General features: G+C 46.3%; 2 protein-coding genes across 5 annotated transcripts; both read right to left on the bottom strand.

Annotated features, from left to right (window-relative positions):
- Positions 1-124,988: 124,988 nt before the first annotated feature.
- MUC13 (mucin 13, cell surface associated) lies at positions 124,989-943,489 on the bottom strand. 4 transcript variants are annotated; one of them, XR_015308476.1, is made up of 17 exons: positions 943,287-943,482; positions 890,943-891,344; positions 724,717-724,761; positions 715,149-715,193; positions 684,455-684,499; positions 628,922-628,969; positions 622,466-622,591; positions 572,237-572,343; positions 415,703-415,761; positions 341,600-341,757; positions 226,187-226,321; positions 174,490-174,619; positions 162,013-162,050; positions 149,511-149,598; positions 140,672-140,885; positions 127,323-127,805; positions 124,989-126,583 (listed from the first exon to the last, which is right to left on the bottom strand). XR_015308476.1 is itself a non-coding variant. In XM_086957098.1 (16 exons), exons 1-16 carry the CDS (start codon positions 943,342-943,344, stop codon positions 127,746-127,748), a joined length of 1,758 nt encoding a protein of 585 aa, XP_086813224.1. In that variant the 5' UTR covers positions 943,345-943,489; the 3' UTR covers positions 124,989-127,745. The 4 variants fall into 4 exon arrangements, 2 of the variants coding, with proteins under 2 accessions (XP_086813224.1, XP_086813223.1); XR_015308475.1 differs by having other exon boundaries at positions 622,466-622,594; positions 943,287-943,435; XM_086957098.1 differs by having other exon boundaries at positions 124,989-127,805; positions 943,287-943,489.
- Positions 921,978-923,204, bottom strand: LOC147732571 (uncharacterized). Its single transcript, XM_086959029.1, has one exon. It carries the CDS (start codon positions 923,202-923,204, stop codon positions 921,978-921,980), a length of 1,227 nt encoding a protein of 408 aa, XP_086815155.1.
- Positions 943,490-1,153,433: the final 209,944 nt, after the last annotated feature.

The raw sequence follows: 1,153,433 nt of genomic DNA on the forward strand, positions 1-1,153,433 counted from the left end.
AACACGAGTTCATAGCAAGTGTGGCGAAATAGTGAATAATCAAGCAATGCACCCACATACATTACTAAACTCCATGTGCGCCGTGCCAAATTGCTCAGATATCTGTCAAACAAACATACAATGAGTCCCCGTTTTGTTTGTTTACTTTTTCTAATAACGACAGTACTTTGCTTTCATTGGCTCAATGTCTAGCCAATCACGCTTCACGCATTTACCCACGTGACGCAAGTCTGACCAATAACGCTTTGCGTTATATACGGCAGCCTAGGCGGACTCCCCCACCTCCCCGATCGGCTCAGACGCCGATACGAAGTACCGACGGAGAGGTAGGGTGACCGCCCGTGTGATAGTAGCGCTGCGAGTAATAGGTATCCGCGTGTACCAGCAGCGGAGAGACGCATTTGCAGTAACGAGTGCCTTTAAATGCAAGTGTAGAATTGGCTCTATCATTATAGTTTACACTGGGACTGTGGCGCATAAGTAACATTCTGCTCTCCCAGCAAGCCCTAATATCTATTCTATGTTGGGGCGCGTTGTACCATAATGCAGTGCTGAAATAGAGGGTTACTTGGTGGTGACAAACCACAATAGCTCAGTTGAATTTTCATAAGGATAATTACGGAACTTGAGTGGAGCTTTAGATAGCGCTTCCGGCGCTTACATTTTGACTGTCTGAAAACACGAGATACAAGTGGCATTTTTCAGCTTTGCTGTTTTTTGCCCCTTTTTACAGAGCGGTGCTTCCCCTTTACCCTGAGCCGTGGCCAGGTGGGGTGAGGTCCATACATCTTCCGAGTGGGGTAAGATGCTAATCTCCTTTGGTTATTTTGACAACTCAACCCAAGGTTGAGATTCTGGCACTATATAAGATGTCTCTATGATTGTGCCCGAACAAATGTCATTCTCTACTAGGATTATATAATTGAAACCTAGTATGTTTATACAAGTACAAGAATGCTGTGTTTTTCCTACAAGACTACAATTTAACAACTCCACGTTTTCACTATTCCTAGCAATTTCCAACTTGGAACGGTGAAACCACCGATACAGACATCTAGTGGATACAGGTGATCCAAGTATCGGGTTTGAAATTTATTTATAACTTTGAGCACTTCTTTCTTTCTTTAAGAGCACCAGTTCGTAGTAGCAAACAGTTTATAGCGGTCCTGATGAAAGCAATGACAACTTATATCAATTATTGCAGAAACATGTTGACCCTAGAATACATCAGATGATCCAAGATTAATTGGGTTGTTCCTGTCTACTTTTTAATATTGGTAGAGTGGGTAGCAACAGAATAAAGTCACGTTCAGCACCCCCTCATCCAATTTTATCTCACACACATTTTCTCTTGTTTTTTTCACTAATTTTTGCACTACGACATCAGTCCCCATCCTTACCATCCTCTCAGTTGAGAAGCAAGACCACGTTAATCTATCTGACCATGAGAGGGTTTTTACAACCTTAGCCCTCCATGAGAAATACAATAGATAACACCATCAGTGGTCTTAGAAGGAACCCAAATGATGAAGGGCGGTTCCGTGTGGTGACTGATGGGCATCCTCATATGATCACTTGTTGGGTTTAATATAAGGGTGACCCTCGTCTTTATAATTTAATTTCTAGCATGGTATTGGAAGTCCTCTGTAGATGCACATCCAGCGGTCTTGTTCTTGTTATCCCAGACCCTCTGACACTCTTTGTCTTATAATGCAGACAACTAGACCTTTGAGCAGCAGATCACTGCAGGGATGTCCTGGCACATGTAGTGTTGCTGTCCCACCCTGTCCAGGGAGACACTCCTTTATATAGGTGAGTTTCACGCTGACAAGGGGACTCTTGGGTTTGTTGAGTCAGCGCTCCCACTTGGAGGCTTTATTGTTAAAGGTCTTCTAGCGTGCGGGCTCCTCAATGTGAGGTCTCTGCCAAAGCATAGTATGGAAATTCAGCTGTTGCTGGAAGCACACAAGCTCGATGTTCTGTTTCTGACAGAAGCCTGGACTTGCCCTGACTGTGAGGTTGATCCTGGTTGGGCTTGCCCTCCAGGTTTTAAAATCCACCACCTACCCAGGCCAAATGGGAGGGGAGGTGGGGTTGGAGTAATTAACAAAGCTACCTGGAAGGTAGGGACCATTGATATGGATGTGGTCAATGGACTGGATTTACTCGGTTTGACCATAAAGAATGATTCTGGGCTCATTTTTACAGGGATCATCTGTTATAGACCTCCTGGGGCTTTTAGTGTTCAGCAGCAACAATCATTGTTAGATACCCTCGCTAATATGGCAGCCACCCACCACAAATTAGTAATTTTGGGGGACTTTAATTTGTTGTTAAATGGTTCTCTTGACTCTGGTTTTTTCAACTTACTCCACTCATGCAAAGGTCTTGGCCTTTTCCAGCAGGTCTCCGAGGCCACTCATAAGGCTGGGCATCTCCTTGATTTAATTTTCTCTGAACCCCATCTTCTGCACATTGGTGAAATTCTGCCTATGGGTTGGACGGATCATTCCTTGATTACATTTTTTGTTAAACTTAAGACCCGTCAGAAGGTTTCGTGTCCTACGACTGAATACCTATGTAGAGATTGGAAGGCTCTCACACTGCTGAGGAGTTCTGACTCTGTGTTCATAGCCGGGGACTGTTTCTCTTTGGACAAGCAAGCTGAGGAGAATTATGCCTCACTGTGTCTAAAGATCACCTCTGCTTTGGATTCTTGTGCCCCCCTGAAAAAACATAGTTGTAAGGGCAGAACCTCTGCCCCTCGGTTTAACGATACACTAAAAGATCTGAAATTAGAGTGTAAACAGGCTGAGAGGAGATGGAGGCGTGGTTACAAGGAGACAGATAGGCTGTTGTAGAAACTCAAAATCTTGGATTATAAGAATGAGCTTAGAAGGTCTAAAGCCGACTATTTCTCTTCCTTAATTTGTAATGCCTCTAACAGCTCTAGAAGCATTTTTAATATTCTAAATAGTCTCACCAGCCCTGACTGCTCTAAGAATGGAATATCTCTCTCTCAAGAACTCTGTGAGTACCTGGCTAGGTTCTTCCGAGAAAAGATCCAGCTGATTATTGGTGACCTTGAGGGTGGCCAGCAAGCAGTTGGGAATTCTGTCTTGAGGCTAGGAGTTTTCTTGCCCCTGTGAGGAGTACTTCGGAGGGTGTGGATAATGGCCCCATTTGTCAGATCGCTGAACAACTATCTGTGTTCTGCCTTCAACGGCAGAGGACTTTAGCAGACTGGCACAGGGTATCTCCTCTGGCTCACCCCTGGACACGAACCAGACAAGATCTGGAAGGAGTATGAGGAAGAATTGTTCCCTACTCTTCGCCTGATCTGTAACCAGTCGTTAGTTAGTGGTAGAGTCCCCTCCAATGGAAGCAAGCCTTGGTATCCCATCTCTTGAAGAAGTCATCCCTTGATCCTGAGTTTACAAAAAACTAAAGGCCTATTTCCTTGCTGCCGTTTCCAGCTAAAATTGTGGAACGTGCGGTTAGTATCACTCTTTCTACGCACCTGGAACAACACAATCTGCTGGAGGAGGTACAACTTGGATTTCGGCCGGCTCATGGGACCGAGACGGCCCTGGTGACCGTTACGGATGAGCTTCAGAGGCGGGCAGACGGGCTAGGCAGCAGCACTGATCCTGCTCGACCTGTCTGCCGCCTTTGATACGGTCAATCATGAAATCCTGCTGAGAAGATTGAGTGAGACCGGGGCGAAAGGCTGTGCCTTACATTGGGTTCAATCTTTTCTGCAGGATAGACAGCAGGCGATGTCCCTCTCCCCCTTCCAATCTGCCGTCTCCAGCGTGCTGCATGGTGTTCCTCAGGGCTCGACAATTAGCCTTATTTTATTTAACATTTACTTAAAACCTCTGATTGCGGTCATCAAAACACATAATATCAACATCATAAATTATGCGGATGACACACAGCTGATCCTCTCCTATGAGGGAGAGGATTCGACATCAGTGGAGGTGTTTCATAATTGCTTGCGGGACACGGCCCGATGGTTGCAGAACAACTCCCTACAATTTAATGCAGGTAAGACCGAGGTGCTCTTCTGCGCCGGGAACAGGATCCCTCATCCCCTTCCCTGAAATTTCTGGCCCTCTGGAACTTCGACCGCAGTTCGGCCGGTAAAAACTGTCCGTAATCTGGGCATTATGCTTGGTCACTAAAACGACAGTATGCTGTTTTGCGATCATTAGGTCCCTTCGGAAAATTTTTCCGTTATTACCATCTCAGGCGCGTGCACAAGTGGCAAGGTGTACGATTCTCAGTAGGCTTGACTACTGTAACACCCTTCTGCTTGACGCTCCTAAATTACTGCTGGACAGAATACAAAGGATCCAGTCAGCAGCAGCCAAGTTAGTCTTGAGGCTGCCTAGAAGATCTTCCGCGTCTGCGGCTCTGGCAGAACTTCACTGGCTCCCTTTGAGACAGAGAGTGCAATTGAAATCTCTCTGCCTTGTTTTTAAAGCCCTTCATGGGATAGGGCTGTGCTGATGTGGAAAAAATTTGACTGGTACACCCCAACAAGATTGCTCCGCTCCTCATTGGCGAGACTGGTGAAGGTACCAAGGTTTAGGAAAGCTAGGTCAGGGGGTAGATCTTTTGGGGTGGCAGCGGCCAAACTGTGGAACAGACTCCCCTGGGAGATCAGACAAATTAAGGAGCTACTTCCATTCAGAAAAAGTGTAAAAACCTGGCTGTTTCCCAAGACCTAGGTGCCTGGCCATGTCTTTGATACATCCTCCTGCCTTTTTGAGCCGCCTAGCGCCACGATGCCTGCAAGGTGATAGTGCGCTTTATAAGTTGAATAAATAAATAAATATAAATAAAGCGTAGTGGGCTGGCCTGGCGTATGCCAGTCCAGCGTAAGGGTTTGAACAATGACCCCGGGGCTCTGGGCGTTGTTCCGTACAGGGCTTGACAAGGAAGTAACAAATGCGTGTGTCGCTGTTGTTGTATTGGCACCACCCTGGCAACTTTCGTCAATGTGTCCCCCTGTGACCCAAGTCCAATGACATAAGCCACATAGAGGTTAGAGGAATTCCCTGACCCTACATTCATAAATACTACCACACTTGAAAGACCATAGACACGACACATCTGTGTGATTCGTAATATTTAATGCACATTCAGTGGAGAATTGCATTCTGGAGCAGTACAGGGCTATGCAAACCCCACTTTACAATGTTGGGCTGAGGAGGGCCAGCCGGAGTCCTTCAGGGAATGACAAGTTTAAAGGAAGAGAAATAGTTCAGTCTGCAGTCTGTTTGCTGTGTCATTGGCGATCAAACAGAATATGGCAGTCCATTGCGAGGTCCAAGGTGAGTGTCGCAGAGTGTATCGGGGGACAGTGGAAGGTGACGATGCAGAGGGCAGGACCAAGCTGAAACCGGCCATATGACAGAGATGAATGCTACTGTGTCCTTCTTACCACGTAGGCACTTTCATCCGCCTCTTTGTCTTCTGCTGTTCCATATGCCTCACGTGTGGGTGGTGCTGGCTTTTCTTCAGCACTGTGTGGCAGTGACACCTCAGGGGCCGGAGGTGGAATGTCTGCCGCACTGTGTGTCACTGACACTCCAGGGGGCGGAGTTGTGGATGTAGTGGTAGCAGCAGCATGCATCAGCACCAGGCCTTGTGGCAGCAATGCCATGAGGATGGTATTAAGGTGATTGAGGAACCCAGCTACCACTCTCTGGTGTACAGCCGTGGCAGCCGCCTTTCCGCATTGGCCGGATCCATGGTCTCCATGAGCCTCCGCATGTTTCCCGCCTCTCGGGCGAGCTCGCTGGAGCCACTCTGACTAGACAGTCATTCTTGTCTCTGAGTGAGGACTCTGGCGAGGTCAGCCATGGTTCATTGGAGAGCATGGAGCAGACTGTGGGTGTCCGTTAGGGACTGTAAGTGGTCCCTGATGGGACTTGGACACCCACGTATGGCATCTAGTTTGTCTGCATATGGTCGAAGCTCACTGCACCTGTTCAGCCAACTGCTCCTTGCACCCTAACACATGGCGTTGGATGGCCATGTGTTCTTCGTGGGGGTCCTGGGAGGCAGCCGTGGTAGTAGGTGCTCCCTGCTGAGTGGTCTGTGCAGGGGGTGGGTTGTGTTCATTGCACCTTGGCTGCCCTGCTCCTGGAGGTGGGTTGCGGAGGCTGTCAATGAACTCTTGAAGGGCGTCAGAGTCGAAGCTGTGGCGGTCCTCTTCATCATCAGAAAAGAGAGGTCGGGCTACTCTGCAGCAGATGTTGATTGTCCCTCTGCAATGTGAAGGGGAGATGCAGTTTAACAATGTGTTCACATGTGTGTTGTCGCATTGTACATGTTTACATGCAGACTGCATGCCTGTGTATATCGTGGCTGCTTAGGAGAAGTTGTCTATTTGATGGGGGACATTGGACATTTTGACAACAGACGTGTGTGTGTGTACTTGTACATTATCATCTCACATTTCCCTGCAATGCCACTTGTGATTGGCCAGTGTCTACACCCAGTCAGCACCAGTTGTGTCCTGTCTTCTATTGTGGACGTGTTACGGGTTGTGCCACATTGTTGTCAGTGTTGATGTGCTCTGCATGTTATGTGTGTGCGCTGCATTTTGGGGGTGTGGCCCCTGCTGCTCTGTTTTGCTGCCTCTTATCCCTTTTCTGCGATGTGCCTTTGACTTCTGTGCTTAAACAGTGCTGAGATGTTGCGTACTTGGGTAGATTGGTCTCTTGGTGGGAGTTGGGGTCTGGGGCATGGTTTTTCCACAGATATGCTCAGCTCAAATGTGCATGTGTGCCATTGTGGCCATCTCCCCCGGTATCCCCAGTCGCTGGTCGTTACTCACCATGGTGCTATTTTGTCCAGTCATGTTGAGCAGTGTCCGGTCCCCCGACTCCAGACACCATCTCCCCACTGATGACTGTGGACGCCATTTCCTCCATGTCGTCCAGCTCCTCCTTTGGCACAGGACTCCCACCTCCTATCTGCATTGCTGCCTTCCGGTTGTTGGCGAGTTTCAGCTTGGCTTTGAGCTTGGCGTCATTCTAGCGTCTCTTGACCTCTTTCATTGTCTTCTTCAGCACTCTGACTGCATTCACCTTGTCAACGTTGGACTGCCATAGTCTATTTTTTGTTGCCAATGACACAGTGGAGGTGACGAACAGTTGTTAATGGTGTTCGACCACTTCTGTTATCAGGATCCTGTTTTCCTGCAGACGGAAGCGCTTCTTCCTACTCTCCTTGGCCTTCCCTGACCACGAGGTCCCAGGAAGGTCCTCCGGTGGGCTTGTAGGGTTCTGGTTCTCATCTGTACTGGCTCCTGCAACATTCATTGTGCTTCGCTGTTCTTTGGAATTTGTTTGTCAGTTTTTTCTACTTTTATGGTGATTTTTCTTACCTGACGCGTGTGATTTGCAGGACTGGTAGCTGGTTTTCGCTGATTTTTGTATCGCGATTGGCCTCATCGCAGCTTTATCTGCATTTTATTTCGCATTTTTGTGGAGTGGCGTTGATTTTAACGCTGTCAGTTGTCGCGTTGTCTGGGGAATATCGCATGGTGCCGGCGTGTTGAGAATGCTTTGTTAACACAGCGTTATTTTCTCACAATACACTGAGATGTTGGAAGTTGCATTAAGTTATTTTTGCGATGGTTATCCTACGTTCTTGAGAATATGCCCCCCAGACATTTCTAGACACTAGACACCCATGGGAGCCCAGGGAGGTATGGAATATCTGTGTGGGAACATTGGGGGATCACTGCATGGCAGACATTTTATACCATTCAGCGTTCCTCTCAGTCTCACAATAAAAATTATAGTTTACTTGAGTGGATGGGCCAGGTGCCTATGACATGAAAGGACCAAAAACGTTTAGAGATTGAGGGAGGGCCCAAGGCGGATCCAGAAGGGCCATTTTTTATATGTTTTTAGGCTGACACTACTTTGGCCATCCACAAAAGTCAGGTATCATTTTTCTCGCCAGACCAAGGGGAACGCCGTGTGGTAGGAAATTTGTGTCTCCACTGTGATCCTACAACTTACCCACATAGAAATGTAAGGAAAATGTGACTTTGTAAGTAAATTGGAGGTTTACAGGGGATTCAGGTACGAAAATGCTGCGGGATCCTTGCAAGCCACACCACCAGCCAAGAGTCAGTACACGCACACCATCATCCACGCACACCACCAGCCAAGCGCCATCCACGCACACCACCAGGCAAGCGCCATCATGCACTCTGCCAGCCAAGCACCAGCCACACATTCTGCCACCCAAGGGCCATCCATGTACACCACCAGGCAAGCGCAAATCTACACACATCGTCATCAAGCGCAAGTCCACACACACCATTAGCCAAGTGCAAGCCAAACCACACCGCCAGCAAAATGCCAGCCAAAGGTCAGTACACGCACACCGGAAGCCAAACTCCAGTTCACACACACACAAACTCTCCCTGGTTTCCAGTGGTTTTCAGGCCCCCGCTTGGGGGTAGGTGAGACTAAAAATAATATGGAAACAAGCAAAATTTGTGCCTAAAAAAGGGGAGTGACCTGTGCCTATGGGGCTTCTCCATGACACGCCCAGAAACACATCCCTGGATTCTATGGGATTTCTGCTCCATCTGGATATCTGCCTTTCCGGTGGGGGCAGAAAGACTTTTTTGGGAGTAGGGGCATTAGCATGCCCATTCTTGGCAGCCCTCATCCCTATGAATAAAAAAACAAACATAATCCCTGGTGCCTATTGGGCTTACTGCCCCCCTGGAGGGCAGATCAGGGGCAATTGCCCCATTCTGCCTCCGGGGGGGCAGAAAGATTGTGAAATTTGGGGGTGGGGAATGCCATGCCCATTTTAGGCAGCCCCCACCCCTACAGGAGTCAAAAGAAAAGTAAACCCCTAGTGCCTAGTGTGCTTTCTGCCCCCCAGAGGGCAGATTGTGGTCTATTGCCCCATCTGCCTCGGGGGCAGAAAAACTGGAATTTGGATATTGGCATGCACATTTTGGGCAGCACCCACCCCTACAAGCGTATAAAAACAATCCCTGGTGCCAAGTGTGCTTTCTGCCCCCCATGGGGGGCTGATTGGGGGCTATTGCCCCATCTGCCTCCCAGGGAGCAGAAATACTGGAATTTGGAGAGGGGGTGTGGCATTGGCATGCCTATTTTGGGCAGCCCCCACCCCTACAGGTGTAAAAAAAAATCCCTGTGGCCTAGTGTGCTTTCTGCCACCCCCCCCCCCCCCAGGAGCAGTTTGGGGGCTATTGTCCCCATCTGCCTTCCAGGGGTGCAGTAAGACTTGGATTTGGGGAGTGGTGTGTTGGGGCATTGGCAGACCTATTTTGGGAAGTCCCCACCCCTACAAGCGTAAAAAAAATAGCTGGTGCCTTGTGTGCTTTCTGCCCTCCGGGGGGGCAGATTGGTGGCCTATTGGCCCCATCTGCCTCCCAGGGAGCAGAAATACTGGAATTTGGAGAGGGGGTGTGGCATTGGCATGCCTATTTTGGGCAGCCCCCACCCCTACAGGTGTAAAAAAAAATCCCTGTGGCCTAGTGTGCTTTCTGCCACCCCCCCCCCCCCAGGAGCAGTTTGGGGGCTATTGTCCCCATCTGCCTTCCAGGGGTGCAGTAAGACTTGGATTTGGGGAGTGGTGTGTTGGGGCATTGGCAGACCTATTTTGGGAAGTCCCCACCCCTACAAGCGTAAAAAAAATAGCTGGTGCCTTGTGTGCTTTCTGCCCTCCGGGGGGGCAGATTGGTGGCCTATTGGCCCCATCTGCCTCCCAGGGAGCAGAAATACTGGAATTTGGAGAGGGGGTGTGGCATTGGCATGCCTATTTTGGGCAGCCCCCACCCCTACAGGTGTAAAAAAAAATCCCTGTGGCCTAGTGTGCTTTCTGCCACCCCCCCCCCCCAGGAGCAGTTTGGGGGCTATTGTCCCCATCTGCCTTCCAGGGGTGCAGTAAGACTTGGATTTGGGGAGTGGTGTGTTGGGGCATTGGCAGACCTATTTTGGGAAGTCCCCACCCCTACAAGCGTAAAAAAAATAGCTGGTGCCTTGTGTGCTTTCTGCCCTCCGGGGGGGCAGATTGGTGGCCTATTGGCCCCATCTGCCCCCCAGGGGGGGCAGAAAGGCTGTTTGTGCCCAAAGCTCACTTTGGGGGGAGCAAAAGCCTTTGCCCAAGGGGCCGCTTCCCCCTCTCTGGTGACTAGTGGGTGGATCCCAGCTTGGGGATTGCCCTACTGATGTGATCCCCAAGCAGGGATCCACTAGCGATGGGTACCATTGGAAAGGGGAGATTCTCCCCTTTCCAATAATACCTCTCCTATCTGCCTTGCTGCGCAGGGGGCTGAGATAGCCCCCTGAGCACTGAGGTAGTGAAAATGAAACTGATTTTAAGTTTCTCTGAAATTATATCAGCGGGACATGTGCGCTGGTGGTCATTTTGAAGAAATAATCAAAGCACCCTCTGGAGCTGGGGAAGCTCTTCCCCAGCTCCCGAGGGAGTTTTGACCAAAATGGAATCCCTCTGGGGCCCGCCCCAGAGGAATTTCCTGTGCCATGTGCGTGAATGGCCGGGAGCCTTCTGACGCACATCAGCACTGGTGCGTCAGACGGCTCCCGTACGTACGACGCACAGAAAGGGTTAATGGTACCGTAGAAGTGTGCACAGATATATTGACAAGGGTTTGATGTCCACCAGATGTCTGGACTCTCCCACCTGAATATCTGTGTCATCATGAAGTGATGGCATGACTTTCTAACTGCATTTGTAATTTATGAGCATAAATAACGATACTCCGTTTTGTCAAAGCCCTGCGAAGGTAGGGACCGCACTGCACTTATGTTGGACTTATGCATTACAGCAGTGCTATATGGACCACATTCAATTAATATAATACATGTCTGTAACAATTAATTATGTAAGGGATGAAGTACTCCCTGCCATACATTATAACAATATTGCAAGTCACCGATGAGTTCCATAACTACAAAGAGGAACGAGGCTGAAGACTGAGTTACTTTATAAGGCAATTGAGCTCTGTGGTGAAATTCAATATTCTTTATCATGGAAGCCACGGGGTAATTTATCCCATATATTACATGGTCACACCATCACCAATCCCACAAACCACTTAAAACCTTAGTACGGAGCTCTTTCATGTGACAAAGAGAGCATGTTTGCAAACATGATGAATAGATATACAACATTTAGTGCAAAATAAAACATATCACAATCCTGTTAGATATTTGTTGCAAACTGATGTTAGAAACACTTCAATACAAGTCAGTTTAAATAAAAGGCTGCAGTAGGAATGTTTAGAAACATGCAGAAAGATTCTAGCTTTTTCCTATCTAAGGGGTGCAAAAACAAATATATTCTGACGACTTTTCATTATAAGCTATTAAAACAGAACAGAAGAAAGAAAAGCAGCGTTCCTTTTCCCTTGCTGTAAACTGCTACTTCAGTTATGCTCCATGTCCTGAGCTGCCTTTCACCACGGCTGGTGGCTCAGACTGCAGGCATTGTGACGTTAGAAATTTTTGGAAATGGCCTTATTTGCAGGGTTATCCACAAACCTTTTGCTTCTTCCTCCTGTTTTTTCCCTGACCTGTTGTTGTTGGCTATAAGACTCTAGGCACTTTACCACTGCTGATCAGCGCTACAGTGCATATGCTTGCTGTGCAAATTGTTATTGTGATTGGTTAACCATGATTGGCATATTTGTTTTACCAGTGTGTCCCTAGTAAAGTGCACTGAGTGTGCCAGGGCTGGTGAATCAAAATCCTACTAGTGGGCCTGCAGCACTGATTGTGCCATCAATATGAGTAGCCCTGAAAAGATGTCCCAGGCCTGCCACCACAGTGCCTGTGCGCAGTTTGTTAACTGCCATGTTGACTTGGCAAGTGACCTCACTTGACAGGCATTGACCTTCTCTTTTCTGGGCAGGGTGCAGTGTATGTGAAAGGTAGGACATGTAATGGTGTGTGTAACATGTCCTGATAGTGAAATACAGCCAATTTCATTTTTGTATTATTAAAAGGCTATCTTGCCCCATAGGACAGAATGGGGAAGGCTTTGTAACATTTTACAAGCATATCTTCCCATAAGGATAAGATGGTAAAATGGAGTTTAGTATCACTGAACTCAGGATTATTTTAACACATCTTTTAGTGAAGATGGTTTTTAAACTTTGTGTGTTTGAAAAATTCACTTTTTAAAAGTAGCTATTTTATTGTTCAACCATCCTGTGTACCTCTGCCTGTTTGTGGATTGACTGTCTGGCTTTGGAGTGACAGAGGCTGGGGAGGTGCATTGGCTCCAGGAGTCTGGATGAGTCTGGACTAGGCTGAATATGCCTGATCTGCATTTGGAGTGGTGGGAAGAGTAGCACCTTTACCTAAATAGGGCTGTGCCTGCCTTCCACAATGCTGGCTCCACTCCCCTGTGGTGTGTCTGGAGCCAAGTCTCTCACTGACAATGGATGTTGTTGTGCACTTGCAGAATGCCCCCCAGAACTGGTTTGAACGTGGCTCAGAGCCCCTTGCACAAAGAGAACAAACACATTTTGGGGTATAAGTATCAAACCCAAAACCCCAGACTTTAGATCATTCCCGGAAATCAAGAGGAATCTTTGCCAAGGAGAAGAGCTGGAGAGACTGAAGAGAAGTACTGCCCTTGCTGTGTGTCTGGGGTTGGCCTGCAGTTGCTGTTTCTGCCAAGGAAAGGAGAAGAACTTTGCTGTGTGCTATGTCCCCTGCTTGAAGGAGATCTCCAAGGGCCTCAAGTGTGTTGGTCTCCTGTTCTGAAGCCTCAGGGACACAAAAGACTTCCTGCAAATCTGCTGGTGCTGCTGGACTCTGCCATCTGTGAGTTCTACCCTTGCCTAAAGTCTCTGTGAAGCGTCACGAACAACGCTAAGCCTCGCCAAGTCTCGCTGTGCAGCCACCAGCACCGACGGCGGAAAGCCTCGCAGAGCGACGCATCACCTCCTGTGTGCCACGCATCGTACCTGTGCACCAAGTTTTCCATGCATCACCTGCAGACCGGAATCGCCTTGGATTTCGACGCCTCACTTCCCCCTACAGTCCGGATTCGACACATCACTGCTCCTGTGTGCAGCAGAACTGTCGCCTCGCCTCCCCAAGGACTCAGGAACTGGCGCACCTCTATGTTTTCCAACGCTTTCTTTCTCTGCGGCTGTTTGGCCTTGTGAATTTTGACGCATCTTCAGGCACTTTGTGTAAAAGTCACATATCCATCGTTTTCTATGGTACAAGTTCTTAAAACCTTTTGAAAGTCATATTTTTAACTGTGTATGTTGGATTTTTATTGTTTTGGTCTTGTTACGTTTAGATAAAGATATTTTATTTTTCTAAACTAGTGTGGTGTCCATTTGTGGTGTTTTCACTGTGTTACTGGGAGTGTTGGTACAAATATGTTACACATTGCCTTTGGGATAAGCCTGCGTGCTCGTGCCAAGCTACCAAGGGGGTGAGCAGGGGTTATCTAAAGTGTGTATCCCCCTTACCCCGACTAGAAGCAGGGGGCCCTATTTGCACAAAGATACCTACCTCTGCCAACTAGAGACCCCCATTTCTAACAGAAATCTACTGTAATAACTTATAAATTACGAGGTCTGAAGTATTTTCTTTATAATTGGCAACTGGGTGCCTCACAAGTTTCTTAATATAATGAAATTAGAGACAGGCAAATATACAGGAATTACAGAATTCCATGTATAATATAAGGGATAAAGTACCCCCTGGAGTACATTAAAAATATATTGCAAATCATGAGGAGCTCCATAACTATATAGAGGAACAAAGCCAAAGTACAAATTCCTTTATAAGGTTATGGAACTCTGAGGTGACTTGCAATATTTATTTATTTATTGAGTTTTATATAGCGCTGGCTGGACCCGAAGGTATCGGAGCACTTTACATTGTGAGAAACAGCAAGTTACAACAGTCCTCATTAATACATTAAACAAGCAAATTTCAAGGTGAAAGCAAAGATCATGGGCGGCAGAGGGGGGAAGGGGGAATCACGGTAAGACTAGAAGGATAGAAGGGAGGGGGGAGAGCCCCAGAGGGGGAGGGGTATAGGAAGAAAGAGAAGGACGTTACCTCAAGGGAAAAGAAAAACATAGAGACGAAAAGGGTGAGTTCCGGGTATAATAATTGGGAGCGAGATTAGCATGGAATTAATAGGTATGGTGGACGAGATTTAAGAAGGTGGGGAGAGAGGAAGAAAGGGACAACAGTAATGATATGGAAGCGAGTGAGGGAATAGAAGGGAGTCAGGAGGGAGAGGATTGAGTAAAGGTAGACCATGGGGAGGGGGATAAACTTTGAGGATCGTCTGAGTGGGAGCGGAGGGGAGAGGGGAGTGCCACAAGTAAAACAAGATGGTGGTTCTAGGTCATAGGGATCATCGATAGACAACAACAAAATGGCTGGCGAGTCAAAAGTCAGAGGGACAAAAAGTCTCCGATATGGACCGCGGAGTAAAAATTAAATGCAGAAAAGGACGGGAAGTCAAACAGGGTGTGTAGATCCAATGTCAAAGGCAGGGGGCTGTAAACAGTAGAATGCAGAGGCTCCAGATCCCTGGGGCATCGGCGGTGGCAGTCCACCTAGCGTAGCTCTCTCTCCCCCATACCTGTAAAGGGCTCCCAGGTCGTAACAGACAAGATCAAACTAGAGAACCTCTGCAAGTACTGCTAGCATAGTGGATAGCGAGGCATCAGCGTGCGATAGGAGGTGGAGTTTTCCAGGATGGTAGACTGCAGGCAGGAAAACAGGTACAACGGGGCAAACAGAGCCGCAGCACTCACCATCGGAAAGACAGGAAGTTGTGGCCCGGTGGAAATAGGGACTATGCCATACAGAAAAATCTCATCCCCGTTCAAACTTCTGCCTTTTGAAGCCATTACAATGGTAATAAACGCTGCGCCCAGGCTGGTAGGAAGATCAGGAATCCACGTAAATTATTTGTGAGGGAGGCAGCTGGGGGAGAAAAACTGAGGTAACAGGACGGAGTCTGAATGGTCCAAATGTCCAGAAGGGTGGGAGGCGGCCCCAGGAGGACCCGGACCAGCCTCCTCAATAGCCAAAGCAGGCTGCTCCCCTGGGCATTGGCCATTTCATCTCAGAGTCCCGGAGGTTTGGGGATCTCATCGCGGATCAATCGGTCACCTTCTGGAGCCTGCCGACGTTTATAGATCAATTCACCAAGGCTGATCTTACATCAGCAGTCCATGGCAATGCGATTCTGAGGGCGATAGGAGGGGTGGAGGAATGATAGCAGTGGGACGTAGATGCCAAGATCCGATGTCCGGGTGGGTAGGTGTTGTCTGCTTGACAAACCTGGGCCGAACACCTCTTTAGCCGAACCAAGCGGCTCCACCGGGCATCAGTCATCTCCTGACGCCATCCGCTGTCGATTATGGGGCAATTTACAGGGGAAAAGAGAGCTTTTGGCGGAAAACGGCATTCCCTGTCCGGGAGCTCCCGACCGGAGCTCCACTACTGAGGGCCATCTTCTTCCATCCTTTTCATGTACGCCAAGGGGTACTTAATCCATATAATACATGGCTACAACATCACCTTTCCCACAAACCACTTAAAACCTTGGTAGCTCTTTCAGAAAAAAACTTTTGCAAATATGAAGAATAAAAATAAAACTTCTAGTGCAAAGTTAAACGCATCAAAAACCTGTTCGCTGTTTGTTAAAAACATATATTAGAAACGGTTCAATAGAAGTCAGTTTATAAAAACAAAAAAAATCTGCTCCAGCTCAAAATGTGTAGAAACATGCAGAAAGATTCTAGCTTTTCTCAAAATATCTAAAGAGTGCAAAAAATAAACATGTTCTCTCTGCTTGACATTGTAGGCTAAAAAAATAGACCGTATGAAAGAAAAGCAATTTTCCATTTTCGTTGCTTTAAACAGCTGCTTCAATTGTGCTCTGTGACTTGACCTGCCTTTCATCTTGACTTCTGGCTCTAGCAGCAGGCATTGTGAATCAGAATTTGACTGTATTAACTTCTATAGTCAAGTTCTGACGTCTTTTCTTTATAATCAGCGACTAGGTGCCTCACGAGTCACTGATTATAAAGAAATTATATACTGGTGTTTAAACAGAGATTACAGAATCCCTTGTATTATATACAGAATTACATGGAAATGAGGGGTCCAATCAGAGGATTACAGGCATGCAGTTAAATAATCTTGCTGCTGCCTACCTCTAAAAAGTCATATTTCTGTCATTGTTTTTTTTGTTGTAGACTTTGAATTTAAAAATAAAAAAGAATGTCAAATTATATTTGATTTCATCTTAGTTGCATTTATATAGCTCTTCATACCACTGGACAAATGCCAATGCACTTTCGTGTAGAGATGGTGTTGTGGATGCAAAATTGTGTGTCTAGCATTATGCATTTGAACAGGCGTATGGATGGTAGAGAGCGGGTGATCTCATTGTGGCATATGTGGGAAGTGGTTTTGAGTTGTTTGTACCGTGGAGAAAGTTCTAACCAAGTTGCCATAATCATAAGCCTGCACATAAGCAATGTTTAAGAAATGTGTGAGAATAGACGCCGTTATGCGAATCGTGTCTGTGTATACTTATTACAGAAAACTCCCTGCACACTCTTTCTTTCTGGCACAGTTAATTATCACGAGGATATGTCACCAAATTCCTTAGCTTGTAAATTTTCTTCTGAAGTTGATTAGCTGCTTTGCAGGACTTATATACCTATTGAGTAATTTACAAGATTTTTTAATCAAAAAAACATATTTATTCATTAATTGTTGTGTACTAGGGATTTACACACACACACAGATATATACCATCTTAGAGTGGCCTGTATCATATTGTTAAAGCCACGGGGATGCCATTAGGTTATTTGCCAGAGGTACGCTTTGACAAAGTAATTCTTCTTAACCTTTTTCCCCTTAAGTTCCTTTCCTAGGAACTAATGATTTTTAAATATCCCATTGTAGATCAATATGAGACAGCAGCAGAATTCTCCTCAGTTTTTTCCCTCGCTAATTCCCACTCTGTGTCCCCATTATTTCCTTAGGGTTTGACTACAATTTACCTCATGATCTACTCCTGTAGATCATGAGGTAAAATTCTGCCTAAACTAAAGTATGTGTCACTAATATGCTGACAATTAAGTGGTATATGTGGTATGTCACGTGGTGTCTCTACATGAGTGCTTTTCGTTATGTATTGACCAAGGATTTATTACCAGGTGTCACAAGTGTGAGTTTCTTACCATGCTAGATGTTCACACTAATTATTAGTTTTAATTACACCCACCCACTATAGAGGAGTACATTGATAAAGTTAAGACGCTGCATGTGTCAAGGTCCTACCAGCCTGGCTGGGAGGCGGGCGCGTTTTTAATTCTTTCTTTGCCTTATTTCTTCAGATACTACGTGTCAGTAATTAACCGTATGTATTACGTGTTAGGTGCATACACAGTAGGTGTGCACCTCATTAATTCCTAATTATAGGTTTGCTTAGGAGTGGCACGCACGGGGCTGGTCCTCGTGTGGTCCTGAAGAAGAGCTTTTTAGGGGATAGCTCCAAACATGTCGACCCAATGCTGGGGACTCTATACTCATTATAGTTAGACTTTCCCTATTATTAACCCCTGCTTTAAGTCATACCATCTAGGGGCAGGAATAAAGAGATAACTAAACTCTTTCAAAGATGGACCGGTCTACCTCACAGTATATATGGTAGAGTCAACTTAATTAAAATGGTAGTATTGCCCAAAGTGACTTTCCTATTCAATAGTATTCCATTGACATTTCAAAATAAAGACATTTCAAGCCTTCAGGGAAAGATTAGCTCATTTATTTGGGCCACCAAGTCACCAAGAATTGCCTGGAAAAAGTTGAGGAGGGGGTTAAAAATAGGTGGACTAGCCCTCCCAGATTTGCTTTTCTACTGTTACGCATTTCAGTTAAAAAACTTTAGATTTCTGGCCAACAAGCTAGATTCGTCGTCACATGGTCGTTTGTTTCAAGCATTGCTATCCGACCTCCCTAAGGGTCTTGAATTTTTCTTGTTTAAATTTGGCGCCAAAACATTTTACAAAAAAGTTCGCCTAAAAATCCTACTAACAGCCTTTAAACTGTGGCAAGCAGCTTGTAAAATCTGGAAAATTCCTTACTATAACTTCCTGGCACCAATCTGGGACTCCCCCGGAACACCGGAATGTCTATTAGATCGTCTCTCTTTCCCCTTGAGAGAGGCAGGCTTAAACCGATGGGGAGATCTGCAGGTTAATGTAGAACTTCTAGACTGGGCATCCATATCTAACATGACAGGAAGGTCCCTCACAAGGTTCAAATATTATCAATTATCATCTTGGTGGGGAAGTCAAAATTGGGCGTCAGAAATAGCGGGCTGTGAATCCCTAGGATTAGCCAATAGACAAGAAGGATGGAAGGGTGAGATTTTTGCATGGTATAATACACTAATAGGGGCAAAGGACAGACAGGAGGAAGAGATCTCGAAACTTTGGGGGATATAATAGGAGATGGTACGGAAAAACAATTGGAGGTTTGGATAGACTCATTCATAATATCTCAAAAAACAATAAAACCTGCTAATCTCAGAAGAAACCATCTTTAAACGGCATACAGGGTCTATTGGACTCCCTCAAAACTGTCAAAAATATTGGGAGTACTACACTTTTGTCTTAGATGTAAATATACAGCGGCAGATGACTTACACATTTTTGCAGATTGTACAGAAATTAAAAACTACTGGTTATTGGTCTGCACTTTTCTAGAGGAGGTACTGTCTAGACCAGTCACTTGTAGTCCTAGACTGATTCTTATGGGTTTGATAGAGGAATACGATATTAGAGACAGTATCACTCAGTTTATATTCTATGTGATTGTCATAGCCAGGAGGGAGATCTACAGAGAATGGAAATCTCCAACCCCGCCTAGGTTTGCAGACTGCTTAAAAAATATCATGGCTATAAGTAAAATAGATCTGATGTGTGGGGGAGAAGAAGCGGCAAAGATCTGGGCTCCGTTGTTAAAATTGTCGGATAGTTAGACAACAAAAGTCCAATGATTATGCCAGGGGTTTGTGGTCTGGTCCTCCCCGAGACAAGGTACAGTGACATCGAACAGGGGAGTTGGACTAGTAGAAAACCTACCTCTGGGAGACCTCTCGAAAGCTAAACATAAAATACTCCAGGGCGCACAGTTTGGTATCGTGTTGGCAGATTTGAGAGTTTCCATCTAGAGTCATTCCATCTGGTGGCATATATGAGGACAAAAAAAGAAAAAAAAGAAAAAGAAAAAAGAAAAAAAATAAAAAAAAAGGAAAAAAAAATAAAAATAAAAAAATAATTAGGTATTTTTAACTTTTTGTTTTTCCACTCCACTTTCACTGCACTACACATTTTCCACAACTTAGTGCTCCTACGTAGTTCCGCAAGACGCAGCACGCCTCATTCCCCAGCGGATTGACTGGACCCCAATGATGAAGCATGCCACCTAGGGGAAACTCTGGTAGGTGAGGGGGCTCTAGAAAGGGATTTTTCTTCCTGGAAAGAGGACTTTCATACATGTTCAGTGAAAACCCTGTTCTTCCCTCACGGTTAGGTTCTTATTCTGGTATTCCAGATTTTGTGAAGCTTTATCCAGTTAGGAGGGTGAACCTTACCTAAACCTCTATCTCCCCCCATCTTTTGATTGAATTAAGAAGCCCTTGTACTAAATAGGAGGAGTCCACCAAGAAGTGCAGGCAGCAATTTCTAGGGATGGGTATTTTGAATCCAAAAAAGAGTACGTACTCTGAAGGACGCATTGTGTGGTTCTCTACCCCCTGTAATACAATCCTGTAGTGATCGCCTAGTTGTGGTAGGCAGCCACTTAAAAAAACAAGGATTATACAACCAGATGTAGTACATGCTCTGAGGATCCACACAGAATGGCAAAAGAGCAATCTTTTGGAATGGGTGGTACTGACTATGGGTGACAGTGTGTTGTTGGTTGAATCTGTGAAAATGCACCTAGCTATAGAAATAACCTTAAAGGGATACTAGAAAGCTTAAAGATGAGACATGTGAGGATAATAGGTCTACTAGCTCTATATGGCCATAACAGGTCTAATCAAGGATTTTGCAATAAGAAGCTGCCCTTAATCTTACTTTCGTTTTCTTGAACCGATCGGCTGGGCATCCTAAAAGGTTTGGTTAAGTATTTTGGGGAATGGGCAGGGTGGGCTGCCTTAGTCAGCCCAACGTATGGGAAATAAAGTACTCCATGTAGTTTGGAGGGCTGGGAGAGTGAGAAAAATGGGATTAATCTTCCAAAGGACATCCTTGAAATTAAGTCCTGCTCAGGATGCCACTGTAAGTGCAATATTGACCAGACCTGGCTCAGAATAGAGTTGTGGAACCCCTGAAAAGGAAAGATCAAAGCGGGATGACAAAATGCACAACTATATCCACAGATAATGAGACTGGTCTTATTGTCAACAAATTCTGTATACTTTTCCTATTAAGTGATCAAAAATGAGCAACCGCAATTTAAAGCTAAATATTTGATTTATTAAAGCTCAGATGACAAGGTTTAATAGTTCTGTCTATATCAACCATACAAAGCTTGGAATTCAAAACAATACCATCAGTGCTTAATTTGTAAAAGAATGGGTACTGGTGCCCAAAGAGCTACATCAGCAGTGCTATTAAAAATTGGTGCACCAAATACAAAGGCTGCTGAGTTTTAAATTCACCTTAAGCCTCTTTCATCCATTACCAGACACTGCTTACCCTTTATCTCACTCTTATCAGTCCCGGAGTTCTCCTTTGACACAGGTGTTTCCGTCCCTCACTTCCTCCATTTTACACTTTTTGTGTTTTTCCCTCTTAGGCTCACAGTCAATATCGTAGGAGGACAAATAAGTTGTGGGCTCCCAAAAATAAGTGCCAGTGGGTCCCATCGGCTCGAGTTAAGCACTGAATGAGAATGATGAAGAGTAGGGATAGAAATTGTAGGTGATTGTTATGATGAGGGAATACTCTGCACCATGTTGGCCTTGATGGTACAGGATGGTTTACTGCGGACACGGTTTCTGACATGCGCAGCGCTGAAGAGGGCGCAATCCCAGCTACAGGGACCGTACACGTTGGAACTGCATACACACAACTTCCTTCAATCCCTCCTAACTTTTGGCTGGGGACATAAGTTAATTTTTAAATAAAAATAATAAATCTTCACAAGATGGTTGAAATCAATGTAGGTTTAATCCAGAGTACACCTCATCCACCGTCAGCTGGAAACAACTCACTCAAGATGTAACAACTAACAGACATAGAACATAATAACTCAACATTTTCAACTCCAATAATTACCATGTGGTTCTATGCCTAGAACCACATGCAGGAGACCCCACAATCTCACTTCTTTTATATATGAACAGATAATAATGTTCAGCCTAGACTTTAAAACAGGCAAGGGTGATAGCAGAAAACGAATCCACTATCTTTTATAGACTAACAAAATCTTTTAAATCACGTGGTGGCATCCTCCTAGGGAAACTCAATCTTGTTGTTCCCCCATTCCTATTCTGACCACCGAAGACTCCCTATCAGAACTTGTAGACACTCTATGTCCATTCCCATCACACATAACACTCGACTTCCCTTTACACCCAGAAAGCCTTTGTTCACTATTCAGGCTCACCTTTTCTCTCATTCCTTCACTCAAACCCACCACTCTGTTTTTGTTCCAAATCTTGCCATCTGCTGTTTTCACTGCATTGCTAAATAACCCTTTTCTATCCTTTACTCTTCTGTGTCAAAACTGCTCCCAAACCTTTGGAGCTAGCATTCGTTATAATGTATGTTTCTTCTCCAGGAATTTCTGCTTGAAGACACAGTGCTTTGTTCAACTCCTCCTCGATTGCTTTAAACTCTGCATCACAAATCTCACTCCACACAAACTTCTTTCCCTTTTTCAGCAAACCCTTAAAATGCATCGATTTGCCTGCTAAGTTCTTTATATTTCTCCCTTAGGTCTCCACCATTCCAAAAAACGAACTCAGCTCCGCCTTTAATTGTGGCGTTTCCAACTTGCTTATTGTGTCCACTAAATTGTGTCCTATCACAGTGCTACCAAAAATCAAAACATCATCTTGGTAGCACTCAACCCCATACAACACCTTCAAAACCTTACTCATTATGCACTGAAATACTGACGCCACTGGCAGAAGACCAAACTGCATCCTTTTGCATGTATATGCACCCATGGGTGTAATGAATGCCATAAATTCTTGTGACCTACCATCCATCTCCACCTGATGGTATGCCGACGCCAAGTCCAATGTGGTGAAAAAAAGAATACAAAACAAGAGTGTGGAGAGGGAGCAAGAAAAATTGTCAAATAATATATCAATGTGACAAATTAAGACACATGTCCTTCATGAATATGAAAAAAGTCCAATTTTAATCAGTTTTTCTTGACACGATGATAAATAGCCAAGAATCTCAAAATATGAGGACCAGTGAAACAGCCACGAAACAGCCAACGCGTTTCGCCCGTTGTAGGCTTCCTCAGGGCTGTAAATACAACATGTACAAATGGTCATAAATTTTATTTATTCACAATATGATAAAAAATCTACCTATGACTAACATCTAACCATTGAAAACACATTTATCATGGTTACACAATTCATAATCCGAAGGACATAGCATGCCATAGTACAGATCAATAATATATGTCTCATGTACTATGTACTATACACATTATCAGCAAGAAACCCTCATGATCACAGATCGTCACATGTGAAAAAGAAAAAGAAAAGGGGGGGGAGGACGAAACTACAGGAGGAGAAATAAACCAAGGAGAAAAAATATAAACCTTTATTTGAACACTGTGCCGTGAGAGACTAATAAATTGAAACAGTTTAGAACACCAAAGTCTCAGTATAGAGGGAAGGAATAAAAGAAATAAACATGAGTGAGTGGAAATATGTAGTCATCAGCCAAGGTAAAAAAAGGATGCACAGAAAGTGCCACTATGTACTACCAGTTCCAAACGATTTAAAAAAATCTCAGTGTATTTCACAACATTAAAGAACCCGGAAACCAAACAATGTATATACTGAGTGTATATTCTTGATAACCAAAGAGATCTCATTGATAAGATAAAGTATTCTCACCAGAAATTATTTTTTAAGTAGATTACGACCTCATTAGAGATTGCCACAGCTGATTTGATAAGTCAGAAGCTAAGCTAGAGAAAAAACACAGAATGGAGAAAAATACAGTGCCATCAGGAACATAGTACTACAACATACATACAATGTACATGATAAAAATTCAAAGGTGGTACCTTGTTAAGACACAAATACTGTGCAACAACCGTAGAGGAAGAAAGAGTAGGACGACTTGATCCGAATACAAATTCAAGCACAAAAGTGGATTAAAACACTAGGGTGTCTACAATTTTTTTTAGAATCAAAGAATAGAGTTTTAATTCCAAGACTCAGTGTAACGATCATACCAAAATAACAAAGCCAGTTGATCAATAGCAGAGTTATTACCTGAAACAGTCTTTAAATTTTCTTGCACCCGTCAGTACGTAGAGGTGAGTACTCTGATATGCACAGCCCTCTAATAGCTTGAGACCAAACCCGCAATAAACAGAGAATACTGTGTACTCTTGCACGGCTCCTCAAGTGGGCTAATTCCTTTTCACTGCTGCTTATACCGGCACAAGTTGCACTCGGGAGCAGCCATTTTGGACGGGATACACGTTTTTCACGGTCAGCGGTCCAGTCGCTCTCACGCAGCATACTACCAGCATTGGCCATACCCTACATAAATGTGGCTAGGGAGAACGCGCAGCGGGCGAGCGCAGCAGGCGCGCCGATGTCGCGCCTAAGGCAAGCCCATCTGCGCCCGTCAGCGCTAAGGCAGGGCTTATGGCGAGCCACTCTGCCGGTGTTTCCTATTATAATAGTCATAGAGGATTCATTCAGTACTCGAGCGCTGAGCTCAAGTCCTACAGTACCCCCATCTGTCCCTCTCAGATAATCAACCAGTTTGAGGCTATCACCAGCATCGGATGCTCGTACTGCGGATACCTCCCCACCCCGACTCTTCCCACGGAGGTGGAGTCTACAACCTCGTGCGCTCAGGGAAGTAATAATGCCTGTCTCATGAATGTAAGATCAAATGAGAATGCATTTTAATGACATAACGGATCTGATCATTGACAATCAGTTAGATCTCCTATTCATTACGGAGACTTGGCTTGATACTTTCTCTAATCCTATTGTCGCGCTGGCTATCCCGACAGGCTACAAAATTCATCGCCTGGACTGCCCAGTTGGTAGAGGTGGAGGTCTGGCCATTATATACAGGGACTGCTGGTCTCTGCAGAGTGAAACCTCCACCTTGTGGGAGGGTTGTGAGGCGGCTGACTTTTGCCTGCAACTATCGCCGCATTTTACTTTAGGGGGCTCCTTATTATATCGACCTCCGAGACCTGCTAAGGCGTTTCTGGACTCTTTTGGGGACGCTCTGGCTGACAGATCACTTCGCTTTACGAATTATTTACTCTTGGGAGACCTTACTTTGCATCTTGATGTCACAGACTTGGCGGAATCTGTCGCTTTTTCGGAAACTCTTCAGATGGCCCAGCTCTCTCAATGGGTGGCTCATCCGACTCACCAAAGAGGCCATATTCTGGATCCCATCTGCTCCAATTTCCCTATATCTACGGGGAAGCCCCATCAGGTCCTCTGGTTGGACCATTTTCCCATATTCTTTTCCCCGCTTCGGGCTGCCAACCACCATCGTCCCCCTACGGCTAGGAAACTGGACGTGGGTCAACTCAGCGACCGTCTAGCTGCAGGGCGGCCTCTCCTTCTGGGCAGTCTGGAAGAGAATGTGGCCAGCTTTGCTGATTGGATCTCTGACTCGGTCAGTGCCATCTCTATTCCGGTGCACAGTACGCTTAGGAGGGAGTCTCCATCTAAGCCTTGGTTCACTGCGGAGCTGAGAACACTGAAACACGCCTGTAAGGTTCTTGAAAGAGCCTGAAGTCTCAGTGGTTACTGTCCCACTGCTAAATCGGCACTGAGAGCTAAACAGAAGCTGTACTATTCCTCTATTGGCCTAGCTAAGGGCTGTCACTTCTTGGCTCGTATTGAGCGGGCCAATAACATTTCTAAAGAAATATTTGCAATCGTACAGAGCTTTGTGGCTCCTAGGGCCCAGGCGACGGTGATACCTGGTGTAATAATTTGGTTAACTTCCTTCAGGAGAAAATAGTTGGCATCCAACAATCTTTCTTGAGTGGGCCCAAGACAACTCTGGCTGTTCCTTTGGGGGTGCAGGAGAAAGAGCGGAGTGGCACCTTTTAAGCTTTTAGTCCAGTGGACTTAACCACATCTCTTAGAATTTTGAAAGCCCTCAAATCAGGATCGCCGAAAGACCCATGTCCTGCCAGGCTTCTAGCGGAGGTGGCTGACACAATTAATGGCGAAGTCAATCTAGTGATTAATCAATCACTTTGCGAGGGCTGGGTTCCGCTATGCGGGAAGCAAGCACTAATCTTGCCTCTCCTTAAGAAACCGTCCCTCAATCCTATGTGCCCGGCCAACTATCGGCCTATCTCGCTCTTGCCAAGTTTGGCTAAAGTCTGTGAGAAGGTCGTGACATTTCAGCTTACCAACTATGTAGAGGTGGCAGGCCTGTTACACCCAGCGCAATCGGGATTTTGTGCAGCCCATAGCACGGAGTCTGCGCTTGTGGAGGTGACAGAGGCGAACCGCGAGTGTCTGGATGCCGGCGGGAGAGTCGCACTGGTCTTGCTCGATCTCTTGGCGGCATTCAATATGGTGCTCCATTCTCTACTTCTGGGTCGCCTAATGGCAATTGGCATTTCAGGTTCGGCGTTGTGCTGGATTTGAGCATTTTTGGCAGGTAGATCACATCAGGAGTGGTTACCACCCTGCGCATCCACGCCGTTACATCTGGCCACTGGTGTTCCTCAGGGGTCATCCCTTAGCCCTCTTCTTTTCAACATCTATTTGACTCGCTGGTTTATCTTGCGGAGTCCTTGGGGGCTAAGGTGATGGCCTATGCAGACGACACTCAACTTTTGTTCTCTTGGAAGAGGGGTGAGGATGCTGTGGAGGCTGTGCAGCATTGTCTAGCCTCTGTGTTTCATTGGCTAGCAAGCGCAAAGTTGAAGTGTAATGAAGATAAATCGGAGGTACTTCTGTATGGTTCATTCCCTGAGGACTTCAGGACTGGGCTCTGGCCCCCTGACTTTCTATGCCCTACTGTGAGTAAGGGCCTGGCCAAAAACCTAGGGGTTTGGTTCGATGAAGACCTGAAATTTTCTTCTCAGATAAAAAAGCTGACAGGGACTTGTTTTGGGACCTTTAAAATCTTGAAGAAATTCCTCCTTCTGCTGCCAGTCAGCGCCAAGGAGACGGTAGTTAGAGCAATGATTCTGTCTCGCCTAGATTACGCGAATGTCTTGCTGGCTGGTAGTCCGGCTTACTTGACCAGGAAACTTCAAGTAGTCCAAAATGCGGCCGCCAGACTACTACTGGGACTACCTCGTAGACCGAGTGTCCGTATTCATTTACGTACTCTGCATTTGCTCCCGGTGGAGTCTCGTATTAAATTCAAAATGCTTTCCATGGCTCACCGTGCTCTGTACGGACTTGGCCCTAGCTATCTGTAGAAGCGATGTGCCTTTTATAAACCCTCACGGCACCTGCGATCATTGGATCAGCTGCTAATGCAAAATCCTTGGTTCATCCACCAGAGGCTCGGCGGCAACTCATTTGTCCGCAAAGCCGCTCTGACTTGGAACCTACTTCCGATGGCTCTAAGGAGTATCCAGGACCCATTGCTTTTTAAAAAAAAACTAAAAACAGTGCTGTTTAAGACTGATATCGGAGTATTGAGAATTTTTAATTCTTTCTGGAGTTAGCGCCTGGACACTTTTTTAGTAGCTGCGCGCTGTATAAATTCAATATAACATAACATAACATAGCATAACAATACAATGTTAGTAACATGACGCTCCCCAAACATGACTTCATCAGACAAGTTATACACGAGTATACAATGTTTTTGACATTGTACATTAGTATATATCTTGGTGGTGCAACTCTTAATCCCTTACTGCCATCCTTGTGCTGTGTTTTACATTGTGGTGAAAAACGTTGCACCCCCCAGCATCAAAATTATCTCCTCAATGTTGGGAAGCAGAAATTTTTCCACCACAACCTTCCTGTTTAGTGCTCTGAGGTCCAAACACAATCCTATGTCCCCATTGCCTTTATTGGCCATGACAATGGGAGCCAGCCATTCAGTGGCCTCAATCTCCACTATTACTCCTGCTGCCTCCAACCTCTTAAGTTCAGCACTCACCTGAACCTGTGAAACCAGAGGTATTCTCCTTACCTTAGCACTGACCAGAACGGCCTCATCCTTCTATTTAATGCAATGCCTGTAGTTTTTCAAACAACCCTAAGACTTCTGGAAACTGCAACATAAAAACCTCATCACTCTTGTGAACTTCACACACCTGAACTTGTGGATCAGCATTGGGATTTAACACCACACCTAACAACCTCTATTGAGGTCCACTCAACAAAATGTCATATTTGTTAGACACGTATATTACCTTCCCCCTAACTCCAAACAGCCTTCAAAATACCTGAGCATTGGTTGCCCACCATAACCTCCTGGCTTCACATCTATAGAGTGCAGCTTGTTCCTACTCTCAACATTTTGTACATAACACATTTTTGAAACAATAGTTGAATGCGAACACAAATCAAAACGCATCAGCACATTCACAACATCGATTATCACATTCTCACTGGGATGTTCATCCTTTTGCATCGTCTTATTTATTTGAAAGACCAACTCCTGTGAAACTTCTTTGACATCTTTCCTGAACGTACTCCTCCCTTTGTTACGACCACATTTAAGATAATGCCCTTTCTTCCCACAGCAGTTGCAATAAACACGCAAAGTTGGGCACAAACTCGAGTTTTCTCTGTGACCACTATTGCTACACCTGAAACAGTCTCCCCCTCTGTAATGACGTGACATGTGCTGGGTGCTAGGACCAGCACATGAGAGTAAGAGATGGGAGGAGAGCTGTGGAGGCGGAAGAGGAGGAGCGAGAAAAAGGGAAAGTACAGCAGGGATAGTAAGGAGCTAGAAGCACGTGAAATAAACTGCTTATACATTCAACTTAGTGTCTGCGTCCTTTTGTGCCAGCGCAGCGACACTACAACTGGCGATGACGGTGGTCACAACCTGCCTACCTGCCTCCTGTCGTGCCTGCGCTCCGCTGCCTCGGAGCTGTGCTGTGTAGCAGACCGGGTGCCCACCCCGGCGGCGCTGTGCCTGCTGTGCTGCTGCTCCGCTGGTCCGCCGCTCCGCTGCCTCGGAGCTGGTGGGTCAGCGGTCAAGCCCTGGGAGTCCACCCCTGCCACGTGCATTCCTATGTGGGAGTTGCTGTGATCGCGTCTTGGGAGCCCACCCCGGTCGCGTGTGGTGTGAGGGTTGCCGCGCTGTGATCGGGACCCGTGAGCCCACCCCGGTCGCGTGTGGTGTGAAAATTGCTGCACTGTCATCGCGACCCTGGCACACACCCCGGTCGTGTGTGGTGTGAAGATTGCTGTGCTGTCATCGCGACCCGGGAGCCCACCCCGGTCGCGTGTGGTGAGGAGAATGCTGTGTCCAGTTTGCGACCCGTGAGCCCACCCCGGTCACGTGCTTTGGGCCTGACCGAGTGCCACCTGCTGAGGAATGCGGGGGTCTGTTCCTGCTTTGCTGCTCCCACCGGCTGAATTCAGCCCGAAATCTCGCGAGGTGCGAGATCTCACCGGCGGCCATCTTTAAGTCAGGCTCCTAACCCAATCCCTTACGAGGAGTCCCCGGGGACCATTTAAAGGTCAGGCGACTCCAGCAAATATCATCAAGCATTGGGAAAAGAATGTGGGAAATGACTTTAGGAGCTTTAACTACCTTACAAGGTCATTTAAAAAGGTTTAAAGGGGCTGCCTGCTCATCTAGTCGCCTGCCCTTGATGTCCAGTACTACAAGTGGCCTTACAAACATTTTACAGTGGCTCGTGGACTGTTTTTTTCTTCATAAGTGCCCCGATATTGACCCTACACAATAGCGCAATTAAAGAGTGGCGCTGACGGTGACATTGTGAACTGTGTGGCAGGGCCCGAGAGGGGCTCTGTGCTTTGACGTCTCTTCACAAAGCATCTGCTTCACCATCTTCATACACAATGTCTGGATCGCCAACGTCGAGACAGAATCATGCTTCTGCCAGCGCTAACACCAGACCAGAATCACCTACGTCCACAGGGCAAATGGGCGGACACCGACTCGGCTTGATCGAAGTCCCCTTTCTATGCCTGCCAGAACCCTTGGTCCTCCTATTGGGGGGAGGTACGGGCCTTCGCTGGCAGGAGTGGCTAGAAGACTTTGAAGACTTCATGAAAGGGTCTCAAGTGACCGAGGAGGAGCAGCAACTGATTGCATTATGCAATTTAATTGGGAAAGATGTTGGTCAGATTATAAAGGAGCTTCCAGCTGACGCTGCTTCGTCCTATGCCAATGTGCGAGATGCACTAAACAGAACATTTCTTTACAAAAGAATGTTGACTATGAAAGATATATCTGAACAACTAGAGAGGTGGGGCTAGGAGTCACTCCTCTTCCCCTGGTTAAAATCACTTTTAAACAACAAAAGAGTGACTGACGGCGCAAAATAAGAAATATTGGAATTTGCAACCAAACCAAATCCAAACAAGAAGCAAAAAGAACCACAAAGACGGGGTGTGTGATCTGTGGGAAAAACCTTTGTTTTTAAAAAGAACCCTCACTCACCAACCTGGTTGGTGACATGCTTCATCATTGGGTTCCACTAGGGAGACCGAATGTCTCCCCGGTGTGCTTCAACACCTGAAGTTACAGCGGAGCAGGTTACTGTTAGGCTTGTGAAGTGATGCCCAAGTGAATGTGTAGGGGATTTTAAAAAATGGCAGGCTGATCCCAAAAACTTTAATAAAGGGTCAGTCAGCGATCATTAAAACCAGGTGAGTCAGACACTGATGGTAGTGAATTTGAACCAAATGTATCTTAGAAAGGTGAATAGGTCGACATGCTTCTGCTTATACGTGCTAAATCAGCCAAGCTTTCTTCGGCACGAAGTTAACCCTCAGGCGGTATACTCACACTAAGGCGTACCCTAACCTTGGTGGTATGTGTGTGTGTTAGATAAAACTCACAGTTCTACCCGTATATGGGCTTTCCGGGTATTTCCAAGGGCCCGAATCTGGAAGAAAAGAGACTTTTAACCAGACAAAAAACAACTAGTCTTTCAAGTCATTTTCAATTCCACATGCGTTGTGCAGTGTAAAACCATCTAAAGACCATTCATAGTGGATCATACCAAAAAAACAAAACACCCTTATGTGCTTCTTTTGATAACAAAAGACAATTGTACTGTACTGGTATGTCAGATTCCCAACTCACGATAAAGATTAGGCAAAATTAACCAAACCAATATCGTGTGACTCTTGTCAAGGCTAATAATTAGCTCGAGTCACAAAATGCATTTTATTTGCTTAATTAGACTATGCTTTCATCCGTTGCATCAGTTAGAATGGACTGAGCCCCTGGTCTGAGATGAAAAGCATAATAAAAGGTGCTGCCCTGTAACCAATAAAATTACCCCACACTCCCTTCACCGGGAAATGTGGCCCTGCAACAACAAAGATTTAGGCGTAGAGGAAAAAACTCACTAAAGTGGTAAGAGTGCTGAACTTCTTGGGCTCAGCGGCAGGGGATATCTTCACACCAGGCAATTTCTTTAACAAAGAGATAACGTATTAAAACAGCGCTATGTCTACTGCAATGAAAGTGTAAATCATGTTCAAGTGAACAGATCATACAGTATTCCGAATGCGCGTTAACTTACTTCTGCCTCGGTGACTCCCCTCCGGCAACCTGTTTGGTACACTTCTGCGGCCCGAATGATAATCCACGGGCGGAACGCAGAAGTAGAAATAACGGAAGAGAGGGTTACGTGGTCGCCGTCAAGGCATTGACTTGACGTGTATATTTAAAGGTGTATTCCTGTAGTTACAATCCGTAAAACTTTATCGGCTGTTGCAAAGCCAACAGAATGCCCTATCTTTTACAGTTTAAATAACGCATTTGCTGGGGATGGGAACGGCATGAACCCCGTCCCTAACAATTATGCTCAAAGATAGGGGCTTCATTCAGAGGCGACTCGTCTCCTATTCAGGGTAACGCAAAATATTGCGGAAACTTGAACGAGGACGAAATGATTAATTGGAGTCTGTAAAGGTGACTCATTAAAATAAGCAGTACACATACATACTACTTGAGAAAGGCGGAGGTGAATTTTTAGTTCAGTAGACTGGCTACTTGTCTTAGCTATATTGAGAGATTCATATTGCCCATCTACTCTATCATAGTTCTCAAGCTACATTTATTCTATGGCCAAATATATAATAAACCCACCCCATGAGTTATCAAATCCCTTTGTGTAAATTCTGTGAACAAGAAGGGGGGGTTAAAAAATACTGTGAACAAGAAGGGGGGGGGGTTTAAAAAATACAGGCCAGCTACGTGTAAAGGGGCAGTTAACCCAACTCATGGATAGATACTGCAGAAGTTCCATGAGTAGATCATCTTCTCATTACTGAGCCCCACGGAATGTCATCATTGAGCCCAGAAAGGTGGGTGGATGGGCGATAAATCCACCACTGTTCCTTTTCAAAGAGTCCCCCTTGTGGTCCGGCGTTTGGATGGAGTTGTTCTATAATGGTCCATCTGATGTCATTGGGGGTGTGGTTATTTTGTAAAAAGTGCGCCGTCAGTTTGATAGTGTTCTTCTGGCATCTACTATTACTGCGATGTTCGCAGATGCATTGTTCGACACGCCTTGTAGTCATGCCTACATATTTCATTTTGCAAGGGCATATGATTAAATACACTACGTTGCACGAATTACAATTAGTGTGATTTCGTTGTTGCCATTGTTTCCCTGGTTCCAGATTCAAAACTTTCATACTGGTGGTTAGATGGCACACACTGCAACCCCTGCACGGAAAATGCCCCGTGACCGGGGGGAGGCCCCAAGCATTCAATACCGGCTGGTCATCTTCACTTCGTTGTTTGATAGGGCGCTTATGTACCAAAGAATCTTTCAAACTTCTTGCCCGTTTATAGGAAAAAAATGGTTTTTCCCAATCATGTTTGTTGCTTTTGAGAATGTTCCAGTGCTTATTAATGCAACGACTTACGGCATTAGAGATGGGATTGTAGGTGGTGACACATGTTAATGGAACACTTTCAAGGGGGTCTTTCAGATAGTCCTCCAGTAAGGCATCTCAATGTTGGTTCTTAGCCCTTTTGCAGCTTCTATTCAGAATATGGTTGGGGTATCCTCTTTTCTGCAGTTTGTCAGTTATATCTCTGGCTTGTTGTTTGTAATCAGCCAGATCACTACAATTTCTTCGAAGACGTAGGTATTGCCCAAAGGGGAGATTCTCCCTCAACAGGCCTGGATGGAAACTTGAAAAGTGTAGCAGGTTATTTTTAGCCGTAGGTTTGTGATAGGTCTTGGTCTGCAAATGGTCACCCACTTTGCTGATTGTAACATCCAGGAAAACAATTTTTTCTTTGTCGTAATCATGTGTGAACCTCAAGTGTGGGTCACGAGTGTTGATCCAGTCTATAAAAGCATGCAGAACCTCCTCAGTACCCTTCCAGATAATCAGCACATCATCAATGTACCTTTGCCAAAGGTTACATTTGATGAAAAAGGATTCGAAGGGGAAAGAATGTGTTTACATTTGAAGTCGCAGACATACAGGCCCGCTACACTTGGGGCAAAAGTGCTGCCCATCGAAGTGCTCGTAGCCTGTAGGTAGAGCTCTCCTTGGTATTCGAAAAAATTGCGTTTAAGTGTTAGGGCAGCACATTCCACCACAAAAGCCCAGGAAGTCGTAAAATCCCATGCAGACTGATCCAAGGTTTCTGTTATAACCCTGATAGTATTGTCTTGTGGTATACAAGTATATAGACTTTCGATGTCTAATGATACTAGGAAGCAGGGTTCATCCGGCATGGTGATTACTTGGAGAGTAGCTAGAATGCTTTTGGTATCTTTGATATAGGTGCTGGTCGCCTGTATCAGTGGTCTCAGAAAGAAATCACAATATTTCGATAAAGGTTCAAGCAAAGAACCAATGCCAGAGACGATTGGTCGTCCGGGCGGGGGTACTTTGTTTTTATGGGTTTTTAGAAGGGTATAGAAATATGGCATTCTTCCTTTCGATGTGGTCAAAAAATCTGCCTCTTGTTTTGTAATACGACCATCGCGTTATGCTGTAGTCACTACTTCAAAGATGTCTTCCTGAAGGGAAAGTGTGGGGTCTGCACTGAGACAAATGTAGTTGGTCGTATTGTCCAGAAGTCGTCTGCACTCCAGGTCATACGGTGCTGCATCCTGGATGACAATTCCTCCACCCTTGTCAGCACTCTTTATGACTATGTTGTTGTTATTCTGGAGGGATTGTATGGCTTGGAATTCTGTGGCTTTCAAATTTTTGTATGGAGATGGTTCTTCCAAAGCTTCAACTTCGTTAAAGACTGCCTGCTCAAAAGCTATTATCTCAGGTGGAACTGCATAGGGAGGCGGGGTAAAGGTGGATTTGGGCCTAAAACCATTGTCACTCGAAGACAACTGGGAATCCTCAGTCGTCTGTTTCTCAAAGAAACTCTTAAGTCTTATCTTTCGTAGTCAACATTCATTTTGTGAAGACATTTTCTGTTTAGTGCGTCTCGCACATTGGCATAGGACGAAACAGCGTCAGCTGGAAGCTCCTTTATAATCTGACCAACATCATTCCCAATTAAATTGCGTAGTGCAATCAGGTGCTGCTCCTCCTCGGTCACTTGAGAGCCTTTCATGAAGTCTTCAAAGTCTTCTGGCGACTCCTGCCAGCAAAGGCCCATACCTCCCCCCGATAGCAGGACCAAGGGTTCCGGCGGACGTAGAAAGGGGAATTTGATCAAGCTGAGTCGGTGTCTGCCCATTTGCCCCGTGGACGTAGGTGATTCTGGTCTGGTGTTAGCGCTGGCAGAGGCATGATCTGTCTCGACCCTGGCAATCCAGACATTGTGTAAGATGGTGAAGCAGATACTTTGTGAAGAGAAGTCAAAGCACAGAGCCCTTCTCGGCGCCTGCCACACAGTTCACAATGTCACCGTCAGGGCTAAGCACGGACGAATTTTGCGAATCTGGCGTTCGCGAATTTGCGTATTTGCGAACTCGCAATCCGCAAATTCTGCGAATTCTCGCGAATTTGCAGATTTTTTTTTGTGTTTGCAAGGGTTTCTGCCAGTTCGCGAAGGTTTTGTACCAGTTCGCAATTGCGAACTTACTTGTCGGCTCGCAACGGTCGCGACTATGTTGTTTCTACGTCTGGTTCATCATCACAGGTTCCCAGCACCCTCTGTTTCACCACTGCCACCCTCTGGTACACCCATGCCACCCTCTGGTACATCAATGCCACCCTCTGGTTCATCATCATTGTAGATTATGGGGGGGGGGAAAGCAAGCACACCTGCCCTGCTTCAACTGACATCAATTTATTTGGGGTTGGTTTATTAATGTGTCACTGTTTTAAAATTCCAGTCTGGCGCCTGCTTCCTTATCTGTAATTTGCTTTCTGTTGCAGTGCAATTTTTTTTCCAGGACCTTTGTGGCCTACTTGTAGCTATTCTATGAGCCTGCTGTGAGGGTCAGAGCAGGGTCATACAATTGTTGCAACTAGCAACTGAACTCTGGAGGGGCCCCAGTCAGGAAGCACTACAGGGAATGGTTACTAATGATGAGTTTGAACTTTTGCACCTGCTGAGTGCTGCTTTCAGTTTTGCAAAACTTGTTTTTCTGCAATTTCGCAGGATTCGCGGGGCGCGAACTTGCGCGAGATCGAATTCGGAAGCCGCGAATTCGTGCGAATATGCGATTTGTTTTTTTGCGGCGTGTTAGTTCACAAGGTTTTGTGCATTTTAGCGAGCCGCTTGTAGCGCAACGGTGCGAAGTTACCCTTGCGGTCGTTCACGGGCGCGGCCATCTTGCTTGCATGACGTATTTCCGTTTCCGGGCGCAATGTGTAATCTCGCAAAGTGTGCGGCTCGCTAGTACAATTTCGCGTGTGATCGCGAGGAAAACCTTGCGCAAACTTACCCACGCGGTCGTTAACGGGCGCGGCCATCTTGTTTCTCATTCATTGCTATTGTTCTGGGCATGCTTTTTGTATCCTCTCTGAATCTCTGCCATCCTTTGCTTGTTTGAAGTTTTTTTTTATCTATTTTACTTATTATCTATCCCTCTATTTTTCTAGCTCTATATTTTTGTGTTTTCTGCTACTTTTGGTTAATTTTAAACTACTTTTTTAAACTCTTTTCTTTTCTTCTCTTCCCTATTCTATTTTCTTTATTATTTAGCTTCCTTTCTGCCCAGACCATGGTAAAGGGTGCCGGGAAGCATCCCGAGAAGGGGAAGGGTCCCGCACCCCGTGCCCGACTCCCGTGCGGGCGTTTGAGGGGGGAGCAGGTCGCACCCCGGGAGATCTTCAGCCCGGAGGAGGTGGCTGCACTAATTTTTTGTGTTCAGGGCCGCCTCCCCAGGACCATCATGGCAGGCGGCAAGATCGGTAGCGGGTACGGGATCCGGGAGTGCCGGAAGCGGTGGGAGAAGGTGTGCCGGGCCATGTACCACCACTCTCGGGTCCGGCGCACCTACAACCAGGCCACCCACTGCTGGACGGATGTCCTGGACCGGGAACGCGATCTGCTCGACCTGCTCGACCTGCTCAGCCTTGAGATCCCCGGGCTTGGTGAGTAGTAGTAGCTATTTCTTTACTACTCTGGTTTCTCCTGCTCTGTGCGTTAATATATTGCAAATTTTTGTTTTTTACCAAGAGCAATAATGCTGCTGATTACATTGTAGGTAAATTATATTTCAAAATCTTCTGTGCATTTCAGGTGCACTGCTCTCCTTCTCAGTAGTGTTGCTACTATGCTTATTTGTTTTCGATTTTGTGTTCATTTCATTGGCCTGTGAAATTATGTATGAGTGTAGTTTAAAGAACTGCGTAATGCTAGACACTAAGGGTCAGATTTTTAATTACCGGCGCATCCCTGCAAAGTAGCAGGGATGCACCAGTAATTGTGCGCCATGCCACCACCACCCATGGTGCGCCGTATTTACAATGCTTACAACAAGGGGTGGTGAGGGACAGAGTCTCTGAATTAAGCAGAAAGCTCTCACCCAGTCAAGAGATCAGGGCTAGATCCAACACCGTTTTTTAGCTCACTGCACCATCCCAGTTTCAGAACCTGGCTGTATGCAAATTAGTCTGTTCCTGTCCCAGTGCATGATGGGAACAGGGCAAACCAAACTACAGAAGCCAATTCTTACACTGGGAAGGAAACAAGCTCCCGGGGACCGGTTTCTGGCAATACAGCCGTCTTCGGCCCGGTTTGCTTGAATCCTGATGGTGCAATGAGCAAGGGTCTCACATCTGAGAATACCCTTCCACGCTTAGGGTGGACAAAAATATTTACAACAAGGGGTGGTGAGGGACAGAGTCTCTGAATTAAGCAGAAAGCTCTCACCCAGTCAAGAGATCAAGGCTAGATCCAACACCGTTTTTTAGCTCACTGCACCATCCCAGTTTTCAGCCAGGTTCTGAGCTGGGATGGGGCAGTGAGATAAATAACGGTGATGGATCAAGCCCTGATCTTTGGACTGGGTAAGAGTGGTCTGCTTAATTCAGACACTCTGTTCATCACCACCCCCTTTTCTGAATCGTTTTTGGCCACTATAGGTGTGGCAGGGTATACTCAGACATGAGTCCCTTTCTCACTGCTCCATCAGGATTCAAGCAAGCCGGGCTGAAGACGGCTGAAATGCCAGAAACTGGTCCCCGGTAGCTTGTCTCCTTTCTGGTGAAGAATTGGCTTGGTAGTTTAGTCTGCCCTGTTCCCATGATGCACTGGGCCAGGGACAGACTGATTTGCATATAGCCAGGTTCTGAGCTGGGATGGGGCAGTGAGATAAATAACGGTGATGGATCAAGCCCTGATCTTTGGACTGGGTAAGAGTGGTCTGCTTAATTCAGACACTCTGTTCATCACCACCCCCTTTTCTGAATCGTTTTTGGCCACTATAGGTGTGGCAGGGTATACTCAGACATGAGTCCCTTTCTCACTGCTCCATCAGGATTCAAGCAAGCCGGGCCGAAGACGGCTGAAATGCCAGAAACCGGTCCCCGTTAGCTTGTCTCCTTTCTGGTGAAGAATTGGCTTGGTAGTTTAGTCTGCCCTGTTCCCATGATGCACTGGGCCAGGGACAGACTGATTTGCATATAGCCAGGTTCTGAGCTGGGATGGGGCAGTGAGATAAATAACGGTGATGGATCAAGCCCTGATCTTTGGACTGGGTAAGAGTGGTCTGCTTAATTCAGACACTCTGTTCATCACCACCCCCTTTTCTGAATCGTTTTTGGCCACTATAGGTATGGCAGGGTATACTCAGACATGAGTCCCTTTCTCACTGTTCCATCAGGATTCAAGCAAGCCGGGCCGAAGACGGCTGAAATGCCAGAAACCGGTCCCCGGTAGCTTGTCTCCTTTCTGGTGAAGAATTGGCTAGGTAGTTTAGTCTGCCCTGTTCCCATGATGCACTGGGCCAGGGACAGACTGATTTGCATATAGCCAGGTTCTGAGCTGGGATGGGGCAGTGAGATAAATAACGGTGATGGATCAAGCCCTGATCTTTGGACTGGGTAAGAGTGGTCTGCTTAATTCAGACACTCTGTTCATCACCACCTCCTTTTCTGAATCGTATTTACAATGCGGCGCACCATGGGCCCAAAACGTCACCAAAGCGTTACGCATCTGTGCCGTAAAGGCGGCGCATTGCTGGAGTTGCGTCGTAACGATGGCGCAGCTCCATCAATGCTCTGGGGTGCCCTATCTCCACAATGCTTCGTCAAGCCGTACGCCTGCTTCAAGCAGGCGCAGGGTTTGAGTCACGCATCATTGTCCTCAAAGTGACTGATTGAAATCTTGTAGATTTCCCTCAGCCACTTTTAGGATGCGTTCCTGCGCAGGAACGCCCTCCCTTGCGCCGGAACGCCCCCTAATGGCGCAGGGCTTTACAACGTGATGCATCTCCCATATGCGTCACGTTGTTAATATACGCCGCACCATGGCGCCTCTTTTGTTCTGCTGCTGCGTCACAAAAGTCACGCAACAATGGAGCAAAAGGGCCACAAGGGGCTTCTAAATCAGCCCCTACAGACTCAAGTCCAGTCCTTCCTTTGTACACATGGCGATAAGAAGAAATAGTGGTGGTGGATTGATAGTTTGAGTATTTTAATGACTGGTTAATGTAGTAGGAAACTTTAGTGTTGTCGCTGATCTGCAATCACAATGGACTTTGTCTGTCACTTCGCGTGCTGCGGACTGCTGCCTGCCAGTCCTAGGCAAACCTTTTTAGTAATTTGTTTAGTGAGTTACATAAGAACTTTCCAAGTCGACGGTCCGGAAATCAAGCAATACTAATAACATAGTAGACCACATGAGATCGGTCAATATATCCCGTGGAATAGTTGTCTATTTGCTATTTCGCCAAAATATTTTGTTATTGTTCTTTTGAAATGTTTGATTTGGTTGACAAATATCATCCATGTTTTCTGGTCTTTCTTTCTTTTATGTTGTACATCAGCTCCCCCCAGGGGCAAGAGGACACAGGAGTAGGAGGGTGCTGTTCAACAGGATGCAGGCCAGGATCGGGCAGGCGAGGGCTCCTTTGCTGGCCCCAGTAAGTTTTAATTTTAATATAGAGTACCTATTTTTTCCTAGCGTTCCTCATTCGATTTTTTCTAAATCGTCTTTGATCTTCTTGTAGACTGGATCTAAATTCTTATCCTGCCTCGACTATGACTCCCTGTGGTATTACTAGATTATTCTTATTAGTCTGTCTGTGTAGCTAACTAAGATTGCACATTTGGCAATTCCATTGGACTCCCATTCTAGTCAGCAATAGCTCTATGCACTGAGTGCAGTCCTCTGGGACTGTCCATAATGTCTTTTCAAGTCTTCTAAATTTTTATGCTTTGACAATTGCCAACAATAAAAAGGTGAATGACCACCAAGAAAGAATAAGATACTACTTTACTTTTGGTTTGTATAGGAGGACAATCCATTCTACTACTGTTGCAGGGACAAATCTGCACAAACAGAACTATGGACACTAAATAATGCATTGCTTAGCTTATCAATTATAATAGGCGCTGTTAGACTTTCCACATACCTCAGTGATAACAGACTTTGTAGTTGAACCCCCAATCTCTTTACTGACTAGATAGTGTGGCAGAGTCATTTAGCTCCCAAAGTCACCGATGATTGATCCCCAATGATGATTAGATTATCCAACGAAGGACAAGAGTACGGAGTCAGAGTCAGAGTCAGAGTCAGAGTCAAGAAGTGTCAGAGGCATGGACTCATGCTTGCAAAAATTCCAAAACCTTTAGCTCAGTCACTCTAGTCTGGAGGACCAAAAACCACAGAGTCTATTTAAGTTTAAAAGCTTTATTAAAAGTAAACACATTTATTAAAATCAAGTTTGTCATAAAACTAAACGTTTAACTGAAAATGGAAAAGTGCTTAGTGCTGACGATTAATTGGACACATTTCTTGTGGTCGAGCCGAGCTCTCACCTGGTTTGAACTTGATCTTGCTCGTGTTCTTAGAAGTCAAGCTTCTGTCTGTTAGGAGAAAAAGTGGTGCGTGTTAATAATAAAAAGCAAGCATTCATCAGTTGTGCCAAAAAGTGCAGCAAGACAACAGCCTTCCCTGGAAAAAGGGACATTTTTACTTTAGAGTAGACAGCCACAAATTATTACATTGTTTGCTGTTTTTTTAACATTTCTTTATTCCTAGACCAAATATTATATAGTAGTGAGTGGTGTATTCTAACATTCTTAAATGTACTTTGTAGGTGGAACATCTGGTGGCGGGGCCAGCGCGGAGGTGGTGGTGGTGGATGAGGGGAACACTCCTGGGGAGGATGCGGTGCAAGTGCCGGACAACACCATTGTGCCTGGGAGGGTTCACACGGTGGTGGCGGGCAGAGGTAAGCTATATATATATATATATATATATTTCCTACCGAACACGGCCGGGAAAACACTGGTCAGCTCACTAGTCCTGTCCTCCTTGGACTATTATAACGCTCTATTCTTAAATGCCCAAGTCCGAGTGACAAATAAGATGCAGTCAATCCAAAATGCAGCCGCACGAATGCTGGCTGGGATCCCCAAGTTCGCACCAGTTACAAACATCATTAGGGATCTCCATTGGCTCCCGATACGCAGCCGTATCAAATTCAAATCGCTGTGTATTGTTTACAAGTCACTCAATAATCAAGGTCCCCACTTTCTCAAACAGAATCTTCTCCATCATGTCCCAACCCGATCTCTTCGTTCCTCTATTCAGAACTTCTCGGCTGTGCCTCGCACTAGAACAGTCACCTGGGGCGACAGGCGTTTCCTGGTGCCGCCCCTAGACTCTGGAACACCCTTCCTGCACATATTCGAGCTAGTCCCTCCCTGTTCACATTCCGCAAACAGCTAAAGACGTGGTTATTTGACCAATAGCCTTGTATATATCTTCTTTACCCCGGATGCTGATCCATCCCTTAATTAGCGCCGAGACGCCCACGGGTATTCGCCGCGCTCTACAAATGTCAATAAATAAATAAATAAATAAATATATTCCTTACTTATTGAGATTGAAGACTACAGAGTGTGCTATCTGGGGCTCTGGGAGGGGAAGGGGGAGGGGGCGCACCAGCAAGTGCAAGGAGCCTGCGCCCGCTATCTGCACGGGTGCATTATAAATCAACCAGGTAGTAGCCTCCTCTAAATGTCCTTCGACTTAGCTGTGTAGTTTTTGGCGAGAAGAATCCCAATCAGATCTGAGATGAACTTGATGGATGGGATGAACGCAAAGCGAAAGAAGGGTGTAAGTAAGTGTGGAAGGATGAGAAATTTAATGATGACTGGCAAAGAAGAATGATATGTGTTTGCTTGGTCCCCGAGGTGGCTGGGAAGGAAAGAATATGGTATGGTGCATGGCTGGGTGAATGATGAAGCAAGGATGGGTGGAAGGAGAACAGCCTGGGTGGGTGAAACAGAAACTGTATGTGTCCATATACTTTGAATGGATGGATGCCTGGATCATGGTACTATCTGACTCTTAGACAGCATATACTCTTAGATAGCATATGTGTATCTAGAGAGAGTAGACGGTCACTGGATGAACTAAGTGTTACTTTGAAGAGCATGTAACACCGCACCCGCACGTCCGTTCCAGTGTATGAAAGGCAAGGAAAAGAAGTTTTAATTTTGTCCAAATACTACCATGAATAGTAGCAGTAGTTTGTATTGCAACTGCAAGCACAGCATATATCCGGTTCTTACGGTGGACACTCCCTACCTCTCTTAATAACTTTAGTTTAGTAGTAGTAAGTCATTCATGTGTGGGTGTATCACTGTTCACTCAATAATAAGCAAAGCACCTAAAGTCATCCCATATGTAATCAAATACATCCCATGTGAAGTGATAGATAATCAGATTATTTAGCTTCTTCATTTTCCTTTTCTAGTACTCATTTGCACTGTAGGGTGAAAGCTAAATTAATTAAGCAGTAGCCCTTTTAACAGAGTATTCTCAGTGCCACCCGTAGTAGAAAAGTAAGGGCTTTACCACCTGCATGTACTGGACCGGTACAGTAACGCAAGTCTGTCTCACTCATCATGGTGTGCATCTGTTTTTCTCTGGTGCAAGTACACTGCGCTGGCATTATGCCGGCTTGCATAAGATAACGTACCAATTTTCCTAAACAAGAGAGAAGAAGAAGAATAAGACTGGTGTACTGTCATAGTATACTGTAATGGAAGTCCATAGTGCTCGTAGAATTTGTTCCTTAAACTCCCACTAATGTTAGAGCAAGGATGAAGAAGTGGGAGGTTAGATAGATACTGTCCTCAATAGTTATGTACTGTGCTTTCAATTTGCTACTTGTACTGTGACACAACTTTCTGCTCAATCATTTTGTGTTAATCTTAAGGAGCATTGGTTACAGACTATGTCTTTCTTTCTTCATATAGTTGCTCCTTCCAAATCAAACAGACCATCAAGGAGGGAGCTAGCTCGAATGGCCCGGCAACGGCGGCTGGATGCCACTGTCGCCGAATATCGGCGGCTGGTGGCCCTGGAGGAGGACACGCAGTCTACCGGTACAACATCCACTGGGACAGCTGCATCCTCCTCCGTGCCCCCATGGGCTGCCAGCCAGCGCAGTGCTCCAGCGGTACGGAGCCTGGCTACCAAAGCCAACCACCACCGCCGAGCAGCAAAGACAGCAGCTACCCCCCACAGGAGTTGCAAGGCACGCCAGCGCCGCTTACGCCTCAGAGTGTCCTACCTGGAGCAGGAGGTCCTAACCTATAAGAACTTGGTGGAGGGCCTCCGCTTCGACCATGCCACCCTCCGCAAGGAGTATGATGCCCTGGCCGCTAAAGTCAACAGCACCCTGCCGTAGTGTCCCTTGCCCCTTTTTTAGAGACTTTTGGGGGGTGGGAATTGGGAGTTGGGTTGTTTTTGGGACTTTTGAAGGACAATCGTTGGGGTTAGGGAGGGTCTTGTGGGAGATTATTTTGTTAGGGCTACAAAAATATACTTTTTGAAACTTTATCTGACCATACCTGTTTTTTACTGCTTTTGAGTCTGGTGGGTGGGGGTTTAACAGTAAGTTTGTTTTCCTGAAGAGTCCTAGGACTTTAGTAGTACTACCGTCAATCTCTTGTCTCTCCTAATACTCCATTATACTACCTCCCACCAAACGCTTATCTTACATGTAATTTGTGTTTGAAAGTAGGGCTAGGCCCAGGGCTGGCTCCACGGGAAATGGCGATTAAGGTTGGCAATCCTGGGCGGATGAAATGTCCTCATTGCGGTGGTACTAGTGGTGAGACACAGTGGCAGTTGCATGCCTATGGAAAAAAAGAAAATGAAACCTGGTTTGTCCTTACTGTAGCATTACAACGGTACGATAGAGAATATAGCAGGTGACAGTACACTAGAACAGTGCCACAATGTAGCCTAACAAATGGTAAAGTATTGAAAGTATAACTAGTACTTGCGTTGAATTTCTTTGACATTGGCTACTACTACAAGAAATAGTACTGAAGCTGAGTAAGTCTAGAATATATCCTCGGATTCCTTCACCAGCCTGTTGCTATGACCTTATCCTCCCCAGCAAGTATGTGGAATTATTGATGTAATTTAGTCACACATCAATCAAAACCACACAGCCCGGGGGAAGAGGATTAGGGTTTGTAAAATGGATGGGAATGGGGTTTTTTTTTTTGGGTAGGTTTTGTAGAGAGAAGAAAAAAAAAGCACAGCATGGACAAACAATAATTGAAGATAAAGAAATCTTTGGGTACACAGCTAACCATAAATCTTTTAAGTGACATAAAGGAAATGCATGCACTACTGCATGCATTGTTACTGAAAAGTAAGTAGTACTTTCGACAACCGTGAATGACAGAATGCGACAGTACAGAGCTGTAGCGTTTTCACTTGCCTATCTCTGCACTCAGAGAAACACTTCTTATATTAAATTAGGTTTAAAAAATAGCCGAAGTAAAACCTATAGAATGGCTGTAGGGATCAATTTAGAAGCAGAGAGAGATCCAAGAAATGCAGTCACACTCATAGAAGAAAACAATGGATACTGTATCTGTATGTTGTTGTAGTTGTCCTGTTGAATTTGGTAAGAAAGTTGCACGCATCAAACAATTCCTCTTATTAGCGCCACTCCTCCATTCCAGCTGACGCTTCGTCCATCAATGTTGGTGACCAGAAGACACCCTGTCCACTGCCTGCCTGGCGGATGCTGAATTGCGGCTCGCTAATGTGAAGCCTGACTCCATCCTTTTTTTCCCATTGCACAGACTGAAACCCGGCCTGTAATTATTGACGGAAAAACAGGAAGTGATATTAGAACACCACTGATAAATAAATATAAGGTATGTACGCTGTGTAGTGCAAAAAGTCACACTTTGAGTTTCCTAATAGACAGTACAATATTTTTGAAAGTGCGTACTCTGTCTGAGTCTCCTTTTGAAGGATAAATAAGTATGGGCAAATTAATTTAGCGGATCTTTCCCCTCAAGCTAGGTGTACTGTAAACTGTGTTTTAGAACAACATGAGACCTTCCCAGCAGTGCTCCCACCCAGACCCATACTAAAGCCAGTCGCAAAAATGTAGAAGACCCCCAATCAGATCTCAAAAAACGAGGCCTAGTAGAAAACTGGTGACAAAACGTACTTTGAAAGTAAAAGTAGGCCCAAATACCCCCTTACCCACCGTGGATTGTATTAAAACCACTTACAAGCAAGCAAAATAATCCATACCCAGCATCGCTCCAAGACTCGTAAACACCCCACCCAAACACATGCAATACAAATACTGCTAACCCTAACGAGCCCTAAGTTAAGAATAGTGGCAAAGGCTTTCTTTAACTATGCCAAATTCCCCCTTTCCCACCATGGATTTTCTTCAAATCACTTGCAACCAAAATTACACATTCCCACGAGTGCTCTAAGACCCCAGAACTCAGTTGCAAAAATCTAGAACACCCCGAAACACATGCAATCCTGATGCTAGAGCTAACCCTAACGAACCCTAAGTTCCAAAAAGTGCCAAAAGGCTTTTCCTTATGGATTTTGTCCAAACCACTTCTATCCGGTATTAGACCTTCCCAGCAATGCCCCAAGACCCGCAAAAAAGCACAACACCCCCAAACAGTCAAAAAGGAAAATCTCATACTTACATTATTTATCGGCCTTCGGTCCAAACGCGCTGTGCAGCTAGGTCATAACTCCCGTTTTCCACCACAGATTTCCTGAAAAGCAAATGCAATGAAAATTAGACTGTCCCAGCAGTACTCCCAGGTCCCAAAACTCACACACAAACACCCGGAACCCCCCCAAAGAGCACCTCAAAGGCAAGCAAGTCAGCAAAAACGCAAAAAGAATTTCGCCTCTGATTTGGCCCAAACCACTTTTATCCGGTATTAGAGCTTCCCAGCAATGGCCCTAGAGCCGTCAACCCAGGCGAAAACTGGTAGAAGACCCCCAAACAGCCAAAAAGCAAAAGTACAAAAGTGGAGACTTAGTCATTTTCTTGGCAATTTCCAAAATCACTCCGCGCGCGCTCTGCAGCTAGGCCTTAACTCTCCTCTGCCACCATGGATTTGCTTCAAACCTCTTGCAATCTAAATTATCCATAGCCAGCAGTGCTCCTAGACCCTGAAACCCACCCACAAACAGCAGGAACCCCCCCCAAACAGGCCCCCGAAAACGCTACATTGAGCAAAATGTCAGAAATAGCAAAAAAAAATTTAGCATGGATTTTGTCCAAACCACTTCTATCCGGTAGTAGACCTTCCCAGCAATGCCCCAAGACCCGCCAACCCACCCGCAAAAAAGCACAACACCCCCAAACAGTCAAAAAGGAAAATCTCATACTTACAATATTTATCGGCCTTCGGTCCAAACGCGCTGTGCAGCTAGGTCATAACTCCCGTTTTCCACCACGGATTTCTTGAAAAGCAAATGCAATCAAAATTAGACTGTCCCAGCAGTGCTCCCAGACCCCAAAACTCACGCACAAACACCCGGAACCCCCCCAAAGAGCACCTCAAAGGCAAGCAAGTCAGCAAAAAAATTCACCTCCGATTTGGCCCAAACCACTTTTATCCAGTATTAGATCTTCCCAGCAATGGCCCCAGAGCCGTCAACTCACCCGCAAAGAAGTAGAAAACCCCCACAAGTGCAGAGTCTTTTTTCATTGGGCGTAATCCAGCCCTCTGCTTTGAGGGAAATAGGAGTCTGGAGGAGGAGGATAGAGGAGCATGTTCTTGTTAACTTGTGAACCTGAGGAATGCAGACTGTGGCACCTTCAAATCAATAAGCAAACAAGTGAAGACAGTTCTGCTGATGGGCTTGTTTTTGTGATTAGGTGATTAAAGTTTGAATTATAATAACTGTGCACAACAAAGAAAGACCGACACACAGGAATAAAAGTGAATAAGGACGAAAAAGAAAGTTATTGATTCATTGTCTCATTTTCAGGGCTCGGTGTCAGTGAATAAGAATAAGGCTTCGTCATCATGCTCTGCGAATTCAGGCAGGGTGAGGTCAGTGTCACCTAACAGAGACGAAATTCTCTGTGAATAAGGACGAAAAAGAAAGTTATTGATTCATTGTCTCATTTTCAGGGCTCGGTGTCAGTGAATAAGAATAAGGCTTCGTCATCATGCTCTGCGAATTCAGGCAGGGTGAGGTCAGTTATCTATAAACACATCATTGGGGAGGGCCTAAGGGATATTTAAAGACCACGCATAGGTTGTATCCCCTGTATACCAGAATATGCTCAACCTGAAAAACCTATGGGTCTGACTTCTGATTCATGTATCAGGAAAGGAGCTGTGGTCTCAAATTAATGAGAGTACCTGCTCAAGGCGTCATCCAGAAGATGGTTGCCCCTGTGTTAGCAAAATAAACACCCGTGTTGGATTCCCATCAATATCATGTATGACCAATATTCTCATGTGGTCCTCCGTCCTGGGTACAGTGTCTCTAGATCATTGAGACCAAGTAGTACCGTCTGTGGACACATGGTTTACACATGCCAACACAAGGAACAATCATAAGGATCTGGTCAGACGGGTAGGTGCAGTGCAACAAAGAAAAGTGTGTGAAAAGTTAAAATAGGATAGAGAATCTCATTCCAACTTTATTCTACCAAGACCTCTTCCTAATTAAAAACTAAGAACAGCGCAAAACTATACTACTGCAGTTTAACAAATATCTGCATAGGGGCCGACATGTTTCTGCCTAAGCGGGAATATGACCCTAGGCTTTCATCAGGGCCTCTGTTCTCTCAATAGTGCGACTGCAAAAATGTGTAGGTGCAAAACTCAAAACACTAATTATGTGATAATCCAGTAAAGGATATGAGTCTCCAAATACTGTGGCTTCACTCCTCCATGACACCTGGTAAATTTAGTAGATCCAGGGTGCCCGGGGAAGAGACCTCACCTCGTCCTGGTCCTGGCTCAGGCGTAGTGAGACCCCGCTCTGTCCGGCGTTGTCTCTGGCAATAGCTGAGACAGGGTGAGGTCAGTGTCACCTAACAGAGACGAAATTCCCTCATCTACGTTGCTGTCCACCTCGTCTTCATCCGACGTGCTTTCTCGTACTTTGTAATCTGGTGGTATGAGGTGCTGATTCATCTTGATCATTGTTAACCTCTCCACATTTTTGGGCGAGAGGCGGCTCCGTTTGGAAGGTTACAATGCCACCAGCAGCACTGAAAACACGTTCAGAAGACACACTTGCGAGTGGGCAAGACAAGTAGTTTATAGCCAGGTTGGAGAGCTGTGCCCACAATTCTTTTTTCCCATGCCAATACGCCAATGGGTCAGCATTAACATAGACCTCTGTTGAGTCATTCAGATAGTCCTGCACCATCGACTCAAGGTCCTCCAAGGTTCCTCCACTTTGCTTACTTTTTGCTGTGACCTTTTGAGAACCAAACCGAAGCCGAGTTAGCCAATCCTCTTCTGCATCCAATGATACTGTTGTGTCTGGTGCAGATGATCCGGTTGCCGGTGTCTTTAACGGCTGAGAGGTCACTTGTGCCACAGCCACAGGTGCAGAAGTGGATTCTTTTGACTTGGGATGGCCTGCTGATGCTGATGTACTGCCTTTTCCTTCAATTTGCTGCCTTTCTCTTTCAAACCTCTTGGCTGACAAGGCTAGCCAACGTTTGTACTTTGTAACATCTTGATCACTCAAAGGAAAGAATGCTTGGCCTGCCAGCGCCTTTTGGTAGCGTGGATCCAGAATAGTAGCACAAATGTTATGCTGTTCTGAGTGGATCATTTTAAGACGTTCATCACCAAGTAGGCGCTCTAATAATTTCTCCGCCAAAAGAAAAGCGTCTTTCTTTTCTTCATCTTTTTCAAACATAGAAGACACCGCCTTCAGTTGGTGCTCCAGCATGCGCAACAATGGGATAGCTTTTCCCAAATTACAGTCCTCCTTGCTGACTGAACGCGTGAAGACCTCAAAAGGACGAAGCATGTCTGTCAGGCTTTTAACTAGGTTCCATTGCGCAGCATCTAGCCTCAGGTCCTTCTGAGCTGGACCCACTGTTAAGAAATAGTGATCGAGTACCGTATACTGCTCATACAGACGCTCAAGCATGTAGAAGGTTGAGTTCCAACGTGTTGCCACCTCGTGTATGAGTCCTTTCACTGGCATTCGACGTTCATGTAGCAGGCTCCTCAGATGCTTCCGGGCCTTAAAAGAATGGCTGAAATGGTTGCACATTCTTCGGCAGGTGGCCACTAACTCGCACGCTGGACTGTCTTCATCACTCAAGAATTTTTTAACAACTAGGTTTATACAGTGCGCCAAACACGGCACTCTGAAATACTCACCCAGCTCCATGGCCTTAACTACATTGGCACCATTATCCGTGGAAACATACCCAATCTGGTGTTTTTTGGGGGACAGCCAGTGAAAGACCTTTGTGTTAAACTCATTCAAAATGTTTTCTGCTGTGTGACGTTTCTCCAAGCCAAACATGGCTAGTGTTGCATGTTTCCGAGCAGCTTTAAAAACTTGGTCCGGGTCAACACCTGCGTTTAGCTTTGCTTTAACCCCTGAAAAACAGACCCAGTGTGCAGTGATGCACATGTAATCAGCGCCTGCGCCACTGGTCAACATGTCTGTTGTCAGATGTATAGTGTGAACAGCACTCTTCTGCAAAGCTGCCCCAATCACCTCCAGCACATCTTCATGTAGTGCTGGAACGGCAACTCTGGCAAATTAGAACCGGCTAGGAACCTTCCATTTAGGGCAGAGCGCTGCCACTAATTCTAGAAAACCAACCCCTTCTACAAAAGAAAAAGGGAGAAGGTCCAGAGCTAGCATTTTAGCCAGCTTAGTGTTATACAGACGCGTCAGTGGGTGGTTGCGTTCATATGGCGCGTCTGAAAAAAGCATGTTTCTAATGTTGCCCTGGAACAAGCATTTACAGGATGATGATGATGATTTCTTTGACCCAGTTACGCTCGCTGATGAACTTTTTCGCATTGGTGTCTCACTCTCTCCCACACTCTTAGTGTGGCTCACACGGGGTGTGCTGCTGACAGGGGTACTGGGTGTAAGTGAAGTTTTTGACACGTCTTCTTCCTCCTCGTCATCATCAGATGAAACATCAACGTTTTCTTGACTTGCAATTCGGGCTTCCTTGATTTCCTTTAGGTGCGCAAACCATTGGGCAGCGTGCTGTCTCCAAAGATGACCTCTCTGGCCTCCGGTACCATAGTTGGTACCAAACTTACCACAACTAACTGCATGCTTACAAATGCTACAAATGGTTATGCTGCACACACACACACCGCTGCAGGACTTCTTCCTGGCACTGGTGGTTCTCTTGAGTCTTGTGCACCTAAAAGCAATGGAAGACAGAGGAACATCAGTTCAGTTATACACCCCAAAAAATCGAAAATCACAGAAAAATCAGCACAATCCCAAGCCCTCCATGATGTTTACATTCAAGACACCCCACAGAAAGACTAGGCCCATGCAACACTCACTACCCCTGGGCATAAAGGTTGAAAGCTAGGCAAAATGGTTGCAGACCTAAGAACACTGCCTGCATTCAAAATGGCCCCCTGCCTCCCAGCACATGGCCAGGGCCTGCCTGTAGCAGCACTCAAAATGGCCCCCACCCACATGGCCTGTCCCCATGAACACCCCAAAAAATCAAAAACACAGAAAAATCAGCACAATTGCATGCCATCCATGCCCTCCATGATGTTTAAATTCAAGACACCCCACAGAAAGACTAGGCCCATGCACCACTCACTACCCCAGGTGAAAAGGCCACAACAACAGCCAAAAAAACGAAGATCACAGAAAAATCAGCACAATCCCAAGCCATCCAGGCCCTCCATGATGTTTAAATTCAAGATACCCCACAGAAAGACTAGGCCCATGCAACACTCACTACCCCTGGGCATAAAGGTTGAAAGCTAGGCAAAATGGTTGCATTCCTAAGAACACTGCCTGCATTAAAAATGCCCCCCTGCCTCCCAGCACATGGCCAGGGCCTGCCTGTAGCAGCACTCAAAATGGCCCCCACCCAGATGGCCTGTCCCCATGAACACCCCAAAAAATTGAAAAACACAGAAAAATCAGCACAATCCCATGCCATCCATGCCCTCCATGATGTTTAAATTCAAGACACCCCACAGAAAGACTAGGCCCATGCACCACTCACTACCCCTGGTGAAAAGGCCACAACAACAGCCCAAAAAAACGAAAATCACAGAAAAATCAGCACAATCCCAAGCCATCCAGGCCCTCCATGATGTTTAAATTCAAGACACCCCACAGAAAGACTAGGCTCATGCAACACTCACTACCCCTGGGCATAAAGGTTGAAAGCTAGGCAAAATGGTTGCAGACCTAAGAACACTGCCTGAATTCAAAATGGCCCCCTGCCTCCCAGCACATGGCCAGGGCCTGCCTGTAGCAGCACTCAAAATGGCCCCCACCCACATGGCCTGTCCCCATGAACACCCCAAACAATCAAAAAACACAGAAAAATCAGCACAATCCCATGCCATCCATGCCCTCCAAGATGTTTAAATTCAAGACACCCCACAGAAAGAGTAGGCCCATGCACCACTCACTACCCCTGGTGAAAAGGCCACAACAGCCAACAAAATGAAAATCACAGAAAAATCAGCACAATCCCAAGCCATCCAGGCCCTCCATGATGTTTAAATTCAAGACACCCCACAGAAAGACTAGGCCCATGCAACACTCACTACCCCTGGTGAAAAGGCCACAACAACAGCCCAAAAAAACGAAAATCACAGAAAAATCAGCACAATCCCAAGCCATCCAGGACCTCCATGATGTTTTTATTAAAGAGACCACACAGAAAGACTCAGTCCACCCACCACTGAGTACCCCTGGGCAAAAGGCCCCAACAACAGCCCAAAAATCGAAAATTCCAAAATTGTAGTTGCAGCAACTGTAATGCCCCAAACAAACTTACTTGTGAAATTTCTAATCCAAAAGTGATCCAAAGAAAGTCAAAAAGGCCTCAAATCCAAATATCCAGCAGCATCCACAAAAAGTAATCCTTCCAGGTGAAGAATCCGAATGAAAGTGACCAGCACATGAAGAAAGCACTGGGAGCAGCCTGCTGGACAGGAACAGGAAGTTGGAGACTGTGGGGCACTTCCTTCCCCCCCCCCCCCCCCCCAAAATGGACCCCTTGCAAAAAAAAGTGCAGGTAAATGTCAACCTGAGAAGTTATTCTGATAAAAATCATCTTTTCCAGAAGGTTTATGCTGCTTGCTGGTGGATTTCTTGTGCAGAATTGCAAATTTTGTATTTTTGCGAGATTGTTGCTGCCCGCCGCATCTACGTGTTCACAATTGCGAACTCCAGCGATACGTGATCACGGCGTACTCGCGTTTACAAACTCTCGCTGTGCAAGGTGGCAAGCCGCGATGACGTAATCGCGGTCGCCAAACTACCGCGGGATCCCGCAGCAAGATCCAAAATGGCGCAGCACTCGCAAAATATCGAGAAAAACAACTCGGCAAACGCTGAATGACGGTAAGTGAACGCCGCACGCCGCAAAATTGTATCACCAAGAAAAAAAATCCACTGCGTGCGAATTTGCGGATTTTCGGTAAATTCGCGAGCGTTCGCGGATTGCGAATTTACCGAAAATCCGCAAAATCCGCGAGCGGAACGGATTTTCCGCCCATGCTTAGTCAGGGACACTCTTTAATTGCACTATTGTGTAGACTCAATAACAATTTTGTTGTTTAAAAGTGACTACGAAAGATATATATTAAATTTGGCTTCTCAAGAAAAGACGAACCCATGAATAATTTCATTATGCGACTTAGACATTTGGCCTGCTATTGTGAATTTGATTCTTTCTCGACGGAAGACCCCCTTTGCCTGCGAATCATAGAAGAATGCCACTCTAAGTCGTTACGCAGACATCTACTAAAGAAGACCTATTCTCTGGATGAGATCGAAGAAATGACGCGAGTACATGATCAAGCAGAAGAACATGCCAAGAAAATGGAAGCTGGAAGAGGCCAAAAACGCGAACAAGCCTTTGGGGTCCAATCCCGTAACACCAACAGGTCCTCCCTGCAAAACAAAGATCATCCAGATCCAAAGTTCATTCTCATTATACAAGTCGTCAGCGTTGCAGTTCTACCCAGACCGATAAACGACAAGAGCGTCAACTTAAATGCTATCGCTCTGGACATGACTTTCCCCACACAGAGACATGCCCTGCATTAGGTAAAAAATACAGGAAGTGTGTTCGGGACAACCACTTTGAAAACGTTTGCGGAGCCTCTTGCAAAGACAACCACAGAGACAATTACAGACAATCCAGACCGTCTTGAAGTACCGGGTTTTAGAACCCAGCAGCGCCAGGGAAAACGCTTGAAGTCTTCGGATTCCCCTGCCTCGGCAAACAGAGACACGGGACACTTCTCGATGACGTCAAAGACCAAAGTTTATTGGTTGCAACCAGGAACAGAGGTCTACGAAGCACAACACGGGTGGTTCGCTAGAGACTGCACAATTTCAATGAGCGGAGCATGGTCTTTTATGCCAAAAATCACATTCCAAAGTAGCATCGATTACATACAAACTAACCAATGACAGTGTGATATTTCAAAAGTAGTGCATGACGACAATCCCATTTTCCGTTGTCCAGCCCACCAGAAATGACCAAGCACATTCCAACTTTCCTGTTCGATCAGGCCGGACAAACCCATCATAAAACCTCAACCCAAATCAGTGATTATGTCGTAAAGGAAGGAGCAGAAACAGATGAGAAGCAAGATAGAAAGGTGGGTGCAGTGTACTGTAATCTTCGGCAATGTCCTGCTCTTTGATCTTTATCTGACCAGCTGCTTAACAAGGAACTGGCTCAGCGAAGTCAGCCTCGGGCAAGGGAGTCAGTTCGGCCAGGTCAATCAGAAGTCAGCTAAGGTGTACGTGTCCCAAGGACTCGCTCGGTCGTAGTCATCGGCCTATGTGAGGGCAACCACACAAAATGTCTGCCATCCACAAAATGGAACCCGAGGATTCAAACGAAATCCCTGAATAAGTAGTGTTCTCATTGATCGATTAAGACGAAAACACTCGTACACACCGCACTCGTGATTTGCGGTCCGCTGAAACCAAAATCGTCTATTTCCGACGAACTTCATTGTATGGGTTCAGAACCACCGAACCACGGACCCTCAAACTACGGAACCACAGACCCTCCTTTTGTCCTTACATAGGCAATAAGCCCATACCCATGTCAATCTGTATCTAGGTCTATACTCATCAGATCATCGATATGTTGCTGTAGCATCATCCTAGTACTTAGTACCTCTCTCTGGACAGGTCTCCTCGCACACGAAGTAGCACAGAGGCCACAAATAGCAGGGGCACACTGTACACAGAGACAGAACAGGAAAAGGATAGCTAAAACCATCCCAATGACCATCAGAATCTTCCATCCCCACGTGGATATCAATCCCCAAAACCATCCCATCAACGACCAATCTCCTTTATCTATATGTACAGAATCAGAGATCTTATGTAGTCTGGAAATGGCCTGAAAGACTGACGGAGCGTTGTCTGGAATGAAAGACAGAATATCATAAGGACCAGTTAACTGCGTCCAACACACCACAGCTAACTAATATAGCGTGTTGGATTGGAGTACCATTAAATCAGGAACCGGCTTTTCTAACTTTTCTTCCCCTACAATACCCCTTCATTCACTTGTATATAGATCACAAATTGTTATATCACTGAGTCACAATTTCTTCACTTTATGTCACTTTGTTCACTGATTTGAATTGATGCGCCATATTTTGTAATTAATCTCTATGCATATATTAAGGTGTCAGTTGAAAAGAACAAACAAAATCATGAATGAAAAAGTAAGTCAATAATTAAAAACCTTTACTGACACTTTCCTTTGTTTGGATTTGCACTTTAATGATTTAATCGAGGTGGCATAATAAGTAGTAAGGTTATGTCATGATTACAGTTGAAGATATGTACAGAATTTAAAGCAATTGTGTTCATACCCGACAGAACCACTGTTGAAACTATTAATGGAATGAAAACGCAGCAGCTCGATTGAATCAGTTTACATACTCCACCTCGATCTGCAAGTATGACATCAAGAGCAACTCTATTCTGAAGTGTCATAAGTCGATCCGACTGATGCTCAGCGGTTAAGTTACTAAGGGCACCGGCAGTTTCGACTATGGTGGACTCAACCACTCTCGTCAACTGGCAAATGTTCCTGCTGTTAGCCATCGGTCCCCAGAATGGCAGAAAACCCGTAAAGAAATCTCCCAACTCTTGCCCTGCGGTATCTTCCTGACTGAAGACACCTCTAGCAACTCTCGTCTTATGGTAATCTGCCGCAGCTGTAAAAGTGGGAGGCAACAGGAACGAAACAAAACATGTGCCCGAAAAGTCAGGGGGCAACCATGTATACGCTTTGTCGTAGCAAACAAAATAAGTACCCTTAGCTGCTAGAAACGCTGGGGAAGTCTGAGACGTAAATACATAAGTCTCAGTGCAGACACTCTTCCCTACCTGAGCTTTCGGATTCTTGCCATTACCCTGCAGACAATAGCGACCCTGATGGGGCACTATCCAAATTGGTGGAGAACTTTTTGCTCGCTGGTTAACACTCAGACTAACTCCATATCCAGTAACATCCCAACCACTATATGGCTGTTTCTCATCCTTCAGAATAGTCTCAACTGCATTAGTCCCTTTAACCATGTCGAATATGCCTCTAACTAAAGCACTGTTCTTCGGATTATCTTTCGGTGAACGTAGGGGATAGACACTATGGGCATAGATGAACATCGTTCTATATGCCCAAATAGAACCGTTAAGGCTGAAGGGCAAAACCAAGTACGGAATACCTTTACCGGTCGTATGGGGCATTAGGCCACGAATCCAACAATTTGTCGAGTTCATAACTAGCTGGTGTTGGTGCAAAAGTTGAATAAAGGAATTATTGGCAAATTCCAATCTTCTAACTACTTCATGTTCGGGCAGAGGGTGAAAAGAATTCAAAGAAATAGTAGGAGGAGGTGTAGGTTGCACAGTGGGAATAAACGTCACTTTAAAAGAGAATGTCACATAACCAATAATAAATATAATTAAACTCAGTAGCATAAATAAGCACAATATTAAAAATCTTTTCCGTATCATTAGTTTGTATATCTTGCTCTTGAATCCTATTGTCTCAACAGGTCTCTCCAATTCGAAAAACTCCATCCTCACAAAATATGCTGCTCACGGAGGTAGGGTGTTCTATGCTAAGGAATGCCTCTGTCAGCCCAGCAAAAAACAACAAGGGGTTGGCTCTAATCAGCAAGGCTGAGCCTAAATCATTGAAGAACAAAAGTGAAGTGCCAGTACTGATATGGGTGATTTAAATAAACAAATAACCATCCAGAACTCGAAAAGACATTCAAGAACGGGGATCGCTAGTTAATAGCTTTTTATTTTAGCCATTTTTTGAAAAAAACAACTCTTAAATTTTCAGTTAATCATACAAAGAAAGACATATTCAAAAAGGACACATAATACATTAAAAAGAAACTAACTGTGCATCATTCATTCATTCCTTATTTCATACATATCACAAGCATACGTTAACATTCAACCACGCAAAAAGAAAGACAACAAGAAAAACAGAGCCACAGTCTGCAAGACAATTTTATAATAGTGTTAGAAAAAATAATTTATGCTGAGTACATTCCTTTATATTGAACCGAATGGTCAAAGAAATCTTTTAGAACTATTAGTTCTAGGTAATGTACAACAAGGGGAGGCAGCAAAGGTTCATTCGATAACCTGCAGCTCTCGCAGACCAAGATGTGGCAAAAACCTACGCGTTTCGAATCCCACCAAGTTCTTTGGGATTCTCATCAGGGCCTCATATGGTATCTGAACAGGAAAAAATAAAGCAAAACAAAAGAAAGAGTAAGAAACAAAAGTTTACCAATTGATGAAAGGATTACAGGACAGGACATCAACGGAGCTAGCCGGCAGACCCAAGCAGACCCCCAACAGCTTACCAATAAGTGTGGATGCCGAATGATCCGGAGAGCGTCAAAGCTAATTAAAGAAACTTATGTCCGGATCTGAAGATGAAAAACGTAAAAGTAGTGTCATTCGGGATTAAAGGCATAGGGTCAGGAGATGGCCTAATCGAATAATAGAGGGAGATGGGGTGCCTGTTCTTACTCACCTCATATATAAAGTGCAACAGTCTCTTTTTTTAAAGTGTCCGTAGGGAGGCGATGAAACAAAGCCAGGATCAGAACAAGGGCCTATTATAGGAATAAAGAAATCTATTTAGGATAAAAACAACCTGTCACTAAGCGATGAAAAAACGGAGGAGTAGGTGTCGGTTCTCACCCCAGGAGTGGAACGAAGAGTTTCAGGGCCCAGAGCGGAGTGAAACAATCATTTCATGGTCGGTCTTTATCGTCTAAACAAACAACAGCATGGGTTACTGGGGTTTGGAGTGCCTCGCATCTTTTACCAAGCTAGACATCGTGCAAGTGTCTTACCGGTTTGAACGTTTCCAGATGCTTTAGAAGTCTGAAGTTTGGTGAATTCGGGAGTGTGGCTGCTTTTTGTTCTAAAATTGGTAAAGGCAAGGGTTATACTTTTAAAAGGAGAGGGGATTGGTAGAAATTACGAACTACGTGAGTGATGGCCATTTAGTCAGCTTACCGCGTTTATTCGCGTCTGTGAGATGAAAGGGGGCCAAATGGAAGAAGTGATGCTTAATTCAAATCCCTAGAACGGGAATTTATACGGAAAAATCAGCGGATTTGAACACAAAACACAGGGAGAATCACATTTACATTTCAAAAGCTGGGGCTTACCGCCAATGATGCGGAATTCGAATCAGAATTTGGGATCTGTCAGTCCAGGGCAACTCCCTTAGGCCAACCAGAACCGTCGACCTATTGTCTCAGGCTTGCACTCCAAAGACTTGTCGACCGCGACCCTACAGCTGAACCCGGATGGCGGTTGGAAAAACAAAAATGAGTAGTTCCTCGGAGGAGAGTTAACCTGCAAACAAAAAAAATCATAAAAACTTCATTTATTTTTTATTTGTCCATGACTCTCGATCGGAAATTATAACGGTCTTTTCCAGGCAATGTCTGTTCTCTAAACAGGAGTTCAGGCTCGGTAGTGTTCAATCGATTCAAAAGAGGCACAGCTTCTTGCAGAAGATCGTCACTTTCTTTCTCAGTGTTCGTTCCAATCAAACGGGCATCGCTGAATGGCAAAAACCGTGGCACAGTTTCAGTTTCAGAGTCTGGAAGTCCTTTCTGGAACCACCGGTCGTACAGTAAGGGCAACGGAGCCCGTTTGCAGTGTATGCCGTGGATCCAGTTTTTCTTGCCTTTCACTCGAACTGCAGAACGTGTAGATAGTAAAGGCAAGTATGGTCCTGTCCAGCGGGGCTGCTCGTTCTTGCTCCGCTGAAAATTCTTCACGGATATCCAGGCACCGGGTTCAATGGCGTGACCTGGATCTTCAGAAGCCTGTGGTAGACTATTGTGTACCTGTTGGTGTAAGACACGCAGTTTAGCCGTCAGTTCGTCAAGTAATCAAGTATCACAGGGTGTTCCAGCTCACTGAACTGCGTCGGTCTTGGCACGCCCCAAATATTCGCTGGGCGGCCAAACACGACCTCATACGGACTCAAACCCATTCGCGAATGCACAGTCATTCTTGTGGACAGAAGGGCTAAGGGCAAAGCATCTGGCCATTGCAAACCAGAGCTCACTTGAATTTTGGCCAAGTGGAACTTCTGCCTTATTCCTAATCCCTCACATACTCTCTTCATCACTTGACCCACAAATTCACTCCCATTGCCACTCCAAACCATTCTCGGCAATCCAAACCTAGGGAAAAATTATTTCATTAGGGCCTTCGCTGTGGACAAGGCAGTATTGTCCTTCAAAGGGTAGGCTTCCACCCATCTAGAAAAGGAGCAAACAACCACCAACACATATTTCAGATTGTTGCACCTCTCCATGTGGATGAAATCTAGCTGCAAAGCCTCGAACGGATACGTTGGAGCAGCAAAATGACCAGCTGGGGTTGGAGTTCCCTTACCAGGATTGTACATCAAACACACCATACAGTTCTTAACCAAATTCTCTGCACATTTGGGAATTCCTGCATTCAGCCAAACTGGAGCCAACAACTTGCAAATCCCTTTCACACTGATATGTGCCATTCCATGAGCCATTGTAACAACTGGAAGCATATATGCGTCGGGTAACAACCATCTTTGATGCTCAGACAAATCAGTCCAATAACCATTCGAGCCCAATCTACCCTTACTTTCTCTCCATTCATTCAACTCTTTCTCGGTAGCTTCAGCTTGGATGGATTTCACACTCTCAATCGTATCTTCACACATACTTCCATCTGGAACCCATCTCGCCGGACCTGCAACATACATTCGACTCATCACATTTCTCGCAGTTTCTTTCGCAACTTCATCAGCAAACACATTTCCACGACCAACATCATCCATAACTTTCTTATGGGCACTGCATTTCACTATCGCTACTGTTAGACGGACCGGGAGGGTCGGCCGAGATTACGGGGAGAGGTCTCCAGGGAGAGCCGTCTCCAACGACTGTACAGATAAGTAACTTCCCCCCCACAGACGGACACCACACAAGATTGAAGGTTAACGAGACTTTATATGCACTTCTTAGGTTACGTTGATATAATACAAGGAGGTCTGGACTCAGGGGTCCCCTCGGTTCTGATCTCTGGTTGAGGAAAAGGGTAGCGGGACAGTCTTAGTTACCAATGAGTTCAATAGCTCTCAATCCTCGAGCTCGGTGTGGTTGCTGGTCGGGCCGTGGAGGAGCCAAGCAGGTCCCGAGATGGATGAAGGGTGGTCGGCGGGCCGTGGAGAAGCCAAGCAGGTCCCGATATGGATGAAGGATGGTCGACGGGCCGTGGAGAAGCCAAGCAGGTCCCGATGCAGATGACAGTTACAACGGTCCGCGGCCTCGCCAGCAGATCCGGACGACGGTGAAGGATGAAGGTTACGACGGCTGTGGCAGCGCCAACAGGCAGGATGATGGTGCACAGGACAGAGCTACGGCAGCGCCAGTAGTCCGTCCAGGATGAGTTCTTCTTTCGTCTCTCGACTCCAAGATACAACTGCCTTCCTGTTCTGGAGCTGCCCCAGTTATAGGGCTGGCGTGCTTTGATGTCCGGACCCTCGCACTTGGAGGTCGGGAGGTCCGGGATGAGGGAGTCCAGACACCCAGCAGGGGGGTGGAGCCAGCGCCCGGGGAGGCGATGGGCGAGCGGCACTTGGCGGGGGAGAGCCATCGGCACCTCTTTCTCCCATTGACTTGCCAAGTAGCCCGCTCACCTCCTGGGTGGAGGATGGTGCCGGAATGTCTGAGGCCGGGCTAGGCCCGGGGTTGAGGTCGATCGGGGGCCAGGCGGCCTCGTGGCGAAGTGTCCAAGATGGCGGCCCGGGCTGGGCGCGTGGGTCGGCCGTGGATCGGACCCACGAGGTTATCATGCTCGAGGGCAGGTGTCCCTGAGGGGACGTAGGACGTGCAATGGTGGTGTGTGGTGCTTGTATGACTGGCTCGGGCTTGGTCGAGCCGGGGGAGAGCGGCCCGTCATGTGGCCTGTCCAACATGCGTCCCCCCCAGCTGAAGGCGGGGAGAGTTACCCATCCTCTTGGGGACTCTCTTCGTCGAGGCGGAAAAACCGGGACAGGCCATCCGCGTTGGCGTGGTCAGACCCAGGCCGGTGTTCAACGGTAAAGTCCATACCTTGCAAGGAGATGGACCAGCGTAGCAGTTTTGGGTTTTCCCCCCGCATATGCATCAACCACTGCAGGGGTCGGTGGTCAGTCTGCACCCGGAAGTGGGTGCCAAAAAGGTAGGGTCGGAGCTTCTTGAGGGCCCATACCACAGCGAAGGCTTCCCTCTCTATGGTGCTCCAGCGTTGCTCCCGTGGTAGGAGTCTCCGGCTGATGAAGGCCACCGGTTGATCAAGGCCTTCGGTGTTCACCTGGGACAGGACCGCCCCAATGCCCTGGTCGGAGGCATCCGTCTGGACGACGAACTCCCGGCTGTAGTCTGGGGCCTGGAGTACAGGAGCGGAACACATGGCGGCCTTTAGCTGTTCGAAGGCCGCTTGACACTCTGGGGTCCAGTTCACCTTCTTGGGCTGATTTTTCGACGTGAGTTCGGTGAGAGGCCCCACGATGGTACCATAGTCTTTCACGAACCTTCGGTAGTAGCCCGTGAGGCCCAGGAAGGCTCGCACCTCAGTTTGAGTGTTAGGGGGTTGCCAGTTCTGGATGGCAGCAATTTTCAGTTGAAGAGGGGCCACTAGACCGCTTCCCACTTGGTGTCCGAGGTAGGTTACTGACCCTTGTCCAATTTGACATTTGCTGGCCTTGATCGTGAGGCCAGCTCGCTGAAGGGCTTGCAACACTGCTTGGAGGTGGTGGAGGTGCTCGGTCCAGTGGTGGCTGTACACAGCGATGTCGTCCAGGTAGGCGGCGCTGAACTCTTCGAGCCCCGCCAGGACCTGATTGACGAGCCGTTGGAACGTCGCTGGGGCATTTTTCATGCCGAAGGGCATGACCGTGAAGTGATAGTGGCCATCGGGGGTGGAGAAGGCAGAACGTTCTTGTGCTCGGGGTGTGAGGCCGATCTGCCAATATCCTGCCGTTAGATCGAAGATGCTGAGGTAGCGGGCAGCGCCCATTCGGTCGACCAGTTCATCTGCCCGGGGGATGGGGTGTGCGTCCGTTCTGGTGACTTCATTCAGGCCCCGGTAGTCGACACAGAACCGGAGTTCGGGTGTGGTTCCGGGGGCGGCTGCTTTGGGGACCAGTACGACCGGGCTGGCCCATGGACTGTCGGAGGGCTCGATGACCCCGAGCGTGAGCATCTTAGTTACTTCCGCCTGGATGCAGGCCCGTACCCGATCAGGTACGCGGTAGGCCCGGTGGCGGATAGGAGGGCTGTCTCCGGTGTCCACATCGTGCACACACCAGGAAGTGACACCTGGGGTGAGGGAGAACAGGCTGGCAAACCGTGATAGGAGGGCTTGGCACTCTTGGCGTTGTTCCTGGGAGAGGGTCTCCGAGAGTCGGACCCCATCCACGGAGCCGTCTTGCTCCTGGGTCCGCAAGAGGTCAGGGAGAGGCTCGGAGTCGTCCTCAACCCCGTTGTCTGTGGCCATCAAGAGGCTGAGTTCTGTTCGTGCAAAGTGGGGTTTCAGTCTGTTGGTGTGGAGGACTCGGAGCGGATTCCGGGCGGACTCCATATCAATCAGATAGGTGGCGGGTCCCTTGCGCTCGATTACTTTGAAGGGTCCCGTCCATTTGTCTTGGAGAGCGCACGGTTCTGTGGGGGACATTACCCAGACCTGTTGCCCCGGCTCGAATTCAATAGATGAGGCGTTCTGGTCATACCATCTCTTCATGTCCTCTTGACTGGCCTCTAGGTTGGCTTTCGCTAGGTCTCTGAACCGCTGGGACTGGTTGCGGAGGGTGAGGAGGTATCGGAAGACATCTGGAGGACTCTTGGCCGGAGGCAACTCCCAGCCTTCTTTGATCAGGCTGAGTGGCCCCCGTACTGGGTGCCCATAGAGCAGCTCGAATGGGCTGAAGCCTAGGGACTTCTGTGGGACCTCCCGGTAGGCGAAGAGGAGGCACGGCAGCAGCACGTCCCACTGGCGACGGAGGGGTTCTTCCAATCCCCCGATCATCCCTTTTAGAGTGCGATTGAACCGCTCAACAAGTCCGTTTCCTTGGGGGTGATAGGGGGTCGTGAAGCGGTAGGTGACCCCACACTGTTGCCAGAGGGACTTCATGTATTTGGAAATAAAGTTCGTGCCTCTGTCACTGACGACTTCTCGGGGGAACCCCACACGGGAGAAGATCCCCATCAGGGCCCTGCCGACCACTGGGGCTGTGACGGTCCGGAGAGGAATAGCCTCAGGGTAGCGGGTGGCGTGGTCCACTAGTACTAGGATGAAGCGATGGCCTTGTCTTGTACGTGGGTCTAGGGGTCCCACAATGTCTATTCCGACCCTCTCAAATGGGGTCGTGACTACGGGAAAGGGTTGCAGGGGGGCCTTTAATTTGCGGCCGCTCTTCCCACTGGCTTGGCACGTGGGGCAAGATCGGCAATGCTGGTGCACATCGTTTCTCATTTTTGGCCAGAAGAAGTGGGTCACTAGGCGGCTGTAGGTTTTATCTTGTCCCAGGTGCCCTGCCAGGGGGACATCGTGGGCCAGATTTAGCAGGAAGTCTCTAAAGCGGAGTGGCACCACTAGTACTCGGTTGGCCCCCAGCTCGGCGATTCGTTGCTCGCTGTACAGTAGGTCATTGTCCCAGTAGACCCAATGAGTTCCGGAGGTATCCCCTGCGCTTTGGGCGAGCGCTTGTTGTCGGAGTCCCTCAAGGGAGGGACAGGTCTTCTGCTCCTGACGAAATTGTTCTTGTGTGGGCCCCCCTTCTTGAGCCCACTGGTCGAGATTAGCAAGGTCGGAAGGTTGAGCAGGTTCGAGGGGGATGCCCTGGTCGGGGGTCTCGGCGGGGGCGACCGGAGGCGGAGGCGCCGGCCATTCTGGTTCTTCCGGGTGATGGTTGGCACGGGCGGCCATAGACCGGGTGGTGACGCACGCCCAGTCTGGGACGCCCAACATCCCCAAGTGTTCTTTTCGCTCCACGGCTGCCCACGGGGAGCTTTCCAGGTCATTTCCGAGGAGGCAGTCCACGGGGGCGTCGTCTCGGACCGTTACTTTCAACATGCCGGAGACCCCTCCCCACTCAAAGAGGACGCAGGCCATCCGACACAGACTCTCCGAGTTGTCGGCTGATCGTACAGGGCAGAGAATGTCCGGTAGATATTGTTCTGGGGTCACCAGATGACAGCGGACGGCTGTCACACTGGCCCCGGTGTCTCGAAGGGCTTCGGCCCGTTGTCCATTGATGCTCACCCATTGGCTGTACTTCTGGGTGTTAGCGGGTAGGGGGACCCGCGGGACCATGTCTCTTCCCCCTAAGCACGCGAGAGTCATGGCGGCTGGCTCCCACCCTTGATACTCTTGCTCGTCTGTTTCTGGTTCCTCGGAGATCTGTTCTTCCCCTAGTGCCGCGGCGGCCACCTGGCGGGGTCTTGGGCTCGGATACTGCGGGCAGCTTGGGTCATTTGCATAGTGGCCTACTCGTTGGCATCGGTGACATGTAACATTGGCTCTGTATCCCGGTCGCGCCGGGGTGCTGCCCCGGTTGGCCGGGGGGGTGGTGCTGGTAGTGGGGGCGGCCGGAGTGTTGTCTCTTCCTCGTCCTTGGCCCCCTCCTCCTCCTCTGGATCGGTGGTGACCATTGTTGTTCCTGTTCTGCTCGTAGGACCCAATCCGGCCCACTCGGGTGATCTCCCACCGGTCAGCTTCGGCTGCGAGCTGCCGGGGATCGGTTAACTTGCTGTCGAGGAGGTGTTGGCGTAGTTCAATGAAGCAGTTGTTGGACAGATGCTCCCATACCATCAGATTGAACAACTGCTCGTAGGTCGTGACGTTGTTCCCTCTGATCCAGCCTTCGAAGGCTCGGCTGAAGTACGTTACATAGTCCACCCAAGTTGTACCTGGAATGCGTGTGCAGTCTCGGAACCTCTGACGGTACATCTCGGGCGTGAGGCCATAGCGAGTGAGGAGGGCCGCTTTCATATGGTCGTAGGAGGTCATCTGGTGGTCTGGGAGCTGTAACAGAGTATCGCGGCCCTCATTGAGGAATTTGCCCCATAGGCCGGCTCCCCAGTCGGCTCTATCGATCCGGTGCGCAGTCATCGCGATTTCATATGCCTTAAACCATTGCTGGATGTCGTCTTCTCGAAAATATTCTCGGACCACATCCTTGGGGATGTGCACTTTTTTGTCCGTGGTCCCGGGGGTGGACGGTCTGTCGGGCACCCCTAATTCTTTATTCTGTTTGCGCAGGTTGATCTCGGCTAGGTTCCGCTCGTGCTCGTACGTTAGCCTTTTTTCCTCGAGCTCCCTTTGCCTCTGTTTCTCCTCTCTTTCTTCTCGGAGGCGAAGGTGCTCTAAGTTTATTTTTTGCTCGGCCAATTTGAGTTCTATGTCCATCTTGAGTCGGGCCATTTCAAGTTCGTGTAGTCGGGCTTTTTCTCTTTCTTGGATCTCGTCTTGCGAGAGACCCGTTCTTTGCTCTTCAGGGGCCGTGTTGGTCTTTTTCGCGGTGCTTTGCTCCGGGGCTTCGACATCCCCGGTCTCTGCCCAAGATTCTAGGGCATGCTTAAAATCGTCCTTGGTACTTAGTCCGGTGGTAGCGATACCTAGTTCGATGCAGAACTGCTTTAGTTCACGATGGCTGTATTCCTCTAGCTTTTCCATTTGGAACTTCTCAGTTGATCCGCTCTCTTTAGTCGACATTGTTGTTCGTTGTGGGGTGAGCTACTCTCTGTACGTTATGCGGTGATTCGGATCGCGCCGCTGGCCACCAATGTTAGACGGACCGGGAGGGTCGGCCGAGATTACGGGGAGAGGTCTCCAGGGAGAGCCGTCTCCAACGACTGTACAGATAAGTAACTTCCCCCCCACAGACGGACACCACACAAGATTGAAGGTTAACGAGACTTTATATGCACTTCTTAGGTTACGTTGATATAATACAAGGAGGTCTGGACTCAGGGGTCCCCTCGGTTCTGATCTCTGGTTGAGGAAAAGGGTAGCGGGACAGTCTTAGTTACCAATGAGTTCAATAGCTCTCAATCCTCGAGCTCGGTGTGGTTGCTGGTCGGGCCGTGGAGGAGCCAAGCAGGTCCCGAGATGGATGAAGGGTGGTCGGCGGGCCGTGGAGAAGCCAAGCAGGTCCCGATATGGATGAAGGATGGTCGACGGGCCGTGGAGAAGCCAAGCAGGTCCCGATGCAGATGACAGTTACAACGGTCCGCGGCCTCGCCAGCAGATCCGGACGACGGTGAAGGATGAAGGTTACGACGGCTGTGGCAGCGCCAACAGGCAGGATGATGGTGCACAGGACAGAGCTACGGCAGCGCCAGTAGTCCGTCCAGGATGAGTTCTTCTTTCGTCTCTCGACTCCAAGATACAACTGCCTTCCTGTTCTGGAGCTGCCCCAGTTATAGGGCTGGCGTGCTTTGATGTCCGGACCCTCGCACTTGGAGGTCGGGAGGTCCGGGATGAGGGAGTCCAGACACCCAGCAGGGGGGTGGAGCCAGCGCCCGGGGAGGCGATGGGCGAGCGGCACTTGGCGGGGGAGAGCCATCGGCACCTCTTTCTCCCATTGACTTGCCAAGTAGCCCGCTCACCTCCTGGGTGGAGGATGGTGCCGGAATGTCTGAGGCCGGGCTAGGCCCGGGGTTGAGGTCGATCGGGGGCCAGGCGGCCTCGTGGCGAAGTGTCCAAGATGGCGGCCCGGGCTGGGCGCGTGGGTCGGCCGTGGATCGGACCCACGAGGTTATCATGCTCGAGGGCAGGTGTCCCTGAGGGGACGTAGGACGTGCAATGGTGGTGTGTGGTGCTTGTATGACTGGCTCGGGCTTGGTCGAGCCGGGGGAGAGCGGCCCGTCATGTGGCCTGTCCAACAGCTACTTGCAGTGGCAAAGTAAGTGATTCAAGGAGTTCATTCACTAACTGGCCATGCTGGATCTTCGTCCCATGCGAAATCAAGAACCCACGTTCTCGCCACAAACGTCCAAAACTATGAGCCACACCAAACGCATACTGGCTGTCAGTATACACATTTACTCGTTTGCCTTTCGCCCACACACATGCTCTCGTTAATGCAATCAACTCTGCTGCTTGCGCTGAATTATGCGGGATACGTGCAGCTTCAACAATCGTATGCAAAGTCATAACAGCATATGCCGCAGTCGTATCATCATTCGGAAGCTTGAAGCACGAACCATCAACCCACAAAGTACCATCACACTCTGGAAGAGGAGTATCCCTAAGGTCTATCCTCCCTTTCGTTTCTTCCTCAGTTCTAAGGAAACAATCATGCTGTTTTTCAACATTATCTGTCTCAGCTGAAATCGGCAACAACGTAGCTGGATTCAACGTGTTGCGTCTCTTAATGTGCACATGACTCGCTAACAAGGTCAATTCGTAACCCGACAACCGAGCACTAGTTAAATGCTGTGTCTTGGTACGATTCAACAAGGTATCCACTGCATGTGGAACCATCACAATCAGTGTATTGTCCATAACCAAACCTGCAGACTGTCGAATCGAAACAGCCGCTACTGCTGTAGCTCTCAAACAACTCGGCAACGCTCTTGCTACCGGATCTAAGGTCGACGAAAAATAAGCACATGGACGTTGCTCATCACCAAACTGTTGAGTCAACACTGACAATGCACATCCCTCTCTCTCATGGACATACAATGTGAAAGGCTTACTGTAGTCGGGAGTACCCAACACAGGAGCCGAACACAACGCATTTCGTAATTCTGAAAAGCTCTTCTGACATTCGTCAGTCCAAGGAATAGGATTTGGAGTATCCTTAACAGTAAGAGCTATCAAAGGCTTCGCTAACAACGAGAAATTAGGGATCCACTGTCTACAGTACGACGTAATACCCAAAAACGCACGTACTTCTCTCTGTGTCGTAGGGACACTCATTTTCGCAATAGCTTAAATTCTTTCTGGGGTCAGTTTCCTTCCCTCCTTCGATAAGAGGTGACCTAAGTAGGTAACTTCTTGTCGACAATATTGCAGCTTTGAGAGAGAAACTTTGTGATGAAAATCAGACAAGTGGCATAACAACAACAAAGTAGCCTCTCTACAAATTTCTTCATTGTCAGCAGCAACTAACAAGTCGTCAACATACTGTATAAGAACGGCACCATCAGGTAAAACCAACAAATCAAGTTGCGTCTTCAAAGCTTGGCTATAGATCGATGGACTCTCACAATAGCCTTGAGGAGAGCGCTTAAAGCGGAAACTTCGTCCTCCTAAAGAGAATCTAAAAATATCTCTACTCTCCACGGCAATCGGGATGCTGAAGAAAGCATTCTTCAAGTCAATCACCGAAAACCATGTAGCTGTAGCCGGAATCAAAGTCAACAAAGCGGTGATATCAGGCACAACAGGAAATTGTGGAACAACGATCTTATTCACCTCGCGAAGATCGATCACAAGCCTATATACAGGAGGCTGTGAGGAATCAGTCCTCTTCAGAACAGGCAAAACGGGACTATTGCACACATTACCTCTCGTTTCCTCAATCACACCTTTTTCAATCAGATCATAGATGATCGTCAAAAGTGCTCGCTCACCATCACTCGAGATACAGTACTGTGGAATACGCGGTAACTTAGCAATCGCCTTTAGTGTCACAACATATGGCGGAATCTCCAAGAGGCCTACATCATTCGGACCAGTAGCCCAAAGCGAATCAGGGAGGGAAGACAATTACGGTGGTAGTCGATCTTTGGATATATACATCGGAGAGATCACTCTCTCACCCAATGTAAGATGTATTCCTGACGGAGAACAATACAGCGTCGCATACAATCTCTTTAACAAGTCCAATCCCAACAAATTCTCACCACAACCTGTAGTAAAAATGAGGGGTGCTTCAAATCTACGAGGTCCAACAGAAAGAGACAACGGAGTAGAAATTGGATTCGTAACCGGGGCGCCAGAAAAACCTACAGAAACATTCTTTAAGCCAGACAAAGGTGCGCCAGGGAGTTTAGAGTGCATAATAGAACTCTTTGCTGCACCAGTATCCAACAGAAAAGGCTCTGACACACCTGATGCAATCACCTCAACATATGGTCCACTCTGATCTACTGGAACTGAAACAACTCCCTCTCTTTGTCCATGGCTGTCCTAGCAATCATTACCATCCACTTCCTCACCTTCGACGTAGTAATCGTCCGTATAATACTGAGCTGTCCTACCAGACGCACCATTCTTCTGATCAAAACTATTCATGGAATTCTGTAGAGGCAAAGGATGCGCGTTCTGACCATGACCTCTACCTCTAGGCGCTTGTTGAGCACCTCGACCTCTTACACCAGAAGCACCCTTTGTGCATTGTAACAAAACCGGACAACTACTCTTAAAATGTCCCTCTTCTCTGCAATACGCACACTGATTAGGTCCATACGGAAAACGTTTTTGAGAAGACTCGTTCCTTTGCGAGTTTCTCGAATATTGCTGATTCTGCTGATAATCGCGTTGATTATTAGTACGGGGTGGATAAGCTTGTTGTAGAAGAACTTTAGTCTTCAACCCTTAGTCTTCTTATCCATTTTCTCTACCTCATCTTTGTGCCTATTTTCATAGTACTGGGCCGTAGCTAGAATTTGCGCTGACGTGGAAACAGCCCAAGCACTCTCAAATCTTTCAACTTATTGCACAACTCGGGAAGCAAATTATGTACAAATTTGTTGACGAACAATCTCTGGCCACCCTCGGTAGCCATGTCCTGACCACTGTGGTCTACAAAGGTCTCTTCAAACCGCGTGAAAAAGTCGGACACAGTTTTATCTTTCTTCTGCTTGCACGCAGACAATTTGTCCCAATTGACACGCACTTCAGGCATTACAGTCTTCATATAAGTGATAATTTTACCAGGGAGTTCAGCAGTTACATCCTCAGGCTTAGCGCCACCCACTTGTCTATTATCGGCATCTCTAAGATTAACCCATGTCTCACCTAATTCCTCCGCATGATCCGTATGACGAATCTTACTCCAAATAGGCTGTGGAACAACATTCCCAAACAACATATCTATATCTGCCAAATTCATGATACACAAACCCACAGTCTGAGTCAACTCTTTATAGTATCCTGCCGGATTTTTGCGTGGATCAGGCAAAGACTTCTTAATAGCTAAAACTTCAACACGCTTCCAAGGAACATGTACCCAAACACGCTGAAAATATGGCGGAATGGCAGGATTAGCAGCTGCATCGCCAGGTCTCCAAACTGGAGGAACCTCACGCATCGGATACTGACGCGCTGCTCTCCTAACTGATGAATCGGGCTCAAATAGTCGCTCAGAAGGAGTGTCACTACGGAATGACAATAACGTCGCAACAGCTTTCTGAATCTCAAGAGGACCCACAATTGTCCCTTTCGCAAATTCGGAACGTATTCGGTACAACTCAGAAGGAGCTTGACCTACTTCTTCAATCCATTGTTCATGAAGGAACACACACATCACCTCAAAGACGTACCGCTGCTTTGGTGCTTCCCATTGATGGAAAACATCCATAATACCCTCAAGGTCATACTGCGTAGAATACGTAACCCATTTACGCGCAATATGATCCAATACTGTCCGTTCACTAGCGTCAGGCAACTGGCTACGCAATTGTCTACGCTCAACAACAGGAGACATACCAAAGGATCCCAATAAAGGAGAAAAGATACTAGTAACTGCAGCAGTCATTCTTTGTCTAGCAGAAGGAGAAGGAGACAGAATAAGAGAAGACGGAACAATATGAGAAGAATCCAAAGTCGGAACAGAAGGAGTATTATAGATAGGCGTAGGAGTAGCAGACAAAGGAGGAGGCAAAGTTTGCGGCCCTTGAGAAGGCTGCGCCAAAGGAATAGTAGCCAACGGAAGAGGAGCTGGCTGTTGAGGAATCGCAGGTGGCAAAGCAACCGGAGGTTGCGCAACTACAACTGGTGGCGGTGGTGCCGTAGCACTCTGTGCATAAGGGGGTGGCGAATTCAATAGATGCGACATTAAAGGATCTTTTGCAAGGTCTTTCTTTTCTTCCTGATCTTTAGGCGGCAAAACTGGGTAGCACTTATCTACCGCTAACTTCCTAACCCTAAGCATCTGTTCGCTCTCTTGCTCTTCCTCACTATCCCTAAACGCTATAGCAGCTTGCACCATTGACAAACCTCGTTCTCGTTTATTCTTCTTCGCTAACTTAATTTCTTTCTGTTTGGTTTCCTTTCGCCATATGCGGAAAGAGTCAAACATTGCCGGCCCGGCTTTCTTCTTGAACAGTTTAACTTCGAGATTGTCTAAAATCTCTGTTTCAAAACTACCATAACGGGGCCACTGTAAGACACCGTCTTTTCTCGTGTATTTAACCCAGATGTCATTATAACCAATGGGGCCCACACCATGTTTTACATAGAGCTCATAGGTCGGAGTTCCAATCGGAGGAATCGGACACGAATCCTCCAACCGGGAATCCCTAGAACAACCACAACCAAATATCTTTCCAAGTCTGCTAAGACCAGGCATCTTCGCTCACTAGTCTAGCTTCAAACTTCAAGGGAAATCTTAAACGATAGGCTCGTGAATACATGAGTCCCTCGGCTTTGGGGCCTGCAGGTATCAAATCAAAGCGATCCTCGAAGGGATACCAAAACAAACTAAGGACTGGGAGACGCTCCACTCATACTTAACTGAAATGTCGATGGCGTCACCAGAAGACCCGTTTATCGTCTCGCTCTACAAATCGTCTATGGCTCCAAGACAGGGCGACAGTCAGGGCAGCAGTCCTTCGTAGCCGTCAGAAAGCGGGGAACCTCGCAGCAAAGACTTTCGGGCCACGACGACACACAGGGGTCGATGAAGTGGCAGGCCTTCCTCCAGAATTTCCACACGAAGCTCCTCACGATCTTCAGGCTTGGACCGGTACCACTGAAGTTGCCCAACGTTGGGCGCCAAGTGAAGAACCGGGTTTTAGAACCCAGCAGCGCCAGGGAAAACGCTTGAAGTCTTCAGATTCCCCTGCCTCGGCAAACAGAGACACGGGACACTTCTCGATGACGTCAAAGACTACAGTTTATTGGTTGCAACCAGGAACAGAGGTCTACGAAGCACAAAACGGGTGGTTCGCTAGAGACTGCACAATTTCAATGAGCGGAGCATGGTCTTTTATGCCAAAAATCACATTCCAAAGTAGCATCGATTACATACAAACTAACCAATGACAGTGTGACATTTCAAAAGTAGCGCATGACGACAATCCCATTTTCCGTTGTCCAGCCCACCAGAAATGACCAAGCACATTCCAACTTTCCTGTTCGATCAGGCCGGACAAACCCATCATAAAACCTCAACCCAAATCAGTGATTATGTCGTAAAGGAAGGAGCAGAAATAGATGAGAAGCAAGATAGAAAGGTGGGTGCAGTGTACTGTAAACTTCGGCAATGTCCTGCTCTTTGATCTTTATCTGACCAGCTGCTTAACAAGGAACTGGCTCAGCGAAGTCAGCCTCAGGCAAGGGAGTCAGTTCGGCCAGGTCATTCAGAAGTCAGCTAAGGTGTACGTGTCCCAAGGACTCGCTCGGCCGTAGTCATCGGCCTGTGTGAGGGCAACCACACAAAATGGCTGCCATCCACAAAATGAAACCCGAGGGTTCAAACTAAATCCCTGAATACGTAGTGTTCTCATTGATCGATTAAGAGGAAAACACTCGTACACACCGCACTCGTGATTTGCGGTCTGCTGACACCAAAATCGTCTATTTCCGACGACCTTCATTGTACGGGTTCAGAACCACCGAACCACGGACCCTCAAACTACGGAACCACAGTCTAACACTCGCCATCATGCTAAAGAGTGTGGGACTACAGAAACTCTTCCACTGGTTCTTCACAGTCCAGTCGTCAGTCTCATGGGACATATCGATCTCGTTGGTCGCAATCTCGTGAGTCAAGGTTGCTGTCACCAATATCACAAGACAGTGGTGAGTACGTCTGCATGGTTGCGGACCCGGATCGGCTGAAGAAATACCCGCAAATAGATATTAAAAGGGACACACACTGGGCCAAATTTGTTCTGGATAGTGGAGCATCTCTCGTTTACATTTCAGTTGCAGAATACAAGATGAGTCCACCACCACATCTGCATAAAGCCAACGTGCAAGTGTATACGTGGATGTCAAAGAAACCTCTTTTGTGTTTAGAACAATTCCCGACTCATCTCACATTTAAGGAGAGAACTATTCCAGCCCACATTCACGTCATTGATGGTTCTGAAGCGGATTGTCTTCTTAGCTTGCACACAGTGGAAAGAATTTGATTAGTAGACATCTTGTATCGATGATGAACTGGACATAGTTCATAAGTTTCCAAAATTATTCACCGGACTTGTAAATATGGCTCACTGTCAAGCTCGATTGCACATAAATGAACGAGTGACTCCTATAGCACAACATCACAGAAAAATTATATTTCACCTTCAACAGTCTGTAGAGGAAGAACTGCAGGATCTTCTCCAGGCTGACATTATTGAGAGAATGTCACGACCCATGCCCTGGGTCTCTCCAGTGGTCGTTGTGCCTAAGAAGGGCTCACCTGGCAAAGTGCACCTCTGTGTTGAGATGAGGGCACCCAACACCGCCATTGAAAGAGAAAGATACCCAGGACCTCATATTAGCGACATGATAGCGCCACTCAATGGTGCACAAATATTTTCTAAACTAGACCTCAACAAGAGCTATCACCAATTGGAACTTCATGAAAAATCCAAATATATTTCCACCTTCTCGACTCATCAAGGCCTGTTTAGATACAAAAGACTCAACTTTGGGGTCTCATCTGCCGCTGAGATTTTTCAAGAGGCTATCAGAAAAGTAATCCATCACATTCCCAACACTCTAAACTACAGTGACGACATCTTGGTCTATGGAGCAACATTGCAAGAACATGATACAGCGCTGGACCGAGTCTGCCATGCTCTATTGGAGGCCAATCTCACTTTATATAAAGACAAATGTGAATCTCACAAATCCACCTTGAAATTCTTCGGACACATCTTCTCAGGCGCGGGAATAAAACCAGATCCAGAAAAGAGAGCTGCTCTGAATGACACCCCCAGGCCGCGAGACGCGGGGATGTACTCTCTTTCCTAGGCATGGCAAGCTACTGTGCACGCTATATCAAGGACTATGCCACTATTAGCTACCCCCTGAGAAAGTTGACTAAACAAGGACACCCATTTCAATGGAACATGAGATGTGATCAAGCTTTTCATGAAATTAAAATTGCGGTTGAATCTGCTAACAATCTCGCATATTTCAATCCAAGAAGAAAAAATGAAATCACTGTGGATGTGAGTCCAGTAGGACTGGGAGCAATTCTAGCTCAATATGACAAAGAGAGTGATTAACTGTATATTGTAGCATATGCTAGTCGGAGCCTCACGGACACAGAGAGAGCTTACTCTCAGCCTGAAAAGGAAAGCCTGGCGGTAGTCTGGGCCTGCGAGCATTTTCACATTTTCATATACGGGAAACATTTCACACTTATCACGAATCACCAGGCTCTGATAACCATCTTTGGAAATCCCAGAGCCAAAATGCCACCCAGAATAGAGTGCTGGGGCATCCGTCTTCAGGAATACACGTATACTATCATCCACAAGCCGGGAAAAGCTGCAAATCCTGCCGATTATATGTCAACGACATCCCAAGGCAACGTCCAAATCCAAGCCATCACTAGCTGAGGAATACATCCAATTTGTAGTGGCTTACGCCAAACCACCCGCAGTTCCCTTAGAGGCTATCCTTGACGCTACTGATGAAGATGTCACACTTCAAAATGTAAAACATCGCTTTCGGACAAACAGTTGGAGGCACTTGGAAGAAGTCGGACAGAGTGAACAAATTGACAATCATGAACTGTCCTCTTTCAGACATGTGAAGGAGGAGCTGTCCATCACCACAGATGGTCTTGTACTAAGGGACAAGTGGATCATCATCCCGAAACAGCTGCGCCAAGGAGTCATCAACCTAGCGCAAGAAGGGCACAGAGGTATTGTAGTCACGAAGAGAGCGCTGCAGGAACGGGTCTTGTTCCCTATGCTGGATCAGATGGTGGAACTTACACTGAAATATTACCCATTGTGTCAGCTAGTAAGTCGAGAGGATCCCCCTGCTCAGCTTCAAATGTCTGAACTGCCGGATGGCGTCTGGCATCATGTTGCAGTGGACTTCTTTGGACCGCTACAATCTGGCAAGTATGTCCTAGTCATAATGGATGAATACTCCTGTTTCCCTATTGCGCACCTCATTGCGCCAACCAAAGCCGCTACCACTATACCGGTACTTGATGAGGTGTTCTCAGCATGGGGCATACCGAAGGTAGTGAAAACAGATAACGGTCCCCCATTCAATGCACAAGATTTTGCTGAATTTGCCAAGCACCTGAATTTCAGACACAGGAAGATCACTCCTTTGTGCCCCAGGCCAATGGTATGGTGGAAATATTTATGGCCACTCTGAAGAAGACCCTCCAGCATGCAGAACTCTCAAAGCGCGATCTGCAAGTGGCTCGAAATGAAGTATTACGGGCCTATCGAACCACACCGCATACTACCACAGGAAAATGTCTGGCAACTTTAATGTTGGGTCGCACTGTGCGCACCAGAATACCAACTTGGGAAGATGCAGCTAGTGATTTGTCTCAACACTCTGAGCACGAAGAAATAGCAGTCACAGACAAACTGAACAAGGATAAAATGAAGGCATACGCAGACCGACGGAGAAAAGCTGCACAGCCATCCATTCATGAAGGGGACTGGGTATTGGTGCGATAAGAACAACAGAAAAAAGCAGACTGTCGATACCAAGCATGCCCGCTGCTGGTGACAAAACAAAAAAGGACCATGATTACAGCCGAGTCAGAGAACAAGAGGGTCACCAGGAATGTGACGCATTTTCAGAAATGCACGCCCAAGGTCCGAGAAGCGTTGACTGTACCCCTCAGTGTGGCAACAGGAGATGCATCTGAGTCAATAAATGATCATCGACTTTCCATGGCTCCTGATGTAAGGGAACAGGCTGCTCGAGATGCCCCTCTCCGACCGCAACAAACCCTTCGAAGACCAGTTTGCCTAATTAAAGAACTGTAAATATATTGCTTGTATTATCGTTTACCCTGACATGCAAGGACACATCTAAAATAGTCACAATTGTTTAACCACATCAATGCTTAGGAAATTCATCGTCAATGCTGAATTATTTAAAATCCCATTGTTCATGACGAGCTCAGCTCGTCATGAGTGTATGGAGGTGTACATCATGACGAGCTGAGCTCGTCATGAGCGTCCAAGGAGCTAAGAAGGGGGAAGATGTAATGACGTGACATGTGCTGGGTACTAGGACCAGCACATGAGAGTAAGAGATGGGAGGAGAGCTGGGAAGGTGGAAGAGGAGGAGCGAGAAAAGGGGAAAGTAGAGCAGGGATAGTAAGGAGATTGAGGCACGTGAAATAAACAGCTCATACATTCAACTTAGTGTCTGCGTCCTTTTGTGCCAGCACAGTGACACTACACCCATGAACCTTGTGCACACATCCTTCTCTTTAACCACTTTATTTCTCTTTACTTCTTCCCTCTTTCATATCTCGCACATCATCCTCTATGCCTTCTCTGAACTTGACACACTTTTCTCTCTTCCAGAACTTAACTCTGAGACACACTTTAACATGGGTTCCACTCTCTTTCCCACCAAGATTACTTCTTACAAAGGTGGCTTGTCCTTCAACCACAGCTCCTACCTGATCTTGTCACTCACATGCTTCAGTACAAACTGATCACAAATCCTTTCCTCTAACGACACTCCAAATGTGCATGTAGCTGCCAACTTCCTTAGGGACATGATATACTCTTCTACTGTTTCATCTTTCTAAAGTAATATCTCTCCATAACCGTGCTCACTCAAGGAAGATAATGCTTGTCCATTTTTAATAAACATATCTCAAATTCATTTAAACTTTTTTCATCCTCTGCACTCAATTCAGGAAGATTCTCCATAACCTCCAGTCCCTCACCCTCCAAACAATGCATTAAAATAGCATGCCTCCTTTCCACACTTAGAGGCTGATTACGATGTCATTCAAAAAGCCTCCAACCGCTATACAGATGCTTTCCGACCGCAGGTGGAGACTTTCCGACCCACCCGGTAGGTTTGCGGTCTGAACGATTACGATGTCGGCGGTCAGAGCGTAAACTGGCCATCATTCCATATCGGTTATAACCAGCTCTCAGTGTCTTCCTGTTGGTCGGAACCGCACCATATTCCCCTATGGACAGCATTTCCTCTGTCTGGATTTCAATGTCGGTTTCTCACAGCCTTTCCGGAAAGGCTGATGGAAAGCGGCTTTGGGGGCCCGTGGTCTACGGTCAGTGGTCATATCCTGCACTGTGTGGCAGGCACCATAGGGTGCCTGCCACGGGGTGCAGGGCTTTACCCCCCCCCCCCCGGTTCTCTATAGGAGCCTGTGTTACGGCCAGTTTACGGCCATAACACAAGCTCCCATAGGGAACAGTGGGATTCCGACTGAACAGTGTTCAGTCGTATCGTAATCAGGCGGTTGAAACCACCGACCTCAGGTCGGTCGGTCCCGAGTCTGAGATGGTGTCGGTCGGAGGCAACTCCGACCGACATCGTAATGAGGCCCTTAGCGTTGGCCCACACACCCTCGCAAAATGAACGAACATTTTTTTGCACTTGCTCCTTTGAACATTCAGCTCAGTTGGGCTACTTAAAAAAATAGGGGTGATGTTACATCCTGCATGATGCGAACCTTCTCACTGTGGTAAATTAAAATGTCACACAATTACGTTATCTAACCCTTGTGTCACAATCTGAGAGAGAATAACAAAATTAACTTTGTGCCAACAGTGACACATGCACCTAAATATTTGCTGAACCCATCTTTAGCTGGAAACAACTGATTAAGGAGGGAACAACCAACAGTCATAGAACATTATAACTCAACATTCTCAACTCCACTAATTAGCATGAGGTTCGAAACCTAGAACCACGTGCAGGACACACCACATATAAGCTAAATACTTGGATTTACAAAACGTTTCTGCCCATGAATCGCACTGAACTGGTGTCCTTGCGCACCAGATGGGACAGATCGCTAGGCAGGGTGTTCAGCGGTAAAGAATGGAGACAGACCCTAGGACATGTGCACAGGATATCTAGGAATACGATATTCAAGTATACACAATTGTGTTACCTCCACACAACCTATCTCACTCCACAGAGGATCAATGTAATGATGCAAGTTGACACCATGCAATGCCTCGCTGCTCTCTATTGGATGCCGATTTCATACACATGGTATGGAGCTACCCTATGGTCATTCATTTCTAGCCCAAGGGGGATAGGGATATGGAACGCACACTTGGCAGGAGATACATGCTGACTGTGGAAACATTGTTTGTTTATGGCCAGAAAAGTAAGTGGGAAATAGGTTCTTCAACGTAGCTCTTGCAGTGGCCCGCAGAGACATATTACTGCATTGGCGATCGACAGATGGATCACTGCATTATAGATGGTGGAGAGCGGTAGAGAGCTGGTCTGAAGCAGAGGTGTGCTGCCTTAAGTGCTGAGGAGCAGAGAGGGTGCAACAAAGACCAATTGCAGAGGTATGGTCAGAAGTACTAACGGCATTTTGCAGAGGAAGGAGTAGCACGGACTGATTTATTTTTTGATGATAGAGGCCAGGCTGTTGGGGCCACTCGGAGTCCATTCTAGTACACTCTGGACAGTGTGAGAAAGGTGCAGGCTCTAATCCTAACTGTTCACGAGAAGGATGAATACTTCCAATGAATGCAGAGGGAGGTCTACCGACAAAGTAAACCTGTATGGCCGAGACTGCTGAACTGGCTATGTGTGACTGCGAAGCTACACCAGTTTTAAGTTTGTAAGTTGTTAATGATAGTCATTTTGGAATCCCAGAAGACGTGGGATGAATGGGAGGGGCAAAAAAATCCTCTCATGAATGACGGGGGAGCAGATTTAATATGTACAATGAACAATAAGTAAAATTAACCTTGCCAATGTATAGAGAATGTGCCACTGCTACATGAAACATTCCAATAAAAACAGATTAAAAGAATTAAGCACTGAATACCATCTACAAGAAAAAAAGTGGTGGATAAAATTTTTGAATTCATCGTAACTCCTGAGAATTGCTCAGACCACATTTTCATTGGTTTTGTTTGCTCATTGTTATTACAGACAGGGACCAACCATTTATCGATCAATTTTGGCCCACTCACAAGGTACACCCCAACCACAATTGCCTCCTCTATTCAGAACGAGAACACAATTATGTTTCAACCTTCTTGGGAGGGAAGGGGGCAAGCCACACTGACAACCATTTGTGTGTGTAAAAGGCTGCTTTATTGAAACAGGTGCATATCACAAATCTATTAACACTGGCACTTCGCCTTACAAAACTAAAACCCCTCTATACATCAAATTACCTGACCCCTAGTTTTTCCTCCCCCCAATCCTAGGACCCCACATCTTAAACCTCCACCCTTCAACATACAATAAATAACTTTAATAACAATCATATTACACAATCTTATAACGTAGTATTTACAACTCCTACCCTCCAATGACCTACAATCTTACCTGCCTTCCTGCAACTATAACTAACGAACCTCTAATATAAAATTCCTGCCTGCTTAACCTTTCCCTGCTCCTGTTCACAAACTCCCCAAACTTAATGAAATATCGTCATTTAAACCTTCTCTGTGGCTAGATAGACGATAGATCCATCTTTGTTCCTTTTCGAACAACCCATTCTCTGTGCTGTTGTCAAGTTGTTCGATAACTGTCCATCTAATATCGTTGGGTGTATGATTCTTTTCTACAAAGTGGGTCGTCAGTTTTGTGGTATTGCGTTGACAATAAATATTACTGCGATGCTCGCAAATGCGTAATTTAATACGCCTTTTAGTCATCCCCACATATTTTAAGCCACAGGGGCAAACAATCAGATAAACAGCATTGCAAGAATTGCAATTAGTATGATTGCGTTGCTGCCACTCTTTGCCTGGTTCAAGATGCAACACTCTGGTATTGGAAGTCAAGTGGAGCAAAATATACAGAACCTCAGTAAGGACCTATATTTCTTTTTTACATTGAATGAATCTAAACAGTTTGTATGAGAGATGCCAAAGAGAGAAACTATAAGGTATTATTCAAACAAGTTTATTAATATTTTCACATTTTTATAAAAGAGAATTTTTTAGACACATTTTTGCAACTAAATTGTTCATTATATAGTCAGCGAAAAGTTGATCAGGTTTACATACATATTTTCATGAAAAACAAAACATTACATTAAGAGTGCCCTCTAATAGCAACTAATCTAAACATTCATACAAACATACTCACATACCAGTCATACTGTTGTCTGTTCTAAAATGACATATCTATCATCACACATACAAAAGACTAAATTATACAAGACAAAGGACTAATACAGTTGGCAACTCTAAGGTGTACTAAGTTGAATACACATGGGAACCAAGATGGTATAGTTCTACTAGTTATGATGGAATTAACTAGTTCGTATCCAAGACAAATGATGTTAGGCCGACGTACGTTTCGGTGAGAGCCACCTTCCTCAGGGCCAAGGACAACGTAAACAACAATTTATCAAAAACTTATTAAAAGATTGAGGGCATAGACAGATTTCTGCAAAGTAAAAAGTACACAAAAAACATGTGAATGTCAATATTTCTATTACTTCTTTATATAACATTCTCAATCAGTGGCATCATAAATATACACATATCTACACTTTAATAGTAACAACTAAATGCTCATAGCTAACATAAGCTCCTTATGAAAAGTTGAGATTGGATAGACCAGAGAATTAGGTGTTCAGCAGTGGGGAGGAAAAAGTCAGATCCTGGTTATTCCCTTTATATTTTATGCACCCAAGAGGTGATATAGTTAAATGCATGCAGTGCTTATAGGGTATATAGTAAGGTGCTGATATGTGGTATTGGCATCGAGGTAAAAATAAATTACCAATAGTGTGATCTTTGTAGACACTGAATGTATAGTGGGACAGATCCTGGTCAGTCTATGGTTTAAGGCAAGAATTGGAAAGGCAAAAGAACTTTCATGATTATCTGTTGGCATAAGATGGCGATTAAAAGATGCCAATTAGGTCACGCTATGTTACCTCTGTTGTTGGCGCGGGGTCTACAGGTTATGGAGACCGTATTTTCAAGAGGCAGAGAGCTTCCGTAAGAATGGCATGTATTCTGTATAAACAATAGAGATGGCCTATTAAATATCTAGCATTATGTTACACAACAGTTGGATGTGGCCATGTAGGCAGTTTATATAAATTACCTGGTTGTATCTAATTATAGATGTTGGTAAAATCTTTCATTGCGCCTTTAATTGTATGCTAAAACAAATAAGACAGAGATGTTTTACTCTATTTTATTGCGCTGGGGTAACCACAAATTCGTTAGTTCTAAAACAGAACTTTTCCTAGTTATTCTAAAGGTCAGATTTTTAAAGGGCAAATATAAAACCTATATATGCCATATTGCAGTTTAGGGTTTTACAACACTTATAGAGAAATTTTAACGACTATGCAAACATAGCACTCATGTTGATGTTGCTGCCTGATGGTATTTTAATGCACCACCCGATAGGATTACTAATCTATCTCTGTTTTAAAGTTGACGTGGTAATATAAGCGGTGCCATGATATGCGCGTCTAGTTACAAACTCATATTGTTTGCAAAGCTTATTTAAGATTGCAACGACGAAGAGCCTCGTGGTATGAGAGACCCGTACGTCTTCTAAGGCTCCCGTTTTGGTCTTACCTTATGTTAAAACTTTTTGTTGCCGCTACTGTGGGTTTCTAGATTTGTAGCCCAAGGTTGAAGATATTCGTCACAAAGCCTTAAAAGATAATATGGGTTGCCGTAAGAAGCAAGGCTGGATATATTCACAAGTACGCCAAAGATATTGGCATGAAACTAAGTTGTGCATTAAGCTTTAGAAAGGTGCAGGTTACATAACGGTAGCGTGCGTTTCGTACGATAACATGGGAAAATATTGGCATGGGACTGACTAGTGAGTTAAGCTTACGGAGGCGCAGATTACATAGCGGGTGCAAGCGTTTCGTACGGTAACATAGCCTCAGCGTATATAGCCACGAAGACAAAGCATGCCTTCAAAACGGTTTCTTACCTCGTCCATACTCAGCTGTTACCGCGACCGGGGGTTCTTGGGACTGGTCCCAGGGAGAGAGATTTACCAATGTGGGGAACATTTTTAAAGAAGCGGCTCGGAGATTGCACACAGGTGTGGGCGCATGGGCAGAGAAACAAGGTTCTCGCTCTGCGTTTGTTTAAAAGAGGCATGGACATAGTTTGCAGACTAAGGCTGAATTGCCCATACTGTGGCGGCCATATTGAAGCTGGTTTATGGTTTAAAGCAGTGTCTAGGGAGATTTAGAATACATGGAGGAATATCATTGTGTTCTAATTTACAAGGTTAATTCTAAAAAGCTCAGATTTGTGAAAGTTTGCAGTATGGAATAAACTACATTTGGTCCACTTATACACATATAGTATGGAATACGTGTATGTATAGTCCAAAAGTCGAATAATCGGATTAACATTACAGGAACAGAGGTATTATCAAAGTGTGACTATCCAGGAGATTTCCTCGTTGTGCCCAAAGCGAACTGTGTCGCAAAGATGGATCCAAAAAGTTTCACGTTTTTTGCGAAAAATAGTGGGATCTTTTCCAGGAGGTGTGTGAACATGTTCCAGAATCTGCCATCGCAGATCTTTTTCTTTGTGGCCATATTGGACAAAATGAGGTGGCATTGGTTTTTTGCGTTCTAATTGCAGACTTGTGTTCCGAGAGTCTAATACGGAATTCTCTAGATGTTTCACGTATATACCCTATGTCACACGGACATTTGATAAGGTACATGACATTTTTAGTTCTGCAATTAGTCATTTCTTTGAGGTTTCCTTGCTTTTGACCATAAGTCCATGTTTCACCGGGTATTATCTGGTCGCATGCAATGCAGTTACCACATCTATGATTGCCGATTGGTAGTGGATTTCCATCGATGGTTTTCTGTTTGTTTATTTCTTTGCTTTTCCACCTGCTATGTACCAGTTTATCTCGGAGATTTTGATTTCTTCTGAAAGCTAGAATAGGTTTGCTCAGTTTATCTTCCTGGTCATTGATGTTCAATATCTTCCAGTTGTTATGGATCACCTTCCTTATTTTGTTATTGATGGTGGAGTGATTCAAGACACACACAAGTTTTTGTTCCTTGGATTTCGGAGTAGGATTTAGGAGGACATCTCTGTTGTAATATTTTGCTCTTTTCATAGAGGTACGTATAAGACGCTTGGGATATCCTATCGCCAATAGTCGTTCCGTTAGTTGGTTAGCGTGTGTCATGAAATCATTCATAGACGTGCAATTTCTTTTTATTCGTAGGAATTCACCAAACGGTATAGAGTCCTTTTGGCAGTTAGGATGGTAGCTGCCATGTTCCAAGATGGTATTTTTGGCTGTGGGTTTGCGATATAGGTCGACTGCCAGTTCTCCATTTACGTGTCTTATCCATATATCTAAGAATTCCACTTTGTCTGGGGAGAAGTTTTGAGTGAATTTCAGATTTATGTCCGCCAGATTGAGCCATTCTATGAATTCCTTTAACAGATCTTCCATCCCTGACCAGATGAAAAACACATCGTCTATAAATCTGTGCCATCTACAGATGTTCTCAAAAAAGGGCGCAATTTCATTGTAGATATTCTTGCGCTCAAATTCTCCCATATATATGTTAGCTATGCTGGGGGCACAAGATGCCCCCATGCTAACTCCTTTGACTTGATGGTATACCTCATTGCCGAATTCAAAGTAGTTGTTTTGTAGAACCATTCTCAAGCAATCTAGAATGAAGGTATCGGGTCTGGAGCCTGGTGTTCTTGCTAGTAGTGCTGCCACAGATTCCATTGCTTTATCTTGTGGGATATTTGTGTATAGCGATTCTATATCACATGTCACAAGCAGTTGGGTAGCATTGTTGAATGGAGAATGTTCAAGGACTTTAATCATGTGCCCAGTGTCCTTGATGTAAGAGGCATATGTGGTAGTGAGGGGGCACAGGAAGGAGTCTAAATATTTTGAGATGGGTTCCGTGCTGGAGTTTATAGAGGCTACTATCGGTCTTAGGGGAGGGTCCATTGTGTTCTTATGTGTTTTTGGAACACCGTAGATAGCAGGTACCACTGGGTAGGTGTTAATAAGGTAGTCCATCTCTTTCTGGCAGATATGTCCATCTACAAAAGCTTTGGACACCAAAGTCTTTATCTCTTCTGACAGATTGGTGAGTGATTGTCTATTTGCTCTTCTGTAATGTTCCTCCACTCCTAACATTTGGTTGATTTTGTCTGCATAATGATTAGTGTTCATGATCACAATCCCTCCTGCTTTATCACAGGGTTTTATTATGATGTCGTGGTTTTCTTGTAACATCTTCAAAGCTTATCTCTCCTCTTTTTCAAGGTTAGTTTGAGGCATAGGGATATATTTCAAAATTCTCTCTAGTTCATTAAGAACACTTTTCTCAAAAATTGCGACTTCTGGTCCAAGCATGTCCAAAGTGGGGGTGAAAGTGGAAGGGGGGCGGCAGCCTGATAAGTTTTCTTCTTCTTCTCTTACATCCCTGTTGTCAAAGAATTTTTTTTGTCTGATCTTCCTGAAAAAGGAAAATATGTCTTGATGGATTTGAAATCTGTTCGCTCCAGTGCTTGGAACATATGATAGACCTTTACTCAGTACTTTTACTTCTTCCGATGATAAGTTGCCTGAAGAAAGATTAAATATTGGTATAGATGTGTTGTCCTGTTTTTTTATTGTTTCCAATATTGTTGTCGTCTCGCTTGGACATATGGCTGAGGATGTGGAGGGTTTGGTTGTTGGTATGGGATCGGTTGTTGGTATTGATTTTGATTCGTTGTTGGGTAGCGAGGTCTGCCTCGTCCCCTGCCCCTCGATAAAAAAGGATGTCATGGGCCACGATTTGGTCTTCCTGAGAAGTGGCCCCTTTGGTTGTGATTAGAGAAGCCATAGTCATAATCTTCTTCTGTTATTATTCCTTCCTGTTCTGAGTCTGAGGAGTTGGTGTTGGAAAAAGTTTGGAATCTAACTCTTTTGTTAAATCTGGGGTTATGGTAAATCTGATCATAAGATCTGCTTCCTTCAGCTGGATCTTCTTGCTGTTGGGTGTAAAAATCTTGTTTAAGATAAGGATAAATTGTTTCTTGAGCGAACCAGCGGACATCTTTCCTTAACTTGTCCATTTTCTTTTTTGTTAAATAGGTGTCAAATTCTTCTATTTCTTCATTTATTTCCTGAAGAGTTTTCTTTGCATCTTCTAAGGATGGATTTGCTTTTAGTTTCTCTTCTAACTCGTGGATTTCCTTCTGTAATGCCTCTAGCATGTCTTTCACTGTATTTATGATGAGGAGCATCCAGTCGCGTGAACAGCGATTCGCTATGAGGGACCAACGCTCTAAAAAGCTGCGAACTTCCACAAATAGAGCCGGCATGTTTCTGACTCTAAGTCCTATAGGAATTGCTCCTGCCTTTAAATACTCTCCCATAAAGAAGGCATGCGATTCCATTCTTTTTGCTTTCTTTTTTAAGTTAACAAGTTTTAACCAATCTGTGTTAGTTGTGGGTGTACTGATAGTATTGGTCTTATTACCACCTGTGATTTGGTCCATCATAGTGAGGAAATCTTCATCGGAGAAACCGAATGTTTTTAAGTTATCCATGATAATTTTATGAAGATGAGAGAAAAGTAGTGCCAAGGATGTGATTTTAAATGTAACTAAGTGTAGTGGCTGCTCAGGGGAGGTATATGATATAGGGGGGAGGAGAAGTTTTAGTTATCTACAAGGAGATATGTGCTACGAGCTGTTACATAAACTAAATGAAAGAAACAAACTCTACAGTAAAGACTGTTGAGAAGTAAAGTAAGAAAGAGTTCTCCCAGGTAATTTCAGGTCCAGAGGGGGGAGAGACAAGCCAAGCAAAATATACAGAACCTCAGTAAGGACCTATATTTCTTTTTTACATTGAATGAATCTAATCAGTTTGTATGAGAGATGCCAAAGAGAGAAACTATAAGGTATTATTCAAACAAGTTTATTAATATTTTCACATTTTTATAAAAGAGAATTTTTTAGACACATTTTTGCAACTAAATTGTTCATTATATAGTCAGCGAAAGTTGATCAGGTTTACATACGTACTTTCATGAAAAACAAAACATTACATTAAGAGTGCCCTCTAATAGCAACTAATCTAAACATTCATACAAACATACTCACATACCAGTCATACTGTTGTCTGTTCTAAAATGACATATCTATCATCACACATACAAAAGACTAAATTATACAAGACAAAGGACTAATACAGTTGGCAACTCTAAGGTGTACTAAGTTGAATACACATGGGAACCAAGATGGTATAGTTCTACTAGTTATGATGGAATTAACTAGTTCGTATCCAAGACAAATGATGTTAGGCCGACGTACGTTTCGGTGAGAGCCACCTTCCTCAGGGCCAAGGACAACGTAAACAACAATTTATCAAAAACTTATTAAAAGATTGAGGGCATAGACAGATTTCTGCAAAGTAAAAAGTACACAAAAACATGTGAATGTCAATATTTCTATTACTTCTTTATATAACATTCTCAATCAGTGGCATCATAAATATACACATATCTACACTTTAATAGTAACAACTAAATGCTCATAGCTAACATAAGCTCCTTATGAAAAGTTGAGATTGGATAGACCAGAGAATTAGGTGTTCAGCAGTGGGGAGAAAAAAGTCAGATCCTGGTTATTCCCTTTATATTTTATGCACCCAAGAGGTGATATAGTTAAATGCATGCAGTGCTTATAGGGTATATAGTAAGGTGCTGATATGTGGTATTGGCATCGAGGTAAAAAGAAATTACCAATAGTGTGATCTTTGTAGACACTGAATGTATAGTGGGACAGATCCTGGTCAGTCTATGGTTTAAGGCAAGAACTGGAAAGGCAAAAGAACTTTCATGATTATCTGTTGGCATAAGATGGCGATTAAAAGATGCCAATTAGGTCACGCTATGTTACCTCTGTTGTTGGCGCGGGGTCTACAGGTTATGGAGACCGTATTTTCAAGAGGCAGAGAGCTTCCGTAAGAATGGCATGTATTCTGTATAAACAATAGAGATGGCCTATTAAATATCTAGCCATATGTTACACAACAGTTGGATGTGGCCATGTAGGCAGTTTATATAAATTACCTGGTTGTATCTAATTATAGATGTTGGTAAAATCTTTCATTGCGCCTTTAATTGTATGCTAAAACAAATAAGACAGAGATGTTTTACTCTATTTTATTGCGCTGGGATAACCACAAATTCGTTAGTTCTAAAACAGAACTTTTCCTAGTTATTCTAAAGGTCAGATTTTTAAAGGGCAAATATAAAACCTATATATGCCATATTGCAGTTTAGGGTTTTACAACACTTATAGAGAAATTTTAACGACTATGCAAACATAGCACTCATGTTGATGTTGCTGCCCGATGGTATTTTAATGCACCACCCGATAGGATTACTAATCTATCTCTGTTTTAAAGTTGACGTGGTAATATAAGCGGTGCCATGATATGCGCGTCTAGTTACAAACTCATATTGTTTGCAAAGCTTATTTAAGATTGCAACGACGAAGCGCCTCGTGGTATGAGAGACCCGTACGTCTTCTAAGGCTCCCGTTTTGGTCTTACCTTATGTTAAAACTTTTTGTTGCCGCTACTGTGGGTTCCTAGATTTGTAGCCCAAGGTTGAAGATATTCGTCACAAAGCCTTAAAAGATAATATGGGTTGCCGTAAGAAGCAAGGCTGGATATATTCACAAGTACGCCAAAGATATTGGCATGAAACTAAGTTGTGCATTAAGCTTTAGAAAGGTGCAGGTTACATAACGGTAGCGTGCGTTTCGTACGATAACATGGGAAAATATTGGCATGGGACTCACTAGTGAGTTAAGCTTACGGAGGCGCAGATTACATAGCGGGTGCAAGCGTTTCGTACGGTAACATAGGCTCAGCGTATATAGCCACGAAGACAAAGCATGCCTTCAAAACGGTTTCTTACCTCGTCCATACTCAGCTGTTACCGCGACCGGGGGTTCTTGGGACTGGTCCCAGGGAGAGAGATTTACCAATGTGGGGAAAATTTTTAAACAAGCGGCTCGGAGATTGCACACAGGTGTGGGCGCATGGGCAGAGAAACAAGGTTCTCGCTCTGCGTTTGTTTAAAAGAGGCATGGACATAGTTTGCAGACTAGGGCTGAATTGCCCATACTGTGGCGGCCATATTGAAGCTGGTTTATGGTTTAAAGCAGTGTCTAGGGAGATTTAGAATACATGGAGGGATATCATTGTGTTCTAATTTACAAGGTTAATTCTAAAAAGCTCAGATTTGTGAAAGTTTGCAGTATGGAATAAACTACAGTTGGTCCACTTATACACATATAGTATGGAATACGTGTATGTATAGTCCAAAAGTCGAATAATCGGATTAACATTACAGGAACAGAGGTATTATCAAAGTGTGACTATCCAGGAGATTTCCTCGTGCCCAAAGCGAACTGTGTCGCAAAGATGGATCCAAAAAGTTTCACGTTTTTTGCGAAAAATAGTGGGATCTTTTCCAGGAGGTGTGTGAACATGTTCCAGAATCTGCCATCGCAGATCTTTTTCTTTGTGGCCATATTGGACAAAATGAGGTACCATTGGGGCATTGGTTTTTTGCGTTCTAATTGCAGACTTGTGTTCCGAGAGTCTAATACGGAATTCTCTAGATGTTTTACCTATATACCCTATGTCACACGGACATTTGATAAGGTATATGACATTTTTAGCTCTGCAATTAGTCATTTCTTTTAGGTTTCCTTGCTTTTGACCATAAGTCCATGTTTCACCGGGTATTATCTGGTCGCATGCATGGCAGTTACCACATCTATGATTGCCGATTGGTAGTGGATTTCCATCGATGGTTTTCTGTTTGTTTATTTCTTTGCTTTTCCACCTGCTATGTACCAGTTTATCTCGGAGATTTTGATTTCTTCTGAAAGCTAGAATAGGTTTGCTCAGTTTATCTTCCTGGTCATTGATGTTCAATATCTTCCAGTTGTTATGGATCACCTTCCTTATTTTGTTATTGATGGTGGAGTGATTCAAGACACACACAAGTTTTTGTTCCTTGGATTTCGGAGTAGGATTTAGGAGGACATCTCTGTTGTAATATTTTGCTCTTTTCATAGAGTTACGTATAAGACGCTTGGGATATCCTCTCGCCAATAGTCGTTCCGTTAGTTGGTTAGCGTGTGTCATGAAATCCTTCATAGACGTGCAATTTCTTTTTATTCGTAGGAATTCACCAAACGGTATAGAGTCCTTTTGGCAGTTAGGATGGTAGCTGCCATGTTCCAAGATGGTACTTTTGGCTGTGGGTTTGCGATATAGGTCGACTGCCAGTTCTCCATTTACGTGTCTTATCCATATATCTAAGAATTCCACTTTGCCTGGGGAGAAGTTTTGAGTGAATTTCAGATTTATGTCCGCCAGATTGAGCCATTCTATGAATTCCTTTAACAGATCTTCCGTCCCTGACCAGATGAAAAACACATTGTCTATAAATCTGTGCCATCTAGAGATGTTCTCAAAAAAGGGCGCGATTTCATTGTAGATATTCTTGCGCTCAAATTCTCCCATATATATGTTAGCTATGCTGGGGGCACAAGAGGCCCCCATGCTAACTCCTTTGACTTGATGGTATACCTCATTGCCGAATTCAAAGTAGTTGTTTTGTAGAACCATTCTCAAGCAATCTAGAATGAAGGTATCGGGTCTGGAGCCTGGTGTTCTTGCTAGTAGTGCTGCCACAGATTCCATTGCTTTATCTTGTGGGATATTTGTGTATAGCGATTCTATATCACATGTCACAAGCAGTTGGGTAGCATTGTTGAATGGAGAATGTTCAAGGACTTTAATCATGTGCCCAGTATCCTTGATGTAAGAGGCATATGTGGTAGTGAGGGGGCACAGGAAGGAGTCTAAATATTTTGAGATGGGTTCCGTGCTGGAGTTTATAGAGGCTACTATCGGTCTTAGGGGTGGGTCCATTGTGTTCTTATGTGTTTTTGGAACACCGTAGATAGCAGGTACCACTGGGTAGGTGTTAATGAGGTAGTCCATCTCTTTCTGGCAGATATGTCCATCTACAAAAGCTTTGGACACCAAAGTCTTTATCTCTTCTGACAGATTGGTGAGTGATCGTCTATTTGCTCTTCTGTAATGTTCCTCCACTCCTAACATTTGGTTGATTTTGTCTGCATAATGATCAGTGTTCATGATCACAATCCCTCCTGCTTTATCACAGGGTTTTATTATGATGTCGTGGTTTTCTTGTAACATCTTCAAAGCTAATCTCTCCTCTTTTTCAAGGTTAGTTTGAGGCATAGGGATATATTTCAAAATTCTCTCTAGTTCATTAAGAACACTTTTCTCAAAAATTGCGACTTCTGGTCCAAGCATGTCCAAAGTGGGGGTGAAAGTGGAAGGGGGCGGCAGCCTGATAAGTTTTCTTCTTCTTCTCTAACATCCCTGTTGTCAAAGAATTTTTTTAGTCTGATCTTCCTGAAAAAGGAAAATATGTCTTGATGGATTTGAAATCTGTTCGCTCCAGTGCTTGGAACATATGATAGACCTTTACTCAGTACTTTTACTTCTTCCGATGATAAGTTGTGCGAAGAAAGATTAAATATTGGTATAGATGTGTTGTCCTGTTTTTTTATTGTTTCCAATATTGTTGTCGTCTCATTTGGACATATGGCTGAGGATGTGGAGGGTTCGGTTGTTGGTATGGGATCGGTTGTTGGTATTGATTTTGATTCGTTGTTGGGTAGCGAGGTCTGCCTCGTCCCCTGCCCCTCGATAAAAAAGGATGTCGTTGGCCACGATTTGGTCTTCCTGAGAAGTGGCCCCTTTGGTTGTGATTAGAGAAGCCATAGTCATAATCTTCTTCTGTTATTATTCCTTCCTGTTCTGAGTCTGAGGAGTTGGTGTTGGAAAAAGTTTGGAATCTAACTCTTTTGTTAAATCTGGGGTTATGGTAGGTCTGATCATAAGATCTGCTTCCTTCAGCTGGATCTTCTTGCTGTTGGGTGTAAAAATCTTGTTTAAGATAAGGATACATTTTTTCTTGAGCGAACCAGCGGACATCTTTCCTTAACTTGTCCATTTTCTTTTTTGTTAAATAGGTGTCAAATTCTTCTATTTCTTCATTTATTTCCTGAAGAGTTTTCTTTGCATCTTCTAAGGATGGATTTGCTTTTAGTTTCTCTTCTAACTCGTGGATTTCCTTCTGTAATGCCTCTAGCATGTCTTTCACTGTATTTATGATGAGGAGCATCCAGTCGCGTGAACAGCGATTCGCTATGAGGGACCAACACTCTAAAAAGCTGCGAACTTCCACAAATAGAGCCGGCATGTTTCTGACTCTAAGTCCTATAGGAATTGCTCCTGCCTACCGCCCCATCTCGCTCCTCCCGTTTCCAGCCAAAGTCATCGAGAAGACCGTCAACAAGCAGATGGCCGCCTTCCTCGAGACGAACGGATCCCTCGACCCCTCACAGTCCGGCTTCCGTGCCAATCACAGCACCGAGACCGCCCTCATCGCCGCCACCGATGACATCCGAGCCCTGATGGACAATGGAGAAACAGCGGCCCTCATCCTCCTAGACCTCTCCGCGGCATTCGACACGGTCTGCCACCGCACCCTAGTACGGCGCCTCAGCAACATCGGAATCCAGGACAAGGCACTGGAATGGATCATCTCCTTCCTCAACGGAAGAACACAGAGAGTCCGCCTACCTCCGTTCAAGTCAGAGGCCTCCGAAGTCATCTGCGGCGTCCCTCAAGGATCATCTCTGAGCCCCACCCTCTTCAACGTCTACATGAGCCCCCTCGCGGCCATCGTACGCAAACACAACCTCAGCATAATCTCCTACGCCGACGACACCCAGCTGATCCTCTCCCTGACCAACGACCCCGCCGCCGCCAGAGCCAACCTGCACGAAGGGATGAAAGAGGTAGCCGAGTGGATGACGACCAGCCGCCTGAAACTGAACTCGGACAAGACGGAGGTCCTCATCCTGGGCCCCTCACCCTCCGCCTGGGACGACTCCTGGTGGCCTCCCGCCCTGGGCACCGCACCCAAACCGACAGACCATGCACGCAACCTGGGCTTCATCCTGGACTCCTCCCTCTCCATGACCAGGCAAGTCAACAACGTCTCCTCGGCGTGCTTCAACATCCTACGCATGCTACGGAAGATCTTCTGGTGGATCCCCACCGAGACCAGGAAGACCGTCACCCAGGCCCTCGTCACCAGCCGACTGGACTACGGCAACGCCCTCTACGCCGGTACCACCGCCAAGCTCCAGAAGAGACTCCAGCGGATCCAGAACGCCTCAGCCAGACTCATCCTCGACATCCCACGAACCAGCCACATCTCCGGACATCTGGGAGACCTTCACTGGCTCCCCGTCAACAAAAGAATCACCTTCCGCCTCCTCACCCACGCACACAAAGCCCTACACGACCAAGGCCCGAGCTACCTCAACAGCCGAGTCAACTTCTACGCTCCCAAACGCCACCTCCGATCAGCCAACCACGCCCTCGCCGCCGTCCCCCGCATCCGAAGAGCGACTACAGGAGGAAGGTCCTTCTCCTACCTGGCCGCCAAGACCTGGAACTCCCTCCCGACCGACCTGCGCCTGACCCAAGACCACCTCTCCTTCAGGAAGAAGCTGAAGACCTGGCTGTTCGAGCAGTAGCGGCACCTCCCCCCCCCCCCAGCGCCTTGAGACCCTACGGGTATGTAGCGCGCTTTATAAGTGTCACTGATTGATTGATTGATTGCCTTTAAATACTCTCCCATAAAGAAGGCATGCGATTCCATTCTTTTTGCTTTCTTTTTTAAGTTAACAAGTTATTGGAAGTCAAGTGGCACACACTACAATTCCTGCAGGGGAAATGACCTATCACTGGGGGAAGACCCCAGGCATTCAGGACTGATGTTTCCTTCTCCCGTTGTTGAAGTTTTGGGCGTGTGTGGACTAATGAATCCTTCAAGCTTCTCCCTCGTCTATTGGAAAAAAGTGTTTTTTCCCAGTCATGTTTGTTACTGGACCGCAGCAAGAAGGATTTGTTTCCTTCCTTTGCCGGCGTTCAGTGTTTTCCGGGCCACGGATGTACCAGAAAGTAGGTTCCACACGTGACTTATAAGTAAGGCCTATATGGAGTACTTCTTAACTTCATTCGTATTGGTAATGAGAGCGGTCAGAGTCAATTAACGTTTACCTTTAAGCTTTTGTTTAGAATGAGTGCAACGTGAAGTTGTCCCCTGCCGAGAGAGCCCATTTAACACTTTTTTCGTGCAGCTTTTGTAAGTTTTTATAACAATTGAAGGGCCATGATTTCCTCTCAAAGCATTACGTTTAACGGTGCTCTGCACTTTGTCTGCGATATGTGGGAGCAATTAGTAAGGGGCATGCACGTCTAATGAACTCTACATAAAAGAATAATTTTGACGATCCTAATTAAAATGGGAACAGATTGCGCAAGTTTTTGGAAATCCCATATCGGTTGCTCATTAAAACGTGCCTTGAATGGCAATGATACCTACCCAATATATCCCTACATTTACGAGGGCAATAAGCTTGAATCATGCTGAATATGTTGTTATTTTAAGTTCACTTAAGGGTGATAATGGTATTTTAATTTGGAAAATTTGGGATGAACGCATACTAATGCTGGTCACTTTTATATCGTGAAATGAATAATGTGAGATTTATTTCCTATGTGATCTGTTGTGTATTTCCCATGTTTTTGCCTTCTGTCTCTACAGAATTTGGACCCTGGTGAAGACTGGTGAGCCCCCATGGGGAATTCTGTGAGTTATATAAAAGAAGTTTTTTTACACATATATCTCCACGGGAGGGTGCGCCTTAGCGCCCGCATACCACCGGAGGATAATAAAATTGTTTTGGTCCTGACGAATGCTGAGCGAAAAAGGCTCGATATAAGCAGAAACATGTTGACCTAACAACCAAAGGACACAGAGTTTCAGAATAAAAAACTCTGCATTGTCCGGCACATTTTTTAAGTGACACTGATTGGCCCTTTATTAAAAATGTATACGGGGCACAGTTGGTTTCTTTTAATAATACACTCACACTATCACTAATTCATCACTTTGCACAAAAAAACACAAAAACCTGCTCCGCTGTAAATCAGGCGTTGTAGCACACTGGGGGGACATTCGGTCTCCCCAGTGGGAACCCAATGATGAAGCATGTCACCACCAGGTTGGTGAGTGAGGGTTCTTTTTAAGAATAAGTTTTTCTTTTTTCTTTTTTCCATTTAACTATCACTCCTTATTTAGTTTGATTCCGAGCTACAAACTAGTTTTAGTAAGCACAAAATATTTTTCCTGAGTTTAGCACACCTTGTGGCACTCTTTTGTTGTTATTAGTGATTATTCTGAGGGGTAGAGGAGTGACCCGAAAAAACCCTAACTCTCCTGTTGTTGAAATATACTGTGGTCTCACGCTCATCAATAAAATCATTTACAGAGCCACCTTCGGGTCAGTACAAATGTTGTATGAGGCGAAACTGCCCATTCTCCTTTTTTGGCACTACCCCAATGGGGGGACACTATCAAATCCACTAGAGACCAATCCTCAAAGGGTCCAACCATGCGGCCCTCACCGACTTCCTTCCCCCACTTTTCCTGCACCACCTCAGTGTGCTCCTTCGCCGACTTCAGATTGATCGGCCCACCTCCTCACCCCTTCCAGAAACCCCACCCGCAAACGGTCTGCAGCCCTTCTGTCTGGACTCTAACTGGTGTACGAGCCCTTCATCCCAGGCCCCTTGGCCCCTCTACCACCCGCCGGCTGCTGCTGATTCGCGGGCCTAAACCCTTCTGCCTGTCCCTGCTGGCTTCCCTGCTGCCGACCATGAGCCCCCCAGCATTTAACAGGGCATGCCCACTCTTCCCACAGCCCGAACACTCATGGCGGAACCTGCAATACTCTTGAGTGCAGGACCCTTTATTGTAAATCCAACCGGTCACTTTGAATCCTTACTGTCCCCTACCCACGGCCCCACCTCGGGTGGGGCGGCCCTGAAAGGGATGATAAACAATTGGCAGCCCGCTGGCCGTGAATATGGTCTTCGCCGACCCCGCTAGTCCCATCGTATGCTGCCACAAATCCGTGTCCAGCTCGCCCCATTTTGCTTCCGGGTCCCGAGCCATGCGGGCCCTGAACTCCTCTTCGTATTGGGCCCACGCATATCCCCCCCAGTAATCTGGGCCTTCCTAATAACATCCATATACTTAAACATGAATACCGACCGCTCAGGGAACTTCTTGCAATACACACTGGCATAAATGAGGAAAGCCGCAGTCCAGTTTTCTATTGTGTGAGGCACCTTCGGCTTCTTCTAGAGCTCATACTCCTCCTCCATTGACCCTTCCTTCGCCCTCGCTACACTGTGCAGGAGTTTCAGTATCTCCACATACTCCCCTTCCCATATACGCTCCTTAGTAGTCACCATCAGATGCGCCCCCAACGGCTTTGAGACTCCCATGTACGGTAACCGTTTTATCTTCAACTTCTTACTCTCTGATTTTACACCTGACTCCCTCGTTGTGTCACGTCCTGCTGTGTCATCCCCGGACCCTCTATTCTGTGCGTCCCCTGGCCCCTTATCCGGGCCTCCTCCCGCAGCAGTCTGCCCCTTACCTGGGCCATCCTTACCGCTGGACACCTTACCTGCGTCCCCCAGTGCCCCTTCAATCGCTTCGTCGGTCCCCACCCCAACGTCAGCCACGTACGTCTCTTTCCGTAACCTGCCCCCATATCCACCTCCCCTCCCCCCACCCCCACCGATACCATAAAAGTGGCCGCACCGGCCCCTCGTTTACATGGAGCCAAAGAAGCCGCTTGACGATCACTTCTCCACCCCTCCAGGGGGGCCGACCTGTCCGCCCAGCGTGATGTCCGAACCGTGGGCTCCGCCTGGCACCGTGACACCTGCAATACACTACTGACAACATTTCTCGGCTCCCCCTCACCCTCTCCGTCTCTCAACTCTCCCTCCTCCATACTATCCTCCTCATAAACTAACTCAACATCCTTAGAGCAACCAGCTCTCCCGGCCGGCGGCGCCGACTTCACTCTCTTAGCAACATTAAAAACAACCTTTGCCCCGCTCCTCCTCCGATGTTGGTCCCCAGACCACAGCGGTCCCGTGGGTGGAGGGGCCGGCAAGCCCGCCGTGGGCCTACTTCTGCCGGCCTCAACGGGATCCCCTGATGGTAGCGGGCTCGCCGACCGAGGCTCAACCCTCCCTTCTACTTGGCGCAGGTGGGCCATTCCCAGCCCTGCCAAGTCTGGAGCCCCGCGTCGCTCTGCCTCCTGCAAAAGAAATGGAAGGACTGGTGGGCTGGGAGCCAATCTCACCCCCCTATCTGAACCACTCCCCCGCACACCTACCCCCAACATGCTAGCTGCCCATGCCCTACCCACCGCTCTGAGATCAACCCACTCCTCCGCAACCTCCCCTTCCCCCTCCCCCTCCTCATCGCTCCAAACCAACCCCCGCCCCTGCAACCCCTTCCTCGAGTTGAACCTCTTCTCCCCCCCCAGCCCCCGCCTACTACTTCCTCCTACCCCTTGCCACCTCCTAATTACCCAAACCGGGACAGTGGGGAAACACCCCCCACACTACCCTACCTTCCCCGTGGGCGTCCCTGACCCACTTTGCTCATGAGTCAAATACATCTAGCCCCCCAATCCCTCTCACTCCCATCGGACTCTAAGAGCAATGGGGACATGCCCCCGCACCCTCACTCCAGGCCCCAGTCTACCCTGCCTCCTCCTCCCCCTGCTGCTCATCTCCCCACAACCCACTCAGGCCCCTCCCAGAAATTACCTCCTCCTGCACACTCCTGCTGCCCCCTCCAAACTGGGCCCTGTTGGCAATGTCCCCTTTGGGGGCCGCTCTCTTTCTCGTGAGCTGCCCCTGTCCTCCAATGCGAGATGCGCTCCACCCCACGCGCTGCCCTCACATTGTTAGAAGGCCCAGACGCGAACGCCTTGGCCTCTCCGACCTCCGCCTGACATTGCGCTCCCCTGCCATGCACTAACCCAGGCGCTTCCCGCCCTCCGGAGCGGCCGACCCTCAGTAGCGGCCTCGGCGGGGTGACGCACGACGCGCTCCCCCGCTGGGCCTCCTTGGCGCCCACCCCCAAGGTCTCCCCCTACTCTGCAGTCCCTCCCCCCACCTGCCGCACCCGCAGGACAGCGCCGAGCTTTCCGCGCGGCCCTGTGAGATCACCTTGGATTTTGCAGCTTTACGGGGTGGCGAGCAGGCCACCACGGCGGTCGCCACTTCAGCGGAAGCATGCCTCACGGGGCATGACACCATCGCGTCCCAGACACGAGGAGGTCCATCTGTCCGGCCTTACTGCGGAGGCGGATGGCCTCGAGCACACGGTAATCCTCATCTGCCATAACAGCCACTTAACAACAGCTCGAGAGGTTCTTGCTAAAATGCCTCGACTACCTCACCTAAGCACCTGCCAAAAACACACCTCTGCCAAAGACACAGCCTAACACCTGACAAAAAGCCTGAACTACTGGCTCCCAGCCACTAGGTCACCAGAACATAAAATGGTGGCTGGGCAACGCGCTCAACCCCTAAATAGCTTGGGCTATTTTTACCAATTTGGGATACATTTTGGCTAGTCCCAAAGTAGCCCAAACCCACAAAATGACTGCGCCCGTCTGGCCCCATCCCCTCCCAATCTGCCCAGGGGGTAGACCTTGCTGTGCTCGGCTGCCCCCCAGACCCTCCTTGGGACTCGTAAGTGAGGGGAGGCTTGAGTCTGTGGTACAATAAGCTACAGAGTTAGGGTTTGGGACATGGGTGCCTCTCTATCAACAGACAGGGAAACCGACAATGTGATGGTTGGTAGTGCTTGATTTTGTTTGACTCAGCTACTTGTTAATAGCACCTTTCAGAGTAATAAAAGCAGAGCACTGTGGCTCTGAGCTAGGTAATGAATACTTTTTATTGTTTTTCACTCTGTTTTCCAGTCCAAAGTCTTACCTGTGGCATGGAAATGCCTAGGACACTCCTGCCATAATTCACGCCCATAATATAAATAATTAATCATACATAGTCTCCAGTTAAATTGCACCCGAAGGACTGTGTTTGGTAAACATTACATTTATCGGGCAAGTGGATCCGGTGTTTTTCTAGGACCGCCTTTGGAATGTTAAAGCAAAACATAAAACAACTTTCATGTTCAGGTTATTATTAGATGATTTTCTCAGAATCACAGGATGTTTGAGCCAAGGCCAGGGCACAAACATGGTTTCCCAGTACCAAAGCCCTTAGGTGTGGCCGTTGGGCTAAATCCAATCCGCAGTTCTGCCCCACGGAACAGGGAAAACTTCAATTGACAGAATATTTCAAGGAAGAGTGCACCATCCTTGACATCTTCGTGAGAAGTACCACATCATGAAGTGTATATGTCTACATTCTAGGGGAGACAGCCATGACAACGTGGGCTTTACCCAGTGCTGCCATTACAACAGTGCCATCAGAACGCAAGTTGTTACATGACTTGCGCTAGAGGGCGCTCTTGGTAAAGGAATAGTTTTATTTTCTATTCCAACACCTTCCCTACTGTTACGTGGGCTGGAGTCGGAATAGAAAATTAAACTATCCCACAATCCAGCACCTACAGCGCAAGTCTTGCGTTGTAATGGATGCGTCGTAATGGCAGCACGGGGTAAAGCCCGTGTTGTCATGACATACATCCTCATTCTAGGGGCCCGATTCACAAAGGTAAACTGAGACGAACATCTAACTTTATGACTTTTGGTATTTACAAAAGGCATTTATTACTCGTAAATGCCTTTTGTGAATACCAAAAGTTGAACTTTACAACTTTCGGTATTTACAAAGGGAATTTACGAGTAGTAAATGCTCGTTGTGAATACCAAAAGTCTTAAAGTTAGACTTTCGTCTCATTTCACTTTTGTGAATCGGGCCCTGCGTCTTTTCTTGTTATGTTTTATGTTATGAGATGTATTTTTTGTTTTGTTATGTTACGCTATGTTAGTTTGAATCTATTTAGGCCAACATACCCCTAGAGATCTCTTGGTGCTCATCAGCAAATATGAGTGCAGAAGGTGGATATTTACTGAGAGAAGAGATTAGGTGTGAGTATTTTTTCCTGAAGCCAAGTTAGGTATCATAATTTTTAATGGAAATCAGAAGCATAATTTTTCACCCACTGTGCTAAACTGGACAGAGGGCCTGATTTAGAGTAAAAGCAGAATAGGTGGACTTTATGTCTGTCACCCTGGCTTTACTCTGCCTGCAAAATTTAGAGGTGTCCACCAGCCCGCGGACATCTCTACACATTGGCAAGAACCGTCATGTCGGTTCCTATCAATTTAGGAAAAGCCTGATGAATGGCTCCATCAAACATGATGGCCAGCTATCACATTTTTCAAACGTTTTTTAGTTTTCAAAAACAAACTCCTAAAATGGGAATCTGTTATGGAAAAATAAAAAAAACGAATGACCCCCACAACATGGAAGATATTTGCCGTGGTGTTGGGGGGATCGTTTTTCTTTTTTACCGTCCCTCGCTGCCACGCTATATCTTGCAGTAATGGACACTTAAAAAAAAGACATCCGACCATCCACTCTTAATAGTGTGGAGAGCCATGCGGCTTGCCTCCAATAGCCTTTACTACGTTGCGCCATGGGAGGAAGTTTTGCACCAAAGGAAACATTTTCCTCTGTCAGTAAAAACTTGCAATCCACCTGACTCAAAATAAGGTGGACAGACCTTGAATTTGGCGGACTCGGTACTCTGTTGTCATTGTGACTGAGTTCCCTGTCTGCCAAACTCTAAATCGGCCCACCTAACGGAAATCAGTGCTGACTCTCCTCTTCATGGGAACAGTCTATTCCGAACCATGTCAACAACAGAAGCCCTGTCTTACGGACGTAGGTTATGTCACTAATTATTATAACGGATCAGTCAAACAGTCCTGATCACGGTTATGCTCCCCTATGTTTTATGGTTTAATCGGGGATATCGTACTGCACAGTGTCCACATTTTTGAATCATAAAAAGGAAAACCTAATGGCCAACAATTCTTTGACAGTCACATAGAGCAAATCCAAACATCTGTCTGGAACCTAAGTCAATGCCAAGTGTGCAACACATAAGGATTAAAAAATGTGTCCAAAACAACAAACCAAGAAGTGCAAGAAAAAAGTGGTAGCAGAAAACAACTGCTTGTGACACACAAAATTGCTTAAAATCAACAGGTATACCCCTCCGCAAGTTTATTGAAAAATGGGTGTGCTCTATTGAATTAAAAAGGCTGGTAGCTATTCTAGCAGACCATTACCCAACGCCGACATGTTTCTCTGCCTTAATATTTTGGCAGATTCTTCAGGGCCGCACAGTTTGCTGCCACACCACTACTGGACACTTGCTCAATGTAAACCTCGCACAGCTTGCTTTGCTCATACCAGCTGCTAGGGAGCTCAGGAATTAAAATATTTACTCCAAAAGTGAGTTTATGTATTCACCACGGCTGTATACATCCATCGTAGCACTGAAGCATAGACGCCTTGTCTCATTCTCTGGTGTTATTCCGAACCATGGCCATTCACCCCCCCCCATTTTCACTAAGCTATGCCCCTGCCTTCTTGTTACATACAATCTCTAAATGGGTGGCCTTAGATGAACCTTGTGCTGCATGTGTCATCATCATCAAATACTTTATTCGGCTCAATTGAGCCATAAAAGTCAAAGCAAAAAAAAGAAAACCACATACAGTATTAAGCTTCATAAAACTGAGACAATTTCTAAAAATATGTACTAAAAGACAACTTTGGGATGAGAGAGTTATTCAATAATAAGATTGTATCTTTATAGCACTTAAAATGTAATTTAAAACAGCATGTATCACAGTTTCATTTCCTAGGCAGTGCAAATATGCAAAGACCACGTCATCAGATCTGATTTCAAATGCTCGTAGTATAGGCCGAAGGAAACGCACTCTTTGTGCAGTGTAAAATGTGCAAAAAAGCAAAAAGTGCAAAGTGCTTTGTTCTGCTGGAAATTCACAGGGACAGCAGGGGAAAGTCAAAAACCACATGCTTTTTACTAGAAATGCTAGCAGAAAGTGTCAAAAGGAACGTGTGCCTCTCATTTACAATGACCTGTAAATAAGGTGTGGGCATGCCGGAAAACCCTAAGGTTGTTTTCTAACTCTTCCCCTCTAATCTCTGCCAGGGATCTTTGTGCTTTTTGATTAAAAAGAGCTTTAGTTTGAGTTATGGGAATAGTTGACAAACTGTCCGGGTTAAGATAAAATATTTCGGGGCACCAAGTCTTTCAAAACTCGTTTTAATATCCTTGAGCCATGGAATATCCAAGCAATTGTCCAGATTCAGACAATCATGTAAAATTGTTCTGAATAAATGGGCTTCTGGGTTTTTCCAGAGTCTGTGCCATACCAAAAGTGGTTGTAGCTTCATATGATCTTCTATATTATCAAGCTCAGCCTCTTCATGGTAAAAGGCTGTTGGGGTAGAATGTGCACCTGGCAAGAGTCTTCTTATAAACTTATTCTCCACAGTTTATAATGATTTCCCACTAATATACCCCCATAAGCCTGCCCCAAAGGTGGCAACAGACACACATTTACTTTTAAAAATACAAAGCATTTCTCTGGGTGGTTTGAGCCCCAGTCTTTTGCAGAATCTAAAAATAGCATCTACTGCTCTTTGGAATTGTATGACTCTTACGTCCAAGAAGAATTTCCTATTAAAATCTATGTCGATCGGGATCCCCAAATAAGTGGAATACTGAGTTTTCATAATTTCTTCCCCACAAAGTAAAAGCTTTTTAGTCTTGGCTAGTTTGGGACCACATTTTTTTACAAAGGACTTGGTTCGACTTGTTCTCCGCCCTAGACTACTCATAAAATTATTAAAAGTGCCTAGTAAAATTGGGAGACCATTCGCAGTTCTTGCAATAAGAACGGCATTGTCTGTATAAAGCAGGGCTGGAATTTCTCTCTCAGTGATCATTGTAAAGTTCTTCCCAGCCGTTATCAGGCGGTCACCCAGAGAATTCATAAAAATTAGAACGAGAAAAGGTGTCAGGGCACAGCCCAGTATAACCCCGGTAATTGATGGGAAGTCTTCAGATAAATCTCTGTTTCTACTATACCGTACTCTGGCTGTAGTGTGTTCATGTAGCCCACTGAGTAGGGAGACTTTTGCACTATCAATGCCTAATTGGAGCATTATGGACCACAGCTTTGGGCGGTCCAGCATGTCAAAGGCATGTTAGGTCCATGAATACAATGTGGACACATCATTTTTTGGCCTTATTATACATTTGGACAATCAGAGAAAGATTTAAACATTGTTCAACATTGCCTAGCCCTGGACGAAAGCCAAACTGTAGATCTGAGAACCCACATAACTCTGTAGCCCAGCTTTCCAATTTGGCCAGTAGTCCCGTTCCTAGGATCTTTAACTAGTCTATCTAGGAGGGATATTGGGCGATAGCAGTGAGGCTGGCTCTTATTTCTTTTTTTTAAAGATAGGGACGATAACAGCCTCCTGTCAGGTATTAACCTGGGGGCCTGTAATTGTGCTTTTTATAATATTTGTAATTAAGGATCCCTAGAATTTTGGGAGGGATTTAAAAAAGCCTGAGGGGACTCTGTTGAGGCATGGGCCCAATAGCCATGTCTCTTGACTTCAGATTATTTGATGATGATCAACTACATTCAGCCAGTCTGGGGCTTTCTGTTTGGTGTGCTGGCTAGCCACATTCCATGAGATTAAACTCAAAAACTCTGCCCCCGTGGGTAGATCATTAATGCCATATTGGTTTGGGACTGCTGTTCTTAGGGATCGTGGTCGCTGTTGGAGATACCCGTGTGGTAGTCAGTCCAGTTGCTCTAAGGGGGACAAATTATCAAACCTGTTAAATAAAACTAAAGGGGCGGGGTTAAAGTTGGATTGGTGGATTGCTAATTTGCTCCTTACATTGACTGGGTCAGGATTGTTATAGGTGTTACCGTGGGGCCTTTGAGCCTCAGGGGGATAAAAGAAGCCTAGGGGAAGGACTCTGATGCCTTCCAAGGAGGCGGTGGTGTGGCTGAGAGAATGCAATAAAGCTGAGACCGAGTCTGGTCTTCTAAAATTGACTATCACACAATCACCTTCAAAGATTTGGGTAAAAGCCCAACCCATGAGACCCTTCTTGTTGTGATAACCTCATTGGAAAGCTCACAGGAACATCTGGAGTGCTTTCACATCCAGTGTGCCACTTTGTTCATTAAGGAGGCATGTGATTCGGGCTGTGAGTGCTCAATTTTAGGAACTTGTCCAGGACAATAATATAAGGAGTGCACTCCAGCGGGATGTGGAGGCGAATATTATTTGACACACTTCTATGTTCCTAGGTTAAGGTCCTTATCTTGCATCCATGTGTACTTCGCCAAGAAGCAAGAAGCCATCTTGGCTTCGTTTGCTTGGACCTCGGCGGGTGAGAGAATTTATTGCTACCAGCATTTGTAGACGCAGTATTAGTATTGGGAGGTCCCAGAGTTTGGTGTGGCCTTGCATGGCTTCTCGTGGTAGTGTTGGTACAAATGGGAGAAGGCTCCACTTGAGGGCATGATGTCCCCCTCCTGACATTTCTCTTGATGTTGCTCCTTTTGTAGACACTGGCGTGGGGGAGGGAACCAACAGTGGTTGGGCAACAGTGCTGTTGTCTTTATTTGGCCCTTCTGCCATTATACATACTATAGTCGTGCACTGTTGCTTAAATAGTTGTTGAGCTAACACATTGTGACATTGTTTTTCCCCTCCTGTCACTTTGCAGGCAGTTGTGGGCGGTATAACAGTAGCTCGAAATCTATAGCATGTCCTAAAAGTTAGCTATGACCACTTTCCTTGAATTAGTAGGGCAAAGAATTGACAGTGTGTGGTGGATAGTGATCCTCACTAAGGCATCTCACTTTATTTCTCCTTTTTTGCACTATTTATTTGTATGTGTTGTTTTATACATTAAAATGGTATTGTATCTTACGTAATTTTTCTTTCTATAACTGCCTTTCACAAAAGTCACATAATTCTTCTCACTGGTAAAATAGCATTGTAATACAGTACACGATCTGCACCTTGATCTAAACCCTCCACTTGCCTGAAATAAAGGCACAGATTAAGGAAGAAGTTTGGGATGAGCTGATCCAAAGGTGTTCTGGATATTTTTAAGGCTAACTGGTGATGCTGGATGATGCCATTTGTAATATCATGTGTGAGCCCATGAGCAATGCTCTAGAAACAAAAGGTTGAGTGCTTACTATGGCCTTTAACCAGGCTGCGCCTTGCACCAAGGCCCACGTTGTGTTGTCCTTCTTTTAAAATATGTTTTTAGAAATTTTGGATCACAATTTGCGAATGTCACCCTTGATTCATCACTATGGCCTTATCAATGTGTTCCACAAGTTCAAGCCATATTCATAAAGCACAAGCATACAAAGTGCTGGTTTCTAGGGATTATTTAACCCTTATACAGAACTGTAAAGTTCTCTGTGAAAATGTTGAACTTTTTGGAGGAAATACCTACTCATCTCAAACCCACCTGTATTCTCTCTGAGTTGACAATTGCACCCTCTTATGCCTCTACATTTTTTTCTGTAATGCAGGATCTACAGGAATTTGTGTGTTTCATCGCATTGCATAATGTAAGTGGCAACAAAACATTTTCAATTGTGATCAGACAATTAGATTATGAGAATCTGCAATTTCTTTGAGGATCTACAGATTCCGAATTGGACAAAGGGAAAAATGTTGCTTAATTCAATCAGATTACATTATTTTAACTTGGATCCTCCTCTGAGCCACAGCAACAGAAAAGCAGATGATAAATCGTCATTTTATATAATTAGTTAATATTTCAAATGAATGTGACATACTTTTGTAATGTAAATATATCAGTAATATTGAGTGAATTTAACCAAAACTACAGAAGGATCTACTTTCAGTGAAGTTATAACTTCATTACAAGTTTGATTTGATTCATTTAGGCTGTAGCAAAAAGCATAAATAACTATGTGATATAAAATGGATGATAAGCAAACACGACAGGCAGCATGATAACCGGCAGCTCGATGCTGATTTTACATTGCAATCGAAACCATCCGCTACCTGTGTTTGTCTGAGGTTGTGCTACCTGTTTCAACTTCCAGAATTTTGAGGTATTATTTACACCTCGGGTTAATTATAGATTTAATTTCTGATGTGCCATTTATGCACACCTCTCTGAGCATTACTCAGAAGTCAATACCAGGATATTTTGGATTCCTTATATTTGTTGTGCCAATATTCTCCAACCCAAGTGACTCTTAGCCCTGAAAAGTTCCTTTTGGCAATATGGAACGAAACACGTTTGGCTGTTTGCCGTTTTTAAAGGTTTCAAGAATAAAGAAGAACATTGGAATATATATGCTTGTTTTGATTTACTTTCGTCGAGTGCACCTTCCTTATCAGTGAACTTTTTGAAGCGGGTTGTAACAGATTTGCCAAGAGAAAGCTGTGACCATTGGACAGCTTCCCTTCTGGGTATTTTTTGACAGGCTACTGGGGAGCATTCAGTGTCTCAATGGAAGAAGCCTCCCCCCAATCCATCCCTAAGTAGAAATTGTTTTTGTAAAGCAGCACCAGCTCCTTCATTAAAGAAAAACTGTTTAAAAAACAAAGTTTCCCATTTGGGACTGTGACACACAGGGATAAGGGTCTGCTGTTTCTTGCAGGTCACCATGTCTGTCAACAATCGTTGGCAATCTCAAATAGTGATCTGCCTAATTGGTATTAATTTGGCAGGTTGCTATGTGACCCACCCCCCTCAACCTCCTGACTGCACATATTGTGATGTGATTTATTGGTATACCAGCCTCATTGCAAAATTAAAGCCGGATTTCAAAAGCAGATGTGCAAAATTAGATGGACTTTTTACTATCAAATACATACATCCCTCTTTTTGTACACCTGGCTCACACACAAGACCAGACATTGTTGTTTTTTTAAGTGTGATTAGTATGTGTACTGTATGTGGAGTGGTGTGGCACACTGGTTAGAGGCGGCAGACCCGAGAGCAGAGTACAGCCCGGGACCAGGGTTCAATTCCCGACGCGGCAGGGTCGTGGACCAGGGTCAGCAGACTCGATAATTCTCACCTCGGTGCCTACTCTAACCATGGATCACACTCGGCAACTCTGGGCATTAGCTTGCCTCATCTCCACAACGGCCCCCCACATATGCCGGGTATGCCTGGTTTCACCTTGGAGATACCCAGTAGGGACCATCTCACAGGGAAAGCCAGGACGGGTCCCCCAGCGGTCTACTGCGCAGAGATACTCCTTAGGGAGTCGATTCTAGCGCATTACAAACCCTTAATTAATTAATTAATTAATTAATTAATTAATTAATTAATTAATTAATTATCTTATTTCCTATTCCTTATCACCTCTTAGAAGTAGCCTTGAGGGCTTGCCATCAGTGTACCCTTATACCCTTGGTAAGTCAAATGAGTGACCTACCAAGGATAAAAGGAAATTACTTTGTTGTTCAATTTCAATTTAAATAGTTTTGGGACACTAATGCTAAACAACAGAATCCATGTGTATTGCTTCTGAGTACTCACCTACTGCGCCACCGGTGAGAGAAAAGGACTCAGAATTTCCTTCTGCTATTTTATTCCCTTATCTGAAAAACCTGAAAGTGCTCAGAAAAAAAGTTCATTTTTTTTGACAGTCTTTAAAAAAACTTGGTCAGGACCTGCAAGAAGACAAGTACATTTCTGAAGTGGGAGGGTGGACAGAGAACCATCACTCCATTCCCATTGCTAGATGCAGTGACGTGGGTAGGCTTTAGACATGGGTCTAGGAGACTTGACATCTAATCCTATATTTACCACTTTGTACAAATATGATGGTACTCAGCCTTATATTAAAAATTTAGACAATTCCCCCACAACAAATCTATTTCCCTAGGAGGGCAGTCCCAGGGCCTCACCACCAGAACCTCTCTCAGGAGATGCTGGGTGTGGTTGGAGGTTTTTAATTTGGAGACCTTATGGATACAAGGAGAGGAGCAGTCTGGACGGGAGGGAGAGAGGGGCTGGGGGAGTAGCAATATTTAGTGCATTATGACAAAATGAAACATTGAAGGGCAGTCAAGGTTACAATGTCGTAAACAAAAATTAATGAATTACACACAAATTACAATCTAAAGGTTTTTCATTTTGTTGCTTCTGTCTCGACCTAATGAAGGATTTATAATCTGAAAAAGATTGAAAAGTGCTATAGTTCCTGGATTAAAATTGAAGGCTTTTTGATTCAGAATCCAAAATGGCAAAATAATAGGGACTGGATGGGCAACTTTAAGAGGATTAAATACAGCTTTGATAGAGTACCTCTTCAATTATTTGCCCTCCATCTCTTCTCTGCAGTTTCAAATCACTATCTAAAGCTAATTATTTTCAAACGTTTCTTTTTGAGCAGCCTTCAACAGCACATTCTATTGAATTTAGCAAGTCCCAGATTAAATTCCTTTTGAGGCCACTCTTCTTTCACCAATTTTGGCATTAATCCAGACAAGGACTAAAACCTGCAAATCTGCATGGTATTCTGGAACAAGAGGCTTATTGAAGTTTGTGATCATACAATTATCTTAGCTGGGTTTCAGTTCCCTCATTTTTACCTCTGCAATTCGAAGGAGTGCAGTTTTCCTTCCTATGTTCCGGTCCCATTCTGTGTGGGGAATGATAATCCCAAAAGATATGACACTGTAATTCTGGAGTCTCTATCTGGTGACACAGTGTGTGTTATTTCTTTCTTTTGCTGGTGATAGGATGAAACTCATCTGTCTGATTCGGGCTTTGGCATGGTCCTCCTCTTTCACAAGAGTTTGTGGGCTACCAAGCTTCAGTTCAGTAAGGCCACACACGCACCTGACTTATTGTTAGAGATCGTTACACTCTTGATTTTTCCTCATTCAATATGTGCTGGATGATGCAGGTTTCAGTTCTCCCTTATCAAGGTTTTCAATCAATGTCTTCTCTGGGCTACCTCTATAGATGTAAATGTGTTCTTGGGGAAGCAGGGTGACTGTTGATTCTTGGGTGCGGTTAGTACTATGAGCCCTGTTCTTGTAAGCTGATGCTGCTGTGAGACCTTTATCATTATTTCATTATAATTATTTCTTTCATCAGGGTAGAGAATATTCCTTGAATGTCAAGAAAGACGTCAGTCCGAGTTGATAATGGGAAGTGACTTCGTTGTGTACCTTTCCTTCTACATTTAAGTGACGTTCACTCTCCTGCCCACCACCACCCCACAATTTAAATAGGAATTAATGTTCATGATGCATGTTCCCTGCTGGGATTCCTTGCTCCTGCTTGGGAATCACAGAGTGCTATGGATTTTGATGGCTCTTGGGTTGACATTTCGTTCAGTGCTTGGCTATGACAATGGGACCAACATACCAGCAATTTTGTAGCTGAGCTCTTTCAATACTGTAGCACACTGGTGATGCCATGTTGATTATGGTGTGGAAATGGTCACTCCCTCTCCTGTCTCTTCTTCATTGTTGTGAATTGTATTGAATTGCAATAAATTGTCCGGGACTACCAATACTGTGGGGGCTGCTTACAGTGTAAGCCTTTAAGCAAAGGTACTAATATATAGAAAAATGTTTGGGGCTGTAATAATACTGTATTTTCACAGCTCCCGTTTGGGAGAAATAGGGGATTACTTTACCTTAAATGCCTTTGTGATCCAACTTTTTCCTAGACTCCCTTGCTTTCAGCGGCTTGAGCCGGTTCTTCGATAAATAATTGTCTCTACCTGCTATAACATTAAGTGCGAGGAGAGTGTCTCTGAGGGGCCAACATTTTTTCTCCTGGTGATTCGAAAGGGTGGTGCTGCAGCACAAATGTTCTGAAAACTGCAGCTCTAGGGACCCCCCTATTTAGGAATGGATTTTGACAGTGCAGCTTTCAAACAGGCCTTTTGATAATGGGCTTTGGTTTCAGCCACTTCAAATAGTGGCTTTACTCAGCCTGTCTGTTCCAGCGATTGGCATGGTTCTCGGTCAATCATGTCTTGGGTAAGCCCAGGGAAGTATTCATCTCTCACCTACTGTTATTGGCTCTTTGAGTGTATCCTTTCAACTCCACACAAGTTCTTACATTGAACTGCATGAGTGACTACTTTGCAACTATAGCCCTCTCTCCCCGCTCGTGCTTACTGCCCCCGTGTGCCTAGTTCTAATGAGCCAATGCTTGCATGTTAGCACATTACACCCAGGCGCATTGGCATTAAAAGTGGTTGTTAGGTTTTGCCTAGACAGCATTAGCTGTATGTTGTCAAAGACGTGTTATCTGCAATATAATATAACATGGGTTGGGCTCTCTGTCAGTGCATTGATCATAATTGGATGACTTTCTTGTCTATCTCTGTTCCTCCCTATTACTTATTCAATGGCTTTCTTCATTTTTCTTGTGCTGAACCTTGGAACATTTCTTCTTTACTATGTGTCCGATTAGCTGAGTTGGAGTCTTTCCTTTCTGACAGCAATGGACAACTTTTTCATTTGTGTTCCAGCACTCAGTTGGAGTGCATGTCTTTCCACACTCTCTGTCCCATCCACACATTGTCCCTCAGTTCCCCACCCTGCACTTACAGTTATCACTTTGATCGCCCCCTCCCCTGGTCTGATACTGCCCCACAGCTCCCCTTCCCGCTCCCTTCTTCATTGCTTATTTTATATATATTTTTTTATTGTAAAACTTGTTTGCGAGGGCCTGACAACTGCAGATTTCTAGTTGTAGGAAAGTAGGAACTACTTCTATGGTTAACGCCACGTTTTGCCAGGTGCTAAGCTGTATTTTGACTAGCCTTACTGGGATCCTGCTTATCAGGACCCCAGTCTATCTGCTTTCTCCCTAAATTGTTGTGTTGAGTACTTAGGTACACTCCAAATTGTATACTACGGCACCCTTATCAGTCCCTAGTATATGGTACTAAGGGACCCAGGGCATAGGTACCCCAGAGGTCTCCCATGGGCTGAAGCATGCATTATGCCACCCATGGGAGACCATGCAAAATGGAACTACAGGCCTGCCACTGCAGCCTGTGTAAGTTGGTGCATACACCACTTACTGAAGATATAGGTTTACTATATTTAAGGGTCACTGCACTTAAAATCTATAAGTCACTCCTATATCAGGCCTTTGCAATCCTGAAGGCAGGGTGCTTGGTTCTAAGTGAGAGGGTACCCCTGCATAAGCAGGACACCCCTGCAGCCTACGAAGTCCATTCTCCGAGGTTGTTAGTGAGGCAGCCATATACTATATAGAGGGGCACAGCGTAATTACGCGATGACCATCTTGAAAACGGCTCAACAAATCCATGTTTGGTATCAAACATGTTGGAATCATACCCCCAAGTATGATTCCAAGCACTGGAAGAGTCCTCTGTTAGGTTCTCCGTGTTCCCAGTACCAGTCTTCTAGACCCGGACAGCACAAAATGGTTGCTCCCGACCAGAGACACATTTCTGCCCTCCTGCTGCTGAGCCAAGCTCGAGTAGAGGAAGGTGGAACAATAGGCATCCTGTCACAGGGAGGTGCGACCACCTCCCAGACAGGATTTAGTGTATTGGGAGCAGGTGGGTGCGCTTGCCAGCGCCAGAAAGTCTGCATGAGGGGCACACTTGGTGTCCCTGTGCATAGTCCATGTCAAATCAGTTCTGGGAGCCGTTGGCTCCCACTCTGGTGCGAAACTGGACAAACAACATGGGAGTAACCTCCCCTCTGTCCAGACCCTCCCCAGGGAGGGTCCCCTGAATCTTCCCAACCCTTTCCCTACGGTACTTAAGGGCTTACCTAGGTGTAGGTCCCTAGATTCGTTGTGGGATAATATTCAGATCAAACACCACTGTACTTCTACTCTGTGGGCAATCTGGACTTCGTTTGGACCTTACTTCATCGACCTTCCAGTCTGCTGCATTCTCTGTGCCTGAGCATCATATAGGAACCTTCCAACGCCTGTGAAGCATCAAATACACCTGAAGTAATCTCCCTTGGAGTGAAGGAGTCACTCCCCTGCATTTGCAGGCACCGCAACTAAGTTGACCGGTCTATAGATCCTGAGCTCCTTCGGACTCTGTGGGCTCTGCAACACAAGTGGTGGTTTTCCACAGCTCCCGAGGCCTGCCCTGCCCTCTCACCAAGTTTGAGGCCGGTATCCATCGTGGGGGTTGCAATAACTGAACCCCTGTGCACTGCATCCAACTTGCAGTTGCAAAAGCTTGTTGGCTTCTTTGCAAGAAGATCTTTGGGCTCCAAGTAGCCCCAACCTAGAGCACCTCCAGTGACTATAATCTTCAGCCACACCACATTGTCTGCATCGTGTCCTGCATCTTTTGTTGAGCTGCTTGAGGGCCTCTCTTGACTCCAGTGCCTCCGGCCTGTGGGTACACTTGAGAGTCACACTTGTTTCTTTTGGGCTCCCCTGACTACTCAGGGCCTGACCTGACTCCCCTGCCTTTGGTGAGTCCCCTGTACCATACTGGTCCCTAAGTTGCTCCTTCATTGATTCCTGCTTAGCTTGCCTTTGCTAAAGGTTGTTGGTGCTCCCGCATGACACTGACCCTTCAGCACTCGACATCCTTCGTAGGGTCAACTCATGCACAGCTCCTGGTCCTCCTCAGAGCCGCCTGGTTCTCACAGCTGGTCATCGTTACCCATCCTGCAACACCCGACATCGGAGGGCATTCGTTTTCCAAGTCTCCTAGTCACCCGTGAGTGACATAGACTCTGTCCCCTCTGCTTGCAGGTACCTCTCATCAAGAATCAATCCTTGGATTCCACTGGACACTTTCTCCTTCTCGACCAGCGGCCCTTTGCTAAAGTCCTCCATTGGGTTGGAGAGCGGTTTCCGACATCACCTCACACGTATGCACCCGACTGCCCTGGTGTAGGTAACGTGTGTACTAGGGTATCCACGGGTGGGGTGGCTCTCCAACCTTCTGTCTTCCACGGCGTTTCTTCAGGGTCCATTGGGAAGGCTCCTTAATCTTTAAAAATCCAACTGCAACTTGCACATAGAGTTGTATGGAGCACACAGTCGTGTTTCCACAATGCACATGCTCTCTGTGTGGTACCTATCTACTCACCTTGGGTGGTTCCTTGGGGTCCCAGCACTTCTATGTCCTCTCGACACTGTCTTGACTCGAGTCATGGTTCTGTGTTTCTCTGCTAAAATATTGTGTGCATTGTGTTTATCTGCGTGTAGGAGATATTGGAACGTACTAGAGAGCATCATATAATAAATACATATTTTTATAAATACTTGGTGTGGTTCTTTTTCCTGTAATTTATACTATAAGTCGGCACTCCGGTAAAACAAGCTGCTTTACATTCCTTCTCGACTAAGCCTGAAGGCTGCTCTCCACATCTACCACTTAGAGAGCTTTCTGTGGTTGTCTAAGACCTCTTAAATCACCATAAGGGTTGTCTGGACTGGTGCAAGGTGCCCACTTATATTTGTGGATATAATATATCAGGGCAGCTTCCCACACTAGTGCATCACTCAATTCTTTAAATTTGTCATCCTGCACTAACTTTTTTTTAAATGTACTGTTTGAAAATCTCTGTCTGCCATCTTGTAATGGTAGCCCAACCTTTAAAAACACATACAAATGGCCATGACTGCATCACAGCACAAGTGGATTCATGCACAGCATGGGCAGCTATCTGAGAAAGCATTTTCTTTGAAGAAAAACATTCCAGGGGGGTCACATGCGCATGTAAGTATGTCGTTAAGCACATCTTGACATGGTTTTAGGAAAAGTAAAAAATTTGAAGATAGTTAGCTGTGTGTGCATGCATGCACATGCACCGGCAGTCATTTTTGATTTTTTTTTCTTTGGACAATACCATCACTTGTTTATTTACTTTTAGGATTCTAATTATTTATTTATTTATTTGTATAGCACCAGAATCGCCTCCCGAAGGTATCTCGGTGGTTGGACGGACGGCATATGGATGACTATCTGCTGAGAATCAGAAACAGAAGAGAGTAGTCTTGAGCTGCTTCCTAAATTGAAGATATTCCGAACATTGTCTAAGATGTAAAGGAAGCTCGTTCCAATAGCGAGGGCCCAGATAAGGCAGGGACTTCCGCCCAATCTGGCCTTTCTGATTCTAGGAACCTCAAGAAAGAACTTGGATAACGAGCGAAGTGACCTCGAAGGTGTATATGGTATGAATTTATCAGAAAGATAAGTGGGACAGAGAGTGAGCAGAGCCTTATGTATGATACAGCAGATTTTAAACTTCACCCGTTCCCGTATAGGGAGCCAGTGGAGCTGATAGAGCAGGGGACGGGAGGCTGTTCTGAAAAGGGCGTTAAGGACCAAACGAGCCGCCTTATTCTGGACTACCTGCAATCTGCTAAGTGAAGACTCATTAGCAGAGATCAACAGGCCATTGCAGTAGTCCAGACGGCTTAAAATAAGTGCCTGGGTCATTGTCTTCCGAGTTGAATCATGGAGCAGAGGGAAGACTCAGTGCAGCAAACCCAGCGTAAATAAACAGGAACCAGCTGTCTGAGCAGCGTGCTCCTTCAAAGTAAGGGCCTGTTGTAGGCGAATGCCTAGATTCTTAACACAGGTTTTTGGAGCGGGGGGGGTACCCAGATCAGCTGGCCACCATTTAGGGGTCCATTGCAATGTGGCCTCTCCAAAGAGCATAATATCTGTCTTCCCCACATTGCATTGGAGGAAGTTACTCTTCATCCACTGTGAGATAGCACTCATGCCTGAAGAGAAGGCCAACTGTACCTATGGAGTGAATTTATCAAAGGGAAAAAGCAGCCGTGTATCATCAGCGTCGGAGATGGGGATAAACCCATACATCCTAAGAAGGTTGGCCAAGGGAGCCACGTAGATATTAAACAAAGATGGGCTCAGATAAGAGCCCTAGGGCACTCCCTTGGTCAATTCTATAGGCGCTGAACGATACAGGCCAAGATTGACGGTCTGAGAGCGGGAAGATAGAAAGCTTGTCATCCACTGAAGAGCCAAGTCTCTAAGTTCGATCTCCTTCAATCTCCTGAGCAAAATCTGGTGTGAAACTGTGTTGAACGCGGCGGATAGGTCCAACAGCACCAGAATCGTGGATTGGCCTCTGTCTAGTGTCATCCTGATGTTAACTGTGACCGCTAGTAGGGCTAATTCTGTGCTATATTAGGGCCTAAAGCCTGACAGGGAAGGATCTAGACTACCAGTCAGCTCGACATGGTTGGAGAGATGTTTATTTATATGCTTCACCAGTAGCTTGCTCAGGAAAGGAAGGAGCGAGATGGGACGAGATTAGAGAGCTCAGTCGGCGGGGCCTTGATGTTTTTACGGATAGGCATGACCTGTGCTGCTTTCCATTCTAACGGGGCGTGGCCCTCTCTCAGAGAGTGATTAAGAAGCCACTTGATAGAGGAGAACAGTTGACCAGCAAGAGTGGTGGTGGCTCTGGCCGGGATGGAATCAAGGGGGGAATCTGATTTGACAGTACGAATCAGCGTTTCTGGCTCTACCAGTGTCACCGGAGGGGAACTTTAAAGCAACTGGGAGGTTATCTGTGCTGGCTGAACAGGAGGTGTATTATCCGGGGATTGGCTCCCTGGCCAAACTATTTTACCGTAAATGAGCTCTATTTTCTGTGTGAAGTAATTAGCGATGTCATTGCAAAGTGTTTGTGTAGGAGCCACTAGATTCTCACAAGCCTTAGGGTTTGTAAAGCACTATAGAACTTTTGGTTGGGTCATTGTGAGCCTGATCCAATTGAAGTGCAATGTGGGCTTTACGTGCCGCCTTGATTCTCCCATGGTAATTAGACAGAGCAATCAAGAACCAGTCTCTGTCTTTCTCATCATGGGTGAGACGCCATCGTCTTTCGTGTTTCCCACAGAGTTACTTCTGAGCTCGAAGCTGAGGAGAATACCAGACAGTCTGAGTGCGCTTGGAAATATTAGGGAGTGATTTCAGTGGTGCCAGTTGGTCATTGGCACTGGAGACCACCAGATTGGATTTGGCCAGAGCATCCTCTATATTATCCCGTGCTCTGGTCCAAGGCCCAAGAAAGGAAGCTTGAAAGCCCTACGGGGTGACTTTCTTCCATTGTCTGCAGGAGTGATGGAGGACAGGATTAGATTTATTTGTCTTCCTTGGGTCATGAATAGAGAATCTAATTGACGCATGGTCTGACCATGATAGTTGTTGCAGGGGCTCACATATAACATTGGAAGAATTGGAAGAAATGATGTCAAATGTGAGGCCTGCTGTATGTGTGGGGCCTTCATTGAACTTGGATAATCCAAAGAGGGCTAGGTCTGCCAAGAGTGTCACTGCATCAGCATTGAAAGTACATTTTTGCTGTGGATGTTAAAGTAACCCAGCAATAAGAAGTTACTGCTCGAGATCACATGAGGGGTAAGTAATTCGGTGAGTTGTAGTGGAAATTCGGCTTGGGGACCAGGGGGTCGATAGACTAAGGCCACCTTCCAACTCAATTGGGACGAAAAATCTATTCGGAAGACCATCACTTCCATGATAGCATTACATCGTTGTTCTATTGCGGTAACCTTGATGTTATCTCTATATATTATGGTGATTCCACCCCCTACCTTTAATTGTCTGTCCATCTGAATAAGCCTATAACCCTCAGGCAAGTCTAGGGTAATGGAAGGGACGGAGTGGGGCTTTAGCCATGTTTCAGTCAGGAACCCAAGCTCAGGCTGCACAGAGGAGAAAATATCCCAAACCTCGGCAGAATGCTTGGGCAAAGATCTAATATTACATAGCAGACTTCTCCATCCTGTCTGAGAGTTATGTAGTTTTATTGATAAACTGTGTGATTACTTAAAATCTTTACAGTATAAGATACAATGAACTACAATAAAATGCAATGAAATACCCCCCCTTCTCGGCCAAAACCAAGTAAAACCATTAGTGCAACTATATAGTTACAAAACTAACTGTGTTAACTACTATTGTCCAATCAGGGTTTTGATTTCTCCATGAGACTACACCTGCTAGAGTCTGAGAGACGTATAGAGGTTCGACATCATCAGTCGCGCTGCAGAGCCAGTTGACAGTGGGTAGATTCTGCATCAGACCCTTAGCGGACCCAGATTAATTGCCTCAGTCCGATGGTTCCAATTACTTTTCGACGTCTCCCTGAGTTAACTGTAGGCTGACAACTTTGGGGTGACGGGGAAAGCGCTAAGCCCACTGTCGGGGCCCATCAGAGCAGTAGCCTTTAATTGGGAATTGAGTGCCATTTTAACTTGATGGATGAACTTGCCGGCCCTGGTTAATAAGCAGGTCGTGGTTTCTGAGAAACACCAGTCCGAGGCCTCTCTGCATGTTCTATGGCCCAGGTTCCGTAATGCCGGACGCAGCAATCGCTGTCGGTCGCTAGCCAACTTTGTGCAGCAACATAGCAGATGTAGCCAGGATTCTCTGCGATAGTTGCAAAGTCGGCAAGCAATGGCTCCGTCCGTTCGAGCCCAATTTGGGTTAAAGTCCACGATCCTGAGAGCCAAAAGGCGCATAAACAAATTTTCTGTCTTGCATGGGTTGTTAATGAGTCTTGCAGGTATGGTTGGGGTTTGCTGGGGATATAGGACTTGTCCAGGGCCAGAGTTAGTGGGTTGTACCGGAGCAAAGAAATGTCAAGCTCAAAAGAGATGGACTGGACTTGGCGCTTAACGGCTTGGGCCCAGGCGGAATATGGAATTTCGTGAAGATACAGGCTCCTTCCCTCGATTTTCAGAACTTCAATGGCTAATTCCACCTTGGAGTGTCATGGGGAGCCTACATCGCCAACGATGGTTTTTAGGAAGTGCTTTAAGCTGTTTTCGGGCGATTTCAATACTCTAATATAATATTTTAGCAAATCCCCCAGTAGTGCCAACTCTGGTCGTTTCAGGCCTATTTCTAGTCTTAGCCTGTTGTTCCGTGCCTGTCTAGGGGCCCGTAGCACCATCTTATATGCTTTCTCCTGGGCCGCTTGGACCACATTCTCGAATGCCCCTGGGTAGGCAATGTGGCCGTACGTGATGGCGGGGATCAGTTTAGCCCTGAGAACTGTCAGCATCGGTTCTGCTGAGGGACTGGCCAGGCCATGGCTTAAGCGTCTTAAAGACGATATTATTTTGTCTATTTTTGGTTTAAGCTCCTTCAGATGTTTAACTGCGGTGGCCCTCTCAGATACCCATATGCCCAGGTAGTTGTAGAATGGGGCCGTGGTGATTCGATGCTCCCCCAGGGACCATGAAGTTTTTGTTTTGTGATGGTATTTGCCAAAGATTACTATCTTAGTTTTGTTCACGTTGATACATAGCTCATTCTCCTTGTTGTAGGTGGCGAGATTATTTAAGGCTCTTTGAAGCCCTACCCTGGTGTGGTCCATTATTACTGTATCATCTGCGTACTTGAGCGTTCCCAGGACCAGCTTCCCCAGTCTAGGAGGTGCTAGGTTGGCATCTTTCAGAGCTTGCCCCATGTCCGCTGTGTATAGATTAAAAAGTAGGGGGGGCCAAGACGCACCCCTGCTTTAAACCAGAGTTGGTGGCAATTCTTGTGGTTGTGATTGTAGGGCTTAGTTTCACCTGGACCCAGGTCCCCTCATAAAGTGCTTTTATGGTTTTTAGCAGGGCTTTGGGGAGCCCCCAGGTCTCTAGTTTTGCCCAAAGCCAGCTTCTGTTCACTCGATCAAAGGCCGTGGAATAGTCTATAAAGCAACAGAACAGAGGCAACTTATTCCTCGTGTTAGCCTTCTTCGCGAGGTACGTGAGTGCTATGATGTTATCTAGAGTGGAACTGTTAGCCCTAAAGCAAGTCTGTGAGGGCGGAAGAATGCCGTTCTTATCCACCCAGGTCTCCAGGTCCTTTAAGAGAAGGCGGCCATAAACCTTAGCTTCAATGTCAAGAAGGGCTATGAGTCTGTAATTAGCCGGGTTTAAGCGATCGCATTTTTTCTGAATGGGGAATAGGATTGAGCCTTTCCAGGAAGTTGGCAAGATTGCGGTTGCGAATGAGTGGTTGTATAAAGGAGTAAGTTTAGTTGCAAAGAAGGCTGGGGCGGACTTAAAAACCTGGGCGGGGATCCCGTTAGGGCCAGGGGTGCGGTCAGTTCTGATGGCCTTGATCTGCTTTACTATCTCCACCTCCGAAAATTTTCCTGGTCGGGTCGGTCTTAGTTCTTCTGTCGGTGCGCTTTCAGTTTTGATGGCAGCGGCTGCCACTTTGGACCACGCGGTTTTGCAGGGAGTTGGCCGATTTGGCTCACTGGTATACAGCCCCTTCGCATACTGTTCCCACACTTTACCTGCAACACAGTTTTCCTTATATGCGCCTCCAGATGACAAGCTGTTGATATAGCACCAGAGCTTGCTGTTGTCTTTTTCATTGATTAAGGAAAACACGGTCAGCCAGTTCTGTTCGGTCCGCTTTCTTTTCAATTCCCAGATTTTCTTATTGTAATTGGCTCGCAAAACGGCAATGGGGGGCGCCCCTGGCAGGTGGGAGCCTTTCTTTTTTGCCCTAGCTGCCTTGTTGAGTGCATGCTTCATCTGTCTCAGGCTCTGCGTTTTTAGGCGGCATGGCCTGGTGTTTTTTTGGCTGCTTCTTGGTTGATGAGTGTTACCCAGGCACTTCAATATATCCTTGGTCAGGTATCCCATAGGTGTATGGTGTTCACACTGTCTTGTGGCCTTGGTTCTGCCACCCTGTGGCTACATATACCGAAAGTCTATGGCTGAGATTGGTCGACCATTTTATTCTTTTGAGGACTAGATGATGTTCTGCGCCTGTGGTCGTACCAATTACTTCGTGGGGGTCCACCTGTTCACGTGTCAGATTGAATATGGCTCGGAGGGGCCTATGGTCGCTTTCGTCTCTATCATCCACGGTGAAATTGCAAAGTTTGTGAGCCAGTCCTTCATTGGTGAAGATATAATCTATAGTGGAGACATTCCTGAAAGTCGGATTAGCGGGCCATGCGGGGTGGCTCATTTTATGAGTCCCGTGGGTGGATTGTAGATTGTAGTTTGCTAGAAGTTCAATCAATTGGGCTGACTTATTACTTGGGGGTGCCACAGGGATCAGGTCCAGGCCTCTCAGGTTTAAGTCACCCGCTATTATTACATCATGGTGCAAGCGGCTTATTAGTAGGTCTTCCAGAGCGATGGTAAGTGATTCCAAGGCGTGAGGGGAATGAAGTTTTGCTGGGTTGAGATAGCAGTTGATTAATAAAAGCGGGCAGGGTGTTTGATCCGCTCTCAACCCTTCTATTGTGATGGCTTGCAGGTCGGATGACTCCAGATTTAGTTCTTTTACATTAAATTTGCAGGCATGGCTTCCAAAAATGGAAAGTCCCCCTGACGGGCGACCAACGATCGTCCTTTTGGTTGCTGATTTAAAATGTCCGTAAAAGCCAGCTATTGGGGTCGGTGACCTCGCCCAGGTCTCCTGAATGCACAATATATCCCCCTGTGCAAGGTAATCAAGAGTGGTCATGTCCCTGAAAATAATATTTAGCCCCGCGATGTTCCATGAGATGATGGTTTGCTTGCGTTCTTGGCCCCTTGAAGGATTTACGCGTGCTCTGTTTTCATGGGTGTAGGGTGGGTTAGGAGCCCTGTCTCCAAGTGTCCTCCATGTGAGCCAGTCCTTGCTGAGGCCACTGCACTCTACGCTGCTTTTCTTTTAGCAGGATTTTTATTTTTAGCGGGGTTCTTGGCCTCCCTGATTTCGATACCCCATCTGGACGGGTTGATTTTGTGCCTTTGAGAACAGAGATAGGTTCTTGAAGGCCGTAATGAGGTCTGAGGACATACGGGTATTTTGGTGCCCTGGGGGCGGTGACTTCTATGCCCCATTCTGCCAGTTGTATTGCTCCGTTGAGGACAGCCTGTTAGGCTTGCTGATTCGCAAATCCGACTATGGTGGAGTCACCGTGGGTGTCTGTCTCCAAGCTCTTAAACATCACCCATTCGATCATCTCCAAGGTGATTTGTGCCAGGGAGTCAATATGGCCGAAGAGTCGAACAATATTGGACCTGTTCAGAATGTCAAAGGAGCCCATGGCTGTGTATCTGGGAGTGAGGAGCAGCTCATGTATTTCTGATGGATTTTTACATTCGGTGGAGCACCGTTGTACCCCTTCTCCCAAGGACATGGGCCTCTGATGAATTGGAAGTGGAAGGTTTTTATGGGAGCCTCCTGGCCGCTGTCTGTCTGACGCCACGATTGGTAGTCCTGCCTCTCTTGATGGTCCTTGCCACTCGTCGTTGATTGCATTCTGGTGTGGGAGGTTTTTATATGTAACTCCTGGCTGCTGACTGCCGGATACCTCAGTAGTCCTACCAGGCAGGGCTGTCCCAGCTGTGCCCCTTGGTGTAGTGAAAGGTTTGTTTCTGTCTTACGTTGAAGTGCCCAACCAGTTGGGCCGTTGGCGCTGGGTTGTGCGCCGATTACCACCTGTGAAGACCTTAGTTGAGCCTCCACGTTGGGTTGTTCCTCCAAGTGAGGGGTTAGATATCTGAGGGCCTCGCGTGGGACGAGAGGTGCGTCGCTAGGCTTGTCGGTCTTGGGTGCGTGTTTAGGGACGAAGATGGGAAAGGGTGGTTTAAGGCTACTTTTAGTTTCGGTGGCGCCAGAGGTTAATATGGCTGGTGATATGTTCCTGCTTTTGACTTTAGATTTCTTTAGTTGTTTCTTTAGTCTTTTTTTGGCTCTCCTTGACAGCGGAGCAATTACACTAGCCAGTGCGCCTTTGGCCTTCTCCGAGAGAGGTATGGTGACGTATGAGTCGTCACTTTCGGTGTCGAGGTCCAAGACCTCGAGGTCCCCGCTCCCTTGTTCTGCCTAGATGAGATTACTGCATGGCCCTACCAGTAGATCTTTTGGTGATCTAATAACCGCGGTGCAATGGTCGGTCATTTCGTCATGCACTTTCGTCAGAGCTGGTAACTTTTGTGCGGCTTGTACTTGAGGAGACCTCTCTCCCAGACCCTTGGCTAGTGCAAGCATGTCTTTTAGAACTTCGGGTAGACTTGCCCATTTTTCTATAATGACGGCACACGAGTTGATATTAACCGCGTGGGCAAATTGGGCTTCGAATAGAGCCTCTAGCTTTGCTAATTTATCATCTTGGCGCACCAGGTCTGGGCAATTGAGTGCAGGAGATCGACTTGAACTTCCATCTTCGTGGACTGCCATAGTAAGGCCCTATGTGTTTGACAATCCAGTCTCGCATATGAGAGAACAACATACAGAGATACAGACGTCTTCACATCATTGTCAAAAACTCTTCGTGTCAGTTTGATAAAGCTTTATTGCACCAGTAGTGTTCACTTTGGTGTGGGCCCCTTTAATTTTTCTTGTCAACATTGCGATCACATGATCGCGCTAAGAATAAGAAAGCAAGGACGGCTTTTTTCAAACAAGGGAACACGGAGAAGAATGAGCGGAGATGCTGTTTTTCACGTAAGAGTCTTCACAAGCCCTTTGTTTACAAGCGGCAGCACGGAGCATAAGGGAGAACTCTAAATTTGATTGTTACTATACTTTCTCTTCACAGGACTCTTTAAGAGAATCCATTAATTAATCCCTCTGTGTGCACAAGTAGCGCGACTCGCATTGAACCCCAGAACGGGCCGAATACTTTTCTAAATTGGGTAAGACGCTACAGCACTTTAATAATACAGTGCTTCTTTAATGCTTTTGAGTAAAGTTACTTACTAGTGTATCACATTTTACTCTTTAGAAACTTTCATTACCGACAAAACGGCGTGCAGGTCAGTGCAATTCCAACACAATGTGCTAAATTATTTAGCCTATGGTAAACCAAACAATTCTGTGTGTGTAACACGTGTACCGTCATTATGTTTGTAATTGCAGACTTTGTCCACACCTCCCTTGTGAGACACTAACACTGCAGGATTCACAAGGTAGGCATGTGCATACTGGTGTTTAGTCTGGACTTAGAAACACTATAAGCGTGGTGATTCAAAGAAGGTGACTTGTATATATATTTTTTTGTCTTTTTAGAATCTTTTGGTCCTGAGGAGAATCCCATAATAAGGGATTCGAAAAGCGTCAACCACTTCAGTCTCTCTGTCACTGATAAATGGATTCTAAAAAAGTTGTCTAGACAAGATAGGATTCAAACCTTGACTGACTTACTCTTCATAATGTTAAATTCAAACGACTAGACAAACATCATTTATGACTGCATATGATTTAATAAGGCAGTGACAAAGGGCCCTATTCCAAAAGACTTAAAGTTTCTTGCTTGGGTTTGAAAGATGTATGTTTGAAGAGCGAAAGTGATATGTGTATGTGATGGTATAAATGTAAATTTGTAAAAATTCTATGCAATTGTTAAAATATCGTGTTTTTGTATATAATGTATATATGCACAAAAAAACTGTCTTGTGAAACAGAATGAAAATAATTCAACTAGTGACTCGAATTGACTAAAATAAATTACTGACGTAAGTAAAAAGCGGTTTGGTATGCTTTATTCGTACCACTACCTGATATAAAAAGTGGTTATTGGAGTCCAGCATTGGCATTTGTGTTGTTGTTTATATTGAATTGACTCAGCCTTGCTGGGAAAGAGTCAGGACCCTGTGTTGTTGCTCAATAGTAAGGCCCTAGCCATGGTGTCTTGAACTTCTCTTATTACGGTCAGGTTTAAATCTTTGACAGTGACTTCGTCGATAGAGTCTTGATGTTGTGTCAGGCCCAAGGGGCTCCATTCCTCCGTCTGCGATGTTCTCCCTGCATTGATTCTACCTGAGTTTATAGGTGTGGCTTCAAGTGTGCGTTCTATTGACTGTTCTAATTTTTGTAGGAACGATGCAGTTAGCGCGACCTTACCCGGAGAGGTCGACTTCGTTATTGACCGGGGTGTCACCGTTGTACTCGGTCGCTTCCCAGTGCTCTTTGGGGGAGAGGGTGCAGTAGCCACGTTTTGCTTTGCAATGCCTGTCTCCGTGTATGCCCCCGCAGTGGGTCTCGTGTGAACGTCAGCTGTGATCCTTAACAGGCTCTTCACCCTGGCGACAGGCTGGGGTCGTGCTTCCGGGCTTCCGATTTTTTCGGTGTAGGCAGGCTCGCTGGAGTAAAGGCCAAATTGATCTTGGTTGGGCTTTGGCGACCCCGGTTTGGCACTGCCCTCGGGACCTGGTTGACTCACGTCCGGGGCTGTCGGACCACTGGGGGCCTGAAAGAATTGGGTAATGAGACCTTGTGGGAGGGAATTGCCAGAGACCGAGTCCTGGGATTTTTGGGTGCTAGTACTTCTAGTTACTCTTCTTTGTGCCGTGTTTTCAGGGTTCACCTCCACCCACTCCTCCGTGCTAAACTTGGACTTTTTGAGCGTCATCCTTTAGGCGCCGTGAACTGGGGATCTACGTGGTGAAGTTTGTTTACCTGTGTGCCTACTTGTTGGAGTATCTCTCTTGTGAGGGCCTTATATTTCTTGTATGTGTCTGGTTAGTATGTCTGGCTCTCCACGCAAACTGTAATGGTCAGCGTCTCAACAGGGGGAGAGGGAGGCGGCAAGCGGTGCACAGAGGGTGTCCGCAGGCTGGGGGACCTAGTCAAGCAGCCCCTTGGTCCGCACCCTCCGCTCTTACTTCACAACCGCCTCTAATGGCGGCCGCGCTCGCCACCACCACTTACTTCTCGCACTGGCTGCTCAGACAGGCTCCAGGCACTCCAAATGCTCCAGGCTCCAGATATTCCAAATGCCCCAGTACTCCAGTACTCCAGGTACCTCCCAGTAGGCAGCACGGCTCTCAACGCTCGAAGCTCTCGGGCGCAGTTAAAATGTCTACGCTGCACAATACCGCTCAATTACTGAACAGCTGCACAGCCGCCCCTCCACTCGCCGTACTCCACTCCGGCGCTGCGCTGTGCTCCGCGGTCATGGGCTCTGGACGCCGGGTGGACTGCACTCTCTTTTTCTCGGTTGGGTTGGAGCTCCTTTCCTGCTCACCCTGGCTAACCGCTGGGGTCGCACTGCTTTCCTCACTGTGTCGGGGGGAAGGCTCTCCTGTGATGGCTTCCCTCGCACTGCTCTCGCCAACCCCTGCACTCTGGCGATGTCAGGGGTGAAAGTTCTCCTGTGATGGCTCCCCTCATGCCGCTCTCACCGACCCCCGCACTCTGGCGATGTCAGGGGTGGAGGCTCTGCTCTGCTCCTACTGCTCCTGTTGCTCAGCCTTTTCGAGCCTCACGGGATAACGTTGAGAAAGACGCTGAAAACACCGTCCTGAGCCCTGAGAAGCGGCCTGCGGACGGCGGACGGGAATCCCCGCTAAGCCCCCACTGAGACTAGTGCATGGGGTCCGGGGCACCTGGGGGCCGAAGGGTAGGACCGATGGTGGGCGGCAGCGGTTCGGCATCCTCGCTCCCTGCACCTCGCCTCTCGTTCTCGCTCTCCTCACTCTCCGCTCGACTTCGGCAAAAAAAAGAAAAACAGAGTCAATAACTCTTTCCAGTGCTTGAAAGGTAGCTGCTTGTTTCTGAGAATTGCCGGTACTCTCCAATTAAAAGTATTTCATTTCCCTTGAGAAGAGCCGGTACTTTCCCTCTCAAAATTAAAAAGTGCTGGTAGAATATGTAGCTAGGAGGGACTAATAACGGGTGCAAAAACAGTCACCTTGTTCAGGATTCAGTACGTCTGAGAGTTGTTAGGGGGTTTTCCAGTGTTATTGCTGCTGGATGTGACAGGTTTGAGGCAGGGGAGTGGGTATTGAAAGAGGCGCAACAGGGAGCCGCATAAGTCGGCACCTTACCAGCAGGAATACCTTGGAACCGGCAAATTAGACATGTGAAAGGGCCCTCAAAGGTCAGCCAATTGTCAGACCAACAAGCAGGAAAGGGATTTAATCTCAACTCTAACAACTCTTTGCTGGAATATACCAAACCCGATGTGGGGCCTTGATTTGAGGCCAATTGAGCAGGGTCCATGGCTACTGGCGACATCAGGGCGCGGACGGGCACAGGCGGGCTTGCCTTTGGTGCGCCAGCTGCGCGCGCCCGCTGCACGCGTGCACTGCGCGGTGATGGGTGCATCCAGTTATGTAGAAATGAGAACCCTTGCAGCCTTCTGAATCAGCAGACAAGTGGCCTTGAAACCTTTAATGCAGTGTGGCCTCTCTGACGTTGTAAATGACATTCCAAGTGAAGACAAACCATAGAAGGCAGTTTAGTCAACTAAGATTTGTTATCCAGGAGAATGGTCATATAGCTGTGTGAGGCATATAAATGAATGAGCAGAAATTGGTATTTTTTAGGTTTCTTAGAAATCTTTGTTATCTGTAAAACAACAATAATCATTTGTTTTTCTTTTAAATAATATTTATTTGTTTTAGCAATGAAGCAGAGACAACTATTGCTATATGTCATAATTATCATAAAGGCATCATACTAACAACCTTTTTAAAGCAAGATTTCCTTTAATTAAATTTTTTTGAATTGTGGTTCTGTACATTATCTGATTTTCCATTAGAATTTGACAACAGCACTATTCTGGTTGACAGCAAATCATCATACAATTGACACACAAATGAAATATGCTTAAGATTTTCCATTACAGTGCTACACAAGCAACATTCCCTTCAGTTCTATCGATTTTGTGTCAGCACCCCTAATTATCAAAAAAGATGGCTGCCCTATAAAAAACAAAACGAAAGTATGCTCAAGTTCAGGCGTAAACGTGTTGTAAAGTGAAGGCCGGGACAATCCAAACTCTCCTGGAAGAGTCTGCTAGGATAAGTTATTCTAGTTTTAAATTGAAACTGTCACAAGAACAACTTCATTCATTTAAAAGTGTTGTAAGCATATGTTTTGGAGTTTCCTGTTTTTTTTCAGTTGAAATCTAAGGGGCTGATTCACAAAGGGCCTCTGAACTCGTGGCAGAGTCGTACAGTCGTAGCGGGGGCCCCCCACTTGTGGCGGGGGCCCACACTTGTGGCGGGAACTCCACAATGGGTAACTGCAGTACGAAGGTCCTGCCACAAGTGTGCCCCCCCCCCACCACCACAGCCGGCATCCGCCATGAGTGCGTGCCCCTGACTCCACACTGCGGGCCTCTACCATGAGTGAAGGCCCAACCCGCCACACTGCGGGGCCTCCGCCACGAGTGCAGGCCCTTCCCGCAACACAGCAGGGCCTCTGCCATGAGTGCTGATCCTCAGATAATAGGGATGCATTTTTACTGAAACTTTAGTAGAATTCCCCTGGCAGTTATACGCAAATTATACAACATATCATGATAGATTTTAAGGTTTCCCCCTCATAAGATGCAAGGACAGCTCCAGCCTCACTGTTTGTACTGGAATCACAGTGCGTGACCTTCTATTTCATCACACTCCATACTGGCCTCTGGCCATGAAATACAGACACCATATATTAGTCAACTTTTGAAACAAGATCACAATACAAGATCATTTGCAGAAATAACAACAAAAGTCAAAATAACTGTGAGAACAATTTTAGTGAAGTTATGTTTTTGAAAAACAAAAAGTAAAAACAGATTTTAATGCAGATAGGGGATGCTTTACTAACTATGTTAGCAGTTGTACTATAAAAGTGCATAGCATGCATCTAAATTTAAAAACCATACATTGTTTATTATATTCAACTTAATTACATTTTGATTGTGTTTTCCTCAATTTTTGCAACTGCAAGGAAAAAGACATTAATCTTTCTAATCTTCATTTTGCACTTTGTGGCATATTTTTTCATACTGCACAATCTATTTGAAGGTAGCTGATAATGGCCCTCATTCTGAGTGCACTTTTAATTCCAATTGGACTGGTAATGGTAGTTACTGGCCCATTTGTATTTGCCTGATCCATGGTATCTCTGCAGGTCTTGCCTAGTTCTCTAAGAAACTCAGAGCCTGATTTAGATCTTGGCAGATGGGTTACTCCATCTCAACGGTGACTGATATCCCATCTGCCGAAATATAAATCTCATTATATCCCATGAGATTTATATATTCGACAGGCAGGATATCCGTCACCGTTGTGACGGAGTGACCCATCTGCCAAGATCAAAATCAGACTCTCAGTTGGCTAAAACCAATAGGAGTCTCCCGATAAAATAATGGGGAGAAATGAGAAATATCTACCGGAGTCGTGACCAGAATTACTGATTCCCACAGTAATTCCTCATTCTTGGAAATACCTCAGGGTTAGCAGGTAGCTCAGCTCCACGGAGTACTCAATGTCCCTGGTGTTGGGTATTGACAACTCCAATAGGGAAGCAGAATAACCTACTACAACTCGTGGGCATGTGTGATTCTAGTAGCCCCTTCCTAAGTCCTCAACTTTGATCTAATAAGAATTATCACAGACGTATTCTTATGTTTCACGTATCCCACCGGAGACTCAAGTGGCTATCTGCAGTACTGAATCAATTCTATGAGGCTGCCCCCATCATCAACTGTGCATACTTCATTTGCACTACATTTTGTGAAAAGAAAAGCTTTCCTTGAAATATTTAGGATGTAAACACTGCTTGATTCAAACAGGGGAGATTGTTATGCCTAACAAAGGAGATGAAGGAAGGCAGTTGTTATGATTGAGAAAAAGTGAAACAAGTTTTTTGACAATTATACATAGCTAACAAATTTCCATCTCCTTTGACTTAGAATAAAAAAAGGCCATTGAATTTTATAGTTAAGGCTTCTTAAATAATATAGTTATATAGAATCTTAAAGAAAAAAATCAACCTATGTTATGTGTATCTTGTTTAGGATTTTGCTTCATCAGTAGAAGGTTCTGTAAATTCAATTCAGATCCTGATAGAAAGTGCTATGGTAACTCTGTCCGGACTATGAGAGGTAAACGGTAAGCAGACAGAGGGTATTGTTATGGGTCGTCCTTGCACATAACATCACCTGGCCATCCATTTGTGTTTCCTTAAATTAGTTATTTTTACAAACATTTCCTTGTGATCTCTATGTACAGACAAGTATCCTTTTTCCTTTGATTGGTATCCAATGTATGTGAAATCCCTTGAGGAGTGCCATCTTCTCTTTCTTGTGTCCAGTATGTGGCATTTAAGGACTGATCTTGCTCACATTCTTAGTATTTAGACTGATTTCCATATCTGTTGTCCTTCTGAGACATTTCATACCAGGAATCCTGAAAGGGAGGATACAAACATGAATTAGAACACATTTCTAGCATCTTGGCTTTCTTGGTTCAGTGTAAAAATATTGCCACTGTCCTTCCAAGAAATACCTACTTAGTTGTGAAATATAAGTGTATGAAAACGTTCTACCCTCACTGATGGTACCAACAGATTATTTTCTGCCCATAGAAGTACCATGCAGTGCCAAAGGTCATAATCCTGATTTGGAACTTCCCCTCAAACTGAATTTTTGCAGTGGATTCTGCATCTTTTCCAGTACCACAAGACCTCCACTGAAGTAGTGTTATACTATAAGCACAGTCAGATCAAGTGGAGCCACCATTCATCATGTGATCTTCAAGTATTCAATCTGATTGTTTCATGGGTCACATTTCAATAAAGTCTATCATGAAGGTTGCTTTAGAACCTTCAATGTCAAACCTATTTTTAGGGAAAATAGATACAATGTGCTCTGCGAAAAGCTAACAGAAAGTAATGTTCTTTTTGTTCTGATTGGTCCATGTTGTGTGCCTCACTCTACTTAAAAAGGCTTCCAGGAAAGTCTACCAGATGTCTCCATATTACCAGGACGTGATGTTTCAGTCTTGACATTTTTTGTTTTAATATTTATTTTTTCAAGTGTCTTAGGTCATCTCATTGAATGATTTAGGTTGTTAAATAAACATCTGTTTGTCTTGGTGATGTGGAGTCTTATGTTCACCATAATATGGTTGGTATCGGTATGCAATCTGAACTAGTGCCCAATGTCCAAAGCGGTTATTTACAGTTTGGCATATTTGGGAAATCTGCAAAAAAATAGTGCATTCCTGTCCACCCTATATGGAGTGTACAGCCATTTTTTCACTCTAAATAGGACAGACACGACATCCAACAATTTTTGGCGGATGTCCTGCATCCATCAAACTCTATATAAGACTTTAATGGCCAGATGCACTAAATTCCAGTGCAATGCAGAGGACCGAGCAAAGTTGCTCTTGATCAAAAATCCTGTGATTCTGGGAAAACCACATACCTTTATTTTGGTGTATAAATCTTCACTATGTGAATTCTACTCTAATTACCTAAGATACAAATGTGTAAAATATCAGTTGTTTATCACCCAGCATATACATCTCTGCATTTCTCCCCATCTTCATGCCATGTAAACACCAGCACATACCTCAGGCTGAAATAAATGGTGATGTCACCAAAGTTAACACTCCGGCCCCCAAGCCCAACAGCAGCATTGGAACAAGGCATACTGCTGAAACCCATTTTTCCATAAATTCTGAAAAGGGAGAGGACAAGTTCTGAACCTGAGGCCCTTGTTTAGGATGCCATTGGTTTAAACGTAGAGATAAAAATATAGGCTGACAAGAAGGTACATGTGCTGGTTTCCTGGATGTGGTCATATCACCTATATTTTAACTACATTCCTTCTGATTGTCTGGGTGGCTTTGCTGGTAGAACAAACATTCTTGCATTGATGTAACACTTCAATAAAAAAATTATCTGGTTGTTGAAATAAAGCACCAATTTATTCCCCATCCTTTCATACGACATCACGCATGTCTATGGGACGCTGAGTGAGGATTTGCCTCTGAGCAATTTGCCAGTACACCCCAGGTGGAGTGAGGTGTTGGGGGCTTCTCTTTCTGCTAAGGAATGGGAGGGAATCCATGAGGGGTTGAAGGGGGGCCTCTACAAATGCAAGGTGTAAGCTGCTCTAGTATAATGTAGTTCATCAGGTGTACCTCACCTCGAGGACACTGCATGCAATTTACCCTGGAGCGACCATCCTCCAGTCCACCACTGTGCCGGGCAGGGAGCTGACTTTCTATATATGTTTTGGAGATGTCCCAGATTGGATATATTCTTAGGACAATTTTGGATTCCCTGAATGTAGTGATTGGGTGGTCCCTTCCCCAAGATTTTGGGCAGTGCCTGCTGGAACTGATTCTAGCTAAAAAAACAGAAGAAGCATAGTAGAAGGTTTCTCCTCCAGGGCCTGGGGCTAGCCAAGCAAAGAATAACCATTAGATGGGTGTCACCTGTTGCTTCAAAAGTAGCTGATTGGCTGAGAGACATGGCTGAATGGCCCATGGTGAAGAAAGCCATTTGCGAAAAACACACTAGGATAAGAAATTTTCAGACAACCCACAGGCTTATGCGGCTATGCTTGCTGACCAATTGGAACCCTCTGATGCCCTGCCCCATGAGCTGTGAGTTCTCTGTGAGGGAAGATGATGACTTGTCTGATTGTGAGACAGGGATTGGAGAGAGTTGACTCTGTTTCTGGAACTATGAAGCTTTACCACCGAATAGCCTTTAATTATGTGACAGTTTCCCTGTGCAGTATATGGTACGGAGATGTGCCTAAACGAGCCTACACAGGGAGGGCTTTGGGGGTTATTATGGGCTTTTTGTTGAATATATTGCCATGTTATCTTCCTGTGATAAATTTGTCATGTTTTTTGTAAATGCCAATAAGAACTAATATGTAAATAAAATGGATTCACCAATATGCATGAATGTCTCCTCTACTTCACATATTCCACGTCTCAAACACTGCTTGCACATCATCCAGATCTGGATGTGCAGTGCTTAACTGAAGCTCAACCTAACCAAGACAGAATTTCTATTATTTGCCAAGAACAACAAACAAGATACAATACAAATATGGCTCAGTGACATGTACCTTGATGGTTTTGAACCCTAACACTCACCAAATGCTAAATCACTTGGATTCACCCTAGACACCACTTGTAAAGAAACTCAAACCATTTCTTCTAGAAAGCGACTTCAGAACTGCTGTTCAAGCCCTTGTACTCATGAATCTGGAAGGTGTAAATGCCCTAAATTATGGCCTAAAGCAAATAAAGTCAAGATTGACCCACTGCACTCCTTCCCTTTATGAATTACTCTTGTTTCCCAGCACATATGATGAAATGTGTGCGAACAGAAGCCGTGAAACGCCTCATCACGGTTCAGTTAGAAACAAATCCAATGGGGCACATCTCTCCTGCACCCGACAGTCGCACTGCGATTAAGGAAATCTTTCCTTTGTGAAACTCTTGCTCCATAATTACGTCATTTTTATCTATTTATCAATATTAATCCAACATCTTAACTCGTGCATCTTCCTTAATTACGCCACTACGGAGACAGCATGTTTTTGCTGGAGGATTTAAAGGGGTGGATTTAATTTGGAGGGAGTATGTTTTCTTTAATTGTGATGTGGGGCACCATGGTAGTGGCGTAATTAAGGAAGATGCACGAGTTAAGATGTTGGATTAATATTGATAAATAGATGCAGGAGAGATGTGCCCCATTTTATAGGGGCCTCATACATGCAGCAGCAACCATTGGCTCCACTTGCAGCTGCACCATCCTCAAAACTATCTACATCATTTACAAAGCAGACAAGTTCATCATCTCTGATGGTTCACGGTCCTCCAACCCCAAACCCCCACCCACCCTTAGCCATGTCACCATCAGACTGCAGACTAATAAGTGTAACATAATAAAAACAATACAACAGGTCTTATCCATCTATGCACCCAGGATCTGGAACAACATCCATGTATGAGAAAAAGCTTACGCAGGACAGGAAACTGTAGAACTGGTTTGTTGCAGTTCTGCTTTATATTCAATGGTCTTTTTTGAGAAATCTCCAAAATTCTGTCTGAACTTCACTTTTACCAGTGATGGGAAAATTCTAGCTCTCTGCTAGTTTATAGCCAGAAAGGTAATAAAAAAACCTCACTTTCTCTCTTCTGTAAATATTGTTTTAGTGCAAGAAATTGCACACATACTTTAATCATAAGCATTGGTAACCATTGTCGTGCTAGGGCACTGCTTGGTGCAACATTTGTGGCTCACAGGTACACTGACTGCAGTTTCATATGCAGTAAATAATTTCATTGTCACGAAGAGTGATGTACTAGATGCGTTTAAGGAAGTTAGGTACTTTGTGACTCTTCTGTGTAAAAACATTTATGTTGCTTAATGTCAATACTTAATCAACTACATTCTTGTCATCATTTTACTCCATAATCCCCTTGACCTCACTTGCCTTTCCATTGTGCTTGTTTTAACTTGTGTTGTTTCAGTTGCCCTCCTCTTCAGTTACATTCGGTTCTGCTTTAAACGACTCTTGCAAAATTCATGATCCCCACCCCGCCTCTGTTTCTTCTGCCCTTGTAGGCTTTTTAAATAGGGGAAAAGTAAACGATTTTATTTTTTCACTGTTTCTGTTTTTCTGCTTTTCAAAGTTCGTTTTTGACACTTAGATAATACGTTTTTTTTGTTGTGTTAGATTTCTATCTATTTTACCCTTTTTGACACAAAGCTGTTGCCAGGATTTCCAAGATTGTTTCTCAACTTGGTTCTTGAAGGACATATATTTAAGAAGAGTAAACCATTTTACCTCAAAGAATATGCTAAAATGTGGTAGATTGGTTTTAGATGAAGAGCTAATTTTGTAATTTGTCTACACTGAAACTGAAATCCCAATGTAGCAATATATCTCATAGTTTACTGAAATGCAGGGCCGGACTGGCCATAGCGAGCACCGGGCAATCCCCCGGTGCGCCGCACAGGTGGGGGGCCGGTTTTGGGCCCCTGGGGGCCGTTTTTGTTACAGGGCCGTTTTAGCAGCATAGATGCAAAATCGCCCCAGTACCAAAATCGCCCGAAAACCGGCCCCGGCAAAGAGCTCGGCTGCAATAAACAAAATTCCAACCCCCCTCAACCCCGAGTGGGGGGAGAGAGGGGGGGGGTGCGCGGACGAGCACTTTGCCAGGGTTGTGGTTCCCAGTCCGGCCCTGCTAAAATGTGCCCCTGCTATCATTAACACAGTTCATATAGAGAAATGTTCATATTGTTGCAATTGTATTGTAATTGCTTTTATATTGTGCTTACTGCCCCTGACAAGACGTTGAAGTGTTTTACATCAGGCAGCCTGCTGATCTGGAATCCAAAATTAGTGGTTAATCCAATGTTATTGGTTATTGTCAGCTTTTGGAATTAGTCTTGTGCACTCAAGCAATCAATTCTGTGGTAGATGGAATTGAATGGAGTTAGGTGACAATTAGTGGGAGGGTATGTGAACTAATGCAGATGGTTGGTGGTATTAATTGATGAGCTTTAGGAGATTAAGTATTAGGAGGTTGCAAGGGCATGCCTTACAAAGAAATGAGAAATTGTGATCTTGTAAATGAGTTGTGTGCAATTTTCACAAACTCAAGAATAAAGATTGAGGCAAACATGCATGTGACTTGGAGTATGTTGTGCTCAGAGTGAGGAGGCATACAGAGGGCAGAAGTGAAGGAGTGGACTGTTTGAAATAATAATAAGAGACAACAATCAAGAGTTTTAAGTAAAGGTCAATTTGTCATGCTATAGTTTAGGTATTTGAGACAGCATGAAATTTGAGGATGCAAGAATGTAGAAAGATTGTGCTTCCTTAGGTATTTTCGATGGGCACTAGAATTAGACTCACAGTCTGTCTGCTGCTAGGATACTGATAGACCACCTCTTCAGCAAGGTCAGCTGATCAGCTCAGGGCTTGGAAGAGAAAAGTAATGCTGGACTCGTATATCAAAAATCAAGAGCTTTAGGCTACTCTCAAACAAGCAGTAAACTTAAGATCAGTGCAATGTGACTATATATATATATATATATATATATATATATATATATATATATATATATATATATATATATATATTGGTAATTGATGAAAATATCAAAAAGTAAATTCTGCAAATGCTGCTGGAGCAAATGTCTTCTGACATTCATCCTCAGGTTGTGCTCACATAATTATTACAAAGCAAAATGTGATCCATTATGGATGCTTCCGGTTTGCTATGACACAAGACAGAGGCTGCATTTTTGTCTCCGGAGATCCAGGCAGAGGCATGAAGAGGATGGTGACAGCTCATTTTAGAAATTCATTTAAGACTCTCTTAGCGAGGGGCTGATGATTAACCTTCCTCAAGAACTTCCCTTTGGTAGATGGTGGAGATGAGGAGATGAACTGAAGATTCTGTTGTGCAATGTGAAAGGGACTCCGAAGATGAGGTCCAGCCCTTTCTCTTCCTTGATCACTCTTTCAGTTTATGCTGATGACAGATAACTGCAGAAAGTTCACACCTCTTTGTGACTCTGTTGTGGGTGCTCCAGAGCAGAGACTGCCCTGTTGGGAGGGTTTTGCTACACAAGGAGCTTGGAAATATATGTCTATATGCACGGAACCTGAAAAGTAATACTCCAAACAAATCTCAAAGTCTTTAAAAAGGATGTGTCTAAATCTACATATTAAAATATCTACCACCGACCTGGCAATGACCAGTAGGTTCCTGGAGCCATCCCCGTCCCAGCGACCTGTCTTCACCAGGTGAATGGCACAGAAGTTGAAGTGAAGTCACAGAAACTCAGTTCTGATGATTTCTAGTTGGCAATTATAGGGTGATGTACTGCAAGCCATCTGTGATGGCACTACCAAACCTTGTATTTGACATGATCCTGTACTGACTGCTGTCTACCACCAAGCATAGGTGTTGGACAGCTCTAGGTAGCTGTCAGGGAGGCAGTGCCCCTGCATTCTGATTGAGAAAAAGACCTCTAAGTATATAAAATGTGAGAGTGAGACTCATTCTCCAAATAAGAGAGCTGTGATTTTATGTGTTTGTGGCTACTTCATCAGCTGGGGGATGCATACTGTTCTGGTTGTTTGTGACCTTGTGCACCAGAGACACATGGTATAAATAAAGTTAATAGGATCACACCAAACATGCTGAATTAAGGACCATTATTGGACTTGATTTTATGCCATAAAGATCCAAGGTGAGGCACTAAGGAATGGAACCAGGCAGTAATGGGCTATTTCCCTCCACACACAGTGCCGTGGATGTGTGCTTTTTCTTATAGAGATTAGCCCTGGTCAAATAATGGCGAGCACCACAGTGGGTGTCAAAGTCATGGAAATCACGTCTTAACAGAGCAAATAGGGTTGCGTGCATTCTTAATGAAGCAAAAGTAGGAGTAAAAACGTCTTTAGAACACAAAGGACCTGACGTATCAAAGGGTTTTACCCATTCTGTGTCTATAGGGGAACGTGTTAATATAAGTGCAATGTGTATATAGAGCCAATTTTCTACCTTGGGAAAAAATAACTGATCATAGCTTATGAAAAATGGCTTTCCTATAACATTAACTAATATGGGGTATATATACCAGCTCTTCACTTTGTCATTTCTAAATTGGTTACAGTGACTATTACCAATGGGGTTAGGGGCTGGAATGTTTAGAAACAGCAAGCTTTTGAGGAAACCAGGTGAATATATTTCTCCCCATTCTATCCATTTAAAGAAAAGCTGTAAGCAACCTGCCCATAGCCTCAAACCCCCAAAACTGACTGAAGAGGACTTAAGTCAGCTAGCAAGATATATTTACAACTTCAGTAACAAATACTAAAGATTTTATCAACAGTGTAGAAATTAAGAAGTTTGACTGCTGCAGTGCATCTAGCGCATTAAATTCACCAATTTAACTTTAGCACTTGCCTTTGGAGCAGTGGTTATACACACTGAGACGGAAATACTAAAAGAATGCATGAGCAACAAAATGATTTGTACTTCGAAAATTAGCATAGTATAGCTATTATTAAACAAAGTTTTGGAGATAAACATGTACATCTGTGCAAATACCCTAACATTTGAAATTGTAATCCTGACACATTCAGCCAACTCCACGTTGGTTTTTGCTGATGTAAACTTTGCAGCCTTCATTGGCAACTAATGTCTTCACCAGCAGGAGCACAACTACTCTGTATCCCCTTCTATCTTTTTTTAAGGAGAAAAATAAATGTTGAACCAGCAAGAAAAGCCCTGAGGTTAGTTCTTTCAAAGGTCAGTTCCAGGATTTTTCTTCTGTAGTACAAAAATCGAGAAGTGATGTCACTACGTGGCCAACGTCCCCTGTGAAGGCTGGCACAGCTCGTGGGTGGGGGGAGGGGGGACGGTTTGCAGGTGGAGGAGGGAGCGGGGGCGTGCTGCTTAAAAAAAAAAACCATACCGTGCAGCCGCCAGGTCCTGCATCTTTTCTCCTGCTCGCCTGTGTCCAACTAAAGGTCGGAACAGGAAGCAGGTAGCCAGCCTCCCATCCCTAAGCCAATCCCTAAGCCATGACACAGCACTCAGCCAGGGGGCTGTAATGCAGCCTGCAAGGAGAACAGGGGAGTGCACATGACTTTTTTGGGAGGCCCGAGAGACCGGCCAAACAGTCATAGCCCACAGGAGTGTTCTACCACTGCAGCAGCAGGAGGAAAAAATAAAATGATAATAACATTCTGTTATTATCATTTTATTTTTTCCTTTATTTGTTGCTTCTGAGAGGGGGTGAGAGCAAAATAAAGTTTAGCACTATTGTCTAGGAACTGTGTTATAGGAGACCATGAATGTAATCATTGCGTAGCTGGGGAGATGGGAGAAACAAAAGCGGTATCCAGTCTATAATTGTGGCAAAAGGCATACCACCATCTCTGGAAGGATCATTTGAGTGCGTCATTCCAGTTGCTCGTAATTTGTTGGAATGCAACTGCAAACAATAATTATAGAATATGTAACTGAGACAAACATATGTCCCAATCATCCAACAAACTTCTTCCAAAAATATTAGTGAATGAAAAGGGAGTTGCAGTGCAAACATTTTTGTTGATTTGAGTCCAAATTTACTTCCAAAATGATACACAAGTGGACAAGTAAAAAGCAAATGTTGTAAATCAGCATGTTCAAGGGGGCACGACCAACAAGTGTCTTGATGAGCAGAGTGCATTCTATGTAGGGATGTAGGAGACACTAGAAGTCTAATATATATTAAGAAAATAGTTTGTGTGGTGTTTCCTGCTGTGGAAGACTTCCTAATTGTTGCCCACATCTTGTTCCCAGGGATAAAAGCCAAACCATATCTAAGTCCTGCTCCCAGGATAATTCTACCTTAGTTTTGGCTCTATTTGTAGGGGAGGAAGTCAAATGAGAATAGATGTTATATGTCTTGGGGCTAGTACGTAGAAACGTGTTCCATTCAAAATTTTAAGAGGAAAGGATGGAAGAAGAAGATTGAAAATGAGTATATGCAGTACGTACTGCAGTTTGTAAAGTCTAACATTTACACTGAATAGAAATAGGGAAGGAATAAAGCTGACATGCTTGTGGGAATGAGAGAAGTGTGTCCTGTTCAAAGAGTTGGTGTACCCAAAGTAATCTCTTGTTTCTCCACGATTTCCAATATATGGGTTTATTATTTATTAGTATAAATTTATTATGCTAAAATAGTGGAAGTAAGAAAAATATCAAGGTTAGTAGGAGTAGAGTGAAGAACCGAATCAAGAATCTTACATGAATGCTTAAGGATCGGTGTTGGTGACTTTTGTGGTTTGCAGGTAAATTAAAAATATTCTAGAAAAGAAAAAGGGGAGAGAAATTATTTTTCGAGGTCAACCCACAATGTATAATCCAGTGAGGAGTTTGAAAGCCAACAAGTGAGTTGGCATAAAAAAACGACTTATGAAATTTAGAAAAGTCAGGGAAGTTTACGCCTCCCTCTGATTTTGGGCAGTACAGCTTTGACAATGACATACAAGATTTTTTATTATTCCATAAAAAGGACGTAAGTGACAAGGTAATCTTATGAAGGGATTTGAGTGGTGTGGGTAATGGAATTTTAGAAATGATATGAAGTATGATAGGAACTAGCATCATTTTAATGGTATCAAGTCGACCCCACCAAGATAAATATAATGGATGCCATCTCGTAATGAGTGAGGATATTTTAATGAGGCATTTGTCCAGGTTTAGAGAAATTGAGGTTTAAATAGATTGGGTGAACCAAAGTCCGAGATAATGAATATGTTGAGGCTGCTATTTGAAAATTGATATTAAAAAGTCTTCCTTAAAAGTGTATTTAGTAAGAGGTAATATTTCAAATGTTTCATTATTTAGTTTGTATCAGAGTCAACTTCCTGTAGAAATACTGGGAGTGCAGATTTGGGTTGAGAGAGAAACAATAGAACGTCATCAGCATATGCAGCCAATTTAAATTGCTGGATGGTAGATATAAAACCATGAATATGTTGATTTTACCTTATTCTGGATAAAAATAGTTCTAAGGCCAAATTTAAAAGAAAAGGGGATAAGGGGCAATCTTAATGCACACCTCTACGTATAGTAAAATATGAAGAAGTGAGGCCATTCACAAAAAAGGCAGCCTTAGGATCCTTATACAATAGAGAAATAGGGGAAATCATTTTGGATCCAAAGCCAAACCATTTAAGTGTGTGAAATATAAAAGGCAAATATACTCGATCAAATGCCTTTTCAGCATCTTAAGCAATTGCCGCAAGGGAATTGGGATAATACAAATATTTAAAATAAGCGCGTATTATCTGTGATATATCGCTCTTTGACAAAACCTGATTGTTCTTTGAAAAGTAATTGGGGAAGAAAATATTCCAGACGCATAGCTAGGGTTTTTAGAAAAGATCATATAATCAACATTGACCAAGGAAATAGGCCTGTAGTTTTTACTAAAGTGTAGATCTTTTCCATCCTTGGGAATAAGGCAAGCCAGAGCCTCTGAGAAGGAGCCAGTAGATCCATGAGAGTGTAGAAAAGAGGTTATACGGTTTAGCAAATGTGGAATGAGCAAATGAGCGAAGTGTAAATAAAATTCAACTGTGAATCCATCTGGACCCTGGGGTTTGTCTTTTTTAAGAGTTTGCAGAGCAGTTAATAGCTCCGCCTGGGATATATCTAATTCCAATAAGTTAAAATTCATCAAGGAGTCAGAAGACTGTTGAATAGAAGAGAGATAATGAGAGATGTCAGAAATCAAGGGTTCCGTTTCTGGAGTGTAAAGTGCTTTATAGAACTGTACAAATTCTTCTCAAATTTTGGAGTCTTTATATTTAGGTAATTGATGAGCATCTATAATGGATTCAATGTGGAGCCTATTTTGTTTACTCTTAAGGTAATTAGCTAATAATTTACCTGACTTATTTTGGCCACCATAAAATTTTGCACTGGGCTTTAATAAATATAATGAGGCATTATCAGTAGAATCCTTATTAAACTTGATTTTAGCGCAGTTAAGTTCTGATAAGCAATGCTTCGATTTAGAAGTATAACAGGAGTGTTCAAGCTCTTTATTTTAGTTAAGAGCATATCCATAGAGACACAAGATTTTTTCCGTTTGTTAGAGACATATCTAATAATGCGAGCAGCTGCTTTAAACATGTCCCAAATGATGTGGAAGGGCATATCATCCGTTTTAATTAAAATGAAAGTATTCATTAAAGAAAGAGGCAAAAGAGGAACTAAAAGTAGTGTCTAAAAGAATTGAATTATTAAAACGCCATCTCTTAAGCAATCTGGGTTGGGAGATTATGTCTAGTTGAATCAAAACAGCGGCGAGATCAGATATGAGTATAATATCAGCTGAGCGAAGTATTGTGAGATGGTGTGTGATATGAAAAATATGATCTATTCAAGATTGAGTCTGATGTAGAGGTGAAAAATAAGTGTATTCTCGGGAGGAAGGGTTGCAAACCCTCCAAGCAACAATTAGATTTCTCTGCGCTATTGTGTGTATAAAACATTTATGTGCTTTGTTAGTAGTGTACGATATTGTGGAATTGCGATTGAGAAAGGGATCTAGAGTCACCTACAAAAATAACATTATCTGCTGGGTAATTAATAAGTTGTTGAGTAATTCCAGACCAAAAGTGAGCATCACCATTCGTAGGGGTATATATATTAAACAAGGAAAGTGGAGTATTTCCAATCAATAATTTGGTAAACAGACATTTACCATCCTCATCTGTTTCCTGGGAGATAAGCTTAGTACAAAGTGATTTATGACATAAGGTTATAACACCATTTATTTTGCCATCCCCTGGTGAAAAGAAAACCTTACCAACCCAGCTTCTCTTTAGTTTTAACGATTCAGATTCTGTTAGGTGTGACTCTTGTATTAAGGCTATACTAACATCCAATTTAGATAAGTACGACAATACGCGCTGTCTATTTAGAGGAGAGTTCAAGCCTCTGAGATTCCAGGATATGATTCCATTTACATTTTTGCAATTTCTGCTACATATAGTACATTCTATGCTTTTGTTACACCTTTCTTGGAGATAGAACACTCAGTTTACTTGTTTCTCCCGCTTTGACTACTTGCAAATACTGTGCATGAATAGCACATAATATATTATAGAAATAAAAACAAGTACCATGGGTTTGTCTGGTCTCTCATCACTTGGATCTATAGCAGTTTTCAAGCTTTTTCACAATGTTTTGCTTTCTTAATCTGCAAAGTTCTAAATAAAAACATTACAATGCCAGGCAAACAGATTGCTGTAGGCGACAGGCACCAACCACAAAAGCCAGTGTATTCTGAGCTTGCAGCTATTTTATTGTGCTAAACCATGCACACACTACTAAAGAGAGGGCAACTGCCTACTTAGACTTCCCACACCACTTGGGTTTATAGAAAGATGAGGGTGGCATATCGAGGATTCACCAGCCTCAGAATAACAACATCTCCAGTACAGATAGCTCTGCTGGACTGCCATAACCCACAATGTTGGTATGCCCGGGTTTGAGATGACCACTTGATTGCATAGCATTTCTGACATAAAATATTGTAGGCACAAGTAAATAAGTGATTTACCCATTATTGACTACATATCCCCCTGTACAGCATACTTTATATCCCATAAACAAATATGTTATGTGCCATGTATTATAAATACAAACATGTTTTCAATGCAGCGATGCAGAAATTGCTTATCACTGGAGAACAATAGAAAACTTACATTGTCATCGTCATAATCTCGTGTGGGCACAGATCTCTGAAACGTCTCATCACTTGTATATGGATTCATTGTTGCCACATTCGCATTCACAGTAGGCTTGGCTCTCACTTTGGGAAACAGGCTACCATTTGTCGACGTGCCACTACCAAAGACTGGGTTCTCTTCATGGTCGATCAATCGCTCTCTGTCGGGAGTCTTGCTGTTTCTCTTAGATCTGGTGGAAAGTACAGAAATACACTTTTTAACATAACGAAAATAGCCAGGATTTTAAATAAGATGGAGCAATTATATGTTCATTTTATTAATTTATTGATAGAACCCAGTAGGAATAGCTACGTCTTTTTAGGTTATGGCAAAACACAGTACCATTCCCAAACACCGAAGAATCTGAGACCCTCATTTCAACATTGAGTGACCAACTATGATCCCCAACATTTCCTCAGAAGAAATTACCATCACAATAAATCCTATTAATTTCGAGGGGGGGGGGATAAATGGGATTATACATTTTGGGGGAGTAACATACAAGAAAAAACTTTACAGTTCTGACTTCAATACATTTTCCCCAGCATTTCACCAAGAGACTTTACCAGCTTGCAACAAGGGAAATCTCCATCTGAAATGGCACTCAAACAGCAGTGTTCCTGCTACATTTATCATTCTGATAGACCCGATAACTACCATTACTGTAACTGTAACTGATGGGCTGCTCCTAATGAGGGACTATAGGTAAACCACAAAATGTAACCAGGAATAGTTACTTATAGGAAGGCCCCTACCAAAGATGTGTTCCAAAATAACAATGCCATTATTTTCTGCCGGGCAGCTCTCCAGCCATCCGTGGTGGTGGAGGGCCTCCTGCTCAGTTGAAAGATAGCAGCATACCTGCCTGGGGAGCTCTGTGCATTCAGTACATCCACCAACTCAGGAGATGCATTAAAGGCAGAAAACTAGTCCAAGTGGGTGCCGTTTTTTGGGCCCACAAGTTTTTTGTTTTCTCAAACTCTGAAGCAGGAGTTTATTTCCTAATAACAAAGAAAACAACAGCCCTCACATGCAGGGAGCTTACACCCTTTGCGCCAGGGCATTGATTAATTTAAGCGCCTGTGACTGTCATGCCTTGCAAAATGTTGTCACGCATGAAGGTCCAGTGGTGGTAGCCCCACTCTAAGAACAGCAGCTCCAGAACCATGGGGATCCAATGTTCCTGTTGTGTAGGTAACGCGTTTCCACCAGTGAAGCTGGCTGAGGATCCACCAGTAGAAACACTGAGATTCCACTCCCTTTAAATGCAATGGGAAATAGCAAGTTTGGTGGATAGGGCTCCTGACATTCAGAGCAAGTTCAACATTTAAAAGCTCATCATCTTGATTGTGCTTCCAAACTTTTTCATCTGAATTCGGCTTGGCTGACAAGACTGATATTGGAGCAAAAACAAGGAGAATATAGATAGAGTGCTGAAACTTTGCAGACACTCACCCTCAGCCACGGATCTGCCACCGTCATTCTTTAACTCACTTTGTCACCTCAGGTCATACCCAGTCATATGCAAATCAGTCTTGTCTTTGTTCCCTATGGGAACAGTCCAGCCCGAACTGCCAAGCCAAGTCTTCCCTGGACCGGAAACAAGCATCCTGGGACCGGTTTTGGGGTAACACCACTCATCAGGCTAGCTTGAATCTAGTGGCAAAGTGAGCAAGGGACCCACTTACCTGATATTGGTTCATTTGATGTTTCAGTGCAGAGTATAGTGAAGTGCTAACTTTGTGAGGCTTTTGGGGCTTGTCCCACAAAGTCTTGAACTTTACTCTTTGTTTCACAGGAAGCCATTTCTTTCAAAGCAGGTATGATGTGGGTTGTTTTCTTCTAGTTCACGAAAGGTCTGGCTACTAGTATCAGTTCTTCTAGAGCACTAGTTTGACTTGTCGTGACGTATCACTGTGCACTATGCGTCAGTAGTCTACCTTAGGATATTATCAATATTCTTTTACTCTGCTGTCAAAGATTAGTTTATGTTGGGGGTATCTTGTGAAGTCACTGTATTCTTCTTACAAAAATCTAGATTGGATGATTAAAAGAGAGGTCCAAATCAAAACCAATGCCAACGTTTCCTTTCTACATGGGTGTTTCTTTGGGTGCCAGGTTTGGGGCAGTTGACAGACACATAGTCTTCCAGTGTGTTACCTCTCATCAGTATTTCAGGTTTGGTCCTAATCAGGCACATGAAGTTCTGCTATATCCTGCCTATCAGCTGTACAATCAGGCAGACGAGCAACATGCACACCAACAAGACGTGTGTGTAACAATCCTGTTTTATTTCCATTGCATTGTGCAGGAAAAAAAGGGCTGCCAATACCCTGATTGGGTAAAAATCGCTGTACCTTTGGTCCTTTTTCTGTTTCTGTGACCTTTGTGGACATAGGGAAGGGACTGGTCTGCTGTCCTGCTGCTGTAAATTGAGGAAGCTGCAGGCCTAGTCAGGCTCCGAGAGTAGGGGGAAATAGCTCAAGTTCCTCTGAAATAAATGCCTGCATTGCTCACCAGCATCCAACAGCAAAGATTAAATACTGCCAATGTTCCACGTGGGTAAAAACTTCAGGCGCAGAATGAACATCTAATCATTTCTGTATTTGAGAACAGATGTATCTGTGGAAATCCCTATTTATAGAAGACAACATGTAATCCTCAGTAATTTAATGCAGAATTGTGATTTACTTGAAAATTACGGCTGAAGGAATTTGCTTCCCAGGGTTGAACTCCTGGAAGATAGAATGCTGCATTGTCGGGATCCCTGACAATCATTCAGTTCCATAGTATTCTGGTTTGAGTCCCTCCAAACTTGTTAGGTAATGTATTTTCAATATGTTATCTGCCCGAATCACAAGGGAATTTTACTTGACAGCTGGAAGAACAGATTTGAGAGCAAGGGGCAATGTTAAGACTTCTTCTTTTCCGACCCCGCCATGTGCCTTGAATCTGTAGGTGATTCATTTGTGCTCCCTCATCCCAGAAGGAAAGCATCCATCATAGACTGTTAAGATATATCCTGGGAAAATGTGAGCCTCATAATCATAATCACCAATTATTTTGGGGGGGAATCCAGAAGAATCTTGCGGTCCGCTGTGGAACACGTAATGGCAGTCGAGTATTGCCAGAACTTCTGTGTGGTGTTAGTTCAAAGGCAATTAGGCAAAGAGGTATTTCCTGATGTCTGCAAATGCCAGTCAGTGCCACAGGGGAGTGTTTAACTAGCCAGTCGACCGTGGGAGAAATAGGAAGAAGTAGCAAAGAATACAAGCACTTGGATCATCTTGGGCCTGGAATGTCCCCTGCTTGGGAAACGGGCATGTATTCCGACCCTGAATGCCCAACTGCATGTGAAACTGGTACCCTGACCTTTTGGTTGGTCCTGGCATCACACTAATCTAGCGTGTGTGCAATGGTCTAGGCCTGTCTCTTGTAATATGAGGTCCGGAACCTATTCTGTGACCTGGATTGGCATACTTAGCATGCCCTGATAGGGGAAGCAGGACTACTATCGATGCTGTTGGTGTATCATGTAAAGCAGCAGTGGTAGTGTACAATATTTTAATTATGCATCATTGATATGAATATGTCTTTTTGTCTGTATCAAGGAGAAGCAAGATTACTAGCTCCTATCATATAAAGTGCTGCTGTAATGTGAAACCCAGAACTTTCCGCTGACATTATGTGCACTGCTTTGCGTTAATTTTAGGCATCTAATCCAGCAAAAATATTTCGTGCAGGTTTGCATCACTTTGCAGTGCGAAAGGTTTGTAAATCTGGCTGTGTGTTGTAAAAGTCTCAGTACAAGAACAGGGCATCTGTTTTTCACCTAGTTTAGCACAGTACAAGTTGGAGAACTGCCATGTATTTGGTGGTACCAGTGATGAGTGAGACTATAGTTTCTGCAGTTCGAGGTGAGGAAGTTTGTAGCCGTAGCCTGCCTTCAGGAAAACCAATGACAGCATTGTGCAGAAATCTCACACTCCATTGTGCCCTTGTTTCAAGATGTTTCTGTTTTGAGCCAGTTCCATTGTTACATGCTTTGAGAGCCATCATCTTGCACAAAAATTATGCTTGAGAGACAGCCAGATAATGACATCCCAAAAACGTTCTGAAGCCTTAGACAGGGAATCCAAATCCTTGGCCTGAAAAATGTGAAAGATAATGTGAGATCGAAACCACCCAACGTAGGGCCTCATTACGATGGCCAAGGAACTGCCACCGACAGGCTGTGGGTGGCAGTCCATCCGCCATCGCAATGCATTTTTCCTCCACCACATTATGCTGGGGGGCGAACTGTCGGACCAACTTCAGATCCTTGCATTGCTGAGGTGCCTGCCAGGGACCGCTGTAGGGATTATGTTATCCTTTTCCCCTGCAAAAAGATTGGTGGAAATGTATTTGGGGGCCCTGAGGCAGGGACATATGGTGCCCCCCTACATATCCCTGCACCATTTGGTAGGCACTGCACGGGTCCTGCCACGTAGTGCAGGGATATGTCTGCACCCTATTGTTTGTATTGCAGCGTGGGCTGCTGACTGCATCCACGCCACAATAAAAGATACAGTTAATGGTAACGCCATGGTGGCGGTTGCATCATAATTTGGGTTGTGGGTAGGCCGCAGCGTAGGCAGCCGGTCCCAAATCCGATACGATGGAGGATGGACTGAAGTCCATACACCATCGTAATGACCCTCTTGGTTCCAGTTCCAAGTTTTTCATAGCAAAAGAAGTACTTGCTCCGCTGAGTATTCAAGGAACTACTGTGTGACAAAGGCTGGTATCAACATGACAACCAATCTTTCTGAGGTGTGGAGATATCACCCAAGTCTGCTCTTTCTTCTACAGAAGCTTAGAATCTACCTCATGCATTTAACCCTGCCTGGTGAGATAGTGAAGGAGCGAGCCTGGCCCTGCAGGAGGAGAGATTGTTCAGGAGGAGACTCCTTGTGTCCTCCAGGCGAGAGGAATTTCCAGACAAAGTTGATTGCCCTAGACAGCGACGCTAAGAGTGACCTATTCTATGAGGAGGTATACCAGTCTCGCTGAGTGGTTTCTGTATGAACTGCCCCAAGGCTTTGCAAGAACGAGCACCACATGTGTTTTGGGAGCCCTCCGTGGATTTGATAAGTAGTGCTACTGCTGATGCCAGATAAGATGAGTCATGTTGCAGCTGAAGCTGAAACTCGTGCAGCCTTTAAGGCTGCAGTTGCTGGATATACAATACTGCTGATAAAGATGACAAGATTCCACAACTGTTTTGCATAGGTATCTGTCTGTATTCGGCCCACATGTCCCTAATTGCCAAAGACACTGCTGCTACCATGACTTGCATGCTGATTCCGCTGACTCATCCAAGAAACAGTGCCGCCACTGCCGATGCAGGAGAGGAGGAGCAGTGTCGCTTCTGAAGCGTAGACTCATTCAGTCGGGAAGGCAACAGTTGTCGAAGAAGCATCACGGCTGAGAAATGGAGTCTGTCTCATCATCTATTAAGAAAGGATTGCGGTGGGCTTTGAAGAAGGTGATAAAGATAGATGATGGAGAAAGTAGCTACCCACTTTTTAACACATCAAGGGTGAAACAATTTATTAGATGTGTTTCCTGAAACTGAACAGTGAGGGCTTTGTGAGTGACAGCAGTTTATGAGTGACCAGGATGGAAGCTCTGTCAACGGGAGACCTTTAAGGACTGTTGATGTATGCAAAGGACGGACTGTGTTGATTAGTTGATTGAAAGTGAACTGAATTGGCTTGAACTGGGTCAGGTGATAGACTGAAATGTCTACTACCAGTCTCTACGGAGGCTGACAGTATTTAGACTGACATACTACTAAGCGAGCTGGTGAAGAATTGAGCAGTGTGGTGGCCTGTCTCCTTACCAAAGTGATTAGCTGAGCTCAGAGGTGCAGATGAAATCAGGGACAAGAGAGAATGGGCAACATCTTGCATACGTTTGAGGGAATATTTATTGAAACAAAGTGGCAAGTGCGGGTAATTTGGCAGTATTTTGAGGGAACTGATGCTCTGGGACTCCTTTACCTTTGCTTTATAGCTGACCATTCCCTATAGTCACCACTAACAGTGAGTGCTTCTGTGTTGACAGTGAACCACTTAACACTGTCCCTTAAATGGACCAAAGATAACCTCCATTAAGCAACATTTCAGTCACCCGCTATAATTGAACACTTTTCCCAGATACTTAAATATTGTTGGGTATTTTGTAGTTTGATCTAAGTGGCCACCTCTTCAGGTACAGGTAGGTTCAAATACAGACAGCATGTCATGAGATCCTAACACTCTTTGCATCGTGACTCTGCCCTGAGAGGTTGCTGCATTGTTTGGATTATCCTGCTTGGCTGTTCTTCTTGCCTTTCAAGCCAACAACTCGCGGAACCCGCTTCGTGGGTCCCGCATCGTGGAGGAGGACTTCGGGGGACTTGCTGCTGTTTAGTGGCGGACGCTACAACTAGGGAGCCTAGGGGCAGTGCAGCAGGGCTGCGAGCGATAGTGCGGGGACTCCATCTCCAAGATGAGTTCAAATAGAGTCCACTTTAAGTTTCTTCAATATTTTCTTTATTGATATTCAAATTTCATAAAATAGATTCTCCCAGCACGTAAATCTCCAACACATGTTTCGTCCCACACAGAGACTTCGTCAAGGCATAAATATGGTAGAGAGATATCTTATTTGTTCGCCAGATTAGTGGAAGGAAACTGCAGTCTATATGAAGTGGAGCATTGAAGTTGAGAGATGAGCATAGCTGTTGCGGGCTACTGATCGTTGTGGAAGCGCGATCGTCATTTTGCGGATAGCAACTTATCATGGTTATTTATTTATTTATTTTGCAACTTATACCGCGCAAACTAAAACCCGAAGGTGTCAAGGCGCCTAGCAAAAAAGATCAAAAAGCGGGCAGTAATGCACTTACATGTACGCTTGAACAAAGAGGCGAGTTTTAAGGGCAGCTCTGAAAGTTTGGAGGGAGGGAGGGACCTGAGTTCTAGTGGAAGATCGTTCCACCATTTAGGGGCCAGGAGGGAAAAAGCCTTACCACCCCATCTGGCTTTCCGAGTACGGGGGATGTGGAGGAGAGAGTGATTGGAGGAGCGGAGGCTCCTGCCAGGGTTGTAGTATGTCAGGATAGCTCTGATCCCTGTGGGGCTGCTTTTGGCCAAGGCTTTATAGACCATACACATGGACTTGAAGACAATCCGCTCCAATGGTTGCGAAAATAAATACTCCATAAGTAGCGGTTGGTCGTTTATCCACAATCCGGACGTTTTTGTAACATGGGATGCATACCCACGAGCCCGCTTTTTACTTACTAAGTATAGTCACATTGTCGTATTTGGATTGATGTTGTGGTCCTTGATATATTTGAACTACCTTGATGCTTTGTACTGCAGATCTATGCTCATCTCTCAACTTCAATGGTGCTCCACTTCATATAGACTCTAGTTTGGTGGACTTAAGTGGACTCTATTTGAACTCATCTTGGATTATTTGGACCCCCTTTATTTACTGGAATTCTTGTTCTGTTCTTCATTCTACTCTCTATGACAGTTAGAATGTTCCTGTGCTTAGGGCTCTACAGTATAGCCCAGACTGAAACATTTATGATCATTAGGAGTGCTGTAATTAGAATCTCAACTCTCAACAGTTTATGCGGCATACACATTCTGTGTGTGCCTATAGCACCTTGAGGTAGTAGGTGCCTAGAGTTTTTTTAGCACCCACTGCATACTCAATTTTGTTTGGTTGTCTTCATACATATCGTGTATTATGTGCATATATAAACATATTGGGGCAGATTTATGTTGGGAATGCGCCACGTTTGCGTCACACAACTGCGGCGTAAAAGTGGCGCATCCCTACGACCCATTTACAACGTGACGCATCTAGGCAGATGCGTCACGTTGTAAAGCCCTGCGCCACTTGTGGGCGTTCCGGCGCAGGGTGGGCGTTCCGGGTCAGGTGCGCCTCGCAAAAGTGGCTGAGTGAAATCTATAAGATTTCACTCAGTCAATTTCAGGCCAATGCTGCGTCAAAACCCTGCGCCTGCTTGAAGCAGGCGTAGGTCTTGGCGCAGCATTGTAAAGATGGGGCCCCCGCGAGCCTTGCTGGAACTGCGTCGCACTTGCGACGCAACTCCAGCAATGCGGTACCTTTACGGCACAGATGCGTCACGCATCTGTGCCATTTTTGCCGCATTGTAAATGCGGCGCACCATGGGTGGCGGAGCAGCGGCGCAAGATAACTGGCGCATCCCTGGGGATGCGCCAGTTATCATAAATCTGCCCCATTGTACTTTAAAGAATTGTGCTGACGCTTCCTTCGGGAACACTACTACCTGACCTTGCTGTGTATGTATGTATGTATATATATATATATATATATATATATATATATATATATATATATATATATATATATATATATATATCTGGCTTTTGAACAATATATTGACTTAAATGTCCAATTACAATGGACTTAATTTACATGTATGTCAAAGAAATAGAGGCTTGACACACAGGAGACCTTACACTGTAGTTTAATCTATTTAACCTGCAATTCAGTAGTTTTGTAAATAAGGAAGACTTCTCCTTTTGAGCCAGGTGTAGCTCTTCGAATCAATCACAACAAAATATACATTTCAGTACATCTCACTGTAAACGGTATATATAAAACATTTATGCATAGAGAGATTTAAAATATTTCTTCCAGTTCATTTCAGTTGCACAAATCTCGCTGAACGAGAAGCACTGCAGTTTTGTACATTATAATTGAAATTTGTGAGAATAAAACATACTTTACTGAAAGACCAATGACTGCTCCCAGTAATCCGACGAGAAGAGCACCCAAAACCACACCGACTATGACCAGAATAAGCAGGAAATCTGGAAAAAAAACATGTAATTTGTATGCATGTAGTATTCTTTAAACATCTTTTGGATAATATGGTAGAGAAAGCAATTAAACATCTGAAATACTAGCAAATATCAACAAAATGACTAAAAGAAATAGGACTTGATTCACAAAGTTAAACTTACACTTATGTGTAAGTTTACGATTATTTGGTATTTACAAACTACAAGTTAGTCTGTGGGAAGGGAGGGAGAACTCTGCACACAAACATACGTCAAACTAGTGTAATTTATTGCGTGCAACATTTTATTTCCCCAGCTTATTTCCATTTGGTTTTGTTGACATTGGTTGACATTAGTCTCCCGTGCTCTTTTTTCATTAAACATTTCAATTATTATTTATAATATTATTGTAGATATTTGTAAAGCCACACAGGTCACGTTTGGTTGAAATTTACAGAATAAAAAGCCATGTTTAATGAGTATTTTAAGTGAGGCTGAATTGACACACAAGCGTAGATATAGTGGCAGCTGGTTTCAATGGTAAAGGGCCAAAGAAGTGAAAGAGTGCCCCCCCCGCCCCTAACAGACCATACGAATACGCCGGAGGCGTAATAGCAGTTGCTCACTAGATCTAAGGTTGCGAGTAGGAATGTAAGGTTGCAATCTACTTTTTAGGTAGCCAGGCCCATTTCCATGAAGAGACCTATGGACCCTACATAAGAGCCTAAAAATGGAAGCGCTTTCTTATAGACAGACAGTGCAGAGATCTCAATGTGGGTTCAGAAGGAGAGCGAGAGGGTAGGTTGCAGACCAACCATGTTGCTGTGTCCTGTATCAACTGGAGCTTAAATAAATGGGAGAAGCCAGAGGGTCAAGGAGAAAAATAATGACAAAATACAAGTATATATAAAGAATTCTTACAATTTATTTGAAAATACAAATGTTAAAAGGAGAGTGGTCCGGGGGGCGTGGCTTGGATGCCGCGCAAGATGGCCGGCTAGGTACGGAGCTCCGCCGCATCGATCACCTCACGGCGTGTTTTTCCCGATGTAAACGGGACCGCTACTGAGCACCGTCGCTGGATTTGGCTGGCGGAATATTAACGGAATCAGCGGAGCAGTTTTTCACCGCTTGTGGAGCCGTTTTCGCCCCTCTCCGCGATGAAATCTCTGTCCCTCACGGAGCCGCCATTTTGAAGCTCTTCCGAACATCGGAGCCTCTGCTGACAGGAGCTGTCACTACACGACGTGTCACTGGACACCAACGAACTTTCAGACACCGACTTCACTTCAGGGGTGAGATCTCTATATTTTCTGCAAGACGCCTTTACTGCATTTTTTCTCTCCTCTTCCACATTTAGAGGAAACACCCAAATACGCAGTTTACGGCACTTCACCCCTGACAACTGGATGTTTCCCGCCCTAACATGCTCACTACTCTGAAATACTTTTTCTCCTAAATTTTTTCCTCATGGCGCTATGACAACAACATCCTCTGAGACTTTCTGCCCGTTTCTTCTGCGCCTCAGCTACTTCAGTATGCTCCTTCCTATGCTTCCATTTTAGTCATCCTCCCCTTTTTTGTACTCGTTATTTAGCACACTCTAATTCCACTGAGTTAAGTCTGGGTGCTTCACCCTCTCTTCGGAGATATTTCTGGAACATTTCACATGCACCTTTAGTCGTCTCACAGGGAATTGAGACTATATTGTCGCACGTTCATTTCTTTCTATGGTCAACTTACGCAAGCCTAAATTTGTCTTCACACCATCGGGGAGTACATCAGTAGCATCTTCATCTGGTACAAATAGAGCCACTGCATCTGCGAAAATGACGACTCCAAAATCATCATTGGCTCATACTAATACCAGTAAGTCTTCCCCACCCGCTCCGGCGGGCAAGCGCCTCAAGCAAAATTCTCCTACGCCAGAAGACAATCCTTCACATTCTTCTACTGACCAAATTCTAGAGGAACTGCGTGCGCTGCGCCCATTTATTGAAAAAACGAGTACAGATATGCAGCTTTTAAAGGATAAATGGGAAAATATGGATGCCCGTCTTTCTACTGTCGAACAGCACCTTCCTGAAGTTCAGTCCAACACACAACGTATAGACTCTTTAGAAAAAACGGTCCTCTCACTCCAAAAGCACACCGAGGATTTGGAAAATCGAAATAGGAGGAATAACCTCCGTATTTACAATCTGCCGGAAAATCTTGAGGGGGATAATCCAGTAACTTTCTTCACCACTTTCTTGCCGAAACTTCTGGACCTACCACCTTCCACCTCCATTAGTATACAAAGAGCCCATAGACTAGGTGCCAGAACGGGCTCCTCCTCAAAACCTCGTGGAGTCATCATTTTATTTCTAAAATATACAGATCTTTTATTGATTCTCTCAGCTGCGAGGAGTAAAAAACAAGTGTCTTGGCAAGGTCAACGAGTATATCTATCTCAGGATGTCTCTAGCGTCACCGCCTCCAGACGTAAAGAATTTTTGGCTATGCGTCCCTCTCTGCGCGCCTTGGGAGCAAGATATGGCTTGTTTCATCCTTGTACTCTCAGAGTCACCTATCGAGAAAAGTCTTGGTCATTTCAAGAACCTGGAGAATTAAGGAACTTTCTTCTTCTACACAGTGAAGAAGGGATGGACGCCTCCTCCTCTGCTTCGACCAGTGGCTGAAACTGGACTTTTATTGCTTAACTTGTTTGTCTTCCTAATGGCTTGTCTTTGATTTCATGTATTCTCCTTACTTCTCATCTCAGTTCTTACACTCTCTTTTCGTATCTTTTCTTCCCTTAATCTATTTCTGGCTTCTCCTATATATCCCTCTATTTTCTTTTTCTACTTACTGGACTTCTGTTTTTACGTCTACATCTTATGTATGTTAACATTTTTCCCTTTTTTCCTCCCCAGACGGATATGTATCGGATACTCCTCTCATCACCTTGTCCCATTCCATGTTCCTTTTGTGCGGTCTCGATGTGGTTCTCCTCCTGATCCTGGTCCGTACGTCTTGTAAAGCATCACCACCTCCCCACCTTCCCTATGTGTATTTTTTCTCTTTCAGGTATGTTTAATACAGTCATCCTTTTGGATTTGTACTGTCTTCTATGCATTCTCTCTTTTCTTCCTTCTTCCTTCCCCACTGATCTCCCTTCCCTTTTCCCATCCCTCTCCTCCTCCCTTTTCCTTTTTCATCTTCCTTTTCTACCTGTTCTTCCTTTTTGAAGAGTTTTATGGTTAATACTTCTATGCAGTTTGAATTATTACATGTACAGTATGTTTTTGCAATTCTTGATTTAGATCAGTTTAGTAAGTTTTCACCTTCAAAGTTGTTTCATGGAATGTGAAAGGATTTAATCACCCTATCAAAAGGCAAAGAGTACTTTCCCACCTTTCCTCTTACAATCCAGATATCGTCCTTATCCAAGAAACTCACCTATCTGACATCGAATCTTTAAAGCTAAAGCGACTATGGGTTGGAACTGTTTTATTTTCTCCTGCTTCCCAAAAAAAGAATGGAGTAGCCATTTTGATTCATAAGCGACTCCAGTGTAAAGTAGTTCTAGAAGAAAAGGATGACGAGGGACGCTGGGTCTTAGCTAAACTACTAATTAACAATATCCCACTTACGATACTCAATGTTTATGGTCCTACATGTTTTGACTCCTCTTTTTGGCCATCCATTACAGCAAAATGTATTCAACATAAAGATGATGCTTTTCTATTGGGTGGAGATTGTAACCAGATCATTGACCCATTTTTAGACCGAAGATCCTCTGTTCGTTTTTCCCCTCATAAACCACATAAACAATTCCTTGACACCATTACCCAAACTCATCTTGTAGACTCATGGAGACTCACTCACCCAGACGTTATGGATTTCTCCTTCTTCTCTCCTCCTCATGCTTCCTTCTCCCGCTTAGACAATATCTTTCTCTCTTCCTCTCTTTCTCAACACCTTATTTCTTCTTCTATAGAACCGATTGTTATCTCTGACCATGCTCCTATTATTACTGTTTTTGACCTTCTTCCTCCTACTCCTAAATCTTCTCGCTGGCGCTTCAACCCTTCTCTTCTTACTGATCCTCTTTTTTCCTCCTCTTTTCGTTCTTTTGCTGCTGAATTTTTTCATCTTAACTCTACACCTGATACCCTACCTCATATTCTTTGGGATTCCTTCAAGGCCACAGCCCGAGGTTTTATTATTGATTTTGTCTCTAAAAAGAAGAAAAAATTCCTTCAAAAACGTAAACTCACCCTTGCACATATTAAGTCTCTGGAACATCAATTCTATACTTCCTCTGATAAGATTATGTCTCCTGAATTGCTTAAGGCTAAGATTGCCTTTAACAAACTTACCACAGACTCTGCCTCCTCTTTTCTTCTCAGAACCAGCGCGCGATTTTATGGAGGTCGACATAAATCAGGTAAACTGTTAGCTAACTATTTAAAATCTCGTAAAGAACGTACTAATATTGATGCTATTTATTCCCCCTCTAATGTACTTCTTCATACCAATGCAGAAATTTTGGAACAATTCCACTCTTTTTATGAGACTTTATATACTCCGGAAAACCCTCCCACCCCAGAGCTTATTCAATCCTACTTTGACAACATACCTCAACCAGATACTTCCCACCTTAATATTTCGGCCGTTGATTCTGATCTTACGATTTCGGAACTGTCTTCTGCTCTATCCTCCCTCACTAAGGGGAAAACCCCAGGACCTGACGGCTTCCCAGTTGAATTTTACCTACATTTCTCAGACCTTCTTTTACCCCACCTTCTATCTCTATTTCAGTCTTTTTGTTCTACTGGATCAGCCCAAGGCTCTTTTCAGGACGCTACCATATGCATTATCCCTAAAGATGGTAGAGACCCTAAATTCTGTAAAAATTATCGACCTATATCTCTCGTTAATGTTGACTATAACATTTTTGCGAAACTATTAGCTCTTCGCCTTGACCCGCTCCTACCACATTTTATAGGGAAAGAACAATGCGGCTTTGTTAAGGGCCGCTTGACCTCGGATAATTCTAGACTCTTCCTTAATGTTTTAAGTAAAGCCCCTTCACTGTCGATTCCCCTTGCAGCCATCTCAGTGGATGCTGAGAAAGCTTTTGACCGGGTCGACTGGTCTTTCCTTCTGGCCTCCTTACGATGGCACGGCTTTAACCCCAAATTCATATCTTATATCTCTTTGATATATTCTATGCCCAAAGCATCTGTTCTCGTTAATGGTCAACTTACTTCCCCATTCACACTCCAACGTGGTGTTCGTCAGGGCTGTCCCCTATCACCTCTTTTATTTATTTTAGCGCTTGAACCTTTCCTTACCTCCATACGCAATAATCCGTCCATTTCTGGCTTCCCGTACGGTAAACGTCATCTTAAATTGTCTGCATATGCTGACGATATTCTTTTATTTATTTCTGACCCACCTACCTCAGTCCCCGCTTTATTAGACGAATTTCAGAAATTCTCCTTGGTCTCTGGTTACAAAATAAACTCGGACAAAACAGAGATTCTTCCTTTAACCAAATTTTGTCTCCCCCACTTTTTCACGGCCACTGGCTTCGCTTGGAATTCTACAAAAATTAAATATCTCGGTGTTCTTTTTTCTAGCTCTATATCCTCCTCCATTCAACTCAACATGAATGCAGTCATATCCAGGATAGACTCATTACTCACCTCTTGGAATCCACTATTTCTTTCCTGGTGGGGCCGTCTTGACTCCATCAGAATGATGATTGCCCCTATTTTAATTTACTTATTATCCATGCTCCCACTTCGTATTCCAAACTCCTATTTCCGTCGCATTGATTCTGCGTTGTCCAAATTTCTTTGGAAGCAGAAAAAAGCCCGCATATCACTCTTCAACTTACGTAAATCTAAACTTAATGGTGGTACCAACTTTCCTGACTTTCGCCTCTATCATAAGTCCTTTTCCCTTCGACAAGCTTCCCGCTGGTTATCTCAGGAACCCTCCCCTTTTTCTCCCCTCTGGCTTTCGGTTGAACAGGAACTACTGCTTCCGTACTCCTTCCAAGAAGTAATTCGTTTTACCTCTAAAGCCCCATGCCTTAATCCCCTTTTATTCAAGCATACTTCTTCTCTTCTGCGCCCTTTAGTCTCACCTTCCTCAGTAACGCAGGAATCCTTCCTACTATTGCCTATATGGTACAATTCACTTCTATTAATTAACAACCGACCTATTGCATGGCCCTCATGGAGAGCGAAAGGTATCATTTGGATACGTCATCTTTTTGATGGGTCCTCTCCTTGCTCATTTCCTGTTTTTCGTTCTCAATTCCACTGCCCTCCTTCTTTTGCAAAGAAATTCCCTATCCTTATGGAAACCATTCTAGATCGTTATTACTCTCTCCCCTCTGAAGATCTACCTACCTCATCTTCCTCTCTACTCACTGTCCTTTCTACAACTCCTAAAGCTTCCATCATTTACCGGTACTTTTCAGCCCCCAACCCAGATCGTCTCAAATCAAAATTAGAATTGTCCTGGGAGACAGACTTACATTCCTCATGGCCGACTTCTCTCTGGGACAAAATATGGACTCGATCCTTGAAGACTTCCCGTACTGCCTCTCTCACTCAATCTCTATTTTTCGTTTACCACAAACTATACCTTTCTCCTCTTTCTATTTCTCGCTTTCAACCTGATGCTGTATCTAATTGTTGGACCTGCAATGCCCCTTCTGCGGATCTTTTCCACCTCTTCTTCTTCTGTCCTTCAACTCGTATTTTCTGGTCTCAGCTATTCTCTCGCCTTTCTCGCATTTTCAACCTCTCTATTCAATTTTCTCCTTCTTTAGTATTTCTTGGTAGCCTTTCAGAGGATTTAGACCTCCCTCCACATTCTCGCGGTCTTTTTGACCTTATGTTGGTTCTGGCATTACAGCATATTGTCTCTAATTGGAAATCTTTGACCAAATTGTCTCTCAATTGTTGGTGGAATCTTGTATGTCACTCACACAGACTTGATGTAGCCTTTGCTTCTTCCTGTAAACCCTCCCGAAATGTTGAATTTTACTGGCTACCTCTTACTCTATACCTTGATCAATCCGCCAAAAAGAGTTACTCTCCACTATCTTCGGGTAATTTCAATCCCCCTGAACACATGTACTCTTGCCTGCAGTTTTTTCATGATATTTCTCAGTCTCAATATTGTAATTACTTAGCTTTATATTGACCTTCTTCATACTTCTTTTTCATACATGCAATTACTCATATGATGGTTTTTTACTGTACTTTTTTGATTACCATTTACTGTATTTCCTATTATTGCTTATCCATCTTCTACGATAAATACCATGTTTTTGTTTTCTTCTCTCCTCCCTTCCCCCCCCTCCTTCCCTCCCCATAATTTAAAATGCTTTGTTTTTCATTGTGATATTGGCTGCTTCTATTTTCTTTTTCCCAACGTATACCTTTTTTCTCATATTTGCTGATGTCACCTTATTGTAATACTAATTTTTCTTTAATAAAGCTTTCAAACACAAAAAAAAAAAAAAGGAGAGTGGTCCAAAGTGGAGCCCACTCAACACAGATAAAACAATAAAATGTTTTTTTTAACATTCAATTTTGGCCAACAAGATTGAATCACAAGGACAGAAAAAACTGTAAGACATGGAACTTGTGCAATACTGATTGTATATTCGGACTCTATTGTTAACACCTAAGCTATGTGCACTATAATACAGTATATCAGCAAAGATGTCGAGATCCTGAATTATACTGGGTGAAGCGTCAACACGTTTCGGTGGTTTTCCAAATTTTTGTCCACCTTTATCAAGACACCTTTTAATTTCTGTCGAGGTATTGGGGTCAGTATAGTTACCCTTGGAGTCCGTATGCGAGGGTTGAATTGAATTTTTATGTTAATCCATTGTTGGACACAAATTATAAAACTGTGTGTCTGGGTCGTGCTACCGATATGGTGCTCCTGTTACTATAGGTACGTGGGCATACAGTCAGTTCAGAATTGCTGTGCCCAATGTGTATTGCTGCTCTTCTCTACAGTGTTAAAATCCAGAGGCGCCTAAGTCTTGTCCTTGCAGAGATAGATTCCGTTTCTCTAATAATCAGCAAAGGACTGCTCACTTCTCTGGTAACCGTTAATCTTTAAATTGTAGAACCAGAGGCATGCCCGTCATGTCCTTGTGTTATAAGGATCTTTTCCTGTTGTTTCACGACGGACTGCCTGCTTCTCTGGTTCCTTTTTTGCCGAGGAACCAGAGAAGCAGGCAGTCCGTCGTGAAACAACAGGAAAAGATTCTTATAACACGAGGACATGACGGTAATGCCTCTGGTTCAACAATTTAAAAATGTACGGTTACCAGAGAAGTGAGCAGTCCTTTGCGGATTATTAGAGAAACGGAATCTATCTCTGCAAGGACAAGACTTAGGCGCCTCTGGATTTTAACACTGTAGATAAGAGCAGCAATACACATTGGGCACAACAATTCTGAACTGACTGTATGCCCACGTACCTATACTAACAGGAGCACCATATCGGTAGCACGACCCAGACACACAGTTTTATAATTTGTGTCCAACAATGGATTAACATAAAAATTAAATTCAACCCTCGCATATGGACTCCAAGGGTAACTATATTGACCCCAATACCTCAACAGAAATTAAAAGGTGTCTTGATAAAGGTGGACAAAAATTTGGAAAACCACCGAAACGCGTCGACGCTTCACCCAGTATAATTCAGGATCTCGACATCTTTGCTGATATACTGTATTATAGTGCACATAGCTTAGGTGTTAACAATAGAGTCCGAATATACAATCAGTATTGCACAAGTTCCATGTCTTACAGTTTTTTCTGTCCTTGTGATTCAATCTTGCGGGCCAAAATTGAATGTTAAAAAAAACTTTTTATTGTTTTATCTGTGTTGAGTGGGCTCCACTTTGGACCACTCTCCTTTTAACATTTGTATTTTCAAATAAATTGTAAGAATTCTTTATATATACTTGTATTTTGTAATTATTTTTCTCCTTGACCCTCTGGCTTCTCCCATTTATTTACGTTCAAGGGAACACTTTATTTCATCGGTTAGTTAACCCTATTTCCCTTGACTCTAGTTAAGGGATACCTCTAATATTTACCCTCAACTGGAGCTTAGAAAAAAGATCCTCTTTCATTGCAACCATTAGAGTGTTTCCATAGTCCAGGCACCTCACAATGACTGCCTGGGTATGGGATTTACTGGTCTGCAAGGGTAGCCCCTGACAGGCTTTTCTGAGCATACGCATCCAGCAGAAGCATATTCCAGAGATTGAATTCACATTTTCTTTCATAGACAGATTTTCATCAATTAAAATGCTCAGGTTTTTTGATGTTTTTTTGGGGATGGGAGTAGGCAGCAGTTCCCCAGGCCACCAGTCGCTAGACCAAAAGAAATGAGACAAAAAGGAATAATGTCAACCAAAGAGCACAAACAGAAGAAAACATGCCTGCACTTGTAATCTCGATTTGAGATTTATATCTTCAACTGACAAAGACACGCAGAAAGTAACAATATTATGTTATTGTTCTGAGCTGGTGTTTAGAACCACTGAGATGTAGAGGTGAGCATTTCTTGAAGAAAATACACTCCGCTTATGCGCACAATGAATGGCTCTTAATCAGTGATTAAACTTTGCAGAAAGTAGGGAGTCGTGCTGCTGATTTAGAACAAGGTATGCACTATTCTAAAAAGAATTCTATTTTTCTACCGTTTATGAAGGTTGATTCAATCAGAATTAACCGGAGTTGGGGAGCCATTTTTTTCGGTCTCGCCTACGCAGCGCATGCGTTGCATAGGAAAAAGACCTTTAGTAATGGCTTCAGCTTTGCAGGCAAAAACGTGCATGCGATGCATTGCTTTGAATGGCAACGCGTGCACGTTTGGCCATTCTCTTGTGGGAGCGAGCTTAAACACCATATGTTTGTACTTAACTTGCAAACATATGGTGCCCCTGCTCATTCCCGCAAGGGAAACAGGTGCAGGCCCCCTCCTCTCTCCCCTCCCCCTGCTGCCTCCTGTCAGCAGCCAGCGTTCACACTCCGGGAAGAGCGAACCATTGGGTTGTGTGTATCAACTTCTATTTGTATAACGCCGGGCGTGGAGTTCTGAATACACGCGTTAACTTGAAGTATTGTATTGCCTGTCACGCTGTAATAAAGACTCGTCATTATACTGACTAAATGATGTGCCATTTTCATGTGTAAGTGTGATGATGCACGAAAGAGAAGTCTCACTGACACATGTCATAAATCAGTGCACAGTGTGAAGTTGTGTGTGGCATTGTGTTAAGGCAGAATGCGGACTCCCTTCTTCTGCGCAATAATGCCTCCGGGTGCTGTCTTCGAAGAGCTGCAGCCCTTAGATTCGAAGAACGGGGAGAGGATTGTTAAACCTATCACTTCGCTGCCCCGTCTCGAACCCTGAAGGGTCGGACTAACCTTTAACTCCATCTGGCTAATGCAGGTCAGGACCAGCCACCTTCTGGTTTAAATATGCCCCTGCTGCTTCAGGGCCGCTTCGCTGCAGCATTCCCTTAGCTTCTGTTTAGCATTTCTATCAATACACATGTGTGAAGCTGCGTGGCGCGTGGCACTGTCTGTGCTGCATGTCCGTCTCGGCCTTGTCTTCTAAGCAGTTGCTATCCATTCACATGCACTTAAGCAAACCTCATCTTCACCATGTGCAGGGCTGCGGAATGGGCGTCCTGCCCAGGCTGATCCTACCTCCTCTGGTCGCCTGGTGCCACCTCAGCACCACGGGAATTCTCGGGTTCCGAAGGCAGGATGAGGGAAGACCAAGGTCACGTGTGTGCCAACAGCGAGTCGCGTAATAGCCCACGAGTTGACTGAGGATGGAAATATTTCCAAACGACTGTGGCACCAAACTGTGACCAGACGCTTTCGCCTCGAGCAAAGCATTCATCCCATGGGCTGCTGTCTTGAGAAGTGTATAGATACCACTGTAGATACCACTCCTGGCTCTGCCCAGCCGGAAGCTGCTAACGGATGTGCTCTGCCTGGCACAGGAGCCGTGTTTAATGACTGTGCCACTGAGTGCGGTTCACACTCACTTGCAAAGAGCCACTGGTTTGGTGCCAGTCGCATTTGTATGCTCCACATCGGTTCACGTGAGGGAGTTTTGTCTCGCTGATCATGTCACACTTCTTGCTGCTCGGATATAGTTTAAGCGCTTCACACAATTTAGCATGTACGGGACCTGGCCCTGAGAGACCAAGTTGTCCAAGACCACACAAGATATCCAAACGAGGAGCCCAGGATTAGAACAATGGTGGGTTGGACATAAAGTAAGCAATTTGGACAGTAGACCACTTGGAGCGACCTTGCCCATCGGGCTATGGGATGTGTGCTCCACCACATCTTGAGGCGTTGTCTCTGCACCCTAGGGGAATGTTTTCAAAGCTGATATATTTTATGTGAAGTGGACGGCTGACGAGAGGGACAGAGCTGTTACAGATCTCATGGATGCTTCGAATACAACCAGCTGTGATGTCAACGTGCCGCCAGCCTCATTGACACTTATTTAGCCTGTGTGTGCCTCAGAATTTGGCGGACCTGTAGATCTGGTGGACGCTGTGTGAGGGGCCTCGGATGCTGCCAGACATCGGTTTGTTCAAGCATCTCTTCCGTGGTCAGTGGTGTGTTGCCGTTTGGTATCCATGGTGCTGGTGATGTCGCTTGTCGAAGAACGGACCGGCGGCCGAACCAATGCTCGTTGATGATGGTCAGTGTTTAACCCACGGACCAAAGATTTTTACACTCTTTGGTACGCCCAACTCACAGCAGAAACACTCACTTTTCTACTGCTGGGGTGTGTGGGGGAGGAGAGAGGTGAAGGGGGCTCAACTGAAAGCACACGACCCTGTGCTGTGACGCCATCAAAGACTTAAAAAACAAGCATTGGTATAGCCAATAGGTCTCACCTTTGGGACCTTACAAGTGTTTAGTTATCCAGCACAATATCCTTGGTGCAACAACATCAAGTGTTGCATGGCTAAACACTTAAAAGGTCCCACAGGCAAGAGCTATTGGCAATGCCAATGCTTGTTCTTGCTTACTTAGGGCTCGTGATTCCTTTGCTGGGCCACTGTAGTCAAGCTGCCCGGGCAGGTGTCATACTATACTTTTGAAAATGTAATTGATTTCCATGTTTCGTTTGTCAGATTCATTTTTAAAACTGATGGATCGGAATCTGTATTCCCCTAAGTAGTTTTAAAGCATAAGGCTAAAGCATTAGGCTGAGCCTATACATTCCTAAATATGCATGTAGCCTGAGAAATGTCAGGTAGACGCATAAGCGTTTTTTCACTCAAATTGCACATCAATGTAGACATTGGGAAGGACCGTGCTTCTAGGCACATTATGGGATGAAATAAGCAGTACTTACCGTCTTTACAATCTTTTCCTGAATAGCCAAAATCACACCTAAGGAACAAAATGAGACAAAGAATGTAAGTTCCAACTGCTCTTCATTTGCACATACAATAACAAATGATCAAATGACTGCTCACATGGCATTCCTTCTTCAATCTTATTCAGCTGCTCTTTGCTGTTTGGTCTGGCTGCAGACCTGCACTGTAATGGTCATTTCTTTTACGTTCAGAAACAGCATACATTCCCATAGTTCTGTTCATCCTGAGTAAGATGCTGCATACCACTTGTGACTTTTAATGATCGTAGATCTTCTCTGTGATTGATGAAGTCCTTGTTCAATGTTGCATTCCTGAAGAAGCTTGGAGTATATAAGTAACTGTGTCTGATTGTGATCGAACTCCATCACTCTATTGCAGTTTCCTCTGCTTTAACTGAGTAAAAGTAAAAAACAGTTGTGTATCTTCTATGCCTGAAGCGTCAAATATGGGTGCCTGGTATAATCAAGATTTTCAAGACATCTAAGCAAGATAAATGTACATACAATTCATCTAAATGTGAATAATTTACTTAGTCAGTTGTTGTGCTGAAACTCTGACCTGGATCTGGCTTGAAACTAACATTACCCCCAGGTCCCTCCTGTCCTCGTCCCATTCATTACAAAGTGGAGATAACCATCTCCGGACAGAAGAAAAGACCAGAGGAATGCTGGGGACCCTAACCCCCCCTCCCACTGGGAGAATATAGGCAGTACTTACCCAGCATTCCGCCTGTACTTTTTTCTGTCTGTCGATAGAATTGGGACGAGGTGCTGGTGCTGCTCCTGCTGGGCTGTAGTGGCGTTTTCTTCTTCCACTCCCCGTCCGGCTGCTGTGCAGGCGGGGAGTCTGATCGTTCGCCTCTTGGCCTGCCAGGCTTGCTGGGATGCTGGGATGTTCCTGGCCATCTCTTGCATGCCGGCCGACCCTTTCCGGCTGGTGCGCTGCCTCCCGGTTCCTTCCCGGTTGCTGGACATGTCTTCCAGTGGCCTGGCCAGTGGTAAGATGCACCGTGATTGCTGGTTCTCCTGCCTTCCTGCTTCTCCTGCCCTGATGTCGATGCTGGTCGGGTGCCTTGGGCTGCCTTGCGGAGGTGGAGGGGCTTGGTCCTGTGTTCCGGCCCCCACCCCCGGTGAGTTTCTTTCACTTTTTGGAGCTCCTTGCTGCCGTTGTGCTGCACGCCTGTGGCTGCTTCCCTCCTGCCCTGGTGTGGTTCCTAGGGGTGACCCTGGGCACACAGGGGCCTTGTTCCTGTCACCCAGCCCCCCTCCCGGTGTGTACCACGTTGCAGTCTCTTCTAGTCAATGGGGAGGTGCAGTGTCTTCGGTGTGCAGCAGCAATTCTCTTTGGTGGCCTGCAGGTCGTGAGTTTAACTCTAGGCAATGTGTATTCAGTCAATGTTTTTTATTTGTTGGGTGCTGAGGATGTACTCTGTTGTTTCCTGTACTCACTATTCCTCTCTTTATTGCTCCATGCTGTGTTTTTCCCTCCCGCAGGTGGAGCTGCTTCCTCCTGCCCTGGCGTGACTCTCAATGGTGTGCCTTGGGTTGGCTGGGGGGGGCCTTATTCCTGTCTCCCGGTCCCCCCGGGTGTGTGCAGCGTCGCATGGTGGTGCCTGCTTTCTCCCGTTAGCTGTCCATTGGCTGCAGCTCTGTGCTGTTGCTCCTCCCCCACATTCTGGTCCCTAGTGTGGGTGGTGGTGCATCAATGGGCTTCATTTTGCCATGCTTTGTTTCTGTTTGTTGCTTGTTGGCCCCCCTCTTCCACTGGGTGTCTCTTCGCGGATGCCTGGGTGCTTTGGGCCGATATATTGTCTTCCCTTCCCGCCATGGGACCTGGTGGTGCATCTTGGCGTGGCGGGCAGTTGGGGGCTTGTTCCTTTTTTCCTGGCCCCCCTCATTGCCAGCCCGGTGTGGCGGTGGCTGTTTCCTCCTTTGGCTGGTTGGCTCCTTGTGCTAGTGCTGGCTGCAACACTGCCCTGTTACGCCTCTCCTGTTGCCTTGTGCTCCTTCTGCGTACTGTGGCCTCTTTGTGGGTCTTGGGGGCCTTGTTCTGTGTCTGCAGGCACACCTCCTCCAGGTTCGTGCCACGTGGCAGTTTGAGGTTGTCTTTTTCTTGCTGAGTGGCGTTGTCCTCTTGTGCTCATTGCTGGGAGTACTTTTCTGGCGTCCTGGTTTGGAATCCTCCTGTGTCGGACGGGTGCTGGGGCTGTTGGCATCTTCTGTCTTTCCTTTGGAGCTGTCGATTCAGGTTCTTAGCTCATCCTCCTGTGTGTCCAGGATCCTCGCCTGGTCACTTCCCTTGCTGCTCCTGTGCCTCTTTCCTCTTGTTGGCACCCTTGGCCCTGGTTTCGGTCTTTCCTCCTTGGGGGAACCCTCCGCTAGTTCTGGCCCAGAGGCTCCCTGGGTGGGTGTCTGCCTGGGTTTCTGGGGGTTGTGCCTCTGTGACCTGCTGGTGTACTGCTCTTGGGCGTTGTGCTGGGTTTGGTCTGGTCCTTCCCTGTTTCCGTGTCTGCCTGGGATTGCCACAGGCTGTGGTGTTTGTCCCTCCTGCGGTGGCGCCTTTTGGTGTGGTTTTTATTTCTCTTTGCTTGTTCCCTCCCTGCCTCCGGCTGGGTTCCCTGCTGGGCCCTGGTCAGCTCTGGTCTCAGCCTTTATTTTTGGTGAGTCAGGGCTGGTTGGTGGCCTGCTTATGCCAGCCTGGGTGGTCCAGGGGCTCTGGGTTTCTGCTGCAGCTGTTTTCCTCTGCCCTCTGGCATTTGGCGGGGTCGGCATGGTTGTTTCCTGGTTGAGGGTCTCCCAGACCTGCGGCAGTGCCGCTCTCTTTGCTGTTTTGATGCTTTTGGTGCCGATGTGGTCTCTGGCTGGTGTGGTCTCTGACTGGGGGTGGCTGCTCCCTCTGCAGTAGTGACCTGGGTCTTGTGGATGTGGGGTGGTTCTGCCCCTGGTGGCCTCGCCCCCCCCTTTCTGGCTGCGTGCCTCCCTCTTTTTGGGCCACTCTTGTTGGCGGTGTCTGTTGTTCTGCACCCCCCCTTTTCTCTGTCGGGTGTACCGTCACTGGGTGTTTGTCTTGCCCCTTTGGGTGCCTGCTTGCCTGGCTGCTGGTTTCCCAGCACTGCTGCTGTGGTTTGGGGAGAGGGTGGCGGGGTCAGGGGCTTATGCCTCTAGCTACTCTTGCGCTCCCTGGCTTTCGCTTTTGCCTGTGGCCTGCTTGGGCCTTCCCCTTTTTGGGCCTCCCCCATGTGTGGGTTGGGCCGCTGGGTCCTTCTGTTCGGGCGGGTGCTTGGCTTCCACTGTAGCTTCCTGTATCCTTGGTGCTCTGTTTGCCTTGGTTCTGCCCTGAGGGTTTTCCCCCTGCTCCTGACCTCCCTTGGTGCATGCTGGGCTGTGGAGTTTGTGGGCCTGGGCGGTTTGCTTGGCTTCTCCCTTGGCTTCTATTGCGTCTCTGGCTGGCCTGGTTTTGAGGGTTCTTTCCCCCTCAGGGTTTGGGTTTCCAGGCTGTGGGCCCTGTCCTGCCCCTTCCAAGCCTATGTCAGTGCTGTGTTGTTGGGCCCCGGTCTTGCTGGCCTGTCTGTTGTTGGCCAGTGGTCTGCCTGCTTTTTTGGGGGGTGCCTCTGACTGGCCTGTTCTTTCGTCCATTTCTGGTCTTGGCTCGTCTGCTGCCGCTGTTGGGGCTCTCTTGCTCTGGTCGTGGGTTCTCTGGGCCACTTGTCGGCTGGCTGTCCCGTTGGGGTCCTGTTGCCCCTCTTCTCGGTTGGTCGGTGTATGCCTTCTTTGGGATTGTGGCTTCCTGCTCCGGTCTCCCAGTGTTTGCAGTTGGGGTGTTCTGGGCTGTGTTGTTTGGGGCTGGGTCTCCCTCTTCTTCCCCTTTTTTCCTTGGTTTCCCCTGGTCTTGTCGTCATTGGGGGTTGGCCTCGTTGGCTCTTGCTGCTCGGGTCTTTCCTTGCGGGCCCTTGTTCTGTTTTTGGGCCATTCTATGTAGGCCATGTTTGGGCCTGCTAGGGTTGTGGTCTCTGCTGGGCCTGCTCCCTTCTGGCTCTTGGGGCCTTGTGGGTTGGCATTCTGGGGTTGTGTTCGTGTTTCCACTGTTTAGTTAGTGGGTGTCTTGACTTTCCGTCTTGGCCTGTCCCTGGGCTCTGTCTCATCTCCCGGGATGGGTGCTTGGGAGTTGTCGTCTGGCGGCTCTGAGGTCTTCCTTCCTGGGCCTGGTGTTCCTCTGTGGGGTTCCGGGGGCTTTGTCCTCTGGGCTCTCTGGGTCCAGGTTGTTCTGTTGGGGGAAGGGGGGGCTTGTGCCTGGTCACTACTTCCCCCTTTTCTGGTTTGGTCTGGGTGGTCTTGACCGTGTCTAGTTTTTTTTGGGTTTGTGCCTTTGCCCTGTTGGCTGGCCATGTCCTCTTTCCTTTTTGAATTGATCCTGAGTGCCTGCCTGGTGGTGCTCAGCTTCTCAACCTTTTGTCCGGTGGTCGCCCCTGGCCGTGTCCTGTTGGGGCTTCCTTTTCTCTGGCCAGCTGCGGTACGGAGTGTTGGTTGCTTTGGCGCCTTTCCCTTCTGGGATTTTGCCCTTGGGGTCTCTTTGGGGGTTCTTCCTTTCGGTTTCCTTTTTTTGTTTGGTCTCCTTTTTAGGCTTGCTCCCTTTCACCTGGCAGTGTGGGTTTTTCCCTTTCGTTGGCCTGCGTTCTCTATTTCTCATTTTATGTTTAGATGACTCCTTGCTGGCACTGTCGCCTTTTGGTTTTTTTGGGCTCTGGTTCCTGTCCTGGGTTGTGTCCATGCTGGCTGGTTCTGGCTTGTTTGCCCCTTGGGCCGCTGGGGTCTTCTTCTGTGGGTGGCCTTCTCACTGCCCATTGTTGTTGCCAGCCTCGATTGCCTTTTTTGGTATTGTGCTTGTTCTTCCCCTTCCTTGTCCGCTGGGGGTGCTCCTGATGTTTACTGGTTGTCCTCTGTGGGTTGTCTGCCTCTTCGTCTTGCCCGTTGTTTTGATGTGTGCATCCCTGCTTTGGTGGGGCGCCCTCCTGTCTGAGTGCTCTGCCTGGTGTTTCCGGCGGTTCTATCGTTTGCTTCCCTTGTGTTGCTGCCTTTGGTGTGGTTTCCTGAGTGTGCTTGCGGGATTTGGAAGGCCGGGTTTCTGCTTTGATATTCTCCACTTTGTAATGAATGGGATGAGGAAAGAAGGAACCTGGCGGTAATGCTCTATTACTTACTGGTAATCTTCAGTACTCCGGGTCCTGTTGTCCTCGTCCCATTCATACTCCCCGCCCTCCCTCCCAGGCCTTCCTGTTGGGGGCTTGGTAGTTCAGGCGGAATGCTGGGTAAGTACTACTTATGCCTTATGGTCTTTTTTCAGTCAGGAGATGGTTATCTCCGCTTTGTAATTAATGGGACGAGGACAACGGGAGCCGAAGTAATGAAGATTACCGGTAAGTAATGGAGCATTACGCGTCTTAGGAAGGAACAATGCATTATCCTAATGCTGAAGTTGTTTCAGAACTTATACAGAATGTGTTGTTTATTTATTTAAGAGTTTTATATAACGCTAGCAAGACCCGAGGCTATCAGAGCGCCTTACAGCTCACACACTCAGTTTACACAAAGTAAAAGTAAAATCAGGACAGCTGATCTGAGTTCAATCAAGTCATTGGCTGAGTTGTGTTGTGTTATGGAATCCTGATACAGTACATGTTCACAAATGGTTTCTTGGTGTCAGCTAATGTATGTGTTTGGATGAACAGATATGCGATAGAACAGAAAGGAGAAAAGCTTCAGCAGATATAGGCTTGTTTGAAGAACCAAGTTCTTTCTGAAGAACCCGACATCCATTTCAGCTCGTAACTGATCAGGAAGAGAGTTCCACAAAGCAGGCGTTTGCACAGAGAACCTAGATCTTCCTTATGTTTCTTCAGCACATACTTCAGTAGTTTTCTGCTGATGACCTAGGGCACAAGTGGGTATGTATCAAGTTATTGGCATAGCCATACATCAGGGTGCCACTCTATGTAGTCCCTTGAAAGTTAGGTGGCATGTTTTAAACTGAATCCTCTGCCTGACTGATAATCAATGAATCTGTTTCAATAAAGCTTGCTGCCACATTCTGCACAGTGGCATAACGAAATTTGAAGTCTCCCCCTGCAAAATACATAGAGGATGCCCTCCTGCCCACCACATACCACTTTTGCTGAGGAGGTCCCCTGGCGCTTGCCCTCCAGGCCCCTGCCCCCCCCCCCCCCGGCACTGTGGGGACTGCGGGGGATTATGTTATGCCACTGCTTCTGCACTGGTTGCTGTCTGTATGTAGCATTTTTGGGAAGTCCCAGGTGCAAAGAATTTGCATAATCTAGCCTTGCCCCAAAGAGCGCTATGATTACCATTTTGAGAGCTTCCACAGAAGGAAAGGGTACTAACTTCATAACCACTTTCAGCAGAGAGATGCATTTGAAATCCATAGAAGCAATCTGGGGTTTGATTGAGAGGTCACTGTTCATTATCAAACCCAGAACTTTTGATGAGGCCTTGGGAACGGGGAAAGAACCCATTTCTAGGGGCCAGTATTGATGACGCCCGACGTCGAGTCTGTCGTACATAAGTACCGGCCCAGTTTTTTCTGCATTTAACTTCAAGTGGTTATTTCCCACCCATTCCCAGGTCAAGAGCATTATGTTTTGAAAATCCTGTTGTGAGGAACGTTTACCATCAAAACATTAGATCTTCAAATCATCTACACAGGAGTATAGCCTTCAGTCTCTCACTGCTAATTCTTTTTCCAAGGGTCTGACACGAATGTATAGATTTCTGTAAAGTATGTATGTATTCCTTTTTCTTTAATCTTGAATGCAATAGTCATCAGTAACATACCAATACAAAACTGGAACAACTGTGTCATAGAGCCCCCCCACCATCTAAGTGTCATACTTGAAGGTTTGAGAGCATGTATGCCACTGTGCAATCCATCACTGTTCATCAGGTACAGAAATCTCTCAACCTACCCTCTTCGTTCAACAGAGTACGCTTTCTTTCCATTGCCTGTGGATTAGCTGTCATCCCAACCTGTTTTATCTCGTCCACTCCCAGCCAGGTCTTGTTCAGCATGAGTATTCTTAGGACCCCATTCTGCTGCACGAGGCAGAGTCAATTTCTCTTCCCCCATTCTCCCTCTCTTCAAATGCTGTCAGTTTGTCTCCACATATTCCAGATCCACACATATCTTCTCATCTCTTCGAGATATCCTTATGTGTGTCTCCTCTACCAGTGACCATTCAATTGTGTCTCTCACCAAAAGGGTCACTTCTGGTTCTTTAGTCCCCAGTCAGCCCATGGCTATACACCATCTCGCGAAGAGAAGCCCTAGGTAATGAAATTTGTATTGCATCTTCCTATTTTTCGGTTTACTTATGAGACCTAGGAGGCATTGCCAAGGGGAAAGATCAAGGGCAATCCCTGCTGCGTCATGTATTCACCCCACCACGTCCCACTTGTACGTCAAACCTTTATTGCAATAACATGGCAAGTGCACTAGGGTATCTCAACTCGTCTGCATCGAGGACATGCCACAGAATGGTTCTGCTCAATTTGACTGCGATAAGATAGGTAAGGAGCATAACTGAAATTAATTTATTTGAATCTTGCATTGCCGTACACCCCTTTTATTAATGTATGGGTTATTCTCTGATCAGTATCTGTGAGTTTCCCGCCCATGTTGTCACTCCATGCCTTTCTAGTTGTCAGCTCTCTCTTAAGTCTGTCTGTTTTGAGGGCATAATATATCCCAGAAACCAAGTGCCCACTCTCTGTCATACCAAGGAGGACCTTTAGGGTCTCAGATCAGGAGAGCGCCTCCAGAAAAGATCAAGGGCAATCCCTGCTGCGTCATGTATTCACCCCACCACTTCCCACTTGTATGTCAAACCTTTATTGCAATAACATGGCAAGTGCACTAGGGTATCTCAACTCGTCTGCATCGAGGACATGCCACAGAATGGTTCTGCTCAATTTGACTGCGATAAGATAGGTAAGGAGCATAACTGAAATTAATTAATTTGAATCTTGCATTGCCGTACACCCCTTTTATTAATGTATGGGTTATTCTCTGATCAGTATCTGTGAGTTTCCCACCCATGTTGTCGCTCCATGCCTTTCTAGTTGTCAGCTCTCTCTTAAGTCTGTCTGTTTTGAGGGCATAATATATCCCAGAAACCAAGTGCCCACTCTCTGTCATACCAAGGAGGACCTTTAGGGTCTCAGATCAGGAGAGCACCTCCAGAAAATCTAGACCAAATTTCCGTAGTAGTCCATCACATTTTTCTGTATTGTAGATACTAGCTCCAACCCACAGAGAAAGTCTCCCGTGCTCCTGGATGGAGGTAAACCATTCTCCGGCATATTGGTCGCCTAGTAATCGACACCCTACTTCTTGCCATTGTGCGATTAACATGGCCATGCTAATACCTTTGAATTGTTTCAACACCCACAGCTCTAGTTCCCTGGAGAAGATAGGATGCTTAAGGACTTTGGAAAGTATTATTTTCCAATTTTGGGCAGTATGTGTTGGACCAGGAAGGGGTATTCTCCACCCACGCTCCGTCCCCTCATCAATAATTCCATCAGGGGTGTATCCGTAGATGTCCCTCATAATAGTCGTTTCTCCCAATGAACCATATCTGCTGCCCAGTGCCCCGTAATAATGAATTCAGGTCGTGTAACCCCATTCCACCCTCTTCTTGATCTAGTTTGATGTTGTTGAGCGCCACATGACTTCTCTTTCCAGACCAAACTAGTCAAATCAGAAGACTGTTCAGCTTTCTAAAAGTGGGACGGTGCAGTGGGCACAGATAGTTCTGCATCATGCAAAGACATCTAGGGATAACACCATCTTTGCAATGGCAACCCATCCCATCGTGGACAAGGGCAACTTGCTGACATGATTATCAAATAGGGGACAGCATAAAGATGAGCCTTGAGGGAGTGCAGTCTTCTAGAAATGATTTCACCCAATTCAAAGGGGGGCCATAAAGGCCTGCCACCACAACATGGACCATCAGATTATCGGATTATCATAGTCGATAGTGTCAAAGACAGCTGACAAGTTCATTAGTACAAGTGCTGACACCAATGACTTGTCAGTCTCATTTCTTGGATTGCCCCTGAATGACAGTAGCACAGTCTCTGTGTTATGTCCCGGATAGAAACCAGCTTTTAAGGGATCAAGATAGATGGCCACTTTTACATGACAGCACGTTCCATGTGCTACATGGGCTTCTAATATTTTTGCACCATAAGCAAGCAAAAGGATGGACCGATAATTTTTAGGAATTAAATCACACTTACCCTGTTTCATTAACAATGGGGTTACAATGGTGTTTTTCTAAGGACTTTACCACTGTGCCCTGTGTGAGTGGTAGTCAGCAAGGATTTCATCACTGCAGACTTGATCAAAAGGGGACCCAGACTTAATTTATGTCATCAGACGATTTAACATTTCAATATCTATCAGTTGAAGTTTAGATATAGGTGTTTTATTAATTTCAGTATGTAGTAGTTCAACTTGATTTGGCTCTTTGACAATGCTCTCTCTTCTTGCTGCTGTTTTATCAATAAGAAAGTCATTTAACTTTTCCCAAAATTCTTGAGAGGATGTTAAACCATGACGACAGTCTGCAAAATTAGCTTACAATTAAAAAAAACATTTTCTGTATATAAAAGACTTTGGAAATCTTATTGGTGTAATATGATGTTTTTTTCCCTCAATAATTTAAGGCTGTAGTCTACCATGCCTTGTTTGGATCTGTTCGTATAATTCTTCCACTACTGCCTCTCAAGGACGCGTAATTCTGTTTTATCTTCTACTAGCGCACGAGAACACCACTTTGTTCATATATACGTCCGGTACCACGACAGACTGACTACTGCATAGCTGGTTTAAACATGTGCACAATACTCTTGACTTTGCACTTGAGGTTGGCACAATTGTTATGCGTTTCCTTAAGTAGTAAAACTCACTGCATGACACAGGGAAGACATTAAGAACCCGATGTAGGTCGGTCGGTAACGGCCGAAAATCTGTATTTTCGGCCGTTACCGATCGGTAAAAGGGTAACCGGTATGTAGGGGGCATTATTTTACTGAATCGGTAAAATTACCGAATCGGTAATTTTACCGATTCGGTAAAATACAAAATCGGTAAATTTACCAATTCTGTGCCACCCATATGTAGGTGGGTCTCTTCAGAGTCCCTGGAGCCTTACCGAATCGGTATTTTACCATCAAATCCAATTTGATGGTAAAATACTGATTCCGGTGTGCATGCACATGTGTGCATGCACACCTATGCCATGTGACAGGCAGACCTGCCCTTAGGGCATGTATGCCTGCCACATGGCACCCAAGCCTGTTTTGGGGGTGCCAGTGGGTGTCAAAGTGACACCCCCTGCACCCTTGTGAAAATCAGTATTCAAAGCCCATAGGAATGAATGGGCATTACCGATTCGGTATTTACCGAATCGGTAAATACCGAAATCATCCGATTCGGTATTCCAGCACATCTGGAATACCTACATGTCGACACCATAGATTTACCGATTTTCAATTACCGAATCGGTAAAATTCGGTAATTTAAAATCGGTAAATCTATTTCACCTACATCTGGCCCTTAGGGCCTTATTTATGAAGGTCTTGCGGCGCAGGTGCGTCACTTTTAAAATGGGAAAAAGTGACGTACCAGTGGCGCAAGGCCTTCATAAATGAGGCCCTTATTAGAATGCTAAGGTTTATATGAAGGTATCATGTTTTATTCCTCTGCTAAAATACGTATTACAGACTGGAATATCACAAATATGAGGTGCTAACACACAAACGACATAACCACCTGTTGAATTCAAGCGTGTTTCAATAGAGGGGATGTTTTACAATAATTATGTGATGTATGTTTATAACTACAGTAACTGTACCTCAGACTGTGTGTAAATTACAAACTATCACCAGCAAAACTTTACAAATTGAAAGTTTGTCCCTTAAATTTCCACATTTTGGGGTTTTATAAACTCCTAAAGAATATGTTTTTAAATCATAGTATAATGAAGTTTTCCAAATACATTCTTACTTACCCATAATGTAATCATGTGATTTATCAGGGGGAGAACGATTTGCAAGGTTAGGGAAAATGTGCTTTCGCCTTTCGCACAATTGCTACACCACACACCCCCGCGTGAAGAAATGCTTTCCATGTGAAAAAAATCTTCCTCCTACACTCCCTGCAAATATGGGCGTACACATGAATAGGTGTTTTTAAAGGGCGAACCTAGCTAGGACCACATCCTTGTACAGGGTAAACATCAGAAGCGTGATTGTAGAATCGCTCACAGGAGACAGAAGGGAAAAGAGGTGTTGAGATGTAAGAGGTGAAAACGATGGACTGGGATGCAGCCCGAGTAATTACCAGAAGCTGAGATTAATTTAACCTTTCTGCCCATCACAATTTGAATTCTTTACCAAAGAGATGAGCCCTCAGTTCATCCCTGATTCGGAGGATGGTGAGTATTCTGATCGTGGCAGGGAGTGTTTAGGGAACTATTGTTTTTGAATACCAATTAGACAACGAATGCAAAAAAATGCTATCCACCTGACATTTTTCTGCATTTGTAAATTCTATCTGCGGCATAAATATCCGCATGAGCTGGTTCATCAAAGAAACTTCCATTTGTAGTTGCATTTTACATTCTGAGTGATCAGGGTTGTCATGTTCAGTGGTTTCCAGAGTCCATTCGGTCCATGGTAAGGTTAGGGGGCTCATGGTGGCACTGTGAGCTAGCTGGTCTATAGGCCAACATATCCTGCGGGGGGGTCCGGAACCAGTCTAGACACCAGGCCCTTCGTTTATGTTGTGCAAACAATATGCAGATCCTACGGATTAGAAGGAACTAAACAACACTAATTCACCACTAATCCTTTATGGGTTACGGAGTACCCGCCAAAAAAGCGCTTCAGCACCCCATCAGGGGTAGCAAGTGCTATATAAATTCAAACCTTTTCCCCTCTTCTATCCTCCACTATACTTCTCAATCCAAATAACTGACTTACATATCCACCACTCAAATTACTTTCATGTTTCACTATACTAATTCACCACTAATCCTTTATCGGTTCCAGAGTAGAATGCTATTCGCCGAAAAACTGCTTTGACGCCTTGTACGTGCTACATAAATGCAATTACAATACAATACAATCTAACTGAAAATTGTGTTGTTGTATTCAGGCCCTAGTTGAATACGTGTGAATTGGTTTGTGACAAAGGCTGCACATGCAATCTACAGCATAATGACATGATTTCTGACATTCTCTTAATGTATTTGAGCTATCCCCATGCAAAATATATAAAGACTTCCAAAACAATTACGATTTTTAATCCCAGCACAATTATTATTGCAGAGCCAGCAGTAGAAAAGTAAAAGATTTGAGTTTGATACTTACGGCACACAAGTCTTCTTGTCTTTGCTAAACTGGTAATCTGCAAGGCACTGACAGGATGGAACAAGGCCACTTTCTACTTTGATCTGAACGCATTCCTTAAAGTTTTTCTTTGAACAATCTGGTGCACAATCTGAAAACAAGAGATCTTAAAAGCACCTTGAAGACTTCTATAGAAACAGTAACAAACACAACCTTGATAACATATCAGCAAAATTCAAAGGGAAAGGAGCATTTTTAGAAGTCAACTTGATGAGTCTGTACTCAAGAGTCAATGTTAGCATGATATATTTTGCAACACTAAACTGTAGCTAATATTCATTACCAGTTCCATTTAATTTCGTATCATGAGCGTGAACTAATCCCATCTCTAAAAAGAATATGACGCCTGCTTCATGGGATCACTACTCATTAATGGAAAGGCAGTGATTGGTCACCATTTGCAACAGGTGGCGAGTAACATCTCATCATCTATCGGCATTGTTAATGTTAATATTGTTACTTAGTATTCATAGGCTGCCACTGGTATTAGTTTGTAACGTTTTTGGGTAGTTTGGAGGTAACCTTCCAAACGGGCGGATCCGAGATTGGTGGTCAAATTCGATGTATGGAGGTGTGTAGGCAGCAGTCATCCAGGTCCAAGTGAGGTGCATGGGCATCTCAAACCCTCCCCATCCTGCTGCCTGTCGTCTTGTTATTTTGCCTGTGTTGTGCAATTTCTCTCCCCAATGCATTTTGTCTTATCCCATCCCCCAATCACCCTCCTCCCACTGTCGCTTGCTCCCTCTCAATCCCCTGTGGCTGCTTTTCTTGTGCTTCTCCTTCCCCAGAATTCTCATCTAATCTCAAGGTGACTGGTTATCCCTGGAAACAGCCTTGAGGCCACCTCTTGAGCGTTTCTTTCAATCTCTGCTTTCCCCAGATTTCATTTACACAAGCCGACTTCCTTTCATCTTTTCATGTTTATGATGTCTATTTAATTTTAAATGACGCTGCATGCTGAAACCAAGCCTCTTCTAAGCACAATATTTTCTTATTTCTCATGGCAGGGCTTGTGCTTGTGTGCGCTCTCAAAGAGCAGGATTTCGACTGAAAGCACTCTGACAATAAGATAGCAGGAGCTCAATAGTGCACAGACCTCACACATAGTCCTCACTTGAACAAATAGTGACCAGGGGTGCTGTCTGCTCACTTGCATTATGCATCATGCTGAAAAATTCAAAACTACACCACATAATTCCACTACACTACATGCCACTCCACAACACACAATAGGACTCCAAATAATTACACTCCGTGACACACAATCCCACTCCACATAATTCCACTACGCTCAAAACCACATCATTACAACCCACATAATTCCAATTCACCCCATCCCAGATAATTCCACTGCACATAACTTTACTTGACACCATAAAATTCCATGCCACACAAATCCACAACAAACAATTCCACTCCAACCCACATAATTCCACTCCACACCACATACATCCACTCCACTCCATAGCACATACTTAAAAACCAATAACATTGACAATGCCTATAGCTCTCGGATTGCTAAGACCCATTGTTATGTTATGTTATGTTATGTTAAAATAAGTTTATATAGCGCACGGCTACTCTAAAAGAGTGTCCCGGCGCTTTCCACAGGCGGCTCAGTGTGTAATAACATAACAAGAAAAACAAATACAGGAAAGAGAAAAAGACCCATCAAAAAGCAACTAGAAATTAAAAAGCCAAGTCTTCAGGCTCTTCCTAAATTGAAACAGATTAGGGGTACTGCGTAACGCCAGTGGTAGAGAATTCTACAGCTGGGGCGCCTTGAAGCTGAAGGAACGGCCCCCAATGCGGGCCTTCCGCACACGTGGAACCACGGCAGTAAAAAGAGATTTGGACCGCAGTGAGCGGGCTGGACGGTAAAAGGCCAACCTACGCCGTAGATACCCGGCCCCTGAGCCAAACAAGGCTTTGTGCATCAACGTAAGGGATTTAAACATGATCCGCTTACGGATAGGCAGCCAATGGAGCTTCTGCAGCAACCCAGAAGCTTGTGATCGCCTATGCAGGCCGAAGATGGCACGGGCAGCAGAGTTTTGTGCCACCTGTAGGCGCTGGACCAGGTAATCAGGGAGGCCAAGAAAGAGGGCATTGGCGTAATCGAGCCTGGACCCAATAAGCGCCTGCACGGTAATCCGCCTGTGCTCCGCAGAAAGCAGTGGAAGAAACTTGCGGAGCATCTTCAAAATGCCGAAGCAGGTTCCGGCCAGACCAAGGACATGAGCTCTCAGTGACAGCTTATTGTCGAGTTTGACACCGAGACTTTTGGCAACCAAGGATGACTGTGCGGGAGGACTCATTTCAGACGGCCACCATTGCCGCCACTCAGGGTCGGTGACACAGCCGAAGAATAGGACCTCCGATTTACTAGAGTTGGCCTTCAGGTTGTTGTGCTGGAACCAGTCGAATACCATGCCATACCATTGGCTTTGCCAATGCTTGTTGTAGATATGGAACAGTACTGTTTTTCCCATAAGCTATGCAGTGCTTCCAATTTGGATGCTTAGGTGCGTTATGTGACAAATTGGTAAAATTGGACATTAGAGTGGGCTTTTACTGTGAAAAACATTACAAGTGCGAAATAGAAACTGTAATATTACTCGGATGAAGCTTTTAGAATCAAACAGCAGAAGAGAGAATACATTTAACAATTTCCTACAAAAACAATTGCTTGATGTGCACTATTTTATAAACCAATTCTGGAACATTTTAGATAATAATCACAAGCTTACAACGTTTTCTGGAAAGATACATTTAATGCTATATATGAAAAAACGTAACTTTAAGGTTGAGACATTAAAGAAGATGCTCAAAAATGTATTACCCAATTGTTGTTTGCAACAAAGGTCACGATTACGATGTCAGGCAGACCGCAACTGACCGACTTTCAGTTGCATCTGCCTGACATCTGACATGGCGGTCGACCTGCAGCATTATGATGAGGCGGGTGGAGGCATCAGGCCATGGTGCTTTGTCGGTGCGTCAGAACACACCATAATCCCCTAATGACAGGGGATATGGGCTCAGCTCCACCATCGAGATTATGATGACAGTTTCCCACAGCAATTTCATGTCGGCCTTTCCAACATAGAAAGGCTGTTGGAAAGTGTTTCTGGGCCCCTAGCAGGTCTCCTCCCCCCCTTCGACCTCTGCAATGGGGAATGAGGGGCTCCAATGGTGCCCCCCTAAACATCCCTGCACCGTGTGACAGGCAGTTGCCACACGGTGCAGGGATGTTTCCAGACATGTATTTTACAATGGAAGCTTGTGCTGTGGCCCTTTTCTGCCCGCCGCACTAGCTTCCATTGAGAAATGCATGTTTGCGACTGCCATATGGGCGATTGCATTGTAACACCCAGATCGGAACCACCAACCTAAAGACAGGCAGTTTCCAGACCACTACTGTCTGACAGACATCATAATCAGGGCCAACATTGGGAATGTATTTCTCCCTGTTTATGATGCAACAATTGCAGCAACTGATTACCGGATGATATTTAACTGACTCAGAAACAGGAACTAAAAAATACATCTGAGAAAATGTTGCCAGAGACATCGGATGGCATTTGTATTAGTAAATGGTCATGTGAACTACTCTACATAGGGCAAACCTTAAAAAAAATAATATCAGGATAAAGGAGCATAAATTCCCAATAAGGACTGAAAGTCTGCAATCAAAGTTTACAAACTATTGTGCCGGCCACAGACATAGGGGCCAATTATGATGTCGGCCGGAATCCCCCGACTATAAGGTGCCTGCCACACGGTGCAGGGATTTACAGAAACTCCCATTTCTCTATGGGAGCGTGTGCCGCGGCCGGTTTCTGACAACAGCACAAGCTCCCATATAGAAATGGGAGTTTGCGTCATAACAGGGGGCGCAGGACACATAATGTCTCAGCTTAAATTTCAGAAATGTGTTACAAATGCAATAGCACTTTGGAGAAGATATAACAAATGACTTTTGCATATATGCAATGTTGGTGGCTGGACCATCTAGATACTCTACAATAAAAATAGATTAAACAAATTGCAAGTGTATTGCAAGGGTAGCCATGCTTCTTTATTGAAAAATGATACATCAGTAGAGCTATATTATTTTACTATAAGGTTACAGTACTTAGGCGATCATTACGATGTTGGGCAGACAACACCATTTCGGGTAGGGAACCATCCAACCATAGATTGCTGTCGTAAACTTCCATTTTACAATGGGAACTTGTGCAGCGGTCCAAAACCAGCCGCAGCAGAAGCTCCCATTGTAAATTGGAAGTTTTTACACATCCCTGCACCGTGTATCAGGCACCTCATGGAAACCTTATGTGAAGGGGGAACCATAGGTGCCCCCCAGGGCCTCAACCGGAGGGCCAGAGGAGAAAGGGGCCCTGCTAGGGGCCCCCAAAGTCGCTCTCTGACATGTCCCATCTCAAAAGGTCAACATGGGAAGGCTGTCGGCAAAGCCATCCTTAAGGGATTATGTACTGCTTCCGACTGCTTCCGACTGAATGACGGGCTCCTTGAGCCCGTCAGAACCCAGTCTGTTTCCTCAGCCGGTTTAGACTCCGAACGCCAACATTATAATTCAGCGGGCGGAAATTAACCCTGCCATGTCGGTCAGTAAGCCACCGACGACCGGTCAGAGGCTTAACGGCCGACATCCTGATTAGGCCCTTAATATTGAAAAGGAAATGGTATTTCATGGTTCATTGACAAAATATCGAGGTCAAACATATCGAACTACAAAATTATTGAGACATAAATACCTTCTACAAAAATATCAACAACCTATACTTAACAAGCATTTGCAATGCAATAGGTCTCGCATTAATTAAGTTTGAGCTATTGGCATTGCTAAATATTGCAACACCAATTGCAACAAAAGTCTATAAATTACAGCCCAAAAAATGTACATTTATTTTTGCAGCAATGGTGTTATGCTGCGCTTTAGATGAATATGTTTAAAAGTAAAGTGCGCCACACTGCGATTGCTACAATAGTTAATTGCGGATGCGTTAACAATTGATGTGTGCACTGATGGCTGGTGGTGTGTGTGCCTGGTGAAAGCGTGCACTGACGGCTGGTGGTGATGTGTGTGTGTGCCTGGTGAAAGTGTGCACTGATGGCTGGTGGTGTGTGTGTGTGCCTGGTGAAAGCGTGCACTGACGTCTGGTGGTGTGTGCTCGGTGAAAGTGTGCACTGACGGCTGGTGGTGTGTGCCCAGTGAAAGCGTGCACTGATGGCTGGTGGTGTTTGTGCCCGGTAAAAGCATGCACTGATGACTGATGGTGTCTGTGCCTGGTGAAAGTGTGCACTGGCCGTGTGGTTGTGTGTGTGTTTGTATGTGTGCTTGTGTGTGTGACAGGAACCCACTGAAATGCCTAAATATGGTGGATTCCTGCCCTTTCCCTTTGGCGTAGGGCAGCGCATCAGGGTGCCTTGCTGCGCTGCCCTCCGCCAAAATGCCATAATGAGGCGCTTAGTTGGAACCTGCAGTTGGAGGTGAGGTTCAGCGGAAATCATTTTTGTGGACTGACACTTATATTCCCTCATCAGAGTTTGACTCAGAGCAAGAAAAATACAAGGCCTGAGAAGGCAAAAAGACATATATGTAATGAAGGCAGCGGAGAGGTGTGAGCATACAATAAAATATTCCACGTCTCTGGGGTAGATGAGAAAGAGGGGGCAGCTGCGAGAGAGAACAGCCTACAGCGAGGGGAAAGACTGAGGGTGTGTTTTCCTGTTTGCAAGATGGTTGATGCATTAGGAAAACCCTCAAAACTTTGAAAAATTTCACAAAATCAACCCAGCTGAATACATTTGCGGAAAATTAGCAAATTAACTTTGTATGTGAACACATAGATGCCAAGTCTAACAGAACCTATTAGAACAAACCACTTCATGTTCGAGTTGGAGATGATGCCTCAATGAATGGATAGTTCCCCATCTATAACTGCAAGCTGTGGACGCACAGAACTCGCAGAAGGTTTGGTCCTACTTGCTTGTACCCTATTTAGTTTCTTCCCAGAAATATCAAGTATTTTGATTTTCTTCTTTTCTCTGGGCCTTGGTGTGGCTGGGGATAAGAGGATTGAATATGGCCTCAACCTCCTCACTCAGATCATCTGTTTGACTGAGGGTGCATGAGTACTTTGTTTTTCTGGCGCATTTATTAGGTTTGGGTGTGTTTGAGCGCCTTCAATTTCCTTCTGTTTAGCTACAGTGGAAGTATTAGTATAGTTCTAAAACATAATGCCAATCACACCTGCCCCCAAATGGCTCCTTCCTAGCATGCTACAGTCCCCTAACAGCCCCAACACTCGACACTCTCAAGGTGGTTCTAAAAACAACACTCTGAGCCAAACAACAACAACCAACCAGTGAAAAGGATGAGTTTATCGAGGACAGAACGGTTGGGTAATAGACATCACAATGCCCATGTCCGTAGTAAAGCAACACAATCAAAACATTCAAGACAGTAAGCCTCAATTAAAACCCAGTTATAAAAACAATAATACACTGATGCAACGTGCGGTGTAAAATACATCAATAACGGGTAAAACCATTAAATGGCAGCTCTCAGTCCGAAGATATAGCCCTTTGCCAATGGCAGTTATGTCATATGTCCATCATACGGCAACAGAAAACTCCCCAGTAGCACAGAACACATAGTCGGGTTACTCATGTTCCTCAAGATGTTTTTCCTTTTACTGTTTTCATACTGCTGTCCGCAGAAAGGCAATTATTCAATGTACTGTGGTCTGTGATTAAACTTGCGGTACTGTACATGACCCAATCGTGAAGCATGTGCCCTGAAGGGAGAACGAACGCACAGGGTCCCACCCCCACTGGCACACACCCAGTGAAAGAAATGAAACAGAAGTAAAATGTAGAACACAAATTGCACTTTAAATGCACCCAATGTTTAAGATAGCTGTTCTGTGCGAGTAAAGTTATGAATGAAGCAGGGAGTGTGTTGTGGGGGGAGGGGGGTGGAAGAATCAATTGAGGGAAGCAAACAGGGAAAACCAACCGAAACAGGACAAAATGGGATGAGAGAAACGATTGCCAGAAGAGATTCAAGTGATGGAAGCAAGTACAGGTTTAGTTGTTAAGTCGAGCTTCGAAGGATGAGCAAACAAACACATTGGAAATGGATCCCAAAAAAAAACAAGCTCTCGGCATTGCTCTGGCGGGGGAGCGCGCTCCTTTGAAGTCTGAAGCGGGCAGGCGGGGGAGCACATTCCTTTGAAGTCCGATGCAGAGGCCGATGGTGTTTGATGTGCATGCGCCTGGCTCACATGAACTGTGTCTAATCCGCAGCTTGGGGAGACTTTTCGGAAGCCTTACTAGAATCTCGCTGAAGAATACTTACGCATTGCTTCAGAGAGACCTAAACAGGAAAGCACAAAACTATTGGAGAAAACATATAGTTTACAATGATATTGTATTAAATATCGATTTTAAAATACATCTAACTTAAAATATTAAAAATCTAATATATTAAATACCAACATTTATTTAATAAAAATGTATTATATTCAATGTCTATTGTAATAAATATTACAAATAAGCTTACTTTAAAAAGTAAAAAACATACATATATATATATATTATATATACATATATATTTAACATGTGTCTAGTTAGAAAATTACTATAAAACTACTTATTGTAAATTAGATTATCATTTTAAAAATATTAAATAATATAATAATATAATAAATATATATACATATATATATACAATAACAAAATATTTAGAAAGCAAACCACTTTAATTAAAATTAAAAAGTAGACATCATACATTTTTTACAATTTAATAAAAATATTTTACAAATAAAAAACTAATCATTATAAATTTTATTTTAGCTAAACAAAAAACATAATGATATAAATTAAAACAGTATGAAATAAATTATTAAATATTGCAATTACTACATATAAAATTCCCACTACAATTTATATAAATATAAACAAATTCCTATACTAATAATATATAAAATTTACTACTTCCACCTCACACAACACACCAGAAAAAAAATTGTTACATCACACAAAGGTGAAAGTTACTGCTCTCACTATAATAAATGCTAAATTAGATAACATATTGTATTGAGAAGTACTAAAATATATTGTTTCCACTACAATTAATACAACACTAGGAAAAATATTAGATTACAGAGAGTTAAGAATATACTAGTCCCACTCCAATAAGTGCAACAGTGGGAAATTGTTGTATTACGGTGGGGTAAAATGTACTATTCCCACTCCAATAGGTGCAACAGTAGGGAAAGTGTTGGATTGCGAAGGGGCAGACTTTACTATTCCCACTCCACTGAGTGTAACACTATGGAAAGTTTTGAATTCCGCCAGGATAAAACTTAATATTCCCACTCCAATGAGTGCAAAAATAGGGAAAGTGTTGGATTGCATAGGGGTAACATTTTATATTCCCACTCCAGTCAGTGCAACAGTAGGGAAAGTGTTATATTGCGGAGGGATACAATCTAATATTCCCACTCCAGTCAGTGCAACAGTAGGGAAAGTGTTGAGTTGTGGAGGGGTAAAATGTTCTATTATTCCACTTCATGGAGGATTTGTCTCTCCTCCATGGAACACAAATATAAGATGCTGGAAGGGGTCAATACAAACTCAATAGCCATCAAAGAACTGCGGTCCTTTACACAAGATTTGTCAGAACAAACAATCTATTTTGGAATAGCTGTGCACTACAGAGACCAGGCTGGAAGATGCAGAGATTCACTTCAGAATAATATCTGCATTTTTGGCCTACCTCTAGGGACAGAAGGAGATAACCTAACTATTTTTCTTGAGGACTTGCTAAAGACTGATATGACCCTAAAACTCGCTCTCACCCTATTTTGTGATTGAGCGCATCCACACACAGGGACCCAGCAAGATCCCCCGACCCATAGAACTCCAGATCCTGAACTACAGAGACAATGAAACCCATATTAGTAGCAGGCAGGAACAAATATGTTATTATGTGGGACAATGAGAAAATAATGTTGTTTACAGACTACACCTTGGTGGACCAATGACAACATGCCTCAGTCGTTCAAGAAGAGGCGCTTAGACCTAGGCTTTGAATAAGCACTAATGGTTGGTCTGACACCATGACACCTCTGGTGGTTACAGCACAGTCCGTATATGACATCCTTTGAGTTTGCTGTCTTCTTGCACACTTGTACTGTAGTCTGGGGTACTGTCCTTTCAGTGCAAAGTCACCTTTGGGGTGATGGGTAGGCTGATTTTTCCTCTTGTTCTTTTTACATGACGTACAATCATCTAGCTTTCCTCAAGTGCCCCTTCTTGGATGTTAGCCTGGGCTTTGCCAAGGACATCCCCCTCCTCCTAAACACCGGCACTCGCTCAAGGTTGTCCCATTACAGGGTCTCCTTGATCCTTGAATCATATTTGACTATCAGCGGGTTCAGAGAGTTGCCTTTGCGAAGATCATGCCCTCCTTCTCTCGTTTCGCGAGGCATGTTAGCTGAGGGAACTGAATGTCTAATGTTCTGTATTTCCCTTTTCCCATACTCTGATGCTAACAGTTGCTTCACCCTAGCGTGGGACCTCTTTGATGGTAAATCAATAAATCTTTGGGTGGCTTAGTTTATGCTACGCATATTGATCAGTTATCTTTCTGGACCCGACCGTTGACATTTCAAATGGACTGTCCTAATACCCCTTAGAATACTGAGGGGGATTTTAATTGTGTTTTAGGTGCCCATATTAATAGAGCTACCCTGTCGCTTCCCCAATACTTTTGAATGCGACACAGCTCTGACAATGGTTGGTATATTGGGACTTAGATGACATGTGGCACTTGCGACATCCACATTGCTGTGAATACTCTTATTCTCCTGTCCATAAGCTGCATTCCCATCTCAGCAGGTTTGTTCATTCCCACTCTATTCACACCCAAGTGACGTCAACCTCCTTGAACTGTGTTCAGTCATAATCCCTTATGCATGGTGACAACCTGGGGCAGGACGCTAATCCCCGATCCCCACCGGGAAATTGCAAGTACCCATGCTGGATGACCCAATATTCCGTCATACGGTCTTGAACACATAGATATGTTCTTTTATGATAACAGCGGTATGGCCTCCTCTTTTTTCAAAGAGTGGGGAACATTTAAAGTAATTGACATGGGTCTATACATCAAGGCTACAGTGGACTTCAAGCAAACACTTATTAGGGATCTCTTGATACTCAAAGCTTCACAAAACAAACTCGAATGCCAAACCCAATCATCGTTCGACCACCTTGATAATGTTCGCTTCACCAGCACTTCTTACTTTGATAATTTAGAAAGGCTTCACTGAAGCGATTTCTTGGTCTATCAGACTAGAATTCATAGTGAGGGGGATAAGCCCAGTCAGCTCTTGATGTAGCTGACCTACCCCACCTCTTTAACATTACAGCTTTAGCATTCATTTGCCATCAAAGTGGATTGCTTGTACTCAATCCAACATTAATAGTGCCTTTTGTATGAGTTATTGGACTTGATATTGCGCTCCTTTGCTAGACTCTTTTGTGGTTGCATGTGTCACACCTATTTGTATATGTCACCTCTCACCTGAGGCCAGTCTTATCCTTGACTCTCCCATATCAACACAGGACATGTTGCCAATCATACAAGACCTCTCCCGCTGAAAGATTCCATGCTCTGATGGTATTCTGGCTGAATTCATTTTATTTGCTTTTTGCCCCATCACCAGCGCTGGGATTACAGACATTATATGAGTCCATATTTACATTGGGCTCACCCCATCACCCCCACACACTATAAGCGAAGTCATTATTTCTACGATGCTGAAACCACATAAAGATCCGGGCGATTTAGCTTCTTATCGTATGCTTTCTATCCTTAATACTGATTTTAAAATCTTTTTGAAAATTCTGGCTTGCCAACTGTTATCTGAGCTCCATTAATTGGTCCATGAGGATCAGTCTGGCCTCATCCTCGGGCGTAGTAGTGCCTTCAATTTTCGTAGACTGTGGCCTGTTAAAGAAAAATCGGCAATTTGTTTTCTTCAGCCGCATGTACAGCACACGATCTGGAGAAGGCTTTTGATTCCCTCCATTGGCAATATATGCATGAGGTGCTCCAACTGTTTGAAATGGGCCCTTACTGTCAGAAATGGATGCACCTATTGAACTCTAAACCGACCACACCTGTAAAACCCGAGACTTCCATCCCCACTGCCTGATCTGTTCGATGCGGCAACCGTCAAGGCTGTTCACTTTCTCCTTTATTGTTTGTCTGGTGATGATACCTTTGGCTGCCCGCCTGTGGCTTCACAGGCAACAATGGGGTTTTCAACTCATGGCATTCTCCATGCACTGCTGCCATACGCAGATGACATCTTGTTTTACATATGGTATGCTAGCTCTAATTTGTCCCCAATTACACATCCACTGGAGGACTTTGCGGAGATCTCAAGACTCCATTTAAATTGGGCCTAATCATTCATTTTCCTACTACATGTGGATTATGAGTTTCCGATCTGTTTCCAACTGGATTCTCTATTAACACAATGACTACCTTTAGATACCAAGGGTTCAACGTCTATCATCCTTCCTTGGATCTACAAGATAGGAACCCGGGCAGAGGAGTATGTGCCCAACGCTCGCAGATCACTTACTGGTCCTCTCTGCCATTGTCAGTGATGGCTCGTGTCTCCCTAGTGAAAATTGTGGTGCTGCCGCAATTATTGTACTACTTTGTGACCCTTATCCTGCTCATCTATGCTCCTTCTGTTGGAGCTTTGGCTCGGCCCTGGGTGAGGCAGATGCTGGGTAGCAGTCTCTACAGTAAAGCTTGCTGTGTTGGCGAGGGATGGCTGGGCCCTTCCGGACTCTGCATGCTACTACTTGGCTTCTCAGCTTTAATGGGTGGCTTGCTGGTTCTTGGGGCAATCCCTGGCAGAAACAGGATTTACACTTAGAGATTTCAATGCGGGTTCCCTCCATCATCAATCAATCAATGACACTTATAGAGCGCGCTACATACCCGTAGGGTCTCAAGGCGCTGGGGGGGAGGGGGGGGGGGGGGGCGCTACTGCTCGAACAGCCAGGTCTTCAGCTTCTTCCGGAAGGAGAGGTGGTCTTGGGTCAGGCGCAGGTCGGACGGGAGGGAGTTCCAGGTCTTGGTGGCCAGGTAGGAGAAGGACCTTCCTCCTGAAGTCGCTCTTCGGATGCGGGGGACGGTGGCAAGGGCGTGGTTGGCTGATGGGAGGTGGCGTTTGGGAGCGTAGAAGTTGATCCGGCTGTTGAGGTAGCTCGGGCCTTGGTCGTGTAGGGCTTTGTGTGCGTGGGTGAGGAGGCGGAAGGTGATTCTTTTGTTGACGGGGAGCCAGTGAAGGTCTCTCAGCTGTCCGGAGATGTGGCTGGTACGTGGGATGTCGAGGATGAGTCTGGCTGAGGCGTTCTGGATCCGCTGGAGTCTCTTCTGGAGCTTGGCGGTGGTACCGGCGTAGAGGGCGTTGCCGTAGTCCAGTCGGCTGGTGACGAGGGCCTGGGTGACGGTCTTCCTGGTCTCGGTGGGGATCCACCAGAAGATCTTCCGTAGCATGCGTAGGATGTTGAAGCACGCCGAGGAGACGCTGTTGACTTGCCTGGACATGGAGAGGGAGGAGTCCAGGATGAAGCCCAGGTTGCGTGCGTGGTCTGTTGGTTTGGGTGCGGTGCCCAGGGCGGGAGGCCACCAGGAGTCGTCCCAGGCGGAGGGTGAAGAGCCCAGGATGAGGACCTCCGTCTTGTCAGAGTTCAGTTTCAGGCGGCTGGTCGTCATCCATTCGGCTACCTCTTTCATCCCTTCGTGCAGGTTGGCTCTGGCGGAGGCGGGGTCGTTGGTCAGGGAGAGGATCAGCTGGGTGTCGTCGGCGTAGGAGATTGTGCTGAGGTTGTGTTTGCGTGCGATGGCCGCGAGGGGGCTCATGTAGACGTTGAAGAGGGTGGGGCTCAGAGATGATCCTTGAGGGACGCCGCAGATGACTTCGGAGGCCTCTGACTTGTACGGTGGTAGGCGGACTCTCTGTGTTCTTCCGTCGAGGAAGGAGATGATCCATTCCAGCGCCTTGTCCTGGATTCCGATGTTGCTGAGGCGCTGTACTAGGGTGCGGTGGCAGACAGTGTCGAATGCCGCGGAGAGGTCTAGGAGGATGAGGGCCGCTGTTTCTCCGTTGTCCATCATGGCTCGGATGTCATCGGTGGCGGCGATGAGGGCGGTCTCGGTGCTGTGGTTGGCTCGGAAGCCGGACTGTGAGGGGTCGAGGGATCCATTCGTCTCGAGGAAGGCGGCCATCTGCTTGTTGACGGTCTTCTCGATGACTTTGGCTGGAAACGGGAGGAGCGAGATGGGGCGGTAGTTCTTGAGTTCGGTGGGGTCCGCTGTTGGTTTCTTGAGTAGAGCGCTGAGTTCGGCGTGCTTCCAGCTCTCAGGGAAGGTGGCGGTGTCGAAGGATGTGTTGATGATGTCTCGCAGGTGGGGTGCGATGATAGTGTCGGCCTTGTTGAAGACGTGGTGAGGGCAGGGGTCGTTCGGTGATCCGGAGTGGATGGAGTTCATCGTGCGGATGGTGTCTTCAGTGCTGATCGGGGCCCAGGCGTGGAGGGTGGTGGTGGGGGGTGGTTGTTCGGTCATGGTGTGCGTTGGTTGGTTGTTGAAGCTGTTGTGTATGTCCGCGATCTTGTTGTGGAAGTAAGACGCGAGGGAGTTGCAGAGGTCTTGTGATGGGGTGATGTCGTTGTTTCCTGCGCTGGGGTTGGAAAGCTCTTTCACGATGTTGAAGAGTTCCTTGCTGTTACTTCCTGGTGCGACCCCTGCACTGAGTCCAACATGGCTGTTTCACACACATTTACGTGCTGCACTGCTGCATGTAAGCTTACTTCCATGACGGCAGCCTATGCCCCCACTTTTCCCTTACTAAGGCTCCCTACTCAAACAGGACAGATCTGGCTGGCACAGATGGACAGCAAAAGGCCTGTCTTCGATGGGAGACTCACCCAACAATATATTGCTGGTCTTATACCCCCATCCTACCTCGGACAGAGCCATTATTAGGTTTCTTGTTCTAGCTCTTCTGCTAGCATAGGGGACTATTACAATCCATTGGAAGAACCTGGTGCCCAGGCTATTTATACTTGGACCACAGTTGCGCTCTCTTGATTTCATTCAGAGAGCACCGTATTACATAGGAAGGATCAGGCAGGTCTATGGGAATACTTCATAGTCCAAGCCTGGGGTAGTTTGGTCGAGACCTTAAACGTAAGTACCAAAGATGATGAACGCCCACCCTGAGACGCCCCTGAGACACTTCTTTCTCACTTTCATTCTCTTTTAAAAAAAAAAAAATATTTTATTAAAAAGCTTGAAAACATTCACAGATCGAACACCAAGAACAAAAGACTAAGACATAGAAGAAAAAAGAAAAACAAGGGTAAACAACTACCTCATGGCAATCTAATACAATTGTCACAAATCCTATCTTATTCTTTAAAAGACATGATATCAAAGTATATTGAAACATAATCAGGGAAATTCAAGATAAGGAAAAAAAAAACGAATTATTCAACCATTGCCTTAATGGTGCCCATATTTTTAAGCCCCTCTCCCTTCTCCTCCTGCCACTTTCATTCTCATGTTATTCATTTTTCTGAGGTTGATAGACTGTCTTTTACCAATAATGCTCAAGCAAACACCATACCTGGCTTCAGGGGGATTATTTCACCTTCTCACTGACATGTTTGGGCACTGTGGGTCCCACTTTCCTTGCTACGCTTTGCACATTGGGGGAAGTGGTAGTTTGAACGGGGGAGGTTTGGAGTTCGTTATAAAATGACATATAATAGGATTTTGTCTCTGTTCATAAAAGAAAATGGCAGATGGTTACCTAACCATATACATTGTTTTAATCAAAATGGCATGCAATTACACTATATCATCCTATTGGATCAAAAGCGATACTACACTGTATTTACCATCTCCAACAATAAGAAAAAAATAAAATTAAAAGGACACACTATTATTATCCCAATTTGAGTAGAAACGACTTAGAAGCATTAGTATCCTCATGCTTACTTCAAAACATAAATATTTGTTTCCTTATGTTATCGAGACTGAGATAACTGCCTTTGTGCATTGTTGAAAAGTATGATGTGTGTTTGAGTCTTTTTCACAATGGTTGTCAGCCCAATTCTTTTCCCGGCTTTCACATTCAACTGCCTTTCTGTTGCCAAGAATTTCCTCACTACAATATGTGTATTTTGATGAAGTGCAGGAATTATAACAAAAATATCTGATAGCTGTCTCGTGGAATTACAGAACTTTTATTGAGTTCCCTAATTATCACAAGCACATGCAAGGTCACACAAACAAAATGTTAAAAAGTGCACAAATAGGCAAAGCGCAGCTGATAATTCACGTTCCTTTGTTTGTTTGCAAAAGCCCTCTTTTTAAATCAATTCGTCAGTGACATGTCTTACATTTTCCTAATAAGGGCTCAACTCCTCTCGTATAAATGGGCTACACATAACCCCTTTTTCCATTTTTACGGTTCCAAATCAGGCCATGTCAGCAGCTACAGCACTACTGTCCTCGGTTGGCTTCCTTGCCCTTCTCTTCAGTTTCTAAGCCTGCCCCTGAAGCTGGATTGGCTATATTCACTGCCATCATACCCACTTCATCTTCCCAGCAGTGCCATTTGCATCCAGCACCAGCATCCCACCTCATCTGTCAAGGCCTTTTCCCAGATGAGCTACAGCATCAAGGCCATATGAGAAGATAGTGAATAATCACATTCCCTGGATTAAGTCCTCATCAGGATACTTGCGATAAGCAAGATATCCTGAGACTCCTCAGCTCAATATCACTCCAGAGAACAGGTAAAACATGGATATACCCAATATGCAGGATTCAGGTAAAAATATTAGTATACCCTGTTGCTCCTGCAGTCAGGTTCAACCCCAACCTAGGCCAACATTGAAATTAAACATGACAGGGGCATATTCTCAAGAGCGTGTGATAATCATCGCAAAATTAGCCTAATGCAACTCTTCACATCTCAATCTATCGCGGGAAACTAACTCTGTGTTAACGTTGTATTCTCAACACAGCGGTACCATACGAAAGGCACACGATAACGTGTCAAAGGACTGCGTTAAAATCAACATGACGCCGCAAAAAATGCAAAACACGAACGCAAAAAAAGTTGCGATGAGGCCAATCGCGATACAAAAATCTGTGATAACCGGCGACAGGCCTGCAATTCCCATGCCTCATGCGGGAAAATGCTAAACAAAAGGAGAACAAAAACAAAGGGGAAAAAAAAAAGTACGTAGCACCATGGATGCACCCGGACCGAGTACAGAGGCCAAGGCGAACCCCACAAGCCCCACAGAGCACCAGCAAAGAACCAAGGGGTCGGGAAAGGCCAAGGAGAAGAGGAAGACAGTGTTCAGTCTGCATGAAAACCGGATCAGCATCACAGAGATTACAGGACACTACCAACAAGTGTACGTCACCTCCAATGTGTCATTGACAATACAAATGGAAATATGGTGGCCACAGTCATCAGTGCGGAGACGGTGCAAGGAGTTGGGAGTCTGGACATAGCTCAATAGGACCTGGCACAACATCAACAGGGTGAGTAACAACCAGGGACTGGGGGGACGGGGGTAGATGGGCACAATGGTACACATGCACAACTATATGTAGCACACTGCACAACAACAATGACCCTGGATAATGTCCCTGATCCCTGTGGCACACTGCAGCACACATACAAACACCAAGTAGCCCCCCGTCCACCATGTGCCCAAAGGGGTCCCACCCCACACATCAACAATCCCACAACCAACACATGCACACATGCGAAAGCCTGCAAAGATGCGCATTTGTGAGCCACACTGACAATGCAAGTGAGACTACGTGACGATCAGAATGGCTGCAGTATAATCATCATAACATTGTTCATGAAACAACACTGAGGTGGCTGAGTCTGGACCACATCCAGAAAGGAGCAGGTCACACTCTGACACATCCACGTGCACAAACTAACCCTGACGTCAGCAATACATCTACAGACAAACAATGCACAAGAGTACAAAAACGTTCAAGAACACAAATGACCCAAGTAGCCAACATCACAGCACCGTAAAAGCACAAAAGTCAAAGGCACACTGCCTCAAAGAGATAGAGGGCAGCAAAATCACAGCTGCTGGGGCAAATCTCCCACAATGCAGCACACACACATAGCAAGAACAGCACATCCACATTGACGAAAATGTGGTACAAAGTGCAACACTTACACTGCAGTACAGAGGACACACCTGGGTCCGCTTGTGCGTAGAAACTGGCCAATTACATCTGACATAACAGGAAACTGTGAGATGAAAATGAACAATTGTTACTTACCTGTAAACAGGTGGTTCTCCAGTATTGGTCCCTTTCATAGATTCACATGCTTGAATATTCCCCGTCGTCGAAGTGGGAGTCCCACGGCAAATTAAATAGCAATAATGCTAAATATATATAAATATATATATGTACACATAATACATGATAAAGAAGAGGAAAACATAATAGAAACCTCAAAAAACGATTCCTACATAGGAATGCATGGTAAAGAGAAAAAACTATTTGTAACACATCAGTGTCATTATGTTAGTCCAAATTACAGCCAATCAGGCGCCAGCACCCTCTAGAACCTTCTCCTCAGAAGCTCAAGCCCTCAGATTTTTGTAGCACCAAAGTGACCAAGAGTGCATGAGGAGAAGAGAGCCTCTGAGGGGAGGAGGGTGGGCCGCATGTGAATCCTTGAAAGACACTAATACTGGAGAACCACCTGTTCACAGGTAAGTAACAATTGTTCTTCTCCATTATTAGGGGTGTCTTTCATAGATTCACATGCTTGAATAGAATAGAAAGCAGTAACCTCCGAAAGCTGAGATTGCTAGGCACATATGGCAAATGCAAGACAGTAATAATTATACAGTCATGTAAAACATCATAGCAATCAAAGCAAAAGAGCAAGGAGGGGGGAAACAGAGGCTCACCTTAATGGAAAAGATGGCGAAGCACTGCCCGTCCCACAGCGGTATCCGCTTCATTGATGGCATCTAAACAGTAATGTTTGGTGAAGGTGTGCCTGCTGGACCATGTCGCTGCACAGCAAATCTGATGAAGTGGCACACCGGCAAACAAGGCGGTGGATGACGACATAGCCCTCGTAGAATGAGCCCTCACTGAAGACTGCAATGGTTTGCCAGCTTGTGAATGGCAGAAGGTAATGGCTGAAGAAAGCCAACGGGCAATTATTGGTTCGGAAACTGGATGCCCCTTACGCAGTCATCCGTAAGCAATGAACAGTTGATCAGACTTGCGGAAGGAGGCAATGTAGAATTTAAGGCCTCGTTTGATGTCCGAAGAATGTAAGCGCTGTTCCGCCGGAGAGATTGGGTCCGGAAAGAATGTTCGTAGGAACACTCGTTCATTCAGATGAAAATCCATAGGCACTTTAGGTAGGAAAGAGGGGTTGGTGCGATGCGCCACTCCATTAGGTTTGAACTGTAGATAAGGCGGCTTGATAGTAAAAGCGTGAAGGTCGCTCACGCGACGAGAGGAAGTCAGAGCTAAAAGCAGTGCAACTTTCCAAGTGAGGAATTTGATATCCACCTTATGGATAGGCTCAAATGGTGACTTCATGAGTTGAGATAGGACAACATTGAGGTGCCAAGATGGAGGAGGGCGCCGCACAGGTGGGAACTTGCGGAAGAGCCCTTTGAAAAATTGCCTTATGATTCTGGATGAACAGAGGGAAGAAGATCCATCATGTCGAAAACGAGAGATTGCAGCTAGGAAAACTCTCAGGGTAGCGTGTGAAAGTCCTGACTGAGCGAGACTTAAGAAGAATGGAAGAAGCTGCTCCGGAGTGGAATGGATGGGATGGACATTCGCTGCCACGCACCAATGACAAAATCTCTTCCACTTGAGTTTGTAAGTTTTGATGGTAGACGGAGCCCTAGCTTGAGCAAGGATGTCTCTGCATTCCTGAGATAGGTTCAAGTTTGCGAATTCAAGGTGCTCAGGTTCCATGCTGACAACTGTAGCCTGGAGGGGTCCGGATGGCACACTTGGCCCCTGCCCATCGTTAGAAGGTCTGGACGGGGTCGCAGAGGAATGGGCTCGCACTGGGACAGCAGAAGCAATTCCGAAAACCATGCCTGTCTGGGCCAACGAGGTGCGATCAATATGATGTGGCAGGTCTGTCTCCGCATCTTCCACAGCACCCGCGGTACTAGCGGAATCGGCGGAAAAGCGTAAGCGAATAGATCACACCAATCGATCAAAAGGGCATTCCCGCACGACCTGGGGTTGGGATGCCAAAGTCATCAGATGTTGGAGAGCCCAATCCCAGATCGACTGGGCCAAGCGAGACAGATGTGGAGACTTGGTTCCTCCCTGTTTGTTCACGTAGTGCATGCTGGTGGTATTGTCTGTTTGGATAAGTACTGACTCCCCGTGAACTACAGGTAGGAATTATTTGAGTGCATGGAAGATCGCCATCAACTCTAGCCTGTTGATATGCCACTTGCGTTGGGGCGGAGTCCATTTGCCTTTGATGGATAGGCCTTGGAGATGAGCGCCCCACCCCTCCAGAGAGGCGTCCGTCGTGAGCGTGAGATCTGGTGCGTGAACAAGGAAGGACGTTCCCGTCTCCAAATTGGTAGGCTGCGCCCACCAAAGCAAGCCTTTTCTCATGTGTGCCCTGACCGCGACCAGGTCGTTGAAAGACCCTGAGACCTGACGCCACTGTAAGTCCAGTTCCTCCTGAATGGGATGGGTTCGCAATCTGCAATTTGGGATCAGTGCGATACAGGATGATGCCATTCCCAAAAATGACTTTAACGTCCGAACAGAAACGGACTGTTTTCTTCGAATGAGGGAGACCAGACGAAGGATCTTCTGTCGACGCTCCTGTGAGACGAACGCTTTTGAAAGTTTCGTGTCTAGGATCGCTCCCAAGAAGTTTCTTTTTTGCAGAGGCGCAAACTGTGACTTTTCGATGTTGATGGTCAACCCCAGGGATTGAAACACTTGTTGGCAAAGACGAGTGTCATGACATAGATGATGGTGTGATTGAGACTTGAGGAGGCAATGGTCCAAATATGGGAAGATTTGAACACCCTGGAGACGCTGGTGAGCCACTACGGAGGCCAGTCCTTTCGTGAACACACGAGGAGCTGATCGCAGCCCGAAGGGTAGGACCTTGGACTGATAGTGCATTTGTCCCACTTTGAAACGCAGGTACTGGCGATGTTGATGGATAATTGGGGACATGAAAGTACGCTTCTTAAAGGTCTATGGTGGTCATGAAATCCTCGCTGGATAGAAGATGCAGGATTTCCAGTAATGTCAGCATGCGGAAAGATTGGTACTTTAGGAACTGGTTGAGAGCCCTCAAATCCAGAATTGGACGCCAATCTCCGGTCTTCTTGAGTATGAGGAAGAATCTTGAGTATGAGGAAGAATCAAGAGTAAAATCCTTCTCCCCTCTGATGTTTCGGAACCACTTCGACTGCTCCCTTTAAAACAAGAAGACGGACTTGATGGTAAAGCTCCTCGAGGTGTGGAGGAGGTGGGCCAAAAGGTGGAGCATGAGGAGAAATCTCAACAAAATCTAAGGTATGACCCGGCCGTACAATGTCCAAAACCCAGCGGTCCGAGGTGAGGGAGGACCACTGAGAATAAAACAGAGTGATTCGACCTCCAACAGGTTGAGGGTGGCAAAAGTCATTGGCGCTTAGGAGTGGAGCCCCGATAGGAGGACTATCCCCTATAGGGTCTGGAGGACTGCTGACGAGTCTGCTGAGAGGATGTGAAATGCTGGTTGCCCTGGTTGTAGGAGCGGTATTGTTGCCCTCCTCGAAAATTGGAAGAAGTGCCGCGTCCGCGCGCACCTCGAAAGGACTGCTTCCGGAATTGCAACGTGCCCAAAGACTTTGCCGTATCAGTGTCTTTCTTAATGGACTCCAGGGCGTCATCGATGTGAGAACCGAAGAGCGATTCACCATCGTACGGCATATCCAGTATCTTTGATTGGACTTCCTGCCGGAAAGACGTGGATTTCAACCAACCCTGGCGTCGGAGGGCAGCTGCACTTGCAAGCAGACGGAAACCTGTATTCGCTATATCGACTGCACAGTCGATCATTTCTTCTGAAGCTCTCTGCCCATCATGGAGAATCTGCTGAGCGTCCGCCTTGGAAGCTTCAGGTATAAGATCCATTAATGCAGATATGTCTGACCACACCTGCTGGTCATAGCGTCCCAAAATTGCCAAGGCATTGGCCGCACGGACAGAAGTAGAAGCCATGGTTGAAAACTTGCGGCCAATAGCGTCTAGGCGTCCACCCTCTCTATCTGGAGGTGCGGTGATTGGAGATGCTGGGTTCCGGGCTCGACGCTGTGCAGCTTGAGTGACTACTGAGTCCGGTTTAGGGTGAGAAATCAAGCATGCTGGAGAACCAGTCGGGTCCTTGTATTTTTTCTCAAGGCGCGGTATTTGAGCAGGTGACTAGTTTGGAGCTACCATGAGTTTAATCCCCTCCTTCCACACAAAATCGATGATTGGAATCGTGTGGACCTGCTTATAAGGCTTATCCTTAAAATCCTAAAGGAAACAGTCCTCCTCACGTTGCGATCTAGGTAACTTGAAACGCTGAGCCGCTTTACCCATTAGTAGATGAAAACTGGCGAAATCAACTGGAGGTGATTCACCAGAGTTTCCCGGCTGAGGAGAGGGCGTCTGCGCTCTATAATTGTCCCAGTCTGCCATATCCTGGTCGCCTGCATCTTTGTCCGAATTGTCAGGGACCTCTCAGTCCTCACGTTCTGGGAGCGCCTCATCATCCGCATCCTGCGGATAAACCGTAGTATGGATCCTGATGGACGTCTGAACCTGAGACGAAGTTGTAGGTGGCAACACTGGCGGAAGAGACGGTAGTGGCAATGCAACAGCAGCAGGAGATGGTACGGAAGTACCTTGTGGCGTTGCTGGGAAGCGACGGTTGTAATCATCCAACATATGTTGGAGATTCGAGATTAATGTTAATGGTATTGTAGCCATAGGCACTTGGACCAACTGTTCGTCAGGTTGAGACTCTTGGTCTTCGCCATCTTCGTCAGTGTCTGTGTCCTGACATTTTATAATCAAATCAGAGGGGCTATGAGCTGCCCTAATGTGTCACCTTCATTTTCAGAGTCACTCTCATGCTCGGAGGTAGTGGCGAACATTGTCGACGGTGGTTGCGGCTCTGGAGCAGGGATCTGTTGGCTCGGAGCCTTATTGCGACGATGGGTGGACTCAGCAGAAGGTCCTGAAGTCTTCAAAGGCACCAAAGGCAAAGAGGAAAATGAAACCAGTGCCACCGTCGACAGCGCTGTCGACGGAACTGATTTGGCTGTCGACGAGGATGATCTTGCAGAACTCATCATCGACGGAGTCGTCGACAGGGTCATCGTCAACGGGCAATGCATCGCAGACGGAGTCGTCGACGGAGCAGCCGTCGGCAGTGTAGTCGTCGACGGCACAGTCGTCGACGCAGGAAGAACCTCCGTTGTCCTCGTCGACGGGGCTTTGGTCGATGGAGTCTTGGTCGACAAGACCTTGGTCGATGGAGTCGTCGACGACGACAAAGATTTCTTTGAGACTTTCGTCGACGAGGATTCTTTCTTTTTCATCGACGAGGAGATGGGAATCGTCGACGGGACAATCTTGGAAGGCAGAGAAACTCTCGTCGACGTGTATGCTGTCGACGAGACCGTGGTCGACGAAGTAAAACCTGACGTCGTCGTCAGCGTCGTCGTCGAGGATGCAGTCAGTGCCGGTTCTCGTCGTCGGAACGCTCGTAGATGGTCCCGTCGACGACGGAACTCTAAGAGGCGTGGAAACACCCCTAGATGCAGAAGAAGATGCCTTACAGCCAGTTCTCGTGGCGTAGTGGAAGTAGGAGTGGTAGGAGACACCACAGAAACCAGAGGCAGAGCCATTTTCTTCTTTTTGAGGAATGGTGATGGTGTTGTATTTTGACAATGGCTGGGTTAGCGCTTAGCTTTGCTACACGTTATTTCCCTTATCTTGGCCTTATTCGAAAACGCCATTTTGTATGTTACGGCGGCCATTTTAGAGAATGAGCGGCCTCGTGGTCAGCATGCCCTTTAGTCCTTTGTCCGTGCTACTGACCACTCGAGTTTGCCCAGCAACAGGCTATTTTTAGTAACGGTCAAGCCTGTACATGCGCAGTTCCGACTGACCAGTCACCCCTTAGGAATGTTCCACCAAACTGACCAGTGGTGTTGTAACCCCTCCCATGAGTTGGCTGTGTTCCAAAAATGACCATATATGTACCTAAAATTCTATAACCATGTATGTTATGTTTGAAAACTGTATAAAAGAAGGACTCGCACCAAAGTTCGGTGTGATACTTCTTGCATTGCGAAGGGTGCTGTAGGAATGTACCACCACCCCATGGGGTCTTAATAAACTTGTCTTTTGCATTTTCAGTTTCCGTGCCAACAGTTCTTTTGGTGTAATGGGTATTCTGTGGAGTATGTAGCCCTGGAGAACCCAATACCACAAATTGGCGACCACGAAGGGACTCATCGGCGACTCGGATGCCCGAAGGAGAGGTCGTGACGAAGGATTGGAAACTCGCCATGGATGCGTACGCTGCCACTGAGTGACCCGAGTCTTGGCACCCACGGTGTTTTCTTCCCTTCCTTCTGATCTGACCTTCCAGGTGGCGCCGGTCCCCGACTGAGATCCTGCTCGTCTCTGTTGCTGTACAGTGCCCGTTTGGGTGATTCGATCAAAGACCTTGGCAGTTGGAATCTAGATATTTGAAACTTGGGTAAGATTTGTGATCGGTAAGGTAGTCTATGGACGCTTACTTAAGTTCTATGAATGTGACTATGATTTGAGTTAGCTAACATTTTGACTTTGTGAATTTGAATACATATGTGTAGTGCACTTCACATAGGCAGGCATGTAGAGATGTTTCTCTAACTTTGTTCGTACTTTGAGCGGCACATTTGTGTGAAGTATTGTAAGTGCCATTTTTATGGTATCACGTTTTCGTGGTACTTTTTGAACATGCCTGTTTTAAGCACACTCCGAGGGATGTGCTGTCTTGGAAATGGTACCACATATAGGTTAAATGAATCTCAGCCGGCTCCCCCAGAGGGAACACCTAATCGTGATATGTATGTCAAATTTGGCCTTCCCCCTATACTGTACAGTAAATTGTGGCATAAATATACTAGTTCCGATCCCGAGTTGCAATGGCCACTACATGGGTCGTTCGATTTACGAAAGGTTCAGTTTGTGGAGCAGTGTTTGTTTCAGCGTAGGTCTAGACAGGATATGTTCGATTGTGTGCGTATGTGGGAGAAAGCAGTGCGTGAACGAATGAAGCGTGAGATTGCCTTGGTGGAAAAAGAGCAGCGCAAGGCTGCTGGAGATAAAGCTTTACAGCTGGAGGAAAAGGAGGCGCAGGAGAAGAAAGAGAGGGAGGCACGGGAACGTAATTTGCAAACGACGGGTCAATTTCCTATTCGACGTCCGCTTTATCCTGTCCTTAATAATGAAATTGATAATTTTTCGTTACTAGATCGATCTCCGCCTCCGTATGTTCAGCCTACGGCCCCGTCCGAGGATTCCGGTGATGAAGGTCAGGATAAGACGAGTACGAGGTTAACTGCGCAGAGAGCTTCGAGTTACGAGGGTTTGCTAGAAAATTAAATTTGAATAGAATTACCTTGTCAGAACTTAATGCTGAAAGGAAAATGTGGTCGGAACGAGAACAGATGTGTTTTTTAGGTACTTTTGCGGATGAAGTTATTGAGCGGTTTCGTAAGAATTCAGAGGAGTTAGAACCTAAGGATGTATCAGTTTTTCATGAGCAAATGCGTAAAGGTTTATTTGATATTTCAGATGCGGATAACTTTTTCCAACGATTGGTCCAGCTACGGGATGAGGTGTCCAAATTGCGGGAAGCACGAAAGGCATCAGAGCAGCCTGAGCCGGAGTCGACGGAACAGTCCAAACAGTGTTCTATCTGGGGAACAGATAAGAGTTCTAAAGTGCATGTTATGCCTATGCGTGAAGCTGCACCTTTGTATGTTCCTCCTAAAGTTCAAGGTACAGACGAGAATAAAACGTCTGCAAATGCGAAAGGGTATTTTATATATAATTGGGTGTACACGCCTTGGAACAGAGCGGATGTTATGGCATTGAAAAACGCTTTACCTGATCCCCGTAAGAATCCGGCAGCTTTTTATGAAGGGGTGGAGGGGGCCATTTCCTCTTGTGTTATGACTCTTGTTGATATAGATCTTTTTTGGATTAATTCTCCCCCCTGATATGTGGAGAGCGATTCGTAAGTTTGATGATCAAGCGATGTTTGGGGCAACCTGGAAGGATATAGGCCAGGCTGACTTAGATAGGGAACCTGCATGCAAACCATGTCAGCTAATCTTAGAACTTCCAACGGCTATTTTAAACAAATTGAAAACGCTTGTTCCCCCTAAAAAGATCGATTGGACTATGCTAGCTTCGTGCAAACAGAAGCAAGACGAATCGGTATCTGACTTCTTCACACGTTTTGAAGAAGCGTTTCATGATTACAGTGGTCAATCATTAACAGATGATACGGGTAGGCATCTGTTTGTTGTTAAGTATGTGGCTAATCTCCTACCGGAGATTGCAAAGCGGTTGAAAACAAGTGAAAGTTCCTGGACCACGGCGACCCCTGCGTCTTTGTTAACTATGGCTCAGTATTACGAGCGGGAGGAAATAGAGGCTAAAGAAAGTGTTGATAAGAAAGCGAAGGAATTGAAAACGAAGGTGATGTTGGCACAGGTTCGCGGTGCGCAATCTAGAGGGAATGATAGAGGCAGGCGAGGAGGGGGTAATGCGTCGTACGGTCGTACCGATATTGCTGAGGACCAATGCGCATATTGTAAAGAGTTTGGGCATTGGGCTGAAGATTGTCCGGTGCTTCGTGAGCAACGTAGCCAGCGTGGTCGAGGAGGTGGAAGGTCGAGGAACAGTTATTCGGGAGCGAGAGGTGGCGGAAGTGATCGTGGTAGATTTGAAGCGAGGGGTCGTGGTCAGGATGAACGAAACACCTTTGATAGACGGAACCAGTATCAGATATCGGAGGGTGAGAATGTGGAACATCAGGATTATGTGCATGCACAGGATTGCGTAGGATGGGGTGTGGAATCGGTTGAAGTGCCAGTAGATCAAAGAGGTCCATATGTATCAGCGGGCATTTTGGGTTCTACTGATCAGTTTTTAGTTGACACAGGAGCTACTCGTAGTGCTTTGTCTAAAAACTTGGTTCCAAGGGCTCCCCTGTCTGGCGAAACGATAACATGTATAGGGTTTGATGGCACACCCTCTCCTAGCCCATTATCACAACCTCTTGCACTTGGTATTGACAAATTATTTAGCTTTTGCCCATTTTTGTTGTCGCCCCACACTCCAGATAACATTATGGGCATTGATTTGCTCAAATATTTTCGAGCAACGATACGTTGCGCTCCTGAAGGAGTGCGGGTTATTTTGAATGACAATTATCCAGACAGGCAGATTTTGCACTATGAAGGAAATTGAAGCATTAGCCTCTCTCCCGCACACGTTATGGGCGACCTCAGATACGGATGTGGGACAGATGCTCATTCCGCCTATTCAAATTACTGTCAAGGAGGGAGTACTTTTGCCACGAGTACCGCAGTACAAGATCTCTAGGGAAGATGAAATTGCCCTGACGCACATTGTTCAGGATTTAATCCTTGCAGGAGTAGTGGAGGAAGTTCCTTACAATGTTTGTAACAGCCCTATTCTTCCGATCCTTAAGAAAGACACTGACGACAAAGTCTATCGATTTATTATTGATTTGAGAGAAATTAACAAAATTGTCATTCCCCAATATCCGGTGGTGTCTGATATCACGACATTGCTTACATTGGTCCCCCCAACTGCAACGACCTTTTCTGTTATTGACCTTAAGAATGCATTCTTTTCTATTCCCATTCATCCTGACAGCAGATACCTATTTGGCTTCACGTTAAATAATAAATCGTATAGATTTTGTCGTGTTCCTCAAGGTTACACAGAGAGTCCTAGCATCTATAGTCAGGCTTTGAAAAGGCAGCTTGACTCTTTTGAATTGCAATCCGGAGTAGCCCTTATACAGTATGTTGATGATCTTCTGTTGGCTGCAGACACCTATGCACAATGTGAGGAGAGCACACTTGCTTTGCTTTCCTTTTTGGCTCAGAATAATCATAAAGTCTCTAAGAAAAAGCTACAATACTGTAGACCCAAGGTGACCTACCTCGGTCATCTTTTGTCTAAGGAGGGGCGTGCATTAACATCAGATCGAATTCAAGCGATTTTAGATACGCCAGTCCCCCGTACTCAGAGAGATGTACGCGCCTTCATAGGATTAACGTCCTTTTGTAGACAATGGATCATGGGGTTTTCGCACATTATCAAACCTTTGTTAGCGTTATTGTCCAAAACTACGCCAATGCCCCTTGAATGGACAGATGAATGTCAAAATGCTTTTGATCAATTGAGACAAGCCCTTTGCTCTGCACCCGTGTTAGGTACACCAGATTACACAAAGATTTTCACATTGTACGTGCACGAGAAAGATGGGTGCGCGTTATCAGTGTTAGTGCAGACACACGGGGATAAGCAGAGGCCATGTGCGTATTTCTCAGCCATTCTTGATCCTGTAGCACGAGGGTTACCTGGGTGTTTTCGAGCAGTTGCAGCAACAGCAGTAGCTATACGGCAAAGTGAGGGAATAGTTGTGTCGCACAAATTGTTGGTGCTAGTTCCCCATGCAGTAGATGCCCTGTTAAATCAAACGAAAACACAGTATCTTACGAGCGCACGTTTGACAGGATATGAGCTCACACTTCTGGCGCCACATATCACACTGAAAAGATGCGCTACCCTGAACCCTGCCACTTTATTGCCATATCCGGTTGAAGAGGGCCAGGAGGAAAAGCACCATGATTGTGTTTTCCTGACCGAGGAACAAACAAAGGGTCGTGTCGACTTACAGGATATGCCACTTCCAGATGTGGATAGGGAACTGTGGGTTGATGGATCGTGTGTGAGGCTGCCAGATGGCACAACTTCTGCAGCATATGCGATCACGAGACTTAAGACGGTGGTAGAAACAGCACGGATACCCCAGAAATCAGCCCAAGCAGCGGAGCTGATAGCTTTGACAAGAGCCTGCGAACTGAGTGCTGGCTTATGTGTGAACATCTACACGGACAGCCGGTACGCCTTCGGAGTAGCGCATGACTTCGGCCTACTCTGGAGAGAGCGTGGGTTTTTGACGTCACATGGAGTACACATTATGCACGGAGAACTAGTGAGTGATCTCCTAAACGCGTTACTTTGACCAAAGAAAGTGGCGATAATCAAATGCAGTGCACATAAAAAGGTCACTGACAAAGTGGGACAAGGTAATGCTTTTGCAGACAGTGTAGCAAGACAAACGGCTATGTCACGAAACGACTCCCCCATGTATGTAGTGAAGTCGCAGGCTGAGCGATGGCATGATGCTAGAGCAGAGATATTAGACATCCAGAAATCAGCGACTGAAGCGGAACTCGTAACATGGGCAGCAGAGGGGGTGCTGGATGATGAGGGTTGTTGGAGGAGCAAGGATATGGAACGATGGAAATTGCCTGCAGCTTACTTGCAAGCGATGGTCCAGATGACACATGGGTTGGCACATGTTGGAGCTCTTGCGATCACTCGATTGTTAACACGAGTTTGGGAGCATCCTGAGATTGCCAACACTGCCAAGAGAGTTGTGCAGACTTGTTTGATATGTTTGCAGCACAATCCTGCAAAAGGGACGCATACTCCGAAAGGAGGGTTCGTTCCACCTTCTGCACCATTCGAGGTACTACAAATGGATTATATCCAGCTTGAGCGTTGCAATAACCTTAAGTATGTCTTAGTGGTGGTGTGTGCCTTTAGCAAATGGGTTGAGGCCTTCCCCACGAAGGATAATACAGATTTGACAACAGCTAAGGTTTTGCTCAAAGAGTACTTCCCTCGATATGGCGTTTGTAAATTTTTGTGGAGCGATAATGGTCCCCATTTTGTTGGGAAAATTGTGGAATATGTGCTGAAGGGATTGGGGATTCAGCAAAAGTTTCACGCTGTGTTCCATCCTCAATCAGCAGGTCTTGTTGAACGGTACAATGCCACTTTGAAACTAAAGTTGGCTAAGATTGTGGCATCCACGTCTTTGAAGTGGCCGGATGCCTTGCCGTTAGCATTACTCTCTATCAGATCAGTGCCTCACTCTCGAACTGGCCTCACACCTTATGAAGTGGTGTTTGGAAGGCCAATGAATATATGGGGAGTTTGTGCCTTGTATAATGATGAACGATTATTTGGCACGATTAACAAATGATTTACTTTCTATTCACCAACAGGTTCGAGAAGCGCTCCCTGACAATTCCATTGGAGAGGCTCACAATCTTCGTCCTGGTGATTTTGTAATGGTTAAATCCTTTGAGAGAGCGAACAGTTTGGAACCGAGGTGGCGTGGCCCCGAGCAAGTCCTGCTTGCAACTCGAACGGCTGTGCGAGTGACCAACAGGAAGCGGTGGGTGCATTCAACTCACTGCCGTCTTGTCTCTCCGGATCTGGTGAATCCCACCGTGCTGTCTGATTACAGAGACATCTTGGACGAGGAGAAAAGCCCAGCTGTGACGTCGGCCGAATCTGAGGGAGCCTTCCCGGACCACACTGTTTCTGGACAACAACGATACAATCTGCGGCCACGATAGGAGGAAGATTTTTTTTTTGGTGCGAGACTGGTTGAGTTACCGCTCCAGGTTTGTGAAACGGAAGCCGGGAATCTCAAGGGGGGGGGGGATCAGTTCTGCTAAGAGTAGCGACACCCGTCTTGACCCCGGAGAAGAAAACAACGGCTACCTCGGAGCTCAGCACTCACATTTTTATTTTTAGTTGTATATTTGAGACTTTGTGAACTCTTTTTGTACTATGGCGTCTTCTGCATCACGAGATAAAAGGATTCTTGGTGCTATATTGTTTGTATTGACAATTGTGGTGATAGCGGTGATAGCCTGGGTAGTAGAACTTGTGGTGCCTGTACGAGAACATTTGCTGTCGACTACCCCGGCTCCATCTGAACATTTTCATTTCACCTTACCCTATCACAAAGAACGGCACCGACAGACTTATTTGAACAATAGCTTCATTCAAATTTTGCATCATACTCACAATATGACAAACACTTCTAACTGTTGGGTATGTGGGATGTTGCCTGGGCATCAGAAGAAAGGAGGCACACCGCTTATCCCACTCCCGTTTTCCCACAATGGTTCCTGCAATGCTTGGTATACTCTTCTGTTCACTCTGCGATGGCCAACAAAAGGCGGAGTGCTTTTCCGTTTAAACAAAATATGTTATCATGATCGGGACGGCTATCCACAAGCTGGTACTCGATTCGAATGGGAAGAGTATCGCCCCGACAACGTGTCTGCACCCCGAATTTACAGCAATCAACGGAACATTAACATGTCCAGCTCTCACGTTATTAATGTCATAGATACTAAGGCTGATCTCTGTATACGTAATAAAGGTACAATCCAAGTTGGAAAAAGTGAATGTAACACTACACTTACATTTGACAGTCCGAATGGCATATCATTTGTGGCATCCCGAAATACATATTTTATCTGTGGCAATAAAGGTTATCATCGGCTCCCGTTAGGATGGTTAGGTACATGTTATGTCTCTTTCGTATTGCCCCCTGTATTCATTGCCCCACCAATGTACCATAATGACTATATCTTGTATCACGATTTTGTGCTAAATAGAGTCAAACGTGCTGTAGTCCTTGAAGATATTGATCAGACCGATACGGGAGCTGCTCTGAACAGTCGAAAGATATGACGACTGACCCGTGTTGTTGAGGCTGTAGCTAATGATACTGCTTTTGCATTGGGGAATATAACTGAAGAACTTCAAATATCTAGAATTGTTACGCTCCAGAACCGGATGGTTCTAGATGTAGTTCTAGCCGATCGGGGGGGGGGGGGGGGCATGTAGAATTATCGGAAGTAGCTGCTGTGTTTACGTTCCAGACAACTCACCATCTGTATATGATGCCATATCTAAATTACATAAAATTGCTGCTGAGATACATCCGGACAATGGTACATGGACCCTTTCGGGGTGGTTCTGGTCAATGCTTAGTACATGGGGCTGGAAGCTACTGACAATCTTATGTATTGTAGTTGGGATATTCTTCTTCTTGTGTCTATGTATACAATGTGGCCCTGCATTATGTTCTATGTGTTTATCAGCTTGTATTCCATCTAAACGAGCTCTTGCCCAAAATGAATTGATGCTTCATAAAGAAGTGGCTCAAATTATGTTGATTGATATAGAAGATGAGTATCCTGACTATGTTCACTATGAGGTAGCTTCAGCTAAACGCTAAAAGGGTCGTCTGTTGTATTTTGACAATGGCTGGGTTAGCGCTTAGCTTTGCTACACGTCATTTCCCTTATCTTGGCCTTATTCGAAAACTCCAATTTGTATGTTACGGCGGCCATTTTAGAGAATGAGCGGCCTCGTGGTCAGCATGCCCTTTAGTCCTTTGTCCGTGCTACTGACCACTCGAGTTTGCCCAGCAACAGGCTATTTTTAGTAACGGTCAAGCCTGTACATGCGCAGTTCCGACTGACCAGTCACCCCTTAGGAATGTTCCGCCAAACTGACCAGTGGTGTTGTAACCCCTCCCATGAGTTGGCTGTGTTCCAAAAATGACCATATATGTACCTAAAATTCTATAACCATGTTCCGCCTACCTTTTTATGTTTGAAAACTGTATAAAAGAAGGACTTGCACCAAAGTTCGGTGTGATACTTCTTGCATTGCCGAAGGGTGCTGTACGAATGTACCACCACCCCATGGGGTCTTAATAAACTTGTCTTTTGCATTTTCAGTTTCCGTGCCAACAGTTCTTTTGGTGTAATGGGTATTCTGCGGAGTATGTAGGCCTGGGGAACCCAATACCACAATGGAACATCCTGTACACTACCACGCTTAGAGGCAGAAGAAGGAACAGATTGTAAGCTTTCTGCATCTGACAGGGCAGAATCTTTGTCCTTTAGACGTTGAAGCCAAAGGAGAAGGCGACCTTCTCAGTCCTTAAGAGTCTTAGTAGAAAAAGTTCTACAGAACTTGAGCTGCCAGCCTCATGATCTGGGTATAAACAATAAATACACTTCTGGTGGGGGTCCTTTTCAAAAAGGCGCACCTTCCCACAAGAAGAGCATGGTCTGAATAAAAACTTCTTACTTGACATTCTGAGGAAAAGCCTGGAACTAGAAGTTTGAGGTGAAGAAACTGAGCAGAGCTCAGAGAGAATCCCTTCATACGACGTGCGGTAGAAAATCTGAGGGCTTGAGCTTCTGAGGAGAAGGTTCTAGAGGGTGCTGGCGCCTGATTGGCTGTAATTTGGACTAACATAATGACACTGATGTGTTACAAATAGTTTTTTCTCTTTACCATGCATTCCTATGTAGGAATCGTTTTTTGAGGTTTCTATTATGTTTTTCTCTTCTTTATCATGTATTATGTGTACATATATATTTATATATATTTATATATATTTAGCATTATTGCTATTTTATTTACCGTGGGACTCCCACTTCGACGACGGGGAATATTCAAGCATGTGAATCTATGAAAGACACCCCTAATACTGGAGAAATACGTGTACAATCTCACATCCATCATGTTGTCCAAATGTCCACTGTCCAGCATCAAATTGTCAGCGCCTTCCAAACAGTCACAATGTACATAGTCATACAGTCTGTATATAAACATGACCAATGCGGAAACATACCTCCAGGAGCAGGGCAGCCCAGCTGCATCAAGGAGACCCCACTCCCTGCACAGACCACATAGCAGGAAGCACCCGCCACCACCGCTGGCTCCCAGCATCTAACCGAAGCACACATCTCATTCCTAGGCCAGGTGTTAGACTGCCAGAAGGAGGTGGCCGAACAGGTGCGGGTGGGGTTCAATCTCATGGAAACCGAACTGGATCACATACGTGGGTGTCTAAGTCCCATCAGGGACCACTTACAGACCCCAACTGAGACCCACACTGCAACAGAGACACATGCATTTGCACATTTCCAGTACTGAACCGCCCCCAGAGCCCCGGGATAATCATTCACACCCCCAAGCTAGACTTGCGTAAGCTGGGCCAGTCCACTCTTCTTACGTATTGAGTGGGGGACGACAAAGCTACATGTTCAAGGTCTTACCCACTGCCTGCGGTGACTTGTTTGCGTCTGCAGTACACAGCACAATGTAATGCTGTAGGGCCCGGGCCCTAGTGTATACATTATGACCACACGGACACGCTGTGATAGTTTGTGGAACTGGCTATGGGAACGTGCCCCGGCACCTTTATTGTCAGGGCTACATGTCCAGTGACGCCTATGCTGGATGTGTGTGGGGTGAGTGTAAGCCAGCCCTCATGGAGTGGTTGGTGCTGGCAACAACTTGAACAGTGAGTACTATCAAAGCGGAAACAGAAAACAACAGCATTACAGAAACAACTGCGAGGCATCTTGGTGGTAGCCAGAGCAAGTAAAGAGGTCACCCAATATGCAATCAGACGCGCCCTTGAGGTGCAGTGCACTGAGTGTGGGGCACCTGAGCTGAGCGTCTTCATGTGATAACGTTGTCTAACGTCCCTTCGGGATATTCCTGCTGCAGCTGCAGTGGTGTGTGTTCCACCTGCATCATCTTCATCATCATCGTCCCAGATCTGCCACACTGCCTGAGGTGACATTGCTGCGTCCGCTGTCCACAGCAGAAAACTCCATCATAAATGGTCCATGAGTTGTGGTGCATTGAGTTAGTGGCACCTGAAGAGCTGAGCAGGGTATCAAGCAGAGGATGGCATCCATGACAGGTGTCAGCAACTCAGATAGTCTGGCAGTAAGACTCTTTCAACCCTGGCAGTTGTTGGTTGGAGGTGGTCCTGGCGGTGGTGGCATGTGTATCCTACGGTGATGCGACATCTGGGCAGATCAGGACTTAAATTGATGTGTGAGCCCTGGTGGACCGCAGTTGAGGCCGGAGGCAGTAGACACTGAGGTATCTGACCTTAGTGAAGGCCGGAGGAAGTGGTGGAGTACGTCAACGCGAAAGGAGTACTTGGGGCCTGTGTCGCAGATGCCATGATGGTCTGAAGAGGCCTCAGGCTTGGAGCTTGCACCGGCACATGGTGGGCCCTCTTTGACACACACTGGTGTCGGCAACTGAGCAGTGAGGCCTGGGTTCGCAGGGACGGGTCCGGGGTCCAGCATCCCAGGGTGCAGCAGGTGCACAGGATCACGGGCAACACTGCTCGTGGCGTTGGCCTCATGGCGGGGTGAGAGGTGCTGCCCACGCAGGCACGTTGGGCATTCTGGTAGAGATTCACACCCAGAGCAACATGCTTTTTATTCACACCCCTACGCTGGCCTGGCGTACGCCGGGCCAGCCCACTCCGCTCACGCTTACAGGGCGGAACATAACAAGCTACATTTCCGCAATCTTCTCCACTGGCGGAGGTCACATGGTTGCGTCCACTGTCCACTACACTCCAAACTCCATCAGTGTATGTCAACATGTGTATGTTTGTGGTCTGCATACTACAGTCTGTCCAGCATATACATGCCACACCTGGCATTGTGTACATTCTCATTCATGGGTCACTTGCCTCCTTTGCACATGCCTGGTTCCCGCCTCTCCCCACATTCTGTTATTGTGTGGCTGAGATGCCATGTAGTTGATGGCTCATGTACATGCCTAGCCACGGTTACTACAGTAAGTTGTGCTGTTGTGTCGGGTGGGTGGACATGTTGTTTGGCATGTTGAATGTGAGTTTGTAATGTGTGCATTTCCAGAGTTGTGAGTTGCATGATTGTGGATTAGGGGTGTTGTGTGTTCATTTGGTACGTACCAATGAGCAGTGCATTTCCATAGGTGCCATCCTGGAGGCGCCGGTTGGTGATGGACTGTCGGAAGATGTGGGAATAATGCACACAGCCTGGGTAGTTGATGATGACATTGGTGCAGAGTCCCCGGTGGTCCACTATTGCCTGCACTTGATGGAATGCGTGTGCTTTCCGTTGCGGTAATTATGTGCAGTGTCGGCAGGGGGCACAAGTAGGACATGTGTGCCGTCAATTGCCCCCAACACGTGCGGCACGCCAGCTATGGTATAGAAGCCTTGCTTGGTCTCCAGCTGCTCCTGCGCAATGTGTTGGTAGTGAAGGTGCTGGGGAACCAAGCTGATGATGGCATCCAAGAGAGTTGTGATGAACTTTGATGGCCTGGCTGTGTGACTCCTCCGACTTAGGCAGTTGTTGGTTGGAAGGTTCCAGAGGCCAACAGATGCAGCGCAGCCGGCAGCTTTGTCTGAGGGGGGATGTTGGTTGTCCGCTGTGTTGATACCGTCAGCCTGTGGGCCATGATGTTCAGGATGCAGAGGATGATTGTCCTTTTAAGCCTGTGGTGGGCAATTACATCCTCTGGTGTTAGGTCTGTGAGGCTGATGCGTTTTCTGAAGGTCCGCTGTCTTTGTCTGCGCTGCCTCTGTGGTAGTTCGGGGGAGGCGGGGGCAAGGGGGTCCCAGGGGGGGGGTGGCGGTGGGTGTTGTGGCCCTCTTGGGTGTCCGAGCTGCATGTTCGTTGGCTCCATGGCATCTGTTGTTTTTTTGGTGTGGCTCTGGGCTGGGCTCCCTTTTGTGGTGCAGATTGTCATCCGACTTTACAACAGGTCAGAGCAGGTGACAAATTCCTGCTGCCAACACGCCTTATCACCTGTTTTAGGATCTTATCGCAGATCTGGCTGGTCGTTGGGAATGTTCGCGAAGTGGTGTGTTCACTGCTTTTTGCACGGGAACACCTACTCTGCATCTCATTAGCGTTAGTTGCTGAGGTCATCTGTGGCAATGTATTTTGTGGCTGCTGTCGCAGGTAAACTGGTGATATGGGCTGTTAGCACTGGCTTCTGAATGGGACGATACATTTTTCACCACTTTGGCTGCGATAAAGTGCCGATAACTCAGCAATAAATCCTTGAGAATATGCCCCATAGTGTATCTAGCATTTGTTTGCTGCACTTGCAGATAGATTCATCAAGCCGAAATCGGCTCGCAAAGTGCCAGATTCTGAGAATCTGGCCCTTTGGTAGATGCGTCATTTTGTAAACCCCTGCGCCACATTATACCTACGTCAGGTGTAATGTATGCAAAAGGGGTGTATTGACACAAGAAAGGGTCGTAGAGGTGACGCAGTGAAATCTATGAGATTTCACTGCGTCACTTTTAGGACGCCATTGTGTCAAAATCTTGTGCCTGTATCACAACAGGCGTAAGACTGATGCAGGCCCTTTCACATGGGCCTGGCCCCATGTGAAAGGATGCATTGCTGGAGTTGCGTCACTTTTGTGACACACTCCAGCAATGCATCCCTTTTGCGCTTACAGATACGTCTGAAATACTGACGCATCTGTAAGTACTTGTGACATAATGCGTCATATATTTAATATGACACATGAGTAGAAGACTGAAGGCCTCATTTATGAGGCCATGCGTCACTTTTACGCCACCAGTACGTCACTTTATGTGACGCACCAGTGCTGTAAAAAATGCACCTTGTTGAGTCATATTTACAAAGTGACGCATCTAGGTAGATGCGTCACTTTGTAAACCCCTGCGCCACATTATACCTACGTCAGGTGTAATGTATGCAAAAGGGGTGTATTGTCGCAAGAAAGGGTCGTAGAGGTGACGCAGTGAAATCTATGAGATTTCACTGCATCACTTTTAGGACGCCGTTGTGTCAAAATCTTTCGCCTGTATCACAGCAGGCTTAAGACTGATGCAGGTCCTTTCACATGGGCCTGGCCCCATGTGAAATGATGCATTGCTGGAGTTGTGTCACTTTTGTGACACACTCCAGCAATGCATCACTTTTGCGCTTACAGATATGTCAGAAATAATGACGTATCTGTAAGTACTTGCGACATAATGCGTCATAAATTAAATATGACGCATGAGTAGAAGACTGAAGGCCTCATTTATGAGGCCATGCGTCACTTTTACGCCACAAGTGCGTCACTTTATGTGATGCACCTGTGCTGTATAAAATGCACCTTGTTGAGTCATATTTACAAAGTGACACATCTAGATAGATGCGTCACTTTGTAAACCCCTGCGCCACATTATACCTACATCAGCTGTAATGTATGCAAAAGGGGTGTATTGACGCAAGAAAGGGTTGTAGAGGTGACGCAGTGAAATCTAAAAGATATCACTGCGTCACTTTTATGATGCTGTTGCGTCCAAATCTTGCGCCTGCTTAACAGCAGCCGTAAGACTGACGCAGGCCCTTTCACACGGGACTTTCCCCCATGTGAAAGGATGCATTGCTGGAGTTGCGTCACTTTTGTGACACACTCCAGCAATGCATCACTTTCCTCTAAACACTTAACATTATTTTTTTACTCTATTTTTTACACTGTTTTTCCCCGTGGTGCACTCAGGGTGCGCGTACCGGAGAGCGTACCGGGGAGCGCCGCCAGCGCTTACCCCGCGAAACTTTTAAAAAAAAAGTTTTTTAGCCCTTCAAGGTCCTTCTAGGCCCCCCATAGAAAACCTAGTGGGTCAGGGGGTGTCTACTCTGCCCCCTTTTAATTATATCCCCCTTTCTTTTTTCACCTCATGTGTCTCGATTCTACCGAGACACAAGATGGTGGACTCTCCAGACTGTTTAGAATGTTGACAGACACCCGACAGCCAATCAGCTTTCCGCACGCGTACCCCGTAGCGCGCCGGGTGCGCTCCCCGGTACGCGCACCTGTGAACGCTCGGAGAGCGCGTATAGATATATATGTGTTTTTGAAGTTAATTTTCATAAAAACCACTGGAGCAATTTTCACCAAACATAGCAAAATCACATCTGCGTACCAGTCCCTACAATTTTGCCAAGTTTGGCGTAATTCCGTTCAGCGGTTTGGGCTGTAGACTTGTCAGACCGTCCTATGGAAATTAACATGGAGAAAACACGTTTTGGGGCCCCCCTTTTTTCTCAGCCCCCAATTCACGAATCCCAGCAAAATTTTCAGGGAAGGAGCGGATCGCAGCGAGACCATTTTAAGGAAAATTACAGGCAGATCCCTCAATCGGCGGCAAAGTTATTCCCAATAGAATGTTCGGAATTTCCTATGGTAGCCAATCCTAACTATAACTACCTACTGGCGACCGCCAGTAGGTAATATATATATATATATATATATATATATATATATATATATATATATAATATATATTAGTGTTAACTCTAGTGTGTTAACTCCAGTTGTACTAGATATTTATTTCCTGTTACTTTTAGATTTATGGAAGGCCTGGTAAGGGTCCATAACTAGTCAAATGGTCTTGATCCATACATGCTTTTTTCAAATCAGAGTGACATTAACAATTATTGAGCTTTTTCTTTCCTTGGTCTGGAGGGTTTGTACATATAGGCCTAAGTTTCGCTGATTCCAACATTGTTTATGCTTTACCCAAACTATTTTACTTGAGAAGGTAGATAGGGTATTCTTAGTAAAATCGTTTCCTTGTGCTTCCATGCAAGAAAAACTCATTAATTTTGGTAAATTACATTTTGACTTGGAGAAATGGTACTACTAGTGTAGGGTTCCTGAATATTACTAATGGTATCGCAAAATCCAGTGAAAGTTCATGTTCATTACTGTTAGATCTGGCTATTTCTGGTAGGCTAAGGCTGACGCCAAAGCCAGGCAGAAACCACCATTCCAGTCAGGGCAAGGGAGTCACATGCCAAGATAACCCCTGCTCACCCCCTGGTAGCTTGGCACGAGCAGTAAGGCTAAACTCGGAGGCAATGTGTAAAGCATTTGCGCCAGCACACAACAGCAACAACATACTAGGCACACCACAAAAAGGAACTCCACACAAGGTTATTATAAAATTAATTTTGTATTGTAAAAACACATCAGATAGTATCACACAAAATACATGGTGCCAACTGGCACGGGCAATATTCACAAGGGATTATGTACAGGACAGGGCCGCATGGGCCACTGTCAGTTTCAGAAACAGCACTTTTAGAATAAAGAATAATAAAGAATAAAAATCATAGTAGCACAAATTAGCAACTATGGCACACAAACAGTAACCACTGGTAACAGGAACCAGGACCTCACTAGGACCACCTATACTAAAAAGAACAACCACCTAAGTATCACACAGCACCTAGGGGTATAAACAAGAACACATTACCCATGATGCATGAAACACATTCAGAGGAGTAATACAGGAAAACACATGATGCCTAAAAACATTCAGAGGTGTAGGACAAGGGAAACACATGATGCATAAAACTACACATTCAGCGGTGTTCAGAACAGAGCACATGATGCAATAAAACACATTCAGAGGTGCAGCGCAAGAAGACACATGATGCCTAAAACATTCAGAGGTGCAGCGCAAGGAAAAGGAAGACACATGATACATAAAAACATTCAGAGGTGCAGGAATAACACATGATGCAAGAAAACACATTCAGAGGTGCAATAACCATACAACTGCGCAAAACTTACATACTCCACCACCTGTGGCAGTCCCTAGGCCAACTGGCCTTGTTGGGGCTAAGACGCCCTGTAGTCCAAAAGTCAGGGCCTAAACGGTGCAGCGGCCCACTAATTGCTGGGCAGCTGAGATAACAAGCAAACTAGGGCATGGGCTCTCACTAGCCCTTGAACAGTACTGCGCCAAACGGCAGGAGCCCCACAGGCTCTTGAACCAATATGCCCCCATGAACCTCCCTGGTTCATCTGCACCTGTATTGTCAGGAAGTTTCTTATCATTAAAGAAAAATATAGTCTCAAGTCTCTAAAATCAGTAGTGCCAATAACGCTACTGAATTTTCTCCAACTGGCTCTAAAAACAGCAAACTAAAATATGCCACTGATTTTGTCAGCAATAATCAGCCCGCCAAGTAATGGTCCCTAAGCGAGGGATGCGCGCCTCACCAGATTCACTGGGGACTCCTTGATGCCAATCAGCATATCCTCGCGCCTCAGGCGCACCGCGCGGATCAGAGCACACTTGCTCTCAGCCCCGGCCGGTCCCCTCTGCTCTCCCGTCCGCTCTCGACAATCCAACGAGCGGCAGGGGAGTTGGTGCAGCACACCTCGGTGGACGACCGGCCAGGGATGCGAGACACACACTGGGGCTCCCTCGGCGAGGACGGGCCGAACGGCTGTCGGCTCCTTGCCGGGGGGATTTCTTCAGTCGCGGCACTCTCTCTCAGCTCCTACAGCAGTCCCGAGGACAGGGACCAATCCGGTCGCGGCACTACGAGCGAGCCTCCACACACGCCCGGGAGTCAGCCAATGGCAGTGCGGCTGCCGGGTCAGGCTTGCTATGACGTTCGTGCCGCCAACCAACCGCAACACGGCAACCACTGTGACGTTGTGGCACACGGGCCAATCCCGTCGCGGCGTCAGTGAGGGGGCTCGGCTCCTTCAGCCAATGGGAGCGCGGCGGCTCCGATCTTCGCCGCGGCACCCTCCGTTTACGAACGGCAACTTTCCTCCAAACAATAACTCTCTGACACAACTAGGATACCCCACTGGTACTCCCTAGTCATCCACGGCCAAGACCAGGCCCCGGGCAGCGGCGGTGAACAGGCGGCAGATGAGTTTTGAGGGCGCAGGTCACGGGAAGACCGCCCTCTCTGCCTCACAACCGCTCTAGAGCCAAATTCACGAGGGGAGGCACCGCAGGCCTCCGACCCTCGCTGGGAATGTGCCGATGAGCACACCGACCCCTACTCACGCTCAGCAGTTGATCACCAAGCACGCTCCAGGTCAAAACAGCACGATCTGCACAGCGTCTTGGGCTTCTTTAGGAACCTTTTAACTCTGGGTTCCAGGAACAGGAGGCCAGCTCTCCTCAAGCCCTTGGAGATTCAGTGAAGACACAGCATACAGCAAAGTCTTGGTAGTTCAAGTAGGTAGGGAGCACAGCACACAGCAAAGTCCCTTTCTCCTCTTCAGCTTTCAGTTGAAACAGCAGAACAGGTCAGCCCTTAGAGCACACAGCAAGGCAATCTTCCTTCATTCTCCAGCAGTCCTTCTTCCAGCAGAGGTTCCTCTTGATTGTAGAATCTAATCTTCTGTTGTCAGGGGTCCTTCTCTTATACCCCAAAAAGTCTTTAAAGTCCTTTGAAGTCTTTGTGCAAGTGGGCCCTGAGCCCGGTCCAAACCAGTTCTGGGTGTTGCTGGGGCACTGGGGGTTTCCTGGCTTCCTTGTTTCTTTCAGTATCAGGGACAGAGGTGACAGTCGCCCAGCGGGAGGTGGAGCCAGCATTGTGGTCAGGCAGGCACATCCCTAGTCACTCCCAGGTGCCATCTCCTCCCACTTCCTTGGCAGCAGACGCAGACTTTCATCCACGGGCTGACTCAGACAACCTCCTGGGGGCTCTGCAGCCCCTGTCACCCTCAAACCAGACAGTCAATCCACAAGCAGGCCCAGGCACTCTGGGCCAGGCTCACCAGCCAATCACACGCCAGCAACAACTTACACAAATATGCCAACTTCTAAAAGTAGTACTTCTAGACTAGACACAATCATGCCGCATATATCATTACGCAGCATTCAATCTCACGAGTTCGTACATATCAAACTCGACCCTGCACTCCCCACACATCAGGAACTACCATGGGCATACATATTACTCATTCATTCCTATGGGAGGGCAGGTCACTCACCACACATACACAGAGAGCTCAAGCACTCTACACTGTACCACAGTGAAAAAGTGCGCAGAGGCCTAAAATCACCACCACCAGGTTCCAGAAACAGGCTAGGAAAAAGCAAAAAGTCTTGATGGTGAACCTGCCTAAAGGGCCGGGTCCAACACAACCCCCTTCCAGCCAAAACGCAGGGTAGACCAATCCACTGATGAGCTTCCTTGCTTTGGGCGACAAAACACGGACACGGACCCGCACTGCAGGGACACCCTCCGGTTTTTCGCCACTCTGAACCCACATGGTTTCCTCCAAACAATAACTCTCTGACACAACTAGGATACCCCACTGGTACTCCCTAGTCATCCACGGCCAAGACCAGGCCCTAGGCCATCCAAATATCACAGGTCCTAACCAATCCACAGAGCGGGGGGAAGTAACCCCTGGCACACAATAACCACGCTCCACTCTCTCTCTCAGAGTAGCTACAACTACCACTGATCCAACAACCTAGGGTCCACACCCCCAGGCTGACCAGAGGTCATGGGCAAGAATGCCTCACCCTACCTCTACTTCTGGGTTTCCGCACCCTCACAGAGAAGCACTCACCAGAACACAATTCTCCTACCAGATCAGGACCTCACTCCCTCACTGGTCTCCCACCTGGAAACTATTCCACTTCTGAGGTACAAAGCACACAGCACAGTCCCTCTTCAAGCAGGTGGGGGGACAGAGCACACTGCAAAGTCCCCTTTCAAGCAGGTGGGGAGACACAGCACACGGCAAAGTCCCCTTTCCTCTACCTTAGTGGAAACAACAAACTGCAGGTGAGCCCCAGAACAAACAGCAAGGGCAGCCCCCTCAGTCTCTTCAGCTGATCCACTTTGGTAGAGATTCCTCTTGACCTGGAAGCTTCCTAATCTCCCAACCTGGGATCTACACCCTCAGGTTGCACTAGGGTCAGAAGTACACCGTCCCTCTGCACCCCTTTCCAGAGTTCTGTACCCTCCACTTAGGAGCGGTACCCCTAGAAGCCAAAACCGGTCAGGACACTGAGTACAGATGCCCTTCCCTCCAGGTCAGGCTGAACCTGAACCTGGCCTCCCTCCTCCTCGGGGAACAACCTCCAGAGGCCCCACAAATGGTCAAGCACTCCAGACGGTCAAATGCTCAGTGAGCCAGGACTTCTGCACCCTCCACTTAGGAGCGGTACTGCCCAACACTAGGACCGCCGGAGTTCTGGTTACAGACACTCCCCGTCCTCTAGACACAGGAAGATCCTCTTCAAATAACCTGTATGTACAGCCTAGGCCCCTGACCTGGCGCTCCCTTAGGGAACCCTCCAGGCCCTGAGATAGGGTTTCGGGCCAACGTGGGACACACCGTCCCCACTCACTCCGCCTCCACTGAGACAGGGCGTGAGCCCCTACACCCCTGCCATACAACTGGGACCTAGCTGCGTTACACATGAACCTCTTCCCGGTCACAGGATCATCAGATACACCAGCCACTCCTTTTAGAATCACTCCCTAATGCCTCTGCAAGACATCTAGCACACCGCCAGACATCCACCTTCTTGTCCAGTGCCTCTGTAGGACCTCCTGCACACCACGAGAGGTACACCTCACGTGCAAGCTCCTTAAAAAAAACTCACACCGACTCCTCCAGTTCAAGACACCACTCATCCACACACTCCCCCTCCAGACTGGTGAGACAGTTCCTTACTGCCTCTGACTCACAACCTGTACCCCTCTTACTGAGCACCAGGCACCATACTCTGGGAACTGGGAATGGGACTTCACACGCACTGGACACATTTAAGCTGCCACCACTGAATCCTACCATACTGTGGAATCCAGACACACACACTACACTCAAGTGATAACCACCCTCCTGAGCTAGTCATTTCTCCTCCACACTCCCTCTCTTCCATCTACCCACACAGGGACAGGAACAGGATTGGGCACTAGACCCAGCAAGGGATTCCTAATCTATGGGAACCTCCCCCTCTACTGGCGACCCGCCCTTTCAATTTCTCTCATCTTCCACTAAACATAAAGCGCAGAAACACATTTGAAAATGACACTCTTGAGGAAAAACAAAAATCCCAAACATGTGACTATCTAAAAAAAGATGCAGTTTTGTAATGTAGCCAGTTGTCGCTGTGGCACTGCGCAAACACAAGTCCAAACCCGCACCGCTGACCACCAATGTTAGAACTGGCTATTTCTGGTAGGCTAAGGCTGACACCAAAGCCAGGCAGAAACCATCATTCCAGTCAGGGCAAGGGAGTCACTGCCAAGATAACCCCTGCTCACCCCCTGGTAGCTTGGCACGAGCAGTAAGGCTAAACTTGGAGGCAATGTGTAAAGCATTTGCGCCAGCACACAACAGCAACAACATACTAGGCACACCACAAAAAGGAACTCCACACAAAGTTATTATAAAATAACTTTTGTATTGTAAAAACACATCAGATAGTATCACACCAAATACATGGTGCCAACTAGCATGGGCAATATTCACAAGGGATTATGTACAGGACAGAGCCACATGGGCCACTGTCAGAATCAGAAATAGCACTTTTAGAATAAAGAATAATAAAGAATAAAAATCATAGTAGCACAAATTAGCAACTATGGCACACAACCAGTAACCACTGGTAACAGGAACCAGGACCTCACTAGGATCACCTGTACTAAAAAGAACAACCACCTAAGTATCACACAGCACCTAGGGGTATAAACAAGAACACATTACCCATGATGCATGAAACACATTCAGAGGAGTAATACAGGAAAACACATGATGCCTAAAAACATTCAGAGGTGTAAGACAAGGGAAACACATGATGCATAAAACTACACATTCAGCGGTGTTCAGAACGGAGCACATGATGCAATAAAACACATTCAGAGGTGCAGCGCAAGAAGACACATGATGCCTAAAACATTCAGAGGTGCAGCGCAGGGAAAAGGAAGACACATGATACATAAAAACAGTCAGAGGTGCAGGAATAACACATGATGCAAGAAAACACATTCAGAGGTGCAATAACCATACAATTGCGCAAAACTTACATAAGCCACCACCTGTGGCAGTCCCTAGGCCAACTGGCCTTGTTGGGGCTAAGACGCCCTGTAGTCCAAAAGTCAGGGCCTAAACGGTGCAGCGGCCCACTAATTGCTGGGCAGCTGAGATAACAAGCAAACTAGGGCATGGGCTCTCAGTAGCCCTTGAACAGTACTGCACCATACGGCAGGAGCCCCACAGGCTCTTGAACCAATATGCCCCCATGAGCCTCCCTGGTTCATCTGCACCTTTATTGTCAGGAAGTTTCTTATCATTAAAGAAAAATATAGTCTCAAGTCTCTAAAATCAGTAGTGCCAATAACGCTACTGAATTTTCTCCAACTGGCTCTAAAAACGAGCAAACAAAAATATGCCACTGATTTTGTCAGCAATAATCAGCCCGCCAAGTAATGGTCCCCAAGCGCGGGATGCGCGCCTCACCAGATTCACTGGGGACTCCTTGATGCCAATTATCCAGCGACAAGGCAGGGCCTTAACCGCACACCACCAGTAGGAGCAACAGCACTGCCCATGATACAAACATTAAAAAGAACGAGAAACAACGCACTGAGGTTGCTCTTAAAATCTCCAGAGAACAGCAACCTCCTTGACACATATCGTCATGCCCAAAAGGCATTTAGGAGGGCAGTTACCCAAGAGAGAAAGGACCAGGAATCTCAATTCTGGGTCAAACTGGTATGGGAAAGCAAACGACAAAACTCAAAGTCATTTTGGTCACTCATCAACAATATCGATCGAAACACAACATCATTCGGATCAGCGAACATTCAGGAAGCAGATTGGATCTTGTACCTAACAGAGCATTTCCAGGCACAAGATAACCCTGACAGCCCTGGATTAACATGGGTTTCTGACACTGGCACGGGTGCAATACCGAATTCTTCATTCGATCAAATGCAGGGGCCTTCCTCATTTGAGGAAATGTCTGAAGAAAGAGTAGTTAAAGCTCTTACCAAAGGAAGACAAGATGGAGCACCAGGCCCGAACGGCCTGCCGCAGAAGCTATTCAAGTCCGATGTCCCTTTCTGGTCCAAAGTGCTACTAAACCTTTTTAACTACACCCTGATCTACCAAACCATCCCGGATTCTTGGAGAGGTGCTATTATCCATCCAATCTATAAAGCCGGTCCACGAGGCAACCCAAACAACTACAGATTAATTGCCTTGTTGGACATAGAGGCAAAACATTTTGCAGTCCTCATTTTGGAGGACCTGAGACAATGGGTAAAGGATAAAAATCTGATTCCTTTCAATCAAACTGGATTTGTTGCCAAATCAGGAACAATAACAAACTTACTGGCAACCTCCACCATCATTGACAAAGCCCTCACAAATTCCAGGTCGATTTTTTGCTGCTTTGTCGACTTCAAAGCAGCATTTGACAGGGTGCCTAGGGTAGCGCTGTGGCAAAAACTGAAGCAGTGGGGAATCCCAGACAACATCTTGAATCCCATCATCCTCCTGCACTCTAATACATGGGTCCGAGTGAAGCTAGGGTCTGGCACGCATCTCTCCCGGAAAATCTGGACCTCTCGTGGAGTCAAACAGGGATGCGTGCTGGCTCCCCTTCTCTTCAATCTATTCATTGCGGACCTATCAAGCACCCTAGAGGAAGTAATCAGTCATCCACCAAAAGTAGGAGGCACGGCATTATGCAATCTTTTATATGCCGACGACTTGGCACTGTTCAGTCTCACCAGAGTGGGGCTACAGAGACTTCTGGACGCCTTAACGCAATACACGGCTAACAACCAGTTAGAAATTAACATGAAAAAAACTATGGTTGTCCCGTTTGGCAAAAAACGCTACAGAGGTGGAGGCTGGACTATAAACAAAGAAAGCATTTTAATCGGCCAATCGTATAAATACTTAGGGGTCCATTTGGACTCCAGGGGCAGTTTTACTAAACAGAGCACTGTGATTGCAGCGAAGGCAACAGCATTAATGATATCCCTGGCTAAGTTATCGAGGAGACTCTCTGGCCCCACGGTTTCGCCCTTACTGGAAGTGCTTAGAGCAAAGATCGGGCCTATTCTTTCGTATGGTATAGAGATTTTCAAGGGAAAAATGAACAATTCCCTAAACAAACTGACAACCAAACTCTATAAGAAATTGCTTCACCTGCCAAGGTCCTCCTCGCCAGCACAGGTCAGACTAGAGCTGGGCCTAACAAACTATGAATCCTCTAATGTTGGCTCATATCTTAATCTGATCCACAAACTAAGGAAGGCAGAAGCTGGTACCTTGGAATTCCTGGTCTGGAATGAAATTAGTGTGAGCAATCCGGAAGGAACTTACGGTCGTCTCCTAAACGACTATATCCAACAAACGTCTGCTACAGACCTTTGGGCCCTCAACCCAAGCCAGACTGCCTTCAAAAACACAATCAAAAAAGTGATAAGACTGAAATCCCTGATGATGGATAAAGCTCTCCTTGCGAAACGTAGCCATGCTTGGGCAGTAGCCAACTCCTATAAACGACTTCACCCGGCAAATTATTTGTCAATAACATTTTCTTATCATCTAAAGCGATGTCTGATCGCCCTAAGACTGGGAGACTGGCGCTTCCTACAAAATCTCCCTGCATGGCGTCAAAAAAAGGTTGATCAAACGTGCAGAGGGTGTGGGTCAGCAAACGAAACTTTTTTGCACGTGCTTTGTATATGCCCCTTCTTCATTTCCCAACGCAGACGTCTACTCAGGCCGGAATGGAACAGGCTGGGAGTCGGACTTGCAGACACGCCATTACTGCTGCTCTGTCCTTAGAGAACACTGACTTAAACATAAAATTGGCCAAATTTGTTCAGTATGCCTACAGACTCTTAGAAAAAGTGGACCACTGTGCAGAATAATGTGCATCTAACTCTACCTGCACTGTCCGGGAGTGCTAATTTCTAAATTGACGTTGCAGTAAGCACTGATAAGAAAGCCACATTACACTCTGTTTTTTTTTTTTTTCATTTTTTAATTTCTTTTAAGTTGTAAGATTGTACTAATGTGCTGGAAGAATCTTTTAAAGATATGTTTTTATATATCTAAATAAAGAAAGTCTTAATCTGAAGTCTTAATCTGATGCCAATCAGCGTATCCTCGCGCCTCAGGCGCACCGGGCCGATCAGAGCACACTCGTTCTCAGCCCCGGCCGGTCCCTTCTACTCTCCCGCCCGCTCTCGACAATCCAACGAGCGGCGGGGGAGTTGGTGCAGCACTCCTCGGGGGACGACCGGCCAGGGATGCGGGACACACACTGGGGCTCCCTCGGCGAGGACGGGTTAAACGGCTGTCGGCTCCTCGTCAAGGGGTTTTCTTCGGTCGCGGCTCTCTTTCTCGGCTCCTACAGCAGTCCCGAGGACAGGGACCAATCCGGCCGTGGCACTTCGAGCGAGCTTCCACACACGTCAGCCAGTCCAGTCAGCCAATGACAGTGAGGCTCCCGGGTCAGGCTTGCTATGACGCTCTTGCCGCCAACCAACCGCAACACGGCAACCACTGTGACGCTGCGGCACACGGGCCAATCCCGTCGCGGCGTCAGTAGGGGGCTCGGCTCCTTCAGCCAATGGGAGCGCGGCGGCTCCGATCTTCGCCGCGGCAGCCTCCGTTTACGAACGGCAACTTCTGGGGATATTCCTGGCCCCGGGCAGCGGCGGTGAACAGGCGGCAGATGAGTTTTGAGGGCGCAGGTCACAGGAAGACCGCCCTCTCGGCCTCACAACCGCTCTAGAGCCAAATTCACGAGGGGAGGCACCGCAGGCCTCCGACCCTCGCTGGGAATGTGCCGATGAGCACACCGACCACTACTCACGCTCAGCAGTTGATCACCAAGCACGCTCCAGGTCAAAACAGCACGATCTGCAGAGCGTCTTCGGCTTCTTTAGGAACCTTTTAACCCTGGGTTCCAGGAACAGGAGGCCAGCTCTCCTCAGGCCCTTGGAGATTCAGTGAAGACACAGCACACAGCAAAGTCTTGGTAGTTTAAGCAGGTAGGGAGCACAGCACACAGCAAAGTCCCTTTCTCCTCCTCAGCTTTCAGTTGAAACAGCAGAACAGGTCAGCCCTAAGAGCACACAGCAAGGCAATCTTCCTTCAGTTCTCCAGCAGTCCTTCTTCCAGCAGAGGTTCCTCTTGATTGTAGAATCTAATCTTCTGTTGTCAGGGGTCCTTCTCTTATACCCCAAAAAGTCTTTGAAGTCCTTTGAAGTCTTTGTGCAAGTGGGCCCTGAGCCCAGTCCAAACCAGTTCTGGGTGTTTCTGGGGCACTGGGGGTTTCCTGGCTTCCTTCTTTCTTTCAGTATCAGGGACAGAGGTGACAGTCGCCCAGCGGGAGGTGGAGCCAGCATTGTGGTCAGGCAGGCACATCCCTAGTCACTCCCAGGTGCCATCTCCTCCCACTTCCTTGGCAGCAGATGCAACCTTTCATCCACGGGCTGACTCAGACAACCTCCTGCGGGCTCTGCAGCCCCTGTCACCCTCAAACCAGACAGTCAATCCACAAGCAGGCCCAGGCACTCTGGGCAACTTCTAAAAGTGGTACTTCTAGACTAGACACAATCATGCCGCATATATCATTACGCAGCATTCAATCTCACGAGTTCGTACATATCAAACTCGACCCTGCACTCCCCACACATCAGGAACTACCATGGGCATACATATTCCCCATTCATTCCTATGGGAGGGCAGGTCACGCACCACACATACACAGAGAGCTCAAGCACTCTACACTGTACCACAGCGAAAAAGTGCGCAGAGGCCTAAAATCACCACCACCAGGTTCCAGAAACAGGCTAGGAAAAAGCAAAAAGTCTCGGGGTGAACCTGCTTAAAGGGCCGGGTCCAACAATTACCAATAGCAGAAATGAAAATATTTGATTTTCGTGTTTCGTCGGATGTTAAATTAATTATGGCCACCATGCATGGTGGGTTTGAATTAGTTTCACCAGAAAAGTTGCTAACCTTTCCTCATATAAACGTTATAAGCTGTCTTCAACTCGTCAATTATTTTGGAAGCTTTCTTTAAATAAAATATCATATTTCACATGTTTTCTCTATTACTACTGGATGTATGGCTCATAATATACACTTGCGCCTTGTATGCAGTTTAGTGGGACTTGAAAGTACTCCAGTTTCTGAAGTAAACTCCAAATATGGGTTAGAATTTGCATGATGAAATTACACACCAATTTTTACTCTAAGGAGTAGCATAGTTAGCCTGATGATTCTACTCCAAATTAAGAGTTTCCATTGGAAATGAGAGAATTTCAAATGTCCTCCTAATGAGACCTTTACATACTTTCTCAATATGTCATTTATGTAGCACATTTTACTTTCTATTTAATTGAATTTTTCCTTGATCCGTCTAGGTATTGATGTATGTAGAGATTTATTATGACTAAGGTAATTTATATATTTGTATTAAACTTTCAATAAAGCATCTGAACACAAAAAAAGATTGCAATGTAACTTCCTATAATTTTTACCAATGTCTCTTTAAAAGTCAGCGAAGCATATTTACAATAGAAGTAACGGAGAGCAGCGTTAGCCTTCGTGGCTTAATGCCACGCTCCACCACTTCTGAAACACAGGGCTGCATCACTATTTACAACAATATGGTGCAGCCCTGCATTTTCCCCTGTGCTGGTGCTAAATGTAGGTGCCTAGTGCCAATGCAGACACCCTTACACCATAATGCAGGCACCCTTGCACCATAGTGCAAGGGTGTCTACATTGCAGAGCAAGATTGTTAATGTGCAGGAAGGCGTCCCTTTTTGCACATAAACAATCTTTAAAGGGCGTTTGGTAACTTTAATGTGTGCACACATAAAAGTTGCAAAACGTCATTTCTTTTAATGATTGTTTATGTGCAGGAATGGACACCTGCCTGCACATAAACCATCAATGGTGTTTTGCTATTTCAATGTATGCTGCACACCGCAGCACACATAAGAACAGCAAAAATGAGGAGAAATGAAACATTTCTTCTTGTTGCGCCCAGAGTAAGACCAGGTTTTTCCTGGTCTTCATTTTGGCACTGCCCCATATTTACATCACCCTTGTAAATATGCAGCAGCATCAAAATCAATGGATGTTGTGGTGGAACACCAACGCTACACCCATTGGACTCCCCTTGCTCGCTATGAATAGCATGAGGTGCCTTATTTACAAGGCAGAGTTAAGCCACGATAATGCTTCCTTGTGAATAGGGTGAAGCCCCTATTGCCACGACAACATTGTGAAAAGTGAAGTTGTGGTGGCGATAGGCGCTTGTGCCCCAAAGAAGCTAGATAATAATGATACTCAGTGAGCTGTATAATGTGTCTTCCCTTGGTCTCATAATTTAGTAAACAATGCTGCATTATTTCATACACCCCAGCAACATAATTTGGCCCTCAACTACAGCATAAATCCAATCCACCTCATGAAATGTTTTCTAACTGTTATGTGTAGGTGAATTGGCTGCAATATCTGTACTACATTATTAGATAAGTGTTATAACACTTTACAAAACACAATAATAAATACATATTACGTACAATTTTAGCCACACATTGTGAAAAAGAGCATTGCAGAGAAAGTCAGAATTACCTTTGCACGTTGTCAATTCTGGAGTCTTTTTATAAAATTCATTTTTGCATGTGCAATTTACAAATGTACCATTTTGTAGTAGCTCGCAATCTGTTGTTGCTTCATCACAATAAGAAGAGTTGCATGGATTGGACACTAAAATGTAAAAACACTTTTTTATTATTTTTTGCAGAATAGAACATATGTCATTAGTCAAACATTTCAGACTTAGAACATTTTTTCACACATTTTCGCTCTTACCTATTATTGAATCTTCGTTTTTTTGTAAAATCTGTAAGCGATTTACAGAGATCATACTGCTCATAATTCAAAGGATATAGTTTTAGACATAAAAAAGCAAATACTTCCTATTGTATGCCATTGCTGCCTGTATGCAGCAAGATGTGGTTACCAGAGATCCTTATATGTATAATGTTTACTTCTTCCTCATGGCCTTTTTTAATTCATATTCATACCTCTCAGCCTCTCCCATCACTAGAAGAATGACGCAAGAAGTTTGTGCTAGGCGATCCAAATGAACTTAACAGAGGAAAATAATGGGGCATATATTTAAAAGGGCATATCGCCACCAGAGCGTCACTTTTAGCGACGTTCTGGAGGCGATATTCCCTTCTCCTTATTTACAAAGCGGCGTTAAGGCCCCTTTTCACGCTTCACTTAGCGTGAAAGGGGCATGCACTGGGTGTTGCAGTGGGCGTTCCGCCACAACACCCATTTAGAAATCCCTGATGGCCTGACAGGGATCTCTGAGCCTTTGGTGCAAACTCCAGAAGGCAGAAAGGAATGTTGTGTGGCACTGCTTGTTTCTCCAAGACGACATAAATGTTGTTTCATATTGTAAGAAAGCTCCAAAGCAAGAGCTTTTTTCAGTAAATAAAAAAAAATCCCTAGTGAAGTGTGCGTAGGGTCTGTTGTTTGTTTTCCCTGAACTGTCAGTCAGTCAGTCAAAATACTTTTATTCGATTTTGGATAAAATCATAAAAAGACATACATTTCATACAAAAAGTGCCACAATACATTTACCAAAATTGATTCAGCTACAATCACGTTTTAAAACCTTTAGATATATCCAAAAGTATTAAAATTACAGTCCATAAAAACAGTTAATAGGGGAGTTTATACAAAAGTAAGTGGCCGTGCAAAATGTCAATATAGGCAGCTGTAGAAATGCAATCAATAGATGCTATCAATATTTACATGTCTGGCTTTAATACGAGCTGCTTCTGCCAAAAAACTTCCCATACAGAATGTTAAGCGGGTAGTGCTCAAGGACTGTAGATAGAGAAGTGCTGGTCTGACTTGTGTGAAGCCAGCCTCTCTTAGGATTGGAAGCAAATATTTCTTTCTGGGTACTAAAAACAATGGGCAAAACATAACAAAGTGTATGGTATCCTGGGTTGAGAAGTTGTCAAAGGAGCAGGGAGGGGCTAACTCTGGTTTAGCCCAAGTATGATAATTTCCCAGATGATAGTGAATCAAATTAAATCTGAATTTAGTCAAGAGGAACCTATGAAAAGGTCTAGTAACAATACTAAGGTAGGGTTCCATGGCAATAGAGCTTGTTAGTATATAATGAGACCTCACCGAGGGCTTCTGGAGTTCTTTTTCTTCTCGGATAGATCTTGCCAGGGTCAGGAACTGCCTCTTGACCGCAACTACATCTGTGTTCCTCATGCATGTCGGAAATTCAAAGAGTTCTGTCACCCAAGTCGGAAAAAAGACTTCCTCAAGAAATCCAGCCAGGGGATCTTTTTATAGTGCTCAAGTTTCATGACATCCTCCATAATAGAATGATTTAGGGTTAACTCTTTGTTAAGCCACATCCTTAACCAGAAGATCAGCGGAGCCAAATTAAGCCTATCTGTAATGTAGTCCAAGCCCACCTCCGCGTGGATAGAATAGGTTGGAGTCGAATGGGGGGACTGATAGTAAGGAAAGTAGAAACCTGTTTTCTGCTCTCTGTATGGGTTCCAACTGTGCGTAACCCCAGATTGGGGCCCCATACATGGCGATTGAAATACATTTGGAGCTATAAACCTTCATTAGGGCCTCCATTGGCCTGGCCCCCAGTCTTTTTGAGAAGGCCATAAGGGCCGCCGATGACCTAGCAACTGAAATACTTTTTGCTCTGACCTGTGGGCCCCACGACCCCCTCTCGTCGAAAAGCACCCCCAGGTAGGGGAAAGTTGCTGTTCTAGAGACCTCTTGGCCCTTCCATCTAAAAATGCTGGTCATCCCTTTACGCCTATGTGCTCCAACTATCATTGTGTGAGATTTACCAGCATTGACCTTCATGTCCAGATCATCCATGAAAGTGCCAAATGCATGCAGCAAATTCTGGAGGGCATTACCAGTGCGGGCTATAAGGACTGCGTCATCCGCGTATAGGAGAGCAGGAATCTTAGCTTCTCCTACACGCAGAACATCCCCCTCTGTCTCCTCCAAGAACTTCCCCAGACCGTTGATATATATGGTGAACAGTAGGGGGGCTAATATACAGCCCTGCCGTACCCCACGCATGGACTTAAAATGGGGACTGTATCTTCCCTCCCTGGAGACCCTGGCCTTGGCGGACAAGTCCTGATGTAAAGATGCCATGAATCTAACCAAGGCCCCATCTATCCCAATCTTAAGCAACATCGCCCAGAGCTTCGATAAGTTCACCAAGTCGAAGGCCGAGGAGAGGTCCATAAATGCTAGAAATAAAGACCCCTCCTTGGCCACTGTATACTTGGCGATCAGAAGGTGCAGGTTGGAGCACTGTTCCATAGTTCCCTTCTTCTCCCTGAACCCGTATTGAATGTTGGCCAGTCCGCCACAACTCTCAATACTCTCCCTCAACTTAGTTAACAAGACTCTGCCTAAGATCTTAACGGCACAGTCGAGGAGAGATATTGGCCTATAACAACCTGGGCCTTCACGGTGGCCTTTTCCTGAAAATTGGGACAATGATAGATGTTGCCCAGGAAGTTGGGTGGGAGCTACCGATGGCTGCATTAAACACATTAGTCAGTACACCTGCCCATAGACCAGGGGAATGTTTGTATAGGTCGGCCGGCACCCCGTCAGGGCCTGGTGCTTTGTTCTTTGAGATATCGTGGATGGCTTTTTCCACCTCACCTTTGTTAAAGGTCAGAGGAGTAGTCTCAGGGGCGACAAACAGAGCTGAAGACGGCTGGAATGCCAGAAACCGGTCCTCGGAAGCTTGTTTCCGATCCAGGGAAGACATGGCTTGGCAGTTCGGGCTGGACTGTTCCCATGAGGCACAGGGTCAGACTGATTTGCATATAGCCATGTCTGAACTGGTGTGGCAGAGTGGGCTAAAGAACAGTGATAGATTAAACCCAGATCTTTTGACTGGGTGTGAGTGTTTGATTGATTCAGATGCTCCGTCCATCACCACCCCCTTTTGTACCGCTTTTTGCCGCCATAAGTGTGGCAGGGTATGCTCAGACGTGAGTCCCTTGCTCACTTTGCAACTGGATTCAAGCAAGCCGGGCTGAAGACGGCTGGAATGCCAGAAACCGGTCCTCAGAAGCTTGTTTCTTGTCCAGGGAAGACATGGCTTGGCAGTTCGGGCTGGACTGTTCCCATGAGGCACAGGGTCAGACTGATTTGCATATAGCCATGTCTGAACTGGGGTGCCAGAGTGGGCTAAAGAACGGTGATGGATTAAACCCAGATCTTTTGACTGGGTGTGAGTGTTTGATTGATTCAGATGCTCCGTCCATCACCACCCCCTATTGTACCGCTTTTGGCCGCCATAAGTGTGACAGGGTATGCTCAGACGTGAGTCCCTTGCTCACTTTGCCACTGGATTCAAGCAAGCCGGGCTGAAGACGGCTGGAATGCCAGAAACCGGTCCTCGGAAGCTTGTTTCCGGTCCAGGGAAGACATGGCTTGGCAGTTTGGGCTGGACTATTCCCATGAGGCACAGGGTCAGACTGATTTGCATATAGCCATGTCTGAACTGGGGTGGCAGAGTGGGCTAAAGAACGGTGATGGATTAAACCCAGATCTTTTGACTGGGTGTGAGTGTTTGATTGATTCAGATGCTCCGTCCATCACCACCCCCGTTTGTACCGCTTTTGGCTGCCATAAGTGTGGCAGGGAATGCTCAGACGTGAATCCCTTGCTCACTTTGCCACTGGATTCAAGCAAGCCGGGCTGAAGACTGCTGGAATGCCAGAAACCGGTCCTTGGAAGCTTGTTTCCGGTGCAGGGAAGACATGGCTTGGCAGTTCGGGCTGGACTGTTCCCATGAGGCACAGGGTCAGACTGATTTGAATATAGCCATGTCTGAACTGGGCTGGCAGAGTGGGCTAATGAACGGTGATGGATTAAACCCAGATCTTTTGACTGGGTGTGAGTGTTTGATTGATTCAGATGCTCCGTCCAGCACCACCCCTTTTGTACTGCTTTTGGCCGCCATAAGTGTGGCAGGGTATGCTCAGACGTGAGTCCCTTGCTCACTTTGCCACTGGATTCAAGCAAGCCGGGCTGAAGACGGCTGGAATGCCAGAAACCGGTCCTCGGAAGCTTGTTTCCGGTCCAGGGAAGACATGGCTTGGCAGTTCGGGCTGGACTTTTCCCATGAGGCACAGGGTCAGACTGATTTGCATATAACCATGTCTGAACTGGGGTGGCAGAGTGGGCTAAAGAACGGTGATGGATTAATCCCAGATTCTTTTGACTGGGTGTGAGTGTTTGATTAATTCAGATGCTCCGTCCATCACCACCCACTTTTGTACCGCTTTTGGACGCCATAAGTGTGGCAGGGTATGCTCAGACGTGAGTCCCTTGCTCACTTTGCCACTGGATTCAAGCAAGCCAGGCTGAAGACGGCTGGAATGCCAGAAACCGGTCCTCGGAAGCTTGTTTCCGGTCCAGGGAAGACATGGCTTGGCAGTTCGGGCTGGACTGTTCCCATGAGGCACAGGGTCAGACTGATTTGCATATAGCCATGTCTGAACTGGGGTGGCAGAGTGGGCTAAATAACGGTGATGGATTAAACCCAGATCTTTCGACTGGGTGTGAGTGCTTGATTAATTCAGATGCTCCGTCCATCACCACCCCCTTTTGTACCGCTTTTGGCCGCCATAAGTGTGGCGGGGTATGCTCAGACGTGAGTCCCTTGCTCACTTTGCCACTGGATTCAAGCAAGCCGGGCTGAAGACGGCTGGAATGCCAGAAACCGGTCCTCGGAAGCTTGTTTCCGGTCCAGGGAAGACATGGCTTTGCAGTTCGGGCTGGACTGTTCCCATGAGGCACAGGGTCAGACTGATTTGCATATAGCCATGTCTGAACTGGGGTGGCAGAGTGGGCTAAAGAACGGTGATGGATTAAACCCAGATCTTTTGACTGGCTGTGAGTGTTTGATTGATTCAGATGCTCCGTCCATCACCACCCCCTTTTGTACAGTCCGCGCACTCCCCATCATATACTGCACTAAAGTGAGTAATCCATTTTTCATCCGAAATCACGCAGTCCAAGTCAGAGTTCGGCGTATCGGAGAAAAAGGGCTGGTTTATTATAGCCTTGGAGCAGTTTGCATCGAACCAGCGATGTTGCTTACTGGCTCTGTTCCTCGTGCTGGCTGAGAGGTCAGTCACTATTTGATTGCAAATTGCTTCAAAAGCCCCCGTTACTTCATGGACCGGGGCCGTGATGTTTTGACAAACCTCTAGATGGCCACAAATTTTGGGTAGAAGCTCTGCATAGAAGATGTCAGGCACCACACTGGCCCATTTGAGCCTTCTCCCCTGATCCACTGGGCATACTGTGTTGCAGACCTCTAGTGGTTGGGGCTTTGGCCCCATGTGCTGCCCCCAGGCTATCTCCACTACTACCGGGTTGTGGTCACTATGTACAGACACCAACGTATTATAAGATATTACCCTATTGAGGATCCCTGGGGACATAAATATATAGTCAATAATGGACCCCAGGATGGTGCCTTTATAAGTGTGGGTTCTGGGAGTGCCTTCAGGTGAGTTGGGCTCATAAAGATTATTATCGGCCAGCAGGTCTTCTAATTCTACTCCTGCTGTGGAGTGCTCAAAGTGTGGGCCTTCTAACCCGGCGAAGTCTTCACCATTCTTTATACCGCAGAGACCATTGCATGGGTGCATGGGTGAATATTAAAATACCCCAAAAGAATAAGTTCATGACTAAAACATGTGATTTGACTGACAGAAGATAAAAGGAATCTAAACTGGCTAAAGTGTTATTTCCAGTGTCCTTTTTAGATCCTTTTAGTTTTAGGGAAAAAAGGGTTATGAGGCCACCCCTAGCTCTGCCTGATCTACTTGGGGTGGCAGCTGTAACAAAACTGGTGAAGCCATCCAACCAAAAACTGTCTGCAGTATCCCATGTCTCTTGAAGGGCAATAACTTTGTGTCCGCAGACCAGGGCCACCCAGTCCTCATTTGTTACCTTGCTTTTGATACCTGCCATGTTCCAACTAAGGAGCTTACATACCACATCCTCCTCCCGCTCAAGGGTGCCGCACACAAGCTAGTGGTCAATCAACCTCCTCTATGCCATCCATGCCCTCCTGGCCTGATAAGGGTGCAAAGCGATTACTAGTAGCTAACCCACTGCCAGCTGGTACAACACCCGCCCCTTGATCATAAGATGACGTCAGTGTGGGTTCTGGCTTTTGAACGGGACCCCCAGAGGTGCCCACAGAGATAACCACCCTTGGGCGTGATTTCAAGATAGGGCTCGCTTTAAAATGACGATGTCCAGTGTAGTCTCTCACCGGGGGAGGATAAAAAACCCCCAAGGGTAGCGGTCTCACGTGGTCTTTTGCGGTTATAGCAGAACCATCCCAAAAAAGTTTGTCTGCCGCGTTAGGTCTGTTGAAGTTAATTACCACACAGTCCCCCATGGTGATCTTGGCATTTTTTCCCACCCACCCCACCCTCCTTGCAAAGATGACAGAGTCTGAACAATCCTCCCCACTGGAAGAATCAGCACACTAGCTTTTCGCTTTATGCAAAAGATCGGTGGTGGATTCGCCCTCGCCTTCTTTAAGCGGTGGTACTCCTATAAACACTGCAACCAAGGGGGCAGCAGCCGGGGGCATGTTTAGCTTGAACCTGTTTGGCAGTATTTTCCTGCTGAAAGGAGTGGTTGGTTGCATCCGTGAGTGAGGAATGGATGTATGGCCCACCTGGTTTGCGTGAAGGGCGCCTTGAGGGCGTTGATCACCAAATACAATGCCTTCTCCCCCCTGGGGCGGGGCTGTGGTGCTAAGGCTTTCCCCTACTGTCGTAACCAGGCCTTGGGGCAATGTTCCCTTCTTAAGCACCTCCACGGGCGGGGGATAAGTGTTGATGATTTTGTCCAGCAAAGAGCATTTCTTAAGGAGGTCGGACAAGCAAGTATTCAATGTATCAACAATGTCTTTTGCGATCTCTACTAGCAATGGCTCGATTCTGGCAACAAACAAGGCCTCTAATTGGTCCCCAAAAGGGTCAGGTAGTGCGGTTGCTGTGCACATAGCTTTGGGTTTTATGCCTCTGACCCTCTTAGATGGATGGCCTGCCGGCTGGGGATACTGCGGTGTATCGTCAGGAGGGCTAGAAGCACCATGAAGGGCAAGTGATGTGGGCGGGGGGACGGGGTTGGTTATGATAGTTACTACGGGTTCCAGAAGTGTAGGGGGAGCTACGCTCGGTGGATCAACTGTACAAATGAGGTGGTCCTCAGCAATAGGTGACTCCACCAAGTCAATCGATGTCAGTCCCAGCTCTTGTTCGGCATTGGCAATTTCTTTGGTAAGGGCACCCACAGCAGATGAGAGATATGACAGTAAAGACTTGGAATGTTTGGGCATTTTAGCATTTTTTCCCTCATCATCATGGTTCGGAGTTTTCTTGCACTTACCCATTTGTGGTAGATGATAGGATGTTAGAGGGGTGGCTCCGCCCGCCTCCTTCTGCCTCGGACTGCCAAAGTCTGCCCCGCCCTTGTCCCGGGCTTCTCCCGGGCGGCTCCCGCGCGCGACTCGCGAGGCGAGAGGCGTTCGTTTACTTAAGCGCCTCCGGGCACGCTGGTGACGCGAATGCTGCTCGCCTCCCTGGGGCAGCTGGGAAGGGTAGTTCGCGTTGGTCTGGTCGTTTCCCTCACTGCGTGGCAGATAGCGGGAAAGCTGTTCCCCTCACGGCTGCCGGTCCGCTTCAGCTGTTAGCCCCCTGGAGCTCGGGACGCTTCCTTTACTTAAGCGCCTCCGGGCGCGCTGGTGACGCGAATGCTGCTCGCCTTCCTGGGGCTGCTGGGAAGGGTAGTTTGCATTGGTCTGGCCGTTTCCCTCACGGCGTGGCAGATAGCGGGAAAGCCGTTCCCCTTAAGGCTGCCGGTCCGCTTCAGCTGTTAGCCCCCTGGAGGCGGGATGCTCCGTTTACTTAAGCGCCTCCGGGCGTGCTGGTGACGCGAATGCTGCTTGCCTCCCTGGGACAGCTGGGAAGGGTTGTTCGCGTTGGTCTGGCCGTTTCCCTCACGGCGTGGCAGATAGCGGGAAAGCCGTTCCCCTCGCGGCTGCCGGTCCGCTTCAGCTGTTAGCCCCATGGAGCTCGGGACGCTCCGTTTACTTAAGCACCTCCGGGCGCGCTGGTGACGCGAATGCTGCTCGCCTCCCTGGGGCAGCTGGGAAGGGTAGTTCGCGTTGGTCTGGCCATTTCCCTCAAGGCCTGGCAGATAGCGGGAAAGCCGTTCCCCTCACGGCTGCCGGTTCGCTTCAGCTGTTAGCCCCCTGGAGCTCGGGACGCTCCGTTTACTTAAGCGCCACTGGGCGCGCTGGTGACGGGAATGCTGCTCACCTCCCTGGGGCAGCTGGGAAGGTTAGTTCGCGTTAGTCTGGCCGTTTCCCTCACGGCGTGGCAGATAGCGGGAAAGCCGTTCCCCTCATGGCTGCCGGTCCGCTTCAGCTGTTAACCCCCTGGAGTTCGGGACGCTCCGTTTACTTAAGCGCCTCCGGGCGCGCTGGTGACGGGAATGCTGCTCGCCTCCCTGGGGCAGCTGGGAAGGGTAGTTCGCGTTGGTCTGGCCGTTTCCCTCACGGCATGGCCGATAGCGGGAAAGCCGTTCCCCTCACGCTTGCCAGTCCGCTTTAGCTGTTAGCCCCCCTGTACTGGTATGTAAAGAATCACAAGGCAGACCCAAATGGGTAAATCATTGAGGGTTACCCCATTCTAAATAGGATGGGGTGACTGCGACTGTGGGCTTGCGGGCCAGTGCTAGACTGACTGCTGGGTCCCTGCTTTCACTCTAGGTTGTTAGCTAAGGCTCCGCCATCAGAAACTATTTGGTTCCCCTGACTCTTTCTTTTTTTTAAAATTATTTTCATTGAGTTTCAAAGAGCAAGAGCAACATTCACACATTGGATGATAGCGAACAGACCCTGCCCGTCCACCACCTCCTCGTGATTAGGCACTCCACTGCTTTAGTCCACCACTTATTAACCATGTGTCAGCGTACAAAGCTTTCAAACATCCTGCACTTCTACTGACACGTTTACGTGATACACTTGTGTACTAATCGAATATTCGACTGTCATCCCGAGTCCTCGCCATCACTACTCATAGTTGTCCCATGTTGTTCGGATTGTTCTAATTTAATTGCTACCAAGTCCCATTCGAGCGGGCCGGGCCCCCTTGGTAGTCCATTCTGCCTTGGAGTTTCCAGCGAACTCCACACTCTTCTGTGATCTATTTCAGCATCTCTTTCTCTCATTGTTTCATCATCGTCGAGGTGCCGCCCACCTCTACACTTTTTTTCTATGGTTAATCCCGGTATTCTTATTTTATCATATTGTTTATTGTTTTGTTTTAGTGAGCAATCCTAACAAGCACGTGTGCACATCACATCTCACAAGTATGTTTGTGAGACCCCCCCCAGTTTTGTGGTTACGTCTCCCCAGAAACACTGTAAAATCTCACATTCCCATCACATGTGCATATATTTGCCAGTTGCCATCTACGTCTGGGGCATGTATGGTGTCATCTGGGTTTATTCTGTGCAGCAGCACTGGCGTGGCATTTGATCTATGTATATGCTTGCAATAAATACATCTTAATTTCTTGTGGCCAATTTACAGTTATCAAAAGCTGTGCACTAATGTGGGGCATATGTACAAGGAGTTAACACCCACTTGGCGCACTTTTTTTACGTTATTGAAGCGATTTTTTTTATCACCATATGTACAAGCTGTCGCTAACCTCAGTTAGCGGCAGTTTTCCGGAGAAAACGTCCATAGAAAATATTGCCACTTCTGTTAGCTATCATAACATGCAAGGGAGGCGTTCCTGGTCAAAAGCGGCCGCTAACCCTACTTCGCAATATTTACACGGGTTTCTTTGAAGTTTGGAAGACCAAAAAACCTGCCTCTAACTGCAGTTAGAGGCAGTTTTTTAAGACCAGAAAATAGCTGGTCTTAAAAATGGAGCTAACACTTGGGGGCTCATTTGAGCAGGTTTTGGAGCTGGAAGCAATGTTGCTGCGCTGCCCTGCGACAAAACTACAGGAGAGGTATGCGCATTCCTGGGCCTCAGTCAATAAAAGTGTTACAGCGATGCGACAAGACAGCGGTGCAACACTTTTCCTTACGCCCTTCTTGCGACACCATGGATGTGCTGTATTCACTGGACAGCGCTCCATGTTGCAAGCAATGACAGATACATCTGGAATCCTGACATATGTGTCAGCGTTAAAGTCACACATTGCTGCAGTTGTGTCACAAGCATGATGCAATTCTAGTAAGCCATGTGGCCAGCCTATCCCAATGGCACTGCGTCACACTTACGCCTGCCATTAGGCAGGCGTAAAGTACTGATGCAATGCCGTCCTACAATAGTCGCAGTGAAATCTTATGGATTTCACTGTGCCACTCCTATGAGGCCTTATCGCGTGGGAATGCACATCCTGCATATATCATACCTGATGCAGGTATGATGTGGCACAGGGCTTCACAAGGTCACGTATATGCCTACATGCATCACTTTGCAAATACGGCACAACTGGGTGCTAGATTTTACATGGTCTTTTCTTGAGGGGTGCCAGGGTGTCAGCGCAGTTGGAGATCCATCAGTGGCATTTGCGCGCTGCAGTGTTATCGTCTGTAAGCGTTGGCGGAGTGGTGGTGCTGAGGGAGTTGACGAGAAGTTCTTCTGTGGCCTTGATCCAGCTGCAAGGGGGGCGATGATGGAGGTGGTGTACGGTGGGCATGGTGAAGATGTGCTGTATACATGATGGTCGGTCCAGGAGAGTCAGGTGGTGTGGCTGTAGTTGAAGTTCCCACTGGTGGAGGAGACATGCTCGACCCTGTGTCCTGCTATGTGGCTTGGTGCGGGCCTAGCTGCTTGAGTCTGAGGTTGGCGAGCTTCCCCTGGAAGGAGTGGTGTTCTAGTCACTGGAGTTGTCCAGGTGGAACAAGAGTTCACTGAGTAGGATGTAGTCAGTGAATGGGAAAGCCTGGGGTCCAATGAAATCTACAATGGTATCGGAGAATGGGGGTCCATGGCCTAGCGGTCTGCAGATGAAGGTTCTGCAGAGGATGGGCTTGGGGTTGGTCTGGATCTGGAAGTTGAGGTGTTCCATGGTCACCATTGGGTCATTAGAGTGCGTGGTCAGTCAAAGTGTGCTTCTGTAGGTGATGGCAATGCCTCCTCCTGGACTGTCGGGGTGGTCCTTGCGGGTGATTTAGTAGCCGTCAGTGACGGCAATGATAATGTCTGGTCCGGAGCAGATGTTGGTCCTGGCAAGCGATGTGGCGTCCAGGGTTGATGGTGAGGAGGGTGCTGGCATCGTTGTAGTGGAATGTCTGAGAGGAAAAGTCCTTGATGCTGAGCACGCTCCAGGGGCAAACGGACGCAGACGGGCTTGCCTATGGCTTACCTTTGGCACGGGAGATGTACATTACAACGCAGGCATTACATCGTAATGCCGTACGAAGCGACTTCAACAATGCAGGTGCCATTCTAAAGCATTGTCAGGTTAGTGATGGAGATTTTTAAGTTTCATGGTGGGTATGGGTTTCTGGTGTCAGAGATGTAATTTGGGGTCTATTATGGGGTAAAATATGAAATTTGGGGGGTGTTTTGGGGTCAAATATGAAATTTAGGGTGTGCTTTGGGGTCAGATGAATTTCAGGGTGTGTTTTTTTTGGGGGTGGTCAAAAATCATGTTTAGGGTTCAGGGTGTGTTTTGGGGTGCAAGGATTAGTTTTAGGGTTGCACTCACTGAAGTGGGAATAGTAATTTTTTAATCTCCGCTATCCAGCACTTTCCCTACTGTTGCAATATGCGTAGTATTAGTATGCATTGTAATGGAATGCGATGTAATGGTATGCATTTTAATGTCATATATACCTTAGGCACACCAGTGGAACCCCCGCTACGCATTGGCGCACAGCAGCTGCCATTGAGAAGTGCTGCGGGGGGGACTCGACAGCTGGGAGGTGGAAAACGCGGGAAAGGACCCTGGATGGGGCGGGGACGCTGGGGTGTGTGAGTGGGTGTTGTAAATATTTTAATGAATGAAATCTTACCTCGAGGCCGAGTCCTGTGTCTTCATTGCTCCTGCTCCCCTGAGTCTGCTTCCAGGAACAGGTAGTAGGCAGCCATGCTCCCTCCCCTAAGCCAATCACAACGCTGCAATGCAGCGATGGGAATGTTCTTGAGCGCTGTGACAAGATGTTCAGCCAGGGGCTGGAGGGGTGGGCCTGGTCTCCATGCAGGCTGTAATGCAGCCTGCATTGTGAACAGGGAAGGGCGCATAACTGCTTTGGGCGGCCTTAGTTGGCAACCAAACAGTCATTGCGCACTTGAGTGGGCATACCACTCCGCCCCTGCCCTGCTACGTGAGTGAAGCAGCCATACCCACCCTCCTGCCCACAAAGGAAACATGATTCAAAAAAGGGGGTGGTGATGAACAGAGTGTCTGAATTAAGCAGACCACTCTTACCCAGTCAAGAGATCAGGGCTGAATTCATCACCGTTATTTAGCTCACTGCATCACCCCAGTTCAGAACCTGGCTATATGCAAATTAGTCTCACCCACAAAGGAAACATAGCACAAAAAACCCTAAAATAAATAGATAAAATAAACTCAATTTACAATTGATGTCCCCCATCTGTATTATTCTGCAGTTAGCAAAAGGGGCTGTTACATTCATGCTCTCTTTGAAAAAGTCAGGGAAATCTATTTTAGGAACCATTGGTGTTCAAGCGCAACAGTGATTCCCGGTTGAGATCCCCTACCATGCTCACAAACGTTTGGGATCAATGAGGGTTTTGAAAGTCCTACATTGGACCAAGGCTGCCATCCATATCAGTACACCTTGCACCGATGCCAAGAAGCTAGCAGACCATGAGTGCTCAATTTGGAGTGCTTACTTGCAGTCAAATAGGTTTATTGTAACATGACTATTTGGGCCTGTTGGAGCTTTACGGAGGACTAAAATCTTTTTCTGTTTATGGGGTTTTCATGACATTTACATTCTACAATAGTACCTTTAACCCCAGCCAGGATAATGGTGTGTCATATTCAGATGCCTGGTAATTTGCGGTGCGTTACCTCCTGTGTGCTTTGGTTGTGAGTGCCCTATCCTTCATGTTCCCAACATAACCCCCCCACTGGTGTGAAACCCTCCCCAACTCAGTCTAGACACTCAGTACCTATTGTACCTACCCCACCTCATACAACCCCTGTCAAATGCAAATTACCAGATGTGGGTGATGTGCCCTGGTTCCACGTGGGGTCTCTAGGGCTTAAAACTACCATTTGCCCCTAAACAATGCATCCAAACCTCTAATGCCGTCCTTTCATTAGGTTTCTTGTCTATCTCATGCTATCTGTGGTGTGGTCAGGTATATATGTGGTTGCAGTCTGGTTAGGCCTGCGCAAATCTACAAATAATATCTCAACCGCCCATCTACCCGCATTGACCCACCCCGAGCATGCATTCACTACTTAGCTACATTCAGTTGCCCAATGTATTGCATTGCTTCCTCAGGTCTTTCAAAAATAATTTGCTTGCCCTATACATAGATACGTAGTCTACAGGTGGGAGTACTGCATATGGCAAATTCATGTCAATGAGTTTAGGTTTCACCTCCTCAAATGTGCGTTACTTTTTTTTTCCTCACCGGTACATAATCAGGGTAGAAGGAGGGCTGATTCCCATTGTATTTGACAGTTCCTTGTTACAGTGCCTAAATCAGGATACATACCTTGTTGTGGTATTGTTGTATTCTGACAAAAATCATCCTTGGCAATGCTTCAGGGGGACTTTCTACCCCGGGTCGGCTTCCTACCCACAATCATTTTCACCTGGTCCACCTCAGTCACCGACTGGTCCCTCAACGCGGGCAAGAGCAAAGATTCTAGATATAGCGCCGTAGGCTGAGATTCTGTCTCCTCCTGAACACCCAGGATGCAGATGTTATTCCATTGGAATCTGTTTTCCAGATCCGTCAGTTTGTCCTCTTGAGATTTAAGTTGCAGTTCCATCTCTCGCAGGCGCTCTGAGTGACCATCCCCCACTGGTCCTATGGCGGTCTCAGTATCTTCAACTACTGTTTCTGCTTTCTGAGCTTGTCCAAATCCTGCCTCAATTGTACCACCTATATCGCCACCCCATCAGTTCTTTCTGTTATGGCCCTATTTTTGTTGAGTATCAGTTGTTTTAAGTCCACCATGGAAGGTGAAGAGGAGTCAGCCAATTCACAACCGTCCGGCACCTATGTATGTTTGTTCTGGACCATTTTTGCAAGTCTGTTCTCAATGGGGCTTTTGGTGCGTAGCTGTTTCGGCTGTGCAGTGCCCTTACCATGCTGGGGCATATGTGCTCCATTGCCCTCAGTAGTGCCCCCCTTTGTCCATGGTGTAACAGGCCCAAATCTCTAGATGCTTTGGTCACTGGTTTGGGAAGGGGGTACACCACACCAAGGTTGGGTCCCAGCACTCTTCTAGAACACTCCAGGCCCCCCAGCAGTGTCCCTAGGAAAGCCCGCCTTGTGCCCAGCTCACCAAGCCATAGTGTGAGGCGCAGTCCATGAGTTCCGGTAAGGCCAACAGTTGCAGGGCACAAAGACGACTTAGGGAAGGATGCCCTCATATCAGGGCTGGTGCACCAACCTTGCTATTCCAGTTGCCGTCTGGTGATCCTATAGCCCCAGTAGTGTCCAGCGCTGTATCCAAGCAAAGCCGGAACCAGCACAGTTTCCCTCACAGGCTCCACCAGGGCCTCCTCTCCATCCCTCAGCCTGCCCTCTCAAGGCCAGTGCCTCTTGACTGAAGTGGCGCGTGCTACCTGTACCTCTCTTTCTTTGCCCATCCAGCAGAATCCGGGCCAGGGCCAAGGTCGCACTGTGGCAGGCCGCATCCGGAGGGACTGCACTCCACTCCTCTACACTGTGGTTGCCCAATAATCAGTGGCCGCTGTTTTTATCATCTCAATACACAGCTCAGTGGATTCCCCCCAGTGCACCTTCGATCTCTGGCGTCCCCCACATTATAATTCACGGGCCACAGCCAAGGGGGAAAGCTGTGGCGACAACTCTGCTGGGAGTGACGCAGAACTGTGTCCATTCAGCAGCCACCTTGTCTCCTCCCCACTCGTTTACCCTGACTCTAAATGAGACATTGCAACCTCAAGTTTGGTGGGACTCGATCAAAACCGGAATATGACAGTGCTCCTGCTCGTTTTTTCCATACTATTGCTGATAAGTCATAGAGTCATCCACTAAAGAGAGTCAAAACCGGAATATGACAGTGCTCCTGCTCGTTTTTTCCATACTATTGCTGATAAGTCATAGAGTCATCCACTAAAGAGAGTCAAAAGTCACTAAGTCACATGCACCACTGTGTTGCATGTACAGGCACTGGTGTACAAATGGAATAATTACTTCTGGAATGCATCTACAATTTATAACATCTCAATGTGGAGATAAATATTTTCCCAACTTCCTGTGTCAGTGGTACACACGCCATGATTACAAGTGGGTCTGGATCCCTTTTCCAAACTCCCATGTATGGATGACCCCATTCTCCAGAATCTTGTTTGATTGATTTATTTCACCAGGATCTACTAAGATGTGATCTCCTTCTGGGGAACTGATTGAGACCTTTTTAGTGTTCCACACACAGCATTGGCCTTTGTGGCAGCTCTCCTAACAATCAACATATTAACTCATTTACTGCAAGGCTACCTAGTGCTGCTTGTGACCTTCAAAACATTCCACTGTGAGGCTGGTTAGTTTTTACGTTTCTCTGTGTCTACCCTTCCCACATAGCTTTGCTGCATATGTTTCCCATGTCCATTAGCCTGATAGTTGCACTTTTCCTTCCCAGGATCTATTCGCTTGTCTGCTACATCTATAGGGTCATATTCCTTCTTTGAGCACTCCTCTCTTTGTTGTTTTACCCTCCCCAGGCCTCCATTCATGCTTTCTTTCCTCCTACGCCTCCATGTTCAGTCATATTTCCCAACTATCAGCAGTGTGAAAGATTCACCTCGGGTTCCCCTATGATTCCGGGTCCAATACATGGCTCCACTGTGTGGCCATCTTTCCAAGCACCTCAGTGTGCCAAAAAACATTTAGGCTTCCTCCACAGCCAAATGCAACGTGTGGCTACCCTGCTAGTGTTTCCTGTATGGCTGGTTGTCTACCCCAGTAAGACACGTTTTCACTTGGTCTGTTTTTTCTCCCCAGGTGCCTTTAATTGGCTCTCTACTCCTTTACCCCGTTCCTTTGCCAGTATGTATTGTGTTGTGTATTTCCCTATGCTGGTTTTTGATACTGCCTTCTCTTGCTCTTAAGAGTGTGTTTGGCATCCAGTCTCTTTTCTATCCATGTAATTGGGCTCACTCTTAAAACTTCCATCTTTCAGGTAGAGTTTCCTGTTACTTTCCATCTCTTTCCCACTTACTACTATTATCAATTCAAGACATGACACAAATGAAGGTTTGAATAGCCTTCCCTGGTAATTTGATAAACTTTAACAATGCAACATAGCTCTTCAACACAACCCAAATACTACTTTAGAGGTCCCCTTTTAAATTGTTTCAGTGAGCTGATGTGACAGTAACGCAGGTAAAAGCAGACAGCACAATTAGGCATTATCAGTGCTTGAGGGCAAAGCTCTGCTGTGTAAGCAACGTTCTGTGTGAGAGAGGTGTTGTTGGAAAGGAGACAATGCCTCCTTATCAGCGGCATTGCTCCATAGTGGATCCACGCTTGGCGATCATTCCAGGTTTTAGGATTACGCAGGAACAGTATCACCTACACTACTTCCAGGGGTACAGGACCTGGGTGGGCACCACTTGCAGAAGACAGGGCTCCAGCAAAGGACAGGTGCAGGGACCAAGGCCTCAGGAGCTTGATTCACAGGAGACCTACTAACTAGCCTTTGGAGACTCTTCTGGTGGCCCTGGTTTTCAGGAAATAGTCCAGCTCTCCTTCAAGAAGAATTGCAGTCGGTCAATCAGCAGAGCAGTTGTCTGGTAGCAACAGGAAGTTGAAGTTAGGGAAATTTATAAAGCGCACGTATGCCAAAAAGGCTTCATGGCACTAAGGCAGTCGGCAGCAGACAGGATGACAATTAGACCTCAAAAGCACTAATGAATAATCAGGTCTTCAAACCTTTGCGGAACTCCAAGTAGGATTGAGAAAATCGAAGATTGTCAGGGAGAGAGTTCCAAAATCGGGGAGCCTGGAAGGAGAAGCTCGACCACCCTTGTTTCTTCCTAACAAAACGAGGAACAACCAAGAGATTCTTGGAGGAAACCGTAAATTCCTAGAAGGAGCATAGTTTAAAAGCCTAGAAGCAACATAGAAGGGAGCTAAGCCCGCTAATGATTTAAAAATAAGACACCCTAGTTTAAATAGGCATCTATGAACCACCGGTAGCCAATGCAGTTGCCTCAGCAGCGGAAGGGCATGATGGAATCTGGACCGGTTATAAATCAGCCTAGCCGCCTGATTTTGAATGAGCTGGAGTCAGCGTAGTTCATAGGCCGGAATACCAATATAAAGAGAATTGGCATAATCGACCCGGGAAATAACCAGGGCGAGAAGGATAGCCTTAATAGCCTCAATGGTGAAGAAACGGGAGACCTTGCAAATAGTGCGGAGGCATAAAAAGCAAGAAGAGATGATCATACTAATCTGGGTGTGCATTGAAAGATCGTCACTGATTTTAATGCCTAGTCTCTTCACCGACTTAACAGGAGAGGGGGCAGGTCCATGGGAAGGGGGCCAAAAATTAGAGGACCAGGGATTGGATGAGCCTCCGAACAAGACTAACTCAATCTTGTCGGGATTTAACTTTAGATATGTTAATCTCATCCAGTCCTCGATAAAAATCATTGTGTTTTGAAAATGGGAAATAGAGTGAGGAGCGGAAGAAAAAGAAAAAATAAGTTGAAGGACATCAGCGTAGTTAAACATTGTGACCTCCCGATTACGTAAAGCCAAGATTAAAGGAAAAATTTAAAGATTGAAGAGAAGAGGGGAAAGAGCAGAACCTTGGGGGACACCACAAGAAACTGTATGAAAAGTAGACGAAAAAGGGGAAAGCTGAACCGCCTGTTGGCGGTTCTCCAGGAATGAAGAAACCCAACTCAAGGCCACATCGGAGATGCTAGCTGTCTGGACACGGCCGACCAAAAGGTGGTGGTCGACCGTGTCAAAGGCCGCCGAGAGATCGAGAAGTACATGGGCCTGAGTAGATCCACGGTCAGCACTGACTCTCAGCTCATCCAGCACTGCAAGAGTGACCGTTTCCGTAGAATGAGTAGGAAGGAAGCCAGTCTGATAAGGGTTTAAGTAGTCAGAGGCCTCTATAAAAGAGCTAAGGCAGTTGGTGACATGTTTCTCCAAAACCTTACCCAAAAAGGGAAGTAGGGAGATGGGTCAAAAGTTGGAAGAGATAGTCGGATCAGCTCCCACCATTTTCAACACTGGAACGATCATGGCTGATTTAAAAAGATTAGGGACGACGCCCAAGGCCAGAGATTTATTAACCCCTTCGATGCTCATGACGGAAAGGTTCTGTCATGAGCGTCGGTTGGCCTGTGCTCATGACGGAACCGTTCCGCCATGAGTCCATCAGCCCAATAGAACGTTCAGCACAGCGCAGGAATTTGCGCCGCGCTGAAGAGGTTAAGGAGAATAAGCGGTGGATTGACACAGATCAAAAAAATCTCACGGAGGATATGTGAAGGACAACTATCAGTGGGAGAACCAGATTTAGTGGAGCTCACCAAACTTAGAAAATTCTCTGTCAGTATGGGCGGAAAGTGTGAGTAGGAATGTATACTAGGAGGGGGGAGGGAGAAACGAAAAAGGGGGGGCGAAGGAGAAATATGGGATTGAATACTGGAAATTTTGGTGAAAAAATAATCGTGGAGGGAATCAAACAAATCCGGAGAGGGAAGAGGTTTAGCGGTTACTTGATCGAGTTTAGAAAGACTGTTGAGAATGGAGAAAATGTCATTGGGCTTATCAGGGGATGATAAAATCATTGCGGAAAAATATTGGGTTTTAGCAGTAAGGATGTCATTTTTATATTCCCTAAGAATGGTGAAATAGATGGTTTTATCAGTGGGGTCATAGTGCCGGCGCCACTTTCGTTCAGCCTGTCTAAGCTGAAGTTTCTTGGCTTGTAGAGAGGGGTAAACCAGCTCTGCCCATCATGAGGACGCCTAAGCCGAATCAATCTCCAAGGGACCAGTTCATCACAAGATGAGATGAGCCAAGAGTTAATGGCCAAGGCCAGGTCGTGGAGAGAGGAATCTGGGTTATCAGCGTAAGCCGGACTAAGGTTGGAAAGCGAGGAGCAAAGAGCAGGACAGCACTTCTCCATTCTTCCACCGGTCCAGGAGGTACTGAAGAGTTGTTCTGCAGGTCTAATATTCATACCTGTTGCCAATCCTTGTGGTGGGGGAACACTCTGTCCTACTCCAAAATCTGGTTCTGGAAAGTTCTTCCCCTGCCATAACTCCAAGAAGTCTGGAGTGACAAAAGCCTAGTATTAGGTTCCTTAGCATTTGCTGGAGGACAGCCCTTTGAAGTCTAATTGGGCCAGGTAACAATGTGCCCCCAGCCATCATGGAGGATGGCCCATAATCCCACATTTAGTCCTTTTTGTGTCACGATCTGGGAGGAATACACAAACCCCATCAGTAGAGCCAGTCACAGTCATGTGGCAGAAGCAACAAATGGCTCGGACAAGAAAAAAGAAACATACTAAAAGTCAATAGAACTACACTGGGTACGGCTCATAATCAGTAAGGCTAGGTCCTAATAATCAGGAGAACAACACAAATGCCAATAAGGATATCTTTTCATATGATCACTCACTCCTGAGATCACGCACACATGTTATGATCAACAGCAATTTATTACTTTTTTATATTTCTTATTCTTTAAATCTACTCTTTTTTTCAGGAAAATCATTTCAAAACACAATTCCCAAGCAAAATTTTAACAAACTTATCAATACACAAGGAAGACATCAAAAACATATAAAAAAGTTAGAAAAGAAACAAATAAATCACTTTTTTTTAAAAAAAGTCACAAAACAGTCACAATTATACGAGAAACACTATTGGAACAGCTTAGGTTCTGTTGTTTCGTGTAATTTTTTACATTGCCAACAAAACTTATTTGATTGTAAAAATCAAGCTAATTTCTTAGCAGGGTTATGGCCATTGATTAGATTTAATGGTGTGCTGTAATAGCTTCTTTCGTGTTTTCTAATTGTTGCACACTTGTTTGTGCTATACAACACCTTTAGGTAGTAGATGTTGGAGGCTAATTTAGCACCCGCTCGCTTGATAATCAATGTGTTTTTGACTTTTCAGGCTAAAAATTATTGTTATGGTAAAATATATCTAGTGAATGTGCGAATATTTCCCCTGGAGAGAACACTACTACCTGCTTTGTTCTGTAAAAGAATCATGCTATGTAAAGTAGCCACCAGTGGTCTGTAACCAAATGCTGTCATAGACACTTACATCTTTCCTGAAAGTGCTGTTGGCAATGTAAAACATAACTTGAAACAACAGAACCCAGGCTGTTTCAATAGTGTTTCTCAAATAATTGTAACTTTTGTGAAAAAAGTGATTTATTTTTTTTCTAACTTTTATATATGTTGGTAATATCTTCCTTGTGTATTTATAAGTTTGTTCAAATTATGCTTGGAAATTGAGTTTTGAAATGTTTTTTCCTGAAAAAAAGTGTAGGTTAATAGAAAAAGAAATATAAAAAAGTAATACATTGATGTTGATCATAACATGTGTGTGTGATCTCAGGGGTGAATGATCATATGAAAAGATATCAGTATTGGCATTTGTGTTGTTCCACTGAACATTCTATATTCCCTAAGAATGGTGAAATAGATGGTTTTATCAGTGGGGTCATAGTGCCGGCGCCACTTTCGTTCAGCCTGTCTAAGCTGAAGTTTCTTGGCTTGTAGAGAGGGGTAAACCAGCTCTGCCCATCATGAGGACGCCTAAGCCGAATCGATCTCCAAGGGACCAGTTCATCACAAGATGAGATGAGCCAAGAGTTAATGGCCAAGGCCAGGTCGTGGAGAGAGGAATCTGGGTTATCAGCGTAAGCCGGACTGAGGTTGGAAAGCGAGGAGCAAAGAGCAGGGCAGCACTTCTCCATTCTTCCACCGGTCCAGGAGGTACTGAAGAGTTGTTCTGCAGGTCTAATATTTATACCTGTTGCCAATCCTTGTGGTGGGGGAACACCCTGTCCTACTCCAAAATCTGGTTCTGAAAAGTTCTTCCCCTGCCATAACTCCAAGAAGTCTGGAGTGACAAAAGCCTAGTATTAGGTTCCTTAGCATTTGCTGGAGGACAGCCCTTTGAAGTCTAATTGGGCCAGGTAACAATGTGCCCCCAGCCATCATGGAGGATGGCCCATAATCCCACATTTAGTCCTTTTTGTGTCACGATCTGGGAGGAATACACAAACCCCATCAGTAGAGCCAGTCACAGTCATGTGGCAGAAGCAACAAATGGCTCGGACAAGAAAAAAGAAACATACTAAAAGTCAATAGAACTACACTGTGTACGGCTCATAATCAGTAAGGCTAGGTCCTAATAATCAGGGGAACAACACAAATGCCAATAAGGATATCTTTTCATATGATCACTCACTCCTGAGATCACGCACACATGTTATGATCAACAGCAATTTATTACTTTTTTATATTTCTTATTCTTTAAATCTACTCTTTTTTTCAGGAAAATCATTTCAAAACACAATTCCCAAGCAAAATTTTAACAAACTTATCAATACACAAGGAAGACATCAAAAACATATAAAAAAGTTAGAAAAGAAACAAATAAATCACTTTTTTTTAAAAAGTCACAAAACAGTCACAATTATACGAGAAACACTATTGGAACAGCTTAGGTTCTGTTGTTTCGTGTAATTTTTTACATTGCCAACAAAACTTATTTGATTGTAAAAATCAAGCGAATTTCTTAGCGGGGTTATGGCCATTGATTAGATTTAATGGTGTGCTGTAATAGCTTCTTTCGTGTTTTCTAATTGTTGCACACTTGTTTGTGCTATACAACACCTTTAGGTAGTAGATGTTGGAGGCTGATTTAGCACCCGCTCGCTTGATAATCAATGTGTTTTTGACTTTTCAGGCTAAAAATTATTGTTATGGTAAAATATATCTAGTGAATGTGCGGATATTTCCCCTGGAGAGAACACTACTACCTGCTTTGTTCTGTAAAAGAATCATGCTATGTAAAGTAGCCACCAGTGGTCTGTAACCAAATGCTGTCATAGACACTTACATCTTTCCTGAAAATGCTGTTGGCAATGTAAAACATAACTTGAAACAACAGAACCCAGGCTGTTTCAATAGTGTTTCTCAAATAATTGTAACTTTTGTGAAAAAAAGTGATTTATTTTTTTTCTAACTTTTATATATGTTGGTAATATCTTCCTTGTGTATTTATAAGTTTGTTCAAATTATGCTTGGAAATTGAGTTTTGAAATGTTTTTTCCTGAAAAAAAGTGAAGGTTAATAGAAAAAGAAATATAAAAAAGTAATACATTGATGTTGATCATAACATGTGTGTGTGATCTCAGGGGTGAATGATCATATGAAAAGATATCAGTATTGGCATTTGTGTTGTTCCACTGAACATTCTAAAAGTAGCATTTTCAGAATTCTGATTTAAAATCAACTCTACCATTACAGAGGATTTTAAATTATAATTCATGTGAGTTTAAACATGACAGCTCTACCTGCTCCCAATCGAAGGTTAGCACACATTAAATGTAATATAGGACCCCAGTGTTAGTCAATGGGAGAGATAGACATCATAGCAGTGAAAAACAACTTTAGGAGTTTTTCACTACCAGGATATGGAAAACTTAACCCTGCAAGTTCTACTTTTTAAAATGTCCCCTGCCCTGTTGGATTTAGGGCCTACCCTATGGGTGACTTATATGTATTAACAAATAAAGTTTAGGCCTCGCAAGAGGTTTGATTGAAATGGCAGTATAAAACTGTACTACAGGCTGCAATGGCAGGCCGGAGATATGTTTTTAAGTGCTACTTTAGTGGTTGGCACAAGGAGTGCTGCAGGCTCAATAGTAGCACCAGCATGTAGTAGAAATTTTTAAGGACTTAGAAGCAAATTAAATGTGCTAATCAGGATTAGGCCAACAGTACCATGGTTTATGGAGATAGCACAAGAACTTTATCATTGTTTAGCAGTGCTAAAGTACACCGAATCCTAATGAAACAAAAACAAATTCAGAGATCAAGGGAGGTGAAGGCAAAATATTTGGAGAATACCACACCAATTACATAAGGTCTAACAACGAGGCTTGTAATAACTTAACTTACTTATTTTTCTTTATTTAGTTTTAACAGAGAAGAGTTTAATTGGTGTTCATTGAATTAGAAAGGGTTTTCAATTGTTTTTGTCATGTACAGAGAAGTCTCGCTGTGATTGGTTAATCAGCCAGGGTGCCACAATGGCATTGGTGAGATGGTTGGTTATTGACAGAGTTGCACTGTGATATGTTTACCTTTGACAGAGCTACACTAGGATTGTTTTTTGTTCGCTAAGTTGTTTTGTGTGGTTTTTGGATTGTTTTGAAACAAAATAATGGGAGATGTATTGGAAAAAACCTAAAGATTCTGTTGAATCTTCTACTGAAGGTCAGAAATTACCAACTAAGAAAATGCCTGCTTAAGAAATGATGACAGACATTGGGTTATATATATGTACCTGATTTTCTAAATGGCATGATTATACTTCTTCTGATTAAACTTTGCAGTTTTCTTTGGAGGGTACTTTAAAAAATAGAATGCTAGATTTCTTGAGACAGACAATAAGTGAGAGGATGCCGTTGCTTAGACCTATACAGTTTGAGGCATTGAATACATTGGTTTGAATGGCTAACAAGATGCAGAGAAAGACAATGACAAAGCAGGTTAAGAGTCCTATTAGACAATGGTTAGAGTGCACATTGGATTGAAATGAGAAGATCTGGATGGAGGATAACATGGAAGGCATGAGAGTTTTTCCTACAATAATTAATGAAACTGATGAAAAGAAGAAGCACAAAGAGAAAATGGAACACAATAAGGATAGTAATGATGAAGATAATTTCAATAATGATCTTTTGATATCCAGTCCTTCTCCATCCATAGAGAGTATGGGGACGTGGAACTGGACATTGCAGGCACTTCACTCCCTCATCTTGTGTCGATGCCAGCACTCATTACTCCGGCCCCTACCAAGTCACAGATTCGGGTTTTATATCTAAATACCCGCTCCATGGTCAAGCACCAAGCTGACATTCTGCACTTACTTATGACCAAACGTTCTGATGTCCTACTGTTATCAGAGACCTGGCTCACTGACGATTCACTCCCCGACATCTTGGCTGCGCTACCCCCAGACTACCTTCTGTTGAACACCAACCGACCAGGGGGTCGCACCGGGGGAGGGGTGGCGGCGGTAATACGCAAGGATCTCAAGATTATTGCCTCTGCTGCCATGACTCTACCGGAAGTGGACACCCCGGTCCTCAGCCTCGGGACTGAGGTAGGTGTAGTCACTCTCATGGTACTCTATCGTCCCCCCCACTCTATGCCGTCCTTTCCTTCATCTTTCATCGATCAGCTGACCAACATCGCTACCTCCTCCCCCCGTATCATCATCATTGGTGGCTTTAATTACTGGGTCCAGCACGAGGACGCTGGCCCGCATGCTTCCGAACTGTTCGAGGGTCTCTCAAGCCTGAATTTTATTCAACTAGTCAGGTCCGCCACCCACAAGGGTGGCCACATCCTCGACCATATTTGGACCCATGGGGTCAAGTCCTCTCGCCCACTAATAAACCTTGTGTGTGGTCGGATCACTCCCTGATCGACACCACAATCTCGGTGGTTGGCCAGATCAGGGTCCCCCCGCGGGAGGGCGGCACTGCCCATAAGTGGAAGGCTGTCGATTCCCCCAAACTGCTGGCTCACCTGTCCCAAACTTGTCCCCTGCTACCCAATGACACCGGTACCGATGAGCTTTATGGGCTGGTGGCAGACTGGCTCACGACAGCCAGTGACATTTTTGCTCCCCTAACTAAGTTCCCCCAATCTCGGCACAGCAATTCCCATACATGGTTTACCCCCATCTTAAAACCCTCCACTTGGAACTTCGTCAACTTGAGCGTAAGTGGAGGAGAGACTACTGCTCTCTAAGTAGAGATGCCTATGTGGCCGCCCGCAATAGGTACAAACTTGCCATCCTCGCAGCAAAAAAAGTCTACGCTTCAGGAAAAATTTTATCTGCCCCCTGCCAGTCTAAAGAAATTTTCAAAGTCCTTAATGAATTCACCTCCGATCCTAGGATGCTCCCAACTCAGGCCCCCACACAGGAAGCATGCAACACTCTCAGCACCTTTTTTATCGAAAAAATTGTATTGATCAAGGACACCATTCCAGTCCCTTCGCCTGGCGCTGGTTCTGTTTCCCCCCCCCTACAACACCTCTTCACTCACACAACTCCCTCTTCTAGGCCCTACTTCTCTGGCCACTCTTGCCACCCGCATTAAGTCTGGATCCCCAGACGACTGCTGCCCCCCCTCCATACTCCGGGACATCTGCCATTCTCTACCCGACTGCATTCTCCCCCTGCTAAACTCTTCTCTTTCTTCCGGTACGGTGCCTGGCTCCTTCAAGGAGGCCGTGCTGGTGCCCCTTTTGAAGAAACCAGGGGCTGATCCCGCCGTCCCGGCGAACTACCGTCCTATCTCCCTCCTACCTTTCTTTTCTAAAATCCTGGAAGCCCACGTCACCACCTGTCTCTCACAGTTTATCGAGAGCTCCAACTTTCTCGAGGCTAACCAGGCCGGCTTCAGACCCGGCCACTCTACGGAGACAGTGATCTTGGCCGTGCTGGATGCCCTGAGAGACGGTGTCGACAAGGGTACCCCCCAGGCCTTGGTTTTATTAGATCTGTCAGCCGCCTTCGACACGGTGGATCATAACATCCTTCTCCACCGTGTCGAGCAGGCTGGCATCCAAGGCCTGGCGTTGGCCTGGGTCAAATCCTTTCTGACCGGTAGGTCTCAGACCCTCAGCCTGGGCACTTTCAGGGCTCCTAGGGAGCACTCGCCCTGCGGGGTCCCCCAGGGTTCTTCCTTATCCCCTCTTCTTTTCAATCTTTATCTTCGCCCCCTTCTTTTTTCTTTGACGTCACTGTGTTTAACTACGCGGACGACCTGCAACTCATCTTTTCTCTCAACTCCCCCTCTGCTATTCCCAACTTTCAGGCAGTCATGTCCCACATCCTCCAGTGGATGGGCCACAACCAGCTAAAATTGAACCCCGGTAAGACGGAGCTCCTCCTTCCCGGTAGGAGCGCCACCTTCTGGGGGCCACAATTCTAGCCGGCGGAACTTGGTCCCTCTCCCACTCCTGTGGCCTCGGTGAAGAGTCTGGGGGTCACAATTGACTCCGGCCTATCCCTTGGGCCGCAGGTGGGGATGGTGGTCTCGTCCTGTATCTACCAGCTGCGCAGGATCAGGAAAGTGGCATACCTCCTTACACCTGATGCCCTCCTGCAGGTCATCATGGCCCTCGTCCTCTCCCGCTTAGATTTCTCTAACGCGATCTATCACGGTCTGCCTAAAACATCGGTGGCCAGACTGCAAGCGGTTCAAAATCAGGCGGCGAGACTGGCCCTAGGGATCCCGAAGTGGCAATCCGCCAGGCCCCTCCTTGCCAAACTCCACTGGCTCCCTGTCACCTCAAGGGCGGCCTTCAAGATCGGCTGCCTCATCTTCAAGTCGTTAGCTGGGCCCTGTCCCGCCTTTGTGAAATCTCTCATCAGACCCTACTGCCCATCCCGGAACCTGAGATCCTCTCATCTTCACTTCTTAACTGTCCCCCCTTACAAGCTCTGCAGATCTGGAGGCCGGAGATTTGCACACCTGGCCCCCAAGCTTTGGAACTCTTTTCCTTTTCCTCTTAAAACTTCTAATTCTCTGACTCTCTTTCGTAAGTCCTTAAAAACCTGGCTCTTCACCCAATCTGGTTAGTCCCTCTGTCCCCTCTACTTCCAACCAGCGCCAGGAAACCCATGGTGTCAGTGTGCTCTATAAGCACCCCTTACAATACAATACAATACTGGTTCTAGTGGGATAGTTGAAATAGGTGCATCAGGAGATAGTGGAGCAATGAAGATGCAGACTTCACCTACAGTCATCATGGGTAGTGCCCCACCTGAGATTGCAATGACAGCCGTACTGAGTTGTAGCAGAGATACACTTGGTGCATGAGACTCCCCAAAAAAGAACTATTAATGTTGGTCTTGTTTTTGTTTCCTACCCTTCTAGAGTTTGACTACAGGGGTCTTCCATCTCTCTTCCTCCCATGGGCATGTAGGCTCTTGTCCTAGGGTAAGACATGTGAGATAAACCTCTCATATATACCATTTTCATACTCAAGTGTGTGCACAGATGCGTGTCACATGTCACGTGTCACACATATAGCTACTCACTTTAAGAAAGTGACCTTTACAAAGTGACCTAGGTTAATCTCATTGTAGTTTTGTATATATATTTTTTTCAGGCTTAACGTGAGACCTTCTACGGTGGAGTGTGACACAGGTCACTCCACAAAGTGGTACCTTCTCACCACAAGGTTGGTAAGAACGTAGCCCCCTTGTTTTAGGTCCTGATTAGGTCCCAACTGGGCCAAACGGCAGAAACATGTTGACTATATTCACAACGATGTGGGGACAATAAATTCCCCATTATACTGTTCACTTGTTTTTAATACCATATAGCTGCTGGTCACATTAAAATTTAATTTGGTAACTATAATGGTTTTTAAATCGCACTCACTCTTCACGGGCCTCCACTTAATTTTAAATTGCATCCCTGTCGTCAGGTGTATGCCCGCCCTCTACCAAACCGAGTTTCTAGAGGGCGAGGACTGCTGATGATGAAGGATGACACCTGGTGGTGTGTGAGGCCAGTTCTTCACTTTTTCTGAGATATCCACACTCACAATTTAATCCTTTAGCACCTCGGTCACTATACTGGGAGTGGCCCATTTTGTGTTGAACACCCCACCTGTGATTGCAATGACAGCTGTACTGAGTTGTAGCAGAGATACACTTGGTGCATGAGACTCCCAAAGAGAGAACTATTAATGTTGGTCTTCTGAAAATCGTATTTGGAAAATGTTACAGGAGACAAATGATTTAAATAGACTATTGTCAAATAATGTTAATGAAATTAGTTATTTTATTAAGGAAACAGCCAGAAGTGCAAATTAAGCTCACAATAAATTAGAGGATTTAGCTGATGAGTCTGAGGCTGACATTAATAAAATGAAGAATGTGAGGAAAAATTTTAAAATGGATTTGGCATAAAATGAAATAAAGGAAATGGTGTTGATGACTCTGAATGCTCGGGCTAAAGATTCAACTAAGAAAACAAGAGAATTAAGTGATTTGAATAAGTATAGAAAAAGGTGGAAGATAAGAAAGGCAAGTAAAAATCAAGAAAAGGAATCAGTGAATAGACTAGGGGGATTGACTAGTAATTCGGAGATAGGGCCAAGAATGGTTTGTGAGTTTACCCTGAGGGAAGTTCATAGAGGAAACTTAGTGCATTTGGCTTGGACAATAGCTAATTTATTTCTTTTACTACATATTTTCCAAAGCTGAGGGAACAGCCTACCAGTGGTAAAAGGAGGTTCATAGGCTGACAACGATTTGACAAATGCTGTGGACTGACAAACTCATAATTTAAAATTGTGACCCCTAGTGATTTGTAATATGATTATGTACTCTGCTGTTGCTTGGCCAACTGAGGAGCCAGCTAGAGTTGCTCCAAATAATGCTCCTTTTGAAGAGGTAACAAATAGGTATAGAGAGGTGATTAAGCATTAGAAAAATAAGGTGCCCGAGAAAGATGTTAAGTGGGCAAATATTAAAGAACCTCACTTGAACCAGACAAATCAGTGCATGCTTATTATGAGAGGCTCATGCTGATTTTTAATAGGCATAGCGGAGTCGATGATCCTGAGGAAGATGGTGTTAGTGGATTTGTTTTTGCTTTTGTTATGTGTTTGCGACCTAAGTTTTGTATTATTTAAAATAAAGTGAGCTGTGTTAGCAGAGAAAGAGTATAGATGAGATTTTGAAGCTGTGCAAATACAGTAGCAACTGGTTTGATGCGATGCCGAAGAGAATCAAGTTGAAACTGATGATTGCTCAGACAAAACAATTTCCGAGAAGTGTCCCAAATCAGTTGAGGGGTTCAGATATGGTTTGTGTTCAATCTGGAAGTGCTGGGATGAATGGAATGACTCAGATGCAAGATGTAAGAATGGGGAATGGACTAATGGAAGTTCAAGGTGGTGGAAGAGGAATGAGCAACAGTTCTGGAATGAATGCAATGTTGAAATGATGAAAATGAACACTGCTTGCCATTTTTGTGGAACAATTGGGCATTGGAAACGGGAATGCAGACAGGATCCAGATAAAATCCTTATTTAATTTGTTCCTCAGAAGCAGAGAAATACACTGCCAAAGAGGCTGACGCAGTCCATTGCTGTGCAGGGTGCGCCTGAACAGAAACAGTTTTGTATGATGATGATGCCTTCAGCCCCAGTGTTGCACCAAAATGGTAAAAATAAAATGCTGTGTAGTCCAGGGTATCAACAGAATCCATTGATTCTTCACATTTTTCTTCAAGGAATAATTCACAATCACAGTGTCTGAGGGAGGAGGCTTGCTTACTTGGAGCAGTCCTAGAGGTAGATCAAAGTGGCCCATACGTTGATAATGAAGTCAAGGGTCATCCTATTTTATTTTTAATTGATACAGGAGCTACCTGTTTTACAGTACATTTTGTGGCAATCCCAAACCTACCCTTCTCGGGGAGAGAAGTTCAAGTAATAAATACATTTTTAATCAGGTGACAGAAGATGTCCCAGTAAAAGAGGGTGAATTGAGAACAAACATTAGTTCATTTGTGTCATTCAAGTCCCTTGAATTTATTATTCAGAGACTAGCTTTGCAAAGTGAATTGTGTGATTTATTGCACACCGGATGATGTTGCGATTGAAACTCAGGATGAGGATTCAGTTTTTAAAATCAAAACAGGATTCAAGGGTTCCAAGCAGTATGTTTCATTTCTGAAATATTTGAAGCTTCCTATCTGCCGTATTTAACTTCAGCTCAAGTGGCAGAGTTGGTTGCATACATGAAAACATGCTGCCTTACGGAAAACGTAAGTGTGACAATTTATGGATATAGCCAGTATGGTGTTGGTGTGCTAACTGAGGTGAATTCCTCCCAGACAGTCAGACAATAGAGGGATTAAGTGCGACTGAATTGGGCATCTGCTGGCAGGATGCAGGCGGAGCTAAGCACAGCCCCACTTCCAACTGAATAGGTTGTGCTCTGCCTTCACACAAGGGACATATCACATCTACTGTGTCACTGCAGCCACCTTAGAGCCAGGGCAGGTGAGTCAGGAAATTCCCCACACTTCAAAGAATAAACATTAAGAAACTTCTCCCAACTTCAAAGACAGAACTGGGTATAAAAATAGAGCCCTCATACCCACTCTTCAGCTCCTGGACCTAAGGAGAAACTCTTAAAGGACTTCCTTCTGCTGTGACCTTCTTAGCACTCTAAAATGACAGCTTTTCTGTGCCTGGAAGGACTGCTTTGCTGCCTGAAGCCTGCCTTGAACACTAAGAGGCCAGCCCTGCTGAGCGCCCTGTGTGAGAATTTAGCCTGGTATATGATGTCCACTATTCTAGTGGGCACCCTGCACCAGTCTAAACAACCCTTATGATGGTGGTTGTAAAGTCAACCTTATAGATCAGCTATCCTAGTGGTAGCATGAACCAGCAGTCTTAGGCTAAAACTTCAGAGAGCATGTGAAGTCAGCTGTTTTACCAATTATAATCCCTTGAATACCAAATGAAAGGACACCACACAAGGTATATATAAAATAGATATGTATTTATTACTAACACAACTCCTCTGAACTCTTTATGAGGTCAGAGATCGAAATGCAGTACAAGTTATTCAATATGCTTACTTTAAGTTGCACAAATACAATTCTGCCCTAGGGGCCTCAAAAACCAAATACTAAGTAAGTGGTATAAGAACCACTTCAGGAATAGTGGATAGGCCTAGAGCCTAGGGAATCGCTGGGGCTACACTGAACAACCAAGGGATTGGAAGTAGGAGGCCCACGGGAGACGTGTGCAGTGTCTAAAAACACACACGCGAGTTACCACAAAGTTAGAATGGAAACGTAAAAGTTACAAAGTAGTTGATTCAGGACACTTCCGGATGGACTACGGTAAAACCCTTTTAAACTAGGACACTTGGATAGTTAACACCCACTGGAGCACCGGAGTACTCGAGTTACCTCACCCAGGGAAGCCGGGTGCATAGGTGTCTTTTCGTGTCGGGTTTCGTCGCAGTTTCCTATGGAGAGCTGCAAAGAAGTGCTGCAGGCGACCAGAAGAAAAGTGTCCGGTGGATCCAAGGGTGGATCGAAGTATTGAAGAACCTGAAAGTAGAGGGGACAGAGTCTGGGTCACTAGCCAGTGACCAGGAAGGAACCAGGCGATGTCGAGATAAAATCAGGTAAAGAGGTGAAGCTTGTCTCTGCAGCCACGAGGACCAGGAGGCATCGAAGACAACCAGGAACTGGATTTGAGCTGTCCCACAAAGGATCTTGTTGACTGCGGTGTTGGTATCCGGATTGGACCCAACAAGCCTTGGCAAACGCAATCCACGCAGGATGGGAAGATTGTCTTCAGGTCAGACCAGCAAGGTCTGGGGAGATTCTCCTTTGCAGGGAAGCTGGAGCAATCCCGGAGCAACCAGGCAAGTGGTGTAGTTTTACAAAGAAGTTTTTGTAGGGCTCACTAGCCAACAGGCTAGCAACCTGGAAGACGCATTGAGCTGAAATGAAGGCGCAGGCCCCACGCGGCACTCGTGGAGTGTGGAGGGCTGAGCTTCGGTGCAAATGCTGCTTTGGGGCTTCTCAAACCCAAATGCACAACTTCGGGGATACCTCAGAAGCTGCACGGTTAGCAAAGAGCAGGTAGTCCAGGGTGTCCGGTCCCAAATCTCAAGTGTCCGCCACGGGTCTCAGCTTTGCTGTGGATGTGGATCGGAGTCGGAGAAGTCTGGAAGTCCAGTTCCTGAGTCGCTGAGACTTCGGGTTCTGGCGGGAGCGTTGACAAGGCAAACTGGCAAGTTACTGGTTTTGCCTGTTTGCAAAGGGTGGTCACTCCGTGACCACAAGGGAGATGTCTTCAGTCTTCTAGTCAGAATAGAACATCGAATTTCCAAGAGTTTCGTTTCAGAGTTTCAGTCCAGGATAATCTAATGTCTCTAGACACAGCTCCTATCGTTATACTAAACTAAGGGGTTGGATTACCTGCTAGGTCCCTCCTATGGGTGGAACCTAAGAAGGGGGTGGTTACACCCCTTTCTCTTTGTCCAGTTTTGTGCCAGATCTGGGGCTGGAGTGCCCCAGCAACTGTTTTGAACCGGGCTATGCATGGAGCACCTTGTGTGCCACAGGCAGTGTCTGGAAAAGCATCTTTCCATTGAACCCACCCTGCCCCAATACACTACAAAAACCACAGTTGATGGACAGAATGCAGAGCAATGTCATACATTCACCCCGGTACAGAGATCTGGGCCTAAATCCATTGTTTTTTTGCACTCCACACCACCCCAGTTCAGACATGGCCATATGCAAATCAGTCTGACCCTGTGCCTCATGGGAACAGTCCAGCCCGAACTGCCAAGCCATGCCTTCCCTGGACCGGAAACAAGCTTCCGAGGACCGGTTTCTGGCATTCCAGCCGTCTTTAGCCCGGCTTGCTTGAATCCAGTGGTGTGGAGAGCATGGGACTCACGTCTGAGCATACCCATCCCACTCGGGGTGACAAATGCAAAAACCACAGTTGATGGACAGAATGGAGAACAATGTTGTACATTCACCCCAGTACAGAGATCTGGGCCCAAATCCATCGTTTTTTTGCACTCCACATCACCCCAGTTCAGACATGGCCATATGCAAATCAGTCTGACAACTGTGGTCTTTGCATTTGGCACGCCAAGTGGGATGGGTATGCTCAGACGTGAGTCCCATGCTCTCCACATCACTGGGTTCAAGCAAGCCGGGCTGAAGACGGCTGGAATGCCAGAAACCGGTCCTCGGAAGCTTGTTCCCGGTCCAGGGAAGGCATGGCTTGGCAGTTCGGGCTGGACTGTTCCCATGAGGCACAGGGTCAGACTGATTTGCATATGGCCATGTCTGAACTGGGGTGGTGTGGAGTTCAAAAAAACGATGGATTTAGGCCCAGATCTCTGTACTGGGGTGAATGTATGACATTGTTCTGCATTCTGTCATTCAACTGTAGTTTTTCCAATACACTACAGGCTGTCTGGGGAGGTGCTAGCACCTCACTCGACAGGAAACCTATTGCCCAGGCCTCCCTTGCCGGAGTTTCGTCCAGCTGCAGGACGTCAGACTCATGTCTGTGGCAGCGGCATCCATTTTGTGATGCTGAGGCTCTGTTTAACTTTAACCAGGTAAAGCAGTAACTACATGTCTTCTCCCTCTAGAAGGGTGGAATGCTACCCCCGCCGCCAGAACTGGCGCGGGGAGTAGTATTCCAAAGTGTTTGACACCTTACACAACATGTTTTGATAAAGCCAAACCAAGGTTAGCATTAACCGCAAGGATTATAATGCACTTAAGAGTATATGGTATAGCTATATCATACAACAGCTATAAGGACATGGTTCTGAAAGCTGCAGAAGGACTCTGCTCATGCTAGAGCACCCTCTCACATAAAATCAAGCACCCAGCCTTCAGGATTGTCAAGGCCTGCCATAGGAGTGACTTATAGGTATATATGTGTCTATATATAAGGTTAGATATAGGTATAGTATATCTAAGCAAGTGGTGATTACACCACCTTGCCCAAGCTGAGTGATCAGCCTGTGGTGTCATTTTAGATGGCCAGCCGGGGTGGCATAATACATGCTGCAGCCCCTGGTAAGCCTTGGATGCACCTATGCCCTGGGTACCTATGGTACATTAACCAGGGGCTCACAAAGGTGACCCAATTTCCAATTAGGTATGTACCTAAAGTACATGGTATCAATTTAGAGAGAGAACAGCTGGCTGTGGGTCTGATTAGCAGGCCCACAGCCACACTAAAGTCGACAAACCAGAGTATCACATCAAAAAGTGGGGGTGACCATTGGAAGGAGACCCTACTCTCCTACACCCTGTATCTTCACCTGCATCCAGGACAACCAGAGTGATTCCAAGGGCTAGTTTGCTGGCCTCCTGTTCAGAGCCACAGGGACACAAAAGGCTTCCACCATCTTGGATCCACACTTGGACCCAGCCTGAGTGAGTCCTGAACCCTCCAAGTTGCATTCCTCTAGTCCTGGACCCTTGGTTGTGGTGCTAAAGGGCCCAGATGGCCAAAATCCAAAATTGAGGAATTAGACATTTTTTGGCTACAAACTGCTCTGAGAACCGAGTTGGGACCAGGACTAACCTGCTTGCTTATCCACCCAAGGTGCATTGCTGGTCAGCCTGACTTCATGGCTGATCCTGCTACGTTCTCCTCAACAGCAAATCCTGTTCAGCGGTCTTACGCCAAAGGAGTATTCAACCTTTTAGAACTCTTATGGTTACAGCCCCCTGCCTCATTTGCTGGAGATTTTCAATTTCCAAAAAAGAGATCAAGTCAGAATGTAGAAATCTTCACCACATCTTAAAACTAAAGGCTCCCCAATGATGCCACTCCCTCCTCGATCACTTCCTGCAGCCTTGCCCTACTGAACATTTTCCTACTTGGAACATTTTTCTTGAAAGTCTGATGGTAAATTATGACTGGGCTCAATCAACTTCTTTTATCTGACCCGCGCTCCATCGCGGTCAGCCATATTGTTCGACTTTGACCTAGTCTCACATGACTAGATGTCCGCGGTTGGCGATTTGATCTTTTAGACTCTTGTTTCTACTAAAAACTTTAAAAATTCATAACTCCAGTTCTACTGATTAGAATTTTGTCATTTTGTGGTCTAATAATTTTTTTACAATTCACTTACTGTTAGAGACAATGTGTAATGTATTTATGAAGCACACAAAGTTAAGCCTGACTGACTTTTGTGACAAGCTGCCCAGGGTTAAGCAAAGGTTAATTTAGTGATTTTTGTGGAACAACCTGAAAATCATTGTGGGTGTTGCTTGACCAGGACTCACACTCCAGTCAACTAACACCCCAATTTCTTACTATTACTGTTGGAAATAACTGTGCTGATCGAGTAGCCAAATATTGTGCACTTGGGAATGAGACAGTGATACATGAAAATGATGAATCAAGGATAAACACCTAACATAATGCATAAAATGTGGATTGTCTCTTTTTTTAAATTCAATTCAGACTTCTTTAGTGGAGTTGAGAGACCTTCAAAGAGGTTACAGAAGATAAGAAAAAAACTTCTTTAGTTGAGTTGAGAGACCTTCAGGAAGAGGTTACAGAAGATAAGAAAAGGAAACGGGTGAAATTGATTTACAAGAAAAATTATCCAGATTTGGATTTGAGTTCAGAAAATAAGTATGTCCTATGTGATGCTATTTTGTATCCCATTGGTCGGTATTTTCATGGTCAGTCACACTTAGGAAGGGATGCAATGATTTGAACGTTCAGTAAATATTGTGAAAATTGCATTTTTAAAATATTGCTGAGAAACTATGCTCCAGATCACTTGTGTGCAAAAAGGAATAATCAGGTAAAAACAACATCGACTGTGATGAATCACATTGGCAAATCAGAAGGCCCATTTACAAGACTCCAAGCACATTTTGTCGAAATGCCAGTTTGTGAGGGTTTGAAATATATCTTGGTCATTGTCAGCTTGTTTGCAAAATTGGTTAAGGCCAACCCTACCCCAGAGATCTGATAGCCTTTTCAGTGGCTAAGCATTTTATGTGAGAATTGATTCCAAGATTTGGTCTCCCAGCTTCTATTGTGACTGCTCATGACTCACACTTTATAAATGAAGTTTTGCAAATAATTTGTACTGCTTTTCAAGTAAACTAGATGTTCCATTGCAGTTATTGTCCTCAGTCTTCCAGAGTGGTTGGGAGGATGAATGGAACTCTCAAAAACAAATTGGCCAAACTCTGTGCTTCAACTGGTTTAAAGTAGTCGGACACAATCCCTTTTGTTTTGATGAGCATCAGACATACTCCTGATAAAAAGACCGGTTTATCACCCTATGAAGTGATAATGGGTAGAGCAATACGACAGCTACATTGTACCGAACAAGTGTTGACATTCTTCTAGATAACTGCAAAGGTATGACTAATATGGAGAAATCTGTCTCTAATCACATGAATGTGACAACGTAAGCAATGAAAGACACCGTCCGTCATGAACTCAATCCAGGTGATTGGATACTGATCCGAAATCAGGTCAGGAAAAATTGCCTGGAGGAATGCTGCTGTAGGGCATTCCTAGTGATACTGACAATGAACACAGCAGTAAAGTGTGCTGGAATTCGCAGTGGATCCATGCTGCTCAAGCAAAAAGAGCGAAGCCGGCAGATGAACAAGTGGTGGAAACAACCACTGATTCACAGGGTTCAAGCCCACGTTTGTGGCATGGGTCCAGAGAGGGGAGAATTTGAGACTGGAAAATGTTGAAACTGCTGAAGTTGATGAAGTCATAAAAGCACAGATATGTTGAAGCGAGATTTGTGGTGACGCAGTCCTGTTTCAAAGCAGGGATCAGAGTGAAGAGATGTTGTATTGTCAAAGGCAAGAGCAGCAGCAAGAAGAAGTAGTCTCTTATTAAAACATTAAAAGACTGCAGTTGAAAATATGAGTCATAAGAAGCCCCACAGGAAGAATGCAGTTCACTGTGAATCATGCATTTGAAAATTATAAGGGTTCAATCTCAGGTACAAGTTTCTCAGTAAGTGGAAAAGAGAGGATAAAGAAAAACAAGTAATTGAAAACAATTTCCAAAGGAAAACACTGTCAATCAGAGATACATGAGAGAATAAAGTTAGCCAAAGAAAGTTCTCAAGCAATTGAAGTAGACACTGAAAATAGTGGGAGTGAATTGCCTGTTGCTAAAAGACTGGTTAGAAAGGGAACAGCAAATAGAATCTATGCATTACCTGAATCGGTATATCTAGCTACAGCTTCAGAAGAAGAAGATTCAGAATCAGAGTCCTACAGTCCAAGTAATCGTTTCCAATATAGTTTTGAAAGTGATTTGGAAGGTGAATCTGAGGAAGACGAACCACCTCGAAAAGTTTAAAAGACTATAAAGATAATTTGTTTTTAGTTGGAGTAAATTAAAAGAATTTGCAAAGAGAATAAACGGAAAGAACTGAAAGAACTTTCAGAATTTTTTTTCCCGATTATTATTTTAATGAAATAAGAAGAAAATCAATTTAGTTAATTAAACATTTTGAGCCTTAGAGTTGGGAATAGAAAATGGAGTACAGTAAATGCTGCTAAATTTTTGGTGCTGTTATTTTACTAACAAGAGTAATGGTCCTAGTTAGTCTGTTGTTGTGCTTACTGTCACCGGTGGGATATGCTTCCACGATAGTTGGAATAACTACAGTATATAATGAGGTGAATCAGAAAACACTAATGCTTAGAGAGAGTTTATCTAGTGAATAAGTATAGTAGAATGGAAAGGGATAATGAAGAGTCAAAAGAGTCATTAATTATGCACATTCCTACCTTCTTCTGCGAGTGAAAGGATTATTTATTCTCAACTTCCTATTTCTTTACGAGTCATGTGCAGTGTTTATTAGCATATTTAACATTGATGAACATAATGGGCTAGATGTAGGTAAATCAGATTTACCGATTCATAAATACCGAATTTTACCTATTCGGTATTCATGAATTGGTAAATCTGATGTAGGTAATTATTCGGTAACAAATACCGAATCGGTAGGATTCGGTATTTACCGATTCTGTAATTACTGAATCGGTTTTTGCCATTGATTCCTATGGGTCTTGAAGCCCATAGGAATCAATGGCAAATACTGATTCGGTAATTACCGAATCGGTAAAAATACAGAATTTCCAATAGGGACAGGGTGTTATTTTGACACCCTGTTGCACCCCTGTTTCTGGCTTGTGTGCCATGTGACACACAGACATGCCCTTAGGGCATGTCTGTGTGCCACATGGCAAAGGTGTACATGCACACACAGGAATTCGTTATTTACCATGCAATAGTATTACATGGTAAATAACGAATTCTTAGGGGCCTGTGGCACTGTTTGCAGTGCCACCTACATATAGATTTATCAAATCGGTAAATTTACCAATTCAGTATTTTACAGATTCAGTAAATTTACCGAATCGGTAAATTTAAAGATTCTGTAAAATTGGGGAGGCGCTAGGGGGCGCACAGCGGAATGGCTGCCTGAACTGCAGCTCCGCCGGGCGATCACTAACTATGTGATCTATTGCCGCTTTAACCCCCTCTAACCCACTCTCCGAGACCATCCGCGAGTGTGGGAGGATGAGGTGCATCGACCAATGTGGAGCAACGCGTCCACCGCTCCTGGTTTTCTGTCTTTTGCGGTGAAATAGTGATGAGCGGCCGCCCGCCTAACAACATGGCCGCCATAGGTTTACGGACCTCCGGTTTGCGAGGTAACCTCGGCATGAGATCGGCCTCCTGAACCAGCGTCGGCACTCCGGAGGTGAGGAACTGCTACCAGGGCCAGAGTGACTGTTATGCTTTGCTTTTTACCACCACGTATGGCCACATAACTCTGCTGTCCCCCTGGACCAAGTGCCTGACAATATGGCGGCGAGTGGTGCCAGAATGCGGATAGCGTCGCCTCCGCGCAGGTGAGTAAGGACTCGGCCGAGCTGGGATCACCGACTGGTGATACAACAGGGTTCTCCGCTGGGGGGTCCGCTGCGGAATAAAGCGCTTACTGACTGCTCGCTGCTGGTGTGCCGTCGCCGCCTGTAATAACGAATTGGCGGGAGTCCCGCCGGTCTCACTGGCGACTGCTGCGACAGTGAAGCTATTAAAGGAGGGCTGAGATTCCGCATCCTGTTGTCTGCGGCAGGGACCCAACCGGAGGTACAGGGGCTCCCTGGCAACGCGGGATCGCGTTGCTGTTGGCGTGGACCGGCTGCGACCCCCCCATAGCCCACACGACCTGGCGGGGAACACTTGAGGGCCTGCTTCCCGATCGCAGGGGCACTACCATGGGCGGCTGCTCGATACACTGGCCGGTACAACACGGCGACGGCGACGGCGACCAGAGTTACGAGGGCGTCTGGGCCCGCATTCAGGAAGGCGACTTCTCCGGCCGCCCTCATGGGTAAACCTGATAAGCAACAACCCAAAATCTCCTTTGACAATAGAAGGGCGACGAAACCTGCAGAGGAGGTGGTGGATTCTGGCGGAGCTACCGAACCAATGTCCAACAGCAACATGGAGAAGATCCTATTGGCGATCCAATCGAATCTGCAGGACATCAACGGTAAGCTGGACAACCTTACTTGCAGGATGGATGGCATGGCAGCTCAGCAGGAGAAGCATGGCGAACGTTTGGATGAGGCGAAGACGAGGATTTCCGCCGTTGAAGATGAGGCGCGAACCTCCACCACCAAGTGCGCGGGAATGGAACGACTCCTGGAGGTGATCAAAGCGAAGGAGGAGGATTTGGAAGCGCGCTCGAGGCGCAATAACGTGAGGATCACGGGCCTGCCGGAGACGACCAACACTGGGCGGATGGAGCAATACGTCGAAAATCTGTGTAAAGATCTATTTGGCGTGGAGGCCTTATCGCCTGTTTTCATAGTGGAGCGGGCCCATAGATCATTAGCTCCCAGACCACCACCCGGTGCCACACCTAGGCTGATTGTGGCAAGGATACTCAATTACCGGGACAGAGACACGATCCTTCGGCTTGCACGGGAGAAAGGCAAAATCGACCATCAAGGCAACTCCCTGGAGTTTTACCCGGATCACACGGTCGCGGTTCAACAGGCCCGGAAGGAATACGCCTCCGTGAAGGCTAAGCTGCGTGATCTGAACATTGTCTACTCAATGTTATATCCAGCTCGACTCCGGGTGGTGTGGAAGGAGAAGGCCGTCGTGCTAGCAACACCAAAGGCGGCCCAGGACTTTGGTAAAAGGATACAGCGTGAGGCGAGAGCGGGCTCGCAAAATGATCAACACAGGGACTCGGACTGAAGCCACCGACGATATCCCTCGTCGGACAGCGGTGAGTTGTATTGTACTGTTGACTAATGTGAATTACCACATGGCCGCTGCTGGCTGCACTGGGCTGCTCCGCCTGGTGTCAGACTCTTGAGTGTAGACTATGGCGCTTCTTCTGCGGTCACTGCATGTCGGGGGGGCTGTTCTCCATTGGGGCAGCGGGGACTGAACTACACTTCTAACTTTTGACTTTGGCCGTTATCTATGGCTGGCCCATGCTGACATGCCCCACCCCCACGGACTGTTTGTTCATGGTACCGATTCAAACTGGTGCAGTCTCTGGCACATGGGGCGGCTGGCCAATTACTTCCCCTTGAACTAGCTTGTACACCATCCTGTTGTAAACTCTGGGGGCTGTGAGCGGGAGTGCCTCTCGCGCTGAGTGGTACACGGCCCTCTGGTGTGGAACCTTGCAGGCTTGCGCTCCTTCCTACACACCTCGAATGTACTGCCTACTTACAGTCACGCATTTGATGTCTGGGGCGATTTGAACGCTGGGCAGAATGGGGAAGGTGCCGGCCACTGAAGTCGGAGGAAGTCGGGGTGTCGCTGTGCTACCCCTATATCACCGCTACTACCTGTGTAATATTGCTGCGATCTTGGAGAGTGGAGGTGACAGCGGGTCAATGGACACATGTATTACGCATATATGAAGTTTTGATAGTATCGCCTGCACCTGTACACCGGGTGAAGGGTTGTGCTCCTGGCGGTCCTCCGTGAGGGTAATACCCACCACGAGTTCTCAGGATGGGCACTGAGTTGATGGTTATGTGTTTGGGGGTATTGTGCTCTGAGGGGATATGGCTTCGGCAGGTTGGGGTTGCTGGAGTGGGTGGGGTACGGGGAGGGGGGATGCTCGAATGTTTCCGAAGACCGGCAACGCTACATATATATATATTCCTAGGTTCTACACCAAGATGGACTGCCATTGGTTTATTTGTTCTTTCTGCTGCTGAGGATGGGCGGGCACTGCATGCAACATTGATCTGTACAGGGATGGAATGTTTTGCATTATTTGATGTCAATGGGTTCTAGGGGTGAAGGTAGATTGTGCTTGAACGTTCTTACTTGGAACATACGGGGGTTCTCGAAGCCTCAGAAAATCAGACAGGTCTTTGCTAGTCTTACCAGATGGAACATTAATGTAGCGTTCATACAGGAGTCACACCTCGCTCCGCACACACACGCACAATTAGGGTCGAGGTGGGCTGAGTTCACATACAGGGCCTCCTATTCTTCCTACTCCCGTGGGGTACTTATTTTGATTAGGAAAGGGGTCAACTTTGAGGCGCAGCACGTTACACATGATCCCTCTGGTAGGTACGTGCTGGTGACAGGCACACTGAGGGGCCAACGAGTGACATTCCTTAACATCTATGGACCGAACACTGACGCTCCGGAATTCTTCCAGGAAGTCTGGGGTCACTTACAAACACATGCTGGCACACACATACTGTGCGGGGGGGACTGGAATGTGACATTGCAGGACGGGCTGGACCGCTCCCCTAATTCGCTAGAGCAGCACAAGCAATCGCGACAAATGATGGGTCACGTGATTGAGGACCTAGCCTTAGCAGATCTGTGGAGGTTGCAACACACTGACGCACCAGGTGCCACACACGTAACAGCGTCTCACAATAGCTGGTCCAGGTTGGACTACTGGCTGGGTTCTAGGGACATAGCACTATGGGTTCGTAAATTACAGGTACTGCCCCGCACACTATCGGACCACAACCCGGTACTGTTGCAAATGGAACTTCCGCGTTACACGCCCCCACCTTTCCAGTGGCGATTTAATTCTCGGGCCCTATCAGATGCAGTCTATGTTGACACCATACGAAAAGCAGTAAAGGACTACTTTGATATTAATGCACAAACAACGGAAGACCCATGCCTGCTCTGGGAGGCATTCAAAGCCACGAATAGAGGGGTCTGCATAGGCACCACCATAGGGGTACTCAAGGACATCAGGGGCCAGATTCGTCGCTGCGAGCAACAGATGAGGGACTTGGAATTGCTGTATGAGACAACACAGGATGTTTCACTACTACCTAGGTTACGCGACTTGCATACTGAGCATGCGGACTTTCTGGAGTCCGAAATAAAGTACTTGAATCGCAATCATGTGGCTAGATCCTTTGGAGAGGGGGGTAGGCCGGGGGGTATACTGGCGCGGAAGATCTGTGAGGGACGGGGTCACACGGCGATACTCAGAGTCAAATCTAGGGAGGGTATATTACAAACACACTCTGCAGATATCCTGAAGTGTTTTGTAGAATCCTTTGGCTCGCTATATCGATTGCAACCCACAGCGCCAACAGAAGAAACGTATGACTATTTGCATGATGTGGCGATTGGCTGGCTATCGGATGCACACAGGGAGTATTTGGCTAGGCCCATCACGGTGGAGGAGGTGACTGAGGTGATCAGTTCACTACTGAATGGCAAGGCTCCAGGCCCTGACAGGTGCACCTCTGAATTATAAGCCGTTTGCGGACATTATCGCTCCATATTTAGTGGAAATGTTTGGTACCTCCTTTGAGAAATCATTTCTTCCCCCCACTCTGCGAGAAGCCCTGATCATTGCTCTCCTAAAGCCGTCCAAAGATCCAGAGGAATGCGATTCCTACAGACCTCTGTCCTTGATTAACGTGGACTCTAAAATCCTCGCAAAACTTATAGCGGGTCGGCTGTCCCCCTTGATGACCCGCCTGGTCCTTCCAGATCAATCGGGGTTTGTACCCACCAGATCCACCTCACATAACACCAGATCCCTATTTGCACTCTCGCATTACCTGCAACCCTCGGTTAAAGCGGTGGCTGTCATGCTTGACGCCGCGAAAGCATTCGATTCCATTGAGTGGAGTTATATGCTTACCGTTCTAAACAGAATGGGGTTTCCTAAACGGTTTGTGCAATGGGTCTCTTTGCTTTATACAAAGCCACGCGCTAGGGTCAGGATCAATGGCTATGTTTCAGAACCGTTTGGCATTGAACGTGGCACGCGACAGGGCTGTCCGCTGTCGCCCCTGTTATTTGCGCTGGCGCTGGAGCCCCTAGCATGCATAGTGCGACAGAACTTCAAAGAATCAGCACTGCAGTTCGTAGCCAGGCCGCTTCACATATCGCTCTACGCGGACGATATGCTACTATACGTCCGTGACCCTGAAACCCATCTAAACTCACTGCTCAGGGAGTACATCCGGTTTGGCGGTCATTCAGGGTTGGCGATTAATTGGTCCAAATCCTCCATAATACCCTTAACTGACACTACATCGCCCTTTGAAGTGGATTTCCCGTTGGAGTGGCAACAGGACCCGATTCGCTATCTGGGGGTCATGTTTCACAGGGATCCAGAGTAGGTCCTGCGTGCAAACTATGGGGCAGTCCTCTCTAAGCTTGAAGACAAAATCCAGCGTTGGATTCACTTGCCGCTATCACTAGCGGATAGAATCGCTATCGTCAAGATGAATGTACTGCCCAAATTGTTATACCTATTTAATAACATACCAATCACACCGCCACGAGAAGTCTTCAGCCGCATAAAATCCCTGGTACGGACTTTGGTGTGGGCAGGCAAACAGGCTCGTATTGATTTACAGACACTAACACTTACATTTGCGCAGGGAGGCTTCAGTGTGCCTGATTTTCTCCTCTACTACCTCTGTGCACAGGCGCAATATGCGGCATACTGGTACCACGCGGTCCCATATCTCACGCACGCGGCCATAGAAGAGGGTGATGCTCATCCTGTCCCCCTCTCTGCGATCATATCGCACACAAGGCCACCACTACATGCAAAGGACATAAACACTGTGGACGCCACAGTCAAAGCGTGGCACAGGCTGGGGCAGCTGGCTCACAAAACCCCGCTGTATGCGCCGGACATGCCGTTGCAACATCATTAAGCATTGTCCGTCACTAGTGAAAAGGTCGGAATGTCTTTGCTGCATAGAGCGGGTATAGACAAGATGGGTGATGTGTTTCGAGCGGGCACATTCATGGGTCTTGACCAGTTGCATTATATCCAAAACCAGACTCCCATGTTTCGCTTCACGTACTATAGATTGACTAGGGCGTTGAGGGAGCATTACCCGACATTCCAACAAGAACCAGACTGCCTTGCACCACTGCAACTACTGATTACCACTAATGATCTCTCCCATCTGGTGTCCAGACTATACACAGCCGCACAATCGGAAATATCGGGACACACATTGAAGGCTAAGGGGCGGTGGGATGCACTACTAGACACTCCATTGACGGATGAGGAATGGACTAAAACCTGCGCGTTAACGCAGATCCTGACGCCAAACGGCAACTTAAGAATTATTCATTTTAAATTTATTCACCAAATCTACCACACACCGACCAAACTGCTTAAGTTTGGCTTACAGGAGGAAGACAGGTGCAAGAGGTGTAACAGGGAAGGTGCGGATTTTGTACATCTGGCCTGGGGTTGCGCGAAGGTGGCAGGGTACTGGGGGGAGGTCACTACCACACTAGCAGTCATGTTGGAGGAAGAGGTGCAGTGCACACCCAAGGTCTGTTTACTGGGTATAGTACCCCAATTCAGAGCGTTGAAGCGAAAATTTTGTGCAATTGCTTTACTGTTAGCGAAACGACAGGTGGCACAATGTTGGCACAGCCGTAAGGTGCAGACGAAGAAAACATGGCTTCATGATATGTCCACCTGCCGGGACAAACTGCAAACTTATGAGGAGCAATTACCAGCAAAGTCCAGACCAAAGGATATGTGGTGTTTTTTAACAGAATACCTGAACTCACTGCAAGACAGTGTGGAGGACTAGCTCATCTTCTGTCTCGTTCTGACATGTGTGATGTTTGGTGCACGAGTTCATGTCTGCTGGCGGCAAACCCTTGGTGGGAACTGGAACTATTGTCGTATTTGATGTATAGGTTGTGAGAGATGGCACTGTACGGTCTTAAGTTGGGGTATGTTGTTTTCCTGTTGTTCTTCTATATAAAATGATAAAATGTAAGACTCACGTCATGTGTCAGCCAAGAATCCTACGGAAGATGTATAGGGGGGCTCTAACAAGAGATGATACGCTCTTCTTCATGACGCATTTGTTATCCGCAGGATGTTCGTAATAACGTTGCGAGCCGGCCCCAGGGTTGTAGGCTCATGCTGTGTACTCTGCTTTGTGTTAGTAAAGGTCTTACACAAAAAAATAAAAAATAAAAGATTCTGTAAAATTCAGGCACCCTACATCTCAATCACCAAATACCGGTCGGTAATGGTCGAAATCGTCCGTTACCGACCGGTATTTGGTGACCTACATCTGGCCTTTAATTCATTACTTGTCGGACTTCAATATGTTGCTGGAGAACTTATATATCTCGGAGAATGGAGGTTCCAATAATATTAAGTATGATAAATTTCTAAAGAAAATTGCATAAATTAGGCATGAAGCAAAACTATTAACTGGGGATATGTGTGTAGTTTGTGTGTGAAGGAACATGAATTTAATAATGAGTATAATGAATGAGAGTGAACATTGAGAGGGTTTGTATATAAGAAGAGGCTATAAATGAACAAATGAAGGAAGAGGCAGAATTAGATTTCCAAATCTAAATCCTAGATTGAGAATGGAGCGAGAACGAAGGGGTGAAATGTGCCTAGTGTGTCCTGAACCTTCAAAAGAAGGTAAAGCTGAATTTATGGGAAGAGAGTAAGTGAGAAAGACGTTATTTTGTGAGTGGTAATTATTTGATTGGTGAAGAGCTGCATTTAAGAGGAATCAATTATGTGTGTAGTAAGAATGTAAATTTCAATTAACGATGAAATTCGGTTGAATCTTGCTGACTTGCTTTAGTTTCTCCTACAGTTTATCACATTAATGAAATGAATGGTGAAGTTGTTTTGAAGAGGGTGAAACAAGGATTTATACTGGTAGTTCTATATATATATGGAATATAAACTTACGGTAAGTACAATGGGAGCACTAACTCAGCTAAATTCTGAAATCATAGATACAGAGACGCCTAACATTAGATATTCTCCTTGCAAAGGAAGGTGGTGTTTGTTTATTACGAAAAATTAAGAGTTTCTGTATACCTGATATTAGTCCTATCATTAATTCCCATCTCTCAAATCTGACTAACATTTCTCATTAGCTTCAATCTTTTAAAGCGCATGGCCAATGTGGAGGTGTAGGTTCTTGGATTAGTGAGATAGGAAAGGGTTTTGTTGAGGTTAGTGAATGAATAGTTTCTTTGAATGGGGGGAAATTGCATATCATGCTGACACCAATAACATTATAATGATTTGTGCAATTATTTTGTTTCTATTACTTAAATTCTTTGGGTTTTTGATTAAAAACTGTGGATTCAAGATAGAAAAGACAACAAAAAGAGGATTTTCAGAAGACTATGAGATGGAGAATATCAAGGATTGTGTTTATTATCAATTACAATTTGTGGAGGAAAATGCCAGAAAGAAGCTGAGAGTGATTTGAACTGAATAGATTTTCTTGATTAATAACATCTAATTCATTCTTTTAGTGATTATAAAATAATCAGGGGGTTGTTTAAGTGTGTTTTTGTTATTTTTGTGCATTCAAATATTGACTAATGTTTTTATTACTTATGAATTTACTATCTAGACTGTAAGAATATGGTTATAATTAAAAACAAATTCTCTATGATGTGCAGAAATGGATTTATTGTTTTAGGTATGCCACATTTCCATGTGAAGCGCTATTTTGAGCAAGATAGATGCTGTCTTTGTCACTCAATACTGCCCCCACCCCACACATGCTTCTTCTCCCTACAGGCTTCGCAGAGCATTAGAAAGTTAACTTGTAATGGTTTATTTCCACTGTTATGATTACACTGCTTTCGATGAACTCTTCCTCATCCCTGAAACTTGTAATATTTTCAGGGCCTTCCCCCTTTGATTTTACTAGTCCAAAATGTTTCATATGTGTTAGAACATCTCCGAATGACATTAGCATAAAGAGTGTTGAATAGTAATATGTAGAATTTGGATACTGCTTGTGTGTTAAGTTAATGACGTTGATTTTAGTATTTTTCCAATTTGCTAAAAAATTAAATTCTTTCAAACACACCGTGATGATTTTTGAGGTTTCTCTATGCAAGAATTGGGTATAAGAATCCCTTGATTTTGTGGGTGAGCCAGAGATTTTTGAACCTTCCTTGATGCTGCTAGGGATGCTGTCTAAACTTTTTCTGGTTTTGCTGCTCCTTTGGGACTTTTTGGGATTTTGCAATCTCTGTAACTTTGCATCTGAGAGCCTTCATGGCTTAACTCTGCACTGCCTAGTCCTGAATTTAGTAATATAATCCTTTAACTTTTCATTGATCTAGTAAACAACTTTTGATTTGGCCCCATTATTTTTTGAACTGTCTTACTATGCGTATTAATGTCTGGAAGGGTGCCTTGGCATGCAAGATCTATATGAGAGAGAACCATATGAGGTACATTTTTGGGGTGTCTAGATTTAGGGGGAAAGTTTGCTCCCACAAAGGCATAGCCTCATAGAAATGTTTTAAAAATTGTGATATATTAGCTAACATTTGAGTTTTGCAGGGCATGCTCGATAAGAAAATGTCATAGGATCTGAAAAAGTCTCACCACTCTAGACTCTCATAGGTGTCTAGTTTTCAGAAATGGCTAGGTTTAGTAGGTTTCTCTTAGAGGCAGCAGATATTAGGCCCGAATGCCAGTTCTACCCACATTGCCAAAATGGTTACATTTTCACGGCGAAAATTAAATTTGATATCTCCACATAGTGGTTTGGGTCTTATCGCGTCACAAGTGATAGGGTCATCCACACAAGTGGGGTACTGCTTTTATTGGTAGAAGTGTGGGAACTCTGGATGGTTCAAATTTTGTGAACCCTCACAGATTCTGGCACTTTTTTCGTGGAAATGTGAAGAAAATGGGTGACTTTTAGCCCTGGTTTGAGGCTCTCTGGGAAAGAAAACATCATGGAATCCACACAAGTCAAACCACCCTGGATTCCCCCAGGTGTATAGTTTTCAGAAATGTGTAAGTTGCATAGTTTTCCCTGGTTGACAGGAAAGCCCAGGTCCTTATACTGCTGCAAGGAGTGTGTACTATGTATTGCATAATAACATTGAACAGAATACCCCATAGGAGTTCCCGACTCAAGGACATTTATTCAATGGGTTCTGTGAATGGAAGTAAATGAGCCAAGACCTTGAAGGAGCATGTAACTGTATGTCTGAAAAGAAGAACATTTAGGATAGTCAGGGGGTAGAATGCCTTTTCTGAACCAAAGAATTTTTGTACATTTTCGCTTAATGGTTGAGGGCTTTGGATATGAGAGCAACACTGTCAGGCCAAGAAAAGGCATCAGATTTAAAATCGAATTTGTTATCGGGTTGATTGAGAAGCCTTGAGCTGAAGCCAAGAAAGTAGGAAGTAGGGTTGAAGTCAGATGCCGGGTGGAACCTAATGCTGACCAATGTAGGAATATGCTCAGTTGGAAATAAGACTGAATGGCGAAAATGAAATGGGCATTCATAAATAAAATGTACAATTTCATCACATAAAGCCGATCACTTCTAGGATGATCCTGTATATATTATATGAACTTTCTCCATACTCAGACCGCTCTGTTTTATCCTACTGTACTTTATCTTATTTCTTTTTATCTGTATCCTTCTTTCATTTCTCTACTCTTCCTGTGACAGGGAATTTGTTGGTCTGCTAACACGGTTTACATATTGCTATTGATATTGAGAATTATGCAATCATGTATTACATCTTTATAACATTTTTCTGCTTATGAATATAACACCAGGCATGCATATTGGTATTCTTTGCATGGTACATGTTCCCCAAGGGATATACGCCGATCCACGGCTTTATGTGATGAAATTGTACATTTAGTTTATGAATGTCCATTTCATTTTCGCCATTTTATTGATTTATGACAGTATTTTGTTAGGGTTCTCATTCTGGGAAACCCGTTCCAAAATGGCGCCTCTATTAGCTTTGGCTGGGCTGGTCCCTTGTTCATGTCTACCATTGTACACAACTTTATTAGGAGCTTTTTGTTCATGTGGTCAGTAACACTGACGAAGGCTAACGCCGAAATGCAGAGAAGTTATTAAATAAACTATGGCAATGACTTTCAATTGCATAGAATCTCATAAAAGTATGTGAATCATATAATACAGTTCATTAAAATTATGACTTCTGAGGTAAATATATAATAACTGCATAAATTCAAAGTCAACTCCTAATACAATGATCTATTTCATGTAGTGCTATTAATTCCAAGGCCCCTAAAGTTTCATTGTGAAATAAACATATTCCCGTGATTCTAAGTGCATAGCATGAAAACATAAGTTGTAAAATCAATCAATCAAAAATTAGAAATCACTAGATTTGGAGAAGATAAGGCGGCTTTTTTAGGTAACTTTATAATGGATTAATTATCAAGAACCAAACCTCTGCTGCTAACATTCCATCTAGAGATACGAATCAGTATATAATTGTGGGAAGGCAAAACACAGAGAAGGATTTGTGGGTTAGGGCCAAAGATGGTTTTCATTTCATAGGCATGTATGTAAATCCTCCATGTTGTTGAGGCCCCCAGGGGTTTTACTGTTAAAGTTTAAAATGTAACGGGTTTCTAATTTCCTCATTGCTTGTTCCCTGTCGCCACCCTTTTTAGTTTTTGGAAGGGTGTCAATGGCATAATACGTGAGGTCCTGTAAGTTATTTTTATGGATCTCACGGAAATGTCTTGCGACAGGGTAAGTTGGGTCACAATTATTGATGGCCCGAATATGCTGCAGAACTCTCTTGTTTGCTGGCAACTTAGTGCTGCCAACATATCGGAGCGGGCATGTGCATTCTAATACATAGATTGCATATTCGGTTTTGCAATGCAGGGGTTTAGAGATATTAATTTATTTTTTACTGAAAGCCGTGCAATAACTTTTTTTGTTGATTCCATAGTGACACGCTTTACATGTCCTACATTTAGTAAAACCATTGATCGTCTTCAACCAATTGCTCGATGGTGACACTTCCTGATTGCTGGAGACCAGATCACTGTGCATTGAAGGGGCCCTTATAAAAGTAATGCTTGGTTTATTTGGCATTTCGGCACCTATTACTGGGTCACTTCTTACTAGCGCCCAATTTCTGTTTATAATTTTGGTGATTGCCTTCTCCTGAGCACTGTAAGGGATTATTAATCTTACTGGGACTGGACTACCCCTATAGAGTCATTTATTTCTCTAATGTTTTTGGGGTTTAGTAGGGTATCCCTTTCCAACTCCAAGGTTTTGTTAATGGCTGTTTGTATAATTTTAAGAGGGTACCCTCTTGCCAGGAACCTCTCTTTGCAATGGAGTTGGGCCTCAGCTAAATCTGCAGGATTACTACAAATTCTTTTGATGCGTAGCATCTCCCCTTAGGGGATGCTATTCACCAAATGGCGGGGATGAAAACTTGTAAAATGCAGAATAGAGTTCCCTGCTGTCTCCTTCCTATATAAATTGGTTTCCAACCTATTTCTGACCACCTGCACCTCAACATCCAAGAAGTTGCTTTGAGTTGAGCTAATGGTAGAAGTAAAATGTAAATTAACATTATTTTTGTTCAAGGATTCTACCCATTCTTTAGCTTCTTTTTCTGTTCCATCCCACACAAAGAATAAGTCATCGATGTATCTATAGTACATTTTAATATGTTCATCATACTGCTTTCCATGCGTGCCCTTGAGGACCAGCTCCTCCCACCAGCCCATAAAAATACAGGCATAGCTGGGGAAGAAGCTGGCCCCCATAGCCACACCCCATATTTGCTGATAGTACATTTGGTTAAATATAAACATATTATTGTTAAGGCAAAAGTTAACCATGTCTACGAGCATTGTGTCGCGCAAGGGGCAAGTGGCCTTTCTCTTGTGTAAAAAGTATTCTAAGACACGAAGACCATCTTTGTGGTCAATACAAGTATACAAAGAAGATACATCTAAAGTTAAAAGATGGAAATTAGTTCCCCATTCACAGTCCTTGATTTTATTTAAGAAATCACTAGTATCTCTTAAATATGACGATAGTCCCATCACACTTTCTTGTAAGAAGAAGTCTATGTAAATTGAAGTATTCTCCAAGAGGCTCTTCTTTGCTGATATTATCGGTCGCCCTGGGGGTTTTGTTGCATCCTTACTGATTTTTGGTATAAAATAAATGTTTGGTATAGTTGGATAATCGTTTCTCATAAATCTATACTCATCCAGGGTTATTAAACGAGTGCTTTTCCAGCAACTACTTTCATATAGAATGTATTTGCTGTCTCTTTGATTGCTGCCGCACTGCTGAGCCTATAACATGATTGATCATTTAGTTGAGATAAGGATTCAATAATATATTGTCCTTTGGACCACAGCACCACGTTGCCCCCTTTATCCGAATTCCTCACAATTACATCATTGTTTTTTTGAAGCTTGGCAATCAAATTGTGGTATTGTCTATTTGTATTTGATATTTTCTTTTTGGATGTACAAGTCTTGTAATTGAGCTTTTTAATTTCCTCGATCACTTGTTCATTGAAGATGTCAATGCCATCTCTTATTAATACCGGATTGAATTTGCATTTCTTTTTATAGGGTGTCTTTTTTATGGCAGCGATTAAATTGTCTGCTGGTTGGCTGTGGCCTGTGATGGTTGAATTTTCCGACTCGTCACAGTAATTTTCAGTACGTAAGTCGTTTAGAACTGTTAGCAAGCTTTGCTCCGCATTTTGTGTGGGGGTGAGCTCAGATATTGATGGATTTTGTGCCTGAGAGATGGTGCCTTCTAATGTATTTTTGGACTTGTTTAGAGCGTGGAATTTGCGTACCTTTAACTTTCTGATGAACTGATATATATCCATTCTCGTATTAGAGTAATCAAAATTGTACTCTTACAAACGACAATCCTAACGCCAGGATTTGAGTTTCCGCCTTGCTCAAAACTGCTTCTGTTAGGTTAATGACCGTTTTTTCATCATCATTATTTTTGGTGGTTATAACATTTATCGACGATTCCACCAGGCCCTCCCACGTTTCTTGTTGCTGTTTCTGGGAGTTCCTTCGTTTACGGGCTTTGCGCCTCTGTCCTCGTTTGTAGTTCCTCCTTTGCCTACTTGATTTTGCCGGTTTCTCTGCCGCAGAGTTGCCATGCGTTCCTCCACTAAAAAATGTATTTTCACCTGGGGAGGGGGTCACCGTAGGTTTAACTCGTGGCATTCTGTTTGCATCTCCATCCGTGTCACTCTCGATTACCAAGCTGTTATCCGAAAACGAGGAATCCCAGAGTTGTTTGTTACCGGAGGTTCCTGCCTTTGCTCCATCGGTCCGGGTTAATTTTGCCGTTTTTATCGCATCGTATTTGCGAGAAAAGGTAAAAATACGCCCGCACTCATAGTCCAGCCGGTCCCAATGGAATCTAAAGGCTTTACGCGCCTAGATTTTATCTTCCTCTTTCCTCAGGCGGGTAGTCATTTTTGCATTAAGTTTTGCGATTTCCTCTGCGGCACTCATTTGATCAATTTCGTCAGTTAGCAACACATTCGTCTTTGCAATTCCACTCTGTCTACCTCGGCGTATTTGACTAGTATCTCAACCAAGCGCCTTGAGGAGTCCAGATTACTTTGCACCCATTCTCTCATCATATCTGGGTTAGGCTGCTCATAGCTTGGTGCTAATAAAATGCGTAGGCCCCTCGGGATTCTGTTGGCGTCTAAGTAACGCTGTAATGATTTATTTTCCCACCATTTAGCCTGTTCTCCGCACATCAACTTCTCTAGTGCCTTCATTTTACTTTTTAGATCGTCATTCGTTCTTGAAATTGATTGCCCCGCTTGATTTTGCTGATTACTTGCCGGGGGTATGTAATCGAATAAATACAAAGCCGGCGCTTCTCGGTCCTTTAGCGTGTCGGCCGACATATTTTAAACTGGTTTTTTTCAGGAATACAATTCGGTGCTGAAGTGCTCAGTAACCTCCCGTCTTCCGTATTCCCCACACTCCAAATACCCCGCAATGCTTCAGAGATCCTACCTTCAGCTTCCTGCTAGAGTCCCGAGTGCCCCCCGGCACCACGAGCGTATCGGGCGTTCCAGGCGTCTCAATCACTGCTGCGGGGGGGGGGGGGGCGGGTCTGACTGAACAATCCTTCCGGATAACAGAATCCCAGTGCCGTAACACCAGGAAGAGCGCTTCGCTTGTCAGTCGCCTCTTTGCAATTGGGGGTCCGTGAAAACTTGTCGAAGCCTCGCCAGTTAAACATATATATATATATATTTATATATATATATATATATATATATATATATATATATATATATATATATATATATATATATATCCAAAACGGGTCCTCACCAAGGCACTCAAAGCTTCATGCAGCCGCGCTACCTCGAAGAAACACAGCAGGACCAAGTATTCCGTGAGTTGTAATTTTATTAAGCAACAAACGGCAGCATAACGTTTCGGCCTCTCACAGGCCTTGATCACATGGTGCTATGCAGTCGTAAGGCAAAATTTAAAGTGCTAGTGCTCAAATGCAGTAACCAACCAGAAATGAATAAAGTGCATAGTGCAATAGACATAGTTAAAATACTATGAGATCTTAGTATTGCAAAGACATCGCGTACAAGACAATTTAAACAATGTACACAATTTGTTAGGTAGTCTTTTACAGTGTTGGGATAAATCCCTACGCACATTGCATTTCATAAATGTTTAGTTGATCTGTATCACATGTGTGTATATACACAGGATGAATTTTAAATTTTAAAATCTCCGGATCAATCCGTGATGAAATCAAACAAAAACACATGAACAAATGGATGTTCAACATGCTTGTGCAACAATATTAGACATAAAGGCTAAGGCAATTCGTTGCCTATATCAATATCTGGATAAATCCACAATATTTATTACTATAAGCGCACATGTTTGATTCCGCCATCGTTAAATTGCGTGCACCGTCATGACAGACAACCTATTCACAAAAACACTTAAATCAGCTTGAATCAAAACTGAAAAAGTCATACTGGTTGGAAAAAAGTGCAAGTGAAAATGATAGTGATTTAAAAACAATGTGCCTACAGATTAAATTAGATTATCAACATTATCATTCTAGAAAATATGATGTAATCTAATCTGATGGAATTTCAATGGTTTTATGTCAGTAAAATGTCCAGCTAACTATAACTGGTGTGAAAACTATGTTTTTTTCAGTGAATATATATCATCATTGGAGGAGTTTTCTGCATATATATATATATATATATATATATATATATATATATAACCTACTGGCGTGTTGCCAGTAGGTATATATAGTTAGGATTTTTTCCCTATGAGATTTTTGAAAATTCTATGTCTAATAACTTTGGCGTTTGTGGACGGAATCGGCTGAAATTTTCAGGAAAATGGCACATTTTGTTTCTGAGCAGCCCCTGAAAATTTGGGGGGGTTTCCTCAAGGGGGGGCCGAGAAAAAAGGGGGGTTCCAAAACACGTTTTCCCCATGTTAATTTCCATAGGGCGGTTGGCCTCACTTTTAGCTCGAACGGCTGAATGGATTTGCACGAAACTTGGCAAAATTGTAGGGACTGTTAGCCCGATGTGCCTTTGCTAGGTCTCAATATATGTGCTCCAGTGGATTTTGAGAAATTAACGTTCAAAACAAGATATATATCTGTAACAGCGCTCCGGGCTGTGCTCCGGTCCGCTTACTTTTCTCGAAACTGAACTTTGCGATGCGAAGCTGATTGGCTCCCCGGTGTCTGTCAACATTCTAAACAGTCCGGAGCGGCCGCCATCTTATCTCTCGGTAGGATCGAGAGAGAAGAAGAGGTGAAAAACGAAGGGGGAATTTAATGAAAGGGGGCAAGGTATACCCCTCTTGACCCCCTAGGAATGTTGTTGGGGTTATTAAAGGGTCCCGTGGGGAAAATAAAAAAAAAATTATTTTTCACGGTAGAAGCGCTTCCCGGGCCGCGAACTGGGCCGCAAACTGGTAGCGAAACGGGAATTCGCCATTTTGTGCTTCGTTTTAATTAAATTACTAGGTATAAGGGGGTGCGGGAGACGTATCCTAATCCCTTATGTTTTCTGAGGGTGGCTGAGGAGGCTCATATATGTTGATATATGTCTTCCAGCGGCTGTGCGTGCGCCATCTTGTCTCTCGGTAGGATCGAGAGAGAAGAAGAGGTGAAAAACGAAGGGGGAATTTAATGAAAGGGGGCAAGGTATTCCCCTCTTGACCCCCTAGGAATGATGTTGGGGTTATTAAAGGGTCCCGTGGGGAAAAAAAATTGATTTTTCACGGTAGAAGCGCTTTCCGGGCCGCAAACTGGTAGCGAAACGGGAATTCGCCATTTTGTGTTTTGTTTTAATTAAATTACTAGGTATAAGGGGGTGCGGGAGACGTATCCTGATCCCTTATGTTTTCTGAGGGTGGCTGAGGAGGCTCATATACGTTGATACATGTCTTCCAGCGGCTGTGCGTGAGCTTTTTTTTTTTTTTGCTGCGTGACGTCTGTTAACGTTCGATTCGATGGAAATCAGGAAGTGTTGACCGCCAATTTGTCAGTGCGATAAAATATTTTGTTATAAATGAATCCTTATTGATAAACATTGTCTGCGCCATCTTGCCTTTTTTCCAATGCCACAATTTTGTCGTGCACGGCAGCCATTTTAGATGCCAGGCCGGTCCCAGGCTATCACCTAGCCCTGCGGATGTAGTTTATGGCCCCAGCTGTAGAGAATCCAGACATGCCAACCCTCCCGATTCAGGCGTGAGACTACTGATTTCAGTGCTAGTCTCCCGCCTCCCGATTTCTGCAAGCAAAAATCCGGGGGCATATTACCAACAACTAGCGATTATTTTTGTCTCTAACTTGTTTAGAGACAAAAATTATCGCCGATTTTTATCGCAGATAAACCTTGCTATTAGCAAGGTTTATCGCAAATGCGATAAAAAACGGCCGCAATGCATGAATATCGCTGAAAAGTCAGCGATATTCATGCATTATCGAGCAAATGCTCTTAGCCATGTTATCCACCTCCCATTGGATAACATGGCTAAGAACTGCTCAGGGCAGGTGTTAGCTTTTGGAGATATTCGCGCTTAGCGCGAATATCTCCAAAAGTTGGTAATAGGAGATAGCGATGTTAGGGACTGTTTCCAGTCGCTAACATCTTGGCACGCCCACTTTGCATGTCATTAGTGATAAATATCACTGACATGCAAAGCGGGGCCCAAGATGGTCGCTATCTCCTTTTAGCTGTCACTAACTGGTGTTAGCGACAGCTTGGTAATAGGGAGATAATTTTATCTCCGCTTTCTTGGCTTTTAAAGCCAAAAAAGCGGAGATAAACCCCCTTGATAATATGCCCCACGATTCCTCGGGGGTTTCAGGTGACAGGGCTTGGTATTGTGTTACGTGGTAATTCTTCCAGGAAACGTCAGAGGGTCGATGCAGGGGTTCTAGAAGGGGTGATAAACCATTTAAGCCTCATGAACAAGCGCATGGTCTTTTAAAGATCTGTGAAGTACTCGGGGCGGCGGTGTGTGTGTGTCCTCTTTCAGGAGCGGGCGGGGGGGGGGCACTGCCAGCAACTTGCCAGGCCAGGCAGTGTTCAACACTTGCATCACCCTTTCTCTGCCTGCTATTGCGCTCCATGCTTCGGAAAGGTAAGAAAAAGAACGTGCATTTGAGTTTGAAATGTCCGATCCTGTAGCAGTACACTTGCAAAGCCCACACATGACAATAACCCGATTCAAGGCCCCATTCACCCGATTTTTTAAAAATATATAGCACTCCAACAAAGTAGGATTATAAAACTTTATTAACTTTTAAATATAACGAACGCAACAAAAACTGTAAATACATTTAAACATTTTTTGACAAAAAAAAGCAACAATGGTCAGAAGCTGTCTTTTGTGCGAATAGTCCCAAGGCAGCACAACGTGCTGAGTTTTGGACGGCACCCAGGTGATGTCACCTGGGTGCCGCACTGGTTTTTGGTTTCCTACAATGCAGCTCAGAAAAACAGCGTGGGGCGTCCCAGGTGGTGTGGGGGGAGGCCTCGTCAGTAGCGGTCTGTTGTGCGAATAGTCCCAAGGCAGCAGAACACGCTGAGATGTGGATGGCACCCAGGTGATGTCCAGTAAACTGCCGCACTGGTTTTGGTATCCTACAATGCTGCTCCGAAAATTGGCGTGGGGCGGCCCGGGGGGGGGGGGGCGTGGGGGAGGCGGCGTGAACGGGCCTCCCCAGGTGGCGGCCATCCAGCTGAGTTGCGCCCGCTCTTGCGGCTACAGCGTCTCACTCACCATGTAGTTGACTTCCGCCCACTCTTGCAGTGCAGGGATAGGTGGCTGCCACAGGACTCTTAAAATGGCGGACGGCTCTTCGGTTTTGGGCCTGGTCCACTAAAATGGCCCTGGGACACCTTGGAACTCGGACGCTTGCCTGCTAGGGCTTGGGCTCCATTCTCGAAAGCGTCCCCTCAGCCGTGAAGATTCTACAAAAGTCTTGGGGGCCCTCGACTCCTGCAGGCTTCCGGTGGGGAGCAGCTGCCATGATTGCTCGCGGAATGACCACGACGGAGCCACGAGATGGTGGTGCTCTCATGCTGACGCCAGCTTCAGTCTGAAACATCCAGAAACAAGGTGGGGCTTTCATTATTTGGGAAAAAAAATGTTCTAAACCAATGAAAAGTGTTATTTTTAGGTCATATGACCAAGCCTTCCATCTTTAGGAAACCAAAAGTAAAATGAACCAATGAAAAGTTTTATAAACAAGTCACATGACCTGTTATGCGGCATAGAGCTACAAAAAGCGTAGAAAATCCGTTGGCACGTGAGGCGGCGTCAGTAGCGGACCGATGTGCGAATAGGCCGAAGGCAGCACAACGCGCCGAGATCCGGATGGCACCGAGTTAGTGTCCAGCAAGTTGCTGCACTGGTGTGGCTATCCTACAATGCTGCGCCGAAAGTCGGCGTGGGGCGCCCCATTGGCCTGTGAGGTCGCGTCAGTCAGTGGGGGCTGTGCGTCTCCCCCAAGATGGAGGCTCCTCGGCTGCAGTGGGGCGCCCCTTATCTTTTCACTCGCCGTCCAACTGAGTTGCGTCCGCACTTGCGGCTACAGTAGGCCGAAGGCAGCACAACGCGCCGAGATCCGGATGGCACCGAGGTGGTGTCCAGCAAGTTGCCGCACTGGTGTGGCCATCCTACAATGCTGCGCCGAAAGACGGCGTGTCCAGCTGAGTTGCGGTCACTCTTGCGGTACAGTGCCTCGAACGCGCAGAGATCCGGATGGCACCGAGGTGGTGTCCAGCAAATTGCCGCACTGGTGTGGCCATCCTACAATGCTGCGCCGAAAGACGGGGTGTCCAGCTGAGTTTCTCCCGCTCTTGCGGTACAGTGACTCGAACGCGCCGAGATCCGGATGGCACCGAGGTGGTGTCCAGCAAGTTGCCGCACTGGTGTGGCCATCCTACAATGCTGCGCCGAAAGTCGGTGTGGGGTGCCCCGTTGGCTTATGAGGTGATGTCAGTAGTGGACCGATGTGTGAATAGGTCGGAACCAGCACAAGGCGCCAAGATCCGAATGGCAAGTCCTGGATGTTGAGTGCCATAGTTGAGAGTTCTGAGCAGTGCTTGTAAGACTGTCTGAAGCTTATTTGCACCTGCTGCAGCTTCACTATTGCCCTGGTGTGGCCAAAGATCGCACATGACATAGGCGGCCGGCTCCCGAGGTCCGGCGGAACTTTTTTCCTTTTCCTTTTTGCTTCTTGTCCCACAATCCGTTTCAACTGAAGACACGACCAGGTCCCTGAATGTGTGCAGGGGGACGTTATTGATTGAATCAAAATGGCGGCTTCACACAAAGCTGACTCAAGCGTTGCTGTTGATGCTATACAGACAAAAATTGGTTTTCAGTTTGTACATTCTTCAGGATATTTTTTTCCATCCAAGGCTGATTGAGAGTTTGTAGAAAAATGGCTTCAGATTTTCCACATACTACTCTTCAACATTCTTCCTAAATGTAACAATGTGAGACTCACTAGGAGAACGGCTGTTTATCTTTCCTTTCAAAATGCTGCCAACAATATTTTCTGAATGGAAGACACCATCTTGTAGCATAAAGGGCCGAAATGGGTTCTGGTCTGGCCGATGGTTGGTGGAGACATTTTGACTATATCTTGGACCTGCCCGGCCTCGCCCAAAATGGCGCCGGTATAAATGGGACTCGTAACTCCTTGTTGTGTACTGGTTGAACAACTTTGATATCACGAGATATGAATGCAGTTTTGATGCTCATGGCGGGCGGGACGAGAATTGATTGAATATTTTGACATCCCTATTGATATTAAGTTCTGATGTGTTATTGATTACTGTAGTATTGAAAGTTCGAATTAACGTCACCCATGGTACTTGCCCGCAAATGTATATCTAGATGATTTTTTTGTAAGTGGCCCTGTCGTAATTTAATTACAAAATGTACGTCCACTGATTCCGCAACTGTTAGACACCTTAGTTCTTGCAACCTAATGGCCCGCTCGTTACGTTCCTCTATAATGTAAATGTCTCCTCATCATATACGATTTCAGTTTGCTCCGTGGCCGGCCCACGTGGTTATAGGCCCGTATTTGTATACTGACATTTTCACAATAAAGGTTTTTAAAACAAAACATGGTAGTAGTATTTACATTGGTAAAGTTTTTACTTTTAGTCACTGTTTTCGAATCAGTAAAAGGCAAGTGAAATAAAGCAGTCCAATTACATGACGGATAAAAGGTATAATACGTAGGAACGCAGTAAAGATAAATGGTCAAGGGCAGTTGTGTTTTCCACTCCTGCAACATAAAGTGATCGATAAGAATATGATAATCAGGCGTATCGGCGACTAAGACAGCAGGCCGAGTCTCTTTTACTCAACGGCTCCGTCATGGAACGAAGAAACGCCCTTTTTCTCGAAAAAGGAATATATTTTACTTGCAGGACAGTTGTAAATTTTCCGGGAAAGTACATTAGCCTGGAATATTATAATATATATGTTTAAAAAAAAAAAGTTCGAAATCAATAAAAAGCGTATTTTTTAGGTCATATGACCAAGCTTTTCATTATTAAAATAACAAAAGTAAAATGAACCAATAAAAAGTTTTATTAACAAGTCACATGACCTGTTATGCTTACGTTACGCGCTGCGCGCCGCGCCCCGGATCACTTCCGGGTGCGCTAACGCGGCGTGTCATATAACGCATTACGCGACAATGTAGGTCAAGAATATAGTCAAAATGTCTCCACCAACCAGCGTTCGGAACACAACCCCTTTCAGCAGTCCAAAAAGTTCTGTTAAATGACAACAGAGGGGACAGGCAACAAGAACCATCAGTCAAGGAGGGGAGGGCAAGTTCTTCTCTACCGGGTCATGTTGGAGCTATACCGGAACTGATCGAATTGGTAGTCTACAGTGTTTCTGGATGTTTCAGACTAAAGCTGGCGTCAGCATGAGAGCACTACCATCTCGTAGGCCCGTCGTGGCCATTCCACGAGCAAACATGGCAGCCGCTCCCCACCAGAAGCCTGCGGGAGTCGGGGGCCCCCAAGACTTTTGTAGAATCTTCACGGCTGAGGGGACGCTTTCGAGAATGGGACCCAAGCCCTATCAGGGAAGCGTCCGAGTTCCAAGGTGTCCCAGGGCCATTTTAGTGGACCACGCCCAAATCTGAAGAGCCGGCCGCCATTTTGAGAGTCCTGTGGCAGTCGCTTATCGTTGCATCGCAAGAGCGGGAGCAACTCAACTACATGGTGAGAGAGACGCTGTTGTCGCAAGAGCGGGCGGTAAACAGCTGAATGGCGGAAGAGGCACAGTGTAGCAAAAGCGGGCGGAATGGCAACTAAAACGGTAAAGGGGCGCCCCACTACAGCGTGTCTTCAGGTCAAACGGATTGTGGGACAAGGTCCAAAATAGAAGAGTCATCAAAAGGCAAAAAGTTCCGCCGGACCCCGGGAGCCGGCCGCCTATGTCGGGGGCGATCTCAGGCTAAACCGGTGCTATAAGACTTGGGGAGGGGGTCGGAGCCAAGCGTCTTCTCCGAGTCCGTGCCATCACACCGCCCCTCGGGGGCCTCCGTCAAGCGGTTTAGGGAGGTACCATATCACATTGTTTTCAAATGCAGTCAGGTCCACAAACGACCCTCACTTACTTTGAGAATAGTGAAGCTGCAGTAGGTGGAAATAAGCTTCAGACAGTGTTACAAGCGCTGCTCAGAACTCTGAACTATGGCACCCAACATCCAGAACTTATGCCATTTGAGAATGGCAGTGACATCGAAGCAACTCAGGGACCAAAACCATTAACGTACTTTCACGTATGAAAATCTTACTTGGGGAGGGGGCAGGAGTGAACCGCCCCCTCCCAGTCCGCGCCACCACACCGTATGTTGAAAATCTGAAGCCATCGTTCTACAAACTCAACCAACCTTGGATGGAAAAATCTAGAAAAATGTACAAACTGAAAACCAGTTTTGGTCTGCATAGCATCAGTAGCAACGCTTGCTATCAGAGTGCATGAGTTTCATGCTCGATCGATTGAGCTAGCCGGATCGGGCAATAAAAAGTATAAAATAGTTATGTAAATAGTTATTTAATAAAATGTTTTACCCTGTTTCTTTGCTGGTGTGTTGTATATATTTTTAATATTTGCATAGGGTTTGTCGTTATTTTGGGCGGGGTGGGTGACGGAGCCGAGCTGTCTTGCAACCCTCATGGTGTGGAGCTCAGTTCATCTCACTATTTTCGTATTTCTCATGAAGGGTTGTTCCTAATATTTCTATTTTAGCGAGGTCAAAAAGAGATCCAATTAGTGGCCTACTGATTTTGCTCGATTAATTTTATTTTTTTACACGATTTTTCACGATTTTTCACTATCTGCAAAGACTAAACAGAGTATTGCAACTTTGTGCTTGTTTGTAAATAGAGAATGAACCAAAGAGAATCAATTGTAAAACAGTAAATGCTTGGATAACAATCAATCAAATGGAGAGAAAAGCTGGCACGACGGATTAGAACGGGGGTAAAGGCCTGCGTTAACTACTCTTCACTATCTGCAAAGAGAGAGTACTACTAAGAGAAAAGAGGGGGGGGGGGCAGCGTTCAAAGCACATCAGCGTGCATAAACACGAAAAAGTTTTTACCTATCACGTACTTGACATTTGACAGCTTTTGATATTTGCTATTAAAAAACCATTGAAATTCACAGAAAAAAACATAGGTTTCAGGCCATATATAGTTAGGAATTTGCATTTACAAAACCTTGAAAATTCACTGAAAAAACCATTGGTTATAGACCATATATAGTTAGGGATTAGCCTTTTCAAAACCTTATTTTACTCACACAAAACCATTGAAATTTCATATATAGTTAGTTGCACTAACTATATATCGCGCACCCGCAATCCACTGCTGATGATGTCACATATTACATCATTCATGACATGGTTAGTGACATCACTGATGACATCACTGATGACATCTCAAATGACATCACTGATGACATCTCAAATGACATCACTGATGACATCTCAAATGACATCACTGATAAAATCACTGATAACATCTCATTTGACATGACTGATCACATCACTGATGATATCATTCATGTGATAATACCATGAACCTCTTCAGACTCTAATATAACCTTAGATACAATCAGTGTAAACAGACAGTCACAGACTGTCACTCATCCATGGAGTTACTCACACACCTAGTCAGTTATGCAAAAAATCAATCACACCTCCATTTTCTCAATCATACAGTTATACACACCTTACTTATTCAAACATATACTAACACATATTTACTCTCTTATACAATCCCTGATACATGTTCACAATGATCCATACAGCCACTCACACATTCACTGGCTCTTATGCACAGTTATTTATATATGTCAACTCTCACACGTACTGTGTTTTACATATGTACTTACTTTGACATGTAGCACTGAGATATCCATTCACTCACTAATACACTCATGCACAGTCAACCGCACATACAGCTGTTTCCCCATGCACTTTTGAACCCATACATATAGTGAATCAACTACTCACACATCTATGTACAGAGTCACACACCTCCCAGCCACCCATACACACACACTCAGTTTCCCATACAAATACTTGGACAACCAATGAATAACCCATACAGTTACTCATATAGCTACTGATCAACATATGCAGCAGTTTGTAGAACAACAGATATAATGATGCACAAATTAAAACAGTTTAGTCACTAACCCATGCACTCAGTGAGACACATTTAATCACTCACTCATACAGTCAGTCATGCACCTACTAAATCCTTCATCCAGACACTTATACATCCACTCATTCTTCAATATGTAAGACATATTTTAACTTTACAGAAACATACAGTCACTGGATGTTGTCATCAGTGATGTCATCAGTGATGTCATTTGAGATGTCATCAGTGATGTCATCAGTGATGTCACTAACCATGTCATGAATGATGTAATATGTGACATCATCAGCAGTGGATTGCGGGTGCGCGATATATAGTTAGTGCAACTAACTATATATGAAATTTTAATGGTTTTGTGTGAGTAAAATAAGGTTTTGAAAAGGCTAATCCCTAACTATATATGGTCTATAACCAATGGTTTTTTCAGTGAAAATATATATATATATATATATATATATATATATATATATATATATATATATATATATATATATATATATATATATATATATATATATATATATTCACTGAAAAAACCAGTAAATTGGAATTGTATGGGTTTATGAGAAGGAGATGTGATATTTTGACAACAGGTACTTTACCATAGGAATCTCTCTAATTTTTGAAGTTGAATGGGATGAACTGATGTATTTTAATACTTGATTTTGTCTAATATAGAAATCCTCCCAATCCTTCCCTAGTTTCAAACATCATCATCTCGTAATATAACTGCCATACAATCCCCACCCCACCACTTACTTTAAATAATCCTTTACTCCCATAATTGTCTGGATTTACCAATTGGTATGGGTCAATACCACATGTAACTAGAAAGGATCACGTTGTAAATAATTGTTAATACTTTATTCAAATCACCGGTTCAATTCTTTTCCTTTTTTGGTACTTCACATTAATTTTGAACACAAATGTGTACGAAGGATAATTCACGTAAATACTTTATTTCAGAATGCACAGACCTGAATAAGTAGTAGAGTACTTTACGTTGATTGTTCATAATTTTGTGTATATACCTTTAACATGTACTAGCCTTGTATATAGATTGCTGGGCGGGTTGGTCAAGATGACCATGGAAATGGTAGAGGGTACTTACACTAAAACACACTATTTAAACAAGGTCTAGACCTAGGGACTCTATGGTCCAGTGGAAGGCAGGAGCCGAAACGCGTAGACCGTCCCTTTTTTTGATGCACGTTATATTTGCACTGGTGTGTAAATAATAAAAACGCTAAAAACCTACTGTCGCTGTGCCGTGTCCTTTGATCTGCAAGAAGTGGAGAGAAGAAGCTGTGGTTTTATATATATATATATATATATATATATATTACCTACTGGCGATAGCCAGTAGGTATATATAGTTAGGATTTTTTTCCTATGGGATTTTTGAAAATTCTATGTCGAATAACTTTGGCGTTTAAGGACAGAATTGGCTGAAATTTTCAGGAAAATGGAACATTTTGTTTCTGAGCAGCCCCTGAAAATTTGGGGGGGTTTCGTCAAGGGGGGGCCGAGAAAAAAGGGGGGTCCCAAAACGTGTTTTTCCCATGCAATTTTCCATAGGGCGGTTGGCCTCACTTTTAGCCTGAACGGCTGAATGGATTTACACCAAACTTGGCAAAATTGTAGGGACTGGTAGCCCGATGTGCCTTTGCTATGTCTCAAGATATAGGCTCCAGTGGTTTTTACAAAAATTAACTTTGAAAAATATATATTGGGCTACATTGGGCTATATATATGTTGGAGCCCAAATGTAGCCCAATGTAGCCCAATGTAGCCCAATGTAGCCCAAAGATGGCCACCAGAGACAAAAAAAACAAATGTAGCCCAAATATCAGCCAGATGTAGCCCAACTATAGCCCAATGACAGAATGTCCCAGAGTGTTCTAAAGAACAACTAGAGTGCTAACAGTCCTACTTATTACAAAGGTATGGCACACCTGAAGCCATCTTGATTGGAATAAAGTGGTAACTCTTAAAACATTTAATTTAAAAAGGAACAAAATGAGGGGGTTCATTTTGCCATAGAAAGTATGATTAGCGTATATATGACGAAATCCTGCATGTACTATTAGGCCGCAAATTAAAATAACGAAAACTTTTAGAACGAATATGCCTTTAGCATACACTAAACAACTAAACTACCCTAAACCCTAAAACACTACCCCCAGCATGACCCTACACTACACAAACAGTACAACACTACCCTAAACCCTAAAACACTACCCCCAGCATAACCCTACACTACACAAACACTACAACACTACCCTAAACCCTAAAACACTACCCCCAGCATGACCCTACACTACGCAAACACTACAACACTACCCAAAACCCTAAAACACTACACCCCAGCATGACCCTACACTACCCAAACACTACAACACTACCCTAAACCCTAAAACCCTACCCCCAGCATGACCCTACACTACACAAACACTACAACACAACCCTAAACCCTAAAACACTACCCCCAGCATGACCCTACACTACGCAAACAGTACAACACAACCCTAAACCCTAAAACACTACCCCCAGCATGACCCTACACTACGCAAACACTACAACACTACCGTAAACCCTAAAACACTACCCCCAGCATGACCCTACGCTACGCAAACACTACAACACTACCCAAAACCCTAAAACACTACACCCCAGCATGACCCTACACTACGCAAACACTACAACACTACCCTAAACCCTAAAACACTACCCCCAGCATGACCCTACGCTACGCAAACACTACAACACTACCCTAAACCCTAAAACACTACCCCCAGCATGACCCTACACTACGCAAACACTACAACACTACCCTAAACCCTAAAACACTACCCCCAGCATGACCCTACACTACGCAAACACTACAACACTACCCAAAACCCTAAAACACTACCCCCAGCATGACCCTACACTACGCAAACACTACAACACTACCCAAAACCCTAAAACACTACCCCCCAGCATGACCCTACACTACGCAAACACTACAACACTACCCAAAACCCTAAAACACTACCCCCAGCATGACCCTACACTACGCAAACATTACAACACTACCCAAAACCCTAAAACACTACCCCCAGCATGACCCTACACTACGCAAACACTACAACACTACCCAAAACCCTAAAACACTACACCCCAGCATGACCCTACACTACGCAAACACTACAACACTACCCAAAACCCTAAAACACTACCCCCAGCATGACCCTACACTACGCAAACACTACAACACTACCCTAAACCCTAAAACACTACCCCCAGCATGACCCTACACTACGCAAACACTACAACACTACCCTAAACCCTAAAATACTACACCCCAGCATGACCCTACACTACGCAAACACTACAACACTACCCAAAACCCTAAAACACTACCCCCAGCATGACCCTACACTACGCAAACACTACAACACTATCCTAAACCCTAAAACACTACGCCCAGCATGACCCTACACTACGCAAACACTACAACACTACCCTAAACCCTAAAACACTAGCCCCAGCATGACCCTACACTACGCAAACACTACAACACAACCCTAAACCCTAAAACACTACCCCCAGCATGACCCTACACTACGCAAACACTACAACACTACCCTAAACCCTAAAACACTACCCCCAGCATGACCCTACACTACGCAAACACTACAACACAACCCTAAACCCTAAAACACTACCCCCAGCATGACCCTACACTAAACAACCACCACAACTCTACACTACACTAACACAACACTACACTACACAACACTACACTACACTACACAATCACTAACCCACGAAAAAATTAACACAAACCCACTTACCTCTCTCGTCATCGTGGTTTTCACAACGCAAATGCATTTACCATACATGCCTTTAAAACGTAATTCTTTGTAAAGGCATGCGCGATAAATGCACATGCGTTTTGAAACAATGCGGGATAATGGTATGCGAGGTCAATGACCTTGCGGGATAATGGTATGCGGACTGAAAGTCTGCGGGATAAAAAATGCGGGAAAATGGCTGCAAACCATGATTAGCAGCAGACTTCCCTGGTGAGCACTAGCTTTACTACAGTGATCTAATGAGCAACTAGAGTGCTAACATTCAGAATTTATGGCAAATGTGTGACACATCTGAATGCCTTCTTGGTAGAACCAAAGTAAACAAGCATTGAAAATGCAGTAGATCTCGCCCTCGTTTAAGTTAAAGCCATTCTGTTTGTAATGAGGTGGCTTTTTAGCTTTGCTTTTATTAGTGGTTTTTAAAACTTTCATGTAAATAACATGCATATGTATGCATATATGTATATGTATGCATGCATTTATATTTATATAGATATGCAGATTATATATGTTTATATATGTATATTACCTACTGGCGATAGCCAGTGGGTATATATAGTTAGGATTTTTTCTCTATGGGATTTCTGAAAATTCTATGTCTAATAACTTTGGCGTTTGTGGACGGAATTGGCTGAAATTTTCAGGAAAATGGCACATTTTGTTTCTGAGCAGCCCCTGAAAATTTGGGGGGGGGTTCGTCAAGGGGGGCCGAGAAAAAAGGGGGGTCCCAAAACGCGTTTTTCCCATTCATTTTTCCATAGGGCGGTTGGACTCACTTTTAGCTCGAACGGCTGAATAGATTTACATGAAACTTGGCAAAATTGTAGATATGGTTTGCCCGACGTGCCTTTGCTATGTCTCAATATATGTGCTCCAGTGGATTTTGAGAAATGAACGTTTAAAAAAATATATATATCTGTGACAGCGGTCCGGTTAGCGCCCCGGTTCGCGTACCTGACGCGTAACGGAACTTCGCGAAGCGAAGCTGATTGGCTCTCCGGTGTCTGTCAACATTCTAAACAGTCCGGAGCGGCCGCCATCTTGTCTCTCGGTACGATCGAGAGACAAGATGTGGTGAAAAACGAAGGCGGAAATGAAGGAAAGGGGGCAAGGTAGACCACTCCTGACCCCCTAGGATTGATGAGGGGGATATTAAAGTGCCCCGCGGGGCAAAAAAAAACCTTTTTTTTTTTTTGCGATTTTACGCCGTAGAGGCGCGTCCCGGTACGCGAACCGGGCAGCTCACCGGGCAGCTCACCGGGCAGCTCACCGGGCAGCTCACCGGGCAGCTAACCGGCAGCGTAGCTGTCAACATTGTAAACAGTCCGGAGCGGCCGCCATCTTGTCTCTCGGTAGGTTCGAGAGACAAGATGTGGTGAAAAAAGAAGGGGGAGATGAAGGAAAGGGGGCAAGGTAAACCCCTCCTGACCCCCTAGGATTGATGAGGGGGATATTAAAGTCCCCCGCGATTTTTCGCGGTAGAGGCGCTTCCCGGTACGCGAACCGGGCAGCTAACCGGCAGCGTAACGGGAGTCCGCCATCTTGTGTTTTTGGAGCGTCCGGTTCACGTACCGGTTAGCGTCCCGGTAAGCGTAACAAGGGGAAAACCAAGAGAAACAGTAAAAAAAAAATTAAGGGAATAGATTTCCAGCAAACTTGGCAAAATTGTAGGGACTGTTTGTTTGATGTGCCTTTGCAAGGCCTCAAGATATGTGCACGTGTGGATTTTGTCTAATTAAGGTTAAAAAATATATATATATCTGTAAGCGTGCTCCGGCACGCTTACGTTACGGGTTTTGTTTGCGCTGCAGAGCCGATACGTCACGGTTATGCGACGCGCCATGAGGCGTCTCACGTGGCTACGTGATACGTCACGTAATAAAGAATATATTTTACAGCTATAGATATTAGCTTTTAAAAAACCAATGAAATTCACTGAAAAAACCATAGGTTATAGACCATATATAGTTAGGAATTTGCATTTACAAAACCTTGAAAATTCACTGAAAAAACCATAGGTTAGAGACCATATATAGTTAGCTGGACATTTTATTGACATAAAACCAATGAAATTCCATATATAGTTAGTTGCACTAACTATATATCGCGCACCCGCAATCCACTGCTGATGATGTCACATATTACATCATTCATGACATGGTCAGTGACATCACTGATGACATCACTGATGACATCTCAAATGACATCACTGATGACATCACTGATGACATCTCAAATAACATCACTGATGACATCATGACACACCAATACCAGTTACTACATACGCACTCACTGATTCCTACGTCTACACACACATTCACTCATTCACCCATACAATCACTCATACATACAGTCACTCATTATTACAACACTATCATATGCACTCATACACCTATGCAGACACTCACACACTGCCACTCATCCATGGAGTTACTCACACACCTAGTCAGTCCTGTAAAGAATCAATCACACTTCCATTTCCTCATCTATACAGTTAAACACAGAACACCATACTTCAGTGACATCACTGATGACATCACTGATGACATCACTGATGACATCTCAAATGACATCACTGATGACATCTCAAATGACATCACTGATGACATCATGACACACCAATACCAGTTACTACATACGCACTCACTGATTCCTACGTCTACACACACATTCACTCATTCACCCATACAATCACTCATACATACAGTCACTCATTATTACAACACTATCAAATGCACTCATACACCTAGTCAGTCCTGTGAAGAATCAATCACACTTCGATTTCCTCATCTATACAGTTAAACACAGAACACCATACTTTTCACACATATACTAACACATACTTACTCTCTTATACAATCACTGATACAAGTACACATTGATATGCACAGAGTCACACACCTCCCAGCCAGCCACACACACACTCAGTCTTCCATACATCCACTCATTCTTCAATATGTAAAACATATTTAAACTTTACAAAAACACACAGACACTAGATGATGTCATTTGAGATGTCATCAGTGATGTCATCAGTGATGTCATCAGTGATGTCATTTGAGATGTCATCAGTGATGTCATCAGTGATGTCACTGACCATGTCATGAATGATGTAATATGTGACATCATCAGCAGTGGATTGCGGGTGCGCGATATATAGTTAGTGCAACTAACTATATATGGAATTTCATTGGTTTTATGTCAATAAAATGTCCAGCTAACTATATATGGTCTCTAACCTATGGTTTTTTCAGTGAATATATATATATATATATATATATATATATATATATATATATATGATAAGCAGCATACCAGGGCAAAGTCTCCACCCAGCGCTTCTAATCAGGAACGGACCGCAACAAAAGGTAGTTTCTTTTAAAGTGCAGTTTTATTTTCCATCAACATGACGCATTTCGACCAGGTTACCCAGGCTTTGATCACATGACATGCTTGAAACGCCCACGCCCTTAATTGCCTCTTGGCTGCAATGCAGACACTCCCAATGTTATATGGAAATAGAAAGCAGACTATAACTTTGAAGTGCTAAATAAATAATACATAATATCATACAAAGTATTTACAATTAGATATATATATATATATATATATATATATATATATATATAAATATATATATATATATAGATATATATATATATATATATATATATATATATACATAATATTTGGTTTTCTTTATTTGTTTTCTCCTACAATGAGAGATTGAAAGAGTAGGAGGCCCATTTGTGTTCTCCCTGACACAATCACATACACATATGAGCCACTAGGATGGATTTATCAAAAGAGGTCCTAAGGGGAATCCAAAGAGTTTGGAGTAGATGCCTCATCCAATAATTAGTGGCATGCTTCATTATCAGCGCCGATCCACACCCTCGTAGGATGTACCACCAGGGCAGATTCAACCAAAATCGGGAGTCCTTATATAAATCTTGATTTAAAGCAGGGATCCATAAGAAAGGTGTTAAAACGTCTGAAGGTATACCTGAGTAGATTTCCTTTATTAGTTGGGTACCCTGGACATAGATAAAAACAGATGATGTGGTCTGTTTGAGTATCAAACCTTGACCCTGTGCCTCATGGGAACAGTCCAGCTCGAACTGCCAAGCCATGTCTTTCCTGGACCGGAATCAAGCATCCTAGGACCGGTTTCTGGCTATCAGCCATCTTCAGCCAGGATAGCTTGACTCCAGTGGTGTGGAGAGCATGAGACTCACGTCTGAGCATACCCATCCCATTCGGGGTGACAAATGAAAAAATAACAGTTGATGGACAGAATGCAGAACCATGTTAAGGTCAGGCTAAGGCTGGTTTGGGGATCTTTGTTTCCCTAAAGAATGACCTATTTAAAGCAGAAATATTATGAGGTTCATCTTGTTACCAAATTTTACGCCTTGTAGTTCCAGGATTATTGGACAGGCTTTTGATTCCTTTTTATTTCAATTATTTTGTAAATCATCCCATTCATTTGGTTAAAGACTTAGAATAATTTGTGTCAGATTATCTTTTAAATCACCCAGGCAAGGCGGCATTTCCTTGGGTGGGTGATTTTAACTTCATTATTTGCCCCATTAGGAACAAGTGGGTGTGTGGGGTTTCAGATGGATCCAACGAGAATTTGATCCGTTCTTTTCACACCCTGTATTGGGGACACCCTGAACCAAAGTGTTATAAAGTTTAATCTTGATTGTAGTGTTGATTGTCCCACATTTACTGGCAAAGTATGAGGCTCCATAATTGATTTTATATTTTTTTCTTCTCATATAGTTCCATATGTTCTTGATTCCTACACAATCCTTTCAATTCTGAGCAATCACAAACCAATTGTCCTAGTTCACTCAGGTCCCACTACTAAATCAACGGGGACTAATTGTCCAATCAAATTAAAATATTCAGTCAATTAGAATATCTATCTTAATTGGACCAAACAGGCCATGACAAATTTTGGAGCAATCCGTTCATTCAAAGCCATCGTGACATTATGGTTTGTCTGGCAGAAGGTTCTCACTCCTGTATATATAGTTCAGAGCTTTGAGGCTATCTTCAATGAAGCCACCAAGTAATTTGTAATTCAGGTTAAACCCAAAGAGCCTCGTCCTTTTAATGGTTTTCCTCAAATTGTACAGTAGCCTTAAAATACCTTAAGGAGGCTCTAAAGGACTATCCACGTAATACTGCTCAAATCAAATTGCTTAGGACTTCATACAAAGCCATCATCACTGATAAGAAATAGGAAGTGAGGGGCTTGGGACGCCTTACTTATATCATCATCATCATCATCATCACGTGACTCTAGGGTCTTTTGGGAAGTTATCAACAGGTCTTATTCTAGTGATAACAATTCCTCCCAGATCGGATGCCGTATTTCAACTGCTGAATGGCTCCACCATTTTTGGTAAATCTTTGGTAATGCTTGCTTCACCCAAGAAAAGCACTTGGTTTCCCGAACCCCGTAAGAAATCCTAGTCCTGAGCAAAGTCATCAATGTAGAAATGACAAGGATAGCCATTTCCAAGTCCTCCTCAGGTAAAGCCCCAGGGCCGAGGGGGTATCAATTGATATTTTTAAACAAAACCCTGTCTTCTGGGCACCACTTCCAACAAATGTTTTTCATAACGTAGTCTTAGGCGGATTCCTTCCTCGAGGAGAGATTCCACTACAGTCTCAATCTTTAAAACGAGTGATAAAAATACCCCCCCTACAAACTCATATCTCTTTTGGATTCCTCAGCTAAAATTTAGGGGAGGTTAATTCTCCAACTTCTTGAGGAATGGGCTAGCAACACAAAGTTCCTTACGGGGGTTCAATTTGGTTTCCGCCCTGAAGTTGGAACTGTGGAACAATCTTTGAAACTCCTTATGATTTTAGGTAAATACATGCAGGCTAAGGGTGGGGCAATCCATTTAGCATTTATGGATTTATCCATTGTTTTTGAAGGGGATAATAGAGCAAAGCTTGGGTCAATGATTGGGAAAGCTGGAGTAAATCCGGCACTAATAGATGTCTTGATAAAATTAAATGAGGGGGCAAAGACACAGGTCTATTTTACCGCCAACTGCAACTGAACCTCTTTCTTTTTTTCAAATAAGGGTGTCATACAGGCCTGTATTTTAGCGCCTTTTCTTTATTTATATTAATGCCCTAGAAAAATAATTGATATTAAAAGGAGAGGTTCTCCCACAAATAGGGGACTGTGTCATCCCTGTGCTTCTTTATGCAGAAGATGTGGTCCTTTTAACTCGTTCAGCGAACAGGCTTCAGCTGTTATTGGATATCTTTAATGATTTCATGAGTGAGCTTAAACTGAACATAAATTATGCAAAGTCCCATACTATGATGTGCAACCCCAAAAAGACCCTTTCCCGCCCCAACGATTTTTAGCCATGACCAGGGACTCCAATCATCAGAGTACAGAACTTTAACTACCTTGGGATAATGTTCTCTTTCAACTTAAAATGGGAAAAACCTTTGATCCCGAGAGCAGGTAAAATGAAGGCAACAAGAGAAGCCATATTCCAATTTTCAAATAAATTTGGCCACAAACCAATTCAGGAATTCATTGCCCTATACATATCAAAATGTGTCCCCTTGGGAGCATATGGCGCAGGAGTGTGGGATTATACCTTACCTGGTACATTACTATCTAGATCAAGTTTCTCTGTATGGTTTTAGCTATACCATGGGGTACAGCCAGTTTAAATACCCACCTGGAATCTGGCCTCCCTTTTCTTGAAGACATAGTTTTAGCCCCCCCGCTCCTGTGTATGAAAGTATGGACCTCCCCATTTTGTTCTTTTTCTAAAGAGATCTAGGCCGATTGTGTAAAACTAGATCAAGCAAACGCCATCCTTTGGTTATCCTATGTTAAAATATCTTTCTCGGATCTAGCACTCCCTCATTTTTTTCTCTCCCCATATGAACTTACTGCAGTGCAGAAAACAAGGTAAAAACAGCCTTTTACCAATATCGAACCTAGGAGAGACTTCATAACCAATAGTCTTCGGTCACAGTATTGCGTTACTTAGATCTCAAACAGGAGGTAGGTTTTGAATGCTATTTTCTTTGGGTAACCAATTTAGAACATAAATTCTACCTCACCCATTTAAGATTAGGTATGGTCCACGTCCTGGTAGCAGACCCCCACCAGGGCTCATGGTTTCCTAGTTTACCACCCTCTCCCTGTGATAACATCAATAAACAAACTCTTGCCCTTTTCTTATTTTTTTTGTTGGTTCTATACTCAACCTCGAACGTCGTTTTTTTAACCTATATTGCAGTCTTTTGGTGTCAGATCTTATAGCACCTGCCTGTCTTGGCTTTTACGTCTAGAGTCATAATTGTGCTGCCTCGCCATTATTTTTACCTGTGGGGCCTCAAAAATCAGGAACCGTAGGACCTGCAAAGTTTTAATAATATCTGCAGCATTTTAGCATTACTTGAAAATTGTATTTGTAATCTGAATATTGATTATTTTAACTTATTATCAATTTTTATGATCAATATTTTATTCTCAAGGGTTTTACTATGTTTTGTTCACGTGGTATTTATTATTATGATCCATGCAGATTTCAGGTAAATAGATTCATTAACCGACTGAGGGCCTCATTTATGAAAACTGTTGCATCGCTAACTGAAAACAGTGATACACCAGTTTTCACTGCGCCCTTCTTGCAACATGATGGATGCGTCATATTTACTGTATGATGCATCATGTTGCAAGGAATGACAGATACGTCAGTCTACTGATGTGTCAGTGCAAAAGTGACCCATTGCTGGGGTGTGTCTGAAAACAGAAGCAACTCCAGCAATGTGTCCTTTCACATGGGGCAAGCCCCATCGGAAGGGGCCTGCGTCAGTCTTATGCCTGCTGTGTGGCAGGCGTACGATATTGGCGCAGTATTGTCCTAGAAGGGCCACTTTTACGAGGCTTTTTGCGGGGGAACGCCCACTCTGCATACAATATACCAGACGCAGGAATAATATTGTGCAGGGCTTTACAAAGTTACGCATCTGCTAAGATGCGTCACTTTGCAAATAGGGCACAACATGGCACATTTTTTACGCCGCCGGTACTTCACAAAAAGAGATGCAATGGCGGCGTAAAAGTGTTGCAAGGCCTCATTAATAATGCCCAGAAAGTTAGCTGATTAGACATTCCGGGTTACCTAGCGGACCCTTCATGTTTCCTTTCTATGGACTATTACGAGGTTTTAATTTCCGTGGTTCTGTCTTAACTACATGGCACTTCATTGGCAATAGATGTAATTTTTAATGATTTGTAATTCATCTTATACTTTTGCATTGTGATCTGCATTGATTTTGTTCACATTTTTATATTGTGCACTTTTATGGTTCCTTGAACTGAAATGAAGATGATCGACTGACTGACTTTACTCAAGTGGTAATAGTTAGGGCAAAATACCAAACCTAACACCCACATCGGAAGGCGTCATGCCCAAGTGTACAAGTTATGTTACATACACTTGTACCCCGCGCAGATACTACAAAGGAGTGTCCTGGCGCAAACCTGAGAAGGGTCCAAATTAAAAACAGATAAAGGAACTAAAACAGAACATTTTTCAACTTTTTTTTAAAGATCAAAGGGTCTTTAATGCCCCTCAAAGTCAATGGCAGGGCAGTCCATGCCGGAGCCACCATCCGGGAAAAAGAGCTCCCGCCAAGCCTTTGGCGCTTGAATCGAGGAGTCTGCGCCAAAAGTTGAGAGGACGAACGCAGCTGTCTTGCCGGAGCATAGAACGCCAACCTATTCTGTAGAAAGATGGGACCCAGCCCATAGAGGGCTTTGTGAGCAATGGATAAAATTTTGAATTTTATCCGAGCCTTAGCCGTCAGCCAATGCAGAGATCGCAGATGAGATGCACCCTGCTTCTGCTGGAAAGACCTAGCAGGAGTCGGGCAGCTGAATTTTGAATAACCTGCAATTTATCCAACAGGTAACCCGGAATGCCAGCGTACAATGCATTAGCATAGTCGAGGCGCGAGAGAATTAAAGCACGAACCACAGTCTCCTTCGCAGCCGTGGGCAGAAGAGGAAGAAACTTCCTCAAAGACTTGAGGATGCTAAAGCAAGAGCCCGCCAACTTCTTGACCTGCCAGGAGAAGATCAGGTTCTCACTGAACCAGACACAGAGGTTCTTAACGGAATCACCCTTAAAGCTGGGGAGAGGGGAACCAGGGGGCCAAGTGTACCTAAAAACAGCATGTCTGTCTTTAATTTTTACAAAGCCAATGATTGCCTAACCAGCTAGGACCAGATGTACGACGGTATTTAGCATGCGCAAACGGGTTTGCGACCCGTTGGCGCATGCTAAAAAGCTGTGGCCAATTTACAAACACTATTTTGCGAGTCGCAAATAAATTGAGACTCGCAAAATAGTGTTTAGCTACTCGCTATTGGGAAGGAAGTCATGTACCAATGTTTTGTGACCGCAATTGCAGTCGCAAAACACTCGCAAATTACCACCCTCTTCAAGAGTTTGGTATTGGAGTACAAATGGGAGGGGGTCCCAGGGGACCCCTTCCCTTCGTGACTGTCTCTGAAAATATTTTTTAAGGGCAGGAGTGGTCCCAGGGGCCACTGCCTGCCCTTAAAAAATTAAACAAAAACTTTTCATTTTTGTTTTATAAATGCATCTTTTTCCTTTTAAAAAAAAACTGCTTAATTGAAAAGCAGTCCCAGACATGGAGGGTTGCTGAGCCCAGCAGGCCACCATTCCTGGGAGGAACATTCCCAATGGGGTCGCAAATTGCAAGTGGCTCATTATTATTATTAAGCCTCACATTTTGCTACCCCATTGGGAATCACAATCAGTGTCTCTGACACCGTTGTACATTCCAAATTGCGACTCCCAATTTGCGACTCGCAATTGAGTGCAAATTGCGACTTGCAACTTAGAATGGTCGTACATCTGGCCCCTAATGACTTGTGATAACTATGTAGCGTGGGACTACCGCAAAATAGCCCCACACTTTGCAAAAAACTGCAATAACTTATATTTTGGTAATTTTCAATTCATTAAAACTCATAAAATAATTACATAACTTACCTGCACTACACAAATTAAACATGTGAGCACCATAATATGTAATCCTGCCAAATTAAAACAAAATATGACTCCCGCTTTTTGCGCAACACAAATCCTAAAAGTGTATATTAAATATATATTCAATTAAAGCACATTTTGGGATCCCCCTTTTTTTCTTCACACCCCCTCCAGGTAGCCCAGCAAAATGTTTACTCCTTCCACAATTCAACTGGTAGAAGAAGTCTGCTAAATTGTACGGACATTCCTCAAATGGGTGAAAAATTATTAAGGTATGAAAAAACCTTACATCTATAGGTCAATAATATAAAGCATTTTGAAAACTAAACCTTAACCTATTACTACTTCATAAAAGTGGTAACAGGTTGTTAACAACATTTAAAAGTTAATAACAAACTATATGTTACACCCTTACCCAGAAGTCAGTGAAATGCTGACTGTACCATAATGCAAAATTGTCATAAACACTACATGCTGCAACTACAAACTACAATTTCTGTAAAAACAGCCATCAACCAATCACATCACCAGTTCTAAGCACCATGTACTGTGGTATAACAGTGCACTTTCCATGGTATACCATAGCAAAATATGTAACTACATTTTATACAACATATAAGTTTACAATTACCTACACTATATATATATATATATATATATATATATATATATATATATATATATATATATATATATATATATATATATATATATATATATATATATATTTATATATATCCGTTTCACTTCCTCCAACGAAACCAGGACACATTGACTGCGGTGCAAAGCAGGGTCAGAGGGTTTCCTGCCAATAATACTCCGTTTCACAAAACGCTTCAAAAAGCGAACAATGCACTCTTTCTCCAGCTTCAAACACCACTTCTTCAGACCAAAAGATCGTATTTCATAATCTCCAGATTTTTATTCCAGCATGACAACAGTGCATGGAACCAACCCAACGTGTTTCACCGAACAATCGGCTTGATCACGGGTGAATTGTTATTATGTATATATATAGCCTGAAATTTAACATTTAGATATTGAAATTCATATTTTTCAGATGTAACATTTACATGTTTTCAGGTCATTTTTCTCTACCTTTCGTTTTAATTACAAAATCCAGTGTATGAGAATTGACTTTAATCCCCTGTACATGACTCCACTCTACTCCTCCCAGTTCTACTGTATGGCACGCCAGTCTACACCACTATACTCTACACTATTACAGTGTTCACCAATGTATTCCATTCCACTTTTGTGTATGCCTGTTTACTGGTCAACCCTACACTGTACTGTACACAACTCCACTTTACTCTATTCCACTACATGCTATTCCACTATGCCCCACTTTATGGTACACTAATGGAGTGTAAGATATTCCAGTGTACGCTACTCCACTCTAGAGCACTCAATTCGAAAAAAAATATGTATACACCACTTCAGGGTACCACAATGTACAGTATGCTATTTCACTTAACAAAACTACATTCTGCGCCACTCCACTTAACAACACTTCAGTGTACATAACTAGACCCTATGCTTCTATAATTAACCCATGTTAGAAATTGGGCTTCTGGTTGGCAGAAGTATGCACTCTGGCCAAGAAGAAACCACAATCCTAGTCAGGGTAAATCAGAACTTTAAATTAACCTGTGCTCACCCTCGGTTAGCTTGGCACAGAGAAGTCAGGCTTAACTTAAGAGGCAATGTGTGCAACACGTCAGACAGTAACACTACAAAAAGATTCCACACCAGTTTAGAAAAATGATGAATAATTGTACGAGTAAAACGTCCAAAATTGAAAAAGATCCAGTAAGTATAACTAGAGTTATGAATTTTTAAACAATATCTTGAAAAACAGTGCTTACAAGCATAAAGCGCCGGGGACATCTGGCCATGCTTGACTGGGGTAAATCCAAAAGTTCAGGCCGACCGCGATGGAGCGTGGGTCGGGTAAAGGGACCAACCTTGTCCCACTGCAAAGTACCTCGTCAATGAAGATTCGATGCATGAAGCAGAGGAGGCAAGCGTCATCGATCCTGTGGATGTAGGCGATGTGTTGGTTCCGAGCCACGGGAATTCAGAGATGCATCGAACAAGCAGGTGATGCACCACGCCAGCGCAATGCAGTGTACGAGCTCCTTGCAGGAGCTCCAATGCGTCATCTTTGAGGAAGATGCGCTGGTTCAAAGCGATGCACTGAAGGCGATGTGTGGATTTTCACAGATGCAGCACTTTAAACTCACTTCCAAGGGCCCAGGACTGAATTGGCACCACTTGTCAGAGCAGGACTCACAGCAGACAGAGTCCAAGATCTTGGTGCAGGTTGAAGAGAGAAGCCATTGATATCCCTGGGACTTCATAAAACAGGAGGTAAGCTAATACTTAGTATAGGAAGGTAGGATCTGACTGCATGGTTACCCACTTTTTGCCTGGTGTTTTGCTGGTTTTTGACTGGTCTGACTGGGATCCTGCTAATCAGGCCCCTAGTCTATCTGCTTTCTCCCTAAAATTTTATGTTATGTACTTAGGTAGACTCCAGATTGGATACTGGGGTGCACTTGTCAGTCCCAAGTAAATGGTACCCATGTACCCAGGGCATAGGTACCCCAGAGGCCTTCCATGGGCTGAAGCATGTATTATGCAACCCATGAGAGCTCCGGCCTCGTGCAGTGCCCCTGCCATTACACGTGAGCAGCAGGCACTGAGGTGCTGGTATTGGTTGTGGTGTTATTGGTGGTGGTATTGGTATTAGTGGTATTGTTGGTGGTGGTATTGGTGGAATTGGTGGTGGTGGTGGTATTGATGGCGGTGGTATTGGTGGGGCTGGTATTGGTGGTGGTGGTGCTGATTGTGGTATTGGTATGGGTGGTGGTATTGGTGGTTGTATTGGCGGTATTGGTGGTGGAGGTGGTGGTAGTAGTATTGGTGGTGTGGTGCTGGAATTCACTGTGGTATTGGTATTTGTGGTGGTGGTATTGGTGGTGGTGATGGTATTGGCGGTGATGATATTGGTGATGGTTGTGGTATTGTTGATGGGGGTATTAGTGGTGGTGGTATTGGTGGTGGCCGTATTGGTGGTGGTATTGATGGTGGTATTGGTATTGGCTGTGGTATTGGTATTGATGGTGGTGGTATTGGTGGTGGTATTGATATAGGTGGTGGTGCTATTCGTGGGTGTGGAGGTATTTGTGGTGGTGGTATTGGTGCTGGTGATGGTATTGGTGGTAGAGGTATTGATGGTGGTGATGGTATTGGTGGTGGTGGAATTGGTGCTGGTGATGGCATTGAAGGTGGTGGTATTGGTGTTATTAGTGATGGTATTGGTGGTTGTGGTGGTATCGGTGGTGGTGATGGTATTTGTGGTGGTGGTGGTATTTGTGGTGGTGGTATTGGTGGTATTTGTGATGGTATTGGTGGTGGTATTGGTGGTGGTGGTATTGGTATAGGTGGTGGTGGTATTGGTGGTGGTATTGTTATTGGCTGTGGTTTTGGTATTGTGGTGATATTGATGTAGGTGGTGGTGGTATTGGTGGTAGTGGTGGTATTGGTATTGGCTGTGGTATTGGTATTGGTGGAGGTCGTATTGGTGAGTGTGGAGGTATTTGTGGTGGTGGTATTGGTGGTGGTGGTATTGGTGCTGGTGGTGGTATTGGTGCTGGTATTGGTGGTGATATTAGTGATGGTGATGGTATTGGTGTTGGTGGTATTGATGGTGGTGATGGTATTGGTATTGGCTGTTGTATTGGTATTGGTGGAGGTGGTATTGGTGAGTGTGGAGGTATTTGTGGTGGTGGTATTGGTGGTGGTGGTATTGGTGCTGGTGGTGGTATTGGTGCTGGTATTGGTGGTGAAATTGGTGATGGTGATGGCATTGAAAGTGGTGGTATTGGTGGTATTAGTGGTGGTGATGGTATTGGTGGTGGGGGTGGTATTGATGGTGGCGATATCCGTGGTGGTGATATTTATGATGGTATTGGTGGTGGTGGTGGTTTTGGTGGTGGTGGTGTTGGTATTGTTATTGGCTGTGGTTTTGGTATTGGTGGTGGTGGTATTGGTGGTGGAATTGATATAGGTGGTGGTGGTATTGGTGCTGGGATTGATGGTGGAATTGGTGGCGGTGATGGCATTGACGGGGGTGGTATTGGTAGTATTTGTGATGGCATTGATGGTATTGGTGCTGGTATTGATGGTGGTATTGGTGGTAGTGATGGTATTGGTGGTGGTGGTGGTATTTGTGGTGGTGGTATTGGTGGTATTTGTGATGGTATTGGTGGTGGTGGTATTGGTATAGGTGGTGGTGGTATTGGTGGTGGTATTGTTATTGGCTGTGGTTTTGGTATTGTGGTGATATTGATGTAGGTGGTGGTGGTATTGGTGGTAGTGGTGGTATTGGTATTGGCTGTGGTATTGGTATTGGTGGAGGTCGTATTGGTGAGTGTGGAGGTATTTGTGGTGGTGGTATTGGTGGTGGTGGTATTGGTGGTGGTGGTATTGGTGCTGGTGGTGGTATTGGTGCTGGTATTGGTGGTGATATTAGTAATGGTGATGGTATTGGTGTTGGTGGTATTGATGGTGGTGATGGTATTGGTATTGGCTGTGGTATTGGTATTGGTGGAGGTGGTATTGGTGAGTGTGGAGGTATTTGTGGTGGTGGTATTGGTGGTGGTGGTATTGGTGCTGGTGGTGGTATTGGTGCTGGTATTGGTGGTGAAATTGGTGGTGGTGATGGCATTGAAAGTGGTGGTATTGGTGGTATTTGTGGTGGTGTTGGTGCTGGTATTAGTGGTGGTGATGGTATTGGTGGTGGGGGTGGTATTGATGGTGGCGATATCCGTGGTGGTGATATTTATGATGGTATTGGTGGTGGTGGTGGTTTGGGTGGTGGTGGTGTTGGTATTGTTATTGGCTGTGGTTTTGGTATTGGTGGTGGAATTGATATAGGTGGTGGTGGTATTGGTGCTGGGATTGATGGTGGAATTGGTGGCGGTGATGGCATTGACGGGGGTGGTATTGGTAGTATTTGTGATGGCATTGGTGGTATTGGTGCTGGTATTGATGGTGGTATTGGTGGTAGTGACGGTATTGGTGGTGGTGGTGGTATTGATGGTGATGGTATTGTAGTGGTGGTATTGATGGTGGAGATGGCATTGAAGGTCTCTGCTTAGCGTATATTTAACAAGGACCCCCTGAGTTCGCGGAAATGAGGTTCCTAGACCAGGGAAAAAGTATGCAATTGATATGTAACAATCTAGGCAACCAAGAAGAAACAATTTAATATAGAAAATAATACAAGGAAGGGAACTTGAGCTACCACATTAATTTTTGTTAAAAAATTCCACAGTTTATTAAAAGTTGGCAAGCAACATACAATGACACATTACGAAGTTAATATGCACAATAAGGAAATATATATGGTTTGCAGAGTGAAGAAAATGTTTAAACATCATACATAAATTAAATTACATACGAAAATGCATGTAAGGTTAAAAAGAGAAAGAGTGGCAAGATATTTCTCTCTACACGCGTTTCGGCGAACCAGCGCCTTCTTCTGGAGCATTAAACAGGCAGGGGAAACCCAATATACCCTTGTAGGCTTGGGCAGTTTATCTTTGAGGTCAAGAGAGTGCTACAAGGGAATTGATTTAGGCAAAACAAAATGCACTCAGTTAGGAGTCGTATGGAAAATATCGCACTCCAGAGTATCAACACGATATCACATAAAGAGAACAATCTAGATTAATGGAACGAATCTTCCCGAACCCGCTGTTTACGGATCCAATACGAGTTGAACAACCATTTGTAATTAAATTTCATTGCACCATTACGTTCAAGGTGACTTCTACCTTACACCGGATATTTTATAAACAAAGATAGAATTTCTGTCACCCACGTTTGCCACATTATACATATGCCAGAAGTAGGTGCCTTCTTTGTTCATTCAGGGTTTTTTTTCCAGCATTTGAATTGTTTGGTCCTGATGATGGTCTTCTCGACGAAAGCAATGTAGACCGAAACGTCGACAACCTCATCATCTCCACTACTGTTTCTTTGGAACACACTCACAACCATTGTTGATTAATTATTTTGGTTGTCTGTTGCAATTTTTTTGGAGTTGATGTTAAGTTCTGAACTGATGTGCTTAAGTTGCTTATACCTCTGTTCGCAACTTTTTTGCTCAAATTAATTTTTATTTGTCTCCCCAGACATTTTTGTATGATTTATATCTTCTTAAACCTATATAAATTTTCTTTGAATACAGGTTTATTTCTTCCGTGTTTCATTGACTCTCCTCCTTCCAGAGATTCGTTCCATTAATCTAGATTGTTCTCTTTATGTGATATCGTGTTGATACTCTGGAGTGCGATATTTTCCATACGACTCCTAACTGAGTTCTTCTGGAGCAGCCACGGAAAGTTTCTAAAAGTAAATTTGCATAAAAAGAAAAAAAAAATTACGCAGTAAATGTATTTATATTTCACAAAAATTAAATAAAAACAATTTACAGATTTTGACAATAGCTTCAAGTTGAACCTTCCTATCTACAGTAGTCATAATATTTTCATATATCAACGTTTTTTATTTCATTTCCTTGTGATACTAACTTTTATCTGAATAAAGGGCATATGGCAGAATAATAACAGATACAAAGATCTCTTGGTGGGTAGGGGTAAGAAATATTTCTCTGGAAATCTATAACAGATAGTCTGATTTACCTTTATAGAATAATTCTAACTATAGTATACACTTACATAAGATGATGTTATGTAGTATACTTTATATTCTTTGTTTCTATGATTGGTGGTTCCAACTGTCAGGTTACAGGAGCTTTAAAAAGAATGTATAATAGAGAGTTGCTAGATACCTTTCTAGATTTTTTAAGATGGTATTGTGCAGCTAATAATTATAAGGCACTTACATGATGTGAGAAAAGATAGTATGTACAGCCCAATGGCAGAGTCTTAATCTGAGTCAAAGATTAGTGTCCTTTGAGTGTATACTATAGTTAGAATTATTCTATAAAGGTAAATCAGACTATCTGTTATAGATCTGGTATTGATGGTGGCATTGATGGTAGTGAGCGTATTGGTGGTGGTGGTGGTGATGGTATTGGTGGTGGTGGTATTGATGGTGGAGATGGCATTGAAGGTCTCTGCTGCAGCTCCGGTCTCGTACAGTGCTGCTGCTATTACACGTGAGCGAGAGGCTCTGAGGTGTTGGTATTGGTTGTGGTGTTATTGGTAGTGTTGGTGGTGGTGGTATTGGCATTGGTGGTGGTGTTGGTGGAATTGGTGGTGGTGGTGGTATTGGTATTGGTGGGGCTGGTATTGGTGGTATTGGTGGTGGTATTGGTATTGTGGTGGTGGTGGTATTGGTGGTGGTGGTGGTATTGGTGGTGGTGGTGGTATTGGTATTGGTATTGGCTGTGGTTTTGGTATTGGTGGTGGTGGTGGTGGTATTGGCTGGGGTTTTGGTATTGGTGGTGGTACTGATATAGGTGGTGGTGGTATTGGTGGGCGTGGTGGTATTTGTGGTGGTAGTATTGGTGGTGGTGGTGGTATTGGTGGTGGTGGAATTGGTGGTGGTGGAATTGGTGGTGGTGGTGGTAATGGCATTGAAGGCGGTGGTATTGTGGTAATTGTGATGGTATTGGTGGTGGTATTGGCAGTGGTTTTGATTGTGGTAATGGTGGTGGTGTTATTGGTGGTATTGTTAGTGGTGGTATTGGTGGAATTGGTGGTGGTGGTATTGGTGGTTGTGGTATTGGTAAGGCTGGTATTGGTGGTATTGGTTGTGGTGGTATTGGTGGTGGTATTGGTAAAGGTGGTGGTATTGGTGGTGGTATTGGTATGGTTGGTGGTATTGGTGGTGGTATTGGTGGTGGACGTGGTAGTCATGGTATTGGTGGTGTGATGGTGGTATTGACAGTGGAATTTTATTAGTGGTGTTGGTATTGGTGGTGGAATTGGTAGTGGTGATGGTATTGGTGGTGGTGGTATTGGTGGAGGTGGTGGTATTAGTGGTGTTATTGGTGATGGTGGTGGTATTGGTGGTGGGGGAATTGGTGGTGGTGGTATTGGTGGTGGTGGTCGTGGTATTGGTATTGGCTGTGGTATTGGTATTGGTGGTGGTAGTATAGGTGGTGGTGGTATTGGTGGTAGTGGTATTGGTGCTGGTATTGGTGCTGTTCTTGGTGCTGGTATTGCTGGTGGTCATGGTATTGGTGGTGGTGGTGATGGTATTGGTGTTGTGGAACTGGATGTGGTGATGGCATTGAAGGTGGTGGTATTTGTGATGCTATTGGTGTTATTGGTGATGGTGGTGGTATTGGTGGTGGTATTGGTGATGGTATTCGTGGTGGTGATGGTATTCATGGTGGTGGTATTGATGGCAGTGATGGTACTGAAGGTGGTGGTATTGGTGGTGGTGGTATTTGTGATTGTACTGTGGTGGTAGTATTGGTGGTGGTATTGGTGGTGGTATTGGTGGTGATGGTATTGGTGGTGGTATTGTTGTTGGTGGTGGTGGTATTGGTGGTGGTATCGGTATTGGCTGTGGTTTTGGTATTGGTGTTGGTGGTGGTATTGATATCAGTGGTGGTGGTATTGGTGCTGGTATTGGTGGTATTGGTGGTGGTGATGGTATTGGTGGTGGTGATGGCATTGGTGGTGGTGGTATTGATGGTAGGGGTGATATTGAAGGTGGTGGTATCCGTGGTGCTGGTGGTATTTGTGATGCTATTGGTGGTACTGGTGGTGGTGGAATTGGTATTGGTGGTGGTATTGGTGGTGATGGTATTCGTAGTGGTGGCATAGTGGTGGTATTGGTAGTGGTATTGGTGGTGGTGGTGGTATTGGAGGTGGTATTGGTGATGGAGTTGAAGGTATTGGTGGTATTGGTGGTGGTGATGGTATTGGTGGTGGTGATGGCATTGGTGGTGGTGGTATTGATGGTAGGGGTGATATTGAAGGTGGTGGTATCCGTGGTGCTGGTGGTATTTGTGATGCTATTGGTGGTACTGGTGGTGGTGGAATTGGTATTGGTGGTGGTATTGGTGGTGATGGTATTCGTAGTGGTGGCATAGTGGTGGTATTGGTAGTGGTATTGGTGGTGGTGGTGGTATTGGAGGTGGTATTGGTGATGGAGTTGAAGGTAATGGTGGTGGTGGTGGTGGCATCAGTGGTGGTATTGGTAGTGGTGGTGGGGGTGGTATTGTTGGTGGTGGTATTGGTGGTGGTGGTAATGGTGGTGGTGGTATTGGTGGTGGTGGTGTTATTGGCGATGGTGGTATTGATGGTGGTATTGGTGGTTGTGGTGATATTAGTGGTTTTGGTGGTGGTGGTATTGGTGGGGGTGGTATTGGTGGTGGTGGTATTGATGGTGGTAGTGGTGGTGGTATTGGTGGTGGTGTATTGGTGCTGGTATTGGTGGTATTGGTGGTGGTGGTATTTGTGGTGGTGAGATTGGTGGTGGTGGTATTAGTGATGGTATTGGTATTGGTGGTGGTATTGGTATTGGTGGTATTGGTGGCTGTGGTGGTATTGATGGTGGTGGTATTGGTGGTGATGTATAGGTTGGTGGTAGTGGTGGTGGTATTGGTGGTGATGGTATTGGTGGTATTTGTGATGGTATTGGTGGTCGTGGTGGTATTGGTGCTGGTCTTGTACTGGTGGAGGTGGTATTGGTTGTGGGGGTATTGGTATTGGTGGTAGTGGTGGTGGTGGTATTGGTGGTGATATTGATGGTATTGGTGGTGGTATTGGCAGTGGTATTGATTGTGGTAATGGTGGTGGTGTTATTGGTGGTATTGTTAGTGGTGGTATTGGTGGAATTGGTGGTGGTGGTATTGGTGGTTGTGGTATTGGTAAGGCTGGTATTGGTGGTATTGGTTGTGGTGGTATTGGTGGTGGTATTGGTATAGGTGGTGGTATTGGTATGGTTGGTGGTATTGGTGGTGGACGTGGTAGTCGTGGTATTGGTGGTGTGATGGTGGTATTGACAGTGGAATTGTATTTGCAGTGGTGGTATTAGTGGTGTTGGTATTGGTGGTGGAATTGGTAGTGGTGATGGTATTGGTGGTGGTGGTATTGGTGGAGGTGGTGGTATTAGTGGTGTTATTGGTGATGGTGGTGGTATTGGTGGTGGGGGAATTGGTGGTGGTGGTATTGGTGGTGGTGGTCGTGGTATTGGTATTGGCTGTGGTATTGGTATTGGTGGTGGTAGTATAGGTGGTGGTGGTATTGGTGGTAGTGGTATTGGTGGTGGTATTGATGCTGTTCTTGGTGGTGGTATTGGTGGTGGCCATGGTATTGGTGGTGGTGGTGATGGTATTGGTGTTGTGGAACTGGATGTGGTGATGGCATTGAAGGTGGTGGTATTTGTGATGCTATTGGTGTTATTGGTGATGGTGGTGGTATTGGTGGTGGTATTGGTGATGGTATTCATGGTGGTGGTATTGATGGCAGTGATGGTACTGAAGGTGGTGGTATTGGTGGTGGTGGTATTTGTGATTGTACTGTGGTGGTAGTATTGGTGGTGGTATTGGTAGTGGTGGTGGTATTGGTGGTGATGGTATTGGTGGTGGCATTGTTGTTGTTGGTGGTGGTATTGGTGGTGGTATCGGTATTGGCTGTGGTTTTGGTATTGGTGTTGGTGGTGGTATTGATATCAGTGGTGGTGGTATTGGTGCTGATATTGGTGGTATTGGTGATGGTATTGGTGGTGGTGATGGTATTGGTGGTGGTGATGGCATTGGTGGTGATGGTATTGATGGTAGGGGTGATATTGAAGGTGGTGGTATCCGTGGTGGTGGTGGTATTTGTGATGCTATTGGTGGTACTGGTGGAATTGGTATTGGTGGTGGTATTGGTGGTGATGGTATTGGTGGTGGTGGCATAGTGGTGGTATTGGTAGTGGTATTGGTGGTGGTGGTATTGGTGGTGGTGGTGGTATTGGAGGTGGTATTGGTGATGGAGTTGAAGGTAATGGTGGTGGTGGCATCAGTGGTGGTATTGGTAGTGGTGGTATTGGTGGTGGGGGTGGTATTGTTGGTGGTGGTATTGGTGGTGGTGTTATTGGCGGTGGTGGTATTGGTGGTTGTGGTGATATTGGTGGTTTTGGTGGTGGTGATGGTGGTATTGGTGGGGGTGGTATTGGTGGTGGTGGTATTGATGGTGGTAGTGGTGGTGGTATTGGTGGTGGTGTATTGGTGCTGGTATTGGTGGTATTGGTGGTGGTGGTATTAGTGGTGGTGAGATTGGTGGTGGTGGTATTAGTGATGGTATTGGCATTGGTATTGGTGGTATTGGTGGCTGTGGTGGTATTGATGGTGGTGGTATTGGTGGTGATGTATTGGTGGTGGTGGTAGTGGTGGTGGTATTGGTGGTGATGGTATTGGTGGTATTTGTGATGAAATTGGTGGTCGTGGTGGTATTGGTGCTGGTCTTGTACTGGTGGAGGTGGTATTGGTTGTGGTGGTATTGGTATTGGTGGTAGTGGTGGTGGTGGTATTGGTATTGGTGGTGATATTGATGGTATTGGTGGTGGTATTGGTGGTGTTGGTGGTATTGGTGGTGTTATTGGTGGTGGCATTGGTGGTGGTATTGGTCGTGGTGGCATTGGTGGTGGTGGTATTGGTGGTTGGTAGTATTTGTGGTATTGGTTGTATTGGTGGTGGTATTGATGGTGGTGATGGTATTGGTAGTATTGGTGGTGGTGGTATTGTTGATGATGTTATTGGTGGTATTTGTGATGGCATTGGTGGTGGTGGCATTGGTGGTGGTATGTGGTTTTGGTGGCGGTGGTGTTTGTGGTATTGGTATTGGTGTTATTGGGGGTAGTGGTATTGGTGGTGGTGGTGGTGGTATTAGTGGGGTTATTGGTGGTGGTATTGGTGGTGGTGGCATTGGCGGTGGTGGTATTGTTGGTTGTAGCATTGATGGTGGTATTGATGGTGTTGGCATTGATCGTGGTATTGATGGTAGTGGTGGTATTGGTATTAGCATTGGTATTGGTGGTTGTATTGGTGGTGGTATTAGTGGTGGTATTGTGGTTGTGGTATTGTTGATGGTGATATTGGTGGTGGTGATATTGGTGGTATTGCTGGTGGTGGTGGTATAGGCGGTGGTATTGGTGGTGGTCTTTGTGGTGGTGGTATTGGTGGTGGTAATGGTGGTAATGTTATGTTACTAGGAATGTGTAGAGCGCAAGGCTACTCAATTGAGTGTCCCGGCGCTTAAACAACCTGAGCGTGATAAACTGTAGGCTCTTAACTCACTAAGTAGTGAGCTATGGCTGGAATTACCAGGTTTTCAGTGACTTCTTAAAGGTGAGGAGGTCCTCTGTCAGTCTGAGAGCCGCAGGGAGGCTATTCCAAAGTTGCGCTGCTTGCACCTGGAAGGAGCGACCGCCAATTCGTGCACAGAGAAAAATTGGGGGTCCGTCCTAGCTGGAGAGCAACAGATCTCACAGCACGATGCGGGTGGTAGAATTGAACTCTTTTTCTGAGGTACGGGCCCCAGTTCTGTGTAGTGATTTATAGGCTAAAGCCATCGCTTTGGGGGTCAGGAGCCAGTGCATGGATTTAAGATGGGGGGACATCCGTGTTCTTGGGCCAAGCATAAGTATTGCCCTAGCCGCTGCGTTCTGGACGACCTGTAGGCGTGTCAGCAGGTATTCTGGGATTCCCAAATAAAGAATGTTAACGTAGTCCAGCCTAGATGTAATTAACGCCTGGACCACAATTTTTCTATGTGCTACCAACAGAAGGGGTAATAACTGCTTGAGTATCTTGAGCACTCCAAAACAGGACCCCGCTACAGCTTGCATTTGGGAGTTCATGGATAAATTATCTTCCAATCTGACTCCTAGGTTTTTAACTGTCTTGACCGAGGAGGTGGGGGTAGACATGTCCTGGGGCCACCAGTTATGCCACACAATGTCAGCGGGAAGACCAAAAAGAATAACCTCAGATTTATCGAAGTTACACTTAAGTTGGTGTAATTGAAGCCAGGAGAACACCTCTGAAAGAAAGGCGTTGTTTGCTTCTCCTTTAAAATCTGCCTCCTTCTCACAGGTGAAGAGCAGTTGTGTATCCTCAGCGTAGGATACAATTTTGGCTCCATGGGCTTCGCACAAAAATGCAGGTGGGGTCATATAAAGAGTAGGGCTGAGTATTGAGCCCTGCGGGCCCCTCATATTTAAAGCGGGGATGGGAGCTACATAAGGAGGAGACCAATCAGTTTGTTGGCAGTCTTTCAAAAAGGAGGAGAACCACCAGAGTACCGTGCCCCCACAGCCACACTCCTGAAGTCTCAGAAGGAGCTGATCATTGGGCACGGTATCAAAAACCGCTGATAGATCCAATAATATCAGCACAGCCTTCCCGCCTTTATCTAAGACCTCCTTGATGGCCTCCAAGACTTCTAGAAGCGCGGACATCTGCTGCTCATTACTTCAAATACTTATGCAATGAAAGCTTCAGAATAATCTTTCCTGTGTGCTTCCTCTGTGACACAGAGAATGTTCATATGAGGCAACGAGTTTCCTTTTCTGGAGGACTTCCCGGATTCTGTGAGGATTTATTCAATTAAGAGCCCAGATATTGTGTATAAACAATAGGTGTTTGCTTTAAGAAGAAGACTACCACGGTATTGATCACAACACATAGGCATCTGTTGGAGATGTGGAGATCATGTTAAGGGCCAAGTGTTGCAGTGTCATTCATTGTGGAGCTGACATTAACACCTGAATGTGCAGCTCCCAGTGCGACCGGCCACTATGAGTCGCCCAGGCGAAGGGGGTGGATCCGATGATGAGAACCTCCGTCTTGTCTGAGTTCAGTTTCAAGCGGCTGTTCATCGTCCAATCGGCGATGGCCTTCATTCCTTCGTGGAGGTTGGATTTGGCGGTGGTGGGGGCCTTGGTGAGGTAGAGGATCATCTGGGTGTCGTCTGGTATGAGATGATGTTGTGAGACTCATAGAGTGAGACCGCATGTGTGCCGTCCCCAAGGGGATTCCCCACTCTCCTTGAGTGCTGCGTAGCGCCTCCACCCGTGGCTCAACAGCTACTGTGTGACCTCTATGCACTATTTTGTGATCTACATAGGGCCCGCAAACCATTTTTAGTGTTTAGGCAAGAGATTTCTCACAACATTTCCGTATGCATGCTGACTTGGGTGGTGGTCTTACAATTCCTGATAAAGGAAGAAAGAGCTTGGAAGCGATCGATAGCAATAATAAATATGATCCAGTCTTGTGTCCACCAGCTAGTGCCACATCCAGACTTGTGTACATCTCCAACAAAAAAGACTCTGAATCAAAGAAACTCTTCCACACAAGCAGCCATGCTCAGAGCATCACACTAAGCTAATGGAAACCAGGCACTGTGTTCCACATTGCTAAAACATTACCCTTCCCTCTTCCTGGAAAGAACTCTCCTTCTTGCCCTTGATGGCGCCATTGTTAACCTCACTCTGGAAGACAAAAACAACTCTGGACACCCGTGGCCCTGCTTATTACCTTCTGTGCACTCCAGTTCATCTGCAAAAAATAAACACAGTATTCTTCAAGCAATTGTAAGCTTTCTAGAGGTGATCGTCTAGGAGACACACCCTAAAATAGGAAAGAAAACAGCTCTGCAGGCCGTGCTCGGTGAACACAGACCACACAAGTCATTTACAGGGTTCAACATGTGTGCTTCTCTGCCATGAGCTGGGGGTTGTGCTCCCTGTCATTGTGGCCAAACTAGAGGGCAAATAATGACCGCATTGCATCATCCAAGATGCTGTAATAATTTCAGAAGGCAGAAACATGGTCCACTGCACAGAAAAAACACACTGGGTGAAATAATCACTTATATCAAATGTATAGTAAACAAAATAACATTCTCTCTCTCTTCGGAGATGTGAAAGCACCTACTAGACCTGTCCATAGGGCACCTCTGTCACTGGAGAAACCTGTCAAGACACAACAGTAGAATCTAGCACCGGGGGTGCGTGGCGAGCAGCCAAGCATGGCAGTCGTCTTCTAGACGAGCTCCAGGCCTGGGCCGCAGTATCCTGAAATAAACCTAATGCATACTGCAGGACAGAGGCTCTGGGTGCAGGGACAATTGGCTGAAGGGGGCACGAAGACTCTGTGCTGATTACCTGCAGCGGATTGCAGGTGACTGCGGAGAAATTGCCCCCAGAGCCTGACTGCGCGGACGAGGGCGGTGAGGCGCTGCAGGCCCGGTGCGAGGGGGCCCGGATATTATGCATGCACGAGGTCGGGCCTGATCCTCTGTGTGCTGGTGTGGCATGCGAACAGCGCTGAGGCTTGGCGGTGAAATCAGAGTGGGAGGCGATGTGAGAACCGTAGATGACGCCAGCGGAGAAGGTGAGCCTGCGGACCTGCGACCGGAGGAGAACGATCACGCAAGCCGGATGATGCGAAGCGGCCTACCCCCCTGGACATGATTGTTGGAAGTGGTGAAGCCAGGCAGGGGCGGCCTACCCTAGATAGAGCTGGTGGCAGAAGGAGGTAGTGAAACACCGGGACTCTGTATGCTCAGCTGCTGTGGGTGGTGCTGGACACAAAGCGGTTGTGGCGCGCCCTGGGATGACCAACAGTCAGGCAGACCCCGACTGCTACCGCTTTTCCTATTTGCGCATATTGCCGCTGTGGAGTCAGGAGAGAGCAGTGAGGAGCGGTGCCTGGTGCATTTCCCGCTGTAGTTAATGGCATCACAGCCCCTGTGCTGGTGATGCGGACAACCTGTGATCTCCCGCCCTGCTGCTGTGCTGCTCTACCAAAATAGAGGCCTGGCCTGGTGGGGCGGTGGTGGAGCCGTGGTGCGCAGGGGCTTATGCCAGATTGATTTGTAAAGCGCACAGTCTGACTGCCGTGAGGCATTGCTGAAGGAGGGCAGAGGTGGTTGCTGAGCCACTGCGCCGGTTGGCCACTGCCGGGACACTGGTTGACCGTTATAAGTTCTGATCACTTTGGATATCTCTATCCCAACCTGTACGATGGGGCAAAACAGGGAGAAGCAACAGGATCAGGGAGGCCCTGACTCTGTCCCGGATACAGCGGAAAACACAGATGTCATGCTCACGTCTGGGTGTGTCCCACCTACTGCTGTACCCGCCCCTGTGGACATGCTAGATCTCATACTGCAGGAGGTGAGGGACTCCAGGAGGGAGCGATAGAACTGTAAATGTAAATGTATTGCGATTTATATAGAGCACGTATCACCCGAAGGCATCAAGGCGCTTGCCTTGGGAACCCGTCCTGGCTTTTCCCTGTGAGATAACCCCTACTGGGCATCCCCAAGGTGAAAGCCAGGCATCCCGCAGCGGGTGGGCCGCCGTAGTGGAGATTAAGCAAGCTATTGCCCAGAGTTGCAGAGTGGGAACCCATGATTAGAATCGGCACCGAGGCGAGAATTATCGATTCCGTGGACATTTTGGGCTCAGGACCCTGCCGCGTCGGGAATTGAACCCTGGTCCCGGGCCAGACCTCTGCATCTGCCGGAAAGGAGCGAGGGGAACAATGCAACACGCTATATGGAACAATGGTTCAAGGATCACGTCTCAGCGGAGGGCTTTCCACGCAATACTGTATTGAACGAGCACACAGAATACCTACCCGACGGCCAAAACCGGGGGCTCCCCCACAACCTCTCATAGTGAAGTTGTTGAACTTTTGTGATAGAGACATCATTCTGCAAAGAGCTTGTGAATTGCCTCAGATAAATTTTGAGAATGCCAAAGTTTTGTTGTATTCAGATTACATAGTTCTGGTACAGAGACAGCGCTCTTCCTTCCTAGCGGTTAAGAAGAAACTTAGAGACTTAAACCTGAAATATGCGCTTCTCTTCCCGGCCCGGTTAAAAATTTTGCACGACCAGAAGGCATATTTTTTGGAGAGCCCGGGGGATGTAGACGACTGGCTGGAGGTGATGGAGCTGACCAACGCTGCGTCATCTGTCTCCCAGCTCACTGCAAAGAGTCGAAACAGCTCTGATGTACCCAATGGACGTGGCAGCAGATGAATGCGCCGGACTCCTGCAAGGAAGTATATCACGTTGCAGCAGGTGCAACGGAAAAAATCACAGGCGATTATTGCAGCAGCCACCTTTACACATGCCACACGACCGGAGGTCAAGACCTCCTCTGAGGAAGAAGCAACGCATGACTCGGACTCTGAAGACAGTGTGGCCTTTTTTCCCTCTGCAACCCCGCAGTTAATCAACGATTTGTATGGCTAAATGAGCCCCTGCACATATTATTATTATTCTTACGACTGTAGTCTGATTTTGTAAAATGATGCTCATAGTATATGTATGATTGTTTAGAGTAATAACATGCTGATATGGCCCAGGCTTCCGTATTAGCTTATATGCATTATTGAGACAAAGATTACATCACATGCGGAGCGCTAGCGATGTCCCCCACATGGCGAAAGCGCTTTATATAACCATAAAGTTCTTGTGGGCTCAGTTGAGTTACATAGTCCGGTATAGTTCGTTGACCAGACCGAGAATTGGGGTTTTTGGGGAGGGACGGTCCCATTGTCATTATTGTCCTAGGTAGGACAGCTTGGGAACTACACTAATTTTTAAGCTAATACAGACTACACCACAATGCATACACTTGGTAAATACACCATATTAACATGGAATATTCGGGGTATGGGCTCAGTGCAGAAACGCCACAGGGTGCACATGCAACTGCAGAGCCACAAGGCACAGATTGTATACTTGCAAGAGTCTCAGATGGTGGACAGTGAAGGGGTGAAACTACGCAAGAAATGGAGGGTACACATTTTTTCACCTAGTGCTCCACCTGTGCGAGAGAGACCACAATTTGGGTGAGACATGGAGTGCCATTTTTAGCTCAGGAACAGGGAGTGGACAAGCAAGGGAGGTACGTATTTGTAAAAGGAACGCTGGATGGTCAACCTGTAGTACTAGGCACTGTATATGCCCCAAATTTTGACCAAGATAAGTATTGGGATATGCTAAACATTGCACTGGCAGGGTGTGACTCACATTCTTGGATTATAGGAGGTGATTGCAATGTAGTAATGGATGGGTCTTTGGACAGATCACACCCACCCCTACATGGAGCAGGGGTGTTCAAACAAACTGAGCAGAAAATATTTGTTCTACTCCCCCGCCCAAGTACTCCATACGAGGATAGATAGAATATATTGCTCCAACAGAATTGCAATGCAAGTACCCCAAGCTACATACTTGCTGAAGACTTTTCAGACCATAACCCATTGGAGATTGTCCTTACCTGGGGCAGGGTGCCCACCCCGGTTCCCACATGGAGCATGTGGCCACAGTTATTAGAGGACTCAGTATTCCGCACCGATCTACTAGAAACCATTGAGCATTATTTCTCAGAAAATAGCAATACGGCGACGAATAGAATGATTGAATGGGATGTTTTCAAAGTCGTGGTTCGGGGGAGGGCAATCAGTACGACTGTGGGAGCCAGACAGGAAATCCATAAGTCCCTAGTAGAGGTGGTACATACTATGGGCAGGCTGGAACAAGACGCAATAACTGATTAAGACAAAAAGGGCCCACTCCAGGAGGCCAAAACCAAGCACGCAGAGCTCCTAGAATCTCTACTGGTCATTGATTATCAGGCATACTCACAGCGAAATCACAATGAAGCAGATAAATCCGGGACTTTGCTGGCCAGATTGATCCGTTATCCCCCCCCCCGGGTTATAAATGAGGTGAAAACCTTGGAAGGTGTTAATGTCATTATTCAGGGAGATATCAATGCTGTCTTCCGACAATACTACGCCGCAATATACAGTGCATCGGATTGCAGTATGGAAGTCCAGACGGAGGCTTTCTTATACACCCTCACATACCCACAACTCACGATAACAGCCCAGAAAGGACTAACAGGGCCCATTACCCAGTCTGAGATCAGAGCCGCCATGAAAGGACTCCCAAGTAACAAAACCCCTGGTCTGGACGGGCTTCCAATTGAATTTTACACTACGTACGCTGATTCCCTAGTGCCCCAGCTAGATCTATTATATAACACAGCATTGGAGAAGGGCTCTTTACCACTCACCACGGCGCAAGCACTGGGTATATCACTCCCAAAGGCAGGAAGGAACCCCACAGATATCACCAGCTACCATCCGTTGTCCTTATTAACTACGGAGTATAAAATATTAAGTAAGGTAATGGCCAACAGGCTGTTGCCCTCTCTGTCCAAACTCGTTCATATAGACCAAACCGTTTTTTTACCAGCACGCAACACATCGCTAAATACTAGAAAACTTCACTACCTAATGATGGAAGCCCCGAAACGGTATCCTCCTGCGGGTTGCATTTCTCTGGATCTGAGGCAAGCATTTGATTCTATCAAATGGGAATATATGTTTCAGGCGCTGGAGAAATTTGGGATTTCAGAGGGATATATTGACTGGCTGTGCCTCTTATATAATGCCCCCACAGCACGCGCCCGCACTTGTAGTCATATCTCAGCTGAATATTCCATGCACACGGGGACTAGACAGGGTTGCCCCCTATCGCCTCTTATCTTCGCACTGGCCCTAGAACCACTGGCAATACAAGTACGTAAGGATCTCCTTGACAGGGGTGTACCGATTTGGCATACGACGCATCTTTTTTTCGGCGTACGCTGATGATGATATTCTGTACTTTCATGATCTCCGTCTGCCCTTAGACCTAATCTACGAGACATTTCACCATTTTAAAACCATATCAGGCCTGGCCATTAATGTTGCAGAATCGCATGCTTTTTTCTTCACAGACCACGCAGAGATTACAGACATCGAATTTGGGGATACCAGACTCCAGGTGGCTCCACATACATTCAAATACCTAGGTACCTAGTTATATCAGACACATACAGACATGTTAGATGGTAATCTGCATAGAGCGCTTGGAGCCTAGCATTCCAGTATCACTTTCTGGACTGCTCTGCCACTGTCTGTCATGGGTAGGGCGGCCTTGGCAAAAATGGTGGTCCTACCGCGACTATTGTATTATTTCACTAACTTACCACTTATAGTGCCACATACTACGTTTAGACTGATGAACACTTTGCTTATTGACCTTATCTGGCATACTGGTAGACGGCGTATTAGTCTGAAGTAACTACAAGTGGTTTGTATTACTATGCATGCCAATTACAATAGCCGTCATATTGGACGGCGGGCGTAACTTACAAGAGATAGGATATATGGAGGCAGACATAGACAATGGTACCTTACATGCCTTGTTACTGCCTGGTGGTAGAGTCCCGAGGGACCTCCCCCCACTACTATGCATGGCGCTCCAGTGCTGGAAAGCAGCACTGCAATATTCACATGCACCCCCTGCATACGCGGGTAACATTCCACTGTCGGAATTCCACTGACGGACGGTAGGCTCACTAAGCGCAAGTTAACACCGTGGCTGGATGCAAGGATTAGTACAGTGGTGGATTTATTTGGGGATGGGACGCTGCAGGATCATGATACCTTTGTTAATGAATCGGGAGCCCCGACGCACTTATATTTATTACATGCTGCACTGTTCCAATATATAAAAACGCATTGGGCCCCACAGAGACAGGAACTCCCCCACCCATGATCTGGTCAAGATGCTTTACTATATGGGCAGAGGCAGGCACCTTATTAAGTGGCTCAACACTGGTCTGCGCTCACATACAATGTTTGCTCTAGATTCATTACGGGCTGCATGGAGTGGGAACATGGACAGGGTCTTGACAGATAAGGAATGGGAGAATGTTCTTGAACATCTAAAAAAAAACGTCTAGAATTGCGAAGTTTAAATTTATTCAGACTATGGTGCTACACCGGGCTCACCTCACTCCAAATAAATTGGATAAAATGTTTCCACAGACGCAACATTACTGCCCAAGATGTCTGTTGGAAGGGGCAGACCTGCTTCATATGCTATGGACTACCCGAAAGTGCGGGGATTCTGGGACAATGTTAGGCACATAACTGGAGGAGCTGCACACCATGAAATACTAAACACTGTAGAGGAACGCATGTTAGGCCTGCACAAACAAGTGTTTAAACATAAAGTACAATATCGCTTTATAGACCTGGAGCTTATTTTAGCAATATGGGCCATCACTATGCGATGGAAGTCGCGGAAACCCCCTGCTATATCCGCCTGGCACAGAGAGCCGCTGCGTTGGGGCAGTGCTGAGAGTGCAGCCTTGCATAGAGAGGAACTTAGAGGTTTACGCAAGACTCCATTAGCGTTGGAATGGAATGTTATGCTTGAGGCCATGAAATCAGTTGACATTAATCAGGAACCTTTGGACTCGCACAGTTGAATGCACATTAGGACAGCCATTCCCTGAATAATATGTCACATGCAGTGGTTTTTATCTACTAATGTATAATTTTGATGTGAGCCTACCACAATTAGTATAAGATGTCTATGATTTTATGAAGCACATGGGATCAGGGGATTAGGGGAGGGGGGAGTTGGGGACACGTTTGTTGGAATATCATTCATGAGCATAGCCATAGAATTGAGATCCGGTACCGCACCAGGATGATAGTGGCCATATGTGATATTGCAAGCATCATTGACTATACCAGTGTCATGGACTTTATGAGATGGTGAAGGACTGGGTTTTTCTAAGACCCAGCGGTGCCAGGGGACAACACCTGAAACCTTTGTGGGATACCTGTTCCGGCGTACAAATGGCAGAGACACGGGACACTTCCTTCGGCGTCAAAGATTCGAGGTTTATTACTGCAGGGAACACAGAAGTCACGAGAAGTACATCACATGTAGGTTCACGGAGCCTGATTCGAATTGCTACTGTGGGTCGCTCCTTTTATACAGTTTTCTCTCATAGGTTAACATGATACACAAAGGTTTACAACTTGGTTCCCATCGTAAAGACCATAAGGGGTTGCTTTCATGTATTCAGGGCCCGGAACATAAGTACAGAAATGTTTGGTGGTTCCCGACTGTAAAAACCCATCTTCCCATCATTAGTACATTCCAATCGGCAGTAAACAGATCGAGGAAGGGACAGAAACAGGTGCAGAGGAAGACGGAAACAGTGGGGGGATCGAGAAGGGTGTAAAAGGGGTGGTATCGGGAAACACGAGCTGCAGGCATCAAAGGGACGTGCCTAATGAGATGCACGACTAAGACAATAGACCGGCACGGCAAGATGAGCCTCGAGCGGGGCCATCTGCCTTACAGTGTCATCCCCCTCATCATAAAGACACTTTCAAAGGAAACGTGTCTTCCGCAAAAGTCTTGGGAATCCCAGGGTCGCGAAGCGGACAACGTCCGTTCGCTGGCTATGTGAGGGCAAGAGACAAAATGGATGCCGTATCTAAGATGGAACCCGTGGGTACGGATGAAGGAACCCACGAAACAGACGAACGGTTTAGGCTAGCACAGCGAAAACGCGTACACCCACTAAACACGTCATTTGCGGTTCGTAGATACCAGACTCGACCATATTCGTGCGAGTCGAAAACATCACTTACAATTGTCACGGAACCTCAATGGCTCTATGTATTTCATTACTATACGAGATAATGGCTCTAGGGCTCTGATGTGCTGACAACATAAATAATGATATATAATACCCTGGAAACTACTATGGCTATAGATGATGTGTAACATGGGAATGTGATAAATATGTTATACAAAAATCAATAAAATTATGTTTTAAAAAAACTGTAGAATCTAGCACCTGAATGCTCTCTACACTTGTACAGACATGCATATGTATATCCTTCAGTAAACTGTATCAACAAAAACTGACAGCAAACTCTAACTGTCAAACACAGCTCCCCTGCTCAGAGGTTCAAAATAACAAAATCAAAACCAGCTTCATTCACTCTCTCACAAGATACACAAATCCAGCACTGGCCCGATCTGACCTCCAGTGGCCTCAGGCACATACAGAATCACCAGGCATGCAAGGGCCAGGCAGGTGCATATTCTCTCTAACCAGTCAGTACATGGATGGCGTCACATCCTTACATCCTCCCTGAGAGACAGTAAGCAAGCACCGTCAGCAGCAGCAGCCACCAAGTGGTCCTACGGACTGTCTCATCTGTACCCACTTTATTGTCTAGGTCTCCTCTCACCTGCTTTATGAATGTTAAAAATACACTTCCACCGCCTGGGAAAACAACTGCAACCCCACTGTTTGCACATGAACAGACCTGGGACTTCTAAAATGGAATACGGAGCTCCCTTACTTTGCTTCATTATCACAGATAATGCATGTATCACACAAGGTCAGCGGCGGCTGGTTACATTTGAAAGTGGTGAGGTGTAAAAGTTGCAGGCAGCGCACTGTGGCGAGCGAGTGTCGCGAGCGACCCCAAATGTATCAAGAGAGATTCAGGGGGTTCTCCCCCCGAGAAAATTTTGAAAAAAGAGCGGCTAAATGGTGCATTTTCAAGGACATTCCGGGTCTTTAGAGTGTGAAGAGAGGTGTAAAGAAGAATGAACAATATGGGCTTTGGGATGGGAAGGTGGCAGAGTAAGAGAGAGTATGCAAGAATAAAGGAATGCGATAATAGTGGAACAGTGAGAGAGAAGGTGAAGAAAATTAAGAAAGATGCGGTATACTAGAACACGATGCGAAAAGGATGAAGGAATGGAGATGACGCAGATATGTTAAGTAGTGGAATAAAAAGAAAAATGAGCCATAATAACTCGAGCGGGTGGTTAAAGGGAGAGAGGAAGACATAGGAAGAGGAAAAAAGGTGGAGAGGGAAAGGAGAGAGGGATAGGGGAGTCGAGTGAGTGAGGGGAGGAGCAGATGTGGGTGCCCATTGTTAGATACCCGGGAGAGACTGTTTCCCTCACCGGGTTTGTATTAAATGTCAGCGCGGAGTAAAGAAAAAACTTCAAGTCTGCAAAAAACTCACTGGATCTCAATCCAAATATTTTCCCTCACTAGAACTAATATCATTGCAAGGCCCAGAGTTAAGAAATTGGAGCAGGCGGGGAGGGGATCAGGCAAGGTCACGCGGTGACGGCTCTGCACTTCCCTCCATAACTGGGAGTTCGGGGGTGCACTGAAAATGTGAGCAAAAAGCATCCTCCCTCGGACTGTGGGAAGCTAGCTGGTCTGGAAAGGCAATCAGTCAATGAGAGGTGCGAACGGGGCTGATTTTACTGTTTCCCCAATTTAAGTCTAGACAGACGTGTCAAGTTGAATTGTTAAAGGAGTGATTGATGCTGTATCACACCAGAAGGATGACGGAAGGGGGGAGGCCCCTGCACCAGGTCCGGCAGGAGAAACCCCCCAAACCCCCAATTTATTGTTCACGTTCATACATTCTAAAATATACAGCAAACGGAAGGGCCTGTTATCATAAAAATGTAACCCTGCAGTAATTTAAAATAAGTCACGCTATTGGTCAACATAGTTTAGAGCAAAGCCATTTCTAACATCGAAATGTATATTATTACACGATTCTCCCCTTACATACATTGCATTGAAGGCATTGACAAAAATACAGTTAGTGGGCGGACTCCCTAAGGTTGAAGGATGTGCTTTGCAAAATGACACATTTGAATTGTACATTAGTTCTGTAAAACGACTGAATAGTGTGACGTTCTTCTTTCACCAACAATTGCCATTACAGTAGATTATAAAGTGCCAGAGAATGACCCGTTAGGACATGCCGCGCATTAGTCTAGTCAGGGGCTCCGAGTGGACAAGGCCGGAGCCCGGTTGTATGTTTTGCAGTCACACTTCCGTCTGTGGCTGTGGCTGTGATCCTCACCTTGAGTGTGCACCTAACGTTAGAGAAAGGGAGCGAGCGCTCACGGGCTCCTTGTGAGACTAGCATAGAGAAACTCACTGCGCCACCTCAGCTCTGCCCGACTCCCGCAGTCCTGCGTTTTCCTGCTGCTCTCAGGTATCCTTAGGGAAGGCACCCACAGGCAGCCTCCCTACCCTCCGCAAATCACAACGCTGCAATGGCAGTGTTGTGATTTGTGCAGTGCAGGCGCACAGAGCCACAGCCGGGCGCCTAACGGGAGGCCCTTTTCTCTATGTAGGCTGCATACAGCCTAAATGGAGAAAAGGGAGAGTGCGCATTACTGCTTTGGGCGGCCCCAGGCCGACCAAAGCTGTCAGGGCCCACAACAGTGGGCAAACCACTCCCCCCTGCCCTCAAGCAGGACGCCCAACCACCCACCCACAACCAGGCACTTTTGTTTTCTCGCAGTGCGAGAAGCAGAAACTTAAAATGGTAGTTTTACCATTTTATGTTTCTGCCTCTCGCACTGCAAGAGAGCAGTGGGGTGACGACCCCACGCCCCTATGGAGGAGCCACCACTGCACAGGGTCATACATAAACACACACAACATATACATGGATGTTAGCACTAGGTACCTTTCGTACCTGTGGTTGCTCTGCTGTACCAAAGAAACAATATAGAATGGGAATAGGTTACAAACAAGGTACAAATTAGACCATGCATTTTGAGATGCTCTCAGCCAGTGTCAAATAACTCCTTTTTCGTGAGTTAGTGAAACAATCTTTAATACACAATAGTGAGGAAGGATCATTAAATTCAACTTTCTTTTCCTGCATCACTTCCCTTACGCAGCATACATACCCAGTACCAAAGTTAGGATACTCTAGTTTATGTTTGAAAAATCTGTGTAACCTTGGCATACCGCACACTTGGGTTCCTAATGTTTAAAGAATCTGTACACTTGGTCTCTCAGGCTCAAGCTGTCTCGGGGCATGGAACACTATAAATTGCTTTTTTATTTTTTGTACAGCTTAGATCTCCAGATTGCTGGCTATCCCAGAAAGCCTTGTCCCAGCATACTTGTAAAACCCTGAAGGAAAAATTGACTTTGACTTACTTCCAATTAATCCACTCCTTTCTTTCTTCAGAGTATCCTCCCCCTGTCTGCCTTTACTTGTCATATTGCAATTCTGCAAATGGCTCACACATCATTTTATAGATCACGACCACTCCTTAAAAAACCCTATCACTGAAAACTCACAATATCTAAGCTCCACCAGTTTACCTATCTCACCAACGATAGTTCCCATTAATGACCACATCTAACTGGTATAAATTGTAATCTATCACAGAGACACTGCACTGCATGTATATTTTTTCTCTCTTGAGAACACATGCCTAATTACACCAAGCTAAAACAACGACTCTATCCGAATGCTTTGATCAAAAAATCATGTAAAAGGGCCTCTAACAATCACCGTGAAGCCTTAATAACTAGCCCTATGGACAAGCCGCCTCTCAAGAGACTAACTTTTGTCGCCACTTACAGCACGGCCTCAACATCGGTTCAAAAAATCATCCGGCAAAATTGGCGTATACTGAACACTGCGGGTGATAATATTCCAACGCCACTTTTTTCCTTCAAGAGAAGTTCGAACCTGAGAGATGAACTAGTGCATACGAGACCACGTTCTATCTCAAATGAACCAACAACGACATAGTGGAATATTCCCCCTGTGCAAGGTCACCACCCCTTTGGTAACTGTTCTGTATGCCCACAAACCAAGAAAACGCTTTCAGTGAATATTGGCACATCACGCCCATGGGTGGTAAAATGGCATACGAATTGCAATAGCGGGAAGGTTATCTATCAAATCACTTGCCCCTGTGCCCTTCGCTATATAGGCATGACTACCAGAAAGGTCAAACTAAGGATACAAGAACACAAAAGCACCATCAGGCGCAACAAACAAGCGACCCGGATGACAAACCACTTCCTCACGATGAAACACTCTGTTGAAGACATGGAATGGTTAGTACTTGAACAGCCGTTCATACCCGCACATGTTAGCGACATCTCCCATTTTCTGATCGTCTAAGAACAGAAATGGATTTTCAAACTTAAATGCGACATTGAGGGGCTGAACGATGAAATATCATGGATCCAGTTCTGATACAACTCCACAAATATCAAATCTGGGCTCGTTGTAAACACCTAAGTGCAGATCTATGAACTCTAACATACACCTCAAAACCCGGCAGTCACTCATGAGAATCTAGTTTCCCACGCTGTACTAGAACTCTGACCGGCCAAAACAAACATGTTGAAGGTCAGCACTTTTAAAAACGTTCATATCTAACTTCAGAATCACGCCTATCTTTAGGTGCACAAACCATCTTAGAAACGTTAAGCTTGTATCTTTTGTTTACATTAACAATAGACACAGAGTTCGTTTTTAACCTCAAACCCCTATGCCTGCAGTTACGCACGACCGTAAGCACACAGATCGGCAATCGGTTTCCGATCTTTACAAAAGGACCAATCAACAAGAAGTATACCTGGTATGCCTTTTCCAATCTGGTCCGCCACCGTTCCACCCCAAATAGACGTGGCGGAAGCGTTTGCCCTTGTATTTCCGGTTCACATACTGAACCAATCATCACCGAACACGTCTGATGAACCCAAAAAAAGCGGCTCCTCTCTGGTCCGCACTTGGCCCTCTTATTTCGTCCAAACGGATATGCTCACCACCTTCCCCTCGGCTCAGATGACAGACCGAGGCAACGACGGACAGGTTGGTGACACAATCCATGCTCTTCATAGTAGCTCGACATTTCTCCTTGCTGAGCTCCAGATTTCATGCAACATTAGCCATGATATCATTTTTTGTCATTTTTTGTCAGCTCCAAAGTATCTATCTGTAATGGCAGAGTTTTTGGCTTTATTTAGCAGTGATATAGATCATTAATCTTGCTCACATCTAGTATAGGTATTCTTAGCCTGTGTTGGCCCTTTTAAGCCCCTTTTCCAGACCTAGAAGAGGATAGCTGCTTAATATGCCTTTATTCTTGACTTTAACCTGTCTATTGCCTATTGGCTTTGACATATTAGACACATTGGTATGGTTTATGTAGGTATTCTGACAGAGCTAAGGAGCATTTCACCCCTTTCAGGCCTACAGGCCTAGAGCTAGAGGGACTCCATCTTGATGAAGCTGAGAGGCTTTTCAGGGCAAAGGCAAAGTTTATAGTTATAACTGTTGTTCGCCCTAAGCGGACCGGAGAGAACCGGCCAGAGCTGAATCTAATCAGGAATTGTTCCCGGGCTCAGGTCTCTAGACGAAACAAGCAGACTGGTCACTGTGGGAGCGTCTAGCGCAAGGAGCCTGGTGCATGGGATTGGTGGGAGGAAGCTGCTGGCTGGAACTTTCCATGAGGAAACAGCATTCTATATCAGTGAAGTGCAGAGGCGGAGTCAGTGAGTCGAGCAGAGAGGGAGTCGAGTAGAGTTGCAGTCGAGTGAAGGTGGCGAAGCCAGAGGGTCGTGTTAAGGTGGAGGAGTGGAAAGCAGTGAAGTGGAGTTGGCAGAGAGAGAGGGTTCAAGCTGGAGAAGAGCTGAGTTGAATAGTGAGCTGGAACTGAAGGAAGCAGTCAGAAGCAGGAGGAGGTGTGAATAGCTGGAGTCTGAAGTAATGCCTTTTAGAAGAGACGGAGGAGAGATCGTGGACTAACCTATGGGAGCAGATGGAGTTAATTGGACATTGGCGCAGAGACAGAGTGAATAAGCTAGTGGAATGAACGGTGATCAGAGCGGCAGGAACCATTAAGATTGAAGCTGGAAGGTGGAGACAGTTCGTGTGGGGGAGAGGAGTCCAGAGACAGAGTGATCAGCGCAGAGGTGTAACCAAGAGTGCAGGAGAGAGAGGGAGTCTGAGATGAGCCAAGGCACAGACGAGAGAGGAACCCAGATGACAGCTAGAACAAGACTTCACACTAATCAGGTGATATTGTTCTCATCACATTAGTTTACTTTACACTTGTATCTTAATCGTGTCCTTATTCCCTAAGCCATTGTATGTTTAAATCCTTTCTCTTTCAGCGGAGTGTTCCTGTTATGTTTAATCTTTTCTCTTTCAGCGGTGTGTTCTACCTATAGTCTTTGTCAGTCACAGATCTGTGTAAATGTTTATATTGTTGTAATAAAATAACCACCCCCATTAATTAGTGAATTAGTGTGCATGAGTTCTTTTATGATAAAGTTATCCTGGCTTCAAGCCAGTTGCTGTTGAGCCACTGATGGATCAGAAGGGAGTAGGAGCGCTTAAATCAAGAAATAACTCAATCACATAGTGTGTATATCTTTGTCCCCATACAGTGAGGGTAATCTTTCCTGGTAGGTATTACTGTTTGAACAGATGCTACCCCTGATCAGGTAAGTAATAGTGAGGGAGAGAGGAGACTTGCAACTAAGGGACTAAGTTAGTACACCATCCCATAATATTATTGTAGTAGCAGACCTTTAGTGAAGAGACTTCCCAATATATATGTATATATAGGTGTTCATAGGAATGTGGTCGTCGTTGATATACGGCGTTAGTGAGAACACTGGGGAGGATTACCAGTGCCTATACCCACAGGATTGTGGCTTGAATAAGTGAGAGCACTAGGAGGTCGAACTAGTGTGTAGTTTTGCAGGATTGCAAACAGTTTGGAAAAGGGAGCATTGGGTTCTGCAGGCCCGTGTGTAGACACACCGGATTGTGTGTCATATCTGCCCTAGGGTAGAACGGTCTGGGTCAGGGTGGCCGCGAGACCAACTGATGTGAATAAGTGTGGTGTAGGGTATGGATATCCCTAGTAATCAGTGAGTATTCTTAGTATCCCTATAGATTTAGTGGTGTTTTTAATAATATGAGCTTGTATATTGCGAGTTCCCCATCCTCAGGTAGGTACCAGGTGCCTGGATAGTTGGTCCTGAGGAGGGATGTGATTGCGTTCTGGCTGGGTTGGAGGGGCCCCTGGGGGCTGATCCCACCTACTCAGAAAATCCAGCCATAACATTTGGCGTAGTCGTCATCTTACGAATCCTGTGTGTCCGGGCCATGTGCTTAGATTGTTTCCCATGTGTTGTGTGGGAGTGCCCTGAACGCTGGTTCCATCTGGCGTAATGTTGCAGTTTATGTAGCCTGTTAGACCTATGGGCTTGAACAGTTGCAGCGTGAGGAGATTGCATTACATCATGGCATTTGGTTTATTCAGTGTGGAAGGAATGGTTTTCATCTTGGTGTTTAAAGTGTCAGGGTTGAAGGATGGCATTACATGAGGAAGCCAGTTACATCTTTGTGATGGTCCAATTGTATAAATGTGTGTAAAAAGTGCTTTTAAATTGCCCATTAAATTGCTTGCTGCATCTGCTTATGCTGTGCAATGTGAAATGTGTTCATTGTAATATGATCTGTGGAGTTCTTTGAATATAGCTCCTTGTAAATATGGCTTGTGAATAGCGCCATATTAATGTGGCTTGTGAGGTGCAGATTCTCATGTTGATCTACTGTGTTCCTTGTGCATTGCGCCTTGGATATATTGTTTGTGAAAAGTTTGTCTTGTAAATATGGCTTGTGAATAGCGCCATGTGGTCATGGCTTGGACAGGGCATGTTATCATTACGTTAGGCAGGAGAGAGCTGGATCTCTCTCGGGTGCTTGGGGATAACGTTTTTGAAAATATGTGTACGTGTTAGCTGTAAACGTGAAGAAATGTGCTCATGATTTTCCCATGTATCTGCAGACGTTGGGGAATGATTCTGCTTGAGCTGCCAAAGGGTTAATATCTTGAGTTGAGATGGCAGTCTTTCTTTTTTAACATGCTGTCAACATGCATGGTTATCTGACCTGACTATAAAAGTCAGTGGATTATTTGATGGTTTGATTTTGACTTTTTTTTTTGGTTCCTTGGTCTGCCTATGTGCTTTGTCAACTTCTTGACGGGAAGGTAACATCTTGTGCTTTGCAAAGGGTTTTGTTCATTTCACATTCTTTTTGAAATGCGTCTACGAATTTGTGTGGGTTTGCCTTGGAACTGATGTGGTTATAAATCAGCCAGTCGGATTGAGATAAAGGGTTTGCACGGAGAGAGAAAATGAGTGAAATGTTAAAAAAAAAATGGCCCTGTTAGAGTGCACGCTACGGAGCTGTTTTCATTAATTATTTCTTTGAGGGGTTTCCATCTAGATAGGAATGTGCTGGTTGCAATGATCACAGGTTGAGAATAATCAATCTTGCCCGACAGTGCATGGTTACATGTGCTTTTAATTAGTGAAAGGCAACCGTGTGCCTTTGAAAAAATGTTAAATGTAACATTATTATTTTCCCAAATGTAAATTAAAATGTATTCTTTTATAAATGTGTCAGCAAAACTTTTTTTAATAAGTTCACCAATTCAGTTAGAAAATAATACGCTGTTTATTAGTGTATGAATGTGGCCCTTTTATTAGGTTGGCTTAAATGGCTTACATGTTAAATTACATTGTAATGTACAATTATGTTGTTTTAAAATTATTTCTCTTTCAGCAGCTGACAATGGTTCATGTTAATTCGTTTTTTTCCAAATGCAGAATGTATAATCTTGTGTGCAAAACTTAGTTGCCCCTTTCTAAATAAGTGCCCATATTTTAAATGTCTTGCCTTTAGCTGAATTAGTTAGACAAAAGTCTTTTTAGAAACTGGAGCTTTTAATTAGCAGTGCACTGTAACAGAATTGTTTTTTTTTTAAATGCTAGCTTTCGTTGGTTAGCACAATCAGGCCTGGGAACAGGCAAGGAATTTGTTTGTCGACCTTGGCAGACCAGCTGGTTTGTGCAGACGAGTTTTTTTTTCCTTCCCTCTGCAGGTTCCGATCACGTCCCTGTTCGTTATGATTGGCTACAATCCAATTTTCTTCCACGGATGGCTTGTTTATTTAAGGGCGGGGGACCTCGCTCTTCCTGGCTGTTGACGCAGGCGGCTTCATTGCCTGCTGATAAGGGACTCTTGCAGACTCTTGCCCTTGGAGTTAGTTAGTTGCAGTGGGCCTGGGCGGGCTTCTCTGACCAGGGAAATGGGAGGCTTGCAGTCCCCTGCTCCTGCTGTAAGATCATCATCTGGCAGTGATTCAAATAGCTTCATACTGTAGCCTGGCTCCTACTCTGAAGGGAGAAGGCTGGCTTAGAGAAGATTAGGGTATGTTAGGCCCTGCTAAATGTCATTAAAAGTTAAATTTTGAATGTTTTTAATTAATTAGGATATTTTTCTTTTCAATAATGAAAGGCACCCGGGGTGCTTTTTAAATGGAAAATTTTATTTTGCAAGATTAATGATACTTGTTTTCTTGTTCCTAGGATTGCTGGGTTGTGGTGTTTGTGCGTGGGTCGATCCCCCCTCCCACTTCCTTTATTGTTTTAGTTTTTTACTTTCATGTTTTTATTTTAGTTTATTATTTTTGGAAGATGGAATCAGACCAGACCAGACCAGACCGAAAGGGTGATGGATGGCTGCATCGGAGGAAGTGTCCGGATACCGAAGATGCAGGGTGGTGGCCTACACTGATCAACAAATTGACTTTTTTTTCCCAATGAACTTTTTCCATACTTCCTTGGCCTGCATTTTTTTGACATCACTACGAGCAGGCCCCACTTTTAAAAAAAAAAAAAAAAAAAGAAACACAAACATGTTTTATTTGTGACAGAATCATACATGGATTTGATTGCATAATCCCTTGGACAAGCAGGCCCCACTTTTAAAGCAAAAAACATGTCACCTATTATAGTTTTCCTGTTTTCTTCAAAACAGTTTTTGCCAATGAAGGACTTTTTTTTTTTTGAATGGTGGTGCACACATGTGTTCCACAGTATGATGTAAAATGGATGTTCTTGGCTTGGTGTTACACCAGCTATCTTGTAGAAATGGGTTTTTTTTTTTATTGTTCTTACATTTTCACCTTGATTGATCAAAGGGCGGTTACCTTAAACTTTGGATTGTTCTGGGTGGTGTGTCTTTTAGTATGATTATGTATTAATGTTTGCCCAAACCTTGACACAGTTTGTCATGTCTACTTCTCAGATTTCACTTTAAATTGACAAATGTCAGTAGGTAGGCCTCATTTAGGCCCATTGTTATTTTCATCCCACAAACATGCCCCTACACCAATAGATTTCATGAGTCATCATTAGCTTAAGTTGACAATAGTAGGTAGGGCTCATTTAGGCCCTTTCTTGTTTTCTCATTAGGAGTTGAAACACATTTAGTTCTTAAGTTGACAATAGTAGGTAGGCCTCATTTAGGCTTAAGTTGTCCGAAGTAGGCCCCATTTAGGCCCCTTGCTGTTTTCATTCAACACATAAGTCCCTACATTACTAGATTTCACCAGTTATCATTAGAAGTTGAGGCACATTTAGTTTGAGGATGCTTTGGTTACTTTCTGTTGTTATCAGATCCAATCTCAGATATGTTTCAGCATTCAAGTCAAGGGTGCTTTGATTTGTTTTCAGTTGGTTGTTAGGTTTCTATTCCCTACAATTGAGTTTCAGGTGGAATTTCCTTGAGTTGTCATTGTTTTTAGGGAGTTTTTTAGGTTTTGATTTGTTGATAGATTGTGTTGATGTTTGTTTATCTGGATGTTATTGTTTATAAGATGTTCGCAAGATAAGGATCTAAGGGTGGATGGCAGAGTTTTGGGCTATATTTAGCAGTGATATAGATCTTAATCTTGCTCACATCTAGGATAGGTATTCTTAGCCTATGTTGGATAGATTATGTTGATGTTTGTTTAGATGGATGTTGTTGTTTATTGATGTTCGCAAGATAAGGATCTAAGGGTGCAGTGTAATGGCAGAGTTTTTGGCTTTATTTAGCAGTGATATAGATCATTAATCTTGCTCACATCTAGTATAGGTATTCTTAGCCTGTGTTGGCCCTTTTAAGCCCTTTTTCCAGACCTAGAAGAGGATAGCTGCTTAATATGCCTTTATTCTTGACTTTAACCTGTCTATTGCCTATTGGCTTTGACATATTAGACACATTGGTATGGTTTATGTAGGTATTCTGACAGAGCTAAGGAGCATTTCACCCCTTTCAGGCCTACAGGCCTAGAGCTAGAGGGACTCCATCTTGATGAAGCTGAGAGGCTTTTCAGGGCAAAGGCAAAGTTTATAGTTATAACTGTTGTTCGCCCTAAGCGGACCGGAGAGAACCGGCCAGAGCTGAATCTAATCAGGAATTGTTCCCGGGCTCAGGTCTCTAGACGAAACAAGCAGACTGGTCACTGTGGGAGCGTCTAGCGCAAGGAGCCTGGTGCATGGGATTGGTGGGAGGAAGCTGCTGGCTGGAACTTTCCATGAGGAAACAGCATTCTATATCAGTGAAGTGCAGAGGCGGAGTCAGTGAGTCAAGCAGAGAGGGAGTCGAGTAGAGTTGCAGTCGAGTGAAGGTGGCGAAGCCAGAGGGTCGTGTTAAGGTGGAGGAGTGGAAAGCAGTGAAGTGGAGTTGGCAGAGAGAGAGGGTTCAAGCTGGAGAAGAGCTGAGTTGAATAGTGAGCTGGAACTGAAGGAAGCAGTCAGAAGCAGGAGGAGGTGTGAATAGCTGGAGTCTGAAGTAATGCCTTTTAGAAGAGACGGAGGAGAGATCGTGGACTAACCTATGGGAGCAGATGGAGTTAATTGGACATTGGCGCAGAGACAGAGTGAATAAGCTAGTGGAATGAACGGTGATCAGAGCGGCAGGAACCATTAAGATTGAAGCTGGAAGGTGGAGACAGTTCGTGTGGGGGAGAGGAGTCCAGAGACAGAGTGATCAGCGCAGAGGTGTAACCAAGAGTGCAGGAGAGAGAGGGAGTCTGAGATGAGCCAAGGCACAGACGAGAGAGGAACCCAGATGACAGCTAGAACAAGACTTCACACTAATCAGGTGATATTGTTCTCATCACATTAGTTTACTTTACACTTGTATCTTAATCGTGTCCTTATTCCCTAAGCCATTGTATGTTTAAATCCTTTCTCTTTCAGCGGAGTGTTCCTGTTATGTTTAATCTTTTCTCTTTCAGCGGTGTGTTCTACCTATAGTCTTTGTCAGTCACAGATCTGTGTAAATGTTTATATTGTTGTAATAAAATAACCACCCCCATTAATTAGTGAATTAGTGTGCATGAGTTCTTTTATGATAAAGTTATCCTGGCTTCAAGCCAGTTGCTGTTGAGCCACTGATGGATCAGAAGGGAGTAGGAGCGCTTAAATCAAGAAATAACTCAATCACATAGTGTGTATTTCTTTGTCCCCATACAGTGAGGGTAATCTTTCCTGGTAGGTATTACTGTTTGAACAGATGCTACCCCTGATCAGGTAAGTAATAGTGAGGGAGAGAGGAGACTTGCAACTAAGGGACTAAGTTAGTACACCATCCCATAATATTATTGTAGTAGCAGACCTTTAGTGAAGAGACTTCCCAATATATATATATATATAGGTGTTCATAGGAATGTGGTCGTCGTTGATATACGGCGTTAGTGAGAACACTGGGGAGGATTACCAGTGCCTATACCCACAGGATTGTGGCTTGAATAAGTGAGAGCACTAGGAGGTCGAACTAGTGTGTAGTTTTGCAGGATTGCAAACAGTTTGGAAAAGGGAGCATTGGGTTCTGCAGGCCCGTGTGTAGACACACCGGATTGTGTGTCATATCTGCCCTAGGGTAGAACGGTCTGGGTCAGGGTGGCCGCGAGACCAACTGATGTGAATAAGTGTGGTGTAGGGTATGGATATCCCTAGTAATCAGTGAGTATTCTTAGTATCCCTATAGATTTAGTGGTGTTTTTAATAATATGAGCTTGTATATTGCGAGTTCCCCATCCTCAGGTAGGTACCAGGTGCCTGGATAGTTGGTCCTGAGGAGGGATGTGATTGCGTTCTGGCTGGGTTGGAGGGGCCCCTGGGGGCTGATCCCACCTACTCAGAAAATCCAGCCATAACACTATCATGACAATATTTCTAGCATGCGGGACATACATCTTTGGACACATGTTTAAGATCTCTGTTTATGTGTCCCTCTCTTCCATAAGAATCAGGCTATACACATGCACATTCGTGAAGAGAGTTGCACGAGAATATTCTCTTTAAATCGGAGCACTTAAAATTTATACAAACTAGAGGTGCCTTGATTTTGATTCCATCCACGTGCTTTCCCTGCTATCTTGCCACAAATCACTGCTTACATTGAGCATCACCAAAAGCATCTCATCAGGCACCTTATGGCGAGTATTTACACATGCAAAAAAACTTTTTTCATGTCTTTATCCCCATGTTTAGAGCGTGGCCTCTTTGACCTGAGCGAGCGCCAGGCGAGGTGAGGCCGTCTCCATAACATTTATGGGTGAGTCAAATTTACCAAACTGTGGTACACTGATTTACACATACATTGATGTTCTCTAAAATGCTTACATCTGCTTCTGTCTTGTGTGTATTTCTCTTTTCTTTTTTCCTCAGGAGAGTTTTTGTCAAACTAATATGAGACTACCATTGGGTAAAAATTTACCGGTAGGTCTAAATCATTACCACCTATTGTGTGTTTGAATCACTTTTGCAGAAGTGTACATCATAGGTCCTGATGAAAGCCTGTTGAGGCTGAAACATGTTGACCAATTAATATCTATGACTGATAGTAATTCTTCCCATACTATCCTCACTCTGCTTTTAATCATGCCGTTATGATGGTCACCCCCAATAAAGCAGTTCTTCGTCCTCATAACAGGTATTTTTAATATCACCACAATTATTTTTCACACTTTGAGCACTGCAACCTTTTCCCTTCAGCCTACTAATACTACCTGCTGGCTGTCCATCTCACTGGCGGATCCTATACTAGCATTCCTCGAAAGAGATCTGAAGAGGTGTCTAGTGGATACCAGTTTCTAATTCCAACCCAGATGATGAGGTTCCGCCAATGGGTGGGCTGATGGGTACTTTCACTCTTGCTTTCTCTCCTCTGGACTGTTTCTTCTCTACACACTACATTCGAGTGTCTAGTATTTCCACAGTATTCGTAGAGATCCTTGGCATTCCTTTTGTGTTGTTTTCTCCCAATAACCAACAATGTCACTGGTTTAATCACTAACCTTGTTTTCCTGGAGTATTGTGCTACACGCCATAAAGCGGTCAATGCCTCGTCAGTCTTAGTAAGCACTAAATAAATACAATTATGATAACAACAACATTTTAACCACGTGCACATTAAACCAAAAGTGCTTATTCTGTTGTACTCTTTTTTTACAACCGTTTTACTCAAGATTGGTCCTAACCCACAGGTCATCATTTTGAACTGGTAGCATGGTAACATTTAGAAATATGTAGGACATTTTGTTTATTTTAGATTTTTCCCTGAAATACATAAACATAATCAAATAATTTCTCATGAAATACAAGGAAGGACGATGGGATTAAATAGCAAACACAAGTATTTCAATTCCACATGATTGCATAAATATGTTAATATAAACTTTTTTCTTACTTTTAAAATTGGAAGCTAAGGGATCTGCCGGTAGAGCTGTTTGTATAGCTTCATCCACGTTATCCTCGCTAAGGATGGTATCTATCAGGAATATATTATTTACTTCTATCACAGTATCAGATGCAGCTTTCCAGAAACGTTTGCTGTTGGAAGATTGTCTGAAATACAGTTCACAACTATTACAAATGGAAGCATGGATCCAATCATACTCAAAGTATAAAAACGTATTTTCTACATGTATCCTTTAGACCCAAACATAATTATTTAGAATAACATAAAACACCATCTGCAACTATAAAAAGCAGCTGTGTAAGGTAGCATACGAAAACATATAAAACACTGATGTAACATTTACTTGAAATATAAATTGCTAACATTTCTACTTTAAATATATATGTCCCTACACAAGTGCTCCTAAATGCAATTCCTAGCCCCTCACCCAAATATATAAAAAATTGAGTCAATAAAAATGTTTGCAGGCAAGAGCTTCTTTGTGCGGTAAAAAAAGAGTTGTTTCCTTATCAAATTGAAAGATGGAAGCAATAAACAAAAAAAAAATACTTTTAATTCAACAAACTAATTAGAAGTTGTTCCACTGCTACACATTGAATAAATTGTAATTTCATGTGCAAGCAGTTGAATAAAATCACCCATATCTTGAATATACAATAAACAGTGCACTACAACCATGTGACTTGATGCTCTGCATATATACAAACACACACGCTTATATACAAACATATATATTCCACACATTTATCCCCAGTGGCGTAGCAAGGGGAGCGGGGGAGCGGTCCGACACGGGCAGCACAAGTTTTGGGGACGCTGGCCTCCTCTCACTCACACCACCTGCCGTCACGGGGGTGGCAATCGCACCCTCCCTCCCCCCTCTCTATAATGGGGCCACCGCAAGGTGGCAAAACAGGGACCGCCACAAGGCTAGCTATGCCACTGTATATTACCCAGTTGCAGTTGCCACTGGATAGATATAGTTAGGATGACATTTCTTTAGGAAAAGCATTTTTTGGTTTGCTAAGTACTCTGCGACTGATGAATCTTCACAAAACTTTTCAAAAAACGTTTTCCACCTCAACTGATTTCTGGAAAGGTTTAGGCCTAGATGTATCAAGCCTTTTGCGATTCCTTAAGGCCGAAATTCTGCGAATTTCGGCCTTAAGGAATCGCAAACGGACATTTAGCATCTTTTGGGATGTATCACACATTAGCAAAATAAGGAATCGCAAAAAATTGCGATTCCTTATTTTGCTTATGCATTTAAGGAATCGCAATTTTGCGATTCCTTAAATGGCATGTATGAAACTTTTTTAAATTGCGAATTTGGGTGAAGGAATCGCAAATTAACACCAATTTGAGGTTCGTGTTAATTTGCGAAATCAATTTAAAAAACAAAATATGATTATTTTGAAGGTGGCATGTGATACACATACATGCCCATAGGGCATGTATGTGTGCCATATGCACACTCATGTAAGTTTCAGGGGTGCAGCAGGGTGTCCATGAGACACCCCTGCACCCTTGAAATAATTCTCAAATTGCGATTAGCAAATTGCGAATTCGCAATTTGAGAATTACTGCACAATCATTCCTATGGGCCTCCTGGCCCATAGAAATGAATGGGAAAATTATTCCTTAATTGCGATTAGCAATTTGCTAATCGCAATTAAGGAATTTTAAGGAATCGCTAAAAAATAGCGAAATTCTACATACATACCATTTTGCACTTCTCAAATAGCGATTCCTTAACAATCGCTATTAGAGAAGTGCAAAATGGTTTCTTGATACATCTGCCCCTTAGTGTGTAAATCGTCAAGCGGGTCATAGGAAAATTAGAGACAGCTACAGCCAAAACAACTGAAATAAATTAAACCAAATTTGGCAAAAAGCAATATCTAGAGTCAAAAAGATTTTTTGTGATTTGACGTAATTTTGATTAGTAGCTTGTGAGAGCACAAGCAGTGGAGTCTTATGTGTTCCTGCCTGATGGGCCCAGAAAGCTGCTCCTGCCTGGTAGGAGGAAATAAGTTTCTCCCTGGCCGCGCTTCTGCAGCCAGGGAAACACAGAATTGCTCCCATCAAGCAGGAGCAAGAAGAAAAGATGGTCATGATGGGTGGGAGAAATGCAGCTCCCACCGCACCCAGAACGGGTTCAGGCAGGGCTGAAGGGCTTGGGGCTTACCCTGTAGCCCTCAACATAAAAAATTATGTGATGCGTCCCTGGTGGGCACAGTGGCACCCTACTTAAAGAAAAACATTAATTAATAGAAATGTGTTGTTGGCTCCTACGTGGCCAATGGAGCAACTGGCAGAGAGCCGGTGGGACCTTGGGCTCTGGAGCTACCCCAGCAGCCCTAAGCAAAAATGAAAGATGTGGGTGTCCTGGGTGGTTAACTTGATACCAAAGAAGTAAAAATAAATGAATAATAAATGAGTGGCAGGAGCCCCTCATTTATTATTTACTGCTGTGGCATGGAGAACTCCATAATTCCCTGTGAGGGCTTTTTACAAATTTTTGTTATCCTAGTGGTGCCCCTAAAAAAGGGCAGGGGCACCAGCAAGCATTTTATAATGTTGGGGCTGCAGGAGTGCAGCAGCCCCCAACCAACATTAAAAACCAGCACGTTTCCTGGGATATTAAATCCATGATTCCAAAAGAGCTTACCATATTTTTTGTAGCACTCCTAGCTGGAACTGTATGCTCCACCTGGAGTTTAGGGTCATCTTGTGGTTGTTTTTATGGCTGCATTTTGCGGGCTGAAGAATGTTAAAAGTAAGACTCAAAAATACAGCAAACATGCAAAGAGCAATTAGCCTTTAAAGATAGCTTTTGAGCAGCACAAAAACTATCCTGTCCACAATGCAAATACCTTACAGTATGGCACAGTGCATTGACGCTAGGCAACCCAAAATCGTCCAAAGCATTGAGAGTGCATAACTGCACCATTTCAAGATGTGGCGCAATTCTGGTTTTAATGAGAAAGTGTAAGCACACAGGTTGCGATTACATCCCCCGTTAAAGGCACTCCGGAATGTTCATAACAATGATTCAACAGGTTGATTTGTAAAAGGGTTTATTCAATCTTATACCCTTGTTTGTGAAGCAAAGTTCAACAGTTCATATGATATTATCAGCATATCATGAATACGGACGAAAGAAAACTCCAATGCATTTCGGGCTCCACGCCCTTTATCAAGGAGAGGCTGAAGAAAAAGAAGAAAAAGCCCGGGTCAGGGGGAAATAATTAAGAAACTGGTATGGCGTATAATTAATTACCAAGTGTCGATCAAAAATGGTGAGGTGATGGGAGGTAAGTGTTGTGAAACATGCAGCAAGGATGTGATTAAAGTACTCGATGCGAATTCAAGATTACGGAGGTCAGGTGGTGATAAACGGGGGAGTGCTGGAAGTTAACATGATGCGGAGGTCTCTGAATAAACGCTAAGGTGCACGGAAATTTATTAACGTGAAGGTGCATAAAAGTAAACAAAAGAGTGCAGGAAAATAACGTTAGAAGCGCGAGTGAGCTTAATGGTGAACACCGGGTCCTGAGCGAGTGCATAGAAATAAACACGAGGGTGCAGGAAACATAACGTTAAAGACGCGAGTGAACTTAGCGGTGACATCAAGTCCTAGAATCGGACTAAACCAGTGTGGAGACTTACTCGAGTCCAACGCCGAAGCGGTCAGATAGGTGAAGCGTGGCAATCAGACACCAAACTCTCAAATAAGTCGATACTTTTATGGCTCACTAGAGCCAAGTAGTTGCTGGGCGGCCGTAGACCCATAAGTTGATCACTTTTGGTGTCGGTGTTGGGTGGCAACACGTTCTCAAAGTAATGACGTAGCCTGAGTTTTCTAGTGAGCTTAAAGACGCTAACTTCTAATTCCAATTGGTTAGTGTGAGTTACAGGAACGAATGAGGTGCCTTTTTGGAGGAGATTCATTTGGTGTTTAGAGATAGTAGTATCAGAAATGTTGATGACTAAGTTGGTTTTTTGGTCTTGAGATCCTTTTTGGTTACTGTGCTTCGTGTGTTGGGAGGGCTTTTTTCCAATTCTTTTCTTCTTGCTCCTCCGGAGTCGGTGGTTGTTTCTTGGCCTGTTTCTAAAAAATGAACCGAGGAAGTTTGGTTTGATGCGCTAGTGGAAGCAGATGCCTGATCGTTTGATGATCCTGTGGGGAGTGGTAGATGTTTTTTGTGAGGGACGGTAAGATGAATCACTTCCTGAGGAAGAAGTGTCGGTCTGGGTGTTATAAGGCTTATTGCGTCGCCGTTGGGCATATACGTCGGCCCATGTATACACTTCGTCAAGCTTGTAGTCAAGCGTGTCCCTTCGATATTTGCGGATCTTTTGTTCATTTATTTCCCTTTGATGTTTGTCAAGGATGGTTTTGATGTCTTCAAGGGAAGCAGTTAGTTCTTCTGGAGTGAGTAACTCTTTAAGTTGACGATCAGTTTCTTTTATTTCTATTTCGAGCTCATTTTATTTTAATTTATCTCATTTTATTTTATTCCTTGTTTCATCAAGTGTATATTTCTTATCAAGCTGCATTCTTATTAACTGGATTTCTCATCTACTGTTCACCGTTTATTCATCTAACTGTTTACTTCTTCCCCTTTCCATTCATATCTATCACTGCCATTCCGACTGCTGCTTTCTACCACCCATCATCTATTTCTTTTACTATCCTTCCCTGTTCCATCATGGCCCCCACCTGTTCCTTTCCCTTCTCTAGTCCGTCTTCTATGTTTTCACTTGTTAACCCCGGTTCCCACACTGGCTGCCTCACTGATTGCCACACTTCACCTATCTGACCGCTTCGGCGTTGGACTCGAGTAAGTCTCCACACTGGTTTAGTCCGATTCTAGGACTTGATGTTACCGCTAAGTTCACTCGCGTCTTTAACGTTATGTTTCCTGCACCCTCGTGTTTATTTTTATGCACTCGCTCAGGACCCGGTGTTCACCATTAAGCTCACTCGCGCTTCTAACGTTATTTTCCTGCACTCTTTTGTTTACTTTTATGCACCTTCACGTTAATAAATTTCCGTGCACCTTAGCGTTTATTCAGAGACCGACGCATCATGTTAACTTCCAGCACTCCCCCGTTTATTACCACCTGACCTCCGTAATCTTGAATTCGCATCGAGTACTTTAATCACATCCTTGCTGCATGTTTCACAACACTTACCTCCCATCACCTCACCATTTTTGATCGACACTTGGTAATTAATTATACGCCATACCAGTTTCTTAATTATTTCCCCCTGACCCGGGCTTTTTCTTCTTTTTCTTCAGCCTCTCCTTGATAAAGGGCGTGGAGCCCGAAATGCATTGGAGTTTTCTTTCGTCCGTATTCATGATATGCTGATAATATCATATGAACTGTTGAACTTTGCTTCACAAACAAGGGTATAAGATTGAATAAACCCTTTTACAAATCAACCTGTTGAATCATTGTTATGAACATTCCGGAGTGCCTTTAACGGGGGATGTAATCGCAACCTGTGTGCTTACACTTTCTCATTGATATCTTATGGTGTTTGACGGCAACACCACCCCTGAGAGCACCCACCCTGACTAAAAAATGTCCACGATACTGGTACTACTAGTGCTGTGCACCTTCCTCATTGCTTTACGCAATTCTGGTTTTGCCAGGTGATGCAAAGCAGCCCAGCAACCTTTCTTGCTGTGCTGTGTTTCTTCTTTGTAAATATGCCTCTTAATACACAGGCAGATGTGCAATGTGTAATACGCTATTTGTTCCCATTGTTGAGTGTGGGAAGGGTTCATGATCCACATTAGGCCACTTATAGTTCTGTAGGCCCCAACTGTTATTATTATTAATATTATTATTATTATTATAATAATTAAATTTGTAGGGCACACAGCTACCAGGAGGTTTCATGGCACTGAGGACAAGTGCAACAGAAAATCAAGATTACTGGTTAAATAGCCAAGTCTTAAGGCTTTTACGGAAACTTATATGATTGGATTCGTGACGAAGAGAGATAAATATGCCTCTTAATACACAGGCAGATATGCAATTTGTAATACGTTATTTGTTCCCATTGTTGAGTGTGGGGAGGGTTCATGATCCACATTAGGCCGCTTATAGTACTGTAGGCCCCAACTGTTATTATTATTATTATAATAATTAAATTTGTAGGGCGCACAGCTACCAGGAGGTTTCACAGCGCCGAGGACAAGAGCAACAGAAAATCAAGATTACTGGTTAAATAGCCAAGTCTTAAGGCTTTTACGGAAACTTATATGATTGGATTCGTGATGAAGAGAGATAGGGAGAGTGTTCCACAACAGGGGTGCACCCATGCGAACAGATTTGAATCTTGGGATTGAGTATTTGGCCTGGGAGGAAGATCTAAGCAGGCGTGTCAGGTGATAGGTCTGGACTAAAGAACATAAATAATGGGGAGCTAAACCAAGTTTAATTTTATTCATAAAGCACAAAGCTTTAGATTTAGTCAGGTTCTCAATTCTTAGCCAATGGAGGTCCTGAAGGGTGCCTGAAATGGATGATATTTTCAGAACATGACAGAGCAGCCTCGCCACAGAGTTCTGTACAACCTGTAATCTACAAATTACCTCTTTGTTGGCTCCTAGATAGAGGATGTTGCCATAGTCCAATCTAGACACTATCAATGCTTGGATTACTGTTCTTTGGGTAGAACTTGGCAGCATCCATAATATCTTCCGGAGCCACCTCAAGATGGTAAAACAAATAGAAGCAGTTTTAGTAGCTTGCTGCTTCATGGAAAGTTGATCGTCGATCATTACACCCAAATTACAGGCGGATTGAACTGGCTGGGGAAATGGACCCATTTCTGGGGGCCAAGGGCATGGACCCCAAATGTCTTTGTCTTTTCCTATGATCAGGACCTCTGTTTATTCCCCATTTAATCTTAGCCAGTTGTTGTGTATCCAGCTGGCTATTATAAGTAGCCCTGTTTGTCGAGAGGAAACTTTAGAGGTCTTATTAGCAGATAGAGGGAAAATAAGCTGAGTGTCGTCAGCGTTCGAGAAGATGGACAACCCAGCTTCCTCCGCTATGGTGGCCAGCGGGCTAACATAGAGATTGAATAACACAGGGCTCAAAATCGAGCCCTGCAGTACTCCATAAGGAGATTTATAGATCTTTGAACTAGCTAAAGTGGAAGGTTCTTCAAGTAAGGAAGTCTTTGATCTACTCCAGCGCTAGGAATGCCATATCTCGCGATTGTTGAAGAAGAGTGCGGTGTGACACTGTATCAAAGGCGGCACTTAAGTCTAACAAAATAAGTGCAGCCATTTCCCCTTTGTCAAGTAGTTGGCGAATAGTTTCAGTAACCGCCAGAAGAGTAGTTTCCGTAGAGTACTTGGCTCTGAAACCCGATTGGGATCCGTGCAGGATCTCATTAGTTTCCAAAAATTGAACAAGCTGTTGGTTCACATGTTTTTCTAATATCTTAGAAAAAACGGGAAGAGAGATGGGCCAAAAATTAGACGGTTCTGCTGGATCAGCATTAGATTTTTTCAGCAGGGGAACTACCATTGCATGTTTCAACTCTGCAGGCAGAACAGCCCCTTTCAACAAGGTACTAAGTAGTTCCATGAAAGGCTGTAGAGTACTGGGCTTTATTTTTTGAAGGATCTGAACTGGTAGCGGGTCTTTAGGTGAACCTGATTTAAGACCATTCAGAATATCATTAAAAGACATCAGGTCAAGTGGTTGCCAGTTCATAATTTTATGAGAGGGAACAAAATCAGAGGTCTCTTCTGATTGATTATCATCAAGGTTAGAGGATACAATATTCTTTTGTTGTTCCCCCTTTGTCGTTGTCAATTCTGTATAAATCCTTTCAATCTTCTCAGTAAAAAATGTAGCCACTGTTTCACACTGAGTTTCTTTAGGTGCCAGGGATGTCTGCTGACTAGAGGCTCCCGAAAGCTCGCCAACTAGTTTAAACAATACTTTGGCCTTGCTCTGAGCAGACAGTATGGTGTTGTTAACATACTGTGCACGTGCGCTTTTGCATAGAGGGTTGTAATTTCTTTTGGCAGCTTTATAAATAAACTTGGATTCAGAGGCGTAATCCTTACGGCAGTGTCTATGCAGGGCTTTGCACTTCGTTTTTTCCGACTGTAGATTTTCTGTGAACCATGGGGCAGGAGGGCGATGGTTAGTCAGTTTCTTAGACGATAAAGGAAGACATATATTTACAGAATCCATGATCCAGGTTTGAATGGTATTAGCATCTGATATTCTCAAAGAAGGAATATCAGGCACATTCGATGCCAGCTGGTGATTGAAAGAATCAATATTTAACTTCTTCCAGTTTCTGCATTTCTGATTGAGTAAAGGGTTAGAGAAATGATTTACTCTGGCGTCAACTGTTACCTTAAACTCTACCAGAAAGTGGTCAGACCGACGTCCTATGCTGTCTGGCATAGGACGTTGGGTAGGTTAAAAAGGACAGGGTCGAGCAGATAGCCAGCCCTGTGAGTAGGGCTGGAATTACAGAAGCGCATATTGACGGCTTCTAAGTCATTAATAAGAGTAGAGCCGATTTTACATGCAGCATCATTGAAGTGGACATTGAGATCACCTAAAATAGTGAAATTCGCAGCTTTAAGCAGAAAAGGAGTAATGACTTCTGGAAAACTAGTTGCCCAATGGCCCACTGGGCAAGGAGGGCGATACACTAGAAGGCCTGTGAGCGTAAATTGTGGTGTAAGAAGGAGCTTAAAAAGACTAGCTTCGCAGCCTTCAAGACCACCGTCTTCCCATTTGCAGGGGTATTCATTATTAAAATTATTGCAATGCCACCCCCGGGTTTATCTACTCTATCTTTCCTAACGATAGAATAGTTAGATGGAAAGGCCATTGGTTAGGCCCTGAACTTTCATGTAACCAGGTCTCTGTAAGAAATATAGCATCTGGTTGACATTGAGAATTGTACAACAGGTCAAAAATATCATCTTTGTGTTTTACTAATGATCTACAATTCAAGTTAAAAAAAGTAAACTCTGTGCGATGGGCTATCACTCGTTTACCCCAGTTGATAGCAAAGTATTAGGGTTTGGATTACCGAAATTATTAGGTGACTGTTTCCTGTTTAAAAGAGAAGAACAGGTAAAATTGTAGCAGGGGCAAGAAAAGATGGATTGCCTGGTTTGAAAATAGTGCAATCAGCATTAGGTCTCCTTGCATACTCAATAAGAATTTAGATGAATATTTCCTAATATTTCTGCAAAAAGGAGCAGGGGTTGTGGCCCCTGGGCCCGGTCAGGCGTGGACTGGTGCAGACAGGCTTAACTTTGGCGCGCTCGCTGCGTGCCCGCTGCACGCCAGCTGCGCGCTTCCACTGCATGGAGTAAGAGGCTTGGAATTTAAAGCCCGGCAGTCAGCTGGCTGCTGACGTCGGCGTTCCACCTCCCCCGCCTCCTCTCGGAACAACCAAGTGTAAGAGCTACGAAGGTAGGAAAGTTAAAAATAGAAGAACAGCAATTCCTGGCTTAGTTTGAATAAAAGTTTGAATAAAAGCAATCCAGTTTACAGCTAGCGCCAGCAAGACTGACTGAAGCGTGTCTTCTGTTCTTCTGAAATAGAGCATTTAACTTCAAAGAGGGAAATAGTATGCTAAGAGGACTCAAAGTACCACCAATGGTATCAATCTTGAAGCAATGAGGCAATCACAATGAGGCAATCACAGAAGGTTGCACTGTACACCATGTTGGGGTGTCAGAGGCAAGTGCCAGTGCACATGCTTGATGTCGTTGCTAATACTGTTGATCCAAAACGTGGAATTAAAAAGAGGATTACTAGCTAAAGGGAATAAAATGTTTCAATTTAACTGCTTTGTTAATAAATACTTTGATAAAAAAAGCTCCTACCTTCTCAGCAGATACTGACTTTGCTGTGGGGGTTGAGCATGTGGTCTCTGATGGTGAGGAGCCTAAACTCCTCTGATGCCAAAAGACTCAGACAGGCACCCAACTATCCAGCCAGTAAGAGTGGTGTTAGATGGATTGCTGCCAGTAAGAAGACCACCACAAATTACAAACAGATGTTCACCTAGAAGCTTGTAACCTTCCAGGAGAGATGCTAGAGCAGTAGAGATCTCTCGATTTTGTATTGTTTCTTCACATTAAGAAGCATGTGTTCTTTGCTTAAAGAGAGTAAGGTATGAGAATATAAACTGGGGATCATACATACTATGGAACAGAAATACCCAAACGTTTTTGACACAATAAGAATTTAATAAAACAGTCAATGCCCGTAAAAGCCAATCTATGCATAATACATCGGTGTACTGAATTTTATTCTGAGCTTTCAACTTGCAATCACATTTTTGCAAACCTGCTGCTAGCGAGGCCCTTCACTTGCATTGCAATATTTCAAGAAATGGGGAGATTCCTGGCACTGTTTGTATATGTGGGGTCTAAATAAGTAACTCTCAGGATTTCAGGGACTTTAAAATCTGGCTAATTGCAGTGACAAAAGCAGGGGCTGTTCGTTTTTAAGAGCATGGGAGCATTGCCCCCCTGGCCTCCCCTCTGCGATCCACTACACACACACACACTGTACACATTTTCCCCTCTCACGCTTTCCACCCTCACTTGTATAGGGACCAGTGCCATGACAGAGCTCTCTTCCCCAGCATCACAGCAGCAGTTCAGTCTGTGTTAACTAAACTGTGCATGTCGGATTGACCGGTGTTTTCACTGTGGCCAGCCTGACAGACACAGTTCAGGCTTCTGCAATCAACAGCTGAAAGGCCGCTCGAAGAAGAAGCACAGCCATGTAGGTGTCCGATGGAACACTCCTTGTCAAGAAGAATGCAGTCCTGATAGGGAAACTTTCTTGATGGTGGGACATCTTCCTGGCTACATGCAACTGAAAAGATGACCTGAATTGAGAAGTTGATGAGCACTTCCAGGCTCTTCAAGGCAAGATAGTTTGCATTGTGGGATTCCTTTTATTCCATGAATGCACTACAAGTAGTTGTCAGGGTAGATAATACAATCTGATCAAAATATGGGTGAGTAGTAACCTAAAGACATTTGTAAAGCACCAAGATGATGGGGGAAGGTCAAAGGGAGACAATGAATCTGCAACCTTCAGGTTCTTCACTGAAGTTCAGGTTTGAAAATGATGCTTCTTTTAGAGTATGCCTCACATTCAATCCCCAAGCATGAGGAGATCCTACAAGAAATTGATTTTATCCTTCTTGAAATGCTTCAATTGATCAAATGTTTCAGGCCTGGGAGATTTATCCATAGACTGAATGGCTTCTTTTTTCTCATTAAGAAGTGAAAGTTAATGCAGCAGCGTACAGTGTTGCAGACTGCCCTCTGAAAACACAGAGTGGCTTTAAACCAACCGCTCTGTTTTTCACATGAATGTGCTGCCGCCAGGCCAGCGTTCGTTCGCTGCTGGCCTGAGGGAAGCGCATTCCTCATAATATGTCACATTTTTCTTTTTAAAGGAGCACCCAGCATAATGTAGGGAAATGCGCCGCATGTAAAAGGCGGCAATGTTAGAAGTGGGATTTCTGGTTGGCTAGGGCTTGCGCTTCAGCCAGGCAGAAACCACCACTCTAGTCAGGGCAAGGGAGTTACAAGCTGAAGATAACCCCTGCTCACCCCCTTGGTAGCTTGGCACGAGCAGACAGGCTTATCTCAGAGGCAATGTGTAAAGCATTTGCGCAACACACACACACAGCAGCAACACACTAGGCACACCACAAAAGAAACACAAGGTTATATAAAAAATAGCCTTTGTATTATCCAAAACATTAGATCATAATCACACAATGTGCACTGTGCCAGCTGGCAATAGGCAATACTAACAGGGGATTATATACACCTGTCAGGGCCAATTGGGCTACTGTCAGAACCTTTTAGAAAGCACTAGTAACAAGTAGTAAATAACACAACCAGTCACTACTGGTATGATAATGACCTCAGAAAACACAACCGGTTACTACTGATCAAATACTGTACTCAGCATTACATCACCTTAGCTACATAGTCACATTATGCAATAACCTCATAAGCATAAACACATTACGCAATAGGTATCACCTTGAGGCAATAACAGTAGGCATAAATCACATCATGCAGCAGACATAACATTAGGGCTTTCCGTCCTACCAACATAAACCTGAACCCCAGGCCAACTGGCCTTTTCTGGAGCTCAAATGCCCTATGTTCAAAATGTCAGGGCTTGTACTGGGGCCTTCCACTGGCTCTTTTGCTGCCTATGCAGCCGAAGCAAAGTGCGCACTGTGCTGGAGCCTGGGGTGCTTCTCACCCCTTCCTGCTGAAAACACACATGCCCCCAAGTCCCACTCTGGGACTTCTATAAATGATCTGGCCCAAATGTTGCAGCTGCCGGCTCTCTCTCATGGTGCAGCTGGGGCCAAATTCTCTGGGCACCACTGTGCCCTCGGAACCCCACTCCAGGACTCCTCTCATGCAAATAGGAAAATGCCCAGCAGAAAAATGACACTCACAGGGCGGCTGGAGCACCCAACCCGGCTCCGCTTTCAGCCCCCTGTACCGGGACACCTCTCATGCCCCTGGCGACAAGCATCAAAGAGCCCCCACTCACCGGGGCTCTGTTGGGGACTCCACTCTCTCGGGGCTCCTCCAGGTCAGCTCCAAGCACGGGCACCACAATGCCCTGTATGAGTTCCACTCACCGGAGCACTTCTGACTTGCTCCCCAGTGCGGGGTAGGCTCCCGCCTGGCTTCTTCTGCTGTGTCTGCTACACGCGGGGCTCTCTCTTGCTCGGGGGAGCCAGCTCTTTCCCGGGCCACCGCTTCTGCTTTCTGGCCCAGCCCACAGTCAGGCAGCTTGCCTGGCTTCCAGGATGGCCAAGCTGCTTCTACTCTACTCTGGCAAATGCGGGGTGGGTTCCGCTGGTAAACTACTCAAAAGTGGGGTGGGCTCCCGCTCCAACAACCACAAAGCGGGTAGGCTCCCTTCTGCACATAAGCATCAATGACACCAAAGCAGCACAAACGAGGGGTGGGCACCCGCTCCTTTCAAATAAGCACGAGTGCGGGGTGGACACCCGGTGTTCTCAGCAGTGGCAGTGCGGGGTGGGCTCCCGCTCTGCTGCAAGTGCACCCACCATGCAGGGTAGACTCCTGCTTCCTCCAGCAGCTCGGGGGAATCCGCCCGTCAGGATTCCCTCTACAATCACCGCAGCAGAGTGCTGCATGACGCCAGCTCCTCACTTCCTGGCAAACCAGGTGCAGCGCTCACAAGGCGCTAAAAGTCCTCAAAATCCAAGGGACACAGCTGGGCCCAGACAAGACAGAACACAGGGCCCTCCAGCAGAGAGGCAGACAGTCCCTCATGGCGGTTCCTCTTGGTTCTTGGTTTGGGTTAACACTCTTAACCCCCACCTTCGTTTCACCATGACAGCTTCACCACATGAAATTGCCTTCCTTGACCTCACGATCAAATTGGAAGCAGGGTCCATCAAAACAACCATGTATCGGAAACCCACAGATCGTAACAGCCTCCTGCATTACACAAGTCACCATCCGAAGGCCCTACGCACCAATCTGCCCTTCGGCCAATTCTTGCGAATCAGGCGCAACTGCAGCGCGGTGGTGGATTACAAGAAAGAATCTGCACTCTTGTCCAGGAACCTTTTGGATAGGGGCTACCCCAAGAGTGATGTACGTAAGGCACGCAAGCGTGCCAGGAACAACAATAGAGAGGCCCTTCTGGAAAGACAGGAGAGGGCCACTATTGAGATTCAACCCATCACTTGTGTGACCACCTTCACCCCCCTGTCCAATAAGATCAGGAACACGATAAAGCATCATTGGGGGATACTTAATACAGGTGACATGGCCCTAGAGGAACCCAGGTTTGCATTTAGAAGATCACAAAATCTGAAAGATATCTTGATTAGTACTAGGCCTAAACAAACTAGGAAAGCAAACCAGAGAACCCTATGGGACCTACCTCCAGTGACGGGGCACTACCCCTGTGGCATGTGTGGTGTCTGTAGGTACACGATGACTCTCAAAACTATACAACTTTCGGATACATTCAAATGGGAAATAAGGCAACATACCAACTGCAACACATCCCACTGCATTTACTTGTTGACATGCCCATGTAACTTACAGTATATAGGGATGACCACACGCCCTATCAAGACTCGGATCATAGAGCATCGCAGCAACTTCCGCTGCAAAAAAACACACACCAAAATGTGTAAACATTATGTGGAAGCTAACCATGATGAGAATGCAATGAAGTGGATAATTCTGGAATCCAGCCCCAACTGCCCCACTAAAGCACTCTTCAGGAAGGAACAGAGATGGGTCCACCGGTTGTGTTCTGACAAATATGGGCTCAACGAAGACATCCCCTGGCACTCTCTATGAACCCCCATATTCACAGTGCTGATCCATGAATATCCATGAATGGCAGTGATCTGATACATTCCCCCACAATGCGAACTGGTTTTAAACTCACTGACGACCTTAGGACCCCTTCCAGCATGGCCGCCACCGTCCCATAGGTTGTAACACCGGATTTTCACAACCCGTGCCCCCAACCTTTGCAATGAGCCATCAAGAACTATTAGGTGATCAGGACGATACCGAGGTGCGTTTTCGCCAAAAAAGTGCAGCTGTTGCTACCTTCCTAACGGGGCAAATATACACAAGAATAGCACCCCGCGGTACTTCAACACCATGACAAGATGGCCGCCACGCTCCCGGGACCTTACGCACTGTCTAGGTCAGTGGGCGGGTACCCACCGCGTCACGCTGTACTGCCGGTGTTGATTAAATGATCCCCTCCGCCGAGCTCACACATCTACTCGAGCTCGGCGGGGAAGGGTAGGTCACCACACCCGGACGCAGCGGATGACAGGTGAGTGAGGCGAGCGCTTAGCTGGGCTAATTAACTTTTGATGCGCTCTACACACTTTGAGCCCTGTGGGGTCGGGACGCATTTATTTCAATTGCTATTCTCCGCGTTCTTAATTACCCCTATTGTAGCCACACCTTGGGCTTAGCACTGCAGTCCAGCCCTGCCGAACACTCAGGGGGCCTCTAGGTCGTGATCTTTAGGTGAGTTGAGCGTCTTCAACATGCTCTTTAGAATGGTTTGATAAATCACAGGGACAGTGTGCTGTTATGCTTAACATCCCACACAGCGGTGTCTACATTTTAATAAATCCTCCCCCACACCTGGTATAGTACAGACAGGTACTAAGATACGTGCTGCTGCATTTTTTAACTGTAATTTTTTAACTGTAATTGTTTTTAATGTTCACCTGCACTAGTCACAACATGAATCACAGTCCTAACCATAGCGTGTGCTTCACAGTTGTGCTTCACAGTGTACAGTGCACACTCAGTACACACAGCATGCGGTGGATGAGAACACCACCACCCTGGCAATATATGTTCTTTCTGGCAATACAATGACTGGCAATTTAACCTTTTCCTTATCCTTCCTCCAGACATAGACATAGGAGGACCCACTAAGGTAAATTTCAATAACATATGATACAAGCATGATGTTATCTTCACTTCTTGGTCCTGAAGAATCGCGGTAAATGCACCATGAGCGAGAAACATGTTGACCACATGCACCACTAGTTCCTTCTAGGGTTACATAACATAATTGGTTAACACCTAGAAGACTAGCTTCACCTTTTAACCATAGCTAGGGGACCCCCAGAATAAAAGTCAATTCAGGTACCCTTATCTATATTTTAGCCACCTCACTCGAGGTATACACCAACCCGCCCACATACCCCCACTTCACCTACAGGCAGTTGGAAAAAAGATCTCCGCCAAAGAGCCCCTCTCTGAGGTGTGCCCGTCGGGGGTTGCACCGCCTCCCCGACGAGGAGCAACCGCCGATGATGAAGCATGACACTCCTCGGGGTGTGTGAGGCAAATAAATCCAACATAATGGATTCCCCAGGGTATTAATAACATCCCCTCTCTCTCCCTTTCACGCCAGCAAGAACTTTCCTAACTCTACCTTCTCGAGGAACAGTACAGCAACCCCCATTTTTGGTTCCTCTTGGAGCCCAGCAGCAGCAAGACCCCCAGTAAGCACAGGAACAACATTTTCATGGGGTCATTGCCCCAATATTTATACTAACATCTTCTTTGTCTGCCCTGGTACAGGGATTGGGGAAAACCCGTCCTAATTAGTTTTGGGGAGTGTAGAGCACTTTGTTGACAAGGCTCCTCTTCCCCTTTGTCAGGTGGGGGCTCGTCATCAGACACACCACAGTGGGGTGGAGCCAGCATTCACATAGACAGGCAGAGACCTATTCAGGGTCAGGGGACTACTCCTCCCACTACTCCAAATGCAGATGCCCTATTCAGCCTAGCGCTGACTCACCCTGCCCCTCCTGGAGTCACACACCTCACCAGCCCCTGTCACTCCAAAGCCAGACATGCAGTACATCAGGCAGGTAGACATATAGGACACATAAATGCCAACTTCTAAAAGTGGCATTTCTAAAATAGTTATAGTAAATCTACGCACATCATTGTGTAGCATTTATTATCACCATTCCAAATATACCAAACTTGACCACGCTGCTCCTCTCATATCAGGAATTACCACTGAAACACTTATCAGGGAATCCCCAATGCATTCCTATGGGAGTGCAGCCTCACAGTAGTGAGAAACCAAAACGGCTGTTTGTCACTACCAGGACATGTCACACACTTAAGGTACATGTCCTACCTTTTACCTATAATGCACACAGTCCATAGGGCTAGCTAGGGCCTACCTTAGGGGTGACTGACATGTATTAACAAGCATTTTCAATGCAATAGGTCTCGCATTAGGAAAGTTTGAGCTATTGGTATTGTAAATGACAAATATTTTATTTATGTGTTGGTTTTGAAAATAGTGAAATTAATAGCTTTGTCATTTACAATACCAATAGTTTTAACTTTTGCAAATGTGACACCTATATCATTTGTAATGCAGTATGTGCTGTATTTACGTGACTTAGATGTATTGATATTACAAATACCAATGGCTTTTAATTTTTTTAATAATTAATACCTAAATAAAAGTATTGTCATTTATAATGGCAATAGCTTTAACTTTTGTAAATTACTTTTGTGAAGATTACGTTCAGTGTATTTTATTGTGACGAAAATCCAAGGACAGAAGTGAAATATTAACATCTTTTTGTGACATTTGTAATAAAGCTTGAAACATTGAGAAAACATAATTGAACCAGTTGTTGTTGAATGGTTGCACAGATTGATGATGTGGTGGCGCTGATTGATGTTGTGGTGGCGACGAGTGATGATGTGGCGTTCAGTCATGCTGTGGTAGCGCATACTGATGTTGTAGTGCCCCTGAGTGATGCTGCTGTGTTCCTGAGTGATGCTGTAGTGGTGCTGCGTGATGCTGTGGTAAAGGTGAGTGATCCTGTGGTGGCCCTGAGTGATGCTCTGGTGGTGCTGAGTGATGCTGTGGTGGTGCTGAGTGACGCTGTGGTGGTGCTGAGTGACGCTGTGGTGGTGCGGAGTGACGCTGTGGTGGTGCTGACTGATACTGTGGTGAAGGTGAGTGATCCTGTGCTTGCCCTGATTGATGATGTGGTGACGCTGAGTGATGCTCTTGTGGCCCTGAGCGATATTGTTGTGTGCTTGAGTGACACTGTGGTGGTGCTGAGTGTTGCTGTAGTTGGGCTGAGTGATGTTGTGGTGGCGCAGAGTGATGTTGTGGTGGCGCTGAGTGATGCTGTGGTGCCCCTGAGTGATGTTGTCATGGTGCTAAGTAATGCTGTGGTTGTGCTGAGTGATGCTGTGGTGGTGTTGAGTGATGCTGTGGTGTCGTTGAGTGATGTTGTGGTGATGCTGAGTGGTGCTGTGGTGGCACTGAGTGGAACTGTGGTAGCGCTGAGTGATGCTGTTGTAGTGCATAGCGATGCTGTTGTGTTTTTGAGTGATGCTGTGTTGGTGTTTTTGAGTGATACTGTGTTCATGCTGGGTGATTATGTTGGGGAAAGTGTAAGAAAATTAAAAACAGCAAAAACCCGTCGGTGAACCCCCGTTTTAGCCAGAAATAAAGTTGTTTGCCTACTCAATTTTATGTTCTCTATAATGAAACGCTCCTCGTGGTACTTAGGCTCGGGAGATTCTAGGTGACCGGTGTATAGTTCAGAAACGTAATGCATGTTAACTGGATAAAGTAGAACACATTTGTAATTGGTCAACACATGGTATAGCAATTCAAGACAAACAGTGCTGCAATCCGGGGCTTTCATTAAGCAACCACTGCATTATAGAAGTAAGTCACTTCACCTGCGGCCAGAGAAAATGGGGAGCAGAGAGCTTGGCTCTTACATTACTGCATACATACTGTTCCAAGCCCATCATCTTATCACCTTCTTTTGGATGTAAACAATCCTTATTTATTTTTTTAAGCTTTATATAGCACTAGCTTGACCTGTAAGTATCAGAGCGCTTTACATACACATAGTAAACAGCAGAAGGATAATACAATTACATAGTAGGCAAACCACAGACAAAAATACAGCATGGGAGGTAAATATGCAGTGGAGCGGAGGGGCGAGAGCAATAAAAGAAAAGGCGAGAGTGACATGGTCCGGTCACCCACTATTCTTGAATGTTTGCTCTGTATGCACCTCCACTTGCACACGCTCATTTACACAGACAGCTATATATACAAAAGAGAGTTTGTACATGCAAATCCGTGCGACGGGAAACACATAGCCATACTGAGACAGCAAATGAATATTCTAGAAACGATCAATAAATGCTGACACAGGGAGAAGAAGATACGGACCCCTACCACTTGACTGCAATTGAGCGCAAGGGACGTGGCCCCAGTTTACATATAGCACCTTGTGACTTAGAAAAAATAAATGAGGGTGACTACAACATGCAGCGAGGGGACAGGGGAAACGTACATGAGAAACAGATCACAGGGCTGGGGGAGCACATGGGGAGAGAAGGAGAAAGCTGAGCAGTTCCCTAAAAGCAGTTCCAATTCTTTTTTAACGCACTCCGACCGCTGGCTACATAGCAAAGAAACATAGTATTATGCTATGCATGATACTACGTGACACGGAAAAACATCAGTTCACAAGCACATACGCTGTGAGGGGGCAGACTAAGGTTAATTTTATTTTGGTGACATAGTTAAATATCCACTGTTTCCTGGAGGTACTCTCGTTTTTGGGACAGAGAGAAAGAAACTTGGAAAAACCGGGCTACCCCTGGGATGTTCCTAGGAACCGGTGTGCGAATATGGGATAGGAGTCACAAGCATACAGACTGGGAAAACAGTGCGTAGGCAGTTACAAAGGATACCTTGAGAATGCTCCGAGGAGTTGTGCGGGTCCGGTGGGCAGGGCCAAAAAGGCGACAACGGAAAAGCTTAGTTTGGAATGGGTAGGGGCAGCCGGCCCAGGCAGCTCTTCCGGCTCTCAGGGCTGCGGTCACTTGCTTCAGATATAGTTTATTTTACCCGGTGAAATATCTGCTTGCTGTAACAGCTGGGTAAACCAAACCATGCGGGCGGGGCGGAGAGGTGCTCACTACACAAACAATACTTAAATCGCCACCAAAGTGAGAGAAAGGCACGTAAGCGGGCTTTGAGCTACCCATTGTGTTTGGTGCAAGACGCTCATTTAGACCAGTTTCCTTCACACTGCGTTCTGGTATATGAAGACTTTAATTAAAAAGCATTCCTACATTCCTGGCAAATCGAGGCAGGCTGCTCTAAGGACAAGGACTACACTTCAGAAAGAAAAAAACTCACCATTTGTATTAAAAAAGCATAAAAAATACAATCTTATGCCTGTGACTTAACAAATGTAACTTATTTAAGTATTTACAGAACAGCATATCGGTGTAACACTTACTGTCCCGCCTTATCCTCTGCTCCTGTTTGAGATTGTGAAGAGCTTAGGAATGAGCAAGTGAAACAGAAAGCAGCTTGACATCCGGCCCGGGGAGGAGACCTGGGACGGCGAGGGCTGCCCAAGCATGCGCTGTCCTGCAATTTTGCGTGCCCTGCGGCTCGCGCAGGCAGCGCCTGGCCCCTTCTTGGGGCTCCCGTGCTGAAAGAGAGCCCCGGCGCCAGAGAGGAATCGGGGGCTGAAGTCCCGGGTCCCAGGAAGGGACCCGGGTGAAGAGCAGGATATATAGCAGTGCGGGGCACCCATGCCTATGTAGAGAGCCCCGCGTTGTGCACCAAGAACTGTAGAGTGCTCGGCCTGCAACCAGCCACAGTTTAGGAACATACTCCCCCCCCGCAGACCGGGTGAGTCGATGGCCTAAAGTTACACTATTTGCTGGCCCTTGATGGCCCGAAAGTTACACTGTATGGGAAGCCGGACAGGAAATGTGCGCACGGCTGTACGCGCGAACGCGAAAGTGAAACTGTATGCTGGCTTGCCTGCGAAAGCGGGACAGGCGATGTGCGCGTGGCTGCACGTGCGCGTCCACAGACGACAATCTGCTCGTGCACCGGTCAGTACCACTTGGAAAGCAAATCAGTCACAATAGATCTCGCTGGCGTCAGCGCTTTCGCGCTGCATCACCAGCGAGACCTAAAAAGGGGGGGTCACAGACATGGCACACACTTTAGGTTCCACATCACAGCGGCAGTAACACTGCACGCACAGGCCCTGCAACGGCAGATGCCTGGGATAGGTTTGAAAGGCTACTTTGGTGGGTGGCGCAATCAGCACTGCAAGCTCACCAGTAGCATTTAAATTACCAGCCCTGGGTATCTGAGATACCACTTAACAATGGACTGACAGGTAAATAAAATATGCCAAACAAGTGTAGACCAATTGCTACCATATTTATCACAAAGAGCACACGCACTTCACACTGGACAGCAGTGCTAAAGTACCCAGAGTCCTACAACCCCCAACACCATGTCAGAAAAAAGGCTAGGAGGAAGGCAAAAAGTTCAGGGATGACCCTGCAAAAAAGGCCAAGACAACGGGCCCCAAGTGAGGCCTAAAAACATCTGTCCTTGCATAATGTATCCAGGGCGCTCATGTAATGCACACCAATACCTTTTGGTCAAGTTTGAAGTGTGCTATATAAAAAATTACAAACTCTTTTACATGAACACCGCATGGGTGGGGGGCGTGGCTTGAGCGCCGAGGGAAATGGCGGCGTGAGCCCGGAGCTCCGCGCCTCTTCCCCACAAGAATCCTGACAAAGGGGCCGTGGAGCCCGTGTGTGCCCCAGCGCCGATTGATAGCCCGGCGGTGACTGCTCGGGTGAGATCTGGGCAGCCGGCGACGTCGCAGACCCAAGAACGACCGCCGATCGCGGCGGCCTCTGGAGCGGTGGGGAGAATGGCGCCGAGCAAGATGGCGGCCACGGCGGAGCCCTAAGAGGCGGCGGACTACCAGAGGAACGCACTGCCGGCGTGCATAGTGGAGGCGCGATCGCCGGCAGCGACGGACCCCACGCGGCGAGGATTGCTCCTTAGCGCCCGGCTGCGGTGTGCGGTGCTATCGGAAGTGGGCGGTGCGGGCGAGGCCTCCTAGCGGCCCCTTGCCGAGAAGACGAGAACCGGAACCCCAACCCGGCCCCAGGCACCGGCCGACCCAACAGGTGAGCGGGGGCCGCCCTGAGAGGGGATCCGTGGGAGACGGTGCACGCAGCAGCGCATCCTGGGCCCCCCTCGCCCCCGCAGCAGTGGCCCATACAACATATGGGGACATAAGGAAGGATCCCAAGAGGCAGAGAAGGGCCTTTGGCGTCCGGCCTACCAAGCCACCTCAGGGGGGAGTGAACGATACCCCACAGCACCCGGGGGCCGGACAACACGACGGACGCTTACACTGGGGCGCAGCGGTCGAACAGCGAGGCCCCGCAGCGCACAGGGGCGGACCACGTGGCCGAGGCCCAGGGTCAGCAAGCAGACGAGGAAAGCGAGAGCGGCGGGCCGGCCACGATGGGGAAGCCGAGGGCCAAGGTGGAGGAGGCGGCAACGTCGGAAGCAGTGGAGGGGGGCCCTGCGGAGCAGACAGACCTGCAGCGATTGCAGGACCGAATACTGGACGCCATAACGGCCACCAGGGATGCGCTCCACAACGACATAGCGCAGGTGGCGTCGGGGCTGGGCCTACTCCGGGCGGACCACGACAAACTGAAAGACAGGGTCAAGGAGGCTGAAGTGGTGATCGAGGTCATGGCGCCGGCTCACAAGGCGATGGAGAGTAAGCTGTCGGAGGCCCTGGACCGCATAAGCACCCTGGAAAGGCGAGCGGAGGACGCGGAAAATAGAAACCGACGCAGCAACGTACGGATCGTAGGTGTGCCGGAGACGGAGGGGACGGGTGACATGATTGCCTACGTGGAGGAATGGCTGAAGACGGTGGTGGCGCCGGAAGGACTTTCGCCATTCTTCACTCTGGAGCGGGCCCACAGGGTCCCCTCGGGACCGCCCAAGCCCGGGCTCCCACCCAGACCGATCATAGCCAAGTTGCTACACCACAAGGACAGAGATCTGCTCCTGCGGAGGGCTCGTGAGGATGGCCCTTTCCAGATTGCGAACAGTAGAGTTACACTCTTTCCGGACTTCACCTTCGAAACGCAGAAACAACGAGCCTCCTTCCTCACGATCAAGAGGGAATTGCGGACTTAAGGGATTCCCTACTCCTTGCTTTTCCCAGCCAGGCTACGAGTGGTAGTGGACGACAAGTCGATCTTCTTCGCGACTTCAGCGGAAGCTTGGGACTGGTGGGAGACATACAAGGCCGGGACTGACGGCGCCAGGATGAGAGAAGAGCGAGAAAAAGAGCGGGAACGCTCGCCCAAGCGGCTGCGGAAATCGAAGAGACTATGGAAACGGGGACGAGGGCAGCTGGGCCCATCGGCCTCTCAAACTGAAGCGGAACGACAGGCGGCGCTGCTGGAGGTGGAGAAGCTCGGTCGAGCAGAAGGTCCCGGATCTAGAGGGGTCACGGACTCGGACACTCATGTATCGGCCTCTGGCTCAGAGTCGGACTTGTCGGGGATACACCGCACGGAGGGACCGCTGGTGACGCCGCAGACGGCGGACGAGATCCTCAACATATGAACTACTGTCGATGCAGAATGGGTAATGTTTGGGGAACTGTGAGGGGGGATCGTTGCCTCTGCACATAGTAGGGGCCGGGGCACACGGCGGGGCTCAGGGCAGAAGGACCATGAGGAACTGGGGAGGGAGTGTGGAGATGGGCGGCGCGGCCTCCCTCTGGACAAGGCCGTGCTCCGTAGGCCCTTAAGGCACCCACAGCTACGGCTGTGTAGTTGAGACCTGGGTCATCAGGTACGGGAGTTTGGATGGGGACTGGTATTTCGATATTGGGGCCTGTTCTGGGGGAGGGGGGGGGGTTCCACAGTTGGGGATTGTTTGCTTTTTTTGATATTGTTGACCCTGGGTGTACCATAGGTAGGGCTGTTGGGGAGTTTTGTTTCTTACAGAGGGGGCACCATCACCGCCGACGGGCTGGACCTGGAGGGAGTGTTTCGACCAGATTACTGGGATAATGGCTAATGTAAATGGTTTGACTTGTATTACCTGGAATGTCCGGGGCCTACACACTATGCAACGCAGACACAAAGTGCATGCCTATTTAGTACGGAGGGGAGTACACATCGCAATGCTGCAGGAGACGCATCTCACAAGGCAGGAGGGGGAGGCCCTACAGAGGAGATGGCGGGGACAGGTTTATCACACCAGCTATTCGGCCTATGCGCGAGGGGTGCTCATATGGATTAGGACAGGCACGCCTTTCCAACTCATACGTCAATGGGTTGACCAGGAAGGGAGATATGTGGTGGTGGAGGGGAAGCTTGAAGGTAGAGATATAGTATTAGCTAGCATCTATGCCCCAAACACGGACCAATTAGCTTTCCTAGCTACACTGTCAGGGACGCTGGCCCACTCCCTTGTGGGCCCGGTCCTGCTAGGGGGTGACTTTAACTCCATTGCCGACCCCTTGCTGGACAGGTCTCACCCCCCCCTTCGTGACTCCCCGGTTCACAGGCTCTCTAGAGGTAGGAGGGACTGGCAGGAGAGCTGGGAACTTATAGACGTTTGGAGAGGGCAACACCCGACTGACCGGGATTACTCATTTTTCTCAGGGCTCCATGACTTGCATGTCCGTTTGGACACCATACTTTGCTCCCGGGAGGTGCTACCATGCGTCACTGGCTCAGAGTACCTATCGAGAACAATCTCAGACCATAACCCGCTCCTGATCCGGCTGGCGTGGGTGGCGGAGAAGCCCAGGGTTCCGCTCTGGAAACTGCGGCCTGAGACACTGGAGGACCCCCTCTTCGGGGCGGCCCTAGCGGAAGGCGTGACCTTGTATTTCGCGGAGAATGAAGGGACAGCGACATCAAGGGCGACGGAGTGGGATGCCTTCAAGGTAGTGGCGAGGGGTATCTGTATTAGAGATTATGTAGGCGTGCGGAAGGTACTGCTGGGCGATTTGGCTAAGGCAGATGCTGGACTGAGGGAGGCGGAGAGGAGACGGCCCGGACGACCGGAACTCCAGGAATCTCTCTGTTTGGCCAGGGAGACGGTAGCCGTCGAAGTGGAGAGGCTCCGAGCCTTTGACTACAAGCGCTATGTGTTACGCTCCCATGTTGACGGCGATAAGGCGGGCACCCTCCTAGCGTGGCTCTCGAACCCCTCCAGACGATGCGCTCCCATACTACAGCTGCGGGATATGAGGGGCGTGGTACAACAAACTCAACTAGGCATAGTCAACGTCTTCCAGAAATATTACGGGGGCCTGTACAAGAGTGCCCCGGGAGACAGGACGGGACTGGTGGATCCCTTCCTGGCTGATCTGCCCCTACGCCGGATAGAGGCTGAGCAGGCGAAGGACTTGGGGTCGGACATTGACGTGGGAGAGATACGATCAGCGGTGCGGCGCATGGCGAGGAACAAATCGCCGGGGATAGACGGACTCCCCATAGAGTTCTATAACAAATATCTGGACATACTGGCACCGCGACTCCTGACTGTCTATAAGGAGGCCAAGGCGTCGGGACGGCTACCGCAGTCGATGAGGGAGGCATTAGTGGTCCCACTGCTGAAGCCCGGCAGGGAGAGTGATGACCCTGCGTCCTATAGACCGCTCTCTATGCTCACCGCAGACTATAAAATCCTGAGCTCCATACTAGCGGCGAGACTCCTGCCTCACATGGCGGGGCTTGTACATGACGACCAAAACGGTTTTATACCGAAACGCAACACCACGATTAATATCAGAAGGCTCATCCGTATCATGGACGGGCTGAACGAGGGGGCAGGGACGGAACTGGTCCTCTCGGTTGATATTGAAAAGGCCTTCGACAGCCTCGAGTGGGACTACCTCTATGCTGTCATGGAGCGTTTTGGCCTGGGAGCTGGATATATTCACTGGACGAAGGTCCTTTACGCGGAAGCGATTGCGAGAGTAAGGGTAAGACCGGCGGTGTCCCTCCGATACCCGGTGGAGCGGGGCACTCGACAGGGCTGCTCCCTATCACCGCTCCTTTTTGCACTGGCTATTGAGCCGCTAGCGGCTGCGGCCCGAACGGGGCGGCACACCCGCGGAGTGCGGGCCCGTGACGGACATCATTTCATCTCGCTGTATGCCGATGACTTACTACTGTTCCTCTGCGACGGAGGTGAGGACTTACGGAGAGCGGAAGCTCTACTAGAGAGCTTCGGAGAGATGTCGGGCCTGCGGGTTAACTGGCCCAAGACAAGCTTGTTCCCGCTGCTGGAGGGCACTGCCCAGCCGCAACACCAGTCGGAGGCGACCTGGAACCCTACCTGCATGAAATACCTGGGGGTCCACATCTACCATAAGCCGGAAGACTTGCTTGAGGGCAACCTGGGACGATGTGTGCGTGGACTGAAGGGCTGTATGTCCTTCTGGTCCACATTACCACTATCAGTAGCGGGCCGGATTTCCCTACTAAAGATGGTAGCCCTACCGAGATTACTGTACTATTTCCGGACGCTCCCAATCTGGATACCTGGCTCCTTTTTTAAGCTCCTTAAATCTCAAATCACATCGTTCATTTGGGGAGCGGGACGGTGCAGAGTAGCGCTGGCCACGCTCTCTCGCCCGAAAGATGAGGGGGGTTTGGCGGTGCCAGACTTTGAGCTCTATTACCTAGCGGCCCAACTACAAGTCTTCACGCAGGAGGTAGCGAGGGTATTTAGGGGCCCAGAGGACGAAAGCTCGCGGGGAACGCCCAGGCACATCCCGGCGTACATAACCCTCCAGCAGCGGCTGGACAGTCGGGATTTGTCGCTGGAGCAGCGCACGTACCGTCAATGCTGGAACCGGGCCCAGAAGAGAGCGGGTACCCAGCGCCCTTACGCGCCTGAGATACCACTGGCCATGCTGACGGCACTACCACATGGCGGCGACTGGTCGCACCTACAGGAATGGGAGGAAGCGGGAATACAGGTGGTTGGGGACCTCTTTGAAAGTGGAGCACTGCTCCCGTTCCAGGAGTTAATAGAACGCTTCGGTATCCCGAGAGGGGGATTTCTGCTGCACGCAGCAGTAACCAGGGCGATGCACGCCCACTGGGGCACGGGGCTTGGGGAACCCGAGACGGCAGCGGCGTGCCAGTACACCATGATGGCGGCGGGCACGATTAAGGCGGTTACATGCCTGTATAATCGAATGATTAGGGAGAATATCCCTCCTCTCACATCCCTAAAAACCAAATGGGAGGCGGATCTGAATAGGGACATACCGGACACGACCTGGGCACAACTTGTCCGTAGGGCTCGCAACAGCACGAGGAACGCCAGGTTCCAGCTGATCCACTACTATGTATTGCATAGGGCGTACATGACCCCAGGTAGAATCAGGCGGTATTTTGGCGATGACACAGCAGCCTGCCCCCGGTGCCCGGAGGAGGGGGCTGAGTTAGTGCACATGCTATGGGCATGCCCGGCCCTACGGGACTATTGGCAGGAAGTAGGGGAGGTGCTGACTGAGGTGACTGAACGATCGATAGAGTACGGACCGGCGGAATGTCTTTTGCACTGGTTTCCCCATACCCCCAAAAATAAGCTCACGAGTAAGTTTATCGACATGGGACTGATGGTAGCTAAGAGGGAGATCACCAAGAACTGGAAGGCGAGGATGGGGCCTACTCCACGGAGGTGGCGGCAGGAGTTTCTGAAATGGGCTACGGCTGACAGCACACATAGATACCAACTTGCGCGCAGGACCCCTAACCAGACAGCAGCTGACACTACGACCGCATGGGAAGTAATGGTGCAGGCACTCAGGGATAGCGAAGCTGACGCAGAGGAGGAGACTCCCGGGGTAGAGGGGACGGAGGAGGCGAGTTGAGGCCCTAGGAGCAGCAGGAATGTAGGGAGACTGAAGCTAGCAACCCAGGGATGGTAATAGCGTGGCCTTAGGCGGGTGATGGTGTGCGGGATGGGATGGGGGGGGGGAGTTTTTGGGTTGGCGCAGGGAAGGGGAGTTGGGGATTAGCGCGTAGTTTAGTAGGGCCATAAAAGTAGACATACACTTAATCCGGACACTAACCACTCCTCTGTATGGAACGTCGGGCATGGATGTGCAGAGGCTTCAACGCCGCCCAACCCCCGGGTTGTGGGCCGGACGGCTGTGTACTGATTGAAGAGATGTATTATATATCTGCTGACACTTATGATGCTACTTCTATGTGTGTATTGGCCTGTACAGGTATGACTACAATAAAAATAATTTAAAAAAAAAAAAAATGAACACCGCATGGGTGCTGATAGTGATCAGTGATGTTATCAGTGATTTCATTTGAGATGTCATCAGTGTATATATATATTCACTGAAAAAACCATAGGTTTCAGGGACATTATAGTTAGAAATTAGCATTTAAAAAACCTAAGAAATTCACTGAAAAAAACACAGGTTTCCGGTATGTTATAGTTAGTTGGACATTTCACTCATACAAAACCAGAGAAATTCGTCCGGTATAGTTAATTGAGCTAACTATAACTTCCACACCCCGCAATGCACTGCTGATGACGTCACATATTACATCATTCAAGACATGGTCAGTGACATCACTGATGATATCACTAATGACATCTCAAATGACATCACTGATGACATCATCCAGTGACTGTGTGTTTCTGTAAAGTTTAAATATGTTTTATATATAAATATGCCAAGGTGTATTGAAGAATGAGTGGCTGTATAAGTGTCTGAATGGATGATTTAGTAGGTGCGTGACTGACTGTATAAGTGAGTGATTAAACGTGTCTTACTGAATGCATGGGTTTGTGACTAAACTGTTTGAATGTCTGTATCAGTCTGTCAGTTGGTGTGTAAGCGGCTGCATGAGTTGGTGAGTAGCTACATGAGTGTCTATATGGGTTATTGATTGGTTGCCTGTATGGGTGCCTGAGTGTCTGTGTGGGTGGGGTGGTGTGTGACTGTGCATAGATATGTGCGTGGGTGATTCACTGGGTGTTTGAGTTCAAGTGCATCTGTGAGGGGCTGTATGGGTGGGTGAGTGTGTGTATGGGTGTGTTGGTTAGTGAATGGATGTCTCAGTGGTATGTGTGTGAGTAACTACACATGTGAAAGGCAGTATATGTGAGTGCTTGAGTATATAAATGACTGTATGTGAGAGTGAGTGATTGTGAGAGTGGGTGTATGGATGAGTGTGTGCTTGTATCAGTGATTGTATACCATAGTAAGTATGTGTTAGTATCTGTATGAATAAGTGAGGTGGTGTGTGTATAACTGTATAGATTAGTAAATGGGAGTGTGATTGATTCTTTGCATGACTGACTAGGTGTGTGAGAAACTCTATGGATGAGTGGTGGTGTCTGAGGGTCTGTATAGGAGTATGAGTGCATATGATAGTGCTGTATTGGTAAGTGACTGCATGTATGAGTGACTGTATGGGTGAATGAGTGGATATGTGTGTAGACCTAGGAATCAGTGAGTGGGTATGTAGTAACTGGTATTGGTGTGTGTATGGCTTCAAAAATGGTAGTCTGTATTTTAGAGTGGGTGTATCAAAGGTTATATCAGGGTGTGAGGAGGTACAACAGATTACCACATGGCTGATGTCATCAGTGATGTTATTTGACATGTCATCAGTGATGTCACTGACCATGTCATGAATGATGTAATATGTGACGTCATCAGCAGCGCATTGCGGGGATGCGAGTTATAGTTAGCTCAACTAACTAGAACGGCCAAATTTCTCTGGTTTTGTATGACTGAAATGCCCAACTAACTATAACATCGCTAAAACCTGTGTTTTTTCAGTGAATTTTTACTGGTTTTTTTAATGCTAATTTCTAACTATAACATCCCTGAAACCTATGTTTTTTTCAGTGAATTTCAAAGGTTTTTTAAATGCTAATTTCTAACTATAATGTCCCTGAAACCTATGTTTTTTTCTGCGAATTTCTAAGGTGTTTTAAATAATAATTTCTAAATATGCCTACAGAGGTCATGTACATAAAGAGAAAAAGTGCACAAAAAGAAGCAAGAGATATGCAGAAAGAACCAACAGAGGTGCAGAAAGAGGCCTTGTTGCAAAGTTATCCTGTGCCCTAGGCGCCCCCCAACTTTTTTCTTACTGGTACTGGTGGTAACTGACTCTGACTGACCCTGGGCTCTGCCTAACCAGGCCCGGGACCAGTGCTATGCCGAAAGACACTTAGAATACAGTGAAAACACCTACATACCCTCGGGTACATTATGGGTTTGGGTAACCCCTGTGATTGACATTACCTCCCCTGTACGGCCCAAGTACATAATAGGGCAGGGGATTAAAACTACCTCTAAGTCCATAGCATATAATAGGGCATGGCAGTTTAGAGGCCAGCAGCCCTTTTCTGCAATTATATGTGGGCCCTGCTGAGCCTGAGGTCATTTTAAAAGTAGCCCTCTGTGGGCAGAAAGAGGCAAACGAGGCGCAGAAAGAAGCAAGAGAGGTGCAGAAAGAGGCAAGATAAGTGTAGAAAGAAGCAACAGAGGTGCAGAAATTGACAATGGAAGTTAAGAAAGAAGCAGCAGAGGGGCAGAAACAGGCAGAAGAGGTGCAGAAAGTGGGAACAGGGGACAGGAAGAGATAAGAGGGGTGCCAAAAGAGGCAAGAGGGGTGAAGACATTTGCAAGAGAGGTGCAGAAAGAAGAGCAGTGCAGTAAGAAACAAGAGAGGTGCAGAAGGAGGCAAGAAGAGTACAGAAAGAGGCAAAAGAAGAGCAGAAACAAGCAAAAGAGATGCAGAAAGAGGCAAGACAGGTGCACAAAGAGGGAATAAGGGGGCATGAAGAGGCAAGTGGGGAACTGAAAGAAGCAAGAGAGGTGTAGAAAGAAGCAAGAGAAGCACAGAAAGAAACAACAGAGGTACAGAAAGAAGCAAGAGCAGTGCAAAAAGCGCCTACAGAGGTGCAGAAAGAAGCAAGAGGGGTGCAGAAAGAGGCAAGAGAAGGGCAGAAAGAAGCAAACGAGGTGCAGAAAGAGTCAAGAGGGGTACAGGAAGAGGCAAGAGGGTGCAGAAAGGGTTACGGGAGGGAAACAAAGATGCAAGAGAGGTACAAAAAGAGGCAAGAGATTTGCAGAAAAAGGTAAGCAGGGTGCAGAAAGAAGCAAGAGAGTTGTACAAAAAAGCAAGAGAAGTGCAGAAAGAAGCAAGAGAGGTGCTGAAATAGGGAAGACAAGTGCAGAAAGAGACAACATGGGAGCAGAAAGAAGCAAGAGAGGTTTAGAAATAGGCAAAAGAAGTGCAGAAAGAAGCAACAGGGGTCCAGAAGGTAGGAGGAAAACTGCAGAAAGAGGCAAGAAATTTGCAGAAACAGGCAAAGAGGTACAGAAAGAGAGAACAGGGCTGCAGACAGAGGAAGGAGAGGTGCAGAAAGTGGGAAGAGGGGTGCAGAAAGAGGCAAGAGAAGTGCAGAAAGAAGGAACAGAGGTACACAAAGAGGCAAGAGGGGTGCAGAAAGAGGGAAGAGAGGTGTGGAAAGAGGCAAGGGAGTTGCAAAAAGAGGGAAGAAGGGTGCAGAAAGAGGCAGGAGTTGTGCAGATGGAAGCAACAAAGGTCGAGAAAGAAGCAAGAAAAGTATAGAAATAAGCAACAGACGTGCAGAAAAAGGATTAATGCGTGCAGAAAGAGGCAACAGAAGTGCAGAAAGAAGCAACAGAGGTGAAGAAAGAGGCAAGAGAAGTGCAGAAGGAGTCAAGAGAGGTACAAAAACAGGCAGGAGAGGTGCAGAATGAGGGAACAGGGATACAGAAAGAGGCAAAAGAGGTGCAGAAAGAGGGAAGAAGGGTGCAGATAGAGTCAAGAGGGGTACATAAATAAGCAAGCGAGGTGCAGGAAGAGGCAACAGAGGTGCAGAAAGAGGCAAGAGAGGCGCAGAAAGTGGAAGAGATGAGCATAACAATGAAAATGAAGAGCAGAAAAAGAAGAAACGGTGCAGAAATAAGCAACAGAAATGCAGAAAGAGGCAAGAGAGAAGCAGAAAGAAACAAGAGTGGTTTGCACACCATTAGGGTCAATTTAACACCCACATTTAGCAATGAGTAACAGGTGCCCATTCCAGGTTTGCAAAGGGCCTTCCACCATGCTGTAACACTTGTCGCTGCATTTTTGGTAACATTTGGGCCATTTGAGCTAGAAACAAGGGTGTTTTTGTTTAAATCCGTAGACAATGGATTATGTGGCAAATGTGGAAAATGTATAATTGTGCAAAAGTCTGTGCAGCTAAACAGTTTCATAATTCCAGTGGCCCTGCTCATACCTCTGACTAGGTCCAGAAGTGCTCCTCAGTGGTTCCTTCTTTTTTTTTGTCTCATTGAGTTTATAGTTTAGCTTCTCTGGAAACGAGGAAGACCAATCTTGAGGTTATCACTCCACAACACAGGCTATCATACCACACAATTACTCTCCATAACACATAATCCCATTCTACATAAGTCCTATACACTCAATACCACATATTTTGTAGCTACATCATTTCACTGCACAACATACCACATAATTCCACTACACACAACCTACATCCACTCTTCTCCAAGAAACATTGATAAAACACTTTTAGATTCACAACGCTAATAGCTCTCACTCTTGCAAATGCGAGACCTATTACATTACACATGCAGAGTGGGGGAGAAAGGGGGCTGGGCTTCCAACCAGCGCTCAGGAATTCTGCTACGTATGACTTTGCAGGAGGTACCAGGAGGGCTACTTGGCCGCCAAAGTCTCTCAGAGGTAAATTGGATGTTATCCCCCAACCAGTACTGTGCCAGGAGGCGCGATTGCAGAGTTGTGGAGAAAGCTGAGCGGGCCTCCAAAGACCTCTTAGCAATGCCACAGTGTGGAATTTATGTGAGGTAACAGGCGGGGTAGTTAGCCCTTAAGGTCAACCGTGGGGGCCAACTACCCCTCCTATTACCTCCAGTAAGTCCCACACAGCAGGATTGCTAAGTTCTAATAGCAGACCAAGCCCCCTTTCCCCACCACTCTGCAAACGCACTTCCTGTCTTGCTCTTGGATGGCGATTAAAGTCCCCTTCTCTGCTGGGGGTCCTTAGGGGCCAAGTACCCTACCTGATACCTCCAGTATGCCTCAGATGGTGGGATAGCTGAAAGATGAACACAGGCCATGCCCCCTTTCTCCACCACTCTGCATACGCGCTGTTAGACCTGGGGGTCACTAGCTGGCTGAGGTAGGTACCTTAGGCCAAATAGGGACCCTTGCTTCCACGTCAGGGAAAGGAAGGACACCTTCACAGATAGCTCTTGCTCACCCCCTCGGTAGCTTGGCACGAGCAGCCAGTCTTATCTTCAAGACAAGTGTGTAAAGTATTTGCAACCACGCTCTCAGTAACCCAATGATGACACCACAAATGGACTCCACGCGAATTTCATAAAAACAAGTATACATTTATATAAAAAGATATACGATGAGACCACACAATATAAATCCAACATATGCATATTCGTAATATTCCTCCTGGTCGGTTGTTAGGCCAGCCAGCCCTTGTAAGTTCTGGCGATATTAATGAGCAATTCTAAATGATCCACTGCAGTCCTAATGCAATGCTATGCAGTTCGTAATGCAAGAATCAGACACTTTGCAATGTATAAATAATGCAGTGCGTTATGCAACCTAACGCATTACGTAATGCAACAATCAGGTAGTTCATTATGCAAATATAGAGCAATGCGTAATGCAACAATCATGCAGTTCCTAATGCATAAATAATACAATGCTTAATACAACAATCAGGTAGTTCGTAATGCAGAAATAATGCAATGCATAATACACTAACCAGGTAGTTCGTAATGCAGAAAAAAGGCAATACGTTATACACTCCAGCACCAATCACAGTGCCTTAGGCGGTCTCTCCGCCACTTGTACTGACTTGCGGATAGCTTCCGTCAACAGATGGCCCCACACGGGTATGGTGTAAACCAAAGTGCAGCTCCGCACTCCGGCCTGGTACTGCCACTCCTTGGCAAGTACGGGCCGCGATATGAGTCAAAGCAAAGGATCACGCTGCAGGACTGGGAGAGGCCGAGAGCGTCTCTCTCCGAGCCCGCGTGTGGGGGGGGGGGCGACCTCGCTCTCCTCTCCTCTCCCGCGAATAGGGCCTCTGATGCAACTTGCACGATAACAGGGCAATCCTCACGAAGGTCTCAGGCTGCCCAAAGCACACTCACACAGGGTCACTGAGACTCCCTTGGACTCCGGGTGTGCACGATAACAGGGCAATCCTCACAGAGGTCTCAGGCTGCACAAAGCACATGCACACAGGGTCACTGAGACTCCCTTGGACTCCGGGTGTGCACGATCACAGGACAATCCTCACGAAGGGCTCAGGCTGCGAAAAGCACACGCACACAGCGTCGCTGAGACTCGCTTGGACTCCAGGTGCCCACGATCACAGGGCAATCCTTACAAGGGGCTCAGGCTGCAAAAAGCGCACGCACGAAGAGTCGCTGAGACTCTCCTGGAAACTTTTGTGTTCCTGAGTTTCCTCAACAGGGATCCAGCTCACCTCGGGCCCTTGGGGATATGTTACTTCCAGACACAGCACACAGTAAAGTCCTTTCAAGCAGGGGACACAGCACACAGCAAAGTCCCTTTAGCCTCTCCTTGGTTAAAGCAGCAAACTGCAGGCCAGCCCCAGAACACACAGCAAGGGTCAGCCCTTTCCTTCAGTTTCTTCAGCTGTTTCTTCCTTGGCAGAGGTTGCTCTTGACCACAAAGTAGGTTCAATCCTTTTTAGTCTTGATCAATCCATTTCTCCAAAGTTCAGGGGCTCCAGCTCTCATAGTTATACCCTTAAATGTCTTTGAAGTTGTTGTGTTCAGGGGGTACTGACCCCTGTTCAAACCAGTTCTTGGTGCCTTCCTGCCAGTGACACGTTCTTCCATTGATTAGTGGGAGTTTGGATTCTCAATCACTCAGCAGGAGATGGGGCCATTGTTTTATGACAGCAACCCAGGCCTCTTAACCTCTAGGGGCGAACTCCTCCCCCCTGCACTCCAGATGCAGGTCAGCTGTTTCAGTCTCACCTCCTCCCCTGGACCAAGACTCCTCCCCTGGACCAAGACATTCCTCACATCCTATCACTTTCAAATCCAGACAGTCAATTCACAACCATTCAGATACACACAGAAATGTGAGAGCACAAAAACCCAGCCACTTCTAAAAGAGTGGTTTCTAAACACACAATGCAAAAACCACCTTCATAAAAAGATGTGTTATTACATTGTGAGTTCAGGCACACTAAACTTCACCTCTCCAGCATAAGCCTTTGGGAAGGTTGGCTGGAAAACATATTATACAGCCTCCCCATTCTGTCCTATGGGCAAGATGGCCTTTCCACTGTGAAAAACGAAATGGAGAGTATTTCACTGTCAGAACATTGTACACACCTCAGTACATGTCCTACCTTTTGCCTGCACGGCACCCTGCCCAGGGGGTTCCTTGGACCTACCATAGGGGTGTCTGATGTGCATAGAAAGGAAAGGGTAAGGCCTGGCAAGTGGATGCACTTGTCAGGACAACATGGCAGTTTAACAAACTGCACACAGGCACTGCAGTGGCAGACCTGTTTTCTCTCTTTAAGGATTCTTGTGTGGGTGGCACAATTAGTGCTACAGGCCCACTAGTGGCATTTGCATTTCCAGCCCTGGCACACATAGTGCACTTTGCTAGGGACTTTACTAGTAAGGCAAACATACCAATCATGGACAACCAATTACCATTACACTTTATACAGGGAGCACTTGCCCTTTGACACTGATCAGCAGTGGCAAAGTGCCCAAGCATCTAAGTTAGCAATACAATGTCAGAAAAAAGGTCTAGAGGGGAAGCAAAAAGTTTAGGGAACTTTAGCCATAAAGGGCACAGTCTAACACATCCCCTTCCCAGCCAAAAGCCAGGGTAGACCAATCAACTACCTTGATGGAATTCCCTGCTTGGGGCGATAGAACTCAGACGCGGGCCCGCTACCACAGGGACACTTGGTAGGGACTCTTGGTCACTACTCCCTGGGCCAACTATGCTGCCCCATGGGTACTTCCTGGCAGATGGGGGCGCTCTGGGGGTTCTGGTCCCTTGCCAAATTCCACCTAGAGCGGTGCCCCTGGAAGACCCATCGGTCAGGATACTGTCTCCAGTTATCCTGCCCTCCAGGTTAGAGGTGGGTTTACCCTGGTCACTTCTAGGGGACCTAGCCCTACTGGCTGGGCACAGTTCCACAGGTTTTCCCATGGGGGGACACCTTCCTCCCTTAACCTTCTATGCAGATTTCTGTGCCTGCCATTTAGGAATGGCACCCACAAATTTCAGGACCACAAGAGCTGTGGTGACAGACGCACCTCGCCCTCCTGACGCTAGGTGTTCTTCTTCACACAACTGGCAAGTAGACGCTAGGCCTTCAACCTGGTGCTCCTCTAAGTAACCCTCCAGTCTCTGGGATGGGGAACCCCTGGGGACGCTGCTCACACCCCCTCCCTCTCTTTTGAGACAGGGCGCTAGCCCGCATTCTCCCCTCACTACTCTGGGACCTAAAGGTTCTACTTCGCCTCTCTTCCCTCTCTACGGCCTCCTCAGACCCTTGGACCCATGACCAGGGGTCAGGCTCTTATGGCAGCTCCCGGGAATGAAAGAGCTCACACCCTAACACGGGTTGGCGCAATCCTGGAAAACAATTGCTGAGCCTAGGCTCCCTAGGGGCAAAATTGAGCAACCCCTTCAAATAATTTGCCACGCTAACCAACACCCAATTATCTAGTGCACGCTTGTACTCATCCACACTTGGTACTGGCTGTACGCTGCCACCATTCAAACTGGGCTCTGCCTGTTTAACCTTAATGTCCAGTTCCCTCATGCTTAACTCATGAGCTAAGAGAATCTTTTTCTCTTCCAAGGCAAGAGCGTTCCTGCTCTCCTCTGCTTGTTTTTCAATTTCAATGAGCAGCTTTTTCTCTTCCACTTGAGTTTTAAGTTTTAAAACCTCCAACTCATGCTCTCTGACCCTTTGGCTTTACTCCAGGTCCTCCGATGAAAAATTCCTCCCTGAATCGCTACTACCACCCCTGAGGCTGGTCCTTCAACTGGCAAATTCTGTGGACCAAATCCATTCCCTGGGTCATCCTCAACATCACCCATCTCCTGAGCCCCTTTGGCTTCCCATCAGGCCCCCAAGGCCATTTGCAGCTCCTCCTACTTGGTGCTACTCTTCATGGGACATCCCAAAGCTCTGCATTATTGCCTCAATTGATCAACCTCGCAGGTAAGGAATGCCTCAATGTCGAACTCTAATTCTGCAGTCTCACTTGCTACTTGACTCCTCTGAGACATGATGTGTGGCTTAAAGGTCGCTCAAAAATAGAACAAAAAATTCACAACACAGTAGGTGGTTACGTTGTGGTCTACGCTACTAGTGATGTACACCAATTACTGTGAGTGAATTTGCAAATACAAGTTCAATCCTAAACCGCTGAACACCAATGTTAGACCTGGGGGTCGCCAGTTGGCTGAGGTAGGTACCTTAGGCCAAATAGGGACCCTTGCTTCCACGTCAGGGAAAGGAAGGAGACCTTCTCAGATAGCCCCCGCTCACCCCCTCGGTAGCTTGGCACGAGCAGACAGGCTTATTTTTAAGGCAAGTGTGTAAAGTATTTGCAACCAAGCTCTCAGTAACCCAATGATGACACCACAAATGGACTCCACACGAGTTTCATAAAAACAAGTATACATTTATATAAAATGATATACAATGAGACCTCACAATATAAATCCAACATATGCGTATTTATGCTATTCTTCCTGGCCGGTAGTTAGGCCAGTCATCTCTTGTAAGTTCTGGCGATATTAATGAGCAATTCTAAATGATCCACTGCAGACCTAATGCAATGCTCTGCAGTTTGTAATGCAAGAATCAGGCACTTTGCAATGTAAAAATAATGCAGTTTGTTATGCAACAATCAAGCAGTTCGTAATGCCAAAATAATACACTGCGTAATGCAACAATCAGGTAGTTCATTATGCAACCTAACGCAATGTGTATTGCAACAATTAGGTAGTTCGTAATGCAGAAATAATGCCATGCGTAATACACTCCAGCAACGATCACGGTGCCTTAGGTCGTCTCTCCGCCACTTGTACTGACCTGCGTTCGGCTTCTGTCAACAGATGCCCCCAGACGGGTATGGTGTAAACTGGATCACTGACATAATATCGATGTCATAAATATCGATGTAACAAAATATCGATTAAAAAATATAGAATACCAAAATATCGACTTCCTATCTCTATACAGGTAAGTACAAAAATATCGAATCAAAAATGTCGATGTAAAAAATATAGTTAGTCAAAATATCGAATTTTTAAAATATCTTAAAAGTAATGTAAAAATAATGAACTAATAAATATAATTAACTAAAACATACTTAAAATACTTAAATAACCTTAAAATTAATAAAAAATTAATGTAAGTTAAAAATAAATAAACCTACAATTACATTTTTTAAAACATATATATATATATAAACATAATATTAATAAAAAATATACTATATTTTTACCATAGGATAGCAGGAGGGCAACAGTAGAGAAAGCGTTGGATACCGTAGGGGTGAAAATTACTATTCCCACTCCAGAAAGTGCAACAGTAGGGAAAGTGTTGGATAGCGTAGGAGTAAAAATTGCTATTCCCAATTCAGTGAGTGCAACAGTAGGGAAAGCGTTGGATAGCGTAGGGGAAAAATTACTATTCCCACTCCAGTGAGTGCAACAGTAGGGAAAGCGTTGGATAGCCTAGAGGTAAAAATTACTATTCCCACTCCAGAGAGTGCAACAGTAGGGAAAGCGTTGGATAGCGTAGGCATAAAATGTACTATTCCCACTCCAGTGAGTGCAACAGTAGGGAAAGCGTTAGATAGCGTAGGGGTAAAAATTACTATTCCCACTCCAAAGAGTGCAACAGTAGGGAAAGTGTTGGATAGCGTAGGAGTAAAAATTACTCTTCCCACTCCAGTGAGTGCAACAGTAGAGAAAGCGTTGGATAGCGTAGGAGTACAAATTACTATTCCCACTCCAGTGAGTGCAACAGTAGGGAAAGCGTTAGATAGCGTAGGGGAAAAAATTACTATTCCTAATCCAGAGAGTGCAATAGTAGGGAAAGCGTTGGATAGCGTAGGCATAAAATTTACTATTCCCACTCCAGTGAGTGCAACAGTAGGGAAAGCATTGGATAGCGGGAGGGTAAAAATTACTATTCCCACTCCAGTGAGTGCAACAGTAGGGAAAGCGTTAGATAGCGTAGGGGTAAAAATTACTATTCCCACTCCAGAGAGTGCAACAGTAGGGAAAGTGTTGGATAGCCTAGGAGTAAAAATTACTATTCCCATTCCAGTGAGTGCAACAGTAGAGAAAGCGTTGGATAGAGTGAGAGTTAAAATTACGATTCCCACTCCAAAGAGTGCAACAGTAGGGAAAGTGTTGGATAGCGTAGGAGTAAAAATTACTATTCCCACTCCAGAGAGTGCAACAATAAGGAAAGCGTTGGATAGAGTGAGAGTTAAAATTACTATTCCCACTCCAAGGAGTGCAACAGTAGGGAAAGCGTTGGATAGCGAAGGGGTAAGAATTACTATTACCACTCCAAAGAGTGCAACAGTAGGGAAAGCATTGGATAGCGTAGGGGTAAAAATTACTATTCCCACTCCAAAGAGTGCAACAGTAGGGAAAGCATTGGATAGCGTAGGGGTACAAATTACTATTCCCACTCCAGAGAGTGCAACAGTAGGAAAAGCATTGGATAGCATAGGGGTAAAAATTACTATTCACACTCCAGAGAGTGCAACAGTAGGGAAAGTAAATACTTCATATATGAATAAAAATAAATTAAATACTACTACCAAAAACAAATTAATTAAAAGTAATTAACAATTTTATATATTATAATATTTAATCAATTAAAAATACAAAAAAATATCACAAATAATTACCTATTAATACAAATTATTTACCAATTACCAATTAATTAATTAACAATTAAAAATAATTAAAAATTACAACAAAACAAAACCAATACAATACATTAAAATATTTAATTACAATTAAATTACTTTCCACCCTATTCCCCTATAAACCCACAAACCGCTACAGAAAATAAATTAATAAAATTACAATATTCAATTAAACTATTAATTAAAATTAATTACCAATTATATTTTAATTAATTACCAATTAAAAATGTAAATATCAAATAATTCAAAATAAATACCAATAAATAAATTTTAAAATGCAATTAATTATAATTAAATTACTTCCCACCTTATTCCCCTATAAACCCACAACCCGCTACAGAAAATACATCAATACAATTTACATAATTATCAATTAATCAATTAATTAAAATTAATTACCAATTATATTTTAATTAATTACCAATTACAAATTTAAATATCAATTAATTCAAAATAAATACCAATAAATAAATTTAAAAATGTAATGAATTGCAATTAAATTACTTCCCACCCTTTTCCTCTATAAACCCACAACCCACTACAGAAAATACATTAATAAAATTAACATAATTATCAATTAAGCAATTAATTAAAATAATTACCAATTATATTTTTATTAATTACCAATTCATTATTAATTAACAATTAATTCAAAATAAATACCAATAAATACATTAACATATTTATTTAATTATAATTAAATTACTTCCCACCCTATTCCCCTATAAACTCTCAACCCGCGACAGAATTATATTACGCAAAAATGAAATACCATAAAATTAATTAATTAAAATAAATTATCAAATAAATATACACTTTTCACACATATACTAACATAAAAAATACTTTAAAAAATTGAATACTATTAAAAAATCAATATTAACTTACTTACCTCAAATTCGATATTTTTGTTGTCTATATTCTGTCCATTCTATATTTCTGTTGTCTATATTCTGTCCATTCGATATTTTGTCCATTCTATATTTTTGATTCGATATTAATGGTATTCTTTTCGATATTTCGTAGTCTATATTCTGTCCATTCGATATTGTGCCCATTCATTATTTTTAACTCGATATTAATGTAACTCGATATTAAAAACTCGATATTTTGAGTGTATACCGTGTAAACCAAAGTGCAGCTCCGCACTCTGGCCTCGGTACTGCTTGGCTAATACGGGCCGCGATACAAGCCGAAGCAGAGGCTCATGCTGCAGGACTGGAAGAGGCCAATAGCATCTCTCTCTGTGCGACCTCACTCTCCTCTCCTCTTCCCGCAACTTTGGCCTTTGATGCAACTTTGTGGAGTCCGGGTAGTGAAACTCGGGTCCTCCCTCGACTGGGTTGGTTCGAGGTCCCGCTGTGGCAATTGCGGGCTCGGGTCAACAGCTCTGCTCCTCTGGGGCTGTAGGTCTGGTCCGCTGGTGCTACGAAGATCTCAGGCTGAAACAGGGCACACACACACAGTGTTGCTGAGACTCACTTGAGCTTCGGTTGTGCATGATCACAAGGCAATCCTCACAAAGGTCTCAGGCTGCACAAAACACACGCACACAGCGTCGCTGAGACTCACTTGGATTCTATTACAGGACCGGAGGCTTCTGATTATGCTTCTCAAACTTTACTGCATCAACATAGCAGCCAATGAAAATATCTTATTTTCGCAATAAACAATAAATTACTACATTTCCCATGAACACCATGGTTATAGGCACGCCCCCATAGTCCATAAGAACCCTCAGCGTGCGTTACACATCCTCTTTCTTTGCTGCTCAAGCCAGAGTTAAGTGCACCTCCCCTTGGTCCCCTCACTCTGCTTGTGTTTGAGTTGTTCCTTTGGGGTTAATGTGTATTGATTTGATATATGTTTGTATGATTGAGCCATTGCTCCGAATTGAATTGTTTTATTATTTATGTTGGAATTGTTGTTGCACTTTCTCTGTCCGTTCACGAACCACTTCAGAGCCATAGACTTTGGACGTCAGTCCTCCGGTCCGCGCGCTTTCAAGCGCTCGAGACAACGGTCTTTGACCGGCAAGGGGGCCGCCGCGCAGCACATACGAGCCCGTTATCGGCAGCCGCAAGGCGCGCAGAGGCTTCCCTCGTACGCCCTGACGCTTCCTCCGGATGGCTCTCGGCCGACGCGCGCTGTCTTCACGCTTACCAATTAGGGCTAATTCGGCGGTTTTGGTAGCGTTTGGGCGGCGCGCCTCGTTCTGATTCCTTGGCTTTATGCGAACGCATTGCACACGCGTTCCACACACCGGCAGGACCCCTTGTGTGATCGCCAGCGCTCTTGAGCTTGTTGGTTGGAAAGTCTACGAGGCCCAGAGTGTGCACACGCTCTCGGAATCAAGGGCCCAGATCTCTGATCTTTTGATTACAGCTTTGCTGAGGGGGTTTAGGAAACGTTACCGTCGAAATTTGTTCAGTGTGCTCGGGCTGACCCCCCCGTTACTCCCCATTGTACCGGTGGACGGCCGGCGTTCCTTCGCGATGGAGGGCTGGGTTCGTTACCCAGATGAGGAACATCATGATGAGGAGATCGTGGAAGGACAGCAGGAAGCTGTTCTAGAGGACAATATCGTGGAAGCCTTGGATGCCTCGGTCCAGGCTTCGGTTACGAAGGCTATGGAGACGCAAGTCCCGCAGACGGTGCATCAGGCACTTGCAGAGGCTCTGCGCCCTATTCGTAAACAGCTCGAGGGTTTAGTCAAACGCCATGGATATGGGAAGAAGAAGAAGCAGAAATCGAAACACGCAGCCACTTCTTCTGAGACGGGCTCGGCGGGCCAGCAGTGGCCGCATGCTCAGTCTTTGGCTTCCCTGCCGGCGAAAGGGCCATCGGACCAACACTATGTGGGCGGAAAGGCCAAGTCCAAATGCCCGATACCTGTGGATACGGACACGGCTACCACGAATACAGACACGGGTACCGACACCGACACCTCGGAGGAGCACCCTCCTCCCTTTAAGAAGGCCAGAATCGACCCGAAACAGGCGGAAGAGAAAATCGGGACATTCACTTTTGACCCATCGGATATCGTCCACCCCCGGTCCTCGGACTGGATTCCTCCCCCGGCGGTCGCCGAATACCTGCATGAGAACCTCCGCAAGCCTTTCAGCAGGGAGGTTCGGAATCGTTTGAGGTCAGAGTGTCCCCGGCCTGAGATTCAAGATGGCGTAGCAGACACTCCGGAGATAGACGCAAGCATGCTCACGTTCTTACGTAAGTTCTCCAAAGACCCGAAGAGGGGGTTGGATAGGGCCTGGCGGGGCTGCCAGGACAAGATGTTGGACGTCGTGGGGCCCCTCGCGAAAATTTTGGAAATGGCGCTGAAGGCCAATGAGGGTTCGGATGCAGTGGACCCGGACATTCTGGCGGGCTGGGCCCAGCGCGCCATTTGCCTCGTGGGCAATGCTAACTGCGCCATCTCTTCCGAGAGGCAAAAATCCCTACTCCTTCGGATGGACAGCAACCTCACGGAGCTTGCGGAAGCGGAACCGGGCCCCCTGGCGGGGGTTTTCCTCTTTGGCGACAAATTCGTGAAGGACGTTACTAAATACGTCGGCACCTTCACCGCCATTGACAAGGCCCAGAGCGGTATCAAGCGAGCCCTTAGCCAAGGGGTTTTCACCAGGGCCGGACGAGGCGGGGGCCACTCGTCAGGCCGAGGATTCCAGCAAGGCTCCCAGCGTGGAGACTTTGGTCGTGGTCGTGGAGAGTGGGACTCCACCCGCGGAGGAACTTTCTATCCTTCCAAACGGAGATTCACCAAGGGCCTTTTCCAGTCGGGAAACAACAGGGCCTCCTTCAAGTCCAGTCAGAACTCCGGTGAGTGTTCCAGATCTTTCCATTCTTCCGTTGGGGGGACGGACGCAGCATTGCATGACGCAGTGGCGAGCTTTGACGCAGGATGCGTGGGTGCTGCAAACAGTTCAGGGATTCCACCTGGAATTTTACGCCCGTCCAGCGCAGGGGTCTCCCCCTCCGCCTCTCCATTTTTCCCTACAAGATCACAATTTTATAAACGAAGAGGTGGAAGAATTGCTGAAGAAGGGGGCGATCGCCCGGGTTCAGAGGGGTCCTCGGTCTTTCTTCAGCAATGTCTACCTTGTCCAAAAGAAAGGGGGCGGCAACAGGTTGGTTCTCAACCTCAGGGATTTCAACCAATACCTGACCTACAACCATTTCAAAATGGAGGGTATTCATCTCCTGGCAGATTTGCTGCAGGAAAGGGATTGGTTTGTCCGCCTGGACCTCAAGGATGCTTATCTGTCGATCCCGATTTTCCCACCGCATCGCAGGTTTTTGCAATTCATTTGGGGCAACCAATGTTACGAATACTTGGCACTTCCCTTCGGTCTTTCCTCGGCTCGATGGTGCTTCACGAAAGTGATAAAACCGGTGGTCGCCTTCCTCAGGGAAAGAGGGGTTCGACTGATCATATATCTAGACGATATATTAGTCATGGCGCAAGATCGACTTTGTCTCCTGCGGCATCTGACCATGACTATGTCTTTGCTCCAAAGCTTAGGGTTTGTAGTCAACTCAAAGAAATCGATACTGGCTCCGACGCAGTCAGTGGACTTTCTGGGGTTCACGATCGATTCTCTGTCGGCGCAACTATTTCTTCCGCAAGCCAAATTGCGGGATTTGAAACTAGAGATAAAGAAGTTGTTAGACAGTCAGATAGTGACTCTCAGGACGCTGGCCAGAGTAGTGGGCATACTGGCATCGTCCATTCTAGCAATCTTTCCGGGGCCATTGCATTACAGGGCCCTTCAAAGGCTCAAGATACAACATCTAAGGAGGGGCTTATCATACACAGACTCGGTACCTCTTTCGGAGGAGGTACGGACAGAACTACAGTGGTGGTTAAGTCACGTGGATGCCTGGAATGGCAGGGCAATTTTCGGATCACAACCAGAAGTAGTGATCGAGTCCGACGCCAGCAGGTGGGGCTGGGGCGCGCGCTGTGGAGAAGTTTCTACAGGCGGCAGATGGTCGGCACAGGAACTGGAAATGCACATAAATTGTCTGGAACTGTTAGCAGGGTCGTTTGCGATTCGCACTTTATCCCCGAAACAAACGTCTTGTTGCATCCTCCTCCGCTTGGACAACGTGTCAGCGGTGAGGTATATCAACAAGTTGGGCGGCACAAGGTCGTCGATGCTTGTTCAAATAGCCAAAGATTTTTGGCATTATTGTCTCCAAAACCAGATCTCGGTGGGGGCGGAATACATTCCAGGTCAGGCCAATCAGGTAGCGGATTGGAATTCCAGACACCTGAGGGATTACAGCGAGTGGAAGCTGCTCCCTCGTGTCTTTCAGTGGCTTCAGGCGACGTGGGGCCCGTTTCAGACGGACCTATTTGCCTCCAGGCTCTCGTTTCAGATTCGCCGGTTCTTCAGCTGGAGACCGGACCCAATGGCGGCGGCGACGGACGACTTCCCCCAGAACTGGTCTCAGGGGACGCAATATGCGTTTCCCCCCTTCCTCTTGATTCCCAGGGTGATGACACAGGTAATCAGACAGAAAGCGGAGATAGTCATGGTGACTCTGTGGTGGACGTCCCAAGCTTGGTTCCCCAAGCTCTTGCAGTGGAGCTGCGATTACCCACAGATGCTTCCGGACTCGAAATGGTTGTTGCAGGGCCCTCAACAGGAACAGCACCCGTTGCTACTGGAGGGCAAGCTGTCGCTGATGGCATGGAGGCTTTCCGGGAACAGTGGCAGTTGCCGGGAATTTCGAGCAAAACTGGCGAGTTTATCAGACAGGCATGGGCGCCTTCCACCAGGAAACGTTATTCCTCGGCCTGGAAAAACTGGGTGGATTGGTGCATGGGACGACGTTTGGATCCCGTGGGGGCAGAGTTGCCCCAAGTTTTGAATTTTCTGACGGAAAAGGCCGGATCGGGTTTAGCGTACCGCTCGGTTAATAACTTTCGTTCGGCGATTTCAGCAGGGCATGCCCAGATAGACGGGAAGCCGGTGGGCATGCACCCGATGGTATGTAAACTGTTAAAGGGCATCAGGGCTGCCAAGCCGCCCTCGCCCAAGTATTCGGGATTGTGGGATGTGTCCTTAGTACTTTCCCTATTCAATAATTGGCCGAGCAATGCTCTTCTGTCCAGGAAGCAACTATCGGCAAAACTGGCTATGTTGTTGTGTCTATCGTCTTGCAGACGGAATTCGGATGTGAGAGCCCTCGACGTAACAGGTAGAGTGTTCACCCCGGAAGGGGTTTCATTTCATGTTTCAGGTCGCACTAAAACTTTGTCACGTCACATTTCGTATAATGCTTTTCCTTCAAATGACAAATTGTGTGTGGTTCAATGCTTGAAAGCTTACGAGGAATGTACCAAGGCCTTGCGGCCGCAGGGTTGTAAACAGTTATTGATTGCCATTCAAAAACCCTTTAAGCCTGTGGTAGCGGCCACAATAGCTGGCTTCGTTATGTGATGGCCGAAGCTGGTGTAGATACTGGTATCTTTGGTGCTCATTCTGTGAGAGGCGCAATGGCGTCAAAATCATATGGGTTGGGGTCAAGTATCCAAGATATAATGCGTTGTGCAGATTGGTCGTCTGAATCGACATTTAAAACTTTTTATTATAAGCCGGTGGGAGATATTACTTCTGTTGTATTTAATCAAGCGTTAAACTAGCATAATCAGAAGCCTCCGGTCCTGTATTAGAATCAAAAATTTGCTAGCATTCGCGCCAAGAATTTTCAATTCTATTAAGGACACGGAGGCGAGGATTATCCCACCCGGCTTAATGTCTGTTTATCATACGCTTGCCCACCCTGTATTTCAGTGATTACGGTGGTGTTATCCTTTTTTTTCCAGGAGCTGAGAAAAAATCTGAATAAGAGACGATGGACGTCAAGCTGAAGTTATTCTTCCATGTTGGAGTTCGTTTGGTTCAAGTTATGGACTTTCGCCTCAAAGAAAGAGGATGTGTAACGCACGCTGAGGGTTCTTATGGACTATGGGGGCGTGCCTATAACCATGGTGTTCATGGGAAATGTAGTTATTTATTGTTTATTGCGAAAATAAGATATTTTCATTGGCTGCTATGTTGATTCAGTAAAGTTTGAGAAGCATAATCCTCGCCTCCGTGTCCTTAATAGAATTGAAAATTCTTGGCGCGAATGCTAGCAAATTTTTGATTCCGGGTGTACATGATAGCAGGGCAATCCTCACGAAGGTCTCAGGCTGCACAAAGCACATGCACACAGCGTCGCTGAGACTCACTTGGACTCCAGGTGTGCATGATAACAGGGCAATCCTCACGAAGGTCTCAGGCTGCACAAAGCACACGCACACAGCCTCGCTGAGACTCACTTTGACTCCGGTGCACACGCTCACAGGACAATCCTCACGAGGGGCTTAGGCTGCAAAAAGCACACGCACACAGCATCGCTGAGACTCGCATGGACTCCAGGTGCCCACGATCACAGGGCAATCCTTACGAGGTCTCAGGCTGCAAAAAGCACACACACACAGCATCGCTGAGACTCTCCTGGAAACTTTTGTGTTCCTGAGTTTCCGCAACAGGGAGCCAGCTCACCTCGGGCCCTTGGGGATAAGTTACTTTCGGGAACAGAACAGAGCAAAGTCCTTTCAAGCAGGGGGACACAGCACACAGCAAAGTCCCTTTAGCCTCTCCTTGGTTAAAGCAGCAAACTGCAGGCCAGCCCTAGGAGACACACCAAGGGTCAGTCCTTTCCTTTAGTCTCTTCAGCTGTTTCTTCCACAGAGCTTCCTCTTGACCACGAACGAGGAACAATCCTTTTCAGTCTTGATCCATCCGTTTCTCCAACGTTCAGGGGATTCAGCTCTAATAGTTATACCCCTAAATATCTTTGAAGTCTTCGTGATCAGGGGGGCACTGACTCCTGTTCAAACCAGTTCTGGGTGCTTCCCTGCCCGTGACACCTTCTTACTTTGATTAGTGGGGGTCTGGATTTTCAATCACTCAGCAGGAGATGGGACGATTGTTTTATGGCAGCAACCCAGGCCTCTTCACCTCTAAGGGCTACCCCTACCCCCTACACTCCAGATGCAGGTCAGCCTGTTGCTGTCTCACCTCCTCCCATGGGTCAAGATATTCCCCAGATCCTATCACTTTCAAATCCAGACAGTCAATCCCCAACCAGGCAGAGACACACAGAAATGTTAGAGCACAACAACCCAGACACTTCTAAAAGAGTGGTTTCTAAACACACAATGCAAAAACCACATTCATAAAAAGATGTGTTATTATATTGTGAGTTCAGGCACACTAAACTTCACCTCTCCATCTTAAGCCTACGGGAAGATAGGCTGGAAAACATATTACACAGCCTCCCCTTTCTGTCCTATGGCCAAGGTGGACTTTCCACTATGAAAAACGAAATGGAGAGTATTTCACTGTCAGGACATGGTACACACCTCAGTATATATCCTACCTTTCACATGTACTGCACCCTGCCCAGGGGGTACCTTGGACCTACCACAGGGGTGTCTGATGTGCATAGGAAGGGAAGGGTAAGGAGTGGCAAGTGGGTGCACCTGTCAGGACAACGTGGCAGTTTAACAAACTGCGCGCAGGCACTGCAGTGGCAGGCCTGAGTTCTCTCTTTAAGGCTACTTGTGTGGGTGGTACAATAACTGCTGCAGGGCCACTAGTAGCATTTGCATTACCAGCCCTGGCAAACAGTGCACTTTGCTAGGGACTTTACTAGTAAGGCAAACATACCAAACATGGACAACCAATTACCTTTACACTTTATACAGGGAGCACTTGCACTTTGACACCTGCTCCGAAGGAGGTGGCGGTCCCCAGGGCTGCGGGGGCCTCCGCTACATAATTAGGTTTTGACCCTGGGACCTGGCCCACCCGTAGACTTATAGAAAAAGAAAAGCGAAAGCCAGCGCTTGTTTTTATTTTTAAATGTCGGCCGCATTTGCACACCCAGAACGAATTCCTCCGATAAAAAATATCTTTTATGGGACCCCCTGAGCAGATCTAGGGGGTCAGGGTGTTTCTACCCTGCCCTCTTTTCTTGTTTTTTTATGCTTTTTTAACTGATTTCTTGTGACTCGGTTTTGATATATTAGGACTTCCACTGCGTAGTCCTGGAACAGCCTCTCTCCCGCCCACCTTCGGCCCTCACCCTCTCTTCAGGAATTCAGAAAGAGACTTTAGACCCGGTTGTTCAACTGATCCCACCCAAACAGCTTGGCTCTCTGGATGCCACAATACCCTTATCCTCTGGGATCTGAGTACCCTAGTTGGTCTACATTGTGATCGCCGAATGTGTCAGGTCTTTATCTGTGGCCTCACAGGTGCATCTAAGAACGTGACCAGCATGACTCAGTTCCGGACATTGAAACCTCACCCTGAGCTCATTTCACAGATGCTAAGATAATTGCCTATGGAGGCATTACACCCATCCCATGGACGGCATGTGCCAGTACTCCGTCACTCTCTCATTGTAAAGCAATGTGTGTTACCAGGTTCTCCGTTACCTCCAAGGGCACCTAAACACTCTTCAGCTGTGAAACTGCAGAAAAACTCCACCTAATCAAGGACGTCACAGCTGTCGATGATTGTGGCATTGGTCCATGCTGGAAGAGTTCCCCCAACACTCCAGAGACTTGGAAACATTGTGGGCCCCAGTGTTTCTTCTTATAGATCCATTTGTGAAGACAGTAGCCATGCGCACCAGGCAGGTACTATTTAAAATTTGCCATTCAGTCGAAGAAAAACATCAGAAGCAGGAAGACACTGGAGTGATTGAAAGAGTATCTGACACAACCATGTTGGTATTATCGATGGGGTGGTGAACAAGTTGAATCAGCCTGGTGGTATCCACATATGTATCGACATGCAGTTACCCAATAAAGCCATTAAGCAGGAACGCCACATCACCCTAACCATTGATGACCTCGTCGCAGAGTTGAAGGGCTCCAGCTGGTTCTCCAAATTGGACCTAGACTCAGACTACCACCAGTTTGAACGGGAAGACTGCTAGTACATTACCACATTCTTGACCTTCATTGGTCTTTGCTGCTATCAGCGTCAACTTTGGTATGTCTTCAGTGGGAGGGGTCTTTCAGAATACCAGATTTGAGGTTCTTTCTGGACTATAAGGCGTCATAAGTGTCAGTGATGACATCCTCATTCACGCCCCCACCACTGACAGCCACTGAAACTGACTCAGAGGGTTGTATGATGGAACCACACATGTGATTTCCACACATGCCTGTATAACGCAGCCATTACCATGCATATGCCTTAACCATGCATGCCGTTAGCACAAATATATGTCTTTTCCACCTATGCCTTTACAATGAATTTGTTGTAAAGGTATGAATGGGAGCATTGGTTGAGTGGTAATGGCTTATGGTAACGGCTACAACAGCATTGTAATGGCTGTCTGTCAGGCAAGCCTGTGCGCGATTGGCACAGAATTGCAAATTGTTCAGGACAGGATTAGGGGGAGTGCAGTGCAAGTTAAACAACCCCCTGCATCCAAAATTTAACAAATGGGCGGATTTATCTGTGGATGCGAGCTGCCGGTACCAATATAGTTCTCTCACATTGATATTAGACAAGAGCGATGAATACCCAGTCGGGTTCAACAGCAAAGCCGGTGTTTCCTCTCTTATTCCAATCCTCTGTGAATCTCCTGTCTCCTCCTCGGCTTTCTCACCCTATGCAGCATGTTTTTAAAAGAGGTGGAAATTGTAGTGATTTGTGAGAATCCACACAATTTAAGCCAGGCACATCATCTCTCCAGCTAAATTCTACAGCACCAGCAGGCAAAGCCCATGTCATTTATAACCACAGGCAACATTTTAGGAGATTTGCAAAATTACAAACCTAGGTCATATGAGCTGCATTTACCTTCTCACCGTGTTTCTACCCTTCATTGGAAATGACCCATCACATTGTGTATGGGCCAGCTTACACCTTTACGTCTTCTCTCAAAACGAGTTGCGTCAAAGATATTTTGACCAATGGCAGATTATGGAGCCACACTTCCTTCCTCCTACGCTCAGCCTCTGGAATTGTCACAGTTACAATATATTTTCTTGAAATGAGTAGTATCTAAATTATTTTGACCAATGGCAGATTACTGAGTCTCACTTCTTTCCTCCTTCGCTCACACACGTCGGACATCTGTGTAGTGCGCAGTCTCAGAGTCATACACTGTAGGAGTAAGAGTTCACAGCAACGCCCATTCCAAATGTGCTCTTAAACTTTTACCACGCATATGCCTTTCTTTTTAAAACTTTTACCATGCTAATGCTTTTATCATACATGCCGTTAGAACGGAATTAGTTGTAAGGGCATGCGTAGTGAAAGCATGTTTGTAGTAAAGGCATGCGTGGGAATGTATTTGTGCAAACGGTCTAGCATGGTTATGACCGCATTGTGATGGCTGTTTCTCAACTCAAAGCAGCCCACAAATGGGTCAGTGACCCGGGCCTAACCCTTAATCAGCAAAAGTATCTGTTTCTTCTCAAGAAATTGAATTCTTTGGGTACATTTTCTCAAGCAGAGGCAACAAGCTCCATCTAGAAAAGTGTGGGGATATCAGGGAGGCAGCAATCCCACTGTCCCTCTCGGAAGTCCAAAGACTCCTAAGTCTCGCAACATATTGCACAAGGTTCAACTCAAATGTAGCTACTCTGACAGGCCCGCTGAGAAACCTGACAAAATCATCTCATCCGTCTCATGGTTCTGGGGGCAAGAGGAGACCAAGCCTTCCAAGTCATCAATCACACACTCCTAAAGTACTGTGTAATGACCTGCTTTGACTTAGCCGAGGAGTCTGATCTTCTGGTGGATGCCAGACCGAAATGCTTAGGAGCAGTTCTAATGCAAAAGGCCACAGATGAGCAGTGAACACCTATCGTGTTCTCCAGCAGGGCCCTCACCAAGACAGAAAAGAGGTATGCCCACATTGAACAGATTCACTGGCAATCAAATGGGGGTGCAATTACTTCCACCTGTACATATATGGCCACCATTTTGAGTAATAGCAGATTACAAGTTGCTCATACCGCTATTTGGAGGGAAGGCCCCACACCCTACTCTGAGTATTGAGAAATGGGCCTTCCAAATACACCCACCCGGTCCATTACCTCTTGCAGGATACAAGGCCATCAAGGAACAACCTGCAGAGTCTCACAACAGGACGGATGAGTATGTCCAGCGGATAGCAGAGATTGATTGCCCTTGTGCAGTCTGTTTGAACGACATTGCCAAAGCAACAGCATCCAATCTATGCTGCCAACAGACAATCCAGGAGACCCTACTGAACAAATTGGGGGACCTCATTAGGAATGTCTGGGGGCACAATGACATCTAATAGTGGGACCTGACAGAGCCTTGGAACATCCAGACTGAGCTCAGTGTCACTGACCAAGGAGTCCTGTTGCAGGGTCATCCGATCATTATTTCCCACCTAATGAGATGCCAAATGCTGAGCCTGGCCCACACATGACACCAGGGAGCAACAAAAAGAAAAGCACATCTAAGACCCAAGGTCTGGTTCTCGGCTATGGAAGTCAACGAGATTGTGGCCCGGAGTCACTGGTGTCAGGCATTGAAAGCCCACAGCCAGACCATCCCCTGCCATCACAGAGTCTCAGTGGTGGTCCATGGCATGACATCAGCATAGAAGTAGATCCTTGCCCAATGGGAATAACATGTAGATCGTTTTGTATGCCTTTTCCAAGATCCCAGCATTGGTACTCCTTATGAACACAAATTTTGAGCGAACACAGCTCTGCATGGACAAAAAAATTGCAATATATGGGGTCCCCTCCAAATTTACCAGGACAATTACTCTCCATTCCAAATCGAGGACTTCCGAGAATATATGGAGGCACTTGTTATCAAACACAGAAAAGTGATGCCTCGCTGACCACAAGCCAGTGGAGAAGTAAAAAGGATAATGAAAATGCTCAACAAGGTCATAAGGATTGAGATTATACAACATGAGAAAGTGGAAGATGTTCTCCACAGGACCCTAGGAGCATATAGATGTACCCCACACAACATCACCAACAGAGCACCATCCAACATCCTGTTTGAGTGAGCCATCACAGATGTCATGCCCAATGCAAACTTGAGGTAGCCACTCAGTGCCGGCGACAAAAAACATAACATGAAAGCCAGCATGACTTGAAACGACAAGAAGCCTGACGTCCAAGTAGGTGATTAGATCCTACTACTTAGCTACCAGCAAACTCGGGAAAAAACGTCTCCCCTTCGAAAGCCATCTCCTCCCCTTTACCGAGCAGAAGGGCATGATAATGACAGCAGCAAGAGGACTTGACCAAGTAACACTAAGGGGCTTATTTACAAGCCCCTTTTGCCGCTGGTACGTCACCGTTTCCCATATTAAGGGTAACGCGCCAGCAGCATAAGGGACTTGTAAAAAAGCCCTTAAATGTGTACACCTTCTAGAAATCGACCCTTATACGTAGGGGGGAGGCAAGATGGCGCCTGAGTGAGAGGTCGCAACAGCCTCTCCCTGTGGACCTGATCCTGGTTGCAGATGTTACAGTCTTCAGATGCGGGAGGATTTGTGCAGATGTAATGTGGATGCGGCGTGGATACAGTGAGGGAGAAAAAGCGAGCAAAAGTGAAACCCCTGTGATGGGTTCATAGCGTTTTACGGACTTGTTCTTATAGCCGCCTTGGAACAATCACCCAACCCGACCTATGCCTAAACCTAAGCCTATGCCTATGCCTATGCCCCTAATGGATACAACTGGGTAAAGATTGGACGAAGGAATAAGGCATATATACAGACTTTTAACTAGATTTATTTTCTCCGGTGGAAAACCCACAACCCACAACTGGCCGGGGAGGGGTTTGTCTATGGGCAACGCGGATAATGTAACAGTTACAGTGAACGCAAGCAAGCACAATGGTAACAGCAACTGTAGCGGGCGAGAGTGTTTAATTTTAAAACTGTGCACCCTTCATGCTGGCGTTCTAAGATTTGAGACCCGAGAATAGAGACTGATATTCGAGATATTCGAGATCCTACACAACTCAGCTACTGTAAGTTGCTTTTCTTTATTATACTTTTCCTTGGTCATCGTTGTCAACCTGATACCACTACAAAAAAACTTAGCGAACTTTGTGTGCTCTCCCATTTCCTTTCACCGAGTGCTCTCTGCCGAGGTTTCGGCCTTGATCTCGGCCTTAACCCGGTCCTCCCACCACGGCTGTTATGTGGGTTAAAACTACAGCTACAGTCAAAGCGCTTACCATTTGTTCTCCGTTCTCCTGATTGTCTAATCTCCCGCCGATATTTCATCTGCGGCAGCTCTTGCACTTTTTCAGCTCTTCAGGCTCATCAGCAGCAGCAGCTAACTCTCGGCATCGGCGCCATCAACCACCAGCGTCAGCGTCAGCACATCCCTCAATACATCATCGGCTGACTCGGTATAGACACACTTAATCTCACGCTTACTGCGTGCACAGCATCGTTAGCGCTCCCCTGTTGCTAGGGAATTTGAGGCCAGCAGCTCTGCAAAAAAAGCGAAGAGAGGAGGCAAAGGGCAGTGTATGTATCCGAAGACGGACATCAGGGGGAGAAAGGCAAAAGTGAAAGTGAAGGAGGCGAACAGGAGAGGCCGCAGATCAAGCTGAACAAAGCGGCACACGGACAAAACTACGGATTTAGCGCGACTAAGATCAAGAAGGAGGCTGGGTGTTGTTTCATACCTAACCATAATCTATGATGCAGATAATCCAGCTAAAACAAACCGGCTCCTCCTTGACCCGCAGGATATAAACTTCTCTGAAGAGGGCACACACGAAAGCAGTGAGCGTAAAAAGGGAGCTTGGACAGCTGTTGATGGAATTTTAGAAGTAATTCTAAAGATAGTGGAAGTGATAAAATCCCAAACTACGTCAAACACAGCAAGAAGGATCCTAGAATGAACCAGAGGCGCTGAAAGACTGCAGAAAAATCAAAGATTGCAGAAAGCCCAACCCAGTAGGACACGGATACAGACATCAGTCGAGATACAGATACAGAAACAGATGCTGGGCAAGGCAAGAGCGGCTGGAAGTACGGGAGTTGCAATGCAGGTAGGATCAGAAGTGGTACAGACCCCCACAACGCTCAATCAAGAGAAGGGGAGTGAAGAAGGCGAAGAAGGCTTATAAATGTCAGTGGCACGACAAGCGGAACGGTAGAAGGCCTGGAAAGCCTGGAACATTTGGAAGATACGCAAGATTTGCAAGACCTGCAAGAGCCTCTGAACATACAAACTGCGCCTGTCTCTTAGGTAAATAAGAGCAGATCGAAAGGTCCTGAGACAAGAGGATCTAAAGCCAAGGAGAACAATGCCGAGAGAAACTCAGGCCATGAAGTATATGAGAAAATCAAGACGAAAGAAATGCACAAAGAGAAAAATCTACAAAAAGAAAAAGTAAAGGAAAAGGCAAAGGAAAAGGCAAAACTGAGACGGAACGAAAACACTGTTTAGAAGGGGAGGGATTTAGAGGACAATGCTGATACTGAGTTGTTGGCGAAGAAAGGGCAAACGCTACAAACAATAAAAAACTTGAAAGCAACCGCAAAAAATACAGGGCCTTCGACAATGTCTCAACCGAGTATTTTGACAATCTTTAGCCCGCTACCCAAAGAAGGTTCACTCAATTCTGATATAAGCTCTAAACAAGATTACAACTTGAGCGGTATTCAGAGAAAGACTAGCGAGGAACACAATGCGGCAGCGAGTCTGGGTATAGAGCAAATCAACCTAGTGGGGAGAACCACTCAAAGCCCAGACCCCGGAAACCTCACAGCTGAGCCCATATTGAGCAAAGAAGGGATAAGTACAACATTAACGACAAATACTTCAATTACTGGGCAAAATGGTCAAATCAAAGAAAGAGCTGATCACCAACCTGGAGCAACAAGCCTAGATCATACTCCCTCCTCCCCAACTCTAATGCCAACATCTTTAATAGAGACTCAACAAGAATCAGTAAATAATGCGGCCACCGAGGAAGAATCCGAATCAGACATCTACGAAACCGGCATGTCCATCTCAAGCGAGTCCAGTGAAATAACGGACATAAGTGCAATGAGTGCAGGCATACTTGACGATGCAACCCCGGAGGATCTAGGCTCCAATAATTCTAGAAAATCTGATAAAATCGGTTATGGTACAAATTCCAGAAAGAACCTGGGAAAAAAGAGGCCCAAACGTTCAAGGCAAAGCAATCTTACAAATGAGGAGACTACAGATCCAGGCGCTAATACCGACAACGTCAAAATAAGAAGAAATCTTATACGGAAAAGCCCACCCACAAAGACTGGAATAGAAGTAGCACATCAAGATCTTAGCAGGGCGGAAATAGAAGAGGAAAGACCAAAATCAAAGGGCTCTATATCACCTGCTGAACCCTCGCTGAGTGAGGTTCTGAGCTCCATCAAGAACTTTCATCAGAATGTAAAAAAAGAAAGCCAAAGATATCATGCTGCTATTGATAAATTACAAGGCGCAATTAAGAAAGTTGGAAATATTTGTACCGAGATCTCTGACAGAATGGCCTCAGTTGAAGAGCGCACTGAAAATCTAGTTACCGAGCTGCGCAAAACGGAAAAGGAACACAATGGGATCATAAAATACCTCATGCTAAAAGTTGAGGATCATGAAAATAGATCGAGAAGGAACAACCTGAGGTTCCTCGGAATTCCTGAAGGGTTTGAGAAAAATGATGTGAGAGGATCCATGATCAATCTTTTCAAATCTGCCTTTCTGGAACTTGAGGCCTGGGACATAGAGAAAGAAGTACAGCGGGCTCACCGATTTCCTCTGACGCTATCTAAACACATTCAGAAACCACAGCAATACCCCAGGGCTATACTAATTAACTTTGGAAACTTCCTTCTTTGAGAATCTATACATGATCTAGCCAGACCAACAACCCAGCGGGAATATAAAGGGTTCAAATTCTTTGTAAGACCGGATTTTGCACATTCCACTGTTGAAAGAAGATGGAAGATGCAGCAATTATTCACACCCTTTGAAAAAATTGGGGCCACTGTCTTCCTCCAAAACCCAGCGAGACTGAAAATAATCTATAAGGGCACAACGAGAAACTTTATTAGCGAAATTCAAGCCCAGGATTATCTAAAAGAAATTTCTGAGCCTGGGACAAGAAATTCTGGATCAAAGACAAATATAAACAAAAATGAAAGAAAATGAACAATAAGTAATGTGAAAATGTAAAACTGTAATCTCGAATGCTTTGAAAAGGCGGGGGGCTATATGAAGAGGAAAGTAGAAGGGTGAAGGGAAAAAAAAGGGAGTAGAAGAATATTAAATGCTACAAAACACTTATTATAAAAAAATCTAAAATATAGCACGCACATTGGTAGAAGGTAATGCTTAATTATTCACTAATCCAACTCGCACAAACCAAGCATACAGGGTTAGGACACATGGGAGGCTAAGGCGGACGGACTACATGGACGCCTATACCTGGGTACCTTGGCACCTAGGATACCTTACTGGATCGAAAGGGGACCGGAGGGTGGGGGGGTTTAGCAGGGGTGAGAGAGAGAAGGCGGAGGGGGACTGTAAGATAGGGGGAAAAAATCATCATTAGAAAAGGAAAGGAATCAGAATAGAGGGGGAGAAAAAAAGAAAAATTATGCGCATAGTCACAATTAATGTGTGTGGTTTAAACGATGCAAGAAAAAGAATGGATTTGAAAGAATATTTTAGAACACTGCAAGCTGTGTTCAGGAGACGCATATAGAGATCTCACAGAAAACTCTACTGGAACAATTGGGGTATAAAGTATTGACTTGTACGACTCAGGGCACCAGAACACGTGGGGTTACAATATTAGCACGGGGAAACAAGATTACATTAAAAAAACAACAGGTAGATAGACACAGTCGGTCTTAACGGAGTGCAAAATCCAAAGCTTCAATTTCACTTTATGCTCTATCTATGCACCAACAGATGATGACCCGTAAACCCTTATCCATATAAATTCTCAATTACCCAACTGGCCTCTCCCCATTATACTTTGCGGCGACTTAAATATAAATGGCCTTTATGGGCTGTGGAAAGACGATCCTGCAAGGTTTACAGGTAAAAAGAAAAAACCCACAGAGCGCTGATACAGCTCATGCAGGATAATGGGCTGATCGATATTTGGAAACATATAAACGGAGGGGGGGCAGCACATACTATTCTGCCCCCCATAAAACTCTAGCTCGGTTAGATTACTTCTTGATCTCTCCCTCGTTGATACCGATGGTGAAAGTTAAAAAAATGCCTAGATTGATGTCAGATCACAATCCGCTTTCCTTGGAGATCTCTATACCAGGGGTCTCCAAACCGGTCCTGGACTGCCGGATCCATGCCAGGTTTTTGGGATATCCCCATTGAGATACATGTAGTAATTTTAAAAATCTGGCATGGATCCGGCCCTCCAGGACCGGTTTGGAGACCCCTGCTCTATACCATATTCACAGAAAAGTATAATTAGTTGGACCTTCGAGAGAGCTTTGCTACAGGATACAAATTATGTTACTCACATGGAAATTTGGTTAAAAGTATTTCTGGAAAACAATAGGGGCACAGCGTAGTATGGAATGCTATGAAGGCAGGTATTAGGGAGGAAACGTTAAGCTACTCTCTCAGACAGAGCAAGCAGGAAAAAGAAGATATTGAGAAGAAGATAAATCTAGTAGCAAAGCTAGAGGAAGAACTGGTAAGAAGTATAAGAGATAGAGAGGATGTGACAAAAGTAACACAAAAACTAGCTCTGGCTAAAGCAGCAGTGGGTGATGTATGTGCCGCAAAGGCAGCTGGTAAATACCTAGCAAGGAGGGAAGAGCAACATGAATAAAGAGAAACAGGTAGGACGAATCCTAGCGATTAGAACCCGGCAGACGGCTACTCAGGGCAGATAACAGAAATGACTACAGATGCAGGGGCTATAGTAAAAACACTAAAAGAAATCTCCTCTGTATTTCAGAACTTTTATAAGAAATTATATAGCCAGGATAACGGGGAACCAGATGCAGCTGAAATTGAGGAATATTTAGAGTCTGCCTCACTAGATAAGCTTACAGAGGAGGACAACAACTCCCTGTAGATTAACTTTACCTTAGCAGAAGTACAAAGAGCTTTTAAAGATCTCCCGTCAGGGAAAGCAGTGGGACCTGATTTAATACCGTTAGAGTTTTATAAGAAGTTTTTTCTGACCTTAGTAGCAGACATTAATAGACTTATGGTTCTAATAGTAATCAAAAAGGCAAAACTAGACTTAGATAGGATGGACAATTTACACTTAACAGTTATAGGTCGCTGCAATGTTATAAAGATGCAGTTTCTGCCCAAGATTTTATATTTATTTCGTACGATTCCTTTATTATTTACTAACAAGTGGTTTAAGGAAATAGAGGGGATTTGTAATCGCTTTATATGGGCCAAGGGTAGAACTCGAAGATCCATAAAGATGCTGGCACTTTCTAAAGAATGGGGGGGCCTTGCAGTACCTGACTTTAAGACATATTATTTTGCTTCAGTCCTTCAGTATTGTAAAGGACTCCTCGGTGGGAATACGAAAGATATCTGGAGGGGTAACGATGGCATTCCGGATATATATGATCTACTGGTTTTGGACACTAACAAGGGACTTCTTACATTTAAGGAGTTAAACTACTATAAAAGAACGAAGTTCAAGGTGTTGGGAGTGGCCATTTCAGTTTGGTCAATCAATTAAATTAGCGAGAATTCATTTTTATACCCCTTTATATATGAATGAACTTCTCCCAGATGTATTCCATGATCAAGTGATGAGGCGGTGGGATAATCTCGGGGTTGGTACAAGTGGAGATATCACGGATCAGTCAGGGTTAATAACATTTGAAAGGGCGCAACAGCTATACAATTTTCATCGGGGAGACTTCTTTAAATATTTACAGATAAGATCAGTCCTGCAGAGAAAACAAGCAGGTAAATGTAAGTTTACTAGGGTAGACCTGATGGAATTTGTTTGAGATGAGGAGGGATGTTCAATCCCTCAACTTTATGGTGCATTATGCCAGTATAATGAAGATGATAGAGGAAAGGTATTTGATAAATGGAGAACTAAATTAAATCTAGTCGGGAATGAGGGTGAAAAAACGCTTAAGATAGGAAACACTATCTTAAAGGTTGCAAATCTGCAGGCACAATACTGTAAGACCTTATATGAACTATATTATATACATCATAGAATAGCCCGCTGGGGGGGGTACGAGTGGGATCTTCTGTCCAAGATGTCAGAGTATGGAGGCAGACATGGTGCACAGGTTTGCAGCTTGTCCTAAATTAGATCCCTTTAAACAAGCTATGGAAGAATTCTTTAAAGAGGAATTGGAGATCTCTATTAATTTAACTAATGAGATTATGGGTCTTGGGGTGGCAAAGGAGGTGCAGGAGGTACCTAATCAAGAATTTTTGTTTATCGCAATGACGCTGAGCCGGCTTTGTATTGCAACGGTATGGAAAGACTCTAATCCTTCGTTTCAACAATGGCTCTCAAAATTATTAGCTATCTATACCCTAGCGAAAGCTTTATATGAAAAAAAAGGTGTGAATGCAGAGCAGCTTGGGAAACGGGTATGGGCCCCAGTTGAAAAATGGAAACTAAAATTAGACGGGTAATTTAAAAGGGGGTAGATTCATGCTCATTTTGATAGGATTATAGTTGGCGCTGTTAAAATTGTTTTGACCCCTACTCTTATGTCTCCTTACTTTTATCTTTCCTTCTTCAGATCTTTCAACTTTTCTTTTTCGGAAATTATACTCAAATCATGTTTTGCATCTCGTTGGTTACTTTAAGTGACTAAGCCTTAATTGAATGATTTCTGTTGTACCAGATATATATCTCAAAGTAATTAATTGTTTACACTTTGTTTTTCTGATGATGAATTAAAAAAAAAAAGAAATAGTTCTACAAACAGCAAGGACAGACAGGAGAGCAACACCAGGACTTGCCAGGAAGTGATCAAGAAAGTGACCTTGACTACCAGGAGCCATCTAAAATCCCATGCGGCCCGCATCAGGAGAAGCCCACAATGTGTAGTGTCTTGTGAGTTAGAAAGGATGTAATCCTTTTGTCTCCTGATGGACTCGTAGAACTGTGACTTAAGTGTTAGAACAGAATGCAATGAAGGATGGTTTAGCATGTTGAGTTTGCAGTTACACGCTGACGAATAAAGACGTGGAATAATAAGGTCTGTGTGTGGTGTAGTCATTAGCGGATACCCAGGCTGGGGGTATGCTTCAACTGGTGACGAGTTAAGGGATAAGTAACCCGAAGATCGCCAGTGCCCTCCCAGATAGTTTGCCGTGGTCCAAGCAAATTGCTTGTGTGTGTCACGTGTGTTGAAGTTGGAGTACGGAACCAACACTTAAGGCACGTGGAGTCAAAACGCAACTCCAGCCACTGTAAAGACGTTGAAAGCAATAAAAGCATTGCAAAGAAATGTACATATAGGTGACAGATAACCTGTTGGTCAGACCGTACATAAAGGTACTGCGCTATTACGTAATATCCAGTCATACGTAATATGAATAATTAATGCTAAAAGCAGATACAACCAGGCTTTCAAACAGCACCTATTGATAATCACAAATTGCAAGATAAACTTACAATTATTAAGTGGTGAAGACAAGGAGCAGGCAAAGAGACACCAAAGAATAAAACAGTCATTTACTCACTAGAACCTGAGTAAAATTAGCTGGTACGAGTCAGCGCCTGGTGCCACAATCGAGGCAAAGTACAGGGGATGTGCTTACCAAGCTGGTGACAATCTGAAGAGACCGATGATATCTTGGAAACTGTGGTAGGCTGAGAGAATGGAGGCAGAGACTGAGGCCATCATCACCAAAGTTATCAAGGATGATCCAGAGCCACCACATTTCAAGGCCTTCGAAATGGTTCACACAAACAGGTTCAAGATGAACAGCCGAGGTAGCCAGAGAGAGCTTCACCCTCAATGTCAGCCACTCACAGAAATGGCTACAATGCTGTTGCTTTCTTGAAACCACCAACACTATTCAATACTGACAAGAGGCAAAATATTGGCAATAGATGGACTGCTTGGAAAGAGACATTTGATGTTTTCATTGATGCATTTGATGAGACTGATAACAAAAAGATGATCAAGTATCTCACAAATCTTGCTGGTTAAGGGATAAAAGAAGTCATAAAGTACATGCTGCGAACTGACGAAGAAGTCACATAATATCAGATTAAAGAAGTGTTGAATCTCAAGTTTAATCCATTGGAAAATGTTGATTACAAATCAACCAAGAAAGCCAGAAAGTTGGTGAAATCATTGAATATGTGGAGAGACTTGACACACTCATCAGACATTGTAACTTTAATTAATTTAATGATGAACAAGCTATGCATCAGAGAGTTATTGACAGATGCTTGTCAGATTCATTCAGAAGACAAATGTTTAGAGAAACTCTTAGTCTGGAGCGAGTGTTAATTGCTTCTAGAGCTAAAGAGCATTCTGATAGACAAGCTGCTGACATGGAGGCGAGAGGTGCCAAGAATGAATCTGTCATAAGTGTGAAACGTAATCCAAAACAACAGACTGAAGGACACAAAGTGATGTCTAACCGTAAAAAGAAGTTGTGTTTTAGATGTGGATTTTTGTTTCCACATGCAGGTAAATGGCCCGCTTTTGACAGATATGCAAAGGCTGAATGAGGCAGAACCATTTAGTGACTGTTTGCAAAGTGAAGGAAGACAAAATGGCCACCCAAATATTACAGAAGCAACTTTTGTGCACACCCACAAGGCCAAGCAACAACATTAGTTAAGACAAATCTGCATTAAACAAAGTTGATCGTCATTTAAATCATCGTCAAAATGTTCTTCTGCATTAGTATCAAGTGAAAGTGAAGAGAAGGATTGTGCCTTGTGGATGTTTACCTCAGAAAAGCATGCACATGTTGGTTTGGCCGCCTGTGAAGAAAATGTCAGTCAAAGAAAGATCGACATTCCTAAACACCAAAGACATTCAAACATTGTCTGGAGATTAAACCGAAAGTTAATGGTTGTTCAATACCTTTAATTATGGACAGTGTTGCATCGATAAACATTATGCCGGAGGACAAATACAATGAACTATTGCCAATGCAGCAACTTACGCCATAGGAAACAAAAGACAATACCAGGGATGCATCAATGCCTTTCAAAAGTCAAGGTTAATTTGTAGCTACAATGAAACACATGAAAACGAAAGTGCAAGCACTCATCCATGTGCTTCAAGGCATGGCGTCAAGTGCCTGTCTACTCATTTTCAGCACAGCCGCTGATATGCAACTGCTGTCCATGAATTACAACCTGAATTCTCGCCACAAATAGCAAATCAGTTCAATTTGTTGTTTCATGGTTTGGGAAAGCTTAAGACTATGAAAGTAAAGGTACATATTAATGATGACATCCGTCCTGCTGCTCAAAGACAGGCAAATGTCTTTTCATTTGCAATAAGCTGTGGAGAAAGAATTTGAATCTTACTTAAGCATGGTCCGGCGCCATGGGTTTCTCCCATAGTAGTAGTGCCTAAAAAGGACAGTGAAGGAGCTGTATGCATATGCATATGTGTCAGGCAAACAAGGCAATTTAACAAGAACAACATCCAGGTGCACACATTGCTGACTTGATAACGCAATTCAGCGGTGGAAAGGTCTTCTCTCGCCTTGAAATAAATGAAGGCTACCATTAGCTGGAACTCGAAGAAGATTGCAGTTACATTACAACCTCTACTGCACATGCTGGTCTGTTTCAATACAAAAGACTATGTTGTGCTGTATCATATTTATTTTTATTTTTTAAGGAAGTTTATCTAGCGCTGGCCAGACCCGAAGGTACCGGAGCGCTATACAACACTTTGTAATGAAGAAATCACACAGTAAGGTAATAGTACACAAGATGATTAGTGCGCCTTGGAAGTCTTCATGTCATGTAGAACATTAGAAGCAAGGTAGTCACCATATTCTCGTAGTAGTGTGCACAGTAGCTCCTGTCGCACCTCCTTCCCGTCGGGCGTGTCGGGAGGAGTCAGGATAGGAGTGAGGTAGAGGTCTCGGTGACAGAGTGTCTGTGTGCAACAGTGTGCAAGCTTGTGAGTTTGGACAGCAGTTATCCTTTAGTGAGAGAACAGTTGAGGAAGAGGTCTTTGAGCTGCCTTTTGAATTCTACAAAGGAGGGAGTGGTTCCGATATGGACTGGGATGGAATTCCAGATTTTGGGTGCATTTTCAGCAAAGGAACGGGATGCGGTTTTTAGTTTACGGGTTTTCGGCGGGATGAGGAGTAGAGTGTTGGAACTCCTGAGGCTTCTTGTCTGACCGGCCTTCTTGAGTTTAGAGGCCAGGTAGGCGGGTTTCCCTGCGTGGAGGGCTTTGTGCGTGAGCCAGGCAGTTCTGAAATTGGCACGCATTTCAACTGGGAGGCATTTTAGCTCTCTGAGTGCGGGTAAGATGTGTTCATATTTCTTTACTCCGGTGACTATTCTTGCTGCTGCATTAAGAGTTGATCTGAGGGGCGCTAAGTGTGATATTGCTGTACCTGTGAGGGTTGCATTTCCATAGTCTAGTCTAGATAGTACCAGGGATTGAGTAGCTTGTTTGAGGTCTTTGGGTGGGATGAAGGGTTTTATTTTGTTGAGTAATTTCAGGTTGAGGAAGGCGCTCTTTGCAGTGTTCTTGATGTGTTTGTCCAAGTCTAGTTTTGAATGCAGGGTGATTCATAGCAATTTTGGTTGGAAATGAGGAGGATTTCCATTTTCTCTTGATTGAGTTTCAGGTGGTATAGTGAGAGCCAGTGTTGGACTTCTTCTTAGGGTCATTAAGTCTCTGAATGTCATCAATGGAGGAGGTTTCGAGATAGATCTGGGTGTCATCCGCATAAAGGTGGGAGGGTATATTGGATTTTGGGGTGGATGGGGTGGATGGGGAAAAGTTGTGGGGAGAGAACTGACCCTTGGGGGACACCTCTGCTGACTTGGTGTAGGTCCGACGAGAAGTTTTTGATTTTGATTCTTTGGTTCTGGAGAAAGGAGGCGAACTAGTGTAGGACCACCTCTTCTGCACCTAACCTTTCTTGGTGTACTTTAATGAGCAGTTTATAGTCCACCGTGTCGAAGGCTGCCAAAAGGTCCAGGAGTATGAGTAGGCAGCATTGGTCTGCATCGAGAGACTTGTGTATATCATCTATGATATTCAGGATTGCTGTCTCAGTCCTACAGTCTTTTCTGAAACCCGATTGGTGGGGGTCCAGAAGGTTGATGCTGTCCATGTGTTGAATTGTAAAACAGAAAACAATGGCCAGCCTGGATATTTTGATTTTAAATTAGGACTCACACAGCCCAAAAAGTACTGCGTGACCGCGCTATTTACTTAGCAGCACATTTATTTCAATTCTTAAAACAGGTTTCAAGCTCATATAAGCATGACATCAAAAGAAAACCACTGTCTAAAGCAATCGGGTCACAAGCAAAAACAAACAATTGTGTGCACAATCAATACAGCATATGCAAACATGAATACTAAATACTCAAAATAGTCACATGACACCACATACAATTTAGAATGTGATACATACAGCCTAAGTTAATTACATTCAAAAAACATATACAACATAAAGGAAAAGAGACCAGTCCTGAACAATTGCCTGCCTGTCACACGGAACCTGTGACTATTTTTTTTTCAGGTTCGAAACGCGTTAACTCCCAGCCTGTGACAACAAAGAAGGGTGCAGCCAGGGACTAATTGATCCCACCTGTGTGGGTCCTTTCGTGCAACCAGATTGAACACTTAGTCACAGGTTCTGTGTGACAGGCAGGCAATTGTTCTCCATCTCTGATTCCGCCTGTCCCCTGGTATTTCAGTTAAAGGACTGGTCTCTTTTCCTTTATGTTGTATATGTTTTTTGAATGTAATTAACTTAGGCTGTATGTATCACATTCTAAATTGTATTTGGTGTCATGTGACTGTTTTGAGAGGGTTATTGGAGACGGGTCTGTTGTTGTTCAAAATGTTGGTGTCCAGGCCTGGTTTTTAATGGTGTGACTTGGCCAACTTTGAGGAAGTCAGGTATGACTCCAGTTTTCAGGGAGCTGTTTATGATCTTGGTTCAGAGCGGTGCTAGGGAAAGTTTTAGCTTTTTGGCCAGTTGGGCAGGCATAGGATCCAAGGCGTGTGATGAAGGTTTAGATGTGGAGATGAGTTTGACTGTCACGGCTTCGGAGATGGGGTTAAAGGATTTCCAATGGTTGGAGGTGTGATTATGTGTTGTATCCTCTGAGTGATGTTGTAATGAGTGGTGAGTTCTGTTGTGGAGAGCTCATCTGAGGAGATAGGGAGGAGAGCTCTTATTCTTTCCTTCAGCTCCCCTGGGGGAATCTGTGCTAGATTTTTCACCCCGTGAGGGGGCTTCTGCTTAGGGGGGTGGCTTGTGGTCGTTTGGTTGATGTGGAATAGGATGATGTGGTGGTCGGACCAGTCGACGGGCAGAGTGCAATTGATCGTGACTGTATCAGGTTGGGCAATAATGGCATTCAGGATTGATCCCCTGTTGTGAGTTTCCTCTGAGCAGTGTTGGGTAAGGTTTTTGTTGTGTAGGAGTTCGTTCAGGGTTTGGATCAGCAGCTTGTTTTCCTCGTTCCAGTGTAGATTGAGGTCACCTAGAATTAGATTGCTGGAGTCCCGGAGTTCGCAATGAGTTATCAGATCTGATAGGTGTTCTCCGAATGAGGTGGTGTTTCCTGGCAGATGGTAGAGGAGATGGCAGAATATTGGGTTGTTGTTGTTGGGCTGAAGATGGGGGTTAGACATTCAAAAGTGTTGTAATTGAGGGCTTCGGTTTGCGACATGGAGATTGTGTTTTTGTGGATGATTGCTATGCAATCCTCCTCGTTGTCTTTTTCTGTCTTTGTTGATGATTACAAAGCCTGGGTGCACAAGAATGTCCATGATTGGGGAGGAGAGGAACATTTAGCCATGTTTCAGTGATGAACGTGATGTCTATGTCGTGCGTAAGGATGGTTTCGGCCAGCTCTCTGCGGCATGTTTGATAGCTGATCTGCAGTTAATGAGCATGCATTTGGTGGTGGTCTCTCGGTTATTGGGTTTCTTCATTTGGGGGCCCCTGGGAATGTTTGTGAGGCAGGCTGGGGGTCTTGAAGATCTGGGTGGGGAGCGCTCTCTTCTAAATCCGTTAGAGAACTGTTTCAAGACATCATTCGACGTATCTTACAGCCTGTCAAGAATTCTTTCAACTTCAATAATGACATACTGGTTTTCTGAGCTACACAAAAAGAGTATGTCATATACTTTCCAAAGCAGGTTTGACTTTGAATGCAGAAAAGTGTGAGTTCCATAAGACAAAGCTAAAATTCTTTCGCCATATCTTCCGATGGGGGTATGACACCAGATCCTGCTGAAGGACAAGCACTGTCAAATGCTGATATCTCAAAAAATGTTTCTTTTTTTCTTTTGAGCATATTTTTTATTGGCATTTAGTATAAACAACAGTCAGGTAAATACATGTACATTCTGCATACCAGTCACTTTTACCAACAAAACACTCCATAGATATGAAATATGTCAACAAACTCCGGGCGTATGTCCATGCAGGTCCATTGCGGGATAATCAGATTGATGTAGCATTTACCGTACACAATAGAACTACACAACAATCTATCTTTGGGTGTACCATAGCATTGAGCATCACTGTTATATATCAATTAGCCAAAACAGTACCACATTTAGGGGGGCCCAGCCACATTTGATCAGGAAGTCTGTGGTGATACCTACATCACAAGTTTCAATTAGTTTAACTCACAAAAAGAAAACTTTATTGACTAACTGTTTCTGGGTGGCCACAGTAAACAGCTAATCTACAAACAAGCAAGTTGGAGATAGTATATGGGGAACAATGGGAGCCTGTCTATATGCATATGTGTCTTACAACTGCTCAGTGCTAATCATAGTCATGCAAGAACCCGGGGGTGAGCATTCCCCGCTTTGTGTCCCTTTGATAAGGCACGTCGGAGACCTCCATTAAAGGCTGTTGCAGCCTCGCAATTATGAACCAGCTCCCTCCCAGCCACCAGGTACCTCTATGTTGTAGTGTAGTCCAAAAAGTACCCTGGCATGTAGGACCTACGACATTTACCGATAACATATAACGTGGGTCTGGTGGGAGATTGACTCCGTACACCCCGCCGCATATGTTAGCCTATGGTTTGCATTAACTAACCCGCAGTGCCACTAGACTCTCCTGTTATCAGAAAGATTCGTTTTTAGCAACCTCAGAACACAATAACCTCAGACTCGTAGAAACAATATATTACTTTTCACCCAGTCACTCGTGCTTGCTTGTTTTACCCTCAGAGAGATACAGAGAAGAAACAGTTGAACGTGTTTGCAATAAGAATTTATTGTACAGTAGTTCTTCTCATGTTGAATAAGTGCGCTGTTATGACTGTAACACAGTAGCAGAGATAAAGAAGCAGCAGTACAGTGAATAAGAAGGAATAGTATTGTTCTACCATTTTTCAACAGTCATGAACATATACATGAATATAAAATGCATTTATAAAATAAAGTGCGTACTCCTAAGATGCCTGCCTAGATGTACCTAAGTGTACCTAGCATGTGAGTAGGTGCTATAGAGTCTATGTCTAAGAGCTCATAAAGAATCTCACTAGGCTTTAGTCAAACCCCCATACCTGAATAGTGAGAGTGTGGTATTCGTCCTGGACTTGAGCTAGATACCACGCAAGGGATCGTTAGACCACTGTCAGCTGGAGCGCCTTCTGACAGCAAGAGGTGCTGTATTTATACAGTCTATGTACGTGTGTTACCCATTGTTCAGTATGAGAATGACGTTGGGGATTAAACTTTGTGCGTCAATGGGAGAGATGAAGTATACCCCCTGGAGAGTGTACCCATCAATTATTCATATGTGCTAAAGATGATATCTTAGCAATATTTATTGGGAAAACCCACCCTCAGCATGGAACTAGGTGAAAGGTTTAGGCCATAAAAGGTTGCAGTCCTTATAAGGCGTGATGTCCGTAGAAGGCATTCTGTCCTTATTTGGAGGTATGTCCTCATAAGGCTCGTTCATATGAAATAACGGGAGCTGATGTATGTAGGGAAAGTGTACGATGTTCCCTGGACCTCTATTAGGGTATCGATACAAAATATAACAATGTGTGAATGCCCTTATCTGTCTGCATCTATCACTGTCCCCCACGCCCTCAGTCAGAGCACATTCAGGGTGTTCCCAAGTATCAAGGACTTCCCTCCACTACTCCGCTATGGGGCGCCTTCACAGTCCCCATGCCTCTTCTCTGAGGAGAACTGTCCCTTCTGCCTCAGCCCCCTAAGAAACATTTCACACTCAGGTACCCACCACAGGCCCTGTAGTAGATTTACAGGTCATTTCTATGCTCCTCCTTGCCAATGCCAGGTCAAGGAACCTATTTCTGACTTTCAGTTTTGGAGACCGTGGGAAGAGTCCCATCAGGCAAACCTCAACAGTTTAATCAAGTACACGTACTACTCTATTATTTAGTGTTGTCAATACCGCTTCCCAGAACTGTCACAGTATGGCACATTTTCAGGTCATGCGTATACAATCTGCATTAATATGAGCACATTTTGGGCAGGGGCGCTGTTCACCACCATATACTGCGTGAAGTCTATGGGGTGTCATATAAGTCATATGCAGGTAATTAAACTGCATATATTTCAGTCCTGTGTTCTTGGAGACCTTCTTAGGATTCACCAGGACCTATTCCAGTCGGAGTGCAGAATTTCCTGAGTTAAAACTGCCTCCACGCTCAAGGCATGTTAGCATGTTCCACCGTTGAAGGCATAGATCCCAACCTGTAGGTTTCGAGTCACTCCCAAGCAGCTTTGGGATCATTGCAGAAGTGCGTAGCATGATCCAGTATTATTCGAAGTCAGGCAGGGAAGATTAGTGAATACTGCAGGCCTTCCTCAGGCAGAGTTTTTTTTAACTTCTAGAAATTTAGCTTGTTTCACTTGGACTTCAGTAGTGTAGTTCAGAAAGATTGAGAACCTGCTGTTATCCACTAGGCACAGGCCTGCAGTTTGCGCTCTTTGGAGTAGTATATCTCTGTCTTTATAGTGGAGTAGTTTGCCGCACTGGTAGTCGATGTGCTCGTTCCAGAGTGTAGAAGGTGAACAAGTTCTCAGGCGCGACCACTGTCTTGAGCCAAGGCTCAAGATATGTAATCATGCCCTTACCTTCCATGCCCTCAGGGAGGCCCACCACCCTACTAATGTTTCTCCTGTTGCGGCACTCAGCGTCTCCCGCCTTGCTTTCAAGTATGCAGACCCTATCAGACGCAACCTAGTGCATCAGTGTTTGCTGCTCAGGCCGGAGGTCAGTTATTGAGGATTCCACCATTTTGACTCTCCCGCTAATTTGTGGTGTTTATTTTGCTGCAGCATTAGCCCCACTGACACAGTATTAATGTCCTGGTACAGCGTAGCCCTAGTGTCAACAATAGCCTTGAGTATCTTAGGGAGCTGCAACTGGATTGGGTCCTCCAGGGGCCCAGGCCCCTGGCCCTCCCACAGCTGCTCCTGAACAGGGTCATCATTTTCATGGGGGACCCCCGTGGTTCTCGCTTGTGTCTTGCCCATAACTACAAAGAGCCATGGAATTGAATGCAGTGGGCAGGCGGGGTCCACCCTCAACACTAGTCACCTACCACAAGGGTCCCAGTGATGATCAGCAACATACCAGGAGGTCAATACCCCCACATCAGGGGCAGCATGCAAACACTCCCGGCTCAGCTGATAGCCGCAAGCATCTGCCCTCAGTCCGCAATCTTACCGGTGTACCGATTGGGCCTGTTCCTTCTCAGCTTCTCACGGCCCGGGCAAGCCGGCACTCCCTCGGGCCTCGAGAGTCACTGCAGCTGCCAACAGTTGCAAGGAGGCCCCCTCGCACTCCTCAGCACACACAGCACAGCCGAACGGGCCACTCCTCCAAAGCTTCTTCAGTAACTCGGTCCTCGGTCTCTCACTGGTGCCGGCTGCCCCGAAACTGTGTTCTAGGCCGCACCCAGTCACAAAGTGCCTATGCAGTCCGGACCGCCATGATGAAAATCTATGGCTGGGCCGCAGCACAGACTGGACCAACAGTACCCCTCCCCTCAGCACTCCGCCTGCGGTCCCTCGCAGCACCGGGCGCCCTGCAGTTCTGGGCACGTTCCGCTGAGCCAAGTAGCAGCTATGGGCACCAATAATTAAAGGATGGAAGATGAGCCAGCACGGAGCAACAGACTCACGCATCTGCCATCATCGGCCTTCAAGCCACCCCTTTTCCCCCCCACAAGATGTTTCTATGGCACGTTTATTTCTTGGCATGGCCAGTTTACGTTACAGTTACATACAAGACTTAGCCACTGTAAATGCTTTGTTGAGAGACTTTCCAAAAAAGAATGTTTCATTTGTCTTATGAAAGTGATAACATTTTTAAAAGACTCAAACATCTAATTGAAAATGTTACTGAAATGGCATACTTCAATCCGAAGTTTCATACAGAAGTTGTTGTTGATACTAGTCTAGTCAGGTTAGGCACTATCCTTGCACAGCATAGCATGCCAGAAGGCATTTTGTGGCATATGCAAGTAGAAGTTTGTCCCAATCAGAATGAGCTTACTCACAACCAGAAAATGAAAGTTGAGCCATGATATGGGTTTGTGAACAGTGACATGTACTCCTGTATGAAAATCCTTTTACGGTGGAAACTGATCATCAAGCATTACTGACTATATTTGCCAACCCAAAGACCAAAGTTCCTCCTCGCATTGAACAATGGGGACTACAGTTACAAGAGTATAATTATACCATTGTGGTTTATCAAGGGAAGGATCAGAACTCTGCTAACTACAGAGTGTCTATACAAAGTCACGGTACCCTATTCAAGATGGCCTATATTAACTTCATCTGTAAAATAAGGCTCACCAGTTGCATTTCATTAACCCAGATTATCACTACCACGAGCCATGATAGTGACATGCGAAAGCAGAAGAACATAATTACACATCAGTCATGGAAACAACACCCTTGACCGCTCACCAGTGATGGTGAATATCAAAAATACAGAAATGTCAAGGATGAACTGTCCATGACCCAGGAAGGTGTTATAGTATGAGGGTTGAGAATCCTGCTTACGGAGAGTCTGCAACAGAAAATAATTGAAGTGGCCCATGACAGACATCGTGGAATCATGGCCACAATAAAGGTCTCCAAGACCGATTCTGGTTTCCTTTTCTTGATGACAGAGTTGAAAAGGAATTAAAGGCCTGTCATCTATGCAACTACCGTTTTACAAAAACTACTCACCACACCTTGAACCTGTCAGAACTCTTGGAGTATGCCTGAGAGAGAATATCTGTTGCCTTCTTCGGTCCACTCGACAACGAACATCACATTTTGGTGATTGTAGATGGATATTCATGATTTCCATTAATTGAAGATCTTTCATCTACCACTCAAGAACAATTAATTCAAAGACTAGACTGGCATCTTTGTGACATGGTGTATTCCAGCCACAGTGAAATTAATTGAATGGCTCGCCTTTCATTAGTCGAGAGTTCAAAGATTTCTTGGAGCATTTGAATATAAAACATCAGAAAAGCACACTTCTGTGGCCGCAGGCCAACAGACTTGCTGAGCATTTTATGAGTATGCTAAAGAAAGCAGTGGTGCGTTATGCACTTGAGAAGCTCGATTTGAAAACTGTTTTCATTCAACACCTCACTCGACCACAGGTAAAATTCCTGCACCAAGTTACCTCAATGGCCCAATCACAGCAAGAAAGATGCGAATGCAACTCATAAGAAGGACTTGGTTAACAAACAAAAGATAAAACCATATGCTGACCAAGGAGGATGTGAAAAAAACATCATCTTTAAGAAAGGAGATCGAGTGCTCACACAACAGATGTGGAGAAGAAATTCTGATGCTCCATTTGATGCAGAACCTTTTCAAGTGGTGGCTACCAAAGAAAACATGGTGACTGCCCAGCGCTCTGGGAAAGACTCTTCTCATTTTAGGCACTTAACTAATCGTTCATGAAATCTAACTGTTGAAAGAGAAAATGGGTTGGAAACATCAGTGACTGCTGTTGCCTCTACAGCGTTGACCCAAATCCTGGACATTGGTGATGACAGTTTCCAAGAACGAGATCAGGTCAAACAATTAAATCACCAAAAAGATTGACTGAAGAGATGTAATTGCATATATCTATCTGTGAGTATATTTTGTAAACAAATTGAAATGATTTATTTAGCAGCAGGGAGATGTAGTGTCTTGTGAGTTAGAAATGGTGGAACCCTTTTGGACCCTTTGGATCCTCCGTAGAACAGTGACGCAAGTGTTAGTGCAGAATGTGATGAAGGCTGGTTTAGAATGTTGAGTTTGCAGTTATACACAAATAAAAAAAGACATGTAATGCTAAGCTCTTTGTGTGGCGTAGTTATTGGCGGGTACCAAGTCTGGGGAGGATGCTACACAATAGACTGAGGGGTAGAATGTCAGGGAGATTGCTAAGGACCCACAGACCACCAGCCAGCAAGAAGGCGGCATCCATACCAGCTGAGGCTCTCAGCCATATAGAGGGTCGACTGAAAACAGAAGGAAGCACTTTTTTATGTGTTCCACTGGAGGATTAGTTACTACACTACACAGAAATCAATTAATCAACACAAATGATACTCTGCCTAGAAATTGCATTTAATTAATGCCACTTAGTGCTTCGTTTTCTTTATTTGCTGCTTTGTTGAGTGCTGTGTTTTAAATTATTTTGTGCATTTCGCTGGATGTGAAATTGCAGTCCTCCTTCTATGTTTGTGCAATGAGGCAGTATTTTTGGTTTTCAAAAGGTGGTCACTCGATTTATGTCATAAATGTATTGCAAAGTAATGTAGGGGGCACCTGAATCTCTAGCACCTAGTCCAAACTACTGGAAGGAAATACCAATAGGAGTCTTGGAGGGCTCTCTAAGATGTTGTGGGAAAATCTGCATCTTGAGTTTGAAGTGAAATTTACTATTCAAGGTCTGGTCGTAGAATATTGGGTGAAAGTGGGCTTTTGTCCAGAATACTACAGGTGGATTAGGGACCATTCTAACTAAACTCCTGGAATACTTTGGGTAAAATATACATTTCTCAAGTATTGTAAGAAATGGTTGAAAAGTAGTCGTTTTGCATTGCCCTGAGGGCTCCAGTCAAGACAAAAAACTAAGAATACCGTTATTTGTCCACTTCTAATCAATCAGTCATTTCCTGTCTTTCCCGCAAACAGTCTGTGCAATGAAGAGCGGTGCAAGATAAAGCAGCTTGACAACAAAGTGAAATATATTTCTCAGGTCATAAATCAATTTTAAAACAACTTACGATATTTTAGTTATGATCGTCTGTTGATAGTCAGCCTGGTTTTTGAAGCACTTGACAAACTGGAAATAAGAAGCGAACACTGAGTACTGATTGCATGTCAAGGGCACTTTTGAAGTTTAATCACTGTCTTACAAATAATGATCATTTAAACGACTGTACAGTTTGAAACAGATTTGTTCATTGGTCGAATATAACCAACTCTGTTAGACCAAAACATCTGATTAAAACAAATAGACCTGTCGTCCTTCTAACAACACGGATCCAATGTAACCCTTGTGACTGGGGACGAACACAGCCCCCATGATCAATGACCCCTACTGAGCCACAGAATTTTCCAGGTGTGGTTAACAGCAATCTCATGGTCAATAAAACACCACTGTTTCCTAGACTTCAGCTTCCCCAATTCCATAATTTATCGTAACAGTTTGGTTTGACATCTTACTACACCAGGATGCCCAATCGCATGCCGCACTATGCCAGCAGGAATTTTACAGGAGCCTTTTCTCCCTACGAGGTTTATTTACAGTCAATATACATTGTTGTTGGACTTGGCCCTTCTGGCAGGTTCACCCCTAAAACTTTTTGCTGTATATTGTGAATTGGTGATGGTGATTTTTGGGTTCTGCGCACTTTCACTGTGTCCCAGTGGAAAGTGCGTGCGCACTCTGAGTGCATGTGATGAGATAGGCCTGCCTCCCATAGGAATGCATGGGGAATGTATGTGTCCCTGGTAGTTCCTGATGCGTGGGGTGTACAGGCTCGAGTCTGGTATGTGCGGACTCGTGTGATTGAATGCTGCGAGATGATGTATGCGGCATGTATGTGTCTAGTGTGGAAGTGCCACTTCTAGACATGGCTGTACGTGTGCTGTGAGGGTGCTGGAGTGTGATTGGCTGGAGCTGGCTGGCAAGCCTGGCTCCAGGAAGTCTGTGTGGGTCTGCCCCGGTGGTGAATGGAGAGATTAGCATGCTGATGTGAGGGAGGGGCTGCACCTGGTTCCTGAATGGGGCTGGGCTTTCCCCACACAATGCTGTCTCCCCCCCCTGTGGTGCGTCTAACGACCCTAGCCTCCCTAGTGAATGAAAGGGGTAGTTGAGCCATCAAGGGTGCTCCAAAACCAGCTGCGACTGGTTTCTCCCTCCACCCTGCACCTACAGACAAAGGAATTTACGGTATAAGAAGGGGCTGTGTCCCCAAACAAAATGTTCTCTTCCAGGATCCTGAGGGGGCTGCTGCTGTTGCTGGGCAGGAGGACCGCCACTTGGATTGTCTCCCTGCCTGGAGACCCAGTGAGCTGGCTCTGTGCCCAGCCTTGCCCCCTGCCTACCTAGGAACTTTGCTGGAATCTTGTTGGGCTTATAGCGCCTGGGAGCGATGTATTTGTCTTATAGCGCTTGGGAGCGCTGTGCCTTCACCCCAGCACTGGGAGCGCTTTACTTTTCCTTTTGTGGCTGCCCACGCAGATTTTAACGTCCCCTGGCAGGTGCCCACCCTGCCAGGGGCCTTGCGCTGTGTTTGGCCCGAGCGAGTGCCCATCTCGCCTTATATTTAAATTAGAGGGAGCACCGTGTTCACCGCCGCAGCCCCGGAGTATTTTGAAACATTGACGGGCTGCTGCCTAGTGCGACCCGGAAGTGCCCGCCTCCCTGCTCGGGCCGCACTGTCATTGCCGGACACACGAGGCCGGAAGCCAGGCAAAACCAGAAAAGACGCCCAGACGATGGCGGGACCGGCGAGTCTCCCTTCCGCTTCCCCTGTCTGTGGAAGCCTAGGAGTGCCTCAGGAGCAGGCCCCGGAAGTCCCTCCCCCCCCCGCAGGACGAGAGGAGGAGAGCCCTGAAGCCCTGTGTGGCTGCCGGTAAGAGGAGACGAACGGCAGCCTCCCAGAGCCGGAGTGGGGCCCGGGGTGGCTTGTGGAAGAGGGGGCGTCGGGGCACATTGCTAGTGCCCCCCCCCCCCCCCCCTGTGGGCTCCCTCCACCGAGGGGCATAATTGATCTAGAGCCCGAGAGGCTCAAGGGCCATCTGCTGCATCTCGAGTCCCCCAGAGGGGGGGGACTCCAACAAAGGCGGCACACTTGCTACAAGTCCAGAGAGGCTCAAGGCGCTCCCAACCCCTCTTGGTTTTGGAGCATCGAGAAGCTCAGAAGCGCCTACCTGTCGTGAGAGCCCAGAGAGGCTCAAGGCGCACCAAGTGTTCCCAGGTCCCCCATGAGGGACCCCACCGCCCAGTGAGGCTGCATCTTTGTTTGTAGAGCCCGGAGAGGCTCTAGGGGCGTTTCTTTGATTTATGAGCCCTGAGAGGCTCGGGAGCAGAGTTGAAGAAGGAGCCCAGAGAGGCTCAGGCGACCTTGCTGTGTGTAGAGCCCAGAGAGGCTCAGGGGAACATTTTATTTCTTCAGAGCCTGCGAGGCTCCCCCGTTGGCCCATCATTGTTCACACCAGTTGCCCAGCACTTTGTGGGCAACTGCCACGTTTAGACCCCTGACATTTGGGACACAGGGCGTCCTAGCCCTGGAGAGGCCAGTTGGCCTAGGGACAGTCACAGGTGGTGACTAATGTGAATTTCTGCGTAATTGTGTTCTTTTCCTTACACCTCTGAATGTTTTTAGGCATCATGTGTTTTCCTTTCTTACACCGCTGAATGTAGGTTCTGAATCATGTGTTTTCCTTCCCTGCACCTCTGAATGTGTTGGTTATGCATCATGTGCCTTGTTCCTTACACCTCTGAATGTATGTTATGCATCATGTGTTAGGTGCTTAAACCCCTACAGGTATTGTGATACGTAGGTGGTTGTTCTTGCTAGTATAGGTGGTACTAGTGAGGTCCTAGTTCCCTGCGTGACCTGTTCCTAAGGTGGTTAGGGTTGCGTATGTGGTACTTGCCTGTTACCAGTAGTTACTGGTTATGTTCTATTTTGTGCTACAGTGATTTATATTCCATGTTCTAAGTGCTAACTCTACCTAGTGCTAAGTTCTAAAAGTGCTGATTCCTGACAGTGGTCCATGTGGCCTTGTCTTGCACATATCCCCTGTAAATTCTGCCCATGCCTGTTGGCGCATTGTAAAGTGTGTGTTTTATCTAATGTTTTTTGGTATAATACAAAGGCTATTTTTATACATAACCTTGTGTGGAGTTTCCTTTGTGGTGGGCCTTGGGTGTTGTTGCTGGGGTGCGTGCGCAAATACTTAACTCACATCGCCTCCAAGTTTAGCCTTGCTGCTCGCGCCACGTTACCTAGAGGGTGAGCAGGGGTTATCTTGGCGTGTAACTCCCTTGCCCTGACTTAGGAGTGGTGGTCTCTGACTGACTTTGGCGCAAGCCCTGGCCAGCCAGGGATCCCATTTCTAACATTGGAAGCAGCGGTAAGGATAAGGATTTGTGTTCGCGCTGTACCACAGTGGCAACTGGCCGCACTACAAAACTCTGCATTTTAGATGACCACATTTTGGGGATTATTGTTTTTGAAGTTCCATATTTATTCTCCTGAAGGTATCATTGAGTAATTGTGTCCAGTGCATTTGTTCCCCCGCCCAGAGTTTGGTACCTGTGTCACGTGTGGTCAGGTTGAGGAATCAGGGGTGGTAGAAACTGCCTTACCAGTCCGAGGGGGGGTTGTGTGTGGATGAATGGTGTGTGGCACTAGACAAGTGAGTGTGAGTTCTCTAGGATAGAGAGCTTGCTGAATATTATTGTGAATTGTGTACTCCTGTTTAAGCTCAGACCCCTAGGTTCCCTGTGCAATCCTTTTTCAGAACGTCTGCAAAGACGGAGCTTGTTTTTGATTTCAATGAGCTAGCCACATACGGTGTGTGGGAGCTGAGAAGGTTCTGTGACGAGAGAGGCATAGGGGCAGATAAGGCAGGCTGGTACGAACTTAGGCGCTGCATGCTCAGATGGCAAGAGGATCAATGGGATCTTGAGCGCAGTGAGGAAAGGGCCTGGGCCTCACACCATGAGGGTGGTGGGCCTGAGGGGAGCCCTGTAGATTCAGAAGAGGAGGGAGAAGATGCCAGTACCGGGATGCCAGTAGAGAGTGAAGACCCCATAGGTAGGAAGTCCCTTGCTGGGTCCAGCGTAGGAGGCAGCGCCTCATCCCTTTCCCTGTCCCCAGAGGAGCTGGAAGATAGGAGGAGAGAAAGGGAGCACCAGCTGGCTTTAGAAAAGCTCAGGCTAGAGCATGCCCAGGCTATGGCACAGCTGGGCGTTAGAAAGAAACAGTTAGAGACTGAGAGGGTGTTAGTGCAGGAAAGGATAGAGGAGGCTGAAAGGGCCTCCACCAGAGGAAAAGTAGCTCTGGAGGGTAGACTATCCCCCGTGCCCATTTTTAATTTTCTGGACTCCCCAGGGCGGGTTGAGTCCAGTGGTGGCAGCTATATAGACTTCAGTGCAGGAAGTCCCCTTCCCAGTCCCCAACGTATGGTCCCTTGTTCCCAAGAGGAGGAGTTAAGGTTAAAGTTCAGGGGCAGTAGGAAACTGTCTCACCAGAGTTGGGGTTTTTTTGTGGATGACTTTTGGGAGGCAATGTGGGAGTGGCTGGCGGCTAGCTTGGATGATGAGAGGGACGGAGTACTGGATTTGTTTCTCAAAGAGCAGTTGCTCAGTGTTTGTTGTCCAGAGTTGCGCCAGCACCTGTTGAAGTCTGAATCCCTTAGTCCTTGGGCGCTTGCTGAGGAAGCAGAGCGCTGGGAAAGTGCTAGAGGTTCTCTTGAGTCATTGGTGAGTGACTCCAAAAGTAGTGGTTCAGGTATCTTCCAGCCCAGCGTGGTGGAAGAGGCTCAGTGTAGCCCAGCTAGGTCCCAGGAATACGAGGATGGTGTAGGAGCTCACTGCCTTGCTCAGTGGAGCAGGAGTGAGAGGGTGACCGAGGGTCTCCAGATGCCCGAAGCCCTGCCTCAGGACTTGGATGGTTTCTTGAGGGAACACCAGGTTGGGGACCTAGGCTGTCCTGTTAGTCCATTTGAGGAAGATCTCCTAGTGTCTGGGGAATCTGGAACATCTGTAACTAGAGCTCCAGGGGTTCCAGTGTCCGGCAGTGCTACTCCAGTAGGGAGGGCACAGAAGTCCAAAGTGAGGAGTGATTGGGGGATGAGTTTCCCAGTGGATGCACCAGTGGACCAGGGACTAGCCAGTTGGGCTAGATCTTCTTGGGGGGACCCGGGTGGCGCCATTTCTGGTCTGGGGGGTCTTCACGCACTGTCAGGTGGACAGGGGACGGGAGATCTGCGCAAGACAGACAGTCACACAACATATGTGTCATTTGTTAGCCTCAGGGGGATGGTGTGTGAATCCCCAGAAGTCCTGGAGTGCCAGGCAATTATTCCACCAAAGGTTTTAGACCAGAGGGTGGGAGGCCAGGTTCAGGATCAGCCTGACCTGAAGGGTAGGACGACTGTAACCAGTGTCCTGACCGGTTCTTCTTCCAGAGGAACCTCTCCAGTTGGGAGAGGGCAGACCACTGGAAGGGGGTGCAAAGGGTGGGAGAGCCCACCTCTGACCCAGTGCAACCTGAGGGGTTAAACCCTGGGTTGGAGTGGCGTTTTAAGGGTATCCCTTGCAGGAGGAGGAGGAACCCTAGAAGAAGAGGTAGTGGGAGGAGAGCCGTCCCTGAGACTCCTGGTCCGCCTGAGGGTGTAGATCCTAGGCTGGAGAACCAGTGGCAGTCTAGTCCTGTCTTGCAGACAGGAAGAGCGGAGAATGGCTACTATGTGCCAGGGGTTACTACCCCCGCTCTGCGAATAGGCAAGGACCGGTGGCACCTGGCTGGCCCAGGGCCTGGTCCTGGCCACGGACAGCTCGGGAGTACCAGTGGGGTTGCCCAGTTTTTTCCATACAGTGGTTTTAGAAGGAACCCCATGGGTTCACCGTGGCGTAGAACAGGAGGGTTTCCCTGCAGTTGCGTGCCCGCATCCGAGTTCTATCGCCCCAAGCAGGGAAGTCCATCACGGTGGTGATTGGTCTCCCCTGCAGTTTGGCTGGAAGGGGGTTGTGTTGGACTTGGCCCTTCTGGCAGGTTCACCCCTAAAACTTCTTGTTTTAAATGGTGAATTGGTGATGGTGATTTTTGGGTTCTGCGCACTTTCACTGTGTCCCAGTGGAAAGTGCGTGCGCACTCTGAGTGCATGTGATGAGATAGGCCTGCCCTCCCATAGGAAAGCATGGGGAATGTATGTGTCCCTGGTAGTTCCTGATGCGTGGGGTGTACAGGCTCGAGTCTGGTATGTGCGGACTCGTGTGATTGAATGCTGCGAGATGATGTATGCGGCATGTATGTGTCTAGTGTGGAAGTGCCACTTCTAGACATGGCTGCACGTGTGCTGTGAGGGTGCTGGAGTGTGATTAGCTTGAGCTGGCTGGCAAGCCTGGCTCCAGGAAGTCTGTGTGGGTCTGCCCCGGTGGTGAATGGAGAGATTAGCAAGCTGATGTGAGGGAGGGGCTGCACCTGGTTCCTGAATGGGGCTGGGCTTTCCCCACACAATGCTGGCTCCGCCCCCTGTGGTGCGTCTAACGACCCTAGCCTCCCAAGTGAATGAAAGGGGTGGTTGAGCCATCAAGAGTGCTCCAAACCCAGCTGCAACTGGTTTCTCCCCCCACCCTGCACCTACAGACAAAGGAATTTACGGTATAAGAAGGGGCTGTGTCCCCTAACAAAATGTTCTCTTCCAGGTTCCTGAGGGTCTGCTGCTGTTGCTGGGCAGGAGGACCGCCACTTGGATTGTCTCCCTGCCTGGAGACCCAGTGAGCTGGCTCTGTGTCCAGCCTTGCCCCCCCTGCATATCTAGGAACTTTGCTGGAATCTTGTTGGGCTTATAGTGCCTGGGAGCGCTGTATTTGTCTTATAGCGCTTGGGAGCGCTGTGCTTTCACCCCAGCGCTGGGAGCGCTTTAGTTTTCCTTTTGCGGCTTCCCACGCCAATTTTAACATCCCCTGGCAGGTGCCCACCCTGCCAGGGACCTTGCGCTGTGTTTGGCCCGAGCGAGTGCCCACCTCGCCTTATATTTAAATTAGAGGGAGCACCGTGTTCACCGCCGCAGCCCCGGAGTATTTTGAAAGGTTGCCGGGCCGCTGCCTAGTGCGACCCGGAAGTGCCCGCCTCCCTGCTCAGGGCCACGCTGTCATTGGCGGACACCGAGGCAGGAAGCCAGGCAAAACCAGAGAAGACGCCTGGACGAGGGCGGGACCGGCGAGTCTCCCTTCCGCTTCCCCCGGTCTGGGGAAGCCTAGGAGTGCCTAAGGAGCAGGCCCCGGAAGTCCCGCCCCCCGCAGGACGAGAGGAGGAGAGCCCTGAAGCGCCGTGTGGCCGCCGGTAAGAGGAGACGACCGGCAGCCTCCCAGAGCTGGTGAGTGGGGCCCGGGGTGGCTTGTGGAAGAGGGGGGCATCGGGGCACATTGCCGATGCCTGCCCCCCCCTGTGGGCTCACTCCACCGAGGGGCATAATTGATCTAGAGCCCAAGAGGCTCAAGCGGCATCTGCTGCATCTCGAGTCCCCCAGAGGGGGGGACTCCAACAAAGGCGGCACACTTGCTACGAGTCCAGAGAGGCTCCCAACCCCTCTTTGTTTCGGAGCCCCGAGAAGCTCAGAAGCGCCTACCTGTCGTGAGAGCCCAGAGAGGCTCAAGGCGCACCAAGTGTTCCGGGGTCCCCCGTGAGGGACCCCACCACCCAGTGAGGCTGCATCTTTGTTTGTAGAGCCCAGAGAGGCTCTAGGGGGCATTTCTTTGATTTATGAGCCCTGAGAGGCTCGGGGGCAGAGTTGAAGAAGGAGCCCAGAGAGGCTCAGGTGACCTTGCTGTGTGTAGAGCCCTGAGATGCTCAGGGGGACATTTTATTTCTTCAGAGCCTGCGAGGCTCCCCCGTTGGCCCATCATTGTTCACACCAGTTGTCCAGCACTTTGTGGGCAACTGCCACGTTTAGGCCCCTGACATTTGGGACACAGGGCGTCCTAGCCCTGGAGAGGCAAGTTGGCCTAGGGACAGTCACAAGTGGTGACTAATGTGAATTTCTGCGCAATTGTGTTCTTTTCCTTACACCTCTGAATGTTTTTAGGCATCATGTGTTTTCCTTCCTTACACCGCTGAATGTAGGTTCTGCATCATGTGTTTTCCTTCCCTGCACCTCTGAATATGTTGGTTATGCATCATGTGCCTTGTTCCTTACACCTCTGAATGTACATTATGCATCATGTGTTATGTGCTTATACCACTACAGGTATTGTGATACTTAGGTGGTTGTTCTTGCTAGTACAGGTGGTGCTAGTGAGGTCCTAGTTCCCTGCGTGACCTGTTCCTAAGGTGGTTAGGGTAGTGTAGGTGGTACTTGCCTGTTACCAGTAGTTACTGGTTATGTTCTATTTTGTGCTACAGTGATTTATATTCCATGTTCTAAGTGCTAACTCTACCTAGTGATAAGTTCTAAAAGTGCTGATTCCTGACAGTGGTCTATGTGGCCCTGTCTTGTACATATCCCATGTAAATTCTGCCCATGCCTGTTGGCACATTGTAAAGTGTGTGTTTTATCTAATGTGTTTTGGTATAATACAAAGGCTATTTTTATACATAACCTTGTGTGGAGTTTCCTTTGTGGTGGGCCTTCGGTGCTGTTGCTGGGGTGCGTGCGCAAATACTTAACTCACATTGCCTCCAAGTTTAGCCTTGCTGCTCGCGCCACGTTACCCAGAGGGTGAGCAGGGGTTATCTTGACTTGTAACTCCCTTGCCCTGACTTAGGAGTGGGCTGGGCTGCCCATACTGGGCATGACAGTGCCCCTACCCCAAAAGGGCACAAACAATCTTTATGCCCCCCTTGAGGGCGGATAGAGGGCTATTAGACCCAATGTGTCCCTCTGGGAGGCAGAAAGCCCACAAGACATCAGGGACTGCATTTATGCCTTGTATTTTTGGGCGAGAGCGGCCCCCCTGGGCATGGGCCTCTCCTCTCCATGGCCCAATAGATTTTCTGCCCTCCCGAGGGGTAGATAGTAATAATCACCCCAATGTGCTCCCAGCAGGGGTAGAAAGCCCACTAAACACCAGGAATTTAAAAACAGATGATAGACAAATAAAAGGAGGGGGTGGCCTAACCAAGGCATTGAGTCATACTCTTCCCAGGAAGGGGCAATAGTGTCTTTCTAACACCCTCCTTGGCACAGATAGGACGTTTGTCACAATTGGAGAGAATACTCCAAATCTACCTCCTGTGGGGGTAGAAAGTCCAAATGACAATGAGGATTATGCTTTCAGGGCAAAAGTAAGTGATGTGGGTGTTGCACTCTGGCATTGGCCACACCCCCACCCCAAAAGGTCTCTAACTAGTTTTGTTTGACAGGAGGGTTGTCCCTAATTTTTCCCCGGGGAGCAGAAAGCCCACTGAAAGGCAGGAATATTTTTTTTTTCAAATAATGGAGTGGGTCTTGCACATCCTAACATCAGGCCCAACCCTTACCCTTAGAGCCTCAACAGTCTCACTGCTCCCCTGCAGACTAAAAAATCCCATCCCAATAACAAGGTAGATGACATTTGATTCTTTTGGGTGTTGTTTTTACATATGGGCCAGGAAAGTGTGACTTACTCCCAATACCATCCGAATTGCGATGGTGAATGGCTGCACATTTTGGGCTTGGGTAGGTTGCCACCTACTAGAACTAGACAGTTCTGAAAACTAGTCCCTTGGGGAGTCAAGGGTGGTCTGCTTAGAGTTGATACCACAACAGTTTCTTACCCACAATGCACTGCAAACCTCAAACTTTGTCTAAAACATTACTTTTTCCTCACTGCAGATTCCAAAACTCTCATCACAGAAATGTGAGGCAAATGCGTTTTTAGGCAAAGTTTAAGTTTTGGAAAACAGCCTGGTTAGAGCAATACAAGTCACCCCACCCAGTATTTACCCAGGTGTCTAGTTTTTAAAAATGTGCATATGTGCTAGGTTTCTCTAGGTACCCCCTGAGTTTGGGCTCAAAATCCTACACACTTTCAAAAAATGGGTCAGTTTTGAAGGGAAAAAAGGATTAGTTACTTACCTGTAATCCTAGTTCTCTTCCAGGGGTATCCTCATCAAAGTCATAAGCATTAGAATATTCCCGCCCATGCGCGGGACCCCGGAAACAATATATTATATGTGCCCCACATATACATATACATATATATATAAATATATATATATAAAAATAAGCAATTGCAGCCAAATAAAACAGTAGAGCTGGAATATGCTGTGAAGAATTTCCACCATACATGTGTATTAGCATTAGAAACATGATAAACAACACAAATGCTTGTTTAGAAACTGTTTTAATGCTTAGAAAACAGCAGAAATTCTTATAAGACACTGTAAGCATATACAGCTCCCAGGCTGCATTGCAAATACCCAGTCTAAAAAGACTGAAAAGCTAACCCTGTGGCTGCATGTACCAAAACTGACGCTGTGCCTTTAAGGCACCTCTGCCCCTAGCTTCCCATCATGCCTCAGGGGTTACAGTTAGGTCAGTTGTTCTTTTCGGAGACTGAAAACAAAACCATGGTAATAACAGGTTAAAACATCTCCTACTTCATAAACAAAGTCCTTTGCCCGGGGAGGCGGGAGGGTTGCTTATGACTTTGATGAGGATACCCCTGGAAGAGAACTAGGATTACAGGTAAGTAACTAATCCTTCTCTTCCAGGGGATCCTCATCAATAGTCATAAGCATTAGAATAGAGTAGCGAGCCTCACCTCATCCCTGCGGGCAAAGGAAACAACAGGTAACATTCACATTCGTAGGCCCAAACAGTAGGCCTTATACTACCCAAATAGGTTTCTCAAGGAGGCTTGCCCTACTTGAGAATCCGCTCTGGAATCAGACTCTAGGCAATAATGCCTTGTAAAGGTATGGACTGATTTCCATGTCGCAGCCTTGCAAATTTCTGACATGGGAATGTCATGTAAAAATGCTGTTGTGGCTGCCTTCCCTCTAGTGGAATGAGCTTTGGGTGATTGTAACAAAGGTTTGCCAGCCAGCTGGTATGCTAGTTTGATACATGAGACAATCCATCTGGAGATGGACCTCTTGGCTGCCGCAAACCCGGTCCTCATTGACCCATAATTGACAAAGAGTTGGTCTGTCTTTCTGGTGCCCTTTGTTCTTTCTAGGTAAAACTTTAGCACCCGTTTAAGATCTAACGAGTGCAACGACCTCTCAGCTGGGGTCGATGGGTTAGGAAAGAACGAAGGAAGGGTAATCGTTTGGTTTATATGAAAATCCGATACCACTTTTGGAAGGAAAGAGGGGTGAGCTCTCATTACCACTCTGTTGTGGTGAAACACCGTGTAGGGTTCCTTGGTGCAGAGTGCTTGAATCTCGCTAACCCTGCGAGCAGAGGTTATTGCCACCAAGAAGGCCGCCTTCCACGTGAGATGCTGCAAGGAGGCCTTGTGTATAGGTTCAAACGGTGCAGACATCAGCCTGGAGAGAACCAGGTTCAACTCCCAGGGAGGAGAAGGATTTCTCACAGGGGGATAGACCTTCTTCAATCCCTGAAGGAAATCCTTAACCACTGGGACCTGAAAAAACGACGTTTGTGTCGGTGATTTTCTGTACGCTACTATGGCAGATAGGTGAACCCTGATAGAAGCGTATTTCAACCCTGATGTCGCTAGGTAAAGGAGGTAAGGGAGGACTACCTCTTCTTGTCCTGTGGTGGGATCAAAGCCATGGTCCCTACACCAAATGAAAAATCTCTTCCACTTGAATGCATAAGATGCCCTAGTGGAAGGCCTCTTTGCCTCTTTTAAAATATTCATACATTCTGGAGGCAGATTTAAGTGTCCGTATTGCAAGACCTCAGGAGCCATGCAGTCAGGTTCAGTGACGGGAGGTTGGGATGCAGGATCCTCCCGTTCATTTTGCTCAACAGGTCTGGTCTGCATGGCAGACGTCTGTGTGGACACAGCGACAGATGTAATAGGTCTGGATACCACCATTGTCGCGGCCAATCCGGAGCAACTAGGATCATGTCCATGCTCGATCTGATGAGCTTGGCCACCACCTTCGGAATCAGAGCCAGAGGAGGAAACGCATAGGCGAACATTCCTGTCCACTCCAGCAGGAGAGCGTTCCCTTGTGTCCCTGGTCGGTGGAACCTGGACGCGAAGGCGTGGCATTTGGCGTTTTCGTCGTCCGCGAATAAATCTATGTCTGGATGGCCCCAGCAACGGAAGAGTTCTTCGACTACTTCGTCGTTTAGCACCCAGTCTGGCTGATCTTCGAAGTGCCTGCTGAGTGCGTCCGCCTTTGTGTTTAGCTCGCCTGGAAGGTGTACTGCCACCACCGACAGTCCCCGAGCCAGAAGCCAGTGCCATATGGCTTGGGCCTCCTGAGACAGAGGGCGAGACCGTGTTCCTCCCTGCTTGTTCAGATAGAACATTGTTGTAGTGTTGTCCGTCTGAACCAAGATCTTGTCCGTTGTGATTGCTGGAAGGAACGCTTTGAGCGCCAGATGTACTGCTCGAAGTTCCAGCATGTTGATATGGTAAGTTTGAAGGTTGGTCGACCAGCGACCCTGAATCTGAAGACGACCCATGTGAGCACCCCAACCTTCCAGAGATGCGTCCGTTATCACAGACATCGAAGGAAGAGGCTGCTGAAAAGGGACTCCCTGCAAGACATTCCGAGGGCGAGTCCACCACTGTATTGAGGATAGTGCTGCTTGAGATAGGATGATTCGATCCTCCCAATCTCCAGTCGCTTGGTCCCACTGGTCTTCCACAGACTCTTGAAGAGGACGCATCCTCAACCTGGCGTTTGGAATTAGGAAGATGCAGGACGCCATGGAGCCCAGTAGAGACGCTACTTCTCGCACCTTTGGACGAGGAGACTGAAGTAACTTTCTGCATTTCTGCCCCATGGAAGATAGTCTCTCCTGCGAAGGAAACGCTCTTCCTAAATTTGTGTCTAGGACCGCTCCCAGATAGTGGATGGTTTGCGTGGGATGCAGGACTGACTTTTCTGTGTTCACGTGGAGCCCAAGCCTGTGCAGTTGTTGAAGACACAGACGACAGTCTTTGGTGGCTTGATGAGGGGACTGGCTCTTCAGGAGCCAGTCGTCCAGATATGGGTACACAAACAGACCTTTTTTGTGTAGACATGCCGCTACCACTGCCATGCACTTGGTGAACACCCTTGGTGCGGATTTCAGACCGAACGGAAGTACTTTGTACTGGTAATGCTTGTTCCCTACCAGAAACCTCAAGTACTTCCGATGACCTGGTGTGATAGGAATGTGGAAGTACGCGTCCTGTAAATCCACCGAACACATCCAATCTCCACTTTGTAGATGAGGACATATCTGATGAAGTGCCAGCATGCGAAACTTCTCTTTGACCACCACTTTGTTGAGGGACCGAAGATCTAGAATCGGTCTGAACTTGTCCTCTTGGTCTCTTTTGGGGACTAGAAAATACCTTGAGTACACTCCTCTCCCCCTTTGGGATGGGGGTACCTCTTCGATTGCGTTTTTCTGCAAGAGGACGCTCACCTCCCTTTTGAGGAGGTTTAGATGGTACGAGCGAGTCTTTTTTGGAGGAATCGGTTGTGGTCTCTTCCGGAAACGTAGCGCATATCCATTGCGCAGTATATTCAGCACCCACTGATCTTTTGTGATGCTGACCCACTCTTCCAGGTGTTGCGAAGCACTTCCTCCCACTGGAGTGGGTAACGGCGCCAGAGGAAGCCACTGCTCAGGCCTTGCCTCCTCTGGGCGTGGCAGAGGACTGATGATGTCCGCCTCTGCCTCTGCCTGATTTTCCTCCTCTGTATTGTGTCTTCCCTTGTGGCTTGTTCTGAGACCATTGAGGGGTTTGAACCCTCTGTTGGCCTCCCCGGTTCTTGTTGGTCTTGAAGCGTCGCTTGAACGGCTCTTTCTTCTTTTCCAGACCAACCGCCTTCACCGTGTCCAATTCTGTTTTCATGCGGGTCATTTCCTGATCGGCATGCTCCCCAAAGAGTGAAGATCCTGAGAAGGGCAGATTGAGGATGCGTTGCTGGGCATCTGGTTTGAGACCCGTCAACCGCAACCAAGAAGATCTTCTTGCGCAAACCCCATGCGAGTAGGCATGGAGTCCCACAGTGCTCTATCATATCTGCCGAGAAGTGCTGAGGCACTAGAGACTTTCAGTGATGAAGCTGCTGTGCTGCACACTCTGCGTCCCCAAGAATCTTGGGTCTTGCTGTCCTTGTCAGGAGGAACTGAAGAAGAGGGTGCGACTGCGTGATTCTTCCTAGCTGAGGCTACGATAACAGAGTCCGCCGCAGGCTCCCCTTTAACAAAGATTGGGTCCGAGTCGGCCGGCCTATACTTTTTCTGGATACGTGCCGGAACCGCTCTGATTGCCGCTGGCGTGAGGAAGACCTCCTTGATTGGGTCCATTAACCCTGGAACCAATGGGAGCAAAGGCCGTGAATATGATTTGTGCCGAAGGGTCTCAAAAATTACAGTAGTGGACACTTCTGGAACAGCCATTTCTATTTGAAGTTTTTGAGCGCCCCTTTGAAGAACGTCTAGGTATGTGTTGACGTCGTCAAGCGGGGAAGCTCTGGAGTGAGGGCTGTCTGCCAGCGTTGGGGAGTAATCCCTTTTAGAAGATCTTGAAGAGGATGAGGAGGAGGTTGATGGTGTTCTCCTTCTCCTGTGGTGAGATTTTACCTTCCTCACTGGCGATCTTCTCGGTCGGTCTTCCCTTCGAGGAGAACGTGATTCTCTCCGACGCTCCCTTCGTGGAGATCTCGACCTCTCAGTTCGTTTCTCCCTTCTCGGCGTTTGAGATCTGGGATGCTCTCTCCGCGGTGATCGGGAGACCCTGGGGGTATGCGACCTTTCCGCTCTCCTCTCCCGAGAGCGTGATTGGTGTCTGATAGGACTCTGTCTGTCTGCCTCTTCTACCAGTCTCTGAAGAGGTGACCTGTGGAGTGGGCTTACATATCTGTGCAGCCTCTCCGTCGCTCCAGAATCCTTCCACGTGTGCAAAGGAGCATACCATCTAGGCGAGAGTGTTATCTTTCGCTGGGGCAACGGACTTCTACTCCTGGAACTGGACCTCGATGAGCTAGAGGCCCTTGAGGAGGAATGGTGAGAAGCCGATTGGGTCACCAAAATAGTCGAAGGCACTGAAGGGGATTTTCGTCTCACCGGTGTTGGCGGACGTCTTAGAAGTCTTTCCCTTGACGTTGGACGCCTCTGCGGCGTCGACGGAGTGATAATCTTCGACGTCGAACGCCTCGATGACGACCCGTGTTCTCTCGACGTCGACCTGTGATGTCGAGCCGCTGACGGTGTCTTCTCCCTCGACGTCGAACAGCGTCGTCCCGCCTTCGACGGAGGTCTCGACGTCGAACGGCGTTGCCCTGCCGTCGACGGAGGTCTCGACGTCGAGCGGCGTTGCCCTGCCGTCGACGGAGGTCTCGACGTCGAACGGCGTTGCCCTGCCGTCGACGGAGGTCTCGACGTCGGCCGACGTTGGTCTGTCGGCGACGGAGATGGCCTTCGACGTCCTGTCGTCGACGAAGCCCTTGATGTCGACCTGGCATGTGGCGACGGCGGAGGATCGGACATCCTCGACGTCGAGCGCCGACACGTCTTCGACGATGATCCCTTCCTCGACGACGATCGTCCGAGGGGGCTCTTGCTCCTCGACGCCGAGCGCCTCCGTGGAGACTTCGGCGGAGGTGTCACACTCTTCGAAGCCTGTCGACGTTGGGACGACGGCGAGTGTATTCTGTCTCTCGACGCCGACCGTCGCCTGGTTGACGGCGGCGGAGTTGACTTACGTCTTGACGTCGATCTTCTCGTCGACGGAGATCTCGTGGCTTCTCTCGACGCCGATCGTCGCCTAGTTGACGACGGCGGAGCTTTCTTCGTCGTCGGTGATTTTCTTTTCGACGACGATTTCCTCGTCGACGCCGGTCCCGACGTCGACGGAGCTTTATCTTTCGATTTTTCCATCAGATGTTGTTTTTTCAGCGCCGAGCCCGGCGCTGAGGTCGATGGACGCTCTGACTTGCCTTTGGAGGGAGTTCTGGGTCTCTTTGAACTCTTCCTCTCTGTAGATCTTCCCCTCATGGATCTTTGGGCCAAACCATAGAGCCTGTTCCTCTCCCTGTCTTTTAAAGTTCTGTCAGACAGGTTTTGACAATGAGAACAGTCCTTTGGATCATGATCTTCTGGCAAGCATAAAATACAGACCTCATGAGAGTCCGTTTTTGCCTTCTTGTGGCCACAAGAAGGGCAATCATCGAATAATGAAGGCATCCTGACAGGAAAAACCTCACAAAAATTCGACTGCTAAGCAGTTATTTACTTGACCCTGATGTAAAAAGTCAAAGTAAATCAAAAAAATGTTCTTTAGAAGCTTTTCTGACTGAAAAAGGCAGAAAAACTGTGGAGCTGTGTATCCAGGGTCCTTCCTGAAGGAGCCGGAAAGAACAACTGACCTAACTGTAACCCCTGAGGCATGATGGGAAGCTAGGGGCAGAGGTGCCTTAAAGGCACAGCGTCAGTTTTGGTACATGCAGCCACAGGGTTAGCTTTTCAGTCTTTTTAGACTGGGTATTTGCAATGCAGCCTGGGAGCTGTATATGCTTACAGTGTCTTATAAGAATTTCTGCTGTTTTCTAAGCATTAAAACAGTTTCTAAACAAGCATTTGTGTTGTTTATCATGTTTCTAATGCTAATACACATGTATGGTGGAAATTCTTCACAGCATATTCCAGCTCTACTGTTTTATTTGGCTGCAATTGCTTATTTTTATATATATATATTTATATATATATGTATATGTATATGTGGGGCACATATAATATATTGTTTCCGGGGTCCCGCGCATGGGCGGGAATATTCTAATGCTTATGACTATTGATGAGGATCCCCTGGAAGAGAAGTGATGTATCCACATTGCGCTGTAGGCTGTTTCTTGTAGTGAGCATAAGGTCTACCCAGAAAAGTGAGGTAACATTTTTATTGGAAGACTTAAGGGAATGCTGGGTGGAAGGAACTTTGTGATCCCAGTGTGCTTGTTTCTGGTCCAGGGAGGACCTGGCTTGGTAGTTTGGGCTGAATTGTTCCCATGAGGCATTGGGTCAAGACTAATTTGCATATGGCTGGGTCTAAACAGGGGTGGCATGGTGAGCAAAAAAACAATGGATTTAACCCAGATCTCTTGACTGGGGTGAATTTTTGATTTGCTCTGCATTCCATCCATCATCTGTGTGTCTTTTGCTTTCTCGCTCTAAGTGCGCCGGGTATGCCCCGACGTGGGTTCCGGGCTCACTGTGCCACTGGATTAAAGCTATCCTGGCTGATATGGGGTGATGCCCGAAATCGGTCCCAGGATGCTTGTTTTCGGTCCAGGGAGGACATGACTTGGCAGTTCGGGCTGGACTGTTCCCATGAGGTACTGGGGCAAGACTAATTTGCATATGGCTGCTGGGTCTAAACTAGGGTGGCATGGTGATAAAAAAACGATGGGTATAACCCAGAATTCTTGAATGAGGGGGAGGAATGTTTGACTTCCTCTGCATGCCGTCCATTATCTGTGTGTATTTTGCCTTTAAGCCCTAAGTGCGTCCGGTATGCCCAAAGGCGGGCCCCGGGCTCACTGTGCCACTGGATTCAAACTAGCCTGGCTGATGAGGGGTGATGTCCTGAAACTGGTCCCAGGATGCTTGTATCCGGTCCTGGGAGGTCCTGGCTTGGCAGTTTGGCCTGGACTCTTCCCATGAGGCAAAGGGTCAAGTCTGATTTGCATATAGCTGGGTCTAAACTGGGGTTGCATGGTGAGCAAAAGAACAATGGATTTAACCCAGACCTCTTGACTGGGGGTGAATGTTTGATTTGCTCTGCATTCTGTCCATCATCTGTGTTTCTTATGTGTTCCCTTCAGATCCCAGAACTTTCCATCACAGAAATGTTAGGAAAATGTTTTTTTGAGTCAGTCAGTCAATCAACTTTATTTCGGCTCAATGAGCCATAAAAGTGCACAGTGCAAAACAAAATAAATACTTAAAAACTTAATAAATACAAATCTCATCTCATGGCAATATGTAAAACAGTCATACAACATTAGTTGTCAGAAAAGCTATCACAGTGCTCAGACAAAAACCAGAGTAACAAAAACCTTGTAAAAAGTCCTTAGGAGTGGGCTTGTTTAGGGTCTGCAATGTCACCCAGGTTATCTGAGTTAAATATTAAATAATTAGAAAACAATCAATACATAAATAAAAAGCACAACAATCAATATACAAAGTCCATTAAATATCGGCCTATAATCCATTAAACATCAAATAATAACAATAGACCTCTGCTTAATGGTGCATTCAATATATATATATATGGCAGCAGAAATGTAGATCTTCATCGCGGGCAGGGTTAGCAGGTTTTGCAATAATTAATATTAGCCGCCCTGAGGATGGGCAGCAAATAGCATTTCCTCAGCAACTAATAAAATATGCAGAATAACAGAAAATGTAGGGTTTGTTTGAGGTGGCTGGTCGTCACAAGGACACAAGGGAAGTTGTGAAAAACATGGGCCTTGTGATGTAAAAGCAGCAAGAAAGTGCACAGTGCATTACTTGAGTCTAGTCAATAAGAATTTATGGTGCATATTTCCCACCCATACTAATTATGGCGTAGGACTAACAATCGGACAGATCCCCATACAAGTCTGGACCATTGGTTTATCTACAGCACTCTGCATTTTATCCATCCGTCTAAGAATGCATTCTTTAGAGTCCTAATGGAGCAGGCTGATGCATTGCTAAGAGCGGTAAACTAGTCCTCCCGCCCCATACTACTACACGTATTCTAAATATACTTCAGTCAGAAAATACTCAAATAGTGGTCGAGTTTTAAACAGTCTGCAAGCACAGCTGTATTAAAGAAAGTCTGGCTTTTGGTTCAGATGCTGAGCCACAAAAGGAGGGGTTGCATTTTGATGAGATAGCTTATGTAGCCAATCCCTGCCTTTGTGTGGAAGATGAAAGAGCTATTCCTTTGGGAGCAGCTAACAGTCTCCTAATGAATGCCATTCTCAATTTTTTCAAGCCTCTCTTGATCTCCAATGCCCCACACCCCTCTCCCATATGAGGCAATATCACAGCATTTGTCTTTGTAGACCATCAAGAGTTCCTTTACGGGTTTCTGATCAAGTGTGTGGGCAAAATTGAAAACAGCCTCCACTAATCTGGAGAAGGCAACAGCTCTACAGGTCTTCAAGGGTCCCTGCGAGAGACATTTATCAAATAGAATGCCAAGATAGGAGAAAGTAGGAACGGAGCTAACTTTCTTGCTGTTCACTAAAAAAGAAACATTATCCTATTTCCTTCCCCCAAAAATCATTATGCAAGTCTTGTTTTGCTTTACCATAAGATCTAGACTGGCCATAAACTCACAAAAACAATCCAGCAGTCGTTGTAAGCTATTTGCAGGTCTTGCAATTAGGAAAGTGTTGTCTGCATAAAGAAGTGTGGGAATACTAAGGGCACCTACATGAGGACAATCTGCCCTGAGGTTTACCAGTTTATCCTCCAGGCTATTTATATAAATGACAAATAGAAAAGGAGGCAAGACACAGCCTTGGTGTATGCCCCTTGCGAGGATGAAAGCAGGAGTAGTTCCCTTTCTGTGCTGTATCTTATGATTGCAGTCACGTCATTGTGCAGATCTCTAAGGAAATTGTCAATGTAAAGATTAACCCCCATATCAGTCATGATACCCCACAATTTGAACCTTCTGACAGAGTCAAAGGCAGAAATCAAATCCATAAAAGCCAAATACAACTTACCACACTTGGCCACAGTATATTTGGCAATTAATAGATATAGATTTAAGGACTGCTTGACTGTGCCAAGGCAAGAGTGGAAATTGAATTGGAGATCCAAGAGTAGGTTACGCTTCTCGACCCATAGCTGCAAGTGGTCCAACAGAATTCATCCCATAATCTATGCAGTGGAATTATTCAGGGAGATGGGGCAATAACACTGGGGGTCATTTTTGTAACCTTATTTAAAAATAGTTCAGTTCAGTTCAGAAAAACGTTATTTCGTCATTACGACCTAATAAAGTACAGCTCTAAAATCATAAACAGCGCATTAATTAGTCTCAAATATCAAAATGGAGAATTTGAGGCGAGGGATACAACATCAGCTATCTTGAAAACCTCATATACCAAATACAATACAGAAGCTATATTACAGACAGGCGAACTATACATTGCAAATCGAGGACTGCATGATAATAGATAAATAAATAATTAAAAGGACAAGGCTAATCTGAGGAAAGATTAAAAAACAATACCACAGTATAAAAACTTAGTCATAGTTTAAAATAGACAATTATAAAAAGAGTTTCAGTAAAATCATTCCCACGTACCCTAGACCTCATTTGATATTTTCAGTAGAGCCCTTCCAGTACACCACATGGAAAACAAATATCTGGAAACTGAAAACACAATCGGGATACTAAGGTCAGATTTCAATATCCGAAATGCCTCCAGATAATTCCTGGAACCAATGTTTCTACAAATCTGTACCAGCCAGCACTTCCGAGCCTTGCGGTAACCAGGGCAAGCAAAAAACACATGCTGCACTGATTCGTCTAAAAAACCGCAGACAGGGCACTGTACCTTTTGGTCCTTGCTCCACTTTGCCATGTAGCAGCGGAGCGAAAGGACCCCAAACCTGAATTGTAGGAAAATCTTTCTTGGCCTCCACCGGTGTAATCAAGTCTAGTATTGGCTCAAAACGGGCAACATCCTTGACTTCCAAGATAGCCATGGATAGTATTCCCGTCTTGGGGCAAGAGTATAGTTGGGCCCTTCTATATTCTTCATACCGGGATTTATTTAGCTTCCTTGTGGTTTGGGGGCAAGCACTATCTGGGTCCGTCCAACAATCACCCAGGCCCAGATTGATCCGTAGAGACTTTATATGTACAAACCAAGGAAGATTAACTGCACCCTGGACTGACATAACCTCTGTCGATAGTTCCGGTGTGGACCAAAGGCGACGCCAATATAATATGGGTCTAAGGCTCAAATTGTCTGATATCACCATGAGTCCTGAGTCTAATCGTAGCGGAATCAGCGGGGTGCTCGTTGGAAGTCTTTACAACTGTCTGAGGAGTTGGTTTTCTACCTTTAAATGGGAACCTAGTTTGGAATGAGCCCATAATTCAGCACCATAGAGTACTCCCCCTCGAGCTTGAGCCTTATAAATTTCTAGGGCTGGACTAACTGCTCTCTTACTTGATTTGCTATAGACCTTCAGTATACCGGCAGTCGATTGAGCTAGTTTTAATGTGCTCTTAATAATATGAGCCTTCCATTTCATATTTTCAGCAATGGTAAGACCCAGATAAAGGAAAGATGAAACTCTTTCCAGGGGTTTCCCATTTAGTTGTGGGTTAGGGCAAGAACTGTTTGGGCTATTGAACGCCATGTATTTGGTTTTCTGTAAGTTTATATCTAAACCTCTTTCCTTACAGAAAAGTTCAAATTTGACTAAAACCCTCTGAATCCCTATGGGTGATTTTGAAACCAAAACAGTGTCATCAGCAAACATCATTGCTGAAATTTGACGGGACGCTAACTTGGGAGCATCTAGATCTTTTACAGTTGCCATTTCATTGATTAGCCCATTAATATAAAGACTAAATAGTGTTGGTGTTAAAACGCATCCCTGGTGTACACCATGATTAACGGGAATTGGAGCTGTACGTTGTCCGTCCTTCCCAAATCTAATTTGGGCATAGTTGTCTTCATGCAATCTCCTAAAGAGTTCGATGAGATATGCCGGGACCCCATCTCAAGAAGAACTGACCATAGTTTTTCCCGTGGCACCAGGTCGAATGCCGACCTCAGGTCTACAAAAATCAGATATAAGCTGCCCCCCTGGAGGCAGACAGTCTTCTAGTACAAGAGCTGCAGCCTTAGTACCTGGTCCAGGGTTGATATCTTTTCCCTGAACCCCGCCTGAAGAGGGGACAGCACCCCTTTTTCTTCCATCCAGGATTGCAGCCTGGCTAGCAAGACCCTTGCAAATAGTTTTTGGGATATATCTATTAAGCTTATGGGTCTATAGTTTATTGGCAGTAGTGGGGATCCTTTTTTGAAGATTGGGATAATCTCCGCTCACAGCCAGCTATATGGAATCTTCATACCCTGGATTATGGCGTTAAAAAGACCAAAGAAGTATGGGGTCCAGATGGCTGGTTCACTCCTATATAAGTCCTCAGGAATCCTATCCAGGCCTGGGGTTTTACCTGGTGCTATTTTTAGTAGGGCGCCTTCGATCTCCTTTAGGGTTATAGATGAACTTGTGCTAATACCTGGGTTTACTTCGCGTTCTAGGTTTCTTGCAGTACTGTCCCCGAACAGAGCCAATTCAACGGGTGACCGCACCGTTGGGGGTCCTGCACAGGCCTTTTCATCTGTGTAGAGGGTTTTGTAGTGCACCCGCCATACCGCTTCATTCAGGTTTGGTTCAATTGCGGTATTAGGGATAGGAGCATCTGTATTAATAATGCTCCAGAATGTCCTGATGTCTCTATCCCCCAGGGCCATTTTGAGTAAATCCCAGTTCTCCCTTTCCCAGCACTGTTTAGCCTTTTGGATCGTTAATTCATATGACTTCCTTGAGGTTATAATAATGGGGTGGTTTTTACCTTTAATAGAATCCACAAGTGCCTTCTTGGCACTACGACATTCGCTGTTATACCATGGATGACTGGGGGGCCTACTGGGTCTGGGGGAGCATTTTGAAAAAAGAAGTTCAATGATGGCTCCATAAGTTTACTGTAATTTGCATCTACTGCTCCCAAATCTAAGACCGCATTGCTATGGTGCAATACTGATGCCTCTTCAAACACAGGAATGAGCGCTTCATATAGATTACTCATCCTGTCTTGTGACTGAAGGAAATGGGTCCAACGTACTTTCCTCCTACAGTTAGAGATGGTTAAGCCTAGATCATTACGACCCTCAATTGGAGTATTTTGCGGGTTTAAAGCCTTTATTTCCATTATTAAAGCATAGTGGTCGCTATCCAATCGTGTAGTAATATTAAAATCAATCATCCTATCCCAGGAGTTTGAATTAATTAAAATATAATCCAGTATAGACCCACGTTTCTTGCTATAAAAGGTATAGCCATTGGATAAATCAGAGCGTGATCTCCCATTACGCGCTCTTAGAGAGTGTCTTAAAACCAGACAGTTCATCTGGATTGCTAGGGGGGACCAGTTTATAACTAATGGACATCTAGATTCTGGGATTGCCAGAAAGAGGTCCTCATCCCCTATATTTTCCAGGGACAGGCCCTCAAGGGGCTCAAACTGGCGATTGAAGTTCCCGCCAAAAATAATCATTTGGTTTGGGTCTATAAGGGATAAAAATTTGGATAAGATCTCTACCGTTTTATATTCTTTACCCCTGGGGGTTGGTCTAGAGTACATATTGATTAGGGTAACGGGAGGGCTAGAGGGAAACTGTAATTGGACACAAAGAATGTCAATAGAGCCTGTTTCGAATTGTAAAACCTTGCAGCCCAGATGGATCCCTATCCAGATCATAAGCCCCCCAGATGGTCTCCCTACACCGCCTTTTGTGGCCGGGATACCAAAAATGGCATAGCCAGGGTTAGTTGCCTCTTCACAAGCCCAGGTCTCTTGAAACATGAAGACCTCATGTAGGCTTATAAAAGACCCCAGTCAGGATCACCCAGTTTGTTTTTAATACCTGCCACATTCCAAGACAAGACCTTGGTTATTTGTCTGTCTTGTGGGGGAGATTCGGGCGTCATTATAACAGGTGACTTTGTTGAGGAAGTTGTCAACCCAGTATCGGCCTTATCTTGAGACCTTATAGTTGACTACAAACTCCTCTAGGGGTAGTGTTACTGTTGCTAGGGGAGCCGCTCATGCTTATACTAGCAGGTCCATCCCTTTTATGAGAGTATGCCAACTACGCTTAGTCCCCCGCTCCTGGGATTAAGGGGGGTTGTTCTCCTTGTTGCAGGGGGAGGCTCAACTTAGTCAGTCCACCCCGTCTAATGGGCTGAATCTGTTACCTGTCGGAATATTAAAACAAGGGTAGGTTGTCCAATTATGTTCTCGTGTGGTTGGTCTACAGTGTATAGGAAAAAAACTCCTACCCATCCTCTGGCCATAGTTATGTTTACGTGGTCTGTTGGGGGGATAAAAGTAACTTAGATGAATAGGTAAAATGTTACCCGTGTTCCTCCCGTACTCAGTTGCTAAAATACTTTGTTCTATATAGGGATTCCTAAAATTAATTATTATGCATTCCCCTGATATGTCTTTGCTTCGATTGCCTATCCAACCCACTCTTCTAGTTGTTAGGATCTCTTCCGCAATCTCATACCCCTGGGTGCTATTATTCACTAACCAGTTAACACTTTTGTTTTTCAGTTCTTGGTGGGTTTCCAACAGGCCTTCTCTTACGGCCGGTACCCCAGCAAGCACCACTACATATTGAGATGAGGCCAGTGGGAGGTTGATAAATGGCAGTACATAAGTTTTATTTTTGGAGGGCAAGGCTGAGCCAGTTCCTTGGGCATCCGTTCTTGGGTGTTTCTGGGCTTTCCTGTTTTTTCCAAGCATAGGTTGACTAGCATTCGCTAGGCTTGCCTGTGCCACAGGGGGTGCAGGGTCATTCAGCCTCCAATCCTGTTGTACGTTAGCCTGGGTTGTAATAGGAGGTTGATCTATTTCTGTCAAGGCAGAGTCAGCCTAGTGGGTATCCCCGTTAACCTGATGGCATGTACTATTTTCCATATTAGAAGTAGCCACATTTAACTCTTTAGATTTTAAGTAGAGATCCACACTTACGACTAACCCGTCTATCCCATCCTTTAAATTACAGAGTTCCTCCTTGATAATGGCCCTCACTAGCGTGTGTAGATTGTTCGCCAGTATTGATACCCACCCGGGCTGTTGACTAGTAAGGTCATTGAATACTACCTAAGGGATCATCAGGCCTGGGCCCTTCCATTGGGGGGTGTCTTGGTGTTGTTTGTTCCGCTTGGCCGGTGGTTTAGCTTTGGGCTTTATTCTTGATTTATTACTTCTGCTCGGTTGCTTCCTGATAACAACCTCAGGTGACTCTATAGTAGACTCTAGATCTACTATTGGGGTATTGGGAGGCTCTAGAGATGTAACCTCTGTATCTGCAGTGGGGTTATGGGTCGATGTTTCTAGATCGAGGTTTGGGGTAATGGATAGGCGTCTCTCTGTCCTCTCTATTTCGGTAGCGACTGCATCCAGTGCTTTTGCCAACATCTGATCTATTGATGTAGGTTTGTGTGTTGGTTTTGGCACAATTGCCACTTGCTTTTTTTCCACGCAAGCCCTTTTCCCCATTTTGCAATTATGTTACTTATATGTTATCGCAAAATAATTAGCCCACTAGATGAGTTGCTCAAGGTGTGGCCACACAATGAACCTTTGTTTACATAGACTGCATGTGACCAAACACTGGAGAAAGGGGTTTGGCTTAGCAAGATCCCCAGTCTGAGTTTTTAAACAGTACCTTTTCGTCCAGGGCATAAGGAGCAGTTGTTAGGGGGGGGCCCAGCCCAGCCTCTTCCTGCCGCTGACGGCCACAGATGGCCCGCCCTTTGCCCGGGCTTAGCCCGCCGTGCACCTGCGCGCGTCCCGCGGGACTGGGGTAAGAAGCCAATTAAATACGCGAAGGCTGCGCACCTTTCAGGGCCGCAGTGATGCCACCTCCTTCAGCCCGCTCCCAGGGGCTGCTGGGGGATGAAGTTCTTTATCCGCCGTTCCCCTCACAGCTCGGGAAGATGAGTGGAACAATGCCGCCGTTCACCTCACGGCTCAAAGGGTGGTAAGCAGTGCAGCGATGTCGGCCGTTCCCCTCAAGGCTGTCCTCTGAGAGACAACGCACACTGACGCCGTCTGTTTAAAATAGGAACAAAAGTTGCATGTGACCAGTTCTGGAGAGAGGCCAGCAACTAAGGCGACATTGAGTACATTTGCCAATAAAGTAGCCCACAGTGGAATGTTAGTTTTTAACATATCAGCAGAAAGATGGCCTGGACCAGCAGCACGCCTAACCGGACAACCAGCCACAGCCCAAATACCCTCTTCCAATTCAATAACTGGACCCACAGAAGACTTAATGGGAGACTGGGACATAGTTAAAATGCCATTCGGAGGCTAGGGAGAAAATATGTGGATATGTTTGGGGATATCTGGTTCCCTAAGCAAGGGTCAGCTTAGAGCTTGGCAAAATGGGCGATGTAGATGTCAGAGGGAATAATATTGTCAACACATCTTTTTTGGCCTAAAATTAACTGCGGTTTAGTGTCGCCCAAATAGGCGTGCACTCTCTAATTTCACTTTCATGAACCAGTGATGAAAAAACTACCTCTCTGATTTTGTTCTTCCTGATTTTAAGGGTGTCTCGATACAGCGTTCTACATCCCTGCGTTGTATCCTGTTCTCCAGGAGTATTTCTCAGTGCAGTGAGTAACTGGTTATGCGCCTGTGTGCAATAAGCATCAAACCACTTTGCAGGTGGCTTATGTCCCCTATTGTACGGGACCAAAAGGAGGTCAAATGCTTCTCTGCAGATCTTATCAAAGCTATTGAGAAGCGCAGGACCCCACCCCTGTGTGTAATCGTCTTATAAACAGATAAAAAAAATCTGGGCATGTGGAAATCACTAACTGCATGAAGAACAAGGGTTCCTCGACGTTTGAACCATGCTTTTATTACCCCGTGATTCCCAGAGGATAGTAAGGAAGGATAAACCACTATGGAGATCCTAGAGATCAGTGACCCATGTAGAGAGAGAGACACAAACCTGTGGTTACTAAGGGGGGAATCAGCAAGATTGTAATCCAAAACCCAATCTCTTAGTGATATAGAAAAAATAATAAAATCATTATGGCACAAAGTGCCTCACCCCACAAAGGTGTGTGTAGTGTTTGGTGTCAGGCTTAGAGCATCGAAGGAGAAATGGAGGTGGAATTTAGCCAACAACAGTTTGAATTAATCACAAAGAGGACAATGTACAACATGGATAAAAGGAACCCCAGCCTCATCCTCCAACCCACAAATATTCTCCTGAGAAAACGGACAAACTTTTGAGTTAAAATCCCCCAACAGTACCAAAATACAGTCACCGCGAATATTACTGGTGCCTTTCTCAATGTCCTTGAGTAAAGAGCGCTCTAGGTCCACCTTGACATGGTCAAAAACGTTATTATATAGATTCATCAGCAGTGGTCTTGTTGCAGAACACTGGAATAAAATAATCTGGTAATATACTGATTCACACTTTGTCCATAAAATTAATACCGTCGTGGGAAGGAAAGGGAAGAAAACATGCTCAAACCACCCTTGACCCTTCCCACATTACTAGCAACTATTGGTGTGTGATAGGTAGCATACCCATCCACATAAATAGAGCCAATAAGCCACATCTCTTGTAAGCATATAATAGCATGACATTCAATAAACGTAATCTAAGCTATCCCATTTGCTGGCTAAGCCAGCAGTATTCTATGAGGCTATAGATAATGGTTACATGGTATGGCTTTCAATGGCCCTAGTGGGAGTAGGACTGCACCTATCAGGAAAAATTGGGCCTTAATTCAATGTAAATCCCTGGTTGCACAGGCTCAGCTAGTCGATCAAGTGATCCAGAGGGAGTAGCAATGTCAGAAAGTCAGTCCTCTAACTCTAATTGTGAAATAGGAGTAAACCTATTGAATGTTGGCAAAGTAGGCCCAGATGATAAGAGAGTGAACAGACCCCGCCAGGGTCTATACAAAAATCCCAGTGTAAGAACGTCATAAGCAATTGACGCAAGGTGTATGGAACTTAACTTAGACAAGAGGTTATTTGCCACTCATCTATCTTTAAGATTAATAATGATACAGTTGTTACCATCTGGTTTTGGAGTATTGCCCACACAGGGAACTCTGCTCACAAGGTTTAACTGTTTATGACCTAGCTGGTAACCACCCAGTTGAGTGTTAACCCAATGTACGACCTGATATGCCAATTGCTCATGATCTTCATGAGAGCTCTTGCTTAATGGGTGAACATTTCTTAAGATCACGACAAAAGGAGTGGCCTGAGAGGGCCATTGCAACCTATGGCTCCTGGAGGGACCAGAGCGCTGAAAAGAACCAAAGTACATGCTTCCAGAGCTACCCAATCTAGCTTGCTGAACCCGGTCCCAACTAGTACCTTCAAGAGAATTCCATGGGCATGTCCCCGATACATGAATAGGTATAGCTAGACTAGAGCTACAGGCGGTACCCCTAGTAGCCCAAGAAGAATCAGTCACACCACCAGAAACCGAGGGCTATGGTGAGAGATATGTTGAAAGGGCCTTATCAGTGGTGCAGCCTACAGGGCCGGGTAAAGAAGGTCTTACAGAATGTTGCACCAACAAAGAACCCCTGAGCATAGCCAAGGCTTCCTCAACCTTGCCTAGTCTATTAATGATGGGGACCGGGAATGCATAGAGTGAAGATATTACATTTCTACACATATCACCGACCAACATCGCCAAGGAGTCTTGCATACAACTCATTTGTCTGGGGCCTGATTTCACAGTTTGAGGCTTGGACTCGACTGGGGTACATAACAAAATTGGTGGTACTGGATTGGGGTCTTTTCGCTTTGGTGTTCTGGTCCAGTCTCTTCCTCTTGCCCCCTCTGCTATTGGTGGCCTCAGAGTTAGTTAGGTTAGTTGGGCACACAAGTGGCTGGTCTTGCACCACAATATCATCAAGCTCCTCAGTTGTAGCAACAGACAAAGTAATAGTGCTGATGAGAGTGGACATCTGGGCAAGACCCGAGGTATTTTTATTTATTTATAAAGTTTTATATAGCGCAAACATTACCCACAGGGGTATCAGAGCACTTTATAGTACATTGTTATCACACGTTATACATACAATTGGAAATTGCACACAATACAAAAGATGTAGACATTGGTGTTTGGATATAATCGGTGGCAAATAGTCATCAGAGAGGTAGAGCCCGATTCACAGAACTAACTTAAGACAAAATCCTAAACTTACTACTTTTGGTATTCATAGAAGTTAGGATTTTGTCTTAAGTTTGTCTTAAGACAGACTTAAGACAGACTTAAGACAAAATCCTAACTTAAGTCTGTCTTAAGTCTGTCTTAAGACAAACTTAAGACAAACGTACGACAAAATCCTAACTTCTGTGAATACCAAAAGTAGTAAGTTTAGGATTTTGACTTAAGTTAGTTCTGTGAATCGGGCCCGTAAAGTTTTAGGATGTTAATTTGTTCATTAGAACCATTTTCGCTTCTTTTTTGAAGGCAGTAAAGGAGGAAATTATGCGTACATCTGGGGGAAGGGTGTTCCAAATCTTGGATGTGATTCCTGAGAAAGCTCTGCACCCAGTTCTCTGAGAAAGCTCTGCACCCAGTTCACTTTTTGTGGAAAGATTGAGGTTTTAGTAGTAGTGAGCTCGAACTTCGCAAATGTCTGCATCCTCCCGACCGCTCTAGCTTTTGTGCTAAATAGCTGGGGATGTTGCTATGTAGGGCTTTATATGTCATGTAGGCGATCTTTAGTTGTATTCTCGCCTCGTAGGGTAGCCAGTTCAGAGCCTTCAAGGCCGGGGTGATGTTGTTATTTCTTTTTATTATGGAGACTAGCCTGGCCGCAGTGTTAAGCAATGCCCTAAGCGGTGCTAGCTTGTATGTTGGAAGACCGCATAGAGTGGTGCTTCCATAGTCCAGTCTTGGTAACACTAGAGCTTGTACCACCAATTTTAGATCAGTCTGTGGGAGGAAGGGTTTAAGTTTTCCTTAGGATGCTCAACTGATGATTGGCTCCCTTAGTGGCATTGTAGATTTGCCCCTGCATATTTAAATGTTTGTCCAGGGTGACTTCCAGGTTTTTGCGGAGTCAATGATGTATGGTGCTAAAAAAAAAGGAAGTTAGATGCTTCAGCCATAAGTCTATCTTAAGTGTGTGATTGGGAGGGGGGATAAAGAGGAATTCAGTTTGCTTGGTGTTGAGCATGTGGTGTTTGCCATTTAGCCAACTTTGGGTTTTATGAAGAATAGTGTTGAGGGAGAGGAAGTCATCTGGTGAGGAGATTTTCATATATAGTTGTGTGTCATCCACGTATAGGTTATATAGAATGTTTGCAGAATTCAGCGCATTAGCAAGGGATTCCATGAGTAGAATAAAAAGGATTGGTGATAGTGCTGATCCCTGTGGAATTCCAAGGGTGACCATGGATGGTTGAGAGAATAGAATAATTGCTTCATCTTGATTCTTTGGGTTCTGTTGCTTAGGAATTAGGTGAACCATGGTAACACTGGACCGGTTCGGCCCATGCTTCGTTCAAGTAGGGACAGTAGATTGTTGTGTTTAACAGTGTTGAAAGCAGAAGATAGGTCAAGAAGTATCAATAGGCACAATTTTTAGAATGTCACCCATTATGTGGGTGAGTGCTGATTCGGTTCTGTGGCCTTGATGGAAGATGGATTGTTGTTTATCTAGGAGGTTGAAGTTCTCGATGTGGTTGCAAAGTTGAATTTGTACGCATATTTCCAATAGTTTAGCCAGAGTGGGGATGTTGGATATAGGACGATAATTGTTGATGTCTGTGGAGAAGGAATTGGCTTTCTGTAGTATAGGTGTGACCTGTCCTATTTTAAGGCAGTCAGGTATGGAGCCTTGCCGCAGAGAGGCGTTAACAATTTTTCGCCATAGGGGTAGAATAGATGTCTTTATCATTTTGAATACAGATGGGGGTAGGGGATCAGAGAAATGATTGGCAGGGTTGATCGCTAGCAGGGTGCTTTAGATTTCGTGTTCCGGGTTGGGTGAGAAGGAACGCCAGTTGGCATTGTTTTTTGGGGCTTCGATCAGAGCGCTCAATAGGTCCTTGAGCTGTGTGTAAAGAATAGACTCATGGTCAGTAGTTTGTTGGAGGTCTTTATTGGATTGAATGTCATTTTCAATGGCTCTACTCTTTTCTAGGAAGAATTTGGCAATCTCGTCGCAGTTAGGGGTAGCAGGGTTGCTTAGCTCCACCACGTTTGGAAAAGCCATCTGAAGTAGGTTTACCAGGAGCAGCAGCAGGCTTCGGATTCCCCATGGTCACTCAATGAAGAGCTCAAAATGCAAGCCGGGGTCAATAGTAGAGGGTGCCAACAAAGCGCAGAACTACAAACAACAGCAAGTAAAACAATACCTTTTTGGCAGCAGATGTAAAGTGAACAATTTATGCGGGCACAAGAATAATAAGTCATGGGCAGGAGAGGAGTCCTTGCCCCTCCTGGCAGCCTTCTCCATAGTTACGTGTAAGAACTTTCCTTCTCAGAAAATGATTTTTTTCATTCAAAGTTTGATGTTTGCAAAGGATCCTGGAAACAAAAACCTGGTGAGAGCCATGCAAGCAACCCATCCTGATGTCCCCTAGGTGTCTAGTTTTAAAAAATGTACAGGTGTGCTACATTTACCTAGGTGCCAGCTTAGCCATGGCCCAAAATCCACAGCTACCCACTTTTCTAAAATGGGTCCGTTTTAAAATGTGATATATCCATGTTGCATTTTGGGCCATTTCAAGGTTCTGGGCTCTAGGCCTACCGACACAAGTAATGTACAATTTTTATTGGAAGACCAAAGGTAATACTGGGTGGAAGGGCGTTTGTAGCTCCCTGCAGATTACAGAACTCTCCATCACAGAAATGTGAGGGAAATTTGTTTTTTCAGTCACAGTTTGAGGTTTGCAAGGAGCTCTGGGTAAAGCAATCTGGTTAGAGACATGCAAGTACCCCATCTTGGTTGCCCCTAGATGTCTAGTTTTCAAAAATGTATAGGTTTGCTAAGTTTACCTTGGTGCCAGCTCATCAGTTCCTGGGGAATGACTACGGAGACTCCCGCCTCTGTGTAGCCTCAGGTGATTGTTACTCCCCCCACGGCAATGAAGACCATTGGAGAACGTGGACTGTTGCTGTTGTGGGCTGAAAACGCTGAAAACTGAAATGCTGAACTCGGAAAATGGAATGGGGCAGAAATCAGAAGGCTGCATCATGTTCACAAAAAAATATTTCTGAACTGGTCACAGGCTCCATAGAACTTTGCTGGCGCTTTAAACCCGGAGCAGCAAGAGCACGATTAAACGGCCCTGAAGGGCTTCTGTGCACAACAGGACAGCAACGGTGTGTCAATGGAGCGAAAGAAGTTGGTAAGAATAGAGGAAGCCCTAAAGGAGATCCCGGTCGAGGTCCATGGAAGCTGGTAGGAACTTAATGGGAGCAGAGAGGAGAGGCAAGGCGGCAATGGGGTGCTGGATGCTGGGAGATTCAGTACCGGGCTAAAAGTTTAGCTAAACTACGGAACTGGCAGAAGAACTCTGACACTGGCAGTGGGACCAATTGTAAGCCGGGAATTAGGGACTAAGTGTCAGTAGTTGCACAAATACGCTACAACTAATTTTAAAGTCCTTAGTAGTGGAGAATTCGGGCCAGCTTGGGTAAATCTTATATTTTGGTCACTGCGGGGAGCTAAGACTTTGGATATCAGGTACGTTGGGCGAAGATTGAAAGAAGCTAATTTAAGATGGGGAGACGCTCCAAACAAGTGAATGTAATAGCCAAAATTGTAGCTGCAAAAACGTACTTGATGCAAGTAAAAGGGACATCAGCATCTTCCAAAGTGGTATGTTTAGTAAGCCAGTTAGGCATGAGCTCAAGTTTTGAGATCTCTGTGGAAGATCTGCCGGAGTCACAGCGCAAGCTAACGCAAGAGTGAGAGGACCCCACAGGTTCAATCCTAATGAGGGACATAATGCTGGAGAAAAGGTACAGATCAACGAGACGAGTGAGGCTGCGGTTTATATGGGAGTATTTCGATAATGTAAATCTTCCTAGACTATCTGTTGTTCTCATAGACCATCTAAAATCAGATTTAGAAAGTACAGAGATTTTGGCTGCCATAAAATCAACAGCTGGAGTCAAAGCATGTGGGGAGGAAGGGTTTCCGATAGAATTTTATAAAGCTTTCCCAGAAGAATTGATCCCACCTTTCAAAAATCTTTTTAAATATACCAACAAGCATTTACAATGCAATGGTCTCAGCATTGTTAAAGTTAGAGCTATTGGCATTGCTCATGACATTATTTTTATTTATGTTTTTGTTTTTAAAACATATAAATAAATGGCATTGTCATTTACAATGCCAAAATATTAATCTCTCGCAAATGCGAGACCACACACAGAGCCACAAGCACAAAGCCACCCACACACACATACAGAGCCACCCACACAGAGCCACCCACACAGAGGCATTCACATAGAGCCACCCACATAGAGCCACCTACACACACACAGAGCCACCCTCACACAGACCCACCTACAAAGAAAGCTACCCATATAGAGCCACACACACACAGACAGAGCCACACACACACACACACAGACAAAGCCACACACATACAGACAGAGCCACACACACACACACAGACAGAGCCACACACACAAAGACAGAGCCACACACAGACAGAGCCACACACACACACAGAGCCACACACAGACAGAGCCACACACACAGACAGAGCCACACACACAGACAGAGCCATACACACACACACACACACAGTCACACACACACAGACAGAGCCACACACACAGACAGAGCCACACACAAACACAGACAGCGCCACACACACACACACAGACAGAGCCACACAGACAGAGCCACACACATACACACAGACAGACCCCCCCACACACAGACAGCGCCACACACACACACACAGACAGAGCCACACAGACAGAGCCACACACATACACACAGACGGAGCCACACACTCACGGACAGAGCCACACACACACACAGAGCCACACACACACACAGAGCCACACACAGGCAGAGCCACACACACAGAAAGAGCAACACACACACACACAGAACCACACACACACACGGAGCCACACACACACACACAGAGCCCAACACACACACACACACAGCCCAACACACACACAAAGAGCCCAATACACACACACACACAGAGCCCAACACACACACACACACAGCCCAACACACACACAGAGCCACACACACACACACAGAGCCCAACACAGACACATACACACACAGAGCCCAACACACACGCACACACACAGCCCAACACTCACACACACAGAACCCAACACACACACACACACACACAGACCCCAACACAGACACACAGAGCCCAACACACACACACAGAACCCAACACACACACACACAGAGCCCAACACACAGAGCCCAACACACACACACAGACAGAGCCCCCCACACACACAGACCGAGCCCCCCCACACACACACACAGAGCCACGCACACACCCACACAGACAGAGCCCCCCACACACACAGAGCCCCACACACACAGAGCCCCCCCCCACACACAGAGCCCCGCACACACACACACAGAGCCCCACACACAGAGCTCCGCACACACACAGCCCCCCACACACACACACAGAGCCTCACACACACACACAAACAGAGCCCCACACACACACACACATAGCCCCACACACACAGAGCTCCCCCACACACACAGAGCCCCACACACACAGAGCTACACACAGAGCCACACAAACAGAGCCACACACAGAGCACCCCCACACACAGAGCCCCCCACACACAGAGCCCCCCCACACACAGAGCCCCCACACACACAGAGCCCCCACACACACAGAGCCCTCCCACATACACAGATCCCCCCCCACACACACAGAGCCCCCCCACACACAGAGCCCCCACACACCAAAATACACAAGAAGTAGAAAAATACTGTGTAAAAATTGGGAGAAAAATAGTCAAATTAGCTAGTAGCAGAGGAGTGAAATAACAGACTAAACAGCAGAAAACATAATAAACTGGATGAAAAATAATAACCAAATGTAAATTTGGCAAGAAAAATAGTAGTAAAATAACGTCCAAGTTGAGTGATGAAGTGACAAACCACACAACAAAAGAGTAAGCAATACCAGTGTTACAGAAAACAGACTAAATGAAAAAAAAAACAGCAGGATAAAAGGGAAAAAACTGTAGAAACTGCAAGTAAAGGGGCCAGAGCTTGAAAAGCAAGAAATATAAGAAAAATGAATAACGCAGAAAGAAACACAGCAGAAAAATAAACAATCTGGACTCATAGGTTAACAAGTAAATTCAGTGGCATTTGGAAAAAAATAAGTCCAAATAAACTTACCTAGTTCAGGGAACATCAGCAACAGACTCAGAAGAAAAGCGGTGGCTCCTGTATTTCAACAGTGTTGCTCTTCATAAAATCGTAAGCAGCAAACTCAGAGAAAAAGGAGCAGCTCCCACCTTTAACTACAAAACTGGTACCAAAACTCTAATTTGAGGTGCGGTATACATATAAATGTGACATTAAGTGGCGCAAAACTAGGCGTTAATAAACTGAGACAGCACATGCCACTCTGCCCAGATTAACCAAATATAATATTCCCGTAAATGCATGCAGATTTTTTATACGAACAAACTCATTTAATAACAGTCTGAGCGATCGTTGCACCATAAATAATGCAAAAGAAAAGTCGTTTTTCCGTACCTGGTATATTCTGCATCAAGGATGATATAAAACCCTTCGTTATGCACGCAAAGATATTGAGGTTGGCCAGAAAGATTCGTAAAAATATCTGGAACGGGGCACGACAAACTGGCATACGCTCGGTTAAGAAACTTGGTGCAGACTGTTCATTCTAAGGATGGTGCAGTTAGGCTGACAGAAGCCGGGTTTCCAGTGTAGCTGCTCAGTACCTTTTCATAACAAGAGGAAAAACAGAGTCGTAGTGAAAAGTAAGAGAGCGGTGCTCGGAAAAGGGGCGTGACAAGAGCTTTGAAAGGGCAGTGTTCCGCGCGTGAGTGAGGAATAAAAATACCTTAATTGCAAAGAGGTGCAAATTTTGTGTCCTTTGTGTCTGCTGTGTCTCTCTTTTGTCTGCTGGGTCTTGTCTCCTTTGCAGTGTGTGGCTAGATAGATCCCTTTGCTCTGATACCAATGCATGTCTGTCGTGTGTGTGCATGTCTGTTTTGTCTGCTGTGTGTTTGCTGTATGCATGTGTCTGGTCTCTTTTGTGTATCTCTCCTGTGTGTGTCTGTCGGCTATGCGGGTGTGTGTGTCTGCTATGTGCCTGTGGTGGGGGAGGTGTATCGGCTGCGGGTGGTGCGATAATCTGTCTGTGCCTGTGGTGTGTGCGATGTGTCTGGTGATCTTAGGCCGTGCGACAATGCGTACCCGGTGCAAGTAGTCCGACCCCCGCTCTACTGCCTCCTCACCACTGGGTACATGGAGCCCTCAGTCGCTCCAATGGACACAGCTTCGGTCTTATACACTAGGCATGAGTAAAGTGAAACAATGTATATAGCGCATATCGCAGAGGACGCAGCTTCTTGGTACTCGTCTGTTGGCTGTGTTTATGTTAGCTCTATGTGCCTGCTGCCGGCTTTTTCCAGACGGGTTTCCAGTGTAGCTGCTCGGTACCCTTTCATAACAAGAGGAACTAGTTAACTGAGAGCAACCTTTTACTGAATGCGCTGCGTCAGCACAAACCGAATTTCGGCCATCTCAGCTGCTGGGCCCTGTAAAAGGATTTGTTTTCGAGAACAATTGAAAGAATTAGATTTGGGTAGTGTTAGTGCCTGCACAGTTAGTTCTCACATTTCCTTAACAAGCTTCCTTTGTTGAGTGACAACTGCGCACATCCACCAAGAGCTTGCCATGAGACAGCCTTTTGTCTCTAAGCCCCGTCTGTTTCGGATTGGGGGGCATGATTTTTGTTGAGTGACGGATGACGTCACGGATAGAAAGGACATAAAAAACACGCCCCTCAATCCGAAACGGACGGGGCTTAGAGTGACAGGGAGAGCTCTTCTCCAATGGCTGGCCGCCGTTTAGGAAGCCAGCCAATGAAGAAGAGCTGGCTCGTTTACCTCCCTACTCTAAGACATAATTTCTCGCCCAGCAAGACTGCGAAAGCGCAGCATACGCAGACTGAGACCTAAAAACGGCGGTCAGGTTCCCTCATTTTTTAAGGAGGCAATTGTTTTTGCTTTGTAAAAAAGGACAAGAACTCAAAGGATGTTAATTCTCATAGGCCCATTAGCCTCCTCAATTCAGATTACAAGATTTTAATGAAGGTGTGGACGCAGTGTTTTTTATCGGCCACACAGGAAATAATCCACAAAGATCAGGCCGGCTTTATAGCAGGAAGATCTATGGCTGTAAACACTGAATTTCAAATACAGGCTTTGGATTATTGCAATATCAATTCTATCCTTTCCTGTATTATGATGGTCGACGTGGAAAAAGCGGTTGACCTAGTGAACTGCAATACGCTGTTTTTTGCCCTTGGTAGATTCGGTAACCCTCCCCGGGTCATTCTAATGTTGCGGAACATTTATCAAGGGGCACAGGCTCAAGTGGTAATGAATGCAAAATGGGCTGGTACAGTAAAAATTAATCGGGGGACAAGACAAGGATATACATTCTCCCCACTGCTTATTACCTTTTTTATAGAACCTTTAGCCATCAGAATGCGAGACAATTTGGCTATTAAGGCCCCAATTTTGGGTATGGCCAATTTGAAGCTTTTTGTGGACGATATCATTTTATATTTGAAGCCTAATAATGATAATTTGAAAATGGTGATGAGGGAATTTAGTAATTTCGAATTAATTGGGGCTATAAAATAAATCAAAATAAAACTGAAGTTCTGAATACAGATTTGAACTTTCTCCCAGCCAACCTCAAGGCACAAGCCGTAAAACCTGATCCAATTAGATACCTGGGAATTTACATTACCAATCAGTACCAACAGTTATATAATATGAACTATGTAAGAATGCAAGGCAAAATCAAGAAATTGTTAGAGTAGTGGCTGTTACTCCCTCTGACCCTGGTGGGACAAGTATCGCTCATCAAGATGCTCATTTTTCTTTATATTAATGTACCCATTAAAATTAATATTTTTTTTTAAAAAGAGATGGAAACATTGATCCAGCAGTTTGTCTGAGGGAAGAAAGTACCAAGGGTAAAGCTCCCCTCATTACAATTAACAACTGACAAGGGAGGGCTGGCTCTACCGCATATCCATACTTATTATGATGTTGCTTTTCTAGATTTATTAGCTGGTTTACTAGTCCCGAATTGGCTAAAAGATAATTTGTTTGTGGCAAAATGGTACAGGAAGCTGGTTACCAGATTCCCATATTTCTAAAAACCTCCAAACTTCAGAAATAACAAGATAAAAGACGTTGAAGGACTATTCTACCAGACTTCAATCTTTAAGTGGACATGCTCCTCTGGGCTGCATTATGTAAAATTGAGGGAATGTAAGAATCTAGACCTTCAAATTGAATCATGCCACTTGACAAGTTGGGAGGGTTGTGGGCTAGGAGAGCTAAGATACTTTTTAATTCAGAGTAGGGTAATGACTTGGCAAGAAGTATTGATGAGGAGTAGCACTCCGAGGAAGCCAGCTTTTTTGAATATTTACAAATCATCTATTTCTTTAAAAAGTTGAATTTTGTATTTGATACACCAAATAAACTTGTGATAGCCCTCTTCGGGGCAAAATTAAGTGTAGTTGGGAATTGTCATCGACTGCTACGAGATCAGGGCCAACTTCCATTGATAGAGAGTCATCTGGAAAGGGTGACCCGCGAAACACAATGTACCTCGTCCAATAATGAGTGGGAAGCTATATGTTGGAGTTGGTGTAAGGCTTTGAGAGCACCCAATTTTAAAAGAATGGCCTTCTTGTCTCGATGGCTGGCACACTTTACTCCGAAAGCACTCAAAAAAAGGTACCCGGAAGTCGAAGACAGATGCTTTCGATGCCAGGTGGAAGGTGAAGGATGCTGGCTTCATATCTTTTGTACATGTCCGAGATTGGGGCCTTTTTGGGGGGAGATTTTCTCGGCACTAAATAGGGCATTTAAAAATATAGCATTGCCAGAGGCCGAGGCGGCCCTGTTTGGAATTTGCAAAGATAGGACGAATTTAAGGAAAGCTGAAGAAACTTTTCTCTTTATTGCCTCTTTGGTAGCTTGCTCCTTAATTCTCCAGAATTGGAGATCTAGGTAATTTCCCACCTATGAAAAATGGTTTAATAAAATGAAACAGACGCAGGCTTTTGAAGAAGCCTATGCAAATTGGGTGGGAGCCTCAAAGAAGTTTAATAAGAATTGGAAGTTTTTTTAATAATTTGGAAAATCAGATAGAGGGGTAAAGAGAAGTCAAGGTCTAGTACTACCATTTCTTAAAGGTTTGGTGGAACAAGGAATATCTTTTTCTAGCACTTTAGTCCAGTAGTTTTGCACTTTTGCACTTGCACTGTAGCACGGTGGCACTTTAAAATCTTTTTTATTCAGCTGATAACTTTGTCTTTAGAGCCTTCTCTGTTGCTCTTTTGCCATTGGTTGTTGGTTGGAAAGATGAATGAATTATTTTTACTTAATATTTAAACTCATTGTCGATTCATGCTAATGTTTGTTTTCATGTTATTTCAATGTTTTCCATGCTCTGCTCAATAAAACATTTTAAAAAAGAAATACCTTGGTGCCAGCTGACCTAAGTACCAAAATACACAGCTTCCCACTTTGTAAAAAATGGATTGGTTTTCAGTGGAAAAATGTCATGTATCAATATTGTGTTTTGGGCTGTTTCCTGTTGCGGGCATTAGGCCTACCCATACAAGTAAGTTACCATTTTTATTGGAAGACTTAGCAGAATGCTGGGTAGAAGTAAGTGTGTGACTCCCCACAGATTCCAGAACTTTTTATCACTGAATTGTGAGGAAAATTGTGTTTTTTTTTTACTCAAAGTTTGAGGTTTGCTAGTGATTCTGTGTAAAACAACCTGGTGAGAGCCACACATGTCACCCCACCCTAGATTTCCCCATGTGTCTAGTTTTTAAAATGTGCAGGTGGTCAAGGTCGCTATGATGCCGGCTGAGCTAGGCCCTAAAATCCACAGATACCCACTTTGCAAAAAACAGGTCAGTTTTAAGTGGAAAAAACGTGATATATCCATGTTGCATTTTGGGCCGTTTCTTGACGCAGGTACTAGGCCTACCGACACAAGTGAGGTACCATTTTTATCTAAAGACTTAGGGGAACTCTGGGTGGAAGGAAGTTTGTGCCTCCCTGCAGAGTCCAGAACTTTCCATCACAGAAAAGTGAGGAAAATGTGTTTTGTTAAGTCAGATTTTGAGATTTGCATAGGATTCTGGGTAAAACAACCTAGTGAGAGCCACAACAGTCACCCCACCCTGTATTAACCCAGGGGTCTAGTTTTTAGTACTGTGCATTCTTGCTAGGTTTTTCTAGGTGCCTCCTGAATAAGGGCTCAAATTCCACAGATATGCACTTTGCAAAAACACTGTTAAGTTTTGAGTGGAAAAAATGTGATGTATCCTTGTTTTTTTTTGTCTGTTTGCTGTCGGGAACACTAGGCCTACTCGCCTAGTATGGTGCCATTTTTATCTGAGACTTAGGGGAACGAGGATTGGAAGAAAACGTGTGGTTCCCACCGATTCCAGAATTTTCGATTGCCGAAATGTGAGGAAAATAGGTTTTTTAGTCAAAGTTTGCAATGGATTCTGTGTAAAATAACCTGGTGAGAGACATGAAAATACCCCATCCTGGTTTTCCCTAGGTGTTTAGTTTATACAAATGTATTGGTTTACTAGGTTCCGCTAGGTGCCGGCTGATCTAGGGCCCAAAAACCAGAGCTATCTACTTTGCAAAAAACGGGTCCGTTTTGAGTGACCAAAACGTGATGTATCCATGTTGAGTTTTGATCCGCTTCCTGCCGCAGGCACTAGATCTACCCAGACAAATGAGGTACATTTTTGTCAAAAGGCATGTGGGAGCATAGAATAGTAGGATAAGTGGTATTACCAACTGGATTTGGCTGCATTTGTGCCTACCAAATGTAAGACAGTGTGTAAGAAAAAAGACTGTTAGACGGACCGGGAGGGTCGGCCGAGGACAAGGGGAGAGGTCTCCGGGGAGAGCCGTCTCCAGCGATCGTACAGACGAGTAACTTCCCCCCCAACAGATGTACACCACACAAAGATAAGGTTTAACGTTCTTTATAAGCAATCTTTAAGTACGGTAGAATGGTACAAGGAGGTCTGGACTCAGGGGTCCCCTCGATTCTAGTCTCTTGGATGGGAAGGGGGTAGCGGGACAGTCTTGTTACCAATCTGGTAGATGCGATGATATGATGGATAGCTCACAATCCGCGAGCTCGGCGTTCTAGGTGGACGGGCCGCGGCACCGCCGGCAGGTCCCGAGATGATCGTAGGTAGCGACGGTCCGCGGCGGCGCCAGCAGGTCCCGGTGAAGGTGGTAGTTACAACGGTCCGCGGCAGCGCCAGCAGGTCCCGACGAGGATGAAGGATGCAGAAGGTTGCGGCAGCGCCAGCAGGCAGGACGATAGTTCGCAAGGCAGGGCTACGGCAGCGCCAGTAGTCCGTCAAGGATGAGTTCTTCACGGTGTCTCTCGACTCCAGGATACAACTGCCTTCCTGCTCTGGAGCTGCCCCAGTTATAGGTCTGGTGCCCTTTGATGTCCGGACCCTCGCACTTGGAGGTCGGGAGGTCCGGGATGAGGGAGTCCAGACACCCAGCAGGGGGGTGGAGCCAGCGCCCGGGGGAGCTGGGAGGCGATCGGCACCTGGCGGGGGAGAGCCATCGGCACTTCTTTCTCCCATTGACCTGCCAAGTGGTCCGTTCACCTCCTGGGTGGATGGTGGTGCCGGGATGTCGGGGCCTGGCCAGGCCCAGGGTTAGGGTCGAGCTGAGGCCACGCAGCCTCGTGGTGCAGTGTCCAAGATGGCGGCCGGGCCGGGCGAGGGAGCCGGTAGTGGTTCGGTCCCATGATACAGAGATGTCCGGGGGCAGGAGTCCCGTATGAGACGGGGTGCGGGTTGCTTCTGTGGGTAACACCTGGAGGGCCTGGGCTCGGGCCCTGTCATGCGGGGAGGGAGCAAGCCCTTCATGTGGCCTGTCCAACATGCGTCCCCCCCAGCTGAAGGCGGGGAGAGTCACCCATCCTCTTGGGGACTCTCCTCGTCGAGGCGGAAAAAGCTTGACAGGCCATCTGCGTTGGCGTGGTCTTGGCCAGGTCGATGTTCCACAGTGAAGTCCATCCCCTGCAGGGAGATGGACCAACGCAGTAGTTTGGGGTTTTCCCCCCGCATCTGCATTAGCCACTGCAGGGGCCGATGATCTGTTTGCACCCGGAAGTAGGTACCGAAGAGATAGGGCCGGAGCTTTTTGAGGGCCCACACCACTGCGAAGGCCTCCCTCTCGATGGTGCTCCAGCGCTGTTCTCAGGCCAGGAGGCGTCTGCTGATGAAGGCCACTGGTTGGTCAAGTCCTTCGGGGTTCAACTGGGAGAGGACCGCCCCGCTGCCATGGTCGGAGGCATCCGTTTGTACGATGAATTCCCGACTGTAGTCGGGGGTCTGGAGCACAGGGGCAGTGCACATGGCAGCCTTCAGCTTCTCGAAGGCCGCTTGACAGTCTGGGGTCCAGTTGACCTTCTTCGGGTGGTTTTTGGATGTGAGCTCCGTGAGGGGCCCCGCAATGCTGCCATAGTCCCTCACGAACCGCCAGTAGTAGCCGGTGAGCCCCAAGAAGGCTTGGACCTCGGTCTGCGTGACGGGGGCTGCCAGGACTGGATGGCAGCGATCTTGAGTTGAAGAGTGGCCACCAGACCGCTTCCCACCTGGTGTCCGAGATAGGTCACGGACCCCTGACCAATTTGGCACTTGCTGGCCTTGATTGTGAGGCCGGCCCGTTGGAGGGCCTGCAGGACCTCTCGGAGGTGGTGGAGGTGGTCGGACCAGTGGCGGCTGTACACAGCGATATCGTCCAGGTAGGCGGCGCTGAACTCCTCGAGTCCCGCCAAGACCTGGTTCACCAGTCGCTGAAAAGTAGCTGGAGCATTCTTCATGCCGAATGGCATGACTTTGAAGTGGTAGTGGCCATCGGGGGTGGAAAAGGCGGATCGTTCTTGAGCCCGGGGTGTGAGACCGATCTGCCAGTAGCCCGCTGTCAGGTCAAAGATGCTGAGGTAGCGGGCAGCCCCCATGCGGTCGATCAGTTCATCCGCTCGGGGGATGGGATGAGCGTCGGTTCTGGTGACAGCATTCAAGCCACGATAGTCGACGCAGAATCGGAGCTCAGGAGTGGTGCCGGGGGCAGCAGCTTTGGGGACCAGCACGACCGGGCTGGCCCAGGGGCTGTCCGAAGGCTCGATGACCCCGAGCGTGAGCATCTTTGACACCTCCTCTTGGATGCAGGCCCGTACCCGTTCTGGTACGCGGTACGCCCGATGTCTTATAGGGGGACTGTCCCCAGTGTCCACGTCGTGCAAGCACCAGGAGGTGACCCCTGGGGTGAGGGAAAACAGGGTCGCAAACTGCAGCAGGAGGTCCCGGCAGCCTTGGCGCTGTTCCGGTGTGAGGGCATCTGAGAGTCGGACCCCGTCCACGGAACCATCTTTCTCACGGGTCTTTAGGAGATCAGGGAGAGGCTCGGAGTCTTCTTCCGCTCCGCTGTCTGTAGCCATCAGGAGGCTGAGCTCCGAGCGCACAAAGTGGGGTTTGAGTCTGTTGGCGTGGAGGACCCGGAGGGGGTTCCGTGGAGATTCCATATCGATGAGATAGGTGACGGGGCTCTTGCGCTCGACCACTTTGAAGGGCCCCGTCCACTTGTCCTGCAAGGCACATGGTTCGGTGGGGGACATCACCCACACTTGTTGGCCAGGTTCGAATTCGATGGAGGAGGCATTTTGATGTACTTGAAGACATCTGGAGGGGTCTTTAGGGGGACCATCTCCCAACCTTCTTTGACTAGGCTGAGGGGCTCCAGCACAGGGTGTCCGTACAAGAGTTCGAATGGGCTGAAGCCGAGGGACTTCTGGGGGACTTCTCGATATGTGAAGAGGAGGCACGGAAGTAGCACATCCCACTGGCGACGGAGGGGCTCTTCCAACCCCCCAATCATCCCTTTGAGCGTGCGGTTGAACCGCTCGACTAGTCCGTTTCCTTGAGGGTGATAGGGGGTCGTGAATCGGTAGGTGACCCCGCACTGTTGCCAGAGGGACTTCATATATTTGGAAATAAAGTTTGTGCCTCTGTCGCTGACGACTTCTCGGGAGAAGCCCACCCGGGAGAAGATCCCCATTAAGGCCCGGCCGACCACCGGGGCTGTTACAGTTCGCAGGGGAACAGCCTCGGGTAGCGGGTGGCGTGGTCCACCAGTACCAGGATGAACCGATGTCCTTGTGCTGTACGGGGGTCCAGGGGCCCCACAATGTCTATTCCCACCCTCTCGAACGGGGTGGTGACAACTGGGAAGGGTTGTAGAGGTGCTTTAAGTTTGCGGCCGCTCTTCCCGCTGGCCTGGCACGTGGAGCAGGACCGGCAGTGGTTGAGGACGTCGTTTCTCATCTTGGGCCAGAAAAAGTGGGTCACCAGGCGACTGTAGGTTTTGTCCTGACCCAGGTGTCCAGCCAGGGGGACATCGTGGGCCAAATTTAACAAGAAGTCTCTAAAACGGAGGGGCACCACCAGCACTCGACTGGCCCCTAACTCCGCGATTCTCTGTTCACTGTACAACAGGTCGTTGTCACAATAGATCCAATGGGCTCCGTGGTGTCCCCTGCGCTCTGGGCGAGGGCTTGATGGCGGAGTCCCTCGAGGGAGGGACAGGTCTTCTGCTCTTGACGGAACTGTTCCTGGGTGGGCCCCCCTTCTTGACGCCACTGAGCCAGGTCGGGAAGGTCCTGGGGCTGAGCGAGCCCTTCGGGGGTTTGCTCTGGGGGGTCGGTATGGTCGGTGTCCTCTACTGGAGCGATCGGGGGGGGAGGTGCTGGCCATTCGGGTTCTTCTGGTCGGGGGATGGTACGGGCGGCCATGGACCGGGTGGTTACGCACGCCCAGTCCGGGAGGCCCAACATCCCCAGGTGCTCTCTTCTTTCTACGGCGGCCCACGGGGAACTCTCAAGATCATTCGACAGGAGACAGTCCACGGGGGCATCATCTCGGACCGTCACCTTCAACATGCCGGAGACTCCTCCCCATTCGAAGGGGACGCAGGCCATCCGACATAGACTCTCCGAATTGTCGGCTGAACGGACGGGGCAGAGAATGTTCGGCAGGATCTGGTCTGGGGTCACCAGGTGACAGCGGACGGCCGTCACACTGGCCCCCGTGTCACGTAGTGCTTCGGCCCTGCGCCCATTAATGTTCACCCACTGACTATGTTTTCTGGTGTTGGCGGGTAGGGGAGCCCGCGGGACCATGTCTCTTCCCCCTAGGCACGCTAGAACCATGGCGGCCGGTTCCCACTCTTGTTGTTCTTGTTCGCATTGTTCCTGTTCTTCGGAAATTTGTTCCCCCCCAGGGCGGCGGCAGCTACCTGGCGGGGTCTCGGAGTTTGGTTCTGTGGACAGTTCGGGTCATTGGCGTAGTGGCCGACTCGCTGGCATCGGTGACACGTGACATTGGCTCGGAACCCCGGGCGCATCGGGGGTTGCCCCGGCTGGCCGGGGGCGGGGTGCTGGCAGCGGGAGCGGCCGGGACGGTGTCTCTCCCCCGTCCCTGGCCTCCTCCTCGGGGACGGTGCTGACCTTGGTTGTTCCGGTTCTGTTCGTGCGGCCCACTCCGGCCTACTCGGGTGCTCTCCCACCGGTCAGCCTCGGCGGCGAGCTGCCGTGGGTCAGTCAATTTACTGTCGAGGAGGTGCTGCCTGAGCTCGACGAAGCAGTTGTTAGAGAGGTGCTCCCACACCATGAGATTAAAAAGTTGCTCGTAGGTCGTTACATGGCTTCCCTTGATCCAACCCTCGAAGGCTCGGCTGAAATAGTTTACATATTCCACCCAAGTTGTACCCGGGATCCGGGTGCAGTCTCGGAACCTCTGGCGGTACATTTCGGGTGTGAGCCCATATCGGGTGAGGAGGGCAGCCTTCATGTGGTCATAGGATGTCATCAGATGGTCTGGGAGCTGTAACAGGGCATCGCGGCCTTCATTGACGAACCTCCCCCATAGACCGGCTCCCCAGTCACTTCGATCGATCCGGTGGGAGGTCATGGCGATCTCGTAGGCCTTGAACCACTGTTGTATGTCGTCATCTCGGAAATACTCTCGAACGACATCCTTGGGGATGTGTACTTTCTTTTCTGTCGCTCCTGGGGTGCGCGGTTGCTCGGGCACCCCCAGTTCTTTGTTCTGCTTCCGTAGGTCTATTTCTGCTAGTTTGCGCTCGTGTTCGTACGCTAATCTCTTTTCTTCGAGCTCTCTCTGCCTCTGTTTTTCTTTCCGTTCTTCTCGGAGCCGCAGATGTTCTAGGTTCAGTTTTTGTTCGGCTAATTTTAGTTCACCGTCCATTTTGAGCCGGGCCATTTCGAACTCATGTAGTCTGCTTTTTTCTCTCTCTTGGATCTCTTCCTGCGAGAGACCCGTTCTTCGCTCCTCGGGAGCCGTGGTGTTCCTCTCCGATGCTGCAACGTTTTGGTCCGGGGGTCTGACGGCCCCGGTTTCTGCCCACGACTCAATGGCGTGCTTGAAATCGTCTTTAGTACTCAGACCGGTGGTAGCAATGCCTAGTTCAATGCAGAATTGTTTCAACTCACGATGGCTGTACTCTTCCAATTTCTCCATCTGGAATTTCTCGGTGGATCCGCTCTCTTTGGTTGTCATTGTGGTTTCGTCGTGGGGTGAGCTACTCTCTGTACGATTACGCGTTGATTCGGATCGCGCCGCTGGCCACCAATGTTAGACGGACCGGGAGGGTCGGCCGAGGACAAGGGGAGAGGTCTCCGGGGAGAGCCGTCTCCAGCGATCGTACAGACGAGTAACTTCCCCCCCACAGATGTACACCACACAAAGATAAGGTTTAACGTTCTTTATAAGCAATCTTTAAGTACGGTAGAATGGTACAAGGATGTCTGGACTCAGGGGTCCCCTTGATTCTAGTCTCTTGGATGGGAAGGCGGTAGCGGGACAGTCTTGTTACCAATCTGGTAGATGCGATGATATGATGGATAGCTCACAATCCTCGAGCTCAGCATTCTAGGTGGACGGGCCGCGGCAGCGCCGGCAGGTCCCGAGATGATCGTAGGTAGCGACGGTCGGCGGCGGCGCCAGCAGGTCCCGGTGAAGGTGGTAGTTACAATGGTCCGCGGCAGCGCCAGCAGGGCCCGAAGAGGATGAAGGATGCAGAAGGTTGCGGCAGCGCCAGCAGGCAGGACGATAGTTCGCAAGGCAGGGCTACGGCAGCGCCAGTAGACCGTCAAGGATGAGTTCTTCACGGTGTCTCTCGACTCCAGGATACAACTGCCTTCCTGCTCTGGAGCTGCCCCAGTTATAGGTCTTGCGCCCTTTGATGTCCGGACCCTCGCACTTGGAGGTCGGGAGGTCCGGGATGAGGGAGTCCAGACACCCAGCAGGGGGGTGGAGCCAGCGCCCGGGGGAGCTGGGAGGCGATCGGCACCTGGCGGGGGAGAGCCATTGACACTTCTTTCTCCCATTGACCTGCCAAGTGGTCCGTTCACCTCCTGGGTGGATGGTGGTGCCGGGATGTCGGGGCCTGGCCAGGCCCAGGGTTAGGGTCGAGCTGAGGCCACGCGGCCTCGTGGTGCAGTGTCCAAGATGGCGGCCGGGCCGGGGGAGGGAGCCGGTAGTGGTTCGGCCGCATGATACAGAGATGTCCGGGGGCAGGAGTCCCCTATGAGACGGGGTGCGGGTTGCTTCTGTGGGTAACACCTGGAGGGCCGGGGCTCGGGCCCTGTCATGCGGGGAGGGAGCAAGCCCTTCATGTGGCCTGTCCAACAAAGACCTTTCTAAAAATACCCTCTAAATTATATGCTCATACGAGTACCCACAAAAGCAGAGATGTACAAATAACCACTGCTCCTAAATTCCATATCTTTTGCCCATTTCAGAAATACATAGGTTACCTTGATACCTATTTTACTCTCTATATATTTCACCCTATCAATTGGTCGATACTCAACGAAAAAACCATTCTACAGTTCAGCTCAGTTGTTGGAAACCGAGTACCTCGGGTTCTTGAAGAGCCTACAAACCCTATATAACCCCACAACTGAAAGGGTCTAGTAAACGCAATGGTACATTGTTTTTGTAAAGCGGCTAGCTAACATGACAAAAGTCACAGATGAAAACATTGTCCCAAATGGCTGTCTTCTACTCGTTTTTAGGTCAAGGACCATAGGCTGCGCTTACGCAGTCTCGGTCAGAGATTTAATGATTCTTAGTATGGGGCTTGAACCCGCCGCTCTTCTCCATTGGCTGGCCTCGTAAATGCTGGCCAGCCATTGAAGGAGAGGGAAGTCACTCTGATCAAGCCCCGTCTTTTTGCGATTCGAGTGCGTGTTTTTTGCCTTCTTTCTACCCGTGACGTCATCCGTCACTCAGCAAAAAACACGCCCCAAATCGCAAAAATGTCAGAGCTTTGCGGCAGCGACTTTAGCCCGACTGCAGCGGGAAGAAGTCGTCCTCAGGTGAGTGCTTGTTAGGACGTGTGGCCTGGTTACCGTCCTCAGGTGAGTGCTTCTTAGGACGTCTTTGTCTTTCTTTTGCAGATCTGCCATGGCCCGTCTCGTCTCCGTGCACCGTTGTGCACAGAGTGCTATGCCCGGTATGAATGCTGCTGTTGGCATGTTTCAGGTAAGCCCCCTTTGCTATGCTTGCCCATCTAATGCCTCTTTCCCTTTCTTTTGCAGGTCTGTCCCTACCCGTCTCGTCTCCGTGCACCGTTGTGCACGGAGTGCTATGCCCGGTATGAATGCTGCTGTTGGCGTGTTTCAGGTAAGCCCCCTTTGCTTTACTTGCCCATCTAATGCCTCTTTCTCTTTCTTTTGCAGGTCTGCCCTTGCCCGTCTCGTCTCCGTGCACCGTCCTGCACGGAGGGCTCTGCCCAGTATGAATGCTGCTGTTGGCTTGTTTCAGGTAAGCCCCATTTGCTTTGCTTGCCCATCTAATGCCTCTTTTCATTTCTTTTGCAGGTCTGCCCCTACCCGTCTCGTCTCAGTGCACCGTCGTGCACGGAGTGCTATGCCCGGTATGAATGCTGCTGTTGGCGTGTTTCAGGTAAGCCCCCTTTGCTTTACTTGCCCATCTAATGCCTCTTTCTCTTTCTTTTGCAGGTCTGCCCCGGCTCGTCTCGTTTCCGTGCACCGTTGTGCATGAATCCGTGGCAGAGTGAAACTGACAAATGCTGTTAGTCATGCCTTTCAACAAACCGAAGATCTCCGAAGCAGCAGAGGCCTTAATTTCCGCGCCCTTCTCGTTCCCCTTACGAAGATGTAAACCGCTCTGAAAATTCTACACACCCGCACGACGGCAGATACGACGCTACAGCAAGAAGGTTGAAGTGTGATATCCACGGAACTGACTACATTTTAAAAGCAAGCGCATCCTTGGTTACCACAAAAAGAAGTTCCCATGGATTTGACTCATCCTGCCCTGATGAGAGTCCTGTGAATCAGACAGTGGACTCGAAACGCGTCGGCATTTATCCCTTAACGACATTTAATGCCAGCAACATTCGTTTGCCAATCAGCATCTACTTCCTGACTAAAATAGGAACAATTTGATACTGTATAGAAATTGGGGTGATATCTCAAAAGTTTTTTTCCCCCTCCCTCATAGGATTTGTATTGACGATTCAGTTTGTTACTACTAAGTTTTGGCAACTGTCATTTGTTTTATTCCTGAAAATCACGAACACACTGTTTTTGTATGTATAATCATATGTTTACTGTCATGTCTTTTTCATTGTAAATATTTATGATTTGCTCCTCACTGTGTTGAAAATTGTATGGCACTACAAGAAGTTGACTACGGTTTTTTTCTGTCTTGATGTAAAAAGAATTTGAAAAATAATCACAAAGAAAAAAAATGACATATATCGATGTCAGGATAAACCAACAAAGTTTCGTTTATCCCAACTTAGGTATTCATTGTTTGAATCCTCAGCAGAGGCTTAGGTAAACCCCCTTGTTCTACACTTCTAGAAGTTGGCATGTTTGTGTAATTTGTGTCTGGCTTGTGATTGGCTCGAGCTGGCTGGTGAGCCTGGCTCCATGAGTCATGAGGGGTCTGCCCCGGTGGTGAGTGTTGAGATTAGCATGAGTGATGTGAGGGAGGAGTACACCTGGGACCTGAATAGGGCTGGGCCTTCCCCACACAATGCCTGCTCTGCCCCCTGTGGTGCGTCTGTGCCTAGTTAATGGAAAGGGTGGCTGAGGAGAACAAAGTGCTCCAAAACCAGCTGCGACTGTTTTTTTCCCTACCCTGCACCCTGAGACAAGGGGATTCACTGTATAAAAAGAGGCGGTGACCTCTTGTAAAATGTTCTTGTTTTCCTGACTAGAATCTACCAAGGGCGTGCTGCTGCTGGGGCCCAGGGGAAGGCTTGCCTCCCTGGACCCTGCCCAGCCCCTGGCTTGCTGATGGACTTGGTTGCTGGGCGCCTTTTTTCTTTCTTGAGGGGTCCTCCCTTGGGGGCTTGCTGGTCTCTGTACCTCCTGGCGCCTGGGAAGCGCTCTTTCCTAAACTGCCCTGTTGCTGAGGGAGCCTACCCCTATCAATTTGATATTAGCAGGTGCCTACCCTGCGTTGTGCCCGATTCTCGTTACTCCTAATTGAGCAGGTGCCACCCCGCTTATTTATTTATTTATATCAAGGGTGCTACCCCATTTTATATATGCCTTGACGAGTGCCCACCCCGTTTCCATGTTTATTTTCTACACCAAGGGTGCCCACCCCTCATTTTCCCACCTGAAATTAACCGCTGCGGCCCCCTGGCGCCGAACATAGGAAGCCAGGCACAGTCGTGCCTGACTCTGGGCGGGACTTCTGGTTTGGAAGGGAAGTCCCGCCAGTGCTGCGCGCTGATTGGGGGAAAGCTGCCCGGGAGGACCGAGGGCAGCGCGGGGCTCCCAGAGGAAAGGGGAAGCCAGCGCCACAAAAAGGTGCTGCCGCTGTTGGCGGGGCTCCTGAGAGTGAGAGAGAGCCCCGCTCGCTGCGATGAGGACCTCCGCCGGGGCTCCCATGAGTGAGGGAGAGCCCTGGCCGACTGCAGGAAGAGGACTTCGCCCCCCCGCTGCCTCCGGAAAGCAGCCGGTGAGTGGGACTGCCCGGAGGGGAGGGGGTAGAGTGCGCAGGTGATTCCCGGTGACCACAGATCTAGCGCGGCCCCGAATGGCAGTGGGCCGCCCCACCATTCTTCCCGAGCCCACGTGGCTGTTACGATGGGGGTAGTTATTTCCATAAGGAGCCGGAGCGCTCCAAGGGCAGCAGTGTATTTCGAGCCCACGGGAGGCTCCTATCTACGCCCACATGGTTGCAGGGGCATTTTTGAGGGTAGAGCGGCCCGATTGGCAGCGGGCCGCTCCTCCAAGTTAGTAGTATTTGTTTCAGAGCCCACGAGGCTCAAAGGGGGCACAGTTGTTTATGCATTCAATGATACAGAGCCCACAAGGCTCCCCAGTTATTTTAAGGGCCTAGAGGGCCCCCCATGTTGGGCGAAGTTTTGGTCCCCTGTGTGCCATGTGTATTCCTAGAGCCTAGAGGGCTCCCAGTTTGCACAGTTTTGGTTCCAGAGGGGCTAGTGAGAGCCCCTGGTGCAATTTGCTTCCCAGCTGCCCAGCAAGTAGTGGGCAGCTGTACCGTTTAGACTTTTATTCCTAGGGGATATGTTCTTTAGGACTCAGGAGTGAGTCGCACTACTTCGCCGTACCTTGGCCTTCCACAGCTGCACAGCATTTATTGCCAGCTGCAGCGTTTAGGCCCTGTTCTGTCACTATCCTCAGCTGCCCAGCAAGTAGTGGGCAGCTGTTACATTTAGGTTTTTGGCACAGTGGTGCAAGCTGGACTTTGTTGTGAGTTATGTGCTCCTTAGGGTGCTAGGAAATGTACTGTGTGTTGTATGTTTGGCGCACCCCGTGTTCTGGTACATCTGAATGTTTTTATGTATCATGTGTTTTTGCTGCACCTCTGAATGTATGTTTATGCATCATGTGTTTTTCCCTACACCTCTGAATGTTGTGATGCATCATGTGTAATGTTGTCATGCCTATACCCCTAGATGTATAGTGATACTTAGGTGGTTGTTCTTTCTAGTACAGGTGTTGCTAGTGAGGTCCTGGTTCCGTGCGTGGCATTCTCATAAGGTGGTTAGGGTTGCGTAGATGGTACTTACCTCTTACCAGTAGTTACTGGTTGTGTGCTACATGTGTTATTTGCTGCTACAGTTATGATATGTTCTATGTGCTAAGGGTTATCCCTACAAAGTGCTATTTCTACCAAGTATTCTAGTTCTAAAAGTGATTATTCGTGACAGTGGTCCATGTGGCCCTGTCCCATGTACATAATCCCCTGTGAGTTCTGCCAGTGCCTCTGGCACATTGTAAAGTGTGTGTTTACTGTCTAATATGTTTTGTAATACAAAGGCTATTTTTACATATACCTTGTGCGGAGTTCCTTTTGTGGGGGGCCTGGGATGTTGTTGCTGGTGGGTGCGTGCGCAAATGCTTTACACATCGCCTCGGAGATAAGCCTGACTGCTCGTGCCAAGCTACCAAGAGGGTGAGCAGGGGTTATCTTGGCGGGTGACTTCCTTGCCCTAACTTAGAATGGTGGTTTCAGCCTGGCTTTGGCTCATGCCTCAGCCCACCAAAAATTACCATTTCTAACACCCCTTTGCTTTGCTTGCCCATCTAATGCCTCTTTCCCTTTCTTTTGCAGGTCTGCCCCGACCCGTCTCGTCTCCGTGCACCGTCGTGCACGGAGTGCTCTGCCCAGTATGAATGCTGCTGTGGGCGTGTTTCAGGTAAGCCCCCTTTGCTTTGCTTGCCCATCTAATGACTCTTTCCCTTTCTTTTGCAGGTCTGACCCAGCCCGTCTCGTCTCCGTACACCGTCGTGCATGGAGTGCTCTGCCCGGTATGAATGCTGCTGTTGGCGTGTTTCAGGTAAGCCCCCTTTGCTTTGCTTGCCCATCTAATGCCTCTTTCTCTTTCTTTTGCAGGTCTGCCCCGGCCCGTCTCGTCTCCGTGCACCGTCGTGCACGGAGTGCTCTGCCTGGTATGAATGCTGCTGTTGGCGTGTTTCAGGTAAGCCCCCTTTGCTTTGCTTGCCCATCTAATGCCTCTGGCTCTTTCTTTTGCAGGTCTGCCCCGGCCCGTCTCGTCTCAGAGTACCTTCGTGCACGGAGTGCTCTGCCCAGTATGAATGCTGCTGTTGGCATGTTTCAGGTAAGCCCCCTTTGCTTTGCTTGCCCATCTAATGCCTCTTTCTCTTTCTTTTGCAGGTGTGCCCCGGCCCGTCTCGTCTCCGTGCACCAGCGTGCACGGAGTGCTCTGCCCGGTATGAATGCTGCTGTTGGCTTGTTTCAGGTAAGCCCCCTTAGCGTTGCTTGCCCATCTAATGCCTCTTGCTCTTTCTTTTGCAGGTCTGCCCCGGCCCGTCTCGTCTCCGTGCACCGGCGTGCACGGAGTGCTCTGCCCTGTATGAATGCTGCTGTTGGCGTGTCTTAGGTAAGCCCCCTTTGCTTTGCTTGCCCATCTAATGCCTATTGCTCTTTCTTTTGCAGGTGTGCCCAGCCCGTCTCGTCTCCGTGCACCGGCGTGCACGGAGTGCTCTGCCCGGTATGAATGCTGCTGTTGGCTTGTTTCAGGTAAGCCCCCTTTGCGTTGCTTGCCCATCTAATGCCTCTTGCTCTTTCTTTTGCAGGTGTGCCCCGGCCCGTCTCGTCTCCGTGCACCGGCGTGCACGGAGTGCTCTGCCCGGTATGAATGCTGCTGTTGGCTTGTTTCAGGTAAGCCCCCTTTGCGTTGCTTGCCCATCTAATGCCTCTTGCTCTTTCTCTTGCAGGTCTGCCCCGGCCCGTCTCGTCTCCGTGCACCGGCGTGCACGGAGTGCTCTCTCCGGTATGAATGCTGTGGTTGGCGTGTTTCAGGTAAGCCCCCTTTGCTTTGCTTGCCCATCTAATGCCTCTTTCTCTTTCTTATGCAGGTCTGCCCTGGCCCGTTTCGTCTCCGTGCACCGGTGTGCACGGAGTGCTCTGCCCGGTATGAATGCTGCTGTGGCGTGTTTCAGGTAAGCCCCCTTTGCTTTGATTGCTCATCTACTGCCTGTTTCTCTTTCGTTTGCGGGTCTGTCCCGGCCCGTCTCCGTGCACCATCGTGCACGGAGTGCTCTGCCCGGTATGAATGCTGCTGTTGGCGTGTTTCAGGTGAGCCCCCTTTGCTTTGCTTGCCCATCTAATGCCTCTTTCTCTTTCTTTTGCAGGTCTGCCTTGGCCCGTCTCGTCTCCGTGCACCGTTGTGCACGGAGTGCTCTGCCCGGTGTGAATGCTGCTGTTGCCGTGTTTCAGGTAAGCCCCCTTTGCTTTGCTTGCCCTTCTAATGCCTCTTTCTCTTTCTTTTGCAGGTCTGCCCCGGCCTGTCTCGTCTCCGTGCACTGTCGTGCACGGAGTGCTCTGCCCGGTATGAATGCTGCTGTTGGCGTGTTTCAGGTAAGCCCCCTTTGCTTTGCTTGCCCATCTAATGCCTCTTTCTCTCTCTTTTGCAGGTCTGCCCCGACCCGTCTCGTCTCCGTGCACCATCGTTCACTGAGTGCTCTGCCCTGTATGAATGCTGCTGTTGGCGTGTTTCAGGTAAGCCCCCTTTGCTTTGCTTGCCCATCTTATGCCTATTGCTCTTTCTTTTGCAGGTCTGCCCCGGCTCGTCTCGTCTCCGTGCATCGTCGTGCACGGAGTGCTCTGCCTGGTATGAATGCTACTGTTGGCTTGTTTCAGGTAAGCCCCCTTTGCTTTGCTTGCCCATCTAATGCCTCTTGCTCTTTCTTTTGCAGGTCTGCCCCGGCCCGTCTCGTCTTTGTGCACAGGCGTGCCCGGAGTGCTCTGCCCGGTATGAATGCTGCGGTTAGCGTGTTTCAGGTAAGCCCCCTTTGCTTTGCTTGCCCATCTAATGCCTCTTGTTCTTTCTTTTGCAGATCTGCCCCGGCCCGTCTCGTCTCCGTGTACCTTCGTGCACGGAGTGCTCTGCCCGACATGAATGCTGCTGTTGGCGTGTTTCAGGTAAGACCCCTTTGCTTTGCTTGCCCATCTAATGCCTCTTTCTCTTTCTTTTGCAGGTCTGCCCCGGCCCGTCTCGTCTCCGTGCACCGTCGTGCACGGAGTGCTTTGCCCGGTATGAAAGCTGCTGTTGGCGTGTTTCAGTTAAGCCCCCTTTGCTTTGTTTGCCCATCTAATGCCTCTTGCTCTTTCTTTTGCAGGTCTGCCCCGGCCCGTCTCGTCTCCGTGCACCGTCGTTCACGGAGTGCTCTGCCCTGTATGAATGCTGCTGTTGGCGTGTTTTAGGTAAGCCCCCTTTGCTTTGCTTGCCCATCTAATGCCTCTTGCTCTTTCTTTTGCAGGTCTGCCCCGGCCTGTCTCGTCTCCGTGCACTGTCGTGCACGGAGTGCTCTGCCCGGTATGAATGCTGCTGTTGGTGTGTTTCTGGTAAGCTCCCTTTGCTTTGCTTGCCCATCTAATGCCTCTTTCTCTTTCTTTTGCAGGTCTGCCCCGGCCTGTCTCCTCTCCGTGCACCGTCATGCACGGAGTGCTCTGCCCGGTATGAATGCTGCTGTTGGCGTGTTTCAGGTAAGCCCCCTTTGTTTTGCTTGCCCATCTAATGCCTCTTTCTCTTTCTTTTGCAGGTCTGCCCCGGCCCGTCTCGTCTCCGTGCATCGTCGTGCACGGAGTGCTCTGCCCGGTATGAATGCTGCTGTTGGCGTGTTTCAGGTAAGCCCCCTTTGCTTTGCTTGCCCATTTAATGCCTCTTTCTCTTGCAGGTCTGCCCCGGCCTGTCTCGTCTCCGTGCACCGTTGTGCACGGAGTGCTCTGCCCGGTATGAATGCTGCTGTTGGTGTGTTTCAGGTAAGCCCCCTTTGCTTTGCTTGCCCATTTAATGCCTCTTTCTCTCTCTTTTGCAGGTCTGCCCCGGCCCGTCTCGTCTCTGTGCACCGTCGTTCACGGAGTGCTCTGCCCTGTATGAATGCTGCTGTTGGCGTGTTTTAGGTAAGCCCCCTTTGCTTTGCTTGCCCATCTAATGCCTATTGCTCTTTCTTTTGCAGGTGTGCCCTGGCCCGTCTCGTCTCCGTGCACCAGCGTGCACGAAGTGCTCTGCCCGGTATGAATGCTGCTGTTGGCTTGTTTCAGGTAAGCCCCCTTTGCGTTGCTTGCCCATCTAATGCCTCTTGCTCTTTCTTTTGCAGGTCTGCCCCGGCCCGTCTCGTCTCCGTGCATCGTCGTGCACGGAGTGCTCTGCCCGGTATGAATGCTGCTGTTGGCGTGTTTCAGGTGAGCCCCCTTGGCTTTGCTTGCCCATCTAATGCCTCTTTCTCTTTCTTTTGCAGGTCTGCCTTGGCTTGTCTCGTCTCCGTGCACCATTGTGCACGGAGTGCTCTGCCCGGTGTGAATGCTGCTGTTGCCGTGTTTCAGGTAAGCCCCCTTTGCTTTGCTTGCCCTTCTAATGCCTCTTTCTCTTTCTTTTGCAGGTCTGCCCCGGCCTGTCTCGTCTCCGTGCACTGTCGTGCACGGAGTGCTCTGCCCGGTATGAATGCTGCTGTTGGCGTGTTTCAGGTAAGCCCCCTTTGCTTTGCTTGCCCATTTAATGCCTCTTTCTCTTGCAGGTCTGCCCCGGCCTGTCTCGTCTCCGTGCACCGTGTTGCACGGAGTGCTCTGCCCGGTATGAATGCTGCTGTTGGCGTGTTTCAGGTAAGCCCCCTTTGCTTTGCTTGCCCATCTAATGCCTATTGCTCTTTCTTTTGCAGGTGTGCCCCGGCCCGTCTCGTCTCCGTGCACCGGCGTGCACGGAGTGCTCTGCCCGGTATGAATGCTGCTGTTGGCTTGTTTCAGGTAAGCCCCCTTTGCGTTGCTTGCCCATCTAATGCCTCTTGCTCTTTCTTTTGCAGGTGTGCCCCGGCCCGTCTCGTCTCCGTGCACCGGCGTGCACGGAGTGCTCTGCCCGGTATGAATGCTGCTGTTGGCTTGTTTCAGGTAAGCCCCCTTTGCGTTGCTTGCCCATCTAATGCCTCTTGCTCTTTCTCTTGCAGGTCTGCCCCGGCCCGTCTTGTCTCCGTGCACCGGCGTGCACGGAGTGCTCTCTCCGGTATGAATGCTGTGGTTGGCGTGTTTCAGGTAAGCCCCCTTTGCTTTGCTTGCCCATCTAATGCCTCTTTCTCTTTCTTATGCAGGTCTGCCCTGGCCCGTTTCGTCTCCGTGCACCGGTGTGCACGGAGTGCTCTGCCCGGTATGAATGCTGCTGTGGCGTGTTTCAGGTAAGCCCCCTTTGCTTTGATTGCTCATCTACTGCCTGTTTCTCTTTCGTTTGCGGGTCTGTCCCGGCCCGTCTCCGTGCACCATCGTGCACGGAGTGCTCTGCCCGGTATGAATGCTGCTGTTGGCGTGTTTCTGGTAAGCTCCCTTTGCTTTGCTTGCCCATATAATGCCTCTTTCTCTTTCTTTTGCAGGTCTGCCCCGGCCCGTCTCGTCTCCGTGCATCGTCGTGCACGGAGTGCTCTGCCCGGTATGAATGCTGCTGTTGGCGTGTTTCAGGTGAGCCCCCTTTGCTTTGCTTGCCCCTCTAATGCCTCTTTCTCTTTCTTTTGCAGGTCTGCCTTGGCCCGTCTCGTCTCCGTGCACCGTTGTGCACGGAGTGCTCTGCCCGGTGTGAATGCTGCTGTTGCCGTGTTTCAGGTAAGCCCCCTTTGCTTTGCTTGCCCTTCTAATGCCTCTTTCTCTTTCTTTTGCAGGTCTGCCCCGGCCTGTCTCGTCTCCGTGCACTGTCGTGCACGGAGTGCTCTGCCCGGTATGAATGCTGCTGTTGGCGTGTTTCAGGTAAGCCCCCTTTGCTTTGCTTGCCCATCTAATGCCTCTTTCTCTCTCTTTTGCAGGTCTGCCCCGACCCGTCTCGTCTCCGTGCACCATCGTTCACTGAGTGCTCTGCCCTGTATGAATGCTGCTGTTGGCGTGTTTCAGGTAAGCCCCCTTTGCTTTGCTTGCCCATCTTATGCCTATTGCTCTTTCTTTTGCAGGTCTGCCCCGGCTCGTCTCGTCTCCGTGCATCGTCGTGCACGGAGTGCTCTGCCTGGTATGAATGCTACTGTTGGCTTGTTTCAGGTAAGCCCCCTTTGCTTTGCTTGCCCATCTAATGCCTCTTGCTCTTTCTTTTGCAGGTCTGCCCCGGCCCGTCTCGTCTTTGTGCACAGGCGTGCCCGGAGTGCTCTGCCCGGTATGAATGCTGCGGTTAGCGTGTTTCAGGTAAGCCCCCTTTGCTTTGCTTGCCCATCTAATGCCTCTTGTTCTTTCTTTTGCAGATCTGCCCCGGCCCGTCTCGTCTCCGTGTACCTTCGTGCACGGAGTGCTCTGCCCGACATGAATGCTGCTGTTGGCGTGTTTCAGGTAAGACCCCTTTGCTTTGCTTGCCCATCTAATGCCTCTTTCTCTTTCTTTTGCAGGTCTGCCCCGGCCCGTCTCGTCTCCGTGCACCGTCGTGCACGGAGTGCTTTGCCCGGTATGAAAGCTGCTGTTGGCGTGTTTCAGTTAAGCCCCCTTTGCTTTGTTTGCCCATCTAATGCCTCTTGCTCTTTCTTTTGCAGGTCTGCCCCGGCCCGTCTCGTCTCCGTGCACCGTCGTTCACGGAGTGCTCTGCCCTGTATGAATGCTGCTGTTGGCGTGTTTTAGGTAAGCCCCCTTTGCTTTGCTTGCCCATCTAATGCCTCTTGCTCTTTCTTTTGCAGGTCTGCCCCGGCCTGTCTCGTCTCCGTGCACTGTCGTGCACGGAGTGCTCTGCCCGGTATGAATGCTGCTGTTGGTGTGTTTCTGGTAAGCTCCCTTTGCTTTGCTTGCCCATCTAATGCCTCTTTCTCTTTCTTTTGCAGGTCTGCCCCGGCCTGTCTCCTCTCCGTGCACCGTCATGCACGGAGTGCTCTGCCCGGTATGAATGCTGCTGTTGGCGTGTTTCAGGTAAGCCCCCTTTGTTTTGCTTGCCCATCTAATGCCTCTTTCTCTTTCTTTTGCAGGTCTGCCCCGGCCCGTCTCGTCTCCGTGCATCGTCGTGCACGGAGTGCTCTGCCCGGTATGAATGCTGCTGTTGGCGTGTTTCAGGTAAGCCCCCTTTGCTTTGCTTGCCCATTTAATGCCTCTTTCTCTTGCAGGTCTGCCCCGGCCTGTCTCGTCTCCGTGCACCGTTGTGCACGGAGTGCTCTGCCCGGTATGAATGCTGCTGTTGGTGTGTTTCAGGTAAGCCCCCTTTGCTTTGCTTGCCCATCTAATGCCTCTTTCTCTCTCTTTTGCAGGTCTGCCCCGGCCCGTCTCGTCTCTGTGCACCGTCGTTCACGGAGTGCTCTGCCCTGTATGAATGCTGCTGTTGGCGTGTTTTAGGTAAGCCCCCTTTGCTTTGCTTGCCCATCTAATGCCTATTGCTCTTTCTTTTGCAGGTGTGCCCTGGCCCGTCTCGTCTCCGTGCACCAGCGTGCACGAAGTGCTCTGCCCGGTATGAATGCTGCTGTTGGCTTGTTTCAGGTAAGCCCCCTTTGCGTTGCTTGCCCATCTAATGCCTCTTGCTCTTTCTTTTGCAGGTCTGCCCCGGCCCGTCTCGTCTCCGTGCATCGTCGTGCACGGAGTGCTCTGCCCGGTATGAATGCTGCTGTTGGCGTCTTTCAGGTGAGCCCCCTTGGCTTTGCTTGCCCATCTAATGCCTCTTTCTCTTTCTTTTGCAGGTCTGCCTTGGCTTGTCTCGTCTCCGTGCACCATTGTGCACGGAGTGCTCTGCCCGGTGTGAATGCTGCTGTTGCCGTGTTTCAGGTAAGCCCCCTTTGCTTTGCTTGCCCTTCTAATGCCTCTTTCTCTTTCTTTTGCAGGTCTGCCCCGGCCTGTCTCGTCTCCGTGCACTGTCGTGCACGGAGTGCTCTGCCCGGTATGAATGCTGCTGTTGGCGTGTTTCAGGTAAGCCCCCTTTGCTTTGCTTGCCCATTTAATGCCTCTTTCTCTTGCAGGTCTGCCCCGGCCTGTCTCGTCTCCGTGCACCGTGTTGCACGGAGTGCTCTGCCCGGTATGAATGCTGCTGTTGGCGTGTTTCAGGTAAGCCCCCTTTGCTTTGCTTGCCCATCTAATGCCTCTTTCTCTCTCTTTTGCAGGTCTGCCCCGGCCCGCCTCGTCTCCGTGCACCATCGTTCACTGAGTGCTCTGCCCTGTATGAATGCTGCTGTTGGCGTGTTTCGGGTAAGCCCCCTTTGCTTTGCTTGCCCATCTAATGCCTATTGCTCTTTCTTTTGCAGGTCTGCCCCAGCCCGTCTCCTCTCCGTGCACCGTCGTGCACGGAGTGCTCTGCCCGGTATGAATGCTACTGTTGGCTTGTTTCAGGTAAGCCCCCTTTGCTTTGCTTGCCCATCTAATGCCTATTGCTCTTTCTTTTGCAGGTCTGCCCCGGCCTGTCTCGTCTCCGTGCACTGTCGTGCACGGAGTGCTCTGCCCGGTATGAATGCTGCTGTTGGCGTGTTTCTGGTAAGCTCCCTATGCTTTGCTTGCCCATCTAATGCCTCTTTCTCCTTCTTTTGCAGGTCTGCCCCGGCCTGTCTCCTCTCCGTGCACCGTCATGTACGGAGTGCTCTGCCCGGTATGAATGCTGCTGTTGGCGTGTTTCAGGTAAGCCCCCTTTGTTTTGCTTGCCCATCTAATGCCTCTTTCTCTTTCTTTTGCAGGTCTGCCCCGGCCCGTCTCGTCTTCGTGCATCGTCGTGCACGGAGTGCTCTGCCCGGTATGAATGCTGCTGTTGGCGTGTTTCAGGTAAGCCCCCTTTGCTTTGCTTGCCCATTTAATGCCTCTTTCTCTTGCAGGTCTGCCCCTGCCTGTCTCGTCTCCGTGCACCGTTGTGCACGGAGTGCTCTGCCCGGTATGAATGCTGCTGTTGGTGTGTTTCAGGTAAGCCCCCTTTGCTTTGCTTGCCCATCTAATGCCTCTTTCTCTCTCTTTTGCAGGTCTGCCCCGGCCCGTCTCATCTCTGTGCACCGTCGTTCACGGAGTGCTCTGCCCTGTATGAATGCTGCTGTTGGCGTGTTTTAGGTAAGCGCCCTTTGCTTTGCTTGCCCATCTAATGCCTATTGCTCTTTCTTTTGCAGGTGTGCCCTGGCCCGTCTCGTCTCCGTGCACCAGCGTGCACGAAGTGCTCTGCCCGGTATGAATGCTGCTGTTGGCTTGTTTCAGGTAAGCCCCCTTTGCATTGCTTGCCCATCTAATGCCTCTTGCTCTTTCTTTTGCAGGTCTGCCCCGGCCCGTCTCGTCTCCGTGCATCGTCGTGCACGGAGTGCTCTGCCCGGTATGAATGCTGCTGTTGGCGTGTTTCAGGTGAGCCCCCTTTGCTTTGCTTGCCCATCTAATGCCTCTTGCTCTTTCTTTTGCAGGTCCGCCCCGGCCCGTCTCGTCTCCGTGCATCGTCGTGCACGGAGTGCTCTGCCCGGTATGAATGCTGCTGTTGGCGTGTTTCAGGTGAGCCCCCTTTGCTTTGCTTGCCCATCTAATGCCTCTTTCTCTTTCTTTTGCAGGTCTGCCTAGGCCCGTCTCGTCTCCGTGCACCGTTGTGCACGGAGTGCTCTGCCCGGTGTGAATGCTGCTGTTGCCGTGTTTCAGGTAAGCCCCCTTTGCTTTGCTTGCCCATTTAATGCCTCTTTCTCTTGCAGGTCTGCCCCGGCCTGTCTCGTCTCCGTGCACCGTGTTGCACGGAGTGCTCTGCCCGGTATGAATGCTGCTGTTGGCGTGTTTCAGGTAAGCCCCCTTTGCTTTGCTTGCCCATCTAATGCCTCTTTCTCTCTCTTTTGCAGGTCTGCCCCGGCCCGTCTCGTCTCCGTGCACCATCGTTCACTGAGTTCTCTGCCCTGTATGAATGCTGCTGTTGGCGTGTTTCGGGTAAGCCCCCTTTGCTTTGCTTGCCCATCTAATGCCTATTGCTCTTTCTTTTGCAGGTCTGCCCCGGCCCGTCTCGTCTCCGTGCACCGTCGTGCACGGAGTGCTCTGCCCGGTATGAATGCTACTGTTGGCTTGTTTCAGGTAAGCCCCCTTTGCTTTGCTTGCCCATCTAATGCCTCTTGCTCTTTCTTTTGCAGGTCTGCCCCGGCCCGTCTCGTCTTTGTGCACAGGCGTGCCCGGAGTGCTCTGCCCGGTATGAATGCTGCGGTTAGCGTGTTTCAGGTAAGCCCCCTTTGCTTTGCTTGCCCATCTAATGCCTCTTGTTCTTTCTTTTGCAGGTCTGCCCCGGCCCGTCTCGTCTCCGTGTACCTTCGTGCACGGAGTGCTCTGCCCGGCATGAATGCTGCTGTTGGCGTGTTTCAGGTAAGACCCCTTTGCTTTGCTTGCCCATCTAATGCCTCTTTCTCTTTCTTTTGCAGGTCTGCCCCGGCCCGTCTCGTCTCCATGCACCGTCGTGCACTGAGTGCTTTGCTCGGTATGAAAGCTGCTGTTGGCGTGTTTCAGTTAAGCCCCCTTTGCTTTGTTTGCCCATCTAATGCCTCTTGCTCTTTCTTTTGCAGGTCTGCCCCGGCCCGTCTCGTCTCTGTGCACCGTCGTTCACGGAGTGCTCTGCCCTGTATGAATGCTGCTGTTGGCGTGTTTTAGGTAAGCCCCCTTTGCTTTGCTTGCCCATCTAATGCCTATTGCTCTTTCTTTTGCAGGTCTGCCCTGGCCTGTCTCGTCTCCGTGCACTGTCGTGCACGGAGTGCTCTGCCCGGTATGAATGCTGCTGTTGGCGCGTTTCTGGTAAGCTCCCTTTGCTTTGCTTGCCCATCTAATGCCTCTTTCTCTTTCTTTTGCAGGTCTGCGCCGGCCTGTCTCCTCTCCGTGCACCGTCATGCACGGAGTGCTCTGCCCGGTATGAATGCTGCTGTTGGCGTGTTTCAGGTAAGCCCCCTTTGTTTTGCTTGCCCATCTAATGCCTCTTTCTCTTTCTTTTGCAGGTCTGCCCCGGCCCGTCTCGTCTTCGTGCATCGTCGTGCACGGAGTGCTCTGCCCGGTATGAATGCTGCTGTTGGCGTGTTTCAGGTAAGCCCCCTTTGCTTTGCTTGCCCATTTAATGCCTCTTTCTCTTGCAGGTCTGCCCCGGCCTGTCTCGTCTCCATGCACCGTTGTGCACGGAGTGCTCTGCCCGGTATGAATGCTGCTGTTGGTGTGTTTCAGGTAAGCCCCCTTTGCTTTGCTTGCCCATCTAATGCCTCTTTCTCTCTCTTTTGCAGGTCTGCCCCGGCCCGTCTCGTCTCTGTGCACCGTCGTTCACGGAGTGCTCTGCCCTGTATGAATGCTGCTGTTGGCGTGTTTTAGGTAAGCCCCCTTTGCTTTGCTTGCCCATCTAATGCCTATTGCTCTTTCTTTTGCAGGTGTGCCCTGGCCCGTTTCGTCTCCGTGCACCAGAGTGCACGGAGTGCTCTGCCCGGTATGAATGCTGCTGTTGGCTTGTTTCAGGTAAGCCCCCTTTGCGTTGCTTGCCCATCTAATGCCTCTTGCTCTTTCTTTTGCAGGTCTGCCCCGGCCCGTCTCGTCTCCGTGCACCGGCGTGCACGGAGTGCTCTGCCCTGTATGAATGCTGCTGTTGGCGTGTCTTAGGTAAGCCCCCTTTGCTTTGCTTGCCCATCTAATGCCTATTGCTCTTTCTTTTGCAGGTGTGCCCCGGCCCGTCTCGTCTCCGTGCACCGGCGTGCACGGAGTGCTCTGCCCGGTATGAATGCTGCTGTTGGCTTGTTTCAGGTAAGCCCCCTTTGCGTTGCTTGCCCATCTAATGCCTCTTGCTCTTTCTTTTGCAGGTGTGCCCAGGCCCGTCTCGTCTCCGTGCACCGGCGTGCACGGAGTGCTCTCTACGGTATGAATGCTGTGGTTGGCGTGTTTCAGGTAAGCCCCCTTTGCTTTGCTTGCCCATCTAATGCCTCTTTCTCTTTCTTATGCAGGTCTGCCCTGGCCCGTTTCGTCTCCGTGCACCGGCGTGCACGGAGTGCTCTGCCCGGTATGAATGCTGCTGTGGCGTGTTTCAGGTAAGCCCCCTTTGCTTTGATTGCTCATCTACTGCCTGTTTCTCTTTCTTTTGCAGGTCTGTCCCGGCCCATCTCGTCTCCGTGCACCGTCGTGCACGGAGTGCTCTGCCCGGTATGAATGCTGCTGTTGGCGTGTTTCTGGTAAGCTCCCTTTGCTTTGCTTGCCCATCTAATGCCTCTTTCTCTTTCTTTTGCAGGTCTGCCCCGGCCCGTCTCGTCTCCGTGCATCGTCGTGCACGGAGTGCTCTGCCCGGTATGAATGCTGCTGTTGGCGTGTTTCAGGTGAGCCCCCTTTGCTTTGCTTGCCCATCTAATGCCTCTTTCTCTTTCTTTTGCAGGTCTGCCTTGGCCCGTCTCGTCTCCGTGCACCGTTGTGCACGGAGTGCTCTGCCCGGTGTGAATGCTGCTGTTGCCGTGTTTCAGGTAAGCCCCCTTTGCTTTGCTTGCCCTTCTAATGCCTCTTTCTCTTTCTTTTGCAGGTCTGCCCCGGCCTGTCTCGTCTCCGTGCACTGTCGTGCACGGAGTGCTCTGCAAGGTATGAATGCTGCTATTGGCGTGTTTCAGGTAAGCCCCCTTTGCTTTGCTTGCCCATTTAATGCCTCTTTCTCTTGCAGGTCTGCCCCGGCCTGTCTCGTCTCCGTGCACCGTTGTGCACGGAGTGCTCTGCCCGGTATGAGTGCTGCTGTTGGCGTGTTTCAGGTAAGCCCCCTTTGCTTTGCTTGACCATCTAATGCCTCTTTCTCTCTCTTTTGCAGGTCTGCCCCGGCCCGTCTCGTCTCCGTGCACCATCGTTTACTGAGTGCTCTGCCCTGTATGAATGCTGCTGTTGGCGTGTTTCAGGTAAGCCCCCTTTGCTTTGCTTGCCCATCTAATGCCTATTGCTCTTTCTTTTGCAGGTCTGCCCTGGCCCGTCTCGTCTCCGTGCACCGTCGTGCACGGAGTGCTCTGCCCGGTATGAATGCTACTGTTGGCTTGTTTCAGGTAAGCCCCCTTTGCTTTGCTTGCCCATCTAATGCCTCTTGCTCTTTCTTTTGCAGGTCTGCCCCGGCCCGTCTCGTCTTTGTGCACAGGCGTGCCCGGAGTGCTCTGCCCCGTATGAATGCTGCGGTTAGCGTGTTTCAGGTAAGCCCCCTTTGCTTTGCTTGCCCATCTAATGCCTCTTGTTCTTTCTTTTGCAGGTCTGCCCCGGCCCGTCTCGTCTCCGTGTACCTTCATGCACGGAGTGCTCTGCCCGGCATGAATGCTGCTGTTGGCGTGTTTCAGGTAAGACCCCTTTGCTTTGCTTGCCCATCTAATGCCTCTTTCTCTTTCTTTTGCACGTCTGCCCCGGCCCGTCTCGTCTCCGTGCACCGTCGTGCACGGAGTGCTTTGCCCGGTATGAAAGCTGCTGTTGGCGTGTTTCAGTTAAGCCCCGTTTGCTTTGTTTGCCCATCTAATGCCTCTTGCTCTTTCTTTTGCAGGTCTGCCCCGGCCCATCTCGTCTCCGTGCACCGTCGTTCACGGAGTGCTCTGTCCTGTATGAATGCTGCTGTTGGCGTGTTTTAGGTGAGCCCCCTTTGCTTTGCTTGCCCATCTAATGCCTATTGCTCTTTCTTTTGCAGGTCTGCCCCGGCCTGTCTCGTCTCCGTGCATCGTCGTGCACGGAGTGCTCTGCCCGGTATGAATGCTGCTGTTGGCGTGTTTCAGGTAAGCCCCCTTTGCTTTGCTTGCCCATCTAATGCCTCTTGCTCTTTCTTTTGCAGGTCTGCCCCGGCCCGTCTCGTCTTTGTGCACAGGCGTGCCCGGAGTGCTCTGCCCCGTATGAATGCTGCGGTTAGCGTGTTTCAGGTAAGCCCCCTTTGCTTTGCTTGCCCATCTAATGCCTCTTGTTCTTTCTTTTGCAGGTCTGCCCCGGCCCGTCTCGTCTCCGTGTACCTTCATGCACGGAGTGCTCTGCCCGGCATGAATGCTGCTGTTGGCGTGTTTCAGGTAAGACCCCTTTGCTTTGCTTGCCCATCTAATGCCTCTTTCTCTTTCTTTTGCACGTCTGCCCCGGCCCGTCTCGTCTCCGTGCACCGTCGTGCACGGAGTGCTCTGCCGGGTATGAATGCTGCTGTTGGCGTGTTTCTGGTAAGCTCCCTTTGCTTTGCTTGCCCATCTAATGCCTCTTTCTCTTTCTTTTGCAGGTCTGCCCCGGCCTGTCTCCTCTCCGTGCACCGTCATGCACGGAGTGCTCTGCCCGGTATGAATGCTGCTGTTGGCGTGTTTCAGGTAAGCCCCCTTTGTTTTGCTTGCCCATCTAATGCCTCTTTCTCTTTCTTTTGCAGGTCTGCCCCGGCCCGTCTCGTCTCCGTGCATCGTCGTGCACGGAGTGCTCTGCCCGGTATGAATGCTGCTGTTGGCGTGTTTCAGGTAAGCGCCCTTTGCTTTGCTTGCCCATTTAATGCCTCTTTCTCTTGCAGGTCTGCCCGGGCCTGTCTCGTCTCCGTGCACCGTTGTGCACGGAGTGCTCTGCCCGGTATGAATGCTGCTGTTGGTGTGTTTCAGGTAATCCCCCTTTGCTTTGCTTGCCCATCTAATGCCTCTTTCTCTCTCTTTTGCAGGTCTGCCCCGGCCCGTCTCGTCTCCGTGCACCATCGTTCACTGAGTGCTCTGCCCTGTATGAATGCTGCTGTTGGCGTGTTTCAGGTAAGCCCCCTTTGCTTTGCTTGCCCATCTAATGCCTATTGCTCTTTCTTTTGCAGGTCTGCCCCGGCCCATCTCGTCTCCGTGCCCCATCGTGCACGGAGTGCTCTGCCCGGTATGAATGCTACTGTTGGCTTGTTTCAGGTAAGCCCCCTTTGCTTTCGTTGCCCATCTAATGCCTCTTGCTCTTTCTTTTGCAGGTCTGCCCCGGCCCGTCTCGTCTTTGTGCACTGGCGTGCCCGGAGTGCTCTGCCCGTTATGAATGCTGCGGTTAGCGTGTTTCAGGTAAGCCCCCTTTGCTTTGCTTCCCCATCTAATGAATCTAGCTCTTTCTTTTGCAGGTCTGCCCCGGCCCATCTCTTCTCCGTGCACGGGCGTGCACGGAGTGCTCTGCCCAGTATGAATGCTGTGGTTGGCGTGTTTCAGGTAAGCCCCCTTTGCTTTGCTTGCCCATCTAATGCCTATTGCTCTTTCTTTTGCAGGTCTGCCCCGGCCCGTCTCGTCTCCGTGCACCATCGTGCATGAAGTGCTCTGCCCGGTATGAATGCTGCTGTTGACTTGTTTCAGGTAAGCCCCTTTGCTTTGACTGCCCATTTAATGCCTCTTTCTCGTTCTTTTGCAGTTGTGCCCCGGCCCATCTCGTCTCCGTGCACCGTCGTGCACGGAGTGCTCTGGCCGGTATGAATGCTGCTGTTGCCGTGTTTCACGTAAGCCCCCTTTGCTTTGCTTGCCCATCTAATGCCTCTTTCTCTTTCTTTTGCAGGTCTGCCCTCGCCAGTCTCGTCTTCGTGCACCGTCGTGCACGGAGTGCTCTGCCCGGTATGAATGCTGCTGTTGGCGTGTTTCCGGTAAGCCCCCTTTGCTTTGCTTGCCCATCTAATGCATCTTTCTCTTTCTTTTGCAGTTCTGCCCCGGCCCGTCTCGTCTCCGTGCACCGTCGGGCACGGAGTGCTCTGGCCGGTATGAATGCTGCTGTTGCCGTGTTTCACGTAAGCCCCCTTTGCTTTGCTTGCCCATCTAATGACTCTTTCTCTTTCTTTTGCAGGTCTGCCCTGGCCAGTCTCGTCTCCGTGCACCGTCGTGCATGGAGTGCTCTGCCCGGTATGAATGCTGCTGTTGGCGTGTTTCAGGTAAGCCCCCTTTGCTTTGCTTGCCCATCTAATGCCTCTTTCTCTTTCTTTTGCAGGTCTGCCCCGGCCCGTCTCGTCTCCTTGCACCGTCATGCACGGAGTGCTCTGCCCCGTATGAATGCTGCTGTTGGCGTGTTTTAGGTAAGCCCCCTGTGCTTTGCTTGCCAATCTAATGACTCTTTCTCTTTCTTTTGCAGGTCTGCCCTGGCCAGTCTCGTCTCTGTGCACCGTCGTGCATGGAGTGCTCTGCCCGGTATGAATGCTGCTGTTGGCGTGTTTCAGGTAAGCCCCCTTTGCTTTGCTTGCGCATCTAATGCCTCTCTCTCTTTCTTTTGCAGGTCTGCCCCGGCCCGTCTTGTCTCCGTGCACCTTTGTGCACGGAGTGCTCTGCCCGGTATAAATGCTGCTGCTGGCGTGTTTCAGGTAAGCCCCCTTTGCTTTGCTTGCCCATCTAATGCCTCTTTCTCTTTCTTTTGCAGGTCTGCCCCGGCCTGTCTCGTCTCCTTGCACCGTCATGCACGGAGTGCTCTGCCCGGTATGAATGCTGCTGTTGGCGTGTTTCAGGTAAGCCCCCTTTGCTTTGCTTGCGCATCTAATGCCTCTTTCTCTTGCAGGTCTGCCTCGGCCCGTCTCGTCTCCGTTCACCGTCGTGCACAGAGTGCTCCGCCCGGTATGAATACTGCTGTTGGAGTGTTTCAGGTAAGCCCCATTTGCTTTGCTTGCCAATGTAATGCCTCTTTCTCTCTCTTTTGCAGGTCTGCCCCAGCCCGTCTCGTCTCCCTGCACCGTCGTGCAAGGAGTGCTCTGCCCGGTGTGACTGCTGCTGTTGACGTGTTTCAGGTAAGACCCCTTTGCTTTGCTTGCGCATCTAATGCCTCTTTCTCTTTCTTTTGCAGATCTGCCCCGGCCCGTCTCTTCTCCGTGCACCGTCGTGCAAGGAGTGCTCTGCCCGCTATGAATTCTGCTGCTGGCGTGTTTCAGGTAAGCCCCCTTTGCTTTGCTAGCCCATCTAATGCCTCTTTCTCTTTCTTTTGCAGATCTGCCCCGGCCCGTCTCTTCTCCGTGCACCGTCGTGCACGGAGTGGTCTACCCTGTATGAATCCTGCTGTTGGCGTGTTTCAGGTAAGCCCCCTTTCCTTTGCTTGCCCATCTAATGCCTCTTGCTCTTTCATTTGCAGTTCTGCCCCGGCCCGTCTCGTCTCCGTGCACCGTTGTGCATGGAGTGCTCTGCCCGGTATGAATGCTGCGGTTGGCGTGTTTCAGGTAAGCCTCCTTTGCTTCGCTTCCCGATCTAATGAATCTTGCTCTTTCTTTTGCAGGTCTGCCCTGGCCCGTCTCGTCTCCGTGCACGGGTGTGCACGGAGTGCTCTGCCCGGTATGAATGCTGTGGTTGGCGTGTTTCAGGTAAGCCCCCTTTGCTTTGCTTGCCCATCTAATGCCTTTTTCTCTTTCTTATGCAGGTCTGCCTCGGCCCGTCTCGTCTCCGTGCACCGCCGTGCACGGAGTGCTCTGCCCGGTATGAATGCTGATGTTGGCGTGTTTCAGGTAATCCCCCTTTGCTTTGCTAGCCCATCTAATGCCTCTTTCTCTTTCTTTTGCAGGTCTGTCCCGGCCCGTCTCGTCTCTGTGCATCGTCGTGCACGGAGTGCTCTGCCCTGGATGAATGCTGCTGTTGGCGTGTTTCAGGTAAGCCCGCTTTGCTTTGCTTGCCCATCTAATGACTCTTTCTTTTTCTTTTGTAGATCTGCCCGGCCCGTCTCGTCTCCGTGCACCATCGTGCACGCAGTGCTCTGCCCAGTATGAATGCTGCTGTTGGCGTCTTTCAGGTAAGCCCCCTTTGCTTTGCTTGCCCATCTAATGCCTCTTGCTCTTTCTTTTGCAGGTCTGTCCCGGCCCGTCTCATCTCCGTGCCCCGTCGTGCACGGAGTGCTCAGCCCGGTATGAATACTGCTGTTGGCGTGTTTCAGGTAAGCCCCCTTTGCTTTGCTTGCCCATCTAATGCCTCTTTCTCTCTCTTTGCAGGTCTGCCCGGGGTCATCTCGTCTCCGTGCACCATCGTTCACGGAGTGTTCTGCCCTGTATGAATGCTGCTGTTGGTGTGTTTCAGGTAAGCCCCCTTTGCTTTGCTTGCCCATCTAATGCCTCTTGCTGTTTCTTTTGCAGGTCTGTCCCGGCCCGTCTCATCTCCGTGCACCGTCGTGCATGGAGTGCTCTGCCCGGTATGAATGCTGCTGTTGGCGTGTTTCAGGTAAGCCCCCTTTGCTTTGCTTGCCCATCTAATGCCTCTTTCTCTCTCTTTGCAGGTCTGCCCGGGCTCATCTCGTCTCCGTGCACCATCGTTCACGGAGTGTTCTGCCCTGTATGAATGCTGCTGTTGGCGTGTTTCAGGTAAGCCCCCTTTGCTTTGCTTGCCCATCTAATGAATCTTGCTCTTTCTTTTGCAGGTCTACCCCTGCCCGTCTCGTCTCCGTGCAAGGGCGTGCACGGAGTGCTCTGCCGGTATGAATGCTGTGGTTGGCGTGTTTCAGGTAAGCCCCCTTTGCTTTGCTTGCCCATCTAATGCCTTTTTCTCTTTCTTATGCAGGTCTGCCCCGGCCCGTCTCGTCTCCGTGCACCGGCGTGCACGGAGTGCTCTGCCCAGTATGAATGCTGCTGTTGGCGTGTTTCAGGTAAGCCCCCTTTGCTTTGCTTGCCCATCTACTGCCTGTTTATCTTTCTTTTGTAGGTGTGTCCTGGCCTGTCCCATCTCCGTGCACCGTCGTGCACGGAGTGCTCTGCCCGGTATGAATGCTGCTGTTGGAGTGGTTCAGGTAAGCCCCCTTTGCTTTTCTTGCCAATCTAATGCCTCTTTCTCTCTCTTTTGCAGGTTTGCCCCAGCCCGTCTCGTCTCCGTGCACCGTCGTGCAAGGAGTGCTCTGCCCGGTATGACTGCTGCTGTTGACGTGTTTCAGGTAAGCCCCCTTTGCTTTGCTTGCGCATCTAATGCCTTTTTCTCTTTCTTTTGCAGGTCTGCCCCGGCCCATCTCGTCTACGTGCACCGTCGTGCACTGAGTGCTCTGCCCGGTATGAATGCTGCTGTTGGCGTGTTTCAGGTAAGCCCCCTTTGCTTTGATTGCCCATCTAATGCCTCTTTCTCTTTCTTTTGCAGGTCTGCCCCGGCCCGTCTCGTCTCCGTGCACCGTTGTGCACGGAGTGCTCTGCCCGGTATGAATGCTGCTGCTGGCGTGTTTCAGGTAAGCCCCCTTTGCTTTGCATGCCCATCTAATGCCTCTTTCTCTTTCTTTTGCAGGTCTGCCCCGGCCCGTCTCTTCTCCATGCACCGTCGTGCACGGAGTGCTCTGCCCGGTATGAATGCTGCTGTTGGCGTGTTTCAGGTAAGCCCCCTTTGCTTTGCTTGCCCATCTAATGACTCTTGCTGTTTCTTTTGCAGGTCTGTCCCGGCCCGTCTCATCTCCGTGCACCGTCATGCACGGAGTGCTCTGCCCGGTATGAATGCTGCTGTTGGCGTGTTTCAAGTAAGCCCCCTTTGCTTTGCTTGCCCATCTAATGCCTCTTTCTCTCTCTTTGCAGGTCTGCCCCGGCCCGTCTCGTCTCCCTGCACCATCGTTCACGGAGTGGTCTGCCCTGTATGAATGCTGCTGTTGGCGTGTTTCAGGTAAGCCCCCTTTCCTTTGCTTGCCCATCTAATGCCTATTGCTCTTTCATTTGCAGGTCTGCCCCGGCCCGTCTCATCTCCGTGCACCGTTGTGCATGGAGTGCTCTGCCCGGTATGAATGCTGCGGTTGGCGTGTTTCAGGTAAGCCTCCTTTGCTTCGCTTCCCGATCTAATGAACCTTGCTCTTTCTTTTGCAGGTCTGCCCCGGCCCGTCTCGTCTCCGTGCACGGGCGTGCACGGAATGCTCTGCCCGGTATGAATGCTGTGGTTGGCGTGTTTCAGGTAAGCCCCCTTTGCTTTGCTTGCCCATCTAATGCCTTTTTCTCTTTCTTATGCAGGTCTGCCCCGGCCCGTCTCGTCTCCGTGCACCGTTGTGCACGGAGTGCTCTGCCCGGTATGAATGCTGCTGCTGGCGTGTTTCAGGTAAGTCCCCTTTGCTTTGCTTGCCCATCTAATGCCTCTTTCTCTTTCTTTTGCAGGTCTGCCCCGGCCCGTCTCTTCCCTGTGCACCGTCGTGCACGGAGTGCTCTGCCCGGTATGAATGCTGCTGTTGGCGTGTTTCAGGTAAGCCCCCTTTGCTTTGCTTGCCCATCTAATGCCTCTTGCTGTTTCTTTTGCAGGTCTGTCCCGGCCCGTCTCATCTCCCTGCACCGTCGTGCATGGAGTGCTCTGCCCGGTATGAATGCTGCTGTTGGCGTGTTTCAAGTAAGCCCCCTTTGCTTTGCTTGCCCATCTAATGCCTCTTTCTCTCTCTTTGCAGGTCTGCCCCGGCCCGTCTCGTCTCCGTGCACCATCGTTTACTGAGTGCTCTGCCCTGTATGAATGCTGCTGTTGGCGTGTTTCAGGTAAGCCCCCTTTGCTTTGCTTGCCCATCTAATGCCTATTGCTCTTTCTTTTGCAGGTCTGCCCTGGCCCGTCTCGTCTCCGTGCACCGTCGTGCACGGAGTGCTCTGCCCGGTATGAATGCTACTGTTGGCTTGTTTCAGGTAAGCCCCCTTTGCTTTGCTTGCCCATCTAATGCCTCTTGCTCTTTCTTTTGCAGGTCTGCCCCGGCCCGTCTCGTCTTTGTGCACAGGCGTGCCCGGAGTGCTCTGCCCCGTATGAATGCTGCGGTTAGCGTGTTTCAGGTAAGCCCCCTTTGCTTTGCTTGCCCATCTAATGCCTCTTGTTCTTTCTTTTGCAGGTCTGCCCCGGCCCGTCTCGTCTCCGTGTACCTTCATGCACGGAGTGCTCTGCCCGGCATGAATGCTGCTGTTGGCGTGTTTCAGGTAAGACCCCTTTGCTTTGCTTGCCCATCTAATGCCTCTTTCTCTTTCTTTTGCACGTCTGCCCCGGCCCGTCTCGTCTCCGTGCACCGTCGTGCACGGAGTGCTTTGCCCGGTATGAAAGCTGCTGTTGGCGTGTTTCAGTTAAGCCCCGTTTGCTTTGTTTGCCCATCTAATGCCTCTTGCTCTTTCTTTTGCAGGTCTGCCCCGGCCCATCTCGTCTCCGTGCACCATCGTTCACGGAGTGCTCTGTCCTGTATGAATGCTGCTGTTGGCGTGTTTTAGGTGAGCCCCCTTTGCTTTGCTTGCCCATCTAATGCCTATTGCTCTTTCTTTTGCAGGTCTGCCCCGGCCTGTCTCGTCTCCGTGCATCGTCGTGCACGGAGTGCTCTGCCCGGTATGAATGCTGCTGTTGGCGTGTTTCAGGTAAGCCCCCTTTGCTTTGCTTGCCCATCTAATGCCTCTTGCTCTTTCTTTTGCAGGTCTGCCCCGGCCCGTCTCGTCTTTGTGCACAGGCGTGCCCGGAGTGCTCTGCCCCGTATGAATGCTGCGGTTAGCGTGTTTCAGGTAAGCCCCCTTTGCTTTGCTTGCCCATCTAATGCCTCTTGTTCTTTCTTTTGCAGGTCTGCCCCGGCCCGTCTCGTCTCCGTGTACCTTCATGCACGGAGTGCTCTGCCCGGCATGAATGCTGCTGTTGGCGTGTTTCAGGTAAGACCCCTTTGCTTTGCTTGCCCATCTAATGCCTCTTTCTCTTTCTTTTGCACGTCTGCCCCGGCCCGTCTCGTCTCCGTGCACCGTCGTGCACGGAGTGCTCTGCCGGGTATGAATGCTGCTGTTGGCGTGTTTCTGGTAAGCTCCCTTTGCTTTGCTTGCCCATCTAATGCCTCTTTCTCTTTCTTTTGCAGGTCTGCCCCGGCCTGTCTCCTCTCCGTGCACCGTCATGCACGGAGTGCTCTGCCCGGTATGAATGCTGCTGTTGGCGTGTTTCAGGTAAGCCCCCTTTGTTTTGCTTGCCCATCTAATGCCTCTTTCTCTTTCTTTTGCAGGTCTGCCCCGGCCCGTCTCGTCTCCGTGCATCGTCGTGCACGGAGTGCTCTGCCCGGTATGAATGCTGCTGTTGGCGTGTTTCAGGTAAGCCCCCTTTGCTTTGCTTGCCCATTTAATGCCTCTTTCTCTTGCAGGTCTGCCCGGGCCTGTCTCGTCTCCGTGCACCGTTGTGCACGGAGTGCTCTGCCCGGTATGAATGCTGCTGTTGGTGTGTTTCAGGTAATCCCCCTTTGCTTTGCTTGCCCATCTAATGCCTCTTTCTCTCTCTTTTGCAGGTCTGCCCCGGCCCGTCTCGTCTCCGTGCACCATCGTTCACTGAGTGCTCTGCCCTGTATGAATGCTGCTGTTGGCGTGTTTCAGGTAAGCCCCCTTTGCTTTGCTTGCCCATCTAATGCCTATTGCTCTTTCTTTTGCAGGTCTGCCCCGGCCCATCTCGTCTCCGTGCCCCATCGTGCACGGAGTGCTCTGCCCGGTATGAATGCTACTGTTGGCTTGTTTCAGGTAAGCCCCCTTTGCTTTCGTTGCCCATCTAATGCCTCTTGCTCTTTCTTTTGCAGGTCTGCCCCGGCCCGTCTCGTCTTTGTGCACTGGCGTGCCCGGAGTGCTCTGCCCGTTATGAATGCTGCGGTTAGCGTGTTTCAGGTAAGCCCCCTTTGCTTTGCTTCCCCATCTAATGAATCTAGCTCTTTCTTTTGCAGGTCTGCCCCGGCCCATCTCTTCTCCGTGCACGGGCGTGCACGGAGTGCTCTGCCCAGTATGAATGCTGTGGTTGGCGTGTTTCAGGTAAGCCCCCTTTGCTTTGCTTGCCCATCTAATGCCTATTGCTCTTTCTTTTGCAGGTCTGCCCCGGCCCGTCTCGTCTCCGTGCACCATCGTGCATGAAGTGCTCTGCCCGGTATGAATGCTGCTGTTGACTTGTTTCAGGTAAGCCCCTTTGCTTTGACTGCCCATTTAATGCCTCTTTCTCGTTCTTTTGCAGTTGTGCCCCGGCCCATCTCGTCTCCGTGCACCGTCGTGCACGGAGTGCTCTGGCCGGTATGAATGCTGCTGTTGCCGTGTTTCACGTAAGCCCCCTTTGCTTTGCTTGCCCATCTAATGCCTCTTTCTCTTTCTTTTGCAGGTCTGCCCTCGCCAGTCTCGTCTTCGTGCACCGTCGTGCACGGAGTGCTCTGCCCGGTATGAATGCTGCTGTTGGCGTGTTTCCGGTAAGCCCCCTTTGCTTTGCTTGCCCATCTAATGCATCTTTCTCTTTCTTTTGCAGTTCTGCCCCGGCCCGTCTCGTCTCCGTGCACCGTCGGGCACGGAGTGCTCTGGCCGGTATGAATGCTGCTGTTGCCGTGTTTCACGTAAGCCCCCTTTGCTTTGCTTGCCCATCTAATGACTCTTTCTCTTTCTTTTGCAGGTCTGCCCTGGCCAGTCTCGTCTCCGTGCACCGTCGTGCATGGAGTGCTCTGCCCGGTATGAATGCTGCTGTTGGCGTGTTTCAGGTAAGCCCCCTTTGCTTTGCTTGCCCATCTAATGCCTCTTTCTCTTTCTTTTGCAGGTCTGCCCCGGCCCGTCTCGTCTCCTTGCACCGTCATGCACGGAGTGCTCTGCCCCGTATGAATGCTGCTGTTGGCGTGTTTTAGGTAAGCCCCCTGTGCTTTGCTTGCCAATCTAATGACTCTTTCTCTTTCTTTTGCAGGTCTGCCCTGGCCAGTCTCGTCTCTGTGCACCGTCGTGCATGGAGTGCTCTGCCCGGTATGAATGCTGCTGTTGGCGTGTTTCAGGTAAGCCCCCTTTGCTTTGCTTGCGCATCTAATGCCTCTCTCTCTTTCTTTTGCAGGTCTGCCCCGGCCCGTCTTGTCTCCGTGCACCTTTGTGCACGGAGTGCTCTGCCCGGTATAAATGCTGCTGCTGGCGTGTTTCAGGTAAGCCCCCTTTGCTTTGCTTGCCCATATAAATGCCTCTTTCTCTTTCTTTTGCAGGTCTGCCCCGGCCTGTCTCGTCTCCTTGCACCGTCATGCACGGAGTGCTCTGCCCGGTATGAATGCTGCTGTTGGCGTGTTTCAGGTAAGCCCCCTTTGCTTTGCTTGCGCATCTAATGCCTCTTTCTCTTGCAGGTCTGCCTCGGCCCGTCTCGTCTCCGTTCACCGTCGTGCACAGAGTGCTCCGCCCGGTATGAATACTGCTGTTGGAGTGTTTCAGGTAAGCCCCATTTGCTTTGCTTGCCAATGTAATGCCTCTTTCTCTCTCTTTTGCAGGTCTGCCCCAGCCCGTCTCGTCTCCCTGCACCGTCGTGCAAGGAGTGCTCTGCCCGGTGTGACTGCTGCTGTTGACGTGTTTCAGGTAAGACCCCTTTGCTTTGCTTGCGCATCTAATGCCTCTTTCTCTTTCTTTTGCAGATCTGCCCCGGCCCGTCTCTTCTCCGTGCACCGTCGTGCAAGGAGTGCTCTGCCCGCTATGAATTCTGCTGCTGGCGTGTTTCAGGTAAGCCCCCTTTGCTTTGCTAGCCCATCTAATGCCTCTTTCTCTTTCTTTTGCAGATCTGCCCCGGCCCGTCTCTTCTCCGTGCACCGTCGTGCACGGAGTGGTCTACCCTGTATGAATCCTGCTGTTGGCGTGTTTCAGGTAAGCCCCCTTTCCTTTGCTTGCCCATCTAATGCCTCTTGCTCTTTCATTTGCAGTTCTGCCCCGGCCCGTCTCGTCTCCGTGCACCGTTGTGCATGGAGTGCTCTGCCCGGTATGAATGCTGCGGTTGGCGTGTTTCAGGTAAGCCTCCTTTGCTTCGCTTCCCGATCTAATGAATCTTGCTCTTTCTTTTGCAGGTCTGCCCTGGCCCGTCTCGTCTCCGTGCACGGGTGTGCACGGAGTGCTCTGCCCGGTATGAATGCTGTGGTTGGCGTGTTTCAGGTAAGCCCCCTTTGCTTTGCTTGCCCATCTAATGCCTTTTTCTCTTTCTTATGCAGGTCTGCCTCGGCCCGTCTCGTCTCCGTGCACCGCCGTGCACGGAGTGCTCTGCCCGGTATGAATGCTGATGTTGGCGTGTTTCAGGTAATCCCCCTTTGCTTTGCTAGCCCATCTAATGCCTCTTTCTCTTTCTTTTGCAGGTCTGTCCCGGCCCGTCTCGTCTCTGTGCATCGTCGTGCACGGAGTGCTCTGCCCTGGATGAATGCTGCTGTTGGCGTGTTTCAGGTAAGCCCGCTTTGCTTTGCTTGCCCATCTAATGACTCTTTCTTTTTCTTTTGTAGATCTGCCCGGCCCGTCTCGTCTCCGTGCACCATCGTGCACGCAGTGCTCTGCCCAGTATGAATGCTGCTGTTGGCGTCTTTCAGGTAAGCCCCCTTTGCTTTGCTTGCCCATCTAATGCCTCTTGCTCTTTCTTTTGCAGGTCTGTCCCGGCCCGTCTCATCTCCGTGCCCCGTCGTGCACGGAGTGCTCAGCCCGGTATGAATACTGCTGTTGGCGTGTTTCAGGTAAGCCCCCTTTGCTTTGCTTGCCCATCTAATGCCTCTTTCTCTCTCTTTGCAGGTCTGCCCGGGGTCATCTCGTCTCCGTGCACCATCGTTCACGGAGTGTTCTGCCCTGTATGAATGCTGCTGTTGGTGTGTTTCAGGTAAGCCCCCTTTGCTTTGCTTGCCCATCTAATGCCTCTTGCTGTTTCTTTTGCAGGTCTGTCCCGGCCCGTCTCATCTCCGTGCACCGTCGTGCATGGAGTGCTCTGCCCGGTATGAATGCTGCTGTTGGCGTGTTTCAGGTAAGCCCCCTTTGCTTTGCTTGCCCATCTAATGCCTCTTTCTCTCTCTTTGCAGGTCTGCCCGGGCTCATCTCGTCTCCGTGCACCATCGTTCACGGAGTGTTCTGCCCTGTATGAATGCTGCTGTTGGCGTGTTTCAGGTAAGCCCCCTTTGCTTTGCTTGCCCATCTAATGAATCTTGCTCTTTCTTTTGCAGGTCTACCCCTGCCCGTCTCGTCTCCGTGCAAGGGCGTGCACGGAGTGCTCTGCCGGTATGAATGCTGTGGTTGGCGTGTTTCAGGTAAGCCCCCTTTGCTTTGCTTGCCCATCTAATGCCTTTTTCTCTTTCTTATGCAGGTCTGCCCCGGCCCGTCTCGTCTCCGTGCACCGGCGTGCACGGAGTGCTCTGCCCAGTATGAATGCTGCTGTTGGCGTGTTTCAGGTAAGCCCCCTTTGCTTTGCTTGCCCATCTACTGCCTGTTTATCTTTCTTTTGTAGGTGTGTCCTGGCCTGTCCCATCTCCGTGCACCGTCGTGCACGGAGTGCTCTGCCCGGTATGAATGCTGCTGTTGGAGTGGTTCAGGTAAGCCCCCTTTGCTTTTCTTGCCAATCTAATGCCTCTTTCTCTCTCTTTTGCAGGTTTGCCCCAGCCCGTCTCGTCTCCGTGCACCGTCGTGCAAGGAGTGCTCTGCCCGGTATGACTGCTGCTGTTGACGTGTTTCAGGTAAGCCCCCTTTGCTTTGCTTGCGCATCTAATGCCTTTTTCTCTTTCTTTTGCAGGTCTGCCCCGGCCCATCTCGTCTACGTGCACCGTCGTGCACCGAGTGCTCTGCCCGGTATGAATGCTGCTGTTGGCGTGTTTCAGGTAAGCCCCCTTTGCTTTGATTGCCCATCTAATGCCTCTTTCTCTTTCTTTTGCAGGTCTGCCCCGGCCCGTCTCGTCTCCGTGCACCGTTGTGCACGGAGTGCTCTGCCCGGTATGAATGCTGCTGCTGGCGTGTTTCAGGTAAGCCCCCTTTGCTTTGCATGCCCATCTAATGCCTCTTTCTCTTTCTTTTGCAGGTCTGCCCCGGCCCGTCTCTTCTCCATGCACCGTCGTGCACGGAGTGCTCTGCCCGGTATGAATGCTGCTGTTGGCGTGTTTCAGGTAAGCCCCCTTTGCTTTGCTTGCCCATCTAATGACTCTTGCTGTTTCTTTTGCAGGTCTGTCCCGGCCCGTCTCATCTCCGTGCACCGTCATGCACGGAGTGCTCTGCCCGGTATGAATGCTGCTGTTGGCGTGTTTCAAGTAAGCCCCCTTTGCTTTGCTTGCCCATCTAATGCCTCTTTCTCTCTCTTTGCAGGTCTGCCCCGGCCCGTCTCGTCTCCCTGCACCATCGTTCACGGAGTGGTCTGCCCTGTATGAATGCTGCTGTTGGCGTGTTTCAGGTAAGCCCCCTTTCCTTTGCTTGCCCATCTAATGCCTATTGCTCTTTCATTTGCAGGTCTGCCCCGGCCCGTCTCATCTCCGTGCACCATTGTGCATGGAGTGCTCTGCCCGGTATGAATGCTGCGGTTGGCGTGTTTCAGGTAAGCCTCCTTTGCTTCGCTTCCCGATCTAATGAACCTTGCTCTTTCTTTTGCAGGTCTGCCCCGGCCCGTCTCGTCTCCGTGCACGGGCGTGCACGGAATGCTCTGCCCGGTATGAATGCTGTGGTTGGCGTGTTTCAGGTAAGCCCCTTTGCTTTGCTTGCCCATCTAATGCCTTTTTCTCTTTCTTATGCAGGTCTGCCCCGGCCCGTCTCGTCTCCGTGCACCGTTGTGCACGGAGTGCTCTGCCCGGTATGAATGCTGCTGCTGGCGTGTTTCAGGTAAGTCCCCTTTGCTTTGCTTGCCCATCTAATGCCTCTTTCTCTTTCTTTTGCAGGTCTGCCCCGGCCCGTCTCTTCCCTGTGCACCGTCGTGCACGGAGTGCTCTGCCCGGTATGAATGCTGCTGTTGGCGTGTTTCAGGTAAGCCCCCTTTGCTTTGCTTGCCCATCTAATGCCTCTTGCTGTTTCTTTTGCAGGTCTGTCCCGGCCCGTCTCATCTCCCTGCACCGTCGTGCATGGAGTGCTCTGCCCGGTATGAATGCTGCTGTTGGCGTGTTTCAAGTAAGCCCCCTTTGCTTTGCTTGCCCATCTAATGCCTCTTTCTCTCTCTTTGCAGGTCTGCCCCGGCCCGTCTCGTCTCCCTGCACCATCGTTCACGGAGTGGTCTGCCCTGTATGAATGCTGCTGTTGGCGTGTTTCAGGTAAGCCCCCTTTCCTTTGCTTGCCCATCTTATGCCTATTGCTCTTTCATTTGCAGGTCTGCCCCGGCCCGTCTCATCTCCGTGCACCGTTGTGCATGGAGTGCTCTGCCCGGTATGAATGCTGCGGTTGGCGTGTTTCAGGTAAGCCTCCTTTGCTTCGCTTCCCGATCTAATGAATCTTGCTCTTTCTTTTGCAGGTCTGCCCCGGCCCGTCTCGTCTCCGAGCACGGGCGTGCACGGAGTGCTCTGCCCAGTATGAATGCTGTGGTTGGCGTGTTTCAGGTAAGCCCCCTTTGCTTTGCTTGCCCATCTAATGCCTTTTTCTCTTTCTTATGCAGGTCTGCCCCGGCCCGTCTCGTCTCCGTGCACCGGCGTGCACGGAGTGCTCTGCCCGTTATGAATGCTGCTGTTGGCGTGTTTCAGGTAAGCCCCCTTTGCTTTGCTTGCCCATCTAATGCCTCTTGCTCTTTCTTTTGCAGGTCTGCCCCGGCCCGTCTCGTCTTTGTGCACAGGCGTGCCCGGAGTGCTCTGCCCGGTATGAATGCTGCGGTGAGCGTGTTTCAGGTAAGCCCCCTTTGCTTTGCTTGCCCATCTAATGCCTCTTGTTCTTTCTTTTGCAGGTCTGCCCCGGCCCGTCTCGTCTCCGTGTACCTTCGTGCACGGAGTGCTCTGCCCGGCATGAATGCTGCTGTTGGCGTGTTTCAGGTAAGACCCCTTTGCTTTGCTTGCCCATCTAATGCCTCTTTCTCTTTCTTTTGCAGGTCTGCCCCGGCCCGTCTCGTCTCCATGCACCGTCGTGCACGGAGTGCTTTGCTCGGTATGAAAGCTGCTGTTGGCGTGTTTCAGTTAAGCCCCCTTTGCTTTGTTTGCCCATCTAATGCCTCTTGCTCTTTCTTTTGCAGGTCTGCCCCGGCCCGTCTCGTCTCTGTGCACCGTCGTTCACGGAGTGCTCTGCCCTGTATGAATGCTGCTGTTGGCGTGTTTTAGGTAAGCCCCCTTTGCTTTGCTTGCCCATCTAATGCCTATTGCTCTTTCTTTTGCAGGTCTGCCCCGGCCTGTCTCGTCTCCGTGCACTGTCGTGCACGGAGTGCTCTGCCCGGTATGAATGCTGCTGTTGGCGTGTTTCTGGTAAGCTCCCTATGCTTTGCTTGCCCATCTAATGCCTCTTTCTCCTTCTTTTGCAGGTCTGCCCCGGCCTGTCTCCTCTCCGTGCACCGTCATGTACGGAGTGCTCTGCCCGGTATGAATGCTGCTGTTGGCGTGTTTCAGGTAAGCCCCCTTTGTTTTGCTTGCCCATCTAATGCCTCTTTCTCTTTCTTTTGCAGGTCTGCCCCGGCCCGTCTCGTCTTCGTGCATCGTCGTGCACGGAGTGCTCTGCCCGGTATGAATGCTGCTGTTGGCGTGTTTCAGGTAAGCCCCCTTTGCTTTGCTTGCCCATTTAATGCCTCTTTCTCTTGCAGGTCTGCCCCTGCCTGTCTCGTCTCCGTGCACCGTTGTGCACGGAGTGCTCTGCCCGGTATGAATGCTGCTGTTGGTGTGTTTCAGGTAAGCCCCCTTTGCTTTGCTTGCCCATCTAATGCCTCTTTCTCTCTCTTTTGCAGGTCTGCCCCGGCCCGTCTCATCTCTGTGCACCGTCGTTCACGGAGTGCTCTGCCCTGTATGAATGCTGCTGTTGGCGTGTTTTAGGTAAGCCCCCTTTGCTTTGCTTGCCCATCTAATGCCTATTGCTCTTTCTTTTGCAGGTGTGCCCTGGCCCGTCTCGTCTCCGTGCACCAGCGTGCACGAAGTGCTCTGCCCGGTATGAATGCTGCTGTTGGCTTGTTTCAGGTAAGCCCCCTTTGCATTGCTTGCCCATCTAATGCCTCTTGCTCTTTCTTTTGCAGGTCTGCCCCGGCCCGTCTCGTCTTTGTGCACAGGCGTGCCCGGAGTGCTCTGCCCGGTATGAATGCTGCGGTTAGCGTGTTTCAGGTAAGCCCCCTTTGCTTTGCTTGCCCATCTAATGCCTCTTGTTCTTTCTTTTGCAGGTCTGCCCCGGCCCGTCTCGTCTCCGTGTACCTTCGTGCACGGAGTGCTCTGCCCGGCATGAATGCTGCTGTTGGCGTGTTTCAGGTAAGACCCCTTTGCTTTGCTTGCCCATCTAATGCCTCTTTCTCTTTCTTTTGCAGGTCTGCCCCGGCCCGTCTCGTCTCCATGCACCGTCGTGCACTGAGTGCTTTGCTCGGTATGAAAGCTGCTGTTGGCGTGTTTCAGTTAAGCCCCCTTTGCTTTGTTTGCCCATCTAATGCCTCTTGCTCTTTCTTTTGCAGGTCTGCCCCGGCCCGTCTCGTCTCTGTGCACCGTCGTTCACGGAGTGCTCTGCCCTGTATGAATGCTGCTGTTGGCGTGTTTTAGGTAAGCCCCCTTTGCTTTGCTTGCCCATCTAATGCCTATTGCTCTTTCTTTTGCAGGTCTGCCCCGGCCTGTCTCGTCTCCGTGCACTGTCGTGCACGGAGTGCTCTGCCCGGTATGAATGCTGCTGTTGGCGCGTTTCTGGTAAGCTCCCTTTGCTTTGCTTGCCCATCTAATGCCTCTTTCTCTTTCTTTTGCAGGTCTGCGCCGGCCTGTCTCCTCTCCGTGCACCGTCATGCACGGAGTGCTCTGCCCGGTATGAATGCTGCTGTTGGCGTGTTTCAGGTAAGCCCCCTTTGTTTTGCTTGCCCATCTAATGCCTCTTTCTCTTTCTTTTGCAGGTCTGCCCCGGCCCGTCTCGTCTTCGTGCATCGTCGTGCACGGAGTGCTCTGCCCGGTATGAATGCTGCTGTTGGCGTGTTTCAGGTAAGCCCCCTTTGCTTTGCTTGCCCATTTAATGCCTCTTTCTCTTGCAGGTCTGCCCCGGCCTGTCTCGTCTCCATGCACCGTTGTGCACGGAGTGCTCTGCCCGGTATGAATGCTGCTGTTGGTGTGTTTCAGGTAAGCCCCCTTTGCTTTGCTTGCCCATCTAATGCCTCTTTCTCTCTCTTTTGCAGGTCTGCCCCGGCCCGTCTCGTCTCTGTGCACCGTCGTTCACGGAGTGCTCTGCCCTGTATGAATGCTGCTGTTGGCGTGTTTTAGGTAAGCCCCCTTTGCTTTGCTTGCCCATCTAATGCCTATTGCTCTTTCTTTTGCAGGTGTGCCCTGGCCCGTTTCGTCTCCGTGCACCAGAGTGCACGGAGTGCTCTGCCCGGTATGAATGCTGCTGTTGGCTTGTTTCAGGTAAGCCCCCTTTGCGTTGCTTGCCCATCTAATGCCTCTTGCTCTTTCTTTTGCAGGTCTTCCCCGGCCCGTCTCGTCTCCGTGTACCTTCGTGCACGGAGTGCTCTGCCCGGCATGAATGCTGCTGTTGGCGTGTTTCAGGTAAGCCCCCTTTGCTTTGCTTGCCCATCTAATGCCTCTTTCTCTCTCTTTTGCAGGTCTGCCCCGGCCCGTCTCGTCTCCGTGCACCATCGTTCACTGAGTTCTCTGCCCTGTATGAATGCTGCTGTTGGCGTGTTTCGGGTAAGCCCCCTTTGCTTTGCTTGCCCATCTAATGCCTATTGCTCTTTCTTTTGCAGGTCTGCCCCGGCCCGTCTCGTCTCCGTGCACCGTCGTGCACGGAGTGCTCTGCCCGGTATGAATGCTACTGTTGGCTTGTTTCAGGTAAGCCCCCTTTGCTTTGCTTGCCCATCTAATGCCTCTTGCTCTTTCTTTTGCAGGTCTGCCCCGGCCCGTCTCGTCTTTGTGCACAGGCGTGCCCGGAGTGCTCTGCCCGGTATGAATGCTGCGGTTAGCGTGTTTCAGGTAAGCCCCCTTTGCTTTGCTTGCCCATCTAATGCCTCTTGTTCTTTCTTTTGCAGGTCTGCCCCGGCCCGTCTCGTCTCCGTGTACCTTTGTGCACGGAGTGCTCTGCCCGGCATGAATGCTGCTGTTGGCGTGTTTCAGGTAAGACCCCTTTGCTTTGCTTGCCCATCTAATGCCTCTTTCTCTTTCTTTTGCAGGTCTGCCCCGGCCCGTCTCGTCTCCATGCACCGTCGTGCACTGAGTGCTTTGCTCGGTATGAAAGCTGCTGTTGGCGTGTTTCAGTTAAGCCCCCTTTGCTTTGTTTGCCCATCTAATGCCTCTTTCTCTTTCTTTTGCAGGTCTGCCCCGGCCCGTCTCGTCTTCGTGCATCGTCGTGCACGGAGTGCTCTGCCCGGTATGAATGCTGCTGTTGGCGTGTTTCAGGTAAGCCCCCTTTGCTTTGCTTGCCCATTTAATGCCTCTTTCTCTTGCAGGTCTGCCCCGGCCTGTCTCGTCTCCATGCACCGTTGTGCACGGAGTGCTCTGCCCGGTATGAATGCTGCTGTTGGTGTGTTTCAGGTAAGCCCCCTTTGCTTTGCTTGCCCATCTAATGCCTCTTTCTCTCTCTTTTGCAGGTCTGCCCCGGCCCGTCTCGTCTCTGTGCACCGTCGTTCACGGAGTGCTCTGCCCTGTATGAATGCTGCTGTTGGCGTGTTTTAGGTAAGCCCCCTTTGCTTTGCTTGCCCATCTAATGCCTATTGCTCTTTCTTTTGCAGGTGTGCCCTGGCCCGTTTCGTCTCCGTGCACCAGAGTGCACGGAGTGCTCTGCCCGGTATGAATGCTGCTGTTGGCTTGTTTCAGGTAAGCCCCCTTTGCGTTGCTTGCCCATCTAATGCCTCTTGCTCTTTCTTTTGCAGGTCTTCCCCGGCCCGTCTCGTCTCCGTGCACCGGCGTGCACGGAGTGCTCTGCCCTGTATGAATGCTGCTGTTGGCGTGTCTTAGGTAAGCCCCCTTTGCTTTGCTTGCCCATCTAATGCCTATTGCTCTTTCTTTTGCAGGTGTGCCCCGGCCCGTCTCGTCTCCGTGCACCGGCGTGCACGGAGTGCTCTGCCCGGTATGAATGCTGCTGTTGGCTTGTTTCAGGTAAGCCCCCTTTGCGTTGCTTGCCCATCTAATGCCTCTTGCTCTTTCTTTTGCAGGTGTGCCCAGGCCCGTCTCGTCTCCGTGCACCGGCGTGCACGGAGTGCTCTGCCCGGTATGAATGCTGCTGTTGGCTTGTTTCAGGTAAGCCCCCTTTGCGTTGCTTGCCCATCTAATGCCTCTTGCTCTTTCTTTTGCAGGTCTGCCCCGGCCCGTCTCGTCTCCGTGCACCGGCGTGCACGGAGTGCTCTCTCCGGTATGAATGCTGTGGTTGGCGTGTTTCAGGTAAGCCCCCTTTGCTTTGCTTGCCCATCTAATGCCTCTTTCTCTTTCTTATGCAGGTCTGCCCTGGCCCGTTTCGTCTCCGTGCACCGGCGTGCACGGAGTGCTCTGCCCGGTATGAATGCTGCTGTGGCGTGTTTCAGGTAAGCCCCCTTTGCTTTGATTGCTCATCTACTGCCTGTTTCTCTTTCTTTTGCAGGTCTGTCCCGGCCCATCTCGTCTCCGTGCACCGTCGTGCACGGAGTGCTCTGCCCGGTATGAATGCTGCTGTTGGCGTGTTTCTGGTAAGCTCCCTTTGCTTTGCTTGCCCATCTAATGCCTCTTTCTCTTTCTTTTGCAGGTCTGCCCCGGCCCGTCTCGTCTCCGTGCATCGTCGTGCACGGAGTGCTCTGCCCGGTATGAATGCTGCTGTTGGCGTGTTTCAGGTGAGCCCCCTTTGCTTTGCTTGCCCATCTAATGCCTCTTTCTCTTTCTTTTGCAGGTCTGCCTTGGCCCGTCTCGTCTCCGTGCACCGTTGTGCACGGAGTGCTCTGCCCGGTGTGAATGCTGCTGTTGCCGTGTTTCAGGTAAGCCCCCTTTGCTTTGCTTGCCCTTCTAATGCCTCTTTCTCTTTCTTTTGCAGGTCTGCCCCGGCCTGTCTCGTCTCCGTGCACTGTCGTGCACGGAGTGCTCTGCAAGGTATGAATGCTGCTATTGGCGTGTTTCAGGTAAGCCCCCTTTGCTTTGCTTGCCCATTTAATGCCTCTTTCTCTTGCAGGTCTGCCCCGGCCTGTCTCGTCTCCGTGCACCGTTGTGCACGGAGTGCTCTGCCCGGTATGAGTGCTGCTGTTGGCGTGTTTCAGGTAAGCCCCCTTTGCTTTGCTTGACCATCTAATGCCTCTTTCTCTCTCTTTTGCAGGTCTGCCCCGGCCCGTCTCGTCTCCGTGCACCATCGTTTACTGAGTGCTCTGCCCTGTATGAATGCTGCTGTTGGCGTGTTTCAGGTAAGCCCCCTTTGCTTTGCTTGCCCATCTAATGCCTATTGCTCTTTCTTTTGCAGGTCTGCCCTGGCCCGTCTCGTCTCCGTGCACCGTCGTGCACGGAGTGCTCTGCCCGGTATGAATGCTACTGTTGGCTTGTTTCAGGTAAGCCCCCTTTGCTTTGCTTGCCCATCTAATGCCTCTTGCTCTTTCTTTTGCAGGTCTGCCCCGGCCCGTCTCGTCTTTGTGCACAGGCGTGCCCGGAGTGCTCTGCCCGGTATGAATGCTGCGGTTAGCGTGTTTCAGGTAAGCCCCCTTTGCTTTGCTTGCCCATCTAATGCCTCTTGTTCTTTCTTTTGCAGGTCTGCCCCGGCCCGTCTCGTCTCCGTGTACCTTCATGCACGGAGTGCTCTGCCCGGCATGAATGCTGCTGTTGGCGTGTTTCAGGTAAGACCCCTTTGCTTTGCTTGCCCATCTAATGCCTCTTTCTCTTTCTTTTGCACGTCTGCCCCGGCCCGTCTCGTCTCCGTGCACCGTCGTGCACGGAGTGCTTTGCCCGGTATGAAAGCTGCTGTTGGCGTGTTTCAGTTAAGCCCCGTTTGCTTTGTTTGCCCATCTAATGCCTCTTGCTCTTTCTTTTGCAGGTCTGCCCCGGCCCGTCTCGTCTCCGTGCACCGTCGTTCACGGAGTGCTCTGTCCTGTATGAATGCTGCTGTTGGCGTGTTTTAGGTGAGCCCCCTTTGCTTTGCTTGCCCATCTAATGCCTATTGCTCTTTCTTTTGCAGGTCTGCCCCGGCCTGTCTCGTCTCCGTGCACTGTCGTGCACGGAGTGCTCTGCCGGGTATGAATGCTGCTGTTGGCGTGTTTCTGGTAAGCTCCCTTTGCTTTGCTTGCCCATCTAATGCCTCTTTCTCTTTCTTTTGCAGGTCTGCCCCGGCCTGTCTCCTCTCCGTGCACCGTCATGCACGGAGTGCTCTGCCCGGTATGAATGCTGCTGTTGGCGTGTTTCAGGTAAGCCCCCTTTGTTTTGCTTGCCCATCTAATGCCTCTTTCTCTTTCTTTTGCAGGTCTGCCCCGGCCCGTCTCGTCTCCGTGCATCGTCGTGCACGGAGTGCTCTGCCCGGTATGAATGCTGCTGTTGGCGTGTTTCAGGTAAGCCCCCTTTGCTTTGCTTGCCCATTTAATGCCTCTTTCTCTTGCAGGTCTGCCCGGGCCTGTCTCGTCTCCGTGCACCGTTGTGCACGGAGTGCTCTGCCCGGTATGAATGCTGCTGTTGGTGTGTTTCAGGTAATCCCCCTTTGCTTTGCTTGCCCATCTAATGCCTCTTTCTCTCTCTTTTGCAGGTCTGCCCCGGCCCGTCTCGTCTCCGTGCACCATCGTTCACTGAGTGCTCTGCCCTGTATGAATGCTGCTGTTGGCGTGTTTCAGGTAAGCCCCCTTTGCTTTGCTTGCCCATCTAATGCCTATTGCTCTTTCTTTTGCAGGTCTGCCCCGGCCCATCTCGTCTCCGTGCCCCATCGTGCACGGAGTGCTCTGCCCGGTATGAATGCTACTGTTGGCTTGTTTCAGGTAAGCCCCCTTTGCTTTCGTTGCCCATCTAATGCCTCTTGCTCTTTCTTTTGCAGGTCTGCCCCGGCCCGTCTCGTTTTTGTGCACTGGCGTGCCCGGAGTGCTCTGCCCGTTATGAATGCTGCAGTTAGCGTGTTTCAGGTAAGCCCCCTTTGCTTTGCTTCCCCATCTAATGAATCTAGCTCTTTCTTTTGCAGGTCTGCCCCGGCCCGTCTCTTCTCCGTGCACGGGCGTGCACGGAGTGCTCTGCCCAGTATGAATGCTGTGGTTGGCGTGTTTCAGGTAAGCCCCCTTTGCTTTGCTTGCCCATCTAATGCCTATTGCTCTTTCTTTTGCAGGTCTGCCCCGGCCCGTCTCGTCTCCGTGCACCATCGTGCATGAAGTGCTCTGCCCGGTATGAATGCTGCTGTTGACTTGTTTCAGGTAAGCCCCTTTGCTTTGACTGCCCATTTAATGCCTCTTTCTCGTTCTTTTGCAGTTGTGCCCCGGCCCGTCTCGTCTCCGTGCACCGTCGTGCACGGAGTGCTCTGGCCGGTATGAATGCTGCTGTTGCCGTGTTTCACGTAAGCCCCCTTTGCTTTGCTTGCCCATCTAATGCCTCTTTCTCTTTCTTTTGCAGGTCTGCCCTCGCCAGTCTCGTCTTCGTGCACCGTCATGCACGGAGTGCTCTGCCCGGTATGAATGCTGCTGTTGGCGTGTTTCCGGTAAGCCCCCTTTGCTTTGCTTGCCCATCTAATGCATCTTTCTCTTTCTTTTGCAGTTCTGCCCCGGCCCGTCTCGTCTCCGTGCACCGTCGGGCACGGAGTGCTCTGGCCGGTATGAATGCTGCTGTTGCCGTGTTTCACGTAAGCCCCCTTTGCTTTGCTTGCCCATCTAATGACTCTTTCTCTTTCTTTTGCAGGTCTGCCCTGGCCAGTCTCGTCTCCGTGCACCGTCGTGCATGGAGTGCTCTGCCCGGTATGAATGCTGCTGTTGGCGTGTTTCAGGTAAGCCCCCTTTGCTTTGCTTGCCCATCTAATGCCTCTTTCTCTTTCTTTTGCAGGTCTGCCCCGGCCCGTCTCGTCTCCTTGCACCGTCATGCACGGAGTGCTCTGCCCGGTATGAATGCTGCTGTTGGCGTGTTTTAGGTAAGCCCCCTGTGCTTTGCTTGCCAATCTAATGACTCTTTCTCTTTCTTTTGCAGGTCTGCCCTGGCCAGTCTCGTCTCTGTGCACCGTCGTGCATGGAGTGCTCTGCCCGGTATGAATGCTGCTGTTGGCGTGTTTCAGGTAAGCCCCCTTTGCTTTGCTTGCGCATCTAATGCCTCTCTCTCTTTCTTTTGCAGGTCTGCCCCGGCCCGTCTTGTCTCCGTGCACCTTTGTGCACGGAGTGCTCTGCCCGGTATAAATGCTGCTGCTGGCGTGTTTCAGGTAAGCCCCCTTTGCTTTGCTTGCCCATCTAATGCCTCTTTCTCTTTCTTTTGCAGGTCTGCCCCGGCCTGTCTCGTCTCCTTGCACCGTCATGCACGGAGTGCTCTGCCCGGTATGAATGCTGCTGTTGGCGTGTTTCAGGTAAGCCCCCTTTGCTTTGCTTGCGCATCTAATGCCTCTTTCTCTTGCAGGTCTGCCTCGGCCCGTCTCGTCTCCGTTCACCGTCGTGCACAGAGTGCTCCGCCCGGTATGAATACTGCTGTTGGAGTGTTTCAGGTAAGCCCCATTTGCTTTGCTTGCCAATGTAATGCCTCTTTCTCTCTCTTTTGCAGGTCTGCCCCAGCCCGTCTCGTCTCCGTGCACCGTCGTGCAAGGAGTGCTCTGCCCGGTGTGACTGCTGCTGTTGACGTGTTTCAGGTAAGACCCCTTTGCTTTGCTTGCGCATCTAATGCCTCTTTCTCTTTCTTTTGCAGATCTGCCCCGGCCCGTCTCTTCTCCGTGCACCGTCGTGCAAGGAGTGCTCTGCCCGCTATGAATTCTGCTGCTGGCGTGTTTCAGGTAAGCCCCCTTTGCTTTGCTAGCCCATCTAATGCCTCTTTCTCTTTCTTTTGCAGATCTGCCCCGGCCCGTCTCTTCTCCGTGCACCGTCGTGCACGGAGTGGTCTACCCTGTATGAATCCTGCTGTTGGCGTGTTTCAGGTAAGCCCCCTTTCCTTTGCTTGCCCATCTAATGCCTCTTGCTCTTTCATTTGCAGTTCTGCCCCGGCCCGTCTCGTCTCCGTGCACCGTTGTGCATGGAGTGCTCTGCCCGGTATGAATGCTGCGGTTGGCGTGTTTCAGGTAAGCCTCCTTTGCTTCGCTTCCCGATCTAATGAATCTTGCTCTTTCTTTTGCAGGTCTGCCCTGGCCCGTCTCGTCTCCGTGCACGGGTGTGCACGGAGTGCTCTGCCCGGTATGAATGCTGTGGTTGGCGTGTTTCAGGTAAGCCCCCTTTGCTTTGCTTGCCCATCTAATGCCTTTTTCTCTTTCTTATGCAGGTCTGCCTCGGCCCGTCTCGTCTCCGTGCACCGCCGTGCACGGAGTGCTCTGCCCGGTATGAATGCTGATGTTGGCGTGTTTCAGGTAATCCCCCTTTGCTTTGCTTGCCCATCTAATGCCTCTTTCTCTTTCTTTTGCAGGTCTGTCCCGGCCCGTCTCGTCTCTGTGCATCGTCGTGCACGGAGTGCTCTGCCCTGGATGAATGCTGCTGTTGGCGTGTTTCAGGTAAGCCCGCTTTGCTTTGCTTGCCCATCGAATGACTCTTTCTTTTTCTTTTGTAGATCTGCCCGGCCCGTCTCGTCTCCGTGCACCATCGTGCACGCAGTGCTCTGCCCAGTATGAATGCTGCTGTTGGCGTCTTTCAGGTAAGCCCCCTTTGCTTTGCTTGCCCATCTAATGCCTCTTGCTCTTTCTTTTGCAGGTCTGTCCCGGCCCGTCTCATCTCCGTGCGCCGTCGTGCACGGAGTGCTCAGCCCGGTATGAATACTGCTGTTGGCGTGTTTCAGGTAAGCCCCCTTTGCTTTGCTTGCCCATCTAATGCCTCTTTCTCTCTCTTTGCAGGTCTGCCCGGGGTCATCTCGTCTCCGTGCACCATCGTTCACGGAGTGTTCTGCCCTGTATGAATGCTGCTGTTGGTGTGTTTCAGGTAAGCCCCCTTTGCTTTGCTTGCCCATCTAATGCCTTTTGCTCTTTCATTTGCAGGTCTGCCCCGGCCCGTCTCGTCTCCGTGCACCGCTGTGCACGGAGTTTTCTGCCATGTATGAATGCTGCGGTTGGCGTGTTTCAGGTAAGCCTCCTTTGCTTTGCTTGCCCATCTAATGCCTCTTGCTGTTTCTTTTGCAGGTCTGTCCCGGCCCGTCTCATCTCCGTGCACCGTCGTGCATGGAGTGCTCTGCCCGGTATGAATGCTGCTGTTGGCGTGTTTCAGGTAAGCCCCCTTTGCTTTGCTTGCCCATCTAATGCCTCTTTCTCTCTCTTTGCAGGTCTGCCCGGGCTCATCTCGTCTCCGTGCACCATCGTTCACGGAGTGTTCTGCCCTGTATGAATGCTGCTGTTGGCGTGTTTCAGGTAAGCCCCCTTTGCTTTGCTTGCCCATCTAATGAATCTTGCTCTTTCTTTTGCAGGTCTACCCCTGCCCGTCTCGTCTCCGTGCAAGGGCGTGCACGGAGTGCTCTGCCGGTATGAATGCTGTGGTTGGCGTGTTTCAGGTAAGCCCCCTTTGCTTTGCTTGCCCATCTAATGCCTTTTTCTCTTTCTTATGCAGGTCTGCCCCGGCCCGTCTCGTCTCCGTGCACCGGCGTGCACGGAGTGCTCTGCCCAGTATGAATGCTGCTGTTGGCGTGTTTCAGGTAAGCCCCCTTTGCTTTGCTTGCCCATCTACTGCCTGTTTATCTTTCTTTTGTAGGTGTGTCCTGGCCTGTCCCATCTCCGTGCACCGTCGTGCACGGAGTGCTCTGCCCGGTATGAATGCTGCTGTTGGAGTGGTTCAGGTAAGCCCCCTTTGCTTTTCTTGCCAATCTAATGCCTCTTTCTCTCTCTTTTGCAGGTCTGCCCCAGCCCGTCTCGTCTCCGTGCACCGTCGTGCAAGGAGTGCTCTGCCCGGTATGACTGCTGCTGTTGACGTGTTTCAGGTAAGCCCCCTTTGCTTTGCTTGCGCATCTAATGCCTTTTTCTCTTTCTTTTGCAGGTCTGCCCCGGCCCATCTCGTCTACGTGCACCGTCGTGCACCGAGTGCTCTGCCCGGTATGAATGCTGCTGTTGGCGTGTTTCAGGTAAGCCCCCTTTGCTTTGATTGCCCATCTAATGCCTCTTTCTCTTTCTTTTGCAGGTCTGCCCCGGCCCGTCTCGTCTCCGTGCACCGTTGTGCACGGAGTGCTCTGCCCGGTATGAATGCTGCTGCTGGCGTGTTTCAGGTAAGCCCCCTTTGCTTTGCATGCCCATCTAATGCCTCTTTCTCTTTCTTTTGCAGGTCTGCCCCGGCCCGTCTCTTCTCCATGCACCGTCGTGCACGGAGTGCTCTGCCCGGTATGAATGCTGCTGTTGGCGTGTTTCAGGTAAGCCCCCTTTGCTTTGCTTGCCCATCTAATGCCTCTTGCTGTTTCTTTTGCAGGTCTGTCCCGGCCCGTCTCATCTCCGTGCACCGTCATGCACGGAGTGCTCTGCCCGGTATGAATGCTGCTGTTGGCGTGTTTCAAGTAAGCCCCCTTTGCTTTGCTTGCCCATCTAATGCCTCTTTCTCTCTCTTTGGAGGTCTGCCCCGGCCCGTCTCGTCTCCCTGCACCATCGTTCACGGAGTGGTCTGCCCTGTATGAATGCTGCTGTTGGCGTGTTTCAGGTAAGCCCCCTTTCCTTTGCTTGCCCATCTAATGCCTATTGCTCTTTCATTTGCAGGTCTGCCCCGGCCCGTCTCATCTCCGTGCACCGTTGTGCATGGAGTGCTCTGCCCGGTATGAATGCTGCGGTTGGCGTGTTTCAGGTAAGCCTCCTTTGCTTCGCTTCCTGATCTAATGAACCTTGCTCTTTCTTTTGCAGGTCTGCCCTGGCCCGTCTCGTCTCCGTGCACGGGCGTGCACGGAATGCTCTGCCCGGTATGAATGCTGTGGTTGGCGTGTTTCAGGTAAGCCCCCTTTGCTTTGCTTGCCCATCTAATGCCTTTTTCTCTTTCTTATGCAGGTCTGCCCCGGCCCGTCTCGTCTCCGTGCACCGTTGTGCACGGAGTGCTCTGCCCGGTATGAATGCTGCTGCTGGCGTGTTTCAGGTAAGTCCCCTTTGCTTTGCTTGCCCATCTAATGCCTCTTTCTCTTTCTTTTGCAGGTCTGCCCCGGCCCGTCTCTTCTCCGTGCACCGTCGTGCACGGAGTGCTCTGCCCGGTATGAATGCTGCTGTTGGCGTGTTTCAGGTAAGCCCCCTTTGCTTTGCTTGCCCATCTAATGCCTCTTGCTGTTTCTTTTGCAGGTCTGTCCCGGCCCGTCTCATCTCCCTGCACCGTCGTGCATGGAGTGCTCTGCCCGGTATGAATGCTGCTGTTGGCGTGTTTCAAGTAAGCCCCCTTTGCTTTGCTTGCCCATCTAATGCCTCTTTCTCTCTCTTTGCAGGTCTGCCCCGGCCCGTCTCGTCTCCCTGCACCATCGTTCACGGAGTGGTCTGCCCTGTATGAATGCTGCTGTTGGCGTGTTTCAGGTAAGCCCCCTTTCCTTTGCTTGCCCATCTTATGCCTATTGCTCTTTCATTTGCAGGTCTGCCCCGGCCCGTCTCATCTCCGTGCACCGTTGTGCATGGAGTGCTCTGCCCGGTATGAATGCTGCGGTTGGCGTGTTTCAGGTAAGCCTCCTTTGCTTCGCTTCCCGATCTAATGAATCTTGCTCTTTCTTTTGCAGGTCTGCCCCGGCCCGTCTCGTCTCCGAGCACGGGCGTGCACGGAGTGCTCTGCCCGGTATGAATGCTGTGGTTGGCGTGTTTCAGGTAAGCCCCCTTTGCTTTGCTTGCCCATCTAATGCCTTTTTCTCTTTCTTATGCAGGTCTGCCCCGGCCCGTCTCGTCTCCGTGCACCGGCGTGCCCGGAGTGCTCTGCCCGTTATGAATGCTGCTGTTGGCGTGTTTCAGGTAAGCCCCCTTTGCTTTGCTTGCCCATCTACTGCCTCTTTCTCTTTCTTTTGTAGGTCTGTCCAGGCCTGTTTCGTCTCTGTGCACCGTCGTGCACGGAGTGCTCTGCCCGGTATGAATGCTGCTGTTGGCGTCTTTCAGGTAAGCCCCCTTTGCTTTGCTTGCCCATCTAATGCCTCTTGCTCTTTCTTTTGCAGGTCTGTCCTGGCCCGTCTCGTCTCCATGCACCGTCGTGCACTGAGTGCTCTGCCCAGTATGAATACTGCTGTTGGCGTGTTTCAGGTAAGACCCCTTTGCTTTGCTTGCCCATCTAATACCTCTTTCTCTCTCTTTGCAGGTCTGCCCGGGCTCATCTCGTCTCCGTGCACCATCGTTCACGGAGTGTTCTGCCCTGTATGAATGCTGCTGTTGGCGTGTTTCAGGTAATCCCCCTTTCCTTTGCTTGCCCATCTAATGCCTCTTTCTCAGGTCTGTCCCGGCCCGTCTCGTCTCCGTGCACCGTTATGCACGGAGTGTTCTGCCCGGTATGAATGGTGCTGTTGGCATGTTTCAGGTATGCCCCCTTTGCTTTGCTTGCCCATCTAATGCTTCTTTCTTTTTCTTTTGCAGATCTGCCCCGGCCCGTCTCGTCTCCGTGCATCATCGTGCACGGAGTGCTCTGCCCCGTATGAATGCTGCTGTTGGTGTGTTTCAGGTAAGCCCCCTTTGCTTTGCTTGCCCATCTAATGCCTCTTTCTCTTTCTTTTGCAGGTCTGCCCCGGCCCGTCTCGTCTCCGTCCATCGTCGTGCTCGGAGTGCTCTGCCCGGTATGAATGCTGCTGTTGGCGTGTTTCAGGTAAGCCCCCTTTGCTTTGCTTGCCCATCTAATGCCTTTTTCTCTTTCTTATGCAGGTCTGCCCCGGCCTGTCTCGTCTCCGTTCACCGGCCTGCACGGAGTGCTCTGCCCGTTATGAATGCTGCTGTTGGCGTGTTTCAGGTAAGCCCCCTTTGCTTTGCTTGCCCATCTACTGCCTCTTTCTCTTTCTTTTGTAGGTCTGTGCAGGCCTGTCTCGTCTCTGTGCACCGTCGTGCACGGAGTGCTCTGCCCGGTATGAATGCTGCTGTTGGCGTCTTTCAGGTAAGCCCCCTTTGCTTTGCTTGCCCATCTAATGCCTCTTGCTCTTTCTTTTGCAGGTCTGTCCCGGCCCGTCTTATCTCCGTGCGCCGTCGTGCACGGAGTGCTCTGCCCGGTATGAATACTGCTGTTGGCGTGTTTCAGGTAAGACCCCTTTGCTTTGCTTGCCCATCTAATACCTCTTTCTCTCTCTTTGCAGGTCTGCCCGGGCTCATCTCGTCTCCGTGCACCATCGTTCACGGAGTGTTCTGCCCTGTATGAATGCTGCTGTTGGCGTGTTTCAGGTAATCCCCCTTTCCTTTGCTTGCCCATCTAATGCCTCTTTCTCTTTCTTTTGCAGGTCTGTCCCGGCCCGTCTCGTCTCCGTGCACCGTTGTGCACGGAGTGTTCTGCCCGGTATGAATGCTGCTGTTGGCATGTTTCAGGTATGCCCCCTTTGCTTTGCTTGCCCATCTAATGCTTCTTTCTTTTTCTTTTGCAGATCTGCCCCGGCCCGTCTCGTCTCCGTGCACCATCGTGCACGGAGTGCTCTGCCCCGTATGAATGCTGCTGTTGGTGTGTTTCAGGTAAGCCCCCTTTGCTTTGCTTGCCCATCTAATGCCTCTTTCTCTTTCTTTTGCAGGTCTGCCCCGGCCCGTCTCGTCTCCGTCCATCGTCGTGCTCGGAGTGCTCTGCCCGGTATGAATGCTGCTGTTGGCGTGTTTCAGGTAAGCCCCCTTTGCTTTGCTTGCCCATCTAATGCCTCTTTCTCTTTCTTTTGCAGGTCTGCCCCGGCCCGTCTCGTCTCCGTGCATCGTCGTGCACGGAGTGCTCTGCCCTGTATGAATGCTGCTGTTGGCGTGTTTCAGGTAAGCCCCCTTTGCTTTGCTTGCCCATCTAATGCCTCTTTCTCTTTCTTTTGCAGGTCTGCCCCGGCCTGTCTCGTCTCTGTGCACCGTCGTGCTCGGAGTGCTCTGCCCGGTATGACTGCTGCTGTTGGTGTGTTTCAGGTAAGCCCCCTTTGCTTTGCTTGCCCATCTAATGCCTCTTTCTCTTTCCTTTGCAGGTCTGCCCCGACCCGTCTCGTCTCCGTGCACCGTTGTGCACGGAGTGCTCTGCCCAGTATGAATGGTGCTGTAGGCGTGTTTCAGGTAAGCCCACTTTGCTGTGCTTGCCCATCTAATGCCTCTTTCTCTTTCTTTTGAAGGTCTGCCCCGGCCAGTCTTGTCTCCGTGCACCGTCGTGCACGGAGTGCTATGCCCGGTATGAATGCTGCTGTTGGCGTGTTTCAGGTAAGCCCCCTTTGCTTTGCTTGCCCATCTAATGCCTCTTTCTCTTTCTTTTGCAGGTCTGCCCCGGCCCGTCTCATCTCCGTGCACCGTCGTGCAAGGAGTGCTCTGCCCGGTATGAATGCTGCTGTTGGCGTGTTTCAGGTAAGCCCCCTTTGCTTTGCTTGCACATCTAATGCCTCTTTCTCTTTCTTTTGCAGGTCTGCCCCGGCCCGTCTCGTCTCCGTGCACCGTCGTGCATGGTTTGCTCTGCCTGGTATGAATGCTGCTGTTGGCGTGTTTCAGGTAAGCCCCCTTTGCTTTGCTTGCCCATCTAATGCCTTTTTCTCTTTCTTTTGCAGGTCTGCCCCGGCCCGTCTTGTGTTGTCTGTTGTCCAACATGTCGTCTGTGTGCAGCGGTGTGCACGAAGTGGTTCTGGTAAGTGCAATGTTTTGTAGACTTTTTGCTGCTTTTGCTGTTTTTTGCTGTTTTTTTTATTAATATTGTGCCTAATATTTAGTTTGCATTTTTGTAATACTTATTAGTTTTGTTTTCATATATAGATTCTGTTTTTTAATTTTGGTAATTTACGTTTTTTGTCGATAGTGCTGTTAATCTGATTTTGTTGGAAGTTCGTCATTTGACTACGTCACGGTGGGGCACGTTTTATTTTTATTTGAATCAGCGGTCGGTGATGTCTTTGAGAGAGTTCTCCAATCAACGGTACGTGACGCAGCAAGATGAAGGTAAGTGCGAATTTTGTATACTTTTTACTGCTTCTTTAAAGTAAGTGTAATTTGTATTGTAATATGTTTTTATTACTGTTTTTTTCCCTAGGTGTACCTCGGCTTGTGTTTGGCTCGTGTCGTCTCTGTGCAGCGGCTGCTGTTTGTGTGAGTCAGGTAAGACATCTTGGGCCATATGTAGGTAAATTCCAAATACCGACTCCGTAATACCGAATCATACCGAATCGGTATTAAGAATGAGGTAAACGCGATGTAGGTAAATATTCGGTAAACATTACCGATTCGTTCCTAATCGGTATTAAATTCCGATTGTGACCAGATCGGTAATAAAAATGCATACCGAAAGGCTAATACCGATTCGGTTTTACCGAATCCACACCCAAAATCGGAAATACCGAATCGGTAATTCGAAAAACAGCGTTTTGGTGAATCAGCCAATCCTGATACACCCATTTACTCCCCAAACAGGAAGTTGCCACACCCAGCCAGGTGCACAGGGCCTGGAGCTCACTGTGAGGCAGGCAGGCAGGAGAGCTGAGGAGGCAGCAGCAACATAGACCAGAAAAAGAAAAGAGAAGAAAAACAGAACAAGCATTGCAATGGCAAGCCAGGACAAGGAGAAGGAGGGAGGTGACAGAAAAAGAAAACTCAAGTTCAGCGACAAGGAGCTTGAGATCCTGATTGAGGAAGTCACCCAAGTGTACCACAAGCTGTTTGGAGCCCAGTCCCACCAAGTGCCAGACGCACAGAAGAGGCAAATATGGAGTGGCATTCGGGACAAGATCAATGCCATAGGTGTGACCCTGCGCACCATAGAGGACATCAGAAAGAGGTGGTACGACCTCAGGAAAACTGCAAAACAGAGGATGGCAGAGAGACATAGGCTGGCAGGGAAAACAGGAGGAGGGAAAAATCGAGCCCCAGTACCAACACCACTGGAACAGATGGTGGAGTCCACCATCCAGCGGGAGAGTGTGAGTGGCATAGGAGACGCAGACAGCTCCGCCAGAGCAGCTAGAAAACAAGGTAAGAAGCATGCCCAGCATGCTGCCCTAACCCCTCCCAAACCCCAACCCCCATAGTGGTAAAAGTGCTCCCACTCCACACCATGTCTTACTGCTTACCTGCAATGCATACTGGGTGATGTAGTCAGTGTGAAATCATGATCAGGACTGTCAGGACAGCTAACACAATAGCATGGTAACATAATTGGACAGGTCTGGATAACCACTGTGCACTGTTGGCATGTACTTTAATGCAATGGCATTGCAGACAGAGCATTGAGAAAATTTACATTTGTGTCATTTCAGGCGAGTCATCTCGCAGTGCAGCTGAGGGCAGCAGAGGCAGGTCAGCCAGGCCAGAGGGGAGTGAGCACGATGAAGACAGCATGGCTGCAGGGAACACCAGCTCTGCGCCATCGCAGCCAGCCAATCGTTCACCACAGACATCACCACAGCGCCAGGGAGGGCCGCAATCCCCTCTCACGCAGTCACCATTGCGACGTTCACCTACACCACCACCATCACCACCACCACCACAACCCCAGTCAGGCAGGAGGCGTGCCGTGATCACCCTCCAGCAGATGGAGGAGTCGGAGGAGGAGGGCAGCCAGCGCCAACAAAGTCCCATTGTAGAGAGATCCAACAGGGAGCGGGCTGGATCAGCATCCGAGGGTGCGAACATGTCATCACGACGCCGCAGGGCAAGGCCGGTCAGTCCAGTGGAATATGAGCAGGGTGGCAGTGTGTTTGCTGGACTGGAAGGAAAGATGCTGAAGGTCCAGCGCCTGCAATGGAAGGAGATGAAGGCGTTACACAGGGAGGTGGCAGACATAAACAAACATATGCACAAGATGGAGGAGGGTATCAGTGCCATGGGGGAGAAAATGTCTGCAGGGATGGAGAGGGTAGCAACCTCGGTGGACAACCTGTGCAGCCAGCTGCAGCAGGACCGTGTTGGCATGCGCCGACTGAGAGTGAGGCTCCAAGACTATACGTCGTCGGTGAACCGGCTGGCCAGTACAACAGCACTGATGTGTCGCCGGTCCATCGCCATGCAGGAGAAGATGTCGCATTGCAGCAATGATGTGGCCAGGGGGATGGTGTCCATGACCTCAGTGCTAGAGCTCATGCAGAATGCCAATGCCTCAAATATGGAAGGGGGGGGGACAGTGAGGAGGCTTCCAGCCGTGGTAGCGTCACGCCCTCACCCACCGAGTGCAGGAGGCGTAGTGGACGTACTGTCCCAGCACAGGAACGGTCCCACTCACAAGGCAGTGTGGATGGGGAACATGCACGTGCAGCACGGGGACGCAAGAAGTGAAGGACTCTGGCTGTCCACATGCATGTGATGGGTGATGTAACCCATGTCCAATTGGACATTGCTCAGAATGCTGTAGGTGTGCCAAATAAACACCTGTACATGTAATTGGAAATGCCTCAGTGTCGTTACTCACTCAGAAGTAGTATGATGTTATCTCTGCCCGTCTATGTCTCCCATCATGTTCAATTGCAGCACCAGCCGCGCTGGGCTCTGGCTGAGGGTTGTCCTCGTCTTCGTCCTCTGACTCAGTCAGTTCCACTGCAGTTCCTTTTTTGGTGGCCAGATTGTGTAGCATTGCACACGTAGCAATAATCTTGCAACATTTTAAGGGGCTGTACAGACGTGCACCTCCTGTTTTGTGGAGGCAACGGAATCTGCTTTTGAGCATACCAAAAGTGCGCTCCACCACGTTGCGTGTGCTCCTATGTGCCACATTGTATCTCCTCTCCCTTCGGGTGGTTGGGTTCAGATATGGTGTGAGGAGATACGGGCGGAGGGCATATGCGCTGTCACCTATGAAGAGAAGTAAGTGGCATTGATTGGTGTGACCAACAGCTTGTGGCAGGGTGTACATCAGGGTGTGTGACATTTACTTACCTAGTATGTGTCCGTCGGCAAATTCACCAGCAAGCAGACGTGTATGTATGCCACTGTTCCTGAAGATGTAAGCATCGTGGGTACTCCCGGGGTATTTGGCCACAATGTCTGTGATAATGTGTTTGGCATTGCAGATCACCTGCACATTGATTGAGTGGGTGGATTTGCGGTTCCTGTAAATGTATTCACTTGCTGCAGGTGGGCAGATGGGAATGTGGGTCCCATCGATGCAGCCGATCACGTGGGGGAAGTGGGCAATTTGATAGAACTCCAGCTTGGTTCTCTGCAGCTCCACCTGCGTACTGGGGAAGGATATGTAATGTTCCATTCTGTCCATCATGGCATCTAGGAAGGTGTTGAAGATCCGGGAGAGGCAGCTCTGTGATACTCCACCCACTGCTGCTATCACACCCTGGAAACTTCCTGATGCTAGCAGGTGCAGGCAGCAGAGTACTTGGACATGGGGGGGGATTGCGTGGGCCCTTGGTGTCTGATGCTCCAGATAGGGTGTTAGGTCCCGTATTAGCTCCAGGATGGTGTCTGGGTGCAATCTGTATCTCTCGTGGATTTCAGCGTCTGTCAACTGGAACAGAGTGATGCGTACTCTGTACACCTGCTCCTCACGTCTCCAGATCCTCATTCCTGCTGCTCCCAGCCGTAGGCGCCTTGCTATGAGATAGAGGCCTGCCATTGTGGTCATACAGATGCATTTTGGGTGTGTTTATATAGACTCCTCCTGATTACCACATGCTCCAGAAACGTGGTAATTAGCGAATCGTTATCACCGATTTTGGCCAAATTCGGTAATACCGGGGTTTGCTACATAGCATATTTGGGGGTTTTACCGAATCGTTTATACCGATACGGTTCTCATTGTTTCGGTAATTCCGAATCGGTGACGGAAGGTTTTTACCGATTCGTTATTATCGATCCTATTCGGTATTACCTACATCTCACATGGCTACATATTTGTCGGTAACACCGAAAATGAGCCTTTTTCGGTGTTACCGATCGGTATTTGGCCACCTACATATGGCCCCTTGTGTTTTGTGTTTCTATTACTATTTTTTCTGTTTGGTTTTTCGGTTTTCTGCTTGTGTGTGTTCTTTAGTTAACCATTTTGTGTTTTCTGGTCTCATCTGGCTCGTGTCCGGCTCGTGTTGTCTCTCTGCCTGCTAATTTTTGCTTCTGTAATGTATTTTTCTGTTTTTTTCTAGGTGTACCTTGGCTCGTTTATGGCTTGTGTCGTCTTTGTGCATCGGCTCCTGTTGGCGTGAGTCAGGTAAGATATTTTAGATTGTGTTTTATTAGATTGTTTTCCAGGTATACTGTTGCTCGTGTAGTTTCTGTGTTAGCCATCTTCTGTGTTGTGCTCTTGTAATGTATTTTTTATTTTGCTTTTCAGGTCTCTTCTGGCTCGTGTCCGGCTCGTGTCTTGTTTGTAAAAAGTATCTTCTGTTTTGTGCTCCTGTGATGTACTTTCTGTTTATTTCTAGGTGTACCTCGGCTCGTGTATGGCTCGTGTATACTGTTACTCTGTAGTTTCTGTGTTAGCCATCTTCTGTTTTGTGCTCTTTTTTTTTTTTTTTTTTTTTTTAAATATATTTTTATTGCAGGAATCGGTAAATCAGTACAGTAGCGACCAGCATTGTATCATAAGCAATATTAATAGAATAAAGCCCTCCGGCCCCCCTCCGTAAAGTCTGTACACAGCCAACTGGCCCACAACCCTGGGGTCGGGCGGCGAAATGCAACGGGGGTCAGTAGGATGCTGGAGCTGGTCCGGATAATACTCTGTCCGTCATCTGCTTTTCCAAACAAGCCTAAAACCCCCAAAATAAACCCCCCCCCCCAAAATGTCTACTAACTAAGAAAACCCCCCCTCCCCCCCACCACCAGCGCCAGGGAGCTATCAACATAGGATCTGCTATTTGACCCACGGGGAAGGCAATAGGATTGTCAGTGCTGACGTTCATCGGGACTCGGGGCGAGTCGCTTCTTCACTTTCAGAGTCGCTGGGGGCACAATAATCCCTGAGGGCCTGCACCAGCATTTCCCACTCCAACGCGGCCTCCTGCGCCTTCTCATTACCCTGCCTCCAAGCCAGTTGATATCTCAGCGCGCTCTCTCCCGCCGCCCACTTCAAAAGCTCACTGTGCCATCTGCTGCCTGCTGGACCAGATCGTGCCTTCCAGTTCCTGGTCACCTCTCGCTTAGCTAGGAGGAGCCCCAGGTCGATAAATTTACTGGAAATTTTATTCCTGGGGGTATGGGGGAACCAGTGCAGGAGCCCCACCGCCGCATCCAATGATAAGAGTCTCCCAGTCACCTCCTCCAGAGTCGTCGCCACCTCCTGCCAGTAGGACGTCAGTCCTGGACAGGCCCATAACATGTGTAGGAGGTCCCCCTCCTGAGCCGGGCATCTAGGGCATTCCGCCGAAGCCGTGGCAAAATAACGCCTGATTTTCACCGGGGTCAGGTACGCTCTATGGAGAACATAATAGTGGACCAGTTGGAAACGGGCGCTACGTGTGCCCTTCCAGGCTCGTCTCACCAACTGGGCCCAGGTCGTCTCCGGGATCTCCCTACCAATGTCCTCCTCCCAGCGGGTCCTCAAAGTGGTGAGAGGAGCCAATCCCTCGGTAATCAACCTGCCGTAGAGGCAAGTGACCGCCTTCACCGTGCCCGCCGACATCATTACGTACTGGCACACCTGAGACAAGTGGGGTTCCTCCTGCCCGTTCTTCCAGTGTGCCTGGATCGCTCGTACAATGGCCGAGTGCAGCAGAAAGTCGCCCCGGGAGATCCCGAAGCGGTCAATGAGATCCTGAAAGGACAAGAGCGCTCCGTCCTCGTACAGAGCACCGACGAGCTGTAAACCGGAATCCTCCCAGGCCGCCAAACGTGACCAATCCCCTCCGTGGGGGAGGGCCGTCAGCATCCCCAACGGTATTTCAGGCGCATACGGTGTTCTCAGTTGGCCTCGGGCGTGGGCCCGATTCCAACACAGTCGGACAGTCCGCTCCTCCATCGACAAGTCCCGCAGGACCAAACGTTGTCGCAGCGCTATAAAGGAGAGAACATGCCTGGCCATACCCGTCCCTCTACCGTCTTCCGGGCCCCGGAATTCCCTGGCGATCTCCTGGGTGAAGGTCTGGAGCTGCGCCGCCAGATAGTACTTCTCGAAGTCCGGCACAGCGAGCCCCCCCTCGTCTTTCGGCCTCATCAAGGTATTGAGGGCCACCCGCCGCCGGCCCGTTCCCCAGAGGAATCCGACCACCAGAGAGCGTAAGCGACGAAACGTGGCCGGTGGGACCCAGATCGGCAAAGTTCGGAAGTAATACAATAACCGGGGAAGCGCCACCATTTTGAGCAGGGCGATACGTCCCGCCACTGAGAGCGGCAGCGTGGCCCAAAAGTCCATGCAACCTCGGAGTGCTCGAATGCAGCGGGCAATGTTCCCATCTAGGAGGTCGGGTTGGTCGTGGTAAACGAATACCCCAAGGTACTTAAAGCAGTCGGGCTCCCATCTAATCTCCCTGCGTGGCGCAGGGGTGGGGGCACCCTTGCGTACCGGAAAAAGACAGGTCTTAGACCAATTCACTCGGAGGCCCGAGACCTCTCCAAACTCCGTGAGCGCCAATTCCGCTCCCCGTAAAGCGTCGACCGGGTCCTCTAGGAAGAGCAATAGGTCGTCGCATATAGCGAGACATAATGCGGGCCCGCAGACGTCCATAAGCCCGTATAGTGGGCTCCCGAGCGAAGGTGCATCGCCAGTGGCTCCACCGCTAGCGCAAAAAGAAGCGGGGACAAGGAGCACCCTTGCCGCGTGCCTCGTTCTACCGGATACCGCGATGAAATTAATGGGCCCGCTCGGACCCTGGCCGAAGCAGAAGCATAAAGAACCGCGGTCCATCTGACAAATCCCTCCCCGAGGCCGAATCTCCGTAACACCGTGCGGAGGTAGTCCCACTCTAGGCTATCAAACGCCTTTTCCAGGTCCACCGACAGGACTACCGGGGACGGGGCATCCAGAAATGGTTCCCCCAGCAAGCGGAACAACCTACGAATATTCATAGTCGTGTTCCGCCGTGGGATGAAACCGGCCTGGTCCTCATGCACCAGGGAACTCATATGTCCCAGCAGCCTCGAGGCCAAGATGCTACTCAATATTTTGTAGTCCACCGTCAACATGGATAGGGGACAGTAGGACCCCGGGTCGGATGAGTCTCGGCCCGGTTTGAGGAGAGGAACCACCAACGCCTCACACATCGAGCTCGGGAGTCGCCCCAGCCTCTTCGCCTCCCTGTAGACCACCAGTAACCGAGGGACTAGGAGGTCAGCGTAAGCTGCATAGAACTCCACTGGTAGGCCATCTAGGCCCGGGGTCTTGTTCCTCGCCATCCGTTTAATGGCCCCGCGGATCTCCCCTAAGTCGATGTCGGAACCCAGAGTTTTCGCCACTTCCTGCTCTACTGTGCGGAGCTCTAGTGGGCGAAGATAATTATCAAGCCGGTCTGGGTCACGTGCGGAGCGACTGCGGTATAAACATTCATAATAATGCCGGAAGCAACTAAGGATCTCCGGTTGGGTGCGTACCTCAGTTCCGTCTGCCCCACGCATATTTGTCGTCGTCTGGGACTGGCGCGTAGGGTTGGCCAACCACGCCAACAACGCACTCGACCTGTCTCCCTCCGCGATAGACCGGACCGTATAGGCCTTATAATCAAAACAGCGGAGCCGTTCGACCTCCACCGCTACCCTTTCCCTCGCCTCCGCCGTTTGTGCCTGCAATTCCGGGTGTCCGGGGCGGCGAACTTCAAGCTCGCGGAGTGCCCGGTCCGCAGCGTCTAAATCAGCCAGGATAACGCGCCTCATGCCCACCTTCTTAGAGATACAGTAGCCCCTCACCACTACCTTAAAAGCGTCCCATTCTAACGCCCTAGTACTCGCGGAGCCGCCGTTGGACGCAAAATAATCCGATATTCTCTCCCCCAAGTCCGCCTTGAAGACACTGTCCTCGAGGATCTCGGGTCGCATCTTCCAGGTGGGCACCGCCGGCGTCCCAGGAAACCAGCGAAGGTCCAGTAGGAGGGGGTTATGGTCCGAGATGGTCCTCGATAAGTACTCCGATCGGACCGCTGCCGAAACCAGTTCGGGCGAACCAAGAAAGCCATCTAGTCTGACATGCAGCTCATGGAGGCTCGAGAAATATGAATAATCCCTAGATGCGGGGTGATGCGCCCTCCAAATGTCCGTCAAACCCCAGCGGCCTGCCAATCCTGACGACCCTTAGCCGTGCGACGGACCGGGTAATCGGGGAGCGGGGGATGCGAGCGGTCTATATCCACATCCACTACGGAGTTAAAGTCTCCCCCCAACAGGAGGGGCCCGGCAAAAAAGTGAGCCAACGAGCCCGATAACCTGGAAAGGAAGGCAGTCTGGTCTACATTAGGAGCGTATACACAGCAAACGTTCAGGTCTCTCCCTCCTAGAGTGCCTGAGATGGCCACGAAACGCCCCTCCGGATCCAACACTGTCCTCGTGACTTGGAAGGGGACCCCTGCCCTGATCCATATTAGCGCCCCCCTGGCATAAGCAGAGTACGACGTGGAAAAGACCTGCCCCCGCCATCTACGCTGAAGCGCCGCCCCTTCCGCCTTGTTCAGATGAGTTTCCTGCAGCAACGCCATTTGCACTCCCCTACGCACTAAATAAGCATGGACCTTGTGGCGCCTGGACATAGTGTGAAGCCCCCTCACGTTCCAAGTAACACATTTCAAGTTAGCAACATTAGCCATTGTCCCAGATTGTTCTTGCACAGTCCCCCCATCCGGGTCCCCACAAAGAAAAGGCATCAATCCTCCCAGCGCTGATGGCGGCCATTTTCCCCAACCAAAACCAAACAACCCAAGAACCAACCAAACTCCCCCCCACCCACCCCAGAACAGGACCCAAACTGCACCATCTAGATCCCATCCAAACCTCGACTTTCATCAACCCCAGAACCCCCACTAATCCTACGGTCGCCACCGTAGGAAGGCCTTATGGGCCAGGTGCGGGCTGGGCGGAGGCAGTGGGCCCTCGTCGCCCAGGCCACCACGACTATAACAAGCCCCAAACAGTGACAAAACCTTCCGGGGCAAAAGCAGAGGCCCCCCAACCCTCTCTCCCTCTTTGTCAGCAATAAAGGACGGCAACCGCCTCCCCCCTGCCGGGCCCCCACCCAAAACAAGGCAGTATACCCCATTACCCTTGTCCATCTAGAAGGTCCTCCACCGATTTCGGTGTGATCACCGGTGTATGGGTACTATCTGCCACTGAATCCTCCGAGTCCGATGGTGCTCCCTCGGCACCCGGGTTTTCTTCTTCCTCAATGGCTTCCTCCCTTGCTCCCGACAGCTCCGACAATACTTCCAGCACTCCCCTCCGTTCCGATGATGTCTCCGCAGTCGAGGGCCCTCCCGTGCGGCCGCGGCGATTCCTGACCCTCTTGGATCGCCTCCTTTGTTCCGGCTCATCTGCCTGTTGGGACGAGGAGCCAAAACCATCTTTCCCTGTCCGGTATAGTTCGAGCCAGTTACATACATCCTCCGGGGTGTCGAAGAACTGGGTTTTGTCATCGACAATGATGCGGAGCCTTGCAGGATATAGGAGTGAATACTGAATGCCCTCGCTCCTGAGCTCGCGCTTAACCGCTAGGAAGGAGAACCGCTTGCGCTGCGTCTCGTAGGTGTAATCAGGGAAGATGTTCACCTGACTGTTCGCTACTTGGAACGGGCCATTGTGCCTGGCGGCATTGAGGATTAAGTCCCTGTCCCGAAAATGCAGCAACCGCGCCACCACCGGCCTCGGGGTACGTCCCTGCTGTGGGGGCCGTGCTGGGACTCTGTGGGCCCGTTCCAGAGTGTAGAAGGAGGACAGACCCTCCGGGACCACCGTGTCTCGGAGCCAGGTCTCCAAGTATCGCACCATGTCGCCATCCTCGATCTTTTCCGGCAGGCCCACCACTCGGATGTTGTTCCTCCTGTTGCGGCCTTCAGCATCCTCCGCCCTCCGTTCCAGGGTCTCAATTCGGGATAAGGCGTCCTTCATCGTCGCAGCCAAGGTTCGCTGCGCCGGCTCCAAAGTTTTCACCGTGCCCTCCACCTCCTTGACCCGGTCTGAAAGTTTGCCATGGTCCGCCCTGAGGAGGCCCAGGCTCGTCGCCACCTGAGCAATGTCCTGTTGGAGGGCTGATCTCGTAGCCTCTATCGCCCCTAGGACACGGTCGAACTGTTGCTGCATCGGCGCGCTACCAGAACTTTTTGGGTCCCGATGCTCCTCTTTGTCCTGGGCTTCAGAGTCCGAGGTGGTCTGGGTGGATCCCTTGGCACCTCTAGGTTTCCCCATGCTTCTAGGGGCACTCCGTGAGGGTCCCGGAGTAGGCGTCTCCGTGTACAGGTGTCGACCACGACCTTCCCGGGTGCTTGTCCTCAATTCGGGTATGGGCGACCTCCTTCTCCAGAGCCTGTGGAGACTCCGCCGCTTCGGCTCACGCCACCGCCACGGCGTCCGAGGGCACCGATGAGGGGGCGGAGACAGCCGTCGCCGAGTCGGGCAGATCCGTTCACCCACTGTAGCCCCGGGGTGAGGGCCACCAACTCCCTCGGATGATCTGTGGCGCCAGAGTGTCGCGCCTCCCATGTAGGTGGACTGGCCAGGAAGACGTAGCTAGTTGCGGAGTCGCGAGACGGGCCACCGCTTGAATCACAGGGCGTCCGCTCCCGGTGCCCTCCACTGCGTGGGCACCCGTCCGGCCATCCAACCGAGTGCAAATCCGTTGCAAAAGGTCCAATCTAGTAAATGCCCAATGTCCAGAACAGCCGGGGATGGCGATGCCGGGCGCCAGTCGACACCCGCGGCACCTCTTCAACTCAGTAGTTCCGACCAGGGGGACAAAGGAGTCCGGGCGCCATGTTGGGTCGCACTCCGCAACTCCGCAAACTTCGGTATTACTCCGGAGCAACCCTCGTCCAAGCTCCACCAGGGGCCCCGGCAGGTTGCCGTCGGCACGCTCAGCAGAATGCGGGGTCTGGGGTGCCCCGCAGCCTCCGATTTTCAGGATAATCCCGGGCTTAGTCCCGGAGCCGAGCTCTCAGGCGACCATTGCCATCGGCGCACAAGCCACGCCCCTGTTTTGTGCTCTTGTAATGTATTTTTTATTTTGTTTTTCAGGTCTCCTCTGGCTCGTGTCCGGCTCGTGTCTTGTTTGTAAAACCGATCTTCTGTTTTGTGCTCCTGTAATGTATTTTATGTTTCTTTCTAGGTGTACTTCGGCTCATGTATGGCTCGCGTCCTCTCTGTGCATCGGCTCCTGTTGGCATAAGTCAGGTAATCTAATGTGATTTTTTTAAAGGCAGACAACTTGGAGCCACATCGCTGTAAGACTGGCACCATGCTTTGTTATTAGGTTTAGGCATAAGTTGCACATCCCCACTAATAATCCTGACAACTCACACCTACAGTCCTTTCATCCTAAGGGACATGCTCCGACTTACAATTTGTGTGTGTGTGTGTGTGTGGCTGTGTGTGTGTGTGTGTGTGTGTAGCTCTGTGTGTGTAGGTGTATGGCTGTGTGTGTGTGTGTGTGTGTGGGGGTGTGGGTGTGTGTGTGTGTGTGTGTGTGTGTGTGTGTGTGTGGCTCTGTGTGTGTGTGTGTGGCTCTGTGTAGATAGCTTTATTTGTAGGTGGCTCTAAGTGTGGGTGGCTCTGTCTATGTGAGGGTGGCTCTGTGTAGGTGGCTCTGTGTGTGTGGGTGGCTCTATGTGAATGACTCTGTGTGGGTGGCTCTGTATGTGTGTGTGGCTCTGTGTGGGTGTAAATGCAATAGGTCATGCATATGCGAGCGATTAAGCTATTGGCATTGTAAATGACAATGCCATTTATATAACGATTAAGCTATTGGCAATGTAAATGACAATGCTATTTATTTATGAATTTAAAAAAAATTCATAAGCAATGCCAATAGCTCTACCTTTAATAATGCAAAGACCATTGCATTGTAAATGCTTGTTAATATTTCTTTCAATGGTTATTTATTTTTTAGGAAAACCTTGAGGTAACTGTACATATGACTCCTGGCTGAATTTGGAATCCTGTCTACTTTACAGAAACATATAGCTTACCTGGAACCCCCTTGGGTTTTACACAGGATTCCGCCACAAACTCGGAGCAGGTGAAAACACAAAACACAGACAAAATGGGCTACGTCTTTGCAAAATGCAAAAACTGTAGATTTTTTGATGCGCTCTGCATATTCCTGAAAGCTGGGAGGATGTTGATTTTATAACAGCAAACCATTTGTTGAAGCCATTTTTATGAGAGAAAAAAACAGACACTTTTATTCAGAGCACTTTTTTCCTAATTTTCCCCAAAAACTAAAAATGTAGCTTTATTTTGGCGATTCTCTCAGTTTGCTCCAGGGAAATCCACAAATCCTGGGTACCTTTAGAATCCCCTAGAATGTTGGACAAAAAGGATGCAAATTTGGCATGCATATGCTATGTCGACAAATGTAGGCCTAGGCATGAATTAACCAAAATAGCCGACACAATGGCTCAGCATTGTGGGAGGGGGAATGAGAAGCAGTTAAGAGGTTGTGTTGGTCTTCCAACTCCCAACCGGAGCTCAGCAAGAGTGAAACGTCTTCCTCAGCGTCCCCCAACATCCTCAGCGGTCAATTATGGACAAACCTCAATGTAAGCGGCTCGACCAGCTGGTCGTAGTTGACCGTTGTCCTGAGCAATGGCCTGAACTTCTTTGGCACTTTATTACCGGCAGCCCTTCCAGCGATACGGTGTTGTTGCAGTACCTCTGGACACAATGCAGACTATTTCAGTGCAGTCGCTCACCCCACGGTAGCACCTCGCGACGTACGGGGTTGCAGCTAAGGGCTCATGAGTCCTGCTGCGCTGATCACACAAAGCTTTCAAAGGTGGCCCCATCTGGCATAAGGGGTCACCGCATCTAGGCCGAACGGCTTGGCGCTTCCCATGCACTGCTTGATGTGTGGCTGATGCCACAGTGGCCCTCTCCTGGCATACAGGGAACAGCAAACACGATCCTGAACACTGACAATAGCCCAATTGGTGCACAGCCGAATCATCACACTTCACACAGGGAGTCTTCTTGATACGGCTCCCTGCTGGGCCTTGCTCCCTCCAACATTCTCCTCTTCCTTACAGGACACTGACCTTGACAAGCAGGCAGATGCTGGTGCTATAGGCTCCTGAGCAGGTGGTGTTGGTTTCCCTGGGTGTTGTCCTATCTCCCAGCAGGGAGACTAGCAGGTCTTGGCGCCCAGTCCTGGTCACAAGCAGACGTTTTCGCAGAACTTCCCCTTCTCACACAAAGGTCTGGCTGCTTGGCAGATGATAAATTTTGGGGTCTCAACCGCCTCTTCTTATAGTCCAGTTCGAGACACCAAATGTGATTTAGGGTCTGAGTCATTAAAATTTTATGTTGGGGTTCTAATTCTTTTGAAGTCTACACTTTTCCTTCTCCTATTCCCGCTTAAAGGCTTTCTGTCACAGCAGGAAAGACTATGAAGTTGTTAGACCCATAGCACAGGTAATGTGAGTGACGATGGTTCACACTTTCATCTCCTTCCTGAGATGTAACCAAGCCCCTTCCTTGCGATCTATCACTGAATCAAATAACAACTTTTTGAAGAGTAAATGTGGAGTCCCTTCATCCCTTCCTCAAGAATAACCCACCCAGCTCACAAGAACGTATCACTACACAAATCTGTGTGGGAGGGGTCCCTCTACTCCTCATTTCTTCACCAAGCAGGCCTGGGCTTCCAAAAACGGAATCCAGGGTCCTCCATATAATGTACCACTGCAGATACACTTGCACTCAGTGTACATTGATAGCACACATACTGTCCAGCACTGTTATCTCCACCCATTGTGACACAACAGACACACATACATTCAGCACACAGATTCAATTTGTGCCCACTGTTCAGTACTTTAGCCTCTCTGTATTGTATCAGGGTGTGCTTTTTGCAAAAGCACACACTGCCAATACACACATTCAACATGTGTGTGCTGTACAACACTTCACCCTTCAGGTATTGTACTTTTCGCAAGCACAAATACACCCAGCACATGCATTTCATTGAGCACGTACTGTCCAGCACTGCATCTCTCATGTAATATATTATTCACAGGCTTAAATACACTCAGTACATGCACTAATACCACATATACTACACATGATTTACCCTGTGCTGTGCTCTTCACAAGCACACATACATCCAGCACAGAACTCTATAGCTACCTGATGTAGACCAAGAGTGAGTTATGCACACAGCAGATGAACAATCAAAAGGGAAAGACCCTGTAGGCCTCACTCCAGTGACACAGTGTTAAAATGACCTGTAGACTCCTACTGATCACTACATGATATGCTGCTACCACTGCCCTCATGCCTCTTGGTGAAGGCCTTAGCCTTCCACCACTCTGTGGGTAGAACATTAGGCACCCCTCCCAGGCCAAGAAGACCGCAATATGTGAGACAGACATACGACATGACGAACAGAAATAATCAGTGTTTGCCTATGGCAATACAAATCGACAGAAGTTATCCAGACAATAGTACAGTTGGGCACGTAGGGCAGGGGAGCCTATATTTTACCAAGCAGGGGACTTTTCCTTCACAACACAAGGCTAAAGCGTACGGCGCGTGCTTGACTGAAAAGCATTCTGACAACTCACAGAAGGAATTCTGGTAAATCTACTTAACTTGTAAATGAAGGTCATGTTTCAACTTTAATTAATGTTTGATTTATGCTATCAGAGTCAAGCAAACATATCATATTATACTATATTTAAAAGCACATTTTCTATGTCTTACATTTCACTTTATTGCCATTAATAAATAAAATCAGTTATAAAACCTTTCCAAATATCATCTTAAAACCATCATCAACAATATTATTATTTAAAAAGTCCAATAACTATAGCTAACCTTAAATTAATTTTTATAACATTTCTAGACATTTCATTTATTTTCCTAATCACACTGCAAAAAAATCCACATTTGATGAATTGAGTAATGTTCTCATAATTAAATGTTTAATCTATCATAGGAGAGAAATGACAAATGTACAGTTTTCTTATAACCAGAAAAAAATATTTCCGTCTTTCAATGTGCTAAGGAGTTAAAAAAATATATAAAGGGCTGTAATGTTAATAGGTTTTGCCGGCAGAATGCACACGGTGTCAATGGAAGATTGTATTATGTTTAAAATTACATATTTGCTGTGTTATTTGGTCCATACTCATTCTTAACATCCATATCTTTGTTTAATATGAGTTCAAATTTTGAAAATATCTACAAGATCACCTTTCCCTTCAGGTCTTGTCATATGGTAATTTCTAGTATTGTTCATACATTGTATTAAATCATGATTTGAGAGATTTGCTAAGCTATCCATTTCAGAGATTCATTCCATACATTTCTTTACTTCGACCATTCCAAACGTATATCTAAAACATTGAAATTTAGTTGTATATTAGACATCTGTTTATTCCTATTTAGTTCTAATATTATCTCTGCATGTTTATATATAAGATGGCCTACAACCTGCCACTAGACCCGTTGTGTTGGAGCAGTCAACACTGCAGATTGTGAACCGTCTCCACTCATGATGCGGATGATATCTGTCAGTTGTATTTGATGCTGAGCCCATTGGAACATCAAGATTCCATAGCAGAGCCCATCTGTGCTGCCTGGAGCAGCTTATAAAGACGATAAAGGAAGCTAAAGGCCAAGAAGCCTCATGCCTGCTCTCACCAAGATACAGGACGGGGCATGAAAAATCCAGCTCCAATGAATGGAAGCCTCTGTGAATGAGTAGGAGCAATTCCAGCTTGTTAATTATGAGCCCAAAATTGTCACAACATTCACTGTGGTCTGGAGGTGGTCTATGACTGACTGTGGGCAGCCCATTTTCAGCAGCCAGTTATCAAGGCAGGGGAGCTACTGGAGGCTTATTAGGATTCGTTAAGGAAGTTCCAGCCATTACATGCTAGTTTACAACAGATGATAGCTGCTGGCCAAAAGATGAGCAGCAATGTCCTGGGGCAGGGAGCATTCCCAAAGTAGAATACTGATTTGGAAGTAATATTGGCAGGCGAAAAAGAAAGGGCAGGGCATAGCCAAGTTACATGATTTGTGAGAACCATCTGTCAAATGTGATGGATCACTACCCTGGAATATAGTGATGGATCCTGCCCCCACTGGATGAGCATGCGCCTATAAGCATAAACAAAAGTGATTTGGTGGATGTTGCTGCAGGAGCAGAGGAATGGGAGGACTGATGCCCCTGCTGGACAACGCACTGCCTGCAAGACCCAAGTCCATGGCATTGAAAGGACCGGGGTGACTGCTGTACTCGTTGGGGATACTGGGCCAGATGTAGGTATCCAAATACCGGTCGGTAACGGCCAAAAATACAGATTTTCGGCCGTTACCGACCGGTATTTGGATACTGAGATGTAGGGCATCTTAAAATACAGATTCGGTAATTTTACCGATTCGGTAAAATTACCCAATCTGTATTTTGTGATGTAGTGGGCACTGTCAACAGTGCCACAAGGATTTAAGGATTCGTTATTTACCACCAACTATTAGCTGGTGGTAAATAACGAATACCTGTGTATATGCAAATTTGTGCATGTACACCTGTGCCATGTGGCACACAAACATGCCCTTAGGGCATGTAAGTGTGTCACATGGCACACAAGCCCTAATCAGGGGTGCAACAGGGTGTCAAAGTGACACCCTGCCACCCTTGAATTATTCGGTATTTACCGAATCGATAATTACCGAATCTTACCGATTCGGTAAAAATGACCGAATATTTACCTAAGTCAGATTTACCAATTCTAAAATACCAAATTGGTAAAATTCTGTATTTTAGAATTGGTAAAAACAATTTACCTACATCTAGCCCGCTGTGTCTTCCTATAGGCCTACCCACTGGATTAGCCTATTAACTTTTAGAATTGATGTGGAAAATGGTTGACATGGGCCAACAGATCCACGGAATTTGCTGTGGGCATACTTTCCTTAAAGGGCTCAAAATGCAATTTCTGGCTTCTGACCAAAAAGGCATGACCCATCAAAGGGCATATCGTGAAGGAGGCCAGTACATAGCTGGAAAATCATATGGAGCCCATCCACACTTGTCAAAAAAGTACAACACTGGTGCTAACTCCCCTCCCCACACAATCAGTAGTACCCAGACCAATGTGAATAACAAATTTGGCCCTGTCTTGTCCATCATGAATTACCTAAGACAAAGAGGCCCTAAAGTCTCAAAGGACTGCAGACAAAGGGGCACCAACGTGTCAATGAAGGACTCATTAAAAGGGAACAAGGGGGTCAGAAAATTGCTGGGCCATGCTGAAAAATTTCTGTTAGGATGCGTGTTTTGGTCCCGGCAGAAGGCATCTCTAAATCCAGAACCTTAGCTGTTCTTCAGTCCACCACTGCAAAGAAAACACTTTCTTCCATTGGTAGTCCAAATGGTGAGTCCAACCATGCCTCTGAAGAAGTATCAAGTTCACTGGCATCTTGCAAGACCTTGTAGAAGGCTTCATCTGATAAGTGATGGTGGAGACAGCCATCCCCATCACCACCATCATTGGTGGAGACAACCATCCCCATCACCACCATCATTGTCTACATGTTGGTGTGACCAATGTTCTGAATTAGAGACATGCCAGAAACTGGTCCTCGGAAGCTTGTTTCCGGTCCAGGGAAGACATGACTTGGCAGTTCGGGCTGGACTGTTCCCATGAGGCACAGGGTCAGACTGATTTGCATATGGCCATGTCTGAATTGGGGTAGCAGAGTGGGCTAAAGAATGGTGATGGATTAAACCCAGATCTTTAGACTGAGTGTGAGTGTTTGATTGATTCAGATGCTCCGTCCATCACCACCCCCTTTTTGTACCGCTTTTGGCCACCAGAAGTGTGGCAGGGTATGCTCAGACGTGAGTCCCTTGCTCACTTTGCCACTGGATTCAAGCAAGCTGGGCTGAAGACGGCTGGAATTCCAGAAACCGGTCCTCGGAAGCTTGTTTCCAGTCCAGTGAAGACATGACTTGGCAGTTCGGGCTGGACTGTTCCCATGAGGCACAGGGTCAGACTGATTTGCATATGGCCATGTCTGAACTGGGGTGGCAGAGTGGGCTAAAGAATGGTGATGGATTAAACCCAGATATTTTGACTGGGTGTGAGTGTTTGATTGATTCAGATGCTCCGTCCATCACCACCCCCTTTTTGTACGACACCTGGATACAGCAGAGCTGGTATTGTGCCATGAGAGTGCAGTGAAAGGAATGGAGTGAATGTTAAAAAAGCTGTCAAAAGGGTCCCGGGGACAAAAATTACTATTTTAATGAGTGGGCCCTTGGCAGTTAATAAAAACGAGAGTCGGATATTTAAGGTGATCTTAAAGTAACTCCAATATCCTAGTCGGTCAACATGTTTCAGCCATGCTCTCTTAGTGGTATGGCTTTCTTCAGGACCTATGCATAGTGCAAAGTGAGTGGTCTAAACTGTATTATTGAAAGACCATATATGTGACACATGCGCTAAGGTGTGATATGTGGGAGAGGAGAATTTCTTCTAGTGGCGCTTTCTCAGACAATATACGGAAAGTGCCTCAAGAGTTCCATGTGGGGGACCAACCTGTAGTCACACTTTCAACAAGATCTAGGACCCTTATCGGTACCTGCTTCAGCCGCGACGGAGCTCCATGGCAACACACCCTTTTGTGGGCCACTGTGCTTGTTCCAGAACAGGAATTAACAGGTAAGTGAGAGGAGGAGAGGGGTAATGGAGACCTTCCAGCCTTTTGGTTCATTTTTTAGATCGAACCTAGGCAGCGCACATGCGCTGTGTGGAAGACCTGGTGTACTTGAAAAAGGACTTATCTCCCGCCTGTGAGCCTCCCATTGGCACTCTGGAGTGTTTGTCTTTTTTGCTGTGGCCTAAATGGCTCATACAGCGTAACATCATTACCGGGACACGGTGACCCGGGAGCACGCTGGTTTACTGCACTCATGTGAATCAGATATCACAGACACAATTGGGATCTTTATCGAGATCGTACACGACTGAGGTAGATGAGTTCATACATGGGAACTTGCCTTTGGAGAGGGTGGATCTTTATGATCCTGATGAGTTATTGTTTGTGGCGAAAGATGTGACGCGCAAGGCAAAGTAAACACATGAGAAGTTAACTGATTTGGCAAAAAGATACGAGGTAGACCTGTTCAAAACTAAGATGTTGAAGGGAAGTCATAGATTGCAGTACAGTGACCAGGAATTAGAAGAGAAAAGAGTTATAGCGTTGAAGACTCACATTCGGGAGTTGATCATAGGGATACGCGCATGGAGTATGCTTGCTAAAAAGAAGAGCACCAAAAAGAGCTTAGGAGAAACACCGTCTCCAGGGGGAGGAATGGTAGGAGTGGAAAATTACTCTTTACGAGAGGTATCAAATGGAGGGTAAGTACATGTGCCTTAGAGTAGAGGTGACCTAGCAGCTTTTACAAATGAGTTTCCTCTGCTGAAGGAGAAACCTGTTGGATGGTACATGCAGGTTGATCGGTTTGTAAAGATCTCGAAGGTGTTGTGGGTTGACTTGAACACATTGTTTAACATTGTTGTACCAGGCAACTTTTGGGCAGCTTTTAAGATTGCAGTTGATTGGCCGACTTATGAACAGATAGGGATCCTGTTACGAATGGCCCTTCACCTTTTGTCATGAAAATGTTTGAACAAGTAATCACATTGTTGAAATCCAAGATATCGCCACAGGACATTGATTGGGTCAAGATAGATCGAACCATTCAGGAACCAAAGGAAACCATGCTTGAGTATTATGAAAGGCTCTTACTGACCTTTAAGCAGTACAGTGGGCTAGACACCACAGACCCCAAGGAAATGGGACAGTTTATTTCCAAGTTCCTTTTAGACTTGAGACCAGAAAATAGCTTCATGATTTAGCATCATCTGATTTGCTGGCAGAATAAGTCAGTTGATGAAATATTGCGATATGCCAGGTATTGCAGTGATGAGGTGGACTCGATGCATAGAAAGCTTAAAGATAAGCTGATGCTAGTCCAAATGCACACAACCAATAGGGAACGCCAGGTACAGCCAAGTGGAGGAACGCTAGGAAGAAGACAGGGGAACAATCAGGGAGGATCTCATAATGTCCAGGGCCAAGGAAAGGGAAAGCCTGTAGATCCCAAGACAGGGGTGGATGTGGCGACACTGAAAAAGACTACTGCATGTCATATCTGTCACAAAATTGGGAATTGGAAACGCAAGTGTAGACTGAATCCAGCAAATCAGGTCCAGCAGGAGGAAGAGGAGGTGGTGCAGGTACCTGAGGTTGTGAATACCGTGACGAGACCCAGGTCCATGCAAGGGGGGACACTGGCACCACAGGTGCAAGTTCCACAACCTCAGAGGATTCCACAGGGAGCTAGGACGTATAGACAGATGCCCCTGTTTGAAGATTTTGATGAGTACAGTTCAGTCCTGTTACAATGATGGTACCGGAGGGGTGAGGAAGACTGCACTTTTGGGGCAGCCTTAGAGGTAGATCATAGGGGACTGTTTGTAGAGGCGGATGTTGGCAGTCATCCTAAAACCTTTTTGGTTGATACTGGTGCTACCCGTTCAACTGTTAGATCTGCTGTAGTTCCCAACCTACCCCTCTCGGGACAACCCATCCAAGTTGTAGGAGTAGCTAACAAGAAAATGACTAACTCACTGACTGAACCAATTCCTGTAAGGATAGGGACTTTCCGAGATCGACACCAGTTTGTGGTGTGCTACTCAAGGCCTGTCTGCCTGTTAAGAGGAGACCCTAAGGGAGTTGAGTTGCAGACCAATGATGATGATGCAATTTTTAAGGTTGCAAATCAACGCTTGTGTATAGAGATGTACCCTGTGTTGACAGTGGAAGAGCTTCCACTGGATTTGAGAGAGATGATGTCACAGGATGTGTGGGATTTCAGAGGAGAAGAGATTGGACTGATCAAGGGTGTTGAACCAGTTAATATCCAGGTCAAGCAAAATGTTGAGTTCCCAAGAACGCCTGAGTACAATTTGTCACCAGAGACACTTGCAGAGATTAAACCTGTAATTGAGTCTATGATCAAGCAAGGAATTCTGAAGGAGATAATGGGCAGCCCATGCAATTTGCCCATTATGGGATTACAGAAGCCGAGTGGGAAGCTCAGGATCGTGCAAGACCTTTGAAAGGTCAGCAGATTGTTGTTCCATGTTTGCCAGTGGTACCGAATCCATTAGTGATACTATTTTATATTCCATGCGAGGCCAAGTGGTTTAAGATAATTGGCTTGTGTCAAGCCTTCTTTTCGATACCCCTGCTTGAGGAAAGCCAATTTTTATTCGCTTTCCGGCTAGAAGATTGTGTGTTAACATGGTGTCGGATCCCTCAAGGGTATACAGAGAGTCTATCGATCTTCAATCAGATCTTGAAGAAGAACCATGAGAGTCTTGTGTTGCCACAGAACTCTGTTCTCGTGCAATACATTGACAACCTCTTGGTTGCGTCCGAGACAGAGGATGCCTGCAGGATTGACACAATTGCTTTATTGAATCACTTAGCAGAGAATGGACACAAGGTGTCCCTGAACAAGTTGCAGTACTGTTTGAGTGATGTACAATACTTGGGACATCGAATCGAGAAGGGCAAGAGAAAGGTGTCACCAGATCGCATTGAAGCAATCACAAGTATGGCTGTGCCCACCACTCAAAAGGAGGTAAGAATGTTCCTAGGGATGGTTGGCTATTGTCGCCAATGGATTCACAATTTCTCCTTGAAGGCGAAGCCTTTGAAGATGCTGACAGACAAGGACGTGAACGATCAGGTGCCATGGGACAATGATTGTTTGAGGGCTTTCTTAGACCTGAGAGAGAGCTTGTGTCATGCTCCGGCTCTGGGAATGCCTGATTACAGCAAGCCTTTTTCACTGTTCTGTTGTAAGAGGGAAGGTTGAGCAGTGTCAGTCCTGACTCAGAATCATGGAGGTGTCCATAGACCAATTGCCTATTCTCAGCTACTTTAGATCCAGTAGCTTCAGTGTTGCCCAGATATCTCAAATCCGTTGCTGCAACCGGTGTCAGCATTGAGAGATGTGAAAGTATTGTTATGGGTCATCCTTTGATTGTGCATGTTCCGCATTCTGTTGAACTGTTGATGACGAGGACTAAGACACACCACTTGACCAACAACAGACACACATGATACAAGCATGTCATATTTGCTGTTGAGAATGTGACTCCGAGAAGGTGTTCTGTCTTGAATCCCGCTACATTGATGCCTTTGCCAAATGCAGATGATGAAGATTTTGAAGACCATGACTGTCTCGATGTGACTGAACTCTGCTCCTAACCGAGACCTGACATTGTTGATGGACCTCTGCCTGACACAGAGGAAATCTTCGTTGATGGTTTGTGCCTAAGAGACAATGTTGGTCAGTTGTGAGCAGCGTTTGCTGTATGTACCAGGAGTGGTTTAAGCTGCTTGTCTAGAAGGAGTATACTCTGCACAGGTGGCTGAAATCATTGCCTTGACTCGCACCTGTCTGGCAGCTGATCGGATCCGAATCACCATCTACACCAACAGTCAGTATGGTTTGGTGTGATTCATGATTTCGGGCAGCTATGATCTCAAAGAGGTTATATGACTTCATCTGGTTCTCCTATCAGGAATGGGGAATATGTTAGACAACTGTTAGAGGCTTTGCAGCGTCCTAAGGAAATAGCGGGAGATAGTCCAGTAGATTGGAAAAATGAGGAGAGAGCTCATAGAGCAAAGAGAAGCTACGGTCATATAGAATTGGATTTACCGCAGAAGGGGAAGTTATGTTTGAAACATGTGCAGACTTATTATGATAAGATCTATGTAGGACGGATCTCGTGTGAAAGGATTTTTGGCAAGGTTCAGTGCAAGTGGTGCCAATAGTATATTATGTGTGTGGAAGTAATGCTTTTGTACGACTGCCTGCTAATTGGTGTGGTACATGTTATTTGGGTATGATTTTTTCTAAGATCTACCACACGGATGATTTGGAGCTGTTGGAAGGTGAAAAGCATTCGAGAGCAAGGAGGGATGCAAGTGTAGGAGATATTTTTTGAGCGGTGATATACCATGATTGGGAATGATTTTGAATGACGTGACAATAAGAAAGTTGATGACTGTTGTGGATCGATTGTCGACAAATACAGCTAAGTCATTGATATTAGTTGATGGAGAGATGTTGTCGATAAAGACGATGGTGATGCAGAACCGTCTTGCGTTAGATGTCCTATTGGCAAAAGAGGGTGGAGTCTGTAAAATGTTGAAGGTTCAACAGTGCTGCACTTATATACCAGATAACAGTAAAGATCTGGAGAAATAAATAAGTGACATCACTGTGATCCATCATGAGATTAAGGATCTGACTGAAGAAGGTGTTTGGGAAAAAGTTGGAAAAGGGTTTGGAAAGGTGGGAAGCTGGTTTGCAAGTTTAGGAAAAGGTTTCATTGGATATATTTTGAATCCTATCATTATTATTGCAGTTTGTGTGATTTACCTGTGGGGATTTGCCAGAGCTTACCAGTGGTACAGGGTGAATCAAGTCGAGAGATCTCTTAGAGAGCAAGAGATAAGAATGGCTAGACTGCAGGACAGTCATGATCAGAATATTAAGAATCTAGCGACGTTTCGACAGGGAAGAGTGGCTACAAGTTCTGTTTAGATAGATTCTTTCTCCAAGGAATTGTGATTTTGGTGATGACACTAGTCATCAAAGGGGGGAACTGATATAGCATCATGTTATCCTGAAATTTGTAGGGGTGCATCATAATCCCCATTTGTCCGCACCCATTTATATATTCTGGGTTGAACTAAGCATTTAATCATTAGGAAATGTGGATGTAATAACGAACAATGTATGTGTATGTTAGAAAATTAGTTTGTTTTAGTTGAAAGTGTGACCGACACTTAAAATGTAACTGCCTATTGCTAGTGCTTCATGAATCAGTTGTGTGTAATGTAATGCATTAGATTTAAACGTGCACTATAAGAATCTGCACGTGTAGGGATGACAAAATGTGCCTTAAAGTAAAGAAATGTAATGCTTAGAAATGCAATGTTATTAATTTTGTGTAGGTTTCGATGTTTAAAGGCCTGAATTAAATGAATATTCACGTTTTGTCATGGAAGGCTTGTTTGTGGTTTCTTATGTTAGCTGAGTCGAGAAGGCCTGACATTAATTTTTCCTTGGGAAGGCTCTCATTTGAATGTAGTCAGCAGATTTGTACGTGCAGGGTTGATTTGTTCACATGATTTCTGTTGCATGTGCAAGGACATTTTCCTCGTTAGCTAGACTGATGCTCTTTGTTTTTGGAGTTAGGTATGGATCATTATTAATATTTCCATTTGTAGAGTGCATGGTTACACCTACGGTGTGTCCCCGCGCTGAGACATCTGATCATGGTTATGAGGGGGGATATCATCAGCTTGCTTATCTACCATGGGATGTTTAACTACCTGCAGTTGCAGTTAGTCTATTTTGGCAAATAGCCACGTCTTTAATTGCTTGTGGAATCTGCTTTCAAATTGCTCTGTTCTTGGCGCCATTGGTAAGGTTTTCCATGTCTTAGCTGCCGGGTCTCTGAAGGAGCGGGCCCCCATTCTAGCTCTGTGTACCCTTGGTACCGTCACCAGAGCTTTCCCCATTGATCTTAGGTTCCCTCCTAGGGTATATTGGGTTAGCAGTGGTTGGAGGTATCTTGGGCTGTTTTGTGTAAGAATGCGATGGCAGTGGCACATTGCCTTGAACATGACTCTTTTTTTCTACTGGCAGCCAGTATAGTTCTACCAATGCTTTCTTCATGTTGGCTCTTTTCGGTAGATTAAGTACCAACCGAGCTGCCGCGTTTTGAACTCTTTGTACTTAGGACAATCCTTTACTAGTGCCTCCAAGGTATAGTACATTCCCATAGTGCAATTATGAGGTTATTGCTGCGTGTACTATTGTTTTCCTTGCTATGGGAGGGAGAAGATCAAGGATCTTTCTGAGGGTTTTCATGGCCCCATAGCATTTGCCGGCTACTTTCCGAATCTGATTGTCGAATGCCATCTTATCATCAAACCATATTCCAAGGTTTTTTACTTCTGCTTATGGGGTGGGTAGTTGGCCTAAAGATTCCGTCCACCACGCCAACGACCAGAAGGTTGGTGCCTTACCCACAATTATTACCTCTGTTTCACTCCCGTTTAGTTTGAGGCAGTGGATAGACATCCATTCTGCCACCTTTACTAGGCATTCGGAGAAAAGAATTGCAGCTTGGTCCTTATCTTGAGACAACAACACAATCAGGTGTGTGTCGTCTGCATAGGACACGATCAACACATTATGTTACTACACTTGTTTTGCCAGTGGTCCCACATAAAGATTGAATAAAGTGGGGCTCAAAATTGAGCCCCGTGGGACTCCCAGGGATAAGGGAAAGCTCTTTGATAAATGTGTCTGTTGTGATACTTGAAAGCTCCTTCCGAAGAGGAACGATGTCAGCCATTTCAGTGCACTTCTTCTGATGCCACAAGCTTAAAGTCTTTGTAGGAGTAGTTTGTGTGATACAGTGTCAAACACCGCACTGAGGTCTAGCAGGATCAGTACGACCGTTTGTCCCTCATCTGCATGCTTTCTCAATTTTTCCAGAGCCAGAAGTAGTGCTGATTCCGTAGAATGGGCCCTTCTGAAACTTGACTGAGAGGGGTGTAGCAGGTTGTTTGTGTTAATATGATAATAGTTGTTTATTCGTTATTTTTTCAGCGATTTTAGCTACAAATGGGAGTAATGAGGTTGGACGTAGGTTTTCTAACACAGTGCACACTATTGATGTTTTTTTTTCTTAAGTGGAATGACAATGGCCTGTTTCCATTTGGTGGGGACCACCCCTTGCTGGAAAGAGCAGGAGATAAACTCTGAGATAAATGGCATAATCAAATTTGGTCCCTCCATTATTAATTCTGGTCGTGCTGGGTCTCGAGGTGTGCCAGATTTTTTGCTATTGGTTGTGGCTTTCAGTTCTGCTAGTTCTTGTTGAATTCATCAAGGGTTACGCCTACAGCATTTGTTTGATCTGTATATGTTAGGCTAGTTCCTTATTCGCTTCTGCTGGAAAGGTGTCATATATTTTTTTCACCTCCTTTGAGAAGAAAGCTGCTATCTTGTTACAGCTCTCCACGGAGGCGTTTGTGTCATCATCTTTTCTGGGTGTTTTTAGAGATGTCTTTGTTGGTTGATGTAACTTTTTACTAGAAAGTTGTATTTTAAAGGGAACTAGGTGGTGGTCTGATCGGCAATTGGCCATGGTGTTCCCACCTCTATTTCTATGATATTAGAAAAAATGGGGTCCAGGATGTGGCCCTTTTGATGCATTTGGGTTTCTACTTTTTGTACCAATTTTAATGTCAGGAGGTCATTACATAGTGTGTCAATATCTTTATTCAGCCTGTTGTCGAAATGTATATTCAGGTCTCCTAGTACCAGGACATTTTTGTGACTAAGAGCCGGTTGTACTACTTTCCCTTCAAGACTCGCCATGAATTGTGTTGCTGGACCTAGGGGTCTATATATTAAAAAACCCGCTATGGAGGTATCTTCAGTTGCCCTTAGCGTAAAAAAGAAAGCCTCACAGTGTTCTATGTCTGTTTTATCTCACATTTTATTATGGATTCATGAATTATGGGGATGTCACCCCGTAGTTGGCCTTCCCTATCCTGTCTTACTAGCTTGTACTCACTTGGAATTGCATCCAAGGTATCTGGAGTGGAGCTCTCTTTGATCCAGGTTTCGGTCAGGAACAGGACATCCAACAATCTCTCTCTTAGTAGATCGTGGATCTCATGTTTGTGTCTCGCCAGTGATTTGCACTTTAGGAGTGCAACTTGCAGATTGCTTTTATTAGCATTTAGGGTTGCTGCTGTTAATATCACATTGCAATGTTCACATATAAGTCTTTCACTCTCGACAGTCATCTTATTTTTACCTGCTTCCTCCATAGGTTTTAATAGTCTGCTTTACTCTTTACCTGAGTATTTAATCCTGTCTTGCAGTTCCAAATGATCACGGTCCAGGCCTTTGGTCTCGTTCGGGCACGGACGGGTGTGGCGGGTGCAGACAGGCTTGCCTTTGGCGGGCCGAGCGGCGCTTCCGCCACGCGGTCGCCTGCACATTGGTTGTTTACAGGGATCTGGCGAGAGTCTCCTCCTCTGCCACCCCACCGGAAGTGATGCGCTGAGGCCCTGCCCTATGCCTGCCTAAGCCACGCACTCCACACAAATGGAATTTGATAATTGGAATCTCGCTGTAGAAACCTGGGACCCAAGGACAACTCAACCGTTTTTGCACAAAGCACAAGTTGTGGAAAATCACCTGCTGAAGATGTGCATCCAGAGGAGGTGTGTTGGTCGTGTTTTAGGAGTTGTTCATGTTTGTATTAGGGACAGTGCCCCGGGGGAAGACAGACAGACGAGGCAGAGAGGGCTGATGAGAGCAGAGAGCCATTAGGAGGGTAAGAGAAGGGATTGATTCTAGGATGAAGACTTAGATAGTTACTGACTCTCTTCAATGTGAACGTACTTCTTAGGAAGTCTTCACAAGCTGACACCTTTTCTCGACTTTGCTTGAAGGATGTTATGTAGGGATGTCACCTTAGTGTTAGAGTAGGGACAGAATTAACCAATTAATTTTTTGTTTTCTGTAATCTGATGAAGACTAATTTGGATATTGGAGCAGTTGTGGCTTGTCTAATCTTTTTGGAAATACTTATCCTTTTTACGTTGCACCGAATTAGGGTAATCCGTAGAATGAATTTTCTACAGGTGCTCCTGTATTTTTTTAACCTCGTTATGAAGTGCTTGTATGTTCAGCTATTTTTGGCTTTGTAATAAAACTCTTAAATTGTAAGTTGGAGTTGAGTGAGGCTTCCTGAGTCTAAATTGACAAGTCTTATTGATGAAGGCAACTGTATTGTTTTTCTCCCCTTTACACTTCTCCACAGCTAAAAAGGGCCAGTCGACCGAAGATCCTTATAAATGGTAAGATATGGTAAAATTGAGATAAGGATCTGGTGTAATCACTGGCTCTGAGCCAGTGGGGCGATGCTCCTCTGTAATTGTGGAGTAGCTGTTGCTGTACAAGAGACGGCTCACCCCTTTCAAATTCCACTAGCCGCCACTGTGATCATGCCACCTGTATCAACGCTTACCAGATACCAATAGCACAATACAGCAGCATATGTGTTATGTGTGTCTATGACGTTCTAGAGTGAAGCAACGCACCCCGTCCTTTCTCAGGACTTGTCCTTTACCCCTCTTCTTTAAAGACATCACTATCCCAGACACACCTTCTGCCTTCTAAACATAATATTCTCCCCATAAAAGCTTCCTACATTGTTTCTGGGGTGCCAGCTTCCAGTAGCATTCCTCTGTCTCATTGCACATGAGATCCTGCAGCCATGCTCTATGACAAGGCTCTTGCTGCCTCATCCCTCAGAATGCAACCCTTCTTTGACTACAGCCACTGGTAGAATCAGGAAAATGGTTTATTTGACAAGTCTGGGCGGTCTTTCTCAACCTCTAGCTGGGCATGAAGCAACAGAGGAGTTGGGTCTTGGGGAAGGAGGGTGGGAGGGGGCATTTAAATTCCACCAACTAAGATCAACGAGCAAGGAGGGGCGAGAAAGCAAAGTGAGAATATGTTAAAAAAAAGCCCAAATGGGGTATTGAAGGATGGTCCCTTCAACGTCCTGTTTGGGCTTTTTTGCCAATTATTGGGATCGAGGTAAAAATGGCCGATCATGGCCTCTGTCTCCCCACATGATTTGGCCAGAAACCAGACATGAGCAAGCATTTCCACTTCTAATGAAAAGGCCTACACATGTACAAGTGTAATTAGAGCAGTTGGATCAAAATATGGCTCATACTTGGGGTTTTGTAGCTTCTTGTGCGAAAGTTGTGGGGATTATCTAGAACCTTACATTAAGTGATACCTTTCTAGTTATCTCAGTTTATCTCAAGAGTGTCTTCAAAATGCTGTTCTACATCCTTCTCCGATCTGCTCTTATCTGTTATCAGGGAGCTTGTGAATTATTTGCATTGCATTATGCAGATATTGGTGTCGGGAAACAACCATTACAACGCAGTCATTACAACTCACTACATTTACAATGCAGTCCTTACAATGCAACTGCCTTTATATTGCATGCCATTACAACGCATGCCATTACAATGCATTATAAGGTAAGTAATGGGGAATAGTCCATTTTAACCCTACACTATCCAACACTTACACTACTGTTGCACTCACTGAAGTGAGAATAGTAATTTTTACCCCTACACTATCCAACACTTACCCGACTGCTGCACTCACTGGAGTGGGAATAGTAATTTTTATCCCTACACTATCCAACAATTACACTACTGTTGCTCTAAAAGTATTATGCATTGTAATGTCATGCGTTGCAATGGAATGCGTTGTAAATGTCGTTTCTAAAAATAGGTTGTGATGGCATGCATTACAACGCATGTCACTACAAGGCATGCCATTACAGTGCATGCCATTTCAACGCATTATAAGGTAAGTAATGGGGAATAGTAATTTTTAACCCTACACTATCCAACACTTACCCTACTGTTGCACTCAATGGAATGGGAATAGTAATTTTTATGTTTTATCAAAGAGAACTAGCTCTGGAGTGGGTGCACCGAGCGTATGTTTGTTTTGGAAAAGATACACTTTATGTTTATAATAAGGCCCTCACTCACCAACCTAGTTGGGGACATGCTTCATCATCGGGCCCCACCCAAGGCACTGAGTGCACTTTAGGTGTGCTACGACGCCTGGATACGGCAGAGCTGGTATTGTGTTGTGAGAGTGCAGTGAAAGGTAGTGAGCTGTCCTAAGGGTCCCTGGGAAATAAAATTACTATTTTAATGAGTGGGTCCTTGGCAGTTAATAAAAACAAAAGTCGGATATTTAAGGTGATCTTAAGGTAACTCCAATATCCTAGTCGGTCAACATGTTTCAGCCATGCTGTCTTAGTGGTATGGCTTTCTTCAGGACCTATGTATAGTGCAAAGTGAGTGGTCTAAGAACGTGTCACTCCAGGAGAGGAGGCTTTAGAGTGAAAAGCATGCCCTCTCAGCCTCCAATGCAATTAGCATGCTAGAAACAGAACCTCTGCGTGTAGTAAAACATGCCCCCTGGTTTCACGTGTGAGAAAGAGCAACATCAGAAATGCATGTAATATCAATTTCTGGAGAGATGGGCCATGAAATTAAACCGATGTTCACGCGACTCCATGATGCTTATTGTAGAAACAGCTATGGAGGTTATTGAACAATTAGCAGCTGAGATCTTAGATCTGGAAAATAAAATCAAAGCATCAGGTATAGTAGTAGACTCAAAAAAGAAATTGGAGGATATTGAAAAGGATCTTATCTCTTACACAGAATATCTTATTAAGCGTAAAATCGAGAAATTGAATAAAGATATATGATTCTTTAGTAAAGAAACAACTTATCCGTACTTGGTAGATCAGTATTATAGTCAACAAGAAAACCAAATGGGCCAATACGACCAATACTCAAATAGACAGTTCAATTATGGCAAAAAGATTACTACCTTTTCAGACTCTTCAGGTTCAGATGGAGAAGGGCAATTTGTGACCAATAGCCTTCAAGCTCAAAGATTTGGTAATAGTAGACAAAAGAGGGAGGCGACAAAACCGCAGAGGGAACTGGAGACCCCAGTATCAGCCGAGGTTTCAGTCCAATCCACATCTGGATTACAATCTATTCAAACCCAACCCGCAGATGGGATACAATCAGTATTTAGAGACAAGAAACAAGAGATATTGGAGTGAGTAACTACCATACCTATATTTAATTTGAGTGGGTCAATTGTATCTCCTCCAACTGTGTCAGTGCTTTCTAATGGCCTGTCATTCGCACCCCACTCAGGCCTTAATACATTTGAGCTGTTTAGGGATCTACAGACTTTCTTTAGAAAGGTTAGACTTCAAATATTCTTCTCTAATCAACCAAAGGTGAGTGAGAATGTGAATCGATCAGGACTTTCATTAAAATCTACGTTCACTCCAACAATTGATCAATTACCACCTGAAGTGGCTATTTTAGAAAGGGTTTTGTATAATAAATTTGTTAACCTCACCAGACATGTTCAGAAAACACAGTTTAATTTAGATAGAGATGAATACAAGGCCTTAGAAAATTTGAAAACATGTACAGATAAGGTCTTAAAACTTGTGACAAAGGAGGTGGCATAGTCGTGTATGATACTTCCACTTATGTAACCAAAATGAAAGAAATGTTGGGTGACATCAGGTTTTATCTACCTATAGCTAGAGACCCTACTAAACAGGTAGCTAACAAAATACGTAAGCTCACTAATCGAGCTCTGCAAGATAGCGACATATGTGAAAAGGAGTGGGCTTACTTAAATGTAGAGACACCAAGGATGGCCAGTATTTATTGCATCCATAATGTCCATAAGAACATACCAAACCCGTCTTTAAGACCAATTGTCACCACAATAGGTTCAGTAACTGAACCATTGGCCAAATATGTGGACGCCATAATATGCCCCCATGTATCTTGTACGCCAGCTTTTGTACAAGATACAAGACATATCATTAATCTTGTAGAGAATGTAAATTTTTGCCCTGAAAGCCAGTTCTTGATTACAATGGATATAGAGGCACTCTATAGCAATATTCCAATCGATGGTGCTGTTGAAGCTGTATATTGGTTTATACACGCATATAACATCCAATGCCCAACCTTATTTGTTTTGGAGTGCCTCAAGATCGTTTTAACAGACAGCATCTTTGAATTCAACCAACAACTCTATAAGCAGCAACAGGGTGTCAGCATGGGGGCATCATGTGACCCCACTGTTGCCAATATTTATATGTCACATTTTGAAAAGAAATATGTATTCAACGAAATTGCTCCTTTCTATGAATCAGTGACCAAATGGTCACAATTCATAGATGATGTTTTCTTTATCTGTAATGATAGCTATGATAATCTGCTCCAGTTTGTCGACTGGATAAATTTGTGTGATGATAATATACATTTCACATATAACATCAGTACAAAACAAGTGGAATATCTGGATGTACTAATCAAGTGTGGTATGGGGGTCCTGATGGTTGACTTATTTGTTAAGCCAACGACCAGGAACACCCTACTACATTATGATAGTTATCATCCTGCAATCCAAAAAATAGTACCCCCTTTGAAGAATTTTTGCCCCTAAGGCGCAATTGCACTTACATCTGTGATTATGATTCCAAAGCTGAGGATATAAAGAGGAAGTTCCTGGCTTGGGGCTATCCGAGAAAGATTGTCAGAGATTCCTACAAAAGGGCTTGGTTTTTTGACCGTCAACATTTGCTAAAGAGCACCAAAGCAGAACATGAGCCTTCTCTCATTTTTATCACTCGACATTCTATGCTAAACTAGACGATAAGACAGGCAGTGTACTCTAGCTGGCAGATCTTAAATGCAGATACACCCAACAAAGACAAGATTGCTAAACCTATGTTCATGTACAAGCATAATAAAAACTTAAAATATCATGTGGTACACTCCCCCATGAACACGAGAAGCACACCAAAACAAATGAGTATCACTGGACTACAACCTGTGGTAGGCAGTTTTAAATGTGCAAATTGTAAATCTTGTGCTACAGCAATAGAAGACCCTACACTACATTTTAATGGGCAAGTGATAACATCCACTGATCTGAATAACTGTAAGACATCTAGGGCCCGATGTAGGTAAATCTATGTTTACCACTTCATAAATACCGAATCATACCGATTCGGTATTTATGAAGTGGTAAATTAGAGGGGGGGAGATGTAGGTTTTCAGATTCGGTAAATACCGAATCTGTAAGATTCGGTATTTACCGATTCTGTAAATACCGATTCGGTATCCCCCATTGATTCCTATGGGCCTTGAAGCCCATAGGTATCAAAGGGCATTACCGATTCGGTATTTACAGAATCGGTAAATACCGATTCCAGCAAGGGTGCAGGGGGTGTCACTTTGACACCCTCTAGTACCCCCAATACTGGCTTGTGTGCCATGTGGCACACAGACATGCCCTAAGGGCATGTCTGTCTGTCACATGGCATAGGTGTGCATGCACACATGTGCAGGCACACCTGGATTCGGTATTTTAACACCCAATTGGATTGGGTGTTAAAATACCGAATCTGAAAGGCCTGTGGGACTCAGAAGAGTCCCACCTACATCTGGAAGATACGAAATCGGTAAAAATACCGATTCGGTATTTTACAGATTCTGTAAATTTACCGATTCGGTAAATATACCGAATAGGTAAATACTGGCCCCCTACATCTCAAAGTGCCAAATACCGGTCGGAAACGGATGATTTCGGCCGTTTCCGACCGGAATTTGCCACCTACATCGGGCCCCAAATGTCATTTACTTGATAATCTGCCCATGTGAATTGGGATATGTGGGTGAGACAGGAATATCGCTGAATGTGAGGCTTACGGAGCATCGGTCTGCTCTCAAGACAAAAAGAATAACAGCCCCTATTGTTAGTCATTATTTTGAGAAAAACCATGCAATGGGGATATGCATTGGTACATACTAGTGAGAAGGGAAATCTTCAAAATCTATTTGGAAATTGAGAGAAGTATATTGGATCTTCATTTTGGGTACTGCAGTAAAAGGCTTGAACCTTGAAATACCTTGGGATCAAGCCAGTAAGTAGAACTGGTCTTGCTAATTCATACAGCCAAAGTATATAATACCAATAATATGGAGGTAATTTAGCGGGATTTATGTCTCATATTAAGGGGGCCGCACTGTTTCATCTAGTTAGCAAATCAAACATCTAGGCAATATACATAATTTCTGATTTGTGGATCTACTGATATAACATAATTGCTGTAAAGTAGATGAAATTTAGGACCTTACAGGATGATCCTATGCCCCATATATTTCAGTCTTGGGTAAACATTATATACACATGACATGTGCGTGTATAGGCATTATATATATACATATATATATATATATATATATATATATATCACATCCGAAATAGGGATAATAGATAAATATAGTGCCTTATTAAGATAAGTAAACAGTTAGCATTAATTCTGTTAGTGTCATCTAAATTAATAAATAGCCTCTCTTTAATATCAAATTGATCCAAGACATGATAATCTGTGACTAAAGTCCACAAGGATAGAAATGTAGGGTGAGCCATTAATCATATAGTATCATCTAAGACTGGTTTTAGTTAATAACGTTTAGGTAGAACGAAGTATTCTATTGAAAGCCAGTATATATAATATGGCAGATTTACAAACATAGCGTTTTTGATCTAGGTAGGCATTAGCGTCCTTTACTAGGGTAGATATTAGTTTTATCATTGCGTCATTTATACTAACATAGCGTTTTTGTCTAAGGTAGGCATTAGTGTCTTTGGCTAAGGCAGGCACCAGTGTTATCATTGTGTCGCACACACATGCTTCGACAATCTTAAGTTTGGCTTCAGTCACTAGCCGAAATAGACATTTTCTGATAAAAAGTGTCCCATTGAAAACCGGCACTTATAATAATGCGTAATACAGATACGCACTGCCTGTGTAATAGTTCAGTTTTAGATATGAGCTAAACAAAACAATAATTATCGTAGTTAATAACTATTTTATTGAAAGTTAAGTACACCTAACATGGCGGATCGACTTACGTAATGCAACCCACTAGGATGCACAAAACAATAACTATCGTAAATATTAAAGATTTTATTGAAAACTAGTACACCCAACATGGCGGGTCCACTTACATATTGCAGCTTATTAGGGTGCACAATAGTGTTGTCATTACGTAACCTATACACAATACGTCAGGCTATTTTAATGGAGAAATTGGCCGGGCGAAGTTTGCATTCCGAAATATCGTCTTAAGATTAATTTATTGTTACAGCAATATTATAAGTTATTCAAATTCCATGAACCTGATTTTATGTTTAATCCCATGTTGGAATACAAGCAAACAAAGGAAATAATCAAGATAGATTGGGTAAGTAACTAGTAGGTACAATAATTTGGAGTCCATATATAGAAAAATTAGTTAATATATAATATTTTACCATTGCAGTGACAGCTTGATACTGATTGAGTTCGTGTACACTGACGTTTTTGATCCAGTAGATACACATATTGAATTGAGGAAAGTGAATCAAATCGATCTGGTAAGGAGCTATTAGATACAATCATGTGTATACAAATCTTAGCATAAAGATGTCAGGGTTCTTCAGAAAATGAAATGGAGTATATTTATAGACAGAAACATACCTCTTTGCCCCATAAATTCCAGCATATGGGAGCGGAGACATAAAGAGAAACTTAGGAAACTAAGATCCCGCGATATAATTAAATTACCAACAACCTTGAAAAGATGACTGAAAGCATGAGTTAGAAATAACATCTAGTCAACAACACTAGGATCTATGTTAAAATATGTGTTGGACAGGCCTCGTGAAGGGGCAGCTCCCTCCCTGCATAATAAGGTCCGAGCACCGGCTCTCCCGGTGTCACCAGAAGAACCACCCCGGCAACCCACAGAAGCAACCCGCAACCCGTCCCCAACGGGACGCCTGCCCCCGAACACCACGACATCGGCCGGCCCGGGCCACCATCAGCAGCATTGCCCCGGCCCAGCCGCCATCTTGGACACTGCACCACGAGGCCGCGTGGCCTCAGCTCGACCCCAACCCTGGGCCTGGCCAGGCCCCGACATCGAGGCACCACCATCCACCCAGGAGGTGAACGGACCACTTGGCAGGTCAATGGGAGAGAGGAGTGTTGATGGCTCTCCCCCGCCAGGTGCCGATCGCCCCCAGCCTCCCCGGGCGCTGGCTCCACCCCCCTGCTGGGTGTCTGGACTCCCTCATCCCGGACCTCCCGACCTCCAAGAGTGAGGGTCCGGACATCAAAGGAGGCCAGACCTATAACTGGGGCAGCTCCAGAGCAGGAAGGCAGTTGTATCCTGGAGTCGAGAGACACCTAGAAGAACTCATCCTTGACGGACTGCTGGCGCTGCCGCAGCCCTGCCTTGTGAATCATCGTCCTGCCTGCTGGCGCAGCCGCGGCTTTCTGCAACCTGCATCTTCGTCGGAACCTGCTGGCACTGCCGCGGCCCTCTGCAACCTACATCTTCGTCGGGACCTGCTGGCGCTGCCGCGGCCCTCTACAACCTACATCTTCGTCGGGACCTGCTGGCGCTGCCGCGGCCCATCCTTGTGTGAACCATCGCCCTTGCCGGCTGGCGCTGCTGCGGCCCTTCTCAAGTGAGACTTATCAACCGAGCCTGCTGGCGCTGCCGCGGCCCGACCTTCCAGAACTCCGAGCTCGAGGATTGTGAGCTATCCATCGTGCCACCTCAGTACCAGACCGGTACCAAGACTGTCCCGCTACCCTTTCCCTTCCAGAGACTAGAATTGAGAGGACCCTCGTGTCCCGATCCCACTGTATCGCTGATATCCTTGCTTCAAGAATCGTATATAAAGAGTGTTGACCTCATCCTTGTGTGGTGTCCATCTGTGGGGGGGGGGAGTTACTTGTCTGTACGATCGCTGGAGACGGCCCTCTCCAGAGGCCTCTCCCCTTGTCCTCGGCCGACCCTCCAGGTCCCCGTCTAACATTGGTGGCCAGCGGCGCGATTGTTGGACAGGCCTCGTGAAGGGGCCGCTCCCTCCCCGCATAATAAAGGTCCGAGCACCGGCTCTCCCGGTGTCACCAGAAGAACCACCCCGGCAACCCACAGAAGCAACCCGCAACCCGTCCCCAACGGGACGCCTGCCCCCGAACACCACGACATCGGCCGGCCCGGGCCACCATCAGCAGCATTGCCCCGGCCCAGCCGCCATCTTGGACACTGCACCACGAGGCCGCGTGGCCTCAGCTCGACCCCAACCCTGGGCCTGGCCAGGCCCCGACATCGAGGCACCACCATCCACCTAGGAGGTGAACGGACCACTTGGCAGGTCAATGGGAGAGAGGAGTGTCGATGGCTCTCCCCCGCCAGGTGCCGATCGCCCCCAGCCTCCCCGGGCGCTGGCTCCACCCCCCTGCTGGGTGTCTGGACTCCCTCATCCCGGACCTCCCGACCTCCAAGAGCGAGGGTCCGGACATCAAAGGAGGCCAGACCTATAACTGGGGCAGCTCCAGAGCAGGAAGGCAGTTGTATCCTGGAGTCGAGAGACACCTAGAAGAACTCATCCTTGACGGACTGCTGGCGCTGCCGCAGCCCTGCCTTGTGAATCATCGTCCTGCCTGCTGGCGCTGCCGCGGCTTTCTGCAACCTGCATCTTCGCCGGGACCTGCTGGCGCTGCCGCGGCCCTCTGCAACCTACATCTTCGTCGGGACCTGCTGGCGCTGCCGCGGCCCTCTACAACCTACATCTTCGTCGGGACCTGCTGGCGCTGCCGCGGCCCATCCTTATGTGAACCATCGTCCTTGCCGGCTGGCGCTGCTGCGGCCCTTCTCAAGTGAGACTTATCAACCGAGCCTGCTGGCGCTGCCGCGGCCCGACCTTCCAGAACTCCGAGCTCGAGGATTGTGAGCTATCCATCGTGCCACCTCAGTACCAGACCGGTACCAAGACTGTCCCGCTACCCTTTCCCTTCCAGAGACTAGAATTGAGAGGACCCTCGTGTCCCGATCCCACTGTATCGCTGATATCCTTGCTTCAAGAATCGTATATAAAGAGTGTTGACCTCATCCTTGTGTGGTGTCCATCTGTGGGGGGGGGGGGAAGTTACTTGTCTGTACGATCGCTGGAGACGCCCTCTCCGGAGGCCTCTCCCCTTGTCCTCGGCCGACCCTCCAGGTCCCCGTCTAACATTGGTGGCCAGCGGCGCGATTGTTGGACAGGCCTCGTGAAGGGGCCGCTCTCTCCCCGCATAATAAGGTCCGAGCACCGGCTCTCCCGGTGTCACCAGAAGAACCACCCCGGCAACCCACAGAAGCAACCCGCAACCCGTCCCCAACGGGACGCCTGCCCCCGAACACCACGACATCGGCCGGCCCTGGCCACCATCAGCAGCATTGCCCCGGCCCAGCCGCCATCTTGGACACTGCACCACGAGGCCGCGTGGCCTCAGCTCGACCCCAACCCTGGGCCTGGCCAGGCCCCGACATCGAGGCACCACCATCCACCCAGGAGGTGAACGGACCACTTGGCAGGTCAATGGGAGAGAGGAGTGTCGATGGCTCTCCCCCTCCAGGTGCCGATCGCCCCCAGCCTCCCCGGGCGCTGGCTCCACCCCCCTGCTGGGTGTCTGGACTCCCTCATCCCGGACCTCCCGACCTCCAAGAGCGAGGGTCCGGACATCAAAGGAGGCCAGACCTATAACTGGGGCAGCTCCAGAGCAGGAAGGCAGTTGTATCCTGGAGTCGAGAGACACCTAGAAGAACTCATCCTTGACGGACTGCTGGCGCTGCCGTAGCCCTGCCTTGTGAATCATCGTCCTGCCTGCTGGCGCTGCCGCGGCTTTCTGCAACCTGCATCTTCGTCGGGACCTGCTGGCGCTGCCGCGGCCCTCTGCAACCTACATCTTCGTCGGGACCTGCTGGCGCTGCCGCGGCCCTCTACAACCTACATCTTCGTCGGGACCTGCTGGCGCTGCCGCGGCCCATCCTTGTGTGAACCATCGCCCTTGCCGGCTGGCGCTGCCGCGGCCCTTCTCAAGTGAGACTTATCAACCGAGCCTGCTGGCGCTGCCGCGGCCCGACCTTCCAGAACTACGAGCTCGAGGATTGTGAGCTATCCATCGTGCCACCTCAGTACCAGACGGGTACCAAGACTGTCCCGCTACCCTTTCCCTTCCAGAGACTAGAATTGAGAGGACCCTCGTGTCCCGATCTCACTGTATCGCTGATATCCTTGCTTCAAGAATCGTATATAAAGAGTGTTGACCTCATCCTTGTGTGGTGTCCATCTGTGGGGGGGGAAGTTACTTGTCTGTACGATCGCTGGAGACGGCCCTCTCCGGAGGCGTCTCCCCTTGTCCTCGGCCGACCCTCCAGGTCCCCGTCTAACAATATGTTAAACTGATGATTGACATTTATGCCATGTATATAAACCCAAATGATAAAAACTAAGAACAGATTTACATCTGTGTGCTATCAACTTTTAGGCCAAATAACATCACATTAGGGGTGATATAAGAGTTTGTATGTTATATGTTCACAAGTTTTGTATTAATATACACTGTTGCACTTTACAGCGGAACTGGAACCTTTGAACCTTGTTGAGCATGTATATAGGGGAGGGTGATAGTCTCTAACGAGACATCTCAATGTTATTATTGTAGTTTGCAGTTGCACTATAGACCGTTAACCCCTTCGCTGCGGCGGCAATTCCGCCGCAGCGCTAGGGGGGCGGGGGGGCCGAGCGGCGCTCGCATGCTCGTGACGGAGCCGCTCCGTCACGAGCCGCGGTTGAGCTGTGCTCGTGGCGCAGCGGTTCCGTCATGGCCCCGCCCGCTCAATTGAACGCGCCGCACAGGCGCGAAATCAGAGCCGCGCAGGCGCGGCGGCAGGGCCATGACGGAACCGCTCCGTCATGAGCACAGCTCAGCCGATGCTCATGACGGAGCGGCTCCGTCATGAGCATGGGAGGGGTTAAAGGATTTTGCAACAATAAATTGAAGCAAAATCTTTTTCCATTCTAGAAAACCACTGGTATGAAAACCCTGAGGAAGGTTTTTGGCGAAACGCGTTGGTGATAATAAAGATCTGTAACCAGTGACTTCTGAAAATCAGTGCATATGTGGTATCTGGCAATTAACAACTGTGACCAGTGTATTTGAAATTAACATATGTTTTGTGTCTAATTGAACAACATTTAGATATATTGTACTAGATCAACTGTGACTGTTTTTGCTTACTAGCTTAAGGCATTTATACCTTACAGGTATATCATACTCTGCAACAACTTGTTGTTTATATGTATATAGAGAAGGATCTAGAATTTGTATTTTATGAAGAAAAAAATCATTGATTATATGCATGTATGTCTTTTATAATATTTGAAATAATTTCTAAGAAGAAAAAAGAAGTGAAATAAAAAAGGTATATTTTTGTATCACAGTAGTATTGGTTGCATAATTCGATCACGGTTCTAAAATCGAACTGCTACACAGTTTATTATTGTGCAATGTGCCCGGTGCAAATTTGTTTTCCAAATAAAATGCATGTATATCAATACATATCTTTTTATGTATCGCTACATACCGTTGCTCTAGGCACTCTACATAACCGATGTCGCCCTTGCTTAATTTATAGTACCACATTTGCTCCCATCGGAAATATCAAAACGTTAACTTGCCGCAGCTGAATTTGAACTTGTGACTTTGAGGTTTCTGCTTTTGTCACCGGCAGTATGTTTATATCTCAAATTATGCAACCTCTGCTTTAATGATTGGAATAGGGAGTTTGAAATGTCTTAAGTCTACTCACAAGGGCTTCGCCAGTTCATCCCCAAGAGTCTTGATTTTGTCGAATTCAGTGACTTTGCCGTCGCAATATTTGTTTTTTCACACTCCATATGGATTTCTGCTATTCCTAAGCACGTTCAGTTACTGCTTCTGGAATGTCTCTGCTATCGAGGTCGTAAGGCTGAAACGCTGAATTGACTGTGCTAGGATTCAAACTTGTGATCTCCAGAACCTGGGTAAATCAGCAAAATGGGTTTAACTCCGAGCCATCTTACTGTGGGTTGCAGCAAAGAGTGCTTGTGGGAGCCGTGGACATCAGACTGGCTAGGAAACCACTACTGGTCACAGAGCTGGAGTGTGAAGGGATCATAATATACAAGATGGCTAAAAGACGTGGCTGCTGCGTTCTGCGCCAACTGGAGCTTCTGCGCTGAACAGTACACAAGGCCCGATTCACAAAATTAACTTAAGACAAAATCCTAAACTTACTACTTTTGGTATTTACAGAATGCACTTACTACTTTTGGTATTCACAGAATGGATTTACGACTACTAACTTTACATCCGCACTCGGGCCGGAGCTTCCGGCCCGGAGGCGGAGATTCCAGCCCAGAGGTGGAGCTTCTGGCCCAGAGGTGGGGATTCCGGCCCGTGGTGGAGATATAGCCATGGCCGAAATATCCACCTCAGGGCCGGAAGCTCAACCTCTAAGCCGGAAGCTCCGCCTCTGGGCCGGAAGCTCCACCTCTGAGCCGGAATCTCCGGCCCAAGTGCAGACGTAAAGTTAGTAGTCATAAATCCACCCTGTGAATACCAAAAGTAGTAAGTGCATTCTGTGAATATCAAAAGTAGTACGTTTAGGATTTTGTCTTAAGTTAATTCTGTGAATCGGGCCCCCAGAAGGTAAATGACAGGGAGTCATGAAAGGCCCTGCGTCCAAACCAGGAGGGTTTCAAGTCGGGCAGGTGGACGTGAATGTAGTCACTAGCACTGTTTAAGTGGCAAGTTTGTATTTAAAAAAAGAATGGAGCATTTCTAAAAACACTCTGTACTTAACATCCTTGGAGTACTGGATTGGAAATATAGCAATGTGAAGTCATTGTGAATAATATTTTCTATATCTATCGAGGCGGTGAAGCGGTTTAGACAGATGAATATTCGCACAAAACAATAACTGTCCATTACCCAGAGATTAAAAGCCTAGATTACTAGATGGACAACTGGCCGTGCTCTGTAGATACCATGGCCTTTGTCTCAAATGTACCCCAACAACACAGCGCTGTATCTTATCCATCATGGCTGCATTGTTTCAGACCTTATTTGATCATCTTGACAAATGTTCTTCCAAGCTGCGCCGGCCTGTCTTTAGCGTGAGTCATATGCATCTCGATGAGCACATGCCCGCACTGGTGTTGTGCAGCCTAGCTTTACTTCATCCGTGCCACCTGAGCTATGAAAATGCACATTGGACTCCCTGTTAGAAGTGAATGGTTTCCGTTCCTATCTTTAGCTGCGCGTGCAGCTTTCTGCTCACGCTCGTGTTGGAAAGTATGAGGAAGTGTAGTACTGAGCTGCTCAAACCAGCACTGTCCCAGCAGGCGCGCTGCTAAGGCCACCTCACCTTCGTGCGCGCTGAAGGCTTTCTAGATACTCCCTGCGTGTCAGACCATATATGGCTATTACCAAGTAGACCTTTAAAAAACAAAATTCTTGCTGGCCAAAACGTCAGATAGCGTTGCATTGGAAAAAGTCGAATCCACCTACAGTGGCGAGTTGGATACATACTGTCATATATTGTAAAGATCAATTGGGGCCTGTTGCCTAGAAGCTCTAGACCAGCAGATGTGTGGGTGCCTTTGGTGACCTGGTTGGGACAGGTTGGTTCTGACCTCAGTGTGGGTTGTCATGGTGAGTGATAATCCGGAGATAGCTAAGTGGTTCTTATAAAAATCATGTGGTATTTTTCTTGCCTATATAGATTTCCCTCTTTACCTTTGTGGGGTGGTTTGCCATGGCTGTGGCCAGACGGGACTTGTGATGGACAATTTCAGGTGGATATCTTTCAGCGAGATCTCGGAAAATAAAAGGTGCGATATGGCAGGGAGGGATGGGGTTAGTTCACAAGTTTGTAAATATGGGTTTTGTAGCCCAATCAACACTTTATTTAATTCATATTGTGCACAAGTTGATCAACCTAAGCATATATACTCCTGATTCGCTGCCGGACCCCTGGGTTGTCAGCTAAAGGGTTGTGTTAATCTAGAGGTAATCAGTTTATTACATGCTGCCGGCCCCAGGGTTGTAGGCACACAACTGTGTTACGTGTGCGATGATCAATAAAGGTGTTTGAACTATAAAAAAAAAAGGTGACTTGGTTGTTCATTCTTCCAACATTGAGGAACTGAATTAATTTGCTCTGAGGGCCTGTGGCAAACTACTGCCTAAAGCACGAAACAGACTAAAAATCAGTTGTACAGGAACTGCTCCTTCATTTGCCACCGGACAGAACTGAAAAATAAAATGGTAATAGCGTTTATTTACTATTTTATTTTTCAGCAACCCACCCATCCCAAACTGAGTGTCAGGACGGGGGGGGGGGGCATTGCTGCTGAGTGGCAGTAGGGAGCTGTGCGGTTTAGTTTAAAATGTGCATGTCTCTTTGGCAGGCTGTCTTACGATGGCCGGCCAGACAAGCTCATTTTAAGCCTTTCTAACTCAGCTGTCCAAGACAGCGGGGTTAGAGAAAGCGCAGGTCTTCAGTGCTATTAAGACCACTGAGAGAGCCCCCTCACTCCAATCCTGGCGCTTCTCATATGCTGATTACCAGCAAGAGAGCAGTACCAGGATTGGTTAGGGGAGTTGGCGGAGTCCCACACTGGAGCCTGCCTCGAAGAGAGAACACCGGTCAAAGAGGACGTCGTGACGCGCAGGAAGGTAAGCGTATTTTTTTTCTGTCCGACCCACTTCATCACTATCTGTACATGCCAGCCACCACTGACTTTAACGTGTCACACCCTCACCCATTCTTTCTGCAAACCATTTAAGTACAAGAAGAATTAATTTGTGACAATTATAAAACCAAACACTATCTGTACTGACTCAGCTGTTCATTTTCTCAAAACTAGTAGATGAAATGCCGTTAAAACAACAGAAAAAAAGACAAATAATCTGATGTTCACAGTGTGGAAAACCAGGAAAAAGCAACAGAATCACAAAGAAAAGCACAAGCACTAATCCAAGAAGTAAAACAGTACATATGAGTCCCAACTTGATAGAATTAATACAACAGCTATGCATGAGTGGCGTAAAATAGAAAAACAACACAGAAACTACCATTGGCAATGCCAATAGGTCTTGCCTATTGTAATGTATGCTTACTTGTCATACACCGCGTGATACTTCGCGCAGGGTACGACTGATTGCTGCTCGTGATCTTCACGAGCCACTTCTTGTGCTCAACAGTAAATACTTGTTATGATACAAATGTCGTTCACCCGTGCATGGACGCCTGGTTTACAGTTAGGCATTGTAACCGTTGGCTTGACTGGGATCAGACGCTCCGTGATCGGGTGGAGTTTATTACATGGAATAAACTTCGTATTTCGCATTCAGAAGTTTCCTAAAATCATTTACCACATTTGGCGATGATCGAGGAACAAACTCCACTATTCCCACGCAAAACTTTGGAATTTTTCTTACATTTTCCATTTTCGACGTCCTTCGTTTCATTCTTCGTGAAGCATTTCCTGTTTCAACGGAATAAGTCTTCCAGCAAGAGTTCAACTTCCATTGGTTGTTAAGGATTTTCGAGGCATTCTACCATTTTATTGGTTAACCTACATTTTGTTGGATTCAGCCTCCCCATTGGATGGTTACAATCATTTCCGTGAAACACTCCCTACCATTGGTTTTCGTTTCTTCACCAATGATTAAACATGAAGAAAAATCGAAAATGCGACGTGTTTCCAGCTTAATGCAAGGTACTGTACTATTATTTAAACGTGTTTGTTCTTCGTAGCATTTGCTCAACGATATACTGATTGAGGCCACGTATTTCTTAAATTTAATTATACGCATCTTGACTTTGTGAATTATTACCGCGTATCGTTTCAGCGATACGCACGCTTTTGGCCACACGTTTATTTATCTTGTATTGTTCCAGCTATGCGCACGCTTACACTGCGTGTCATTTCAACGATACGCTCGTTTTAATTAAATTGAGTTATTACCTGCGTGTCAATTTAGCGATACGCACGCTATTTACAATTACCTGCGTGTCAATTCAGCGATACGCACGCTATTTACATTTAAACGATATTGTTGATACTGCATGTCAATTCTGCGATACGCACGCTAATAACATTTAAACGCTATTGTTGATACTGCGTGTCAATTCAGTGATACGCACACTTCTTCCATTTAAACTGTATTATGACTATTGTGTGTCATTTTTGTGATGCATTCACTATTTACATGGATTTTAATATAAATTTGTTTCCATAATATTACACTATTTTTCTAGTTGGTATTCTAGAAGTTAATATTATTATTATTATTTTAGAAGTCTTATATTTATAACCTGTTAATACTTAAACATTTGATTTTAATTGTTTATTCAACAGTTTTCACTTTATATTTATAATTACTATGGCTAATAATCAATGGCATCAAATCACTTAACCCCCACCTTTCTTGAGCAAACCTAGTACTCCTGACATTATATGGTCAGAGTGGTTTGGTTTATTTGAGAATCATTTGATTGCCATTGATGCTGTTGACTATTCTTTCCAAAGAAAATTTGCTATTCTTTTTGGTTGTTTAGGTCAGGCAGGTCAGCGGATTTTTAAGAGTATTGTTCCTATAGCTCCACCTGTTTCACAAGGCGAAAGTGGAGATAATCCTTGGAACGTTTATATTGAAGCCATTGCCAGACTAAAGAAACAATTTTGTGATGAACCTAATATAATGCTTGAGCGTCACAATTTTTACTCTAGAAAACAGAAGGAAGAAGAAAAGGTAGAAGAATACATCGCTGCTCTTAGAGTACTTGCCATTACATGTAATTTCGAACCATCACCTGACAATTTTATAAGAGACCAATTCGTATTCAACTGTGCTTCTAAAAAAATCAAACAAAGGATTCTTGGTTGTAAGAATCCATCCTTGACTGAAGTCATTGATCTTGCTTTAAGTATTGAACGCTCTACTTTGACCGGCAAGGTTGTTATGGAACCAAACAAACAAGGTATCAATGCTCTGGATTTCTCTGATTCTGATCAAGAAGGTGCTGTTTGTTCAATTATCCCTAAAAACAAGGTTCAATCTAATTATAAACCTTTACAAAAGAAAAAGAATTTTTTCTGTTACAGATGCGGCTCTAAGGATCACATAGGAAATGCACCAAATTGTCCAGCTCTTAAAAAGCGTTGCTCTATCTGTAAGAAAATTGGCCACTTTCAAGGCGTTTGTAGATTTGCAAAGAAACCTCCTAATGTAAGTTATATTGATGTAGATTATTGTTCCAACTCTTTCAAAAACATTGTAGTTACTTTAGATTTCAATGGTGATGTGGACTCTATTAAAGGGCCTTTATGTGCCGCTGTTATTGATAACGTACATTTACAGGTCATGGCTGATTCAGGTTCGCCATTTACCATTCTCAGAGATTCAACTTTTTATAAGAAATGGGACAGAAGAGTTGAATTATTGGAGTCTGATGTTAACACAAGAGCTTTTGGTGAGAAAGATATTAACATGTTGGGGTACTTTGAAGGTTTGGTCCAGTGCCTTGGGAGAGAAACAGTTACTAAGATCTATGTAGCAGAGAAAGGCAAAAACATCGTGGGTTGGAAAGATCTAGCCAAGATGGGGCTGTATTTAGTGCCAGGGGACGATAAACCCATCAAAGTGGGAGAGCTACCTAAGTTTAAAACTATGTCAAATGACCTACCTATTGCAATGGTGGATAATTCTAATATGGAGGTTCAGAACATTGTGTCAGAATTTAAACCTGTTTTTAAGGAAATGGTTGGAAGCGTGAAAGGATTTGAACACAAAATAAGATTAATACCAGGAGCTCAGCCTGTAGCACATAAATTTAGAGCGGTTCCGTTAAGTGTTAGATCTGAATTAAAGGATATGTTAAATGATTTGTGTAAGCAAGGGATTATTACACCTGTCAATTCCTCTCAGTGGATCGCACCCATTATAGTTGCCCGAAAAAAAACAGGAGAAATTAGGTTATGTGCGGACTTCCGCTCCTTAAATAAAAATATTATCGTGGACTGCCATCCCCTTCCTAGAATTCATGAACTTCTGGCAAACATTGGGGAAGCTAAATGGTTTTCGCTGATCGATCTTAGGTCAGCGTACCATCAAGTTTCGTTGTCGAAAGAATCCCAAGAACTTACATCCTTTATCACTCCCTTTGGGGCCTTCAAATTTCTACGCCTTCCTTTTGGGTTAGCGTCTGCTGGTAGTGTTTTCCAGAAGTTGATGGATGTTTTATTTCAGGGTATAGCAGGTGTTCAAGCTTATCTTGATGATATTTTGATTTTTGCAAAAACTATAGATGAACACAATAAAATTCTTAGAAATGTTCTGTCAATTTTGATGTCCAGAAACATGACAGTTCGGAGTGATAAATGCAAATTTGCAGTGAACAAAATTGACTATTTAGGACACACTATATCAGATCAAGGTATTACTCCCAAATTTTCTGTCATCAGGGCCATTGAGGACGCGAAACCTCCTCCGGATAAGGACGCTTTGCGATCCTTTCTCGGTTTAGCGGAATATTATGCCAGATTTGTGCAATCATATTCACAACTGGTTGAACCATTAAGACTTCTCTTAAGGAAAGGGGCAAATTTCATTTGGACTGATGAGTTAGATAAGGTTTTTTGTGAAGTGAAGAAAATGATTATCTCAGCTAAGGCCATTCATGCCTTTAGAGAAGACGCCGTCTCTGTCATCAAAGTAGATGCAAGCATGTCTGGTTTAGGGGCAGTCCTCACCCAAAAAGTCAATGGTCAGGAACAAACAGTTGCGTTTGCTTCCAGAGCTCTGAAAGATTTCGAGCAAAGGTATAGTACAATCGAAAGAGAAGCTTTAGCTTGCGCCTGGGCGGTTCACAAATTCAAAATGTATATTTGGGGAAGAAAGTTCGAGTTGGTTACTGACCACAAGCCCTTGATTTATAACAAATCTAATTCTGCTTCCATGTCAGCTCGACTGATGAGACTAGTGTCAAAATTACAAGAGTTTAATTTTTCAGTCAAACATATTGTGGGAGGCAAGAATTTTAGGGCCGATTGTTTGTCCAGGATGGCTATGATTAAGGATGATGAAGAGGATGTTCTAGTGGAAGATGTGAAGTGTGTTACTTTAGTGGATGCCATAAATGAGGTTAGTGATGTTATTTCTGAAAAGGATTGAATGGAAGCCACCACTCTTGACAATGTCTTGTTGAAAGTCGTAGAATTTTCTACCCATTGTTGGCCTGAACCTAGGGGTTTGAGTGGGGATTTACGTAGTTTTGCTCAAGTTGCTGAGGAGCTTTCTGTCGAAAACGGCATAGTCCGTAGGGGAGAGAAATTTGTTCCTCCTTTTAAATTAAGAGAATCCATCATTAATAAGGCACATCAAGGTCATTTAGGTGTAACTAAAACATCTATGCGTATTAAACAACATTATTGGTGGCCTTCTATGGACGTTCAGGTCAAGAATCTGATTGATTCTTGCCCTGAATGTTTGTTGTCCGACAAGCATTGGCGTACTTTAAAAGTACCCTTACACCCCACAGAACTTCCCGACTCCCCATGGGAGAAAGTTGGGGTAGACTTCTCAGGTCCATACTCCATTCTTCAACAGGAAAATAAGTATGTAATTCTTTTAATTGATTATTTCTCTAAATGGATGTACTTTGACTTTGTTAAGTCTCCTGACTCAGATTCTACCATAACTTTTCTCAAGAAAGTTTTTGATTTAGAAGGACCCCCTAAGTCTATCGTCACGGATAATGGTACACATTTTGTGTCTGAAAAAATGTGTAAGTTTTTGAAGGAATTAGATATCAAGCAACTGAAGGTGGCTTTATATTCACCATCCTCGAATGGTCTCGTTGAGAGAGGGAACAAGGTGATTAAAGAAGGTATTCAGACTGCTGTGTCTTGTGGTTACAAAGTAGGGGAGTTTGTAAAAAAGAAGGTCTGGCATTACAACACGTCACCCCATTGCGTGACAGGAGTTTCTCCTTTTTCTCTTTTGAGAGGGAGGGAGAACCGTTCCATTTTGTTTCCTTCATGGTTGCCGCAGGGAGCTGTTAGGAAAACTAATGATTTTCATTCTGTTAAGAAGAACGTCCAGGAAAAGCAAAAGCCAATGAAGTTACATTTCGATGGTAGTTCGGAAGGTAATTTTGTTGATATTTTGGTGGGCGACTGGGTGCTGATTAAGAACCCTGAAAGAGTATCTAAAGGTCTGTCAAAAATTTTTGCACCCATTCAGGTTTTAAGAGTTAGCAAGGGGGCCGCTTTCCTTGGTAAGAAGGGTTGGTGGAATAAACGCCAATTGGTGAAAGTAACAGATTATCAAGCTGAAATTATCAAGAGTAAAGTCAGGGGGGATAGTTCTGATAATCTGGACTGGAGTTTTTGGTTAAGCGTTCCTCATGGGTCTAATGATCCTCATTCTTTTTCTGATTATAACTGTGTTCAGCCTCCTGTAAGGAATTTGATAAACCCTCAGAATTCTATTGTTAACCAATCTTTTTCTTCTTTTGGCAGGCGTATCAAGCCACCCGAGAGGTACAATGAATTTGTAAGATTCTGAATGCTATTTTATTTCATTTTCTGTTCGCCGTTGTAAGGGGGAAGGTGGTGTAATGTATGCTTACTTGTCATACACCGCGTGATATTTCGCGCGGGGTACGACTGATTGCTGCTCGTGATCTTCACGAGCCACTTCTTGTGCTCAACTGTAAATACTTGTTATGATACAAATGTCGTTCACCCGTGCATGGACGCCTGGTTTACAGTTAGGCATTGTAACCGTTGGCTTGACTGGGATCAGACGCTCCGTGATCGGGTGGAGTTTATTACATGGAATAAACTTCGTATTTCGCATTCAGAAGTTTCCTAAAATCATTTCCCACACCTATGCAAGAGCTATTTGATTTGTCAATGTGCTTTAGCCATGTTGTACACCAGCATGGATAGTCTTCAGCATGGCTAATAGTGGAGTAGAGAGGTGTGGAGTGGCATAGAGAAGAGTGGAGGGTTGTGGAGTGGCGTAGAGTAGAGTGGAGTTTCATAGAATGAAGAGCAGCGGAGGAGTATCATGGAGTACAGTGGGGTGTTTTGGAGTAGAGTAGAGTGAAGTTTCATGGAGTGTCATGGAGCAGAGTACAGTAGAGCATTGTGGAGTGGAGTAGAGTGGGGTAGAATGGGGTGTTATGTAGTAGAGTGGTGTAGATTGGTGTAAAGTGGTGTAGAGTGGAGTGAAGTGGAATGGTGCAGAGTGGAGTGGTATAGAGTGCAGGGAACTAGAGTGAAGGGGCTTAAAGTAGATTAAAGTGTCGTAAACTGGATTTAATTGTCGTACAGTGTGGTAGAGTAGAGGTTGGGTAGAGTGGCGTGGCGTGGAGTGGTCTACAATGGCATAGGTTGTGGTAGAGTGGAGTGTTGAAGAGTGGAGTATCATATAGTGGACAGAGTGGTGTGTAGTGGCATATTGTGAAGTAGTGGAGTTGCATAGAGTGGGGGGCCTAGAGCTGAGGGGCATAGAGTGGATTCAAGTTTTGTAGAGTGGAGTAAAGTGGTATATAATGTTGTAGAGTAAAGCGCTGTAGAGTGGAGTGTCACAGAGTGGAGTAGAGTTGTAGAGTGGATTGGCATAGTGTGGAGTGGTCTATAGTTAAGTGGTGTAGAGCTGTGCAGTGTGTCATAGAGTTGTATAGAGTGGAGTATTGTGTCACAAAGTAGCATGGCTTAGAGTGAAATAGAGTGGAGTGGAGTAGAGTGTCATAGAGTGTAGTGTTGTAAAATAGCATAGCCTAGAGTGGAGTAAATTGTCATTGAGTGGAGTGCCGTAGACTGGAGTGGAGTAGAATGACGAAATGTGTTGTGGTGTTGCGCAGCACGGACTAAAGTGTTGGAGTGTAGTGGCGTAGCGTAGCATGGAGGATCGTAGAGTGGAGAAAAGTGACGTGGAGTGTAGTAGAGTGGAGTGGCATAGAGTGGAGTGGTGAAGAGTGTCATGGAGTGTCATAAGTAGAGTGTGGTAGAGTGTTGTGGAGTGGCAAAGAGAGGAGTAGAGTGGCCTAGAGTGAAGTAGTGTTGAGTGCCATAGAGTGGAGTGGCGTAGAGTAGAGCGGCATAAAGTGGATTAGAGTGTTGCAGAGTGGAGTGGCAGAGTGTCATAGTTGGAATACATTAAAGTGAAGTGTCAGAAAGTGGTGTGTCATAGAGTAGAGTGGCATAGAGTGGAGTGGCGTAAAGTGGAGGTGGGTAGAGTGAAGTGGCATAGAGTGAAGTGGCGTAGAGTATCATAGAGTGTCATGGAGTTGAGTACAGTGGTGTAGGATAGAGTGGCTTGTCAGAGAGGACAGTAGCGTAGAGTACAGTGGCACAGAGTGGAGTGGCTTAGAGTGGCATAGAGTTGAGTACAGCGGCATAGAGGGCAGCGGGTTAGAGTGGAGTAGAGTGGTGAAGAATGGCACAGAGTGGAATGGACTAGAATGGAGTGGTGTGGATTAGTGTAGAGTGGAGAGGAGTAGAGTGGCATAGAGTGGAGTATGCATGGTGTGGTAGTCCACTGCCATTCCAGATAGCACATTTTCAATTGAATGTAATGATAAAACTTAAAAGTGCGTAAATGACAATGTGTGGAAATTGAATCACTTAGTGTATTGATTTGTTTTGATCGTATGAAAATATTTTTTTTCACCATACTTCAGAATTAAATTTTTTTAACTTCATTAGTGCTTTCCTAAGTCTGATATATTCTGAAATATTTGCACAGTTCATTTACCGATATTTACATTTTATTGAGTGAGTGACTAAAAAAGGCTTTCCTTTCACACCACCAGATTGTCACACAAATCCTCCCAATTTGAAGAGTGAGAAAGAAAAGTCCCAACTGCCCTCAGAAGACAGAATATGACATTTGACCTCTGTCTTTGCATGCACAGCAAATGTGACAAGATAAGAACAAAATTTAAAGGCCTGTTTACAGAAAGTGAGCACTCGTTAAAGAATACAGTAAACAGGCTATGCACCACAGGCGGGAAAAAGACATGCCAGACAGCTTAAAACAAATCAAGCTAGAAAATAGAAAGCAAGCAAATATAAGTTACAAACCACGAACCCAATGGTAAGTAATGAGTGAAATGCATTTCAAGGAAAGCTTTCAGAATGTCCCCAAGAAGTCTTTAGAAACCAGACAGCTCCTCAGTCCGGTAGGCTTTGACCTAAAAAGGTCAAAGTCTGAAAGAGATTTCCAGCAATGATCCAGTAGAAAAGCACACTAAGGAGATACTTAGTGGCAACATATTATCAAATTACATCATTGGGCAGGAAGAAACAGAAATATATGAAGATTGCCTCGTAAACTCAAAGTGCTAAACCAGTCATAGAAGCTAATACAAAGACATTTGGGCAAAGACATACAAGGTGGATGGATGCATTCTCTGGATGTCTTTCATGATAAAGCAAGAGCAAGACCACTGATTCACTGTCAGTAAGACTGCTCTCCCACCCACGCCGCTCAACTACTAAGTGATGCCCTCTGTGAGCCCCTGCACTCCCGCCGTGCTGGTGTTCGAGGCCCTCCTTCACCCCAGGTTACACCTGCACCTCATCCCTGGTGGTCCAATGAACCCCTGACTCCTTCTCTCACTCTGTTTTCTGCCTCCTTCTTCCACTCCTTTTCTGCTCCATTTCACCATTTCACCCCTTAGCCCCTTGACCCTTCACTCTTTTCTCTTCTTTTTCTCTGCCTTGTGCTCCATTTCACCCTTTATTCTTGTTTCATTTTTCACTGCATTTCACTTTTTCTCACTCTTTTGGCCTCCTTTCCCCGTTTTCCCACTGCTGCCCCACGGCACCTCCCCCAGTGCGACCAGCCAGACCAGTTCCCCTCCCCGCTCCCGTCTCTCAGCTGTCCAGCCCTCCCCGACCCCTACTTAATGGCGGCTGCACCCCACTGGCGCATCTAAGGCAAGCCTGTGTGCACCCATCCCGTCCGCGACCAGCACCAGGAACCCTGGACCTCCGCACCGCCAACACTACGACCGGGTGGCACGCCACACACTCAAACCAGTCCAAAACAACAACTGCAAGCTAGCACCACGGACCCTTCCGATGTCACCACTGCCGGCACACCTACAGCACCGCCAGGTACACTGACACATGTGATTCATTGTGCTCACTATTCACAAACCCGTCACTACGCTGCATTAACCGCTCACATTCACGGACCGGTCACAACACAACATTGATCGCTCAAATCCAAGGATTCCCACAATCCAGCATTGCCCGTTTACTCCGCTTTTAAGGATCTCGGCTTCCCCACCAGGACCAAGCTGACTTTTTCCCGAGCATCAGACCAAGGAACTTGGCCACACGTGGAGTCGGATTCTCCCACCCCTTCCATGGACTACTGTGTCCCTACCCCAAACGCTTGAGTATGGTTTTGGTTCTGTATAAAGTGTTATCTCAGGCTTACAGTATCACTGTCCTGATGATGATCCCAGTTACCCCTTGAATGGGATCGAAACGTCGTCGACCATAAAAAACAGCGTGCACACAAACAATTCTATCTCTATGTGTCACAGCTGTTACTGCTTACCATGCTTAGCTCATCATGTATAATTAAGAACATGCAATCTCTCTGTTTCACCTGACTGTTTTTTAGGATTTTCTGTTAAAACTGTCACCTTGTCACACCTTTTTTGTGTATTGCTTCGCTTTGGATACTGGATTGTATCCTACTGGATATTGCAACTGTCCCTTGACAGAAAATCCATTTATTTGTATTACATTTTCTATCTGGCTGGGTAGATCATATAGAATCGACTCTGTTCTATATTTACCGGTTGTTCTGATTTCTTTGCATTTAACAAGAACCACTGTTCTATGAAATTAAGGAACATTGACACAGCACAACCCACCCGCAAGAACACACCCAAACTAAAGACCCTGCAATGCATCCTCCTCAACATCCGATCACTCCACAAACACGCCACTGAAATCTGGGACCTCCTCGACAGGACCACCCCAGACGTAGCGTTCTTCACCGAAACCTGGTCCAACACCACATCGGACTGGACATCACCATCGCCATTCCCCAAGGATACAAGATCTTCATGAAGGACCGCCCCATCCGCCTGGGAGGAGGAATCGCCATCATCCACAAAATCCATCCTCCGCCTGAGCACACTCCCCGACGAGTCCACAGACCTGATGGAACACCTTCACTTCAAGATACTGGCCAGCCCTACCGCCACCCTCCGAGGAACCTTCATCTACCGAACCCCTGGACCCCACTGACCTTTTGCCAACTCCATCACGGACATCATCTCCCCACAGGCCATCGCATCCACCAACTACACCCTGCTAGGAGAACTCAACTTCCACCTCGACAACCAACTGGACCCCAACATCACATTCCTCTGGACAACCACTACACTAGATCGTGACCGAGCCCACACAATCAGCAGGACACACCCTCGACCCCCTCTTCACTATAGGAAACTCCATCACCTTCAGCCACACCACCGAACTCCCATGGACAGGCCATTGATGTGTCCACTTCACCTTCAGAACACCCACTATCCACAAATACCAGCACCTTCTCCCACGAAGAAACTGAACCAAAATCACTGACTACCAGCTCACCTCCTCACTCAGCAGCTCCACCCCAACCACTGATGAAAACGTTGACCCCAACACCGCCGCCCGAACCCTGCACAGATGGATCTCCCGACAGCGCCAACACCATAGCCCACCTCAAGAAAAACAACAACAGCCACGCCAAGAAAGCCAGATGGTTTACCACAGAACTTCAAGAGTCCAGATGCACTTGTCACCACCTCAAAAAGGCCTGGAGGAACACCAACTCCACAGAATCCCACAACAACTTCAGAGCCGCCACAAACGCCCAACACCAACTCATCAGAGAAACGAGGAAAAAAGGGATTGAAGACATAATCTCCACACACGCACACAACAGCAAAGAACTCTTCAACATCATCAAGGAGTTCGCCCAACCCACCAGCGAATCTACAGACATCCCTCCCTCACAAGACATCTGCGACAAGCTCAGCACCTTTTCTCACCACAAAATCAAGAGCATCTAAGACAATAAACATACTGAACCCTCATCAACCATCCCCGACACCCTGAAGCCAGCGATTTACAACTGGACAGCCCCCACCACCGAAGACACACTGATGACAATGAAGTCAATCCACTCCGGGGCCCCTGCCCCAAACACATCTTCAACAGAGCCGCCAACCCCATCGCACTCATGCTCCGCACACCATCAACTGCTCTCTGGCAACCACCTCGTTGCCCGATGACTAGAAACACGCTGAGGTCAACCCCATCCTGAAGAACCCATCTCCCTGTTCCCGTTCCCAGCGAAAGTCATCGAGAAAGCCATCTACAGCCAACTCGCCACATTCATCGAAGAGCGCAGCATCCTCGACTCCTCCCAATCCGGCTTCAGAAAAAAACACAGTACATAAACCATCCTCCTCGTCGCAACAGATAACATCCGCACCCTACTGGACAAAGGGGAAATAGTAGCCCTCATCCTCCTCGACATCTCAGCGGTATTCGACACAGTCTCTCATCGCACCCTAATATGCAGACTCTGCGATGCAGGGATCCGGGACAAGGGCTTCGGCTGGATCCACTCCTTCCTCTCCAGCAGAACACAGCGGGTCAGACTCCCACCTTTCCTCTCAGGCATTACTACACCTACCACCTGCGGAGTCCCCCAGGGTTCCTCCCTCAGCCCGACGCTATTCAACACCTACATGGCTCCGCTGGCCCCCATCGTCAGAACCTACGGACTCAACATTGTGTCATACGTAGATGACACCAAACTCATCCTCTCCCTATCCAACGACCCCAACACCGCCAGACACAACTTTCGAGAAGGCATGGAAGCCGTCGCCAAATGAATGAAAAACAGCTGCCTGCAACTAAACACCAACAGCACAGAAGTACTCATCATCGGGCCAAACCCTGACACCTGGAACGACACCTGCCCCCCCCCCCTCGGAAACCCACCCACCCCCACAGACCACGCACACAACCTGGGAATCTTCCTGGACTCAAAATGGACCGTCAGATCAACTCTGTCTCATTCTCCTGCTTCCACACCCACTGCCTCCTACGTAAGACCTTCAAATGGATCCCCCTCGAACACAGAAAGACAGTCATGCATGCCCTGGACACCGGCAGACTCGACTATGGCAACGCACTCTATGCTGGAATAAACAAAAACCTCACCCGCAAGCTACAGAACAACCAGAACACTGCCGCAATACTGGTCCTCAACCTGCCAAGACACTGCCACATCTCCCACCACCTGGCCATACTACACTGACTCCCCATCGAGGCTTGAGTTAAATTCAAGATGCTCACCCCCGCTCACAAGGCCCTCCATGACAACGGACCAGCATACCTGAACAGTCGACTCAAATTCCACCCACCCCAAGGGCCCTTAGATCAGCTCAGCTCTCCTACGCTATGGTCCACTGCAGCAGAAAGACCAGATTGGGAGGCCGCTCCTCCTTCCTCGCGGCCAGAGCCTGGAACGCCCTTCCGCTGCACCGCAGTCACAACATCGCTCCCCACCTTCAGAAGAAATCTCAAAACCTGGCTCTTTGACAGACCGCCTCCTTGATGGACTGGAGCATGCACCCCCTGCCACCCCCAGCGCCTTCAGACCCTTACGAGTGAATAGTCACACTTACCAAAGGCCTGATTGATTGATTGAATTGCCGATTCTGATTGATCTAGTAGGGCATGATTGTAAGCATTCAGAACATTCTACAAGATGGACATATAAAAAAGCAAAGCAAAGAAGCAATGTGTGCAAACTTCTACCCTGAAAGGAATGTCGTTCAAGAACATCACATTTTGAACCTGGCATGCCAGGAACTGGGCAAATCCTATGGAGCTTTTGCTGCAAGGCTACAAGCCCTGGTACAACATTGCTCTTTTAAAAAATTCTCAAATTAAGATGTCATTATGGATTTTAGGGCCCTGGGCAAGGAATATCTTGGGGCACCCTATTTGAAACAAATTACAATTCTATTACCAATTTCCTGATAATTTGTGACTACATAATGACAAACAGTGTTGAATTATAGTTTATCTTTTACACAAAAACAGCTGAAAGTCTTTCTTGGGATTTCTAAATTCCTAAATGTAAGACTGGGTAGAGAAAATCATAGGTGGAGTTAGACAGAGATAGATGCTGATACATAGAGGGGAGAAAGATCACTTTAGCGGGGGGCATTGAAAAGTGGGTCCCCTGGCAATTGCCCCCTTTGCCCATGCCTTAAAACGTCTCTGCAATACAATTTGAATCATTTATGGCTGCCTGTCATCAACCATGCAATTCAAACTGCTAAAAAACAACAACCATTAAGGGGCAATAATTGTGCACTAGCCAAATATGAAGAATCACACCTCAAATAAATAATTAAGAAAAAGAGAGGGGATGTCTCACACGCCATCAAGGAAGACACTTGAGACTGAGAGAGAAGCGAAGGAGAGTGAGGAAAAAGAAAAATCTTGGTCAGCCCACAAATTTCACAACCAAAGATGTGGCACGCAATTTTGGTGGCGAATGACTCCAACTGAAGATGAGAGTGAGGCAGGATACTGGTCATCTAGAGACAGACTAAGGTTCAGAAACATCACATCAAGGAAGTGAGTGGATAAGGGGCATCAAGCCTCACAAACACAAGCAAGAAGGTGTTCAGCAGTGGTATCTTCCATAAAAGTGGGACAGACAATAGAAGGCCTAAGAGAAGAGAAGAAGCCACAAGCCACCCAAGATTTGTCAATGTAACCGCACCTTGGAACTTAGAACACAAATGCATCTGAGAAAGACACCACAAAGGAGGGAGAACTGGGAAGCAGTGATCAGTCAAACAAGGGAGCAACAAAGACAATATCCACCTGATCCAAAGCGACAAAGAAACAAATTCTCATCAACGTTGTCAGCAGCACTCATCAAACTAGGATGAGAAAGAATTGAATTTGTCAGATATGAGTAAGATTCTCTAGTTCCAAGTAGTGCTTCATGTGGATGAGAAATCTGAGAACAGGTAATGGCTAGGGAACCATCTCTAAACTCAAGGAGCATCTCATCACAGGTAATTGAATCAAAAAGATCTCCAACTTCACCCTAGTGAAGTGAAATTTCTGTAGGAAAACACTTGTCAATTTGGCAATCTCAGAGAGCATGCTGTCACAATCTCTTAGATCAACAAAATCAAAAGTCACAGCAATCTTAAGAAAATGTTCTCACAAACAACCCCCAAAATAAACATCAGACTTAGAGGATCTTCCTTACTCTGAACGCATTGGACCATATGCCGATGACTCAAGGCAATCATCAGCCACACAGCCCACGTCATGCCAGATACTGCCACACAAAACCATGAGCATTACAAATTCCTCAGCAGTGGGAGTAGCTTGACTCACTCAACAAACTCCAATTTGATAATATTAGATGCATCTAGAAAAAACTGGGATTTTCTGCTATAGTGGGTGATGGGGACAGCATGGGTGGATTCATGCTCCCCCAGTAAAAAAGAACAAAAGTAATAGAAAGGGCTGTTCAATAAAGGATTGATTAGCGTCAGATATTGTGTCCATACAGTCTGTTTCCTTGGCACACAGGCACCTACACGTGTATCTAGGATTAAAATAAAATCTTGCTTAGGTGCAGCTCATGCAAAATTATAGGGTAGGACTTATTATGAATCCAAAAAAAGGCGCTCCTGTGTCTACAGTTTGAATCAAACTTCACTGCCCCTATGCGGATTGTAGGATTGCTTTCAAGTGCCTGTAAATGGAGGACATGGCCCTCTCCAATACTGCCTCGCACAATTAACATGGGAAAAATCTACTATCCAATCTTTCCACCTGCCTAGATGTCCAAGCCCATCCACCTTTCTAGCTACACATGCATGGATGGGAGGGAGTACCGTCCCCTCCTTGATCCTAAATTATGAAACAATCTTCCCACTTCACTAAGGACAGAACCCTCCTTCCTACCAGAAGTTTTGGCTTATGACTAAGATGCTTCAATTCTTGGCACCGAGTGCTTAGAAATGCTCTAGTGTATAATGTGCTATATACATTTACCATTTACGTATGTACTTACCATATCCTAGTTTTTTTTTATAGTTAACAAGTAGAAAATATTTGCTTGCCGCAGATGTTTTCTGGTCTCACCAAGCGTTTAACTGAAAATCCCACTGCTACTATTTAAACCGCTCGATATAGGAGAGAGCACACCTAAATTCACGGCGAAACATTTGTCAACTGAGCGCTAAACAATTCCTTCGAAATACTCAAACAATGGAGTGTACTTTACATATTTAACAAAGAGGCTAAGAATAAATAATTCAAGAACGATAAAAAAGTACAACTGCATTAATACACAAAACTGTGTAAAAAGTCTGATATTGACAACAGATGGTCTGCTGTTGAGCTTGGCGAACGGGTACTGCTCACAAACGTTACGTCCACAGTTTTAGAAGTGCCATAGGATATAATGCACTAGTAATGAAGGGGGTGGCATATCCGTTTTGTCTATGACAGAGTAAAGCTTCCACCAAACTCTTAATCTGACTCACAGTGCCTTATCTGCACATACGAAACAGATAGTGGTCGAGAGCCAAGAACAGGCGGTCAGGTACTGCAATAGTAACTTGGGTGTGGTGTTCCTGGATCCCACCAGTCAAACACCCCACGCCTGCAAAATGCATGGAACTCTAATGCTAATTAATGTAATAAATCAAGCATTTTCAAAACTCGTATGATTGAAGTTAACAAAACATGCAATAACTTACAAAGACTTGGACTTCCTGATATAACTCTTTATATTCTGCAGACCCGGGTTCCATAACGGCCGTTGAATATTTTTTGTTTAGAGTTACTGTTCCAAAGAACTGTTTTCCTAAGAAAGCCATTATAGTAAAGTGTTTAGCAACAGTACACATAAATGAGCAAAACGTGCATTTTTAATTCAAGCATACATCTTTCATTTTTAGTCAATGCATTTCCATAGCCTCAATATCAAATCAAATCAAATAGGCTTCATTTCGATATGTTACATATCTTAAAAAGCATTACAAATAGATAAAAACAGTTAAAAAGCCAATGCATAAATAGAAAGCATACAGTTCATATTACAATGGCGCAAATAAATTACATAAGAACAGTCTAAAAATACATATTAAACAAGGTGCACAGAAGGACTTAAAGCTAGTTAGAAGATTCTGCAGGCCTGCTGGGGTTTTTGAGATCAGGAGGATCTAATACGCCATGCCCAACCTAGAAATTTCACCATTCCACATGCAAACAGGGGCCGCGGGTCCGTTTTCAAAATTCGTAGGGCCTCCTTGTGGGATCTAGTCCCAAGCTCTCTAAAGAGTGGTTTCAACCATCTGCGGCGAGAAACTGCATAGGCAGGGCATTCAAACAACAGGTGGGGAACTGACTCTATCCTGGTCTCACAGAAGGGGCAGAAGGGAATTGTCTGTGCCGGGACCTTCCACCTGGAGGTCAGATTCCCAACTGGGAGTAGGCCTACCCTAAATTTAAAGTATAGAGCCCTGTCCCAGGGTTTTAGAATAATATCCAGATACGGCTTGCAAAAGTGCACCTCCTTGACCAAGAGGAAATCCATAGTGGACCTACACAAATTAGCGTTACTATGTCTGCCATCAAACACCCAACTCCAGTATAGCTTCTTCAAAGCTGGCTTGGCCGGGGCAGTTCTGGTAGTCCAAGCGTCTTCATGGCCCAGGTCTGTAAGAAGGTGCTTGACTTCCCTTAACCAGAGGATCTTAGACCAGCCAGGCGTTGAAAGAACTTGTTAAATCCTTCACTCCCCATTTTCTTAATAATTATTTCTGTTCCCCAGTTGTGTTGTGTTCGCCACCTTGTCGGTGCGCCGGGACGCTCCTTCGCTGGAGCAGCCGTGCGTAATACAAATAGCACTAACATAACATAACATAACATTTTAGGCCTTCTGCATAGCTGGACATTTCAGGGACTCTCCAAATATGCGCCCACAAGAGAAGAGGGCGCAACCTCGCCTGGTCACTAATAGGCCGAGTACCCATATCTAGGAGGAGTGGTAGAGTTGGCGTACTGTAGGAGAGCCCCATTAAGTCCTTGTGGAATTTGTTTTCTGACCGGGACAACTGGTCCACATTCTCCACACCCCAGAGTTCCGCCCCATAAAGAGCTGCACTGACACCTCTTGCCCTATAGATGTCAAGTACCGGTGCAATGGGTTTGCGGGTTGAGGCACGCTGTTCATTAAGGAGGGTGCCCACCACCCTCTTGTGGGTCAGCAGCATCTTTTGGTGATGACATTTCCAACTCATGGAGTCTCAGAGATGAATACCGAGGTAATCGAACTCCTTGACCCTCTCGAGTGGAACTGAGTCAAGGGTAGGTGGTTTGACGGTATTCTTCGGGGGGTTTAGGACTAGGTACTTGGTCTTCCCTGTATTGATAACTAGTCCCCTAGAATCACAGAAGGACTTAAAGCTAGTTAGAAGATTCTGCAGGCCTGCTGGGGTTTTGGAGATCAGGAGGGTATCATCTGCAAATAAGAGGGTAGGTATTCTCCTGCCAGCCAGGATGGTGCGTCTGCAGGATGTTGTAGCAGGTGCTCCACCACTCCGTTGACATACAAAGAAAACAGAGTGGGGGCTAGCACACATCCCTGGCGGACCCCTCTATTTACAGGAATACGTGATGTTTTTTGTCCCTGGTTACCCCACCTGATCTGTGCAAAGTTGTCAGCATGCAGCTTTATCAGCATGCTTAATAAGTATGGGGGAATTCCCAGTGCGTCGAGCACACTCCAAAGTTGGCTACGTGGTTCAGGTCAAAGGCAGTCCGTAGATCTATAAATTCTAGGTACAGACTGCCTTTGCCCAGTCGAACCACTTTCCAATAAAGCATCATAAGCCTGAATGATTGCTCTATTGTCCCCATACCTGATCTGAAGCCAGCCTGGTAGTCAGAAAGGATATGCTTCTCCTCTACCCACTGCAAGACCCTTCCTAAAACCACTTTACCTGCTACCTTCTGTGTGGAGTCCAGGAGGCTTATAGGACGATAATTAGCTGGCTCCTCCTGGCTCCCTTTCTTGAAAATTGGGACGACCACTGCGCCCTTCCATGAATCCGGGAGAGCTGCACCAGCCAAGCCAGCATTCAGTAAGGAAGCAATAAGTCTCCCCCACTCATCTGGATTGATGCGGAGCAAGTCCCCTGGTAGACCGTCAGGGCCCGCTGCCTTGTTGGGGACAAGAAGTTTAATCGCCTCCACCACTTCCTTAGATGTAAACAGGAGTTCCTCATTAAGCTCAATGCAATCAATGGGGGACTGTTCAGTTGGGGTTACCTCAGTACCCGAAGCCATAGTGTAGAGCTGGGAGAAGTGATCGAACCATGCGCCTTCCGTTATATTGCATGTTATAAGCGAGTCCACGGGTTTGTCCCTAGCTCTTATTAAGTCCCAGATTCCCTTCGAGTCCTTCTTTGAACTTGCCACCTTAAGGTCATACCAAAACTGATTCTCGTGCTCAGCCTTGGCCTTCTGCAATTACTCCTTGTAATACTAATCAGACCTACATCCTTGGCTTTCACCGCCTTAATTAGATCACTTTTGGCAGCGCGACAGGCAGGGGAGAACCAGCCCGCAATACCCTTGGGTCAACCTCTTGCGTTGCCCCTTGTGCCTACAGGATGAACTAAGAACAGTTCGCTTAAGGCGTTGGTGGTTTGGGCAAACAAAGTGGGAACCTCGTGCACACTGAGAGCGGGGAAGTCTAAACGGGGCAAGATGTTAGACATTATGGATTTTATTTCCAGGATCTTCCCCTCATTGGCAGCAATGGTGTTCCATTTCAGGCGCCTGCCACAGTTGGAGGGGCATACTTTGTGTGTTGTTCTCCAAACATGTGGGAGTGGAGCTGTGGTCACCCCCGCCCACAGAGAGGACAGGGACAGAGATAGAGGATTGTGGTCGCTGTCAGTAGACGGTAAGACCACCATATCTAACAGGTGGGCCCAAAGTCTATAGTTCAAGAGAATAAAGTCAATTCATGAGGAATGACCTACTCTGTTAAACGTATGAGCCCCGTTAGGATCTGAGTTTGATCTGCCGTTGGTTGCCCTAAGACCATGTTCCAGACAAAGGGCATTGAGATCAATGGCACTTTGGGTCCAGCTTCTAATTGGGGGTAATGTGAGGGGGGGGGATACCTCTCCTTGCATCGTCCTCCCGGGTACCCAATATATCCTCCATAGCAAGGGGTTCAAATGTACAATTGAAATCCCCAGCCAGTATAACAAGGGAGTCAGCACCACTAGATCTAAGTTCCTCATCAATGCCCGTAAGGGACAGTGTGGATGTACCACCCCTTGAGCCTCTGACATAGATATTAAAGACTTCAAGCACCCTCCCCCCACGCGGCCCTCTCACTGTTATTCTCTGCAAATCTGGTGACTTAGTGGCTATGCATCTAATAGAGAATCCCAGGGAAATACTTGCCCAAATTAGTAGACCGCCAGAGGGGCGGCCCTTCCCACCAGGCGATTGTATTGCGGAAACAAAGTAGGTAGTATAACCCACCTTGTGACATGGTTCCAGGCACCAAGTTTCCTGGAACAAGCAAATCCTGAAAGATTCAACAAATGAATTCCATTCAGGTATGCCTGTATTGCTTGCAAGACCCGCTATATTCCAGCTAACCACCTTCAGGGCTACGTCGCCAGCTCCTCCACGCCCCAGCACTAATTCGCTCACAAGGGGGTCAGGCACAATGCTAGGGGCCTCCTCCGGGACCAAGAATAAAGATACTCCCCCAGGCACCTCGAAGGGAGGGCGTGCAAGCTCAAGGTCTACAGCACCATCCACAGACAGATGATCCACCAACATAGTGGGAGCAAAAGGGGTGCAAGTAGGAGGCCTCACCAGATCCCCACTAGAGGTTGGACTGTCGCTTGATTTCTCACCAAATGCCTCTGCATGCTTCTCCCGTAAGGGGCAGCTAGCACGTCAATAGTTATGCCACAACCGACCCTGCGGCTGGAACGGGCTGTTGCAAAATAGACTGAATTGGGAGGAATTACCACGGGCCTGCCTGCCACCCCGTTCCTCCCACATAGGTGTTCCGACTGGCCTAGTTGATAGATTTGGGGGATTAAAGAAGCTGAGGTCACGTGTGCTTATTACTCCACCGCTACCTGTTGAGCCATGCTCCCTGATGGGAAAAGAACACACATAACTGGCAACCCTTGGGTCCTCAAAATTTACTATGATACAATCCCCGCTTGTGATTTTTGGTCTAGTGCCGATCCAGCCAACTCTCCTTACATAAATTACCCGCCCATCCCAGGTATCAGGCAAGGGTCTATTTTCTTTAAGCCAGAATAAGATTTTATTCAGCAATTCCACATAAGACTCTTGTTTGCCTGGACTAATTTCGGGCACCCCAGTCAGTACTGCCACAAAAGGCTGGCAGTCGGGAGGTAGATTGGCATTTGGAACTATCCCCCCCTTAAGGCCCCTGCCTGACTGCAAGGCATTGGCTGGTACTGGTTTATCTATTTTAGGGGAGGTACTCTCAGGGGCATTACTGGAGGCTTGAGTTTTAATGCTTGCTCGTCCAGGGGTGCCATTAGCCCTGGGACATGTCGTCTTTTTAGCTGGAATAGTATTAGCCTTGGAAGGCTTCGAATTGACTGCGGCATTAGGTGCCAACGGCCCGGGCTTCTTGGCTACCCCTGGACGAGCCGCGGAGTTGGGAGCAGGAACAATCACTACCGGCACAGGTGCAGGACCAGCTATAATATTGGGTATAGGAGTAGGACCTTGTGGGGCGATCGGAGTCTCCCTGCTGTCCGGTCCTCCCCCAGACCTCTCCTCCCTAATTCTTAACTGCAACTTGATACACCATTTTAGGGAGAAGAAGTTGTCTAAGGTTGTTTGCTCTAATTTATCCATCTGCCCTGACAGCCCTTGGATTCTCTCTCATACAGGGAGAAGTAATACTTTCATAATTTTTTCTATATTTGCGATGGAAGTCTTTGGGTGAGGGTGGGGGTGAGGTCCCTGCAAGATCACTAATCTGGTTTGTACAAACATTGGGCACTGTCCCCCCCCTTTGCTCCCGTCAAAGTGTTGGTGTCCCGTCCCACTACCTTTTGGGCACCACCTGGCCTAATGCCTAATCCCCGGGATCTCTTGTATGGTTTAATCAATCTGCCTTTCTGAGGGCTAGCCATTCTTTTTCGTTTAATTGGAACAGGATGTATTTGTGCCTATACTACAAGTGCAGGTTGAAGGGGTGTGTTCACATGGGTAGGAGTTATAACCAAGGACGGTGTAGGGGCAGTTGACTCGCTATCCGGGGGGTCTGGGGCAGCATTGCTTTCAGCTAGATAAGCTTCAGCCGTCAGACTCTCCAACCTATCTATACTTGCTCTTAGAGCGGCCACCTGGGGGTGGTCCAGGGGAGGAGATGCAGGGATTAATGGGTCGAGAGGACGCGCTGGCTAACGGGCCCAGCGATGACCGTTTATTAACAAGGGGTCCTCGAGAAATACGCCGCTCTGTCATAGCGATCTCCTTTTCTATGACAGTGGCCACACGGGTGATAAACTTATCCATGGTGCCAACCAAACCCCCCTCTTCACCCATACCCCCCCTTCTCAAGTTTTTGCCCGATCAAGTTGGCATTGACATGGCAGGGATGGCAGGGTATGGACACAGTACCTTCAGTGAGACTCTTAGTCCTGGAACAGTTGGGGAATAACAGGAGTTCAGGGATCCTTCGCAGCCAAAAGACAGATTTCAGAGGGGTGGCCCAGCCCAGCCACGAACGGCCCCGGACGGCCACAGACGGCCCGCCCTTTGCCCGGGCTTCGTCCGGCGTCCCGCGAAGCGAGGAACTACTCCAAACAAATAGAGATTATGGCGGTCCGGGGGCGGGGCTCACAGGGTGCGCAGGCCAGGTGTCAAGGGCCGTGCAGGGACTCCTGGGAGAGTGAGTCCCTGCAGCGCGATGCTCCACCTCTATTGAGCCGCCCAACAGCCTCACAGCGTCACCACCAGCTGCAAGATGTGCGAAGCGAGGAGTGGGGGCGGCAGCAAAGCCCCAAGTCCACAAGCCCACAGCAAGAAAAAGCGGCGTCCTCAGGTGAGAGTCTGAAGCTCAGCCACGTCAGGAAAGCAAAGTGTCCCTCAATATCAGTATGTCATCATACCAAGAGGATCATATTAGGAAAGTTATATAGAAAGCCAATCCAAGCCAAGTAATCCGATTTCTGTATATCAAGTACATTTAAATACAACTCTAATTGTGTAGGGAAACATATGATAATCATAAGAACACACCATAAGTTAATAACTATCTGTTCACAATATAAAAGCTCACTTCGATCAGCTATTATTCGATTTCTAGATTAAAAAGTGCAAAAGACAAAATAACTGGATGAATGTTGTCTTAAATACTACTATCGTTTCCAATTTGTCAAAGGCCTTTTCATTTTAAAATAATTATTATCGAAATATGAGAAGCAACCAGAAATAATAGTCTACCTTACCCGGTGAAGACAGGTTATAATTCAGTTATAAAATTTAAATTGCCATCTCCAAACTTCACTCGCTGGTGGACACCCCAAAAAAATGACAAATTGCTTAATTTAGAAAAAAATGACCTGTGTCTAGCAGTCAGTGCTTCGGGCCAAATGAATGAGGTTCCATCCATTTTAATGTAGGACCAAACATGCAGGGGCTTTAAATTAGCTAATTGAAAAAAGACGAGAATTCTCTACCAAAAAATGCCTTTAGGAGAACATTCTCTTGCACAAATTGTATTTTTTTTCCTGTAGACGTATTTATCAAGCAATGATCTAAAAGTCAGCAAGCTTCACAAACCCACAAATTGCAATGGTTGATAACTTCAGGCCACTTAAAAGGCAATGCACACAAATTAAAAAAAGAAGTTTACAGTTTTGATCAACACTTACTAGTAGTAGGAGCCAGAAAAGAAAGCTCAAATGCTTTGCTGTCCTTTGTTTAAAATGGGTGGGATGCTTAAATTAATTTCAGTCCGTGGTCAGGGGCATAGGAGACACTAAAATTCTGGGGGGGGACAGGGACAACCTTGTGAACTTTCCATTGACCCTATACAAATCACCACCCGTTAAGCAAATACAGTCGCATAGTTTTGAAGTAAAATATTGAGAAAAGCAGGCATGTAGTCACAGTTTGCATGTATGTTTTATTGTTATTTACATTCACATAGTAATCAGACCAAATGTTAAAAAAACATGTATATGAATCTTGCATCTTCATGCACCAAGCAAAAAAGGTCGCTGACTTCGGGTGAGGGTGTCATGTTTGTAAGTGCATTACTGTTTGAAAAGTACCTGCTGCTGCATTCCTGGTCTCCAGCAATTTTCAGGCAACAATAAAAATGTGAAGATAACTTTGGTGATTAATGATCTTTATTGAGAGAGATCAGAGGTCTGACTACTGTAAGTTTTGACCCATGGTAAGGTAGCCACAATGTGTTAATATGCCTGCTGCAAAGAACGTGTACCAGGCAGATCACAAAATGCATATCATGTAAATAGGTCAGTGAGTTACTGCTTTTGTCTGAGAGATTCTTTTGCTATTTGCAGTTTATAAGTTAAAATCCTAACATTGAACAGTGAGCTATTAACCATCATCAAAGAGCTGCATGAAAACTGCAAGTTATAGATTAGAACGTATGATTTTTACCCAGTCTTTCATTATCCTAAGGTTGGAAAATAGGTTCATTAGGATGGAAATCAATTCTGATTATTAAAGAGAACCCCCAACCATGGTGTTATGTTTTAACTTCTGGGTTGTTGCAAAGCCATCTGTGCCCTGGGCACTCCCCAACTTTTTGATGACTTGTACTGGTGGTACCTCACTCTGACTGACCCTGGCCTCTGACTAACCAGGCCCAGGGCCAGTGCTATGTTGAAAGAGACACTTACAAATAGAGTAAAAACACCTACATACAATAGGGTGCACTATGGTTAGGGTACATCCATGATTGACAGGATCTCTCCTATACGGCCATAATACATAATAGGGCATAGGGATTGAAACTACCTTTAAGTCCCTAGTATATATATATATTAGGGAATAGTGGTTTAGAGGACAGCAGCCCTTCCTGCTCTTGCATGTGTGCACTGCTGTAGCCAGAGGTCAGTTTAAAAGCAGGCCTGTGTTGGAGGACTGCTTTTAAAATGCAAATTGTGCTCAATCTTGACTCTTGGGCTTGGGGCACTTACAAATTGATAAACTACAATGTTGGGGCATATTAGGTATCCCCAGGGGTTCCCCTAGGTGTCCAAGGGGTTAGAGGGGTTAGAGGTCAGGTATCTACAAGGAGGACCCTTATAAAATGAGTGTTAAATGCCCTGCGTTTAGTGCAATCGCACATTTCACTGCCTACATTGTAGTATAGTGCTTCCCAAAATCGGCTTTTGTGCTAGGAGCACTGTGAAGTGAGGATCTGCAATGTTTTGATATAATCAGAACCCCTAAAGTCTTTCCTATGTATTCTAGGGGTGGGGGGATCCTGTAGGTATAAGGAGGATCCTTATATAGGCCCTGGTTTTAAAGAAATTGGCCAGTTAATTTTTCCATTGCAGATGCCCAGCCCATAGGTTAACATTCAAGAGGTTATTAATTAATAACTGGAGAAAGGAAAGCCATACAACTAGGACTCGGAAGAATGTTAATGATAAATGCAACAATGTGGTATTGTTGAATTTATTCTAAAATGTAGAGACAAGAAGTTATAAGACTTTCTTGTCTGCAAGGCACAATTTGTTCTGCTCTCTCTCTGCTGGAAAATCAGCCATGATGAATTTTGGAGACATTCTGCTCTCTTTGGGAAAATAATGCCACACTTTAAAGGATGTGGTCATACCCTGAAGCATTGCCCTGCACCTCATTGGACGGGAGTGTCCTCCTTTTTGACCCAGAAAACTTGGAATAAGTATCTGAAAGGGACAACGCCTCTCAGATGATGCTGCTTCAAACTTGGGAGAAGAAGTGTCCCTGCTGAGGAGTTTGATTTGAACCAACCTGACCCTGGACTGAAGATTGTGCCTGTTGCACAATCTGGAATTACAGTCCTATTGACTACCTTGCTTCAAAAGGACTAAAGTGTGGACTCCCTGCAAGCTTAAGGTTAACAGAGCACAACTGGACCACTAAGAATCCCCAGTCTAGAGAACTACCAGTGAATTTGAAAGGGTTTTGTCCAAGTGGATTGTGGTAACTGAAGTCCATTTCAAGGACCATCTTGGAGATTCCAGACCCTTGGAGTAAGTTTTGGGCACTTTGAGATCCTTTGGAAAACTTCAGGAAGAAGTTCCAGAGGCTTGGAGAAGTTTGGAGCAACTTTGGTAAAAAAGCTTCATAAGTGGACCAACTTACTCTTGCCAGCCAAGTCGACAACCATCAATCATGAGTTGGCCTGCCGTCCAGGTTCCTCCTGCTGAAAAGCTCCAGGGGTCCGACTTCCAGAGTTTGATCAGGCGTAGGCGGAAACCCAAGCTGGTGAACCCTCACCAAATCCGACCTAGTGAAAAGCATTGATGGACTCTGCAAGAAAATATTCTGCAAACATTTCTAATTCCGAACTTAGAAAAGGTGACCGGGGCCAACCATGAGAGCCAAGCCACCCACCATCAACTGTGTTCCAGCCTCAGGGCCGTTTCTAGGTGTATTGCCGCCCTAGGCGAGAATTGAAAAATGCCGCCCCCTCCCCTTTACTACCATCAATCTCCCCTCTGTCATCCAGGTGTTGGGGTATAGATGCCAGCTTTGGCGCCTCTTTATCTAATCTCGAGTCAAATCCGCATTAAAGTAAGTCATTTGTGTCAATTGTTGCGGCTATGGATGTGTTATTGCCCTGTTCTGAGGGTATTAACTCAGTTATGCTATCATGGGCTTCAGTTGGGAGAACAGTAGGGCTACTGGCTTCTACCACCTCCAATCACACCCAACACAGGTAGATACGCAGAATCAAACCAACCCATAGTATGCTGTTTTATGGGGTGAGATTCTCGAGACAGAGCAAGCTTTATCTTAGACAAGATATCACGCAATGCCAGAATAATCTTTTTCGGGGCCACTTCTGGATTAAGGCATGCAAATACTTCTGCCTGCTTGATACGCATCAACTGAGGGTGTTGTGGGAGGAGTACTTATCAATGCACACTCTTTAGTCTTCCCCCAACATAACCTAGATACCCTCTTCATCACCTAAACCTAGTGCACAACCTCCCTCCTTCACACACATCTTGGACATCCTCATCTCAAATAGTTATAGAATCCAACATATAGACAACACACTCAAAACAGATGGGGGGTTGCAGTCATACATAGAACATACTGATCTGGCACTGTTCACAGCTCAACAACACCTACATATTTCAAGCTCTTCTCCTGCCGCTTTTCTCTCTCCATGTCCGAAAAAGCACTCTTACGTGACGTCCAATCTTTAGACTCTGTTTACTCTGAAATAACTGTGCAGACTTAAGAATCTGAAGGGTAGGGGCTTATTGGCAATCATGGGGAGTGAGGCGCATTTCTGAGAAGGATAAACTAAGTAATGGTACATTTCTAATTAACTGTTCTGTAATCACTGGTCCCTGGGAATGGGAATATTCCTGACCTGCTACGTGTTTGGGATGATGGTTACAATTGTAGTGGGTTTTTTGTACTGTACTGTCGGAATTGCTAAAAGAAATACATTCTTAAAAAAACTGCAGACTGAAAAGTTGCATCATTCTGATATTTAATGTAAATGCAAAGTCGCACAGACCTGTGTTTAGCACAATACAAAGTTTTACAGCAAAAATAATGAACATACCTCGTTCACAGGCCCACTCGGTATTGCCTTTCACGTAGGTCCAGATCTCTCCAACACGAAGCCTAAATCGTGTCTCTTTTAGCGGGCCCTGGGGCTTGAACAATGTCTTCCCAAGCGCGAATCTGTGCTCTTTATTATCATATTTTTACAGATACCACAGTGTAGATCTCCAGACATATGGCAGGATTATGAAAACATATCAATTATTGAAAAAAAATTATGAGATGCGCTAAATGCGATTTGCCGATGGTAGCTGTCACATTTCACTCTAATCACAGTCTCTCCGGGCGGTACGCTGTATTCTAATGAGTTCAGCACAAATAAAAGGGGATATTTATTATACAAATGTTCATGCAGGCATGTTTTTTGCCGCCCTTCCCCTTTTGCCGCCCTAGGCGGCTGCCTAGTCCTGCCTAATGGTAGAAACGGCCCTGTCCAGCCTGCATCCCTAGCTCGTACCGCTGAAAAGCTCCAGAGGTTGGACTTTCATAAGTTTGACCGGGAGTTGGTTGCAAGGCAAGCCAGCGAACCCTCACCAAATCAGGGCTGGCTGAGAGCTTCGACAGACCCCGTGAAGAAAAGCTCCAGAAAAGTTTCTAAGTCAGAAGGTAAAAACTTTGACGAGACCTACCGCAAGGAGTAGCCCCGCACAGCTTCATCGTGGCCGGCCTGAAACTTTGACTTTGAGAAGGTCCAGCATGACTAGATGTACCAAAAGGAGATATGTTCTATGTGCTATATCGTGCAAAATTTTTAAAAAGTCATATTCCCAGTTCCCTACATTGGATTTTTTTCATTTTAAAGAGAAAAATATTTTGTATTTGTACAAATTGGTGTTGGATTTTTATTGTGTGTTGTGTCCTAATTATTTACTGAATTGGTGTTTTTAAATGCTTTACATACCTGCTCACAGCCAAGCTACCAAGGGTTGAGCATGAGAATAATTTTCGAAGACTCGTACGGAGGTATATATTGAGGTAGTGTCCTTATTGCCGGGGACTGATATACATTTCCCCTACTATTAACCCACTTTCCAACATCCAGACCAACCACTCTTAAACAATACTGTCTACAAGTATGGATGACATGTGACTCCTACACCCTGTAGTTTTATTTAATATTTCCTATACACAGATTTACACACCTATGATTGACTGCCTCTGTGTAGTGTAAATGATGTAAAGTGCTGACACCCTGCATTGGTATGAGTGGCGCTACATAACTAATTAAATGCATCTGAGAGAGTGGTTATGGAGACTTGAGCACCACTATTAAAGGGTGGTAGTGAGGGAATCCATGGCGGAGCTGGGTTGTTGAACATCAAGGCTGTCTATCTGATTTCATCTCCTGCCTCCTTTATCCACCAACATACTCTCCCTCCACATTATCTCACTCTTCCAGGTGCTTTCCCATCTTTGCTTTCTCCTTTTTCTCAGTTTTCCTTATTTCCCTTCCTCCTTCTGCCAACAACTCTTGATGATGTTCTCTTGTTCGGTTTTACATTTTGGTGGTTTAAATAATGTACTGGTCTCTAACAAAGACTACAGTTACGCCTCACCTGCAGACAGCAACTTAAATTAAGCATCATTAGCTTGCAGCCCACAAAGGAAATGCCAGAGTGGCTATTCTGGCCCTTTCTGCATTGTATTTCCTTCCTGAAGAGCAGATACACCTTTTTCTCTCTTTTCTGCAAGAAACAAGGATCCCAGCCATCTCCTTTCCCTATGGAAGGGAGAAGTGTGCGTGGCAATCAGTCTCTCCGACTGCCAGGGAACCGCCCGCCTTTGTAATATGGCTGGCAGTAATGCAGTCATCAATGGAGGGGGGTCTGTCAATGACACAGTGATGTGGCAGTCCCACCACCATTATAATCACCCCCAAGTTCAACGTGCATGCAAATCCAACATTACCAACCCCTTGGTAAATTGCACTACTAGTGCTGAAAAAGTCCAATGGAGGTACCAATGGACGAGGTGGACTGACCTCAAGGGTCTTGTTACCGCAGTGACAGAGTCACTGTCCCTCTAGTGTGTGCTTCTTCGTATGCCTGCTCACAAGACTGGAGGTAAACTGTATGGATTGTGGTGGACTGGCCTTCAAGGTTAACCCCTTCGCTGCTCATGACGAGCTCAGCTCGTCATGCAGTACACTGGTCGTGTGCTTATGACGAGCTGAGCTCGTCATGCACAATGAGGATCCTGCAAATGCAGCACAGGAGAAAAATCTCCCTAGCAGCCAAGGTGTTAACTCACACTTGCCACCGTTACAGTCCACCTGCTAAGACACCAGGGCTTCTAAGGTCTATCGGGCCTTCTAAGGTGTAGCATCGGAATGAGCTCTGTCAGGAGTGTGGTCAGGTGGACTGGTCATGAAGGCTGAAAATGGTGCCCCAGTTCCAAATTTGGCAGCTCTGGCCATAGTGCCACATCTTCTCTTCTACTGAACACCATACTGCCCCACTGGGAGAAACTGGCACTGCCTTCAGCTACAACCCAATTGTGCTGAGACTCAATTCAAATTATGCATTGGACAGCGGTAAAATGCTGCCTGAAAATAAGTAACAACACCCTGTAAAAAGCAAACACTGAATGCAAGGATGAGCAAAGCATGTGAAATGTAAGCAGGAACAACATGGTTACCTTAACGGTTTTAAACTCATTATTCAGAAATCAGTTTCAATGTCCAATGCTTATATACTTACAACATATAAGCAATTTGGTTTGAAAAAGACCAAATCCCTCAACACAGAGCTGCGGTACACATTTTATAGGCTAAAATAATTAAAACAGTTGAAAACGCTCATATTAAACGTTTTCCACTCCACCTCTCAACCAGGTATTGCAGTACCTTATGAATGGTGCACTTCCCCACCCTGGGAAAACAATGTTGTTCAAAGAAAGAAGATAAAAAGAAAGTAGCGCTTCACCGAAAAACTCTGTAAAGCAGCGCTCAGGTGTATGGGTGCATGGGTGTAAATAACAGTCTGGCCTGTCTGCTTACCATTCTGTATTGCTTTATTTGGTTATCTAATTATTTTTCTTATTTTTTTCTCTCTGTCCCGAGGTTGTACTTTGAAATAGAACCCTTTCAGAAATTGAGGACATTTCCAGCCAAAGTGTTCTGCTCATTTTTTTGGATCCATTTCACGGGGGAACACATAAAGAAAAGGAGAGGCAGGAGAGAGTATGAAACAGCTGTCTTTTGAAATCAACACTTAAGGATAAGCGAGACAGAGAAAGAAAGAGATGGAGGAATAAAGCGAGAGAGAGAGGGGGGGAGGAGGGAAGCTACCAGAGCAGAGCAGGAGAAGAGGACACTGTCCTTGCCTTCTCTGGGCATGACGGAAAATAGTTTTTTTTCCTTCTCTGCCCTTCCCAGACTGGCCAAGCCTTACTGCAGAATAACAAAGGGCAGAGGGCGGGTGGCCTCTTTGACTGCAGGCAGGTGAGGTCACAGGTCACGTACAGGGCCATTAGGTAGCACTTTCTCACGCTAATGGCCCTGCAAAGAACAGAAGGGAGAGGGGAAATTCTTTTGTCCCCTCGTCCCCCTCACCCTTGTCCCCCATGTCCCCCCACTCCAAAATCTGGGGGGGATATGTCCCCCGCGCACCCCACACTTCCTACGCCCATGTCCGTGGTAAATAAATAGTTACTCGGGTTGCTTGCCGCTACAGACAGAGGCCAGTTATGTGCAAATCAGACTTAGTACGGCTCTACTAGGAACAGTCTGGAGTAAGACTCGTTTTCATCAGAGCCAGATTGGCCCTTTTTTTCATAGGTCATTTACCATGTGGGCTGGAACAATTGGAGGCTGGTTTTGAAAGCCCGTGACCACTGCAGGTGCTTCTGTCTAATTTCCGAGCTCCCAGAGGCTAACTGCAACAGTCACATGAGGCTTGGAGAGAGAGAAACCGAGATAGGGAGGGAGTGAACGATTACTGGAGAGAGTGAGAGAGAGTGCATGCATGGGAAGCGAGGGAGAGAGAGCGTGCGAGGACTGGAGAGAGTGAGAGAGAGTGCATGCATGAGAAGCGAGGGAGAAAGCACAAGGACTGGAGAGAGAATGTATGCATGGTAAGCGAGGGAGAGACCGCGCGAGGACTGGAGAGAGTGAGAGAGAGTGCATGCATGGGAAGCGAGGGAGAAATAGAGGGATGGAAAGAGTGAGAGAGAGTGCATACATGGGTAGCAAGGGAGAAAGAGCGCGAGGATTGGAGAGAGTGCATGCATGGGAAGCGAGAGAGAGAACACGTGAGGACTGGAGTGAGTGAGAGAGAGTGCATGCATGGGAAACGAGAGGGCGAGGAATGGAAAGAGTGAGAGAGAGTGCATGCATGGGAAGCGAGGGAGAGAGCGCGTGAGGACTGGAGAGAGTGAGAGAAAGTGCATGCAAGGGAAGCAAGGGAGAGCGCAAGGACTGGAGAGAGTGAGAGAGTGCATGCATTGGAAGCGAGAGAGAGCGCGAGGACTGGAAAAAGTGAGAGAGCGTGCATGCATGGGAAGCGAGGGAGCGAGCGCGCGAGGACTGGAGAGAGGGAGAGAGAGTGCATGCATGGAAGCGAGGGAGAGAGCGCGAGGACTGGATAGAGTGAGAGAGAGTGTGTGCATGGGAAGTGAGGGAGAGAGGGTGCGTTGACTGGAGAGAGTGAGAGAGAGTGCATGCATGGTAAGCGAGGGAGAGAGAGCACGAGAAGATGAAGGGAGGGTGGCTAAGGAAGAGAATTGTTTGAGCATTTTTGTCAGAGCTGCTTTAGTTCCCCAGTGCGGCCGTGATTTTCATGCGGTTGTTCCTTGACTGGAGCAATTACCCAGTGGGTGAGACTTTTGAAAACATTCCACTCAACATCTTTTGGTGCTGCTTTAGAAGGGGGGTTTGGGGGGCAGCAGAGCCTCGAGGTCTGCACCCCGGGCAGATTGAGAGGGGGTGGGGGTGAGATGGCGGCAGCCATTTTGTAGGTTTCGGCTGCCTTGGGAGTAGACCAAAGGCAGCCCAATTTTTGAATACCAGCCCAATGGTAATTTAGGGGTCCCTGCACTTGCCCAGCCACCATTTTAGGTTCTGGTGACCTGGTGGCTGGGAGCGCAGTAGTTGGGCTTTTTTGGTCCCCGCCCTCCCTCCCTGGGCTTTATGGTTTTTGGGGAGGCTTTCCGTTAGGTTTTTAGGATTTTGGCCCGGTTTGGAACAGGTGCGCAGGGGTTTTAAGTTTGTATGTTGTCGCTTGGAACAGGTGCTGGCGGTGTTGTTTTGGAAGTTGGCCAAGTTTGGCTGGAGTTTGGTAGTTTAGCGTTAAGTTGGGGAGTTGGTGTACAGGAACGGGGGAAGGTTAAGCAGGTTGGATGTTTTAAATTGGAGCTCGTTAGTTACAGTTGCAGAAGACAGATAGGATATTAGGTTTTGGGTGGTTAGGAAGTTCAAAGGTTATGGGATAAGATTGTGTATTATGGTTTATTATTTAATGTATTTGAATTTTATGTATTGTATTTTGCAGGGTGGGGGATGTTTTATCATGTGGGGATCGTAGGGGTGGGGGAGGAAAGGCAAGGGGTCAGGTAACTCGATGTTTAGAGAGGATTTAGTTTTGTAAGGCAAAGTGCCAGCTTTAATAAAATTGTGATGTGCACCTGTTTCAATAAAGCGGCCTTTTACACACACAAAACGGTGGTCAGTCTGGCTTGCCCCCTCATCCCTCCCAAACCAGTATTTCAAACCGTTTGATCTCCTCACTTTACTTTGGGGGGCTCATAATTGAGATGAAATTACAAACAGGGGCGGCCTGGCCGTAGCGGGCACCAAGCATTTCCCCAGTGTGCCTCCAAGGTGGGGGGCGGTTTTGGACTCCTAGGGTGCCGTTTTTGTTACTGGGGGCCTGCCGAACCGAAATCGGCCCCAGCAAAGAGCTAGCACTGCCCTCCCCCCCCAAGGGTCTGCCGAGCTCTTTACCGGGGCCAATTTCGATTTCCAGTATGGCTCTGAGTTAACTATATTGACTAGTGCGTTGTGGGTTACTGATGTAATAAAATGTATTGTTGACATAGGGGTAAGTCAAAAGCTGTCATTCTAGCAAATAAATATTTTAAAAACAATGGCCTAAGCAATTCAATTTAAACTAATTCTGTTTTATTCAAAGGACTACGACAGCCACGATTTGAAGGCTAGTGTGGCACCCATAACATATAGCAGCTGAAGCCCGTCTTAGGAAGACCAAAACTTGAGTTTAACTGAGACAAAATCCTAACTTTGCGACTTTTGGTATTCACAAAATGCATTTAGAAGTACTAAAGTTAGGAATCCTAACCTGAGTACCCCTAAATGCCCTTTGTGAATACCGAAAGTCGTAAAGTTAGCCCAGTTAAACTTAAGGTTTGGTCTTCTTAAGACAGGATGTTGTGCTGACGCCGAGATTCGAACCTGGTTCACCCGCTCCAAATTCGACAGCTCTGACCATAAGGCCACATCCTCTCTGCACTTTCATGGTTCGTATTTGGTTCGGGTTCAGGATTACCCCTTTCTTGTATTTGTTTTTATATCCTTTTCCTCACTTGTTACAGCTAGCAGAGTGAACCTAGTGAACTTCAGAAAGCATGCTGATAACACGTCGAACCTTTTTTCTCTTAGAAAAGGGTATAGAGATTCCCTCAGACATTACCTCATACTTGGCACCCTGTTTTCTAATGAATCAATGAGAATTTGCTCATCATGAATGCAGTTATAACTAAGATCATAGTCATTGCAGATTCAGAGCCTGGCCCTCAAACCGTTGACAGAACCGCACGCCTAGGAACTCCCACCCCTCCTAATCAAAAGTAGGAAAACTGTGGATTCTCTTTGTCTCTGAACTCACATCTGTTCCCTAACTCAATGTGGCGACAAATGGTGTAAATATTCAGCTCTCCCTTCTGAAAACCCTCCCTCTCCTCCACATAGACCTGAGACAAGTGCTCGTGAACCCTTGTCCTGGTGCATGCCTCCCCAACTCTAACATCATCTGTCCTTTTTTCCATAAGACTCTAATTGTCATGCGCCAAATACTTTGGAGGCAGAGTAGTCAAATGTTGCCTTAGCTTCAGAAAGCAGGACCATATCAATCCCATCCCTTAAAGCACCACAGTGGCTTCCAGTTGATGCCAGGATTAACTTCAAGATCAAATGCACCACACATAAAGCACACCGGCGCAAACGTCTAGGATACTTGCAGACACTGACACCTGACTTTGTTCTATTCAAGGGCTTTTGCTCAAAGTCTACCCATTTCATTAACTATTTATCCTGTAAGTAGATGAAAAATTAGGCAGATCATAATGTGGCAAAGGGCCAAGACTTTGACACCCTTAACCCAAATCCGATATCTGAATCCAACTACAAGTATTGTTAACAATACGTCTTAAAAATTAAACATTCAAGCTTTAACTGAACAGGGGTTGTGATCGAACAATGTAATCCACAGTTCATTACGTTTGCACCAACAGGAGTCTAATTTACCCTTGAAGCCACTAAACTTGTCTTTGCACATGGCACTCAAAAGTATTCAAAAGGCAAATCGCAGTGCTAACTCAATCAATAAATAAATATATTAAGTAAATAAAGCAGGTTATGAACTACAAAAGTGTATAGGCAAAAAGAGAAACATACAATAAGAAAAATAAAACAAATTACACAGGGTTTTTAAAAATAAGGCAGTAAAGAATAGTGAGTGGCTCTACCATCACATTTAGAGTAAGAAGATATGTGGGACAAGCCTGAGACATTATTTGATTGAGGGTTTCCTAGGCTTTGGTTACCTGAGGTGGGCGCAATTTCTGAGCACTGTTGATTTGGTGGTAATAGGTCAGCGTGGGACAAGGGGGGAAAGGGAAGCCTGCAAGCAAGCAAATGCAACAGTATAGGATATAAGAATTCAGATGCTGTCACATTTTGGGGTCCTGCAAGGTGCATGGTTAGGACTATATCCACCGAGGGTGGCACAAAGGTGGTTTGGATTGGTCTTGTGGGTTTCCTAGGTGAATGTCCTATTACTTACGGGTAATCTTCATTACTTCGGGTCCCGTAGTCCTCGACACCTTCATAACAAAGTGAGATAATCAATCTCACAGACAGAAAAAAAGAACGAAGGGATGCTGGACCTTCCCTCCTCCCTCCCGCAGGGAGTACATAAGCGTACAGGTCCCAGCATTCCCTCTGAAACACCAAGCCATGGATGAAGGCTGGCAGATCGGAAGGGAGGGAAGTCATGAAGGTGTCGAGGAATACGGGACCCGGAGTAATGAAGATTACTGGTAAGTAATAGGACACTACCCCCAGGTCCCTACGTCCTCGACACCCTCATAACAAAGTGAGAAATACCAAAGCAGACCCGGCATTCATCCAAAAACACAATAAACCACCAGGACACCAAAGAAACCCAGAGATTTATTGACAAAACAGAAGAAATCAGGGGCGAACACAGCCCAACACTCCCAAAGCAAAGCAAAACCGCCCTCATTCCCCAGCAGATTGAGAAGGCGGTAATGCCTGATGAAAGACAGAGAGTAGGCCAAGGAAATGACTTGCTTCAGCCAATGACTGATCGACACAGAGGAAGCCCTACCCCCACGCGAAGCAGCCCCAAAAGAGACAAAAAGTGAGTCAGTCATGCGAAACACCGCCGTGCCCTCAAGATAAATGCGCAAAGCTCGGCACACATCCAACAAAGACTAACGGGGACCACCAGGGGAATCCAGAACAGAGCCCAATGCATGCTAGACCAACTCCTGGCACCTGTGAAACTGCGAAGCAACCTTCGGCACAAACAGAGAATCAAGGCGAAGCACCACCCCACCCTCCGAGAAGGACAAGAAAGGCTTACGCGCCATCAAAGCCCCCAACTGGCCAAGGCGACGAGCAGAGGTGATGGCCACCAGAAAAACAACTTTGAGAGTAACGAACTTTAAGTCCACTTCAGCCAAGGGCTCAAACGGAGGAGCTATCAAAGCCCGAAGAACCAAGGGCAAATCCCACAGGGGAAAGGAAGGGCGCGACACAGGACAAGAAAGAGAAAAGCTGCGTAGCAGACAAGAAACCAAGTCCTCACCATCAGAAAGGTTCCCCCAGAGGGCACGAAACGCCTGAACAGAGGCCCACTGGGCATGCAAAGTGGACACAGCCCAACCCTTCTCGAAACCTTCCCACAAAAACTGAAGCATCACCTGCAAAGAACAGTGCAAAGGGCAAAGGCCCAATGCTGAACCCCAGCGACTGAAATGACCCCAATGCCGATCATACGATTTGAGGGTAGACGGCCGACGGAAACGCTGAAGGGCCACCGCTAAATGTTCCGGGTAATCCGCGCCGTCGCCACCCCTGCCTCTCAATTTCCACACCGACAGCCGCAATCGGGGAAGAGGCAGGGACGGGGAAGACCTCAGGGGAGACGGGGACAGGGGAAGAAACCAGGGACCCCACACCGCCAAAAGACGAACCGTCGGAAACCACGACCTCCGAGGCCAAAAGGGCAGGACCACCACCGCCTCCCAATCCTCCAGACACAGGCGGGCCAGAAATCGGGGAATCAGAGCCAGAGGAGGAAAGGCATAGAGAAGGGGGGATGGCCAAGGAATCGACAGGGGATCCACCCCCAACAACCCTCTTGCAGAAACCAGGAGCAGAATTGAGGAAGCTATGCATTGCGCCGGGAGGCAAAGAGGTCCAGAAAGGGAAGACCAAACCTCTTGCACACAAGCCGAAACCCAACCGGGGTGAGAGACAACTCCAGAGTACCCAGAAAGCAACGACTCAGGGCATCTGCCACACAATTGTCCACTCCCAAAATATGAATCGCAGACAGAGACAACAGATGACTCTCCTCCCAACAGAACAGGGCAATGACCACCTGGTTCAAAGAGACCGAACTAACCCCCCCTTGATGATTGCGGTAAGCCATCATCACCATATTGTCGGACCGTACCAAAACATTATGGCCGAGCAACAGCCCCCAAAATCCCATCACAGCACGGGACACAGCCGTCAACTCCCTCCAGTTGGAAGAATAGCAACTCTCCAGGAGGGACCAACGACCCTGAAGGGACCGAGACTACAAGGTTGCCCCCCACCCCAAGGAGCTGGCATCCGTCGTTAAGACCAGAGAAGGAGAAGCCTGCAGAAGGAGACCCCGAGACAGATTGAGCCTCACAGACCACCAAAGAAGAACCGGGAGGACCACAGGAGACACCGGCAGAAGAAAGTCCAAATCGCGGGACAATGGATTCCAGAAAGACAGGAGGTACACCCAGAGGGGGAGCAGGTGAAAACGCACCCAGGCCACCCTAAAGACAGTCGCTGCCATCAGACCCAGAAGACGCAAACAGAGGCGCACCGGAAAGGAACCCCCCGCCTGGAATACTAGGGACACTTGGGTCACAATCCGAGGATCGGGCAGGAACACACGGTTGAGATCCGTACGGAAGCGAGCCCCAATGAAGACCAGGTCCTGAGACGGAGTCAGCTAGCACTTGGGTAAGCTGATCAGAAACCTGTGTCGACGCAACGCTGTAGTATAGTTCCTATTTTCCCTATAGGCTCTGCACATTGGAATAACATAAACAGCAGTGTAGACGTAGGACTGAGGTCATCTAGGTCTCTACTGATTATGTTAGACTTAATTTAGGTTTGCGCCAGCTAGCTCAGAGGTCACTGGAAACTTTTTTGACTGAATAGGAAGTGATCAGCTTCCCTGGCTCAGACAAGAAGGGATTCAGCTTTCGACAACCGCATAAACATGACAACTTTGCTCCCGCAGAATAAGAGTCAATCTCTAGAGTCGTTTGTAACAATAGATAGCTATTTCACCCAGTCAGTTGTGCATATTTAATTTCACCAGGGTGCAGAGAATAGAGAGAAGGGCGTTTTCAATAAAAGGTATTATTTATTGAGCAGTCTTCCTTTTCATGCAAGAGAAATGAATTGCCACAATTGCAATACTTGTTATAAAGTAAAGTACGTACAGTAAAAGGAGTATTATGAAATAAATCTGTAAAAGCATTGATATGGTTTCTTAGCCATAAGGCACTCTAAAATGGATAAAATATATATACATATATACATAGGCTAACGTGCTCAACTGATGCTTCTAAACTACGACTACCCCGGTGTACCTGACCTAAGCCTAATACGTGTTAAGGAGTAAGTAAGTAGCAGTTTAAGTTAAGTAGGTTTGTTGCCAAGGATCTGTTCAAGAATTCTCTCTAAGGGTTTAGTCAGCACTGTACCTTGGGAATAGAATGTAGGAGGTCTGGTATCTCCCTCTCAGGACCCGATATCCCAGTCACCCGCAAGGGTAGGCTGGAAACGCCAGAGCTGGATTTTCTTGGCAGGAGAAAAGACAGCGTCTTTCTCAGCGCGTCAAAGAGGAGGGGCAGCGTCCGTGGGCTTCTCGCTTCTGCTGGGCTCTCGGAAAGTAGATTAGCTGCTCTGCTCCAGAATCACCACCGTGTGTTTGCTTAAGGCAACGTTGGTATATTTATACCTGAAAGGTGCCGAGTTTGACGTAAGGTTTGGACAGAAGACGTCAATAAAGATGTCACTAAGAACTGGCCGTTCTTACAGTGCTCGCAGGAGTTCTATTACAAATCAAAACAAAGCAAGCAGGGCTTTCCCAGGTTGCTGAAGGTTTGGTGTGTCGAAAGAACTCGGTGTGCTCTCTAGGAATCTAAGGAAGTAGAATCTGCCGTGTCTTGGACTGCAGGGGCGATTTACTGAAATGTGGCTCTGATTATTATGCCATTATAGGGATATTATTGATTATAGCCGTATAGGTGCATAAAGTCACAATATTGAATCGGGTTCCTAGATAAAACACATCACCCACTCCTCGGTTTTATGTCCATCAATTACTAAAAACTAAGCAAAAAGATGCATGTGTATTCCAACCCACCCCAAAATACATTTTGCATTCGAAATGGTGTATGCGAAATACACGGAACGTTATAGGTACTGTACGTTTTTAAGCAGTGTAATCATTCAAAAATTGCATATATATTCAGTTGAACGATTTGTGAAAATTACACATGAAATGTCTCTTAATTACAGAAAAGAAGGTCGAGACTATTTCATCACATATAAATGAAATTGCTTGTGAGTGTGCTAGAGGCTGTGGTAACATATTGTCTCTAGATTAGCTAAAAATAGAAGCTCTGTTCTTTATGGATAGTTCTACTGTAAGCAGAGTACGTGTGCCAAAAAAAAGGTAAATATTTTAGAATTTTGGAAAAAATAATTTAGTTTCAGGGAAAAAATAGTTCCAAATGTTTTCAGTAGCTTTTGTTTTTCAAAGCTGAAGGCCGAATTCAGAGTTCAGGGGAACGCTGTGTGCCGGTTGGCTCAAAAGCTATTCTTTTGGTTCAGGGGAGAACATGACTTCAGATAGATGTGCAAAAAAACAGTCTACAGCTTCAGGTGAAAGTTTGACCAAGGATGATAATGCTGTAACCTGGCAGTCGTGAGAATGATTGCTATCATCGATTTCGGGATCAGCAATGCTCACAGAAGGTCGTACCTGGGTAATGTTGCTCTCATTTCTTGCTTCACTGCAACCACCTAATCGTAGTGCAGAAGTCTCAACGAATGCCGTCATCAGGATTGGTAACCGCTGGGGACAGCACGATGCATGAGCCGTTACTGGACTTAGCAAAGTATCGACATCCATTGGTACTGCTGATTGTAGTGTACGACAGGTGTCTAACACGCATTCTTCTCCGCATAGCATACATCGAAGCACAGGTAAGATGCAATTCTGCCATATAGGTCTGAATGAAAGAAACCAGGTCGTAGTCAGATCTCTTAGCCGGGCTAATCCAAGGACTTTAGTTATGCGGTCCCGGTAGTGTATTGCTAGGATCGTTTCTTCCATCGTTGCCGGCGTCATGTCTGCGTTTTGGCTTGCCATATCGGAGCAGAAGGTTCAAAAATAAAATTCCTGCTACGAGTCCCAAAACTAGTGGTAGGCCACCAAAAACCGAATGGACAAAATTGGGAAAGATGCCCAGGACTGCTTCGAAGGGTGTTAACAGTCCTGAAAAAATTGTCTTAAATACATTCGAGATACTACTGGCATCTGACATATTTAGGATTTGGCTTAGCATTTCTGCGAAATGCACTGGGCAATTAGTTGATAAAAGTGTATGTATCTCTGCCGTTGTCCTTGCAACTTGAAGATCATACGTTTCTTTTGATGACGTGATGCGCACTGTTGTCTGTAAAAGCACAGACTTCATTCTGCTTAAAGTATCAATTCGTATAGATGAGATATTCAACAGAGGCCAAATCGTCGCCTCTGAGTCTCCAGGGCCGTTTGGATACAATGCTTGCATACAGCAAGTGACCATGGAACTAACGCTTACGAGATATGCTTTTCCTGGCACCATGCCACAACAGCTGTGGTCAGTTATTAGAACGTAACTCCCGTTAGAAAGTTGTCTAAAGAATGGCTCTATCTGTGTTGCAGGTGTGCCGTGCTGGTGGCATGAAAGGTTATTTGAAGTCCCCTCACAGGCTCCATGTAAATTAATACCTTGGCACAGAAGTATACCGCTAAGTGATTGTTTACAATTATTACCACTAAGAAATACATTCTGGGTTTTGTCACTATAACATGTGTGTGTATAAGGTAATTTCCATGTTGACTTAATGTACCCTTTACCCAACCTTTCATACTGGCCTGCTGGTATATACTCTTGGCATTTTTTAAATTGGAAAGTTGTTATCGGAATTGTGATAATCCTGTGTATTATCCATTCAATGACAGGTCTTTCTGACATTGTCAATGGCAATCTCTCAAGTTTTTCAATGCTCAGAATCGTATAGTTTGCTCCTTTCTGTGCCAAACTGATTTGTTTATCAGTAAGATTAAAGATAGAGAACAATGACGTTGTGTTTATTAAACGCCAATGCACATAGACTGAACGCAGGTTTCGCAACGTCCAGCCTAGCTGTACAATAGAATGTAATTGGGACTGACCATGTTGTAACATTAGCAAGTCCTGATCTATTATATCTATAGCAGATGATACAATACTGTCCAGTGAATATATTCTGGAGGACAGAGTCATTAACCCGTTGTCCACAACAGAAAGTGATTTTTCCAAATTAATACGATCAATTTCTCGTATTTTCTCTGCTGTCTCAATTTGAGTCACTTTCCATGCCTCGTTGTAAGCAGCATATATACTGGCCGCTATGAAACGTTTTTGACGCTGTTTGCGTGGTCCCATTATAAAATTGTGCAAGTCAGCACCATCTTTAAGTAAAGACAAGTGTTGCTTAATTTGTGCCAGTGTGGATGTTTGTAGCCATTCAAGGCATAGTTTCCCTACACTGTATGTTGTTACTATCCCTGGATGTTGTCTCTGGGAGTATCTAGGGTCTGGTCTGGTCATTTTTAACCCCTGTATTTTGTTCAGGAATCTATCTTGACATTTATTTGTGTCTGTTGGCCAGATTAACCACTTTTTCCAATCAGGATATGTTCCATTTTGATGTAAAATGTTGGGTACGTCTATCTCAATATCTGTGGTTGTGTTATCAGGTATTGGCTTTGGAAAAGACGGTTTGTTTAAGTCTTTGATTTTGGCTAGGCCAAAACAGGTAGTTTGTTGAATGGTGTCATTCAAGAACATTATTTGTTCTGGTATCATGCAGGCTCGAAACAATGCTTCTAGGCCTTGTACCTGCCATTCTTTTGTACCCCAGATGGTTTTTGTTTCAATGTTGTTTTTCCTGAAATCAAAACCAAATGTAATCATTTTTTCATAAAATGTTTCCGAATAGATCAATTTTGTATTTGTCAGCATGGTTTTTGTCCCTGTTTTATCTAACAGTTTATAATAAAATGTTTCTGCATCACTTGTGTTAAACCCTGAGAAGTATTGGAATTTCTCATAGAATGTTTTTGAACTGCTTTTAGGTGGAGTTGCACAATGTTCCCATTGATTATATTTAAAAACATTTCTAGGTTGAGCAGATTTATGCAAATAGTGGTCTGCATAATGGATATAGCAATACATCTGTTCATAATTCGATGAACCTTGCAAATAACCATGTTCTGTAAATTTTGCTGACATAACTAAATCTGACATCATATTATTTATGCTTTCAAAGTCCCAATCATCAGAGAATGTACTTGGTTTTACAAAGTCTCTTAATGAAACCTTAAACTGATGAGGATATTTCAACAATTCGACCGGTCCATATATTTCGTAATCTGTTTTGTCCCAAAGTACCCCGCCGGGTATTGGAATGGCTGTGACATTCACTGATGACAGTTCTCTTTTCTCGATGTGAGATGACTTGCGTGGCTTCAGAACTAAGTTGATGTTCTGACTTGCTGTGTCCATTGTACTGTATTTTCCCTCATATAATTTTCCAAAACAAAGTACCATGATGAGCCAAAGCAGGAGGAACAATACACCTAGCACAATCCAAAATTCTAACCATGGAGAAATGAGATAAGTTTCTTTGAGTTGATGGCAGAGTTCTGTTGCTTTGTCTTTAAAAGTCTTTGTTGCTGGCGTTACTTCAGGCTTGCTTTGTTCTTCAGAAAAGTTATCGAAATTGATGAAGTAGCCAGATGCAGTTCTGTCAATTGATGGAATTGTTTTTTCAATTTGCCTTTCATTAGCACATTCTGATGCTACATTATTGTAGACTGGTGTTTCTTGACGAACTGTTTCAATTTGGGTTTCAAGAGGCACAAGTTCCATGGCATTTCTGCATAGTCCTTTTTTATTCACTGCAGGTTTATCAAATGTGATTAGTCTCTTAGTTTGAACCTCTTGGATTGTAGCAAATTTTGGTATTCTGCTATTTCTTGGGAGTCCACTGGGCCTACTACTTATTATTGGCCACATGATTGTGGTTTTACCAGGTCGATGGATACAACTCGGTTCTCCTTTTTACCAGCAAGAGGCGGTAGTACAACTGATCTTGTTCCGTTGATTGCTAAGACAGGTACTGCTTTTCTGTAAGAAGGCCCAAATTCCTTCTTCACAGCTATTTTCTCTCTGACCAGATCCCCAATCTTTGGAATCCAGACAGGTCTTGCTGGGACAGGTGGTGTGTCTTCAGTGGTTGTTGGCTGCTGTTTTAACTTTATGTTGCTCAGGGCTTTTCTTGTTTCATTTAAGTCCTGTAAAACAGCCAAACGATCTTTGATGTCAAAGCATTTTTTCTTATCTTCTACCACTGAAGCATGACTATCTAAGTCCTGAACATACATTCTAGTTCCGAACAATAGTTCGTACGGGCTGAAACCTATAGAGAATTTCTTGGCAGATTATTAAGACTACGTTGGACACTTGTTAAATGCTGGACCCACCCATCACCCGAACCTAATACCTTTGCTGTTATAGATTGCTTTATGTCTTGGTTTCTTATTTCCACAACCCCGTTTCCCTTAGGATGGAAGGGACAGGAGTACAGCAACCCAATGCCCATGCTGGTCATGGCCTCCTAAGAAGCTCGAGAGCTAAAAGCAGGACCCTGGCCAGAATGAAGCATGGCTATTGCGTATGTGCCGATAAAGACTCGCAAATCTTTTGTAACTGTTTTGGCGCCAGCCGAGCGCTGGGGCCACATTATTTAGTGTATTTTAGTCTAAAAAGGAATTAATAGGGCGCTGGATTTTATGTATAGATAGCCTTTATGCTAACTACAGAAATGGCCATGGCAGTACTCCAGTTGGCTCGTTACTGCGGTCTCTGTTGCAGTCTGGACAGCTCTTCACAAATTTATAATGTTGCAGGCTCATCCCCGGCCACCAGTATTCTGATTGTAATTCTATCAGAGATTCCTTCATCTGTTTGTGCCTTGGACCTTCACCCAAGTGTGCGTCCGCTATTAATAAGACTCTCCAGTTCGTGTTTGGAATTACCCTATCCCCCACTCCAGGGATTTGAGCAAAAGGAACGGAGTTTGCGTCAATTGTGTATTTATAATTGAGTGGATAGTTCACGGGTAGTGCTGCACAGTTGCCTTTTGAAGACGTTTTTATCGCCAGCATGGTTTCCCCGTCTATGTATTTTTCTGAACGCTTTTTTTGTGGCAACGGAAGCCGGTATAGTTGCTTCCGCTGTGACTGTATCAGCCAATGAATTCCCTGCAACGTGAACTCCATCACGTTGATGACTCAGAGTGTGTATCACGTGAGTCTTTTGTAGTTCTTTCTGTAAAAGAACTACCTGTTTCCAAAGCATTTTATGCTCGATTGTGGCACCTGTGTCGTCTTTGTAATCATTTTGAACCCAGTTCTGCAACTCATTATTGTAAGATTTGACGCAGAAATGCGAATCGCACACTATTAGTGTCTGGAATTCACGTTCTGCATTTTCAAGCGCCATCTTTAAAGATCTGATTTCAGCTCGCTGAGCCGAACAGTTTCTCAGTGATTCAGTTTTTGTTATTTTTGGTCTGAATTTACTGCAGAGCCAGCGACCTTTAACAATTGCGCAGGCTGCATTGTAGGATTTATCATCTACATTGTAATGCTGTACAAATCTGTCTGTATAGATTATACAAGAGTATTGTTGGAGAGGCAGAATTTCGATTGGCAGAGGATATTCTTCTTCATAGTTTAAATCACTCAGTTTTTTCATGTTCGGGACATAATAGTATGTCACTTTTTCTGTATCAAGAGAATTTTCCCACTGTATCCATTTTGGATCTAGTGCCACTGTTTTTAGATTTACTGGGATGAATAGCGCCTCGAAGGCTGATTCTGCTGTGAAAACAGTTATTCCTTTTCCTTTTGCTTGGGCTCGTTCTCTTGCTACAGCAGTTTGAACTGCCTTTATAGTATTTTCTGTAAGACTGAATGTTTGTTCTGCTTTTGTGTACAAATGTGATTTGTAAGCTATTGGTACAGTTTCTCCCTGATTAGAGGTCAGGCACGTGAATCAGCATCTTCCTGGGATGACTCGGATTACAAGGTTGCGTGTATTGTCGCGTGTTTTAAATTTTGTTTTAGCTAACATGTCTGTTTGCAGTGATCTCAAAATTTCTGTGTGTTTTTGAGTCCAGTTGATTGGTTTAAAATCAGGTTTTATTCATTCATAGAGAGGTTTAACCCTCTCTGCATAATTTAGAAAATAAGTTCTTCCGAAATTCAGGAAGCCTAGAATCAATTGTAAATTTTTCAGCGTTTTTGGTGCTTGGAGTACTGCACACTTCTCTAAGAAGTTGTCTGCTAGGCTTTTGCCTTCACTTGATAATTTGTATCCTAAAAATAGGACAGTTAGATGGCAATTCGTGACTTTTTAAAATTGAATTTGTAACCCTCTGCTGCGAACCCAAGTATTATGGTGTTCACTCTTTTCAAGTGAGTATCCAAGTCGTCATCTGTGAGATAGATGTCATCAACATAAGATAATGCCTCATCATCATACATTCGTAGTAACTCTGTTACTCTGGCTGAGAATAATCCTGGGCTATTCTTGAATCCCTGTGGGAGTCGACAGAAATTTTCTGTGACCCCATTATTGAGAAAGCGGTCAAGTATCTGCTTTCCGGTGCAATATTTTGACAAAAGAACCCATTAGAGATGTCTAAGGTTGTTTTGTATTTTTTGCGAACTATGTTATTCATTAGTGCCGCACTTTGCTAATTTTGTACCACCAATGTTTAGCAACATGAGTTAAGGTGTCTGTAGTCCAAGACTAGACGATACGAATCGTCTGGTTTGGAGACAGGAAACAAAGGATTGTTCATTTGAGAGGTGCATGTTTCAATCACCCCTTGGTATTCAAGTTGATCTAAAATCTCCCTGGCTTGTTTTTTAGCTTCTTGCTTAATCGGGTACTGCCTTTGTGCAGTAGGTTGACATTTTAACTGGATTTTGTGAGGAGGAGAGTCCTCATCCCATCCTACATGATTCTTATATAATGCAGGTGCTTGAGCTACTGCCCATTTCCTTGCATATATATTTTTTCTGTGAATTGGAATATGATTTGAGAAGGCAGGCATAATCATTTCTTCGCCATGAGGGCACTCCCTGACAAACTCTGGGGGCCAATCTTTCTCAGCTAACAGGATGTCATAGCCTTTTGAGAGGTTATCCCAAAGCAGACCCCTTATTTTCCTAGTCTTATCTCCCTCTATACGCAATGTTATTTCGTATATTTTATGAGGTTCGCTAACTCTGGTATCTGCAGTTTCCACTTGAATGTATTCATTCGTGTCCACTGTCTCCAGATGATTCATCAGGATCTTGCGAGCTATGCTGATTTCTGCTGCGCTGTCTAGCATTGTCTGTGCCCACTCTCCGTTTTTCAGCTGTGTCCTCAGTATCCGCGGCATGTTTGATTATTTTAATACTGGCTACCTTCTTTTTTGGAAATTGTAATTTTTTACTTTGAGCAGGTTCCTTGTCTTTGGACTTGGCGTGCTCTTCCCTTTGTTCTGACGTCCTCTTCTTTCCGATTTCTGTGAAAAAGATCGAGAGGGACGTGTATCAATATCTTGATATCTATCAGGCTTTTTGAAATTATCCCTATTTCTAAGGTTGTATCTTTTTTTAGAGGGCTCCCTTTGGGGAGACTGGTGTTTTCGATTCGGAGTTCTTTCTCTCCGCCGAGGAGACCTTCCTCTGGACTGGAAACCTTTTTCTTTGGGAGTAGATTGTTTATTTCCCTCCCAGCTTTTTTTAGGAGTGTTTAGATTATTTTTAATAAATATCTTTTCAGGATTTTCAAGTAGTTGGGGTTTTACCGGTTTCCCACCCAAACTATCTCTACCTAGTTCTTCATAGCATTTTTCTATGATTCTGGCAAGCTCAATTGGTTGATCTGTTATATCTGTTTCTTTCAATTTTTGGCGGATCGCCACAGATGCTGCTTCTCCTTTTATGTTGGCTAATAATATAGCCGAGACCTGCTTGAAGTCTTTCAGTAATTTCTTACCAAGAGTTAAAACAGGTTCTGGACCGTATTCATTCTGAATTTGTTTTAGCACATCTGGTATTACCGCCAGGGACGGAACACCATGTGTTTTTGTGTAAATGGAAGAAAAGACTGTGCCCCAAGTGTCACAGTCCTCCACATGTGGTGCGACCCCCATTGGAAGGCAAATAGTCAGAATTCTGTGTTTCTCAATAGGGGTAGTATTTGGGAATACTGCCTCTATTTGAGTTATTTTCTGTGCCAGCCAGAAGGGAACTTGTTCCCGTTTTGCGGGTGTTTTTCCCAGACATGATTGCATGTTCTGTGGTGTAATTTTATTTGTGTTCCCCAGCTGAGGGGTCAGCTGTGGAATATTAATAGCTGGTTGGACTGTTGTAGTCCGCATTACATATTGGACTAACTGTCTGTGAATTTTAATTAGCAATTTTAGCTGTGCTAAAAGTTCTTCTCTTGACATTTTATCAATGTCTGGATGTGGTGTGTAGCTGGCTAGAACCGGCCACGTTGCTCCTGGTCTACCTAGTAGACCTAGCCTGGTGATGTGATCATTATGTTTTAGGGCGCCTTTAAACCAGAGCAGGTGCTCTTGGTAATTTAGTGGTATTTCAATATCCTCAAAAGGAGTGTATTTATCCGGTGGTTTTTGTGTGTTGTAGCGTTTGCCGCTGGAAAGTTTATCCATGAATAAAATACCTCTGTCTGCCGAAATTCGTGTGCCTCTATCACGAAAATGACTGTACCACCTTGTGATGTCAGTCCGTGTTCTATAAGTTTTAAAGTTATAGTTTTTCTTATGTTGACCGGAATGAGGATAGCAATCCGGTCATTATGTAGGAGACTCATGTCATCCTCTAGTAGTCGAGCTGCTAATATAGCAGCATCCCTATCATCATCACTGTCTGGCATTTTACAGTCAGAAAGGTTTTTTGTTGCAGATCAGGTTTCAAGGAAACAAAAGATTAGGTGCACAATATTTTGGAACACTGTATCCTTCAACGTTGACTAAACCAGAAACTGTACATAGAAATCTTTTCCAACTAAGTTCCGGCCGATTTTAAACTTTCACCCACTCCAGACGTCTATTGGAGTACCCGCCTACGTATCCACCGGACCCTTCAGTACGGCGTCCTCAGCAACGGAAGTTAGCTCCACCAAACTAGCAAAAATGGAGTCAATAGGAATAGAATCAGGAAGTTCAGTAGCCATATCCTGCAGAGGATAAAGCTGAGCCATAAAAAGTGGAATTAAAATGCGATCTGGATCAGCTCACTCCCTCTTCATGGCATCCTTAATGAAGAGATGCACAGGGGCATTAACTGTGGCAGCACTCTGAAACTGTTGTAACAAAGGTCCCCTAGAGGTACTTGGAACGGCCTCATACGGAATCCCCATGTTCTCCTTCACATGCTTCAGAATGCCAGGCAAAGCGTCCTTATCCACATACTTGCCCTTCAGGTCAGTGTCCCCAACCCAGGCAGACTCATCGCCAGAAGAATCAGAAGACACCAGAGCCGGGCCCCTGCGGGGGGCCCCAACATCACCCATCTCAGACAAAGTCTCCCTGATCTAGCGCTTAAGACGCGCATCCTCACTCCTACCACGGCGCCTGGACCTGGCAGGAGATGGAGACAGGGAAGTATCCGGGGACGAGGAGGAGAAAGACCGCTCCCTATGACGTCGTTTCCTCAAACTTTTCCCCATCCTACACAACGTCTGGTGAGGAAAAAAACAACTCCGCATAGAAAGAGCAATGCAGCAGCGAAAAGACCGCTATGCAGTACTCACCCCACCGACCCGGTTTTATCAGGAGCAAAAACCGCCGGGAAACGAAGTTCCTGACCCTCATCCGGGTGGAAGACAGGCATGTCCAAACCGGAAGGCGGAAGCAACCATCAGCCAATCCAGAGACACCAAGAGGTTGCGCCCCCCAGTAAGCCCGGCAGGCAAGGAGGGGCGGCCATCGGGCAAAAGAAGAGCCCATGTGGTATGGTCCACGCCGCGCGGCTGAAGAAACATCCAGCACAGCCTGCGCCACTCCCCCAAGCCCGGCAGGGAGGGAGAGGCAACCACGACCGGAGGGACCGAACATCAGCCCCCCACGTAAGTCCAGCAAACACAGGAGCGCCCTAGCTCCTGCCACATCCAAGATACTGTCAGAATGACAGAAAAAAAGAACAGAGGGCATGCTGGGACCTGTACGCTTATGTACTCCCGGCGGGAGAGGGGGGGGGGGGGGGGGTAGGTCCAGCATTCCTTTGTTCTTTTTTCGATCAGTGAGATGGATTATCTCACTTTGTTATGAAGGTGTCAGGGACGTAGGGTCCTGGGGGTAATACCTTGTGTGAGGAAAGGAATGTGTTTAATGGACAAGCTTGTGCAGTTATATAACAACGAGGCACTTTTGCTAAGTAAATGCTCCTGTGCTGATGTCTGTAAGTAAAGGATGTTAGGGAATGTTTTAGACATAAAATAGTTGCAGAGAAAAATTTGGGCTTGTTGTTTCTAGGCTTTCAGACCTTAGCATTCCCATTACTAATGGAATCAGATTAGGGATCTTTCAACAGCAGATGCAGATTTGAAATGGTCTCCCCTGCAGCATACAAGTTAACTTCAACCTTGTGAACTGGTCATCAGCATCTTCTGCCCTGACCTGCACATCGAGCCTGTACCCTATCCACGCAAGTTGCCCAAACATGCAGGCAGCCGCCCCCAACAGCATTAGTTTAAATGTCCATGTTGACCACGTCAGGGAAGTTACCTCTTAGTTTGTAAAATCAGGTCCTGGGGCAACAAATAAGACAGAAATAGATTGGGAACACAGGTTGGGAAAGAGTCTTCTTGCACAGCAGACAGAAATTTATTTTTTATTCTTCTTTTAGACTTCCTATGGGAATCATGCCATTGGTAGGTGATCCTAACCCAATTCATAAAAAGCTCCAAAACTGTGCATATGTACATTTAATAAGAACTGATGTCGTCCCAGAGGCTTATTTACGAGCCCTGTACGCCACCGGAGGGTCACTTATTTTGACGCTCCGGCAGACCACACATTGCAGACCCATGTCTACAAGGCCACAAAAAACCACCCTGCATTGCTTTTCATGACCTTGCAGCTATGTTAGGCTTGCTGCACTCCCTCACACTGCATAGGAGAGGCATGCCATGGTTGTTGCAACAGGTGTTCCTACGCAACGCCCATAGGCTTTGACATTCCCAAATGTACAAGATTGCATGAACCTGGGAATGTATGAAAACCGTGTGCCTCCCCAGTGGTGGCGTAAGAGGAGAAATGTTATTTCTCCTCGTATTTTCCTCTTTCTATGGATCCTGCAATCTGCAGTACGCATAGAAAGAGGACAACACCTCCAATAATTCTTTTGTTCATAAAGGTGTCCTTACTGCACAAAAACAATCATGCCAACAACACAAACACCCTTGCACCATGGTGCAAGGGCGCCTGCTTTGGCGCACAGCTGCAAATTGTGAAGTAGCTGAAAGGACAGGAATGCACTGTATCTTGTAAATATGGTGCATTCCTGCCATTTCTTGTTGATGTAGGGTAGCGCAGCAAAATGACTTGTAGCGCTTCCCTACGCCAGTTCTTTGTAGATAAGCCATTCAGTTTTGAGAGATTCCCGCGTGACACTAAAATTCCCATAATCTCTTTGCAGGATAGAACCCAACATCGCTTAGGGCAACACTGTGGCCATGGAGCTCCACCCTGCCCTGTCCATCACCTCCGCCAATAACTAAACAGTCGAGCCATGTTCAGTTTGAAGGCTATCAGTACCTTCTGCTAATATTTCCTGAGGCTGCACAAAAAGGACCCAAAAATCTATTGGTGGACCTCTCCTTGAAAACATCTTTTAATTAACAAATGTTATGCCAAGGACATTTACTCAACTCAATTCCTGCTACCATGCATGTTTCCTTATTCATTCTGAAAGACATCCTAAAGTTACAGATAATAATACTCCATTAATTCAGGTAAATTGGTGCAAGCGTACAATGTTTCATTTCAGAACAGTAAAGAGAACTAAAATTGATAACTAAAATGATACAATATTTTCATGTCAAATACATATAGTGTTAACATTTTATATTGATTGCCAGCACTTTATTAAATAACAAATGGAATAATACATTAATATTTAATTCTTATAAAACATACCTTGATTTGGCAATGATGTCCTGGGCCGGGCCAGTACAGCTTTAAGCTCTGCCTGACATGTACTTCAGTTGTAGAGATAGATATCATCCACAGTCCTAGATCTAACTCATATGCAATAGGGAGGGTGGCATTCACATGTGAATGTTGACCTGCATTGTCCTCCAGCATCAGCCTGAGACCATGACAGAGCAGTGGCGTAACGAAACGTGAGGCCCCCCTATGCAAAGTACATAGAGGGGCCCCATCCGGACTAACTCGGGCCAAGGTACTGATCTGAGGGGGCCTCCTGAAGGTCGCTCCACCCCCCCCCCCCCCAGCACAGGTAGCAGGGGCCTTTGTTACGCCACTGTAACCGTGGTAATGAAGGGGTAGTACGAGAGGTGTAAAGTCTCAAAGCTTAAGCAGACCATGTGTTGCTAAGGCATATTTAACCAGTTGTCCCCAGCCCACAAAAGATGTAAAAATTCCAGGGATTCAAAATTAAAGAAACAGTGGGAAAACCACTAAATCAATGGAAATCGTTTTTCGTGTGCATGTGATACAAAACAAGATAGTGAGACCAGTTTCTGACACCATTGACAATATCAACGGTGGTTCAGAATGACTGATTAAACTGGTGTTCGACCTAAAGTACATCACCTGGAAATATCACATATAAAAGGCTCTTATATTGAAAATGGCTTGACATGTTTTCAGGCAGCAGGGCAAACTACTACTTAAATAATTGAAATTTAGGGGTCAAGTTCCAATCACAAATTCAGAATTAGATCAAATCGGAACATAAGGGTGAAAAGCAAAGTTTCAAAAGTTTCAGAATCAGAGCTACTGGTCCCAGACAATAGGACACTACCCGACGGACTGTGATGAAGAAGGCTATTCTCAGTATCACCCTGGTTTAGGAAAGGGGCAGAGGCAGTGTTCCACAAAGTTAGGAGTGGTCCTGAGGTGGTCAGGAATGCTGCGGTGTCTATTGACTTGCAGGTCTGAAATGCTTTCAGTAGGCCATCAGCTCTCTTCATGGTCTAAACATTCCTGGCTAATTGTAAGAATATTGATAACAAAAATGTGTTATTCTCAATGTACATTTTCAATTATTAACCTCAATAGAGTGTCAGGATCAGGAGTAATGAGCTATACAAGAACAACACCGTCAATGGACAGACACAGCAGAGAATGAAAGGGGAGAAGAGGGATTGGGGCTTTGGAGGGCTGGTCAGTTGTGAATGGGGCATAAGGGCGAGTCTTGCTGGCCAGATCTTGTAAAGAACCTATCAGAGTGTAGCCAGAGGGAGGATGGGAGCTTGCAGGTGAATTTAAGAACTGTTACTGATAGGTGCCATTTGCCTGTCAACTTTTCAGGTGTATGGCTCTCTCTTTCATGATTTCCCCACAGTTTGCTCCTTGCCTACACCTTTGTGGTTATACCCTTTTCCCTTCTACAATTTCTCCCCCTTGCAGCTTCACCTACCTTGGTGGTCTACACATCTACATATTCCTAGGGTTCTATATTATATTATTGGTATTACTGGGCCCGTTACCAGAGTCCCTATCCTGATAACCTGGTGGAGCAGCGTAATTTTGCCTCTACCCTTACACGCTACCTATTTACGTTGATTCATGCAGATTGGCACTGTTTTTTTGTGTGTGTCTAACATTCTGATAAACAAGTGGGATTTCGAATGTATTTCTTAAATGTTCCAAGATAAATCACGTGCACTTTAACTGTTGTGCTAACTTAACATAATTTCCGGCCTCAAGTTCCTAAGTTTCGATGTTTAACTTTCACGTGAGAATTGTTTTTGCTTGCACATTCTCTCCTCTGTAGGTGCATATACAAGGCTTTGTTTGTTAGTGAAAAGCATTGTTTATCTGTAGCCATAGTAAGATACGGGAGGGGCTATTTGGCAAGAAGCAGACGTGTTAACAAAGTGGGAGATGAGTTCTCATGGTGGAGAGAGATGTTCAAGGTTGGCTGACTACACAATTGAAGGTCTGAACATTGTTGTTTGTGGGTCATCCATACCTAGGATATGAACATTGACCTGCACTACTTACTAAATTAGAGGATCAAGAAGTACCCTCATTATTACAAGCACATTTACATTTTCTTTAGTCCCAATATGATATTATGATATTAAGGTGTTCATAATGGCAGGGAATGGATTGCTTTTTGTAACAAAGGAGGATGCAATAGTAAAGTGTATTCCTCATGTAAAAGCTGATGAACGTGTTACATTACAAATCCGAATTTGGAGTTGATGTCTAATAAATCGATCCTTCTCTTGTTCTAAAATAACTGAAATGCACATTTACCACCATTACAAGGGAGTTCTATCATTGACTTTGATCAAAACTGTATTCTTTATGTCCAAAATAATAGAGCGTTAAAGTGCACAAAGCTCCTTATTGAGCTCCCAGGATTCCCCACAAAGCTTAATCTAGCAATGATATTGACAGCTATGTTTACTTCCGGTCTTTAGATTGGAATGCCTACTCCTTATCCAGATATACACTCTTCCTGTTGTTCTTTATGAGTAGTTCCTATAATGGACAATGCTATTGAATTCAAAATCCCAGTGAGCTGTTCCTGAGTGTGTGAAAGATCACCTTATACACCCTCAATTAAGGCTATCAAAGTTTCCAAGATCTCCTCTTGTTCCTCAAATGGCTTCCTCTGATGATTAGCCTTAATAATAATTCTGTATCAAGGCGGTTCTGCTCGTAGGCCCTGATTACAACTAATACATAAAAACACATTGGAAATCCCACAGCTGGAATAATCAATGCCGCAGAGTTCAGTAATTTCAGGATAAATATTTACGACACTATTAACATTTCTCCCCTAGAAATGGGACATTACTGCAAAAATGAGTGCTCCCAAGCTGATTCAGCAATCTTTCCCAAAAGTCAGAGTAGTTTTTCACAGATGTATTCTGTTAGGACTAATGTGGTAAAAGGTCTCCAGAGAAATCTCCAAGGATACGGCATTACCAGATTTTTTGTAATACTAATTAATGCGGAAACTGTGATATCTGCCTGACTAAATATTACAATTAAACTTATGGAAGCCTTGAGAGCAGGCTCATAATATCTCAATTGCCATGTGAATTATGGAAAAAGTATGCTTCTGTAATATATGTAAGATTCTGCTTTCATTATTTATAGTCTACGGATAATTGCTTTATACTGCATGTGAGAGCTCATTGATGCGTCCAGATGCAAGATTTCCCTTAATTCACAGTGGTCCCTTTCAGGTATAATCTAAACATGTGATATTTGATATTATTATACTTTGTAAAGCGTGACGTATGCCTGAGGGTGTGTTGTCGCTGACGTCTGCAAAATTATGTACTGCTAAAGGCCAAAACCAGAAACTATAGAGGGAGCGAAAAGGGCCATAATAAAATGTTTTCTAAAAATCAGCAGACCCCCCTCAGTACTGCTATAAACATATCCCAGAGATCACAAAGGTTCACTAAGTCCTCATTACTGGGAATTTTGTTTTTCTTTTTTCATTTTGAATCCCCTAAATGTAGAGCTGCCCAGAAGAACTCTTCTAAAGGCCCATCATGACTGTCTAACACCCCGAGACGACCCTGAAAAAAAAACAACCAAGTAACTCATGGGACATATGCCTGCTACTGTGCCAGAATTTTAGACCTGGACCTTTTAGGCCTGCTCCTGTGCTTACACCTCCTCTCAACTATTAAATTTAAGAAGCCAGTGTGATGATAATTGTCGACACACCATGAACTTATCGAATGGCGACCCACGCTGTACTCAGTGCTGCTTCAGGCTGCACTCCGCATTGAAGATGTTGCCAAACCCACAGTCACCTTATACTTATAAAATGTTTTTACTCAACTGTAGATCATTACCAAAACACTCAGCTGAACGTAACATATTTTTAGAGGATGAACAACCAGATGTGCTATTTCTAACAGAAACCTGGCTCCATAAGGAGTCTGAACCTGACCTGATCTAAACCCTCCTCCCCAGGCTATAATATTCAGAGGAAAGACTGTGAAACGAGAAAAGGTGGAGGTGTTGCCATCATTTTTAAAAACTCCTTCAAATGTCGTATCAAGCCTAATCTTGTCCTGGGTTATGAAAATCTATTTGTCTCTATACTACTCTTCACCACCCAGACTTTCTCAGGGATTCTAATTTCTCGCTGTGCAGGTGTCTGTGGACAATTTCTTAACTCTTTCCCTGAAATATTGACTACTCTAGTAAACTCTTCCCCTAATATCACTCTTCTGGGGGATTTTCATCTACACTTTGATAATTTAAATAATGCAGATGCCTCAAATCTTTCCCTAGACCTATCAGCCGCTCAGCTCTCACACAAAGTGAATGGCCATACACACAAGGAAGGCCATACCTTAGACCCTGTTTTCTCCAACAATGATGAACTGTCAGTGGGCGATCCTATTCCTGTGCTTTGTCTGATAATTTTTAATTCCCACTTCACTGAAATCGTTATCTCAATTCACCACTACTGATCCCATTAAAACGAGAGACCGTCCATGGTCAAAGCTTTCTGTAGATTCCTGGATCACTGCTCTTGAAAACTCTAAGCCTAAATTAGACCCCAGCCCTGTTCTAGCCTTGAAAAACTTTACTCACTGGATAGAGTCCTCACTCAACACAGTCATCCCTGTTAATATTAGCTACAAAAAAGTGGGAAAGAGAATGTCACCATGGTACTTACCTTAACTCTGATCACTAAAACAAATCTGCAATAGACTGTAGAGGAAATGGAGGATAGTTTACAATGAATCACGTAAACTAAAATATAGAGAATCTATAAAACCCTACCAACTGGAAATAAAAAAATGACAAGCACTTTATGAAGGAAAAATTAACTCAGCAGCCAACACTCCCCGGAAAATCTTCCGCATTGCAAGGAACCTCCTAGAGATTTCACCCTCATACTCACAGAAAATTGTCTCATCTGCCTGCTGCAATGAACTTGCTGACTTTTTCTGCGGAAAAATTCAAGACATCTATAATGCAATTCCTGGCTCCACATGTGTCAGTGACCCTCTAGCAATTGAGAAGTCCCCTCCCTCCACTTATATAGGAAGCAATGGTCCTATATTTCTTTAAAGCTACAATTCAGTTATAAAAAACATTCATTAGTCAAAGGACATCCGGCACATATAGAATTAGCATTGTATCATTAATGTACAACCATTGTCTTTACAATGCAAACAAGTATATCCTCAAAATATACAAAGGCACAAAATAGCGCTCCAATAGTAACTGTTATTATTTAGTTACTTTTATAACAGATCACCATATTCAATGCTCCAAATAGATAAAGAGGTTGCTCCAAGGGGAGTGTGAAAAAGGAAAGTGCTTGTGAGGTAGGACAGATATAAAGGAGGGGAATCCAAAAGGCAGTTTAAAAAACCAATTAATTACACATTCTGGGATCGTTAGTAAAACTGGTCGTGGTTCATAGTGGCACCAGATTCACAGATAGGCCTGTCCCTTATGGTTTTACAAATATTCTTTTCATGATTTTCTGACGACGCACAGAGAACATTCATCAGTGAAAAGGCAGGGCTGGGATGATATCAGGTACAAGCCCACTTGGGGAGAGTGTCGATGTTTCGACCCTGGTGCAATGAGAGTTATTTATACCCTGTGCAGGTGGGTCTTCCTCAGGTCGGGGGGAGGGGAGGCAACCTAGGGTGAGGTACAGTCATGTTACAGACCCTCATATGGCAGTCCGCAATGGATTTGCGGCGTGGTAGAGGTTACTTCCCTGCACTGAGCAGGCACTGGAGAAATTTCCCGCCATGAATTTGGATTCTCTATTGGCAATTTTTTCCCAAAGAAAATCTGGCTCCCCTCTCGACCCAACATCCCAACACTTCCTACGCAAAGTCAAAGTAGTGCTTCCAGTTATATTAGAGGTTATAAACCTATCTATTTCTTCTGGCTCAGTGCCAGCCCCCTGGAAGCATGCCATAGTGAAAGCTCTACTTAAAAAGCTTAGCCTAATCCCTCATGTCTTGGGTAACTACCGCCCTATCTCTTTGCTCCCTGGGATCTATAAGATCCTAGAGAAATACATCAACACAATCCTCTCCAATTTCCTAGAAACTCAAATCTCCTACACTACTCACAGATGGGGTTCTGTCCTCAACATGGAACAGAAACAGCTCTGCTGTCCGTGGGTGAAGAATCCAAGAGAACTCTTGATAGGGGATGAGCAGTAGCCATCATCCTCCTCAATCTGAGCTATGCATTCAACACAGTCAAATCAGGCATTCCCTTAAACAGACGTAGCATGGTGTTCTGACATGGTTTTTGGCTCTATTTCTGAGTGATGATGACTTTAAGCTTGCTAACATCTTGAATCTGTATTCTTGCTTTGTGTTGGTCCTTTTAAAGCCTTTTTCCAGACCTAGAAGCATAAACTAGAGGATAGCTGCTTTATATGATGATGGATCCCTTATTCTTGACTCTAATCCATCTATTGCCTATTGGCTTTGACATAATTATGTGTCCTTTCATCATCCTACCTATAGTAGAGGGTGGATCCTGTAGTCCTGACTTTATATTACATATTGGTATGGTTTGTGTATGTACTCTGACAGAGCTAAGTGTTATTTCATCCTTCTCAGGCCTACAAGGCCCAGAACTAGAGAGACTCCATTTTGCTTTCTGTCCCTGCAGAACTGAGATGCTTGCAGGCTAAAGGTAATATTTTAGTTTTGAGCTGTTGTTCGCTAGGGGAACACCAGCCGGGACTGGTTCTTATCGGAAGAATGTGTTTGTCTCTTGGGCCCAGACGTAACATGCGGATGCGCACTGCGGTTGCGCGAGGGGCCCTGGAGCTGGCACAGGAATTCGGTGGGAGGCAGCCCTCTGTTGGAAATTTCCATGAGGGAATAGCATTCTATATTAGTGAAGTGCAGAGGCGGAGTAAGTTAGTTGAGTTGGATTGGAGCAGAGGAGAGGAGTGCAGTTGCAGGAGGAGTGGAGAATAAGAAAGAGTTTGAGTTGGAAGGAGTTCAGTTGATGATTGGAGCAGAAAGAGTTGAGTGCAGAAGGAGAGGAGTTGGAGCAGAGGAGAAGAGACAGAAGATGCTTGGAACAGAGAGAAGACAGACAGACAGTCAGTGAGCTGAAACTGAAGGAAGCAGTCAGAAGCAGTTACTTATCAGGAGGAGTTGTGAACAGCTGGAGTCTGAAGTAATGCCTTTTGGAAGAGACTGAAGTTATATCGTGGATTAATCTGTGGGAGCAGCTGGAGTGAATTGGACATTGGAATAGAGACAATTAGACAGAGTGAAGAAGCTAGTGGAGCGAACGGTTATCAGAGCGGCAGAAACAATTAGGCTGAAGCTGGAAGGTGGAGAGAGTTTGTGGGGGAGAGGAATCCAGTGCAGAGTGATCAGCGCAGATGTGTGTCCAAGAGTGCAGGAGAGGATCTAAGACAAGCTAAGGCACAGACGAGAGAGGAGCCCAGATGACAGCTAGAGCAAGACCCCACACTCCTTAGGTGATACCTTTCCTTATCTTTAAATATTAACCTTGTCCCTATTGTATGTCTAATCCTTTTTCTTTCAGCGGTGTGCAGTCTATTTACAGTTCCTGTTAGTTACATGTGGATGTAGTATAGTAATAAAGCTTTACAGAGACCCCGCAGATCTGTGTATGTGTCTATTCCCATTTTATTGATATTGTAATAAAGATACCCCAGTTCTTAGTGAACCAGCATGTGCCTCGTATTCTTGTTCAATCAGGGTAACCTGTTCTTCTAGTCAGGCATTGTTTTCATGAACGGATGTAATTCCCGGTCAGGTAAGTAGTGACTGAGCAATGAGGGAGAGAGGGGCCCCTTTAGGGGGAGAATAGATTGTACATCATCTAATTTGGTAAACTGTTGTGTGATCTATAATATTGTAGTAGTGAACCTCTAGTGAATAGTGAGAGAAACTTCCCAACATAGAGAGAGAGAGAGCTGAAGGTATTCATAGGAAAGTGATCGTCATTGTGTAGCGGCGTTAATGAGAGCACCGGGTGGATACGGTGTGTAGTGAGATCGCTGCTAGGGAAGGTGGCGTTAGTGAGAGCACTGATTGTGGTCAGTGTGTATACCCACAAGATTGTGGCTTGTGAGAGCACCGGAGGATACGGTGTGTAGTGAGATTGCTGCTAGAGAGAGAGTGGCATTAGTGAGAGCACTGATTGTGGTCAGTGTGTATACCCACAGGATTGTGGCTTGGGCCCTGGATGAAATAGTGAGAGCACTGGGGGGATACAGTGTCTATCTTGAGCGAGCACTGGGTGTAACCAGTGTGTAATGGTACATAATCCAAACTGCCCCAGGGTAGATTAGTCTGGGCCCATGTGGTCGCGAGACTATGAGGCATGAGTGTGGTGTAGGGCATGGACGTCCTTAGTAATCAGTGAGTATTCCTAGTAATCCCTATAGATTTAGTGGTGTTTCTGATGATATGAGCTTGTATATTGCGAGTTCCCCATCCTCAGGTAGGTACCCAGGTGCCTGGATAGATGGGTCCTGAGGAGGGAGGTGGTTACGTTTCGGCTGGGTTGGTGATGCTCTGGTGAGCTGATTCTATCTGGTCTGAAAATCCGTCCGTCACACATGGTCAGAGTTTGTGTTCGTGCTATTACCGGGCTTAGGTCCTACCTATATGGTAGATCATTCCAGGTATTTGCAGGAGATTCTGTATCTAAGAGCCTATCCCTCAGCTGTGGAGTGCCTCAGGGCTCATCCCTGAGCCCGACACTATTCAATGTATACATGAAACCGCTCGCAGACATTATTTTGCCATACAGGATCACAATTGTGACATATGCCAACAATACACAGTTGGTGGTTGCTCTCAACCACCACCAATGCACTCCATCCGACCTGGAAACTTGCTTAGAGAAAGTGGCATCCTGGATGGACCACTCCTGTATTAAACTTGACGGAGGAAAAACAGAGCTAATGCTCATGACCAACTCTTCAAGTATGGATCCTAAACTAGCGTAGAAACCAGCCTTTGCCCTGCTCCCACTCCCAATAATAAAATCAAAAGCCTAGGTGTTTGGCTGGATTAATCCTTTAAATACGACCATCATGCAGGGATGCTGGCAGGGGCCTGCTATGGCATTCTCAGACTCCTGCGGAAACTCCCATCCCTCCTTCCCATGAGAGCAAGAGGAATCATTGTCCAGGCCTTGGTTCTCTCTCGATTGGACTACGGGAACTCCCTTTATTTGAGAGCTCCTAACTCAATGATAATGAAACTTCAAGTCGTTCAGAACTATTCCTTTCGGCTTCTACTTGGTACGCCCAAAACTTTGTCGGCTAGGCCAGCCTTGAAGACCTTACATTGGCTTCCAATCTCAGATCGAATAAAGTTCAAATCTCTGTGCATAGCCCACAACACCTTATGGGGGAATGACCAATCCATCAATGAGCCTCTCATCGCCTTCTATTACCCCATGAAATGTCTATGCATGGCTAATTTAAATTTGGCAAAAACTCCAAAGTTAAAAGGGTGAGATGTGGAGGAAAGTCCTTCATATACAACGTAGCCAGACTCTGGAATTCTCTTCCTGTAGATCTTTGGTCAGAGTCTCATCATCTCCCTTTTAGAAAGCCTTGCTGCTAGCGCTGGGAGGCCTTCGGGTAGCAATGCGCTCAATAAATGTTGTTTAATAATAATAATTATAATGAGAAGTGGGAAATTTAATAATTATCAAGCCTTCACAGATATATCTGCTTGAAAACAATGGTTATGCCTTTTTACAAGGGGATTTCTAACACCACAACTAGCCAGTCTCAAACTACCAATCCTGTGAACCTCAAAATGATCTCATACTATATTGTTTTACATGGTTATGTTTACAATATTTGGTCATGGATGGATTCAGCAGTACATTGTAATCCTCTGCAAAGAATAATGGACCTGGGCACTTAGGTACACTTGCATTAACTCATAACATAAATTAGGCTTATTTAATTTGGTCCTTATGAATAGTTAATACTGAGATACGTCGGTCCGTTCATAGCCTTTACCACTACCAACCTGGCCTTGCCGTAACAAAAGATTTTATGGCCTTAAAATTGTCATCAGGACTTATCAGAATACCTACAAGCCTTACTGGCCCACCTTGTGGGGAGAAATACTCCTCTAAAACTATATAGTCATGTAAGGTGACCAGGATGGAGAATCTACCATGTACAGGGGAGGGATTTATTACTGTTGGAAGAGTCAGGCTACCATAAAACTCATAAGGAAATGTGTTTTTTTTGGGGGAGATCTCTGTCCTGAAACATCATCTTCACGAAGAGGAAACCAGAGATGATGCACTCTACAGACACCCAAAGAGTGAAGCAAGAGTCATATATGGATAGACTGGAGTGGCCTTTTTTAGGTCTCGCCTAAGCCATCCCGTTAGGGATGCTTGGCGAGATTAAAGTAAGGGCTTTGAAAAATGCACCCAAAGGCGGATTGCCTACAGTGCATGTGAGCTGGGTGCGTGCACATCGCAAATCATTTGGCAGCCTGTGAGCCTCAGCATCAAACTTCAAAGGAATCTGCTCCCCCGCCCCGCCATGCAATGCCAAGAGCTTGTTAAAAGCTCTTAAACACAAGGCACCCGCGCCCCCGGGACACAATTCTGAGAGCTTGTTCCGTTTTACTCCCTCTCTGCTACTCGTGCTACCCTGCTTTCCCCGGTTCTCTTCCCTCTGTATCTCTGCTCTCCGACTTTCTTCCCGTAGCGTCTCTCTCTGTTCCCCTCTACCATCCTCTCCCTTCTTTCGCTTTCTGTCCCTCTCTTAACCCCCTTCTCTCCCTACCCCACCTTTTCTTCTGTTTACTGCGTGCGTCCGTCCCCGTTTTCTCAACTTCTGTATCTCCTCCCGCCCCTCGCTCTTTATTGCGCTGTTGTTTAATTCCACCCGCTGTTTGTTATCTTTCCATGCTCGTTTGTTTTTCCTCTTCTGTCCTTCGTCCCTAACGCACCCCCTTTTATCTTCTCTTTTGCGGCATTTCTTCATTTTTCACTTCACTTACCACTTTTCCTCCCTGTTTCTCTTTTTTTCCTTTCTTTTGCCCACCCCTGATCGCTCTTTCTTCCCACTCTATCCCTTTCTGCCCATGTCTCCGGCCCTCGTGAGCCCTGAGGCAGGCTCTCGACTCATTAGGGCGCTGGAATGCGCCGGTCACTGAACAGAACATTAAGAGACTCTTAAAATGTAATGAACTATTAACTTCTAATACACTCCATTTAAAGGGCAGAACAGTGCCCCGTGACCTGTGAGCAGGCAGTGTGTGCGCAGTCACTCTGGCACGGCTCTGTGGCACACCTAGGGCTGGTGTCTGGGGATCTCGCTTCTCAAAGTAGGGGAACATTTGCAATCCGAGTCGCTGCCTCTCAGCTATGCATAGGAGTCTAGTTCACCTTGGTTTGTACCTGTGATCTTTGCGGAGCACAGTGCACACCTGTGTGCCCGGAAGCAGTTTCCTTGCAGCTTTCTTCTATTGTTGGGGCCTAGCTTCCATTTGGCGCAGCAGGTGCACTGGCGACTTGACCCAAGGGCCCACTGAACCTTAAATATTGCCCCAGTTCACTAATTTCCTTCCTTGCGCACGGATCACCTCGGCTGTGTGCCCACTGCACGAAAATCGAAGCTGTGAGTAAGCGCACACCGTCACCACCATGTCCCCAACCACCATGCCCACCATGTCTACCACCGTGAGTAAGCGCACACCATCACCACCATGTCCACAACCACCATGTCCACCACCACCACTAAACCACCACCACACCCACCACTACCACGTCCACCACCACATCCACTACCACCACATCCACCACCACCACATCCACCACCACTACGTCCACCACCAGCATGTCCACCACCACCACGTCCACCCCCACCACACCCACCTCCACCAGCACCATGTCCACCACCACTACCACCACACCCACCTCCACCACCACCATGTCCACCACCACTACCACCACCACCACATCCAACATCGCCACGTCCACCACCACCATGTCCACCACCACCACGTTTTCCACCACCACCACGACTATCATCACCATGTCCACAACCACCACGTCCACCACCACCACGTCCACCACTACCACGTCCACCACGTCCACCACCATGTCCACCACCACCATGTCCACCACATCCACCACTACCATGTCCACCACTACCACGTCCACCACTACCACATCCACCACCACCACCATGTCAACCACCACTGCGTCCACCACCACATCCATCACCACCATGTCCACCACCAACACCACCACCACATCCACCACCACATCCATTACCACCACCACATCCACCACCACCACCACGTCCACCGCCACCACCACCAGGTCCACAGCCACCACCTCCACCACCACCACCTCCACCACTACCACATCCACCACCACCACGTCCACCACCACCACGTCCACCAACACCAGGGCCACCACCACTACATCCACCACCACTACATCCACCACCACGAGGTCCACCACCACCACGTCCACCACCACCACACCCACCTCCACCACCACGTCCATCACCACTACCACCACCACCCCGTCTACCACCACCATGTCCACCACATCCACCACCACGTCCACCACCACCATGTACACCACCACCACCATGTCCAATACCACGTCTACCAGGAGGCCACTACCACGTCCACCACCACATCTAACTCCACCACCACCACATCCACTACCACCAACACGTCCACCACCATGTCCACCACCAAGTCCACCACCACATCCACACTACATCCACCACCACCATGTCCACCACCACCACCACGTCCACTACCACAACATCCACCACCACCACATCCACCAACATCACTTCCACCACTACCACATCCACCACCACCACGCCCACCACATCCACCACCACCGCGTCCAACACCACTGCGTCCAACACCACCGCGTCCACCACCACCACAACCATGTCCACCACCACATCCACCACAGCACCCACCACACCCTTCCACCACCACGTCCACAACCACCACCTCCACCACCACGTCCCCCACCACCACATCCACCACCACTACATCCACCACTGCCATGTCCACCACCACCACGTCCTCCACCACCACCACGTCCAACACCACCACACCCACCACCACCACATCCACCACCACCACATCCACCACCACCTCTACACAATAAAATACAATGAACATAATCTTCACAAAAGTTATTTACAAAAGTGTAAGCTATTGCCATTATAAATTACAATAGTCTTTAATTAAGTATTAATTATTTTAAAAAAATAAAAGCCATTGTTATTTGTAATATCAATACATCTAAGTCACGTAAATACAACACATATTACATTACAAATGCTATAGCTGTCACATTTGTGAAAGTTAAAACTATTGGCATTGTAAATGACAAAGCTAATAATTTAGCTATTTTCAAAACCAACACAAACAAAAAATGTGTCATTTACAATATCAGTAACTCAAACTTTCCTAATGCGAGACCTATTGCATTGCAAATGCTTGTTTCTCTCGGGGTAATAAGGCAGATTTTAAAGTGCAACATAATGTTAGATGGTTTGTGATTTTAATGCAATGGATTAAAGTAAAATTTAATGATCCTACAGCCTTTGACTCTAAGAATCAATAAGGCATTTCTGTGACTTTTTGGATTCAATTCAAAGTTCTCATGGTGCAGGAACAACTTTGCATTATGTGTGGGGATACACTGTGCGCTTTCACAATGCAGCAGTGGCCAGTTATCTATTGGTAGCATGGGCCCCTCTGTGGTTTTAAAGTTATTGAAACAAATTTGAGAAATTTGGTAAGCCAGAAGAGTTAAAGAAGAGGCAGGGTTACACAGTTGTCTGTACAGTGTGAATGTTTTGTTCCTATATTAGGCATCAACAACACTGATGATTTTCATTGATGGGTTCTGAGTGACCATGGAAAATAAAAGCTTGACTTGTCTATCTATGTCTATTGCAATTATGAGATGGAAAAGATTCAGAGATGGATTTTTTTCCATGTACAGTTTTCTCTTGTAAATGACCACAATGTACCCTATTCCCAAACATAAGTTGAACTAAAGGCTACGCATTTTAGAAGTAAAACAGGTGTATGCCAGCCATAAATTATGTCAAACATTCATGCTGTAAAGCCAAAGTGCTTCCCACACTTTGGTTGTGATCTGCTGGATTTTTCGGAGTTGAAACGTAGTCGTTGATGTAAACTGTTTGCAAGATTTACTATAGCCAATGATAAAAAGTGAAAAATCGATGCACTCAAATGCTCATACAGAAGATAGTCCCCAGAGAGTAATTCAATTTCCCTATAAAAAGTATGTAAAAATAAAGTTGGCATTACATTATTTACTGAACCGTGAATATGCTGAGGCTAATCAGGTTGGATTCACATTAAAAGCAGGGAAATATATAAAATGATTTTACAGTAATATTGTACATTAAAATATTAAAAATGGTTGTAAAGTATTAGTAAACTTTAATTATTTTTCCTATACTTTCCACAGGTAGATCGCTGCCATATTGGTGGAGGTTTCTGCCACTATGTGAAAGTTTACGAGCAGTAACGTTACACTCTTAAATCCAAGTGTGTAAGAGGTTCCATCAGGGTCTGGAAATATGTATGTCTGCTCCTAGGAGTAAGTGTACACTTGGAAATGGTGAATAGCAATGAAGTGTTACTACTAGGTGCAGTGGTAGATTTACCCATGAGCAAATTTACACCTGTATATTTACATTTGTGAACGGACACACACTTCTACAGCATGCATGGGCCTAGTTATCCTGTTTGCTTATACACATATTTTATATTATAACTTGATTCAAATTAAGAGAGTACCTAGGAGTAAAAAATCATTTATTTCAATATTTTGCCATTAAATATTTAGTTTTTTATCACATAATGTTTTACACACAAAGCATTTTCTTTGCATCTGTATCAAGTGTGCGAGTGTGTGTGTTACAATGCTGGATATACTGGTACTGTCTTACCTTGAGAACACATTTTCGAATCAGATTTATAATAATAGCCATACGGGCATCGACAGACACGCCCTCCTTTTATGTTTATGCAGGTAGCTGCGTCCGTTACACAGGGTCCAATGCTACAGAAATCACCTGCTTTAGGAAGAAATATGTTTTATTACAACTTGGAAGTGCAACTCAAGGCTGTGTTTATGTCTGAATACAGGATATTTGACGAGACGCAACTGATAAATTTGTTTTGTATAAATACGATTTCATTACCTTTTTTTTGTATAAGAGGGCAAAACAGAAATCAAGGTAACTCAATTCAAGTGTCATGTGGTGTTATCTATGAAATTAATTCTACATAACTAATATATGTCCAATTGCATTACGTGGACCTAATTCAAACACAAAAGGATATGACCCTGGCATGCTCTCAAAGTCACGTGCAGGGAAATAGTTAGTGATTTTAAGAAAATGGAAAATCTAAAAACACAAGAGCGTTTAGCAGATAGTTGACAGAAACTCAAACAATGCATGGAAGAATGCAGAATTCGCATATTCTTTTAAGATCTTTTCAGCTGGAAAAAAAAGTACGATTAAATTACAAACATTCAGTGTTTTCTTCAAAGAGATATAATTAATTGCTTTGTCTTCTAAAAGAGTAAAGGGGAAATTTTATTTCAACTGTTATGTTCATGATGAAAAACTCTGTATAGGATATGTAAATGTACATGTATTTATATAGCGCAAACCACCCACATCGCAGGCATCTAAGCGCTTGCTTAGGGAACCCGTCCTGGTATTCCCCTGTGAGATAACCCCGGCAGGGTATCCACAAGGTGAAAGCCAGGCATCCCGCCGCGAGGGGCCGTTGTGGAGATTAAGTAAGCTATTGCCCAGAGTCGCAGAGTGTGAACCCGTGAGTCGAGTAGGCACCGGAGCGAGAATTATCGAGTCCGTGGAATTATTGAGCACAAGCCCTGTCGAGGCGGGGAATTGAACCCTGGTCCAGGGCCGATCTCAGCTTCCAGGTCTGCCGCCTCTAACCCCTGAGCCACACTTCTCCTCTTGTCCTATTTCTGTCAACTCACGAATCTAACCTTCTTTACAAATATGTTATATGGAAATTGATGGTCAATACTAGTGGGCAACAGTGACGGCTCGTGGAGGGAGTTACGGTGGGGCAGGAGGGTGGGGAGGGGCAGGGTGGAGGTTCCTAAAAACCGGCATATGGATAATTGCAGGTAAGTAAACAATTTAATTAATAAAACGAATTTCGTAGTGCGCCTTGCATCGCTGGGTTAAATTTAATACATTTTTTTATCGTTCTGTAGTAAATGATTTCTATATCTTTTCCCTCTCTACCATTTCATCAGAATGTCCTGTGACATCATGGAATGTTTGAGTGCCTTACTGTGGTGAGATTGTCAGTTGGTCATCTCAGGCTGAGGAGCTGGTAGCTCGCTCCTGGTGGGGTTTCTCCTTTGTATCTTCTTACCTTATAACTTGCCACCTATCTATCTGCTAATAAAGAGGGATCTTCTACTACACCTGGATTACGCATCATCATTTATGTACCACAGTTTGGCGACGTTTCTTGGACTAATCTACGCTGCAAGGAAAGAAGATTGAATCTTAGCATTTAGGAAACCAAGGACTGTTCTAGATTCAAGAAAGTTCATCTCCTGGAGATCAGAGAAACGCCCAGTAAACCCCACCAGTGTCCTTTTCAACTTGGACAGCCTGCAACCTGGGCGTTCGTGTTGTGAGAGAGTCAACTGCCATCTCGCTGTCATCTGGAGACTGTCTCTTTCCAGCTATAAGAGCCACTGTCTCAGCGGGCCTGATCACCCTGTTGTGCCTTCCGGCTTTCTTGAGTGCCTTGACAGTTCGCTTTGAATTCAACCACTGTGGATGTAGTGTGTTTTCACACAGTGTGGGCACTTCTCCTCCTGTGAGCACTTTCTGTGTTTGCTCTTATGAAGGTGCCCTGGCGCTAGCAGTACACTCTCAATCACAGCACCCATCATCTGTGAAGTCACGTCTTTTCCCTATTTCTATGTTGGTGAGTGTTTTTTTTTCTAGTTGGTTTATGAGGAATTTTGCCCTGAGTGTTACTTGACTTGTTCAGACTGTCGTTGGGACTTGGCGGATCTCGCCGTTAATAACGGGGCGCACGTTTAACTTTGAAGGCATGAGTGGCCGCCCCTCCATCACCGTTGTGCCGGCATCTTACAATTTGGAAATGCACACGGTGCTCACGTATAACTTTGAAGGCATGAGTGGCCGCCCCTCCATCACCGTTGAGCTGACATGTTTAAATTTGAAAATGCGCACAAGCCGCGCACATCTTACCTTCACAAGCAGCCCCCCGTCATATCTCTATGACGTCTATCTTTGTTCCTCCTGCCTTGGCTGCCCTCAGAAGTCTTGGCGCAGCAACGTGCCTTGAGCCATTCGGTGTGCGTCATGCAGACGTATCCCCATTTTGGGATTGCAATAGCTTTGTCGGTCTGCGGAAGCTTTGTGTGCAGTTTTTCCCGCACAAGCGTTGCCGACCACAGTGTAATTTCAATAAAGTTACAAGCGTAAAGCAAAATTGGCATATCGTCTTGCGGTTTCGTTGGTGCCTGTGCTGGGACTGTCGGAGTCACTATGGAGTCGTCGCATATGACTCAGTTTCTCTTCCTCTCCAATGCTGGCGCAGGGACGCTGGATGTCTCAACTTTAGACGAACTCCTGCAGCAATCTTCTTGTCTTGGTTGGAAGTGTCGTTTCCTTAAGCAGAGGATCCAGTGGCCTGCTTTTCAGGACTTGCCTGCATGTCACCCCACTTAGTTTCCTGGTGTGAAGTCACTCATCGGAGCTTATGGACAATCCTGGCTAAGAAGAGCTCGGGTGAGAAATCGCTCACCAGAGCTAAACTCTTTTGTTTTTTTTCATTTGCTTATGCTTCAATTTATTTATATTTCAGTGTTTGTTGTGGGTTGGTGTGTGAGTTGAGCATAATGAATTGTCCCATCTATCTTTGGGAGGTTGTTGGATTGTTTTTCTATTTGTGTATTCTTGTCAGTGGTTATTTTATGCTGTACACTACCATCGGGAGTTTGGGTTGGGTTCCTAAGGCAACATCTTAACCCTACGGTGTACCCTTATTTAGGGGAGGGTGTGGGGCTAGTCAATGCCATATTTTGAAACTAGGGCGATGTTGTACCTTATGGTGTACCCTGTATATATATAAATAGGGGATGTTGTAGTCCTGGTCTCACAGGGTGTGTATCCTGTGTTTCACCCTGCTTGGGCTGCTAGGGTGTTTGTGTCTAATCAATGCCCCATTCATGTACTAAGAGTTAGTACCCTATGGTGTACCCTTACTTAGGGGAGGTTGTGGGGAGGTTGTGGTGCCAGTCAGTGCCAATATTTTGTTTCCTAGGGTCATGTTGTTACCCTTTGAAGAAGTTACGTCACACACTGTTAATGTGGTGTACCCTTTCATTAGGGGAGGTTGTCTGCATGTAACTATTATGTTCGGAAGTTTCAAGGATTAGTATCCTTTGGTGTACTCTTTTTTGGGGAAGGTGGTGTGCGTGGTCAGCGCCACCATTAGGTGATGTTGTGTTGAACAATTTTTACATTGTTCCATAGTGTACCCTTTTGTCAGGGGAGGTTGTCAGTGATTGTCAGAAAGTTGCATCACTCTATTTTGGTCTTGTTCCATCATTAGGTGAAGTTGCGTTGAACAATTTTTACATTGTTCCATGCTGTACCCTTTTATTAGGGGAGGTTGTCGTGGTGCACTAGTCTGTTTTGCAAAGCATTCCTTTTTCTGTGAAGGTTGCTACATTTATGGCACAGTTGCCTAAGTACTTACTTATTGTACTTATAGGTGCACCCTCTTTCTTGAAGGGGGTTTGTCCATCTTGTTTTTTTTTTGCTACAAGTTGTACCTTTTCTTTAGGGACGTGGTTGTAGCCTCGTTGCTCATAGCTACTTTTCCCTTGGACATCTGGACCTGGCGTACTTCTTATTGTGCTTACTTCCATCTGCACACATTTTGTCTTTTGGTTGTTACACCCTATTTGGCTTACCAGGATCGCTACCTTGTTTCATTAAGGAGGGTGGATGGGCATGTAATGTAATTTGCATTCTTGTGTTTTGACCAACCATGACCATTTGTGCATCTTATGAATATCTTTCTACATGCCACTTTTAATTTTCTTTGTTTCTGCTTCCATGCTTAAGTTTCCTGCTTTTCAAATTATCTCTTTGACTTGCTCTTGTGTCTACAGTTTCCTCAGAATCCTTCTGCTCCGTCTTAACTTCTTACTTGCTGTTGTTCGCTAACGGAAGAGGATGTGTAGTAAATGATTTCTATATCTTTTCCCTCTCTACCACTTCATCAGAATGTCCTGTGACATCATGGAATGTTTGAGTGCCTTACTGTGGTGAGATTGTCAGTTGGTCATCTCAGGGTGAGGAGCTGGTAGCTCGCTCCTGGTGGGGTTTCTCCTTTGTATCTTCTTACCTTATAACTTGCCACCTATCTATCTGCTAATAAAGAGGGATCTTCTCCTACACCTGGATTACGCATCATCATTTATGTACCACACGTTCCTAACATTGTTATAATTATTGTGTATTTATGTATTTATTAATGTGATGGTGTATAATGTATTTTTGAAAATTCTTTACTACCTTGAACTACGATTAATGGTTGATATTTGTAACATTGCTTCCCTTTTTAATAATGTATTTTATGATGAAGAATCGCAATAAAGACTTATGAAATGTGAAAACAAATAAAATAAATAAATAGAACCATTCTCCTTGCGCTTGCTGCATCGCCGAAGTCAGCGATGCAGCGAGCGCAAGGTAAGTGGTTTTATTTAGTTTGTTTTCGCATTCCTGTGGTATGTTGGATTCTACTACCCCTCACACCACCCCTGCCCCGCCTTACTGCCCCAAAACATTTACCGCTGCTGGATAAATCATCTTTTGGTCCCATTCTTATTGTTCCTGCAAGACATTTTCTGCCTGAACCACTCACCTGCAGAAACTTTGTGAAATTCGTGAGTATTCGTAGAGACTTTTTGCTTGGGGCTAAATGAAACTATTTCACCATCATAATCTAGGAAGAAGACACCCTACTGCTCAAAGACAAGTGGTATCAGACTGATTGTAGAGTAAGCCAAGCATCGCAGCCCATGCACAGCTGATTATGAGAACAACCTTCAGCCTTGGATAGAGACTGCAGAGGACTTGAGAAAATCAAGTGCTTCTTGCTGAGACTGTTGGTAAACCTGGTCCTTTACGCTCTTGCTAAAGTGCAGCTACCAGGCTCTGGCTCCAGGCTCTGGTTGGGAAGCTGGGCAGTCAGGCATTGAACGATAGGCCAGTGCTTCAGGAGCACCCGTGGGCTATTTTCTTTGGGCCTCTGTAGAAAGGCCCACGAGACTTAGGGGCCCATTAGGATGGTGGGGCAGAGGGAGGAGGTGATTTTGTAGCTATAGTGCTATTCTCTCCTCAGGTTATGGTGGGTTGGGAGGGGGTAAGAGAAGCGGCCAGGTGTTTTCACCTCAGCCCCAGTGTTTTTTAGGCCGTGTTGTGAGTGCGGGCTTAAATAATTGGATATGGCATTAAGGTCAATCCTGAAGCGCTGCACAAAACTGTGCCTACAAAAGTACAGAAAGCACTGAATGGAACAATGTCATTTGTGTAAAAGAGCATTTACAACAAGACTTAAATAAGCAGTACAGTACAGGAAGATATCAGCAGGCCTAAAGTAAGTGCACTCACGTAGCAAACCAGATGGGCTCCTGATTGGAGGAAAATTAGTAAAGCTGGATTAAATCATGAACTGAACATCACCTGTAAACCGTGAGCAAACTTCGTAGATCTAATAATCAGAAGCTCCTATGCTGTCAGACAGAAAAAATGTTATGCAGCCATAGAAAGGGGGCCCTGAACCAGTGTGCCTCTAGAAGCTTTAACATATTTAATTTAGCAAACATTCTCCCAAAAATTTAGTCTAATGAGACTAACCAGATGGTGATCCATGAAAGGGGCGATCCGGGAATGTGGGCCACTTTTTTGTTAGCGCCCGGGGTAAATTGTGATCCCAATCCGACCCTGGCAGCTACTATGCTGATGCTTCACTGGACAATTTATAATAATGGGGCCTGGAATGAAGGGGAGACTTTTGAAGGTAGAGGGAGTTAGGAACATAGAGGCACCTCAGAGAGAGATATAAAGAAAGAGTAAGAGCGATAAAGTAAAATATGTATACAGAAAGGGAGCAAAGAGGTTCACATCACAGAGAAAGGGGTAGGAGCCTAAAGGCTAGAGCGGTCCACACATGAAGGTGAAAACAAGCACAGTGAAACGGTCACTGGTTTGAAAGCAAACAGCGTGACTGAACACATTTCTAAGCATATGCTTGTCATTCTGTGAACCATGCAAGTAGTTCTTATGCCTTACCTGTTGTGGTCGGCGGTTTTGTAGTCGTTACTGTCGAAGTTGAAGTCTCTGTAGAATGAAAAAGATCATTAAATGTTTTGTGCTTTACATTTAAGGGAACTCCTAGGCTGCCCACAAAAAAATCCAACTAACAAAATCAACGTCATAAATCTGTGATTATGGTTCATAAAACTTATTGCAAAAGCACAAATGGGCAACTGGGTATATTAAAATCACATTTAGGCCTTCATAAAATAATTTAACCTACTCACTATATTTTAAACCAAATCACTACACACTGCAAGATTAACAACCGTTAAAGGTATCACTGAGAAAAAAATCTTACATATTGACATATGCAGAGTTAAAAAAACGAATAGCACTTTAATATATTGGTTTTTCTACAGTATAATGTGCAGATGTGAAATTCCACAAAACAATTATTAAAATCCAGGATTCATTAGAAAACGCTATAAATATGTTCCTTAACTCTCATGAAAAAAGAATCGGAAAAGCAATGTATTTATCTGTATTTATGTATCGCGTTTTGTATAGCTTGAACTTGACCCGTAGGTATCAGAGCACTTGACGAAGTTTGCATGGGAGAAATTACATGAGTAATGAAGTAAATATAAATACATAGTGACCGCATGTAAACGAAGTCTCCGAAAGACATTAGGATCAATTGACGATACAGATTTGAGGTAGACACAGTGTGTGTGTGTTTGTGTGTATATATATATATATACAAACACATATAGGCCTCCGGGCGACCATTACGGTTTCTGTAATAACCTTTTGGATAAGATCGCTCTCTCCATTAGTAGTGCCTCCAACTTTTCCATCTTAGGCAACCTCAATATTCACCTTGATGAAGTCGAGGCGCCTGCAACTCAGTGCCTGCTGGATACCTTGGGGGTAGTACAACTTCAGCAAATTGTTTCTGGCTCGACACATATAGGAGGTCATTTATTAGATCATTTTTTTACTAATCTTGATAGTATCATCTGCAAGGTGCCCACTTTTGTCCCTTGGTCTGACCATGCACTGCTCTCATTTGTCTGGTCACCACTGGATGATACTCATACAGTGAACCTCTCAAAAAAACGTACTCGAACCTGGTCTAAGCTATCAGTGGAGGAGTGGGAGGTGGCCTTGAGGAGGTCTTTCCCGCCTCTTCTGGATGATCCCATCCTTGCTAATGAGGCGTTAAATAATTGGTTGGAGTCTTCATTAGACTCTATCCTTCCCAAGAAAGAGGTCCGTCATCGGACGGGCCCTAATAAAAAACCTTGGTATTCAGGGGAACTTAAGCAAGTTAAACAACAGTGTAAACGGGCAGAGAGGAAATGGAGGAAAGACTTCTCTCCCCTCGCCAAAGAGGAATATAGATCCGTGCTCAGACGGTATAAAAAACAATTGAAAAACGCTCAATCTGCATACTTCCAAGATAAAATCTCAGAAGCATCCAATAGGCCTAGGGAAATTTTTAAAATATTTCAAGAATTGACTACCCCTCCCCAGGTTATTGTGACTGCACCTGATCCCTTGAAACGTTGCGAAGACCTGGCAGCCTTTTTTGCAGCTAAGGTAACTAACATATATGCTGGCTTTGTACCATCTGTTCAGCTCCCCAGTAGCAAGGAGGACGAGCTGACGTCCGATGAGCCTACTCCTGAGGCTGCAGGATGTCTTGATGCGTTCCCGCTGCTGGACCTGGCTACTGCTGAACGACTCCTTAGCAATTTAAAATCGGGATCCCCTTTGGATATTGCGCTGCCTTCTGCCCTCAAACAGGTGTCTGGGACGGTCTGTCCTGCCATAATGCATGTCATCAATGCATCCTTGGAGTCGGGAGTAGTGCCCCCCACCTGGAAGTTGGTGAAAGTTAAGGCCCTTTTGAAAAAATCTAACTTGGACCCTGAAGACCTGGCCAACTACAGGCCGATTTCACTGCTACATGGAATCAGTAAAATTGCTGAAAAGCATGTTAATCATGTACTCTCCTCGTTTATAGAAACTACTGGAGCCCTTCAACCATCCCAGACGGGATTTAGAGCCAAACAGGGGACCGAGACTGCGTTGGTGGCAGTGGTGGAAGCGACCAGGAGTATTGTGGATGCCTGAGGCTGTGCGGCGGTGGTCCTTTTGGACCTCAGCGCAGCCTTCGACAAGGTTAATCATCCCCTCCTGCTCCATCGTCTCCGCCTTGCTGGAGTTGCTGGAAGGGCCCTTAAATGGCTCCAGTCTTTCTTGTCAGAGAGATTTTTCTCTGTTTTTGAGGAGGAGGCGTCATCTAGCCAGCTCCAACTGTATCACGGCGTTCCCCAGGGATCCTCTCTCAGTCCGACCATGTTTACCATCTACATGAGACCACTGGCTGAGGTGGTACTTCCCTGGGGAATTCAGCTTGTCACTTACGCTGATGGTACTCAGTTGGTCGTGTCCCTAATAAGGGACGACGCCATAGGCAGAGAGATCAACTATCTGACCCCCTGCCTTACTAAAGTGCTGGAGTGGATGGCCTCCTCCTTCTTAAAATTAAATGGGTCCAAAACAGACATTATGCTGCTGGGTTATAAAGCTCCCATTAACCTAGACCCTTGGTGGCCGAACTGTCTGGGTCCTCCACCCCCCCCTAAAAAACAGATAAAGAGTCTGGGGGTATGGCTTGACTCCTCCTTGGGATTTGAAGTACAAGAAAAGAAGGTGGCAGCAACCTGTTACGGATTGATTAGGGTCTTCAGGAAGGTCCTTATTCTTCTTCCATTTGAGGCCAGACGTATGCTAGTTCAGTCGCTGATTCTCTCACGGCTGGACTATGCAAATGCTGTCTATTTTGGGGCCCCAGTAGCATCCGTTCATACATTGCAAGTGGTGCAGAACTGTGCAGCTCGGCTGCTTATCAATGTACCCAGACGCAGCTCGGCGAGGGCTGCATTGCGACAATTGCATTGGCTGCCGATTCATGAAAGAAATCATGTTTAAAATCCTGTGCATGGCACACAAGTCGATCTGGAACGACGGCCCCAAGATTCTTCTTCCCCTGTTCCGTTCACATCAATCTCTCAGATCCCTTACGTCCAATCAGCGTAATCTGCTGGTTGTACCTAGGGTGAAGCGAGCCCGAATGGGTGGTCGCCAGCTCTCTTTCTTAGCAGCCAAATGCTGGAACAACCTCCCTGATAACATCAGGCTTGAAAGTAACCATCTCACCTTCAGGAAGCGATTAAAGACACTTCTGTTTCAGTGAATGTCTTGTTCAGTCTTGTGGTCTAACAGCACTGGGATGCCCTAGGGTAGCCATGCGCTATAGAAATGAGTATTCATTCATTCATTCATTCATATATATATATATATATATATATATATATATATATATATATATATATATTCTTCCCACTCTTCTTACGAAGAAAGATTCGCACTCACGGGTACTTTGAAGATGTTATCAGTTTTAGTTTACAATTTCAGGTTCGCACAACCAACGCGTTTCGGTGTCTGCTGACACCCTGATCACGGTCGGATATCTTGCCTCTGTTCAAAACATATATACATTTTTTACAAGTTTGTTAGTCATGTGACTTCCTGTTTTGTTATATATGGAATTCTGGTAGATGTAGTTTATACATAACAACATACATTACAATCTATTTTCCGAATTAATTTCCAATCCACATTAATTCAAACAAAATTAAATATTCACTTATGGCAATGACTTTTAAAGAAAATACCCTAAATAATTTTATCAATTAATTCATAATTATATATACCTACTCACTCAAATATATATATATACCTACTCACTCATATATATATATATATATATATATATATATATATATATATATATATATATATATATATATATATATATATATATATATAAAAAAATATATATATATATATATATTTCTTCGTTTAGGGTCCTTCCGGGGTAGGTCCCTTTGTCGGGTGTCGCATTGTCAGGAGGCACCCTCAAGCCGGTAATTTTATGAAATTCCAAAAGTAAATAGAATGCGCACTCAGGAGAGAAAGTTCACCAGAAAGTTTATTCCTTTGCTACGCGTTTCGACACTCGTGTGAGCAAGACAATAACAAGTGTTGAAGCGCGTAGCGAAGGAATAAACTTTCTGGTGAACTTTCTCTCCTGAGTGCGCATTCTATTTACTTTTGGAATTATATATATATATATATATATATATATATATATATATATATATATATATATATATATATATATATATATATATATATATATATATATATATACATATTACCTACTGGCGGTCGCCAGTAGGTAGTTATAGTTAGGATTATTTTCAATAGAAAAATCGCAACATTCTATTGGGAATAACTTTGGCGCCGGTTGAGGAATCTGCCTGAAAATTTCCTCAAACTTGCCTCGCGGCGCTCCGGTCCTTGCCTGAAAGTTTGGAGGGGATTCATGAAGCGGGGGCCGAGAAAAAAGGGGGGTCCCAAAACGTGTTTTCCCCATGTTAATTTCCATAGGGCGGTCGACCTCACTTTTAGCCCGAACGGCTGAATGGATTTCCACGAAACTTGGCAAAATTGTAGTGACTGGTAGCCCGATGTGCCTTTGCTATGTCTCAAGATATGTGCTCCAATGGATTTTGAGTAATTTAGGTTCAAAAGAATATATATATCTATAAGCGCGCCCCGGTACGCGCACCGGGGCACTAACCAGCTCGCTACGCGAGTTCGCGCACGGAAACCTGATTAGCTCTCGGGTGTCTGTCAACATTCCAAACAGTCCGGAGCAGCCGCCATCTTGTGTCTCGGTACGATAGAGACACAAGAGATGGCAAAAACAAAGAGAGGAATGACCAAAAGGGGGCAGGATAGACCCCCCTGGCCCCCTAGGTTTGATGTGGGGGCCATAAAAGGGGCCCGCGGGGCAAAAAAACTTTTTTTTTCCGATTTGAGCGGGGGGAGCACCCGGTACGCGCACCGGGGAGTGTACCATGTGGGAAAAAGAATGACAGAGGTTTTTTTTTTAAATGTAGCCTTTTTTATAAATTGGAGGTAGTTCTGAAAAGAACTGTTTTTTTTCTTCTTTTTGTTGTTTAATATTTTTTTATTGTTTTTTGAACATTTTTTACTTTTTTTGGCTTTTCCGAACAGTTTTATATATTTTTTGTATTTTTAATGGGGGGAAACAAAAAACAGGGAATTATAAACAGCTCAACTGGAGCAAATAAAATAGGAAAAAAATTAGGGTTTCTTCGGGCACTTGTGGTTATCACCAGCAATGTTGATGAGGGTAATACTCTTCTCACCATAAGTAATTGTTTTGCCACAATATATGCAAACGAATTTGAAATCAGCAAACTTAGTTTGTATATTTGGAACCATCTGACTTGCCTCTGGACCCGATGGAGGCGGCTCTTTGGTTGTTGAGGTGCTGGCAGACGATTGTGGAAGGTTTCTGCACAGTTCTCTCACCTCTGCTGCAGAATAGTTATTGGGGTGCAATCGTTGCATATGCCGAATCCTTGTGTGATTGCCAAAAGAATATTTTTTGGCAGGGTTCCCCCTGGATAGTACTGCGCCACAGATGAGACAAGTCACCTTTGCAGCGTTTACCTTCTTTGCACCCCTTGGGATTTAAAAAAACTCCCATACAAAGTGCTCCTTTGGTTTATATGGGGCATTGTCTTCAGGCAGGAAATGCCTTGTCTGCCTTCTCTCCACCTCCTCCTCCTCCTCCTTTTCTTCTTGACCACCAATGTGATGTTGTGGTGGTCCTTGTGGTGGCGGTGGTGGTGGTGCAGATGCTCCAGCTGCTGCTGCCACTGTAGCCATTTTTTATTTTATTTTTTATTTTATTGGTTCACGACAGAATACATTGGTCAAATAATTCATAAAGACATATATCATAAAATACACTATAATGCTGAATAAGGAGCTTAACAAAAGGTCAAAAGTATAGCCTTGAGCCAAGAGGAGCACAATAAGTTTAAACATACATTTTTTTTCAAGCTTCGTAAAAATCTGAAAAAGTCCCCCAAATTTTCCATCCCATTTTTTTCCTCCGCCTTGAGGCAGAGAGCGAGAAAAGACTCCACTCTAATTTGTAAAGTTTATACAATCGTGCTTGCCACTGTTGAAATAGTGGTGGTTTTTCTTGAAGCCACTCTGTGGCGATACATAGCCGTGCTACCGTCATTGTAAAAAAAAAAAAAAATAACGAAAACGATAAAGTTCATTAATCCGATTGTCATTAGGAATCTTCCCCAGCACCAACATAGAGGGAGTAATCGATAGGCTAACATTAAGCACTGAAGACAAAAAAATTTCAATGTCATGTATAAATCTTCCTAATGTAGGGCAAGAGAAAAAAATGTGTAAACTATCTGCATTATCAGCTTTACAACGAAAACATTTACCATCAAAGCCTCTCCTCCATTTTAACATTCGAGCTGGTGTATAATATAAATCAAATAGAGTTTTGAAAAATTGAGCTTTTAAGTTAGCTGACATCAGAACCTCTTTAGAAAGCAAAATCAAATTTTCCACAGCAATCTCATTATCTCCCTATAAATCACCCCAATTTGCCCGTATTTTCTCCAAGTCATCAGATTTCTCCTCCATAAGCATCCGATAAAGAATTCCAATCTTCACTTGTCGTGCGATCCCCTCTACTACTTGATGCTTTTTTAGACATAATTTATGTCTTGTAAGGTAATCCCTTATTTGTAAAAATTTTAAAAATTGATTTACATTTACCTTCGCTCGAAAAAAAATCCCCCAAACAAGTCACTCCCTTTTTTTGCCAGTTCCTGGCTGTCCCATCTGAAAATATTATAGGTAATAATCTAGATGAAAAATAGGGAGTATAATACGACAATTTTCTTATATCAATAGTGCGAGCCAGCCATTTCCATGTTTTATAAGCACTAATGAGGACCTTAAATTGAGTCCTTTTATAGTAATTACCATCGATTTCATTGAAAAAAATGTGTCTTGCATGTGTTCCTATCAGAATCTCAAATATAGAAGGATGATTATGTGCATACTCCATAGATCCTCTTATTGTCAAAATTCTCATTTTTAACAAAAAACATACTATATAGTATAAAAAAAATCGGGTACCCCTAGCCCTCCCCTTTCAATGGGTAAAGTCAGATACTTCATCGCCCGCCTAGGTTTCCCAGGACTCCAGATACATTTACCACAAAGTGATTGTAGAGCCTGCAACTTAGGTTTTGGAAATTCCAAGGGAATGGACCGAAATAAATAAAGGATTTTATGGAGGACATTCATTTTTATAATATTGGTCCTTCCTATAATGGTCAAATATAACCGATCCCATCTCTCCAAAGGGGTCTTAATTTTCTGATAAACATTGCTCCAATTTACATTAACCAATTCAACCATATTTGTTTTAATCCGTATCCCTAAATACATAACCTCTCCGACCACCCTCTCATCCTCCCATGTTATGGCTTCTGAACAAAGAATCTGAGTTTTGGATACATTGAGTTTGTACCCCGTTATCATTCCAAATTCTTTAGCCAGCCTTTCAATCTCCAAACTAGCTGTTTCTGGTGTGTCTGTTACTACTGCAATATCATCCGCATATGCGAATACTGAGAAGGAAAAATCAGAAACAATAAACAGAGGTATTAAAGGGTTCCGACTTAGTTGTTCGATAAACGGGTTAATATATAAAGAAAACAATAACGGGGAACAGGGGCAGCCTTGACGAGTCCCTCTGGTGATGTTAACCGGTTCAGAAAGTCCTCCCAAGGCAGATATTTTTGCAATAGGTTTAACATAGAATGTTTTTATAGCTTTAATAACTTTCTGTCCAAAACCCATTTTATCCATTAAAGACCAGCGGCTTTGCCTACTGCGAGGCTTTTCACTGCAGTCTCCACTTCTACCATAGTTATTGGTAGATCTAATTCTTCCACCAATTGAGAATCTAAAATCTTCAAGTCTACCAGCATTCTATCATACCATTGGACATTTGAATCCGAACTATCATCCCTAGCATAAAGATTTGCATAGAAACTTTTGAATATTCCTAAAATACGTTCTGGATCTGAGTGTGTATCGCCTTGGGAGTCTTTCATTAAACTAATATTCTGAGCTGTCTGCTTCATTCGTAACCTTATTACCAAGGTCCTGCCTATTCTCTCACCAAATTCATAGCTCATCATTTTAGAAGATAAAAATTTCCTGGCAATTTCCTTATCCCAAAAATCCAAAATATTAGTCCTAGCCTTAGTAACCTCGTTTTCTATCTCAGAGAGCCCTGTTTTACCTTGTGCGACTTCTCTAGTTAGGAGGGTCTCTGCTTTAACCAAAAGTTCATATAGATTATCGAGTTCTTTTTTAACTTCTTTCGTTGCCCAATTGCAAAGCTAATGCATTCCCCCCCTAAACCCTGCTTTAAACGTGTCCCATACTACCGAGATATTAGCTGTGCCTCGATTTTCATTGAAGAAAATTTGAATCCAATTTTGCAACTGTAGCCATTTTAGAGTTCAAAATATTAGTCACAGATCTCTAAACAGGTCTTCCTCAGTCAAAGGACAAAGTCAGAATAAGGAAAAAAGGTGGGGGCTTTCATCATTTGGAAACCAAAAGTGTTCTGAACCAATGAAAAGTGTTATTTTCAGGTCACATAACCTGACGCGCTTACGCTACGCGCCCCGGGGCGCGCCCGGGGGGGCGTAGCGTAAGCGCGTTAGGGCACGCCCTGGGCTGCTTACGTAGCGCAATGGTATGTGCTCCGGCGCTTCCGGGTGCGCTTACGCCGTGCGTCATAACACGCATCACGCGGCTACGCGATACGTCAGGATGATGTTTTCGTTCGCGGCAATAGCGCAAACGGGGCGCTCACCGGTACGCGAACAGGTGTGCGGCAAAACTGCGCTTACCGGTAAGCGCATCAATACGCGCCCCGGGAGCACTCCGGGGCAAAAAAATAAAAAAAACCTTAAAAAAATAGTATTATATAAATATACAATATAGGATTCATTTTTAAAAATATAACATTTGATAGCTATAGAAATTTGCTATTAAAAAACCTTTGAAATTCACTGAAAAAACCATAGGTTTCACACCAGTTATAGTTAGGAATTAGCATTTAAAAAACCTTTTAAATTCACTGAAAAAACCATAGGTTTCACACCACTTATAGTTAGCTGGACATTTTACTGACATAAAACCATTGAAATTCCCACGTTATAGTTAGTTGGACTCACTATAACTTGCGCGCCTGCAATGCACTGCTGATGACGTCACATATTACATCACTCATGACATGGTCAGTGACATCACTCATGACATCACTGATGACACCATCCTTGTGACAGAGTGACAGACCTCCTTTCAGTGTAATGTAACCCTTGAAACACATATTCAAAAATAGAAACTAACATTTTCAAAAAAATAGAGATACCCATACCAGTTACAACAACCAATTCAGTAATTCCACCATCTATATACACATCCACTCATTCAGCAACAGTTCTATATAGTCACTCATACATATACTCACTCGTCATATGTAGTGATACACATATACATCCTGTTACATACACGCTGACAGTCATCCAAAAGTTACTCACACACATACTCACGCATGCAAATAAACTATTGAACATCCATTTATTTGCATATACAGCTATACACACACTAGCACATTACTTCTAAGGAAACTTACACATACTTACTCTCTTAAACAATCACTTACAGAAACAAATACTTATTTAAACAGGAACTCTTTCAATCTCTCACTCTCACATATACTCACTTATATACATCAATACTCACATATACTAGATTAAAACATATGTAGTTACTCATAAAGACACTAGTGAGACAGTCATTCACTCACTAACACACACATATACACACTCATCCACCCATACAGTCCTGCACATATGCTGTCTTCAAAACACATACAAACAGTGAGTCGGTCATTGATGCATCTATGTGCTAAGTAATACCCCCACCAAACCATACAGACACTCATACTGATACTAAAAAAACATCTAATAACCCATACACACACACATGTAGCTACTCACCAACCCATGCAGCCACTTATACACAAAGTGAAACACTGATACATACATTTAAATATTTAAACATTACTTGCTAATATATGTATTCACTAAGATACACTTAATAAGCCAGTTAACCAATCAATTTTTTTTAAAAACATCCATTTAGACACTTATTTAAAAATGTATCCTTCCATCAACCTTTACTAATACATATATAAAACATATTTATTTTTCAGAAAGACACACATTCACTGGATGGTGTCATCAGTGATGTCATGAGTGATGTCACTGACCATGTCATGAGTGATGTAATATGTGATGTCATCAGCAGTGCATTGCAGGCGCGCAAGTTATAGTGAGTCCAACTAACTATAACGTGGGAATTTCAATGGTTTTATGTCAGTAAAATGTCCAGCTAACTATAACTGGTGTGAAAACTATGTTTTTTTCAGTGAATATATATCATCATTGGAGGAGTTTTCTGCATATATATATATATATATATATATATATATATATATATTACCTACTGGCGGTCGCCAGTAGGTATATATAGTTAGGATTTTTTCCCTATGGGATTTCTGAAAATTCTATGTCTAATAACTTTGGCGTTTGTGGACGGAATCGGCTGAAATTTTCAGGAAAATGGCACATTTTGTTTCTGAGCAGCCCCTGAAAATGTGGGGGGGGTTCGGCAAGGGGGGGCCGAGAAAAAAGGGGGGTCTCAAAACGCGTTTTTCCCATGTTAATTTCCATAGGGCGGTTGGCCTCACTTTTAGCCCGAACGGCTGAATGGATTTCCACGAAACTTGGCAAAATTGTAGGGACTGTTAGCCCGATGTGCCTTTGCTAGGTCTCAATATATGTGCTTCAGTGGATTTTGAGAAATTAACGTTTAAAACAAGATATATATCTGTAACAGCGCTCCGGGCTGCGCTCCGGTTCGCGTACTTTTCGCGTATCGGAACTTTGCGAAGCGAAGCTGATTGGCTCTCCGGTGTCTGTCAACATTCTAAACAGTCCGGAGCGGCCGCCATCTTGTCTCTCGGTAGGATCGAGAGACAAGAGGAGGCCAAAACAAAGGGGGAAATGAAGGAAAGGGGGCAAGGTAGACCCCTTCTGACCCCCTAGGATTGATGAGGGGGATATTATAGAGCCACGCGGGGCCCCAAAAAAAAAAAAAAATCCGATTTTTTCGCCGTAGAGACGCGTCTTGGTACGCGAACCGGGAAGCTAACCGGCAGTGTAACGGGAGTTTGAGGAGTAGCTGATTGGCTGTCAACATTGTAAACAGTCCGGAGCGGCCGCCATCTTGTCTCTCGGTAGGATCGAGAGACAAGAGGAGACCAAAACAAAGGGGGAAATGAAGGAAAGAGGGCGAGGTAGACCCCTTCTGACCCCATAGGATTGATGAGGGGGATATTATAAAGCCACGCGGGGCCCAAAAAAAAAAAAAAAAAATTCCGATTTTTTTCGCCGTAGAGACGCGTCTTGGTACGCGAACCGGGCAGCTAACCGGCAGTGTAACGGGAGTCTGAGGAGTAGCTGATTGGCTGTCAACATTGTAAACAGTCCGGAGCGGCCGCCATCTTGTCTCTCGGTAGGATTGAGAGACAAGAGGTGGAAAAAAAAAAGGTGTAAATGAATGAAAGGGGTAAGGCAGACCCCTCCTGAAACCCTAGGATTGATGAGGGGGCTATTAAAGTTCCCTGCGGGGCATAAGAAAAAAAAATTGCGATTTTTCGCGGTAAAGGTGCTTCCTGGTACGTTAACCGGGCAGCTAACCGGCAGCGTAACGGGAGTCCGACATATTGTGTTTTTTGAACGTTTGTGATATGTGCACGTGTGGATTTTGTCTAATTAAGGTTAAAAAAAATATATATATCTTTAAGCGTGTTCTGGCGCGCTTACGTTTTGGGTTTGGTTTGCGCTGCAGAGACGATACGTCACGGTTATGCGATGCATCATGAGGCGTCTCACGGGCTACGTGATACGTCACTTAATAAAGAATATATTTTACAGCTATAGATATTAGCTTTTAAAAAACCAATGAAATTCACAGAAAAAACCATAGGTTATAGACCATATATAGTTAGGAATTTGCATTTACAAAACCTTGAAAATTCACTGAAAAAACCATAGGTTATAGACCATATATAGTTAGGGATTAGCATTTAAAAAACCTTATTTTATTTGCACAAAACCATTGAAATTCCATATATAGTTAGTTGCACTAACTATATATCGCGGACCCGCAATCCACTGCTAATGATGTCACATATTACATCATTCATGACATGGTCAGTGACATCACTGATGACATCACTGATGACATCTCAAATGACATCACTGATGACATCACTGATGACATCTCAAATGACATCACTGATGACATCACTGACATCTCATTTGACATTACTGATTACATCACTGATGATATCATTTATGTGATAATACATCTTCAGACTCTAATATAACCTTAGATACACTCAGTGTAAACAGGCACTCACAGACTGTCACACATCCATGGAGTTACTCACACACCTAGTCAGTCATGCAAAGAATCAATCACATCTCCATTTCCTCAACTATACAGTTATACACACCTTACTTATTCAAACATATAGTAACACATATTTACTCTCTTATACAATCCTTGATACAAGTTCACAATGATTCATACAGCCACTCACACATTCACTGGCTCTTATGTTCAGTTATTTATATATGTCAACTCTCACATGGAGTGTGTTTTACATATGTACTTACTTTGACATGTAGCACTGAGATATCCATTCACTCACCAATATACTCATGCACACAGTCAACTGTCCATACAGCTGTTTCTACATGCACTTTTGAACCCATACACCTAGGGAATCAACTGCTCACACATCTATGCACAGAGTTATACACCTCCCAGCCACCCACACACATACTCAGTCTCCCATACAAATACTTGGGCAACCATTCAATAACCCATATAGTTACTGATATAGCTACTGATTTAAACATGCAGCAGTTTACAGAACAACATAAATAATGATTGCCAAATTAAGACACTTTAATCACTAACCCATACACTCAGTGAGACACATTTAATCATTCTCTCATACAGTCAGTCATGCACCTACTAAATCCTTCATCCAGACACTTATACATCCACTCATTCTTCAATATGTAAGACATATTTTAACTTTACAGAAACATACAGTCACTGGGTGTTGTCATCAATGATGTCATCAGTGATGTCATCAGTGATGTCATTTGAGATGTCATCAGTGATGTCATCAGTGATGTCACTGACCATGTCATGAATGATGTAATATGTGACATCATTAGCAGTGGATTGCGGGTCCGCGATATATAGTTAGTGCAACTAACTATATATGGAATTTCAATGGTTTTGTGCAAATAAAATAAAGTTTTTTAAATGCTAATCCCTAACTATATATGGTCTATAACCTATGGTTTTTTCAGTGAATTTTCAAGGTTTTGTAAATGCAAATTCCTAACTATATATGGTCTATAACCTATGGTTTTTTCTGTGAATATATATATATATATATATATATATATATATATATATATATATTTCAAAACGAAGAATTGCACAGCACTCAGAAGTGAAGATATATTAATTCATTTATTTCAAACAAACCCAACCAACGCGTTTCAGCCTTCTCGGCTTTGCTCACGGTTAGTGAGTTTTCTCTTTCTACACTCTTTATGCTCAGTCAGCCATTATGCAGCATTCTGGGCGTTGTAGTGTATGTCACAACGAAAATCATAATATTAAATGAGCGCCGAATACTGCCCGAACTTGGACCAAACTCTGATGTCTGCATAGCTCAAAGGGCAGTCGAGCAGCCTCCAAGGACTGGACCTTGGAATGATCCCCACAACTAGAAAATTGGCGTGTGGGGATTTCGTGGCATCAAACTTGCAGGGCAATAAAAACCGCACTAATAACTGTGTATAATGGAACAGCAGACTACACTTACCAGCATACCTTGAGGGAGAGTTAACCTTGCGAGGCCACCACCAGAGGGCAGAAACCCTCATCAACAACAAAAGTGCTGGTGCAGCTGTTTCACCTTAAATTGCCGGGACATCCTTCTCCTTTGATAAAGGTCAAAGAAATGACTCAAATGCATTAGGAATATGATCTCTGCAAGCAGCAAATAAATGCTTTTTAATCATGGAATGTGAGCGACTCCTTTTTCCTCTGGAGAGGAACCTGTTTCATGTTATGAGGCTTGGTCCCGCCTCGAGTCACGCTCCTCCACCAAGAACGCTGAATACTGACCGAACTTGGACCAAACTCTGATGTCTGTACATATATATATATATATATATATATATATATATATATATATATATATATATATATATATATATATATATATATATATATATATATATATATATATATATATATTCCAGGGATAATCCGGTACGGCGCAGAGTTCAGAAAGGCTGCAAATACGGACTCGAACCCAAATATCAGTGCAAAGTGGTGGTTTATTTAGCAAAAGGTTTTCCCAGTCATCACGACGCGTTTCGCGCTACACAGAGCGCTTGTTCACATATATGTATATATATTGTTGCCAGTAGGTTGGTATAGTTAGGACCTAGTTTTTAAAGGAAAAGTAGTTTGACCAATCTTCATGACATTTTCCAAAAAAACTGTAAAAGTAGGTGCTTTTTGTCATCGAAAGTCTGAGGGTGATCCGTGTAGTGGGGATCGAGAAATAGAGGCACGATAAAAGGGTGCGTTTGTAATGTTAATTCCCATGGGAACGCGATGTCAAACGTACAGCCTGAATCGCAGAACGGAATTACACCAAATTTGGCAGTAAGGCAGAGGTAGATGTTGTTAAGCAGATTGTACTTTTTGTTATTTGGTATAAATCTGTTCAGTAGTTTTTCAGAAATGTAAAAAGAAAAAGATAAATATATCTCAGGCCGCAAAGCCTTCGTGAAAAATAACTAGCTTGTGCAGGAAAATGCACCACTTTGATTGGCTGCCAGCACTTCAACCAGGAAGTGTTGGCAGGTATCTTGGGGCTCAGCTTCACCGAGTCCCAAATAAAAAGTGAAAATGAAGAAATGGGACAGGGTAAGCATACCCTGACCCCCAAGCCAAGGGTTTGGAGTCCCCCCAGGACCCCACCACAGCATAAAAACATTTTTATTTTTTTAATTGCTGCAACATCGGGATATTCACTATTTAGAGGCATTTAAAAAAAGAAAAGCAAGCATGGGCTCCCGCGCTTGCTTTAAAATGACCCCCTGGATGGGCTAGGTCCTGCAGGCATGAGATAAATATAGAGGGTGCGAACGGGCCCCTCTCCTAGGGCTCATCAAAGCACTGGCCCTGCCCACAGTCCTGGTGCCCCCACCTCCCCAGGACTATTGCCTCTTATGGGGGAGGGCCTTGTGGACCCCATGCCCATGGGATAGTCAACTCCCCAGTCCTAATTTCAATAGTAAAGGGGGCCTTGCAGCCCCCCGCCCCGGGAACCACCACCTCCCCGGGGCACATTCATATTTTTTTTTAAAGGGAGGGAGGCCTTACGGTTTATCACCTACCTTCAGCCTGAGATGATCAGCTTCCTTGTTAAGAACATTTCTGTCCCTATATTAGAGCAAGATTGCCATTGTGCGATCCATGGCACTCATGCAATGTTCCATATTTGGCCACTGAGCCAAAGTAATGAATTTCTTATTTACTTCATGTTGGACCCAGCCATTTCTGTAGGGTTACCCCCAAACATTTTGCCTTTAACCCTCCTCCTTTGCTGATTTTTTATTTTTTTTACTTTAAGACGCTGTGCACTTAAGTACTACTAACGAGTGCTAAAGTGCTATTGCTTTCCCCCTAAAATGTGATAAAATTGGCCTGCACCCCATTTATTTTTTTGGGGAAAACTTTTTATTGGCATTTTCTGTATCTACGTACATTACAGCAATAATGATGGCATTGTTATACACAAAACAAAAATCTTGCATACTCTACATCTTGGCATGAGATCAGGTAACATCATGGTCTAAAATCTCTTGCATAGTCTCTTGCATAGTCTCTTGCATAGTCTCTTGCGTAGCCTCAGAGTCGATGATGGGTCTAAGGGACAAGTGGTGGCGTAGTGTCAGCACCCATATGAGGCAGTCTTTGTTGTATGCTGAGCTGTTACGCTTTCTCTCCCTGCTAGCACGATGTCATAGGGGTAGTGGTATGCCAGCAGTAATATAAACTTAAACAAACCTGGGGTATAGAACTGGGGTGCACTGTGTCTTTTTATTGCTACAGTTTGGGGGTAGTCGCCTGATTGATGCTTTGTGACAGGGTGGCTAGTTAGGTATGCGCAGGTGGGAGGAGGGGAAGGGAAAGTGCCGGAGATCACCCCTATGAAGATATAGTTACGGTCCGCTCACGGCTGTTTGTTGCGACCCAAATTATAAAAAACAACAAGGGCACCCAATCAAGTCAGCACAGGACCTCGGGGAACACATGAGTAAAGACAACAGCGGTCCTATGCAAGGAGGGATATAGTCAAAAGGTAAATATAGACACAATGGAAACTATATTGTAAATTGACTTGCCCAGCCGGGCAGAGGTCTAATATTTAATTTAGAACCGCAATATTAGGAGATACCTTCAACAATTTCTTGGAGATGGGCACAAGCCTGTGCCCAGACGTTTACAAATTGTCATGGTTAGCGGAGTGGATAGAAGGTAGAGAAAGGTTTTTAGGCAAAAGCTATTGTTTTCTGTGCATATAGCAATAACAGAATTCACATTTACACCATTACTTGAAATATAGTAACAGATACACAACAGAGTATATGGTGTAGAAGTTGTCGACGGCGTTTCGATCCCATTACATAGTTACAAGGATTATCATCAGGACTGAGTAAAGCCTAATCATTCCTAGCCATGATAGCCTAAAGGAAAGGGGGGAGAAAAATAAGGAAGTTTGTCCAAGAGAGGACACATTTTAGTTATCGCTACACACTTACATTTGTAATTTAAACATAAGTGACATTCAGTGTTGCCTTAAGGGCCTATAACAAGGCTTTGTGCACGAGAAGTGAAGTAAAAGAATTTAAAAACTTTGCTTTAAAGCTAATGCATTCATTCAACGTTCGTGTTTTTTTCTTATTGTGCCTGACAGAGAATAATGACCTTCATACTGCCGTGTGCCTAGTTGGTGCCCAGGCCGTGTGCTAAACACCAGAGTTTTGGCGAGATCCTGCAGTAGTGATGGGTGCGTGTCCTAAGGCGTGCATAACATGCATGTAACGCACAGGGACTTCTAGTTCGGCGAAGAAAGAGCGACACGTACTCGGTACTAAAGAAGTAACTAGGTTGTCGGTGAGAAGTGAGGGGTCGCGATCGCCTACCAAGCAATCTACAAGCTTACCGCATTGGGCGAGGCGCACACAGTGGGTGCCGGCCGGTGGCAGGGAGTAGGGGGCAGTTGTTGTCTGCAAAGGGACCGGAGGGTCTATAAGTAATCAATTAGTTCTGAAAACAGGAATCAAAAGTTGGGCGCTGGCTAAATAACTCACCCGCGGAGGAACCGGATAGTCCCAATTTAAACGGGCAGCTTAAACGGTGATTACGTTTCTGGCAGGGTTGGGTTTCAGGCAGGTATGCCACGGAGATCAATCTCCTAAAATTACGAGAGGGAACATTAACAAGGTAATGGGAGTCCAGGTCGTTCGTGATGAAGCGCCTAAGAAAAGAGCTTACCCCGTGGAGTGGGTGAGGCACCAACAATGGGCTGATTCCTCACGAGCCTGAGAACACGGACGTTGAATGAATGCATTAGCTTTAAAGCAAAGTTTTTAAATTCTTTTACTTCACTTCTCGTGCACAAAGCCTTGTTATAGGCCCTTAAGGCAACACTGAATGTCACTTATGTTTAAATTACAAATGTAAGTGTGTAGCGATAACTAAAATGTGTCCTCTCTTGGACAAACTTCCTTATTTTTCTCCCCCCTTTCCTTTAGGCTATCATGGCTAGGAATGATTAGGCTTTACTCAGTCCTGATGATGATCCCTGTAACTATGTAATGGGATTGAAACGCCGTCGACAACTTCTACACCATATACTCTGTTGTGTATCTGTTACTATATTTCAAGTAATGGTGATAATGTGATTTCTGTTATTGCTATATGCACAGAAAACAATAGCTTTTGCCTAAAAACCTTTCTCTACCTTCTATCCACTCCGCTAACCATGACAATTTGTAAACGTCTGGGCACAGGCTTGTGCCCATCTCCAAGAAATTGTTGAAGGTATCTCCTAATATTGTGGTTCTAAATTAAATATTAGACCTCTGCCCGGCTGGGCAAGTCAATTTACAATATAGTTTCCATTGTGTCTATATTTACCTTTTGACTATATCCCTCCTTGCATAGGACCTCTGTTGTCTGTTGCGACCCGCCGGGTGACCCGGCCACCTGCAAGTCATCCCGGGCAGCCGCAGGGGCCACGAGCGCCCCTGGGGAACCGGTAGATTGGGACTCTGGTGTCGTCAGTCTTTGTTGTGTGAAGGAGTGGAGTAACATGGCCCATGGCATAGAAATGGGATGTTTACGAATTCTCTTAACCTCTTCTGTGCGGAGTATTCCCTCTTCAGCTGCGCCCCACTTCTTGACTGCACCCACCCATGCCACTGGAGGAGGGCCCCGCGGTGTTTTCCAATGCATAGTGATGCATCGCTTAGCAAGGAGGAGCAACGAGGAAGAAAAAACGCATTTCCACCTTTATGTTTTTGCAGCTTTTGCAGATTTCAAGGGCGCTACCTTCACATGTGTATAGGTCTGGGAGGCCCACGACCGTCCTAAGTGTGGTATGGACTGTGTCCCAGTAGCTGTGGAGTGTTGGACAATCCCATAGCATGTGCTGGAATGAGGCATTAGGCTCCGGGCATCTGGGACAGGTGAAGGAACCTCCGGTAAAGTACTTCTGTAAGTTTTCGGGGTAAGATATGCCTGGTGTAATATATAAAACTGTACGTTTTTAAAACGATAGTTGCGGGACACATTTTTTGTGCATTCTAATGCCCGAGTCCGTTCCCTATCGTGAAGCGGCTTACAGAAGTCTGTTTCCAATTTCTCCCGGAGGGATGCAAGGGCGGGTTGCTTAAGGGACCGTATGGCTTTATATATCCATGTAACTCAGTGTCGCCCGGTAACCATCTGTAGCACTGCATGAATTACCGGGTGAGTAGGGGGTTCTGTCTCTACTCGTCGCCACTGTTTGCAGCAGTCTTCCATGAGCTGCCTATATAGGAGAAACTGTCCCCTAGGGAGGTCAAAGTCTTCTACGAGCACCTCAAAGGTTTGAAGTTGTTTGTTGAGGTAGAGTGAGCCTACGTCCGTCAATGAGTGTACCGACCATGTGCACAGCATCTGCTCCGTGTAGTGTACTCGACCCTTAGGAAACCCCACCAGCGGCAGAAGGGGGGAGTATGGGGGTGCCGCGCGGTCCATTCTATGGATGCGAAACAAACAGGCATGTGCTGTCATCACCTGGAGTGGCTTGGTCGGAGGCGGCGCTGCCCCTGGTAGTAACTTTCAGTTGATGTTTGGGATCTAGACTCGCCCGGCTGCTGTCAGCAATTCCCCCTGTGCCCGGCCTGCTGTCCAGCGCAATACCCATTGCAGCTGGGCGGCCAGGAAGTAAGCTTCAAAGGACAGGGCAACTAGTCCCCCCTGATCGAGAGGCAGCTGCAGGTTGACAAGAGCAATGTGCCTGCGCCCGGATCCCCAGATGAGGGTCCCAAGCAGGGAGTCCAGCCCCTTAAAAAAGGAGCGTGGAGGAACTATCGGTAGGTTAGAGAAGTAGTATAGTAGTCGCAGAACGAGGATCATCTTAGCGACTGCTATTTTCCCTGTGATGGCCAATGGGAGATCTTTCCAAAAGAGTATATAGGATCTGATACTAGCCATCACTCTATGGTAGTTACCCTCATATATGTCCTGTGGTGTGTGATAAAGCCGAACTCCCAGGTATCGGACCGCCTGGGGACTCCAGGAGATATTGACGCTACCAAGCCTCAAAGGGCACTGGGGCATGGCCTGCACCAGGGGATATATGGTGTATTTGGACCAATTGACTTTGAGTCCTGATACCTCCTCAAAATCCTGCAATACGCGTAAGATAGGGGAGAGATCCGCCGCAATATCGCAGACATAGATGAGCACGTCATCAGCCTACAATGATACCACATGAGTGAAGTCAGCAATTGGGATTCCCCACACCTCACCCGCGGCACGGAGGTGAATCGCCAGGGGTTCCATCGCCATGGTGTAGAGCAGGGGAGGGAGTGGGCATCCCTGCCGGGTGCCCCGACGGACCGAGAACGGGAAGACATGAGGGGTCCCAGCCGTGCTCTAGAGGTGGGCATGGAATATATGAGCTTGGTGTACGCCTGTAGGCGAGGCCCTAACCGCAGGACCTGACACAAATACGGCTATGAGAGGGTATCAAATACTTTTTCCAGGTCCAAAACCAGGCATGCCACTCAGGGGAAGCGATTTCGTATCTGGTCCTGTACATGGAACAGTTGCCGTATACTGTGGGAAGTGTTCATGCCTGGCACGAACCCGTTGTGATCCGGGTGGATCAGTTTTGTGAGGGCCGTGGCATACCTGTCTGCCAGGATCATCCAGTAGATTTTATAGTCCCAGGGCAACAGAGCTATGGGCCAATAAGAACCCAGTTGGGGGGGTCCCTCTCCGGTTTGAGGAGGAACACTTTAACCGACCCGCACATGGACTGGGGTAGCACGCCATCATCAAGGGCCGCTTGAAATTGGGTCACTAGTTGAGGCACTAGTTGGGGAGAAAAGGTGCAATAGAACTCCAGCGGAAGGCCGTCCAAACCGGGGGCCCTGCAGGTGGCTAACGCCCCCATCGCCTCTGATTTCAGTCGCACCGATGGGCTCATCAAGGTCCTGTTGGTCATTGCGGTCTATAAAAGGCAGCTGGTGTCGACTCAGGAATTGGGTAAGGATTTCCACTTGTAACAGAGCAGGGCTTGTGTATAACAGTGCATAATGCCTTTGGAAGGCCTCTAAAATGGAGGCTTGCCAGCGGAGGGAAGTGTCCGGGCCACTACGGATGGTCGTAATTGGCGGGAGGGTCGAATCTTGTTTGACGAGCCATGCTAAAAGCGTGCCCGCCCTATCTCCCTCTTTGTGCACCCGGGCAGCATACGCCACAAAGTTATACCGGCGCAGACACGCCAGCGCCTCCACGTATGCAGTCTTGGCGTCAGCGATTTGAGCCGGTGTGGCCTTGTCTGGGTTTGTCTCCTTCGTGAATACGGCCAGAGTTTGCTCTGTGTTTTGGATGTCACGTTCTAGGACCTGATGAACCCCTGTGATGTGTTGAATACATCTGCCCCGTATGACAACTTTAAAGGCGTCCCATTTCCTTGCGCGTGTGGTGGTCGTACCAGTATTCTCTTGGAAATAGTTGCGTATGTGCTCCGCCTGCGTCTGTGTAAAAACCGGGTTGTCTAAACAGTCCTTGGGGAGGCGCCAGGTGGGGATAAGGGGAGGGGTGGGTGCCACTGAAGCGTGATTGTGTGGGTGTCATGGTTCGACAGGATCCTACCTAGGTAATTTGAATCAGAGATGAGAGGCAGGAGAGTGGGAGAGAGCTCACTTTGAGGTCAGGGGGCACCGAGTGAGATGAGTAGAGTCTGGTGGTGGGGTTTCGTGAGCGTCAGACATCCGTTAGGGACCAATGCACTGCCCACTTCGCAAATTGTTTCTACTGCACTGTAACGGGGGATGCTGGGTGGGGGGATAGGATCTATCCAGTGGTGTGTTTTGCACGCAATTTTAGTTCCCTCCCAAGATCCAGGGGGCTGGTGTATATGTACTGAGAGGGAGGGAGAGCGTGTCCCAGAATTTACTTTGGTCTGCATTGGGCCCGTATATACTCCCCAGCAGCACTGGCTGACCATCTAGTAATCCCTGTAGGAGGGCGGAGCGTCCATCGGGGTCGACGGTGCAGGATTGTTCTTGGAATGGGACGCCAGGTCGTATCCAAATAAGGGCGCCTCTGGCGTAAGCTGAACCTGTGGTGGTGCATAGGATTCCCCTCCATCACTTGTGCAGCTTCATTACTTCCCCTGAGGTGAGGTGTGTCTCCTGTAAAAATGCAATCTGGGCATGATGGCGCTTAATTAATATTATTATTAATATTTATATTCCGCACGAATCATCCCCTGGGGGATCTCTCGGCAGCAGCAGACAGCAGTATAGAACAATTAATGCACTAGTATAGCCACGTTTTTAGTCTTTTCTTGAAATCCGCGAATGTGGAACAGTTCCGAAGATCTTCTGGCAGTGCATTCCAATATTTCGGGGCGACATAGGAGAAAGCACATCCACCCAACCTGACCTTTTTAAATCTAGGTATTTAGAGAAGCTTCTGGCCACTGGATCTTAAGTGGCGGGATGGAATATGCTGTGTTAGTTTTTCCCTTAAATATGCTGGTCCTAGCCCCACCAGAGCTTTGAAGACCTGACACAGGAGCTTAAAAATTGCTCTTTTCCTTATAGGAAGCCAATGCAGCTTGGTCAGTAATGGGGCAGAGGGAGTGCGTGCAGGTTTATTAAGAGCTAAACGGGCCGCCGTATTTTGCACGACTTGCAGTTTGGAGAACAAATCTTCCCTCATTCCTACCAACAGGGCATTTCCATAATCGAGCCTGCTGACTACAAGTGCTTGTAGCAGGATCTTTCTGGAAGAGAGTGGAATCCAGGAAAAGATCTTCTTTAGCATGCGGATTAGTCCAAAGCATTTACCCGATAAGGTTTTCACATGCTCTTCCATGGATAATTTAGAGTCGATTAGCACACCCACATTTTTTACCCAATTTTTGGGGCGAGGAGCTTCTCCCAGTTCCTCCGGCCACCAGTCTTTGGTCCATATCTGTTTGGCTTTGCCGAACAGTAAAATCTCAGTTTTATTTGAGTTCAATTGCAGGAAGTTCTGTTTCATCCATACTGCAATTTTGGACATGCATTTCTTGAATCTGTCTCTGTTCCCTTCAATGTCCTTCTCTATAGGGACAATAATCTGCGTGTCATCGGCATACGAGATGGTGTGAAATCCGCATGATCTTATAACGGCAGCCAGAGACGACACGTAGATATTAAACAGTGTGGGGCTCAGCACAGAGCCCTGAGGTATGTGTACACGGAGTATCGCTTGCGCGCGGTATGCATGCCTCGCACATTCAGTGTGAGGATAGTGGTGGTCATTCATGTGCCATCGACATGCATGTGGGTCAAGAGGGGATGAAGGGGCACTTGGGCTGCCCTGTAAGCCTCGTGTACTGATGCGCCCCTCGGGTGCCTGCGCAGTTTGGATGCCTATACAATCATTCGGCTGCGTGATAGCGGGGACAAGTGCAATGTGGGTGTGAGCGGTGGGAGGGTAAAACTAGAGTGGGGAAAAACAGCCCCAATACAGGGGACCTATCGTCAACGGCGATACGTCCAAACTAGATCTTGATTGGTGTGAGAGCATGAACCTTTTGTGGGGGTGGCAGTACGAGCCCGCGGGATACTGGGACACTGGGAAGAGGCCTAGCCAGACATTCTGACCTTCATCTTGCTACTAGAGCCTTGGCCCAAGATTCCAGGCTCCAAGGTCCCTTTGCATTCCCTTAGGGACTTATGTGCTCTTGCTGGGACACAAGTTCACTCAGTGAGACCCAGAATTGCTGCATGAGTCCTTCTCCCCGTTTCTGCCCAGGTAGATGTTTTGAGGTCACTTACCAGCAGACACTCCACTGGGATGGAAGGGGACAGAGCTACTTTCGATGGGCTAGTAACCCTTCCCTATTCAAAGTCTACCATTACTATGTGTGTGATTTTATAACATTGTCTGAGTTTACTATCTGGTGCACCTTATCTGGTATGATCTGTCATGGGATACAAGCTTAGCCATAACCATGGTGAAGCTGGCACCTGTATCCCTCAGGGCCTGGACTTCAATCCAACTGATTCCTGGCCACTGTCTGTATTTCTCCACATTGTCAGGTCAGTGGGCCAGAGGTTAACTTTTCATCTCGCATATGGAAACTAAGGTGGCCTCAGTGTACCCTTTACAATTTTCAGGGAGAGGCTCCAACCCCATCCCTACACTCACTGTGCCTTTGGGAGGGTCACCGGTGGATGACATTTTGGTGCACTCAGTATCTCTCTTCTTGTGCCCTGACAATTTACAGTCGTAGCCCAACACTAGAAGTTGTAGCGTCAACCTTCTTTTCCAGGTACCTCCTCCCCTTTGAATGGGATGTGGCTCTGGGCTCACCCATGGGCATCTTTAGGGGAATATTTGGGAGTTTCCAACTTTGTATTTTTAATCCCTTCCTTGTGAGCACCACCTTGGGACTTTTTGGGCCCCCAGTGCCTGCACAATTAACATCTATTTTCACAAGCTCTCTAGGACTAAGGGCCCGATGTAGGAGCCCTAATACCGGTCGGAAACGGACGATTTTGGCCGTTTCCAACCGGTATTAGGGTTTTCTAATGTAGGAGCATGCTTTACAGAATCTGTATTTTACTGAATCTGTATTTACAGATTCGGTAAAATTACCGAATCAGTAAATACAGACTCGGTAAAAATACAGATTCTGTAAAAGCACATGTAGGTAGCACATCTTTGAGTGCCGCAGGCCTTTCAGATTCGGTATTTTACCACCCAATCCAATTGGGTGGTAAAATACCGAATCCAGGTGTGCATGCACATGTGTGCATGCACGCCTGTGCCATGTGACAGACAGACATGCCCTTAGGGCATGTATGTGTGCCACATGGCACACATGCCTGTATTTGGGGTGCTAGAGGGTGTCAAAGTGACACCCCCTGCACCCTTGCAGGAATCAGTAATTTCCGAATCTGTAAATACCGATTCGGTATTCACCATTGATTCCTATGGGCTTCAAGGCCCATAGGAATCAATGGGGGGTAAATACCGAATCTTACAGATTCGGTATTTACCAATTTTGAAATACCTACATGTGCCCCCTTCTATTTTACCACTTCTTAAATACCGAATCGGTAAAATTCGGTATTTTAGAAGTGGTAAAATAGAATTACTTACATCTAGCCCTTAATCATTAATAATCCACCAGATACTGGAGTAAGTTCTCTGAGGTACAATTTGTAAGTATGTGTTTTTTATAACTAAAGTTTAGAGCACCTCATAGGTATCTGCCTAGCTCGCTTTCATCCAGCCTTTCAGTGACTTCACAGAAGCATCTGCAAAGTCAACTCACATCTGAGTTGAACCCTTGTGTGTATTTCTAAACTTCTGTCTGTGCTCTTCAGGGATTAGACCAAACAGCTCAATGAGTGCCTACTTATATGTGAATATGACTTTGACAAAGGATCTTCCCGTGTCAGCAGCTTAACCCTCCCCACTAATGGAACCAGAACCCACAATAAGGATGCTCATTTGTGGCCACCCACCCGTATCATCCTGAGATCCCTCTCATAATCGGCTAGCCATTTGTGCATATCACCCCCCTCTACATACGTTGGAACAGTAACCTTGGGCGACCAGGGATCATAGGTACCCCCTGCATACTTTGTTGGACCCCCTTCTGAGGATTGGAGTAAAGGGGCTAGCACTTAAGAGGTTTACATTTTAAGCAACAGAGAACAGGAAGGATGGTTACCTTTTTTGTTTTTGTTTCACCCCTGTTTCACCCCTAGCCTTACTGTGTTCAATATCTATGTCACCCCTCTTGACTCTTTGGTCGAGTCATTTGGCTCCAAGATGATATCATATGCAGATGATACCCAAATTATGTTCTCCTTTGGGGCTTGTGAAAATATTGTCTTTGAATCTTTCAATCCTTGCCTAACTGCTGTGTTTAATTGGATGCGGCAGATCACCTGATGTATAACACTGATAGGATGGAAATACTCTTTTTTTGGCACCCGGTTCCTCTCAACAGGTTGGCATGCTGGCCAGATGCAGCCCCTCCGCTAGCTTCTTGTACAGAGGTGGCCAAGAACTTAGGAGTTAAGTTTGAAAATCGATTAACTTTTCAATCTAAAATCAGCTCGGTGGTTGGAATGTGTTTTAAGCTCCTATAGGCATTTAAAAAGTTTCTGTTTTTTCTAGCCCTGAAAACTGTTATCTAAGCTCTCATTGCCTCCCGCTTGGATTATGACAACACGTTATGTCTTGGAGTTTTGGACCACGCCATTCATAAGCTTCAGGTGGTACAGAATGCTGCGGCACGACTTTTATTGAATATTCCTGGGAAAAGCAGGATTTCTAAGCACTTTCATTCTTTACACTGGCTCCCTCTTCTCCCAAGAATAGAATCCTGTTCAAAGACTGCTGCTGACTTTTCACTCTCTACAGAACACTAGTCCAAGTTACTTGGCTTGTTGAGTCCATTTCTACAGCCCCACCAGGAATCTCCGGTCCTCAAACTAGGCCTTGGCAAGCGTGCCGCGAGTGAAGAGGGTAAGAATGTAAATGTGTGTGTCTTGTAAAGCACACTGCTACCCGGAGGCGTCCTGGTGCTATAGACAGCTGGGGAACCCGTCCTGGCTTTCCCTGTGAGATGTTCCCTCCTGGGTATCTCCAAGGTGAAACCAGGCATCCCGGCGTTTGTGGGGGGCCGTTTTGGAGATGAGGCAAGCTAATGCCCAGAGTTGCCGAGTGTGATCCCTAGTTAGAGTAGGCACCGAGGCGAGAATTATCGAGTCCGCTCACCCTGGTCCACGACCCTGCCGCGTCGGGAATTGAACCCTGGTCCCTGGCCGTCCTCTGCTTCCGGGTCTGCCGCCTCTAACCAGTGAGCCACACCACTCCACAAGAACTGATGGGCGCTCTTTCTCCATTCTACGTCCGTATAAATGGAATAAACTCCTTCTGCACTTTAGGCAAGAAAGTTCGGAGCTTACTTTGTTCTAAAAGAGTAAAGGATAAATTGTATTTCAGCTGTGATGTTCAGGATGAAATACTCTGTATGGTATATAGTCTTATGGAACTATTTCTCTCAACTCATGAATCGAACCTTCTTTTAGAATATGTTATATGTAAACTGACGGTCAATACTTGTTGGCAGTATAGCAAAGGTAGTTTTATTTATATATATATATAACGTACATATTTATTTTAATACAGAAAGATATAATGATGCAGCCAGGCCATTAGTGACTGAACTTGATATGATCTTTTGTAGTCTTACCATGCCCTTCAGCGCCTGTATTATGCCCCCTGCCACAGAAAGACTGTTGGGCTCAATGGTGCAAATACGAAACATACATATAGACCAAGCAATCTCTTACAACAACAGCACTAGGGCCTAGCAAAATTGTGCATCACATTTTTTGCAAAATTTCATAACATTTTCTGAGAAGTTTACGAAATATGTGTTTTGCACGAAATGTACTTCCCTGGAAACTTGCATGAAAACTGAACAGGAGGGCTACCTTGGATACCAAAGTGAAGCATGCGTGATGACAAAGGGGCTCTGCTTGAGGATAAACCATCTTTTGGCCCCAGTTTTATGGTTCATGTATGATATTTTCTGCCTGAACCACTCACCTGCATAAACATTGTGAAATTTGTGAGAATTCGTAATTACTTTTTGCTTGGGGCTAAATGGAACTACTTTACCATCACAATCTAGGAAGAAGACACCCTACTGCTCAAAGACAAGTAGTATCGCCCAGCATGTAAAGTAAGCCAAGCATCGCGGCCCATGCACAGCTGATTATGAGAACAACATTCAGCCCTGTAAAGATACTGCAGAGGATGCCCATTTTCCTGTTCTACCTTCGCTGTGTCGGTGGGGGGGACCCGGACCATATCCCCCAGAGCTCCTTCTGCACGGGAGCCGCCACCACTCAACTAGCACACCGCGAGGAGCATAAAACCTCGCCAGGGCTCCTGCAGCGTTGGATGCCCATTTTCCTGTTTCCGGGCCAAGTGCGGGCCCATCCATGCCCATTGGAGTCCGGAAGAGGCTGGACTGGGCCCCCCTCTACTATCTGTTTTTTCCAGAGGACTCTTTCATCGAGCTGTTGGGTGAGTTTGTTTGCTCCCCGTTGCATTGGTAGTTGGTTCTGTCGCTGGACAGCCCCTGACTCTAGTAGACTTCAGGCCTGGGGTCACTGCTCATTTTCCTTCTTTTCTGCTGTTTGGTAACAAGACGTACTCATCCTAAATTCGCATATTGCGTTACTATAGCGGACCTATAGTTGCAGCGGCTTTAACAAGACGTACTCATCCTAAATTCGCATATCGCTTTACTATAGCGGACCTATAGTTGCAGCGGCTTTCGCCAAGCTTAATGAGAAGCAGGGCGTGTTGAGCTACTCCTTACTGCTAGCTTTCCTTATCATCTTGTCCGAACAGCCTGTATGCTAAAGCTGATTGCTAGGTAACTGTCTCCTTGCTTTTGGCTGGAGCCACGACTGCCATCACACTCCCTCCATTGATAGTGGGTTTGTGAGAAATTGAGACTCTGATAGCAACGTCCACACCTATGAGATCACTTTGCTTTTATCTGTAGTGTGAGTCTCTCTACCAAATTGTGGGTTGATTTGTTGCTTTTTGTTCGCTATTAGAGGTCTGAGCACCCCTTATGCTTTGAGAGGGTTTGTTATTTCAAGTATTACATTAGACAATATACCAAGCAAGACAGATACAAGACACACACAGTATATAGACGTATCTACTACCACCCCCTAAATCTTAAAAGCTAAGCCATAGGGTATCTCTACTATCCCTCTCAAGCTCCCCTCCGTGCTTATCCATACATCTAGAAGAGGGATTTGGGTACTGTATCTACTAGCCACATATCTGTGTGGTATTTGCAGTTGTTAGAAACTTTTAGGTGTGTATTAAACATTGAAGTGATATACCTCCCACACACACACATTACTGCAGATACCATCTATCTCCTAATTGCTAACTATATTGCTAACCACATTGTCTAACGTTATGGGGAAAAGAAAATTGTCTACTTGTGAGGGAGGGGGCGGACCTGATGGGTCCCGTTTGAAATCAAGCTGAAGTAAGCTGACTTGAAAGACTACAACCAACAACTGTGTCCTCTATCGCATCGATGACCTAATAGTGGAATGCCAGGAAATCTTAGTTCCTGACACCTACACCGCTTCAATGGTCAATCCACAACTTTCTGAGGTGGCACCTCATCCCTCTAGCCCCACTCCAATTCCTGCAAAACACATTCCCACAATGTTTACTAAAATGTGGAGTAGAAAAATCTTGCCTACTTGTAGCACCACCGCTACATATTCCATTGACAGCACCAGTAATTTGGAGGCAAATATACCCCCACTAGCCACTGCAGATGCAGAAAAATCCCTGATAAACACTGACGTTGACAGATCCACCAAAATTGTCTTATCTTGAGATAGATCCTTCCTTGCCAAGGGTGACCACGGAACCATTAGAGAAAGATTCAAGTATGCAAGGGGCTGGGAGCCTCCCTGTGGAGACAATCTCGCAGAGCGAGGTTACCGCTAGGATCATCTCAGATCTGAGGGCAGAAGTAACCTCTTTAAAAACACTAATCTTAGCACTCAACGTTCAAGGCAAACTCTTGACAGATATAGGCACTTCGGAAGAACGCTGCCCAACACAGATAAAGGGATCTATAAAGGAGCCATCACACACTTTGACTAGTATAGACCCTCTCATGTCCATTTCCACCTTTATCTCTACAATTTTGATTGATAAGAGTAGATCTGATGTGACACAAAGTAGAGAGCACACACACGAAGGTATTGGTCTTAACAAAGTTATAAGAACGATCAAGCCCAAAGTTGCGCAAGGTCCATCTATATGACAAACGTGCCTAAACTTTTTCCTACATGAAGCACAAGAGCAAAGATTCCTTGATAAACAAATCCATACATTGGATCCGCAAGGTGAGGGGGTGTAGGTCTGTCATTAGGGAGGACATCCTATGGGCAAAGAGTATATCACATCATACCTCCCTAACTGATTCTATAGAACTACATCTTAGGGATGTAAACTTAGTCCATAATCTCATAGCCCTAGTTGCAAGAGCATGTTCACCCACCCAAACGGGCATTAGACTAAAATACAGTCCCTTCAGCAACTCACAGCAGCTTGCAACCACTAGGCAAGGAATCCCCCTAGGTTCTGATTCACCCTTAGCCACCAACGATTGACTTACTTATCACTCCCTTCTACAAGAAAGGTTGAGCATTTAGGAACTAAACTGAGGCACTATACTGATTGTTGGACAGGCCACATGAAGGGCTCGCTCCCTCCCCGTACGACCAGGCCCGAGCCCGGATCCTCAAGTGTTACACACCACCACTACCTGTTTTCCGTCCCCTCTGGGACCCCTGCCTCTGAACATCTCGACCTCATGGGCCCGATCCCCTACCGGCCCTCTCGCCCGACCTGGGCGCCATCTTGGGCACAGCACCACGAGGCCGCGTGGCCTCCGATCGACCCTAACCCTGGGCCTGGCCAGGCCCCGACATTCCGGCACCACCATCCGACCTCCAAGTGCGAGGGTCCGGACATCAAAGGGGGCCAGACCTATAACTGGGGCAGCTCCAGAGCAGGAAAGCAGTTGTATCCTGGAGTCGAGAGACGCAGTGAAGAACTCATCCTTGACGGACTACTGGCGCTGCCGTAGCCCTGCCTTGCGAACTATCGTCCTGCCTGCTGGCGCTGCCGCAACCTTCTGAAACCTTCGTCGTCGTCGGGACCTGCTGGCGTGGCCGCGGACCGTTTGTAACCACCACCTTCATCGGGACCTGCTGGCTCCGCCGCGGACCGTCGCTACCTTCATCCATCTCGGGACCTGCTGGCTCCGCCGCGGCCCGATCATCTAGAACGCCGAGCTCGAGGATTGAGAGCTATTTCACCTAACCGATTGGTAACAAGACTGTCCCGCTACCCCTTTCCCAATCCAGAAACCAGAACCGAGGGGACCCCTGAGTCCAGACCTCCTTGTACCATTCTACCGTACTCAAAGAATTGCTTATAAAGTATCGTTGAACCTTATCCTTGTGTGGTGTACGTCTGTGGGGGGGAAGTTACTTGTCTGTACGATCGCTGGAGACGGTTCTCCCCGGAGACCTCTCCCCCTATCCTCGGCCGACCCTCCCGGTCCGTCTAACATTGGTGGCCAGCGGCGCGATCCGAATCACCGCATAATCGTACAGAGAGTAGCTCACCCCACGACGAAATCACAATGACAACCAAAGAAAGCGGATCCACCGAGAGATTCCAGATGGAGAAATTGGAAGAATACAGCCATCGTGAGTTGAAACAATTCTGCATTGAACTAGGTATCGCTACCACCGGTCTAAGTACTAAAGACGATTTCAAGCACGCCCTTGAGTCCTGGGCAGAAACCGGGGCCGTCAGACCCCCGGACCAAGATGTCGCAGCAGCAGAAAAAGACACCACGGCTCCCGAGGAGCGAAGGACGGGTCTCTCGCAAGACGAGATCCAAGACCGAGAAAGAACCCGACTACATGAACTAGAAATGACCCGGCTCAAAATGGATGATGAACTCAAGTTAGCCGAACAGAAACTGAACTTAGAACATCTGCGGCTCCGAGAAGAACGGGAAGAGAAACAGAGACAAAGGGAGCTCGAGGAAAAGAGACTGGCATATGAACATGAGCGCAAATTAGCTGAGATAGACTTACGCAAGCAGAACAAAGAATTAGGGGTGCCCGAGCAACCTCGCACCCCAGGGGCAACGGAGAAAAAGGTACACATCCCCAAGGTTGTCGTCCGAGAATATTTCCGAGAGGACGACATCCAGCAATGGTTCAAGGCCTACGAGATCGCTATGACCTCCCACCGGATCGATCGAAGCGACTGGGGAGCCGGTCTATGGGGGAGGTTCCTCAATGAGGGCCGTGATGCCCTGCTACAGCTCCCGGATCATCTGATGACCTCCTATGACCACATGAAAGCTGCCCTTCTCACCCGCTATGGGCTCACACCCGAAATGTACCGCCAGAGGTTCCGAGACTGCACCCGAATCCCGGGTACGACTTGGGTGGAATACGTGAACTATTTCAGCCGGGCCTTCGAGGGTTGGATCAAAGGAAGCAACGTCACAACTTACGAACAACTCTTCAATCTCATGGTATGGGAGCATCTATCAAACAACTGCTTCATCGAGCTCAGGCAGCACCTCCTCGACAGCAAATTGACTGATCCACGGCAGCTCGCCGCCGAGGCTGACCGGTGGGAAATCACCCGAGTGGGCCGAAATGGGTCCTATGAACAGAACCGGAACTACCACGGTCAGCACCGTCCCCGAGGAGGAGGAGGGGGCCAAGGACGAGGAAGGGACAACACTCCGGCCGCCCCCGCTACCAGCACCCCACCCCGGCCAACCGGGGCAACACCCCGGCGCGGCCGGGATACCGAGCCAATGTCACGTGTCACCGATGCCAGCGAGTCGGCCACTACGCAAACGACCCAAATTGTCCACAGAGCCAGACTCCGAGACCCCGCCAGATGGCTGCCGCCGCCCTGGGGGAAGAACAAATCTCCGAGGAACATGAAGAATATGAGCAAGAACACCAAGAATGGGAGCCAGCCGCCATGGCTCTAGCATGCTTAGGGGGAAGAGACATGGTCCCGCGGGTCCTCCTACCCCGCCAACACCCGGAAGTACAGTCAATGGGTGAGCATTAATGGACGCAGGGCCGAAGCCCTACGTGACACCGGGGCCAGTGTAACAGCCGTCCGCTGTCACCTGGTGACCCCAGAACAGATCCTGCCGAACATTCTCTGCCCTGTCCGTTCAGCCGACAATTCGGAGAGTCTATGTCGGATGGCTTGCGTCCCTTTCGAGTGGGGAGGAGTCTCCGGCATGTTGAAAGTGACGGTCCGAGATGACGCCCCCGTAGACTGTCTCCTGGGGAATGACCTTGAAAGCTCCCCGTGGGCCGCCGTAGAGAGGAGAGAGCACCTGGGGATGTTGGGCATCCCGGACTGGGCGTGCGTCACCACCCGGTTCATGGCCGCCCGTGCTCTCCCACGACCCGAAGAACCTGAATGGCCGGCACCTCCTCCCCTGGTCGCTCCAGTAGAAGACGCCGACCGTGCCGTCCCCCCAGAACAAACTCCCGAGGGGCCCGTCCAGCCTCAGGACCTTTCCGGCCTGGATCAGTGGCATCAAGAGGGGGGGCCCACCCAGGAACAGTTTCGCCAAGAACAGAAGACCTGTCCCTCCCTCGAGGGACTCCGCCAACAAGCCCTCGCTCAGAGCGCAGGGGATACTTCCGGAACACATTGGGTCTATTGGGACAATGACCTGTTGTACAGCGAGCAGAGAATCGCGGAGTTAGGGGCCAGTCGAGTGCTAGTGGTGCCCCTCCGCTTTAGAGACTTCTTGCTAAACCTGGCCCACGATGTCCCCCTGGCTGGCCACCTGGGTCAGGATAAAACCTACAGTCGCCTGGTGACCCACTTTTTCTGGCCTAAGATGAGGAACGATGTACTCCAGCACTGCCGGTCTTGCCCCACGTGCCAAGCCAGTGGGAAGAGCGGCCGCAAGCTGAAAGCCCCCCTGCAACCATTTCCAGTGGTCACCACCCCGTTCGAGAGGGTGGGGATAGACATTGTGGGGCCCCTCGACCCCCGTACAGCACAAGGACATCGGTTCATCTTGGTACTGGTGGACCACGCCACCCGCTACCCTGAGGCTGTTCCCCTGCGAACAGTGACAGCCCCGGTAGTCGGCCGGGCCCTGATGGGGATCTTCTCCCGTGTGGGCTTCCCCCGAGAAGTCGCCAGTGACCGGGGCACAAACTTTATTTCAAAATACATGAAGTCCCTCTGGCAACAGTGTGGGGTCACCTACCGATTCACGACCACCTATCACCCTCAAGGAAACGGACTCTTGAGCGGTTCAACCGCACGCTCAAAGGGATGATTGGGGGGTTGGAAGAGCCCCTCCGTCGCCAGTGGGATGTGCTACTACCGTGCCTTCTCTTTGCCTACCGAGAAGTCCCCCAGAAGTCCCTCGGCTTCAGCCCGTTTGAACTCTTGTATGGACACCCGGTACGAGGGCCGCTCAGCCTAGTCAAAGAAGGCTGGGAAATGCCCCCTCTCAAGAACCCTCCAGATGTTTTCAAGTACCTCCTAACCCTCCGCAACCAGACCCGACGATTTAGAGAGATGGCAAAAGCAAACTTGGAGGCCAGTCAGGAGGACATGAAAAGGTGGTACGACCAAAATGCCTCCTCCATCGAATTTGAACCCGGCCAACAAGTATGGGTAATGTCCCCCACCGAACCATGCGCCCTGCAAGACAAATGGACGGGGCCCTTCAAAGTGATCGAGCGCAAGGGCCCTGTCACCTATCTCATCGATATGGAATCTTCACGAAACCCTCTCCGGGTTCTCCACGCTAATAGACTGAAACCCCATTTTGTGCGTTCAGAACTCAGCCTCCTGATGGCAACAGACAATGGAGCCGAGGAGGACTCCGAACCCCTCCCCGACCTCCTACGGACTCGGGAGAAGGACGGCTCCGTGGACGGGGTCCGACTCTCGGAGGCCCTCACCCTGGAACAACGCCAAGGATGCCGAGATCTCCTGCTGCAGTTCGCCAGCCTGTTCTCCCTCACCCCAGGGGTCACCCCCTGGTGCGTACACGACGTGGACACTGGGGACAGTCCCCCTATCCGCCACCGGGCCTACCGCGTACCAGATCGGGTACGGGCCTGCATCCAAGAGGAGGTGGCCAGGATGCTCATGCTCGGGGTCATCGAGCCCTCCGACAGCCCCTGGGCCAGCCCAGTAGTACTGGTCCCCAAAGCAGCCGCCCCCGGCGCCACACCAGAACTCCGGTTCTGCGTCGACTACCGGGGCTTGAATGCGGTCACCAGAACAGACGCACATCCCATTCCCCGGGCAGACGAACTAATCGACCGCATGGGAGCTGCCCGCTACCTCAGTATCTTCGACCTGACGGCGGGCTACTGGCAGATCGGCCTCACACCCCGGGCCCAAGAACGATCTGCATTTTCCACTCCTGATGGACACTATCACTTCAAGGTCATGCCATTTGGCATGAAGAATGCCCCAGCAACGTTTCAGCGGCTAGTTAATCAGGTCCTGGCGGGGCTTGAAGAATTCAGCGCCGCCTACCTAGACGATATCGCTGTATACAGCCACCACTGGTCCGACCACCTCCACCACCTCCGAGAGGTGCTACAAGCCCTTCAACGAGCTGGCCTCACGATCAAGGCTAGCAAATGCCAAATTGGCCAGGGGTCCGTGACCTATCTCGGACACCAGGTGGGAAGCGGTCTGGTGGCTCCTCTGCAACTCAAGATCGCTGCCATCCAGTCTTGGCAGCCCCCCATCACCCAGACCGAAGTACGCGCCTTTTTGGGACTCACAGGCTACTACCGGCGGTTCGTGAGAGACTATGGCAGTATTGTGGGGCCCCTCACGGAACTCACATCCAAAAACCAACCGAAGAAGGTCAACTGGACCCCAGACTGTCAAGCGGCCTTCGAGAAGCTGAAGGCCGCCATGTGCTCCGCCCCGGTGCTCCAGGCCCCCGACTACAGTCGGGAATTTATCGTCCAGACGGATGCCTCCGACCATGGCATTGGGGCAGTCCTTTCCCAGTTGAACACCGAAGGACTTGACCAGCCAGTGGCTTTCATCAGCAGGCGACTCCTGGCCCGAGAACAACGCTGGAGCACCATCGAGAGGGAGGCCTTCGCCGTGGTATGGGCCCTCAAGAAGCTCCGGCCCTACCTCTTCGGCACCCACTTCCGAGTACAGACCGATCATCGGCCCCTGCAGTGGCTAATGCAGATGCGGGGGGAAAACCCGAAACTACTACGTTGGTCCATCTCCCTGCAGGGGATGGACTTCACTGTGGAACATCGACCTGGGCAAGACCACGCCAACGCAGATGGCCTGTCACGCTTTTTCTGCCTCGACGAGGAGAGTCCCCAAGAGGATCGGTGACTCTCCCCGCCTTCAGCTGAGGGGGACGCATGTTGGACAGGCCACATGAAGGGCTCGCTCCCTCCCCGTACGACCAGGCCCGAGCCCGGATCCTCAAGTGTTACACACCACCACTACCTGTTTTCCGTCCCCTCTGGGACCCCTGCCTCTGAACATCTCGACCTCATGGGCCCGATCCCCTACCGGCCCTCTCGCCCGACCTGGGCGCCATCTTGGGCACAGCACCACGAGGCCGCGTGGCCTCCGATCGACCCTAACCCTGGGCCTGGCAGGCCCCGACATTCCGGCACCACCATCCACCCAGGAGGTGAGCGGACTACTTGGCAGGTCAATGGGAGGAAGAGGTGTCGATGGCTCTCCCCCGCCCAGTGCCGATCACCCCCAGCTCCCCCAGGCGCTGGCTCCACCCCCCTGCTGGGTGTCTGGACTCCCTCATCCCGGACCTCCCGACCTCCAAGTGCGAGGGTCCGGACATCAAAGGGGGCCAGACCTATAACTGGGGCAGCTCCAGAGCAGGAAGGCAGTTGTATCCTGGAGTCGAGAGACGCAGTGAAGAACTCATCCTTGACGGACTACTGGCGCTGCCGTAGCCCTGCCTTGCGAACTATCGTCCTGCCTGCTGGCGCTGCCGCAACCTTCTGAAACCTTCGTCGTCGTCGGGACCTGCTGGCGTGGCCGCGGACCGTTTGTAACCACCACCTTCATCGGGACCTGCTGGCTCCGCCGCGGACCGTCGCTACCTTCATCCATCTCGGGACCTGCTGGCTCCGCCGCGGCCCGATCATCTAGAACGCCGAGCTCGAGGATTGAGAGCTATTTCACCTAACCGATTGGTAACAAGACTGTCCCGCTACCCCTTTCCCAATCCAGAAACCAGAACCGAGGGGACCCCTGAGTCCAGACCTCCTTGTACCATTCTACCGTACTCAAAGAATTGCTTATAAAGTATCGTTGAACCTTATCCTTGTGTGGTGTACGTCTGTGGGGGGGAAGTTACTTGTCTGTACGATCGCTGGAGACGGTTCTCCCCGGAGACCTCTCCCCCTATCCTCGGCTGACCCTCCCGGTCCGTCTAACACTGATCCAATATTACCACCTACAAAGCCCAGTATCTTGGGGCCGCCTGATTTACAACAGCTTACCATCGCTCCCCCAAAAGAGGATGCTACAACTAACTTACTTACTGGTGAAAACCCTTCCAGAACGCCGATATTCGCCGACGCCTTGATCTGGGAACCGCCACTTGCCCCTGCAGCCTCCCTGTGTCCCAGGAGGGATTGACCGCCTGAGTCCCGCGTAAACAGCTTGCAGCACCCGCTTCACGGGTGCCGCTGCGCGGCGCTCAGGTGTGGGGTCGAGGCAGCAGGTCTACACCCAGCATCCAGCACCCGGGAGGAACAAAGAACAGCGCAAGGTAACTGGGGGCGCGTGAGGCAGGGACTCCATAGACCAGGAGTCCCCGCGCTGCACAGGTGTGCATGGCCGCGCCCCCAGCAAGCCACGCCCCCGGCCGTCCAAGCTCTGTTAAAGAGCGAAGCTTCCCAGAGTGCAGTGGGACTTACTTACTGGTGAAAACCCTTCCAGAACGCCGATATTCGCCGACGCCTTGATCTGGGAACCGCCACTTGCCCCTGCAGCCTCCCTGTGTCCCAGGAGGGATTGACCGCCTGAGTCCCGCGTAAACAGCTTGCAGCACCCGCTTCGCGGGTGCCGCTGCGCGGCGCTCAGGTGTGGGGTCGAGGCAGCAGGTCTACACCCAGCATCCAGCACCCGGGAGGAACAAAGAACAGCGCAAGGTAACTGGGGGCGCCTGAGGCAGGGACTCCATAGACCAGGAGTCCCCGCGCTGCACAGGTGTGCACGGCCGCGCCCCCAGCAAGCCACGCCCCCGGCCGTCCAAGCTCTGTTAAAGAGCGAAGCTTCCCAGAGTGCAGTGGGACTTACTTACTGGTGAAAACCCTTCCAGAACGCCGATATTCGCCGACGCCTTGATCTGGGAACCGCCACTTGCCCCTGCAGCCTCCCTGTGTCCCAGGAGGGATTGACCGCCTGAGTCCCACGTAAACAGCTTGCAGCACCCGCTTCGCGGGTGCCACTGCGCGGCGCTCAGGTGTGGGGTCGAGGCAGCAGGTCTACACCCAGCATCCAGCACCCGGGAGGAACAAAGAACAGCGCAAGGTAACTGGGGGCGCGTGAGGCAGGGACTCCATAGACCAGGAGTCCCCGCGCTCCACAGGTGTGCACGGCCGCGCCCCCAGCAAGCCACGTCCCCGGCCGTCCAAGCTCTGTTAAAGAGCGAAGCTTCCCAGAGTGCAGTGGGACTTACTTACTGGTGAAAACCCTTCCAGAACGCCGATATTCGCCGACGCCTTGATCTGGGAACCGCCACTTGCCCCTGCAGCCTCCCTGTGTCCCAGGAGGGATTGACCGCCTGAGTCCCGCGTAAACAGCTTGCAGCACCCGCTTCGCGGGTGCCGCTGCGCGGCGCTCAGGTGTGGGGTCGAGGCAGCAGGTCTACACCAAGCATCCAGCACCCGGGAGGAACAAAGAACAGCGCAAGGTAACTGGGGGCGCGTGAGGCAGGGACTCCATAGACTAGGAGTCCCCGCGCTGCACAGGTGTGCACGGCCGCGCCCCCAGCAAGCCACGCCCCCGGCCGTCCAAGCTCTGTTAAAGAGCGAAGCTTCCCAGAGTGCAGTGGGACTTACTTACTGGTGAAACCCCTTCCAGAACGCCGATATTCGCCGATGCCTTGATCTGGGAACCGCCACTTGCCCCTGCAGCCTCCCTGTGTCCCAGGAGGGATTGACCGCCTGAGTCCCGCGTAAACAGCTTGCAGCACCCGCTTCGCGGGTGCCGGTGCGCGGCGCTCAGGTGTGGGGTCGAGGCAGCAGGTCTACACCCAGCATCCAGCACCCGGGAGGAACAAAGAACAGCGCAAGGTAACTGGGGGCGCGTGAGACAGGGACTCCATAGACCAGGAGTCCCCGCGCTGCACAGGTGTGCACGGCCGCGCCCCTAGCAAGCCACGCCCCCGGCCGCAACACCCTCTACAAATACAGTGCGTCAACGCTTAGCGGGACGCGAGCGGGACGCCGAGCGAAGCCCGGGCAAAGGGCGGGCCCTCTGTGGCCCTCAGGGGCCAGAAGAGGCCGGGCTGGGCCAGCCCACCAAAATTGCCCTTTACAAATTCGTCGCTAACACTTTCACGGCAACTAGCCTGACCACTGGCCACCCCCATCGAGACAAGCCACATCTGCCCGTTACCCTCCAACACAGTACCCCTTGCAATGAGGAAAACTGCTAAGAAGACCAGGATGCCTACCCTAAGATCGAGCACAAAAACAAAATTGGATCATCCACCTCCTTTACCGACCCTTACTGCCATCGATAAAATGCTCAAACAGACTATAGGGGCGGTTTCCGACGCCATAGCTAACACCGAGAGAAGAATGTCCTTACCACCTGTAACTATCATCCAAGAAACTCAGGAATCACTGATTAATCTATCAGAAGCCTCCGAAGACTTGGCAGAGGAGATCGACACTAGCCGGCCCCTAACCCCACCATCTTTTGCTGACCTTCCTTGTGCCCAGGCGCCCGCTGAAACCAGCAGGGATAGACCTGGCGCACAAACAAGCATTCAAACAAACACTCATGACAAAGACGTACTCCCCGCGGAGAAAACGCCGCACAGGGAAGGCCACAAACAAGGGAGGAAAAAAGGTCACGTAAAATCTAGAAATCACAATCTGATCACGCCTATAAACCCATCTACACCTGGAATACCATGCTGGATAACCAACATGGTGGCGGATCTTAAACTTGACCTGGAGCACTCCATCACGGTGCTGTTAAAACCCCTCATAGCAAAAATAGATAGATTGACATCACTGGTTAACAATAAGGGGATCAGCCCGAAAATCCATCTTGTGCAGGAACGGGACTCGACAAAACCAAAGGACCCTACACCAATAAGTTTACCAAAAGATAAGGTCTCTTTAGCAACCAATGGGGGGGCTAAGCTCAATAATACCAGTTTCACGCAGAAAGGAGCTAAGGAAAAACAAAAGGTCGCCTATACCCCGCAAGCTGGCAAAAATAAAAATCAAACACCTACTGGCAACAATAAACCCCCACCCGGATCTTCCCAAACGCTAGAAGAAAATAAGGCCCTAACCCCTATGGCGGGCCCTAAGTCCTCCAGGATTACCACCGCGACAACCACCAACGAAAAGAAAATTGCAACACGCTTCAGGACAATTAATCTTCCGCCTGAGGCATTGCCCTTTGTAGTCGTCCTAACAGGAGTTCCTCCTCTAAAGGAGGGCCAACGGGAATCACAAATCGAACTAAAAAACAAGTGTGCACAGTGGCTGCAAATACACAGACCTCTGCCCCCTAACATCTACGGGGAAATCCTCTCAGTGAGAAGGGGCGAGTGGATCGGCAAAGGTACAAAGACCATTGCAGGGGACATTATTACGGTGAACTTCAGAGACATGGCGGCTGTTAATTTCATCTGCAACGCCCCCCCGAGTTACACTCGATCACAAATTCACCCGGTTCACCTATCCTACTTTTACCCCTTTGCACCCCAAAGGCCCAGGCAGAATATTGGTCCTAACAGAACACCGCATTTGGGTTTCCAATATGGACCACCTCAATGGCAAAGGCCAAATCCTGTATTCCCAACCTATGACTCCTCTATAACGCAGTACGCCCATTGGAACAGGTTCAGCACACTTGAAGGGGTGGACTGACAGAGATTGGGCCGTTCATCTCCAAAAACCAAACACGGGAAGGAGTCAAGTCCTCCACCAACAGGGATAAAAGTAGGAGCAGACCAGGGCCAAACTGATGTTTTGGGACCTGTGCATACTATAGGAGGTAGTAGCACACCACCGAATATCATCCGGGGAAAAGGGGAGGGGACAAATCCCACAACAGATAACTCCCACCCTACTCATAGAAGAATCGCCAGCCCCTACAGGCCGCAACCAAGCCGGGCCGCCGTACCCGCAACGGGCAAACAAGCAAAGCCTTTGCTAGGCGAGGGAATAAGCACACCCAAGGTTATGACCCGTGATAATCTACTAATAGCTACCTGGAACATCGCAGGGCTAGCGGCCAAGTTTGCATCTCAGGACTGGCTCAGCTACATAAGCAAATTCCATATCTTATGCCTGCAAGAGACCTGGGCCACTGAACCGCATGCCTATAGCCTGGAAGGCTATAAAAGCTTCTTTGTCTCTGCAAAAAAAGCTACTTCGGGGAGAGCAAGTGGGGGCTCGCGGTCTATGTCAATTTAGACATCAAGGGCACCTGGTCCAATACCAAATGGGCCACACACAACCTCCAAGTACTAAGGTTCACTTCACCAAGTTTAACATTCCTGCTAATGAACTGGTACAACGCACCGGCTATAACGGAGAAGGGCATAGCCATAAATGAACTAGAAAATTGTTTGAATTTTTTATCTAAGACACCAAATCCCACGAGTTTAATACTAATGGGAGATTTTAACTGTCACCTTTGTGAGAAACTAATACCCTTCAACAACGACTGGTCAAGATGCACAATCATGAAAGGCCCACACTTCACCCATTCAACAGAGGGCTGGGATTTAGAAAGACTAATGAAAAGGCACAACCTAATCCAAACACTAGACCTTGTTATTTTAAACGAGAAAGGAGAACTAACCCCAACATTCAAAGGTAGAGGTTGTCACTCTTACATCGACTTTGCACTAGTCTCTCCCAATCTAAAAAGAAGCATCAGCACAATCATCATAGAGGCTAGCAGCTTTAGTGATCACAACCCGGTGATCATTAAAATGGAAGGTTTTGTTTTTTCACTCCAAAAGAGACTCGCTATCACGGAAAGAGCAGTGGACCAGGGTAGAAGAATCAAATGGGCCAAAATTGATGGGGACAGCTTCTATAAAAGACTATTACTCGAAGCCTCAGCAGCAATCGATAAATGTCTTGACCCCTGCGTAACCGGAGCTGAGGTGGTGAAGGCATTCGAAGAAATCGCGCAGGTGGTAAATAACTCCCTACAAACCACAGGAGCTAAAAATAAAATGCCCCTAAACCCCCGTTGGTTTGACTCAAATTGCACAAAGGCGCTGAAAAACCTGAAGGACAGTCTCCATGCCCAACCAAGGGACAAAACGAAGGTGGCACGGAACAGAGCCGAATACAAAAAAGCTTTGAAGGCACGAAAGCAAAGTATACAAAACCAGGCTTGGGAAGACTTAAGGGACGCCGCAGAAAGAAAAGACTCTATTGCCTTCTGGAAAGTGATCAACGCCCCCTGCTTCCAGGACCAAGGGGCTCCAAAAATCATGAACACCATTCTGCCGGAGCAATGGCAGAAACACTTCCAGAGCCTATATAACCATTCAAACCAGGCACTCCAGGAGGAGCCAGCGGAGGCCCACCAGCCCGTTAAGCTAAATTTCACCCTGAAAGAGGTCGAACTAGGAATAACCGGGCTCAGCAAAAATAAAGCGCCGGGCCCGGACGGAATTCCACCAGACCTATTCCTAAGTAGACCTGAACTATGGGCTCCGTTACTTACGAGGGTGCTAAATGAGGCAGTGGAGGCAGGCCTCCCCCAGTCCTGGTCAACGGCGACCATAGTCCCCATCTATAAAAAAGGCAACCGTGATGACCCCCAATGTTACCGACCCATTTCTCTCATCGACGTGACAGCCAAGGTCCTGGGGCGAGTCATCTTATCGAGATTGCAAGACTGGGCAGAGGAGCAACAAATCCTCTCCGAAATCCAATACGGCTTCAGGAAAGGCAGATCTACCACCGACCAATGCCTAAATCTATACCTCCTGATTGCAAAATATACCATCGCCGGGAGGGGGTCAATACACATGGGGTTTATGGACCTCTCAGCGGCCTTCGATCGCGTAAACAGGAGAAAGCTCTGGGCTATGTTAAAAGAACTAGGAGCGGACCAATCACTAGTCGACACTCTACAAAACCTCCACCGGAACACCTCTGCAAGCGTAAGGTACAGCCAGGAAGGTAAAAAGACCGATCCCTTCACCCTCAATAGTGGAGTAAGGCAGGGATGCATCCTTGCGCCCTTCCTTTTCTCTATTTATATTAATGCACTGGAAAAGGACCTCCTCAAACTTAAAGTAGACTCACCCCAAATCGGTCATCGAGCAGTGCCCGTACTACTCTACGCCGATGACGCGGTTTTGCTCTCTAGAACACCTCTGGGACTGCAAAAACTAATTGACGGGTTTGTCAAATTCATGGACAAACTGGACCTGGCAACAAACCTGGAAAAGTCCTATATTATGTCATCGGGGAAACCTACAAAAGGATCTTTCACCTATAACATCGGGTCACATAAAATAGACCAGGTCAAGTCTTTTACGTACCTGGGGGTGTTATTTGATCACGACTTATCGTTCAAACCCCTGATTGAAAAGCACTCTACAAAACTGGCAGCTGCAGTAGGAGCAATTATGGGGTATGGGCAAAGACTAGGGAAATGGTCCCCGGAACAAATTCTGACCTTATACAGATCCATCTGCTGTGCGAAAGTAAGTTATGGGGCAGAAGTGTGGGGCTTTCTGGGCAAAAAAGCACAGCCGCTTCAGATTGAAGAAAACAAATTTTTACGAAGAATATTAAAAGTCCCACAGAGTGTTTCAGCCCACAATATACACGAAGAGGTAGGAGAATCCTTTCTAGAGGACAAAATCAAATCCAAACCTCTCCTGGCATGGGTGAAAGTATGGACCAACCCTGAGGCGGCCCTTACTAGACAAATCATTGAGGACTGCCTCAAAAGAGACAAAGGCCACGCAATCCCCTGGCTGAAATTTGTTAAGAAGTCGCTAACAGAGATTGGCTGCTCTAAATACTTCTTATCCCCAGACTCTCTAACCCCGGAGAGCAAGTCCTTGGTTAAAAAACTTTTTCTTACACAGTTGAAGACATTAAGGGCTGAAAAAGAGAAGCACAAACCCACCAATCTCTCCTATAATGAACTCACTGTGAAGCAAGGTATGGAACCCTATCTGAGGGTCATGTACAACGCGCAGGATCGCTACCTCATGACCCGTTTCAGAATTAACATGCTACACCACATCCTTGCAGTGCCATCTGGGTTTAACCACACAGTGGAGGAGAAGGGTACCTGCGGCTGCGATCTCAGATCTCCGCAGGATACCCTCCACTTTGTTTTACTGTGCTCATTTTACACGATGCCAAGACGCAAGTTCCTGGTGGGAATCCTGAAAGAGCTAAAATTTAAACACGCAAAACTGGCGCTGAGATTCCTACAGGAAGCGGAGGACGCTTATACCCTGTTTTGCACGATAAACTTTATTCGAATTGCAACAAGACTGAGGAACACCAGAGATATTGGCCCCTAACGTGATTTGAACATTTAAACTCTTTAAATCCCCTGGCCGTGATTTGAACATTTAAACTCTTTAAATCCCCTGGCCCACTCCTTAAGTACAGAAAATCTTAACATTTATACCTTTTAAACTGTATATCACTTGCTGTGTTTTTACTTGTGTATGTATATTGTAATTGTGCTTTTATGGTGTCTTTTTAAGAACCGAATAAAGATTATAAATTGAAAATTGAATTGGATGCTACAACTCAGCTGGATATTATTGCAGGCCAAGTAACAGGTCATAGATTGAAAGAGATCCAATCCTTCCACCCAGCTCTTGGAGGAATACCTCCTAAATTTCGTAGATTAGCATGGAATGTTGCCAGAGGCAGGCCCAAGTTGGCACTAACACACTGGACTCAGTACATTGAGCAATTTGACATCTGTTGTCTGCAGGAAACCTGGTCCATCACCCCTGTTTTCATCCCCGGTTATGTCACCTATTTACCGCCCAGCATTCGCCAGTAGATCAGGACAACCTGCTAATCAGGGTAAAAATCAATCTCCAATGTAACAGCCAGGAAATTAAGACCAAAAGCGCTTCCACACATAATCTACGTACACTATTTGTGGTTATGCATCAGATAGACCCCTCACTACCTGCGCCGGCTATTTTCTTAGACGCCGCAAAGGTATTTGATTCCCTCCAATGGCCGTACGTGTTCACGGTCTTAGCCAGGATGGCAATGCCACAGGCATTGTTGAACTTGATCCAATTATTATACATGAATCTGGTTGCCCGGGTCCGAGTTAAAAGCATCACGTCAGAACCAGTGAACATATACAGAGGCACATTGGGGTTGCCCATTACCCCCGATTTTATTTGCTTTCGCGCTAGAACCCCTGGCCTGCATTGTACAACAAAAACACTACTTTACAGCCCTAGGATTTCGGCTCTGACCTCTTGCGATCTCACTATATGCAGACAATATGGTGGTATACATCAGAGATCCGACCACACACTTGGAACCTACACTAAGAGAATACATCAAGTTCGGATGGCACTCTGGGCTAACCATTAACTGGAACTAATCAGTGGTGTTCCCGCTAACCCCGGCAACCACACCACACACAACTGAATTTCCACTAGAATGGTGCATGACATCCCTAAAAAGCTAGGCGTTTGGATAAATAGAGACCCTGAGAAAAATATACGACTAAATTATGGCACAACCATCACAAAATTGCGGGATCAAGTAGCGCACTGGATCAGACTCCCAATGTCACTTGCGGTCAGGCTGGCAATAATGAAGATGGTCGTCCTGCCTAAATTTGTATCCTTATTCGTCAATATCCTCATCCCCCTTACATTAGAGTTTTTTAAAACACTACAATCCTGCATGACAACCCTAGCCTTGGCAGGCAAGCATCCTAGGATAAGCTGGCAGACACTCACATGCCTTTAAACACAAGGAGGGTTTAATGCCCAAGATTTATATTTATACTATTTATGTGCCCATGCCCACTTTACCCATTATTGGTAACAACCCCATAATTGTATCGCACATGTATCAATAGAGTTGCTTGATGCGTGCCCGACACCCCTCAATGCAATCCTAACGCATGAGCTTAAATCAACAAGTCTCAAAACTGCAAGCCAGCTAGAGAGCACAACCAGAGCATGGCACACACTTGCATCACGTGCAAATAAGATTCTAATCTACGCCGATAAATTACCCTTTGTTCAACGCCCCTCAATCTCTGTCTCTGGTGAAACAGGGGTGCTGACAGTACAACAAGAAGTAGGGATCCGTACCTTGGGGTGCTTTTCCAGCAGGCAAGTGCATCACGCTGGACGAGTTTATTGGTAGTAGAAGTGGCACCTTAATGTAGACATTTGTATATATATCACAGACTGAGATCAGTGATGAAAGCACTATGCCCCTGTTTCCACCAGATGCCGCCCAAACTGATGTCACTGCGGGCCATGCTCCGACAGGAAAAATCTGATAACTTAGATTTATAAGATAGCCCAGAAGCAAAACAAAGCCCCAACTGATACTGCGAGAGAGAAATGGAACACAGTCTTAGATACACTCATCATGCAAGAAGACTGGGAGTCATGTTGTGGGTTGCTGGACAAACTCACTTCTAACTGCAATCTAGAAATTATTCATTTTAAATATCTACAGCAGGCATATTATACCCCCCAGCCGTTCTCCAAGTATGGGATAGGCCAAGACTCAAAACATAAAAGGTGCGGGTGGATAAGGCAGATTTTATCCACCTCGCATGGACCTCCAATAGTGGCATATTGGAAGCAGATAACGCAGGCAATGACCGAAATGGTCGGTATTCAAATGTAATGTTCCCCAGAGGTTTGTTTACTGGGCCTCCTTAAATCCACACCTAGCGCCCAACGCAAATTCGTAGCCGTAGCTTTGCTGTTAGCCAAGCGTAGAATATCTATATGCTGGGGTGGGAAAAGGGTACCAAACCAAACAGAATGGTTGCGAGACTTGGTTTACTGGAAGGCACAGTTTAAAACATATGCAGAAGAAATGCCTGAAGCATCAACACCGAAAGACTTTTGGGCCCCCTATATATCATATTTATTAAGCGCAAACAGGGTAACAGAAGATTGACCATAATGTATGCTCCCAACTGTGGGGAGGAGCTCAATACGGACGGGAAGGTGTGTAAGAAACATGTTAAGTTCTAGGGGGAAGTAAGATTGTATAAATATATACTCAGACTAGAAGGGGATCAGTTCTTGTTGATGTTCCATCTAAATGTGAAAATGATATAATGTATTGCGCAACAGACACATGTATACAATACAAATAATATATGAGTACTGTAATGTAAACAGAGTTGAAAAGTAACATGTTATATAAAATGTCAATAAAAAAATAAAATAAAATAAAAAACTTAAGACCAAAAGCCCTGATAGTCTAGCCATCCATATCAGAGGCAGGGACAGCACAGGACGTGACCTCTTCAATGTCTACCCGCGGGGTTCCAGGTTTGGTTATAGTTTTCCTACCATTATGGATCTGGATAATTGTTGCGAGGAGAGGGACCCACAGTCACCGGTAATGGTGGTAGGGGACTTCAATACCACCTTCGAACCCGTGGACTCCCAAGATTTAACTGACAGCGACAAGGTGGACGAGATGTGGATTGCTCCCTCCTTAGACCGGCCACCCATCCAAAAATTGACCCGTACAGCTTTACAGCTACAGCAGTAACCCTCGAATATGGGCTCAGAGCTGCCAATGGCCGGAATAAGTCCAATAAGATGGGGGTTTTCACCTTTAACAGAGCCACCAACACGAGCCTCACCAACTACATCTTTTTAGAGTGTTGGATATGGTAGTTGGGTCAACTACAGATAGCAACTATAACCCTCTTGAGGGTGACATGTCACCTCTATGGGATAATAATTTTGGCCACCTGCACACAAGACTCTCCACCAAGGAGGTATTTCGGACTAATAACAACAAGTGACTTAAGTGGGCACGTGTAGCCACTGATACTTCGATACTAGAGGCCATGAAAGACAAATTGCTAGAGAGCACTAGTGAGCTACTTAGCCTACTGGAGCAGCACAACGGGTTAACAAAGATTACGCTGTGCCGCATAATTTTTTTAAACGGTTAGCATCATTTTTTTGCATCCTTTTAGGCCTCAGAGTACACCGAAACCAGCCAGACCACATTCCTCCTGGTTAAACCAGGAATGTAAAAAATCAAGATTACAATGGGCCACAGCCATTAGAGCAAACAATGTGACAGAAGTAGAAGAAGCAAGGAGATCCTACAAGAAAGCACAGGCCAAAGCGAAAAAGTATTGGGAGGAGGACAGACGGGTCCAGATCAAGGACGCCTGCCAAAACAAGGATTCACAACAATCTTGGCTTTTGCTGACCAGGGGAGATACCGACAGACCAAGGCCTCCCAACAATATCATTACCACTTCCACCTCTCATGAACACTTCTCTGCAGTCTACTCAGGAACAGAAGCCCTGGCTAATGAAGGCTTGACGTTCGAGTTTGGAACTGACTGGCGCTGAGGCGGAAGGAGCGCTGTATTCAGACTAAAGGCTACGATTGAGAACGACGGTACAATAGATATAGCCGCGCTCCAAGGCATTGAGAAAATAGGCTGAGAGACCGCCTCATGCAACAACAAAGCAGAATATCAGTGTGAAACATAAACCGAAAACATAGAAGGGGAGCATCTTCAACAAAAAGACCCCGGAATATATTTAAAAAAAACAGTGGAACAGTCACAACAGATTGGCCAACAAGGATATCCTAATAAAGTTTGTAGATATCAAGACTACCTCGCCAAGTAAGCGAGATATCCGGACTAGAAAAGGATCAAAAGAAAAGTTATTTGGAACATAAGAACAGGAGACAGAAATATTTTTGGTCTTGATAAAGATGGGAGTATAAGCAAGATACCATTGAAACGCTCTGACGCTCGGGTTTACACAATTCAAAGACTAACAGTACCTGGTTGAATGTTGATGAAATCAAAACATTGATCAGGAGGGTCATTACAATCTGTCTGGAATGTGTATTAGTAATTGACAAAGGGTTATGTCATACTGTCATTGTGTCTCTTCTTTTTATGCGGGTCATAATTAGAAATTGGAAAGTCATTTTTTGTTGAATCTTTCTGTGAGAATTGTAATATTTGTGAATAAATATAATGTGTTTTTATGAAATGAATAACATGAAATGTTTGTAATCATTTGTATGAGGAAAGGTGTTAATTTACCTTACTTTTTATTATCTGAATAAATGTAATAATCTTAAATGAATTCTTACTTTTGTTAAAATTTGCTTTTTAAAGTTTGTTTGACTATTGTATTCAAAATTCCGCTTGATCCAAGGGAACTGTTTTCTTACTAAGGTTTGTACCTTACTTCCCTTGACACTTTTAAGGGGTCCCTCTAATTTTTCTAGAGTAATGAAGGCTTGATTGCCATCTCTACCAATCCACAAACCACCACATTTTTTACCACAGAGGAAATCTCGCATAGTATAAACTCGGTAGTCAGAAACAAGGCTTCAGAGCCTGATGGCATCCCTGGTGACGTTTTCCTTTACGACACTGATAATTGGCCCAAGTACATATGGGCACTTGCTAATGGAATCATTGCACGGCCATAATACCACCTTTGTGGAAGGAAGCCAAGGTTATCCTGGTATTTAAAAAGGGAGATTGGTCATTTCCATCCAACTATAGGCCTATTAGCCTGATAGATGGTGCCTAAAAGGTCTTCTCCAGCCCTCACGAAGATCACGGAATGGATGGAGGAGACTAACATCTTATCCCACTTCCAAGCAGGGTTGAGAAAGAAAGTAAGCACAATCGATTAGTTTTTTTATTTTTCATTACTGGCCTGAAAAACAGTCACTATAGAAAGGGGCAGTCTTTACATAGCTTTCATCGACTTGAAGTCGGCCTTTGATCTCATCCTCAGACACAAATTATGGCAAGTCCTGCAGGAGATGGGCCTCCCGTCATCACTCGTGGCGTTGGTCATCCGCCTCCACGAGGACAATTTCGCAAGGGTCTAGTGGGGGGAACAAGGGCAGCTGACAGACCTGATCAGAGTCAATAGAGGGTTTAGCCAAGGTTGCATGCTAGCACCTACCCTGTTCTCGCTATTTATCAACGGAGTGGTCAACCAGCTGATGCCGCCTCTCGTCAAAGTAACAATTCTATTATTTGCAGGTGTTACGCAGTTGATCTCATATACCCCCAGTGGTCTTCAACTGTTGTTAGATCGCTTTGATTCTTTTTGTGGGTCAAGAGGCCTGGAGGTCAATACATCGAAAACAAAACTTCTATTGTTGAACCCCACAAATCCTTTAAAGGAAAACTGACTCTAGGGGGGATTACCCTCGAAGGAGTAGTCACATTTGAGTACTTGGGTGTGACCCTCTCTGAGGAAATGGCCTGGAAGCACCCAATAACAAAGCAGATTCTTCGGCATAAGCAGACCATTGGTGCTTTGATGAAAGAGCATAGACGCTCCGAGTCAAGCCCAATAGCAGCACCACTACAGATATATGACCATGAAGTAGTTGGCTCTGCTCTGTAAGGGACTGAACTCTGGGGGTTTGAAAACTTGAAGGGTCTCCTTACCTCTGAGAACACATTTTTCAGATCTCTATGGTCTCTTCCACAAAGTACTCCCTTCTTCCATTAAGATTAGTTATGGGTAGTCCATCTATTGAGGATAAAGCACTACTTTGTCCCTTGCTCTTTTAGTTGTGTCGAAAACTAACCCCTGAGCTTTTATATTACGCTGTTGCAGCCGATGAAGTCCGCAAACGTGATCATTTTAACAAAATTGGGTGATTCATTAAAGTCTGATCCCTACTTACAGCACCAGTCTTAGGGAGCTCATGGAACGGCAAAGACCCCTGTTCATTACCAAACAAAGGGCTGATTAAGTTCCAATACTGGAAATGGTGGCTCAGTCTAATGTAACACATTCACACAGTGGTCACCTTACAATATAATTTATGGATTTTAAATCCCAAAGAGCAAAATATATGTTGGTTATCATGAATCCACAGGACAGAAAGATTTATATCCAATTTAGACTTGGATCACTTCCTGTGAACTCCTTTACAGCTGCATGGCGACGGCCTCCATCTGTGCAGTTACATTGCCCTAGTTGCCCCAAGTCTGTTCAGTCAATTGCACACATGTTTTTTGTTTGCCCGATGTGCAACTCCCCGAGACGCAAATGGTCGGCACCTGTTTCTAGGTTGCTCGGAACATGTTGTCACCAGGAAGCGCTGCGCATCTTAAAATCTGACTCAAGATCACTTGTTGCTTGCGCAGTAGCTAAGTTTCTTGGCAAAATGTGGATAATCAGAATGCACACATTAAATAAGTGATACAGCGTGCCTTAAGGCTTCTCTTTTCTACCTTTCCAAACCTCTAAATGAGAACTAGGTGTGATAGGTTAACCTGGCATATGATGTCCACTAGTTCTACTGGGCACCTTGCACCAGTCTATTCAACCCGTATTGATGGTGGTTGTAAAGTCAACCTTATAGAAAGCTATCCTAGTGGTTGCATGAACCAGTAGTCTTCAGGCTAAGACTTCAGTAGGCGAGTTAAGCAAGTTGTGTTACCATATATAATCCCTTGAATACCAAATGAAAGGATACCACACAAGGTATATATCAAATATATATGTATTTAATATAAACACAACCCTTCTACACTCTTTATGAGGTCAGAGGTAAAAATACAATACAAGTCACACAGTTAATATACGATAAGTTGCACAGTATACGTTATGCCCTAGGGGCCTCACAAACCATATACTAAGAAAGTGGTATAAGTACCATGTGAGAGTTAGAAAGCAGGCCTGGGGCCAGTGGAATCGCTGGGGCTACACTAAACACCTAAAGGTTAGGAAGTAGGAGACCCATGGGAGCCGCGTGCAGTGTCTCCCATTGACTTTCTATGGAGATCGTAAAAGTTACAAAGTTACAATTTAAGGACACTTCCGGATGGACTAGGATGGAACACTTTTAAAGTAGGACACTTTGAGAGTGAAGACCCATGGGAGCACTGGAGTACTCGTGTTACCTCAACCAGGGAAGCTGGGTGCATAGGTGTCTTTTCGTGTCGGGTTTCGTCATCGTTTTCTATGGAGAGCTGCAAAGAAGTGCTGCAGGCGACCAGAGGAAAAGTGTCTGGGTGGATCCAAGGGTGGATTGGAGATGTGAAGAACCTGAAAGCAGAGGGGACAGAGTCTGGGTCACTAGCCAGTGACCAGGAAGGTACCAGGAAGGAGCCAAGTGATGTTGGGTGCTAGAAGGTGAAGAAGGTGAGTTTGTTTCTTCAGCCACGAGGTCCAGGAGGCATTGACGATGACCAAAAGCTGGATTCGAGCTGTCACACAATGGATCTAGCTGACTGCAGTGTCGGCATCCGGATTGGACCCAACAAGCCTTGGAAACCGCAATCCACACAGGATGTCAAGATTGGCTCTTTTGCAGACCAGCAAGGTCTGTGCCACTTCTCCTTTTCAGGAAAGCTGGAGCAAGTCTGGAGCAACTAGGATAGCAAGAAAAATTTAAAGGAAGGTCTTCAGGGGGCTCACAAGCCAATGGGCAAGGAACCAGGAAGACGCATCAAGCTCAAATACAAAGGCGGGGCCCACGGGACACTCGTGGAGTGTGGGGGCGTGAGCTTAGGTGCAAATGGTGCTTGGGGCTGAGGCTTTTTGTACCCCAATGCTCAACTTACTAGACTTCAGGAAAGGAGAGCAGGTAGCAAAATGCAGGATGTCCAAGATGTCCGGTCCCACATCTCTCGTGTCTGCCAGGAGTCTCAGCTTTGCTGTGGATATGGGTCTGGTCAGAGAAGTCTAAAAAGTCCAGTTATTGTGTCACAGAGTCTTCGGGTTCCGCCAGGAGCCTTGAAACTCCAGACCGGCAAAGTTGCTGTTGGTGCCTGTTTGCACATGGTGGTCACTCCTTGACCACAAGGGAGATGTCTTCCGTCTTCCAGTCAGAATGGAATGTCGAAGGTCCAAGATATGTCTGTCAAAGATTCATCCAGGATAATCTAAAGTCCCAGGGACACAGCTCCTATACTTATACTAAGAATGGGGGCTGGATTACCTGACTAGGTCCCTCCTATGGGTGGACCTGAGAAGGGGGCGGTTACACCCCTTTCCCTTTGTCCAGTTTCGCGCCAGAGGGGGGCTGGAGTGCCCCAGCAACTGGTTTGAACCGGGCTATGCATGGAGCACCTTGTGTGCCCCAGGCAGGGTCTGGAAAGCATTCACTGAATGCAGCCCTCCCTGCCCTAATACACAAAACCCCTGTCTGGGGAGGTGCCAGCACCTCCCTGGACAGGTAACCTATTGTCCATTCCTCCCCTGCTGGAGTTTCGCCCAGCAGCAAGAGGTCAGACCCGTGTCTGTGGCAGCAGTATCCATTTTTGTGATGCTGAGGCTCTGGATAACTTTAACCGGGTAAAGCATTAACTACATGTCTTCTCCCTCTAGAAGGGTGGAATACTACCCCCGCCGCCAGAATTGGTGGGGGGGGGGGGTAGTATTCCAAAGTGTTTGATACCTTACATGACATGTTTTGATAAATCCAAACCAAAGTTAGCATTAACCGCAAGGATTATAATGCACTTAAGAGTATATGGTATGGCTATATACAGCTATAAGGAGATGGTTCCGAAAGCTGCAGAGGGGCTCAGCTCATGCTAGGGCACCCTCTCACATAAAACCAAGCACTCTGCCTCCAGGATTGTCAAGGCCTACCATAGGAGTGGCTTACAGGTGTATATGTGTCTATATGTAAAGGTAGATATAGGTATACTATATCTAAGTAAGGGGTGATTACACCACCTTACCCAGGCTGTGTGAACAGAACTGTGGTGTCAGTTTGGAAGGCAAACCCGGAATGGCACAATACATGCTGCAGGCCCTGGTAGGCCTACGGTGCACCTATGCCCTGGGTACCTATGGTACACTATACAGGGGCTCACAAGGGTGACCCAGTAACTAATCTGGTATGTACCTAAAGTACATGGAGTCCATTTTATAGAGAAAGCAGATAGACTGGGGCCCTGAATAGCAGGGTCCCAGCCCAACTAAGTCAAAAACCAGCAAAACACCAGGAAGAAAGTGGGGGTAACCATATAGTCAGATTCCACCTTCCTACACTAGGCAGTAACATTATGCTTTTGTAATATTGCTTGTGGTTCGACCCTTTACTGTGACCTTATAGTGGGATCTCCAATGCACCGTATCAGGGTTGTCTCAATGGCTACCATACCTTTTATCTTTTTTAACTGATTATATTTATTGTTTTTATCCTGAATGCTATACTTTCTATTAATAATCTATTGTAATGCGTTCACTGACCTTCTGTGACGTTTTCAAACCTGAAGTTCTGTACTGTAAGCACTTGCACTTTTAGGGTAATAACACACTTAATGTATTGTTGCATTGTATCCATTTCTGTACTGTGAGCACTTGCACTTTTATGGTTGGAACGACCAAATAAAGCTTGACTTGACTTGACTGAAGAGGGCTTGAGAAAATCAAGTGCCTCTTGCTGTGTCTGAGTTGTACACAAGGGGCCATATTACAATAAGTGCCCAGGGGGCGCAACATGTTTTTGCACCTGCTTTGCACACCCTGGGGCACTTCGGTATTACAGAAGGGGAAGCTGACGCTTATACGTCTCCTTCACTGATACCAATAGCCCTGGCACACTTAAAGAACCAATGCCACCGTCAGAGGATGTTCCCTCATTTACATGGGGGCGTGCCCTATGCAAATGCGGGAATTCCTTTGACTCTGCGCCCGCACCATATTACAGACACAGGCGCAGAGGCAAAGAAGCCCACAGAAGGCGCACTGACAGTGTGCCATTTAAAAGGTGGCGCACTCTCAGTGCGCCTCCTCAGAACAGCAGGGTGTGAAGTGGGTCCCATGGACCCCCAGACTTCCCCTTGCAGGTGGGTGCACCCACCTGCAAGGGAATCTCTAGTCCCCTGTAAAAGTGCAGGAGGGTGCCGCCTGCACCGTGAAAACACGGAGCAGGTGCTAAAAGGGTGCGATGTCATTGTTTGCGCCCAGTGCAACTTTTTTAAGTTGCGCCAGGCGCAAACAATGACAATGCGTAATACGGCCCCAGGTCTGTACTCTCTTGCTATAGTGCAGCAACCATAGTAATGCTTCCCTGGACAATTGATATAATGAGAACTGGAATGAAGGGGAGACATTTGAAGGTAGACGGAGCCCGGAACATAGAGGCACCTCAGAGAGAGATATAGAGAAAGAATAAGAGCGATGAAGTAAAATATGAGTACAGAAAGGGAGCAAAGAGGTACATATCAGAGAGAAAAGGGTAGGAGCCTAAAGGCTACAGTGGTCCACACATGAAGGTGAAAATAAGCACAGTGGAAAGGTCACTGGTTTGAAAGCAGAAGGCGTGAGTGATTGCATTTCTAAGCATATTCTTGTCATTATTGCGAACCATGCAAGTAGTTCTTATGCCTTACCTGTGGTCAGCGGTTCTATACTTGATACTAACGAAGTTAGATTCCCTGTAGAATGAAAAAGACCATTTAATGTTTTGTAGCATACAATTAAGGTAACTGCTAAGCTTCCCACTAAACAATCCAACTAACAAAATAAACGTCATAAATCTCTGATTATGGTTCATAAAACTTATTGCAAAAGCACAAATGGGCAAATATGTATATTAAAATCACATTTAAGCCTTCATGAAATAATTTAAACCAACTCAATATATTTTAAACCAACTAACTACACACCACAAGATTAATAACAACCGTGAAAGAGATCACTGAGAAAAAATCGTACATATTAACATATGCAGAGTTAAAATAAAACAATTAGCAATTTAATTTATTGGTTTTCCTAAAGTATAATGTGGAGATGTAAAATTACACAGAACAGTTATTAAAATTCAGGATTCATTAGAAACAACTTGAAAACGCTACAAATATGTCCCTTAAATCTAATTAAAAAAGAAACACCACAGCAATTTATTTATTTGTATTTATTTATTGCGTTTTGCATACCCCGAACTTGACCCGAAGGTATCAGAGCGCTTCATAGAGTTTGCATGGCAGCAATTACATAAGTTACATTGGGAGTAAAAATATATACAGATTGACCATATGTAAACGAAGTCTACGAAAGACATTAGGATAAGTTGACGATACAGATTTGTGGTAGATAAGGTGAATAGATAGATAGATAGACAGACAGACAGACAGACAGATAGACAGATAGATAGATAGATAGACAGATAGATAGATAGATAGATAGATAGATAGATAGATAGATAGATAGATAGATAGATAGATAGATAGATAGATAGATAGATAGATAGATAGATAGATAGATAGATAGATAGATAGATAGATAGATAGATAGATAGATAGAATGAATTACACCAAATATGGCAGAAAGGTAGAGGTAGATGTTGCTTTTTGTTATTTGGTATAAATCCGTTCAGTAGTTTTTCAGAAATTCAAAAAGAAAAAGATATATATATCTCTGGTCCCAAAGCCTTTGCGAAAAATAACAAGCTTGTGCAGGGAAATCCTAAATTCGCATATCGCGTTACTATAGCGGACCTATAGTTGCAGTGGCTTTCGCCAAGCTTATGGAGAAGCAGGGCGTGTTGGGCTACTTCTCACTGCAATATAGAAATTATTCATTTTAAATATCTACAGCAGGCATATTATGCCCCCCAGCAGTTCTACAAGTATGGGATAGGCCAAGACTCGAAATGTAAGAGGTGCTGGTGGATGAGGCAGATTTCATCCACCTCGCATGGACCTGCAGTCCAATAGTGGCATATTGGAAGCAGATAACGCAGGCAATGACCGAAATGGTGGTTATTCAAATTCAATGTTCCCCAGAGGTTTGTTTACTGGGCCTCCTTAAATTCACACCTAGCGCCCAACGCAAATTGGTAGCCGTAGCTTTGCTGTTAGCCAAGCGTAGAATATCTATATGCTGGGGTGGGAAAAATGTACCAAACCAAACAGAATGGTTGCGAGACTTGGCTTACTGTAAGGCACAGTTCAAAACATACGCAGAAGAAATGCCTAAAGCATCAACACCAAAAGACTTTTGGGCCCCCTATATATATCATATTTATTCAGCGCAAACAGGGAAACAGAAGATTGGCCGTAATTCATGCTCCCAACTGTGGGGAGGAGCTCAATACGGACGGGAAGGTGTGTAAGAAACATGTTCAGTTCTAGGGGGAAGTAATATTGTATACATATGTACTCAGACTAGAAGGGGATCAGTTCTTTGTTGATGTTCCATCTAAATGTGAAAATGATAGAATGTATTGCGCAACAGATACATGTATACAATACAAATAATATATGAGTACTGTAATGTAAACAGAGTTGAAATGTAAAATGTTATATAAAATGTCAATAAAAAATAAAAACAAATAAAAAACCTAAGACCAAAAGCCCTGATATTCTAGCCATCCATATCAGGAGCAGGAAACCAGGAACAGCACAGGACTTGACCTCTTCAAGGTCAACGTCCGGGGATCCAGGTTTGGTTGTAGTTTTCCTACCATTATGGATCTGGATAATTGTTGCGAGGAGAGGGACCCACAGTCACCGGTAATGGTGGTAGGGGACTTCAATTCCACATTCGAACCCCTGGACTCCCAAGATGTAACTGACAGTGACAAGGTGGACGGGAGTGGCTTGCTCCCTCCTTAGACCGGCTACCCATCAAAAAATTGACCCGTACAGCGTTACAGCTACAGCATTAACCCTCGAGTATGGGCTCAAAGCTGCCAATGGCCGGATTAAGTCCGATAAGATGGGAGCTTTCACCTTTAAAAGAGCCACCAACACGATCCTCATCAACTACATCTTGTTAGAGTGTTGGATATGGTAGTTGGGTCAACTGCAGATAGCAACCATAGCCCTCTTGAGTGTAACATGTCACCTCTATGGGATAAGAATTCTGGCCACCTGCACACAAGACTCTCCACCAAGGAGGTATTTCCGACTAATAACAACAGGTGACTTAATCGGGCACGTGTAGCCACTGATACTTCAAAACTAGAGGCCACGAAAGACAAATTGCTAGAGAGCACTAGTGAGCTACTTAGCCTACTGGAGCAGCACAACGGGTTAACAAAGATTACGCTGTGCCACATAATTTTTTTAAACGGTTAGCGTCATTTTTTAGCATCCTTTTAGGCCTCAGAGTAAACCAAAACCAGCCAGACCACATTCCTCCTGGTTAAACCAGGAATGTAAAAAATCAATTGGCCACAGCGAGTAGAGCAAACAATCTGGCATTCGTGGAAGAAGCAAGGAGATCCTACAAGAAAGCACAGGCCAAAGCGAAAGAGTATTGGGAGGAGGACAGATGGGTCCAGATCAAGGCCTGCCAAAACAAGTATTCACAACAATTTTGGCTTTTGGTGACGAGGGGAGATATCGACAGACCAAGGCCTCCCAACAATATCATTGCCACTTCCACTTCTCATGAACACTTCTCTGAAGCCTACTCTGGAACAGAAGCCCTGGCTAATGAAGGCTTGATTGCCACCTCTACCAATCCCCAAACCACCACATTTTTTACCATAGAGGAAATCTCACATAGTATAAACTCGGTAGTCAGGAACAAGGCTTCAGGGCCTGATGGCATCCCTGGTGATGTTTTCCTTTACGACTCTGATAATTTCCCCAAGTATATAAGGGCACTCGCTAATGGAATCATTGCCGGGCCATAATACCACCTTCGTGGAAGGAAGCCAAGGTTTCCCAGTATTTAAAAAGGGAGATTGTTCACTTCCATCCAACTATAGGCCTATTAGCCTGATAGATGGTGCCCAAAAGGTCTTCTCCTGCTCACTCCTCACTAAGATCACGGAATGGATGGAGGAGACTAACATCCTATCCCAGTTCCAAGCAGGGTTCAGAAAGAAAGTAAGCACCATCGATTAGGTTTTTCGTTTTTCATTTCTGGCCTGGAAAACAGTCACTACAGAAAGGGGCAGTCTTTACATAGCATTCATCGACTTGAAGTCAGCCTTTGATCTCATCCCCAGACACAAATTATGGCAAGTCCTGCAGGAGATGGGCCTCCCGTCATCACTCGTTGCGTTGGTCATCTGTCTCCACGAGGACAATTTCGCAAGGGTCCAGTGGGGGGAACAAGGGCAGCTGACAGACCTGATCAGAGTCGATTGAGGGGTTAGACTGGGGGCGTGGCTTAGACAACGACCGAGATGGGCTAAAACTCTCCAGCACTATGTAACCATCCGGCATTTCCATCGAATATAGGCAGCCCAAAATTCGCACACCGCTGTCGGACCACCGTGGCACCCGCTGGCATGATCCTGGACCAGAACATGGCCCGGATGCAGTAACTATCAGCGAGTGAAACCTGGAGGACTGCGCAGACGGGGCGGACAAGATGGCGGCCTGGTGCACAGCTCCGGCGTAGCCTCCCGGCGGCCGACTCACCGGTGCAGCCAGAGGCAACACGCCCCAGCCGCTCGCTGCACCAGTGAACCTGTGCAGGGACCAGCATCACACGGCCGGCCGGACGCCGGGCCCCCGCCGGACTATCGCTCTACTGCCTGGGAATCGATCGGTACCTCGATGGAGGGGTAGGGGAGCCCGCGAAAGAGCGCCGTCCCAACAGCTGAAACGCCAGCATAAGGTGAGCCGCAATTGATACTGTGGGCCTCCGGGACAATTTCGAGGCGTCGTCACTGAATGGATGCCCCCCCCTCCAACACCGCCTGTCTTTGGCGCAGCCTCCATAGTGCCTGCCTGAACCGCATGGGCTATAGACAAGACCGCCAGGAGCGGCCCACTGCTACCCATTGGAACACTGTGCGTGCTGAGCCCAGAAATAAGCATAATATTCGGCACAGCGCTAGCCGCTCCCATGGATGACAGTACCTTTGTTGCGCATCTGTGCATACAACTATGCGCGGTACTCAGCCACTTCTCAGCGGGGACCGGTCCCCCTGAACAGGCCACTTCCACTAAAGCCACAAACAGTCCACAATTCTAGAGACTATAATCCTGCTGGAAATCACTGACGCAGAGCTTCAGATACTTGCTCCCCCACATTGTCAGCCCTAACCTGGTGCGGCATGGGTCGCAAAGACTTAAAACAAAGCCAGCTTTCATTTGAGAAGCCAGCAGACGCCAACAAGAACCCACTGCCCGGCATGGCAGCAGGCGGCCAACTCCCACCCGCAACTGCAGAAGACACTGGCCAATTGGGCTCCTTTCTCCAAGAGATGCAGGCGGGATTTAAGGTGCTAGATGTCCGCTTCGATGCCTTGGATAAGCATATGGCGGACCTTGGGCCCAAAATCCAAGTGCACGATCGACGCCTGGACGTGGTGGAATCGCGCACATCTGACCTCGAAGACGGCATGGCTCAGTCCCTGAAAAGAGTTGACAGGAGGGAGAGAATACTGAAGGAAGTGGCGATCAAAAACGAGGACTTGGAGGCCAGGAGCCGACGCATCAACATCCGCCTTGTGGGCGTGCCGGAATCCACAGCGACGGGACGTATGGACACCCTAGTGGAAACCATCCTGGTGGATCTTTTTGGGAGGGAGGCGTTTACCCCAAGCTTTGTGGTGGAACTCGCCCACAGATCGCTCTGCCCCAGATCTAACGCCGGCCTTCCACCAAGGCCCATCATTGCCAGGATAATGAACTTTAGGGACAGGGTCACCGCGATACGGATGGCCAAAGACAAAGGGGAACTATCCTGGAAGGGTTCCAAATTGTCCTTATACCCCGACTTTACCACTATGGTACAAGATGCTAGGAGGAAATTTCAAGGGGTCAAGGCTACTCTACGGAATCTGTGATTGAAATATGGCATGCTATATCCGGCCAGGTTGCGAGTGAAAGTTAATGGCCGCTCCCGTGTGTTTGAAACCCCGACAGAGGTGCAGGAATTTTGTCACACCTATAAGCTCGATTCAGAAAAGGGGGTGGTGATGAACAGAGTGTCTGAATTGAGCAGACCACTCTTACCCAGTCCAAAGATCAGGGCCTGATCCATCACCGTTATTTATCTCACTGCCCCATCCCAGCTCAGAACCTGGCTATATGCAAATCAGTCTGTCCCTGGCCCAGTGCATCATGGGAACAGGGCAGACTAAACTACCAAGCCAATTCTTCACCAGAAAGGAAACAAGCTACCGGGGACCGGTTTCTGGCATTTCAGCCGTCTTCGGCCCGGCTTGCTTGAATCCTGATGGAGCAGTGAGAAAGGGACTCATGTCTGAGTATACCCTGCCACACCTATAGTGGCCAAAATCGATTCAGAAAAGGGGGTGGTGATGAACAGAGTGTCTGAATTGAGCAGACCACTCTTACCCAGTCCAAAGATCAGGGCCTGATCCATCACCGTTATTTATCTCACTGCCCCATCCCAGCTCAGAACCTGGCTATATGCAAATCAGTCTGTCCCTGGCCCAGTGCATCATGGGAACAGGGCAGACTAAACTACCAAGCCAATTCTTCACCAGAAAGGAAACAAGCTACCGGGGACCGGTTTCTGGCATTTCAGCCGTCTTCGGCCCGGCTTGCTTGAATCCTGATGGAGCAGTGAGAAAGGGACTCATGTCTGAGTATACCCTGCCACACCTATAGTGGCCAAAATCGATTCAGAAAAGGGGGTGGTGATGAACAGAGTGTCTGAATTGAGCAGACCACTCTTACCCAGTCCAAAGATCAGGGCCTGATCCATCACCGTTATTTATCTCACTGCCCCATCCCAGCTCAGAACCTGGCTATATGCAAATCAGTCTGTCCCTGGCCCAGTGCATCATGGGAACAGGGCAGACTAAACTACCAAGCCAATTCTTCACCAGAAAGGAAACAAGCTACCGGGGACCGGTTTCTGGCATTTCAGCCGTCTTCGGCCCGGCTTGCTTGAATCCTGATGGAGCAGTGAGAAAGGGACTCATGTCTGAGTATACCCTGCCACACCTATAGTGGCCAAAATCGATTCAGAAAAGGGGGTGGTGATGAACAGAGTGTCTGAATTGAGCAGACCACTCTTACCCAGTCCAAAGATCAGGGCCTGATCCATCACCGTTATTTATCTCACTGCCCCATCCCAGCTCAGAACCTGGCTATATGCAAATCAGTCTGTCCCTGGCCCAGTGCATCATGGGAACAGGGCAGACTAAACTACCAAGCCAATTCTTCACCAGAAAGGAAACAAGCTACCGGGGACCGGTTTCTGGCATTTCAGCCGTCTTCGGCCCGGCTTGCTTGAATCCTGATGGAGCAGTGAGAAAGGGACTCATGTCTGAGTATACCCTGCCACACCTATAGTGGCCAAAATCGATTCAGAAAAGGGGGTGGTGATGAACAGAGTGTCTGAATTGAGCAGACCACTCTTACCCAGTCCAAAGATCAGGGCCTGATCCATCACCGTTATTTATCTCACTGCCCCATCCCAGCTCAGAACCTGGCTATATGCAAATCAGTCTGTCCCTGGCCCAGTGCATCATGGGAACAGGGCAGACTAAACTACCAAGCCAATTCTTCACCAGAAAGGAAACAAGCTACCGGGGACCGGTTTCTGGCATTTCAGCCGTCTTCGGCCCGGCTTGCTTGAATCCTGATGGAGCAGTGAGAAAGGGACTCATGTCTGAGTATACCCTGCCACACCTATAGTGGCCAAAATCGATTCAGAAAAGGGGGTGGTGATGAACAGAGTGTCTGGATTGAGCAGACCACTCTTACCCAGTCCAAAGATCAGGGCCTGATCCATCACCGTTATTTATCTCACTGCCCCATCCCAGCTCAGAACCTGGCTATATGCAAATCAGTCTGTCCCTGGCCCAGTGCATCATGGGAACAGGGCAGACTAAACTACCACCCTAAGCGTGGAAGGGTATTCTCAGATGTGAGACCCTTGCTCATTGCACCATCAGGATTCAAGCAAACCGGGCCGAAGACGGCTGTAATGCCAGAAACCGGTCCCCGGGAGCTTGTTTCCTTCCCAGTGTAAGAATTGGCTTTTGTAGTTTGGTTTGCCCTGTTCCCATCATGCACTGGGACAGGAACAGACTAATTTGCATACAGCCAGGTTCTGAAACTGGGATGGTGCAGTGAGCTAAAAAACGGTGTTGGATCTAGCCCTGATCTCTTGACTGGGTGAGAGCTTTCTGCTTAATTCAGAGACTCTGTCCCTCACCACCCCTTGTTGTAAATATTTTTGTCCACCCTAAGCGTGGAAGGGTATTCTCAGATGTGAGACCCTTGCTCATTGCACCATCAGGATTCAAGCAAACCGGGCCGAAGACGGCTGTAATGCCAGAAACCGGTCCCCGGGAGCTTGTTTCCTTCCCAGTGTAAGAATTGGCTTTTGTAGTTTGGTTTGCCCTGTTCCCATCATGCACTGGGACAGGAACAGACTAATTTGCATACACCCAGGTTCTGAAACTGGGATGGTGCAGTGAGCTAAAAAACGGTGTTGGATCTAGCCCTGATCTCTTGACTGGGTGAGAGCTTTCTGCTTAATTCAGAGACTCTGTCCCTCACCACCCCTTGTTGTAAATATTTTTGTCCACCCTAAGCGTGGAAGGGTATTCTCAGATGTGAGACCCTTGCTCATTGCACCATCAGGATTCAAGCAAACCGGGCCGAAGACGGCTGTAATGCCAGAAACCGGTCCCCGGGAGCTTGTTTCCTTCCCAGTGTAAGAATTGGCTTTTGTAGTTTGGTTTGCCCTGTTCCCATCATGCACTGGGACAGGAACAGACTAATTTGCATACAGCCAGGTTCTGAAACTGGGATGGTGCAGTGAGCTAAAAAACGGTGTTGGATCTAGCCCTGATCTCTTGACTGGGTGAGAGCTTTCTGCTTAATTCAGAGACTCTGTCCCTCACCACCCCTTGTTGTAAATATTTTTGTCCACCCTAAGCGTGGAAGGGTATTCTCAGATGTGAGACCCTTGCTCATTGCACCATCAGGATTCAAGCAAACCGGGCCGAAGACGGCTGTAATGCCAGAAACCGGTCCCCGGGAGCTTGTTTCCTTCCCAGTGTAAGAATTGGCTTTTGTAGTTTGGTTTGCCCTGTTCCCATCATGCACTGGGACAGGAACAGACTAATTTGCATACAGCCAGGTTCTGAAACTGGGATGGTGCAGTGAGCTAAAAAACGGTGTTGGATCTAGCCCTGATCTCTTGACTGGGTGAGAGCTTTCTGCTTAATTCAGAGACTCTGTCCCTCACCACCCCTTGTTGTAAATATTTTTGTCCACCCTAAGCGTGGAAGGGTATTCTCAGATGTGAGACCCTTGCTCATTGCACCATCAGGATTCAAGCAAACCGGGCCGAAGACGGCTGTAATGCCAGAAACCGGTCCCCGGGAGCTTGTTTCCTTCCCAGTGTAAGAATTGGCTTTTGTAGTTTGGTTTGCCCTGTTCCCATCATGCACTGGGACAGGAACAGACTAATTTGCATACAGCCAGGTTCTGAAACTGGGATGGTGCAGTGAGCTAAAAAACGGTGTTGGATCTAGCCCTGATCTCTTGACTGGGTGAGAGCTTTCTGCTTAATTCAGAGACTCTGTCCCTCACCACCCCTTGTTGTAAATATTTTTGTCCACCCTAAGCGTGGAAGGGTATTCTCAGATGTGAGACCCTTGCTCATTGCACCATCAGGATTCAAGCAAACCGGGCCGAAGACGGCTGTAATGCCAGAAACCGGTCCCCGGGAGCTTGTTTCCTTCCCAGTGTAAGAATTGGCTTTTGTAGTTTGGTTTGCCCTGTTCCCATCATGCACTGGGACAGGAACAGACTAATTTGCATACAGCCAGGTTCTGAAACTGGGATGGTGCAGTGAGCTAAAAAACGGTGTTGGATCTAGCCCTGATCTCTTGACTGGGTGAGAGCTTTCTGCTTAATTCAGAGACTCTGTCCCTCACCACCCCTTGTTGTAAATACACCTATAAGCTCAACAACAAAGGCCCGCCCGAAGCTGTACCCTCCTCCCCCCTCTGAGTGGGTCTGATGCCAGTGCGGACCTGTTTTCTGCAACGGGCCTTGGCTGACTGTCCGATCTATGTACTTTCCCGCCTCAACAAACTCTTCACGACATCCTATGATAAGTAGCATTATTTGTTTCAGATTACTAGATTGCTGGATAGCGAACGTCCCCTAATTTGGTATACACCTATAGATTATGTTCATAACGTTAATATGCACCCGATAAGAGTTGTTTTACAAAAATGTCAAATGTTTTGGGTGCTGTGGGATCACGCTGGTAAATGGGTATTGCCTTCCCGACTGGGCAAGATGGCTGGGTGGGGGGAGGTGGGAAGGGAATTGATGTTTCTGCATTGCACTGAGTTTGTGTTCTATTTTCTCACAGACAAGTTTGTTAGCTGCAGGCACAGGCTATTTTTCCTTATTTCCAAAATTATACACACATGGCGCAGATAGGTCATAACGCAGGCCCCTTCAACGTCGCCCTGGCTACGTGGAACGTTCAGGGATTAAATGACACCCGGAAGAGACGGCAGGTTCTGCACTATTTGATTCGGCATAAGATCGATATTGCCTTGATACAGGAGAAAAGACACACAGGAACCTTTTTGCTTCCTTAACCGGCAGCACAGCCGTTATGACTCGATGAGTCCAATTAATTAAATCCTGTAAACATTATTCTTCTTGTACTCCTTATTTTAATCCATTTCTTTATCCCACAGTTTTATTCTTTATCTTCAATTCATTTTACTCATTGTAGTTCAATCAGGGATAGATCTCACAAACACAGGAGGCAAAATGATTTCCAAATGCCACGAATTTTATTGAATAACCCAATGCATTTCGGGACGAATCCCTTCGTCAGGGGTATCTACAATACAAAAAATGAATATACATTGACACCATAGTTACACAGCAACCTGTGGGATACATTAAATATAATCTGCATAAACATGTTGTACATAATTTGTACTCTCTACATCGAAAGTACGTGTAGAGAACTCAACAGTTATTTAAAACACGTTAACTACGACACCCTTCATTTATTTTCACATAGACCATCACACCTGACTGATACCTCTGCCTCTTTTAAAGCAAGCACGCTATGCAAACTGTTCGAACCCTTTTGTTTAATACTGCCTTATTGTGCCTTGACACAGGAGACCCATCTTCCTCCCCAGGACCGGTCTCGCTTTGCATCTTCATGGGGCCCAAACTGCTACTTCGCTAATTATAGCAACTATGCCAGGGGAACAGCCATCCTTATATATAAGCGACTCCCATTTAAATGTCACTCGGTTGTCAACGACGATTCCGGTAGATTTGTCATTGTAGAAGGCACACTGTACCATTATAAAATTGCGCTGGGATGTGTTTACGGACCCAATACAGATTCTTCTGACTTCTTCCATACTCTCCACGCTAAGTTACTACAGCTGGGTTCCACGCCCCTATTGGTAGGAGGGGACTTCAACATTACATTTGACCCTATCATAGATAGCACTTCATTTGCGCCTGACCCGAAACCTAGAGCACGCAAGTCCCTGCATTCTATGTGCGACCGCCTCTCACTGTTAGACCTGGGATGGATCCGTGATCCAAGCCACGCCACCCACACGCACTATACTATCGCAAGTAATACCTGGACGCAACTTGATTACTGGCTGGCCTCCCCTGAGTTCTCCAGCTGGTTCCACACAATACAAACATTACCTAGATCTTACTCCGATCACTCCCCAGTGTTATTGAAATTGCTTATCCCACACCGAGAAGGGTATGAACGACAATGGAGGTTCCCATCTCGGGCCCTAGATGACGAACTATTCAGACAGGAACTGACTACGGCCATTGAGGACTACTTTGACATAAATACGGGCTCCGTAGATTCCGAAGCGGTACTGTGGGAGGGCTTTTAGGCTTACGAGGGGAATATGTATTTCAAAAAGTGCTGGGGTACTCCGCGACTTGCACACTGCACTCTCCCGGTTGGAGGCTGAATTGACTATACTAGATACAGCGCACAAAGTAGATACAGATTCAGGATATGATGTGAAGAGGGCTGCCCTGCTCCTGGACTATAGAACGGTTGCAGATAAGGAAATACTATACATGGGAAAATACCATAGTGCCAAGATATACGGTGAAGGGGATCGCCCTGGTCGGATTTTAGCCCAGATGCTCAAACCACCATACGCAAAATCCTAAGTAACAGAATTACACTCTGCTTCAGGAAATAAGATTACAGATCCCCTGTTGATTCAGAAAGAGTTTCTGTCCTATTCCAAAACACTATACACCTTAAAATTAGGACCTGACCATACTGGCCAGGAGGAATACCTGTCGGAAATAGCATTAGTCTACCTAGAGAAATGTATGCAAGAGTTCTTAGCAGAATCCATAACAGCCGACAGCATACATGAGGCCATTAATACCTTAAACACATCCACAGACCCCGGTTTAGATGGGTTCACGCACAAGTTTTATAAAGCCTACAGGGACCTGTTGACTCCACGTTTGTTAGATGTTTATGCCGAAGCCCTGGAGACAAAAAAACTCCCCCCTACTTTGAGTGAGGCCGTTACCATATTACTTCCAAAGCCAGGCAAGGATCCCCTTCACTTTAGTTCCTATCGCCCACTGTCTCTATTGAATTTAGATTACAAAATTCTTGGGAAAGCTCTGGCATGTCGCCTCTCGTTGCTCATGGAATCTATAATATCCCCTGCTCAATCGGGATTCGTCCCACACTGCTCCACTGCTTTTAATCTCCGGACTTTGTTTAACACCCTGCACGAGCTAGACCCGGAAATGCCCGCAGCGGCGATCCTACTGGATACCAAAAAAGCTTTTGATTCCCTAGAATGGCCCTTCTGCCGCTCCACAATGCGACGCATGAGAATGCCTCAGGGCTTTATAGACACTACGGCCTTACTATATACACATCCCACGGTTAGACTCCGCCTAAATGGTACACTCTCCGACCCCTTCACCTTATCACGCGGCACGCGTCAGGGTTGCCCCCTATCCCCTTTATTGTTTATCTTAGCATAGACCCCTGGATCAGACACTTCCAAGAGAAGCACCTTCATAGGGGCTTAGTATTTAGAACGGGTCCATTGTTAGTCTCCTTATATGCAGATGACACAATTCTATACGTCCACGACCCACAAACAAACCTTGATCTGCTACTCAGAGAGATCCTCAGATTTGGTACTTTCTCTGGCCTCAGGATAAACTGGCGAAAGTCAGTTATCTTTCCTCTCACAATGGGAACGCCCCGCTGCACTCCAGAATTTCCATTAGATTGATGTGCTGACTCGGTGAAGTACTTAGGGATCCATATCCATCATGATCTTGAACAGATATTGCGCCGCAACTATGGAGTGGCAATATCACAGTTGGAGACATAAATCGACTCCTGGCTCAAACTCCCACTCTCCGTGACAGGGCGTATAGCCTTGATAAAAATGATAGTTCTACCCACATTTCTGTATTTATTTCATAACATACCAATCCCTCTCACCAACAAGTTCTTCAATACCCTACAGTCCTTAATAATAAAACTTGTTTGGGGTAACAAGACGCCCAGGGTGAAGTGGCAGGTGATGACTCTCCCATATGACTGAGGCGGATTTGGGGTACCCGATTTACACTTATACTATCTGACTGCACAGTGTAGCTTCGCACATGCGTGGTATCACCCTGATGCTAGGATCTGTCCTAAAGCTGACTTTGTCATCCCCGCAACGCTCTCCTCCATTTTACCCACTGGCATCTCTAGAGACCCGAGAGATATACAACCTGTTTATACCACCAGTTGGGCATGGCTCAAGCTGAGCCGAATCACCCACGCACAATCGCTATACTCCTCCTCCCTCCCCCTACCAAATGCCCACTTATTACCTATAACCGGTGAGAAATTAGTGCAAAGAACATATGCCAAATTCAACATTTACAAACTGGGAGATTTCTTCCCAGCAGTCCTTGTTTTTGATTTGGAGGATATGTCAACGTTTGAACTATGTTCATGGACAAATTTGTTCTGGCTAGGTTACGTGCAGCATTGCGACATAAATTCTCAGAATACCCCTTGGAACCCCCTTCATTTCCCCCACTTACATTGGTTATAGACAATAAGAAGGGGTTACATCTAATATCCCAGTTGTATATGGCCTGCTCTGATGCAATTCCAGGAGACGGCGCTAGGGTGCACTCTGCCAGGGAGGCGGACCTGGGCGGTCCCATCACGGACGAGCAATGGCTGGACTGCTGCAGGGTTACTAAAACGGTGTCATTGAATAGCAAACATAAACTAATACACTTTAAATTCCTGCGTAGGCTTTATGCTACACCTGCCCGCACACACAGGATAAACCCCTCCAGACCACACTCCTGTCAACGATGCCAGGCTCCGCAGGCGGGCTTCTCACATCTGGCCTGGAATTGCCCACGGATCCATGATTTCTGGATAGATGTCCATAGGCTTCTAAGCAAAATGATTCAAATCCCGATAGACCCTTTGCCTAAGATAGCGTTGCTGGGGTATGTGACACAAATTCCTCTGAAAGTTCGCATATTTGCTGCCCTCTCCCTACTCCTAGCTAAGAGGGAGGTCGCAATGTGCTGGGGAGGCTAAAGAGTACCAACCACAAATGGATAGCTCCGCAGGTGGGCGTCCTGCTCCAAAAAAAGAAATATGTATGCCAATACTGTGCCGGCGCCTTCTAGGCCCAAAGATATGTGGAGGCCGTTCCGAGATTTTCTAGCCCCACAGCAGCCAGCCCCTTCTTCGCAGCAGGAACAGGGTCTGAAATTGACGGGAGTGGTGTGACGGGGGCGCTGTATTCCTACTATATTTGTGTATACACTACATAATAGGACAAAGAACAATAACACACCCTAAGAGGTGAATGGAGCAAAATGGGCGAATGGGGAGATGGGAGGGGATATCTTTGACTGTAATTCTGCTATACCAATTATTGGGATTTCTCCTTGATATTTCTGTTGAACGACATCCGCTATGCTGTGACCAACGTTGCGCCGATATGTCGTGCTCTGCTGATTATATTGGAATGAACATGTTGACATGTAATTTTTATGTCCTGCACTTGAACTCTGAGCTCTGCTTTCTTGTTTTTTTTCAAAAACTGCTAAATAAAGTTAAAAAATAAATAAAAATGAGGGGTTAGACAAGGTTTCATGCTAGTACCTACCCTGTTCTCGCTATTTATCAACGGAGTGGTCAACCACTTGGCGGAAGTCCCAGCTGATGCCCTCTCGTGTCAAAGTAACAATTCTATTATTTGCAGGTGATACGCAGTTGGTCTCATAGACCCCAATGGTCTTCAACTGTTGTTAGATCGCTTTGATTCTTTCTGTGGGTCGTGAGGCCCGGAAGTCAATACATCGAAAACAAAACTTCTATTGTTGAACCCCACAAATCCTTTAAAGGAAAACTGACTCTCGGGGGGATTACCCTCGAAAGAGTAGTCACATTTGACTACTAGGATGTGACCCTCTCTGAGGAAATGGCCTGGAAGCACCACATAACAAAGCAGATTCTTCAGCATAAGCAGACCATTGGGGCTTTGATGAAAGATCATAGACGCTCCCAGTTAAGCCAAATAGCAGCACCACTACATATTTATGACCATGAAGTAGTTGGCTCTGCTCTGTAAGGGACTGAAATCTGGGGGTTTGAAAACGTGAAGGGTCTCCTTACCACTGAGAACAATTTTTTTAGATCCCTATGTTCTCTTCCCCAAAGTACTCCCCTTCTTCCATTAAGATTAGATATGGGTAGACAATCTATTGAGGATAAAGCACCACTTCGTCCCTTGCTCTTTTGGTTGCGTACAAAACTAACCCCTGAGCTTTCATATTACGCTTTTGCAGCCGATGAAGTTCGCAAACTTGATCATTATAACAAAATTGGGTGATTCATCAAAGTTTGAACCCTACTTACAGCAGTAGGCTTAGGGAGCTCATGGAACGGCAAAGACCCCTGTTCATTACCAAACAATGGGCTGGTTAAGTCCCAATACTGGAAATGGGTGGCTCAGTCTAATCTAACACATTTGCACAGTGGTCACCTTACAATAGAATTTATGGATTTTAAATCCCAAAGCGCACAATATAAGGAGGTTGTTGGACCTGACATCATTGGTGTGAGTCTCCCTTCCATTTTTGACGGATTGCCGCCTCTGTTTTGATATGTTTTTGCTGGATTTATGCTTTGGGCACTGTGCCACTGCTAATCAGTGCCACAGTGCAAGTGCTCCCCATGTTAAATTGATATACTGATTGGATTCCATGACTGGGTTATTTGATTTATCTGTCAGCCCCTAGTACAGTGCACCATGTGTGCCCAGGGCTTGTAAGTCAAATGCTGCTGATGGGTTTGCAGCACTGGTTGTGCCCCCCACAGAAGCAGCTTGTAAAATGTGTCTCAGGTGTGCCATTGCAAGGTCTGTGTGCAGTCTAGCACTGCCATGTCGACTTGCCAAGTGCACCCACTTGCCAGTCCCTAAACCGTCCCTTTGCTTCATATAAGACACCCCTATGGTAGGCCCAAGGGCAGGGTGTATTGTAAGTATAAGGTAGGACATGCTCTGATGTGTGTAGCATGTTCTAATAGTGAATTACAGCCATTTTCGTTTTTCACTTTTGAAGGCTACCAGTTCTCATAGGCCAGAATGGGCAGATAAGATTATTCCATCCTTATAATCCTAACTGACTCAGGGAACACTGTAGCAATTCGAATTTAGTATGTCTGAACTCAGAATTATAAAGTACATATTTTAGTAAAGTCTATTTTAATATTCTGTGTTTGCATTATACCACTTTTAGAAAGCAGGTATTTGCTTGGATAACCATTTGAGCCTGCCTCTGCTGGGTTGTGTATTCCTTGTCTGGGTTTGTGTGTGACAGGGCTGCGGAATTCCAGGAGACTGGCTGGGACAGCCCAGTGGTGAATAGAGAGATTTACATCCAGATGGGAGGGAGGAGTGCACCTGGGACCTGAATATGGCTGGGCCTTCCCTCTACAATGCTGGCTCCACCCCCTGTGGCTTGTCTGATGTGTCTGCCTTGCACTGTGAAAGGAGAGGACGAATCATGTCAACAGAGTGCTCCAGAGCTGTATCTTCCCTCCCTTGTGCTGGCTCCACCTCCTGTGGAACGTCTGATGTCTCTGCCCTGCACAGTGAAAGGAAGAAGAGAGTCATGTAAACAAAGTGCTCAGGAACTGGTTTCGACTAGGCAGAGGTCTCTCTGCCTTCAGAGAACAAAGGATTTTGGGATATACATATTGGGACCCTGATCCCAAGAAATTAGATCACTTCTGGAACAAGAAACCTTTCTGCCAAGGAGAAGAACCAAGGAAGCTGTAGGAGTTTGGACTGCCCCTATGCCAGTGTGCTGTTTGCTGGGTTGGCCTGCAGTGGTTGCTTCATTGCCAAGGGAAAGGAGAAGGAACTTTGTAAGGACTTTCATCTACAGAATATTCTCCAAGGGCTTTGACTGTGCTTGCCTCCTGCTGAAGTCTCAGGGACAAAAGACTTTACCTCCAGCTCCCTTCTGAATTTCCTTGCTGGGAATTCTGACTCCAGTCACTTGCGTGCCGCTGGGAGCTGGAAGCGCGACGCATCGAGGAGAAGCGTGTCGCCGCCGCAGCTGAAATCATCGCAACGCTGGAGAAGCGAGCCTTTGCCGCATCTCCCTGGAAGCGTGTGTTCATCGAAGCTGTCTTCTGTCGCATCACCGGAGAAGCGTGACGCCATCGCATCACCGGAGAAGCGCGTCGCAGGGCCTGTCGTGGCTCCAAAGTACAGATTCGTTGAAAGGCTGCCAGGGCGTCATCGTATCAACATTGCATCGCCGCATCAAGGTGCCATCTTGCGCACCGCAACGGGCCCGCAGGCCGAGAATCTACGCATCACCTCCGCACCGGTAAGGCTTACGACGATTCCCCTACTCTGCGCAAGCATTGAGTAAGGACGCAACTGTTACCCCGGGTCACGGAACCGACGCATCTCCCCTTTTGCAAGCCTTTTGTTCACTGTGCGTTGCGCATTCAGGTACTTTGTTGACGTTGTCGCATTTACCATCAACTTGAACTAAGAGACTTTAATCATCTTTTAAGTAACCTTAAGTGGCCTGGAACAACTTGCCAATACATCTGCGCAAAGAATCAGGTCTCCTGCACTTCAGGAAGATGCTTAAAACGGTGCTCTTCCGGGAGGCATGGGGCTTGATCTGAGGTTGTGTTGCTGCAGGAACATTCTGTGTGTACATTTAGACAAGCGCTTAGAGACCCCTGGGTGATTATGCGCTATATAAATTAAAATAAATAAATAAATAAATAAAATAGTATTGTGGATTTTTGGCATTTGTGGTCTTGTGTTAAGTCCATATAAAGAATACTTATTTTTATAAAACCTGTGTTGTGTCCATCTGTAGTGTTATCACTGTATTACTGTGTATATTCACAAATGCTTAACACACTGCCTCTGAGATAAGCCTATCTGCTCGTGCCAAGCTACCAAGGGGGTGAGCAGGGGTTATTAAGGAGTGTAATCCCCTTATCCTGACTTAGAAGTAAGGGTCCCTATTTGGACAAAGGTGATAACCATTGCCAACTAGAGACCCCCAGATCTAACAGAGGTTATCACGAATCCACAAGACAGAAAGCTTTATATCCAATTTAGACTTGGATCACTTCCTGTGAATTCCTTTACAACTGCATGGTGACAGCCTCCATCTGTGCAGTTACATTGCCCTAGTTGCCCCAAGTCTGTGCAGTCAATTGCACACATGTTTTTTGTTTACCCGATGTACAACTCCCCGAGACGCAAATGGTTGGCACCTGTTTGTAGGTTGCTGGGAACACGTTGTCACCAGGAAGCGTTGCGCATCTTAAAATCTGACTCAAGACCACTTGTTGCTTGCGCAGTAGCTAAGTTTCTTGGCAAAATGTGTATAATCAGAATGCACACATTAAAAAAGTGATACAGCGTGCCTTAAGGCTTCTCTTTTCTACCTTTCCAACCCTCTAAATGAGAACTAGGCAGTAACATTTTGCTTTTGTTATATTGCCTGTGGTTCGACCATTTACTGTGACCTTATAGTGGGATCTCCAAAGCACCGTATCAGGGTTTTCTCAATGGCTACCATACCTTTTATCTTTTTTAACTGATTATTTTTATTGTTTTTATCCTGAATGCTATATTTTCTATTAATATTCTATTGTAATGCGTTCACTGATCTTTTGAGACGTTTTCAAACCTGAAGTTCTGTACTGTAAGCACTTGCAATTTTAGGGTAATAACACACTTACTGGCAGATGCATCAACGAAAATACCTCCCGGTAAAACTGCGATTCGGTAAAACAGGCCGATACCGAACGGAAAAACCAGAAAATGCAATGCATCAAACAATTAATCGCTAAAAAATAAAGAATCGCTAATAACCCCCTGCGGTAAAATACCGAATCGCAAAACAGATAATCGGAATTACCGACCCCCAAAGCGGCCATCGGAAATACCGAATCGGTAATAACGAATCGCAATGGTATGCATGAAAAATCGCTAATACCGAAAAACCCAAAAATCGCTATTTAGCCTGAGCAAATTAAGTGGAATCACAATCAGGAGGTAAAGTAAACGGGAGGACAGAAAAAAAAAATTACAACCCCCTACTGCAGGTGCACACAATCAGTAACCCTTCAAAACAGCCCTGGGAAACCACACATGTCTTCCAAAATGGCTGCCCTGTACGTGCTTGCTAGGAGGAGGAGGATCAACGCCCAGGGCCAGCGCAGTAGGATGATCCAGGACAGGATCTTCAGGGTGCGCATCACTTTGCTGGGGCAGACCGAGGAACAGGTCTACGACAAGTATAGACTGAACCGTGCCATGATAATGCGCCTAATAGCAGACCTGGTACCATTACTGCAGCACGAGACCCGTAGGACCCACGCCATACCAGCCCATGTGCAGGTCCTATGCTGCCTGCACCTGCTTGCGTCTGGAAGCTTCCAGGGGGTAATAGCTGAGACTGGAGGCGTGTCGCAAAGCGCTTTATCACGCTTCTTCCACCGGTTCCTAGAGGCCATGCTAACATTAATTAATCGCCACATCACCTTCCCCACAACCCCCCAGCAGCTGACCCGCACCAAACGGGAATTCTACCAGGTGGCACAATTCCCCCGTGTCATAGGGTGTGTTGACTGCACTCATGTCCCCATCTGCCCTCCATCAGCCACCGAATACATTTTCCGCAACCGGAAGTCATATCACTCTCTAAATGTGCAGGTGGTGTGCAATGCCAAGTACATAATTACGGACCTTGTTGCCCAATTCCCCGGGAGCACACACGACGCTTATATATTCCGTCACTGTGGCCTCCACAGGCGCCTGATCAACGGTGAATTTGGAGAGGGACACCTACTAGGTACATATTGATGCATCAACGTACTCTCCACCCACTCCATCCCCACATGTAAATGTTCAATCATGCTGATGTCCATTCTCTCCCCATCCTGCAGGTGACAGCGCATACGCATTGCGTGAATATCTACTCACTCCCTACCTGAACCCAGCCACACCACAAGAGCAGCGCTACAACAGAGCACACATCAGCACAAGGAATGTGGTTGAGCGTACATTCGGCATCCTCAAGAGCCGCTTCCGTATACTGCACAAGACTGGAGGTGCCTTGCAGTACGACCCAGTGACCTGCTGCCAGATCATTGCTGTCTGTGCCATCCTGCACAACATCGCCACACGCAGGGGGATACCCATAGAGGTGGACGGAGAGGATGAACTGCGTGCACAGCAACCACCCCCCCAACACCGACAGGCGCATGTACCCAACACAGCTGAAGGGCAACAGAGGCGGACATACATCACACGGAATCATTTCTGAGACAGGTAAGAGAGAGACTTGACAACAGGGCTCGATTTGCAAGGGTTTAATGGGCATGGACACCTGAGTGGTGCAGAGAAACAAAACTAAAACATGCTGCTGCTGCAGTAAAAGTCAAACTCAAATAGCACGTCCTCAGTACGGGTGATGCGTGCGGCACTTAGGTCTGGCCATGGTTAAGTCACCAAGGACAGTGTAACACAGTCACATGTTCACTTGCGTTTGCCGCGTACCCCCAGTCTCTTGTCCTGTGACTCCTCGGCTTCTACTCGATGGGAGTCTGTGGCAGTTGCATTGCGGCCACTGCGCCTCCTCCCGCTGGTGTCTGATAGGGAGACGCTGCTGACACTGGAGGCTGCCTCACTCCCCTCTTCCGCCCCCAGCAAGCTGACACTGGCTGACCCAGGCTGCATTTGCTCCACTGCGGTGGTCACCCTCTCAAGGGCCTTTGCCACATCCCCACAGTAATGACCAAGGTCCACTTGCAGGGACACGGACCTGCGGGACAGCACAGCCGTGGTGTTGCAGAGCTTTTCGATGGCCTTGTTGGTTGCAGTCACTGCCAGCATGATCTGCTTGTGGCGACGCCGCTCACTCTGTTGGCCTGCCACTACGGCACGTGTGAGTTCTTGCAGGCACAGCTTTATGTCATTGTTGCCGGCAGCTACGGTAGTGGTGTGCTCACGCATAGCGTCTGTCATCTTGCTAAGTTTGTTGCAAAGCTTGGTCATGGAGAGTTTCATGGCACCCATGTGTCTCCCCTGCAGGCGCTGGACACGCAGCATCCGGGCCTCCACAACTCCGTACCCTCCGGACAGATCGACTGGTCTTGCAGCACCACGAGCCGGGATCACAGCCCTCTGCCTGATGCGCTGTCGTGATGATGTTTGGCTGGTTGGAGTGACGACAGCCTGGCGTGGAACATTTGGGGGTGCTGAACTGTGATCAGATTCCATCAGGGGCAGGGAGGGAACTACAGCTGGTGGTGGTTGTGTTGGTGGTGGTGGTGTCTTGGACTGCGAGGTTGGTGGTGGTGGTGTCTTGGACTGCGAGGTTGGTGGTGGTGGTGTCTTGGACTGCGAGGTTGGTGGTGGTGGTGGTGCCTTGGACTGCAGGGATGGTGGAGGTGTCGACCGCCGTGGTGGTGAAGGGGAGGACATGTCTTCAGCTCTATGTGAGCACTCGGCTTCTGACAACACTGGCGTCTCCGAGATGACGAGGCAGGCACTGTCGTCTGAATCGTAGGGGGATGCATCTGTGTGTGAAACAGTGCATAGTTATAATCATGGTCTATTATGTGGAAATAGCAGTGGCATCTCACAATAAATTACATTTTCAGTCTGAAATTGGCCCTTAGCTGCTGTATTGATCTCCGTGCTCTGGCATGCACCCATTCATGTATGTACTACAACTCCCATGGTGCAACACTTTGGTGAGGGTATGTGTTTAGGGCAACACTACATGGGCACTGGGTCTGGCATGGGGGATTGGGCAGGGACTTACTACACGCTGCATTGTTACGCTGCCATGCTTCTTACCTTGTCCTCCTTCCGCAGCACCAGAGGTGTCCAGACGTGTGACCCCCACAACAGCTTCCCGTTCTATGGTGGACTCCACTAGATCCTCCAGGACAGTGTTTGGCGTCACGTTGGATGTGCCCCCTCCTGTGCCATCAGCATCCTTGACCCTCTGCGCAATCTTCTCCTTGGCCCTCTTCCTTAGGTCATACCACCGTTTTTTTAGGTCGTCGATGCTGCGGTGGGTGACTCCGCAGGCATTTACCTTGTCCTTGATGCGCAGCCACATCTTGCGCTTTTCAGCCTCTGGCACCTTCAGGGAAAATTTGCCAAACAGTCTGTCATTGTTGCTGGTGACACACTCGATGAGGATTTCCAGCTCCTTATCAGAGAACTTCCTTTTGCGCTTTCGGTGTGTGTCCTTTCCCTGCTGGGGGGCCTCCTTCTCCATCTTCTCCTGCTTGCCTTGTCCTGCTTGCTATAGGTTCTCTCTTGGTCCTCAGCTCCTGTGCTCTGCCTCCTCTTCAGAGCAACTCCGAACACAGAATGCAGCGTGGCTGTCCTACTTCCTGGTTGTGATGTCATCAGGCCGCATCCGATGCGTCGCGTAAATTGCCCGTTTTCGCTATTACCGAAATCGCTAATACCGGATTCACTAATACCGAATCGGTATTAGCTAACTCGGTATTTGCTACTCAAGCGGGTGAACTTTCGCTATTAAATAGCGATTTTTACCGAATCGGTAAATTTTACGGATTTGTTTGATGCATCGCGGTTTGCATGTTCTTAATAGCGATTTATTATTTTTCGCTATTACCGACGTGTATTACCGAATGTTGATGCATATGCCTGTTAATGTATTATTGTAATGTATCAATTTCTACTATTCTGTACTGTAAGCACTTGCACTTTTATGGTTGGAAGGACCAAATAAAGTTTGACTTGACTGAAGAGGGCTTGAGAAAATCAAGTGCCTCTTGCTGTGTCTGATTTGTACACCAGGGGCCATATTACAATAAGTGCCCAGGGCGCGCAACAGGTGTTTGCGGCCGCTTTGTGTGCCCCGGGGCACTTCGGTATTACAGAAGAGTACGTTGACGCTTGTACATCTCCTTCACTAATACCAATAGCCCTGGCACACTTAAAGCATCAGCGCTACCATCAGAGGATGTTCCCTCATTTGCATAAGGGCGTGCCCTATGCAAATGAGGGAATTCCGTTGTCTATGCGCCCGCACCATATTAAAGACACGGGCGCAGAGGCAAAGAAGCCCTCAGGAGGCGTACTGACTGTGTGCCATTTAAAAGGTGGCGCACTGACAGTGCACCTCCTCAGAGCAGCAGGGGGTGAAGTGGGTCCCATGGACCCCCAGACTTCCCCTTGCAGGTGGGTGCACCCACCTGCAAGGGAATCTCTAGTCCCCTGTAAAAGTGCAGGAGGGTGCCGCCTGCACCGTGAAAACACGGAGCAGGTGCTAAAAGGGTGCGATGTCATTGTTTGCGCCCAGTGCAACCTTTTAAAGTTGTGCCAGGCGCAAACAATGACAATGCGTAATACGGCCCCAGGTCTGTACTCTCTTGCTATAGTGCAGCAACCATAGTAATGCTTCCCTGGACATTTGATATAATGAGACCTGGAATGAAGGTGAGACATTTGAAGGTAGACGGAGCCCGGAACATAGAGGCACCTCAGAGAGAGATATAGAGAAAGAATAAGAGCGATGAAGTAAAATATGAGTACAGAAAGGGAGCAAAGAGGTACATATCAGAGAGGAAAGGGTAGGAGCCTAAAGGCTACAGTGGTCCACACATGAAGGTGAAAATAAGCACAGTGGAAAGGTCACTGGTTTGAAAGCAGAAGGCGTGAGTGATTGCATTTCTAACCATATTCTTGTCATTATTGCGAACCATGCAAGTAGTTCTTTTGCCTTACCTGTGGTCAGCAGTTCTGTACTTGATACTAACGAAGTTAGATTCCATGTAGAATGAAAAGACCATTATATGTTTTGTACTATACAATTAAGGTAACTGCTAGGCTGCCCACTAAACAATCCAACTAACAAAATAAATGTCATAAATTTCTGATTATGGTTCATAAAACTTAATGCAAAAGCACAAATGGGCAAATATGTATATTAAAATCACATTTTGGCCTTCATAAAATAATTTAAACCAACTCAATGTATTTTAAACCAACTAACTACACACCACAAGATTAACAACAACCGTGAAAGAGATCACTGAGAAAAAATCATACATATTAACATATGCAGAGTTAAAAAAAAAAAAATAGCAATTTAATTTATTGGTTTTTCTAAAGTATAATGTGGAGATGTAAAATTACACAGAACAGTTATTAAAATTCAGGGTTCATTAGAAACAACTTGAAAATGCTACAAATATGTCCCATAAATCGAATTAAAAAGAAACACCACAGCAATGTATTTATTTGTATTTATTTATTGTGTTTTGCATACCCCGAACTTGACCCGAAGGTATCAGAGCGCTTCATAGAGTTTGCATGGCAGCAATTGCATAAGTTACATTGGGAGTAAATATATATACATATTGACCATATGTAAACGAAGTCTACGAAAGACATTAGGATAAGTTGATGATAAAGATTTGTGGTAGATAAGGATGGATAGATAGATAGATAGATAGATAGATAGATAGATAGATAGATAGATAGATAGATAGATAGATAGATAGATAGATAGATAGATAGATAGATAGATAGATAGATAGATAGATAGATAGATAGATAGATAGATAGATAGAATTACACCAAATTTGGCAGCAAGATAGGGGTAGATGTTGCTTTTTGTTATTTGGTATAAATTCGTTCAGTAGTTTTTCAGAAATTCGAAAAGAAAAAGATAGATATATCTCTGGTCCCAAAGCCTTTGTGAAAAATAACAAGCTTGTGCAGGAAAATGCACTGCTCTGATTGGCTGCCAACACTTTAACCAGGAAGTGTTGGCAGCCATCTTGGGGCTCAGATTCAGTGACTCTCAAATAAAAGTGAAAATAAAAAAAAGAGGTCAGGATAGGTATACTCTGACCCCCAAGCCATGGTATTGGGGTCCCGTGGGACCCTACGACGGCGTAAAACATTTATCTTTCAAATAAAGTGCTGCAAAATTGAGACATTCGCAAATCCGAGGAATTTGTTTTTTTTAAAAGCAAGCACCGGCGACCACACTTGCTTTAAAATAACCCCCTGGTGGCCCTGGTCCCACACTGGTTGTGCCACCCACAGAAGCAGCTTGTAAAATGTGTCTCAGGCCTGCCATTGCAAGGCCTGTGTGAAGTCTAGCACTGCCATGTCGACTTGCCAAGTGCACCCACTTGCCAGTCCCTAAACCTTCCCTTTGCTTCATATTAGACACCCCTATGATAGGCCCAAGGGCAGGGTGCATTGTAAGTATAAGGTAGGACATGCTCTGATGTGTGTAGCATGCTCTAATAGTGAATTACAGCCATTTTCGTTTTTCACTATTGAAGGCTACCTGTTCTCATAGGCCAGAATGGGCAGCTAAGATTATTACATCCTTATAATACTAACTGACTCAGGGAACACGGTAGCAATTCGAATTTAGTATGCCTGAACTCAGAATTATAAAATACATCTTTTAGTAAAGTCTATTTTAATATTCTGTGTTTGCAAATACCACTTTTAGAAAGCAGGTATTTGCTTGGATAACCATTTGAGCCTGCCTCTGCTGGGTTGTGTATTTCTTGTCTGGGTTTGTGTGTGACAGGGCTGGGGAATTCCAGGAGACAGGCTGGGACAGCCCAGTGGTGAATAGAGAGATTTACATTCAGATGGGAGGGAGGAGTGCACCTGGGACCTGAATAGGGCTGGGCCTTCCCTCTACAATGCTGGCTCCACCCCCTGTGGCTTGTCTGATGTGTCTGCCCTGCACTGTGAAAGGAGAGGAGGAATCATGTCAACAGAGTGCTCCAGAGCTGTATCTTCCCTCCCCTGTGCTGGCTCCACCTCCTGTGGCATGTCTGATGTCTCTGCCCTGCACAGTGAAAGGAAGAAGAGAGTCATGTAAACAAAGTGCTCAGGAACTGGTTTCGACTAGGCAGAGGTCTCTCTGCCTTCAGAGAACAAAGGATTTTGGGGTATACATATTGGGACCCTGATCCCAAGAAATTAGATCACTTCTGGAACAAGAAACCTTTCTGCCAAGGAGAAGAACCAAGGAAGCTGCAGGAGTTTGGACTGCCCCTCAGCCAGTGTGCTGTTTGCTGGGTTGGCCTGCAGTGGTTGCTTCATTGCCAAGGGAAAGGAGAAGTAACTTTGTAAGGACTTTCATCTACAGAATATTCTCCAAGGGCTTGGACTGTGCTTGCCTCCTGCTGAAGTCTCAGGGACAAAAGACTTCACCTCCAGCCCCCTCCTGAATTTCCTTGCTGGAAATTCTGACTCCAGTCACTTGCGTGCCGCTGGGAGCTGGAAGTGTGACATATCGAGGAGAAGCGTGTAGCCGCCGCAGCTGAAATCATCGCAACACCGGAGAAGCGAGCCTTCGCCGCATCTCCCTGGAAGCATGTGTACATCGAAGCTGTCTGCTGTCGCATCATAACCGGAGAAGCATGACGCCATCGTGAGAGTCGCCATCCCATCACCGGAGAAGCGCATTGCAGGGCCTGTCGTGGGTCCAAAGTACAGATTTGTCACAAGGCTGCCAGGGCGTCATCGTATCGTCATTGCATCGCCGCATGAAGGGCGCTATCTTCTCGCGTCGCAACTGGATCACCGCATCGCATCAAGGCGCCATCTTGTGCACCGCAACGGGCCTGTAGGCCGAGAATTTACGCATCAACTCCGCACCAGTAAGGCTCACGACGAGTCCCCTACTCTGCGCAAGCATTGAGTAAGGACGCAACTGTTCCCCGTGTCACGGAACCGACGCATATCCCCTTTTGCGGGCCTTTTGTTCACTGTGCGTTATGCATCCAGGTACTTTGTTGAGAACTTTGTCACATTTACCATCAACTTGAACTAAGAGACTTTAATCATCTTTTAAGTAACCTTAAGTGTAGTATTGTGGATTTTTGTCGTTGGTGGTCTTGTGTTAAGTCCATATAAAGAATACTTATTTTTATAAAACTTGTGTTGTGTCCATCTGTAGTGCTATCACTGTATTACTGTGTATATTCACAAATGCTTCATACACTGCCTCTGAGATAAGCCTATCTGCTTGTGCCAAGCTACCAAGGGGGTGAGCAGGGGTTATTAAGGAGTGTAATCCCTTTATCCTGACTTAGAAGTAAGGGTCCCTATTTGGACAAAGGTGATAACCATTGCCAACTAGAGATCCCCAGATCTAACAGAGGTTATCACAAATCCACAAGACAGAAAGCTTTATATCCAATTTAGACTTGGATCACTTCCTGTGAACTCCTTTACAGCTGCATGGCGACGGCCTCCATCTGTGCAGTTACATTGCCCTAGTTGCCCCAAGTCTGTGCAGTCAATTGCACACATGTTTTTTGTTTACCCGATGTACAGCTCTCCGAGACGCAAATGGTCGGCACCTGTTTGTAGGTTGCTGGGAACACGTTGTCACCAGGAAGAGCTGCGCATCTTAAAATCCCACTCAAGACCACTTGTTGCTTGCGCAGTAGCTAAGTTTCTTGGCAAAATGTGTATAATCAGAATGCACACATTAAAAAAGTGATACAGCGTGCCTTAAGGCTTCTCTTTTCTACCTTTCCGACCCTCTAAATGAGAACTAGGCAGTAACATTTTGCTTTTGTTATATTGCTTGTGGTTCGACCATTTACTGTGACCTTATAGAGGGATCTCCAATGCACGGTATCAGGGTTTTCTCAATGGCTACCATACCTTTTATCTTTTTCCGCTGAATATTTTTATTGTTTTTATCCTGAATGCTATATTTTCTATTAATATTCTGTTGTAATGCGTTCACTGATCTTTTGTGATGTTTTCAAACCTGAAGTTCTGTACTGTAAGCACTTGCAATTTTAGGGTAATAACACACTTAATGTATTATTGCAATGTATCAATTTCTGCTATTCTGTACTGTAAGCACTTGCACTTTTATGGTTGGAACGACCAAATAAAGTTTGACTTGACTGCAGAGGGCTTGAGAAAATCAGGTGCCTCTTGCTGTGTCTGATTTGTACACCAGGGGCCATATTACAATAAGTGCCCAACAGGTGTTTGCGGCCGCTTTCTGTGCCCCGGGGCACTTTGGTATTACAGAAGGCTACGCTGACGCTCGTACATCTCCTTCACTAATACCAATAGCCCTGGCACACTTAAAGCACCAGTGCTACCATCAGAGGATGTTCCCTCATTTGCATAGGGGCGGGCCCTATGCAAATGAGGGAATTCCGTTGACTCAGCGCCCGCACCATATTAAACGATTCAGAAAAGGGGGTGGTGATGTACAGAGTGTCTGAATTAACCAGACCACTCTTACCCAGTCCAAAGATCAGGGCTTGATCCATCACCGTTATTTATCTCACTGCACCATCCCAGCTCAGAACCTGGCTATATTCAAATCAGTCTGTCCCTGGCCCAGTGCATCATGGGAACAGGGCAGACTAAACTACCAAGCCAATTCTTCAACAGAAAGGAGACAAGCTACCGGGGACCGGTTTCTGGCATTTCAGCCGTCTTCGGCCCGGATTGCTTGAATCCTGATGGTGCAGTGAGAAAGGGACTCATGTCTGAGTATACCTTGCCACACCTATAGTGGCCAAAAACGATTCAGAAAAGGGGGTGGTGATGAACACAGTGTCTGAATTAAGCAGACCACTCTTACCCAGTCCAAAGATCAGGGCTTGATCCATCACCGTTATTTATCTCACTGCACCATCCCAGCTCAGAACCTGGCTATATGCAAATCAGTCTGTCCCTGGCCCAGTGCATCATGGGAACAGGGCAGACTAAACTACCAAGCCAATTCTTCACCAGAAAGGAGACAAGCTACCGGGGACCGGTTTCTGGCATTTCAGCCGTCTTCGGCCCGGCTTGCTTGAATCCTGATGGTGCAGTGAGAAAGGGACTCATGTCTGAGTATACCCTGCCACACCTATTGTGGCCAAAAACTATTCAGAAAAGGGGGTGGTGATGAACAGAGTGTTTGAATTAAGCAGACCACTCTTACCCAGTCCAAAGATCAGGGCTTGATCCATCACCGTTATTTATCTCACTGCACCATCCCAGCTCAGAACCTGGCTATATGCAAATCAGTTTGTCCCTGGCCCAGTGCATCATGGGAACAGGGCAGACTAAACTACCAAGCCAATTCTTCACCAGAAAGGAGACAAGCTACCGGGGACCGGTTTCTGGCATTTCAGCCGTCTTCGGCCCGGCTTGCTTGAATCCTGATGGTGCAGTGAGAAAGGGACTCATGTCTGAGTATACCCTGCCACACCTATAGTGGCCAAAAACGATTCAGAAAAGGGGGTGGTGATGAACAGAGTGTCTAAATTAAGTAGACCACTCTTACCCAGTCCAAAGATCAGGGCTTGATCCATCACCGTTATTTATCTCACTGCACCATTCCAGCTCAGAACCTGGCTATATGCAAATCAGTCTGTCCCTGGCCCAGTGCATCATGGGAACAGGGCAGACTAAACTACCAAGCCAATTCTTCACCAGAAAGGAGACAAGCTACCGGGGACCGGTTTCTGGCATTTCAGCCGTCTTCGGCCCGGCTTGCTTGAATCCTGATGGTGCAGTGAGAAAGGGACTCATGTCTGAGTATACCCTGCCACACCTATAGTGGCAAAAAACGATTCAGAAAAGGGGGTGGTGATGAACAGAGTGTCTGAATTAAGCAGACCACTCTTACCCAGTCCAAAGATCAGGGCTTGATCCATCACCATTATTTATCTCACTGCACCATCCCAGCTCAGAATCTGGCTATATGCAAATCAGTCTGTCCCTGGCCCAGTGCATCATGGGAACAGGGCAGACTAAACTACCAAGCCAATTCTTCACCAGAAAGGAGACAAGCTACCGGGGACCGGTTTCTGGCATTTCAGCCATCTTCGCACCATATTAAAGACACGGGCACAGAGGCAAAGAAGCCCTCAGGAGGCGTACTGACAGTGTGCCATTTAAAAGGTGGCGCACTGTCAGTGCACTTCCTCAGAGCAGCAGGGGGTGAAGTGGGTCCCATGGACCCCAGACTTTCCCTTGCAGGTGGGTGCACCCACCTGCAAGGGAATCTCTAGTCCCCTGTAAAAGTGCAGGAGGGTGCGGCCTGCACCGTGAAAACACAGAGCAGGTGCTAAAAGGGTGCAATGTCATTGTTTGCGCCCTTGCAACTTTTTAAAGTTGCGCCAGGCGCAAACAATGACAATGCGTAATACGGCCCCAGGTTTGTACTCTCTTGCTATAGTGCAGCAACCATAGTAATGCTTCCCTGGACAATTGATATAATGAGACCTGAAATGAAGGGGAGACATTTAAAGGTAGAGGGAGCCAGGAACATAGAGGCACCTCAGAGAGAGATATAGAGAAAGAATAAGAGCGATGAAGAAAAATATGAATACAGAAAGGGTGCAAAGAGGTACATATCAGAGAGAAAAGGATAGGAGCCTAAAGGCTAGAGTGGTCCACACATGAAGGTGAAAATAAGCACAGTGGAAAGGTCACTGGTTTGAAAGCAGAAGGTGTGAGTGAATGCATTTCTAAGCATATTCTTGCCATTATTGCGAACCATGCAAGTAGTTCTTATGCCTTACCTGTGGTCAGTGGTTCTGTACTTGATACTAACAAAGTTGGATTCCCTGCAGAATGAAAAAGACCATTTAATGTTTTGTACTATACAATTAAGGTAACTGCTAGGCTTCCCACTAAACAATCCAACTAACAAAATAAACGTCATAAATCTCTGATTATGGTTCATAAAACTTATTGCAAAAGCACAAATGGGCAAATATGTATATTAAAATCACATTTAGGCCTTCATAAAATAATTTAAACCAACTCAATATATTTTAAACCAACTAACTACACACCACAAGATTAACAACAACCGTGAAAGAGATCACTGAGAAAAAATCGTACATATTAACATATGCAGAGTTAAAATAAAACAATTAGCAATTTAATTTATTGGTTTTTCTAAAGTATAATGTGGAGATGTAAAATTACACAGAACAGTTATTAAAATTCAGGATTCATTAGAAACAACTTGAAAACGCTACAAATATGTCCCATAAATCTAATTAAAAAGGAAACACCACAGCAATTTATTTATTTGTATTCATTTATTGTGTTTTGCATACCCCGAACTTGACCCAAAGGTATCAGAGCGCTTCATAGAGTTTGCATGGCAGCAATTACATAAGTTACATTGAAAGTAAATATATATACAGATTGACCATATGTAAACAAAGTCTACGAAAGACATTAGGATAAGTTGACGATACAGATTTGTGGTAGATAAGGTGGATAGATAGATAGATAGAATTACACCAAATTTGGCAGCAAGGTAGATGTTGCTTTTTGTTATTTGGTATAAATTCGTTCAGTAGTTTTTCAGAAATTCAAAAAGAAAAAGATAGATATATCTCTGGTCCAAAGCCTTTGCGAAAAATAACAAGCTTGTGCAGGGAAATGATTGGTTAACCAGGAAGTGTTGGCAGCCATCTTCGGGCTCAGATTCACTGAGTCTCAAATAAAAGTGAAAATAAAAAAAAGAGGTCAGGGTAGGTATACTCTGACCCCCAAGCCATGGTATTGGGGTCCCGTGGGACCCCACCACGGCATAAAACATTTATCTTTAAAATAAAATGCTGCAAAATTGGGACATTCGCAAATCCGACGAATTTGGTTTTTTTAAAAGCAAGCACGGGCGACCACACTTGCTTTAAAATAACCCCCTGGTGGGCCTGGTCCCGGAGGCATAAGCTAAATATAGGAGGGGGCGCATGGGGCCCCCTCCTAGAGCTTATCAAAGCACTGGACCCGCCCGCAGCCCCGGGGATCACCACCTCCCCAGATCTATTGCCTCTTATGTGTGGGGCTCACGGACTCTCCTGCCCATGGGACCGTTACTTCCCTGGGACTAATTTCAATAGTATGGTAGGGCCTTGCGGAAGAGAACCTACCTAGAGCACATTCAGATTAAAATAATTAAAGCGGGGCAGGCTCTACGGCCTATCACCTACCTTCAGCCTGAGATCATCAGTTTCCTTGATAAGAACATTCCGGTCCCTATATTAGAGCAAGATTGTCCTAGTTCGATACATGGCACTCATGCAATGTTCCAGATTTGGCCACATAGCCAAAAAAATGAATTTCTCATTCACTTCATGTTGGACCTAGCCATCTCTGTAGGATCACCCCCAAATATTTTGCCTTTATCCCTCCCACTACTGTTTCTTTTTTATTTACTTTAGGACTCTGTGCACTTAAACAATGCTAAAGAGTGCTAAAGCGCTAGTGCTCTCCCCCTAAAATTTTGTAAGATTGGCATTCACCCCATTGACACATTTAATTTACTTGTACATCCTAGTATATAGTACTGCATGTACCCAGGGCCTGTAAAATCCTATGAGTAGGCCTGCACCACTCACTGAGTTGCCAACTAACTTGGTACTACAAAAAATGTCTCAGGCATGCCACTGTAGCCTGCAGTGCAGTTTAAACTCTGTTTTCGACCTTGCACAATAGACCATTTGCAGGCAAAATCCTTCCTTTTTTATTAAAAATAACTTACCCCTAAATTAGGCCTGTAGGCACATAGGGCAGGGTGCCCTGTGATTAAAACGTATGACATATTGGTTTAATTTTTTCATGTCTTTGTGGTGAAAAACTCCTGAATTCGTTTTCCACTACTGTAAGACCACCTCTCCTATTGACTTACTTTCGGTTGCTTAATCACATTTTATAAGTGCTAACTTTGATTGGGAGCAGATAGAAATATCATGTTTAGGCCAAAATGAATTCTAACTTAAAATTATCTTTAATGGTAAAGTTGGATATCAAGCCACAATTCTGATAATGCTACTTTCAGAAAGTTTGCATTTTTAATGCCCTAACCACTTGTGCCTTCAGCCAGTGTCTTGGTTCACATGATTGTGAATGGTTCCGCTGTAAGGCTTTGTGTATTCCTTCCAGACAGTGACACAACAGGGAGTATATGTGACAAGGATGGGCTATTCTGCCAGGGTGGCTGGGACAGAGCTGTTCATTGCCCTTCTTGCACTTTAAAGGGACTTGCCTTCAGCAAACACAAGATAATCTGACACTAATCTTTTGTCACCACAGACTTCTTGAAGCCTTGACAGAGGAAGGAATAAATATTCAATACCAGATGTGGGGTAGTAAATGGAAGACCCCCCCACACTTCAAAGGCTGATGCCAGGTATAAATATTAGATGCTCAGAACACGTCTTCGGTACCCTCTTGGAATTGTGGACATTACAGAGGAAGAGTACCTTGTTCCCCAGAGGACTGCCCTGCTTCTTGAGGCCTGCCTTGTACCCCAGAGGACTGGCCTGCTGCTACCAGAAGACTACCTTGCTGCTTGAGGCCTGCCTTGTCCCCTGTAGACTGCCCTGCTGCTCAAGGCCTGCCCTACTCTCTGAGAAGGAAGACTGTACCTGCTCCCTTAATTTCAAGTTTACCTGAGTGACTCCTGTTCTGAGCTAAAGGGACAAAACAAGCCCCGGAGCCCTCCCTGCAGCTGCTCAACTGACCTGCTGCACTTTACCTGACCTGGACCTCCAAGTGGACCTGCCTGAGCCCTTATGGTCTCTGCTACATGGAACGGCTGATCTCCAAGAGGTGCCTTCCCATGTTCTGTACCCATGGCTGGCAGCGGACTTCACTCACTTTTCTAGAAAAGGAGGAATCCTAAACTGTTGGGCTCCCAGTGATCGCAATCTGGCCCCTTCGTGCTAGAATCTGATGCCTGGGACAACCGCCAAAGTGAAGCTCTAGTGAACTTGACTCTTTGTGCTACACCAATAACAGCCCATGATGACTGCCAACGGCAAATTCCAGTAATGACCGTCCGCGACACCTGATCAGATCTTCACCCAACAGCACCGACCATCCACGATGCCAGGCCTGATCTTCGCGCTATATGGATGACCAACTGCAACGCTTTCCCTGCTCCTTAGGGCCTTCTCCACCACAAACAGAACTATTCACACCAGACTTTGAGAAGGTCATTTTTTCAGTGGGACTATCCTGGTTACTGTATTTGGTGCATGCTCAATTGCAGTCAGCCTGAACATGTGACTTTCCATCAGTCTAGCAAGACTAGATGACCGTGATTGGCACTTTTGCCTTTAAGCACTATAACTACCTAAATCCTCAAAATGTAATATCTCTGCTTCTTCTGATAGGATTTTTGTAGTTTTGATATAACTTTGTTAATTAAAATACACTCTATTTTTCTAAATAAGTTTGAGAATTTTTTTTGTGTTTTGCTTTCACTTTGTTACTGTTTGTATACTTTGCACATTGCCACTAAGTTAAGCCTGACTGCTTTTGTGCTAAGCTATCAGAGGGGAGTGAGATGTCTCAGGCCTTCAAGAAGTGGACACGTCTTTTGTCCCTGTCTGAAGTCCGCTCTGAAGTGTCCTCCTGCTCCCTGAATTTCTGCCATGTCAGGCAAATCTTTCAGAGAAACAGCCTCCTCTTAAGGCACTATTCCTTTCCCCTAGAGTACTCAGTCAGGAGCAGTTCCTTCATCTATGTAACCAAGTTAAATCAGGTTCACCAGCAGACCCCCTAAAACCAGACTACTTTAGAACCACGGATAGGACACTGCTTGGGCCCCTTAGGGATATTATCAACTCATCCTTTTCCACTGCCATCATTCCCGCCAGATGGAAACAAGCTTGAGTCACGCCCATTATAAAAAAGCCCACATTAGATCCTACTCTACCTGAGAATTTTAGGCCAATTTCATTACTTCCTTGGCCTGCCAAGGTGGCAGAGTCATATGTCAACTCTATCCTAACTAAATTCTTGACAGCCAACTCCATCCTGGATAATTCTCAACACGGCTTCCGGGCGGGCCACAGTTCGGACACGGCCCTCTTAAGTGTGACGGAATATCTCAGGACTATCCTGGACTCCGGTGATACCGCAGCACTGATTCTTTTAGATCTCAGTGCTGCCTTCGATACGGTTTCACACGAGGTGCTGTTGTTCAGACTGCAGGAGATTGGAGTTACAGGTCAGGCCCTGAATTGGTTCAACTCTTTTCTATCAGGAAGGACATTCAGAGTATCTACTCCCCCTATTTCCAAAGAATGTCCCATCAGACAGGGGGTCCCCCAGGGGTCGGCGCTCAGCCCCACACTATTCAACATTTATGTTCGACCATTAGCTGAGGTCGCCAGGAGAGGGGGGCTGTCGCTTGTATCCTACGCCGACGATACCCAGCTGGTGGTGGCCTTGAGGGATGGAAATGGGATGAGCGCAAAGAACTTCAAACAATGCCTCATTGACATCACCACTTGGATGACCTCTAACTATCTACAGCTTAATGCTGGTAAAACTGAGGTACTGTTGGTAGGCAAAGAAGTAAGTACCTGGGACGCCAAATGGTGGCCTGAAGCTCTTGGCAATTTACCAGATCCCAAAAACCACGTAAAAAACCTCGGAGTTTGGATTGACTCTGCCTTGAATTATACCCAACTGACAAAAAAGGTCGCGGCCACCTGCTTTGGGATTTTGCGAAATCTCAGGCCAATCCTAAAGTTCTTTGACCCAAAAACCCGGCAGATAGTGGTTCAGTCTGCCATCCTTTCTCGGCTGGACTACGCGAGTTCCCTGCTCCTTGGAGCAAATCTGGCGGAGAAAACAAGGCTGCAATGCGTCCAAAATGCGGCAGCCAGAGCGCTGACCGGTATCCCCCGGCACCAGTCAGTGGCAAGCACCTTAACTAAACTGCACTGGCTCCCGGTGGAGAAGAGGATCCACTTCAAGACCTTATGCATGGCGTTTAAAATTTTGAAAACTGCATCACCGCCCATGCTTACTCCCCTTCTATCACCTTACTTACCCAGACGGACCCTTCGCTCAGAAGGCCAGAACTTGGCAAATGTCCCCCGCATTAAGCTAGCCCGGATGGGTGGTCGCTCCTTCCGTTATCTTGCGGCCAAGCTTTGGAACGCCCTACCTCCCCCGATCCATGGCCTGAACGATCTTCTATATTTTAGAAAGGCATTGAAAACCCACCTCTTCTGCTAAGCTGGTATTGTTATGTTCATTGCAAGTTCCATCTGCAGCTACACCTTTTGTCTTTAAAGCGCCGGGACGCCCCTTTGCTGGGGCAGCCGAGCGCTATACAAGCTCTTTTAACATAACATAACATAACACTGGGAAGTGGCCTTGCCAGACTTTCTGCCCTTACTCTAGCTACTAGAGCCATAATCCATGGTACCAGGCCCCATGGTCCCTTGGCATTATCTGTGCTCTTGCTGGGACACAAGCCCACTCTGTGAGACCAGGCATTGCTGCATGAGACCTTCTCTCCATCTCTGCCCAGGTGGACGTTTTGAGGTCACTGCCCAGCAGACACTCTATTGGGATGAGAGGGGACACCGCTACTTTCTATGGGCTTGTAACTCCTCTCAATGCAAAGTCTACCATTACTATTGGTGTGCTTTTATAAAATTATCAGAGTTTACTATCTGGTGCACCTCATCTGGTATGGTCTGTCATGGGGAAGCAAGCTGACCCATAGCCATTGTGATACTGGTGCATGTATTATCAGGTGCTGGATTTATTTCTCATTGATTCCTGGCCACTGCCTGTATTTCGCAGTACTGTCAGGCCAGTGAGCCAAGGGTTCACTTTTCATCTCACATATGGAGACTATGGAGGCCTAAGTGTACCCCTTACAGTTTCCACAGACAGCCTCCAACCCCACCTCTACACTTGCAGTGCGTTTGGGAGGGTCACCGGTGGGTGACGCTTTGGTGCACACAGAATCTCTCTTCTTGTGCCCTGACTATTTACAGTCGTAGCCCACTACTAGCCTTTGTAACATCAATATTCTTTATCAGGTATCCTCTCCCCTTTGAATGGGGTGTGGCTCTGGGCTTCCCCGGGCATCTTTAGGGGACTCCTTGGGAGTTTCAGACTTTTTATTTTTGACCCCTTCTTTCCCCTGAAGCGAGGGGGCTGCGCTCCTTTCTTGTGATCACCACCTTGGGATTTTTTGGGCACCCTAGTACGTACCCAATTAACATCTATTTTCACGAGCTCCCTAGGACTAAATCATTAATAATCCATCAGACACTTTCGGAACTTCTCTGAGGTACAATTTGTAAGTATGTGTTTTTTCATAACTAAAGTGTAGAGCGCCTCTTAGGTATCTGCCTGGCTACCTTTTATCCAGACTTCCTGTAACTTCACAGAAGCATCTACAAAGTCCACTCATATCAGAATTGAACCCTTGTGTGTATTTCTAAACCTCGGTCTGTACTCTTCAGGGATTAGACCAAACAGCCCAATGAGTGCCTCCTTCATATGTGAATATGACTGCCAAATCATCTTCCAGTCTCAGCAGCTTAGCCCACCCAACTAGCTGAACTAGTAATAAGGATCCCCTCTGGTGGCCACCCACCATTATCATCCTGTGATCTCTCTCATAATATGATACTATTTGGGCATATCTTCTCCCTCTACATACCTTGGAATAGTAACCTTGGGTGACCTGGGATCATAGGTACCCCCCTACCTTCTTTGTTGGACCGCCTTCTTAGAATTGAAATAAAGGGGCTGGCCCTTAAGTGATTTACCTTTTAGGCAATAGAGAACAGGAAGGATGGTTAACTCCTTTTGCTTTTGCTCCACCCTTAGCCTTACTTTGTCCAATATCTATCTTACCCCTCTCACCTCTTTGGTTGAGTCATTTTGCGCAAAGTTCATATCATATGCAGATGATACCCAGTTTATCTGCTCCTTTGTCGCTTGTGAATCTCTTGTTTCTGAATCATTCAATTCTTGCCTAACTTCTGAGCTTGACTGGATGCAACAGAAACAGCTGACGTATAACATTGATAGGACAGAAATACTCTTTTTTGGCACCCGGTTCCTCTCAATAGGTTGGCATACTGGCCAAATGCAGCCCCTCCGCCAGCTTCTGTGCAGAGGTGGCCAAGAACTTAGGAGTTAAGTTTGATCATCGATTCACTTTTCAATCTCAAATCAGCTCAGTGGTTGGAATGTGTTTTTATGTTTCTATGGGCATTTATAAAGTTTACATTTTTTCTGTCTCTTCCTGCCAGGAAAACTGTTATCCGGGCTCTCATTACCTCCCGCTTAGATTATGACAATGCATTATATTTTGGATTTATGGACCACGTCATTCATAAGCTTCAGGTGGTACAGAGTTCTGTGGCATGACTTTTATTGAATATTCCCGGGAAAGCCAGGATTTCTAAGCACTTTCATTCTTTGCACTGGCTCCCTGTAAGGAAGAAAATCCTGTTCAAAATACTGCATCTGACTTTTCACGCTCTACAGAACACTAGTCCAAGTTACTTGGCTTCTCAAGTCCTTTTCTACAGCCCCGCATGGAATCTCCTGTCCTCAAATCAGGTCTTGGCGGGTGAAGACGGTAATGACTGATGGGTGCTCTTTCTCCATTCTAGGTCCATCTGAATGGAATAAATACCCCCTGCACTTGAGGCAAGAGAGTTTGGAGCTTACTTACTTCTAAAAAAGTAACAGGGAAATTGTATATCAGCTGTGTTCAGAATGAAATACCCTGTATGGGATATCCCTATTTAAGTAATCGCAAAAATTGTGATTTCTTAAATTGCAATTCATTTACGTAATCGCAGATTCCTTAAATGCAATGCATTAAAAATTTGCAATAGCGCAAATAGGAATTGCAAATTATAGTCAATCTCAAATTGATGGTAATTTGCGATTTCTTTGAAAAGTGCACTAAAATGCATTTTTCAAAGTCCCATGTTACACACACACACACACACGCCCAGGGGCATGTGTGTGCGCAACTTGTGGTAAAATGGAAATCTCAGGGATGCAACAGGGTGTCCTTTTGGCACCCTTGCACCCTTGAAATTGCATGCGCAATTTGCGAGTACTTATTGGGTACTCGCAAATTGCGCATGCGATTCCCATTCATTCCTTAATTGCGACTCGCAATTTGCAACTCACAATAAACAAATGTGTAGGAATCGCAATTTTTTTTGCGATTCCTACATGCATAGGCAATTGAGATTCTATAATTGAGGTTCCTTAAAAATATCAATTATAGAATCAAAATTGTCTATTTTGATGCATGTGCACCTATATCTAATACCATCTTTTGTAGTCTTACCATGCCCTTCAGCGCCAGTACTATGCCCTCTGCCACAGACAGACTGTTGGGCTTAAGAGTGCAAGTGAGAAACATACATATAGACCAAGCAATCACTTACAATAGCAGAAGTAGGGTCTAGCAAACTTGTGCAATACATTCTTTTGCTAAATTTCATAACATTTTCTGAAAAGTTTGCAAAAGATGTATATTGTACGAAATGTACTTCTCAGGAAACTTGCATGAAAACAGAACAGGAGGGCATACCTTGTGTACCAAAGTGAAGCATGATGCCAAAGGGAGACTGCTTTGAGGATAACCCATCTAGTGGCCCCAGTGTTATAGTTCCTGCATGACATTTTCTACCTGAACCACTCACCTGCAGAAACTTTGTGAAATGTGTGAGAGATTTCGTTTTCGTAATATATTTTTGCTTGAGGCTAAATAGAACTACTTTACCATCGAAATCTAGGAAGAAGATGACAGGCACACCCCACTGCTCAAGGACAAGTAGTATCAGACGGCATGTAGAGTAAGCCAAGCATCGCAGTCCATGCACAGCTGATTATTAGAACAACCTTCAGCCCTGGATAGAGACTGCAGAGGACTTGAGAAAATCAAGTGCCTCTTGCTGGGTCTGTTGGTAAACCTGATCTGTACTCTCTAGCTGCAGTGCAGCTACCATAGTAATGCTTCACTGGACAATTGATATAATGGGGCTCGGAATTAAGGGGAGACATTTGAAGGTAGAACGCAGAGGCACCTCAGAGAGAGATATAAAGAAAGAGTAAGAGCGATAAAGTAAAATATGAATACAAAAAGGGAGCAAAGAGGTTCACATCACAGAGAAAGGGGTAGGAGCCTAAAGGCTACAATGGTCCACACATGGAGGTGAAAACAAGCACATTGGAAAGGTCACTGGTTTGAAAGCACACAGCCTGAGTGAACGCATTTCTAAGCATATGCTTGTCATTCTGTGAACCATACAAGCAGTTCTTATGCCTTACCTGTGGTCAGCGGTACTGTATTTGATACTGCCGAAGTTGAACTCCCTGTAGAATGAAAAAGACCATTAAATGCTTTGTACTATATATTTATGGTAACTCCTAGGCTGCCCACAAAACAATCCAACTAACAAAATAAAAATCTCTGATTATGGTTCATAAAACTTATTGTAAACCCACAAAGTAGGCAAATATCAAATATGTTTTTTAAAATCACATTTAAGACCTCATAAAATAATTTAAACCAACTCATTATATTTTGAGCCAACTCACAACACACCACAATTGTTAAAAAATTAATACCAATTTAATGTATTGGTTGTTCTACAGTATAATGTGGAGATATGAAATTGCACAGAACAATTATTAAAATTCAGGGTTCATTAGAAAGAACTTGAAAACATTATAAATATGTCCCTTAACTCTAATTAAAAATAAATCGCCACAGCAATTTATTTATTTTGTTATATTTATCGAGTTTTGTATGGCCCGCTCTTGTCCCGAAGGTATCAGTGATGTATACTACTACTGGCCGTCAATATATAAATATATATATAAATAATATATATATATATATATATATATATATATATATATATATATATATATATATATATATATATATATATCACGTCCACACTGCTGCTTGAACGACCCTCAACCTGACAACGCTGATGCCATCGGTAGCAGCAGCCGCTACCTAGTTATCTGTAGGTACTGGATCCCACCAATTAGAAGGAAGCAGAGACGGCACACCAGGAAACCTTGCACAAACCCTTTATTGTGCACTCGTTAACGAGTGCACAATAAAGGGTTTGTGCAAGGTTTCCTGGTGTGCCGTCTCTGCTTCCTTCTAATTGGTGGGATCCAGTACCTACAGATATATATATATATATATATATATATATATATATATATATATATATATATATATATATATATATATATATATATATATATATATATATATGTATATATATATATATATATATATATATATATATATATATATATATATATATATATGTATATATATATATATATAAATTACCTACTGGCAGTCGCCAGTAGGTATATTTATTTCGGACCTAGTTTCCATAGGAAATCCGCAACATTCTATTGGGAATAACTTTGGCGCTGGTTGATGAATCTTCGCAAATTTCTCAAAGAAGATGGCCCACTCCGCTACGCTCCTTCCCTGAAAGTTTTGGGGGGATTCATCAAGTGGGGACTGAGAAAAAAGGGGGGTCCCAAAACATGTTTTCCCCATGTTATTTTCCATAGGACGATTAGACACGGCTACAGCCCGAACGGCTGAACGGAATTACACTAAATTTGGCAGAGAGGTAGAATTCGGTTCGCAGATCGGCCTTTTGCCTAAATGATGTAAATCCCTCCAGTAGTTCCTGAGAAAATCAAAAGGAAAAAAAATTATATATCTGGGCGGAGCCTAACCACACATCTCATCGTGAGATCTGATTGGCTGTCAGCACTTCATCCAAGAAGTGTTGGCAGCCATCTTGGGACCAATATACATAATAGCACCTCATTAAAAAGCAGTGCAGTTAATAGAAGGTTTTAGGACTTTAGTTACATTATAAATCATTTGTTGATGGTACCATACCCATTTCAGGAATTTTGGTGTGTTCTAAGTGATTTTACCATGTGAAAAAGCCTTCTGCTGGGATATCATGAATCATGTTTGAAAGAAAACTATTATCTAATGCTTTTCCCACAGTGGTATGGAAGGGGATCTATACGCTAAACTGAAAGCATATTTTCTGTAAATTCACATTATCTTTCTCAGTCATGTGAGAATGAAGTCTGACATTCTCAGTAAAACATGTACATCCAACAAGGACAGAGACTGTCAGTTGATTCCTTTGTGTTCTACTGCAGCCTCCTAGAGTGTTCTAAAGAACAACTAGAGCGCTAACAGTCCTACTTATTACAAAGGTATGGCACACCTGGAGCCATCTTGATTGGAATAAAGTGGTAACTCTTAAAACATTTAATTTAAAAAGGAACAAAATGAGGGGGTATATTTTGCCATAGAAAGTATTAGTGCTGCAGAAAGAAAAATTAGGGCACACTTTGAGTGACTTCTCAAATCCTCTTCTATTTCATAAAAAAATTCTGACATGCATTCTCCCAAGATGGCCACCAGAGACAAAAGAGCCCAAATATAGCCCAAATATCACCCAGATGTAGCCCAAGTATAGCCCAATGACAGAATGTCCCAGAGTGTTCTAAAGAACAACTAGAGCGCTAACAGTCTTATTTATGACAAAAGTATGGCACACCAGAAGCCATCTTGATTGGAATGAAGTGGTAAGTCTGAAAACATTTAATTTAAAAAGGAACAACATGAGGGGGTTCATTTTGCCATAGAAAGTATGATTAGCGCTGCAGAAAGAAAAATTAGGGCACATTTTGAGTGACTTCTCAAATCCTCTTCTATTTCATTAAAAAATTCTGACATGCAGTCTCCCAAGATGGCCACAAGAAACAAAAGAGCCGAAATGTAGCCCAAATATCACCCAGATGTAGCCCAAGTATAGCCCAATGACAGAATGTCCCAGAGTGTTCTAAAGAAGAACTAGAGCGCTAACAGTCTTACTTATGACAAAAGTATGGCATACCAGAAGCCATCTTGATTGGAATGAAGTGGTAAGTCTGAAAACATTTAATTTAAAAAGGAACAGCATGAGGGGGTTCATTTTGCCATAGAAAGTATGATTAGCGCTGCAGAAAGAAAAATTAGGGCACATTTTGAGTGACTTCTCAAATCCTCTTCTATTTCATTAAAAAATTCTGACATGCAGTCTCCCAAGATGGCCACAAGAAACAAAAGAGCCCAAATGTAGCCCAAATATCACCCAGATGTAGCCCAAGTATAGCCCAATGACAGAATGTCCCAGAGTGTTCTAAAGAAGAACTAGAGCGCTAACAGTCTTACTTATGACAAAAGTATGGCATACCAGAAGCCATCTTGATTGTAATGAAGTGGTAAGTCTGAAAACATTTAATTTAAAAAGGAACAAAATCAGGGGGTTAATTTTGCCATAGAAAGTATGATTAGTGCTTCAGAAAGAAAAATTAGAGCACATTTTGAGTGACTTCTCAAATCCTCTTCTATTTCATTAAAAATATTCTGACATGCAGACTGAAACATGCACTTTGAATACCAGCAGCAGACTTCCCTGGTGAGCAGTAGCTTTACTACAGTGATCTAATGAGCAACTAGAGTGCTAACATTCAGAATTTATGGCAAATGTGTGACACATCTGAATGCCTTCTTGATGGAACCAAAGTAAACAAGCATTGAAAATGCAATAGATCTCGTCCTCGTTTAAGTTAAAGCCATTCTGTTTGTAATGAGGTGGCTTTTTAGCTTTGCTTTTATTAGTGTTTTTCAAACTTTCATGTAAATAACATGCATATGTATGCATATATGTATATGTATGCATGCATTTATATTTGTATTTATACAGATATGCAGATTATATATGTTTATATATGTATGTATATATATATATATACACACATACATATATATAAATGCATATGCATATATATGCATATATATATGTATATGTGTGCGGGTAGAAAGAGGTAGAGAGGTAAAGGTAGAGAGGTAGAGACTAGTAGAGAGAGGTAAAGATGTAAAGAGTGAGTAATAGAGAGTAGAGAGTGAGTAGTAGAGAGTAGTAGAGAGCAGTAGAGAGAGTAGCAGAGAGTGAGTAGTAGAGAGTAGTAGAGTGAGTAGAAGAGAGTAGTCAGTCAGTCAGTCAATTAGGCTTTATTTCGATATGGTGCATATCTTAAAAAGCATTACAAATAGATAAAAACTGTTAAAAAGCCAATGCATAAATATAAGACATACAGTACATATTACAAATGGCGCAAATAATTTACATAAGAACAGTCTAAAAATACATATTAAACAAGATGCAAAAGCCTAATGGATCTAATGCACCATATCCAACCTAGAAATTTCGCCATTCGACATGCAAACAGTGGCCGCGGGTCCGTTTTCAAAATTCGTAGGGCCTCCTTGTGGGATCTAGTCCCAAGCTCTCTACAGAGTGGTTTCAACCATCTGCGGCGAGGAGCAGCATAGGTCGGGCATTCAAACAACAGGTGGGGGACTGACTCTATCCTGGTCTCACAGAAGGGGCAGAAGGGAATTGTCTGTGCCGGGACCTTCGACCTGGAGGTCAAATTCCCAACTGGAAGTAGGCTTACCCTAAATTTAAAATACAGAGCCCTGTCCCAGGGTTTTAGAATAATATCCAGATATGGCTTGCAGAAGTGCACCTCCTTGACCAAGAGGAAATCCATAGTGGACCTACACAAATTGGCGTTACTATTTCTGCCGTCAAACACCCAACTCCAATATACCTTCTTCAAAGCTGGCTTGGGCGGGGCAGTTCTGGTAGTCCAAACGTCTTCAAGGCCCAGGTCTGCAAGAAGGTGCTTGACTTCCCTTAACCAGCCAGGCATTGAAAGAACTTCTTTTAGGCCTTCAGCATAACTGGACATTTCAGGGACTCTCCAAATACGCGCCCACAAAAGAAGAGGGCGCAACCTCGCCTGGTCACTAATAGGCCGAGTACCCATATCTAGGAGGAGTGGTAGAGTTGGCGTACTGTAGGGGAGTCCCATTAAATCCTTGTGGAATTTATTTTCTGACCGGGACAACTGGTCCACATTCTCCACACCCCAGAGTTCCGCCCCATAAAGAGCTGCACTGACACCTCTTGCCCTATAGATGTCAAGTACCGGTGCAATGGATTTGAGGGTTGAGGCATGCTGTTCGTTAAGGAGGGCCCCCACCAACCTCTTGTGGGTCAGCAGCATCTTTTGGTGGTGACATTTCCAACTCATGGAGTCGCAGAGACGAATACCGAGGTAATCGAACTCCTTGACCCTCTCGAGTGGAACTGAGTCAAGGGTAGGTGGTTTGGCAACCTACCTTCTTCGGGGGGTTTAGGACTAGGTACTTGGTCTTCCCTGTGTTGATAAGTAGAGAGTGAGTAGTAGAGAGTAGTAGAGAGTAAGTAGTAGAGTGAGTAGTAGAGAGCAGTAGAGAGTGAGTAGTAGTGAGTAGTAAAGAGTGAGTAGTAGAGAGTGAGTAGTAGAGAGTGAGTAGTAGAGAGTGAGTAGTAGAGAGTAGTAGAGAGTGAGTAGTAGAGAGTGAGTAGCAGAGAGAGAAAATATTAGAGAGTAGTAGAGAGTGAGTAGTAGAGTGAGTAGTAGAGAGTAGTAGAGAGAGAGTAGTAGAGAGTTAGTAGTAGAGAGTGAGTAGTAGAGAGTGAGTAGTAGAGAGTAGTAGAGAGAGTAGTAGAGAGTCAGTAGTAGAGAGTAGTAGAGAGTGAGTAGTAGACAATAGTAGATAGTGAGTAGTAGGGAGTGAGTAGTAGAAAGAGAGTAGTAGAGAGTAGTAGAGTAGTAGAGAATGAGTAGTAGAGAGTGAGTATTAGAGAGTAGTGGAGTAGTAGAGAGTGAGTAGTAGAGAGTAGTAGAGAATATTCCAAAGTTTGGCACAGCACCACTTGCACAACAAGTCCAATCAAATCATATCACTTAGAGTCCTTATTGAAGCGCTGAATCTTGGTGTATATTCAAATGCTTTTATTTTCCTTAAGTTTATGTACCACAGCCAGCCGACGCGTTCGTTCTGTACAACAGAACTTCTTCAGGGCGTTCTTATTTCCTTCAAGTTATGTCGGTATCCTGTTGCCATATAACTAGATATTTCTTCCAAATGTTAGACGAGACGTAAGTACATTCTTATTCAAAGTGACTAGGTATCAATTTTACCCACACAATTCGGGCAGACTTGAGTAATTTATAGCATCCTCAAAGTCAGTCTTTCAAAAATTCCAAAGTATAGGACATGATAATCCAAATCCAAATGTTTCTCAAGGAAAGTCATTTTCAATCATTCGGAATATCGGCGTTTGGGCAGATATGACCCACGGACACGGTTTATGACTTTTCTTGAGAAACATTTGGATTTTGATTATCATGTCCTATACTTTGGAATTTTTGAAAGACTAACTTTGAGGATGCTATAAATTACTCAAGTCCATGGATGCTGCTGGGAACGACCCCAGCAACACCCATTGCACACCCCTTTAACGCAGGACACTGCGTTAAAGGGGCTGATATTTATCAGGCAGGATTACGCCACAAAAAGTGGCTTAGTCCTGTCTGATAAATATCACTCAGTCTTCTGCGCCACCGGAACGTCCCAAAAAGTGCATCATTCATGACATGGTCAGTGACATCACTGATGACATCTCAAATGACATCACTGATGACATCACGGATGACATCATCAATGTGACAATCAAATACACCTCATCACACACTAGTATAATCTTTCATCACTCACTGTAAAATAGAAAGTGCCATATTAGAAACCATTGACACGCCAATAGAAATTTCTAAACACCCACTCAGTTATTCATAGAACTATACACACATCTAATCACTTACCTATAGATTCAGTGTTATATGCAGTGAATAATCAACAGAACACTATCAAATATACTTATACGCCTATTTCAACATTACACACCAGCACACATTGTATTCACTTATAAAGACATCCTTCTGACTTATGCAAACAATTGATTATACTTACATTTACTCACCTACACACTTATACAAACACCACTTCATCTATTTATATAGATAGTAACTCACACTTAGTGTGTTATAAAATCACTATTATAAGTGTACAGTTATCCATATAGTGATTCATACAATCACTAAGTCTTAGGCACACTTAATTAGATATAGCTGTCAAATACACTGCCTTTTTTTCAAGTTTAATGGAGATGTACCATTGAGAGAAATATTTCATCACCACCACACCCATAAACATATACACTCACTGAAACAATTGTTATAACATGTTGTCTTAACCTCATATACCTACCGAATGAACTATTCACACATTTTTTGGCAATCACACACCCCCAACAAACCACATAGACATTCATTTACCCATATAAATACTCAGTTAAGAAACCGATAACAAATATAGTCTTTAACATAGCAATTAAAACAAAGCAATAAAGACTTTCACACAGTTTAGTAACTACACATTATATATAGTGAGACTCTACAAATTAGTCAAAGAAACAATCAATGACATTGTTACTAAATCCACCATCCACACATTTATATTTATATATCCTCTCATTCTTCAATGCAAAGTAGTGTATTTACAATACAAAGCAAACTGCATTCACTGGATGATGTCATCAGTGATGTCATCAGTGATGTCACTGACCATGTCATGAATGATGTAATATGTGACATCATCAGCAGTGGATTGCGGGTGCGCGAGTTATAGTGAGGACAACAAACTATAACGGGGAAGTTCAATGGTTTTGTATGAGTAAAATGTCCAGCTAACTATAATATATATATATTTATATATATGTGCGGGGACTTGCCCGGACCTTCGCTTGCACGAGCTGTATGCTGATTGGCTGCCAATGTCTGTCAACACTCCAAAACAGAAATTGTTGGCAGCCATCTTGCGCCTCGGTAGACTGAGGCACAAGAAAGCAGAAAAACAAGTGTGTAGAACTCAAAAAGGGGGCAGGGTAGAAGCACACTGACCCTCTAGGCCTGCTCAGGGGGTCCCACTAGGACCCCCAAGGCAAAAAAAAACAATTTTTTTGCTCGAAAAATCGCGGGGTGCGCGTACCGTGCGTGCAAGGGTCCGCGTACGTATGCGTACGGTATGCGGACGGTGCACGTACCTTTCCGAGAAAGCTGCATGCTTATTGGCTGTCAACACTCCAAACCAGGAAGTGTTGGCAGCCATCTTGTGCTCATTAAACTGAGGCACAAGAAAGCAGAAAAACAAACGTGTAGAACACAAAAAGGGGGCAGGGTAGAAACCCCCTGACCCCCTAGGCCTGTTAAGGTGGTCCCACAAGGACCCCCAAGGCCCAAAAATGTTTATTTTAAAACCTGGTATGTTTTTTTAAAAATGACCCCCCAAGGGGACCAAATCGCAGGGGCATAGTGATAAAGAAGTGTGGGGGGTGCCCAATCCCCCCCACACTGCCCCGGGGACCGCCACCTTCCGGGGAAAAGCAACACAGCCCCCTGGTGCATACTGGAGACTCCTGGTGGGCTAGTTGGCCCCCAGGGATCCCCAGTATGCAAGGGGAATTAGTTCCCCCTCTTCAAACACGCACGGGGGCTGCGTTGCAGAGATGTGTAAAAAAGGGTGTGGCCTCAATACACCTCTCTGCAATGCAGCCCCCTGGCGCATACTGGAGGCTCCTGGTGGGCTAGTTGGCCCCCAGGGACCCCCAGTATGCAAGGGAATTAGTTCCCCCTCTGCAAACACGCCAGGGGGCTGCGTTGCAGAGAGGTGTAACAAGGGGCATAGCCTCATTACACCTCTGTGCAATGCAGCCCCCTGGCAAATACTGGAGGTTCCAGGTGGGCTAGTTGGCCCCCAGGGGCCCCCAGTATGCAAGGGGAATTAGTTCCCCCTCTTCAAACATGCACGGGGGCTGCGTTGCAGAGAGGTGTACAAATGGTGTGCCCTCATTACACCCCTCTGCAATGCAGCCCCCTGGCGCATACTGCAGGTTCAAGGTGGGCTAGTTGGCCCCCAGGGACCCCCAGTATGCAAGGGGAATTAGTTCCCCCTCTGCAAACATGCCCGGGGGCTGCATTGCGGAGAGGTGTAAAAAGGGGCATGGCTTCATTACACCTCTCTGCAATGCAGTCCCCTGGCGCATACTGGAGATTCCTGGTGGCCTTTCAGGTCTTACATAGTTAGGAATTAGCCTTAAAAAAACTTTGAAATTCACTGAAAAAAACATAGGTTTAAGGCCTATATAGTTAGGAATTAGCATTTAAAAAACCTTGCAAATTCACTGAAAAAAACATAGGTTTCAGGCGTTATATAGGTAGGAATTAGCATTTAAAAAACCTTTGAAATTCTCTGAAAAAACCATAGGTTTCAGGCCTTATATAGTTAGGAATAAGCATTTAAAAAACCTTTAAAATTCACTCAAAAAACTATAAGTTTTAGGGGTGTTATAGTTAGCTGGACATTTCACTCATACAAAACCATTGAAATTGCTCCTATAGAGTTAGTTGTACTAACTATATTTCGCGCACCCGCAATTCACTGCTGATGATGTCACATATTGCATCATTCATGACATGGTCAGTGACATCTCTGATGACATCTCAAATGGCATCACTTATCGTTTGCCCACTTGGACTTTACTTTATACAAGAATCATGAAATGATTGTTTTTTAAGCGATACAAGGATTATGTGCCTAACAAGTATGCAATTTATATCTGCAGATTGAGAAATAATAGATTATATTTTGCCCACTTGGGCAGTATATATGTTGAAATTTAATCACGAAGGACAATGTACCTTTATTTTGAAGATTTATGCTTTATTGACTCCTTTCACCGTGGAAAAATTATTAGGCTTCTTGAATAACATTGTTTTTCATTTTTTGACTTGCCACAATGTACTGTCTAAGCAATATTTACAATCTTGCATTGAAAATGTTTTAATTTTGTATTTATAATTTGGGCCAGTACTTTTCTAGCTCCGTTTACAGAACTTCAGTGAGTCTGTTTTTCATGTTTATCGGTATGACGTGAATACCATGTGATCTTTATTTAAACATTTGTAAACAGCAGTCTCGTACTCGTGATAAAGAAGACTTGATCTTCGAAACGCGTCGAGCGATGCTGTTCTAAAATAAACACGCTCTTTGGAACAACGAGTGCCCTGGACAGTGCTTTCTTTACTGGAAAAGCAGAGTGGTGGAATTGTAGGGACTCGCTATCCCGTCCGGGCCTGCCGCTGCGTGTGGCAAGGGTCTTTAGCGGCTTTCGTGTTGGATATATATATATCACTAAAGGCGCAAGCTGTGTGAAATTGTGACTGCACGAATAGCGTATCACTAAAGGTGCATGCTGTTTATTCAGTGACTGCACGAACAGCACATCCAAGTACTTACTCAAGGGAAGTGCGTCAAGGTGCCTTGTGGGATTTGGTGGCTGGATGAAGGACCCAGGAATGCCTACATTTTTCACCACGAAAACATCAGGGAAGGAGAAGTGAAGCTGCAGGCACGGCCCACTGGGGGGAGTACTTACGTGAATGTACCTGCAGCAGTTGAACTTGGAGCACTGAGTCTAGGAGCACCGAGTTCAGGAGACTTTCCCATCCTTCATAGTGCCTGCACCAATCGAAGCGGGGCACTCTGCATTCAAAAGTGGACAGCAGGTAATTAGAGGGAGTAAGGCATAGGAGCTGAAACCGGTCATGCCGATCTTGAGCTGCTGAGAATAAAAGAAAGTTTTCCTGTGGACCTGCGTGGACCCAGTTCTTTCTGCAAAGAAGGTCTCTGCTGAGATATATATATATATATATATATATATATATATATATATATATATATATATATATATATATATATATATATATATATATACACACGGGGGAAAAGACTAAAAACTAGAAGCTGGTGACGTTGCTTATATATCTTTACTCTTTGTGAGGACAGGTCAGGAACTTTGCTTAGATTCGCATAACTGTTAATATTATAATATACATATTAACAGTATATAATACCTAGTGGAAAACACACTAACAACTGGAAGGTGGTGACATTGATTGTAAATGTTTAGGGTCTGCGCCGACGGGTCACCAACACCTCTGAAGCGAGATACAGTGTCAATATTACAATATAGAAAGTCACAATATATAGGCTTAAAGGAACCAGAAAAGGACCAATGTTTGTTGTAATCTATCTGTTTCTGAAAACAAGCTGCTGCCGTTACAGATAAAACAGGCAATAACATGTTTTTCTAGATATAAATGTTTAAATATTGACAAATAGCCACAAATTATAACTATCTACTATGCCATAATGAAACAACGTACAACTCCGGAATATGTTTGTTGACGCAAAGCAAGAATCCGAAAAGGGAACCTGCATCACAGATCGCACTATAGGTGTGGTTTATATAGTTTCTGGTTGTTTAGTAGTCTATGGAAGGAAGATTTGACTCCGCCTATATAGATGTCATGTTTTACAGTTTACACGTGCTCACGTTTTAACTGTTTTACTTGTGCATGTGTTGGGAAAAGTTACAAACTGTGAAGCTGTAAAGGTTTCGTTATGGAGAGAACAGCGACCTGCCCCAGATATAGTGCTCCCTACCTGAGTGAAGCGAAGCTTATGGGTATTAAATCACCAGACAAAAGAGAGAGAGGTATCTGTGGATAAAGAGTTAACCCAGGGTTAGTTGACAAAATTAGTGTTATTAACACTAATTTTGTATCTGGGGCTCGTCGCTGTTCTCTCCATAACGTTTATAGTTCTAGCAATACTAAAGGAAATTTATCTTCCTTTGCAGATTTTCTGTCTGGTCCTGATGAGAATCGGACAAAGGGTCCGGTTCGAAACGCGTCGATCTTATCTGTTGTCATAAACTGTATATATTTGTAATTGGTAAACTGTTTCATATTAAGTATTCTAAAAAACAGTTGTTCTTTTATGGTTTTGTATACAGCATATGGATTAAGTCATTGACCTCTTCTTGTTTCCCATGTTGTCTAGTGTGTTACATGTTTTGCACAGTGTGAGGTGAAAGGAGAGTAAGTTTGTTTGGAATATGTATGTTTTCTGAGTGAGGGTGAACATATGGTTCAATTGTCTATTGTATAGAGTATTTGTCTTCCCCTAAATCCTCACTTCCTTTGATTGCTCGTGATACATATATATATGAAAAGTTCTTCATTGTGGTTGTTTTTTTCAAAACGTTTTGTTACAAAAGAAATAAATAATGATGGATAAATTCCAATATCTGGCTAATAATTGATCGCGTATTAGCTGTAAGTATAATTAGATTGGTCTTGGAAATTAGACTCAGTACTGGCATTCTTCTTGTTATTTTGATTATTAGACTCTGCCTTACTGTTGATGAGTTAAAGCCCTTGTTTGTTGTCTTGATCAGATATGAAAGCACAAATAAGTAACAACACCATACAGTGAGACAAGCCTTGCCAAGGTCAGCAATGACACACAACACATTGATGTGTTACACATTTTTTAGTCCACTACAACACTGTCACGCATAATCAACCATCAAATGCATAATTGACATGGCAGGGAGCACATACCAATGTACGTCACACATAGCCAACCATGGCACGTGCGTCCACCTGTGGATTCGATTGAATAATGGCATTGTGTGCACGATGATGCGCCCTTAAGCATGTCTCCGCTGTGTACTCTGGAAGTGTTCACGATGGATATTGCCATTGCATGTCACCCAAATCGCGTTAGCTACTGCCTGACCCTGGCGGTGTGACACCAGAACCAATCCCTTCACAAGTGCGGTAGTCATTGGCATGGAGACATGGGTAGATGGCGGTGGGCATGCTCCCCCACCCAAATCACTGTAGCTACCGCCTGGCCCCAGCGGTGTGACACCAGCACCACCCCTTCACAAGTGCGGTAGTCATTGGCATGGAGACATGGGTAGATGGCGGTGGGCATGCTCCGCCACCCAAATCGCAGTAGCTACCGCCTGGCCACGGCGGTGTGACACCAGCACCACCCCCTTCACAAGTGCAGTAGTCATTGGCATGGAGACATGGGTAGATGGCGGTGGGCATGCTCCGCCATCCAAATCGCGGTAGCTACCGCCTGGCCACGGCGGTGTGACACCGCCATGGGGCATTGCCTACAGCCAATGGGAGCGATGATTGTGGTGCCATGATGCAGTTTTGAAAATCGCGGAAGGCATGCTCCTCCACCGCGGAGGTGGTCATTGGATGGGTTTGAAAGATGCATCATCCCGGTAGCGCACCCCGGGCCCCTGCGTTGCATCACCGCCATGGAGCATTGCCTACAGCCAATGGGAGCGATGATTGCGGTGGCATGATGCAGTTTTGAAAATCGCGAAGGCGTGCTTCACCACCGCGGAGGCGGTCATTGGATGGGTTTGAAATAGGCAGACCTGGACAACCAATTGTTGCAGCTTGGCACCTAAGAAACGATCCCAGGGGGCTATAAATCTGTGGGAGTTAGACTCACATTTCCACTGCTCACAGAGCGTGCTGCCTTGGACCCTCTCCTGCTGCTGCCTCCAGACCGTGCTGCCTGGGACCCTCTCCTGTTGCTGCCTCCAGACCGTGCTGCCTGGAACCCTCTCCTACTGCTGCCTCCAGACCGTGCTGCCTGGGTCCCTCTCCTGCTGATGCTTCCAGAGCCTGCTGCCTGGGACCCCTCACCACCCTCTTCCACCACAGGTGTTCCATGTCCACAGGGATGGCAAGGGCAGAGAAGATCCGTCTCAGTCCATTCACAAGCGAGGAGCTGGAGGTCCTTGTGGACGAGGTGCTGGCACAGTACCCAAGGCTGAATGGGGCACCCAATGTTGTGGTAAGTCATCGTAAAGGGAGGAGTATGGCAGGGGCGGTCAGAGATGTAGTTGTACTGCTGTAGTATATGCCTGAGGGTGTGGGGTTGTGTCATACACTGACAAACATGCTGTCTCCAGGGCGAGGGAGTGTGTGTCCCAAAGTCACAGTTTACCCTGCCTGCAATTGTATGTCTCAGTGGAGTGTGTTACATTGTCAGCCATACAGAGCCACAGGATGTTGGACATGCAGGTGCCAGGGCAGTAAGTGCTTGGGTGATTGTCTCTGTGTGCCCCTGTTGTCCGACTCAGCGTGAACCCAGAGACTATGCCCAGTGCCCACCCACCAAGACGAGATGACATCACTGTACTTACTGTGTCCTTACTCTTGTTCATTCACACTGAAATGAAGATATGCACCATCGCAGCCCTGTATTATTGCACACGACCACACTTGTGTAGATGGGTATTTTGTTGATGAGTCCATGTACCCCAATGCCACACATATTACATACACATATATTCACAGGCCATGGTCATTGAATGCTGCCCAGTCATGCACACAGTGATTCTACACACAGACACAGGTAGATATGTGATGTATGTAGTGGCCAGATGTGCATAGGACTGGAAATGTGTGCAAGCCACTGAGGGGGTTCAGGGCAGTCATCCTGCATGTGTGTGAGATTATCAGGGACCCTGTACGCCCTCATAAATGCATGCAATCACATCTGTTTGGCCCATGCAGAGTGCCCTTGTGAGGTGTACCCCAGTTTGGGGTGGAAGGAGATTACAATTGGTAATGAGTCTGTTTCTTGCAACTGTACTGATAGATGGCGGTCCATGACACACTCTCACTGATCATTTCCCCCTCTCATCTACCATGCCTGCGGCTCAAGGTACACCAGCGTAAGGCCGTGTGGAGGGCTATTGCAGAAAAGGTGCGAGTCATGGAGGTATCCAACCGACAATGCACCCACTGCCACAAGAGGTGGGATGACATCAGCCATCTGGCTAAGAACGTGGCAGAGATGACATTGGGGCTGCTACCACGCACTGGGCATTTGGCACGGCGCAACATGACACCACTGATGGGCCGCATATTGGCAGTGACTCATCCTGAGCTGGATGCACGTCTGAAGGAGCACCAGCAGCAAGGCAGGGGTGAGTATTTGGGGAGGGTGACTTTGCCTGGGAGCTGATGCATCTGTGCAGGGCCTGTGGCAGCGGTGGCCCATGTGATGTTTGTGGGGTGGTGCTGTGCTGTGTCATGTGAGTGGCTGCTTCGATGTGTGCCAGTGTGATGCATTGGCCCAAACTGCCCTTACAAGGGTGATCCTCCTTGCTCTGCTTTCCCATTGCCATGTGTGTTAGCATCTACATGGTTATTCAGCATTGGGATGGTGTGGGGAATCTATTAGAGGATGAATGAATGAATGAATGAATGAAATTAATTTGTATTGCGCTACTAATACCCGAAGGTGTCAAGGCGCCTACCAAAACAGAACAGGAAGGGCAGGGCCCGACTATAGTTAAGTCCACACAAAGAGATGAGTTTTAAGTGCATTCCTAAAAAGCTGAAGGGTAGGAAGAGACCTTAGTTCCAGGGGGAGGGCATTCCACCACTTGGGAGCCAGGTTAGAGAAAGCTCTACCACCCCATCTGATCTCCGAATACGAGGGACTGAAAGAAGAAGTCTATTCAAGGAGTGCAGGTCCCTGCCGGGGCTATAGCGGGACAAGATGGAACCTATTCCAGTGGGGCTGCTTTTTGCTAAGGCCCTATAAGTCATACACATGGTCTTGAATACTATTCGGTCCTCTATAGGGAGCCAGTGAAGTGATTTTCTGGCAGAGGTAGCCGAGGTTCGCCGGGGTAGATCAAGGACAAACCTTGCCGCTGCGTTCTGAACCACCTGCAGGCGCTGCAGCAGGCTTTTATTCAAACCCGCATACAGCGCATTGCAGTAGTCCAGACGCGAACCAACAAGGGCGACAGCAAGTTGTTTCCTTGCCTGCTGGGAGAGGTAATGCCTGATCCTCCTCAGTATGTGAATGATACCCCAACAGGTAGAAACCGTGCGGTTGACCTGTTGGTACATTGTGAGGGTGGGATCAATGATGATTCCAAGATTTTTAGCGGAAGAGGCAGGGACCGGGCAGGCACCCAGTGAGTTTGGCCACCAATCGGCTGACCATATCTCCTCCTTACCTCCGAACACCATCACCTCAGTCTTCTCCCCATTCAGTTTCAACAAATTATATATCATCCATTGCCCGACTGCCTCCATGCAAGATCTAAAGTTGGAGGCAGTCGAGGTTACTGACTGGGAGAGAGAGACGAGGATCTGCGTGTCATCCGCGTATGAGACTACCTCCATCCCGAAAGATCTAATTAGTCTGGCGAGGGGGGTCACATAGATGTTAAAGAGGGTCGGACTTAATGCCGACCCCTGAGGGACCCCACATTGCACAGACAGGGATGGAGATAGAAATTTGCCCAGCATCACTCTTTGCTCTCGGTGATTAAGGAAAGAGGTGAGTAGCCTAAGGGCCACCCCCTGAACCCCGATCTCCTCCAGACGAGATGTTAAAACTGAGGGAGAAAGGGTGTCGAAGGCCGCCGTCAGGTCTAGAAGGATCAGGAGGGAGGTCTGACCCTTATCTACACGTGCGCGGATATTGTCCAGCACTATGGTCAGGGCAGACTCAGTGCTGTGCTCCCTCCTGAAACCGTGCTGGGAAAGATCCAGACACCCGAGCTTTCCACGAAGGCAGCGAGATGTTTATTTAGATGAGTTTCTAACATCTTCGCAGGGGCCGGGAGCAGTGAGATGGGGCGAAAGTTTTTTAATACCCCAGGATCAAGAGAAGGCTTCTTGAGTAGGGGTTTTACAACCGCATTTTTCCACTGTTGAGGAAAAATGCCATCCCTCATGGCCATATTCATGATGTCAACAAGGGGGGGCAGGAGGGATTCTCTACACTGCTTCAGGATCTTGAGAGGGCAGGCATCTAAGGGGGATCCAGATTTGGTTTTAATAAGAAGAGTCTCTAGGTCCTGTAGAGAAAGAGGAGGGAAAGATTCCAAGCTTCCCAACGGGAGTTTCTCCGAAGGAGCAGGGACCAAGTCAACGGGGGCAGGAGGTTCAGAAGTACAAGATCTCTGCAGTTCCAAGGCGGTGTAGATCTCCGAGATTTTAGTCTGAAAGAAGGAGGCTATACTGTCACAGAGCTCCTGTGATGCGATTACCGGGTCCGGAGTCTGAAGGGTAGTGAGAGAGTCTACTATCCTGAATAGATCTTTTGGAGAAGAGAGAGAGGTAGTGAGAGCCATAAAATACTCTTGTTTTGTTCTAATAACTTCCAGCTTGTATTTCCTAATCAGGATCTTATGGGCTTCCTTGTCCCTTAGATCCCAGCTGGAGTGCCAGAGACGCTCCTGTCTTCTAGCTTCCTGTCTAAGGAGTCTTAAGTGCTCCGAGAACCATGGGGCCGATGGTTTTTTTCTGGCTGTGTAGCACTGGCGGATGGGGGCCAGTTCTTCCAGGGCCTGGGTTAAGGTCTTTTCGTAATGTGAGACCGCTGACTGGACATTGTCCTCCTGGGATATAGACAGACTCGAAATCCAGAGGGCAAAGGAATTTTCCGTAATGTTCTTGAAGTTCCTACGAGATTCTATTTTGCTCGGGGTTTTGCTAGTTCTCCCCGGAGTAGGACAGAACACATTGAAAGGAACAGCTAGATGGTCCGACCATGAAAGGGGGAAGGGATCTTTCACCATCAACCTCTGGTCGTTAGAGAAGATTCCGGCAAGCGTGTGTCCTGCTTGGTGGGTGGCCCCTTTCACCAGTTGGGTAAGTCCACAGGCAGACATAACATCCAACAGGGAGAGAGTATCATGAGTCTCCAACAGCTCCAGATGAAAAATAAAATCTCCCAATATTGTGAGATTGTCCTGGCCAAAATAAGGTTCTAAGACATGGAGCAATTGCTGTCCGAAGCCTGCTCTAGGGCCAGGGGGACGGTAGACTAGGATCTCATTGAATATAAAGCTAGGAGCAGCTGTTAAAGAGAAGTATAGGACTTGGAAAGTATCCTTGGGATCAGAGACTGGAAGGATATGGCAGTGGAAGCTATCCTTATAAAGAATTGCTAGCCTACCTCCTACACGTCCCATTCTGTCGTGACGGGCCAGGCAGTACCCTTCTGGGACTGCTTCAACAAGGTCAGGGCCCGAGGATTCCTTCGCCCACGTTTCCGTGATAAAGACCCACGAAGGTTTCCTATCAAGTACCATCTCCTTAAAGGCAATGTTGTTTTTAATCAACGAACGAGCATTGATAAGAATGTAGTCTTCTCTCAACACTGTGACTCCAGGGTCGGCAGGGGGATCAAACTGATGAGGAGGGGGAAAAAGGCTAGGGCCCTCAGGGCCTGTCGAGAAGCAACCACAACATGGAGATAGTAAAAGATCGTCTGGTGAACATTTGTAAGAACACGCACGTACTAGTGGTTTAAGCTCCAACATCTCCTGAAGCGAATACTTGCGGGGCGGAGGTGAAACCGCATCCAAAGCAGATGTCCAGCCGTCCTGCCCGTCCTCAGCGCGGACGGGCGCAGACGGGCAGGACTCTGGCACGACTCTGGCACGACTCTGGCACGACTCTGGCACGACTCTGGCACGACTCCGGCGCAGATCCGGCGCGTCCGCAGTACGCGTCCGCTGCGCGGAGTCATGACTGTTCTTTTTATAGCGGTGCTAGAGCACGCGATTCGCCTGGCCCACACCCAATATGGCCGCCAAGATCGAATCCCAACCCTCGGCGTCGATGCTCGGCCGAGGGCGGTCCGGAGGTAGGGGAGGGGGGGAAGGAGCACAAAGCGCTAAGGAGCGCTAAGAGAGTCTCTAATCTCAAGCGCTTTTTAATCAAGCGCTATTGAGCACACAAGTAAAATACTCAATTTACCAATTTAAAATGCTTCTTAGTCAAGCACGAACAAAACACAAAATAAAATTGCAAGAGTAGCGATTCTAGAGTGCCAAGTAAAGTAAAGACAGAGACCTCCCGGCTTCCTCCTCAGGAGGGAAAGGTGGCTTATGTTAGGTTATCGCTAGAAACAGTCCCTATTTCCTTTTTATAGCGCTGCTAGAGCGCGCGATTCGCCTGGCCCACACCCAATATGGCCGCCAAGATCGAATCCCAGCCCTTGGCGTCGATGCTCGGCCGAGGGCGGTCCGGAGGTAGGGGAGGGGGGGAAGGAGCACAAAGCGCTAAGGAGCACTAAGGGAGTCTCTAATCTCGAGCGCTTTTTAATCAAGCGCTATTGAGCACACAAGTAAAATACTCAATTTACCAATTTAAAATGCTTCTTAGTCAAGCACGAACAAAACACGAAATAAAATTGCAAGAGTAGCGATTCTAGAGTGCCAATTAAAGTAAAGACAGAGACCTCCCGGCTTCCGCCTCAGTAGGGAAAGGTGGCTTCTGTTAGGTTATCGCTAGAAACAGTCTCTATTTCCTTTTTATAGCGCTGCTAGAGCGCGCGATTCGCCTGGCCCACACCCAATATGGCCGCCAAGATCGAAACCCAGCCCTCGGCGTCGATGCTCAGCCGAGGGCGGTCCGGAGGTAGGGAAGGGGGGGAAGGAGCACAAAGCGCTAAGGAGCGCTAAGGGAGTCTCTAATCTCGAGCGCTTTTTAATCAAGCGTTATCGAGCAGTTGAGTGTCCACTATCTGAGTGTGACTGCACGTATTCCTACTTTGCATGCATCATGATCAGTGAGGCACACACATCAGACAAGAATGTGCCCCAGAGTACCACATCGTCTTTGGTATGGCCTACTTGCCAATGTGGACTGTCATGTCCTAATAGGTGTGTGTGTTGTCCCCTCCTGTTCCCTCAAGGTCTGTCAGTGGTAATAAGTGGTGTCCCCACATCATGTCCCTAGGTGTGTGCACAGCAAGTTGTGTGTCTGGTGCACTTCATCCATGGGCAGGGTGTTGTGCTGTGTTGCCTCAATAATGCAGATATTCAGAGTTACAGGCACTGTTGTGGTCTATCTAGTGTGTAGTTGTAATGTGATTGCAGGGTGTGGTGGTCACCATGTAGATTTGGGCATCTCCTGTACTACATTGATTGGTTTGCTTTGTCCTGATGATGACACTAACCCAACCCTGCATCTCGCTCTCATACAGAATCGACAGTGGACATGGAGGAACAGGAGCCGGAAACCAGTGGTGGCGAGGGTAGCACTACAGCTGCACTGGAGGCCAGTGAAACAGAGCCCATCATCGCATCTGAGGGGGACCGGAGTATGCAGGAGGAATCCCTGCCTGAGACACAGAGTACAACATCATCTGATGCCAGCGGGGATGCATCCATGTTGGAAGGCACAGGGAATGGGTACTCTGCATCATCTACTACCACACAGCGGCCAGTGCCAACCCTCCCATCCCCTTCCTCTGGTGCTGCCCATGTCCGTGTCAGTAAGAGAGGACGAGTTAGATTCACACCTGGCACCGCTGAACCTGTACCTGTCCGACCTGCTGCCCTCAGTGCTGAGTCTGTAGAGCTCCTGCGCCAGCTTTGTGTGGGCCAGACAGCCCTGCTCAATGCCTTCAGTGACCATGACAATTAGGCCAGGTAGTTGCCTACATGGAGGGCATACGCTCTGACGTGGGTGGGCTACACCATACAGTCCAGGCTTTGTCATCCACAGTGACGTCTGCCCTTCAACAGGCGCATACTCCCATTCCTGCTCCAGTGCCTTTGTCCACCGCCCAGTCAGTGGCCACATCAGATTATAGTGACCACGGTTCCCAGTCACGATACAGCACAAGAAGCACCCAGCAGAAGCAACCCAAGCGGTCCCGCCCACAGACGCCATCCCCACAGAAGAGCAGAGCCAGTCCAGAATGCAAAGTCAAGAACCCCTTCAGAGAAGAGGTAGGCAGAAAAAGCAAGGAAGCAGGCATCAGGCTCCCATTCCTCAGAGGCATCACCAGCCAAGGACTCTCCAGGCCCTAAAACTTCACGCAGAGCTAGGCGTGCAGTGTCTATGCCCACTGAGGGGGTGTTGTCTGGCAAGGGTACACCTAGGAAGGGCTCAGGGCCACATTCCCTCGCCACATCAACTCCAATTCCAAGCCCAGTGAAGCAGGTGAAGGAGGGCACTGTAGGGGCTACTGCTGACAAACAGGCAAAGGAGGGCTCAGTAGGGGCTACCCCTGACAAACAGGCAAAGGATGGCACTGTAGGGGGGACACCTGGCAAACAGGAGAAGGTGGTCCAGAGGCGTAGCCAGACAAACTGTGCTGCAGGATCTAGCACATCACCAGAGGGAGTGACAGTGTCTGCACCTGAAGCGGCTCTGTTGGTGTGTGTGCCTGTTGTGTCCCAACCAGTTCCCATAAACCCCAGTACAGGAAAGTCTTTTTGCATTCCCAAGAAGTGAAAAGGCACCCCTTCAACTTCTCCCACCCACACTGTGTCACAGGTCTGCATTACTCCGCCTCCACGTGCCACTACACCACCTGGTCCAAATAGCCCTCCAGCTTGCAAAGCCACTGATAGCCCTACATCACCTGGGCCTCTGTCTCCCCAGTCAAGTTGTCCCGCTGTCCCACACACACAGCCAGCTCCAAGTCAGCCTGACAGCCAAGAGTGAGTGTTAGTCCCCCTCATACACCTGTCCCACATACAGGTGTGCTAGTCCTGCCCATTGATTACAACCTGGGTGTGTTGCTGGCCATGGAAGGGTACAGTCAAACACAATCACTGTGCAGATTCCCATGTCCTAACTCTGCACTTCTCCCTGGCCACTGGCCTTGTCATTCACTGCTGTTCTGGCCTTGCCTGTGCAGCTGCTCATGTCCTGACCCTGTACTTTGCCATGCCCACTGGCCTTCCTTTTCTGGCCTTGCCTGTGTAGCTTCTCATGTCCTGACTCTGCATTTCTCCCTGGCCACTGACCTTGTCATTCACTGCTGTTCTGGCCTTGCCTGTGCAGCTGCTCATGTCCTGGCTCTGCACTTTGCCATGCCCCCTGGCCTTACTGTTCTGGCCTTGCCTGTGCAGCTTCTCATGTCCTGACTCTGCACTTCTCCATGCACACTGGCCCTGTTGCTCTGCAGTGTTGTACTCTCACCTGTGCCATGGACACTGGCCCTGTTGCTCTGCTGTGTTGGACTCTCACCTGTTCAATGGACACTGGCCCTGTTGCTCTGCTATGTTGTACTCTCACCTGTTCCATGGACCCTGGCCCTGTTGCTCTGCTGTGTTGGACTCTCACCTGTGCCATGCACACTGGCCCTGCTGCTCTGCTGTGCTGGACTCTCACCTGTGCAGCCTCTCATGTACCTGCTGTGCCAACTTCCCTGGACACTGGCCCTGTTGCTCTGCTGTGCTGTACTCTCACCTGTGCCATGGACACTGGCCCTGTTGCTCTGCTGTCTTGTACTCTCCCCTGTGCCCTGGACACAGGTTCTGTTGCTCTGCTGTGTTGTACTATCACTTGTGAAATACTGAATGAAAGGCCAGGCGCACTGCGTAGATTTGATAGAAATAGTTTTTGTTTGGTGAAGTTTGAGGATTCACTGGGTTTGAGGGTGCTCCAACAAGTGACGTATCCGTCCCATAGGCCAGAATACTAATGACTGGTTAAGTGCTTTACCAAGTGCGTAAACGCATCCTTGTGATAGGGCACACCTTTGGGTTCGTCAATCACCGACAGACTCCGTGGATTTTAAAGAAAAATCTTTTTAATTTTTTTGATTAAAGTTTTTCATCATTGTTCACATCATTTTTTTATCCATGTTTAACCATGTGAATTCATTGGAATTGAGACTCCATTTTGTTATATAACACAAATGCTCCGATGCATTTCGGGCTGGAATAGCCATTTCTCAAGGAGCGCTGTAATATAATAATATACGCTTTGGTAAAAAAGTAACACTGACATACAAAATCACATATGAGTATACATAACGTTTTTTGACTGGGTTCAATAAGTAAACATGCTAACTGAACACCAATGAGTGTGTTGGAAAGTCACCTTATAAACCAAAGGGGTGGAGTTGGAACGAGGGATCAGGGTATTAGTGAAATGAAAAGTAAAATGGATCTTACATCAATTGAGGTTGGCGGCTGAGAAGGATACCTATTGGAAAAATTAAGAAATGGGTGAGCGTTTCAAACCAAGTGGCGAAAACGGCGCTTTTACACCCGTCGGGGCCCCGACTTACTTGTAGAGGTTGTTGCGCTGACATAGCGCTTCTGGTAAACTACGTTGTCCGAAGCGGTTACCGGAATTTGATGCAGAGTATTCCGCGTAGAGGGCTTCTAGTTTAGCGTAGTTACGTTGAGTCATGTGACCCGGTCACGTGACTCGTGGGTGAAATAATGAAGGGACTAGTGGTGATGTGGAAGTTGAGCTGCCATGTTGGAATGGGTGGATGGTAAAGAAAGGGATCAGGGGCGGGTAGAACAATGTGTTGGTGGAGTGTGTTACTTATGTGAATTACATACTCATACGTTTGATGAACCATACATTAAAGCATCATGTATGTACAAAAAATAATAAATAAACACTCAAGCTACAACTGACAGGGAGTCAATGTGGGGTCTGGTGGCTCAGTGGACTAATGCGTCCACTGCAGGGGCCTGTGTTCGACCTCATGGTCACAGGTTCAAATCCCGGCGGGTCCACTCAGCCTTTCATCCATCTGAGGTCGATAAAATGAGTACCATTGAGTTGGGTAACAATAAACATCTGTTATTCAGCGCCAAGAAACCGCTGGGTGAACGTGCGCTTTACAAATACACATGTTATGTTATGTTATGTTAATGTGTAGAAAAGACAGGTACCACAGGGGTACTACAGGAATGCACTTAGTTCAAAGCGGTCATTAAGGCCGTGTGGTTTCATGGCTTTAAGTCTATAAATCCAGGCTAATTCTCTTTGAAGAAGCAATTTATTATTGTCTTTTCCTTTTTTTTTTTGAATAGTTTCCAGGACCATGTATTTCACTTGGGCCACGTTATGATTGAAGTCATTAAAATGAATGGCGACACTGGACTTTTGGTTTTTGGTGCGGATATTTGATTTGCGTTCGTTTAGACGAACTTTAATTTTTGGTCTTGCCCACGTAGATCATGCCACAGGGGCATTTGAGAAGGTAAATGAGATTCGAGGAATCGCATGTAGCATGAACGTTAAGTTTGATTTTAAAGCCTTTCATTGGGCGGTTTATATAGTTTCCAAGAATGACGTTGTTGCAACTGTTGCAGTTGTGGCATGGTCGTGTGCCAGTATGTGACTTTTGTTCACCTGGGGGTTTCGATAGAAGTTCTTTGAGGTTTTCTGATCTTGTGTAAGCAAATATTGGAGTTTCTTTAAAGAGATTGCCAAAGTCAGGTTCAGATGATAAAATGCGCCAATGTTTCAAAATGATGGCTTTGAAAGTTTTACTGACTGTAGAGAATTTTGACACTAGAACAGTTCTTTTGTTGTCTTTTGTGGATTTGGATTCTTTGAGGGCTTCCTCTCGTGTGGTCTGGGATGCTTTGGTGATGGCCAGATCAATAGTATTTTGGAACCGTTTGGCCATTTGTGTCATTTGGCTGGAGCATACATCTGGATCAGATACTATTCGTTTGACTCTTAGCATTTGGCTGTATGGTAAGTGTCTTTTTAGGGAGTCCTGATGGAAGTTAGTATAATGGAGGGTGTTGTTACAGTCAGTTGCTTTGCGGAAGAGGTCTGTTTCTATTCCTGTCTCAGTGAGTCTTACCATGACATCTAGGAATGTGATTTCTTTCTCGTTGATGTTCCATGTTAGTATTATGCGATTATCCTTGGTGTTTAGGACGTTCAAGGTTTGCTCAAGGGTGTTTCTGGTGTTCTTCCAAATGAAAAATAAGTCGTCAATATAACGAACATATAATAGAAGATTGTCTGTCCAGTTAGTGTCAGTATAGATATGTCTAGATTCGAATTCGCCCATGTACACATTTGCATATGTGGGTGCAGCGCAATTGCCCATTGACATGCCAGACATCTGTAGATACCATTGTTGGTTATGTAGGAAATAGCTGTGATAGAGAGTATAGATCATTAGTTCCATGAGGAAGGTTTGAAGGGATTCCGGAATTTCACTATTCAGTAGAGCATTCTCAATAGCTTCAATGCCCCCACTATGAGGGATGGAGGTGTATAAGCTTTTCACGTCTGCGGTGCAGAGGATTAGTTGGCTGTCATTGATGATGTTGATTTCAGAGAGTTTTTTTAGGAATTCTATGGTATCCTTGATGTAACTTTTGAGTTTGATTACGGAAGGTTGTAAGTACCGATCCAAAAATGTTTTCAATAGGTTCATGAAGAGACCCTCTTGTGGACACAATGGACCGGAAAGGTGGATTCATTAGGTTTTTATGAATTTTCGGCAACATGGTTATAGTTGGACTTTTGGGATGTTCCACTATGAGGTATTTCTTAGTGCGATTATCAATGATGCCATCTTCATGTGCTTTGTTGACTAGTTCTATTAGTTCCATTTTGTATTGGAAGGTGGGATTGCCTCCAAGTGGCATGTATGTTTCAAGATCGGAGATGTGTTCTTTGATTTTCTCTTCATACATGCTGGTGTTGAGGATTACAAGAGCACCCCCTTTATCAGCTTTAAGGCATTTGATGGTTTTGTTGCCTGCGATGTTCTTGAGTGTATCTTTGTCTTTCATAGTGATGTTTTGTCTGGACTTTTTGTTGAAATTTATTTTAGAGATATCCTGTCTGACAAGAGTTTCAAAAGTGTCAATGCTTTTGTGAGTACAAGGAGGTATGAAGGTGCTAGGTGGACGTAGACCTTGCAGTAGGTCCGTTTTAGTATCAGTGGCTGGTGGTACGATGTTTTCAAAAAAATGTCTTAACCGTAGTTTTCTGGTTAGCTTGAAAGTACTAACTTCTAACTCAAGTAGGTTTGTGTTACTGGTTGGAATGAAAGATGTTCCTCTCTGAAGCAGCTTGGTTTCGTGGGTGGTTAGATGTGTGTCTGATATGTTTATAACTAGCGATTCTTCCTCGTCTTGGTTTTCTTTTTGTTTACTGTTTGGGCGTCTTCTTGATCCTCTTCCTGCTCTTTTTCCCCGCCGGGGTCTTCTATTTCGTCTGGTACTACCTCTAAAAAAGGCTCAGATGTTGTGGGGGTTGTCCCTGTTACGGTGGTTGCGGTGTGTTGCCTCGGTTCACGTGATTCTCCTGATTTGGCGTGTTCCGTGGTTGTTCTCCTTGGTGGACGGTTAGTGCTGTCGCTGCCAGAGGATGATGTGTCGGTGTTTTGATTGAAAGGTTTATTTCGGCGACGCTGGGCGTATACGTCCGCCCAGGTATAGACCTCCCCTAGTTTGTAGTCCAGGGTGTCCCGGCGAAATTTTCGGATCTTTCGTTCATTTATTTCCTTTGTGTGTTTGTCCAATTGCAGATTGATCTCTTCTAAGGTTTTAGATAAATCCTCTGGAGAGGCAGTTTCCTTAAGTTCTTGTTCAATATCAGTGATTTCTTTTGTTAATTCTGACAAAATAGTGGATAGTTCTTCGACGATCAGGAGAATTAAGTCAAGGCTACATTTGTTTAAGATCGCATTCCATTTCTCCTGGAATACTTTTGAATTTTTACATAGTGATGGTTTTAATGCGATGCGTAGTCCTCTGGGTATGCGCTGGGCCTTGTGATATTTAATAAGCGTGTTTGCGTGAAGCTTTTGGTTGATCTTGCGTTTTGAAAGATAAATCAGTTGTTTCACACATTGTTCCTTGGTGCGGCTTGAGGTGGGCTGAGTCAGGTCCTCATTTATGAGAGCGTATATTCTTTCAGTTTCCTCAGATCCGAAGGCTAGTGTGCTCGCTCTAGCTTCGGTTGTCTTTGAGATTTCATCATATTGCATGTTTTGAGGTTGCGTGAGGCGGGCTGCCTGCCACAGGGGCGGATTGGTTTGTGAAATACTGAGTGAAAGGCCAGGCGCACTGCGTAGATTTGATAGAAATAGTTTTTGTTTGGTGAAGTTCGAGGATTCACTGGGTTTGAGGGTGCTCCAACAAGTGACGTATCCGTCCCATACGCCAGAATACTAATGACTGGTTAAGTGCGTTACCAAGTGCGTAAACGAATCCTTGTGATAGGGCACACCTTTGGGTTCGTCAATCACCGACAGACTCCGTGGATTTTAAAGAAAAATCTTTTTAATTTTTTTGATTAAAGTTTTTCATCATTGTTCACATCATTTTTTTTATCCATGTTTAACCATGTGAATTCATTGGAATTGAGACTCCATTTTGTTATATAACACAAATGCTCCGATGCATTTCGGGCTGGAATAGCCCTTTCTCAAGGAGCGCTGTAATATAATAATATACGCTTTGGTAAAAAAGTAACACTGACATACAAAATCACATATGAGTATACATAACGTTTTTTGACTGGGTTCAATAAGTAAACATGCTAACTGAGCACCAATGAGTGTGTTGGAAAGTCACCTTATAAACCAAGGGGGTGGAGTTGGAACGAGGGATCAGGGTATTAGTGAAATGAAAAGTAAAATGGATCTTACATCAATTGAGGTTGGCGGCTGAGAAGGATACCTATTGGAAAAATTAAGAAATGGGTGAGCGTTTCAAACCAAGTGGCGAAAACGGCGCTTTAACACCCGTCGCGGCCCTGACTTACTTGTAGAGGTTGTTGCGCTGACATAGCGCTTCTGGTAAACTCCGTTGTCCGAAGCGGTAACTGGAATTTGACGCGGAGTATTCCGCGTAGAGGGCTTCTAGTTTAGCGTAGTTACGTTGAGTCATGTGACCCGGTCACATTGATGGAGCAAGGATTTGCACGCGAAACGCCTTGCCCCGTGCAAGAACCTCGCCAAAGGTATAACATTACTAAAATTCATTATTGTCGATTATTACACGTTTTTCCAAACACGCGGGTGTCCCCGGATGCTTGCCTGTATGTCTTTTCCATATTAACGAAGCTTGCGCTAAGGAAAATGGCTGCTTCGCTGAAATTCAGTCTGCGCATGCGTCGGTCATACCCATGTGATGTGACGCACTCGCATTCTGGAGGGAGTTCTGTGCACATGCGCATTGTTGCTAATATGGCCGCTTGACTCTCACCACGCTCTCTGCTATTGCTGCTGCTTCAGCCTATCTGTCTTTTCGCACTAAAACAGTAACACTATAGTCATTATAAAATAAGGGATGTTTAGAATTTCATCATGGTATACAGTGTGATCATTCTGGATGTGATATTAATTTGTTTTCGCTTACTTTTCATGTACCGCGTCTTTGTGGGCTGGGGCATACATGAGCAACGCCATGCTGAGGCTCCTCAGAACCCCGTCACGTGACTGGGGAAATTCCTAACTGCGCAGAAGCTGAAACCAGCCAGCTGGCTCCCGAAGCCCGATGCGCCTGGGAACCCGTCCCGAAGATGCAGTCTTGCACCTTGAACTACCATACACTGTTGCTATATGCTGTACACTTGTATTGTATTGTGTATTCCTATGCCTGGGAACGTGAACCCAAGGGGCGGGTGTACAAAACTGAATATTGATGATGAGAAAGCCGAACTCTAGGAGGTGGTAATGACCGCACCACCTCTCCTGACCAATCATAATATGGGAAACTGTCACTTGCAACATTAGTGGGTGGTCTGAGGGACCCCAAAATGGTATAATTACCCTAGTTTAGCTTAGGAAAATTGTCCGACTTGTCCGAGTAGCAGACCTGTCACTGACCCTACGATCTCAATAGGTGTCCAATCTGAAAGTGCTGCGGAGCACTTTGTCCATATTTTCCACAAGCTCCTAAGGGGTGGAAATTCCTAAGTGCTGGCGAAGCACTTTGCTGGGAGATTCGACAATCCAATCGGGGTTTCTGGCGGATTACTTGCAGAAAGGGGTAACGCAGGCGTTGCTGTCCGAAGCTGTGGGTGTTGGTCGTTTCCCTGGGAGGCCCAGTCCTTTGACCCGAACCTGAGGGGTATCCTGTCCTGATCTGTCCGTGGGTTGTACCTGTTCGCACTCTGGTGTGCCTTTCTGAGGGTCCTTGTCCCCGTCTTCCCAACTGACCCGTGGCCAGGGTTGGTCTCAGATCTGAATTAGGTAAATATTGTATGTGGGTTTGCGTATTCTTTGTATCTTGTTTTCTCTCTCTCGTCTCTCTTTCGTATGATCTATTAAAGCACTATTACCTGTGATATTGTTCTATTGCCATTGCTGATTTAGTTTGTTCTCTCTCTCTCTCCCCCCTTCCTTTAGTAACTCATTGACGTTATCATAAATAATAGTATGTTCCCGTTTTTCCCTTTCCTTTAGTTGATTGCAGTGAACTTAGAAAGAACAGTTTAAGGATTAAGTACATGTTTAGGTCCCAACCTTAAACCTCGTGCCTTAGTTTAACGTTGCAGTGATTAGTTCTGTTCCAAATCCTACCTCTAGTTTTTCCCATATATCTTAATGGTCGGGATTTTCTTTGTGCAAAGTTACCTTTTGATGATTGATATTAATGTTTGACATAGTGTTCTGCATATCACTTATTGTCTTGGCATCTTCCTTTTGAACTTTATATAAAGAGTCAAAACTTCATCAGGTGTCTGTGGTCATTTTACAGAAAGCGGATAAAATATATGGAAGTAAAGAAATGTTTTAAGGTCCTGTCTACTATTTTCCCTTTTAGCTCTAGGTCCATCGAAAGTTTGTGCCTGTGGTAAGTCAGGTGCATGGTAAGCAGAGGTAATTCTGAACCTTTTAATTACTCATAAGAGCGTGCCAGGATCTCACCCGGTTCACGAGAATCACTGATTGAAACTAAATGCACGCCGGGGCCCAGTGCGTGTAAGAAATTAGTGACCCGGGTGAACTGCGCGCTCTATCAGTAATTTTCTGGCAGCCAGAGGATGGTTTGGACTAGTTAGATTAGGTAGACAGGGAACAAACCGTGAAAATTAATGCGCTGCTGACTTTTACTATATTTTTTGAAATTTTTGAAATGTTTTAAATTTTTATATGTAAATGTATATGATTTTACATTGCTGCTATAAATGTTGAATTAACCCAGAATTGTTTGTGAACGTTCAGTGTAGTCCGAATCCCCGGGGAAGTATTTTAGCTAACGGTGAGTAGAATCCGGTTAGCTGTTGAAGTCACTAGGGTCTGAAACATTAGTGCAGGGTTAAATGAATAACTGGAAGCACTAATTAGGATCTTTGTTATATCTGAATAATTGATAGCTACGAGTCCGGTATAAAACTTTCATTGCGATATCACCTAGTAAGGGTCGCATACGGAAGGAGTAGTAGGGTCTCCGAGGCTTGTCTGGTAAGTAAAATAGTTCACTGGTGAAATCCCGGCTCAGTACATATCCCTGACGACAGTGGATGAGTCGGAAGAATAACGGGTTCTATATTACTCAAGTGTGGGGATAGGCAAAGAAGTCTACCCGGAGTGAATGAGAAGTAGACAGAAGTGGTTTACTTGCAGTGAGAGGAAATCTTTCTATCTTTTTAGAACACTCAGACATAGTGGCAGACGTTGTGTGTTGGTAACTAAGTTTTTCAATCGCACTTTAGGAAAAGTTAAAAGTTTCCGTTACCTTGTAAAGGAGGGAGTCAGCCGGAGAGCTGCTCTGACGTCACTCCGTGCCGCGCTGGTATTGGTCAAGACAGCGGGTGTGTAGTGAAGCCGAATTTGTGAAGGAGGGGTGAGTGCCACAGAGTGAGGCTCTGTCTCGCGAAAAGGCCGCGCACCCATTGGCTAAGAGTTTTGTATTCGCTAAACCTGATTGGGTAGTGAGAAATAGAAGTCGCGCTACCATTGGAAGCACAAAGGTAAACAAAATTAATCAAGCCAAGTTCGAAGAGAGTCCCGAAGATTATATGTGGTATCCAGATTTTATACCAAATCCAAAGTACCAAGGATTTTATAAGGATCAGCTTATGCGAGGTAGACCACACATGATGTACGGAATAAAGAGGAAATTGTCTTTTTCTGAGAAAATAAAGAATTTTTTTAAAACCGACAGGCCCATTAGAACGAGGGAGGGTGTGCTCATTCCCCCACCAAATACCCCTGCTTCTTTCATGATGTTTGATAAAGGGTATCATACTTGTGTTTGGTTAGAAAATTGGGCAAAATATACAGTAGATGACGGAGTTCTAGCATTCCCTGTTGAAGGTACTTTTAATGGTCGGATCCTGTTTAACCTAAGGACCCGCATGAATGAATTGCACCCTAGACCTAGGTTGACCCAGTACGAAGCTCTGGAGGAATGGGAGATTGAAGCTGCAGAGCGAGATAAACCCAGGATGGATAAGGGAGTAAGTAAATGGTATCCTAAGCTTCCAACGCCAACTAAAGAGCAGAAAATGAAACAGTGGAGGCAGTCTATGATAACTGAAGGGCTGTTCCCGATGATGGGGGTGGTTGAGGAAAGGAAAGGAAAATGCAAAGAAAAGACTCATCACCTAGCTCCTATGGGGGACTTGGATGATGACCACTTGGAAGATTTACTAATGAAAAATCCACCTCCCTATGATGCAGACTCAGAACCTGTGCCCTCTCGAAATCCCTTTGCCAAGTATCCCAGATGTAGGAGGGATAGTGATACGGAGGGAACCGGGACAGACAGTAAAACCAGTGAAAAGGACGGGTTTTGCAGACCCAGACCTACAGTTCCGAATTATCAGCCGTTCGGAGAAGATCCTCCGCGGCTGGTCACTCCGACCGCTCCGAATATTTATCCGTCCCTAGTACCCCAGGTATTGCATGACAAATCTACTGGAAAGGTATTGGGAGAAAAAGAGAGAGAGGTCCTGACTAAACAGCGAGATGAATTAATTCGAACCATTACCCAAATGCAGCCCCATCCTGATTCCTTGACTATTCCAGTAACCATTGGTCCAGCTATTCCTCTGTATAAAAGTGACATGACCGGTCCCCAGCCTCCTGTTTTCCCCTCGATGCTGCCTACTTCTAGCATTTTGACGTCGAAAAAGGAGATATTCATAGATGAAGATCAAGAGAGTGAGTGTGAATCGGGGAGTTTGATGGATCTGCCCATAAGGGAATCAAGGGCCAGTATAATAGGGACTAGAAGTCATCCCAGACCAAAGGAGGTGGGAATTGAAAGTGCAACGGGAATTAGGAGTGCTACTTTAGTTTCCCCTGAAGAACTAGATAGATGGACAAAGGAGCTAGAGAAGGAGGCCACTCCCCAACCTAAAACATTGGAAATATATAAATTGAGAATAGAAATAGAAGAAATGATGGCTGGAAACGTAGGAGTTGAGCGCCTAAGCTCGTATAACGAAGAAGAATTGCTGTTTATCAGTAAATATCTGACCCGGAACGCTAGGTCGCTCCATGAAAGGATAATGGATACAGCAGACGAAATGGGAATAGATGTTAGTCGCTCCAAAATCCTTCAGAAACCTTACCGAGTGGATTTTTCAGACAAAGATTTAGAAAGCCTGAATGTAATGGGAAAACAGATCCAAGTCAAAGAATTGTTGAAACTCCTGCAGAAGTGGGGCGAGGTGGGGAAGTGGAGAACCCGGTGGGCAAAGAAAAAGGAAAGCAGCAGGGCTGGGTCAGTGACTTCGGAACTCTTATTAAAGGAAGTAACACCAGCCGAAAAATTGTGCCCCATGAGGGAGGTCCCGGGAGGAAAATATGTCCATGTCCCTTGGTCCCGACAGGATATTGTGTCATTTACAAATGACTTCCCGAAATTACGGGAGAAGCCTGTTGATTGGTACAGGCAGGTAGAGCGCTTCATAAAAGTTCAGAAATGTCTGCTGAAAGACTTGGATGGGTTTTTCGACATTGTGGTCCCTGTAGATCTGTGGACCGACTGTAAAATTGAAATTGATTGGCCCAGTGAGGAATTTCCCAGAGATGAGAAAACAGGTGCGCCTGCACCTGAAGTAATGAGGAAATATGATCAAGTCATACAATACCTCAAGAAAAAGGTTCCCGCAAAGGAAACAGACTGGACCCGAATAGATAGAACCACCCAAGAACGTGATGAAACTGTTCACTCCTACTATGAAAGGTTGCTGCAAGTGTTTAAAACATACAGCGGTATCGACAATGTGGACCTGAAAGACATGACACATTTCAGTTACAGGTTTGTACTAGGATTAAGGCCTGAAATTTCCCAATGGATTAGGGACAATAAAATCAGTTGGCAGGGAGAACCAATAGATGCTGTCCTGAAATATGCAAAATATTGTGAAGATGAAATCGAAAACAAAAGGAAGGCCCTCAAAGAAAAAGTTATGTGGGCACAGGTGAAATTAGCCGAACAGCAAGAAAAGCAGTTAAGTAGATTAACTTCTGATAATAATGCTCAGAATGCCACTGCTGGGGGAGGAGGGAAGCCCCGCACTAAAATGAGTAGAGAAGAAGCCATGAAGAAATTCCCGTGCCATGGGTGCGGCCAGATAGGGCATTGGAGAGACGAGTGTCCACACCTGCAGGCCGGTAATGCCCCTGTAAATGGTTTAAATCCACAGGTGCCGAAAGAGGGGACGAGAAAGAACCAGCAACAGGTAAAGCTACCCCCAGTGCCTCGCGCTCCTAGACAGAATTTTAAGAATCAGGGTCAGCAGAATGAAAGGGCGGAAGTATGGGAAGTCGAGAGTGAAAGAAACGCAGTCATTCCACAGTATTTGCTAAATGATACATTCCTTTGTGAAGGTCAAGATTGACGGGGCCTGAGAGGGGAGGATGAGGAGTGTATGCTTGGCGCCTCCTTACCGGTAGACCAGACTGGACCATACATTGAAGGAAAGGTTGAAGGAAAAGATGTCACCTTTCTGTTGGACACTGGTGCTACCAGATCCACTGTGAGAACAGTGGATGTTCCTAACCTACCCCTCTCGGGAGAAGCAATCCAAGTAGTGGGAGTCTCAAATCAAATAATAAGTACTCCAGTAACTGAACCCATGGAAATTTCTATAGGGAATTTCAAGGAAATGCACAGATTTGTGGTCTGTGATTCCAGTCCTGTAAACCTGCTAGGACGTGATTTGTTGTGCAAGATGCGTTGTACCATCTATTGCACACCAAATGGTGTCGAAATTCAGACCCCCGATGAAGATGGCCTATACAAACTGATGTTAGTTAGACAAGATGCTGATATAAAGACTTTGACAATTGAAGATTTACCTGAAGAGCTCCAATTAAGAGTGGTACCAGAAGTGTGGGATTTCACAGGAAAAGATGTAGGCCTGATGGCAAATGTGGACCCAGTTAAAATAGCCATAAAAACGAATGCTATATACCCCAAAACCAGACAGTATAAGATGAGTGCAGAAGTGAAAGCAGGAGTGGCGACTGAAATTACCCGGCTGCTCGAAGCCGAAATCATAGAAGAAGTGATGAGCAGCCCCTGTAACTCGCCTATCATTGGGATCAAAAAGCCTAGTGGAAAGTACAGGGTAGTGCAAGATCTGCGCAAGGTAAACCAAATTGTCGTACCTTGCTGTCCTATTGTACCAAACCCTGCAGTCATTCTCTACCAGATTCCCTGGAATGCAGAATGGTTCACTGTCATTGATCTGTGCCACGCATTCTTTTCCATCCCATTGCATCCAGAAAGCAAATTCCTTTTCAGTTTTGAATTCGACAGCCATATCTATGTCTGGAATCGTGTCCCTCAGGGGTACACCGAGAGTCCCTCGATTTTCAACCAGATACTGAAAAAGTGCCTTGAATCCCTAGTGCTACCAAGAGAGTCTGTTCTGGTGCAGTACATAGATGACCTGTTAGTGGCATCTAAAACCCAAACTGACTGTGTCACTGACACCATTGCCTTGCTGAATCACCTAGGAAAGGGAGGACATAAAGTGTCGCCTGACAAATTGCAGTTTTGTAAAAACTCAGTGAAGTATCTGGGGCACCAGATAGAAAAAGGAATCAGGAAAGTAACTACTGAAAGAATCAAAATAATTAGAGCAATGGAACTGCCCAAAACTCAGAAAGAAGTGAGAATGTTTCTAGGAGTTGTGGGTTACTGTAGACAATGGATTGTAGGATTTGCTGCACTGGCCAGGCCCCTGATAAACATGACCAAGAAAGGAGTAGAAGACCCCGTCAGCTGGGACAGTGAAAGCATGAATGCGTGGGTAACATTGAGAAATTGCCTATGTACCGCTCCTGCATTAGGTATGCCGGACTACTCTAAATCTTTTGAACTGTTCTGTGACACCAGAGAAAATTGTGCTCTTTCAGTTCTGACTCAGGAGCACGGATTAGTTAGACGCCCAGTGGCCTATTTTTCGGCCACCCTAGATCCGGTGGCTGCTGGATTACCAGGGTGTCTGAAGGCAGTTGCTGCTACTTGTGTCAGCCTGGAACAGAGTGAGAACATTGTCATGGGACATCATGTCACTGTATATGTTCCTCATTCTGTTGTAATCCTGCTAACTAGAACCAAGACTCAGTACCTCACACCTAGTCGGCTGACTAAGTATGAGAGAATCCTGATTGGTGCTGAAAACGTCACCATCTCCCGGTGCAATGTCCTAAACCCAGCGACACTGTTACCTGTCCCCCTGGATGTAGAATCAGAAGAAGAAGGGGACCATAATTGCGTTGATCTGACTGAGTTCAGTACAAAGCCCCGTCCAGATATTCGTGAAATAGCATTGCTTGATGGGGAGGAGACAATGTTCGTGGATGGCTCATGTTTAAGACATGAGAATGGGGGCCTGAGTGCTGCCTATGCTGTGGTTACATTGACAAAGACCATAGAGGCATCATACCTAAGCGCGGTGAAATCTGCACAAGTGGCAGAGCTCATCGCGTTAACTAGAGCCTGTAAGAGGGGGAAGAACAAAAGAATAACTGTATACACCGACAGCCAGTATTGTTACGGGGTTGTTCATGACTTCGGCCAGTTGTGGTTGCAAAGAGAATTCATGACTTCCTCCGGCACCCCTATCAGAAATGGAAAAGTGGTGCATAACCTACTGGAAGCCATCCAATTGCCCAAAGAATTGGCTGTGGTCAAGTGTGCGGCTCACAGGTCAGGAAATGATGATGTGACCGCCGGTAATAGATACGCTGACCAAATGGCACAGTTTTGTGCCCGACATCACATGTCTCTCCAAATTGCATTGTGGAGTGGAAACAGCTGCCAACTTATGTTGTTTGAGAATGTGTCAACGTGGGAAGAACTAAAGGAGTTGCAACAGGCTACTGACAGGCAAGAGAAAGGCAGGTGGGCAGCAAATGAATGCGAGTTGAGAGAGGATGGTGTGGTGGTAAATTCGGCTGGGGTGCCTGTACTGCCTGATAGCTTGGTGGACCCTATGGTCAGAATGATACATGAACCAACACATATGGGAAGAGACGCTATGTGTCGAGTGTTTGAACAGGTGTTCTGTAACTCAAGGTTCAGGAACCAGGCGGAAAGGTTTTGCCAGAGGTGCCTAGTGTGTCAGCAATTTAATGCAGGAAAGAAGACTGTAGTAAAACAGAGTACCATTGGGAAGGCAGTAGGTCCCTTTGTAAGAATGCAGGCAGACTTTGTAACCATGCCAAATTGCAAGGGATATAGATATATCCTAGTCATAGTTTGTCTGTTCTCCAGGTGGGTGGAGGCTTACCCAGCAAAGAAAATTGATGCCTTAACCACAGCTAAGCTATTGCTTAGGGAATTGATACCTAGGTATGGAATCCCAGAGACTATCGAAACGGACCAAGGTGGGCATTTTGCCAACGATGTGCTAGAAGAACTCTGTAAAGCGTTCAAAATGAAGAAAAGAATACATTGTGCCTACCATCCAGAGGCTTCTGGAGTAGTGGAACAAATAAACGGCACCTTAAAGTCCAGGTTGGGAAAAATGTGTGATTCCACAAAAATGAACTGGATAGAGGCTTTACCCCTTGTGCTGATGAGTTTGAGAAGTATCCCGAACCGAAAGACTGGCCTGAGTCCCCATGAAGTGTTGATGGGAAGAGTGATGCGGCAGGCATGGGTACCCGGACACAAACTGCTCAGCATTTCTGATGATATGGTGCTAGAATACTGCAAGCAGCTGGGTGACCAAGTGCGTTCTCTCTCTCAGCAGATTGGAGAGACAGAAGACGAGTGGCCAAAGACTCCAGCACACAACTTGCGACCAGGAGATTGGGTGGCGTTAAAGAAACACACCCGGAGCAGTTGCCTGAAACCCAGGTGGGGAAAGCCACGACAAGTGATCCTCGTCACTACCACTGCTGTAAAGTGTGCTGGTGTACCGAAGTGGATCCACGCCAGCCACACGAAGCGGGTAGCTGGAGAAGACGCGACTGTAGCTGAAGGCAGCTCAGCTGAGGAGGCTTCCGAAGAGGAGAGTCCAGAACTAGCTGACATCGAACTGCCGAGCACCAGTCGAGACGTTGAATGGTATCCCGCCGACGACCCGGTTCATGATCCAATACGAACCAGGAAGTATTCCTACTTAGACAGTGAGTGGGATAGTCCAGGTGAGCTAGAAATAGACGAAGCAGATCAGGTCCACGAGAATCACATCACACCTGATCAGGAAGTAGGCCAAGTAGGGTCAGATCAAGGCATCGAGACTCCTCCTGGAACTCCGGAGTCTGGAAAGGGACAAATAGTGATTAGAGCTGACGTTCATGCAGAAGAAAACGAAGAGATCGAAGCGCATGAACAGGAACAGATAGAAATAGATCAATGTGCTCAGACATCTGAAATAAAATCAACTAAACAGAAAAAGAGAGTGCGGTTTGAATCTGAGCAGGGTCAGACTAGGGACCAGGCAGAAGAGATAGATGAAAGACCTGGAACTAGCCAGTCAGGTAGGGAAACAGAAGTGCCACAACAAAAAGTAAAAAGAGTGCACGAAGAAGGGCAAGTTTCCTCAACTACTGGGAGGAAAGGAGGCAGAAGTGCACCTCGATACGTAAAAAGACTGAGGCTCAGACTAAAGACAGCCGCAGACAACGACAAAGACCGAAAAAGGGCTCAAAGTGAAAGAAGGACAGCCCAAGGAAAATCGCTGAGAAAGAGCGACAGAATAAAGAAACAGAGCAAACAGTATCGAAGCCCTGAGTGGACTTACTATGTGTTGGAAGAAATAGACGAACCACACCACAGTGGCAACAGTGAAGACGAGTCCATTGCTGATCGGAGCTCTGACGAAGACCCTCCTTGAGAGAGCCCGGAAGTGAACCTCTGGTACAAGGAAACAAAGAGGGGTAGCGAAAGCCACCTGTAAGCTAAAATGTCTGATCCGAGTGTCTCTGGGAGATCCAGATGTGGGTGTCTAAAAACTTGCTGTAAAGTATGCTTATGTAGCGTAGCTGTGCTAATAGTTATATGGATAGGACTAACAATCTTCTTACCGTTTATGATAAGTAAGAATCCTAACCTTTCCCCTACTGAACCTGAGGCAGTAGATGTAGGGGCTGACCCGACTGCAGAAACACCACGAAGCTTAGAAAGACGCGACAAACTAGTAGGCTTGACACACACACGACCTAAATTAGAAGCATCAGATGAGGATGGACTACATTTTCACAAAATGAGAAACAGGACACATCTAAATGTCGTTGCTAACTTGTTAGTGCATTACGTAGAAGCTATGGAAATAGAAGACTGCTATGTCTGCATGAAGCTACCTACCTCAGTGGCTGAAGGTGTGACATATCATCACCTACCGTTAACCTATGGAATTTCCTGTAGTATTTTGGCTAGCTTGTTCTATAGAAGCACCTTGCAATATTATTATTCAAATGATGACGTAGTTTTTTCTGAACTTCCTGTTAGAAAACACTTGAACCGTGTACATACTACAAGTGACGTGACCCGTTATATGGGAGAATATTTTCTGACTATAGGTAATATAGATTTAAATGAAGCAAGAGAATCTAATCTGACCTGTTCTCTGCAAGAGCAGGAAAAGATGTTCATAAAGATGGCAGACAGAAGAAGAGAAAAGTTTCAAAAGAAAGCAAATGACGAGAAAGATAGAGTCCCTAGGTGGGCTGAACACATGGATAACACCTCGCAAGGCGAAGCTAATCCTGCCCTGTTGCTGGATTTTGAACGAAAAGGGAAACTTTGTATCCATAGGGAAAAGACAGAGTATTATAACAATGAATTCATCGGTTCCAGCGAGTGTGAACATAATTACAAGGTAATTGGAGGTTGGGGTTTCAAAAATGGGTCAGAACCTGTGTTTCCCGGAATATATTATATATGTGGGAACAAGGCGTATTTCAAATTGCCGGATCACTGGTATGGAAGCTGCTACTTTGGCATTGTTTTCCCGAAAATATACCATGTGAATAATGCAGCTGGAAGCGACGAAGAAACTAATGGCTTAGTGCGTAGTAAGCGCGAAAGTGTAGGTGAAGTTATAGGTGATATTTTCAGTGCACTGATACCTGGAATGGGGGTAGTTCTGAACACCCATAGAATCTGCAAATTGTCTACAGTAGTGGACCGGTTATCAACGGACACTGCTGCTGGATTCCTGCTGGTCAATACTGAAATGGTTGCGATCAGATCAATGGTTTTACAAAACCGTCTTGCCCTTGACACCCTATTAGCAAAAGAGGGCGGAGTCTGTAGAATGCTGAAAGCGCAACATTGTTGCACTTACATTCCAGATAAAAGTATCGAATTAAAACAATATGTGAAGAACATAACTAATTTGGAAAAGGAACTCAAACCATTGGAGGTTGACAGTGCCTGGACAAGACTGACTGGAGGTCTCTCCTCTATAGGTAGTTGGTTTGCTAACCTAGGTAGAAACCTGTTGTGGAAAATAGTGATGCCAATAATTGTGATAGGTGTAATTATATTGATTATTTTTATCTGCTGCAAATGTCAGAAGTGCAAAAGGAAATACACAGTAAATCAGAGAGGGGTGAAAAGAAATATTGATGAACTGGAATTAGAAGAGGTGAAGAATTCCATCTATAAAAAGGCGAAAAATCACCACTCTCATAGAGAAGCTGAAAGAAAACTGAATAATAAATTTATTGAAATTGACATGAGTGATGTGGATGAATGAGAAAAAGTTGGCATCTGTTTCCATTATGTAGTGATGATAGTAAATATCATCAAAGAGGGGATTGATGGAGCAAGGATTTGCACGCGAAACGCCTTGCCCCGTGCAAGAACCTCGCCAAAGGTATAACATTACTAAAATTCATTATTGTCGATTATTACACGTTTTTCCAAACACGCGGGTGTCCCCGGATGCTTGCCTGTATGTCTTTTCCATATTAACGAAGCTTGCGCTAAGGAAAATGGCTGCTTCGCTGAAATTCAGTCTGCGCATGCGTCGGTCATACCCATGTGATGTGACGCACTCGCATTCTGGAGGGAGTTCTGTGCACATGCGCATTGTTGCTAATATGGCCGCTTGACTCTCACCACGCTCTCTGCTATTGCTGCTGCTTCAGCCTATCTGTCTTTTCGCACTAAAACAGTAACACTATAGTCATTATAAAATAAGGGATGTTTAGAATTTCATCATGGTATACAGTGTGATCATTCTGGATGTGATATTAATTTGTTTTCGCTTACTTTTCATGTACCGCGTCTTTGTGGGCTGGGGCATACATGAGCAACGCCATGCTGAGGCTCCTCAGAACCCCGTCACGTGACTGGGGAAATTCCTAACTGCGCAGAAGCTGAAACCAGCCAGCTGGCTCCCGAAGCCCGATGCGCCTGGGAACCCGTCCCGAAGATGCAGTCTTGCACCTTGAACTACCATACACTGTTGCTATATGCTGTACACTTGTATTGTATTGTGTATTCCTATGCCTGGGAACGTGAACCCAAGGGGCGGGTGTACAAAACTGAATATTGATGATGAGAAAGCCGAACTCTAGGAGGTGGTAATGACCGCACCACCTCTCCTGACCAATCATAATATGGGAAACTGTCACTTGCAACATTAGTGGGTGGTCTGAGGGACCCCAAAATGGTATAATTACCCTAGTTTAGCTTAGGAAAATTGTCCGACTTGTCCGAGTAGCAGACCTGTCACTGACCCTACGATCTCAATAGGTGTCCAATCTGAAAGTGCTGCGGAGCACTTTGTCCATATTTTCCACAAGCTCCTAAGGGGTGGAAATTCCTAAGTGCTGGCGAAGCACTTTGCTGGGAGATTCGACAATCCAATCGGGGTTTCTGGCGGATTACTTGCAGAAAGGGGTAACGCAGGCGTTGCTGTCCGAAGCTGTGGGTGTTGGTCGTTTCCCTGGGAGGCCCAGTCCTTTGACCCGAACCTGAGGGGTATCCTGTCCTGATCTGTCCGTGGGTTGTACCTGTTCGCACTCTGGTGTGCCTTTCTGAGGGTCCTTGTCCCCGTCTTCCCAACTGACCCGTGGCCAGGGTTGGTCTCAGATCTGAATTAGGTAAATATTGTATGTGGGTTTGCGTATTCTTTGTATCTTGTTTTCTCTCTCTCGTCTCTCTTTCGTATGATCTATTAAAGCACTATTACCTGTGATATTGTTCTATTGCCATTGCTGATTTAGTTTGTTCTCTCTCTCTCTCCCCCCTTCCTTTAGTAACTCATTGACGTTATCATAAATAATAGTATGTTCCCGTTTTTCCCTTTCCTTTAGTTGATTGCAGTGAACTTAGAAAGAACAGTTTAAGGATTAAGTACATGTTTAGGTCCCAACCTTAAACCTCGTGCCTTAGTTTAACGTTGCAGTGATTAGTTCTGTTCCAAATCCTACCTCTAGTTTTTCCCATATATCTTAATGGTCGGGATTTTCTTTGTGCAAAGTTACCTTTTGATGATTGATATTAATGTTTGACATAGTGTTCTGCATATCACTTATTGTCTTGGCATCTTCCTTTTGAACTTTATATAAAGAGTCAAAACTTCATCAGGTGTCTGTGGTCATTTTACAGAAAGCGGATAAAATATATGGAAGTAAAGAAATGTTTTAAGGTCCTGTCTACTATTTTCCCTTTTAGCTCTAGGTCCATCGAAAGTTTGTGCCTGTGGTAAGTCAGGTGCATGGTAAGCAGAGGTAATTCTGAACCTTTTAATTACTCATAAGAGCGTGCCAGGATCTCACCCGGTTCACGAGAATCACTGATTGAAACTAAATGCACGCCGGGGCCCAGTGCGTGTAAGAAATTAGTGACCCGGGTGAACTGCGCGCTCTATCAACATGACTCGGTGGGTGACATAATGAAGGGACTAGTGGTGATGTGGAAGTTGAGCTGCCATGTTGGAATGGGTGGATGGTAAAGAAAGGGATCAGGGGCGGGTAGAACAATGTGTTGGTGGAGTGTGTTACGTAAGTGAATTACATACTCATACGTTTGATGAACCATACATTAAAGCATCATGTATGTACAAAAAATAATAAATAAACACTCAAGCTGCAACTGACAGGGAGTCAATGTGTAGAAAAGACAGGTACCACAGGGGTACTACAGGAATGCACTTAGTTCAAAGCGGTCATTAAGGCCGTGTGGTTTCATGGCTTTAAGTCTATAAATCCAGGCTAATTCTCTTTGAAGAAGCAATTTATTATTGTCTTTTCCTTCTTTTTTATTAATAGTTTCCAGGACCATGTATTTTACTTGGGCCACGTTATGATTGAAGTCATTAAAATGAATGACGACACTGGACTTTTGGTTTTTGGTGCGGATATTTGATTTGTGTTCGTTTAGACGAACTTTAATTTTTCTAGTGGTCTTGCCCACGTAGATCATGCCACAGGGGCATTTGAGAAGGTAAATGAGATTCGAGGAATCGCATGTAGCACCAACGTTAAGTTTGATTTTAAAGCCTTTCATTGGGTGGTTTATATAGTTTCCAAGAATGACGTTGTTGCAACTATGCAGTTGTGGCATGGTCGTGTGCCAGTATGTGACTTTTGTTCACCTGGGGGTTTTGATAGAAGTTCTTTGAGGTTTTCTGATCTTGTGTAAGCAAATATTGGAGTTTCTTTAAAGAGATTGCCAAAGTCAGGTTCAGATGATAAAATGCGCCAATGTTTCAAAATGATGGCTTTGAAAGTTTTACTGACTGTAGAGAATTTTGACACTAGAACAGTTCTTTTGTGGATTTGGATCCTTTGAGGGCTTCCTCTCGTGTGGTCTGGGATGCTTTGGTGATGGCCAGATCAATAGTTTCTTGTGGATATCCTCTATTTTGGAACCGTTTGGCCATTTGTGTCATTTGGCTGGAGCATACATCTGGATCAGATACTATTCGTTTGACTCTTAGCATTTGGCTGTATGGTAAGTGTCTTTTTAGGGAGTCCTGATGGAAGCTAGTATAATGGAGGGTGTTGTTACGGTCAGTTGCTTTGCGGAACAGGTCTGTTTCTATTCCTGTCTCAGTGAGTCTTACCATGACATCTAGGAATGTGATTTCTTTCTCGTTGATGTTCCATGTTAGTATTTTGCGATTATCCTTGGTGTTTAGGACGTTCGAGGCTTGCTCAAGGGTGTTTCTGGTGTTCTTCCAAATGAAAAATAAGTCGTCAATATAACGAACATATACTAGAAGATTGTCTGTCCAGTTAGGGTCAGTATAGATATGTCTAGATTCGAATTCGCCCATGTACACATTCGCATATGTGGGTGCAGCGCAATTGCCCATTGACATGCCAGACATCTGTAGATACCATTGTTGGTTATGTACGAAATAGCTGTGATAGAGAGTATAGATCATTAGTTCCATGAGGAAAGTTTGAAGGGATTCCGGAATTTCACTATTCAGTAGAGCATTCTCAATAGCTTCAATGCCCCCACCATGAGGGATGGAGGTGTATAAGCTTTTCACGTCTGCGGTGCAGAGGATTAGTTGGCTGTCATTGATGATGTTGATTTCAGAGAGTTTTTTTAGGAATTCTGTGGTATCCTTGATGTAACTTTTGAGTTTGATTACGGAAGGTTGTAAGTACCGATCCAAAAATTTTCCAATAGGTTCATGAAGAGACCCTCTTGTGGACACAATGGGCCGGAAAGGTGGATTCATTAGGTTTTTATGAATTTTCGGCAACATGGTTATAGTTGGACTTTTGGGATGTTCCACTATGAGGTATTTCTTAGTGCGATCATCAATGATGCCATCTTCATGTGTTTTGTTGACTAGTTCTATTAGTTCCATTTTGTATTGGAAGGTGGGATTGCCTCCAAGTGGCATGTATGTTTCAAGATCGGAGATGTGTTCTTTGATTTTCTCTTCATACATGCTGGTGTTGAGGATTACAAGAGCACCCCCTTTATCAGCTTTAAGGCATTTGATGGTTTTGTTGCCTGCGATGTTCTTGAGTGTATCTTTGTCTTTCATAGTGATGTTTTGTCTGGACTTTTTGTTGAAATTTATTTTAGAGATATCCTGTCTGACAAGAGTTTCAAAAGTGTCAATGCTTTTGTGAGTACAAGGAGGTATGAAGGTGCTAGGTGGACGTAGACCTTGCAGTAGGTCCGTTTTAGTATCAGTGGCTGGTGGTACGATGTTTTCAAAAAAATGTCTTAACCGTCGTTTTCTGGTTAGCTTGAAAGTACTAACTTCTAACTCAAGTAGGTTTGTGTTTCTGGTTGGAATGAAAGATGTTCCTCTCTGAAGCAGCTTGGTTTCGTGGGTGGTTAGATGTGTGTCTGATATGTTTATAACTAGCGATTCTTCCTCGTCTTGGTTTTCTTTTTGTTTACTGTTTGGGCGTCTTCTTGATCCTTTTCCTGCTCTTTTTCCCCGCCGGGGTCTTCTATTTCGTCTGGTACTACCTCTAAAAAAGGCTCAGATGTTGTGGGGGTTGTCCCTGTTACGGTGGTTGCGGTGTGTTGCCTCGGTTCACGTGATTCTCCTGATTTGGCGTGTTCCGTGGTTGTTCTCCTTGGTGGACGGTTAGTGCTGTCGCTGCCAGAGGATGATGTGTTGGTGTTTTGATTGAAAGGTTTATTTCGGCGACGCTGGGCGTATACGTCCGCCCAGGTATAGACCTCCCCTAGTTTGTAGTCCAGGGTGTCCCAGCGAAATTTTCGGATCTTTCGTTCGTTTATTTCCTTTGTGTGTTTGTCCAATTGCAGATTGATCTCTTCTAAGGTTTTAGATAAATCCTCTGGAGAGGCAGTTTCCTTAAGTTCTTGTTCAATATCAGTGATTTCTTTTGTTAATTCTGACAAAATAGTGGATAGTTCTTCGACGATCAGGAGAATTAAGTCAAGGCTACATTTGTTTAAGATCGCATTCCATTTCTCCTGGAATACTTTTGAATTTTTACATAGTGATGGTTTTAATGCGATGCGTAGTCCTCTGGGTATGCGCTGGGCATTGTGATATTTAATAAGCGTGTTTGCGTGAAGCTTTTGGTTGATCTTGCGTTTTGAAAGATAAATCAGTTGTTTCACACATTGTTCCTTGGTGCGGCTTGAGGTGGGCTGAGTCAGGTCCTCATTTATGAGAGCGTATATTCTTTCAGTTTCCTCAGATCCGAAGGCTAGTGTGCTCGCTCTAGCTTCGGCTGTCTTTGAGATTTCATCATATTGCATGTTTTGAGGTTGCGTGAGGCGTGCTGCCTGCCACGGGGGGGGATTGGTTTGTGAAATACTGAGTGAAAGGCCAGGCGCACTGCGTAGATTTGATAGAAACCATCACTATGTAAAAATTCAAAATTATTCCAGGAGAAATGGAATGCGATCTTAAACAAATGTAGCCTTGACTTAATTCTCCTGATCGTCGAAGAACTATCCACTATTTTGTCAGAATTAACAAAAGAAATCACTGATATTGAACAAGAACTTAAGGAAACTGCCTCTCCAGAGGATTTATCTAAAACCTTAGAAGAGATCAATCTGCAATTGGACAAACACACAAAGGAAATAAACGAACGAAAGATCCGAAAATTTCGCCGGGACACCCTGGACTACAAACTAGGGGAGGTCTATACCTGGGCGGACGTATACGCCCAGCGTCGCCGAAATAAACCTTTCAATCAAAACACCGACACATCATCCTCTGGCAGCGACAGCACTAACCGTCCACCAAGGAGAACAACCACGGAACACGCCAAATCAGGAGAATCACGTGAACCGAGGCAACACACCGCAACCACCGTAACAGGGACAACCCCCACAACATCTGAGCCTTTTTTAGAGGTAGTACCAGACGAAATAGAAGACCCCGGCGGGGAAAAAGAGCAGGAAAAGGATCAAGAAGACGCCCAAACAGTAAACAAAAAGAAAACCAAGACGAGGAAGAATCGCTAGTTATAAACATATCAGACACACATCTAACCACCCACGAAACCAAGCTGCTTCAGAGAGGAACATCTTTCATTCAAACCAGTAACACAAACCTACTTGAGTTAGAAGTTAGTACTTTCAAGCTAACCAGAAAACTACGGTTAAGACATTTTTTTGAAAACATCGTACCACCAGCCACTGATACTAAAACGGACCTACTGCAAGGTCTACGTCCACCTAGCACCTTCATACCTGTTGTACTCACAAAAGCATTGACACTTTTGAAACTCTTGTCAGACAGGATATCTCTAAAATAAATTTCAACAAAAAGTCCAGACAAAACATCACTATGAAAGACAAAGATACACTCAAGAACATCGCAGGCAACAAAACCATCAAATGCCTTAAAGCTGATAAAGGGGGTGCTCTTGTAATCCTCAACACCAGCATGTATGAAGAGAAAATCAAAGAACACATCTCCGATCTTGAAACATACATGCCACTTGGAGGCAATCCCACCTTCCAATACAAAATAGAACTAATAGAACTAGTCAACAAAGCACATGAAGATGGCATCATTGATGATCGCACTAAGAAATACCTCATAGTGGAATATCCCAAAAGTCCAACTATAACCATGTTGCCGAAAATTCATAAAAACCTAATGAATCCACCTTTCCGGCCCATTGTGTCCACAAGAGGGTCTCTTCATGAACCTATTGGAAAATTTTTGGATCGGTACTTACAACCTTCCGTAATCAAACTCAAAAGTTACATCAAGGATACCACAGAATTCCTAAAAAAACTCTCTGAAATCAACATCATCAATGACAGCCAACTAATCCTCTGCACCGCAGACGTGAAAAGCTTATACACCTCCATCCCTCATGGTGGGGGCATTGAAGCTATTGAGAATGCTCTACTGAATAGTGAAATTCCGGAATCCCTTCAAACCTTCCTCATGGAACTAATGATCTATACTCTCTATCACAGCTATTTCGTACATAACCAACAATGGTATCTACAGCTGTCTGGCATGTCAATGGGCAATTGCGCTGCACCCACATATGCGAATGTGTACATGGGCGAATTTGAATCTAGACATATCTATACTGACACTAACTGGACAGACAATCTTCTATTATATGTTCGTTATATTGACGACTTATTTTTCATGTGGAAGAACACCAGAAACACCCTTGAGCAAGCCTTGAACGTCCTAAACACCAAGGATAATGGCATAATACTAACATGGAACATCAACGAGAAAGAAATCACATTCCTAGATGTCATGGTAAGACTCACTGAGACAGGAATAGAAACAGACCTGTTCCGCAAAGCAACTGACCGTAACAACACCCTCCATTATACTAGCTTCCATCAGGTTTCCCTAAAAAGACACTTACCATACAGCCAAATGCTAAGAGTCAAACGAATAGTATCTGATCCAGATGTATGCTCCAGCCAAATGACACAAATGGCCAAACGGTTCCAAAATAGAGGATATCCACAAGAAACTATTGATCTGACCATCACCAAAGCATCCCAGACCACACGAGAGGAAGCCCTCAAAGGATCCAAATCCACTAAAGACAACAAAAGAACTGTTCTAGTGTCAAAATTCTCTACAGTCAGTAAAACTTTCAAAGCCATAATTTTGAAACATTGGCGCATTTTATCATCTGAACCTGACTTTGGCAATCTCTTTAAAGAAACTCCAATATTTGCTTACACAAGATCAGAAAACCTCAAAGAACTTCTATCGAAACCCCCAGGTGAACAAAAGTCACATACTGGCACACGACCATGCCACAACTGCAACAGTTGCAACAATGTCATTCTTGGAAACTATATAAACCACCCAATGAAAGGCTTTAAAATCAAACTTAACGTTGATGCTACATGCGATTCCTCGAATCTCATTTACCTTCTCAAATGCCCCTGTGGCATGATCTACGTGGGCAAGACCACTAGAAAAATTAAAGTTTGTCTAAACGAACGCAAATCAAATATCCGCACCAAAAACCAAAAGTCCAGTGTCGCCATTCATTGTAATGACTTCAATCATAACGTGGCCCAAGTGAAATACATGGTCCTGGAAACTATTCAAAAAAAAGAAGGAAAAGACAATAATAAATTGCTTCTTCAAAGAGAAATAGCCTGGATTTATAGACTTAAAGCCATGAAACCACACGGCCTTAATGACCGCTTTGAACTAAGTGCATTCCTGTAGTACCCCTGTAGTACCTGTCTTTTCTACACATTGACTCCCTTGAAGTAGTGTGGCTCACTGGTTAGAGGCGGCAGACCCGAGAGCAGAGGACGGCCCTGGACCAGGGTTCGATTCCCGGCGCAGCAGGTTTCTGGACCAGGGTCAGCGGACTCGATAATTCTCTCGCCTCGGTGCCCACTCTGATCAGCGATCACACTTGGCAACTCTGGGCATTAGCTTGCCTCATCTTCACTAACGGCCCCACCAGACCGCTGGGGATGCCTGGTCTCACCCTGGAGATACCCATTAAGGGACCATCTCTCAGGGAAGCCAGGAAGGGTTTCGCAGCGGTCGAAGCGCCTTGGGACCCTACGGGTAAGTAGTGCGCTATATAAATGCCAATACGTTTACGTACGTTTACGTTTACGTCAGTTGCAGCTTGAGTGTTTATTTATTATTTTTTGTACATACATGATGCTTTAATGTATGGTTCATCAAACGTATGAGTATGTAATTGACTTAAGTAACACACTCCACCAACACATTGTTCTACCCGCCCCTGATCCCTTTCTTTACCATCCACCCATTCCAACATGGCAGCTCAACTTCCACATCACCACTAGTCCCTTCATTATGTCACCCACCGAATCACGTGACCGGGTCACATGACTCAACGTAACTACGCTAAACTAGAAGCCCTCTACGCGGAATGCTCCGCATCAAATTCCGGTTACCGCTTCGGACAACGGAGTTTACCAGAAGCGCTATGTCAGCGCAACAACCTCTACAAGTAAGTCGGGGCCCCGACGGGTGTAAAAGCGCCGTTTTCGCCACTTGGTTTGAAACGCTCACCCATTTCTTAATTTTTCCAATAGGTATCCTTCTCAGTCGCCAACCTCAATTGATGTAAGATCCATTTTACTTTTCATTTCACTAATACCCTGATCCCTCGTTCCAACTCCACCCCCTTGGTTTATAAGGTGACTTTCCAACACACTCATTGGTGTTCAGTTAGCATGTTTACTTATTGAACCCAGTCAAAAAACGTTATGTATACTCATATGTGATTTTTTATGTCAGTGTTACTTTTTTACCAAAGCGTATATTATTATATTACAGCACTCCTTGAGAAAGGGCTATTCAGCCCGAAATGCATCGGAGCATTTGTGTTATATAACAAAATGGAGTCTCAATTCCAATGAATTCACATGGTTAAACATGGATAAAAAAATTATGTGAACAATGATGAAAAACTTTAATCAAAAAAATTAAAAAGATTTTTCTTTAAAATCCACAGAGTCTGTCGGTGATTGACGAACCCAAAGGTGTGCCCTATCACAAGGATGCGTTTACGCACTTGGTAACGCACTTAACCAGTCAGTACTATCACTTGTGCCATGGACACTGGCCCTGTTGCTCTGCTATGTTGTACTCCCACCTGTGCAATGGACACTGGCCCTGTTGCTCTGCTGTGTTGTACTATCACCTGTGCCATGGACACTGGCCCTGTTGCTCTGCTGTGTTGTACTCTCACCTGTGCCATGGACTCTGGCCCTGTTGCTCTGCTGTGTTGGACTCTCACATGTGCAGCCTCTCATGTACCTGCTGTGCCACCTGCCATGGACACTGGCCCTGTTGCTCTGCTGTGTTTTACTATCACCTGTGCCATGGACACTGGCCCTGTTGCTCTGCTGTGTTGGACTCTCACCTGTGCAGCCTCTCATGTACCTGCTGTGCCACCTGCCCTGGACACTGGTCATGTTGCTCTGCTGTGTTGTACTCTCCCCTGTGCCATGGACACTGGCCATGTTGCTCTGCTGTGTTGTACTCTCACCTGTGCCATGGACATTGGCCCTGTTGCTCTGCTGTGTTTTACTATCACCTGTGCCATGGACACTGGCCCTGTTGCTCTGCAATGTTGTACTCTCACCTGTGCCATGGACACTGGCCCTGTTGCTCTGCTGTGTTGGACTCTCACCTGTGCAGCCTCTCATGTACTTGCTGTGTCACCTGCCCTGGACACTGGCCTTCATGTTTGGAGTTTGCCTGGGCAGATTATCTTGCATATGATCAGCATTGTGTGCCTTGTGCTTTTCTACGGTTGTTCCACTGCCACATCTGTGCAATATGTGAATAAAGACAGTTACTCCTGTGGTCTGTTTTGTCAGTGTCCTTGCTGATTAAAGTTATTGTGGTGTGTGTATTTGGTTGCCTGTGCCCCATGCTCTATGTGTCACTTCAACATTGCCAAGATCTTTGCCCACATCGAATTTTATACAGGAATGACAGGGTATTCAGGCCATTCAGACACTGATACTTGTGTTATCTGTGGTGGCTCTTTTACCTGTCATGCAGTTCTCTTTTTAGTTGTTTGCTATTGTTGGGTACATTGTTCACATGTCAGGTTGGGGTACACTGCCAGCACAGGGTGTGATGCTGTGCACAGGTTTGCCTGCAGGCTGGGCACTGTCATGATGTATGTGTGTTATTCATTTATGTGTGCCCAGCTGTGTATGTGTATGGTCATCCTGTGTTGGCCCTTAGTCCTGGCCCCAGGGCCTACATGAGATGTGTGCTCTTGGGTAGTCAAGAGGTGTGCAGTGTGAAGGGTGTGACTTTGTAGTGGGTATGGATGTGTGTGTGTCCCTGGATTGTGAAAGGCACACATGTGTCACCCAATAGTTATGTGCCTGTTGTTTGTATTGTTGTGCCCTGTGGATATGGTTGTATGGACATGTTTGAGCTGTCGGTTGTGCACTGTGCAGTGTGTTGGTGTGTCTGTGCTGTTCTGTGTGACTCCTCCTTGTTGTTTTGGTCACTTATGAGTGTGCAAAGTGTGTGACTTGCACATCAGTGTTGTGTTTGCTTGATCATCAATCTGTCTTGAGTGTGTTTGTGTGGACTGTGTGGCCCTGCTGCTCCACACTGCCATTGTGGTTTTGTGTCTCATGCATTGCATGCACATGGTGCCTTTTCTCTTCCTGTGTGGCATGGTGTGTGTGGTGTGATGCCATCCCATATGTATGCCGCTCATGGCTACGCATTGTGGGTCTGCACTCCCTCTTTTAGTGTATGATACACCCCTTCCATGTCTACTACTGACAAGCAAGTGAGTTCACTTTGATGTCAGCTGTCCCCTTGGTTTACATGTGTGTGTGCCTCCCCATCACTTCGTTTGTGACACTGTGCTTTGTGGTGCAGTTCTTGGGCCAGGGCAAATGTTCAACTCTGCACATTGCCCCAATGGTTTATCTGTGGTGTTCTTGTGCTATTGATCAGTGAGGATTGCTCGTGTGCACTTTAGTTGTGTGTGCTGCCCAGTGCTCTGGTCAAGATGGTTCTGCTCTTGTGTCCCAGCGTGGTGCATCTGTTGTTGATGTGTTGGATGAATGTGTGTTGGCTGTGGTATTGCTTCAATTCCAGTGTGTGCTGTTGTGTTTGTGCTGTGCTGATTAGTGTTGTGTGTGCTGAGTTGTGTCAGTCATGTATGTGCGTGACTGTTCTGCTTGTTGTGCATACAGTGCTGTGTGTATGTGGCCTAGGCATTGCCTGATGAGCATCCCCTGATGTCCTGTGGTGTTTGTTCATTTTTGATTTCATGTGCATCTGTGGTTGGTTTCATGTGGCAGTGTAGTTCTGTGCTGGTGCTCTTCTTGTGATTTGTGGTATGTTGTGGGTGTTTTGTTCCTGTTTGATGAGGTTGCGCACTCCTGTTGTGTCTGTGCTCCCATTGCCTTTCCACAGTTTGGCTGACAGGGTATGTCTGTTTCTGATATGGTTCTGTGTGTGTTCCTGTAGTGTTTGTGTGTGGTTTTTGGGCAGGCATGTGTTCACGCATCCCTGTGTGTGTGTTCTGTTTATCGCTACACTTAGGGTGTGTGTTTGTTTGTGTGTGTATGTGCTGGCAAGTAATGGAAGCCTTCAGTGTGTGAGGCACTGGTGTTGTGTGTTCCTTGTCAGCCACTCCTGCAGTGCCTGTCTCCATGGTTGTCTGTTGTGTGGTGCAGGGTGTGTATTGTGCTTGCTTGTTTCTGTGCTTGTTGCTTGTTGCTGTGCATGGGGGTGCACAGGATGGGCACCTGGCCTGTGACTTGATTGAGTGTGTTAATGTGTGGTTGGGAGGTGTGTCCCTGTGGTCTTTGTGCCCTGCCCATGCCTTGGACTGGCCCTGCCTTCTGCATTGTGTGCATGTGTTGACCGCTGAAGGACGGGGAACGGGATGTTGCTGCATGTTCGTGGACGATGTGTGTCCAGGATGCAGTGGGGTGACATGGTGGCTGGTGGGTCATGTGTGGATGCCCTTCTGGATGTGTTGTTGCCCCCAGCAGGGTATCTGTTATGGTTTTGGACTCTGTGTCAGCCTGTGTGTTGTGTGTTGTATTTGTGTATTTGCGTACCTGCGGCAGCATCCGCTGCGGCCCATTAGATGATAGTGATGTAGCAGGTACAGCACCCGAAACACATGTAGAGCTGGGTCCATGGCGGTCGTGACCGAGAGGTGTGGACCGGGTCTCTGCTATCGCGCTCCGCTGTCGAGTTTCCGTCATCTCTGCTTGGGCGGTGTCTCCGCTGCGGTGCGTCTGCCTGTTTGCCCCATCATAATTTGTGGAGCGGGCGGACGTCATTCCGCACGGTGGTGAGTCTCCATTGGCTCCCACCGCCGTGTTGGCAGGCGCACTTTGATGGCGGTGCGCGGTGCTCCGCGGCGGAGGGGAACTGACCTATGTTTTGCTATACTAATATGGCGGACGCGAGGACGACTGCTCGCGGACGGAAAAAGGCGTTTTTCCGCCCGCCAGCACCGCGGTGGTGCTACCGCCCGCCATCCTAAAGGACCCCAAAGTGTGTTATAAAATCACTATTGCAAGTATACAGTTTTCGATACAGTCACTTATACAATCCCTGAGTCTTATGTATACTTATTTATATACAACTGTCACATACATTGCCTTTTATATATCTACTTTGTTGCACATATACCATTGAGAAATATATTTACTCATCAACACACCCATAAAGAGATTCACTCACCCAAAACAACTGTTGTCACACACAGTGTTATCCTTATATATGTACTTAATCAACTATTTACACATCTTTAGACATTTACACACCTTCTGTTCAACTACACACACATTCACTCTCTCATACAAATACTCTCTTAACTAATTAAAAACTAATATAGAGTTTCACATACCTAGTAACCTACTTATGCAGTAGTTTACACAACAAGACACAGAGTGAACCAAATATTCACAGTTAAATCACTATCCCATATATTTAGTGAGACACTTTAAATTACTCGCTTACACAGTCAATCACAGTAGTAGTAAATCCTTGGTCCAGACACTTCTACATCCACTCAGTCTTCAATGCAGATTCCTATGTATATAATAATTATATAAATAACAAACCAAACCACATTCACTGGATGATGTCATCAGTGATGTCATTTGAGATGTCATCAGTGATGTCATCAGTGATGTCACTGACCATGTCATGAATGATGTAATATGTGACATCATAAGCAGTGGATTGCGGGCGCTAGAGTTATACTTAGTACAACTAAGAGCAGTCAGGCTTATCTCAGAGGCAGTGTGTTAAGCATTTGCACATAACCAACAGTAATACAGTGAAAACACTACAAAAGGACATCACACCGGTTTAGAAAAAATCTAATTTTTTTCTATATCCAAAACAATAAAAATCCAACATACAGTACTTAGAATTATATATTTTGCAAGATATCCCTAAAATTGCAGCAATATCTCAAATACACAGTTTTTCCGAGTCGGCAGCTCCGGGATGCTGAAAACAGCAGAGTCTAACAGTTCTAGCTGACCAAGTCGGTAAGGGCCAGCGAAAGCATGGACAGACTCATGAACAGTATCTTCATCGTTGGGACTGGCACGTTGGTACGAACGGCGGCTCGGTGACGATCATCCAAACTGTGTTGGTGAGACCAAGGCTTACGGTGCGAGGGGGCGCTAGGGGGCGCACTTGCAAATGTCCGCATGTGAGTGAGGCTCTTGCCACCCGGCGACCTTTATCCTGCATTTATCCTATTAATTGACCTCCTCTGCGGTATCTACAGCCACCAATCGATAGAGCTACCCCTCCGGTTGCTGCACGGTGAAATTCGTGCAGATCGGATGTATCCTGCGCCAGCAAAACGCTGCTATAGATTGGCCCAGGGTGACCGGTGGCGCTGTGCGCAGTTGGACGCCGGCCTCAGAAACTACGTCAGCCCGCGGCTACACATGCGGCGTCTAGGCTGCGCGGTCTGACTATCTCGGAGAAGGAGGCGGACTAATCCCGGACCCCTGCCGAGAGACACGCGAGATTCCAGACCACTTAATCCCCCCCCCGATGGGCACACATTGAAGGCTGCTGTGGCCTGCGAACTGCTCGGCGGGATATCTGAGCCGCCCTGGGCTAATTAAATAATTGCAGCTGACGCTCCCAAGGGACAGGACTTCCTATATTGGCAAGTAACCAAGAAGACAAACCGAAGGGCACCCTAGCATCGGGTGACATGTACAGACGGCGATAGTCGCGACGGCTGGGTGATAACCGGGCGTTACTGAGAAGGAGCTGCCCCTGTGTGGTTGGTGCGGCCGAGATATCTCTAGGCGGCCATGCTAGGCGACTGACGCAACTGTGACCCCAAGACATCTGCACCCATCTCTGAGGAGGTATTAGCTGTCCCAGAACGCATAGGCTGCACGGTGATACCGGAACTGTGTGGGGGCCTCTGTATTGTCCTGGGAATCAGAGGGAGACACGGCGAGCGACCATATGGACTGCGGCAAAGCACTGGCTTGGGGGGGGGGGGTCCCGTCAGAGCATTTCTGAGATAGGTGCTTGTATATTGATATTAGGACTCCGCAGCTCAGTTTCGTTCCAAAGCAACATTGTCCCCGTTGACGTGGTGGTCGAACCACGGGTCACAGTGAGAGTCCGGAAGCCCACAGTGCAGTGTTTCATGGGCAAACCCGACATGAGGCAACCGAAACCTAACTTTACCGCCCTTAAGAGAAACACCCGCACAGGGCAAGAAGGTCAGGAACAGGCTGTAGGCGGTGGATCCCAGGAAGACACTGCTGGACAGTCCACTGAGGTACAAGACATCCTTCGTGAAGTCCGTCAAGGTTTTGCCACAATAGTAGATAAGGTCGACAGGATGTCGTCGCGGATGGATGCCATTGCCCACAAAATATGGACATGACGAAAGGCTCAAGGAAACAGAACGGCGCATCTCTGACTCAGAAGACACGACTGCTAGACACACGTCGCAGCTCTCCCACATGGATAACTTGCTGAGGTTTATTGCGGCAAAGAACGAAGACTTGGAAGCGCGCAGTAGACACAATAACATTCACATTTTAGGTATACCGGAAACGACCAACACTGGACGAATGGAAGACTATGTGGAGAAACCAGTGCTTAATTTGTGCCAGTGCTTTCCGGTGCTTAGCACCGGCACTTACTTATCAGGGTCGGGTCTACACATGGCAGCGTCTGCACGTCATATCGGAATGACTGCTTTATTGGGCAAAGCGTTGATCTTGTCTCCAGAAGTGTTGCGGCTGTAAGAGCTGAGTGCCTAAGCAAAAATGCATGTATATGATGGAGGTCACAGCCCTTGGTTCAGTGTTGCCGAAGGGCGGGAGTAGGGACACCGAATTTGGCTGGAATCTGTATGTATTTGGTTCTACAGGGCTGTGTGGTGCAGGGCGCCTGTACAGATTTTTTCCAGAGAGCCACGTGACGCTCTTGCACCCCCCGTGGCTGAAGCACACCCACGAGACAATGTCCGCCCGACGGCGTTGAGGAGCAGAGGCATCATATCCAGTGAATAAAGCAGTGTTACCGCTTAGCGCATGCGCAGTTGTACTCGCAGGGTAGAGCATCGGTCTTCTGCCCTGGTGCAGAGGCGCTTTCCTAAACACTCCCCTCATGACGAATTCCGGAGAGTTAGAGCTTGCCACTTTTAGCGCGAAATCAGTCCCCGTGTGACTAATTAACCAAACACGGTTCCTCTATAAAATGAAGGCGGGCGGAATGGGACACACCTCCACTTCCGCTCGTTCAATACAAGGGGTACCGACGGACAGGTAAGAAGCAGTCCGCTTTTGCTGTGTTAATTTAGTTCATACTCACCATTGGTATTACCAGCAGAAACTGCCCTCACCCTCACACTCTATTGTGGGTTACCTGATATGCACTTTAACAGATGGGCAAATCATGACTAGTAGGGCTCTATATTGTTTATATATTGTTTATAGACTGTTGGTCTTCAACTATGATCATATCTACATCTTAATCCTGGTGTCATTTATGAATGCCTCCACTGTGTTTGATAAGGTGATAATCCAGAGATAATTAATAGTGCCTATAAGGCGTACTGGGAAGCATACCTTTTAGTATCTGGAGCCCCTCATTTTTTCATTTTCTTATTTCTAACCTCTGAGTAGATATCCTAGTGGTCTGATATTTGGGTTTCCTTCACACGTTTGTTTGGTTACTGTGTAGAGCAATTTGGCTGGGCATAGAAGATGTCATTCACTTAATATGTCCTTTGTCTACACTATAGAGCGGGGCCTCATTCTCCCGAGCGGTTGCCGGGTGAGGTGGGGTCATCACCCACACAAAGCTGGGTGAGTATCACTATGAGGAAATGCCTCTGTGTGATGTAGCTAGTATGTTTTTTGTCCTAATAAAGCGGAATATTATTTGTTCACGCATGTGTGGTGATCTGAGCGGCGTATGTGTATTCATGCGGATGTATGTGGGTGACCTGGTCCTGTTTGATTGTGTTATCTTTTGTCTCACGATAGGAAGAAGCCTTGTCTCCTTTCCTCCAGCGAACATTGGAATGCAAGGTTCCTGGTAGATATGTGACTTCTCACAAGCACAATTTTCAATGTTCCTCATATCACATATTATTGTTAGTTGCAGTAGCAAGCTTATATGAAAGGTCCTGAAGAAAGCCGGGGTAGTTCCCCTACACTCAGACCACTAACTTGAAAAATTCTTTAGTCTTAGTAGTCAATTTTATTCACTATTATAATTTGAGCACTGCACTTTATCAACACTATTATATTGAGGAACGATGTACATGGAGTCCCCATGTTACCCTGGCACTAAATGGTCAGGAAAGGGTTTGAATACTTACAAATCCCCAAATGATGATATTCCGCCAATTGGGTGGTCTGATGGGATTTTTTCAAACCTCTGTAACTCAACAGTCTCTGGCATCATCTACATATATCCAATTGTTACACGGTCGCTTGTTCAGACACACACCATCTCTAGACTTGGTCTACTCTTTTGTTGTCATGTATTCCAAATATGGGGAGTGAGTAGACAGGTCGTTAAACTATCCCCTCGACCCTCCACACCTTCTGTTTTTTGAGTAAACTGTAAGTACGCCATTGTCATATCGGCGCTTTTTTTATCTTTGGAGCGTGGTGGCGGCGCCACAAGATTCCATGATTTACTACTGCAGTGCCTGCCCTGGCCTAGTAGCGGCCCGCAGGCGTACACATTATAATATCCACATTTGCAGGTTCTACACACTGTCTTACGCAGTATCAAGGAAAAAGGAAAAAATAGGCTAGACGTTGGTTTGATTGATACTTTGGCTCCCGTAATATGTCTGAACCTAATTTAAGGGCCGAAAAGCAGTTAAGGTAAGGCCGTGCCCCGTGCTGGAATCTTGATTATTTAGTTCTGTGTGCGGTAGGCAGCGTGTGCAGATTTGTTTTCAGATTGCCACGTTTTGCTATGATTTTAATTGTCTACATAGCCACTGACCAGCCCTTACTGTTAAATATAAGAAATATGCGGCGGGATGGTGAAGAGAACGTTATCTTTACAAGACGAGCAGGAAGCCGTTTTTTTAACATAAGACATTTGCAGCGACGTGAAAACACATCCTGTCCTATGTGTAAGGTCTCTTTTCATACTTAACTCCACTCCTAAAGCCACGGGAAGGTCGTACAATCTGTGAAGATAATTTAGAGAATTACAAGTGTGCGGTAGAGACATGACAGCATCCAGAGGGGCACAACTTGAGGCCTGGCAGGTGTCACAGCCTTTTGTGATCCTGCAGTTTAACAATTTAATATTTTCATGTTAAAGTAATACCTGTTATTAACGTGATTTGAAGCCATAGGGTAAATACTATTACAATGTCATAATGTACTGGTATTTCCTGTTCTTCATCAGGCACTTCCTCCTCTAGGAACACACTGCACGAAAATACCTTTAATGCAATTAAGTGCTCTCTCTTTGTCTTTCTCTCTCCCACACTTTTTCACTATCTTTTTCTGCCCCTCCCTCTCTTTCACTGCCCCTCTGACTCTGTGTTCGCTCTCTTTATTGCTTCTTGTTTTTCCCCCTCTTTCTTAATAGCCTTCTGTCTCCTACATGCTCCATCTTGATGCTCCCTTATATTTTTCGTTTTCCGTCAAAGCCTTTCCCTCTCTCTTTTATTACATGCTTGTCATTCTCAGAACACCACAGTGTGACAGCATTTTGAGTAATCAAGTGCTGCTGACTCATTTAGTTTTTATGTCAAAGTGATGTTGATGGTAATGGTGTGGCCCTCCCATCAGCCTGGTCGTTTTTTCTGCAGTCATTATATTGACTATGGCATGATGTTTTTGTCCAAACTGGCACAAATTATTTATGTCACTTTAAAAAAAAATGATTTTTAATCTGAATTTTGTATACATCATCCCAGAGGAAGAATATCCATAAAGAATGGCCGTAGCTCCCTCTTCCTAGATAGATAGATATATTGTTGTTTCTCAACCTACAGCTTTGACTTTATTCCCATGTTCGTTAGAACGTGGAAACCTTTATGTTCGCAAGATCACAATATCAAAATCCTTGCAAATCATTTTGAAAAAAAAGGTACCTGTGGGCTATCGTAGGGAGTGAAAAAAAACGGGTGCTAACAGTATATTTTGTACTACCGTTTCATAAGAACCTAAAAGCAGAGCACCACCTGGGCTTACTCTGGCTTTGCACTTGCCTTTTACCATCATAACTATTGTTTTTTTAAAAGACTGCACTAGAGACAAATTGTTGCCCATAGATTTAGTAAATGCACTCCTGCTTTTAGGTTTAAAGCATTTTTTATTAAGACAAAAGAAACATGGGGAAGAGAATAGGAGGTTAAGGTTACATACAATGCAGTGAAGGATAAATTGAGGCGTGTTTGAGAAGCGATGGTCAAGGGGGGGGTCAGTGGTCCAGAAGGGGAAGACATCAAATGTAAGGCAATAAGGCAATTCACATAATACCCTCATGTACCCCAACCCCCCACCCAAAGCTGAGCGCGAGTAGCCAACAGCAATCTAACAAAGCATAACCCAGTCCCTCCGAGCCCCTCCCCCCTAAAAAAGAAAAGAAAAAGAAGGAAAGAAACAATACCCCAACTTCCCCGTCCAATGGCCCGTATTGGAATAACCCGCCCCAAACAGCCCACATCCCATCGAAGATACCTCGGGCATGTGAGTTCCCGGAATTCCGTGGACAGTAGTGCCAGAAAAGGCTGCCATAGCTCCTTGAACCGATCTACATTTCCAGCTACCGTTAGCGACATCTTCTCCATGCCCAATACCTGCCAGAGTCTATGTAGCCAACCAGTAAGGGAGGGGACAGTGGCGGTGCGCCAGTGGATAAGAATATTCTGGACCGCTGAGCCTAGCACGATAGCAATCTGCCTACCCCTGCGAGACTTCAACGGGTACATTAGGTCATTGGGAAGGCCTAACAAAACATACGCGGGGAAGCGCGGCAGCTCAATTCCAAAGTGCTTATCTACCTGGTCCAAAACCTCCTTCCAATAAGCAGTAAGCACCGGGCAAGCCCAAAGAATGTGCGAAAGGGTACCCTCTTGTCCGCAACCCCGCCAACACCCTTTGTCGGTATGTTTATGCATTTCATACAGCCTCTCCGGGGTGTAATACCAGTAGGTAGACACCTTAGCAAAGGTCTCCGTAAGCCCAGTGTGGTATGCCGAGTGCCTCGCCCGATATGCGATCTTGTCCCATTCCTTGTGGCTTAGTGTCCTGCCCAGTTCTCTGTGCCAGCGCTCCCTCCCCGGGTTATGGTAGTGGAACGCCGGAGGTTGAAGGAATTTATACAAATCAGTAATGAGCTTGGCGTCCGAGGCCCGGGTCACCAGCCACCGCTCATATGGCGTGATTTGGCGGGATGCGACGTCGCGTACCTGGGGTTGGAGAGCCCAATGTCGAACCTGCAAATAGCGCAGTCTGTCCATCTCCGTCAGGCCGAATTCCTGTCGGAGCTGTTGGAAGGGAATCACGCCCTCCGGCCCGTAAATCTGGAAAAGGGCCCTGCAGCCTGCGCTCACCCAATGGGAAAAGGCTCCTGGCTCCAAGCCTGGGGTAAAGTCCGGGTTACCCACTATGGGCGCGAACGGCGAAGGGAAGGTAGTCAGTTCACGGACCTCGCAAACCGCATCCCACACCCGCAGGGGGACCCGCGTAACAAAGGAGGCGTAAAGATTAGCCGGGCGATGCGCACGGCGCAGGAACGGAACCTCCTGGAGGGTACGGCCCGCCACCGCCTGGTCTTGGAAAAGCCAGTGTTTGTCGGATTCCCACCTGCTCCACTCCACCAAGTATCTCAGTTGCGCCGCTTGAAAGTACTTCCGGAGGTCCGGGATACCAAGACCCCCCGCCTCCGGAGCGAGCGTGGAGAGGACCCTCTTCATCCGAGGCCTGCGGCCTTGCCAAACGAAGCGGGAGATGTCTGACTGCGTTTGCTGTATCCAACCCACAGGGGGCTGGAGAGGTAGAGCGCGAAAGAGATACAGAATCTGGGGCAGCACCGTCATCTTCACCGCCGCAATACGGCCCAGCCACGAAAGCAGGCCTTTGCTCCATCGGCCGAGTTCCTCCTTGATCTTCCTGCTTAGGGAAGAGTAGTTGGCCGTCACCATCTCAGGCAGCGAGGGCGCCAGCAGGATCCCTAGGTACGGCACCGTAGATGAGGACCACTGCATGGGGAAAAGACGCTGAAGGTCTCTCCTGGTGTCCGTGGCTAGTGACACGTCCAGTGCCGCCGACTTGGCCATATTCATTTTAAAGCCGGCCACACGTGCAAAGGCGTTCAATTCTTGGACGCAAGCAGGGAGTGACCTCCTGGGGTCGTCCAGGGTCAGCAGGACATCGTCCGCGTAAAGGCTAACAGTATGGACATATTGGCCCATCTTAACCCCAATAGCGTCAGGATTATTGCGGACCCGCTTGGCGAACGGCTCCATGTAAAGGGCGAACAAAAGCGGCGAGAGGGGGCATCCTTGTCTCGTACCGCGTTCGATGGCAAAGCTACCGGAGCTACACCCATTGACCCGTACCGACGCCGATGGTCTTCTATAACAATTAAAGACCATGGTGCGAAACTTCTCGCCGATTCCCAGTTTCCTGAGAACCAGCTCAAGGTACGGCCAATGAACTCTATCAAAGGCCTTCTCCGCATCAACCGATAGCAACATCCGCTCCCCCGGGATACGTGAGGCCTTTTCTAGTACGTGCGTCACTCTCTTGGTGTTGTCCACCGTCTGTCTACCGGGTACAAAGCCAGCCTGGTCCGCCTCTCTTATGTTTGACTCTCTCACCAGCGCCAAGAAGCCCTTGGGCGTATGTGCGCTTAACAAATAATAAATAACATAACATAACATAACACCAGTCCTGGTAGGTGCAGGCCAAGCCTGGACGCTAGGATCCCCGTATATAACTTGAGGTCAACATTTAAGAGTGAAATGGGCCTGTACGAACCACACAAGGTCCGATCCTTCCCGGGTTTCGGGATGACCGTCACCGTCGCGTTAAGAAGGTCCGGTGGGACAGCGCCAGGCTCGGAGAAGGAGTTGAACAGTCGAGCCAGGATTGGTGCTACCGTGGAGCAGAAGGTCTTATAAAACAAGGCCGTATAGCCATCCGGGCCCGGGGCCTTACCGTGCTTCAGTCGCGCTATAGCGGAGATGACTTCCTCCACATGGATGTCCCTCTCTTGATGGTCCGCCTGGGCGGGCTCTAGCACCGGGAGGGCCACTGATTCCAGATAGTCCTCGGCGTCCTGCGGCGAGGAGGGCTCCGCAGCATACAATGTTTCGTAGAAGCTACGAAAGGATTCCGCCACCTCCGCGTCACCTGAAACAGTAACCCCGTCCGCTCCTACAAGTTCCTTCACCACATTACGCTGCTGTGCAACCCTGAGCCGATGGGCCAGGAGTTTACCACACCTGTCCCCCCCTGAGTAAAAGGCATGCTTCAGGCGCAAAGTGGCATACTCCGCCCTATCCAGATCCAGTGCCGACAGGAGCTTCCTCGCCGCCTTCAGTTGCCTCCAAACGCGAGGGGCCCCTGTACGGCGGTGAACCTGCTCAAGCTCCCTGACCTGCGCAGTCAGTTCGTCCCTCTTACGCTGTCGTTCCCTGTTCTCGGCTGAGGAGATGGAAATAAATTCCCCACGGAGGACCGCCTTTAAGGCAGCCCACTGCGTTGCCTGAGACGTGTCGGAGTTGCCATTGTGAACCAAATAGTCCTGAATGTCCTCCCCTACGCGCTTCACAACAGACTTCTTCTGTAAAAGAGTATCACGAAGCCGCCACATCCCTCGTGAGGGAGAGGCCACTGGCCATTTGAAAACACCAGAAACTGGCGCATGGTCAGACAGGGAAAGTACTCCGATGTCCGCCGCCGTGGCGGCAGTGCACAGCGGGCCACTCACCAGGAGGTAGTCCAGCCGCGAGTAAGTGCGATGCGCATGGGACAAATAGGAATAATCCCTATCGGTGGGGTGCATAGCGCGCCAGAGGTCGTGCAAATCCATCTCCACAATCCGGTCCTTTACCGCGCGGGAAAGCTCCCCCGTCTGCGGGGAGCGCTGCGCCGACCTATCCATAGCTGAGTCGAAGACGATGTTAAGATCTCCCCCCAGGACAACATGGCGATCAGGCGAGGCAGTGACATCCACCAACACTGAATCCAGGAAGCGATCCTGGTGATCATTCGGGCTATAAACGGAGCCAACCGTAAAAGCTATGCCCCCAAGTCGCATGCGATATGCAAGAAGCCTTCCCTTTTGTTCAGCATATTTATACAGAACCTCGCCTCTAAAGGAGCTAGCTAGAAGAATGGCTACGCCCGCAGTCTTGTTCGCAGCTGAGGAGAAGAACTGGGTGGGGAACTTGGCAGAGCGCAGCCTATGGCAATCTTTGGGCAGCAAATGGGTCTCCTGCAGAAGGCATATATCCGCTTGCATCCCCTCCAACAGGGATAGGATCGCTCTACGTTTCACAGGGTTATTCAGACCCTTAACATTAAGGGTCACTACCTTTAAGGACGGCATTCCATCCGGGGAGCGGAAGCGCTATGCAGCAAGCAAGGGATCAGTGGGCGGGGCGCATGGGGCGGGCGCGCGGGGAAGGCCAGGACAGGCCGAGCAAGAGCATGAGCAACATTGGACGTGACCCCCCCAACAACAAAACAACCCTTACACCCTCCCAATACGTACTCCTGGCAACTGGCCAGAAACACCAACATAAGCAAATGGAAACACCCCATTGTCTCAGTCAAGCCCGGTCGGGCAAGTCCGTAGTATCCAGCAATGTGGACGTTCAGCCACTCACCTCCAACCTCCCCCTCCCAACCCCCGGCCCCAACTCAGCATCGTAGAGGCTAAGAATCTCTCCCCCCGGAGTGAAGTCAGGCCGTCATGGCCACGCCATTGGAGTCGGGCAAGTTTCTGGCTGCTGTTCTCAGAGCATCCGCCATATCCGCCCTGATGGTGGGAGAATCAGGGCGACTCGCGGCCGCCGGTGACTGCCTCCTCGTCGATCTCCGTCTGCTCCGTCTCTCTGGGCGCCTCCATGTCGGCGTAGCCCCGTCCTCCTCCGTGGCCGTGAGTCCCAGCACTCCGCAGATGTCTTGAAGGGAGCGCAGTTGGTGTAGCGCTACGTTCCATCTAAAAATCAGACGGAAAGGGTGTCCCCAGGAGTAGGGCGTCTCGTGCTCGCGCAGAAAGTCAGTGGCAATCCTGAAGGACCTGCGCTTCTGTAGCGTAATGGCGGACAGATCTTGATAGAGTGCGACAGGCCGCTCCCTGAAAGTTAAAGGCTGCTTCTTTCGGGCCTCCGCCATGATGCGTTCCTTCAAAGGAAAGTCGGGCAAGAACGCCAAAATGTCCGGGGGGGGCGCCGATGACTGGCGCTGTCGGCCCACTCTATGCGCTCTGTCGATGCGGACCGGGAAGTCTGCATCTTCCCCAAGATCTCACGGAACAAGTCCTGCAGATAGGCCACCAAATCGGTCCCCTCGTCGGCGGGCGGGACACCCCGCACCCGGATGTTGTTCCGTCTGGACCTGTTCTCGAGGTCCTCGGAGTGGGCCTGGAGCTCGACACATTGCTCGCGGAGGCGAAGAACGTCCTGCTGAAGATGGACTATTTCTTCGTCTCGGCGCTGGCCCGCCGTCTCCACAGTCTCCACTCGCTCGCCAAGGCCCTCCACCTCTCTGCGCACCTCGCGGACTTCGCTGGCCACTTCCTTCTTCAATGTCTGGAAGTCTTCCTTGAGGGAACTAAACAATTCCTCCATAAAGGACCTCGTGACCGGTGGTTCGCCCCCAGCCACATCTGCCGAGGCCCGGGAGGATCCCGGCGACGGTTGTGTTCTGTCCCGCAACTGCTGGGCCCTGCCAAGCATGTCCGGCAGGGTGCGGTCCCCCTTCCTCGAGCCGCCTCTTCCAGACATCGCGGTCGCTGTAGTAGTCAAGGCCCAAGTCCGGCCGCCTCAGAGGTGTCCAGTCGCCCGTGGGCGCCAGATGTGGAGACCGCACTGATAGCAGGAGTGCTGCTTCACAAGCGACAAAATGGCAGCCCGGCCTGGGTACAGCCAGCCGCGACACCCGGCCAGGGTGGCGACCGGGGGCCAAAGCAGGAGTCTCTCCGCAGCTCGCCCCTCGGGGAGTTAGACCAGTAGTATAGGCGAGAGCAAGCGCCCGCCAGCCAGAGGCACGGACGGAGGCCACCAACGCCAGCTCTTCAGGGGCAAGATGGCGGTAGGGCGGGGCCAGGAAGAGGCCCGGGCTGGCAAGACCACTGGCGGCCCCCGGAATACCGCGATCGAAGAAAGTCCACAGCCAATGTCCCACAGCCTCACCGAAGGGCCCCTATGGGCCGGCCCCCGTGGCAGGCCGCCGGCCGTCGCCTCCGGGCCGGGATCCGCACCGCGTCGTGTGTCGTTGTCACTAGCGGAGGGCCAAAGCGCCAACACAAATCCAAAGTCGACTGTGCCACCAAAACATCGGCCACCAAGACGCCGGCCGGAGGATTCTGTTATTCCCCGGAGCGCGGTGGGTCCGATCCTCTCCGGATTGTCTGCTTTCAGCACCAGGCCCAGCCGAGGCGCCCGGACAGCACCGCAGTTCGCTCCGCCCCTCAGGATCTCCTCCGTGCTCCAATCTTTGAACAGACTTTCGAAGTGCTTCCTCCGAGGCGATGAGAGCCAAAGTGGTATCAATGCGTGCACCAGGAACTCCGGCGCATTCCTCTCGCCCGCTGAGCAGCAGCGGGGGGAGAGAATCGCAGAAAACGGGGCTCGAGCTGAGCCGGGCCGGAGGAGCTACGGGAGGAAGCGTCCGCTCACCCCGCCATCTTGGCCACTCCACTCCTACTTTTAAACACAGTGTTGTACTAGCAGATCAGGCATTGCCAAAGTGCTAGTCCCAGTGTGCCTGACAAGCCTGCTCAAATCTTTAAAGATAGAACACCTGTTAGAGGCAACTTTCAAACTCACAAATCTGAAGATATTTAATTGTTTGCAGGCAAGTACGCCCCATGCATTCTTCTTTATGGTGTAATCCAAGTGAGCTTCAAAAACAGTTTTGAAAAACTCAGACCTCACTACTTCATTGTTAATTACTTTTAGTAAAATTACATTTATTGTTGCATTTGCTTATGAGGAAGGCTCCCTTGCTGAAATTCAGATTGGGTATTACATTTAACTTTTAGCAGTGCCAATTCAATTTTATTTATTATGTTTTGGCTCTCAGCAGAGGGCCACATAAAATATGCAAGATAAAATACAAAACACATATATATCAAAATTAAGACATTTGAAAGACCGGTTTAAATGCTAGACTGACATGCAAAAACGAAACTACAGGAGGTCGGACGGTCAAAGCATCTTCCAGGACATATTAATAAATAGCTAAAAAACCTTTAAAAAAGTTAAAAATATGGAAACAGAACATTTCATTTGGAGGGCAATAAAGTGCATGAAGAAAACCGTTCAAAGTGACAATTCCCAGGCGGAGACAAATAACTTTTAGCCATCTGGAGCGCAATTTACGGAGCGCGGGGCAAATCAGTAAAACATGCATACAATCCTGGGTATTCAATTTACATAAATTGCACACAGCAGAGGAGCCATACCATTTGGATAACAGTAGATTTAAAGGTACTAAGTCGTAACGTAAAAGGAACCAAAATCTACGAATACCATGTGGTAGGTTCCATGTAGCATAAGCTTGGGGCAACTTCATCACATAAGAATTAAGGAGGAGGTCTACATTCCTTTTTTCGCAGATTAACTTTTATCAAGCTGAAAACATAGATCCCACGAGGCTTCTTTTAGAACGAGTTTTAACTGTAAGGGAGAATACAAAAACAGGGCGTTTTCATCTAATTTTAGAAGGGTTACAGCTTTTCTAAAATTCCTTACAAGTTGAGAAAACTCGTTAAAATTTCCCAATAATTCACTTCTGAGGAGAGCTCGCATTGTCCCTACTTTCGCTCTAGCAGTGCCAGTTGAGGATGTGGGTGAAGCCCATAGACCAGTGGTTGGAGCTAGTGGAGGAAGTGGGTGGAGCCGGAGAGAAGTAGGTGTGGGTTCCGACAAACATTTGCGCACCTGGACTTCATATTTTACAAATTAAGCACTGGGAGAAACTGCTTCTAACGGCGACTGGCTCGGAAGCCTTTTCTACCCAATTTATTGTGGAGCGTGCTCACAGATCGCTGGGCCCTAGGCCCAAGCCTGGAGACACTCCGAGGCCCATAATTGCAAGGCTCCTAAACTACAGAGACCGAGACGTGGCGTTGAGAGCTGCGCGAAGTAAACAAACCTTGTCGTATAATGGCAATTCCTTCTCTATTCATCCTGACTTCACGCCTATGGTCCAAGAAGAGAGACGTAAATTTATAGATGTCAAGAGTAAATGGCGGAAAGCCCAGATTGACTATGCACTCCTGTATCCGGTGCGGTTGAGGGTTACGCTTCAAGGCAAGCAAAGGTTCTTCACAAAGCCGCAGCAGGTAGAGGACTTCCTTAAGAAACTTTAAAAAACGAGCAGAGCTGGAGCAGGCGCAGAGGACCCCCGGCGGTCTCCATTGGCAGGAACAGTGGTGGATCCCTTGCACGTCATCGAACTGGTAACGAACTGTTATACCTGAGATCTGTATTATGTTTGTTGGGGCCGGCTCTAATAGAAGTTATGTGTTTCAGTTGAGTAATGTACCATGAGGTGTCTAACAACTGCTCGCTAGGCACCCTTTTGCCCGATAGAGCTGCGGCTCAGGCTGCGGTCTGCTCTGTCAGCTTTCTTCCCGGTAAGGCACTGGTATAAGCGGGAGCAGTGAGTCCACGTGCGCGTGCAGCGAAACGGGTGTAATCGAGTAGAAACCCTTTCCACACAAGTGAAATAAGCCAAGGGTGTTCCGGGGGACCACAGCCATAAGCAAAGAAGCATCCACACATCGGGTGCATTCAATTCCCCCCGGCAGAACAACTATACATCGGGCACATTTGGTTCCCCTTTGATGGGCATATATACGAATTACGGGGCAAATAGAAACAACGCAACTTTGCAAAATCCCCTAGGGACAGCGGCAATAAGAAAGATAAACATATAATTAAACAGGGAGACAGACTCCACACTCCCCGCTAGACAACCTAAAAATGGAGAGGACATATGTAGGGAGGTGGTGTAGATAAAAGCAGAAATGAGAACATAACCAGAATGAATGGGACAAGAATGCCGTGAGTATACAGTTTTGTCATGAACTAGGGGCTGACTGTTATGAAAAAGACTTGTTAACTGCTTTTATACATATTACAGAGACTGACGGGAGCAGTTCTCAGGAACAATATCCACACCAAGGGATATAGACATTACCATAAAGGAGGTATAGGTATGCCTTCCACAGCAGGTGAAATGGTAAATGCTTCATGACACACTTTTAAGGGGATACACATGGGTGCTCAATATTGAGTACATACGATTTACTGTAGAGATAGTCAGCCCTTCATCTAATTAATACTGATCAAGAGAGTGCTCTTTTCTATTGTGTTTCTAATTTTATCTTCAAAGGAACACCAGTGAATGGGTGCAGGGCGGAGTGACAGGCCTAAGCCCTGAAGAAGTTGCCGTAAGTCTTTTCAACAGGCAACGAAACATGTCGGCGTTTTAAACACAAGTAGACTCGCAGCCAAGAATATAGTTGAGAGGGCCAGCGAGTATTAACTCACTTTTTAATTTCACTTGAGTGGTGTGGCACTATCTGTGTCACCCCTCTCCACACTGTTGGGTCCAGTCTTGCTGTGTACCAGTCTTGGTGCACATGCAGGTACTGTTGCCCGAGCACCCTCACTTTTTCTTTTCTTTTTCACTTCACAATTTCTGTTTGAGTGGTGTACGCTAATGATGAGAATCTAGGCGGCAGGCGAGTACCTTCCTGCAAAGCCTCCATGGTGTTACACCACTCTTTTCCGCACTTTTTTTGGGTTCTAACCCTTTCCTCTTTCTCTCTTCTTACTCTAGACTGACGGCAGGGGAGGGAGAGTAAGTTAGAGGTAAAAGGGTGAACAGCGCACTCTCTTTTTAACAAATACTCGGAAAGTGGTGGACCTGGTTTAGAAAACTATCAGCCTGAAAGGTGGGCTATTGTCCTATCCTAATGTGAATATAGGAGGGTTTGACTAAGCATAATTTCAGCATTATAAGGAACAGGTCTTGGTTTGTTGCGAGTATCCAGAGAGGGGGACGACCTATTCCTACAATCCCCTAAGCTCCTTTGTGTTATAGCAATGAGGGGATACAACTGAATGTTGTCACATGGAACGTCAGAGGGCTAGGTGGCCTGAGAAAGAAGCGGCAAGTACTAGCTTATCTGGACAGACATCGGGCACATATAGCACTGTTGCAAGAAACCCATTTTACGCCCCAGAGGGCCATAACATTCGCATCTAGATGGGCTGCACACAGAGTTTTCGCCTCATATTCAAGTTACGCCAGAGGTACTGCCATATTGGTTAAGAGACAGGTACCCTTCCATCTAGCTGGAACCTCCAACGATGATCAGGGGAGGTATTGCGTGGCTTGGGGGCGCCTTGGGTTAGAGTCAGTCACTTTGGTATGTTGTTATGGACCAAATGTAGATGCTCCAGATTTCTTTACCTCTTTGTGGGGGGCGATAAGAGAAATAGGCTTGAATCACATCATAAGGGGTGGAGACTTCAATGTTACCTACGCTCCGAATCTAGATAGGTCACACCCTGCTCCACATCATCGCACTAAAGCAAGCATCATACTAAAAGATATCATCGTAGATAACCACTTGCTAGATGCGTGGAGGCACATTAATCCCCAAAAACGTGAGGGGACACACTTCACAGCACACGCCGCATCCTGGGTGCGACTAGATTATTGGAATATATCCCGGGGACTGGGGCCAGCGGTCTGTTCGGTACAGCACCTAGCTAGGACATACTCTGACCATGCACCCGTTAAACTCACTCTCTCCTCAGTAGATCTTAACTCCCCGCTCACAGCTTGATGGCTTAACACACGTATGCTTTTAGACACAGTTTTTCACGACGAACTATGTGAAGAGATTCAGGACTTTTTTACACGAAGTAAAGGCACGGTACAGATCGTTGAGACCATTTGGGAGGCATTTAAGGTCACACTGAGAGGGTTTTGCATATCCAAAGGGATGGGCGTGCTCAAAGATATTACCAACACACTCTGTAGATTGGAACGGGAGCTCAAGGCATTAGAGGCAACATTAACGCTCACACCAGATGGGGATACACAGCGGGAATTCAGGACCAAACTTACAGAATACACAGAGGAGGCGCACAGGGAGACACGTTTTAGAGGCAAACATTGGAGGGCCCGCCGGTATTGGGAGGGAGAGCAACCGGGTAAAACTTTAGCAGACACGATAAGGAAGCTGCGCTACTCTAACTACGTGGTAGAATTGGAGAGGCCGGATGGAATGCGTTGTTGGGACACTGCAAGCATACTTGAGGATTTCACTAGTCACTACACCGCTCTATATACCACTACCGGAAGGCATGACCTAGACTTGGATACCTACCTTGGGGATGTTACTTTAGGCTGGCTGAGCGACGCACACCGAAAATTTCTGAGTGCCCCATTTGAGCTAGACGAGGTTCGAGATGCCATCATAAGTATGCAGTCCGGAAAGGCCACTGGCTTGGATGGCATTCCGATAGAATTTTATTAGACCTATGTAGATCTGATGGCTCCAGTTCTGCTCGAGGTGTATTAGGAGTCTTTGGAGGTTGGTTCCCTACCTCCGTCTATGAGGGAAGCCCTCATTATTTCACTTTTGAAGCCCGACAAGCCTGCTCACCTGTGCAGGTCTTATAGACCACTCTTCCTTCTCAATTGTGATGCAAAGATTTTGGCAAAACTCATTGCTACTCGACTAAGCCTGTTGTTTGAGCACGGACAAGTCCGGGTTTGTCCCGGTAAGGGTCACTTCCCATAATTTGAGGACTCTCTTTACAATTTTGCATAACGTCTTCCCAGAATTGCCCTTGGCCGTAATCTTTCTAGATGCCACCAAGGCTTTCGATTCTATTGAATGGAATTACATCTTTGGGATAATGCTCCGGATGGGGTTCCCGCCACTGTTCCTATCTTGGATACGCTTATTGTATCATCAACCGGGGGCCAGGGTGCTTATTAATGGGCATATGTCTCAAAGATTCTCGATTACTAGGGGCACTCGACAGGGGTGCCCTCTGTCCCCATTGCCATTTGCCTTGGCGACAGAACCGCTGGCGGCCCGGTTGCGTCAGCATCATAATAACATGGCCTTGCGTGCAACTTGAGACAAATACTGGTTTCCATGTATGCTGATGATATTACTTTATATGTGAGAGACCCCCAAAACAATTTAAATACACTCCTTCGAGAATTCATTGTATTTGGTCACCTATCGGGAATCCAGATAAACTGGGGGAAGTCCTGCCTATTTCCGTTGACAGATTCCGTTGTGCGCTTTCCTCTAGACTACCCGTTAGAATGGTGCGAAGACGAGCTACGATAGCTGGGTTTTGGCATTACTAGAAATAAGGAAGAACTTATGAGGCTCAACTATGGGGTGGCGCTGACCCGTATAACAGATAATGTGAACCGTTGGATAACACTCCCACTCTCCGTGGCAGGGCGAGTGTCACTGATCAAAATGGTGATACTACCCCAATTGCTTTATTTATTTTTAAACATTCCGTACTATCCAGGTCGGCATTTTTTCAATCTCTCAAAACGGAACTGATCAGACTGGTATGGGGGGGAAGACTAAAGTGGACTGTCTTAACAAGGCCTTACTTATCAGGTGGGTTTAGTATTCCAGACTATGAACTCTATTATATAAGTACTCAAGCCCATTATTTATATTTCTGGGTCCGGCAGCCCAAATACATGCCACAACTAGCAGCCGAACACTGGCTTGTGCATCCAACTCCGATAGAGGGAGTCCTATATGCAGCTCTGAATGCCCGGGAGCGCACGCAGAACACAGTATATGCCACGATCACGGCATGGAGGCACATTGAGCACCTCCTGGCGGCCCCCATGATTTACTCCCCGCTACTACCGCTGGCATAACACCCAAACATGCCCCTCCTGCAAGAAACACTTTTTCATACATTTCAGGAGCGCACGTCCCTCAGAACCTGGGATGACTTATACGAAAATGGAAAATTCCGAGATTCAGAGAGTGTATTCCAGGATGTACAGCGCACTCCTTTAGATACCTTTATGTACATACTGCTTAAGCAGGGGGTCCGGTCTTTAAATTCAGACTTTCTGAATGAACCTCAGGTACTTGCACCATTGCCTTTGCTCCTACAGCAAGCAGTGCCCAAATGCCTAGTTTCATTGATTTATCGAGCAGTCCACACACAGCGAGAGGTAGAGGCTCCACCATCCCGCACACATTGGGGGAAGAATTGGGATAAGAATTGACGGATGACCTAAGGGAGTACTGTTGCGCGCAGACTGAGCACATATAGGCCAGCAGCAGGCTGTGAATTATACACTACAAATATCTACACAGGCTGTACTACACACGGGTTAGAAAGCATAGACACCAACTACGTGACACAGATAGATGTGATAGATGTCATGCGCCACAGGCTGATTTTTTGCACCTGGCCTGGAACTGCTCAGGAATACATGAATATTGGGGACACGTCTTTGAAGCCTTGAACCAGATGACCAACAAGCATGTAGAGGCCACGCCACTGCTGGCTTTGCTGAGTTACGATAAAGACGTGCCCTTGGCACATCGCCGATACATAGCCCTTGCACTCTTGATGGCCAAGAGACGGATAGCCTGTAGATGGGGCAGGGGGAGAGCACCCAAATTTAAGGATTGGCTCAACGATATGGTCTATTGCCAAGAGCAGTCTGCCATTTACGCCGAGTTGGTGCCTAGTGCATCCAGACCTAGAGACATCTGGTCACCACTAACGTCCTACTTACTGACGAGACCCCAGGAGAGTGGCCATTTATAAAGACCCATATGTAGGATATTCTACATTAGCCGCATTCACTGACGCACACACGGGCTTGTGTTACTGCTGGAACTGTCTAGTTAAAACTGTTTGGAAAATGTATAGATGGGAGAGGATTTGATGGGTACAGATACGCTCTCTGATGTTTTTTCCACAATGATCTATAATGTCGTATGTAACGTATTATAATGCAATAAATGATATGTGGCGTTGAACTATAAGCAGGAACCAAATGCACCAATGTGAATCAAACTGTAAATCTCTATTGTTGTTACTATTTATGACTTCCTGACAACCAACACAGATGTCTTTCAGTCTTACTGTTTCATGAAAGGCGGCCGGCCCGATGCGGTTGTAGGCGGCTTGCTGTGTATGCATATACTGCTTATGACGTTCTCTACTTGACTACTAAAAAACGCTGCCGGCCGTCATATGGTTGTAGGCAACAAGCCGTGTTTAGTGTTGTATACAAATAATAAAGGTTTTTGAAAACTTTAAAAAAACATTTTTTTAAAAGGCTTATGGTGCGAGGTGGTGCGAGGCGGTGCGAGGCGGTGCTCGATGCAGTGCTGGCAGGTTGCGGTGCAGCTGGCAGGGGGAGCTGGCGTTGGTTGGCCCAGACGGCTGTGTGGGACGAGGCAATGCATTGTGAAACTTCAAGCGGTGCCCCCAGCAACAATGCGGTCACGAGTGTCATAGTCAGCAGGCAGCGGCGGCAGCAATGAGACCAGCGTGGTGAAGTGAAATGAGGTGGTGGAGAGTGGGTTGCCCACAGGTCACGGTGCAAGCAGTGGCTTGTGGCAGTGGCTTTGGTCGTCGTAGGGGAGATCAGGGTTGCAGTGCGAGATATGGCGGTGCCTTCAGGATACGGAGCCAGCAACGGAGTCGGTTGCTTTTCCCTTCACTGTGGCAACTGAAAGAGCGGTCCCAGAAGCGGAACCCAGAGGTTGGTGAAGTCTTTGCAGCCCCTGAGACTTCAGAATCGGAGGCAAGCTCTACGCCAAGCCCTTGGATATACGCAGCACAGGTAAAGAACGTTCAGTCCAGTCCTTTCACTGCCCAAGGGAGAAGCAACAACTGCAGGCCAACCCAACAAAGCAACAACACAGCAAAGTACTCATCCTGGCAGCTCTTCCAGCTCTTCTTCATGGCAGGTTCCTTGATTCCGGCGTGTTCTAAAGTTCTGAGGACCCAATATTTATACTCAAAATTCCTTTGTTCTCTCAGGCAGAGAGTGTCTGTTCTTAGTCCAAACCAGTTCTGTCCTCTCTGCCCTAGCTTCCTGGCAGGAGGTGTCGACAGCATTGTTCTAGGCAGACCAGAACAATTCAGGTGCAAGGAAATCTCCTCCCACTGCTCTAAATGCAGCCCAGGTCTATTTAGTCCAGTCCTGACTCATCCAGGAAAAGCAGGGCATACATTGACCCCCAAGTGGCTATGTCAAGAGAATTCACATCTCCAGCCTCTGCCACTCCAAAGCCAGACAGTCAACCCACAAATCCAGCAGAGGCACACAGGATGGCTAAGCAAGAAAATACCTACTTTCTAAAAGTGGTATTTTCAAACACAGAACATAAAAATAATCTTTACTCAAGGCCTTAGACACCATTGAACGGCCATATCTCTGGGCAGTTTGGGAAAAATGGGGTTTGGCCCGAAATATATTCAATGGGGGCAGCTTCTAACTCTAGTCCTCTGGCGCAAGTGGTGGTTAACAATAAGAAGTCGGCCACTTTTGAACTTAGCCTGAGGACGAGGCAGGGATGTCTGCTGTCCCCCCTCCTGTATGCCCTGGCTTTGGAGCCATTGGCAGCATGGATAAGTAGAGACCTGATGATACGGGGTCTGCGTTGGTCCCCGGAGTGGGAAGACCGCATCTCACTCTTTGCGGATTATATCCTCCTTTATCTGTCCTCACCGAGACGGTCCCTGATTGTTGTCCTGTATATCCTGGCCATCTTTGGTAGATTTTCTGGATATTATATTAATTGGAGTAAGTGCCTGCTGTTTGACCTAGCGGAAGAACCGCCTGTCCCTCCAAGGGGATGCCCTGTACAAATACATACTGAGGGTTTTAAGTTTCTTGGGATCTTTCTCTCCTTAGATCCATCACTCGGGTACACTCGGAACCTGCTCCCACCTCTGGCCAGGCTAAGGAAAGATATAAATAATTGGAAGTCTCTCCGCCTTTCCCTGCTGGGTAAAGTGGCCCTTTTGAAAATGACGTCCTTGCCCCGGTTTTTGTACGCCCTGCATAATTCCCTGGATCCTATTCCGTCGTCTTATTTTATGGAGGTAGAGATCCCTCAGCGGGACCTGCAGTGGGAAGGAAAGCCTTGTGTTGCTCTCAATAAGCTCACCCTGAACTGGTACAATGGAGGCATTATCTTCCCTGATATTAAAAAATATTACAGGGCGCCCCATCTAGCTGCCATCAACCATGGCACTTATGCTCGACTGGGAAATCCAGGCTATGCCATGAACAGATGGCTTCTCTCCAGAGGGAATTATAACAGAGCCCTTTATTCCAAACCTCAACACTACAAACTAATGGGCCCACTAAACATTCGGTACATGTCTGGCACACTGCCACCAGAAAACTTGGCTGGGATCGCAGACCTACACTTGCGACTCTGTTGTGAGATTCAGAGCAGCTGGGTAACCTGTGGAGATTCAAGGGGTTTGACAAGTGGGACCTTATTGGAATCTCATGCATAGGTGATCTATGGGAAAAGTCAGATAATAAACCCCCCCGCCTTGCAAGAAGTATTCGACCTGGCTGACACACAATACTTTCGTTACACGCTGATCAGACACGCTTTGCGCTCCTTTTTGCCGCAAGGTGCCACCCTGAGTCTTCTCCGTTGGAGGATAGGGTATAGGATGGACACCTCCCTGATAAAACTATTTCTTTGATATATAAAAAACTGATAAATAATATGCCAGACCCTCTTCATTCACTCCGGGAAAAATGGTCAAGGAATGGAATTGAGATGGATGATGAAGAATGGCAAGAGGCCGTTTCCTCGCCTAGAGTCGTGGGTATACCAGCGCGACTCTGATTAGTGCAACTTAAAATCCTCCACAGGGTATATGTAACGGGACTCCAGCTGGTGCAGATGGGAAAAGTGGACAGGGGGAATGTAGACGGGGATGTGGCCAAAAGGGTACATTTATGCACATTATTTGTGAATGCAACTTCATTCAACCCTACTGGCGTAGGATACATGACACCATCAACACAGTGCTAACTACCTAGCGTGGTCCTGAGGCCTGTAGATGCCTATTGTATAGGCGATGGCGATCCGTCCGCCATCCTTGGCCGTCCGTCACCTACTTTCCCCCCGCTATATTACAATGGCGGGGGGACCGTGGCGGAGGGGAAGTCCGTCTGCCGCTTTCCCGCCGCGGAAAAGGTCTAATATGGTGGCGGTGTCTATAAGACGCAGATGCCTTTCCGTGGCGGTAATGCCCCCATGGAAAAGCATACGGACTTTGCTTTGGGGGCCCGTTGCGGGCCCCCAGGTTGAAGGGGGTAGTGGGGGTGCACATGGGAGGTACCTATGGTACCCCCCTTCATTTGCATGCATAACGCGGCAGGCACCGAGCGGTGCCTGCCGCTTTGTGCATGCAAATGCAAAGCATGCATTTTTAACTTTGCGGCGGGTGCTGCTTAAAGCAGCACCCGCCGCAATATTAAATATACGGGATGTGACTGCCATAGTGGTGGTCACATCCTAATAGCAATGGAGGGACCGCCGCTGCCCCTGCGGACGGTCCCTCCACCTCATCATAATCTACCTTCTAGATTGGTCCATGTATAGGGAGAAGACAGTATATGTGGCTCTGCGTTGCCCTAATAAGTGGACCCGCATATGGGGTTTGTGGAATTCCTATTGTGGTAAGTTATGTCAAGTGCCCCGTGCTGTCAGTTATGATGATCCCCCTTCCCCCTAGATCTTCCGGTGATATACTGCAATGAGTGATTTTATCTATTGTCCCCATGATGCCAGATTTATTACTTCGTCTGTATTGAAATTAATAAGCTGATGTATGTTAATATAAAGTTTTACAAAAAATTATAATAATCTTTACTAAAAGATGTTTTTTTACATTCTGAGTCCAGGCGTACTAAACTCTATTTCCCTATCTTGTCCCAATGGGAAGTTATGCTTATAAGTTGTTATAAATAAAAACTCCCATTCTATCCTATGGGACAGATAGCATTTCCATAGAGAAAAACGAAATGCACTGTAATTCACTACCAGGACATGCCGCACACACCAGTACATATCCTACCCCTAGGGGTACCTTGACCTACCTTAGGGGTGACTTATATGAAAGAAAAGGGAAGATTAGGGCCTGGCAAGTGGGTGCACTTGCCAGGTTGACATGGCAGTTACAAACTGCATCCAGACCCTGCCGTGGCAGGTCTGAGATACCGTTTCAGGGCTACTCATGTGGGTGGCACAATCAGTGCTGCAGGCCCACTAGTAGCATTTGATTTACAGGCCCTGGCACACTCAGTGCACTTTACTTGGGACTTACCAGTAAATCAAATATGCCAATCATGGAAACACCAATCCATAATACCAATTTACAATAGGAACACTTGCACTTTACCAATGAACAGTAGTGAGAATGTGCACAGAGATACTAAGAGAGTCAGAACCTGGAGGGTAAAAGCAAAAAGACAGGGGAAACATGCCAAGGATGCTAGGTCTAACAAAATAAATATATATATTCACTAAAAAAAACATAGTTTCAGGGACGTAATAGTTAGAAATTAGCATTTAAAAAACCTTTGAAATCGTAAATTCACTGAAAAAACATAAGGGCTAATCACGATGGCGGGCATCGCAGGTACTAGTTGCGGCAATCCCACCATAGCAATCATGCATGCGCCCTCCAGTGTCGGGCACATCCTGTATATTTTACATTGCGGTGGGCGGTCACCACAATGCAAAATATATATGTTGTGCTTTTACATGCACAACGTGACAGGCACCGCGCGATGCCTGCCACATTGCACATGCACATTGCACATGTAAAAGCAGTGAGGCAGCTATGTGCACCCCAAACCCTGGGGGCCCGCAACGTGCCCCCAACAGCAGGAACCGCCAGCTTTTCCATGGCGGCAATGCAGCCATGGAAAGGCTGCTCTGAAACTGCATCGTATCATGGATGGCGGTGTCTTCCAGACACCGCCACCATATTAAACCCCTTTTTCCGCTGGTCGACTCGTCGAAAAGAATTTCTAAGTTCTCATAACAGGCCACGTCCCCTTTGCCCACCATTCTGCAAAAGCACTCCCTGGCACGCTCTTGGATGGGGGATGAAGTCCCCTTTCCTCATGAGGGTCCCTGGGGGCTAACTAGCCTACCTCTTACCTCCAGTAAGCCCCACACAGTGGGATTGCAGAGAGGTGGACACAGTCTACGCGACCTTTCTCTACCACTCTGCAAATGCACCTCCTGGTACGCTCTTGTTTGGGGGATGAAGTCCCCTTTCCTCATGAGGGTCCCTGGGGGCCAACTAGTCCTCCTGTTACCTCCAGTAAGCCCCATACAGCTGGTTTGCTGAGACTGCTCAAAGGCGTTTACAGAGTGGTGTAAAAAGGGGCGTGGCTTCGGACCACCTCTCAGCAATCCCACTGTGTGGGGCTTACTGGAGGTACCCGGTGGGCTTGTTGACCCCATTGCCCCTCAGGAATGAAGGGGACTTAATCTTCCAACTTAGAACGTGCCACGGGGGCACGTTTGTAGAGTGGTGCAGGGCCCCCGGCGAGATGCCGGCGTTCTTTTTTAACTATATTTTTTAAAGGGAGGCTGTGTGCCCCCCTTCTTTTACTGGAAGGGGGCCATGTGGCCTCCCTTTCCTAGGCCAATATTGGCCCTGGGACCCTATGCCCCGGGAACCCTATTCCCCGGGTCCTTGGCAGCATTATTTTTATTTTTATTTTGGAGGAAGGCCACGTGCCCCCCTCCTAAGGACAATAATTGCCCTGGGGAGCCCATCCCCCGGGTCGAACTTCCTTTTAAAAAAAATCTATAAAAATCTATTTTTCTGGGGGAGGGGCACGTGGCCCCCCTCCCCTGGGCCACTTCTGGCCCCGGGAACCCCATCCCCCAGGGCTGGCCCTCAAGTTAGGGACTGTGGGGGGAGCCCCAATTCCCCTACGGTCCCTGCCGGCTACCCGCCTTCTGCGGGAGCCGGGATTGCTTTTGGGCAAGGAGAGCTGCTAACATACAGCTCCCCTTGCCCAAAAGCAATTCTGCTTTGCTTCTTGGAAGCGAGAGCAGGTTTCCTGCTCTTGCTTCCAAGAAGCAAAGCAGTGTTTGCTATGGCAGGGCAGGAGCATGGCAATGTCCCGGGGGTGGGCACCCCCAGGACATTGCTGGAGCCAGTCCTGGGGGTGGTGGTCCCCAGGGCCATTGGGGGCTTCAGGAGGGGGCTGAGCGGCCCCCTCCGGCCCCCCACATATATATATACACAAAGCCCCGGGGGGTGCTACGTGCCCCCACACATTATGCATTAAGCCCCAGGGAGGTGGCAATCCCCGGGACTGAGGGGGCCCCCGCGGGCCCCCGCTATAGAAGTACACGTTGCCCCCAGGACCTGGCCCACCCAGGGGCTTTTTTTCCCAGCTGGATTCACAAATTTGGCCAATTCTGTTTCTAAAAAAATGCTTTTCTGGGCCCGGGGGGTTCTTTTGGGACTCCCTGAGCAGCCCTAGGGGGTCACGATGTTTCTACCCTGACCCTTTTTCATGTTTTGATCATTTTTTTGCTGTTTTCTTGTGACTAGGTTACCGAGTTGCAAGATGGGTGCCAACACTTCCTGGTTTGGAGCGTTGGCAACCAATCAGAATGAAGCTCGTGCTCGGGAGGGTTCGCAAATCCACCTCGGTGCTCAGATACATAAATTTTTTCTTTTTTCATTACTCAGCAACTATTGGACGGATTTACAACATTTTTTTAAAAAGGGTGTTTTCTGATCCTAGAGCTACCTATTTGCCAAATTTGGTGTAACTCCCTTCAGCCGTTCGGGCTGTAGCCTGTTCCAAAATTCCTAAGGAAATTAACATGGAGAAAACGTGTTTTGGAACCCCCCGTTTTCTCAACCCCCGCTTGACGAATCACCCCGAAACTTTCAAGACAGGCGCTGACCTGAGTCAACCATTAGTTTTGAAAATGTCGCGCAGATTCGTCAAACGGCGCCAAAGATATTGGAAAAAGAAAAAAAGCTTTTTAAATAGAAACAAGGTCCTAACTATAACTACCTACTGGCAACCACCAGTAGGTAATATATATATAGCCAGTAGGTAGGTATAGTTAGGACCTAGTTTCCATACGAAAAACAATTTTTTGACTTGCCTATAACTTTAGCGTTGTTTGACCAATCTTCATGTAATTTCCCCCCCAAAAGTGTTAATGTAGGCTCTGTCTGTCATGGAAAGTTTGGGGGTGATCCGTGCAGTGGGGACCAAGAAATAGGGGCGTGAAAAAAGGGTGCGTTTGTAATGTTAATTCACATAGGAACGCGTTGTTGAACCTAGTGTCTGAACCACTGGATGTAATTGCACCAAATATGGCAGAAAAGTAGCTGCTGTTACTCAGATTGTGCTTTTTGTTATTTGGTGCAAATTCGTTCAGTAGTTTTTGGAGAAAGTTAAGATGAAAAGCTATATATGTATCTGGTAGCAAAGCCTTTGCAAACAATAATGAGCTTGTGCAGGGAAATGCACCACTCAGATTGACTACCAATACTTCAACCAGAAAATGTTAGCAGCCATTTTATAACTCGGCTTCACCGAATCCCAAAAAAAGGTACAAATAAAGAAAAGGGCGCAGGTTAGGAATACCCTGACCCTAAAGCTATGGTATTGGGGTCCTCCAGGGGCCCCACCATGGCATAAATATTATTTTTAAAGTGCTGCGAAATCTCGATATTTGCAAATTTTTTTACAAAAGGGCTCCAGCACTTGCTTTAAAATAACCCCCCGGGTGGGTGAGGTCCCGGGGGCATGAGGTAAATATAGGAGGGCAGCACACAGGGCCCCCTCCGAGGGCTTATCAAAGTCCCAGGGACTTCTACCTCCCTGGGTTATTATCATAATGAATGCAGGAGGGTCCACTGAATCTGCCTGCTGCCCCAGAGACCGCCACCTAGCCAGGGTTATTGCCAACAATATGGGGGGGCAATTTCAATAGTATGAGGGGCCTGGCTGACCCCCCCTGCCCCAGGGACCACCAGCTCCCCATGCACATTCATATTTTTTTTTTAAATGGGGCCTATCACCTACTTTGAGAATGAGATTATCAGCTTCCTTGTTAAGAACATTCCAGTCCATATATTAGAGCAAGATTGTCATAGTTTGATACATGGCACTCATGCAATGTTCCATATTTGGCCACTGAGCCAATATAATGAATTACTCATTTACTTCATGTTGGACCTAGCCATCTCTGCAGGGTCACCCCCAAACATTTTGCCTTCACCCCTCCTGCTTTGCTGAATTTATTTTTTGTTTACTTTAGGACGCTGTGCTCTTAACCATTGTAAACGAGTGCTTAAGTGGTTGTGCTCTCGCTCCCAAAAATTTGGTACAATTCGCCTAGACCCCATTGACACGTTTAATTTGCTTGTATGTCACTAGTCCAATAAAGTTTTATTGTCTCACAAAACAAGCTTGTTTTGTGAGACAATAAACCTTTATTGGACTCGTCCTTTGGTGTGCCGCCGGAGATCTTTCTTTGTAATCGTGCAAGAAGTTTCTGTGTGGAAAATATAAATAGCGGTGCTGTGACCGCTGCTGGGGTGAGCGGCTGTTTGCAGCAACTTTTGGAAACATATATATATATATATATATATATATATATATATATATATATATATATATATATATATATATATACATATACTTTTACTTTAAAAGAATTATTACACTTAATTTCTATTTATTTTATAATTTAAACAAATATATATATATATTTATATATATATACACACATATACCAATAACATAAAATCTATTTAAAAAAATTATATTATAAATTAAAATATTAAATTATTTAAAAATCTTTAAACTTACATTTCCCACCCAGTCAGTGCAACAGTGCGTAAAGTGTTGTATATCAGAGGGACAAAAATTACTATTCCAACTCAAATGAGTGCAACAGTAGGGAAAGTGTTGAATAACGGAGGGGTAAAAATTACTGTTCCCACTTCAGTAAGTGCAACAGTAGGGATAGTGTTGGATAGTGGAGAGATAACATTTACTATTCCCGTTTTCCCATTCCCATATTGGGACGCGCCATTGATTCTGCTGCTAAGGAGAGGGAAATCTTGTTTCTGCTGCCACAACCCTCTGCATTTGCACTTTATTTGGTTTTAAAATTGCTCCCTGATTGGACTTCCTTGGCGAAGACGAAGGCACTTGTTACTTTACACACGCTCCCTAATCGGCCCCAGGTGAGCTGAAGGCGGGGCTGGGGTGGAGCTCTGCCACGGAGCACTAGAAGCGGCAGACGCGACTCCCGCTGCGCGGGACGCGCCATTGATTCTGCTGCTAAGGAGAGAAAATCTTGTTTCCGCTGCCACAAGCCTCTGCATTTGCACTTTATTTGTTTTTAAAATTGCTCCCTGATTGGACTTCCTTGGCGAAGGCGAAGGCACTTGGCACTTTACACACACTCCCTAATCGGCCCCAGGTGAGCTGAAGGCGGGGCTGGGGTGGAGCTCTGCCATGGAGCACTAGAAGAGGCAGACGAGACTCTCGCTGCGTGGGACGCGCCATTGATTCTGCTGCTAAGGAGAGGAAAATCTTGTTTCTGCTGCCACAACCCTCTGCCTCTGCATTTGCACTTTATTTGTTTTTAAAATTTCTCTCTGATTGGACTTCTTTGACGAAGGCGAAGGCACTTGGCACTTTACACACGCTCCTTAATGGGCCCCCGGCCCCAGGTGAGCTGAAGGCGGTGCTTGGGTGAGCTCTGCCTCGGAGCACTAGAAGAGGCAGACGCGACTCCCGCTGCGCGGGACGCGCGCGGGCTAAGACCAGGCCAAGACAGGCCCGTCTTAGCCCGTCATAGACTGAACTGGGCTATCCCCCTTTAAGGTTGGTTGTTGTATATAAATAATGACTGTGGTGCATTGAGACCATTGTTACCACGCCTGTGACAATTGGGATATCTAGTTCGCTCTTGGAATTGTAAAACCTACTATTGGCAATTGTTGTTGAAACTCAAAGAAAAACGAAAAATAGTGACTGTTTCCCCTGGTAAAACTGAGCTGGCACTAACAAGGAGGACAACAAACACTGTTGACATATTTAAAGGGTGCTATGGGGGCTATAGAAAAACAAATTACCACAGTAGAGGAAACGCTGTCACATGGCAGGATAGTGGGAAAGGAGGGCTCGAGTGTTCAAAATGATAATAATATAATTCATGGCCCACAAGGGCAGCTGGGAAATGGTTGTATTGCATTAAATACTAGTGATCCCATCCAGGAGAGTAGCCTGGAATTGGTAACAGAACCGCCCTCAAAACGGCTAAAAAAAAACGGAAATCAATGAAACTCAGAAAAAAATAGCGGTAGTAAGCAATGCCCCAAAAAAGCTGCCACTATGAAAAAGAAGACAAATGGTAACTTGCCCAAGAGCGAAGAGGGCCAAAAAATGATAGACCCTGGTCAATGCACAATGAGTGATATAGCTGATACAGCTGACAAATTAAAGTTTAAAATATCTGATATAACCAAAAAACTGGGTGCCCTACAGACCCTTGTATATTATGTCTTTTCAAAACTAAATGACAAAGTGGATGAATTACCCCGGTTAACAAAATTTGATAACAAGAATAGACATGATAGACCAAATGGCGTGAACAACTATGATGTTAACGATAGATCTGAACAACATCACTCTTTAAAACCGGGGCTAACACACATAAATGATCCATCAAGAGGGGGTTTTCCTACACAGGAAACAATGGACACTAACTCAGAGAAAAAATTGGCAAATGGTAATAATAAAAACGGGAGCACTGAACATCTTAGGCCAAAGCTAGGACATAGAATAGCGGCTATTGACGAATTAGTTGTGAAAAGCAGTACACATTTAGATCTGCCACCTGCCGTAACTCCCTATGTTTTATTCATAGGTAATGCACCACCCTTACAACATACAGAAAAACAGCACTGGGAATCACTTCGAAATAAAGCCTTATTTTGGTTGGGGGGGAAAACTGGCTTAACCAATGCACTTTTCGAAAATTTTAAAATGGTGAGGTGGGTAGGCAGGGTGGGAAGTTGCAGAAAAATGACGGGGGGACTGCATTGTTTTAACTTTGAGAGACCCAAGACTTGTCCAAACTGTGCTGCATATAATGGCAGTAACAATCATATTTTAGAGAGAGAAATGTCCATCCATCCGTTAGGTTTTTTTTACCCGCCAAAAAAGTTGTATAACTCCCAACCCAGACTAGACAGACTGCAGAATTCAGCTTGCTGGAATCCCCTCGACACAATGGTACATAACAGATATAATATCTGGGAAAAACAAACGCTACCAAACAGAGGGGCACAATATAATATATCAACACAGAATAGGTTTGATTCCTTAGCATCTCTACTAGATGTTGACTGACTACCTGTAGCCGATGAACAAAATGGGCCAGGCCCTTTGATCTCTGTAATTGGTACTAATACAGTAGAAGACACTATCCTACAAAATATTTCTACTGCTAGCAGCAAAAGGATTGTATTGAAGCAAAATCAGGAAGAGGAACAAATCACTGGTACCCCCGAGGCTCGAATGTTGAATCTGATTATAATTTGTGACAAAATAGATGATGATCTAACAGAGAAAGTGGGTGGTAACATATTATTTTGGAATGTTGCTGGCCTGGCCTCAAAAGTCTCAAATCCCCTCTGGCACAAATTGGTAAAAGAACATACATTGATTTGTCTACAGGAGACATGGCAGAGTGAAGAACTTCATATGCAGGGCTTTAGGACCTATCACACACCCGCAATAAGTGGGACCTATGGCCGTAATAAGGGAGGTATTAGCACTTATTTGTCCAACATGCTAAGTACCAGATGTGTAAAGTTTATTAATACGTCCCAATATTATCATTTGGTAATCTTGTGATTGGAAGGAAATTTTTGCAAAATCATTGTCAATTTTTATAATAATATTCCGAAAAATAACATGTCAAGGGTCATAAAGGAATTGGGATCAGATTTGAGCAAACAATATGAGGAAATTATTGGGGATATATGTATTGTGTGGGGAGGAGATTTTAATTGTACTTTATGCAAACATGGGAGTAACGGAATATGTGGCATAACTGAGGAGAAAGGAGAGGGAGTGTTTCATTTTACCAACACACAACTGGGCGATTTGTTGAATGGGATTACATTCCGGTTTGATTTGTATTATACGAACGAACTGTGCACCCCCCAGGTGGGTTTTCAGCCAACATTCAATAGACGAGGGTGTAACTCCATTATCGATTTTATATTAGTTTCAAAATATCACCATAGAAAGGTGGCAGCATTTCAAACTCTCCAGATGGTGTTGAGTGACCACTATCCAATTTGCTTTTGGTTAGAGCTGGAGACCACAAAGATTGCGGTAGACAGACAAAAACGGTATCAGGTGGAAATAAATCTTGCCAGGGCAAATAGTTATGTAGTAAAGTGGGAAAAAGTCGAACCAAGGGTCTTTTTACAAAATTTGATGATGGAATGTAAAAAAGATGTTGAGGTTTGTTTAGATTTAGAAAAAAATGATACTGAGGTTTAAATATCTTTCGGAATGATTGCCAAAAAAATCAAACATTTGTTATTTGTTAACCAGAAAAAAAGGAACAATAGAGTGGGCAGCTGGTTTGATAAGGCATGTTCATCAGCCCATAAAAATTTAAAGAGCGCACTCAAAGAAAAACCCAGAAACAATAGCACAGCAAGACTGACTAGGACTGTGTATAAACAGGCATTGACAAATAGAAGGCTTGAAATAAGAAAGGAGGCATGGCAGAATTTACATGAGGCTTGCATTAATAAGAATAACACAATATTTTAGAGGGTGGTAAATTCTCCACTATTTGTCAGGGATGATATCAATGTAATAGACGTGGCTATCACGGAGGACTGCTGGGTGCAATACTTCAGCAGTCTGTATATTGATAATCATGACACTGGGATGGACGCACAACACAAGTCACAATCAGATACAAGACCTTTCCCTTTGGATGTGTCCTTCTCCTTGAAGGAAATTGAGGCCGCTATTCGAGAAAGTCCCTCAAACAAAGCTCCCGGGCCCAACGGAATACTGGCTGATGTTTTTAAATGTAATATAGACCTCTGGGTTCCACTGTCATTAAATGTATTTAACAGATGTTGTAGCTTGGGTCTTATAAATACTTGGTCAGATGCAGTGGTCATACCAATATTTAAGAAAGGAGACCGAAATGACCCCAAATGCTACTGTTCGATTTCGCTTTTAGATTCTTTCCTGAAAGTGGTGAGGCGTGTCATCTTAAAAAAACTACAATATTGGGCAGAGGAAACAAAAGTTTTATGCAAATTTCAATATGGGTTTCGAGCTGGTCTCGAGACCATTGAACAGGGTCTGAATCTCAACCTAATTATCTCGAAATATACTATAGCAAAGCAGGGCAATCTGTTTTTAACATTTATAGATTTAAGCTCGGCATTTGATTGTGTTTTACATTGCAAATTATGGGTAATTTTAAATGACATTGGCATCAATAAAAATATTTTATTATTTATCAAAGAACTTTACCGAGATGCGGGAGCTATGGTTAGACATGGGGCTGGAGGGGAGTGCACGAAAAGGTTTAACATTCAAAAAGGTGTAAGACAAGGGTGCGTACTTGTACCTTTTCTTTTCACCCTATATATAAATAGTCTGGGTAGGCACCTTGCGAACCACCCAAATGATTATCCGCGTATAAACAGTAAACAAGTACCCATTCTTTTATACGCTGATGACGCTGTCATAATGTCAAGGACACAGATAGGGCTGCAAAGAGCTGTGACACTTTTCGTTGATTACATGGAGGAAAGGGGGCTGAAAAGTAAATTCCTACAAAACCTATAGCATGAAATGTGGAACTAAGGTAACAAAGAAATGTAACATCTTAATAAATGATAAAGTAATTGAAGCTGCAGAAAGATTTGCATATTTGGGTATCAGTTTTCAACAAACAGGTTCCTTGTCAGCGGCTATATCAGCACGGAAATTTGCTTTTGTCAAGGCGACAGGGGCACTTAGATGTTTTGCTCATAAATTAGCATGCAGTCCCATTGCAGAGCTGGTAGCTGTTTACAAGGCTAAATGCGTACCAACCGCAACCTATGGTGCGGGTTTATGGGGCTATAATGATGTGACTTCTGTTCAGGTCTGTGAAAATGATTTCCTTCGATATTTGTTAGAGGTACCTAAATCATCATCTCATTACGTATCCCACTCAGAAATAGGTCTGGGATATATTACGGATTATATTAAAATGTGCCCACTACTTCTATGGCTTAAGATATGGAAAACTGAGGAAGAAGTTTTTAACCGTGAAGTGATTCGGGACTGTTTGGGGCTGGACAGGGCTCTACTTATCCCATGGTTAAAACACATTAGGGATGCAGCCCATACCTTGGGACATTGTGAATACTTTGAGAACCTAGACTCACTCCAAACAGTCACAAAAAAAGGGCTTGAATTAGAATAGGACGTTTAACTCCAGGAGAAGCGCTGGGATATCGAATGAGTTAAAACCTTGGTAAAGGAGAATAACTGTATGTTAGTCTCTAAGGGGATTCAGCCATACTTATGTTCTGTGACTGGTGGCTACGACAGAATGTTATTGACACGCTTCCGTATGGGGATTATACATCGATGGATTACTTTCCCAACAAAAAAACAACTGGTCACAAATACTGGAGCCTTGCCCATGTGATTGTATCTCTACACAGTCTACCTTGCATGTGACTTTCTTTTGTAGATTGTATGCACCCACTAGAAAACACTATGTTTTACCAATTTTTAAAAAACAAGGGCTGAGACAATGTAGATTTGCCTTTTTATGGTTACAGTGTCTAGAAAATGAGTTAGTTATGTTTTCAATGGCATGTTACCTGAAAAATGTAATGAGAACAAGAGATACTATTGTGTTATAGGCCGTATTATATGTCCTTTTTCCCTACCAAATGTATATGAAATGTTATTTTAAACAATATTATTCTGCAGGGGGGATACTTTTTATTATAGATTGAACATATTGTTTTTATGTGTGCTTTTTTGATTTTGACAAGAAATCAAATAAAGCTATTTTTTATTTGATTTGATATATATACACACATATACCAATAACATAAAATCTATTAAAAAAATTATATTATAAATTAAAATATTAAACTATTTAAAAATCTTTAAACTTACATTTCCCACTCCAGTCAGTGCAACAGTAGGTAAAGTGTTGGATAGCAGAGGGGCAAACATTACTATTCCAACTCAAATGAGTGCAACAGTAGGGAAAGTGTTGAATAGCGGAGGGGTAAAAATTACTGTTCCCACTCCAGTAAGTGCAACAGTAGGGATTGTGTTGGATAGCGGGGATATAACATTTACTATTCCCACTCCAATCAGTGTAACAGTAGGGAAAGTGTTGGATTGCGTACAGGTAAAAATTACTATTCCCATTACAATAAGTGGGACAGTAGGGAAAGTGTTGGATAGCGGGGAGATAACATTTACTATTCCCACTCCAATCAGTGTAACAGTAGGGAAAGTGTTGGATTGCGTACAGGTAAAAATTACTATTCCCATTACAATAAGTGGGACAGTAGGGAAAGTGTTGGGTAGCGGAGGAGGAAAAATTACTATTCCCACTCCAGTCAGTGCAATAGTAGGGAAAGTATTGGATAGCGGATACATAAAATGTACTACTCCCACTTCAGTCAGTGCAACATTAGGGAACGTGTTGGATAGTGGAGGGGTAAAAATTACTATTCCCACTCGAATGAGTGCATCAGTAGGGAAAGTGTTTGATAGCAGAGGGGTAAACATTACTATTCCACTCCAATGAGTACCACAGTAGGGAAAGTGTTAGATAGCGGAGGAGAAAAAATTACTATTCCCACTCTAGTAAGTGCAACAGTCGGGAAAGTGTTGGATAGAGGAGTGACACAATTTACTATTTCCACTACAGTCAGTTCAAAATAAAAAATAAAAAAATGTCAACAACAACAAAAATATTTTAAAAACAAAATAAATAAAAAAATATAAATATGTTAAAAATTAAAATACAAATATATTTATTTTTAGAAATAAAAATAAAAACATATTATAATGTTAAATTCATATCACAAATACCTACAAATAATATATTAAATACAATTCTAAAAATAATTTAAAAACAAATATATATTGTTATTTAGAAATGATTCATGAACACCCTATAACACCACACAATCTAAAGTAAAATCAAAATGTACTTATATATTTAATATAGGTAATTATCAATTAAAGAAATATTATTAATTAAAAAACAAATTAAAAACATAAAAATGTATTAACTCCCCACCTAAAATTAAACCATAAAAAAGAATGACACTATTACAACAAATTTAATTTACCCCCCACCCTTTACCCCATAAACCAAAACCCACACAAAGAAAAATTAAACAATTACTCTAATTAATTATCAAATAATTAAATAATATTAATTACCAACTAATTATTTATTATTTAAAACGGAATTATTTCCCACCTTTACCCCTATAAACCCCACAACCCACACCTAAAATTGATTACACAATCTCCATATTTAATTTTCAATTAGTTCATTATTATTAACACAAACAACAACAAAGGAGTGACTAGAAAAAGAGACAAAGAAAATATTTTAAAGTGAAGTGAAATGTGGAAAATCACAATTGTTTATTATATTACCCTCACTCACCCAACTATTGGGTGACATGCTTCATTATTGGGTATTTTCACCGGGCAGGTAAAAGACCTAACCGGTGTGCTACGACACCTGCATCTGCAGTGGAGCTGGGTTATGTAAAAACAGTGAATGAAGTGAGAAAGTGAGAAAAGTAAAAAGGTGCAAACGCTGACCCAAACCAAACTTTAATAAAGATCGGCGTGAGCATCCGGTTAAAAAGGGGTGAGATGGATGATGTAGACCTTAAACTTGGGTCGTATCATCCATATCACAAGGTCGACATGTTTCTGCTCATAGGGCCAACTTGGCCGAGCTTTCATCAGGACCAAAGGACAAACACTGGGCGGTATGCACTCTCTAAGGTGCACCTTAACCTCAGTGTAGACGTTTAGTATTACCAAACTCACGGTTCTCAGTACCGATTTTAACCTAGGTTTTCCAGGTCATGAGGATCTATGGAGAGAAATAAGGAGAAAAAAAACATATATACATTTCCATTCATGACATGTGAAGGTTTCATCCTTGATAGTGGACCCCCATGCACTTCACTTCGCCAAAGCCCCATACTAAATGTGAATATAACATAAAGTATTGTCAAGCTGGCATTTATATTATAGACCCCTAGAGTGTGAATCACACTGAATCAATATTCCAGGAGGTATTCTGAGCCCATTATGAGCCCATTGGGCTGGCTGTTAGTATCCCCAAAACGTGCCTGTAACTTTAAGAACACAGAAGGAAAAGCGTATTGGGATTTCCAAGCGCCAGACTAACCATTCTAAAAATGGTAACACACGATTTAGGTAATTAGTGCAAGCAAGTAACTATCATAGTAGTACAATAAATGTACCACACACCGTCAACACACCCAACAACGCGGACCTAGAGGCACTACTAAAACCCAGAGGAGTAGTTTAGTATATTTACATGAAGCGGCGATGTTTCTCACATCATGGGCCAAAGTGGTGGGGGCTTTCTTCACATCGGAGAAAACTGAAATGGTAGTAAAAAAAGAAACGCATAAAACGTCTCAGAAATCTACACGATAAAGAGTGACTCCAAATCGACTCACAAGTCGGCATTTAACTTAAGCGGCAACCTAAGTCACTTACCAGTGCTCCGATGACTCCCCGTATGGAACCTAGCGTGATCTCAACCACTGCCCGGACTATGACCAACGCCGGGAGTGGAAACAACAAATACGCGGCTGTCCCGGTCACGTGATATCACGTAACCAATTGTTTTGCTCCGTTCTCTGAGAGGAAACAAAGCGTCTGAATTATTCAAACCCAGTCTTGTGTTATCTAATCGCCCAGTCTTATCAAGTCCTTCAGGGGGCACAAACCTAAAAAGATATTGGTGACCCATGCCGGGATTTTGATAATTTTTATGGAGAACAGTGGTCCATAGGATTAAGTTTTTACAAAAAATGCAAATATAGACTCCAATCAGAACTATATTGACTCATGTTATCAGTACCCAGCCGGGCCTGAAACTTTATTTCTCATATAAACAAATTTAAAAGACCAACAGAAGGGTCTAATGCAAGAGTTAGTAGGGTACAAGCCTGTACCTATCCAAAAGTACAAACAGGGAGAATTAAGAGGTAAGAAAAAAGCAAGAAAGGAGTGTAGGGGATATCAGGCAAAAAGAACATGGGAGCCAACTGTCCCTTGCATCAATAGCATATTAGCACAGCAAGTTCAGACAACAAATTCATGTAACAATGTCAACACGATGGGAAAGTTACAGAATTTGGAAAAGTGTCGACGGCGTTTCGATCCCCGGCTCCTAGTGAACTGGGATCATCATCAGGACATAAACAATGTATTGCCTGTATGTGCTTTTTAAACCTTTTCAAGGAACTTCTTAGTTCTCATATAATCCAAGGAGAGGTGGTAAGGTGACGGGCTGGTGCCTCGAAGTCCTGTACCGATAGGATGGACGTTGTCGCCAAGGGACCCGTCCAGTTAGTAATATTGCCTCGCTTGTAGGGATACAGAATAAGCGGGTGAGTTTGTTCTATCAGGACCGCGTCCGCAATTGCGTCTACAGTTCTACGGTCTTGTACGTGGAGTCGGTGCTCCCTCACTCGCAATCCAAGTGAAGAACGGGCGGTACGCGCGATGGCAGTCCGCCGGCTTCCCGAAGTTGTGGATTTTGATAATATCAATCCGAGATGCACCCGGTCACGTGGGTTTAAGATGACCAATTATAAAACTGCTTTTGCGGAGAGGAACAAAACAACGGATTTAAAGGGGTAGTCCTGTTCTTTTTTTCTTTTTTCAACTTTTTCCAGTCCCTAAGGGGACAACGAACTTACAAAAATCATAATGTGAGGAAACCGGTTATCAATGGCAAAAAGAAAATTTAAAATTTAAGTAAACCCATCTGTAGTGATTTATGGAGAGGGGATGTTTCTCATTTCGGTTGCCTACAATATTAGATATTCTCACCATCTGGGTGTGTATGTGGGACTCAGAATGATGTTGCAACAGTGTATACTACATGACCCATAATATATAGATTTATTAATCAGCAAGGTTACCTGATGTGGACTTAGGTCAATTCAAGCTCTCATCGTTAGCGCTCATTATAGGCGCACAGTAAGTATCCAGAGTGGCGCAATAAGACAAATTTACCGATGCATCACTGTGCCCCAGGGGATGCAGATGGGTTGCCAGCCGGTACATTATTATTAACAACCAATTATTATTTCATTAAAAATAAATAACTTCCCACCGTTTATCTTTATATACCTATAACGCACACAGAAAAAATATAATTAAACAATTAACAAAATTATCAGTCATTTATTATTAATTATCAACTAATTGTTACTAAATTAAAAATAGATTACCTCCCACCCTTAACCCCAAAAAACCCCACAACCCGCACCAAAAAAATACACAATTACCATAATTAATTACTTATTAATCAATTAATATTAACAACCAATTAATAATTAATTGAAAATAAATTATTTTCCACCTTATACCATTATAATCCCAACAAACCACACATGAAATTTACAAAAAAATGAAAACATAATTAACATTATGAAATCTCAATTAAATAAATATTAATAAATGAAAAATAATCATTAATTTATTATAACTTACTTCCCACCCTATTTCCCTATAAAACCACAACCCGCTACCTAACTGAAAACTGCGGAATTTAATTAAAATAACATTGATAACTACTAAAAGTTTAACACATATAATAAAAACAAACAATACTTATACAAAAAATAAATCACATACATTTGAAATATATACTAAAATACATAGCACTTATTAAAAAAACAATATTTTAAACAACTTTATTTTTGCAAACAATATTAATGACTTCTATATTTTTTTAAACAATATTTATTACCTTAAATTCGATATTCTTGACCACGATATTCTTGCTATCGATATTTTTGTGTCACGATATTTACAACTAAATATTTGTATACGTCGACATTTACAACTCGATATTTTGTCTAAACACCCCTTCTGCCAGTGTCCTGGCTTACATGACAGTGAATGGTTCTGCTGTTACGCTGTGTATATTCCTTCCAGACAGTGACCTAACAGGAACTAGATGTGAGCAGTATAGGCCATTCTGCCAGGGTGGCTGGGACACAGCTGTTCACTGCCCTCTTGCACTTTAATGTGACTTGCATTCAGCATACACAAAATAACCTGAACTAATCTTTTGTCATCACAGACTTCTTGAAGCCTTGACAGTGGAAGGAAAGAATATTCAATACCAGATGTGTGAGTAGTAAAGGGAATTCTTCCCTCATTTCAAAAGCTGATGCAGGTGTACTTATTAGACCCTCAAAACACGTCTTCAGTACCCTCTTGGACCTGTGGACATTACAGAAGAAGGACTGCCTTGTTCCCCAGAGGACTGTCCTGCTGCTTGAGGACTGCCTTATAGCCCAGAGGACTGCCCTCCTGCTACCAGAAGACTGCCCTGTCAGGCCAGTGGGCCAAGAGTTCACTTTTCACCCCACAAATAGAGCCTAAGGTGGCCTCAGTGTACCCTTTACAATTTCAAGGGACAGCTTCCAATTTCATCTCTACACTTGCAGTGCCTTTCGGAGGGTCGCTGGGAGGGACGTTTTGGTGCACACAGTATCTCTCTTCTTATGCCCCGACTATTTACAGTCGTAGCACACCACTAGCCTTTGTAAGGTCAAACGTATTTCCCAGGTACCCCCTCCCCTTTGATTAGGATGTGGCTCTAGGCTTCCCCATTGGCATCTTTAGAGAACTCTTTGGGAGTTTCTGACTTTTTGATTTTTGACCCCTTCTTTCTTCTAAAGGGCGAGCTGTCCTCCTTTCTTGTGATCACCACTTTGGGACTCATTGGGCACCCTAGTGCGCACATAATTAACATCTATTTTCCCTAGCTCTCTAGGACTAAATAATTTAGAATCCATCAGATACTGGAGTAATTTCTCTAAGGTACAATTTGTAAGTATGTGTTTTTTTTACAACTAATGTGTAGGGCACCTCATAGGTATCTACCTGGCTACTTTTCATCCACCCTTTCAGTGACTTCAAAGAAGCAGCTACAACGTCCACTCATTTCTGAATTGAACCCTTGTGTGTATTTTTAAACTTCTGTCTGTACTCTTCAGGGATTAGACTAAACAGCTCAATGAATGCCTCATTCATATATGAATATGACTTTGACAAATAATCTTTGTGTCAGCAGTTCCCACCCACCCTTATCATCCTGAGATCCCTCTCATAATATGCTAGCCATTTGTGCATATCATCCCTCTCTACATACTTTGGAATAGTAACCTTGTGCGACATGGGATCATAGGTACCCCCTGCCTTCTTTGTTGGACTGCCTTCTGAGGATCGGAGTAAAGGGGCTAGCACTTAGGAGGTTGACTTTTTAGGCAATAGAGAACAGGAAGGATGGTTAACTCCTTTTGCTCCACCCATAGCCTTACTTTGTTCAATATCTATCTTACCCCTCTTGCCTCTTTGGTCAAGTCATTTTGTGACAAAACAAACAGTAAGGGAGGGCTAGAGGGACGTTTTTAAAGACCAATGCCTAAGTATTGTCCCCCAAAGGACTAACTTATACACGAAAAACTTAGGGGTCTAGGAGCTAAACCAGAAGAGTGTTTGCTAATGTAAAACCTATGTCTAATTAGTACTATAGGAATACAAAGAGTAACAGACCAAATCGCCAATAAATGAAACACCTGTAACCGTGAGTCACCCCAGTTGTTTTGGATTCCCATCAAAGTCTTACAAGATCAATATTATCATTTGGTGATCCCTGGCGGGTATTGTGTCTCCTGACCATTGAGATCACATGCATACCCTCTCGGATGGTTAGGGGTAGCGACCACAATCACACAGGTATCACAAATGCTGTTGATTCAGTGGAAAAAGTGCAGTGCAAAAAGAAAGAGTGGTGATTTAAAATAGAATAGGGAACTAACAGAAAAACTTTTAATAGGCGTTGGCCCCTTCCTGATTAAAAACAAGAACAGACTGGCAAAATTGTCGCATTGATAACAAATATCTGCGAGGAGACCAACATGTTTCAGCCTCTGAGGGGGTTACCTCAGGCTTTCTTCAGGGTCTCTGTTCTGAGTTGTGCTACTGCCTGTATAAGTGTATAAATGTGTGTGAAAAATTATACAAAAAAACACACAAGTGAAAAGAGCCAGAAAAGGATATATTGTGCCTTCTTCTGTGCGTACTCCTCTTCGGAAGCAGGTACTTGGTTACTGTAGTCGGGGGACAAACATACAAGTGAAACACTTCCAGCAACTCTGGTCTGAATATTACAGTGCAAGAAGTCAAGAACTGTGTCATCCTACGATACTCACCCAGTGCTTCCGGGGAGTGGACCTCACCTCTTCCTGGACCTGGCTCAGGATATGTGAGACCCCGCTCTACGGGAACAGAAACCGACCTCATGATTATGATTACGGAGGGATCAGGGATCAATCTACTCTCGGGCACACTACATGAAGTCAAACATGTTCTGAACGTAGAGTATGCTGTCATACACCAAGGAGCGCTCCCGTGTCAGTGCCCCTCGTCACACCCACCCGCCGTGAGTCAAAAGGACTCGAGAAATGTTACGTTGACAAGGTTATAGGTGTTATTCAGATCAGTGTCAAACGTGGCCCGCCAGGAGTGCTAGCGGAGCTATCGTCTTACCTGCCCGTCGTTGTCTCGAGCTGTGACTGAGTCAGGGGGAGGCTCAGAACAGTGTACGTCATTTATACTTGAATGGTTAGGAAAGAAGTTCCCAACCAATCAGCAAGAGATACAACGACGTAACCTCATACTGAGGCTCGAACTACTCGAACTACTCGATGACGTCATACTCAACACTCGGGTAGTTCTAATGATATGCAAAGGACCCCGTAATTATTCAGTGGCTGGTCAAGATTGCCTGACGGGGAGATTATGAAAGACTGAACCAGGGGATGTCGTCATTCAGTCCGTGGTGATCAGTACCTAATTTGTACACCCATCTTTGCTCTTTGCGAAACAGGAAGTTAGACACATCGTTTACATGGGCAGGGATGTGTGGTTTTTCAAGAACATGCCATTTGAAGTCATTTTCACTATGATTGTGCTCAATGAAGTGTTTGGTAAGTTTAGAGATGTCCTTTTTGCAACGGAAAGTGCTTTTATGTTCCTGCATTCTCACTCTAACCTTTCTGGTGGTCATGCCAACATATCGTTCGTTACAGATACAGGTGAGGAGATAAATTAGGTTGTTGCTGTTGCAATTTGAGAATTGTCTCAGCTCCCAAGGTCGATCTGTCCCGATGTCCACACTTGTGATCTTAGAGGTGAGTGGGCAAACAGAGCAGTTACCACAAGGGTGGTGACCTGTAACAGGCGGCAGGTCCCAGAGGGTGCCCACTTCTCTCTTAGCAGTGGTTTTGGGACGGGTGTGTACCAGACGATCCCTCAAGTTTTTTGAGCGTTTGAACGCGAACAGTGGGAATTCGAGTTTGTCTTTCCCGCTGTTAAGAATGCGCCAATGTTTCTTGATGACTTTCTGAACCTTATTAGACTTGGTGTTATATGTGCTCACAAGAGTGAGTCGTTCAGTCGGTGGTTTAGCAGGTTTAGGTTCAAGTAGAGCAGCCCGGTGGTTATTAGCTGCTCTTTTGCATGAGCGATTCACCAGTCTTTTGGGGTAATGTCTAGACAGAAGTTGTTTAGACAGTTCGCCGGCATGTCGTTCAAAGCTTTCTGCTGTGGAGCAGTTCCTACGAACTCGTAGGAACTGGCCAAATGGGAGATTGTCCCTTAGGGACTTGGGATGCTGACTCTCATATAGTAGGAGTGAATTCCGTGCCATTGGGTTGCGGTAGAGTTCACTCTGTAGGCCGTTCGCTGTACAATAGATAGAGAGATCCAGAAAGGCTACCCGTTCTTTGCTTATTTCAATAGTAAACCGGAGGTAGTCATTTTGATTGTTAAGCCATTCATGGAATTGTAATATAGATTCCTTAGACCCTCTCCACACTACCAAGACATCGTCTATGTATCTCTTCCACCAGATAATAGACGCGAAATGTGGGTTGCTCACATGTAGAACAGTGGTTTGTTCAAATTTGTGAACATACAGGTTCGCCAGGGACGGGGCAAAAATACTTCCCATGCTGGTTCCTGAGATTTGATGGTATATTTGGTCTTCATACATGAAAAAGTTTTCCTTCATTGCTATAGTAGCAAGAGCCATGATGAAGGGTACAGGAGTGATGGAGTCAAGCTGTGATTCCTCCAGGATGGTCCGGATGGTGTCTAGAGTAGCATCCTGGGGGATAGAGGTGTATAGCGACTCAATATCCAGCGAGACAAGATAGTCTGTCTCTTGGCAAAAATCAATGTCAGGGATTACCCTCAGGACATCAGTGGTGTCCTTAAGATATGTGGGCATGGTGTGCACTAGAGGTTTAAGGAAATGATCCGCAAATGCTGATAAAGGCTCTAGTAAGGACCCCTGCCCTGAAATGATCGGTCTGCCAGGAGGAGGTCTTTGCGGTTTGTGTACTTTGGGCAGGGTATAAAAGTACGGCATCGTGGGATTTTTGGCCTGTAAGAACTGGGCTTCTAAGTTAGTTACCCAACCCTCAGCCAAAGCTTCCTCCACTAGATTCTTGATTTGATTCATCAGCCCTGGAGTGGGGTCGCTGGTTAGTGGCTGATAGGCTGTGCGAATGCTCAGTTGACGGGAGCATTCCATTCTGTATGTTTCCACATCCTGGACCACAATAGAACCCCCTTTATCGGCGGGCTTCACGACTTCAGAACATGTTTGACTTCATGTAGTGTGCACGAGAGTAGATCGATCCCTGATCCCTCCGTAATCATAATCATGAGGTCGGTTTCTATTCCCGTAGAGCGGGGTCTCACATATCCTGAGCCAGGTCCAGGAAGAGGTGAGGTCCACTCCCCGGAAGCACTGGGTGAGTATCGTAGGATGACACAGTTCTTGACTTCTTGCACTGTAATATTCAGACCAGAGTTGCTGGAAGTGTTTCACTTGTATGTTTGTCCCCCGACTACAGTAACCAAGTACCTGCTTCCGCAGAGGAGTACGCACAGAAGAAGGCACAATATATCCTTTTCTGGCTCTTTTCACTTGTGTGTTTTTTTGTATAATTTTTCACACACATTTATACACTTATACAGGCAGTAGCACAACTCAGAACAGAGACCCTGAAGAAAGCCTGAGGTAACCCCCTCAGAGGCTGAAACATGTTGGTCTCCTCGCAGATATTTGTTATCAATGCGACAATTTTGCCAGTCTGTTCTTGTTTTTAATCAGGAAGGGGCCAACGCCTATTAAAAGTTTTTCTGTTAGTTCCCTATCCTATTTTAAATCACCACTCTTTCTTTTTGCACTGCACTTTTCCCACTGAATCAACAGCATTTGTGATACCTGTGTGATTGTGGTCGCTACCCCGAACCATCCGAGAGGGTATGCATGTGATCTCAATAGTCAGGAGACACAATACCCGCCAGGGATTACCAAATGATAATATTGATCTTGTAAGACTTTGATGGGAATCCAAAACAACTGGGGTGACTCACGGTTACAGGTGTTTCATTTATTGGCGATTTGGTCTGTTACTCTTTGTATTCCTATAGTACTAATTAGACATAGGTTTTACATTAGCAAACACTCTTCTGGTTTAGCTCCTAGACCCCTAAGTTTTTCGTGTATAAGTCAAGTCATTTTGTGCCAAGATCACATAATATGCAGATAATACCCACATTATCTTCTCCTTTGAGACTTGTGAAAATCTGTCTGTGAATCATTCAAACCTTGGCTAACTGCTGTGTTTGACTGGATGCCTCAGAAAGAGCTGATGTGTAACACCCTGGTTCCAACCAACATGTTGACATGCTGGCCAGATGGAGCCCTTCCACAAGCTTCTTGTACGGAGGTGGCCAGGAACTAAAGGAGTTAAGTTTGATAATCGATTAACTTTTCAACCTTAGATCAGCACAGTGGTTGGAATGTGTTTTGGGCTCCTATGGGCATTGAAAAAGTTTCACTTTTTTCTGTCTTTTCCTGCCAGGAAAACTGTTATCTTGGCTCTCATTCCTTCTCGATTGGATTATGACAACTTGCCATTCATAAGCTTCAGGTGATAGAGAATGCTGTTGCACAACTTTTATTGAATATTCCTGGGAAAGCCAGGATTTCTAAGTACCTTCATTCTTTGCTCTGGCTACCTGTAAAGAAGAGAATCATGTTCAAAATACTGCTACTGACTTTTCACGCTCTACAGAACACTAGTCCAAGTCCCTTTCTACAGCCTGCCAGGAATTTCCGGTCCTCAAATCAGGCCTTGGAAAGTGTGCCAAGAGTGAAAAGGGTAAGGACTGATGCAATGTCTTTCTCCATTCTAGATCCATATGACTGGAATAAACTCCAACCTCAATTCACTTCCAAACTATGGAAATAATGGTGTAGTGCCTTGCAAATTCAACGCAATCTATCCACGAGTTTCCACTCTGAATCAGACGGACAAACAAAACGAGTTAATCAAATACTTAAACAATATCTTTGGTGTTATTTAGCTCATTCACAAGCCTCTTGGGTGGACTTGTTATGGGAAGCGGAATTTGCTTATAATAATCTGATGCATACTTAAACTAAAATGTCACCATTCTTTGCGAGAAGTGGATGGAATCTAAGATTTTTGCCTTTACTAAATCAAGCTACTACACGATTTCCTCATGTAACAACCAAACTACAACAAATGAAAAAACTAAAGTTATCACTTCAATAGAATGTAAATAAGGCCAAATTAACGTACAAACAATTTGCTGGCAGGAAACGACGACCTGGTCCCATATACCTTCCAGGAGACAAAGTATGGTTGTCTACTGAAAATCTGCAATTTAAACAAAAGTATCCTTTCCACCAACGATTTATAGGACCATTTAAAATTCTTAAATGTATAAATAAATACAGTGTCTTTCAAATTACAACTCCCTTGTTCAATGAGAATTCATCCATTGTTTCACACCTCATTGTTAAAACCAGCCACAACTATGTTTCGCTCAAAACCCCCTACAGTCATAGTTAGAGATCATTTAGAGTACAAAGTACAATGAATTAAAGACAGTAAATAAAAAAATGGCAAACTATGGTATTTGATCTCCTGGAAAGGGTACGGCCCTGAAGAAGACTCATGGGAACCCAAGGAAGCAATTCATGCTCCAAGATTACTGCGTCTCTTTCACAAAAAACATCTGGAGGCACCTCATTCTTCAGTTGTGTGTCCATTTTCCATGGGGAGGACTGTCATAACCCCTCGCCCCCCCCCCCACCCCGAATCCAGCTGGTGCATTGGATATAGCCTACAGGAGTGGTGCTTTTGCCTGGGCTTTATATGGACACCCTTGAGTCTGGAGCCTTGTGCCTTGGTTATGGTATCTGCTGTGTGATACTGACACCAAAAAGGTCGTTTGGTGAACTCCTGTAGATGATGCCTTTTGTGTATGTATTTATTTGATGTTTTCCTTTGAGCATTTTTTTTATTTTCACAACCGGAGTCCTCCAATTAAGAAACCGATTGCATAATCTTTAATTATGCTCCTCGTCGGCCGCCGTAACTGTTCTGGGTTATTTAAAGGAACCACGCCCTGGCGCTCCTTGCAGATTATTCCAGCGGCTTCCAGGACGAGTTATCTGTTCGCGCCTTCACCTGTAAAGTATTTTCATGTCTGGTAAGGTTTCCAGTTCCGATTCTCAGAGTGCCTGCATCTGCTTAAAGTCATCCAATGAATCTCTTGACAGGTTTTCTTTTTCGAAAGCACTTTTATTTCACAAAAGACTTTGAGAGTGATGGAGAGGGATAATGAACAATATTTTGTTCAGGCTTGTGAAGTCAGTCTTCCATAATGTTTTAATAAAACTAATATGTTTGCTGCATGTTATTAAATCAACCTAGAATAAACTGTGCAACATGAACATATGAAACTAACATTATGATTATTTGTGCAAAATGCAAAAGAAATAATACAATAATTATTGTCTATTGTCTTTGTCATATACTAACTGCTGCTGTTTAAAAATAACAGCATGTGTTTTTAAATGTGCTTCTGTCTTGTCTTTTCTGTGACAAATGCAGTTTCAGATCGGATTGGTACATCAAAGGTAATATATGCTGCTTAAATGTGCTTTTGCTAGGTAACATAATTAATGGGTTAACAATACATTTAGCAGAGGGGGTGGGTAACAGAACAAATGTCAATTCTTTTATTAATTGCTGTTTTGTGTTTGTTTAAATAATAGTTTACTGAAAGAAGCATAGAGTTGCCTGCAGAAAAATAATGCATTCTGAAAAAGTGACACAAGCTAAAAGTGGCGCAGTGACGCAAAGCAAAAGTGACGCAGAAAATTGACGCTTTCTGAAAGAGGCCTACTGATGTAAAGCCACGAGAGAAAACTTATTTTGAAAAGTTGAGAAGCCTATAAACTTTTATTGTGAAAAGTTTTTGAAAAGAACTGCAAAAGGCGACTCTGTGGAAAGGTTTGCTAATGTGCCACGAGAAGCTCAGACGGACAGGCTCAAGGCCAGGAATGTGAGTCGCGGCATTTTTGTGCACTACATGAACAATCTTTGCTACAAAATGTAGCAGCCTTAGGAAGTGCCGCCAGGACTCTGTGCATGAACAATGGCTTTGTGTAAAAGCCCGGACCTGAGGTGGAAGATGTCCCAATTTACTGTGGCGTGAGGTGGTTCAGCCAATGGGGAACCAGAATTCAGCTGTTGGAATGTGAAATTAGTTAGTTTAGCCTTAGTTTTAGGGTATAAGAATTGGCTCAAGGAGCAGATTTTTGCCTACGCTTCTTGATTCCAGAGGGACGTGTTCTGCTGTCCGATGAATACACGTAAGGAAAGGAGATTTTTAAAAGACTTTGTTTTCAGGCGATGAGGGTAGAGACAGAGAATTAGTTAGGGTTTGGAAATGCTCTTTTTCATTTATTCCTGTTAATGATTAATATTTCTAGAAACAAGCTCTCTTTATTAATGCTGAATAAAACTTTCTTTATGACTTTTTCTAATTCTTGTTTAATAAAGTTCCAAAGCCTAAGTTTTCTTGAATATGTTTGAATAAACTTTTAAAATGACAAGCTGGTCTTGTTTATTGTAGATAGTTTAAACAACATATTAAATTCATTCGCCTCATGATTCAGCTGCTCTGTTATTTTTATAGGCCTGGTATTGATTGGTAAGTATGGTGGTAGATAGTGACATCATTTATGCAGAATTTTAGTAGGAGCGCTGGATCAAGAGCTCTTCGCTTTAGACATTTTGGCATATAAATAGTTCATTTGCATTTGACTTCAGTGGGAAATGAGGAAAGGGTCATTTGAGCCCAAGGATTATATAAAAGGAGAAAATTATCTTCTGCAAGCAAAACTTATTAGAGGCACTAAATAACAATATGATGTATAAAGATTAGTGAAAAACATGCTTCTAACCATGAACAGTAAGCCTCAAACCAGGAACAGTTAAGCATATGGTATGTATGTTTTGGTTGTTCATTTGAACTTTGGTGTTACAAACTCATATATGAACAGTACCAAGTTGTGCACAGTTATTTTATCAGTGTTCTTCAATGATATTAAGGGCCATATGTATCATACTACCGTTTAGCGAATTCCAAATAGCGAATTTTAAGGAATCGCTATTTGGAATTCGCAAAACGGTATGTATGTATGTACAAAATCACTATTAAATAGCGATTCTTTACCATTCCTAATTTGCAATTAGCAAATTGCTAATCGCAAATTACCCATTCATTTCCATGGGCCAGGAGGCCCATAGGAATGAAGGTGCAAATTGCGATTAGCAATTAGCTAATCGCAAATTAGGAATTTCTTCAAGGGTGCAGGGGTGTCTCAAGAACACCCTGCTGCACCCCTGAAAAAGACATTTGGGGGCATATGGCGCACATGCATCCCCTAAGGAAAAAAGCTTTTTGAAAAGAATTCGCAAATTACCACCAACTATAAGTTGGTAGTAATTTGCGAATCCTTAATGGCATTTTTTTAATATTTTTTGTTTGATACATTGCATTTAAGGAATCACAAAATTTGCGATTCCTTAAGTGCAATCGCAAAATAAGGAATTGCAAATTTTGCTATTTCTTATTTTGCATCAAACATGTTTGATACATACCATTTGTCAAATTAGCATTCGCAAAGGCCGAAATTCGCAGATTTTCGGCCTTTGCGAATACTAATTAGCTTGATACATATGGCCCTAAGTGCTTAACTTAAATGTTACAACTAATCCTTGGCAGTGGATATTCCGGACTTCTTATCATAGAAAGATATATTTTTGGGACTTTACAACGAATTTGAGAATGCTAATCACTATTACAGAACATATGGTATTTTCCTTTACAGGTAATTATGAGAACGGTGTTTGTTGAACATAGTATGCATGTATAGCTTATATTTTTTGAGACAAGTAAAAGATTACCTTTTTAAAAAAAAAAATTATTTGATCCAAACAATGCAGTCATGACATTCAATACAATAATGCATCACATTTATAAATCAAATTGGATTTAACTACAAAGCATACAAAAGATTTTCTACAAAGAAAAAAAATATTAGAAAAGAGATAATCAGCAATAATAAGTAATTTTCCACAAAGCCTACAGAAAAAAGATAAGGCTAGTCGGGCAGAAATTAACTATAAACCAATGAGCACCTAATAAAAGAATATCCTATCATTTTATCCACTCCTCAAATGGTGCCCAGATCTTAGACGCCATCTTCCTCCTCGTCCTAACCTTTAAAGAAAATACTGAAAATTCAAACTTGTAAATAGCAAGCAATCTAGCTCTCCAGTTCATAAATGTCAGTGCTTCAGGTGATAACCATTGCTAGGTTACACACAACCGGATCTGAGACATAGCTATATACAGTAGGGCCGACATATACCACGTATTTCCGATATTCCCTGGATCATAGCCCATTATCACCATCTCTGGAGTCAAAGTACACTGAATCTTGAGCACACCATTAATAAAATGCTCAACCTCAGATAAAAAGTCAGCAAGACGTGGGTAGGAATAAAACATATGAATGACGTCTGCTGCAAACAGCCCACACCTTGAACAATGATCGCCTTTTCTACTTCCCCATTTCGCAATTTCTGCAGGCGTATAATATAAATCAAACAGTGCCATGTAGCTTTGGGTCTTAAGACTACCAGACACCAATACCTCACTAGCAAACTCAATGACGGTTTTAAGTCAATACTCGACTTTCCGAGTTTACCTTCTCATTTGGCACTTTGAGCCCCTAGATCATCAGTCGAAGTAGACAATAAATAACGATACAGCATTCCTATTCTAACTCTTTTTTGAATTAATTCAAATATAGGTAATTTATCAAACAGAGAGGATGACCCACTCAGATGTTTATGGTCAAAACTTTGAACCTGAAGATATTTAAAAAAAATCATGTGGAAGCAATTGAAAGGTATCCTTCAAAGAAGAATAGTTTAAGAACGGCCCTAGCTAAGTCCCCTATCACCCGCAGACCCTGCGCTTGCCACCTAAACATTGTCTGACCCTGAAATACACTGGGTAAGAGTCAGGCAGCTTTAAAGGGAGTATATATATTAATGTTTGAAATAAATAATTTCCACCTGATTTTTTGCCAAATCAAAAACATAGCTATGATCACCTTAAATCTAATTCTTTTAAAGTAGCTTGGCTCCAACATCTCCGTCAGAATACCCTTAGCCGCTGTACCTAAGCCAATCTCAAAGATAGTTGGTCGATTACATAATGGCACCTCAAAATTTTCCCCTAGCAATGGTACTCCCAAAGATTGGGTCATCACTGCCCAGTAGTATAATACCAAATTTGGTACAGACCAACCACCTCGATCATGAGGAAGGCACATCCACTTGACTACCCTACGGGATCGCCTATACCCCCAAGAGAATCTATGACAGATCCTATCAGCCTTGATCAGGCTGCTTTGTGATATTTCTAGAGGAATCGTTCTGAACAAATATAGGAACTTCGGGTTACTAGCATTTTAAGGACACTGCAACGACCATAGAGGGAAAGGTGAAGATGATCTAGCCGCTCTAGCTTGGTATTAACCGCATCCACTACCGGAAGGATATTCAAATCCGGAATAGTTTCAACTGCAGCGGTAATTCTAACCCCTAGGTACGTTGCTTCCATAACAACTGGAGCCTCAGACGGTGGCATGTTTGACGTTTGAACAACCTGCGCTTTAGCAACATTTAGCTTATACCCTGATACTGCACCGAATTGCTCCGCGGACGTAAGTAAATATTTATTGCATATGGTTAATTAAAACCTTTACAAGATTGAGTTCAAAACACTATACGAACTAGCCTTGGTTAAAATGCATTTACACTCTTTAAAAAACAAGTTCTTTTTTTAAAAACAGTATTACATCGACTGCGGCCTGAGCCTCACCTAACATATCAATCATTTGGACTTGGTCCGTACCGTTTTTTCCGTTTTCTGGATTAGGAGGCTCGCCTTCTGTAAGAATTTGGAGGCCCTACAGGCCGTTTGCAACTGGAAACTGTTCAGTGCTAGCATAACGGCAGGCCTGCATGCTCTGATTTGATAAAAACAAATATTTGTAATAGGTAGTAACGTCTCAAACTAGCCAATGATGGACAGATGCACGCGGACGTCTTAAGTACCCTGACAGCCGAAAGAACATCTGATGTTAAAACAACGATATCGTCCGCTTAAGCTAAAGACACTGATGTCCTTCGATTTTACTCAAGAATGGATCAATATAAAGGGTGAACAGCAAGGGTGAGCACGGGCACCCTTGCTGAGTCCCCCTACTTATATTAAAAGAGCCAGTCTGTTGGCCCGAGATATGGAGCAAAGCTTTTGGAAGGGAGTACATTGCCTGGAGCGCCTGAATAAATTCAGTACTAAATCCCTTCCACTGAAGCACTGCCGATAAGAACCCCCAGGAGACCCTGTCGAAGAGACAATTTGGGACTTTCAACGAATTTGAGACTGCTAATCACTATTACAGAACATATAAGTGAAGCACCGCTCTGTCCGTCTGTACTCCGGTCCGCCCTCAGAGCTGTCCGTCGGCTCTGAGGGCGGACCGGAGTACCGACAGACAGAGCGATGCTTCACTTATCTGAGTCACTGCCAGGTGAGGCGATGCCATATACTCCTGCTAAATAGTAAACAGGAGGAGCATAACAGATGTCCCGGAATACCAGGTGATATGGTGACAAGTTTATCTTATTTTACTTTGTCCCCGCTTTTTCATTCTTTCACTTATTGCAGTACCGAAAACTAGGTCCTGATGAAAGCAGAGAACAATTACGTCCATTTTTCTGCTGAAACATGTCGACCCAAATAATGTGGGAGCAGCTATATGTTTAAACTGCTTCCCCCATTTCTGCACTGTTTTTAACGATTGGAAGTGTGAGAGGCACTATTAAAGATGTTTTGCCTCTAACCTCTCCAATTTTATATCACATAGTTTGCTTTATCTCACGCACTGCAAATCAGTTTATACTAACTGACTGTAGATACTGCATATTACATCCTTGCATCACTATGTCTGTAGCACCTTACATCTTATGAGGACAGCTACAACCTTTATCTCCTTGGTGTGAGGAGACCCAGATGATGACAAGGGCGGTAACGGACAGCAACTGATGGGCATCTTTCATACTTGAGGGATATCCTTTTTAGGTCTCGGCCTGCGTCGCACTGCGTAAGCAGTGGGCAGAGTCCGAGATTTTATGTTTTGGCTACAGTGGGGCTTGAACCCGCCCCTCTTCTCCATTGGCTGGCTTCCTAAACGGAGGTCAGCAATTTGGAGGAGAGGGGCGTCACTCTGTTCAAGCCCCGTCTTTTTGCAATTCGGAGGCATGTTTTTTGCAGTTTTTCATCCGTCACTGAACTGCTAAAAACACGCCCCCGAATTGCGAAAATGTCGGAGCTTTGAGGCAGCCATTTCAGGCCGACCGCCGCCGGAAGAAGTCGTCCTCAGGTGAGTGTGAGAAGTTGGCCCGATATGCAGTGCTCACTATTCTAGTGATCACTATGCATCAGTCCAAACGACCCTTATGGTGATTGGTTGTAAGTCAACCTTAGACCAGCTATCCTAGTAGCGTGGATACGAGCAGTCTTCGGGCTAAACTCTAGAGGGCGTGTTAAGCCAGCTGTTATACCATCACATACCCCTTGAACACCAAGTGAAAGGACACCACACAAGTGTTATGAAAATAAACAGTGTATTTATTAGAATCACAACAAGTCAGAGGGAAATCCCTGGAGTGCGCTCGTTTACTTAATGTATCTATACCATTGCAGTTACACTAGAACATTTAAATAGCAGGCTACTATATTTCGCTATGCTATGGTGTCAAATTTAGTAATAATTTCCACAGAAAAATAAAATTTGTTAACAATCTATTTTTAATAGAAGATTTCATACAATAAAAAAGGCACAATATTTAAAATTTCAAAGAAATATTCCTTGAAAAGTAAAAATACATAGAATCAATCTCTCATATGCACAGTTGGACAATACAGTAATTACAACTACAGAGCAAAGGAATACATATATAACACATTTGCAATTCATAAACAGTAAAACGTTTTACAAAAACACACTATAAAGTAATAAACCCCTATTATGACTGTGGCTCCTGGATATTCTCGCCACTGTTGATTTCTAGATCCAACAGCCTAGGGTTGCATTAACTATCGTACACAGCTGTGACAAAATTGTATGTACATCCAGTGTGTACTAGGCTTCACTTGGATTCTTTAATTAAGAAATGCGTCGACGCGTTTCGGTGCAATACATTTAATTCTGTGGCACCTTCCTCAGGACTTCTTGATAGGGGTTTCCTGTGTCAAGAAGATTTCGAGTTTTAATTTCTCTTTACATAGAGGGTGTTCTCACCACTAATGGATATGATAAGGGATCCGGTCAGGGCCTGTGCAGCGTGTCGTTTAATGTCTGCAGTCTCTTGCTGCTATGGCCTTTTTGTCTTCGACAAAACTCCTCGTATAGGGTTTTCTTTTTCAGTTTATTCGGTCTTTTTGCTTTTTAAGTGCGTGTATCTTAAAATGTTATAAAACCCTCTTCGAACGGGCATAGGATATCTGGGAACCTCACGGGAACTGGATATGTTCTCCGTGTTTTTGGCGCCGCGTCTCTGCCTCGTTCAAAACGCTCTCTCCAATATCCAGGAGCCACAGTCATAATAGGGGTTTATTACTTTATAGTGTGTTTTTGTAAAACCTTTTACTGTTTATGAATTGCAAATGTGTTATATATGTATTCCTTTGCTCTGTAGTTTTAATTACTGTATTGTCCAACTGTGCATATGAGAGATTGATTCTATGTATTTTTACTTTTCAAGGAATATTTCTTTGAAATTTTAAATATTGTGCCTTTTTTATTGTATGAAATCTTCTATTAAAAATAGATTGTTAACGAATTTTATTTTTCTGTGGAAATTATTACTAAATTTGACACCATAGCATAGCGAAATATAGTAGCCTGCTATTTAAATGTTCTAGTGTAACTGCAATGGTATAGATACATTAAGTAAACGAGCGCACTCCAGGGATTTCCCTCTGACTTGTTGTCATTGTGCCCTGTTCCCTGGTGACAGTGGGGTACCCTCTCTCTTGAAATCTATCTTTTATTAGAATCACAACAGCCCTGTACTCTTTATGAGGACAGGGTACTAAGCACACAACGAAACTCTTAGGAAAATACTTCAAGTGCACAATCAATACAAGTGCCCGAGGGCACGGAAAGTTTAGTGGTCTCGGGCGGACCCGATAAGGCAAGTCGGATGCGAGGGACTCGGGACCCTTAAATAAGACGGCTATGCGGGCACCGAAATGCCGAAGTTACCTAGCCCCAAGGGCTGCGGCTGCACAAGTCTTTACAGACGTCGGGAGTCTTCGCTGACGAGCCAGGAGCCAGAAGGAAGGAGTTGCTGGCCGGCGACCAGTGTAGATAGTTCGTAGAGATCCAAGCCTGGATCAGAGATGGATGACACCTGAAAGCAGAGGGGACCAAGTTCGTACTACTAGCCAGTAGTCAGAGGGTACCAGGAGGGCACCGGATGATCGTCACCTCGACTAGGTGAGTGGGCGACGCTCGGCTCTGCAGTCTCACGGACCGGGAGGCGTTGTCGGCGACCAGGATGGAGGTGCGAGCTGTCCCACGAAGGTTGATGCTGTCGGCGTCGCTGGGCCCAGGGTTGGGGCAACAAGCCTTGGCAAATTTCAGGGCCACGTGGTGGGCCTAAAATGGCGTCTTGAGTGGACCAGGAGGGTCCGGGGTGCTCCTCTCGCAGAAGGGAGCAAAGGCCAGTCTGGAGCAACCAGACCAGCAGCGTTGGTTGTCGGGTGTCGTCAAGAAGATCACAAGCCAGCGGCTAGTGATCAGACAACGTGCTGAACAGCAGAGAGCAGAAGGGCCCCACGCAGATCGTGGAGATACTGGGAGGCTGCACTTCGGTGCTGGAGTTGCTCAGGGTCGGGGCTTCTCGGACCCCAGAGCACTCACCAGAGGATCCCTCGGTGGTCGTGCTGGTTAAGAATTCGTGCAGGTCTTGATGATGGCCGGTCCCTCGAGGTCTCGTCGCACCCACAGATCTCAGCTGAGCTGACGACGTGGGTAGAGGTCAGAGGTGCCAGGGAAGCCGGTTCTCGTCGAGCTGGGCAGTCGGATTCCTGAGGAAGGACTTGCAGCAAACCGCAGAGTTCTTAGATGGTGCCTGCGGATGCAGGGTGACTACTCCTTAGCCACAAGGGAGAAATCTTGAGAAGAGTCGAGAGGTCCTTTCGTAGAAAGTATTCTTGATTCAAAGATGATCTAATTTGGAAGGGTCCCCGCTCCGGCCTTTATCCTAAAGAAAGGGGTGGGTACGTGACTAGGTCCTGCCCTAGGGGTGGGACCAGAAAGGGGGGTGGTTACACCCCTCTCCCATGCCAGACTTTCCCCAGGTCAGGGGCTGGGGTGCCCCTGGAACTGGTTCTAGCCGGCAGATGCGTAGTGAGCACCGGGGTGCCACTCCGCAGTCACCTTCCTGTAAAGCCCTGCCTACCCAGGATACACAAAACCCTGTCTGGGATGGTGCGAACACCGCCCCGGACAGGAAACCCTTTGTCCAAGCTCTCCTCGCTGGAAGGACTCCCAGCAGCAGGAGGTGAGACTCGTGTCTGTGGTGGTAGCATCCATTTTGTGGAGCTGAGGCTTCAGTTAACTTTAACCGGGGTTCACAGTTACGTACATGTCGTGTCCCTCTAGACGGGCGGAATGCTAACCTCGTCGCCAGCATTGGTGAGGGGTCAGCATCCCGATTCGTATGACACCTTACTCGACATGTCTTGATAACGCGATACCGAAGTTACCAATATGGTACGCGTTATCATGGAACAGCCATTGGGTCTTGGTTCCGCAAGCTGCAACCGGGCTCGGCTCGTGCCAGAGCCCAATTCACACAATTCCATGCACTCTGCCTTCAGGATTGTTAAGGCCTGCCATAGGGGTGACTGATAGGAACTCGGGTGTCCATTTTAGGGTTAGATATAGGGATACTACGCCACGTTGCCCCAGCTGTCGCGCAGCCAGTTGTGTCAGATTTAGATGGCCATCCAGGGGTGGCATAATACATGCTGCAGCCCCTGGTAGGCCCTGGGTACACCGATGCCCTGAGTTACAGGGTCTGACAAGGTGGCCCAGTTCCAATTGGGTAATGCACCTAAGGTACACACATCAATTTAGCGAGAGAACAGCTAGGCTGTGGGTCTGATTGGCAGGCCCACAGCCCGAGAAAGTCGTAAACCAGTGAAACAAAAGCAAAAAATCTGGGTGATCATAGGATTGCAGACCCTACTCTCCTACAGTGAGTGCTTGTTCTGTCAGTCACTGCCCCATGATGCCTCGTTCTCCCTCTTACTCTCTCTCCCTTTCTTGTGTTCCGCAGCCTCTCTTTTGATATGTGCACTTTCCCTCAACCTTGCTCCAAAGTTCACTCTCTCGCCCTCTAGATTCTATGACTTTTTCCCTCCCTGTCTTCCTCACGGACATATTACATCTCTCCGCCCAGTCACTCCGCTTGTTCTTTGTGCTTCGTCTGTGTTCCTATGCTGATAAGAGTTGTCATTCTGTGCAGCACCAGTGACGTAAATTCTAGTCCTTCCAGTGCTTAATTTGTGCCGGTGCATAACATATTTAAAGTTGGATGCCATGCCCGAATACGTGGGTTCGGTCCCTATAGAAGCCACAAATCACAATTGAAAAATTGTTTTTTTTTGCCAGCCCGTGTCCGTAACTCCTGGGCGCAGAAGTCTTTCCCCTTGAGGAGTCGGACAAATGCCGATCAGACCAGTTTGCCCAGTTCTGCCCCCCCTCCCTCCCCCCGTACTGCGCAGGCGCAGCGGCGCTGCTCATTCAAGTCCACCCATAAGCAGCAGCGTGTGCTGCTCTGACTGCTCAGCAGCGGCCTCGAAAACCAAAGGCAAAGTAAGTAACGATTCGATCACTTTAATATGTGGTAGTATTGTAGTGTGAAGCAAGTGTGTTTTTAATGGCTGAGGACGAGTACATGCAAGGCACACATAGGGTGGGTTTGAGTCTGCATGTGGTGCTCAGTAGGGTTATCAATGCCCCCTTGTCAATGCCAGTGGGTGGTGGGCATTGGTATATTGATTAGTGATCTGACTGCTGGAAAATATTGGAGCAAGTTCTCTAGGTTTGGATTCATTTTTCTCTTGTTCCCAGGGCACTTCTTACACCAGGCAGAATTAATAAAATATACCCTAGAGCCTCAGCTGCCCCGGTGTGGGGTGAAGGGGGCAGAGCTGTTGCATCTGATGTGGGATTGTGAGCGCCTCCGGCTCTGGGGGGAGATTGACCATATTAATGACGTCACTGAACGCCATATTCTGCATTCACCGGTGACGTGTTTGTGGGGCTGTTCCCACGTCCAGCAAAGTATGAGGGCTGCTCTAGATTTATAGGCTTGGATTTGATTTTAGCAAAGCGCCTTATAACCATTGAATGGATGGGGGGGAGGGTTGAGGGGGTGGGGTCCCTTTCTGCTTTGATCTCTACCAGCGGGACTCCTGGTTTCGCGCAGTAGGTATTAGTCGGTGAGCCCCGCCCCGCCCCCTCCCTGGTGCTTTCCACCCTGTGTTACGTGGCAGGCTCCCTTTAGTTCTCCACATGAACTTTTGTTCACCTTGGAGCAGGAGATGTGAGACAACCGGTGGACTCGGCGGGGGAGAGGCTGCTAAAGGTTGAATGGTTTACTGCGCAGTCATTTGCTGCTGCTGTTTATGGTAATACTGATTCTCTGGCAGTGGGTTGTGGCGGTGCATACATGCTGCATCCATGCCTACTGTTGGATGTGTGTGTTGGGCTCTGTGTTCGTAGCTTTTTTTGTAGGCGGGTCTGTGAGGGTGGCTCTGTGTGTGTGTAGGTGGGTCTGTGTGAGGGTGGCTCTGTGTGTGTGTAGGTGGCTCTGTGGGTGGCTCTGTGTGGGTGGCTCTGGGGGGGTGGCTCTGTATGTGTGTGTGGGTGGCTTTGTGTGTGTGGCTCTGTGTGTGGGTGCAAATGCAGTAGGTCTCGCATTTGCGAGAGATTAAGCTATTGGCATTGTAAATGACAATGCCATTTATTTATGTTTTAAAAACATAAATAAAAATAATGTGAGCAATGCCAATAGCTCTAACTTTAACAATGCCGAGACCATTGCATTGTAAATGCTTGTTCTTTACTTCAATTAGTATTCGTTATTTTTATAGCCACACACAGTTTGAAGATTTCATATATGAGACCCATGGACACTCGTTGTTGTATTAGTATCATTTTGGGGGTTGTGTTCGTGTGAGGTCTATAAATATACCCTAGGACCCTTGTTGTATCGGTATTGTTGATGTTCCTTTAGAGAATGCCCTTTGTTTTAAAGGTTTCCTTCGATTTGAGAGATTTTCTGTTTCTATTTGGATGTTTGTCAATGCTGCTTTAAAACTTATAAGAGCTAGGAGAATCTCTTTTTGTCCTCTAGGGGGCACATAGACGCTCTGAAAAGCTGAAGAGGTCTAATTTCCGGTTTTGTTTTCTCAACTTTAAGAGATGGAGGTTGTTATTTAGGTTTTTATAGGTAGATTCTGCTTAATCTAGGAATTTAGTTCCAACCCACATTCATAGCCCAGCGTTGGCCTGCCTTTGGGCTATCTCTCAGCAGGTAATGCAAATGTTGTATAACTCTATAGATCAATATTGTCCAAGGCCCACATCTACTGAAAACAACAGTTATCATATTTCTTTATGCATGCTACCCAGACTTTGTTTTCCAACTTTTTTCCTAGGCCTGTTATGTTCCTACTTTCTTGTGATCACCACTTTGTGACGTTTTAGGCACCCTCTCCATACCCATTCATCAGCTATCTTCCCCATCTCTATAGAACTAAATAACTTAGAATCCACCCGATGCTGGTTTAACGTCTCTGAGGTATACTTTGTAACTATGTGTTCTTTTACAACTAAACTGTAGTGCCCCCAAAGGTATCTGCCTATCTACCTTTTATCCAGCCTTCCAGTGACTAAACAGAAGCATCTGCAAAGTCCACCCTTATCTGAGTTGAGCCATTGTGTGTATTCCTTAACTGCTATCTGTACTCTCCAGGGATTACAACAAACAGCTCAATGAGTACCCCTTTAATAAAAGCATATGACTCTGCCAAATCAGCTCCCAGTATCCCTCTCATAAGATGCTAGCCATTTGTATATATCACCCCACTCTACATTCTTTGGAACAATACCCTTTGACAAACTGGGATCATACCCACCCACTTTATAGGTAGATTCTGCTTAAACTAGGAATTTGGTTCCAACCCACATTCATAGCCCAGCGTTTGCCTGCCTTTGGGCTATCTCTCAGCAGGTAATGCAAATGTTGTATAACTCTCTAGGTCAATATTGTCCAAGGCCCGCATCTACTGAAAACAACAGTTATCATATTTCTTTATGCATGCTACCCAGACTTTGTTTTCCAACTTTTTTCCTAGGCCTGTTATGTTCCTACTTTCTTGTGATCACCACTTTGTGACATTTTAGTCACCCTCTCCATACCCATTCATCAGCTATCTTCCCCATCTCTATAGAACTAAATAACTTGGAATCCACCCGATGCTGGTGTAACGTCTCTGAGGTATACTTTGTAACTATGCGTTCTTTTACAACTAAACTGTAGTGCCCCCAAAGGTATCTGCCTATCTACCTTTTATCCAGCCTTCCAGTGACTAAACAGAAGCATCTGCAAAGTCCACCCTTATCTGAGTTGAGCCATTGTGTGTATTCCTTAACTGCTATCTGTACTCTCCAGGGATTACAACAAACAGCTCAATGAGTACCCCTTTAATAAAAGCATATGACTCTGCCAAATCAGCTCCCAGTATTCCTCTCATAAGATGCTAGCCATTTGTATATATCACCCGACTCTACATTCTTTGGAACAATACCCTTTGACAAACTGGGATCATACCCACCCACCCCTGCAGTTACCTATGTGCCTTTGTTGGTGCCACCATGTCCTTGGGACTTCAGTCCCAGCTGGACCATTTTTCCTCCATGGCTGGTCTTCTTTCCTCTAGGGTCAGTCTCCTCATTTGGAGCTCTAGGAGATCAAGTTGGCCTGCAGGTTCTTGGGCTTCTTTGAACGAGCTGTAGGGGCTACACTCTTGTTGTCCACCTACTGAGGAAATGCCTGCCATCCTCCTCATTCCGAGTGTCGGAGTGTATTATTTTATTTATTTATTTGCATAAGCTAATTAAAACCATTGCATTACAATAAAAAATTTTTTAAAAGGAGATCACAGTTCATGGAGGTTACAAAATCTGGAAAGGTGCACTGGCTAACTGCCTGCATTTAACTAGTGGCTTCTTTTGACTAATGGCTTCTTATAATGTTTAAAGTTAGAGCTCTTTGACCGCTCCCATAGGAGAGTGTCACCCTACTACCTCCTTCAAATCATGAGGACTACTTTCGTTTCCATTCTTTTCGCTGGTACTCTTTTTTTGTAAAGTGCTTGTGCTTTGTAACTATGTAGGAGAATCCTCTTTCGAAGATCTTTGTTTAAAATAATCTAGTATCAGCGTTTGGACAGTTCAAGGGCTAGGTAAGGGAGGCAGCGTGCCAGGATATAAGGTTCAATATTTTTACAGTACTTTTTATTAAAACAAAGCATCAGATAATTGAACACAGTACAGTAGGATCATGCCACAATCAATACAACACCTTTGGGGGTGCAGGGGACCAGGAAACATTCATAGCAGAAACCTTATAGGGAGGAAGGTACATCAAAGACAGCATCCCTAGGTGGCACACAGATATCACCTCTATATCTATTCCACGGTCCCAATACTAAGGCCCACTTTCGAGGGCGGCCGCTAGCCACAAACACAGTCTTCTCCCGGAACATACTCCAATCTAAGTTGTTTTTCCAATTCTCAAGGGTGGGGGGCTGATCGGAACCCCACTGCTGGGCAATATTCCTTTTTGCTAACATAAAGCTTAATGTGGCCCACTGTATCTGCGCAGAATTAAGGCCCGTAGGGTCCCAAATGTTAAGGAGGCACCTCCTCGCCTCTGGCAGTAAGGAGACCCCCAGGACCTCGTGCATGGTATTGTGAATCCCCTGCCAATATTCTGCGATATATCAACACTCCCAGATGATATGGAAGAACGTCCCCACCACACCACACTTCCTTCTGTACAATCCAGAATCATACAGCCCCATCTGTACAAGACGGGTCCCGTGACAAAAACGCTGGGTAGTATTTTTAACTGAATCAATCGCAGCTGCGCAGGAATGGCAACCACCCTTGGAGAGGACACAGAGGATTGCCAGTCCTCATCATCCAGCTCTATGCCGTCTCGCACCCACTTTTCCCTTAGCTCCCTAAGTAGATCCGCCTTGTGATTAATTACTTTCTTGTAGATCAGGGAAATCGCTTTTTCAGGGAGGTGGCCATCCAAGATTCTATCCTCAAGAGGCAAGACCTCCGGTGGATCTGCATCCTCGGGTAGGGTTGCCTGTAAAGAGTGCCAAATCTGAGCGTAGTGAATATACTCAGAACTCTCCAACTGAAATTCAGCCTGCATCTCCTCAAAGGTTTTAATCCTCCCCTTGCCCCAGATGTCCTTAATGGTAGAGGACCCTATCAGATCCCACTAATCAAACCCTGTCGTATTCCAAAGCTTACCCAACCTCTCCGAATCAAAAAGCGGGGTAGCTACTGTAAGTTTGTCCCTCCATCCCAAAGAACCAATGGAGCCATGCCAGATCCGCACAACATGCTTAGTCGGCCCAGTCAAGTTGAGCTTTGTTGATTTAGAATATAGCGCTCTATTTTAACTACCTCCAGGAAGGAGCCACTTAAATCCCGTGATTGATCGCGGCTAGCTGAGATGCCCAATAGTATTGTTTGATATCTGCGAGGACTATGCCTCCATCATACCAGGGGAGCGTCAGCTTAGTTAAAGCGATACGGGGTCTATCTTCCCATAGCAGACTACGCTGCAACCCTTCCACCTCACGAAAATAACCGGCCGGAACTACATCTAGGGTATTCTGAAGTGCGTAACGGAACTGAGGCAGAGACATCATTTTAAAAAGGGCTGCTCGTCCCAACAGGGAGAGTGGGAGTTTCCTCCAATTAGCAATGTCACTTCTTAGTCTCTGCAAAGGGGGAAGGAAATTTTGGGCATATCGGATCGCTGGGTAGAGAGAAATAAAAATCCCCAGATATTTAAACCCGACCACGTTTATTTGAATGGGACAGTTTTGCGGAGGGACCGGGAGCTCCCCCTTAAGGACAAATAACAAAGATTTTCCCCAGGTAATGGAAAGCCCGGAATTCCTACTGAAGGAAGCCAGAACATCGCACACGACAATGAGGGACTTACGTGAAGAGGTTAAATATAGTAAAATATCATCTGCATACAAGGAAACTCGGTCCTCCCAATCAGGGGACCACCGAAGGCCCCGGATTGATGGCTCCCAGCGCAGCCAAGCCGCCAGTGGCTCCAGGGCCAGTGAGAAAAGAAGGGGAGAGAGAGGACAGCCCTGCCAAGTACCTCGACCAAGAGCAAAAGGCGCTGAAACCCGGTTATTGAGGACGATTTGGGCGAGTGGTTCAGTGTACAGTAGGCGCACCCAGCCAATAAAATCAGGGCCAAAACCGAATTTAGTAAGGACCGCCCACAGATAGGACCATTCTACAGTATCAAAGGCCATGGTTGCATCCAGTGCTGCAACTACAGCCGGCTCCTGCAAAATATGGGCCCTAGCTATCACGCCGTGCAACCTACGTAAATTCAGGGCTGTATTTCTGTGAGGAATAAAGCCCGACTGATCTGGGTGGATCAGTCCGCTAACCACTTTCACCTACCTATTAGAGAGAAGCTTGGCATGAATTTTGGGTTCTGCATTCAACAAAGAAATAGGCCTATAAGAAGCACAGCTAGTCCTAGTTTTACCCTCTTTGTGGATCACCACCACCGACGCAACTCTCTGATCACTGGGCAAGATGTTATGTTATGGTATGTTATTTATTTTCTTCTATAGCGCTCGTCTACTCCCAAGAGCATCCCCTTCTCACGGGCCTCAACAAACATACCTTTAAGGTAAGGAGCTAATTTATCGGGTCTGAGTTTATAAAGTTCAATTGGGAGCCCATTTGGCCCCAGAGCCTTACCCGAGTTCAGGGAGCGAACAGCCTGGGCAATTTCATCAGTTGTTAAGGCACTGTCCATAAAATCACCAGATAAACGAGGGAGCTGTATGTCACGGAGCAACAGATGGGAGTCCTCCTCCGGACAATCAGAAACCGAGGTATATACAGTTTGAAAGTGAGCCGCGAAGCTGTCAACGATACTCTGTGGATCCGTAATCGACTCTCCCCATCTGTAATAAGTTCTGGGACGACACGATCAGCCATGTCCTTTTTATCTAACCAAGCAATAAGTTTCCCTGCCTTATCCCCGAGGTCGTAGAGCCTGCCCTGTTGTTCCCTGCCAAGAGCCCTAGCACTGTCAGTGACCAGTAATTTATCATCATATTGCTTGAGGCTCAAAAGATGCAATCCTGCCTGTGTCACCTCCTGTTCCAGTTCCCCCTCCAGACGACCAATCTCAGTCTCTGCATCAACAACCTCCCTGTTCCTCTCCTTTTTTGTTCCAGCTATCAGTGACAGAGCCTGGCCCCTGTTAACCGCTTTAAATGCTTCCCAAAGAGACATAGAGGAGGACACCGACCCTTCATTATCCACAAAATAGTCATCTAGCACCTTAATGAGATCCCTACGAAGCTTGGGGTTATGTAAATACCCAGGGTTGATAGGGGCTATCCTACCTGTCGCTCCTGACGCAATACAAAGCCGAAACCAAAACGGAGAATGATCTGAAATACCCCTAGCGAGGTGGACAGCTTCAGTGACACAAGACGCCTGAGCCGCTGCAACCAAGCAATAATCTAGGCGGGAGAGGCTGCAGTGGGCACCTGAGTAAAACATATACTGCTTCTGCCCACGATGAAGTAATCTCCAGCCGTCCAACAAGCCCATTGCATCAATTAAATCAGGCAGCCACTGCTGGGCACTACCCACATCCCGCGGGGGATGTCTATCGAGCTCTCCAGAGACTACTGCGTTGAAGTCTCCCCCCAACATCAAGAACCCAGACGGCAACTCAATCAAAAGCTTTCTCAGATCCACAAATGAGGTGGACTGCATACCCGGCGGAACATAAACTGACAGGAGGGTGAGAACATGTCCCTCCCATCGACCCGTAACGCCCACGTATGTGCCCATATCGTCTTCCCACACTGAATCTATCACCAAAGGAAGCGCCCTCCTAATCAGGATGCCCACCCCCCTATAGCCAGACGTGAATCCCGCATGAGCCACTAACTTGTACCCCATTCTATGCATCGCTTTACACAAATTACCAACAAGATGTGTCTCTTGGAGCAAGACCACACCAGGCACCTGGCGTTTAAGATACTGCAGAACCACACTATGTTTAATTTTGTCCCCCAACCCATTCACATTCCAACTCAAAACCTTTAGGTCCCTACCACCCATCATCATGTGCAAAAAGGAAGTGACAATCTACTGACTGTTGCATACTAATCAAATACGATGTGCTGATGCTATAAACAATCCGAACAACTGGTGAATGCACCTGAAACAAACCCCCCCCCCCCGAAGCTGAACCCTCCACCCCCCACCCTGCAGCCCTGCTTGTAGCATGTGCTCTTCCCCAACTAGCAGTGTGCCTGTCGCCCAAAAACTAATCTACACTAACTAAAAGTAGTAAATGGAGGGACTGCCCGAAAGACCCACCTATCTCCCCCCCCCCCATCCTCGCCACTAATTCTTAATTACAGGCTGAATCGCCCTGATTTTAGTCTGACATACCACATCAGAGAATTATTGAGGACCCGCCCCACCCCCCCTCATACCATAAAACAAGTTAAGACCAGTGATCTCCATTATAGGCTCTCCTATTGTTCATTCGCTTCATCCCGGTCCCGAACCTCCCCATCTGTCAACTGCACGGTGTCCAACCAGTCCGACGCCAGCTCAGAGTGATCAAAAAACCAGGTCTTCCCATTAAGTTTGTAGGAAGGTGGACATCTGACTATGGTTACCCCAGATTTTTTTTCCTTGTGTTTAGCTGGTTTTCGACTTAGTTGGCCTGGTTCCCTGATAATCAGGGCCCCAGGCTATCTGCTCTCTCCTTAAAATGGACTCCATGCACCTTAGGTGCATAACCAAATTGGTACTGGACACCTTGTCAGCCCCTATATAGTGCACTATAGGTGCCCAGGGCATAGGTGCATCCAAGGCCTACCAGGGGCTGCAGTATAGCTTCTGCCACCCTTGGCTGGTTCTTAAATTGACACAGCTGGCTGATCACTCAACTGGGGCAAGTTGGTGTAATCACCTCTTGCTTAGATATAGTATACCTATATCTAAACCTATATCTGGACACATATAAACCTATAAGTCCCTCCTATGGCAGGCTTTATCAATCCTGGAGGCAGAGTGCTTGGTTTAACGTGAGATGGTGCTCGAGCATGAGCTGAGCCTGACTGCAGCTGTCGGGAACAACTCCCAAAGCTGTACCGGGATAAGGCCATACCATATACTCTTAAGTGCATTATAATCCATCGCGGTTATGTGCTAACTTTGGTTTGGCTTTATCAAAACATGTCGTATAAGGTGTCATACGATTTGGAATACTATCCCCTTGGCAGTCCTGTTGACGGGGAGAGCATTCCACCCTTTTAGAGGGAGAAGACATGTTACTTTACTGAAACGTGGTTAATCCTAACCAGAGCCTCAGCATCACAAAATGGATGCTGCTGCCACGGACACAATTCAGACCTCCTGCTGCTGACCGAAACTTGGCAGAGGAGGCCTGGACAAAGGGTTTCCTGTCGCAGGGAGGTGCTACACCACCCCAGACAGGAGATAGTGTATTGGGGCAGGGAGGGCTGAATGAAATCAGACAGTGCCTGGGGCGCACAAAGCTTCCCCTTGCATAATCCGGTCAAACCGGTTCTGTGGCACACCAGCCACGGTCCCAGCACAACCCTGTACAAAGGGAAAGGGGTGTAAGCACCCCCTTCCTGGGTCCCACCTATAGGAGGGACCTAGCAGGTAATCCAGCCCCCTAGATTGGTATAAGAATGGGAGCAGTGCCAACGCACTCAGATTATCCTGACTGAAACTTATGAAACGAAACTCTGGACCCTTCGACATCCTACTCGACGTAGAAGACTGAAAAATCTCCCTTGTGGTCAAGGAGTGACCACCCTGTGCAAACAGGCACCATCCAGCACCTCGACGTTTGCTTTGTTGCAGATCCCACCAGAACTGGAGCGACAGAGTTCGACAAGACCCAGCGTGCCTGCCTTCTAGCAGCCCGATCCACAGTCCCTGCAGAGCTGAGACCTGAAGCGTGGGGCCCGCCATCTTGGAAAGACCACGAGGCGCTGACCGTGCAGCATCTGAGGCCCCCTCGAAGCTGTGCATTTGGGTTTGAGAAGCCCCAGCCCTGAGCCACTCTTGCACCGAAGCTCACCCCTCTACACTCACCGAGTGCTGCGTGGGGCCCTTCTGCATCTTTCGGCTCAACGCGTTGGTCCAGTCACTTGCCCGTTGGCTTGTGGCCCCTGTGCCGACGAACTTTGAAATCTAACTCGTGAGTCTGGTTGCTCCAGACTTGCCCTCGCTCCCCTGAAAAGGAGCACCCGCTCTGACCCTCCTGGTCCGAGTGTTAAGCGATCTTCGAATCTTGCGTGGGTTGCGCTTGTCAAGAGTTGTTTGCTCAATCCGGAAGCTGACACCGCCGACAGCGAGAGCCTGCGTGGGACAGCTCGTGATCCACTCCTGGACGCCCTCGGTGCCCCAGAGTCCACGTGGCAGCGGAGACAAGCTTCCTGTCAACGACCTGATTGCGCCCGACATTGCCTGGTTCCTTCCTGGTTCCACCCTGGTCACTGCTGAGTGACCCAGACTCTGTCCCTTCTGCTTTCAGATCATCTATATCTTCGATACACCCTTGGATCACACTGGACACTTCTCTTCGCGACGCCTGCAGCATCTTCATCCTCAGGCACCATCAACCTGCGTGACGAAACCCGACACTACTTTGCACCTGTGCACCCGCTTCCTGTGGGTGAGGTAACTCAGCAACGCCGGTATTACTGTATGGGTACACACCTCTAGTATATGTGTCTAAAGTTTCATCCTTCTAGGTTAAGCGGAGTCTCCTTTTGCAGTAACTTTATAAGTTTTACGCACCATTGACTTTGCATTGGTGCATGTGTGTGCTTTAAGCGCTGCACCCGAATCCCGCAGGCTTTTCCCGACTTCAGCATTGCTAGTCCTGACTGCTCCCAGCGATTCCCTAGGCCCTAGGCCTAACCACTGTTTGATATGTAACTCTTATACCACTTTTTTAATATATGGTTTGCGTGGCCCCTGGGCCTCATCCATAATTGTGCAACTTTTATAGGTTTAACTGTGCTTTTGTTTAAACGATTGTGCCTCTGCACTCATAAAGAGTACAGAGGATTATTCTAGTAATAAATAAATATATTTTTATAATATATAACTTGTGTGGTGTCCTTTCATTCGATATTACAGGATTGTGATTGGTAAAACAGCTTGCTCAACACGACCTCTTGAGTTAAGCCTTTAAGGCTGCTTAGTCCATGCTACCCTTAGGATAGCTTGTCTATAAGGTTGACGTACAACCATCACCATAAGCGATTGTTTGGACTGATACAAGGTGCCCCCAGAATTGGAGACATCATATATCAGTCCAACTTTTCACATTGGTGAGCAGCGGTGCGGATTTGAGCTTGCTGTTGTTTTACCATTGCAATCTTTTTATCAAATTGAAAGATCACATCAAGTACCTCAGGTACATATAAACAAAGCTTACCATATTTAAGTTCTACTGAACTTAGTAGTTGTAGATCAAAGGGCTTAGCACACCCTGCCTACAACTCACTAGCAAGGTACAGTAGGAAAACACTTTGTGTAGGTAAGTGCACCACTTACACCTCATTAGCAGTCATGGCTGGCATAGAGGGAACTTCAGGTTCTTCACCTGTGTTGGTTGACCTCACCAAGGCACCTTCCAGCTATGACACCCTCAGCCATAAGGACCTGAGTGCCTTGTGCACTTCAAGGGGGCAGAGAAAGGGTCACAACCCTACCATTCCCATCCTGATAGCCATCCTGGAGAATGGCTATCATGGCTACCCTTAGACACAGGAGATGAGTGAACCCCCCTGAGATTGAGAATTCCCCAGAGATAGAGGAGGAACCTGAATCAGATACTAATGAAGATTCAGATCAAGATCAGAGGACCAACCGGGTACTAGTGGGGAGGCTTAACCAAACCAACTTGGACCTACATAGGAATGGAGAGGGCGAGCATCTCCCCAGATCCTATAACATAGTTCCCTCAGGTAATAGAAGGCTGAGATCCTCCTCAAGGGATTCTCACATTTCTAATGCCTCAAGGGAATCTCAAAGGGAAATGACTTCCCCCCAGAGAAAAGAGCATAGGGCCAGAATGAGGGCTGTCCAACTCCAGATAGAGAGGGAAGAGGTAGCCCTGGCTCAAGCTAAACTTGCTTTAGCAAGAGAACAAAAGTTGAGTGGATTAGATTCCACTGGTGGCAGCATAATTCCTAGAGAGAAAGACAGGTCATATGATAATAGAAACCTGACAAAGATTGTGCCCCCCTACAAAGATGGGGATGACATCCACAAATGGATGACTGCTCTGGAGAGAGCCTGCATGATACAGCAGGTTCCCCAAGATCAGTGGGCTAAAATTTTATGGTACTCCTTTTCTGAGAAAGGGAGGGATAGGATCCTCACAGTTAGACCTGAGGATGCTAAAAATTACACTGTCCTGAAGAGTGCTCTGATAGATGGGTTTGGCCTAACCACCTAACAATACAGGTTAAAGTTCAGAGATACCCAGAAGACACAGACACATGACTGGACTGATTTTGTAGATTGTGCTACTAAGGCTCTGGAAGGTTGGCTACATGGCAGCAAAGTAAATGACTTTCCAGGATTGTATAATTTGATTATGAGGGAGCAGATCCTAAGTAATTGTCAGAACCAGCTTTTACACCAGCACCTGGTGGACTCGGATTTGACCTCTCCCCAAGAATTGGGAAAGAGGGCAGATAAATGGGTCAGAACCAGGATTAGGCCTAAGAATCAGGGCAATGACCAGAAGAAGGAGTCTACCAAACCTCAAGATAAGGGTGGGGATAAATCCAAAGAGAAGACTTCCCCAGGGCCCCAAAACTCCAAGGATGGGGGTGGGTCCCAAGACACTTCATCTACTCAGAAAAAGCCATACTGCCATGCCTGTAAACAGACTGGCCATTTGAAATCAGACAGCTGTTGTCCAAAGAATGGCAATAAAGAAAATATTCCTCCAAAAACAGCTCCAACACCTCCAGTCACTGTCAGCAGTGGTCCCCCAAGTGGTGGGAGCACCCCCAAGAATTTGGGTGGGTTTACTTTTGGAGCACAGGTGGACTCTGGCCTATCCAGGTCCCCTACCACAGATACTCTTGTCTATGAGAATGGCATGGGGTTTGCCAATTTCACTGCTTGCCCAAATACTATGAGCAAGTACAAACAGGAGCCCCTCATCAATGGTTTGAAAGTTGAGGCCTTTAGAGACACAGGGGCTAGCATCACCATGGTGGCTGAATGTATAGTCCCCTCAAGGCAACTTTTACCTGGTGCCACATACCAGGTGACAAACATTGATGGAATAGAAACCAATCATACCATGGCAGTAGTCAATCTTAGCTGGGGAGGTGTCACTGGCCTAAAGAGAGTGGCAGTGTCAGCAAACTTGCCTGTGGATTGCCTACTAGGAAATGATTTGGAAATCTCAGCTTGGGCTGAGGTTGAACAGGAAATCCATTCTAAAACGGTAAATGTCACTGGAAAGGTTAGTGGGGCTGTGAAGGCTACAGCCCCAATCCAAGATGTCCTTCGTGAAAAGGTTGGCAGGGCTGAACAAACCTCAGCCCCATCTGTAGCTAACTCCCTTCCTGAAAAGATAAGCAGGGCTGTCATGATAACAACCCATACCCAAACTGAGTCTCCTCCTGAAAAGGTTGGTGGGGCTGTGAGGGCCACAGCCCAAACTCAAACTGATTCCTGTGTTGTGAAGCCTGAAATGATGAATCACTCCACACAAACAGAGAGCATGGAGGAGGAAGAGAAATCTCCCCCTCACCAGACATTAGGAAAGGATCAGACTCCTCGGGGAGCTGATCTTACCCCTGATGAAGGAACTGTCCCAGAGGTTGTTAGGCCTGGCCTGACAGAGCCCCTGATGGCAGTGGACCCTTCTCAGGTGGGACCCAGTCTGGAGCAGGTAACCTTCCCCTCTCTACCTTGCCTTAGCCAGCCCAGGGCTGCAGAGGACAAGAAGGACAGGGAGCCCCAAAGGACCCCCTGTCAAATAAAGCACCCCCATCAGCAGATTAGGGGAACCGAAACTAGTAGCCCTAGTAAGTTGAAAACTTTAAAAACTCCTGAGGGATCCCCCTTAAAAGTAGTTAGGGACCTCCCACAGATGGATTCTGTTGGGCACAGCCAAACCTGGGACCCAAAGGGCCCAAACCTGAACTGTCCCTCCAGTAAGCCAACAAAAGGGACCCAGCCTCCAGCTTTAGGTAGCCAGAGGTTGACCCTGAGAGCACAGTGCAACTCAGTTGAAGAAAGAAAGGCACACATGGTGGAAGAGAATTGGAGGAAGCTGAGCCCTAAATTAGTGGAGCCTCACTTCAATACTCCATACCAACACCAGCCTTTTACTTTGCAAAGACACACCCAAGGTAGTGATTCCCTATGGTTGAGACCCTCTAATACCCCAAGGATAAGGGATTGCTTAGTGGACCATGAGACAGGGGGGAACCATGCTAGTGCAGGTACTTCCTTATATGGCCACTCAGGCGATATAGGCTTACCTGGTCAAGGATAGCCTTATCTCCTTTCGTTTGGGGGGGGGGGGGGTGTGTAGCAAGGTGGACACCTGACTATGGTTACCCCAGATTTTTTTGCCTTGTGTTTAGCTGGTTTTCGACTTAGTTGGCCTGGTTCCCTGCTAATCAGGGCCCCAGGCTATCAGCTCTCTCCTTAAAATGGACTCCATGCACCTTAGGTGCATAACCAAATTGGTACTGGACCCTATATAGTGCACTATAGGTGCCAAGGGCATAGGTGCATCCAAGGCCTACCAGGGGCTTAAGCATAGCTTTTGCCACCCGTGGCTGGTTCTTAAATTGACACAACTGGCTGATCACTCAGCTGGGGCAAGTTGGCGTAATCACCTCTTGCTTAGATATAGTACACCTATATCTAAACCTATATCTGGACAAATAAAAACATATAGGTCACTCCTATGGCAGGCCTTATCAATCCTGGAGGCAGAGTGCTTGGTTTAACGTGAGATGGTGCTCGAGCATGAGCTGAGCCTGTCTGCAGCTGTCGAGAACAACTCCCTAAGCTGTTCCGGGATAAGGCCATACCATATACTCTTAAGTGCATTATAATCCATCGCGGTTATGTGCTAACTTTGGTTTGGCTTTATCAAAACATGTCGTGTATGGTGTCATACGATTTGGAATACTATTCCCTCGACAGTCCTGTCGACGGGGATAGCATTCCACCCTTCTAGAGGGAGAAGACATGTTACTTTACTGAAACGCGGTTAATCCTAACCAGAGCCTCAGCATCACAAAATGGATGCTGCTGCCACCGACACAAGTCTGACCTCCTGCTGCTGACCGAAACTTGGCAGAGGAGGCGTGGACAAAGGGTTTCCTGTCGCAGGGAGGTGCTACACCACCCCAGACAGGAGATAGTGTATTGGGGCAGGGAGGGCTGAATGAAATCAGACAGTGCCTGGGGCGCACAAGGCTTCCCCTTGCATAATCCGGTCAAACCGGTTCTGGGGCACACCAGCCCCAGTCCCAGAGCGACCCTGGACAAAGGGAAAGGGGTGTAACCACCCCCTTCCTGGGTCCCACCCATAGGAGGGACCTAGCAGGTAATCCAACCCCTAGATTGGTATAGGAATGGGAGCAGTGCCAACGCACTCAGATTATCCTGACTGAAACTTATAAAATGAAACTCTGGACCCTTCGACATCCTACTCGACGTAGAAGACTGAAGAATCTCCCTTGTGGTCAAGGAGTGACCACCCTGTGCAAACAGGCACCATCCAGCACCTCGACATTTGCTTTGTTGCAGTTCCCGCCGGAACTCGAGCAACAGAGTTTGACAAGACCCAGCGTGCCTGCCTTCTAGCAGCCCGATCCACAGTCCCTGCAGAGCTGAGACCCGTGGAGGCGACCTGAAGCGTGGGGCCCGCCATCTTGGAAAGACCACGAGGCGCTGACCGTGCAGCATCCGAGGCCCCCTTGAAGCTGTGCATTGGGGTTTGAGAAGCCCCAGCCCTGAGCCACTCTTGCACCGAAGCTCACCCCTCTACACTCACCGAGTGCTGCGTGGGGCCCTTCTGCATCTTTTGGCTCAATGCATTGGTCCGGTCACTTGCCCATTGGCTTGTGGCCCCTGTACCGACGAACTTTGAAATCTAACTTGTGAGACTGGTTTCTCCAGACTTGCCCTCGCTCCCCTGAAAAGGAGCACCCGCTCTTAAGCGATCTTCGAATCCTGCGTGGGTTGCGCTTGCCAAGAGTTGTTTGCTCCAATCTGGAAGCCGACATCGCCGACAGCGAGAGCCTGCGTGGGACAGCTCGTGATTCACTCCTGGACACCCTCTGTGCCCCAGAGTCCATGTGGCAGCGGAGACAAGCTTCCTGTCAACGACCTGATTGCGCCCGACATTGCCTGGTTCCTTCCTGGTTCCACCCTAGTCACTGCTGAGTGACCCAGACTCTGTCCCCTCTGCTTTCAGATCATCTATGTCTTCGATTCACCCTTGGATCACACTGGACACTTCTCTTCACGACGCCTGCAGCATCTTCATCCTCAGGCACCATCAACCTGCGTGACGAAACCCAACACTACTTCGCACCTGTGCACCCGCTTCCTGTGGGTGAGGTAACTCAGCAACGCCGGTGCTCCTGTACTGGTACACACCTCTAGTGTATGTGTCTAAAGTTTCATCCTTCTAGGTTAAGCGGAAGTCTCCTTTTGCAGTAACTTTATAACTTTTACGCACCATTGACTTTGACTTGGTGCATGTGTGTGCTTTAAGCGCTGCACTCGAATCCCGCGGGCTTTTCCCGACTTCAGCATTGCTAGTCCTGACTGCTCCCAGCGATTCCCTAGGCCCTAGGCCTAACCACTGTTCGATTGGTAACTCTTATACCACTTTTTAGGTTTCGAAACCTGGCGAGGGGCGAAGCCCCTCCCAGATCGAAATCTATTGTTTTCAATAGTGAGGTTAGGACAGCCTCTGTTTCCAATTGGCTAGCTCCATAAATGGAGACTAGCCATTGGGAGACAGAGGCTGTCAATCGCGCTTTCTCACGAAAACGCGATTCGGGGGCGTTTCTGAGACTTTTTCTAAGCCCCGCCCCTTTGTCCCGGGCCGCGCTGTCATTGGCTGCCGGCCCGGGACACCCCCGTGATGTCATTCCCCGGGCCGCGCTGTGATTGGCTAGCCGGCCCGGGACCTGACTTGTTTTTAACATGGCGCCAGCTTTATTCACAGTGACACAATACCTATAATGTGCACGGCCGCCCGAATACTTTTATATTTGTATGTATTCATTAATAATTATTGCTGTTCAGCATAGCTAAATCCGATTAGTAAAGCCAATCCGTCTCAAAGGCGAGGTCTATTAGCCTTGTTAGTTCTTGTTGTGATTGTTGTTACATGAGAAATATTTACAATCGATGCAAAATTCTTGAAAGGAGACAGTTGTTCCTTCTCAGCGAATAAAAGTTATTATCTCTGAAGACACTCGTTCAACATACGGGTGATACAGGCTCGAATACTAAGCAGAAGCGCTAAATCCAGTGACGAGGCTGAAGCCATGAAACGTGGTCTGCCTAATGCGCATGCGCTGTAGCAGGTTTCCTTCCTTCGAGCCGCTGGACGCTGGTTAAGGTTTTGAATAGTTGAAAATTAAATGTGTTAGTTTGTGATCATTCTAAAGAGCTACCGAGGGGGCAGTATAGTTCTTTGTCTTAACAGGTGTCAGAATTGAGGCAAGTCGGCACTTTTACTTGTTTACTTTTGTTCTGGATTAAGTGACAGCATAGTTTTCTGTTGGGCTACAGGCGGTGTAAAAGATGCCTGGTGATGATCTGTTTATCCTCACGGGCAAGAGGGAAAACGTGACAAAAAACGCCAACTACATTCCTCATAGTATGAGCGTCTACGTTGAGCTTCACTTAATATATGGGGCTCAGAGTGGAGCATTTGTAGGTGGGGAACTAGCTCAGATGGTAGAGCGCTCGCTTAGCATGCGAGAGGTAGCGGGATCGATGCCCGCATTCTCCACATGAACTGTTTTGTAAGCGTTTCCGTTTCCCAAATATATAATTTAGGAAGAATATTATTTCATGGACATGTACAGTTAGAAGCAAACAAGAGTAAACTAAGTTTGCCAAACACGAACATAAACAGTTATTTGATCACAACAGAGCAAGTGCATGAAGCTCTGTAAATGTTTATATCAATTTGAATTGAAATTTTCAGCACTAGAATTTTATTTGCATAACCACGACCCTGTCTCTGCTATTCTCTTTCATAGTCCAGCTTCCATGTACACAAACATTTTAGACCAGTTCCAGAATGAAAAGAGGGGGACTTCTGTCGTAGTAGTTAATTTCCATTAAAGCGGGTTTGCAACCCACGTGCCATGTGCAGGGTGGCGGGCATGCCAGAAGCCAAAAACGATCTTAAAGATGTTAGACACAGCTATAATTTTAGGCTCCCTATTTAAAACATTTACACATAGCAAGTGTTAAAATTACATCTTAATAGAAAAAAGACTAGAAAACAATGTTTTTGGAGTTATAAAATTATTTTCACCAGTCATAGGGTACACTTCTGTAATGCCACGGGGCTCTTGGTAGGATTGCCACCTGGCCGGTATTTTAATCCTATCGCTTGCATTTTTATGGCCATATGAGAAGAAAAAAACACAGCCGCACCGGTGTTATTGCACATTGTCACCAAATACCGCACTCAACCTTACTGCTTACCTTACTGGCCTTACTGCTCCGAAACAATACTTAATAAACAAATGTTGTACTGAAAGGGAGTGTTCAAGGAGTCCCAAAAATATTTTTGTAGAAGGTTCAACATGTTGATATTGAAGCATTTACTTGATCACCTTTTCCGTTGCTTTGTATTTCCAATACTTGTGGCTACCCATGACGTCTTCCCAGGGGTCAGCCACCTTTAGTTTTGGCCACTCATGGCTGTGCTAACTTTTAGTCCACAATGCGAAACTTGCAAGTAGGAGAGTGTTAACACTCGAGCTCAAATGGTAACTTTTTAAAATGTATATATCCCAAAAAATACTGAAGCGATTTACATCAAACCAAAATAACATGTTCTGGACAAAATAAAAATGTTATACCGCCGCGGCCAGGGCGACTGACGCTGGAATCTGGGGATCACGGTTCGATTCCCGGCTCCGGCGGCAGATTAGCCCAGCACCATGTGACTCTGGACAATAGCTTGCTTAATCTTCCCGACGGCCCCCAGCGCCTAGAGACCCTTACGGGTGATTGTGCGCTTTACAAATGTGGATTATTATACCAAGTTTGGTATACATCTGTGCAGCTGTTTGGACTATGGGAGCTATAACTGGTATGCTTGTTTTATTGCCTGCCCCCCGTTATATTTTTTTGCTTGTGGACTGATCTTTAAAAACTTTTTTAAATGGTTATATCTCACAAGCTACTGAACGGATATGTGTAGAGTTCTATTTCAGTGACAAGTTTGGTGAAACTCTGTTCAGTAATTTGAACTGTAGATGAAAGCAACATTTCCTGTCGGACCTAAAATAGGAAAAAACTAGTTTTTTTTTGTCCCTCCTTAACTTTTATTTACCTGTGGACAGATGTATATGAATCATAGCATGCAGAAGCTTAGCTGACAGTTAGTAGACTGACAAGTTTCGTGGTAATCCTTCCATGGGGTCAAAAGTTATAGGTAAATCAAAAAATGCCTATTCAAAGGAAAGTGAGACTGAACCATAATTACCCATTGGAGACCATCACTGTATAATATACATAATAAACATATGCATACACTTATTGCTATAAAAAAATATTAAGATTATGGTTAGGACCATGGCTTAAAGTGGAATGAAAAAACTGGGTGGTCTCTCAAAGGGGCATGGCCGAAATCGTTAAGGGTGTGATTTAAACACACATAAGCTAAAAATCTATGCTAAGAATAGTGTGCCCCCAAACTAGTATTGTGCTGCTTCTGTCATTGCATCCAGGTATATAACACAAGTAACCTTTACACCAACAAGAAGCCAGAACTATTGGATTTGTCAATGGTTGTTACTTGCTAAGAAAAATAAGCAACAACTATGGCTTTGTTGTATAGAATATTGAAAATGCTTCAGTTCTGAAACGATGAGACTGAAAGTACTATCTCTGAAGTTACATCAAAGTCAGTGAAAGGTGATACTGCTGCAGAGTTAAGATTTTTTTTTCCACCTGGGGGTGAGAGCAAAAACGGAAAGCCCAATAGGGACACGTCTCAGCGTCTGCTTTTTAGAATTTCTGGTGCTCAGCATCCGCTGGACCCGGCCCACTTAATGCCCTGGTTATGACCCAGAAAACTAAGAATTTTGGTAGATGTTGTTAGCTGTGCAATGCCTCCCCTCAAAATCACTTCTCAAGCCCGTCACAAACCATGCATCCTGAACCCCGTCTGCTGTAGGTTTTGTGACTATGCCAAGTACCAGCTGGTCCAAGTAGGCACAGGGCAGTGTGGCTAATACTCCTTCCTAAAGACGTGAGAGAACCAAAAAAGGGTAAGAGCGGGACGCTGGAACAATGGCCCTCTCAATATATATGTATATACATGTGGAGTGGCCCACATTATTAATTAGTTCTAATATTACCAATGGTTTGCAAATTTTTAAAGATGCTTTAAACTGGGCATATTTCCTCAGTGTCTTAAAAAGTAGATTTTGTGCCTGTAAACCAGAGAAGAGGTCTATATGCTGTCAGCTTCCAAACTGGCCATAAATCAGCAAGTTGAGTTTCTGCCAGATGTGGTTTTTCCGCCAGCACCAGGCTAGATGCCAATGACCTTAAGTTTCACTTTCCCCACTATCGGTATGGATCATACCAATAGTGGGGGGAAGTGTGTATGGACCTACAAGATGCAACACCCCAAGTGCCATTGGGTATCTACCTGGATTGGAAGCAAGCCAGCCTTAAGACGTGGTTTGATACCTACGCATTTAAGCATTCATTCTTTTTAGGTTTCGCCTGGCGTCCGCTGCGCAGCAGCGTTCGCGCAGGCGAAATCTGTTGATCTACACTATGTGGCAATGTCCCGCCTTAGTCTACCATTGGCTAGCTCCATAAATGGAGACTAGCCATTGGCAGACATTGTTGTCCGTCACTCTTTCCCCCGTCCGGACGCGAATCGGGGGCGTTCCCGTGCCTTTTTAAGTCCCGCCCCCTTTTTTCGTCACCCGCCCCTTTTTTCGTCACCGCATTTTGTTTTTCCAATAGTTCCAGTACTTTCCAATAGTTCAACTGCTTTACAGTTTTCACGCAGTATTTGTTCATCTGTGTTCTCCGATTCCCTAGAGTACATAGATTCGGCCTCTGCGCTTTCTTTTACAGCGGTTTAACAGTCCACGCTATTTGGTGTCGGTGCGAGCTGTTTAGCTCGGTAGTTCTGGAAAGGCGTTCCCTGTGCTTTCATGGAAACCAGATGCCTATATTTGCTTGAGAAAAACCCGATTGTGCAACGTGTATATTTCATTCATTAAAAAACAGTTGCGTATTATTCTCTGTGAGGAACTTGTCCTGCCTCTGCCACCTTTAAAGCAATCGATCACCCAGATGACACGGATTCATCCGTGCAGCTTCTAGCCACTGGGGGATTCCCCGCCAGCCCCGTAGCACACTACGTGCTTACTTGCACGTCTCTCGTCGTTTTCCCCGTGGTTTTCACTAGTGTTTAACCTGTTCCTCTGCTATCCGTCACTTTGTATCACCAGAAGGCTGCAGTTATCGTGTTCTTCAGGTACGTCTAACATACGCTCAGCTTCTACCGAAGCCTTTCCATCTCAGCTTATCACCAGCCTTAGTATTGAACGTTTGGCAGCTTTTTATTATTATTACTTTTTTTCGCCTTATCGGCCCTCGTTTGTACTGAGTTTTGTGCTTCCCGCCCATATGCCATGTCTACCGGTGTCTAACTTGGCCCGGTTACCGCCTGTATTCTTTCCTAAAATACCTTGTACATCCCGTGTCGTGCTTATCATAGGAGGTGCCCCATGCCTCATGCACAGACCTAAGACTTCCTCTTATCCCACAGGCCAGGAGGCTTACACCACTAGTCGGGCCCTCTTACTTTGGCCCACCAGCGCGTTACAATATACCGCGCACACATCTAGTTTCCTTACAGCACACGATCTCTGCCTCCTTGATGCGCCCAGTTTTTGATAATCGCCATTGCACTACTGCGCACTGCCTCCCCTGCGTATTATAGCTTACGAAGATTACTCAAATCACAGGGCTTTGCCCTTCTATTATGTGCTTATTATGATCGGTTTGAACATACGGGGCTTTCTCTCACTGTATTTTTCATGCGCAAACTCTGCTTTCCTGAATGCGTGTAATTATTGTTTTTCGTATCCCACTGTTATGTGCCGCCCTGCCCCCCCCCCTGTTTTCCTATTATGGCAGCTAAAATTAGTTTTAAATCACAGGGCTTTGTCCTTCTATTATATGCCGGTTTCTTTCATTACAATTGATTTTACATACGGGGCTTTCACTCTTTGTGTAGTCCGGTACACCACTTTACCCTTCACTTTTTGCTCCCTCTCCCATATTCCTCTTGCTCCACGTTCTTTTTCGGCATCCAAACCTCACGCGCCCCACCCCCTCCCTTATCCCACTTCCTGCTTGTTTTAACAAGATGATAACTACAGCCTTTGGAAAGGGCTCCGAGCTATAACGCGACTCCGGCTTCAGATCAACGTGTTTCTCTTGTGAACTGTGTAACCCTTGCACAGTGGCTCGCACTGACATGCATATTATAGCTATTGTTAACATATGGTAATGAGGGTTTCTAGAGTGCTAAGAAGAGAGGTCACTGCACAGGGAATGACAGCGTGAAACACACGAGCATCCAGCCAAGCACATGATAATGGGGGGTACGTTTATTGTGCCTTTTCTACTTTTTTTTATCTTTCTCACTCTTGGTATTTCACTCCCCTTTTGACTTCTTCACTCGAATTTCTCGATTTCATCTCATTGTCTTTCTTTCCTTTCCTCTGGCCCTCTTCTCTCTCCTTCTTTTTTTTCCACCTCTTTATCCTTTGCCATTTCATATATACGAAAAACGCATCGACATGAACAATTTCATAACAGTATCGCGTTTCACATCGAACCTGTGGCAGTGGTTTCTTCCGCTGTAACAAAGAGATGTTCCTACCATTACCCAATTTAATGATACGTCATTTATCACCCTCGTCTGGATGAAAGGCCGACATGCCGTGCAGAGCTTGGACCCGGGCCTGCAGGTCGCACCAAATGCCCTAATCTATTGCTTAACTCGCCAAGCCGCCCAGAAGTAAACAAGTTACCACTGGCCTTCAAAAATATTCATTTTATTTCTGGCATTTGAAACCGAAGGAGCTACTTCGGCCCTCAAAAAGTAATTTAACTTCCAAACGTAATCAAGCTACGTCTGGTCTTTACCAGCACTCAAGTTATTTCGGAGTTTTATATTTCAGTTACTTATGTCCTCTGGGTGGAAAATGTTTTTGTCTTCCCTTTTTCAAAGTATTTACTTTCCTCCGGCCTCACTCTATCTATCCCATCTATCTATCTAATCTATCTAATCTATCCTATCTATCTATCTATATATCTATCTATCTATCTATCACCCTCACTCTATCTATCTATCTATCTATTGCCCTCACTCTATCTATCTATCGCCCTCACTCTATCTATCTATCTATCTATCGCCCTCACTCTGTCTATCTATCTATCTATCTATCGCCCTCACTCTATCTATCACCCTCACTCTATCTATCTATCGCCCTCACTCTATCTATCTATCTATCGCCCTCACTCTATCTATCTATATATCTATCGCCTCACTCATCGATCTATCTATCTATCCCCCTCACTCTATCTATCTATCACCCTCACTCTATCTATCTCTTTCGATCTATCGCCCTCACTCTATCTATCGCCCTCACTCTATCTATCGCCCTCACTCTATCTATCTATCGCCATCACTCTATCTATCTATCGCCCTCACTCTATCTATCGCCCTCACTCTATGTATCTGTCTATCTATCGTCCTCACTCTATCGCCCTCACTCTATCTATCTATCGCCCTCACTCTATCTATCGCCCTCACTCTATCTATCTATCGCCCTCACTCCATCTATCTATCGCCCTCACTCTATCTATCGCCCTCACTCTATCTATCTATCGCCCTCACTCCATCTATCTATCGCCCTCCCTCTATCTATGAATTGCCCTCCCTCTATCTATCCATCGCCCTCACTCTATCTATCTATCGCACTCACTCTCTCTATCTATCGCATCACCACAGCATCACTCAGCACCACCACAGCATCACTCAAGGGCACCATAACATCACTCAGGGGCACAACGGCATCAATCTGTGCAACCATTCAACAACTGATTCAAATATGTTCTCTCAATGTTTCAAGCTTTATTACAAATGTCACAAAAAGATGTTAATATTTCACTTCTGTTCTTGGATTTTCGTCACAATAAAATACACTGAACATAATCTTCACAAAAGTTATTTACAAAACTTTAAGCAATTGCCATTATAAATTACAATAACTTTGATTTAAGTATTAATTATTAAAAAAAATTAAAAGCCATTGTTATTTGTAATATCAATACGTCTAAGTAACGTAAATGCAACACATATTGCATTACTAATGCTATAGGTGTCACATTTGCGAAAGTTAAAACTATTGGCATTGTAAATGACAAAGATATTAATTTCGCTATTTTGAAAACCAACACATAAATAAAAAAATTGTCATTTACAATACCAATAGCTCAAACTTTCCTAATGCGAAACCTATTGCATTGCAAATGCTTGTTTAATATATGGTTTGCGTGGCCCCTGGGCCTCATCCATAATTGTGCAACTTTTATATGTTTAAATGTGCTTCTGTTTAAACGATTGTGCCTCTGCACTCATAAAGAGTACAGAGGATTATTCTAGTAATAAATACATATATTTTTATAATATATAACTTGTGTGGTGTCCTTTCATTTGATATGACAGGATTGTGATTGGTAAAACAGCTTGCTTAACACGACCTCTTGAGTTAAGCCTTTAAGGCTGCTTAGTCCATGGTACCCTTAGGATAGCTTGTCTATAAGGTTGACTTACAACCATCACCGTAAGGGATTGTTTGGACTGATACAAGGTGCCCCCAGAATTGGAGACATCATATATCAGGCCAACTTCTCACAACGTTCCACCCGGAGGCGAGACGGAAACATCATGGCATATTTAATCCCCTTGTCTCTCATTTTCTTCTTTACCGACAAGAAACTCTGTCGCTGTTTCTGTACCGTTTGAGTGAAGTCCGGGAAGAAGGAGAGGGTTGCATTTTCATATTTCAAAGGGGGCCTCGAGCGCGCCGCCTGCAGGATCACATCCCTGTCACGGAAATTCAGGACTCTCTCAATTATTGGGCGTGGGGGTACCCCGACCCGTGGTCTTCCTCCAGGCACCCTGTGTGCTCGCTCAACCGTAAAAAAATTGCTTAGTCCTTTAGGCTTAAGATGGTTAAGAACAATGTCTTCAACTAACAGATCGAGTGTTTGACCCTCTGATTTCTCCGGCACCACAAGGATGCGAACGTTATTACGCCTGGCCCTCCCCTCATAGTCATCCAGTTTACAGTCCGTTAGGGCTCTCGAGGTCTTTAGATCTCGTACCTCTAGCTGCAGCTGAGACACATCGTCAATTAGACTGGCCATCTTGACCTCCAGCGTCTTCACCTTCTCACTCGCCTTTGTGAGGTCCGCTCGTATCAGCCCCACCTCGATCGTTACTGGATCAAGTTTGTTGTCAAGGGCCTCCATCTTGTGGCCCAGGGATGTCTGGACCCCGTTGATGGCCGCCATAAGATCCGCCAAAGTTGGCTCCGTGGGACTGAGCATGGCTTCTTCTCCACTCACCTAGGCCCTCTTCATCTCCACAGGGCATCCTTTAGGCAAGATATACCGATCCAACTTATTAGTTTGGATGGTTCTGGATCCTTTGGAGGTTCTGGACTGAGATTTATCAGGGTCAGTTTTGGTTGCCATCTTGGTTCCGGGGATATGGGTGCTAGACACAAATCAGGGCCCACACCAGACGCCCAGGCACACCTCCCTGTCAGTCACAGACGTCTGCAGTTCCGATCACTCTTTTCCAGGGTCACCGCCAGCCCACTCCCGGTCATCAGAAGAAAAACCAGGCCGGATGAAATTTGCCACTCCGAAATCACAACTTTCCGAGCACTGGGTAAGTATGCAACACCTCCAGAGGCACCACCGCGGTCCCCAAGAGACTACACAGGTGAGGGTGGTCCACTCCGCTGCGCAATTCCACTGCTTACACCACCACAGGAAAAAACGATAAATATAGCCATTGCAAGCTGTGCGTGCGGGACGGGCCCGTTTCCAGAATAGTGTACAATATCACTGTGCACATGCAGAAAGTTGGTCACACACAAACTACGGATCAGAGTATGTGGCGGACACTCTGTACACTGTGCCACACCCTATCTCAGCTCACTGGGCGACCGGCTACAGGTGGCAGGCAAAAGGACACTTCTCAGCTCACTCAGGCCACATGCTGATCATGTCGCCTCTGGGTGCTCTCTGCAATCATGATAGGCGCTTCTCATGAGGGCACAGCGTTCCAGCGCTCCACAAACAGATTATTAGAGCCCCAGGGCCAGGTAGGCACACAACCAGCGCTCGAGCCGCTCCGTCAAGCCCCAAGCTCGATTCACCCCCGTGGGGGCTGCCAGAATATTAAGGATGGAGCCAGGTGAAAATCGGGTCGGGCCGGTCACTTCCGGCCGTCGGCCCTTGTTGTTGTTAAATTCAGGGCGGCCACTCCAGTATTCGAGGTCCCGGCTTTCACGGACATCCAGGCCCTGATCCGCCGGACAGCAGAGCTCCGCCCCAGATCCACGGAGAAAGACCAGAAAGCCCGCGGCAGGAGTCGCTTCACTTCGCGTTGCCAAGAGAGGGGCTTATTCATAGGATAGATAGCAGGATGTTGCTGCGAGGACGGGAGGTCGTCGGAGCCGGTCTCCTTCGCGCCCATTGTGGTCGCCTGCTAGGCTCCTCCCCTATGAGGTTCTTTTTGTATGAAGCATACTGCAAAGGCCTCCTGGCAGGCGGTTACTTTTTCTCTCAAGCATAGTTCTGTAAGAAGGATCCTCCTTTCAGATGCTAAGGTCAGGCAGCAGCACAGGAGGAGTCGCCATGATTCGATTTTGTATTCACACAGACGGCATGCTCCTCCTGTGTTTTGGTTTGCCCAAGTCCTGCTAAAGTCCATAATTTGAAGTGCCAGCAGTCGCATGTACATAATCTCTATCCTGGCTTTAGGGGTAAGCGGGCGGAAAGGTAGGGCTGAGGTTTATTTACTAAATATGAGTCATTCAGTGGTATCAGGAAGGGTAGTGTTTTAATGTTGCCTGGTCTTGCTGGAACGAGACTTGTTGGACTTGTTTGTTGATACGTGTTTTCCAGGTAATGTATGAAATGCAAGGCAGAGCGAGTGCTGGTTTCTTTATTTCAATGGAGACCATTGCTCTCATAAGCTACTTATTCCATGGCAATCCAGTTTTTCCAATGTGTCTCTGAGGCCGCTTTTTAATGATTCCCCAGAGAGTTAAAGATTCAAATGTAATATTTTAGGAAGTCGGCCTCAAGGGTTATTGATTGTTTGACTGACCCGATCGCCAACCTACGTCTCGCTCTGGAGAGGTGTTTTGGGAGTTTGAAGATTCTTTTGTAGACCACACATTGAGCCCGCTCTAGGGTTTCTGAGCAAGCGCCCGAAAATACTTCATGTCCACACGAAAGTGCTGGAAGAAGAGAGGCTTGGGTGACCATTCTTATGGCTTCTGCTTAAGGACTTTTTAACTTGTTCAATTTTATTAAACCATACGTAATGGCCGTCAATTTATTTGTCAGATCCTTTTTATGGGCAGCGGATCTTGCTGTTTCTGTGAACCAGATCCCCAAGTACTTATATTTCTGCACTGAGTTAATTGTCCTGGAGCCTATGGTGCATGTGATAAGTTTTTTGTATTTTTGCCAGCCTATTACTATAATCTTGGTCTTACCTGAATTGATGGTAAGGTAATTGGATGTGCTGTATTCATGTAAACTGGTCAAAGCTCAATGGAGGCCCACTTTAGTGTAATCCATGATGACTATGTCATCTGCAAACTGAAGAATGCGTAGAGGTCGGTTGCTTAGTCGGGGAGAGGCCAGACAGCTGTGGACAAGAGCTTTTCCCAGATCTGCGGTATACAGGTTGAAAAGGAGGGGAGCAAGCACACAACCTTGTTTCAAATCACCGGTCATACAGATTTTTACCGAGAGAGACGTGGGCTCTGTTTTCACCTCTATCCAGGTTTCAGAGGAGAGGGACATTATGGCTGTTAGGAGTGGAGAAGGGATACCCCAATTCGCTAGTTTCTTCCACAGCAATTGTCTGTTGACCTTATTGAAGGCTGTGGTTAGATCGACAAAGCAGCAAAAGAGTGGAGGTTGGTGCGACTAGGTGGCATGGTGATAAAAGGCAGATAAAGCGATTATGTTGTCTGTTGTTGTGGCTCCACCTCAGAAGCCTGGTTGGAAGAAAGGGTGCAGCTCATTTTCTTTCTCAGTGTCGGAGTGTAATATCCTCTTCAAGTTGAACTTGGGCTCTACTGGCTTCCTCCCAGGCTCTGAGGGCCTTCTCCTTCATGCCAGTTACACTCAAGCTGATCATTTTGTTCCTGAACAGAACCCTCAGGCCATTGATCTTGAGTGTGGGAAGTGCATTTTCAAACTTTTGTGAGCTGCACTAATATTTGGTAAAACTCCTGAAAAATGGTGCCTTAAATATTCAGAACTTGCTGCTGACTCTGTTCAGAAATCGGATTATCATTGGAAGCAAGATAGCGGGGGTTGGATATTGCACGAAGAAAAAGGAAATGCTTTTGCTTGTGGATTGTTTTATATGGAAAGGATATGCTGTGATTGGTAGACTGCTTTTCAATGTTGGGACTCATGGGATATGTAGTTCCAGAAATTCTCTTTAAAGTTTATTGTTATTTGATGGACTGAGCTTATACGGAAGAAAGATAAATACATTATCCTGGCCTCCTTGTCCTTATTAGAATTTATACTTTTGCTCACAATAGCTAGGACGTTTAACATTCACCTGGTAATTGCCCCCCACCCCCCAAGTTGTTATCTTGACACACACTGCCAGCAAAACCACTTCAGACAAGAACTCTTAACATGTGTGCCCAAGTTGCCACACAAAAGAGACAATGTGCAGTGGCACATCCACCATCAGAGAAAGTAAGATTCATAGTACCTTTCTGGAAATTCTCTGCAAACCAGGCACTGCACCTGCACGACCTTGCCAGCAAGTCTATATTGTATGCCTCAGAAAAGGGGGTGGTGATGAACAGAGTGTCTGAATTAAGCAGACCACTCTTACCCAGTCCAAAGATTCGGGCTTGATCCATCACCGTTATTTATCTCACTGCACCATCCCAGCTCAGAACCTGGCTATATGCAAATCAGTCTGTCCCTGGCCCAGTGCATCATGGGAACAGGGCAGGCTAAACTACCAAGCCAATTCTTCACCAGAAAGGAGACAAGCAGGGCGTGGCTAGCAGCCGATGATGGCGGCAGCAACCTAGAGAGGCTCCCGTAGCAAGGCGGCTTCCCGCAACAATCCGCATGCCTATCCGCTCACTGCTGAGTCCGAAGAGGGTGTCCTGGGTGCGGTGACCGAACGACGCCGGCACAGAAAATTTGGGAGCGTTTGGACCCCGGTATCGGGGCGAAACATCATCTACGTCCCTGGTGGAAGACGGGCCTGGTGACACGAGGCGAGCATCGGTGTCGAGTGAATCCTGAGGCCGGGCGGAAGTTCATCCTCCCCGGCGCAACCATCCGGAAGTAGCCGACGACGCCAACGCCCTATACTCTTGGCTGGCGATCCTCCCCGCCGCCCGCTCCATCCCTCACGCTGTGTACACGGTGACGCTGGGCAGCTGTGCCCCTTGGCTGCGCTCGACACAAGCCGGAGGACCTGTGCAGCACCAGTCGCCATTTTGCTTGACCCAGCCGAGGCCGCCACAGCTCCGCGGCGGCCGGCGGCACTCAAAAAGCGCCAGCGACCTCTGGCCCCCACCCGCTCTGGGCCCCCCCTCCTGCATTCCCTTCCCCCCCGTGGACAGCTACGGGCCACTGGCCCGCTCCATCATAGACTTTGTCTCACTGGACAGTAATGGCGGGGAAGGGACAACGGCAGACTGCTACTCAGGCGAAGCTTGGGAAATACGCTTACGATAACCAGTCATCTACCCAGCCTGAGCAGCGCAAATCACTGGGGAAGGGCGCTGACAACGACGGCGCTAAGAAGGCCACGCTGGACGACGTGCTACGGGCACTGGAGCAGGTACAGGCCACGGTGGGCTCGACCGCGGCGGAGGTTACCCTTATCAGAGCCGACCTCCAGAAAATGAGCGAAAGAGTGAAGCAGGTGGAGGTGGTGACTAAATCCTTAATAGAAGACGTCTCCGACCTACAAGTGGCAATGGAGAGGCTGCAGGCGGACAATAAACTTTTGAGAAGCAAGTTGGATGACCAGGAAGGGCGTTCCAGACGCAACAACGTCCGTATCTTGGGGGTTCCGGAGTCTGAAACAAAGGGGGCCATGGACCTATACGTTGAAGACCTTATAAAGACCAAACTGGCCCCGAAGGGACTGTCTAACTTCTTTACAGTAGAGCGGGCCCACCGGGTCCCGGGAGGGGTGCCTACCCCGGGAGCCGCCCCGCGCCCCATCTTGGCGAGACTCTTCAACTTTCGAGACCGCGATGCAGTCCTCCAAGCCGCCAGGGTGGCACCGCCCATCCAAATCCAGAATTTGCTGATTTCGTTCTTTCCTGACTACACGGCGGAGGTCACCCGTAAGAGGAGAACATTCCTCGAAGTTAAAAAGTCGCTTCGCGACCAAGAACTGCCGTACTCCATGCTGTTTCCGGCCCGGCTGAGAGTGGTGGCGGACAAGAAGGTCTGGTTTTTCGACTCAGCAGAGAATGCCAGGGAGTGGCTGGATGGCTGGCGCACTGTGGACCGCACCTCTAACCGTCGACACAACAGGTCGGGAGGAGAAAGCCGGCGGGGCTCACGCTCTCCACCCAGGAACGGCGAGAATGGATCACCGTCGCAGGACCACTTGGGAGCTGTTGGAGGCGAATGAAATGACCACACGGGACTACCGAGTTACTCCTGAACTGTACTCCCATTCTGATTCTTCACCGAGTCGTTTATGGACGCTGACCCGGACGACCCGAGGGCTACAAAGGGACCGCCTGCCTTGGGGGACACTCTCCCCCGACGTGCAAGTACTCTGTTTCTGATATGGGATAAGCGCTCTGCTAAGTTGGGGTGGCGGGCAGTTTTGAGTCCGTTTGGCAGGGAGGCAGGGTGGGGGGTGTTGGGGGGGGGATTTGTGTGGTTTTACGGGAGATTCATGCTATCGATCACAAAATGTAGAATGTACTGTGCTATTTACTGGAACGATGCTGGGAGGGTGGGCCGTGTACTGATGGTTTTTGTCTCTAAGTTTCGATGGTGGTGGGTGCACAGCCTAACGTGATGCAGGCGGGTGAGACGCGATTGGGCGGCTCCTCCCTCAAACTTCTGGCCTGGAATGTGCGCGGATTGGGTGATAGAGTGAAGCGCGGCCTTGTTCTGTCCGAGGTCAAGCGTCATAAACCTGACCTCGTACTCCTTCAAGAGACCCATCTAATGGGTACTGCCACCAAGGCCCTGGACAGGCGAGGGTATACAATGTTGGCCCACTCCGAATTCTCCACTGGGTCCCGGGGCACGGGTATCCTGCTCAGAAAATCCTCTACTTTTATCACCGTTAGCACAAAAACTGATTCACAGGGCTGCTTTGCGGCGGTGAGTGGTCAATGGGAAGGGCGCCCCCTGACTGTAGTATCGGTGTATATCCCGCCGTCCTTACATTCAGTGATGCTGCCTGCCCTGGGCGATTTCTTGCTGTCCCTCCCCGAGGGAGACACCTTGCTAGGCGGGGACTTTAATGCCCCTGTTGACCCACAACACGACAGATTCCCAGCAACAGCCCTCCCCGGGGGTCCCTCCAGATTCCAGAGGTTCCTTGAGGCACTGGGGCTAGTAGACATATGGCGACACGTCCACCCAACACTGCGACAGTACACCTTCCACTCCACCGTCCATAATAGTCTGTCCCGCATTGACCACTTTCTGGCGTTGGGGGATGGGTTACAGCGCGTCGAAGAGGTGCTCATTCACCCTAGGGGCATCTCGGATCACTCCCCACTGACTCTCACCATTACGTCACAAACACGCTTACGCCACCGCGTCTTCCCGATGCGAGCCTCATATCTTAAGGTACCTAAGGTCCGGAAGGCACTGCAGACTGCCACGACACATTACTTCATGGAGAATGAGCCTACCGCAGCCTCGGCTGAGGTGCTATGGGAGGCCTATAAGACCGTCCTGAGGGGGCAGGCCATTAGCTCCATAACTTCGTATAGACGAGAACAGTCGGCGGAACACTCGGCGCTCGAGCTACGACTGCGCGAAACAACCGCGGCCCATGAAACAGACCCCACTGACGACACATTGCATGCGCTCATGCTGGCACAGCGTCTATATGCAGACCACGCTCGGCACATTACACAAGGTCACATCACTGACACACAAAACCGCGTGTATGATATGGGGGACAAGGCAGGGAAAATGTTGGCTTGGCTGGACAAAAGAGGTGGAAGCGCTAAGGGGATCCAACAGGTTAAGGACGAACAGGGGAACATTCACACGGACCCAGCTCGGATAGTGGAAGCATTGGCTGCCCACTTTGAGAGAGTCTACACCCCAGAGCGGGACGTCACTGCGATTGCGGCCCAAAGCGCACTGTATGACCTGCCCATCCCGGTACTGTTGCCCGAGGCGGCAGCTGAGCTTGAGGCGCCTTTTACGGCTGACGAACTGCGGATCGCCATTGGGGCCCTACATACAGGCAAAGCGCTCGGACCGAACGGCATCCCAATTGAGTGGTTCCAGGACCGCACTGCTGTTCTTAGCCCATACCTGCTCCGAATGTACGAGGAATGCCGTGCTACGGGAGTACTCCCGTTAGACCAACGAATGGCCACGATTGTGGCTATTCCTAAGCCTGGTAAGCCCCCGGAGGAATGCTCCTCATACCGCCCTATATCCTTACTTAATGCAGAAAGCAAAATTCTGGCGAAACTTCTGGCAAATCGTCTCATGCCCCACCTCCCTGACCTTATTCACCCCGACCAGTCGGGGTTCATGCCCCACAGGAACACCTCCCTCAATCTACGGCGGGTACATGGGGTGTTGGCCAAAACGGATGACATTGGCGAACCCGCGGCCATCTTGGCCCTCGATGCAAAGATGGCCTTTGACATGGTCGAGTGGGCGTATCTATTTGAGGTTCTCCAGTACATGGGTTTTGGCCCTGTCTTCATCTCATGGGTAAAACTGCTGTACACCATGCCGGTAGCGCATGTGGTGGCGAATGGCCACATCTCACACTCCTTCCCGCTCAGGCGCGGCACCCGACAGGGTTGCCCTCTTTCCCCCCTGCTATTTGCGCTGTCGCTGGAGCCCTTGGCGATCCGCATTAGGACCACCCCCTTGCTTAAGGGGATTCAATGGAAGGAGGGCTGGGAAGACCGCATTTCGCTCTACGCGGATGATATGCTGGTCTACCTGACGGATCCTGAACACGGCGTTCCGGCTCTCTTGCGCATTTGCAATGCCCACGGGGAGGTGTCTGGCTACACCATTAATTGGACTAAATCCGAATTATATGCCCTGACGGGCAGCCCACCCGCAGTCGGTTCCACCTGCCCCCTACGACTGGCCGGCTCGTCATTTAAGTATCTTGGTATTCACGTCACGAGTGACCCGGCGGAATACGAAAGACTGAATCTGGCGCCACCGCTGGACCGCCTCAGGCGAGATGCGAGCTTCTGGGCAGGATTACCGCTAACGATGCTGGGGAAAGCAGCCCTCTTCAAAATGAAATCCATGCCCCGCTTTCTATATATCCTGGACAATACCCCTTTTGCTGTGCCCCCTAGGTACTTCAAGAGGGTGGCGGCGGTGGTCTCTGGTCTGCTATGGAATAATCGCCCGGCACGGATAGCTCAGGCCAAGCTCTGTAAGGGCTGGTACGAGGGTGGCATCGCACTTCCTAACCTCCAACTTTACTATTGGGCGGCCCAGCTTAGGCCGATCAATCAATGGTTGCACGCATCACAATCGGACCCTGCATTCCAGGCGGATCGTGCCCAGCTGGGGGCTGGTACCCTGCTGGCCCCGCTTTACGATAAACGTAAACTCAGGTCGTTGAAAGGGCCCACTAAGATCACGGTGTCCACCTGGCATGCAGCCACCGCTGCGCTGGGATGGAAAGATACTATCACCAAGCTTACCCCACTCTGGGACTCACGTGCTCTGGGCAACCTTCGGACCAGTAAGGGGTTCTCCCGCTGGGACGATATTGGCATCTCAACGGTGGGGGACATGTGGGACCGGGGGGCTGTCATCACGTTTGACCGCCTGAAGGAACTCTACGAAATGGGACCACATGAAACCTACCGGTATGTCCAAGTTCGTCATGCTCTACTGGCGGCTATTCCAATGGGGTCAACTCTCCCAGAGTCATCCCCGCTCGAGGATCGCCTCTTGACTGACTATATGGTGGAAAAGGCCACCTCCCTTACCTACCGGAAACTCCTAAATAATTCCCCGGACCCGCTAGTGCCTCTTAAGGGAAAATGGGAGCAGGACGTGGGGGAGATGGATGAACACGAATGGAATGAGGCACTGGCATCCCCTAAAGAAGCGGGCGTATCCTCTAGAATGAGACTCGTCCAACTCAAAGTTCTGCACAGAACATATTACACCAGAACACTACTTCACCACATACAGCGAGCCCCTGACCCCTTCTGCTTGCGGGGCTGCGGGGAGGAGGGCACACTATTCCACACACTCTGGGACTGCTCCCTGATACAAACCTACTGGCGTCAGGTCATGCGCACCGTCTCACAGGTGCTGGAGATCTCAGTGCTTCCAGAGCCTCGTCGCTGCCTCCTTAATGTGTGGGAGCCAACTGACTTGTCCCGGCATGGCCGCCTATGGGCAACGACTGGAATGATGATGGCTAAGAGGGATATCGCGCAGCGCTGGGGGGTGGCAGATCTACCGAAGGCCTCACAATGGTGTGTTAATATGGACAGGGCCATGGTCACGGAACGGGCAGTGTATCTGACCAGGGGGTGCCCGGCCAAGTGGAACAAAGTTTGGTCCCCATGGAATGTTTACCGAGGTGAGATTTGTGAGCCACTTCCTGAAGGTGACACACTAGAGTCGGACGAGGAAGAGTGAATGTGCGGGGAGGGCTTAGTGGTGGGGGGGCGACACCGGGTGGGGGCGGAGTAACGGAATGGGACGACTACCACGGTACCTACCAAGGTGTGTAAAGTGCTGTTGACATGGACTCGGAAGTACGCTTCCACCTAACTGGCATTAAGTTTCCTGTATCGAAGGCAATGTGATTTCCCGAAGTTTGAATGTTCTTTTTTAGGTATAAAACAGAAAACGAAAACCTCTTAATTCGGCATGGACCATTCGCAACTCCTTCTTCACAATTTCTTTTTGGAGCATCACCCTCACGTCCTCACGGCCGCAGGTGCAATTGTACTGTAATAATGTATGTCTATTTGCTTAACGCTTTCTTAGCGGCCGGCCCGGTTGGGTTGTAGGCGACAAGCTGTGTATTACCTGTGAAGGCTCAATAAAGGTTTTCAAAAAAAAAGAAAAAAAAAAGAAAAAAATAAAAAAAAAATAAAAAAAAAGAAAGGAGACAAGCTACCGGGGACCGGTTTCTGGCATTTCAGCCATCTTCGGCCCGGCTTGCTTGAATCCTGATGGTGCAGTGAGAAAGGGACTCATGTCTGAGTATACCCTGCCACACCTATAGTGGCCAAAAACGATTCAGAAAAGGGGGTGGTGATGAACAGAGTGTCTGAATTAAGCAGACCACTCTTACCCAGTCCAAAGATCAGGGCTTGATCCATCACCGTTATTTATCTCACTGCACCATCCCAGCTCAGAACCGGGCTATATGCAAATCAGTCTGTCCCTGGCCCAGTGCATCATGGGAACAGGGCAGACTAAACTACCAAACCAATTCTTCACCAGAAAGGAGACAAGCTACCGGGGACAGGTTTCTGGCATTTCAGACGTCTTCGGCCCGGCTTACTTGAATCCTGATGGTGCAGTGAGAAAGGGACTCATGTCTGAGTATACCCTGCCACACCTATAGTGGCCAAAAAAGATTCAGAAAAGGGGGTGGTGATGAACAGAGTGTCTGAATTAAGCAGACCACTCTTACCCAGTCAAAAGATCAGGGCTTGATCCATCACCGTTATTTATCTCACTGCACCATCCCAGCTCAGAACCTGGCTATATGCAAATCAGTCTGTCCCTGGCCCAGTGCATCATGGGAACAGGGCAGACTAAACTACCAAGCCAATTCTTCACCAGAAAGGAGACAAGCTACCGGGGACCGGTTTCTGGCATTTCAGCCGTCTTCGGCCCGGCTTGCTTGAATCCTGATGGTGCAGTGAGAAAGGGACTCATGTCTGAGTATACCCTGCCACACCTATAGTGGCCAAAAACGATTCAGAAAAGGGGGTGGTGATGAACAGAGTGTCTGAATTAAGCAGACCACTCTTACCCAGTCCAAAGATCAGGGCTTGATCCATCACCGTTATTTATCTCACTGCACCATCCCAGCTCAGAGCCTGGCTATATGCAAATCAGTCTGTCCCTGGCCCAGTGCATCATGGGAACAGGGCAGACTAAACTACCAAGCCAATTCTTCACCAGAAAGGAGACAAGCTACCGGGGACCGGTTTCTGGCATTTCATCCGTCTTCGGCCCGGCTTGCTTGAATCCTGATGGTGCAGTGAGAAAGGGACTCATGTTTGAGTATGCCCTGCCACACCTATAGTGGCCAAAAACGATTCAGAAAAGGGGGTGGTGATGAACAGAGTGTCTGAATTAAGCAGACCACTCTTACCCAGTCCAAAGATCAGGGCTTGATCCATCACCGTTATTTATCTCACTGCACCATCCCAGCTCAGAACCTGGCTATATGCAAATCAGTCTGTCCCTGGCCAAGTGCATCATGGGAACAGGGCAGACTAAACTACCAAGCCAATTCTTCACCAGAAAGGAGACAAGCTACCGGGGACCGGTTTCTGGCATTTCAGCCGTCTTTGGCCCGGCTTGCTTGAATCCTGATGGTGCAGTGAGAAAGGCACTCATGTCTGAGTATACCCTGCCACACCTATAGTGGCCAAAAACGATTCAGAAAAGGGGGTGGTGATGAACAGAATGTCTGAATTAAGCAGACCACTCTTACCCAGTCCAAAGATCAGGGCTTGATCCATCACCGTTATTTATCTCACTGCACCATCCCAGCTCAGAACCTGGCTATATGCAAATCAGTCTGTCCCTGGCCCAGTGCATCATGGGAACAGGGCAGACTAAACTACCAAGCCAATTCTTCACCAGAAAGGAGACAGCTACCGGGGACCGGTTTCTGGCATTTCAGCCGTCTTCGGCCCGGCTTGCTTGAATCCTGATGGTGCAGTGAGAAAGGGACTCATGTCTGAGTATACCCTGCCACACCTATAGTGGCCAAAAACGATTCAGAAAAGGGGGTGGTGATGAACAGAGTGTCTGAATTAAGCAGACCACTCTTACCCAGTCCAAAGATCAGGGCTTGATATATCACCGTTATTTATCTCACTGCACCATCCCAGCTCAGAACCTGGCTATATGCAAATCAGTCTGTCCCTGGCCCAGTGCATCATGGGAACAGGGCAGACTAAACTACCAAGCCAATTCTTCACCAGAAAGGAGACAAGCTACCGGGGACCGGTTTCTGGCATTTCAGCCGTCTTCGGCCCGGCTTGCTTGAATCCTGATGGTGCAGTGAGAAAGGGACTCATGTCTGAGTATACCCTGCCACACCTATAGTGGCCAAAAACGATTCAGAAAAGGGGGTGGTGATGAACAGAGTGTCTGAATTAAGCAGACCACTCTTACCCAGTCCAAAGATCAGGGCTTGATCCATCACCGTTATTTATCTCACTGCACCATCCCAGCTCAGAACCTGGCTATATGCAAATCAGTCTGTCCCTGGCCCAGTGCATCATGGGAACAGGGCAGGCTAAACTACCAAGCCAATTCTTCACCAGAAAGGAGACAAGCTACCGGGGACCGGTTTCTGCCATTTCAGCCGTCTTCGGCCCGGCTTGCTTGAATCCTGATGGTGCAGTGAGAAAGGGACTCATGTCTGAGTATACCCTGCCACACCTATAGTGGCCAAAAACGATTCAGAAAAGGGGGTGGTGATGAACAGAGTGTCTGAATTAAGCAGACCACTCTTACCCAGTCCAAAGATCAGGGCTTGATCCATCACCGTTATTTATCTCACTGCACCATCCCAGCTCAGAACCTGGCTATATGCAAATCAGTCTGTCCCTGGCCCAGTGCATCATGGGAACAGGGCAGACTAAACGACCAAGCCAATTCTTCACCAGATAGGAGACAAGCTACCGGGGACCGGTTTCTGCCATTTCAGCCGTCTTCGGCCCGGCTTGCTTGAATCCTGATGGTGCAGTGAGAAAGGGACTCATGTCTGAGTATACCCTGCCACGCCTATAGTGGCCAAAAACGATTCAGAAAAGGGGGTGGTGATGAACAGAGTGTCTGAATTAAGCAGACCACTCTTACCCAGTCCAAAGATCAGGGCTTGATCCATCACCGTGTTTATCTCACTGCACCATCCCAGCTCAGAACCTGGCTATATGCAAATCAGTCTGTCCCTGGCCCAGTGCATCATGGGAACAGGGTAGACTAAACTACCAAGCCAATTCTTCACCAGAAAGGAGACAAGCTACCGGGGATCGGTTTCTGGCATTTCAGCCGTCTTCGGCCCGGCTTGCTTGAATCCTGATGGTGCAGTGAGAAAGAGACTCATGTCTGAGTATACCCTGCCACACCTATAGTGGCCAAAAACGATTCAGAAAAGGGGGTGGTGATGAACAGAGTGTCTGAATTAAGCAGACCACTCTTACCCAGTCCAAAGATCAGGGCTTGATCCATCACCGTTATTTATCTCACTGCACCATCCCAGCTCAGAACCTGGCTATGTGCAAATCAGTCTGTCCCTGGCCCAGTGCATCATGGGAACAGGGCAGACTAAACTACCAAGCCAATTCTTCACCAGAAAGAAGACAAGCTACCGGGGACCGGTTTCTAGCATTTCAGCCGTCTTCAGCCCGGCTTGCTTGAATCCTGATGGTGCAGTGAGAAAGGGACTCATGTCTGAGTATACCCTGGCACACCTATAGTGGCCAAAAACGATTCAGAAAAGGGGGTGGTGATGAACAGAGTGTCTGAATTAAGCAGACCACTCTTACCCAGTCCAAAGATCAGGGCTTGATCCATCACCGTTATTTATCTCACTGCACCATCCCAGCTCAGAACCTGGCTATATGCAAATCAGTCTGTCCCTGGCCCCAAAAAAAAAAAAAAAAGTTTCGGTATAAGAATTGGCTTGGTAGTTTGGTCTGCCCTGTTCCCATGATGCACTGGGCCAGGGACAGACTAATTTGCATGTAGTCAGGTTCTGAGCTGGGATGGTGCAGTGAGCTAAAAAACGGTGATGGATCAAGCCCTGATCTGGGTAGGAGTGTTCTGCTTAATTCAGAGACTCTGTCCATCACCACCCCCTTTTTCTGAATTATATTGTATGCCTGGCTCCAGTGACACAGTGAGCAAAGGACCCACATCTGAGCATGCCCGTTCTGCAGAACCTGCCCTTGCTTGCTTGTGTTCTGTTTCAGGGGGGACCTGGCTTGGCAGTTCAGGATGGGCTGTTTCTATAGAGCAGGGTCATGACTGACTTGCTTATAGCTGGGTTCAATCTGAGTTGGCAATGTGTGCAAAATATCGATGCACTGGGATGAGGCCCAAAGAATTACTAGTGCATGAGATTAATTGAAGCATTCCATCCATCACTTTTTGTATAATTTAGCGTGTCAACTAAGCGGGTATGCACGCTGTCACTGGAGCCAAGCTATTCCAGGCTGATAAGCCCATAACAAAGAACAAAGCAGTTCTGGGTTGCTTGTGTTCTGGTTCAGGGAGAAACTAGCTTGAAAGTTCAGGATGGACTGTGCCCATTGAAGCAGGGTCAAGACTGATTTGTATTTAGCTGTGTCCAAAATGAGGTGGAACGGTGTGCAAAATAACAATGGATTGGGATGCTGCCAGTGGCTGAGATTAATGTAAGCATACCATCATTCACTTTTTGTATACTTTAGGGTGTCACCGTAAGTGGGACGGTGTGCACAGATGTGTGTCTCATGCACACTGTGTCACTGGAATCAAGCTGTGCCCAGCTGATGAGCTTAAAACAAGGGCGAAAACAGTCTTGAGTTGCTTGTGTTCTGGTTCAGGGAGGATATGGCTTGGCAGTTCAGGCTGGACTGTTCCCATTGGAGCAGGGTCAAGACTGATTTGCATTTTGCTGAGTCCAAGCTGAGGTGGCATGGTGTGCAAAATAATGATGGATTTGGATGCGGATCTGAGTAACCTCCAGTGACTGAGATTAAGTAAACCATTCCATCCATCACTTTTGTATACTTTAGTGTCTCACCCTAAGTGGGACGGGTATGGCTAGACATAGGTCCCATGCACACTGTGTCTCTGGAACCAAGTTATACCCAGCTGATGAGCCCATAACAAGCGTGAAACCAGTTCTGGATTGCTTGTGTTCCAATTTAGTGAGGAGGTGGCTTGGCAGTTCAGGTCTGACTGTTATCGTTGGAGCAGGGTCAATACTGATTTTAAATAGCTGGGTTCAACCTGATGTGGCATGGTGTGCAAAATAACTATAGATTGGGATGTGGCCCCAGTAACTGAGATTAATTCAAGCGTCCCATCCATCATTTTTATATACTTTACAAATCTTATTGAGGCATCTGAAAACATTGTGCAGAGTTCTGCATTAAGTGTTGTTGTACTCAACTCTGTGGTTGTGCTGCTCATCACTATTGGAATCAGCATCTCTCCACAGCTTTACTGTCTTAATATGGAATACAGTTGTGGTCTGCCTCCCATATAACTTTGATCCACTGTCCTCTTCAGAACCCTGCTTCTCCAATGCCTATTAGTAGAGATGGAAACCCACATTATTACATTTTAGCCACTGCCCATGTTACTGAGCCACATATTGAATTGATTGACGTACCCTTTAACAACTGTGAATTAACTTGTTTTGTCAATGATCATGTCTTAGAAATTCTGAAGGTGTATTAGTTAGCGGTTAGGCTGTTTACATTGTATACCAAATTGTCGAAAGCTGCAACTCGCCCACTGTGAAATCACCCAGAGTTGCACAGCTCATTGCTCTCACTTGGGCTTGCATACTAGCCAAAGAAAAGACCGTTATTGTGTACACGGACTGAAAGTGTGTGTTTGGGGGTGACGCATGACTTTGGGATCCTTTGAATGCAAAGAGGTTTCTTGACCTCAGCAGTACCCTACATAAATGGACAGTATATTCTCAATCTTTTATATGCCTTACAGTTGCTGGAAAGGTTGGCAGTGGTGAAGTGTGCTGCTCACCAGTACCCTCGAACGATGTTTCTAGGGATAATACCCTAGCTGATTCAGCTGCTATAAGTGCTGCACTTTCTAAAACTTTCTATATTGGTAAGTATGATGTAAGAACTGATTTATTTATTGTCCCCACTTTAAAGGATTCATCTCAATTGTAGGAGCACACCTCCAAAAGTGAAAAACTATCCTGGCTCATGCACCAATGTAAAATATATTTGCCACTGCAGCCCATTCTTCTGCACCTCTCTTCTCTTCAAAATACCAAAGCTATTTCCAATCCTTTGTCACCTGCCAGACAAGGCATTAAGGTCTTCCATTCTGCTCATCCTTCCCTTTAGGCTCCTTCGTGCATGTACAGGTAAACTTTTTTCAGCGGCCCAAATGTTCAAAATATTCCTATGCCCTTGTAATGGTGTGTATATTTTCAGGCTTGATGTAGCGTACTCCTGTGTCCTTGCTGATGCCAACACAGTAGCTAAGTGGCTATTCAGAGACTTCATTCTCAGGTTTGGGACACTGAGCAGTAGGGATCGAGGGACCCACTTCATGTTAGCAGTAGAGTAGACAGTTTTCTGCATATTAGATCGCAATCTCCAGTGTGCCTATCACCACAGGTCAGTTGGCACAGCAGGCAAGAATAATGGGACACTGAAGAATTAGATAGCTAAGACATGATCCAAAACACAGCTAAAATGCCCTGCCATTAGCTGTGTGGCCTTGGAGAGTGATCTTTTCCCATAAGACAAAATTGAGCTCATTGGAAATAGTTATCGGCTGATCTGTGATGCTCTCATCAAATATCTGCCTCATCTACCAAGGTAGATTTACAGTTAAAGGATGATGTTATTCTACAGTATTGCATGAAGCTTATACAATGTGTTTCCAGTTTCCGTTCTCAGGAGCAAGCTACCTTATCTGAGTGTCCCACCAAGATCTGCCATTCTCTACAGCCTGGTGAATGGATCAATGTTCGGGTATTCCAGAGGAAGACCACACTACAGCCCTGCATATCAGATATTACCAGATATTGCTCATCACCAACACAGCTGGCAAATACCACTGTTTGGCGACTTGGATCCACACATCTCACTGCAAATTAGCTGTTCAGCCTAGAGACAAGGTTGCTTATGCTGCAGCTTTAAGTCTATGCCTGGCCCTGCACCATATGCTGAGACAGTTTCTGATGTGGCCCCATCATCTATTGGTGTGTGTTGAAAAATGACCCTCTCTACAGGGTCACTCCCACATTTTTTGCGTCCCTTCTCCAATTTTTGTGACCACATTTTTGTTAGCCTTAGGACTTTCCTTACTTTACCACTGCTAACCAATGCTAAAGTATGTGTACTTTCTCCCTAAGACATGGTAACATTGCTTCATACCTAATTGGCATATTTAATTTACTTAGAAGTCCTTTGTAACGTGCCCTACATATGCCCAGGCCTGTGAATTAAATGCTACTAGTGGGCTTGGAGCACTGATTGTACTAACCACTGAAGTAGCCCCTTAACCGTGTCTCAGGCATGACATTGCAGACCCTGTGTGTGCAGTGTAAACTGTTATGTTTACCTGGCAAGATAAACCTCTGGCCAGGCCAAAAACATCCCTTTTCATACAGTTATTTCACCCCTATGGTAGGCCCTGCCAGAGAGCAGGGTGCGATGTGTTTAAAAGGCAGGACATGTACTTTTAAGTTTTACATGTCCTGGTAATGAAGAACTCTCAATTTTGTTTTACACTACTGCAAGGCCTATCTCTCCCATAGGATAACATTGGGATTACATCATTCCATTTTAGAAGTGTAATTCCCGATTGGCTCTTTGGACCACGCTACTACCGGTGAACTTCTACCCAGCGAACGGGACTCTTGGCACGAAACTTGCGAAAGTAAAACTTCAGCTGGACTAACCCAAAACTGTATCCAATCCACGCTCCATGGAGGTCAGCTTGAACTTTTGACTTTGAACTGGTCCAGTACGACCAGATATCCTTGTTGGCACTGTGAGAAGTTGGCCTGGTATATGATGTTCACTATTCTAGTGAGCACCTTGCACCAGTCCAAACAACCCTTATGGTGATGGTTGTAAAGTCAACCTTATAGACCAGCTATCCTAGTGGTAGCATGGACAAAGCAGTCTTAGGCTAAACTCAAGAGGGCATGTGAAGCCAGCTGTTTTACCATATGTAACCACTTTAATACCAAATGAAAGGACACCACACAGGATATATATAAAATATATATGTTATTTATTACTAGACAAACCCTCTGAACTCTTTATGAGGTCAGAGGCACAAGCACAATACAAGATATTTAATTAGAACACAATAAGTTGCACAAAATACAGTAGGGCCCTAGGGGCACGCTAAACCATACACAAAAATAGTGGTATAAGGACCACTACATGGAAAGTGAATAGGCCTAGGGCCTAGGGAATCAGTGGGGCTATGCTGAGCTACCAAAAGTTAGGAAGCAGGAGACCCACGGGAGGCGTGTGCAGTGTCTAATCACACACGCATGTTACCATAGAGAATGAATGGGAACGTACAAGTTAAAAACTAGTTCTTTTAGGGTACTTCTGACTGGACTCGGTGAAAGTTACTTGAAACCTAGACAGTTGGATAGTTGATACCCACAGTAGCGCCGTAGTACTCGCGTTACCTCACCCACAGGAAGCGGGTGCATAGGTGTCAAAGTGTGCCTGGTTTAGTCGGTGAATCCTATGGAGCCTGGAGAAAAGATGCTGCAGGCGACCAGGAGAGAAGTGTCCGGATGGATCCATGGGGGGATCGAAGATGAAGAGGGCCTGAAAGCAGAGGGGTCAGAGTCTGGGTCACTAGCCAGTGACCAGGAAGGAACCAGGCGATGTCGTGAAGCAATCAGGTGCTGATGGGAAGCTTGTCTCTGCAGCCACGTGGACCAGGAGGCGTCGACGATGACCAGGAGTCAGGCACGGACTGTCCCACAAAGGCTCTCGCTGTCGGCGGTGTTGGCTTCAGGATTGGAGTCAACAAGCCTTGGCAAAGGCAACCCACACAGAATACGAAGTAGGCTTCTTACTCAGACCAGCAAGGTCTGAGAGGCTGCTTCTTTTGAGGGAAGCAAGGACCAGTCTGGAGCAACCAGACCAGCAGTGTAAATTCAAAGGATCGTTGCCAATATGGCCACTAGCCAACGGGCAAGTGACCGGGCAGACGCGTCGAGCAGGAAAATGCAAAAGGGCCCCACACAGAACTCGTGGAGGGTGCAGGGCTGATCTTTGGTGCAGATGCTGCTCGGGGCTGGGGCTTCTCAATCCCCAATGCACAGTTTCGAGGAGGCCTCGGGGGCTGCACAGTTAGCAGGTCGCAGACTTTTCAAGATGGCCGGTCCCACGTCTCTCGTCGCCTCCACGGGTCTCAACTTTGCTGGGACTGTGGATCGGGCTGTTGGATGTCTGGAAGTTTGGTTCTTGTCAGGGTCTGTGCTCAGGCTCCGGCGGGAGGCAGCGACAAAGCAAGCCGTTAATCGCTGGATGGTGCCTGCTTGTGCAGGGTGGTCACTCCTTGACCACAAAGGAGATTCTTCAGTCGTCTTCTTCAAGTAGATCGTCAAAGGTCTAGAGTTTCAGTCAGGATTAATATAAAGTCTTGGGACTCAGCTCCTACCTATATCTTATCTTATCTTATCTTATCTTAAGAGGGACTTGTATAGCACTCTGTCACCATAGGTTTCCTGGCGCTGGGTGGTACTGAGAGATGTAGAGAGGGGGAGCTAGCCAGACTGTGCAAAAAGATTGGTTTTAAGAAGTTTTCTGAATTCCAGCAGAGACATGGAGGATTTGAAAGATAACGGCAACTGGTTCCAGAGTTTGGGAGCCAGATGAGCAAATCTGCAACCACCATATTTTTTGAGTTTGATTGGGACTGCGGTCAGAAGTTGACGGTGGGAGGACCGAAGGTTGCGTGCCGGACGGTAAGGAGTCACTAGGGACTTCAGAAAGACGGGGGACGTACCAGTCACAGCTTTGTAGGTCAGGCAGCCGATCTTAAATGCAGCTCTCTGTTCGACCGGCAACCAGTGGAGTTTACAGAGTAGTGGTTTTGCAGACTGCCACTTCGGGGTCTTAAAGGCTAGTCGGGCCGCCTGATTCTGCACGACTTGCAGCCTATGTAGCAGGTATTTCGGTAGGCCATGATACAAGGAGTTGGAAAAATCCAGGCGGGAGAGCACAAGGGCGATTAAAACTTGTATCAGGGCTTGAGGCGAGAGTAGGTGGGAAACTTTCCTGATTCTCCGAAGCTGAAACATACACGAGGATACAACTGCACCAACCTGTGGCTTGAGGGAGAGCTCTGAGTCTATGATAACCCCCAGGCTCTTTGCCGATTTAGCCGGGATGGGCGGGGAGCCCAGCTCTGTAGGCCAAAACTGTGGGCCCCAGTGAGTGGAGCTACTGCCAGGGAGAATTAGCTCAGTCTTCCCTGGGTTCAGCTTGAGCTGATTAAGGTTCATCCATTGCTGGATATGTAACATGACCGCCTGACAGTCGAGAGCTGCGTTAGGGGTGTTAAGAGGGAAGATGATTTGCAGGTCGTCTGCATAATTGAAGACGGTAATGTCCCAGCTCTTCAGGGAATGGGTAAGCGGGCGAAGATAAAGATTAAAAAGCAGGGAAGACAGAGAGGAACCCTGAGGCACTCCACCGATGAATGGTTCCCTAGTAGCCGTGAAAGGACCCAGGTGAACGGCCTGGGTTCTGCCTGTCAAGAAGGATTTAATCCAGACCAGAGCCGAGCCCCGGATACCGGCTTGCTCGACACGGTGGAGAAGGATGTTATGGTACCAAATCTAGGGGCTGGATTACCTGCTAGGTCCCTCCTATGGGTGGGACCAGGGAAGGGGTGGTTACACCCCTTTCCCTTTGCCCAGTTTTGCACCAGAGCTGGGGCTGGAGGGGCCCCAGCACCGGTTTGAACTGGACTATGCATGGGACACCTTGTGTGCCCCAGGCAGTGTCTCATTTCTTTCAGCCCTCCCTGCCCCAATACACAAAAGCCTGTCTGGGGTGGTGCTAGCACCTCCCAAGGCAGGAAACCTATTGTCCAAGCCTCCCTCGCTGGCAGCAGCAGGTGGTGAGACTTGTGTCTGTGGTAGCAGCATCCATTTTGTGATGCTGAGGCTCTGGTTAACTTTAACCGGGAATAGTAGGAACAACATGTCTTCTCCCTTTAGAAGGGTGGAATGCTACCCCCGTCGGCAGAACTGGCGAGGCGGTAGTATTCCAAATCATATGACACCTTATTCGACATGTTTTGATAAAGCCAAACCAGAGTTAGCATTCAACTGCGAGGTTCATAATGCACTTAAGAGTATATGGTATGGCAATATCCTAGAACAGCTATAGGGACATGGTTCGGAAAGCTGCAGACAGGCTCAGCTCATGCTAGAGCACCATCTCACATAAAACCAAGCACTCTGCCTCCAGGATTGTTAAGGCCTGCCATAGAGTGACTTATAGGTATATATGTGTCTAGATATAAGGTTATATATAGGTATACTATATCTAAAGCAAAGGGTGATTACACCACCTTTCCCCAGCTGAGTGATTAGCCAGTTGTGTCAATTTGGGTGGCCAGCCAGGGGTGGCATAATACATGCTGCAGCCCCTTGTAGGCCTTAGATGCACCTATGCCCTGGGTACCTATAGTGCACTGTACAGGGGCTCATAAGGTGACCCAGTATCCAATTGGAGATGTACCTAGGGTACATGGAATCCATTTTAAAGTGAGAGCAGATAGCCTGCGGCCTGATTAGCAGGATCCCAGGCCAACTAAGTCGAAAACCAGCTAAACACTAGGCAAAAAATCTGAGGCAACCATAGTCTGGTATCCACCTTCCTACAGGCACTTTATGCTTTTAAGTGGTATTTTACAGTTTATTCTTTAAAAATTCATAACTCCGGTTACATGATTGGATTTGTGTTGCTTTAGTCTTGTTTGATTTACTACATTAAGCTCTATGTCTCTAACATTGTGTTATTTTTTGTGGGGTGTTTTCACTGTTTTACTGCTTGAAGTGTTACACAAATACCTTACACATTGCCTCTAAAGTTTAGCCTGACTGCTCAGTGCCAAGCCATCAGAGGGTGAGCACAGGTTAATTTAGGGTTTGCCTGCTTCTTAACCTGTCTAGGATTGTGGTTGCTGCTTGATTTGGGGTCATACCCTAGTCAACCACCACAACCCAATTTCTAACAGTGGGTCAAAGACTCTATGCTCCTCGCCATGCCTATTCCACTACCACCATGTTTTGCTGCCTCAACAGCTTCTCATTGCTCCTGTATGCTTCCAAGGTAAGCCACCTCATTTTACTGGATATCAGATCTGTGTGTGTGTATGGCCTTGAGCATCTGGCTGCTGGTGGATACATTCTTGCGGCAGAATGGGGAATTTTCCGAGACCGAACCGTACTGCAACTTCCTTTGCACGGAGTTACCGCTTTACTTACAAGGGTATCTCAAATGTGTTTCTGCTAGAAAAGTAGACACTGAACAATACCTCTTCCCCCTTTTGGATATGCACACACATATCTGAGAATGTGGGAGATAGCATTCCTTTGATCGGAGTGCCCATGAGTTTTAATGATATATGCCTTCAGGTTTCCAGCTCAGGCATAGACTTCATCTTTCACTCTTTCCTCCCATGCCTTGAAAAGTTTAATAACCCTTTCAATTGTAATATGCCATATGCAACATGTCTTGCAACGACTGAGCAAGGACTTACTTTTGAGCACAGATAAAATGTCTCTAGTATTTTTGTTGGACACGAAAAATGTGATTTAACAGTGGAGACCCTTTATTTTGAGTCACCTCCTTTTGAATAGTACCTTCCCCTCAGACTGATGTTTCTCAAACATCACCCACAAAGAGGTCATGAATATTTCATTTGTGGATCACAAGCTTACCCCTGGCTGCCTTCAGACCAGACTGGGACTTGTTATGCAAATGTACATGTTTCCAGACGTAAGACACTTTGATGATCATCCCTTAGAGAAAAGAGTAGCAGGCAGCTATTTCAACTACCTTCTGATTCTTCTCCACTTTAATTCCCATGTATGGAATGTCTGTGACTTTAGATGAGATAAGAAAAAATGCAGACATTTTGGAAGAAATAGCAAATTACACCTCAGTACCTTTGGGATAAGTGACAGAACAGTTAGATGCCAGTACCAAGATGCTGATCCAAAACAGAATAGCTTTAGATTGTCTCTTAGCGGGGAAAGTAGAGGTCTGTGCTATTGTAGGGACCGAAAGCTGCACTCATCAACCCAACACTTCACTTAGCATCCATGAAAAATAGATAATATTAAGGAAAATGTAAAGATAATACATTGAAATATAAAGTGACCAAGCCTTAACAGAATCTGATGTGGTTGTAGGTGTTTCGGCTCTTGGGGTATGAAGATATATGAATCCATTATTGGTATTGTTCTGATCAAGGTTGTTATATTTATAGCTATTAGGCTAAAATTGTGCATCATCCAACCACTTACACAAATAATAGCACTGCCACACTTTTCTGCTGGCTACCACTCATGATGGTGAGCAAAGTTGGAATAATGAGATTAATAAAGAAATTATAAGATTATACTTAATGTGACTACTGTAAGAAAAATTGTTTCCTTTTGGAAAAAATGGGGCTGTGAAAATAAACTTAAAATCTTGCCTGTATTATACTAATTTACTTTCATATAATGTTGTGTTACTAAATGCACATATAGCCCTCAACGTATTAACTATTTTGAATCAAATATTAATGTAATTTTAGAATAGTTCGAAGCTTTCTGTAACACTAAACATGCTTCCTAATTTTCATAACTCTAGTAGTCTCAAAAAAGCCTTATGGTTTAGGGTTGTCCCGTGCGCATTTCCTTACAATGTAACCTTGTTTTAAAGGTTTTGTGAGAATAGTGAGACAAATATTGTGAACATGAATGACATCTTCCCATCAACACCATTCAGCACCTCCTAGGGGAGGTTTTCGCTGAGAGCAACAAGTTTCTGTCACGCAACGAAGTTTCATTGACTTCTACTAAGCGAAAAATGTATATAATGTTGATTTTCTATAAATTTTAAGATCCAGCTGACTGTTTTCTTGGATATTTTGTCGTTGTGCTTGCGATTTTGAATTAAACACTAATTGGACTATAGCCTTCCCGACTTGTTGTGTTTTATTTTTAACAATGTCCTTCTTGCTAGAGTTGCAGTGTTGAATTTTCAGCTTTACACTGAAAATCGCTATGAATTTTCTAGAGTTGCGTTATTGTATTTTATGACTTTTTCTAATAAAAATGATTCAAACTAAAGAAAACAAGCTAAAGAGGAATGTTGATCTCTACAGCAATCCAGATGTTCTTTACAGCTATTCACAATCTGCTGCTTAAACAATTATTTGAAGTGAGGTATCCGAAAGAACAGGCAATAGGTAACTGTGAGAGTAACGGGTCACAGAGCAAAAAAGGAAATGGCCCCTGCAGGGCCGTAACATAGGGCCCTGCAGGCCTTGCGACGCAGGGGGGGGGGGGGGGGGGAGGGAGGGCAAGCCTTCAGGCCCTCCCCCTCCCCCCAACAATTCAGGGCGCCCCATTCATCCGAAGCCCAGTGAACATCTGTGAGAAATGGGTGCCTCTCCTCACATTCAGCAGGGGGGCATTCGTTTTGTATATCGTCAACCCCCACACACATTTGAATAATAAAATACAGCAATAATCAGGGTTCAGTCAGGCCCTCGGGACTCTGTGCCAGCAGTGCCACTGAACCAACTTGATCAATGGAAACTACGCTCCTTAACAGTGAATAAATCCTGTGTGTGAGACATGCTTTGCGAAACGCAATGACCACAAGGTACAAAATGCACATCATAGATTAATCAGGGAGTTGAGCCCCACATGGAGTGTACGTTCCAACAATCAGCCCGAGGGTTATTTGGGGCGTCCATTTCAAGATGGACTCCTACATAAACGGGATTTGGATATTGAGCTAACAACTCAGCCCCTCTTTAGTCTGCTATTACCCGCAGCTCCCTGGTCCTCGCTGCATCCGATCGTGGCCTTTCAAGGTGCATCTAGGGTAGGGTGACCAACCGTCCGTAAATTTCACGGACAGTCCGTAATTTCGGCCGTCTGTCCGTTGTCCGTGAAGGATTCTTTAACGGACGCCATTTATCCGTAATTTTAACCGGGCACGGTCGCAAATCCCTAAAGCAGGCATAGCTTCCACTCACCTCCCGTCTTGACTTGACATGACGCATTCAGGGCTGTTTGCATCTGAATAGATGCCCCTGCTCTTGAAGCAGCAGCCCCCACCCCTCACACCTCCAACCCTTGATGAGCTGTTAAGAGGTGCTTGAAGGTGGCTGAGAGGGAAGGGCTGCAGGTTCAGGAGCAGGGGCATCTATTGAGATGCAAACAGCCCTGAATGCGTCTTGTATCTGCAATTTGTGTGAGACATTCCCTTTCTGCCCAGGGCCCCAAACATCCTACAATCGGTCTGGATTACACCGAGGCAGCACGTGGTTCTCATCACAGCACAGAGCTTAATAACTGTCACTAAATTGTAAACAAACATCGATTCTTCAAACATGCAGTCTTTAATGTAATAAAATAAAGAAATGGCACAATCTCACCCACACTGATTAACAAAGTAAGGCGGACAATCAGTTAAATCAGTTCTCTCGGAGTATCTCCTTTAAGTACTGTACATCACAGTGGGGGCTGGTAAAAGTAACATTTTGGAAAGAGAGACTGACTTCTCATTGTCTTGTCCAGGAGGGGGTGAGGAGCCCTACCCCACCCTGGAAGACACCAAGATGATACTAGGATACTGCATACCCACCCCTGTGCCCACCCTGGTGGATCTTGGTCCCCCTCCTTTCCACCCCCATGAAATGGTGGGCGAGTGAGTAAGTGAAGGGATGGGTGGATGACTGGATGAATTAGTGAAAGGGTGCATGGATGAATGAAAGATTGAATAGATGGATAATAAAAGAGGATGGATGGATTGATGAGTGAGTGGTGGAAGGGTGGAAGGGAGAAAAGGTAAATAGCTGGATGTATGGGTGGAAGGGTAGCTGGATGGGTAAAAGGGTGAATGGATGAGTGAAAGGATGGATGAGTGAAAAGGTGTATGAGTGAGTGGGTGGGTGGGTGGATGGATGAGTGAAATGATGGATGGATTGAAGAATTGAAAAGTGCAAGGGTGAATGGATGGACAGATGAGTGAAAGGGTGGATGTAAGGATGGATGAGTGAGTAAAAGGGTGGGTAGATGGACTAAAGGATGAATAGATGAGTGAAGGAGTAAAAGGATAAATGGATGAGAGAAAGGATGGATGAGTGATAGGGTCAATGGATGGATTCATGAGTGGATGAGTAGATGGATGGGTGGGTGGATGGATGGATGGAAGGAAGGATTGCTAAGTGAAAGGGACAATGGAGAGAGAAAGGGAGGATGGTGGATGACTGAAAGGGTGGATGGGTGGAAGGATGAGTGACTGGGTGGATGAGTAAGAGAAAGGTTGGCTGGTTGGGTGAAAGGGTAAATGGCTGGATGGATGAGTGAATGGATGGATGGGTAGAAGAGTGGATGGATGAGTGTACATATGGCTAGGGTGGATGGATGGATGAAGGGATGGATGAGTGAAAGGATAGATGGAAGGATGCATGATGGATAGGTTTGCAAATGGTTGAATATGTTTGGATATGGCTGGGCTTACTTATATTCCATTGCGCGACCTCTGATGTGTCTGTAAAACTTATCCAATTGTCCTGAAGTTTTGTCCTGAATGTTGACCTCCTGTCCTGAATTTGTGTCCTGAATTTTGACCCTTTGTCCTGAATTTTTACACTCACCGTCCTGAATTTGCACCAATGCCAGTTGGTCACCCTAATCTAGGGTGACCAACCGTCCGTAAATTTCACGGACAGTCCGTAATTTCGGCCGTCTGTCCGTTGTCCGTGAAGGATTCTTTAACGGACGCCATTTATCCGTCATTTTAACCGGGCACGGTCGCAAATCCCTAAAGCAGGCATAGCTTCCACTCACCTCCCGTCTTGACTTGACATGACGCATTCAGGGCTGTTTGCATCTGAATAGATGCCCCTGCTCTTGAAGCAGCAGCCCCCACCCCTCACACCTCCAACCCTTGATGAGCTGTTAAGAGGTGCTTGAAGGTGGCTGAGAGGGAAGGGCTGCAGGTTCAGGAGCAGGGGCATCTATTGAGATGCAAACAGCCCTGAATGCGTCTTGTATCTGCAATTTGTGTGAGACATTCCCTTTCTGCCCATGGCCCCAAACATCCTACAATCGGTCTGGATTACACCGAGGCAGCACGTGGTTCTCATCACAGCACAGAGCTTAATAACTGTCACTAAATTCTAAACAAACATCGATTCTTCAAACATGCAGTCTTTAATGTAATAAAATAAAGAAATGGCACAATCTCACCCACACTGATTAACAAAGTAAGGCGGACAATCAGTTAAATCAGTTCTCTCGGAGTATCTCCTTTAAGTACTGTACATCACAGTGGGGGTTGGTAAAAGTAACATTTTGGAAAGAGAGACTGACTTCTCATTGTCTTGTCCAGGAGGGGGTGAGGAGCCCTACCCCACCCTGGAAGACACCAAGATGATACTAGGATACTGCATACCCACCCCTGTGCCCACCCTGGTGGATCTTGGTCCCCCTCCTTTCCACCCCCATGAAATGGTGGGCGAGTGAGTAAGTGAAGGGATGGGTGGATGACTGGATGAATTAGTGAAAGGGTGCATGGATGAATGAAAGATTGAATAGATGGATAATAAAAGAGGATGGATGGATTGATGAGTGAGTGGTGGAAGGGTGGAAGGGAGAAAAGGTAAATAGCTGGATGTATGGGTGGAAGGGTAGCTGGATGGGTAAAAGGGTGGATGGATGAGTGAAAGGATGGATGAGTGAAAAGGTGGATGAGTGAGTGGGTGGGTGGGTGGATGGATGAGTGAAATGATGGATGGATTGAAGAATTGATAAGTGCAAGGGTGAATGGATGGACAGATGAGTGAAAGGGTGGATGTAAGGATGGATGAGTGAGTAAAAGGGTGGGTAGATGGACTAAAGGATGAATAGATGAGTGAAGGAGTAAAAGGATAAATGGATGAGAGAAAGGATGGATGAGTGATAGGGTCAATGGATGGATTCATGAGTGGACGAGTAGATGGATGGGTGGGTGGATGGATGGATGGAAGGAAGGATTGCTAAGTGAAAGGGACGATGGAGAGAGAAAGGGAGGATGGTGGATGACTGAAAGGGTGGATGGGTGGAAGGATGAGTGACTGGGTGGATGAGTAAGAGAAAGGTTGGCTGGTTGGGTGAAAGGGTAAATGGCTGGATGGATGAGTGAATGGATGGATGGGTAGAAGAGTGGATGGATGAGTGTACATATGGCTAGGGTGGATGGATGGATGAAGGGATGGATGAGTGAAAGGATAGATGGAAGGATGCATGATGGATAGGTTTGCAAATGGTTGAATATGTTTGGATATGGCTGGGCTTACTTATATTCCATTGCGCGACCTCTGATGTGTCTGTAAAACGTATCCAATTGTCCTGAAGTTTTGTCCTGAATGTTGACCTCCTGTCCTGAATTTGTGTCCTGAATTTTGACCCTTTGTCCTGAATTTTTACACTCACCGTCCTGAATTTGCACCAATGCCAGTTGGTCACCCTAGGTGCATCACAGCAAAGGATCCATCTTGGACGAGCAGCTCACAGGCTCATCCTAACATGAAACACCTTCTTGAGCGGCTTGATGCTACAATAGTGTCTGCGGCTGTTACGATTCATCTTCATTGAAAACATATGCAATATCGCACTCTTATTTGCATAATGTGAATCTGCAGACAGAGCTACCGTTTGCAGAAGACGAAAAAGACACGAGCCACATAGTTGTTTACTGTCGTCAGGTAGTTCTGCGCCTAAGCATCGATTAGATATGGGTTTAAAACATTACCTGCGCTGGGCGTTTCTGGTGATGCGGAAGTAGTCTTAGTCGGCGTAGCTGAGGAGTTTTCAGCAGCTGTGTCCTTGGTTGTGTCTGTTTCCGTAGTCTTAGTCGGCGTAGCTGAGGAGTTTTCAGCAGCTGTGTCCTTGGTTGTGGTTGTGTCTGTTTTCGTGGGCCCCGCGGTGGTAGCAGTAGGTTGGGTTGCACCTTGCCCAGCCGTTACACTGGTGGGTGTGGATGGGGTTGTGACTAGTTCTGTGGTTGTTGCAGGACTGTGAGATGTAGCTGCAGGAGTTGGTTTCATTGTTGTTGGAGTAGTCACGTTGATAGTAGATGTCGCAGTGGTAGCGGTAGAAGTCTCCTCTGTACTCATTGCATCGGAGGTGATGGTGGGTGACGATGCGAAAGTGCCTGCATTGGAGTCAAAGATGTATATTTAAGAACAGAAAGAATAATTCAAAATGTAGCAATCTGACAGCCAACATTATTTTGATGCATGCGAGACCCCAGCCACACAATGTCACTTTGTTGTAAGAATATTGTTCTTTTTTATGCGCCCACTTTGTCTAAAATATGTTTCCCTTATTGTCATACCGAATAATTTCTATGTTAAATTAAGTGCCATTTGCTCTTAAATACTGTGACGGTTTTTGAAATTCTGCCGGCAGAAGCTCATCATCTTTGATGAATAATTACTTCATGATTTAACACAAGAAATAAAAATAATTATATGCGTGTGCCTCGTGAAGGTAAATAGTCTGATGGATTTTCCGTGGCCGTTTGCTAAACACAGAAAAGGTTAATGAACGATTGCCGTTTTCTAAAAAAATGACGCTATATGTTTGCTTTTGCTAGGTAACAACTAACTGGGAAAATTAGAATGGAGGGAGGTAAACAGAAGGGCTATAATTCTCAATCTAATTTCTGTTGTGTTTATTTTCGCATTAGTACCTATTGAGGCCTGCGCGTCCTGGTCGGGGAAAATGGCTGTTTACTGAATCATTGGCGGCACTTCGGGAAAAGATGGCCTCCACGCATGCGCTTTGAGCAGAACAAGTGAATAGAATGGCCTGTGCATGGAGTGGGAGATGTCAAGGTCAGCTTGGCCTAGGATAAGGATATGTGCCAGGATGCCTGCATCTAAGACCGTGAGAAAGGAAATGTAATGAAAAATAATAATGAAAAGTGTTACAAAAGGAGAATGACAAGCACAGATCTGAGATGAATGCCATGAGAAAAAATTAAAGGATAACATTGCTAAAATGCAAACTGGTTTGAACAAGGAGTACATGAGGTGATCATCACCACCCCTCTAATGGACCAATCAGAAAGGACTATGGACACTAAAAGTTAAAATTTTAAGTTAGTTAGAGTAAAAGGTTAGAGTAAAAGGGTATAAAAGGGCTTGCGTGAAAGGGAGAAAAAAGTTGGCTCCACGGATTTTATTTTGCACCACAACATGCTGTCGGTTTGGACAATTTTATGGTGCTGGAGACTTTGAAATATTTTTTTACTTTAACTTTAATGGAGCAGAGAAGATGATCGATTGTAGAGTTTTTATTTTGGAAGGGAGGCATTGAGGAGAATAGAGGCAGTTTTAGAAACCTGTGCAACTGTCATTCGCTTATGACAGATGGGTGATATGCTTTTCTAATTTTCATTAATATGTACTAAATAAAATGCTTACATTTTGCTTGTTTAAATAAATTGCTAAATTTCCTTTCTTAAATGAAGTAAACTATTTTAAATTTTAAACTAGAGTCTGTTTAATTTATTTTAGATAAATGTCATGACCGAATAAAATGTTAAAAGTTATAGGATTACTGTGATTGAGCTGGTCTTAATCGGCATCAACTGACGTCTACTAGTTGGTCCATCGACCAAATAGCAGAGTACCTGATGTATTGTTTTCCTATCAACAGGTTAGCATGATATCGAAATTTTGAAATGTATATAATGTATAAAGTATAGAATTTAGGTACCCAGCTAACCAGCAGGTCGCTTTCTTTGTGTATGTGTTACTTGCGGTGCTATGGGCCCCACGATGAGTAGAAATAAGTTGCTCCTGGATTAAGGGGGATGAGTATTGAGGGTTGTTGGAGAGCTCCGCTGGATCAAGGGTTTGCTTAGTTTCCTGTATTGGGGATGTGCACCCTCTGGTGGGGGAAGCCACTGCTCTTGCTATGCACTGTTCTCAATCAGAACAGTCAGCCAAAAGTCATTCCTCCTCGTGCAGAGGGCCAATCTATTCTGGCAGTTTGTCTGTCCCCTCTGCTGCCCGAGGTGCTTCTCTTTCCTTCTTTTGCTGGGGCTAGGAACCAGGGCGTTGCTGTGGGGCTGCCATCAGGGATAAGAACACCCCCTCTTCTCCTCGCGTGGTTGTGGAAAATGGCCACTAGGGGGTGTTCAGCACTCCTCTCAGCTGCAACAGGAGGCAGGAACCTTCTCCCACTGGTTCTCCCACCCTGTCTAAGGGAGCGAGGCCAGCTCCCCTCCTTCCTGCTGGAGGGTGTTGGCTTAGGAGTAGCTGAGCTGGTGCGGGTAGTGATGGGTCCTGACCGACTTACGCCTCGTGGTGGGATCCTACAGCCACTAGGGGGCACACAGTGCTCACTGAGCTGACTGGCTTCTCTCCTCGTCACTGCTTTGGTCGCTGTTGCAGAGAATGTGACTGTTCCTGCTACTGCCTGGACGCGGGTGAGTTGTGTGGGGGAGCAGATCTGGGCATTCTGGTATATTCTTTTCGGGCCTTTCTGCCTTCTGTTCTTGTCTCTCTCTGGCCAGTGTCTGCTGTATGTCCTCGTTTTGTAGCTTCCATCCGAGGCTGCCCCCACGGTCTGGTGGGGTTTTGCCAGTGGAGCGTGCACTATGTCCTCCGCCCACTGCTGCAGCTATGTCCTCTCCAGCGACGCTAGCTGTTACTATGTGCTGTCTCCGACCGGCCTAATGCAGGTCTGCCCCGGGATCACAAAGGGGGCCCTCCTAAGAAGGTGGCCTCCCTTAGTGCCACACAATGGCACCCAAGTCAGCCGCCCAGTGTTTTGGGACCCTCAAGGGTCCACATGCCAGTGTGACTTCTGGGCTGGAGGGGGCGGGGGGAGAAGTACTTATACCTCTCCCGCCCTCTGGTCGCCCTCTTTGTTCTGCTGCCCCCACGCCATTTCCATCCCCACCGCTTACCCGGCGTACAGGCAGGGGGGGGGGTTTATTTAACTTATTATTTTGTGTTGCAGGCAGAGTTACAGGGCGATCCAGAGGCTGTAAGGTAGAGAGGGTACCCTCTGCACGAGTACCACAAGAGTGCAAAGGCCAAATATCCCCAGAGAGGTCCTCGCGTTGGACCCTGGAGGAGCGACGGTGCCCCATTAGTCCTACAGGCGGTTGTGGACCTGAGCAACCGGTGGTTGCCTGCAACACTCCGCCCCCTTTCTGGGGGGCATGAGTAAGGGGGTGGACTGGCGGTCCAGAGGAGGGAGGGGCTATCCCCTCCCCCAAATCTGGCAAACAGCGGTTGACTAGGGCCACGGTGTAATTCGGCTCAACAGGTGGGGAGGGGGCGAGGGGCTGCCTGCCCTGGGATCGCCTGTAAGATAACCCACTATGTTGGCATATTTGTTATGCAAATAAACCTTCAGCAATTTTCTCCACAAAGAAGGTGTCTTGTCTGTTTATTTCTCCAGGATATTGCTGTGGAAGGGATGGGGAGCGTTGCCGATATTGGCACTATGTTCCCTGCAGATCTCTTCCGTTTGGAGGACTCCACGCGGAGGCATGGTGGGAATCCCTTTTCACGGTGTGGGACAATGCAGGACAGCAGTGCTGGTGTCACAGCAGCGTACCCCAGGTGGGGGTAGATCTAGGGCAGGCTGTGGGTTGCTCACCAAGTCTGTGCGGGGAATGCAGACTCTTTCAAGCTCGGTGTCACATGCTGTAGTTTTTCTGCCCTCGACACAGGAGCAAGCCTTGCCTGCCTCTACTATGGGTGAGCTGTACTGCAGGCAGGTCAGGATACAGGCTGAGGCAGTATCTAGTGGCTTGTTGGGTTGACCCGCCTCATTGCCATTGTAGAGTAGAGGATCCTGGGCCCACATGCTAATTAAAGGAATAACACGAACACAAGCATGGTGGATACATAGCTGGCCACAAGCACGTGTGCCCAGACCGTTTTAATGACAAAGTCACCTGACCGGTGACACCTGTGTTGGGGGTGTGGTGGGTGATAGGACTGCCCTTAGGGAGGGGCTTCTGCATGACGTGTCCAGCAGGATACTACAATGCCAGATAGGCCCATTGATAAAAGTACTCAATTCATGTAGATGTTGAAGAGTAGGTTTATTAGTACAACCATCAACAGCAAGAGCACAGCAACTGATTCTCATCAGACTGGAATGTTATAATTCATCCTGTGATGTAGTGTACTCTATGTTCTATTAAAGTGACAGTAATCTTAACACATCCCCTATCCATAATAAAATAAAAGTAAAACTTACAAACAAGGAGGAAAACTATAAGACAAATAAATAAGTAAATTGTATCAGTACATGACATATTCCCCGAAGTTCTTAGGCATTTGTCTACGTCTTCCAAGCGTATTATACAAGTTACAACTTGAAGAGACACCCTTGGAAGTATCATTTAATTCAGAACCATTAACAGAATGATCCTTTAATTCTGTACTCTTCGCTAACTTAGACATGTTCCAAGTACAACCATTGTCTAATGTTACAACATTTTTCTTAATTGCGACAATGGTGAAAGGACTACAAAAATTGGATGTACCTTTGTACCCATGCTTAGGTTTTTTCACAAGCAGACAGTCACCCACATTCCACTTCCTCAGTTTAACAGCCATCCTTTCATCATAACGCTGCTTATACCTTTGTTGATACTTGGTCAGCACATCCCTCCTTCTCAACTCACTTTCTACACTATCATCACAAACCTTTTCCGGAAGCAAAGCTGGATTAAGTTTGGAACTAGCCATCCTTCCCCTCAAATCTTCGAAAGGTGATTTCTGCATGATAGCATTCGGAACCGTGCGATGTGCCCACCATGTCTCCCTCAACACACTACTAAAAGAAACTTTAGATTCCAAAGCTCTATGTTGAACAACTTTTAACTACCCTGTACATTCTCTCTGTAAGACCATTTACTTGAGGAGAATAAAGAGCAGTCTTCTGGTGAACAATTCCAAGACTCTTAAGAAAAACATCCATTTCATTGGAGGTAAATAGTACCCCATTATCAATGAACAAGTACTAAGGAACGACTTCTGACACAAATACGTCTTTTAGGAATTCAATAACTGCTTTAGAATTTACCACCCCCATACACTTAGAGACCACCCACTACGAAGTATAATCCATCAACAAAACTACAAACCTTTCATATGAAGGCATCAACTCAGAAGGGCCAGCAATATCAAGTCCCACCTTAGTCCAAACCGCAGAAGGTAACTCCACAGGAGACAGAGGAGACTGACAAGTGGTGCAAGATTTATCATTAATAGCACACAAGTGGTGCGAGATTTATCATTAACAGCGCACAAGTGTGCACAAGAGGGGAAAAGTTTTCTCCATTCAGAAAGCAAGCAATTTTACTACACAATTTAGGAGTCGAAGGTAGACACGTATATGATAGTATGGACACCATACCAGTTGGTGGAGCGGATGGGGAACCTTCTGACATATATGAAATGTCTATGTCTATGTTGGAGCGTTATTTTGGTCCCAGGATTAATGTGGTTTTAGAACATCATAGGTTCTTCACACGTATACAAGGTCCCACAGAACGAGTTGGAACATATGTAGCTGCGCTAAAAACCCTTGCACGCACATGTGATTTTGAAGATTTGTCGGAGTCGCTGGTGAGAGATCAGCTTGTAAGATGTACAAACAGCTCAAGAGTCCAAGAGAAATTGCTATAAAAAAATCCTACTTTGAAAGAAGCTGTAGCCATTGTAGAAGGCATGAAGAATACATCTACTTGGGTCAAAGAGATAAGGGAAAACAGAGATGAAGGGAATCACACTATAAGTGACAATCAAAAAAAAAACATGATACTGTGCATATGTTAGAGGAAGATGATATTATTGAGGAAGTACATGAAGGTGTTGCTAAAGTGTCTGTGGGCACTAAGAATAAATCGATTCGAAAGAACTCTTGTTCTCAAAAGAACGCTCTGGAGAATCAACCGCGTCCTTCTTCTGGTAAAGAGTTTCCCATGACCAAGGAACGTGATTTTCGTCAACAACGTTCATTTTCTAGTCAGAGAATGCGATGTTTCAGATGTGGGAGCTTTTCTCATACGTCAAATTTTCCTAATTGTTATGCAAGAGACAGTATTTGTAATAATTGTGGAGGAAAAGGGCATTATGCTCGCGTGTGTAAGTCAAGTAGAAAGAAAGATGTGAGTGAGTGTGTGTCGGAAGTCGTATGTACGGTGGTAGTGTCAAATGTAAAAGTAGAAAACATTGAGTCTGAACAGATTTATATGCCATTTTGTGACATAGGAATTGATAAGTATGTGTACAAACTCATGGCAGATTCAGGATCTCTGTTCACTTTAATTGGAAACAAAATTTGTGATGAAGTGGTTGGATTAGAAAATGTAACACTCTTACCTTCGGACATTAATCCCCTGAGTTATAATGGGTCAAAGATAGACATTCTTGGGTACACAGTAGCTAAAATCGTTTTCAAAGGCAAAGAGATTACTGGAAAAGTGTACATAGTTGTGAGAGGTGATAATCTCCTTGGATGGAGACATCAACATGACTTGGGTAAAGTTCTTAACTCGAGTGCTAAGAATCCTCAGGATCAAGTGATGTTAATGGAAGAACTGATTATCCCAAGGTGTTGTCAAATACACTGGGGTGTTTGAAAGGATTTGAACACAGAATAATTCTTAAAAAATTTGCTATCATTTCAGTCCCAATTACAAAAACAAATCGATGCTCTGCCGTCGGAGTTGTGTATGCCAGCGTTGCCAAGGAAATCCAAAATGGCGGATGCACGTGATGACGTTTGGCGTTGCGTTGACGTCATGCGTTTAACGCCGTAAGGTTAAAGTTCTCTTGGCTCCGAACAACAGAGAACTCGATTCTGATGCAATGCAAAGTCGCGCTCGTGTGATAGAGCGCGCAAAGTCAGGCACACGCGATCCAATTTAAAAGAAAACACCACAACAGGAAAACAGCCAAAAGGTAATTTTAACTTACCAAATGATCAAAGTCTAAACAAAAACTACCTGATTTACTGTGCAGCATTTGGAGTTGCCAATAAATAAACAGATTCAGAAAAGGGGGTGGTGATGGACAGAGTATCTGAATTAAGCAGAACACTCCTACGAAGTCAACAGATCAGGGCTTGATCCATCACCGTTTTTTAGCTCACTGCACCATCCCAGCTCAGAACCTGGCTACATGCAAATTAGTCTGTCCCTGGCCCAGTGCATCATGGGAACAGGGCAGACCAAACTACCAGGCCAATTCATATACTGGAAAGGAAACAAGCTTCCGGGGACCGGTTTCTGGCATTACAGCCGTCTTCGACCTGGCTTGCTTGAATCCTGATGGTGCAGTGAGCAAGGGACTCATGTCTGAGCATACCCTTCCACGCTTATGGTGGACAAAACGATTCAGAAAAGGGGGTGGTGATGGACAGAGTATCTGAATTAAACAGAACACTCCTACGAAGTCAACAGATCAGGGCTTGATCCATCACCGTTTTTTAGCTCACTGCACCATCCCAGCTCAGAACCTGGCTACATGCAAATTAGTCTGTCCCTGGCCCAGTGCATCATGGGAACAGGGCAGACCAAACTACCAAGCCAATTCTTATACTGGAAAGGAAACAAGCTTCCGGCTCATTGCACCATCAGGATTCAAGCAAGCCGGGCCGACGACGGCTGAAATGCCAGAAACCGGTCCCCGGAAGCTTGTTTCCTTCCCAGTGTAAGAATTGGCTTGGTAGTTTGGTTTGCCCTGTTCCCATCATGCACTGGGACAGGAACAGACTAATTTGCATATAGCCGGGTTCTGAGCTGGGATGGTGCAGTGAGATAAAAAACGGTGGTGGATCTAGCCCTGATCTCTTGACTGGGTGTGAGTATTCTGCTTAATTCAGAGACTCTGTCCATCACCACCCCTTGTTGGTAAATATTTTGTCCACCCTAAGCGTGGAAGGGTATACTCAGATGTGAGTCCCTTGCTCATTGCACCATCAGGATTCAAGCAAGCCGGGCCGACGACGGCTGAAATGACAGAAACCGGTCCCCGGAAGCTTGTTTCCTTCCCAGTGTAAGAATTGGCTTGGTAGTTTGGTTTGCCCTGTTCCCATCATGCACTGGGACAGGAACAGACTAATTTGCATATAGCCGGGTTCTGAGCTGGGATGGTGCAGTGAGCTAAAAAACGGTGGTGGATCTAGCCCTGATCTCTTGACTGGGTGTGAGTATTCTGCTTAATTCAGAGATTCTGTCCATCACCACCCCTTGTTGGTAAATATTTTGTCCACCCTAAGCGTGGAAGGGTATACTCAGATGTGAGTCCCTTGCTCATTGCACCATCAGGATTCAAGCAAGCCGGGCCGACGACGGCTGAAATGCCAGAAACCGGTCCCCGGAAGCTTGTTTCCTTCCCAGTGTAAGAATTTGCTTGGTAGTTTGGTTTGCCCTGTTCCCATCATGCACTGGGACAGGAACAGACTAATTTGCATATAGCCGGGTTCTGAGCTGGGATGGTGCAGTGAGCTAAAAAACAGTGGTGGTTCTAGCCCTGATCTCTTGACTGGGTGTGAGTATTCTGCTTAATTCAGAGACTCTGTCCATCACCACCCCTTGTTGGTAAACAATAAATAAACAGGACTCTATAAATCGGCAGTTGTAATGTTCAAGAGCACAGTTAGTCGATAGTAACAAAGTCCAAAGTTATGCTCAGATCACCAACAATTCGCAATTTCCAAAGTGCCATAATTCCATAAGTCCATATAATGGCAACATCAGATAAGTCGTGAAACACGATAGATGAACGCTGGTATAAGTCCAAAGTAGGTTGAATATCCAAAGTCAAACCAATTATCCAATCCAATCCAAAATCCAATTATAGGGGAGTTGATGGTTGTTGATGCTTGTCCACCATCAAGCCTTGGTCCTCGTCGCCAGTGATAAAAGTACTCAATTCATGTGGATGTTGAAGTGTAGGTTTATTAGTACAACCATCAACAGCAAGAGCACAGCAACTGATTCTCATCAATCAGACTGGAATGTTATCATTCATCCTGTGAGGTAGTGTACTCTATGTTCTATTAAAGTGACAGTAATCATAACACCCATATTTTCGATAATGTTTTATGTCTCAAGTTTATCATTTTAAGTATTGTTAATCACAACTTTTATATATGGAGCATAGAAGGTCAGAAGACCGGCAGTAAGTGCTTTGTAGACCGTTTTGATGAAAGGAAAGTAGCCATTGGATATATTAATGATTTTAGCATGATTTTGAAACCTTTTTGAGGCATTGGGGAGTAGCAGCAGATATTGTCTGTGTGAAGTTTGCCCATGAAATGTGTGAAAAGTTTAGCCCAGTACCTGGTACCCCTTTGGGAGTCTGTCATCTAAAAAGGCCTACTCCGGCTTCTATACATTGAGATGAAAAAAAGAACTAAACTGAGTTGCTTAGTTGAGAAGTTTTATTTTATTTTTTGACATTGCTTACAATGGCGGAGGAGAGGCCTGAAGTGCTATGTAAAATTGTAGTTGGCGGGATGAGGTGAATCAGGGGCTACAATAGCAAGTTTGAGCAGATGGAGCAGATTGTGAGAAGTTGGCCTGGTATATGATGTCCACTATTCTAGTGGGCACTTTGCACCAGTCCAAACGACCCTTATTGATGGTAGGTTATAAAGTCAAACTTATAGAAAGCTATCCTAGTGGTAGCTATGGAGAGCAGCCTTCAGGCTAAGACTTGGAGATGAGTTAAGCAAGTTGTTTTACCAATTATAATCTCTTGAATGATCAAATGAAAGCACAACACACAAGGTATATATCAAATATATATGTATTTATTCTAAACACAACCCCTCTGGACTCTTTATGAGGTCAGAGGTAAAAGTACAATACAAGGAACTTAATTAGCATACAATAGGTTGCACAGTATAGGTTATGCCCTAGGGGCCTCACAAACTATATACTAAAATAGTGGTATAAGAACCACGTCTGAGTTAGAAAGCAGGCCTAGGGCCTGTGGAATCGCTGGGGCTGCCTAGAACCACCAAAGGTTAGGATGTTGGAGGCCCACGGGAGACGTGCGCAGTGTCTAAATACAGCCATGGGTTACCATTGACTTTCTATGGAGAACGAACAAGTTACAATTTTAAAGTTTAAGGGTACTTGTAGGTGAACTACGATGGAACCCTATTAGACTAGGACACTTCGAGAGTCAAGACCCACGGGAGCACCGGAGTACTCGTGTTACCTCACCCAGGGAAGCGGGGTGCATAGGTGTCTTTTGGTGTCGGGTTTCGTCGTCGATTCCAATGGAGAGCAGCAAAGATGTGCTGCAGGCGACCAGAGGAAAAGTGTCCGGGTGGATCCAAGGGTGAATCGGAGATGTGAAGAACCTGAAAGCAGAGGAGACAGAGTGTGGGTCACATGCCAGTGACCAGGATGGCGATAGGAAGATGCCAGCCAATGTCAGTGATTTCAGGTGAAAAGGTGAAGCTTGTCTCTTCAGCCATGAGGACCAGGAGATGTCGACAACAACCAGGAGCTGGATTCGAGCTGTCCCACAAAGGATCTAGTTGACTGTGGTGTCGGAATCCGGATTGGACCCAATAAACCTTTACAAAAGCAATCCACGCACGATGTCAAGATGGGCTTCAGTGCAGACCAGCAAGGTCTGAGGAACTCCTTTGGAGAGGAGTGGGTGTAAGTCTGGAGCAACCAGGAAAGCTCAAGAAAGTGAAGATTGGTCTTCGTGGGGGCTCACTAGCCAACGGACTAGGAACCGCAAAGACGCGTCGAGCTGAAATGCACAAAGCGGGCCCACTGGACACTCGTGGAGTGTGGGTCTCTGAGCTTCAGTGCAAAAGGTGCTCAGGGCAGGGGCTTCAAATACCCCAATGCACAACTTCGGGATTCTTCGTGAAGTAGGTGCAGTAGCAAAAATGCAGGATGTCCAGGAATTCTGGTCCCACGTCTCTCGTGTCCGCCACAAGTCTCAGCTTTGCTGGGAGCGCAGGTCAGCATCAGAGATGTCTGGAAGTCCATGCCCTGTGTTGCAGATTTTTCGGGATCTGGCGGGAGCCTCGAAAATACAGACCGGCAAAGATGCTGTTGGTGCCTGTTTGGACAGGGTGGTCACTCCTTGACCACAATGGAGATTTCTTCCATCTTCCAGTCGATATGGAATCTCGAAGGTCCAGGAAATATGTATCATAGTTTCGTCTAGGGTAATCTAAAGTCCTAGGGACTGGGGTTCTATACTTATAGTAAGTTTAGGGATTGGACTAACTCTTAAGGTCCCTCCTATGGGTGGACCTTGGGTGGGGGTGGTTACACCCCTTCCCCTTTGTCCAGTTTCGCGCCAGAGCTGGGGCTGAGTGCCCCAGCAACCGGTTTGAACTGGGAAATGCATGGAGCACCTTATGTGCCCCAGGCAGTGTTGGAAAAGCATTCACTGAATGCAACCCACCCTGCCCCAATACACTAAAGCCTGTCTGGGGAGGTGCTGGCACCTCCCTGCATAGGAAACCTATTGTCCAGGCCTCCCCTGCCAGAGTTTTGTCCAGCAGCAGGAGGGCAGACTCGTGTCTCTGGCAGCAGCATCCATTTTGTGATGCTGGGGCTCTGTTTAACTTCAACCGGGTTTACCAGTACCTACATGTCTTCCCTCTAGAAGGGTAGAATGCTACCCCCGCCGCCAGAACTGGCGGGGGGTAGTATTCCAAAGTGTTGACACCTTACACAACATGTTTTGATAAAGCCAAACCAAAGTTAGCATTAACCGCGAGGATTATAATGCACTTAGAGCATATGGTATGGCTAGATCATAGAACAGCTATAAGGAGATATTTCTGAAAGCTGCAGAGGGGCTCAGCTCATGCTAGGGCACCCTCTCACACCAAACCAAGCACTCTGCCTTCAGGATTGTCAAGGCCTACCATAGGAGTGACTTATAGGTTAATATGTGTCTATATGTAAGGGTAGATATAGGTATACTCTATGTAAGTAAGGGGTGCTTACATCACCTTACCCAGGCTGCAGGTGCAGACCTGTGGTGTCAGTTTGGGAGGCTAACCAGGGGTGGCGCAATACATGCTGCAGCCCCTGGTAGGCCTAGGGTGCACCTATGCCCTGGGTACCTAAGGTACCATATACAGGGGCTCACAAGGGTGACCCAGTAACCAATCTGGTATGTACCTAAAGTACACAGAGTCCATTTTATAGAGAAAGCAGATAGACTGGGCCCCCGAATAGCAGGGTCCCAGTCCAACTAAGTCGGAAACCAGCAAAACACCAGGCAAAAAGTGGGGGTAACCATATAGTCAGATTCCACCTTCCTACACAGATGATGACCAGGCCGGCCTACTGGTCTTGCTGGATCTCTCAGCTGCCTTTGATACTGTCAACAATGACATCCTCCTAAACACCCTCCCACAGCGCACAGGCATCAATGGAACTGTCCTCCAGTGGTTAGCCTCTTTCCTAAACAGCTAATCAAAATCAACAACTGAACCTCAAACATAGCGCCAGTCTCACAAAGAGTCCCTCAAGAGTCAATTCTTTCTCCTGTCCTTTTCAATCTCTAATTGGAACCCCTGGCAGAGATCCAGAATAAAGCAAACATCTGCTATCACCTCTATGCAGATGAAAGCCAACTCTACATGAAAATCTCATCAGTAAAAGATATCCACCACCTAAACAGCACCCTCACCATGGTCCAAGCCTGGCTGACTAGCAACCATCTCAAACTCAACCCCAACAAAACCGAACTTCTTTTCATTCAACCTAAGGGGAAATCCTTTCCCATAGACACATGGCTTGACAGCCTCACTGCATTAAACTGCAAATTGTCCATCTCCAACTCTGTTAAATCTCTGGGGATTACACTTGACAGTCACTTGAGCATAAAAGAACATATTAATGGCTCTGCAAAAAGCGCCCTCTACACACTGAAACACCTTAAAAAAGTCAAACCCTTCATCCCCATCAAAGACCTAAAGACTGTGGTACAATCTTTAGTACTCCCGAAGCTGGATTACGGTAACGCAGCAATTACAGCGCTCCATAAACACACCTAGCCACTCTAAAAGCTTGGACCACATCACTCCCACTCTCAAGCAGCTAAACTGGCTTACAATCAAAGCAAGAGCTATATTCAAAACAGCTTGCATAACTCACAAAGATCTCTACACAGAAAAGTCAGCCTACCTCACAAACAAATTATCAAAAGCGAGTCAAAAGAGACTCTTCACAGCTCCAAAAAACTATTCCTGATTCTGCCAAAATTTAAGAAACAGAAATCTTGCACATGCGCCTTCTCCGTGAATGCTCCTAGAAGACCTACATGAAAATCACTTATTACTTCACTTCAAAAACAAACTGAAACTTCTTCTTGTCAACCAATATCTGAATGCTCCCTCCTGATCCATCAGAGTGGTTAGTTTTGCTCCCACCCCACACTCTCTGAGAAAATCTGAGCTTCACTACCTCGGGGAAAAAACTGTGCCTTGCCCCTCCACCATCTCGAGACCCTACCCTAGCTACCTCAACACCTTAGTGTTCATCTATATTACTGTCTACAGCAATTTTTCCTTTATATTTGCTATTATGTATTACTATTTACAACACTCTAGACAGAAAAGTCAGCCTACCTCACAAACAAATTATCAAAAGCGAGTCAAAAGAGACTCTTCACAGCTCCAAAAGACTATTCCTGATTCTGCCAAAATTTAAGAAACAGAAATCTTGCACATGCGCCTTCTCCGTGAATGCTCCTAGAAGACCTACATGAAAATCACTTATTACTTCACTTCAAAAACAAACTGAAACTTCTTCTTGTCAACCAATATCTGAATGCTCCCTCCTGATCCATCAGAGTGGTTAGTTTTGCTCCCACCCCACACTCTCTGAGAAAATCTGAGCTTCACTACCTCGGGGAAAAAACTGTGCCTTGCCCCTCCACCATCTCGAGACCCTACCCTAGCTACCTCAATACCTTAGTGTTCTTCTATATTACTGTCTACAGCAATTTTTTCTTTATAATTGCTATTATGTATTACTATTTACAACACTTATACTCGTGCAATTCCTGCAGTGATCTGCAATGCGCTATATATATATATTTAGCGTACCTACCTCAAAACTGTATCAGCACCTATATCCTAATGTCTTTTATATTTATCTCAAAACTGCATCTGCAACTAAATCCAAATGTCTTTTGTATAATTCGTTTAAACATTGTCACCTTATATTTCTAGCTACTCAAAATGTATCTCATATAATGGCCGTTATGCAAACTATGTGAAGTGCTCTTATACCCTTGGGTCAAGTTTGCACTATATAAAACTCAACAAAATAAAATGTAAAAAAATATATTTCAGAGAGTGCTTCGTGTCTCACTTATGCTGCCATTTCATGCACTGTAATTTACAGCTGTTAGTTACAGTGCTTAGAAGTGCGGCATGACATGCTACATCTGCTGATGGGTAGCAGGTGGCCAGAGTTTCCACTGGTGATTCGGGGCTGCTGGAGAAGAGGTTCACAGGGACTCAGCAGGTTGAGGTTTGGCTACTGGTAAATGGATTTGTCTATAAAATTATTCCAATGTGTGCAGGGAGTATAGTCCAGTCGTTGGAAGGTGCTCAGTCTGGTGGGTCTCGGTATGACCCTCTTAGATGCCGAAAAGGTCTTTGACAAGGTTAAATGGGAATTTCTATGGGCTACACTAGGCGCATTCGGCCTTGGGAGACAGTTTAGAGAATGGGCCTGTGCTCTATATTGTAAACCTAGAGCCAAGTTTTCATATTCTGGGGCATACTATAAGCCATTTGACATTTTCTGCGGTAAAAGGCAGGGCTGTCCTCTTTCACCGCTGCTATTCGCCCTTTACATAGAGCCGTTTATACGTGCTCTACAAGCTGATAAAAATATTAAGTTATTAAAAAACACTTTTAGTAGCCTAAAAATAACAGCATAATGTGGGCGATCTGGCAATTTTTTCTACTAAACCTGTAGAAACTGTCCTAGCAATTGAGAGGGCAGCAGTTAAATTCGGACTAGTTTCTGTATATAAATTGAATATTAACAAGACGCAGGTGCTTCTTAATTTTGCATCTAATCAGACAATTCTGGGTAGTTGTACTTCTGCTACTTATTTGGGGGTCAGAATCTCTGCTAAAATAGGTCAAATAATATCTTTAAATTACACTCCTCTATTAACCGAAACTACTAAAAAAAAATTTCAATGCCATAATCTTCCTATTGGGCTTATGGGGAGACGTAATCTAATAAAGATGAAAATACTCCCCAAATTTCTATATTTATTTAGGTCCATTCCTTTACGACTTTCTAACATTTTCTTGAAAAAAATTGATGGAATTTTGAGAAGTTTTATTTGGGGCTTTAAGAAGGCTCGCCGGGCTATCAACTTACTTAAATTACCTTATAAACAAGGGGGTCTCGGACTATCAGATTTTAGATTTTATTTGTGGTCATCATTTGCAGGGCGTTTTCGTATTTTGTTAGGGATTGATCAGAGGGATTCTTTATATCGATTGATCTTGGGGGACGACAGCTTATTTTTCTTATATCGTATTAACGACCCAAATTATTTTAAACGCGTCAAATTCAAGACCATCAGAGACTGTGTTTTTATATGGCGGGCATTGGCCACCAAAAGTACTTTATCAATAATTCACACCAAGCTTCCACTTTGGGGGAATCCAATGCTACCAGAAATGTTTCAGGATTTTGGAGGTAGATCATGGTCTAAGTATGAGATCCTATATCTAGGGGATATGTATGATATTGGAGGACTCAAATCATTTGAAGATCTACAACTTCAATATAAACTGCCTACTAACTTCCTATTCAAATATGTACAGATAAGGGAGTATCTTCAGAAAAATGTTGACCCTAATTTTATTACAAAATCTTCGGTATGGGATCTTGTATATGAAGAAAAAACTAAATTTCTTATAGGTACTATGTATAAGCTGCTGACCAGCGTTAAAGCTGACGGGTGTGAAAAGTTAGCATTACAATGGAGTCAAACATTAAACTTGGCTATAACAACTGGTACGATCATGGAGGCTTTGGGCAGTATTGATGACTCGGTCCATTCTGTGAGTCTGTAACTACAACAATTCCGTACAATTGGTATGTTGTACTATACACCCGAAAGAATTAGCAGATAGGCAGGAGGCAATAATGTAGGAGAAAAGACTAAATGCCCTAAATGTGGGATCCAAGCTGCAAACTTGATACACATGTTTATAGACTGTCCGAAATTACAATCTTACTGTCAGAAGATTGGTTTAATGTTCTATAGTAAACTCGGAATAGGACCTACATTTACTACTCTCGAAATTATGTTGGGGTATAAGGCAGATAAGCCTGCTCTAACACAGTTATTTTCCATTATGATGGTAGCGGCAAGACTTGCAATTGCTCGGATGTGGCTCTCTCCGCTACCACCAACAATGTATGACTGGTGGTGGTCTATTATTAAAGCGACTTATGGCATGGAATTTGCATTGGCTAAAGCGAGGGGCGCAGCCTCTATGGTTAAAAATTTGAGAATTTGGGGCTCTTTGGACCTTTCGGTATAGCGTATTACTGATTAAAAATGAGGGTATTATGATTTAAGAATTGGAATGTCGCAGATCTGGTCAATTATTTGATTATGAGGATTATGATTAGACTTTCTTAAACTTGGATACTATAAAATTAATCCTGCTTTAATTGATACTTTTATGTATATAGCTGAATCCGTGTCATGAATTATTGTTTATTACCCTAATGTGATGTCAATAAAACATTATTTTTTTTTTAAAAAAGGAAGGTGCTCAGTCTTTGGGCTTTCAGTCTTGCAAATGTTTAAATGCTTCCGATGTCAGAGACCAAAACAGTGTTACATTATTTACAAAAGGACAGCTGTTATACATAGCGCTCAAAAAGCCACAAGTGCGGCATGAAACGCTATGTAGTATATCAGTTGCGGGATGAGAGAAAAGTGTCCGAGTGGTTGGGCTGTAGAGTTGGGCTGCTGGTTGCAGGCCACATTAGCAGCTGCATGAGAAGATAGAATACATGTTGCAGATACCTGGTGGGTGCAGTGTCACTCCAGTGCCGCAACTGGAGTGTCTGGTTTACCTTATTGTGCCCCTGTGGCAAAGGGGGTTTTGACGTAGATTCATTCCCCTGTGGGCCGATGACATTTTGGTTTCCTTCACATTACGTGGGGCTTGTCAAATAAATGTTGCTGCTGCCGGGCGCGGCCTCAATGTGCAGAAAGCCCGACCGATGCAGCGTGTGCAGCCATTAACCCTGGCCTCCATGTGTGATTATTTCAAGGCCTAAAGTTCATCGATTGTGTGCAACCTACCTACGGCATCGGGTGAGGTATAACACGAGCCCTGACCACAGAAATTACACTGGCGATGAGTGGGTGTTTTCCCGTCACTCCTGGTGCTTCGTGGCGGCTGCACATACCTGTCAAGAGGGTGCGCAGTGCTCGTACCACGTGACCTTTGTAGCTGAACTTTGTCCTGCACGTGTGCTCTGCTGCAGTGTGAGGGCACCCGTTGTGCTGCTCACCGCAGTCAGCGGTCGCACTCCTGATCTCATGGTTCCAGCAAGAGGTACCCCTCCGAGCAGCTGGGTAGAAAGTTGAACGTGACTCTGGCCTGCTGTGGTGAGGAGAGACAGAAGACAGCCCCCTCCTCCTGCTTTCTGTACCACTTGAGTTGAGCAAGCCTGCCCCGTGTGAGTGGTTGAAGCATTCAAAATATGAAATTATAAAGGAATCCATAGAGGAAGGGCCTAAGACTGTAGGAGGGCTCAAAAGCACACATTATTTTTTTTTACAAAGGGTGAACACACAGTGGAAACTTCTCCCTATGACTCTACAGTGCTCGAGCTGCTCACAAGGAAGCGGCCTTACAAACACCGGTAAAGACAGAACCAGTCAACATCACCCCAGCACCTGCTGTGAAACAGGACAGGAGAGAGGGCACAAAGACCCTAACCTGTGGCTACTGCGGGGGATCTACCCATCATCCCTCCGAGTGCCCTGCGAGAGGCAAGAAGTGCGCAGGGTCTGGAAAACTCAATCTCTTCATGAAGGTCTGCTGCTCAGGAAAAGGGTGAGTACAGGGCACCACCGTAAACGCTATACCAGAGGTACCGGAGAGAATCTACAACATGGATGAAGGTGAGGAACACAACATCCACTCTGAATTCACTATTGGCACAGCCCCTCAAACCACACTGCGTCTGCCACAGTGCCACATACGAATTGGAGATCACCCATCCACTGCGGTAGTAGACACAGGGACGACAATCAGCATAATGTCTGCAGAGACGTATGGTGCCAGGCAATCACCCCCACCGTTACACCCAGCGGAAATTAAAGTGTTCGCCTACGGCCAGGATAGACCCCTAGTGATGCGAGGAAAGTTCAAGACAACCATAACCTATGGTTCATAATGTGTTGACTCACCAGTGTATGTCATAAAGGAAGGCCATGGAATGCTCCTGGGCTGCAGAGCAGCAGAGGCTCTTGGCATTGTTACTTTGGCATTTGGAATATATCAGGAAGCCATCATTTACCTTCTCGATGAATTTCCAGCAGTTCTTAAAGGCATTGGGTACCTATAGGATGGAAGATCCACTTACATATTGACCAGTCAGTGCACCTGGTAGCTTTCCAACACCGGCGCATTGCATTCCATCTAAGACCTCTCGTGGAGAAAAAACTAGACAAACTTGAGGTTGCAGGCATCATTGAAAAGGTGAAGGGGCCAACCCCATGGGCATCGGCAATTGTGGTTGCAAGAAAATCCAAACAGCCCGGTGAGGTGCTAATATGCATAGATATGCACCTTCCAAGCATTGAAATAAAGAGGGAATGGCACCTCACCCCAACAATTGATTACCTGATTGGCAAGCTCAGTGGAGCCAGATGGTTTTCCAAGTTGGACTTACGCACAGGATATCACTAGCTCGTCCTTGCTGAGGAGTCCCATTACATTACAACTTTTTCTACACATGTGGATGTGTGGCACTACAAACGCTTGCGTTTTGGCATCTCCAGAGCCACCAAAGTGTTTCAAAACACAATATAAGAACATCTTGCGGACCTCCAAGGCGTTGTTAATGCCCGGAATGATATTTTAATTCATGCAAAGACTGTGCCCGAGCACAACGCCAGGTTATAAAGGGTGTTACAACAAACTGGCCTCACTCTACATTGCAACAAGTGCAAATTCTTGCAACAGAACTTACATCTCTTTGGAGAAGTATTCTCATCGGAGGAAGTAGCCTCGGACTTTGATATGGTATGTGACTTCAAGGAAGCACCTGCTCCAGTCACGGTGAAAGAGGTGCGCAGTTTTTTAGGCATGGTTAATTATTGTGGCTGCTTCATCAAGAATCTCATTACCCTGACACAACCGATTCAAGAGCTAACATAAGTATCCATCCCGTGGTCCTGAGGGCCGGAGCAATAAGCTTCATTTTAAGCCACAAAAGATGTGATGTCATCTGACACCACTTTGGGCTATTTTGATCCGAGGCAGTATACGATGGTAGCCATGGATGCAGGCCCTAGAGGATTGGGGGCCGTCCTGATGCACAGATCCACTGATGAGGATGACTGGGCCACGTAGCTTTTGAAACTCGATCACTGACCAGCATGTAGCAGAGATATTCTCAAATTGGGAAGCAGGCAATCGCCATTCATTTGGGATGTCGCCATTTCCATCTATACTTTTATGGTAAGCCCTTCACGGTCACAACTGATCATAAGGCGTTAATTCCACTCTTTAATTGTACCACATGCAAACTACCTCTGAGAATAGAAAAGTGGATGCTCCATACAGGAGTACAACTGCCACGTGGATTATCGCCCTGGGTCTAACAACCCGCCGGACTATTTGTCTCAGCACCTTCATACAGCCACCTCTGATGAAGAAGGTGACACTGATGAAATCGTAGAATATGTGTGGTATGTGACTGATCGGTCTTGTCCCATTCCCCTTTCCGTGGACGCACTTTGCCACACCATGAACCAGGGTGAATGTCTCCAGTGAACCCTGGAAACTGTCAAGACCAATCGGGGGCACAGTTTCAAGAGCCAATGGTCTCTGCTTACCCCGGAGGCAAGGCGAATCATGGAAAGTCTATATCACTTTCACCAGGAGTTAAGTGCTGACCCCAATGGGTGCCTCCTGCGAGGACATCGTTTGGTCATTCCTAGAACCCTCACTGATAGAGTGATTCAACTGGCCCACGCTGGACACCAGGGCATAGTTAAGACCATGAACATTCTCCAAATAAAACTATGGTTTCCCTTGATAGATGAGAAGGTTGAAGAAGTGATCAGATCCTGCCCATGGTGTCAACCTTCTGGGGATACCCAGCCCATAAAAAGGCCGGCGGAAGCGGGAGCAAACCTGGAACCCATCGCTGTTCCCTGCGTCTGGTGATACCATTTGGAGTTGTATAAGAGAGAGTTTTTTGACAAGATAATTTCCGTCATTTCAAGTAGGACACCATTATGTAATAGATGGTCTGCTGTCCTTTTATCCAGGAAAGATTCTAGTGCCCTTATCCCAAAGTCCTTTTTAATGCAGGTATAAAGGCCGAGGACGTCAAGGGTGACAAAAGTAAGGGTGTCCGACCAAGTGAAGCCCTCAAGTTTTCCTAGAATATCCTTTGTATCTCTCAGGTATGCCGGGAGGTTTTGTACCATTGGTTGAATGAATGTGTCTACATATTCCGAGAGTTTTTCTGTAGGTGAATTGACCCCCGAGATGATCTATGGTTTCCCTTGATGGATGAGAAGGTTGAAGAAGTGATCAGATCCTGCCCATGGTGCTAACCTTCTGAGGATACCAGTCTGCCACTGATGGTACTGGCCAAAAAAGGACTGAGTCATCCATGGGTTTGTGCCAGTCTCAACTTCGGGAGTCTCCCAGATGAAAGACATACCCTGGTGTTGATAGACGACTATTCAAAACATCTGGAAGTAGAGATCTTATCTTCTATAAGTGCCACTGAAGACATGCCCAAATTGGAGAAAATGATATCTACCCATGGGTTAATCGAAGAACTAAGAACAGATAAAGGTCCACTTTTCCAGGAGCAAGAGAGAGCCTCATATCTAACATCCTTGAGAATCTCTCACAAGAAAATCACTCCAAGGTGGCCTCAAGCCAATGGGGGGGCCGAAACATTTATGAGGACGTTGAATTAAGTCATCTAGATTGCATAGACGAGCCAACAACCTGCTGAATTGGCCATTTATTCTTTCCTTTGTGATTATCAACAGGCTCCCCACTCAACCACAGAGTGAGCACCTGGTCACCTGTCAAATGGGTGGATAGTCATGGACTCCATCCCTCATCATTCTGAATGGGCCCCGGGTCCTGTTGAAGATCACATGGTTCATGATCGAAGGAAGAAATCCAAAGCACGAGCTAGCAATCGCCGGAGAGCAAAGGTGTCAGATCTGAAATTCTGTGATTTGGTGCTGGTACAAAATCGATGCCCCGGTTGCACAATTAGACTGCCTTTTGAGCGTAATCCTTGGAACATAGTTGCTATGCATGGAACCCAAGTCACTGCGCATCGTAGAGAGACTGTCACTTTCATTTCATCATTCAAAAGGTTTCATCTACACAGAAATAGCTCTCTGGATAACAGGAACAATGCTTCTGGGATGAATGAGCAGGACGTGTAGTCTGAAGCCAAGCCACTAAATTGTTGATCCTCGGAGTCTATTGACCAAGGACTCAGAAGTCCTGTTGTGGCTGCGCAACCGCTAGGGAGTCCCCAGGTGAGTTCATCTAATCTCCCACCTTATTGCCGTACTCACACCAGATATGAACTCCAGTGCAATCTATGCCTTATTTCAAAGATAAGCACCACACAGCTGACGCGTTTCGTCCCAGTGGGACTTCTTCAGGGCTGTTAATATAATTATATATAATATAAACATATATACAATAGAAATTAAAAAAATGTCACAATGTTGCTGTTTGTTTGACCTGACCCTCGGAGAGCGAGTTGGTGATTCCAGGGACTGCGGGTTTCGCCGAGCGTAGGACACCACTTCCACTTCTCGCGGCCCCCGCTCTGCGGGAGCCGCTCGTGCAGGAGTGCTCAGGTGCTGCTGATTTGAGAGGGGCTCCGGACCAGGACTAATTGTTCACCCCCCACAGGCGCATTGCAGGACTGTGAGAACCAGCATGCAGCGCGGCTTGACATCTGCCGCAGCTGGTCCTCTTCCCGCCCCCACCTGCCGCTACTTAGGTTTCTTTCTACCTGCACACACGGGACGCGCGCGGGCGTGCACCGGGCGTGCGCCGGGCGAAGCCTGGGCAAACCGCGGGCCGTCTGTGGCTGTCCGGGGCCGGACAACGCAGGGCTGGGCCACCCCCCTAAGACCTTGCCCAATACATTGTCTCATACTCAGGTGTACTAGTCGTTTCGTCAACCATTATGGGCTAATTTGTTGTTGTGTGTACAATTTCCCTATACGTCAATCCATTAACTAGATTCTTGTTTTACCAACATGGCTGCTCAGTCGGATAAAGGGGGCAAGACTGGGCTGAAATCAGCCGGTGGAAGTCTAATGGGAACTTTAGATAATTACATTACCCGGGTTGCAGCTGTTCTGGATCAAGAAATAGTTGAAGCTGAAAAAAGACTGTTGACCGAATTGTTTTCTAAAAGGTCGTCTTTGGGTCTAATCCAGCACTGCACTACCCCAGAGAATCGAATAAGCCTACGTTTAAGTGACCTGGGACTCCCACAGACTAGTATAGAGTTAGATTCGCTCAGTAATTTTTCGTTGGGAAATAGCTCTCAAAATTCACAGACAGGTAGAGCTACTCAGGTGTTAAATGTCTCCTCTGTAACTCCTCCCCCGATTACTCCTGTCTGTCATATAGTTGATTCTCCACTTCCATGCAACCTACCTACAGGCAAAAGAAAGCGAGGGGGAGGTGGACAGAAAGGCAAAAGAGCAAAAATCCCAAAGTTATTGGATAAAGGGGCTAAATCTCAGGGCTCCCCGACTCATATTCAGCCTGTCACTTCAGTACAATCTCACCTAACGTTTAAGCCAATAGTTGCTGTACAAGGGGATGGGGTTTTGTTGGGGAAGTTAGAACACACAATTAGATCCCTGATACTCCCCCTAATAGAGAGACTGAAAATAATCACTGTTAGTTTAAGCAAGTTGGAACAAGTTACCATTAACAATTCAAACATGTTACACTCCCTATCTGTTAATAAGAAGGTGGGAGCTGACTCTCTACAAGCAGTCGAACGGGAAGTTCACAACGATTCCCAATTAACATCACCTTGCAAAAGTGCATCCCATATAGCAAATGGGCGTACGATAACCAGTGTTAACAAAGTAATTGACCAGAGGGGTAGAGATCTGGGTATCGAGGTAGACAAGTGCCTCACAGGGAATCTCCAGTCCCATCAGGAAGTCGGTGCTCAGCCAACTAAACCAGCCATGGGCCCTATCTACTCTAATATGTCGGCCAATGCTATAGGCAACCTATCTATCTTAGATCTACCTCCCCAAAGCACTCCTCTAGTGGTTGTTTTGGCTAAAGTCCCCCCTCCGTCAAGGGGAAAGAGAGGACTACATTAAATTAAAGAATAAGGTTACCCACTGGTTCTCACAAAATATTGAGGGCAGGCACATGATAGGCTATAACATAATTATGGCCCGCCGAGTTGCATGGTTGGGAAGCTCCAGGAAAAATCGAGAGGGTGACTGTTATACATTTTAATAGTCCAAAACCAGTAGCTAGGATCCTTAGGGAGTCAGAGCGAAGTACAAATGGACAGGGGATAAAAATCTTGCCTTTGGGGTTCTTTTACAGACCCAGAAATCAGGGTACATCTAACTACTGGAACCCCATGAACAAGATGTCTGTAAATAATTTTCGCTTTCCTTTGGGAACAGGAGGGTGGAATACAATACCCATGAAAACAAATAGAGCTTGGCTTAGTGGAGACCCAGGACATATCACAGATGTTGAGGTTACAAATAGATTTAACATCCTCTCAGGCCTCAATGACTGCGACTGACTGCGTAATAAGCAAGCTAGCAGTCACTCGCAGGAAGACTTTAATCCCTTTCCTGCTTACTCTTCACATGGGGTTGATACGATAAATGAAAAAAGCTATCCTGTTGCAGTTATTGGTAACGATACTGCTTTCCCTATGCCCCTAGTAGGTATCCCATCAGGACTTTCCCATGGTGTGAGGGATGGTGTGGGAAAACTAGTTTTGTGGAACATAGCTGGCATGCGCCTTAAGCAGGATTGGTTAAAATTCATTAACACCTTTGACGTGTGTATCTTCCAGGAGACGTGGTTGCGTGAACCCTCCTTCGCCCTGGGGTATCTGAATTACTCGGTCCCAGCAACGAAAGGCCCTAAGGGTCGCCCCATGGGTGATATGACTATCTGGGCCAGGCAAAGCATGTCGCTATCGATCAAGGTGGTCGAAGTTGGAAGTAAAGATATTCAACACATTAAAGTGGATTTGGGCTCTTTAGGATGGCTTGACATTTATAATGTCTATGCCAGAGGGAAAAAGGGGGGGAGGTCAGAGGTTTTAGCGGCCTTGGCCCACCTCCTTGAAACCCTGAACCGCACTTTTGAACCCTTGGCCATTTGTGACGACTTTGCAGGGGAGGAAGAGGACAGGCAATGGGGGGTCCCCAAATTAGAACTGAAACCTGTCACCCGATGGTCCGAAGACATCGTCCGTTCAAATGCCATTTGCCTTGAAAGTGGCTTAAGGGCACTAAACGGGAGGACCAAGAGTGACAGGGCGGGGGCATGCACCTTTGATAATGGGCGACACAGGAGTAGAATAGACTACATCCTGTGTAGCCTGAGACTCTGGAAACTGGTGTGTGACATGGAAGTCAAATGGAGGATTGAAAGTGACCATAACCCGTTGTGCGATGAGCACAAATGGTGGACATCCGACAATGAAACCTTGACTTCAAGGAGGGATAGCGACCCATCGGTTGTCCTTACAAATGATATGCGTAGACTAAAATGGCCTAATGTTGTTACCAATCAACGGTCTATGGATATCATTAAGGCTGAGTCGGCTAAAGCGATAACGGCTATGGAGCAGGTCAATCCCAGCATTCCAGGTTTAAATACAGTAACGGAAATCCATGACAATTGTTTTTCCGAAATTAGGAACCATTTTCTGAAATCAGCTAAGGGGACTAGTAGGATAACTACTAAGCCAGCAAAGTGGTATAATTCCCAGTGTAGGAACGCCCGCCTGGCTTTAGGCTCCGCAATTAAGAGGAGAGATTTGATGGCTATTCGCATTGCTAGAAAGGCTTATAAGGATAGCATATCTACAGCCAAGAAAATGTGGGACGAGCTCCACTGGATTGAGCTAAAGGATGCTAGTGAGAAGAAAGACTCCAGGCTCTTTTGGAACTTTGTAAAATGGGGCAGGGGTGGAGTTCTTGAACCACCCGAAAATAACTTTTGGAGGAGGACTGGGTTAACTACTTTAAGCCCCAGTACGCTGAAACGTAAGTCGGTAGGGAGATGGCTGGTTTTAGGCCGGTGTACTTTAAAGACATCTTCTTTAGTAAAAATGAAGTAATGGTGGCCCTCAGCTCAGTGACTAGCTGGAGAGCCCCAGGCTTGGACGGGGTCCCGGCGGATCTCTTCACCAATGACAAAGAGCTGTGGTATAAATATATCTTTCTTCTTGTTAATGCAGTGGCACAGGGTGCTCCTGTACCGACATCCTGGCAAGGTGCAATCATAATACCTGTATTCAAGAAGGGAGATCGATCCAAACCCGGGAATTATAGACCTATAAGCTTAATTGACACCATCCAAAAGGTGGTGGGGAGGTTGGTCGTCAATAAGCTTTTGACTTGGGTGGAGGAGATCAATGCCCTGTCTCCGTTCCAAGCCGGGTTTCGGAAGTGCACCAGTACGATGGACCAGGTATTCCGATTTACCTTACTGCAGTGGCGAACCGTGTTGCTGGGCGAGGGCAGCCTGTACGCGGCTTTTGTCGACTTGCGGGCTGCCTTCGACCTCGTACCAAGGACTAAGCTGTGGTCGGTACTGAGGAACCTCGGTCTACCAGAAGACCTACTGACAATGATAATGCGACTGCACGAAGGGAATTTTGCCAAGATCCAGTGGGGGGGGGGGGGGCAAGGAGTAGTTACCACAGACTTCCCGGTGGAGCGGGGAGTCCGGCAAGGATGCTTAATGGCCCCCACACTTTTTTCCCTGTTTATTAACGGTGTAGGGATTTGCATGTTGTCTGCTAACGTGGATGCTCCCTCTTTGGCTGGTACTAAGATACCGATTTTAATGTTTACAGATGATACCCTGATTTTATCTAAGACTCCGAGCAGCCTGCAGCGTGCATTACTTATCTTTGATAACTTTTGTGGGGAGCATGGCTTAGAAGTCAACGTGGGGAAAACCAAGCAAATGGCCTTCAACCTCCATCGAGGATTTAGATCAAAGCTGAGTATGAATGATCGCCCTCTAGAGATAGTCAAAGCTTTTATGTATCTAGGTATTAGGTATTTATATAACAGATGATTTTAGATGGTCCCAGCATATAAATATTGCAGTCCTAAGGCATATACAATTGGCCGGTGCTCTTGGCTCGGAGCACAGAAAATCTAGGACTAAACCAATTAAGCCAGCTCTGGAGGTCTACGAGGCCAAGGCCCTCGGCTCTGCACTATATGGTGCCGAGTTGTGGGGCTTCGAGAAGCTTGAGCCGTTACAAATATCAGAAAATAAGTTTCTCAGGGCAATCATAGGTCTCCCCAAAAGTACTCCTTTACTCCCACTTAGGGACGATCTGGGTAGAAAGGCTGTAGTAGATCTAGCGAGGCTTCGTCCAATTCTATACTGGAGGAGGCTCTGGACTACTCCTGAGCTCCACCATTATGCTGAGGGATTTCAAGCAATAATTAAAGCGGATGTGTTCCATAAAATAGGCTGGCTAAAAGTCCTTAGAACCATGCTGGGTGATCTTGGTCTCCAACCACTCTAGGATGACCCGGCAGGTGTCCCATTCCCAAGTAAAAAAGCCCTAAAGGAAATTTATTGGGAATATGTGGCTAACCGGAATTGGAGAGTCACCAAGGCTGGTTCTATGACAGAAGGTTTTTTAGAAGCTAAATTGTACCCCAGCCTAGAACTCTATTGGGATACTATAACCTTGCCCAGGGACAGGAAGCTCTTTTTTCAAACTAGAGCTGGTGCTCTCCCCCTTAGGTCTTTAACAGGCAGGTGGGGGGGGGTTCATCCAATAGTAACTGTCCAGCCTGTGGAGCAAACAAGGAAACAATTGGTCATTTCCTATTTGCTTGTAAATCCCATGCTGAACCCAGGCGCATTTGGTTAACACCAGTGTGTAAAAATCTTGGAACCACTAGAAGTGATGTAGCCTTAAGAATTATTTGCACTAGCACTTTTTTGCCCTTAGTCATAGCTACAGCTAAATATCTTGGATGGGCATGGACTATCAGACAGAGGGTTTAAGGCAGCTGATTGTTTTTATTGTTCTCAGGGACCTTCTGTATTTTATTTTATCTGTATATCTTATGAGAATTTCATATATGTATTAATGTTTTTTGAAGGTAATGGTCCTTTTTTATAGCGATGTTTTTATATTCTGTGATTGTATCTGCTTTTATGAGAAAACTCGAATAAAGCATCTTTGACTTTGAAAATGTCACAAAGACAATTTACATTACATATACACACTAATACTTAAACAATACAAGTATACTACATAGACATCTTTAAAATATGCCTCCATATAAGAAACAGCTAATACAGATAAAGAGAAAAAGCTTTGCATTGGCAAAAGAGGCCTAAGACACATTAAGTAAAATACTGCTCGACAGACAGCAACAGACAGAAGGGCTTTGTTATCCACACTGTTTCCCAATTTCTATTGCCCCCACCATCAGGGTTCACATGTGAAGTACTAGTGTGAGTCACATGGATCATACTTTCAATTTTTGGGGTATTCTAGGGAGCAAAGAAAGGGAAAACACAAGTAACTCATGGTGGAAATGATATGAGTCAGGACTTGGGTCTCATCTCTGTACCACATTAGATTTTGATGACCCTCAGGATTTAGAAAAGGAGGAATCTGGAGCAGAGGTGACAGAGAGAGAGCTAGGTCACAAAAATAACATTAGGTACCTTGTAAATTGGAAGAAAATGCTTCCAAGTAAATCATCAAAAGAAGAATTCCATACGGCTCCTTACAACAAATGTTTACTTATAAGAGATGAGGGCATGAACTAGATGTTCTAAGACGACTCTAAATGAATCCAGAACAAAGGAAAGAAAACCAGAAAGGCTAATTTAATGACACAATCGATAATGCCTGAGGGCATAAGAACATTCTAAGAAAAATCGTGGGAGAAAGAAGGAAAGAAAATACGAAGAGAAACTTACAATCTAAGTCAGGTCTTGATGAGTTCTGAGAGTAGAAACGGAACTCCCAGAATGGCGTACAATCTCTAATGAGAGTCTTGCCACGAAGTAAAAGGTGAGCTATAATGGGTCAAGGCAATCTGCGAAAATGCATACATAACAGACTATGTATAAAAACAAAATGACACATAATATGGAGTAATTTAGCTATTTTCTTTATATTGTATCATGACTAGGGTCTCGGAGCTCAATAATAGAGGTTTCAGGGCCATGTTAATGAGTAGGCAACACAAAGTGAGCATTACCAAAATGACAGCAGCATGCATTAATTATATGCTAAAAACCGGGAAGGAGGGATCTGCGGGGAAGTCTGTGCGGATCATAAAGAGGGGATTGCTTAATCCCAGAATGAATCAATACCTATATATTCTAGATTTGAAAGATATATTATTACCTGTATTGGCTTATATTGTCCTCTATGTGTCCAATTCTTTGCACTATCTGGGCAGGAATGTTGAAATAGGTAGCCTGACAGGTCTAGGGAGATGAACACATGAGCTAAGTCAGGAGGATAGGACCTCATAGCCAAATCAGCGAGAAGTTAAAACGATACCAACAATCAAGGCAGACTGTAGCACAATACAGTTTGCAAAAATTAATGCTCATAGCCAAATCAGCGAGAAGTTAAAACGATACCAACAATCAAGGCAGGCTGTAGCACAATACAGTTTGCAAAAATTAATGCTCAATGGGGAGAATAGCAATAATAGCTCCCCTCTAACCAGGCACCCTAGTGGCTCATGAAACGAAGGGTCCTACGATTGCTTACGGAACCTAAGGGGACCAATCCGACAGGTCATATGTGACCCGCAAGTATGACCCCCCCATACAGATGTCCAAGAGAAGGGCAACGGGCCCCAGGTAGCTCTGCCTCCCCGACCCGAAAAACAAAAAGGCAAGGACCACTGAGAGGTCAGAACAGGCAGTTCTGTGTTATCGGTCCAAAGTCCAAGGTAATGACCTACCGGACACAAAGACTACCTAGCCCTCTTACCGGTCGTGATAAACCGTCCTGTGGCAAAGTCTCCAGGAAGCCCCCGTCTTGACCGCGATCCGTACTCCGGTGAGCCTAGACATGGAGACAGGACGCCGCTGTATTTGTAGGGAACTTGATTAAAGGCAACTGCGAACACCTGTAATGACGCGCGAATGCGAGCAGGGGAAGCCTCAGGCTTACGTAATACCCCACTGAAAGTGCGACGGCCATCTTGTAGTGTGTTTTTCCACGTTAGAGCCGAAGTGACCAAAGTCATAATTATATCCACAGATTACATCATGCATATCCCCCGAGTGCATAAAAAGGGAAAAAACTCAGCACAAGGTTATGAGCGGCATATAATGTCAATTTAAAGCTTTCTTAAACGCACAAGATAATGTCCACATTATAGACCTCACATATGCCTATAAAAGCATAACATAATTAACAAACAAAGAGACACCATGTTAAGTGCCCGAGAGGGTTACATATTTTCTATAAAAACGGGCCTGAGCTCAGAAAAAAATCTACTTCCAAGTCTGCTTTTAGTCTGTGAGAACTTATGACCCCAATCCCTGGTCAATGTTGTCAATGGGCTAGAACAAACGCCTGTAGTGCATGCTCCAAGGAAGGAACACCGCACCATATACAGCGTGCACGGATAAATACAGGGTTGCCCATTTAAAGAATCGCAAGTCCCCTGTCCCATGGTCTGACATCAGGGTTAAGTAGGTTAACAGGGAGTCAAAGAACGATAAAGTGTAATGGCCATGTCAGCCAACCAGATTTGTATATGGCCGTTCGGGCAGCAAGAATAAAAAGTGAAGGGGAGAAATAGAAGATAAGTAGAAAGATGTAGGCATCCAGAATAGAGCATTATGTTGCATCGTTAATTCGTCAAAATATGTGCAATCAGTCTCACAAAGCACGTAAAACAAAACATCCTAATTTGCATATTAGAACCAAAGAAACTAAAATGATCATTTCCATAGTTACATTAGACATGTCTTAACACATAAAATAGAAGAGATGGTCCATAGTTCACGTGACATTAAACAGCATTATACTCAACCTCAAAAAGAGCAGTCTTTATAATTTTTACATTACAATGTGAACATATATGCTGTTAGTGATCAAACGTAGACCCTAGGTAGGAATTCTGTTAGCATTTTATGCCTGTTTGTTTATATGTTCTTGATAATGTCTATAGCGAGTTTGCCTGTTTATTTATATGCTCTTCGAAATGTCTATAGCAGGGAAAGGGGGAGAATCAAAAGTCAACTATTCGAGGAAGAAATGCAGTTCGTCCTCTGTATTATGACCGAGTTCTATACAGCGTAATCTGCATATCCAGCCCGCCTCTCTCTGTCTCAAGGCAAGTTCCCTGTTGCCTCCTCTCGGATGAACTGGCTCATGGTCAATACCAATAAACCACATGTTATCCGTGTCTTTATGAAATTCACGCATGTGGAAAGTCATCGGGTGTCTCAGATCCCCATTGCGTCTTGCACGCACATGTTCCTGTATTCGGATTTTAAGGGCTCTTTTGGTGCTGCCTACATAGATTTTGTTGCAATCACACCCCAGGATATATATGACGTACTTAGTGTTACAGTTAATCAGGTGATCTATTTTGTACTTTTTCTTGGTGTTAAAACAGAACTCCTTGGTTTTGTTTCTCCCCAGTTTGCACATATTGCAGTCATTGCATGTGTAGAAACCCTTCGTCGTTGGTGTCAGCCAATTTGTCTGCCTACAGGATTCAATGTAGCTCGGGCACAAGATGTTACGAAGGTTTTTACCCCTTCTATAACATATTGTGGGTTTTGTGGCCTCTGAGCCCTGTAGTCTTGGTATTTCTGCGAGGAGGTGCCAATGCTTTCTCAAAATGTTATAACTTTTGCTGCTCCGGTCAGAAAACTGCGTACTGAAAGCCAAAGGTCTAGTGCTGTTTGTTTTTACCGGTACAGGTGCTAAAGTGGTTTTTCTCGTTGTTTTCATCACCCTTTGGTTGGCCTTTCTAAGAGTATTCTTGAGATATCCCCTATCCTGGAAACGTTTTTCTGTTTCCTTAATATTGAGAAGGAAAGTTTCCTCTGTGCTGCAGTTGCGGCGCATTCGGATCATTTCCCCATAGGGGATATTATCAATCACATGTTGTGGGTGAGAACTGTCATAGTGTAATGTACTATTGCAGGCAGTTGGCTTGCGATGTGTGCGGCTGTGAATGTTGTTATTTTCCACAAAAAATGTCACATCTAGAAAGTCGATAGATTGTCGATTGTGTGCCATTGTGAATCGAACATTGAATGGGTTGTCATTAAGAAACCCAAAATATTCCATCAAATCTGGGGCAGGTCCATCCCAGATCATAATCACATCATCGATGTACCTGCCCCAGAATATTATGTTATCCATCCATTTGGCCGCATGACGTCCCCAGGCGTGCTCCCGCTCAACCCAGCCCATAAAAAGGCCGGCGTAAGCGGGAGCAAACCTGGAACCCATCGCTGTTCCCTGCGTCTGGTGATACCATTTGGAGTCGTGTAAGAAAGAGTTTTTTGACAAGATAATTTCGGTCATTTCAAGTAGGACGCCATTATGTAATAGGTGGTCTGCTGTCCTTTTATCCAGGAAAGATTCTAGTGCCCTTATCCCGAAGTCCTTTTTAATGCAGGTATAAAGGCCGACGACGTCAAGGGTGACAAAAGTAAGGGTGTCCGACCAAGTGAAGCCCTCAAGTTTTCCTAGAATATCCTTTGTATCTCTCAGGTATGCCGGGAGGTTTTGTACCATTGGTTGAATGAATGTGTCTACATATTCCGAGAGTTTTTCTGTAGGTGAATTGACCCCGAGATGATCTATGGTTTCCCTTGATGGATGAGAAGGTCGAAGAAGTGATCAGATCCTACCCATGGTGCCAACCTTCTGGGGATACCAGTCTGCCACTGATGGTACTGGCCAAAAAAGGACTGAGTCATCCATGGGTTTGTGCCAGTCTCGACTTCGGGAGTCTCCCAGATGAAAGACATACCCTGGTGTTGATAGACGACTATTCAAAACATCTGGAAGTAGAGATCTTATCTTCTCTGAGTGCCACTGAAGACATGCCCAAATTGGAGAAAATTATACCTACCCATAGGTTAATCGAAGAACTAAAAACAGATAAAGGTTCACTTTTCCAGGAGCAAGAGAGAGCCTCATATCTAACATCCTTGAGAATCTCTCACAAGAAAATCACTCCAAGGTGGCCTCAAGCCAATGGGGAGGCCGAAACATTTATGAGGACGTTGAATAAAGTCATCTAGATTGCATAGGCGAGCCAACAGCCTGCTGAATTGGCCATTTATTCTTTCCTTTGTGATTATCAACAGGCTCCCCACTCAACCACAGAGTGAGCACCTGGTCACCTGTCAAATGGGTAGATAGTCATAGACTCCATCCCTCATCATCCTGAATGGGCCCCGGGTCCTGTTGATGATCACATGGTTCATGATCGAAGGAAGAAATCCAAAGCACGGGCTAGCAATCGCCGGAGAGCAAAGGTGTCTGATCTGAAATTCTGTGATTTGGTGCTGATACAAAATCGATTCCCCGGTTGCACAATTAGACTGCCTTTTGAGCGTAATCCTTGGAACATAGTTGCTATGCATGGAACCCAAGTCACTGCGCATCGTGGACAAGAGACTGTCACTTTCATTTCATCATTCAAAAGGTTTCATCTACACAGAAATAGCTCTCTGGATAACAGGAACTATGCTTCTGGGATGAATGAGCAGGACGTGTGGTCTGAAGCCAAGCCACTAAATTGTGGATCCTCGGAGTCTATTGACCAATGACTCAGAAGTCCTGTTGTGGCTGCGCAACTGCTAGGGAGTCCCGAGGTGAGTTCATCTAATCTCCCACCTGATTGCCGTACTCACACCAGATATGAACTCCAGTGCAATCTATGCCTTCAACCAGACTGAAAGATTATTTGGTGTGAGGAGCTGTATTTTTCAGGGTATCAGGTAAATTCCTGTTATTAGGTATGTCATCTTTTTATATGTATCTGTCCTTACAGTGTGAGGCCTTGGATTTTCTGCTCAGGATTCAGTTGTGGTCATAATGTGGTGTCTATGTACTTCCATGTTGTGTTTAGTTTGTATTTTGGGCTGAAATGTATTGTCGCTCCATGGCTCCAGTGACACAACTTGAGAGTCTGGTTTAAAGTATTGTGCTCCTGTGGCGAAGGGGTTTTTCCTGTACATGCCCTCCCGGCCGATGACCTTTTGGTTTCTCCCACATCACGTGCGGCTTGTTAAATAAATGTTGCTGCTGCCGGGCGTGGCCTTAGTGTGCAGAGACTGACGCAGCTTGTGCCCCCGTTTACGCTGCCTCGATGTGTGATTATTTCAAGGCTTAACATTCTTTGATTGTGTGCAACCTGCCCACGGCATTGGGGAACGGTATAACAAGAGCCCTGACCACAGACATAACAGTGGGGAAGGACCGTTATTTATAGCACTTAGAGCAGCAGGTGTGGCACGAAGCACTATGTAAAACATAATTTGCCAGAGAAAGATAGATAACGAGGGATCGTGTTGATAGGCTGTATTGATAGGATACATACGGATATGATAGATAGTGCTTCATGCCCCCACTTCTTCCACTATAAGCACTGTAGGTTACAGTTATATGCATAGCTTAGAAGTGCACACGTGTTATATGACACCCTATGTCGAATGCACATTGATGGAAGGGAGTGGCCAAGGGTCTGTGTAGGTGATTCAAGACATGACAGTTCCAGCAAGAGCAAATTTTTGTGAGGCCGTGGGGGGAGGAGGGTTGCGCAGAGAGGGAGGAGTATGTTGTAGTGTGATGGCGGCCAGGCACAGAGTTTGCAAGAAAGACCATGCACGCCGGTGTTAAGGTGGTGGTCTCAACTCTGACCACACCCGGGTCCCCAGGCTATTTATTATCTCTTCTGGCCCCTATGCAGACCCTACCACCTTACGTAGGCGTCCTGGGGTCTACCAGATTTGCTCCTTGTGCAGCACATGACATAGTGATGCCCAATTTCCTGCTACACTACATCTGTTATCAGTGTGACTTGTGAGTGTTGTTCCAGTGTGTGCAGTACAGTGTAGACCAGTATTTGTGATGCACCTTCAGTGGGATGGGGAAAGAAAGCTTTTAACCACCCTCAAGAGATTGACATCCATTACCATGCTTTTACGGCTGCCTGTGATATATATGCTAGTTTAGTCTGGTATAAAGTTTTCACAATACTAACGCTGATGCTTGTTTATCTTGAATGTCTGGAACAGTAGAAAGTGCACGAGGAATAAGGTACCCACTGATTTTATTTTTTGGGGCAGATTCATATAGAGCGAACTCAACCCAAAGGTATTGGAGCACTTTACGCGAGCACCAGTTACATTAAACAAGGACACATTCATTTCTTGGAGAGATTCACTGATTTGCCTAGAATCGCAGGGTATTGAGCTGATGCAAGACTCAAACATGGTTCCCCAGCTTCAATGTCCAGGCAGGCACTAGCAGCCATCACCGTATTCTCATCGTCCAAATGCCTTACTGAAGCTGCTATCATAGCCACCGGTACAGAACAGCTTCAGGTGGTGGCGATGAGGGCAGTCTTGGTGCTGTGGTTGCTTCGGAACAGTGACTGGGAAGGGTCCAGGATTCTGTTTTATTCGAGGTATCGGGTTAGCTGTCTGTTGACGGTTTTCTCGATGACCTTGGCCAGGAAGGGGAGCAGAGAGATGGGCCTGAAGTTCTTGAGGTATCTTGGGTCTGCCTTAGGTTTTTTGAGTAGGGCGTTGATCTCAGCGTATTTCCAGATCTCTGGGAAGGTTGCGGTCTCGAGGTAGAGATTGATGACATTGTGCAGGTGGGGTGCGATGGAACGGCTTGCTCTGTTGAAGATGTGGTGCGGGAATGAATCTGACGGAGAGCCAGAGTGGATTGTGCGTATGGTCTTGATGGTGCCATCGATGCTCACGCTGGCCCAGGCTAGCAGGGGGTCGTGGTCGATGGTGTACAGAGGGTCTGTTGTGTTGCTGTCTGTTGGGGCTGTCTGGGTGCTGAAGCTGTTGTGGATGTCTGCTACCTTGCGGTGGAAGAAGGTGGCGAGGGAGTCGCACAGGGCTTGTGACTGTGGGATGTCATTGGTGTTAGAGCTGGGGTTGGAGAGTTCCTTCACGATGTTGAAGAGCTCCTTGCTATTGTGTGTGTTGTAGTCTAGGCGGTCTTTGAAGGAGGTCCCCTTAGCCGCCCTGATGAGGTGGTGGTGGTTGCGGATTGAGTCCTTGTGTGCTGCCTGGCTGTCCGAGGTTTGTTCACTGTGCCATTTCTTCTCTAGTTTCCGGTAGGCTTGCTTGGAGGCTAGGAGTTCTGGGGTGAACCAGCTGGCCCTCTTGCTGGTGTCTATGTGGGGAGTTTTCTTCAGCGGGGCGAGGGTGTTATCGCAGTCCTCGATCCAGCGTCTGAGGCTGTGGGCAGTGTCGTCAGTGTTGGAGGGTTCGGTTGGTGGGCTGTGAGCGAGGTTTGCATGTAGTTGGTCTTCGGTGATTCTGCTCCAGCAGGGGCGGGGGATCTGTTGGGTGCGGTGGTGTGTGGTGGGCTTCTGGAAGGCGAAGTGGATGCAGCGGTGGCCGGTCCAGAGGAGTTCGGTGGTGTGGCTGACGGAGACATGCGGGCTTGAGGAGAAGACGGGGTCGAGCATGTGGCCAGCGGAGTGGGTGGGCATTGTGACGAGTTGCTTTAGTCCGAGGTTGGCGAGGTTATCCATCAGGGTTGTGGAGTTGGTGTCGTTGTTGTTCTCAAGGTGAAAGTTCAGGTCTCCGAGGAGGATGTAGTTGGTGGAGGTCAGGGTGTGCGTGCTGATCAAGTCGGCGATGGAGTCACTGAACTGGGGGCGGGGTCTGAGGGGTCGGTAGACGAGGGTGCCTCTGAGGGTGGAGTTAGGGTCTGTGTGGATCTGGAAATGCATGTGTTCGGCGGTGCTGAGCGCATCGGCGGTGCTATTCGAGACCCTGATGCTGTTTTTGTGGACGATGGCGATACAGACTCCGTTGGTGCGGTCTCTGCGGGTCATCTTGTAGCCGGCTGGGATGGCTATGGCGATGTCGGGTGCAGAGGAGTCGTTAAACCAGGTCTCTGTCAGGAAGGTGGCGTCCTGGGATGTTGTGTCAAGCAGGTCCCAGAGCTCAACGGCATGCTTGCGTGTGAAGCAGGTGTTCAGTAGTATGCATCGGAGGTGGTTGGGGTCTTTCTTGGCGGGTGGTTCGTCGGCTCTGAGGCTGGCATAGCTGCAGTTCTGCCAGGTGAAGGGGCCGTGTGTGCGTTTCGGGGCAGCCTTCAAGCAGGTGTGGCTCCATCCGGAGTTGAGAGCATGCAGAGTGCTGGCGTCGTATTGGCGGCGGTCATCGTGGCGGGTGCGGGGCCAGTGGTTCTGGCGCTGGGTGCGGACGGGAGCAAACAGGCATGCCTTAGGCACGCCAGTGGCTGGCATATATGGGGAGGTGGGAGGGAGGAGCAGCTGAGAGGCGGGGCAACAAATGGGCAGTGGGCCGTCAGGGGGGCAGGCCGCAGGAGACGCAGCGAAGAGGCTGTGGGGAACAACGAAGGTAACAGAAGGAAAAAGGGGCACAAAATCGAGTAAAAAACAAGTGGCTCAGAAGGCAAAAGGGCACAAATAACGAGTGGAACAGAAGGCAAAAGGGGTACAGAAATGAGGGGAAAACAAGTGGCACAGAGGGCAGAAGGGCACAAAAAAACGAGTGGAACAGAGGGCAGAAGGGAACAAAACACAAGTGGAACAAAAGGCAAAAGGGGCACAAAAATAAAGGAAAAAACGAGCGGCACAGAGGGCAGAAGGGCACAAAAAACGAGTGGAACAGAGGGCAGAAGGGTTCAAAAAACGAGTGGAACAGAAGGCAAACGAGGCACGAAAACAAGGTAGAAACAAGTGGCACAGAGGGCAGGGCACAAAAAAAAGTGTGGAACAGAGGGTAGAAGGATGCTAAAAACGAGTGGAACAGAAGGCAACGGGGCACAAAAAACAAGTGAAAAAACAAGTGGCACAGAAGGCAGACGGGCACAAAAACGAGTGGAACAGAAGGCAAAAGGAGCACAAAAACGAGGGAAAAACGAGTGGCACAGAAGGCAAAAGGGCACAGAAATACCAGAAAAACGAGTGGCATAGAGGCAAAATACAGAACACAGAAATACAGGGGCAGCTAAGAACAGAAGGCAGATCTAGCAGAGAGGCATGGGGCAGCAAGGGGAACAGAAGGGAAAACTGGGCAGAGACACGGGGCAGCGAGGGGAACAGAAGGGAAAATCGGGCAGAGACACAGGGGCAGCGAGGGGTACAGGAGGAAAGACCGGGCATAGATAGCACAGGGACGGCGAGGGGAACAGAGGGAAAAAAAAGGGGCACGGACCACGTACAGGCAGCGGGGGAAGCCAGACAACAGCAGTCACAGACACAACAATGAAAATACAGGCAATACAATAAAAGCAATAAAGCGGAGGATGAACAAACCTACCCACGGCCTACCACTGGCCATCAGAGATGAGGCGTAGGTGGTAGCCTGCGGGTGGTGGAGGTCCTCCAACTTCCTCAGCAGCGGCAGATGGGGCAGCGAGACACAGGCGGTGCTGTGCAAAGGGGACGCAACCTACCTGGTGGGGTCAAGGGTCGCTCTCCTCACTGCGCAGGGGCCGGTCTATATAGGAAGGTGGGAGGGAGGAGCAGCTGGGAGGTGGGGGCAGCAAATGGGCAGTCAGCGGGGCGGGGCCGCAGGGGATGCAGCGGCGTGGGCAGTGAGGGACAACGAAGGTAACAGAAGGAAAAAGGGGCCCAAAATCGAAGGAAAAAATAGTGGCACAGAAGGCAAAAGGGCACAAAAACAAGTGAACAGAAGGCAAAAGGGGCACAGAAACTAGGGAAAACCGAGTGGCACAGAGGGCAGAAGGGCACAAAAACCCAGTGGAACAGAGGGCAGAAGGGCACAAAAAACAATTGGAACAGAGGGCAGAAGGGGACAAAAAATGAGTGGGACAGAAGGCAAAAGGGGCACAAAAACAAGGGAAAAACGAGTGGCACAGAAGGCAGAAGGGCACAAAAAACTAGTGGAACAGAGGGCAGAAGGGCACAAAAAATGAGTGGGACGAAGGCAAAAGGGGCACAAAAACAAGGGCAAAACGAGTGGCACAGAATGCAGAAGGGCACAAAAAAGAGTGGAACAGAGGGCAGAAGGGCAAAAAAAATGAGTGGAACAGAAGGCAAAAGGGGCACAAAAACGAGGGAAAAAACGAGTGGCACAGGAGGCAGAAGGGCACCAAAAACGAGTGGAACAGAAGGCAAAAGGAGCACAAAAACGTGGGAAAAACTAGTGGCACAGAAGGCAAAAGGGCACAGAAATACCGGAAAAACGAGTGGCACAGAGGCAAAATACAGAACACAGAAATACAGGGGCAGCTAAGAACAGAAGGCAGAACGGGCAGAGAGGCATAGGGGCAGCGAGGGGAACAGAAACAAAAACCGGGTAGAGACACGGGGCAGCGAGGGGAACAGAAGGGAAAACCACGCAGAGACACTGGGGCAGCGAGGGGTACAGAAGGAAAGACGGGGCAGAGAGAGCAGAGGGACGGCGAGTGGAACAGAGGGCAGAAGGGCTCAAAAAATGAGTGGAACAGAAGGCAAACAGGGCACAAAAACAAGGGAAAAACAAGTGGCACAGAGGGCAGAAGGGCACATAAAAAGTGTGGAACAGAGGGCAGAAGGGCACAAAACCCGAGTGGACCAGAAGGCAAAGGGGCACAAAAACGAGTGGCACAGAAGGCAGACAGTTTGTTTGTCAAGAGGAGGGAGAGCGATCAGTAGATCAATTGGGCACCATTAACCACTAAGAAAAGTAGAAGGTCCAGTGTCAGCTTGTGCCCTCAAGTGTGTATCAACAAGACTGGGTAGCTGAATTGTTCCTTAGATAAGGGATTGTGTGTATCTGGCGTGACCGGAGGAGTGGATGTGATACCTTTGGGTATCCATTTTGTTGGAAATATTTGCCTCACACACCCTTGCGAGTGTCATGCTTCATCATTGGCGTTGCTCCTCGTCGGGGAGGCGGTGCAATCCCCGATGGGCTCACCTCAAAGAGGGGGTCTTTGGCGGAGATCTTTTAAATCCAACAGCCTTATGGTGAAGTGTGGGTATGCGGGTAGTGCAGTGTGTATCCTAAAGGTGGTTTAAAATGCAGTGAGGGGTACCGAAAACTACTTTATTAAGGGGGTCCCCGAGCTGATGAAACATGACACTCGCAAGGGTGTGTGAGGCAAATATTTCCAACAAAATGGGCAGCAAGGGGTACAGAAGGAAAGACGGGGCAGAGAGAGCTCGGTGACGGCGAGGGGGACAGAGGGAAGAAAAAGGGTCACGGACCACGTACAGGCAGCGGGGGAAGACAGACAACAGCAGTCACAGACACAACAATGAAAATACAGGCAGTACAATAAAATCAATAAAGCGGAGGATGAACAAACCTACCTACGGCCTACCACTGGCAACCAGGGATGAGGCGCAGATGGTAGCCTGCGTGTGGTGGAGGGCCTCGAACTTCCTCAGCAGCGGCAGGTCGGGCAGGGAGACACAGGCAGTGCTGTGCAGAGGGGGAGCGACCTACCTGGTGTGGTCAAGGGTCGCTGTCCTCACCGCGCAGCGGCCGGCATATGGGAAAGTGGGAGGGAGGAGCAGTTGGGAGGGGGGGCAGCGAATGGGCAGTCAGGGGGGCGGGGCCGCCGGGGAAGCAGCAGCCAGGGCGGTGAGGGACAACTAAGGTAACAGAAGGAAAAAGGGGCACAAAATTGAGGGAAAAACAAGTGGCACAGAGGGCAAAAGGGCACAAAAAACAAGTGAACAGAAGGCAAAAGGGGCACAGAAATGAGGGGAAAATGAGTGTCACAGAGGGCAGAAGGGCACAAAAAACGAGTGGAACAGAGGGGAAAAGGGCACAAAAAACGAGTGGAACAGAAGGCAAAAGGGGCACAAAAACAAGGGAAAAACGAGTGGCACAGAGGGCAGAAGGACACAAAAAACGAGTGGAACAGAAGGCAGAAGGGCACAAAAAACGAGTGGGAAAGAAGGCAAAAGGGGCACAAAAACAAGTGGCACAGAAGGCAGAAGGGCACAAAAAAGAGTGGAACAGAGGGCAGAAGGGCACAAAAAACGAATGGAACAGAAGGCAAAAGGGGCACTAAAACGAGGCAAAAAACGAATGGCACAGAAGGCAGACGGGCACAAAAAACGAGTGGAACAGAAGTCAAAAGTGGCACAAAAACGAGGGGAAAACGAGTGGCACAGAAGGCAAAAGGGCACAGAAATACCGGAAAAAACTAGTGGCACAGAGGCAAAATACAGAACACAGAAATACAGGGGCAGTTAAGAACAGAAGGCAGAACGGGCAGAGAGGCATGGGGGCAGCGAGGGGAACAGAAGGAAAAACCGGGCAGAGACCAGGGGTCAGCGAGGGGAACAGAAGGGAAAACCGGGCAGAGACACAGGGGCAGCGAGGGGTACAGAAGGAAAGACGGGGCAGAGAGAGCACAGGGACGGCGAGGGGAACAGAGGGAAGAAAAAGAGGCACGGACCACATACAGGCAGCGGGGGAAGACAGGCAACAGCAGCCACAGACCCAACAATGAAAATACAGGCAATACAATAAAAGCTATAAAGCGGAGGATGAACAAACCTACCTACGGCCTACCACTGGCCACCAGGGATGAGGCGCATGTGGTAGCCTGCGGGTGGTGGAGGGCCTCGAACTTCCTCAGAAGCGGCAGATGGGGCAGGGAGACACAGGCGGTGCTGTGCAGAGGGGGAGCGACCTACCTGGTGGGGTCAAGGGTCGCTCTCCTCACCGTGCAGCGGCCGACCTATATGGGAAGGTGGGAGGGAGGAGCAGCTGGGAGGCAGGGGCAGCGAATGGGCAGTCAGGAGGGCGGGGCCGCAGGGGACGCAGGGGCGAGGCTGGTGAGGGACAACGAAGGTAACAGAAGAAAAAAGGGGCACAAAATCGAGGGAAAAACAAGTGGCACAGAAGGCAAAAGGGCACAAAAAAACATTGAACAGAACGCAAAAGGGGCACAGAAACGAGGGAAAAAAGAGTGGCACAGAGGGCAGAAGGGCACAAAATACGAGTGGAACAGAAGGCAAAAGGGGCACAAAAACAAGGGAAAAACGAGTGGCACAGAGGGCAGAAGGGCACAAAAAACGAGTGGAACAGAGGGCAGAAGGGCACAAAAAACGAGTGGGACAGAAGGCAAAAGGGGCAAAAAAATGAGGGAAAAACGAGTGGCACAGAGGGCAGAAGGGCACAAAAAAGAGTGGAACAAAGGGCAGAAGGGCACAAAAAATGAGTGGAACTGAAGGCAAAAGGGGCACAGAAATGAGGGAAAAAAGAGTGGCACAGAGGGCAAAAGGGCACAGAAATACCGGAAAAATGAGTGGCACAGAGGCAAAATACAGAACACAGAAATACAGATTGAAAAAAAACAGTAAGGTTCTATATACATATGCCTTGTTTTTGTATGCAGGTCCTTGCTGCGGGTACATAATTCACTAAGATATATGCCAAGGATGTTAACTTGTGACCTACAGGGAAGACAAGGATCTATGCAACAAAAACAGTATCCTACTGAGCTATCTACATTAAAAAAATCTCTAAACTACATGTTGCTTTCCAGCAGGCACAATGACCCTTGATGCAATTTTATTGTGAGTTGAACCTTAGATTAGAATGCACACAGATCTTTCTAGCAAGCGCATTAACCACCAGAGTTATCCACTTTCTTGCTACTTATGGTGCCCCAATCTTACTTAGGGGAAAGGCACTGGCTTCCTGTGTCATACGATTAGTAAATGCTTTCTGCTACAGAAGCGTCATTGTAGCACCGTGTTACCCTGAACAATGCCTCTCACACCCTCGCCCATTAGATTTAATAGCCACCTCTCTGCCCCTGCTGTGTAAAAACAAAGGCTAATCGAACCTCCCTGCAGCCACACCTCTGCTCTGATGGCTTCCAGAGCAGCATATGCAGATCACTCTTGTACTAGCCCGGCCCAGGCTTCCACTGTGATTAAGAATGGAAGGGGCTGCCGACGTACGAGGTGATTGATGACAGGAGCGCCACCTGCATCAAAACCAGGCCCCTTGTGAGTACCGGTACTCTCCTTATTCAAGGAAAAGTGCCGGTACTCGATGCGAGATAATTAACAAGTGCCAGTACTCAGTACCGGTGAGTACCTGCCCATTTAAAGCACTGGACACAGGAGGGGAGTCCCGCCAGCACTAGCAGCCCTGGGTCATCCACAATCAGGACCTCTGGGGGCGGTGGGGTGTTGGACTCCTAGTAAAGTCATGCATTGAGACTCAGTGTCATTTTTTTCGAGGCCCAGGGCAATCAATATTTTTGGCCCCTGTTGAAAAAACAAATTAGAATAATATTACCTATTTCCTGCTAATTTGTGCCAACATTATGACAAACAATGTTGAATTAAATTTTAAGTTTTACACAAATACAACTGAAAGTCTTTCCAGGGACCCAAAAATTCAAAAATGTAAGTCTGGGTAGAGAAAGTCATAGATGGAGCGAGGCAGAGAGAGAGAGCGGTTCAGGTAAACCGAGTGGGAGAAAGATCACTTTATCAGGGGGGTGCATAGGAAAGTGGTGTGGGAGGAGGAGACAGGGCAACTGCCAACTTTGCTTATGCCTTAAAAAGTCAATTTTGAGACTGCCGAACTCATTTGAGAGTAGTCGCGGCCCGTGCAGGAAAACACAGTAGGCGGGGCAGGAGGGAGTCAACAGATGACAACAAGGGAAATAAATGAAAAAGAAAGAGAAAACCACTTACCTTGCATTCCCCGCATTGCCAACTTGGCGATGTGGCGAGCGCAAGGTAAATGATTTTCTTATTTTATTTTCCCTCGTCGTCATCTGTTGACGCCCCACCCCTCTTACCTACACCCGCCGCCACTGTTTGAGAGCACGCTGAGAAGTTGCACAGCTCAAATGAGGCACCTGAAGTGTCAGACGGATTGGAGGCCTTCCAAATAGAGAGAGGGCAACACAGAAGGGGCAGGGGAGAAGCATACCAGGAAGACAGTAACACAGGGAGTGGGTGGAGAAGTACACAAGAGAGACAGCTGGAAGACACATGCACTCAAATCCAGTGTTTAAGTAGGAAGAAAAAAGTAGTCCCTTAAAAGAGAGCAGTAGAAAGGCACGAGCTGGAGATATCGAACAAAAACAAGATGCACAAGGCAAGACTTCGAATAAGAAGCAAACAAATGGGAGTGGCGTAAGTTTAATTAGTTTAAATTTGTTACAACCAAGCATTGAGTGAATAAATGGCCACAAAAAGCATAAAATACGTTTTTTGAGAGCTTACACTGGCATTATTGCTATTGCTGCTTGGCTCTAAAGCAGCCATTATTATTCATTTTTTTAATGGGCAATATTAAAATGTAATCGCAGTTTGTTCTTGTGAAATATTTAGACACTGCTCTAAATTCTATAAGTGACTGGAAACCTGGAGGGCTAATCTCTCCATGTTAAAAAAAATGTTCCTTCTAAGACATAGAAAAGACATTCATGTTGCAATAGCATCTGAATGTAAAATCCATTGTCCAGGTTTGCCACGCTAGTGGGGGGAGGGAGGGTGGATGATACAATTACCACTGGCAGTAAAAGGTAATACCACTGCTGAAAAAATGTATTACATCAATCATACCCATCACGGAAACCAAATATAATATCCCAAAATTATGGGATTTGCTATCCAAATTTAAATAAGCCCTTAAATGATCTTAAAAAGAGTTATCTCACTAAGTCAGTTCAGCAGCATGAAGTTTTGTTTACACACTAAATACTCAGATAATGTTTGCATAGTGTTTTGTCCTGCAGGGGTGACTCATTCCTCCCCCTGAAATATAATCAGGCTGCATTTTGTCACATGCTGGCAGTACATGTTTACATCAGGTAGTATTTCTCACATAGACATGTTCTCATTGGACTTTGATCCTACCTTTCAATATATCTTTGCGATACCACTGCAATAGCGGTATTGTAGTAGAGTAATAATGTTACATGTGCAATTGATAACGATCATCAATTGCTATGTAATAAAACGTACTTATATTATATAGACAGCCATCCAATGGAAGAGCTTCAGGTACAATACCTATAGTTTTCAATTCTAGCGTTTGTGGCAATTGGTGTGCAGACTAAACTAAAGTTGAGGAACACAGTCAGTACTGATTTGAGTAAGGCAGGCCATTATCTAGAGTGGCACAGTCAGTGAAAAATTATGGGTTGGAATGCTATCCCGAGTGATTGCCAGTGGTTAGACGTTTTTTCAAGCATCCCTCTCATCGCTTTTTGTGTGACTAAACTAAAGTTATGTCTGACATGTAAGTACAGCGCTTTACTTGCAGAGTTACCAATTCCCAGGGCAATGCCTAATTTCTTAGAGAACCCTCAAAGTATACTTCTAAAAGACCCGGTATATATCCTCAGGAAGTACTGATATTCAGGTAACTCGGGTGGGGAAGAATACTAGACAAGAGCCGGGGTACTAAAATTAGGTCCTTAAGGTCAGTCCTTTATATAGTCAGTGGTACAGCTGCCTCATAAAATGGACACTTCCTATTTCTTAATCAGTTAAAAAACGTTTTGTTCTGACACACATAAGTACATTTTTTTCCGCAATAGTTTTTTTTTGTTGCAATATTTTGCTAACACTTTTATAGCCATAACCCTTCATTGTTTCCGAACTCTATCTGTGAAGTCATAACTGTAAAGAACAAACACAATTATTTGTCATGGTAACCATCCGCTCCTCTGCACAGCCTTTGCTCCTTAGTTTATTGGTATATCGGGCTAGGTTAGACTTTGGAGTGTCCAGTCCGCTGCCAGAATGCCTCTAACATTCTACACCCAGTTGCCAAATTCCGATAAAATCAAGCAAAGCAGGGATACCAGGTTGTCAATAAGCAGTAACTGTTGTACAGATATAGAGTAAACTTTAATAGAAATGTGAGTAAAAGATTACGCCAGAGATTAATGGGTTTCAGTAAAACAAAATGTATTTTGTGGTATACATTTGTTTTAGCAGAAAAAAATCTGCATTTTAGGCCACGTTTATGCGACCTGTGCCCCAAACTCCTGTTTGTGCAGAGGTCACAATTTCACGTGGTTTGCTAAACTTTGCATCCTCTGGATTTTCCCCCATTAAATTACAACAGGTCAAATCTGTTCAAATTTAGGACCTCATTACAAGTGACCCAATAATTTGCAGTATATCCATTAACTCCTGTTACTGCCAGAGGTGAAAGTAGGCGGGATCGGAATGGCACGATGTGCCCATACTTTTTGTAAGTAATGAAAAACCCTTCCCCAATTTTTGTGAAAAGACTTTTTTTTAAACATTTTTTTTTTAGATTTATATAGCGTGAACTAGACCCGAGAAATCGGGTATTAGAGTGCTTTACATGAGCACCAGTTTCGTTACAAATGGACACATTAATATTTGTTAGGCACAGGGAGATTAAGTGATTTGCCCAAAATCACAGGATGTTGTGCGTCGTTGCAGAGACTCTAATTGCTTCAGCTCAAGATTCATTCAGGGCAGTGCTTGAAATGGAAAAATAGAGGTGCAGGCACCCTTTGCCAGAGTACCTGCTTGTTTCTGAGAGGTGCCAGTACTCTCCAATGAAAAGTATTACATCACTCTTGAGAAGTGCAGGTACTCTCCTTCTCAAAATAAAAAGTGCAGCTACTCTATACCGGACAGTACCGGCCCATTTAAAGCAGCAATTCAGGGAATCTCCTGTGTTGTGAATTTGAAGGCGGGCAGACAGCTAAACAATAAACAAGCCTTCTTGCCAGGGTGCCTGCTTGCTTGAAAGAAATACAAATGTGCGCAACTGGTTAATCTGCAAATGTAAAGGGCGCTTGTAAACCAGTGTTGGCTTTAATTGATGGAATCACTTGAAGTTTTGTGATGACAAAGAGTTGCGGCCTAATTATGAGTCTGGTGGTCCACAGGTCCGCCAAACTCATGGTAGAGGTGCGGTGGGGGTCGGGGGACCGCCGTACCCGCAGTCCGACTGCTGTATTAGGAGTACGGTGGTCCCGCCGCCATGGGGCTGCTGCAACCGCTAGGGATCCGCGATCCCTGACGTTGGCATGGCAGTCTCGAGGCCGCAATATGCTTGGTGGTGCTGCTGAGGCACCGCCAAGCATATTACGAGTTTTCTTACGGCCAGCAGTCTCATGGTGGTTCTCACTCGATGAAACTGCTGGCAGTGAAGAAACAAAGGGCGCCCTACAGGGCCCCCTCTTGCCCCTGTGCATGGGGATGCATGTAAGGGGGCACTTGCCAATAGGTCTCGCAGTAGGAAAGTTGGAGCTATTACAATTGCAAATAACAATGCCTTTTATTTTTGTTTTCATTTTAAAAACATAAAGGGCTTTGTCATTTACAAAAGCAATAGCTCCAACTTTCCTACTGCGAGACCTATTGTGCACTGCACAGTGTGGGTGAAAGTGGCACTGCGTGGGTGTGAGTGGCTTTGCGTGAGTGAGTGAGTGAGTGGCGTTGCGTGGGTGAGTGGCGTTGCATGTGTGAGTGGTGTTGCGTGGGTGAGTGGCGTTGCATGTGTGAGTGGCGTTGCGTGGATGAGTGGTGTTGCGTGGATGAGTGGCGTTGCGTGGATGAGTGGCGTTGCGTGGATGAGTGGCGTTGCGTGGGTGAGTGGCGTTGCGTGGATGAGTGGCGTTGCGTGGATGAGTGGCGTTGCATGTGTGAGTGGCGTTGCATGTGTGAGTGGCGTTGCATGTGTGAGTGGCATTGCATGTGTGAGTGGCATTGCATGTGTGAGTGGCGTTGCGTGGATGAGTGGGGTTGCGTGAATGAGTGGGGTTGCGTGGGTGAGTTGCGTTGCATGTGTGAGTGGCGTTGCATGTGTGAGTGGCGTTGCGTGGATGAGTGGCGTTGCGTGGATGAGTGGCGTTGCGTGGGTGAGTGGCGTTGCGTGGGTGAGTGGCGTTGCGTGGATGAGTGGCGTTGCGTGGATGAGTGGCGTTGCGTGGATGAGTGGCGTTGCGTGGATGAGTGGCGTTGCGTGGATGAGTGGCGTTGCGTGGGTGAGTGGTGTTGCGTGGATGAGTGGCGTTGCGTGGATGAGTGGCGTTGCATGGATGAGTGGCGTTGCGTGGATGAGTGGCGTTGCGTGGATGAGTGGGGTTGCGTGGATGAGTGGGGTTGCGTGGATGAGTGGGGTTGCGTGGATGAGTGGCGTTGCGTGGATGAGTGGGGTTGAGTGGATGAGTGGGGTTGAGTGGATGAGTTGCGTTGCGTGTGTGAGTGGTGTTGCTTGGGTGAGTGGCATTGCGTGGGTGAGTGTGGTGTTGCGTGGGTGATAGTGGGCTTGCGTGGGTGTGAGTGGCGTTGCGTGTCTGAAAGTGGTGCTGTGTGGGTGAAAGTGGCACAGAGCCTTTGATGTGGCCTGGCGCAGGAGAAATGCTGCTGCTGGGAACAGATGGCCTGGCCGTGAAGCAGGGGGCGGGGCAGCGCTGGGGAAGCCTGTGGGATGGTGATTGATGCCTTTGATGTGGCGATATTAAACAACCCCCCATGACGAAGTTAAACAGTGGAAATTCATTGGGAGAGCAGACTAAAGCTGCAGTCCACCCCCTCCGTTATCACACCACAGAGCCACCCTCCCCGCATGGCATGTCTGTTGCGGTTTCCAGGACAAGAAACAGGCCCCGGTAAACAAATATTTGCCAGCATCAATGCATAAATGGCCCAGCAGTAGAATTCAGATTCCAACGGTCCATGCAGCAGTTCTTTATTTAGGTAGAGCCATTAGCTGCATGGTCTTCTTTCCAAGCTAGATTGCCACTACTTGCGTCACCTATCTCAAAATGCACTCTTCACTTTGTGCTAAACATTTTTAACAAAGATGGCTACATCCTTTGCTTTTAAGCACAGATGTGGCACTTATTTTACCAACCTCTGAAAAGGTGCAGTGTTGGTTTTGTCAGCTTTGGAAGGATGAGTAGCTTTGTGTTCCACTGCATATGTGCCGGCGGCTTGCATTTTTTTTTTTTATACGGCACAAACTCAACTTGAAGGTATTGGAGCACATGTACTCATAGCCGTATAATACAGGACACACAATTTTTGTGTAGGCATATGAAGATGAAGTGATTTGCCCATAATCACAGGATCTCGAGCAGACGCAGACACTTGAACTTGGTTCGCCAGCTCCAAAGTCGCCAGCTCTAGCCATTGTGCCACATCCTCTCTGCATTAAACTACTGGGCTCTAGAGGGAAAATACGCTACCGGGATGGGGGAAGGTGGAAGGGAAAAGAAGCAAATGAAAAAACAAGCACTCATATGGAGTGCTTATACACAAATAAAGGAGCTCCAAAATCGGGAACAGTGAATGGACACAAGTACTTAGGTCATGCACAAGGGGAGGGCCAAACACAAGAAGAGGCATGACACATACATGCCATGACAAACGGGAACAATGGATACAAGAGTGACGTTGAAACAAACAAATTGTAAGCTGCAGGCAGGCTGTAATCCAACCGATTGTAAACAAGTCTCGAAGAGACAGTGACTGCGCTTTCTAGCCGAGACCAAAAAAGGGGTTTGTTTGGTCTAAAGTTTTATCAGAATAAAATCTGACCATTATGGATCTAACTGAGTTACTTATCACTTGGGTCAGGACGACAATGCCGGCGGTGGAAGGCACCGTGCAAAATTGCATGTCTGAAAAGGGTGGCGTCTTGTACTGTACACGGCCAGCTGTGGGTCTTGGGGGGTTGTTTCCTCTCACTGCATGCAAGGCAAGGGAAACTGAGAGTACGGCCGGCCTGCGGCCGGCCATGAATAATTAGGGGAGGAGAAGCCCTAGGGGAGGAGAAGCACTTTGATGGACTGGGCTGTATAGAGTGCAGGCATGGTGAAAGGAGATGCGTGGAGGATGGGGGCGGGCTTGGGAAACAGAGTACGGCCGGCCTGCGGCTGGCCATGAATAATTGTAAATGTAAATGTAAATTACGTGTTTATATAGCGCACGACTACCCGGAGGCATCTCGGCGCTTGCTTAGGGAACCCGTCCTGGTATTCCCCTGCGAGATAACCCAACAGGGCATCCGCAGGGTGAAAGCCAGGCATCCCGCCGCGAGGGGAGATTAAGCAAGCTATTGCCCAGAGCTGCAGAGTGTGAACTCATGATTCAAGTAGGCACCGAAGCGAGAATTATCGAGTCCATGGACATATTGACTCAAGACCCTGCCGAGTCGGGAATTGAACCCTGGTCCCAGGCTGACCCTCTGCTTCAGGGTATGCCTCCTCTAACCAGTGAGCCACACTTCTCCACCTCCAATTAGGGGAGGAGAAGCCCTTTGATGTGCTGGGCTGGCCCTGAATGCGCGTGCTTGTGCATGTGAACTTCATGAAAACCGCGGGGCTGAAAGCCCTTTGGTTTGACGATGTTTTCGCCACTTGAATTCTCGCTCCGCTCGATGCGCTTGCGCACATCGATAGGTCGCGAGACCTAAAAAATGCATCATGTACACTCTGGGTTTAACTAAAATCTATATTTTAGAATCCCCATTTTATCCCAAAACTTTTAGTGCATTTTGGAACAGCATATCTTATACTGTGTGTAATGCAAGTTTAAAATAATGGCTTACATATTCACAGTGCTTTCCGTTACTGGCTGGAACCTCGTAGTACTAAAAATGCTCTAGTCTCTATTCTCCTCTACACCCACCAAGATTGAATTCAGTGACTCTCTGGTTACACATTGACCTCTGCAGGGCATTAGCTAGTAGAGGTTTCGTAATGTACTATAGTGCATTTCCCACTAATTAACCTAACTTTTTAAATGTATTTCTCATTTAAGCTGCACGTTATTTTAAATATATCTACCTGAAGGTGAAAGATCAAAAAAAGTACAAAATATTTTGTTTTAACAGTCACAATGTTGACCCCTGCCCCGCATTCATAGGCCCCGCTCCCATGTAGCATCACAGTTGCCATACTTTTGTAATGCACTTCGACCGTTGGTTATTGCATATATCAGAATGATGAATTCTGCTGTTTATAATCGCACCCCAGATATATATACAATGTGCAACAAAAAATTCTCTCCACATTCAATTTTCGGTAGGTCAAATCTGCCAGAATTTGAAGTGAGAAAAAGGCCTGAAAAATTCCTAGGCATGCTGATTACCACATATTCTGCCACACTTAATGGGCAAAATTTGTAATAGCGGATAATTAGCTCACCAAGATTATTTCACACTCTTTAGTGTTGGATTTTATCAGATGTTCTTATTATTGCACATAAAATCAAATCAGACAACGTACACAGATCGCCTTATTGGGGAAAAAAGTCCTGTATGACCGGCACATGCAGATTTGTGCAAGTTATACCCTGTCTTTAGAGACAGACTCATAATTGCTGCTATTTATTGCATCCGAGTAGAAGGACATCTAATTGTACCCAATGCAAAAAACAGCAGCAAATCCACGCAGCACTTGTAATCCAGGTCTTAGTATCCACACCAGTTAACCAGCCGAGTAGAAATCAGAAGTGCACATCCTCAACCAGTTATAGCACTCAAGTTTTTGACTATTGATGTGAGGGAAGGCATGCTGGCATACCACTGAAATGTTGCTGGTGGAATGGACTCCCGGTTTTCTTTAGTTTAAGGTTACCAAATGACTATATATCATTAGGGACACCTTATTCCATCCATAGGGTTGTATTACACACAGAGCCCCGGGGGTGCAATTGGCGTGTGTGCCTGCTTTCTGAGCTCCCTGGGCACTGTAGTTTTACAGGAGGGGACATAAACACTTTTGCGGTCCCTTCTGTAATACAGATGCCTTAAGAGGTGCCTTAAGGGGTCTCTCTCATTTGCATGGGGGCACACCAAACGAGAGAAATACTGCATTTGCGCTCATGCCATATTATGGACACAGGCGCACAGGCAAAGAGGCCTTCAGACTTGGCATACTCCCAGTGCGCCCATATGAGGCAGCCCTGTGGAGGTGGAAAAGGGAGTTCCGTGGACACCCCAGACATCCCCTGCAATCTGTGCTGTCACTCACTGCTTGCACTTCAAGGGATCTCTACCTTCCACCCACCTTTGAAGTGCAGGCAGTGAAGCTCAGCAGCCCTGTCTTTCACTAAGGTTACTCCGTTAGTTATTTCCCTCGCAGTCACCAAGAAGCGTCTTGGAGCTCGGAACAAAAGCAGCAAAACAGCATTATCATGATTTTGTCATCACTTGGTTTGAATGCCCAATTTCAATTAGGACTGTATTACGGAACTTAGACCAGCACCCGGGTCATAGTTTACCTTCAAAGGGAGACATTGCAAGATAATAATTTACAGTGGGTTACTTTTCTTTCTAACTGATTTAACCAATAATCTTCCCTTGGCTGACAGAATTGCTTTTTTTTTTTAAAGAAAAAAAAGTACATTCTTACCTTGTCCATTCAAAAGGTAGAGACCGATTAAAAGTGGCAAGAAGATACGCCCCTCCATGGTGGATTGCGCCGAGTCTTATTCCCGAGTTACACTGATCTGATCTCTCTCAGGTTTAACTAGCTTAAACCACATCATAAAAAGTGCGAAGTTCACTGTTCTGCTAACGTCAGAGGCCGAGCAGCACCAATGGCAATTACAGTTCACAACTTCCTTCTCTGCGTCTAATTGCCCACCGCTCCTCCCCACCTGTAAGGTGTCAGTCTGACTCGCTGACGTTATTGTTTCTCTGGATGCTTCACGGAAGTACGTCAAAAACGGCGCAGGCCGCAGGCGCGCGCACAGCGCTCACTGGCCACTGCAAATTGTCTTTTCCATATTTTGGTGTGGGAACTTTATGCCAGCCGAATCGCCAATACCATTTCTTCTCTCACCGTATGTAATCCAGTTGTTATGTTTAGCTGTCATTGAATACTGCTAGTGAGAATACCAGACCCGAAATCTCGTAAATCGCTGCTATGACCTAGGAAAAAAAAGTGGTTTCCCACTGTTGCTGCATCCAGTCTGCCCTGACAGGGTTCACAGCCTGTCAGTGCAGTGCTGGACAGCAGGCAGCTGAGCTTCGGGGGCGAAGGTGTGGCAGCCGCAGAAGCTGGCGCTGTGGGTTGCTGTAGGGCAGCTATTTTTTAAAAACATTTGGGACAGGGAGGCGTCGGCGAGGCCATGTTATGGTTGGCTCCCCGTCACACCTCTGACCCTTTGTAAGCAGGTAAAAGCGACGAAAGATGATTTTGGGGACCACACGAAACAGAATTATAGATGGGTAAAAAGCGAATAAAAGGGATGTTTTTACCCCAAAATTCTGAGTGACATCATGAACATTTTGAGCTTCACCTATATGATGTCACTTGGAACTCCTTCCTGAAAAACATCCCCATCTATAATTGAATACATTACCAATCAAAGATAATTAATCTTTAGGCAACAGTGAAACAAAAAAGGCTGCTCCTTTTGAGTAGCATGACATAGACATGCTCGTAAATACCATGCAATACTGTGCTGCTCCGCGGATTTATGTTCCCTCTGTGTGGACGTATTGTACATAGTTGCTTGAGTAATTAGAGATACATTCAGGTTTATTTTTTGTAAGTGTATCAGTGATGTTGCAAGGCCAGCTAGTGCAAGCAAATAAAGTGGTATTGATTAGTAAAATACAACAATAATCCGGATTCAATTAGCGCCCCCGGCCGGATCACTGGCAGAATATCAGAAACAAAAATATTGTGTGAACAGTCAAATATACTTTTATTTGATTTCATTAAAAAAATCATAAAAGGTTGGGAAAACCACCATTAGTAAGGAGTACTTAAAATGTGTATTTTAAAAACGTATGTAATATAGAGAAGCTCGAGAAAGTCAATCAGCAAGCAAGTGGCGGGGGTTTAAGTCAAAAGTGTTAAAACGTACAGGCATTACAATAGAGAAGTATTGAGGCTGATTGTTCTAAAATTTCTTGGGTAAGTAGTCAGTTTCTTTTTTGTCCAGTTCTTTGTGACTTTCAAGAAGTTTATGGCACTGCAAGACAGTTGGATTGATGGACCTCCGAGACATTGGATAACTGCTGCTCTGCAAGTTCTGCAAGGCGCCGCCCCCCTTCGGGGAGTGGCGTCGTTAGTGGCAGCCAAAGGGCCGACCCATCAGAGGTTCACTTCCGGTTCAGCCGACCCGGAAGTGAACATAGGTGAAGACCAATAGGATCGGGGCTTATTGACGCCCCGAAAGTAATAATAGGGCGCGAGGCTTAAAAGCCTGCGTCCATCTTAGGGCTCCCTCTTTTGTCCGCTGGCCGCCCCAGGAGTCGGACGTCGCGTGAGGAAGAGATCGCGGGACCATCGCGTGGAAGCGAGCAAGCAAGGGTCAATCCGACTTGTGGTACAGGTTAGCGGGCCGTGCAGTGTGTTGCTTGGTTATGGGAAGTGGCTCGCATGCGTATCGTTAATGCGTGCGAGTGAATGTATTTGTGAGAGCGAACCGAGGCGGGGAAGCAACTGGCTCGGGGGCGCGTTGAGATTTGACGAAGGGAACGTGTTTCAAGCGTGGTGAGTAGCACGCGCACGCAAGGCAGCTGAGCGGGTGTGTGGCTGACGCGGCGAGTGGGATTCCCTTAGCGCGCTCAATTCCCCGGCGCGGTGATTCGCTGCTTAAAAGCGTTATTTTTGCAGTTAATGAAATAATGATGGAGCGTTGTGATCTGGGGTCCGGCGCGGCGATTTAAAAGTATAATGAGGACTCTGGTTTACCCGCCTTTATTAATCATTATCAAGCGGGTCCCTGTAAAAGTATAATGAGGACTCTGGTTTACCCACCTTTATTAATCATTATCAAGCGGGTCCCTGTGTAAAGCCTGTTTTCGGCACGAGGTGGACGAGATGCCCCCTCCTCCACTTTCAAGGAATTTCAGGGATGGGGATCGCAAGGGGGCCTGCAATGATGTATGGACACTAGTGTCGTAGAAGATCATGTCATAATAATGTGCGGAAATTAATACTTGGGGGGCTTTTCGTAGGGGATAACGTCATGATACTTATGCAAGGGCTGCTATCAAATATTAGGCGCAAACCCATGCTATTGACGGTAAGGCTAGAAGGAGTCTATAAGAAAGAGTGCATGTAGCAGATGGGGGTATGGTGTGAAGGACAATAATGAACAGTCAGGTTCTTTGGTCAGCATACCCATGGGGCAAGCGCATGCGCATGTAGCATAACCTTAGCTATTTGGAGCAAGCTCACGCCACGGTGGCCTACGCCTGAGAGAATAGGGTCCGGGTAAAGGAGAGTACGGTTTATACAGAGGCTTGTAATGTTAATTAAAGAAATTAACGCTTGTTCTCTTTAAGTGCAGGATGCCGCCAAAAAGGTCACGGAAGGGCAATGAGCCCTCAGCCAAAAATGATGAGTACCGCGCTTTTACGGAGCTGCTGGAGTTCACGAGGGAAAAAGGCATGGATTGGGTGCTAAAGAACATGCGAGAGGGGGCTAGAGCAGACGCGAACCCTCAGGAAGAAAGAGGGAGAGGCAAGAGAGTGAGGCGTACGCCAGAGAGGTTTAAAGAGGCAACAAAAGGCAAGCGGCCCAGGGCGACTGAGCCCCAACCAGCATCACCAGGTGAGGAGAAGGTGCTAGAGACAATTGATTTGAATCCACCCGCAGATAAGGACAAGGACGGCATGGAGGGACAGAATGTTTCTGCTAAGCCTGCACAAATAGGAGGGATCCCTGTCACTCATGTGGGGGTGCCCTGTTCGCAGGGTACGTTACCGCCAGTAGTGGCGCAACCAGGTAGCGGAGTGTCGCAGGTGTGGGTGCAACCCGGAGGGGTCGCACAGTTACCAGGGATGCAACTATATGGTTCTCATGGGCAAGCAATTGGTAATGGCCCCATAAGCTCGATGATCCCCACCATGACATACCCAACAAGTGCGGGGCCTGTAATGTTGAATGCTTACTCAAATTTAGGGTGTCCACCACAGGCACCAATAGCTAACACTGCTGCTGATTTGTCTGTGTCCCCTAATAGTCAGATGCAAGGGGGGCAACCAACAGGTCACCCACTGTTGGCATTCAGCCCGTTAATGTTTGGTTCATCCTCGATGACCCTATCGCCATCTACGGGGATCACCTGGCACGTGCCTGCAGAGATAAAGGAGAAAATACTCAGAGGTGAATATGTCTACGTGTTTGACCTCATTAATGCAGGGGTGGCGGCAGGGAAGTCCAAAGGGGGGAAAGAGGGCGAATATAGTCAAAAGAAGTCATGGACAGAGTGGTCCATGAAAAACCGGATCACAGGATTTGCCATTTATGCCGCAGTTATGCTGGAAAAATATCCCGTGTTAGGTCCTCAGATGATGAGTTATATATCCCTGATACATGGTGCTGCAGCTGAGTTTCCAGGACTGGGGTGGTTAAAATATGATAAAATGTTCAGGCAAATGAAAGCAGTCCACCCAGGTATATCATGGGACCAACGGGAGATCAATCTATGGCACACAGTTTTTTATTCTTCTCCCTCAACGTCTAAGACTAGTTCCCCCGCTCAGAGTCAGTCCTTTCGGAGTGACAAGAGAGTTGGTGATAAAAAACAGGCCTGCTGGCAGTTTAACAGAAATGAGTGTACTAGGGGGACCTCGTGCAGGTTCAAACACTGCTGTTCGTACTGCGGGGGAACATCCCATGCAGAAATCAGATGTTTTAAGAAAAATGGAAATCCCAAAGAACAGCCCACCCATACCACTCCAAAGGGAAATCCACCCAAAACATCCGACAAGGCTCCCAACTCCCATTAAACGTCATGTCCTGACACACCTCCTTAGTAAGTATGACAAACTCGAGGAGGCTCAATTCCTGCTTCACGGCTTTACATTTGGTTTCCGAATCCCGTCTTCAGCATCCCCTACTAAAGTCCCGCCTCGCAATCAAAGCTCAGTGCTTCAGAACATGGAGGCGGCGCGAAACAAAATCATGAAGGAAGTCTCCTTGGGGCGGGTTGCGGGACCTTTCAAAAATCTTCCGAACCCTGATCTGGTCTGCTCACCGTTAGGTTTAGTTCCGAAAAAAGAGGTGGGTAAATTCCGCCTGATACATAATCTATCAAGCCCTCCAGGGTTATCTGTCAATGATAAGTTAGACCCTGAACTGTGCACAGTGCGCTATACAACGTTCGATACAGCCATTGAAAAATTGCAAGCGCTGGGTGAGGGTGCCCTAATGGCCAAAGCGGATATCGAGTCAGCATTTAGGTTACTTCCTGTTCACCCAGAAGACACCAGGCTGTTGGGGTTCACTTTCGATGATAACTACTTCATAGACTTGTGCATGCCCATGGGATGTTCTATTGCTTGTGCAGTTTTCGAGACCTTTGCCAGGTTCCTAGAATGGGCGGTGGAGCAATTCCTGACCTCAGACAAATCCCACGCAGTGGTACACTACTTGGATGATTTTTTATTCATGGGCCCTAAGTGTTCCCAGTCTTGCAGGGAGGCCCTGCTGGGCTTCCAGCAACTGGCTGGAGCTCTGGGGGTGCCATTGGCGGCTGAAAAAACAGAAGGCCCAACTACATGTCTGACATTTTTGGGCATTGAAATTGACACCAGAACAGGTTTGTGCAGGTTGCCAAAGACAAAAGTAGATGCCTTCAAGGCCGCAATTGATAGCTGCCTGGGAGCAAAGAAAGTAACGTTACCCCAGTTACAAGTCCTCTTGGGTCAACTGAACTTTGCCTTGCGGGTCATACCAACGGGCAGGGCTTTCTCCAGGAGTATAGCAAGGGCAATGTCTGGGCTGCGTGCAAAGCACCACAGAGTTAGGTTATCAGCTGATGTGAGAGAGGACTTACTGATTTGGAAGTGTTTCCTGCAGGAATTCAATGGCACGGTGTTGTGGCGGTCCGCCAGCACCTCAAATGCCGATCTGGAACTGTTCACTGATGCTGCAGGAAGTATTGGTTTTGGAGCGATTTTGGGCCCTAAGTGGTGCATGCAGCACTGGCCTGATGATTGGGTAGAACGAGGCCTAACCCGTAATGATATGATATAGTTTTTGTAAAGCGCGGCTTACACTCCAAGGAGCATCTTGGCGCTAGTGGTGAGAGTGACCAGTGGAAAAAGAAGAAGGGAAAGTGCTGACAGAAAGAACTAAGGAGAGTTAGGTTAGATTAGTTTTAGGACTAACGTGTCAGGCGCATTAAAAATCCAGGTTTTGAGGGCCTTGCGAAATAGGATTTCAGAGGGGATCTGACGCATCTGGGAGGGGAGTTTGTTCCAGGCTCTAGCTCCCAGAAAACCTAGCGATTTGCCACCTTTGGTTGCGAGCCTGAATCTAGGGACCACCAGTAGGTTCAGGTTGGAAGACCTGAGTGATCGAGAGGGGGTGTATTTTCCAAACCTTTGGGACAGGTAGGAGGGACCCGACTGGTGGTAGGCTCTGAAGGTGATGAGCAGGATTTTAAATAGTACTCTCTTATGAATGGGCAGCCAGTGTAGGGTTCTAAGTGCTGCTGAGGCAGATGACCTCCTGGGCAGCCTTAGTACTAGGCGGGCTGCGGTATTCTGCACCATCTGCAGTTTGTGCAGGACGCTTTTATTGGAACCTGCATAGATGCTATTGCAGTAATCCAGGCGGGATGTGATGAGGGCCACAGCGATTGTCTTCCTGGCCGTCAGGGGAAGGAGGTCGAAGAACCTTCTTAAGCCCTTGATGATGTTAAAGCAGGACCCTGCCACGGTACCTGCTTGTTGCTTGAAAGAGAGGGCTTCATCAAATCTAATCCCGAGGTTGCGGGCTGATTTGATTGTGTTTGGCGGGACCTCAGCATCTTGGGGCCACCACTGTTTCGGGCAGAAGAAATTATCTTGACCGAAAGGGAGGATTTCCGTTTTTCCTGAGTTACACTTGAGGTGGTGGGTTCTCATCCATTCAAAAGTGGCGGTAAGACAGGTTTTCAGATTTTCTTCAGCTGAGGTAGTGTTGTCTTGGACCAGGATGAGCTGCGTATCATCAGCATAAGATATTGTGCTGATGTTGAAGGAGCTGATGAGTTCTATCAGGGGGGTCATATATAGGTTGAAAAGAATTGGGCTTAGGCTAGAGCCCTGTGGCACCCCTGTGTTTAGTGCCTTCTCGCCTGACCGATAGTTTCCCAATAAGGTGACTTGCTTTCTATGGCTAAGGAAGTTTTTTAGCCAGTTTAGGGCGGTTCCTGCAATACCCAGGTTTGCCAGGCGGCCAATTAATACGGGATGGGAAACCGTATCAAAGGCCGCCGACAGGTCGAGCAAGATCATGACGGCTTTTTTGCCTTGGTCCATTGCTGTCTTGAGGGTCTCTACTGAATGTAGGAGGGCTGACTCCGTGGAGTGTTTTGCTCTGAAGCCTGCTTGGTTGGGATGTAGTAGATTGTTTTCCTCCAGAAATGCAGTCAACTGTTTGTTTACAGCTGACTCTGTGAGTTTAAACAGTAGAGGGAGCAGCGATATAGGGCGGAGGTTGGAGAGTGTGGTGGGGTCGGCAAGGGTTTTCTTTTGAAGGGGTTTCACGGCAGCGAGTTTCCATTCAGAGGGAATGGCAGCGGTAGCAAGGGAGGAATTAATAATATTGTTTATAGTGGGATTCACAGTGTCCACTATGGTTTGGAGTAGCAAAGGGGGACACGGATCAAACGGGGAGCCTGACTTGGTAGAGAGGATAGCTTGGCGAGTTTCCTCCATGTTGACCGGGGTAAAATTGCTTAGCTGCGGGTTTTTGTTGGTTGTTGGTAGGTTTTCCTGTAAAAGGGATTCGGGGGGGTCTGGAAAGTCTTTAATTAGGTTTTGAATTTTTTGTTCGAAATAGTCTGCAATTGAGTTGCACAGGGCGAGAGAGGGTGGGATCTCTTGCCTAAGAATTCTGGGATTCATGAAGTCATCGACTATTTTGAAGATTTGCTTTTGATTGTTGTTAGACTTAGTGATGGCTTCAAGGAAATGTTCTTTTTTGGCGATTTTTATCATTTCGTGATAATGTTTCCTAGCAGTTTTGTAATGTAGGAGTTCAGAGTCGCTATAGGTGCGACGCCATTTCTTTTCGAGGGTTCTAACCTCTGAGCGCTTGTCTTTGAGGTGGGGGGAGAACCATGGGGCACATTTTTTGTTATGCTTTTTTCTCACTATTTGCGGATTGGGGGGTTTTCCGAGATTTGTGATCCATGTGCAGAAATTGCTGTAATCTGTTTCGTAACATTTCTTTCCTAGAGTTGTTCCCCATAGTGGTGGCGTTGCATTTGTGGGGGGATATGCTCTCAAACAGGCACATTGTATTTTGGTCAGACAGCATGTCAGTAGTGATGGTGATCAATAACCAGAGAGCAACCTGCACATGGGTGCTCCGTCTCTTAAAAGATTTAATACTGAAGTGCCTGAGACACAATGTCCATTTCACTGCTAGGCATGTTCCTGGTGTTGAGAATAAAGCGGCTGATGCATTATCTCGTTTTAAGTTGACAGAATTCCGTGCACTTTGGCCGCAAGCAGAGACGACAATGTCAGCTTTCCCAGCGGAGCTATGGAAGCTTGGTGCCCCACTGCCTCCGAGTTGATAGCAGCATCCTTGGCCCCCAAGACTAAGAGTATGTATCAAAAGTCTTGGGAATGTTATATGTCATACTTAAAGGGAGCGGGCCTAGTGGATGTTTTTGTGCCGCAGAGCGTGTTAGGATTCATAGTACAACAGAAAGAGAAAGGGAAGTCGGTGGCATTTATGAAGAGGCAATTATCAGCACTGGCGTTCTATGCAGGGTTGCAGGGAGTTACAGACCCAACGAAGGACCAGAGAGTAAGAAGAGCGGTGAAGGGTCGGGAGCGCTTGGCGCCTGGGGCGAAAGACTCTAGAAGGCCTATAGATGTAGGGAAGTTGGTAAAAATCTTGGACACGTTGCCGCTCGTTTGTTTCTCATCATATGAGACCCAATTATTTAGGGTGGCCTATGTGTTAGCCTTTTGCGGAGCTCTACGAATCTCAGAATTACTCCCGGCATCGAAAACAGATAGTGAGGGTGGCCTAAGGTGTTCAGACATAAGAGAGTCAGTAGATGTCCTGAGACTCAGAGTTAGAAGGTCAAAAACGGACCCTTTAGGTAGAGGGACTTGGGTGCAATTGGGTAGAGTAGAAGGTGAGTCTTTCTGTCCAGTTAGCCTGATGAGAGAGTTCATGCAAGCCAGGCCCCAAGGGGCCGATGATAGAGTACTGGTTCACATGAATGGTCTGCCCCTCACTAGGTTCCAGTTTACAAGGGTGGTCAAGATGACCTTAGCGAAGATTGGAGTTGACCCGTCCGACTTTACATCCCATTCGTTTCGTATCGGTGCAGCAACAACAGCTGCTGGCCTGGGGCTGCCCGAGCAGACGATTAAGAGGTTGGGTCGTTGGAAATCTGCTTGTTACGAACGTTATGTACGACCACAATTAGTTTAACAGCTTTTTCATTACCTTTACGCCCCCTCTGCTTAAGACCGTTCTCACCGTGTCTCTTAATGTTTACTGTAGGTACCTCCCCTAAGAGAATCCAAATTTGTTGGTGCGGCCACTCCTTCATTTGCAGGGCGGGAGTGATCTTCAAGGAGACGCTCGAAAAAAGGGTGCACATGGTGCAAGGATGTGATCATCATTGGGTGGGGATAGGCGGGCAGCTCCTAGCTGACGTCCCAAAGGATTTAAAGGCAGCTTTGGCCAGGGGCATGCCTTATCCAGATGTATTCGTGTTGCACTGTGGAGGCAACGATATGATTCCGGCAGGAAGGAGAGGAGTGAAGGAGTTCTTGTTTTCTACTCTAGCAGCGGTCAAAAATATTTTGCCCGAGACTATACTAATTTGGTCTGAAGTCATCCCGAGGCTGGTATGGTCGCGGGGCGCACCCATGAAAGCAGTGAATAAATCGATTAAGAGGCTAAATCAGTCGGTGTCAGAGATCTTGCAGAAATCCAGCATTAGAACTATTCGTCACAAGTTGATACAAATGTCCAGGCCGGACTTATATGCTGAGGATGGAGTGCACCTCTCAGAGGCGGGCACTGAGATATTTATAGAAACAGTCTTAGGAGCCATCTCCGAAGCTCTCGAGCGCGGGGGGGGAGGTCGAGTCCGCCAGTAAGCGCCTCGCCCTGTGGCGGGGTTCCGGACAAGAATAACACGGGAACTTCTTGTCCAGTGACAGTTTTTTACCTCTGAACAGGTTTTCGAAATCATCATGGACTCCGGGCTGGCGGGAGAGTTGAGGCTGACCTGCTGGTGGCCTTGACTTCTCCAGCCCTACCCTGGAAGCCGCTGGTTGCCCAAGTGGGGGCATATTATTCACCTGCGGCTCTGTTGACCGGAAGGGGGTTAACTTAAAGAGAGCAGGCTATCTGGGTTGTGGCCTGCTGGCGCAGCCCTGAAGTTAAACCAAATGCCCATTGGAGAATGGGCGGTAAAAGAGTATATATATATATATAAGTGTGAGTTTTTAATGCTGTGATGTGAAAAGTAATTTGGACTTTAAATAAAGAAATGGGGTCAATGAAGTAATTGACCTGTGAAATTATTTAATAAACATACGCACTGCAGAAAATCAAGCAAGACTCCCGAGTTTAATTGTTGGAAGGGGCCTCTTGTTGATGCATGCATGGGGGCGGGGAGAGAGTGCACTTTGTATGCCAACTATGCAAGGCGCCGCCCCCCTTCGGGGAGTGGCGTCGTTAGTGGCTGCCAAAGGGCCGACCCATCAGAGGTTCACTTCCGGTTCAGCCGACCCGGAAGTGAACATAGGTGAAGACCAATAGGATCGGGGCTTGTTGACGCCCCGGAAGTAATAATAGGGCGCGAGGCTTAAAAGCCTGCGTCCATCTTAGGGCTCCCTCTTTTGTCCGCTGGCCGCCCCAGGAGTCGGACGTCGCGTGAGGAAGACACCCACCCACCCATCCCTAAAATTAGGTCTTCTGGCAGGGCAGTAGCAGGGTTCCAGACAAGAATAACACGGGAACTTCTTGTCCAGTGACAGTTTTTTACCTCTGAACAGGTTTTCGAAATCATCATGGACTCCGGGCTGGCGGGAGAGTTGAGGCTGACCTGCTGGTGGCCTTCACTTCTCCAGCCCTACCCTGGAAGCCGCTGGTTGCCCAAGTGGGGGCATATTATTCACCTGCGGCTCTGTTGACCGGAAGGGGGTTAACTTAAAGAGAGCAGGTTATCTGGGTTGTGGCCTGCTGGCGCAGCCCTGAAGTTAAACCAAATGCCCATTGGAGAATGGGCGGTAAAAGAGTATATATATATATAAGTGTGAGATTTTAATGCTGTGATGTGAAAAGTAATTTGGACTTTAAATAAAGAAATGGGGTCAATGAAGTAATTGACCTGTGAAATTATTTAATAAACATACGCACTGCAGAAAATCAAGCAAGACTCCCGAGTTTAATTGTTGGAAGGGGCCTCTTGTTGATGCATGCATGGGGGCGGGGAGAGAGTGCACTTTGTATGCCAACTATTATTTGTTCCTTCGTAAAGGCTTCCCGATTACCGAAGGACCGCTTTTCGGGTTTCTGCTAGGAAGGAGCAGAGATACATATTAAATGCAGTAAAGACTCGTCCCCTGCTCCACAAAGGCGGCATTCCTTTGATTGCCAGAAATGTTTCCATTTCTGAGTCAGGTCCTTTGATAGGAATGACCCAAGTCTCAGTAACAGAAAAAAGCGCTTTTTCTGGTGCGGAAAGTGATCTAGCAAGTAAGGTTGAAGTTGCAGCCTCTCATATGCCTGTATCACTGCCCAGGCATGATGTTTTTTTGCAAAGGCTGTTTTGTCTTTTAGTAAGGAAGTCCGTTTAATTACTTTGTTGACCACGGATTTAAAGCCTGAGTAGGTTGGGACTGTGAGCCAGGCCTCCTCTAGCTGCAATGCCGAGAGGGAATCCTTCAAAATTTTGAAGATTGAGTTGTTTAGCCTGGCTTGGTTTTCAATCTCTACCCAGCAGTGGTGTGGAAGAGTATTATCCTCTGTGTCCCTCTTCCTCCAATAGTACTTGACTAGGGCACCGTGTCTGTCCGGGATCTGATTTATTTATCCATATTCTAGTCGAATTTGGGCTTGTTGAATATGTCAGGGGATTGCAAGAAGGTTCATGAAGAAAATTGATTGTGCTAGATTTAAAACTGTAGCGTCTTTGATGTTCAAGATTTCTGTACGGTATGAGATGAAGGGAAGGGATTTTGCTGCGATAACCTTCAACAAATGTCAAGTGGAGCAGCCTGTAAGCTTGTTTTTTAAGATTTTGAAAGCGAACTAAAGTTGTTTGGCTTTTGTGCCACCATGATATAGATGTATCTTGTATTTGAGTTTATGGTCTATTTGAAAGCCTAGTTATTTGTATGAGACCACCTGGGTCAGGGGTTGCTTGTCCAGTGTCCAGATAAATTTGCGGTCTTTAACTGCTTTAGTTTGTTTGGCAAAGCACATCACCTTCGTTTTTTTGTAGTTGATGGTTAATTGAGCCAAGGTAATGTAAACTCCTAATTTGGTAATTAGTCGTTGCAAGCCTACTGGTGTTTGCACTAATAGAACAATGTTGTCCGCATATTGGAGGCTAGGTGTGGGTATTTTGCCAAGTTTTGGAGGGTCGGATTGAATTGACCGAAGGTGCTTGCTTGTCCAGGTCGGCAATGTAGATGTTAAAAAGGCACACACCCTTGTTTTAGCCCATTAAGAATTTGGATCTTGTTGGTTAAACTGTGCCCATCTCCTTTCCTGATCTGGACCCACGTCTGAGAATACAGATTCAGTATGGCCTCCAGAAGTTTGGCTGGGACCCCCAATTTTGCATTTTGCCCACAGCGTGGCTCTCAAGACTTTGTCAAAGGCTGCTTTTAGGTTGATAAAGGTTGTGTACAGGGGCCTTGATTTGGCGAGGGCTTGGTTGGCTAGGAAGGTTATCGCAGAGATGTTGGTAAGAGTGCCTCCACGTCAATTAGCGCAATCCACCTGTAGTTTGAGGGGTCAGAACGAGCACCCAACATATATTGGGGTTAGGATACTTCCCGTCCGGGAGTCGGGGATCGAGTTGGAGGCCAAAATGTAGGAGAAGAATGTAGGCAGGAGGCTGGACCAGAATGGAGGATCACGCCGGAACAAGGCATTTGGAAAACCGTTGGGCCCTGGGGCGCCCTCGGACCTTCCATTTTTTATTGTTTTTAAAACTTTCTCATGAAGGATACGTGAGAGAAGTCAAGTGATTCAGAGGTGGGGGTGTCTTTTACTAACCCTCTGGGGATGACACCATTCCTTAGTTGAAAGCTGAGTTAAGCGGTGACTGGAGTTGGATTCAATATGAGCTCTCTTAGTATCCTCCATTATGTCCGGGTTGTGATGTTGGTTCCTGCCATTGGTTAACTGCTTGATGATTTCCCAAAAACGCTTTGAGTCTCTTTGTTTACAGGTGTAATGAAGTTTCGCCCAGAGATGTTCGTGAAATGCTTTTTTAACCGCCTTTATGTCTCTTTTTAGTTTTTTTCTGGCTTTTGAAATTAAAAGCAGGAGATTTTGGGAGGAAGCGGAGCGCCGGGTTCGTAATTGTCGTAAGTATTTGTTCAAGTGTTTGTTTTTGAATCCTGAGGCTTTTAGTAAACTAAGCTGCCCCTGAAGGTCTTCCTGCTTTACTGCCGCGGCCTGCTTTGAACATTTGTGGTTTAGTTCTCTAACCGCATCATTGCTATTGTATATTCCCGTGCTGTGCTGCAATTTTCAAAATCCCATTGTTTGTGACAAGGTCAACTCGTCAAACGCACAGCGCAGGTAACACCCATGACGAGTTGACCTTGTCACAAGCATCGAAGGGGCTAATGAAGATCTCCCAGGTCTGAACGCTTAATAGTTCTGTTTTGAATTTCTCCAAAAGACTGGAGCATGTGCCCATGATGTCGCCTATGTTGTTCTTTTTACATATGAGACGTATAAGGTTGTAGCAATGCACTTGTCGGGACGTCGCGTTGGCCAGAACTTGGTTTGCGATGTTTCTTAACACCTTCAGCGTGGCGCGAATTTTCGCGCTGTGCTGAAGGTTCTAATGAGCCAACGGGCTCATGACGGAACGGTTCCGTCATGAGCACAGCTCAACCGATGCTCATGACGGAACCGTTCCGTCATGAGCATCGAAGGGGTTAACAGCATGAAGGATTGCGGTTGATGGTCGCTTTCTGCTCTGTCGATGATTTGAAAATTCATGATATAGGGAACAAGGTCGTGATCCCTCAAAGGTGGACTAGGAGAGGCATTAGTATTCTTTTGACTGTAAATTTTGTTGACCCTTGTGCGGGTGACGTCATTGCTTCACGGGCTAGGGTTGTAAATTGTGACCAGATTGCAGTGATCTTTCCTGATGTTGTCCTTAACCAAGTTGACGTCATGAGGACAGGTAATGCGCGTTTCTTTTGAATCACTCCTTAGTGGAGGCAAGAGTTTAGCAGTTTGGGTGGCCGAGGTTTTAGAGTGTTGTTTCTCTTTCCTAGTTAGGGGTTTAAATAAACTGTATCATTTTTCTGGCTACGGTTGTTCTCTTTGGTGTAGTTTGGGCTACCAAATGTGGTGGGTGGATTGGATGAGGCTGTCGAAAGTTCCTTGTTTCTTATTAGTTCCTAGGTGTTTGAAACTTCAGCTTTTTCACTTTGTTTGGTTTCCTGTTCAGATTTGGCAGGGTTTGCGTTAGTCGACTGTCTTGGTAGTTTACTTTTTCTAAGGCGTTTCTCTCCCGTTTGGTTAGAGGCTTGGTTTCTTTAGTCAACCTTCCTGGTGACTGCTCGCTATGGTCGGAAGATTGGGAGGCAAAAATGTTTAAATTGTCGTAGGCGCTTACTGCAATGAGTGCAGGTGAATTTGCATGTGTTAGCGTTGGGGTAATTCCCATACCACCTGTGGTTTGTCCCCTATTGGGCAGGAACATGCCTTTGACTTTTCCCGTGGAGTCTCACAGTCTTTCCCGGCTTGAGGGGCGGATTTTAATATGGCTTCCCCAGTTGTGCTCAGAAGGTCTATCAGTAATGTTGGGACTGCAGCTAGTTTGTCAATAATTTGAGTACAACGGCAATGGCACGGATGATATGCTGTGTCCTGTTCTTGTTGCCCCTTCATGATCATCTCATTGAAGCTGTGCAGTTTCTGTTCAACCCCCTGGACGTGAATTGCTAGACTGTTTAAGAGGTCTACTTGGGTATCTAGCTTATCAGCATGGTAGGTCATAGCTCTGCCAATTGTGTCCATGGTTTTTAGCAGAAGTGGCCACACTGAAGGTATTGGGGAACGGCTGGGTTCTTCTGGGGGTGCCTGAGAGTGATATTCCCTATAACTTAGGCGTGCTGGAAGAGAGTCGCTCAGGGTGCCCGCGATCCAGCTAGATTGATCCTTTTTTTGAAAGGAGGACTTCGAAGGGATAGTTATATGCGTTTCGAATAGGAAAAACAACTCCTCCTGCAATTTGGCCTGGCTGAAGTTGTGGCCTTTATGGTGTTCTGCTTCCGACAGGGGCAGTAAAAAGTCAGGCTTGTCACTGCTATTTGTGTTAGTGTTGGGGGACTCTTGCGCTTCAGGGTTTTGGGCTCCTGATGGCAAGGTCAAATTGCCAAATGGACACATGATGTTTATGATCAACTGGTCGGTAAAGACACCTTCCTTGGATCCTTTAAGGCCCTGGGTACCAGGTGAGATTGAGGGAAGTGACTGCTGGCAGGAGAGGACTGGGGAAGGCTGGTTTGATGAATTTGTGCCTCGATGACTAGGGGCTTAGGCCTTTGACGAAGGTTCGGGGGTTGGAGACTTTTGATGATATAGTTTGAAGGCTTGGGACTACAGTAATTACTTTGGGCAAGGCTGCCCAGCCCGTGGCCTGAGGTACCGGAGGTCCGCTCCTTTCGCTCTCACAACTTGTGGTGATTCTTTCACTCAAGGGGCTCATTGGAGCCTCACTTACAGAAGCTGTGGTGGTATTAGTTAAGTTACTCGCTTTCAGGATGTTAGAGTCATTACGGTGTCGGTTTTCCGTAGTGGATTTAATGGCTACTTTTAAAAAGTCAGTAATCAGGGCCCATTTGCTGCTGTTTAGACCTGAGTGGGGCCTGGTTGAGGCTATGAATGAAGCTTTGGCACTGCCTTTCCACTTAGCGTCCAGAGTCAACATAGTTGTTTTTTTTGGTGTTGCTGTTAGTTTGGCGCTTGTTGGTGGTGGAATTATGTCTTTTGAGACTGTTGAAGCTCCCGACAATTCCAGTTTTTCTCTGTATGGTGAGCCAAGTGCTAAGGGGAACATCCTGGGGAGGTCTGTGGCGGGGAGGGTGGCAGATGCCGTGAGTTCCTCCTTAGCCTTAGCCTTGTGCTTTTCTTTTAATGAGGCCTCTCATCTGGTTTTCCCTGAATGCATTCCCGGGTGCCGCTGCCCCTGCGGGGATGGAAAGTAGGAGGAAAGTAGGGCGGTTTTGACAAACGCCAGATAAAGGCCTGCTGACTGTGAATGGTGGGGCCACGGGGTGGTTGCCCCCCGCTTTGACACTTGGACGCTAGACTTCGTTGCTTCGATGCTTGGCAGGCTTCAGTCCCATGAAGTTGAAGGGAGCTCGCGCCTGGTGAGCAGCGGGCGGCAAAGTATGCGATGGAGGCCCCGGGCCAGAGATGGCCGAAACGGCAGTGGCGATGTGCAGTTAAGGCTGCAGTTTGCAGGTCGCAGTTTGTTGTAGTGATTAGGGAGTTTTGAAGAGGAGTAACTTTAGTAACCTGGAGGGTAGGAGAAAGAGATTAAATGACCTGAATGAGGCCTGAATGGAGAGGCGGTGTTGCAGGAAATGTTGGGTGAAGTGGTGAGGTAATTGGAATTTTTATGGTCAGGTATGTCCCCTAACGAGTACCCCATCGTCTCCATGTACGAGTTAAAGTGCATGTAACTTCCCTCTGCAACCGAATTTGAAGACGCAAATACATTTGCGTCCAATGTTAACATGTCCTCTTTCAGATCCACCATGAATGGATTGATAATTCAGTTCCTAAGTATGCCGCGGCACCGTCTTTACATGGTGCACTTTCACGTTTTTCCTGGCTCTGCCGAGTTAGGCCCTGATTCCTGCCATTGAACTACTTTTCCTGTCTCTGTCTCCGAAAGCTGCAACGTGGAGATGAAATGCATCCCTGACCTCTGCCTTACTTCCTGCCAAGCGAGCGGTGCCCGGCTCGGCCTGCTCTGCCTGCCAAAAACAGTATTTTGCCTTCAAGTTATCAGCGTAGCCAGCTCAGCCTCCTCGAAAACACATTCCTGTCTAGTAAAATAAGTAAACAGCTCCTCGGCTGCAGAGTAAAGGGCAAAGCCTTCCTGTCCTCCTCATGTAATTCATTGCTCCTGTTACCATGGTAGGCCCTGGCTCCGCGCATCTGCACCTAGACACGCATACATTCAGTGTAGCATAGCCTCTGCCCGAAAGACCTTTTCCTCCAGTATAAACATCCTCCAAACACAAGATATCAGATATGTATTAGGAACAGGTCGATCTGACATACCAGATGTATGTCTCTTCTACTAGTGTTAAAAGTCAGACTCTTAGCTTCCTCCAGACGCACGTCAATCACACGTCATATTAGCTGCGCGCGCATCCAGGCCATAGGTTTCAGCTGACTCTGCAAGAATTCACTAAGCATCCACCCACTTATGACACTTTTCTGTGACGTTTCTAGCTCACGCCTCTGTGCACACCCATGTTCACGCCTTTTTGCTACGCACATGTGTTCTTATCATATACATTACACTAGGCACGCCTACTGTATGCAATGCTATTGTGTCTTTTTCCTATATATGCCATGTACTGTGAATAAATCGTTGACATCTTTTCCTGACATCTTCCCTTGCATACCCGAACCCTTGTATTGATGGAATAGATCTCCATTGACTCGAGTCATTTCTGAATTAAAGCCCTTTAAGACTCAGACACCCCGGACTCTGCCTTTCATTTTATTGAGCTATTCTTGAACTTGTAATTATATGGAAAAATGATACGGTAAAATATTTACCACATAATTTGGCGCCCGAACAGGGACTCCTCCCCCACCCCACGCGCCGGTGATGCGTCGCAGGCCTAGCCCCCTGCCACGGCCGTGACGGACCCCAAGCGCATCTGCAGGATTTCCTGTATCTCCCTCAGGCCCACGGAGGTGACGGAGACTGCGATCGACATCCAGACGAGGCGGTGAGGAGTGCGGAGGATCCCGACCAGAGCCCAGCCGAGAGAGCAGCGTCCGAGGTGTCGAGAGGCCCACCTGTAGTGCCGAGGCGCATGCGTAGTGCGCAGCAGAAGCGGTGACGTCAGTCCAGTCCAGTCGAGTTTCCGAGGCCTTCCGTTCCGTGCTTCCCGGTGAGTACCGTTGCTGGGGATGCATCAAGACGGGTGCATTAATTTGTATCCGGTCAAGACGGGTTTGGGTACACAGACCCGGTCTGCACTGTTTTTGCAGTGTATCTGTACTGTTTAGCAGTATATCAAGTAATTCCTGTATTCAACGGTTCATTTTTGTTCTCGTTATAGAATTAGTGGGTATTCAATATATGTTCGAAATGTTTCAAGCACGGCTTAGATGCCATATTATATCTAGATTTGTGGGTGGATTACACGAAGGACTTGTCTGAGAATCAGAGATGGCCTGTTACAGGGACATGGGATGCCGATTGCATCATGAGAGTAGAAGAAGCGTTATGGAAAAAGAAAGCTAGACAATCACAGAAAGATGCCATTGAATTGTGGCGTAAAGAATCACATAGACGGACAGAGAAAGCGTTCAGAAAAGCAGAGAAAAGTAGAGAGGATTCCGAAAAAGCCAAAGAAAAAGAACTAATAGAAGAAGGAGAACAAGTTAGAATGGAACAACACGACAGACAGAGTAATGCCATTGTGACAGGACTGTATCCAGTCCGGGCCGAGGGCCTGCCCGAGGCGACCCATTCGGAAATACCGAACGATCTGCCGCCTCCACTAGTTCCGACCAAAGTACATCCTAAACAGACCGCAGCAGATAGTTTTCTTTCTGCCTATTTAGATGGTGAAGCTCCTGTATACGCCAATATGCCCCGACAACTGCCCCTACTGGTCCCTGCTGTTCAGTCCACGACTCCTCCACGTCATCCACTTCCCGCACCTAGTGCCGCTTCCCCTGCTGGTCCCATTACTCTTGGTCCTAATAACCCTTTTGGTACAGATGTGACTCGGAGTCAGTCGTCCCCGATAGATATCCCACACCCGCACTCATTGACATCAAGTCATGCTCATGGTTCCGCCTCAGGGGGTGCCTCAGGAGGCGCTTCAGGAGGTCCTTATCATACTCCGCCACCCTTACGCCGAGCAACAATGAGAGACATAGCCATGTCACGTACACCCAAAGTGAATATAACCGATTATCTTAAAGAGCCCATGAAAGATTGCAGATACGACCCGGTACCTGGCAGGACAAGACCCATGGCGTTAGCCTCACTACGACTACGTCGTGTTACAGATTACCTGATGTTATTCCCAGACATGCCAGAACATCTAGATAACATATATCATTTTGTTAGAACAGGTCAAGGACAAAAATGTGTTCGCGAAGCTATGGCACACGAGAAAGTGGAGACAAAGGGTATGATAATGCGATTTCTGATTAATAGTTTGATCAGGGTCCTGGACCAGCCAGGCTTCTCGCAGGAAGAGACGGAGGGTTTGTCGAGATGGAGTCAGAATATTGCCGAAGGCAAACATGACAAAGAGAAATGTATAGCGGCCATGACTAGAAAGATCCGTAAGGAGATTATAGCAATACATGCCAGACGAGAGACTGACCAGCCTCCCGAGTCAGACGAGAAAGCCTCCTCGGAGGAGGAAGAACCAGAAGATTCAGCAACAACCCAAGTGCCCCCAGGCACGATAGCTTACGTAGGTAGGGCGAAACTTCCTAAACAGTATTCTCTTGATAGGCCCTTTGACAGACCAATTCGTCACCTTTCCCCGATTCCAGAGCAATGTTCCCTTGAACATGTTTTCCAAATCACGGATAGAAGTCTGAAAGAAAGAGTAGGTTATCATGAACTCACTACCTTGCGTGACCAAGAACTAGCCCGGTCCGCAGTACAATGGGCCGGGGATGACAGTATGTATAAAGACGATTCAGTAGTGCAAACATTTTTAAGTCTTACTCCAGAAGAACAGCGACTAGCTGGTATATACATGACCCAACATCTAATTATACAGTATGAAAACCAAGCATCTGATCCAGGTCCGTTATACAATTTATTGCAAGACTTACTCCTGCATAGATGGAGAGGCCTAGGTACTGATTTGATTAATGTCATTCTCGAGCAACGCCATAAATACAGAACATTCTTGACCCCACGTTTTGTGCCCGTTCCACCCCCAGTAAACAATCCTTTTCATCTAGACAGACAGAACCCCTTACGTGAAGTACACCCCATCCGGAAACCAGACAATACATTCGAACGCGTGTATGTATATACGCCCATAACTAAAATGGAACTATTGGAAATGAAGAAAATAGTGCCTAGTCACGATAAAGATCCAGCTGGGTTCCACCGTGAAATAAAAGATATGTTACTCATGGGTGACTACACCTATCCAGATATTATGAAAATATTGAAAGTGTTACTGCCTGCCGGTATTTACGAGAAACTCAAAGAAAAAGAATGGGAGGTGGGAGACAAAAAGATTGATTGGGCTGCATTAGAAACCGAGGAAACTGGTCGAACCCCAGGTGTAGGCCTTGGGGATAAAACTAAAGCATTACCAGGTTTATTAGTTCAGGTTTTGCCTAGACTGTTAGCAACTAAAAAGGAGGATTGGGATGCAATCTCAGCCTGTAAACAGAAACATGATGAAGACACTAGTGATTTTTATTCCAGATTCGAGAAATGTTTTATCATTAATAGTGGCCTGAAAACAAGTAGCGAGTCTTACCCACATCTTTTTGTGTCAAAATTAGTCGAGAATTCTTTGCCCCAGGTTAAGAACCGTGTATTGAGAGTCGAGAGTACATGGCAAGCTAATACGCCATCCCAAATGTTACAAATGTTACAATACCACCAGAACAGAATTAGAGAGGAACATGATCACGAACAGAGACGTATGAAAGACACGAAAATGAAAATGTTAGTTGCTCAGTCAGTTCCAGCAGATGGTCAGAAAAAGGGCGCGACACAGTCCAATAATACGGCGGCTCCCGTTAAAGGGACATGCAACTATTGTAAACATCCAGGTTGCTATGTAAACGAATGTACAGTTCTGAAACACAATATCGCCACAGGTAAAACCAAAGAGAGACCACGTCCGCCCAGACAGGATCAGGTCCAGCAACATGTTCCACAGAATGTACAACCTATGCATGTTCCACAGCAGGCCGTAGCGGTACCACAGCCCCAACCCATTGCCGCGACCCAGCATGTCACACAGCAGATGTACCAGTATGCTCAATCTGATTACCCCGATTATCAGCAATACACATGAAACAGCCTAGAGAGGGAGGTTGGCTTGCCCCTTATAGAGGTTCCTGTAGACCAAGAGGGTCCTTATGTACATAGTCAAGTATTAGGGAAAGATAGAAAGTTTTTGATTGACACAGGGGCAAGCCGAACAACCATCAGTCATGAAGAGGTTCCAGGGGCACCCCTCTCAGGCTCACAGAATGTTTCCCTTGGATTTTCAGGAAAGCCTATTGTTAATGAAGTATCGAAACCAGTGCCCCTTGCAGTTGGTCCATTGTCCCGAACCACAGATTTATTGCTCACAAAATCATGTCCAGAAAACTTGCTTGGTATAAAAACCCTGAAAGCTCTAGGAGCTGTAATTTGTTGTTCTCCGGAAGGAGTCAGGCTGTTCCTTCGTGACTTCAAGGGCCATTATGTGTTGAGAGACTTTGATCCCAGGTTACAGAACGTTCCTGCACATTTATGGGCGAAAGGCCCCACTGATGTAGGTTGTATGCACATTACACCGTACCGTGTTACACTCAAGCCAGGAGTTATACTACCACGTATTCGACAATACAAGTTACCACCAGATGCTGTAGTGGCTTTACTGAAAATCATTGACAAGCTCATTGCACAAGGAGTGGTTGTAGAAACCGACTCCAATGTTTGTAATTCTCCTATCATTCCGATTCTTAAACGTACTGATCCAAATGCACCTCCAGTTTATCGACTGATTATTGATTTACGCGAATTGAATAAATGTGTGGTACCACAGTACCCTGTGGTCCCGGATATCTCTTCCTTATTGACAGCTATTGATTCAGAGGCGACGTTCTTTACTGTAATCGATCTGAAGAACGCCTTCTTTAGTGTTCCTATTGATCCGGAAAGCCAGTATCTTTTCGGATTCTGTTTAAATGGCCGAAGCTTCAAATTTGCACGCGCACCTCAAGGATTCACAGAAAGCCCCAGCATCTACAGCCAAGCACTGAAACGACAACTTGACGATATTCACATGCCTCCCTCTACTGCCCTATTACAGTACGTCGATGATCTCTTGATCACCGCCCGAAGTGAACCAGAATGTGAACAAGCCTCACTGACAGTATTGTTTTTCTTGGCGGACAAGGGACACAAGGTGTCTCCTTCGAAGCTGCAATTCTGCGCCCAGCAAGTTGTGTACCTTGGGCACTTGCTGTCCAAAGAGGGGAGACAGCTGACACCAGATCGTATACAGTTAATTGCACATCTTCCACAACCCAAGACACAGAAAGAAGTACGAGCCTTTATTGGACTCACTTCTTATTGCAGACAATGGATTCCCCAGTATGCATTTCTAGCTAAACCACTCATACAGTTGACAACACAAGAGGCAGCGTCTTCGACTGTCCTCCCTTGGACTCAGGAACACACACAAGCTTTTGACGAATTAAAGAAAGCCTTATGTCAAGCACCTGTTTTAGCGACACCATGTTACAGCAAACCTTTTACACTTTTTGTCACAGAACGCGATGGCACAGCGTTGTCGGTTCTCACTCAGCTTCAAGCAGACAAACACAGACCGTGTGCTTGTTTTTCGAGCACATTAGATCCAGTAGCCCAGGCCTTGCCTGCGTGCTTGAAATCAGTTGCAGCGACAGCTCTAGCAATCAGACAAAGTGATTCCATTGTATTGGGACACCAAATGACAGTACAGGTTCCTCATTCTGTAGAGGTTCTCCTAAACCGAACACAGACCCAACACTTGACTATAGCACGACTGACAGGTTATGAATTGACATTATTCCAACCACACATAGAAATCAGACGTTGTAATACACTGAATCCGGTAAACACCTGTTACAACGCATTTGTTACAATGCAATACTGTTACAACGCGACTTTTACAACGCATACCATTACAACGCATTGCGCTGGGGGCGCTCTATGATAGGGAATAAGTATAATTTACTATCCAACACTTTCCCTAGGGTCCACGGGGACTGGAGTTAGAATAGTAAATTATACTTACCACTATCCAGCACCTCAAAGCGCTATGCGTTGTAATGGTATGCGTTGTAATGGTCGCGTTGTAACAGTAGGTAGTTGTAATGGTATGCGTTGTAACATGGTACATCCACTGAATCCTGCTACACTTTTACCGTCAAGCACAACAGATCCTACTCCACATGACTGCGTGGATGTAGTTGACACAGTTACGAAACCCAGACAAGACTTGACAGATGTCGCATTACCCGATCCAGACCTGACACTTTATGTGGATGGTTCATGCATGAGAACAAGCACAGGAGAGTTGGTGGCCGCGTATGCAGTGACCACTGAAACTGAAGTCATAGAAACACATCGCATTGACACCCTGTCAGCCCAAGCAGCAGAGCTTGTTGCTCTGACCCAAGCCTGCATACTAGCCAAGGACAAGAAAGTAAACATATACACAGATTCACGTTATGCATTCGGAGTCGTTCACGACTTCGGTGTCCTCTGGCAAGAGAGAGGTTTCTTGACCTCTCACGGAGCCAAAATCCAGCACGGTCCCCTCATTCAAGCACTGTTAGAAGCAATACATTTGCCTACAGCCATAGCCATCATGAAGTGTAAGGCACATACAAAAGTAACAGATAAGATTTCCCAGGGTAACGACTTTGCAGATCAGACAGCGAAATATACAGCACAGACTCATACACAGACGACTGATATGACAAAGACTGATGTATCATCACTAACACACAGCATGACAGTCAGGGACCCCACACTAGATGTCATTGACATACAGACACATGCTACCTCAGACGAAATCAAGAAATGGGCTGAACAAGGAGGGGTCCAGACAGATCAGGGTTGGATGACGAGGGGAAAAACCACATGGTTCCTCCCCGACTCCATGGTTCAAGTTATCATCAACACTGCACATAGCCCAGAACATTTAGGTGAAAAAGCCATGTTAGACAGTTTACAGAATCTCTGGTTCAACAAGCATTTACGAGCAGCAGCAAAACAGAAAGTGCGTACCTGCATGATCTGTTGTCAGTTCAATCCAGGAAAAGGGATTCCCGTAGAGCAAGGTGGATTTCATCCTCCTGACTATCCTTTTGAAGTCCTCCTGATGGATTATATCCAGATGGACAGATGCGGAGGTTTCAAGTATGTCCTCGTAGTTGTATGTGCCCTATCCCGATGGACAGAAGCATATCCCGTCCCAGATTACACTGCCCCGACCACTGCCAGGCAGCTGGTTCGTGAATTTTTCCCTCGATACGGTTTGCCCCGTGTTGTGTATTCAGACAACGGTCAGCCATTCTCGTCTGAACTGATGAAGCAGATCTCACTTCTCTTGGGGTACCAGTGGAAGTTTCACTGTGTCCGGCATCCAGAGGCAGCAGGTCTCGTGGAGCGCCACAATCAGACTCTGAAAACTCGCCTTGCTAAAGTGTGTAAAGAGAAAGGCGTAGATTGGATAGTAGCATTACCAGTTGCACTGTTTTATATGAGAATGGTAGCCCATTCCAGGACAGGGCTATCTCCGTATGAGGTGGTCTTCGGTAGACCTCCTAATATGTGGGGGACGCCTCTGCCGAGAAAAATCACCGATGTCGAAAGTACTATGCTGACAGATTACCTTGCTTCCTTGATGTCTGCACTACAATCTTGTCGTTCACAGGTTGCTGCAGCCTTCCCAGACAACTCCGAGGTGAAGCCACGTGCACTGGTCCCGGAGGATACTGTTGTTGTTCGGAACTTCGATAGGACGAGTCCTTTGGAGCCCCGCTGGAAGGAGCCGAAGATTGTTTTGTTAACAACCCGGACTGCAGTAAAGCTAGAGGGGAGGAAGGGCTGGGTACACTCCAGTCACGTGAAGAAATTTCATGGACTTCCGCCAAACCCTGACTCCCAGAACTCTCACGTACCAAAGACAGACACTAAACTCCCTTTTCGAGAGAAAACTCCCCAAGAGGAGTACAGACAAAAACTGAGGTCTAGTAAGTCAGACAGTTTAATTGTTTAAGTCCCCTCCTGGGTGAAGCGGTTAGGCAGTTTCTGACAATGATCAAGTTAGACCCAAATAGAGAGAGAGATAGACAGGAGATCATGAAAAGAAATCGTTACTGTAAAAATCTCCGTAGTAGGTGCATTTGCACCCTGATTATTATGTTTTTTCTGAGTCTTACGTTAATTGGCATCAGCTTGATGTTGTACCTGTATTTTCCGATTGCACATTCTTTTTCTAATGACACTACAGAGCACACGTTTAGTGAACTACCTCCACACGAACTGTCTTACCGACTTGCGCTGCGCAACAATACATTCATTCGTATGTTACACCATTCTCACCAGATCAACAATGCTACCAATTGTTGGATATGTGGCCGACTCCCTCCCTATCAGAACTACAAGGGAGCTCTGCCCCTCTTTCCGTATCCGTTTACACACAATGGTTCCTGTGGTGCATGGTTTAGTTTAATTAATTCTGTAGATGCTGATTCCATAGTTTTCCAGGGCAATTGGGTATGGGGAAATCTGAACACAGTTATGAATAAGGCATGTTTCCCAGACAAGGAGGGTCTTCCCCAAAGGACAGGGACCGACCTAGAAAATGAAGTGTATGGATTAGGCAATTTTACACTCGACCTCATGATTCTAAATGTTCAGTCAGAAACTAGTCCGGACTTGCCATCTATGTCAGTATTACCAGTCAAAGGTGAATTATGTGTCAGAAAGAATGGTTCAGTACATCTAGGCCATAGTGATTGCACTACTGTGGTCGAATTCAGTGATAAAGGCAAGTCTACATTCAAAGCTTCCCGCCATTCCTATTTCATTTGTGGTCATACAGCCTATATACGTTTACCCCTAGACTGGGATGGTACCTGTTACATTGCCTTCTTACTGCCACCTGTTTTTCTAGCCCCATCTGATTATCACAGGAATTCCCGCCTCAATCTAGTTAGGCACAAAAGAGACCTTCCCTTAGTCGATTTTACTGAAACCGCATGGGAACAATATACTGATTTCAATAAAGGATTCTTTCCCTATTTAGGCACAGTGTCCAATAGTAAATTGATACGCAAATTAACCAGAACTCTTGAAGCAGTAGTGAATGAGACTACTTCAGCTTTGGGCAACTTAACAGAGGAGCAGTCTGCTATGAGACTTGTTGTTCTTCAGAACCGCCTTGTCCTTGACGTCATCCTGGCCGATAGGGGCGGGGCTTGTAGAGTCATCGGATCCAGTTGTTGCGTGTTTATTCCTAATAACACGCCTTCGGTCTATAAGGCCATCACCAGACTTCACGAAATTGCCCATCAGATACACCAGAACCCAGGCTCCTGGACTTGGTCCGGTTGGCTCTGGGGTGTAGTAACAGCCTGGGGATGGAAGCTATTGTCATTCCTAGGGATTATATTGGCCATTGTATTCAGTTGCTGTTTATGTCTTCAATGTGGGCCAGCGATTTGCGGCTTGTGCGCCACATCTTGTATTCCCCACTCAAGTTCACGTTCCCATTCCCGATTAAAGAAAGAAGAACAAATGATGTTATACGAACAGATAGATGGTCTCATGAAAATAGATATATCCTAATGGGTCCGTAGGGGACAAGGAGGGAATGAGGTAATTGGAATTTTTATGGTCAGGTATGTCCCCTAACGAGTACCCCATCGTCTCCATGTACGAGTTAAAGTGCATGTAACTTCCCTCCGCAACCGAATTTGAAGACGCAAATACATTTGCGTCCAACGTTAACATGTCCTCTTTCAGATCCACCATGAATGGATTGATAATTCAGTTCCTAAGTATGCCGTGCCACCGTCTTTACATGGTGCACTTTCACGTTTTTCCTGGCTCTGCCGAGTTAGGCCCTGATTCCTGCCATTGAACTACTTTTCCTGTCTCTGTCTCCGAAAGCTGCAACGTGGAGATGAAATGCATCCCTGACCTCTGCCTTACTTCCTGCCAAGCGAGCGGTGCCCGGCTCGGCCTGCTCTGCCTGCCAAAAACAGTATTTTGCCTTCAAGTTATCAGCGTAGCCAGCTCAGCCTCCTCGAAAACACATTCCTGTCTAGTAAAATAAGTAAACAGCTCCTCGGCTGCAGAGTAAAGGGCAAAGCCTTCCTGTCCTCCTCATGTAATTCATTGCTCCTGTTACCATGGTAGGCCCTGGCTCCGCGCATCTGCACCTAGACACGCATACATTCAGTGTAGCATAGCCTCTGCCCGAAAGACCTTTTCCTCCAGTATAAACATCCTCCAAACACAAGATATCAGATATGTATTAGGAACAGGTCGATCTGACATGCCAGACGTATGTCTCTTCTACTAGTGTTAAAAGTCAGACTCTTAGCTTCCTCCAGACGCACGTCAATCACACGTCATATTAGCTGCGCGCGCATCCAGGCCATAGGTTTCAGCTGACTCTGCAAGAATTCACTAAGCATCCACCCACTTATGACACTTTTCTGTGACGTTTCTAGCTCACGCCTCTGTGCACACCCATGTTCACGCCTTTTTGCTACGCACATGTGTTCTTATCATATACATTACACTAGTCACGCCTACTGTATGCAATGCTACTGTGTCTTTTTCCTATATATGCCATGTACTGTGAATAAATCGTTGACATCTTTTCCTGACATCTTCCCTTGCATACCCGAACCCTTGTATTGATGGAATAGATCTCCATTGACTCGAGTCATTTCTGAATTAAAGCCCTTTAAGACTCAGACACCCCGGACTCTGCCTTTCATTTTATTGAGCTATTCTTGAACTTGTAATTATATGGAAAAATGATACAGTAAAATATTTACCACAGTGGACACAGCTCGAGCCGGGTTGTAGGATCTGGAAGCAGGTGGAGCGAGAGCAGGGCTCGCTGGGTGCACCGCAAGCCACACCCAACCTAGTTGGGCCGCTTCTGCAGGCCATCCTGGGCACTAAACTCCGCGGCCACAGATAAGGGAGGCCGACCTCTTGCACTCTTAGAAGTATGCAGGGGAACCTCGAGGCACGCTTGCCTGCTACTCCTCTTTATCTCCGGACCCCCTCCCGTCCTGCCCGTCCTGGCCTGGGGGATGTCCGGGAGCCATGTGGGGGCAGAACTCTCCCCCGAGACTCTACCCCTGGAGGATGGCCGAATTGGGCGGATTGCTCTGTCCGCCTGGCTGACTCCGGGCTCCGTGCTCCGTGCCTCGTGCTCTGTGCTCCGCCTCCTGTGTGCTCGTGCTAGTGTTTCTTTAGAGACTAAAAAAGACTCATTGTGTGGGCAGAATATTGTGTAAAAATATAGATGCCAACATTTTGAGAAGATAAGTGCAAATAGCTAAGTATAGATTTACTATTTTGCACTCCACATCTTTGTACCTCCTTGAAGATATATATATCAGCAGGGTACATATATGTGCAGTTATATATTGAAAAACTTTGCTTACCTATAAAAAAACTTACCATCTCAATATTTTTGTCCTCAATATTCTTGACACAATATTTTGTCACATGATATTTTTGTTTCCATTATTCAGAAAAAACACCCCATAGGCCTCTGAGTTACCGTGCTACTGCCCTGCTGCAAGATTGATCAGTGGAGTAGCAAGGGGGAGATGGGGAAGGTCCTCCCCGGGAGGCACAAGTTTTGGGGCGGCGACCAAAGCTCCCCCCTGCTGTTCCATCAGTTTGCCACGGGGCGGCAATCACGGGAAAATCGCCAGAACCCCTTCACTTATGCCCACTGCTGCACAGACAAAGTGGCTAGCAATGCCACTGCCCTTGATAGCTATGTGTAGGAAAATTGAGTATTATGCGGTGTCGAGGTTAGACCGCATCATGTCAAACTATCATGATACCCCAAAGATGGTCCTTGGATTCACTCTTATAAATCATTAGCTCAGTCCTGGTAGTGTGGCAAAGAGCAGTCAGGTTTTACTAGAGGAACATATGTTAAGTATTTTAGAGTACCAATATAGACAATAAGTAATTGAATTAACTCAAAAGAAATCTGATGTCAATTTATGACATTGTTTATCTTAATTTAGAAATCAAAATTAACGGAATGGCATACATATGAAAGAAGTAATAGATTTTTTTAAGCAATATAAAATCAGTGTGAAATGATACAGTGAAACATTATTGTTGTACTTTATCTTATGTAACTCAGTTATGATGCTAGGACTCTAGAATGGTGGTGTCTTGGCAACCGTGTTGAGCCATGACATTCCTGTTTGAGCTGTTGGCAGAGCTGGTCCTTCTGGCTCTGCTATCCATGTAGCCAATAAATAACCAGCTTAACTTACCCAGTGTTAGCCTGGTTACTACAAAATTTATGGCGACGAGGATGGCTACATGGAGGAACCCACACAACTGTATTGGTGATTTGGTGATGTATAACCTTTCTTCATTATGGAACTGCGCTGCTGCAGCCTACCCACTGAAGAGAACTCTCATCTTCAATCAAGCATTTGAGGTATTTTGCAAGCACCTTGCGTTGTTTCCCTGCGCTCCTAATGACTGTTAGCCGGCCTGCTTAATAAGAGGGTAAGGGGTACTCTTTGGCCAAACACGGTCACTTCATTCGTGCTATGAATGCTTCTGCAATGAAGCTTTTGAAGTAATACGAGCACCCTACGCTGTTTCCCTGCGTTTCCAGTGACTCTTTCACTGGCCTGTTTCATAAGGAAGTAATCTCTTTGGCCACACCAACACATTCGTCATTCATGCACTAAACGCCGCTACGTGTTCCCCACACATAGCCTGGGATTCTCTTGTGCGCTGTTATTTTTTTAATTGACTTGTACATCGACATTTTAAATTTGGAACTCCATATATGTTGCTTTCCCTAAGCACAAGCAACTGCTATTCTACCTGCATTGGCTCGTGCATTGCGCTTGGGCAGTCATCTGAATCTCCATGCATTTTTCAAGTCTTCTTCCAGTTTGTCCTCGCTCCTCCATTGTCCCACAGAGAGTGGGTACGTCATGCGGTGACATCACCACGTCATTTAGCAATGTGAAAGCAGCCATTTTAATAAATTGGGAAACTCATTTCTTTTATTCATGCAACGTAACCGCCATTTTAAGATCTTCTGAATGATCTTTTGTGCGCATTTCTTCCGACATTTGTGTGTTTGCTTCTCTGGTGAAACGCACACCACGTTTCGTGTATTTGCAATATAAAGCAGCAAAGGAAATAATTTAATACAAATTATCCAAAGTATATCCACATATTCAAGTGCACTTACGGTGATGCATACACCAATTCAAGAACTCAAAAAAAGAAACTACAAGGGGTACTACAAAGTATTCAGGGTGTATTCACGGTGATACACACACCAATTCAAAAAATCAAATAAAAGACTCCCACAATATATACAGTGATATACACACGGGAACAAGTGTATTTACCAAAGCATTCATGGTGACATACACACCATAATTGCAAAACAAGATAATAATTATTCTATTGTACATAGTGTAATTCTGCTTTCATATCCATAGTGTGTTTATATTGCATAGTTAAGGTGTTACACATGCGTAATGAACTAAAATAGTCTCAAGGAGGGGTGTATACTGTACATTTAGTTTATTGTCTTACTATGATCATTTGTTGCATTCACCATTTAATTTTCAGGTTTACTAATACTATTAGAACTGTGCAGGTGCTCTACGGTTCAGTTCTGAAAGAAAAAAATGTCTTCTCCTCCATTCGCTTGGATTTGAAGGGAGATCTATTTTCAAGCATTTACCTCCTCTAACTCAAGAACAATTGGTTGGCATCGATGAATATGAGTCAAGTCAAGTCAAGTCAGAGAATTTATATAGCGCACTACATACCCAGAGGGTTTCAAGGCGCTTAGAAAGGGGGGGAGGATTACTTGTCAAATATCCACGTTTTAAGTTGTTTTCTGAATGCTAGGTGGTTCTGGGTAAGGCGAAGGTAAGCGGGGAGTGAGTTCCATGTTTTAGCAGCCAGGTATGAGAAGGATCTGCCTCCCATGGTGGTCTTGTTGATGCGAGGTACAGTGGCGAGGGCTTGGTTGGAAGAACGTAGTTGGCGGGAGGGGGTGTAGAAGGACAGTCGTGAGTTGAGGCATTCTGGTCCGATGTCGTAGAGTGATTTGTGTGCGTGAGTTAGCAGTCGGAAAGTGATCCTCTTATTGACGGGCAGCCAGTGGAGGTCTTTAAGGTGACCAGAGATGTGTTCATTGCGTGGGATGTCTAATATGATTCTGGCTGAGGCGTTTTGGATTCGTTGGAGTTTTTTCTGGAGTTTAGCGGTAGTGCCTGCGTAGAGGGTGTTTCCGTAGTCCAGTCGGCTAGTGACCAGAGCATGGGTGACTGTTTTCCTTGTTTCGGTGGGGATCCAGCGAAATGTTTTTCTGAGCATGTGAAGAATGTTGAAGCAGGAAGAGGATACGGCGCTGACTTGTCTGTTCATTGAGAGTGAAGAATCCAGGATGACGCCTAGGTTCCGTGCATGGTCTGTCGGGATGGGTGCTTTTCCGAGGGCTTCCGGCCACCAGGAGTCGTCCCATGCAGAGGGGGATGTACCTAAGATGAGGACTTCAGTTTTGTCTGAGTTTAGTTTCAGACGGCTTTGTTTCATCCATTCGGCAACTTCTTTCATTCCTTCGTGTAGGTTAGTTTTGGCGGTGCTGGGGTCATTGGTGAGAGAAAGGATTAGTTGAGTGTCATCAGCGTAAGAGATGATGTTGAGGTTGTGTTGGCGGGCGATAGCCGCGAGGGGGCTCATGTATACGTTGAAGAGGGTGGGGCTGAGTGAGGATCCTTGTGGTACGCCACAGATGACTTCAGTGGCCTCGGACTTGAATGGTGGGAGGCGGACTCTCTGGGTTCTTCCGGTGAGGAACAAGGTGATCCATTCAAGTGCTTTTCCTTGGATTCCGATGTTATTGAGGCGTTGTAAAAGGGTGCTGTGGCAGACTGTGTCGAATGCTGCAGAGAGGTCGAGGAGGATGAGGGCGACTGTGTCTCCATTGTCCAGTAAAGATCGAATGTCGTCTGTTGCTGCGATGAGGGCGGTCTCAGTGCTGTGTTTTGCTCGGAAGCCAGATTGTGAGGAGTCGAGGGATTTGTTGGTTTCGAGGAAGGCGGCGAGCTGGTTGTTGACAGCTTTCTCGATGACTTTGGCCGGGAATGGAAGGAGCGAGATGGGGCGGTAATTTTTGAGTTCGGTGGGGTCCGCTGTGGGTTTTTTCAGAAGGGCGGTGAGTTCAGCGTGTTTCCAGTCTTCCGGGAAGGTGGCGGAGTTGAAGGAGCAGTTGATGACGTCTCGGAGGTGCGGTGCTATGACGGAGTCTGCTTTGTTGAAGATGTGGTGGGGACATGGGTCTGTGGGTGATCCAGAGTGGATGGAATTCATCAGGCGGATTGTGTCCTCAGTGGATATTGGGTTCCAGTCGTTGAGGGTGTTCAAGGGGGGAGAATGTTCAGCAGATGGTAGGGTGGGTTGGTTACCGGGTTGGTTGTCGAAGCTGTTGTGGATGTCTGCAATCTTGTTGTGGAAGAATGAGGCTAGGGAGTCGCAGAGGGCTTGAGAGGGGGTGATGTCGTTGGAGTTGGCCGAGGGATTGGAAAATTCCTTGACGATGTTGAAAAGTTCCTTGCTGTTGTGGGCGTTGTTGTCAAGTCGATCCTTGAATGCTGTTTTCTTGGCCTTTCGGATTAGTTGGTGGTGAGTGCGGGTGGCGTTTTTGAAGGCGTCCCTGGTGCTGGTGTTTGGGTCTTTTTTCCAGGCCTTTTCAAGGGAGCGGCAGAGTTTCTTGGACTTCTTAAGATCATCGTTGAACCATGAGGCCTTTTTGCTGCTAGGTTTGCTCTGACGTTTTTTCAGTGGTGCTAAGGTGTCGGCGGTGTTGGATAACCATAGGGTGAGGTTGGCGGCGGCTTCGTTTGCGTTAGAAGAGTGGGCTGGGGTGTTTAGAAGGAGCGATGCGGAGATCTGGTCCGTGGTGATTTTGTTCCAGTTTCTTTGCAGAGTTGGTTGGAGGTGGTTGGTGGGTTTTGGTTTGTTGTAGGTGAAGTGAACGCAGCTGTGGTCAGTCCAGAGGAGATCCGTAGTGTGGCTGAAGGAGACATGATTGCTGGAGGTGAAGATGGGGTCGAGTGTGTGACCTGCGATGTGGGTGGGGGAAGTGACTAGTTGTTTAAGTCCGAGGTTGGCGAGGTTGTCTAAGAGGGTGGCGGTGTTGCGGTCGTTGATCTTTTCAAGGTGAAAGTTGAGGTCTCCCAGAAGGATGTAGTCTTTGGAGGGGAGCGCGTGTGGGGTGATGAAGTCCGTGATGTCTTCACTGAATTTTGCGCGGGGTCCTGGTGGTCTGTAGAGGAGGGTGCCTCTGAGTGTGGTCTGAAAACCAGATTTGATAAACAACCCAGCCTTATGGTATTAAGGCACAAATTCCTTAAACGGAAGCAATCTGAAGGAGAAGATGTGGACACTTACGTTTCTGCTTTGCGAAGACTGGCAGCAGAATGTAAATTTAAAAACTTTACTGACCAACTCATAAGAGACCAGTTTGTCTGTCAGTGTAAAGATAAGAACATACATCAGAAACTATTAACCTTGAGTGATCCATCGTTAGATGAGACAATCAAAATTGCTAAAAGCATAGAAATATCTATTGTGTCACTGAAAGAACTTGACAAGCCCTTAGATACTGTAAGTGTTGTCAGTTCTAATAATACTGCTAATCATGCTGTAAAACTCTTAGTCGACTCAGGGGCCAAGATTACAATGATAACTCAAAAATTATTTGAGGAGACTTGGAATGGCTCTCAAGCTTTGCAACTAAGCATGGGCGAATTTTGCGAATCTGGCGTTCGCGAATTTTGCGAATTTGCGAACTCGCAATCCGCGAAATCCGCGAATTCTCGCGAATTTGCGGATTTTTTTTGTGTTCGCAAGGATTTCTGCCAGTTCGCAAGGATTTCTGCCAGTTCGCGAGGGTTTTGTACCAGTTCGCAATTGCGAACTTACATGTAGGCTCGCAACGGTCACGATTATGTTGTTTCTACGTCTGGTTCATCATCACAGGTTCCCAGAACCCTCTGTTTCACCCCTGTCACCCTCTGTTTCACCCATGCCATCCTCTGGTGCATCAATGCCACCCTCTGGATCATCATCACTGTAGATTATGGGGGGGAAAAGCAAGCACACCTGCCTGCTTCAACTGACATGAATTAATTTGGGGTTGATTTATTAATGTGTCACTGTTTTAAAATTCCAGTCTGGCACCTGCTTCCTTATCTGTAATTTGCTTTCTGTTGCAATGCAATTTTGTTTTCCAGGACCTTTGTGGCCTACTTGTAGCTATTCTATGAGCCTGCTGTGAGGGTCAGAGCAGGGTCATATAATTGTTGCAACTAGCAACTGAACTCTGGAGGGGCCCTTGTCAGGAAGCACTACAGGGAATGGTTACTAATGATGAGTTTGAACTTTTGAACCTGCTAAATGCTTTTCTTGTGTTCGCAAGCATTTCTGCCAGTTCGCAAGGATTTTGGCCAGTTCGCGAGGGTTTTGTACCAGTTCGCAATTGCGAATTTACACCGCATGCAGCAAAATTGTATCACCAAGAAAAAAAAATCCGCTGCGTGCGAATTTGCGGATTTTGCGGGAAATTCGCGGATCTCGCGGATTGCGAATTTACCGAAAATCCGCGAGCGTAACAGATTTTCCTCCCATGGTTATTTGCAACCACCTGATTGTTCTCCGGTCTTCTATGAGGGACGAAAAATAGATTTGTTGTTTTTTTTAGGAGGAATTACAATTTATAGGGAGGAGAATAATAGGAAAAATATATGTTGTAGTGAAAGGACTCAACATATTGGGTTGGTTTCATCAAGGCCTTTTCGGCTTGATAGTCAAGCCTGGAGCGAAAAAACAAGTTTTAGTTGTTGATTGTGATGATACGAGTTTTGCATGGAAGAGTAAATTCCCTGAAGTTTTTAGCAAAAATCTAGGAAAAACAAGGTTTTAGGCACAAATTAATTGTTAAAGAAGGTGCTCTTTCTGTGAAACATGAACTCAGAGGTGTGCCATTCAGTGTGAGGGAAGACGTAGAAAAAGAATTGAAGGGACTATGTGCCAAAGGGATCATTGAAACAACAGATTCCTCACTATGGCTTTCTCCCTTGATTGTAGCCAGAAAAAGGGGAGGAGATCGTAGGGTCTGTGTGGATCTGAGATCTCTTAATAAAGAGATATGGATGGATTCTCATCCACTACCAAAAATCAGTGACATACTCTCTTCCACTAAGGGTTCAAAATTGTTCACTAAACTTGATTTAGCTAGTGCTTAACATCAGGTAGAGCTGGACCTTGAATCCTGTCACTTAACTGCTTTTGTGTCATCTTTGCGAAATTTTCACTACTGTTGTATTCCCTTTAGGTGATGATGTAAATTTGTATGAGTTAGACAGTGAAGATTGTGATAATTGTCTCGTTGCTGTGCTGGATCTTTCTAATCAGAGGCTAGGTTCCCAGACTGATTGGGTGCAGGCTCTTGAATCTGACTGTGTGATACGTGAAGTTTATGATTTTATCAGAAATGGTTGGCCCAGGGAAAAATCACTTCCTGTCTCCCTCCAACCTTTCTGGAACGTTGAAAGTGAACTTTCCATTGAAGATAGTTTGTTGCTTAGAGCAGACAAGTTTGTGCCCCCAAGTGTTTTTCATAAAACTATAATTGAAAGAGCTCATGATGGTCATCTTGGCTCCACTGTTACCAAGCGGCGTATCAGAGACATTTATTGGTAGCCGGAATGGATGGAAAAATCGATTCTGTTGTTGCAAATTGCTGTGTCTGTGGTGCTGCTGACAAGTGTTTGAAGGTTTCTGTTCCTCCATTGATACCAATTGAGTGCCCCAAAGGCCCCTGGTTGAAACTTGGCATCAATGTCATGGGACCTTATGAAGGTATACCAGGTGGGTGTCGTTTTGTTTTGGCACTCATGGATTACATGTCTAAGGGGCCTGAAATTATACTCCTGAAAGAAGCCAACACAAAGGTTGTTATTGAGTTTCTCAAAAATGTTTGGTTAAGAGAGTGTTTTCCAGAAGTTTGCTGTCTGATAATGGCAAGTAGTTTATCAGCACTGAGTTTGAAGCTTTTCTTTTAGAGTCTGGTGTGAAACATCACAAGAGTTCACTCTATCACCCACAAACAAATGGCCTGGTTGAGAGCATGAATAGGGTGGTGGGGGAGTGTATTAGGTGGACTAGGGCTGGTTGTCATGAAATCTGTAAAGCTTTAGATGCCATGATCTGGTTCTATAGAACTACACCTCATTCTGTCACTTAAATTTCTCCCTTCAAACTGTTGAGGGGAAGGAAACCGAACACAAGTTCAGACCTGCTTGGATGAGTAAGTGGATCAAGTCTGAATCTAATGTTGCAGAATTAATGTCGTTAGTAAGAGAAAATGAATCCATTTTGCAAGCTAGACAGAAGATCTGGTTTGATTACTGTAAAGGTGTAAGAGTGGCTCCGCTTGAAGTGGGGGACATGGTAAAAATCAAGAATGCTGTGCATGCCAAGATAGGTGATAGTAAGTTCAGTCGACCTTTCAAGGTTACTAAAATTCTCGGAAATGCAATAATGGTCGAGGAAGGTCATTGGTGGAATTTAAATAGGGTAGTGAAGATTCGTTTACAGAATGCCTCTTCATCTGTTGATGAAAATGTTTCTAAATCTGTTGAACAAAAATGTTGTAGAAAAAGTTTTTGAAAAACTGTTAAACCTGCCAGGTACAGGTCATGATGCTATTTTTCAAACTTGTTGAACAAACATTTCGTAAAGAAAGTTCTAGAGATATTGTTTAAGATGTTTCTGTTTTTTTATTTTTTTTATATTTTTTATTTTTTATTTTATTGTTTTTGAAGAAGATATGTTGTACTTTATCTTATGTAACTCAGTGATGATGCTAGGACTCTAGAATGGTGGTGTCTTGGCAACCGTGTTGAGCCATGACATTCTTGTTTGAGCTGTTGGCAGAGCTGGTTCTTCTGGCTCTGCTATCCATGTAGGCAATAAATAACCAGCTTAACTTACCCAGTGTCAGCCTGGTTACTACAAATATCATTGCAGTCAATAGGAAAAACCACTAGTGGCAATTGCTCGCTTGCAGATCAATTTGCGCGAAACCCTTGCAGGGTAAAGGATGTGTGGGTCCCAGGACCAAGCCACCAGTCATTTCAATTTTACCTGGCTTGTAGAGCCCGGATTAAGAGTTGTCCGGACTGTTTCTAGTGCTGAACGAGAGCAGCAGGTGAGTTGCTTTTACCACTGAAATGATGCTGCGGGGTTTGGGGTGATGCAAAAACACAATAACGGGACCTCTGCTGATATTGGATGAATGCCGGATGGAGATCCCCTCTAGGTGCAGTGTTGAATGCAGGAGTAGGTTGCCGGACTGGTGACCGACAAACCTTGGCAGCGGTAAGTGGAGCAGAAAGTAACTTCGATGTCCGGTGGTTCCGGGAAAGGCGGTAGCTGCCTGTAACTTTGGGGAAGGCAGGACCACAGTTCCCACAATGCACCAGGATATCTGGATGTGGGCAATACCTCGGAGGGCCCAATGGTCAGTGATTCTTCGGATCTTGAGTGTTGTTTTACCAGCAGTTTGCATGGGACTAATGCCACTAGCTTACGGGAGACTGACGGTGCATCAGGCTTCCACAGGGGTCTAAGGATACGAGAAATGGACTTGGAAAAGTCTCAATCAGGCAGTTTCAGGAGTGTTTCCACAGGGGTGGAGTAGCCCTCTTTTGCTTTGGTGCAAGTCCTGTTGTCACCGACACGGGTCCCTTCTTTGTTCTCTTCGATGCAGGATATTCAGAATTGAGGTTCTGGTGTCAGGGGTGTCCCTTAAATCCTAGATTTAGGGAAGTTTGGGGTTAAGGAACTGTACCTGCAGGTAATCCAACCTTGAGGTGACCCCATCTGGTGGTGTAAGTCATTTCCTCTACCCTGACACCCACTATTGATACCACTTTTACAATTGCAGAAATGTTCCTTAGGTGTACAGACCTAGGCAGCTCACCCTAGAGGTGTGGCTACCCGTCTGAAGGTGTACCCTTCCGGACTACCAAATCTTCCCACCTGCCCAGATGTAAATGTGCCTGAGGAAGGGGGAGGGCTGTTTACTCCTCTGGGAGACAGCCTGGATGCATGTCAGAGGTAGTGCAGACTTTGAAGCTCACTGCCTTGATGTGTCTGCACTAGCCTTCCTGGGAGGGAGAAAATGTGACCCCTTTCCTGCCCAGACCTTTGTTCATGATGCCTGGGAATAATCACAATGCCTGGCAGGTGGTCAGAATCCTGTCTTGGTGGCAGCAAGCACAGGCTGTCAGCTAGAACACAGGAAAGTTGGGGCAACCAAGTGGGCAACCTTTAAGGTAGCCACCTGTGTGCATGTCACATCACTCCTGGCATGAAGATGTGTGTCAGGGATAAGAAGGTACCTTGTTTGATACCAAACATGACATATTTAGAGGGTACCATTTCCATAAACTTTATTCGACAGTTAAGTCATAAAAGCATTCATAAAACATACATAAAAAAATCCAATAAAACAATTCAATAAATATCTAAGAATAGATTAAACTACTTTAGAATAATGCGGAATATCAATTATTTCAATTTCATAAAATCTAAAATCATAAAACAAAGTCCATCATCATTCATTTTTTTTTTTTAACAGAACAGGGGGTATTGCACATAGGTTATATAAAATGAATAAGCCCACATATTTGCACCTGAACAACAGTAACATTTAATTAAGCACCCCTGTTTTTGGCTTATGTGCAATGTGACACACATACATGCGCGTAGGGCATGTATGTGTGCCACATGGCACAGGTGTACATGCACAGATGTGCATGTACACAGGAATTCCTTATTACCACCCAATTATATTGGGTGGTAAAAAAAGAATTCTTAGAGGCCTCTAGCACTGTCAACAGTGCTACCTACATTAGGATTTACAGATTCAGTATTTTTACTGAGTCTGTATTTACCGAATCGGTAATTTTACCGATTTGGTAAATACAGAATTGATAAAAATACTGAATCTGTAAATAAATGCCTCCTACATAGTAAAAGGCATTTACCGGTCGGTAACGGCCGAATTCGGCTGTTACCGACCGGTAAATGCCTACCTACATCGGGCCCAAAATTCTTAAGGCCTCTGCATGCCTACGTATGCCAATTGCTCTGCAAATAGGCTTAACCCACAAGGCTCTAGGTGTGGAATATAGGGGCAAAAGAAGAGGAGATGGCTTATTTTCCCTCGTTCTTCCCCGCACTTAGGGCATTTATCCTTTCCGTTTTCCCCTGCCCATTTAGCTGTAAAACACCTAACTGGAAGGGAGCCTTCTCTAAATTGGAAATAGAGTTTGCGATCCTGATTGTTTTCAATAGCATCCCAGTATATTTCCAGTTTCGGTCGGGCCTTAAATTCTAGGAAAACGCCTGTTAAGAGTGAGGAAGAACCCCTTATACATGCTTCAGCATTTACCATCTTCCAATAACTTTCTTTCAGAATTTTCTTGGAAGGGAATGCAGCATTTATCGGGTCGTCCCATCGTTCTCTCAATCCCAACCTAGAAAGTAGGGACCGAATGGACTTCAGCCAATGAATTTTTTGGCCGCCATCTTTAATCATAATCTCCCTTAGTCCCTGTGCATAATGTTGGAGTTCCTCTGTAGTCCAAAGTCGTCACCAATACAACAAGGGCCGAGGAGAGGCAAGGTCCTGGACCGCTTTTTTTCCAAGATCCCTCATTAGAGGTGTTAGAGGGGTACTTATAGGGACGCTAGTTGCTTTACGCAAAAATTCATTTTCTGCTAGAGTCACATTTCTCAAATTCTAAAATCCCCATAGCTCGGCACCATACAATGTCGAGCTTAGCACCTTCATCCCATAAATTTCCAATAGTGGGCTAATGGGCTTTGTTGTTGATAAGCTAAACTTTTTCAGAAGAATGCCAGCCTGCTGGCGGTGTTTTAAAACTGCAATATCTAGTTGGCTAATCCACCCCAAATCTCTCTGGAGTGTGACCCCCAGATAGGTGAAGGCGTCAACCCGCTCCAGCGGGGCGCCATTCATATACATCACTCCTCTATAAGGTTTAGCAGGCCCAGGTGGAATGCGGCCATTAAGGACCACAAACTTTGTTTTTTCCGTGTTTATTTCAAGATCTCTCTTCAGGCAAAAACTTTCAAAGCGCTTTGGCGTTTTTGACATAATCAGTGTATCGTCGGCGAACATGAGGATCGGGGCCCGCTCACCACACATAGCAAGGGCATCAGTCGGGATCAGGGAGAGGAACTCCCCCACCCCGTTCACGAAGAGCGAGAACAAGTTTGGTGCCATAACACAACCTTGCCTCACTCCCCGCTCAACCTGGAAGGTTTCCGTTACCTCTCCCTGATGACCCCATCGAACCCAGGCACACGTATCCTCATGTAGGCGGGCGATTAGGCTCAACAGCTCAGGTGCCATCCCCAACCCTGCAAGAACTTGCCACAGAATTTTTTGTGGAACAAGATCGAAGGCCGCTCTTAGATCGGCAAAGACGGCGTACAGGGTGCCTTTCTCCAAAATCACCGTGCGCCAGTATAACATAATAAACCTGAAGACCTGGTCTATAGTGCTTGTTTTCGGGCTAGAGCCAGCCTGGAGGTGACTCAAGATGTTATCATCATCCATCCAGGACTGGATTTTGCCCAATACAAGTCGGCCCACAATCTTTTGGATCGAGTCGATTAGACTTATTGGTCTATAGTTAGCTGCTGACAACTTATCCCCTTTTTTATACACTGGCACTATCTCTGCACCTTTCCAAGATTGGGGTACCTCCATCCCTTGTGCTATGGCATTTGCCATATGCAGGACATATATCCTCCCATGGGCTCTTTTATTCAAAAATACATCTCCGGGCACACAGTCCATGCCTGTAGCACGACCCTCATTAACTAGGTCTAGTGCTCTATCCACTTCTCCTAGGGTAAAAGTGGCTTCTTTATAGAAGGCATGAGCAAACACCCCCTCATTACTATCAGCTGCACTGCAAGCATATTGGGGGCTAAAATACTCGACCCATGAGTTTAGGTCAACGTTATTTTGAGGGCTCTCTCTATGCCCTCCTCTGTCCCATTTAAAAATGTTCCAAAAAGATTTGGGGTTCTTAGACTTACATGCCATTTTAAGATCTTGCCACCAGTTACGTTCCCATTCCTTCTTTGCTACATATTGCTTTTGTCTATAGTTTGTGCGGGCCAACTTTATTTTCCTTAGGTCTTTGCTCTTTTAGGGCATGGCCTAATTCTCCTCTAGCTTGGTGGCAGGAACCATTGTACCAGCTTTCTTCTTTTCTAGTCTAGGGTCTGTTACCTAAGTTAGGTTTGCAAAAAAATTTTTTAGTTTAGCAAACAGTCTATTATGTATCTCCGTCAAGGGTTGATGGGAAATGCCAGAAAAGGTGGCCTCTTCCATAGCTGCTAATGCTCTTTCCAGATCCACTCTAATATCAGAAATAATTTCCTGATGCCCCACTACCTGGCACCACTTAAGGTGGCGCTCGTCATTTGACAGTGTCAGATAAGGCAAAATTAATTCTCCAGTGGCCTCATCCATTTTATTATGTCCAAATTAAACAATGCAGTAAGAGGGTTATGGTCACTCTCAACACGAGCAACCACCTCCATATCTAGGAGAGTAGACCACAGCTTAAGCGGGACAAGTAAATAATTGATGTTGCTTGTCCTTACACCATTGTCAAAAGTTACCTTTCCCATTTTGTCTGACAATGTGTGCCTATTGGCTGCCCTTAGCTGGTTCCCCATACAGAGGCCCTTCATCTGTATCGCGGCCTATGTCCATTTTTTTTATAGGATTAATACCCAATTGTGGAATTCCCCACCTGCCATCCTCCTCCTCTGTTAGGTAAGTGTCATCCAAACCAAGGGGCTCAAACCTAGTGTTAAAGTCCCCCGTGAATAATGGCAGAATATTGGGGGGAGTAGCCTGTAACAGTATATCTAACTCTGCAACCACATCAGATTTCTTGCCGCCTGGGAGCCCCCTTGCATATACATTATAGATGTCAATTCTTAATTTGTTTAGGAAGCTTGGTCTAATGGCTAGGATGTCACTACTCACAACAGGAAGTTATTGAATGTGACATTTGAGACTCTGTCTAACCCAAATGACCAGACCCCCCATAGGACGACCCTGGCGTTTTTTGATAGCTGGGACAAAACAATTCACATATCCCACTTTATATATAGCATCAAGTGCCCATACCTCCTGAAACAAGCATATGTCAAAATGATCAATACATTCCTGCCAAACAGGCGAAATGAGTTTAGTCCCTACTCCTGCCGCTTTCCATGAAATGAGGGAAGTTTGACATACCGGCCCGTTGGAAACTGGAATCAAATCGCCACCTATACGATAATCACTTGATCTATGACATACATTGCTCTGGGATTCCAGGGAACAAGATTCAATGTCTAACACAGAATTAACAATGGCTGTAACAATATGACCGGCATTGCCCTCCCCCACAGTATTAGCAATGGCTGTAACATTATGACCAACATTACCCTCCCTCACTACGCTTTTGCCCTGAGTAGACACTAACTTTGAGTTCTGGTTCATTTCTCCCTCCTCCCTATACCTCTCTACTGTACTACATAAGGCGGACCTTTGGTATGCATGATGTCAGTCGCACTCTGCCAGCCCAGAGAGGGCCTCAAATCTGTTAAACAGCCTTAAATTCCCTAATGGGCAGTAGTTTGGTGTAGCACCCTGTTGGAAGATATCCCTCTCAAAGGGAACTGAAGGGTCATAGAAGTAAGCGAGCGGAAGAACCTGAATTCCAGTGGAATGATCATTACAAGGCCAATTACAAATGTGATTAACACATCTGCGGTCTCTAAAATTGATAATAATAAAATCCCCTGCCACAGTCTTACATTTTCTTCCTATCCAGTTGACTCTTCTAACACCCATGATCTCTGCTCGTATACTAATTGGCAATGGGCGAAACTTATTAATCCAAAAAATACACTTATGTTTCAGATCAAGATAGGTTTCCTGCTTCCCCTGAGCAACTGCTGGAACCCCAACCAGAACTACTACAAAAGGGGCTGATTGGGGGGGAGGTCAATATATGGTAGTGAGGCGTCATCATATACCGGAGGTAGGTGGGGCAAATTTGGTTGTCTAACTTCCCTCCTTCTACCATTGCCCTGGGTTATTCCACTATTCCCTGGCAATGATGGCCCAGTCCCTACTTTGTTTTGATCCTGGGATAAGGCCTTGGTTACATACTTAGCCTGGGGACATGTATTAGTAGGTGCTGTACTCCCAGCTCCTACCAACACTGGAGGCTGAGGAATTACAGGGGGCACCCCTTTACTAGGCTGGGTTATTTTGTCCCCCTCAGCTGTCGTACCGCTAGAGCTAGGATCGGTCATAGTAGGCACAGATGGTGTTATCGGGCGAGCAGCAATGTTACTATTTCTCAGTCCTGCCTGCTTTTGGGCTTGTGAAAGTGAGAGTTCGAGGTACACCAGTCTATTTTCCATTGAATCCAACCAATCATGGATTGGATGACATATCTTCTTTATAGTCCCCTCCAATCTTTTCCAGAATAGAGGACCCAGATCCGTGTAAGCTTCCTCCCCCACGATATCGGTTGATTATTATGGCCATCCTTGCCATGTGGTCCAGACTGCTTAAAGCTAGATGGTGGGATTACCACCGAGTCCTCTTTATTAGCAGAGTTTTTGCCACTTTTTGCTTTCCTTCCCCCTGCATGTGATTGTGCCACTTGTCGCTTTCTTTTTGCTGGTATACCCACAGTCTGCCGTGTCATTCCTTGTCTAGCTTGACATGCTGACCGGGTTCTTATATTGGGTGTTGGGACTCTATCTGCATCCCCATCGGAACCCATGCTATTAATCGAGGTTTCACATGTGTCCAGGATAATCACTGGCTGGGGCGATAGGGTTCTCACCTCTACTCCCGATGGAGGAAGCGACCCCTCAATGTCAGCATGATGACTCCGTGGCGAATTGCTCCTCGCTAGGGTGCCCAGGGAAGATCTTTTATCAAAGGCAATGTCCAAGGAGAGTCTTTTCTCAGTAAGTTCTATGTCCTTTGCTAGGGCTGAGGATACTCTAATCAAAAAGTTGTCTAGGGTCCCCATAAGTGTGCTTCCAGAAGATTTCCTTCCGACTACCCCCTGTTCAGGCGTGGCAGCCATGTTTAATTACAAGAGTTGATAATCTAGTGTTAATGCACAAACTATAAATCAGCCCAATAATGTGTAATGGGGCACTAACCTTGTTCTAAAACACCAGGTGTAGGAGGGGGGGCCCGTCCAGTCCTTGGCCGGTCTTGAACGGGCTTAAACGGGCCTGCCCTTGGTCCGGGCTTCGCCCGGCGTCCCGCGACGCGGGGCTGTCTGCTGTTTAAATGCGCCTTCTGGCGCTCTGAAGGCATGTGTTTAGCACGCCGTGGCTGAGCATGCCGGATAATGTAGTCCCGGGGCGGCGGTGCGAAGCTATGTGTCCTCTGACTCTTGGCGGTGGCGGCGTGAAGACCTGGGCTCTGCCGTGACTCCTGGCGGTGGCGGCGTAAAGACTCAGACTCTCGGCAATCAGGTAAGTTTAGAGGGTACCATTATAGAGCTGCCAACCTTGGATTTGTCCAGGTGCCAACCCATGTTATCCAAAGGATCGTCTATCACTTATAGTGTTTCTTAATAGGAAAGGGCACCATGAGTCATATAAACTTGTGCTTATATTTCCACACCTTTAATATACCGCACCCTTCCTCCTGGGCTTTAGGAGGCCTTCTTTAGGGGTGGCTGACATACATCATGCATTGACTTTGGCACACACGGTAAGGGCACAGTCGAGTCTGAGCAGTTTGCACTGCTCCTGCAGTATTCAATGGCAGGCTTGCTCTCAGTATTTTATTTGGGGCACTCAGCGTGGCGCAAACAGTATTGCATGCCATGGGCCCCTTTAACAGCCATGCCCTGGGTGGCATTGTACCATATACCAGAGACTTATAAGGAGGTAAAGTCCTTGCCAATTGGTGATACCAATTCAAATATAAAATTTTGGGGAAATAGCACTGGCACTGGGTCCAGGTTAGCAGGCTCCAGTGCACTTTCAGAGTCAAAAACCAGCATCTAGGAGTCCAACTGGGGGCAAAAAGTGGGGGCCATCTGCAAAAATTGCATGTTTTCTTGCACAACATTTCTCCCCAACCCCCACCCCAGCCAACACGTCCAGGAGATTCAGCCCAACCCTGGTAGAGTCTATCTGAGCGAGGAAGAATGTAAGAAAAAGGACTGAGCTGTTGCAGGGCCAACTCTCCCTCACATCCTCCAGTCATGGTCACTCCCACGGGTCAGTTGACCCATCTCAACAGTATCAGGACCCAATATAAATTGGACTATAACTGCAGTGGTTTATTTACCCTCCTCTCCTTTTAGTTTGTGTAGTGAGGTGCGCACCTCTTCTAACCCTATCTTTGCTAGAGCAACACCTAGCTTACCGAAAGAGGTTACTCAACACTTGAGCAACCCCACCATGACCAGCAGGGTCAGGGAGTCTAACTTGCTTTTGGCCATGGGATCTGCCTTCCATTACAAATACATTGCATCCATGAAGGCCAGCATCCATCAGAGGCTACTGACAGCTGTCAGTATCCAAAAACCGCACCCTGAGTTCTTCACTGACAGGTGAAGGTGCTACCTTAGGGGCAACTGTGGGTTCTTAGAAAATCTTCTGCTGTTTACACAGGGCCCTAGACTTCCAATGTACCTAAAAAATAGAAACAAATCTGGAAAAAATAGTTTGCAGAGTCTAAAGTCAATTTAAAGGATTTCTTGTACAAACAAAATCACTTATGACCAAGTGGTACTGCGAAATACAGGTTCAGGATCCCCACCACTGTCACACCAATGTAGGAGGGTGGAGCATTATGTGGTGTGGGGGTTAGGCCTCACCATGTAATACTGTCACAATTCCCCAAAGATGGTCCTTGGATTCCCATGAATAAATCCTTAGCTCAGTCCTGGTAGTGTGGCAAAAAGCAGTCAGGCTTTACTAGAGGAACATGTGTTAAGCATTTCAGAGTATCAATGGGACGATAATTGACACGACTCGAAAAAAATCCAACATCAATTTGTAAAAATAATCTCCATATCTTAATTTACACACCAAGACAAACAGATGGCATGCATATAACAAAAGTTATAAAAATTTTGAAGCAATATAAAATCAGTGTACAATAATACAGTGAAACGTTATCTTTATGGTAAAAGGGAAAAACCACATGTGACAATCTGGAACTTGCAGGTAAAGTTGCTTTCAACCCTTGCATGGTAAAGGTGATGCAGGCCCCAGGACCAAGCCACCACAGTCATTTCAATTTTACCAGGCCTATGGAGCCCGGGAGCAGAGTTGTCCTGTCTGTCCATGGTGCTGAACGGGAGCCACAAGAGCGCTATTTTGCCTCTTAAACTATGCTGCAGGGGGAAAAGATGCAAAAACACTACAACAGGCCGCTGCTGATGTCCGATGAACATCGGATGGAGTCCCTTGTAAGTGCAGTGTGGAATGAGGGGGTAAGTTGCCAGACTGGCAACCAGAATGTTTTGGCAGCAGTAAGTGGAGCAGAAAGTAACTTTGACGTCCAATGGTCTTGGGGAATGCGGCAGCTGCCTGTAACTTTGGGGAAGACAGCACTACAGTTCCCACAATGCACTATAACATCAGGATTTGGGGGATGCCTTGGAGGGCCCAATGGCCAGTGATTATTTGGATCCAGAGCATTCTTTTACCTGCAGTTTGCAGGGGCTGTGTGCCACTAGTTGAGGGAAGTCTGCAGGGCTTCAGGCTTCTACAGGGGTCCCCCTGTCTGGGGGAACCAAGAGATAGCCTAGAACAAGTATCAATCAGGCAGCTCTAGGAGTTTCCACAGGGACAGAGTATCCCTCTTTTGCCTTGTTGCAAGCCCTGGAGTTGCCGACACAGGTCCCTTCTTTGTCCTCTTCGATGCAGGACATTGAGAACTGTGGTTCTGGTGTCAGAGGTCAATTTGAAAAAGAAGGTGGTGAGGTATTACCAGCGCATAGCCCAAGTAGTATACAATATTAGAAAAATTATTTTGAAGTGGCGTCAAGGGAACCAAGGACAGCTACCACCCACCGCTGTCAGAAGACAACAATTGCAAAGTAATTGTTGTCACAATAGAACAAACATGAAGGATTCCCTGAGCACAAAAGTACACATATCTGTGAGTGTTACAGATAATATCTATTCAAAAAATCTGTGTCCATATCTGTGCATCCAAAGTATGAAAAGTCCTTATTTTTATTTTCTCAGTCCATAGGTGTTCATGAAGACTTGTGGATACAGCAGTACGATCTTGATACAGAACACAACAGCCAAACGCCAACACGTGTTTCGTCAAGGGACATTACCCAATGACTTCTTCAGGGCCTAGAAAATGTTCTCACTCTTAGTGTCATATAATCAGGCTCATATCAAGGACCTTTGTCATATAATTCTCACTCAAAAGGTATTTCAACTGTCCCAATGGTCACTGTCTTCCTTAATATACAATTATTGGTAAGTAATACAAGGCAATATCAGCCTTCGCTCTGTGGAACCATCATAAATATCTCGGGTTCCCCGAGCCAACCGTGTATTCGATCCTCTTTCCAATACGGCGTGTAACTACACGCCGTATTAAGGAAGACAGTGACCATTGGGACAGTTGAAATACCTATTAGTGAGAATTATATGACAAAGGTCCTTGATATGAGCCTGATTATATGACACTAAGAGTGAGAACATTTTCTAGGCCCTGAAGAAGTCATTGGGTAATGTCCCTTGACGAAACACGTGTTGGCGTTTGGCTGTTGTGTTCTGTATCAAGATTGTACTGCTGTATCCACAAGTCTTCATGAACATCTATGGACTGGGAAAATAAAAATAAGGACTTTTCATACTTTGGATGCACAGATATGGACACTGATTTTTTGAATAGATATTATCTGTAACACTCACAGATACGTGTACTTTTGTGCTCAGGGAATCCTTCATGTTTGTTCTGGTGTCAGAGGTGTCCCTTAAAGCAAGTAGCCCATGGGCTGCTAGTTCCTGGAGCTAATCCACCCCTGAGTTGACCACACTCGGGGTGCATGTCATTTGTTCTACCCAGAATCCACTATTTCTACCACTTTTAAAAATGGAAAAGTTTTCCTTAGGTGTATATACCAGGTAGCTCAGTCTAGAGGCGCAAGATGTCCAATGTAGGGGTTTTCAATGGACAAGGACGGCGAGTACGAGGAAGGAGAGCAGCCATGGCGAGGAGGAGGCAGTCACAGCAGGTAAGTACCTTCTAAAAATATATATATAATTAATTAGGGAGGGGGGATGGATGGGAGCGGAACTCCACGGAGTTTTTTTCCAACTCCCTGAAACTCCGCGAAGAGGCACTATGCCAGCTCCGCCCGGGGTTCGTTTATAGGCCTGCATATATGCACTGTTTCAACACCATGGTAGAACTGTATCTACTATTTACTCTTTTGGTGTTTGTAATCAATTTAATCTGCTTCTGTCTACTGATTATCACAGCACATGTATTTTACACAAGAATAATATTGGTTCAATAAACATATTGAAAACGTCCCAGTGTGTGTTCTCTCTATATTTCTCTGAGTACAAGTAAGCATGAGCAACTGAACGAAAATTTCTGATCTGTTTCCATGATCTCTGAGGGGTCAGAGATGTCATGTTCAGTTGTTGCCAGAAACTATTTGCTCCCTGGTAAGGTTAGGGGGCTTATGGTGGCACTGTGAGCTAGCTGGTCTCTAGGCCGACATATCCTGTGGGAGTACCCGAAATCAGTCTAGGCTCCTCATTTAAAGTTTATGCTGTCCAACAAATGCGCAGGTCCTACAGATTAGTGGGAACTACACAACATGGCGCCGCGAACGTTGGATGGGCTCTTATTTAACAGTCTGAGTAGCTCAGTTGTGTTTTCTCAGAGATCTCTACTCACCTCCAGACTAGAGACATCTGTGGTGGGATAGGAAAATCCGTCTCATCTGAGTAGTTATACCATATGTAATGGCTGTAGGTTATAGGATAAAACGCTACCAAATTGTGTAAACCCAATCTCCATAAATTAATTCATTTAACTCCTTTTCCTTTTTAACAATTTTGGAACAAAGTGAAGACACTGAAGAACAATCAGTTAGACTGAATATTACAAAAAATTGCAGATATGCATTTACTATGAAATTACTACATTACGGCCTCCTGGCATCAGGTGGTAATTTTACCTTCGTGGTTGAGGCAAACGATGCATTCTGAACAGAGGTATTCTACTCTCGGGTTACATTCCTAGCTCGCACAAAATTGTTTCACACTTATATTGAAGATGAAACACCGGAGGAGTACTTTCCATATGTGGATATTGAAATTCAGTTAAACTACTATGAACACATAAATTGGTAGAAAGGCGCCCTCACCATACAGTAAAAAATGAGAGACTCAGTCCGCTAAGTAAAGAAGGAGCAACTTGGCGGGTCATAGCTGCTTACACACCACATCCCGATATTCATGATTTAGATGCAGCAGAAATAACAACAATATACAATATACAAAGATTTAGTAAAACTTTACAGAAACCTCATGCAATATGTTATGCAAACAATGATAGTTAATAATGCAGGGACGGCTCAGTCTGCACAACCACAATTGGCTACTACAGGCATCCGCCCTCAAAGACTGAATGCTGCTATGGGAAAGGTTCCCACCAGTCGGGAGCAAATTACATTCTGGATAGCACAGAAAACAAGCCAGCTTGAAGCAGTTTTTCCCCATACTGGACCACAGGACTAACACAGAATATTAACACTATGCTTGCCAATGGGGATGGCTCTCTTGGTGGAAGATTGTGCCACTTGGGGTACAGTCTTTACTGCAGTTTACACCAGAACTCATGGTAGCCCTCAATAGCCGTCTTACCTGAGGTACTGAAACAAGTACAGAATGAGTACAGGGCAGGACTTGCCCTAGACTTGGGGATGAAGCTGATAGGCAATTCTGCAGCTGTAACAACCATTATGTTAAGTGAAATAAAAGGGGAAGGAGCAGCATTGGCTATACACCAATGTCTGAGGGAGTTCACTCCTGCACAGCAGGAGTGGTAATTGCTTAAATTATTGAAGAAACTTTTGCTACGCTAGGTAGAATCATTTGGAAGCCCGACCTGGGAAACCACAGATTAAGAGTAATTCTGAAAAGGAAAACTCTAAGAAATCACCAGATTCTTCTAAGAAGAAATGGGACAATAAACAAAATAAAACAAAATCATGAGGTCGGTCTCCTCAACAGGACAGGAAACCCTGAGAAAAAATACAATTTGAAAAACCGTGATAATATTAGAAAGACTGACAGATATCAGGATACTGATACATGTTCCTCTCGTTCCTTCCAGGAATCATCTGATACATGTTCAAAGAGAGGTGGATGGTCAGAGGGAAGATTAGAAGTGTGTGTAAAGCCAAAAAAGGAAACACATCGTACTTCAGACTACATCCTTAAAAAGGACAAACAAAAGACTCCTCAACCTCAACTCAAAAAGGAGAAGGGAGCGGGGATTAAAACAAGACATGCCCAGGCTACTGAGGACTCTAATTCTGAACAGGTACAGAGACAGAGTATTGAGTAAAAAATATGTAATTGCACAAATATTTTGTCAAAAATGTGTGTCAGGAATATCGCCAGACAAATTCTCGTGGTCAATAATATTGATTTTAGGTAAGTAATATTTATTTAAAAAATGTCAAAGTGTTTAATATCGTTTGCAAAAATATAGCTGTTAAAAATATCAATTTATTATTAATGTTGTATATGTTAGTATATATTTTATATGTGTGTGATGTTTGTTTTTTGTATAAGAATAGTTTGTATTTTTATTATATGTGTTAAAACTATAGTAGGTATTCCTTTTTTTGTAGTTGAATTTTGCGTTTTTATATCCATAGCAGGTTGTCGGTTTATAGGGGAATAGGGTGGGAAGTAATTTAAATATATAACATTTATTGATTACCTTTAGTAGTTATTTTTTTTATGTGAAATTTGCGTTTTTATTTCCGTTGCGGGCCGTGGGTTTATAGGGGAACAATGTGGGAAGTAATTTAATTATATTACATATATTGAATAATTTTATTTATTAATATTTGTTTAATTGAGATGTTATAGTTTTACATTTGTAAATTAATTTATTATTAACTATTTAATAATTAGTTGTTAATTAATTCATAAGTAAATAATTATGGTAATTGTGTAATTAATTTTAGGTGTGTTTTGTGGTGTTTATAGGTGTAAACGGAGGGAAGTAATTTATTTTTATTGATGAATTATTGATTAATTGTTAATTATTTAAATTAATAAATTAGTAAATAATTAGGGTAATTGTGTAATTCATTTTAGGGGTGTGTTGTGGTGTTTATACTTGTGAAGGTTGGCAAAGATGGGAAGTAATTTATTTTTTATCAATGAATTATGAATTAGTTGATAATTAATTTAAAGGCATTAGGTAGTAATTAATTACTATATTTGTGTAATTAATTTAGGTGTGTGTTGTGGATATTATAGTGTTAAAGAATTTGTATTCAATGAATATGTATTATTTTTTTATTAATAATATATTTAGCAGGGTTTAGGGCCAAAACGTCCACAACTGATCAACTATTTTGGCTCCAGGTCCTCCACTGGAAGCATGTAGTGCTGGACCAAGGAAGCTTATACCTAACGTTCGTGGACCTTAAGTCAGCCTTTGACTTTGTGGATCGAAACCAACTTTGGTTTATCTTACTATCTATGTGGGGTGCCAGCATACCTATGCCACCAATTCAAACTTCTCCATGATGGCACTTATGCCAGAGTACGTTATGGAAAGCACGGCCAATTAACAGGGCCTTTCCCAGTGGAGAAGGGAGTTAGGCAGGGCTGTGTGCTCGCCCCAACCCTCTTTTCTCTCTTCCTCAATGGGCTTATAGAAGATCTACTATCTTTTAAAGATATTGATTCCCCGAAACTGGCCTCCCAGAGATTTCCCGCACTCATGTTAGCGGACGATACCCTGCTGCTCTCAAAATCCCCTATGGGCATGCAGAGGGTCTTAAACCAGTTTACTAAATTCTGCAAACAAAGAAACCTGGTAGTCAACATCGATAAAACCAAGTATATGGTATTTAATGCAAATTCCACCAATTGTCCCCACCCTATGATGGAAGGAAGACCGTTAGAACGAGTCCCAATTTTTTATTATTTAGGCCTAACCCTGAATGATAGGATGGGATGGGGCGCCCAAATGGGAAAGGCTAATCTAAAACTAACTCAGACAGCCGGGGGCGATCCTAAAAGTCTAAAAAAAACTGTGTCCACAAAATAGTCAGTGCCCCACTTGAAATCTTCAAAGTTCAAGCAAGGTCATCCTCACTTTATGGGGCGGAACTTTGGGGGCACATTACCTCACCCAAATTAACCACTACAGAAAACAATTTTATTAGGCACATTTTATTTTTGCGTAGGAATACTCCACTTGTTCCACTCAGGCTGGACTTGAATATTAGCCACATCGCTGATGCAATCGCCTCTCGCCCACTCCTCTATTGGAGGAGGTTATGGAGTACTCCTGAGTTGGAATCTTAAAAGGAGGAACTAAAGGTGGTACTTGCCACTTTAGGAGCTGACAGGATCCCTTGGTTGTGTTTTGTAAGGAAGTCTTTTGATTCCCTTGGTCTTGAAAATCTATGGTCAAACCCCGAGGCATATTGTTCAGCTATTTCTAAAAAATCCTTGGCAAGTACCATTAAGGATTTTAACCTCAGGAAGACACTCTCTTCAGCTGCTTCAACGAGTCTGACAGGTGTCTTTTTGAACGTCAAGTCATCTTATAGCTTTGAACATGAACTTGATGTAATTCAACCTATCCTAGCAAAGAAGCTGTTCCTGCAGTTTAGGTACGGAACATTGCCCCTACACTCTACGATTGATAGGTGGAAGGGGGGTTCCGTTCATCTGTGCCCAGGCTGTGAAATAGAAGTTGAAACGATTCTTCATGTTACTCTTTTTTGTCCGGCATATTCATCTATACGGAAACAGTGGATAATACAGTTATGTAACAATTTGGGCATTAGAAACTTTCTAGTTTTCTTCAGAATTCTGAAGTCTGATACAAACCCAGTGATAGTGTCGGCCATAACCAAGTTTTTGTTTTCTATGTGGTTTATTAGAAGGAAATTGCTTGACTAAGGACATTATTATGTAATATTTGTAGAGACTAGGCAATTTAGTGGATCAGTAAATGTGTTTTAAAAAAAACAAACTTTTTTTAAATACTTGGGAATTATTTAAAGTTTTATGTTGTTAACAGATTGTCTTCTCCCCTTTGACATTCTAATGATAAATTGTAACATACTTAAATATTAATGATTTTTTTAACAATTATGTATGTATTTTTATGTGGTTTTATGGTTAAATCTAACCAAAATAAAGCTTTTTGAATGAATGAATGAAAATAATATTTTTGAATTCATTATTAATTATGTAAATAAATGTAAATACAAATATTGAAGTATTTTTTTCTATTGGTGTGCTGTTATAGGGTGGGAAATACTATAAATACATTTAAGTTTTAAATGATTTGTTTGTTAATATTTGCTCATTTTAAATAAATATTGTTTGTTAATATTTGCTCATTTTAAATAAATATTGTTTATAAATGTATTTATTAATTTCTTTGATAGAATATTTGTAACTTTTTGTTATATGTAATTAAAGCTATGATATGTGTTCTTTTTATATTTAATATATTTAATTGCATTTGTTCAAAATATTGTTTATTTATTTTTAAGATGAATTTTTTTAGATTGTTTTAAATTTTATTAGTAATTTTAGTTCCTCTGCTAACCAAAACTTTCCCCACTGTTGCACTCACTGGGTTGTGAATAGTAATTTTTACCCCTCCGCTATCCAGCACTTTCCCTACTGTTGCACCCACTGGAGTGGGAATAGTAATTTTACCCCTCCGCTATCCAGCACTTTCCCTACAGTTGCACTCACTGGAGTGGGAATAGTAATTTTTACCTTGCGCTATCCAGCACTTTCCCAACCGTTGCACTCACTGTAGTGGAAATAGTAATTTTTAGCCCTCCGCTATCCAATACTTTCCCTACTGTTACACTCACAGGAGTGGGAATAGTAATTTTTACCCCTCCGCTATCAAGAACGTTCCCTACTGTTGCACTCACTGGAGTGACAATAGTAATTTTTACCCCTCCACTATCAAGGACTTTCCCTACAGTTGCACTCACTGGAGTGGGAATAGTAATTTTTACCCCTCCAATATCCAACACTTTCCCTCCTGTTGTACTCTTTGTAGTGGGAATAGTAATTTTTACCCCTTCGCTATCTAGCATTTTCCCTACTGTTGCAATCACTGGAGTGGGAATAGTATTTTTTAACACTCCGCTATCCAGAACTTTCCCTAATGTTGATCTCACTGGATTCGGAATAGTAATTTTTACCCCTCCGCATTCCAGCACTTTCCCTACTGTTGCACTCACTGAAGTGGGAGTAGTAATTTTACTCCTCTGCTATCCAGCACTTTCCCTACTGTTGTACTCACTGGAGTGGAAATAGTCATTTTTACCCCTCCGCCATCCAAAACTATCCCAACTGTTGCACTCACAGGAGTGGGAATAGTCATTTTTACCCCTCCGCCATCCAAAACTATCCCTACTGTTACACTCACAGGAGTGGGAATAGTAATTTTTACTCCTCCGCTATCAAGAACTTTCCCTACTGTTGCACTCACTGGAGTAACAATAGTAATTTTTACCCCTCCGCTATCAAGGACTTTCCCTACAGTCGCACTCACTGGAGTGGGAATAGTAATTTTTACCCCTCCGCTATCCAGCACTATCCCTACTGTTGCACTCACTGGAGTGGTAATAGTAAATTTACCCCTCCAATATCCAACACTTTCCCTCCTGTTGTACTCTTTGTAGTTGGAATAGTAAGTGTTACCCCTCCGCTATCTAGCATTTTCCCTACTGTTGCAATCACTGGAGTGGGAATAGTATTTTTTACCCCTCCGCATTCCAGCACTTTCCCTACTGTTGCACTCACTGAAGTGGGAGTAGTAATTTTACTCCTCTGCTATCCAGCACTTTCCCTACTGTTGTACTCACTGGAGTGGAAATATTCATTTTACCCCTCCGCCATCCAAAACTACCCAACTGTTGCACTCACAGGAGTGGGAATAGTAATTTTTACCCCTCCACTATCAAGAACTTTTCCTACTGTTGCACTCACTGGAGTGACAATAGTGATTTTTACCCCTCCGCTATCAAGGACTTTCCCTACAGTTGCACTCACTGGAGTGGGAATAGTAATGTTTACCCCACCGCTATCCAGCACTTTCCCTACTGTTGCACTCACTGGAGTGGGAATAGTAATGTTTACCCCTCCAATATCCAACACTTTCCCTCCTGTTGCACTCTTTGTAGTTGGAATAGTAATTTTTACCCCTTCGCTATCTAGCATTTTCCCTACTGTTGCAATCCCTGGAGTGTGAATAGTATTTTTTACCACTCCGCTATCCAGAACTTTCTCTAATGTTGCACTCACTTCAGTCAAAATAGTAATTTTTACCCCTCCGCATTCCAGCACTTTCCCTACTGTTGCCCTCACTGGAATGGGAGTAGTAATGTTACCCCTCTGCTATCCAGAACTTTTCCTAGTGTTGTACTCACTGGAGTGGGAATAGTAATTTTTACCCCTCCGCTATACAACACTTTCCCTACTGTTGTACTCTTTGTAGTGGGAATAGTATGTTTTACCCCTTCGCTATCGAGCACTTTCCCTACTGTTGCAATCACAGGAGTGGGAATAATAATTTGTACCCCTCTGCTATCTAACACTTTCCATACTGTTGCACTCTTTGGAGTGGGAATAGTAATTTTTGCCCCTTCGCTATCCAACCCTTTGCCTACCTTTGCAATCACTGGAGTGGGAATAATATTTTTTCCCCCTCAGCTATCCAACATTATCCCTACTGCTGCACTCACTGGAGTTGGAATAGTAAATTTAATTATTCCGCTATCCAACATTTACCCTACTTTTGCACTCACTGGAGTTTGAATAGTTAATGTTATCCTGCCACTATCCAACACTTTCCCTACTGTTGCCCTCACTGGAGTTGGAATAGTAAATTTAATTATTTCGCTATCCAACATTTTCCCTACTGTTGTATTTATTGTATTGCGAAATGTACGTTTTAATTCTTATTAATAGTTTAATGTTTTAATTAATTATAGTATTTTTTTTAAATGTTAAATTATTAATATATGCATATATTTTATTTTTATATAATCTAAAAGTTTAAAAACGACATAAAGATATTAGTTAATAAATTATTTTAAAGGAAATATATGTATATGTATAAATTATTATATTTGTGTTTTCATATTTCATTAAAATGTACATAAATGTAATTTACTTTGTTAAAGATAACATTAATATTTTACATATTTAATATATGCTCTTTTTTCATTTATATTTTTCATTCGATATTTTTTACATCTATATTTTTTACTTTTATTTTTTTTTCAATATCTTTTACATCAATGTTTTTAGCATCGATATTCTATCAGTGAACCTCTGAACGGGGAGTGGGCAGTGACGATGCTGGACAGCGCGGCAGAAGTCACAATAGCTTACCGGAACCTGATGGATTATATGGTGGTAGTGGTGCTGAATGAGCTTATCATGGTGGAATCACCTGATACAAGGGAAAGTGTCCCATTTCGTTTATACAAAATGAATTCCAAATGGAGGGAGAGGAACTTCATGGCCTTCTTCGGGGAGAACCTAACATATGGTTACCACATTCTTCTGGCTGAAAAGGAATGGCCGCCTGAGTTCGTCATGGAATACCCACTGGGAGAAAGGGTAATTTTACCTGCTTTCTCTGACCTCGTTCCAGGGTCAGTTAAACATTAATACGCGCAGGAGTGGGTATTAGCGCTAGCTCTTGCAATTTACCGCAGTCATGTTAGGTGGGATGATGAGCCACCTCACCACAATATCCCATTAAAATCAACTCCTAAACCCCAGAAACAGCTCCTGATAAAACATGAGCCTAAAAAACAAGTTAGAAAATCCTAGAACAACTTGAATACCAGGGTGTAATAGAAACTTGCACCTCACCATTGTATATTCCCTGGTTTCCTGTAACGAAACCGGACAATTAATATTGTTTAGTTTTAGACTACAGATATTTGAACACTTCCACTCGCACATTTGCAGTACAAAATGCACATAGTGCCACACTATTGAATAACCAGTTCAGTTCAAAATAGCTTTATTCGAGATGTACTCATAAAAACAAAGAAATAAAACCTCCACAATGTGCACAAATGTACAAAATAGTGCATTGATATTTACAAGTATACAGTAATTTAAGTTAAAAAGCAAAATCTGAGCGAATGGAAGAAGTAAAAATCCATCTCGACAACTAGGATAGGATAAAAATCATATTTTAGAAGAACATATGGTAGTGCGCTTAGTAATTAAGCCAAAAAACCCAAGGAGACAAAGAAGCTAAATAGCTAATTCAAGTGACATATAGAACAAATTGATAGAACAAAACCCAATAATTATATTCAAAATAGTATTGTGGTTTATTTAAATATTTTCTTCATTTTTTTGATAAGAATCTTATTTCTAAAAGATACATATAAGTATTTAACACCATTGATGCTGATGCTATTTTCCTCTGGTGCTGGAGAATTAGAAATCCCATTGTCTGTGAGTGTACGAGAGGTGTACCTCATGACGAGCTGAGCTCGTCATGAGCATCGATGGGGTTAAAACATCACTAACATACATTTTGTGATTACAAAAAATTATTATTGACACATATTCAAAACACGTGACGAGGGAAATGTGAATTAGGGAATTTAACATACAAAAAAACAGAAACAGATTACAAATGACTATGATGATAGGTCGAGCTAGTGGAGTAAGCAAAGCGGTGGGTGGAAACTCTACGAGTGTTTCGGTATTTGCCTTCTTCAGGAGTCCATCATTTGCTTTAAGACAGAAACATAACACTGCAAAACATATAAAAATCATGTCACATACACTTACATTGAAAAATGTGTATAATGTTTATACATTTCTGATATAAGACTTGGGTCTAGGTCTAAGTGATATACATTAACTTATTCTACAGACATATTTGAAACCAATGCTTTTCAATGGGCCTTTTAACTATGAGCAGTTACATCTTCGAAGCAGACAAATTGATTTATATACATTGAAAGAATTATTTGCTTATTATTCAAGTACAACTGATATATTCTATTTGAGACATTTGTATTCCAGATCTGTTTTTATAGTCCATTGATATATATTCTCTGAGACATTTGTAATCAAGGTCTGTTTTTATAGTCCACTATATGTATATCTAGATATATTTGACAAAACAGTCCAAGTGAACTATTAAAGAGCCGTATATGATATAGGTGAGGAGGTTAGTGAATTAATTAGTAAAGGCAAAAGAAAGGGGAATAGTAAGGAAAAAAGAAAAAAGGGAACGTAGCAGATTGCTAAATTTATATTGTTAGAAGTAGGTAAAAATTAAGGATTAAAGGTAGAAGTTAAGTATACCTTATGGGGTAAGGATAAAAATCATTACATATAAGATAAAAAACTGTTAGAACAAACGCTGGTCAAACATGCTACGTGGTCTGACTAGGCGAATCCCAATTTTCATTCAGAAAGAGACAAACAAGTAGTCTGTTATCACAACTTTGAGTTCTGCCTTAACACCCACACCCATGCCAAGTATTTGGCAACTGCTATTAAGATGAATGGCAAAGTGCTGGTGCATATGAGCCTTTCAGCTTCAGCGCTTCTATTTGTGCCCAGTAATTTGCACATAGGGGTGAGCCAAACGCGCCTTGGGGTTGCATATACAGGGCAGACGAACAAAAGATGGGCAATAGTTTCCTTTTGGCTCCCACAAGCAGGGCAGATAATACTACTTGCATCAACCCACCTAGAGGTCAATGACTTAAGAGGTAAAGATCCAGCCCTAAGCTGAAAATAAAGCTTCCTGTCCCCGGGCTTGGTAATATTTCCCCAGTATGATTCTAGCCTGGGAGTGAGCTTTGCCCCTAAGAAGACCCCCACCATAGTGAAAGAATGAGTGCCACTCCAAGTACGATATGCCACCAGTTCCCAGTACTTCTCCTTTAAAACATTTTTGGTTGGGAACGAAGCTACCGTAAGATTTTCCCACAACATTTGCATGCCCAAGGCAACCAGACTATTTCTGACATTCCTTAGCCAGCTGATCTTGTGGAAGCCATCGGATTTTATAACATCAATAAACCCGGCGACATAGGGAGAAAGTTCTGGTGTAGTCCAAAGCCTACGCCAATACAAAATGGGGCGAAGTTTTGGGACATCTGCGATTGCTTTCCTACCCAAATCGTATCTGAGTGGCTTTAGTGGGGTACTCTGTGGGAGACCAGTGATACTGCGGAGGAACTTATTTTCAGAGAGAGTTAATGGCAACATTTTCTCAAACCCCCATAGTTCCGCGTCGTAAAGCGCGGAACTAAGAGCTTTTGCTTCATAAACTTGGAGGACAGGCTTGATTGGTTTTGTTAATGGCTGTTTGTGCTCCAAGTTTAAAGCTCCTGCATATTGCCGTACTTTTAGGGCAGCTATATCTATGTGGTGGTCCCATTTGAGATCTCTTGCTAAATGGATCCCCAAATAGGTAAAAGCCTTGACCATTTCAAGCGGTTGACCATTCATAAAAACCTTCCCTTTTAAACTGTGATGCGTATTAAAAGCCATAAATTTAGTTTTTGTCACGTTAACTTCCAGGCCATGGTCAGTACAGAACTCTTCAAAAATTACTAGGGCGCACTGTAGGCCACTTGGAATTTTGGATAAAATTAACGTGTCGTCCGCAAACATTAAAATCGGGGTATTAGCGCCAGCTAAAGTGGGGGCATCAGTGTTTACTAGTGACATATGGTCGACTACTCCATTAAGGTACAGAGAAAATAATGTAGGGGCCATTGCACAGCCTTGTCGCACACCTCGCTCAACCGGGAATTGAGGAGTGACCCTGCCCTGTCCACCCCATTGAATGTTGTCATAATTAGCTTCATGGAGCCTCATTAACATAGTTAAAATTTCATCAGAGAGGCCTACGTTTTTTAACACCACCCATAGCTGTGAACGGGGGACAAGGTCAAAGGCTGCACGTAAGTCGACAAAAGCAGCATAAAGGCTGCCTTTGCCCAATGTCACGTTCTTCCAGTGAAGTAAAGTAAAACGGAAGACTTGATCGATAGTGCTAATGTACTTACGAAAGCCGACTTGGAAAGGGGAGAGTATATTATTTTCCTCTATCCAGTCTAAGATTTTATTCAAGGTCATCCTCCCAATTACCTTTTGGATAGTGTCTATCAAACTGATAGGCCTATAGTTTCCCAGTTATGTTTTATCACCCTTTTTGTACACTGGAATTATCAATGCCCCTTTCCAGGAGACTGGGATCGGGGTGCCCTGGGCCATAGCATTAGCCAACAACAGGATGTATCTGCCCCACCGTATCTTATCATAGAGAAAGACATCTGCAGGGACTCCATCTGGTCCCGGCGCTCTTCCGCCAGGCACTGCGTTAAGAGCCATTAGGACATCGTTATCATTAAAAGCTTTGTCTATATAAAAAACAAATCTGAAATCTTCAATTTCATTATCTAGAGGGCGACGCGCATATTGCGGTCTAAAGTAATTTACCCAGCCTTCCTGTGTGATTTTGGGGCGGGTCAGACTGGCCCCCCCTCCCCCACTTAACAATATTCCAAAATAATCTAGTATCCTTATTATCGCTTGCCTCTTTAAGATCCTGCCATCGGAGCTCGTCCCATAATTTCTTAGCTTTATAAATAGCATTGTTGTACTCCTGTCTAGCTAAGCGGACAGCATCCAATTCACCACCCCTGATAGCTGTGCCCAGAGCAGTTCTAGCTCGCCTACAGTCATCGTTATACCACCTCAATGGTTTAGGGGCAATTAACTTCTTAGTTTTAGCCGGTATAAGAAAATGGGCCCTAATACACATGGAAAGACTATCATGCAGCTGAGTTACTTGGCTCAAATCACCTCCTGAACTATTTACATGATCAAGGTCCAATATGGCTTTATCAGCTTCCTTACTTATGTTATCCAGGGCCTTCGGATTGGTCATAACATGCAACCAGTTGAGCCGTCAGTAAAATCATCCCCCCTGAAATCATCAGTAGGGATGATTTCAGGGGCACAAAGCTCTGCCCCATCTAGCCCTAGTGGTTCTGATTTCCACCGTACCTGCATAACACACAGGGGATTATGATCACTTTCCATACGCTTTTTGACCATCATGTCCACTATTTTATGCCAGAACTTCATGCTGCAGAGGACATAATGGATCCTGCTTTTACTACGCCTATTGTCAAATGTATTAGTCCCAGACCTATCTTTCAAATCCTGCCGTTCAACCCCCTCAGTCCCCTTTTGTAGCAGATAGCATTAATCTGGATGACAGCCTCTGTCCTCTTTTTTATGGGGTTAAGATCCAGTTTTGGTACCCCCCATTGGCTATCCTCATATCAATAAGGTACCAGTCGGGATCAGCCAGGGGCTCAAAAGTTGAGTTTAAATCGCCTGCGACAACTACACTACTGTCTGCTGAGTGGAATTCTAAGAGGGAATCCAAGGCCGCTATGGCCTGGGACTTCCCCCCTGGTTCCCCTCACGTAGACATTATAAATGTCTAAATAACCCAAGGAGCCCAGATCTAATCTTATGACCTGGATATCATTGCTCTTAGAGGATAATTCTTTAATAGTAAGAGGTAGTTGTTGGGGGACCCAAATAGTTAGGCCACCCATTGGGCGCCCTTTAGCCCCTTTGATTGCAGGAACAAAAAAGTTTAAATAGCCCTGGGAAAAGTGCTGCTCACACAACCAGGTCACTTGAAAGACACAAACGTCAAATTCATTGATGAAGGTGAGCCATTCTGGCAGTAGTGTTTTAGGACCCAGGCCTGCTACATTCCATGAAATTAGCATGCCCCCCCCTAAGATTGTAACCTATGAATGGTGGAGTATTTACTTCGCCTGACAAGTTTGCACTGGGCTGACTTTTTGACCTTGAATTAGAGCGATAATGTGACTAAATTATGGTGGGGCCACCCCCAAAGTGTTACTAGGAATACTAGCGCTATCGGATTGATCCTCTACACTGTGGCTAGGTCTACACGTTTTATCAGAAATATAGGTAACAATTTCTCCCCTGCCATGGTCCCCCATTGTAACACTAGAGGAACTTAAGGCGAGTACAACAGGGAGTCAATCAATGTTCTCCACCCAGAGCCTCCAGACATACCCCGTTGTCTTTGCTCAAAAACCGAATGAGCCTAGAGTGGAGGACAAGTCTTCCTTAACTGGATGCACAAATGTGCTGGTGGGCTAGTTCTAAATTCAAGGGCAAATACATTTTCAGCCAATAACTCTGTCCGTAGTGTTAGTTCAATGAAATCATATTGCTCAGAGGGGAATCTTAGCCTTCTTACCTTAATAATGTAATCCCTAATTACCGAGCGGCACCCTCTGACATATCGTTTTTGAGTGAATGGCTTTATTGGTTAGGGAATCAGCACTCTCATTATTTCTACCCAGAGCTAGCTTGTGGACATTAGTCATAAACATTTTGTTTGCCCTATATATTCTGCTTATATTTGGGGTTTTATCTTTACATGCCATCCTATCGTTGACGCTCCACCTAGTGTCAACTGGCAAACACTCCCGCTCAGATGTCTTCGTCCGGTGCACTAACCTATTAGTTAGGGATAAAGAAGGGTTATTTTGGGCTATCAGGGATGACGTGGGTCTACTGACTTTGGCCACCTCACTATATGAAGGAATGGTATTACGCCCGCCACCCGCTACCTTTTCCGTAGCCGTCAGGTTTGCCAATCCAGGTTTCAGAAGGAAAGAATTAGTGTCGGTTGTACTGATGTTAAACAAAGTGCATGCCCCCCGTTAGGTGCAGGTCTTACCATAGCAGTTAAATTTACAATCAAGGTTTTCATAGACTCAATCTCATCCCTTAAGAGCAATACTAAATTCAATAGGTCACGGATGTCTTGTGGATCACTTCTAACCTTGTCACTAAGTAAAATTTGAAGATCTGGGACATGACTTGGTAGAGAGTTTACAGCAGGATCCACACCTGTTCCAGTATATTGTGATGTTTGTGAAATGGGACTCTCATTGTGTATGTTCGCCAGGACAGGAAACCTATTAGTACAGGGTACTGGTGGGTCACACACAGATGGATGGCTACTATTAGCTACAATAGATTTATCAGTACCATTAGGGCTGATGGTCTTTCTCATTGGAGATAAAGACCCCTTACATCAGAATCACTTCCGTTTAATCATTTTTGTTTTGAAAGGGACATAGCAGGAATAACAGGGGGTACATTACCCTCACATTCTATTCCCAAATCACCTGTGTTCTGTTGGATGATAGGCCCACCCAAATGTACACTGTTTCCGGTAATCAAAATCGCCTCACACTCTTCAATAAGGCTGTCGATACGGTCAAGGACACAGTTAATGCAGCATGTCTAATCGTCTTTCTAGCCTTCTTCCCCTTTCGCTGTTTAGAAGGGTTAGCGGTCTCAGACCCCCCCTCCCCATTCCATTACCTTACGCTTACCCATACCAATGGACCTTTGACTTACTAAAACTAAAGAACTTTATATGATAACAATCAGCACTATTAGTCCTTGGATAGTCCACAGTAAGTGACAAGGAGACCTTCGACTGGCAACTGGCATAAGCAATAGCAATAGCAGGCAGACACTACCTTCCTCAGTTCTAAGGGTCGGTTCATGCTTTATTTGGAGGCGCCAGAAATTGGAAGGCTGAAGATTTCAGGGGGATGGCCCTGCCCTTGCTCTTTCTGGCGCTGACGGATGCAGGACGGGCCCACCCTTGGCCCGGCCAGCGCCCGGGCACGCCCACGCACGTCCCGTGCTGCGGGAGGGCCGTGCTTCCTTTGAGGGCCTCCAGCGCCCTCTGGTGACGCACGTCACTGGTGACCTGCTAGGCCCCCTGGGAGATGTAGTCCCCACGCGTGCTGATAGCGTGAGGAGGCTGGTGGAGCTCGGGCGGCCGTTCCCCTCACGGCAGTGAGCTAGACGAGGTATGCCAAGTGGTGGAGATCCGGTAAGTTAACTGGTTATAGCCGTTCCCCTCACGGCAATGGCAGGCTGAGTTGGCGCGTCCCAAGCTGCGAGAGCTTCATTTGAGGGCCTCTGGCGCCCTCTAGTGATGCAAGTCACTGCCGACCTGCTAGGCCCCCTGGGAGATGTAGTCCCCACGTGTGCTGATAGCGTGAGGAGGCTGGTGGAGCTCGGGCGGCCTTTCCCCTCACGTCAGTGAGCTGGACGAGGTGTGCCAAGTGGTGGAGATCCGGTAAGTTAACTGGTTATAGCCGTTCCCCTGACGGCAATGGCAGGTTGAGTTGGCACGTCCCGCGCTGCGGGAGGGCCGCGCTTCCTTTGAGGGCCTCCGACGCCCTCTGGTGACGCACTTCCTTTGAGGGCCTCCGGCGCCCTCTGGTGATGCACCTGCTATTCCAACTGGGAGATGTAGTCCCCACGCGTGCTGATAGTGTGAGGAGGCTGGTGGAGCTCGGGTGGCCGTTCCTCTCACGGCGGTGAGCTAGACGAGGTATGCCAAGTGGTGGAGATCCGGTAAGTTAACTGGTTATAGAAGTTCCCCTCATGGCAATGGCAGGCTGAGTTGGAGCATCCCTAATGAATAACATTGTGCGGAATACAAAATGATATTAGATATCGCAAATGGATTTTTCGGACAGAATATAGCACCTGAAAGCAGATATTTGATAGCGTTTTCAGAACAGCCCTAACAACCAAACTCTACAAGAAATTGCTTCACCTGCCGAGTTCCTCCTCGCCAGCACAGGTAAGACTAGAGCTGGGCTTAATTAACTATGAAACCTCCAACATTGGCTCATATCTTAACCTGATCCACAAACTAAGACAGGCAGAAGCTGGTACCCTGGAACTCCTTGTCTGGAACGAAATCAGTGTGAGCAATCCGGGGGGATCATTCGGCCGCCTCCTAAATGACTACATCCAACAAATGTCTGCTGCGGATCTCTGGGCCCTTAATCCAAGCCAGACCGCTTTCAAAAACACAATCAAAAAAGGTATAAGACTGAAATCCCTGATCATGGACAAAGCTCTTCTTGTGAAACGTAGCCATGCCTGGGCAGTAGCCATCTCTTATAAACGATTATCCCCGGCCAATTACCTTTCAACAACATTTTCTTATCATCTAAAGCGATGCTTGATCGCCCTTAGACTGGGAGACTGGCGCTTCCTTCAAAATCTCCCTGTATGGTGTCAATAAAGGGTTGATCCAATGTGCAGAGGGTGTGGGGCAGCAAACGAAACTTTTTTGCACGTGCTTTGCACATGCCCTTTCTTTATTCTCCAACGCAGACGCCTACTTAGGCCAGAATGGAACAGGCTGGGAGTTCGGACTTGCAGGCACGCCATTATTGCTGCTCTGTCCTTAGAAAACATTGTTTTAAATATAAAATTGGCCAAATTCGTTCAGCAGTTTATAGTCTTTTAGAAAAATTGGATAACTGTGCAGAATAATATGTACTTTAACCTCATTTGCATTGTCCGGGAGTGCTAATTTTTAAATTGACACGTTGTAGTAAGCACTGATAAGAAGGCCAAATTTTATTTTGTTTTTTCTTAATCCCTTTTAATCTGCAAAATTGTATTTAATGTGCTGGAAGAATCTTTTAAAGATATGTTTTTATATATCTAAATAAAGAAATTATTATTATTACAGCCCTGGGCTGTTTACAGACAGGGTAGCATAGTTACTTCAAAATTTTGATCAGGAGGCATTGTCCTATGTAGATAATATTTATCTGACGGACGATGAGTTAATGGAACACTTGGCTAGAGTGACCCACATAGTTCTTGGGTTTGCTCACCTGGGTTACAAATGTAATTTCAAAAAATCCCCTAATGTCCTGTTTCTAGGATATGAATTGTCAAGTGAAGGCAAAAGCCTTGCAAACATTTTTTTGAAAAATGAGCACTGCGCCAACCTCCAACGAATCTGCAGAGACTACAATCCACTTTAGGATTTAAGAATGTTGGCAGAACTTGCATTTTGGATTATGCGTAATGAGTAAAACTGTTTTATGATTTAATTACACCACATTTGCCATTGGACACAGGAGCATGCAAAATTTTACGTTCTGTACAAGTTGATATGATCGCTTCCAAACATTTGCATACAGGTGTAAACACAACTGATCTGGTGATCCTCGTAGTCGCTGGACCAACCAGGTATGTGGCATTTTCCAGCAGATGAAGGGTTCCACCAAGCAGGTCCTCCACACACAACTCTATTGATTTCAAACATGTCTCTAGCGGTTGCTTATTTGGATCCCTGTGGCCCCTTTCACTCAGATTGGGCTTACAAGTACATCTTGGTGGCAGTGAATTCATGCCCAAGATTCCTGTGGGTTTGGCCGCAGTGCTTGGCTGACGCTCAAACTTTTAGAAAGTATTTGCGAGTCTTCATCAGGACATACCTAATTGGCATACTACATCCCGACCAGGGCCCAGGCTTAGCTCTCGGCTTACAAAGAAACCATGGGAAGCTTGGGTGTGGCCTTGCGGTACTCCTCCCTCTACCACCCGAGGGAAATTTGGTAGTTGGGAGGAAAAACTGTGACTTAAAGCAGTCCTTAACAGCAAGGGTATTAGGTTCCAGTGGCAGTTGGGTCAATCACCTATATGGGGTCCAGAGGGCACTCAATAAAATGGCAAGAAAAACCCTGTTTGGTGTGAGAATATGGATACCAGGCCTGGAAAATGTCAGCACAGTGGCGGCAGAAACACCTTTTGACGTCAATGAACCTTTCACTGTTTTAAAGGAACTCACTAAATTCCGGGGCACACCAATCAATGCCTGGATCCCGAAGATTGGGGACCTGGTTAGAACAAAGATTGAGGACAAAAAATATTTTGGGCCATCTTACAGAGTGCCTCTATCTGTCCTGGCTGTTGTAAGTACCAGAACTATACTTCTTCCGCCCCATGCCTGTCGCAGAGACAAAAGATGTGTCTCCATTAATCTGATCAAACCAGATTATGTGGCCGCTTCTCAACAGTAGGCAGCGCAGGCTCCTGGATAGCCACCACACTCCTTTGCTACCATATTCCTACATCAGATGGAAGCTTTAATAACTACAGACGAATCCACTTTCCAAAGAGAAGCTGTAAAAAAAATGAATTATTACTCCTTCCTGTTGAAACAACAGTCACTGTACAATCCACTAGTACAGAAACTCAAATTTCAATAAAAAAAATTAACAACGTCTATGTGAATATGCCACAGATCGAGCCAACTCCCAATTCTACAAATCCTGCTGAGCTGCCAAAAATAGAACGGACAGCATCTGGCTATTTCGTGCATTACGACGACTTCTCATCGTATTCAAGTGAAACTGAGCTGTCAGCACGCATCTCCCTTTCAATCTATGAGTGCACGCTCTCTATCTTTGGCTGGAAAAGACATACTTTGTTGCTACTTGGATACATCTCTATATTACAGTTGGATTATTATTCCTGGTCCTCTGTATTGGTTTGGTGACTGTCTTTTTCCTACTTCTGACTGGACACTATCTCCCAGAATGCTCTGCAGTCCAACTTGTGAACTTGGGTCTGAAATGACATGCATCATCGCACTGTGAACTAAGGGACCTGTCCTTTGTAAACATTACAGCAGCTCCAGTTCTGGAAGGAATGGTTTGGGGCATGTTATCGTATGTTGTGTTTGGTGCTACTGAACTTTTGCAAATACCATATTTGTTTAAGATTTCTTTAAATGATATCATCACCTCTAGGACTTTCTTTAATGATTGGGACATTGAAACTGTGCATAATTTGCCTTCAGGTCTAGAGCAAACAACATCTTTTTCTGATGATGAATTGTATGATAGTACATCTAATTTTGGCGACGTGTTTTGTTATCAATATTATGGTCACCATTTTTTACACAAAGCTAGTATCCCACGTGCTGTTTATAATTACTCAATGGGAACATCCCCAACACGGCCAAAAGGTAGTTCAAAACATTGCACAAAAGTTTGCTTATTTTTCTGGTTTCAACACATTAAACCCATCCTCTAATTATTATAGGCTTGCACCACCTGGAAAGAAAAAATATGCTTAAAAACACCAAGCTGATATATATTTGTTCCTTTATTTCACATCTGTCTATACAGGGTTTTGACTTTTGGAAAGACACCATAGGCACACAATCCGTCTGGGGGACACAAGATTGGGAGGTCCAGGGAACTGAGGCTTTATTTATAGCATGCCTCATACAATATCAAATCATTTTCCTGCATAAAACAGTGCAACAGACTTCCTGTCTAAGAAAAGCCAAGAGGAAGGATTGGAACACATCTCACATTCCCACATTCTCAAGATTTGAGAACTGGAAGCATATAATACACTTAATTGAGTATACACTAGATACCATGATACGAAATGGTTCTTTTAATTCATCAGACCCCAATTGGAAGGGATGGTTGGTTTGGCCTGTGCACACAAATTGTGTCAATCTAGATTCCTGGGCAACACCAAGGGTTTTAGGATCAATAGGCCTGATCAGCGGTATGTACAGTCAGAACACTCAGGGTGGTGACATCATATAGTGTTGGGAAGTTGTGCCTTGATTGGCTAAAAACCTCAACACTCTCAGGTGAAGAAACATGTGTCCCTTCTTTCTGATGACATGTACACCATCCTTGGTAGCATCACCCTACTGGTCACGACTTTCCAATTCCAATATTGTCAACAATACCAGAAGGTAGGCAGACATGAAGTGCTAGGTAAAGGATGTGTGCATGATTGCTGGGAATTACCATTCAGGTTTAGATGCAGGAATCGGGACACAGACATTTTCTTTAGTGGTTACGACTATGAGGATGCCTTAAGCTGGTCCTTAGTCTGCAAGGACATTTTTCTTCACAGAACAAATAATGCTTCAGATGCAAACTTGTTCTGTTTTCTGAAGGGTTCCCCGGCTGCTGTAATTCATCTAGTGTTCAACGTGCTCTCGAACAGGAGAGCTGAATGATCATGATTGCTGGGAAATGGAAGGCATCACTTATCTGGTAACAGTTAATTACATAGTCACTTGTTGCACACAAGTACTGTTTCCACTTGCCTGTACAGTTAGGTATACAACGCTATGGCCTTTGATAAATGTTTCCAGCACACGCTTTGGTTCTCTGAGAAAACTGAAAGCCATGCTTTTTAGATAGAGACCTCTGATCTCCAAGTTGCAAGGTTCTCATCTGAGATCCAGACAATACTCCACACCTACTTCCTGCTGCATTTTGGGGAGCTGGTCCACTGTATCTTCAATATGTCTGATATGAAGGGAGTATTGCACTCTTTTAAATGCATTGGCTCTTGTTAGCACCTTTCAGATGATTTTCAGGCTTATACCATCTTTCATTCACTCAGTGTTGGGAAGCATTTTGGAAATCTCCCGCTTGTCCTGCTACCTGTGGTGAGAATCCTGATGTTAATGTTTGTCCTCCGCAATGGACATCTCAGTTCAACCCTGAATGGAGACAGCACTGCTTGTGCTGTGATACAGTGAGTGCATGGTACACTGCTTCATCACACCTCGGCTTCTAGAATGAAATGAGCACTGGTTCTTGTCCTTCAGGTCTGTTTGGCTTCACTGTGTAAAACCTGTATTCTACTGCCTGCTTTGCAGCCCAGAATGCACGTTGGATCACAATTGGTTGCAACACTGGCCATTGAGGTACTAATAGACCCCTTAAATGCCCATGGGTATTGTTTTACCCAGCGTATTGCTTTGCATTCTTTGAGCCACCCTGGGATGCTTTGGCTCCTAGTGAAATGGACACCGGCTCTACAATAAGCTTACAGGATGCAGTCCCTCCCTAAGCGGCTGCTACGGGAACTGGATGGAATCTCCTTTGCTCCTTACACATGCTTCGAGGTGCACATCATCTGTGGTTGCGAACAACAACAATGTTCCATCTACCACTCAGAACACATAAACAATTGAGTTTTCTGTGTGATGGGAACCGTTTGGTCTGTTTTCAAACAAAATGAACCAAATAGTGTTTTTTCTTTTTTTTCTAGGCACCATGACTTTCCGAGTGCTTGGGATTTCAAATAGTATAATGGCTTTTAGGCTTTTATGAATATTTTAAAGGAAAGCTTACTTTTCAATGATTTTAAAAGTGGTTTTAGAGCGTTTTCGTTTGAATAATGACCTGTGGTTCTTAGATAACTTCTATATATCGACCCTTAGTATGAGGAGTGGGTTTTTTGTGCCTGCGTTAAAGCGAAGTGGCTTTTTTCTTACATTGTCCTATTTTTCACAATAACATTTCAGCCGTGATCTTTTGCACATATTTGTGTGCACGACAATGTTGGATTACTTTCTCTGAAACTTCTTTGTTCATGCATCTGGCTTCGCACAACATTTTCATGATGCCTCGAACATCATGTACAAGGCCCTTCTACACACTATGTACAAATGTCGTTTTCTCTTCAGCCACGGGACGACAAGGCTATCTACATATCATCCCAAAGCAGAAGTAGTTCTGGCTATGGACAGCTGCACGGGTGCTAGTTCCACCAGGTAATAGTGGTCTGCACTCACCATCTAATGGTCAAACTACTCCAAAACTATAAATACATTAAAACTGAAAAAACACACAAAAGGGAGGTCCTCAAGAATCCAACAATTTTGTTACAGAGTTTGTTCTCTTTGTTTCTTCTCTCCTCCTTTCATAAAGTACACCTAGTTCAATGGTGTCAATATCCATGTATTCTTCTCCAATATTAAAATAACATGGGAGGCGTGGTATGAAGTCTCAAAACAATTCTCTTTATTATTCTTGAATACATTTAAGAAACAGCCTGGCCAATGCGTTTCGTCCTCTGAGAGGACTTTATCAGGGTTAATGTATTTCTTTACAGCAATGTCACATCAAAGTCTAAGTGTTAAATGGACCAGTTCTCCACAAAATATTTGGAGCACTAGTACTGCCCCCTTATTGTTGTAGGGGAATACCAGGTCACCATATATAAATATCAGAGCGTAATATCCACACCCCTTTGGGTTCTGTAAGCTCAGACTGGCTGATATGACATGCCACCACCGTCACTGACCTTCTTCTGTCTATCTACATATCAATAAAATCACTAATCTATATGCACATTGCAAGGCAGCTTTCTATTATAAATAAAGAACATCCAAATAGATTAGCGGAGGAGGCACTTCAGCTGATACCAAGGGTCCCTGCATGCTCAGACTTCACCACGCAGCGGTCTGACATCTCGTGAGTGGTTCCAGTTTGTGATCAAGGCGGAGTCCTACATTCTCTCCCACCAGTTAATGTGGTTGGATTGTCCCTTGGGGGGATTTTTGGCTCCACCCACTTTACGTACACTCAGTACGGTTAGCATAGTAGGAGTACTTTTCATTACTGCCTTGTTTATATGCCTGGGGTTGGATTGCCTGGGGGCTTACGGTGGCACTGTGAGCAAGCTGGCCTCTAAGCCAACATATCTGTGGGGGTGCCAGGAATCAGTCTAGGCACCTCACCTAAAGTTTATGATGTCCAACAAACGTGCAGGTCCTACAGATTAGTGTGAACTACACTAAACCACTTCACTAGCTTTCCTGGGAAGAAGGAGATCTTTTCTTCCTGACGAATGGGAGTGATTACACTGCCTGGCAGGAGGTCAGAATCCTGTCTTGGCAGCAGCAAGCGCGGGCTGTCAGAGAGAGCACAGGGCAGCTGGGGAAACCTCTAAGGTAGCTACTTGGGTGCATGCCACCTCAATCTTGGCATGAGGTTCATTTCAGAGAGAGAAGACTTGTTGTTTGATAAAACATGACATATTTAGGCAGTACCATAATGGAGATGCCAATCTCGGGTTTGCCTAGATGCCAGCTCATGTTATACTATGGACCATCTATCAATTATAGTGTCCTTTAATGGGAAAGGTCATTATAGGGTCATATAAGCTGCACTTACACATCTACACCTTTACAATAATGCACCCTACCTCCTGGACTTAAGGAGGCCCAGTTTGAGCAGTTTGCACTGCTGCTGCAGTCTGAAATGGCATGCCTGCTGTAAGTAGTTTACTTGGGTCACTCAGGGTGGCACAAACAGTGCTGCAAGTCCCAGGGACCCCTTTACCACCTATGCCCTGTTTACCACTGGTACTATATACAAGGGGCTTATGAAGGGTGGGAGGTAAAGCCCTTGCCGATTGGGAATACCAATTCACACATATGAGTTTTGGGGAAAGTACACAGGCACTGGGACCTGGTTAGCAGGCTCCAGTGCACTTTCAGAGAAAAAATAGCATCTAGTAGTCCATGGGGGCAAAATGTGGGGGGCATCTGCAAAAAGGACCTGTTTTTCTCACTCAATGGACCTAAAGAGGACCTAGTGCCTTTCCAAACAAGGAAAAAAATATTACTGTAAATGAGAAAGGGGTTTATTTTGCACGTGTTGTGATATTCTACACTTCCCATTAGACAGTGGTTTTTAGCGTGTGGTTTCCCTTTTAAGATCTTTATTATGAGTTGCTCAGTAACTGGGTCGCAAATACTGCACCAGAAAATCAGGCCTGCAGCAGGAGCTCTATAATGGGGGTGCTGACCCTCAGCAATGACAACATAAAAGTACTTTGGAGGGGTGTACATCTGAAAAGCATGTCAAAATGCACTACGATCTTAAATATACAATTAATTTTCCTTTGTCTAATGGGAAAAAACATAGAATGAAACTAGATCAAATTCAAACAAAAATTTGTAGGACTGGCTGGAGGAGTGTTCTTGTATTTCAAGTTCTCCATAAAGGAATTTTGTCAAAGGTCGCAGCAAATGACACATTTGAAAGCACTCTATACCACTACCAGTCAAAAGGGATATACAATCTACATATCATTTTGAATTGTATTCTCTTTCAATGAAGTTTTGTTGTTCTGGGCATTGCAAAAACATATGCACACATATATATGAAAAATGTGGTGTTGGAGGTTTGCTTATTAAAGAAATATTCCAAAAATATTGTTGTGTCCTAAGTATACATTACTTGTCCCGGGAGTTTGGGTCTCACTTTCCCCATGAAATCTTTGAACACATTTTTAAGCATGATCTGCCTATATGTGTGACAGTCTGTTAAGGAAGTACGATTGTGCAATGTCACGGACAATGACTTTTCTAAAATCAGACCCTGTTCCGTGATTGTATCCCAGAGACCAAGAGGTGAATATATACCTGAACTCTGACAGCACTGTCAGGCTACACAAATGGTAGAATATGTGTGTACAAATCTTTAAAGCTTAACACAAAAATATATATAACAGCAAAGATGGGGATTAAAGCATAAATTCCTGCACTAGTCTAACGCCCATAAAGTCATGCGCAACAAAAAGAAGGTGCAGGTAGCTTGATCCCTTCAGATGCGGTTGCTCCTCACGCTGCTCCCTGCTCTGCTTGGCGCTTGTGGTATCGTAGCGCTATACTGCCAAATTGCTGTGTGCTTGCTCGCATTGCTCCCACAAATATTAGTGCCTGATCGCTTAGCATATTTGTATTGTAGCGCTTTATTGCCTATTATTAGTGCCTGTTCGCTTAGTATATTTGTATTGTAGCGCTACATTACCTAAGTGCGCCTTGACGATATTTCCATTGTGCTGTGCTGCCTTGCCTGAATTAATCATTTGTGCCTGACTGTGCCGGTGCCACTGCCGTTTTCATCGTGTTTATTCACATTGTGCCCCAATCCTGTTTCGCTTTTGGCTTGCAGCCATTTTGTTTTTTGTTGTTGTGCCTCCCTGCCCAGCTCTCCACCCCGCTCCCGCCTCCCAGCTGCTCCTCCCTCGCCCCTCCCCCCTCCACTATCTACATATGACAGATGCCTTTGCGTGCAGCTTTCTCGCGCAGCAGTCGCGCCCTATGCGCGCCGAAGGTGCGCCAAAGGTAAGCCCGTCTACGCCCGTTTGCGCCTGGACAGCGCCCAGCGCCAGACCCCCTGCCCCACGCAAAACCCATTCCACCCGCATTACATACGACGCCGCAACCCTCTCAGCCCTTAACCCCAGCCGACTCCCAAACTGCTACCAAGCTGCGCCAGGACACACCCATGGACCCTTCACCTGCCACTCCTGCAAGTTCGACTGCATCAGGACCCACACCAAATCCACAAACTACAAACAGAGCTCCGACACTAACCACCTAAAGTGCATCCTGCTCAACACCCGCTCGGTCCACAGACACTCCATTGAACTCTGGAACCTACTCGACACTACATCTCCGGACGTCGCCTTCCTTACAGAAACCTGGATGAACGCCTCATCAGCGCCCGACATCGCCATAGCCATCCCAGACGCCTACAAGATCATCCGAAAAGATCGCACCAACCAAACAGGAGGAGGCATCGCCATCGTCCATAAAAACACCATCTGCATCACGACCAGTTCCGACGATAACCTCGCAGCCGCCGAACACCTTCACTTCCAGATCCACACCGACCCCAAAACCACACTCAGAGGCACCCTCATCTACAGACCACCAGGACCCCGCACACAATTCTGCTAAGACATCACTGACTTCATCAGCCCACATGCCCTCCCCTCCGAGAACAACTTCCACCTGGAAAAGAACAACAACAGTAACACCACCACCCTCCTGGACAACCTCGCCAATCTCAGACTCAAAAAACTTGTAGACACCCCCACCCACTTTGCCGGACACACGCTTGACCCTATCTTCACCTCCAGCAAGCACATCTCCTTCGATCACACCACAGCTCTCCATTGGATGGACCACAGCAGCGTTCACTTCAACTACAAAAAGACCACGACCCACAACCCCCAACAACCCATTCCTCGAAGAAACTGGAACAAAATCACCACCGACCAGCTCTTCACATCGCTTTACCAAAACCCTCCTGCCAAATCATCGGACCCAAACCAAGCAGCCACCAACCTCACACAATGGAGCACCCACAGCGTCGATGAACTAGCACCCTTGAAAAACCATCTAATCAAGCTAGGTAGCAAAAAAGCCCCCTGGTTCAACGATGACCTTAAGAAATCCAAGAAGCTCTGTCGCACTCTAGAGAAAGCCTGGAGAAAAACCCAACCACTGACAACCTGGCCACCTTCAAGAACGCCACCCGCAAACACCACCAACTGATCTGATCCACCAAGAAATCAGCATTCAAGGATCGACTTGACAACAACACCCAAAACAGCAAGGAACTATTCAACATCGTCAAAGAATTTACCAACCCCACCGCCGGCACCAACGACATCACTCCCCCCCAAGACCTCTGCGACTCTCTATCCTCATTCTTCCACAACAAAATCGCCGACATACATAACAGCTTTGAAAAACTGTCCGAAGACCAGTCCACTCCACCCACCTCCGAACCAAAACCGCACTCTAACAACCTTTGCACCTGGAACCCAATCACCACCGAAGACACCATCCGCCTGATAAACTCCATACACTCAGGATCGCCAACCGACCCATGTCCCCACCACATTTTCAACAAAGCAGACTCCCATCATCGCGCCCCATCTCCGCGATGTCATCAACTGTTCCCTCAACTCCGCTACCTTCCCGGAAAGCTGGAAACATGCCGAACTCAGCGCCCTTCTGAAGAAAACCACAGCAGACCCCACTGAACTTAAGAACTACCGCCCCATCTCGCTCCTCCCATTCCCTGCCAAAGTCATTGAGAAAGCCGTCAATAGTCAGTTCGCTGCCTTCCTTGAATCCAACAAATCCCTCGACCCCTCACAGTCTGGCTTCCAAGCCAAACACAGCACCGAAACCGCCCTCATCGCAGCAACAGACGACATTCGAACTCTACTGGACAACGGAGAAACAGCTGCCCTCATCCTACTTGACCTCTCCGCAGCCTTCGACACAGTCTGTCATAGCACCCTCATACAACGCCCTGGCAACGTCGGAATACAAGGAAAAGCATTGGATTGGATCATCTCGTTCCTTGTCGGAAGAACCCAAAGAGTCCGCCTCCCCCCTTTTAGATCAGAGGCCACCGAAGTCATCTGCGGCGTACCACAAGGATCATCACTCAGTCCCAACCTCTTCAACGTATACATGAGTCCCCTCGCATCCAAAGCACGCCAACACAACCTCAACATCATCTCTTACGCAGACGACACCCAGCTGATCCTCTCCCTCACCAAAGACCCAAACACCACCAAAACCAACCTACACGAAGGAATGAAAGAAGTAGCCGAGTGGATGAAGAACAGCCGTTTAAAACTAAACTCGGACAAAACGGAAGTCCTCATCTTAGGGTCATCCCCCTCTGCCTGGGACGACTCATGGTGGCCACCGGCCCTGGGAACCGCACCCATACCTACGAATCACGCATGTAACCTGGGCTTCATCCTGGACTCCTCCCTCTCGATGACCAGACAAGCCAACGCCGTCTCATCATCATGCTTCAACATCCTACGCATGCTCAAAAAATCTTCCGTTTGATCCCCACCGAAACAAGAAAGACGGTCACCCACGCACTGGTCACCAGCCGACTGGATTACGGAAACACCCTTTACTCCGGAACCACAGCCAAACTACAGATAAAACTCCAACGCATCCAAAACGCCTCAGCCAGACTCATATTGGACATCCCTCAGCAAGCTCACATTTTCGTCCACCTGAAAGACCTCGATTGGCTCCCCGTCAACAATAGATTAACGTTCCGTCTCCTCACCCATGCACACAAAGCCCTCTACGACCTAGGACCCGAATGCCTCAACACGCGACTGTCCTTCTACACCCCCTCCCGCCAACTACGATCGTCCAATCAAGCCCTCGCCGCAATTCCGCGCATCCATAGATCCACCATGGGGGGAAGATCCTTCTCCTACTTAGCGGCCAAGACCTGGAATTCTCTCCCCACCCACCTCCGCCTTACACAGAACCACCTCTCCTTCAGAAAGCAACTAAAAACTTGGTTATTCGATAAGTAAAGCACCCCCCCCCCTCCCTCAAGCGCCTTGGGACCCTCTGGGTGAGTAGTGCGCTATACAAATTTCTGAACTATGTCCCATAAAGAGTACAAGGAATCAAATCCCCTTATCTCTCAAACTCAATATACACAGAATAGCTCCGCACCCTTCTAGTGGTTCAAATACAAATATTTATCTCAATGGTAATCCTTATACAAGACATTATAAAGGTTCAACGCTATACACTTGTTTTCCCAAAGTGAAGTCAGTCAAAGGCTCTTGAAGTTAAAATGTATTCTTTATTCAAGTTCTTGAAGAATACATTTTAATTTCAAGAGCCTTTGACTGACTTCACTTTGGGAAAACAAGTGTACATCGTTGAACCTTTATAATGTTTTGTATAAGGATTACCATTGAGATAAATATTTGTATTTGAACCACTAGAAGGGTGCAGAGCTATTCTGTGTATAAACAAAAATATATACGTAACCCTTCTTCCACTTATTTTTCCATCCTTCCCTTTCAATTAAGTTCTCAGTCATATCTTACGACTTAGAGTCCAATTTAGCTATTGGTGGAGAGAGAACTTCATCTCAATGGCAGATTATTTCCCTGCCCGCCAAAATTATGGTCTTCAGACCCAATTGAAATGTGGGTGGACCATAGTTTGTTGACGAGGGAGACCACTCTATCTCTGCTGTGGTCAAACTTCTATGACAGCCCAAACGAGTAGGGACCATCGGACGTTTGACTATATGTCTGCACACCCAATTTTGAGAGGTGGACATACAGCCATTTCTCAATGCCTGAAACCACCAGCAATAACCTGACAGTTAGGGGCACTGCAAGGTACTAAATAACCTCCTTGCCATGGGAGGAAACAACCTGGGAGAGGAGGCATTCTTTTTTTTAATTTTCAAAATGAAAATCGTGCTTTGGGATTTTCTTTTTGTAAATAAGAAAACCTTTGCAAGCTTCCCATACAGCTCTCTCATGTTGACGGAGCAGTACAGCAGAATTACAATGCGTTCACCAGAGCCACCACGAGGGCAGTTCCTGCCAATGCTAGAAAAAATCAGTTGGGCCGGCAGACATTTCTAAATTTGGCCTTTGGCACACCCATCAAGGCAACTAAGTAATTTACTCTGTTGCACCGGTGGAGGACAGGCTAGTCGGCAATAAATAAATAAGGTCCTTAGCTTACCTGGAAGGAAAAGGCTGCAAATACAAATGATATGCAAATCTCAAAACTGAAGGCTGAATAGAGCATAGCTAAAAAAATACTCCATGCTCATATAGTAAAATTAGTGTTTACTTACACAAAGCTTAAACAATATGTTGGATCAGAAAAGTCCTCTTTATGGTAATGGACACGCACCCATGCCCTGAATGCACAACTATACTGACGTGTGGCTCTTTAATGATGATTTTTGTTTTTATAGGCAAACACGAATCAGGTGCATGGGCCATGACATTGGCCCAAAGTACTACCCTCATAGTGGTGGAAGTCAACCACCTTCACCAGGAGTTTAGTACTAGCGCGGTCATGACAGCATACCGTGTAATGATCAGTAAAAGTGAACAGGTAATTTTTATCCACCCAGACATGATTGGTGTATTGCTGCTTTCCTGAAAGTTGTCTGGGACACACTGGAGGAAGGGAGACATGCTACCCACTACACTTCAAAGGGTAATCTTTGATTCAGTGAGATTTCACCAGGAAGGGGCCTGGACACATCTCAGGTAGGAGATCGGGTTGATAAGGGAATCTTAGAAAGTAGGGCTGGGAGCCAGAGTGTTGGACGGAAAAGTTCCCTGCATGGTAAAAGATGTGTACCCCTACCCAGAGTGGCCAGCTGTGCTGTTTTCTGGATCCCTAATACTGATTTGTTGTTAAAGACAAAAATGGATCTTGTGTGTGCGACATGACATAGGCCTGTCTCACGGATTGCGGTCTTGTTGAACCGGTAGAGGTGCCAAAAGTGCTACCCTCATCATGGTGGAAGGCTACTACGGTGGTGACAGCATACCGTGTAGTCATCAGTAGTAGTACATAGCACCTTTTTACACTGCGTCACTGGAGTGAGGCCTAATCATATTTTTTAAAGCTCAGCTGCTGTGTGCTCAACTCACTCTTGGCCTACATCAGGTGGATATGGAATACTGCATAGCATAGGACTAGTGACTCTGCATTGCTTGCATGTATGTCTTGTAAAAGTACAGTACAACGATAGAGCAGTTTAGTGCCGTACATATGTGGTTAGTACTTTTACTGAAGGAATACATTACATAAGAGATGTAGTGCTATGCGTTCGCAAGCTCAGCATGTGTTGGATGTATGTGTGCTTGGGTGAAGAGTTGTGCAGCGCACATAGTGAGTGTGTGTGCTGGTAGTGTGTGTGTTTTGAAATAACACACTGTTTAAAGATAGAAAAGAGTCGGTACTTGTTAGACCTGACATCATTGGCGTGAGTCTCCCTTCCATTTTTGACAGATTGCATCCTCTGTTTTGATATTTTTTTGCTGGATTTATGCTTTGGGCACTGTGCCACTGCTAATCAGTGCCACGGTGCAAGTGCTCCCTATGTTAAATTGATATGTTATGTTATTAAACATTTATATCGTGCACGAATACTCAAGAGTGTCCCGCGCGGAGGTGAACCATAACAACAAGCAGCATATTTAGATGGATTGATTAAAAAGGAAGGTCTTCAGCTGTTTCTTAAATAGCATAGTGTCCTGGATATTGCGCAGCTCCAGTGGAAGGGAATTCCAGGCCACTGCAGCCTTAACAGAGAGGGAGCTACACCCTAACCGAGCCCTGCGGAAGCGGGGAACAGTGGTCAGGCGCAGAGTGGTAGAGCGAAGGTTTCTAGAAGGCGTGTAGAAGGAAAAGCGCCTCTGGAGATGGACCGGGCCAAGACTATGCAAGGCTCTATGAGCCAGCGTAAGGGCCTTGAACTGAATGCGGTGGACAACAGGCAGCCAATGCAAGTCACGTAAATGCTGCTTCATGCTTGTGCGCCCAGGGATTTGCAGCAGAACCCTGGCCGCCGCATTCTGAATCACTTGCAATTTCTGCAAGTATATACTGCAATATGATTGGGTTATTTGATTTATCTGTCAGCCCTAGTACAGTGCACAATGTGTGCCCAGGGCTTGTAAATCAAATGCTGCTGGTGGGCTATTCTTTTTGACAAAGTCACTTAATGATATGATTGGCTCTTGTAGAATGCCGACGCGTTTCAGGTTCGAATGACACGTTTGCGAACCCTCATCGGGGCTTTGTTAGTTGTCTGTATGTATCAGGCTCTTTAGATTTCAATGGTGGACCTGGTGGACGACGCTTGAGGTTTTTGCTTCTCTATGTGCACCGTCCGGCGCCTCTTAGAGGGAGGAGGTTGTGGTCGCTATTCTGAGAATCCTTGCGTCTTGATCCTGAGTTGGAAAGACGGTTCCAGTCTCTGTCAATCAATTACGTGTTTGTTTCTGACATGGATTAGGGGCGAGGGTCTGTTGACCAGGCGTTTTACCGTGTGGCTTTTTAGGAGTCCCTCTGTAGCTCATGGCGCGCTGCAAAAAGACATTCAATGTCTCCAGTGTGAGGCTTCCAAACGAATGCCTGACGTCAGGCATTCTACAAGAGCCAATCATATCATTAAGTGACTTTGTCAAAAAGAATATACAGTTTGTGCTCTTGCTTTTCACGTTGCTTTGGTTGTCTTCAAACAGGAATTAATTTGTAAACATTGATGAACTGATGTTTTAATGTGTATTGTTCTGTGTTCACCCTTGTTCCATTCACTTCTTCTGTTTAATTTTGTAGTTAGTATTGTTTAGTTATTGTAATGTCGTTAAAGTGTATCTATTTCTGTTGTTAAAAGAAATTGCATAAAAAACAAAAATATGATTGATGGGTAAAAATAAAATTACCTCTCCAGGTGTTATTAATTCACACTTGGTCTTTTTCAAATAATTGCCATTTCAAGAATTGAGGGTTTGGGCACCTTTTTGTGGTCTCCATAGTATTACGGTCCAGCACCCCCTCAGTCCCGCCACGGACCTAACTCCTTTGCCTTTTTCAGCCTTTGGTGACTCAGGCATTGTGGGGCCGTTTATATTCCCATCCTCCTCTCCTTTCTCACCGACAGCTAGCAGGCTCAGTTCTGCCGAAAGTTCAGACAGAGTCAAGCTCTCTGCATCTTCATCCTCCTCACCCTCCTCCTGGTCGTCTTCATTATCCTCGTTGTCTTCATCAACTTGTTTTCTTAAGACATTATAATAATTTTTTCTGTATATCTCGGCGGTCTCTGTTGCTTTTTGTTTCAGGGCGCTTTTTTGCTGAGCTTTCCTTCTATTTTTTTTCTCTCCCTTAGCTGCTGCTGCTGCTGGTGGAGGTGTAATCGGTGACTTTAGTAGCTCCCTCCCCAGCTCCAGCTTGGCCTGCTTGACTTTTACTCTTGCCGCCATAATTGCATGTGGTTTATTGCTTTGTTTAATTTTTGAACACGGTGTTGTCGAGCTGCAAAATACGCTAGTTCTCTCAGTTTTTCTCAGATTATGTAGAGACACCCCCTACTTATTATCCAAATATTTTTTTGTCACAAGGGGGTCAGGGTGGGGAGTGTGTTTTATTATAGCCCAGAAAGAAGTTCTGCCAGAGCCTTATTCACATCAGCCTCTCTTTGGATTGCTCAGCCCGGCTCCCCTTTCCATGCCTCAGTTTCTGCCCCCACTTCGCTTAGAAACTTTGCCTCAAAGGTTCTGAGTTCTGAGTTAATAATAATGGGGCTCCGTGGTGAGGGACAGCTCGGTATATGGAACTTGTGGGGTAGCTCAGCGTGACGCAGGGCAGGGCAGGTATGCGAGAGAGTTAGGGGAAGGTGCGGGCAAAATATCTCAGCTCTCGATGACTCTGCGTCTCAGAAGTCCAACACCACAACGGCAAGACTGATTCGGGCAGCGAGTCCCGCAAAAGGCAGCAGAGCAGCAGCAACGTGGCTCCACATCAATCCTCCCGGTAATTCAGCAGTGAATTTCAGCAGAGCGGCAGGCTAGAGTCCAACGCTGCAGCCATGGGCGGAGCCACGAGCCGCGAGGAAACCGGAACCACTACGGCGGCGTGCATGGAGTCACATTAGCCGTCCATCTCCTCGGGTTGTGTATTCCTTGTCTGGGTTTGTGTGTGACAGGGCTGGGGATTTCCAGGAGACGGGCTGGGGCAGCCCAGTGGTTAATAGAGAGATCTGCATCTAGATGGGAGGGAGGAGTTCCACTTGGGACCTGAATAGGGCTGGGCCTTCCCTCTACAATGCTGGCTCCAACCCCTGTGGCTTGTCTGATGTCTCTGCCCTGCACTGTGAAAGGACAGGAGGAATCATGTCAACAGAGTGCTCCAGAGCTGTATCGTCCCTCCCCTGTGCTGGCTCCACCTCCTGTGGGGTGGCTGAATTCTCTGCCCTGCACAGTGAAAGGAAGAAAAGAGTCATGTAAACAAAGTGCTCAGGAACTGGTTTGGACTAGGCAGAGGCCTCTCTGCCTTCAGAGAACAAAGGATTTTGGGGTATAAATATTGGGCCCCTGATCCCAAGAAATTAGATCACTTCTGGAACAAGAAACCTTTCTGCCAAGGAGAAGAACCAAGGAAGCTGCAGGAGTTTGGACTGCCCCTCTGCCAGTGTGCTGTTTGCTGGGTTGGCCTGCAGTGGTTGCTTCATTGCCAAGGGAAAGGAGAAGGAACTTTGTAAGGACTTTCATCTACAGAATATTCTCCAAGGGCTTGAACTGTGCTTGCCTCCTGCTGAAGTCTCAGGTTCAAAAGACTTCACTTCCAGCTCCCTCCTGAATTTCCTCCTGAATTTCCTGGCTGGGAAATCTGACTCCAGACACTTGCGTGCTGCTGGGAGCTGGAAGCGCGACGCATCGAGAAGAAGCGTGTCGCCACCGCAGCTGAAATCATCGCAACGACGGAGAAGCGAGCCTTCACGCATCTCCCTGGAAGCGTGTGTTCATCGAAGCTGCCTACTGTCACATCGCAGGAGGAGCGTGACACCATCGAGAGAGTCGCCATCGCATCACCGGAGAGTGTGTCGCAGGGCCTGTCGCGGCTCCAAAGTACAGAGTCGTCGCAAGGCTGCCAGGGCGTCATCACAAAGTCATCGCCGTATCAAGGGCGCCATCTTCTCACATCGCAACGGGATAATCACATCGCATCAAGGCACCTTCTTGCGCACCGCAACGGGCCAGCAAGCCGAGAATCTACGCATCACCTCCTCACCGGTAAGTCTCACGACGAGTCCCTTACTCTCCGCAAGCATCGAGGAAGGACGCAACCATCCCCCCGGGTCACCGAACCGACGCATCTCCTATTTTGCGAACCTTTTGTTTACTTTGCGTTACATATCCAGGTACTTTGTTGAGAACTTTGTCGCATTTACCAACAACTTGAACTAAGAGACTTTAATCATCTTTTAAGTAATCTTAAGTGTAGTATTGTGGATTTTTGTCGTTTGTGGTCTTGTGTTAAGTCTATATAAAGAATACTTATTTTTATAAAACCTGGGTCGTGTCCATCTGTAGTGTTATCACTGTATTACTGTGTATATTCACAAATGCTTAACACACTGCCTCTGAGATAAGCCTGTCTGCTCGTGCCAAACTAACAAGGGGGTGAGCAGGGGTTATTAAGGAGTGTACTCCCCTTATCCTGACTTAGAAGTAAGGGTCCCTATTTGGACAAAGGTGATAACCATTGCCAACTAGAGACCCCCAGATCTAAGATTGGTGGTCAGCGGTGAGGATTTGGACTTTGCATTTGTGATTTCATATGCAGTGATTGATGTACACTACTAGTGAGTGCAGACCAAACGCGACCACATACTTTTTTTAGAATCCTTTTTCCTTGGACTGATAGTTTTTTCTTGAAAACTCACAATTCTTACTACCATGAGTAAACCATCATCTGTTGCATCTATGGATCTTGATTTTGAGGAAGAGAGGTTGGAAACCTACACTGTGAAACAGCTCAAGTATCTCTGCAGGAAATTGAAAGTTGCTACACCAGGCATTTCTAAAAAAGGAAGACTACCAAAAGGCGCTGAGGGCCTGGGTAAAAGCAAGAAATTTCCCTGTTCTTGTGGTGGAGCCTGTTGGGAATGCAGAAGTGCAAATTGATGGGCCAGTGTTTCCAGCCAGGGGAGGGGTGCCGTCCCCGCCTGGCAGCAGCATCTCTTCCAAAGACCTGTCCCCCAGAGAGTTGGAAGACAGGGAGAGAAGTAGGGCACACACGCTGGAGATGGCTAAGCTTAAGCTGGAGAGTCAGAGGGAAACAAAGAATAACAGGTTGTCTTTGGAAAGGGAGAGAATGAGAATGGAGCATGAGAGAATGTTGAGGGAGTTAGAGATCAAGGCCAAGGGCTTAGAAATCAATCCCTCTGGTGGCAGCGCACCATCTGTGCCTTCAGAAGGCAAAGTCCACATTCCCATGGATGTCATCAAAGATTTTCACAAAGGTGAAGATATTGCTCAGTGGTGTGCAGCATATGAGATAGCAATGTTGGCCCACCGGGTCCCTGAGAAAGATTGGGGAGCGGGGTTATGGGGTAGCTTTCTGACTGAGGGGAGGGATACTTTGTTAGACCTATCCAGTGAGCATAGGTAGTCTTATCAATACATGAACGAAGCATTGATGACAAGGTATGGGTTAACTCCAGAGCACTATAGACAGAGGTTCAGGAATTTTAAGAAACTGGAGGGAACCACTTGGGTAAAATATGTGTCTTTCTTTTGCAGAGCTATGGATGGTTGGGTGAGTGACAGCAATGTTGACAATTTTCAAGCGCTCTATGATTTGATTGCCAGGGAGCACTTGTCTGCTAATTGTTTTCCAGAGCTGCGCCAGCCCCTTATTGATTGCAAGTTGACTAATCCTAGAAAGCTTGCTGAAGAGGCGGACCGCTGGGTCACTACCAGGGTCCACAAGGGTCTTGTGGGAGACTCCGCCAAAGGTGGGCAGGGTCCCCAGCAGAAGAGTGGGGGGACAACGGTAAACAGAGGGAGTTCCAAAAAGGTCGCCAAAGTAATTCCCAAGGGAACCAAGGTAAGCGTTCCCAGACACCCCCTGAAAAGAAGTCAGGACCCCCGGCAAGTAAACCTGTTCATAGGGGGCCTGTTACCTGCTTTCAGTGTAAGAAGGTGGGACACCGTTGGTATGATCCCCAGTTTCCTCAGAAAGGACAGTATGTGCCACCCCGTGCACTACCTCGTCAGATGGCCAGTGTAGTCCTGGGTGGGGAGGAGATGGGTGCCCAAAGTGGTTGGGGTCCCGCAGAAATGTCCCTTGTCTCATTAGGAGATTTTGAGATGGTCCCTAAAACTCAGCTGCCCGAGAACACCAAAAATAAAGGCAGTGGGTGACTATCAATGGCCATAGAGTGGAGGCTCTCAGAGACACAGGAGCAAGTGTGACAGCTGTCAAGTGTCACTTGGTCTCTGAAGAGCAGGTAGTACCCAATGCATTCTTCCCAGTTGTTGCCGCTGACAACACAGAGAGCCATTGCAAGGTGGCTCAAGTTCCCTTTGAGTGTGGGGGGGTCTCTGGTACTCTTCAAGTAGCTATGAGGCCATCCATGCCTGTTGATTGTCTGTTAGGCAATGATTTAGAAAGCTCCCCTTGGGCTAAGGTAGAGAGAAAAGTGCATTTAGAGATGTTGGGTCTGCCTGAGTGGGCATGTGTGACCACTCGGTCAATGGCAGCTAAGGGTGCTCAAGAGACCCTGGAGCCTGAAAGTATGACCCAGGGACCTGCCTTAAAGAGAAGAGGTAGGGGGTGCAGGAAACCAGCCCCCATTGTTCCCACGGTCCAGGAGGAGGCAGACCTTGAGGGGGATGCCCTGGAACGCACTGGTGAGCAAGTTTCTGAACTGGGGAACCTTCCTGAGATGGCCCATTGGCAGCAAGAAGGAGGTCCCTCCAAGGATGAATTTTGTGAAGAGCAGCAGGAGTGCCCTTCTCTTGTGGGTGTGAGGCAACATGCTACAAACCAGGCGGCAGGTGATCAGTCTGGATCACATTGGATCTATTGGGAGAATGGTCTCCTGTACAGCGAGCCTACGGTTGCTGAGCCTGGGTCAGTCCGTGTGCTGGTGGTACCCCAGCGCTTCAGAGCTTTCCTACTGGGTTAGGCTCATTATGTTCCTTTAGCTGGTAATCTGGGGCAGAACAAGACCTTTGAAAGGCTTGTCTCCCACTTCTATTGGCCTGAGATGCGGAAGAGTTCAGATACTCATTGTAGGACCTGTGAAACTTGCCTGGCAAGTGGGAAAAGTGGAAGGAGGCACAAGGCCTCTCTCTAACCTTTCCCTGTAGTCAGTACCCCCTTTGAACGGGTGGGCATTGACATTGTGGGGCCACTGGACCCAAGACAGCCATGGGCAACAGGTTTATCCTGGTCTTGGTGGACCATACTACCCGGTACCCGGAAGCCATTCGGCTCAGGACAGTGACGGCCCCCGTGGTGGGACGTGCACTGATGGGGATCTTCTCCCGTGTGGGGTTCCCCAGAGAGGTTGTGTCTGACCGGGGTACAAACTTCATTTCTAATTATATAAAGTCTCTGTGGAAGGAGTGTGGTGTTACCTACAAGTTCACCACTCCTTACCACCCACAAGGAAATGGGCTGGTTGAAAGATTCAACCGGACCCTTAAAGGCATGATCATGGGTCTTGAAGAACTAATGAGGCATAAGTGGGACGTCCTCTTGCCATGCCTTCTGTTTGCCTACCGTGAGGTACCACAAAAGTCTCTAGGGTTCAGCCCATTTGAGCTTTTGTATGGTCACCCTGTAAGAGGACCTTTGAGCCAAGGAAGGCTGGGAGCAATATCCCGGTAAACCTCCCCAGGATGTGTATAGTTACATGCTGGCCTTCAGGAACCAGACTCTGCGTTTCAGGGATCTCGCTCAGACGAATCTGGAAGCCAGCCAGGAGGAAATGAAGCAGTGGTACGATCAGAATGCCACTCTGATTGAGCTTCAACCTGGACAGAAAGTTTGGGTCTTGGCCCCTGTGGAGCCTTGTGCGCTCCAGGACAGGTGGACCGGTCCATATGAGGTGGTGGAGCGCAAGAGTGATGTCACTTACCTGGTAAACTTGCGGTCTCCCAGGAACCCCTTGCGGGTCCTGCATGTTAACCGCCTAAAGCCCCACTTAGAAACGTCCGAAGTGGGCATGCTCCTAGCGACAGATGATGGAATGGAGGAGGAGACCGAGCCTCTTCCTGACCTCCTGTCTGCAACAGAGCAAGATGGGTCAGTGGATGGTGTCAGCCTCTCTGCCACACTGACCCCTGATCAGCAGCAAGATTGTCGCCAACTGTTGGGGCTATTCTCTGATCTATTTTCCCTGGTTCCTGGTGTCACAGAGTGGTGCGTCCATGATGTGGACACTGGTGACAGTCCTCCTGTCAAGCACAAGGCTTACAGAGTGACTGACAAGGTTAGGGCTTACATTAAGGAGGACATTTCCAAGATGTTTGCTTTAGCGGTCATTGAGTCCTCAAACAGTCCGTGGGCCAGCCCATTGATCTTGGTCCCAAAGGCTACCTCGCCGGGTGCCACACCCGAACTCCGGTTCTGTGTGGACTAAAGAGGAACACAATATAAATACAAACACATTTACATTTATATTTACATTTACATGAAGAATGCACCTGCCACCTTTCAGAGGTTGGTCAACCAGGTGTTGGCTGGACGGAAGGATTTCAGTGCCGCCTACCTGGATTGCATTGCCCTGTTCAGCGCCAGTTGGGAGGAACACTTGCAGCACCTCTGGGAAGTGTTGATGGCACTGCGCAAGGCAGGCCTCACAATGAAAGCAAGTAAGTGCCAGATCGGGCAGGGCTCCATTGTATACTTGGGTCACCAGGTAGGAAGCGACCAGGTGGTGCCCCTACAACCCAAGATTGATACCATCCTGGCATGGGAACCCCCAAAGACTCAGGTGAGAGCCTTTTTAGGACTCACCGGGTACTACAGGAGGTTTGTCAAGGGGTATGGCAACATTGTTGCACCCTTGACTGAACTGACTTCCAGGAAGCAGCCCAAGAAAGTGAACTGGACTGACACCTGTCAGAAGGCTTTTGACGCCCTGAAGACTGCCATGTGCACAGCACCCGTGCTTCAGGCGCCCAACTTCTCAAAGGAATTAATTGTACAGACAGACGCTTCAAAGCATGGTGTGGGGGCTGTTCTATCACAGATTAATGAGGAGGGCCTAGACCAACCTGTAGCCTTTATCAGTAGGAGGTTACTTCCACGGGAACAGAGGTGGAGTGCAATTGTGCGTGAGGAATTTGCTGTGGTCTGGGCACTGAAGAAGTTGAGACCATACTTGTTTGGGACTCACTTCCGGGTTCAGACCGAACACAGGCCCCTCAGATGGCTGATGCAGATGAGGGATGAGAACCCAAAGTTGCTAAGGTAGTCCATTTCCCTACAGGGTATGGACTTTACGGTGAAACACCGCCCTGGTACAGAACACGCCAACGCTGATGGTCTGTCCAGATTTTTCCGCCTTAGTGAAGAGAACTCCCAAGGGGAAGGGTAGTTCTCTACACATTTCATCTGGAGGGGACACGTGTTAGACCTGGCATCATTGGCGTGAGTCTCCCTTCCATTTTTGACGGATTGCCTCCTCTGTTTTGATATGTTTTTGCTGGATGTATGCTTTGGGCACTGTGCCACTGCTAATCAGTGCCACAGTGCAAGTGTTCCCTATGTTAAAGTGATATACAAATTGGATTCCATGATTGGGTTATTTGATTTATCTATCAGCCCCTAGTACAGTGCACCATGTCTGCCCAGGGCCTGAAAATCAAATGCTGCTGGTGGGCTTGCAGCACTGGTTGTGCCACCCACAGACGCAGCTTGTAAAGTGTGTCTCAGGCCTGCCATTACAAGGCCTGTGTGCTGTCTAGCACTGCCATGTCGAGTTGGCCAAGTGCACCCACTTGCCAGTCCCTAAACCTTCCCTTTGCTTCCTATTAGACACCCTATGGTAGGTCCAAGGACAGGGTGCATTGTAAGTATAAGGTAGGACATGCTCTGATGTGTGTAGCATGTTCTAATAGTGAATTACAGCCATTTTCATTTTTCACTATTAAAGGCTACGTGTTCTCAATAGGTTAGAATGGGTAGTTAGATTTTTACATTCTTATAATCCTAACTGACTCAGGGAACACGGTAGAAATTCGAATTTAGTGTGCCTGAACTCAGAATAATAATATACATATTTTAGTAAAGTTTATTTTAATATTCTGTGTTTGCAAATACCACTTAAAGTAAGCAGGTATTTTCTTGCCTAACCATTTGAGCCTGCCTCTACTGGGATGTGTATTCCTTGTCTGGGTTTGTGTGTGACAGGGCTGGGGAATTCCAAGAGACAGACTGGGGCAGCCCAGTGATGAATAGAGAGATCTGCATCTAGATGGGAGGAAGGAGTTTCCCCTGGGACCTGAATAGGGCTGGGCCTTCCATCTACAATGCTGGCTCCACCCCCTGTGGCTTGTCTGATGCCTCTGCCCTGCACTGTGAAAGGAGAGGAGGAATCATGTCAACAGAGTGCTCCAAAGCTGTATCTTCCCTCCCCTGTGCTGGCTCCTCCTCCTGTGGGGCGGCTGATGTCTCTGCCCTGCACAGTGAAAGGAAGAAAAGAGTCATGTAAACAAAGTGCTCAGGAACTGGTTTGGACTAGGCAGAGGGTTCTCTGCCTTCAGAGAGCAAAGGATTTTGGGGTATAAATATTGGGACCCTGATCCCAAGAAATTAGATCACTTCAGGAACAAGAAAACTTTCTGCCAAGGAGAAGAACCAAGGAAGCTGCAGGAGTTTGGACTGGCTCTCTGCCAGTGTGCTGTTTTGGTGGGTTGGCCTGCAGTGGTTGCTTCATTGCCAAGGGAAAGGAGAAGGAACTTTGTAAGGACTTTCATCTACAGAATATTCTCCAAGGGCTTAAACTGTGCTTCCCTCCTGCTGAGGTCTCAGGGACAAAAGAATTCACTTCCAGCTCCCTCCTGAATTTCCTTGCTGGGAATTCTGACTCCAGACACTTGCGTGCTGCTGGGAGCTGGAAGCGCGACACATCGAGAAGAAGCGTGTCGCAGTCGCAGCTGAAATCATCGCAACGACGGAGAAGCGAGCCTTCGCCGCATTTCCAAGGAAGCGTGTGTACATCAAAGCTGCCTACTGTTGCATCGCCGGAGGAGCGTGACGCCATAAGTCGCCATCGCATCACCGGAGAAGCGTGTCACAGTGCCTGTCGCGGCTCCAAAGTACAGAGTTGTTGCAAGGCTGCCAGGGCGTCATCGCATCGTCATCGCCTCATCAAGGGCGCCATCTTCTCGCATCGCAACTGGATAATCGCATCCCATCAAGGCGCCATTTTGCGCACCACAACAGGCCCACAGGCCGAGAATCTACGCATCCCCTCCGAACCGGTAAGGCTCACGACGAGTACCCTACTCTGTGCAAGCATCAAGGAAGGATGCAACCGTTCCCCCGGGTCACGGAACCGACGCATCTCCCCTTTTGTGAGCCTTTTGTTTACTTTGTGTTACGCATCCAGGAACTTTGTCGCATTTACCAACAACTTGTACTAAGAAACTTTAATCATCTTTTTTGTAATCTTAAGTGTAGTATTGTGTATTTTTGTTGTTGTGGTCTTGTGTTAAGTCTATATAAAGAATACTTATTTTTTATAAAACCTGTGTTGTGTCCATCTGAAGTGTTATCACTGTATTACTGTGTATATTCACAAATGCTTAACACACTGCCTCTGAGATAAGCCTGTCTGCTCGTGCCAAGCAACCAAGGGGGTCAGCAGGGGTTATTAAAGAGTGTAATCCCTTATCCTGACTTTGAAATAAGTGTCCCTATTTGGACAAAGATGATAACCATTGCCAACTAGAGACCCCCAGATCTAACAGTACTGAACAGTGTGTGCAGTCTGGGTGTGTGTGCTGGATGCATGGGTACATATGAGGGTACAATGTATAGCGTTATTAGTGCTAAACAGAAAGTGTGCTACAAATGTACTTAGTGTGTGTGCTAGCAATGGTACATTGTATAGAGGACCTGGGTACCATTTTGGGAAGCCGATGCCTGCCTGGTGAGGACTTGAGGAGGAGAGCAATCCTCTCAGACAGATTTGTGGATTGCTGCATTCCTGTGAGCTGGGTGAGGACACACTGGAGGGAAGGATGAGACTCCCTTTACATCTCAAATGACTGCTCTTTGATTCAGTGATAGATCACAAGGATGGGGCCTGGACAGAGAAGGGTGATGGGGCTGCTAAGAGAATTAAAGAGAGTATGACTGGGGATCTGTGAATAAGTCTTTGATTTACATATCCCTGTAGCTGATATCCAGGTGTAAAATCTGGTCACTCCCATGAATTATGTTATGGACGATCAGCTCCCGGCTGTGACTGCTGTGACATACCACTTTCATGAAGGAAGATGAAAAGGAAAGTGTCCACTTCAAAAGAAGCAGAACCCAAGCATTAAACTTCACATACCCAAACTCTAAATTACATTTGGTGTCTGGAAAAGGACTGTAAGAATGGCAGGTTGAGTCCTCAAACAAAAATGTGTCACGTGATAGCACCCAGACAGCGTGTGTGAGAATGAGAAGCTCTGCAAGACTTCTGCCTGTGACCAGGATTGGAGGTAAAAGACTGCTAGTCTCACTCGAAAATGGGGGCAGGGGATCACTCGCCCTGGAGCCTGGGGGCCATCGCCCACCTGCTTACGAAGACCATTGTGTCCTGTGAGGTAGAGGAGAGCATTGGAGGAAGAAAGGTCTAAGGGGGAGCCCAGCACAAGAATTCCCTGATGAGCTGTGGCGCTGTGCAACAATCGATCTGATGCGTATCGGCACAGCGACCCATGTATGCCAGGAGAGGGCTGTGTTGTTCCAAGCTATTCCGGAAGCGCTGGATGGAAAGCTCCAACCCACACTGCTGCGGTGTCCCTGTATGCCAGAGTGTCACCAGTGAACTGAGTTTGGGCAAGGTGCGCATGAACTATGACTGCCAAAATTGCAATCCCGTGTGCAAGGAAGAGCCGCCGTAGTGAGAGTGATCGTCCAAGAAGAACCTGCTCCCTGATTGTGAGTCCCCCGGCAACCCCGTAAGCTGGAAGGGGCTGCCAGTACCACTTTAGCCTAGTGTTTGAGTCATCGCCCCGGACTGAAGGAGAACTGCAATGAGAAGCAGGTTGAGTCTGCACGGCATGACCTGCTCTTGACAAAGTCCCAGAGGTTTGCTGGGACGCAGCCGAGTGCATCGCACCCTCATTGGAGCTTCAGTCGGGAGCCGGAGTATCACACCTGCACCCCGCTTATCTGCTAGGGGGAAGAGCTACTCAGCTTCTGTGTCTGCTGAGCAGGAGCAGCTCCAGTCACTGGAAACCAACCGGCAGCGCTGCTCAACAGGAAGAACCTGCTCCACTGGGTGTTGCCATGTCTAAAATGTGCAGCCCAACTTCTCTGTACAGATACTGACTGGTGAGGACATGAGATGAGGGACCTCGCTGCACCGTTGAACACTGCCATACTGCAGGAGCCGGTAAGACTGAAATTGGGCCTTTAGGGCACTGGGGCACTTGCTGCTAATGGTGCTGCTGCACCATAGATAATTTTGACTAAGTTCCTAAAGGGTCAGAAGGTGGAACGTTTGAGTACGGCCTAATAGTTTGCATTACCTGATGCACCCACCAGTAAATGGGGAATAACCCTGAACACGTTGCACGAAGGAGGGTGGGCAGGGATTCCCCTGACAACTGCTGGAGCTCCTGACTTCAAGGGGGATTGTGTTATTGCATTTGAAAGGTGCCTCTCTTTGCATGTGTAGAATTTGAAATAAAATACTACTTTTTCTTAGTAAAGCAAATATTTGGCAAGACATTGATTTTTTTTGTTTGCACTGTTTGCATTTTGAGATATGAATCGGATTCACTGACCTGTATCTACATCCCCTAGGGAGGCTTCACTGCTTGACCACAGCTACCACTGAGAGTCAACTGCAGAAGGGGAACTTGGCCCAGCTGAGCAGGATCTATAGTAAGACAGGACCTGGGACATCAGGAGTAATAGACTCAACCACCAAGGTTGGGCCCAGTAGCCCTTTTATGCTCCGTGGCCTTCTGTAAGGGGCTCTGACAATTGGTGGCAAGTGGTAAGGACATACAATATCAAAAAGGTACCCCCTGGAAGTAATTTGTCGGTCTGGGAGAAGGGGGAAAAAAAACAACAATAAAGACTGCAGAAGGACTCCCACTCGACCTATATCTATTTAACTATGGCTACAAAAGCTCACTGGGCTGCCCTTTGCTGTGTTAATACAATAGATACAACAATGTTTTATTCATTTTCAATCTTGTTTATTAAATTAACTTTTTTTAAAGTTAAAAATATTTTTTAAATATAAGAAACATTTCTTTTGTCTTTTATGTACAATATTTTTTATATGACATTGAACATTTTATATTAGTATACATTGTAAACATAATTTATACAAATCCCCATACTGTGATCCATAGTAAGACTGGACCTGGACATCAGGAGTAAAAGGCTCAACCACCAAGGTTGGGCCCAGTAGCCCCTTTATGCTCTGTGGCCCTCTGAAAGTGGTCTGACAATTGGTGACAAGTCGTAAGGTGCCTTATGTTTATGAGCCAAAGATCACAGGTGGCATTGTCCATTTCCTATTTGTGTCAATACTGGAATAAGACAGTGTTTTCTACCTCCTACAAACAAAGGCAACACATATGCAACGGAGCACACAAGTTTGGGAATTGACCTCAGCACCATGTCCATAGATCAGATGAAGGATGTATGTAGGAACAGAGGGTGGAGGATTCCCAGGAAAAGGGACAGAGAGGTCCTTGGTAATTTCATTAGGGATCACTTTGAGATACTGGGTGACAATGAGAAGGCTGCATCTGACTCTGGGGAGTGAAACATGGTAGGAACTCAGGAAGAGATCACTGTTGACCCAGACTTTAGGATCCCCTTTACGCAGGTATAATCCAAGCACATGCCGTGTGTGTCCCGTGATGCAATTTCTGGAGTTTCACCAAGACACTCACCACCTTTAGTTTCTAGAACACCTCAGGTGTGTATACCACCTCGGATTTCTACGGTATCAGTGTTCCCAATTCCAGAAGTGAACCACTTGGGTGGGTTGAGTCTAGCAGAGACCCTAAGCTTGAAGTTCGCACTTCAGAAAGCTAAGACTGAGGCAGATAAGTGAACCAGAGAGTTCAAGAGGAAGAAGTTAAGAATAGGTGATCTGGATCAAGAGGAGAGGAAAAGGGAGAAATAACAGGAATGGGCCAGGGAAGAAAAATTGAGAAAGAAAAAGGAGAAGCAAAGAGAGTGGGATGAGAAACAGAAGAAAAAGGAAAGAGAGCTGGAAAGGGAAAGGCTAGCCCATGAGAGAGAGAAACATAGGATGGCAGCAATGACAACCCCATCTGGCGTAAGTGACTCTAATTCCAATTTGAATCAGGCTTCTGGCAAAGGTTCCAAAAGATCTAGTGCAAAGATGTAGTGCATGTATATGTGTATATCTGGAAGATCTGGATATTTTGGAATGGTTAGGGAGCTTTGAGGTTGCTTGTAAAGTGCAGGCCTTAAATTTAAATGATGTGTTCAAGGCAGCTGCCATAATGAGGTGAATGCCATTAGAAAGGACAGCTGTCACTGGGAGGATGCCTGTGGCAGACCAGAAGGCCCATGAGCGAATAAAGGAAGATCTCTTTTGAAGGTTTGGGCTGAAACCAGCTCAATATCTGCAGAGATTATGCGACTGCAAGAGACCAGGTGGTGTTTCATTTGAGACTTGAATATATGGTGTAATTAATTATTGGAATGAGGAGGTAAGAGGGAAGAAGGCCAAGGATTTTCAGCAAGTTGCACATGGGTGAAGGTATCGAAAAGGGCATGTTGCGCTCAACATAGTAGCCCTGGGCATTTGGAAGAGGGACCCAGATTCTCTGAAACACATCAATCCTAATACAATGTGATTTTTGTAGGAAGCTAGTATCAATGGGAGGAAAGTGCCTGCACTGAGGGATACTAAGGGCCTTCCACACTATAGTTGAGAGGGAGAATCTTAAGCTTGAGGAGATACTCCTAGGAGCTAAGGATAAAGGATTGGTGCATGACTGCAAAGGTGGGAGCTCTCCTGGGGATTTATTCCAGGGTTGGATATACAGTTACCACATATGCTGTACCCGGAGGAATATCCAAGTAGGCAGAAAAACAGAGGTGTCACCTTGATGCGAATGAGACAACAGGCCTCGTTCTCTCCCCCCGGAGGTACCATGTTGTAACATTGCAGCATCATATATATTATCAAACAGTGAACGTCTAATAGGTGGTAACTGTATATATGGTACCAGGGAACTAGCTTCCCGAGGTCCTGAAGAAGAGCCATTAGGGGCCTGGCTCGAAACATGTCGACCTTTTAGGAGAATAGATCCATTGCAAAACTCTTATAAACTCACCCTATTTTTTAACCAAACCACCTAGAGTTTAGAAAAAATTAAGGGACACCTTCTAGCCAGGTATTTTTAACCACACACCAACAATCCCCACTCCCCTTCCTTTTTAGAACTACCTTTTTATCACTGTATATAACAACAGAAAGTGCTCCCACGTAGGTCGCAGGTTGTAGCACACTCGATCCGCAGTGGAATGTGATGAACCCAATGATGAAGCATGCCACCAAGGGGTCACCATGGTGGGTGAGGGTTTTAAAGAAAAACCTTTGTTTTTTTCAGAGGAAAGTTATTTGAACATAACAGAACTGGGTTTTCTTTTTGGAATTAGTTACGTGTAGAAGAGGCCATACTCAGGGTATCCTTTTACTCCCCCCTTCTCGTTTGGTACCTTTTGATTGCAGTCAGCCTGGCTAAATGCCACATACAGACTGCAAGGGTAACAGAGAGACAGCGCATGGCATGCTGTGGTTATAGGCAGAGCCAAATAAGAGCCCATTTGACCAACAGAGAATCAGCAGTGGCTTGCACTGGTTACATGCGGCCGGTTAAATGTCCATCAGGCTCACCCAGGTTTTACAGAGGAGCTGCAAGTGGCGTGCTCTGATCACAGGCAGCCAGAAAAATGTGCATTGGGTCCCCCTATGAGCGACAGAGGCAGAGACATTTGTTACTGGAAGGTAAGATAAATGAAACATAAAATCAGCAGCAGCGACAGAAGGGCAGCATGGGGCATACCTGAGTCCACAATGATTGTCCTTTGTGATGTCCATTCTGCTCAAAACAACAATCTGGAAGTTAGGGGTGCAGGGTGCAAACGCAACAATCGTGGCTGCCGTGATGTTGGTAAGGACTGTAGCTTCCTATATTCTTAAAAAATAAAGCAGTCTGGAAAACCAAATCAGTCTCTGTTTCAAGAAGAGTCAAACTGGGGCGTTTGTGCCAAAAAAAGGTTGCCCTGTTCACCAACCATTGTCTTCCTTTTCGTCTCCAAGGGTAGTTCACCTTTGCCCTGATAAGAATCTTCTCCTATAGATCTCACTCGATTCTGTGGAAGAGGATCCTGTGGATTCACATACAACTACCGTGAGCCGGTACCGGGATAGTTCAAATGTGCATCCAACATTATGTTAGCAGATGATTCTATGGCACTACCAACACGATTCTTCAGTCTTAGATCCTCTTTTTACATACCATTGTTGTCTACTAGCGTAGCCCAACTGACTTTGTTAATGGGATTCAAAATTACAAAGGAACAGACTGCATTGGGCCATTACCTAAATTGCAAGACTGAATAATTGTGTCCCTGGTGACATGGAGTCATCCGGTTACCTGATCTAGCCCGGTTATGTGCAGGTGTTGCAAACATACCCCAATGGAAGGGGTACACTCTCAGTACCTATGTAATCAGTTCTTTAAATGGGCCTGTTCTGTCAAGTACTGTGAACATGTACTTCTTTATTTTGAGAGGGAAAGTACCTTCACATCTCTGAAGAGGAGCAATACTTTTAATTGGAGATTATTTGGAACTCGTTACTCTGTTATAGGGCAGCTGAACTTCTGTTTCTCCATTTCAAGTTCTGTTTGTAATTGAGGAATTATAATAATTCAGTTAACTCCAATTTTGTTTTTGCAAAATGTATTTTTATTGTTCTACTTAACATCTCACAACATTTGACCTTCAATTGTACAGTGACATTGTGCAAACCACTCACTATACGTTCTCAATAGGGATGGCGCCGGGACATTTTAGCTCTTCCTTTCCACGTCACAAAAAGATAAAAAACATAACATAAACGTGCACTCAGCACATGTTTGCTGTAAGAACTAATGACATTTATGAGTTGCATTTGACATCACTATTGAAATGGATTCACTGTCGAATTAGAGAGTTCATACATAACACTGTGTGCCTTACCGTATTAAATAAGATATTCTTTGGAGACTTGATGAATAAACCATACTCACATATTTAGAATGTGTTTACTTTAAAAATGACATTGGATTTATGTAATATATGTATTAATATGTCATATATTTCATTTAAAAAGGTGGTTCTTGGCCATACTTACACATGCGTGTTAACTTTATTGTATGCCACAAGAAATATGAATCTAATGTACTGACATTCATATGTATTTGTGCTTGAATTTGCACATGCATAATAAATGTGCACCACTGATTTAATACTCTAAAACTGCCCTTACTATGCCTGTTTTCCATTCTGCATGAAATATTGTTTTCCATTTCTGCTTGCATGACTTTCCCCTTGCAGGTACTTTCACATACATTGTTAGTTTGAGAACAGATACAACTTCGTACTAGCGATAGAGAGGGAGCCTGAGGAGAAGGAGACCTTGGCAAAGGAACATGAAGAGCCAGAGCATTAACTGAAGAGTCCTATTCAGCATTATTGCAATATGGCTTGGTTGAACAAGGACGATGTTGTTCCCATGTTCAGTGTGGGACATTCCAGTAATGTAACAGCTTACAACGTGAGAATGGAAAAGGAAGGACAATGGATCCCCTGATGTGAACAGAGGGGTGGTACCTGGATAATTCTGGTGCAAGTAACTGGAGTCTACACTGTCTGAGATTGACACCACTTTCCCTTGGACTTTGAGAGGTTTAGACCACTATGCTTATTCTCTTTGACTCTTGCTGATTGTGGCTTAGGCTATCACTCATATTCCTCTGACCCGAGAAGTCTCGACTGAGCTTCTGCAATGCTGACACTTTCTTTCACTTCCCTTATTTCCTTACTTCCACAACTTTCCTGTGTTTTTCCAATTGTTCTGCAGTTCCCTGAATTTTGAGATTCCTTAGACTATCAAACCATCCTTTTAGTTTGCACTTTAACTTAGATGATTCTAGATTTTACTCATGTATAGAAGAGAGGGCCAGAAACTCTTCTCTGAGCACCAGATGTTGTTATTTATCTTTTGTATTGCTGTGAAGGAACTTCTTTTTTGTCTTATACTGGTAAGTCTAAACTTATTTAGGAGGTTGGGTTTCCCAGTTGTTATTCTGTATCTTAATAGCTTGCTGCTAAGTTTTGTGTACCTTAGTTTGATTGCTAGCTTGTAATAAACTTTCCTAAATATCGTTACTTGCAAAATGCTAGAGCGGTAGACACCCCCCGACTGTGAAACGCTGGATAGAGAGTCCGACATATTGTAGTACTAACAGTTACATCTACTCCTGGTTACAACTGCCTGCCTCTCGACTGAAAGATATATGGCAACCCTTCCAGGCATATCTTTTAGAAACACAAGACGACCCAGAACGAGGTGCAGAATCGGGGATTTAACTCGACATGTGGACTGTAATTCTTTGTTTATAGATGTGCATAACTACAGGTATGTGAATACCTCCTCCTTAGGTTGCGGAATGGATACAATCTTAGAGTGGAAAGCAACTGTGCAATATGTTAAAAGCTATGTGCTGGATTGGCTATGCGGATTAAGTTTTGCCATGATTTTGTGATTGTTAAATTGGAAAATGATAAAGGTTTAAAAAAAAACTATAGTTACTGATTCCTGATCCTTATTGTGTATCCAAATGTGTTACACTGTTAATTAAAATTGATTGCTGTGGGCATTGCCAAGCGGCGATTGAATATGGCCACCTAAAGTGAGGCTTCGATACCCATCCCTTCCCCACGTCTATCCTGGTAAATAATGCGTCCCTTCTGACGTCGGCCCCGTGTGGCGGAGTAACTCCGATCACCATCCCGCTTCTCCCAACTCGCCGCGAAGGTCGGAAACCGGAGATACGGGCCCCGGAGCAGTGCAGCCTGCTTTCAAGTTCGGAGCCAGGACCCACAGTGAACGGGGAAACCGGGAGAAAGACCCGATCGCCTTGACGGCCTCCGGCGGTGGCGCCGAACTCTGAGGGTGCCGCCGCGGTCTAGCCGGAGCCCTGCGGTGGAGCAGAGACCAAGTTGGTGGTGTTTCCGTGGTGACCTGAGGCCCGCAAGGAGACACTGGTGAGGCAGAGGTACACAATTCCTGACGCAGGCATAGTGTGCAACAGCCGCAAGTTAGCAAATGGCGGAGGCGCGCCCATAATCAGCGGTATGTTCTGCCTCACTCTCCTACTCGGTGCATATTGAAACTGCAGCAACAGACCACCACTGACCTTGCTGAGCCCACCTGCTGTTCCCAGGTGATGTTGATCGGTACCCCAGGGGGCCTAAGAAATACAGTATGAAGGTGGTGGGCTGCCTGGGATACACCCAATAACTGCAGCTGGTTAAGGCCAACAGAGTGAAAGATGACCGCACTGTTTAATCGGGTGCTTGGCTGGGCACAATAGTAAATAACACCCTTGAAACCTGTTACCAGCGAGACGGCCTAGCCCTCGGCACCACCGCTGCCATAGAGGACTGAACTGAAGGGAGCATTCCCCCGGTGGGTGCCAAAAATTGGTGTTGGGGCCCAAGTGCCCGGAACCGGCCTTTGGAGCCCCTACCAGCCGGCACATCTGTTCTGAGTTGGGAGGAGCTGCGCGTCCACCCACCCTGGAAGCCCCAGGCTTGGTTGGGAGCACTTGGCAAGACACTTGAAATCAAAATGGTGCGTTCTATGGGTGCTGGGTCCCGGGGGACGAAGCCGACGCAGACGAACAAACTGGACTGGTACACAGCATCAAAAGAAGTGCAACAGAACAGATTATCTAGGGATGCCACCCAGGTGAACCTGGGGGATGAGGAACAGGAACTCTCACTAAATGATGTCATGGAGGCGATTACGGAGTCAAAACTTCACTGGAGCACAAAATGGACACTATGGCGATTGCCATCAACCTTATCAGAGCCGATCTGGGGGAGCTCAATGAAAAGGTCAAACAGGTAGAAATAACAGCCGCCAGTCTTGTTGGTGATGTCTCACAGCTGCAGGGGGAAGCCCGCAAGCTCCAAGAATCCCGCAAGCTCACAGACCTCAAGCTGGACGACTATGAAGACTGCCTCCAGCGCAATAACCTCTGCATTTTGGGTGTCCCAGAAAAATCGGAGGGGCAATCCCTGGATTTTTTTGTAGAGGATCTCATTCTCAAACATCTGCAACCCAAAGGCCTCAGTAAGTTCTTTGTCGTTGAGCGAGCTAACAGGGTCCCGGGCGGCCGTCCCAGACCGGGCGCTCCCCCACGGCCCAAGTTGGCTCGGGTCTTGAACTATCGGGACAGAGATGTTATTCTCCAGAACTATAAATCGGGGGCTCCCCTTCGCTACGAAAACGCCAACATCTCCTTTTTCACAGACTTCACGCAGAGAGTGCAGAGGCAAAGGAGGTCATTTCTTTCCGTGAAGCGCTACCTCAGAGACGGGACTGAAATACTTGATGCTGTTCCTCTGGCGGAGGGCAGAGTGTGGTTTTTCGAGCAACGTGAAGCAGTGACGGAATGGATTGATCATCGCGGGATGAGGAGCCCAAATGACCGCGGCCAAAGGGAGGGCGCGGACAGTTGACCTGCCTGAGGGAGAGACTTGGTTGACGACGACATCTGGGCTGAGTAACGGGGATCTGGAGTGGGGTGGGCCTGGGAGGGTAGATTCTTGTCTCTGGTTGAGGATGCCTGTAGACTTATATAGATTTGAGTTGCTTGCTTTCATGGGGACCTCCATGTGGTATGGTTGGGGGTAGGGACACGGAGCACTTTAATTCCCGCATTTTTTCATTTTTGATTTCTTACGAGGGCGACAGGCACTCTGCAAGTTGTCAATGGGCAGTTTTAGGCCCGGAGTGCAAGGCAGCAGAGTGGGGGGTTGTTGGGAGGAGGTGTTTTGTTATGTTCTTACTAGATTCCTTATTTCAGCAGCGTCTACTGTAATCTTGGTTTTGGTTATATCCATTGTACCAGCAACATTCATAGTTATTTCTGCGGAGGAGTTTGGTATCACGTTACTGCTCCTGTGACGACATCAGAGATATCTCCTAATCATACATGGCTACACAGGGAGATGTAGGGATTAAAGTGCTACGTTGGAATGTCAATGGGCTGGGGGACAAGATCAAGCGTAGTGTTGTTCTTCAGTATATCAAGCGCCAGGCCCCAGATGTCGTATTGCTTCACGAAGAAACCCTTCTCATTGGTAATGCATGCAAATCACTACATAGAGGGGGCTACACAAAGTTGGCACATGCGGGATTCACCTCCAGTTTGAGGGGGTGGGTATTATGATGGGAAAATCCCTTCCCCTGACGGTGTGGTCAACTTGAATAGACGATCGGGGACGGTATGTAGGGGTCTCGGGCACATGGGAGGTACACCACATCACACTACTATTGGTTTATGTGACACCTGGCCTTCAGGCCACCACCTACAGGGATTTAGGGACCATATTTCTTACTATTCCAGATAGTTTGTAGTCTCGGGTGAGTTGGACCGAAATCCCCCCCCCCCCCCCCCCCCCCCCGAGTTCTGATCCCTGCGGCATGTTGGCTTCCTGAATTTCTTGAGACCTTGGGGCTGGGATAGATGGATGGTGGATTTATCATCCAAATACGGCGCAGCACACCTTCCACTCCGGGGCACACGGGAGCCTCTCACGTATAGATTGTTTTTTGGTCCCCGCATCTCAGGTAGCCCATATCCACAAGATTAAGCACCTAGCTAGGGGTATCTCAGACCACTCGCCAGTCTGGCTCCACATGGTTCTTAACTATAAACAGGTGGGACGTGTGGCCCCCATCAACACATGGTACTTTAGAGACCCCAAAATTCGCAAAGCGCTCCATGAGGCAATAGATAATTACTTTATGGATAATGAAGGGTCCGTTGACTCCCCGCAAGTGTTTTGGGAAGCCTTCAAGACTGTGATTCGGGGTCAAGCCCTTTCCCTGATTTCAGGTAAGAAGAAAGATCGCTATAGAGAGATGGTGGCCATTGAGGCAGAACTTAGCCAACTAGAAGCTGAACTGGAATTGGAGGTCACGCCAGACAAGCTCCACTATTTAAAACTCTGACAGCAGGAATACAGAGCACTAGCTACTGACCATACGAAGGCCTTGGGAAGAGCTGTGCAGGGGCAGATATATGAAATGAGTGACAAGGCCAAAAAATTACTAGCATGGTTGGATAGGAAGGAATGGGCAAGCCGTCTAGTGCCGGAACTCAGCGGGGAGGGAGGCGGTCCTATTACAGACCCACAAGCCATTGTGGACAAGTTTGCTGATCATTATTGCACTGTTTACTCATTGGTAGCTCCCTATTCAGTAGAGGATTCCCGTCTGATGTTAGCGGACATTACATTTCCCAAACTCCTGGCAGAGGACCGCAACTTTTTGGACAGTGACTTGTCCAATGATGAAATAGTGAAAGCGATTAGGTCCATCAGATCGGGTAAGGCCACCGGCCCTAGTGGGCTTCCGGTTGAATTATACAAATGTAAACCGGATAGGCTGGCCCCCTATCTTAGGGGTATGTATGAGAACTCCAGGGAAAAAGGGTTCCTGCCAATAGACCAGAGGATGGCCACTATTATTACAATTCACAAGGAGGGGAAAACTAGAAATGACTGTGGGTCGTACAGACCAATCTCCCTCCTGAATGCGGAGCCCAAGATTTTGGCTAAACTATTGGCCAACCGTCTGATTACAGTTATCGAGACTCTAGTCTAGATCAATCTGGTTTTATTCCGCATCGTAATACAGTGCTTATCTTGTGAAGGGTACATGGGGTACTGGGAAGAGCGACTTCCATCCTAGAACCAGCTGTAATAGTCTCCATGGACGCCACCATGGCCTTTGATAACATTGAATGGCCATATCCTCGGGCAGTACTGGAAAAGTTCGGGTTCGGCCCGAACTTCATTCGATAGGTACAGCTCTTATATGCTTGTACCAACCGGATTTTCCGCCTAGATGGAATCAGCTCCTAGGAGCCCCTCTAATCCAGCCGGAACGTAATCACCTCCCTCCTTAGAACGTATTTTACAATGGGTACGGATATATGCATGTACATTTTGTACCTAAGGATGGGGAAATAGCAATAAACATGCGTAGGTTTTCTACAATATCCTATTCATATCAACTAGTCTCGCGGCCACTTAGACCCAGACTAATCTACCCTGGGGCAGATCTGCTCACTTGACACACAATCCGGCGTGTCTACACACGGGCCTGCAGTCCCAGTGCTCTCATTAACACACGGTTCACAATCTGGCGAACCTACGCACCGTATTCCTCCGGTGCTCTCATTCACACACGGTTCACAATCCGGCGAACCTACGCACCGTATCCCTCCGGTGCTCTCATTAACGCCGTATACCAACGACGATCACTTTCCTATAAATACTTATGGAAGAAGTCTCTCATTTGTCTACTCGGGATAAAACTATGATAATAGAGATTGATATGGTTTTCCGAATTATAATATGTACCTTCTGCTCCTGGCATAAAAGGTCCCCTTGCTTCCTACTTATTTGGTCACTCCTTACCTGATCGGGATTTCACATCCGTTCATGCAAACAATGCTCAACTAGAAGAACAAGTTACCATGATTGAACAAGAATACAAGGCACATGTCGGTTCACTAGGAACTAGGGTGTTTTATTATAATAAAAATAAACACAACACTACACAATATATATGCTGCAAAGAAAAGTAAAGGTTAGAGTGCGCGCTTATTAAGGAAAGGGCAGAGATCACCTGGTTAATATGAAGTCGGGGCTCGGCAGTCATCTAGGTTCCCGTCTCGTCTCTGTGTCTTGGCTCGTCTCGGACTCACACCTCAGCAGTCACAGGTACACGTCTGCACCGCTATGCTCAATCTCCTCTGCTTCCCTCCAAGTCACTGGAACCTTGCTCGCTAGTAGCTACCGTCTCTCTCTCTCTGTCTCTGTGCGCTCCGCGCTATTTCTCCTTCAGTCTTTCTCAGAGAGTCTCGGTGTTGGAATCTTTCTCGGACTTCAAAATGGCGATTGTCTGCCTTGAAAATAATTAATGGCTTAGATGCTAACGGCTAGCTGCCGCCTACGAACTAACTGACTCATTGCCTAACACTTTCGCTAATATCAAAGCCTGTCCCTTCATGGAAAGTTACGGCCAGTAACCTGCCGCCCACCAAATTCTTGTACCTCCCCGTACCAAGGACACGTTCCCAGCCGGCCGGCCTGAAGTTGTGTCTTCGGAGTGGAGAAAAATACAGTCTTTCGATAAGGGCCAGCCTGAACCGGTTCTCTCCAAGCGAACAACACCTTGAAACTAAAACATTACACTTGACCTAGAAAGCCTCTCAAGCTACCGGGCAGAGAGCAAGATGGAGTCTGTCCCGTTTAAGGCCTACAAGGCCCAAAATACGCATAACTCCATGGAAGATATACTAACACTCTTGCAAAAGGATGGATCATCACTAATACTTATATATCTATCCCCTAGCTTAAGTTTATAAGCCCTGATCTAAAGAAAAGGGTACGAAAATGCACTACTGTGCCTCATGGATAGGTCCTACTTATAGTCCTAATCCCTATACTGTAAGGGTAATAGACTGGAGTCATCCTCCATCATTCTCCCTCTAAAAAGGGCCGGAAAAAGTCGGTCATTACACTTCACCCTTGACTCCAGTCTATTAACTATGTTCTAAATAGAACTAACATCAGTGGAAGAATAATAAGAAACAAAATTAAGTAGTAGAGAAGGAATGCTCTGAATAAAGCAACAAATGGCCACTAAAATACAAATAGAAACAATAACACCCCCTAAAATCTGTCGTAAAGAATGCAAGTCAGGTAACCAATTAAAGAGCCAGTCGAACCAGCCCTGATCAATATGTTGTCTAACTTCTGCAGTCAAGTCGTGGAGTTTGTTAATATGGGCTTGGATCGATTTAGAGTGGTCAGATAAATTGAAGCAACAAAGACCTTCAAAGTCAGAACAATCATGTCCATGTTTTAACAGGAGATAGTCAATCGCTGCGCAATTTTGCAAAATAGCTCAACGTTCACCCTGGGCATCTAATAACAGGTCAGATAATACAGTCGAAGTCTGATTAATGGATTTAACCATCCAGCAGGCCATCTTGCCAATCGTTTTAGCATTATAAACAGCTAACGCCGGGACACCAATAATAGAAAAAGCTAAACCAAGGTATTCAGATTTAGAATAAAGGTGTACGGAGGAATCACAGTCTTCATGTAATGACATAGAGTCTCGTACCACACGGGAATGGGAACCAGGGTGTGAGGAAAACATTAATAGACTTAATCTGGTAATAGCGCATGGACCTCCAGAAATATTAGCGGGAATATAGGGCCAGGAGGAATTCCCGCATGAGAACAGCCATCCAGAGGGCAGCAACATTGCACGGTAATGACTAGGGGCAACTAATAAACGTTTACATGTCATATTGTTTTTTACGGAAACACATGAGTTTGGAAGTCTTTGTAAACACAGCAATCGTTGATGAGCTGAAAAAGAAGTGGCAGCCTGCAATTTCAATTTAATACATTCTGTAATGGCCTTGGGATCACATGTTAAAATGAAGCATAAATCACCCTGCGAAATATTGTAGGTAGTAATTCGGGAATGAATAGGGGGAACGGAATCAGAAAGGATGGTACATAAAGGGCAAAATTCGTGGGCCGCAAAATCGCCCAGAATAATATTGGGTCGGGCACTTGAGATATTGAAAATATGTCGCAAAGTTTCAGTGGATGCAGGGACAGCAACCAAGCAGGTCGCCAAGATATCAGTCACAGACCTCATGGGAGTGAGGCAGAAATGTGGAGAGTTAGTCACTCTTTTCGCCAAGGTAATCCAAAAATTGGACGAAGAATCCCACGCAGCGAAGGAACGCGGAACTTGGGTTCTCCAATTAACCGAAGTCGGTGGGTTCTCTCCTCTCCCGGCGTAGCAGACCAAAAGGAGTCCAACGCCGGCACATCCTGCAGCAGCAGTCCAGAGAATGATCTGAAAGAATACAAACACAGGCCTTAATCATTCTCGTAAGTAACATTTGTCAGCTGGGACAGCTTCCCAGCTATCTTTCCCTGGCCTCATCACCAGAACGGTGTTGTCATGACCGGTCGCAATAACTTCAGCCTGTTCAGGGGGATGTTTAGGCGATTGCACCCATATTTTAGCTCCAGGAATGTCATATGATCCGAAGCTTTTTTGGCCTCGCACAGTTAGCAAAGTCGGGGCAGTGCCTTTCTGAATCTCACCACTGAAGACAGGCATAATCAGCAACTGGGCAACACGGTCAGACTTTTTGATCGGTAAATCAATCTCACTGCTATTAAGCAAGAGAACTTTAATCTCTCCCTGATAAGCGCTGTCAATTACTCCTCCGAGTACTTGAATACCTTTCAAGGCAAGGCCTGATCTAGGGGCAATCAGTCCAAAGCTACCGGCAGGTATACAGACACCGACGCCGGTTTCAACAATGATTCGGTCTCTTCCTTTCAAATTTGCATCATTTAAAGCATGCAGGTCCAAGCCTGCGGAACCAGGGGTCGCTCTGCATGGAGCCAAAGCTCCGGGGGTAATTTCCCAGTACATAACAGTATTGGACGTAGAATTGGGCTTTGCATCAACACTTGGAGGAAACAAACGCATTAAAGGAGATTCAGCATGCAACAAAGGGCGGTTATTCAATATCAATAATGCCTGGAACAAAAAGTCTCTCCAGTTTTTGTAATGCTCATCAGTCAATTTACGCAATTGTTCTTTTAGCAAACCATTCATCCTCTCAATCAGTCCCGAAGCCTGTGGATAATAGGGAATGTGAAACACCCATTCGATGTTATTTTCCACACAGAATTCCTGCACCAATCTTCCACAAAAATGGGATGCATTATCAGATTGAATTTGGAATGGAACACCATAATACAAAATAAGCAATTCCAGAATCTTAATGGTATTCACTTGGGTAGCTTGCTTGCAAGGGAAAGCGACCAATAGGCCACTATAAGTATCAACAGCTGTACAAACATACTGGCAGTTTTTGCTCATAGGGAGCGGGCCAATATAATCAATCTGCCAAATTTGAGCGGGCAATTTTCCTCGATGTAAATGGCCTCGAACAATATGAGGCACTTTTCTCTTTCTAGAATGCTGACAAATGGGACAATGCAGAATGACATCTTTAATCAAATTTAAAGGAATATGAATTCCTCGATCGGCAGCCCACCTGCTAGTGGCTTTCTCTCCAAAATGTCCCGCTTTCTGGTGGGCCCATTTCGCCAATCCCGCCAAATCAGAATCTTGCATGTCCACCACTGCCTCAGCAATTTTAGACTTTTCATCTGCAATATTATGAAAGAATTTGTCAAGGGAGTCTATCGGGGTGTGAGCATCTACGTGAAAGATTGTCACAGTACTCTGTGGGAGCAACTCCCAAATTTCTTGCCATAGTTCTTTTCCCCACAGTTCTTTTGAATGCAATTCCCAGTTATGAGAATGCCATGTTGGTAACCATACCGCCAGTCCATTAGCAGTGGACCAGGAATCAGTGAAAATATGACATGTGCCAGGTAGTTCCTGTTTCAAAACTTGGTAAACTGCATACAATTCAGCATATTGACTACTTTTTCCATCACCAGTTGTACTCAATAATTTCTGCGTGATCGGATTATAAGACACTGCCTTCCAATGACGTCTCTCACCAATGAACCTCGCTGAACCATCCGTAAACCACACATGTTTTCTATCCTCCACGGACAGATCATCAAATGATTTACCCCACTTGACAGGAGATTCCTGTACTACAGGCACAGAACAATCACTTCCAGTCTCATTCGATGGCGCCTGCGCCACTCGCTAATGCAACACAGCCACACCTTTCGGACCCACCCGTGCCCTGTCCTGAATGTACCATTTCCATTTAATCACACTCGCCTCTTGAGCATGTCCAATCCGATGGGATTTTGGCGACCTCAAAACCCACTGCATAATAGGAATCTCAGGTCTCAAAATCACAGCACGACCTAGGGTCAATTGCTCGGTATCCACCAGAGCCCAGTAACATGCAAGCAATTGTTTTTCAAAATGTGTATAACGTTCACCAGCCTCAGGTAACTTTTTAGTCCAAAAACCTAATGGCACTTTTTGTCGGCCCTGCTTTTGCCATAGACTCCAATTGGCATACGGACCTTCCACAGACACATTCAAATCCACATCGCCCTCGCCCACAGGCCACAAATCCAAGGCGTACTGAATCGCTTCTTTCGCCAAATTAAATGCATTCTGTTGTGGTTCACCCCATTCAAACGCATTCTTTTTACGAGTGACTCGATATAAGGGAGCCAAAATCTGACTCAAATGGGGAATATGCTGACGCCAAAAACCAAACAAGCCAATGAAACTCTGAGCCTCTTTTCTATTCCTTGGAACCGCAAAATCTAACATTTTCCGCTTTACCTGTGGGATCACTTCTCTGTGACCTTCATGCCAGTTAATGCCTAAAAATTTAACATTTTGGGATGGGCCTTGTAATTTATCAGGATTGATTTCCCAACCTTTTGCTCGTAAACAATCAAGGATCTGGTCTAAATGGGACTGGACCTGATCTTGCGTCTCACCTTGAATCAAAATGTCATCAATATAATGACACACCTGTATTTGTGGAAGTACGGGCACCTCAGACAAATGCTCCGCCACCAGCCGGTGACAGATCGTAGGACTATGTACATAACCTTGAGGAAGACTCCTAAACGTCATTTGACGTCCATTCCAGGTAAAACTGAATTGCTCCTGACACTCGGGGGCAATTGGAATCGAAAAGAAAGCGTTAGCAATATCAATAGACGCATACCATGTACCTGGATGCTTCTGAATTCTCTGAATCAAAGTAACAATGTCTGGCACTGCAACAGCTAAACGAGGTGTGTGTTTGTTCAACTCTCGATAATCAACAGTCATGCGCCAAGAATTATCACTCTTGCGCACGGGCCAAACGGGATTATTCCAAGCAGACGTGATCGGGGTTATAACTCCTGCATCAACCAAATCCTGAATTGTGGCACTAATTTCTTCATGACCACCTGGAATACGATATTGTTTCTGAGAAACTACTTTCGTAGCTTGAGGAATTTTAATGGGGGGCATCCGTAAACGGCCAACCCGTACGGGTCTGGACGAAATGTAATGCTTGGTTCCAAATTGATAACAACCATCATCTAAATGCAAAGTCATTCCTTTCAAAATATCAATTCCAATTATATATTCCAAAAGTGGTACAACTAACACAGAATATTCTTTACTGGGAATCCTACCAATTTTCATCTCAAGTGTAGTTTGCACTGCGGGGGTCTCTTTTCCACCTAAACCAGTAATTGTGAAGAATTGTCCTTTAAATTTCTTTGATTTACAATGAATTAAAGTGGCCTCCGCTCCTGTATCTACTAATGCTCGGGCCCTTTGGATATTACGATGTTTCCAAAATATCTCAATATCTACATAGGGTCTGTTGTCTCTGTGAGCCCACCTGTGTACTGGAGCTTGACCTATTTCCTAGTCATTTTTACTGCGTTCTGTCAACCAAGACAAATCAGGATAAATGCTCTCAGGTTTCTTGGGTATCAAAATGTCCTGTTCATATCCATCTCCATTACGAAATGGATTTTTGTCATTTTCATAGTACTGTGAATTACGATCAGAAAGCCTGTGACGATCCTCCCTTCTCCTCAGCTCAGGGGAATAATCTCTCTCATCTCTATTTCGGTTGGAAGCACGATCATCTCTCCCCCTTTCTTTTTCCCCCTCTCTCACTCTCACATTGTCACGATGAGGGGACACATCACGGTCATAGCGCCGGTCACCACGGCGATCAGAATCCACACGGCGCCTCTCATCACCACTGTCATCAGAACCATGGTCACAATCATTCTTCCGCACACGACGGGCACCCTCCTTCCGATCCAAACCACGCTTACGAAATATCTCCCACAAGCGATTATTAGGTTCGCCATCAATGTCCTCCCTTTTCACACCATCAGTCAAAAGTGCAAGAAACATATCACGTCTAGAGAATTTATAATCCCCAGCAGTACGACCATCAGGTCGAGATTGTCTCTCAGGTTTAAACCATTCACCCAACTCACCAAGCTGACGAACAGATTCAAGCACCGTAGACAAAGGATTGCCAGTTTGATTAATCAACAAAGTCATCATAACCTGCTTATAAGCAACAGGCGAAGAACGGATAATGCGATTACGCACAGAAGATGTTAAAAGACCATCCAATAGTCTGTCAGAAGTACTGAGAAAAATCGCAGTTTTCATCACTTCCTCTTTCAAACGTTGCGACGCATCGCGCAAAGTGTACCACGGCTTGTCATTGACAGGCCAATCAGATTCAGTAGGGTATTTATGGTTACAGCCTTCAGTCACAAGCTGGAGCAAACTAATCTGGCCAGCACCATTATAATTTCGAAAATGATCTTGTACAGTAGAATCGGAACTCAAAGAGCAAAATCGTAAACAATCAACAGCATCAAGCATAATACCGGCAGCGCCCAGTTCATAAAGGCGCACCATCCACGTAAGCAAAGCCTCACCGGGCCGTTGACAAAATCGTTGTAAAATGTCACTAACCTCCTGTTGAGTAAAATCCTCAATACAATCCAAAGCAATACCAGCTGGATTACCAGGGGCTTGTTGTAATTTGCGACGAAATACAGGATGAGCAGAAACCTCCGGAAGAGCTTCCGAAGAAGCCCGAGACTTAGATTTAGAAGAACAATCAGGGCAAGACACGTCACCAGAATGGGAAGAGCGACCACGGTCACCAGGAACAATATCCTTGTCACAAGAAGCAGATTTACAATCACGTCCGGAGCGAGAAGACTCGCGCTTGTCACCTTCCTCAGCCGAGGAGTCAGAAGCATTCGAATCCCAGATATTACCATCCCACTCGTCAGGGTTCCAATCCAGTCCGGCTTTCGCCACTACCAGACGCACTTTCCGTGTAGACACACGACCACGACGGTGTTTGTATTTATATCTCGCAATGCGAACCGCAGCCCTTTCGGCAATAATTTGATAAGTCTCAAGTTTGTCGGCAAGCAATTTATTCTGACAGCGCAAAAGAGTATGCGCATTTTGTCTTTCAACAAACTGTCCTTCCATTTCCGCAAACTGCTTTCGCAACTGAACAAACCTCTCATGAAGAATTCTGTATGCATTGAGCACAATCCAACCTCTGCGTCCTAAAATAGGAAGCTCATCACCCTTCACTACTGGCACTTTTTGCAAGCATGAAACCACATCAGCAGGCTCCGCCTGCTCCAAACAGGAAGACCAATTTTCACTCAAACCAGTAGAATCGGCCCACTCACGGGCCATGGCCTCGTAAGGCGTTGATTCCCAGCCGGGAATTTGAATAGGCAATTTGAAAACAGATGTCGCTTTTTTCGCAAACATGTCGACACACAAAAAATATATACACAAATATAAACAAAGAAAATACGTACGAGCCGAGCGCAAACCAACAAGATTAAAACAATACAGCGCACACAGGCTTCGTAAACAGTTCGTGACGCCAGATGTACCAACCGGATTTTCCGCCTAGATGGAATCAGCTCCTAGGAGCCCCTCTAATCCAGCCGGAACGTAATCACCTCCCTCCTTAGAACGTATTTTACAATGGGTACGGATATATGCATGTACATTTTGTACCTAAGGATGGGGAAATAGCAATAAACATGCGTAGGTTTTCTACAATATCCTATTCATATCAACTAGTCTTGCGGCCACTTAGACCCAGACTAATCTACCCTGGTTCAGATCTGCTCACTTGACACACAATCCGGCGTGTCTACACACGGCCTGCAGTCCCAGTGCTCTCATTAACACACGGTTCACAATCTGGCGAACCTACGCACCGTATCCCTCCGGTGCTCTCATTCACACACGGTTCACAATCCGGCGAACCTACGCACCGTATCCCTCCGGTGCTCTCATTAACGCCGTATACCAACGACGATCACTTTCCTATAAATACTTATGGAAGAAGTCTCTCATTTGTCTACTCGGGATAAAACTATGATAATAGAGATTGACATGGTTTTCCGAATTATAATATGTACCTTCTGCTCCTGGCATCAAAGGTCCCCTCGCTTCCTACTTATTTGGTCACTCCTTACCTGATCGGGATTTCACATCCGTTCATGCAAACAATGCTCAACTAGAAGAACAAGTTACCATGATTGAACAAGAATACAAGGCACATGTCGGTTCACTAGGAACTAGGGTGTTTTATTATAATAAAAATAAACACAACACTACACAATATATATGCTGCAAAGAAAAGTAAAGGTTAGAGTGCGCGCTTATTAACCACATGGCTGCTGGGCGTTTTCCCCCCCTGTGCTGGAAATTGCTCTGAGGCTGGATTCATGACGAGCTCAGCTCGTCATCAGCACAGCTCAACTGTGCATCATGACGAGCTGAGCTCGTCATCAGCATCGAAAGGGTTAAGGAAAGGGCAGAGATCACCTGGTTAATATGAAGTCGGGGCTCGGCAGTCATCTAGGTTCCCGTCTCGTCTCTGTGTCTTGGCTCGTCTCGGACTCACACCTCAGCAGTCACAGGTACACGTCTGCACCACTATGCTCAATCTCCTCTGCTTCCCTCCAAGTCACTGGAACCTTGCTCGCTAGTAGCTACCGTCTCTCTCTCTCTGTCTCTGTGCGCTCCGCGCTATTTCTCCTTCAGTCTTTCTCAGAGAGTCTTGGTGTTGGAATCTTTCTCGGACTTCAAAATGGCGATTGTCTGCCTTGAAAATAATTAATGGCTTAGATGCTAATGGCTAGCTGCCGCCTACGAACTAACTGACTCATTGCCTAACACTTTCGCTAATATCAAAGCCTGTCCCTTCATGGAAAGTTACGGCCAGTAACCTGCCGCCCACCAAATTCTTGTACCTCCCCGTACCAAGGACACGTTCCCAGCCGGCCGGCCTGAAGTTGTGTCTTCGGAGTGGAGAAAAATACAGTCTTTCGATAAGGGCCAGCCTGAACCGGTTCTCTCCAAGCGAACAACACCTTGAAACTAAAACATTACACTTGACCTAGAAAGCCTCTCAAGCTACCGGGCAGAGAGCAAGATGGAGTCTGTCCCGTTTAAGGCCTACAAGGCCCAAAATACGCATAACTCCATGGAAGATATACTAACACTCTTGCAAAAGGATGGATCATCACTAATACTTATATATCTATCCCCTAGCTTAAGTTTATAAGCCCTGATCTAAAGAAAAGGGTACCAAAATGCACTACTGTGCCTCATGGATAGGTCCTACTTATAGTCCTAATCCTTATACTGTAAGGGTAATAGACTGGAGTCATCCTCCATCATTCTCCCTCGAAAAAGGGCCGGAAAAAGTCGGTCATTACAATGCTGAACCGCTAGCCCAAGTAGTGATCAACAACAAGAAATCTGCCAACTTTGAGCTGGGCCGGGTGACCGGGCAGGTATGTCCGTTGTCCCCCCTCCTGTTTGCCCTATCTTTGGAGCCATTGGCGGCATGGATATGCAGAGACCCAATGATCCAGGGCATGCGCTGGTCCCCGGATTGGGAAGACCGCATCTCGCTCTACGCGGATGATATCCTGCTTTACTTGACTTCTCTGAGACGGTCCTTGATTGTTGTTCTAGATATTCTTGCCATTTTTGGTAGGTTCCCCGGGTACTCCATCAATTGGGGTAAATCTCTGTGGTTTGTTTTGGCTGGGGAGCCACCCTTCCCACCGAGGGGATGCCCAATACAATTATGTACGTATGGCTTTAAATATCTGGGGACTTTTCTCTCCCTAAACTCGTCTCTCCATTATTCCCAAAACTGACTCTCCCCCTGGCTAGGCTGCGTAAGGATATAAGCAACTGGAAATCGCTTCTGCTCTCCCTACAGGGAAAAGTGTCCTTTTTAAGATGATGTCTATGCCTCGGTTCTTATATGCCCTGCAGAATTCCCTAGACCTGGTCCCGGCGTCCTACTTCAGGGAGGTGGAGGGTCTCCAATGGGATTTGCTATGGAGTGGAAAGCCACATATTGCCCTCAAAAAGCCCACTTTAAATTGGTATGATGGGGGCATTAGCCTCCCTGATATTAAGAAGTATTATTGGGCGGCCCACCTGGCGGCCATAAACCGTGGCACTTACACTTGCCCAGGGAACCCAGGTTATAACATGGATAGGTGGCTCCTACCGGGTGGGAACTATAATAGAGCCCTTTAGTCCAGGCCACGCCACTTTGCTCTCACGGGTCCCACCAAACACTCAGTTCAAGTTTGGCACACAGCCACTAAATGTCTCAGATGGAGTAGCAGGCTTACTCTCGCGACACCACTGTGGGACTCCTAACAACTGGGTAGCCTGAGGAAAAGTAAAGTATTCGACAAGTGGGACCTTATAGGAATCTCACAAAAAAGTGATCTTTGGGATAAAACTGACATTAACCATTTGCCACCTTACAGCACCAATTCGAATGAACAAATTCCGAATTTTTCTGTTACAGACAGGTCAGGCACGCTTTGCATACCCACCTGCAGCGCGGTCGCATCCTTCCCGAGTCCTCTTCACTGGAGGACAGAGTTTTATATGGTCTCGCCCCTGATAACACCATATCCTTAATATATAACAAATGAATAAACAACATGCCAGAACCCCTCCAATGGCTTCGGGAGAAGTGGTCCAGTGATGGAATTGAGATGGACGATGAAGAATGGCACGAGGCTGTGTCCTCGCCCAGAGTCGTGGCAATACCTGCACACCTCCGACTTGTTCAGCTCAAAATACTCCATACGGTGAATGTAACTGGTCCCCAACTGGTGCGGATGGGGAGAATGGATGAGGGGCACTGTAGACATGGATGTGGCCAGGTACCTTCATTCATATAATTTGGGACTGTGATAGTATTCAGTCTTACTGATGTTATTAATACTGTCCTTTCTAAACAACTCAGCCTGAACGCTCATAGATGTCTATTGAATATTTGGGAGCCGAATGATTTAATTGATTGCTTGCTGCAGTGGGCCACTCTGGGACTTATGCTTGCCAAGAGAAACATTGCTCAGAGGTTGGGGAGCGTCTCAGCCTCCAGAGGTGAGCGACTGGGAGAAAGACTTAGACTGGTCTATGTTCAGAGAAAAAACTGTATATGTGGCCCGTGGTTGCCCTAAGAAGTCGGCTCGTGTGTGGAGCATGTGGAATTCATATTGTGGAGATATATGTCAGCCACCTCTCTCCCCCATTGGAGCTGAACCCCCTCGCCCTAGACCTTCCAAATTACATTTTTGTACTACTTGATGTAACCTATTGTCAACTTTTGATCCCATTCTTACTCCTCTGTAGTGTGATTGATACGCTGGTGCTGATTAATAAAAAGTTTTCCAAAAAAAAAGAAATGGATTGCTGTAATGTTAACTCCCATCACCTCTCAGGCGGGAAAGAAAAGCTCTATTGGAGGACGAATGGTAAGAGGGTTGGCCCAGAGCGCTGGATCAGTGGGTAAGGGAAAACCGTACAGACAGCAAGTACACAAACAATGTTGTCTATTTTACATACACCACAGATACATTTTTACTCAGTCAACACATATTTTAAGATTGTGATGCTTAGTTCCCCGAACGATATGCGATGTGATAGGCTCGATCTGTTAAGTAACTAACTCTATGAGTAAGTCTGTAAAACAATAAAAAAATAGAAAGAACTTCCTTGTGCTTATCTTAAAACACATTTGTAGATCATTTACTAATTCTGTAAATAAGACAGTGACCACATGTGCTTCGTGCTATCATTCAACTTCCCAGTCTTCTAGTATTGTTTACATTCCGCCTGTTTATTTATAATTCGTATTTTCCATTCTTATTGGTATTTACCTATATTTAGTTTTCAATAGGCAAAAAATAGAATTGTAGGGTGTATACTGCCACATAATTTTTTATGCCTGTCTGATTTTGGTGCGCTTAGTAGCATACACAATAAAACAATTCACTCACTTGACAACTTTAGCATTGCAGAACCAGTAAGTGCATATTTGAAGCTATGTAAATTGCATTGGTAAATTCTTTTTTTTGGGTTTTAACACATTATTCTGTCCATTATTCACTGGTGTACAGGTAAGAGCGGTGGGGCCGGGTGGGGTTGGGGGAGTTTGACGGACGATGACAAGGGAAAATTAGTTATTTATTTTTCCCTCTGCATCATCCCCTGAAATCCCCCCCCACCCGGCCTCACCGACGCACCGCTCTTACCTGCATGGGCTGCTGCTTGGTGAAGACCTCCCCAAAATGGACACCATAAAGACACACAAAAGAAAATCATTTTTTTTTATTTTAACCCCTTGCATGCTTGTGACGGAACCGTTCCGTCACGAGCCTCGGGTGAGCTGTGCTTTTGACGGAACGTGTTCCGTCACGGCCCGCTCGCCGCGCCTGCGCGGCGCGCATTCCGCACCTGCGCTGACGATTTAATGGGCGGGCAGGTTCGTGACGGAACCGTTCCGTCACAAGCACAGCTCACCCGCGAGCCGTGACGGAGCGGTTCCGTCACAAGCACGGAACCGCCGCGCGGCCGCCCCACCCCCTTAGCGCTGCGGCGGAATAGCCGCCGCAGCGAAGGGGTTAAAGACTGTCAAACGCTGTTCATGGAGACCAGGGGGTAGCAAGTGCCACTGGGGATCAACTATGTGGGTTGAGGATGTTGGCATCGGATATGCCAGGGTCGGATCTACTATGCTCTGCAAATCCAGCCAAGTAAAACACCTTCAGCTTTTGACTATGAGTGGTAGCAATGGCAATCAATCATAGGAAAATACACTGGAGGTGCTGAAGCTTAGAACTCCAACAGTCACTCAGCAGAGCAATAACTGATTGTCCAACCCAGTGCTTATTTTTAAAAAGAAAAGTACCATATTACACACCAAAACTAGGTACAAAAAAGGGAAATATCATATTAGACGCCAAAACTAGGTGAAATTAATAATGACCCAGGCAGATTTTCTCTCACTTCTAGGTGACAAACCACACTTTGGGTGAGACGAAACCGCCTCCTCTCGCAGCGAGGTTGCTGTTCGGGATAGTGGCAGGAGCCAATATCAAAGACCCTTTGGGTCAATGATTCAGGCAACCTGGGAGTTGTGGTGGCCCCACAGGGCAGATCTTGTCATGGCCACACTCATAACCACTTCTGAGTGATAGACTCACTTGGATTCTGTTTCAGGGGGTGCTAAATCGTGGTGCAGTGGTGCAAGTTATTCACACCAATCTCTATAAGCCTTAGCAGCATGAAAAGAGCCACAGTTGCACTTATTTTGGTTTCAGCAGCATGGGTTGAGCCACTGTTGCACTTCTTTGGATCACAGCAGAAGCAGTTCTTAGTGTGATGGCACTGAGAAGCTATGATTTCGCAGGTCCCTTTTGGCACTGCAACCTGGAGAGTCCGATGCCTTCAAACAGCTAGGAACCCAACCTCACCTCCATCTTGTGCACAATGGCAGACCCAGTCAGGAGCCCTCAGGCCGGGGGCCCGTGCACAGTGCCGGAGGGGACCCCCTGGAACTCCTGCCCCCTCACCACAGGGGTTGTGGGTCCTACTGTTACGCCATAGATTGTGAATGAGGCTAGGCAAGAGACATACAAAATGGATCCCACAGGACTCCATGACACTGGTTCACTCAAGCACACGTCAGGTATCATACAACACTCACAACATAGACTTGGGATGTTAGCACTAGGACCTGGGTAAATTGAATTTTACACGAGTGTTCCAGTAGCCTCAACTCCAGTGGCTCAGATAAAAGGTCTCTGGTCACATCTGTGGATTTATAAAACATTGTAGGATGCCACCACTGCTCTATGTGCATGACAGGGACAGTTGCCCACATTCCAGTCCTAGCAATGCCTTACAAGTCAAGTCAAGTCAAGTCAAATTATTTATATCGCGCGCTATATACCCAGAGGGTCTCAGGCGCTTGAAGAAGGGTGGGGAACTACTTGTCGAATATCCAAGTTTTAAGTTGCTTTCTGAATGCTAGGTGGTTCTGAGTGAGACGAAGGTGAGTGGGAAGTGAGTTCCAGGTCTTAGCTGCCAGGTAGGAGAAGGATCTACCCCCCATGGTGGTTTTGTTGATGCGAGGTACGATAGCAAGGGCTTGGTTGGAAGATCGCAGCTGGCGGGGGGGCGTGTAGAAGGAGAAGCGTGTGTTGAGGCATTCGGGTCCAAGGTCGTAAAGTGCTTTGTGAGCGTGGGTCAGGAGGCGGAAAGTAATCCTCTTATTGACGGGGAGCCAGTGGAGGCCCTTCAGGTGATCAGAGATGTGTTCTTTGCGCGGGATGTCTAGTATGAGTCTGGCTGAAGCGTTCTGGATGCGTTGGAGTTTTTTCTGGAGTTTAACGGTGGTACCTGCGTATAGGGTGTTTCCGTAGTCCAGGCGGCTCATGACCAGTGCGTGGGTGACCGTTTTTCTAGTTTCGGTGGGGATCCAGCGGAATGTTTTTTTGAGCATGCGAAGAATGTTGAAGCAGGATGATGAAACGGCGTTGACTTGTCTGGTCATCGAGAGTGAGGAGTCCAGGATGACGCCCAGGTTTCGTGCGTGGTCCGTCGGGATGGGTGCTTTTCCAAGGGCCTCTGGCCACCAAGAGTCATCCCAGGCGGAGGGGGAGGTGCCTAGGATGAGGACTTCTGTTTTGTCTGAGTTCAGTTTCAGACGGCTGTGCTTCATCCACTCGGCTACTTCTTTCATTCCTTCGTGTAAGTTGGTTTTGGCGGTGTTAGGGTCTTTGGTGAGTGAGAGGATCAGTTGAGTGTCGTCAGCGTAGGAGATGATGTTGAGATTGTGTTGGCGAGCGATGGCCGCAAGGGGGCTCATGTAAACGTTGAAGAGGGTGGGGCTGAGTGACGATCCTTGAGGCACGCCGCAGATGACTTCAGAGGCCTCTGACTTGAATGGTGGGAGGCGGACTCTCTGGGTTCTTCCGGTGAGGAACGAGGTGATCCATTCCAATGCTTTTCCTTGGATTCCATTTACAAAAGGGGGTGGTGATGAACAGAGTGTCTGAATTGAGCAGACCACTCTTACCCAGTCCAAAGATCAGGGCTTGATCCATCACCGTTATTTATCTCACTGCCCCATCCCAGCTCAGAACCTGGCTATATGCAAATCAGTCTGTCCCTGGCCCAGTGCATCATGGGAACAGGGCAGACTAAACTACCAAGCCAATTCTTTACCAGAAAGGAGACAAGCTACCGGGGACCGGTTTCTGGCATTTCAGCCTCTTCGGCCCGGCTTGCTTGAATCCTGATGGAGCAGTGAGAAAGGGACTCATGTCTGAGTATACCCTGCCACACCTATAGTGGCCAAAATCGATTTACAAAAGGGGGTGGTGATGAACAGAGTGTCTGAATTGAGCAGACCACTCTTACCCAGTCCAAAGATCAGGGCTTGATCCATCACCGTTATTTATCTCACTGCCCCATCCCAGCTCAGAACCTGGCTATATGCAAATCAGTCTGTCCCTGGCCCAGTGCATCATGGGAACAGGGCAGACTAAACTACCAAGCCAATTCTTTACCAGAAAGGAGACAAGCTACCGGGGACCGGTTTCTGGCATTTCAGCCTCTTCGGCCCGGCTTGCTTGAATCCTGATGGAGCAGTGAGAAAGGGACTCATGTCTGAGTATACCCTGCCACACCTATAGTGGCCAAAATCGATTTACAAAAGGGGGTGGTGATGAACAGAGTGTCTGAATTGAGCAGACCACTCTTACCCAGTCCAAAGATCAGGGCTTGATCCATCACCGTTATTTATCTCACTGCCCCATCCCAGCTCAGAACCTGGCTATATGCAAATCAGTCTGTCCCTGGCCCAGTGCATCATGGGAACAGGGCAGACTAAACTACCAAGCCAATTCTTTACCAGAAAGGAGACAAGCTACCGGGGACCGGTTTCTGGCATTTCAGCCTCTTCGGCCCGGCTTGCTTGAATCCTGATGGAGCAGTGAGAAAGGGACTCATGTCTGAGTATACCCTGCCACACCTATAGTGGCCAAAATCGATTTACAAAAGGGGGTGGTGATGACCAGAGTGTCTGAATTGAGCAGACCACTCTTACCCAGTCCAAAGATCAGGGCTTGATCCATCACCGTTATTTATCTCACTGCCCCATCCCAGCTCAGAACCTGGCTATATGCAAATCAGTCTGTCCCTGGCCCAGTGCATCATGGGAACAGGGCAGACTAAACTACCAAGCCAATTCTTTACCAGAAAGGAGACAAGCTACCGGGGACCGGTTTCTGGCATTTCAGCCTCTTCGGCCCGGCTTGCTTGAATCCTGATGGAGCAGTGAGAAAGGGACTCATGTCTGAGTATACCCTGCCACACCTATAGTGGCCAAAATCGATTTACAAAAGGGGGTGGTGATGAACAGAGTGTCTGAATTGAGCAGACGACTCTTACCCAGTCCAAAGATCAGGGCTTGATCCATCACCGTTATTTATCTCACTGCCCCATCCCAGCTCAGAACCTGGCTATATGCAAATCAGTCTGTCCCTGGCCCAGTGCATCATGGGAACAGGGCAGACTAAACTACCAAGCCAATTCTTTACCAGAAAGGAGACAAGCTACCGGGGACCGGTTTCTGGCATTTCAGCCTCTTCGGCCCGGCTTGCTTGAATCCTGATGGAGCAGTGAGAAAGGGACTCATGTCTGAGTATACCCTGCCACACCTATAGTGGCCAAAATCGATTTACAAAAGGGGGTGGTGATGAACAGAGTGTCTGAATTGAGCAGACCACTCTTACCCAGTCCAAAGATCAGGGCTTGATCCATCACCGTTATTTATCTCACTGCCCCATCCCAGCTCAGAACCTGGCTATATGCAAATCAGTCTGTCCCTGGCCCAGTGCATCATGGGAACAGGGCAGACTAAACTACCAAGCCAATTCTTTACCAGAAAGGAGACAAGCTACCGGGGACCGGTTTCTGGCATTTCAGCCTCTTCGGCCCGGCTTGCTTGAATCCTGATGGAGCAGTGAGAAAGGGACTCATGTCTGAGTATACCCTGCCACACCTATAGTGGCCAAAATCGATTTACAAAAGGGGGTGGTGATGACCAGAGTGTCTGAATTGAGCAGACCACTCTTACCCAGTCCAAAGATCAGGGCTTGATCCATCACCGTTATTTATCTCACTGCCCCATCCCAGCTCAGAACCTGGCTATATGCAAATCAGTCTGTCCCTGGCCCAGTGCATCATGGGAACAGGGCAGACTAAACTACCAAGCCAATTCTTTACCAGAAAGGAGACAAGCTACCGGGGACCGGTTTCTGGCATTTCAGCCTCTTCGGCCCGGCTTGCTTGAATCCTGATGGAGCAGTGAGAAAGGGACTCATGTCTGAGTATACCCTGCCACACCTATAGTGGCCAAAATCGATTTACAAAAGGGGGTGGTGATGAACAGAGTGTCTGAATTGAGCAGACGACTCTTACCCAGTCCAAAGATCAGGGCTTGATCCATCACCGTTATTTATCTCACTGCCCCATCCCAGCTCAGAACCTGGCTATATGCAAATCAGTCTGTCCCTGGCCCAGTGCATCATGGGAACAGGGCAGACTAAACTACCAAGCCAATTCTTTACCAGAAAGGAGACAAGCTACCGGGGACCGGTTTCTGGCATTTCAGCCTCTTCGGCCCGGCTTGCTTGAATCCTGATGGAGCAGTGAGAAAGGGACTCATGTCTGAGTATACCCTGCCACACCTATAGTGGCCAAAATCGATTTACAAAAGGGGGTGGTGATGAACAGAGTGTCTGAATTGAGCAGACCACTCTTACCCAGTCCAAAGATCAGGGCTTGATCCATCACCGTTATTTATCTCACTGCCCCATCCCAGCTCAGAACCTGGCTATATGCAAATCAATCTGTCCCTGGCCCAGTGCATCATGGGAACAGGGCAGACTAAACTACCAAGCCAATTCTTTACCAGAAAGGAGACAAGCTACCGGGGACCGGTTTCTGGCATTTCAGCCTCTTCGGCCCGGCTTGCTTGAATCCTGATGGAGCAGTGAGAAAGGGACTCATGTCTGAGTATACCCTGCCACACCTATAGTGGCCAAAATCGATTTACAAAAGGGGGTGGTGATGAACAGAGTGTCTGAATTGAGCAGACCACTCTTACCCAGTCCAAAGATCAGGGCTTGATCCATCACCGTTATTTATCTCACTGCCCCATCCCAGCTCAGAACCTGGCTATATGCAAATCAGTCTGTCCCTGGCCCAGTGCATCATGGGAACAGGGCAGACTAAACTACCAAGCCAATTCTTTACCAGAAAGGAGACAAGCTACCGGGGACCGGTTTCTGGCATTTCAGCCTCTTCGGCCCGGCTTGCTTGAATCCTGATGGAGCAGTGAGAAAGGGACTCATGTCTGAGTATACCCTGCCACACCTATAGTGGCCAAAATCGATTTACAAAAGGGGGTGGTGATGAACAGAGTGTCTGAATTGAGCAGACCACTCTTACCCAGTCCAAAGATCAGGGCTTGATCCATCACCGTTATTTATCTCACTGCCCCATCCCAGCTCAGAACCTGGCTATATGCAAATCAGTCTGTCCCTGGCCCAGTGCATCATGGGAACAGGGCAGACTAAACTACCAAGCCAATTCTTTACCAGAAAGGAGACAAGCTACCGGGGACCGGTTTCTGGCATTTCAGCCTCTTCGGCCCGGCTTGCTTGAATCCTGATGGAGCAGTGAGAAAGGGACTCATGTCTGAGTATACCCTGCCACACCTATAGTGGCCAAAATCGATTTACAAAAGGGGGTGGTGATGAACAGAGTGTCTGAATTGAGCAGACCACTCTTACCCAGTCCAAAGATCAGGGCTTGATCCATCACCGTTATTTATCTCACTGCCCCATCCCAGCTCAGAACCTGGCTATATGCAAATCAGTCTGTCCCTGGCCCAGTGCATCATGGGAACAGGGCAGACTAAACTACCAAGCCAATTCTTTACCAGAAAGGAGACAAGCTACCGGGGACCGGTTTCTGGCATTTCAGCCTCTTCGGCCCGGCTTGCTTGAATCCTGATGGAGCAGTGAGAAAGGGACTCATGTCTGAGTATACCCTGCCACACCTATAGTGGCCAAAATCGATTTAAAAAGGGGGTGGTGATGAACAGAGTGTCTGAATTGAGCAGACCACTCTTACCCAGTCCAAAGATCAGGGCTTGATCCATCACCGTTATTTATCTCACTGCCCCATCCCAGCTCAGAACCTGGCTATATGCAAATCAGTCTGTCCCTGGCCCAGTGCATCATGGGAACAGGGCAGACTAAACTACCAAGCCAATTCTTTACCAGAAAGGAGACAAGCTACCGGGGACCGGTTTCTGGCATTTCAGCCTCTTCGGCCCGGCTTGCTTGAATCCTGATGGAGCAGTGAGAAAGGGACTCATGTCTGAGTATACCCTGCCACACCTATAGTGGCCAAAATCGATTTACAAAAGGGGGTGGTGATGAACAGAGTGTCTGAATTGAGCAGACCACTCTTACCCAGTCCAAAGATCAGGGCTTGATCCATCACCGTTATTTATCTCACTGCCCCATCCCAGCTCAGAACCTGGCTATATGCAAATCAGTCTGTCCCTGGCCCAGTGCATCATGGGAACAGGGCAGACTAAACTACCAAGCCAATTCTTTACCAGAAAGGAGACAAGCTACCGGGGACCGGTTTCTGGCATTTCAGCCTCTTCGGCCCGGCTTGCTTGAATCCTGATGGAGCAGTGAGAAAGGGACTCATGTCTGAGTATACCCTGCCACACCTATAGTGGCCAAAATCGATTTACAAAAGGGGGTGGTGATGAACAGAGTGTCTGAATTGAGCAGACCACTCTTACCCAGTCCAAAGATCAGGGCTTGATCCATCACCGTTATTTATCTCACTGCCCCATCCCAGCTCAGAACCTGGCTATATGCAAATCAGTCTGTCCCTGGCCCAGTGCATCATGGGAACAGGGCAGACTAAACTACCAAGCCAATTCTTTACCAGAAAGGAGACAAGCTACCGGGGACCGGTTTCTGGCATTTCAGCCTCTTCGGCCCGGCTTGCTTGAATCCTGATGGAGCAGTGAGAAAGGGACTCATGTCTGAGTATACCCTGCCACACCTATAGTGGCCAAAATCGATTTACAAAAGGGGGTGGTGATGAACAGAGTGTCTGAATTGAGCAGACCACTCTTACCCAGTCCAAAGATCAGGGCTTGATCCATCACCGTTATTTATCTCACTGCCCCATCCCAGCTCAGAACCTGGCTATATGCAAATCAGTCTGTCCCTGGCCCAGTGCATCATGGGAACAGGGCAGACTAAACTACCAAGCCAATTCTTTACCAGAAAGGAGACAAGCTACCAGGGACCGGTTTCTGGCATTTCAGCCTCTTCGGCCCGGCTTGCTTGAATCCTGATGGAGCAGTGAGAAAGGGACTCATGTCTGAGTATACCCTGCCACACCTATAGTGGCCAAAATCGATTTAAAAAGGGGGTGGTGATGAACAGAGTGTCTGAATTGAGCAGACCACTCTTACCCAGTCCAAAGATCAGGGCTTGATCCATCACCGTTATTTATCTCACTGCCCCATCCCAGCTCAGAACCTGGCTGTATGCAAATCAGTCTGTCCCTGGCCCAGTGCATCATGGGAACAGGGCAGACTAAACTACCAAGCCAATTCTTTACCAGAAAGGAGACAAGCTACCGGGGACCGGTTTCTGGCATTTCAGCCTCTTCGGCCCGGCTTGCTTGAATCCTGATGGAGCAGTGAGAAAGGGACTCATGTCTGAGTATACCCTGCCACACCTATAGTGGCCAAAATCGATTTACAAAAGGGGGTGGTGATGAACAGAGTGTCTGAATTGAGCAGACCACTCTTACCCAGTCCAAAGATCAGGGCTTGATCCATCACCGTTATTTATCTCACTGCCCCATCCCAGCTCAGAACCTGGCTATATGCAAATCAGTCTGTCCCTGGCCCAGTGCATCATGGGAACAGGGCAGACTAAACTACCAAGCCAATTCTTTACCAGAAAGGAGACAAGCTACCGGGGACCGGTTTCTGGCATTTCAGCCTCTTCGGCCCGGCTTGCTTGAATCCTGATGGAGCAGTGAGAAAGGGACTCATGTCTGAGTATACCCTGCCACACCTATAGTGGCCAAAATCGATTTACAAAAGGGGGTGGTGATGAACAGAGTGTCTGAATTGAGCAGACCACTCTTACCCAGTCCAAAGATCAGGGCTTGACCAATCACCGTTATTTATCTCACTGCCCCATCCCAGCTCAGAACCTGGCTATATGCAAATCAGTCTGTCCCTGGCCCAGTGCATCATGGGAACAGGGCAGACTAAACTACCAAGCCAATTCTTTACCAGAAAGGAGACAAGCTACCGGGGACCGGTTTCTGGCATTTCAGCCTCTTCGGCCCGGCTTGCTTGAATCCTGATGGAGCAGTGAGAAAGGGACTCATGTCTGAGTATACCCTGCCACACCTATAGTGGCCAAAATCGATTTACAAAAGGGGGTGTTGATGAACAGAGTGTCTGAATTGAGCAGACCACTCTTTTTGTCCACCCTAAGCGTGGAAGGGTATTCTCAGATGTGAGACCCTTGCTCATTGCACCATCAGGATTCAAGCAAACCGGGCCGAAGACGGCTGTAATGCCAGAAACCGGTCCCCGGGAGCTTGTTTCCTTCCCAGTGTAAGAATTGGCTTTTGTAGTTTGGTTTGCCCTGTTCCCATCATGCACTGGGACAGGAACAGACTAATTTGCATACAGCCAGGTTCTGAAACTGGGATGGTGCAGTGAGCTAAAAAACAGTGTTGGATCTAGCCCTGATCTCTTGACTGGGTGAGAGCTTTCTGCTTAATTCAGAGACTCTGTCCCTCACCACCCCTTGTTGTAAATATTTTTGTCCACCCTAAGCGTGGAAGGGTATTCTCAGATGTGAGACCCTTGCTCATTGCACCATCAGGATTCAAGCAAACCGGGCCGAAGACGGCTGTAATGCCAGAAACCGGTCCCCGGGAGCTTGTTTCCTTCCCAGTGTAAGAATTGGCTTTTGTAGTTTGGTTTGCCCTGTTCCCATCATGCACTGGGACAGGAACAGACTAATTTGCATACAGCCAGGTTCTGAAACTGGGATGGTGCAGTGAGCTAAAAAACGGTGTTGGATCTAGCCCTGATCTCTTGACTGGGTGAGAGCTTTCTGCTTAATTCAGAGACTCTGTCCCTCACCACCCCTTGTTGTAAATATTTTTGTCCACCCTAAGCGTGGAAGGGTATTCTCAGATGTGAGACCCTTGCTCATTGCACCATCAGGATTCAAGCAAACCGGGCCGAAGACGGCTGTAATGCCAGAAACCGGTCCCCGGGAGCTTGTTTCCTTCCCAGTGTAAGAATTGGCTTTTGTAGTTTGGTTTGCCCTGTTCCCATCATGCACTGGGACAGGAACAGACTAATTTGCATACAGCCAGGTTCTGAAACTGGGATGGTGCAGTGAGCTAAAAAACGGTGTTGGATCTAGCCCTGATCTCTTGACTGGGTGAGAGCTTTCTGCTTAATTCAGAGACTCTGTCCCTCACCACCCCTTGTTGTAAATATTTTTGTCCACCCTAAGCGTGGAAGGGTATTCTCAGATGTGAGACCCTTGCTCATTGCACCATCAGGATTCAAGCAAACCGGGCCGAAGACGGCTGTAATGCCAGAAACCGGTCCCCGGGAGCTTGTTTCCTTCCCAGTGTAAGAATTGGCTTTTGTAGTTTGGTTTGCCCTGTTCCCATCATGCACTGGGACAGGAACAGACTAATTTGCATACAGCCAGGTTCTGAAACTGGGATGGTGCAGTGAGCTAAAAAACGGTGTTGGATCTAGCCCTGATCTCTTGACTGGGTGAGAGCTTTCTGCTTAATTCAGAGACTCTGTCCCTCACCACCCCTTGTTGTAAATATTTCCTTGGATTCCGACGTGTTTTAGGCGCTGTAGAAGGGTGCTATGACAGACTGTGTCGAAGGCAGCGGAGAGGTCGAGGAGGATGAGGGCGACTGTGTCTCCATTGTCCAGTAGGGTTCGAATGTCGTCTGTTGCTGCGATAAGTGCGGTCTCAGTGTGTGTTTGGCTCGGAAGCCGGACTGTGAGGAGTCGAGGGATTTGTTGGTTTCGAGGAAGGTGGCGAGCTGGTTGTTGACAGCTTTCTCGATGACTTTGGCCGGGAATGGAAGAAGCGAGATGGGGCGGTAGTTTTTGAGTTTGGTGGGGTCAGCTGTGGGTTTTTTCAGAAGGGCGCTGAGTTCAGCGTGTTTCCAGCTTTCCGGGAAGGTGGCGGAGTTGAGGGAGCAGTTGATGACATCTCGGAGGTGTGGTGCTATGATGGAGTTCGCTTTGTTGAAGATGTGGTGAGGGCATGGGTCAGTTGGGGATACTGAGTGGATGGAGTTCATCAGGCGGATGGTGTCCTCAGTGGAGATTGGGTTCCAGTCGTTAAGGATGTTCAAGGGGGGTGAAGGTCCTGCAGCAGGTTGGGTGGGTTGGTCTCCGGGTCGGTTGTCGAAGCTGTTGTGGATGTCAGCGATTTTGTTGTGGAAGAAGGAAGCTAGGGAGTCGCAGAGGGCTTGGGAGGGGGTGATGTCGTTGGAGTTGGCTGATGGGTTGGTAAATTCTTTGACGATGTTGAATAATTCCTTGCTGTTGTGGGCGTTGTTATCTAGTCGGTCTTTGAATGCGGCTTTCTTGGCAGACCGGATTAGTTGGTGGTGTATGCGGGTGGCGGTTTTGAAGGCGTCCCTGGTGCTGGTGTTTGGGTCTTTTTTTCCAGGCCTTCTCCAGGGAGCGACAGAGTTTCTTCGATTTCTTAAGATCATCGTTGAACCAGGAGGCATTTTTGCTGACTAGTTTGATTTGACGTTTTTTCAACGGTGCTAGGATGTCGGCGCTGTTGGAGAGCCATTGGGTGAGGTTAATGGCTGCTTGGTCGGGGTTTGAGGAGTGGGCGGGGGGGTTTAGAAGAAGCGATGAGGAGATCTGGTCGATGAGCACAAGATACAGAATGAAAGGATAAGGCCCTCATAGTTAAAAACTGTCAGAAATCTGCACCTGCAGGTTTGCTACAGCCCAACTTTGCAGATTTTGCAATTGTGGGTAATTCACAAAACGATTCCTGGTTACACCCTCAAAACTTGCATTAGTCCCATCCTTTCATGCATAACCCTGGAACGGTTTTCAGATTTTCTTCACATGCAGATATATACACATGTACATTTTTGAGACAAAGAACAAGTCCAAACACACCTGCTCATTTTTTTCTCTCTACTGGGAAAAGTGTCTACCCACAGATAACCCCTTCACTTACATCCACACTAATTTTGTGGGTGTCTTTTTTCCCTCTCATTGGAGAGGAATTTACTTCTGCCCCTTAAAGGAGTAAATATCTTCATGTGTGTTATGCATGGTGATCATTGACCGCACACAATGCTCTTCTGAGATATCTGATTGGTAAAATAAGTACACATGAACCTACTATAGCACTGTGGTATGAACATGCTACACCTCGTTCTGAAGTGCAGCCAAAACGAAAGGGATTTTTTCCTGCTCCTGAGAGAAGTAAACATCCAGGGTGTGAAAGGATTGAAAACACGTGTTATTACCCAAAAATGTGTACGATTCTTGAAGTTCAAAAACCTCCAGGGTATTCTGGCCATAGAACACCCACTTCTTGCCCTCAGGAGCGGAAGTACTTAACTGGAAACCTCTGCATTCGTAAATTCTTTTATGAATACCAAATGATTTGTATGAATTCTAAAAGTTGTTTTGCATTTGTGGAAAAGGCTGCTTGCATGTAAATCATATTTACAGGCGCATACAGCTTTGTAAATCAGGACCACAATGCTCAATTCTGTTAGTCCAGATTTCATAAATCTTCGACTTAGTAAGAAACATAGAACACATACAAGATGACCACTTACTCTATGCTTCCTAGATGTCAGGTGTTGTGGGGGAGATGCTAACAGAACGGGTGTGTTTTTATTCTGGCCTGAAGAGAAAGAGGTCATGGTTGCCTTAAGTTGATGGATGGTGAAGCTTGTCCCATATTTTTTTGCCTGTAGCCTGAGGACAAAGGTGAAGGTTTGTGTGGAGTTTTTTTTTAATTCACTTGCTTAGTTGAAATACTTTAAAAGTTGGAACAACAGTTTTAACTTTGTGCAAATAGTGATGGTCAGAGCCCACCCTCTAACCTTGCACAACCAGACATTTGCCTGGGGTGGCAAGAGATAAGGTGTGGCAACAGGACCAGCTCCTCCTTTTGAGCGGAGGAGCGTCACCCCACAAACAAAAGCCCCAGGCAAGAGCTGTAAAATAAATTGGTAATAAAGATTTTTTATTACCATTTGTTTTTTCAGCATCTGTCCCGAACTGAGCATCTGGACGGGGTGTGGTCATTGCTGCTGAGTGGCGGCAGTGAGTTTTTTCTCTCAAATTTAAAATGTGCATGTCTTTTGGCCTGTCATCTTGCGACAGCCAGTCAGGCATGCGCATTTTAAACCTCTCTAAGCCAGCATCTTAAGACAGCTGGGTTAGGGAAAGCAAAGGCCTGCAGTGCTCTTGTGAGCGCTGATATAGGCCGCTCCCACCAATCCTAGCGTTGCTCTCATACTGTGTGAGAGCAGTGCCAGGATTCGCTTGGGTGTCAAGAGTCTGCCTGCCTCGAGGAGAGAGGGATCAAGGAGGACGTCACCTTTTTAGAAAAAGTAGGTGCCTTTTATTGTTTATTTTTTTATGTGCCCCTGTCTCACCACCCTCGAGACATCCCAGCCACCACTGTGTGAGAAAATCCTTTCTGCCAAGGAAGCTCTCACCCAACATCTTGGTTGACAGGTGATGGAGCGTCATGTCATTCTGAAAATTGTAGGGGTGCATTATAATCACAGATAGCCAGCACCCACATATTTAAAGGAATTTATTGACTTGTAGTCATTAGAAATGTAGTACCATAGCAGCATATTACTATGTCAATCAATAAAAAACTTTATTCGTTTTTTGCAACCATAAAAGTATACAATAAGCAGCATATCTATACTACTATTATAAAGAGAGAACTTGCACCTTTTGGCAAGGTAAACTCGGGAACCACAGCGCCAATCTACACACCCGATACATCTATGAAAATGTCAGGGTGTGTAGATGGACATAGGCTATATAAATTTTAAAAAAAAGTACATTAAAAAAATTAAATTTGTAAACAAAGTAGTCCCCTGAAAGTAGCGCCGGCCGGGACCTAGCGCTGGCCGTGACGCGACGACGTGCCTGATGATGACGTGTTGGAGCGGCGGACATGGAGCTGAGGAGCGTAATGTAAACATTGAAATCGCGGCGGACATGGAGCTGAGGAGCGTGGGCGCGTCATGGCGAAGAGGAGCGGAGCGGCAGCTCAGGTAATGTAAACATTGAGAGAGAACTTGCATCTTGGCGCGTCATGGCGAAGAGGAGCGGAGCGGCAGCTCAGGTAATGTATTAACAAACATTGAAATGAGGGCGGGAGGGAGTCAGGGCGGGAGGGAGTCCGGGCGGGAGGGAGTCGGAGCTGGAGGAAGTCGGGACCGGAGGAAGTCGGGACGGGAGGGGAGCGGGTGTGCACTGAGGGGCAGGCGGGAGGAGTGGGGGCGGGAGGGAGTCGGGACGGGAGGGGGTCGGGTCGGGACGCGAGGGGGTCGGGCGGGAGCGGGTGTACTGCCCCCAGCCCCTTTCTGCCCCAGGCAACGATGGGGCGGGCTGCTAGTCATTCAATAAAATAAGCAAGTCAGAATCATAGAATATATAATACACCTTCTTAAGCCTGTAATTCATGTATCTTTAAAATGGAAGATAAATATCATCTTAAAATGTGTTAAAGCCAACTATTCCATTTTTAAGGCACATAGGGCTTCAAGTATGTCTCACACAATACTTCTATCCATTAATAACTCATTCTCCTTGCAACTTAAAAGATCTAAATGTCATCAGTATTCTTTACATTTAAGGAACTCTTTAACTTTATTTATGTATTTGCCAGTGGCACAGGCTATATCTAAATTCATCATTCCCACTAAGAGGTTTACAGCTTGCATCCTGTTTTTAATATCATATATTTTTTAAATCAGACATAAAATCTCTCTTCGTATATCTAAAATCTTCAAGCAATCTATTAATATATGTAAAATATCACAGGTAGTACCTAAAGTGCAGGTGCATTTTCCATTGCTGATTATCATTAAGTGTTTTACCCCTTTGATCGCATAGCAAGGATTTATCCCAATTCTCAGTCTTAGCACTTCACGCCTTATCAGGCAGCTAGGTAGCCTGTCGATATAGGGGTAATGTAAATAATTTTTTCATGCTGAGGCCATATGGGAAACTGAGCTTTTCCGTAAGAGGTACTCCTGGTCATGGGTTCAAGACACTTCTATTCCCAGTGTCCTAAGTTCTTTCTCATCTATCTTTAAGTAGAGGGACTGAGGGCACAATTTTAGCTTTAACAAACCATACTCTTCATTTAATTTTCTAAAATTTTTATTAAGAAAACCACAAAAAGAAAACATCAGGTGACATTTGAGCTTTACCAAAGTTTCATAATTGCATTCCATACGTCAAAAAGGAAATAATACAGAATAGTGAAAATGGATCAAGGGGACTTGTGAACCTCCACATCTTCTGGGCATATCGGGGGCATACAGATATCTCCACGGTAATGATTCCAAGCCTCCCAAAACTTCCCTCACTTCTCTTCTCTGGGCATCCCCTGGCCACATACACTGATCGTTCTCTGAACATGCACCAATCCAGATCGTCCACTTACTTTTCAATCCGGGGTGGCTGGCTAGCTCCCCACAACTGAGCAATATTACGCTTTGCAATCATGCATGCCAGTGTCGCCCACTGCTTCCTATGTGCATTTAGATCTGTGGGCTTCCACACATTCAAGATACACCTACGGGCCTCCGGGCTAATCTCCACCGCCAGGACCTCTTGTAATTTGTAGTGTATCTTCCCCCAGTACGTCTGCACCACCGTACAGTGCCACAATATATGTATAAACCTTCAAAGTTCCCCACATCCCCTCCTGCACTCCCCACCCTCCGAATGACCCATCCTGACCAGACACGGCCCGGTGACATACGACCTGTGCAGTATCTTTAATTGTACCAATCTGAGCCGCATCTGTATCGCTACCACCCGCGGAGAGGAAACCGCCTCCCGCCAATCCTCCTTGTCCAACTCCAGCCCATCCTCATTCCAGTGCGATTTTAGAAGTGCCAACGGGTCCTCCATATTATTTATGAGTTTTCTGTATAATAAGGAGATGGTCTTCTCATGGAGGTGACGTCTAACACCCGGTCTTCGAGGGGAGGGTGCGTCGGGAAGTACCGTGCCTTTGGGGATATGTGTGAGCAATGCTTGGCTGATCTGAAGGTAGAGGTAGTGTTCATGATTGTGAAGGTGGTATTGTTGCTGAAGGGAGTGAAATGTGTCGACCATGCCCCCTCCCCAGACATCCTTAATCTGTGTGACCCCAATGAGGTCCCATTTGTCAAAACCTTTAGACTTTCATAGACTTCCCAGCTTCTCCAAACTCCACAGTGGCGTTGCTAGTGTGAGCTTCCCCTCCCACTGGAGATGTCTATTAGCTGCATGCCACACCTGAACAGCATGTGCCGTGGGTCACGCTAGGGGGAACCGGTGAGGCCGGGCATACAGCACTCTAGTAAAGTCACCCCCTGGCACCTGCCAGCGGTCCATGGCGTAACCCGGCTCTCCGGTGAGTCCATAAACAGCGTGGTTCACCGCTGCCGACTGCGAAGCCCAGTAATATTTACGTAGATCCGGCAATCCTACCCCCCCATCATACCAAGGAAGAGTGAGTTTAGAATACGCAATGCGGGGCTTACCGTCCCACAGAAGCTGCCACTGCAGGGCCTCTATGTCCTTGAAGTAGGGAGCCGGCACAGGATCCATCGCATTTTGAAGTGCGTACAGAAACCGGGGAAGGGCCATCATTTTAAAAAGCACCGCTCTACCCAGGAGGGAGAGCAGTAGCGCCTTCCAACGCGCACCATACGCTTCATTAATTGAGGCTCTAGTCTCTTTTGCCCAGGTCAGCTCACTGTTGTCAATTTCATTTTTACACCACTGTGAATTTTTTGGTCCTCACCTGATCCTACCCGCTGCCAGAAACCTAATAAAGACATACAGGCTGTTATACCCCATGATGTGATTCCCAATTCTAATCTCGCTGCTTGTACCATGGACGATCTAGGCAGTGAGAACAAGCTTTTAAGAATATTTCCCTCCTCTTTGTCCCATCCATTCTTACCACTTAAATAGAGTACCTCTGCACCATACAAGAATTGTGGAGGGACCATTGCTAGATAGGCCTTTAACAAAGCAGCATATATTAGTGCGAATAGAAATTTAATTATGTCAGTTATGAAGATCAATGTAGTGTTAAATCAAAAATGTGTTTTAGATAATGCATCATGAATTGGTTCACGTATAAAGTGATGCATTAGGGGTTAACGTGCACCATATCAAAAGTCTGCATGTGTAGTTTTGCTTAAATCATGTGTGCAGAGTTATGAAATCAATGCCTCTGGTCGAAAGCTACAATGGAGTCTTTGGTCTACATTCAAAGCTGTGCAAAGCATCTTCATGATCTCACTGTGGAACTGTGCTCTTCTATCTGATTCCAAAGAGGTCGGAAAACTGAATCTCGGTATCAATTCCCTCAACAACAACTTTGCTACCGTGAGTGTGTCGCTCCTCCGTGTTGGGTAAGCCTCCACCCATCTCGAGAACACACATACCACCACCAAAATGTATCTCAACCCATTGCACTTGGGCATCTCAATGAAATCCAATTGCATTCTATTGAAAGGTCGTGTCCGACCTCCCAATGTGACTCAGTGTAACCAGTCTTCTGTACAGCTTTCATTTGTTGACAAGTGACACACCTCTGACATCCAGCTTCTGCCACTGTACGAAATCGTGGATTGTACCACGTCTGTCTGACCACTCGCACCATTGCATCTCTGCCTAAATGTACCGCACCATGAATTTGCCTTGCCATCGGTTCAACAGATCTTCCAGTAACACTGCTGGACCATCATTCGAAACCCAAATGTCAACATCCCCTTTCTCACATCCTGACTTGATCCACACACTTTTCTCCTGTTCGGAAACCTGTTCCTGCAGGTGCTTGAGTTCATCCCAAGTGTCTGCCATGGCTAACATCATGTTTCACTCTGTTCTTTCATGGTTCTCTCCTTTGTAATCTCCAGTGAAAATACACCCTTGTTCAGCAAACGTGCAACTTCATCAGCATATTTATTGCCAAGAGAGACAAAATCCGTCCCCCTCCCATGTGCAGCACATTTTACCACAGCGATTTCCCTTGGGCGCTGAAAGGCTTCCAATAGTAGCCTCACAAACTCCCCGTTCCTAATAGGAGATCCAGATGATGTCACATAACCCCTCTGTGACCATAGATGTCAGAAGTCATAAGCCACACCCAATCCATATTGGCTGTAGGTGTAAATGGTGGCTCGAATTTGATCAGCGGCCAGACAGGCATGAGTCAAAGCAGTGATTTCAGCTACCTGTGAGGAGTATACTCCTTCTAGACAAGCAGTTTCAACCACTCCCGTAATGGTACATACAGCAAATGCTGCTCTCAATTGACTGACACTGTCTCTTAAACATGAACCATCAACAAAGAATATTTCATCAGGGGCAGACAGAGGTTCATCAACAATGTCAGGTCTCGGTTTGGTACAGAGTTCAGTCACATCGAGACAGTCATGGTCCTCACAATCTTCATAAAATGTTCTTGGTAAGGGCATCAAAGTGGCTGGATTCAAAACAGAACACCTTCTTAGAGTCACATTCTCCGCAGCAAGTATGACTTGCTTGTAACGTGTGAGTCTATTGTTGGTTAGGTGCTGTGTTTTTGTCCTTGTCATGAGCAGTTAAACAGAATGTGGAAAATACACAATTAAAGAATGCCCCATCACAATGCTTTCACACCTTTCAATACTGACACCCGTTGCAGCAACAGACTTGAGACATCCGGGCAACGCTGAAGCTACTGGATCTACAATAGCTGTGAAAAAGGCAACTGGTCTACAGACACCTCCATGATCCTGAGGCAAAACTAATAATGCACAACCTTCTTGTTCACAACAGAATAATGAAAAAGGCTTATTGTAATCAGGCATTCCCAGAGCCAGAGCATGACATAGGTCTTCTCTCAACTCCAAAAACGCCTTCATACAGTCATTGTCCCATGGTACTGGATCACTCACATCCTTTTGCGTTAGCCTCTGCAAAGATTTCGCTTTCAGAGAGAAGTTGGGAACCCATCGGCGACAGTAGCCAACCATCCCTTTGAACATTCTGACTTCCCTCTGTGTGGTAGGCACAGCCATATTCATGATTGCCTCAATTCGATCGGGTGACACCTTTCGCTTGTCTTTCTATACGCTGACCCATGTATTGCACCTCATTCAGACAATACTGTAACTTGTTTGGGGACACCTTGTGTCCATTCTCTGCCAAATGATTCATTAAGGCAATGGTGTCAATCCTGCAAGCATCCTCTGTCTCGGACGCGACAAGGAGATCGTCTATATACTGCACCAGAACTGAGTTCTGCGTCAACACAAGATTCTCAAGATTTTTCTTCAAAATCTGATTGAAGATAGATGGACTCTCTGTATACCCTTGAGGGATACAACACCATGTTAACACAGGGTTTCAAGCATAAAAGCAAAAAGAAATTGGCTCTCCTCATGAAGTGGTATTGAAAAGAAGGCTTGACACAGATCAATCACAGTGAACCACTCTGCTTTACATGGAATCTGAAACAATATCACTGATGGATTCCGTACTACCGGTTTCTGCAATCCCATAATAGGCGAGTTGCGTGGACTGCCCATTATTTCTTTCAGAATTTCCTGCTTGATCATAGAGTCGATTACAGGTTTTATCCCTGCGATCATTTCTAGGGACAGATTATACTGAGGTGTTCTTGGAAACTTCGCATTTTGCTTAACCTGGATCTTAACTGGCTCAACTCCTTTGATCACTCCAATAGCCTCTCCTGTGAAATCCCACACCTTCAATGAGACTGAATCTCTTAAGTCATCGACCTTGGCCTCGTCATAGTATTAACCATTTCAGGCACATGCACTGTCTCTACCTCCTGCTGCAGCTGATTTGCTGGGTTCAATGGACACTTGCGTTTCCAATGCCCGATCTGGTGACAAAGATGACTTGCAGTGGTCTTTTTCAGTGTCGCCACATCCATTCCCGTGTTGGGGCTACTGGTTTTCCCTTTCCCTGATCCTGAACATTCTGCGTTCCTCCCTGATTGTGACCCTGTCTACTCCCTAATGTCCCTCCATTTGGCTGCATCTGCAGTCCCTTGTCAGCAGTTTGCATCTGGACTAGCATCAGCTTATCTTTAAGCTTTCTCTGTTTTGAGTTCACCTCATCACTGCAATACCTGGCATATCGCAGTATTTTGTACACTGGCTTGTTCTGCCAACAAATCAAAGGCTGTTGAATCATGAGGCTAATCTCTGGTCTCAGACCCAACACAAACTTTGGAACAAACTGTCCCATGTCTTTGCCGTCTAAAGTATCTAGCCCACTGTACTGTTTAATGACTTGCAAAAGTCTCTCATAATACTCATGCACTGTCTCCTTCTGTTCCTGAACTGTTCCATCTATCTTGACCCAATCAATATCCTGTGACGCTATCTTCGACTTCAGCCATGTGATCACCTGTTCAAACTTCTTCATGACAATAGGCGAAGGACCATTCGTAACAGAATCCCTATCTGGTTCAGAAGTAGGCCAATCAATAGCAACTTTACATGCTGCCCACAAATCGCTCAGAAATACAATGTCACACAGCCTATTCAATTCAATCCACAACACCTTTGAGATCTTAAACGTGATAAACCGGTTTGTACCATTCAACTAGCTTCTCCCTCAGCTTAGGGAAGTAATTTCTGAACGTTGCCAAGTCACCTCTACTCCAAGGCACATGCACATACCCTCTACTAGCTATCTCTCGCAAAAGGTAATTTTCTACTCCTAGCATCCCCCCTCCTGGAGGCGGTGTCTCTCCCATGCTCTTTTTGGCACTCTTCTTTTTGGACCATCTTTCTTCCCACTTATCGAGCATACTCCATGCGCATATCCCTATAATCAATTCCCGAATGTGAGTCTTCAACCCAATGACCCTCTTCTCTTCCAGTTCCTGATCACTGTACTGCAACCTGTGACCCCCTTGTAACATCTTTGTTTTGGACAAATCCACCTCATACCTCTTTGCTAAGTCAGACAGTTTCTCATGAGCCGACCTTGCCTTACGGGTCACATCCTTTGCTACAAACAGTAACTCATTTGGTTCGTAGTGCTCCAATCTCTCCAAAGGCAAGTTTCCCTCAATTATCTCATCTACCTCTGCTTTCAGTCTCACTACATCCAACATCTTTGCCCTTATGGCCGCTTTCAGAGTCCCTCGACTTGATGCACCATTCAATTCTTCGCTTCCACTGCTTTGTTCTCTGCATCTATTCCCTTCGGCTGTATCCTTAAGGACTGGTCTGTTTCCTTCGCTTCCGTGATCCCAACTTCCTGTCATCCTGTCATTTTGAATCCTCACGGGTGGCTCCCAGATTCTTAGGTCTGATCTCGAATCGGTAAGGGATCTCGGTCTCGCCGTCCTTATCTCCACCTGTACCCTTGACGAGTCTTCAATGGCTGGCAAAGGCGTGCTCGATTCTATGGGCCTCAGCTAGTTCTCTCTCCTGCTACTGATTGTGATGAACTCCCACTTCTCGCTTGATCTGGATCGTACACTGACACTATGAAACCAATGGTAACTGGCACCGTAAGAGCGTCCGGCAACCTCCTAACATCTGTAACTCCCTTAACTTCCGTGCTCACTGGGCTCTGTGTTCCCATACCTCCGGTTGAGAGTTTCCCAACTATTCCTGCACTAGATGGAACCTGCGGTTCGCCCATTCCCCCTGTCGTTGCTGGTTTTCCGTCTTCTGAGGCTGGTTTATATGGAGGCGGTCTCTCTGATAGCAACCTTTCTATCAAGCTGTCATTGGCATCGCTATCGATTTCCTCCACACACTTCTTTTGGGCATCCCCTGTCTTTACCAAAAACGGGAACAATTTATCCCCCTCAATAGTTTGTACTGTCCATCTTTTCGCCAATTGTGATCTTAGAAATGTATGTTAAACGTGTAAAGGCCTAGCTGATTCTCTATGCTTTGCAATGAGGAGCCTGTTCGTGATTTCTTATGTTAGCTGAATATTGCAGGCCTGAAATGTATTTTCCTTGGGAAGGCTCTCAGTCGTAGGTAGTCAGCAGATTTTGTGGCATGCAAGGTTGCTTCGCTCACATGCTTCCTGTTGCAGGTGCAAGATCCACACATCTCGTTAGGCAGAATAACCCTTTTCTTTTAGGAGTTAGGATGGTAGGAGAAGCTGCCATGGGAGTGTACAGGAATGCAGATATGATACTTTCAGCGGAGAAGGTGCTTGGGACCCAAGGACACATCAACGGGTTCTGGATGAAGTCAGAGTTTTGATGGGAGAGTACAGGAAAGAAGACCTGTCCAAAGGGGTGTGTAAAGGGTGTGTTCTACTGTTTTGTGATTTTGTATTAGGGACAGTGCCCCAGAGGATAGAGCAGATGAGGACTAGAGGGGAAGCTAGAAGGAGCATTTTAGAACGAGCTCTGTAGCTTTGGCTACTTACCTATGCAAGTGAGTGTACTTCTGAGGAAGTCCTCACTACTGACACCTTTCTCTCTCTTGCCTAGGGAAGATGCTAAGTAGGGATATTATTTTAGCGGCAGTGTAGGGATAGATTAATTGCTTTTCATTTCTAGGATAATAAATACTAAAATAGAGGTTGGAGCAGTCATTGCATGCCTGATGCTTTTAGAATTGACTATTCTTCTTATTTTCATTCGGATGAGACTCTTGTGTAGGATTATGTTTGTATTAGTGCGCATATATTTTCTTAACCTCGTGTTGAGGTGTTTGTGTGTTCAGTTATTTTTGGCCTTGTAATAAATCCCTTAACATTTGATTTCAGAGTCAGTGATCCTTTAAAGTTACAAGATTGGGGTTGGCTGATCATGTGGTAAAATTGAGTATTCCCCTTTACACTTCTTAGCAGATAATAAAGATCCAGTCGACCAAGGATTTTTAAAATTTGTACGGTAAGATAAAAGATAAGATAAGAATCTGGCGTTATCACAGGCTTCACTCTTAGCACACTGATTCTGATGCAGGTTGGAAATGCTTCCCGACCGAATCGGGTTGGAAATGGTTTCCGACCCACTCGAATCAGGAGAGTCCAACCTACCAATTATGATGCATCCGGATGCTTCCAGATATGATTAGGTTGGACTCCCATTGACTTCAATGGGAGCACATGTTCCTAACCGCATCATAATTGGGCACTGGGTCGCTCCCGATCCTATTTGGAAGGTGCAAATGCCATTAGGAGGCTTTCCTAACCGCATCAGAATCAGGCCCTGGGTGGGAATGCTTTCCAACCCGCATCAGAATCGGGCCCCAAGTGATTACCTCTTTGTAAAAATAAAAGTAACCATTTTAATTAGTCATTGGCTTTCAAAAGGGCACGTTTTATTTGAGGTGACATATATAACATCACAAGTTTTTTTAAATGCTTTCACTTTTATTGTTTTCTAAACTAAATTATCCAGTTTCTGTGTAAAATACATGTGATGTACAGTTAGTGAAAACGATGTTAGAATATTGATTCAATTTATATGTGTGATGATATTAATTTTATGTGTTGCTTTGTAGTGATCGAACAGGAAAAATTCTTCTTCAATGTTAATATAAAAAACTTTCATGATCACAAATCCCATACTTTTTGATAAATAAAACAAAATCAAAACTGACAATAATCCAATCAGTAGAACTGGAGATATTCAATTTGAAAGATTTCAGTAAAAATAACACCAAAAGGCATAAAGAGCCAACTATGGATATCTGGTCGCACAGGACTGGGACAAAGTCTGAAGTGCAGACTGACCCTAATAGAGAATGGATTTACAAAAGGGGGTGGTGATGAACAGAGTGTCTGAATTGAGCAGACCACTCTTACCCGGTCCAAAGATCAGGGCTTGATCCATCACCGTTATTTATCTCACTGCCCCATCCCAGCTCAGAACCTGGCTATATGCAAATCAGTCTGTCCCTGGCCCAGTGCATCATGGGAACAGGGCAGACTAAACTACCAAGCCAATTCTTTACCAGAAAGGAGACAAGCTACCGGGGACCGGTTTCTGGCATTTCAGCCTCTTCGGCCCGGCTTGCTTGAATCCTGATGGAGCAGTGAGAAAGGGACTCATGTCTGAGTATACCCTGCCACACCTATAGTGGCCAAAATCGATTTACAAAAGGGGGTGGTGATGAACAGAGTGTCTGAATTGAGCAGACCACTCTTACCCAGTCCAAAGATCAGGGCTTGATCCATCACCGTTATTTATCTCACTGCCCCATCCCAGCTCAGAACCTGGTTATATGCAAATCAGTCTGTCCCTGGCCCAGTGCATCATGGGAACAGGGCAGACTAAACTACCAAGCCAATTCTTTACCAGAAAGGAGACAAGCTACCGGGGACCGGTTTCTGGCATTTCAGCCTCTTCGGCCCGGCATGCTTGAATCCTGATGGAGCAGTGAGAAAGGGACTCATGTCTGAGTATACCCTGCCACACCTATAGTGGCCAAAATCGATTTACAAAAGGGGGTGGTGATGAACAGAGTGTCTGAATTGAGCAGACCACTCTTACCCAGTCCAAAGATCAGGGCTTGATCCATCACCGTTATTTATCTCACTGCCCCATCCCAGCTCAGAACCTGGCTATATGCAAATCAGTCTGTCCCTGGCCCAGTGCATCATGGGAACAGGGCAGACTAAACTACCAAGCCAATTCTTTACCAGAAAGGAGACAAGCTACCGGGGACCGGTTTCTGGCATTTCAGCCTCTTCGGCCCGGCTTGCTTGAATCCTGATGGAGCAGTGAGAAAGGGACTCATGTCTGAGTATACCCTGCCACACCTATAGTGGCCAAAATCGATTTACAAAAGGGGGTGGTGATGAACAGAGTGTCTGAATTGAGCAGACCACTCTTACCCAGTCCAAAGATCAGGGCTTGATCCATCACCGTTATTTATCTCACTGCCCCATCCCAGCTCAGAACCTGGCTATATGCAAATCAGTCTGTCCCTGGCCCAGTGCATCATGGGAACAGGGCAGACTAAACTACCAAGCCAATTCTTTACCAGAAAGGAGACAAGCTACCGGGGACCGGTTTCTGGCATTTCAGCCTCTTCGGCCCGGCTTGCTTGAATCCTGATGGAGCAGTGAGAAAGGGACTCATGTCTGAGTATACCCTGCCACACCTATAGTGGCCAAAATCGATTTACAAAAGGGGGTGGTGATGAACAGAGTGTCTGAATTGAGCAGACCACTCTTACCCAGTCCAAAGATCAGGGCTTGATCCATCACCGTTATTTATCTCACTGCCCCATCCCAGCTCAGAACCTGGCTATATGCAAATCAGTCTGTCCCTGGCCCAGTGCATCATGGGAACAGGGCAGACTAAACTACCAAGCCAATTCTTTACCAGAAAGGAGACAAGCTACCGGGGACCGGTTTCTGGCATTTCAGCCTCTTCGGCCCGGCTTGCTTGAATCCTGATGGAGCAGTGAGAAAGGGACTCATGTCTGAGTATACCCTGCCACACCTATAGTGGCCAAAATCGATTTACAAAAGGGGGTGGTGATGAACAGAGTGTCTGAATTGAGCAGACCACTCTTACCCAGTCCAAAGATCAGGGCTTGATCCATCACCGTTATTTATCTCACTGCCCCATCCCAGCTCAGAACCTGGCTATATGCAAATCAGCCTGTCCCTGGCCCAGTGCATCATGGGAACAGGGCAGACTAAACTACCAAGCCAATTCTTTACCAGAAAGGAGACAAGCTACCGGGGACCGGTTTCTGGCATTTCAGCCTCTTCGGCCCGGCTTGCTTGAATCCTGATGGAGCAGTGAGAAAGGGACTCATGTCTGAGTATACCCTGCCACACCTATAGTGGCCAAAATCGATTTACAAAAGGGGGTGGTGATGAACAGAGTGTCTGAATTGAGCAGACCACTCTTACCCAGTGCAAAGATCAGGGCTTGATCCATCACCGTTATTTATCTCACTGCCCCATCCCAGCTCAGAACCTGGCTATATGCAAATCAGTCTGTCCCTGGCCCAGTGCATCATGGGAACAGGGCAGACTAAACTACCAAGCCAATTCTTTACCAGAAAGGAGACAAGCTACCGGGGACCGGTTTCTGGCATTTCAGCCTCTTCGGCCCGGCTTGCTTGAATCCTGATGGAGCAGTGAGAAAGGGACTCATGTCTGAGTATACCCTGCCACACCTATAGTGGCCAAAATCGATTTACAAAAGGGGGTGGTGATGAACAGAGTGTCTGAATTGAGCAGACCACTCTTACCCAGTCCAAAGATCAGGGCTTGATCCATCACCGTTATTTATCTCACTGCCCCATCCCAGCTCAGAACCTGGCTATATGCAAATCAGTCTGTCCCTGGCCCAGTGCATCATGGGAACAGGGCAGACTAAACTACCAAGCCAATTCTTTACCAGAAAGGAGACAAGCTACCGGGGTTGTAATGCCAGAAACCGGTCCCCGGGAGCTTGTTTCCTTCCCAGTGTAAGAATTGGCTTCTGTAGTTTGGTTTGTCCTGTTCCCATCATGCACTGGGACAGGAACAGACTCATTTGCATACAGCCAGGTTCTGAAACTGGGATGGTGCAGTGAGCTAAAAAACGGTGTTGGATCTAGCCCTGATCTTTTGACTGGGTGAGAGCTTTCTGCTTAATTCAGAGACTCTGTCCCTCACCACCCCTTTTTGTAAATATTTTTGTCCACCCTAAGCGTGGAAGGTTATTCTCAGATGTGAGACCCTTGCTCATTGCACCATCAGGATTCAAGCAAACCGGGCCGAAGACGGCTGTAATGCCAGAAACCGGTCCCCGGGAGCTTGTTTCCTTCCCAGTGTAAGAATTGGCTTCTGTAGTTTGGTTTGTCCTGTTCCCATCATGCACTGGGACAGGAACAGACTAATTTGCATACAGCCAGGTTCTGAAACTGGGATGGTGCAGTGAGCTAAAAAACGGTGTTGGATCTAGCCCTGATCTTTTGACTGGGTGAGAGCTTTCTGCTTAATTCAGAGACTCTGTCCCTCACCACCCCTTTTTGTAAATATTTTTGTCCACCCTAAGCGTGGAAGGGTATTCTCAGATGTGAGACCCTTGCTCATTGCACCATCAGGATTCAAGCAAACCGGGCCGAAGACGGCTGTAATGCCAGAAACTGGTCCCCGGGAGCTTGTTTCCTTCCCAGTGTAAGAATTGGCTTCTGTAGTTTGGTTTGTCCTGTTCCCATCATGCACTGGGACAGGAACAGACTAATTTGCATACAGCCAGGTTCTGAAACTGGGATGGTGCAGTGAGCTAAAAAACGGTGTTGGATCTAGCCCTGATCTTTTGACTGGGTGAGAGCTTTCTGCTTAATTCAGAGACTCTGTCCCTCACCACCCCTTTTTGTAAATATTTTTGTCCACCCTAAGCGTGGAAGGGTATTCTCAGATGTGAGACCCTTGCTCATTGCACCATCAGGATTCAAGCAAACCGGGCCGAAGACGGCTGTAATGCCAGAAACCGGTCCCCGGGAGCTTGTTTCCTTCCCAGTGTAAGAATTGGCTTCTGTAGTTTGGTTTGTCCTGTTCCCATCATGCACTGGGACAGGAACAGACTAATTTGCATACAGCCAGGTTCTGAAACTGGGATGGTGCAGTGAGCTAAAAAACGGTGTTGGATCTAGCCCTGATCTTTTGACTGGGTGAGAGCTTTCTGCTTAATTCAGAGACTCTGTCCCTCACCACCCCTTTTTGTAAATATGTTTGTCCACCCTAAGCGTGGAAGGGTATTCTCAGATGTGAGACCCTTGCTCATTGCACCATCAGGATTCAAGCAAACCGGGCCGAAGACGGCTGTAATGCCAGAAACCGGTCCCCGGGAGCTTGTTTCCTTCCCAGTGTAAGAATTGGCTTCTGTAGTTTGGTTTGTCCTGTTCCCATCATGCACTGGGACAGGAACAGACTAATTTGCATACAGCCAGGTTCTGAAACTGGGATGGTGCAGTGAGCTAAAAAACGGTGTTGGATCTAGCCCTGATCTTTTGACTGGGTGAGAGCTTTCTGCTTAATTCAGAGACTCTGTCCCTCACCACCCCTTTTTGTAAATATTTTTGTCCACCCTAAGCGTGGAAGGGTATTCTCAGATGTGAGACCCTTGCTCATTGCACCATCAGGATTCAAGCAAACCGGGCCGAAGACGGCTGTAATGCCAGAAACCGGTCCCCGGGAGCTTGTTTCCTTCCCAGTGTAAGAATTGGCTTCTGTAGTTTGGTTTGTCCTGTTCCCATCATGCACTGGGACAGGAACAGACTAATTTGCATACAGCCAGGTTCTGAAACTGGGATGGTGCAGTGAGCTAAAAAACGGTGTTGGATCTAGCCCTGATCTTTTGACTGGGTGAGAGCTTTCTGCTTAATTCAGAGACTCTGACCCTCACCACCCCTTTTTGTAAATATTTTTGTCCACCCTAAGCGTGGAAGGGTATTCTCAGATGTGAGACCCTTGCTCATTGCACCATCAGGATTCAAGCAAACCGGGCCGAAGACGGCTGTAATGCCAGAAACCGGTCCCCGGGAGCTTGTTTCCTTCCCAGTGTAAGAATTGGCTTCTGTAGTTTGGTTTGTCCTGTTCCCATCATGCACTGGGACAGGAACAGACTAATTTGCATACAGCCAGGTTCTGAAACTGGGATGGTGCAGTGAGCTAAAAAACGGTGTTGGATCTAGCCCTGATCTTTTGACTGGGTGAGAGCTTTCTGCTTAATTCAGAGACTCTGTCCCTCACCACCCCTTTTTGTAAATATTTTTCCTAATAGAGAATGGGCTTGTTACAAGGACCCAGTTAGGCCTGTTGAACAAACTACCTTCTAATTGTGGTTTGGGGATAGTTGCGAGGGTCCGCTCCGAAGATGCGTCAGGCAGCTTAGGAGACATGTTAGTTCCGAAATGTGGTGCGAGGTCCTGCTCCATTGTCATTGACGATCCCATAGACAAGGGCTTGTGATGTGAAGTCCAGAGTTGGGACTGCGTCGTGTAGTCGGAGAGATGTGTCAGTTGCAAAGAACTGCACGGCTGCGATGCAGAGTCTGTTGTCATCAAGGCTGCTGTCAATGAGGGATGCAAGGGCCTGCTCCAAGGATGCATCAGGCAGCAGAAGCAATGCTTTAGTTCTGCTCGGGGGTTGCGCCGTGCAGCAGATGAGATGTGTCGGTTCCAATGGATCAACAGAGGCTGGCGGAGAAACTTCAACCCGCCACCAAGAGTCCAGGGCTATGGTGGCCCCACTTGGTAGAGTAAGTTCAAGTTCAAGTTCAGAGATTTGTATAGCGCACTACTCACCCGGAGGGTCTCAAGGCGCTTGAGGGAGGGGTGTGCTTTACTTATCGAATATCCAAGTCTTTAGTTGCTTTCTGAAGGCGAGGTGGTTTTGTGTAAGGCGGAGGTGGGTGGGGGAGAGAGTTCCAGGTTTTGGCCGCTAGGTAGGAGAAGGATCTACCCCCCATGGTGGATTTATGGATGCGCGGAATGGCGGCGAGGGCTTGATTGGACGATCGTAGTTGGCGGGAGGGGGTGTAGAAGGACAGTCGCGTGTTGAGGCATTCGGGTCCTTGGTCGTAGAGGGCTTTGTGTGCGTGGGTGAGGAGGCGGAACGTTATTCTCTTGTTGACGGGGAGCCAATGAAGGTCTTTCAGGTGGCTGGAAATGTGAGCTTGCCGGGGGATGTCCAATATGAGTCTGGCTGAAGCGTTTTGGATGCGTTGGAGCTTCTTCTGTAGTTTGGCTGTTGTTCCGGCGTAAAGGGTGTTTCCGTAGTCCAGTCGGCTGGTGACCAGCGTGTGGGTGACCGTCTTTCTTGTTTCGGTGGGGATCCAACTGAAGATTTTTTTGAGCATGCGGAGGATGTTGAAGCAAGATGATGAGACGTCGTTGGCTTGTTTGGTAATCGAGAGGGAGGAGTCCAGGATAAAACCCAGGTTACGTGCGTGATCCGTAGGTCTGGGTGCGGTTCCCAGGGCCGGTGGCCACCAAGAGTCGTCCCAGGCAGAGGGGGATGATCCTAAGATGAGGACTTCCGTTTTGTCCGAGTTAAGTTTTAAACGGCTGTTCTTCATCCACTAGGCTACTTCTTTTATTCCTTCCTGTAGGTTGGTTTTGGCGGTGTATGGGTCTTTGGTGAGGGAGAGGATCAGCTGGGTGTCGTCAGCGTAGGAGATGATGTTGAGGTTGTGTTGGCGAGCGATGGATGCGAGGGGACTCATGTATACGTTGAAGAGGGTGGGACTGAGTGATGATCCTTGTGGTACGCCGCAGATGACTTCAGTGGCCTCTGATTTAAAAGGGGGGAGGCGGACTCTTTGGGTTCTTCCAGCGAGGAACGAGATGATCCAGTCCAATGCTTTCCCTTGTATTCCGATGTTGCTGAGGCGTTGAATGAGGGTGCTATGACAGACTGTGTCGAAGGCTGCGGAGAGGTCGAGTAGGATGAGGGCGGCTGTTTCTCCGTTGTCCAGTAGAGTTCGAATGTCGTATGTTGCTGCGATGAGGGCGGTTTCTGTGCTGTGTTTGGCTCGGAAGCCGGACTGTGAGGGGTCGAGGGATTTGTTGGATTCAAGGAAGGCGGCGAGCTGACTATTGACGACTTTCTCAATGACTGTGGCAGGGAATGGGAGGAGCGAGATGGGGCGGTAGTTCTTAAGTTCAGTGGGGTCTGCTGTGGGTTTCTTCAGAAGGGCGCTGAGTTCGGCATGTTTCCAGCTTTCCGGGAAGGTAGCAGAGTTGAAGGAACAGTTGATGACATCGCGGAGATGGGGTGCGATGATGGAGTCTGCTTTGTTGAAATTTGGTGAGGACATGGGTCGGTTGGAGATCCTGAGTGGATGGAGTTCATCAGGTGGATGGTGTCTTCAGTGGTGATTGGGTTCCAGGCGAAAAGGATGTTAGAGTGCGGTATTGGTTCGGATGTGGGCTGAGTGGGCTGGTCTCCGGACTGGTTTTCAAAGCTGTTATGTATGTCAGCGATTTTGTTGTGGAAGAATGAGGATAGAGAGTCGCAGAGGTCTTGGGAGGGAGTGATGTCGTTGGTGTCGGCGGTGGGGTTGGTAAGGTCTTTGACGATGTTGAATAGTTCCTTGCTGTTTTGAGCATTGTTGTCGAGTCGATCCTTGAATGTTGATTTCTTGGTGGATCGGATCAGTTGGTGGTGGTTGCGGATGGCGTTCTTGAAGGTGGCCAGGTTGTCAGTGGTTGGGTTTTTTCTCCAGGCTTTCTCGAGGGTGCAAAGGATTATGGAGCATAACAGCAACATTCGATGTCGCAAAACACACACTAAACTCTATGACCATTGCAAGGATAAGAACCATTCTCCGGAAAGCATTCGATGGACTGTTATTGAGTCCCTACCACATCTCAACCAACAAGCTCTCTTCAGACATGAACAGAGATGGATACACCGATTGCAGTGCGAAACATTGGGATTAAATGATGGGGTGCCCTGGACGACACTCGCCAGATAGTCACGATTCTGGACCTGTTGTCCACTTCCACATGCCTGTGTATGCCTCATTAGACATCTCAGTCCGTTCTAAGATGGCGCCCGCTTTACTATGCCCGGACCGCGCTGTCTCTAAGCAAACCCCTCTTTTCTGTTTACCTTTGCGTGCTGTCACCTAGCAACTCGAGGGACACACCCCTCGTTGCGCGCGCTACTTTCCCTTATCTAATCCGGACATTGCCTGACTACCGTGCCGGCTGTCCAGTTATCTGATTTCCTGTGGGAGGGGTAGGTGCAGAGAAGCCTGCCTGCAGCGACCTTTGAGGTAAGGTGTTGGACCTTAATACCGCTCGCTATCTGCCATTACACGCAGTTTTCCTCAAACCCTGAACGCGGTTGACCGGATGGCTTTACTTTCCCCTAAATATCCCGCGGGCTGCTCTCCTTTCCCCGCAGGACTTCCTCACTCGCTGCCGGCCCCACCTGGACAGCTCGTGAGGCTTCCATGAGGAATTAGCAAGGGTAAGTGCACCGCCGAGTTGGAGAATTACCCCGCCCACGCAACCCGGTTTTAAAGGGCACTTGTTTCTCGTTTTCCTCGCCTTCCTCGCTGTCATAGTCGGACACACACACCCCCCACGCGCGCTGGTTTACACGAACACTCCACCAGCGTACGAAGTTACTATTAAAACAGAGTGTCAAACCACGATTTTTGGTTTTATCTGTGTGGCGCTTTATTGTCTATGGCTTAAAACTTGAGTCCACTATTTTTGAAAACTGGTGTCACACGCCGCTTGATTACCCTGAGGTGTATGATTGACACTGATCTTGCAACGTGATGACCTAATCCACCATGCATGCTGCATAGCCGAGATAACGGCACATTTCCTGGTATGCATGCTATAGCGAGCCAGCATGGCAGCATAACACAGTGCGAGTCGCTTATACGCACTTAATCGATTGATATTTTATCCTCTCTCTCTCACAATAGCACCTGACGCTGTCACTTCTGAGACAGGTTCACCCACTGGGCACGCATGTTCTGACACTCTGAACATAGGCACGAATAAGATGTATCTAAATCAGATTAACGGTGCCATCATTTGTGTCTGTTTTGTTTTTTTCATTTCCTTTCAGTTCCCAGGAATTCCCTTGCGTGGAACCATTTCTGAACGACACTTTTACAGGTCGTATATTGGTGTCCTCCTAACCTAGAGGATCCGAGCAATTTTATGAGCACAAAGGTCCTGATGAATCGCCCTTAGGGCGTGAAACATGTCGACCGTTTTCTCACAGTAAGGGTTGAATAAGGGTTGGTCTCATTACTCACCACCCCTTAATACCCCTGTAACTTTTAATCAAAGCAGTGAGCCTGACTATTAAAATAATCATCAACAGGACTCTACTGACTTTTTTTAACTACACCACCATGCTCACGATTGCACTCCCTTAGGCCCCTCACACACACACACCCGTTGGCCCAGAATAGAAGATCTCCGCCAAAGTGCAGCTTCCTTCGCTGCCCGACGGGCATTGCACCGCCAGCCTGCCGAAGGAGCAGGATACCGATGATGACGCTGGACGGTCATCGGCTGGGACTACAGTTGTGGTCCTGCCGGTAGCCTGTGTGAGGTATCCTTACATTCTGGAAAAAGGGTCTACATCATGCACTCTAGACCCTCTCACCACCCCCTGTCTAATTAAGTGAGAGAGAAGACTGGCTGAGCTAAAGTTTCTAGCTCTCCTTGGGGAACTCTGTACACCGATTGTTGCTTGCTTTCTCGAGGGTGCGGCAGAGCTTCTTGGATTTCTTAAGGTCATCGTTGAACCAGGGGGCTTTTTTTTTATTTTGCTTGAGTAGATGGTTCTTCAGGGGTGCTAGTTCGTCGGCGCTGTGGGTGATCCATTGTGTGAGGTTGGTGATTGCTTGGTTTGGGTCCGATGATATGGCAGGGGGGTTTTGGTGGAGCGAAGTGAAGAGCTGGTCGGTGGTGATTTTGTTCCAATTTCTTCGAAGAATAGGATGTGGTGGGTTGTGGGTCGTAGTCTTTTTGTAGCTGAAGTGGACGCAGCTGTGGTCCGTCCAATGGAGTGTTGTGGTGTGATCGAAGGAGATGTGCTTGCTGGAGGTGAAGATAGGGTTGAGCGTGTGCCCGGCAAGGTGGGTGGGGGTGTCAACAAGTTGTTTGAGACCGAGATTGCCCAGGTTGTCCAGAAGGGAGGTGGTGTTGCTGTCGTTTTTCTTTTCCAAATGGAGGTTGAGGCCTCCCAGTAGAATGTAGTTTTTGGAGGTGAGGGCATGTGGGCTGATGAAATCAGTGATGTCTTCACTGAATTGTGTGCGGGTCCTGGTGGTCTGTAGATGAGGGTGCCTCTGAGTGTGGTCTTGGGGTTGGTGTGGATCTGGAAGTGAAGGTGTTCGGCGGTAGCGAGGTTGTGGTCGGAGGTGGTTGAGATGCGGATGGTGTTCTTATGGACGATGGCGATTCCTCCTCCTGTTTGGTTGATGAGGTCCTTTCGGATGATCTTATAACCGTCCGGGATGGCTATGGCGATGTCGGGTGCTGAAGAGGCGTTTATCCAGGTTTCTGTAAGGAAGGCGACGTCTGGTAAAGTGGTGTTGAGTAGGTTCCAGAGTTCGATGGAGTGTCTGTGGACCGAGCGGGTGTTCAACAGGATGCACTTGAGGTGGTTAGAGTCAGAATTATGTCTTGAGTTAGTGGATTTGGTATGGGTTCTGATGCAGTCAAATTTGCAGGAGTGGCAGGTGAAGGGTCCATGGGTGTGTCCTGAGGCAGCCTGGTAGCATTGTGGAGTGCGGCCGGGGTTAAGTGCTAAGAGGGTTGCGGCGTCATATGTAATGCGGGTGGATTGGATTTTGTGGAGACCAGGGGGTCTGGCGCTGGGCGCGGTCCAGGCGCGGTCGGGCGTAGACGGGCTTACCTTTGGCGCACCTTCGGCGCGCATGGGGCGCGACTGCTGCGCGTTAACGCTGCCCGCAAAAACATCTGTCATAAGAGGGTATTGGAGGGGGAGGGGCGAGGGAGGATCAGCTGGGAGGCGGGAGCGGGGTGGAGATCCGGGCAGGGAGGCACAACAGCAACAACAAAATGGCAGGCAGCCTTAAGCGAAAGAGGATGCCAATGCGATGCAAATGGCGGTGGCACCGGCACAATCAGGCACACATAAAAATCTACAGGCAGCGCAGCACAAATGAAGCTATAGCGTAACAGCGCACTTTGGCAATCTAGCACTGCGATCTAAAAAAGGAGTTCAATAGTAATCAAGGCAATCTAGCGCTACGATCTAAAAATGAATTAATAAACAATAAAGGCAATCTGGCGCTACTGTGAGAATGTGCAAATTAGTCAGGCAATGACAGCAGTCTGGCGGTGATGCGCTACGATACCAGGCTGCAGGCAGGCAGGGCGTGGAGCAGCGTGGGGAGCGACCGCTTCTGACTCACAGATGGCAGAATTGAGGTGCAAGGTTGTTGGAGCCTTCTCTCCCTGAGGCTCAAGTCGTGAGGCAAGCCAACTAGCCCTTGGAGTCACTCTCAGGTTTTGGGTTTAAGAGATGCCGGTCCAGTCCTTCTCACTGAGGCAGGAGGGCATCAGGCAGCAGGTCAGCACAGCAAGGCAGTAGTCCAGCAGAGTGCAGTCCTGCAGAGTGGCAGTCCTGCAGAGTGGCAGTCCTTCTTCCTGGCAAAGTAACCACTATCAGGACCCGTAATTCTGTTTCAGCCTTAGAACCAAGTAATTTGAAATCCACGGGAGCGAAGATGTCGTCTCTTCACTCCAATCGGATACAGCAACCCCAGACCACAAAGAATAACTGAGGACACTACTACCCACAAGGATTTGAGAGACACAGAAGGACCACCAGGGCGTTCTATCTGGAGAGGTGAATCTGAGAAGAGCCAACCTGCAGAAAGACAACAGACATAGAAAAAGAGTAATTAATCAAAGGTACATCTATGTACATCAAGATTAGTACACCTTGTATGCAAACCCAGACCTACCAATAAGTGACGCAGCTGAGCCTGAATATCCGTGTCGTAACAACTTAGGTAACGTGACACAAGATCTGTAACTCGTTGCAAGAGGGCAATGTCTCCCACAGAGTAAAAGGCAGTGAACATGTGCAAAGGTTCTGAGCAGAATGATGGAAACAGGACTTCTCCCAAGATTCTTCCAAGCTTCTTCCAAGAAATAAAAAAGGGATTGTAGATATGTGAGTAAAAATGAGGAACTGTTTCTTTAAAGATCACGAAGACATTCCACTATAGAAAAGGATTTTATTATCCAAAGACTCTCCCAAAAAATGGAAGGTAATGAGTGTTCAATTCTTCAAATGAAGTAGGCGATGCTTTATGTGAGAATGACTTAATCCTCTAAAAAATAAATAAATGCATGCATGTAAAATTAAATCACCTGAGTCTCAGGAGAGGATTCAAAAATAATCCGCAGAATTATGGAGGACGGTTTCTCCCCAAAAAAAAGACAGTACCAAAAGAAAGGCAACACTCACCTCGCGTCCGGGGTGATAGAAGGCGCAAGCTTGCGCTCACGAAAGTAATCGCGTTACCCCTAACGCGATCAAGCGCGAGCAGACAGGAAGCAGCCTCTTGCTCAAGAAGGTGATCGTGTTTTACCGAACGCGAGCAGGCAGGAAGCAGCCTCGCGCTCCAGAAGGTGGTCGCGTTACACCGAACGTGAACCAGCGCGGGCAACGTAGAAAACAAAACGGAGTTGTAGGTAGGAATCCAAAAGAGGGGGTGGAAAAGTACGAAGCAGGTACCGAAGACTCCAACAGTGAAATCTCAGGAAAGGGGCGTGGTCCCAACAGGAAGTGAAGCCAAGCACTCGTTGCTGTAAACGAGCTGCTTAAATGCCAGAACGGGTCAGCTGATCTCCCTTAGGCAGTCTGGGAAGGCATACAAGGTAAGGACTCTAACAAGATATTCTGGGAGTGGTTGTTCTTTGATTTACTAAGGAAGAAAAGGGTACAAGAGGCTCGGGGGCTGACATCCACAGGTCCAGAAGTGTACTGAAATGGTGGTGTCTGAGATCCAGTATTTATACCCAGTTGTGCCTTTGAAGTGGGGCAGAAGCTTTTAGAGGTTTCCCTTTGAAGTCCCCAGGCACCCTGCCGCCCCTGTCCTGGCACCTCTATAGAGGGTATGCAGCCCTTTGTGTGGAGGCACGACACAGCCTATTCAAGTGTAAGTGGGGCTCTGCACAGCACCTCCACCCCATCCTGACAGTGATGGCCCTTCCAGGCACACTTAAGTCCCCTATTGTGTGTGGTTGTCTAGGAGGAATGCACAAAGCTCACCTGTTAGCTATACCTTGTCATGTGACCCAGGTACAGGCTACAATATTCCATTAATCAATGTGATCACGAAATTCAAATGGTATGACCACTTTTATTTATATATGGTTGATTTCTTGTTATTTGAATTGATTCTTTTAACACATCATATCATATACTTTGAAACACTGTATCCATAGTCACAATCAAAATACATTTCAAGCTTTCACTTCTTAATTGCTATTTATGAAACAAAGCCTATGCAAGCAATTGAAGATTACTTGTATCACACAACATATACAACATTTAAAAACATATGTAAAATGAAATAACAACAGCATCTGTTTGCCAGGACATGTCAAACTTAAAAGTAGATGTCCTACCTTTTAAACACACTGCACCCTCCCTTTGGGCTGTCCATGGCCCCCCCTAGGGGTGAAATATGTATAGAATGGGATTGTTTGAGCCTTTCAAAAGGTTTATTTTGCCTGGTTGGCATAGCAGTTAAAAACTGCACACACAAGTTGCAACGGCAGGCCTGAGACATGTTTCAAGTGGCTACTTAATTGAATGGCACAATCAGTGCTGCAGGCGCACTAGTAGCATTTAATTCACAGGTCCTGGGCACATCTAGTGACACTTTACTCGGGATTTACTGTTGTATTCAGAATCCCTGTCCTCAGCTATTTGACAAGGCATGTAGTCACAAACAGCAGCTGTATTATTCTCTTATTATGTCTAGTGCCACACCAGAAAGGATAACAAGGGTCATCGTTGTTTGACCTTGTCTAGAGTGTTCAGACTAAATGCCAAGAAATATAATAAAGCCCGAAAACAAATGCAGGTTCTGTGTGAAAATACAACGTAGCTCAAACACAAGTGCGCTGTGTAGTAAGGTGTGGAAAATAGAAAGTGGCCTACAATGTGCACAATTTGGCTAACATAGGGAAAACAACAATGGACCATGCAAGAAACACACAACACCCCTGCCTTTGGTCAGGACAATAGCCCAACAAAAAAAACACTAAATGATATGAATGTAATCAAAAGATAAACAAACTCAAAGCATAACTTGTTAAAGTCATATTGTAAAAAATACAAAAGAATTGTCAATTTAGAAAAATCACTGCATCATGGTGCTTCAGAGAAATCAATTGTGTCACTCGCCAATTCAAAGAAAAGGGATTTTATAAAGGAGTCTGATTCAGTAGAGGATGACTGATCAACAGCGCAATTCATAAGCCCCAAAGAACAGGCTTGATCCTCATTTCCAGCCGCTGCTAATATATTTACCGGGCAACCTGCATAAGAGTTTGTATGTATGTATGTGTGTTCTTATATAGCGCTCGACTTACCCTAGGGCATCTTGGCGCTTGCATTGGGAACCCGTCCTGGCTTTTCCCTGTGAGATAACGCGTACTGGGCATCCCCAAGGTGAAAGCCAGGCATCCCGCCTCGGGGGGCCGTTGTGGAGATTAAGCAAGCTTGATGCCCAGAGTTGCATAGCGTGAACCTGTGATTAGAGTGGGCGCCAAAGCGAGAATTATCGAGTCTGTGGACAATTGGGCTCAAGACCCTGCCGCGTCGGGAATTGAACCCTGGTCCCGGGTCTGACCTCTGCTTCAGGGTATGCCTTCATTACATATATTGCGTTAAGTTAGCATGAGTGTATTACATGTTTAAACAGCTGCTTTGCCTTCGGCTTCAGTTTTGCACACGACACGTACTTGTTGTTGTAGCTTTCACCCTAGAAGCGGTGAGGTGTTTTATTTGAGAATAATATGTTATTCCTATGCTATCAGCTTTGCCTCGTACACTTGGTACAACTGTCTGCACACTGAGAGCTGCACACTCTAAGATTAACCTAACACAAGGTTGCTGGGAAGTCTGATCCTCGCACCACATTAGACATTAGACATAACACAAATAATGTTGATGCCAACATTTTGGGCTCTACGCGGGTTTAAGATAGAGTTACACGGAATGAACGTAGACACTTGGTGCTGCGCATGGAGAGAGCTGGTAGCTGTTGATGTGAACTGCTCCTACTGACATTGAGAGGTATGGGGCCGCCCTGCTAAAGCCCGAATGAGACCTTCTTAGATATAAAATAATATACTAGATAGGGTGCGCGAAATATAGGTGATATCGATTCTATAGGTTTTGCATTATAACATGCTAGCACCTTTTGCTTACTATGGATTAGTGACTATGCTGCTAACTCTGATTTTTATAATCTGCATTTTGGTATTATACAAGATACTGCGTTTGAGAACTTTGCATTGAATAATAAATATTTCAAACTTGCATTTGTGTTCTTTGACTCCCAGTTTTGGTTTGAAATGATTATATAACGAAAGAGTGTTCATGTGTTCCACGATTCCTGAGGTATTCTAAAGATCATGTTCTGGTTTGTCTAAGACATGGTTCATTCCATAATGATCCATGAGACACTGTAGCTAGCTAGGTAAGGAGATTTCTGACACTGAGATGAGTTTTGGATCATCCTAACTCACTGAGGTTCTAGATCTCTATGCACAGTTCTGTGGGAGAACGGAAACCCTGCTACATGGCGCCCAACGGATTGGTTGGCCGTATTTCATGACACTCGAGTAGTATATCATTCAAACCTTAACACCTTCATTCCCGTTTCCGGTAAACGGTGGTGTCGGAAAAACCTACCTATTTTTGAAATAGGTCTTTTCAAGCTTGAATTCTACTTTAAACGGTTTCTTTGAATTACTACCCAGTTGTGCTACAAAGTGTTCTTTGTCCTTTTTCACTTCCGGTGCTACCATGGCCGTGGAAATAGCGCAGCATAGCCGCGTCGCGGTTCGCGACCACTTGAGGGCATATAATGTCCCTACGGAAGGTTTGGCTGTGGTTCTAGTGGTGAGTGCGGAACATGCGTACCCGTACGAATTGTTTTATTCCTGGGTGACGTTTCCGGAAGTAAACGCTAATTCGGGCGTCTACCACTCGTACACTGCCTCGGCTGTTCCGGCGGCTTATGCTCCGTACAGAGCACTGGAAGTACCTATCGATGCTTGGCAGCACGGAGTTTGGTTTGGTGGCGTCCTACCCCACTCTTTAACGGCTCCGAGGTTAGGTCCGTTGTCCATTCCGGGCACAGCCTGGCCCGCCTTGGGCGGATTTACTCCTCATCCTAATCGCGCCACTTGTAATGTGGTTGATTTGCGACGTCTGCATGATGTCGCGGTTGACGTGATTAGAGCGCTTGTTCATTACATTGGTCGTAATATACATGGCGCTGCCCCAGCAGGTGCGCAGCTTCGAGCGGAACAGGCTGGTTTGAAAATCAGTCCTGTCATGGTGAATTCCGTAATGGGCAGAAAGCCAGAAAATAAGGATGATTTTCCTTACTGGCTTGCCGAGAAATTCGACCAGCTGGAGGCTGTGTTTCCTAATACGACTCCGGGTGAGAAACACCGGATTCTTACGCTTAGTTTACCGAAGGATTTAGCCCCTGAACTTGCTGACTGTGAAACATGGGGTAAGACTTTTGCAGCGGTTTACTCGAGGTGCTTTGGCACACCGACAGTGTCGAACCTGTCTGCGATCCTCAAACGTGTTCAAGATGATCACGGACCTGAGTCGGCGGTTGAGTTGGGTATGCGCCTGAACGGTTCATTTGAGACAGTTTGCGGTATTATCCTTGCCAATGTAAAAGGGGATGCTGTGAACTTTCAGGTGGCCAATGGTCTGGCGTTAATTCCCGATGCCGAGAAACCCCGTCAGCTGGCAAAAATTATTGTGGCGGCTTATAAAACGGTTGGCCGCAATTCTAAGGGTGCAAAGGTTTTTCTTGAAAAAGAAAGGAAGCAGCCCCAGGGACAGTCTTCGGAAACAGGTGGACAGCCCAAGTCCAAAAAACAAAATTGGCCTAAAAAGCAGAATCAGGGTAAGCAACAACAACAGCAGACACAGGTTTCGAGTCCGGCGCCTTCACAACCTGCGCAGTCAGAGCGAGTTTATGAATTGCGCGATCGCGCTACGATTAAATCGCCTGAAAGATATCAGGCATCTGACCAACGCTCTCCTCGTTCCTTTCAGGACTCATCGGCTCCGTCAACCGGTGGTGGAGGGGGCGGCAGGGGCAGGGGTGGCCAGCAAGGACGTGGCCAGCCCCGCACACGAAGTGAAGGGGATCAGCGGGACGACTCTACGCCAAAGAGACCGCAGTTTGCCAAGAAGAAAGTCGCTGCCTTAACGGCGCATCGATATGCCCCAGATAGTGAGAACGCGGCTTCGGAATCTGACGTGGGCTCTGACCTTGCTGGACAGCGCGGCGGAGATTACCATAGTGAGAGAGGCCCTCCGTCCACTGTTGAAGGTGACAGCGACTGAGACTTTTATTGTGATTGAAACAGCTGATACACATGTTGCTCCCCCTGAAAGACTTTTTGAAATTGTCCTGTTAATTGAAGGTGACATGCAGCGAACTGTAAAAGGGGTATTTTGGGAAAATCTTTCGGATACGTATGACATTTTGCTTTCGGAGGCTGACTGGCCCCCACCTTTTGTTCTCGCAGCTCCGCGAGGGGAGGAGGTAATCCTCCCCAGTTTCGCGCACACTGTGCCAAGAGTGGAAGCGCTGCATTTTGCAGAAGAGTGGGCTCTGGCGCTTGCGCCGGCTGTGTACCGGAATCAGTGTGGCTGGGATAAATTGTCCCCGAGCCATGAGATTCCGTTACGGTCACAGCCGCAGCCACAACCCCAATATCCCATACGGCGTGAAGCTAAGGCTTCGGTCGCGGCTATCCTTGAACAATTGGAATATCAAGGTGTAATTGAAACGTGTGTGTCACCGATGAATAATCCCCTTTTTACTGTTAACAAGCCGGACGGCTCATATCGTCTGGTTTTGGATTACCGGCATTTGAACTCGCATTGCCGTAACTGTGCAGTACAGAATACTCACGGCTCTGCCCTAGTGAATAGTCTTGAGCGTAAACGGTTCAAAACCACGCTTGACATTTCCAATGGTTTTTATGCACATAGATTAGATGGTCTAAGTTCCCAATGGACCAGTTTTACATGCGGCGGCGTACAAAAAAAGTTTAATCGACTCCCAATGGGATATAAAAATAGTCCTGGAGTTTTTTCCGCCCGCATAGTCTCTCTTTTAGAGAGTTTCGATCCAGTTGCATGTTCATATGTGGATGATATTTATCTCACAGACGACGAGCTTTGGGTGCATCTGTGTCGAGTAAACAGCATAATTTGTAACTTTGCAGACATGGGTTACAAGTTTAACTTTGCAAAATCGCACATTGCGGAGTACACAGTGTTGTTTCTAGGTTATGAACTTAACCATGAAGGAAAGGGATTGGCTCCTCAGTTCCTGGAGAAGTGCGCGCAGTTGCGATCTCCGACAACGCTGAAAAAATTACAGTCTTTGCTGGGTTTTTTAAATTTCGGGAGGACATACATTCCGGAATATGCCCAGCGTATCAAGCCTTTATATGCCTTGGTACAACCATCTTTTTCCAAATCATGCTGGCTGCCTGAGCATTCAGCCATTCTGCAGTCCTTGCAGGCTGATATGCTAGCTTCTGACTACTTACAGACTCGTGATAACCAGACCAACCTGGTGATAAGAATTATCCCTGGGACGGTGGGTTTCACGTACCTGACTTTTAATGAAGGGGATACTGTACCTATTGCTTACAAGTCACACTTGTACACTTCGGCTGAACTGCGTTTTTCCACTGTGGAGAAAGTTTTAACGGCTGTGCAGATGGCAATTCTTAAGGAACGTGCCCTGTCGCAGGGAAAGCGCATGTCGGTTGTCACCCCGTGTCCAGCCTTGGAGGCGGTCACGAAAGCCAGTGTACCAAATTCTAAAGCTTTGCACCCTCGGTGGATTCAGTGGGCTACATCCTTGACATCTCAGGATGTCACGTTTATTTTTGACGCCGCTTTACGGTCGCAGGAGTATTTACAGTATGAATTTGTTCATCCTGCTCCTTTAGCAATGAGACCGTTGGAGGATTTCCACTGTATCATTTACACGGATGGTTCGGCGCAGGTTGCGCATGGCTCTAAACATGCCTACGTTTCCGCTTGCGCCATTGTGGTCGGTGCCATGGTGAACGATGAGTTCAAGTCCAGTGTGGTGCACACACAAACGCTAGGGGACTGCACCGCACAGTTGGCAGAGCTTCGTGCTCTTATGCTTGCATTGGAGTACGCTGATCCTTGTGTGACGACTTTAATAGTAAGTGATTCTTACTACTGTGTCCAGTCTTACAATGAGAACTTGTTCTTTTGGATTCAGAATGATTTTCGTGATTCCAAGGGTAGCACAATAAAACATAAAATGATCTGGGTCCGAGTGGCGGAACTTAAAGAGAAACTGCCGCTCGTGTTTGTGATTCATACTCTCGGCCACCAGCGCGTGGGAGTCCACGCTGTTGGCAACTCGCTTGCTGATGAAGCAGCGAAGTCAGCGGTATCAAAATACTTAGTTGCAGCGGTCACGAGGTCCAAAAGCAAAATAGATGATGACATCTTGGCGGCTGTTGCTGCCACAGCGAAGGGAGGTAAATATCCTGCGGGGTTCCCTTCGAAGTACACATACCACTTAAGTCCCGATAAGGTTCCTTATGTGAAAATTCCTGAAGTTGGAGAGCGTTTAGTTCCCAACTCGGATCGCAGAGCTTCTCTGATTACAGCGGCTCATGAAGGTGTGGCGTCTGCGCATGCGGGCGTCTCAGCCACTGTATCTCAGCTACAACAGAGGTTCTGGTGGCGGGGACTGTACAAACAGACGCGCGATTATGTCCTTATGTGTGACATTTGTCAGCAGATTAAGCCTTCTACTGCTGCGCGTCCGCCTCAGACACAGTTGTGCATCTCTAATAAACCGCTTGGTTGCGTTTATTTGGATCACTGCGGTCCTTTTTCTTCTGATACTGCTTGTAAATACATCTTAGTAGCAGTTGACTCATGCACACGCTTTGTATGGGTATGGCCGCATCGAAGCGCTGATTCGCGAACTGTCATTAAGGATTTGCGTGTCTTTGTGGGAATCTTTGCTTGTGGTACTTTCCATTCGGACCAGGGTCCGGCTTTCGCCTCTAAGGCGTATAAGGATGCTATGGTTTCGTTGGGAGTACAGGTGAAGTTTTCAAGCCCCTACAGGCCTGAGGGCAATTCTGTAGTAGAAAGAATGAACCGCGACTTAAAGCAATCTTTGACAGCCCGTGTTATAGGCACTGGTAGAAACTGGCTGACCCACCTCTATGGCGTGCAGCGTGCGCTTAATAATCTCCCTAGAAGGTCTCTGGGTGGGCGGACCCCATACGAAATGCTCTTTGGTATCAAGATGATCTACAAAAGACCAGAGACAGTCTTGCAAAGGAACACTTGCCCTCCACATCGGATGATGCGTTGCAGATCCCGGTAGTTGGCTGGCTACCCCAAGTTGGAGAACTGGTTCGAGAGAAGATCGATAACAAGAAAGAGTTTGGTCCCTCATATCGACCGCCGGTTCGAGTCCTTGGAGTGAAGGGCACAAGAACAGTCATTTTACCACCACTTCCAGGTCGTAAAGAAAACAGATTTATTTCTATTGACAATGTCAAGACACACAGGGTGGCCGATTATTCATAGCATGACACCGGCTGCATCCTGTCCTTCCATGGTGAGGAACTCTGTGCTGGCTATTACATCTGGTACAGATCAGGAGGTGTCCCTCGAGATGCCTGCTTTATCCAATCCTTTATTAAATACTATTCCTCTTGCTAACATTGATGAGCTGACCTATGCAGATCCTGCTGATTTATCTATGTCCGACCTACATGCCCGTTTGGCTAACCAGTCCAGATTCTCTTTTGACTCTGATTCGGAACTTTCAAAGAAACCATCGACTATTGCAAAATATGCCACGTTGTTTAAAAAACATTTTCTAATTCCACCTTGGACATACGTTTGGCTGATACTATTTTCATTTTATCTTTTTATGTCAATTGGTTTTGTGTTTTATTTTTTCCGCATGATCGATGGCCATTATGTGATAGAAAGAACAGGAATTCGGTACCTTAATGGAACATTGGCCCCTCTGTCCTCCTCACATTCAGTACACAGACTAAAGAGAGACTTACATTCAGTACAGATTACTGCTTGGCCAGTCCTTGATGGGATTGTGTGGGATGCGGTTAGGTTTCAGATACATGGCCCCACAGAAGTTATTAATGTTCCTAATGTGCTTAGAGTAAACATGGGAGATGTGATTAAGCAAAATATTCATTCTGATGACTGGGATCTTCAGGCTGTAGAAGCATTATTCTCTGATTTGAAATATTATGCGGCCTTTGATGCTGAGGATTTGTACTTAGATTCTGTCAATTATGGTGATTTGTTTTGCTTTCAACATTATTGGAATCATTTCTTACACAAGACAAGTTCCAGGAGGGTTCCTGTGAATTACACTCAGTGGGAACATTGCCCTGCTCCTTTACAGGGGAGCTCAAGTACGTTTCTGGGAAAATACTCTTATTTTACAGACTTTAATCAATCAAATCCTGAGTCGTTTTATTTTAAAGTAAACCAGAAATTCATGCCCAAAGTCAGACTTACTGATACAAAATTGCTGTATTCAAAGTCCTTTCTAGAAAGGTTATCTGTAGATGGCTATGAGTTATGGAAGGATACTATTGACCTTAAATCGGTTTGGGGTACCAAAGATTGGCAGGTACAAGGCACTGAGGCTTTGCATCGTGCATGTCTCATCCCGAATCACATGTTGTTTTTAAATTCATCTATTTCCCAAACAACATGTTTTGGATTGGCTACATCTAAAAAGTTAAATACCCCTGCTATCCCTGATTTGGAAGAATATTCAGGTTGGAGTAATTTCAGTACATTGTCCATCAGTGAGATACAAGCACTTTTGCAGAACTCCTCCTTTAATGTTTCCCATTTCGACCCGGAGGGGTGGCTCTTGTGGCAGAGGAGCTCTGATGCTTGCCAACGTCGTTTTTTGGGTTTGTCTGAAGGGTTTACACACGTCAGGCCAGATCCCAGGTTTGAAACAGATCACACTGTTACTACTTATTCAGTAGGAAAATTGTGTCAGAACTGGTTACAACATTCCACTTTGGCTGCAGTTAAACTGCATCTGTCCCAGTTGAATGAAAATATAGACCTAAATGATTTTATAAAAGGCCCAGCTAGGGGTAGATCTAAACGCTTTCTTTATGCTATATACAATGAGATTTGGAAATTTTCACAAGTTGAGGCAGCAAAGCGCCTGAGAGCTATTGATCAAGCAAATTTGGAAAAAGTGCTTGCAGTGGTCGATAACAGTATTAACATGCTTTCTTCCAGAATTTACACGTTGGATAATATTGTTTCTTCTGTTGTTGATATTGTACATGATGAAGTGTCCACGTTATACCATGGTCAAAATCAATTGCGTTCTGTGATGCAGTTTGCATGGACGCTACAGACTCTTAAGGCTGGTCGAGTTCCCTGGACCTCATTGAACGTTTCATCCCTTTTTGCTCCTTTTAATCTTACTGAGAAACAGCGCATGCTTTCAATGCGTGATGCTTCATTTTCTATGCTACATATTGAGAAGCTAGAGTCCTTGCCTTTCTCTGTTGCTGAAACCACTACTGCCACGTGGCTTATTCATGGATTAATTACATTACCATTCCCTTTATATAAATTTACTAACTGTATGCGTTATATTGCTATAGGACGATATGAACCGCTAGGCAATGCATTCCTACATGAGGCATGGTCATTACCATACACATACAGATGTCTGAAAGATGGAAAAGAGGTTAATCTTAATGGTGAGGAATGCACACAGTCACCTGACCATTCATTAATATGCAGACACATTCAGTTACACGGTTCTTGTAATCAGGACCGCCCAAATTTAGCATGTGTTTTAAAAGGCACGCCAGTTCCAGCAGTAGTGCCCACATTTACATTATTAGCTAATGGGAGTTATTTGCTTTTAAACAACGAATTATGTTGTGGTTTATTAATTGGTGTGGCTTATATAGTTACTGTATCAGAGCGTGTAGTGTGCTGCAAGAACGTGCTATACCCACCCACGCATGACTCTTCAGATGTCTCCATCTGGCCACGGATCCCAACCTTGGAAGCGAAATTCAATGGTTTAAGCAGAATAAGGGCCCTTTTGTCTCAAAAACAAGTGACCCTGAGTTCGGCCCGGGAAACTTATGTCCTTCACATAGCCAACACCCGCACAGAGGTGCAGGCGCTCTTAAACACTGATTTGCCATTTCATTTCTGCGAGCTGGTACACCAGATTTTTAATGCTTCTTCAACGACTGGCCTTGCACATTTTTTTAAACTAGTAAGCAGTGGCCTCGTGACTACGTTTGAAAAAGTTTTTGGTATCATTCCCACGTTTTTCCACACTATTTTTTCGAGTTTGTTTGGTGGACTACCTGTTTTGCTGGCTGTGGCCGCAGGCTTTCTGTTGGTGTTTTTCTTCATAAAACATGGATGCCCATCCTGCGCAAGACGACGTTCAACGCCTCCTGACCCTGTGTCGTAATCGGATGCTCAATTACTATGGAACATTGCCGCTTGCAGCATTAAGCACAGCCTATAGATTGTCATTTCGGTTCACCGACTTCACGTGTGTCCAACCTGTCTTTCACTGCCTGAGCTGCGAGTTCGATTGGGCCATTGATTTATGCCTATGCTTGAGGACTGCTCCTGACGTCGATTTTGATCAGCTAATGCGTCCCGTTGTGGCTCACGAGCTGATCTGTTCTGGCGAGAGAGTTATGGCCTTGGCAGCAATAAATGGAGTTCTGGGCCAATGGGAGATCTCTGCAGCGGCGAATGCATTTCTGACACACAGCGAGCTGGTGAACCCACCGAGTTGTCCTCTGACGTTGCAGGAGGATCCGATGCTGGAGGAGCACGTATGTTCTTTCCCATTGCTAAATTGGATGGCTGAACTATTTTCGGATGATGGGAGTGATTTCATACTGGAGGCTGTTGCAACTTTCTTTGCATATACTTTCCAATCGTGAGATGCCTGGAGGGAATGCTTTGTTGTGATATATAACTTTCCCCTCGCTGAAGTGGAGGGATGGACTATGTTCAGCTGATGGAAAGTTCATTCACGTGATGTCGCTGGAGATAACGTCTAGGTGGCACATGACTTTGGATATCGGATAAGTGCCTTGGTTTTTTCTCTTACAAACATTTGAAAGGATGCGACCTGGTCATACATTTCATAATTTTTGGACCTGGCGGTAGACTTTTGGTTCAAGACTTTTGTTCTTTTTTTTTTAGATTTGAGGCCACTGTAGGCATTCATACATATTCATTCATACATATTCATTCATATATATTTTTAGCTTATTTTAGCTCAAGATTATTGAATTTTGCTTTCAATTTTTGTATCTGATTTAGTATTGCCTTTTCCCTTATGATTGGCGGTGCTCGGACCAATGGGGGGGTGTCATATGGATACTTCATTACATATATTGCGTTAAGTTAGCATGAGTGTATTACATGTTTAAACAGCTGCTTTGCCTTCGGCTTCAGTTTTGCACACGACACGTACTTGTTGTTGTAGCTTTCACCCTAGAAGCGGTGAGGTGTTTTATTTGAGAATAATATGTTATTCCTATGCTATCAGCTTTGCCTCGTACACTTGGTACAACTGTCTGCACACTGAGAGCTGCACACTCTAAGATTAACCTAACACAAGGTTGCTGGGAAGTCTGATCCTCGCACCACATTAGACATTAGACATAACACAAATAATGTTGATGCCAACATTTTGGGCTCTACGCGGGTTTAAGATAGAGTTACACGGAATGAACGTAGACACTTGGTGCTGCGCATGGAGAGAGCTGGTAGCTGTTGATGTGAACTGCTCCTACTGACATTGAGAGGTATGGGGCCGCCCTGCTAAAGCCCGAATGAGACCTTCTTAGATATAAAATAATATACTAGATAGGGTGCGCGAAATATAGGTGATATCGATTCTATAGGTTTTGCATTATAACATGCTAGCACCTTTTGCTTACTATGGATTAGTGACTATGCTGCTAACTCTGATTTTTATAATCTGCATTTTGGTATTATACAAGATACTGCGTTTGAGAACTTTGCATTGAATAATAAATATTTCAAACTTGCATTTGTGTTCTTTGACTCCCAGTTTTGGTTTGAAATGATTATATAACGAAAGAGTGTTCATGTGTTCCACGATTCCTGAGGTATTCTAAAGATCATGTTCTGGTTTGTCTAAGACATGGTTCATTCCATAATGATCCATGAGACACTGTAGCTAGCTAGGTAAGGAGATTTCTGACACTGAGATGAGTTTTGGATCATCCTAACTCACTGAGGTTCTAGATCTCTATGCACAGTTCTGTGGGAGAACGGAAACCCTGCTACACCTCCTCTAACCAGTGAGCCACACTTCTCCACTTATATATTCCATACATTCCATGTCCGAAGCACATATTTCTTCGAAAATTAGTGGTTCAAATCTCGTATTGTGGAGGAGTTGCAAACTCAAGAGACATTCCTGAAAATGGGTCGCTAAGGAACTCATCAGCAGTTCAAATATCCAGTGCCGAGTCAAAGGGGCACAAGAGGCGGTGATACACGGATTGTACGCAAGTAAACCAGAGAGGCCAGAATTCTAGGGACCAGTCAAGATCCATCTCTTGCAGTAGAAATATTCCAAAAATATGAAGCATACATCACAATAGTGTTGGAGTGGTTGTAGTTCCAGAGGGGCCACAAAAGGAACATCCATTGCGTAAAAGCAGTAATAGGATGAAACTGACGCAAATGAGGGACACCTACAGGGGAAATCCTCTGAACACACTGGAAAAAACGGAATGGATAAAAGCTGATATAATTCAAAAGACAGCTTGGAACGAACTGACGAGGCCGGAGCCAACTACTTTAAAAAAGTGTGTGAGGGGGTGGGGGCGTGGCCAAGATGGTGGAGTGAACGGACGTGTCTCCATGAGGCTCCCCACTCCGTCCTTCTTCACCTGGCCAAATCTATCCTCAGTGTCCCCACCAATTGATATTTTTGGCCCCTGAAGGTGCGGTAGAGGAACGCTACATTGCTGAAAGACTCCAGAGCCACTGCGAGTCGGAGCTCGGCTGATCTCACTTGGGGTGCTCCCAACTCCAGTAGCTGCACTTGTCGCACGCTCAGTGATGACAGAGGTGCGGACAGCGAGCGGCACAGAGGAGGCCTCCCAGGGGCGAGAGGAATACCCCACCGGTCAAAAGCTAAGCATCGGAGGGGGCCCAACGGGAGATCCTGGAAGAGCAGCCTGCGGCCCAGCGCCATTGAACTTGAGGCTGGGGTTGCGAGGCCGCGCCACCTGGGTGGAAGATGGCCCTCTGGGCCTTGATCGGGACCACCTCTGTCGCCAGGTGCTAAAGCGGAATGAAGGTGAAGAGTGGACAGGAGGTGTGATTAGCACGGACGACCACACACCAAAGGGGCGGTACCGGTGGCATGGATGGCAGCCAGAGGAGGCCAGTGGGGCCGCCTGTTGCACTGCGCCGAGGGTGCGAAAATTGAGGCCGAGGCTGCGGGGCCTAGCCTCGGGTGATAGATTGTTGATCCCGGTGAGCGCACCACCCGAAGCCCCTGATCAAGCGAGGGTGCGGAGCCTGGCACCTGGGTTGGAACGGGTGGAGGGGTGGCTGAGGTCTGGTGTTTGACCACCCCACCTTGTCCGTAACAGAGAGGACAGCGTAAATTGGGAGAGGTCAGTGCTGACAGCACAGAATACGGCGGAGAGCCTGGTCCCGTGCCAAAGGAGTGGTTTGAGGCCGGGGCGGTTGGGTGGGTTGGGCAGGAGTGGGGGCTGCCGCTCTGAGACCTAAAGGTCGGACTCATCGCTCCCACCGCAGCGCTACACCTGAAGCCGCAGAGTCCTATTCCACCAAGAGGGAGGCCATCGGGTTGAGAAGCACAGCTATAGGGCTCTTACCCAGCACGCTACAGACCACAGATTCCAAGAGCAGCACAGCGTGTCGGCGGTCAGGCCTTAATAGCGACAGCATCGGCCAGCCCCTTCCTGCAGTAGCCACATAGGAGCGGGGAGTCCTGTCGCTCACACTTCCCAGGTGGTTCGCCGCTCCCCCCGCCCTGCACCAGAGCCTTCCTCTAGCGCTTCAGTCAAACCTCAGCGGAGTACGCAACTGATTGAATTGAGGGCCGAAGTTGGCGGATAGGACACCCTCATGCCCACAGGGGGCTTACACCGCCGTGTGCCAGGGCTCTTGGGTGTGCAGAACTGAATTCCATCATAGCATCGACACGCAAGAAAGGGGAGTGCACCATCACGGACATGCTTCTCAAAGGACCCAGAAGAGGGGACAAAAGGCCCCCTCCCCACAGCACTCTAAGCAGGTGAAGGATAAAATGAAGGGTGAGGTGACGATCACTAAGGCGTTTCTGGAGTCACTGTTCAACTCCCTCAGAGCAGACTTCCAAACACTTAAACAAGAGATAGTGGGCGAGGTGAGGGAGATACATCGCGATGTCGACGGCCTGGGGGAGCGCGTGGCCGTCATGGAGGACAATGACGCCACAAGGAGTGAGGAAATCGATCGCCTCCAGCAGGAGCTCATTTACGTCAAAGAGTAACAGGTGGACCTCCAAGCACAAGCGGAAGACCTAGAAAATAGGTCACGGAGAAATAACATACGTGTCCGGGGGGTTCCACCGTCTGCCGAAGGAACAGATGTTCATACTACCTCCAAGGATTTTTCAGGGATATCCTGGGAGTGGGCCTGGAGCACGACATTCGGATCGACCGGGCGCATAGAGTGCGTCCACCACAGCGGGCCTTCCCCCCCCCCCCCCCCCCCCCCCCCCACCCGATATCCTCGCTTTTCTCCCAGGCTATCCACTCAAGGAAAAGATCCTCAAGGAAGCCAGACTGAAACAACCGCTACAAATCAAGGACACCCAGTGGCACTTTACCAAGACCTCTCCTCCATAAAGCTCCAGAAACGGAAGGCATTCCAAGTAGCTACATCCTTCTTAAGAGACAAAGGGGTGAGGTTCTCCTGGGGCCAGCCCTTTAGAATGATCTTCAAGTGGAATGGAACGTTGCACCAGATGAGATCCCTTCGGGACACCTGCGACCTCCTGGGCCTGGATCAAGTGGAGCCTGACGACTCGCCACCCCAGTTCCAACAACCTAGAAGCGATGGTTGGCAGACGGTGCACAGACGACGATCCCCAGTGGTGGCTAAGCTGAAGCCGGACTTGACAACTCTATCCCAGGAATGGGCGGCGGCGGTGGAGGCTGTCTCCAGAGATACTTCACCTCTAGCCTAACTAGTTACTCGATGGGGGACACATGTGTTGCATATCACAGATGGCTGGGTGGGGGGGTGGGGGCCGAACGACACTGTGGCTGCATGCTCCTACAGGTAACCTCACCACATGCCTGTGGCGCGGACTGACAGGCATTGGACTTTGACTGTTCTTGGGGCATGTCCAGTTAGGGTTAGGGGGCGAGGGGGGAGTGCTTGGTTGGGGGGAAAGGGTGGTGGGCTGTTGGGGCTGGGAGTTGGGGAGGGTAGGTCAGGTGGGAAGTGTGGATCCGGAGTGTCAGGTTGAGGGGGGGGGTTGGGCAAGGAGGGAGGGTTCCGGTGTGTCGCACTACAGGGGGGTACTGGCAAGGCAATGAGGGTTTTCAGCTCTCCTGGGCATCCGCGTAGGCCACCACGGATCCAACCATGGTTGAGGATGTCTTGAAAGTTCTCACCCTGAATGTGAAGGGGCTTAACAACCCAAAAAATGGAGGGCCGTCCTATCTTTCCTGGAAAATTCGGGGGCTTCAATTTGCCTGCTGCAAGAGACGCATCTGCTCTCCCGGGACTGGCATCGCATGCGCTCTAGGGCTTTCCCCCAGCAATACTACTCTTCCACTACGGAGAAAAAGCCCGGGGTAGCTATCCTCTTTGTTAAACACTTCAAGGGCCAAGTGGGTGACAAGATTGCCGAAATTAAGGACAAGCTCCTGGCGTACAATGTTCAGGTGGGAGGCAGGTCTGTGGCCATGGGGTCAATATATGCTCCCAACACCAAACAGGAAGCTTTCCTAACTGGAGCCCTGGCTGATGTCCTTGCTTTTCAAATAGATACACATTAGTGGGTGGCGATATTAATCTGGTGATGGACCAGGACAGGGACAGGTCAGGTCACCGCTTTGGCATCACCGAGGCAATCTCACAGGAGGGTAAACAGTGGTTGGCTAGCAGAGGCTTTTTAGATTTGTGGCGGGAGGCGCATCCCAATTCCACAGGGTACACATTCTACTCTGATGTGCACCACACAAACGCTAGGTTGGATCACTTTCTAGGGTCCCCCGACCTGGCTGCCTCAGTGACGGACACAGACATTATCCTGGTTGCACTCTCCGACCACGACGCGGTCACAGTTCAATTGTCGGTCCCACGCACAAAATCACACAAAAGCAGGTGGTGCTTACGGGAGGCCTTGTTGCAGCGCAAAGGGGTCATGCAGCAATTGCACAAAAGTATCACGGATTACTTAAGCCTTAATGACAACACAGATGTGCCAGTGACAGCGGTCTGGGGGCACTTAAGGCCGTGGTGCACGGAGACCTCATAGCAATAGCGGCGGCTGAAGCTCAAGAACGTAGGGATAGAAGACAGGCTCTATCGGCGCAGGTGTTGGAATTAGAGCGGGTTCACAGCCGAACAGGGGCCCCTAGGATTTGGCGACAGCTAAAGGCAGCTAGAGCACAGCTTGCGAGCCTAGATCTCGATCGTGCAGAATATACAGCCTTATGCTTACAGCATACATATTATGTGGGAAGTGACACAACGGAGCGCCTGTTGGCCAGTAAGCTCAGGGCTTGGGTCCAACGATCTAAGATTCCTGTTATTCAGGGCCGGGGGGGGGCAGACACTTCATGAGGCCGAGCAGATAGCGGATGCGTTCCGGGCATTTTATGTCTTGCTTTACACCACGGACCCGGCTCTAGATCCAGAGGGAGAGGATACCTACCTTAGCAAGGCAGCGGTTACAGCACTTAACGGGGCTAGTGCGCTTTTCCTAGATGCCCCGATATGGACAGAGGAAGTGGTATCGGCGATAGCACGCCTGAGCCTCTGAAAGCACCAGGGCCAGACGGCTTCTCCGCCGGCATTTATAAAGCCTAATGCCCATTGCTGGAGCCTGTTCTCACCAAGCTGTTTAACTCCTTCCAGGGGCCAGGTTCCATCCCACCTGACATGCTAGCTGCGGATATTATTGTACTGCCCAAACCAGGCAAGGACACTTCACAGTGTGCCGCATACCGGCCCATTTCCTTGCTCAACCTGGATCTCAAAATCTTTACGGGGATTCTGGCGCCGAGGCTTGGACGATGCCTGCCGGGCATCATAGAGCCCGACCAATCCGGTTTTATTCCAAACAGGCAGTGCAGCTACAATACCAAGCGTCTCCTGCTTGTTATTGATAAAGCCCACTTTAATGATTCGGACGCAGCCCTCTTATCGGTCGACACCGAGAAGGTGTTCGACAGGGTGGACTGGGGATACCTGGACAAGACTTTGGCGCGCGTTGGCATTTGGGAGCGTTTCCGGGCATGGGTCGCTAGCTGCTACGATGCACCCCAGGCGACAATTCGGGTTAATGGCATTGGCTCGCAGAATGAAAAATGAATATTGGAAAATCTTTGTTTCTTCCACTAGGCCGTAACGCCCGTAGGTCCGCTGGCGGTCTGCGGCAGTTCGGGGGAATCTCCTCCCACATGTCTTTGCCGTACTTGGGGATCACCCTGACTCCCAGCACAATACAGACGGTTGATCAAAACTATGCGGCATTATATGCTCAAATTCGGGGGGACCTAAAGAGATGGCGGCAACAACCACTATCCTGACTGGGGCGCTTGGCGGCGATTAAAATGTCTCTGCTACCCAAGGTCCTCTACGTGTTTAAACCCATTCCAGTGACTCCACCGATTGGGATGCTTCAGAAAATGCAGGGCGCAATACGGCAGTTTGTTTGGGTGGGTAAGCGCACATGGCTCCGCAGGGACTTGGCTAGATGGGCTCCTGTAGAAGGCGGCTTGGGCATCCCTGACCTTTTTACATACTTCCAGGCGACGCAGCTTTGCTACCTCCCGGAATGGAATCGCCCAGAGTCAGAAAAGAGGTGGCTTTTCCAGGACAGAGCGATGGCCCAAATGTCGCTGTGGTAGGTCCCCTTTTTGCAACATTCAGACAGACCATCTTATCTCAAGAAGTCGCCTATTACCCGTTTGTTACTCAAGGTGTGGGACGCGGTAGCGGTCAGCAGGGGCCTCACTACTTTCCCTTCACCTATTACGCCACTATTTGATAACCCGGCATTTCCCCCCCGGGATGGACCCTTGAGCGTTTAGCCAGTGGAGAACTTCAGTATGCAAGTCGGCTGGTCACCTGTTTGACTTAGACAGCTTTATACAGCTTGATGCCCTGAAGGAGATGTACACTCTGATAACACCGCATCGATTTCAATACTTCCAGGTTCGTCACTGGCTAATACAACAAGACATGCTGCCTATGGTGAGTCGGTGCCTCACATCGTATGAGAAATGGCTCATCACGAAAAAGACAGACAGACAAGCGATTACAGACCTCTACAAAATGCTAAGCCTGCCTCAATCTATCTCGCGCTCTACTGGCCAGAAGCGCTGGGAGTCGGAGCTTGGAAGAACCTTTACAGATAAAGAGTGGCACGGCATTTACCATAGAGCCCACCACACCGCTAGGAACGTGGCAAGTAGGGAGTCAGCAGTTAAGATCACATACTACTGGTACTTGACACCAGCTAGGCTGCATTAGGGTAACCCGAACCGCAGTTTCACATGCTGGAGGGGTTGCGGCAAGGTGGGGACACTGACTCACTTGTTGTGGGAATGTGAGGAGGTAACGGAATATTGGAAAGACGTACTAAACGACATTGACACACACTTTGAGACGGAGATTCCCCGTTTTCCTGCCTACACACTACTTGGCCTCCCAAACGCCTTGACATTTCCACTTAAATCGAATAGGGGGCGACAAATGGGGTTAGCAGTGGGGGTGTCGCCACATCATATCCTCTCACTCTAGGACACCACGAGGAAACCACACGGGCTGGCTCCACAGGCTCTGGTATATATTGGGCATGGAGCGGATTCAGATGACCCTCACTCAAACCACGTACTCCTTTACCACCACATGGCAACCCTTCCTTGCATTACTAGCTGGGGAATTCAAGGAACTTACATGCCCGAAATACCTCAGGTTGCAGCGTCTCATTGATGATTATGCCAGGAGGGCCAGCTCCCCAAGTTAGAGCCCACATAAGCTAGATACCTTATCGGCACCTGGAGGAAAGAAGCGACACACCGGAGGGAGGGGTCGGGGGGTTGGGGGTCCGGAACAGGGGGGGAGTTTGTTTGTATATCGGGCAGTTGGAAGCACCAGTCGAGGGATACCCAATACTTGCTCTCATGGACAAATCATATCACCGAGCAGCCTATGCAGTTCTTTAAGTGACGCTGGAGGGTGGTACAGCACTGGTATACAGGGTTGCCTTCAGAGACCATGTTTGTTATATTGTACTGTGTTCATAGCACCAAAAATCAATAAAACAAATTTAAACAAAAAAAGTGTGCGAGATCTGCCATATAAGAGGCCTTAAAAATGAGATGCACTAATTGATCGAAATGCAGGGGATGGTTTGTGTTATAAGTGCATTTCACTAGAAGCTCTAGCCACCTGCAATTTGAAGGTTTCACAGGCAGATGTGAGAGTTAGAGTTGAAAGCCACAATGAGCTCTCTATGATCCCATGCGGGGGAAACAAGACGTTGTTGCAACAAGTGGCAAGCTGGGAAAAGGATAAAATATAGGGAACTTCGGCTCCCATACCACAACAATCCTGATCACTAAGCATTAAATAACTCTCATTTGAAAGGACCGTAATAAGTAGAAGAATTGCGGGAAATGGGATTCCTTTTAAATAATAGATCAAATTTGGTACTGAAGCATTACATGTGCCGCAAATTTTATCATGTTTTGCAAAGACTCGCATTCTTCTCTTGTAAGGAAAACTTCCCTATTGGCACGTTCACAGCGATATGTAAAGGGAACTGACCATAGCACATGAATGAAGCTACTTCCAAGGGGTTCATATCTACCAACAAGAAAATGTTCCATGCAAGCTGTAAACTGAAATGTCGAGATAGGCAAAGAAATAACGCTGTGTATCAACCACAAAGCTATAGTAAATTGAAGTTGTTCTAATTTCTCTAAATGCAGCTTTGTGTAAATTGGTCTTTCATCGATATCACTTGTTTGCGTGTTAAATTAAAGGGCAGGAATTAATCACTGCAATTCAAATAGTGCATGGTGCCCTCCCATTTTTAAGTGTTTGAAGCATTCAGCTAAACTGCATAATAGATCTTAGCTAATTTTGCCCATGATACATTGCTGACATGTCTCTTGGAATAATGTCAATAACAGATGACACAATGTTCTTTAATTTGTAAATATGAGAAGCCAGCGTATTAAAACTATTATCAATGGTAGCAAGCACTTTATCCAAATTCTCTTTGTTGATTTGTCTTAAAAGTGCAGCAGTTTCCATCTGGGATAATTTTCAAATTTCATTATAGGTATCATAAATACATCTTTTAGAACGTGTAGATTTGAGACCCAAAAGAAAATCTGATAAAATCATGTCTTCGGACAGGAGAGAAAGATGATTCACTGTAGAAAGTGTGGAATGTTCCAACCATTGTTGACGAATATATGACGTTATAACGCATGCAATTACAATGCATGCTTTTAAAACTCAGTCTTTATATCGCAACTACCATTACATTGCATGATTTTACAACGCATTTTTAAAAACTACCATTACAACGCAAACTATTACAACGCATACGATTACAATGCATACCATTACAACACATAAAACCTTTAGGGCAACAGTAGGGTAAGTGTTGGAAAGTGTAGGGGTAAAAATTACTATCCCACTCCAGTGAGTGCAAAGGTAGGGAAAGTGTTGGATACTCCTCCTGTGTACCACAAAACCCATACCCCCCTAATACTAAAAACATCTCTATTACTTACCTTATAATGCGTTGTAATAGCAATGTAATGGTATGACTTGTAATGGCATGTTTTGTAGTGACATGAATTGTAATGGCATGCATTGTAATGGCATGTGATGTAAGGGTAGTTGCATGTAATAGTTGCGCTGTAAAGGTAGGTCGTCGTAATGACTGCGTTGTAATGGATGTTACCAATTGTTGACACAATTTTCCTGCCAAATAAGTGGTAACAATGTCAGAGTGTTGCAATTTAAAATGTATTGAGGATCAGGTCTGCTCGATTTGAACCCAGGTGTGGAATTGAGAAAATGAGCATGACAACTTTTAGTGTCTACTGGCCACAATAACCACATGTTAGGACCTGAAAGTGTAGAGTTGAATGTACTATTCTGTACAATGCTATTTAGGTTGTCTTCGGTGTAATTTTATTTAACTTTTCCAGTTATCAAATCAGGCAATAGAGAGAATTGTTGAGGCAGTCATTTTTTTAATTTTTGCCAGGCATAGACATGTAGTCTGCTCAATGGTGTCATTCGAGAAAATCATTTGTGTGGGAATTAGGAAGCCTCAAAATAAGGCTCTGTTCCCTGAAACTGCCAAGATTTTTTTCCCAAAATTGATTTAAAATCAATTGTATTTTTCCAGTAGTCATAGCCTTTAAGGGCTAACTGGTTAACAAACGAAGCTATATATATTAGCTAGGTCTGTGTAAGCATGTATGTTTTGGTAGGGCAGGAACTAATTTGAAATAATATAACATGGGGTCTGAAGTGTAATATCCTATAAAATACGTGAACTTGCCTCTATGCAATTTGGAACTCCCTTGTGGGGGAGTCGGACAATGTTCCCTTAGTGTATAATTAAAATGTGGACGTTGACTACTGGCTCTGTGTAGAAAATGATGTCCATAATGGTGATAACAGAACATATCAGTATAGTTAGCAGAATTGAGATATAGGTCCTCTGATTCAAAAACAGTATAATACTTCAATTCTGTAAGCATAGAATTTACAGTTTCGACATCCCAATCATCTGAATGTAACCCCGGTACTACTGATGGAGCAAGGACTCGTACAAAAGAGACTTGCTCAGAAGCAATCCGCTCCTTTAACTTACTAACAAGTATTAAAAACTGTTTATTTTTTAAAGTAACATCTGTCTTTCTGACTTTACCACTAGTGTGCATTTAGGCCTCTAGTGCATAACTGAAGTAAGCTGAGCCATTTGACTGTATGTACGACTGCGCATGTCTACTGAAAGTGAGCCCGGGATGATGACACTGATCTGAACCAAAGCCAAGGTTTCAAGATGACTTTGCCTGAGAACAAGCAGTGAAAAGTTCAAGCTGAATGGATCTACATGTTGGATTATTACAAATGTTGCAGATGAAATGTGAATGCGGGTGGGAAAAAAAGATCATGAATAAAACTTAAGGGGATGGGTTTGTGAACAATAGTCTAACAGAATAAAGTGACATATATGCATGGTGTGATGGTCTTTCCTCCTTGCCTGACCAATCAGATTTAGTATTTTTACTATATTGAAACATTAATGGGTGGTACATGCAGAACGAAAGGTATAATTGAGATAGATTTTAGTTAGTTAGTGAGATGGAGATTTGCTGAATGCTGCAGAGTTCGGGAGACGTCGATGCTGAGATGCTGTGAGCCGTGTGGGCTGATGAAGAATCGAATGCAGAGCCTACTATCCTAAATTAATTAGGCTTAGATAGAAGATCGCAGAAAATCTCGAGGAGGAAGAGCGTGTCAGAGAGGGGTGTGACGCAGTCGTAGGTATTCTAGAGAGGTCATCTATCCTGTCCTGATCCCTGTTCTGAAGGCTTTGTCGCCTGATCTATTCCGGGGGACCCTTACCAGCCCTTTGGCCAGGGGGTTGGTCTTCACACCATCCTTAGTAACTATAATTTTATGCTATTTGCAGACGTTCTTTTCTCTCTGTTCTCTCCCTTTCTGAGCACTGATCATTGCATGAAACCAAAGTTTATGTTTGATGATTTAATTGAATTTTCTTTCCTTTGGATAACGGGGACTGCGCTGTGTATTTGAGATGGTTTACATGCGTTTTGAAATTTAGATAAAGATTTAAAACTTTCCAGAGTCTGTGATCATTTACCTTAAGTAAAGAATTAGTTAGCTTGTGTTATTTCACCATCAACTAATGGTCCATCGACCAGAGGAAATAACTTTTTATTCAGTGAAAGATTAGTCAGTAGTATTGAATAATTAATCTTGAAAACTATGAAGACATTTATGAAACTTTGACTCCAGCGGTTTACTTGACTAAGTGAGCGTGTTATGGGCCCAGGTGAGTATATGGTATTGGAGTATCTGTTTTGGTGTGCCGCTGGATCACCACTTCATCACTCATTGAAACTTTAAACACATATGGTATATGCAGGGTCTCCATAGGGCTGAATATATTGAAAGGAACTTTATCCCAAACAATCCCATCAGTCACTGGAAAGGCTGAAATGTTGATGAGGGACAAGTCTCTTTTCAGTTTATGCAAAGAGGAATGAGGGACCAACAAACACGTAAAATAGTTCTGTAGAAGAACGTTCCAGGAGGCAGTGCCCATTGATCAATAGGAAAAAAACTGTCACAAATCTAATCCCCATGAATAAAAAAAACAAGGGAAGCATGGTCTATACATATGTTCAAGGCAGAACCTGATAAGTGCGTTTCAACCTTGAAATGAAAACAGAATTCCATGCTGGAGGCGGATGCAAAACAGAAATAATCTTGATCCATGTAGTACCCAGGGGTACTTAGCTGAAAAACTAGAGGCTGGGATTCAGTAGCATGACTCAGGAAATCCAACGGCGAGGGATTCACCAATGGTGGATCAGCATAAATAACATCTGCTGTAGAAGATGCACTTGTAGAAACAGTTTACCCTTCTACAAGGGTACTATTTAGAATTGTCCGCATGGTGTAATTTGACATGTTCAATGGAGACTAAGCATTTGCCCTTAGAACAAGGAAGTGGTGGCAAGATCACTTTTTTCGTACCTTGTAAGCCAAGGACCGGGATAGGAGTGCGGTAGGATGGACCAATCTCCTTTTTAATTGCCACCTTCTCGAAAGAGATCTCCAACTTTTGGAATACGGCCGGAAATGGGAGTATGTACGTCCGCACTCAAAAAGGGAGACACAGGCAAGTGTTTGCTTGTTTGAGCATCACAGAACATTTGCAGGTCCTCTAAGACAGCACATTGGATCTACATCAAAGACGGCAGCTGCTGCCAATATGTCTGAACCATCAACGTCTGGAACATACATCTTGATGTCAAAAAGTACTTTGTACGAGGTACGCCCACCCAGAGATATTTTAGGGAGTTTATTGAGAGCTCATTGAACCCCATAGAGAGGGTTATACCAAACACTCCCAGTACCTAATACTCTAGCCGTTAAGGATGGCTTTAAGTCACGGTTCATTATTTCCACAACAGAATTTACCTCAGGCCTATGTGGGGAAAAATAATGCACTTGTAACCCCAGGGACGTGATCGAATCACGGTCCACTTTAGAAGAGAAAGCCGGACCCTGGTCCAAATGGAATGCACAGCATGCATATGTACAGAAATAGATTTGCAAGTATTTAATCACAGTTTGGGCTCCAGCCATTTGTTGAGGCCAAACCCAAAGGAATCTAAAGCAATAATCACCTGCAACCAAAATAAATGTCTACTCAGTGTCTGAAATGAGTGGGCCACAATAATCCAGGTAGATACAGGCGTGTTGGAAGTCAAAAGGTATGTCTGTGGAGAACGAGCCATGGAGAAGCTTTAAATTTGTAGACAAATATCATAACACAGGACATATTTTAGGGCCTGTTTGTAGAAGCCCTGCCAGCAAAATTGTGGCTGCCACTCCTGCTTGCGCAGAAACAACACCTTCATGTGCCACTGCAACCAAGGTGGGTCTGCCGTCTTGGTCGGGAGTTAAGAGATTGGCAACTCTAGGAATATTTACAAAAGGAACATTCTGGTTATTTAAATGATAAGAGTATTTAGAAGGAAAACCCTTTGGGAAAGGGGTGCCAATTTTTATTGCATTGATGGCAGCCAAGATATCTCTAACAATAAGAGTTTTAGAGCAACTAGCAGCTGCCACTGTAGCTGTGGCACTGCAAGGTTGGCTGCTTCATTAGCCAGAGAATTCCCTACAGCGTGTGCTCCCACACGTTGATGACTCAGTGTATGTATTACATGAGTTTGTGGCAACCTATCTTTAAGATCTGCCACTTTATCCCAAAGCAGTTTATGCTTGATCGTGTTGCTCTTTGAATGCTTAAATCCTTTTTGTTGCCCATAATGTAAATTATCATTAAAGGACTGTACACAGCAATATGAATCACACACTATAAATTTGGGGTTCGTATGCTCAAGTGCTAGAAGCAAAACATTCAGTTCAGACAACTGCGCAGCACGATCTCCTAGAGACTGTGTGCAAGATGTTTGAGGGTGGAAAACGCCATCTAACATAATACCAATAAAGATGGTGCATGTGGCTGAATATTGCTGCTTAGAATCTATAACAGGCTGAGCAGAAGCATCAGTGTAAATAATATATTTATACTGATCAAGAGGCAGAACAGTAGAAGGAAAAGGATTAACATGCGCATACTGTAGAAACTCTGGTGTTTGCAAAGAAGGGTCAAAGACAAAGTCTACATCAACAGCTATCAAGGACGTAGCCCATTGTACCATCTGGGATGGAGGGCCTTAGCATTAGGAACGCTAGCTTTGGTGACAGCCTCTAAGGTGGGCACGGGAGTAACAACAATAAAGCGTTTCCCTTGAGCAAGTGGCCATTCTTTAAGGCGGGCCATCTGCACTGCAGGTAGTATTTTTTCAGTGGAAGCCAAACGCATTTCCAATCCAGAATATAAATGCGATTTATATGTGATAGGCACTGTTTTACCTTCATTAAAGGTGATGTATGCAAATCCAATTGCACCTGGTAAAATTTGGATGACTAGGTTTGTGGTATTGACACATGTATGTAAGTGGTGTGTTTCAAGTAAGTCAGATTGTAAAGATCTGGGTGTATCTGTGTGGTCTGATGTCCAAAATGGAGAGGAAAAATCCGGGAGTAGTAAGGCAGAAAGAGGTTTGATGCATTGTGCATATTTAGGTATGTATGTTCTGCCAGAATTCGAAAATCCTAGCAGGGAATGCAATTTCTTTAACCCCTTCGCTGCTGATGACGAGCTCAGCTCATCATCAGCCACGGTGGTCGTGTGCGGATGACGAGCTGAGCTCGTCATCTAACGCGGATTTTAAAAAAAAGCCGCACAGCGGAAAAATAACCACCGCAGCGATGCGGTTAATGTTTTAGGTGGTTGCAATTGTGCACATTTCTCCACAAAATGAGGGACACGGCTCTTTCTCTCATGTGTAAGTTCATATCCCAGGAAAAGCTACATAAGACTTTTTAAAGTTGAACTTATAGCCAAGATAAGCAAAGCCCAATATTATGCAATCTACTCTGGCCAAGTGGATATTTAATTCATCATCCATCAAGTAGATATCGTCTACATAGGACCAAGCATCAGGGTCAATGGTATGAAAAATTCACACTATTCGACCCGCAAAATCTCGGGCTGTTCTTATAGCCCATAGGAAGTTGTGCATAGCCCATTTGAAAACCTTAGGTGCTAAAAATGGGCCGGTGTAGGAAGGTGGATACCTGACTGTGGTTACCCCAGATTTTTTGCCTTGTGTTTAGCTGGTTTTCGACTTAGTTGGCCTGGTTCCCTGATAAATAGGGCCCCAGGCTATCTGCTCTCTCTGTAAAATGGATTCCATGTACCCTAGGTGCGTAACTAAATTGGCTTGGGTCACATTATCAGCCCCTGTACAGAGCACTATAGGTGCCCAGGGCATAGGTGCATCCAAGGCCTACCAGGGGCTGCAGCATATCTTTTGCCACCCCTGGCTGGCTATCCAAAATTGACACAACTGGCTGATCACTCACTTGGAGCAAGGTGGTGTAATCACCCCTTGCTTAGATATAGTATGCCTATATCTAAACCTAACTGGACACATATAAACCTACAAGCCACTCATATGGCAGGGCTTAACAATCCTGAAGGCATAGTGCTTGCTTTTATGTGAGATGGTGCTCTAGCATGAGCTGAGCCTGTCTGCAGCTGTCGGGACTAATTCCCTAAGCTGTTCCCGGGATAATGCCATACCATATACTATTAAGTGCAGTATAATCCTCCCGGTTATATGTTAACTTTGGTTTGGCTTTATCAAAACATGTTGTGTAAGGTGTCATACGATTTGGAATACTACCCCCTCGCCAGTCCTGGTGATGGGGGTAGCATTCCACCCCCCTAGAGGGAGACAACATGTTACTTTGCTAAAACGCGGTTGATTTTAAAAGAGCCTCAGATCCACAAAATGGATGCTCCTGCCACAGACACAAGTCTGACCTCCTGCAGCTGACCGAAACTCAGCCAAGGAGGCCTGGACAAAGGATTTCCTGTCACAGGGAGGTGTCAAACCACCCCAGACAGGAGATAGTGGATTGTAGCTGGGAGGTTTGAAAGAAACCAGACACTGCCTGGGGAGCACAAGGCTTCCCCTTGCATAATCCGGCCAAACCGGTTCTGGGTCAGACCAGCCCCAGTCCCAGCGCGGCCTGGTCAAAGGGAAAGGGGTGTATCCACCCCCTTCCTGGGTCCCACCCATAGGAGGGGACATAGCAGGTAATCCAGACCCCTAGATTGGTATAAGAATGGGAGCAGTGCCAACGCACTCAGATTATCCTGATGAAACATTTGAAACAAAACTCTGGACCCTTCGACATCCTACTTGACGTAGAAGACTGAAGAATCTCCCTTGTGGTCAAGGAGTGACCACCCTGTGCAAACAAACACCATCCAGCACCTCAACATCTGCTTTGTTGCAGTTCCCGCCAGAACTCAAGCGACAGAGATCGACGAGATTAAGTTTGCCTGCCTTCTTACAGCCCGATCCACAGTCCCTGCAGAGCTGAAACCCGTTGAGGCGACCGGAAGCGTGGGGCACGCCATCTTGAAAAGACCACGAGACGCTGACTGTGCAGCCCACGAGTGACCCTCGATGCCATACACCGGGGATGGAGAAGCCCCAGCCCTGAGCCACTTTTGCACCAAAGCTCACCCCTCTACACTCGACAAGTGCTGCGTGGGGCCCTTCTGCTTCCTTTGGCTCAACGCGTTGGCCCGGTCAATTGCCAGCTGGCTTGTGGCCCCTGTGCTGACGAAAACTGAAATACGACTTGTGATTCTGGTTGCTCCAGACTTGCACCCGCTTCTCTGAAAAGGAGCACCCGCTCTGACCCTCCTGGTCCGAGTGAGAAGCCTTCTTCCAATCCCGCATGGATTGCTCTTGCCAAGTGTTGTTTGCTCCGATCTTGAAGCCGACAGTGCCGACGGTGAGAGCCTGCGTGGAACAGCTCGTGACCCGCTCCTGGACGTCGCAGATGCCCCAGAACCCACATGGCAGCGGAGAGAAGCTCCTCGACAACCACCTGATTGCGCCCAACATTGCCTGGTTCCGTCCTGGTTCCACCCTGGTCACTGCTGAGTAACCCAGACTCTGTCCCCTCTGCTTTCAGGTACTTTACGACTCTGATCCACCCTTGGATCACACCGGACACTTCTCCTTCACATTGCCTGCAGCATCTTCAGCTTCAAGCACCAACAACCTGCGTGACGAAACCCAACGCCACTTCGACCCTATGCACCCGCTTCCTGTGGGTGAGGTAACTCAGCAACGCCAGTGTTCCCACACTGGTACACACCTCTAGGGTCTGTGTCTAAAGTTTTGTCCTTCTAGGTTCAGCGGAAGTATCCTTAAACTCTACTTGTGTAACTTTTACGCACCATTGACTTTGCATTGGTGCATGCGTGTGCTTTAAGCGCTGCACCCGAATCCCGCGGGCTTTTCCCGACTTCAGCATTGCTTGTCCCGACTGCTCCCAGCGATTCCCTAGGCCCTAGGCCTAACCACTGTTCGATTGGTATCTCTTATACCACTTTCTTAATATATGGTTTGAGTGGCCACCCGCCCTCATCCATAATTGTGCAACTTTCATATGTTATACTGTGCTTTTGATTTAAGGCTTGTGCCCCTTTGCTCATAAAGAGTACTGGGGATTAATTTAGTAATAAACACATATATTTTTATAATATATACTTGTGTGGTGTCCTTTCATTTGATATTACAGGATTGTGATTGGTAAAACAGCTCGCTTAACACGACCTCTTGAGTTTAGCCTTTAAGGCTGCTTAGTCTATACTACCATTAAGATAGCTTGTCTATAAGGTTGACTTACAACCAGACACCATAAGGGATTGTTTGGACTGACAAAAGGTGGTTCCAGAATTTCTGGTTGTATATTATAGCGTAATGAGATTGGAGCTAGAACCTTCCTCTAATTGTGTTTTTTGTGTTGTAGGTCTCCCTCCCTGCTGTCCTCTTCCTTTCCTTCCCTTGCTTAATCATTCCAACCCGCTGCGCTGTATTAGCATCAGAGAGTGGGGCGATTGGGAGGTGGACCCATTTGAGCAACAAACCGATCCAGGGAGTTTGGAATAAAAATATTGCCAGAGTACGCAGCCTAAGAATTTATTCTCGCCTGATCGGTATTGAGTTGCTGATGACAACTTTAGAGGATATAATGGCCGCCCTGGTTTTAGTTCAGCAGGAGTTACCCGTTTCTAGGGCAGAAACAGCGGTCTTACACGATCGAGTAGATAAACTGCAGAGAAACCAGTTTGATGTAAGTACAGGAAAAGGTTTTGGTGGTGCTTCTTGGCCTTCGGGTGCTTTAGCTGGGGCAGCAGCACTGGTGTCGGTGGAAATCCCCACTCCTATACCATTGGCAGCGCTGGAAAGGTTCTCAGGGGATGAGAGTAAGGTGCAAGGATTCATGATGCAGGTGTTGTTACATTTTACCTCGGGCGTTTCCTACTAATCAAGCTAGCGTAGCCTTTTTGTTCTCGTATTTGGCTGGGGATGCAGCTTTGTGGGCTGTTCTGTTAGCACGTAATGATGATCCTCTTTTGTATGATTGGGATGAATTCAGAAAGGAGTTTGAGAACATTTTTGATAGACGAGCCCATAGTCTCTCAGTGGATAAGGAGTTATTAGAATTGAAGCAAGGCAATAAAGAGGTAATAGTATATCTAAATACATTTATACGTTTAATTTCAGAGACTCTATGGCCTGAGGAGAAGAGAGCCGCCTTGTTTCATCAAGGGTTACAAGAAGATCTCAAGGATGTGTTAGCACAAGTAGACCCACACCCTACCACATGAACTGATTTTATTAATGTTGCTCTGAGATTAGACAGCAGGATGAGTGAGCGTAGGAACAAATGGAGAAGAACTGACAAATATATGAAAAACCTCAGTTTCCTAAACCTAGCACAGTGTGAGTTCCGGAACCTATGGAGATAGGAACAGTTAGGGCTTCCTTGTCATCAGAGGAATGAGAGCAAAGGCGAAAACATGGGCTTTATATGTACTGTGGCAAGAAGGGCCATTATGTCAGAGATTGCGTGGCTAAACCCAAGAATAAACCAGGGTTTGGTAATGGGGCTACTCCCATGCTTCCAAAGTCGGAAAACTAGAATACTCAAAGGTGCCAGGAGTTTTTTTTTTAGCGGGTTAGTAATCCCTTAAACACAGGAAACAGAGGTGCTTAAGACAGAACACTTTCAAATCCCCATTCAGATACGGTTACAAGGTGGGTGGAGAGGTCTGGAAGCCATGATAGATTCTGGGACAACAAGTTTATTTATGGATGAAGAGTTAGCTGTTGCCTTGCAGCTGTCCTTGGTTGAGAAAGATACACCTGAGACTGTTTTTGCCCTAGATGGTAGGGAATTGACAACCAGACCAGTCAGTCGCTCCACAGAAACACTAGAGATATGTAGTACGTGTCACCATTTCGAGCCCCAGAGCTTTAACATAATACGTGCACCACAGTATGGGATTATATTGGGATAACCCTGGTTGATAAATCACAATCCTACCATTGAATGGGTTACCAAGACCGTTCTTTTTGACAGTCAGTGATGTAAGGAACACAGCTGCCAGGGTCACAGAGATCTTCCGGTACAGGCCTTAGCCTCTTTACTTCACATAGCTACTACAGCCGAAAAAGACACTACATTGCCTGAAAGATATGAACAATATCTGGATGTTTTCAATGAAAAACAAGCCAATGTTTTACCCCCTCACAGATCTTATGACTGTCAGATAGACCTAGTACCAGGGGTAGTAGTACCATGTAGCAGAATCTATGCTCTTACTGAATCGTAAAATGAGCATGTGGATCAGTATCTGGCAAATGGTTTTATAAGACCTTCCAAATCTCCTGCAGCTTCCCCTTTATTTTTTATATACCGAAAGCAATTGGGGAGAAATGTGCTTGCATAGACTTTAGGGCGTTGAACCACATTACCAACAAGAACAAGTATCCGTTACCCTTAATCCCGTTCTGTTAGACCAGGTAAAGAATGCTCAATCTACACAAGTTTGGACTTAAAGGGTGCTTATCACCTGGTCCGGGTGAGAGAGAGAGATGAGTGGAAAATGGCGTTTGCACTCATTTTGGATTGTTTGAGTATACCGTGATGCCATATGGGCTGTGCAATGCTCCCGCAGCATTTCATTTTTTTTTAATGAGGTGTTGCAGGAGTATCTGGATGTGTTTACAGTGGTGTATATTGATGACATTTTGATATATTCCAATTCAGTGTACCTGCATTATCAACATGTTTGTTTGGTCTTACAAGCCAGGCGCAATAATGGATTATATTGCAAACTAAGTAAGTGCGAATTCCATGTTCAGAGGGTGGAATTCTTGGTTGTAATAATCTTTCCTAAAGGATTGGAAATGTCTGACCGTAAAATACAAGCAGTAAAGGACTGGCCACCTCCAGTCAATATGAGGGATGTTGAATGTTTCCTGGGCGTCGCTAACTTTTATCGGAGATTTATATCACAGTTCTCAAGGGTGGAAACTCTTATAACTAGGTTATTAAGGAAAAATACTCCATTTGAGTGGACTGAAGAAACTGAATCCTCCTTTTCTCAACTGAAGAGCCTTTTTCGTCAGCTCGAGTGTTAGCTCACCCAAATCCTGAGAGACCTTTTGTAGTCGAAGCTGTTGCTTCCGATATGGCGGTGCAGGCAATCTTGTCTCAGAGGAATGAGACAACAGGTCAACTCCATCCCATAGCATACATGTATCGCAAATTAAATGAGGCAGAAATACGGTAAACAATTGTGGAAAAAGAGCTATTATCAATCATGGAAGCCTTTAGTGTTGGAGACACTACTTAATGGGAGCAAAACATGTGGTCACAGTATATACAGACCATAGAAATCTACAGTTTATGAGGTCTGCACACATGCTGTCTCCTACACAATAGCGTTGGATGCTTTTTTTCTCTGAATTCGATTACATTGTTACTTACAGGCCTGGCATGGAGAATGGGAAGGCAGATGCTCTCACCAGACAAGAAATTGCTTGTAGTTTGGTAAATAAACAACCTCTTTCTATTTTTTCACCTGATCAAGTCATAGGCGTCGTACACTCTGAACAATTTTTGAGTTCTGTGGCTCATGCGAGTACAACACCTACATGGAAGAAGTGGCTCAAGGAACATCCCTGATGTAAAATGAGACAGGGGGTGCCCATTAGATAGAAGCAGATGTGGATCCCTACGAAAGAGTTACAAGAAAGAGTGTTCCACAGGTTGTCATGCGCAAAGCCTTTTTTTGGCTATTTGGGGTAGTTCGCGCTTAGGTCATTGTAACATTTTGACCATATAAGGTATCCATGCCAAATTTGCATCCTTTTCTTCCAACATCATGGGGATTTGAAAGGTACCCAGGGTTTGTTGATTTCCCTGGAGGAGACCCAGAAATTAGCCAAAATACAGCTAAATTCTTTTTTTAGTGGAAACATGTGAAATAAGTGTGGCAGATGAAAGTGTCTGTTTTTTTTCCCCAGCAAATGGTATCCACAAAGAGTTCATGGTGCTGAAATCATCATCTTCCCAGCTTTCAGGGACTGACAGACTTTTGTCAGAAAATCAAACTTTTGTACACAGTTTTGGCATTTTACTGGGACACTATAAAAGCAATATTAGATCCTGGAAAGCTATACATTTCAGAAACGTAGACAAAATTCTGAATTCAGCAAAGGGTCATTTGTATAGATCCTTCAAGGTTTTTTCATAGAAACTAACAGCTGAAAATTGGAATATTGAAAATGAGTTGAAAAAACAGCCATTTGTGCCAACATTTTCACCTGTAACTTCTTCCAAGTATAACAGATATTTGAAAGCAATATACGTTTACATCCGCTGAACCTTTCTGGTTGCGGGTATATATAGGACTTGTAAGTTCACCAAGAACCCGAGGACCTCAGAGCCAATAACTGAGCAGTTTCTTGCAATGGTTTTTTATTGTGTACCGGGTATATAGCAATCATTTGGGAAAATAAAAACAGTATGAAAGACACCTATGTATTTCTGAAATGGGAACCAAATATAGATTTTAGCAACACTAGGTATTTGCACATCCTAGAAATTGTGGGTACCCATACTAGCATGTGAATGATAGGACATTTTATAAAGTGACTTCTTTTTACACATTGTCTTACATTTGGAAGGCAGAAATGCATAGAAAGTCAAGGTTGTATGTTCTTTCAACGAACTCCGTTGTAACGCATGCCTTTACCACGCATGCGTTACTACGGAATACTATTTTCACGCTTATCCTTCTCCACTTATTTTTTCGTGGTGACGTTATACATAGGAAAAAAGAAACGGCCGTTTCCTTCCGCTGCGACGCCGATTGCCTGCACATCTCGTATAAAGGTTAGTGTTTTTTTTGAGGGGGGGAAGCCCCCCCAACCCCCCCTTTTTTATGTGTACCCTTTACCACACATGCCTTTACTACGTACCTCGTAGTAAACGTATGCGTGGTAAAGGCTGTCGTTGTAACCACGCATGCGTTGTAATGCATGCGTGGTTAGGGTTTTCGTTGAAACGGCCTCGTTGTAGTGGCCGTTTCCCAAAAGTCAATAGGTAATAACAGTTGATCTACAATATAATTCTGTGTTCCCCCTAAATCTCCCGATAAAAATAGTACCTCACTTGTGTGGGTAGGTCTAGTGCCCGTGACATGAAATGGCCCAAAACGCAATGTGGACACTCAACATTGTTACAGTGAAAACAGACCGTCTTTTTTGTAAAGTGCCTAGTGGTGGATTTTGAACCCTGGCTCTGCTGGCACCTAGAGAAACCCAGCAAACCTATACATTTTTAATAACTAGACACCCATAGGAATCTAGGATGGGTTGATTGAGTGGCTCTCATCAGGTTCTGTTACCCAGAATCCCTTGCAAACCTCAAACTTTGTCCAAATAAAAAACATTTTCTTCACATTTCTGTGACGGAAAGATCTGCAATCTGTGTGGATCCACAAAATTCCACCCACCCCGCATTCCCCAAGGTCATCTGAGGAAAATGTTACCTAAATTGTGTGGGTAGGCCTAGTGCCAGTGTTAGGGAACAGTCCAAAAACGCAATGTGGGCACACCACATTGTTACAGTGAAAACTGACCCCTTTTTATGCAAAGCACCTAGCTGTAGATTTTGAACCCTAGCTCTGCTGGCACCTAGAGAAAACTAGCAAACCTATACATTTTTGAAAACTAGACACCCAGGGGAATCCAGTATGTGGTGATTTGTCTTTCTCTCACCAGGTTCTGTTACCCAGGATCCCTTGCAAACCTCAAACTTTGTCAAAAAACACATTTTCCTCAAACTTCTGAGATGGAAAGTACTGGAATGTGCGTGAAACCAAACAATCCCACCAACCCTGCATTTTCCAAAGTCTTCCGAGAAAAATGGTACCTCACTTGTATTGGTATGCCTAGTGCCCGCGGCAGGCAAGGGCCCTAAACGTATTGTGGAGACTTCAAAACTACCTATCCTAAAATAACCTGGTTTTGCGGGGGCACCTGGGTTTTTGGGTCCGGGCTCAGCGGCCATCTAGGGAAACCTACCAAACCCACACATTTCTGAAAACTAGACAGAGGCAGCTATAGTACTGAGACGGCCCTGGATGAAATCACAGAGGCAATCAGAGAGTGTTTGAACGCTGGCGGCAGAACGGCCCTGATTTTATTAGACCTCTCTGTGGCCTTTGATACCATTCCTCACTCTTTGCTTTTGGCCTGTTTTTCAGACATTGGGGTTACAGGATCTGTCTGGAACTGGTTTAGATAATTTTTGGAAGAAAGATTGCAGCAGGTTTGGATGCCCCCGTCTTCCTCTGCTCCACAATCTGTGTCCACGGGAGTACCGCCGGGCTCTACCTTGAGTGCCTTCATTTTTAATATATATATGACCTCACTGATTTAATTGGCGGAGGAGCTGGGCACCAAGATCATTGCCTATGCCGATGATACCCAGCTCCTCTTCACTTGGAGCAAAAATTACTCATCCCCGGCTCAAGCTAGAGCCTGTCATTCGGCTGTTTTTCAATGGCTCCTTTCTGCACAGCTCAAGTCCAATGAGGATAAGCCCAAAATCCTCTTGTACGTGACCTTTCCCTCTCAGTTTAAGGAATCACTCTGGCCAGCCGAATATCTTCTACCCAATTCTGAAGGCCAGCTAGTGAAAAATTTTAGGGATTGGGTTCAATGAAGATCTTAGGTTCACCACCCAGATCAAAAAGCCAGCAGGAAAATGCTTCGGTACCCTGAGATCGCTTAGGAAATTTCTTCCTTTTCTGCCTAGGGCTGCCAAAGAAATGGTCACCCGTGCCCTGAAGCTGTCGTGGATTGATAAGGCGAACGCCCTTTATATTGGCCTACCAGGGTATCAGCTGAGAAAACTGCAGGAAATACAGAGGCAAGGTTTCTACTGAACATCCCAGGAAGATCAAGCATAAAGCAACATCTGCATTATCTTCACTGGCTGCCGGTGGGTGAAAGGGTTAGGTTCAAGGCCCTTACCCTGGCACACACACAGTCTTGCACCATTCAGGCCCAGTATATCTCAGGAACCGGTTAAAGTTGTATGTGCCCCCAAGACAACTGCTCTCTGAGGCACAGTTTTTGGCGGTGATTCTGCGTTTTCGCCTCGTGAGAATGGGCGGTAGCTCCCTGGCCTATAAGGCAGCAGTGGCCGGAATGCACTCCCCCTTTGAACTTCTCTGCATAAAAGATGCATAGCTTTTCAGGAAAACGCCTGAAAACTCTGCTTTTCGTATAATCTCCTTAGTTGACCCTCAGCTCACTTGCAAGGTACTGCGTCGGGACAATCCTAAGTAGCCGTGCGCGATATAAATGGATATAACATAACATAACATAACATAACATAGACACCCTGGGTAGTCCAGTGAGGTATGGCTTGTGTGGATCCCCTAACGTTTCCCTACCCAGAATCCCCTGCAAACCACAAATTTTGCTGAAATAATCAAATTTTTCTCATATTTGTGTGTGGGGAAGTTGTAGGATCACCAGACTGACACAAATTTCCTACCACCCAGAGTTTCTTCAGGTCTCCCGATAAAAATAGTACCTCATTTGTGTGGGTAGGTATAATTGCCGCAACAGGGAATGGCCCAAGGGAGGTATGGTTTGCTTGGATCCCTAAATGTTTTCCTAAACAGAATCCCCTGCAAACCTCAGCGAGAAAAATCACCTTTTCTTACATTTGTGCGTTGGATCATCATTGCACTGGCAAAAGTGTCCAACCACCCAGCTTTCCCCTGGTCTCCCGATAAAAATGATACCTCACTTGTGTGGGTGTCCAATTCGGAATCGCATAAAAATATATTTAAAAAAATGCAGCGCCTAGAATTTGCGGTGCTATACCCTTAATCCCTTTGTTTATGTTTATGGCCCTTCGCAGTCACAGGCCTTTGGCCTAACCACACAAGTGAGGTATCATTTTACTCAGGAGAACAAGGGGAACATATGGAGCACCGGGAATTCTTTACTCTACATTGGACAGTAACACAAGTGAGGTATCATTTTACTCGGGCGACCAAGGAGAATGCTAGGTGGTAGGACATTTGTGCAGGCACAGTGATCCCACACAGAAATGTTTGGAAAAGTGATTTTTTTCAGTAAAATTTGAGGTTTCCAGGGGATTGTGGTTAGCAAAATATTGGAGATGCCATGCAAGCCATACCTCACTAAACTACCCAGGGTGTCTAGTTTTCAGAAACGTGTGGGTTTGGTCAGGTTCCCTAGATAGCCAGGAGCCCGGGGCCAAAAAACCAGCCCCCCCCCCCTGCAAAACCAGGTACTTTTTTTATAATACGTCATTTTGAAGTCTCCGCAGTACGATTTTGGCCATTTCCTGTTGCAGGCACTATGCCTACCCACACAAGTGAGGTAACATTTTATCAGGAGAACTGGGGGAATGCTAAGTGGTAGGGAAATATGTTTCAGCCCGGTGATCCCTCAACTTTCCCACACAGAAAAGTGAGGAAATGTGATTTTCTTCTGCTAAATTTGAGGTTTACAGGGGATTTTGGGTAGGGAAACGTTGAGGGGTCCACGCAAGCCATACCTCACTGGACTCCCCAGAGTGTTTCGTTTTCAGAACTGTGTGGGTTTAGTAGGTTTCCTGTTAGACCTGACATCATTGGCTTGAGTCTCTCCTCCATTTTTTCTGTTTGCCTCCACTGTTTTACGATGTTTTGCTGGTATACGCTTTGGGCGCCGTGCCACTGCTGATCAGTGCCATAGCGCAAGTGCTCCCGATGTTAAATTGATGTGTCTATTGTATCCATGTTTGGCTTATTTGGTTTACTGTCAGTCCCTAGTCTAGCGCACCAGGAGTGCCGGGGCTTGTAAATACAAAATGCCGCTGGTGGGCTTGCAGCACGTGTTGTGCCACCCACAAGAGCGGCCTTGTAAAAGAATGTCGACGGGTCGGTCATTGCGAGACCCACGTGCAGCCTAGTGCTGTCACGCAGGCTGCGCAAGTATACCTACTTGCCAGCCCCTCAAACCTTCGCTTGACTTCACGTTAGTCACCCCTACGGTAGGGTGCATTGTACGTATAAGGTAGGACACGCCTGACCAAGTTGGCATGTCCTAATAGTGAATTACAGTCATCTTCGTTCTTCACTATTGCGAGGTAGCCTGCTCTCCATTAGTTAGAATGGGCCGCCGGGATTATTAATGCTATGATCCTAGCTGGCTCGGGGAGCATGGTGCAATGTCGAGTTTGGTATCCCTGAACTCGGGGTTTAATTACGCATCCGTTGGTGTGGATGGTTTTTGGACTCTGGGTTTGAAAATACCACTTTTAGAAAGTGTCTATTTTCTTGTGTAACCATATCTGGTTTCTGCCGGTCTTGCGTGTGTGTGACAGGAGCTGGGTGGCTCCACAGGTCTGGATGAGTCAGTGTGGGATGAGTGGGACATTTGCATTGAGAGTAGGGGGAGAGTAGTTGTTGATAGCCTGCCCTGCCTGGTACAATGCTGGCTCCACCTCCTGCCAAGCGGCTGATGGCTCTGTGCCTGCCATGGACGATCCTAGCCCCACCTCCTGCCAGGAGGCCGATAGCTCTGCTCCTGCCAGTGTCAATGCGGGCTCCACCTCCTGCTGGGCGTCTGAGGACCCAGCCCTGCTCAGTGAATAGGCCAGGTGCTACTACCTGGCTCCACCCACAACAGACCCAGGATGTTGGGAAATCCCCCTGCATGGACAAAGGGATCAAAGCCGAAAAGGGGTATAAGAGAAGGAGCCCTGAACCAAGAATTTAGATCACTTCTGACAAGGAACCCTGTAACCAAGGACAAGAGACCTGCTGATCTGAGGACTTGCCTACCCCTTCTGCCAGTGTGCTGTTTGCTGGGGGGAATCCTGCAGTGCTTCTTTATTTTTGCCAAGGAACCAGGAGAGAGGAACTGTGTGTGTACTCTCACGCTTGCTAAGAAAATCTCCAAGGACTGGAAGAGTGCCAGTCTCCTGCTGAAGTCACAGGGCTAAAGGACTTCATCTGCTAAAGTGCTATTTGCTGGAACCTGTGAATCCAGCACCTCTGAAAGAGCCGGCAACCTCGACGCCGACGGACGTCGCCGAATCCAGCTCGACATAGTGGGTAACGGCCCCAGTGTCCCGCTTCCTCGACGACCGGCCGCCGGGCCCGACCGACGCCAGCAGCAACGCCAGTGAGTGGGAGTACGGCTCCAGCTCCAAGGGACCTCGGGTCTGCACCGCTGCTGATCGCATCGCCCTCGTGCCCTCTCGACGCCGTGAGCGCTGCTCACTCTGTACGACCGCATCATCAACAACGACGCCTGCTGAGGCCTGATCGACACCGAAGACGCGACGCCGGATTGCTCGACGCCGCTGATCATCGTGTGCTTCATTTTCCAAAGGTACTGTGTTGTTGGGGGTCCATGTGACTCCGGGCTCGACGTAGCGCTCCTCGCGGTCGACGCCGAACCTTTGGATTAACTTTGCCTCGACGTCGTGTAGCCCCCGTGTGGGTTACCCTGTTGCTAAGAACTGTATTGCCAAGAAGAAGATTTGCTTTGATACTAAAGACTTTTTGTGCTAAAGAAGAAACTACCTTTGAACTATCCTTTTTCCCTTCCCAGAGTATTTATTAAGATTGTGTACGTGTTTGTCGTTATTTGGTCTTGTGCTAAGCCTTATATAAAAATACTTATTTTTATAATACTACTGTGTCGTGTCCATTTGTAGTGTATTCACTGTGTTACTGTATGTGGTCATAAATGCTTAACACACAGCCTCTGAGATAAGCCTGTCTGCTCTGCCAAGCTACCAAGGGGGTGAGCAGGAGTTATCGAAGGGTGTGATCCCCTTGCCCTGACTAGAAAAGGTGTGTCCCTATTTGTCAGAAGTGTATACCTCTGCCAACTAGAGACAGCCGGTTCTAACATTGGATGCAGCGGTGAGGATTTGGACCTTGCATTTATGACCCATGTGCAGTGATTAGTGTGCGCTACATAGTGAAAGCAGACCATAGCGCAATCACAATCTAATTGGGAAGGATCCTATTTTTGGTTCTCCGCTTTTCTGAAGCTTGATTTTTTGGAACACTGCCAGTTTTGACCATGAGTGACACCGGAGTCACTACCCCTGTTGTTGTTGTTGTGGAGGAATTCGACAGAGCGAAGATAAACGACTACGGCTTGAAGAAACTAAAATCCTTCTGCAAGCAGTTTAAAGTTCCCACCAAGGGCCTCTCGTTGAAGGAGGAATATCTCAAAGCTCTGGAGGCCTGATTGGAGTCCAGAGATCCCACTGATCGGGTGGTGATACCGCCAGTGGAAGGGGATGAGGAGGCGCCAGCGAATGGGCCCGAGTCCTCTCCCGGAAGCAGTGTTTCCTCCAAAGGTCTTTCCCCTGAAGAACGAGAAGAAAGGGCGAAGGAGCGAGCATACAACATGGAAATGGCAAGGCTAAAGATAAATGGGCAGTTGGAGTTAGAAAATGCAAGAGGTAGAAGAGAAGCTGATTTGGAGACCAAAAGGTTAGATTTTGAAAGAGAGAAGTTAGCTTTGGAGCGTGATACCAAGTTGAGGGAGTTGGAGATCCAAGCTAAGAAATTAGAATTGAATCCCTCTGGTGGCAGCATCCCATCTGGGCCTGCAGAAAGTAAGTTTTACTTTCCCAAAGATGTGATAAAAGATTATCATAGGAACGAAGATATTGGTCAGTGGTTTAAAGCATATGAGTTAGCATTGTTGGCCCACCAGGTCCCTGAGAAGAATTGGGGAGCGGGGTTGTGGGGTCGCTTTGTAAATGAGGGAAGAGATACCCTGTTAGACATGCCTGTTGAGGATAGGATGTCGTATGCTCATATGAAAGATGCTTTAATGTTTCGGTATGGCCTAACCCCCGAGAAGTACAGACAAGCTTTTAGAGAATGTAAGAAGTTGCCTGGTACGACGTGGGTTGAATATGTGTCTTATTTTTGCAGAGCCATGGATGGTTGGGTAAAGGGCAGCAAAGTGGAAAGTTATGAAGCTCTTTATAATTTGTTTGCTTGGGAGCATTTGTCTAATAACTGTTTTCCAGAGCTGCGCCAGCACCTGATTGATAGCAAGATATCTAACCCTAGAAAACTTGCTGAGGAGGCGGACCGCTGGGTCAGTACCAGGGTCCACAAGGGTCCAGTGGGAGACTCAGCCAAAGGTGGGCAGGGTCCCCAGCAGAAGAGTGGGGGGGGACAAGGGTAAACAGAAGGAGTCCCAGAAAGGGCCCCAAAGTAATCCCCAAGGGAACCAAGGGAAAGGTTCCCAGCCTCCCCCTGAGAAGAAGCCAGGGGCCCGACGGGTAAACCTGTTCATAGGGGCCCCCTAACCTGCTACGGTTGTGGGCAGGTGGGACACCGGTTTTATGACCCCCAGTGTCCCAAAAAGGATTTGAATGCACCGCCGCGTGCACCCCCGCCAGTTGGCGAGTGTAGCCCTGGGAGGGGAGGAGATGGTTGTCCATGGTGGGAGGGGTCCCGCAGAGATGTCCCTGGTCTCTCTAGGAGACATGCAAATGGTCCCTCCACCCACTCTGCCTAGTAACACTAGTAAATATAGGCAGTGGGTGACCATTAATGGCCATAGAGTGGAAGCTCTCAGAGACACCGGAGCGAGTGTGACAGCTGTCAAGTGTCACTTGGTGTCCAGAGAGCAGGTGGTTCCCCACGCATTCTACCCCGTGATAGCTGCCGACAACTCCCAGAAAGAGTGTGAAGTAGCCCAGGTTTCCTTTGAATGGGGGGGAGTTTCAGGTACTCTTCAGGTTGCTGTGAGGCCCGCCATGCCTGTCGATTGTCTCCTGGGCAATGATTTAGAAGACTCCCCTTGGGCTAAGGTGGAGAGAGAGGCGCACTTGAAAATGTTGGGTGTGCCAGAGTGGGTGTGTGCAACCACTCGATAGATGACAGCGAGTAAGGGTGTTGATGGGGTCCCGGAGCCTGAAAATATGGCCCAGGACCCAGCTGTGAAGAGAAGAGGCAGGGGGCGCGGGAAACCGTCCCCCGTAGTTCCCGTGGTCCAGGAGGAGGTAGACCCTGAGGGGGATGCCCTGGAGCCCACAGGGGAACAAATTGCCGAACTGGGAGACCTGCCCGAGCTGACCCATTGGCAGCAGGATGGTGGTCCCTCCAGGGAGGAATTCTGTGCGGAACAGAAAGTGTGCCCTTCTCTTGTGGGTATGAGGCAGCAGGCCTCAGCCCAATCCTCAGGTGATCAGTCAGGGTCACATTTTGTGTACTGGGAGAACGACCTCCTGTATAGCGAGCCTAAGGCTGCTGAGCCTGGGTCAGCCCGTGTGCTGGTGGTACCCCAGCGCTTCAGAGCCTTCCTACTGGGGTTGGCTCATGACGTTCCTTTAGCTGGACATCTGGGGCAGGACAAGACCTATGACAGGCTTGTCACCCATTTTTATTGGCCTCAGATGCGAAGGGATGTAGACATCCATTGCAAGACTTGTCACACTTGCCAGGCAAGTGGGAAAAGTGGAAGGAAGCAGAAGGCTCCCCTCCAACCTTTTCCAGTGGTCCGTACCCCCTTTGACCGGGTGGGTATTGACATTGTTGGGCCCCTGGACCCCAAGACAGCCTTGAGCAACAGGTTTATCCTGGTCTTGGTGGACCACGCCACACGGTACCCGGAAGCCATCCCTCTCCGAACAGTGACGGCCCCCGTGGTGGGACGGGCACTGATGGGTGTTTTCTCCCGGATGGGGTTCCCCAGAGAGGTGGTGTCAGACCGAGGCACCAACTTCATTTCGAACTATATGAAGTCTCTGTGGAAGGAGTGTGGGGTAACCTACAAGTTCACCACTCCTTACCACCCTCAAGGAAATGGGCTGGTTGAGAGATTCAACCGGACCCTTAAAGGCATGATCATGGGTCTTAAAGAACCAATGAGGCGGAAATGGGACGTCCTCTTGCCATGCCTGTTGTTTGCTTACCGAGAGGTGCCGCAAAAGTCTCTAGGGTTCAGCCCCTTTGAGCTTTTGTACGGTCACCCGGTAAGAGGGCCTTTAAGTCTGGTCAAGGAAGGCTGGGAGCAATCTCCCAGGAAACCTCCCCAGGATGTATACAGCTACATGCTGGCCTTTCGGAACCAGACTCGGCGCTTCAGAGAACTTGCTCAGGCAAATCTGGAGGCCAGCCAGGAGGAGATGAAGCGATGGTACGACCGGAATGCCACTCTGGTAGAGCTTCAGCCTGGTCAAGAAGTGTGGGTCATGTCCCCTGTGGAACCTTGTGCGCTCAAGGACAGTTGGACTGGACCGTTTAAGGTTGTGGAGAAGAAGAGCAATGTCACCTACTTGGTGGACGTGAAATCTCCCAGGAACCCCTTGCGGGTCCTGCATGTCAACCGGTAGAAGCCCCACTTAGAAAGGTCCGAAGTGGGCATGCTCCTAGCCACAGATGCTGGAATGGAGGAGGAGAGTGAGCCTCTTCCTGACCTCCTGTGTGCTAAAGAGCAAGACGGGTCAGTGGATGGTGTGGTCCTCTCTGACACACTGACCCTTGAGCAGAAACAGGATTGTCGCCACCTGTTGGGACAATTCCCGGATCTGTTTTCCTTGGTTCCGGGTGTCACTCATTGGTGTGTCCATGACGTTGACACTGGAGACAGCCCTCCTGTGAAGCACAAGGCTTACAGAGTGACTGACAAGGTTCGAGCATACATTAAGGAGGAGGTCTCCAAAATGTTTGCGTTAGGGGTGATTGAGTCCTCTAGCAGTCCTTGGGCCAGCCCAGTGGTCTTGGTCCCGAAGGCTGCAGCGCCTGGTGCTTCACCAGAACTCCGGTTCTGCGTGGACTACCGAGGACTCAATTCGGTTACGAAGACTGACGCGCACCCCATCCCCAGAGCTGATGAGCTCATAGATCGGTTGGGGGCTGCCCGGTACCTTAGTACGTTTGATCTAACGTCTGGGTACTGGCAGATCGCCTTGACTGATGGGGCAAAGGAGAGGTCCGCATTCTCCACACCAGATGGGCTATACCAGTTCCGGGTGATGCCCTTTGGGATGAAGAATGCCCCTTTCACCTTCCAGAGGTTGGTCAACCAGGTCTTGGCTGGACTGGAGGATTTCAGTGCCGCCTACCTGGACGACATCGCAGTGTTCAGCGCCAGCTGGGAGGAACACTTGCGCCACCTCCAGAAAGTGTTGTTGGCCCTGCGTGGAGCAGGCCTCACAATCAAAGCCAGTAAGTGCCAGATTGGGCAGGGTTCGGTGGTGTACTTGGGGCACCAAGTAGGGAGCGGCAAGGTTGCCCCCCTGCAACCCAAGATGGATACCATCCTGGCTTGGGCGCCGCCCAAAACCCAAACTCAGGTGAGAGCCTTCTTAGGACTCACGGGTTATTACAGGAGGTTTGTCAAGGATTATGGTAACATTGTGCACCCCTTGACTTCGCTGACTTCCAGGAAGCAGTCACGAAACGTGATCTGGACTGATGCCTGTCAAACGGCCTTCGACACCCTGAAAACTGCAATGTGCACAGCACCTATACTCCAGGCACCCGACTTTTTGAAAGAATTTATTGTCCAGACGGACGCTTCAGAGCATGGCGTGGGGGCTGTTCTAGCTCAGGTGAATGAAGAGGGCCGAGACTTGCCTGTAGCCTTCATCAGTCAGAGGTTACTTCCCAGGGAAACGAGGTGGAGTGCGATAGAGAGAGAAGCATTTGCTGTGGTCTGGGCGCTGAAGAAGCTAAGACCCTACCTGTTTGGGAATCACTTCAGGGTTCAGACAGACCACAGGCCCCTCAGATGGTTGATGCAAATGAGGGGTGAGAATCCGAAACTGTTGAGGTGGTCCATTTCTCTACAGGGGATGGACTTTACGGTGGAACACCGCCCTGGTACAGATCACGCCAATGCTGATGGTCTGTCCAGATTTTTCCGCCTTAGTGATGAGGACTCCCTAGGTCAAGGGTAGTTCTCCACATTTCAGCTGGAGGGGACACGTGTTAGACCTGACATCATTGGCTTGAGTCTCTCCTCCATTTTTTCTGTTTGCCTCCACTGTTTTACGATCTTTTGCTGGTATACGCTTTGGGCGCCGTGCCACTGCTGATCAGTGCCATAGCGCAAGTGCTCCCGATGTTAAATTGATGTATCTATTGTATCCATGTTTGGCTTATTTGGTTTACTGTCAGTCCCTAGTCTAGCGCACCAGGAGTGCCGGGGCTTGAAAATACAAAATGCCGCTCGTGGGCTTGCAGCACGTGTTGTGCCACCCACAGGAGCGGCCTCGTAAAAGAATGCCTAGTGCTGTCACGCAGGCTGCGCAAGTATACCTACTTGCCAGCCCCTCAAACCTTCCCTTGACTTCACGTTAGTCACCCCTACGGTAGGCCCACGGGCAGGGTGCATTGTAAGTATAAGGTAGGACACGCCTGATCAAGTTGGCATGTCCTAATAGTGAATTACAGCCATCTTCGTTCTTCACTATTGCGAGGTAGCCTGCTCTCCATTAGTTAGAATGGGCCGCCGGGATTATTAATGCTATGATCCTAGCTGGCTCGGGGAGCATGGTGCAATGTCGAGTTTGGTATCCCTGAACTCGGGGTTTAATTACGCATCCGTTGGTGTGGATGGTTTTTGGACTCTGGGTTTGAAAATACCACTTTTAGAAAGTGTCTATTTTCTTGTCTAACCATATCTGGTTTCTGCCGGTCTTGCGTGTGTGTGACAGGAGCTGGGTGGCTCCACAGGTCTGGATGAGTCAGTGTGGGATGAGTGGGATATTTGCGTTGAGAGTAGGGGGAGAGTAGTTGTTGATAGCCTGCCCTGCCTGGTACAATGCTGGCTCCACCTCCTGCCAAGCGGCTGATGGCTCTGTGCCTGCCATGGACGATCCTAGCCCCACCTCCTGCTAGGAGGCCGATAGCTCTGCTCCTGCCAGTGTCAATGCGGGCTCCACCTCCTGCTGGGCGTCTGAGGACCCAGCCCTGCTCTGTGAATAGGCCAGGTGCTACTGCCTGGCTCCACCCACAACAGACCCAGGATGTTGGTAAATCCCCCTGCATGGACAAAGGGATCAAAGCCAAAAGGGGTATAAGAGAAGGACCCCTGAACCAAGAATTTAGATCACTTCTGACAAGGAACCCTGTAACCAAGGACAAGAGGCCTGCTGATCTGAGGACTTGCCTACCCCTTCTGCCAGTGTGCTGTTTGCTAGGGGAAATCCTGCAGTGCTTCTTTATTTTTGCCAAGGAACCAGGAGAGAGGAACTGTGTGTGTACTCTCACGCTTGCTAAGAAAATCTCCAAGGACTGGAAGAGTGCCAGTCTCCTGCTGAAGTCACAGGGCTAAAGGACTTCATCTGCTAAAGTGCTATTTGCTGGAACCTGTGAATCCAGCACCTCTGAAAGAGCCGGCAACCTCGACGCCGACGGACGTCGCCGAATCCAGCTCGACATAGTGGGTAACGGCCCCAGTGTCCCGCTTCCTCGACGACCGGCCGCCGGGCCCGACCGACGCCAGCAGCAACGCCAGTGAGTGGGAGTACGGCTCCAGCTCCAAGGGACCTCGGGTCTGCACCGCTGCTGATCGCATCGCCCTCGTGCCCTCTCGACGCCATGAGCGCTGCTCACTCTGTACGACCGCATCATCAACAACGACGCCTGCTGAGGCCTGATCGACACCGAAGACGCGACGCCGGATTGCTCGACGCCGCTGATCATCGTGTGCTTCATTTTCCAAAGATACTGTGTTGTTGGGGGTCCGTGTGACTCCGGGCTCAACGTAGCGCTCCTCGCGGTCGACGCCGAACCTTTGGATTAACTTTGCCTCGACGTCGTGTAGCCCCCGTGTGGGTTACCCTGTTGCTAAGAACTGTATTGCCAAGAAGAAGATTTGCTTTGATACTAAAGACTTTTTGTGCTAAAGAAGAAACTACCTTTGAACTATCCTTTTTCCCTTCCCAGAGTATTTATTAAGATTGTGTACGTTTTTGTCGTTATTTGGTCTTGTGCTAAGCCTTATATAAAAATACTTATTTTTATAATACTACTGTGTCGTGTCCATTTGTAGTGTATTCACTGTGTTACTGTATGTGGTCATAAATGCTTAACACACAGCCTCTGAGATAAGCCTGTCTGCTCTGCCAAGCTGCCAAGGGGGTGAGCAGGGGTTATCGAAGGGTGTGATCCCCTTGGACTGACTAGAAAAGGTGTGTCCCTATTTGTCAGAAGTGTATACCTCTGCCAACTAGAGACAGCCGGTTCTAACATTTCCCAAGATGGGTGCTGAGCCCAGGGCCAAAAACCCAGGTTCCCCCCTTTGCAAAAAAAAGGTCATTTTGTGAGAGGTAATTTTGATGTCTCCACAATACGTTTTGGGCCCTTGCCTGTTGTGGGTACTACACACAGATTATTCAAGAAGAATATAACTGTCCAAAAACAAAAGCTAGAATATGTGACACATTTTAACTATCTAGGCATAACACTAGACACCAAAATGACCTGCCACCCTCATTTGGAAAAAAGTAGACTATCCTGAGTCAAAACTCTATACCAATAATAAAAAAACAAGAGAATAGCATCACAAAGGCAGTGTCCCCCGCACTTGAAGTATATAAATACAGGGCAAAGGCAGCAGCCCTCTACACTGCAGAAATATGGGGGACTAGCTCTAGGAACACCTTTGCCAGGCAAGAAAACACATTTGCCAGGCAAGAAAATAAGTTTTTTAGATCACTTCTACATCTTCCTGTGCGAACACCTATCATACCCATTGTTATGGACATGGATATAAAACACATTGACCATAAGGCCATATTGAGACCTTTGTTGTTTTGGGTATGAATATGGACTACAACAGAACTAGCGAGTTACAAGGAAGGGTTAGAGGAGATCCTAGAGTTTGACAAAAGTAACACTCTCCAGTGGGTTAAGCATGTGCATACATGGTTTGATAAACTTGGGCTAAAGCACTTTAGGGAAACTCCTATTCTACTGACTGCTACAGCCAAAAAGACATTGAAAACTGCTTTCTGGACGTTTATCCAGAATAGTGTTTCCCACTACTGATGTGACTAATAATGATGGTACAATTTTTATCAGGAGACTTTGGAGAATGAGGATGGGTGGGAGTTTGTGGATCTGCACAGGTTCCAGAACTTTCCATCACTGAAATGTGAGGAAAATGTTTTTTTTTTACAAAGTTTGAGGTTTGCAAGGGATTCTGGGTAAAAGAATCTAGTGAGAGCCACACAAGGCACCCCATCTTGGATTTCCCTTTGTGTCTAGTTTTCTAGGTTTGCTACGGTTCCCTAGGTGCCAGCTGCGCTAGGAACCAAAATCCACAGGTAGGCACAGATCATGGGCTACTTCCCCCATCTGCCTCCTGGGGGCCAGAAAGACTTTGCCATCTTTTTTTGTGGAGTGGGGGCATTGGCATACCCATTTTGGGTAGCCCTCACCCCTGTATTTTGATTTTGCTTTATCCCTGGTGCCTAGTGGGCTTTCTGCCTCCGAGGGGGCAGATAAGGGGTTATTGCCCCATCTGTCTCCCGGGGGGTAGGAAGACTGTGGCAATGTTTTTGGGGTTGGGTATTGGCATGCCCATTCTGGGCAGCCCCCACACCTATGTATAAAAATAAAAAAAATCCCTGGTGCCTAGTGGGCTTTTTGCCCGCCCGGGAGGGCAGATCAGGGGCTACTACCCCATCTGCCTCCTTAGGGGCAGAAAGACTGTGGCATATTTTTTGGGGATGGGGTATTGGCATGCCCATTCTGGGCAGCCCCCGCCTGAACTTTGGAAAAAAAAATTCACTGGTGCCTAGAGGGCTTTCCGCCCCCGGGGGGGGGGGCGGATAAGGGGCTATTGCCCCATCTGCCTCCCAGGGAAGGCAGAAAGACTGAAGCATTTTTTTTTGGGGGGGGGGTAGGGGCATTGACCTGACCATTCTGGGCAGCCCCCACCCCTAAGTATATAAAAAGAAAATCCTTGGTGCTTAGTGGGCTTTCTGCTCCCCCCTGCGGGGGCAGACCAGGGGCTATTGCCCCCATCTGCCTCTTGGGGGGGCAGAACGTCTTTTATTTTCTTTGGGGTAGGGTGGGGGCATTGGCATGCCCATTCTGGGCAGCTCCCACTCGTAGCCTATAAAAAAAGAATCCCTGGTGTCTAAGGTGATTTCTGCCTGCCTCCCGGGGGCAGAAAGACTGTCCGTGGCACATTTTATGGGGGGAGCAAAGGACCATGCCCAAGTGGCCACTCCCCCTTCCCTCGTGGCTAGTGGGTGGATCCCTGCTTGGGGATTGTCTTCCTGGGGCAATCCTCAATGGGATCCACAACAGATGGGAACCCCTGGAAAAGGGAGATTCTCCCCTTCCCAACAATATCTCTCCCAAGTGTTTTGGTGCTCGGGGGGGGGGGGCTGAGAATGAGATAGCCCCACGAGCACCAAAACAATGAAACTGAAACTAAGTTTTAGTTTCATTTTTAATGCAATGACGTCAGCACTCCATGCGCTTGATCGTCATTGCACTGGAAATTCAAAATGGCTTCAGGAGGTTTGGGAAGCTCTTCCCCAACTGAGGAGCACACTAGATGACTTTAAGAAGCTGGGGGCTGTTGCCCAACTTAAGTTCCCCAACTCCCTAAAAGTTATGCAGAAAAATAAAATGTATAACATCAGGTTACAAGCAAGAGGCAGATGAACTGTTGGAGAACATGCAAAAAAGCGATGTTTAATTGTGGGAAGAACCCCCCCACTCCTTCTTCCATTCCTCTTTTTTCTTCTGCTATTGTAATAAGATTGGTAGCTAAAAATTCTGATCCCCCCCCTCTCTGTTGAGTGTGGGGTATGGGTGGGTGAAGAGGGTAAACTGATTAACATACTCAGCTATTGAGGGAAAAATGAAAACAAAAACAAAAATAATAAAATAAAAATAAATATATATATATATATATATATATATTCACTGAAAAAAACCATAGGTTTCACACCAGTTATAGTTAGCTGGAAATTTTACTGACATAAAACCATTGAAATTCCACGTTATAGTTAATTGGACTCACTATAACTTGCGCTTGTAATGCACTGCTGATGACGTCACATATTACATCACTCATGACATGGTCAGTGACATCACTCATGACATCACTGATGACACCATCCAGTGAATGTGTGCCTTTCTGAAAAATAAATATGTTTTATATATGTATATGTAAAGGTCGATGGAAGAATAAATGTTTAAATAAGTGTCTTAATGGATGTTTTTTTTTAAAAAAAATTGATTGGTTAACTGGCTTATTAAGTGTATTTTAGTGAATACATATATTAGCGAATATTGTTTAAATATTTAAATGTTTGTATCAGTGTTTCACTTTGTGTATAAGTGGCTGCATGGGTTGGTGAGTAGCTACATGTGTGTGTATATGGGTTATTAGTTGTTTTTTTTAGTATCAGTATGAGTGTCTATATCGTTTGGTGGGGGTATTACTTAGTACATAGATGCATCAATGACTGACTCACTGTTTGTATGTGTTTGGAAGACGGCATATGTGCAGGACTGTATGGATGGATGAGTGTGTATATGTGTGTGTTAGTGAGTGAATGACTGTCTCACTAGTGTCTTTATCAGTAACTATATATGTTTTAATCTAGTATATGTGAGTATTGATGTATATAAGTGAGTATATGTGAGAGATTGAAAGATTTCTTGTTTAAATAAGTATGTGTTTCTATAAGTGATTGTTTAAGAGAGTAAGTATGTGTAAGTTTCCTTAGAAGTAAGGTGGTAGTGTGTGTATAGCTGTATATGCAAATAAATGAATGTTCAATAGTTTATTTGCATGTGTGAGTATATGTGTTGTCGGAGGGAAAATTAATTGTGGGCAGGAGGGGTCAGGGGGCCTGGCGCAGCAGCTCAGAAGCCGCGCTGGGGAGACCGTGAGAGCGAACTAAGGGAAATGGGACACCTTAAGTTGCACCGGGGTAGTCCTGGAACGCTTGCTCTAAAAACAGGAAAAACCGGATATATGAGCCTTGAAGACTGTTTCTGAAAGTTGTACAAGTTTTATTAGAAGACACAGCTTCTAGAATTATTCAATGATAGCATAAAAACCACATAGTACTTGATCATGCTCCTAGCATTCTCTTGAAAGTCGGATGGACCAGTTTGGATTTACAAAGTACAGTTTACAGCTGCTATGAGAGAGAGAGAATATACTTTAAGAACACTTCTGAGCTATGAAGCAGATTGCATAGACAAGTTTAAGCACATATTATTGGAAACACTCACCACTGTATGTAAGATATCCTGAAAGTACAGGTTTAAACACCTTAAATGCAGTAAAGATAAAACAAAGTCAGAGAAAACATCACATATCAAATAGTGGAATATAACTTTAAATACAAAGAGGAGAAAGCATTTCATAACAGCAGAATATCAGAATATACAATAGAGGAGCAGAATCTAAGTACATGAAACAAGGGCTATCTCGAGTAACCCCTGGGAAAAACTCCTGTCCGACACCCTATGTGCAAACGAGGAGTAGTTCAACGAAAATCTGGCAGACCACCCTTTTATATTGTTCAGGGGTGAGAAACCTATAGTCACGCCATATCACGTCACCTCGAACCACATATCCTTCTATCGCCTCTCACGCCCCTGCCTGGTACCTTCCCATCATAAGTGTAAATGTGGCCCCTTCTCGTAATTGTGTGGCACGTACGCCAGCCTAGACTAAGTTCCTGCCATTCTGACTGGAAGTTTGTCATTAATCAGAAATGTGGTATTATTGCTTTGAAGGATTCTATTAATGTGTTTATGTGCCAGTTCTGTGATACTGATTTGCCACATGTGTCCTCATTTATCGGACAGGCTCGAGAAGTAGCTTGTGGTGGGAACTTCCCTTATCTCCGTTCACAGCTTTTAGGTGGGGTGCTCGGGGTGTGTTGCAAGAATAAGAGGTAACTTGAACTTTAATGATCGTAAACCTAGCATACAGTGGGGTGGGGGCAGGAGTGCTGAGCTTCACAGAAGTGGAGCTGGCAGAAGCCTGGGTCAGACCTGCTTTCTGCTTCTGTTTAAGCTGAAAGAAAATGGCAGTGCTCAGGCCAATGTAACTGAGGCCTATAACTTCTAAGCAGCAGGGCCTACACAGGGTTCATGCTTAGCTAGTGATAAGAGTTTGCTTGGGTAACTATGCAGTGAATTTTTCTTCCTCTGTCACTCCCCCCTCTGGTTCATATATGAACCCAATCAAACGTCACACGAAATGCATACTTAGCTGGAGATGGGGGTGGCCAGGGCGAGTTTATGAAGAAGTCGTTCCTAAATCCTCATCTTGTCCCTCTAATCTCTTACACATGGTCTCATAGGGAGGTACTGACTTTCAGAGGGGACCTGCGCTAAGTGAACGTCAGGGATGGTACGCTCTATGTTCAACACTGCTATCTCTACATCTTCCCCTTGTCCCCTGTGTGTACCTGTGTAGTTCATCTCAACTTTCTTAGACCTTAATCTTCTAACATAATGCAACATAATCCGTGTTCCAAAATACACAATTACAAGCACACATAATATAGGCATTATAAATTTTAGTACTGCAGATAGCCATGAAGGCTTCCAGTCCAAGTTGGACTAATTACTTAAAACATCTGCTTTTGCACTTCCATCCTCAGGCATCTGTCTCCCCAAATTGTCCAAGTCCTCAATGGCCTTTGTAAGTGTTCCGTTATCAGCATCATCGGCCAAAATGAAGACACAGCAGAACGATTTTCCCATTCTGGCGCATCCACCACTATTCATCGCAATTAACTGGTCTAGAACATAGCGTTGTTACAGAACTATGAGTCTCAAAGGTCGTAGTTCTTCTTCCACGGCGTTGAACCCATCACGGGTGTTGTTAACAAGCTGCATCAGTTCATATCTCGTTACTTGGAGCCAATGAGCATTGGCTTTGGTCTGGAACATGGGGATAACTCCCCCAAAGAAAAGTTCAGCTTCGTTGAAATCTTCCGGAACCTCATGGAATGTGTCATCTGAGGAGTACTTTTTGGCTTCTCTTTTTCGGTGGTGGGGCAGGGTGACATCACCTGCCATTGGGTGTGCATGGATGTGGGAAATGTTTGCTGCTGCGACGACGAGATGCCATTCATGCATCGTCACGATAGAACAAAGTCCTTGCCATTGGGGAGGCAGCTGCATATACAGATTTTCTCCGCAGATCCAGTAGATACCAGTGAGGATGGATGTGCCGTACTTCAGGTTCGAATTAAAACTAGTGCTGTTGCAATTAGTATTCCAACCCACAGGAACTGTTCCATTACCTAGGAAGCAAAGGAGAGGAGACTTTAGCTTGTATGCTCTTTTCTGTGTGTATGGTGTACCCTCAGTGGACGTGTATCTTCTAGTTTCCCTACCCCATATCTCAGCACACTCCCTCTCTATCTCCTCATTTAAATTATATTTGTGCTCTTGTCCTACAGTTGTGGTACCTAAGGAGGCTTCCTTACATATTAAGTCATGTGGACCATTCCACTTGTTGTTGAAATAAATGTTGGCCTTCAGGTGTAGAATAGGTCTCCACTGACAAGGGCATGTGTCATGAGTATGGTTACATCAGTGATGTTCAGGTGAGTGGCATTTCGATGGGGGTGTTGGGAAGGTGAAGTACCCTGCATTATGTTGGCATGTACTTTCATATCACGGTGAATTTTTCTCCCTCTGTCAGTGTGAGCAACTTTTGGAAGACTGTCAATGTGTTACAGGATGTATAGGTGTATTATTACATATGATGAGTGAGTATATGTATGAGTGACTATATAGAACTGTTGGTGAATTAGTGGATGTGTATATAAATGGTGGAATTACTGAATTGGTTGTTGTAACTGGTATGGGTATCTCCACTTTTTTGAAAATGTTAGTTTCTATTTTTGAATATGTGTTTCAAAGGTTACTTTACAGTGAAAGGAGGTCTGTCACTCTGTCACAAGGATGGTGTCATCAGTGATGTCATGAGTGATGTCACTGACCATGTCATGAGTGATGTAATATGTGACGTCATCAGCAGTGCATTACACGCGCAAGTTATAGTGAGTCCAACTAACTATAACGTGGAATTTCAATAGTTTTATGTCAGTAAAATTTCCAGCTAACTATAACTGGTGTGAAACCTATGGTTTTTTCAGTGAATTTCATAGGTTTTTTAAATGCTAATCCCTAACTATAACTGGTGTGAAACCTATGGTTTTTTCAGTGAATATATATGTATATTAATATAATACCTTTTTATTAAAGTATATTCATTTTTTTTTTATGTTTCACCCTGGAGCGCTCCCGGTGCGTGCCCCGGTGCGTGTACCGGGGCGCGTCCCGGGAGCGTACCAAAAAAAAAAAAAAAATAATGAAGGAGTGAGCATGAGCAAAGGGGACAGAGACAGTGGTGTAAAGAGGAAGAGAGCTAGAGGGAAGAACACAGAGGGACTGTGCAATAGATAGTAAAACAGAGAAAAGGTATAAGTGGAAGTAACTAAGAAAAGGAAAATGAATAAGGGACCAAAAGAAAAGAAGAAAGAGGAAGAAGACTAAAGCAGAGGTTCTGGGAGAATGTGAATGGGTGATGAAAGTAAAAAGAAGGAAAGTAAAGGATGGGGAATGACGGGTAGTGACGGAACCAGAGAAAAGGAACAGCGGTGACGGAGGGAAAGAAAAGAGCAGTGAGTGTAAGTAAAGAGAGGTGAAAGAGGATGGATAAAAGTGAATAAGTGTAAGACATAGGGAGTGACAAATAGAAAGAAGTGAGAGAGTAAAGGAAGGAGTAATAGAAAGGGACTGAGTGAACCAGAAAAGAAAGGAAAGTGAGGGAGTGTGGGTGAGCAGGAAGACTGAAAGAAGTTGAATGTGGTAGGAAAGTAAGGAAAAGGGAAATAAACATGGAGGATAAGAATAAGTGAGGGGTGAGGTAGGGTGAGAGAAAAGTAGTGAGGTTAAAGCAAAGGGTGATGACAAACTACATTTTTTAGTCACACTTACCATATAATTAATGAAACCTTAATTGCATGTTAAAACTACACTTTATATCTGTGAAAGACAAAAGAAAAAAAAAGTTATAATTAGTAAAATATATATTTTAAAATAGAAGAAACAGGTCAAGAGGTAAAAAATCAAAAAAAGTGTACTAAGAAACAAAGCAAGAGTGAAGGATACAGAAACAGAAATAAAGTAATGTAGGAAGACAAAAATGAGGGAAAAAGAAATAGAAGGAGAACAAATTACTGAAGGTAAGTAAGATACTAAAAGAATGTGAGATACCAAAACGAAATCAGGAAAGAGAAGTAAGAAAAAGGAAAATGAGTGAAAGGGAAAGGAGTCGAAATGAGAATCCATTAATAAGAAAGAGGAATGGAAGATGACTAAGAGTGAGTGAAGGGGAGTCACAGAGTGAAGGGATGAAAGGAATGAGGTTAATATAGAACAATAGAGGAAAAAGGAGTGAGGAAGTAAGTACACAGAAAGACAAAGGGAAGGACTGAGTGAACTGCAGTACAATGAGTGAAGAAAGGAAAAAGAGTAAAGGAGCAAAAGAAGGAAAGAGAGGGGAAGAGAACTAAAGCAGTGGTACTGAGAGAATGTGAGAAATCTGAAAAGTGGTGCAAGGGAGAGAAGAAATGCAGACAGTTGAAATTAGATTGAGGAGTTGTGAAAGAAGTGGAGTAAAGGAACAGCGATGAAACAAAGTGAAAGAAAGGCAGTGTAAGTGAGTAAAGAGAGCTGAAAAAGGGTGGAAAAAGGAAAATGAGTGTGAGACAATGAGAATACAATATAAATTACACAATGCAAACTATAGAATAACTTATACATCATGTTACATAGTTTTTTTCTGCTGTTCTCAGAATATATTGAATTTCACTTAAAACAATGAGTTCAAACTCTTCATCATATAACAGCGGGA

The sequence above is a fragment of the Lissotriton vulgaris genome, chromosome 2_1 (genome assembly GCF_964263255.1).
Source record: "Lissotriton vulgaris chromosome 2_1, aLisVul1.2, whole genome shotgun sequence".
Classification (NCBI taxonomy): Eukaryota; Metazoa; Chordata; class Amphibia; order Caudata; family Salamandridae; genus Lissotriton; species Lissotriton vulgaris.

Excerpts from the sequence above, each read along its gene's own strand:
- MUC13 (XM_086957097.1), bottom strand. The coding sequence starts at position 943,344 with ATGGAGGGGCGTATCTTCTTGCCACTTTTAATCGGTCTCTACCTTTTG. Across the intron at positions 174,620-226,186 it reads AGAATTGACAACGTGCAAAG|ATTGTGCACCAGATTGTTCA; the intron begins GTAATTCTGACT and ends TCTTGTTTTCAG. Across the intron at positions 162,051-174,489 it reads GACAAGAAGACTTGTGTGCC|GTGTGATTTTGGCTATTCAG; the intron begins GTAAGTATCAAA and ends TTTGTTCCTTAG.
- LOC147732571 (XM_086959029.1), bottom strand. The coding sequence starts at position 923,204 with ATGGGTTCCAGGTTTGCTCCCGCTTACGCCGGCCTTTTTATGGGCTGG.